Below are 988,192 nucleotides of genomic sequence, written 5' to 3'. Positions count from 1 at the left end.
ACTAACCATTGTTACTAAGTTAAATTCGAAACGCATTACTGGACAAACTATTGTTCCCACAAAGTCAAAGTAAATATTTTTTGTAGAAAAATACTATTCTGATACTTTGAATTTTGGCATCTGTAGCAATATTCATTTTAACAAGATCCCAATACTGCTTGCAAAATATTTATATTTGGGGGGATGAAAAGAAAATATACACCCTGAAGACTGTGGAAGTTGGGTGAGGATGTGGGTTGGATTTATAACCTTTATTGGGAACTGTGTATATAGAACTGAATGTGGTATTCTTAGAGCAGCGTACACTGGCCTCCAAATATGAATTTCACAAACCACAATAGTGATTTTTACATCACTAATACTACAAAGACAATTACCATAATTAATTACACAACAGCAACACAATGTGGAAATACAAAACAATTAAGCAACCACTGAGATAGCTGTTTTCTGTAACTTTTGTAGCCACTTTGTAAATTTTGGAACATTCTTATTTTCTTTTTGTTAGCATTCCTGTTATTTGATGTAGCACCTCAAACACATTTAAAACCTTGAGGCCGGATGGCAACTGCATTACCCACGTGCTTCAACAGCCAGTAACTCATTATATATTTCATTTTCATACAATTCTTACGTTTAACAGGGATGACTACTTTATTAAACTGCATTAACAAGCTAATCTTTGTACTGGTGAAGACTTGTTTTTTCTCTCTCCACAGTTTTGAATTCTGAAATACTATTTAGACAATTTTCATCTTCAATGGGTTAATGTCCTAAAATTTGTCCCTTTATATCCATGTTGGCAAATGTTTTGGTACAATTATACCATCCTCAGGCCAACCTTTACGTGTTATTGAAAACAGAATTAATTAAAAGGTACCTAGGGTTATTACTGAAATAGATGTTACACAGTGGTATAATTACAAGTAATGTAAGTTTAAAATAAAGTCAAATGGGACCTGTTACATGGAATTCCTACAATCAGGTTACACAGCACAGGTTGAGATCATTCATATACATGCTTCACATAAAATGCCCTAGTTAATTACTATTCGGTACACATTAAAATAGACTGTATGTAAATTTTTAGCCAGTTCGTTTTTTCTTCAAATAATTTGGTAAGAACAGAAAGAGACCCAATTTTCTGAGCACTATGAAAATCTGAAACATTAAATGTCATTGCACTGTAACCTACATCTTATAGCTTAGTGTATGTTACATACTTATTACCAAATTAAAAATAAGAGTTAATGCTGTTGCATACTTCCACTAATTATGATGAAAACTTTGAAAGGGACGAGGCAACAACTGCACAAATTATAAGACTTTTAAGTTGCTTCTCTTAAAACTTATGAACTGTCAGTCAGAACCTTGACATTCCAAGCCCACAACCACCCATACACAGTGCAACATTCCAGAAGGCAGCCATCATGCCATTTAAAGAACCCAGAACTCAAAAAGGACCACCTTTGCACAGGTGGATATAGGGGTTTTACCTTCCACAAGTTCCATTTGAGCCATCCACATACAATAGCCAAGCATATTCAATAAACAAATTCTAATGTTCAACAGACAAAACATCTTTCAATACCCCCATTTCAGTTAACAGTAATACAGGTGAAGTTGTTGTGGGTCATTAATTAAGCAGATCAAGCATTATGTCTGAAAGTGTTTTCACATGTTCTTAACCTTGGCACAAGATGGAGGTGAGTACCTTCAAGCTCTGCAGCTTTATACCAGAGGAATAAACCCCAGTATCCACTGAATAGTTTTGTGGGACCCAGTTTTAATGTTACAGGGAAGAGAGACATCCTGCCCCACTGGGACTCAAATTGCAGTCCACATCAATCAGTACCCTAGTCTTTAAACTGGCTGAGCTATCCTGGCTCATGCAGATCATCTTCAAAACCAGAATAAAATTTATTCTTGCACCATACAATGAAACTGAAACGTGTCTGTGAAGTATCTGCCTGTTAGGACAATTCTAAATTAATATTTGGCAGGGGCACAAAATAAATTAAATAAAGAAACTGAAACTTCAGTTTTCTAAAACCAGCAAGACAACATGAAGGCAGTTTTCCTAAATGGAATTCAATACTTTTTACACATCTGTAGCAGATGGGGTGAGATGCTCTCCACAAACAAGTGAGCAAGATGAACTCTTAGAAGTTCACTCAAGAAGAACTTTAAGTTGGTACTGTAGTATTTTGATCATGATGAGGTTTGCAGGAGGAAGAACTCCAGGCTGAGTTAATTATTGCCCCTGATCCAAAATCAAAACCTATCTAACAATTCGCCTTAACACCCCACACTGCACAAATCCTTTTCATGTACTGCCTCCATTTGGTTTGATATTCTTGTGGCTCCTCTGAATCAATTTGTTGTGACATATTATGAAATTCAAAACATCTGCTGTATATCCACTCGGAAACTACAATCACCATGGTTCTTAAGTTACTTTTCCTCTGTCAAGAATCTGCATCATTACTGGAGTCCATCACTCTACATAACCCTTGCCTGACCAAAGATTCCTTCTACGCATAAACTTCCTCGCATATATACCTCTTGAAGTCCATTCCGTTTCTTGTTTCCCTTTCTTCTTTGTCATGGCACTTTTCAATCGGAGTGCTCCTGCTTCTGTACCTTCAGCTCCCATTGTGTCCTCACTGTTCAGAATATATTGCAGCAGATCCTCTTCAGTAAATCTACTCTGACAGGGAATACATCCGAATCTCTTAATCCGCTTCATCAGCCTATAGGAATTTCATATGGACAATCTTTCGTAAGCCGTGTCCAACATTAGCACACCTACAGGAAAATATGCAGAAAACAACTTTCTCGCACCTCAAAATTCCATCTCTCTCCCATTTGTTTTAATCACACTGTTTCCTTCCTAATACTTCCAACTCTTATCAATCAGATCATCTAAAATTTTATCCCAATCAATTCTGCAACATGAACAGACCATGTTACCTTTCATATTAGGTGTATATATGGTTTCCATCACACACTTTACATTGCACATTAATCACACCATACATGATTTCTCCAAGTCCCATCAGTTTCTCACAAACATCCACCAATCGATCTATCCTTATCCAATTACTTCCCAAATACGTTACTTTTACTTAGTTGGTTTCTCAACTCTACACAAACTGTACTTCAATTGGATCTGCTGTCTTCATTCATTTCACTCTACACTGGACAGAATTTGTCAGTGCAGCTTTCAAGTTCCTCTTCATACTTTCTATCCACACCTCTCCCCCTTCCTTCAGATTAACACGAAGCTACAACACAAAAGGGAGCCATCTTCCTATCTCAAATGTTTCACTTCTTTTCTTAAATTTCAATCATGCCTTCTGAGACTTTTCTTAATCTTGATTTTCATCAATTCACTGCTTGCTTCACTGAACCGCTTTCTTACAGCTTCAAATATTTTTATTCTTTATTTCTACAATTATGCTGTTACAAACATTAAGCTTTCACACAATTTGTGATTTGAACCAGCTTGCAGCCACTGTTCCTTTGTTACACATGCAACAGCCTTCCTCAAGCCACTCACAATTTCAGACATGAACACATCACAGACCACTTTACACTAAAACAAACTGTACCTGCACTAAATACATTTAAAACCAGTTTGTTCCACCCTTCTTTATCTGAAGCATCATGAACACATGACAACGAAGAGAGCTGCAAGGTACTTTGCAGATGATTAATAATACAAATCATATTTTGTTATTGCGGAAGAACACATCTGTATTTCTTGTCCACTCACAATTATTTTTAAGGAAAATGTGCATGATGTGCATCAGCTACTACAGTCACTATATTGCCATAACATGAAAGACATGTTCTTCTGAAAAGTTTGCATTATTTAGACCTACTGCCACACTGAGCAGATCCTTCTGTATCTTATAATGTGGCAACCATCAGTGACCCTTCCCAAAACTCAACCAAAATTCAGCCTGTGAGAGCTTCCCCAGCAAGTCCAGATTAACTCACAATACTACCGCCTCTTTCTCCAAGGGCAACCACTCACCTCCACCTAATGTTCATGTTAAGAACATGCCAAGTTTTACCTTTTGCCCCCAAATTCAGTTCTGCAATTGGATCAGCATGAGGCAGTAAACTGTGTAAGAACACCACATACCAAATGTTACAATGTAAACTTAACATTATCTCCATCCTTCATGTGCGCTGATATCACTCCTTGATATCTTCTTCACAGAGCTTCCATCCTACCTTTCGATGTTTTAACAAATTCAGTTCCAGTTGTACACGGCGAACTGCTGGCTCTTCTAAGCTGCTAGAAAGTACTATTTCTAAACACTACTACTTTGTTACTTTCAAAAATAGTTACTAATTCTTGAATTGCCAGGACTCAAGAGCAAACTGTTAATAAAGCAGCAAATTTTATGATACTAGAGACCTTACACCTTATACTGCTAAATAAAACAAAATTTGACTCAAAGCATCAGAAAAAGATGGACTTTAGCATTTTGGTTATTCACCTGGGAAGACTTGTTCTGGAGAGACAAATTAGAATTCAAGGCAGCATGAGGAAGAGCACGACACACTTCTGACAACAAAATGCAAGACTGCAGTAGCAACTACTTTCCATTTCTAATAATTTTTCTTAATTAAGCTTAAGGTTGCTTTTGTAACTTCTATATGACTTCTGTTTTGGTACAACATCTTGACAGATGCATATCTTTCAAGTCCAATGGTAATTTTAATCAATGTAAAATATGTGAGTATTGAACTAGTTTAAACACACAAAACAGTAAAACTTCAATTTTACGATCACTCACTTGTCTCCATCATACACCAAAATTTCCACAATGAAGTTTAATTTGTAGTCATTTCCTGAATTCTCAGCCATACATTGAAGATTTTAATCCTAAGTGATAGGCTTTTTGGTTAAAAACTCTCACTGCCACTACGTATGTTCAGTGAGTACAGCACGGTGGTGGAACTCTTGACTCAAGCAAATAAGAGCAAGTCCATCAAGCAGTAGCTTCACAAGCCACGCACAAGAATAAAACTGTTTCAGTGGCAGAATCCTCAAACTTCTTTCTTTTTCCAACAAGCATCCATCACCTCAACAATTATGAGAAGTGGAAACCATCAAGCTGGTTTTCAGCTGTAGTTGTATTAGAACCGGTTACTCCAAGTGTTTCACGTAAGAGTATGTCACAGCCAATAAGAGAACCCATGGCGAAGAGATACATTTGGTCATAAAATGTACCACTGTAGAAAAATGTATGTGAATATGAGGGTGTCAGAACAGGTCTATTAGCCTCTTTCAATCTTGTGTTTCACAAGTTGTGATGTCTCCTTCAGCAGAACCTTCATGAACACAGGCATTGATTGTGTTGTGACACAATCGCTGATCACAAAGTGGGTTCTTGGATCCATTTCACAACAATGCAGCTGCAATTACAATCAATTACTTTTCTTTACAGCATCAGAAAATACTCCTACAGCACCACTGAAAATATCTGTCCTTTCAGCTTTCCATTTCAATCTTTGAGCTTATCTCTCCGTCACACACAATCACTATGCAGCATTGAACATGCTACTGTGTGCCTGCTGTGCCGCACCACTCATAGGAACACAAGGATTCTTCTGTCTCTTGCCGTCTACAGTATTCCACCACTTACCCACTGATTCTACTGGCTTGAAAACAGTTTCACTACCTCACGAACACTGCCTCCCCAACGCACTGTCCACTCTGACACTCCTAACACTTCTTATAACGTACTATACCAATCCTCACTGGATCACGACCACATCAACACGACACTATATCACACTACCAAACCAACACTGACCCTCGTTGCATAAAGGGTGCAAAACACACTATATTCTTCAAGAAGGAACCCATTCTAACACCAACCATTCTTACTAGAAAGTATGAGCAATTACATGCATGCCCGACTGTTCAGCCATAGCGTAAACATGAGCACGGAATGTGGGAGGCAGTGAGAGGTATGGGTGACAATATAATTGACATTGATTTCACAACTATCCCTGATGACAGACTCTGAGATTGCCTCCACAATATTGGAATTTTAAAATAAATGTCAGTACCCTTCATTATTTAATCCCAGCACACACACAAACAAAAAAATCCAGTCTAAGATATAAGGTCTCTTTTACTGACTTCAAAATATATGCCAAAATTTGCTGCTTTGTTTGGAACCTAAGTTCATCTGTTAAGACATAAACGCAAGCAAAACTAAGTTCAAGTGTTTGTGCCAGCCAACAACAAAACAGTCAGTCTCTGAACACTTACTCTCCACACCCTGTTCCCTAAGACTTCTCATTTTCAAAGGCCAAAAAAATATTCAAAAGATTCAGCAAAATGTGCAGGAGGTTCATAACAACATTACAAACCAGAAGCTTCAGACATGCTTCCAAGGATGACAAAACCACTGGATCCAAAGCATTAACTCCCAAGGGAAAGAACTTTAAAGGTAACATGAACATAACAAATTTTGACCATTTACATACATTTTTGTTTTAAATACATTCTCCTAACTCTTTGATACCATCTCATACATTTAGTTATGTTCAAATTCCTAATTTTTACCTTCTTTCTGTATATGTAAGAAAACTTTGTTCCGGCTAAATAGTTTTAACATACTTTAATGTTGTTGGCACACACTAACATGATTGAAAGAAATTAACCAGATTCTTAATGGAATATTTTTGCTACAATTTAACATAAAACTCAAATATGAACCAAGAACCTACCTATAACTAAGAAAATTTAATTCATATACATCAAAAGATATTGCAAAAACAAAGCAAATAGATTTTTCTGTAGCAAAAGCAAACTGCGATATACATTCATAAAAACTGAAACCTAGCCATTTTATGTACATTGTGCACTGATTCCTAGACAATTTGGATATCCACCCCACTATTAAGTTACTGGATATAAATACTTATTTCTTTGATTTCTAATTAAAAATACAAAGTAATTAACCAACATATATCCATAGTGCACAAGTTCTGGAGAATGTTCTGCTTTGCCCATTGTCATCTTCTGCACACAACAACTTTAATTGAATCACTAAGTGTGGTCTTTTGTGGACATCACGTTGTGCACCTCCAGAGAATAATGGTGGATGTATGGTCCTGGTAGCAATGGCTGGGTCTTGATCTGACAATGATTTTGAATTCTAATTGGAAATTTAATGGCACACGTCAATGAATTTTGAGAACATGAGCCAGAGGGTGTAAAATAAATTTTAAAACAGCTGCCTATGCAACACATACGATATGAGTATATCTGGATGTTTTGAACCACTGTAAGGTGGTATTTTTAGGGGCAAATAACTAGAGATCAGATAATATATACAATATGACTATACACAGAGTTCATGTCTCTGTAACGAAGCAGACATGGCACATCAGGAAACAAAAAAGCAAGGAAAGTTTCGCAACAAACGCTTTAAGACTGATAAATAACAGGCACATGGCTGGGTAAACTGAAAGAAAACTAATGTCAGAGTTGACATCTGCAATAGGTGCACTACATTTGACAACTTTACTGGAAATCCGGACAATTCATTTTACTATAAACACATACTAAATATACAAATTAAGATCTAATAATTTCAAATTGAAGATGATATAAAAGCTTGTTACTTATGAAGTTAGTTATAAAAAATCATGAAGAAATGCTTTACAAGCCAGTGGAAAAATTTGTCTCAAAACAAAAGAATTTAAAAAAATTCATGTCAACTCAGCACAATAGCTAGCACGGCCATCTTGCATTCAAATTAAATTTAGCAAGTTTTTGTCCCATAATAGTAAGCTATAATTCCAAAAATTTACTTTATCATGAAAATACTTTCCTTTACATTTTTAATGTTCCTTGTTTTAAGCCACCAAACACTTGAAAGTTTGGCCCTTATCAAGACAGGAAGCCTCTTCTTCGGACAATGTAAAACTTCTAATGGGGCTTCAATTTGGTATTTCAGTATTGGCATTCTGGGTCACAGGTTTTCTAACTTCTGACCTTAAATGTATTGCCATACTTCCCCACAACATTTTGTGGCCTTGAAGCACGTTTATGGAGATATTTTTCATCTGTAAGAACTGCAGTTACCGAGATTCAAACTCGGTGCACAACATGGTTGATCCAGACATGCAGTTCATTCAGGTACAGGTTATGTTGCAATTCATTCATTAGTGAGCACTGCAGTGGTTTAAATCAGAAAAACAGTATTTCAAGTGTTGAAGGGCTATTTTAAACTGAATTCATGCTTGGAAAAATATTTAATGATAAGTTACACTGACCTGAAATGTGTTGTTCTGCAAATCAATGGAAGTGTCACTGGCTGTTGCAGCAATTTCAGTGAAATATGCTGTAAATAGAAATTATGTCAACAGAGATCACTGAGTGGAAATTAAAAAAACAAGAGAACTCTGAAAGAACTAGTTAATTATGAAAATCAACCAACCAGACTTCAGGAAGTTAGTCTCAAGCTATAATCTGTTCTTTTGCAAAAATTGCACTGGCTGTTGTGAGCAAAATCAAATGAATTTATATTACACATACCAACTTCAAATGCTAAAGACCTTAAATTTTTTACAATAATGCTGTCATAATCCTAGTGTAAAGTCATAATGCCAATCTGAAGAAATATTCTAGGCATGTTATACTGGTTAATAGAAAAAGTATTCAGTTTTCAGAAAGGGCAACAAATCTGTGACAAATATAGGAAGAATGTCTCAATTTTGACAAAAGCAGCATGCCTTCAGCCTAAAATTGATACAAATGCAATTCATATTTAATACTGACCTGAGGTATGACGCTCGCTGCTTAAACGAACTTGTGCCAATAGAAGAGACTGCATTCCATCAAAACACCGTTGTAGGCGAAGGATCCAAAACAAAAATCCGAGTAAAGAAAGCTGCAAAATGAAAAGTCTCTATTCAATGCTCATCGGTTACAGTCTTTCTTCAAATTGCGTAAATTATTCAACTGGGCAGTTCCTACTTTCTGTCCTTAGCAGTATATCGAACAATAATGCATTAGTCGCACCTAAAATAATGCAGAATGAACCAAGGAAGCAAACAAGCAGAGCCCAACATTTTCTCTGCAGAAGAATATTTATGTATCTTACCTCATGTTCATTTCACCACAGCTGTGAATTTATTTCAGAGCAAGTTATGAAGCTTCCTTTGTAATAAAGTGGATCATATATTTTCCATTTCAAGCCAAAGCTCGTACGATATTTAACAATTGACTCCATACTGCAAAAAAACACAGCCTTCCTTCATTACAGAGACAACTGATTGACACTGTTCGAAGAAAAAATCACTGTGTATACTGAGAATCATATGAAACACATAAATACAAAATAAAGAGTTACCAATTGTTATAGCAAGTTGTACACATTGTTACCACAGTATTTCACAGGGCTAAAAATTTAATATATTTCTGGTGATGCTGCCACTCAGTTCAAAAAGAGGAAAAGTTTCATTAACCTGAACTGTGGAAAAGACAATTCTGGTTTCAAATATGGGGGGGGGGGGGAAACTTAAAGTGTAATTCAATCAACAGAATTAAGATGGCTTCTTATTCAACCAGAAATGTTGCTATAAAGCTGTCTTGTGAAAAAATGTTTCTAAAGTCCTTACTTGTAAGAGTGATGACATCATTGAAGCATTAATTACCCCACAACATGGTGCAGCTGAAGGACCTAATCCAATCAGACAGCAAACTGGAATGAATCTCTTAATCAGTAAAGCTGCAGATCCTGGAAACCATAAGAGTCCTCTAAGATATGTTGTTTCCAGGATGGCTGAATGCAAATAAGTCTTCTTGGGTGATCAGCACTGTGAGAATGAAGTTGTGATCCAATCAGCAGAGTGGAGTAATTTAGGGACTGCTAGCTACTTTGCAGTTCAGATCTTTTTGTCTTCCCTTACGCTATCTAAAAACAACGATTAAAATGTACAAAAGAACAATTATCTTATACAGTGTGTCCGTAAAATAATGGTGGGGTAACAAACAGTCATAGTTTTGGGAAAAAAGCACGATATAGACATAAAATAAAGAGAACCTCTCCAAGAATCTTACCTGTTCAGTAGATTTTGATATGCGCTACTTTAGTTGCCCTGCAGACATCAAGCTCTTGCCATACAAAACCGAGAACATCCGGTGTGATAGATGAAACATCTTCAGCGATCCGTTCTTTCAAATGGTCCAAATTTATTATTTGGACAGAGAACACTTGTTGCTTCACATAACCCCACAAATAAAAATCCATAGGGGGTAAGATCTGGAAAGCGTGGAGGCCAGGCTATCCACCCTCCTAGTCCGACCCATCGCTGAGGAAATGCCTAACTGGACAATGAAATTCTGTGTTTATTATATGCAATGCACGCAAATACAAAAATGCCACAAACATTACAATAAAATTTACACCAACACTAAATACCTGTTTTGTCATACCTGTGCCTCATATTTGTATTAGACAAATGCTCATATTTCTTATCAATCTCTATTGTCCAAAAGCTTGCAGTAGGTCTCATCACTGGATATGTATTGTTGATTATCATGGTTTTCCAATATGTGATCTGTACGGAGGAATCATTCCAGGACATCTCAAGCTACAATAAAACACACAATAATTTTCCAACATGGAAACAACATTCATACATTAAATTTGGAGTGGTATGGGATGCCTAAGTATAGGTAGTGCAAGTAGTGGTGGTACCTAAATGCGCGATGTGTAAGCTGAGAGAGGGGAGTTCAGTTGTAGTTGGGGTCGCACAGCCTCAGCTGAGGTGACACACTGATCTAAACACAGCTAGAGCTACAAACCTACTGAAGCTCCCACAACTCACTCCGTGGATTTGACTACGTAACTTCAACTGCTATCCAGAACTAAAACCTCAAATAGATGTTTATAGCATGGTATGGCCAAGATGTTTACTGCAACCATGACTAGCTGATCATAACAGTTAGTGTGCTTAGCAGTTCACCCATATCTGTACTAGAATTCTGTAGTGAACACTGTTTGCTTTCATTTGGCAACATAATAGCCTGGAAGCTCAATATACCTACCAGAATTGATACATGAACTTCAGTTTTGTATGTATGTATAAAATATAAATTGGTTGTGATGAAACAGGCTTGTCTACATATTGCTTGGGTGGCATGGTACAACACACATAAGTCAACTTCTTATTAAGTAGGATTTTGGGTTTTCAAGGAAGGTCTTAAAATAGCCGTCTTCTAGGTTGCAACACCATACAATCTAGTAGAATTTTACTGACTTTTCCATCATGAGGGTGTTAAGCCTTTGCTTGACCCCTCTCATGTCCTGCTGGCCAGGCTGTAGCGCACTCCTTGCTCCTACTGGTTCCCAGGCTCTCACCCAATCATGAATCTGTTCCCCACAGGCCAGGGATGCAACTTAACTTGTCAGTGTCATATTTCTCAAACTGATTCCATGTGTGGGGCTTATTCATCACCCTGATGATGGAGGCAGCAAAGACCTATGAAAGGTCAGTAAACTACTACCTGACTAGACAGCAATCAGCTTTACCTCTTATTGCAGGGATGCTCAAATTGTTCAGTTTATATTCTTGCTAAAGTGTCCAAAAATGACAATAACTGGCAAAAAAAGATTTACCATTTTTATGGCATTCTAAAACTGATTTTAGCATATACATTTATTTTACTCCAAGTCTTGCCCTCCTAGTTTACCCATCACCACAAATTTAATGTTATAATATTAATATATACGTTGATAACAGTACTTAAATATATTTTCTGAGAAAACTTGATAAGGTGTCTTCACATTTAGTACTACTACTCACATATACTGCGACAAGCATAAAGCGTTTGATGTCCTTCACGTAGGATTTAAGGTTACATATGTAACCACCCTCTGGGTACCCAATCAACTTAAATTATGGTAATTTGCTTTTAAAAAACTATTCAGTGCCCTATAATAAAAAATTATAGGCCTTAAATAACACGCCCGTATTCAACCACAGGTCACAATCGACATTATCTCTGAAGGAAAATGCATTTGACAAACCATGAAGGGCAGGCCATATGAATACCGACATGTCGGTTCTTCTAGCTAAAATAATAATTGTTCCGCAAATGCCTTTCCAACCGTACTGTTATTTGTGTAAAAACATGGGAAAACACTATACGCCCAATCATGACCATTAGTATCAGAAATAATCAGACACACGGCAAAGCCAAAACTACATATGTACAATACCAGCTAAAATACGTCAAACCCTATCAATATACCTACAAAATGTACATTGAGAAAAACAGATGAAAAAGAAATACGAATAAATCCTAATTAGAATACGCACTTACCACTTAGTTCAAATGGCCATTTTGACGAACCACGCCATTACTTCACAAGACAACGTATTACGTAATGACGTGACACTGTCAACCAATAACGAGTTGGTGGATCAATCCACTGCGCTTGCGCAGCATAGGGTTGCTTGAAATACCATTCGGTGCAGAATGTGAGGCTACATTTTTAAGTAATACATACTAAAACACCAAGAAACTCAAATTTTTCGCGACCTTTTCTCTTTACAATTAACAAACAATGTAATGGCTGAAACAACACACCACTGCCTCAAATTTCATGAGCATAACTGGGCCATGTTAAACATAATTCAAATGGCGTATCACCTGCAATGAAACATCAAACTTTTCTTCCAGTTTCAATCTCACGGACATGGAAGAAAAATACACTCTACTTTTCACAACAGAACCAATTACTTACACTCTAATCACTTATTCACCCCAAACACAATCCACCATTTTGGGAACACTTCCTCAACCAATTATATTGCGTCATTGGATACCCGATAAAATGCCATGGGTCATGGCTTCTGTCTAAGGCGACCCATAACAGCAAAGATAATCTTCAAAATCATGTCAAAACCAATCACCAATCCAATCATAAAAAAATAAACCAAATTTATACCACAGGTTATGGGGAAAATATTATTCATACATTTTGCAATCAATTTCCCTCATTCAAAGTCACATGAAATGTGAATAGAAGAAATATTCATGGAACTGAATTATAAAATTTGAAGAAACTAACCTTAAACTTATGGGTTTTATTATACAACAGTTTGTCTACTAAAATAAGTTAAAATTAATTTTATAAAAAATCTGGATGTGTAACATTGAAATCCTACAGCAGTAAGAAAATTTCTGTCTTCTGGGTTGTTGTGCCATGTAGTATGGTAGATGTTTACCAACATTTCAGGTCATACTGCCTCTAAAACGTTGGTAAACATCTACCATACCACACGGCGCAAAAACCCAGAAGACCGAAATCTTAAATCTCTATTCTGACTGCTCTTAAAATGCTGCATCACGTCCGCTTTGGATCTTTGCTTCAGGGCTGGGTTCTCAACCTACAGTCTGTTGTATGACCAGGGTACATTTTGTATATGAATTATTCTACTTGATGAGAAATAATTATGTTATAAGAAAACATATACTGATTTGGTCATTGGTACTTGGCAATAATCGTTCACCTTAATGATGAATGGTCCCCTTCTACCAAGTGCCAACAGCCTCTTCGGAGGGTGGATGAGTGGGTGGAGGTTCAGACACCCTCATGCCCTTGGGGTGAGACATCACCCCTAAAGGCAGATGAACCCGGATGGGTCAACGGCATAGGATGCGGAAGGCAAGGGGAATCCACCGCATTAAAGATCCTCAGGATTTCCCAAGCATCAGCAGCTGCTGCCAACCAATCCTAGGATTGATTACAAAAGAAGACTTGGCAATAATCGTTCACCTTAATGACAAACATCAAATCAAGAAATAGGCCACATATCACTGCCAAACACCTGGACAGATGCATTCAAACCACAATATAGTAAATCAGGGTCATTGGCATGGACCATAAGCTGAGGCGTCCAATTCAAATTGCTACAGGTTTTCTTGCACCCGTTTAACTAAATATTCCACAGCTCTAAAGTAGGGACTTCTAACCTTACCCATACTGCAGCTACAATCACTCTTATGGACTTAGCAGCTGCAAGGTTATAAATTTAGACATTTTATTGAAACCTTGTAGCAATTTATTAAAAAAGATGGTAATTAGACCCAACTTTGCAAACAGGTTAACATATTACTCAACTTTGTTTTACAAAATCAGTCATTATTGAGACATTAGACACTGCTTTTGCTCGAGTAATCTTGCAATATCTGGTTTAGTACATAAGAAAACACAGGGACTCTCCCTTAAAAGTTCTCCATCTTAAACCTCCTTTTTGCCCACATTATAAGGACAGAAACTGACCTGAAGTAGATCATGCTAGGAGCCAGTGTCAGGGTTTTGAGTCAACTAAGATGAACCACAGAGTTCTTTAACAATAAATTACTTGAAGGGGTGAAGTAATGGGGAAGACACTACATTAGAGGAATTGTGTAGGTGTCTTAAATGATGGGTCATATAACAAATACCATATTATGAAAAATATTAACAAAATGAGTGCACTACATCACAATGCTTTATAAAAAAACATGAAGTTGTGAACATCAGTGTCAAATGAATGCAGCAGCTGACACAGTATCACAAAAGAAATTCCTTATAATTGCTATTAATTATACCAAAACCTCAGCATTCTCTCATCATCAGCTGTATCCAAGCCACAGCAGTTTAAAACACAAAGAAACCACTCCTTTACCTACTGGCATACATCACATACACTGCCCATGACAACACTCTTCAAATATAAGCACCAAGCAGGTTTTCATTAAATTTAAAGATATATCACATAAATGTCAAACATTAATCTACCAGCACATTCAGTACTGTTTTAGTATTTTACACCTACATTCACAATAAGTTAGTTACACTGTGTATATATATGGCATGTATTCTCCTTAACAAGTAATTTGATAGTCTTCAATATACTATTCATAGAAAACTAAATGTTTTCACATACACTATATATCATTTTAAATTATTCAGTTATCTCTGTTGAAAAAGGTAAAAATACAATTTCATAAGGCAAGGAATATTAATCAACAGTAAATCCATTATGAATTACGTTATCATAATCTAGAGAAATACACAAGTATGAAAAGGTCATGCAAAATACCGAAGCACTAATTCATTCTTTTTATCTCCAGGTGCGATGTTTTCTGCTTTATTGATATAAAGTAGCAACAATTAAATACATGGTATACTGCAGGTAACTTGCAGAATCTCAAGCACCACTGTTTTTAAAAAAATGCAGACTGTTATGACAGAAACACCAAGACTCCAGCTGAACTGTGTCTACTGTATATCGGAACTATTTAATGACAAAATACTTCAAAATACTGTACTGAAAGTCTAGAATTACACTTTGTGCAACTACCAATATCTCTCTTATTTTAAAAGAAAATGTACATAATACTACTACCAAGAGTTACTTGAGAGCAGGGCATTATTGTCAAGATTGGTAGTACTGTAAACTTCAATTTCAAACTATCTGTTCAAAGCACATCTTTGAGGTTCTATTTACTCACAGCATAAAGTTAAAATGCAATGTCTGAAGCAGAGTTAAGTACTGAGATATGATTAGGAACTTTTGAGCAATTTACTGCAAGAAAATGACCAACCTCAATGCCAAACACATATTATGAAAAGGAAGTTTCAGTGGCATTGTTGCTATGGGGAGCAAGTGGAACACTGAGCTCCACGTCTGGATCCGGCTACATTTTTTTCTTCTAACCATTTTTGCACAATGTACACATCTTGTCTGAAAAAATTCTCATCATCCTGTACTGTTCATTAGCTTTGTAATAACTGAATATGAAGACCAATGTTTTATGGAACATCAGTACGAATGCATATACAAAATGAGGGTACTCTAACCTGAAGTGATACTTTTACTCCCCTGAACGGTTTGCGAAAGAGAGCCCTATGGAAAAACATTTCACATGTACAGACGGTGGAGAAAGGGGCAAAGTTGTCCCCAAGATTATGAACGGGCCCATAAAGATGAATCAGGCAGTCATGGCAGAGCTTCACATCTTTAATGTTGGACTAGCTGCCAGAGAATGTTTCAAGAGAATAAACTATAAACTAAACTTCTGAACAGCCAAGAGAGAGAACATGACAGTTGATGAAGGTGAGGGTGTATGAAACTGCTACTTTAGAAAGCTAAGCCACCAATGACAATATTACCAATATGAACATAACCTCAAGTAAACTTTTGATTAGTCCAGTTCAGTTGGCAACAAATTAAATGCTTTTCAATATTTAATATTTGATTCTTATAGCACAATCTCCTGGAACAATCATGACCCACAAGACAACCAGAATGTCCCTTCATGACCTGAAAGATTATCACTAAAACATGGATCTCAGTTCTTTGGAATTCTTATATGAACCATCAAATTGCACTTAGGTATCTATTCAGAACTACAGTTAAACTTTTTCAATTCCTAAATGAATAATTCAATATTTTCAAAATTTGTTTTTCTTTTTTATTTACATCTTGGAACATAGTGATATAGTAAGGCCTACGAAGTAAATCATGTTAAAAAAACCACTATATGACATTTACTCACATGCAAGGCTTTGTGCATAACTGTGTCTGCCTGGCAAGTTACTGGCACCAGAATTTCAAAGAACATGGCAATAAACAACACATGAAAACATGGAAGACAAAACACGAATCATTCAAGTTTTCTCTTTCGGTTCGACCTTAAGAAGTAGAAGGATAAAACACTAAACCTTCGATCTACATCTACCTACTGGACTTGGAAAAACAACTCTGATGCTAACATATAAATTCCCATTCAAACTAATGATGTTATCCAGAAATATTACAACGTGAACGATCTGTAAAAATACAACAGGAAATTACAGACAATGCAACCAAGAGAGAAATATGCAGGGATAAAAAAATCATATCAATTAAATGTAAGTAAACCAATACCGAGCACACAACAGTCTTATCTCCACATCTGTGTCAACAGCTCGCAGCTGAGTAAATGTGTCATATCACACACTCAGTCCTTCCAATCCTTCTTGATCTCGAAGCTCCATTCCCACTTGAGATGTTCGTGTCTGTCATCATCAGTGAACAACGACTGTACTGCGTAGCTCCCACGTGCCATTATTCCTGCAGGAGCATCCTCTGCAGGCGTCGTGTATGACTGAATCTCCGTTTTTGGAGGGTAACTGCCCACCATGTGAGACATCTTGTCCACTAGAAACCAACAATTTGTTGACACCTATCTTTTGTGCTTGCAGACTAATATTCACAACTTGTATGGTAATAATATACAGACGTAGGCAACACAAGAAAGAACAGCAGCAACAGACATTAGAATATTTTAAGACCGTAAGCAGGATAAAGTTGGTTAGACACAAAAAGAAATACTGACACAAAGAAACGAAGGACCACGTAGACAGAGGATGAGCAGAAAACTTGCACATGGCCAAAAATAGCATACAATTATAGGATTAAATCAAGACCAATGAAATGCTGAAAAGAGGATTATGGCCTGTGCAGCCACTGAGAAGAAGAAAATGTACTTCACATGGATTTAAAGGTGAGCAAAACATAAATGCCACTTTCAAGTATGACCAGAATGTCTGCCATCTTCCTTTGCCACTAAGTTAGAAATATCCAATTACAATTAAACCAAATGTATGTTTCCCAACTTAAGAGTTACATAATTTCTATTCTTATATATGAAATTGTTAACACGAAAATAAATCAAGTGTCATGGGGTGTGGTACCTATAGGAGATGAAAAATTTGCATGTTTTAGACACCACTCTGAAGATACTAGTCACAAAACACCCAATACCAAAGTCCATGGACAAAAAAGAAGATCACAAAAATTTAAAAACATGAAACTGACCCATATTCCACACTTGCAATAGTAAGATTATGATAGAGCCAGGTTTTGCAATATGTTATTAAAGGAAAAGAAGTGATACATGGAAAGAAAATAAGAGATCAATTTTAAAATGAAATGGCTGATCAAATTCAGTAATACTTCTGACATGCAACCATCAGCCACCCTTACAAATGACAGCAGATCCAATATACATTTTTTAAAAGCACTCTTTGCTGCAGTGCATATGTCACTGACCTTAACAATAACTGACTACTGATAAAAACAGCACTATAAGAATATTTTCCTCTGTATTCTGGTTATTAAATGCATTATAATACATTTAGAATAAAATTTCATTTTAATAACATCTATATTTCTCTGAGTTGCTTTTGATTCACCTTAATTCAAACTACAAGTTGCACACTGACCAAATACAAGGCAAAACTAAATTCACTAAATAAATTCTAAGGGTTGAACTCCAATACAAAATATCAAAATCTGTCCAGCAATTCACCTCATGAACAATGCGCAAAGAATGGATAAAAGTGACATGAATTGTAATTAAGCAATCAATGTTTATTGGACTACAACCCAGAAGACAACCATCAGTCTCACCACCATTAAAACCTCAAATCCAAGATGTAACTTAATAATTCTTGGGCACAGGGACCATTAATCAAGGTAACAAAAATCCATGTGACACGCCTATGTTCCAGTCTTGAAATTTCTTTCTTTATGCAGATTCTGAATCAACTCACTACCTAAATGTATTCTGGCATGTCTTACAAGTGGTATGAATACTATGAAATGCCAAGCAGTTACTTATTTGCCATTCTCCAATAATAATCATATCATTAAAGTAATTTGAATATGGCTATTGTTCGTATCATTTATCTTCAAGTATCACAGAAAAGGGCAGGTAAGGAAATGCTCTGCAGTTGCTCAACTGAGCACTATTTTGGAAATGAATGTCTCTGTTGTACACACAGTATGAATGATATGCACATGGAACAACAGAAACACCACCACAACGCAGCATATTTTTTGACCAATGAGCACCTGATGTGCCATCAAGTTGCATAGTAATGCAACCCAATCCACTCTACAGAATGCAGATGCCGAGTAAACTGATGTGGACAATTCCACCATATAAAATGTGCCATTTTCTTAACTATAACTGAGTTCACAGCAAATTTTAAGCTGCTGGTATAACCTCTAGCCATTATTCATGCACAGAAAACAAGGACACATTTCTATTGTAATTTCTTGATATACTTAATTGTAATCCAAGTCTCTAACATAAAATATTTCATTTGGAAAAACCATTTTAAATCTACTTCAAGTTAGTTCAGTAGCAAGATAATGGTGAAGACCTAACCAATTGAATTTTGTATAGTCAGTTTGAATGTGACAAGATTGGAAGGTTACGCTACTGCCAAACTTATGATAAGACAGAGAAAAAAGAAAACTGCACAGCTACAAGGCTCAGATTAATGTAGGTAGAAAAGAAACCATGTGGAGCTACATAATAATAACAATAACAAAAACAATAATAATAATGAGTTTTCACTATTAACAATAGAGAAAAAAATGACAGAAACATGTTAAGGTTACAACAGTGTGATATCAGACTCATGCCAAAAAACTGAATAGAATTTATAAATGAGGCATGTGGTTTTCAATGTGAGTGCAACTATTAATACATCTTAATGCATGAACCCTGTCTCTCCAAGAGTAAAACACATTACAAAAAGGGCCACTCATACTCACCTACTGTTCCTAAATCCCCACGATTGCATAGAACAAAACAATGCACAATAGAACCTCAATTCACTTTAGAAGTCCTAAAGCAACATGCTAACATTCAATTTACATTTAACGCAAAGTCACCAATTTAGAAGTGTAAGTAAACCTGAAGAAACAACTGTTTAAATATAAAACAATAAAGTACAAGGACAGCAAAACACACACTTCTCTGTTAATGGCTTTCCTCTGCATAACAGATTTGCCAGAATAAAAAATCAACATCAACTCCTATTTCACAGCATGGAACAACTCTGTTGCTTCATTCTTTTATTATTTAGCAATGCTTTTTCAACTACATAGGTTACATAGTGTTGACTGCTAGCATTACTGTGAATAACTTGGAAGGAATGTAAAAGGAAGTGGCTGTGGTCTAGCTTAAACTAATATAACAAGATTTGCCTCTGAACTGAGATTAAGATTGAAACCTGCTTCTCTTTTAAGCTATGTTCCCAAACTGAAATTAGAAGCCTCTTTGAAATAATAAATATGAATGTTTCATTCAATTTCAAATCCTGAATAAAAAAAAACACCTTTCCACATTCACTATCCAACACAGGAGCACAGCTCAAAGGAAATATTAGAAGAGATAATGAACATGGGTCCTACCTGGCACCCCCAACCGGTATGTCTTCTGAACATATTTCAGCCCATGTACAATTTCTCTCTGTACAATGAAGTCGATCCTAATGCGGTATGAAACTCCTTCCTTGATGACAAATACCTGCAAAAACATAACAGAGTTTTTTTGCCACTAACAATACCTGGAGTACTTTTATAAACTGCACATAGCAGAACCTCCTATACAATGAGCATTCAAGGAATGTGTCTTTACAAAAGGTTTCATGCCAGAACTTGGAAATTCAGTCTCACATTATATGTACTTATTGTGAAAGACAGTGGCCTATCAACAATTTGTCCATAAAATGCTTCATTATTCCTAAATAACACATATAACAAAGAGCTCTTAAAATTATTCCCTTTACCTGTTTCTTCAGCTGTGAAATATCACCTGTCAGGTCAAGTTCAACGTCAGGTCTCTCCGGAACACACAATGCCAACTTCTTCACAATCACCTTGCGAGGATCATTTGGTTCTGCAAACAAAAAGTGAAACCAGCCAACGGATTAGCTCGAGCAAGTAGTACAATTTATGTAACCTAATATTTACCTTAAATACTAACTCTATACTCAGTCTATTCTGTTGGGATCTGCGGCATATCTTGCATAAGCACAGACATGATTCCTACATAGAATAACAGCCTTTACCAGATACTTACCAACAATGACAGTTCCAGTTTTGGCATCACCAAGAAGCTTTTCTTTGTATTTTCGCAAGCTTTCATCTTCTTTATCTGTTTCGAGAATTTCTTTAATTGTTTTCTCCGGTGGTGGTCTGTAAATAGATTCATTCTCGTCTTCTGGCGTGTTAATGTGGAGATCCTCGATACCTTCTGCAGTCGTGTCTGCCATTACTGCCTGAAATATGACGCCTTCATTTTACATGTACAGACAAAAGATATCCAATTATCTATAAGAGTTCTATATTTCTCAATGCTATATCTGGCGAAACAATCCTCAAGCTCCAGTGGTCTATGCCAACTGATATGGAAAGTCCGGAAAGGCTTTTTCTACGGGAGGAAACAGATCGACTATATATATATATATATATATTGTCGACAAAACCGTTTTTAAACCATGATATTACGAACGTCTTACTTAAACATCAAATATGAATTCAAATACCAATTTACCTAATACAATATAAAATGCTGATACAATTTATAACGAAAAGAAACACTATTAGCAGATAAGAAACTCCACCTTCCTCCACGGTAATCCGGAAACACAATTTCACCGCTCTCGATAGATCGATACATTGTCAAATTTATTTTTATTTAACAAAAAATGTTAAATAAAACACTGAGTGAACACAGTAATAATGCATATTTAATATTAAAACTAATATGTACATATAGCAGGTTTAATGTACTATAGGTATTACATTCTGCACAAAGTTAATATGGTACACTAACGCACTCTCACGGATTTATGGATTACTAATCTGCAAATATTTCACATGCCAAATTTAAATTTAATTATCAACATGCGACAAAAACATGACCCTATTACCGCCACGTCACCACTAAAACCACCACATTTAATGTTTTCCATATATCATAACATGATGCAAATTTCGGTCCAAAATATCCATCTACATATGGAGGTTGAAATATCAGTCACATCCAAGAGAAAATTAAATACACATCAATCTGTAAAATTATATTTGCGCTGGTATTTTATTGGTCCTAAGTGCTGGTACTCCTATTATGATATGTTACACATCTTTAATTGTAGTATGAAGAATTTATGGAATCTAAACAAATCCTATTCTGTTCAAAGTAACAACCAAAACATGCTCTACTGCAGCAAGCAGAAACAACACTATGCACTACAAAACCCAGCTGTCATTAAACAGGATAAGAATGAAAGGAGAACTTGAAATCTATGCAGAACACCTCTGTTGGCAATTTGCAAACTTTCACACTAGGCTTCCTTTATATATAATGCAGAATACCTCTGAAACTGGGGTATTGCGCAGTAAAAGGGCAAAAGCAAAAGTAAAGGGAAGATTACACAGTAAAAGGAAAGATAAAATGGGCAAAGTAGGACCAGAATGCCTTATCTAATATCTGAGATGTCCTTGCACAGCAATGAGGCAACAAAGACCTCCAAAGCGTTGGTAAACTTCTACCAGACTACATAGTGCAACAACCCTGAAGACAGCCATTTTCAGACTGACTGCCTTGAAAAACTCAACTCCTACATTGTTGTCTTTTCTATTCTTAGAGCGTGTGCAATCAATGACCTGTAGGTTGCAATTTTTAAGTTTTTAAACAGCCTCATTCATTTTATTATAATAAACATTTTCTGACTACATCTCCTCTACAGCTCTGAAAACAATATCGCTCAGCTTTATAGAAAAATGAGTTGATTTACATGTTTGATCAGAAATACCTATATTTGTAAGGAACTACCTTTCAATTTCATAACTGAGAAGTAGAATTAAAAACAAATATTTACAATGTGAAATTGCCTTGTGTAACACCAATGTGGATATTACTGACATGATGAAAGAGAAGAAGTATAGCAAATCACAGTTATTGAAATCAGTTTGATACCTGACTCTCAAAGAGTTAATTTAATGGAATAAAAATATCAATTAGAAATAAGATAACCATAATGCAATATTATGCAAATTTGTTAAACTTGCAACATAACAGTTTTATTTACATATAAATTAAAATGCAGATAAAACTGCTCCATATTTTCACTTGCTTTAGAATATGTATCCTTCTGTTTTAAAAGTACAGCAGAAATATGTATGATTTTGTTATTCATTCAATGGTTTCTAACTTTAAATTCAATTGTTTCCTTTTCTATAAAACATTTAAGCCCCTTCACATCTACAAAAATGAATAAATAATACTCATATCTCTATATGATCTGCTAGGACAAATCCTGCAAAATAATTTTATTAGGTTTCCTTTGTAATCATTGTTCTACAACTTGTATCTTAAAAATGTTATTAAGGAAGTCATATGAAAATGCAGAGATAAGAAACACTGCTTCAGTGGCAAACTTGATATGCGAGATATTTATAGACATACTTTCCTTTATGTAATTATCACTGAATCGCAAGACTCGTTCACTGAATGGAACTAGTTGTCCAGCAGCCTCTCAATATACCCTGTCAACTCCCTGCAACCTTCTGCATTGCAGAATTTAACTGTACAAATGCCAACTTTCTCCAGCAGAATTTTGGGATTCACCTCACCTATCTCCTTCAGGGCATCTGTAAAGGAAAACAATGCAATGTTGGGCAAACAAGTAACATATGTCACCTGAGCAGCAGTGCTGATCACAAAACTCTAGTGAGCATTTCAGCATATACAAGCACATACTTTTTTACCGCAGTCTGAAGAATCATTATTATACCCTTAGTGACATTCTTCATTTCCATTACTGCTTTTGATCCTCTCTCTCTTTTAATGGAGTCTTATAGTCATTTATGGCATCCTTCCAAAATGGGGGGGGGGGGGGGGGGGGGGGGAAGGCCATATTACAAGCCTCAGAACATAAGAAGAACATGCATAATATTTAACAGCAGATTTCAGTGTGGGTAACTACATCTATTTGATTTTAATATCACATAAAGGAATTAATTTTGATATTTTAAATAAACATAATTACATCTGTACACTATTATTATATGATACAGAGGGTATTGGTCATCAGAAAACCCACTGCTGTTTTATTGGCTCAAGAATCAATCCTGGCTAACACTGACCATTCAAGGTACATATTAACATGCGTTTCAAATTATGGACTCAAAGTGAAAAAAGATACAGCTAATAATAAGTTACATTAATGAAAGTGTTAATATAAGAGATGAGAAGATAAGAAGAGAAATGATCAAAGAAATAAATAATACATAGTCACACATCAAAATGTAAAAAGCATGAAAGTAAGAAAACAAACAAAGAAAAGTAATGATTAATAATTAAGCACAGAGAAGAAATTAACAATTAAAACATAAAATGTAAAAAATGAGGTATGACATGTGGTATAGGGGCCAGGCCCAAAGTTGAGATTTCAATGATCCAGAATCTGTCAGATAAAACCATCTCAAAGGCTGTGTGGAGTAAAATTGTGATGATGCTTCATACTACACGTCAGCTGTAGCTGCATACCAAGCATAGTATGCTGAAAGCCAAGGTCAGGATCATCCAGGTGTATTAACATGGTGCTGAACAGTGCATCCAGGTGTCCAAATGATATCTCCATGCAGTAGTCAGCTGGCAAGGGCTTGAATAACTTCACGAGAGTTGCAACTGCAGCCACACGAACATCATCACTTACATCGTCTAAACGTTTCAGCACCACTGAAATATTAAAAAATGAGTAACGAACACACATCACTCAGTTGTACACCCATGTTGACTTGCAGGTAGATATTAACATTTTGGAGGAACATACTGCCTCCTTCCTCAAAACACTGATATCTACAGGGCATTACAACCTAGAAGACTAACATTTACAAGGTAAATTACCAGGATAAACATGGTGTACTAAATCTGCAGTATAGAGGCCAGTGATTCGCAACAATCTAATCATCCGACACAGAGACTGGCAGGCAATGATACGTGTCTTCTTGGAGGAATCCTCTACAAGTGTCAGTAACAAGGTTACCAGAGGCTCTGTCACTATGCTTATAACAGTGGGGTCTGCAAATGGTGATGAGGAGTCTATAGAATGTTTGAAGGCTGAATAAAGGCATGAGACAGCAGCAGTTCGTATAGCTTCTGATGTCCGACCAGCCCGCCACACCAGGTTTGGTATGATTACATCTGCAGAGAATGAAACAGAATATACAGACAGAAAGAATGAGTGTGGGGGTAATGCATATGCAATGTAATACACTGGGTGTTTATTTCATCTTTTAATTCATTCTCACAGACACACTTCAGTTAAAATTAATTTTTTAAACAGAAGTGTTTGACATTCAAGTTTGAATCCTATTTGAGACACTTCTATGAATTTGAAATGTAATAATTCAGGGAGCGTGTGTGTGTGTGTTTATATATAAATATATACACACACACACACACACACACCACTAAGGCAACTTGATAATAGCAGTGACTGTACTAGAATGAAAAACTGAGAGTTACTGCCAAGTATAAGAGGGTGTAAAACTATACATCTGTTTCAGAATAAGGAGAGCTCAGTCCATAAAGTAACTGGAAAAAGATACACAGTTTTGATAATGAATGAGATTTTCTTGTTCTGTCTAATGAAAGCATTTAGATACTTTCATATTCTTCATCACAGAACACAATATTATGTCATATTTTTATAATTTTGTATAGAAGAAAATACTAGAAGGCTAGCTATCCATCTATCATGTTTTCTAATTCAAACATGAGCACGTACCTTTCACTAATTTGATCAGGAAAGGTCCTGAGTCATGGGCACATTTTAGCTCTTCTGTGGCAACAACATTACTAGACAAAATGATAAACATCTTCAGCCTAACTTCAGGATCCTTCTCAGGCTTTAGGCATGTCACAAGAATTTCACTGATGATTTGTAGATGCAGTCTAATTGCAGAACCTGGAAAACAGTTTACTGTTATATTACAATGAAGACAGACACTAAAATGGAGTTTAAGCCCATGGTACAGTATCTTATAACAGCAGGTGACAGCTATTCAGCTGATCAAAGACTCTCGGGCTACAAGCCATGTCAGGTGCCTGAATGGTGAATACACCATATCCTGTGCCAACGTTTCGAGAGCCATCTCTGCTCTAATCCTCAGGGCTATTCAGCTGGTCTACAAATTACATCTTCTTATAGACCTCAAATATTCATCAATATCACTGCAAACTTTCAGTACCCTAAACCAAGACTTACATTATTACAATAACTTTTTCAGCCATGACTCATGGCTCATGGAGGGTCAGCTAACAATGTGTGACAGCAGCATACCACTAACCCACTATCTCATTAATTCAGAGACTTAAATCCTTTATTCCTGTACAACAGGTTAAGATCAATTTCAGCATTATCCTCTGATTTATACCTAGATCCCTTGAGATCATAATTACAAAATGTTGTACAATCTGATGTTTTTTAATTATGCATACTAAATGTCTTATCCATCTGCCACAGTATTAGGGTGCTGTAACAGTTGCTAATATGAAGATGGCTGTCTTCTGGGTTATAGTGCTGTGTAGTCTGGTAGAAGTTTACCACACTACATTGTGCTATAGCCATCTTTGGACTCACCACCATGAAAAACTTAAATCCTACTTAGATGCTAAAGAGTCTATTAAATGTTTGATATAACTAGTGTCCGATTATGCAAACACAGTTCTTATGGCATAAAAACTCTTTAGATATATTATTTTAGCATTTTTCATAGTTTAAACAACACAGGGCCTACAGCAGTTTGTTTACCATTATGAAACTGAAGCATCTGTAAACATGACAATGAACCTGATTTCATAAAAGCAGATAATTTTATGTGTGTACCTGCATAAATTAGTAGAGCTTCAAATATAAACCTCTCTGGACTGCACAAGGACCAGGAGTCTGCAGACACCTGAAACTCCTGCAGCACTGGCTGAAGATATTTCTCGAACAGATTTTGAAGAGAAGTACAAGTCTCAACTGACTGCAACATGTGGAAGCACCCTGCAACAAAAATACCCGTAAGTGTGAGGCTTAGAGCACTGTACATATCAGATAATAATTAAAATAAATTGAAAGATGGTAATGACTTAAGTAAGTAACTCTCTCAGATACAAACATCCCACTTTCAAACACCTCACAGTTATAAGAATCTATATTATAACTCACTCAAGCAGAAACAAAAGCACACTTGAGATTAAATATTCAAGAAATTATATGATGCTCATTTCTTCCACTTATATAGCCTTGCAGGAAAAAGTTGTTCAAAAATACCTAGAGCTTCCTTGGTGACAAACTCCTCTGTAGCAAGTCCCAATACAGAGATTATGACCACAAACAACTGGTAACCAATCATTTTACAGTCCTGTTCACATACCACCATCAGATTTGAGCAACAGCTGAGCAGCTGTATTTGATATGCAGTCTGGAAAACACGATAAAACTGTTCAAACACAGATCACATGGAATCTAAATGCAACACAGCTGTTTCTAACAACCTCATCAAAGTGCTTCAGAGGAAAAAGTCTTCATTATAACACTCATGAAAGAAAAATTATAAATTGTAAGTATCCTATATGTGAGAGATAAAAAATGAATCTTCGGTTGCCTCTAGGGATATATAGACCTTAGAAAAATTGGGTATGAAGATGGAGATATGAATCAATGTTACCTTAAATAAGTATCACAGGCATGACATAAGCAAAACTATCTTAATAGCATGCTGATATACTGTTATTAACAATGAAGGCCAAAGATACATAATCTCTTATGTGACATCCACCTCTTTGCTCCAGCAAATCTCTGCACTTTTCAAGAAGTTGCCTATATCTGTTAACTTCTCTTTCAGTGTGGATCTATCACTTCCTTTCAAAATGGCTGCAAATACACGGAGCTGGCCTGCAGTAGCTGAGTCTTCCATTGTAGGCAACACAAGTTTACAGTAAGTGTCAGGAGGAACAAAATACCCAATCAACTCTGCAGCTTTCTCAACCTGCAAACATGTAATAAATGCATAGTTTTGTAGCGTTAGCCATGACTCATTGACATTCTATCACAGAACACTATATACAGTTTGTAGAGTGAGAAGAGTGTACCTTACCATCAGTCCACCTGCTTCTTCACCCGAATGACTAAAAGAATTCAATTAAATTCAGTACTTGGTGGTCTACACTTAAAGATCTTAGGGGCTGAAATCAAGTTTAATCAATTTCCTAAAAAGTGGATCATGATACAAGTAATTCACACATTATATAAAATATGTCTTACATACAGAATGTGCTTCTGTTGGCACAAAGTAACATATTTACAAATACAGGGATCTCTAAAATCTGAAATGCAGAGGCAAATTACATAATATTTCTTCACTGACAATGAAAGGGTTATTATTCATGCAACCAAGATGTCTTCCAGATGCTGAGTATTAACCTTTATCATATGGAAATAAGAATTTAAAATCCTTGTATTATAAGGCTACTGGCTGGACTTAATTCCGGGGTCAATGATTTAGCAGCACACTAGTGTAACACACAGCAAGCTACATCACACACAAACTGTGTCAGACAGGTTAATGACACAGCATATGTTATTGTGCTATAAGCACCATTTTACAGAATACAATAAAGTATTCATATTCATCGCCCTGATGACGGAGGCAGTATGACCTCTGAAACGTTGGCTGACATCGACCAGAAGACAGAAATCTTCATACTCACCGCTGTGAAAACCTCATATCTTACATACAATAAAGTCATTATCTTCACCATTTAATTGTAAATTTTTTTTGAAAACTTTCATTAACCATTATTTCAAGATCAATGCTAACAAGCTTACCAAATCTACATCACATGTAATTTTCTTCACATACTGACATCAGAAGATTGTACTAAAAACTTACATTATTCACAACTCTCACATCCTCATCGTTGCTTGCCCGATACATTCCATCCAGGATCTTCTCCAGATGAAGAGTTATATACACTTCAGCATTCAGAATCAGTGAATATAACAACTGTGAGGCCTTGAGTCGGATATCCATGAGCCAATCATCCAGTTCCCGAACCAAGGCTGGCACAATCTTGCATAGATGTCGATTCACCAATGTACGGCAACCTATATTTGGTCTTGTTTCTAAAATTTCAAAATACATATTAAGAAGATGTACTTGAGGTAAATGCTTAATTGTTCTGAGGATATATCAATAGCACTAACATCTAATGTTACCTGAGAACCTGACAAACACTTCTAAAACACCCCTGTCAGCTTTATCTGCACTGCTGACTGCAGGTAACTTCTATTATGATAAGATGGGCTTATGAAATCTTTAAATTTTAATAAATAACAGCAGCAAATGCATACACACATACATATACAAAGATGGTCTCTCTCTGGTGGCATGCAATAGTTCATAACAAAGTAAAGAAAAGTAAAGCTGTCCCCATATGTGCCATGTAGGCACTTGGGGGGAGGAGATATAGCTGCTATTCATTAATGGTCCATAATACCAACATATTTTTCATAAATAAAAACTCAACGGAAATCTGATACCAGAAATTCGAGGAAAACAGCTGTTAAAACAAGAACTGACTACTTACACTGAATTCTGTTGTTCACTTTACCATACAGAGTATGTCAACATTTTTTCAAATTAATACATTGTGCAGTCAAAATGGAATCATACTCATAGTTATCACATATAAAATTCAACATTGCCTTTCCAATATTTTAAAGTGCCATCCTTTGCAGCTTCATACTATTACTGAAAAACAAGGCTGGCTTTCTGCATCCACATTTCTGAAACCCCACTTATATACTAATATTTAGTAAATTCTTCTATTAATGTCAAATGTATTCTCTGTCAATACAGTATCACTACAAACATCTCTGCCAATAAAGTATCATGACAACCATTTGCCAACCATAAAATAAACTTCCAAAATATCAGACATCACTGAATTTTGGCATTAACAAGGGAACAATTATAGAACAAATTCTTAAAAATAAGTTTCAATATGTTAATAATTTATGTTCCACAGGAAGAAATTATCTCTCTCCTCTCCCAGAACCCCATCCTCTGTTATTTATTACACAATTCATTATTTCACTTCCACATATATTCTCAACATATGACTGCCTCACTAAAACAACAAAGTTATTTTATTAATATCAAATTATGTGAATTAAAAAATTCTTCTTTCTACCATATGTCTGATTTGTGAAACATACCAAAAGGAGGATAATGAACTGGATCATCTATTAGGAAATCCACCTGATCCTTAAATTCATTCTCATTTTCTTGCATATAAACTTTCCCCACCTCATCCCATAATTTCAGAGCCTCTGTTTTCAGATCTGGAATTTCATCAGTCAAACTGAAACAGTTACACATATTTGCAAGATACAGCATATTAAACTGAAAACAATAAATCTTTTTCACATATATAAAGGACAATGGTCAACAAAAAATCAAAATGTGTGTACATAATTACTATAATTCCTATTAACAAAAATGTATTCAATACTTCATTATATATTCATAAACCTAAAGAAAATGTAATATGACTTGCCTACTAAAACCGGCACTTTTACTTCAACATGTGATCGTGAAAATGTGTACAAATTAAGCAGGGTTGTTAATTTTTATATCTGTATGTCTATACCAATGTTGAGTCACCTCACCTTGTAAGAATCAATGGCAAAAGTCTGTGAAAGTAGGAATAGCGGTCTGGCAATTGCACTAGCCAAATTCCAATAACTTGTACCACAGCTTGACGCACAGCTTGGATTTGATCAAACAAACGCTCTGCAAGAGGGCCAATAACAGTATCGACAGACTTGTTGTTGCCATACCGAACAACCTTGCCTGTAAAAAATTAGTACATGACTTGCTACAAAAAATAAAAAAATAAAAATAAAGCACAAAATCTGTTCCATACTAAACATGCAAACACATCTTTGGCCTTCAAATATGTTGTAGATACTATAAATGTTTTTGATTTAATCCTTACAAACTTACCAATTGCAGTGATAGCAACAATCCTGATTCTGTAGTGTTGGTGAGTGACACTCTGTAATATAGGTACTATGAGTGACTGGGAATAAGTATAGAAGTGTCTGGGAATAGTTTCTGCAAGATCTGCTGAACATTCACAGCTCTCTTTCTTAATTTTTGGATATGGATCCACTAATGTATTTACTAATATCTGGATAATGTCATTTACGTAAGATGACAGTAATGTCGGACGATATTTATTAATTACACAGTGTAGCAAAGAAACTTTCAACAAACGTACTTCTTCGGAGGACTCAATTCTTTCCTGCCCACCAAGCCGTTGTAACAAGGCTGGCATAAGATATATTAAATAATCGTCTTCTTGATGAAGAAAAGATGTAATGTCAGTTATTATCTTTACCGCAAACTCTCTACATGCCTCGGCTTTATCATTAAAACAGCGTAAAATATTCTTGTATATCTGAATCTTTTCAGTCACTTCTAATTCTGAATCATGTTCATGTAAAAATTTAGACAAGTTTTCAATAGCTCTCTTCTTCTTCTGCTTATCTTGAATTTGGAGAGCACCACAATATTTCATAATTAGTACATCTGTCATTTTTAAATTACAGATTACATTTGATTTTTAAACACCATCACTTCTTAACACTCCGCCATTTGTAAATAATCATACCATGGATCGCTACGTAGAACGAATTAACTACGAAACACTGCCTTGTATTGTAGTAACCGTACTGTAGGTGATCCGTGTAACGTTGACATTTACCACCAGATTTAAGTTGAACATGACAACATTTTTAATTTAACGAATTTCCTGTGACTGCGTGTTAGTTATGACAGCAGAACCTAATAAGGTAGTACATTTAATCTAAAACCCATTATTCTTGAATTATATATTTTTATTTGTCGCAAGATGATATAGCTTTTAACATATTTTACCTAACATAACCATGTTTTGAGGATATTTGTGTTGGTAATAATTCCCATATGACTAAGCTAAAGCATTAGACAAGGTATTACTTAGAAGCCTCCAGCAGATCGTATCAAAAATTGACATTGTTTCACTTCTGTCACACTATTTGTGTGGAAATAATATAACGTTTTGTGGGTTGTATTAGTGAACCAAACAAGACTTGTACTACATTTCAGCTAAAGAACATTACAATTAATGAATAAGGAATTAGCATTACATCAACACAAGTTAAAAAAACATACTCAAAAGAAACAAGTAAAACCGACTGAGAAGAAAGCAAAATTTGCTCAAAATTCATCAGATCATACAAGTTGAATCACTGATAATTTTCCACATAGTCTAGGAATATCTGTTGTTGAAGCTAGTAAGTCTAATTCCAGCTTTGTTTGAAAACGTGATGAGGATTGTTTATCCATTTTAAATTAACATAATTTGAATTGCACTGTTGCTGTTTCAGAGGATGCTGTTGCAAATGTTATTTTAGCAAGCAATCATATGACACATTGCTAACAAACTTGAAGTTACACAGAATAACATAAGCATGGAAGAACAGGATGCATTTCCAGCAGTTATATGTGAACACAAATTATCACAAGATTTCTCTCTTTTGGAAGAAAAAAATTCATCACTCAAGCACAGCTACATCAGTAACAATAACTTAGCACTAACTATGGGAGCAGACTGCACTGAAATATCCACGTCGTCAACTCCCAACAAATTGATTGCCAATGATAATAACAGTGGGTCACCGATATTATTGCAAAAAAACTGTGTTCTGAAGAGATCTGCTAAACCACAAACCAAGTTTATGGCAAGAAGGATGAAAGGTTTATTGGTAAAAGCTAGGTCAAAGAGAAACAATTTTAAGCAAATTACATTGGCATTAAGCGATAATGTGCTGCATAAAGTTTCAAAAAGTTTACATGCAGATGGACTGACTCTTCAAAGTAATATGGCAAATTCTGAAGACCTTACCAACACAGATATTGGCACATTTCCAGATGCAGAAGAGACAGTTGTTTATAAGGAGAAGCAAAGATATGCCTTTGTAACATTCCCTTCATGTACAGTAGATGATAAAGTCATAACAGCATTTGTTGAAGACCATTTCCTTGTTTTAGTTCAGGAGTTGCAAATCAGTTTCTGGAGCTTTGTTGAAAGAAAGTCGCAATGGCTACACCTTGGGTCGCTGCCTCGCCAACATTTTGTTGGTGGAATCTCAACAGGATTTCAGAACAGCAGGATCAACATCAGCAATGAAAAAATGCTTATGTGCATGGAACTGTGGACATCTTATGAAAAAGAGCAGACTGCACTGATATGTGTGATGTACAGCTTCAAAATAATACAAGCTAGATTCAGGTTTTGCTGCTTGGAACTGAAACGTCTGCATGGGTAAGAAAAACTCAATCCACTGGCATGCTCTGATAGCTGCAGAATACCTGCCCATTCAGTCAGTGTTACCTACTCAGGTGTCAACACAGGTTAAAAATCAAACTAGTTATATTTTTTTTTAGAACAGATGATTTATAGCAATGTTGAAGTTTTCTGATAAAGTTGGGACTCCCATATTTTACAGTATAATTTTCATTAATCATTGTTATTAAAAATATTTTTTAAACTCGTTTAGAAACAGGTATCTGAAAATGGAAGGCAACTGGATTGTTTGGAAGATGTATATAAAACTTTTCTTGTGTTAAAGGGTATTAGCATGCTAATTGACATATGGCAGAGGTAGTTTTCCACTGAAAATAAAATGTGCCTTGTTAAGTCTCACTGATATCACTACTTTAATTCTTCCTGCAGGAGTTACAGCTGTGTGGCTTTCCATCTGTTTGTCACTAACCTAATGGGAATTTGACTGTAATATTTATAATTTAATTCTCAAGGTATATCAAGAATATACAGTTCTGCATCCTTCCAGAGTTTTCACTAGTTGTTAGCTGGTCACATTGTGATGATGCCATAAGCACAAAAATTGTGAAGTTTATCATTGACAGTGAATCACAGTTGATTCTGAAATCTACAGAGCTGGTTCCAGTGACAGGAACTGTAAATTCACTTCATTTCCTTAAAGGTGAGATAGAACAAAAAGTAAACTGTGACTTCGAACCATTCAGCTAAAATTTTTAAACAGGCATCTCATTAAGCAATATATGTTTCTGTGTCACACTTCATCCATCACTTGAGTATTCATACTGTTTTGGAATGCTGGACTAAGCCAGAAGATAATCAATCCAATACTGCAATGCATAAAAAAAAGTTTTATAGAAATAAATGGGACTTGCATGATGTGACAGTTATGTTTAAACCTTTGGTTCTTATCATCCAGACTGCAGAGCAATTGTCATTGGGGAGAGTACCTCACAAATATTTCTGTGGAACCACTGTACTGGCGTACTCGTTAAAATAATCCAGTGTCCAAGGAAGGATGTGAGGCTGCAGTGGGCTGATGAGGACCAGGTACAATACACAGACCAATTAATGCTGCTGATTTAACACTGATGCATCAACTACAAGCATTAGAACACAATATAATTTAAGACAGTGAAGAGAATGGTGGATGGAATGAAGATTTGATATGCAGATGTCAAGATAGTAAGAGAGGATCAAATAACTCTGTGGTGCAGGGTCTTTTGTGAAGAGCTGACAGTTATTGAGCTGGTCAGTTCTGTTTTTATGAAACCCCAGACATCTGCTATGTTTCACGAAGTCCTACAATTGGACAGTTCAATTCAGTCCACATCTTCATAACTTGTATGTTTAAGATAAAGTTTAATATTTTCCTCTAACGTATGTGTAGGTGTCCAATGTTATCTTGTTCTGAGGTATTATGACTAAAATGTGTGGATTTCTCATTATCTCAATATTTGCTTCATGAATGATGCATCTCATCCATAACCTTAATTGTATGTTAACAGGAGATTTAAAACTGCCATACTATTGGGCAATATACTACTGCAACACACACCTGATAAAGGATAATTTAATCACACTAACCATATTTGGCAAAGAGTACAAATTATCATTTTGTAATTTTGTCATTCTGTCATAACGTCCTTTTTTTTTTTTTTTTTTTCGTAAGAGCACTTGCTTAACACAGTTTAAGCATGATTTTGTCCTCTCTGTGGTCTGTGCTCATTCTCTGCCTGTATTGAAATAGTGTTCATGGAAATGCAGAAGGCATTTCTTTTGTTTTAGGGTTTTCTATTTGCAGCAGTTACTACTCTGACACATGTAGAACTAGCCACAGCAAACATAACAACAGGCAAGTGGAAACAGGTGCGGAAATACCTCCTTCCAGAGGCAAGCAAGTAAGAGCACATATGTCAATGATTACATACAGCTTCTCATTGTAATACTAATAAAAGGCTAATTATTCTGACTGTGAAAATGCTGTCGGTGTTAGAGAGGTAGCATGTTCTGCCAAAACATTGGCAACCACCCACATAATTACATTGTGTCATAACCCATAAGACCACAATATGAATGTAATACTGCTTAAAAACAGATTAATATACCTGTATGTTCCAGTTGTAACTGTCACTTAATTCTTGTTGCTTTGATGTTACCCCAAGCTCATTGCAATGTCTGCAGGTTGACAGGAATCAGTGTGGAGCGTGGGAAGATGACAGTGGTTTTCTTGGAAGGATTCATGTGCTGGGATCTCAGGTCTGATGTTCTTATGTCTGAAACAGACAACATAGAGGAAGACTAAGATATTACTTGGACAACAGTACTTAATTTTGGGTCACACTAAACACCGAAGACAGTCTTTCAGATGTACCACACAATGTTCCAATGGCTTTATATTCACAGCAGTTATGCTGGTAACTCTGCGATTTTACTTACTGAGTGCTTTGCAATATATATATATAGCATAGACAAGTGTCTCAGTGGTATATGAAGTAATTTATTCATATTTAAATATGTAATTGATGGTCTGATGATGGATGGCACACTGATGATGAAACATGTTACCACTTTCACATTTAAGTTTGTATGGTGATGTGGACAGAAGTGACTATAGCACACAATGATGTGTTGCAATTGAAATTTACTGTGTACCTTTAAAAATCTGCAATAAAACATAAAGATCAATTTTGTGTTCCCATATTAACATAGCTTATTTGGAATAGTGTTACAAAATAACCATGTGCTTAGTTCATCTGGATAAGTCAGTAATATGAATATGGAACAGTTGTAAAAAAGAAAATATGATGATGTGACAGAGGAAAGTGAACTTCATGAATAAACAAATTTGGATCACTTGCATATGCAAACGCAGAAGACTAATGCAATTTGTAGGTTGTCCAGACACTGAACTTAAGAGTTTTTGCTACACCATCATCCACTGACAGTTCTATAGTGTCCCATAAGTCAATAGGCAATACCGTTCTCCATCCGCCTGTAAGCACTCTGCTCACGTGTCTTCTGTTTATGTTCGCTCACTTGGTCACTCCATTCTTCATATATTTGACATCTGCATTCTTGATCCGTTAAAAGGAATCCTGCTTTTGTCCTTGTGTAACTCATCTATATCACTTCCTGTGCCACAAAGGCACAAGGAATGTACAGATAAAGCTTTAGCATTCCAGATCCAGATCTTGGCACTGATGAAGGTAATGGTCAGCTTCATGCTCCAGTCATTTTAACTCTGAGGAAAGAGCATCCAATACTCACTGGAATGATTGAACCATTGCAAACATAATTCTAGTATTCTGTCTTGACCCAAACATATTCTTAATATTAATTAAGACTGTCACATCTTTAAATGTGAAAAGGCTGGTATGATCAAAGATGGGAAAACTGGGACAAGTTGCCAGAGGCTTCCTTTCAAAGCATTTTGAACATAATAAAGTCTGATCTTTAAAATGTACAATCACCATAACTGAGAGTTAGGTGAAGCATTTGGAACAGTTTCAACATCCAGATTGAATGTAACTGACACAGTAATTTCTACACAAAATATTCACACCACTGTTTTATTTATTGAAGCAGTCAAGTAAAATAACCAACCAACCAAAAACCAAATTAAGGGCAGAGTCCTGCACAAGCACAAGACATTGTCCCTTGCTACGTACCACCATTCCTGCGTACGAAACACATTGCTGGAAATGGTAAACAGAGCCTTGAAACTAAAGCGGGAATTTGCTTACGCTAATGAGGATATTGTAGCGAAAAACCTTGACTATTCTGCTGATGAGAGGTTATCCCATCAGGCAACATGTCCTTTGTGCAGAGGATTTTGGTTGGTTGGTTCTCTGGGGTTTGAACCCAGAAAGGGTGGGGCCACTTCGGCTGAAGGCCTCTGCAACCTGGGGGGGAGGAATCACTTCAGCTGAAGGCCTCCGTGATTGGGGGGGGCATTTGCCTTACAACTGAGGAAAGCACGGAAAACCTCAGTCAGGGTAGCCGAGTAGTCAGACCACTCATGCCGACTTGGCCGTCTTTTCAGGGACAGCCTCAGCTGGCCTGCTGAACATCAGTCCCCCTTGGGTGACCTCTGTCAACTCTTGTTCGGCACAAGTGCCTCCCGAGTTGTCGGACTAAGGGGTTCCCCACACCAGCTAACTTTGAGTCGAAGCTCTCGGTCACTGCTCTGAAGTGATCGTAAAATAACGAACGGCACATGCTGTATTTTTGTACACAGTAACAACAAAACTTCACTTCAGGATAGATCAATGGTACTTGAAATAATTTAAGAGTGATATATTTAAATCAAATAGCAAACTACATGTGTGCCTTTGGTTCAATTTTTGACATTCAGGAATGCTTATCTTGGCCAGAGTTCTAACTTCACACTTTAGCACCTTATTTTATGGCTTAAAAATTACACACAGACCATTTCATTCAGAGAGCTTTTGGTAATTTCTGAACACAAACTTCACCTATTCTGCTAAAATTTACATACAATTAAATGAAACAACAGGTAACTCTGTCTGGACTTTTTCCATCATCCTTGTTTAAAAGAAGAAACGTTTCGGAAACTGGAACTGCTGCCACCTTCAGGGGAGAGTAACCTACTCAGTTAGGTCTGTCAGATAGTGCTAGTCTCCATCACTGGACAGTGATAGAGACTAGTTTCCGAAACGTTATTGTGCAAAAGAGTTCAAGTCCAAGATCCTGTGCAAAATTTCAAAACATGCTACCTTTTCCACAGTGAGGAGCTATTGGCCCCCAACCCAACCCTGAAGCTGGAGGACCACCACTTCTTGGTTTACAGGAAACACCATGACAGGCCACATTAATAGAGCATTAACTACTTATAAAACAATGCATTATTTCATTCATTCACTGTACTGATTACGATTGTCTGGTACACACAGCAAGTGTCTCTTGAAGTTACAGGCCAAACTACCAGCTCGTGGTCCAATTCTGAGCAACAGAAAGAACAAAGTCCTTTAACTGAGAGAGGTATAGGGAATTCTGATGTTTTAAGTGGTTGCACACAATATTTTAGTTTCTCAGACTGTACACAACCATAATGTAATACTCAGAACCATCATACTGACTCAAGATATATCATTTTCACACATACAAGTTCTTACTTCCAAAAATATTATGCTAAAACTTTTCATTAACGTTTTGCGACAATGGTACTGTCCACAGATCACGAGAAATGCCCTGCTGGGGGAAGTCGTTTCTGGTGCGGTGCGGGGGGGAATGTTTACTGCCTGGTGGACTAGAGGGCTGCTATTGGTGGGGAGTGTGATATGTCAGAGTTTTACGCTACTACACAGACTGAAAACATCAAGCAGTTAAGAGTAGCGTGTAGTGAGTGCACCTCTAATGTGTTCTGTGGGTGTTGCGATAATATTCTAGATTAAATCACTGTGCCGCTGTGAGGTAATCTTAAAGCTGTACCCATTAAAACACATGAAAGTCTGTTGTCTGTTGTTCGTTCAGTGGTTGTGGAACGAATGCTTTTAGGATGGGTCGTCACTCACCGCGAAATCTTGCGCACGCGTGTATATCAAATTCCTAGCAGGGATTTTCTCCTGGTCTCTGGACTGTACATGTATTAGTATTATCATCATATTCTGTTTGAAAATTACCCACTGTCTGTTATTTTAAATTCCACTGATATAAAAATCAAGTATTAAGAGATCCTATAAACTATTAAAAATTACACCAATATAAAAATTGGGGACTTTTTAAATTTATAACTTCATATTAGTAGAATCTCAAATAACAGATAATGGATAATGTCTAAACAAATTATCATACTGACATTTTAACAATCAGACATACAAAAGATACCAAGCTACATCAAAAGTCACTGTAAATGTACACATTTGCACAGAGAAGTGGCTTAACTGTTTGGTGAGATTCCTGGCAGAAATCACTTCCTAGTCTTCTAAAGTGACATTCTTAAACAGGTACGACATAGACTCTTTGTTGTGTATGCGGCGAATGGCTTCTGAGAGGAGGATACTGATGTCCACAGTCTTTATTTTGTGGCACTGCATCTTTTGTAGCTCATGAGGGATTGTGTTTGTTACAACCACCTGAAACCAACAAACACAGCTGTACTAGAAGAAGCTGTATCTTTCTCACTTACAATATTCACTATTATCATACAAAAGTAGAAGATTTAACCTTACAATTCCATTTAAATTACAAATGAATTTCTATACCTACAGTTTAAAAGACCAAAATTATGGCAGTGTAGACCTGCAAAGGCTAAATCTCTGTACTACAGGGCTGCCAGTCAGACCTCTGATTGTACAGTTTGGCGAGCATGGCCAGATAGACTGCCCGTAAGCCATGACATGTGTCCAATAAACATTAAATGGGCATCTAAAAAGGGGAAGATCGTGTCTGCCTGCATGTTTCATGTCGCAAACTACCTGAAAGTTTTGAATTAAATGTGATGGGTTTTCAATAAATTCAGAATTAGTTGGAAATACTTAAGACTGATCATTTTACCCAAGTGACAAATTTTTGCAGCTCATCTTAAAATACTTATGTCTCAGTGAGACATCTCTTTTACACATTACTAAACTGTTCTCTGTATCGCGCAGTAACGGTAATCTGCCGATTGTACATGAACTTCAAACCAAATCAAAATGCTTAACTCTAAACCATACCATGAATGTCCAAACTCCATGAACTCAGAAGATTCAGACCCTGAATCTGATGGTATTCACTGTCCCATATAAAGCTGTATGGAACTTGAAAAGTTCAGGAGATGAAAACTGCAGCTGACGCTCACAAGGCAGTCACTGCTTTCAAGCTAAAGAATACCTCTACACATATTGTTAAAAAGGAAGAGAACTGCATATCTGGTCACAAAGTAAGTTTACATGCAGAAGAATAATTTATGACTTATACAAAGATGTATTAGCCTTACTGAAGATTCAGTGAATCACTTCACAACTTTCTGACTGTTCCTCACATTTCTGTAAGCCATTACAGCCCTCAGTGTTCATACTGTTTCCACTGCATCAACAATTTAATATGTTCTGTTGACACTCAAAAGTTAGCACTCCTTTATTCATCAATGGGCATGAGGAGCTTCATAAAGAAGCAAAGGACAATACCTGGATAATATATACATGTCCCAGATTTAAAGACTCTGGGGGGAAGGGGGGGGGGCTAGATCCAACAAATGCAAACAAACTGTACAGCTGATTCCAGAATACTCAATTATGATAAAGCAGCTCATAATATCTTATTATAATGTTAACACACACCCAGATGAAGTAAGTTCCTCGACTAACTGTCTGAAACCAAAGCACACCTAAATAATACTTAAAAAATTTCAGTATCCACCTCAAAAAAAAGATAATGGTACTACATTGCAAAGATCAACGTGAGAACTTCAAATCTCACGAATTATAATGTGTGTTTGAAGTACTAATAAAAAAGTACAGGGCATTCCTTTAGCTGAATAGTTTTCCAGAACAACATAAAACCATATTATGGAATTGAAGGTTGATCACTGAAATCCTAAAAGCTTACCATTGACACCTATAAAGAAGCAGAATCCAACAATATGTTTCTCTTACTATTCTATAGTTCTATAATAAGATATAATAATACAAGGTAAATTGCCTCATCAATTGGAGAGTCCTCAATGAGACGAGGGGCATCAGAAGACAAGAGGCCATGCGTCGCAAGCACATAGATCTTGTAAGCACCTCGCTCCTTGAGAACTTCAGCAGCTGCCACAAATGACTGTACATCATCCACCATATCATCCTGAAGGAACACATCCTTGTTACTATACTGAACCAATCCCATCACTGACAATTACTTATCCTAAGTCTTTTATTTTTAATATCACAAGGGAAGAACAATTAATATGTTAAAAAACTATAAAAATGCATATCTAGTGTGAAATCAGTAATGGTAGCCCTTTCAGATGCAAGAACTAAGGAAGACATAAATGTTTAAGAAGTTGAGTAAGTTAACGGTAAAATCGCGGCACCGATATGAAATGTGTTAACAAATATTTCTCTTTTGTTCTCTTTCTTCTGTGTCTTTTTATACTTGTTGGTCTTCTCTACACATTTCACAGTATATTCCTAAGGCCAAAATGACAAAATTTTGCTGACATGAAGAAGGACCTGTACGTTCATGCAGAAGAGGATTCGAAGGCCTAGATGTTGACAAAGTAAGAAATAAATTAGTTATTCACAACACAACTGTGTATTCAAGGTCTGAATGACATATGCCAGTAGTAGTTTGGGAGCACAGTTTTGTCAATGTGGTGCTGACATATGCCAATAACAGAACACACACATTCAGTACCAAATAACTAACTGTTCACAGGTAACCACAAGAATCATATAAAGAAGTTATTCAAAATATCGAATAGCGTTACAGTCGTAAAGACCAACATCAACGTCTTGATCACTGTAAGAACCTCAACTCTCATACAGGATTGTGCATATTTTTAATTGCTATTCCAGCACTTGCCTGCAGGGTCAGGAAAGCCATAAAACCCATTTGGATAGCTGGTTTCAGTACCCAAAAAAATGGAACAGTGGCAATCCTTTGACTGTGAAAATCAGCATGAATACATAGTTTTATGACCATGCCCCTTATATGCTGTCATGCTGATATACTAGAGACAGAGAACTTTTTTTCACACATAAATCACAAAACAAGAATGTTCAACTTACAACCATGATAGCAATTCTCCCTCCTACATCACCAACGACATTGATTGGAGGCTTCTCCTTGGCTGGATGGACAGGAACACCTACACTCACGTCCATTGTGCGAGAGCGTGACAGAGTTGGAGGAGAATATCGACCATCCACCATGTCTGACTCAGCTTCTTTCTGTTCACCATGGATAACTGCAATTCCTAGGCGTAGTCTCTCAGCATATGAAGTTGCCTTCTTAGCTGAGCCAGGGTTCCGGGCCACAATCACAGCGTTGCGATAATCAGGGATCTGTAACGCATCAAAATTACTACATCAGAACCTTCAGAGTGGAAAGACAATGGACAATATAGGAACTGAACTTCCAAGATTTGCTGTAAACATCTCCTCAATGGTATTTCACAGAGAATAAACTTGTACTGATTTGTAAAGCAGAAAAATTTACAAATGAAACATAACATACAATAATCAGATAATGATAATTCTTGCATTTAACTACGAGGTCAGTAAATGATGACACCTTCTGAACTGCATAGGTTAAATGGGAAGATGAACTGGGAGCAAAATGGAAGGAAACAGATGTGGCTTATTTAAGGTATTATTTCAGCACATGCCCAGATGTACTGAAGAAACCACAGTAAATCTTGAGTATGATGATAAAACCCATGACCTCCCAAATATGAAATAGATGTACAAACAACCCAACTGTGACATTCAGTTAGTCTCCTTTGTGTAGAGAGATCAGTAAGAAACATATCACTTACACACTCCTGGATGTACTGCAGCAAAAAGGGCGAGGCCCTCAAGTTGTCTACAGGACAGTCAAAGAATCCCTGGATCTCCTTCTGGTGCAGGTCCATTGTGATGACGTGGGTGAGACCCGACTTGCACATCATCTTAGCAAGCAGCTTGCTCACAATACAGCCACGTTTCCTCATCTTGCCTGCATATGACAAGAGTCTCACCAAAAGCCTTACTCTTTAAATAATCAAGTCTGTAGTAATGAAAACCAGTGACACAGTTCCACCCAGCTCACACATTTAACATGTTTCTACAGCCTGTTCACAGTTAAGAAAAGAATACTGCAATGCACAGCAGGTTAATTTAGGCCTCCCAGTAGTGTAGATGATGTAAATGCACAGCCAGTATGTACCCATGAATTAAAACTGGCCATACTACTTTACTATCACTGTGCTCTTATATAATGAAGTGGAAATACATCATTTGCCCATACAATTTATTGCATACACATTATCCCTTCTCCATTTACAGATGAAGAGCGCAGCCAATGGAGCAAATGCTCCTAGACCAGCACAACCAACACAGAATCAGCATTATTAATTTTTTACCTATGCAAACTTAACTTCTCTTCAGGGCTACAGCAAAGAAAGACAGAAAAAGAACTTACAAGTGTTTAAAACTAATGTGATGCACCGTTCTATTTATGTAAGAAAGTGGGAGAGTGTGAGAATCCTTATAGTCCCTAATTTATTTTAAAGGAAATAAAAGGCTTACATCCAGATGTATAAACTATAGCTCATTTCCACTATACTATGAAACAACAAATATAAATGCATCACAGCAAGAAATTAACTGAAATTTTGCCTGGTGGCACCAAAAGTAAAAGGTAGTCTATTCTTAATGCTGGTCAGCCTGTTGCTGAAATGATTTGTAACATTGGCACTGATGTAACACAGGGATACTGCACTGGAAAGAGGATTCAATTATTTTACTTGGATTTCATAAATATTAATAGGCATAAATGACCATCCCACTCATTCATTGCACTTTATGGAAAGAACACACAGTAACTGAATTTAAATGTAACAATAAATATATCAGACACATTCTCAAAGAACAGCCATCCTCATGATTTTCCTCAGTTTTGCACTTAATGCTACTTACATTGTTTACTGTATGGGAGATATGGAATCACCCCAACGATGCTCTTGGCTGAAGATGTCTTGCATGCATATGCCATAATCAGCAACTCCATTATGTTATTGTTCACATCTCTGTGTAACAAAGTAAAAATGTTCGCTGTAAAGTTCTACCTAGACGTAGATGGGTGGATAATATCAGGTGTGATCTATAGGATAGGAATTGAAGGAGAATGGATTTTGTTGGCCCAGGACAGGGACTGGTGGAAGGCTTTGGTTGGTTCGGTGATGAACCTTCGGGTTCAGTATCCATCTAATTAGTTACTGTAAAGTTCTAGAAAAAAATAAAGAAAACAGAAGGAGGTTTGAAGCTAGTCCTTTTTTGAGGGAATGTGGCTGTATCTTTTGCCTATCACTTCTGTCTGGCTGATACATAATGGCTAAGAATAATTAAAACAATGTGATATTATGTTAATGAGAAATAAAAACAGAAAGAAAGAGATTCATGTTTGTTAAAGCAAAATTTTCATTAAAATTGTCATTATGAATAAACTTACTAACAATGTGTTTAGGATCATTAATTAGGAATGAAACTTATGTTGTAAATTTTAAAAGTTTCTGTTACTTTACATGAAAAAAGTAAGCATGTTCATGTATCAGTAATTGGTATAAAGCTTCTTCATTTTATGTCATAACATACTTTGTTCCCGTCTGGATTATATAGATATCCTTTCCTCGTACTGAGTCTCCAATCTCGACCATGGTTTCACGGTTTGTCTTGTGGTAAACAGCACAACCACCGCTTTTCACACCCAGACGACTAAAAAAGAAAAGAAAAATCATACTACAAGTATTAAATCATTTCATACCTCAAAATTATCTCTTATACACACAAGAAAGTTATAAAACAGCATGAGACCATGAAGTACAACATGTTCATATAATAAATTTCTCAGCAAGCAGAGAACTTGGGACTTGCAATTCAAATAGTCTTTCAAACATTTGAGGGTAGCAATAACTGTAAATTAGCAGATATAAAATTTCATGATCTAAGTTTTATTACCAGTCCAAATTACAGGACCCCACTTTTTGTGGCGCTTCCACCTCAGAACTTAGACACCATGTCAATACTAATGAAATTAAAACGTACATAGATGGGGTGGCCTCCAAGGGAATTATATTCATATTATGTTTCATATAAATCTGTCAAATAATTCATGAGTTATTGGTGGGCAAAACACTAGTGTCGGGTGAATAGAACCAAGACTCTTTTGATTGGTTTGATTTCCATGGTTGGATCTCTCTTGAACAAATTTGAGAACTTCATATTTGCATGCACTGCCTAGCATGCAGGTCTCAGGTACTGAAGAAGAAGAAATTAAGAATACATTATATGTACACTTAAAAACTAAAGTTTCAAAGTGGATAATTAACATTATCTTTTATTATTGACATTACTTAAAAACTAGTATGTAAAGAAAGAGTTCAAAATATATGTAGGCTGCACACTGCATTTATTAATCAGTTTTCGAATCAAAGTCAAGGCCATCTGAATTAATGTTGTCCTCTCAACAATCAGTTTTCAATTCAAAAATAAATCGGTATACAGTCTTTAAATGTGGCCACAAAATAGAGTACAACAGAATTCTACTCTCAGGATGTTCTCAGGCATTTCAGGCTCTGTGACGAGAGTCTTGGGTATCTTGAGCGAGATCAATTTCTATCGCTACAAAACACATGGCCAAACTGACACTTGGATTTAATGCTGAGCACAAATTTTATGACATATGACTTCAATTACCATCACAATGGTCTGTTCTGGTACCAATAACCTTCATTTTGGAGACTTGAGTTCTAAAACATGTCCATAAATGCTGCTGTATTAAATGTAAAAAACATAAGCTGCATCTATTGTGAAATTACCACTATTGTTTATTACAGGTAAATAAGCTCTATATTATACAATTGCTCCTATAACATTAGATGACTTGCACAAGGTCGGAATCCACACAATTTTATCCAACCCAGTATGTTTTACTTCCTGACTGGCGTACAATATATTTCATTCTACTGAGAATTGTAGGGCAGCTTACCTAGCGATCAAAGCTACAAGTTCTGGGTGAGAGTTTCCTCCAATTATCATTATATCACTTGACGACTGGACATCCATGTTTTGCACTGTCTTGGTATGAAATCTGTGAATGTTATAAAAAACAAATCCAAAGGCAACATATTTTCTAGAACAACAATATCGGCCAAAGGCAATGTGATATGACAAGCAAATTGACAACAGCTGGTTATATAACTAAAACAACCGGTGTAATAAATTATTCGCAGTGTTCCTTACTGTTAACAATAAATAAGAGTGGAACGCAATTTATTTACATTCAACATGTCCTTCATAGGCCTAAACCGAGGATGTAAAACATGTCTCAGGAAAAATACAATACTTTCTTCTATTACAAATGTAAAATTAACGTCGGTTTATTGGCTTTGATCCATTTATTCAGGCCAGCAAAAACATCAGTCATGCAAATTTTAGAGAGTAGTTTCTGGATGTAGAACAATATTTCTATTATCACAAAAATGAGTGAAAACAATCACATAATGTCTCCCATTAGTTCCTTACCTTTCACTTTAAATATTATACTTCTCCTCCTGCTTTATCCTCCACCTCCCCCAATGAGTCTTTGACGTCACCCGCAGTATTTGGTTTATACCATAGATAATAACACGTATTAACTGTGATACCACGAAAGGTCATTACCTGTTGCAAAGATACTTAGAAAATAATATAGTACTCAAAGCAAACTATATGCACTGTGGATCAGGGCGAATTTTATACAATTCTAATATAGTTCACACAAAGCGTTAAAAGGCTACATAAGTACTTATAAATAATAACGGATACAATTTTTTAGGACACATTTGAGCACATATGTTTTGCGTTACTTAGTATCATATCTTTAATACTAATGTCTTTGGTTTAAATCAGCGTCATCGCGTCGTCTAGAAGAGGTCGCACATGTCATTGTTTTCTCATATTAATAGGTAACATGTGCTAAATTATATTACCCATAATTTAATGTTTTTCTGCGTAGCTGTCAACAGGTTTCTAGAAGAAGACTACAATAACAGGACAGGCATCTCTTTTGATATTCAAAGGGGGCGTATTAAATAGCTGTCACAAATGTTGCATAGAGCTTGCCCCTTATTTTTTCAGTTAGTTTCCCTTATAATTTTCATATGGCCTTAATTATTTTTCAGTGTGTCTTTTGATGCAAAATGGGATGGGTGGATGTTTAACACTGGACAGAGAAGAATCGAAAGCAAGAAGGAGAAGTGAAGAAATTGACAAACAGCTTGGGGAACTTGCCAAACAGGAGCACAATGTTATTAAAATATTGTTACTGGGTAAGAACTTATTGTGTAAGACTTGTTGAGTTTGAGATGTGAAAATAACACTTATTGGATGGACATTTAGAGCTCCAATGTTACAGGTGCTGGGGAGAGTGGGAAAAGCACTCTTGTAAAGCAGATGAAGATAATTCACAGTGATGGCTTTACTAAAGAAGAACTGCGAAGCTTTCGCCCAACAGTTATGGATAATTTACTTTCATCAATGAAATATGTTTTGACAGGAATGGGTCTACTTAGAATCAATCTCCAGTCTGCCAAGAATAAAGTAAATAAAGTAAAATATATTTATGGTTTCTGGTATTGAAAATGCACATTGACAAAAAGTAAATATGAATTTTTCTTTTCAGGCTCATGCCCAGACAGTGTTAATAAGTAGCAGTTGTTTTGATAAGAGCTTCAACATATTACCAAATGTTGCTATAGCTCTTCAAGCCCTGTGGCAGGATCGAGGGGTTCGATTGGCAGTGGCTCGTGGCTATGAGTATGAACTCAATGATTCAGCTATATAGTGAGTAGAGATATTATTTGTTTCTGTGAATATTGGAATATAAACATGTAAGAAAATTAATTCTTGGGATTCTAAAAAGGGCTGTCACGGCTCATTTGGTCTCAGACTCTAGACACATGGAAGATGTATTAACAGTAACTTCTTATTTTTTTATAATACCAAATTTGTGTGTTACTAGCTGAAAAAGAATTAACCTTAAACTTAGTTTTGCCATTTCTTTTCTCTGGAATTTTATTCTTTGCTAATGTTTCTCTGCTTAAACTGATTGACTCCAACAGTTTGTTTGAAAACATGGAAAGAATATGTGATGAAAAGTATGTTCCCACGCCAACGGACGTGCTGCGGGCTAGAGTACGGACAAATGGAATAATTGAAACTCACTTTAAAATAAATGACATCATTATAAGGTATGTAACTGTGGTGTTTAATGGTGTATGATGCACAGGCAGGCACAGCTGTGTATACACACTTCATGCTGTTCTTTTTGTCTCTTTCAGTATGTTTGATGTAGGAGGTCAGAGGTCACAGCGGAGAAAATGGATTTATTGTTTTGATGATGTACGAGCTGTAATGTTTGTTGTTTCTCTCAGTGGCTATGATATGACACTTGTGGTAGGTTTGTAGTTTTGAAACACATCACATGCATGTGTAGGCATATATGGTAGTGTGTATTTTGTATATCTGAACTATTATCTTTACATGAAAGCATGTAACAATGTATCATACTAATTTATTTTAACTGTAAATGGCATACTACCTAAAATGTGAAGGTGATGGATTCACTGGGCTGTGTACTGAACTTCTGATAAAATGTCATCATCAGTATTGTTAATTACTTCTTATTCATCTTGATCCAGGAGTGATGTTTAACAAGTACATGAAGTAAGCTGTTTGTTTGTTTTCACAGGAGGATCCCACTGTAAATCGTCTGGATGAAAGTTTGAATCTTTTTGCACAAATTGTTAACAATCGGTTCTTCCGAGAAGCGTCCTTTGTACTTTTCCTCAACAAATTTGATTTGTTTCGCGAGAAGATCTTATACTCGGGAAGACATCTTAGACTCTATTTTCCAGATTATAAAGGTAACAGACAGTTCAGCTTCAGGAAAGTATCCCTGGGTAGTTGGGAATGTGGGAGGTCATTTAACTTTTTGAAACGTGTTTTGTCACTCATACAACTTTGTAGCAAATAAACTAATGACAAATTTCAATAGCAACCTTATAATTTTAGGACAGCATGGTATAGCAAGTTGACATTGGTATAGAAGTAAAGTATTGAGTACAACTTATCAGAGAATGTAAAAGATTAGATATGGATTCCATCAGAGTAAAATACAAATTACATTACATTTTTAGAAGCATCGCAGGAGAAATTAATATTCAGGATTGAGAATAAATTAATAGTTTGTATGTGCTTGAATGTGTTAAAGATGAAATGGGATAAGTGAATGTAGACAGAGTATGTGGAAGAGCTCTGCAATTGAAAAGCAAAAATCTCAAAAGAAATACCCAGATAGAGATGGCTTGACTAAATGATTGCTGGTATTAAATGTAGAGGATGTACTGGCTAAGGTACAAAATAAGAAAATATGGGATAAGAAATATGTGAAGGTTTTTAATTGCAGTATCTATCCCTTTAATGTGAATGATAGATTGAGATTCTGGTATATCCACAAGCAACAGATGATGCTTTGTTGCAGGACCTGATTATGATGTGGATCGTGGTGCTCTGTTCATCCAGCACAAGTTTGCTCTTTGCAACCACAACTCAGCAAAGGTGATCTACCCACACTTCACCACAGCCACTGACACGTCAAATATCCAGGTTGTGTTCCAGGTTGTAATGGACACTGTGATACGTGAGAACCTCCACCAAGTGACTCTGTTGTAGATGGTACCCTGCAGGGTGATTCAGTGCAATATCTTCAAACTTGATTTTATGTTTTTGACATTGCAACAGGTAGTTTACCTTTCGGTTCATCAATGCTGTCTTTCTATTGCCAAATGTTGTTTTCCTGCACAGGTTGTTTATTTTGAGGGCTCTTGCCATTTTGTATTTATTCAGAAGTTCAGAAGGTATACTGACACAAAATTTGAGACTAAATGAGTCTGAAAGCTGCATACTTCATTCCACAATATCATTCTTCTTTGTGTACATTTTAGTCAGGAAACCTGAAGGGGAGAAAGAGACTACTTGAGGACCTAGGCATAGATGGCAGGAGGATAATATTGAGATGGTCAGAGGATATGGACTGGATTCATCTGGCTCTGTACAAGGTCCACTGTCAGGCTCTTTTGAGCACTGTGATGAACTCTATGGTTCCATAAAAGGCAAGGAGGTTTTTGATTAGTTGAATGGCTTGGCTTCTCGAAAGGGACTCTGTTCTGTAAAGTTAGATAATGATATTTCACATATCTATTCTTATGTGTAAAAAGTAACATGAATGAAACATCTCTTCACCAAATCTGAGGAGTATAGCAGCAGGTATACCATCACAAGCGACTAAGAGGGCAGAGTAAGTAGGAAGACATCATATTTAGCAGTTTGCTGAGAATCATTCTCTGTTATTGATACATTTGAAGCAAAAGACATGAATAAATCACATGAAATTAATGTAAAGAAAATAAGCTATCCTTTATGTGAGATCTGAGGTTCTTATGGCAGTGTGAAGATGTCTTTGTTGATCTTCTGGGTTGTAACCTACAAGTACACACTGTGCTACAACCCAGAATAACAGTGACAAACTGTATTTGTTACCAGTTAATCCTGGATTGGGCATATATAATTTTTCAGAGAAAGTGTTTCCCTTTTACTGATAGGTGAAGTAGACAGTATTGTTTTTCCATGATGGACCATTTGTATAATCCTTATGTAAATCATGTGTCCAAGTTTTTGATCATCAAAATTTGGAAAGTAAGGGCCTTTGTCCTAAACAGTGGTGCATCAGACCATTTTCACGACCATTTTTTGTTTATATGGGGCTTCAGTTGGATTGATGGGTTTTGTAAGGAACATAAGTATTAAACTATAAATTAGTGTTGAATATTTACATTAGCACCCTTATCTGAACCCTTCCAGGGAAGAGAAATGCGCAGGTAACACAGTATTAAAGTAATAATTTGGTTCCAGTTAATGTTATATTTTGACATCAGTCAGCTGACCCGTGTAACCCATTTTTCCACCCAGCCACAACACATTTACTTCTTTTGGTCTGCCAGAAGTGCTTGACTTGAATGTCTTATGTGCCACATAGATAAGTAAACACATTTACTTTTGAGATCTCAAAATGCCATCACAACTGTGCAGATGCTTTATACATGTTTTCAGATGTATCTTATTTTGTTATAAATATTTTATGATGAAAGAAATATATGCATGGAAGAGATGAATGCCTGTGATACTTTGGAACTTCTGAATGCAATAAATGTTTTATATAAATCATACACGAGTTTTTAACCACTAAATTATTATACTTTGGTATTTATTATTTGAATAGTATCTGAAACCAAAACTGTTTATAATTAGTGTTGTAGTTTGCTTCCATATTGTTTACTTTTTTTAATCAATATTGCTGCGCTCAGCTATTTCTGATATTTTGTGCTTGCTCGTAAATTATGCTAAATGCTCTCTTTCATATTTATGTTTAATTTTAAATGACTACAGCCAGTTCATACTATGATGCCTTCCATTGTTACATTGACATTTATTATCACAGAGGACAGATGCAAGGAGTCATGAAATCCTATCATCAGAGTATGCATAATCTGATTTTGGCATTTCATCACTAGCATCATGGTTAATCCAGTCACAAAATTTGATTTCTAATGTTATTTCAGTGTTCTTTCTAACTGGATTCCACTTGCAAATGAGAGTTCATATTTTTGTCAGAACAGGACTGCTGATCAATTTTAAAAACACAGTGCATTCACCCATACTTCACTATGCTTAAAGCTCACTTTAGGGAAAGTGTTCTATTTCATATAACTGTTGAAGGTTAATGGATGAAATATCAATATTCATGAAATTTTATATAACCTTCATCTAGTGCAAACTCTACATTTCTAGAACAGTTTACCCACAAATATAGACATGTTTAGTTTTTAGTACAGTGGGTAATTGTATGTACTGATCATACATGGTTTGCATATATCAGAGGCATCATATTTCAGAAAACTGGAAGTTTACAGTTCACAGTATGGCATATATCTAATTAACAAAGTAGAAGAATGTTTCTATGCTGTCTAATGTTTGCTCTCTTGATTAAGGTGTAAACAATAGATTTACACTCGTAAAAAATAAAAACTCATAAAATTGGAATACATCTTTTTGCCCTTATATGCTTTGATTCATATTTATTATACCTTTAAGTTTTATCTTAAAATTAAGTTTCTAAATATATAATATTTGCATCTCATTAAGATAATTGTTCATGTTGTACTGTTATTGTATTTTATTTCTCTTACTGTCAGTTTATTTATTTTCTGTTATATTTAATCTTCTGTTTGAGAGTGAACTAGTTCTGTCCGCAGTGTTATTAATGATGCTTTGATGAGCAGTTATTAACATGGAGTTTAGGGGCAGCTGTGAGGTTTGTAGACTGGAGCTTATTAACCACTGAATCTGACTGACTGAACAGGATTTTTGTACGACATAAATTAGCCAGAGCTTAGAACCTCGCCATTTGAGGGGCCTTAAATACTGAAATGTATTGTCATGGATAGTCTGTCCACGTAACCATAGCTTAGTACCTTGCAATGTCTTCGTCCAGTCTTGCCTAATAAAGCTGTATTATGACGACTTTGTTATTTAATTTCTATATATGGTCATGTGGTGTCTTAGATTTGTAATTGTAATGTAATATCTGTTCAGTAATACATTAACATCAGTTGGTAAGGCCATGTTGAAAGATTGCATCATACAAATAAAGTAGCTTGTTATTTATAAGGAATCCAGTTGTAAGTAAAAATGAACAACTTTCTGAAGCCATACTGTCATCTATTGTTTTTTTTCTAATTTTGAAAAATATATTTGTCCATGACATTTTCATAAGCCATGACTATAGGGGGGCACAAAGAAAGAATCCTTTTAATTCATTTTTGAATTGTACCAGAAACAAGTGTGAACATGTTTCCTTGCAATGTTTTAAAGAAACACAAAATCTATCTGAATGCTTTCCCTTTCTTAGTGCATTACCAACACATTTCTGTAATTGAAACTGCAGTTTGTGATAGTTTTGTTGTTTCCACAGCTGTATCTGTATCTCACAGTTTTGCTTTGAGGCTTATGAAAGTATCAATAAAAGTGATCACCACTTATTTTAAAAGTAGAACCCTTAATTTACTATAAGGGACACAGACCTTGTGATCACTGGCCTCAAAGATCAAACCTTGGAATTCTTGAACAAGAATGGTTCAAAATCCCGTTGTTCAGTTTGGTCCACCTAGTTCATAGCTTGCAAGATATTTCTGAGACATGTTAGTGAACTGTTCATTTCTACTTACAGTTGAGTGTTTTGAGTTTATTTATTTAGATGAATGAGCAGAACCTTGGCTACCAACTCAGCATACTATTATTATAAGTTCCATTGAAGTTTAACAATGTTCCTTTCTTAAAATAGTTTGTGTTAGAATTATTGTTTTGTTTTATGCAAACTTTGTAGTGTACTGTACTACAGTAGTTGATGACTGTATATTGGGACATGAAGTTGCCAATAGTAAGAAAACAGTATTTATGGAAAATATGCTTCATGATTAATGTTTACTTTCTCAACAAACACATAACCAGTACATGCACTTCTTTCATTATGTGTGATCAGAAATGGAATGTGACTTATCTGTCTTTTGTTACTAATTATGCATATTGGGCAGACCTTATGTGGCGTTTGTAGAATTAGGTGTTCCATATGTTGAACGCAGAACAAAGTACCTGATGAATGTATCACATTTTTGGATGAATTATGTAAAAATTAGGCTGGAAACAGGTACTACTTGCATTTATTGTGTTGTGTAAGACATCCAAAAGTTCCTCAATAAAGTTTTCTATACAGAATGATGTGATCTTTGTGGCCTTTGTAATTCATGTTGCAGCCCATGAAGCATGTTTTTACACTGTCAGTTATCAAAAACTGTACATCTTTTTGATAAAAATGTCATGGCATAAACTGTTGTAAAATATAAAAAAAAGTCAGTCCTCTAATTGGTCAGAACTACATAACTGATTTCTGTAGTTGTATGACACACAATATAGGCAAGTTTTAGTACTTCTATGTAGTAATGTACCCACAAGCAAATCTGGATGCAACAAGGTTATATGAGAAGCACAGATACTTGGCTGCTCCAATATCAGTCACCCCATTTTGGCCAAGCCTAGTCATTAATCTGCTGTTTCATTGAGAAGCCCTATAGGAAAGAAAGGAAAGGTACACAGACTTTGAGGATAGAACTTAACAGTTTTCTTAAACACAAAATATTACTGAAAATGTGGGTTGTGACATAGTCTTATAGGTGGGTTACCAGCATTCCTCTTGAGGATTTGGTAATGACCTACAAGATTACAAGGCATAAAAACCCAAAAGAACACAATCCACATAATTATGTTAAATGGGAGAAACAGAAGACTGACTTTTAAACACGTACTTTATTTGTTGTTACTATATGATCATGTCACACTGGTATAACACATCAATGTACCAAAACAATTTGTGATGATGACAGGCAAAAATGACATGACTAAGACTTTGGCAACATAAAAATTATGAAACAAAACATTTTTTAGTGATAAAAATTCATCTGATATGACTCAATGAAGATGGTCCTACAAGTTTTGTGATAATTCTTTACATTTTTTCAAGTAGCCATAAATATTATTTTTTTTATCATCTATGTCAATAATGTAAGCCATTTAAATACATATTGGTAATACATGCATATTTACCCCAAGTTTGTTCTAATTTAGTGGAACATGACTATTATGCTATCATTCTCAATGCAGCAGTGATAAATTCATCACACTGTTAATTCACTGGGCAACAGAGATCCATTCCAAATTAGGAAACGTGGTTGCAGTGCTGAGCAGTACCTCAATAATGTTACCATATTAAAGTAATTTCATGGTTGTCTTCATTTGCAGTGAAGTTTAGAAGCATATAGACTAAAATGTCATTTGATTAAGTGAATACTCAAAATAAAAGAACGAATAGCCTATCAATGGGGGCAAAATTAAAGAAATCGGCAAATTTCATAGCACTTCAACTTGCCTGTAGTTTCAAATTCTATTAGCATTTTAAAACGTACAAGACTTCGAAGCTTTCACAGTGACTGAACTCAATAAAATGTTTATTCTATACATGGTCACTAAAGAACTGTTACTTAAAGCTAGGATAATACTGCTATGAAGTGTTTGAAGCTGTACCCAAGCCCATGAAAGCTAATGTCATATAACAGAGTAATAGGTCATGGAACAACAAAGCACATTGATAATACAAAAAGAAAAAAGAAAGTACAAACATCTAGTGGGACACCATTCATTATAAACACCATGTTCATGTTATTGATATTTAGTTATGCACTTTGTATAATTTCTGCAAGGGCTATTTAAGAACAAACAATAAACATGAGAGTGATCAACTAAAGACTGAGCTCGAATGGCTGTATGAAAGACTACAGTATATAAGAAATAGAAATAAAAAACATTGAGTCAGCAAGAGTCTGACAAAGAAACAGCAACACAGGACGGTGAGATGACAAAACAGGGCTGAACAAGAACTGACTGCTATCACCACACATTTATAATTACTGTTAAATTTGTAGAGATACTTGAATTCAAAATGTCACAGCATACCAGATGAGAAACAGTGTCCTAGAAGAAAACTGTTTATTTAACACTGAATAAAGGGAAGAAATATAACTGCCACCATAAGCATGTTGTTATGGGTCCTTATTCTGACTTTTCCAGAGAGTAAACATAACTGAGTTCTCAACACTGCACATCTACTTCTAAACAAAGAGCAATAAAGTAGAGAAGTGAAGTGTGTGTCTTATTGCTCTGCAGGAGGTAACACGTCTGATTTGTCTTGGCTCTTCAAACCAAAATGACTCAACAATATGTTTCAGCATTACACACTTATCTTAACTATTACGCCGTAATGACAATTCTCATATCATATAACACTAATATGCCGATAAATCTATGTTTGGTCAGTACTACTACTTTTACTACTACTACTATTACTTTACAAATTGACCCATAAGCAGTCAACATTGTCAGTGCTACCTTCCAAAATGTAACACTTCACCTAACAGCAATGCTGAGTACTTGAGTGGTATGTTCTCAATACAATATTTACATTCAACATGATAAGGTACAATGTTCACATTATAAAATTTCCCTCCCACGCACCTCCCTTGCAAAAAAAAAAGTTTATTTTTTTGAATGAACGTGCAACAAAAAGCTACTTAATAAATATGGGATATACAAAAGTCATCCTGATCAATCAAACAATGGACTCCCAATGGAATGTCACATAATCATCAAAAACAGTGTACTGTAGGTACTGACAAAGGAAAAGTATTGTTACAGATCTTATTAATGTGCAGTACAAATACTATGAAGAAAAGGCTAAAACAATTCTTAAAATAAACACATTTAAAGAAACTATGCTATACAATAATTTATTTACAGAAAACAATGTATGTGTGATGAATGCATCACATTAGAATAGACCATACTGCTAAGTCAAGCTGTCAGCAACCTGTTGGTGAATCAGACCTACACTTGTATTAGAAACAGCATGTGACTGACAAAATGAACACCAGAGCTGAACTGAACTAGACAAGATCCATGGACTGTGACAGACAAAATGACCGACTTCTCAAAGTTTCTGTCCTATAAACAATACCGTAGCTTTCTTACTGAAAACCATCATTTCATTTAAGAAGTAACAATTTGATGACTTATCACAAAATCTGAAACAGACACTAATATTATATAGTTACTATAAGTGAGCATAAGTTGACCAGAATAATCAATCAATGTTATGAAATTGGTTCAGAAAGTTCTGATAATGAATTTAATGTAGCAGTCATAAACAATGAAATAAAAGTAGAGATCTTTTAATGAAGTGTCACCAGGAAATGTGCAATGTGCCGCATGCTTCACAGGTTTGTCCACTAAATGGTGATAAAGTGCAGTGTGCTCAATTATTCGATTGGATGGACATTTTCCTTGTCAGTAGTCAAGATGTCAGCATCGGAGTTAACTGACTAATATCAAGATGACAATAATGCCATAAGTTCCATACTCCCTGGATTTCTTGCATTTGCACTTTTCACTTCTTTCAGGGGGTGAAATCTCAATTAAAGGGATGGAATTTCAGTAGTATGGATGAGGCAAAAGACGCTACGACAGCTGCTCTGAAGAGCTTGATGATTTCCAGTGATGCTTCCAAGAACTGTACAGCAAATGGAAAAAGTATGTAGCTGTCCAAGGACAATACTTTGTGGCAGTGTTGTGTAATCTCAAATTTACATAATCAGTTATGACAAAAAATCCATTACTTCAACTTTCTGAACCAACCTTGTCTATCCCAGTATGAGTATTATCAATTCTGATACTTCATAGCAGGGAATCAAATTAATTATACAAACTCCTTCACAAACGAATCACAACCAGCACAGCAATGGCATGTCACCAACCTCTTTTGGTTCCTGAAGCATGTTCTGCTGACCAACCTTAACATTCCATGACAGAGCAACAACAAAGGTCAGAAATTACTGGGCTTAGCAGAGATGAGGAGTATGTCCTATACCTGTTACTGATGTGGAGCAGGAACAGACTAGTACTTCAATCATAATAACAAGTATAACTCATTCCTGCTGGGAACTGGGAGCACTATACCACAAAATCTGTGCCATAACTCGGAAACCAATTTTGTCTTCTTCCACCCAGCTATGGTTCACATTGCTCTTTCATGTGACATAAATATGTTAAATACCAATAAAGAAACAGGAGTGGTACTTGTACAGTCTCTGCTGCTGTCTGTATGGTAAACTGACAACAGCAAGCTGTGATTGGATTTCTTCCAGATTAGTGTTGTCACATCATGGACATAGGAAAGAGAACTCTCCCACAATAATGTACACATCTAAACAATCTTTCCAGGCTAGTGGCTGATCCCAATATTACTAATGTTACAATAGATTAGATACTGGCAATAAAGTCCTATCCACAACTTTCTTTACAAGCTTGAAATGGTTCTAATCTCGAAGATGGCTGTCTTACGAGTTGTAGCAACATGTAGTCTGTTTGACGTAGTAGAGTTTCTTGCTGCCTCTGTCATCGTCCTGCTGATGAAGGCAGCAAGGACATCTGAAACACTGGTAAACGTCTACCAGACTACATGGTGCTACAACCCAAAAGAAAGTCATCTTCATACTCATTGCTGTGAGGACCTCAAATCCTACTCAGTTCTGCCCTCTTATTATGTGCAATACCTGTTACCCCTCTGTACTGGTACTGTGTTGTGACACATATGTTTATTTTTAATCCTTCTTCCTTTTAAAATGCTCATTTAAGCTTTTTCTTTAATTAACAGATTCACTGAACTTTTATCAATCTTACATGACAGCTTACACACAATCCAGCTAGTAGAGTGTTTGCAATACCATACTGCAAAACCTTTAACTACAAAGTTAAAGACCAGCCAGCAGCTCCATAGTAGGGCGATTTGAATCCCCTATTATATGACAAAGGTTAAACAGAAATGTGGACTTATTTTATTCTAACTGATCCTCATTTTCAAAACGTGATCTATGCAAACAAAAATTGTTGAATCTACAGTTATAATTTACATTTTGGGGGATTTACTCTCACTGCTCTTTACAGCATTAAAAAGAATGTAACTGCTAATTGAAAATGTGTTGTAAATATTTATGCAATTAATCTATAAAAAAAGAGAGCTTACATATATTTTTTAATCAGCTGAGTCAGTTGGACAAACTTAACAGGAATTTTCTTGGAACCAGAACAGACTGGTTACTGTTACCACAAAGAGTAAGGCCTCACTATAATGCTTGGGGCTGCCACCATTAAGACAGACCTGATATATCCCAACTGCTTGGTCGAGTCAGGGCATCAACCCTTGATAAAGGTCGCACATTGGCAGTACACAACTTTACACTACTACTGAGTATTAACACATCTCCGATTCACCAATACTTCATGTTGCGATATATTCCGCAGACATTTCGGCTTCAACTTTCCAGAAAATCCCTGTATGTCAAGCAAGATGTCCTAGTTTCTCAGACTTGGCAGTTGGTTACTTAACTGTGAGTGAAACCTATAGGTACATAAGGCCTCCTGTAACCTAAGAGCATGTGGGTAAGAATCCCTAGCATTCTTAAAAATATATATACAATTATATCAGTAATGTCAGGACAGTGATACGTCACTGCTGGAACATAAACAAAATGTCCTTCTACAATACATAAACCTGGCAGGTCATAAATGGATTTTGTTTTCAGCCACATAAATTATGAAGAGTCCTGCCAAATGATATGAACTGATAAATAAAAATTTTTGGCAACACAAATAAATGGCTCAGTGTTTGTACACCGTAACATACTTTGCAAAAAAATACCCAAATCACATCTTTTCTACAACACTGCTCTCTACATTTACATTTTCAGGCGTGTGTACACAACATCAACAAAGACAAATCATCATACTAACTTATGTGCAAAATTTCTCTGAATGTTAGTTATTTCTTTATACAAGCTGATAATACCTTTACATCTAAAGTTGAGCCTACATGTGCTAAACAAATAAAAACATAACAAAAAGTAAATAAAAAACCATTATGCTGCAAGCAAGACTAGAAAGGTGTGTGAGAGAAAGGACACACAAAAAACAAATCTCTGCAATATGTCATCAAAACCAGAGGTCCTGGAAAAATTTGGAAATACTGACTAGATCTTTCTTATGCGTATTTCTTTTACTCACTGACTCTCAAAATGGAGTTCAACACTGAAATTACCTCTGTACTCCCACTTCTAACAATGCAACTATAAATAAAGGCTGACAAATGATGCAGAACAAGAACTACAATTAGGAACCGCTGGGTAGTTGACAAGTCTGTCAAAATCATGAGGACACAGACATCAAGCCAGTCATAGCTAAATACAAATCAAAGCAAACTGCAAGCTAGAAATGGGTCAAAGCACAAATATGACACTTAAAATCTTATCTAAACACATCAAACAGCTTGATACAAAATACTATTACAGAGGCAGCACTCCTTTCTTGACCCTTCATTTTCCTGATCTAGGCAATGTGATTTATATGGTCTAATCCCAGCAATGAAACTGTGTCTTCGTCTATTCTACATTTTTGTTACCAAAATATGAATTCAAAGAATATGTTCTAATTGTGGGGCACAACATAAATTTACAAGACATGTAAATTAATGTTATGAACTACAACTTCACATTACATCAAAATGTGTATGGACAATTTGCAGGTATAATTCCACATATTCAAGACCTTGATGATTTGACACCAACCTGAAGCCGAGACCTGGGGAAAGTATCCCTAACATCCACTGGAATGTACATAACTGAAGATAAAAGTCTCAATGTCCAGCTAGGAATCAAATGCTTGTCCCTCAGTCCATAATCACTTTGCAAACCAAGCTGGTCCAAAGGAAGAGTGAAAAACATACTGTACCAGTTTAACACTGTTTTGGGGCAAGTTCTGAAATAAGTTTAGGCAGAGGCAGGTTTAAAAACATAGTTTTCATCCAGACAATACATAATTTTCAAAGGACATAGTCCCACGACAATATAAGCTTTACCAACTGGACCTATGAGACTGAAGTCTAACCTGACACGAACATATTTTTTTTCATAATGATACAGAGTGCTCAAACCCCCTACAATTCAGCTACAAAGCAAGAGCACAATCAAGAGTTTTTGCTGTCTGCTTCTAAAACCCTTCTACTTGAATAAGAACCAATATTGTGTGAACTCTGAAACAGAAGCAAACATATGAAGTCCCTAATCAACCTGCATATTTACAATGGATGTTGCTTTTGCTGCTTTGAAGGCAAAGATTATCCAAGAAAATAAATTTGAAACCATCACAAATAATACCTTATAAATGGTATTTGAACAATAAATCAAATGGCCAAATGTATCATATAATTCAAAACAGCAGTATTAAGTACAACACACAAAATTAAACAACACAATGTTTATAATTACAAATTTCAGTATTGGCATTAATCCACTGCCAAAGAACCACGGCATAATTAACCAAGCACTGCAGCCGAATGTAAATCACATTGAATTGGAATACATGTCTTCAGCCATTACCACAACAGAACCAAATGCGCACACACAGTCTATGCATCATTGCTAATAACTTCCAAAACAAAAGTCTCATTTCCCAGGGAAAATATGGTTTATGTTAAATTTGGTACCAACTAGAGTGTTGCTATGCCCAACCCTTTCTGCCAATGTCTACTACTTGTTCAGAAATGCAATCCAGTTCCAAATCATTTCTAAACAATGCCCTCAGACAGCAGATATGGGTTATAAACCACATTTCAAATTTCCAGCCAAGTGTCTTTTTAAAAAAAAAGTATGACACATGGTTTCTTCACTACTATTTTTATGCTGCCAGAAGGTTTAATATGCAGGAGCTTGGAAATCTGTGCCTACAGCACCTGAAAACAAACAAACCAATTAGTACCATGAAGAAACTGACATCTTACAAACCCTACATCTTGAATGAATAAAGGGTAGGTGACTAATGACCATAACATCGTAATTGTCGATGACCTCCTAAACCTTGTAACACATTTACATTTACCAGCACAAGCAAGTCACTTTTCTAAGTAATGTTACATGGAACTCTGTTACATTTTAAAGTCAGGATATGTAACGCACAGAAAGGTGAAGCAACTTTCAGTTCTTTTAAAATTCTGTTTATAGAGTCCTGTTCATCTTACTGAGATAAAATTTTGTTACAGTGCCCAGTTAAGCAGCTTCCTGTAGTGATAAGCTAACTAACTAACTCCCTGGTAGCAGAAATTGCAGGCCCAACACCGACAACACCAAAGCCCTCCACCAGAATTGATACTCACCCTATATCTGGTTGGATGATCGTTCACATCTACATAGCCATGTGAACGTCAGGCCAGCAGCCAGCTAGTCGTCTTAGGCTCTCAGAGGGCTGTTACGCCACAGGAATTTATTCCCATCAACAACACCTAAATACTGGCCATGCAAACTTCTCAGGTAACACTGACAGTGTGCTACAAAAAGTGGGTTGTGAAATTTCATGGGAAGAAAGGCTTTTTGAATCATCCCAGAACTACTACCTTCTTCTAACAGCTTTCAATGATGCCAGCAAGTAGCAAAAATGTTCTCTAGACCAGTGGTATTCAACCTTTTTAGTTCACGTACCCCCAGATATAATTTTTCTTTAACTTTGTACCCCCAAAGTTGTTGGTGTATAATTCAAGTTATATATAGTATATAATCTACATCTAAAGTAAATTAAATAAATTACATTACTGATGATTCAGTGTTTATCATAATTTTCTTTTTTAAATTTCACGTACCCCAGGTTGAATACCACGGCTCTAGATCATCATCACATTAAACAGTGTCTACAACTCCTCCATTTGGAGTGTACTTTCATCCACAAATTATGTGGTGCGTACCTCTGGTTTGATTACCAGAGAATGGAGGTTCCTGGTATCCTCCATCACCTTCCTGCTCAACAGGATATGATGCATACGGCATTCCCCCAGGGATGGAACCTGGATCTGCCTCATAACTTGGAGCAAATGCTGCATCTGTACCTTGGCGAAATCGTTGAAACGCAAACCAAGCACATCCAGCCTGCGGGACAAAATATCAATCAAGTAACTGTTGCTGCTGCTGCTGACGGGTTAAAGGTGCATAAGCATCTTTCTACAGTTTAAGTTTAAAAATAGAATAAGAATGAAATGTACCTTAGCATAATGCCAGGTTGTATAACAACCTGTCACTTAAAATGATGCTAAAAATATAATATTTCTAATATATTGTATTACAGGGGTAACATGAATTTACTGTCACCAATATAGAAAAATGTTTGCCACTTATTCATGTGACAGACCATGCATCCCTCCCTAACTCACTATTCCAACATCAAACAGCACATCTCACTGCTACTGGTATAACAAAAGGCTACAACATTCACATCACTTCGTATGTATGAACATATGCGAAAGCTAACAAAAATACTAGAAGAATCCCTGAACATACCCAAGTGAAGATAGAGAAAAAAGAAAAAGTGATAGCAGCTCGAAGATTGTTCACTCCGAAGCCACCCTCTGGCGTTTCAGAATTGCTCCACTGGTTTGTCAGATAGCAAAAACCAACAAAATATAAAAATGCCCAAAAACCTGAAAACAAATATACATGTATAAGCATACGAAAAGTTCTACAAAATGGCTACACACTTTCACCACTCATTTGTTTAACAGGAACATACCAATGTGATCTATACCAGGGAAAATAGAAACCTTCATGCTTAAACATTTCTAATTATGCATTTATTTAAACTACCAAGTTTTAAAAGCATTCACAAACTTTGTGATGTAAAGTATGTTAGCTACTTAATAGTATTTTTCTTTAAATTCACCATTCTATCAATGTTCCACATATATCACTGCACCTGAAGTATGAAGAGTTCCTATTAGCCAGAATGTAAGTACAACTTTAAAACACTGTCAGGGTTCCACCTATGAATTTATCAAAAGTGGTCAAATTAAAAGGAAATTTTAAACATATTGTAACGTGGGATAGTATACGACCTTGATTGTCGACCCTTGATTTCTTCTGGGGTCTGCTACCTCAAATCCGATCCAATTGTAAACTTGGTTGGATTGTAAGAGACCACGATGTCCTCCAGCAATAATCAATTTTTATCAAACTAAAATGTCTTTTACAGCACAAAATAATCTCGTCTACAACACACTTCTCCTACAAGCGATTCACACTTCAGCTCTCTTCGCACCCTCCTTCCACACTCTCCCTTTCCAATCACTCTTCAACACTCTCCCGTTCCAACCCCCCTAAAGCCAACCAACCAACCAACCAACCAAAAAGCTAACTGAGGGCGGAGTCCTGCGCAAGCGCAAGCATCGTCCCTACCTAGGTGACACCATACCTGCGCACAAGGCGTATTGCTGGAAATGGTACACGGTCTTAACTAGAAAAAACGGAAATTTTGCTGACGCTAACAGGGTTACGCCGTGGTGGGAGCCTAGACCATTCAAACTGAGATCTGTTGCTGCTGATGGGAGGTTATCCCGTCAGGCAAGTTGTCCAAAGGAATTTGGTTGGTTGGATCTCCGGGGTTTGAACCCAGAGAGGGAGGGGCCGTTTCGGCTGAAGGCCTCTGCGGCATGGGGGGGAGATCACTTCAGCTGATGGCCTCCGTGATCGGGGACCCCCTAAAGCCGCTTGTCAATCGGCTTTTATACAAATACAATAATGTCATTAAACAGACACAACAATATAAACGAATACAACAATTCCAAAAGCAACAATGTCTATAAATAGACACAACAATGCCAAATACAACAATGTCTATAAACGATTACAACAATGCCAAACCCAATAATGTTAATAAACAGACAACAATGCCAGACGCGATAATGTCAATAAACAGACAACTGTTTATTGACATTGTTATGCTGCTCTCAAGGCAACATGTCACAATATGTTAAAACACAAGAAGGGGTATCGAGTTTTGTTAGTCTAGTACAACATAAAACACTGAAATTCAGTGACAGCTGCATCTCATTAAAGATTCACTGACAGGGTTGATGGTTGTAGCCTACGTGATTCATAAATACAACTGAATAGACCAAACTTCAGTGACAGGTTGAAGACTTATTAACATTACTTCTTATTGACATGACATCTCTCACGAGTGCAACTTTGGAAGAAGGTGTAACATACATACAATTCCACAGCAGAAATTTTATATTCTTCTAGCATAGCTGTAGGATTAGCGAGTGTACAGTTGGAAACTCAAAGTAGCCGTCAATTATGTCTGTGATCTGTCCACTAACCTGAAAATCCCAAATCTCCAAGAACATAGTGCTTTCTTGTTTTCACTGATGACATCTGTTCAAACATGAATTCACCAACAAGAAATGCTACTGATGCCAGGAAAGCAATGACTCCAATCCCAACTCCATAATTGCAGGCATTGTTGTCTTTATTGTATAGACAAACTTCCTTGTCTTCGTCTCGATCATATTTGTAACCTTGTGATGAAATGCAGCCGAATACAATGATTGCAAAGAGCTGCAATAAAAAAAGAACCACTAACAACATATAAATACAACAGAAAATGAAGGCTTACAACTCATAAATCATGCCTCCAAATTTTCACACATGCAACATATTTTACGCCTAAAGATATATTCAATATGAACAGCTGTTAAAATAACGTGTGGTTTAGGCAACACGGAGTTTTCCACCGGGGGCTTCCCCGGTTTATCCGTGGCATCCCAACAATTACTCCATTCACACACAGAAGAAGGCAATGGCAAACCACTTCTGGATCATCTGCCAAGAACGTATATGAACAGGTCCCAGTCCGAGAAAAGGATGGAAGGATCCTGTTCATATGGACCTGTCGTCAGACAGAACACTAAATAATAATAACATTCTGATATACAGAAAAATCAATATTATCTTTACAATTGACTCGCCCCCACTTTTGGGCGAATCATGGCGGTCCTTTTGTCAAAATCGATTACTTGAGATTTTTCACCTGTGTAAAAATAAGGGATTAACAAACATTAAGTCACTGTTGAAACATAACTTACCAAACAAAGCGCCCTTAAAATAACTTGTGGTCGTTGTACAAACTGAATAGGATCAATCGGAGCACCAGCTTTCCCACCTCCGTACGCTCCACCTCCGTCCATGTTTTTACGAGTTACAAACAAAATCATTTCACAACCTCATCTTGATACATATATTTTTAAAAAATCTGAAACATGTTAAATATTTCTAAAAAACATAAATAATTTTATATATAATGCATATTGTTAAATGATGTTACGTGTCTATAACTCTATTCAATAGTAACTGAATGGTTTCACGTATTATATTCTAATCCGATTTAGTCGATCACATGGTCCGTTTTACACAATCAAAACCAAAACGTCACAACCTGCTTCTCAGTCGCTACAAGTGGGAATTTATTTATGCTAGATAAAGACACCTTAGTGAAATCTGCATATCAGTCGCTGCAAGTGGGAATTTCTCTATGTAAGATAAAGAGAACCTAATGAAACCATAGTACAATAGTATGTACTTAACATATATTAGGTTGTGAACGTTATGCTTTTTGAGTGAATTATCTTTTGATTGCACAGTTCAGTTTCTTTGTTGTTTTCTTCTATATTGTTTCCATTAGAAGATTTGAAATTATCTCATACTTGGTGAAACGCAGGGAATCATAGGATCGCACACAAATCACCAGTTTTATGTACATAGATTGCCTGAGAGTAAGAAATTGGAGGAAGTTGAACGCGTAGTATAAACTAACATGACATCAAACGTAATTACAGAAAATTCCGAAAATGCGTGTGTTGTGTGCTTTAAAAATGTTGTTATATATTCTGTTGGCGAGTGTGACCATCCAGTTTGTTACGAATGTTCCACGAGAATGCGAGTGCTATGTCGTCAGAATGAATGTCCCATTTGTAGACAAGATATGCCTAAGGTATAACGAGAAATTCCCAGACATTTTCTAATAATTTTGTGTTTTAACATAATGAAGGGCATTTCTGCTTTATCATATGGAATTTTTGTGCTGAGGTTTGGCATAATTGATAGGATTTTAAAAATGGTTTTGTTACAGGTTATCTTTACCAAAGAGGTGCAGCTGTTCCGAAATATTAAGAACTATTCGTATTTAATGGATAAAAAGTTTAAAATATGTTTCGATACTGCAGACATACAAGCTGCCTACAGCAGACTTTTGGAACATGTGTGCAGTGTTTGCACAGGACGCCCTGCATTTAGAACATTTCAAAATCTTAAAGATCATATGAGGAAGGAACATGAATTGCAGTACTGTGATTTATGTGTTGAAAACTTGAAGGTAATCGTAAAACTTAAATGTGGATAAAACTGTCTGTAAGATAGGAATTATTTCACTTAAGGAAGTCTTCTTTTTTATGTTTTTCGTTGAATTTGTATGTAACAGTATTAGGTGTGACATGAGAATAAGTTACATATTATTATCATCACTGAGCTCAAAGTATGTTTCATTGCTTTGAAATTTGTACTGCTGTTTTAAGGGTTGTTCAGTGAACTGTTTTAATTTTGAACAGTTTGGCTTTATGTGAGCCAGTGAAGGTCCTAGTAAAGTGACTAAAGGCACACCAATTGCAGTGAAAATAGATATTAATGATTCCCTCTCTGTACTTGATTCAAATTTTACCTCATGATTGTTGAATATGGCCATTGGATTATGATGCTATGTGGACTTGTATGTTGATACCAACGTTTTGGAGTAACATACTGAAGGTAATGACTATATGTTTCTCCAAAACATTCATATCTACCTAGAAGTTCACACAGCATTACAACCCAGAAGACCAACATCACCATCTTCACTGTTGATAAGAACCTCAAATCTGATGTGTTTTTCTTCTTTTCTGAGCTTGATATTCAATGTTTTTATACACATTACTGATATTTTCAGATATTCACTGGTGAACGAAGATGTTACACACGACAGGAACTCGCTTTACATCGTCGTAAAGGTGACCCTGATGACAGATCACATAGAGGCCACCCATTATGTGAATTTTGTGATCAACGATATATGGACAGTGATGAATTATTCAGACATTTACGACGTGACCATCTGTTCTGTCATTTTTGTGATGCTGATGGTTTTCATCAATATTATAGGTAATCTAAATGAAAGTATACCATAATTATTACTTGTAGGTATGTTTGCCCAGCCTTCAATACAAAATTTACTGCCTCATAATTGCTATGTTAAAAATGAGAGAGAGAGAGAAGATGTTTAAAAATGATATGCCATATCTCTCTTTTCTTCTGTATACTGCTATCTTAATCCCTCTTACTCCACAGAAGCATCTGTATAACATGAAACCACTACTACAGCCATTCAAAAAAAGAAATTTACCAAATAATAAAGACAACACAAAATTGTATATTAGAGCTGTTTTAAGAACCTAATATAACACAGAATTACATTTAGATTATATGAATTAAATAAAGCATGGATAACTTAAGAACTTGTTAGCACATGCTATGTACTTTCATGTGAACATTTAATTTAAAAAAAACATTGCATGTGAAAGGCAAAGATTTCCAGAAAAAAATTAGTCACTTTCTTCAGTTGATTGTTTAAAATTAACCCATCTAAGATGGAATATGCCTGAAATGTCAGTGATCATTTTCCACATTGCATCTTAAATGTTGGAGAATTTCATTGCTAATCTGAAAAAAAACTGTACTGAGAACTGGAGCTGATGTTACATCCTCCATAATTATGTTTGCAGGGGAAATTTGTGCACATAAAAGTCTATCAGTTTGTGCACTTGCCTGTAACACACCCCCCCCCCCCCCCCCCCCAATCAGGGAATGTACATTACATTAAGACACATATCTAGGGAACACTCAAAATTCTGTGTGAGTCCCTGATTACTATACTGCCTATGGCATGACTTGGGGGTCTTAAATATGATTGAGTCAACTTTATCCTATTATAAGTGTTACCTTTTTTCATATTTCTTAATTAGCAATGTATGCCCTGTTCCAGCTCTTATGATTATCTGAGAGAACATTTTCGCTCTGAGCATTTTTTATGTGAAGAGGGCAACTGCATGGAGGAAAAGTTTACATCTGTCTTCCGCACAGAAATTGATTTGAAGGGTGAGTAAATAGCATTTTGAGATGTAAAATTTGATTCCAAAGCATAATGAACAAAGTGGAAAGAAGTTTTCTGGGGTTTGTTGCAGCACACAGGGCCTCTGTTCATGGACGCAGCATTGGGAAAGCTGCCACAAAACAAGCACGTATGTTGGAATTGGAATTTACACTTGCTCCACGGCCACGAGACCGACTTGATGGAATGCGAGGTGGCCGAAGAGGAAGTGGACGACAGCGTATGCGGCATGATGAAGAGGAGCCCCAGGGAGCTGTTGGAGGGGACTGTGACAATCAGCACTTTGACCCAGCGCCTATGTTTCGGAATGCTCCAAATATCAATACAAGTTGTATTGAAGAGTTTCCAACACTTGGTGGTGAAGCACCTCCAGTATTAGGTCCTCCTCTTAGACAGAATTCACGTAAAGTTCCAGCAAACAATAGTGGACTGACAATAAGAACTGTCCATCAGTCTCAGCCATTAGCTATTACAGATGAGAATTTTCCTGCACTTGGACTTGAAGGATCCACTGGTGGGTGTAAGACTGTCAGGCTAAGTGTTAACAGTGGCAGCCAAGATCGGCCAAACTCTGCTGCAGCAAGTTCCATAAGGGGCAGTAATCAAAAGGCACCTACCAATGTTTCTATACATGTTAATCATCGTCCAAGTGGTAGCAGTCAAAACATACATATCAGACCTACATCCGTTCCTTCGCAGTTTCACAGTGATTTTCCATCTCTCAGTGGGTCCAAAGTATCCACTGCCAGTTCTTCTGTACAGTGGCTAGGTAACCATGGCAGCATGGGAGCAAAAACCAAAGTTCAACCACAAACACAGGCTCCAAGAGCATTTAAAACAGAAGAGGATTTTCCAAGCCTGAGTTCTAAATTCAGTACAGGCTGTAATGTTGCAAACACAACCTCATCTTCAGATGCAGGCAGTGACGATAGGTTTAAAAAAGCATCTTCTGTAATGATTCCTGTTACATCATCCTGGACAATGACTCAAGGATCTTCTGATGTTTCTAGGATTCATGAAAGTTCTGGGGAACCAAGTGGTATTCCAGGTAGATCAAATTATGATATTCTTGCCAACACCACCAGCAGCCTAGGAAATATCAAGGTTAAATCCAGAAAAAAGAAAACTAAAAATGCTGTATCACATAATGCCAACATGTACAGTAATGACTCAGTTTTGACAAAACCTGCACAATCTGCAGTCAGCGAGTCTGGGAAGAGGAAAAAGAAGCAAGGGAATAGAGAAGCCGAAGTGCAGCAAAACACACAAACCAACAAGAATGACTGTGAAAATAGGGAAAATGAGAAGCCAGCAGAATTTGGAAATGGTACAGATAACTCGTCCACCTTTGAGCGAAAGAGATCAGAATTACTGATTCAGAGCTTGACACCCCAGGATGCTACAGAAGATAATAATAATGAATTATCCACATCTTTCAACGACAGGGTTTATGAGGATATGTATCCCCCTTTCAGTAGTGAAATACTGGATGACTTTCATGCAATTGGAAGTCCTGGATGTTGGCCTCCAGGATTAGATGTTCCTGTTAACAGAGGGAAATTATCATCTGCACCTCCACCTGGTTTTGGTGGTACCACAAATAGCTGTAGTACTACAGCACCACCTCCAGGTTTTTCAGTAACTCTTAATTCTGTTGCACGACCCCAGTCCAATGGCCTTACATTCACCAGTAGCAGTGGCCAGAGCTATTCAATTCTTCCAGGAAGGTCTGGGAACAGTTATAAATTTGTTCCACCACAAGACTTTTCCCATCGGAATCAAGCATTGGTAACACGAGTAAAGAAAATGTTGGGTGATGCTCAATCCGTGGACGAGTTTTGCCAGCTCTCAAAAATGTTTCGTCAGGGTGACATCAGCGCTTCAGATTTCTACACACACTGCCAGGAAAAAATGGGCATGAAAGAATTTACAGAAATCTTTGCAGAGCTTCTTGTCCTCCTGCCCGATATAGAGAAACAACAGGTAAGACTGCTTTGAAGGACTTATTGGCTATCATCTTGCCTTTACCCAAAATATAAATAACTGGAAGTCTTAAGGGAGGATTAAAGAAGGAGAATTTTTTAAGAAAATGAATTGCGTCACAGCCAGTCCCTGGAGTATGGAGCTGTTTGATCAGTTACAGAAATACAGTTCTTTAAGAACTGCTTCCAGGAACATCTGAAAATGATATTGGGGGGGGGGGTGAAGAAGCCTACTCTGAGCCACACTTTGCTCCTTTAGATTACAGATTCTCATGGTGGTGTGTAAGATGATGGCCATCTTTTTTTATGCCCCATGTATAGTTTTGTGTATAGTGACAGCTTACTGTCTCCGTCATCATTGTCAAGTTCCTTTTCCACATTTTCTTGCGTCAACTGTCAATTCTTCAATGAAACAAATTAGTTTTGTAAATTTGTCAAGGGGTGTTCAAACTATTATCACAGGAATGACAAGCTTTTTTTTTAATTTTTGTATTGTGTGATGGGAACACTTGCAGTATTAACATATAGAAGATTGAGAAGCATGACTTCTCATACTGTGTTTGAAGCTCTGATGAATTTCAGGCTTTTTCACAACTTTCTATCGAGAAATTTAATAATAATATAACCCACTGAACTACAAATGTTTATAGATAACATCATCTTACTGAATGCGTTGCCATTGTTCCATGCTGTTTATCATACTGATAACACATATAGCATATTACTGAACTGTGTCAAATCTCTGATTTTAAGGGAATAGAAACCAGGTCAAATTTGAACATGTATTTATTTTATTGCCAAACACAAATTTCTTTTTATGCAGGAGCTGTGGTCTGTTCATGCTGATACTGGAAAGTGGTCAGCAAAGGACCTTGAGGTATGTGCCACGTGTCAGCAGGTTCTGTCAGCTGCTGACCTCCGCCATCATGTTGGCAGTCACACACTTGAGAACCATTTTCCAGCCCTTGGGTCATCAGAACCTGTGTCACAAACATGGGGCAAGAAGTAATAGCATATTGAATGTGCCAACAGTCCGGAATCAAGAGGAGCATTGGTATTGATTCTTGTCATCGTATTTGCTCATACATGATGAACTGACATAAAATCAAGCCATTATTTTTTCCTTGAATTTCCTTTAATACAGTTTGGTGCCTGTTAAGACGCTTTACATAGATGTAATAAAACATTACATATGGAAAAATTATTTATGTATTTATGCAAGAATCCTTGGACCACATGTGATATTTTTTCTAGTTGAGACAGATGGAAGTGATAGCATTCAGAGAGCTAATAGAACAATCCTATGTGTGCAGTATTTTCATTTTACTATTGTTACCAGATCCTTGCCAAGTTCCCAGTGTTTCCATATGTTCTTACATGTGTTATAACTGATACCAAAATATGCATAAGCAGTGTTACTCTGCAGGTGAATTTTATAAATGACTTGTGACATAAATTTAAGTAAGATTATGTCTTTTCGCACAGCACCTAACAAGTTAAAGCAGTGTTTCTCAACTTATGTGCTGTGACACTTTTAATTTAAATGATTTCATGAAGTGTTGTTATGGAAATTAAATACTGTTTGGCATTGTGCTGCTGTTTCTTTGTTAAACTGTTGATGCCTCAGTTGTGCTGTCTGAGAATAGCCATTTTGAACATTGATATAGTGTCCTCTCCATCATCATTCATTACTTTTTTTCCTAAAATGAGTAATTTTTTAGTGAATGAAGCAGCATATTACATGAAACTCTATTCATCAGCCCCTTTACATATGATATCCAGTGGCATGCTTCTTATTAAAATAATGATACCATCCACTTTCATTATGCCTGAACATAATCTCAAATGATTAGCACTTAAATAATGCCTGAAGCTGATACAGTGACCATTAAATAATTTAAAAACCAGCCAAGCAATCTTCCATAATTTTAAATTGCATGTTATGTGTGTGCTAATTGTCATGTATTTTTCATATTGCAAATCTGATGCTAAGTATTCTGTTATATCATGCCACCCCCACCCCCAAATAAGAGTATGACTGCTAAAATTTCAGAATAGAATGATTGATCTAAACCATACTGTCACAGTGATGGGGCAGTTGCTGGTTTATATGCTGCACTGTGCACTATGCAGTTGAGAAGATTGTAGGTCAATTTATTCATATTGTACAGTCTTCAAAGAAATAAAATTTCTTCTAATAAGCTGTTCTTCACTGTCATTTGTAAGCCCTCTCAGACAGTAACAAACCCCCCCCCCCCCCCCCCCATTTATCAGTGTTTCTACAGCAGGCAGGGAAGAAGTGTGTTGAGTTGGTAGGGGCAAGAAAAAATTTGACCGAAAAATGGAAATATGAAATTCAGCCTGATAAAGGAACAGAATCTTATACATGTATGCTGGTGAGCACTTCTTGGGGGCAATATACATATTAACACACCCCCCCCCCCCCCCCCCGGGCACATTTTGTAAGTGGTGGTTTGAATATGAGACTGAATTTAACAAGAGGTCCACAACAAACTACCAGGGTCACTTTATTATTAAAGACTGCACAATGGAATCAGATTTAGTGGCAGAGGACCCGAAAAGTGTTAATGACTTATTACAGATTGCATTTTTGTATACTTGCACCTTTACCGATTCATCTGCAAGGCAACACTTTCAGGGAAGAGTATTTGTGACCAGGGCTGAATTAATAATTTGGAGTAGACTGACATAGTAAATAGCAGAATCCAATGTATGGACCATAGATATATTATACAAGCCTGCCATTTTTAATGTAAGGGATACATTACCTAGTAGCAACTTACACAATAGTTTACACGTTGTCATTTATGATTATCATCTAAGGTTGAACTTCTGATATGTTTTGCAACACTATGATTGATTAAATTTATTGTCTATAAATGTGTAATAATCATCACTCTGGAATGACAGATTTATATGAAATTGTGCTGTGTAAACGACTAAATGCAATTTGTCCCAGCTGGCATCAAGTTCCATGTTACACATAAAGGCTTCAATCCATTTTTGGTGTATTTCAGTAGGGATTAAATTTCCTCCTTTCTGTGTCCTCTCTCTTACGCTTCAAGCTTGTTCATTTCCTGCTGACTGATATTTCTCACATTTGTTTAAGTAATGGCTATCGAATACAGAAAGGAATATATACAACACTATGTCAATCTTATTACTCAACTTGGCCTCCATTTGAACAACTAAGAATAGTTTTACACTGTAGTAGACATAAACTTCAGGTATATAAGTGTTAAATAGCATGCATTAAAAGTACAAAATGCAGCACAGTAAATGTTGAGTAGGCCCATACTATAACCTTCTGATCCTTCTGCTGTATAACAAACAATTATATGTTCAAGTTCAATAACTAAATCAAAGTGGTGATTATTTCCAATTTTTTCACTTAGTTTCAGTTTACTCTCTCACACTGTGCCTATAAAAACTGGGAGGTATCATGAATTGTGATGTATAATAAACTGTATAAATTTGTACTAATGGCATTCTTTTGTGGTATGTACATAGTTATTAGCTCTAGCCTCTGTGTCCAGACCAGCTCTGGGGCCCACCCAGCCTCCTCTACAATGGGTACCGGGGTCCTTTCCCAGGGGTGATGCTGACCACTCACCCCATCTACTTTACATAGTTATTAATGTGAATAATATAGTGCATCTCTTAGTGCTGCAATTCATGCATGGACAGCATATTGTAAACATTAAATTCATAATTTTCCCAGGTCTTTGTTAAACCTTTCATTCTGCCCACCAGATGGCTGTGAGATATGAGGGGCACTGCTTGTATCTGTACCATATTTGAAACAAACAATTAACTAGGTCACAGATATTATCTGATTTTGTGCAAGCTGACAGGTACGATTTTTGTCAAAATTAAACTGTCTTGCCCAGATATCTAATAAGAGATTACTTTCCATCATGGACCAGATGGGACGATTTCAGAGTGACAAAAGAACATTCTGTAGATGGCATGTCTTCTAGAATGGTGTGCTGTGTAGTCTGCTAGTGATCATCCTGATTGTGGAGGCAGTAAGCACCTCTGAAATGTCAATAAACTTTTACTACACTACACAGTGCTACAACCCGGAACACTTATCTTCATATATCCTGCTGTGAGAACCCTGGCCACATGCATCTTTAACATCCAGTTTAATATTAGCATCACACAGACAATTAGGTGTTTCAACTGATTTCTTTTCTTGACACCAAATAATCTATTCACTTTTGATCTCTCCCATCTTATCCTCTGTGACTTCACCATCCTGATAGTTGTGTGAAATCAAGTTTCCATCTTCAGGAATATCTTTTTACCATAGAAATTTCAAATTAGTCAATGATATTCATATATATATCTGCAGATTCAAATTTACCTGATGAAGAACGATGCACTGAATTCAGGTAATATTTTAAACATGATAGGCCACAGTTTTAGATACTAAGAATACATAAACAATTACAAAATGAACTGAAACTGTAAAACTAAAGACCATCAGATTCTACTGCTCTCTCTTCACTCTATCCAATATTCTTCCATCCCAGTAGTCTAGTGTGAATTAAATACATGCAAAAATACAATGTGTTAATGAAATGGTAAACAGATGACTGCCCAACAGCCAAGACTCATTATTCACCATTTAACCTTGAGATTGACAACTTCATCACAAATGGTTTGTTACAACAGATAAGCTGATCTGCCACTGTCAAGCCTTCTGAACTCCCCTAGTTGTATCATGAATCACCACGACTTGACACATCGCCATCCTTTTGAAATGCTCACAGTGGACTTTAAGACTGATTTAGTCAGAAAGTGAAAGTAACAATACAAGAAAGTGAACAGATCACTAAAATTAAACATTTTTACATTTGGAGATAACCCAAGAGAGAATATTAATGTACTGGATGAATAACTATTGAAAGGAGAGAACTAGGAATTATATTTTTATGAGAATCTTATTAGGTGTATGAACATGTTAAGATACTCAGAAATTACAACAGACTGTACTGAGAGGAGACAAAGAAATGAGACAATAGATACTTGGAGCCCTTTAATCAAGTAAATATCCCCTTAATGGAAATTCACACATATTACCAATGATTTCATGCACCACTAACCTACAAAATATATTAATTTAACACAAACTGTAAGGTACATTCCAATCTGGATGAGTCACATTTTCCAAATTATTGCTTTGCAATTATCATGCAATGAAAAACATTTCAAACTGACATTGTACATTTTATGAGGGCTATATTTTATGTCACATCAAACTTTTTAAAAGTGCCCACTTTTGAAATAAATGATAAAAAGTTTGATTTGAGCTCCATTTAGAATGTGGTATATTAGGTGGGGCAGCTGTCGGAAGGGACTGCTAATATATTTGAAAACAACCTAACCTACTGCACTGAAATGCCAAAACTTGGCAATGCTGGTTTACATGAATTATTACATCCACTATTTGAATCTACATAATACATTTCTTTTGGGAAGACAGCTGTTGGTACAGGCTGCAATAAATAATGCTCTAGGCTTTACAGTAGTACAATTTTGTTCCAAATGCTCCCAATAATCATTTTTATCCCACTGTAATCATAACATTTGATCTACGCTAAAGAAGCATTTAATATTCAATCTTTCAAAGAAACAACTGCAGACAAACCATGTTTTGACCTAAAATGTCTTGTGAAGTGAGGCTGCATTCAGACTAAATGCATATAGAATCAGTTACTCCAGCCCCTATTTATTAGGCTTGTACCAGTTTTCCGTTTCAGCCATTTCCTACATCCTAACACATCAAAAATAAGCCAAGTCTGAGCTGAAAGCAGGATTAGGTCTGAATGTATCACTCACTACATGCCTGGCCTCAATTTCTAGCAATGGGAATCAAACCACAAATCCTAAAAGAAGAAATTGCAAAATAGCTCTACCTGCAATACAACAAACACCTGGGACAGAATGCATGTGTGAGTGACCTTTCCTTGTGACTGTTCCATTTTCATAGTGAAGTGGATCAGGTGTTATGAGAACTGATTTTGCAAGAGGGTGACACTGAGGACAACCTTTATTGAATGTATACTGGTCTTTTACATTACGGATGGTATAAATAAATGGTTTAAAAGCACTTGCTAATCAACTGTAATATACAATAATAGTGAAAACAAGAATATTTTCAAGACAAAAAATATGATAGGTATTTTCACTTTTAATATAAAAAAAGAATGGAAAGAAAATTCATTTTATCACCATTATCATTTTGGCTTACCAACCCTGGTCCCCTAACTCTTATTCGAACACCCAAAATAATTTTTTATTTTATTTCCTCAATGGAAGTTACAGCTATGATTCAGAATATACGATAACAAATACTATTGCCAACATCGTCATAACTTATGTTCCTCTATTTGTTCCTACAGCAGTTACAGGGATAGCTCTGTGAACTAAATGACAAAACACAACCACATTTGTAATTCTTTTTACAGAATACTGACTTATTACTAGTACGCCTGTCCAAATAGAAGCATCCCAAAAAAATTAACAATTCTTAAGGAACCTTTGATTGTTTGATGTGAAGATATTTTATTATCACCCCATTCTTCAGTACAGACCAAAATGCTCCAGCAAACGAACATACCATGTGACAAATGTCATTATGTACCCAATTACTTCCCTTCCCTGGGTGGAGAAAGTATGGGGGGGGGAGGGTGGTTTTGTCTTATATTTTGCATAGGCACAACATGTCCCTCTGATTTCCAATCACAGGTATCAACCATGGTTAAGATAAACATCCAGGGAATTGTTGCCACTGAAAGGCCTGTAACTACAAGAAATGGAATATATGACAAGCAGCTTTCTGCAACATCACTAGAAGAAACGATTCCACAGTAAGAGGAATGAGCCATATTTGGAAAGATTTTGAGAATGTCTGAGGTTTTGTCCCTGGTCACACTTCTACAGAGAAAACTATGGGTATTAACTAGCAAATCCATTACCAGTTGTACTAACTGTTTAAAAAAATAGTAGCAGTAGTAGACCCTACACGGTTTTGGCATGGTAACTTCATAAATGCACTTCATCTCAAGACATTATATGATTTGATAGAATGACAGATGCCAACTGCCTGGAGATGAGAGCTTATATACGAGATGAGGTTCTTATGGTGGTGAAGATATTAATGTTGGTCTTCTCAGTTGCAATGCCATATGGACTTCAAGCAACATTCTGATGAAAGGCATTGCCCACAGCCCTGAAGATGGAGGCAGTATGTGCCTACAAGTACACATGGCATTACAACCCAGAAAATCAAGATAAAAGCACAATTCTATGTTTCAGGCTGTAAAATTTAAAAGAATTTGTGCATGTAATACTCTTTCAGGTCTTATACTAATACAAAAAGAGCAAGTAACATTAGCTACAAAAGCCACTTGTCAAGTCATTAAGCTGCACCAGAAAGTAGTCATTCCATGAACAGTACCACCATCTATAACCAACTTCCAGTGTTCTTCATTATAAAACAATGTTCACATTATTCTATATAAATTCACAGTAGCAGCCAAATTCATAAGAAAGATGATTAGGGTACCAAAAATGTAGCAAACATATACAAGTTCAACCTGTAACTGCTCACTCTAAAGGTTTTATAAAAAATTTCTCCTTGCACACTTTTGAGGGATAATATGAAATGCCAATTCGCTTTCCACATATACAAATTAATTTCTTTAGTCAACATGTAACATGACAATTTCAGTTTAATACAATACTTAAATTCCCTCATAACAAATCTATGTAAAAATAGCACAAAAAGAAAGAATGCTGTCACTCAAAATTAATGCATCCAGTTTAAGTGATCAGTTAAAATCTCTCTCTCACACAGGTATCTTGTCTTGTGCTGTTACATACATCCAGTTGCAGGTATTTCTTGTGAATCTGGGCTACTTGGATTTTAATAAGTAATGACAGACAAATATAGCAAAAGAAAGTTTCAGTAGTGAAGGGCGGAAAAGTGGTATTGTCATCCTGTGAGCAAACACGGACATACAAATATTCAGAAACACTGATTTGTCATCTCATGCCTCGTCACGATATGTCCAATGATACTACAATCACAAAATCACAAGTATTTATCAATTGCACAACGTGTATAAAATTGAAATGTAAAAGTGCTTCATCTGTATGTTAAAATTAAGTACAATTTGTAACAACTACACTGTGTTTGTGGCAACCAAATTTATACAGTTCAAGCAACAATTCCATGGCATAACACTCTCCAATTGAAATGATAACATTTCACGTAATTCACAACAAGCAAAAACCACTAGTACTCAACTTTAAAGCAAAGTCAGTTTTTCAATCACTTTGCATCATGTGCCATCTTCTGATATGAGAAACCGAAAAAATAAGCACCACTTAGGCCTTGTCAAGTCATGTGTATCTTGCATATGGTACTTCATAGCCATGATAATAATTAGTAATAGTACACTTTACACTGGTCATGTTAACTTTGTCCTACAACAATCATAAGATTACATACTTATTACAATTATTCAATATATAAATTGTGGAACACAGAGTGGATTCAGAAATGTGTGATGTTTGTTTTTATTTCCATTTATTTAAATTGTTGTACCTCTATTACCAGTCTCTATGGGATATACAAACAGTGTTTATCATATTACATAGTCTGCATGTTTTTATCTTTTTTTTTGGTATCCTCCCCCCTGATCAACAAGAAGCCCACAGTATTACATAATTGATGCAGTACAATAAGAAAAAAATTTGTCAAATTCAATGCTTTGGATATTACACACATATAAACACACACATCCAAAAAAAATTCCCCCTTAAATAGATCACATGAAAGCTTTATTTCACCTGAGCAACATGCTGACTCATGAGGGAATTTAGACTGTCCAAACATCAACAAAAAAAAAAGTGAATTTATCCATAACCAACCCAAAATGTAATGACAAATCAACTGGCATCTGGCTCTTCATTACCAGCAAACATTTAATCAAAACTAACACAACAAATATCTCAGTGAGGTGGAGTCTTGCATGGTTGATTTTAGTTTAACCTTATATATTATTATTATTATTACTACTACCTCAAAAACACAACATCAGAAATACCTATATTATATTCCTTAATACACTGCACTTAAGAAGCTGACATTTAGTTTCAGTCAATATTTCTATATTGGATACAAATAGATGTTGATAATAATAACAATAAGCAACAGTAGGGGAAATACCATATCAGGGATATCAGCAGAGTTTTCCAGAACTACTATACAATGTTTGATGTCCTCTATTGCCCCTAGAATCGTGAATGCCCCGGCTGTCAATTATTATCACCCAGACAACTTGTATGTTTTGAACACAGTCTGAACCATGAGCAAATACTTAGAATATCTCAACATAATGTGGGAGGAGATTAAAATTCATGCTACATACCAGAGAAGTTGTCATGCAACCCAAATATTATTGCATTATCATCTCAGTGCACAGATTTAGTCTACAAAAAACGCTATGGGGGATATGAAACATCACAACCAGATTCTGGATTGGAAAACCATCACCATATCAGAACCTCTGTACTGCCATATATACACTGACACGGAAATAAGCTGTCAAGAGTTCAGTCTGCTATGTTAAATTTTCATTATGACAAAATTAAAATCCAATACTGTTTACATTTCTACAGAAAATACTAAAGGGATGTCTGATAATTGAAACTGGAATTGAATATATAAAAATGGTATTTACTATATATCCAAATATAAATACAATAATGGAATAGTACAGTAATACGATTGTCAGAGATGTTAATTTGCGCAGCTTAAAAAAAATAATATATATACTAAATTGGTAAAATCTCTCCCAGCAATGATCATGGGTAGCGTGAAACACACAATATATCTTTTTAAAAATTAAAACATTTTAAATACAACACGTTATGTGACTTAACTACAAAATAAAGAGTTTGGCACTTGGAAATACATGCTAACTGCATTTCAGAAAAAGTGGTCATAAGAACTGTGACCAAGTGATGATTATATGATATGGAAATTTTGATTTTTGAGATTCCTAGAATTTGTTTTCAACTAAATGCCCAACATACAGATTTTAGTCTTTCTTAAGAAAAAGCAACACATCACAAGAAAATGAAGAAAAATCGATCATGAAAAGCAATATCAGCATTAATATCTAAACAATAAAGGATAACATTAAAACCCACTGGGAGGGGGGATGAGAACTATTTGAAATAAGGAACTTGCCCATGACAAAAGAATATAATAATATTGATAAAGCACAGCACCAATAGCTTACAACCTGTTCTAACCTATGAAGCGTTTTAATAGGTAATATTGTTTTGTGTAATATTACTAAGAAGTGCTGTGCACACTCCAGTTTGATTGCAGCCTCTTTCAGAAAGTGCAAAGGGAAAGTGAGATTGTCCTAAATTCTGATCCCTACAAATATAAACAAACAGTGCAGCACAAAACAAAGGAAGCCCTGCCCAGCAATGCTCATTTTGCATGGCAAGCCTACCCCCTTTGCCAATATCAATGTACGGGCCCCACTTGTCCAGACAACAGAGCACTAAACTCTCACCAGCCAGATGTCATTATGTTTTTAGGAAACTTAAAAAAGACCTAGCTATTAATGAAAGAAAAAGAATTTGTTAAAATATTCAAATGAGACATCCAGCATAAATTTGCAAATAGATCTTGGAAGACAATATGCAATTCATTTGCTGTGCTAAAGCAGAGAATGGTACTAAAGTTCATAAAACTAATATGTAAATGAGCTTCTCAAAGCAAACCGGTATACAAGTTACGAATCAACATAAACAATTTAATTTTGCTTTTACAAAATTCTGACTATTCAAATGACTGGAACAGTACACTGAATAACACATAATATATTTCACCATACCTCAGCAAAAATACAACTTTAAAAATCCAAATTGGGCCTCCATGAATCTTACGGCTGGGGTGTAGCCATAAAATAAATGTATCTCCTCTAATAACAGTTTTTACTGAAGAATGAAAATAAAAATATATTTTCTACAAAAGCCCAATGCAAACAAATAATTCACTTTGGTAATAACGAATTGTGACCAACAATCTCATACAACATGGAAATATTAAATTCCATTCAAACAGATATTATATAATTCTCAGAGTAACATAACACAATACTACAGAAGGAACACACAACACTGTACTCAGTGTGTATTGCAACTTGATGCTGCCAAATTTCTAATAAAAAGAATCCTTTGTACTTGGCAGGCAGGGAAGCTGTGATGAGGTCTTTGAAAGCAACAGAAGCTGGGATGCACTGTTCAGACATTAAATGGTACTGTTTACAATACAGCAGGATATTTATTTTAAAAAAGTTATTATAATTATTTCTCAGGTACTATACCCATCACTCATGATTTTTGTTCCTATTCCATATCAAACCTTCATGTCGGCAGACTACTGGTGCAATGAAATATCACATGGGAAGGTCTCAAACATCAATAAGCACCATATAGTAAGGGGATTTCTGTACAAAACTCTACACAAATATTTTTGTATTATGCGGTTTGTTACAAAATACAGTCACTACTAATAATGAGGGGCTGTCATGCAAACCCATGACATACATTTGATAAATGCTTATTTAGAGGTGTAACATGGCTAGATAATGTCACAATGCATTTCACTTAACTCTGATAAATCTTACAAATGTGGAGAGAAAAACCTCACAACCAGTACGTCTCATATCCTGAATGTTTTGTAAGCCTGCAGTTCACAGCAGAGTTCTAGGGAAGGTGTTACAGATTTAAATGAAATGCACTACAGCTCAAAATCACAAAATACAAAGTTACAAGGCATTACTGGATATTATTTTTATATACAGTGCTTAACATTACTTTGAATGACTTGTTCTGTCAAATCTCTGGCACACAATGTAAGTTGTATATGTTAAGATGAATTTTACCTTGTACTGTTTGAAATATGACCTTTCATATCCACTGGTGTTATAGATTAGCATCCTACAGTTGTTATTTTGCTTTGTGACCTTTGAACACATTTTTATGAAGAATGGTACATAACTCTTTTGGAGCAGCAAATACTGAGCCCCAATATTCCATCACATACACATTTTAAGCGTAAAAAAGCACATACTTGCACTTCTTTGAAAAAAACTGCATTTGATCCGGCTGCCTCCCATCAGAATATAATATCGTTACCAGACTCGGCTAGAGAGCCACTAGAATACTTCTCATCTTGGAGGATTGGTGTGATATGTTAAATTACAAGTCTTTTCCCTGATGACAAGTTTCTCCTTTCTCCACCTAAAAAATTCTACTCTTACAGAAGTCAAAGGGAAGTTTTAATCTTTTTGGCCATTTCCTAGCAAAACCATCAACAGTGTTTGCCATCGTCATCGAGTCAGAATTCGGTAACACAGTTTTCAGTACTAATTAGTGACTGGTGAAGTACTGACAAACTTACAGTGGTAGATGCAACACTCAGTGTTTATTAAAAAAATCATTTAAACCAGGCAAATAAATTAACAATAGAAGTGACATGTAATACACAGCTACAGTAAATCGAAATTAAATGAACTGCTCTTCTATTCAAAAACTGAGGCACATCACTGACAACTTGTCACCCAACTGGCCTTGACTAGCACAATCAAAAGGCTGTCACAGTTTTCCCTGAGGTCTCAAATGATCCATAACTTTAAGATAACCAACCAAGCAGATCTGCAATACTGGAAGCTGGATGGATATCATTGGGAGGAAACATATTGTGTCATGAATTTGTAAGGCCACACCGTAGCGCTGTAAATGAGACCTCGCCCAATGGAATGTCAGGTTTGTACAGGACTCGGAATAACACAAATGAGACGCGTACACTACTACTATTCCACTAACACCTCCCCACCACTTTCAACCCCGAAACCATTTTCATACCACCCGTAAGGCACAGTTCTCTTTAAACCATGGCAAAGAATACTTTTTCTACCCATCTGTTATTGGTTTCTCATTCCATATTATCTTCAGCGTCTTCACAAACAAGAAAAGGAACAATAAATATCACTGGACACCATTTTAAACAGAAAGTAATGAGAATTCATGCCACAATGCAGGGTGTCTTGTCAGATGTGAAGCCTTTCCAGAAAAAGAAAACAATGCTCAAGCCAAGGTTCCATTCCAAGCAAGTGCCAACTAACGTCCTATCATATGCACAATTATCAAGCTCGGACTTCTTATATATATACATATATATGCTATACTGTAATAACTGGTGATTTCTAAATATGAGTTAGTTAATGAGCAATAAATTCACAGCTATATTACTGTCCACAATTTCTACACAGATCCACACCAAAAATATACTTAACTTAAAGAATTAACAATACGTAATTTTCCTTCATGGAATCAAGTGACTGGTAAGGGCACAAAATTGACAGTGAGGTAAACTATGAATGGAAGAGAGAGAAAATACAATAAATACAATAATTATAGAACATCCTCCACTCTCATAAATTCACACTGATATTTCCCCACACTAAGTCAGATAAAGCAATGGAACATATTTACAAGCACCTTCACCTGAGAATTGAACATTGGCAGTTAAAACAATTTACACGTTAGAATGAAGCTGTTGTTGAGCTCCCTACTTCGTCATTGCACTAACCCTGGTCAAATTGAAATCAAAGGAAATTCATGCATCCTCACTTACATACTCAAAGGCACTTTATTTTAGTAATGTCTGTGCACATTTTGAATGGGGGAAAAACAAAAATGAAACAGCAATTATAATAGTACAATAAATTAATATGTTCTTACTCACAACCCCTTTAGCAATATGGGACATTTCTCTTTCCAATATACTAAAACATACTGTTTTAAATTAAGACAAATTTAAAAACTGGAAGAAAGTTGAACTGTCATTCTTTCAAGTAATGAGACTTGAGAATGATTTTTAATATTCCAAGTCGTCATAAATTTTGTTTATCTTTGGTATCGACACAACACAAACTAAACTAACAGCCTCCAGTCTTGTCTTCTTATTGATGCGTTGTGTTCGTGCCACTATCAACAACATCCAAGTATGTTGTTTAGAATAACAGTACTGCCAATGATGTGCTGAAAAGTCAACATTTCAGCCAACAATCAAGGGACTAAACACAGATACACATATTGAATCGTGGAAAACAATGAGGATCTTGTCCAATGACTGTAAATGATTTCTATATACCAACACCTACACACCTTGCTAACACTTTCATATGAACGGCCATTCACTTGCACAAACGGTATCGAAATAATTCCCTGGCTGGGTTGAAATGACTGGTCGAGCATTTGTTCACTACTACTACTACAGAATGTTATGTTAAGATGGTACACATTTTTCTACAAACACAACACATCTCATACTAATACAATAATACAGCGCAACTCACCTTCACAATGCATTAAAAATATTATACTGTGAACTTAAAACAAAAGTTACTTCATATAGTTCTATCTTATAATATAAAATTTGACAGAATATGTGTACATCCTGACTTAGTTTTCACATTAAGTTTATATACCAATCAAACCATGCAAGAATCCAACACAAAAACTTTAAAACTGTCAATGTTCATTATTAGTTACCCCAAACCATGATTTTAAAAAACCATTCAAGAGCATAACTTAAATTAGGAAATAAAGTAATGAGTATGTATGTACAAACAAACACACATACATACATACATCTTGTATACAGAAATAAAGCATCAAAGCAATTTGATATTGATGTGCATTTTGGATCTCATACTGCCCTAGACAACAAATCTAACCCAGAATTTGCCAAGATGAGACACTCGTGTTTGTAACCACAGTTTTGAGCTTCCAATTTTACTAATTGTGTCATCAAGAATATGAAAGGACAGAACTTGTTACAAAAGTCAGATATATCTATTCATGTACCATGAACAGAACTATACCTGCCAACTCTGAGAAACAGACCTTCCCTCCCTGTTATCAGTCATATTTTTTTATAGCTACTTGTAATGTTGGCAGATTTGAGACAGCATTTAGTTTGGCATAGCTATGGTTCATGTCAAAGAACTACAGAACACAGTCAGCATTAGTAGTGATAATAGAAGTAGTAGTAATAGCCATAATAGTAGTTGTTTGACCAGAAACAGTGATAATAAATCAAAACAAGTATAAACTTTGCAATGTTTGGATGAGGGAACCCTTCCTACAAAATACCAATGAAACAATTACCCACTATATCACAAAAACTATCTGTACAGGTAAGATTAACCTAAGATTTAAAACCCACCAAACCCAGCAATCCTTGAGAAATCAGCATTATTTTACACTCATCAGAGTAATGCACAATTTCATATGGAAGGCTTTTTTTAAACACACCCACACATATATGCAAAAAGCCAACACATAAACTCTAATATAACATTTGTTTAAGTTATACATACTCATGTTTAATTATAAGTTATTAATATACATTTTTTTAGATCACTGGAAGAAATATCATAAACCACATTAAGGCTGGCCAATGCATGGAAATCCCTTGGCATACAACAACCTTTAGTGTTTTGGGATTTCATTTTTAATCTAAAATTGTGGAGCAAAAATGATTTGGTCAATATAGCTTCATCACTCTCACAGTGTTTCTGTTAGTAATGAATTCCTACCACCTACGTAAATAGAGAGTCCCAACACATTTTGGCAGACTTACGACTAAAGATTTATTTTGTTCTATACACACTTTCTCACTTTTTAGTATGTCACAAGAATATTATTAATTAACTTTTTTTAAAAAAGTTATTTCAATTTTGTAATTTTATTTAATTATTATCAATTATATTTAGACAATTGATATGGCTCATATTCAACTACAATACTCCTTTTTTTTTTGTTTTAAATATGTTTTTAAAGCATTCTCTCTTCTTGATTATTAAAAAAACATTTGTCCTTTAATACACTTACATACACAAGTGGCACTTCCATTTTCATCATAAAATACTGGAAAAGTAGGGAAAATACTAACAGCTTAGAACTTCACACAGTTGATGTTTCATCAAAAAGTTATTGATTTCAGTTTCCATTTTATTAATTTCATGGGGGTCATCTATTCCTACTTCATGACTTCACAGAGATTATAATAAAGCTGAGCCACTATTCCACTGCATATCTTTATAGTAATAATTTTTATATCATTCAATTTTCAAAATAATGAACACTATTTAATTTTGTCCACACATAAAAAGACATAGACTTAAGACAGACTTTGATGAACAATTCATATTAACTGCATCACAAGACCGCAAATATATATATGTATATATAATATGTTTGGTCACAGAGGTATTTTTCAAGAGACAAACTCCATTCGAAAAATGATATCTCAGTTAGTTCGTTCGTCCGTTCATTCATTCTACCTTCTCTTACACACAATTAAAAAGCAAAAAAAGGCAAGGATGGACTGGATTTTTTAATATATCGATCGGGAAAAACCATCTGCTCTCTAAGCCAACTCGGTAAAATGTCACCAAAAACCCGAGCAAAATGCGAGAGTGAGGCTTTTCTGTCGAGAGACCAAGGAAAAAAAAAGTTATGACTTGAACACTTGTACTTCTTTTACGGGAAAAAAAAACCTTATAGTAAGATATATATATATATATATAGTAATATGTACGTGTTAATATATAGCTCTATATATTTCTTTATCTTCGAAAAACAGCCAGGAAAGTTATGTACGTATCACTGATCCACTCTTCTTGCGTTACCTTCCAACGTTCCTTAATTTCATTACCATCCAACAACACACACAACACATGTCCACTCATTAAACGCAGTTCACAAAAATTGACGCTTTTGCACAGGTTCACTTATAGATAATTATATATCACATTTATTTAAGGATGCAGCACTCATTGATGTGTGTGTTGTGTATATGTAATCATGTGACAGCTATATCTTTCTTAGGAGAATGCACTTTGTTGTATTTTTTATGCTTTTTATTTTTTCACTTATATTCTAAATACCTTATTTAAAACCTTACAAACTATTGACTTAACTTACACTTAAAACTAGATAAAACCTATTTTGTGTTCATTATATAATTTGGTACAAGATTGGCTGAGAAGGAAAGAAAATAACACTTAAGCACAAAATGTACATCCCATTTACCATGATTCTAATACACAATTTCATTATTAGACGTATATACTACAATTGGCATTTGAAAAAATCTATAATCAAAATGTTTGGAACCATTTTTGTTGCCAACCCTGCTTTATGTTAAGACTTGTCCCCTCCCTCCCCTCAACAGCAGGTTTGATGGTTAATTCAGTTATTCTGCACCATTTTCACTTTCATGAGGAGAGAGCCATTTTATACAGGAGAGAAAAAATGTGTGCAGATATAATCTTTTAAAATAAAAACAAAGCCACTCGAAAGTCACAGCACAGTTGAAATACAAAATGTTTTTATTCCTCTTCTAATGAGTACTACTTGAGACTCCATTTTGGCCGGCAGGGATGCAAGCTCTTGAGTTTCACTTAACTCCATCATGACATCTCTCCCCCCTCTCTCTTCTCATCCTGTTGTTTATTATTGTTGATTCTCGTGATGCAATGTGATACAATGGAAGTGAGTCATAATGAAAATATCCTTTGATTTCTAAATTATTAAATACAAATTGAACACCTTACTTTTTGGACATCAGATATTTTACATATCTACTTTATAATATATTGTGTTATTATTCAATACTCGGCGTGCAGTCTGATTTAGCTTTAAGAAATACTAAAAAATGCCATGCTCTTCCCAAGTTACTTAATTATTAAATGACATAATTAAAACAGGAAAAAGCAGCCATTTTTACATAGGAAGCTGAGATCACAGGTGCGGAAAAACACCCTCTCGCATGTTTAACGAGAGACTGTCACAAGTTTTCCAAAATCTTGTTTTGGACATTCTTTCTGGCATTGCGCGTGGTTTGTAAGTAGTCTGACAGGTTTTGTGATTTGCGATTTCAAAATTGTTTTGCTTGGAGTATGTTTATGGATCCAGTTAATTGGTTACTCCAGCAAATTGCTCCTATTCCATTCTTTTGAATGTAAACATCATATTTTAAAAATGAAGATTACCCGTTTTGCAAAGCAAAGCACATCACCTTCTCCGCATTATTCAGACTTACTTACTTACCTCCTACTATGATTATAATTATGTTCCGAGACGAAGAAGGAACAACAGAAACTGTCTACCTTTGCAACCTCCATATTGCACTTGCTGCATGTGCTTACGTTACTTAACTGCATCTAATGCCTTTTAACATACCTTTAGGTACTAGTTACTGTAATGATGTTGTGTAGTTTTCGAGCTCCACAGCGTTAAGTCCCCAGTAACAATCACATACAATGAGTTCTGACTTGCTAAATGGCAACATCTTTAGGTACTATGTATTATACTGGTGTTTGCAAGTCTCTTACCATAACTACATTTACATAGACTCACCCCCAAGGAGATCCCCTGGTAGGAAGGAGTTGAGAGAGGAAGGGGTGGCTCGGTGCTGGTCACCAGTTGTGTCCAGAGGGGCCGCACCCCATAGTGAGCTGGCTGATGGGTTAGGGTTCCACAACTGACTACCACCGGGAGCCCATGTGTCAGATGGTGGAGCTCCTTTGGAAGCACCAGTAGGAGCTACAGAAGGGTTGGAACCTCCGCGCATCCAACCTCCGGTCGAGCCGCTAGGAGGCTGCTGCTGAGCTCCATGACCCAAGTGTTGAAGGATTAAATGTACGTCAGAGTCTCCGGGAGACTCGGCAAAGATGGTTGTATTTCCCAAAACACAGTTATTCAGTGCACCTTGAGCCTGGAAAAAAATTCAAACAGTGCATGGAAAAAACTGGAATATTCTGTAGCACTAATGATTACAAGTGTACAGAACAGTTTTCTCCATATTCTGTATCTTCTACATAGCAACTATGAACACACTCTTCTGTAACAACACACACGCACAGATAATGTACTGCAAGACTTATCCAAAAATCTTTATAACTGGTACTGGCGTGTAATAGGTATTTCACGCAGAGGCTGTGATCACTGGCACTGACAATTAAAATATATAAAAATAAGTTGTCAGAGGACTGAGGGGAGAATATCTTCACATTTCACTGTTCATCTGCTAGTTATGTCACATATCAGTGTTTCAAATAACCCCAGTAAGTAGTACGTTACTGGCAAACTAACATCATCACTGCAATTACTAGCCAGTGAACAGCTATGTGGAAGTTAAAACTTCCTGTGACTGAAATAATACCAGCAAACAACTTGTTATAACAGCTGTTTCCAGAAGTATTTGCTGTAATGTGCATTAGAAGGTGGACCATCTGGCAGAGAAGGCAGGTGGCCTGTGTTTGCAAGGCATGGTGGTGGAACAGTATTAGTAATTGCCTTGTTGTGGCATGGTCATTTTTGATTCAGCCACCACTCTTGAGCACTGAATTTAAACCCAGGCAGTCAGAGGATACTTGCTTTCCTTATCTGTGACATGATGCAAGAATGCAATTTGGAAGTATGCATGCCCAGTCGTAATACATTGCTCTCTGTATGCCATACAGAAAGCAGCAAAACCTATAGCAATATCACCTTTATCGCTCTGTTTGATGTAAAGTTACGTGCATCAAGTCAAACAGAAGTATGGCCAACTGGCAGGGTGGAAGATGATGAAAATTGGTTTCTGTGTCACAGTAGGGACAATCTATACAATCTGTCCACTTCTATATCAATTTAATTAGTCTCTTCCAACAAATATTCTAATATCAACATTCTTCCATTTACTGTAACAGTACATCCTATACCTACTGGCATTATAGCAAAGGACTAGGTAGCTGCCTCTACCCATGGTTCCTGGACACTTTCAGAACAACTTTTCCTCATTTGTTTTATTCTATCCTTACTTGCTTTTCCTGCCTCAAGTAATTCATGTCTATTCTTAAACACTGCAGGGCAGAGAATACCCACTGGACATAGTACTCCTTACATTATCACCAGCGCTGCACCATGTGCGTTATAAAAAGACGTGCTCTAATAATTACATTCCCAGTAATATCAACACTTTTATAGCTACTGAAAAACCTTATTTCATGGAGCCACAAGCATGTCCTGAATTCCAATATTGACAACTATCTGTCATCTGGGCTGGACATATACTGCTGCAAGTGTGTTGCAATCACAATAACTCAAGACAAGAAATGCAGGCTTTCCACTGCTGAAAATAATTTAAAAGTTAAATGCTAACACATGCAAAGACACAAATATCTGATAATGGTCTCAAAGGAAAGGCTGATAAAGCCACATTTATGAGATAACAGTCTTGAAAGCCTTCATGCTATTCCATATACCTTATTGGCTTCCTCACGGGTGGAATACTTGGCAAGTGCAATGCTGTGATTCAGGTACAAATGGAAGCTCTGTAGGGGTCCATGCTGCATGCACAAAGTCTTCAGAGTCGAACCATCAATCTGAAAAAGAATATACACATTCACAAATCAGCTTTGAGCAACATGCATATCACTCTGTACGACTCCTGAACCTTCTGACAACAATTCATCAACCTTACAAAATAGTGTTCAACAGGAGGATGATAACAAATCTCAATACTTGAAGGTATCATAGCATTAATCAGTCTTAAGAAACTCTACACAGCAGCACATTTAGAGCATCTGAAGCATGCTGGAAACTGTTACCCACGGTTACCACTAGGAAATCCCTACACTTGGACTCCCAATCACACTCACATGTAATGTTCACCTCTGCTGGCATCCAGACACGCGGGTTAATTTAGAATGTGAGTGAACAACACACGACATGGCAGGACTGAATGGTTATGGAGGAAGTAACAACGCTTTTCTGGTGTCAAAACATTGTGGGAAGTGAAATGGCTTATACGGGAATTACAATTAGTGTGAACAAGAAAAGATGTTATTTTCCGACTTAATAGAAGAGGAATGGAAGTATTTGAGTAACAAGTCTTCAATGTAGATGGACATCTAGAATTAAAATAGTACACATATATCAACAAATCTAAACAGTACATGAATCATTATCTTGATTACATGACATGCTACGATGACCAATGGATGTAATATAATATTCTGCACACAATAATTAATCATGTGTGATGATTCTTCATACCTGTGGAGTGAGATTTTTGAGCAGGAGCCAGGTGGATCCCCAAGTGGCTGCAGCAGAACCCTGGATGCCCCAGGAGGCTGACCGACCACCTCCACTGGTTGTAGTGGCAGATGTGCCACCACCACCACCTCCGCCACCAAGACTGCCCCAACCATTGCTGCTGCTACCTCCATTCCCACCGCTGGTTCCAGAATTTCCAGGCGCGTTCTTGTTCGACAGTCCAGGAGGTGGTCCTCGGGACTTGCCCATCGGAGCACCCCAAAGTTCACTTGTTACCACAGTTGGTGGGGGTGCCTCACCCCATGTGCCCTTTGTACTGCCCAACTTCCCAAGTGGACTAGGAAGTTGGGTAATAATATTAAACAAATATTGGTTACTTGCATATGGACATCACATTCTTTATATGGTAACTTTAAAATAAAAACCTTAGTAATCAATTCCCTTCAAAACATTTTATGAAATAAGCAACTCCATTTATAATTTCACAAACAAGAACTGCCATTTTGTACGGTTATTAACAAGGTGGACTAAATTTAATTATTATACCTATACTGCAGAAACATAGTGCCAGTCTACATAAAAAATTCCACATTGGACTGAAACTGGCCCATGCAGTAAGCAGCAACACAAAACATGCTTACCTTGTGAATGAAGGCGTGGTGACTGGAGGGTTGAAGGTCCAAGTAGATGAAGACAATGTTGGTAGACTAAGTGGAGGAATTGTATCAACTGCAGAACTAACAGTTGGTGATGTCTTGCTGCCACAGGCATTAAATATTTCTGTGTCTTTGAGTGTAACTAGTGATAAGGGAGAACGAACTACAGATCCTGGTGTGATGCTGGGGTCATCTTCTACACTCTTGATCTGAGTACCCTGAAACGTAAATTAGCAGGAAGTGCAAATAATGCCTACACAAAGAAATATCTCCTTCATCAGCCCACACTGTTAGTCTAATAACTTCCTATTCATGTATTAAGGTGTCATACCAGTAAATTGTTTGCACTATGAGCAAAGTCTGAAGTTTACCTGAATTTCATTTCACGTAGTTTTTATGAATATCAGTACCTTCCATGGTTTCCCTGGCTCAAATTCAGGAACAAGATCTGTAAAGGCTGCTGATCCAGACTGTGTGGTCACTGGCCACGAGTCTTTGCTCTCAGGCTGACCACCGCCTTCGCTGCTAGACTCGGGCCACCCATCTGAATTTGGGCGACTCACAGTTGACCAGGTACTGCATGACACCAGAAAGGGCAGATCATATAAATAACTGCAACTTTGAGAAATACAGATCCAAATAAAACCCAACACTATTCCAACGTGCATATTCAAACATTTGAGGCTAATCATGAATTAGACTGATAATGAACAACATGGAATTAGCATATGATTGATAAATTACCCAACACTGCCAAATATGTAATACTCACGCATCAGTCTGACCCAAACCAAGTGGGTTTATGTTGGGGGACGAATGACTCTGAGGCATCGATTGTTTTGTAGTTGTGCCAGGTGCACGACTGAACTCATTAGCACCACTTTCCCCTTCCTTGTCACCAATCAATGGAAGCTTCCACTGGGTCAAACGAGACTGCTGTCCCTGGAATGTTGGTTGCTGAAAACAAATTATACATCTGATAAAAGTCCATAATCCGTAGTCAAATTGTAATTAGACAACAATGATCTCTCTTTGGGAATAAAATATACACAACACAGATTTAATAATATGTGAAAATAAATGCAAATACCTATTTTCTGAACGTGAAAAATTTGATTATATGAAATCTGCCAAACACGCTGAAGTAGCATATGAAAAACACCACTGCTGTTTAAAAAGCTAGAGGAAATTCTAATTTTATATGCTACTCTTTTTATAATCTTTTTTCATAAAAATGTTTTTAAGGACTTTTTCAGATTTTCAAGTCATACTTGACAGGCAATTTTCTAGTTATCACATATCACTTAACTATCTTACCTGGAAACAACTGAGCAGTTCTTCTTAACTGTTCATGAAATTGTCACCTGAAAGTGACTAAGAGATCAAATTTGTTGCAATGATGAAAGTGTAACTGTGCCAATTAATTTTAATAAAAAACAGTATCACACAGTTACGGTAGGCAAGAGTTAAGACTAGACATGCTGAATTCTGCTATAAGAATCTCTCCCATCACTTTCTCTGTCTGAGTTAGAGAAAATTAGGAACAGTACCGGTGGCTCTTTCATGTTCAGCTCTCCAAAATTGGCCTGGATTTGAGTCAATGGGTCATGAACATTGGGCTTGAAGAAGTCTGGCTGTGGGCCTTGAGGTGTCATATGGTGCTGCTGCTGCTGCTTCACATAAATGGCTTGCTGTGATGCTATCTGGTTCTGTAATTATAAGCACAAGTGCCATTGTGACACCAACTATATCAGGTAATAAATAAACCCTCACTACTACTTATTTCTCCGGACTGTGGATTGTGTTGTATTTCTCTTCGTTTTCTATCACTGTTCTCATTTTGTAAAGGCTGATGGCATTATGTGGAAAATCACACAGAACACCACCACCTTCAAGCCCATTCAGTAATTCTGAATGTATGTTTCATACGATTCTCTCAACAAACTGATATTTGTAAGACTTGAGGTTCTCACAGCGGTGAGTATGAAGATATCCGTCTTCTGGGTTATTGCGCTGTGTAGTCTGGTCGATGTTAACCAACGTTCCAGAGGTCATACTGCCTCCGTCATCAGGCATGACGGAGGCAGTATGACCTCTGAAACGTTGGTTAACATCGACCAGACTACACAGTGCAATAACCCAGAAGACGGATATCTTCAAACTGATATTTGTAATGGTGAAGTGTTGTTTTCTTTGTGGTATGGACTTACTTATTCAATAAATTATTTGATGAGCTTCAACTTCAAAGGGTTAAGTAGGTTAGACACAATATTATCATTATGGGGAAATGTTTAGGGCTATGTAATTTGAACAACTTAAGAGATAAATATGTTAAACAGGAACCCATTCAACTGGTTGCACTGTTCAATGTAACAAAACTTCACTGTATGGTGCAACATTACTAGAAAACTGACACGAATGACCACGGGCGCTTTATTTGAAAATGTACATAGTAGCATCTTTACATACCTGTAAATTAGAGATCTGCTGCTTTGTCTTTGTAATCTGCACTGAGATGTGTAGAACTGCACTAGAGCCACCTTTCAGGGGTTGCACTTGGACTACAGCCTGCTGCTGCATCAGCTGCTGCAACACCTTGATTTGCTGGAGCAGTTGGTTCAGCAAGATCAGTGTCTGAGGTGCCAGTGGTTGGTTCAAGATCTACAACAAGCAACAAATTTCCCTTTTTGTTTACAATTTAACCACGCAAGTGTATGACAGGCTGAATTCACAGGCACATTAATAAAACTTGCCTTATCCAGGTTCATTTTACAATGAAAATGTAAACACACATGTGCTCTTAACACTGCACTTTAATATTAAATCTTCAGTTGGAATAAGGAAAAGTGACAAGAGACAACCAGCAGCCCACTATTTAACTGGTGTACTATTATCCACCCTGAAAACATTTGACACTTGTCACCTCCACAGTCAGAAGCTGACAACATAGTCTGCGCTCTATGCCACCGACAGAATCTGACCTTGGCGATTTACATTCCTGTTGGGTAATATGTGACAAATAATAAAGGAAATCAACAATGACTTCACAAGAAGACGAAAGACAAACCTGGCCAATACTTTGATTCTGAATAGTATATATATATCTGCATGTTTGCCACTGCTCACATCACTACTTCTGGATTCCTTCTAGGGCTAAAGAGTCGGGACCTAAATGACAAAGCGGTCCAGCAAGATACTACTGCCCGGTGAAGTGACGCGTACAATACGAGAAACGGACGGGCACCTACCTGATGATTGAGATAACCAGCTTGTACTGCCATCTGAATCTGCTGCACCAACATTCTAAGTTGGGCAGTCGAAGGTTGATTCTGCGGTGGTCGAGGCGTCTGGTTAAACGCACTCTGCTGCTGTGTTGGAGGCTGCTGAGGCGGGGGTTGTTGTGCAATTATCTTCTGCACAATAGCAGGACTGATGTTGTTAATACTGGCCAGACTAGCACTCTGGTTGTTGAGGAGACTAGGAGCAGCACTCACTCCAGGACCCTGCACGCGGAAAACAGAACTTAAGAACCCAAGTTTCAGACACAAAATTCCAAGACATTTTATCAGCACATAAAGAGCAGTATCATTTAATGGCATCGTACAAACTTATCAAGTCATGCTGTTACTTCATTTAACAATGTAAGCCATATATCCTGCTAATACGTATACACAAAATATTGCATAATTTGTGCTGCTTCATATTAATATTCCGTGCTCCTCTGGTCCTACATAATTCATTGCCAAATGTTTACAGTAATAAAAATAAAAAATGTTCACTCCAGAATATACTAGTGAATAGAAAGAAAAAAATGAGACAAAGGCAAAATCATGGAAGTGATGTCAAAACAAAAATAGAAGAAACTGCATCCAAACATATGGGACACCAACGGTAAGAGCATGACTACGCACACAAAAAAGTGGCTGCCTTCTGGCATGCTGCACCAGTGTGGTATATGCCAATATACATATCAGAACAGTTTACTGCCTCTACCATCAGTGCAATTATCATCCTGATTATAGTGGCACTAAGCTCCACTTAAATGCCATTCAATATCTACCAGACTATTCTGCTAAAATAAAACAAAAATTAGAAAACTAAGCGAGACAAGGTGACAAATTTTAAGAAAAATTCATTTTACTTAAAAAAATACTGTAGATTAACACACTCACATTTAGGTTAGTACGCGCACACACACAAACACAAATTATGTGAACAAGATATCTGAAAAATTGTTATTCCTGAAAATTATACTGAAACAATGGGAGCGTATGGACAAGGGTATACAGAACATGCAAAAATTTTAACTGTGGCCATAAATAACCACACAGGCAAAATGCAAACAAAATCATAGGCTTGAAAAGGGTTTGCTGTTTTAGGCTGCTACTGATGTGTAACAAAAACAACATACAGGTGGGGCAAATGACATCTGCTGAGGAACTGGGTTGAATCTCTGTCCAGGAAATCCTGCACCAGGGTGGCTTGAGGGTAAATCAAACGGTGAGTGATCTTCATGCCTACGCCACGCCTCCACATTGAGTCGCCCTTGGTTCAACAGTTCTATAGCATCCTCTAAGTTCATGTTGCTAGTACGCAACGCACTCTCAACGTCCTCTTTCTAGAGATGAAACAAACAAAACAAATACCAGCTTCTCAATTTAAAGAATAAACCTATTCTCATACAAGGAACCAAGAGAAACTACCTGAACAAGAAACTAGTGCTGAAGTATTAGGATTATAGAATTGGTAAAGTAAAATACTCTCTAGAAAATAAATAACAATTATACTCCATAATTTTGGGGGAAGGCACAAAAAAATACCAGAAGACATTACTTCAATCTTACCATTGCAGAGGAAATATGTTAGAGAAGACTGACCTTAATCACACTCCTTCCAAATCAAATTTATAGGGAAATATATACAGCATGGCACTCAACAGCAACGAAAAAATAAAATGCCAAAGCAAAAAAGTTTAGGGAAAGAGTTTTGTGTATTACCATAAAATTGAGAAATACCCTGTACATGTTACAGTAATATATGACCAAGCAGGCACTCAAGAAGGAAACACGTTTATTAAAATTTGGTGTAAGGCACATGAGCCCAATGTTAAAAAATAACCACCAAAACTTTGGGATTGTAAGTGTAAAACCTCATATTTACCTTTCCACAATGTATGTTTAACCACAATTTAAATGTATTGTTATAAGTTCCATTTCAATGGTTTTTGTTATTACAAAGTACATGACACTTCATTTCAAATTCCTGGGAGCCATGCTAATTTTCATGAAGGGTCGACTTTTCTTTTCAGCCACTGGCTACTGTAAGAAGTTAGCCATCATCCTGCAAGCATCACTTTAACTTTTGACATGTGACTATTTTCAATTTACCTGTTACTATTATTCAATCTGATAGAAGACTCTCCTGAGTGTACTGTAATTAATTAATTTATTTGAGTTTCCATTTTCTTCAATTAAAAAAAACATGTACATACAGGGTTCTACTGTATACAGCAGTCTAGTCTGGTGAAACAATGCAGAAATATATAATTATGTGCAGGCAGCAACCAGTTTTATTTGAAATGTGTCAGGGATAAATGTAATTATTACGCAAAAATTAACACTGCTACACCACATACCATAAAATGTCAGCTCCAGAATATAAAACAGAAGTTGAATTTAACGAACAAAAATAATACATACCTTATAACCCATTTCTGCGAGTATTCGGAACTGCTTGCTGCCCCAAACAAATTCTTTTGTTAAAGGCTTTGGACCCTATAAAAGAATTGAGATGTCCTTATCAAACAGTTTCTACCAAAATGTCATGAAACAATGTGATGCTGCTAAATATTAATACCTGTTTAGGTGCATGTCCCCAAGAAGAGGCATCAAGGTCTCCATCTACCCAGCCTGGATTCAAGGAATTCTTTGGCTTGGATCCTCCCCAAGATGTGGGAGTGAGAGGAGGTTCATTCCATGAGTTCACAGCTCCTACGCCACTCTTCGATTCATCACCCCAACCAGAATTAACTGTGTCGTGAGGTCCATCACCCCAAGAACCATTCCTGTAAATTTACACATGACCATCAACACATACACATTTCACATTCTTAGAGTCTTTCCCTGAACATAAACACCGAAAACTGGGGGGGGGGGGGGGGGGGGGGGAGAGTCATGAAGGCAGTGACTGAACATAGATATGGGTCGAGCACATTCCAAGTAGTCTGCCATAACAACGCAACTCATGAAAAATCACATACAATACAATGAACAGAAGAGAAGATTAGATTGTCATCAAGTAATAATCTTACTATCAAGCTGTGTTAAAAACATTCATTACCTTGGAGCATGTCCCCACAGTGGTCCGCCATCAGGTTTCATGTTACCTGAACCATTGCTTGGCATTCTGTTCTGCGGCATCCCTGGAGGACATGGCATTCCACCACGTCCCATGTTGGGTGTTGGCATTTCCTTCCAGTGGGACACTTTACCTGCACAGTACCACTTAGTGTTATTCAAAGGAAACTCCACCTACAGCTCGTTTTGGACTACACTCAGTTATTTTATTATGTAGGCCATGACTGTCTTTTGCACAGAAAAAAAATACTGTTCCACTCCTAACATCAGGGGCAACAGCTCGTCTTCTCACATATTCACTTTCAGAAATACAAAAATGTAAACATATTTTTAATGTCCCAACTTATCTTGTCTTCAGCAGCAGAGAACCAGTTACATATTACACCAAGAATTTATTTAATAACTTTGCACTGTACACACCTCCCATCCTGTTCTGCTGCTGTGCAGGATTTCCCCACAGTGATGTGCCATCATCATAGTTTGGTAAGTTGCGCCGCTGGGCAGGTGGTGAGGGCTCCTCCCACCCTGTTTTACTCGACACAGAACTTGATATGTTCATGTCTTTTGGTGGTGGACCGACCCACTGGTTCACACCTGCAAACAAGTAATATTTTAAACAACATTCCAAAATTTATGCCTACTGCAATAAACAAACAATATCACCTGTTGGTACTCACCACTGCCAGAAACCCCACCAGGGCCAACCATCTTGCCTGGTGGCTGGCTCTGTTGGTGATGGGGTCCATGATGATGGGGAGGCTGGGGTGGCTGTCCCCACATTCCTGCATCACTTCCACCATTCAGGCGACCACTAATACCCCGCGGGTCTCCTCGTAACATAGGATCTCCTGCGCGCATGTCTCCCATCCCACGGATGTCCCTTGGATCACGCATGCCAACATCACTGCGCATTGGATCCAATACACCACGCATATGATCTCGTGGATCCATCATTCCACTTCTGGCGTCTCGTGGGTCTCCTCGCATATCACGGGGATCAATCGTCCCAACATTGCGAGGATCTCTAGGATCACGTGGGTCCATTCCACGAGGATCATTTCGTGGATCACCCCAATTTGACCCTCCTCCACCTCCACCACCATTCCAATCACTGTCTTTCTTTCCAGCTATAAAAAAAATTCATTGTAAGAGGCCAAGAAAAAAGAACATTTAAAGGTACCTCACACAAATGGCCTTTAGGCAGATTGTTTCACCGTAAAATTACTTGTCTTAATGTACCGTTAGTACTCATGGGTGTGCGCACGTGTTGGGAGGAAGAAGAAAAAAAGAGAGACATTGCATCTGGCTAGTGTCACAGGACAGACTATTGTCCCAACAGTGCATCATTAAATATGTATGGTACCTAAAATGATCAGTATTCTCCTTTTTTGCATAAAATTTCACACAACCCTTGACGTGTCAATCACATTCAGTAAGCTGAGCTGGCAATGTCAGAAAATGCCCAACCTTGATACTAATTATCGCAATACACATCAACTTCCAATCAAAGACAGTAAAATAGATGGATTTTTTAAAAAGCAACACTATTCACTTGTTTCTACACCTGCTGATTGCGGCATAAAGAGAACAACTTGCAGTGTCACTGAAACTTTTTCTTCTTAGGCTTTTAACATATGTGCACTAAATTCTGGTCGGATTATATCGGACAGGAGACTTTGAAGAGGACTGGAATGAGACCAATTATAGGCCAAGAAAACTGGGGAGGGGGAATATCAAATTGTCTGCCAAAACAGAAATACAATATAAGAACTGCAAACTTATGTACTGCTTACAGCAGAACACCTCTTGAGTAACGACGGCTTCTGTTCACTGAAATTTTGATGGAGCACTGCCGACAAAGGATAATTTATATACTGTGTGTTCACCAGCTAAGCAACTCTCTAATCTGGGGAAGTAAGGGAAGAGATCCCCACACTTATCGGATTGGTAGGAGGAGGAAATGCTTTATTGTTCACTGCAAAAACATAAAATTAAGTTTGTTGCAAATTTCTAATTGTGTTTTCATACGCATTTCTCAAACATACATATGCAAACGTGGATCCCATCTTACTGACACATCAGAATCAGTGTAACCTATTGCAGAATAAAACTACTATGAGGCAAGTCATTTTTTCAGAATGGATAGTAACATCAAATTTTTGAATAGAGTGCATCTCTCTCTCACATGGTATGACATACCCCAATAAGCTGCTCACCAGCCAAAAGTTTTCAGCTCATGAATATGTTAGATAACTCATTCTAATTTATGTTGCAGGATAAACAACAGTTTTTATTCTTATTAGTATCTTAAGAACATGCAAAGTGCCACTTACCCAACAAAAAAACACTGGCCATAATAAAAATCTTCTGTCGCTTTTCATTATAATGAAATATGAATATAATTTCCCAGTCCACAAATTTTATTATCTTGAGATTTCAATGCAAACTCAATAACAGTGCTCATTAAATGCATACACAGAGAGAATCATATTATACAAGAGTCAGACTGTGAACCACCTGGTACTAGCAATACTGTACAACATGCATAGAAAATGAACCAATGAGGGACTTGCACAGTGCTCCACTATCCTTCCAGAAACACAGAAAAGAGAGCAAACGTTATCTTACTGGGCACTGAAAGAAAATGCTTCAAATATAAATGTTTGTGATCAGAGACGCCTTACACAGGAATACCTCTTCCCATTTTGAAATAAGAGTGCGCGCGAGGTTCATTTGGCACGGCAAAAAACGTGAGATGCCTGTATGACCAACTCTTATCACATCCTTCAGATTTATAAATAACAGCGGTACTTGAAATTTTACTTGCTGATACAAACATGGATGTATAAGATTAAAAATAGTGAAAGTTAATTTTGTTAACAGTTATCTGTAATTATGCACTTAGGAATCACCTACAGACACAAATACTTATTCTATTACTGCACTGCAAATATTTTTATCAAGGCCGTCATCAAATGTAGGTACCTAGAATAAATGTTACCAAAACATTCATGCAATCTCCAAACAAAACGACAGTCATATTCCATACCATCTCAAGCTTTGGGACCCTGGAAATAATTTCATCATAACCAACTGTAAAACTGAGTACACATAACAATTACTTAGTTGAATAAAATTTTCATTCCTGCACAAATTATGTTCAGGAAAAAGGTGTTCTACCACAAAGCATCACAAGATAACCTGTTACCAAAAGAGGCTGTCAAATGCAATGATGGACGGAGTATTTACTTGAAAGTTTTAAAGCAACTCTTGGCAAATCTCTGGGGGAAAAAATGTGGCAAAACTACGTAACAGCAACAAATATTTTTCTAAACAAGCTTTCTTCAAGATTTGTATTACTTTTGTCTACCTTGGATTTCAACATAAGTTTCTGCTTGAATCCACTTTATAGACAAAAATTTCCTTTAACATTCAGTTCATCAAATGATCCAAGTTTGCCCACGTTTGTGTTGCCAATTATTCCAAACTATTTCTGCCTTTAAAAATAATAAATGAGTACGAAACAAACAGAATACATTCAAACAAGACTGACTTTGCGAAGAGTTATGGTTAGCACTATTTTCCCCACCAGCAAAATCTTGCAATGAGTCCCTGAAATGCAAATTTGGAACTAAAAGAAACCCCTTAGTGTCTGCTTCTGGTTAGCTTCTATCAGTGATCACTATTTGCAGTTGTTGTGAGCTAAGGCAAATAAAGATCTTAACATGTGTAACACGCAGTTCAAGATGCATGATTTATGATATACAGAAGTACATCAGAATTAAATCACTCATTCCACGAAGTAGAATAGTTACTCAGCTACTATTTAAAATCTCATCCTGCTAGAGCTAACAGCAGCCTGCTACTGGTCCCTGTCCCTAGGTCAATATTCCATTCTAGTCTCAATCAACTGTAATAAACAACTGTATTTATCAGCAGTATTAAACTATTACTGATAACATGTCTCTACTTATCTACTTACAGAGAACAATTTAAGCAACAAATAGAACAACCACAAATAACTGACAAAATGAGCTAACCATGAATCAGAGTTCATAATAATAATAATAATAAAAATAACTCCACCATCAGAGCCCTACAAGACGCACCTCCCCACATACCACCACTAGGGCCGGCACTGTTCGCTCCCCACTGGCCTGTCGCTCCCGTAGGTCCAGCACCGGATGGAACGCCCGTCCACACATTTGAGCTATCGCCAACATCATCGTCTTCACCCCACGTTCCACCGATATTAGAAGTGGGGGTATGTCCCCACGGTGTTTTCTGAGCCTGTGATGGGGGTGGCTGTCCACCATTACGAAGATTTGCTTCCCACAAATCTGTTCCTGTAAGAGTAAGAACAATAACAGCAACAACAACAACAGAAAAGCAATTTGCTTACTCAATGTTGCAGGAAATTCTTTGAAAAGTTGATTGTATACTCAGCTTGTCAGACAATGGCCCACTTTCTTTATGGAACCCAAAGTTTCATTGTCGTGTTCACGACAGCGCACCACCAGACTATATCCCAAGATTGCTGCATTCAGTTCGCTCCATCACTCCCTAAGGCCCATCTTAACGCCATCCTCCCACCCACCACAACGTAGGTAGTTGACAAGAGGGAAAGTGCTCAATAATTATTACAATCAATCTTATCACCCTTCTTATGAATTGGTACAATAATAGATTACTACTGCTCTGGCATTTCCTCCTTATTCCATATAGAGCAAATAGTCCGTGTATCTCGCAACACAACGTCTTGCCTCTTGCTTTATCGATTAGGCCAGAACCTGATCAGTACCTGGGGATTTATACTTTTTGAACTTCTCAATATCACTTCGATAAGGCTAATGTTCTGGCGCTGATGGCTCAGCAGTGTGTATACGTATCTGCATAATACCATGAAGCCTGTGAAACAGTTCATACAAGTACAAACTTCTAAAAACACTACACCTAATGCCAAGACATATTTCATATGCACTACTGTGGAATTCCACTACTGCAGACCTCCAGGGACTTTGGCTTTTAAACGCTACTCAGCGTAATTTATATTGAAATGGCAACTTGAAAATCAATCAATAGAAAAATGCACCTTTTGTATTCTCTTGCCCCTCAAGGCAAATGCCACGATAGTATATAGACAACCACTTTCCTTCAACATCCTGTTCAATTAATTTCTCTTCTATTCACTGTTAATCAGACTGCACCACTAACAGCGTCATTAAATGAAACATAACTGCAGGATTAATACAATGCATGCCAATTTGAAATATACATTAATGTGAAGTGTGCAGAAACAAGGTTTCCCTGTAAAACAGATCCTTACCATTATTCACATTTGGCTTCCAGACTGGAACACCATCTTTCACTCCAGGTTCTGGAGAAGCAGGAATGTCCCAGCCAGTATCTTGGTTCACAAATTGCTAATAAGAAAAAAAAAATGAAAGCAAATGTCAAACAACTGTCTTCAAATGTATTTTCCTTTATTAGTCCCGGACTTTAAACCAATCTCCAACAGCCCTATACAAGCAGAAATCAAAGTGTTTATAAATCAGGGGTTACAATGGCAATAAAAAATCCTAAATCACACAATAAATAGGCTACATGCAAGAAACGAAACTGTAGTCTTCGTAAAACACGTTTACCATACAATTTAATAAACATCCCAGTCAACAATATCAAACCAGAGTCCATGCTACAGAAGTTTCTTCACACACAAATAATGAGATACATAACTTCATCATTTCTCAGTATTAATAGGATAATGAAATCAAAGGTTCTGAAAATCTGACAACAGTTCACGTACTTTATGAAATCTGAACGGCTGACTAAAGCAGACTTTAATAGGACAAGCAGTCCTGTAAGTTGATGATACTTACCCCTCCCCAACCATCCTGACTGAAAAGTGCTTCCCTCATTGTGTTCAACTGCTCCAGCTGCTGTTTGGTCGAGTTGTTGCCAGTACTGCTACTTGCTCCAGAGCCACTAGTCCCAGTACTGCCACTACTTCCAGCTCCTGGATTGTTGTTGTTATTGCTAGAGCTGCTGTTGGCACCCCCAGTACTGGGTTGCTGATTAGCCGGAAGCCCCTTTCCAGCTGCCTGCGCCCAAGACGTGGAGCCATTTTGCTGCTGTTGCTGCTGCTGCTGCTGCGAGGATGGAGTTTGTGTTGGTGGGGGTTGTTGAGATGGAGGCTGTCCAGACTGCGGGTTGGTGCCTTTATTTGTATTGCCTGACACACAAAAATGTATACTGTATTCACAATAAAACTCTACTGCTTAATTATCTCATGCATAACATTACATCACCCAAACAGTATCAGTGTAGTGCCTCATAGTCTAATTCCCTCATCAACTTCTTTCACGTGCAAATACTCTCTTCAGCCTCAGGTAGACTACAGTAAGACAGTAATTTCTGAACCCAAATACAAGAGTAATTATTACAAAAACTTCTACGACCAACAAGAACTACAATGTGACATGAATATCATAAATGCTGCTAAAATGCAACACAGCATATCTCCACACACACTATTATGAACAAAGAAAAATGGCCAAAGTTACATTGGAAACTCATTTACAATCAAATTATTTGTTCAGATTGTGATAAGCAGAAAAGCCACATGCTATGGCTTTGGTTGCTAGCAAAAGTCCTACAAATCACATTGAAAAAGCAAAGATCTCCTGATTGTGTAAATATAAACAAATTTTAAATTACTGTTTCCTGGAAAAACCACCATTCAAGAATGTGGATTTTTGGGATTATGTTCTTCCTTTAAAGAGATTATTTCAAATACACAGTATTCGAGAGTATCAGAGCTTAAAGAGGAGTAAGGAATTCACATCCTCACCTGTGGTTTGCTGTCCACTGGGCCCCTGACTAGAACCTCCACTGCCTGCGTTTCTATTCACACTGTTGTTGTTTCCCCATTGGCTCTGCGCTGCAGTGTTTCCCTGTCCCTGGTTGTTACCTCCCCAGCCTCCGGCTGACGAGTTTGAATTGTTATTGTTGTTTGAGTTGCCGCCAGATGGAGTCCCCCAACTCGAAGTGCCACTGTTCAGTGAGCTCTCCCCACCACCGCACAGACCGAGCCCAGAAGGAATTCCCCATCTAGCATTCGTTGCTGGTCCTTCGTTTGAGGCAACATCATACTTATTTTGTTGAGTTGCACATTGAATTAGGAGCTTAAAAGCACATGATTCCAGTTCGTCAACACGATTCTTAACATTAATACTAGTATTAAGTTTATTAAAGCTTGGTGCTGGGTTACTGTCAATTTTACCCTGGACTGTTGCATTCATGGCAGATACAAGGAAAAGCTCACCATTTCCAGCTGTCAACCCTTTGCCTTGCAACTTGGGAATGTTGAGAAACGGAGTCACACTCCAGACTTTGTCGCCGTCATCGTCGGCATCTTGACACTCTAGTTGCCGGGGCTCAACAGTTTCCCCGGAACCAATAATTTTTTGAAAATTCTTAACATTTATAAGATTATTATCCTGATCTGAAAGAGCACCAGTAGTAGATTCCACTTCTCCCCCCACTTGATTAGCCTTTTTCTCACTCTGTCCGTCACCTAGAGACGGAAGATTGTCCGGCGGAACGCGGTCGTCGACGAACGAACCACTCACTGCCTCTACACTACTAAGTTTAATAACATGTTGGCTAACAGTAGTAATAGTATTTGGATTTTCATTGGCCTGAGTGACATGGGTGGGAACCACATCCATTGTAGTTGTAGTGGTAAAGCTGGTGGCATGACTTTGTGCACTAATAGACAGACTATTGCTGCTGGAAGAACCAAGGTGACTGGCAAACATTGCATTGAAGCCCTGAAAAGAACCCCATAAACAAACCAATGTATGGACTGAATGTATATTTACAAGAATATCAACAAATGAAAACCACAACAGTTCAGAAGTTGATGACACACGAACCACATTTTCCTTTGTTACTAAATGTTTGGTGCAACATATCAACTTAAGCAATGAGAAGTAACTGATGTTTTATTTCCACACCATAATTATGTAGGATCAAAATTATAATAATTTTACCAAATATCATGGCAAATGGTAAACTCTCCTGCTTAGAAGTCAGGAGGTCCCAGGTTCAAATCTTGGCCTGGACAACAGCTATCTTGACCGAGGTTTTTCATGGTTATCCCCAGTCCCTACAGGAAAATGCTGGTATAGGACCTTAAATTAAGCCAGAACTGCTTCCTTCCAAATCCTTTCCAATTCATTCATCATCCCATCCAACATAAAAATCTAGATACTGAAAGCAGTGTTAAATAAACTATAATTAAGTCATTTTGGACAACAGAAGTCCATGCTTTTGTTGTGAATGTACATTGCTTTAAGAATTTAAGTGGAATAGTGCACCCTTCTACATAATTTTTTTTTAAATTTTGTAGGTCAGCGATTATATTTAATTTTTTTTGAAGTTGCTGCAATCAAAGTTCCTGCACCTGTTCTACACCGTGGCTGGTCACAAGGGACGGAGGCTGCGCGGTGCCACAACTTGAGCTGGATATCACAGACGCTGAAAATATCGCCGTAGGGAACAGATAAGAGGTTGGGTCAGCTCCAGCCTCCCCTCCACCCTTCCCTAGGCTCACCTGGCACAAGGCCTCAGACTTGGAACTGGGGTTGGGGTGGTAATGAGTAGAACCACAGGATTCACACCCTGTAAATCAGATCACCATCGCATGTCAACAGAGTACATTAATTATGCACTCATTTTATGCAGCTTGTGTAAAGAACACATGGTGCAATCACATTGTCTTCCTCGAGAAGAACACAGTTACTGAGCCAATCAAGATTCACAAACACTGTCTTACCCGTGTTTAATTGTTTGATGCCGCTTCCTTCTACCCCTGTATGTAGGCTGCCTGTCTCGCAGTCTCCCGCTAAGATTGTCACAGCTGCCGGCGGGGAAATTAGGGAAGGCCAAGACAGTAGTACTGATGTTGCTGCACATTGTGGTGCTATTTGCTGCTGAGTTGTACGCACAGATTTAGCAATCATTTGTGCATGTTGTGGTAGTGGTGATGTTACTTGACAGTCAGTCACAGCTGCCATGTTAACTGGCTCCTCCCTCTCATTGGTGCGGTCGATTGTGTCCTACAATTTCCAACAACAAACCTTATGATATGCTACACAAAGCAATCCTCCCAGTTGTTAATGCCTAGCTCTACTCACCATACCACAATCTAGATCCACTACATAAGCAAAACATTTACTACTACAGTCAAAACCTGTATGTGGGGCTAAATGATTATCAGAGTTGTGCAGAACCTGCACCCCAACGCTCTCTCCCTGCCTTGCCTATGATGCCCAGTGTAACTCCAAGGACACAGAAACTGCATTAAAACTAAACATCAAGTCAAAAATGTTGTTAGGGAACTACTTCAGAAACACCTTCAAGTTACATCACATACAGACAAAATGTTAATTATAAAAAGCAGCAATTCCCAAACTTAAACTGGTAGAATGTTTGCTTGCAGAAAGGAAACCATTATGATGTACACACAGTATCATAAAAACCTGAAACTACTTTCTCAATTGGGTTCAGTTTTGAAAGTGACTTATGAATATGCAACTATGCATATTACAACTGGGGACAAATCAATTTATTATTGATGTTTATATAATATTAGTGGTATTCTACAGATGTGATAAAATTAGACACCACAAATAAAAACACACAACTTCAAGAAACAAGTACAGATAGCAGAAACCATGTATCAAATATTCCAATAACTTACCCTTGAAACAGGCACTTGGTTGGTAGGAAATGTGGAACTGAGATGTGCGAACAGGGAAGTGGCCGCACTAGTGACTTCGTTGCTAAAGACAAAGCCGAAAGACTGTGACTCTGCTAATTGTTCTGGCACATCATTTGCTTCTACAGAATCCTCCTACATTACACAATGAAAACAATTTTTTTCCATATAGGCAATGCATTAAAAAAATTAATACATCAGTTTTGCTTTGCTACTCATACTATTTACACATATCCACAATCAAATTTGTATACCTTAAAATTTTGTATGAAGGCATCAATTTTTGAAATCTCATCTGAACTAGATTTGTTTGGAAACATTGGGCTCAATTCTTCTTTGGCAGGCAACGCACAGAAACCAAAATCTAAAAAAATAAAAAGATCTCAGAACTATTATTATGCCAGCTTCAACATTTTAACCAAACACAACTTCAGGCTTTCTTGGAAAACTGACCTTAGTGACTAAGATATCAATAGCAGTCATTGTTATCCATACTGGCAGAGATCTGAAACAAGGATAATTATACGTTGGTCAAAGAATGTAAACAAGCGTCAAAAATAATAGAACATGCCACTACCTATGCTTCCTCTTCGCTAATAACATAACTTGACACATCTTCGATCAGCTGATACAATGCTGTACGGTGGCCCATTTTTTATACATTTCATTAATATTCTACGTATTTACAGCTCTCAGAAAACAACTACAGCAAGAAAGTTATGCTACGCAATATTCAGCTACACAACCAAAATACTAAAGGCAATACAAAAAACCCTATCAACAGCTGCAAAACTTGAAAGTTTTCATATTTTGACTCTGTGTGTACACATAAATGCAAAACTTCACAACTGGAACGACAACCCACTGTTACGCACATCCATTACAGCATTTACTACAGCTCAATGTGTAAAAACGTTTTTTTAAAATGTAAATATTAACACACACAACTTTTAATGTCCGAATCAGGAAGCCAAGACGAAGTTGTCTCGAACAGAAATTCGTCCTATAGCTGAGAGTCCTTTCGGCTGTTCGATTAATATGGTTGGCACCCCTCCCGAAGAGTTACGTACATTGAATTAGATAAAAAAATACACATATGCAAAATCACGGTAACGACAAGCAACAGATCCTTTTAACGTAAGTAAAACAAAATTAATCTGCTGTATATAACTGCAGTGACGGTGCTTTCCCGACCTGGGATCCAAGTTTTGATATTGATCGGCTGTTACGTGGCAGAATTAGGTCCATACGCCATTCCCGATGTCGCGGCTACTCCCCGCAATAGAGGGGCCGGGCGGGGTTATTTTAGCTTCTACTTACTAACTATGCTAAAAACATATACCGCTGTAACTTGCCATAAAAGGACGTACGCAATATTTTAGTACCTCAACGAATGGAAAGCTAAACATGAAATCATACCAACCAGTTACCATCTTACACCTACTGTCCAGTAAGTGTTATACGGACAGCTGGAATGTAAGGACATCAGAAGTCACAGACAAAAATAATAAATGTTATAAAATAATACTTGTATCTGTCAGCAACCTTTTTTACTCAAATCAACATCAGTGACTAAAAATAGGCAAACTAGTAAACAGGAGCAGCCAAAGCTGAGAACACCAAATGTAAGGTTTTTTTTTGATGTCGCAATGCAGATGATAAATTTTCGGAATACATACCCTCCCTTGCCTTGTAAAGGTATTGTCTGTCAGTGACTCCAGTACTCCCATTGCACTACTGGCCTTAGAGCATCATAAATTTTTTGTTGTTATTACTGGTTCTGACACCTCTGTATCCCCCCCCCTTTCAGTTGATCGCCCATCTTTCTCTTTTTCAACCGTTCTGACAACAGCGCTTACAATACGGAACAGGTCGGATACACCCGATGTAGAACCGAGGCAGAACATCGCCGTCCGCAGGTCTCCGACGTTGCCGGATGACAGTAGCCTTCATTCAGAACGCAGTTCCAAAACTTAAATTGTTTACTATAAGAATTACATATCTAGTTCAAGATGATCAGAGTCCGTTATTTTATATACAGAATTGGAGGAACGCCCTGACTATCAACTACGTATCTAGCCCCAGTATCTGGGATTAGAACGCCATGTCCGCAGCGTGGCAACGGCGTTGCCCGGTCCTCGTAAGCTATGCATGCACGATGAACGCAGTTTCGCAGGTTTATATCCAACGGCACTGCACGACAGACAATAAGAAACGCCCAGCTACCACAATGCAATGGAACTGAGGTCTATGCTGCGTTGAGAAAATATCCTCCTGCGAGAGACTGATACGTATCGGGGTCAAATGATCGCGAATCTTTACCACCCTCGAAATCCAGTCCCCTTGTACGACCTTGCCAAACCCACGTCTAGGTACGGTTTGCGCTGTTGCCGGCCTGAGCAATTCCGTCCTACACAAAAATAAAAATACTTATTAAAGTGTAGTAAAAACCAGATGATCTATTCCAACCACTCAACTTTGGTCCAGTGTTTATTCAGTACGCCAACAAAACAAATTAACGCTGACCAAAGAAACACCACAAATCGCACCAGATGGAGAGCAAATTTTACAAATTTAAACGGACAGGGTGTAATGCCATTCTTCCTTGGCTTCATGTAACTACTAGCTTAGACGAGAGTCCAATGCACTTTCGCAAGTCATAGATGGTTCGTGACAAGAAAAAGACTGTCCCGTTCAGACTATGTGCTCATTTCCTTACCAGATGTTGGGCAAGAGGGTAAGAACACGCCTGGAAGCAATTCATTCACTTGTAAACAGACACCAGCAAACGGAAATTTATGAACATCCTCGACTTTATCTCCACCTATCAATGATAACAGTCACTCTTGCGACCTTGCTCCGTGAGTGGTACGACGCATAACCCCAAGGCACCCAAAGACCGTAATAATCTAAAAACAAAAATCATGCTTGGATTGGATCCATTTTTCAGTAGTTTGTAATTTTTTTTGTGCTCGGTAAGATTTTAGCAGACCAAGTTAATTCATATCATGCCGTTTAAGAAACTATGTTTACATGCAACAATCGTCAGCTTTCCTTTTAAAATGAATCACACATACGACTCTGCAACTCAAAGCTGTGAACATTCGCAAAACAAATATGAAATAACATGTGCTATAAACGGCACCACGCCCAACATTACAGCGGTAGCCAGTAACGATCCTACAGAAGCCTGCAGTGATTCCCTGCCTCCCTGTCCCAGTCCCCACCCAGAACATGTCAATCCAGCAAACCCTGAATGCAAATCAGAACAACATAAGGTGGGGGGGGGGGGGGGTTTACACCTCTCTCTCTCTCAGTCCGTGAGTTCTGAAGAGTGGGCTGAATATAGTAACGTAACACGGCACATTTGTATTGAATCTGGGAGCTTTCTCTTAACTCAATTCATGTAACAACAAATCTGAAATATCAATGTCAAAGATGGTTGTAGAGAGTAATTTCATGAAGGTAAACCCTTACGAATAGAAAGCTGTACAGACAGGTTTATTATAACACATTTTTCTGATCACAAAACATGATGCAAGGATTCAAATTACCAAACACATAATCAACACAAGGAACATGATAAGAAAAGACAAAAAACAACAACATGAGTTTAATACAAGTATTTCCAAACTTTACCCAGCATGCACAAAAGACAGCACTACCAAAATCTAGATTCATACTTTAAATTATTATTGACTTCAGAATCACAGACACACATGAATGTGTCTATCCATTAATCAGTTGACCTACAGTAAAAGTAAGTAATGAAGAGGCCCACCACAAGGCACTAAGGGCGTGGAATCAAAGTGTCACTAGATGCAGGCAAGTGATGAGCTTCATATTCTGACCACTTCGTCACTAACAAAGAACTGGAATACAACACTAGGCATGCATAAAGAACAGGTCTGATACATTGTTTGGAAGGCTCTGTTTATAATTTTTTTTATTTATGGTTTATTTAATGTCAACAGTGGCTCATACTACATGGTATCAAATGATAAACACAATCACCTGAAAAAAGAAAACGACTCTTCTGTGATATTGGGCATGTAGTCTGGCAGAAACTGGCTGATATTTGAGAGCAGCTTATTGCTTCCATGAGTTACTGCCCCTGTTGATGGAGGCAGTAAGCACCTCTAAAACATGATTAATTTTTACCAGACTACATAGTGCAACATCACATCTTCATACTCCTTATGAGAACCTGAAATCTCATCTGCAAAAGGCCTTCCATTTTCCTCAACCCCTCCAAAAGAATACCTTAAAGCCAACAAAAAAAAAAACAGGTCATGCCCCAGCAAAGGCAGACAGATGCTGGCTTCTCACAGCAGAGAACGAGATTTAGTTCTGGATTACTTCAAGTGAAATTTGTGATGGAAAAAGCAGCACTGGTGTAGGTTTCTCTCAAAGTTTTTGTTTCTCATGCTAATTACTCAACCACTGTTCCATATCAATCACAGGTCCATGAGGTGTGCCACAAAGCAACTCGCTCTCAGATATAAGTAAGGGACTCTGGCTCTGACCTGACACTCACTGGTCTCTTGACTAAAATAGTTACATATCATAGCAGATGTATCATTGTACAGCGAAAGTTCTCCTTACACAGTACCTGATAGCTCTAATTACCTTGGCTAAAACCTGCCAGTGTAGTAACAGCCAAAGTCGGTAATATTAAATTCTGAACTGTAACAGTGCACACTAATTAGGATGGTCACTGAATGACCTATTTTATCTTGACAGCCACTGTACTCAATTAAAATGTAAGAAGCTGGGTTGGCTTAGCCAGTAAAATGATCCACTATTGGCTGAATAATAAGGGTTTGATCCTAGCTGGTGTGAAGATTCTCTTCTGGTCCTCGTTGCCCAAACAGACTCAGATACACCTCAACCTCCTATCCAAAGGGTACTATGGGTAAAATAAAGCTAAAGCATAATGCTGTCCCCTGTCTAGTGCCCAGGCAACAACTCCTTCCTCTACACCGCTAAACGTGAATCGGATGCAGCTGTACTTTAAAATTCCGAAGGCAAGACCAGCGACGACATATATGCCTCGTTCGACCTACGATAAGGGTCGGAAATTCTGAAAGAGTCTGTACGAACAAATAAACTCATACCTGGCAACACTGGTCGTATGGATCGCCCCCCCCCCCCCCAACTCGGCAAAAGCTCAACTACAGTAAATTAACAAAACGCTTAAAAATGTTACCAAGTTGTTCTATGTAAAATCTTTTTTTATATTAACATAATTATCTCCCACACTGCCGGTGTTTAATTAACCCAACAACAATCTACCTTCAGAAGTAGGGCATAAAGAGCACCTCAAAACATCAACTAGTTGTTCCAAACATATAGTTCCTACAACTTACATAGAAGCATTAGCATACATACCATATGGAGGAAATATTGCAATTAACAAAACTTATTAATTCTTAACTCACATACTTTTAAACACAGCTTTATATCTCATCACTTATCACAAACGAATACGAACAAGACGCCATTGCAACGCTTATGACCTCTTTCAACTTTACACTCTACTGAACTGAAGATGGCACCACAGTATAGTTTATACTTGTGCTGCCATCTACACTCTAAAATTTATTTTTTGAATACTTTAGTAGTATACACAATCAAAATACAACCCGCCGTGAAGAAACCAAATGTTGTTCATTACGCCTTAAAATCACCTTCCACTGGCCAAACGAACCTTACTCAAAATCCAAAACCAGACGTTCCAAAAACGCCCATTTTAATATTATACACACTTATGTCATCTTTGTCCTCTTTACCATTTAGTCACAACCTTTTCCTTTAACCTGTATTTGACATCTACACCAAGGCAAAACAATGTTGACTAAACACTGTTCACCAACTGTGTTTATTAAGTATTTGAGGATGTTGACAAACACTCAATATTCAAAAACAAACTTCTTTTAAGAAATAAATTACTTGTTACACATTGTTACTTAGAGAACTTATTTTTTTTAACCATTTGACATGACATTTCATAATCCCCTCCACACTTCTCTATTGAACACTTGATCTTCGGACCACCCCACTCATGCCTAAATAGGCTGCATAAATGACAATGAAGGAAAAACTGTGCTTCTTAACTTAAGATTAAAAGTACATAAAGCAAAATAAAAGTACATTAATATATAAACATTACTTAATTGCAATGTACTTAATTCATTTCAGATGTTTTTTAAAAAACAATACATGCACATGGTAAGAAAAATGAACACTGATTTTGAACTTGATCAAGGCATCAAGCTGATTACGCAGTTGCAATGCCGAGTTAAGAGCACAACTGCCACTCGTCCTAACATTTTTTAAGCCAGTCTCCTGTGCACAAAGTGGACAAAAGCTGTTTGCCAAGCACAGCACCACACAGGTGTACATTGCCTAGATCATCTCTGTGCATACAAATCATGTTAGACTACATTGGAACAAGTGAAGACATCTTGCCTGACACATGTCCACTCTGGCAAGTGCGACTGACTAGCTATGACAAGAGTTGATGCCAAAACACTGAAGCCTTGGGTTATCAAGGGCTAACAGAAATGCAGCTGTTACCACTCTACGAATAGCATGATAGTTCTAATGAAGGTTCACCCGCAGCACAGGAATTTGAATATGCCAGCTCTGAAACAACAATCTTCGAATGGCTGAAAAAATATATGATGGAAGTGGCACTCTACATCTGGTTGGTCACCACAGAATGGGATGGTGCATGGCACCGTTCACTGCCATACAAGCCTTTTCTTTTGAGTATGGATAGAAGGGAAGAAAAGGGCAAAATCTGTTATGCCATCTCAATTTTGTAACATAACACAGACATCTCAGTATAACTCTAACTTAATTTTCATTCTATGTCATAGTTATGAAGTATGCATATTACAGATTTAAATAGTTACAGAAATATATACCTATTCTTTCTGTAACAATGTTACTTAAATTACTGCATAATTTGAGAAGGGTGCACATATATTTTCATTAAAGCAACTTTTCATATTTCCTGCCCTAAAAGCCTGGAATATATTAGATGCAAGGAGAAACAGTACCACAATAAAACAATCATATAAAACAGAATCTAATTATTATGCAACAGAAGTTATTGAAAATTACAGAGTGAATACTACACACACCATCAATATGTACAGGTTACTATAACACAGCAACTATGTCCTTTATTCTTATAAAGTAAGATGCCACATTTACAATAAAAGTGAATGGAAAGCTATGAAATCCACTTTGGTATCGTCCTTTGTGTCAGTTTGCACCAACTACAAAATGTCATAGACCGATGTATTTGCAACTACAATAAGGACAAAATCACAGTAAAATATTCATGTATAATGGATTCAAAATAAATATGTATTTTGTAATACAGTACACATATTTATGGTACATAACTGTATCCTTACACGAAATTACATAACTTTTAACGAAGTTCACTCCAAAACTTGTGAATGAAAGAAAATCCTGCACAATCCTTGGCCAACCTTAATTGCAATATACATAAATTACAGCTTCTTAACTGGATGTACAAAAAGTCCCACTATTCTGTGTGAACAGTAAAAAATACCTAGTCTTCAAGAAGGTCCACAGTCAATTGCTGCCATGAATTATCTTTACGTAGAACCAATCACAATCAGTTTAGCAGCAACAATAACCACATCAGCCACAAGGCTGACAAGCATTTTAAACTTAAAAGCTAATATAATTACTACTCACTTTTAACTTTATATTCATCCTTATCTTCCGATTCAGATTTCACATGGTCATCTTCTCCATTCTCATCGCTCAATCTCCGACTCCGGGATGACTCCCTACTTCATAACAAAAGCATCTGTAAGGTTTCATACTTTTACGCCTGCTATTCACTGTCTCTGCGACTCCGGGATGACTCCCTACTTCATAAGAGAAATATCTATAAGGATTGATACTCACACAATTTTACCACACTACAGTAGAATCGTGATTATGTAATGCTATTACCGTTAAAATATAGGTAGCACTAACCACACACTCCATATCTCACACCCACAAAACCAAACTAACAAGGCAATATGATAATTTTCAACACAATTTCATTTTAATGCGTTGATCTGAATGTGCAGTTTTTCTTTTATATAACTTTCAGAACAATGACTTATACATCTTTTTATGATGCTACCAAACCAGTGAACATTTACAAAATTACAGTGTTAAATGAACACACAAACTATTCCATAAGTTTTGTTGTAAAATTTACATGTAAAAGAACCAAATCTAACTTTTTAAAAATGGTGTCTGCATTAAATTAGGAAAACTGCAGTAGTACTGAAAATGCCTGTCCCGGGTAATCTCTAAGAAGTTTCCATTTCTCAGTTTTCAAATAAATTTGAAATATATTTATTTTCCTTACCACCTTTAAACATGAAATTTTGATTACACAGGTTTAAGATGACAATTTTTATATGACACAAATATTATTCTGTTAAGACTGAATTTCATATATAGAACAATATAATTTCTTTCAGAGAATGTCTTCAACAGCCAAGATACATATAAACCCTTTACTCACTCACACATACTTCTAATTGTATCATACAAAATAACATTTTGCTCACAACTGAAACACTTCCTAATATTAGAAAATTCAAACATGTAAAAATAAAAAATAAATAAATTATGCCACAATCCAAATCTGGTATGAAGAATATATTTTACAGCTTCATCATGTTTGTTAAATCAAATAGTAACATTTTGAACAAATTTTAATATTACATGGAATAAAATTTATTGCATCTAAAATGAAGAGTACTGCTGTTTCCAAATATATATCGTACACTGTAAAAATACTTAGAATAACAAATCACAGCCAAGCCCAAATTTAGTATCAAGCTGTGGGTTGGTGACAAACCACAGGAAACATGGGAAGAAATCTAGCAAACTAATTTACCACTTTTTCACTTTTCAATGCCCTCAATGAAAAAGTGCACAAGGCTGATAAAATATTTAGTCACTTTTTGTTCTTTACAAAGTATTTTCCTGACATATATAATGAAATTAGGCACATTTGTTCTAACCTTGTGAAATCATCTTTTAGTGTCAATATTGCCTTTAATACACAACTGATCCATCCAGCAAAATGAGTGAACAACAATGTAGGACAGTTTTATAAGGATATTTTTTCAGTTGTCAGCAATCACCTCTACAGTTGGCAAATATATAGTGCAACATAACCACACAATCAGTAATCTACTGTAACATGCCAGATACACGAACGAAATCTACTGTATTTCAATGATGTACCACAGAACCTGAATACAAGTTCTGCACAGTGCAGTTATGATTATTTTTCTTTCACATAAATGTAAATGAGCAACAAATGTTTTATTTACAAACCTAAAAGGATGGGAAAGGAAACAAAAGAAGAAGAAAAATAAACTCGCAACTAACATAGATGAAAGGCAATGACAAAAATGGTGATATCTACTGAAACAGATCTGCATGAAAAGTTCAGGATCCAGTGGTGGCTTTCTGTGATTACTAGGAAACTTGTTCCAAAATGAGTATTAGAACAGCCACACAGACTTCAGGAAATACCTTGTAATGATGCTGCTCTGAAAATACAGCCATCTAATCAGACAAATCACTCTTCTACAAAATGTTTTAGTCAATAGTTTAGGACACCTTCTTTCAGATATGAATCTGACACAATTCATTCTGGGAACAGGATCTTCGACTTCCTAAGACATTCCCAGTAGTCTGATAACCAATCATATCCACAGATTTGTCTTCCCACAGTTTCACCTCTTGCTTAAACTCCCCCACATTCTTCTGTAAACCTGTTGTTCCCATCTTAAATTCGGACTCCCACTTGGGCATTTTTCTTTCACTTCCATCCACATCTGACATCTCTTTCATGTTGCAGGAGGGGGACAATGTTCAAGCAGGAGAAAGCTTGTCAGAGTGAAACAGAGCAGACCTAGTCTCTGGCACCTCCAAGAAGCACCCTGGAAAATGAATGGCTAATGGGGCTATGGTCAAGTTGTGATGGGCCTGGAAAGATGACAGCAGATTTTTAAGTCTTTCAGTAAAGAACCTAGCACTGGAAACTTTGAGAGTTAAGTTTTAAAATTGTACAACATAAATTATTCATCTGCACTGCCAACAAACACATGGGGCAGCCCAACTTGAATAAACCAGACTCTGATCACCCTACCACACCATGGTATCCAATAAACATGAGTGACATACAACAAGAAAATTCCTCATGGAAACGAATCTAAAAACATCAAGTGGTCCTTATATAACAAATGTAAAACAATCACAGAAAATGCCAACTGTCTTTGGGGTTGTGACCCAACATGGTCTTTTATGTTGTTTTGGAGGAATATATCACCTGCATCTTCAGGGTTCATTCCCCTGAAATGGTGACAACCTACAAGGCTACATAGTAGACAACAAAGAATACCACCTCAACATTTGGATTGCTGAAAGAACACCAAACCTCAATCCTTTAAAATGATTCAGCACTATAAACCATCACAACAATGATAAAGATTGAAGGCATGACTTATGTTCATCCAGTAAAATAGTTAATTTCTAGAGAAGAGTTCATGTTTCATTACGAGTAATCCATTTTTCAGATTATTATAAATGCTGTGGCACTGAAAAATATCTCTGACTGGGACATTGGTGAACAAAAAATTTAAAAATGTTACAGAATACAACTACATGAGGTGGAAAGTTTCATCAACATAATTAGTAATGGGAGTAAGGTCAACAACCAAGATGTAAAATAAAGTGTAACCTACAGCATGCATTTATTCTACAGGTAGCATCACAAAACAATTTGTGAAGCACCCTGTAAGACAATGTGGTACAAGTGTTTCCACACAGCAGAATAAATGGAAATTATAATGTGTTGAATAATGACGAAAACTTTGGAGTAACTAATGTGTACCACAATATATAAAATGTCCTGAAATAGAAAGTGGCAACATTTGTCTGTAATATGGAAAGTGCCACTGAAGAAGTCAGACAATGCTTCCTTCACGAAGGCTTTCAAGTGAATAAAATGTATTGCCGTTAGGACTAGCTCAAAATGTCTTGGCTTGTTGCACCATAATTCAAAAGGAGAAACAGGCTGACAAGTTTGAAAACATTTTAATCATAAATTTAGTGTCCTTCCTTAGTTAGGAAGACTGGTAATCTTGTAAGGCAGGCCCTGTTGTACATCAGAACCAGAAAGATGCCAACTGATGAATCTCTTATTTCTTACAGCATGCAATTACTTTCTTTAAAGGGAGGTTTTGAAATTGTCTTACCCGTCACGCCTCTTATCTCTTGAATGTGAACGATCCTTCCTACGATCTCCAGAACGAGACCGATGTGACCTAGAGCGTCTGCTGCGGCTACTGCTGCGAGATCTATGTGACCTGCAAGTTAATCTTCAAATTAAATCAAACTTTTAAACATGACCCTGTGCTTTGTGCTTTATTAGGCTTCAACACAAAATATTCCACCTTTTCATATTACTCAACCAATTTTGTTAATTCAGAAAGCCAATTCAATTGCAGATTTATAAACCTGGCAATAGACAGAACACAAACTTAGTAAATAAATAATACTTGTTCATTTAAATCTCTCACATTATGATTTTGCTAATATGATCTGTCATATAAGATCAGTTACGTAACTTACAATGCACCCAGACCTGGCACCAAAAGTCTACACACTATTGCACTGTCATTTACCAATTAATAGTACATAATCCAACAAGATTTACAATATAAATTGTATTCCAGCTACTCTGCTGCTGGCTCACCTCTTAGCAGCCAATTTTAGCAGTATTACACCAAAAAGAAATATATGGCAAACAATCTATTGAAAGAGAGACATTTTGTCTGCTCAGAGCATATTTCTACATAAAGGCTGAATATAGTGGAATAGATAAAGCACCAGTGCATGACAAAATTTCAGAAAATACCTGGAACTGTGCGATTTGCTACGCGATCGTGACCTCTTCTCACTGCGACCACGGCTGGAGCTTCTGCTGCGCCTGTGCCGACCTCTGTCTCGGCTACTTGAACTCCCAACACGATCTCGATCTCTCTCCTTCGCACGTTCTCGCTCACGATCTTCTCGCTCCCTCTCCCTGTCTCTACTGCTCATCTCCTGTCGTTTCTGCTGTTTCCGACCTTCAACAGTTTTCTGAAACAAACCAAACACTCCCACAGTTAACTACAGTCAGCAGTCCAGCACACTACAATACACTCAGTGTCAAAACATTTTTCCTGCTGGCTCTGAGTCAGAATATGTTAAGGCATGTTGTAGCACTTACTTCAAGTTCAGCCAGTTTTTCTCTGATTTTAATAAATCCCAAGTGAAGCTTGCCGCCAAAATGATCGGCCAGTCGTCGATCATTATCATGAATACCAAGATATGCAGAGCAGACTTCACAGACACGCAGCTTTTGTTGCTGGTAGCTGCTGGCGGGCATGGAATTGCGATACTCTCCTTCTGCTGCACTTTTCTTCTTGCGCAGATCCTCTATCTATAGAATAAAACAGTCAAATAAAAACCTCATAAGAATCAATTAATCTCAACTGGGGAAAACTGGAATGTCTAATGTATTGTAGTATCATAGTTTAGGAGTTATTAAAAATATATCCATAAAACACAATATAAAATAACATTTTAGATAGTATGCAGTAACATTATGTTTATGTTTGAAGAATAAATATATGTATCAATGCAGTAACATGTTTTAGCAGTACATATGCTCTCTCAAATATTATTGACAGACATGAAAAATATTTGCACTTCAGTAAAGTAAGAGGACATCATCGATAAGCAACAATCTTGAATTATAACATACCATTAAATGATCGTGTTTCATATTAAAATAAGAGGTCTAATCCAACTTGAATAAAAATTGGATAGGTGGAAATGTAATGGAACAAAAATTCAACACTATTTAGAATTTGTCTCTGGGGCAGAATCTTGACTCACCATTTAAACCAGGGAAAAATACAACAAATGTGTGTTCTGTTTACCTATAAATGGTTATGAAAGCTTTCACAATAAGGACTGCCTGTAACTGGGTAAATACAATACCTGAACACATTTCAAGAACAATTATGTACTGAAATAACTTTTATGAACCCCTCTCATATGCAGTCATCATTAAATTGACTCTCACACACTCCAAAAACCAAGCTTGTGATCTAATCAAGTTTTCAACAGTGAAATTACAGTGGCCTCCATAAAACAACAGAACTGTAATGTGGATTCATATCAGTACTTGATTAAAAGCATGTGTCATGCAGTGTAACTTGCCTCTTCCATCAGCTTCATACTCTCCTCCACAAAGCCCTCAGCTCCTAATTGCTCTGCCCTTGCCAACTTCTTGCCAATTTGCTCTGCAAGTTCATGTACTTTGTTAGCTTTCTGTGCAACTTCTGCAGACAATTCCTCCTGAGTCTCGGCTAAACGCTGCTTTGCCAGCTCAGTTCTGCGATCACAGTCTGCAATGAATGCTTGCAGGTGTTCCATGGCCTAAAAGTAAAAAATGAACCAGCCTGTTACTCTTTATAACCTCAAATTACACAAGGGACGGACAGATAGGTTTGACTGTAGATGTATTAGATTGAAGATAACTTCAGATACTGTCAATATTGAAACAGAAATTCATCTTAGAAACAGTAAATAATTAAGCCCTAACATCAACAAGACTTTAAACATGACTACTCAATGCACACCACACAACAAACGGTGAAACAATGACTTGGATCAGAAATATATGGAGTACATACCAAGCAGTATTTATCTTAAAGTGTCTATTAAGTCTGTACAAATGTAAAAATGTTTAGCTCCCTTTGGATCATGATAAGACAATTACACAGCATTATTTTCCAAATAACTGATTAAGAAGATGCATCTTAACTCTTTGACAGATTCAATGGTCATGTCTCTTTACAAAGTTCTCTTATTTTAGAAACTATATAGAATAATTTACAGAAAATAAACACTGAAACAATGCACTTCCTTACATCAATATCATAATAGTAATCCTTAGTGTGACTCGCTTTCTCAAAATCAGCACGAAGAGCAAGGTCATGTATCTTGGGGCAATCTCCAAGGTCCATTCGCTGAAAATACAGAACATCATTGCTACAATCAAATCTTACAATCAACCTGTAATCACTACATACTATGCTGTAATAGTACCAACATTTTTAGGTCCCTAACATGAAAACAGTTGCCAATAAAATAAACCACAAATTTTCAGTTAAGAATAGGATACTAAAAGCAAACAACCCCTCCTATAACTACTCATCAAAATATTCAGCAGTACATGTGATCATGTTCTTCCTATTGCTCAGTCTACATATAATTATAAATGATAAAAAACTTCAGACATGAAGTCTTCCATAGCTAACAGTGGGACACAGAGATAGCAAGAGCGGAAACACATTCTTTAAAATGGGGAACAAATTTTTAAAATGTATTCACACTTCACTAGTCTCATGTTTGTTTCTTGCGTATGCAAATCTTTTAGCATGACAAAACATTTTCTTCTTCCTATAAATGCACACTGCCACTGTTAAAATTTTTTATATAGAATATCTTCGTTCATTACAGCATCATCAAACATTTCCTTATGTTCCATAAATGTGTATTTTCTCAAACAGAGATAAAATCAAAAGAAAATCAACAGACTACTCTGTTACTTCGAATTCAAATCTAGTCATACTAATGTTCTATGGAAAACACAGGATTCCTCATGTTTGGTGCAATGTATTTAACGCCTGTGATGCAAATTCAACTGTAGAATGGGGACCTTACTAATGAATGTTATATTGGTTTCTTTCTCGTGAATATAAGAAACTATGGCAGAAATAAGACATACTTTTCTTCATTAGAAATAAAGGAAAAAACTGTTCAAATTTAATTCTACAATGCAAATAGTATCTTAAAAGTGACAAAAATCATGTCAACCACCACCCACATAATAAGAACCAATATTATATATATATATATATATAGTTAAACTGTTTTAAAAATAAATTAAGAAATCTATCATACTTCATTAGCATTCAAAATTAATCATTTGGGGAATAAATTGTCTGTTCCATGTGCACGTGTAAATTTTATTTCACAAAATTTGGAAAAACATACGAATGTGAAATCCTGTGGTTCTTATTTATTGAATGTATCTTATTGTAACTTAACAGCATAAATCAGAAAATGTACAGGTAACCCTCGATTTACGCCCGGGATGCGTTCCTGGACGAACTGGCGTAAATTGAAACTCTTTTTATAATGTAAATCAATGGAAAGTCAATGACATGCGTACCCGGCACCCAACATTGACGAGTAATATAATATAATGCCCCACACCCCATTCAAACAATTCACTGATACTTCCTCCCAGGCTGCATTGATGTTATTAATGCCCCTCAAAACGTCGAATGAGCGCCAATAATCCTTTACGGTTTTGTCTCAACTTTCCAAAACTCTCAGCATTTCTTTTAAGGTGTTGCTGAGGTAATAGGCTTTAAAGGTCGCTATTACACCCTGGTCCATTGGTTGCAAAGCTGAAGTGGTGTTAGGAGGCAGGAAAAAGACGTTGACATCCAGAGGATTTGCTAGGTTTGTCGGATGGCCAGGGGCATTGTCCAAGAGAAGAAGGGCCTTGGTTGGCAAGTCATTCTCATGACAAAAACGGAGCACAGTTGGGCAAAAATAGTGGAGTACCAATCCAAGAAGACTTGTTGTGTCACCCAAGCCATTCTATTTGACTTCCAGTAGACTGGCAACCTGGCTTTGTTGAGGCCTTTGAAAGCACGAGGTGTCTCTGAATGGTACACCAACATTGGCACCCATCAAAAGCGTTACCCTGTCTTTTGCAGCCGTGAAACCTGACGCAAACTTCTCTTCACGGGCGAAGAAAGTTCGTGAAGGCAGTTTATTCCGATACAGGCCTGTCTCATCAACATTAAAAATAAGATCAGGAGGATAATCACCCTCCTCAACAGTGGCCTGAAACTCTGCAGGATATGCTGCAGCTGCCTCTGCATCTGCACTTAATGCTTTGCCACTTATTTTCACACTGTGACATTTAGTGCAAAATTTTAATCGCATAAACCAGCCCTTGCTTCCTAAGAATGTCTCTTTACTATAATCTTTTATCATAAGTTCCTTAAAAATTGACTACGCCTTATCTGTGATAGCAATTTGAGCCAAGGGAATGTTTTCTTGATTCATGTCATCCACCCATAGCGACAGTAATTTCTCCATTATTTCTAAAAGTTTACTTCTGCTATAACTCACTTGCGTTGCACTTACTCTCGTAGCCTGCTGCACTGACCGTTTTATATTATATGAATTTTTCATTATGGTAGTCACAGTGGAAGGAGGCAACTGCATACTTCTGTACACATTACGATGGGTATCACCACCTATTCTACGAATTATGTCCATCTTATCTTCTAAAGCAATAGACCTACGCAACACATTCACTTCTCTTACCAGACATGGTGGCTCTTCTACAATTTATAAATATAAAGTAGTTGCTACTGCAGAATAGTGGTCGAACAACAACACAAACACGTTTAGCGCACAGTTTTCAGCACATTCAATGTGTCAACAAGAAGCGAACTGAGCGCATTTTTCCTTACTCCCTTATCTGGCTGAACGCAAATGACTCACCCTGAAGAGTGACACGCCAATGCCCACATGACTGTTGCACAATGTTGGCAGATTTTTAGGAGATTATCTCGCAACTACTTAGCAATGAGTGCAGAGGGGACTGTATTTATAATTTTCATTCAAAATCAGCGATGTAAGAATTGCAATTTAGTATAAGTATCAGTACGAGAAACATTGTAAAACGTTATAAATAATAGTAAAATATATATTTTTCATTTTTTGACTTGCTGGTTTCAAAAGCGGCGTTATTCTGAATTGGCGCAAATCGAGGATTACCTGTATATGGCTTGTGTACTACAGATCAAAATGGCAATACATGTGCATACAATTTAATCCCTATATAACAATTTTAACCCTTTTATGGATTTTACTTGTCAAAATACCTTCACTAGTCTTGCCAGGCTGCTGAATATTACATTATCTTATACATGAAGTACACTGCTGTGTGCTAATGAATGTGCAACAGAAGAACTGTCTATTCCAGTCACATATTCCCCTGAATATTTCCAATGTCTCTATGTATTAATGAGTGTAACTTAAAATGTCTTCCTTTCATTTTTAGGCTTCACAACTTACAGACTCTCAGCTCGAATGGTGTCGCCGAATGATGTAATGGTGACAAAATCCCATCTAAACTATCCGCATGGGTGTGTGTCAAATAGCATAACTTTATCTCCCTAAGGGTGAAAGAGACCAGTTGAAAAATGTGAGTCTCAACACGAATTGTTAACATCTAGAATGTTTTGAGATCTCTTTAAAAAGTGCAGAACGAGTACACACCGCGCAGATGGCCCGGGCACGTCAGCTTCGTTCATACTCACAGGATTGCTTTGCCCCCTCACAGGAGACTACTGGTGAGCATCATGCATACGACTTGATTTACTTACAGAAAGTAGACCTTGGCAAGTTTTCAGTGAGGACATGGTCTATTACTCCCTCCCTTTGGGTGCTGGTATTTCAACTCAATAGGACATCAAATGCCTTATAACAAGTCTTCAACCAATGGCAGCAAAGTAATGAGGGGCAGCAAGCACTATGACTCATGAGAAATATTAGAATTAAGTGTATACTGCTGATAATGAACTATCATATCTTCATTATTCTTCTTGGCACTATAGCCCAAATGAAGTATCACCAACCTCAAATCAATGAGGTAATCCTATCCACATGGTAAAATTCCTTAGGTGGGGAATCACTCTGGTTTCATGCATTGGGAAATGTGTGGGTGGACATGGTGCCGTCAACTCTGCCATGACTTTAACAATGCTGAACTATCTTTCGGAGAGAAATATATTTTTTACCACTTACTAGCTACCTCAGAACAGAAAAGCTGACAACCACAGAAACTCCTACATCCTGAATTGAATATATCTGCAATGAGGCAATGAAAACCTTCAAGCAGAATATATTGAAAGAAAATGAAACTAGGATTACAAAACACACTTAGAAGCATGCACCTGTACGTGTACAACGTAGGAAGGGATTTCAGTCAGTAGTTCTATAGATTGAATGACTAGGCATATGAAACTGGCAGAGATTAGAGTTTTCTTGAAGTAACCTTCGAGCTGGGTCTAACCCGGTGGATACAAAGGAATATCATCTCAGGCAAAATATGACCAGTGCATGATGCTGGCAATGCATCTCCATTTAGTACCATGGTCTACAATAGTCCAGCAATCAATGTACTGCATAATTTACTGATCTGTTTGCCTTTCAAAAGGATTACATTTTGATGAATAAGCAACATGGATAAGATAACAATTGAGCTGCAATTCCCTCCCAAATGGACAAATGACACAACTACAAACAATGGCATGGAAACAGCTTTCCAAAATATCCGTTTCACTTGCCTTCATGCACAATGTTATTTGTGCTAGAGCACAGCCCGACGAGAGTCCACACATGAATCACCATAAAAAATAATAAAATAGAAGTATTTAAAATAGCTAAGGCCCTACATCTGCTATACTTCGTTATGAGAGACAGGACACCTGAAAACTGAATTTCAATGTCTTACTATGAAAACTTAATCACTTTTCTAAGTTTAATGATACCTCTGAATTGTGGATGTTTAATTGAATGGAAAGAAGATTATAAATAATAAATTTTCAAAGATGTGGACAAAAGACACACCTGACTGTTTTCAAGCACTATCCTAGCATTTTGCTGGAGGGACTGAGGAAAAAAATGTCATATTACCTGACATATAGGATGATAAACATATAAAATCACAAATACGAGACAAGAGTGCAGCGCAACTGCATATCTAATCACTGTTTATGCTGGTTATTTCTTTTACATCAAAATAAATTTCAAATATCATTCTGAAATGTTTGTATCAAGTTTTACAACCTATTCAGATATATAAAAAGCAAAGAAAGAAAGAAAAAATCCCTCAAAACTACAAGAAAAATGGCTCATTCAAAATCAATATAAGCAGAAGGTCAGACATTACAACATAATGGATATCTGAAATAAAGGTAATCCTGTTTGACATTATCACTGTTCCAAATTTATCACACATTTCAATGTCCTGTCATTTCAATCAAACTGATGTATGTACTGCCTCAAAAGGTTACAGTACTGGGGGAAATACACAAACAGTTGTGCCTTTTCCAGAAACTTCAGAAGTCTGCAGTTTGCACTTACATTTAAGTACAACATTTCTAAAGGTAACATAAAACTTTGCTGAAAAAATGCTGGTAGAAATGAAAACCTTCATCGACAGAAGAGTTCAGCAGGTTGAAGATATTGTGAAGTGTCTCTCTATAGATAAAGCATTCATTTTGTAGACAGAAAACAAGCCATATATGATGATAAGCACACAGAAATGTGATGCTGCCAATATGGTTGTTTATGTGCCAACTCTTCTTGACAAGGACAACCCTACATGCAAAAGACATTTACAGCCCCCTCTACAAAAGATACATCATCTGATTTTGTCACCTTACAAATGTTACACCTACTTACCAACACTGAAGTATTTAGTACACTGGCAACAATGCTTTACAAAATATACCGTACCTTCTCGATGAACCTAGAGTATATTCAACCAATTATTACAATGGATGTACTTACAGAAACTCTAACCCTCAAACTCAAACTCACTCTTATTTCCTCACTTTATGATGCCAAATTCTGGAAAGAACTACAATTTCTTGCATTAATGTCTTTCATATGACATGTTTGGTTTTGAAATATCAAATGTCTAAAAGTAACACACAAATCTATCATACAACTTGAAGAAAAAACAAATGCCAAAAATAATAGAATGAATGCACTCAGTAATTCTGTCTACTGAGCATATATCAGACAATAATTAGCTGAATGAAACCGGACAGTTCACAATAAAAAAAATCAGAATTTTCAAAGCTTAACTCATTAGGCTGCAATACACCTGGATTTCAATTACCAAGTTTTTCTCAATATTTATGCACTTCTCAAATAATGACAACCAATACAAGCCACATCAATACTGCTGGTGAATAACAAGTTTAAAATCAGTTAATATCTAAAAGATATCAAACATTTCAATTACAGCATACCAAATCAAAGTAAAACAACATTTAAACAAAACCTCCAAACTATCAAAAGTAATTTAATACAGATCATCAATAGTATTTTGAGGCTTTAAAATTTCCTGTTCAGCTCAGCAAATATAAAAATCAGAGAGATAAGCAACATAGCAATTTTAAACACTACCATTGTAATCAAGATAAAATTATACCATCTATTCAAATGTCATGATCTTAAAACAAATTCAAGGCATATTGGAAGTCTTACAATCTAGAAACAACAACTGGATTAATTAAAGTAGTCACATTGGTCCATCTAGCTCAATTTAGATGACTATACAGACATTCAATTACAAACTCTGATCAAAAACCACAGCTACAGTAATTACACAAAAATCATGATCAGGTTGTGAACCAGACCTGAGATGTGTTGGGAAGAATCATGTTTTACCTTTTATCCCTGATAGGCAGATGACCATTGTGACATAACTGTTATCACAAGTATTTGATTAGCCCTCTCATTTAATGCAAATGAATGCTACCATGTGAAATACTTACTGTTGAAGAAAGTATTTCATGTGGGCAGCAACTGAGCAGAAAACTCTTGCACACTTTAGGGTCGGAGAACTTAACCTGGAAACGGTTGTTCTCACCTACAAACACATGGGAAAGACGTACAATGTTCCACTGTATTGAGACAACAGTATATTTTTACTTTAGTTCAATGAAAACTATAAATTCAATATTAAACAAAATCTAAACCGAAGTCTTGCAGAAATGTGCTGATCATTTCTTATAAATATCCTGCTACTTTGTTACTTTCATTAAATATCAATTCTATTTAATTACAATATTAATCTTCAAAGTAAACAGCAATTTACTACCATCCAAAATACAGTTGGAAAAGTAGGAAAATATCACAGATTAATACACACGTGATCTGCTCTCAGCTGGCTTTAACTCTCAATACTTGTCTAAAGCCCGGAAGCCCCCCTAGAATAAAACCAGGAGTGTCTTTAGGTCTTAATTATACACCATTCCCAATACATATGTAACTTTGGTGACTCATACACAATCGTCTTAAATGCTTTAAAGTTTAGCACGCAAACCTAAACAACATACATCTTACTAACTATTAACATTAAAAAAAACAATTTTAAACATTAAATTTTACAGCTTTGAAAGTAGACTATACGATAAGCAGTCAAAATTATAGAATTTAGAAAATACACTCAAAACTAATGTCAGTTATTACGGCAATGTACCAATTATAAATACTATGATATCATAAAACTCACTAGACTATACTGAAAGTATTCTAAATCGGGTAAGTTACATTCAACGCACTACGTCAGTAGTTATCGCCATTTTGTTGATTGTCTCCCAACAATTTCAGCGTCCATCAGAAAATGAACCCAACCCTTAACTTAAACATATAAAAGTACCACATAATTCTCACCATTTCGTCCTGTTCCCATCAATTGATCCAACATTGCCCTAATTTGATCGTGGGCAGTCATTGTCTCAAATTTCAACAACCTCTAAATACTATTACCTTCCACGTACCCCAACCGTAATATACACTCAATTCAACATGGTCTTCCTTATGCGCATGCGCATAGCATAAATCTGTCAGGCAATGTTGACCACAATTGACTAGAAAGTTAATATTGAATTCCCTCGTATTTAATTAATGTCATTAGAATTACATTACTTTTTGTGGTTAAGAGTCACGGAAATATTTATATTTTAATCACTTCCATTCCCTGTACACCAGTTTCCAATAAGATTTACATTGCCATTTAAGATTCAATAATACAAAAAGTGAAAATCGATAACCTTCTCTACAATGCAGAAAGTAAATTCTATATGTTGGCCAGCATGAACATCATTGTCACCATCTACCCAGCAAACTAATGACTATTTCAGGAAGGATATTCAATTTCAGTGGATCAGTGGGTTATTCCACACTACTGAAATACGGAAGCCTTTTCAGAAATGATAAAACCACGTGCAAAATCACCAAGTCCTTTTCTCGTAACTGCCACATTTTGAAACATTTAAACTTTATTAAAATATTCTGAACAGTTTTTCATCCACCATCATTCATGTCATGTGCCTTTACCTCCGACCCTCAGATAAAAGATTATAATGAGTTATTTCTCCAAACTCACTTTCAAAAACAAAAACAAATAAAAAACAAACAAAATTCCCAGCATTAACACAAACATCTGTAACTTTCGGTTCATATGAAAATCTTGAAGGAATAGGGACGATGACTAGAAGGCAATTTCAGGGTTGGGAAGGTAGATGCATTACATGAATAGATTCATTTATCTTCCTTTATTGTAATGTGAAAATCACTTGTAATCAAGAAAACACCACACATGGGCATCTCCTGAAGCAGCTTATAAAAAGGCAAAGAGAAACCATGTACCAGCATCTCGTGGACAATGGACAAACTTCCTGACCACTGGCAGTTTTCAAAATAATATCATTTACCAATCAAAATATGATTCTAGATTCAGTTCTAAACTCAATAAACTGTATTTCAAAACAACACATTATTATGTCTGACTCTTTCTCAAGTTTACAAGTATGAATGTAAATTCATAACAGTTATTTATGTCAACTGAAAACATTGGTATGTCTTTGCTTATATAAAATTATCCCCTAACCTTTAAAATTAACATATTTATAAACAACAATATCCCAGTAGTATAGACATTACCAGCATATTTTCATAAAAAAAAGAGAACTCTCTTTCTTGAGGCACATCTCTGCCAACATCTCGTAACGTGTGCATTAGTACACTGAAAGCGGTCAATTACATCACAAAGAGGGAGGGTGGGGGGCAAAAGGACAACCATTTCAATTTGCAGCAAAGCAACCAATCCAAAGGTGCATACAAATTTTACATTTCACCTCCTTTGGCAAAGGCTCTCTCAATAAAACATTTTACCTCCAGAATTTACATCATAAAAGTTACCTGATAATATATGCAATCTGAGACTCACATACTTTTCAATTAACAATATTTTCCCACAGTTTGCTTTCTGAAGTGTATCAACGTATAAGAGTCAACGGTGTCATGAAAAGCGATTAAAAATTGCAACGAAAGAAATGTAATATAATTTTAGCTGGAGGGCAAGTGTGCTAGAATTGCTGTCACTGCCTTCAGGGTTAATTTCACTGACCATTACCATTTCTCTTCCTTCATGAGAAGCAACAGATCATTATGGGGTTGTCAGCACTGCCAGAAGCTCTGACTCATCACTCATGCCTACAACTGCAACTGGTAACAAACCAATACTATGCACCTGAGACAATATTTTGTTAATACATTCATATCAATGACCAAACAAGATTTTACTCAATAAACTACATTAGTATTGGCTGATAATTGCAACTGTATACGCAAGAAGGTAAGTTATTTTGTAAAAGTTCAGGTGACACAGCTTTCAGCTAAGAAATCCTTTCAGAGGAAGGTTAGCCCTGGCATAATTCTTTCTAAACCATCACAATTTTGCACTTTCTCACACAATTATCCTGTTACATACAGACATACACACTTATGCGCCCCTCTTATCTTCTCAGATGCACCTCCAGCTACTAATGGAAAGCACCTGAAACGTTCTTCAATCAATCAATCAAGATAATCAAGCAATACACAGATGGTATGACTGGGCACTGTTCATTCTATACCATTCTTGTCCAGATGCTTTGCCACTTACAGTAGGTTCCGATGGAAAATTTTCTTCTCTCTCAGTTTAATTTATTGGCCAATTGAAAGCAATACAATTTACTCGATAACCTTCAACACCTTACCTATAGCGATTGTTTTACCTGAAAGAAAATAAATAACTATCAGACAGAACAAAATAATACAACACAAACATAAATAGCATAACCCACAGCAAGTCAGCAATTCCTTTCCGGAGTTAGAAACAGATTTTCTGCAGACCTTATTCTATAAGGAAAGATGATCATGTCCATGTGTCTGTTTTATTATAATAACTTCTGAACAAAAAAATGGGATTTTCAAGAAACTGGGGATGAACTTCAAATCACCTTTGTACTTCTTAATTTTCTGTAGTCAATAATACCGACACACCACTGAAGCTTGGCACATAAAATACTTATTTAGATAAGTATATGAAACATCTTGACAACACACTGAGGGAGTGTACAAGCTTGAGGTTATATATGATAAATTTAAAGTACCTGAAATCTGTAGTAGAGAATATTATACACAGAAATGAATCACTATACTGTAAAACTATTAATTTATAGTTCTTGCTTACTTCTCCTGCTGGTAGATATGGACATGGCAATACGGTTTAGCACATGTCACCCAATTGTTTTTAAAAAGTCACAAAACAAAATCTATGAACTACATGAATACAATGTTTCTAAATAAAACATCCAGTTTTGGACATATGGTCATAGCCAAAGTGACCCTCAATCAAATCTGAGATCGACAGGCCAAAACTTACAAAATGCATTAAACTAAAAGCACTCCTCTCAAAGTGCAATAATCATCACCTTCATCTCTAAGCGTAAATCTTCCCATCTGTGGAAATAGTTTAAATTGTTCCATACAGATTACGCCTGCACATTCTACCCTCATGATAGCTACTTGGTCTTGCTTCACAAAACGGGGCCGTGTCTTCGACTTGTCACCAGTCTTCTTATCTACCAGACAGATTAAGGCCTGAAACATCCATCACCACAAGTACATTCTTAGTTAAATTTAAACATGTATCATCCTTCAAGTTAGAACCACTTAGCTGAAGAAATGCTAAATTAAACTTGCCAGCTTCCATATTAATGAGGAGAAATATCAAGTCTAGGCTAGTATCAGATTGGCCACACAGACTGTGGCAGCCAATTTTTTGTACTTTCTGAATATGATGTTTGGCATGAACCTTGGATTCCCTTTAACATCTGATAACCTCATTCACACACATACTGGGCCAATTTTAATTTCTGCACCAGACCTGGCTGACATTGTGTCTGCATTTCTTGAAATGTATTCCCAAGTCAACAATGTTGCACGCCTTTTAAATGACTGATGAAGAAAAATGCCTAAAGAATGCGTAAGTTTAATGACATAACTTCATTCAAAACTTTAGAATAATACAAGAATAATTACTGCATTTATTTAACGAACATGCTGTGTTATTCTAATCAAACACAAAAGGTTTAATATGCAATCCTGTCTCTTTAATCATTTATTGGGTTTTCACTTTCATGTATAATTCTTTTTGAATGGCAAATTTTGACGATAGCAGGCAATAAAGGATTACAGGTGGGCAATATAGAAGGAAACTGTACTGACTTATTTAACATTCAATTCCAAACTTAGGTACAACAGAATTAAAATGTAAACAAAGATATGATGTGCAGAGTATATAAGAAAAAGTACACACTCACTTTGACTGTGACTTCCTCAGCTGCACAATGGATATGCATCACAGCTGAATAACCGGCACAGATTATACTTTTATGCTCTAAAATCACAACCTGATAAAACAAACAAAGGCAGTAAGAATAACTAAAATTAAAGATGTTCAAACAACACAGCACTAAGCTAAAGTTAAATCTTTTGGCACTGAATTAGGTAATATGTAATATGGCAAAGTGGCTAGGAATACCATCATGTTTGGTACAATGTGGCAAATTCATGTTTCTCTTCCAAAAAAATCAAATTTACTTCACTGAATATGGCATATTTATGTACATAACTATCTCCTTAGACAACTCTGTATTACTGTTTTAAAAGTTTCAACACTCAATATCCATTGTTGACACTGCAAGATTTTAATTTGACATCAAACATCCCTTCAATCTTTGTTAAATTTTTCAATATACTTAAAAATCACATTGAAAAATAACAGTAATTGACTTTAATATGAAGCCAGCAGAAAAGGATGCTTTGATGTGTGTGTTATCACACGGAATGTATCAGAGGGAAGGAATCAACATACCTGAGACATATCTGATAATAAATATAGATATAAAAAATCCCTTTTGTAAGTAAGAGGCTCGTCCACAAAGTAAGTTTCCCTGGGGCCGTTTATAGAAACAAAACACAATTTCATGGAAATATTTATTGCAACAGATACAGCAAGTGTCCAGCTATTTTTCAACATATTCGCCACCGGAATTGAGACATTTGTCATACCGTGGGACCAACTTTTGAATACCTGTGTCGTAGAAGTCTGCCGCCTGGGATTGGAACCACTGTGTGACAACCATCTCCGCCTCTCTGTCATTCTCAAAACGCTGACGCTGACCGGACAGGAATTTCTTGAGGTGTAGGAAAAGATGGAAATCACTGGGAGCGAGGTCCGGGCTGTAGGGTGAATGATTAAACACCTCCCAGCTGAACTCCTGCAGGAGACTTGCTGTCCGTCGAGCCGTGTGCGGCCTAGCGTTATCACTGACCGCACTTCACAGTCGGCGGGAGCTTGAATAAGAACCTCCATCTTCAACAGCTGCAACGATGCTACTGTGAGAACGCGGGAAGTACCGTTAGTGCATGCGCCATGCTACGTCATTGCTCTATCACGTACGCACAGTCGCTTCGCGCAATATAAGGTTTGCTAGCTGTGGGACGAGTGGGAAACTTACTTTGTGGACGCGCCTCGTACAATTTTCTCCATAATTTCCCTTACCTGAGCATCAAATACTCGGCCAGTCTTAATAGGATTAGTATTATCGCAAAGCACAAACCCTGGTGAAACATCATCTTCTTCAATTCCTTTTAACTTGATCTTCACATTTTCACCAGGTCCCACTGCTGTAACTTCTTCATCATCTGACCACATCTGATCCACGAGCACCACAGTCTGAACAAATAATAAAACTAACTACATCATTCAACATTTCTCAAACTTCCAAATAACTTACCGGCTTATATACTTCATCATTTAACTCAGTGGCAGTCCATGCAACATTTTCCTTCTCCTACACAAATTTCAAGACAATTATTTAACATCCATACTATTCCCTTCACAGTTAATTTGAGCTGTGAACTATAACAGTAGCACAACTATAAAATTACTATGACTGCCCAACGGCATTACATGTTCGTCAGATTAGAGGGAACAAGTACGCAGACCCAGCGAAGGATGTGGTACCACTTTCAACTACCACCATGGTCTTAAATGGTGGAACATGTATGTGAAAGCAATATTACTAGCCTTCCACAAAAAACCAACAGTGATGGTCAAAATTTGTGCATGTGCGTCAAAAATGTGCAAGTCTGTACACATGGCTATATGTGTGGTAGTATTATTCGAACAGCTGAAAAGAAAAAGCACCCTTTTGTGCCCCCCCCCCCCCCCCCCCACAAATCCTGTACTACTTGGTGCCAACATTTCATAGGTGCTTGCTGCCTCCAGCATCAGGGTGATAAAGGCAGTAAATACCTCTAAAACATCAGTTAATTTATATCAGACTTCAGAGTGCAAAATCCCGAAGGCAGCCATCTTCACTGTCGGATGTCTGAAAAAAGGCGAGGGTTACTTTACCATCAAACAAAACAAAACTCAATTACTGCCAAATGGTGAGCTTCAAAGTGCCATTCTGCGATCATACTTTTGTTAGTGTTTGTAATATCTCTGCAGCCAGAAGCAGACTGGTCACATTACAACTACTTAAGTAATGGTCAAGTATAGCAGAGACGTCTTGGTATTACATTATCAATGCATATACTTTCAGCTTCAAACTAAACATTTATAATATACAAACTGGGGATTTAAACCCCAGCACCATGAAGCTGCTGGTTGGTACAGAACACTGTGGTTAACAGTTTAGTGGTATGCTACTGCAAAGCATGGTCTGCTCGGCATTGCATACTATGTGACACAATTCATAAAGTTTAATGTATCGATAGAAGGTACTTCTTGCATTCAGAAACTATTCAGTAAACAATGAGAAAAGAAAAGAAATTAAAATTTTTCCAATATAACCTTGGTAACAGACACTCTCAAAGAGGATGCCACTCACCCTATTAGGCATAAGCAGTAAAGATTGACCTTTCTTGGCCTCACCAGCTTCCACTTTTCCCATGACTACCATGCCCATGTCTTTGTATTTATCCACTACAGGCATTACAAATGGACCGCCCATCTTACGGTTCAGCGATGGAAGTTTATCAATGAAGGGAATAAAAGCATCACCTCTGAAAAAATGGTATTAAATAAGACTACAAACCTAAACACAAATACAAAATCAAAGTCAAGTTTCACAAAATTAAGCAGCTCTTCAAAGTAGTCTTTATAAATAAATATTAAAAGGTAGAAGATAAAACTGTCAACGTTCCTAAGCACCTCGTAATGAAGGTATATACAGCACATAGAAGTAAAGGTTTGTGCATTTCAGATATTGGCTCTAGACAGACTGCAGATGCTTTGCCACTGAGGATACCCTGGTGCCCAGTGGGGGAAGAGGCTGGACCATGGAACTTGTCTGTATAAGGAAGCCCTGCTATTTCATACCAGAATTCAATGCCATAGCCAGTCACTGAGTGAGCTGTTCCAACTCTTATTACTATTATTCAGATTAAACAAGGATGCACACTATATGTAAGATGCTTAGGTGACTGTATAGCATATTACAAAATCACAGTGCCTAAATAAGAGACAGTTACCTGTACCATGGACATAATTTTTCATCAAGTGGATCCTTGAGGCCAAGACCTGTGAGTCCTGAACAAGGCATGAAGGTTAGGTCCTTCTGAGGGTTGAAGCCCAGCTTGCGCAGATATGGCATGATCTTGTCTCTGCACTCATTGTAGCGTGCCTCTGACCATTCCACTGTTGGATCATCCATCTTGTTTACTAATACCACCAAATGTTTCACACCAGCTGTTTTAGCTAGCATGGCATGTTCTCGTGTCTGGCCGCCTCTGTCAAATCCAGTTTCAAATTCACCTTTACGTGCAGAAATCACCTGCACAAAGGTAACAGTTGCATGCTTTAACAAGATCACACATTACAACAATTAAAAATGTAAATACATGCATTAAATTACAGGAACCACCTTTGTACTTCAGTTCCAGAGAAACAAAATTCTCCTGCTCACTGCACATTCCAAGTCTCATACCAACATACACAAACCAGTCAGATAAAGAGAGCACAATTATAATTATAAGCATTTTATTCCCTTTTAAGAAAAAGTTCTTTATGGGAGTATGTTAACAGCTAGCCCCAAGATGCTCTACACAATAGGACAATATACAATCCAACCAACAAATCAAATAATGCACATCACGAAGCACATACTTTTCTGAGCAGTCAATAGTACTCCAGTAATCAAGAAATATGCCATCTTTTATGGAGGTGGAAGGTATACAGTGAAACCTCTATCCATCGTTCCCGGAACTATCGTTTTCCCGGATGCATCGTCCGTTTTGTTCGGTCCCGAATACATCCCATATAAAATAATGTTACATTTTCCCGCTTCTATCGTTCCTCGAACTATCGTTTTATCGCATCGATCGTTCAAAAATCTTAGTCCCGGCCCACAATTTTCCCGCAATGATCGTTTCTGAGAATTTAAAATGCTGGGTTTAGAGATAAATTAATACCGAAAGACGCATAATGTTTTTGGAATACATAGTAGCGGTAACCTGTTATGTCGCCCAACCAGCACATTCTTTTGGAATGAGGGTCAGCGGTGCAGGGGTGATAGTTGGAGTGAATGACGGTGCTCATTGTCAGAAATTTTACGATTTTAATTAGGGTGCACTCATATTTCGTTCCAGCGATGCCAGATGGCATGTGCAGTGTGAATTTCTTCACAAATGCTTTTATTACAAGTACAAAGGAAAGGCTGGCGGCACTTTTCATTCTTCTGGTTCATCTTGTTTCCAGCGGTTCAGGGTCTTCTACAGCTACGTTTCGTTGAGTTCGGCAGTAATAGTATTTCCATTCTTCCTGTTATTGTCCGCAAAGGGGGTGGGAGTGGTGAGGAAGAGGAAGACGACGAATGCGAGCCCGAAGCTTTGCCGAGTTTTGCCGAAGCACACGCTGCATTGGCGAAAGTGAAGTCGTTCTTTTATGCGCTTAATATTAGTGAACGTGACGAGGAAAACATTTTGAACGTGGAAAGTGCTCTGTTTGGTCTAAAACGTAAAGTTTCGACAAACCAGTTGTCCATTAAAGACTTTTTTGGTAAAAAGAAGTAACTTTGAAAGAGAAACATTGTTTTTTTTTAAATTTTTAATGCTTTCCCGCATCTATCGTTTTCCCGCATTCATCGTTTTTATTTCCCACCCCCGCCGAAAACGATGCATCGAGGTTTCACTGTATTAACATGCTCACAAGGTCTAGACACTGGCCCTTATCCTGAGTCAGCCAAGTCTAACTGAAAGCCTAACATCTTCAAAGCCCATTTCTTAATACCATTTTAATAATTTCCTCCCATACTGTCTTTTTCCTTCAGGCTTTCTGACTAAATTCTTATATGCACTTCTCATCATTTCAAAGAATGCTCTATGGCCTGCCTACCTCATTATTTGTCATTTTATCTCACTAGTTAAGTATAAATGGTCTCACCAACACAGCCAGATCTGCTTGCGCTGCTCCGCCTATCATATTGGGCACAAAGCTCTTATGACCTGGTGCATCCAAGATGGTGAAATGCTTTCTCTCTGTTTCAAAGTATGCCCGGCCAACTTCCACCGTTTTACCCTTCTCCCGTTCTGAAACACCATATAAAATATTATTATTCGCAAAGTACGTAACAGAAATTAAGTACATAAATTACTAATACCAATATTGTGTAACTGCAATGAGTTACATTAGCTATACATGTATTTTGGAGTTACCGACAAAACTTACAGCAAGCATGTCCTCAAAGTTATTAAAAAATAAATAAAAATAAAAAAGGGAGACGAGAAAAAAGAAAAACGATTAAGGTGAATAAAGGCACCAACTGATTGCTTACTAGTCTTGAAGTTGGCTCTACTGCTCTGGTGCAACTGTCAACAAATTAAACAACAGAAATTAAACCAAAACTTAACCTAAATTTTTCATAGTAGCATTTCCTTCACTAGCAAAAACAGGTGAAGCAAGGTGGAGTACTACAGCAACAATCCTGTCAGTCGTACGAGACTGGGAATCACTCTCAAGAACTTGCCATCCGCTCAATGTTAAAATTATCAAAAATAATGTGTGAAGGTTTATGTAGGAAACATCAGTTTCTCAAGGATGGCTTTGGGTCACGGTGTGACGTTTGTTAGCTAAACGCCTGAGTGGTACACAAACAGCCATCAAGTTCTCTAAGAGACTATAATTCATTCTGTTGTCTCACCTTCCTGGTTAGTGTCCAAAGCCCATGATAAGTACCACGTCTCACGGCTCTTCTCTTTTGCTTCTCTCTCATATTTCTCCAGTGTTCTCTTGTCTACCATGCCTGTCAGGTTCATGATTTGCCCCCCAATAGTTGACTTTCCTGCATCTGTAAGAACAAACACTTCAAAATTAGTTGAAAGCATTTATATTAGACAAGGGTCTTCACACTTTAGCGTCATGGTCATGAAGGTACAGCTTGGCATTAGGAGATGGGTAGACAGATTCATGCTTCAATCACTTTAATCCTCATATCGACTGGACAGGAGGCCAGGTAAGGTCCCAATGATAATTTAGACGCACTGGAAGTCAAGAGAAAGACCCATACCCTATCACAATATGTAACAAATACTCAAAAATACTGAATATGTTTATATGCCATTAATGAAAATATTTAAATATGCCTTTATTTTATATGCCATTAATGAAAATATTTAAATATGCCTTTATTTTATCATCAATTTTACACGTAAATAAAACATATAGGCACCAAAATTCAGGGGCACCATACCTTTAGACAGGAACTCTGTACAGTTTCATGGAACAGTGAAATTAAATTTGAATCAATTTTGCCTGCAACTTGTTCTGCACTGGGTTTAAACTGATTTTATAATTCTTTCTTTACAATATCCACAGCAACGTCTCAGAAGTCTGCAATGGCAAGACAGCCTTTCAAGTGTGGAATATCTCACTATTAGTAGTCCACCTAAAACCAAATTCAGATGACAAAGAGAAGCTGAGGGTATAATCAAGAAAGGGCTGATTTGTTCAATTCAATGATTAGGCATCAACTCTCAATTTGCAGAAGTAAAGAGATTATTGTTAATAGTTTCAACAGGAGGACACCTCATCAGGAAATGAGTGGATGGTATGATAGTGACATGAAAGGATAAAGCATATAAGTGGGGCTGGTTTCATGTTGAGTAAAGAAGAGAATGGCAAAAACCACAAATCTTGTGATTATTCTGGAATTTTGCTGAAGAGACTAAGAAAAACCATGAAAATATCATACTACCCTGGAAATCACCTGAAAAGACAGGAGGGATACATAACAGTCTTGCATTTATCTATAGAAACAAAGAAAAACTATGAGAAACCTGTCAAGATAAATGCAATGAACAAATTAAAACTGGATGGTTCCTGACAAGTCAAGTGTTCCACCACTAATCTAACCAGTTCAATCAAGAATGGAAAAGTCTTTATCAATTTAGAAGCTTACAGAAACTGCAATTCATTTGCTACTTGGCAACCCTGTCACCCAACTCAACCAGAATATTCTGGACACTACAGGTTGGCTATCACTAACTTGATGGCAGATCACATGCATATCTCACTCTAATGTTTATTACAATTAAAAAAACATGTCCTTGGCAGCCACAAGAACTACTTTTCCCAGGACAACAAATTACCAATGAATGACTGAATGGCTACTTGACCTCAGTAAAGTCACTCAATCTGGGTTCACTTCTGTCCCACACTGCACTAACATTGCTGTGTCACCTAGCAAGATCAACAAAATCAGAAAGATACTACAGGTGAGGCAAGCTTCCTGAAATGAACATACTGTACATACACAACACAAAACATTTATCTTTTTGACATTTGTAAACCTAGACCTTAAGCTGTGAGGTGGGGTTACACCTCATGGAGTGTGTGATTTCAGAAGTGGGGATGGGGTAGGGCAGTGAATAATTTTAGCCCAAAATCAGTTTTACCTCAAAAACTACATGGATAATTTTATGCAATGACAACCTATTACACGCAGAATTACATAAGACTGTCAGCTGTGAGTTGCAGATTGAAACAGAAATAAAACAAATTATAATCCACTAAATAAATTCACTGAAACTTTGGTCCTATGCTCAGATGAGCAGAAACATATAAACCTGGCATTTGACAGCTCATTTGTTGCTCCACATCAGAATGTTACTTTGTAAGATAAAAATGTATATGAATTTATTGTCATTTCTTACAGATACACTACATTCACTGGCGGCATGCTGAATTCCTTCTGCTAGTTATTACAGTATCAAATGGAAATTTGCAAAAACTGCCTGTTAACCAAATTCTTGGACTGGTTCTAAGACCCTGGAACAGTTTGTCATGCACTGTTCTAATCAACACATTATTATATTCATCTTTAGGACATCATATCACACTCGACTAGTTTCTTTTACATCTTAATGTTTTCATGGCCACTATATCAATATTATTTCAGTCAGATATATGAAACAGGGCAATAAATTATTTTATAGTAAGTTTAATTAATATTAATTTCCAAACATATCAGGAAAGCACAAACTAGACAAACTGGCTTGTCTACATCATCTTTTTGGAATCATAAAACACAAAAATGGCCAAGCAAGTCAATATAATGGTAAACCTACAGACCTGTACATGACTTGAATTTCAGACAAGGCACAAACTAACCTGACTGGGATTTTTCTTCATGTTTTTTTTCAGTCCCTCCAAGTGCATGCTGGAATAATACCTTGATTGCCTCTTTACAAAATCTACTATTTATGGTCACCCTCTCATTTCATTCAACAACACATAACTTCTGTACTTGAACTAGTGATGTTTACATAACCCAAGAAAAAGATTATAATGGGAGTTCAAGACAAATATTTTATTAATTTATTTTGAACTCCTCACATGCCATGTTTCATTACTGACAGAATCCTTAATATCAGAAGTGTGAAATGGACTGTATAATTAGTTTAGAGAGATGATGTGAAGCAACTACTTACAGTGTACATGTACAGGAAATTGATAGAAAGATGGGCACGTTAATTCACGTGTGATTAATTGAATGAGACATGGAAAGACTTGGCCTCAACATATTTTCTACATATCTATGCATGACGTCAAAAATTAGGAGACAGCATGAAAAGAAAGAAACAATAAAAATATATTACTTTTAGTCAATAGTTATAGTACAGTGTTCTAAAATAAACTTGATATAATGACAAAACACATCTGCTAGTCCAACACTACTTACTGCATTCTAGATTTTGGCATCCCACTTGTGCGTGATATAACAAAAGTACATTCAATCAAAACACTGTCATACAACTTTTATAGAACCACATCACATTCCTTTCCAAGGTAAGTGATTCTGTAATATAAATGTTATTTTAACTTCATGTATTAGCACTTATCACAGAATGATATGTGATAAAAATCAATAGGATATGACTTCTCAATAAAGACTCAAGCATACATATAAGGCATAATTCAGCATGTATCTGGAAAAATGTGTTTACAATAACCTACTACAAAAACAGCCTCTAGTAACATATATGCAAGTTATGCGTAAACTATTTCCAATCACCAGCTATGCCCAAATAATTGATAAAACAGTTTAAACATAAATGTTTCCAGTTTCATCATCAAAAGAACATATTACCTGCACACAGAATCATGAATATGACAATGAACATTTCTGGCACCAAAGTTTTACAGAACCCTGGGTGGAACAATTGTGAATGACAACCTGAAAAGGATATGAAAGGAAGCCCTTATGTATGACTGACATCTGCCCGAAGAGAGTGAGGAAAACCATAACAGACCTGTCCTTGAATAGAGTTCAGACCAGGTTCTGCTACTGTACTGTTTAATATTCAGGGCTTAAGGCATCACAGCAGATGAAGAACATGAACTGAAGGTGTTTGAGAACAAAAAAACAGAGGAGAATGTTTGAACCTAAGAAAGCAAAACAAACAGGAGGATGAATAGATTACTTTATGAGAATCAACGTAACTAATGTTCTTTGGCTAATATTATTATATGAATTAATAGAGGAGGAAGGGTTTGGTAGGTTATGCAGCATGCACAAAAGACAGCACACAAGATTTTAGTCAGGAGAATGAGACCACTTCGAAGACTTTGACGCAGACAGGAGGGAAATTTAAAAGCAATCTTAGGGGAACATGGTGCAGGGTGCAGACCAGATTCAACTGGCTAAGAACAGAGTTCAATATGAGGATTTTGTAAACACAAGGATGAATATTCAGAGTCCAAAGTAGGATATTTGACAAATTAAGAAACAATGACATTTGTAAGAAAGACCCTGCACCATGGAATTGGTTTGTAAGTTGGAAAGTAGTAGAGCACTTGCAAGGATTCCCATTTGATAAATGTCCCACATGTAATGAGTTCAGAACACTACTAACACTCCAAAGGTTCAAAGTCCAAATTTTTGGACTAAACTTCTACGCTAGTTCCATCATTACAGCCTATGCCCCTAACATCCATCATCATAGTAGCCTCCCACTTCCTTCTCAGTGTTCCAACCAGACATTTTCCAATAGATAACCCCAATAAAATTCTGCATGCCTTTTCTTATTTTAACAATCCTAGTTACATGCCTGACCAATCACAGGCAAGTGGGACCAAACCAACGACTTAATTTCACTTGAAATCTTTTACATGATGCAAAGGCTTACAAACAGTTCATCTTTTCTGAAAGAATCTAGAGTTTTAACTTAATTTTCATGCCAAGTCACAGATCAAGCAAATACAATACTGTCTTTTCTTTTTCTGAAAAGGCCCAGGTTCAATCCCAGGGCAGTTAATGTGGAATTTCTGAAGATAATTTGATCCCAAGCTCTCAAAACAAGTGTTTTCATCCAACCCTTTTAATATATATTCTGATGACTCCTTACCTGGGGGGGGGGGGGGGGGGGCAGCTTCCCTATCTGTAAGCAACATTTAATTTTGAAGAGAGAGAAAAAAGATAAAACATAAGGGATGGACAAGTACTTCCACTATCAGATGACGAGGCTAAGGTATTAACTCCCTAACATAATTATAGGCAATACAGAAACCACTTGTCCGTAAGGTAAAACTGTTATCAGAATTTCAAGTGTTTTGTTAAACTTACCATGTGGGTCTTTAGAGGTAAAAGTTTGCAAGGATGTCCTTGTGCTTAAGCACTATACATTAAAGGGACTGGAGGTAGAGATCCGTATGCTCTTAACCTTGCAAGTAAAGGGGGGATAATCAGCATCATAAGTACAGGAACAGAGAATCTAAGGTCTTAAGGTGACAAGAAATTTAAATCACGTAGAGGCAGTAAGAAGAAATTTATATATGGTAAACATTATAAATGGTTAGTACATAATTAGAGAAGCTGTTAAGTGATATTTGATAAAAATAAAATAAAACCAATATTAGTCACTTACCAACATGACCAATAAAGACAACATTGACATGTTCCTTCTTGCTCTTAGTTTCTTGTGTTTTGTTTACAGGTCGTTTCTTGGGTTTGATAACCTCTTCTGCTTCCTCATCGTCATCTTCCTCACCTTCTGGTTCATTTTCTGGAGTTAGAAGTGGATCATTATCTCCATCAGCTGCTTCCTCCCAGCTGTCTGCAGGAGGCGGAGGCGCCCCTTCTCCAGGAGGTTCATCTACTTCAACCCCTCGACAGCATGCCTCATCTGCAACTGTTCCACCTTCAATCAACACACATAATTCAACAATTAAAATTTAATTATTACACATTTGTAAATATGATTGTCAAGTGGAAGTTTTATTATTAAAACATTACAAAATATTGGTGAAAACTACCACATACTTTTATTTCACTCCTATCACATGAACAATAAAGCGTTTGAAACAAGCTCACCTATTCTCCAACAGACTGTCAGAAGTATGTCATCCATTCTAACCTACATTCCCAGTTGTTTTACATGACTATTATATTAATCGAACACAACTATAACCGGGGTTAAAATACCCTAGTAAATTCATACCGTTTGTAACAGGAACCTGCTCGTCGGGTGACTCTGGTGATTCTGTTTTCGGTACTAGTTCGGCTTGTCTTGGTAAGAATGAAGGCACAAATTCGGCTGCGTTCACGTTCAACGTGGAAAATTTCCCAGACAGATCGAGGGATTCGCCAGGCTCGGCCACACCACTATCGGCTTGTTGTTCCCACGAGTCGGGAGCTCCGTTGTTAGCCATTCTATATTGTTGTTAATATTGTCCAAAAGTAGATAACACAAAAAAATACTTCCACAATTCCTTCCTCTCAAATATCCGCGTGTGTTCTCTTCCTTTACCGGAAGGTAATGGCAGAATACGATCTGGTCCAAGTTTATGACACTAAAAAATTTATAAGTAATGGCAAGAAGGTGTATTCCATAGCGTACAAATAAATGAAGTAAGTAATACTGTTTAACATTCAGCGCTAACTATAAGATATATAATGTTATAATAATTAACTTGATTTCACTACAGTATACCGCTGTTGCTGCAGTAATGAACCTGAAAAAATCGAGCTGTAAACCTATGAATACTAAGCATGCATGAATGAAATTATATTTATTTATTTTCACATTAATTTAAAAAGGAAATAATTTTATTCAGAACAATCTTCTATATTAAAACTCACTGAATTAGTAATTTATGCGACTAGAATAGTTGTATCATATATGTTATTAATCCCGCCTCTCAGCCAATCACGAAATGAGTCAATCGACGTCATAATGGGAATTTTCCATAGCCTTTTAAATAATCATACTTCCGTTTCCTATGAGAGTGACAGAAATCTAAGAAAAGTTGACAGTGGAACCACGGTTCCGGAGAATCTGATGTAAATACGTCACTGTAATTAATAAAATGTAATAATTCTTATATAAGATAAGATTAGACCATCCATGATTTGAGGCAGCAGGTACCACGGAAATGTCGGTAAGCTCTTACTACAACCATGGCGGTACAACACAGAGGATGCACATGTTTTTCAGAGAATTTTAAGTTTTACTGTTATTTATGTACAAACATTCAGTATTGGCTACACTGCAAGTAGTCCTATTACTGTTCTGTTCCAATCGAATTTACAAATCGAGATAGCAGTGGGTCAGATTTATGTTATGGAAGTTGCGTGGTTGTTAGTCTAACCATAACCTGTCTAATTTAAAATGTTGACTTGTTTAAGCATAATATTGATTGGTTCGAGTGTAGTATATCGTTTTGTTTCTTAACATAGATTACTTATCCTATAACTCTTGATCGCAGTGCTCCTACTAAATGTGAAAGCTAAAGAAAGTGCTAATCAGTGTTTCATAGTCTTTCTGAAGAATTTCTAGTAATTGTGAGATTTGTACAATGTCTTTTCTACGACTGTGGAGAGACAGTATTCTAAAGTGTGTTAGGTATTACTCTAATAGGAATATATTAAAACTTCATGAGAGAGGAATGTATGATGATATATTTCCCACAAATTCCAAGTAAGCATAATTATTTTACAAGTATGGTATATTCAAGAATGCTGAATTGTAAATTAGAGATTCGTTTATGTAATAGTTATGTAATGTTTTGTCACTGAGGCCAAATTATTCCCAGTGAAGAAATGGTTTCGAATCTGTCCAAACATGAATTGACATCATAAAGGGGACAGAGAAAGAAGGGTAGAATGTTGCAGTTGTTACTTACATGAACTGTGTTAATTCAACAGACAGTAATAAAGTTTTTTACATGCAAAAGAAAATAATTAGAATAATGGCCGTTGTCAAAAGCAGGGTATCTTGTAGAAAATTATTTCGTAAATTTAATATACTTCCACTTGCAAGTGAATTTATACTCTGCTTGCTATAATTTGTGGTGGAAAACATGGATAAATTTAAAAGAAATACAGATGTACATAATTTAAATACAAGATGTAAACATGATCTCTATGTGCCAAATGCTAACTTTACTAAATATCAGAAAGGAGTGTACTATACAGGTATGAAGTTATTTAATATTCTTCCACCAACAATTAAAAGTCTAAATTATGATATAAAGGTATTCAAGCCTGCATTGAAAGATTACCTCTTTACTCACTCCTTCTATTCTGTAGATGATTTCATCTCTGCTGAAAATGTTTAAGCTTTATATCCATAATCTACATATATGTAAAGCAAGTTTTGTATTTATATTTAAAATTCTGAGGTTTATGTATATTAATTTGTAAAATTATTTTTCATACTTGTATTACAGAATCTGAAATTTATGTACGTTGATATGTGAAATGTGTTCTTGTACTTGTGTAGAAAGTTGTGTTGAAAGTTCTGAAGTGTATGTATATTGTATGAAATGACATGTTCTACATCCTTTGGTTGAGTCCTAAGAAGGATTTATGGAATGTAAATAAACTCTACGACGTAATACAACCTAACCATGTTATGGAACCCGATTTTTCACATCAGTCTCAATAAGTTCACAATTTCCTGCTTGTCTGCATTTCTTTGTGTGCCAATTTATTTTGCAGCCAGGAAGTGATCGACCTTCTGAATGCCAGACCACAGTGTGTGTATGCTGGGTTTGATCCAACAGCCAGTAGTCTACATGTTGGAAATTTATTGGTTTTGATAAACTTGTTACATTGGCAGAGGGGTGGACACAAAGTTATAGCACTTGTAAGTTATACTCTCCTGAGTAAACTGAAATTAATCTGAATGTTAGTATTAATGGCACAAACATAGTGTCCACTTTTTATGTAGAAGAAAATAATGTGGAACTTGAAAGAATTACTATCATTATGTTGAAATTTTGATTTTGATTAATATTAGTCTCAAAGTGTATTTTAGTCAACATTGTGTTATGTTACAGACACAATAAGTATGCTGACATGTCAGTGAGATGCATGCCCCTGTATCATTTAAATTCCATTCATTTTGATTTTTACATATCACGTACACCAGACTGTCATGAATGTAGCAGCACCCCTAAGTGAAAAATACATGTAATTGCCCAATAACTGAATAATGTTGGTATTGTTAGTGGTACTGGCAACTTATATCAGCTCCGATCCATGTTGTGAGAATTTGTACCTGCCAAATTGTAGAGAACGTTTAAGATTTCTGAATGGTCCTTATGAATATTAAAATTATTCATAGTGACTTGTGAAATCAATGAGGATCCTAATAGACAATGACCAGTTAGTGGTCCTAAGAACTTTACATTTCATTCACAGCTGAATTTTGTGGTTGAGTGAAAACCACTCTTGCTTCATACTTTGGAGAACACAATTTTGAATCTCAGTTCAGCCATCAGGTAACCTTCTAAGTTTTATGTTGCCCCCCCAGTCCCTCTAATCAAGAGCTCAGATTGTACAGTCAACCCTCCAATTCACTCTGTCTTCATTTACTAATTTTTAGTTAAATCAGTTCAGTATGTATCGCTTCTTCATTTATGTTGTTTTAATTGTAACTTTTATATTTGAAGGCTGTGCATTGAGGCTTACGTGCAGTCCAACTGACCTTGACACCAGTGTACCACTAAACTGTAAACTCCAGAGTTATATTCTAGCTGGTGGTGGTTTAAATAATCTACTCCTGTACGATTAATGTTAATACAATTGCACAGTTAGTAACAGGCAACATAAAAATTATGTTAAATTAACTGTACATACTAATGTGTAAATGTTTTGCAGTACCTAATTTCTATAAGTAAATTGTTTATTGTCTAGGAACTCAACCCTCTTATGGAATATTAGATCTTGGTGTTTTTTATTTTTCATTTGTACACTATTTTCCAGGAGTGTATCTATCACATCTGCACAATGATAAGCTTAAAAATCTGTACTCCTCCCCCAGTATTGTCAGAGTGATTAAGTCGAGAAGAATGAGATGGGCTGGGCATGTAGCGCGCATGGATGGGACAAGAGGTGTGCACCGGGTACTGGTTGGGAAACCTGAAGGGAAGAGACCGCTGGGGAGACCTAGACGTAGATGGGAGGATAATCTCAGGCGAGATCTGTGGGAGATAGGAGTTGAAGGAAACTGGATTTTGTTGGCCCAGGACAGGGTCCGGTGGAGGGCTTTGGTTAGTTCGTTGATGAACCTTCGGGTTCGGTAAGCCATCTAGTTAGTTAGTATCTATCACATAAGTAGGGAAATTACTGCCTTAAAATAGGCCATGATTTTTTCCAGTTCATCACTTACATTCATCCTGATATCTGATATTACATACCCATGCAAATGAAAAATAACCATTAATTAATTTGGTACTCATTTATGTGATTTTTTCCTTCCTGTTCAGGACTTGCAATGAGTTTGTACAGTTTTTGATGTGTGAAATTGCTCTGCATGTGTCTTATTAATATTTCGTGTTATTTTAGGTTGGTGGTGCAACTGGAAGGATAGGGGACCCAAGTGGCCATACTGTTGAAAGGCCAGAATTACAGTCAACACTTGTCAGAACCAATGTACGTTCCATAGAGGAAAATATCCGTCAAATCTTTACTAATCATGAGCAATATCTCTGGAAGAAACATGCAAGCTCACGCACGTTGACTCCAGCAAAGTATGTAAATGCCAGTCTGCAAGTGGAAGCTGAAGTACATAAGTAAACATACAGTTTGATTAACATGATTGACTTTTTCCAGGATTGTTGACAACCTAGATTGGTATTCAGAACAGAACATTCTTGAGTTTGTTAGTCGTGTTGGACGCCACTTCCGACTTGGCACCATGCTTCTCAGGCACAGTGTTCAGTCCAGGTTGTCATCAGAAGCTGGTATGAGTTTTACTGAGTTCTGCTACCAGGTGTTCCAAGCATATGATTGGCTGCATCTACTACAGAGATATGACTGCAGATTCCAAGTCGGAGGCAGTGATCAGATGGGCAATATTGTATCTGGCCATGAGCTTATCTCAAGAGTTACAGATATCAAAGTTTATGGTATAGTGAGATACAGTTTTGTGTATCATTTCCAAGAAATTAACATTTTTCTAAGTATGAGAACTGAACTATTTTTAATGTTTTTTGTTGAGAATTTTCAGCTTGTGGATTTTACTGGCTTTCAGCTGTTCAGTTTAATTTGTTTTATTCTAAAGTATCATATTGTTTAACTCAGTTTACAGTGATCTTGAATTGATATTGTATTCCTAAATGGGAAATTTATGTGTAATTACACCTTACTTTATTGAAGGTTTAACACTTCCATTGGTAACAACAGAAAGTGGCCACAAGTTTGGTAAAAGTGCGGGTAATGCAGTATGGTTGAGTGCAGACAAGAGTTCGCCATTTGAGTTATATCAGTTCTTTGTACGGTGTCGAGATTCTGAAGTTGAAAGGCTGCTGAACCTCTTCACATTTGAGAGTGTTGGCAGTATACAGAACATAATGGAAAAACACCAGGTAATTGATTCACAATTCTTATGTAACAATTTGCTTTGTGTAAACAATTTAAATACTCATTCAGTGATTTTATAAAGGAACGAGAGATTGTGAGAACATTAGTGTCATCTGTGTGTACCTAATAACATTTTAATGTTGTAATTGACCTTCACAAAACTCTGAAGTAAGTATTGTGGGGCATACCAGTGCTATAATTGTGTAAAAGTCTGAAATTTGTCAATTTATAACATTGTGATTGTGTTAGATGTTTAGTGGTATGGATTAAGGTTGAGTATTAAAAGGGTTCCAGGTGTACTCCTATATGCTGTCACAAATATTGACAATGATATTGAAAATATATCTGTTAGTATGATGGCAATACTTGAATGATAAGAGTGGAATCAGCTCCCAAATAATGTCACATATATGAAATATACCTCATCACAAAGGCATGCAGTGTTCTCCCCAACATATATTATACACTGGAGGTGTAAACGTTTGGTGCTGGAGAGACTCTAGAGCCATCTAATGTAGAATTTTAAAATGTTTCATAATAAAATATAAGTATTATTGAAATGAAATTATCATGGAAGTTAACAGTAGCTTTATCAAGTAAATGTATAGAGTGGAGTCATTATTTAGAAGCTGAATAGACAGTCAGATTCCCTACCTCCATACCCTTCCACCTTATTTTCTTATGATCTATTTTAGTTGATAATAGCTTTACAGGTAACACTGTTCACATCATGACATCATTACAGCTTTGTTGGTTAACATATGTTTTTCTCCAAATGTCCTCCAGTGGATGAAATGCATACTGCATACATGAACTAAAGTGAATTTATAATTTCAAATTAATTTCCTATATGAAGAATAGTATTCTTCAGTATTTTATGTTGCAGTGATTACAGATGGTAATAGAAGTTTTATTTTTATACATCACCTTGTTTTGTTCTAGAAAAGTCCTGAACTGAGAATTGCTCAGAAGAAACTTGCTGAACAGGTGTTGCTTCTTGTTCATGGAGGTACAGCAGTGTTTGTATTAATTTAATTGTGAACATGAAATAGGTGAAAGGATGAGCACTCACAAAAATAATAATAGAAACATTAAATAACTATTGAAACTTGTTACAATGGGACCTGCTATTAATGTAGTCCCTGTATATTACAGTTTAAGATAGCTAGTAACAAATTCCATTTTATTACCAGAGGAAGGACTTGAGATAGCCCTGAAGGCCACATCTGCCCTTTATGACCAATCTGCCAAGAGTTTACTGGAACTGAGAGCAGAAGACATTGGAAGTATGTTTGAGGGAGCAAAGGTCTGTGAGCTGCTGTTACAGCCAGGTACAACTACGCTAGATGTGGCAATGCAGGCTGGATGTTTTGCCAGTGAAAGTAAGTACTCTGTTTCTAATGGAATCCAAGGAATGTGACCATTCCCCCTGTTCCATACATGTTTATATTTAACAAAAGTACTTCATTTATGTGACCTGTCTGATGTTCAGCAAAGTCTGATCCCTTGGGATTTTAGTTCCAATGGCACCACATGTGTGAAAAGAAATTTTCTATTTCTGTAATGCAGTTACATTAATTTCTATAAGCAATTTGTTTCTTAGTCATTTGAATTAAGGTTTTTAATTTTGTTTTATTAATATATTCATTTAATTCATTCAGATCTATATCACTGCTTAGTAAATGATTACATGCCATTGGGGAAGCAGAGTTACAAACAGAAGCTTCTTCTTTCAGGAGATGCAGTGAGAATCATATCTGCTGGAGGTTTTTATATCAATTACCAACGAGTTACTAAGATAGATGAAGTCTTAACTGAAGCAGCACACATATTACCTAACAACGTCACATTAATTAGAGTTGGTAAGTGAATACTTCTCCTAAAACATTTTATTTAAGATATTAGCAGTGCTAATGTGTCTACATGAATTATACACATATAACAATTATGAGTGTTATCTACATATGTACAGTGATCTGCAGACCCATAATTCCATATGATAATCATGAGCGACAAATCCTGGTCTTTAACTTATAATTATTTAACTCTTGCGATTAAAATGTTATGTAAGTTGGAATGAAATAACAGACAAATGTTGGAGCAGTAAGATAAAGGTAAGTTGTCACTGGTGCTTAATTAGTACCCATTGGACAGGAGGCTTAGTGGGCTCCAGAGCTGGTTGGGACACATTTGTGGTGAAGAGACAAATCTCTGCCCGTCCCTGGAATTAAACCCCAGTCATCCATCCAATGTGTAATGTAGTCATTACACTGAATGAGCTACCAGAGCTCATGTATTGGTATAGTCTGTCTAAACAGTATGAACACATGTAGTTCATTACATTAATAAGTTTTGATATGACTGCCTTATAGGATGTTGCACCACGTAGTGTGGTATAAACTGGCTGATGTTTCATAGATGCTTACTACCTCCATTATTAGGGCCTGATCATTTCCCTGATGGTGGAGGCAATAACCATCTGTGAAATGGTTGTTAATTTCTGTCAGACCACCTTTGTTCTTGGTCATGTTTTGTATCATCACAGGCAAGAAGAATTACTACATTGTCAAATGGTTGAAGTGAACCAATTTATTGGACAACACACATGTTAGTGCACAACTACACAGGTCAAGCTGGCTTTAGTTGGAGTGTATTCAGAGCCTTCGTAAGAGGGATCATAAGTGGAGGAAAGTCTGTGAGCAGGGATTCCAGTATGGATATGAGATCAGCATTTATTGTCTTCTGGTGCCGCATCTCCACATCCAGTGACTGCTCACTGCGGAAAAGCAGGTGGTAATGTCCAGACTTGATGTCATTATACATCCTGGTTTTGAATTGTCGTCGGACCAGTACTTCCAAGTTCTGTGAACAGCATGAGCAGATTTGCATGGTTAATAATATTTATTAAAAATCAAAATATTTAAAACAGGTTAGTCAGGTTTTTGTTTTAAACCCTGATATGAACTCAAAACAGCCTGGTGCTACTGGTGTATACCAAAAAATATACTTAAGTAGGGTATATCATACATTTATTCATTGGATCATATGACCTATTTAACTTTATTTGTGAATCTGGTCTATGAATTGACATAATTTAATCAAAATCATTAAGAATTATAGAGATTGACTTCCTAAGCTTTCAAAGACCGTACTTTTTGCCGTTGCAGTTTCCCTTCCTCCAATTGTACATCTAGTTTTCTGGTTGTGTCCTCCAGCTGTTTCAACTCATTCTCTTTGTCCTTCACTTGCTGAATCAGCTGGTCATGTCGCTGCTGTGCAACCTTGGTCTGGTGCTGAAGTGACTTGATTTCCTGCAACCAGGAAGGTACACTAGCTAGCGTAACTCTGTTGCACATTGTCTTTCTTGAAATGTTCATAGTTCCTTAAGTGGTAAAGGAATTTCCTACTTTTATGTGTAATCTAAAGGTTCAGTACCTTATATAAAAAGCCCCCCCTCACCAGTTGGTTCGTGTTCTGAACAACTGGCTCCAGTCTGCATTCTTTCACTGTATTGCTTTAAGAATAATTTTAGTATTTTTCTCCCATCTACATTTGTTAAGTTGTCTTTTCCTTTGCAGTTTTCAATTTAAAATTGTGTGTGCATTTCTTATCTCCCCCATGGAACCTGCATGTCTCATAATAATATTAGATAGAGTATAAATATGAAACATTGCAAATACAAACAAAATTGCAATGTCATAGCCAAAGATACAGTGTTTGAGCTGTGTTTTCCGTGGCCAACACCAGTTTTAGAAGTCACAACATACACTGTTCACATGCTTGATCTTGTTTTGCATATCCTCCAGTTTCTTCTGAAAGTTGTGGCGAGTGCTGTGGGTGCCTGTACAGGCAGCTTCTGCCTGCACAACAATTGCATCACGCTTTGCAACACTTTGCTCAAGATCTCCAATCAGCTTTTCCTGAGCTTTGCGCAGCTGTGAATATCTGACCTGCACAACAACATTACAATATTTTTAACCCTTAATTTCTAACCTAAAGGCTTAAAGAATTTGGGATTGTATGCTGAGCTGTAACACATTATTCAGACAGTGAAAATACCTGCATACGGTGGATTTCAGCTTTCATGGCCACCATGTCACCCTCTTTTCCTTTCTCATACTGAGTGTTCTGCTTGGTTTCCTGTGCTATCTGCAACTTCTTCTCCCAGGCCAGAAATTCCTGTTGTTTTTCTAGCAGTGACCCTCCGAGTTGAATTTTTTCTTGCTCCAGATCATGGATTTCTGACTTCAGCTTTACAGCTTCTAACTCTGCATCCTGTAACAAAAGAGTACTCTTTATATTTGTAGTCATAATTTGTCTATAGCAAGAATATGAAACAAATATGTGAGGTTGAGTTTTGCAGTGGTGGAAATGAGAACTATGGTCTTCTGTATTATGACACCATGTAGTGTCATATGTGGGTACCAACTTTATTCAGGAATATGTCTCCATCTTCAGGGTAGAATGTATAAGCTATATGACTACACAGCATCATAACCCAAAAGACCACAGTCCTTATTTGAAGCTTATTCCCGCATTCCATGAATGAGAATGAATTACAACAAAATCATGTATCCTGACTGATTATATGGCAATAATCAGAAGTGAACCCTTTTTTCATGTGTTATAAATTAGTTTTCCTGATGCTGCCAAACTAATTTAAATCCTTTAGATTGGAATCAAACTGTCATAATATATTTCACGATGTTATGTTTGCAAAACTTGTGTTGCTTGCACAATTGCCATGTTTGTATAACTGATGATAGGACATTAAAAACTGTAGAGATGGTGTATGCCTAGTGGTATGATGTGCATACTGAGTTTCATGAAAATCTTTGTTATTGGTTCAAAAGTTAGGGGCATGGGGGAGGTGGTAGTCACTGGGTTTGTCTCTCTATCTAAACTAAGGAAAGTAGGTTAAAAAATATTTTTTGTGCATAGTGGTAATAATTATGTACCATCAGGGCTCTGTCCTGTTGAAGCTGTACATAGTGGATATTGAATTACTTTCAAGAAGAGATGTACCTTGAGTACGCTCATGTAGTAGGTCTCTGTATACAGGTTCTCCTTGTCCAGTATTTCCATATATTCCTTCCTCTCGCAGAGTTTCAAGTTCAGTGACAGCAGTTTCTTGTTGAGCGAGGAAATCGAATGGTTGAGTACCTTGTTCACCTTTTTTTGGCAATTAATCTGATGCTCGATCTTCAGGTTTTTTTGATCCAGAATGAGCACCTCTGTACAAAATAGCAGAAACAATTCAAATCTGAGATAAGAAAACATTAGAGGACCCAAAATCTCAAGAGTTGAAGATATAAATATAGATTAATTGCAAGATTGAATGAACTGTGACTTATTCACTGGTGCACAGAGAGATGTTTATTGCTGTCTCTTACGTTTGTGCGTGAGGTTTATGTTGTGGACTTGCTCATTCCTTTGGTTTGCGAGTTTAACAGTAAGAGTCTGCTGCTGTAACCAAAACTGCTGCAGCTCCTCACATTTCGCTATTGTTTTTGTGATGTTCTTCTCTAGGGCTTTAATTTTTATCTCTTGAGGGCTTAGGTATTCATCCTGTAACAACAGTGTCCATAAAATAACAGAGACATTTGGAAACAAAGTTCTATGTATTTGTAAATTGTAGGAATTGCAGTTTTCATGGGAGTGAGTCTGAAGATGGCTGTCTTCTGGGTTGTTGCGCCGTTTAGTCTGGTAGAAGTTTACCGACATTTCAGAAGACAGCCATCTTCTGGTTGTAATTGTACTGAACTTCTCGCTACAATACTTAAAATACAAATGTGTTATGAAAAACTAAACCAGCCAAATGATAGTTATAAAAATTAAATGTTATCATTTTTGCATTGCCACCATGTAGTTACTTTTATATTTTTCTAAGAAAAAATGTAATAAAAAGTATCATGGTCTGAAAGATCTATCACGTAACAACTTCAACATATACAATGAAAGATTCTACCTTTACTCCCAAATCACAAACTCATAACAATGGTATTCATGATGATAAGGAGTTACAGATTACAAAGATCCAGTGGCAAGAGGTTTGTACCAGGTTTAATGAAAGCCATTTTCTTTAGGTCCATAATACTGATATCCCATTTTGAATTAAGGAACAGGCACATGTGGTCTCCAAAGAACAAGTTCTCATCTTCAGGAACCCCACATATACAGCAGTTAATGTGGACTACACTTACTCCTGATTTTGGAGTTAGTTGCTCCAGTTTCTTCCGCAAGCTGTCCACGGTTCCCTGTTTCTTGTGTACTTCAAACTTGCTCTGATGCAGGTCACTCTGTAGGCTCTTCAGTTCCTTTTCTTTTGTTTCAGTCTGCTTCTTCAAGTCATCCAAAACAATATTTGTTTGCTCATTCATCCCCTTCTGATGATCCAAATCTTTACTAGTCTGTGTCAGCTGGTTCACCACATTCACCACCACAATTTCCTAAAACAGGATGACACTTTAGGAGTAGTAACGATGTTCTTCTGGACCATGTGATGGCGGTATTCAGATACCTTAGTACAGTGATCAAGCCATGATGCTGTTCCATTGGCACAGGTTATGTCATTAAATGAAATGGAAGAATGAAGATGAATGATAAGCAGATAACAATTTAGGGGGCAGTGATTGTGGCCTATTTCAAGGTACCAGTCCAGAATTCAGTTGGAAGAGTAGCCAGCAATCTGGCTGAGACTTGAACTCAGGATCTCCCAGTAACCTCTCATCAGCAGCAACAGACCCCAGTTTGAATATTTCAGGCTCCTGCCGTGACAAAACCCCCGTTAGCATAAGCAAACTCCTGTTTTAGTTTTAAGGCTCTGTTTACCATTTCCAGCAATGCATTTTGTACGCAGGAATGGTGTTATCTAGCAAGGGACGATGTCTTGCGCTTGCACAGGACTCCGACCTTAGTTAGCTTTTTGGTTGGTTGGTTGCATCAAACTGTTAAGTATCTGAGCAGGAATGAGAGTAGTGATAGGGAGACAGCTGAAGATTGCTTAAAGGTTAGTATCAGTGGTTTCATTTTAGGAATGCAGTGCTGGACACTTCATTGTCTGAGATATATTTGATGAACATAGCATTTTGTGAGTTGGCTGTACCCTTGTCTTCACATGACTGGTTGCCATTATACTGAAAGATTTTTTAAAACTTTTTATTTTGATATAAGTGGCAATGGTTGGGATCAAAACCATGGCCTTTTGGATAATAGGCTAGCCCTAAAGTGATGAAAAATCTGTCAGAAAATTGTCAATGAATCATCTGAAGGTGGGAGTACAGCCAACTCCCAAAATGTGTATATCAAAGATACTTTATAACAATGTGTAATATATGATTCTTTTAAAGCAATTGAGAATGTAATATAGTTTCTGCTCCCTTCATGCTATGAAGCATGTTACACAAAAAGACACACATTACTATAACACAATAAAGCATGCATTTCCTACCAAGATGCATACTATGAACCAGCTAAAATCGGTAAGAATTACTAATTCTGCTGTGATACCTTGTCCCTGATTTTGTCCCTGAGTGTTTGAAGCACTTTGTTCAAGTACTTCGATGCTTTGTCCTGTGTGATCTGATCCTGCAGCTTTGCCAGGATTCTATCCTCCAGAGCTACTTTCTCATTCACAAGCCTTTCCACCCTTTTCTGCAGCATCTTATTTTCATGTGAATTCTTGTGGTAAACCTGTAACACCGTGATCATCAGAGGTGGCCAGACATACAGCAGGTAGAAGATGATATTGTGCTGTGCGGTCTGGTAGAAATTGTTTAACATTTCAGGAGAACTTACTGCCTTTATCATCAGGGCAATTACTCTGTTTAAAAAAAGATTAATTCATAGTTTGTAGATACACTTATTATGTAGCTCCATGTGGAATTTAACATTATTAGCTCTAATGGCTGTAAGGAGCAAAAGATGGTACTTTTATTGTGACACTCACCAACATGACTTCCTGCACATCCTTATCTGTTTGTTCCAGCATGTTGTGAACAGATGCCAACTGTATCTCTAAAGCACCTTTTTTCCCTTCCTCTACAGCAATCAAGCGCTTCAAATTTGCTTCTTCTGAGTGAATTTTCTTTAGAATTATTGTCAGGTGTTCATTCTTTAACATTTCCTCAACTGAAGCCTTCTTGAAGCCTTCAATTTCGTTGATCAGTGTTTGCAGTTGCTGCTTAACTTTGCTGCAAATTATAAATAAAACTGCAGCATAATAAAAGACAAATTGTATGAGACTTGAGATGTTCCTGTAGCAGTAAAAATTCACCATAAGGTCTGCTGGTTATTCCTATATGTTGAAATAGTAAAAATTTGACTCTTAAGGACCTGGTCTGAAGCAAAGGTTGACATGGCACTAGATCCACAAAAATGTACTATTACTCTAGCACCTTTATGTAAACACAAGCAACACAAACCATTGTAAAATGCAATCACGATTTATGTTTTGAAATTCATAGCTAAAATTTATTTTAATATTGTCATCCTATGCATGCAGGAAACATAAAATGAGCTGTCACTGTTTTCTTCATTTCTCATCTGCAGTTGGCTGTACACATGCAGCAGTTATTTTACCTCCTGTTCATTTGTGATGTGTTTAACGATGCTATCAGTGGCTCAGACTGTATGCCTTAAATGCTATGATTATTGATGAAATTGGAAAGGATTTGGAAGGAAGTGGTCATGGCCTAATTTAAGGTGCTTTCCCAGAATTTACTTGATGAATTTCTTTGTTTGCCACCATTGCATCCAGACAGGCTTAGCCTCGTCCTGTCATCTAATGCAGAGATCTAAAATGTGTACAGTTTTATTTCCATGTAATTTAGACACAATCATAGAGCACATAAAGGCAAGGATGGGAGAATTATATTAAACTAGACTTTACATTTGTGCTTATGTGGACTGCGATGAACTAACTCAGATTTGCTCCAATGGATTATATTCTATGGTTAATAGTGTTGAACCGTCATGTTCTAGTACCAGAGAATTGGTTTAGTAGATTATTCAGTACAAGATTACTCTAAGACCCTGATACTGATTTTGTCACATTGAATTACTTGTAATCTTGCATGACACTCATATAGATTTTGTCTCTCTGCTGTATGCTGATAATCACACTACTCCATGATTGCATGAGACGATGCTGCTCTCTGTCCAGTGTCTCAAGATCTGCGTTTGTATCAGCTACAGACTGACCCACTTTGTTCTTCTCTAACTCCTTCAATTTTAACAGTCCACTGAGGTTTCTGTTCTTTCCCTGTAGATTTTCTACCTCAGTCATCAGCTTGAAAATGAAAATGTCCTGGAAAAGAACTGTGTGATAAGAATCTTATTACTAAGTGGATACAATTCATGCAGATTGTGTTATTAAAATCAGGGTCTATTCCTATGCAGTCAATAATTATGCATTACTCGAACATTTTCAAATGAACGCATAATGGCAGGTTGTGTGTATCTGAATGTCATATCTCCTAAACCATAGAGCAGATTATGATTAAATCTAAAGGATAGAGACCAGCGGTGGACTTGTGAACATGGTAATGAATTTTCGGGTTCCATAAAAGGCATAGATTTTTTAGTCTAGCTGAATGAATATCAGATTTTCAACAATGACTCTGCTCCATGTAGCTAGACAGCACCTATTTTGCATAAAGCTAAACTCTGTTAATTTTTTAAAAAATTTTTTTTATAAAGGACTGATACATTACATAACATAGATCTCATGAATGTCTATAGCTTATATATGAAACATTTTTGATTTGGTGAATATTTATTGAAATACAAGGAACAATGAACTCTGACTATATGTGATGTGATTAGTGTTGCATTAATAGATTGCATTAAGGACAGTTATATATGTAAAATTACAAGAAAATGAATCTGGGAAATATGTGTACTGCAAACTGGAGGAAATCTGGAGTATCCCATCATATGCCACATAAAGGCTTACCTCAGAATCTGACCTGACTAAGAATCCTGCATACAAACTGTGTTGACGGTTATATATATACATTTTAATACCTGTTTTTGCATCTCCTTGGTGAACTGTTTTTTATCAGTCTTGGTCTTCTCAGAAATTCTCTCTGATGAAGCTAGTTTAGATTCTAATTGTTTCTCCCAGTCTGCAAATTTCTCTTCCAGACACACCAGATTTTCCAGCTCTGTCCGCACATCCTCCTCTGAATAAACACAGAAACCTACTTTGTAACTTCCCTCCCATAAAACTGAGTTTTAATCACATACTTTCACATGAAAAATTGTTGCACTTTAATCCAAACATAAAAAATTAATTTGTGACAATTCTGACAAACCTCAGTGTTAAAATGTGGGGCCAGAAAAGTGAACTGGATGAGGGAAAAGGGGATACACATAGAATTTTGGAAAAGAAACCTCTTAGAAGATCATGAAGAAGATGGAAAGCTGACATTATAATTGATCATAGGGAAATGAAACAGTTTGTAAGAATGGGACATGGATGAACAAGCACAATATTGTGTCAAACAGTGGGCTTCATTATGGGTGGTATTATCCTTCATTGGCTATGCTTCATGGCATATGCACAGTCCAGTTGGCCATGCAGTGCACTAGCATACTGCTAAATCATTGAACTGCAGAATTGAAGCCAGCCAATAACTCCATAGTATAGGGTTTCACATTCCCTGTTCTTGAATGATAAAGGTTAAGCCTTTGAGTTCTGCTATCAGAGATATAGTTATGTGTAATACGTGTGTCTCTATTGAAGAATCATAACCTTCCTTCTGTGCATTGTTGAGCTTTTCCTGCTCAGACTTGTATGTGTTTCTGCATGTCTCTACTTGAGCCTCTATTTCTTGCCTAATTTTTGTAATATTGGCAATTGTCTTGTGGTAGTTGTCAGTGACACTCTGCTGCCTCATCACATTTTGTTGTACGTCATATATGTTTAGTCCCAGTTTTTCACACTCCAGTTTCTGATTCTTGATTCCTGCTTCCTGCAAGAATGTGGAGATAAATTTATTCCTTTTCTTATATTTGTAAATAATTATTTTATTGTGCAATGATATATGATATTTTTAATTTATATTTAATGATATAAAATTAATTTATCCATGGATAATAATATGGGGTATAAAGATTATGAAAGAAAAATGCCATGTTTCTCTATCTCATATAACCCTTCGTTTACAGGTAAGGAGAAAGTGTGACAAATCATTGTTTGCATAATATGATAACATGATGATTATGGTGATGATAACAACATATATTCTGCTTGAATGAGTCTTCACCCTACATGGTTCTGCTAGGAAACTACAGATTTTTTTTTAAACTTGCCATCTTTCAATTGGTAGCTTAAGCCCTCCAAGTTTAAGTAGGTCTTCTTGAATTTGTTGAAAGACTCACGGGTTACAAGCCATATCTTCTGCCAACGTTTCGAGAACAATCTCTGCTCTCAAAACGTTGGCAGGAGATTTGGTTTATTCACCATTCAGCCACCTGATGTGGTTTATAGCCCGATAGTCTTTCATCAACTTCATTCGCTGTGAAAGCTTCACTTTATACATTAGGTCGTCTTGAATGTTAGTAAGTATTGTTCTACAATACTGCAGTTTACTGAGATGAGAAAAACTGTCAATAGTTATGAATTTCTATAACACATTTTTGGTAGTTATATTGAAATGAACAGCTGCACTTCAGAGATTCTGTATATTTCTTTGTAGATCATTTTAATGATATTCCAGTGAGAGACTATGTATTATCAAACACTAGGTGAGACTAGGGTATTGAACAATGAGGAGAGGATACCTAGTACCACAGTTGCTTGTAGAAACTTAAGATGGTCCATTATCCTGTAAAATTTGAATTAGTTATCCTATTTCATGGAGTTGTTCTATATCATACTATTAAAATTAGTCAAATACTACACAATATCATAATTAATGTAATTCATATTTGTATTAGAAAAAATGTTACACTTGTATTTTGTTTAAACCTATTAATTTTTTGGAGCATTGCTATACAAGACCAGGTGGAAGAAGTGCAATTGTAATGTTCTTGTATTTTAGAATGCATCCCTAGCACCAATTGGGGTCTGAGTGAGTAGTCAGATGATAAATAAAGATATTCGTGTATAGTAATATTACAAAGAATATTCATATTGTTATTGGACTCACAAGTTTGAGGATTTCTTCACTTAGGCGATTATACTGCCGTGTTAAGTGGTCCTTTAGGGCAACCTGAAATTTTTTCATTAATGGGTGGTCAGGCTGAAGAACCTCTGGCTCATTATCCCCACCTTGAAGGCCAGAGACAAGACTTGGTGTTTGTTCATGTCTCATGTCCTTATCATCATGAGCCAACCGTTGATTCCTGGGGTCTACATCGTCATGATTCTCTTCACTTCTATATGTAAGGTGTGGGTAAGAATGAGTTGAAGTGGCAGCTGTCTTCGACTCCGACATATTGTGCTCATTAATCACTAGAAATTAGAAACCCCCAAACTTCCAGCTTTTATATACCTCACTGCATGTATTTCATTATATCAGTACATATACATATTACTTTAACCTAACTTCGTATTTGTTTACGTAGTAACCATGACAACGAAAATTAAAAGCAGCAGAAAGGAATAACACCGAAATAAAATGGAAAATTCCCGATGTTATGCGGAAGGAGTCGAATAAATCCGAGAGGATTGACATTCAGCTAGGTTGATCACTCCCAAGGAAGATATTTCTCAATAAATCGAGGGGCAATTAACATTTAGGGATTTATCCTATTACAGTTACGTGCTTTATAGACTTCGATTTTTCCCTGCGCGTTTATGGTTTGTGTCTGTGTACATTCCAGCGTGAATAATACGATAAGAAGAAGTGCAAGTCAAGTAAACATGATGCTGGTATTAATGCTGGAAAACGACTTGGATGACCATATTTAAATAAAACAATACCGAATGTACCAGTTTTCTTCCACAGTCCTGAGATTTAAGTTTCAGCCAGTTGATTAATACGATATAGGAAGCTGACTAATGAACACTTTACAGGTAAACACCGTTTCTCTTGAATTGGCCTCTGGGCTATTGTATGTACAAATTAGAAATAGTGTGTCAAGTATTGAAATTCGCAATTAATCTTTATTATTGCTCATTTCAGACTGTTGGTGCTGTACAGAGGTGACTACTGTACATGTTAAGAACTTCCAGCTTCTACATGAATAACACCCAGAATTTACTAGACACCGGGCCAGTGAACAGCGACCAATGGGAAACTGTTTCTCTTGTTTCAAGGTCCCTCCACCACCTGACCCGTCCACAAACTCTCCCATGGAGAAGGACAAGGAAGGTAACAGTAGTACTACCCAGAATCTGTGTGCTGTAGGGAAATAATATTTTTTATAAGGAAGGTTTGTTGTGTTGCAGAGATCATGGAACTGCAGCCATCCCAAGAGGTGCACTGCCCTCCCCTGACTGCTGTGGAAACCCAGGTCAATGGGAACAGCAAAGGTACTGGGGTCATGGTGGTTGGAAGTGATAACTGTGGCAGCTTGCATCGAGACAAAACCCCGAGGACATTTTATTCTCGTATCCCCCCACTGGGCCGCTCCACAAGCAGTGGAGGGGATGGAAAAGGCAGAGAACCTTCAGAAGCTAAGCTTAATGCCATGTTTGAACAGTATCGTGACTGTAATGAGGATGCCATGCTAGCTGATGGTATTGAAAGCTTATGTGCAGATCTGTCTGTGTCACCAGATGAGTTTAAGGTGTTGGTCCTTGCATGGCGTCTTAGTGCAGAGCAGATGTGCCGTTTCAGTAGAGCAGAGTTTGTGAGTGGGTGTAGGGCTATGCGAGTGGACTCGGTGAAAGGAATCCAGGCTCGACTACCAGAGTTGGTGGTTGAAGTAACTAGAGACCCAGAGTTATTCAAGGATCTATATCGTTTCACATTCAGATTTGGACTGGATGCTGAGTCAGGGCAGCGAATCTTACCATCTGACATGGCCATCTGCCTGTGGCGACTAGTATTCTCTGTTAGAGAGCCACCCATACTCTCTCGTTGGCTGTTCTTTCTTGAGACTCACCCCCAGGTTAGGGGCATCCCACGTGACACATGGAACATGTTCCTGAATTTTTCTGAGGCAGTTGGTGATGATTTGAGCTCGTATGATGACACAGAAGCTTGGCCAAGTCTATTTGATGATTTTGTTGAATTTGAAAATGATCAGATGAACCAAAACATCTCCAAGGATAAGGACGAAATAATTAAACAAGACTGTAATTGAAACTCTCAATTTAAAAGTAGTCTACATTTTAAATTTTTAAAAAACTAAAAGATCAATAATTAGTATTTTTTTAATTGTCACAACTAAGACTGATACTCATTCAGGTGTGCAATAGTCTTTATTTTGGCTATACTTCTCATAATATTTACCAATAATTTATTTAGATTACATTTTAATTTTATCAGAGAAGTATAGACATGGCATTGACAAGCTTGTGTGGTGTTTGGTTCATAGCCAATGCCATTAAGAAACTGCCTGGTACAATGTTAACAAACTGCATTATGAAATTTAATATTTATATTTGAAGTATGTGTGAGTAACACTTGTGTGATTGTGACAGACAAATCTGAACAGGTAAATAAGGGACAATTCTTGCCTTTCTTAAGTTGAGCCATTGACTGCCTTAAAATATGTGGGACACAAGACTTGTAGCTGATATTGCTGTTTCGTTTGTTGTGTTTGCCAATAGCATGGTGGGAGGTAATGAGTAGTATCGTGTCAAAATGTGAGGTACAGTGAAACAATGTGATACTTAAAATATATTGTGTTCAGTTCCAATCAGGGCAACATATATCTTGAAATGAAAGCTGTGCTTTTCCCGAAAGGTCAAAAACAGATACAGAATAGCGTGAGTTGACAATTCTTTCTTCTCAACAAATGTGTGATCATTTGACGATGTATTGGTGCCTAATTTCCAGATTGTTAGTCAAAATTATCAGCGACTTCATGTAATTTTTCTCTTCGGAAATAATCATGACTGGTAGGCGTAAATCCTGATATCTTTATTTTCATTGTTGTTCATGTCTGGGGAAATTTTGTTTTAAAATCACAGCATCAGAGAAAAGCAATTAAATACTGACAAATAACCACTGAGGTCTTGTAATGGCTATTTATTTAATTATTCAAGAACCTAAATAGTACTTGAAGTGAATGTGTGTTGTCACTGGATTATTGGTAATCATGGCTGTATTGTATACAAACTAAAATGTTACCACAGAGTCCTACTTTTTAACAATTCAATGGCCTTTACCCATATACAACTTGAATAAAGCTGAGCAACAGTGGTGTCTGAAGAAAACATTGCAGAATCTACTCTGATAAATCACTTGTTGAATACATGTTCAAAACCCTACAGTTTAAACAAAGATCTCAAGTCTACTATACAAGATCTGGATGCAGCCTATGGAAGTGTTGCATTAACATCATAATGCAAAATATCTATGATTTTATGATAATGTTGAACCATTGTGTCAGGTGGTGATTAAAGCATATCTAGGCTCATGTGGCTGATATTTATGTTCAGGAGATATACAGGTCTAGTGTCTGCCAGGGAACAAGTACCCTCAGTTCATTGTTTTTAGTCTCCCCTGGTGAATAACAGAATAGTGCTTTTAAATAGGCCACACTCAATTTCTATCAAATCCTTCATACATTTTTTGACACTCTATTAATTTCATAACATCTTGTGCGTCATTTTCGTAAAAGATGGATTATGAGGTTAGCTGTCTACTGGGTTGTGGTGCCATGTAGTGTGATAGAAGTTGTTCAGTGTTTTAGAGGTCTTTGCTGCATCCATCATTAGGGTGATGAGTGCTACAACACAGATGACAGCCACCTTCATACTCACTGCCAAGAGAATCTCAGACCCTACTATTACCATTTTTACATTGTGTACTCATGAGGAGCCAGGACAGTTTAGTCTGTATGATGACTAGATTATGAGCAGAACACCTGGGGTTTTATTCCTGGCATGGCATGACTTTTCTCTTTGTCACAACATCCAGTCTGTCCAGTGAGTATTGGGATTCTTTGCTTGTTGAAATTAAGAATGTGAAGCTATGTCAACTCCTAGTGTCTTCATGTCATGGTGCTTTCATAAGTACCAGGAGAAAATTACCTTTATTACATTTATGTCCACTCTCACTCATATTGTGTTTGTGTTATGTAAAATAATAAACTACAAAATTAAATTAATGTAGATCTTTATAAAGCAGTGAACATACAGCAAATAACCTGTCAGTCTACAAAACCACCTTTATTTAAAAATATATTCTCTTACTGGTTGAAGTAATGTTTTAGTATGAATTACTTAATGGCATTTTAATGTACTAAATATTTTATGTATCTTGTTGACTGGGTGTCTGGGTTTTGAAGCCATGTGATCTTGGAGGTGGTTACCAGCATTTCATCTTGAGGGTGATATTCCCATAATGCCATTTATATAGTTGTTTGATTGAACCAGTCAATTCAACAATCCCTTCTAACAAATGTTTTGCAGAACTTCAGATTTTAATTTTATAATTCGGATGTATTATGGGTATGAATATATATTAAAATTATTCACGTTTGTAAGAAACATGTTGCTTAATAGAATTTTATGTTTTGTTACTTAATGTATATACATATCAGAGGAAGAATTTATTTTTATTCGGAAAAACGTTTACAAAAGAGAATCTTTCTTTATTATGTGTTACTGACTTTCAAGATCTTAAGCTTTCACATAACCCCCTCAACCCCACAGAGCACATAAAACTGAACTTGTGACAAAAGTATACGACATATAGGAATAGGTTTAATACAAAGCATTATGAATTTAATGTATTTCCATATACCACATGCTACACGGAACGCAAATTAACACGCTCTTCTGTAACATCCACAGATTAACATTTTAAGAGCATAGTTAATCGCCACGGATAGCAATATTACAATTAGCAAGTCTGCCGGTTTAGTTCTCTATGGCCAATAGAGTGCAGCCAATGCAATTAACTGTTTAACAATGGAAACATCACAATATTATTATTATATTAATTTGTAATTGAGCTTCAAGAATGTGAACCGATGTTAACTCTACTCTACTCTACTCTACCAAACAAGACCTGCTTTAAGCGTGATACGTCCCATGTTCTAAACCCTTGTCTTAGGACCATTAAGTGTCCATGGAATATAAATTCCTTCCTTCCTCTGTGGCTCTACGGTCCTCTGAGGACTTTGGCCTCCCTATGCAATATAAATAAATTCTATAAATAATTAATTTTGATTATCTGTTTAGTCATAATCATTGTTTTATAGTATGTGATCTGTGGTAATCAGATACTACAATTATCTCGGCAAACACCGCACTGCTAAGAAACACCTGCACAATAATTCCTAGCGTTTGTCATACGTGTTTATTATTTATTCTCCGTCATCTTTGTCCTTGACGGACTATTGTATTCAAGATAAGATTAAATTTATTGAAACGTTTAAGTTCATTATTTTTATTAGTTTGCTATTTGAAAATTAGGATTAGCATTTACCTTGGTAGATTTATAAACAGTTATTGCAATATTAATACTTCTAGATTAATATTGCAATACACACGTTTGGGTAGTGATTACGGTATTGACGTAACAGGTTTTTATATTGTGTGCTTGGCTTGTTTTCAGTAAAATCAATACATTTTTGTAAGGTAATTATTGATTATGCATTGTGATATATAATATATCATTTTCCTTTTATAAACTGATATTATTTGTGTATATTTACTACTAGCATATTTTGGAACATAACAAGGAAAGGGAGGACGAGTGTTACCTCGTTATGTGCGTCGAAGCCTCATTTTTGTCTGATTGTGTGCCCAAGTCGTATATTTGTAAAGGAGATGGCGTATCCTTTAAAATATTGTAATTCATATAAATATGTTTTACAACGACTTTGTATACTGAATTTCTCGTAAATGCCTATTACAGACAATTTTTTGTACGACACTGCATTAGAACGGATTCGTGGAGTGATTATCGGAATACCACTATAACGATACATTCGCAGGATTCAGGTTTATGATGTGAAGATTATTGCATACCGCGGGTGTTTATGGAACACCTATTTACGTTATTATTGCCAATATACCGAATGATCTGTAATATATATATATATATGGGGGGGGGGGGGGGGTAAATGTGAATCATTTGGTGATTTCAATTTTTTATCTGCTTGTAGTCATTTGAAATAGCTAATTGTGATTTTTTGGTGTTGAAATGTAGAATGACAGTTGTGCCATTTCTTATTTGGGTTTTAGCTACCAAGTGGACCAATGTACTAGGAAGTGCCCTGTTATTTCAGAGGTCATGAAATCATGCTGATGCTTTCATGTAGTTCAGGTTGTGTTGTACGAAATGGCGCTCAAAACATACTGGCATTAGGTACTCTAATTGGAAAATAGTGGAGGAAATAACAGAAATTTCTCAAGCTCCTTCCTCACCTTACCACTGTAAGTATCCCATTCTGCATCATTTGTTCATGTGCACTTGAATTCCCAGTGTAACCAATTTGTCATTTGTGTTTTCAATAAATAAGTACCAAGATGACAGACTTGTGAGATATTGCATCTTAAAGTTGGAATATTTCGTTCATATCATGAGAAATAGTGATAGATATGGGCTGCTTCAGCTGATAATCCAGGGAAAAGTATTCGGAAAGAGGGGACTTGGCAGGCCAATAATCTCCTGGCTTCAGAACCTAAAAACTTGGTTCTGGATGTCCACTGGAGGGCTTTTTCAAGTAGCAGCCAGTGAAGCTAAAATTGCTATGCTGATAGCCAACATCTGGAACGGATAGGCACATTAAGAAGAAGAAGTCTTATAGAAGTTAATCAATGTTTCAGAGGTTTTTGCTTCCTGTATCATCATGGCAGAGAATAAATCACTCATGAAAGAAGGATGGAAAAATAGGTGCAGGCTACACAATATTCTTACTTGGCTGGACCAAGGGGTGAGGGGAGAAGATTTAGGTGAAGACAGGCTGAGCAAGGGAGGCAACTTGAGAGCATGGGGACTGCACTAAACACAACAAATTGAAACCGTGGAAACAGGGATACTGGAAAGACATGCTTGATGAAGCAGCCTCTTTCAGAGCCTGAAAAAGGCAGGACAAGCACTGCCTCACTGGCATAGGTTTCCTACATTTTTTCTAGGGGTGGCTCAGAGACTGCCATGACTGGCTCAGGTGGAGGCAATCCACTGTTCGTGTCATTAGGGTGTAACTCGATCCCAGTGCCCTTCCTTATCATCTGGTCCTTATATCTGGTGTCAGCTGTCCAAAATAAGGTGAAAACATCCAAACCATGAGACTAGATATAGTGAGTGAAGTTTTGGTGCAATACAGAGTTAGGAAAGCTCCCATTTGTAATGTCCATTAGTCTACAAGAAATCATCCAAAATTCTGGACTGGTTTGGGTAATGTACTTCAAATTTTATGTAGCATACTTGATATTTGTTTACTTTTATTTATTATAAGGGCTACTGTACTGAAAGGTCTACAACATATTTTGCAAATGTCTTTCAATCCTTGGATACATTTGTATGAAACTTGATATGAGGTGTATGTGTTACAATTGGAGGGAGAGCTTACTTTAGTGACTGGGCTACAGCCTGAATGCCCAGGTTTGATTCTCAGCAGGGCAGGTTTTGTTTTTGCTAAAGTATCCAAACCATTACTCCACTGGGTACTTGGGTTTCTTTCCTTGGGGGTAAAGCTGCTGGGGCAGAACCAGATATCAGTTGGTTTATTCGTATATCAGACCATGTCTCATCAATTCTGTTGGTTCACTGACATGGGTGTTGTTAAGGTGAACTCTAAATCATTATGTAACATTCGTTTCAGGTTGATGCAATCAAGTTAAGGTGCTACAGATTACCCATGAGAATGTAAAGACAGAATATGTCTGTACATTATAAGTTTAAATCAGCACTTGAGTATGATACAGTAACGTTTGATGGTCTTCACATATCTGTGCGGGACTTGAAGAAAGCAATTCTTCATCAGAAACGGATTGGGAAGAACACAGACTTTGATCTTCAAGTCACTAATGCACAGACTAAAGAAGGTGAGGATACATATGTTTATGGTGTATTGATTAAGAAGTATCAACAGCTGGGAAACTGTTAAATTATCTACAGTATTGTAAAAAGAAGCGAGCTTCTGAATGTATTTTCATTCATATATTTCAGCATACATCAGGGTTCAGCAAATGTTTCTATGACATGACACATCTTATTAAATTTTAACACTGTGGGTCAGCAGTGTTTTTCTTATTTATATTTAGTGTTAACATTGGGATGCATTACATATATCTGTACAAAACTGTATTTGATACTGGGCTTAACTGATATTATTCATTAAAATATTGCAACATTACCACAGAATATTAATGTTACATGTTACATATTGTGTAAAAATAAGTTTTCATATGGCTCTCTCTCTGTATATAAAGAGATAAATGGGGAAAAGGAAAATATGCCCTTGAAAGTATGTTCTCATACAACATCTCACTGTCATTGAATTATTCTAACCCAAAATAAATCCATGCTTTTTAAATATTACTTTCAGAAAATACTTGACATCATAGCATTTTGAAATTTCAAGAACCGTCTTTGTCCTCATCCTCCAGGTACTGAACTTCAGTACCTGAACAAGGATGAAGATGGTTCTTGAAATGTTGGTGTTTTCTCCATTCAACCACCTGACATGGCTGGTCGCCCAAGAATAATTCATTATACTAAGTCACTGTGAAAGCTTCAGAACATACATGTTTGTTACTATTGACTACAAAGATGGCTGTTGTTTGCTGCCTCCACCATCAGGGCATTTTGTGTGTGTGTGTGTGTATATATTTATTTATTTATGGTGTAATTGTGGCTTTGAGGTGGTATGAAATGTTGTACTAGTGTTTAAAGATTAACTGTTATCAAAATGATGTGTTTTGCAAGAAAAGATGTGGTAGGCTGATTGGGAAATGGAGAAAAGTGTATCAGTTTTACACAGTTTTGTGTGTTTATGTGTGAAGTGTTGAGGAATGAAGTGGATGTTTTATTGCATTTACAGTTGGTGTCTGTTCTGTGATTTCTAGTTTATACGGATGATGGTGCTTTGATACCCAAAAATACTTCATTGATTGTTGCCCGCATACCATTGACAGCACAACAAAAGAAGGCATGGTAAGTGTCAGAAGTTGTGGAATGTAATAATACAGAAGTTTGTAACAGGTAAAATGAAAGTTTTCCCAGGCAGGAATTTTCTTATTCCATTTCTTTAAGGTGGACGTAATTGAAGTAATTTTTTTAAGAGTTGTTTGTTTTATGTTACTTTAACTTTTATTGAATTAACACTGTACTAGTAGGACTCAGAAGATGTAGCACAGCCAATACCAGAACCTATTTTTGGGCGTAATCCTGATGTAGTTCCATTGCCGTCTTTCACATGACTAGTACCTCTTTCAGATCTCAGTATCTTTTTGTATCCTCCTCTGTCTTTTAAGTGGACCTTTTAGCATACTCCATTGGTTTCATATTTTTACCCGTTGGAACTGAGCATCAGAAGTGTTAATATTGCGTGTAACAAAATGTCATAGCCAGAAACGTTTCAGAATGAACTGTTCAGAACTTAAGTTTGAAACGTAATATGACTTATTTGGCTGTCTTCGTCTTCCTTCTATAATTTGAATTTCAACTCTTATATGTGTGAATAGCAATAACACTTATCTAGTAGTCACCTTTGCTTTGAACATTATTAAACTCTGATTTTAAGATATTGTTTAGCAGTTAGAGCACTTGCAGTAAAATATATGACATTTCAGTCGATCTTTATCATTAGCTGGCACCTTCAGCTTGTACTGGTGTGCTTTTGTTAATGATGTTCACAATTGCAGAATAAGGTGTAAATGTTAGTAGTGATTTTAATAAAATAAAGCATGTCTCACATTCTGGCTCTCTTATTTATTTTAAGGGATCGTGCAGAGTCGAATCAGCAATTGGCTGGGTTGTCCAAAGGGGTAAGTTTCAAAATAGCATTGAATGAAGTAGTTTTCTTTGTTTGAACTTGGACTAAAAAGAAATCGGTAGACTGTAGGCTGCTTCATGTCAGTGCTTTGTTGAACTGAGTTGTGCTTCTGGAATGAATATTACAGGTGTAAATTGTCTGTTTCCTGGACATGTAGTCTTTGGTGGATGACATGTTGAGATTTATGGTGGCCGAGTTACAGAAATTTTAGGTTCATTCTCTCTCCATGTAAGAAACTTCCTAAAAAAAATTTTTACTTTATCACAAAATGAAGTCATTAATCTGTAGAATAATTGTATGATATATGTTTCATTGAAGCATTCTATGTTTTATCCAAAATTTCTCAAAACCCCATAGTATATTTTGTAAAAGTATTTTTGAATACTGGCCTGTGAAAATCAAGCTGTTAAATATCTGAATGAATGTTGGCTGTCTTAAAGATGGCAGCCTTCTGGGATATTTTGACTTACATTTCAGAGGTGTGTCTGCCTCTGTCATCAGGATGATGAGTTGCACTGATGTTGGAGGCAGCGTGCATCTCCGAGATATTTCTCAAGTATTGTGAGAGTTCATGGCACAGTATCCCAGAAGGCTGTTATGTCACTTCTGTGAAAATCTGAAATCTCGTCACTTGTCTTAATACAAGGCCATATTTTTCAAGGTGTTCAGTAAATTCACATTATTACATTTTGGTGCATCATGCAAATGTGACCTGTTTGCTTGTAGGTTGACATGCCGATTGAGGGACAAGATCCAGGAGCTCACAGATTAGCAAAGGTGAGTTAATTCTCAGCCTTTTTATGTCTCTGTGAAATGTGAGACCAATGAATAACAGGTTACTAGTTCTTCTTTGCTTCTAACATTGCCTCATCTAGTCTAAGTTAGCGTGTTGCATTTGTTTCACATCTTTGGGAATTTTAACCTCCTGCATTAATAAAGTGCCAGTATTGCCAGGGTGTGCTGAGTTGCCGGATTGTGCTCAGATTGGATTGTTTTACACCATGTTCTGTATCGAGTCGGTCATGTTTAGTTTGACAGCTATGTAAACTCCAAGGTGATTGCCAGTAGAAGAGAGAGAGAGAGGAGGGTGGCTTAGCAGAGAGGGAACAGATTCCTTCAGCAGCAGCTTTTCCCAGAAGCTGGGGGTGGGAATGGAATCTCTACGTACTGTGTTTGTAGTTCTGCCATCCGTATTAGTCATAAGCGCACACAGCAGGATGCTCAGACTAAAGATTGTCAATGTACTTTTTGTGTTTCAGGCAGTTGATTTATCTAGCTTGGATGCAAGTGAAGACGATAAAATACAGGCTATGATGACGCAGTCAACACAAGACTACAATCCAGTGAAGTAAGTTCTAATGTTACATTAGGACACAATGTGAAGCTTGTTAGTTAATCCGAAAAGATGCATACTTTATGTTAAAGATGTTACTAGTAAAGAAATCATTCTTTGAGACAGTTTTATTTACTGTATTGTTTCCTCTACTATAATATTTTGAATTTTTAAATATTGCTGTCTTCATTGGCATTTTCTCTTTTGTAAGGTTACGATTCATGAGTGTAGAGGGTTATTGAATTCTTATCTTTTGTATAGTTACATGAAAATACGGGGTGCTGGTCAGATGGGAGAGGTTCCCAGTTCATACCGTTGCTTCAAGTGTCATCAGCCTGGACACTGGATCAAAAACTGCCCTCTCGGTTTAAACCAGGTACCCATTTGCCTAAGTATTTGTAGAAACATATGAGTTACATAAAGTTCTAACCACTTACGGAAATTGGTTTGAATGGATTTGTCGTTTTTCAGAAAAGCCTCCTTTGGAGGGCCATTGTGTATATTGCTTTTCAGTTTTTCACTCTTATGATTCACTTACTGTCATGTGACACATTGAGGACCTTAAATAAGATTATGACCATGTCCTTTCCAATTCATTATTCATTGATCATCTTGCCATTTGATGCTATGTGGTGTGAGCTACTGACTGTCATTAAATGGACAACAAATAAGTATCATTAATCCTGTATTTAGGGCTTATGGTTTTTGTAGTTTTATCCTTATTGTTCTAACATTAATTTCTTTTACATGAGTTGATGCTTTGTAAGAATATTGTCCTGAAAAGTGATCATTAGGAACAAGTTGCCAAAGGGCATTTGTTTGCTTGGTCATGTCTGTCTGCATATAACAGTTTGAGAACCACTAATTGAATTTTTGTGAAAATTAAATTTGTGTTCTTTTTACAGGAACCAATAGAAATCAAAAAGAGTACTGGAATTCCACGTAGTTTCATGGTCCCAGTGGAGGGTCCTGGTGTGCCTGGTGCAATGATGACCCCAACTGGACAATTTGCTGTTCCAGCAATTGATCAGTAAGTTTATAAGACTGAATAATGAATTTTACATTGTAACTCTGTAGTGTTCGTCAAGCTGGCTGAATGGTTAGAATAGTTGTCTTTATTATGAGCTGGGGTGGCTCAGTCAGTATAGTGTTTTAGTATGGACTGGATGACAGGTTTGGTCTGGGGTTTGTTTCCCCAGGAGTAAAGTGCAGTTGGGGCATGACACTGAACACTTGTCCCCATCTACTGCTGAGAGTAGGAGCTGTACCTACTTCCCCCATCCCCCTTAGCACCCCCATGATGATGATGATGATGATGATGGACAGTTTTACTTCACTTTTGCATACTGTATCACGAAGATTTTGTTTTATAAACAATCTAATTAATAACCTTTGAGGGTGTAAGTACGTTGTAAAAGCATTTTGCAGTATTAAAAGCTACAGTCCTTTATTTCCAGCCAGGCGTATAAAGAAGGCAAAAAGGAGCGTCCTCCATTTCAACAGGAACCAGAACCTGTTGTTGAGAAACCAGAGATCCCAGAGGATCTTCTGTGTAACGTGTGCAAGGATTTGCTTGCTGATGCAGTGATGATTCCCTGCTGTGGAAACTCCTTCTGTGATGAATGTAAGCTGTTAGGAAGTGTGGTACACGTGCTGTAAATGTGATAAAATATTGCGCGCTGTAGAATATCAGCTGCATCGTGGCAGGCACAGCCGGTTTTGGCTAGTGTTTTTAGAGCAAGTTACTTATCAGTCAGAGTGGTGGTGGTCCACATAGACACTCCAAATGAAGTTGAGGCACAGCCGTGTGCATGTCTATCTACTCGGTAAAATTTGCTGATTAACCTCTCTGAGCTTCTCCCTGCTACTGCTGTGAACACTGTTATCTGAATTATTATTTATTCAGTGGTACTTTATACTTCTTCATGCAGGGACAGGGATTGTCTTCAATGTTTATGCCAGTAATACAGAAGTAATGGCATATTAAATAGCAAAATACTCATTAGATCAGGTAATTGGTCAGTCGGAACTTTGCGCTATAACACACTCAGTAAGCACAGACACAGACAATACTGACATTGCCAGATGAGGTGGCAAACAGAGAGTTATGCTTGCAAGAAGGTGTTAGTCCTTGTTAGTAGATCTGTTGGCTGTAAATAAACTGTATTCACCACCCAGAAACTGATGATGGTGGTATACTTATTTGTTCTGAATTGGAGGCAATGTAAGGCATCCTTAGGTAACCACTTTGTGTGGTTAAATATTACTGCGTGCTACTTTTGATAATTTAACACACCGAGGACTGGCGACTTCGTATGCGATATACCTTGTATACCTGATGTATCTGTAATGCATTTTCATGCGTGTTGAAATGCTGTTAAGTCTTTCAATTTTTGTCAGGAATTGATGCCTTTCGTTTATTGAGTTTTACGGTGGTAGGTATAATGGTCTGTCTAACACTTTCCATCTAGGTAGCATGCAAGAGTGAGAATATTGAAATTTAAGTGTATATTATAAATTTGGTAGTTTGGTTTCTTCTAGTGTATTGTGTGATGCAAACAGGATTGTTTCTTATAATCCAGGTATCCGTACTGTGCTTCTTGAATCGGAGGATCATGAGTGTCCTGATTGCAAAGAGAAAGATGTCTCTCCTGATACGCTTATACCAAATCGTTTCCTTCGTAACAATGTGAATAACTTCAAGAATGCGACAGGCTACAACAAAAGCACTGTGAGACAGCCTGTACCAGTAATTGGGGTACCGTTATTAATGCAGCAGATTCCGCTTGAACCTTCAGGATCACTACATGAATTCACTGATGCACCTGCAGGTTTGTCTCTGCCACTTCACTGTGAGTCACTGCACTTGTCATCTAGTGCTGCTGTGCCTCATGACAGTTTTGTAAGAAATGGACTTGTCTTTTGACATGTGTGCAGAAGTCCTGCAAATCAAAACTAACGGCATGTACAGAAGACTTTGAGAAACTTTCCCATACAGCGTATATGGTAAATCTGTTTAGTCAATGAAATTTAGAACTTTCCACTAATTAACAAGGCTCTAGTAATGAACAGTTTCAGCACAATTGTGTTTGGTATAAACATTTGGAGACTGATTTGATGGTTTCAGTTATGATGTGGTGGTTTGTCTGGTGTTCAAGTCTTAAGGTACAACACCATAATTATTATTTATAGCCTAACTGAAGAGGCTAAGGGTTGAGTCATTTTATTGTGTTGTAGGGGATGTGCACCTAGTAAAGGTGGAAGTGATTACATCAGCTGGTATTAATGTTCATCCACCACGTCTGCGACAACCAGTACCTAGCACAATTCCTGTGTTAGGATCGTCATCACATCTGGAACGTGGGTCAGTTGTCCGCCAGCCACAGCCAGGGCCACCTTCTTCTGGACTAGGTATTTGTCATGGTGAATTAATGAGACTTTTCCTCTCTGATGCTTGTCCGAAAAGCAGCGCTCTAATGACTGAGCTGTCTCCCCAGGCCATGTATTAATCTTGAATGTGTGACTGCCACAGTGAATATGTGATTTAAGTGCTGTATAAAGCAGTGTTTTACAACCAGTATGCTGTCACAAGCTGTTAGGTATGTCTTACATTTTTATAAGAAATTTTAAAAAAAATTGTAAGGTATTGTATATATGCATGTTATAGCTAGGAAAAGGTGGTATCTTATCTTTCATAATAACTTTGTTGCAGAGTGCGTATATGTCTGTTCCATGTAGTTGTAGGAGGCACTTTTCTGAAGTTATATTTAACGAACATTTGGTATTCTGAATACAACATGATATATTGGAAACCGTGCGTTTTTCTGCCGACATGTAAAAAGGAGAGTAGGATGGAAATATTTAATTTCTGAAATGTGTTCTTTTATGGAATACCAGACAATAGGCAAAGTCCAGATGTCCAGTAATAGCAATTGTAATATGCCATCATCAAAACTCTTTATAATTATGTAGTATTAAAAGACTTAAAGATGATGAGGTCTGTTTAAGGTCAAGCAAAAATAATTTATGTTGCCCACATTTCTTCAAATGTTTCAGTCCATTTGGTGAAGGTATGCAATTTAGTGATTATTTCTGAGCGTAGTTTTGCTTGTTCAGATTTTTAGTAAATTAAAAATGTCGTGTATTGTTCTGACATTTAAGATGTTTCATAAGAATGTTATAGTGTGTGTCCAAAATAATGCCTGGGTCAAACAGTTCACTATTACCATAAAATGAAAAGGTAAATATGGGTTTTAATTGGCCGTCATATTTTTTTACATCGTACGTGAATGCAGTCTCAAAATTTGCATGTTTTTGGAAGGCCAATTGCCATATAAAATGTAAGGTTGCTGAATAAAGGGTCTGTGAGAAGTAAACTGCAAATTTGTCTTTGTGTTTATTTGTATGCCGAGTGGTCCACAGGTTATTGAGACATCCATATTGAATGAGAAGTTTTCATTTTTCATAAGGGCGGAAAATAAAGATCATGCAAAATGTGAAATTGGTTTGTGATTACACAGCTCTTCCTGGACCTGTGCAACATGGAGGTCCTCCGTTGCTACCGCCAGATGCTGGACATGGAGCTCCGCCAGTTCACATTCAGGATCCCCAGAGAGGACACCCTCTGCGTCCACATGGACACCCTTTGCCGTCACACTTGCAGCTTGTTCCTCAACCTCCAGGTGAGTTATTTTGAGCCCTCATATATACAGCCAATCCTTGTATTGTTTGTGATGTTTCTTGCACACACTCTGTTTTCATCTAGTTTGGATGAGTTATCTTGCAGAGATATGTGCTCCATTCGTGTGATTTCTCATGTACTCGAGTGTCTCTTATTATATCTTTTTAGAACAACAGACAGTTTGGGCCTGGTACTGTTACTTGTACTGGTTTCTTGATAAGTAACAAATTGCATGTGTGAGGTAACTTGCTAGGTGAGATTTCAAGTTTTGTGGTTGCGAGTATGAAGATGGCTGCTGTCTTCTGGGCTTTGCCGTTTTCTTAATTGTAGCAAAACAAAATCTTTTAACAAGGAGAGTATTACTACATTCATTTTATCAAATGTTGGTTTGTATTACAGCTCATTCTTACACATTTGGCTGTGCTGCCCATTGACACATGCATGCACGCACGCACGTGTGTGGATGCATGCACATGCTCGTCTTGCAGGTTCAGTATTACAGATTACACTGACTGTAGGAACATTTGGCACAAGAAGAGTGATAGAACTGAAAGTTGGCGATGTCTGTATGGGGACTCATGTTTTTTGTCGTGCTTTTTTTGTGTAGGTGTTGCTGGACCATCTGTGACCATGCACGCCAATGGTGGTCCTCCTGGTCCACCAGGAGTGCCCCTAACACACATAATAATGCCTCCAGCTCATGAGATAGCCCCTCACCAGCCTTCCCAAGGACAGCCACCACCGCCAGCAGCACAGCAGCCTCAGCATATGCCTGGGATGCATTCAGTGCATCCTTCAGGGTGAGTAAGATGTTAGTGAACCTGGAACTGCGTTTTTGTACTAACTTTATGGGCATAATACAACAATCACTGACATTTATAATACTGTAATGTCCTACATGTATAAAGATATGGTGTCTTGTTAAAGTGAGATTATTTATTGTTTTGATTAAGAATCTCAGTTCAGATTTATGCATTCAAAATTATCCTTTACCTAACATTTGTATGGAAGATAGAGATTTTAAGACATTGTGTTTATTGGGGCATAATATGTTTACATTAAGTAGTATAAAAAGACTATCTCAGCTGCATGTACTTTCTTCAAGGTTTTTATTCTTGTCAACCTTTGGTGTGGATGTAGTAAGAGCTAATTACAGCAGCATTTTCCTCTATATGTGTATATATTTCATCAGTGGTTACAATGATAATGTGTTTTTACCTTGTTCAGACACAGTTTTTCATTGTAATTTATTTTGTTGACAATGGTCATCTGTTTTGTGATGCAGTGTGGTCTTGTGTTCCTCCATGATGAACAGGTCCACATGGCATCACAACCCAGAAGACCTCGATTTACGTATGTTTTCTCTGTTTAATGTGTTTACATATTTCATTGTTCTACTAAAATGGAGATCACAATGTTTGTGAAGCCTTTAAAGTTACATTTTTCTGTGCTTTGTTCAGTCCGAGACGGTCAGTGGAGGAGCGCCCTGGGACTCCAACAATTGATGAACACAACCAAGACATACAGTCAGCTCCTCTGCCTGATACATCTGTGCCACCACCTAACTTTCCACCTGGTGAAGAGCCATCATTCACTTCTTCAGTAGGACCTGCACCACCGCAGACTCAACAACCTGTAGCTCAGCCTATTGAGACCCTTGGAGCACGTTTCCAGCATCGGATGCCAGTCCCTCACTCGTATAGAGGAGAACATCCCTATGGACAAATCAGGTATGACTGCGAAGTACAGGCTGCTAGGAATCTCTTTGTTGTCTGTTCCTTGCGCAGAGTGTATAAAGTGCACAAACAATGGAGAAGTCATGTCTTTGTGTATGTTTTGGTGAAACTGCACATTGGGTTTTCATGTAAGTTGATTTTTTTTTTGGAGAGCCTACACTAAAGTTTGTTGGCTGTATTTAATTTGTTTCATATCAGCTCAAAATAATGTCTCATCTACACGGAGCTCAAATTTAACTTTTTTTTACCATTTTCTTTAGTAATAAAATAATACTAAGCTGTTGTTTAGTTTCAGCCTGATGTTTTGAGATTGCAGGGCTAAATAACCTTGGTTTAGCATGCACCAGTGAGGTATGCAGACTAGTAATGAATGCTTTTTGAAAATATAAGTCCGAATTTAAACCGACCTCTTGTTATATTCCTTGAGCCATGCACAGAAGTGTTTTATGTCTGTGTACTACTTCTCCTACTGTAAAACTAACATTAGTAGATGACTTTTCCTCTTACACATTTTTTACTATGAAAATAAAGAAACCAAAGAAGTCTTTGTCTTTAAAAGTTCCCTGTGTGCAAGTAGAAACAAATGGTTCTGTGTACTGTAAGTAGGTGCTTGTGTTATTGTATGGGCTCTACTTTATTTGAATTGAAATGTGTTAGGCTGGGTGGTGGTGGAGGCGGTGGTGTGGAGTACTTGCCCCCTCGCACGTTGCCACCGCCCCTACTGCGATCCTCCATCTCTACCTCAGCATCCTCATCATCAGAACACAATAGGGTGCTACTGCTGAGGCAGCCCCCACCGGTTGCCACGCCTCTCGTTGACTCTGCGTTCCCTGCTGGGTAAGGTCTCGTGCAGGCCAGCATGTTAGGCCCATGGGTCTTCCTGTTAGTTCCTCCACAACTCGTAACTGCTAATTCAGTTCTGTGTGGGTTGATTTATTTATTTTCATAGCTGTGTTAGTTTTGCCTGAGACTCTTGAAATGCACATTTAAAAGTGAAAAGGAAGTGCAGTGGTAGCTGCCTTAATGCATTATGTATGAGATGGAAGGAGTGGTTATAATTATTGGACTGCCCATTTAGAACTGGGCATATAGCATGTTTAATGACCTGGTGTAAGAAGGTAGCACATTGGCATTTAACTGATTGGCTTCTCCCCAAATATATTTTGAGGGTTTTTTTTTTGTGATCACCAGAAATTATATGAATCTATCTTCTACATTTTACATTCTGTATGAAAAATTTGATATGTGAAACTTTATAGCTTGACCACATAGTTCAGTTGATATATAAACTCCCCAAGTCACCCAGAAATGATTATGTGATATATAACAGACAGAATGTATTAAAGTTTAGGAAACTAGATCTCTAGACCTTTTTAAGATGCTTCTGGAAATTAGGTTGTTATGAGATTACTGTTCATAATGATAAGTTTGGAATTGAATGTGTCTGTAGACGAGGAATAAATTTACCGCATGTCCCTCCCACCCCCTACCTCCACAGCTTAGAAAATATTTGTAATCAAGTAGCTAATTGGCATGGTGTATGTTCATATTTGCAGACAACTTTTTTGTTTATTGCAGATTTTATTTCTGATTTTATTTCATTGCAGATCATTTTCAGTTTTACCTGCTGCTGTTTGCATTGTTTTATACTGTTTTGTACAGTTGAGGGCCTTTTATTGTGATGTAGTTCATGTGCTGCGTATTTCATGTTGTACTCTTCTATGTAGTGCAGTTAAATGGTGCATAGTGGTCACATGCAGTATTATAATCTAATTCCTTGTGCTTTGGTTTTGTGTTCCCAGTGTAATAAAAATGTTGAATTTATCTGAGAACATTAAAGGTAAAAGTATATCCTTATTTTAAAGTCAGTGTAGGCAGTAATTTGTTGGTTTTGATTAGCTGCAGCCCTGATGTGTTAAAACTCCGAGTTACCACGCTCTTGAAGACAAGAAGGGATTCTAGTTGTACCAGTGCTTTATATAAATGGAGTGTCAGTATGTAAAATATTTTGTACCTTTGGTATAACAGGTAAATGCCAAAAGAATTTTGTGACACATATTATTTACCACTTTGTCTTTTGTTTCCTTGTTTAAATGATTAATGCTCATACAGTTGTGGTGTGAAGTTTCCTGCTTCTCTGGTTCTGATAGTAGCCAGCAGGTAACTTGTTTTTTGTTTGGCCACACCAGTGTTGAAAGGTTGTATAGGTAGTTAATTTATTTCTTAATAGTTTGTAGTCTGTATAACTTAAAAATTGTGGTTTCTTATTTTACAACTTTGATTGGTAGCAGCTGGTCCTAGTGTCAAATGAGGTAACTTTCTTTCTTTGATTCTATCCACGTCCATTTTATGTGGCAACACATTATCTAGGCTTCTTTGACAGTAACTCCCAATTGTGTTCTGTGAAGTGTTGACTGTACAAATTCTTGCACATTCTGTTCCTTGTTTTACTAAAAACACTGAATGTTATGTATTAAAATTGTTTTTCTTCTATGATGTAAAAATGTTTGATGAAGGATTCACTTTTTAGTTTATCCTTTGATGGTAGTGATGTGTGCTACAAATTCTTGGGGAGCATAAAAAGATGTTGGTCTTCTGGGTTTTTATGGTGTGTGGACTTGCAGGTATATACCAGCATTTCAGAGGAACATACTAAGCCCTGAAGATAGAAGCAATATGTTTCTCTGAAATGTTGGTGTCTGCCTAAAAGTCCACACAAGCGTCTTATTGTGTCAGGAGGAAATTTGAAGTGTCGGTTGGTTACGCAGAATTTTTTATGCTGTTAGTACTGATCCTTTAAATATTTCTGTATTCCCCATGTTTTCTGTGTTAAGCAGGTCATTCTGTAATATCATTGTGGGCATCTTTGTTAAATTATTTGTGTTGTTAGTAGCAAAGATACATGATCTGGTAGTTTATAGTGTAGTAATGAAAACAATTTTGTGTTTCAGAAATTTTACATCACGTGGTTCTCATTTTGAACATGGGCATCCATCTTATCATCATGAGGCAGGTTAGTTATTATAGAGTTGCTGGTCCTTCAGCCAAATAATTAATGAAAATTTATCAGCAAGAGGTCCTGGGAAGAAATAGTGAAGGTACATTTGTTTAATCATTAGGAATAGAAATTAAATCATGCTTTACAGATTTTTGGCCATCAGAATAGAATGAGGTGGTTCAAAATATTCAACAGGAAGTTGAGAGAAGAACTTTTAAATGCTTCAGCCAACATGGTGAGGCTAGCAATAATTATGAAAATTACCGAACCATTCTTTGTATAATCGGCACTACTGCAAACTCTAACTGTGTCATAAATTTGTCAGATATAACCAAAATGCTATGTACTGTCACAGTGTTTGTATATTTTAACTTGCAAAACAATATTTTTTACAAATTCTTAGGGAAGTTTGTATAGCATTACAAAGTGTTAGATCTGTCCCTCCATTACTTCACTATTTAATACCACTAGACCAGGAACTGATGGTAGATTTTGTGCAAGTGCTATTTTATTGTTTTACATTCTATAAAAAAAACTGTGACTTGATATGTCCATGTACATGTAATCCGTACAAGCATACATACTCTAGCTTTTAACTGTTCACATTTTTTATGCCTGTATACAAAGCATGCCAAATATTTTCCTTCATTGTTAGAAGTATAAAATTTTGTGTATGTAAATTTTCTTTTCCAAATCTTGTTTTATCCATATATGCAGATAGCCTTAGACAGTGATGGACATTCTATTATCCTGCCTGCATCATCGTTGTTGAGTGGGCAGGTTGGAACATGTTATCCATTTATTACCATCCTCTGTTGTGAGCTCTTTTTTTTACCAGTTTATTATACATTTCAGGGTCATTACCTGGCCCCAGACCTCCACATTATGCTGATCTGGATAGAGATGGCCACCCAGTGCGAGGTTCATTCAGAGGGTATCATAGAGGTCGGGGAAGGATAATGCATGGTGAGTTGATGTCAGTGTGTTCGTTCAGTGATGTCTGTGATTAAGGGAAAATATGTTTGCATCCCAGGAATGGAACATGCGTCCAGTTCATCACTAAATACTTTTACTACATAAGCTAGCTGCTGCCCCAAAGCATGAATGAGAAGTTTTGCTTACACATAACTTTCACCAATGCAGTTGAAAATTTGCCATTAAAGAACCTCACAGCCTTGCATATATTTTCTACAGCTCTCCATTAATCCACCTTGTGGCAAAGGCCTGAGAATTTTCCTAGAGCCATGGTCACAATACTCACATATGGGTGGGTGTGATACATTCAGAAGGTCGTGAACTTACTACTGCTGCGTGAGGTTTCAGATTCTGATGGTGAAGATTTTGATTGTGATCTGGGTGGTGTTGCTGTCTGTAGTCTTGTGGTTGTGGGTGGTAACCAACATTTTCAAGGAAAGCATTGTATCTCATTTCTATGCTGAAGATAAGAGGTAATATGTTTTTTCTGAAATGTTGGTAACTACCTACAGACTACAGCAAGACCACAATTACTACTGCTGTGTTCATGCTTTTCTGAAGGCTGTATTATTGTTTCAGGTGGGTATCGTGGCAGCCACATGCACCATCAACCTCCGCCACCAGGACTTAGTCGTGGGGGTATCCATAATGGAAATCAGGCAGGGTAAGTTGGGAGCAAAATTTGTATGTGGTATGCATCTGTAACACAAACACTACTTTGTGTAACAGAATGAGGAGTGATCAGAGTACAGTAATATTACCAGAGCAAGTTTTATGTGCCACTGTATGAATAAATTGGACACACTTTGAAAGAATCCCTGAAGTTGTGAAATATTAACCTAGAACAAGATCTCTAAAAAGAAGGAATGATTCTATTTTGTAGTTCCTGTAGCAGGGCCCATGTGACCAATCACAGTTAATCAGCCATTGCTTGCGCAGCTTGTTAGCAGTACCCACCTCCCGTTTTTCATCTCTATTTCACTGTTGATGAGTGCCAGACTAACCTAATTAAAAGCTAAAACCCTAACTAAAGCACACATAGTCATTTACTTGGATGGTAATACTTCATATTTTTTAATGGGATGAAAGAAAATAAAGATGGAAACTCATATTCTGTGTGTTAACTTTTAATTAGATTAGGTTAATGGCTTTGGCAGCAAATAAGTTGTGTTGCTATGATTACAGGACAATAGATGATCCACTTGAGGCATTTGAGCGTATGCTGAGAGAAAAGGATGAACGTGATCATAAGTTGCGGCGTAGCAAGCGTTCTCGTTCACCTCGTTCCTACTCTCCACGATCTCGGTCACGCAGCTCAAGTTCGCGCTCTTACACACGTTCCCGGTCAAGGTCGAGAACACGCTCAAGAACCCGGTCTAGAAGCAGGACTCCTAGGTCTCGCACTCCCAGATCAAGGACACCGCGGAAGAGATCCCGGACTCGAACGAGGACAAGATCACGTTCCAGATCCTTCACTATTAGCAGGTGAGGTAGCAAGTTGTGTGTTTTGAAGCAAATTAGGTAATACACTTATGTGTGAAGGCATTTTTGTCTCCTCCTCATGGTATTCTTACTTTGCTTGATGTTGCAGGAGATTCTAATGAATCCACTTATGCAGCAAAATCTAATTTTTTTTATAAAATTCTTTGTTGAAACCTTAAATAATTTGAATCAGTGAACAGTGTTCATTAAGTTCATATTTTGAGAAGATAACGCAGGTTTGTGTAATGTAAAGTATACATCATCTTGGAAAAGTCTCTGTACACTGGGTGTTTGTTCTGTTTCTGTCACAAGCTTATTCACTGAATCCTGTTAACTACCATCTTCAGAGGAGTGTATTTGGATTTCAGTGTACATAGTGAGCCCTCTCTGATATATATCGTGTTTATATTGACACTGTTTGCTTGTTTCAGGTCTCGGTCTCGAACATTCTCACGATCACCTACTCCCCGTCCACATTCACCACGTGGTGGTAGAGATTACTCTCCAAGACGTAGGGCATCTCCACGTTATCGGACCCCACCTCGGTCTCCACCAAGGTAAGGAAGGAGCTTTATGAGTGTGCAGTTAAGATTTAATTTGTGGGAACCCTTGTGTAATTGTTTAATTCTTGAGTAAATATGCTAAACAGTTTGCAGTTACTAAATTCTTAAAATTAATGGGGTAGCATTCTAATATTCTGCATTATGCAAATTTGTTCTCCCCCAAGTTTAAGTGTTGTAAACACGTGCAAGAATCCATTTGTTACAAGCTTATAAAAAGTATTAAGTTTTCATGTTATATAATTTACATTTGTTATTCAATTTATTAATATAAGAGATCTGTTAAAGAACATTGACTTTTTATTTGCAGTCAGAAAGACAGTATGAAGTATATTCTACTTTCTACAAAGTGTAGTGCAAACCCTTATGTGAAGGTCTTTTGTTATTTGATTAGCAGATTTCAGCGTTCATACAAAGATGTGCGCCCAGAGTTTGAGCCCCCACCATATTATGAGCCCTCAGAATTCCAGTACACTGGTCGAGGTGGTGGTAGGGGACGTGGTGGCCGTTTTGGACAAAGGAAGGACTACGGCACTGGTGGTGGAGGGAAAGATTATTACGATGAGAGCTACTCTGGCAGCAGGTACATAACCTTACAGTACATAAATGTCCAATTACTTGTTTCATTGACCTTGCCACGTCTTTTTGAAAACATGGACTTCGGTTTGTTAGTGTGTATAAAAAAATTCTTTGAGGGCGTCATGTAAATAGTTTGTATAAGTAATTTTGAGAATGAGAAAACTTTATTTAATTGTGATATTTGGAAATAATGGGTGATTTTGTGCTGTGTTGGGAAGTGAGATTAGGTGTCATGTCATAGGATAATGTCAGTATAGAGCAGGACGAAGGGCTGCAGAACAGGGGTTTGTGTCTTATGTATGTCTCCGTGATGTGCTTGTACTGTGGCATCTGTTGATTTGAGCTGTCACTATTCAGGGATTTAGATTTGAATTAAATGTAACACCTGTTAGTGACCAGGAACTGAACTCAGGTCTTCATTGTGACATTTATTTTCTGTTTATATAAACATAATTTTCTAACTGATGTTGTGGTATTTCCTTTAATTATTCCTTTATCTTCCCCTTTCTGCACTTGTATTCATCCTTGCATTTACCAAAAACACTGCAACCTAACAAGGAACGTAAAATTGCAGAACTTCTGAATACTGGGATTATGTTTGGTGTTTAAAAATATATAAATCTCATGTCATACTGAAGCTGTGTTTTATCAACCTGTACCTGAATAATAGTATAAATCAACGAGAGGAAATTCAGTTAGAGTGATTGCTATGTTACAGATTTCTGTTTTGTGAAAACAGTTGTCCATATTTTCAAAAGCACTGGCAGGATTTCTTCTTTGTAGCCAGAGACATGATTGTGCGAATTATCAGTGACATTCTGCATAAACAAATTGAATGTCTTGCTTCTAGGTATTGACAGTGTTTGTAAGAGGTAACTCTTGCATCATGTGTTTCACTATTTCTTATTTGACTGCTGGGAATTATCAGAGCGTTGATCAATGCTGATACAGACATGTCTCCAATGTGATTCCACCGTGTGATGAATCTTGTGATGCTGTGCCAATTCCTAAGAACACAGCACAAGTATTAATTGCTGTATAAGTTTGTTACAGCCATGTCTCTGGCCCTATACACTTGTAATATTTAACTCCATAACTGTTACTGGCACATGCAGCAGTGAAGTTACATCCATGTACGGATGGGAAAACCGCTTGCCCTCATTTGATAAAAACTGAACATCAGATGACATTTGTTGTTTAGCATTTGCACTATGGATAGCTAATATGCAATTCTTTTTTTACCTTGTACATATGAGATTCTTGGTTTTCACTGTGGTTAATATGTGGATTGTAGTCTTCAGTACAGGCACTGAAGAAGACAAAGCTCTGAGACACTTCCATAAAGACAGTTAAAATATTAATTAGGTTTTACATATGATACGTGTTGAACATTTGAATATTAAAATGTTATAGTAAATATACTGCTGTACAGCAGATATATTGATGATGATGATTAATACTGTGTGAATACAGTAACCTCTAAAAGGGTTATGATTCCTTTTATCTGAAAGAATTTTGAGGTTAGGTGGTAGACTGTTGAAGGTTTTCATACAACATAGTAAGCACCTTTCTGAAGTTATGAAAGTTTGGTCTATGAAGGTGTTTCTTTATTCCTTGTGTTAACACTGTGTATAACTAACTCCCTGGTAGCAAAACCAGCAGGTTCAACACCGACAACACCAAGGTCCGCCACTGGCCACGATCTTAAGCCAACGCCATCCATTTGCCATAATTTATATGAAAATATACATTCACAAGGAAGAGTTCAATGTTTTGGAGAAATAGTTACAGTGCAACAAGAATTAATAAAATTCAGAAAAGTTATAATTTCAAAGGATATGCATCATATCTAAAAATTGTTGAAATATGAATTCTTAACATCTGATTACATATATCACAGTATGGCATGAAGGCACTTGCTGGATATTTCTGATTGGCTAAAAAATGGGACAAGCTACATGCAGATTCTGATGCAGATTTTCTCAGACTAGAGGACAGGATGGGATAACAGTCACTAGCCTTGTGAATTATCAGCATAAAATAGTTACAAAAGTGAAGCTGATAGTGCAGTCAGTGCAAGAAGTTATGAAAAAAATTGCAGTTAGGATTTCCTCATTGTAATGATTGTGTTGAAAAATTTATGTTCATTTGTACAACTTTTCCACTTATGTAATATTAATAGATTGATGCTGCTAACAATTTTACTCACTACAGTGAAGTTCTTTTGTACTGTCATGGCTAGACTGTGTGTGGATATTTTGATTGTGTAGCATGACTAAAAGTATTGTGTTACATGATTGAGTTTTGCCATGAATATTATGCTACTGGGGGTTCACTGCATTGAATATTGAACTGCTGCTTGTACAGTACAAAATTACTGATAAATCCTTTTATAAAGTGATCAGAACATTATATGCATCATCACTACAATAGAATTGTAACAGTTATGGTGTTATGTATCTGTCGATAAGTATGGTGAAAAGTGCAGAGGACAGTAGTGTGATATTTCTAGTCAATTTGAACTGAATTTCACTTTGCATGTTACATGAAAACTGTACAGATATCTATAATCTTGTAATTTTGAATGTGCGCCATTACTGTGTTGTGTGATTGTGTGCACTTTCATGCGACCTTTCACATGAAGAACTTGTTGCAAAGGTCTTTACAGTTTGTGTTTTTTTTTTTGTTGTCTGAACAGGTATAGTGTGTCATTCAGTTTTATCAGTATAATTATTGCATTATAAAAATATACTGTATTCTACAAGTATGAAATAAAATGGTGTCTTGGACTGTTACAAAGTAATGAAAACAGACACACAAATTTGGTTAGGGCTGTATAAATGGTTGTTCCTCTAGGCCAGGGGTTCCCAACCTCTCACAGACCTAGGGCCTCATTCACTTGTTATTATTGACTTATGGACTGCAAGGATATAAATAACAACAGTTAATTTAAAGATAAGGTCAGTTTATTAAAATTATTAAAATGTGCCAGTGCAAACAAGTTTGCATATTACCCAAGAATTTTCTTTAACAAGATCACTCATTGTGATATCTGACACTGCTTTTGCTTCAATGATCTTATAAGTTTAATTTGTGCTCTTGCTGTTTTAATGTATCCCTTCAAGTATTTATTACTAAAATATGTCCCAGTTCTTGATTTATTGTTACTAATTAAGCTGAACATTTATCATGGTGGTAGGTGTGGCCTAATACTGATGCCTCACAGAATACTTCATCAAACTGCAGATTGAGAACCCCTGCTCTAGTTCCTGAGCAATTGTGTGTCTCTCTAAAGTGTATTGTAGTTGTTTATAATATTGTCAGGCATTATGTGAGGAGTTTTAAATTTTATTGTAAAATGTCTGTACCAAGTAAGCTGTTACATAATTCATTCCATTGAATTGAGTTACTTACAAACGTGCCTACAAAATATTCGGACCTATTGGGGACGTGTGAGCTGTTTATGATATTACCTGTTAAGGATCTGTATGATTTACACAAGTCACCAATTAGTGTAACGATGGTGAAGCCAAGGAGATTATATCAATTCAGACATCTAGCTCAGATAGAGTGGAGGTTGCATGGCTGAAAACAGTATCCATAGGCAGCCAGATTTGTGTAAGTTGGTCAGTTCAGTAGCTCATCACTGTTACATGATTTGCAGCATTGCCAAACATCACACTTGATTTACTCTAAAGGGTGTGTTACACACAGTTTTGCTGTTCTTCTGGACTTACTCCTCTTCAGAATTGTGAAAAAGGAAAACCACATTTTGGAAGCTGGCTGTGCTCCTGTCTTCAGGTGAAAATACCTGTACTGGTGAGCGTAATAGAAGGGGGCTAATCCCAATCTCTGGACACCTTAAGTCATCTGATTGGAACCTGATCAGCTACTAAAGCCAAATATAGTCAGCAGTAGATTACGCCATGGAATAAAAATTATGGTATCGTATTGCTAGATAGGATATGGATGGTGGTAATCACGTTAATCGATTAATTCGTATTACAAGTCAGCAACCAATGATGTCAGTCCAGATTTTTAGAGATTTCCCACACAACCACAGGCAGCTTGGAAGAATTACTCACCTGTGGCTTGTAGACCTACACCATTGGGGGGGGGGGGGGGGGGGGGGGGGCTTAGCTAGCTATTGCCATTCCTGTTGGGTAACCTCGTGGAGGTGCCGCCTCTCAGGGCTCCCCTTGATTCCCCTTCTCTCCTTATGGGGTGCCTCAGCATTGGTTCAGCCTTTATGGATTGTTTTGTTTTAATTAGTTGGGTTCCCAAAATCAAGGTGGCATCACCTTGCCCAAGACCAACTCATGGCACAGGCTAGCTTACCAATCATGCCTGATGCACTCTGGTCCTCAGAGCTAATTCTTATGCCAACATTACAGATCACATTTGCCAACTTCCGATACATATGTTAGTCCATTGGCTAAGAGGCCCCTCTGCTTAGAGACCTGCTGCTGGTCTTGTTTTAGAATTTTGTTAAATAAGTGAAGTCCAGAAGAACATCGGTATCAAACATAACACTTTTGTATTTAGCAGTCACTCTTCATGTTTGTTTGTTCCCATGATCAGTTTTCAGCTTGCAGTGTGATTCCTGATACAGCAGCTTCAAATATGCCGTTACTGCTTCCACATTACTCATAATTTTCTTGCTGGTTGATGCTAAATAATCTGTCCATTTGAGAAACCATCATTTAATTTATATACAAAATACTTACACTGTGAATGTTAGCCTATAAGTGTGCAGTTTGTTTTAATGTTTGTCCCAGGATGTCAATTCTTCAGTAGTTGTAAATATGGTCTTTCTTACACACACACACAAAACAGAGGCAACAACACAGTGGCTAAGGAAACTTCTCATGTGTAAACTATTAACAAAGGTGGTTTTTATAAAATGCAAAAGAATGATAAGGTGGCTACACAGAATCTGTGTCTAAATTTTGATTTGATTAAAGTTACTAACAAATGCAGGGCTGTGGAGTTAGTACTAAAATCTCCGACTCCTTCATATAAGCTCAATATTTATTAATAAGGGTAAACCTACTAAAATGGTAAATGGTATCATAAGAGATTTCATCACCACCACATGAATCATCTTAGACTTATATATAACTTATGTTTAAATATATGTCTAATGGTTATTGCAGAAATCATTTGATTTGTAGACAGTTTGTATTCCTAAGGTACCGGAGCCAAAGTTACAAAGCATTGTTTCCACACCATGTGGCTCAACGTGTCGAATCTCCCTAAGTGTGAGGCCAGCGGTGGCTCACCCGGTATAGAAATTATTCTTAAGATTTTATGTCGGAGTCGGTACATTTTTACGACTCCGACTACCTAAAATTGCTTCCGACTCTACAGTCCTGAACAAATGTCTGCAACTAGATGTGTGCAGTTTGATATGAAGTGTGTTTTTATTTGTTTGCAATGGTAAACATGATAATGGCACGAAAGTGTGAGATTATATCAAACATGAAATAATTTGAATCTGTCATAGTAGAAATTACGCACAGAAATAAATTATCAATTTTTGTTGCTGATAGTCTTACCAGAAGGGAAGTAGGTGTCAAACTTTTACCTGTACTTAGATGTGTACAAATTTGCTGTTGTGAATGTCCTCCATCATCAAATAGATTTAAGGCAGTGGTTCCCAAACTGTGTTCCTGTGGTCTGCAATTCGACCAAGGTGCTCTACCACTGCAACCAAGTAATGTCATTCTTTTCCCAATTTGCAGAAAAAACATAGTAGACAGAATCTTCTCAGGCAAGAATCTTTCACTTCATGTTTTCTTCTCAGTCTCTTTCTTAAATGTCATCTGTCTGATAAAGTATCAAGTAATTCCGTCTGTGATCATTATTGTGATATTTTTGCCGACACATATTTCCGTAAGCAGCTGTTCAGTGTATTTCATTGCACTTCAAAAATACCATAACAGGTAGCTGAATAATACTGTTTCCCAGCAGTCAAATTCATACAGCAGCTGACATGACATTACTGAGTAATTTTGTATATACATACTTATACCCATAAAATAGCCACTCACTTGTAGTGGGCCCAACAGAGTAGGTTTTATTATCTGAAGATGGTGGCAGAGGCAGCCTTGAAACATCATGACTTCATTTTATTATACCAAACAAAAAAAAAAAAGTTTTTTAATAGTTTTCTGCAGGGAGCACCTTGAAATCAGTTGCTCTGCCAACTGGAAAAGTTTGGGATCTGCTGATGTATGTGAATGACATGCAGCCTTTTGTTAGGTATGGTGGTAATACTGATAATGAAATGTAATATAATTTGAAATGTGTTCATATGTTGATACTTTATATTTGCATAATATAGTAAATTCATGTTTATTTTTCTTCTTAGATACAAGATATTACATACAATTTATATGCTCTACCCATAATTTTGAGAATGTCTTTCAGTATTTTATTTATACAAAATGTTTTTTTCATGGCTGTGATGTTACCAGACATTGGTTATGAAAATGTGTACTGCAGTAGCTGAATGCAGAGAGATTATCTGCTCTGAAGTGTTATTTTTTGAGGTCATTTATATTTACATAAACATATCTGAAAAACAAAGAGTATGTTTCTATTGCTGATAATGGTATTATCATGTATCATGTGTAAACTTTCATTTTACTGTGTTTTGCCTTTGTTTCTAGTCCTGTAGAGACGTGATGTTAAATTGGCATCTTGCTGTTCTCTTTTGTGTATTGTGAAATGCCAAAGAGCATGTCACCTGTTTTTTTTTATTTATTTACAAGTTCCAAGAATCCAATAGTGGATATAGAACACGTCACAAACTCAAGTATAAAAACATAAAATACATACATTAAAAAATTACATCTAGTCAAGCAGCGTACTAAATTCAAGACAATATAATTAGTATTTTTATTACAATAGTTATCCAATTAAGTACTCATCCACAGTGTAAAACGAGTGAGTAATTAAGAAATGCCTTAATGCAACCTTGAACTTTTTAAAATTATTTGAGGTATTCTTAACCTCTGTGGGTAATTTATTAAATATCTTTATACCCGCATAGTGAACTCCTTTCTGATAAATAGTTAAATTGGCTTGGGGTAGATACAAATTTTGTCTCTGTCTAGTATCAATAGTATGAGAGTCAATGTTTGATGGAAAAAGAGTTTTGTTTTGTAATACAAACAATAATAAAGAAAATATATATTGTGATGCCAACGGTAAGATATCTAATTCTTTGAATATATTTCTACACGATACTCTATTGTGAATGAGGATAGTGTGCATCTAGTTTGCAGTCAGTGCTCTATACTAATTGATTATTTCTTTTTCATTAATTTATATTTCTTTGGATATTTAGTTATTATGGATGCTTTAATGGCAAAACTGGTTTGCACTCTTACATAATCCATCTTAATTGCAGTAATATTAAATTATTTCTACTATATTACACCATTAATAAGTTGAAGATTGCTGTCTTTTGCGTCGTGCAGTCTGGTAGATACTGCGCAACAACCCAGAAGACAGCTATCTTCAAACTCACTGCTGTGAAAACCTCAAATCCTACATAGTAATAAGTTCTTCATGACACATATATACATTTTTATTGCAGTGTGAAGTTCTGTAGTGGATGCTTTAAAATAATGTAATCTCTTTGCATTCTTTTGGCGGTAGTACATTCTATAAGCTTTGCATATAGTGCCAGAAATATTACATGAAATTTTGTTTCATATATATACATTAAATATGAAGTGATTATGAGAAATTTAATGAAATGTACATGGAGCTTGTATGTTATAGAACACTGGGCACACAACAAAATAATTTTATATGTAAATGTTTTTTATTTATGTTGGGATGCTCAGATTATTGAGTAACGTGTTCTTGTAAAAAGTTTGTTCAATGTTTAGATTATGGTCTTCTGGGTTGTGATACCATGTGGTCTTGTAGGTGGTTATATGCAAAACTACAAAGAAACACAACCCAGAAACCACATTTTGTGTTTCTGCTGTCAAGGGAGCTATAAATCACTTACTTGAATGTTATTAATCAAAAAAGAAGTGATGAAACATAATCTTTATTTTCATTAAGCATTTCATGTTTTTCTGACACAAGTTAGAGTAAAAAGACACCTGTGTGTACAATATTAAGTGGGCATGTTTCTAATCAGTCCATTTGAGGTCACGTGATTAAAAATTACAACAAAAAATTGCCTTAACTTCCAGCACTTCCAGACTTAAAGACATAATTTTGAAGTAATTATATCCTTTGTGTAATTTGCTCTTTGAAGGGATATGTTGCTTCATAGTGTTTATGTAATATCTAATAATTATGTATGTCTACAAGTTTTATTTGGCTGATGATCAAGATGCCTTAAATTGACAGTGAGGAAGACTTGTTGGCTCATTGTACTTTTATAACAATTAGTAAGTTCCTCAGTTATATAATTTGTTTAAATATTAAACCTGTTGTGTACTGTTTATCCTTGCACATGTTTTCCTACATAAACTTTTGTGTATGTAAACATGTAATATATGAATATTAACCTTTGGTGTATTCTGTTCCTGTTTTTAGATTCTTTTAATGAAGTTCATTCAAACAAACTGAAATGTGATTGTATTGTAAATACATTCTAAATTCCCATGTCATGTTCATATGTTATGGTGATATTTGTAAATGGTGTATGTAGTGTCATATTTGTATTTTGTTGCTTGTTCTTGCATTATTAGTCATTTGTTAGTTAATGTAGTCTTAGCGTGGAGAGTTCCTTCCTGAACCATGCAAGAAGAGAATCTGTACATCCGTATGCTGTTTGTTTTGGAGTCTACGCATCACATTTGTAGCAAGTTTTACATTGTCCACTGTGATTTTAGGTAGTTGAGTTATGTGAAGGACAGTATTGTTATTAACAAGAATACAAAAACTGAAATAACTACAAGTTTGAAATGGAGTTCATAGTGTTTGTGAAAATCTTAAATAATATTGTGATTGTGATTGTTAGTGAAACCAAGTGGTGCTTGGTAATGGTTCTATAGGGTTTGTAATGCTTTCTGGTTATAGTACTATAATCTATTTGGCATGGGGTAGTTAACCCCAGCCTCTGACTGAGTATGTGACACAATCAGAATGACCTTTAGCTTTCTCTGCAAATTATTCTTAAAACCAGGAAGGATGTGTTTGGAAAGTGTGTGTATTCTGAGATGGTAAACACTGATCTCTCAGTTTTTATGCATACAAGCCACATTATTAGCTACAGAATCCTATGTAGATGTACATTAGACAAGTCTGTATGAATGATTACGCTTTCTTTGAACAAAGTCTGAAGTACATGCATTTTATGGAGGTCTTATATGTCTCTGAAACTGCACAACAGGTTACAGTGACAATTTTTATGCAAGTTTATATGTGGTTCATATATAACTTCATGGAACAGAGTCCTCCTCGAGAAACTACCAGTCATTCAGCTGGTCAAGAAATTCCCAGACATTTATGACTCCTGTAGTTAAATTTTGTTCATATTGGCCCAATATAATCCTTTTCTTTACATGAAGCTCAAACCTGACTTTTGTAAATTTAAAACTGCTTATCAAACAAATTTGTGTGACAGACTACAGATCTTTTAAGATCTGCAACTTTTATTTGGAATGGTTTCTGATTTGGAGAATATTTGATGAAATGTGATTAATTTGCAGTGGTAGGTTTTGTCATTTTAATAAATTAACTTAAGGACAATGTGTGAAAATAGGAAAAAAGTATTTTGAAAAAATGTGTGAATGCTCCTGTTCTGACAGGTATAAGAAAAAAGTAAATCTGTCCCACTATACATGATGTAGGCACTTCAGGGGAGAGGAAGTATAGCTCCTACTCATTCTTGACCTCAGCACTAGATGGGAGTGAGTGGTCAGCATCACGCCCTGGCTGCACTCTACCCCCGGTACCCATTGGTTAGGAGGCTGGGTGGACACCAGAACTGGTCTGGATGCAGAGGCTACAGGAAAAATCCTCTGCCCCTATTGGGGATCGAACCCCTGCCATACAATTCGTAGTCAGTCGCTATACTGACTGAGAATAGGATTCATTGGTGGGCTGTTGCAAACATGGCAGTAAAGTTTTGGTTTCCAAAAAATGTGGTATGAGATTTTCTAGAAGGACTTTGCTCTGTAGAGGTAATGATTGAGATGTTTTTGCTTTGGTGTATTACATGTCTGAAAGTATAAAAATAAAATATTGGTATTATATAATATTTTATTCTTAGTATGAAGGAAATTGTACATAGGAAGTAATGTTTTTTCTGCGGTGCCTCAGTATAATAAAAATGTCAATAATTTTGGATCTCTGTTTTTAGTATAAACATTTGTTCATAATGTATTAAAAATGTACGTCCTGTGTTGTTTTGTATTGTTAATTCTTGCATACATTGACAGATATGTACACAATCCTGCATTTGGCAAATAGTGATTATTATGCTTGTGTGTACTTTTGTATTCTATAAGGAAGATTTATTTAAAGTGGTTTAGATTTGTTGTATCATCAGTACATAACAGGGACATGTTTATTGGCAAATATGATGCTTAACTATGCAGGGAGATGATAATGGTAAGAGTTCTAAAGGTTTTGTAGTGGAATCAAGTTTTCATTTTGGACATTGTTCATTATTTGAATTAACAGATGTCCAACATTTTGGAACTCGTGTCAATCTTGTGATAGATGAAAAGGATGCCTACTCTTTGTGACTTCATAAGCTATTCTTGTCACTAGGTGTGTTTGAAAAATACTGTAACTGCAACTGGCATTATTGGTGGAGACACACTGCTCTTTGACCCTTTGATGAGCACCTGTATGGTCAATGTTGTGATTCTGCATGGAGTACAAATGTACTCATATGTTTTCTGCTTTGTGTCTAATACACTATGCGTGTACAGCAGGGAAATCTTGCTTTGCTGAAGACTAAGCTTCTGACGTCTGATGAGGACTGATGAAGATTAACTATGTAAGACTTGAGGTTCTCACAGCGGTGAGTATGAAGATATCCGTCTTCTGGGTTATTGCGCTGTGTAGTCTGGTCGATGTTAACCAACGTTTCAGAGGTCATACTGCCTCCGTCATCGCCCTGATGACGGAGGCAGTATGACCTCTGAAACGTTGGTAAACATCGACCAGACTACACAGCGCAACAACCCAGAAGACAGAAATCTTCATACTCATCGCCCTGATGACGGAGGCAGTATGACCTCTGAAACGTTGGTTAACATCGACCAGACTACACAGCGCAATAACCCAGAAGACGGATATCTTCGAAGATTAACTACTCAATTTCTCTCTTTTCTCTTGAATTTCAGACCAAAAGAAGCATAATAGTGGTATTTTATTATGAGATGAAAGAAACTAGCAGTGTTTTTAGGCCATTTAAATGCTACTTTTCAAAGGGTTACTATTACTAAATTTATTTGGAGCCTAGTGGTAAATTTATCTTATGGACTCCACAGATCAGGTACCTGCAGGTGGAGACAGCCAGCTTCCAAAATGTGATTTGTCTAGTGTAGAGGTAAAGACTAGTGCTGCCTAGAGACCACCCAAAATAGGGATAGAGCTGGCCTCTAAAATTTTGTACAGTGCACAGATTAAATAGGAATAAGTATAATGAACCCTGGCAAGAATTGGGTGTGTGGGGGGGGGGGGGGGTGTTACAAGATAGCTTAGACACATTCATCTTGAGTTCTGAATTGACTTCCCCTATAATGGAAAGTGAATGCATTGTGATACTTGTAAGTGAATCTGGTTAAGTTTGTGAAGTGTTTGGTGTCGCTTACTGGTCACAGGCTGCATTCACTTTGCTTTGTGCCCATTATCAGGCCATAAAGGAAAGGTGGAAAGGGGGTCCTTTGTTTTGATAATGTCACTCAGCCAGACATCTGCCCACACAAAATTAATTGACCCCATCTCATTCTCAAAGGTTGAGGTTAAAATTTTGGCAGATGTGCCAGAATTGTTATGCTTTTTATAGTTCCTAATATTTTTACAAGACTTTTTTAGTCAAAAGTTTGGTGTAGTTCATGTGATGAGTAATGAAAGTAAAATATCATTCAACTTGAGCTGTGAGTGAACACTGGGTAAGTCTTATATGAGATTGATTGGAAAGGAATTGTGGCTTAAATTTATGTATTTATTAACACAGTCTTTATGCTGTGATGCATGTTGAAAAGAATGTCTTTGTTTTTCACTTTGAGTTTTAATACAGCTGTGTTGTGTCAGACGGTGGTTACATTTTTTTGACTGATTCACAGGCAAGAATGGACTTATATTAAATGTGAGCATTGTTTGTTTTAATGCCACAACGAACAAGGGGTGTATTTGAATTATGCAGCAGTTTAACTGTGCCATAAAGTACTGTGTATAGTCAGGAGGAAGATGGTCTGCTTATCATTTTCACATGTTTTTATTATTTAACTTAAAGTTTATAAATACAGACCTGTTTATTACTGTATATGGGAGCATGCAGTCATTGAGCCATCACTTTACTGGAATTATAAGAAATCTTCTGAAGGTTTCAGCAAGCACCAGATTTGTTGTGCTTTGTGTACATTTGCTAACTTGTTGCATGTTGGTGTTTCACTTCATTCATATGAATGTCACTGCTTTTTTATTGAGGCTGCAATTTCTGGCACCTTGTTTTTTCATCCTTTGCTATATCTAAGAGAGTAGAACATAATGAAATGTACATATGTTCCCTGTAACTTTTAATGTACCACAAATTTGCTGTATAAAGGGCATTTAAGATATCTGGTCTTAGAATGTCAGGATGCAGTTCAGCAAAGAATCTAGTAGGTTAATAGAATGTTCTCAGGCCATCAGCCGTGTCAGATGATTAAAACTTACCAACATTCTGAGAACCATCTCTGTCATTCTCAGGGCAGTTTGACAAGTTTTAATATTTAGACACAGCTGTCAGCCCGAGAAGATTTTATTAATGACAGCCACCCTCAAAGCTACATATTATAGGTTTAGGTTAGGTTATTTCTGTGATGAATGTTCTTCATTACTTGTTCCCTTGGAAATTGTTAACTATGAGTAACTGAAAAGTTTAGTTCTAAAACTCACTCAGTCTACTTAACAGACTTATGGGAAAATATACTTTTCTGTAGCAGAATTTATCATATTAACAAGACCTGCGCTGGAAAGTGTCGAAACATGAACCAAGCTAGTTTTGGAACTGCACTCTTTGGTTATATTTATTTTTCTCGTTTACATTAATTTGTTGTGGACTTGTTGATTTTTAGAAGTGAAATATGTCATTCTTAGTTCTTTATGCTAAGTTTCTTTTAGTGGAATGATAAGTGAAGACAGTTTTTTTCCATTGTTTCATTATTTGGGTTTTGTGAAATCTGACTTGATATTTGTTTCTGCATGTAGCATATTTATAGAAGAATTTTGTTCTTTGTGGTCAGGCATAGTTATTTCACTTTTACTGGTTGAGATAGAATACATATGATTGCTGAAAGGAAAAACAAAAACAATTGTTTTTGTTACTTTCACTAGTTCAGCTTGTCTCAAATGCTTTGGTATTCAAAATGTATGTGTAGTCAGTTTTGTCAGTAGAGGTAAATTATTGTGTATAGTTGATGAATGTTTATTTATAAATTGTTCACACAATATGGATTGAAGCTTTTGAAGGAAAATATTGCTTCCCATAACATCTTATTAATATAACAATTTTTATTGTATTGGGGACTGTGGTTGACGTTGTTGTGCGCATAATCGACAGACATGAAGTAAGACTCTCAGCATGTCGTGATGTCCGAAAAGTTTGGAATACGTAAACAATGTAATGCACCTTTGAGAAGTTGAACTGAAAAGAAAATGAGAGTTGATGAATATACTTAATATTATATCTCTTTAATGTGTTGTTATGAATATTTTATAATAGCAGTTTATGTTCTCTCTCTCTCTTATTGGAAAAACAAAATCAGTGTTGGAATTTTGATTTTGGGATGTTAATTGCTGTGATTATTTTCTGGAGCTTGATTGTCAGTATTTAAGAAAATATGAAATTGTGAGTTGTAATATTGGATAATGACAGTGTTATGTAATTTAAAGGGTAGGATGGCCTTTTGTAACATTTTAATTTTATATTTTACCCTTTACAGGATATAGCATGTTTAACGTGATCAAATCTTTTTCTGTTCTTGTGAAGATACTGCCATAAAATGTTCTGTTACTGAGCTTAAAACATCCAACCCACATTCAGTAATAGAGTAATAATCCCTTTTCATTTCATTCTTCTACACATCGTATTTCTTCGGATCTCGATTTGTGCAAAGCAAGTGCATCCTCTGTATTTCTTAATGAACAGCTATTCAATCAAAGAACTCTGTGCACTTTCTCTTTGAATATACTTTTAATTTGTTGTCGGTAATCTTGTCTCTCTCGTAATCTCTCAACTAATCTTTACAACAGAAAGAAAATTGCCTGTTCCTGTGCAGGTCTTCATGAAGACATTTGGAGAGTTGAGGTAAAACTCCACATATCCTTAGCATTAGCACTGTGTGTAAGTGAAGAGAGATTAAAGATGCACAGTTCCATGAAGTTTGACCAAATTTGGCATTACTTTAATGCCTTTTGATGACTTTAAGTACAGAAGTGTACTGACATAAGTGTGTCCATTTGTGTTCTTTACATGAAGTGAACAAGGTAAAGGCATTTTTGGAAAGTTGTTTACTGCTGGATTTTGATATTCACTGTTTCTTACATAAATTTAATTTTGGTTTGAATTGGTCTAGTGAAGTTCAAATCAAACATTGCTGGTTAAAAAGAACAGATACAGTAGTTTAAATAATTCCTGACTGTACATTGTATGTATTTATATGTGCTGTAAGTGAATGTCATGGCAAGTGTATGCATAATAATGAACGTTTGTATGTGTACTTGAGTGGAATACACACATACTTAGTTATGAGTGAAAAGTTTGGATGGAGAAACTTCTTTAAAAATAACCCACATGGGTGACTGAGGAGGTGGAACGATAACATTAAGACCAATCTTGGGGAACGGGATTCTTAAGTCAATTGTGAAAAAAACATGGAATTGGTTGTCCCCCTAAATATAAGTAATATTTTTGGTCTGCAAAGGTAAGTAATTAAGTTTCATTATCGCCCTCTGCTGTTTAGAAAATATTGCCTTTAGTCTGATGTGTTCACTGGTAAACCTTGATGTATTTTGAGCAGTCCTGTTCCCATTTTCAGTCTACTGCTTCAAGATCTGTTTTAATCCTAGTCTTCCTATAGGTTTTATCGCCATAATTCAGAACACCTCATTTCACTATCTGAAATGCATATTGATTTTGTATGTTGATTTCACTGATGTGACGAGTTGATGCAGCAGTAGTGCTGTGTAATTTGGCCACGCAGATGGTACACATTCTACAGCTAGCAGTTAGCTTCCAGACAATTTGTATAAAAATAGTCTGAAGGTGACTGTTATGTTGAAACATGTTGTTATAACACTGTAAGATAGTATTTCTTGTTTTATATATAATATGTGCACTCACAGCTAGATGCTTATATTATGTGATAAATAATGTGATAATAATATTACATTTTTCTCAGAAATGAAGTGTTATGATGTAAAAAGTTTGCATGAAACATGAAATATATACATCATTAAGATTTGCAGAGTTTGAAACTTTATTGAGTATGATGAATATTTAATAAAATATACCAAAAATGATTCTGACTTGTGTATGTTGTGGGGCAGTAGTGTAATTAGCTGTGCAGTAATAAGTTTGTGTCCATGGTAAGTGAGTGTCTGGAGTATGGGGTACGCAGGATAGAAAAGAATGCATTTGTAGCGAAGTACCATTTTATCACTTCAATCATGAATTTTGTAGGGTTAGGTTGTTGAGACTTGGTTATGTGAATCCTGAGATGGTCTTGGTCTCTTCATAGCTGGTTTGGTCGTAACAAGTCTTGGCCTGGTTAATGAATGCTAATCAAAGTTTCCATAATTTTCCTTGGTCTCTGCAGTTGAATACTTTGAAAGAGACCATGACTGTCTCATTACAAATCTCTACCTGCTCACCATCTTCTGCCCACATTAATTGCAATTAAGTTGAGCAGCTGAAACAGTGTTAAATGAATCACACAGTCTTCCAGCAAATGCTGATAAATGTTATTTTCTCTGCTATGTGCTGACATACTAAAATGCAATGCATGAAGTATACTTGATTGCTTGATCAGATAGTGTCTTGGTTAAAATAGACCATGACTGCTTTTCCAGTTTCAAAAAATCCTAGTTGCCATAGCAGCAGGTGCGCTTCCTGCAGACCATATTGCTGAAGTGTGTAAGACTGGAGAAATTCAGTGATATACCTTGGGATTGTGAGAGCAGTCACTTTCCAGTGTTCCACAACAGTATTGATAACTGTATGAGTTTTTCTGATGATGCATTATGTGACTTACCAGAAATTTTTAACATGTTGGAGGAAGCCTCTGTCTCCATCTTCCAGAAACATCTAGCTTGAAGATGGAGTCAGAAGTTAACTTTAAATGGAAATTTCTCCTAGTGTCTGTAGTGAAAACCCAAAAACTTCGTAATTCTTGAATTCATCATTTCACAGAACGTTTGTATTACTGTATGTTAGTAATTATTCTATTAATTTTTATATTATTTTACACTGAGTGGTAACCATTGTTTTAGAATGATCACTAGTATGCTGTTTGTTGACTGTTCTTTAAAAGTACCTATAAATTCTATTTAATGTACTTGTTGAAGGATGTCAGTGAGAGAGGTTGCCATTTGAAGTGGAACTGAGTGTTGTGTTGTGTGTTCCATGTATCTTGTCTGAATATTTCGCCGTTTTTGGGAGCTGCCTTTGGATAAATAAAACACAAAAGTAAGAAATTGAAAGTAACTTCTTGTGTTACTGGCTCCTTACCTCCACTGTTTAGTTCCCTAACTGTTAGTTGCTTATGTTTTGATCCTTTTACTTCCATTTCCTCAAGTGGTAATGCTATTAAATTATTTGGGGGAGAATGCAAGGTACAGATATTTAGGCACAGAGTACTTTGGGGAAATATTTGGGCATATGAATATTGAAGTGAGTAATTTTTGATGTTATGAAGTGAGGATCTATGTGATTCATACACCTTAGGATAATGTAATGAAATGTGATCGGCTGTATATGAAGCTAGAATGGGGGAGAAAGAAATGCGTACAGAATTTTAGTGGTTGAATCTTGGAAATAGCAATTTGAAGTATCACAAAGGACATGGAAGGGTAACATTAAGATGAATCTTATGTGAATAGAGTATGAGGATGGGAGATGGATGCAGCGGGCTGAGGATTGTGTCCTATTGAATGCTTTGATATTAGCTGTGTTGAACATTCAGATTATACTACCAGAGAATTGACATAGCTTCTTTATATTTAGCAGGTAGCACGTATGAACCTTAGCAATCCTGATTTAGGATTTTTGTAATTTTCTTTTCTCCATCCAGGCAAATGCTGGAGTCATACTTCAAAGTTCATTAAGCATCTTATCATGTCACATTGTGCTAAATAACATCTGTAGTTGACATAGTATAAGCCGTTTCCATCTGAAATTTCAGTTTTATCAAGACTACTTTTTTGTCACTAAACACATTATAATGCAGTAAATTAAAATAAATTGTATCTTATTTAATGGCTTATTGGACGTGGTTGAGAGGTCAACACTCGTGCTTCTTGGTTCAGAGTTCCCAGAGTTGATATTCAGTTTGGATACTGGCTATCCTCGCAGAGTGTTTTTATAGTTGTCCTCAGTACCTCCTGCCAGATGCTGAGAACTTATATAATAGTCTGTTACTACTTCCTTCTGAATTTATTACTCATGTTTATACTATTATTTGATTCTGCTATTGGGAGGGTCAATTAATGACCTAAGCAGCGAACAAGGAACAGAAGACAGTTCAGTTAAGTGGGACAGCAGAGTGTTAATGTGATGGTGTCAGGGTACACTAGGCATTTTATTATACAAGTTGAGGCACTGTGTCCCAACTTGGAGTCACACAGGGTAGTTCTGAATATCACTTGTGTTGCTAGTATAAAAGTTCTTCTGTTTCTCCTTACATTGTGTTGTGTGGATTGAATCTGAATAGAAATCAGGTTTCTCATCTTTTTCCCATTCTTAGATGATGACATCATCTTGTGTTGGGCTGATTTGCTGACATTCCAGATGTTCCTCTGTACACCTTCAAGGCAGTGTGACTAAACAGTGGTGTGGAACAGTAAATGTTGGCACCTCGTGACAGTTCAATAACTTTTGCTTAAAACCAGAGAGCTAGGTTCTCCAAAATGTGTATAACCCAACGCATCTCAGCATGGTGTCGTTGCCCAAGGATGGAAGAAAGAGAAACCTCTCTTCTTTTCCTTTCAGTTTTAATGCCATTACTTTCACATCATCTGCTTTTGCACATATAGCCTACCTTTTTCTACCATCATATTTTCACTTTTATTTTCATTTCTGTTGCCATTTGGGCAGTTTAAATATAAAGGTTTTCAACAATTTCCTACCAAGACTGTATTTACTGTTTAGTCTTAGTATTAACATCAGTGGCTCATGAAAGCAAAATATAAATTCGGCATAAGTTGTGTGTAGCCATGAAGAAAACCTGATCGGCAGAAGTGTTGGGATTGATGGGATCTGTGCACTTGTAGTTCTCTAAGTTGTAGGACTTACAAACAGGAGTACATTAGGTGAGCCAGCAGTAGACCTGGAAGCTACTATTGTGAGTGGTTCTGCTGCTAGCAGGTTAGGAATATTATCTTCTGCTTTAGATTTTACAGTGAGAATGTGTTGATATCAGACACATGTTTAATATAGGATTACAGTGCTGAAGCATGCTCAAAATTATAATTACATGACAGTACCTGGCTTCCACATCTTTTCTTGGCTCACCTGTTGTAGGTACAGTAACTGCAGTATTGTGCTTCAGTTTATTTTATAACTGATAACGTGAAACAATACAATTATGACATAAACCAAGAAAGGTGGTTGTGGTAATCACTTGTGTTTGTCATATTTTAGGTAGATTTGTGTTATAAGTGATATTAAGTATGTTCTGAAGAACATGGCAAAGTTTTGTTCGCATGTTATGGCTGGAGAGTTTATGAGGTTGTAGGTTGTTTTAATTTAGAGATCAAAAACAGTTGGTAGAAGAGTGCACCTTAGAGACATAACACTATTGTGACACACACTGGTGGGAGTGGTCATGAGCTGGTCTCATTTTCTGAACTAAATGAAGAATAATAAGTATAGTTGGGAATGAGAATGGTTTGTCCCTTTTCAGGTATTCTTTATGCTTTCTTTCCAATGTACTGGTTAGTCTACTTGTGATGTTCCTTCTAAGCAAAGTGGTGTTATCCTTGCAGGTTTGGTCTGCCACTCCCAGGAAGCCGTGACATGCACCATCGCACCCTGGAGCCATTACTTCCACACCCACCTGGTGTGACAACACAAAATTTTCGTCGCTATGAACACTTTGATATGGCACCACCAGGAACAGGTCCTGATATCCCTGGTATTGGATCATCATTTGAGAAGCCTCGCTATGAACGCAACACCTATGAGAATCGGCCACTACCTGGTGATGACTTTCTCACTCCACCTGGTGTTGACCACCGCTACAGGGATCGTGACAGGGATGTTCCTGGAAGCAGGGAGAGAGATATTGGGCCACCAGGTGTTAGGGACAGAGACATTTGCCCTTCGGGTATCAGGGATAGGGATGTTGGAATTAGGGATCGTGACATGGGAATGCCAAGCTTGCGTGACCGGGACAGGGATATTGGTCCTCCTGGAGTCAGGGACAGAGACTTGGGTATTCCCTTGTGGGACAACAGAGACAGAGGAAGCAGGGATGACATGCCTCCTAGCAGGGATGGCTTGATTGGCAGGGACCGTGACATGGGTCTGTCTGATAGATCAAGGGAAAAAGACAGAGACAGGGACCGAGATGTTAGAGAAAGAGATGGAGATCGGGACAGAGGCAGAGGAGATTATTATGATGCCGATCATCGGCGGTCTTATGACAAGAGTTATGGCAGTTACAACTCTCCAGATGTGAAGAAGCGTAAACAGTCTCTGTCTCCAGGACCAGGCCGGCATGAGCGGTACTCCAGCAGTGAACGCCATCACCGGCGGGGTGGTGACAGACGCAAGAACTCGGGCACTGTCCAGGTGCAACAAGGGGGCAAGGAGAACAGGCACATGAGCCAGCAGCAGCCTGTGGAGACTGTGGTGGATGCAGCAGGTGGTCAACGGGAGCGAGACAAGGACACCCAGAAGCGTGAGAGGGTCCTGGTTGAAGTTCGTAAAGAGCCATCTGTGGATCGCCTGAAGAAGGATGACAAGGGAAAGAAGGAAGAAGACAAGAAGAGTAAGGATAAGAAGAAAAAGAAAAAGGAGAAGGAGCCAGAGGGAGAGAAGTTAAAGAAGAAAAGACGCAAAGAAAAAAAAGAGGGCAAAAAGGAAGGGCAGGAGCCTCAGGAGAAAATTAAGATTGTGGTGAAAGGTGCAGAGAGAAAGGGGCATCACAAAGAGAAAGAGGGAGAGGAGAAAGCAGAAACAGAGGAAGATAATAAAGTGGAAGAGAAACCAGCTGCAACAAGTGTGCCTGTGCAGCAGGAGAAGAAAGTGGTGATTCTCACATCTGGCACCATTGTGGAAAAGGTAAAGGGGACTACCTTGAGGACCTTTGATGCACCCCCCACAGAGAGCATAGTTGATGGATTGTATGGGGATATGGAGGACACTCGCATTGATGACAATGTGATTGCCAGCTATGGCAAAGTGATAGCAGAAGAGGCACAAGAAAAGAAGGTTGAATCTGACACTGCAGACAAAGGAGCAGAAGTGGGCCCAGAATTGGGGGATGGAGTTGAACTTAGGGTTAAGGCTGACACTGGCTCTGACTCTGAAGGTGCAGTCAAGTCTGTGACTCTGGACCCAGCAAAGGCCAATGTGATGCTGGCACCGTTGCCAGAGCTGTCAAAGTGGGAACTAGAAGAAGAGTTCACACCAGGATCTTCATTTGAAAAGAAAGAAGGTGAGGATGGGATTGGTGGGGGCTCACAGACAGATAAAACTGCAGGAAAGATAGTGACCTCAGAGGTGCTCAAACGGGCTGAAAATGCCATCTTCCAAAAAGCTATCAATGCTATACGTCCAATTGAACCTCCCAAGAAGATATCAGGTGACAGGAAGGTGTACACAAGCTCAGAAAAGAGAGCTCCTGTTGAAGTGGTGGTAGCAGAGACCGTTGAAACTCGTAAAGTACCCGAGAAGGACACTCGTGAGGCAAGAAAGACTGTGAACTCAATCCAGATCACAATACCTACAGGTGGACATGTGGAAAGGTCTGTGGAGATTGCTTCATTGGAGTCAAGTTCACAGCCAGTCACCAAAGGTAAGGGAAAGTTGGACAGGTCAAAGTTCAGCAGCCAGTGGGGTGAGGGCACAGACAGCACCTCTCCGCATCGGGTTCCAGCCAAGGAGAGGTTGGGAGCTCGGGTTGATGGAGATGGGGACAGGAAGAAGGAGGACAACAAAGAGAGCAAGCGGCGTCGCAGTCGAAGTGAAAGTAGAGAGCGCAAGCATGCAGCAGCCAAGAAGGGATTGAAGAGTGCTATTGAGAAGAAACACACCATCTCTAGATCACACTCCAGGTCTCCACACCACAGGAAGGAAAGTAAGTATGCGGAAGAGGCACGACGGTATGATGGGGCTGGAGACAGGAGGTATTTGTCAGGAGACTCAAGGAGCAAACGAGGGGATCGTGAAGGGCGATATGCTGATGTGGACAGGGATAGGAGACCACTAGATCGTGGTGCTGGAGGGGACAGTCGTAGACGGGAGCATAGTGAGAGCAAGAAGTGGGATGACTCCAGGGAGAAGAAGGAAATTATTAAAAGTCCAGAGAGGAGGACAGAACGCAGTGTCAGTCATGAAGCTAAGGTTGAGAAAACTAGATCCAAACTCAAGGAAGAGAGAGAGAAATCTTTGGAGAGAGGAAAAGCAAGACATAAAGCAAAGAAGAAGACTAAGTACAGGTCAGAAAGCAGGAATCGCAAGAAGTCGGTTTCTGATAGAGAGTCTAAACGAAGCAAGAAGAAGGACAAGAAACACAAGAAAGAGAAAGGGAAGAAACATAAGCAGAGAGATGAAAAGAAAGAAGGTGAAAATGGCAAGGAGGATGAGGAAGCTGAAAAGAGTGAGGCACTGAAGGAAGTGAAAGCAGGTACATCCAATGATGCAGCACCTGGAGTAAGCAGAGACAATGGAAAAATCATGGAGGCATTGGAAACTGCAGGAGACCAGAGCAAAGACAAACCCAGGAAAGGTGGCCGGAGGAATCCACGTCTAGCAAATGATCGCAAAAAGTCTACTTTAGATGAGGCAAGTTTTGAGCCAGATTATGATGCTTCCTCATCTGTTGATACTGACGTAGATGATGGAGGTGATAATGAGAAGAAACTGGATGGATCTGGTGATAAGAAATCGGAATCAAATGTGTCCCCAGGGAAGAAGCGTGACAGGTCTGCAAGCATTGATCCTGCAGTGGCAGAACAGAAACGTCAGAAGTTGGATAAAGAGTCAGATAAATCAGAAAAAGCAACAACAGATGATGTTACTAAGAAGGAAAGTGGTAAGGCTGGTGCCACAAAGGGTAGTTCTACAAGAAAGCGCAACAGATCATTGAGTAGTTCTGACAGTGCAGATGATGATTCTTCAGATGAAGATGATGATGATAGCAGCTCTGGAAGTTCTAGTAGTTCAGATGATGATTCTTCTGATGATTCTTCAGTACATAGAAGACGGAAAAAGAAATCACATGATCGACGACATAAACGAAACAAGAAATCCTCAAGGAGGGCATCAAATTCAAGCAGTGACACTGAATCTGAGTCTGAGTCAGCATCAAGTAGTGAGTCAGATGGAGGCAGAGGAAGGAAAGGAGGAGGGAGAGGCAGCAAGAAACACCGACACCGAAGTAAACTCAGCAAGAAGAAGAAGAAGTCATCAAAACATCGATAAATAAAAACTTGTCACTAGTCATAGTCATAGCATAAACAGGTTTCTGTGGTAGAACAACAGGATGGTGACATACATTGTACAAATTGATCTGCCATTCACTATGTTATTTCCTTTTCCTCCTAATAGACAGTTCTGATATTAGTTTCGGGGATACAGAATGATGATGAAGACTTTTAAATATAATAGTAAAATGTCAAGGAAATTATTTTGTCTGATTAGGAGGCTGTACCAACTCTGGTTTGGAGACAGCATTGGTAATATAACCATTTATAATAAGTAAGTGTATTTATGTCCAATGTTACTTTAAAGTAAGAACTGTGGTTTTAATGTTCCAGTCTCCCATTTTGTCTGAAAGAACAGAATTGTGGTTATATGGTAGTTGATAGGGTTTATAATGTCTGTGTAGTAGTAGTTTTGTGTTTGCTTCATATAGGTGTGCTTGGTATTAAAGTACTTTGGTTTCATTTCAGAATGAACTCTTACAGACACATATTGTCTTGTGTGTTCCTGCATAATATTATTCATCTTACTAAGAGAAATGAACTTATTCTGCTATGAACTAAAACAGGTTTTGAACATTTCTTTCTTCAAATGTTCATTTGTAAATAAGTGAATACAATAAATACAAATATGTTGCTATACATGAGGATGTATATAATTTATTGACTACCACAATCAAACCTGAGAAAGTCTAGAGATAGGGCGGGACTTGCAGGACCTGCCACAGCAGCGTGATTCTCTAATGATGGTGCCAGGTGTTATATGCAGTATATACTAATTCCAAAAGGGACACTGGCAGAAATGGCCACTTTCCAGGACACATGGAAATTGCCTTTTAGAGTTTCTCTGGGGGGACAACTGATCTCATTTTAATGGCCTGCTTACATCTCTATATCCTGTTAGTTTTTTCAAGTTCAAGTTTTGAAAGTGTTGCTGTCCATTCTGTTCAAATTGTATAAACCTTTTTCCCTGTAATCATCAGTTTTTGATTTCTTGAATGGTTGTTTAGTTTTGCCTTGTTTTTAATTTTGTCAAATCAATACATTTTTTGACACTTTTTCAAACATTCACTTCCAGTTCTTTAATTTTATCATCATTTGTATTCATAACCCAAGTTTTACTTCCATATAAAATGGCTAATGCCATGACTAAATTTTCTCTTTTATTATCATTTTATGTCACACATGTTTTTGTTTTGTATTATTTTCTTTCACTTGTAGGGTGATTAATTTAGATAAAGGTACATGCAGTAAATGTGCATATTGCATTATCTCCTGTGTTGGTGAATTGGAGGTTATTGATGGATCCTTTTCCCATGCTCCATGAATAAGTGTCAGTTACATGCAAGAAACTTAATCACCTTTAGGAACAATTATGTATATTGCAAGAACTGTGTAACTCTGCATGTTTATTATGAAATTCATACCTCAACCAGGCTCAATCTTATATAGTTATCCCATAAAAATATGATTTGAAGCCTGACTAGTAATCTATAATCATACTTATAACATTTCTAAGAGTTATTATTTATTATATCTAAGGTTTATGCAGTATGTTCTTAAATTCTACAGCACTTGCTTAAATCATGCTTCAATATGTAGAATATTTAAGCTTACATTTTGTCAAATATTTTAGATAAGCTCAACTCTGTATCAGGTTTTGTCAAGATCTGCTGTGGCCTGTAATGCCATGTAAAAAACTGTGAGCCAGCCAAACTTTTTGAGGTTGGCAGAGCATATGCAGCTACAAGACTCTCTGCATTGTATTTGCATGGTGTTTGGATTGTTGAGAAAGTAATCACAATAAACAAGAAAAAGTTTATTTGATAGAATGTTGGATGCTTAACAGTGATTTAAAAGAATCATCAGTGTGCCTTATTGCTGTAATTCTTGCATTGCCTTCAGGATTTGGTAATTACTTCATTATCATTATTTGTTTGTTTGCTTGTTTTCATGGCTAAGTTTATGTGTCATACAAAATGATATGTAAAACAATGTGATTTATGAAATGTCTTAAGAATGGCATATAAAATTAAACTTATCAAAAAAAATTATCAAAACAATAAAAATAATCTTTTCATATAAACCCACTAATTCCAAGAGAAGGAGCCAACTACAAACATGTGTAGTTGAAGAATCAATGCAGGAACATGAATAATGCACAGGAGAAAGGATTGTAGGTAAGGTTCTTAGAGAAGTATTGCAGAAATAAAAGTTTTAATGGTATGGATGTGTTATGCAATTGGACAAAACTGCAAAATTGAAAGTGAAGTCAGAATCACTTATTAGTTGCTTGAGAATATGCTGCAGTGGTAAATAAAAGGGAAACTGAACTACTGAGTAACCAAGGAGAGAATATGAGAGTACAAAACAGAGTGTAGCAGCTTTATAAATTTATAACCTTCTGAATTATAAGGTGACAGAGATAATAACAAACAGTAATCAAAAGCAAGACTAATATTCATGCCTTATATTATATTTACACTGAATTTATCATTCTGAGAGTAGCATTGAAATTAATTTTAAAAGAAAGATGGAAATTTTAGTATGAGTGGCAAAGCCAGAAGAGAATAAAAATATTAATTTTTAAGCAGCATTTCTATTGTGAGGGCTTTAAAATGCCACAATAGAAAGAGGTGCCAGATGTGTTTGTCACAAGTGGATTGCTAAACCTGTTCTTGTTTCTCTCCAGGTAATGTTATTATATTAAAGGCAAAGTTCTCTCTTTATTAAAGCATGCAGATGGACTCTTGATTCAATCAAAACGTAAACACTGATAAAAATCATGAATTTTCCAAATACACATTACTGTGAGTTTAATCATTCATTATCATATATAAATTTCTTGTGATATGTCAATGGAGAATGCATGTAATGCATTTGAATTCCATGCTAATCTGAAGTTCAGTCATTGTGCTGCCTGTAACAAAATTTAACTCCTGCAAGCTTTTGCATGGGGTTTTGAGGGCTTACATTTGACAGAAATGCATAACTGACTGCATTGGGTTGAGGTAAAATGTGCCTTAGTAGCCTGTGTTTAACAGCACTGAAATGTTGAAATGCATAACAAATTCTGCTTTTATGTAAACTTGTTTGACAGATAGTGTTTTTGACAACTTGTGGAGCAAAAAATTATACCAGCTTGTCTAGGCAATATATGCTAACCCACATTCACATTACTGCACATAGCTTTGCTTTAAATAAGTAAGGTTAGAATTTTCCTAGGGAGATAACATTTGAATATGATTAACAATGAAAATAGAAGTCTAATTTCTAGTGTTTTTTGCGATCAGAATCCATGCAGGTTTTATAAAATGGGGAATAAAATAAAAGTAAAATTGATATGTAATGTATGTTTTGGTATGTATATATGTCCATGTATTGTATAATGTTTGTGTTTGTATGATGAATGGAGGTTACTTAAGTCCATACCAGGCAATCATCTAGTAAGGGTGTCTTGATGCCTGTTGCAGTACCTCTGTCATGTTTTAATTCTATTTTCCTGTGAAATTACTGAAAGTCGTGGAAAGAGTGGAATTTAATGACAATGACTAAGGCATCACTGCTTTGTTCTACCTTTATGAAAATATAATCTACCCTAAGCTTTCAGTACTTGCAGTCCCTTTTATGGTCTAGGAGCCTTGACACTCTAACCCTTGTATTTAATATTCTCTTTATACCAAGGTTCAAAATATTTGTAACTGAAAGAAAACATGAGTAGATATGTATAGAAAGGTGTACATGGTCATTATTTTATGTTCATGCAAATAGGACTCCAGGAACTGTAGCCTCAATCGTAATTATAAAGCTAAATATATCTGGTGGATTCATTTAGTGGAATTAACTGAAAATTTGTCATCTTAATGTCATTTCTAATGTTTCAGCAACTATTTCAACATTCTTCTAACATAGGCAACTTATTTCATAACTGTAACAGAATTTCATGTATTTTTTGTCAGTTCGCACAACTATATTTATTTGTATCGGTATTATACCTTAAAATACTGAAAGATAATTTAAGTCGTTACAATGATAGGTCTAAGACTAAGGGAAGAAGTGGACGTGAAACATTTTAAGATGCTAACCAGGGATTCACTTGGATAAATTGAGTACATCGACAAAAGTTCTCTTTATGGTAAATAAACCCACAACAGGGTTGTAGTGCCGAGAAACAACAAATCACTGGGTCATAACTTATATACCATTTTCCATTGCAATGAACTTATGATGGAAAGTGGAATTTTTCATAAGTTGGCAATGTAATCAGCATGATACATACTGCCATCTGTCATAATAGTTTTGAAATGGCGGGCGTGATTGAAGTGGCCAATAGTTGTGTAGTGTTTCGTTTTATAAATAACAATTTGTAATAATGTTAATTGAGTTGGAAGGGTTCGGCTTGTTTATCATGAATTCTAGTTCAGCTTGTTGTAATCTCTTAAACGAAAACGTTCATACTGAGGATAAAATAATACATTGCTTTGTTCATTTGCTTATGTTTCAAGAACTATTGTGTCGAGCGAAGAAGGTGGCACAATTGTAATTACATATTGGAGGTTCCTGCCTCACAGTTTTGAGTGTGTAGTTATGAAGAAATATCTATAAGTTTCCTTCAGCCTGTAACTATCTCGTCATTACGAACGTTCATGTTGGGACTAAAAACCATAACCTTTAATTAAGATAGTGAGAATATTTCGATTTTTATCGATAGTATGAGTCGAGATAATTGAATTTTAATAGCCTTGGAAAGCTAAATCTCCCTGGTTTATGGATAGAAGAGAAATGTGTACTTATATAGCGGGCACACTGTCAAAATGGCGATCCCTCCTTTTTGTTTTCAGCTGAGTTCAAGGACGGCAAAGGAATCGAGGAACTTTACGAACCGTGTGAATAAAGTTACACGTATTACAGAACAAACCATTGATATTTGTTGAAGATATACGCGAATAGTGAACAAGTGGGATAGTGAAGTGGCACATATTTCCCCGTCGTTGAGTTCATGCATTCGGAATTGGGAACTGAGAGATGGTAGAGGTAAGTGTTTTAAAACTGTGACCCATATTCAATTTTAGATTTTAGCTTTTTATGGAATATTTTCTTGCAATAATAAAATTTCTTGTAATGTTTTTGGTGGCCAAGTCAGGCTGATTGAAGATTCTGGTGTCAGAGTGGGGCTTAGAAGTTTTTGAGGTTCTCACGACTGCGAGTATAGGGTGAGTCAAAAGTATGTTTACAAACTTCGTATGCGTGTTCCTGGGTCAAAAAAAAAAGCTCCTTTGAACATGTGGTCGCAAATGCACCTTTTTCAAAATAATAGCCAAAAATACGTTGCAATGTATGCCTTTATTGCCAAATATTAGGGCAGGGATGTTTATTCATAACAGATGCTCAAAGCTTGGTCCTCCGTTCTCCACACATCCCTGAGCATGACGTACACAAGATCGACGGAATCCTCCGTTCACACCAGGGTGTCCTCGAATCATCTGCACACGTTCCCATAGGTCGTCTTCATTGTTCATGGGCGTTGCATAAACGACGGACTTCAAGTGACCCCACAGATAAAAGTCCAATGGAGTCAGGTCCGGTGACCTCGGTGGCCACCACGCCCAATCCATCGCTGAGGGTACTGTTCATTGAGATGATGTCTGGGGCTCCGTCGTGCATAAACCGCATTTGTCTTCTTGTATTCAGTGGTACATCTTCAAGGAGGCGTGGCAAGTGTCTTCTTAAGCATCGCCGATATGAAGGTCCTCTTAGACGCGATCGAAGCATGTCGCCATTAATTGAAAATCTTTGCTGGAAGCTGGATTCACTTTGACATGTCATTCATTGAAACTTATTTTTGGCTATTATTTAGAAAATGAAACATATGCGACCCCATGTTCATAGAAATATTTTTTCTTATTTTTGATCCTGGAACATGCACACGAAGTTTGTAAACATACTTTTGACTCACTCTGTATATATGCCTACCTTCTGGGTTGTGGCGTCGTGTAGTCTGACATAAGTTTAACAACGTTTTAGAGGTACTTGCTACCTCGATAATCAGGGAGATGATGGGGGCAGCAAATTCTTCTGAAATGATAGTAAATTTCTATTAGACTTCACGGCGCTTCAACCCAAAAGGCAGCCATCTTCAGAAATAGGCTTGGCTTTCAGGCATGTGTAATCTCGTCATAATTGCGGAAGTGAAGAAATGCTTTTGGACTTCTAAGAAATGGAACGAATATATATTTTAATGCAATGTAAGATAACTTTCTGGACTAATACGCATCGATAAATTGTACATTGCAGGTTATGGTATTATGTGCACAAAGCAAACGTTTGGACATGTTTGTCTCAATACAAAATATTGGAATTTCTCTGTGGTGTTTGCATTTTTATGGGAATATTATGAGTTCGATATTTATGTATAAGTGTCATCATCTGTCTTGTTTGATGAATATATTCAGAAATGCTTATATTAGTAACTGTAACAGATTATAATATATGGCATTAGGTCAGTTTGCAAAAACCCTTTATCTTCAGAGAATACTTCAATATTAATGTTGAATACATAACAGGCGTGGGCATATGAACACCAATGGAGCACAAGTTTCTCAAATGAGATATTTGCTGTTTTTCATACTTTACTGGAATTGATGTTCATGTATAGCAGGACATTTTTTATTTCAGGAAGTGCACATTTTGTCAGACTGATAAAATTTCATGAGAGTGAGACTCGAAGTTCTCACGACAGCGAAGATGTCGATGTTTGGTTTTCTGTGTTGTAATGGCGGAACATACTGTTTACGTCTTCAGTTCTGAAGATGAAGGCAGTACATTCCTGCAAAAACGTAGGTATGTACCTACAAGTCCACAAGGCTTTACGACCCAGAAGACCAACATCGTCACATATTGAATTTGTTTTGTTTCTGTCTGTTTTCACGAACGAGGTCTTTGGCGACCGTGTCAGGAGGTTAACGTCACATCTTCAATGGACGTTTCGCTGTTATTGCCCCAATTTTGCAGAAATTGTAGTGTGCTCTTTCACCGTCGTCAAGAAGTTGGGTAACTGCTGAAGTAAATCTCAAGACTAGAGCTTCCCTGCAATAAATTATTCCATCTCTTGTGTGAAATTGCATGGAACCCTCGTTGAGCGCCCCACACGTCAGACCGCAATTAATTGTTGTTTGGGGAACATGAGAATGACCGCGTGCTATTGGATTCGTCTCGAATCTATCACGTGCTTGATGGAAACGGGGGGGGGGGGGGGGGGAGGCTTGCAGAACGCGATTTGTCTGGACACCGGCCGGGGGTGGGAGGGGGGGGGGAAGCTGGAGCACAGAGCGATCCCTCTACTGAAGAAATGTGCGAGCAGTCAAATGTGCTGTCGAGGTCAATGTGCCCGCCTGTCCCCTAACCCAATTACGGACATCATTTTGATAAAGCAAGGTTTTGCAAAACTCGGTGGAAAGTGATGTTGGATGTAAAGTTTGTATGGATGAGTTATAAGTCTTTAGTGCTGGTACTAATAACAAGTATGGGTCTCGTATCTGTTTTATTAGAACTTGTTCTGGATTTTTGGTTCGTTGTCTGCGGGCTGCATAACAATTCCGGGAGAGGGGGAAGCTTAAAACATTTTGGATTACAGCCGACATCCTCAAATCAACAATTAAAATGTCTTAGCCCTTTAAACTCCAGTGGTAACTATATGTCCTGCCTGCTTCAAAAATAAGTAACTCTTCATTTTATAGTAACTGTGGATTCATAACGACGATCTGATAATAGAACTCTGGGACCCTACGAAGTTCTTTTGAAAGATTCAAGTCAGTAGTCGGACTAAATACGAGACTTCAGGTTAAAGAGGAGCTTAACTTAAGTATTTTCATTTAAAACCTGTCAGTGGCTAAAGAGAGAGCAATGCAAGTCTACCAGTTTCGACTGTCGGGGCGTAGTAAAAATCGAATATGAAAGTGGAAGTGGCAGTGAATGGCACTGGTTCGTTATTATAAAATATTCTTTTGTCTGGAAGCGTAGAAAGTGTTGTCCACTCTGTTCTAAAAGAACTGCATCGCTCTAGACATGTACAACATTTAGAAGCAGTGTTAAACATAGTAATTGGTTCGAGATATTTCAGATAATCAGAGGAATTTTTCGTTCGTTTTGCTCCCGGGTTTGAGAATTCTTGATACGCGATAACGAAACAGGTAAACGAAGAAAAATGACTGATTGTAAATTCCTAATTTTACTTTATTTACGGTTAAACGTCGGAGGTGAGAAAGGAATGGAATGAGAAATTCAAATAATTCTGACGATAATTTGTTTTAACGCGTCATCTAGTCGGTAAGTTGGAGAGTCTGTCAGTAGCAAGGCATTTTCAATTACAGTACCTATTTCAGATTAAATACTACCGTCGCAAAGTCGGAATTCTGCAGCGAACATATTGTTCACGAGAATTCCGTCTTTTACAGCCAACTGGTTCCAGATGGGCCTTTTCCTGAGCCCACATACAAACAACGAAGGCGATTACAATTCCCCCCTTTTCCACTCCAAACCAAAACACTACAAGTATTAAGAAAGCAGAATTTTTTGCGTGTAAGACGTTTGGTAAAGCCCATGTGTATCCGAGATTCAGACGCCCGTCTAATATTTTACTGTTGGTATCATCAGTTGCTGATCCGGGCCTCTTGGATACGAGCTCGTTTAGAAAGCTTCTTAGATCGGCTTAAGTGGGATTACGTATTAAGTTTTATACCACGGTTTCCAAGGAGAAGATCTGCATGCAGTTTGCTCAAAATTCCATTCATTAGCTGCGGTTCTCGCATACAGAAATACCCGCTAGTGAATAAAAATAATGCTTGCTAGAATCGAGTAGTCTGGCCCGCTATGCCCCAGTGCCGAAGAAGTTGCCGCTGAGTCACGGCGTTCTGTTTTCGCCTGAAGAGAAATATTGGCTTATCCTTACTACAGGGTTTTATTTTAGTAACATTTTTGCAAATTCTTTACTCAACTTTCATCAAACAAAACACCTGCCCCATTATTTATTTTAAATGTGTTTACATTTACTTAAGGTCTGTATTTATTTATTTATTTGTAAACACGAATGGGAGACACGAAAAATGTATACTCAGTTTTAATAGGAACACTTGATCTAAATAAACTACTTTGAAGACCTGGAAATAGATGGGGGATAATATTAAAATATGTCTTTGATAACCAAGGTGTATGTGGCTCGGAAAGGGCTATTGTAGAAGCGGAAATGAACCTTTGAATGTCAATGGAAGGGAGTGGGGATTTATCGGCTGTTCGAGCGACTTTCCGCTTTCAAGGGCTGATTCTTGGAGTTGATCAAACGAAATATATTTTACATTTTCATTGCTTGGTATTTGAAGAACTTAGGAATGTGTTTGCCCAGGCGCCAGAAATGCAGGTGTTTGTCATGTCTGGTTTAAATTACGAGTGCACTCAGACAATTGAAGTCTGACGAGTGTCTTAAGCAGATTTGATGTCAGACCGTGCCTTCGGGATCAGGAATGGAAAGTGAAAACAATGCGACAGTAATGCGTGTTTAAGCTCGTTAAAGCATCTGACGTCAGAGAGACGCAAACAGTGTGTGAATGTGGTGCGTTCTTAATTACCTTGTCCCTGGTTGTGTTCGGGAGCAGAACAATTGAATATAATAACGAGCAGAGCGAAACGTGGCGATAAATAGCCTCCGTTTTTATACGCGTCACCAGCACCCGTTGACGCTGAATTTCCCTCAGAGAAAGTTGCTTTGTTTATACATCGGGTTGGTGCTTGGGGGTCGGCACTGCGATCCGTTCATTAAAGCACGTAATAACAGTGTTCACGAATTAACTGTTTTGAAGTGAACGCTCTGACATTAGTTAAACATATCAGCTGTCTCGCTCGAGAATGTCTATCTTCAGACGTCAACTGATATTTTAAATTAAATGTCAGTGATTTATTTATTTCCTGTTTGCAAGCCAGGTGTGTTAATTACTTCCTTCCTTCTGTTTACCACGACAGACGTTTTGTGTTTTACCAACTGGAGACTCGAGTTCCTCAGGGTGTTGAAAGTGCGATTTGTGGTCTAATGAGTTGTTAAGACCGTGTAGCCATGCTGGTGGTTGCGGAGGAATGTATCACTCAATCCATCTTTAGGTTAATTGCCTAGAAAATCGCGGTTTGGCATGTTCACCAAACTACGGCCATCAGCAATGCAGAGCCCGGTGGTAGCACGTGTCCAACCTTCTTTAACAATAATTAACTCTTGCAGGCTGTGTGTTTCATTTCTTATTTTATTTTATGTATTTATTTATTGTTTGGTTTTTGTAAACAGCGAATAGTTGCTTAAATAACGTTAAGTCGATATTTGAGGTAATGAAGTGTTGTTTTTCCTTCGCGTTACGGACTGAATTATTAAATATTATTTCGACGAGTTTCTACTTTAAACGGTTAAATATTTACAGACCTATAACCAAGCTGTTTCATTACATATTTTCGTAAATTAACCACGAACTCTACCAGTCCTTTGCCTCTTTGCGCAGAGGCCGAATATGCCCCCCCCCCAAATATATATAACATACACACACACACTATATATATATATATATATATATATATATATATATATATATATTGCTAGATTTTATCCTTGCCCGTAAAGAACCGTTTAGGCAAAAAAGTAGCTTCTTAACTTTATTTACTGTTGTGTTCATTTGTCGGTATTCATAATGAATTGATTTTGGTGGCGGCCGCTTGGAAGGCTAAGACGTAGATTGTAGGATAATATTAAATTGGATCTTGGGGAAAATGGAAATCAAATGTCGCGGTTTGAGTTGTTAGACCTCCTTCTCGATGTATGAAGTATGATGCGACTCATTACCACGCACTTTGTAGCTTGCACAAAGACCACCGAATCTGAAAGCCGGAGGAGAATTTCTTGTTGGAGACAGAATATCGCGCCAAAGACGTAATGATCGTCGAATTTCCAAACGATTTGGAATGGCCCAGTGTTCTAACGAAGCCTCCGTTGACGTTCTTTTGTTCTTCGCTGTGTGATTGTTTGTAATAAGGACATTCTGAAGGTTGCGGGGGTGGGGGTGAGGTGGAAGGCAGGACAAGGAGTGGCGTTAGTGATCAATAGCGACGTGACTGGGGTCGTTCAGCCCTCATGGCATTTGGGAGGCCTTTCAACAGTTGGTGGACCTCTTTTATGTCCTGAAATTATGAGAGGACGACTTAGTGTCCTTGCGCCTGTATAATTTATTTACATCATTGAAAACGATTTTTCCTTTTCGGCTTAACCATTCAAACTCAGTAATAGCTACGTGGACTATCTGCTTTAACATCCAGTAACACTGAATTTTGAATTTGTGTCTCTCGTGTGACTCTCACTGTTTCCTTAAACAGCGTCGACCAGGTGTTCTTTGTAATGGTAAAGTGCTGTGTTTTCTTCGCGGTACGGACTGAATTTTTAAATATTATTCAGACGAGCTTCGGCTTCATAGGACGAAATGAAAGAACATCATGGCCAGTGTGGCAAGTAGAATTACAAGGAACGCACTTGAAAAATGCAGGTACTCCACAGAAGTTCATATTTCCAGTCTACTTTCTCCATAACCGAGATGTTTTGCATCAGAAGCGGACTCAAATGTTTCTGGCTTCCCTTTTTGTTGGCGTGGAACTGCAAGCCAGTCACTTTGTTGTTTATAGTTGCATTACGAGCAGCGAAAAATAAATGAAGTCTCTTATTTTAACTTGTAATTTTAAGATCAAGTTTGTAAAATGACGCCGTATCAAGTTAATAGATTATTTGGTGTGGAATTATATGAGATAATTATCACATTAGGTGAACTTCAGAGCTGGGGAGGAAGCGGTCGTAGCCTGTTTAAGGCGCTCACCAAATAGTCTGTAGGGACTAAGGAAATTCGTGAAAGTTATCCATCAGGATAGTTGATTTCCCGGTCACGAATTGAAAGCGGGGAAGTACGAAGTGTTAATGATAGTCACCTGATCAGTACTGCAGTTCGGGACTCGGAGTAAGGGTTATGCGTCATCGATATTGAGAGTGGTGGGTCCCTGTTGTGAGGGAGTCGTACGGTGCAGCCTTACCCAGAATATCAACAAACGGATTACCGGACTGAAGTAATCCAACACGACTCCGGCTAGAATGACCGAAGTTCGATCCGTGGTCTTCATTAAGAGACAAGGAGGAGCTTCCGGTCCGGAATGGTGGACGCTTGCGCGGACGGTGGGGGTGGGGGGAAGCGAAATGTTTTGGGAGTTGTCAGTGCACCTGTGGCTGGCTGTGTAGGCGACCCGCGCAATGTTATGAACACTGTGTGACATCGACTGGTTTCGACTTGCAGACGCTCAGGTCCACCCTGTTGACTGTCGAGAACCTGCTTCAAGAAAACCACAGCAATGCTCGGCTGCGTCACAATTAGCGTTGTCGCCTGGTTCGTCCTCATTCCTGCAGATGGCGGTGAGTACATGCATTTAATTGTTTGCTCAGAACTTGCAATGCGCAGTGTCGTTTGCCTTCCGTCATGTACTAATATGCGGATGGATGAGTGAGTGCGTTTCAGATTTCAGTTTACATGTCCTTAAATTTTCAGTCGTCCTTCACGAGATATCTGTCGAAAGGAGAAATTTAATGAGTTAGTTGCATTAGGTTCACAGTCCATCTTGATTACAGTTTCTACGTTTATTAAGAATCCGTTATGTGTTTAAACCTCAGTTGGTTATTTTAGAAAGAAAAACCAGTTTATTTTTAATTTACGAGTGTAACTAGACAAAAAAACTACCTGTAGTGTTGAATAACGTTAATTTTAAATGAATTTCAATCATGATTTGTAGCAGTCAGGCCATGAACCTATTCGGAACTGCTGATTAGGGGCATCGAAACCCAAGAACGTCGTTAATCAAGCGCTGGTTCGTGTGTCTGTAGCGACGATTGCTGAGCGCGTTACGCGGGATGCATGTGGTCAGAAAGCTTTGCATCCTCTTAGATCTGTGTTTATTTAATTATCACACGGTAATTTATAGTATAGAAATGTTTAGTGGTAACAGGACTGAACCGAAACACGATTTATCGTAGTGTAACAGCCGTGTTGTTGGACTGCCTTCTCAGTGAATCCTGTTGGGTTAATTTCTTTTTTTTTTTAGAGGAAAAACCTAGTCCTGATTACTCGAGTGCGCTGTGCAAGAAGTCCACGGCTTTAGGTACTACTAAAGATGCGGCTTTATTTGCAGAAGCAGAAAAGACGACTCGCGATTTTTCGCCCTGGGAATTTGATGTACGTTTAAAAAACTACATTACCAATAGCCCATTAAAATGTTTGTGCAGATTGATAGAACAATGAGCGAATAAAGAATTCGATGGGATGTGGAAGTGGTCGTGGCCTAATTAATGAAATATATCGGAATGTGCACTGAAGGGACTGAGGAAAACCATAATTAAACTACCGTCAGGATATCAGGGCGTCACTGGACTTAGGCAGAAGTTTGCAGTCAACATGTCATGACCTTTGACGTGCAACAGGCCCCCCCCCCCAAAAAAAAAAGTAGTGAGTTTCGCTTGCATTGGCGCTTCGTTCCGAGCAGTTTGTAATGAGAACAGTCTCTGCCTTCATCTGCTGTCTTCCCTCTCTTTCATTCGACTGCTCGCCAGGGATGCGTTTTAGACTAATGCATTTCCTCGAATGGAATATCTGCGATCATTCATTCGGAATTCTGAATTAGGTGTTCATGTCTCGTCACCAAAACACAGGAAAATCTCATAAGGGCAGGTAATAAATCCTTCGAAAAAATGCCATTCACTCCAGTTCGTTATAGTTTTTACGTTTCCTCTCAGTGCTTGAGTTCCGTCTTCAAAATTTCACGAACAGGAAATTTATACTTCTAGTCCGCATATTACGTAATGAAAAAAGTGTAAATAATTCCCTAAACCTACTTTCTGTTTAAAACTGCAAATCGTGTAATTTGGTTTAAAAGGTATAAGACCTGCTACGTGTTCAATAAATCTCCGAGTGTAATTCTACGGCTGCAAATGATGATGATGATGATGATATGGAGATCATTAGGATAAAATCAGGGAGGTGGACGGAAAATGCAGTGCTCATGTGGGAGGATAATATTAAAATTGAACTAGGGCTGGGGGGGGGGGGGGCATGGATTTGATTCGTCTGCTCCAAAATAGTGATCTGTCGTCTAGGGCTCTTGTGAACACCGAAAGAAGCTAATGGTAACATATCTGCTAAAGAAGGACTCTGTTCCATGGAGTTGTTTAACAACGTGAGGAATAAAATTGTCTTGAGTTAGACTGTCGTGGCCTGTTTGACGTATTATGCTGGCATTAACCTGTAAATATTTAGGAAATCCACGATAAAGCCTGAGGCCAGTCCTCAATGGCTGTAGTTTCGGTTGGAGTAACCCACACGTATTACTCGAATTTGGCTGACGGACGGACATAAAGCGTCCGATTTTATTACGCGGACGCGAAACGAAGGAATCTGAAACGTGTTGTTTCACATTCCGACACACCCGTGCGTGGATATTAATTTGAATTGCTTTTATGACAGAACAACACCCATTTGTTTGCACGACTTATTTCTAAATCGATGGGCGAAAAAACTTCTCGATGCGAGGGATGAAACAAGTTGTATTTTTAATTACCAGTTTGTTTGCAGTGTGCAATTAGAAACCTGTGTCTGACTATCCCGTTGCATAGAAATTGTGAAGCTGCAGTGAATGTAACTAACAGTCTTATCGATTATATTTGTAATGAACGCCATCTTCGTACATGTGTCTAAAAACCAAAACATTAAAATGTGTGTAAACTGTAATTCTTACGTGAGTCTGAAGATTTGTCTTCTGGGTTGTTGCGCTGTGTAGTCTGGTCGATGTTTACCAACGTTTCGGAGGTCATACTGCCTCCATCATCAGGGCGATGAGTATGAAGATGTCCGTCTTCTGGGTTGTTGCGCTGTGTAGTCTGGTCGATGTTAACCAACGTTTCAGAGGTCATACTGCCTCCGTCATCAGGGCGATGAATATGCCAATAGGGTGTGAGGTGCTGGGTTTATAGGCCGGGAAGTGAAAGGTGTAGCTTGCCCCGAGCCAATGGCAGCAGGCATGGGAGTGGACCAATGGTAGCACGTGGGCGAGAGTGGGAGAGAAAGTAGAGAAAGTACCTTTAGCCCTGTACTTGTAGGGTGTGAAAGGTGGAGTACTCCACAGTCTGTTCTATTCACCAATCATTATTAGGACGATCAATTCAAGGAGGATGAGATTGGCGGAACATGTAGCACACACGGGAGATAAGAAATGATTTCAAAATATTTCTCGGGGAAACTTTAGGGAAGAGATCACGTGAGAGACAAATGTGTAGATGGAAAGATAACGTTGAAAGTGATCTTGAAGAAATATTGGTAAGGAGTGGTCTGGACTGTTTTGGACCAAGACGTGGTCCAATGGCGAGCTCTTGTGAACACGATATTAAACCTGTGGTTACATGCACAGCGGAGAATTTCTTGATTAGCTGAGCAAGGTCTCTGCGCAATGCAGTTATGTGCTGCTGTGAAGTTCTCTATTATTTAAGCGCAGAACAAAGTAGAATTCTTGGGATAATATTAAAACTGGTGAGTATTCAAAGGACAGACAGCAGTCGTCTTGGTTACGTGACCTCTACCGTAGGGCGGAGGGGCGTGGAAAAAACAGTTGTGGGGGGTGTTCTCTGATGGGACTGAGGAAAACCACGGAAAATATGACCGGTCTCTGCTCTGTACCCGGGAATTAGCGAATACGAAGCCGTAATCAATGTTGTTTGTTATTGCGTACAGCGTGATTAAGTTTGCAGCAAAAGAATTGGAGACTTAGGGGACAACTGTTCAAACGTTCAGTACTGCGTGCGGGCCTGTTGTTTATGTATTTGTCTGTCGGTCCACAACATGGGACTTCTCCTTTCGCACGGAAGGATTTAGCTGTGTCTGCAGTACCACAGGCTGTGTGTGCGGGGCAGAAATCGAATGTCATTGATTGAATTGTTGGGAGGGGGCGGAGTCGCACCGGCACGCAGATTCTGAGAACCCATTGTCGATTACAGGACCTGCTTTTTCATATATATATATATATATATATATATATCCAGTTATGTATCGGAGGTAGAATATCACATAATGACGTATTTCGTGTTTTACGAAGGTGACATAGTAATGTCAGAACAGTTACATGCATGAAGTTTCGATGCGTGCAGAATTTCGTATGGGAAATCTGTTTCGGAAGTGGATTGAACTGGGGCAGATTCGTGTTCGGTGCTGTTAGTTTCTTGAAGGAGCAGAAGTTTAATGCAGTTTTATTTGGTAGGCCATCACGTATGCATAGATCTTTAACAAGTACGTAGGTACGAAACTGCTTAGTTACTCATCGCCCTGATGGTGGAGGCAGCAGGGATCTTCTGCAACATACTACGCGGCGCTACAGTCGGAAGATAGCCACTTGGAATAGATATGTTTCGAATGAATAATTAACTTTCCAGAGGGACTTGTTTCCTAGGCAGTTTAATGCCATCGTTTCAACGTGGCTTGTAATGAGATGAGGCCACTTCGAAATGTAAATTCGTAAAAATTGGTGACCGAGGAATTTTTGGAAAGCTCCAGGTAGAAGTTCAGAACATCATAATGCGGAACTCTGTTTACCATTGCTGCAGCGATGACAGACGCACGCAGTTTGATGCGCCATTGGGCTGTTTCAAGGGACGCCTGGGAGTCCATTAAGTGCCATGGCTCTCGGGGAACACTGCATTACGAGCTGCGTGTTTGAAGTCACAAGGAACCTGACCGAGTAACTAAGTTGTAAGCAAATTTTGCCTTTGAGAAACAGACCCCTAGACGTGAACAGTGTCTCGCGGTCCCCGGTAGCGTCAGACATCTAACAATTTACCTTTCAGACCACATTACGTCATGGACTCTTTTGTGTGTATACTGCATACAGTATAACGGGCCAGATGTTGGTTGACGTCCGCTACTCATCTTTTCAGTGGCGGCTCGTAAATATAAGTCCATATCAGTAGTCAAGAAACTAACCGTGGTATCAAAGCTACCTGGCGGATTCCCCACCCATTCAATTTAAGGGACAGAAACGCATGTTAAGTGTCAGTTATTGTTGTCCAATGTAACTAAAATTTGAATGTGTCGACAATTTAAGCAGAACTCTCGAGTATCGAATTTTATTAAGAACCGTTGAACCGTTCTCTAATTAATTCATGCGTGCAGACGGACGAGGCGATTTTATTGGGATGAGAAAGCGCCTGAAAGTTCTATGTATAGGCCTATGGTCATTTCCGTATGTCAACGCATTGTGAGTAACAGTGGGATACGTAACTTGTGTAGTTATCCAGAAGTGGAATAGGCCTGGCTGCAAATTGATGATGGCAAAGAGAGACTCTAAAATAAAGAAACAACAAACAGTGTATGGATTTTTATTAAAAATGCAGAAGGAAATACGAGCATGGCTTAGGAATTCCGCTTTAAAGCGACTAACTTGAACACGACAGTTAAATCAAGTCGTAAAAACCCCTCACAGTGAAATCTGGATGTTGCCTGCGTGCCTTTTTTATGACTCAGTTCCCCGTAAGCGTTAGGTTTATGGTGGGCCTCATTTTAATTGAGGCACAGCTGTCAGCAAAATTGACGTGGAAGAATGTCACAAAATAGACTGATCACATCTCCAGCAGGCTTGTTTCCGGCGTGGTGTATTAGATGTGCTTTTACTTCGCTGTACGAACTAAATTATTAAATATTATTTATATAACCTTCGGCTTCGGGACGGTTAATATGAAATTCTTTACACTTGCTGTGAATGTACACGTACAATCTCGTATCTACCTTTCAGGGTGACAAAAATGGAGAAAGTATTATTATTATTATTATTATTATATTTTTTTGTAACTTAAATGCGTCATGTTTGTGTTTGATTAAATATATTTATTTTTACAGTCCATACACAAACGTTGAAGTTTATTGATGTTGTTAAGATTATATAATATTAAAACATTTTGTTGTATAAAATATTATATTTGGCGCTCTTAATCGTATTATTTTATATTATTCGCGTAATGAGATGGACTGGCGTTTTTAAAATGTAAATGTGTCACGGCTTGATCGGCAATTAGGCACTTTCTTTCGTACGGTCATCTATTGCAAGAAGAATGGAAGAAATGTAAACATTTACTGACAACCGTATTTAGCTTATGTTTGCTAGGTCTCTGAGATCGAACCCAGTAACTTCTGAATATTGAACTGAATGCGAAAGACGTCACTGATAAATCAGAAAAGCTTCCGAATGTGGATTTTGTATCCAATCTTTTGCATCATTTCAGTCCCATTCTGCCTCGTACAAGCCAATCAGTTTTCTCCCTTCCTCTCCCGACGCTGAGATAAGAATAAAGGCTGGACTGAAATGCAAGACAGGCTCATGTGAGCACCACATCCTGGTACCAGAATGGTCCACAGCGCAACGCGAACAGGCCTGCATTTTGGAATAATGTTTCTGTGACCACTGCTTGCAAAATAAATATCATGGTGGATGGACATTTTTCTAGTATGTAAATAACCCTCATGATATGGGTGATTACTGTGAAAAGATGTTTGCTACATTTCTACAAGCTTTAATACCAGCGAGAATTTAGCTCAGAATCGTGAGGTAGAGTATTGATGGCGTGGCGGTCATTGATCTAGTACGCATGCTCATTGCTTTGTAAACAGACTCGTAGAAACTCGTCCTAACACGAGTATACCTCTCCGAATGTGTCCAAGTAAAACTGCCAATAAGAGTCCACACGAGACCAAACCTACGTATTTACGACTGTCGGAATTTCTCTGAAAACTTTTCAAAGCTGTTTAGTTGGATTATTGCGTGTACGAGTAATCGATAGTAATATTCATATCGACACGAGAGCTGTTGTTCTGTTCAGAATCGATCCTGACATTTCGCTTGTGATTTTGGGCCTTATTTTAATTCTGAGACGCTTGGGTGCACAACAGTCGGACGTCATAAGTCTGCAGTGTCTGCCGAAAGGTCAGGTCATCCCAAAAAAATCCAAAGTTGGGCGTTCAGTTAATTTTTGAAATATCTACGTGTTCTGTAGGAAAAAAAGCTGCTTTGCAGACTTGAAAAATAATATATGTATATTTCGCAATGGAAGTTTTACCCTAGGGCGTATTTTAATGGAAAACTGCAGTTATGATGAGTGTCTTTTAATTTATGTCGTCCGGTTTGTTTGTTAACTGGCTGAACACCTGTTGTGGTCATGACGAGAGGACATTCGTTCGTCAGTGCACGATATTCTGACCCAGCGTTCGCTCGTGAATCAACTGCAGTTTACAGTTTTTATATTCTGAAGTGACTGTTATTTTTATTGTACACGTTTTTCCACTGTTATCGGCAGCTGTCAGTGCGTTCTGTGACTACAGAGATTGTTTAAACACGATTCTCCATAGATTTATACTAACTTTCTGTGCTGTTATTGTCAAGCAAGAAATAACACCAAGGAGACAAAACGTTTAAACCAATCGGCCAGTCTTCAGTCAACGTAGTAATAATGGCAGCCACACGACGAACTATTTATTAATTTAACCGGAAGATGGGGATGGTAATGAGGCCTCCACTCAATTTCGTCGCTTCTTGTCATCTCTTGAATTCATGTAACGTTTTCCGTATACAGACTAGACGCGACGTTACCATAGCAACTGCTTCGCGGACGCGATTGTTGTCCCATCTTCAATCTCCATCCAAGAAAGGGCGAGCGGACGACAAATAACTGGGATTGTGGCAGGAAGTCCGCTTTGTTACTGTAACAACGCGCAATAAGGAAAGGCAAAATACGATGTCCATAAGAGCGCAATTCTATTTTAATTTTGTACGAGGGAGGAGTCCTCTACTTTCGTGTCTTGGATAGAGTGGATGCATTGTGGGGAGATAATGTCCATCAGTGACTCCGGCACCCATTGGACAGGAGGCTGAGTGAACCCCAGAGACGGTCTGGACGCAGAGGATAGAAGAAAAATCCTCTGCCCCTGCGGGGATCGAATTCCGGTCATTCAGTCCATAGTCAGTCTTCCAGCAAGAATGGAAAAAGTGTAGTTCCATGCGTGTGTGTACTCCTTGTCCTCTGAAGGCCTTGATGAAGGAAGCTGTTCTGTCAGAAGCTGAACCCTCGCCCTCAGTGCTTGCAGCTTCGCGCAGGAATTGATCTGTGTCTGAGAGTGTGAACAAACCACCCTGCCTGTGCTCGACGGGAATTTCAGGGGACGGAATCAGACAGATGACGTCGTGTTTTCAGTGTCAACTTGCTCAGGTTATTTACCGACGCCGTTTCAGCTGCCTTCAATTGACAGGACGACGGTGAATTGGAAACTGTGTGGAGTTTAACAGCCGTGGCATATTTTAAAATACTATTCTGTTACTTGTCTTGAGGGACTGAGAAAGACGAAATGTCTTGGTCTCCTGAATACGAAACGGTAACGTTAACTTGAATTTGCCTCTCTCTGTGTGTCGGGATTTTGATTGGTTTATTTCGTAGGTTTGATGACTCCCTCTCACGCCCGTTTTGACATTTCTGCTCGTCCAAAACTTGCCGTTCTTCACTAACGCTGTTTCCGGCACCACCGTTTCGGATGAACATACTGTTTTCATCTGCAGGGACGAATACCTTTAAGCAAGTCCATTCGGCGTTCCTACCCAGAAGATTTGACATTGACTCTGGAGGGAAAAGACTATTTGGCGATTGTCCGCGTTTCGGTAATGCCAGGGCGAGATTGCGGTGCGTTGGCGTGTTGACCTACCAGCAGATGGTGCAGAGAAATAGGGGAGGAGGCTGGAGATGTACGGGCGAACTCAAATAGTGTGAGTTTTGTTCCTTTAGGGCATGACGCTGAAATTACATGACGGGAGTTGTGGGCATCGCTCGTACTGAGCAGACTAGTTGCAAGTTAAAAAACAAGTTGCTGCAGATAGTACCCCAACCAAAGTTCGTCGTGTGTGTTGGCTCTAATACTATTGTGACCTTCGTGCCTTTCTTTAATCCCAGAAATCAGAGTTTGATTGCTTCGTTGGTTGTGGGAATACTTTTCGAACCAAATGCGCAATTCAATAGGGCGTGTCACAGAATCAAGACTTTTCATTTGATTTTAATTGCTTGATTTTTGATTTTACACGTGCAATTGGTATGTTTTAAAAACAAAATATGTAAGGTCTATAAAATATTGTAATGTTGGTAGGCGTTGCTAATTACGCAATAATGGACAGCTCGACATTTATCTAGTACGAACATAATGTCGTCACGTCGAGAAGGTTTTAATGAAGCGAGCCTAATGAAATATCGCTAATGCACAAGCCGATACGCGGGTCTGATATAATTTCGGAGGATTGTTTAATATTATCGCAGGGGACACGTGGAAAAGCCGATGGTCGTTTGAAGCCTGCATTTGTTAACGACTAAAATTTTTGTTAGTATACATTTCCAGTTTGGGATTAATTATGTCCTAAAGTTCAGAGGTAAATTTGTAATTATTCTGAGAGCATTTAATTTCTTAATGTTTGTTAAAATATGACATTGCATCACAACTCTGCAGTTGGAGAACAGTCAGGCCTCTGAATCAAAAGTTCTTCTAAATGATTAAGAATTCAGGCCGTACCGCGAAGAAAACACGACACTCACCATTACGAAGATCAACTGATTAAAGCTGTTTAAGGAAATAATCGCTGTTTACACTGAGAATCCCGCGAAACACACAAATACAGAATTCAGAGTTGCCGACTGTTGAAGCAGGTGATATATACACTTACCGTAGGGCTTTTAAAGGGTAAGTGGTACCATTAAAATACACCATGCTTTTAGAGTTCGCTGGCAATAGGTAAATGTAGCCTCCTTTCCGTATTTTATAACAAACAAATATGATCAGGCCTCCCAGGTGCCTGGTTCTCCTAATAACACTTCAATAATTAACGGCTTGTCGTGGATATTGGTGTCCGCACACTGCTTATTTATTTATTTATAGTTTATTTAATGACGCTTTTCCAGTAGTTTAGACTATATAGCGTCGAATGAAGCGGATGTGGCCTAATTTAAAGCGCTATCCTGTCATTTCCCTGGAAGGTCTAAAGAAAACCACGAACACCCCCCCCCCCAGTCAGGATAACCGGTCTCCGGGCCGAGATTTTAACCCAGGACCTGCCGAATACGGAGGAGGAGTATTACTGAAAGTTATACCGCATCTGTAGGCTTTATTTCCCTGATATAAGTAATATAAACATGGCGGTCGTGCAAATATTTGAGATGGTAGACAGTAGTTCCAACAGATATAGCGATTTTGTACTGGTCTTTGAAAAGTCATATCACATGTTGCTACGTTGTCTAACTACGTAAAATCTCTGCTTAGATCGCCCTTAATGGCGATAAGTGATGCAGTTAGACGTATTTAAAAATATCTAAATCGAGTTTTGTAAATTTATGTAGGATTCGTTATTAATGCGGATGAGACGCGACCAAATGAACTGCAACAGACGGCGAAGGTTTCAGACCAAGTTGGGCATTACGCAGTTTTCTCCAGTCCCCTGTTATTTAACCCCCCCCCCCCCCCCCAGCAAGTCAAAATACTGCTGTAAACACCACGCTGGCCTTGTAATCCTGGGGTCTCGGGTTCGATTTCCGGCGGTCCCCGAATTTATAACTTGTGTTGGGCAAGGCCGTGGTCTAGGCAACACGGAGTTTAACTCCGTGGCATCCCAACAATTACTCCATTCACACACAGAAGAAGGCAATGGCAAACCACTTCTGGATCGTCTGCCAAGAACGTAAATGAACAGGTCCCAGTCCGAGAAAAGGATGGAAGGATCCTGTTCATATGGACCTGTCGTCAGACAGAACACTAATAATAATAAATAAACACCACGTCCCCAAACAATTATATGCACCCCCGTGCTATCTTATATGACTGTGTAAGTCGCACAAAGGTTGGATCTCGTAGGGACTTTTAGACCCTACTGGTACAAATCCCTTCTCATGAACTGTTCTGTCACTTTGGGGCAACATGCAGTGTGCGGCCAGCCTGAGCTTGATTGATAGGTTAATGCGGGCTTATAACGCACTGCGCGCCAATTGGTTAAATCAAATCACTTACATGTAATGAAGCAGATACTTGTTAACAGTCTCCGCTAGTAATGGCAGCCGCAGTGCAACTAATACGATTATTTTTCACGCTTTATCACGCGTGTAATTTACAGACTCAGTGGATCGGTTACATCCGTTGGTTATTCTCTTTTTGCAAAGGAACGCTCAGTTCGATTTTGAGGTGACACTAGTTTGAGTTGCGCAAAAAGAAGGCACTGTCTGTGTACCTCCAAGTTTTTTTATAAATTATTAGGTGAAATTTGGTAATGGTGATCACACAAACGTTGTCCAGTGAATGTGATTTTGGTCCATATAGATCAGACTGGAAAGAGACAGATTTTGTGAAAAGTCTGTATCAAGTAATTAATTATTTCAAAATAATAATAATAATTTGTAGTAGTTGTAGTGGTGGTGCCTGCTGTTATGGTAATATTTTCTTTTTTAGAAGAACTTAATTATTTACGTACAGATTCTGCCTACGTTAACAACGCCGAACATAACTTCAAAATTCGCAAATTTTACCCAGCTTTCATTTATGACACCTGAACATAATGTTATAGAGAATTATGTATATGTTTGTTGTGTCTACTTGCCAAAAATTCATAACTTGATTCCAATTGTTCATTAGTTACTTCTAGAAAACCAAAATTGTTATGCAGGTTCCATTTAGTTCTGTATTCCACACAAAATTTTAGGATCCTAGATTAATTGATGCTCCTACCTCGCAATTCTGTGCGTGTGCCATTTTACAGAGGTAGGGAATTACAAATTTTGAGAATTAAATTAATAAATAAATTAAATTTTGTCGAGTGGTTTAAAAGCTGAAAGGAAGGGGCACAGTTACCATGGAAATCTCATAATCCGGCATTTTTCCCTTAAGAAAATGCAGTAATCTGAAATCTGACTCTTAACATGCGACAGTCAGGGTCATTGTGACGCTTTGACACCGAACGTAAAGATCGAGTGGGCAACTGAATTTGTTCGTATTCTCGAGATTTCACTTTGCTGTCTGGCTGCCCTGATGTTCGAGGTTTTTCTCAGCTCCTCCAGGCAGCTTCTGGATTACGCAATACTTTCTTTCTACACCTTTCACAATTCGTTCTGCACTAATAAATCTATCATTTGACGTTGTATACGCTGAGCTGATGACGCATTGTGGTTAGGGGATGGCTTGGTAGGGCTTTTTTTTTGGGGGGGGGGGGCTGAGAAGCCTGCCTACTGTCTATATATTTAGAGTGATTTTTATTTTGCCTGGAACTCGCACTGTGGATTCCAGACAAGCGATTTAGCTGTACCATCACTGTGTCTGCTTCGCTACTGAAATTCATTAGCGGCTGGCTATTACGGATTATTGTCACATTGCTCGGATTACAGAGAGCTTTTAATTGTTGCCTTGTGATGGAATTTTGTGTTCGGAGGTGCGGAATGTACAACGCTGATTACATATCTGGATGTGGCGAATTAATTAACATTAAACTATCTTAAATATTCTGTGTAGGTGACACGTAGACAGGTAATGACCGCGAGTCTTCGGCATCTGTTCGTAACTCTGTCTGAGCAAAAAGCACACGTGAAGTCCTGGTTTCTTTTCTGTTCCCCTGTGTCAATCTCGCAGAATTACCTGGTTTCGTGATTCCAGACATTCACCTCGCATCCCACATCCGGGTGTTCAATGCTAAGAGACGCTGATATCTGAAATCTGCTCTTGTCGCTTTAGGTGAGGTAAAAGTAAAGTTGTCTCTCTGTATAATTTAGCACCACGTCGTGAAGATGAATCTGTGTGTGGTTACAGGTCCACGTATATTTAACGCTTTAAAGCCCGCTGACCACTATATGTACCGCCTGCTTTGACAGTCAGTAACCGTGTGTTTTGTTTTGTGGGTTATGCAATGTTTCTTGCTGTAAACAACGATTATTCCCTTTAAACAGCACCAACCCTGTGATATTCGTAGTGTTTTCATTTCATTGCCACGAGGTTCGGTTTCAAAGGGTTAACCCGAAGACCAGATGGATTTGGAGTGACACTCTTTGACCCCCAAACCGATTTACTTCTTGGTATACATTGGATACGCGGCTGGGTGGACTTTACGGATCTGAATTGGATTGAGTCGGCTCATGTACGGCCCAGTGGCTGGGCCTTCTGAACACCGGAATGAATTTCCGAATTCCATGAACTTAGATAACTTCATCACCAGAAAAACGTTTTTTTGTATTACAGGAAACATTGTCTAATTCTGATTCTTGAAGACGTTCCAGGATTGTCTCTGTTCCTGTATTACAATTAGGTTGTTGTAATTTTAAAAACGCACCGTCCACTGCGCAGTAAATGAATTTCTCTCACCTTTGCATTGCGCAATCAGTGATACCGCAATTAGAAGGAATGTATTCGCCGTGATTAATAGCTGCTATTGAAACGTGTAATCCCCCGAGAAGGAGATGCTCGCTAATGGATTTGTACATTATTTCGCACTAATAGTCGTTTTGTGAGCCTCCAGTGTGAATTTAATACGTAAATGACCCGGTCAGTCCGTCCGTCCGTCCGTCTGTATGTCTGTATATTGATTGCGCCGCTTCGAGTCCTCACAGCCAGTGGCACGCTGCCCGCAGTTACCCGAACTCGTGGTCATTTATCACGGCCCCTTCTGGCACGCTGAATCCATACGGCGCCTGCGAGCAAACGAAGAAAAGCCCAGCTTTCAAATTAGCCAAAATAACTTGAGAAAATTACCGTCTTCTGGGTTGTTGCGCCGTGTAGTCTGGTAGACGTTTACAGAAGTTTCCGAGGTGCCTGCTGCCTCCGTTATCAGAGTCGCGCGGCGTAATCACCACCCTGATGATGGAGGCAGAAATCACCTCTGAAACGTCGGAGAATTTCTACCAGACTGCATGACGCAACAACCCAGAAGACGGCCATCTTCATGCTTCAAGACCTGAAATCTCCCTAACGTTTAGAGCCTTACAAAATCGTGCGTGATCTGAACGGGAGGGTCGACCCTTTGCAGGCGCCGATTTTGGTTAATACGAGCAGAAAGGGTTGGCCTTTGCTCCGAATTGACGTTCGCCAGAGAAGATTTTATAACTTTGTACAAAGTCTTCTTCAAAAATCTGCAAAACTGCGGTGGCTTTAAACACACGCAATCAGCCAAGTCGTAAAACCTCGTTCTCTCGTTTAGACTGACTCCACTGAGCCTCCGTGTCAGCAGTGATAGCACGTGAAAGTAAATGTAGCCAGGAGTAAATTTATGGAGGCAGTTTTAATAATTCACACGCATGCATTCGTCGCCATTGTAATTGACAGGAGTGTTACAGCACGCAACACAAATTCGGAAAACAAAGCGCGTTGAACAACGAAGAACGATTCGTTTTAAACGTCCAACCTGCCGGTCCGCATGGAATTCGGATAGAGAACGACGCCTATCGAAGACACTGGATTAAATTAAAGTATAATGAAATGACGGAAATATTTATCATAGGAGTCTTCAGAATATTATATTCTCGATAATGAAAATTGGTGCAAATACAAAAGAATGTCCGATCACGCATTTGCTTTTATTATCCACGATGACGCTACATAGACATTGATTTTGCCTAGCAACGGGGGAAAAAAGAAATCTGTGACCATAGATCGCTTTTGCACTGCATATAACTTATGCTCGCCCAGTAGTCAGATTACACATGGGAAAAAATTACTGGAAGACGGGATAATGCAGTGCGGAAGGATTTTATAGCCAGGAGATCGTGGCTTCTGTAGCTTTCTGTGTCAGAAACAGTTTAATGCCAGCGTAAGCGAAACATCCATCCAGCGTTTCAGGTGTCAGACATTAAACATTTCTGCCTTCCTCGTGCGTTGTTACGCGTTCTTGGTGTTTAGTCCATACTGAACTGCAGCCCTTCGGTAAACATCGCCTGTTCTTGTGCCCTTAGACCACAGCAGTTGGGTCTCAGATACTTATTCTTCTGCCAATGGAGCAGCCGTGTTAAAAGTGCCACAGTCTTGCTCTGAGTTTTGTTTACAACCGCAATCTTATCAAGTTTGCCACCATCACTTTTGAGGTAAAATAAAATTTCCTTCGCCTTTTAACTTTTCCTCTTTAAAGCAGGCATCACTGCTAGTCTCGTTTTCAATATTGAAACCAGCCAGTTGACAAAAATTTTACATCGCCGTCGTGCTTCAGAGCATTGTCGAAAAGATATTGTGCGTCAGTGGTTTGGATTCCTGTTATTGCTTCAGCGTGAGCTACTTTAATATTTCTTTTTCAACTTCAGACGTACAACAACAATCTCTAACACTCTTCCCCTTCAGCTTCGCAAAATAAAACCTAAAATCCAAGTTAAATTACATAGAACAAACAAATGAACATCCAAGCCCGTCGCAGCCACGAGGTTCTCGAAGCGACGAGTATGAAGATGGCTGTCTTCTGGGTTTCTGGGTTGTTGCGACGATGGGGACAGTTAGCACCTCCGAAACGTCGGTAAACTTCTACCAGACACGGCCCAACAATCTATAAGAGAGTCATCTTCATACCCGAGGCCATGAAAACCTGAAATTCACAAATTTCCGTACCTGCTTTCAGATCTGTAAAGGAATTAGAGCGATGTTGGGAGGTTGGCTCTGTTGTCACAAATATCCTTCATGTCTGCCCGAATTACGTGCTACAACATTTCTTTTCTCATGTAGCCGGAGGCATTTCAGACAGGGCTAGAACCCTTAACCCCCCCCCCCCCCCTTTTCTGTTATTTAGATGTTGTGGCTTCAGACGTGATAATTGAATTATAACACAGTGTAACTCCACTTTCTGTTATGTTCAGAGGCGTACTGTAACCTGCGAAGTTTCAGGGCTTCTTTCCACACTCCGCATCGTGGACAGATTATACACATTTTTCGTTTAAACTTTCCCTATACGCTGCACTGTTCTATCTTAAGATATTAAGATGGAAATTAATCGGTACATTACGAAGGCCCGCCGCTGTACCGCTGTGTCACTCTGTTTCCTTGAGGTCCGTTTTAATAATATGATCCCGTGTAAGACTACGTCTTCGAAATGATTTCTTTGCTTGGTGTCTTACCACTTACATTTTACGAGCTTTTCCATCGCTCAGTCTGGGCTAATGCCCTTCCCACCTCATTCTCCTTGAGCTTATCACACTAATATTTAATGAAGAACAAATTATGAACCCCTTCGTTATGTAATTTTCTCGTTCCCCCCCTTTAAGGCCCCTCAACCTGCACTCAAACCATCGCAATTTGTGTTCTTCCCACAGAGTGAGAGATACCAAGTTTTACACCCTTATAAAACAAAAGCAAATGTTAATTTTTATTTTTTTTATTTTTTGTTCCTAAATGCAATTATTATGTGGTATTGCCCTCTTCCCCAAATGTTTTAAGTGCGCCTTATTTAAAACCTTAATAATCTCCGAAACAGAATACAGCTCTGCAGCACTTGGAGCGTTTATTCACGTTGGGATGGTACCTGGTCCACCAGCCCTCGGATAGCTGGCCGCATGGAGCTGCACTAATTGGATTATAATGCTTCAAGTAAGGAACTCTGAGGCGTCACACCTTGCGGCTACCACAAAGGGGTTGATCCAGCGTACTCCCCTCCCCTCCCCTCCCCTCCCCTCCAAAATCGAATATCTGCGTTTGCTTTCAGGAGCCTTGGAGCACTGGAACTAGACGATCGCTATTTGCATTTCTGTTTATAAACATTTGTGGATTTCAGGTGAGGTGAGGAAGATGTCGATGTTGGCCTTCCGGGTTGTAACGCCGTGCGGACGTTTTGGTAGATCCCTACGTTTCGGAGAAACATAATATTTCCATATTTAGGGCCGTTCTTCGGCGCTGAAGACGGAAGCAGTTTGCATTTTCCAAACGTCGGCTGGAGGTTTAAAAGGCGGCCACTTGATTCTTCGCTTGCTTTTCGAAAAGTGTTTTTTGCGGTTCTGCGCGTCTCGTTGGTCTTTGCGTCAATTAGTTGCATTTGTCTTGCCGAGTTCTTGGCTCTCGTGCTTAGTAGGCGAGAGGTCCTGGGGTCAAATACCGGACCGGAGACCGACTATACTGACCGAGACTTTTCACAGTTTTTCTTCAGTATCTCCATGCGAATGCCGATGTAGTGCATTGAAATAGGCCACGATCTCTTCGTTCCAAATCGTGTCATCTGTCGCTGTGTTCTGAATTACCGACAGAGTCGTTAAATAAATAATATAATTGCAAAGATTGTGGTCGGGAAACATTTTTATTTTATGTCATCGATGCTCTTAACTTAGCGGTAATTATTGTGTGGCAAAATATTAATTTCACATTGCGTAGACTTGCGTGAGGAAGCGAGCACAATTCCGTTTTCATCTGCTAACAGACGTTGCTTCAAGCGGGATGCATTGGGACATGTTTCGATGCAACTGCTTTGATGTTCGACTCCATTTCCCCAGGTGAATTAAACCGCAACGCTTTTAGAAGATTGCATGATAAAGTGAGCTTTACTTCCTTTTTATTCGTCATACATCTCCGAATTTCTTCGTTCGAGAAGACCTGAAAAAGAGTCGATATTAAAGTTTGAAAGATTCAAGCCCCGAATCAATCAGCCGACGAACAGGAGCGCATCCTTCCTGTATCGACACTTAATTTCGATAACAGCTGGTCCCTACCTGACCGCTGACCGCGGCCCGCGGCCTGGAGTCTGGGTCAGTACTTGGAAGGTGGGGACCATGCCGACCACTTACGGGGTAACGGACTGATGCATACACAAGCCTGTGTGGGTCCAAGAGATGGGGCAAGATGTAGTTACGTGCGGAGGAAAAACTAGTTGCGTAGTTACAGGATAATAATAAGAAATTAAATAAATCTGTTACGATTCTCCTTCTAAAGCTGATAGTCACCCAGTTCGTCAACAAATCCCCCATCTTTTATGCAACACTTAAGATACGTCACCGTGTTCAACCATAACATGAAATTTCTAAGGACTAATTTTAATATTGTATTCCCATTCACTTCTAGAAATCCTTAGTGAAATCTTTGTTGGAGGTTTTTCTATAAAAAATTTGTGTACATTTCTCATTTCTTCCCTGAGCCCTGAATGTCCCTGCCGTCCCATCAACCTTGAATTAATCAGATCATGAAGTTCCACGTCATAGAATTTTTCTCTGCTACGGCAACGTTTAACCTAACACCGCCACTCGCCGCCTTTAGAAGGCCTGTCGGGACTCCCGCTGTTCGTCAGCTGTTCTCCTGGTTGAGCGATCGCAAAAGAACGCGTATCTGATGTCATTTGTTTCCTGACCGTAAAAGCTGCGGTTTTATGGGATATCTACAGTTTTGTTAAACTACGCATTTATGAATTTGTGGTGTTTACTAAGAGGAAAGATAAATACGTTCAAACGATACAGTACTGGCCGAAAGAAACCACTCGCACGAAATAATATTTACACTACGACATACGTACACATGAGAGCCAATGGGCACGCTGCATATTTAGACCTTGTATAATCATCGTCAGGCTTTCAGTGCATTGTTCAGGATTGGCAAAGACGCGCATTTTTGTTACAGTTTGATAGTAGTAGATGCTGTACCGAACATTTTAAATAATGATGTAAAATGCGATAATATATCGTTTGAAATTGTCGTACTCCGTTACAAGTGCAGGTAATTGAGGTGTGGAAATGTTGAAGCACCTGCTGATAATATCGATGTCGATGTTTTTCTGGGCTGTGACTTGTAGGTACACACGACCTTTTCGGAGGAACATCCGCCTCCATTTCCGATTCAAAATTCAGTGTCTACCAAAAAGTCCATAAGGCCTCACAGCCTAGACATCGACATCTTCTCCACCGTAAGAATATCAGACGGGGCAATGACCAAATCAGCTGACGTTTTTTTTTCCGGTCAATCAATAACTCCAGGATAGTCTCTGAAATAGACCACGGCCAAATTCCCACATCAACGCATTCCGTATGCGTTTGTTTACCGGTCACAGCGTTCTCTTTTATTCAGAAGACACCCGTTTCGAATCCCCCCTCGGTCTATAGGATATTCTATCGGGTGTTACTGTAAAGTAGGCCACGACACGTAAAGATGGGCTGTAGGTTTTCTGTTTTAGATTCAGTTTATTGTTAATTTGATTACTTCTCGCCGTGAATGCGCTCCTGTCCGCTGCTCCCTGCTCCCGTCTCCCTGAAGATCAGCAGGACACAGTCACGCGGAACACGTTCCCTGTTCCACACATGGGCAACGCCACTTTAAAAAAAAACTCTCTCTTCCGTCTGTGGTTTAAACGCCTTTGTCCTGTCCGTGGTTTTTATTACAATTGCGCAGGCGAGCCGCGTCCTTTCATAACCGACCAATATTTCAGTCTCCCCCCCCCCCCTTTTCTGCTCTCGTTATTTTTTGTGCCTGTTCATGTATAACTGATTCTTCTTCTTCTTCTTCTTTCTGGCTGCCTCATTTTGTTTGCGGTGGTTCCTGAACTCTGCTTCATGCTGAGGCAAACTGCTCTTGGTTTCCACCTCAGTATTATTTGTTACCGTTTCATAAAACCCAGAGCTTCAGGCCGGTGTTTCTTAAAACAAAAAAAAAATTCTGCTTGAATGGAGAATCGAGGGACGCAAGAAACTTGTGTTACGTCACAATTTATATGATTTGCGTTTTCTGCAAAACGCATGAGAAGTGATTGCAACAGCGTAAAGTTAGCGTTGGAAGTTACTGCTCCCTGCTCTGAAACGTCGACCAACCAAAGACAGCCATCTTCATCCTCACCGCCGCGAAAACCTGAAGCTGACTGATTCTCTCCTACTGTTTCTAGAGCATCGCAGTTTTTGAAAGGCTTCGGTCATTACAGTGACCAGACTCTAATCTGAACTACCGGAGTTCGATTCCTGGCAGGGGCAGGAATGTTTTTCTTCACTGGGTCCAAACCGGTCTTGAGGCCAGATGGCACCGGAGACACTTTCCTAGGACGAAAAGTAGCCGGAGCTTCGTACCGAGGTTTAGAATACATGGAGCCATGCCATCTCGGCTTGGTGCTTGGTTTAAGCGCGGGGAACAGCTGACAAAGTTATCTTCGTAAAAGAGAAATGAAGTCAGCGCATCTTAGCCGCTGGAGCCAAAATCTGCCGTCATGTCGGTTCTACCGCATCCAAAGTGGTGGATTAGAGCTGATAGTGCCCATAATCTGTGCAGAGCCTTGTATTAAAACCCTCTGGACAATGGAGGGATGAACAGGGATTTTCTGACTGATTGGCTCGACGTTCTGCCTGAAACACGAGCATTAACTGCGTTTTCCGTTTTAAAAGCATCGACGTCGCCATATTGCAATCAGGAAACTAGACTGGCAAGTGTTTGCGGTAGATTTAATTCAGTGGGCCTACTGATTGGAAATTCGTAGCCACGGCTAAGTCCTCGCACAATAAATGGCATTTGGACTGCAAACCACACAATTTGATTCTCAGTTCATCTGTATAATTAACTCGATTATGAACACCGGTAATACAGCAGATGTTACGAACTGTAGCAGATCTTGTCGCCCGAGGCGAACAGGCGAGAAAAATTGACAGGCAGTCAAATTTTGTGGTGACCGGCAATATTTCATTTTAATTTGCTATTAAAACGTCTTTCGCTTTATGTCATCTGTAAAGCAAAAACGTACTTTAATTTTTTCAATGTTGGTAGTAATACGCCATCTGGAGGCTGTGCAACTGTGTGGACAAATTCTTTCTTTATTCAGTCGCGAGGCTTTCCTGCGTGGAGCCCAGTCGCCTTTTATGGAACCACAGAGGCAATGTTTGGAACGAGTTCAGTTGCACGTAACTGCATCGCTAATCACATTTTTCGAAAGTTGGTAGTTGTTCAGCTGGTAAAATAATTTCCCTTGTTCACAATTTTCGACCGCTAGACTTTGTCATGTGCCAGATTAATCCAGTCCGCAGCCTCACACTTTATTTCTCCGAGATCAGTTTTAATATTATCTACGCGTCTCTGCCGCACCTAAATAGAAAAATTCGTCTCTGTTGCTGCAGTCGAGAGTTCTCGCTCGACTTCCCTCTTCTCGGGAAAGTGGTCTCAGATGGATGCCGCTGCTCCTAATGGGACGCGTGTTCTACTTAGCTGATTGCTGTGAATGAATTGCTCTGCCTACGTTACAGGGGACCAAAGTGCACTGCGAATCTCGACATTGTTTTGTTTGACAACTGTGTAACGGGCTGTATTCGCATCTAACGAAGGGGCTCCTTTTTATAATAAGCACGGCGTCCAGAATTAATGTAGAATTATGTAAAATTTATAGTTGACTTTAGTTGCGTTCAGAGCAAATAAAACGATAAACAAAGAAGTAAGATTGATCACGTGACACATTTATGGCAGAGCTCGAGGAATTATTTACCGCGGTACAACTGATTCGATTGTTAAGGGAATGTATTTTTTATTTATTTAGTGTTCTGTCTGACGACAGGTCCATATGAACAGGATCCTTCCATCCTTTTCTCGGACTGGGACCTGTTCATATACGTTCTTGGCAGATGATCCAGAAGTGGTTTGCCATTGCCTTCTTCTGTGTGTGAATGGAGTAATTGTTGGGATGCCACGGAGGAAAACTCCGTGTTGCCTAGACCACGGCCTTGCCCAACACAAGTTATAAATTCGGTCACCGCCGGGAATCGAACCCGAGATCCCAGGATTACAAGGCCAGCGTTCTAACCGCTAGACCACCGTCAGATTAAATTATTTCACAAGTCCACAGAATTTCACATTTTACGCCTCAGGTACAGGAATAGTTTTTAATTGCCTATAGTCAATACTAACATGGCGGACCACTCGAATTTTTTGTTTAAAAGCGTCACTAGCCTGAAATCTCGTGTAATCTAATAACGGATCTCAGGAAATTTGAAAACGTTTTGAGCAATGTTTGTAATTAGTTTGTGTTTTGTTGACGATAACTAATAAACTAGTCGAAACGTTGTGTAACATTAGATTATTAACATGCATGCGATTTACGTACTGCAATGCGTTGCACGCTGACTGAAATTAATTTGCGTCTCATGCACCAAAAGCATTTGACGGAAAATACGCGCCACACGTACACCCCCAGAACGATATGTTCTTTCAGTGTCGAGATTAATTACTTTGTAAGTGGCGTATCATTCATTAACGCATTCAAGCTCAACATCTGGTGCTGCCTGCGGAGGAAGGAAGCCAACCAGTCCCTAGGGATTTCAGGCTCACTGTGTTTTGTGGCCCTGTCTTTCCTGCAAAATACAGTGTGCTAGGGAATTTGGTTTAGTGGAGTGTGAATGTTGGTACGATCCCAACAATTACTCCATTCACACACAGAAGAAGGCAATGGCAAACCACTTCTGGATCATCTGCCAAGAACGTATATGAACAGGTCCCAGTCCGAGAAAAGGATGGGAGGATCCTGTTCATATGGACCTGTCGTCAGACAGAACACTAAATAATAATAATAATAAATAATAAATAATAATTCTTGACAGCTTACTCCGGTACACATGGAAGTCATTTTCCAGCGAGCCTTTGAACACACAGAAAGATAAAATATCGCCCTTGCTTTTGAATGCGTTCGAAACATTGACTATAAAACAAAAAGAGATGTCGATCTTCTGTGCCCTAACCACGGTGTCCCAGTCAACAAGACTGAGACCCGCCGCCTTGTGGTTCGTGGGTTTGAATGATTTGCTTCGTAATCGTGTATTCTCAGGAATATTATTTGTGTGTTAAATTGATTTCCCTCGTCCTTCGTCACCTCGATTAAATTTTGATTCTGAATTTGATCAGTCGGGATCGTTTACAGAGTCGGAGCCAGACACTGCATTTCCTTTGTGTCGTTATTGCATTTATGTCTCTGGAACAGAAGATAGGATTTATCACGTGTCACGCACACAAGCACAACAATGCCTGGCTCATTGTTGCTGAAGCGACAAGCTTTTCGAACGGCGAGTTCGTTCGTCGGGGTAGTGGAGAGCCGGGGAGGGGGGGGGGGTTAACGGCGAGAGATAAAAATGTAGAACGATAATGTTTGTTAGCAGCACACGATAAAATACTCGGTTGTGGGTTTAAGGACTTTTCAACAACGTGGTTGTTCGCGCCTAAAGATAAAATATGATTCGTGATCAGAATTGGTGTTCCCTATTGTTCGGATATTGAATTCAGCGTGAGCGTAGCTCCGCCCACGCCTTATTATTGTATTAACATCTCGCGCCAGAGGTTAGTTTTTCCACTATAGTGCATCAAGCATTAATAGTGGACTGTGCCGCGTTATAATCGCGTCACTTTGTCCGTCCTTACGTTTCCATATTTTTATTTATTTGTAGTGTTGTGTCTGACGACAGGTCCATATGAACAGGATCCTTCCATCCTTTTCTCGGACTGGGACCTGTTCATATACGTTCTTGGCAGATGATCCAGAAGTGGTTTGCCATTGCCTTCTTCTGTGTGTGAATGGAGTAATTGTTGGGATGCCACGGAGGAAAACTCCGTGTTGCCTAGACCACAGCCTTGCCCAACACAAGTTATAAATTCGGGCACCGCCGGGAATCGAACCCGAGACCCCCAGGATTACAAGGCCAGCGTTCTAATCGCTAGACCACCGTGGCAAAAATGTAGTGTCGTTTCTTCTGAGATAAATAACGAAAGAAATTCACAGTTCCCTTGTTTTTGACCAAATTTATAAATTTTCTTCAGTAATAATATGTTATGTTATAGATTGTCAGAGCCCTGGTTGATAAACACAGCAGCTTTCCCATTGCTGCCAGGCATTCTGTCCGTTTTATTTCGGATTCAAGTGACGAAAAGTATTTTCTCTCTATATAGATTGTTCTCTGAACATTACAGAAATTGAGGAGTCGTGAAAACGACGTTTCATTATTTTTTAATGTTTCTCCTCTTTCGTTTCCCGTTTCTTATTTTCTTGTCCTTTCGATGAAAAGCATCGAACCCGGATCCAGCTAATGGAAGTCCTCACGCAACTTACGAGTGTCTGGTCTGAGTCCGGGTGTTGAGCGTGTTTGCTGAAATGGAACTGCATTCATATTTATGGAATACCGTACTGCACAAAATCAATAAATCAATCTTCATTAATTTAGTACGCGATTTTTAATAGAATGGTTGCGATGTTGAACATCAACCGGGCTAACGATTGTGTCAGAAACATTCAATTAAAAGATTAGCTGTTGTTTTCTCCATGTGCTGGATACGTGAACAGCTACACGACGGTTGATTCCATTGCTCCCCGTTGCTTCATTTCTGTTTTCGATCGTCAAATTTCGTGTCCTGCTGAGTTGGCAGCAAAGCGACTAATAATTCTTGATTTTTGTGAAAGCTGATGGTGGCATATTGGGCGTTGTTGTTAATTCAGGACACAACGACGCCACTAGTCGCAAGACAAGGGGCGTCCAGAGGTGTGACGCAATCAACCGTCTGAAGTCGAACCTCGTCTAAATATTTAAGAATTCAGTCCGTACCGCAAAGAAAACACAACACTTACTATTACGAAGATCAACTCGTTAACGCTGTTTGAAGAAATAATCGCTGTTTACTGAGATTCATATGAAACATGCATACAAAATTCAGAGTTACTGATTATTATGTAAGACTTGAGGTTCTCACAGCGGTGAGTATGAAGATTTCTGTCTTCTGGGTTGTTGCGCTGTGTAGTCTGGTCGATGTTAACCAACGATTCAGAGGTCATACTGCCTCCACCATCAGGGCGATGAGTATGAAGATTTCCGTCTTCTGGGTTGTTGCGCTGTGTAGTCTGGTCGATGTTAACCAACGTTTCAGAGGTCATACTGCCTCCGTCATCAGGGCGATTATTAAATCAGGTGGTACCTATATGTTACCACTGTCTTCTAAAGGGTTAGTAAAATGGCTGACATGAGTAAAGAACGTCCGAATTAAGTTATTTTTCTCTTCGTTATATTTCAGACATTCGAAATGCAGGAAACTGCATGCCTGTGTATTTTCATCTTAGAGTTCATTGCCTCTCTGAATAGGCCACCATCACTTCCTTCAGTTTGCTGTCACTTTATTGGTCAGAAACATCTTGTCATTCGACAGTTGAACTACTGACAGCGTAGTTAAATATAAAATCATTGCCGCCTTTTGCTTTGTTTGTGTCTGCTTGTGGATCAGTAATTCCAGTGGTGAGTTTGTGACTCCATTCCTTAGTCTGGCGATATTCAGTATCGTACGCTATAATTCATTTAAGGGCTTCGCTGAAAGGTTAACTGCAATCATTTTTGTATTGATTGGTACGTGCGCCCGAGAGAAATGCCACAGTGGCATTTCAAACTCCGCACAGTCTTCAGAGCGTTCACGGAGGAACAAATCCTTCTTTTATTTCCAGATTAGCATTAGAGGATTTAATTCCCTTCTCACTAAATTACTTACTAATGGGTGTAGTTTAAAAAAATTAACGCGCCTCTATTTTCATCAGATTGCGATGTGTTGCTCTCACAAAACTGAGCACTAAAGCGTTGGAAATTGAAATTTTATGGGGGTTAAAAAAGTGTCTGAGAACAGTTTAAAGTAAGATGACGAGGAAATGACATTTATATAACGAGAGGCTTTGTAATTTATGTGCTTAACATCAACAGGGCGATTAAAACAAGGACATGCAAGCCGTTCTTGAAGGAGCCGATGAAATTTGGCTCGGGGCTTCAATAAGCTTTCTAGAAATACAGTGGTCACTATCTGTACCACCTACATGTCAGTAGCTTTTAATTTGCCCACATCGTGTATCTATGGGTCACACACGATTATCACAGTATGCAGCGAATATTTCCTTAAAAAATGAAAACTAATTGTTTCTCGTAATAGAGATTATTTATTTAAAGTGGGGAAGTGAATTGTTAAATATTGTTTAGACGATCTTCTGCTTCAGTAAGTTAATTGTCTGCATGTACAAATCTTCATCAGCAAATACCGTAATAAATACAATTTCGTTAGAAATAATGTCTCGACTCGTAATTCTTCTAGAGCCAGGAAGTCGCTTACAAGTGCCACTCAGTACAGAGGAGTGGCTTCTTCGCAAAGCCGGTAAGAAAATTGTTTCCATGCGCTGTCTGGTTGTGTGAGAATTGATGTCAGAAATACATCCGAGGGCGATGGATGCTCGTTGAGGGTGGGTACTGACGGCTTATGTACTTGTAGTATTTTGCTACCACTGTCCGGCTGTGCATCTCGGAGTAGCGAATCCGAACATTCTGTTAATTGCACATTTCTGTAATGAAAGGACGATATTTCACTCTAGCTGGAACAAAAAAATCGTTCAATTATCCTGCAGAACCAAATGCCATTTCCAGCGGCCATTAAGCTCTCGGTTCGTGAGCTACAGAATGTGCTGACATGTCAGCCTGCTGCCATTTCGAAGTTTTCTCGAGTGTCTCGCTGGATGCGAGATTGATCAGCGGAACCGACTTCGTGCAGAAGTCTTTCTTAGAAGCTGATAGTCGCTCAGGTAGTCGACAAGTTCCGCACTTCTGTGCAACCTGAACATTTATTATTGTATCTGTAGGAATCCGCCAGAGCAAATAGGAATGCACATGATGAGTGCATTGAAGATGGCTTATTAGCTTATCTGCGTTGCTTAGTAACTCTGAATCTCGCGCTTGTCGGGGCAATTCCAATCTGTTTAGAGATGTTAATATTGCTGCAAGGTTAGGGGCGGTAAAAAGAGGACATCGCGAGAATCTGACAAAGGGTGGGTGTGGTTGGAAGAGTAATTTCAAATATTTCTTAGGGAGAGAAGGCCTGAAATCTTTGTGGGGGCGGGGGAGTGGAATTGTTGCTGGCTGGTTTGGGGGAAGATTGATATAATTTTAAGTGCCTGCTTACAAACCAACGAGATATTTAGTTTCTTGCGCGATTCTCCCGGGAAGAGCGGTTCTTTTGTTAATGGAAACCATTTTTCATTGCGATGATGCTTTTACCATAATTGTTGTTTAAGAGGGTGAATTGGAAAGTGGCGTCATAACATGAACTAGACCTAATAGAGCCGTAAGGAGAATGAGGAATTAACAAGTTTGTGTCGTGGAATTCTTTAATTTGTGCTCAAGAGCTATCAAATAATTATATTTACTCAAAGATCTTCGATATCGTCGTTGTTGCGGCGTTCTTCTGCCTCCTCTGTTCATGGCCCGTTTTTCAGGGATGTACAAGAGTGTAGAAATTGGCACTAGGTCGTAGGTTTTGAGGTTTCCAAGGCGGTTAGCAAGAAGATGGCTGTCCTCTGGGTTGTAACGCCGCGTAGTCTGGTAGAAGTTTACCGTCGTTTCACAGGTCCTTGCTGCCTCCATCATCAGGGTGATGACATACTTATCGCCAACAATCCAGAATCTTTGTTATCACGTAATTTGTTCGTGATGAAATTCGGTGCTGTTGACCTTTACTGAACTTATTGAGAAAATCAGGTTTTGAATTTTGTCTGCAAGTGTTGCCAGACAACTTTTACCTTAGTTGCGTCAGTTAGTGTTACATTTATTTATAAAGTGTTCTGTCTGACGACAGGTCCATATGTACAGGATCCTTCCATCCTTTTCTCGGACTGGGACCTGTTCATATACGTTCTTGGCAGATGATCCAGAAGTGGTTTGCCATTGCCTTCTTCTGTGTGTGAATGGAGTAATTGTTGGGATGCCACGGAGGAAAACTCCGTGTTGCCTAGACCACGGCCTTGCCCAACACAAGTTATAAATTCGGTCACCGCCGGGAATCGAACCCGAGACCCCAGGATTACAAGGCCAGCGTTCTTCCACCATATTTTGGTCCCGTGCTTGTTTTTCGACGCTGCTTCAAATCCAGACGTTGTAAAGCGTCTATTAAGAACGATAACGAATATTTATTAAAATAGTGTGACGGTAGGGAAGGAGGTAATCGTGACTTGTTTGCAGATAGTTATATCATGCAGACATTCGACAGCAGGACCAAAATAAAGCCTAGAATTTTAGTATATTCTGTAACACGGCCGAGTCTACAACCGTGAGATCCCCGAATAGAAGTCAAGAGTGTTACCTCTACATTAGACTGCTCTGTTTCACGGTATAATAAATTATATTTAATTATACCAGTGTCATGTTCGTATCTGGTGAGAACCACCTGATCTCTGGGGCAGCAGATATGAAGAGCAGTGGCTTGATTGAACCAGCTTTCTTTTGTTTCCTGCTTCTCGTTGCCATGGATACGTCTGAAAGTTGTCCGATAGCCGGGCTATTGTTACTGGCGCTCTGAGGCGCCGTGATAACGTTTGTATTCAGTGCCACTTGTGAAGCAGATGCATACTGGGAAGTGAAGAAAATTACATAACCATGAAGTCCATTACACCTCGATCGAGTGGTTAGCATTCCTGCTTCCTGATTTGGGCGGGTCTTCTAATGAATTCTGCTTTGCAGCCAGCCGTGATTGTCGTCTCCTTTCGGATGGATAAAATGTCGGCGTTTCCGTTCACATCCTACACGCACCGGCTTCGAATGTCACCGGAACACTGACCAACATAAATGCTTTTAGAGTTTATCCTCAGTTGGTCTCGGTAAAACATGAATATTAGACCTATAGCAACGTTTATTTTCCGATACAGTTCTGGACCAAAATTCTGTATTCATTCTTCGTCTCCCCTATTCTTGCGACTCCTCTACTTCATTGTAGTCTCCTTCTTTCTTAAATATGCAGTGTTATCACCATGGCAACACTACGCTATTGGCAGTAAGAATGGGCTTTTCTGTTCGTCTCTTATGCAGACGGCAAGAAGCAGTATTTAAGTGATTCTTCCGGTCCAGCACATCCGTGCGAGCACGATGCATCTCCATGCCAGTAGATAATCCAGGGAGAGCCCGTTACAACTCAGCGAGGCGCGTTAATGTGTGTTATAATCTCTGCCAGCTCCTGTCAGTACAGTTCATCTGCTTGTTTTAAGATGAAGCGTTCTAAACCTTGCGAGGTGTCAGACGGTTGTCATGGAGATCAAACTGCTGTCCAGCCATTGTCTTTCCACCCAGCGATCTTGAACAAAACACTGCCAAGTTTGGAGGTAACAGCAGAAGCCCAGAATAGTAACAGACTTTACACGCAGAGAAGATGGAATATAATCTTGTAGAATTTATACAGACCGAAGGACAGACAAACGGGATTCGTAAAATCTAGTAAAATTAACTTTGAGTAAATATATCGCTGTTCATCTTATGGACAGCAACGCCATGTAAATTCATGAGACAAGCCCAGAAGATGGAGGCATGATGTTCTTTTGAGTTCTGACGCCATGTGGTCTGGCCAGATGTGTTTCATTTGTGTGGTTCTCGACTTTGCTGCCTTCGTGTATGCTTCATCGAGAATAACTGTTTCAATGTTACTGAATGAGTACGTACAAGATAATAAATTGTCTGTGTAGTGCCTGCTAATGTCATGTCGAATTATTATGAAACGATTAGAAGCTTTCGAAAAAATATGAGCCTGTTTATAGAGCAGGCTAACTCAGGAATTAATATCATAATCCACAGATTCTGTTAATGGAGTAGTTTTTCTGAAAAGATGTCCAAATAGTCTCTTGGGCAGATTCTGACTACCATTCACTGTATGTAGCCACAGTGAAGCATTTCAATGTTTGTTGGATACTTCCTGTGAAAATGTTAAGTAACTTAGTTCACAATTTAAATGCTGAACAGAAACTGCCTTACACCGTGTCGATACTGGTCTTCTGTGTCGTAACGCCATGTGGACCTGTATATAGATGCCAGTATTTCGGGGCAATATACTGCCTCCATCTTCAGGGCGATGTCAGAGGCATTTCGTCATGGGGAACCCGGTATTTTTCTCATACCAGGCGTAATGGTTGAACTGAAGTACAAAGAATCTTCTAGAATTAGGTAGTCACGTTAGCCGCACTTGCATCACTTTTAATCTGGTTAATGGCCTGGTCCATGGGAAGAGGACCCTTGAGATGCGTCCTGCGAAGAAATGCCTTTGAAGGCTTACAGCAGGAGATGAGAGATTTTCGGTTTCCTTTAAAAGTATCTTATTTCTTGTCTGCTGCCAGATCAGTGGAATTCTGGGTGGCTGACTAACAGAAAGTAAAACCAAGAATTTTGTGGCGCAAGAAGCCAGTGTGGTAGCGAAACTACGGGCGGGTATTTGCGCCTGTAGAGAGCGGACTCGCTCAGTGCGCTGGAATTGATGGCGCAGAGATCTGGGACTGGCAGCCCGAAGCAGAGCCTGATGGGGGGGTGGCGGGGGGAAATTAATTTTTGATGGACCCTAATTCCGAGCGTCAAATTCCTCTGCTGATCCCAAAAACAGAAAAATAAGCGAGAAATGTGTGTCGTTTCCGCTTCTAGTCGTTCTTATTATCTTCCATTCTTCTTAACACGTTTTATGTTGGTCTTTCGCCCTGAGAGGAAATCATAAAATTAAGGCATCTTTAAAAAATGCAAAGAAAATATTTGCATAAGAGAAAGATGGGGTAAGTTGATAATGCTGTTAGCTGCGTGTGCAAGATAGAAAGTGGTGTTTAATAACGGCGTGGCTTAAGTCTGTTTCTGCGGGGTGCAAAGGCTGACTGGTCCTTTTTGTTACAGAGCTGCGTAAGCTATAGGACGATCCATCTGTGTAAATATTTGAAATACGTATAAGAGACCTGGAGGTATGACTCCACCGGATCTACTCTCCACATTCACCTCTGAACCCTTGGGATTTCAATAAACTTAACTCGAGAGTGGATTGGCGCCTTTACTGCTGATGACGAATGGGAAGGGATTAAGGAGGAAGGTGTCTTGGAAGGTAATATTCCAGCGTTAAAATGACTGTACTCGGACCGGTATTCGAACCGTGTACCTTTTGTGATTTGCCATTGTGCTAAGAACAGTAAGGAATGGAAAATGTAGGTTTTGAATGAGCGGTTTTAGGAGTCGAACACATGACTGTCAGGGGTTTAAGACTGAAGCTTTGACTACCTCTGGGACGCAAACTAATGAGTTGTGCGTGTTGTACACGCGATTTTAATTCAGAGGAATTTGAAGTAATGCCAGCTGCATGCTGTGAATTTCATCATCGGTATAAAAACTTGCATAAACGTGGTATAAATTAATCAGGCTCATTACAGTCGGCGCATTCAGGGACCGTTTTCCATTGAGCGGTGCCTTAATCCCTCCGTATCTACCGTGCCACAGTTTCGTTAAAGCCTTCCCATTGTCCCAGCTTTTCCACACACACACAAACAATCGCTCGTCTCCCGTCGAATGTCTTCTATGTAGTCTCATCTGTGTCGCCTTACCTGACACGTAGAGTAAGTGCTGTTACCTTATGTTACAGGCCTGTATTTAATTAAGTGGATAGAGCGAAATCTTGTGGCTGGGCACAACGCAGAGACCCTGCTCTTGGCTTCGCTGCCAGCTGTAAAGTCCAACCAGTGAGGAACTCGAAATCGCTAAGAGGGCTCTCGACGCCACCTTTCCAATCCGTTCGAACTAATATTTTAATCGGATTTCGCGTTGCTCTTTCCCTTTGAGGCTAACGGAGAGAGAGAATGAATCGAAGCTGTGTTGCAGGAGCAAGCCTGCTTTGTTAATATCCAGAGCTACTTGAAATTTTTGAATAGACCGGACTTCAGATATGGAAATTTAATGGGCGAAATCTGTTCATGGATGCAAATCCAGCTACGTTAAAATATGTAACTCTGTCGTTTTATAACACGAATTTCGGATAACTTTCATGACAGGATAAAAATTTGCCAAACCGCTTTTGTTTACTATGAACATTAGATTCATGGATGTGCATATTAAAACTTGTTAAAATTGAAGTGTACTTGATAGTTCCGTTAAATTCTTCTATATTATATTTGAGTATGTACAAGATTAGCGTGTTTTTATGTCAATTTATCTTAAAACAGCTGTGCTTTCTTATCACAGTGTTATGTGTCGCTCAGATGCGAAGAAGTGTAAAACAATATGTAGATTTGTAATATGTAAGAATTTCCAGTCTTTTTTTAAAAAAATAATGGAAATATACCGTCAACATTGATTTTTAAGAATTAGAAAAAAATAGGAATCTATACGGAGTCAGCTCGAAATATCACCTCGCAATTCTGGCGGTCGAGCTAACGATTGATCTAACGAACGTGTTTTAAGTTCTTGTGTACTTAAACATCAATAGAAATCCACGATTCCATGCACTTTATTCCCAGTCTTACATCACACCAAATCTGTTTCTGTACACTAAATTACGTAAGACAGGTTAATTGGCGTTCTTTGTATGCTAGTGACGTGTACTGGGCATACCAGCAGCTAATCGAATTGTACCACCATCGTGTGTGAGGTTCCGTGTTCAGGAAGTTGAGTAGCCTGATGCATAGACAGGAGTGCAGAATCGGCTCGTGTCATCGGGGGTGTTATTTTCTTGATGCGATTAGGTAAGCGAGTCGCTCGTAACACCTACGTCGCAAAAGCGGCGTAAGTGTGGTTGCTAGGTTACGAAAGTAAGGCGGAAAGACAACGAACGTGGATGCTTTAAAGCGGGCGATAGCGTGCGTTTGTACCAAGATCGGGGGCTGAGTCAGTACTGACTGCAGACTGTAAGAGCAGCATGCCGTGTGCCCAAAGGAGATATTGTCACATCTGTAGGCGGGCAGCAGGTGGCTGAGAGAGAGACTAGGAAACCACGCTTGAGAGGCAGCAAGATGGCTGCTCTAGCTGTTAACGGTATCAACCGTGGACGAGGTGCACTGCGTTCCAGGTTTTTTGGCCGCTGAACTTTGTGAATTGGAACCTCGGAGCGAGACACTTACCAGAAGGTTGCTGGAAGGGATGGCAGCAGGCCGCGTACAGTACACTCCAAATAAAATATCACCACGGTATGTAACACAGGAAATATGATCGACGCCGGTCACTGTTCACGGTCACTAGCGTGTCATATTGGGTCATTGGGTCATTGCTCCTGTGGTCTTCATGTCGGCATGTTACGTTCACCTGATACGTTTCAAAGCTTCGCCCCCCCACGAAATGTTACATGTCATGTTCCGTACATGACATTATGGCTGTCTGCTTCACGTTTCGTTGCACGCAGACATTACAAAGTGTAACTTTTGCTCTGTGCTGAGGTTAAGCGCTTCGTGTTTGTGTCTGAAAGGGAAGTACTTCGAGACGGCTGGAACGAGAACTTTGTTTCATTATTTTACGTGAGAGATGATTTCACTGGACGGGTTTAGCCTTTGCTATGCAGTTTCCCACATTTGTGGCGCATATTATAAAGCAGTTCACCGAAATGTCGGTCAAAGCCGATATCCCGTTGTCAGTCTGAGATCAGTGTACACTTACGCGTCGTCATTTGGACTTTGTGGCGGTGTCCTCGACACAGACAGTAGACTAGGCCTGTTACATAATACATTTCGCTGTCATTTATTTTATCTTGGATCCAAATATTCTCCTCAGCGTCCCTACTCAAATTTATCCGTCCCTGGCTCAGGGTCAGGTGAAGGGACGGGACGGGTCTTGTTCTGGAATAAAGATTTAGGTTTCCCTGGAGGTCCCTAGAAGTGTAACTGAACATCGAGCGAGACTGAATCGAATGGAAGGGCTGTATTTCACTCCAGAATTAGTACCGCACACCCTGAGTGCTTCGGCTAGTTTCGAAATATTACGTCACTTGGTTCAACTTCTGGACAGAAATTCGGACTCCTTAGCTCTAGCGCGATGTTGACCGACTGACTGGCTGTGAAATTTTGAAGTTCTCTTGATGATAAAGATGTTGGTGTTGGTCTTCTGGGTAGAAACTCTGTGTGAACGTATAAGCAGATGCCAGCGTATCGAAGGATCATACTGCTGCCATCTTCGAGTAGTGATTTGACGGTGTGGCATCGTCTCGGCACGGTCGAGTTTATCGATTTTTTACGTTTCTAATTATATTCTGACCAGCAAGTTGTTTGTCGTTTGCAAACATTTTGTCGTTTGTTTACCGCTAAATACAACAAGCAAGGAACGCGAGCAAGAAGGGCTTACGTGTATTGTTTCCCTTGCTCTTTGTTTTATTACAGACACTCATAAGAAATTCTATTAGATTTCAGCTCAATCCTTGATTTGGCGACGTTCTTTCTGTTGCTGAAGTTACATACAATAAAATGACTGAATTAATGTGAATGCTGAATTAGGAATGATGGGAAAAATAAGTGTTAATGGCGCGTTCAAGATACTGAAACAGAATTTTTCTGGAGGAACCGAGGAAGATCACTAAAACCTCAGTCGTGACTTTGTGACCTCGAAGCTTTAGCGGCGATTAAATTCAAGGACGTCTTCACGGTTAATCAGCCGCGCGACGCAACGCTGCCAGGTATTGTATCCCTGATGATGATGGACGGCTCTCGTAACGCCGGTGTTACGGCCAATTGGCAAAGCTGATTGCCCGTGAAGACGCCATTGAACTCGGACAAGAGGTCTCAACTTCGCCCCGAGATTTAAGACGGGGTCATCCTGAATGCTAAGTAGGAGTGCTAACCATTCGACCCATCCACACGTCTGTCGTTGCTGTTTGTGCAAGTTAGGCTAGGGTCCCACCGACGCGGCGACAACAGTCGACACGCCGCACGCGGCTAGTCGCGCCAGTGGGTCCCTAGCCTTTCACTTAAACCCTTTATGCACGCCGACCTTTCTCCATCGCTATTTGTAATTCCCTGCAGTTTAAAATGTTATCAGTCTGTATATTTGAACTGTTTCATTGGAAAACACGGTCGCTTTCCGCGACAGATGTAAGAGTAATGCATACATTTGAATGCAGAGAGCTGCTGGGATTCGGGTCGGGAGGAAAGAATCGAATCAACTTAATGTATGCGTGGCCCCAGAGTTGTGTTTACTGCTATGTAAATTTACGGCAAAGTTGAGGAGGTAGCGAGCGGTGAACTGGCAGGCACAGTTCAATTTCTATAACATTAGAATGCGTTTTAAAAAGTTAAGAATACAGTGGAACATCGATATAAAGCGGGTTTAGGGGGGACAGCTTCAGTACCCGCGTTATATGAGAATTTACATTTATCTAACATAAAGCATATGTGATCGTATTGGGGGACATGATCACAGGCGCGGTACGTCGTCGTTCCTTACGCAGACTGCGTGCAGCAAAGTTGTGCTCAGCTGCGTGCTCTGTATTTGTGGTGTGAGATTTGAGGTTCTCACGGCAGTGAGGACGACGGAGTCGTTGCTGCGGGTTGCGACACATCCCCTGCTCTTTCTTTGATTCTAATATATATTTATACACATAGACACCAGCAATGCCACTTCAGCCTTGAAGATGGAGGAAGCATTTTCCTCCGAAACTTTATCTGCGTACTAGTCTTCACGGTGTCACGAAATATTATAATGATTATTAAGTATGAATTGGAAAGGTTGTGGGAGAGATGATTTGTGTCATATTTAGGTTGCTGTAGCGAGGAGCTGTGAAAATCGTTCCTAGTCGGTGCAAGGATTCGAGCTCAGGACTTTCAGAGTACGAAGCTGAAATGCTTTCTCTGCAGGTCATGCAATCGTTTAGTCTCGATATGACAACTATCGATAGAAACCTGCGAAATGGTCAGTCCAGTTTGTTCTGCAGGCGATTCCATAATCGTGATAACGTGCGAATAGGCACGAGCGTCATCTGGCAGGGACCGGCGGTTGGGCGAGCCCTTTCACTGCCTGCTATATTTCATTCAGAACTTGGCTGTTCCTGCGAGTGCTGCATTGCCCGTCTGACCTGAGGAGGAGAGGACACTTGGAAGATCTAAACCTAGATGTGATGATGCCAGTCAGGGCCGTACAGAAATCGGGCGGGAGTGTGTGAACAGGATTCACCTGGCTTACGGACAATTCGATGCTTTGGATTCCATGAAAAACGAGGAATTTTTTAATGTGTCGGACTGCGGTCGTTTGACTTCGTGGAAGATTCTCGCGGGTTCTGCTGCTTGCGTTATCGTACAGATTAGCTTGGAGCTTGTTCAAATTCGAGGCCAGAGAAGGGCTTGCCGCTGATGTGAAGTTCGTTACTGCGACAAGAGCGGAAAACTTTAAAAATGCATGTAAAATGTGTAAAGAAAATATTATCTAGTGATTTTGTCTGGTACTTTAAATGCAAATTAGCATTCTTTAATCTGCAGTTTGGTGTTTCATTTCGTCCTTTGCGCACGAAACAAAGAAAACGGAGGGATTAATTGCCAGCTATTTTTCTTAATTTCGTTAAAAGTTACAGAGGCGCGAAGCTGATGGCCTGTCTCACAGACATGATGGCGAGTTCCAGAGCAATGGCTGAACGCTAGAAATGAAACGGGCAGCATGTTCACGGCAGTGAGCATGAACGTGGCTGTCTTGTGGAATGCTCCGCCGTGATTATGGAGACAGTAAGCGCACCTGAAACGTCGGCCACACTCTACCAGGTTACACGGTGCAACATCCCATATAAGAGAGTCATCTTCATTTATTTATTTTCAAGCAGTTTTTTTTTTTTTTTACTTAATGGACATGGAGTTGAATAATATCGTCTGCAGAGAACTGTCAACCGAAATGTTTTATCCGCAAGGGGATGGATCCAAAATTTGAGTCGTTTTGATTGGCAGTGGGGAAAAGAATAAAGAATTATACATTGCAGAAATTTGTGCACTTTCGGAAAGCGATAGCTTTTTTATTAGGAAATGACATTAGAACTACTTCTTCGATTTCGTATTTCTTTGCCCCACCCTCCCAAATGCCAGCGTAGACCGACGTTATAGCAGGAGATCAACGTCTATGTTTCCTCTGCCCCGCGACGTGTGAATAAGAATGTTTCTTTCGCCGTGTATAAGCAGCAACTTCTCCGCCACCGCTGTCCAGCATATAGTCTAATCACCACTCTGCAGGCGTACGGAAATCGGTAAACACCTTTCTTTCCCAGACTACTCGTACAAGCTGTTAACGTGGATTGGAATTATTTTTACAAAAGTTTTCCCGTTCTGCGAAACTGAAAAAATTGATTTTTCTTACCAACGGTATTCTGCATGTCGTTCGCATTTGATGACTCAGTTCTAAACGAGCATTTTTAAAGAAATTAATCATCGTCTGAGTTCATACGGAATAGGTTGAAGTATTATACACATCACAGAAGTTATATGTTTTGTGGTTTCTTTTTTTATACAGTGTTCTTGTTTAGGTACTACTAAATGATAATAAACTCCATTAACATTTTCGGCTAAAGGTAATACATGTAATGAAAGGTTTTGGAAATGAATACCGTTGAATTTTGAAAAAAACATTATGAACGTAAATGACGCATCTGTACACAGGACCTACTCTTCGCTCTGTCCTTGAGGTGCGTTACTGCGTTGCCTCGTTGCAGACGCTGAGAAGAAACTGTCTGTGGCCCCTGTGGTTTCTACAGACAAGGCAGGAGTTCTCATCTCAGTTGGCGTAATGCACGTGTTCTGATAATGGCCAAAGCGAGTGCAACGTCGCGGGAAATTTTCTTAAAGCTGCTCCTGATGCCGGGATCACGTAGCCATGGCAACGCGCGAACCGTCGTCTTTGGTCAAAGGAAACTCTTCGCGCATAATTCCACGATCCTCGTGAAGACAGGGTATGGCGACCTTCGGCTCTCCGGGCTTGTAGATCGACAACGGATGAACCGATTTGCACCAAACTTGACATGCTTGTTCCTCAAGACCAGGAAGAGAACTTAGGAGGGTCCAAACTCCGAAAACTTTTATTGAATTTGATTCCAGGTGAAAATCGGAAACTGACCAAGATAGAAGAATCGGTCCGAGAACAGAGTCGTTTGTTTCAGCGGAATGTCGCCTCTGTCTGAGTGGCAAGAGTTCGAGAGGTGCATAAGGTCCCACTCTTTGTTTTTCCGAATGTTGAAGCGATTTGGTCTGTCTTGTGGCGGAGTTCAAAATGTCTCCTAAACTGAAAGATGGAGTTGGTCCAGCTGACGTAAAACTTTCAAACCGAGCTTTCTGGTTCAGGGAAGAGCATTGACGACAGATTCCATTCTTCTGAGTCTAAAATGTCTTATTCATTAATAACGTTATTTGGTGATTTACTTCTGTTTCCAACTTCTCAAGAGGAAGAAGACTTATTGTTTGTCCAAGAAGAAGATGGAAAACTGAAGCTAGAATACTAAGATTTCCTAATGTACTGAAGTGATTATTATGATAATTATTTTCAAAATTAGATCTACTAACGACTACATATATATAGTTTCTCAGATACAAAATCAAAGTTTTACACACACTGAGGATCAATTGTGACCTGTCACAGAAATTTACCGTTCTTGACGTAATTCTGAAACAGTTTAATTTCAAGTCCGCAGCCCCATAATATACTTAAAATTCATATTAATGTTATCCTTAGTTTTCGCATCTATATGTCGCACTGAATTAACTTCTCTCTCTGTGGTGTTTCTGACACCTACAGGGAATCGAGTCCAGCCCATCGAACTCAGAACCAGTAACTTTCCGGATTGAAATATCCCTCTTCGTTCTGTGAAAGAAATTAACCCCAGAACTGACTGACGGCAGGTAATTACATGTTTGCGTTTTCTGTTCTCTGCAAGAGACGATGGGAAATAAATAAATTTGAGACCTGTGGAGGCAAGAATTTGAATATCCCGTGAGGAGACTGACGCTGTTTTCCTCTGTGTCTCTCCGGCCGGCTGCTTTGCATGCAGGCCTCAGAGTGCATATGCCCTCATCTGTAAGACAGATATTCTTTTAATCCACTTCTCGTCTTGTGTTTGAAAATCGACTATTCGTTTCAGCGGAGTTGATAGTGTGATCGCAGACAACTTCAAGACGAAGTTGCTTTCAATTTCCTGTCTGTGCTTCGCGTCAGCGCCATGTGAAATGAAGTGCAAAGTTCTACGGACGGAGGCTGCATTGACTGTCCATTATCGTTGGTGGAAACTCGGGGGGAAATTAATCCACTGTGCGTACATAATTTACTCTCTGCACCTAGTGTTTTCAGGATACGCACACAAAAGAAATTTAAAGAGGTCGTTTAGCAAACGTGGGGAAACACGAAATAAGTACAAAATTGCTGTTGTAAATCGTGATAAAACTTGGCACATATGCGAAGGCAATTTTTAAACGGATTGTAGGAAAATTTATTCTGAGGATATGAGTTGGATTTTACTGGTTTTTACCAGAGCCCAGTGGCTAGAGTTTGTGATGAAAGCGAGGGTTGTGCTTTAAATGAGCACTCGGTAGAAGAGAAATGTATTTATTTTTATTTTTGACTGTTGTAGTGAAATTGTGTAAATGCCCTTGAAAAAGTATAATCTCATAGTGTTTTAGAACAGAGTGGGACCTAATTAAGAGAAGGTTCCCCATTGGTCGTGGGGGGGGGGGGGGCGATGCTCCGTCTGATTGGTGAAATAGGCCCGTACCCACGTTGTACGGATTGATGTCTGGTGAGATGAGCAACTATTTGTGTAGCACAGCCTTTGCCCTCAGGTTGCGGACATCCGTGAAACGGCAGTGCTATTATATTAACGAGGAAAGTTTTATGAAGTTTCCAAATCATGTCTGGAGTTGCCAGTCCAGATTTAAAAACCCCCGCGGGAGTTCTGGTTTTATTTCACCATTTAATTGACACCAGCTACATTCCAGTAAACGGCTGGATAACAACAGTGCCAGAAAGACAATAGAAAAACCTGTGACTGCACGTTGGAAGAGCAATGTGTTTAATACGTCATTGTTCGCTCATGCTTGATGCCCCTCGTCAGGTAGGCTCTTTGTGGAACAAATGCCCTAACTAGGAATTGTGAAGTAAGCCTTATTAGGCTTTGCTAATTCATTCCGTTGAAGAACCTTCGATACATCCATTCCTTAGTGCACTCGTGGGTTGTCTAATTGAATACTTCACGAATTGCACATTCAATATCCAATCATTTATTTTTATTTACTTCTTTATTCACTCTTCCATCGATTAGTTACTCCAGTCGCCATTCATCGTCTCATTTCTTCATTATTTGCCATTCATTGGTTGATTTATTGATGGCTGGCGATGCTCTTCTGGTTGCAGAAATTTGTGAACGTGTTTGTAGGCGCCATTTTCATACCTAGATGTGCAGGCAGCACGTTTCTCGGAAATGATGGCATCTACGCCACGCGACGTCACAACCCAGGACAACGTCGACACTTCCAGCGTCACGTCGTGAGAGAACCTTACTTCATTCGTCGGTTTACACTTTTTGCAGCGGAAGGTTGAACAGCCAAAAAATCAAACGCAGGTCGTTATAGTGGAGCGTGCTTCAAGTCCTATGTCACGGTCTCCTCAGCACGAATTTTGAAGCCATTAAAATTGCTTCGAAAGTCGGAAGAGGAAGCAATCAGCGTGGACAGTTGTGCCTTGTCTTTGTTTGCGCAGGCCGGATCCATTTGCAGATCTGTTTCGCCCTCAGTTCTTTTTCGGTCTTTGGTTTCGCATGTCGTCATATTACATTTTTCATGATGAGCGTCTTTTCGTTGATGTTAAACGTTTGAAAACAATGCAATTGCACGTTCTCGTCTTCCTCTGTTGTCTGTTAACAAGCAGAGTCGAACGTGTGTACGCGGCCGTACTTTCTTTTCTTTTTACTTCGCGCGCGTCCTCTTCACACGATTTATATCGTTCTCAGAATAAACTACGATTTTTCCTTAAACAGCATTAATTAGTTGATCTTTGGTTAAGTGCTGTGTTTTCCTTGTGGTACCGACTGAGTGACCAACTTATTCGGACGACTTTCGGCTTCAAAGGGTTAACTAACTCGTTTGGGGCAAAGTCTTCTTTCAAAGGTTAATATTCTCTCATCTGGTCAGAAATTTCCCGACAGTTCATTACCGTTTTCACAAGAGTTCGCCGCTGGTCGTTGTCCTGAGCCAGAAAACATTTCTATAAAAAGACACTCTCCGATGATTGAGACCAATTGCTACACGCGGGCGATAGTTGGCCCTCGATTCATAGTTTGCCAGCTCAAGCCACGTCCCTAACGCTTGGTCGCTCTTCCCTTTTTTCCTGCTCAATGCACGACGTTCAGGGCGAGTGTCAAATGTCTTCCCGGCGAGCAATGCGCACGACCGTCGTCTGGATATTGACTGCTGGGGGGGGGGATCAGTCTCCCGTCACATCGGTGGGATTTTCTTTCTGTTATGTTGGCACAGCGACATCTGTTTCTGGGTCGGGATATCTAAGCCTTCTGCAAAGTAAACAGTAGGACGGAGAGATGACTTCTGTTGCTTTGCTGTTGGTGTTGGCGTGAGACGAATCGTGATTTATCACGAGGCAGGGATTGCCAGCGCGCAGGCACCTGAGACGGCTCAGTCGATGACCGGGCATGGCTTCCACTTCGTCTCTGGGTCCATCCAGCCTCCTATCCAACATGTACCGAGGTTTATTCCTAGGAGTAAGACGGCCGGGACATGAATCTAATCAGTAGCCTCCATCTGGTGCCGAGGTTAAGAACGTCACCCCCCCCCCCCTCATGTCGTGCTCAGTTAAACAGTGGGGGTAACTTCACAGACTATTTCTGTTGCTAAGAAATTTGTAGACTTGGGTGTGTAACGACGCACACAAGTCCCAAGGCCGTGCGTTGCTCGTATTTGAGCATTCTGAGCGGCCCTCGAGTAGCGATAGAGCATCAGACAGACAGACGGACGGGCGGACTGTGACGATTGATTTTTAAAAGATCTATGATCTGCATTCTTTATAATGTCTATTGTTTCAGCATCAAATAAAATCTCACCGGATGAGCGGGTCATGGAGCACGCACATGGAATATGACAAGGCCAACAAAGTTTTAGTGACAAAATCTGAAGAATCAGTTGGAAGACTTGGCGTAGATGAGAGGATAATATTAAAATGAATGTGAAAGGATTATGATATGGGGATGTGGGCTGACTTAAACTGGCGCACGATTAGACAGTGGTGGGACTTTGTGAAAACGGTATTGAACCTTCGAGTATCTTAAAAGAAGGGGAATTTCCTGACAAGGTGAGCGACTATCATCTTCTCGAGAAAGACTGTGCTGCGTGGTGTAAGGTTTGCAAAATTCGCATATTCTAGCTACGCTTACGGAATTGTATTTACAAACTTCTGTCTATTGAAATTGTGGGCAAGATCCCACTGTACGTAAGCGCACATAATGAGCGATACATCTGTGACATCCGCGTCTCGCCGACTCCATTAGCGTAGCAGGATCTAGAGAAACTGACGTACGAATGCATTCAGAAACGAGACGCGACGCTTCGCTAACCCGAGAAGCAGTTTTGAAAGCTACTCCACGTTCCACATCTCAGGAACCGGGAAGGCAATCTTACATAATGCACTTCAAGCAACACGTAATCCGGGGTCCTTGTCGCCGAACGACTGTTTGAACAAATAGAATGGACGGGTGAGGACGTCTTGCGACTTTTTTCTCCTGGTCACTTGGAGCGTTGGTTTTACGAAGCGTAGAAGGATAAAATATGAATCACCTTTAACCCGAAATTCCCCGTTTATTTATTTATTTAGCAAGACTTCTTAATACTGGCTGAGTGAATGCGTTCTGAATTATTTTTGTTGCCTTAGTAAACATAATTGAACCAGTTGTGGTCCTCGTTGTTGCAATTGGTTTTATTTTGTTCTGTTCAACAGCGTAGATTAACTAGCATGGAGACGGTAGTATCCTTGCAGAGCTGAATGTCAGTTCACAGAAATATCTGAATTGATTTTGCATTTTCTTCTAACATTATTTTCCTCTTCGTTTCACATGATCGACCACACGCGGTTTTAAAACTCATGAGCTGCAATTTGAGCTTCGTGTAAATTGTATAATCAGCGAAGATGAAACAATTTTAGTGTCGGTCGCAGAAATCTTGCGGGCGGCCAGCCTTCACTTTTGCCGTCGAACCACTGGACATTTGAGTATTCAGTAGGTACTGAGTAGTCCCTGGGAAACTCACACACAGAGTCATTAATTAGTTTGGCTTCTAATTAGAGGAGGAGTTCGAAGCTCGTTAATTATCTGCAGATACTGTTAATTAAAACACTATTTGTTTTGCGCGTAAGCTGAAATATATGCGTTAATTGGATAAAAGATGTCTGAATGCCTGTTACGGTGGAAACATGAAGGTGGTCTTCGCAATCCAAGAGAACTCTCACGTTTTAAATTACGCAGTGAAGTATTTATCCTGCCTTACGTTTCCCTGGCAACCCATCGCCTTCATGCGCTCCTTAAACAAAGGGTATAAAATGAGCGCGTGATGGGGAGCTATGTCTGACCGCCACCCCTTCCTCTCCCACCTCCGACACTGATGATCAGTTTTTTTTTCAGTGTCTCTCAAAATATGTATTCACACACGGTTAATGTTACGTATTATAATGCGTGTATGTCTTTTGGAACATTCTGTATTCTTTCCGTGCCTCGTAAATGGTAATTTTTCGATCGCCAACATTGATGCGGTCCAGGACTGAAAAGCGTCTACCAAATCACGATTATGGCCAATAATTGCTGTTGGTGTTAATGAACTGCGACTCTCTTATTCTGTGTTTCGACGCCAGCGTTAAAAATTCGGGCCTACTTGGTCCTGTATAATCCTTACCTCATATGAAACTCAAGGAGAACGTTTGGAAAACGCTCCGTCATACAAAAGATTGGTACCTTACGTAAAATACACGTCTCATTCAGATCTACAAATATTAGTTTTAATGTGGTTTCTTCCTGGATAACGAACATTTAACTAACTGAGGAAGAACATTGTCGTACTACGCGCTTTGTGACGTCTGTAGTATAATCAGCTTTACGAAAAAAAAATATATATATATTTACGTTTGCAGTAAATTAGTACGAAGGCCACCGGTAAAGCTTGTTCCTGTATTTTTAAGCACCGAGGAACATATATAAACCTCCACGGATTCCTAACCTCACACCCGTTCGCTTTACCCAAGCGAGTCCCCAGACTGGGTGGGACCCAGGTGGCAGACCTCGCTCTTTCATCCCGCTGAAGTACAGTGTTCGATTACTCGCCTGCGGTTATCGTGGCGTGTTCGTGGTGAAAGATGTTAGTAATATTAATCTGTTCCCAGCTGACACCGTGCGTGCGCTGCCTTATGGGGCGCGTTGTGTCCCTCAGAAGTCGAGGTTTTAATTTGCGGGAACAGAAACAGGCGAGGTGAGATTTCAGGTCACACGGCTGCAAATCTTCCGGGATTTTCCCCTTAAAAATCTCGTAGAATTTGATCAGTTTCCACGACACAACACAGCGCAACATTCCAGAAGCAAGCCATGCTGGGGCGGCGTCTGCTGTACAACAGGTCAGACCATTGGCGCGTTCAGTCTTCAGTCTGGCTGCATTGCTAATGTTACAGAGGCCGACGGACTTTGTTCAGCTACCCGCGTTATTCTTTGCTTTTTGTGGAACCCGTAGGCTTAAGTCCTTCCGAGGCTCCTATCCTCAGACAGTTGAAGAATCCAGTAGTCTTTGTTTCCTATTTGACTAAGACCCAGTTTAATATTGTCCTCTCTGCGTATAGATCCTCTGTTTTGTATATTGCCTTTGCGATCTCCAGCATGATTTTGTGTGCATTTCTGATTTCCACCCTGCGTGCTGCATGTTCTGCCCATCTCATTCTTGTTGATTTGTCTCTTGTTTTATCATAAGTCGTGAAGCTTCTCGCGGAGCAGTTTTCTTGGGCTCTCGTGTCGATTAATCTCTTCAGAGCCAGCGCTTTGTTTTCAAACGTCCGCGGTCTTTCGATGTACATTCTCGTGAGATGGCAGCCGTCAGAGCTGAGCAGAAGGGTCACTGATGCGACTGCCATTGCCAGGAAGCTGCATTCATCCTCCGTCTGCGTCCTCGTACCAAGTTATTGCAGAGACGCCTCGACATTCATGCGGCGTCGCATCCGATCTGGACCTCACGCGGCTGCTTCCGTTGTCGTCGAAGTTCGAACCCGTCCGTTACTCGTCGCATCGCGATGTCTCGTGACGGCTGAATGTGCCATTCCTCGCAAAGGGATCATCATTTTATGTGTTGCTGCACGTCTTTTACGAGGGCGCGGCCGATGTTTTACTGCGTGTCTCGTTCTGAGGGGTCGGCAACATTCCCTAGGGGCCGCGTACTTCGCCTGAGTTTTGCCGATATGTGACTGTTTTAAATTTTTTATTGGCCGCACAGTATCGGACAGGAAACGTGTATGAACTGGCAGGTGTAGACGCAACTTCTGTCGAACTATTGTGCCCAGTCTTGCAACATTCAAACCACATCCGGACGGCGCACCGCTCCTTATAGGGCAAGGGATCGTCTGTTGCAACTGCTGGGAATAACTGAACGACGACACTTGTCTCGCTCTATTGCTAGCAAGAGGGTAGCAAAAATTACTAATTAATTATACATTTCAATTATAAGTTTCTGTTTTCGCTTTTGCAGACTCTCGCTACGTTGAATTTACCTGATAGAACTTCAGTTACGTACAGTCTCCATGTTTGTAATTCTAAACGTAAATGAATTGTTTATACAAAAGTTGCAAATACGCCTCTGTGTGTTATCCGCCTGTCTCTGCAGAAAATTTCGCGTCTCTTATCCAGTGCAGAAATTCCCTGCCTTAAGTTCGATCATGAACTTCATTGACTCTGACATTTGAGGGACAGAGTTGTCAGAGTGCCCCAGACTTACCTGTTTCAACATCCAGTCATACGCCCACGTCTTCCTCCCCGTGGTCCGTCCCTTCGTGTCGTCACATCGTCAAAACTTGGGCTCATTGTTCCTCGCCGATCTCATTTTCTTGTGAGCTGATCCTTCCGTCTGTTTTTGGCGTAGTCCTCCACGACTTATTCTTTCAGGTTCGTTGTCTGGTAGCAAAAATGGACGTAACTCGATTTCTGTTACGAAAAATGTTCGGGAAAATAAAATTTAGGGACTGTTTGGTGCTTCCTGGTTGATAATACTTTGTCTGCAAAAAATCACGAAGACTGAAAGATACGGAACTGTAATTTTGCCTGTTCTTTTATACGGGTTTACGAGGTAGTATATTTGCGTCATATTGTGAATTAGGTTAATATTTTAATATTTTCCGTCAAATCACAATTTTTAATAAGATGATAAAATATAAAATATTTAAAATATCATTTCACGTTCCGCATCGAATGATCGATTTACAAATTGGAACGTCTCTTACGACATGTTTCGGTTATATTTAACCGTCCTCAGGTATAAATTAGATTGGTAAAATTTAAAACTCGAATTACAATCATTTACAATATTATGCAGTTTATTGAAATGTTCTTATCAGATTACTCTTATATATTAGAACGAAGGTATTGTTTTTTATATGGCGTGGTTCATCTGATGTTCAATATTAGTCGGTGATGAGTTGATAGAGACATGACGTGTCTAGAAGTATTACTGTGTCGGGTCGAGGTTTAATACTGAATTCAGTATTAAACCTCGACCCGACACAGTAATACTTCTAGACACGTCATGTCTCAAATTGTGATTTGACGGAAAATATTAAAATATTAACGGGTTTACGACTTGACTTCATACCCCTAAGCGGAGAAAGGAACATGAGGGTGCCAGGGAGGATATTTGGACGTAAAGAAGGGGGGAAGCAGCAGGAGGGTAGAGTCAATAATTATTATTAGGAAGCAGTCATGAAGGCTGTACCAGCCGAAATTCGAACAAACAGCGCAAAGTGCTGTCACAGTGGTCGGACTGCAGACGCACGGCGTCGCGACTTCTTCTGACAGCAAACAGGCGTCTTTGTTTGGATTGATTGGTTCCCACGGCGCCGCAGAGTGTAACGGGTTCCGGCGAATCCAATTAACGCAGCGTCCATTAGATTTCAGTACGAGATCGAGTTGGCCCTGAAACGTAAAACTCAGTCTCAGTCTCTTCGGCCGCTGTTCTATTTCTTTCCTCTCAAATTCCGAAGAGTGTGAACTGCTATGATAGAGGCTAGTTCTTTTCATTAATGTATTGACTTGATATAGTTAAATACATTTTCGGTTTTTTTGTTTTCGTTGTGAAATGCGTTTTGTTTATCGTAGACAATTCCTCATTCTGTAGAGACCACTTTAAGACGAAAACTGTCCAAATAATATTTAAGAATCAGTCCGTACCGCGAAGAAAACACAACTCTTCACCATTACAAAGATCAACTGCTTAACGCTGTTTAAGGAAATAATCGACGTTTATAGCGGGAGTCGTATGAAACCCACAAAACAGGTTGTAAATTAATTTACCAGTGGGATTTTAAGCTAGGTCGTATTTTTAAGCCTTTATTTGAGGCAAATTGCATAAAAGCGGTAGGTATAGGACAGTCTGTTTCCTTGTGTTAAACACAGCGCTCGTCTGAAGTAAAGGACGGGGAACAAGAAGGCGAGGGTGTGTGAAGGGAAATAAATATTAACAAGGGCTGCATAACTGCAATGTAACGAGAAAGGTTATGATGAAAAAGATAAGGAGGACTACACGGGGAGGAAAGTACAGAAGTGGCAAAGTAACGAGGAACAAGGGACGAGAAGTTTTCTGAAAGTCAGCTACGGTGATCGTGATTTACTGTTGACACACGGGCGCTGGCTGCCTCTGGGGCCCCATCTCAACGCGGAGCGAGGCATTACAAGCATTACGCACGCACGCACGCACACACAGGTCGACAGATGCAGCGTTCTGATTTCCTCCGAACTCAACCGCCTGCCTCTTAAGACATGATGCCTTGTTCCGTCCCATAAAACTCTTCATTCCTCCCCGTGTTTCTGATATTCCGGGCTTATGTTCCGGGCACTCTGTGTTCCCATAGCGTTGCCTCCTATTGGCCTTTCAATAGTTCAGGTTGATAGTCGCCGGTGAGGACAGGGTTTAGTTCCAGGGCATGCAGTGAGTCACAGAACACTAATCATGTCTATCAAATCTAAAACTTCTTGACGATGGTGAAGAGTCAATTGAATAAAAATTTACTTGGATATTATCCATCGTCTAGTAAATATAAAACGTAAAAAACGACGTTTCGGAGATGGGACTCTATCTCCGTCTTCAGGTTCCTACACAGTTGGGCCCACTAGATAGAGCTAATCCCTATCTCCGGACAAATTAAAAAGTGAAAGTCCCGGAATAAAAAGACATTACCACACCATCCATCCGTGGGACGTAAAAGAATAGTATGTAGAAATCAAAATTCATAAACACGATAAAGCCAAAAAAACAAAAACTCACAAAAGGTGGGAATAAATACACATGAATATCAGCTCGAAACTCGATGCCCAACTTGGATTTCTTCGGAGATTACAGGTATCCAAATAGCAGATAAATCCAAACTAGGCTGGCTGATAGGGTTGGCGAGTAGTGCCATGTGTGCAGCCTCCTTGTATTTTCTGTAGATGGTATTGGGTTCTGTTAATAATACTCTGGCCCCATCCCAACAGACATGATGATCTTCTTCGTACGCATGTTGGGCCAATCTGGATTTCTCCAGCAGGCTCTGTCTGAAATTATATTTGTGTTCCTTTAAGCGTACCTCCAGAGGTCTGCTGGTTTCGCCGATATACCATCTACCGCAATCACACGGTATTCCATACACACACTGCCTAGTCTGTCTCTCGACTGTTTTTGGTCTCATGGAACTCAATAAACCACGGAGAGTGTGACCGGTTTTAAAGATTGTCCTGATATTGTAACGGGCCTAGTAATTGTATCCAGTCTTGACAGTGGTGTCTGCATGAGTGGCGCTGGCATTGTTCATTTCACAGACCGTAAGAAATTTTGGTCGGAAAACCTGAAGTGGATGACCTAAACTTAGATGGAAGGATAACATTCAAATTAAATTGAGGGAGGTTGGAAGCGGACTGGATTCATCTCACTTTGCGCGCAGTCCAGTAGTGGGTGGGTTCTTATGAATACGGTAATTACCTCTGCAATTCATAAAAAAAGAAAGATTTGACGAGAAAGGCGACTGTTCGTTTATGAAGAAAGAGTTCTGCATGGCGTAGGTGTCGGAGACCCATCGGGTAAGGAGAAGGCATCTTGGTTTTACTCAGTTCCCCTACAAGTGCTGGAATAGCCGTCACCTCCTTTCCAATTCATTATTTATTAATGAGCCGGTCATCCTAAGCTGCGTCGTCGGAGTTTCAGTCAGCGTCGTTGAATAAAGAATGTTTGTGTGTCTGCCTGAGATTTGAAGTAAAAAGGACCACAAATATGTTATTTACTTCGTGCGGAATTAGTTTCCATGGAGACGAACAGTAATGGAGAATCGAGTCGTTTTTGGATCATTAGCCGAAGTAATTTACAAAGAATATTTTTCGCAAGTGAAGCGTAAAATGTTTTGAGATTACAAACACCAGTGCCGATAATTATTCTTCCGGTTTTCTGTTTTGACTTTGCTGGACCTGACACATTGTCGATGTTTTTTGTGAATATTTTTCAGCTGCTCATTGGGCCGCTGTAATTATGTTGACAATTAGAATTCACTTACCGTCACTTTCATTCCGCGCGGGTTATATCTGATCGCGCCATTCATAACGCAGCGCTGAATAACATGTCTGATCAAATTACTGGTTCGTAGTTTGTTCCATGAACTGAATAGGGCTAATTGCATATGGCTACAACAGCCGAGTTATTAAAAATACGTGAAAAAATGGGAAATTTTGAATGTCGCTACCGAGTGGTTTGCACCCCTGACTCTTTTTTTCAGGACTCGAGTTCAGATTTAGGCCAAGAGACCGCCTATCCTGACATGGAATTTTGCGGGATTTCTCAGTCCTTCCAGTAATAGTACAATAAATTAGACTACGATACTCGACAGTATAAAATTACTCTTGGCCTATTGGTATTTTAGTCTCAGAATTTTTACATGAACAGTTATGAAGCATGGCGACCACGCGTAATTTTCGTTTACTTGTAATTTGATCAAGATAATTGATGAACCACTGCGGACATTTAAAGAGTTTATAAATAGTACTACAATTTGTATAAGATATCGTGATTTATTTTGTACGTTTTAAAGCTCTGGTGTCATGACGTTCAGTGCCAGTTTTAATAAAAATCGGTCAGTGTAAATATGTTCGTGGGCAGGCAGACAGTTTGGATGGCGGCTCCGCGTCGTCCGTGTTAGGAAGAAAGTAAGCTGACGATGAAATGACGTCACTGCCCGCTAGAAATAAGAGCACGATCAAGAAATCAATCGCTGATCGCTTTTAATTAAGTGATTCCCTGCAGGTGTACTAGCCCATAAACCTGTGAGATAGAGTTTCCCTGCAAATATTGGGTCCGCTTCGTGCAGAAACAGGCGTCGTGTTCTGACTATTAAGCAGTCCGCAGCCAAAACGGCCGCCCGTTCTGTCTAACGCTGTCCAGGCCGGCTCGCGGATTTTATAACAGCGCATAATGAAAGTTATGTGAAAATTTCGAAGTGGCAAATATTGCCTCCGCTTACTGCTTCAAAGGGAAGGAAGTTTTAACGCAGAGTTCGCTTCATACCGATCGACGAGGACCATACTGCCTCATTTCACGGGGTAACACTGAAACGTCTATTAGTCTATTACGGCTTACTTCAGTTGTGAATCGTGTTTGGTGGTCGGTAGTCGCGATAATTTGCTTACGTAATGACGTTGAACGCACTTAAAATAAACAAGCATGGCGCTGAATGCCCGTCGGCTTTAATAAATATTCAGAGTTATGATGAGAACTGGCTGCGACCCAGTAGTAATCCGCCAGCAGTTCCCAGTGTCGCCGCACGATGTATCGATTCGTTTGTGCTTTAAAATCTCGTTCTTGTCCTCAGCATTTTATACGCACGAGTGGAGATGGTGATTGATGAATTTGTTGCACACTTTACGTGTGGTCCACGTGATAATAAGAAGGCTGAGTAGCAAATTGGTTTATAAACTTTCGTCTCCGATTGTATTTATTCTGTTCAGATTTTCGGAAAAACGTTTTAGACCTTCATATGCCATTCGTGCTACATGTCCTGTTTATCCCAGCATCCTTCAAGTGATAACCTGCGAGTTGCCACGCGTGTCTCTTCGTGCTTTGCATTTTATTGTGTTCACGCACTCCCCCACCACCGGCTCTGGGTGTAGCGCATGACAGCAGCTGGGATACGAACTTGTAATCCGTGTAGCCCATCATGACGTCATTACGCGTGTTTCAAGCGATCCGATTGCTCCGCGGGCGCTGATTGGGTTGTCGCACAGCGTGAGTAATGGACCACGAAGTCCTGGATTCAGTGCCTGAATGAATGGGATTTGCGTTCATCAGGTCCTTCCGCCGCGATTGACACGAAACGACACCACGCAAGGGAGCTCGGGATTCACAGGACGCACTGACGGATCAACAAACGCTTTCCATGGTATGCACGTGATATCTCGGTCAAAAACACCGGCCCTTCTGGTTTTATCGAATGCCGCGTGTGAGTGGTTAGCACTCCTGGTTCTTATTTGGAAGATGTCGAGTTTAAATCTCAGCGAGGAAGCTAGATGTCTGAATTCAAGTTTTTAAATAATGTTCTTCAATGTTTTTAACCACATGGGGGGGGGGGGTTAATATCTTAGCTGATGAATCATGAGGACGGACAAACAAACACACGTCTTTCCCATTTTTGTTAAATTCACACAAAACTTGTTAAAATGAGAGATTGAATTTTTGGCTCGTGAAAATAAAATCTGGTACAGGCAACTGAACCTTTGCTGACATTGTGTATATTGATAGGAAATTAGTTATGCCGACATAGCCCATTTTAGCATTAAAGAGCATTAAGAAATCTAATTGCTGTGATATTTCTAGTTTGAAAGCAAATTGGCAGGGTTCGTTTGAATGAAATCTGCTTAGAAATCTGTTTAATGGCCACTGCGCTGAAAATAATGCGATTTTTACAACCAAAGACCTCGTGTGTTGCTGCGGGAACGAACTTCGGCTGTGGCCGATCTCGACTGTTTATGCGTTTGTAGCGAAAGAGCAGTCATCGGTATTTTTCTCGCTTTCTTTGAAGACGGAGCTTGAAGCTGCTTTGTCTTGCAGTGGTTAATGCGAGATCTCGTTCCGTCGAGTTGGCCGCTGATGGTGGCCAATCGGTGCTTGGTCGAGTCGGTTGTAAAAGGAGAACCGATTTAAACGTGTTAGCCGTCTAGGTACAAAACGCTGGTAATGAAGCGAGGTGTAGCTTTTGCTGAGAAAGACGAATTGAAGCCAGGTCCTCTTTGAGATGATTTGTGCTAAAGGGTGGAATATCGCGGGTTTGTTCGAGCGAAAGCGATGTCTTTATTTGGGTTAAAACTAAGAATTCTCAGTCTGGAATGCTGAATGTATTGTAGTCTGTGTTCACGTGTTCCAATATTTATTACACTTCCACAGTTTCTGTCTCGTCAGGAATCTTCCATATGAACTTCAGCTGTCGTCTTGTGAAACTTATTGAAGTAACTGGAAAGTTGGATTCAAGACTCGCGGGTGAAAATTCGCTGTTTTGTTATGATGCGTGAAAGAGTGATAATCATGTGCTTTAAGCGGAACTTTGCAGATTTGCTGCTGAATGGACAAGGTGAGGTTGTACCTCGTTCTCCTCGCCTTTGTTATGCATTGAGGCTAACCAACGCTGGCTGCCTGCGGAATTTACGTGCTCGGTGATTGGCATTGTTTGCAGGACTAGCAACTGGAACTGGGTTCACGAAATTTCAACACGGATTGTCGCTCTCTGCATTTGCTCAGCAGGAGGACGGACGACATGGCTGCCACCTGTCTCCCTCTTTTCCTCTCTCTTGTACCGATGCAAAGTCCCTGAAAGCAAGTTTGTAAACCCCTGTCCGTAATGAAGATAAATAGTAGGACGAAATAACTATTAAGGGCAAACAATTGGGTGTTTTGTTCTTTTGTGGTGACCCTAAGCGTGAAATATAACTTCAGTTCCACTCACACATATTGGAGGTTGGGGGTTTCACTTAGCGACTGATAAAAACACAGTAATTTGCAGTTCTGGCTGCCAGAGAGAATAATCATCAATGTATTATCGCTTTAAAGCCCAGAGGCAACTGACTATATATTTCACCTGCTTCGACAATAAGCAAATCTTCATTTTGTATTTCTGTGTTAAGGACACGGTCGTAGATTATTTTTTATCCTTACATTTTGTGTGATTTCTGAAGACGGCGGGTAACAAACTCCGTACGTGCGTCTGTCATCACACTTTCAAGATTGAGTACCTACCATAGTTGAATTGTCAGTTTCGTAAAATAAAGCGATTATCGAAAAAGGTTCTTAAATCTTATTATGATTATTGATAACTGAAACAACTAATTGTCAAAACAGTTTTGCAAGAATTAGAAATGCAGACACGTAGGTTAGGTTCTGTTTTTAATTTCATGACATTTTGTCAGATGTAATTCATGGCGTGTGAATTGCTGAATTTTTTAAATTCGCTAGAGAAGTTTTAAAGGAAAAGTTACATTTTGCGCTGAGAAATACCAACGCTCGTAAACCTCCAATCCCTAAGTTTGTGTTCACAAAACAAGCCTTCACTTGTCTATGCCAGATCCTGACAGATGTGACCGCACACTCCAAAATGGCTTTCGCTGTCTCGTAAAATGTTTTGTTAGGCTTTCTTAATGAGCGTTATCGTAACTTTATTTCTATCGTTTTTCGTATTTCATCGCTCACTTTCTTCTGCTCTCATTTCTTCCCCAGCTGTTGCGTGCGTTTTTCTATTTCCTCTTCATACACAGACAGACACGTGACAATTGGCAGTCTGTTGCTGAAGAGACTGGCGCCTCAGCTACCTTGACGCTCCATTAACATCATCTCGTGAATGCCGTGAGCTAAAACTTTGCAGATACATTTTAATTTCAGTATTTTACAGACATTTACACATTTCATATTTATTTGTAGTTATTTAATTACGCTTTTTCAATAGCTCAGACTGTACAGCGTCGAGCACATTTCTCCTCTCATTTCTGACGCCTCCCGCTGCTTCGTTGTTTCTGTCCAGATGCTCGGCTGTTAAGTAGTTTGTTTCTGTTGAATTAGCTGACAAGGCAATTAGACCTCGCGTGGTTTCTCCGGTGATAACAGGAACAGCGACCCCGATTACAGGGAGCAAATAGTCACAGACGCCCGGCTTCATGTTCAGACGTCGTCAAATCGCTCATAACGCATTTGCTGCAGGTTTAAACGTACTACGTCGCAGTTTGTTGACTGGAAGTCACAAGTTGCCCTTGGTATGTCGTCACTTGCAATATTTCAGTACCCCAAATGTTACAGAATGTTGCCATATTCTGTCAACTTGCTGTTAATAATAGATATATTTGTCATACTGCCCCTACAAAATTCTGCAGTCGATACAGCGTCATTACACGCGCACACACACATACGCGCAATAAAGTTTATCTAAGATACAAACTGAAAGCCTTCCAAATATGTCAGCATCTTTATCGTTGCTGACCGTCTCGGTAAGGAAGCAGCAACTTCAGCTGGCCGTATGTATGGTCTGTAGGTAGTTTATGATGATGATGATGATGATGTATAGGGGTGTGGGTGTGATTGGACCCAAAACTGCAGGTCGCTGTGTGATCCATCACCCTGCAGGTCGTCACGTGACAGCATCCACAGAGTGTTTCACGATTACCTTCATTTCAGACTAAACCGATCGGCTGTCCTCGCTAATATCATTTGGTTCGTCATTCCGTAGTGTGTTGCACTTACGACGGGCTGATCCCCCGCCCAAGGTTCCAAAATCTGGCAGGAAAGTTCTGCAGGGAAGACCAAGCCTCGAATTGAGCTACAAAGCCTAGAAAGACAAGAGTACGTACGTGGGATTTGAGGTTTTGAAGGCGAAGGCGACCGTGTAGTCTGGTAGACGTTTGCCGACGCCATCACCTTGATGGTGGAGGTAGTACGTACATCTGAAACGTCGGAAAACTTCTTTATACTAGGCTGCATGGCTCTACAACCCAGTAAACAGCCTTCTTCTTACTCACCGCCGTGAGACACTGAAATCCTGCTTATTTTTTATTTACTTCTGACAAGCATTGCGTTCTGGAACACAATAATGTTGCAGACGGGAAGGAAGAATGAATATTGGAAGTCTCTTACTTTTCGCCGAATATTAATGTATGGATGACTGAATCAATGAAGATGTGGAGAATGAATACGAAATTTCACCAGCAAACCAGAAACGAGACAGCTTGGAGGATTCAGGAGCACTACAGCAGTGAGTATGATGACAACCTCTGTCGTAGAATCGGTTTGTGGCGGACCAGGCCCTTCAACCGCCGTCGAAACGCTCAGACTTTGAGGATCACACTGTCCCGAAGCGTTGCCCCCCCCCCCCCCCATTTCATCCATTTTATCGCTGCGCTGGGAAGTGTAGCTGACAGCCAGCAGCAGTAATGTAGCGAGCGACTGTCTCTCCACACGCAGCACGGCCTCTAATTTATTCCTTCATTAATTCATTTCCAACTCTTCTCGGCTCAGCTGTCGCCGCCATTGCTCCGTATTTTTACATCTCTCATAAAATTTAAAAGTCTCAATAATACGGCTGTGTCGTGTTTCAGTTGTTCAGCGACGACACGAAAGAAAGTGGCTTCTTCGCAGACTTCGTGGTTTTTGTTGCGCTTCAAACCAACAGCAATCATCTCTTAACTGTTACTGCATCTTTGACGTGTGACAAAATGCTGATAAGGTACGGGGCTAATCCATAGACATCAGCAAATGTGTTGTTTTCTTTTTCGGAATCTGCGTTCCTCAGTGGTTTTAATCTTCATTGCGGCTTGCAGATACAAACCATTTTCGTAGTCCTTCTGTGTGGAAAAAGAGTCTCGATCAGAATATTCCGATTACACAGGACGTTCACTGATAAAGTTAAACGCAACTGTCACTCCCCGGCTCCCGGCACTTCACACGCCGACTTTAACGCCGTTCTCCTGTCACCGTCCGAGTCTCCCCAGTCCCACGTTCTTCTTTCAGATGCTTGTTTTGCTTTTTTACCATCAGCAGACACGACGTTTCGGTAAGACAGTGACGAGGAATGTGATAATAGCCCGTCGCATTTCTGCTGTTTCAGCACCCACGACGGTGCTGCCACCTGGGGTGGTGTTGCAGCTGGAGGACACGCAGGAAGCCTTGAACCAGACGAACGCCGAGCCATGCACTGTGGCAGGAGCTGAGTACAACCACGGCCAGCAGGTAGTCGCTTAACCCTTTTAGTAGAGAGCGAGCGAATGCTCTCCAGTTTTCCTGTCTTCACTCCCTCTTCTTCACATACTCCTTCATTCTCTCTTTTCATTTATTTTTGTGTTCTTCTCCACACCGATCTCCTTTCTAATCCTTGCCGCTTCTTCCTCAGGCTTCATACCGTATTCATATGTGGCGCGAGACTTGACATTTGTTACCCGATTTTATAATTCTGAAAATTGCTTGAACAAATTTTCTCTTCTTGGCCGTCACGGGTTTGATTTGGTTACGGATCCAGACCTTAATATTTGAACTTTCCGTCCTTTAGAGATGTTCATAAATTCTTTCTGTCTTCATGTTTATTGCACACGTCTTTAATTTAATTCGATGGGACAGTGCGGAGTGGATTGAAATGGCTCAGGTGGCAAGACCTTACGGCACGGAAATGAGACTTCTGGTTTTCATAAAGAGTGGTGAGTTTATGTACTAACTGAGCAACTGTCAGATTCTCAGGAGAGGCTCTGCTGCATGGCGTTGGCGAGTCGCAATTCGTCTTCCGTTCTTCGAAAGCTTGCGTTTGTTTTTCCGTCTCGCGTCCATTTACAAATATGTAGCCTTTCTCTTGCATTCGCCTCTCCTCTTGAATCCTTCTGCTGCAACAGCAGAATGCTTTTAAAATGAATTTAGTGGTTATTCGTTTCAGAAGAATTTACGCGACCTCAATTAACGAGTGCAGTGCCAGCATTAGGATGTTTTATTAATCCTTTTCCTTTCTGTCAGAAAATGAGTTACGTCTGGGTTTTTTTCTCGCTTGTTATAATTTATTAGTATAATTGGAGTTGGTTCCCAGGGCACAATAAAGCACCGCTGTTGGCGTACTTAATTGAAGTTACACCGAATGGCTTAGTAATTGATAAACACAGCGCAACTCTGACACATCTCTCACGGCTTCTTCAGGAATATGCAAAATGTGGTCGGGGGAATTTTAATTTGTCCATAGTTAGGTTCTTTCCTTGAAAGGTGACAATTGCACAATTGATCCACATTTTTAACACTTTCATGGAACTTAAGGCCATTGCCTCGTCCGCTGTAGGTCGCCGTGAATGGTGACCCAGCTGGACACGTCCCTTGCAGGTCGTCTGCTCCATTTAGGTTTTCCCCACCAGAACTATTGCATGCCCCATGCGTGTTACAGGTCTAACCTAACTTAATATGATGAAGAGTAAACGTTATGTAGATTTCTCCAGCCTTCTGTCACTCCCTCTCAGGTTCGCATATTCTCAACACATTCTTTAAACTTAGGTTAGGTCTGCATTTTCGTTTCGAACGTAGTAATTTGCCGATTATGCTCACTGCTGTGTTCACAAGAGCCCGTTACAAATGCCAGTTGAATCCTCCCAGCCTGTGTCCTTCGCCACGACAAAGATCGGTTGGTTAGCGCTGTTTGAGGAGTTGCATAATGTTAAGGCGTGTGCCAACTGAACGATGCAGAAAGAGCTCTCTGCGACTTGTCCCGATCTTGTTCTGAGATATAACTCCTCCACTCCGTAGCACAGGCAACCGGGCGTACAAGATGCAGTTTTCTTTTACAGGAGGGGGTAGGAGGTTGTAGTTGTGGGGCGAAGTGTTCTTGTGCCAAGAAAGAGCCAAAATAATTAGAAAGCAGCTAGCTGGGGAGTGCTCGCTGCTTCCTTTGATAAAAAGTGTGATTACTGGACAGGAAGATAGTAATGAGCGAACTTATACCAAAACCAACAGTTCGCAACCCGCGCCAAGCCTCAGACGACATAAGTGATAATCGCCGTGTTCTCTGTTCATAAAGAACTTTGGTCTTGGTGCCCGAGACTTTCTGCGCAAACGCAAAGCTGCCTTTTTTTTTAGCCGAATTGTAGGACTGGCGTTAGTAAAATGGAAAGTGCACGAAATGTTGTAAAAGATGTGTTACTGCAGTGACTGAAGACGGGTGTAGTACTAACTCCCGAAACGTCGCACAGCAGATTGAAATTCTAATCTAGACTTACAACATTCTGAGTGATGGGAAATGTTTCTTTTCTCCCATAAACTGATAAGTTTCAATTTCTGTAAATTATTGCCAGATCGCTTTGATGTTGTAACTTGTGATTCTACACGCGTAGTGATATTACTCGTATTTATATGATTTAGTGTTCTGTCTGACGACAGGTCCATATGAACAGGATTCTTCCATCCTTTTCTCGGACTGGGACCTGTTCATATACGTTCTTGGCAGATTATGCAGAAGTGGTTTGCCATTGCCTTCTTCTGTGTGTGAATGGAGTAATTGTTGGGATGCCACGGAGGAAAACTCCGTGTTGCCTAGACCACGGCCTTGCCCAACACAAGTTATAAATTCGGGCACCGCCGGGAATCGAACCCGAGACCCCAGGATTACAAGGCCAGCGTTCTAACCGCTAGACCACCGTGGCAGATGAAGTGATATTCTGTGGACATAATTTTGCACTTCAAACACAGAGTTCGGTGATTTTCAAAACGACTCTGACAATGTTCAAGATAATCGTTGCGTATTGTTTTAAAGTGCCGAGCCGGAATTTGTCTGAACACACTGGGTAAAAGCGCGAAATCCTTCCGTTAAAATAACCGCTTTTGAGACCCTTGTCCTGAGCGGGAACTTGCAGGATTAAAGGCAATAACATAACTTTCTCGTGGGCTGGTGGCGATGACACCTCTTCAGCTGTAGCAGTAGTAAGCGCTGGAATCTTTATGTATCTGGCACTTTTAAGCGAATTCCACTCCAGTAGCTCGGAACTCAATAAAACTCAGATAATGAGAGTGTTGTCAGCAGTGATGTATTGCTGGGTTGTGTAGGACTTTGCAGCACATCCTGAAACCCGGTAAAACCCCCGGAATAAGAGTTTGAGATGATCAGTGTTAATGCGCTGCTGTCATAATCGAGGACCTTGAGCAAAGCTTACAGTCGAACACGTTTCATTGAGGTATTCTTTACGTATGCGTTCATAAAACGAGGAAAGCCGGAAATAACAGCAGTGATACTTATTTATCCAGCAAGTGGAATCACTGGAGAGGCTACATTACTGATCACACGCCAGTTTTGTATCGGAAACCCGTTCAGGCTCAGGTTGTTTGTGTGTTTTTAGTGTTTCATTTGCGAAGTGTTCTGTTTGTTCGTGAAAAATATTTTCTCAGACCTTTTACGACGTCAATTGGGAAACCCTGATATTTTGGAATAGAATCGTGACTAGTGATGATACATAAATCTCGAACACAGAAAATTCGGTGGAAGAAAGAAAATCCATTGTTCCCGAGACTAGATTAAAAGGGCGAATATCAAAGTCAGTGAGCAACGCGTTGTCAACATACCTTTTTGATGCTGAAGGAATTGTCCGTCAGGAGTTTGTTTCTTCAAAAGAGACAGCCGATCGAGCATTCTGCCTTCGAGTTCCGGAACATTTGCACCAGCGGACTCTGCGTCTCCTCGCCTTCTCTTTTTGTTACATGAAGAACGTTCCCACTGCTGCAACGCGTCCGCGGTCCTGGACGGACAGACGTGGTGACCAGTAAACTGTGACAGGGGCCTTTGATTACCGCGAAACTCGTATAAAGTAGTTCACTAAACGAATCACACGTTTTGTGTCATCGCGCGCAATGGACAGCGCCGTTGATGGCTTCCAGGAAGCGTTCCCCTCGTGCGTTTTCACGCTGTCAAATCTGAACCTTCTGAATCTCAACGCACGCATTCCCTTATCGCGTTCGTCTCGTCCTTAATCCTGGGACAAAGTTGTACAGAGAGCAAGTGGGCCTTTGGTGCTGTTAAGTTACAGAACAGAGTCCCACTTAGCAAGCTAACAGTCTCTCAGTTGATCACTTTATGTAACCCACAGATTTACTCCCATGCTCACGAGAGCCCGCCGCTGGATGCTGTGTTGAGCCACTTCAATCCGGTTCATAACCTCCTTAACATTCATTTGAATGTTATCCTCTTTTGTGCACGTCTTTTTTAGTTTGACGGAAAATTAAAATGTGCATTATTACAAAGTATAATTTGCCAGCTTTTGGTCGACTATCAGCAGTAAACGAGCACTAACAATCGGTAACGCATTATTTGTCTGTGCGCATTTATGAGGAGTCGTTGGTTCTGCCTGAAACTTGTTAAAGTTCCGTACGTGCCCGTAAACTGGGCCGGAAAACGTGGGTTAGCAGCCGCTGATCTGCAGCTGACAGCATCACCTGGCTCACGTCTGAAGTTTCGATACAAACTTACAGTAGCTCATTCCCTTCACTTCCAGATCATGAGTACTTCGTTCTGTCCACGTCTCTGACCTCGTGAACATTTCTCTCAGTATACCCTTCTACCGCCGTTCACTTTCGGTCCATGTCTTCGTCTTCAGGGATGTTCATAATGCTTATTTTGAGCAGTTGGCCATCATAGGAATGGCCAGTTTTGAAATAACACTCGTATACATTTACTGACGTGCGGCCACGCCGTTAGCGCCGTGATGACTCGGCAACTTCTCCGACACCGCTGCTATGCGTGACGTGTGAGCTATCTGTTGCAGGCGTTGTATTGTATCAGTGCAAAGGAAATCGAAGCTCTTTGAGGAAGGTACGAAGTCAGGACAGTGCTTCAATAGCCATTTGGCATGAAGTGAATGTAAATTAGTTATCCATGTGAAAAGATAAATTAGTAAGAAAGCGAGGCAGCTGAATGTTTTATTTCGACTGCGCACTGATGTTCGCGCATTCCCGCGTCATGGTTTCCCGAAACTCGCGTCACGCAGTTCCGCGTCGCATGTTTCGTCATCGCCGTACTTGAAGTTGAGTGTCGTCGGTGCTCGGACGGTAGACGACGCGACGCTAAACTTCATGAGACCCGCAGAGCCGTGACTTGGGTGGGATAAATACGTTCTGTTTGTGAAATCTTTCGTTTCTGGCGAAGTCCCTTATCTTTCGTGACTGTGAGCGTCGTCGTGGCAGGTTTTATTTCTGTACGTGGATTTACCGAGAGTAGCAGTTGAGATTAGGCAGTCTTAGAGCATGGACTAATTTCCATTATCGACATTCACTTAGACGCGATCGCATGCGGTAAGCCCCCGTTTGGAATTACATCGCTTTGAACACGCCCGACTGACACAAATGAAAAAGTGTCCGAGTCTCTGAATTATAAGCGTTGCCTGTAACGCATTATGCAGTTTAACTAACTGTTAATTTGCCGTCCTTCCTGTTGATAAAAAATGTGATTTTCATTGTAGTGTGGCTAATGGCATTGTGCTGTTTAATTCCAAAAAGAGAGAGAACGAGGCGCCTATTATTAAAATAACATTTATTTATTATTTAAGCAAACTCATAAGTCTGGACTGTCGGAAGCTTCCTTCTCTGACTCTTTGTGGTAATTTCTCACCTTCGTTAAGCTCCGGCCCTTCCAGTTAGTTTTCTGCGAACTGATTGTCTTAGCTGTCTCGTCCTGTTTTACTACGCACAGGAGTCTTACATTGTGCTGTGTTGTCTGCAATGATTTCTTATACGTCATTGTCTCTTTACCTTTTTCATTTCGTATCTTCTTCGATGCAGCCAATGTTAGACATTTCCTAAAACAAATTAATCTCTGCTACATTATCCAGTATTCTGTCCTGTAAACTATTATCTAGTAAATCTTGCGCGTTGTATTACTTTGTAATACCTGCCTCCATAAAATTCCTTGCAACCAATGCATAAATCATTGCTTTTTCCATTGTCCTTCGCGGTTCATTATAGATACATCAGACTTTATATCAAATGTTATGTGATGAGCCCATGAATGGTTCATTGCAAGTGTTCTGCAACGCAGGTAAAATCTCTGGTTCTCACGACAAGTATGAGGATGTCTTCTGAGATGTTGCGCCGTGCAGTCTGGTACAAACTGATCGACGTTTCAGGGGCGCTTAATGCCTCCATTGTCCAAATAAAACATCGGCCAGTTACTAGGAGACTGCACGGCTCAACATCCCGGAAGACAGTCTGAAGCTGGTTCTGTCTTTACTCTGGCAAAGACGTGACGCTCATGCAGCTCTCTGGTTGTTCCAGGTGCCACGCGAGGACCCTTGCGAATTCTGCCTGTGTCTGGACGGCGAGCTGTTTTGCTGGTGGCAGGAATGCCCGCCCTCGACCTCAGGGCCTTGTAGGACCAGTCACTTCGTCTCTGCTTGCGGTATGGCTTACAGGGTCGTCCCTGTTTCTATCTCTGCCCTGAGACTAGGTATTCTGTGGTTCTTCATGGTTTGCCTCAGTCCCGTCCAGGCAAACTCCGAATTAAAAAAGTCCGTTATCTCTTTATTTCTCGTTTGCTTGAATTTGTCATTCACAAATCTTGTAAGCATTTGGCGCTGTATACTCTGATTTTTCACAGAGCCGTAAAGCAAAGCAAATGAATCTCGTTTCCCCAGTTCGTGTCCGCTTCTTAAGATGACCAAGCGAAAAGCTTCTCTTTAGGTGTTCTTTAGCGCTGACCCTGTGATGAGCTGATCCATCTTCTGAGGATGACAGTCGCGTCAGCAGATGATTCTGAACCTGGACCGACCCGTAATGATGCTCGTTCTGCCTCCTGTTCCAGGGAACTTCTCTTCGACCCCCGACATTACCACCGCCATGTCCGAGGTGACCGCGACCTCTGCAGGCAGCGCTGTGACCTCGCCTCTCACCGCCAGCAGCCACCAGCCGACGGAGACGACGCAGCAGTTGACTAGCTCGCCCCCCACCCCCACCCCCACGACCCCCGCTCCGCCGGACACGTGTTCTGTTATGGGTATGTCGTCCTCCAGTGACGCCCCACACATAACACATTCTGGTATTGAACGGCACAGACACAGACTGCCATAATGGTGCTGTGCCAGCTGCTTGGCCGGGGCCTTCCTTCAAAACTTTATGGACAAGAATTTTCCTTCTTTTATGGGTCCAGAGCCTTTGTTCAGCCCGTCATTGAGCCCAGTCCTGGGACAGTTGAATTCAGTCCTCACGCTGACATTGTCTTTTTGTCTAATATCCTTTTAACATTATCCTTCTATCTGTGCCTCAGTTTCCCAAGTATTCTTTTGCTTTATGTATTCAGACTAAAATTTTGCATGTCTCTATGCATGCTACATGCCCCACACATCTGATCTTCCTTCATTTGATCTGAAGCTAATGATGTTTGGTGAAAAAAAAATATATATATATATATATATATATGTGTGTGTGTGTGTTTTATGAAGCCTGTCGTTCTGTTTTTCTCCATTCTCCTTTCACTTCCTGTTGTTTCATACACTCAACTGGCATGAACGATTTTGGTGTACGTCTGACATTTGCCAGCAAAACTGTTCAGTCTTCTTTCCTTCATACTGCACTCTTGCTTCATTAAAATAGCTGCTTCAAATTACGTTCACTTCTCTGAAGCTAAGACAAAGAAGCAGCAAGTACTCATCTCATCTCTTACTGTGTGACTCCTGTTACAGGAACAGAGTACAAGGTGGGAGAGGTGCTGCCCCGGGACACCGGGACGTGTCTGGAGTGCGTGTGTGATGATGAGGCGCGAGTCACTTGCAGCCCCAAGGACTGCGCGACGCACGATGACTATAGGTCCAGCAGCAGCCTTGACATGTTTGATGTTGACACGTTTTAATGTCCTGCCTGGCAAAGAGAGAGCTGCAGCTTCAGTGACTGTGAAGTTAAAGGTCGGTTTATGGCGGATCATCATGATTATAAATATGGTAGAATCCAGGTAGGGTCAAACTGTCGTTATTCAAACATATGCTTAAAATATTATGTATGTTACAGTTCTGAAAAACAGGGAAACATTTTAAATGTAATATTACAGTATGTTAACGTAGCTAGATCAACCAGCCTTACCAAAATATGGGTGACAAAGTCTGATAAATCATTTGTAGTAAATAAGAATGATTTAGTAATATAGATAAGAGTATTCAAATTTCTGTAATTTCATGTATGATATTCTGTGGTCTTACAAACTTATTGGCTCTGTAGAGGCTCACAAGCTGCTACTGTTTTAAAGTTAAAATGCAAATTAAATGTCAACTTTGAAATTTGTATATCAGTCACCATCATTGTGACTCGAGGTACTACATTATTCTATTGTTATAACTGCATCTAATTGACTGTAGCCTTCTAGTATTTGCACATGGTCATTATGCTGAATTTGATACCGAACAGAAATACAATAACATGATCAGTGCTTGTCCGCTGTCCATGTTCTCTTGAAAATGTTGGTTTTAAATTCCTATCTGCTTGCCACACTCGCTGTGAAATTTTAATTTCAGTAACTTCGCTACTACCAGTATATCTAACACACCTGTGGAAATCTGACACTTAAATTGGCGGCCTAACCCACGGTACAACCAGAGCTCTTTTGTTTTAGCTACAGATATGTTTGGTGAACTAACCCTTCCATGTAATTACAGTTACCAGAGTTACTTGTTTGGGTGTATTCTTGTTGTAACAGATGTGAGCTGTTAATTAATATGATAGAATGAATTTATGGTACCACTTTCCATTACAGATAACTAAATTGTAAATATAAATATTATTGTGTAAGACTTGAGGTTCTCACAGCGGTGAATATGAAGATTTCTGTCTTCTGGGTTATTGCGCTGTGTAGTCTGGTCGATGTTAACCAACGTTTCAGAGGTCATACTGCCTCCGTCATCAGGGCGATGAATATGATCGCCCTGATGACGGAGGCAGTATGACCTCTGAAACGTTGGTTAACATCGACCAGACTACACAGCGCAATAACCCAGAAGACAGAAATCTTCATAAATATTATTGTTTTGATTGAACCAGGGTCAGTCCCAAAAGAACCATATAGACTAATTTCCTTTACCTGACAGTAGCGATATGTGCTCTGAAGTACCAGTTGTACAGCCTTTATTAAGAAACTGGGGCCACATTAACATAGAAAGATAATCTGAGACAGTAAATGTGGGAGACAGAATGCAATATTGTGATTTTTGGACTGAAACATAAAATTGGGACAATGCAAAGAAATTATTGCATTATATTTCTGGCATACAGTTGAAAATAATTGTTCATAAGCTCCCATAACCCATCAAATAACATCTAAAAATTAGTTTTTAAGAGTATAACCATTGGAGTGTAGTCATAACTTTTTTTTCTGCCGATGAGTTTTTTTCATAAAATATAGAGCAGTGTCATTGTTCTGAAATTTCAGCTTTCTCCTACTAGGTGTCACCATTGGAGACAATATGTTACTCGTACTTTGCTGTGTGCTGCATTTCTCATCTAGGCTTCATGAGGTAAACATGGAATCTTGTTTTTGAGTAGGCTATTTTGGACAGTGGTTTTTCAACAGATGGCACTGAGGATTTGTTTTTTACAGACCTTTGTTTATTATTTCCAGATCTATACAGATTAAATTTGTAAGTATTTTAGTGAATATTATTTTGAGCTATGTTACAAAACAACAAGAAGCCAGTTTATTGATTTTATAATTAATTACTTATAGCTTTTCTCAGTGAGCTTGTTCCATGATGCAGGGGTTCAGTCATGATTTTTATCTAGTTGATAATCTTATGGTATTTCATTACAGAACTCTTAAAATTTAAACTTAAAAATTATGTTGTAAACGTCCTTTGCACAAATGTGGAACTCTTCATCTACATTTGTCCTGTATTAAACCCCCACCAACTCATCAGGAGCTATATCTCCACTTCTCAAATTAAATTGCCACTCAATGCAGTTTATATTTCAAATGTGTGACACCTAGTGAAATTTTCAGCAGCAAAGTGATGTTTGCAAAAACTAAATTTGAAGACTGCAGTTATGTTGTATTCAGCTGGAAGTTCATGTAGGAACAAGGGCATTGAGAATAGAATTATATTGTGTAGGATCGTTATGTTAAACGAATGGTACCAAAGTGAGTTTAACCTTACCATACATATGTTATGGAATTGAATATGGTCAATGCAAGCTTTTATAACATGCTAGAATTTGTTTCTTCTTTTGAGCCTGGGGAATAACATTAAATGACAATAGCCATCTTCCAATGTGCAACATTAAGGTTAGAAAACACACAAAGTGTACTAACCTGTTGTTGTGCAAGTGTCTTCATGTTTTTAAGGTGTTCACTATTAAAAGTGTTACCTGAAACAGAATTTTGTTGCTTTGAGGAATTATTTGTAGGCTAGAGACAGAACATTCCAGCACTCCATAACTGGGACTTTTGGCTAAGGGTAGGTACCCCAACCTAAAACCAGGAAAGTGTGGACCACTGCAGCTGAGGAGAACATGGTCTGTCTGATGGATGGAAAAGCCCTTATCTTCCAGGTTGGTGGTTGTGCTAGGGGCTTGTTAAAAGTTTATAGTATGCTATAGAATAGAAGGAACAGTTATGGTAGCCGCCGAATGAGTCAAGGAGGATATTCATATATCGTAACATGTTTAAGCCCCATGCTCATAAGAGAGGAGAGTTGCAGTTCATACAAAGCAAGAATCAAATACTGAACTAGTGATAGTTGATAATTGTATACATATAATCACGTTTGATCTTATTATAAATGTAGGGTTATAACACATTTGTGTGATATTTTATGATTTTATATAGTTTGTGAGAGTTTAAAATCAAATAACAATAATATTTTAAGATATGTCATTGGTCTGTGATGAGTGATATTGTAGACAACCATTCATAGTAGTGAATGTCAGTCTCTTACGTAGGGCCTAAAACACTTGAATAACAACTTCTTCCTTCTTACATTTTACAATGTTTGATGTGTCTCTTCAACATGAACATTTGTGGTACCATAGAAATGGAGTTTGTAGATAACAGATGTAAACATGTGGTATGAAGTAGGATAATTTATTTAAATGGGCATTACCAGTAAAGAGAATTACACATCTATATGATCATTCAGAAATTAATTTTAAATATTATTTTCTGTAAAATAACTTCTGTTGAATTTAATGATAAGTATAATTGAACTGCAAGAGTTGAAGAAATTTATTAAATATTTAACAGATATGTTAAGTTTATAACAACCTGTATTTATTTATATCAGTTTTCTTCACTGGTTTACCATTAAAATAATTTGTCTATTTTAGATATATTAACACTGCATGGGGAGGGCTAAGATATATTTTAAATTAAGCAAAGATCAATATTCCATACAATGACCAAGGAATGAAGTGGATAAGTGGACACATATGAACATTGGAAGTAGTTTTAATATCAGTTATATCGTGAATAAGAAATAACATGTGATATCAAAAAGAAAATCATTTAAAACGTTTCTATGAAGTATGTGTAGTTTAGAATAATAAAACTGACTGGCAAACCTGTTCTTGTCATGAAGTTTCTGATGGCATAACTTAGAACTCTTAATTGTTTTGTTACTTGTAAGTGTGTGTAGAAATAACCTTTCCCTTCCTCATATCATGGGACGTCTTCCAGGACATTCTGTCTTCTTTTTGGATGTATGTTTTTAAACTAAATGTTTTGTTTTTCACCATCATAATCTAATGGAAATAAAACTCTTGAAAATCTTGTACTGAGTTTCACAAACCACAATTTGTGGTTAACAACCATTCCATTATTCCATGAATTCATGTCTCCTCGTTCTTGATTCTAACATTAAGATGTGTGTAATCTTTGTAACTAAGGTGCTGAAACAGTCTGTGTTCTCTCATCTTCACATATTAGGCAATTTAATGCCTGTACCAGCCTTAAAATCTCCTTCCAAGCATTCACTTGGTCTTCCTCTTACTCCTCGCACTGTAGTTTATGATTACATGCTGTCCTTCATTTGACTGATCGACATGGCCTTTCCCTTTTCATACTTGTTGTAAGCTCTTCAACACATATTGGCCATCTGTTTCTCACATAATATTATATTGTAGTTCTCTCTTTGTGTGATCATGAATATTCAGCTTCAAGTTCATTTGTGCAGCTTCAATTATTTGTTTCGTTCTTTCACGTTTGCAGCAGGTTTAAATCAACTGGAGGACTGAATATGAGTACATAATAAATAACTTAATAATTTTTTACTATTCACTTATTGTTTCTGAGGCGATTAAGTCAAGGATTATGTGACATCATCACATATATGTGGCATGTAGTGAGAAAATTTAAAAAATGCATATTTTCTTTTTTTAGGGGATATCTCAAACAAGGTGATCACATGGAGGACTTAGGAGGGAGGCATAGATGGGACAGTAAGATCAAATGGATGAGAATTGGGTCCAATGACAGTCTTTTTTGGAAAAGGTAATCAACGGTTGGGTTCCTTAAGAACACGGAATTATTTTCTGACCAGCTGATCAACTGTCTACTTTGTAAGGATCATCAAGTACCATGGAGTGAGTTATATGTTATTTCCAAAAACTGTGATAGTTTAACAGACCACTAAATTCTGAATGATTTCTATGACAAATAGTATTTGTTATCGCCATTTCTTTTATCTTGTACTAAATTCAGATCCATATATTTTTCATAGAATGCGCTTTACACCACTTATTACTCCATTATCACATTTTCTAACTTGTGTGTATAATCACAATTCCATTACAGTGATGTATCAGTTTTTGAACTTTGTATCATTATAATACTTCTGAAGGAATCCATCTTTTGCTGAATTTGTTCTTGGAAAATAATATTACTACAGCATAATACACGTATTATGAAAAATATCCAAAATCATGTAGCATTCATCATAAATAAAAATTTGTGAACATTTGTGGAATTATGATATTTCAGTTTCTTAATACGTATGAAAATGACTCTTCTGGGATGCATTTATATTGTGTAGTCTTGTAGAATTTGACCAACATTTCAGAACTCTGAATCTTATTTAATTTTGTATAAGACTACCTGGCACAACATTCTAGAAGGCAGTCGACTGGTTACAGCACAGAAGCTTTGATCACATATCTGAGCATTATATGTGGAAAGGATAATTTTTAAATTTGTGTTTTTAACCTTTTACTGCATTTATTGCTTTGAATATAAATGGATTCTGTATTTGTATCATTTGTAAGGTATTTTCTTTAAGGAAATTACAGCGAGGATACCCAAAGAATATGTTTTGACTAGGGTCCACTATTGCTTTAATGTGGTTATAAACAGAAATCAGGTGAAAATGTACATGAACTCTCAGGATGTGGCATGCAGTATACTGGTGGAATATTTATGATGTAAAGTTATCCAAGAGTTGCATAAAGAAACTATTTTAAGAGGTATTTTTGGTCATTCGTTAATTGCAAATGCACATTACCTAATTATGTACGTGAACGTAAAAGTGACATAAAACCGTAGGGGCTTTGTGTCGTTTTAGCATTTGTTATTTCAACTGAAACTTAATTCAGGTCTGCCACGTAGCGGGGAAAACTGCCAACATTCTATCCACAGTTTTTTTAAACAGACTTGGGTATGTTTCGTTTACATTCGAACAGAAAATTATATACTTGTGCTGTTGAATTAAGTAATACGTACTAGTAAATTTACATGTTCTTATGTACGCTGTCAAATCAGATAAGTAATTTTGTAATTGTAGAATTTAGTCTGAAGATGGCTGTCTTCTGGGTTGATGCGCCTGCGCCCTGTAAGCACAAAACCTAGAAGACAGCCATCTTTAATCTTGAAATTGATTCATTCTAGTGGCTGCGGAGTACATGAGGGTATCGGAGCTTATAGAGCAGGAGACGCTGTAGTATATGGATTTAGTGTGTAAAGAAAATTTTGTCTTCTTTATATAGCGTTAATGTACAGAAATGTCTGACTGTAAAGAAGAACTCTCAAACGAGAGATTCGAATGGAATGGAGACGGAAGTATTTGTACTCCGATACAGTCTTACATCGACGTTCAGAAGTTGAAGTGTTTCCGTCCAAGCTGGCGAGATAGCGTTCTTGATTTTTCAGATAATTCAGTTTTTTGTTATTCTGGACAAGATTTGCATTGTAATTCTGTATATACGGATTTGCTCAAGCGGCGTAGGAAAAGGAATGATGTACCAAAAACTATTTTTTGTCACGACCTCAAAGGAGGATATACAGAGGACAGGTAAGGACTTTAATTTTTCTAGTTAACTGTTCTAGAATTCAGACGCCTGACAGGATGGTAGTTACTGTTAATGCTGTGTACGTGAAATAGGTTAATTATATCTTTTAGTTGGGTTTTGTCTTCAGGTTTGTGAATGGAAGCATGAGGCATGCTGAGTATCGCTTTTTCCATTGGGCTGGCATTGACACATTTGTCTACTTCAGCCATCAGCTGGTTACTATTCCACCACCTGTTTGGATAAACTCTGCACACTTACATGGCACGAAAGTTCTAGGTATGTGAGCCCTTTATCTGTCATTGTATTTGATAAGTTTTGATAATTGATTGGAAATGGATAGCATGATTTGTAGTTTGAATTAATCTAGCTTCACAATTAACAGTAATCAATGCTTAATAGGTTATGTAAATCATGATATAAAAATTAAAGGAGGCATTAATGTGATCCTTGCATTCATTGTCATTTTTACGTTCTAGAAGTAATAACTTCACTACAGTGATGCTGCCCTGTTATATCAAATATGTATATTTTTTACATCACATTGCTCCATGAATTGAGTTCGGCATTTGCATGTGTGGTGTGAGTTTGCTACTTTCTTCTAATTTGGTTATTTAGCCATATCCTATAGTACTTCTTTATGAACTTTTCTTCTGCTGATAGAATATGTTTTTATTTCTGTACATTGGTGTTCATTTCCCTATAACAAATCTGAAACTGCCATTGCTATATACAGTTTGCATCTTTTCCTTTAGCTGTTCTTTTTGTTCCATTTTTTCTTTGGATTAAACTGTAATACTATCTGAATGATTGAGATGGATTAGCTCAGTGTGTCTATGGACTGAACATTTGTTATAGGAACCCTGATTACAGAGTGGGATGATGGGAAGAAAGTGTGGGGTGAAATACTGGAAAGTGATGGCACTGTTGAAGACTTTGTAAATGACCTGGTCGCCATCTGTTGTCACTTTGGTTTTGATGGTTACTTGTTGAATGTGGAAAATAATATTCCACCAGAATATGTTACCAGACTGGAGCTGTTTGTTAAGTTGATCCACAGCAGACTTCATTCTAAGATACCTTATGCAGAGGTAATCTGGTATGACAGTGTCACGAAGGAAGGAAAACTTGAGTGGCAGAATGAACTTAACAATCTGAACAGGTGACAAACAGTGTTATTATTCAATCTCCTGATTTATTTAGCCAGTCTTTGTATATGTGAATATTAAGTAGTGTGCAAATATAGGTAGTCTTCAGTGTAAGCACAACTTGATGTTCTTAAAGGTGTCTTCTTGGCCTTATTTATGGTCAGGAGTCTCAGGTTATGTCTAGCCACAACTAATGTAGATTTTCTTACTAACCATTGTCAGTTTCTTGCTACTGGTTATGTTGTTCATAGTGATGGTAGTGTGGCATGGCTATCATAAATCAAGAATTTTAACATTTTTGCAGGCCTTTCTTCAATAATTGTGATGGAATATTTTTGAACTACACATGGAAGGAAGACAATCTGAAGAAATCCGTAGAGAATGCTGGTGCCCGTCACCTAGACGTATATGTAGGTGTCGATGTATTTGGACGCAACTGCTATGGGGGTGGTGGTTTCAACTCCTGCCAGGTGAAACTTATTACTTGTGTTCAAAAATTTGATACTTTGGAAGGGTGACTAGAAAGTGGCAAGATACGGAATCTTGATATCTGATATAGTCCATCTTTTCCCAGTTTATTGGCTGAAATAGTTTTTCTTTAGATCTTTTGATAAGTTGTAACTTGCAGGCAAGAATCCATATATTAGATTTGGGATAATTATACAGTTAAAAGAAATTAATAAAATTATTGATTACTCTTCTCTTTTTTTTTGTCTTTGTCAAGTTATGAAGTGCAAATGCAAAGCAAGCACAGAAATGTGAAATCCTAATGGTGTCCCACATATAATTGTTGGTGGTACCGAGTAGTATTTATTTGTCTGCCACACCGCCTGACATAATCTTGGTAGAGTGTACTGTTCCTGAGCAAGAAATATTGTGCAAAAATTTGTCTTTTAATCACACGCCACTGTGACGATCTGGTAATCATGTGGTTTCTGTGTCCATGTGGCTGGGACTAAAGTGCTGTACTTAAAATTAAATGAACAAAAAAAAAATGAAGTTTAAATTTTTGGGTGTTTCAGGCTGTTGAATTGGCACGCAAGTACAACCTGTCACTGGCCCTGTTTGCTCCAAGCTGGGTGCATGAATATCTTGGCAGTTCACACTTTGTGCACCTAGAGTATGCATTCTGGCAGAAACTGTGGCCCTACCTGTATATACATGGACCAGCCCGACTGCCATTTAGCACTACTTTCTGCCAGGGTTACGGAGAGAAGCTGTATCGTAATGGACAGGTCGGTGAAGTTTGACAAGTGTGTAGCGATTGTTTAATTTATGTTGCTGTTATGTTGACACACTACAGTATCAGTGACATAATTATGCTGTTGTTATGGAAGCTGTGAGTACAGCTCAGTCAATATACTACACTATGATTCGGGCAACTGGAGTTTGATCCGCTGCAGGGTTATAAACTTTTTCTTTTTGTTACTGAGTACAGATAGTCTGTGGGGCTAACCCAGTCTTCTCTCCAATGGATTTCAGGGGCTCTTTTTTTGGGGGTGTAAAGTGGCTGGGACATGAAAGCAATTAAACCTCCACTCTTCCTTATGTCTGTAAGGCATGTGCTTAATTAAGCACAGGTACGACTTCATTCAAACTGTGCATGCATTGATTCTATTTTATGTGGGTTATGGCTTCCCAATAATATAAATTGTGTATTACTGTGGAAATAAGGTTTCTAAAAGCCAGCATGAAAAGGGTCAAATATCTGGTAATGTGAGGCTTTAGGTTCTAACTAATGTTCATTGTACGATCATAAAATACAAGACAGTCTGTTAAATTCCGTTGCAGGTGGTGTCAGACGCTCCATGGTACAACCTGAGCAAGCAGCAATATCAGCCTACTGTCCCTTCTTGCTTGAGTGACAGCTTCGTTGAACCCATATTGAAAGCAGGCGCTGGTTGTGTTGACGCAGAGGTGCTGCCACTCATCACGACGGGCTGTGTCCAGCATTGCTCCCAGGATGCATTCACTGGGGGCGGCTGCTTGCAGATCAGTCGGTCCTGTAGCAAACAAAAGTCTCAGAGGTGAGAATTTTAAAAGCACACTTTTAATTAATTCACACATATTCTTTATTGAATGATGTGTCTTGAAAGGGGGCAGGAAGGAAAGTGTATGGTGACTAAGTACATCTCGGAATTCGTACGAGTGACAGAAAGCCATCACCAGTCTCACAGAAACAGTTTTGTAACCATGAACGACTCTTCTTTTAATTTCTTTAATTACTGATAGGAATTTTCTTTTGACTTGAGGTAGAGAAGTTTCCTCCCACATATGAATTTTTAAAAAAAAATTTATATGTTAGTCTGCCTGTTGCGGTTTCTTCCTCAGAACTGCTGACACCAGACTTCAGACCTGATGCATTCATATTTTATCCTTTTAGGATCTTCGTTTGCAGATTTGATTGTGAGGGACAGATCCTAGTTTCACTTGCGACGAAAACAACAGACAAGCGCAACCCGACACTGAACTTGCTGCTGCTGACAGAGGACAGTGAAGGAGTCTGCAGGTATGTTTGTCAGTGAGGCTTGCTGCCCTTTGCTTCAGCGTGCCTCAAATGTCAAGGTGTCACCAGTACCTACTCTGTTGCGTTGGTCACAAGCCTGAGCACATCATTTAAACATTGTAGGAAGACAGTTATGGTTCCGCCTTCCACGGCATGACAAAAATCGGCTTCAGCACCGTGTGCTGACTAAGTCCTTGGTAGATTGTTCTAAGCTGGGAAAGAAATTCCTTGTTATGACACTCACAGGTTCAAGTGTTCGCAGAAATGTGAAGGTGTTAACATCTCCGTTCCAAATGCCTTGTAGTTCACAGTTCTTGCCATATCAACTGACAAGCGATTAAATGCATTTCAGGACATGGTCGCTGGTGGGAGAGGAAACGGGAGGCGGTTGTGGTGACAGGAAGTGTGTGTTTCCCCTAGAGCAGAAGGAAGTTGAGCAGCTGAAGTATTGTTTGCAGGAGGAGGTGTTTGATGATGTGTCACCCTCTGTTGGATCAGGCTGGAAACTCAGGTAAGGTAAAAGGAGAATTCATAAAGTATTCAGTGGTAACTTCATTAGAAGCTTAGTGTTGGCACAGTGAACTCTTTTTAATGTGTACTTCACGCTTAAGTCGCACCTTAATGGAAAACGGGGCAGAATGAGCTGATTCTTATTTAATAAACACATTATTGTCCTGAGGTTGTGTCGCTGTCACTGGAGAGGGGTTCCTTTGGTCTCCTCCCACCTTATTTGACGCTCCTCCTATCAGTAAGGAATTTCTTGTCGCTTCTGATAATTTGTAGATTTTTGGTATGTAAACATTTATTTTGTATTGGGAATGTTGGTAAACCTGAATTCAGCTACTGCTTTCTAGTGTTACAGCTAACACAGGCTGTTCTAAATTTTTTAATGCATGCGTTCAGGCTTGTAATTTTTTGAAGTATTTTTATGTCTACCTTGATTAAGTTATAGTGCCTATTCCTGCATCACTTATCCACCATTTTAGCGTAAATTAAAAAAATGGAAACCTTATCAGAGGCAGCAAGTCCTTATTTACCAGCTTGAATAAGGAGATGGATTGCTAAAGATGCGGCACTGTGCGGGGAATCGTGACTGAACTCCTCCAGTCTGCGTGGTATGGGACTCTGTCGCAGGCACGACTTTAATGTCTAATTTCCTCCACGTGTTGTTGTACGGTGTTTCTCTCTGTTTCAGTCATTACGTGTTGCATCTCCGTGAAACGGTCGTGGAGATCGCTGTGGAGTCGTGTGGGTCCCATGACTCGGTGCTGCTTGGTCTCCTTAGAATCCTGCCATTGACATCGTAGGAATACCCCTCTGTAAGTTCCTACTGGTGCGGCAAGTGCCTCATTTCTTCTGTAGATACTGGAGTAGACGCCATAAAACGTAGTGAACCTAGAATTTTGTAAATTTGTCAGTTGATGGAGTGCAAAATAATGTGTGTTGTAATCGGACTTGAGAAGCTTTTGTGCTGTGCCATAGAATCTTTGACTGACTAAGGTGTTATAGACATGATACCAATGATGATGTTGGTACAGATATCTGGATTCTGCTTGTTTTCGAAGTCAGTGGAGGTTGATGACTCCTTCTGTCTTCGTGTCTCTCCTTGCTGTTCCCAATCGTTTTTATTCAACATCTGCAGTGAGTTGAATGATGGAGCAACATTCTTTTGTAACTGATGGCAGATTCCAGAACGTTTTGTAAACCCTGAGAGAGTTACAATTCATTGATTCAATATGGCCACCTTTTATCTGCTGGAACTGTAGGGTCCCACGGTGGTAATGGATTTACCTGCTGAGCTACAGGAGCTGGAATTATTAGTTCGGTGAATGCTCATTAGATGGGATGGCGGTAGTCTTCTGACAGTTGGGAATTCATTCATACATTGATTTTAAAGTCGAAATGTTCCTGCTTGGAGTACATTCTTCAATAAGTGCTTTTATTAATCATGTTTTGGCAATTCATTGAATGAACAGAGTACATCTAGAAGGCATTTCTTGTTTGCTTGGGAGAAGGATAGTGAAATGCTCGATCATCATCGGTAGCTTTGATAGGTTAGTTTGTTCCGTGCCATGGGCTGTGGGACCCACACATCCCCAATATCTGAAACGTATTAATGTTTTGTAACAATCGCAACAAAATTATCAGACCCTTTATTTAATGAGCTTTCAATGAAGGAATATTTATGTGATTCCTGAATGTTAATATAGAATGAAATTTTAAATTTTGTTATGGTTCAGTAGGAATTTGGAATTAAAATTTATATGACAACTGTTGAATCCTCACGATTCATAACAACATTATTCAAAGAAGTGAATTTTAAGAACTTACGTCTTCTGCAATGTGACTCGTGGCATTTTGTCATCGTGTCAAGGTCAGGCCACTCTGTTTTCTCCTCAGTAGCAAAAGCATCTTCATCGCATTTGTTGGGAGTCTAAGAGATGTTGGTTGGTTGTAGGGATTGAATAAAATCTGTCGGTATCCTGCGACGCAAATGAAACCACCTTAGAACTAATTTGTGTTGCATCATTGCTGCTGGAACAAACACCTGGTTCGTTCAGTGTGCAATATGTTGGTGCGTGCATGGAACTGGTTCTCAAGGCAGCAGTGACAAGTAGCGGGAACTGTGGCTTTGAAATCCTCAGTGTTGACTGCAAAATGAGCTTGAAGTTGCTCAGTAATTGCCTCATCATAAAGATGTATGGAGGAAAGGAAGTGTAGCTCCGTGCGTTGTTCACCTCGGCATGGACGCAAGTGCCACCAATCTAAAATCAAACCCTGGTCATCGTGAAAACTTGTTTTAGGATTCCCAAGATTTTGATTTTGATTTTGAATAATCACTCTCACAAGGGAATGGTCCGGTTGGTCATGTCGAAACCTGACCTGAAATAGAGCCCCCATCTAGTAATGATTGCACACAAAATTTCAGCTGCTGATACGCTGTGAAAGGGTGCAAAAAAAATTGCTCAAAGTCGGTATATATATTTAAAATTCGCGCAACCGCGCATGCGCGTGACAGCAGCGGTACATTGCAGCGGAGGGCGTGGGCCAGGAGCTGAGAGGGCAGTGAAAGATTAGTCTCCGAGGAGCTAGAAGCTCGACTATTGTTGTTTGCGCGTAGCAGAGGTACTGAAAATGCAATCACTTATACATTATCAGTTTTCATCCCCTCGATTTCGAGACTTTGTCAGGTACTCGTGGTATGCCACGCAATGCGCTGATCTGCGACCTCAGGCTTTTGTAGCGCAGAACCAGCCAAGTTTGCGAACTAGAGGAATGTGCAAATAGACCTTTAATCCGATGTTCGTGGTGCAAACTGAATATGTGCGTCAAACATTCTATTGATGCTTCACATTTCTGTCATAATTTTGTACATAATTTTTTTGTACGCATTCTGCGAGCTCTGCTTGATTCCTGATATGAAATATGCTGGAGAAATACCCGTCAAAAGTAGCATCAACAATAATCTTTCCGATTCGTTGCACATTACACCCCAGACTCAATGAAATTTTATAAAGTTAATTCCATAAATTTTCCCTTCCCCATCGCAAAAAGAAAATCCCGTTTCTGTTAACAAAGATTGAACTCAAATTCAAGCGCAGTCCTGGTGGAGTTAAAACTGTATCTGCAATTTCGTAGTTCAGTTAAGGGTTCGAAGAAAGAATAACGAGACACTTTCGCTGCATCTCGTGTCTCTTACCCCACTGAACCGTAGGCTAATCCTCCAGACAGAAGACATTCATCAGTCAGTAATTCAAAACAACAAAATATGTAACTGTGAACGTTTCCCTGAAAAGTACCGAAGCTTAAGTGCACGAACCTGTCCAAAAGGGGTGTCCAAGATATAGGATATTCGCCGGTTCCAATTAAAAGTCTTTTGTTCCGGTGCATTGCTTCGACAAAACAGCATCTAAAACCTGCGTATTATATACATATAGATGGTTCCTGTGTACTTATTCAGTAAACTATGCGCACGAGAGAGAGAGAGACATTTCTCACCAGCGCCTGGCCCACGCCCTCCGCTGCAATGTACCGGTGAGTTCTGATGAAATATTTTGAGTTGTTGAGTGTTTAATTACCATTTTCTGTAAGTTCTCACAATGCGGTCCAAAAATTCCCTTTGGCGTTCTGTTGTTTAGAGTTCCTAGCGTTGTATGCATTAGAACCTTTCCGCGCAGGACGGAGGGAAGCGTTGCACTGAAATGTCCCAGCTGTGTACTGACTTAACTTTTCTAATGCACATTTAAATCTAGATTGGAACATGCCGTCTTTAGATTTTCCTCAGTCCTTCCAGGCATGTGCTGGTGTATTAACTCGAGATTAGTTACCATTCCTACCATCCGTGTACTTTCCAGTTTGTGCTACATAATCACCCTCTTATTTCATGGCTCTAAGCTCTGCTGTGAGACTTTGTTAAGCTGCTGATTGAGAAATCGTCTCTTGGGGATTCTGTGTTCATCACCATCGTTTCAAAATACGGCTATTAGAACCTGGCCTGGGTTGATCCAATCCAACCAACTTAACAACGCGGGTTTTTTAATACTGTTCTTGGTCTTGTAGCGTGAAATTTCCCGAACAGAACTTAGGCCTTTACGTATTCCATGTTTCTGCCCAGAATTTATTTCGCGATTGAGATGAAAAGACGTGGCCCACCATCTCTTCGACAGTTAAAGGTAACCATTCTTGGTCTTTACGCGTCACCATGGAAATACGTTTAAATACGAAACAGCGCGAAATGTTCACGTAAATTTGCTATTTCGTGACGTGACATTTGTACCAGCCTCCGGACTGGCTTTGTTGCACCGCGAAATGAACAGCGATCTCTTGCGTGTTGTCCCACATAACACCGCGCGGTGCCTCGCGGCAGAGAATGCTTGTGGTCGTGGACAGACATCATTTGTTGCTGTAACGACGCACTGTTAACCCCGTTAGCTGAGTACTGCCTGTTATTTGGGATCTGGTCCGTATATCATTACTTTCACAATATCCCTTTTAATATTGTCGTTCAAACCACTCCAAAGTCTACCAGATGACGGAATGTAAATTGCATGTCTGGCATCTCAGTCTCCTTTTGTAGCCCCTTAAATCCGAGTGGTTACTATATGTACCACCTGCCGTAACCGTTTGTTGCCCACCGAGCGTATTCACGTGTTTCTTAAGATTCCGCCTGTAAACATCGATTATTTCCTTAACAGACTGATCGTTGCCATGGAGACGTGTTGTATTCTCTTTGCGGTGCGGACATCGAAGGTCGTCACGCCTCTTCCTTAAAGCCTGTAGTTTGTCAAAATTCTCCTTTCGCTAGTTTCTGTGTCCAGCCGTTTGAAGGGAACTTCGCGGTTCTAGTGGTTGGAACTGCAGATTCGTATTCGGGAGGACCTTGGTTCAAATTTCATCACGAAGCTTTGACATCCGTTGATCTTCGTATAGGATCTCGTCAGACTAGATGGCCATGTGGTCTCGTTTGTTGGGCGGGAAATGACGTGACGTGTATCACCAGTTGGAGTCGTAATGCAGCCAATTGGGCCAGTGACCGCTCTGATGCAAGAATTCGCATTTGGTATGCAGTGAAAGTACGGGACATGTTCTGTGCCCTGCATTCAAACACGATCGTGTTCGGTGTCGAGGGTAATTTTGCCAAGCTGTGCGCAGCCCTTCTTGAGAAACTGACATTGGTCTCAGTTGAAAAAAAAATTCTCCCTCTTTTATGGAACCCAAAGGTTCATTACCGTGCACTGAAGAGCGCGCGTAACATGGATACTAGGTTTTCTTCTGGTGCTTAATTTAATTTTTCGTTCTCTCTCAGCCCTCGTCTCGCGTGTCGTGAGGTCAGAGAAACCTAACCTTGCGTTGCGTTGCTCTGAGGATGAGCTCAGCGTCGTGATGAGGCACTCGGATTTCACTTGTCGTCTTGAGATGATAACCGATTCTCTTGCGGTTACTAGAAAGTAGCTCTCGGGAGAGAAATCGCCGCTTTTCTTCACGCACAAAGCGCTGTCCTGCGTCAGAGATGCGAAACGCTTTATCGTCTCCGGCATTCTGGTTCTGAGAGATTTCCTGAGCCCGGGCTTCAATTCCAGACTGCGATTAAGTGGTCCAGAGACCACAATATTTTCTTTGTCGAATGAAGGAGGAATACAACAACTGCTTGATTTAATCCTAACCGTTACGGGTTCTTGAGCCCAAAAGATGATCGCGGGCCACAGGTTGCATATGCCCGTTCTGTCTCACGTGGACCGCGAAGGACTGTCAGTTGATGTAGACGACGAACTTCCCACGGGTCGACCTTCTTCATTTATGTCGCAAGAGTTCCGTTTTGTTGTTGTTCAGTTTCCGCCTTTTTTACGTAATGCAGTAACAGAACAAGAAGATATGTGGAGCACGTGAGAGCAGATGGAGGCGGCCACACGACCTTACAACCCAGAAGACCTGATTTCATAATGGACCAGGGAAAAGAGATGTCAGCTGAACAGGAAGTAGATGGTTTGGTTCACAAAGTTGAGCGGAATGGACTTGTTTGCAAGCGGAAGTCATGCACGAAAAGACATCCCTCAAGAGGGTCGTAGCCTAGTCCGCGGAGGGAAGGAGAGGAAGAAGGCGGCGTATTCCGACGTGTCTAGAGGCGTAAAACTTTTCTCCGTCGTTAACTACGTCGAAGAATCCTTGGAGAATTTTGATGGAGTGGACTGACAGCTTCGAAATTATATTCCCCATCAAATTTTGCTATACACTTCCTATGCTGTATCTTCGAAATGCGCGGAGTAACCCAAGTTTCGAAACTTGTGTGTCAGTTTAATGACGAAAGACTCTCGGAAGATAACTGTTGTGTGCCAGCGTTTTGCGATGCTTTGAATTCAAATGCGTTTCTTAATATTCGACTGTAAATACAGCGTGTTCCCCTTTAAAGCTTTTTAGCACGTTTATGGTTGATGATGATGGCCTTATGAAGGACTGAAACACAGGGTGTATCAAATATAATGGGTGTTCGTGTAATATGTATATTGATAGCTGTGTGATCAATCTATCAGTAATCTACAGAGTGGTAAGAGCAACTGCACCTTGTTCAGTTTTGTCTATTTGAAGCCGAAGCTCGTCTGAATATTGTTTAAGAATTCAGTCCGTACCGCGAAGAAAACACAACGCTTCCGCTGTTTACGCTGAGAATTATGCACGGGCCATGAATACAGAATGGATTTATTGATTGGTCGAGCAAATGGTACAAATGATTACCATTACTCAGTGATGAGTGAAAAATACGTGGCAGAGCTTCACGAACGCAGGGTCGTTTTATTAAATATCGAGCAGAACTTTGTAGAATTCTGAGCTGTTCTTGTGTCGAAGTTTGTTGAATTCTGTCTAGTGGGCAATGCGCCGTTGATGCACTTTTGCTTAATTGATTTTTCCTTTCACCGAGCTCCTTTGCTCCATCAGTCATCCTGACCGATTCACGGTCTGTTTGGTTCATCCTAAATTCGAAATTTTCTGCTCATAACTGGAATACTAAGCGTGAGGTAGGCGAGAAGTAATGTACAGCCTCTCACTTCAACAATTCGATCCATGTTGACAAGTTGGTGGAGAAACTGCATTTTTCTGTGAAACCCGAATTATCATTTGGTTTTGGCGCCGTGTAGACTCGTCGATTGATGCCCTGAAGACGGAGTCCCTACGTTTCTCCGAAACGTTGGCATCTGTCGATGCCAAAATCCACAAGGACATCACGCCCAACCCCTAATTTTGGGGAACGGGGTAAATATTCACGTAACCACGGTAAATTATGATTTTGCCCTGTGGTCTGGTGGGAGACGTATTTTTGGAATGTTGATTGGCCTTGCCTCGGGCGTGTGATTGATAACGATGCAGGTTGAACGTTGTTGGTACAGACGTCTTCCTGATTGTGTAATCATCTGCTTTCCTTTCTTAAGTCGTGAGAAGATTCCGGAGGACAGTCACAAGCGGGCGGCCATGGGTACGGCTTTCCGAGCCGTGAAATTAGATGCGCGACTGATTGCTGATTGGCCGATTGTCCCGAATGCCGTCCGCGTACTCGTGACATTGTGCCTATTCGATTCGCTTAATTATTTCTGTGCGGTCTGCGAAATGTCCAGGCGTCGTCCATTCTTGTCTCCGCTTCACTTTCACCGGCTTTCTTCACACTTATCATCATTTAAATTTGGTGTTCGCGGAACTTTCTGCCCGGGTTCTCACCGTCTCACGTTCCACATGCGATCACCAGTTATTTAATTTGAAAATACCGAAATATTTCCACAGAGGCGTAGCTTAGGGGATAATATTAAAGTGAATCCTGAAGGAAAGGGATGTGAGGTTATGGATTACATTCAACTAGTATAGGGGCCGATAAATAATGCCTGATGCCATAGGTTACCAGTGGCGCCTTCCTTACTGCGTGGGGGTAGAGAGATCCTTGAAGAGTTGACGCTCTTTTTATGAACCCCGAAGGTTCACAAGAGCCCAGCTGAAAGCATTTCATCTCGTGCCTGAAAATATCTTCCACGTCCTCCTAGGTCAGTCGAGAGGTTTCCCCACTGGAATGTTTAATTAATTACCCTTTCGATGTGTACATGACCCCCCCCCCCATCGCGCCCCTGCTAAGAGACGTGGTGGACGGTCATTCGGCAACTGTTGGAGACGTTGAGATTATGATTTGTGAAGGAGCGGCCACGCGCATTTCTGCCAAGTTGTGTTCAAATACTGCGCTCTGTCTCCACCTGTCAGTGGGTCACCAGGTAACTGACCAGGCGGAGAAAGCGAGGAATTCAGGGCACGCACAGAGCCTCCGAAACGTCGGAAATGCAACCCACATCTACACGGAGACCCGCCCAGACACCGTCAGCATTCCTGAGGGGCGTTTATCGGGTCGAAATGTCGAGGTCGTCGTCAGTCGCTTTCTCTCCTCGTGTGCCGACAATCTGACGTGATTGTAGATTATGAATTACGCAGGTGAAGAAGCGGTCTGTCACTTCCGGTTGGGCTGCACCGACTTATTCAGTTTTAGAGGTCGTTGGGTGATTGGATTAAATATTACTAACTCCATGAAGGAGAGTCCTTCACAAGCTGACGCCTAATCAGGCATTTCCCACCTATTGGATGCTTCACACTGCCCCCCCCCCCCAATCGTATCTTGAGCCAGATGAAGATTCACATCAGACGCACCGAATTGTTTTAAGCGACGTGTTTTATGGTGCCGGAGTGTTGCTTACAGATACGTCGGACCATTTTGTCAACATACTTCCAGAACTAGCTCAGCGAGTGTCACGTTTATTGTCCAGAAGGTCACCACCGCCTTGACATTTGTCTTTTTAACACGCATTTCGTTAGTCGCACGCTTTCTGCTAAAGTTGGTCAGCATCTGGGGCCATTGGATGGTGGCCCGCCTCGTACCCGTCCACCGAGAGTTTCTTTTTTCGGAAGTTGTCAGGTTCCCGGTCTGCGATCCAATGCTTTGTCATTTGTGGGTCTGGAGGCATTTCCACGAACACAATGCTGGGGGAAATATTTACACCTGAGAACTTGGGGCCTCTTAAACAATACACGCAATTAAAAATTGGAGTATGTAGCGAGTGAATTCCTTCGAAAGGAAAAAATGTTGGGTCATTTAATTGTTTGTGTGACGTAACATCGGCTTCAGGGTACAATACCTTGAGGAGGGTCACGTGTGTGTGTGGACTGTAGTAGAAATGGGAAATGCATACAATATTTTGGTCGGAATCCAAGGAAGTGTGCCACTTTGGGAGACTTTAGTGTACGTGTGAGGGTAATTTGAAGTGGGTTGGATTTACGTTCCCTGAGCACCTGAACCTCTCGGTAATGTTGGTTTTCGCTTTTCCAAACTTTGCTGTGGAATTGTTGTTCAACTACGCAGCCGATGCACCAAGTAGCTACTGCCTGGTCGCCGTGCCGGCCGAACTTTCACTTAATTTAAGCCTCAGGGGAGGTGACCCGTTCGTTTTCCGGGCTCCTGCGCTGTGTATACCAACGTTTCGGGTGAGTGTGCCGTCTCCACGTTCAGAGTTGTACGTATATGCATTTACTTTTTGGGAAGTTTGCGGGCAAAACGAACGAGTGTCGCCTTTCCTTCGTGGCCACTCCGTTTGCGCGAAGCTCCTGTCCTCATCTGATAACACTTGTCATCCGTTGGCCTCTGAATTGCCAGTGTTCCGGGATGTGCGAGCCTCCGGTAGGAAGTCGCTCCTTGTGCCTAACCGAGCACCACGCTGTGCGTGGTTTGTAGCGGTTGGTAAGATCAGTGAGTCACGTGTTTTTTGTCAAGATTACATTCAACCCCGAAGATGGGGGCGAGCATGTTTTCCGAGACTTTGGCACACATCCAAGATGCTACGCTGCGCAACATACCACAAGGCTAGGGTCCTTTTGTACGTTGCTATGAAAACCACAAGTCCTACAAAGAAAGTATACGTTTCTATGGAAACAATGTAGTAATACGGTTGATTGAAAAGAGATTTGTTACATTTCAGCTGTGTCCGAGAGTCCGGTTGGCTGTCGGACACACGTAACCGATTTGTACGACGTGACGAACGCTTCAGAGAAAGCGTCGGTCGCCGTTGCCTCACCCTGGACACGCATGAACGCAGCTTATCGGCGGGTAAGTGGAGAGACCGTCGTCTGTCTGTTACACGTATGTGGGGAGATAAGAAATGCACGCAGAATTTTGGTCTGTATGTCTAGAGGAGAGAGACTGCTTGGGAAACCAAGGTGTAGATCTTAATTCTTCAGTTTTCAACGTTGTATTGAATGCTGGTGACGAAGAATGGCTGAGGTTGCCTCTGCACGAACGGAAACAGACGCCTCGCCCTTTATTTGTACAAGCCTTGGAGTTGGAAGAAGCATTATTGAGGGCAGTGTTACGCTCTGGCACATGTGCGAAGTAAATAAATTCAAAGAAACAGGCGCGTCGTGTAACCATGTGCAGGAGCATCTGTTCACAGCGAAACGTATCTGTGCTAGTTCTCTGAGAACCAAAGCGTGATGAGAAAGAGCGAGCAGTTCCACTGTTTCTACTCGCGTTCAAGAACGCAACTCAGCCTGAAGTACGAGACGCAGAGAGCTCGTCGCTGGTTCAAGCGACGAGCAAATTACATTTTCTACGGGAGAATAATTCTGGTGCCAGCGGGTACTTGATTTTGTGACAAAGAAACTGGATCTCTGTATGAAAATTTATGTTTTCAGGACGATGAAAATGAGTTACCGCGCCGTGTATTGTACGTGGTCACCAACGTTTCGGGAGGGGGGTATATCGCTTCCATCTTCAGGATGGAGGCAGTACGTTCCTCTACCCGCAAGTGTGCAATGTCATGACTAGCCCCTGTTCATTTTAAGGGTTGTAGTTTCCGCAGATTCTCCCAGAACTGGCCACGGCTCGCTGAACACGTGACGCTTCATCGCGCTCACGAGCAGCTAGATAAAGGTCCAGGTTTCGATCCCGGATTCGTCTCCTCGTTTTGTGTCGTCCTTCCAGGACAGTGCGCGGCTGAATATATTAGCTACTCTTCGTGTTGTGGAGGTCCCGGATTCATATCTCAGGCCGGACACCGGTTAACATGTCGGAGACTTGGCGCTGTTTTACTCGGTCCCTCCAAGCAAATTTCGGAATGGCAGAATGGCAAACACCATGTACGGAGGGCGGAGTCAGATTCTGTCCAGAAATGAAAGGTCGATGAGAACTGTATGAAAAGGGCGTGGGAGGTACGAGAATCCATCCAAAGATTTGGTCGTATCTGACGTCTAGACAAAGACATACGATTCGGTTTCGTAAGATCGTAAATTGAAAGTGTTTGGACTGCTCCCAGTGCCAGTCGTAAAGAAAGCTCAGCAGGCAGGATTCGATCCAGAGGCACCCGCTCGGCTCGTGCGTTGTGTAAGAGCGCGTCCAGCGGAATGTGAAAGGCGCTGCACGGCCTCCGCGTTGGCTGTCAGTTTCGCTTTGGCCGGGCGACAGACGAGAGCGCGCGGATCATGGCCATTGTTCCGTCCGCAGTGCGCGTGGGAATTCAAAATGATGTGTCGCGTTTGATATCGCACTCCGCAGTGTCTTTGTGGTTACGGCATCAGTAGCGTGTGTCGATTATAAGAAGTGCAGGTTATATTCGTGTCCAAGGTCACAAGGTGAAGGTTCAAGAGACTCAGCTTCCGTTCCATTTTTGCAGCAGAACGTATCGTAATAGAATGCCGAATATAGACTGAAGGCTGTGCGCAGTTTTGTGAAGCAATCGGACCCCAGTCCGTCCAGCATGGCTTCTCCTCAGGACATTCTCGTTGTCAAGTCGCCAGGCGACTCTTTCTCGTCAACTCTGCAGACGCGTTCTTCGACTCTGAGCGGCAGTTTCAGGGGCGAGGCGTCTTCCGAGGAAAACGCGTTTCTCTTCCTGGGGGTTGCGCAGATGCTGCTAGGGGTGCTGATGGCGGTGTTCGGCGTCTTGGCCATTGTGCACGAGTCGTCGCTGTCCGGTGTGGGGGCGGGGTTGTGGGGGGGCGCTGTGGCCATGGCGACGGGTGTCGTGGGAGTGCTGGCCGGACTCCGGAGCTGTTATTCGGTGACGGAGTCGTCTCCGTCCCGACTCGCCGTCACGGCGTTCCTGGCGCTTTGTCTGATATCGCTTGCGGTTAGCAACCTCGTGGTCGTGCTGTCGGTTATCGGGCTCGTGAGAGACGGACAGAGCGCAGACGTGCGCGCCATACAGAAAGAGAACGTAAGTAGCTCCATGATGTGTGTTCGGTGGAGATCTTATTTAAGATACATTTTAATATTATACTCCGACTTTCGCTTGTCACCTCCAAAGTGGTCTCTTCTATTGAGATTTTATGGGCAAAATTTTGTGAACGTTACTACGTTCTCCAATTTATGACACATTCTACGCTCATACTTTTGATGCATTCACTGTAGTAATGTATATATTTTTTCTGTCCCAAGCCCCTCTGGGACACTTCAGTAAATTGTTTGCGTCTTAAAATGAACGATTGTTAGCTCCATGCAATATTTCAAAGCTGGAGGACAACCCCTTGTCAGCTGTCAACAGTTACAAAATTAATTAAGAATTAGGAAAAAAAATATGTCACTATATACTTGAAGACAGCAACAATGATCCAAAAGCCGTGGATATGATATCTGTGGATTATTACGTTGTTTTTTTAAGTCAAGTTCAGCAGGGAGGAAAACTGGATAAAACTGAAATGAAAATGCGTTGTGAAGATGCACACAGGATTCAGCTGGCTCTCAGGTTTGGGCATTATCTTTTGTCGACACAACATTTTGACACTGTAGTTGCCAGAGTTAGAGCGTGTACGGTTGTCTGGATGCTCGCTGAGGATCTGCTGGATTGAAATGACAGATAACAGGGTCCACTTGTTTATTTGCATTTAGCTGTAAATGCAGCTGGGAAGAAAGGAAGCCTTTTCCCTTTCTTATCTTGCTTTGAGAATGGCACTAAATATGCTTTTCTTCTGTCTCAGGTGAAATCTGATACAGATATTAATGATGGCCCCAATTGGGCACCCCTGTTAGCCAGCTGTGGCCTGCTGCTCATGGCATGTGCACAGTGCCTGGTGACGATCGTGTCTGGTTTTCGCTGCTATCGCCAAGTGTGTCCGTGTGCTAGACGTAGAGATGAGAAGCAGCCACTTCCAGACTCGCCTGAGCCTGCTGGATCATTCTACAGCACAAGCAGCAAGGAAACGCTCATCAGCGACTGGCTTGGGCAGCAGCGTCGGCAGAACGTGCTGCTGATCACGCAGCCACCGGTGAGTTGGTCTTGTATGTACTGCAGGTCTGTAGTTTTGCCAGGGAGACCCAATTCCTGAATGAATGGAGCAAATGAAATGGTTTTAAAGAATTGGTCCTCCGCACTTTTGTGTGAGTCCTTCAGAATCTTTATTTTTGGTGGACTTTTGACCTTTCACAAATTAATCTGTCAGGTTTGTTTTAGGGCTGAATACTGAAAAGGCTGCCAGTCTCTGTTCGTTGTGTTATGGTTCAGAAGGCTGGCAGGTCACAGTTGAAGGGTTTACTTGATGACTGTAAGTCTGGGAGTAAGAGTTAGTTGGCTTATCACTGACATCAGTTGCGTTCTGGTACAGTTCAGTTCACATGCTGGTGACATGGCTAACTCTTGTCACGATTTGCTATTCCTCCAGTGTGTAGTTTTTATTTGGAGGTAAAAGTACAAACTACAGACGTTCAGGCAATTTCCATTTTATTTATTTTTTAATAAAATAGCAGTTGTTCACCGCTCGACTATTCACATTCTTCCTTCCAAACAAATTTTTCTCGCTGGTAAGAAAGAATACTTGTCATTTAAAACCTGTACTCAGAAGCTGGGTGCTTTAAAGTAATCCATGACCACTTCCTTTAAATTCATCTTAATCATCATAGTGATTCTCATTTGACATTGTTCGACTTATAACGTGACATGCGTGGCTGAATGAACCAAAGAACATTTCATCCTAATATCTCCATAAGACCGAGGACAGGAAGTTGAAAAGCACGAAACCTTTACACTTGGCCACAAATGAGAATCTAGCTCATTTTGAATGTTTTGTAATTTCTGGCCTTCATAGTTACAAGTTACTTTCAAAGTAGACCACTCTTCAGAAAGCCTGGGGCAAAAGACGTGCTGCACCTGGAATATGGGCAGACTTTCTCTGGGATGCTACTGGACCGGTCTGTTGGGGAAAGCTGTGTGCATGGCTGAGTCTTATAGAATCACTTTTTATTGTAGTCTCTTTGTTGCCAATGCTGTGCAGTTGTCATTTGAAAACGTGTAGATTGAGCTTTGATTTGTTTATAAATACTGATCATACGTTCAGATTTCATCTGTGTAAATAATTATAGTCTGTCCATCACTCTGTAGCACAGATGTGTGGAGCTTTGAAGCAATGTGCCATAAAAAAATAAAAGTAGGATCATTAATTTAGTGATTTATTGTTGAATTAATACTAGACGCATCTTATGAAAATTGAATATATAGTAATTGATATTGTGCCATTTCTAGTTAGGCAGCATAGAGACATGTTGAAACAGTCTTTATATTTAAATGTACACTGACAATCTGCAATAAAATTAAAACACGAAACATACAAACCATGACATCAGCAAATGCATAAATGGATAAAGTGTGCACATTAAGTGATCGATTAATCATGTAACACAGTTAATTTCTACACGTGTACTGTGCTCTCTCCATTGTCTGATACTTTGGTAGTTTACATTTGTGGCTTATACTGGCCTGGGCCCCTTGTTTGTCCGCAGGTACAAGGTCCCTGTGGACCAATATTCACTCTGCAGGCACCACCTCCAGTTCCACCACCGTCTGTGATTGGCTACCACCTACCAAATGCTCCATTTCTCAACCCTCTGGTCCCCCCACATTACATGATGTCAAGACCAGTGAAAACTCTCGGTGGCACTGCGGTAAGTGAATTTTCGTTCGTGGAGGCGTGTAGTTGGTGTGGAGACAAAGTTACGCACTTTAACATTAGACTAGTTGAAGATGCATCACAGCAGCCACTTTATTCATGGGGAAAGGGTGTCCAACACCTGTTGAATTGGAGACTGTGTAATCTTGATGTAGTTGTGAAGAAATCCTGTAGGATTTCAGGTTCTCATGGCAGTGAATATGAAGACAGCCATCTTCAGAAGTACTTTTAGTTGAGATTTCAGGTTCTCACAACAGCAAGTATGGACCAAATATGGTGTTAAATCCTAGATAGTCATCTTGAGAAACATCCCTAACCCTTCTGGGAATTAAACTATAGCTGTCTACCCCCACAGGCTTGATGCATTCTAGCGTCTCACGTGTTCTACTTCATGAACAAAATGTTCAAAACTCATAGTTTGCATCACATAGGACTCTATTTCAGTGCATATCTGTTCGTGTGACTAAGAGATTGGTTAGTGTATTCTTACCGTAGGAAACTTATATATTATAGCTACTAGAGGTGTCCATTAGAGTCAGCGAAGACCATTTAATGTTTTGATGTCTTATTTTTTCAATTCATTATACTGAAGAAATATGTGGGACATAAAATGTTTTTCCTGCTAGATGTAGTAATTCAGTCGAAAGTTGTACTAGGAGGGAAAAAAGAAAAGTACTCGGTTACAAATTTTATTTCTTGGTGCTGAGACTTTTGAGCATGGTACACCTGTTTACATTTGTGAGTCACGTGACAACGTGGTGCCACTTCACTTCATTGGCTTATACCCCATAAAATGTGGTACTCTCACATAATCCAAAACAAACGCTGAGAATGAAAAGCCCATATGAAATCTTGTGAAACACAGAATCAGTGCAATAAAGGAATTGTATTCCTCTGGACAAGAAAAGGGAACTGGCTTACAGAAGTATTAAATTCCATGCTTCTACTGCCGCTGCAGTAAAAATATTTGTCCATAGAAATGTGGATTTTATCAAAGCATGCACCAGCAAAGGTATATGAAAGTAGAAGCCATCTAAAGTAATCAATTAATTTTTGGAGTAACTGTTCAGTTCTTTAAGAGACATTATGAGAGTCTTAAGGTGAAACATTGGTAACTGCCAAGAACACTACATGGTATAGCAGAACCCAGAAGACCACTCAGTACTGTGCTTTATCTTTTAACATTAAATTTCAAATTTGAGCTTACACAGTTCTATATTCTGGCCACAATATATTTTACTGTATGTCATAGAATTGATAATTGTGCCCGCATGTCTTCCAGTATCGTTATGTAAGAAAAGTCCATCTTCAGATTTTCATTGAAACTAAACTTTACAGGAGAGGACAAAATGCTTACGAGATCACAACATTGTTCGAAGAGGACGCCGTGGCACAAACAAGAGGAAGCACGGCAGTGCTGCTTCAGTCCCAGTAGAACATCAGAGGCCAGTGACAGAGGAGGAAGTGGCTCAAACATACACGGGACTCGACCGTGAAATAGCTGAGGAGTTCATAACAATAGCCATGGAGTCAGGCACAGGCAAATCTAAGCAACCAGTGCCTGAAATGAACACAGATAGGGGAAGGTAGGTGAAGTATGTCAACACCAGACAGAAATATAAAGTTTCCAGTATTATGCCATCTGTAAATGGATAAGCATTATATATATATATATATAAAAAACATTCTTGTCACTGTAAACAATACCCAATAAAGAGAAAAACACTTAAGGATATTACACATTTCTAGGTGTGATGTCTCCTGGTGACGACATATCCAGAATTTTCTGTGTAAAATTTATGAACACCCCCTGCAAGAAGAAGAGCAATTTTGAACCCAGAATGTTACTTTTGTAATATGATTAGCCAGGTTTATTGATGTCAGAAATTTTTAGGTATATTTCCTCCTTAGGCAAACAATCTTTTGTATTTGACAAAGGGAGCAAAACCAACATGTCTTGAAATTTTAAAAACTCTCCATCACACTGAAACATTACTCTTGGTAAAGTAATTTCATTTTGGTATAGTTCGTCTCTGTGTAAATAGGTACCGAGAAATCTGATATTACAGGTGAATGCTCCATAGCTCCTTACCGCCTCACCTTACCATTGTTAATACAAAATTTCCTCCAGCTGATGCATAAAGTTGCAAGTTTGTGTAAAATAAGTACCCGAGTTACTCTCCTGCAAAATCATATCTTGCTCTCTTAGCAGGTCCAATGTGATAGTCAGTAAGGGTGGAAATTGCCTGTGATAATACAAGTTTAATTTATGACCATGTAATTTGATTTCTGCTTTCACTATACCACATAGTACATCAAGTCGCAGCTTATGTTGTTCTGGGTTGTCACAGATGGCATGTTGTAGGATTTGAGGATGTCTTGGCAGTGAGTCTGAAGATGACATATTTGTCCAAAATGTTGGTATCTAGGTATGAATCCACCTTTTAAAATCAAGAACATCAGCATCTTCACTGCCATGACAACCTCAAACCTCTTATTTCTATACTGTTCATTTGTCTGTCTGGTCATGTATATGTTATGTGAAAATGCAGAAAGTCTGCAATTACCTGTACATCAGATGTGTAAAACATTGAGTAAAATTGTATTAGATTTGTGTGTGAATGTATAATCTATACAAATATCATTAATGATTTTTCTCATGCGTGTACATACTTGAGGCCATCAAACAGTAATCATGCTGTTTAATCTATTTCTTGTGATGTAAATAAAATTCAGTATCACACTAAACACAGATTGACTGCTTGACCAGTCTTCTACCATTTCTGTATAAATTGCTACAGCCCTTTTATCCCAGTCCCCTTCCAATACACAGCACATGAAGACCTGCCATTCCTTCCAGAAATTTCTAGACCAGCCATAGTAGTACTGAATAAAGCTTTTGTATTCACAGTAGAACCCCCATATTGGTAAAATTGTTGTCATTAGTATTAGTGTTATGGTAATATTAAATTCAATAGTAGCACTGCAGATAATTCCAAAATGTATGTTTCGTGACTTTCTTGTGATACATTTTATTGTGATGCCATTTTCACGTATATGCCTTAAAAACATACGTGATTAATGTATCGTGAAGTTGCAAGTTTGTTTATGCAGTAATTTTGCTCGCAGCGTTACAAGTATATGAATGACGTATGCTGTGACGTCATATAAAAACATGGCGCTACCATTAAGCCGTAAAAGTCGCCTGCAGTGCCACTATTGGATTGAATATCATCATGGCGCTGGTACTTGTGATAACATATTTTCGCCAATATGGCTGTCGTCCTGTGAATGCAAGAGCTTGTATACAGTATCAGTATGGCGACCTAGAAGTTTCGGCAGGGGGCGCATAGGGTAGGAGCTCACTAGACAAGTGGCGGCCAGGAAGGTCATGAGAATTTATCAGGGAGTTTCCTCGATTTCTTAAGTGAAATACCTTCGTGGTCACAATCGCTAAGGCAAGGGACTAGTAGAGCTATGATCAGCAGTTCGAGTCCAGCAGAAAGCCAAAGGCAGGTGGTCCAAGGTAGAAAAATATATGAATTCATTTTGCAAACAATCCGTTCCTACACACTTCATCAGGAAGTTCCAAAATTATTATACCAAGAACAGCCTGGTGGCGTAGGGGGTAAGACACCGGGCTAGAGAACACAACATCAGCAGTTCGAGTACAGCGGCCGGCGAAAGAAGACACAACAGAGACATCTAGTAGCCATAATAGAAATTAGTTTATGAAGTTCTCTTTTTAGATAACAGATGTCTCTACAGCAGAAAATTTTTCCTGCCACACTAGTAAAAATTTTTACTAGCGTGGCAGCAATTTCTAGTTCTCACTCTGCCCGCCAGATGGCAATACGATCGAATTGTCAGGCGCCATTTTTAAAATTTTTTATTAGCGTAGCAAGAATTTTTAGTAGCCACTTTACACACCAGGTGGCAATACGGTCGGATTCTCAGGCGGTATTATTTGAAAACTTACTAGCGTACAAGGAATTTGTAGTTCTCACCTCACCCGCCAGGTGGCAAAATGAAACATTTTACAGGCGTATTTTTAAAAAATTTATTAGGGAGCCAGGAATATTCAATTCCCCTTCACCCAGCAAGCTACTATACATTTCCCGGGGGGCCATTTTTATTACCATGGAAAGAGTATCTAGTTCTAAGCTACTTCATCAGATGGCACGAATATCCTTTCAAGCAATTTTTAATTCACAAATTATCCAAAAGGTGCCACCAGGTGTTCTACAGAACAAATGGAGTTCAAAACCCATTTTTAGACGCCAGACAGTAGTGGTCTCCTGGTCCTGTCTCAAAGGAAAAATATAATTCAAACTACCACCACATATGATTCCTTCAATTCAAGCAATTTATATTCTATGGTAATTCGAAAATTGCGACACAAACTACATGACAATTACGTAAAGTTCGTTAAAGTACCAGGAATTACAAGTATTTGAATTACCATCCAACAGTACACGGAATTTAGTACCCAAGCATGGTAGAACATTAAGAGGGCAACATAGAAATTCCTGACATAACAGGAATTTTGTTTTAAAGCAAAAACTGATATTATCCAAGTAATCTGAAATACTTCCAGGGGCAGCTAATCAGGGGATTTAATAGCTGACCCATCACAATTATGTATAATATAAAGTGGGAGTTGATAAGAAAACAATTCAACAGAGCTAGAATAAAACTCCCTGCTAAACTAAATGACCTTGCAAACCTATTTGGACTCAAGCTGATCTTACTTTGTATTGTTAACAATATCCATTTAAGTTGCAAGTACCTCTAACACACAGAAGCAAAATTTATTTCTCTTGACAACTTGTGAATGTGACAGTAATTAGTTTCACCCATACTTTACTTTGCAGTGAAAAACCAACATGGCACATGGGGGAAATTTGTGCATTAAAATGAAGGCAACACAGAAAATTAAATCACAATGAATGAATCAAATACACTTAATGAAGACAGGAATGAAGGAAGAATGGGAAACTCGTTTTGTCTTTATTACAATCCAGTTGGTGCATACACAACTGAGTGTGGTGTTCTTACAGCTACAAACACTGGCCTCAAAACACAATTAAATAGCTAAATAAAGGTAATTACTGCAAATAGTTATAAGAATCACAAGACTTTTTACTACAGAACTTTATTTACATCATTCTTCTATTCAATCCATTGTCAATTATCGGTCACAATCATTCTCATACACCCCCCCACCCCAAATGTGGTTATGATGATTGCACATTGGAACATTAGTTTGATCTTGGAAAAATATGGGAAGCTGTAAACCAGACCTGCTTTGAAGCATTGGAATAAAATAATAAGTATCTTCACTCAATACTTTCAGTTTAGAAGAATGTAAACTGCAACAACCACGAATAAAGGAGTCCACTGAAAATACACATATTTACATATTTCTACCGCACTCTATTTCATTCATTTTCGACACTTAAATTCACTCTCTCCCCTACGCATACCTCACATTTTCTTTCTACTCAGTTATGACGGAATTAACACCACACAGAAACAACACCCACACTCTCAACTCTTGCCATCAACTTTCACTTTCCCAATGTCAGACATTTCAAGTAGTGGGGTTGCCCCTTTATATTCTGTTAACATCTACTGCCGAAAATTTCAAAGTGGTTCAACAGTGTTAATAATCTGTTGCAGTGTGCCTCGTATCTCAACTGCAATTGCTCCTCTTAAGCAATCGGTATACAATCACTGCACTTCATCTGGTTCTGTTCCTATCCTCATTTGCAGCACAATGTCAGTCCAATCTCTTGTATCCACGCCTGCCTTTGCTTTGTCATTTTATCTACCTGAATGTATTCAAGAGAGTGACACACAGTCTTCCCGACAACAGATGAAGATACCTCCTATCAGTCACCCATCTTTATTTCCACCTTAATTGTTTCCTTCTTGTTTCTTCATAAATTTTATCATTCCAGCAAATTTTCTTGTTCATTTAGACTTCTCTGTCTAGCCACCACTACATGTCTGATACATATCAATGCTTCACTTTTTATGTTTTATCTACAAAACAGAAATCAGCTCTTTCTTCAATTCACAATTTTATGTGTCTTATAACCAATTCTGGTTTCTAGACATCGCTATTTTCTCATATGCTAATAAGCAGCAAAGGATGCATTACAATTCATTTTTTCATTATTCTTCCTTTTCTCAATAAAATTTGACATGTATGTTAATATTTTCTTCAGTGCAGACAGGAACATTCCAACGTAAGCAAGCATCATATCATGGCTTCTAATTCCTTACACAATAAAAGTAGTCACTTCAAGCTGCTATCAGACATTTCATTTGCATTACCCAGAATAATTGAGCACGTTTCTTCAGGAACAGACCAAAGTACTTTAGCATATCACCACTCTGCAAGGATAAAGAAATTACTTATCCTGCAGAAATGTAAAATTATAATCCTAGTTAAAAGCAAACCTCTTCTGTAGGTGAAGAGAGTTGTGGCTGGCTGTGGAAGGAAACAAATCAACTGGCAGAATGCAGCTCTGTAGATGAAAGACATGTATGTTATTCCATTCTTCCATTCATGCTACTGGCATTTCTTAGAACCCAGTAGGCAGTATATGTATGCTCTTACAGATGAGGGGTCTCCACCCTGCAGCCAACGTACATAAACGGCCCAAAACATGTTGCCAAAATTATGTGTATGTGCAGGATTACTGGCAACACTTGATATGTTTCACAGCACAAACACTGATTGACGGTCTACCACGCAAACCACTTGCTACTCCTCCATCACAGCCTTAGACTAAACACAATACGAGAGTTAAAGCAATACAGGGCGTGGATGAATTTCTCCTTCGTTGTTCCCATCACTTATACAGGCATGGCGGTTAGTATGTGTAGCAACAAAACACAAGGTTCTACACCACCATGAAAGAAAATATTCCTGTCTGTTTCTCAAACAGTGCTTAAATACATGTTTAGCCATGTTACAGACTTCAGTGATGTACAGGAGAAGAATGCAGAGGGAGGAAGAGAAATACTGGAGGTCAGGCACCAACAACTTACTTTGACTAAATGGATAAGGGAGGTCCACAATTTAGTCGTCAGACAGTCCTACTTAAGACCATTACATACAGAACAGCAGCATTTTAAATAACTTTTTAAAAGAGTGTGGATACTAATTTGTAAACCATTCAGCAACAGGATTTATAAATCCATCTGTTCTGCACGTACAGTAGTATTTTTAAGTGCCCCTTTAAAATCTCCAACACTGCAATTTCCTGTGATTTTCTGACCCTGGAATTAAATTTGAAAAGCACTGGGAGTTTATGCAAATTGTGGCTGTGCATTTCTGTCAGTCTCTCCTACTATATACTGCATTAAGACTATATCAACTTTTCAAACAGTCCAACAACATCCAAGTCACTTGCATTAAGCTGTGGTCCACAAATGACAAAATATTTCTTGTGTGCCACTAAAAGTTCCCACATCCTGCCAAGAATAAATTTTTGGCCCTCCCATTATTCCCATCTGTTCATAATTATGTCTCGCAATATGTCACCATTATCATGAATTCTGTTGATTCCTGGGAGCACTAATTTCATCAAAATATCCCAAATTTAAACTAAATGTGAACTCTGTTCTAAATCTGCAAGCGTGTGATGCCTTGAAAGCCCAGACATGTTGACTATGAGGACAGCCCACATAGAAGATTTCTTTTTCTTTGCCTGAGAGGTTGCTCCCTTATTCACGTTTATCACTACACAGACAAAAAGTTCAGAGTCTTTGTCACAGGTCACCTTAAATCTCATGTCCATATGCAACTTGCAGCAGACCACAGTGTACATGAAATGGCAAACAGAATGTTTAAATGACTGACACCCTGTATGTGAAACCGTGCTGAAGGGTTAACCAACTTAAAACTTGGGCATACAAAAATGCACAACACTATGTTAACCTTATAAACATAGGTCCATAAGTAAGACTGCTGTCTACTTCAGATCTGCTTCAGGAAACAGAGGAGTACTTCCTGTGAATTGCTTAAAGTCTCCAATGTGTGCTTTAATAAGTTTTAACTAAGAAATGGAATGTCAATTCTGCTATTTCTTTCAATACCGGCATTACATGAGCCATTCGTGTCAGCAGAGAGACAACTTTAGTACTAACCCCAAAAACTCAGTTCTGTAAACAGTTCAGTACAGGAGGCAGTGAAGAGTGTAAGAACACCACACAAAAAATGTTACAGCGTATTACGCTACCTTGATCTTGTCTTCATTCTTCCAGTGCACCGGTGTCACTCCATCAGTTAGCTTTCTTACCTTTGGATGCTTCAGAAAATTCATGGCAGTACAAGTCTGTGCGAGGTTGATACTAGCCTACACTTATCCTTAATTATTGCATTATACATTGCCCATTTTACATGAAATACATTTGTAACCACAATGATTTACCTTTTTAAGTATCTAGTACACTTTTCAACCATTTGAACTGTGACACCTGGAGAGCTAGCATATCAAATGGTTCCAGAGACCTTGTATTGGGGTGTATTGGGGGGGGGGGGCACAATGTTTTACTGTCAGTGCCTGTGAGCAACAAAGAGCACTCCAATCCCATAGTTCCTCATCTGTCAGAAGCAACACCCTAGAGGAATGTATAAAGATTCTGATAGAAAGGGAGTGAGTCATGTAGTGTTGAGATCACACCTTGCAGCAAGAGCACAGCTCCAATCATCGCATTAACAATTCATATTAAGAATGTAACATTTTTATCATACAGACTTCCTATCAATTCTTATTCTCCAAGATTGGATTTTCTTTCAGTTTTCTTAACCTACTATTAGTTATTTATAAATTATCCTCTTTTTTTTTCTTTAAGTTTGCAGCTCAAGTTATGATATGGGATGCTACAAAAAAATTTCAGACTATAGTAAATAATCAGAAAAAGTGAAAGAGTTACTGTATCATTCATGGTGTTTTCATTGAAGTAATCTACTTGTTAGGTAATGCACCTTGTCCAGTATTTCTGCCATTGCTTGAAGCACTTTTGGAACACGTTTCTCACTTGCTTGTCATGAGCACCTCTTCTGATGTGTTGAATTTTTTCAAAATGTCTCAATCTCTGAAACTTTTCCATTTCAACTTCAATTTTACTCTTGGAGTACAAGCAATGGCAGGCCACAACCATGTTGTTCTTGGGCATGCAGAGAGCAGTAGAGCAGGAGCATAGTCTTGATTTAACAAGTAATCACCAGCACCATTTCCAAGGACATTTGAACCCGACAGCTTCCCATCATTGACGTAAGACACTTTTGCATTCAAGTGAAGCAGCCTGACCTCCTTCAGGAGTGGAGATAAAGGGATTCACCACTGACAGAACTGGTGTTTTGTCTTAAGGTCATACATGTAAACTGATGTCTTTGCTCCTGTGATGATCTTCCAAAGGAAGGATGGGACATTCTGAGACAACCTTGTATATTCGCATTCGTTGTGCTAGTAAAAGTCAGAATTTGTGAAGAACACTCAACACAGTCTCACATAAAGGCACATAAATTCACACTGAAACATGCTATTTCACACCAAACTACTTATAATAGAATACACTATCACCACTTATCACCAAAACTTCATACTATCATTCCTCTTGTGTCATCAAAGGAAGTCTGGAAACTTTTGGATAGTACCCCACTGTTAATGTAAAATTCAGCACTGAGCTACTTTATACAAACACAGTAGAACCTAGGTTTCAGGATCAATTTTGTCTGTCTTTATCAGTGCTGTTGAAGCTTCATAAATACAATTTTTCCTGCACTTGTTATTTCCAGAATCATCAATGCTTACAGATTTTCAAACCAGTTTCTTGGTATAACGCTAGCACTGTCATGACCCACTGTGCAAGTACAGTAAAAGAGTGGGTGACGAGCGGTTGTGTGGCAGTGGACCCTGAGGCAAAGGCAAGTAAGTATAATAAATGCTTGGCTGTAATTACTCCACCAAACTGTGGCTTCAAGTACTATATATATGGAAACAACCAAATACAATGCAACCAGTACACAATATGTACTGGAAAAATTTAAAGTGTTTCACTCCAATCTTCATTTAAATTTGCCACTGTAATAAGAAATTTAGAAGACCAGAAAGGCATTTTAAGTCTGGGATAAAATGGGTACTTTACATCCAGTAGATACTATGATGGAAATAATGGCAACATTACATGCAATTGTAGGATCTGCATTAAAAACAATTAATAAAACAGAATGGGAAGTACTTTGCTCAATGGAAGCGTACTACAAAAACTAAAGTAACTTACAACGAATACAGGAAGAGCTGTAGAATTTATTAAAAGCATGGTTCAAACAAGCCAGAATGTGAACTATAAAGTTCTAAGATACAAGGTCTCTGATCCCAACTGTGAACACATATTTAAATTTGCTAGCTTGGAATTTAGTTTTAAAAGACATTGGCAATGATATAAATCTATATATTAGATACTTGTCAGGTTACATCAATCTGTATGTAACTGCTTTCAAGGAAACACATCTCTATGTATCAAAATGTCCAATAAGCATACCAATGCAGCGAGAACACTAAAACTGCAATAAGCTAGGCCACAGAAGCTCTTGCCATATAGTGAACAAAATCACTCAATGTATTTAATTGTCTGAAAAACAACTGTTCTTTCATGGAGTATTGTATATTTAGTTCAAGTTAAAAGTTAGAAATCTTAATTCATAAAAAAAAAGAAATTCTGGATAGATCAGTTTTAAAAAAATTCAGTATTGGTAACCCATACTAAAATGACTGAAGGAACTAGATTCTTATTGGATGATTTCGACTGTAACTTAACACAAAACCCATAACTGGACCGAGAACCTACAATCATACATTTTTTACAAGTAGTTCTCAAGAAACTGCAAGTGCAAAATAAAAATAATTAGGAAGCTCTTAAAATTTGTTACCATTGTCCACGCCAGGCAAGAACAAGGCATGTCACACATTTATGTCTGCTTATTGGAAACTCTGCCTCAAGTCAAAGTTCAGTAAACCTGAATTCTTTTATGGAAGAGGTGGAATAATTAAATACTCATTTTAATGAAAACATGCTGCAGTTCTCAGAAATCTTATTACTTAACATGGAAGTTTCATGAAAGTGGAGTGTAACCTACTTCAGACAGATGATGCTAGAATGTATCACAGAAATAAACTTCTGATACTTTATAATGCTTTCAAAAAGTAAAATCCAAAGATTCAACCCCGCTGACATCAAAGCCCATCATTTCATACGATCTCAACATGTTAAATCCACCTCCCATTTCCACAATCCTATTTCACTAAAATCCACTTTAATATTATCCCCCACTCTCCTCTCAAGTCTTCCACATGGTTTCCCTACCAACATATGCATGAATGTCAAGTTTTTTCTACTCCACCTAACTTACATTTTACTGCAATCTTGAAAGTGAATGACCTATTGGTTCTGATAAGAAAAGCAACTTATCAAATTAGAAAGATGAAGTATGAAAGATAACCACTACTTGCCTTAACTTAATGTAAGGTATTATTCTAATAAAAAGATAATTAAATGCACAAACTTTATGCTTTGAGGTCTTGAGTACCTGCCAGTTATTAAGACAGTCAAGAAATTTGAGGTTATGGAACCCCCACGAATCATAACAACAAAGATGATCTGACTTCACACACTCAAAATATTCTCTGAAGATTCATTTTATTATTCCCATATGTATGCTTCTCCCAAGAATTATATAAAAAAGCTGTTTTCATCTGCACCTCAAGCATATTTACCCATCCAACTCTTCCATATTCTAACAAATGTACAACTGTTTGATTTACACAAAACACTACATTGACACCTGCAATTAACACAAACTCCACAATCTTTTACAGATTTACTGAGACACCTGTCTTCGCATTTTGAGGAAATGAACATCATAATACACTTGGCACCAAAGTAGAAAGCTTATAAAACAAACTGTAATCTGGCTGTAGATGACAAATATACCATATGTGAAATGGATATCCGATGTTTTTGGTTACTTTAAAGTATTGTTTACTAACTCAGAAACAGACAATATCTGAAGACTGTCTGTATGTGATGACCGAGTTTCTTATTTCATGCACATTATACAACAAGTCTTACATGGTATATTAAAAACCACACTGGAAGAGCAAGAAATGCTTCAAATGTGAGAGACAATTACAACTTTGATTTGAGAAAAAGAAATTAATGTATTCTCACTGACAAAATTTCATCAGAGACAATGACAAAGGCTGCAATTATATATTATAAGCACAAGCCAATTTAGCACAACATAAACTTTGCAACTGATTAACTTGTGAGGAACAAATGCATGGGTGGGTAATTTAAAAAATGTCTGTGTTGGTAATTCCAATATCAGAATAACATTTACATGGTGTGGTACTCAAAATGGGCAAATTCACTTTATCACATCCAGATGACTTGATTTAACATTAACGCAGTTATATCTCCAATTCTGCACTCTTCATTTATTTGTTTTCACTTTAAAGCAGCTGAAGACTATGCACTGATTCTTCACTTTGGTTTAATGTGGATATGCATCCAGTTAACAGGAAATATGGCATGACACTGTGGCATATTACCATCACAGACGTAACTACACAAATGGTTTGCATCTCCGGTGAGATTTAAAGTTCAGTCTTTGGAAAATTAGGTCTTCATTTCAGCACTTTTCAGAACACACTTACTGTGCAATTTTAAATTGACTCTATGCACAATACATCAACTGAAGTACAGACAGACATCTGATAGATTTCAAATTCACCATGATACAAAATTAGCAAACACTTCACAACTCTACTGCTTCTTAATTATACTCTCAAGTATACAACAACAAAGATGCAAGAGAATTAATACAGGCTAGAAGTCTAAGTCTCATGCTTGTAAACACCAAGTCAAAATATTCTGTAGAAACCAATAAACGAATTTAGTTACGAAGTAAAGCGAAAAAAGAAGGGGTCATCCATGTCAACTCGATACAAGAGCCATCACAACCAAACTACATTTCATTCAATTTGGTCATTTTGCTGCATCTAATACATACAGGTATTATGAAACATTACCTTCCTACATCAATATCAGATGCACAGATTTTGAAATTCATGTCACTCTAAACTACTAAAGTGTTTATAACTAAGCCTTTTCAAGGTGGAAAGCTTATTCTTGCATAAATTTGAAACTCTTAAGTGGGTCTTTCATTTCATATATCATTCATGTTTTTCTTGGTCACCCAAAACTTTCTATCATGACCTCTTAATCATATTTACCAAAAATGAACTGTCAGATCTGCTTTGTTTTCTCTTCCAGTGCGAAGATGCTATCCACTAAGTGAATGGTTAATGAAAAAGGCACCCAGTACTCAGAAACGTAGCAAACCAGTCACAAGTTTTCCCCGAGCTCTATACAGAGATACAAAATTATTCACAAACTCGTGTGACATAAATGCAACTGAAAAAATAACTTGGATATAAAGTTCAGTACTTACTTCAGGTAAGTTGTTCTTGCTTAAACAAGATAAGTTAACAGGAGACTCGACAGTTTCCATTAAAGTTGTTTCAGGTGAAGCATCCAAATGAAAATTCAAGAAAGTGGATGGAACTGTAAAAAAATGTGTAAACAGTGAGTGTTCAGGAGAAGTTAAACAATGGCATGTCAGACATGATGTTACTAGTCATATTAATTATGCATGTAGGCATGGTTTAGTAGTACAGTTGCTGATGAGAAACTGATGTGTTCCATGTCTGTTAAAAGTAAATGGCAAAGGGATCAGAATGGTGGTGGAAGGGGATAGTGGGTAAGGAAGTTCACATACTAAAAGAACACACTCTCAGGACATTGTCCATCATCTTGATTTCTGTTCAAAAACACACTTCTAAGACTGTAATCTGTCTCAGTCCTAAGGAAAAAACCTATTCTGTTGGGCCCAATCAATACAGCTATTGTCTTCAGAGATAGGGACTGTACTAACTATAACCATTATTTTCCAGTGCCATACTTTGTAGCTTGCTCTCTCAGTTCATATCAGTAATGTATTTGGGTTACCTTCTACACAAACGTTAGTTACAAAGGTGAAATGTACCGTCCTGAACCTCTACAAGATTTCTAGGAAGGATGAAGACACATTTAACTTTTCTGTCTCAAGGAATATTTAAATGTGAATATATGTTACAAAACATACATTATATGAACCCTATAACATGATAAAATAAAATACATACTGAAGTACAATGACAATGCCACAAAATGTACAGTAAACACCAAACATATTGGGAATGCTACTATTCATTTAATCACCTTGCTCGAGTGAGATATCTGCTTGTACATGAGAACATGTTGGTTTCAGTGCTAAAGGTTACATCACAATTAAAATAAAATGAACACTTGGAAGGAGAAAGGGGAAACAGATGACACTGTAACCTAAAAGCAGGACTTGAGGTTTTCATGGCACATAAGTCTCAAGACACCCACCTTATAAAAGAAGATTTAATGTCTTTGAAACAAAACGTGTTAAAAGTCAACTGCCATGAATGTCAACACACTAGACAAATTAAACCGAAAACCAAATATCTAACCCAAACTTTGCATGTAGCATTTCCACCCCCCCCCCCCAACATCAGACAAAATGGTTATACTAGAAGTCATAACTGCACCAATACTGGAAATTGAGTGTTCCACGTGAAAGTAAATTGGCACTACGGAATTAGACGATTTATAATGTACTTCTGACAAGTGATCACACCCACAAAAGGTCAAAATCAATGACAAGAACTCTGTGATGAGGAAATACCTGTCACTATACTGGCAGGATAGAATAGGAATCTGATAGTGTTTCCCCGTTAGAAAAGCACAACAATTATCCCATAAAACGTATCAGCAATTTCTCGGAAAATAAATGAACAGAACGTCTTTCACATTTTTCCTGTTATCTGGATCAAACAACGTGAAAAGAACTTCCTGTCGGCTTCTACTCAACGGCCATTAGCGCCTTACAAACTCCCCCACCCCCAATTTGCCTAATGTAGCAATCCTAATTTCGTAAATCTAAACATCTTATTTCTTTATATATATACATTTTCAATGTGGCCGTTCAACCCTGAGTAATGTATAGCTATTCTGAAATGGGAAACCACTCCATTATAATTCCCTAGTACAATCAAGCATGGCTCAAATTTCTATGCTGATCGCGAACATCCGGAACAGATAGGCACTTTAAGAAGAAGATTCTGAAGACAAAGTAACTACCTACAATACCTGTGAAAAGTGATAAATCTCCACTAATAATATACCCATAAAGCAAACATCTACTAAAAAGAAACCACCAGAAAATATTAAGTAATAATGGTCACGCTTTCCTAACCACCGCCATTTTGAACTGGCACGAAGAACACGTCAACAGCAGAAAAGCACCGTCTACTTGATGCTTGCTTTGCCACCAATGAGCAATGAGCTGAACAGCATCAGTTCTGTACGTAATATAGGTAACCAATGGTTCAACAGGTTTAATAGCACAGATGAACATTACAGAACAGTATACTTCAATCGGTACATAGCATTATACGTAATTAATATAATGGTACGAACTGCATTTTCCAGCCCGCAGTTTCATGTAATCACCTATACAGCCCTTTACAATAATCATAACAGAATTTAATGTCAGATACTAAAAGAACAAAAACACTTCAAATGGCAGATTAATTCTGTTCGACACCATGAACGTTCTTCCGAAAAAATATCGTTCGATTCCGTCACTGCAAAATATGAGCTCTCATCAGATGCATGCTTACAATCAGGCAGTACCTGATATAGAAAAATTATTTTACGTTAAATATTTCGTTTCAAGATGCCACAACAAATATAACAAACCAATGCCTAATGTCCAACATGTGAACGTTTACTGATTTTCCATCTACAATCATGCTAGTAATTTGGTGGAAAAAGTTATTTCCTATTACTGCTTTGTCACATCTCATACTTTGAAATGTATAATAATTTTCCACTAAGATTTTGCCAAACTTGGCAAATGGTAACCATAAATATTTTCCATCAACAGTTTTTGACTACATACATTCTGAATTCCTTGATAATTGGACAAGAGAAACATGACTGCCAAGTAGGATCACAATTTGCCTTAAACGGATAATTAATTTCGAACAATATCTGGATAGTCACAACTGAACTAAATTTAACATAAAACTTTTTGTGTATATGTATAAGAACAAAGCCAAACCACACAAAAGGAGTGCCAAAGAAAACTTTACAGAACTGTATGCCTGATGCAGCAGCAAAAATTGGCTTAACTCTTATCATATGATATTTAAAATCCCATACTATAAGGCTGCCAGCCAGGCTTTAAATCCAGCATTTAATTAATGTATTAACCCTTTAAAGACCAGCACTAACAATATGTACCACTGTATTTTGCATTACCTCCTTAAACACAATTAACCAGTTGATCTTTGTAATGGTGAAGTGCAGTGATTTCTTCATGAAACAGATTGAATTCTTATACATTGGAATCAGTATTTGATACATTTGGCAAGTATCACATGAAAATTCTGCTAGGAGATTTCAATGCAAAAATTGGGAGGGAGGATGTCTTCAAACCCACAATAGGCAGCGAGAGTCTCCATGCACTTAGTAATGATAATGGCGTCAGAGCAGTGACCTTCGCTACGTCAAAAGATTTAATTGTAAAAAGTACAAAATTTCCACACCGTGATGTTCATAAATACACTTGGACTTCCCCAGATGGCAGAACACACAATCAAATAGATCATGTTTTAGTAGATAAGAGAAGGCAGACAAATGTAATTGATGTGAGATCATTCAGAGGAGCAGATTGCGACACTGATCATTATCTGGTGGTAGCAAAAGTGAGGGAGCGGCTTTCAGTAAGTAGACGAACTAAACAAAATTTTGACACAGAAAGATTTGATTTGAAAAAATTAAGTGAGGGAGAGGCAAAGGAACAATATCAAGTTGAAATTTCGAATAGGTTTCAAATTTTAGAGACAAATGAGGATAATGAAAGTGTGGACATCAACAGGGAGTGGGAAAATGTCAGAAACTGCATCAAAATTTCAGCAAAAGAGAAACTAGGATACTACAGGAGAAAGCAAAATAAACCGTGGTTTGATGAAGAATGTTCAAAATTAATAGATCGAAGGAAGCAAACAAAATTTCAATGGTTGCAGAACCCAAACAAAACAAATGCGGATAATCTATGTAACGTGAGACGTGAGGCTAGTAGAACCTTTAGGACTAAGAAAAGGGAATACCTGAAGGGCAAAATTGCTGAACTTGAGACAAATAATAAGGAAAAAAACATCAGAGACCTGTACAGAGGCATTAATAACTTTAAGAAAGGATATCAACCCCAGACTAATTTGGTAAAGGATGATAGTGGCAATTTGCTTGCAGATCCAATAAAAATTGTGAATAGGTGGAAAAATTTCTTTAGCGAGCTCTTAAATGTTCATAATACTGGTGATATTAGACAGATTAAAATGCATACAGCTGAACTGTTGGTGCCAGAACCTAGCTTAGATGAAGTGGAACTAGCCATTGGGAAGTTGAAAAGTTATAAATCTCCAGGAATTGATCAGATTCCGGCCGAATTAATTAAAGCAGGTGGCAAAGGGTTGCATATGAGGATCCATAAGCTTATTCAGTTAATTTGGGATAAGGAAGAGATGCCACATCAATGGAAGGAATCCATAATTATTCCTATTTATAAGAAGGGGGACAAGACTGAGTGTGGTAATTACCGAGGAATATCGCTGCTATCAACCTCATACAAAATTCTATCCAACATTCTTTTGGCAAGATTAACCCCATATGCGAATGAAACTATTGGGGATCATCAGTGTGGGTTCAGACGAAACAGATCAACGATTGATCAGATCTTTTGCATTCGTCAGATACTAGAGAAAAAATGGGAGTTCGGTGGGACTGTACATCAGTTATTTATAGATTTCAAAAAAGCCTATGACTCTGTGAAGAGAGAAGTGCTATATAATATTCTTATTGAATTTGGTATACCAAAGAAGCTAGTGGGTCTAATAAAAATGTGCTTAAATGAAACCTGCAGCAAAATTCGAGTAGGTAAATATGTATCTGAGACATTCCTCATCAAGAACGGTCTAAAACAAGGAGATGCTTTGTCTCCCTTGCTCTTTAACTTTGCGCTAGAATACGCCATCAGGAAGGTCCAAGGTAGGCAGGAGGGTTTGCAATTGAACGGGACACATCAGCTATTGGCATATGCTGATGATGTTAATTTATTGGGGGACGATATAAATACAATAAAGAGGAACGCAGAAGTTTTACTAGAGGCTGGTAGACAAGTGGGGCTGGAAGTAAATTCAGAAAAAACTAAGTACATGTTAGTATCTCGTCATCAGAAGACAGGCGGGCAAAATTATCTTAGGGTAGCTAATAAATCCTTTGAAAGGGTTACAAAGTTCAAATATTTGGGAACAACAATAACAAATCAAAATGATACTTGTGAGGAAGTTAGGAGGAGACTAAATTCCGGAAATGCTTGCTACTTCTCAGTCCAAAATATTTTGTCTTCCCGTCTGATTTCTAAGAACCTGAAAATTAAAGTATACAAAACAATAATCTTGCCTGTTGTTTTGTATGGGTGCGAAACATGGTCTCTCACTCAGAGGGAGGAACACAGATTGCAGGTGTTTGAGAATCGGGTGTTGAGGAGGATATTTGGGCCTAAGAGGGAAGACGATGGGGCGTGGAGAAAACTGCACAATGACGAGCTTAAAAATCTGTACTGCTCCCCCAGTATTGTGAGGGTGATTAAGTCGAGAAGAGTGAGATGGGCGGGACATGTAGCGCGCATGGATGGGACAAGAGGTGTGCACCGGGTACTGGTTGGGAAACCTGAAGGGAAGAGACCGCTGGGGAGACCTAGACGTAGATGGGAGGATAATCTCAGGCGGGATCTATCCGAGATAGGAGTTGAAGGAAACTGGATTTTGTTGGCCCAGGACAGGGTCCGGTGGAGGGCTTTGGTTAATTCGGTGATGAACCTTCGGGTTCGGTAAGCCATCTAGTTAGTTTATACATTACTTAGAAAAGTTCCAGCTATAAGAGGTCAATAGCACATAAACAGAAACTTCAATTCTGCAAATTCATGTGTTTGGGGACAAATCATAGCAATTCATTCCTGCAAATGGTAACAAAACATGAACATGAACAAGGGATAAGATTAAAGATATGTGCTGCTATATTAGCTCTCTGATTTCACAACTTCAGTATCCCAGCAACTCTGATATTATATGAAGAAAAATATAAAAATTTAGGAGTGAAAGAGAAGGGCAATTTGATGAAATGTTTTGCCGCAAATGCTTCATATGCTATGTTAGCCGCACTGCCACTTATTTTCACCAGTTACACAAAAGAGATGCTGCAAGTAGATTTTAATTTACCGTGGAACACATTTGTTAAAAAGAGAAATGAATAGACAAATAAAGAAAGGAAGGCAGGAAGCTAAAAAGAAAGAAAGAGAGTTTGGGACTATGAGGGGTTCATCACCCTTTCTTTCCATATCACTACTAACTTACAGCTCATCAGCATCAATCTGCCGATATTCGATGGACACCATTTGTTATTTTCAGAATTTTAGTTATGTAAGAAATATATACCTAAAGAAGAAAGAAAGAAATTGGATTGACACTTACCTTTGTCTGTTTCATCACTCAGGTATGATACTGTCACACACCATGACAGCAATCTCCAGCTTCCAAGTGTAGCATGCAAACTAAATATGCAGCAGCAGGCGCCTCCATGCAAGAGTACAACTGGACCTAGAGAATGACATAAGGCATCATTCACAAGACAGTCATATCCATGTGTCCGTAACACCAAGTTGTGTGTTGCTTTGTATCTTGTCTGCAGACTAAACCTCAATCACACAAAATACTACAATTAAATTAAAATTCTTTAAAATATAGCTGCTATACTTGGTTCAGATCTTCACAATAACCATGTTTTCTTGACATGCAAATTCTTTGTATGATGAGCATTTTTTAATAAATGTTACATAAGTAATATATGGCCATTACATAAAATACATGTTACACTGGGCCCCTAACAAACACATTAAACTGGCACAACTTTTATTCTAATATTTAATACTACTTTTCATAAAAATCTGGAAGTATATTTGGAGTTAGAAAATTCTGATAAAAAACTGACTTATAGTATGGAGAGACTGGTTTCAAACTAATGCCTTCAATTTTAGGTCCTGTCAGACACTGTTTCATGCTATAAGTAATATTAATGTGGCATCTCGCTTTTCAAAACAATCACCGATACGGCCCTTACATATTATTTATTTCAAGGTGACATGCATCCGTTACACATTACCATTGCAAATACAGACTAAGTACTCAAAACAAAGGAGCAATATTAAATACTAAAAACAACCTGAGCAAATAAGATAAATCAATAATAAATACATATTTGTAATGAGTTGTATGTTCTACCAGTAATTACTGTGTAGGACAAAGTATCATCTCCGAGGACTGCTTCCAATCTTGCTTTACATTGATGCACTGCAGTTCCAAAATTTACTCACCAGAGGCTTAGAAAGTGGAAGCACAGACAAAACAACAGTGATGGCAGAGATCAGGGAATGTAGGGCAAATTTATAAACAGTTTGAATTTGTTGCTCAAGTTTTGGAAGGTGGTGGTGTATGAGGATGATGGAAAGTAATTCAAAATTCTAATTTATCATATCTCATAGAACAGTGTAATTGATATCTCATTTATTATAACATTATATTGTATAAATACAGAAACAAAGCAATCACTAAGTGTGACTATTATTTGTATCCCACCCTGTCCTGACTTTATCATATATTCAATTCTTGGAGTTAGGCAGCTGGAGAAAGAGAAAGGAATATACCAGAAAATAATGATGGAAGAGAGAAAGGTTAGACATAAAATAACAGCAATAATAATATCATATTATTCATTCTAATTAAAAACAAAATTACTGGTGCATATCAACATACCTCAGAGGTGATGAAACTGCTAAACCAACATGCAGTGCAATCTAATTGTGTGCGCGTGAACACTGAAAGGCGAATGTTTTGGTTGATGCCAAAGAACATGGGTGTTTTCAGAAGTCATCATCACTGTGCTCCTGCTGGAGTCTGCTTGTACTATGCTTGTCCTTGTTCACTGCAACATCCAGCCCCAGTTCCAACTCCTCATCCTCCTCCTCACTACCTAACAACTCTGAGCCCTCCCCATCCAGCAGTAAGTCCGAGTCAGAGTCCAGGCTTCCAGAATCCTCCTCTTCATCAGGTGGTGCATTCATACTGCCAAACACACGACGTGTCTGCTGACCTGCTGCAGATGCTTTGCGCATCACTAAAACAGATTGCAGCATAACAGTGAATAATTATGACTTCTAGATGTGAGTACAGTATAAGACAAAGCAGATAAAAAAGGTATCTTACAACGCACCTCCTGATGCTGTCTTGATTCTCACACGGCTCGCCTTCCCAACTCCCAGCTTAGAAACCTCGTCTCCCTCTTTGACCTCTCCAGGCTCAAACAAGTCCACTGAGCTTTCGAGCAACTTATCTTCTTGTCTCATCTGCTCCAGTAGTCTTTTAGTGTAAGCCTATAAAATATTACCACCACTTTACTGAACACAACTTTATCAAAGACACTATCACTCTTCAAAATAAATTTACACTTTCACTTTTCAAAATACAATCAAAAACAAAAGTAGTAAAATTCTGCTTTAAGTACAGAATCTCTGTCACATTATACCATAAAACCAACAACTTAATGGATTTGCTTCAGTAAGTACAGTCAATTTTGTCAAATCATATATTATGTGTCACCTGATGGTGGTTTGTTAGTCAAAACAAGTCTTATACATTGAATAATATCCCCCCCCCCCTTCAAAAAAGAGACTCGTTACCTTTCTTGCCTCCATACGCTCATGTTCAGCCTGCTCTGCCTCCTCTTGCTGCTGCTCCAAATATGCCACACACCGGAACCGAACCAGGTAATCCTGGTACAGCTGCTGTAGCTCTACCTCCAAACGTTCGAATTCCTCAAGGAATGCTGGCCTACACATGCAAAATTATATTTGTTTACCCTTTACTGTTCAACATTTACATCTGATGAATGGCAATACTTAAAATTTAAATCCACAAAAAAAAAACAATGAAATTTCCTCTGTGTTCCAGCTAACACTGATGACACACACCTAACTTTTTTCAAGGTCTGCAGGCGTTTTTTATTGCGGTCCAGTTCAGTCTGCTTCTTCTCAATTTTGCTGTCTAGGTTCGCTTCACTGGCAGACACATTCTCCATCTGCTGTTTTTTATTTGCAATCTCCATCTTGACTGTTTCAAGAGCCTTCCGCACTGAAGCCTCTACCTCTGCCATCTCAAGCTGTCGGCTGACACACATGTTACGCAGTTCCTGTACAGTCAAAATAGGATGTTTACAATAACTCTGCAAGGACAGGCATATAGATAGAATCACAAGGACCAACTCTGTTTAAAGGCCCTTCATGCTTTTGACTGAATATGAAACACAACCAGTCTCTGCAACACTGTAGACACAGCTCAACCCTAAAAAACAGACACTGAGGAAGTATCGTTATAATATGATATGAAACTATTCCCACAGACCTTAAGAATCAAATTTTACAAGTTTTGAACCACATTCAGGCAAAGTATGTAATTGATTCTTTAGTTATAGTTACATTTTATCAGCTGCGCAGATTATACAGCATCAAATGGTAGGATGACTATGTGAATGATGAATTGGAAAGGTTATGAAAGGAAGTAGTCATAGCATATTCAACATATTTTTTTTAACAGCATGTGTCTAAAGTGATACTGGTGTAAAATACAACATAAGAGGTGGATGGAAATTAATGTGAAACAGAACAAAGTTTCCTAACACAGTTAAGCTAGCTCTTTTACTTATTAAATCCAACACAACAGGAAAATATCCATATGAAACATGCTTTGAAGTAACAGGCAAATGTATTCTTTTACGGAATCTAGTATATTTAAGATGTGTTAAGAAAGCCTTGATGCCAATAGCATTAAAAATGTAGTAACATTTCAAACTGACCCGCATCTCCACTTCCTTCCCTAGCAAATCGTACAGCCCGGCCCCTCTTGCTGTAATCTGTGATGCCAGTTGTCTAGTTTGGGCCAGTTCATGGATCTAAGAACACAAATAGAATATTGCAATTCAGATGCAATGAAAGAAACTAAATCAAATATTCAATAAATTCTCCATTTTTATGGAATCACAAGATTCATTACCATCTTCAGAAGAGCCATCCAGCACTATCTTAAGATCTGCATCCTTACCAAATTCCACTTCTTGCTTCCAATAGTTCAATAATTAATCCCAGCAGACAAAACATTAAATACAGACCTCAGCAGCTGTCACATAGTTTCTGAGTATATAAAAAAAATTGCAACCAAGGTGAAAGGTTATGCGGCAAGAAACAGAACTACGAGGGTCGCTCATTAAGTAATGCCCCACATTTTTTTCCTCAGAACATATTTATTCAAGATGGCTCAAATTTAGTGACAATATAAATCAATGTTTCCTTTACACATACTATTTTTCCACATAGTCCCCATCAACTTGTACGGTTTTACGCCAGCGTGGAACCAGTGCATGCATGCCTTGCCGGTACCAGCTCTTGTCCTGTGCACGTAGCCATGTCCTCACTGCTTGAATAACGCTCTCGTCATCTTCAAACCTTGTTCCGCGGATAGCATATTTAAGTGGCCCAAAGAGATGGAGTCGGAGGGTGGATGGGGCAGCACCGTTCAACCAAATTTGGTGATTTCTTCCCGGGTTCTCGGACTTGTGTAAGGGCGTGCATTGTCATGCAGGAGCAAAATTTCTGCTGGATGCTTGTGAGGCCGAACTCGTCGGAAACGCTTCTTGAGGGTTTCCAGGGTCATAATGTACGCGTCTGAATTGATGGTCGCACCTCTTGGCATCACATCCACAAGAATGACCCCATCACTGTCCCAAAAGACAGTCATCATGACTTTTCCGGCGGAGGGAGTTGACTTGAATTTCTTCTTTCTCGGTGATTGAGGATGATGCCACTCCATTGACTGCCTTTTTGTCTCCGGCTCAAAGTGGTGTATCCAGGTTTCGTCACCTGTAATGATCCGGGACAGAAAGATCTCTCCCTCAGCATCAAAACGCTCCAACAATTCAGAAGAAATCGTTTTCCTTTGAATCCTGTGGTCTGCTGTGAGACTTCGTGGAACCCATCTTGCGCACACCTTCGAATATGCAAGAGCCCGGATAATTGCAATTACACTTCCATTACTGACTGAAAGCTGTTGGGCCAATTGTCGAGTTGTGATGCGCCGATCCTCACGAATAATGGCATCCGCGCGGTTCAACATGTCTGGAGTGGTGGCTGTGGCAGGACGCCCAGAGCGCGGCAGATCACGGAGCTCGGTTTCTTCACTTCCTGAAGCTTTAACTCTCTTAGCCCAGCGACCAACGGTGCTCCTATCGACTGCACAGCTTCCATATACAGCACACAAACGTTTATGAATGTTCACCACAGTTTCTTTTTCAGCAAAAAAGAATTCAATTACAGCTCGTTGCTTGTAACGAGAGTCGTTCACAGACGCCATTTTAACAGTTCACTACAGCTCCGCTATCGGTTTGAATCATTTGAAACTCCGTACACGAACGCGGGAAACATCAAATCTCAAGCATGTAAAAGTGCACTTTTCTATCTTCATTATTGGCTGAGAAAAAAAATGTGGGGCATTACTTAATGAGCGACCCTCGTAGTAACACCACCATTCTATCAAAATGGCCAGATGCCGATGCCAGTGCTCACACATAACCAGTAACTCCCAATCTCTCGCCAGTTAGTAACTAACATACCTTTGATGAGATGTCAACAGGAGAAGAGAGAGAAGAGCTATTATCTCCAAGAGATGCCATGTTCACTCGCAGAGCACTGTACAGCACAGACGTCACCTTCAGTAACTCTCGGACAGCATAGCCATCAGCCTGATAGATGCGCTTTGTGTTCAGTTTTATGTTGGCTTTAGATGCCTGTCACATTACATGGGATATGTTAAAGCAGATGTAGCACACCACCACATGGAAGTGAGAGAATTAAAAATGAGACAAAGGTGTTATAAAAATATTTTAACCTTTAACTTCAATACTTGTGCATTTCCATTTCTCAGTAACATATCATATTGTGATATACAGGCTTGCCAATGTTTTCAGAGAAGTCAACAGGCCTAATCCTCATACTTAGAGTATTGAAAAATGACAGTGGAGGATAGTACATTCTTGTTTTAAATATAAATAAAATAATTAAAAACTTACCTGAAGGATATAACAATGGTGAATGACTTTCATTTTAGGTATACACAAAATAAAAATATCAAAACTACATATTACATCTTCAAGTAAGCAGAAGTACACGGACACTCAAATCATTTGCAATAAACATAATTCAAATCATAAACTCCTGTTCAGGGTCAGTAACAGTGGCAATGTTAAATTACATTACGATGCTTTCTTTAATTGACTTCATGTGCAGCATCCCAAGTTATTTAGCCAAGCACATAATTAATTTTGAGATATAAATTGGGCAATATATAAAAGCAACCATTATAATCACCTAGAGACATGGTCACCAATTCCACAATGTTATCACTTCCAACAACTGCACAAGTATTCCACTCACCATAAACTGTGCAGCTGACTTAACAAGGATGACCCTATCTTGTTCAGTATCAATCTCTGATGGAATGTCTGCATCAGGATCAAACCGCTTCACTATCCATATTAAAATTTCAGCTACTAATTGGAAATTGGGATTCCGGAAGTTCTCCATGGAAATCAGTCGAGTATATCCAAGAGATCTCATCATTTCTGTAAAGTCTGTGAATATGAAGATGTAATGAGGACATGTGCGGTATTATGGGGAATAACAATTTCAGCATAAATTAAAAAGCTTGCAAAGACACTAAAAACATTTGTAGCTGATGTGACCTGTAGTGCCAGAATGATACAAACACGGGATATTACAAACCATTTTGTTCATGCCCTTTATAACGTTGCTGAAGCATGCACATGAAAAAGCTTATTTAATTTCTGTACCTTGAAACATATCTTGCTACACCAATTTTTTCTTCCACAGGCGCAATAACTATACTGATAAACGTTATTTTACCGGCAATTATAACAAACGTTTTAACTATATAAAACAGCAAAACGTGACAAGTGCTAGACATATTTCCAAAACGTATAATTGCATATGAGGATGTATGGTATTCACGTTGTTTTACTTAACATGTTAATTCTGAATTAGTGAACTGCGGTAAAATATCTTTTCTGTATTCCCCTAATCATAACGTTGCTGTTTTCTCACATTTCACCAAGCATTCGGATATATTAAATAACTACAAGAACTGTTCCCTCCTACTAGAACTAGGCGTAGGTTGAACGTAAAGAAATGGTCACTGTAGGCTAATATATTAGACACTACATACACACCAATATACGTACGATTTCGTCCACAACCGCCTCTACTACAATGTAAGTTCTTTACCGTTTCCAACGAGTCTCCTTAGAGTAACACACAACTCTCACGTTGGTGTTAAAATATACAAATTTCCACTTACTCCTTAAATCTCGGTACGACATTGTCAAAGAACGCTTTTCTCAGGCACTTAAAATATTATTTAAAACCAAACGCATATGTAAAGCAATTTATTACGATTACTGCACAAATCAATCCACGTATAGCATCCATCTTACTCAAACACATTTCCCAACATGATGCGAAGCAAAGATCGATACTGAGCACTACACAATACTGCCATCTATAGACATTCCTCCCAATCACATCTATCAAAACTACAATGGATCACAGTTGAAACTCTTTACAGATTCTTCTGCAAAATTCAACAACTCTCTATTTCCCCAACTGAATTTATTTTTGGGTTTAGTGTGAGACGAGAATGTGATGATTTCTTTAAAAAGCATTATCCAATTGATCTTTGTAATGGCGTACAATCTTTAAATATAATCCGGATGAGATTCTAGCCTCAAAGAGTTTCTGCAAGAATCATTCAAACATATGCTTTGTCAGTCACAGTATTTCACTAAACAAAACAAAATTATAGTGATAATTAGTTCTGTCATGTCTGTATACAGCCTACTAAGATGTACTCATAACTGATGAAGTGTACAACTTTTTAAAACAAACCATTATCAAAGCTCGCTCTTTTGTTGCCAATTCATAAAGTGAAGTAAAGATGTCCCACTATACGCCATGTAGGCGCTTGGGGGGAGTGGAAGTATAGCTCTTACTCATTCTTGACCTCGGCACTAAATGGGTGTAAGTGGTCAGCATCACGCCCCGGCCGTGCTTTACCCCCGGAAAAGGACCCCGGTACCCATTGGATAGGAGACTGGGTGGGCCCCAGAGGCGGTCTGGATGCAGAGGCTAGAGGAAAAATCCTCTGCCCCCGTCGGGGATCGAACGCCGGTCGCCCATCCCAAAATTATTGAACACCAAGAAAGTATGAAAGAACACAAATAATAGTTCATCATTATATTCAAAACAAGATTAAATCTTCATATGCACACCTTATATTTTAAATAGCATACTCATTTCATCCTTTCAAGATGTTAGTTCAAAAATTAAAGTATTATGCCAGATTCCAGAAATACAACTAAAAATCTACAGATGGGGAATTGCGCTGTTGCTTCGTTAAGGATCTTGCCCTCTTCTCCACCAGCCTTATACGGGCATTCTTCTCTCTCCTGTAAAAATATATCTTTATCTGGCCTCCATTTATGTACAGTAAAATACTACATTTATTACCCCCAGTTTAAATTTATCTTCATGCAGGGCATAACAGCCAAATTACTTCAGTGCCATCACTCTGAAGTAATCACAATTTACAAGTGTTTGAAAAGTGTGTGGGATAACAAAACCTAACAGGATATGATGGGTTGGACATATATACAGCATGGAAAAAATTAGGAATCATACAGAATTTTAATGGAGATGCCTCCTGGAAGGCAGAGAAGAGATGGCAAGAATATTATTAGAAATGTGTCATATGGCTAGCTTTGGAATTAGTGGTGTCAACCATCTCACAATGTGTTCAGTTTTCCAACACATAAACACACATATTCAATACCTAGTATACTCAGACTGTTGGAAATCAGCTAACCAAACCTGCTGTAGAGTATTTTGAGACACTCATAAGTAACAAATGGAACAATAGCTGTTTAAGACTTGTGACTGTTCAATGTGGAAACACACAAAAGTGACTTACCGTTTCCGTAGCTTCTCTTCAGTCTCTGGTGAAACTTCCATCACTGGCAGAGCCACAGCCCGTATTAAAGCCCGTAGCCGCTCTAGAGCATCAGCTAGGTTTAGATGCTGGAATCGTGTCTTGTCAGAACGAAAAACCAGGAAACCTTCTTTCGTTATCCTTGACTTGTGCTGAAACAGAGATAATCTCAATCAATGCAGATACTCACCTATCCTAATCGGACTAGCACAATGCACTAACACAGTGAGGACTGGTCCATCCCACCTGTTAAAATAATATTGTACAAAATAAATTATAACTCCTAAACTAATCAACATATGTAAATGACTTGGAGACTAGAATGTCAAGGATTGTAAAGACAATATTAATTCAATTTACATTTACACAATCACCAACTTGTCATCACTATTACTCAGATGGAAGGACCCACGAGACACGTCCTCTACTTCCAGGACAGGACAATTTTCAGATTCATGACTGGCAGATTGGCTCTAAAATCTAAAAATGACTGAAAAGTGACAGTAATTTCAATCTGTGTGAACACCAAAGTTTGGCTGAGGACTGAACCTGGGATTTCTTGAATGACTGATGTGTCATATAATTCTTAACCTGCTCTAGGATATTGTCCCTGATATCCTTTGAGATCCAATCTGCTGATGCAACATGGAAACGTAGATCCACCTTTGTGTTAACCATGTTGACATTCTGACCGCCTGGACCAGAACTACTGCTGTACGTTATGTGCAGTTTATCTGAAACATACATGTCATTGCTCCAAAAGCTACATATATAGTGCACTTCACCAGTACACTCACTGACAGGAATTGAGGTACTGCTAGCTTGACTACGTATACAGTGGATTAAAAGGTTTACAGATCATTGCACAAACAGAAAACATATATTTTAGTGACTATTAGGTTATTCAACAATAATATATCAACTGCAGCAATTGGTAGCATAGTGTAAGGTAACGACAAATGTTAACACCACCTACCATAAAATGTCAGACATCAGACATGCCCTATCCCCTCTACAAAATAAAAAATTATGCACAACAGACATCACATACAAGTCTTTGTTCTAGTATCAAAATACCATTTCCAAATTATATAATGTATTATAAATGTAATTTTTTAAAAATATGTTTAGTCCAAGAGAAGTAAGCATACAGACATGGGAAAACCTGAAATCTGACTGCTGGAATCTACAGAAAACATAGATCTGCCACACCGGTATTTCAGTATTTATACTGTCAGAAGTACAGCGGTTTTCTTATTTAAAATGTTTGAAAACTTACCTCACTCTTATTCCCTTCAAGCTACACTGAAAATAAACCACATTCCACTGGACACTTAATCCACTAACTGTCAACACTTCCTTTTAAAACTAAATTCATTCTGTTTTTAAAAAAAATAAACTTTGAAACTTCTGCCACCTTTAGGCGATGATGCAACAACATTATAAGACAAATCACTAGATTCTGTATGTTCAGTATATTCTTTTTTATATTTCCATAAAATGTTTTCTTTGATCTGATGCTGATCTAAAATTTGGAAGAAATTGTAATGATGCAAATGACACATTGGGGTTAATCAATGTTCTCTGTATCATAACACAAGAAACTTACCTATTGGTATAAAACCAGAGAAATTTGGACAGTTGGGATCCACTGCTACCTGAAACAAGCAAGAAATATACTTAATACTAAACCTTATTAATTCATTATATTCTCTACCCCAGAACCTTCATCAACTGACATATGACAATGTCCCAAACCTTTGTTCTGATATGCAATTCATTAGCTAAATATCCAAAAATGTTGAAAACAACACTAGTTTTGTACTACATTAATATTTGGTCATTTCAGTTACTTATCTTTAAAATTTCACTTAGTATGAGATAAACTGTAGATGTTTTTACTCCTATCAGCTTAAGAGTCACTATCACATTCTGAGATCCATAATTATTGTTATGAATCATGCTATAGTGGGTACTCAGTAAGATGTGCACAAATTATTAATAAATTGCAACCATTATAATAAGTATGACGAGTGTGTGTGAAAGACCCAATTATTGTTGCGTTTGGTTTAATTTATAACACATTCGGCTTCTTCAGTGGAAAGAAAATACTGTAATCATGGTTTCGCATGCTTCTTTCATCACACTGTTACATTCACACTTATGCTTCATCATTCACATTACGAAAAACATAAAACAAACCTCTGTAGCAGTAGTAATTGAAAGATTGCTTTTGGGATAAATATTTTCTAGACAAATTGCACTTTTGTAAGAGAATACACCACATGAGGTACTGAGCTGGCGGCATAAAGACCGCATGCAGTGTAGTTTTATGACATTCATTTTAACGAATGTATTTACTAACGAAATATGCAACACATATAAATCAACATTCATGAACGCCGTGTCGCCATATCAAATGTCACAGGTTATACTTCAAACATGGTGGAAATAAATGCAAGCATTGACCATAGAGTAAGATGACGAATATCATGTTTTACAATCTGTGACCACGTAAAATTACGTCATGGGTAACCCAACTTTTTTCTCCACTTCGCCTCACCTTACGTTCACCCACCGTAACTCGTACACCTCAATTATAATTAAGTGTAAATCAAGGAAACTGCAAAGAAATTTCTCCGAAAATTAAATTTACAAGTGAGTGGATAGAAAGATTGCAAGAAGAAATATCTCTGGAACATTACCTGACGATGGAGGCAATATGATCGAAACCAATCACAGTTTTATTTTTCTCGCAAGAGCTTTGCATTAACCATTTAATGCCGAGGGTCGCCTAAATAACCTTACAAAAACTGAAATTGTGGGTTGTTCGTTCGCTTACGGCCAATTTGCACAGAACTTGACGTGCATATTTCCAGAGACCTGGAAGAGATCACATCGAGACGCCATACGACAGGTCACACACAAAACAACATCAAGTGTCGAAAGGCCAACAAAATATTCCTCACGTAGCGTACATGGAGCACAAGACAAGGCGCTGATTCATGCCACCAAAGAAACTCGACACGATACTAGGAAACAGTGGCGGCTCGTGAGTCTAAGCAGTGGTAGTGCTACGCAAGAGGGAAAAATACGAATAATATTTCAACACATAACAATATAAATAAATGAAAAGTAAATTTATATCAGGAGAAAAAATCATACGTGATAGACGATGTTTTAACTATTTGTAAGTCCGGAACAGGGCTGCCATGAATTTTTCAATCAGTTTTCACTCAAAAACAATTTTTAATAAGTAATTCACCGTAACAATGATACATTTCCTTTGCTCATTATCAGAACAAAAAGTAGCCAGCACACAGAATTATTGAACACTCATTAACAACAGCCACGAAACAGTTGTGAAATGACCCTCATTCCACCGCCCGCCCCGCTCTCCATATTTCAACGGCTAGTCGCGCTGAAAATCTAACAGCAGGATGACAGTCCAGTTCTCCTTCGCACTCCTCGCCCGTGGACTTACTACCAGATCAGCCGATTAGTGGATAATGACAACGTAAGGGGCAATATTAAAACAGTGACATAGAGGAAATGAAGTGTTACAAATTATATAAACACACAAAAAATATTTTTTTCAATTTTTGAACAGCATCGCGACGCGTACAACGTCTCTGAATTCCAAATCTTGCCAAGAAAAGCGTTGTAGAACGTCATAAAGAGCTTGGAGGAAACTGAATTCTTGGAAACGAAAGGAGACAGTCTGTGAGTAGACTGCTTTCTTTTGCAGTAAGAGACGGTATCTAATGAGCCTTAAACACGCATGAGTTGTTGCAATTAACACCAGAGAAAGTCTTGCCAAGTAAGGGGTTTCCCACACGATTAGTAGGCCGCATACGGCCCGCCGACATTTTCAACACCGAATAATCAGAAAACATTTCGTCCAAAGTCAAATGTTGAATACAATACCGAAGTTAATCATTCATAAAAACACAAAATTTACAATTCGGATAAATATGAGTGTTGAAAATGTGTTTATGGTGAATTTGGCCATATTTTGAAAACCCCTGTTCCATGCCCACCTGCAATACTGGCACAAGCAGATGGATATATGCAGTTTACCTGAAAAGCGGAATATTTAACAACGACGCACTGTCGTAAGCTTACGAGCTTCGGCTTCAGGGGATCAAATACCAGTGCAAACTATCCCGTTCAACTAACTAACTAACTAGCTGGCTTACCGAACCCGAAGGTTCATCATCGAATTAACCAAAGCCCTCCACCGGACCCCGTCCTGGGCCAACAAAATCCAGTTTCCTTCAACTCCTATCTCCCATAGATCCCGCCTGAGATTATCCTCCCATCTACGTCTAGGTCTCCCCAGCGGTCTCTTCCCCTCAGGCTTCCCAAATAGTGGACCCAACCAACCAGATGGCTTACCGAACCCGAAGGTTCATCACCGAATTAACCAAATCCCTCCACCGGACCCCGTCCTGGGCCAACAAAATCCAGTTTCCTTCAACTCCTATCTCCCATAGATCCCGCCTGAGATTATCCTCCCATCTACGTCTAGGTCTCCCAAGCGGTCTCTTCCCTTCAGGTTTCCCAACCAATACCCGGTGCACACCTCTTGTCCCATCCATGCACGCTACATGCCCAGCCCATCTCATTCTTCTCGACTTAATCACCCTGACAATACTGGGGGAGGAGTACAGATTTTTAAGCTCGTCATTATGCAGTTTTCTCCACGCCCCATCGTCTTCCCTCTTAGGCCCAAATATCCTCCTCAACACCCGATTCTCAAACACCTGCAATCTGTGTTCCTCCCTCTGAGTGAGAGACCATGTTTCGCACCCAACTATCCCGTTCAACACACAAGCAAACCTACGTGCCTACTACACATACTCTGCATACCATTTGCATTTACGCATGGTGTGGATTAAATTATGGCAATCAATTTAAAAAGATTTTATGCTCAATACATTCTCGTGTCACTCGTCGCCAAGGCTTCCTCCAGCTTTTCTTTCTTTGTCACTCGCTAACCTCGTGGGCACCGGTTCGATTCAAGAATAGTTCAAGGACCCGGCGTCACAAACTAAAATCACTCTTCGTAGTTTAAAACTTTGGGCCTGGAAAAGAATTCAAACTCTTTAGAATGTTAGTTGAATAATTTTCTTTCCCTGGGTTACAACGCCTTGTGGACTTGTAGGCGGGTATGAACATTCCAGTAGAACGTACAGCCTCTACCTTCAGGTTTGGTTTAAATACAAAAGTAGGATGTTCCTCCAAAACGCAACATCTCACAATACCAATATTTAAAACAAAATTCATTTCCAAAATAGTTCAGGAGACAAAATATGGATACGCCACAGAATTATGTTTTGTAGTTGTGGAACTGAAATGAAGTGAGAGCTTTTACGTCTCTGTTTAACCATTGCTGATTATGCTCAAGGCTATTAGGCGCATTTACCATGTGACATAGTCCCTTTGTTAAGCGCAGATGAGCTGACATTCGCAAGTCCTCGGAGAAACACTAGGCTACACTCTTGAGGGGAAAAATGCTAAATTACTGATTATTAACCCTTTGAAGCCGAAGATCGTCTGAATATTATTTATGAATTCAGTCCGTACCGCGAAGAAAACACTACACCTCACTATTACGAAAATCAGCTGGTTAACCCTTTGAAGCCGAAGCTCGTCTTCATAATATTTACGAATCCAGACCGTACCGCGAAGAAAACACTTCACTTAACCATTAGAAGTCGAATCAGGCGGTACCACATAAGATTTAACAAAAGAACATCCCGGTCAAAGCCTTAAAGCACATGGCGCATACAGTTACAGCTAGGCTTTGTAAAGTTAACTCTCACGTTAAAAAAAAAATAATTTTTCTAAAAACCGCCTACCGTGTCCTAATGCCATCCACACAAAAGAACGACCGAGTGTAATCATTTAGGAGGCTTTGGCTGAAGGCCCCGTTACACAACACTAACTTTCAGGAAACAAACTATTGCCAACCGAAGAGAGAAACAACGTATAATATTTACAACGCGGTTCCTAACGCCAAGGAAGAACATCACATAAACGTTATAAAAGTAGTCTACTTTAAAAATCTTTAGAAAGATTTTTTCTCTGTTCTGTGGATCAAATCAAGCCAATAAATTGACTGTATGAGCGTTCAACAGGACCTACACAATGTCACCACTCACGTACACCTGAAAGGATTAGTGATCCATTGCAATGTTATTGATCATGTTTCCATTTAGAACATTCACTTTTAACAGAGAGTTAAGCTTTGCCAACTTTCGTCTTTTTATTTAGAATCATTCTTCTATCGTTATTTCTCGTCTGCTAACATTCACAAATAGAAAGTAGTGACTGAAGAAAACAAGTCTAGATCATGTCGGTGTGGCGTGCTGCTCGTGGCCGGATCGATTCGTGAAGCTGCAATGTTTCACTGTTTATCTGTAAATACATTCATCAGCCCCTGGATTTTCGAACTGCCAGTAATTGCAACCTGCAGATCACAGAACTTGGTGCAATGTTACGAAAATCAAACAACTGACCTTAAAATTTATCTTCAGACCTGCAATGTTCAAGTAACTTACGACGTTCCACAAAATTATAACCGACTCCGTGGAACAGAACCCTTCCTGAAAAGCAGACAATCGCTCATCTAGTAAAAAAAAAAAAAAAGAGAGAGAGAGAGAGAGAGAGAGAGAGAGAGAGAGAGAGAGAACCCTACGACGAGATGAAATATTTACCTCCATTTCATTAACATCTACAAAGTTTATCTGAAATTACGAGACAAAACATCTGAAGAGATGTAAGACTTGAGGTTCTCACAGCGGTTAGTATGAAGATTTCTGTCTTCTGGGTTGTTGCACTGTGTAGCGATGAATCGCCCTGATGACGGAGGCAATATAACCTCCGAAACGTTGGTAAACATCGACCAGACTACACAGCGCAACAACCCAGAAGACAGAAATCTTCATACTCATCGCCCTGATGATGGAGGCAGTATGACCTCTGAAACGTTGGTTAACATCGACCAGACTACACAGCGCAACAACCCAGAAGACAGAAAGCTTCATACTCATCGCCCTGATGATGGAGGCAGTATGACCTCTGAAACGTTGGTTAACATCGACCAGACTACACGGCATAAGAACCCAGAAGACGGAAATCTTCATCTGAAGAGATGTCATTTCCGTAGTACACCATGATCTTCATCGTCTTAGAAAGTCGACAGAATGGTAACAGCTTACATGTTGGTGGTTTTTCTGCACTGAAGTCTGAGGCATGCACCACGCCGTATTTGTGTCCCTAGAAGTCTATAAATTTACAATTTGAGGCCTTTCAGAAACATCAGACAACACGACACTGACCTCTGAGGGCAGGGTATATCAAGGAACACACTGTGACGCCACACATGTCTCATTCTCCACCGGAACACGAACACCACAGAGGAATCATCTCGTCTTCTCACCCACTACAGTATTAATAGACCAAGTGTACAAACAGTTCCTAGATGCGACCTATTAATTATTAAGATTTGCAGATCTATAATTGCACTGATGTCAATGACGTCGGAACCAATACTGATAACACGAGTATTCGGGAATTCTAATCACACTCTGAGAACTGTGCCACTAGTAAGCAAGAAGCCTTGCAAGGCCAGTGTTGTCATCACAATATCTACCCGCAGTAGTTGATTTATCGTCGCGTAAATAGCATACGAATCATCCAATGGACCTTGCAGTGAAAGCGTGGCGCTGTAAGAAACAGGGCCATGTGTGTTAACGAAACTAAAAGTGCCAACACCAACTGGTCACTTTCTTCGAGAAAGAAGAAAGTGACAACTGAGATCGTGTACAAGTGTGCCATCTGTGAGCGGGTCAACAAGACATGACCAGGGCTTGATCCCTGACAGGATAGCATTGTGGATTATTTAATAATCATCTGCATATTTAATAACAGTCCATTAATCCACAGGTTACGGCCCGCTAAACTTTTGTTATTTTATCTGGTCACTTCACGGCGCTGCAGAGTACAGAGATCGCATGGGACAATCAGCAATACACAACTGAATCAGACCAGACGTCGTCTTGTGGTTATAATACAAGTTCGGTATTCAAAAGGTCCAGGGTTCGATTCCGATCACTGTTACTGTTAAGTTATCCGCATTTATTTATTCGTGGTTTATTTAATAGAGCTGCCAGTACCTCAGATAAAACAGCGTAGACTCAGAGATGTTTAATTAATAAAAGAAACTGGAAGTTTCAGTCAGGATAGCGGGTCTCCGGGGCTGAAATTTGAACCCCGGACCTCCCGAGGACTATTAAGGTTCCGGAAAAAAGGCCGTACAATGGCAACAATCTCCTGACCACGGCAGAGCAGAGCCGACACTCGAAACGTCGTCGAACAATGAACATTGAGATACAAACGAATCTGTTACTATAACTTCCTCAAGCAAAGCGGAAGGTCGCATTGTATTCGACCAACACAGTCACTTCTGTTTCCGCTTTGTGGCATCGCGCAACTTGGATAACGGCGGATCGAACTCGTGGCAAATAGACACGCGGTGTCCGCTGAAGAACTTCAATTGCCTTTACAACGCTGGCTGTTTCAGGAGCGACTGAAGCTTTCATACATTTATACACTTGTAACGCAGGTCACAGAGTTTGGTTCTCGACGATCTTCGGAGCTTTTAACTCGGTACAGAAAGAAATAATATTTAAAAGATCAATCCCTACCGCAAAGAAAACACAATGCTTCTCAGTTATAAAAACCAACTGGTTAATTCTGTTTAGCGAAATAATCACTTCTGAGAATCATACAGAACCCACAGCAACCAAAGGGAGCAACACGCAAGAGATACTGATTTAAATGAGTTGACAGTGGACTTTACATCATTGCCAGTCTATTAAATTATGTTTATTATTCCTAGTTGCAAAGAATTTAAAGAAATTAAAAGCAAACATACAAATATCTCCACCATAACAAAATAAAAACAACTCCTTCACTAAAGAATGATGATAAAATGCGGAAGACAGGGCCACAAATTTACGAAACATGAAATTAACTTTGTTTCATTACGTAAGACAATTTACAGCAGCTGATATGACCAGTAATGTTTCCCGTAAACATCACGCACGCCATCTGTAAACAGCTTTCTCTGCACAGCTTTCAACAGTCCATTGTTAAATTTAATCCGCCGAATCTTCAGTCAAGTTAATTGTTGATGGGTATGAGAAATTTTGCAGACAAAGCATAGCTGCATTTAGTGAAACCTGAATTCAATGAGGCGGAAAGAAATCTCAGGTCGTGACCCTTGGTTCGACACCAGACCGCATGTTTCTGACAGCTTTTAATAATAAAACTTTTACGTTTCTACTTCAACCTTGGCAACGCCAGTTTTCAGTATGGCTTGCATAAACAACGCACAAGAAGGTCTTCTTAGATTTCTGTGGAACAGAATCCGTAAATAACCTGCAAAGCAATGACTTAATGGATCTTACAAATTTCGTAAGCGACAAATCCTTTCTTTGCGTGATACGGTCGAGGTATCTTGCTCAGAACACTGGCCCATCGGCCTGTATTTATTTGGCGTATGAAAATACGCTTGAAAGAAACTTTCCCCGCTTAATACGTGCAAACGGACGACACTCACTACAAGCGTCTGCACTATGACATTGAAATTCTTCTTATCTTTGTATAGGCTAACTGAACTGCGACAGGGGAAAGCGCATTTCGTAAGCGGTAGGCCGGTTTTAAAAATTCGCTGAGCTAAGAAATTTGTGTCCCCGGAGGGGGCTCACATGCCGCTGTTAGCTGTCCTCACCCGGATGCAAGCGACTGGTTGGTCATCGCCTGTTTGAAGGTTATTTTTTTTTTTGAAAAGTCGATTGTGTACTCGGCTTTCAAAGAATAGCCCATTTTCTTTATGGAACCCGAAGGTTCATCATCGTGCTCACAAAAGCCCTCCGCCTGACCCTATACTGAGCCAGCTACATCCAGTTCAGAACGTTTCATATCTACTAAATATTTTTACAAAAAAAGTAATTTCTTGTGAGCAGTGGAACTACGGCGATAAAAATCAGATCAGACGAAACCGTGTTTATGAACCGCGGCTTCAGTACTGCGTAATTGGAGAAATTCGACACATTGCAGCGTTCCACTTTGTACGGAAACGGAAATTTTTGTACAAACTGTACAGCCGCTCCTGTGGACCGGTTTGCGCTACATTAGCCTACCCTTCTATTGCTGGAAGGCGAGTGGTGGCGGCTACAAGTTGTTAAGGCTGCAGAGTTTATCTTCTTATCCTGTCACTTTAACTTGTTTATTTATTTATTTATAATTTATTTAATGATTCTGTCAGTAGCTCAGAATCATGGGGTAACTGACGAATACTAAATGTCAACGGGCATGGAAGGAAGTGGTCGTTGCCAAGATTTTAAAACGGGACGTACCAGATACGAAGCAAGGACTGAACTGCCACGTTCTGATCCCATGGTCTGTTACAGTTCAGACCTAATTCCGAAATTCTGGAACCTTTAGACGTTCGATACGACTCCTTGGGTGTTCGATCAGCCCATCACGAAGCCTCTACCTGAATATTACAACCTACGAAAAGTGTACATATAGCACAACGTTCCGCCACGTTAGCCAGAATTCGACCTGCAACTTCTTTGAATGGAACCCAGTGATGTCACAGTTTTCTGGGATCAGTGACCAACGTACTGGAGCGGTGTCTGGCTGGGTGATGCCATCATCAAGGAAAATTCATCGCATGGTTGCGGGGCTGGTTGGGAATGTCCCACGCAATATTCTCCTGCTGGAGATTTCTCGCACCCGCGAAGTTGTCGGTCGGTTTCAACGGAAGTTGGAACGCGTCGACAGATTTTAGCAAAACTCCCCAGTATCGTAGGTTTAAAACGTCCGCTCAGCCGTTCTCGAGCCATTACACGTGAGCGGAATGACGGACGAGTGGAGAGATTTCCTCTAAAACCACAAAACACAGCCATGCTCTGAGCGGTTTCGAACTCACGACCACAGAATTTCGATGACCCAAGATAGAGCTCCAGTGACCGCCGTGGTCCGTGCTATTTCACTCAGACCACAACTTCACAGTCATCATTCTTACCGAACACCAAAGGACAAAACTGCGTTTTATTCGGCATTGTAGTATAAACAAAAGTCTGTCAGGCGTGATCGTGAGGTATCTGAAGTCTTGACTAACTCGGTCCTGCAATTGAATAAAGCCGAGGGCGTGAGAGGTTTCCATCACTACTTTCTGTTCTTTATCTCGGTTTTCGGGTTCAGCCACGAGGTACCCCCTACAACGCCCATGCAGTTAAAACCAGTTCAGGCAATTCAAACATGCAAAAACTCCCAAATAAGTCGGAATGGGGGCAATATTTCAGAACAGTGGTCACAAGGACTCATAGAGCCCTGCAGACTCTCTTCAACATCAGAACGACGGGTTTGAATTCTGCTCTGGACAAGCCGCTGTTATTCTCTCCTGTCCAGTAAGTCCTACCGAAAGTCTGAAGAATTTTTTGTTCCAGGATTAATTCCGAAACCCGAATTAACCGTGGGGTTTTGTGTAACAATTAAATAACAATATTTAATTGATTATTCTTGTCCGTCTAATCACAATTTAAAATTTAAAATTAAAATTAAGATAATTAAAATATCATGTGATGTTCCTATCCAAACATTCGATTTACATTTAGAACATCTTTTTCTAAATGTAAATCGAATGTTTCGATAGGAACATCACATGATATTTTAATTATCTTAATTTTAATTTTAAATTTTAAATTGTGATTAGACGGACAAGAATAATTAATTAAATATATTTTTTTCACAATATGACGCAACTATACCATCTTATGAATTAAAGAACAAGTTGAGATAAGGATTTTTGTTTCGTGTAGCAAGCAACCTGTGCAAGGCAGGCGATGGATGCTAGATGGGAGTCATCGGCCTGTTTGCTATGAGGTTAACTGATCGATCAGAGACCTCTAAAACTCTTGCAATATCGATAGCAAATAATTGACATGATAATCTCCAAATATGTGTTCTTCGTTTAGATAATCCTAATGTTCAATAAACAAACTAATCCTGTTGTAATTTGTTACGTGCCAAATACCAAGTATTAAGAGCCACTGTAACGTTGACTACAAATTGTAAGTTCGTAATAAGCGAAAGTTCGTTGTAGCGAGTATCGATAAAGCCGGGGCTGTATATATGTAGATTTGTTATAGGTGAAAGTTTCCGGGGAGGGGGCGGCTGATCGGAAGAGTGGGGGGAGGGATGCAAGAATGAGGCAGGCAGAGATGTCGGTCAGTTGGCCACTAAGCTACAGCGTAATCGAAAGTGCTTCTCAGTGTGGTGGTTCAGTGGCGTGAAACATCATGCTGTTTGCCAGGTAAGTGTCGGTTTAGCGCTCAGAGTGACAGGCACTTCTGTTGCGATTAATGCAATTTTCTGAAAGTGAATTGTTTAAATGCATCTTAAAATTCCACTATTTCGACACCTAAACGTGTCATGGATCAGCTGAAATGCCCCTGACCAATATGAACGAAGGTGATAATGGATTCTCGCAATTAACTATTAATAACTAGTGGTATAGCCACGGTGGTCTAGCGGTTAGAACGCTGGCCTTGTAATCCTGGGGTCTCGGGTTCGATTCCCGGCGGTGCCCGAATTTATAACTTGTGTTGGGCAAGGCCGTGGTCTAGGCAACACGGAGTTTTCCTCCGTGGCATCCCAACAATTACTCCATTCACACACAGAAGAAGGCAATGGCAAACCACTTCTGGATCATCTGCCAAGAACGTATATGAACAGGTCCCAGTCCGAGAAAAGGATGGAAGGATCCTGTTCATATGGACCTGTCGTCAGACAGAACACTAAATAAATAAATAATAAACTAGTGGTAAGAAAACGTACCACACACTTTAGAATTCAATATGCCTGCATTTTGTCCACAGAGTGCATATAAATAAGGTTTCGTGCGATGATTCTCACTGTGAACAGCGTTAACCAGCTGATCTCTGCGATGGAGAGATGCTGTTTTGTTCGAGGTAAAAACAGTTCAGACGAGACAAGAATGCATATACGAGTTTGATGTGGAAACCTCTTCGAAGGCTGTAAGGTTTAAGACAAGGAAAAAGACGTAACAGGACAAGATTAAGATTACTCTCAGGGGCATGCGTCGTACCCTCGAATGACAGATGGGACAGTATCAAAACTTGGTCCAATGGTGGGTTTTGACATAATCTACGGGGTTCTCTTTCCAGTGCACTGGGCACTAAATTACTAAGACAGCTTGTTCATTTGATTTATTAAGAATTCGGTACCCCACATTCTGAATGTTAGGATAATTTTTACCCAGTAAATTAGGCGGGAAAGGATCGTGAAATACGTCACAGTTGCTTCATTCTAAAAAAATTTGAAACATGATAGTCGACAACAATTCGATTTTCCTAAGAAAAAATACAATACATGACGTCACCAGTCGATGTCTCGTCTCATAACTAGTAGTTGTTCTTTTCTACTGTAAACCAGAAAATAGAGCTCAGAAATTGAGATTTGGCAAGAATACGAATGTAATGGAGGACAGTGTGACTTAACATACATCGGAATTATGGGCGTTTAGAAAGAAGTCAGTAAGAAGGAGAAACAGTTATTTACTCTCGTGTGATTATTTAAATACAGAACAATAATAATGGAATGTGTGTGTCGTATTCTAAGAGCGAGTGCTTCAAAGTCATGCAATTCCTGGAGCTCCAGGCTTCGTTATGGCGTAGAATTTCTTTCTTATGACGAAGTCGAAAATAAAATTCGAGCAGCTAAACAACAACAACAACAACAACAACAACAACAACAACAACAAGAAACAGTATTATCTTTACCTCTTTGAAACCGAAGCTCATCCAAGCAATATTCGAAGATTCAGCCCGTACCTCAAAGAAAACATAATGCTTATCCTTTCCAAAGATCAACTTCTTTGAGGAAACAATCCCTGCTAACTATACGGAAAACATAAACATAAAATACGGAGTAATTTATTGTTAAATCAAATGGTAGATACTGTTCACACCGACATTTAAAGGGCTGACACCACACGTGTTTCAAACACAAGTTACATATTTGTACGGGCTCTATATTCTACGTAATGCGACGACATTGTCTGAAAATAAGCCGCTTTCTTCAACGTTCATGAAAGTTTTATTTTAAAATCAAGTTTTATGGTTTATTATGATTACGGATCTGTTAGTTTTGCCTCGCAACTTATAGTGTAGACCCGCAACACCAAATTTAATTGAAATCCGTTGAGCTCTTTCAGGAAAGAAACAGACTGACAGACACGCAGATCCATCGCTTCCTGCATCTTATACTGCAAAATAAAACAAAATCCATCACGAAAAGCTTTTCGCTTCAGTCTTTCTGCTGTAAAAGTGTTGAGCAAGCAAGCGCCAATAGCTACAACCCAGTTAAAATGTTGGGAAAGTTCCCTGCTTTAATACAAAGCTGGATGTAATTACTGTGCGTTCTCCCTTAATCAAGTTCGGCATTTCTTTGTACTCACAAGAGCTTCTTCCAACAGAAATATAGAAAGTCTGTGAACAATAGCGCTGGTTGGACACAGTATCTGCACGGACAAGCGATAAGCTAACACGGAGAGGGTGTTTACAGTAACCCTCGTATCGCGATGACCCAGGGGAGATTTATGGTATCTAAATCCCATCTTCTTATCATGGCGCATGCTATTAATTCAGCAATTCCTCTTTGTTTCACAAAGTAGCTGTTCTATTATGAACTATTATGCCGTAGTAACATTCCAAGGGGAGAATTTGCGTTATGAAACAAAATCATTCAGCGAATATCAGAATATTTATGGCGCCACATGAGAATCACACGACATTCAGACCTGAGGATTGAGACGGTAAATACCTCCGAAACGTCGGTGTACAGTCAGAAGACTTCTTGGCGCAACATCCATGAAGACCACCATTTACATTCACAGCGCAGTGAAAATCTCAGATCAAGTATTAATCCCAAATGTTTTTTTTAAGATTCATTTGATATTGTTTCCAGATGCTTGCCCTTTTTTTCAGATAACTTCAAGTCTCATATTCACTTCGTAAAATCATCACGTAAGTTGTAAAACTCACAGGTCTGTTGTAACTGTCAGTCTCCTGACTTCTAACGTCATGTAGATACAAAAAGAACGATTCGTAGGAACATGCTGCCCCCATCTCCAGAGCTGAGATAGAGTTACTACCTTGAAGAACATCTGCGAAATCTTCACCGCCGTGACAAACTGACATCTCATAAAAGATCTAAGTTATCATTTCGGTATATTTTTATCTTTTCGGTTCCCGACGGTTCCCGAATTTATAACTTGTGTTGGGCAAGGCCGTGGTCTAGGCAACACGGAGTTTTCCTCCGTGGCATCCCAACAATTACTCCATTCACACACAGAAGAAGGCAATGGCAAACCACTTCTGGATCATCTGCCAAGAACGTATATGAACAGGTCCCAGTCCGAGAAAAGGATGGAAGGATCCTGTTCATATGGACCTATCGTCAGACAGAACACTAAAAAAAAATAAAAGACCCACATCCGAACTGGCTTATTTAGAACACAAACCAACGCAGAAAAAAATAAATAGAATTGTATACATTATCAGTACCTATTTTGTACTGTTAGACATAATGGCAGTGATAATACAAACTCCGGCGTGGTTTTATCCTTACGGAAATCTTTGATTGGTTCCTCGAACGTAAGGGTGGAGTCAGCTGTTTGAGACAAGCCAGTGACCTTGCTGTGACCTCCATTCAGAGCCCGTTAATAGCTAGGCATTTCCAGCGTGACTACATGGAACTTGATGCATTATTCCGTAATGGCAAAGTGTTCTGATCTGAAGAACGAAATATCACCCGTGGGTCTTCTGAGAGCCGGCTCTGTCTGCTTCACACCGTTCACAGATATTGTTACTGGCACGTCTAAGCATTTTCGTTGGGGTTCTAAAGTCTAAAAAGCTGAATATGGACATCCACACGTCTTTTGAATCCACAAGACCAACATCAACAGAAATGTACAAAATCGCAGCAGAAGCGACTGAAGAAATACTGGATGAAGCACAAATGAGACCTTTATCTGTGAACGTAGATGCAGGATGTTCCTGCTACAGAAGTCGAAATTACATAGCATACTTCTGAAAATCTATGTCTCTGGAGACGCGAACTGGTGCATTCGGCTTCCAGGTATCTGGGGGTGACATGGCTCACCCTGGCCAAAATTCCGTCAGCCCATCAGTCAGCATTAAAGTAGAGAAGACGAAAGACGACGAGCCAGTAGGAATGTTGAACGGAAAGCCTTTAGACGTCAAAGGGGAAATGGAAAGTGAAAGCATTCGCCGAGTACCAAAAAATATAAGTTAGCAACTTTTCCATTTGTGGTAATACAACGCTAACCAGAATAGTCCTATGAGGACACGACGCGGTTCAAGGACCACCGGCTGATAAAAGTTCTGGCAGAGAGACTGCCGTAAGCTGAGTGTCAACGTTAACAAATGCCTGCTGTTAGCGCATTGATGTCATCGATGTTTATGTCAGACTTTGAGCATTATATAACTTAAATTATTGCAGATTCCACGTACAGGGATTGCCATACTTAGGCATGCTTCAGAAGCGAATCCCAAGGTGCGTACGGCCTTGGGTCGCTCAGAGTCTGGAATCGCAGTGTCGAATCCCGGTCGGGCATACGTGAAAGTTCCGCGTTTCTTGGGGTAATCCCCCAGTCCAAGGACTTCTTCCACGTTGATACTTTGTAGCCTGAGATGACCAGTGTGTCCTAACTTTTACACCGTTCAGTACGCAAAACATTCTCATAATAAATAAGCAGTTTCAGTTCTTCGATAGTTTATTTTAAGAAAAATCCTGATGAGGGGGACGGACTTTTCCATTCTCCATTTAATACATATGTTTAGTGCATTGCATTGTTCTGAACAGAAATTCTAGCTGATCCTTGAGCTACAAGGTTCTGGCAAGCAGTCTTGTCTGTGATGGAAGATCCTTTGTAGCAGATAGAAGTGCAGAATCACCACCATCACGTCGGTGATATCATTCGATCATTGCCAGTGCCAATGTCTTCCCATTCTTAGACATCGACAGTGAACGTCCGAGTAATTACGCGTCCAGGGATGAACAAATCTTGTTGTTCCTCCCGTGATTCACTAAAGGCTGCTTTTGTTCTGTGCTGCACAAACCAAGGTCTACGCTCTGGCCCGATTTGCGTGAGACTGAGTTTTAAAACAGAGCAGCTCTCGTTGCTTGTATACGGATTGTTTGCAAATGTTTTACGTTCCTGGCTCTTTGCAGGACGTGTATAAAACGAACGTACAATGCGAAGTCGTGTTTAAGCTTTAAAACTGATGGGCAACTTCCCGAAGAACTTAGTAGTTCCCAGCTGCAACGTGTTCTAAAGATGGATGTCTTCTGGGATGTTGCGCCGCGTTGTCTGGTAGAAGTTTGTCGACATTTAAGAGGTGCTCCTTGCCGCCTTCATCGGGAGTGTAAGCACCTCTGAAGCGTCGGTAAACTTCTGCGAGACAACGCGGCGCAACATCCCAGAAGACAGCCATCTTTAGAACATGTTTTCTCTACTTCGTACTTAAGTACTTAATCGCCGTGCGCTCAAGTATCACTTGCTGCTTTCTACGGCTGTCCAACCGTTCTCGCAAATGTAATAAATAATATAAGCAGCAATTACACTTTCTAATCCTATCGATTGTCGAAACGATTAGTCCGCTGTTCAATCTGATCGATTCTCATGCTATCACTGAGCGACCTGATTCCAATAACATTTCTTAGTGTTCAGAAAAATTTGTGTGCAGTGTCATTTAAATACAGAGATCGGCTTTTATCTTTTTGAATAGCGAGAGTACTTGGTTTGAGTCCCCAGCCACGATCCACCATATATGATGAAGTTCCGCCTTCCGCTGTCTCACCTCTTCCGCAGGACAGACAAATATTATTGTACAATTTTATTATCTTGTGTTCATAATTTTTTAATCTGAAAATTGTCAATAAAGCCGAGGGGAAGGGCTTGTCCCCTTTTCAGCCGTCACCCACTTATATAGCCCCAAACAAACTTTGCTTCCACTCCTTGTATTGAACCGAACCTTCTCTAGAACTTGAACTGCTTAAGAGCGGTTTATGTGTCACTGTGTCAAAGGTCAACTAGAAAGTGAACATTAGACTCTTAAAATTCATCGGGTCACACAAACAGTTCTGCAACAACACCAACCCCTCTGATATTACAAACAAGACATATCGTTTGCAGATATAACAATCATTTTGCTCCAAATAACCTCAGTGTTTAACACTGTCAGTAAACAAAAATTCCTTTTCCAGCTGCTGGTTAATTCAAATTATTTGCGACGTTTCTTAAATTTTAATAAAATTGTGTTACCAAGTTGTCATGCACGCTACGCCCAGGCCCACGGAAACCAAATAATTCATCTGGTGCGTAACAGTCAACATGGAAAGTATTAATAAAACCAGAAGGCGTATTATATTAGCGCGTAATTTCCATATTTTATATAAAAAAAAAATATCGACTTCCTTCTCGTTGTTCCACGTACTTTTCCGTGGTTCACTGGTCAGGGTCGATCAATGGCCGTCACAATACCAACGGCACTCGATAAGAACGAATAGACACGTTTCTTTCTTCAGTACTGTAACAGCTTGAATTACAAAAAAAAATCTGAGAAGAAACTGTGATTATGTTCCTTATGCAATGCAAGGAGAGCAGACAGACTCCTCAAATATAAATTAACATTTGTGTAACTTAACAGTCTGTACTGCCTAAATTTCCGTTAGCTGGACGTGATCTTTGTAAAGGGAACGAGAAAGATCTATAGAATTTTGGTGGGGAAGTACTTAAAAATGTCAACTTGAAAATCAGTGTATGTGGGAGGGCGGTATTACACTGAATTATAATTACAAACCTTTTCTAAGAACATGTCCTGATTATAATTGGTCCCGAATAGATTACGAAAGCGTCCTTTTGGACAGAAGTGGTACCGAACCTTCAAAATGACCAAACGTATTTGTACTGCCGCCATGTTTGTAACTGTAGCATAGAGAAATATTTATATTAATATTAATGTGCACGGTCTATATTAAATTATGGTTAATAATGTCACCACATCAAACTTCGTCTCGATAATTAAAATACTTCGACAGTTATCGCCATAAAGACAAATATATATTTCGCCTAGAAGGCAGGTTGTCAAAGCGACCATTCTATTAATTTGCTAACATTTCAGTTGTTTATCTGTTTTCTTTTTCTGGGAGCGGATCTTTATAGAAATTACTTTCATGGAGTTTTTAAGAAAGTACGAATGAAAATAATGCCTAATGTGGAAATCAAGCGACTAAATAACAGAAGACCGCAATCACTAAACAGAGAAAACGGAGTGCACTCATGAAGATGTCGACCAGAGAAAGGAGAAACGCTCAGTAGCTCCAGCGTCGACTTGAGATTAAAACTGAATTTGAGTGACCAAAGCTTCCTTACGCGAAGGCAGATGACGTGTCCACAAAAAACGCAATATAATCTGGCAGCATCATTAGGATGTCTGAATCACAGTTGGCGGCACACGGGAACAGAGACTGGGGTCCAGGTGTCGGGAAACTTCATCTCCATGTTTTTTTTCTTAAGAACTGTATGTAAAGTACACACAACATTTTGAATTTGAAACCGAACTGTTGTGTGGATAAGGAATGTCTTAGCGGCTTCATCACGTAAAACACAGCGCCACTCCCAGGGGCCTTGAAGCAAAACGTGAGACTGCAATATAACAGTAATACCGAAAGTAAGTCCTCGGCTTCTCGCGGCGTTGATCGCCGTTAAATCTCATATCGTAAGACGTCAGACGTGCGGTAAAGAAATTGGTAGCGGGACGACGTTTTCTGGTGGCATTCTCATCCCTGATGAAAGCCCATTACAATTGCTCTAGCCCGTCCGTCCTTCTGTACGCATGTAACATTCCGACGGTTAAATGGATTTTAAATAAATCTGGTATTGTAGGGTTTCACTGAAATCTGTCCACGCATTCCAGTTTCGGTTTTAAGAATCGGACAATAATACGCACTTAACACGACTACCAGCCAGCAGTCCGGTACACAGAGGAACGTAGTAGCCCCTGAGGATTCCAGAACGTGCGCCGATGGTTGCTGACCTGACAGAAAACACCCGTGGCACAAGGAAGCCGAGGGACACGCACTTGTTGCGTGTGCGTGTGCTCCAGTTGGCAAGGCAACTGCATTCATTGATATTATTACACTACACACGTACATACTTAGGTAACATACTGCCATGAGCATTGGGTTTTAAGTCAGTGTTTGTTAGAGAGGGAGAGTAAGTGCTGGGTTGAGACCCTGATACCCAGGATTAGCAGGGGGGGGGGGGGGGGGGGGGCAAAGCGTCAGTCAGGACAATGACTCCAGTCTTGATCGACTGATTTACAGTATCATCTTCTTCAAATATAACCTAACTTAATGCAGCCTAAGTGCAGTGACTAGGAGTTCTTCACGTCTGAAAGTCACTGCTTTTAAAAATAAATTCTGCTGTCTGTTTTATTTAAACTGCCTTAATCTACACAAACGAGGCTAGCAGATTCTGCGGAACCCAAGTCAGATGCATCCCGCTGAGCTAAATATTGCTCCCAAAAATTACATTAATAAGTCACTAATTAATTCACTTGCTCATTCACTCCATTGAATAGACTCATTTTGAGAAACTGAGAGTCGCTCAGCTAGTCAAAGAAGGAACACAAAGTGTTCACAATTTTTATTCTGATTCATATTAATTCAGTCCAAACCCTCTCTAACTGTTTCCTTCAGATCCATTTTATTCTCTAATCTACTACTAGGTCTTCCAAGTGTCCGTTCTCTCCAGGCATTGTAACCAATATTTTTGTATTAATTCTCATCTCTTCCAAGAGCTCTACATGTTTTGCCCTCACCATCATCATCTTTGGTTCTAATATCCTACCGACATTTCACCACTCTTGTGTTAAGAAACGCGTTACTTCGTATCGATGTTAGTGATTTCGGATTGTAACGCCGCGTGGATTCACAGCTAGATCCACTTTCAGGGTTTAAAGTGAGCAGTTTGCTTTTTCGCAACGTTGGCGCCTATGACGGTAATACCCAGAAGAAAAACACGGACATCAATAAAGCTCGATTTTAAGTTCCACATTAATTCGGGATTTTGCTACACCGACAAAAAACAAAATTAATTTGGCCTGATAGCTTCAACTGTTATTACTGGGCCCAAACACCGAACAGAATACAGATATTTAGGATACTTTAACAGATATAACATGCGGACGGAGAGACACTTGACACAATCCGTAGACAGAACACGTAAAACATCGTAAAATGTTACGAACATTTCCAGCAAACCATAAAATAAATAAATCGAAATGACGCAAGTAATGAGCGAAAGAAGAATTGTGTCCAGGAACTGAATTAGACACGTGGGGAGGGAGATGAAAAGAAATGTAATGACATTTCTTGGAAGAGCTGAGGAGGTAACCAAGAGATAGCACGACGAGTGTTGGAATGCAGTAGTTGATTGAGACAGGTCTGACTACAGAGAAAACTGGACAGAACGGGTACAGTGAGCGGAGAGAGTTGATCCACAATCAGCGCGAGGAACAGCGTTTGGCTGTCTTCTGGGTTGTCGTACCGTGTAGTCTGGTAGAAGTCTACAGACGTTTCGGAGGAGTTTGCTGCCTCCATCATCAGGGCAACACGATCCTCTGAAGCGTTGGCAAGCAGCCAGAAATACCGCACGGTGCACCAGCCCAGAATATAATCGGTATTCGTTTCACCGCGAAAACGTAAAATCTTACAAATGTTCGAAAACTTTCCGGGAGCTAACTGGTGATGTGCTTTGTAATAAGGTAAAGATGATGGTGACGGAAAGCACCCCTGAAACGTCGGTAAACTTCTGCCAGACCACACGGTTCAACAAACCAGAAGACGCCCATCTTCAACACTTAATGCAGATCTACAGTAATAAATTTCATGGAAATCCGTGCAGTGATTTCGAAGTTATAACAAGCGGGGACACGGACGACATTCCTATCTGCGTTCACTTAACGCAGTCTGAGCTAAGAACATTATGAAATTAATAGCGATGAGTTGTCTTAAGACACAATGCGTGAATTGGTCTGCAAGCGAGACGTGTTGAAACGCTCCTCAGGAAATACCTGCACGCGTACCAACTTTCTCACATTAACACTGAACCTAACCTTCACCTAGAAAAGGCAGGGGAGTGTTATGTAAATACATTGTAGAAAGCTGCAGGCCTGAAGGGGTCTGTACTTGAGGTGGGTGGGGGGGGGGGGTTATGTGACCGATTGAGGGTTTTGCTGGTGGGACGGACTGAATTCTTAAATATTATTTACACGAGCTTCGACTTCAAAGGATAAAGGGCAGTTTCAAATCCGGCACCGATAGTAAAGCAGTGAACGTTGAAACGGTTCCAGTCACTGCAGGCGACACGAGGTCGTGGTTCCCCGTTCTCCAATCGTGACAACGTCTTCTCAGAAACTGGAGCAAATCAATCAACATGTGGACCAACAAGATACGCATCTGTTGATACAAAACACACACCTCTCATTTCGTATCACGCAGACCTTCTAGACTTTCTGCAAGGAACATCGGTGGAATTTGTAGGCCTGCGACCTTCACTGACCTTCATTGCTGAAAGCCTATTCTCTTAAAAATATCATACAAATAGCAAGCTTCTTTATGTACCACGCCACGAAGCTGTATTGGGGAGTGACTGCATAGCTCCACGCATTCGTAACAGTCAACACAATGACTGAACTATCTAGGTCCAATGTAAATTATGTTTGTATTTATTCAGGCCTAAACGTTTACCACACCGTGAAATGTTTAATTGGAAATGTAGATTATATACGACGCGTTCGCTAATGAAGTTGAACGCCACTGTCACTTCCCTGTTCCTGCCTGGTAACGCGTGACTCACCGCCAATCGCTATAAAACTTTTTCAGATACGAGTCAAATATCGCCACATGAAAACATTAAATCAAATTACCTACGTCGTAGTACTTCCTGCCGGGGAGCAGAGAAGGGACATTTACGTTTAACTTCGTCAGTGAACGCACTGAATTTTCACGAGGATCTAAGCAAGAAGTTGCTCTCGCCTCAACCAGGTTTAACGTCGTCCTTTGTTTTGCAGTGTCTGCAGCGTCGCGGCTCTCCTCACCGTCGCAGGCCAAGCCTCAGATGCGGAAAGGAAGAGGCAGTTTGCAGACTTGGAACTTAATGTGACAGGTAACATAACCTAACCTAACATAACCCAACCTAACCTAACATAACCTAACCTAACCCAACCTAACATAACCTAACCTAACCTAACATAACCTAACCTAACCCAACATAACCTAACATAACCTAACATAACCTAACCTAACCCAACCTAACATAACCTAACCTAACATAACCCAACCTAACCTAACCTAACATAACCTAACATAACATAACCCAACCTAACCTAACCTAACATAACCTAACATAACCTAACATAACCTAACCCAACCTAACCTAACATAACCCAACCTAACCTAACATAACCTAACCTAACCCAACCTAACATAACCTAACCTAACCTAACCTAACCCAACATAACCTAACATAACCTAACCCAACCTAACATAACCTAACCTAACCCAACCTAACCTAACATAACCCAACCTAACCTAACCTAACATAACATAACCCAACCTAACCTAACCTAACATAACCTAACATAACATAACCCAACCTAACCTAACCTAACCTAACATAACCTAACCTAACCCGCTGAATTTCTGCTGTGTGCTTTTACCGTCACAGACACACTTCTGAGGTTTGGGGCTGCCGTTCCTGAATCACAGAACTTACGTCTGCCGCAGGATGTCAGTGTCGCAAAACATCAACCACCAACATTCTTAAGTTACAAACCACGAGTCGAAAATTTGAAAGGAACGAGAACTCGTACGTGTCCGCTTTTACAGGAAGGAATAAATAAGAGATAGAAAATGGAATAAGCACAAAGCGTTTAGAATATGGAACTGTCTGCCTCATTTTGGTGTAAGGAAGTAACACATTCATCGGGAACTAATGTACTTAGGCCAATTTGAATTTTAAGTACGCGTACAGCTAACTAACTGATGGCTAACGCGAGGTGATTAGGAAACAGTTCTGTTATTCGTGGGAGCTTAATTGTTACTGTTATTTCCATGGCAACATATAATCTACATATTACAAACATCGGGGGGGGGGGGGGGGGGGGGAACAGTAATTTTTGTACTCACCAATCTCCGAGCGAAACACGAAATAGTTCTTGTCGGACCCTTGTCTGTGTGTCCTGAAACAAATATGGCCGTCTGTACATGCGACGTAGTAAACTCGCTCTTCAAGTTTGCCAGGTATTCTACAGGCACTCCTGGAATTTCACCTAGTAGTTGAAAAGCAAAAGAAAGGGCCGTACTTACTGCAGTCCCCTCTGGGTATTGGCCGGTGTCGAACTGGTAGAAAACTAACCAGTATTTCGGAACAACCTGCCATCTCCATCTTCAGTGTAAATTTTGGCAGTAACATTGCCTTTTCTCAGGTTCTATGAGTGATGGTTCGAATTAACTATAAGGTACAGTTTGTTCACACTATCGTGGCCAATTAAAATTCGTGAGCTGTTAATATTCTTATAGACATTATGATAACTCTTGGAAAATAAAAAAGGAGGCAGCAGGTTTCTACGAAACGTCTGCACTTTTTACTATTTCTACAAGTGCGATACGCATACATTATAAAACTTTGCAGATATTAGATTGTGGAAACATGGAAGGGATGCATTAAACACCCTGTTCCATGCAAGTCAAACCAAGGGCTCTTCCGAAGACGTCAATTGACCCTCGGTAGGTTATTAAGCAACTACTAAACTTGTAATAACTGTGTATTCCTCCTGTGTTTCAGACTACCTGTCGGGTTTACTAGAACACGATCTGCGCATGCGCGTGGGAGCCGCAATACTTGCGGAGAAATATGAGAAGAACCCATACGCAGGGTAAGGCACATGATTTCTGAGCAGATTATTTAACGATGCTGAATTTAGTGCAAAGTTTATTTGGTTGTGAAAAAGGAAATTCTAATTTTCCCCTGTGCCTAAGCACTATGACATAAGCGTGTAGGGGGAGGTGTATTCCCGGCACAGCATCCGGACGGTTATGAGTCCCACGCGGTCTCCTAACCAATAGGACTCTTTCCGCGGGGTTAAAGCGGCTGGAGCTTGAATCTAACCACTCGCCACCATTCTGTGCGGATGCTAAGACTGCGTGGATCTATTTCTTTCAGTCACTTAAATTCCTTCATAGAGTGGTGCATGGACACAGGGGAAAATTTAGAATTAGGATTACCTTAAATGTTTCTTTGATTTTTGAAGTACGGAACGCGTAAAGTGAGGGTTAATCATTATTCATATCCACCAAATACAAGAAAACGCTGAAAGTGGAACGAGGCAGTTTTACTCTGAATTACGTCAGAAAGGAAACAAATTTCTATGGCGAAGAACAATGAAACAGAAACAAATGAAAAGGCTTCGCTGTTCTGAAGGAAAAGACTGCAATGCAAGTAGACATCCCGTGTTTCTCAACTTGTGGTCAATTATGTTGAAACCGGGCTGTGTCGAACGTGTCCTAGGCCAGCACACCGAGATTAAACATTAAAAACAGCGTCACTCAAGTAGTTACTTCGTATGTGTTTGGGGCCACAGCTCGTCTGCAATTTGGCAACTGATTTGGGCCGTATGCTACCCGCAGGCCACGAGTTTGGTACTCTGGCCTATAAAATAGAAAACAAAACCAAGAATACCAAACAAATTGAACACTTCCCAGTTCAGAGAAAGTTCCTTCAAGGGAGACAGTGCTTTTACTACTAGAAATCCCGAAAATGTGCATACGCCACGAATAAGAATGGCGCATGAGCCTAAATCTCAGTGCATTTCTCGCACCAAACCCCAGAAATACAATTTGCGGGGGGAAATGCAGTACAGCTGATTATTAAAGCAAGTGCAACGTGCACTTACTTCAAAATGTTAAACATCGCCAAGATATCGATGTCGGTGTTTCGGGTCGCGACGTCGTGTGGACTTTCTGGCAGATATATAAGAGACTTGAAGGAACATACTTCCTCCATCAGGGCTGAAGATGCGGACAGTATGTTCCTCCAGAACTTTAGTGTCTACCTACCTGTCCACATGACGTTATAACCCAGAACACGAACATCGACATCTTCGCCGTGGGAACCTCAAACCTCATCAGCAATGGACGCCGTTAGTATTACGCGTGAAAAGGAATAAGAATTAGGTATTTCCGTTTTTGTCTCGATACCAGTTGATGGAGCGACGGGAGTGAAAGTTTGTGTCTTGTGGCACACACTTCCCACTTGAAGGTGGACAAGTAAACACCGGCACTTTCCATTTCGCGCAGTTGGCGTATACAAAGCGCCGTCTCTTTGCGTTGTCCTTCTGAGGACAGCCCTTTCTTTCGATTTCTTTCGATTTCTTGTCTTTATTTCCTTGTCGCTCTCTATTTGTTTCGTCACGTGTTTACCTGAGGGGAGGGGGCAAGACAACAATATTAATATGTATGTTAAATAAATGGGATAGGTTAGGTTAGTGGATTCGCTTAGCTAAGAAGAGGGACCAGAGGCCGGTTATTATGAACACACTATTGAAACGTCGAGATCTATAAAAGATGGAGTAATTTCAATATCGAATGCACATTGTTCTTTTGCGAAAATTAGAATAGGGTAAGCATGTAGAGCGGATGCTAAAATAAAATACAAAGACTGTAACAGATCTGAGTAAAGAAAACTTACAAAATAAGATCAACACGAAAATAGAGTGGACCGTAAGTTGATTGCACTGGCTCAAATTGAAGTAATATTCCTCGATATAATATACTTCGCTCTGCCGGGTTCCTCCGTGAATTTAAGATATTGTAGTACATAAAAATCATGACACAACTTTCTGTTAATGGAGGCCTGCGCATTTGAAAATAAGATTTGAGCAACCAAAATGCACCAGATGGAATTCGTAAATCTGCGAGTCGGTGGACAATTCAAGTGTGAAATTCTACGAACAATTCGCCTTACTACTTTACACGGCAGTTACAAGCTGTTGTCACTTCTTTCTTTGTTTAACTGTTGCCCGAATTAAAATCTCATTTTACGGGCATTTCTCAAATAAAATAACGACGCTCCTGAGTTCACATAAACAAGACAGGAAATACAAAGCAAGCTTTTGGGATCATATTTATTACCCCTTTGAAGCCGAAGCTCGTATAAATATTACGTAAGAATTCAGTCCGTACCGCGAAGAAAACACCACACTTTACCATTACAAAGATCAACTGGTTAAACCAACAAACAAAACAAATGAACAGCATGTGTCCGCTCGAAGACTGACGCCGTGCGACCTAACCTAACCCAACCTAACCTAACTTAACCTAACCTAACCAAACCTAACCTAACCCAACCTAACCTAACTTAACCTAACCTAACCAAACCTAACCTAACCCAACCTAACCTAACCTAACTAAGCAAGTTTCGTTGCCGTACCGCTCAGTAATCTGCAACTCCCCGCAAACAGGTTGTGTCCGGATGTCAAAACGATCTGCCCTCCCAGCAAATACCGCAATCTGGATGGGTCCTGCAACAACGTGAGGCACCCCGAATGGGGCACCAGGGGGAGTCCGTTCAGGCGTCTGCTGCAAGCGAGCTACAGTGACGGTGAGTGAGTTCGTTTTAAGCAATGCAAATCAAACGAAATAATGGCAGATGATGAAACACGCCTAATTTGTGCTAATGGTTGTCGTGCTCTTCCCAAAGTTCTTAAAAATAATTTAGTCTATTTATAAACCTTTAAACAACGAGTAAAGGCATTTCACCGGAAGAAATAACTTAATTGCAAAGAGTCGTCCTCACTGCCATTATCAATAGACATTTTTAGCACACGAAAGGAAATTCTGTAATTGTTAAGTGGAAGCTCTGGAGGACAAGGAAACACATTCGAGACACTTGAGGCCGTCTTCTGCTTCAAAAGAATTGTCAGACGAGAAACATATGACGCTTGTTTAAACTGGAGATAACTGTCCACCGTTAAGATAAACGGACAACAGTATGTCGTGCCATACGAATTAGGTAGATACTTTCTTTATTCTCTCCATGGATATTGGTTGTAATCCTTCAAAAAAGATAGAGAAAGGGAGTTTGGGGGGACAGTGGAAGAGACGCAGAAACGGATACTTTCTGCTGTACACATTCAAAGGCCAAAGCTCCCCTAAATAACATTAAAAGTTCAATGAAAATACATTTCACCATTACAATAACTAATTTCCATGTCGGTCTTAGAATGGTTATTTTCCAAAAGGTGCTCTCCTCAAAATGCTCTATGCATTTCTTGTTTCTCTCATTTTCTATGCGGAAGGTAGTTAAATCTTTAAAATCACTGCTCTCAAACAGCAATCGGACTTTTCTCACAGACTACGTTGTTAACAAATGGAACCAACATAAAAATAAGACATCTGACGTTCTGCTTCGTGAGTGCTGGCATATGCAGAGTCCGTGATATTTGAAAACTTTAAAACACCTGTAATTTAACGAAAGGAACATATATACGTATAATTCACGTAGGTTCATCAACCAAACCCCTTTATTACGTTAACATCAGAGCAGAATATTGAGGTCTTCTGTTTGCTTACAAGTGGAAAGACGGACGAAGAAATTAAAGAAGCATTTGAAGGGAAATTTCATATTCCAGACACACACGAGCTACCGTAGACTGTTACAGACCAGAGAAGGTTCTTTCTTCTCTGGCAGTGGTGTTTCAATTTCTGCAGATGTTACAACGCTCATGAAACTGCAAAGTCTGAAAATATGTTTCGCGTCATTTCTTTAAATGTCAACCGTTCTGAAAAAAACTATTCAAATAAATGTTACTCTTTTTCGTACATGTCACTTCCTTTCCAGATCTGCCGTTTGTGATCTTATAAAATCCAATTCGGGCTTCACTTCCAGTAACTGGCCCATTCGTTATAAGATACGAACCCAAATTAAACTTGCCTGACAGATTACACTTTATATCAAATCTAAAACTTCTTGACGATGGTGAGGAGTCAATTGAATAAAAATTTACTTGGATATTATCCATCGTCTAGTAATAAAACGTAAAAAAACGTAAAACGACGTTTCGGAGATGGGGCTCTATCTCCGTCTTCAGGTTCCTACTCAGTTGGGCCCACTAGATAGAGCTAATCCCTATCTATCTAGTGGGCCCAACTGAGTAGGAACCTGAAGACGGAGATAGAGCCCCATCTCCGAAACGTCGTTTTACGTTTTACTACTAGACGATGGATAATATCCAAGTAAATTTTTATTCAGATTACACTTTAGGTCTGTAGAACCAAATCTCATCAAGATCCATTCAATATTATTAGAAATTAAACGTACGGACAGACACAAACTCCCCATAACTCGTTTATTTTTAAGTACTCGGTGCAAATAACATATAAAATAAGACTCTATACCCGTGTCCCTGCATCACGTCTTAAAGGTTTATAGAGATGGTGGACGAACTCCACACATTCTTAACCTTCGTACTACATGGAAGTGGGTGGTGAGTTTCAGGCTCCAGCCGTCTTATCCCCGATACACACTGGACAGAGGCTGCTAAGTTGGCCCCAAAACTGACCTGGTCTTGGATCCCACCCCTGCCGTGGAATTGAACAAAAATCTCTTTCACGACTGAGCGTTTAATGTGGGCCTATTTTAACTTATTTTGCTGAAATTATAAGAGTGACAGGCCCATTGCTTGTGTCAGGAACCACTAAAAGCGTTCACAGAACAAGGATCCTTAAATTTTTCATTCCTCAGATAGGCTACTACATAAAATTATTTTTTCTCGAAATGTAGGCGTTTTCTCCATTCAACCACCTGACACGGCTGGTAGCACGAGAAGAATTCATTACACTAAGTCGCCGTGAAAGCTTCAGATCATACGCCAGTGTAAATCTATTGCTTTCCAAGCCGAGAACTTCCTGTATCCACTTAACTGAGAAGTTTATCACGCATTCGCACTGCTCGGCCCTATCCTGAGCAAGACGAATCCAGCACTAGACTTCCACACTTATTTTATTAAGATCCATTTTAATATCATCCTCCAGTCTGTACCTGCATCCGAAGCGGGTATTTCCCCCTTGGGTTATATTTGTGTTCAAATGGCGTTAAAATTTGCGCTGTTCGAAAATAAAATTCTACGCTGAAAACAAGTTTCTATAAGTAGACTGACCTGTAGGGTAAGTTGACGAACAGACATGTCTGTTCTTTAGCAATACGGAGGCGTTGTACTTACGCCACTAATTGTTAGAGTTACGGTTTCGCCTAAAAAAGTACGCAAGGCAGCTATTACGTCATGGTCACATTTCACGTAATATTGAGGCTATGGGAAATGAAAACGCGATCTGAAAACGTTATTTCCAGTGCTGGATCTTCATGTGTTGATCTTTCAATAGACAAACATGATGGATGGATCTGAAGCCTTACAGAACAGTTCTTCCCTTCTTACACGTAAGTCTGACTGTCCATATAACGAAATGCGGATTTTGTTCCTTATCACGAAAGATATTTGTTGTCCAGAAACAGTCGAATTTCTGCTGTACAGAATTCTGGTGTTGGTATGACTAATGAAAACACATATTTTAAAACTTCAAACCAACTACTTACTGTGTCTGTCAACTGGGAAATAAAAGAGGTCTTAGCCAAATGCTAAAGAAGTGAAGACATTTAGTTCCTAAATTAAGAGTGACCTCGACACATCACAATTTAGTCTATACAGCAGCACATTTTTACACTCCACATATAAAAGGAGAATAGAGAAAATTACGTAACATTTGTGGACTTCAGAGACTATTCGAGGATGATTAAACGAAGAAACGAGGGCCATGAAGCATGATGTGGCGAATCAGAAAAAAATGTCTCAAAAGATATTACGTCTTCTTTAGTCGTAGATGAGAAGATAATACTAAAATGTAAAAAAAAAATCGGAAATAAGTTGTGGAGATAAAGTATAATAACAGGATTTTGTGAACACTGTGATAAACGTTCCTGAAACATGGATGACTTCTTCGACATAATAATAATAATAATAAGAAAGATGAAGTCACGCCAATTAGATCGCCTGTTAATCTTTTAAGTTCGTCTCTCCAAGGTAAGCACGGCTCGGAGTTGTTTTTTAAGTTCTGCAAATTAAAAGTTCCGTTGACAGGAATCTTCCCTCCAGTCGCTTTCAAAAAACCAAATATTTACACAACCTGTGTGTTCTGGCTACTCTCCGAAGTCCCGTTTTCATCAAGACGTTCTCACGATGTTCCTGCCCTTATGCAACCCTACTTAACACTTTCTAATGACCAATCACTTTCTCCGACGTGTTGAAATATTTGGAATTAACTAATTGTTTTCGAATTTCCCTTTCCATTAACATTTATATTGACAATGCTGAAATTATTTATTGTTCATATGATATCACTTTCTCTCGCTAGAAAGCACCACAGGGCACATAACCGGTGAAATGTATCGTAGTTGTATGTGTTTCGTCATATATAGGAAGTCATTTATAACGTACACAATGTAACAAAGTAGAATTTGAGGTTTTCGCGGCGGCGAGTATGAAGATGGCTATCTTCTGTGTTGTACCGCTGTGCAGTCTGGGAGAAGTTTACCAACACCCTGATGATGGAGGCAACAAGAACCTTTGAAACGTTCGTAAACTTCTACCAGACTACGCGGCACGAAAACCCAGAATACAGCCATCTGCAATTAAAGCAAATTAGAGTAAAATCAAGATGGACATTAACTTATGTAAAATAAATAGGACCTGACCATGAACTACACGGAAACTTTGAACTGCGCCTTTATCCGAAGAACATGACTACTATACTCCTATGTTCGGTTGAGGTGTGTCTACCATCTTTTTTTTAATTAGTACTTACCCACTGAAAAGTAAAGTTGTCACGCTATGAAGATAGGAATGGATGAATAGAAGTGGATACAATCAGTACAGTACACCAAAATGTTTGAAAGAGCGCGTTTGTCGAAAGAAATGATCATCCATATTAAGCCTACCCTGCCATCTAGGGTAGAGGTGAAGATGTGCCAAATGAGAATGTGAAGTGTACTGCCATCTGGTATCTATATTCGTAAATGTAACTCAATGCACTATATATATATATATATATATATATATATATATATATATATATATATATATATATATATATATATGCAAACATACGATGTAAATGTAATAAGATTCTAAGAGTAAAATATAATTTAATTATACTTACAGATGAAAATTGTCAACACAGGACTCTGCAAAAGTTTCATAACCTTAATACAATTTCTCGGGCTAGTAACCTTTCGACATGTATCATCACTTGCTGACAGTCTGTACTATTTGTTCAAAAATATTGGCAGATACTCCTCATGTCTTATTCAAAATTAATTTAGTACATACATATTGAAAAGTAAAGTTGTCACGCTATGAAGACAGGAACAAATCAGTAGAAGTAGGTCAAATCAATACACATACACTTGTTGAATTAGACCGTGATAGTTACACCAAAATGTTTGAAAGGGCGCGTTTGTCGAAAGAAGATGAGCATCCAAATTAACCATACCCTGCCATCTAGGGTACAGGTGAAGATATGCCAAATGAGAAAGTGAAGTGTACTGCCATCTGGTATCTATATTCGTAAATGTAACTCAATGCACCGTATATGCAAATATACGATGTAAATGTAATAAGATTCCAAGAGTAAAATATAATTTAATTACACTTACAGATGAAAATTGTCAACACAGGACTCTGCAAAAGTTTCATAACCTTAATACAATTTCTCGGGCTAGTAACCTTTCGACATGTATCATCACTTGCTGACAGTCTGTACTGTTTGTTCAAAAATATTGGCAGATACTCCTCATGTCTTATTCAAAATTAATTTAGTACTTACATATTGAAAAGTAAAGTTGTCACGCTATGAAGACAGGAACAAATAAGTAGAAGTAGCTCAAATCAATACACATACACTTGTTGAATTAGACCATAATAGTTGAAAATGGCGGGATCGTCGAGAAAACACTGCCAATCATATTATGCATGTACTGCGATCTGCCATTGGTCAACTACGATTCAATGAGAATGTGAAGTATCCTGCCATCTGGTACATATATTCGTAAACTTAGTAAACTACGTGTGTAAAATCAATATTTAAATAGAATATAAGTAAAATTAAATTTAATATCACTTCAAGAGGAAAAAAAGAATTCCTCAATCACTGTATGATTATGAGATGTAATCTGCACCTTTTTCTCATCATCCTAATAACATTTGGTGAAGAGTATAAATTATGCAGATTCTCATTATACACTATCATCTAAGGAATGACTAAATAATAAGCAAAATTCAATTAATACCAACTGATCTGTTTCAGGAGTGACTACCCAGAAAGAGTCGCAACAACTACCCTCTCCAGCCAAAGTAACCAAAGAGCTTCACAGCTTGAAGGCACAGCCCCATGAACATGTGACTAACTTCCTTGGAGTGTGGGGACATATGGTGCTGAAGGACTTGGCTTCTACTCTGAACTCAGGTGGGACAATACAAGTCTGTTCATGGTGGAAATCTACCAGACTACACTGTGCAATAACCCAGAGGACAGCAATCTTCTTGTGAAAACCTCAAATCCTACAAGTCTGTTAATGATATGTAGTAATGTAACCCCCACAGTGAGGCATTACTACAGTCAGGATAAAATGCAATGGTTTGTGGTCCTGGAATAAGGGGTCCCAATGACTGGCTCTGTAAGTCATGAATTATAGTGTACATACCCCTATATGACATCATTCCTGAGTCCAATGGAGAACTTTAGAGGATTACAGTTAAAAATCACACATTTATGTTCGTTATTGTAGCCTCCCATCATATTGATGCAGTGGCTTCTGTAATAGGATTGGTTACTCTTACTATATGCTGGCCTGATACAAAGAAAGCACATCATGATATTTGAGGGTATGACTGAAAGTGTTGAACTCTGTGCAGATTCTGTGGACTGCTGTAACTACCAGCACCATGAATGCAACTCTCTCAGAAATGCAGATAGCTGCCACAGCCACATTCGTTCTGCTCCTGTTTTGTCACAGGAATGCCAGTTTGGTTAGTCAAATTTTTATGTTTACATCACTAAAACTGGTTTTAATAGAGGTATTTTCTTCTCATGGCAGTGGAAATGTCAGTTTTGGTCTTCTAGCTTGTGATGCTGTTAGTCTCAAATGTGTTTATGATTTTTTTGAGGATCTCATTGTGTTAAAACCATTAATTTATTACACCAGATTAATTAGTCAGTCAGACACTCATTTATCTTGCTGAATCTTGTTGAGTATTTAGTAACCCCAGACTTCATTAGGAAATTCTGTGGAGCAGAGTTCTTTTCCAGACGCTGCCAGTCACTCATCTGATGATAAAATTCCTCACCTTATGGGGCAACAAGATGCATTATCATGTTCACAGTATTCAAACCATCAACACACTAGTAAGACACCAATGTTCAATTTTCCAGAACACAGGGAACAAATGAACCTGGCAACAGCATTCCTTGATGCATCTGATATCTATGGGAGTACTGAAGATGCTGTAAAGTCACTACGCACTCTGAATGGGGGACGTGTTACCCTAGATGTCTGCTCAAGGTAAGAACTGTAACATAGGGTATATTTCCTTACAAAATATTTATTTATACATAACAGACACATTCACTTGAACCCATCTTACTCCAGCAGTAAGTGATGATGTGCATTGTAAAACTGCAGTAATTTTTATTTATACTTCCTCTTGCCCAGATAATTGAGAGTATATTATTTAGTTCTTGCACATTTTGTGAACATACACAGGTGTCATGAGGCGTCCGGTGTTGGAACACTTTATGCTACATTGCTGAGGGAACACAATCGAGTGGCCATAGAACTGGCATTACTGAACGAGCACTGGGATGATGAGACTCTGTTCCAAGAAGCACGACGCATTATCATAGCACTGATACAACATATAACATACAAAGAGTTCCTGCCAACATTGCTTGGAGAGGTAAGTCACAGCTGTCTTCTGTTATTGTGTTTTAAAAGATGAATTATGGGAAGAAGAAAATAATATATTAGTGTCTGGGAACAGCACTCAGGGAATATTTACACCTAAAATAAATGAAGGGGTAGGGACTTTGAATTTTGTATAACAAGGAGCTCACTTGGTAAACTAGCACATTCCACATCCAAACACTTGTAATCGCACAGCCCTTTCAGATTCAATCTTGAATATAATTTCTAGACAGTAGAAATATGAAGATGATGTAGTAAATATATTTGTCTTTTCCTTTTCATTTTTCTTCCTCTTGTAGCATGTGTGTGATGAGATACAAGCAATTAATATCCTGATCCATAGAAATATGTGTCCACAGTCTGAGAAGTTTAGTTCCCACACAAAGAGATCAGATGGCAACATCACTGGCGCCAGTCACTGTTGAACCTTGATATCTTTTATAAAGGATCTTTGAAGAAAACACAGTCTTTTCTTTTTTTCTGTTGCGGTGGGGAGGGGAGGGGGACAAGAATCCATTCAGTATTATTAGAGATGAAGCATAAGGACAGATGAACAGACAATGGCCTCTCGTTATGCTTTCAGTTTATGTACTTCATGCTGCCAAGTGTCTTGTCTCTTGTCATAATCTTATGTTATCAGTTTTAGAGGTAAATTTCATGTGAAATATTTTGTATTCTAGGGGATATGAGATATGACACTTGATATATGTCAACAGGTTACCACCGAGATGCCAGAACTGAAACTGAAGGACCAGGGCTATTACATGGGATACTCCAGTTCAAACCAAGCAGGGACATTTAATGGTGTTGCTATGTCTGCACTGCAAGTGTTCCTCTCCATGATTCCACCTGAGCTAGTAAGTACAGAGTTGCATATACAGTATGAAATAACATGTGAATTTTGGATGTACAGTGGTACATCTTCCTAGTTTCATAAAACAAACATTTCTAAACAGAATATGTTAAAAAATTACTTACATTGAAAACTACATTGAAGATGCAATCATGGCGGTGGCCTTCACGAATTAAGTTAATTTTTTTTCCATTATCTTAAATTTTTAGTGATGTGAAGTGATCATCTTCTTATGAGTGAGAATACTAGAGAAGTAAGAAATTGGGTTAAGAAGTACAAAAATATTACTGAAACTCAGACAGCAGAAATTAAATTTTTAAGATGTGGCAAGGGATGTATGAGATTAGACATAATGAGAAATGCAGGTATATCAAAGAAACTATAATTTATTAAATGAATGAGCAAGTAGATGATTACTAAAAAAAATTCTTAACATACCTTAACAGAATGCTGTACACACTATCAAATATGGAGAACTTTTCCTTCTGAACAAAATAAGTGCAGCATGTCCTAACCACTTTGAACCTAACCTAAAGTTCTGAGTTTAATATGTAGACATAAGATAGATGGAGAAAGTTATATGATGATAATGATCAGAATTTGTCCTCTTCACATAATGTTAGACTGATCAAATCAAAGAGGATGGATAGGGTATATGTGAAATGAAAAATGAGTATAGGTTATTTCAGAAAATTCGAAAGGAAGATATCATTTGGGAGACCCAGCTGTAGGTGGGAGAATCTTAGAAAAATATATTGTAAAAGTGTGGACTGAATTGTACTGGCTCATGATAGAATCCAATGGCAAGCTTTTCATGTTCCATAAAAACAGGGATTTTTTTTGGCAAAATGGCAATTCGCAAATTACTATTTAGTCAGTGAATACTTACATCAGTCATGTTTCTCTGGTTATTTGCAGGACAACAACACGCACATGGCTGAATACCTGCACATGGTACAGTTAACACTGAGAACCCCAGCACAGCAGCCCAGTCTACACATAGCTCCTGCTCTGAAAGATGGTATGGACTTGCACACTTCTTGTTCCTTTACATTACAGATATTTCACTAACCCGTTTACTGCTTAAATGTTGTATCAACGCAGAATGGCTATGGTCCTGCCCTGCACTAGATTGATATGTTTAAATGTTGTTGAATTTATTATTCTGCCATTACTGTCGGCATATATGGACAGCTATCAGATCAGAAGCTTCTGCTAGATGTCATTCACTTATAAATAATTTTTACTCACACAGTCAAGAATACAGAATTTCTCAAGACACACATGCAAACTGCTATAGTGGTAAACATAACTTGGATATATTCTTAGTTATATATGTTGCAGAGTTTACTAGTGTTTAAGCTTTATGAGACAAACATTTCATGTTACAGGAACAGAAAGAGGAGCACTTCTTGTGCACATTGGACGTGACCATGGGCTACCAAGTTACCAGCACTGGCTGCAAAAATGTAACCATAGCCTCTCACAACCACTCTCTTCCAGTATGAAAAAATTACTGCACAGAATTTACACGTATGTATACATAATAGTGTGGTCAAACTTTATAGTAGGAGGTGATTAATTCAAGAATTCAGAATAATAAATGGCAAGTGGAACAAATTAAGGTATGTGCTAACTCTATTCCGGCAATATCCACTACCTGTGGACACTACTGAATTCTTTATCCTGTAGTACTTCTCTCAGTTTTACAACATTTTGTACTAGAAATGTGCCCCTATGTGGTTTTATAGTCATTAATATTTCATATGAGATTTCATTTTCCAGTATTACTATTATATAGTTTGTGATTGATTTAATGACACTGTCTGTAACTCAGATTACATAATATTGAATGTTAAGATGATTAATGGATTGGAAAGGATATGGCAAGCAGTGATAATGGTTTATTTTAAGACAGTATGCTGACATTTGCCTGGAGGAACTATGGAAAACACAAGAAGCCTCATTGAGGATAACTAATCTCCAGGTCAAGTTTTCATCCTGACACCACCCAGCTGTGACATTCAGTTTTCAGTGTTGTATAATTAAAACTACAGACTTATAGATTGCTAAACATGAAGTATGTATAAGTTTTCTTAGTTTTCTAGTGACATCCAATGTACAATAATGTTACACACTGAAACAGTGCTCATGTTGTTTCAGCAATACAGAGGATGTTGATCTCATTGTGGGAGGCATTTTGGAGACCCCCACGTTTGGTGTGGTACTTGGACCGACATTCACCTGCCTCTTGGTACACCAGTTCATCAGTGTTCGCAACAGTGATAGGTTCTGGTATGAAAATGATATACCTCCATCATCATTTTCACGAGGTAACCATTATCTCACATTGTGTTATCATTTGTTTCTAGTGTCATTGTCATCCATGTGATAAAGCTCCTGCCATGCTTCTCTGCCCTTTCATATGGACCCCTCTGGTCTGTATTACACACTTTCTCTATTATCTTTCACATGCCTTTCTTCACCTAGGCTGTGTGATTGTAAAATTTTGCCATCTTTATGTTTGAAATTCTACTGAAATTCTGGAATTCTACTTACTTTTGTGCATGACATAAATCCAAAACACTTTATCCTCAATTTGACCAAATTTTATTGTAGTATTTTTACTCTCAGACCTTTTGTAATGTCATTGTTTTGGATTCTGTTCATTTATTAATGCTCCATAGCATCACATCTACTATATTCAATCTTCTTATATCGCTCTGCATTCTGATTTCTGTTCCACATGTCAAAATAAGTGAGCAATACATTTTATATAATGAAACTGTAACATTTTCTGAAATTCCACAATCAAAAGGAATTTTTAACAGTGGTAGAGTTTTATTCATTGCAGGCCAAACATTTACACACATATACAGTATAAACTTTTCATTCTCAATGAAACCACAAAATAATTTCCAAATTCTGAGCTTCATATCTTCAACTGTGATATTCCTGACTGAGGCAAATGACAGGCACTGAATTCTAATTTGAACCTTACCGAACCTCATTCAAGGCTCCTGGTACACACAATGTTTGCTTGTTATAGAACAATTGGCAGAGCTGCGCAAGGTGACATTGGCTGGACTGCTGTGCAGTAACGTGCCTGGCCTGGACGAAGTGCAGTCCCAAGTGTTTGTGCAGGAGGACCCCTATCTGTAAGATGCACAACCATAACAAGTGAAACAAATGCTCAAGATTGCAACATATTTTTGTTTATTTAGTGAAAATGTTGGCTGTCATTGTAGAGTTCTGAAACAATGAAAACTGGATTAGAAATTCAGAACATACATAAACTGGGTTTATGTTATATACAGACTAACACATATTTTTAGGTGAATTCACAGCCCTGCAGGGTGTATGTTAAAAATCTCTATGTCTGTCCATCTGAAAGTCTGTATGTAATGATGGAGAAGATCTGAATGGATTTCCACGAGACTTGAAACTGGTTACTTTCATTAAAATTTGTGAATATTGAGGAGATCCCTATCTGGGGAATTCCTCTGCCTTTCGTAAGGATCAATGGTCAAATTCTGGAAAACATTACAATTATTATGCCTTGCATATACTTCCTAACTTTATTATTGTCTGCCTGTCTTCAAGAATATACTACTGCTATTATGGTAGCACTTACATGGTTTATAGAAGCAGCATTGGCCATTCTGTGGCAACAGACAATTTGCTTCACCAAGGTAACAGAAAAATGACTGTTTACAATCTTTTGCAGTATACTGAACAGATTATGTGTTTTAAGGAAGAAAACTGGACAGCAGTTTAAAATCTGTTGTGTTTGGCGAGTAGGGCTTTGATCATCTTGTAAAGGAATATATTAGTATTAAAGCAAACTTATAATTTTTTACTCAAGAAATGTAAGCACATTACAGTGTCAGAAAACAGAAACAGGGAAACAGTTTCTTCGGTTCAGTACTTAACTGAATATAGTGTTTGGTCCACACTGTATATTAATTTGTAATTTTCATGTGGATTTAACATTCTCGCTCTACTTTGTACACAGCAATGTGCGGATTGCCTGTTCATTGCAACCAACCCTTGGCTTGTCTCCATGGCTTGAGAAGGATGTAACAATGAAAATATCAAATGAAATGTTAAGTCAGGCAGTGGAGAAGGCTGAAACTGATGTGAAACTACGCAGACAGCGAGAATATGATCTTTGGGCCAAAAGTAACTAATTTTATTTATAATTGTTGCTTGTGTAATGCTGGTAATAGTAATCAGGTTAGCTCAGTAGTATAGTCTTAGGTTTTTGTTTTGAATTTACTCAGTTTGAATCTTGGACAACTGTACTTCTGATTTGACATGTCCTTCCAAGAAAATGCCAAGATTTTACCATAAATGAGACTGTAATCACTTCCTCCTCTAGACATTCCCAATCAAAACATAGGATTACCGTATAAGAAGAGCAGTCTGGTGGTAATCTTCACCATATTACTGGTTATCACAGTAGTATATAATTTACAAACTAAAACTGAATTTTATGAATAGTCAGCTGTAATTGACCTTCAGAAAATAGTACACTGTGGGCTTGTTCAGTAAATGTTTGTTTCGCACTTTCACTTATAGATGGAGGTGTTGATCCAAAGTCACCCATTGGAACTGCTGCTGCATTCAGCAAAGCGAACAAGCAGGCACTTATGCTGGCCAACACATCCATACTGCTTGAGTACACTTCCCAGGAGCTCATGATCTCTCTTAATAAGTAAGCTACTGCCTGGTGTTTGCTGGACTCTCCAAAGCAACCCTATTCCTTCTTCAAAGCAATATCAGTAAGCTTCATCTGTACATCTGTAACCTTTTTCAGTTTGAGACATCAACATTATACATACTGACTGCTTTCATCAATCTTTGTGTGAAAATGATACCCTATGTTGATAGAGTTTGACTTTCTGTTACTTTCGATGCCAATGTAGTGGCCTGTAAACTTATGCAGTATCTTGAAGTTCTGTACTCCTTGTTAAAAACTTTGAAAACTTTAGTTAACATGTAAATAATAATTCTTGACTGGCTGAGTGACTGTCAGGTACTCTAGAAAGACTCTGTTCCATGAATTTACTCATCAAAGAAAACATTGGTTTCCCATTATTGAGTTCCTTGAGGAGAGAAGTAACAAGCTGCATGCTCAGTGAAAGGCAAACTGTGAAGTTGTTATGGGTGCCGCATCACTGAAGGAGTGTGTTCAGCACTAGATGGAGGTAATTGGTTAATTTCTTTGTGTGGCAATTCTACCCACGGCAAGAGTGGTTAGGCTATAGAGTACGCCTGTACATTGTGTTGAACTGAAATTCCTGTCCCTGTTAGGAGTAAAGTTGTAATCACACAGTCCATAGCTAGTCATTTTACAGAAGTTCACCATACAGGTAAATGTTATATTAATTATCTCCATGGACACAGGTTGCTTATGAATATGCATTAATCCTCTCATGTAGGAATAAGGCATTTAAAACACCATGTTATGTGCATAAATCCTGACATACAGATCATAAAGGTTGAACCATTGTAAAGCAACAGAAGGCAGTGGCCTTGGATTTCTTTTCCCCTATAAAGCCAATTATGGTCACATGCCAGACCAAAGGTAGGGAAACAAAGAGCATCAGGCAAGAGGATTGTACTGTGACTGCAATGTATGTGTGTGCTGTTCCAGTATTAGAGCACAGAGACGGAGAAGACAAGCGTTTGATTCAGGCCGAGACAACATCCTCAACTTCCCAGTTGATTCTCTCAATGATGACTTCAGTGATGGTCTACAGAATGTGGACATCACTTCTTTTATATCAGCCCCACTCACTTCACCTGACTGCAATTCTCCTGATGACAGTGGACCTTGTGATGCACAGTCACAATTCCGGACTATCACGGGTCGGTGCAACAGCTTGAGAAACCCAAACTTTGGGAAGTCAATCTCCACGTTTGCTCGACTCCTGTCACCAGCATATGAAGATGGCAAGTCATAATAAAGTCTGCAATGTACATGCATGTGAATAAGTATAGAAAGTTATTCCATTTGGGAGTACAAAGATGTTGAATCATGTTTCTTGCTATCTTACATTCAGCATTGGACTTGTTCATTTGTTTGAGATAACAATCTGTTCTTCACACAGATAATAATCAACAAAACAGATGCAATGCTTCAAATAGTTATAAATTCTAATGGTGATAAAGTTAATTAACAGAGAGACACTGCATAGATACATAAATGGTTTCTTCTAGCTATAAGATCTCTCTCTCTCTCTCTCTCTCTCTCATTAAGGTTGTATTTTCAGATGTGAATCGTCCACGTCTCAACTCCGTGACAGGAAGACCCCTACCTTCTCCACGACTTGTGTCTACAATGATCCATGCTGATATTAGTAACCTGCACAACAGATACAGTCTCATGCTGATGCAGTTTGCTCAGTTCCTTGACCATGATATCACCTTCACACCTGTGCAAATAGGTATAGTATATGGTTAAAAGTTGAAATGGGACTAAAGCTTCAGAAACAAAAGTTGATAGATGCACTCCAATGGAGTATAGATGTATTCAAAATTATTTATAGAATTTTGCATACCTCATTAGCCTTCATGGTCAAAAGAGAAATGCTTACATAATTTTGATTAGAAAATCTGAATAAAAATACTGTTTGAGAGGCCTAGGTAAAGATGGGAATAACATTAAAATTAATTTCAAAGAAGCAAGATATGATGTTGTGGACTGGATACATCTGCCTGAGTATAGGCTCAATTGTCAGGATCTTATGAATGCAGTAATGAACCTTTGGATTTCATGAAAGTTTGGATTGGTTAATTAAAAATTACAGTTTTCTTATGTTGACATAGGCCCTCAGATGGTTCAGTACCATGCCCAAGGAGACGTACTAAAAGTCTAAATGAATTAATATTGTAGAATTAATTCTGAACTGGAAGAGGCCAGAGGGCCTAACCCATAAAAGACGAAGATGTTCGGTATGTGTGACTTCATTAAATCATTATAGATTTCAGAAGCAAATGTTGTAACTCATGGTGCAGGATTCTTCGCATCCATTCCTGATTGTCGTGCCTGTGACTCACCTCGCACAGTTCACCCTGAATGCATGCCAATTTCTGTGCCCCGTGGGGACCACTACTATCCTCAAGTAAACCGCACTACTGGGGAGCAGGTGTGCTTCTCATTCATGAGATCACTCCCAGGACAACAGCATCTCGGTAAGCAGAGGTTGATTTCAATTTATGTAACATCAGATTCTGAAAGAAGATTTGTTCACAAATTTTGCTTGGAATCCAAATGCATACTATACACATTTGTATTAAACTGTGACAGGAAGTCTGAGTCAAAGTTTACAGTGCATATATCAATATCTAGAAGTGGTAATTATGATCCTCAAACTCATGCTCTTCAAAAGCCATCTTCTCATAGACACACATACATACATTACATAAACATGATTATTATATTTTGGTCACACACTCTTGTTTCTCTCAAATTTGACATTTTGGAGACTGGTTTGTCATCAGGTAGTAGACAGAGGTGGAAGTTTCCTAATCAGCCATACCCATTGGATAGAGCTAATCTCAAACCCTTATGACAATTAACAGCATCCCAAAAATAATAATCATGTATGGCAACACTTTATTACCAAAGCATTCAGATTTAACACATTATGTAGTTTATCATATTGAATTTCAATAGTGATGTTTATGTTCTTACAGTCTTATCTAACATAAAAATTCAGATATACTTTATGGTGATGGCTGCGAAGATGAAATCTGAAAGGCTTTGTTTCTTGCTGTGGATTTCAACTAGTTCTTATAATGTCTTTAGGACAGCTGATTGAATAAGAGATGGTTTGCTTACTGGTGCATAGGTGCACGTGAGCAGATCAACCAGAATTCTGCTTTCCTTGACACATCTCAAATATATGGGGAGCATTCCTGTATGGCCCGAAACTTGAGAAGCTACGGAGGTCGCCTCAATGTGACACGACACCCTGTCAAAGGGAAAGACTTACTGCCACAGTCTCCGGTCCACCCAGAATGTAAAGCTCCATCAGGATACTGTTTCATAGCAGGTATGTGAGAAATCCAGCTTAGAATACAGTATTACAGATAATGGAGTGACATAAAGAATGCTATAAAAATGTGAAGCCATCAGACACTATTGAGTCTATATTAAATTACCTTTATAAGATACAGGTCTTCTTGACTGTCTTAGCTACAACTTTCACTACCTACCTTAGGAAGAAAACTTGCCCTAATAATTTCCCATCTATGATGACACAGGCGATGGCCGTGCCAGTGAACAGCCTGCCCTCACTGCTATCCACACACTCTTCATGCGCGAGCACAACCACCTTGTAGATGGACTGCATGTGGTGAATCCTCACTGGGACGATGAGCGCCTCTACCAACACGGTCGTCGCATTTTAACAGCTGTGGCGCAACACATTACCTACAATGAGTTTCTACCTCGCATCTTGGGTTGGAATGCCATCAACTTGTATGAACTGAAACTCAGACCTCAAGGATATTACAAAGGTGAGTGCCTGTGAATTGTTCTTACACCTTAATATTAATATCTTGTGTTCTTGTGTGAATAACAGAAATATATCTGACATTAAAACATAATGACAAATTAAGTAGGATTTGAGGTTTTCTTGCTGCCTCCATCATCATGGTGGTGATGATGGAGGCAGTAAGGACCTCTGAAACATCAATAAACTTACACCACACAACATGGTGCAGCAATTCAAGAGACAGCCATCTTCATAATGACATAGACATATTTTTTCACCTGCATAACATCAATGTTACAGGATACAACCCAACATGCAACCCCAACATTGTTAATGAATTTGCAGCAGCAGCATTCAGAATTGGACACAGTTTGCTACGTCCACACATCCCACGCCTAAGTCCAACATATAAGGTGGTTGATCCCCCAATCCTCCTTCGAGATGGCTTCTTCAACCCTGACATCATTTATCAGGTACTTATGTAGCCACTCATCTTCTATCTAACGTTACAGAAAAACTGCAAAGAGCAACCCACTTTCCCAGTCCTTGGCTTTGATTTTGAGCTCATTCCATCCTGGTTACAAGGTTTTGTTTGAATTGTATAAAACAGAGAGCTTTTACTGAATTGGAAAGGACCGAAATTAAATACATGCAACAAATTTCAGTGTTAACCCATTCTACGCTGTATTTCATTATAATTAATAAAGTGTCTTCTTATGCAAAACATGTAGATAATCTGACAGATAAATGGATACAATACATATAGAAAGCAGGGGGGTGTAGGCTTTGGAGTGTGTGTAACTAACTGGTGACAGACACTGCTACTCACAGGAAGTGTGATTCCAGGTCCATATGATAGATGAGATAATACGAGGTCTGGTGTCCACACCCATGGAGAACATGGACCAGTTTGTGACTGGTGAGATCACAAACCATTTGTTTGAGGATCGCCACATTCCACATTCAGGGGTTGACCTCATAGCACTGAACATTCAAAGAGGTAAGGCTAGCATTTATACCACACTCTGAGAACTGCTGGTATAGCAAGGACACAGTACAGGCTCCTCATAGGTCTTGGCTGGGTTGCCAGTGACCCTAACTGAAGATTTCTCTGCTTTTCCTCAGTCTCTTCAGCCAAATATTTGGAAATACAAATCATAAATGCTTCATTCTAAATCCTTAGCTACTCATGTTTATTGATTATCTTTCAGTCTGATTTGATGTTCATGTAATTGAAACAGCCTCAGTAATTAATGAGCAGTTCCATAATTTGTGCTATTTACCAAATAATATTAGGAAGATCATATCAAATTTGGTGAGGTAGATGGGATTTGTAGCATCCAGTGATGAGACAGCATTATGACACTTTATTTCTGTGTGGAGGTCGTGACCATGCAATTCGTCCATACAATGACTACCGTGCACTGTGCAACCTGAAACGAGCAAGTGGTTTTGAGGACCTCTCCCGTGAGATTCCTCCTGAAGTGATAGTGCGTCTCAAGCAAATCTACGCAACAGTGGATGACATTGACTTGTTCCCTGGTGGCATGAGTGAACGCCCACTTCAAGGCGGTCTAGTGGGACCAACATTTGCTTGTATTATTGGCATCCAGTTCAGACAGCTTAGGAAGTGTGATCGATTCTGGTATGTTGTTCATACAGTTTCCAAGAAAGTGCTTTTATTTGTTTAAGACAATCAAGAAGGTTTAGCATGGCTTAGCCTAACACACACATTCATAAATCTCTTGTAATATTCTGATGTAGTTAAATTTGTTCTTACTATTTTATTTGGCAGTAGTATACAGGGCTTCTCTGCTTTTATATACATGTTGTTGTTTTGTGGGGGTATGAAGTCAGTAGCCGTCTATATTTGCTGGAAGTCGGTATTCGACCATTTTTAAGTTTTGTATATATTTTTAATCATACAGTCAGAAAATATAAGAAAATTTACAACCATCTAAAGTAGGTTTGAGTTATATTCTGAAGGTACCAGTTCAAGTTATAGGCAGAGCATCATTAAATAACATGAACAATCATAGATAATAAAAGTTTCATCTTAGCCATATACCGTGATACTAGGTGCAGTACATGATCATGTTGATAACAATGTGTGTTCTGCAACTGATAGAACATAATAGAGTTCATGGTTACTAGGAAATAGGGGATTATGGTGCAATGATATTACTAATTCTTCTGCAAGAACAGAATCGCAGAGTTCATATATAAGGCTGAACTGCCGTTCCATATGTCAAATGAAGTGACCAAACATTTTGTAAGGAGTGCAAGAGACCATGTGTGCCACCACACAAAAACATGTGTAGTGTTTCATTCAGGGATCTCCACAGGACAGAATTAGCATGTTATTATTATTATTGATTAGAGGAACCAGCTAAGAATTCTGATTGATCTATTGACAGGACATTATCACATAAAGAGGTATTGCATTGAAACTAGTAGATATCCAATTTGTAAAGGAAACAGCATCACACACAAGTAAATGCATGGCCCTTGCTGGACTCGGATGTTGTAATTTAGGAGCCTTTGATATGCTCAAGTGACTACCAAGATCCATACATCAAATGACTACATTTGATTTAGAATGTAATATAATGTGTGGGTTAATCTAATGAAGAATGTCAATAAATTATAACTGGTCATGGTGCAAGTCCTTTTCATTGTCTTATTCTGTCCTGTTCTGTGCCTTATGTGGACGCAGGTATGAAAATGAGGACCAGATCATCAGGTTCACAGAGGCGCAACTGGGAGAGATCCGCAAGATGACGCTGTCCAAGATCTTATGTGAGAATATGGACATTCAGTCTGACATGCAGCGTTCTGCATTTGATCAGCCTAGCAATTTCTTGTAAGTACTAATGTTGCAGTGTACCATAAGAACTATAAGTAAGCTTCCTGCATCATGAGAAAGAATAAGGTTTCTAGACTCTTAGTACACTGTTAACTTCTACCAGACTACACAGCTCTACAACCCAAAAGACAGTCATCTTCATTTCAACACCAAGATTGTGACTAAACTGAAATACAATTGATCCAGTGGCTGTCTTTCATATTAGCAGTGTTGTGTACTTTCTATTTGTAACATTGAAGCATTTGTATTTTAGTTATTCGTATGTTTACAAAAATAATGGACAAGCAGTTAGCACTCCTGCTTTATGTTCAGGAGGAACTTGGTTCAGCTCTCAGCTAACTACAGGCTGTCCTGACAGGATTTTGTAGTATTCCTCAGCCTTTCCTGGTTAATACTGGAATAGTACTTTCAAGTGACCTTCTTTTACTTCCTTTATTTCCTTTCACACATTCCTTTGTCAGGGGAAGATATATTAAACCCATCTGATGCAGCAGTACCAAGGAACACAGTCTGAGGTCACTGTGAAATCAATCAACAGACCACAAAATTTCTGGTAAGCTAAGTAATAATAGAAGTCAGTCACTGAAGCTGATGGGAATCTATAGGATTACAGTTTGTTACCGTAGACAGACAGTAAACTTGTTTTCAGGAACCCCAGAGTTCCCTGCCATTCACTACCTCATATTGACCTTACTGTGTGGAAAGAGACTCCACAAGGCTGTCAGATTGGAGGCCGTTCTGTAGCTGTCGGAGACTCAGGATTCCCTACGCCTTGCACGAGCTGCATCTGCACTGTTGACGGGGTAGGTGGCTTTATTATGTTACTTAAATTCTGAGTCTTCATTCTCTGGAGGTAATCAAGAAGGTTCTAGTTCATAGAATGACAATAACCTGAAGACAGGTGTGCAATTAAACTGCATTCAGTCACACAGCTAGAGATGAGTATATGGATTGATTGCAGGCACAGTGTGCATCACTGCGCATCACAGACTGTGGTCAGCTCCTGCGTGAAGCAAGCCGTGACGCCATCCAACGGGATGATGTATGCACAGCACAGTGTGGGTTCTTGCTACAGGATGATTCACCAATATCATCAGGTCAAGACAGTCTAGACATCGTGTTCACCACAACTTTGCCTCCATCCATCCCACTGGACTCTCGGGCCCGCAATTCGCCAAACACTGCACTAGTGCCACCACTGCCAGTGCTACAACTCCCACCTCGCAGGTCCCAGAGAACACAACAACCAAATGCATTTGGAGGAGGATTCAGACAAGTGTCTGATCTCTCACGCTTCCTTGGCTGAATAACTCATATGTGTAACTATAAATCAGGGACAGTTACATCTTGTTACCATTCCTATAAGGGAAAAGCCCCAACACAGGACTGAAAACATACCTACAAGTGTCAGCATAGTAACACTGCTGAATCAGTCAACTACGATTGAGTTAATGTAAGGTTGTTGCTAATGCAATTTGTTTTGCAGTTATATTTCCCATTCCATACAAATGTCATTGAGTTTCCCTCCTCTTAATGAAGTCATGACTCAGTCACAACGCAAACTAGCAGGCACAATATCACAAAACATTCACAGAAGAGGCATTCAACACAGAGAAATCTGGAATTAAATTCATATTGTCTATTCAGTGAAGTCATCTTGGGCAATCAACCTCATGAGAATGGAGTGGATATCAGCTTCATGCTCACACAACTGACACCGATGTGTCTTTCTTTGTATATTCAGACCTTTTATGCTGCATTTTGTGCAAATGGTAATGGATGTTGAGAAGAAATTTTATTGCTTTATATTTTTCAGTTAAAGTGATGCAGCACTTCTGTAAATATTTGGTGAATATGTACTGAGTTATGAGATGAAAGAATGGATCCACATTTGTTCCTTAAAGTTTCACTGAGCAAACTCAATGACAATATATCTACGTATGTGGATTAACAGCAAAATGTAGTTTGGTGGTAGCTTCCTACCGTAAGATACAGCTACCAGTACTTCACTGTGCCATAGATGTCTCCTGAATGGGGAACAAAGATATGAGAAGGGCCTTCACAGGACTAACAAGCATGATTCAGTTCTGTGTTATGAAGCATTGGAATTCTACCTGATCCATCAGATTAATAGGTTATGGTAGTCTACCCTTCAGAATTGTTTCATTACAGTATTTCCATACTAATCCCACTACTGAGAACCAAATTCTGTGAGAAGCAATATTAAAATTATGTACTTTCTACTTTATAACATCATGAAGATGGTTGTCTTCTGGGTTATAGAGATATGTAGTCTGGTAGTACATTTCAGAGGACCTTCCTGCCTCCATATCAGGGCAATGATGTTGGAAGCAGCAATGTCCTCTGAAACCAGACTACATGGTGTTACAACCCAGAAGACAGCCATATTTATCTCACCACCATAAGAACCTAAAATCATACTTATAACATCATATACTGCTTGTAAATTAGAATATAATAATTACATTTCAAAACTTGCATAGAAACTTAGGAATAAAAATAATGGTAGCAATGTTGGATTTCCATGTGCAATTTCATATTGAGAGGAAGATATGGGTAAACTCCTGCCTCATAATGCAGCTCTGAACATGTGACCCTTAATGTGTGAGAATCCATCAGAGATTAGTGCAGTGATATTATAAGTTACCCACACAAATTATACTGAAACCTAGTGTTAAGTTAGGAACTGTAACTTTTATCGCAATGAATTATCATCCATGTTGCAAGATTTTAATATAGATGCTTTGTGTGATGTATCATTTTGTATGCTGTATGTAAATTTGCTCTATATACTGTATCAGCGCTCAGAGACATCAACATTTACTATCAGACTGTTATACAAAAACAAAATATTTATTGTGTTGTAAAATATTCTCATTAGGGAAAAATGTTTTATAAAATAAAATATTTAAACTCAATGTTTTGTATTTACTTAGAGCTGTAGTTTGGTAATTTATTAATGGCACAGCATGTTGTCAAGTGTGAGATGGAGTGTTTTTTTAGTAAGCAGTCAAAAGCAGCCGGTATCACGTTCTACAGCCACCCAAGAGCTGGAACTGTCGATTGTTTTACAGTTTCTAATCTATAGTTTTTCAGAGACTCTCTTCCAGTTGTGCGAGGAGAGCTCCATCAGGAAAATTATTGCCTATAGTAGGGTCTGCTTCCCAGATATTTTTTTCTCTTTGCTATTGCATTAAGACTGGCTCCGAGGCCCACCTGGTCTCCCACACTCAGTCTATGAGTAGATAATGGTCCTTCCATGGTTACAGCAGGAAGCACATCACTCACTTCCATCTAGTACAGTTTGAAAATGAGTGAAACCTTACCTTCCTTCAAGATCCCGGTATGACTTCACGGCATCATACAAAGCAGACCATAAAATTCTTATGTGGCAATAAGCACAAAAAAAAAAATTAAATCAGTTTATGAAAAATTTATTCTGTTAATTACTTTCACATGAAGCTATTTGCCACATATCATGACTGATAAAAAAATAAGAAAACATTAAGGTGTTTAGGTTGTAAATTATCCTGTTTTACTGTACTAGTAAACTATAAAAAGGAATACAAGATGTCATGGGCATTTTGATGGGGATTCAAAATGAATACAAACAACAAGCATGTAACAAACACCATAATGTATTCATCTCTTATAAAATTGAAAAACACAAGAGTTTTATAAATATTTATTTTATTCCACCCTCTGCAAGTAATCTACGCTACACCATGACTACACTAATATTTTAAACCCCCATCACAGACATTACTCCTCATTTTGCAGATAAATAAAAAATAACACTTGCACCTTCAAGGTTCGACTGCATAAATGAAGGTGGTATGAGCTTATTCAATCCAGTGTATAAAAACTTTCTTCACATTTTACAGGTTTAATTATAATCTGGTCAGAGTTTAAAATACAGAAACTCTTTTTGTATAGAACAGACTTTCTAGATACAGCCATCATACCAATTTAACAAATATATAATGTTATGAGCCCATTAAATAAGTTTCTGAGTTCCCATTCCAATTCAACGAAAATGTCATGAGCAACTGCAGCGATTTTGTGGTATGAAGTACCACCATCAATACTTGTTGCATCCTGTCTCTACATTAATCTTTACTGGCCCAATATCAATGTGAACTTGACTCAACATTTTGTTCTTGATATAATGTTAAGACAGCTTCAATACTTAAGTTTGTTCACAAGCAACCACCCAACAAAAATTAATATTATACTGATTCATGCACACAAAAAAGTAATTTAGACTATACTATTGTAACAAAACAGAAATAAATTTGACCAATAAAGATTAATAAAATCTATGACAAGCACAGCCTTTATTTCTGACAGAATTCTCAACTGATTATATACATATTTTTATTTGTAAAGAATCAGAATTTTATTAATGCTGTTAAACAGGCCTTCAGCATTGTTTCGGTAACACAGAAGTCAAAGAACATGAACACTTTCCATCAAGTTAATATTGTACAGGTAAGACCTATAAAGGCTTAACTTCTCCACTTATAAAATAATAAATAATCATATAAATGATGAAAGACTCTCGGGCTACAAGCCACATCGGGTGGCTTTTTTCATCATCTATGGTCAGCTTGAACGTCTGACCCCTTTCGGGTCCTCTGTAGCGTGCTTGCCAATGTTTTGTTACACAGATGCCCTGAGGATGAGACCAGAGATGGCTCTCAAAACGTTGGCAAAGAATATGGTTTATTCATCATTCAGCCACCTGACGTGGCTTGTAGCCCAAGAGTCTTTCATCAACTTCAGTTGCCACGAAAGCTTCACTTTATAAATCTTCTTTTTTTCAGAACACCTCAAAAAAATTTTCCACTGTGGTAACAGAGTGCATCTTTAGCTTGCAGGCACTTCCTTGGGTGGGAGGACTGACTCTGTCGATATAGGGTTACTCTCTATACACTTCCACAGACCATATGTCTTACCAACAGTCGTCTGCCACAGACGTAGAGTTCCATCTTCAGAGCCTGAAGCATATAATTCACCATCAGGTGAGAAGCGAACGCAGTGCACAGGTCCAAAGTGGCCCTTGAACGATTCTGTAAGACAACAAGGTACACAGCCTCATGAATCAAAAATAATGAGTAGTATTTACCAGAATATAAGACAATTTCTAACAACCACAGTTCGTGGAAAAGATATATTCTCCCCATCAAAGATGGAAATTTGAACAGGTGACAAAAAAAAGCACCCTGTGACATGATAATCTGTCTCCATGGGGGCTATACAAACAGTTACAGTTTGTACAATGGCACTGCATTACTCACATTGTTTCATGAACCACATTTACATTTGGAAGGTCAACTTGAACAGGCACTTTACCTATCTCTGTTCCTGTGGTGTAGTCAAACTTGTACATTTTCAAATCTTCACCTCCACACACAAAAATGGTTTTATCTGGATGAAGAGAAGCTGAGTTCACTTGGGTTGGCACTGTGAATTCTCTGATTTTCTTCAAGCTGAAACCAAAGTGTGTTTATAAATACTGCATTACACTCACATCTCTGCAGTGCTTAGGGCTGATAAGACTCTTACCTTTGAGCATCCCAAAAGCTGACTACATTGCCATGTGTTACTGTGAGTGTTGAGCCATCACGAGCCACTTCCAGGCTGCTTGGAATGGCACTGAAGTCCAACTTTTGCACTTCCTGCATACAAAATCACAAAGTGAGACCTCTGTTTAACCTTCCAGGTTTGGAACTTTTTGGAAACATTTGTTATCAACATTCAGTTTGATAAGAATTTGGCCTTAAAGTTACACATCTAAGCATTATTCTTAGTTTCATCTACGTTTATAAGAAAAACCTAATCAGTGTTACACAAACATTGGACACATACAGGATTTCCAGCATCTATGGACCTAATATATATACAAGCTATATGGCATATTCTAATATATATGACTTCAGCAACCTTTTTTTTTTACAGAAATATAACTGGAAAAACTTTTTTTTAAAAAAAGGTCTCAGAGCACAATGCTTCACCAAGATTCAACCTCACATCTCCATCTCAGAATAACAAGTACAAACCTGGCCAGAAGTGCGATCCCATACCCTTAAAGTTCGATCATCTGCACAAGTTACCAAATGTGTGTCACCACGAAAGAATATCACATGTCGAATCCCTGATGTATGACCCGAAAAAACTGTTGGAGCTGCAAAAATCAATACAAAGTCAAACTGACCTACAACATACATTGCTGAGGACACAAAAATATAAGTTAAGATTTATATTTACTCACTTGCTTCAGGCTTATTGAGATCAAATATGCGGACAAGTTTCTCATTGCTACCAGTTGCAAACAGTGTGCTATCAGATGAAAAGTTAACACTCTTTACAATATGGTTGTGTTGAAAGGAGTGGATTTCTTCCCCTGTTACAGCATCCCAGACCTGCAAATTTGAAACTTCTTAGCACAATAAATAACCTTACAAGATAAAAAGATCCTGAAATGTGTTAACATAAAGTTTCTTCGAATATTCTTAATCATACAAGCATGTACAGCTACTATCTCTTGCATCTGTAAACTCTCATACTTTTGCATTGAAATCTGCGGCTCCTGTTGCTGCCTTAGTAGCTTGAGGGTTTAAAGCTACTCCCCAAACAGCTCCTTTATGTCCTTCGAAGGTGCCAATCCAATCTCCTGTATCCCCTTGTCGTAACATTGGTTTTCCATCTGGTAACAAAAAATAATGTGTTTATTATGAAGACCAAACACCTAACAAGCTTTTATAAATACGTGTATTCAAGGAAAGAGAGTAACAGTCACAAATATCAGTAATATCCATGAAGTATCTCAACGACACAATATATAATTACGCAGTTGACATACATTTTGAATCAGGTGATCACTACGAATTTTCCTTCTTATAAACTTAGAAAAAACAGACTACTTTTGAAAAGTACTGTCATTTCAGAGGATGCATCCTTACATGTACACTATACTGCTTTGCATATATAAAAGCACAATGTTTAAATCAAAGAAAGATTGTGGGTTCCTCAGCTGTTAATGAGGCCAAGGTAAACGACGGAAGGTATAACACGAAAGGCAGTTTAGAACAATTCACCTTTGCAAGCTGAAATGAGAAAATATCCACATTCAGTTACATCACTAAATGCTAAATGCACTACTGGTCTTGTATGTCCACTACAAGTCAACGGAGTTTGCCGCAAATTTGCCATTTTATCGGCAAGAACAGAAATACCTCTTATTTCGTTTCGTTCGTCAAAGAATCGAGCGTATCGATTTTCAAATATCGAGTACCACCAATTGATACGAACTCGAACACTCATAGTGTACACCGCTACCATCTGTTACCAACTGTATAAACATTCTAAAAGTATTATAGAAATAATTCTGAAAGTAGGTAGAAGATGGCAGCAGCACATGTTACTACGCTAATCGCACAAGTGAATTTAGTGGCAATATATTTACGCATTAGTACAATACTTCTCATTCGTTTTCACTACTTAATCATTATTTTATTTTCGTATAATTTTTTTTTGTTTTCTATTGTGATTTGATCGGAATCCCCAAGTATTGTTTTGATACTTCCAGCCGAATTATTGTAATTGGTCAAGCTTTGAAATGAGTTTCAAGAAGTTACCACCAGAGAGACTTGCAACATGTCTAGTAAGAGAAGGACGTCAAGTATAGTTTCTTTTTGTTAATGTTGACATTGTTTTGTAGTGAAAGAATATGTTATATTAATTTATTTTGTTGTTAATAGTTGTTCCCGTGACAGTGTATGATTACTGTGCAAAAGTTAGATTTATACGAAGAAGGATTTTATTTCTTGCGCCTTAGTCCTGTTGAACGGCACAGGTATTTGTAAGGTGAGTTTAGTTACCAAATAATCTGAGGAATTTGTGTTTTAGAGACACATATTCAAATGAATATGTTATTAAATGGATATATAAATTTCTTCCTGTTTCCCACTATTTTTAATACCTCAAACAAAAAAACTTTTGAATTAGTGCTAATATCATATGTGGTTATAGTATAAGATGTGGACATGAGTTTGGTTATGTGATTGAATTACTGAGACAAGCAAAAGACTGATTACCATAAAATGTTATGGATTGCAGTCGTAATATTCAGCCGTCATATATTCATTCACAAATATAGTCTTCTACAACACAGTGCTTAAAAAGCCCTGATTTATAGAGTCTCAGCAGGATTTGGAAGAACCATACATTTTGAGATTTTCATAATACAGCAATTCTAGAAACATGATTAAATCTCATCAATCAATCATATTTCAATAATTACTGGAATGTAGTATGGTCAGGACCTGTGCAGTTGAACATTCATTTGTCTGTTTTAAAAGACATTGATATCTAAAGAATGATTCCAAGTATTAAACTAGATAACTTTTCTGGTTGATATGAAATCCAGTGATTCATTTCAGTGTTGACTAAACCCTGTCATTGGACCCTGTCCTGTTCAATCAATTTAATCCAGTGTACATCCTAATTTTCTAAATCCATTGTGATATTACCCTCATATCTATGTCTAGGTCTACCAAATGTTCTCATTCACACATTTGAGAGGTACTGTTATAATGTATTTCCTGAGCAGGAATATAAGGTACAAAAACCAGAAGTGTGACCACCAACCTTCCCTCTTTTTAACGTTTCACCCAGATAAAGAATCTTAATGTTGTTACAATCACTGTTATAATCATTGTATACAATGTCAATTGTTGCATCTGTTATCAGAGAGCGTGAAGATTTTTATAAATTTTTGAGTTCAGAAACTGACAAGTGAAAACTTCAAGAATGATTTAAATTTGTGGACAAGTACTATAGTGAATTGCAGGACTTGACTTTGGTGTCTAGTTGCCAGCCAAGGCACCTGGTAATTACATCTTGATGCCTTTATGTATGTTCTACTTCAAATATTTGAGATATAAAGACTGTGAATTTCTTTGATATGAATAAATTTCCCATTCTGTTGCCAACTAGCCCTAGAGACAGTATATCTCACTTATTAGGCTTGTGCATAAAATTTTGTGTACATTGGATGCCCAAAGACTTGGTGCTTCTGCATGATAATGCCCCACCACATTGGTTCTGTGGTGCCTGTCCACCCACTATACTGTCCCAGTCCCTGAGTATGCAGTTTTTATTTCTTTCCATCTTTAAGGACCAGTTGAAGGGCTGTCACTTTCATATATACATGTCCATCATTTGATCACTGTAATAATATTTGATGAAACAATTCAAATCCAGAAGTTTTTCATTTTGCAGATTTCTCCATCCTCTTGTTGCTTCCCCCTTGTAGGTCAAAATATTGTCCTCAGGACCTAATCTTCCAATATCCTCAATCTGAATATGACTGTCTTCTGGGTTCTTCCTACTGTGAAACATCAGTAAACTTCTGCCAGACTTAGTAAGCGCAAACACCCAGAAGACATCCATCTTCTTACTCGCCACTGTGATAACCTGAAACCACGATCTCAATATTTATTCTTCCTTTAATGTGAGAGCTCAAGTTACAGACAGGTAAAATTATAATTTGGTTATTTTAATATGTATGCCTGCTGAGTCATTTTTAAGAAGGGTGTTTCTGCCTCATGATTCTTCACTTTGTACATAGTAATACTGAAACAGAGAATCAGTTATAAAAGTTTTTATGTGTAACGCACTAGCTTTATTGATGTTTCCCAGGTGAAGGAATTTGTTGATTCCATCATTTTGGCATGGAATTCAGATAAGCAGCAAGCAGTTTGTGTTGTGTTAAAGGTTCAGTCAGAAGCTGCAGTATCAGATATGATTAAATCAAATTACTTGTACCACAGAAATTTGTCACACTACATTGACAGACAGAAAGCAGCTGAGGTTTGTATTGCTGTGAACTGGGATTGCTTAGGAAGTTTTATGTGACTGGAGCATGATGATGTTGTCTGTCCAATGCCAAGATCTGGAATGAGAGGAACATTACCTTGACTTCTGCATACTTTACTGGCAGAATGCATAGACACAGGAACAACTTCACCTTCTCTTTACCAATTATGAGTTGCATTACAAATTTTTAGTATTGTTTATATCTTATGATGTGAATGACCAATTGGAATGGGTATAGAATGAAGCGGTAGTGGCCTATTAATGTACTATTCTGGCATTGACCAAACATAGCTTTTTGTAGAAGAATTAGTTTGGAAAATAATATTTTGAAATACTTTAGATAGTTGAATGAAAACATAATGAACTTGTATGATTTCTGGTTCTCACAGTTGAGTTTGAAGATGGCTGTCTTCTAGGTTACTGTGCCATGTAGTATGGTAGAAGTTTACTAGTGTTTCAGAGCCCTGATGATGGAGGTGGTAAGCACCTCAGAAATGTTGGTAAAACTTCTGCTGGGCTGCATAGTGCAGAAAACCAGAAGACAGCCACCTTTATAATTAATTTGTTGCAAAATGCTAGAAAGCTAATAATTACCTGTATGTTATGTGATTTAATTTTTTGTTTGGTCCCTACATATAGTTGGTGCAGTTTGGCATGGATATGTACTATAACAAACCGTTTCAATCTGAACGGAACAAACAAATATGCTGTTCTTTCTTCATAAGAGCACATTCAAATGCTGTATTGTTATGTCATAACATATCACAGATTTTGAGCTGTACCTAACATTGAAGGGCAGAGGTCCATAACCTGTCAGTTCAAATTGATTGTGACAGTTTACAGAACTACATAGATCACTCAGGTATAAAAGGGAGACTAAGATCCTGAAATGAGACGTGGGGGAGTGGTGAGACAAGGTGGGCAGCTGATCAGGGTAAGCTGTCTCCCTGCATTGCTTTCTGTGAATCAGATTCTAACCTCATACGTTTCTTAAAAGGACAGTTCCTGCCCTCCTGAAGACTTTAAGGAGAGTGGAATTGAACAGTAGACACATGTTTTTCAGATTTGTCCTCTTTGATTCTTCACACGACATTGATTTTTATTGCAGATAAAATCTGTTGTTGCAGAGCTGACAGTGCACTACAGATACCACATGGCACAGAATCTGAAATTGTCGCTGTATTTTGTTAAATATTTTTTCACATATATGTCTTCATGGGAGTAGTCTGCTTTACACCTGGTAAACATATCCATTTGTACAATGGTAGAGGCAGAGTTGTCCCTCATATTCAGTTGTAGGCGTTTGGGGGAAGTGGAGGTGCTCCGGCCACTTCACCGCTGAGGAAAGGACCCCCCAGTACCCATTAGTAGGTGATTCAGCAAGGGAATATAACAGCATTCCTTCCCAGAAGAGGATTGTTCCAGCCATCTGTTAGTTAAACTAACTTCTTGAGAAACTAATAGTCTCCACCATTGTGGAACTCGAAAGTTTACTGCGGTACCGTGCTCACAGTAGCCTCTCATTGGATCTACTCATTCCCACCCGATTTCTCTAAAATATCTTTTAATATTATCATCCCATCAAGGCCTCCTTTCACGTTTTGCGACCAAAAGCAATGGTAACGCCGATGAAACTGAGAATTGCTGAGCGTCCTCTATGTCTTGTGGAGGGTCTGAATAAAATACGGTGCTGGGAGCAGGTAGCGAGACATCTCGCCATGGCTTCGGGTGCCCACAAAAACAAGCCGCAGACAAACAGACGTTTTGCACCGCGGGCGCCTTTGATGCTCTCCCTTCCCCTCTGCCTCGGCTGACGTCTGACGGCGGCCGCACAACCGGTTCTTACCTCGTGGTTTGCAAGGCAAGGAAGCAGCATAATGCAGCAATGGCCCCGTTCTGTTTCACGAGTGACTAATTGCTAATTGACGAGAACTGGATGTGAACAGATGGAGGGGCAATGCAATGATCCGACATTGAAAACGGTAATTTCTAAACGATCTGTCGAACGTGGAATGTTATGAAATGTTTTCCGTTTCGTTCAGAGCCGAGGTTTTCTTAGAAACGAACTCAGCTTACCAGCAAGTATGTAAATGCTGTTTGTCAGGACACCAACTCAAATTTGTTAAATTAGTATTGATTGGTGTGAACTCTTAGGTCGTCGCAGTGTTTCGGAGGAGCTTGCTCCTCCGAAGCGTCGGCGTCGCATCGCCGTCTTCACCGCCGTAAAACTCTCATAGCTCACATATTTACAGCACTTTTGTTTTCTGGCCAGTTTAAGGAACAAATGTGCGTCCGTAACGGGTGGAATTCTGGGATGTCAAAAATGTGGTGTAGTCCAGCCATTCCATTCATTTTACTTTCGTTCGAGATGTGTTTATAAGAGAATGGATGAAATATTTAAACTAAACTTAATCATTGTACATAGAAGTCATGTCTACAGAAACAGAGGATGATTTCTTAAAGTAACTTCGGGCGTATCTGTAAAGCAACTGAAAGGGGTGTAATTAGTAAACTTATATAACTTATTTTGATCTTTTTGTATCCGAATTAAATGTGTGTTATTTATTCGCCGACATTAGGCCTTTCGGTAACAGGAGTCACGAGTTCGAATTTCGCTTGGGTCATTGATATTGACGCAGGCCCCTTTTCCGCATTGCCCTGTCGCTGATTGTGAAGAGTGAGCCATCTTCATGCTCGTCGCCGTGAGGACCTGAAATCTCACAAGTGAGAAATTCGTATACAATCTTGGTTGGAAATGCTGAAAGGAAGAGACCTGGACTTAGATAGGGTGATAATATTAAAATTGATCTCGTGGAAGTAGGGTGGAAGGTTGTGGAGTGGAGTCGAGTCATCCAGTCTCAGGATATGGCTCAGCGACAGGCTTTTGTGAACACTTTGATGGATCATCTGGATTCATAAGTGACGAGGAACTTCTTGGACAGCTGTGTGACAATCAGCGCCTCAGTATGGACTCTGCTCTGTGGAGCGAGTGACTGCCCTTGCTGTCCCATAATTTATTCCATAAGCAATTTAAGCAAATTAAAATGTCTGTTCGTACACCTGTATACAGCGGAGAGGTGGGATTTTCTTAATATTGTGATCAACCCTTTAAATCACAAGAGTAAGTGTATATCCCACCTGCTTCAACAGTCAGTAACTCTTGATTCTGTATTTATGTGTTTCGTGTGATTTTTACTGTAAACAGCGTTAATCCGTTCATCTTCTTAATGGTGTAGTGTTGTGTTTTCTTCGCGGTACGTTCTGAATTCTTAAATAATAAATGAGCTTCTTGATGTCCCATGAGAAGTTCCATCCGTTTCGAAGCACGCCCGCCTTGAATAGGTATACAGGGCGTGGAGGCTTATAGACCTCGACTCCAGATTGAGATGAAGGATTGCCCTCGGGGAAAGAGTCCCACAGTTTCCATATGCTTATAATTAGGTTTTAAAAGCAGCCGCCAATCGGAAACTTAGAAACCACTGCACCTACAAGCCTAACTGAGGACGTAGGAGGTTCGAATCTCAGCTGCAGCACCTCCCATCGTCAGTGCGTTCCGTATTGCGGGACAGTATTTCACGAGTGTTAGTAGTTCCGTCCGCTGAGTTTATATGGAACTTGCTGTTCGTGCGAGCGCGTGTGTCTGACCCCAGGGGTGTTCTGGTCCCTGAGCTATGTTCGTGTAATTACGCAAGTTGCGTGCTTATATAATTCAGGGGCAGGAAAAGGGGCCGAGCTGCTTACGTACCGGTGTTTAGTACCGAAGTTCGCCCCTCAAATGTTGTTTTGGTGGTGTTAGTAATTTGATCAAAAGTGAGATTTGAGGTTATCACGGCGGTGAAGATGGCATCGTTGTTCTTCTGGGTTGTGACGTCATGTGGACTCCTAGGAGATCCTACGCTTCGGCTTTTGAATCTCGAAGCTCATGTAAATAATATTGGTATTAAAAAATTCGGTTTCGAGAAAAACACTCTGCTTCAAAGCCATGAAACTCAGTAGGTTAATAATATGTTGGGAAACATTCGCTGTTTATTCCTTATCAAACAGAATTTAAAAATTTCGCCATTAAATGTTAACGCATCTGGTACGATACTTTGTACTGACCTCTCATTCTGCTCCGGTGAATTTGTTAAATTGCAAATTGAATGCGCCTTTGTAAGACCTGGTGCCAGCTACTCCGTGATTTAGGGCCTTCTTTTGAAAACGTGGTAGGAACTTGGCCGGCCATAAATTCCCCATCTTTTATGGGACCAGAAGGCAATTACGTTCACAAAGGCCCACCTTTGGACCCAGTCCTGAGCCTGTTCAGCGCAATTTCTTACCGGACACCCCCAGTCGGCTGTCATCGTTAGAACACAACTCTTAACCTTAATCTGATTTGTAATAAGTGGCAGTTGTATGGTACAATTACCACTCTTGACGCGTTGGAATTACCAGTCCGTCCTTATAAAATGAAAAGAGAAATTTGATGCAATACGCACTCAAAATGTTGATCGTCAAACCTCAAGGGAAAGAAGCTGCTTACGAGAACTAAGCTCAGAGTGTAAAATATGAATTGAATGTGTGAGCGGCCAGCTTCGCGCTCTGGCTGCTTTAACGCCGAGGAAGGTGCCAGAAGGCTAATGTAGAATCACCTCGAAATGTTTCGTTTCATGAGGAAATGAAATCTCGGATACCTTCGATTCAGGTGCTTGATATAGAGAGAACCGCGGGGAAGTCCGTGTCTTATCGTCATATGTCAGGACAAAGTATAATTGAAAATGTGGCAAAGTTAAGATATGTCCGAACGACAGGTAGCATCGAGAATTGCAGTCGTGTCACGGTCTCCGATTGTCATAAATGTTTAAAGAATCGTCGTGTTTTGCAGGCAGTTGAATTTTATAACAGTCCTTAAAATACTTTCTGAAATGCAATTTCAGGTACACGAACACAAACAAAACGGCTCGAACAATTTCGCCTGTAGCCCTTGTACTCTGTAACAGCGGGAAGTTCAGAGGCTTCAGTACAACTAACGTACTTAAGTAAGGTTCTGAAATCTTCTGTCGGCATGTTTACTTTATAACGGTATTTGTAGGTGACGCTCATCCAAGAGGAAGTTACGACGTGTAGCCTGGTAGACAATTCACCGACGTTTCGGATAAGCTTACAGTCTCCATCATCACTCGTCGCCCTGATGATGGAGGCAGTAAACTCTTCAGAAGCAACGGTCTGTTCCTTTCCAGTTCATGACTCTTTCGGCACTCTAATGCAGTGTTTATTATAGTGTGAGCAACGACCTGAAAATGGAGACTGTTTCTCCGAAACGTTGGCAGTACGTGCCTGTAGAAGTCCACAAGGCGTCACAACCCAGAAGAACAGAATCGACTTCTTCATCGCCGTGATTTTTTGGATCATGCCACCGCGTAGCCTTGTAGATCGACAGTGTTCTGGAGTAATCTACCATCCTCATCTTCAGACAGCTGGAAGTGGATGTGGTCATAAATTGATATCCCTCCCTGTAAGTGCCGGTAGATGGAGACGCGGTACCTGCGAAAAACGAAAATGAATCGATCAGAGAGGCTGCTTCTCAAGTAGGACCGTATTGCATGCAGTTCGTGATGGTGTGGTCGTCGAGTAGCCATGTGGAAGTCGGCATAGCTTGATCTTGCGTTGCGTGGGGCAGGGCAGACTGGGACCCGCAGTGCTTGTGTATTGGAATGGTCTTGGACCATCCTCGTACCTAACTACAGTCAATATAAAATAAATTTGTGAAGTGGTCTTCTGTGTGGTTACCGCCGCCGTCGTCTCAGGCCGCCACGACTATGAGGATCACGATCCTCACCGCCGCGAAACATTTAATAATCCAGTTCGTACCTCAAAGAAAACATTTCACTTCACCATCGCAAAGTTCAATGGGTTTACGCTGTTTACAGTGAAATTAATACAAAATGAGGAGTTAGTTTTTGATTATTGAAGCCTGTTGGATATATAGTTACCACTTCGCTTTAGAGGGCTATTGAGCCCTCAACATCACTGCATTAGGGAAACCCGGCGTTCACTTGTTCGGCAGGAAGTATTCTGCAGTGGACGTGGCCACTAACATAATCTCGCCGTCAAAAGTATCTGTGGGTCTTGTTTTATTTTCCTATTCTTTTCCTTCTGGAGACGGACCGAAACTAGTAATTACGCTCCGGCGGTCACGAAGGGGAGGGGGATTTATAACCGACCTCCAGCCCTTCCTCGGATTCACACCACGCTCAGTGTCTAGTCGCACACAGACAGGGGTCACGTGACTGGATGGACTCGAGGGTGCCATCGAATGCACCTCAACCCGTACTGCCTGCCCTACATAAGGCGTAAAAAACGGCCTAACCACAATACATTCACCCTGTGGATGGCAACTGCAATGTTCGCCGAAACGTTTGATAATTCTCAGCATGTGACGCCGCTCACACTCTAAAGCTGCCGCGAAAACGCCTGGACATGGAAAGTGGCTCCTAACTGTTGGGAATTGTGCGAAAATGTAAAGATTGAAACGTCGTGTGTCTGCAAGTTTGTCTCGATGGGAGTTACCCTGAAGATGGCAACTGTAATATTTGCCGAAATGTCGGATCGCTTTTTGCCCGTGATGCGACTGTACTCAACACAAGGCGAAGACGAATGAATTGAGGATGTTTGGACCTGGGCGATATGAAATGACCACTAACTGAGAACAACTACACAATGAATCCTTCGCCATTCATTATTAATGCGATTACATTAGGGCGATATCGCACTAGGATGCCAACGGGAGGCCATGGCGCAGCTGCCAGCATCTCGGCCAAACTCAATGCATTAATTTAGTAGTCATATATCGCACCTGGCATCCGTCTGGCAGCGCTTCCAACTTGGCATCGCTGCCAACCACGATGCCAAGTTCAAATGCTACTGGCATCGCTGCCAAGGCCAAATCAACATCACATGACAGTCTGGCCAGTCCATTGACGTCCGTGCGTGAATGTGCTTCTGTGTATTTCTGTTTTTGTAAACATGGATAATTTCGACACCGAAAGATCGATAATTGAAATTCAGTCCCGACTATGGGATTCATCTGCTATTGAATACGCAAACCGGGACTTGAAAAAAAGAAACTGGGAAGAACTTGTGGAAATGTTTGGAGGAGATTTATTTACAGTAGAAAAGAAAGAATTGGCTAAGAAGTGTTTCTATGGCTTTATTTGTGGGGCCGCTTTCCAACTTGATTTTTAAGTTTTTTTGTTTAGCAATCTATATATCACAAATAACGTGAATTAAGAAGAAACCTGCTGTTATAATGTTTTATTAAATAAAGTTTGTTCATGTAATATTACATGTGATTTGCAAGAACTGAAATATTTCAAATTTAATAATGGTATGGACGTGCTAAGTGTGTGTATGGAGAATTTTTCTTACTTATTTCTTTGTTACAGAATTGAAATTCACTCCAGGTATGTAGTTTTGATAAAGGTAAATCTCATTTTCTCAAAAGTGATAAAAGTGGACATTTCTCCTTGCTAATAGCCCTTCATTTCGTGATCTCATAATGTCGATCCATCTGTTCGCTCGACTGGCGTCGAAAGCTGGCAGCTTGTCTGGCGTCTTCTTTCTGGCAGCTGGACGCCATGGCATCGCTGTTGGTGTCGCTGCCATGGCATCCTAGTGCGATACCGCCCTTAAGGTGGAGGACTGAAGGGACGTTACCCGTCTGCGTACCCTGACAGACGTTTCTTTTGTTCTCCTCTTTTTCAGGGAGATATGAAGGCGTTCTGTTGATTGCCTGACGTCGTAGACCAGTAAGAAACTGGCCCACCAGTAAATGCCATTCTGTCTTATCGTTAGCTGTATGAGAAATGCCCGACAATTTTTTGGCTGAACACTGGAGGGGTTGCTACTTGCGAGGCAGAGGGCTCCTTTTTATGTGGGAAAAAAAAACAGCAACGAAGTTTACGTAATGGAACTCAAGAAGTCAGTTTGCTGGCTCCTAAAGAAACATTGAAGCTGTGAGCTGGATTAAGTTCTAGATCTGGAGACGACGTTGTTGTGCCTCAGGGTTGCATAAGTCGTGGGTTGTTTATATGAGATCTGAAGTTGTAAAGTGTGGCATCGTCTTGTAGGTGATCAGCATCTCTTGGGGCAGAAATTTGTAGGTTGTTGCCTTACCTTACCCTGATGATGGAGGTGATATGTTTCCACATGCCATAACAACCTACGAGACCACAATCCACGGCGATACTTGGTTAGCTGAGTAATTATCAGCTTTACTATGGAGGTAGCTGTTGGTGGCTGGAGACAGTGTGCGTCAGGCCTCTTTTTGTGGCCGGGGTCTTCCTCTGTTCCTTTCAGCCACGCTGTTGACTACGACACTATAACCGGTACTTTTTTGAATTCTGTGATCTCTTAAGAATCGTCCGTTTTCAACGAGCATGTAGAGTCCGTGCTTGTATTCTGGAGTAATCCCGTTAGAATCTCATCGCGCTTAGCAGCCAGCAATTCTCACCGTCTCTTCAGCCGTAAGTTAGGGTAGCAACTTCGGCAAAACAGCGCGACCACCTACTCGCCATCTATGTTTGCCTTCACTGCTCGTCCCAAGTTATATAAAATTTGCAGTTGAAACAGCATCATCGAAAGTGTTATTCTAGAGCCTTCTTGTAGCCGCTTGGCTTACAACATTCAGACAGCAGATAGTTTTCATGGGGAACGAAGACATTAATTCAGAAGATGGCTCTTTTGTGGGTTGTAATGCCAGCAGCTGTCTGGTAGTTTACCGACGTTTCAGAGGTACGTCATCGGGGCCATTTCAAACTCATGGCGCTGGTGACGTAGGCAGCATGCACCTCTGGAATTTTGGCGAACTTCTTTGAGACTACATGGCATTACAATCCGGAAAATGTATGTCATTGTCCTTATGGCCATGAAAACCTCAAATCTTAGTGGTTATAAAGATTTTTCTTAGATTGAGCTGGTGTTGTGTAGGATCAGATAATAATATGCTTTTTGTTCAATTTCTGTTGTCTCTAATGGAATTTATTTATCTGTCAAATGACTACTCACAGGTTGAGGACCATGGAGTTAATTCACAATGTAGTGACAGGTTTTCTAAATTAAACCTCTTCTTGTGTAAAAGAATTTGCTTGATGCTAAAATTCAAGTTAAATTTGTGTCTTAAGTACTATTTCATGAGGATGTAGAGATAATTGAGGTGAAGCTCCATGCATTCTGCAGGATGGCATTTACTGGAGGTATTTGCATTTGGGAAGCATTATTAAATAATATGATAATCAGTCATTTGTCTTATCATTATATAGCATAAAAATCATTTCATTTATCCATGGAGCCCATATGTTCCACAGAAATGTTGGTATCTACCTACAAGTCCATATAACATTACGACCCAGAAGACCCAACATCAACTTCTTCACTGTTCTGTGACTCTCAAATCCTATACTGTGAAAGTGAATATGTTGGGTTTGTAAGTAACTCCATGGAGAAATTTCCTGTGCAAAGGTTTGTTACTGGGTTGCCAAGTGCTGCCATTAGATCCTATCCTGAGCCAGATAAATCCAAGGTTAGTTGGAATGAGAATCTTTATCTAATGCTGTGGTAAAGGATGTCAGAGCTTTAATCCATTCTTGCTATACTTCACCATGTAGTACTTGACACAGGGGAAAATTTGACTTTATCTCTTACCATTTTGTAGTGCACTATAGTGTTCCCTGTTGTTTCATATCAGTTGATGTTTCCACCGTGTTGTGTCAACATATGACAACTTCTCCATTTTTTATGCACTCACATAAATACTTCTCTTTCATCTGTATCCACTCTTTCATTCATTTTATTTACTTGTTCTATAATGACAATTAAAAGGCAAGGAATACTTGGTTCTTGCACATTGTGTTCATATTCTCGGCATGTTTTTGAGTACACATTCCCAGTGCCTGTTGTTCACCACTTACGAATTTACTTATAAAGTTGATGTGTTTATGAATTGCACTGTAGTGCATTACTTGTGTGTTGCCCTGTTGTTGTTGGTGTTTTTTTTTTCCCCTTGATGCTGTGGGAGTGGCCACATTTCAATTTGCTAGGGGCTATTAAAGGATATTCTGATCCCCACTACCTAGCTCAATCATACCTTATAGTGTCTAATGATCCAGCGTAACCATACATGTTTTTTAACACAGCCAAAATTAATAGAAAACAAAGTGTGGTTACACTGACTGCTGTGGGGATTGAAAATGGAATCTGTAACTTGAAACTCTGTGCCTGATCACATGGCATCAAATTAATTTTTTTAGGGCATCAGGAGCATAAAGTATGAATGAGCGAGAATGACACAGGTCCTTTTTAATTCAGATGTGGTTAGTGTGAATGGTAATCTGAAATATTAAGGATGGTAGTTTTTTATCTTGCCTTTTTGTTCTGACTGTACCTGTGCACAAGACAGTACTGAAAATTACTGGATATGGGGTACAGGTGAGACATGTTCTTGAAAAAGTGCATAATGTTGGTTTACTATGGACTTTGGAAATTATGTCTACTTATGAAATGCAAACACGTTGTTATGTCAGCAGACTGCCTTTATTTAAATCATTTCTCTACAAAAATGTCAGTATCGGAGTGTAGTCTACAAGGTTGTGACACCATGTAGTTGGTTACTTACATTTTGGAGATATCTGCTGCTTCCATTTTCAGGGTAAAGTTCAGTATGGCTAGGATATGGAGGAGTTGTATAAGAAGTGTGGAAGGACCAGGTTAAGGAGAACAATAGGATTAGCCAATCAAAGCCAGGGTTGTTGGAGAGGAGACAGAGCTCTGTTTGGCTGATAGGAACAGGGCCCAGAAAAATGACAGCATTTTAAATCTGAAACATTAGTAACCATCTACAAGACTATATATTGTCACAACAGAAGGTGACAGTCTGAAAATTATCGGTAGTTTCAAAGTGTATGGATTTGTTATGGGTTCTGTGACACCCTCTTCAGAATTTACGGCAGTCTCTGAATTTAATTTTGTTATTATTTTTCCATTGGTTGGTGTCCGCATTGCATATGTCACATATGTTAGTGAGCTGTAGATTTAGACAATTGAATTGCACAAATATTTGTCTTCTGTACTCATTGTCACTACTTTAAAAATGTTGGCATGTCTTGTAGAATGGCCGCAAAAACATGTCAGATGTTACACAAAATGATTTCTTGATACTTACAGTGGTTGGCTTTCTGGAATGTTAATTGATTTAAGTGTTTTTGGAAATGCAAAAGGCACAGATTGAAGCTGTTTGAATTCTTGAATGTAAGAATAATGAGGTAGGACATTTCACTGCCTTGTTAGATGAACATGAGGTGTAGGCAAAGTAATGTGAAGATTAATTAAGACGTGCCATTCATAATTTATTTTTTGTAGCTGGTGATAAAGAGAATCTTATGTCTGCTTGCAAAGTACTAAGCATTGTACACCTTGATCACTATAAGAACTGCCATAGCTTGCCATAAATGAAAGATGTCTGCCCAGACAACAAATAGTTTTTTTATAGAGTTGTTTACCAAATCCTGTACAAAGGCAGGAAGGAAGGTTCTTGTCTAGCCTGTTATGGCCATTGAATTTACAGATTGATTAGTCTACCATGAATGAAGACAATTGTCTTGCAAACCAGGAAGCCTGGTATTGATCGGCATCTGTCAATCACAATTTGAAGTAGGTATTAAAATGAACAATGAAGTTTTTAACAAAAATTATATGAAGAGGAACAGCATTGATCCTTTTGTTCCCATGTCATATTCTTAAGTTGGTTAAAAAGTATGGCCATAACTATATTGTATTGGATGTATAGAATTTCATACTCATAATACTGGTAGGGGGAAATTATAAATGGTTGATTCATATTGAAAGCGTCGGTGGTTATGATAATTCAGCAAGCATCGATCTGAGAACAGCGATGCTGGGATTCTGTGCGCAGCTGTTGGAAGCTCTTATTGCGCACCCCCGGACCATCAATAGTCAATAGTTTGTTATTTGTTGAAGAGAAATGTTGAGTTAGAAGCATCACAGTGGTTATTTGATTTCAAACAAAACATAAATATCCTTTATATATTATATTTTGTTCAAGAAATTTGGTGTGTTGTTTCCAGTAAGCAATGAAAGTGGTACGTAATAAAGAAATGTTTCTTTCAAGCTTTGTAGACTACAAATTTTGATAGAGTACATTTGTCAATAGTAGCTTGCTCGATTGTTTTTAATAATTTGTATGTCTATTAACTAATTTGTTTTAAGACATATTGGTTATGTTGAATTTATTTATCTGTAACATAAATGCATTCACAGCTACATATTATATATGAATCTGTCCTGTAAATGTTAAAGCAGGGCCATGTTTAGGTACAAACATATTCTTTTATAAAAGGTTATAAATAAAAGTTATCCAGTGATGGCAGGTATATGATGAAATATTTGTAAAGACTGTTATGTGGAAACCTATACAACTTATGCTCTTTGTTCCCTTGCAAGGGTCCTGGATTCTGCTATCGATTGACTGATGCTTGGTACGTAGTGTGAGTCATGGTGAAATCAAGAGGCAACTCTTGGCAGCCATTTTAAAGATGCATCTTCCTCCCATCCAAACCCTATATGAGTTGAATTATAGGTACTGAATAATGTGGCCTGTGAAAGAGTGATAGGGAACAGATTTTGTTAGCTCAAGAATTTTGAAAAAAGCTCTGAAGAACTGGAATACTTAATTTCTTGTATCTTTCAGTTTCAGAACAGCAACTGTTGTACTTTATAACCTGCCATTTTGTTGAAAGCTACATTTTGCTTTTTATTTATTCACATTTTGGGAATATTATGAAACATTAATACTTTTTTATATTCTAGTCATGAGTTCACTTTGAGTCTTAACCCACCACTGTTCTATCCTGTAACAACTGCAGTAGGAAAGTTGTATATTTATGAGGAGAACTAGCATAGTGTGGCCCATCAAAAGTGAAGGGGACAATCTTCTTTGTGTTTAATAACAATAATAATACAGCCTATTGCAGCATTATCTTTGCAAATCCCATTGAAAGTACAGAATTTATATAATCCCTTTATGAAGTAAATTAGCTGTGAAACCATTGCATGGCAGCTGATATCAGATTCTTACCAAATGCACTAACACAGAACTGACTACCTGAGCACCACCTTAGCCTCATTTTCATTTCTTGCTACCAGAGTCACCACTGTCAGAACTTCATTTCAGTTTTTTTCCACATCACACAAACAGTGCACTCATGCAGCCAGCCATTTACCAGGAGTAGATATTTAGATGTGTGGAAGAGGATGATGCAGGAAATTGCACTTTGTGCACCTTCATAATTTGTGCTTATTAAATCAGTGAGTATAAGATTGACAGATCATGTGGCACACAGAGGGTACATAAGAAACATGCAGTTTTCTTCAGAAAACCTCAGAGTAGGAGACTTTGGGAGACAAGGGCATAGATGGAAGTGTGATGCTATAACAGATCTTAGGAAGGTGGGATTTGAGGGAATGGAGAGGATTCAAGTTGCCTAGGATGGAGTCCAGTAATGAGCTTTTATGAACATGGTAATGAATGTTTTGGCTCAATAAAAGTATAAATTTCTTGTGGAGCTGAGCAACTATATAGGTTTTGAGAAAGGCCCAACATCACAGAAGTTCAGTTTGGATTGAAAGCAGCTTGGATGATGTAACTCCACAGAGGTGAGTGCTTGAGAATACAGTAGTTGCTCATCTGGTCAAGAAATTAACCACCTTTTATTGAACTTGTATGGTTATTGCCATGTTCGCAAGAACCTGCCACTAGTCCAAGCAAGAAGAGACTCATAGGATTTTAGTAGAAGAGTTGAATCACAGACTTAAAACAAAGTTTGTTATTATTGAAAGCTATCATAACCTCTTAGCTAAAGAGTGATGATATGATCTTAGATGTAAAATATTTACTTGCAGATTTGCTGGTGGCTGCGCAATGCCTTGCCGGTGTTGTCTTGAGTCACAGCTGCAGCATCGCACTGGAAGCTGTTGCAGAGCAGGATGAGTGCTGTGGAGAGACGTGATCACAGATTCAACGAGAATTCTCCACGTCCACCTATACCAGGCAAGGAATGAACCAGTTAAACAGTGAATTATACTGATAATGCTACTGCTACTGTGGAGTTAGAAAATAAGCTAATGATTGAACATTTTTTAATGATTAGTCTGTCTGTCTCTGCACAGAAAATATTTTGTTTCAGTACTGTTCAGCCTGTACAGTACAAAATGTAAGAACAGTCATTAATCCATTCAGATCTTTCAGTCTTGATGTTACATTTTGGGAAGTTGTGTTACATTGCAGTGTCAAAACGTCTGCCAATTTAAAATTAAAATAAAGTACATTTTAGTTAGAGCTGGTGTGTGCTGTGAATGCAATAAGTAATACCACAACTAGAAGAAGCCTTTATACTGCAGGTGAGGAGACAGAACTTACAGGATTGTCAGGCTCACTTTCTCCAGCCGTCTACTCATCATGGAGCTCGAAGCACAACAAAGGTGGCAGTTCACCTGTGCTCACCCCTCGTCGCTCCAGCCTTGCTTACACCGCATCCGGCCTACCAGGTTTCTTTTTAACTTCTTTTAATTTTTTTGAGGGATGGTTTATTGAGTAGTGGCATTATGGGGTGGATGGTTGGGGTTTGATTTTGAACAGGGGCAGGTACTTTCTGTTCAGCGCGTCCAGGCTTTCTCTGGGGTCTACCTGCCTGTTCTGTAATGAGTACCAGGAACCCTTTCCCCTGGGATAATGTGACCAATGTGTGAATATGATCACTGACCACCATCTAGTGCCATGTTTAAGAAAGCATGGAGCTTTACCTCCATTCATCCTATACATTTTCATGGGTTTGTATTTAGTCATGAGGACAGCTTACCTGTACTACCGTTCTTTTGACATTAAACCGGTGCACATATGATTAAGAAGAAAACTGGTTTAATATTGACTGTGGTCTTAAGGGAGGTCATGGATGCCTTACATCTGTTCAAAACATTGGTAACCACCTACAAGTCTACACAGCATCACAACCCTGGAGATAACAATTCACATTTTTACTGTCATTATATAAAAGTATTTTTTCTGTTATTCGCTGTAGGAATTGTAATCATTACTTTTGTCAATTTTACTGTTACATACAAGCATGAAGATGGCATGAAATTTATCAGTTGTGTGTGTGTTTGTGTAGATGCACATGCTCCTCTTGGCTTCGAGCCAGAGGGCAGCTGCAGTACAGCGTTCATGGAGGTAGGTGGTGGGTCCCATTCACCACCTCCTTACCTTCGCTGGGCATGCAACCTGCACAGCCTACTGGAGGACTCGGATGGTGTGGAATTGTTCAGGCGGTACCTAGATCAAGAGGGACGGCCACATGCTGACACTTTGGATTTCTGGTTTGCTTGCGAGGGACTGAAGAAACAGCAGGACCCCGACAAGATCAACCAGCTGGTGAAGGTTATCTACAGGTGTGCATGATGACACAGGGTGCTGTTGGTTTCTCCTTTAATTATCACACAGTATTATCCTCAGCATATCCTAGGTTTATAGGTTTATAGTTCCATGCCATCTTTAGCCACTTCACCCATTCTATCTGCATGATCTTTTCTTATGTCCTTTTGAAAAGTAATTTATTTTGCGGCATGTGAGATTTCATGTTTTCACACCAGTGAGTATGAAGATGGCTCTTGCACCATGTAGTCTGGTTGAAATTTACTGACATTTCTTAGGTGCTTGCTGTCCTGGTGATGGAGGCAGAAAACACCTCTGAAATGTCAGTAAACTACTACCAAACTACCAGCCATCTTCTTATTTGGTGGCTTGTGAGTAAGAAAATATTTCCGTTTTGATATAACCATTTTTCTCACTTTTAATCACATGAGACAGGATTAACTGAACGTATCCAACATTTTAGAATTTTCAGAATCATCCTTGATTTGTAGGGAGGCTAGGAAGCTGTACTGTACTTTTTGTCAAGTTGTTTCAGAACACGGTGTGTTTATTTTTTAGTATAAAATTTGTGCAAATGTTGAGTTACAAACAGATGTGAACCAAATTGTATGTTCATTTTCAGGCGTTTCTTCCTCAAAACTCAACTGGCAATTCCAGATGACCTACGCAAGGATGTGAACCGTCATATAAAAGAAGGCAAGGACATGCTGGAAGGTGACGTGTTCGATGGCGTACAAGCCGAAGTGGAGAATCTCATCAATGAGACCACGTACCCTAACTTTCTCAAATCAGATATGTACCTGCAGCATGTTCAGGTCATGCAGAATGGTGAACTGTCATCTGGTTCCACCAGCAGTGGTAGCAGCAGTGGCAGTAGTTCTGGGGGTGGAAGAGATTTGCCAGGTGGTGGTCCACCCTTACCAACTCTCCATGAGGACACAGAATTTGTGACAGAGATGGGAAGTGTGGGGGGCAGCAAACCACCGGCCACTGGACATGACGTTCTCCCGCTCACGAAGGACATGCTTATGGCAACACAGAAGAGAAGAGCATTGGAACTGAGGCCTAAGCCAGAAGCCTATGCAGGGTTTGTGGCACACAGTTTGGCTTCTTTCATTAGTGTGTCTGTACTTGGAACTGGTGTGAAGGTTTCCCTACATACAAAGGAATACAAATTATGAGCTGATGAAGGTGTAGACATGCAGACTTCTATTATTATTATCACTTCCAGACTGTGTGAAAATGATTTTAGACAAAATTCAGAGGGCCTGCTACGGAGAATAGAGTAAAATATAATTTGAGAAAGCATATTCTACATGTGTGTGTTATATTTCACCCTGGTACAAGTGGTGAGTGGGTGATCCATTTTAATAACACTCTTGGGAGGTATTATGCAAATTCTTTATGTTTGTTTTAACTGTCACTTTCACACACGCCATTTACCGCTTTCTAAGTGTTTGTCGAGCTACATATTTCAGCTGTGTGCAGCCATATTCAGGTTTGACGTGTCTGTGTGGTCACTGTACTCATTTTAAAAATGAAGAGTTTCATTCAACATTGATTTAAATATTTTCTAAATATAATAAATTTTTGGCGTCAAACTTCTGAAATGTTAAATTTTTAGAACTTTAGTAGCAGATGTAGATGAGACGTGGTGTGATGGTGTTTTCTCTGCTGCATTATAGAATCTAAAGGTTGGCCGATTGTGAATCATATGATCTCAAGAAGAAGCATTTGTGGCATATTACAATTTTTAGGTAAACCTGACACCATTTTGAAGATACTGACACACTGCTGTAGCATGTCATAGTAAACAGCTTGGTCACTACATTAGGTTATAGAAGAGAAGATGCTCTATTCAGCAGTCACAGAGAAATTGTTAATGCTTATCTTGGTTGTTGCAGCACTTGAGTTTCTTAGTGGTTTATTATTTTGAAGTTCCTAGCCTCTGGTTGGATTAGTTTTCAATTTGCTTTGTTTGATTAATGCTTTAACTATTTTTATTTAGCTTTATTGAGGGCCGTAGACAAAATATTCTGCCTCAAGAAGAGAGTGTGCAGTAGACTCTGTGTGCATTTGTACGGCTGTAAAGTGTTTGTATTTTTAGAGAAGAAAGTGACAGCCTAATTTTATTAAGAAGTGCTGATTTTTTTGCTATAATTTGAATGGCTAATTTAGAATTTTTGCCTGCGGCCATGGCTTTTGTTATGTTTTGTTTCATTTGTTTTGGCTAGGATGTACTTGCAGCATGCTCACTACCCCTTTGCCCTCACCCTTCACCCCCACACGGCCTACTCCTCGTATAACCCAGTGTCGCGGCAGGATAGTGAACTGCAGTCCCTCAGCTCTGATGCTCGGACAGAGTCAGACAACATGTCACTCAAGGAGAGCTCTGTGTAAGTACAGTTATGTGCTCATACTTGAGATTGCAGTTTATTTGTAAGAAGGATATGCATGGAATATGAGAAGTGATTTTATATTAATTGCGTACTGTTACAACAAGCAGATAAGTGAAACAATGAAGGTTAAAAACATGTCACACATTATATTTAGTTTCCTTCTAGAAGTACTGGCCTTTATTTAGTTTTACCAATCATGCATCATTTACCATCGCTATCTTCTATCTCAGCATCACTGCTGCCTTCATATTTCCCATCGTGTCTCACATTGTTTGCTGCCAACACTCCCAACTTCTTGATTATCCCACAAAGTATTATTCTCCCTTCCGACCACTTCTGTGTGTTGAGTCATGGCAGCTTCTGTACACCGCCACTATTTACCAAAAGAATCTTTCTTTACTGTTCATTTGTTATCAGTGCCAATGCATGCAATAGAATGAGGCCATAATTCCCTTTTATTGCTGGTGCTGAATATCCTTCCGTTTTTATCTGCATGTGCCATTTGCTGGCATTACCATGTACTTCTACAGAAATCCCTAGATAGAAGACATTACATGTTTGTACTTACATATGTAGACAGCTGTACTACATATCTTATTGGATGCAATGAAGGAAAATATATATATTTATAGATTATACATTTTATTGGTATGATATTTTTGTCCTTAGTACATTTTAGTATTTCAGGAAATTTTTGAGAGTCACATAGCAAATATGATCTGTAATATATTGTCATAGAAGTTCTACTGCAAACAAATCGATCTTATAATAAAACATTGTAGTAATGTAAATTGGATTCAAAATGTGATCTTATGATTTTGTAATGACCTGGATGGGTATGATTGAAGAACTAGGAGAGGGGAGCTTCCCAGAACTGTTCTCATCATTATAAAGTGAGAAATTCAGATTGCTAAATGTCACGTTCGTGTGCATTATTTCATTAACTGCTATCCTAAAGGAATCTAATTATAGCGTAAAGGTTCATAACTTATTTTCAGTGTCATATTATATATGTGTATGAATAAAAATCACAAACTACCAACATACAAATCAAATACTCTGTTATATTTATGATACAGATATGTACAATCATATAACTGCAAAAAATTGAGAAACATCACCACAAATGTCAATATCATGTTCAAACACAGAACTTTCAGCAGCATGGTAGACATGTGACATTTACATGCAACTTCACACCAGATGATGGCACTGTGCTGACCAACAATTTTTATTTTTGTAGCTAACATAGTAAAGTTGAATGTTGCAGCAGTACGTTTAAACAGCATACATTGTCCTGTTTCTCATATCTGAAATTCAGTGCCAGTAAGTTGCACATTTTGTGTGTATCTTAAAGGTATGCAATCACTAGGAATTATGAGAGTTTTTGTGACAGTGGTCCCCTGTATTATTTTCAGTGTATCATTGCTGTCCTGTTTCAGTGATGGGGGTCACAGCCGTTGCACCAACAAGAAACAGTACCTGCACGACAGCAAACGCATAAAGGAAAGTGCTAGAGTGAATAGGGACCCTTACATGCACCATATGATGATTCCTCGCACCCAGCGACAGAAAGAACAGGCAAGTAATGAAAATTAACCCACACCGGATAAAAATGTAGTTGTGCATGATGTTAGATGAGGTTTGAAAACTTTCTTTCTTGGGTAGTAAAATTTCAGCAAATGGAAAAATCTGTGAATAAATTATAGATTAAAACCACATAGGCAGGAAATTTTTATTATACTGTTACTTAGAATGTAGGAATGTGAGAACAAGTTTGTTATATTATATGAGTGTAAGTACTTCAGTCTGCCTACCAGGCTAATTAAAGTTTGAGGTTAATAGTTTAGCAGTATACTAGTGTGACACATTGCCAATTGGACTACACATAACATGTGACATATGATCAATCAGGGTAAGTTACAAACCACAAAGGAGGGAAATGTTGGAAGATCAGTAAAAGGATTTATGGGCATTGTTATATAGTATTATTGTGCCAACCCTTCTTATTCTCACATTCTTAGCCTCATCTCACAGGATTCTATTGTTTATACAGGTTTATCCCATGAAGCCAGAGGAGTTCGCTTCCATCCTGATAGAGAAGCTAGAGCTTGTAAGGCATGAACAGGATGCTCAGGAGAAACTGGACCGCAAGCTGCAGGAGGTATGTGAAGGAGACGTTTTTCACTGTTATGTGTCTGTTATTTAATGTTAGCACAATAAATGTGCTGTGACATGGCCGACAGCTCGCTCTGGAGGGGAGGGGCTGCCTGGCTCCTTTCCATGGCTGGTGCGAAACGGGCTGTGGGCACCGCCATCACGGAACATTCCAGGCGCCGTATTCCCCTCCCGAGGGGCATAGAAACTTTCTGGAAGGATAACCTTTGAGATCCTTGTCTTGGAACATTCCACGGATGGGCCAATGGCTATAGAAGTTGTATCTCCGAGTGCTAGGGACGATTGTGGATCAGAGTTGAGGGAAAATCAGGTGAAGAGTATGGAAGAGTTAAGTCTTGTGGTATGAGAGATATCACCTGACGCCTGTCTACTCTCATTCAGGACATTGTTATAATGGCTGGTACAGTAGGCAGCAGCAAGTAGACAGCATTACAGTAGTGGCAGTGATGTTTCTCTACATTGTGGCCATTGCAATATTAAAATGAATCTTTGTTAAACAGGTTGTGGAGAGGTGGCCTAGATTGAACTGGTGCAATATAGGTTTGAATGGTGGGCTTTTGAGAGCATGGTATGAACCATCAGATTCTATAACATTTCTAGACCACTGAGTAACTGTCAGCTTTGAAATTAAAACCATGTACCATGTAGGTAGGTAGATAGATGGTTCAAAGGCTTTTATTGTAATACAGTTTCTGAAATTGGTTCTTATATATGTAGTGAACACAAACATCATATAAAGAACATGATTCTCTGCCAACAGGGGGAACTGGTGGGTGGTCAAGAGGATGGAACTGTCCTGGACTCAGTAGCTACACCCCACAGTCTGGCAGATGCTATTAGGGAGAAGCTGTTAGCTGATGATGACAGTGACCAGGCCATACTTGGTATGTGCACTGTCCATTTATTGCTGTATTGTAGGCTCAGCATGATATCAACTTGTCCATGTGGACATCATTCATGAAAGTTATGTGGTGATCCAGTTTGTGATTTTGAGGATGTGAATGATATCATTTTCCCATATCAGTGGACAGAAATGTTAATATAAAGTATGAGGCTGTTATGTGCTTGATACTGCAGTTTTTCAAAGTTTTCTTTTTCTCTGATGATCTCCAGTCTCTTCCGTCTTCCTACAGTCTTCCTTTTCCTCATATTTATGAACTTGCAAGTTGCAGGTGTCAGTGACTGAATTTTTTTTTTAATGAAAATTACTGTCATTCTGCACTACAAATGTAATTCTGCTTGTTTAAAAATTATAATTTTTGTAATGATAATATCATATATGTAAATGCAGAGTAAAACTAAACTGCTACCCTTGCCTTATGTGTGTTTGTGGACCTGTTGTTCATCACTCACATGCAGAATGTAATGTGATTTTCAGATCAACATGTATCACGAGTGTGGTCAGACTTAACCCCTTCACGCACTCCTGGGCTTATATCTCCTAGACCTAAGTCTCCAGAGGGCAGACGCAGGACGGTACCTGGGGCGGCTATAGCCCTTAGCAAGGTAAAAATACATTGTGCAGCTCTTTGCTTATGGACTGTATAGCGTTAGTACAAAGGACATACCAAACGTAAGTTTATCATGCATATGATTTTTTTAATCTTTAATACATTTAATACATTGCTGTTGTACCAATCATAAACTATTTTTCTATGTTGAAATGTAAATGTAGATTCATGTCTTCTCACTAGAATACAGGGCTAATTTATAATAAAATCCTTCAAAATTTTGATAGCATTGAAGTAACTGGGAATGACAGAAACAAATCAGAATTACTTTTATGGTGAAATTAATAACAGATTAGATTGAGTAATGCATACAACCGTTCAGTTTTAAGCCATTTATAATCTCCTCATCTATAGAAATCTTAAAGTTAAAATACACAAGACCGTAATTTTTACATGTTGTTTTAATGTGGATTAAGAAAACAGCATACATTATACTTTAGAACAAAATTCTGAGGAGAATATTGACAGAAAACGTAACTGGAGTATAGAGGAAATAATGTAATGAGGAGCTTCATGATTGCTAGGGTGATGAAATTGGCAGGATATGTAGCTTGCACAAGGAGATAAAAATTGCATGCAAAATTTTAGTCATTGACAAGTAAGTAGGCTTGTTGGAGATTGGCATAGGTTGGAGAATTATATTATGTGACTTTTAGTAATTAGAGATGTTTGAATTGACTAGGGATAAGTTCAATGATTGGATCTTGTAATCATAGTTCCATAGAACCAGAGAATTTCATAAGCACTTGAGTGAATACAAGTTTCCCGTGAAGAACCGTGCCCCATGAATTTAGTTGTGATTTTTGAGTGTTGAATTTAAAGAAAGGAAGTAGTAAACAGTGGAAAATGTTTTGTAAGAAAAATGAGAACACTGTAATGATTATAGTGTTTATAAGTCTCTGATTTTGTGCATAAGCAGGTATGACATTATATGTGAAAACTGTTAATGCATTAGGCTCACAGGCAATAGCAAGTGACTGATCATGGTATGAATTTTTAGGTATCTGCTGTAGCAGGAGTGTTACCAGGTGCAGCAATTCCGTCCCTTTCCACCAACATGGGTCTGATTCACAGCGTGCCTCATCCATACCAGTCCCATTCACGCCCGGCATATTACCCTCGCCACATGCGTAAGGAGAAAGTAAGTACTTAAGTTCAACATGGTCACAGTTTGTTACAAGTTTCAACAGTGCAGTTTCATAGCATCAATAATAACTAACAATCACATTCAGAGTAAGATATGCTGACAAAAGTGTTAGAGGAAGTATGACACACTTTTTCTGTAAGTCTTTGAAGTTTTCAAGATAATTCAACAGAAGGAATTTTATGCTGTGTTAGGTCATGTTTCAATAACCACTGGACTGATATAAATTACATTTTATATTGGAGTGGCATGTTTATCTGCCATGCTTGTTTTACACTATTAATCAGAGCATCAAAAGATTTTTACGTATAGAATATATAGACACAATATCATAAGGAAAGGGCCATGCATATATTTCCTAACTTTTTGACTATTTGAGTTGATGAATGTTGAGAGTATTGGATGTAGTAGTTAAGAGCCTCAATTTTTCTATGTCCTGTGTATCAGTCATAATCTGCATCCTTCATTCAAGTCCGTGTCCTGCCACCCAAGTTTGGGCATACGGGGTTCTCAGACAGATCATGAATATAGAGCACAAAAGGATGATCTAATAGCGGCTAAATTAGTGTTCCAGCAGGAAAAGATGTGGAGCCACTGCTCAGCATCAATACCTATATATAGGAAATTACTGGAATTCTCAATTACAATAACTCCTACCTCTTGTTCCAAGAATGTACATATCAAATAACCATAAGTGGAGACATTAGAAAAAAAATATCTTTGTAGGGTGTCAGTTTTCTATATTAGAAATAGTGAAACGTGTTTTAAATTTTGTTCTTATCTGCAGGATGTATTTTCAACATTCTCGTCAGACTCTGGAAATGTGCATGACTTCCCTGAGGGGTCAGAACATAAGCATCATGGGGGCAGTGGACACATGCCCAAGAGCAAGTCAATGCCCGACTATCAGGATGTACAGAAACAAGACTTGCCTGGTGAGTAATGTGTGTACTGCAGACAGAAATCTGTTTGTGTTTCAAGAAGATAAAATAGAATTACAAAAATAATACTGCATTGGGCTATGAATCAAGTTTTGACAATGGGTATCATTCTATATTTGAGTAAATACAGTAATTGAGCTCTTGCATTTGTTACAGGTCATGACTTCAGATTCCGCCAAAGTAGAGATTCAAACAGGAAGTCAAGCAGTAAGAAGACATCGACGGAGCTGACTGACAGTGGTGTGAGCGTTGTCTCAGATAGCACGCCAGTCACATCACACCCCAGTACACAGTGCAAAGACAAGTTCGTTACTTTTCAGTTACTAAAATTGTCCTGATTTAGGTTTTTTGGGTACTGATGCAGTTGAAGAGATAGCCTGAAGAAACAGAAATATTGTACATTTTTATGAAATTGTTATAGAAAAGTATGACACAATTGTGTGTGATTGATTTCCTTATCACTGAATGTCACAGTCAAAAAGTTGGCATCCCTGCTTCATATTCAAGGGTCCCAGTTTCAAATCTTGGCCTCAAGACAACCTATCCTGGCAGGTTTTTGTTGTTTTTTCTCAGTGCCTCCTTGCAGTTGCTTGGATAATAATTTAAGTTAGGCTTTGGCCATTATCTTCCACCTTCTTTCACTATTGTCCTGTCATTAGACACTATAATCCTAGCTGTTGATAGTATTGTTAAACTCACAAATATTTCACTTATTCAAATACATTTTATTTTATAGTATGAAATTTTGATAAAGGCGGTATGTGTTTTATAACCACTAGTTAAAAGAAATAATTATATTTTCTTTTTCAGTATGTCTAGATTATAATGACACCTAGGTCTATAGAAAATATGTTGAGGCCTGTTCTAATTTGTGTTTTTTTTTGTGAGATCATAAAATATGTATTGATAAAATGTTCGCTGGAGCTGTGCAGTATAATGTCAGTACAGCAAAAAGCATGAAAAAAGAAACATTCATTGCAACTAAACAGTTTCCATTCTGTGGGCTGTTTTTCTTCCTGTAGTTCATATTGCACTGTAATACTGACAGAAATTAAGTGCATTCCATTTCTCTGTAGTAGGGTTCTGTCATGGTTGCTGGATAGCGATAAGCTGGTATCTGCTGCATCGCACTGTCACAGTGAGCGAGAGGCCTCGAAGCATCGTGTGCGAAGGAACGATCCTTCCACCACCTCTCCTGTAGCAACCAGGTAAAGCTTCATTACGTCTAAATATCAGACAAATTATTTAAAAGTTTTGTTTTAATTGGACAGTTTTAAATTTTCATAATTCTTTATGGCTGTGATCCCAAAAAAAAAAAAGAAAAGAGTACAGAGATTTCTGAAAGGGTTTTTAATAGATTTTAGTGTTAGAATTTATATGAATGAATTTTCTTTTACACGCATATTTTACTTTTCAGGCAAACCACATAAAGTGGGAAAGTCATAGGTGAAAAAAGTAATTGATTCTTGTTTTCATTCGTTCTTTCAAAGTTACAGAATAACCCAGCTCCATCTATACAGCAGGTCCCTTTTTGAAAAGCTACTAATAGTACAATCAGCTCTCAAGAAATTCCCTGTCTTTTATGGAACCTAAAAGTTCATTGCTTTGTTTACAAGAGCTTGCCATTGTCTCTCTCTTGTGCCAGACAAATCCAGTTTACACATTCCAATTCTATTTCCCTAGCATACATTTTATTATTATATTCCTGTCTATACTTATGTCTTCTGAGTGGTCTCTTCCCTTCAGGCTTTCCAACCAAAATTTTGTATGCATTTCTCATCTCCCCATGCATACTACATGCCTTGTCCATGTCCTTGATTTTATCATCCAAATAATAGCTAGTGATTAGTACAGATTATGGGAGCTCATGCAATTTTCTCTCTCTCCTGTCACTGCATCTCTGCTCCAAATATTCTTCTCAGCATCCTGTTCTCAATCATGTTCAGTGTTCTATCACATCAGCATGATATGAGAAATGTGAAATGCTAATTAAATTATTTTTATATTGGATGCAGGCTTAGTACTTTCAGTGTTTCTCAAAGATAATTTTGCTCTGGTTTCAGAAGTCAAACATCACTCTTGTATGTGCATAAATACACTAAAAAGTTCTATATTTAGAACATTTAGAGGAAATAAATGTTTAACCAAGTTGTGCCTTTATGCAGGCACAGTCGAAAACCAACGGCAGCGTACAGTACTTCTCGGTCAGGCTCTCTGGAACGTGGAAGCAATGGAGGGGTAGGCCCTGGTGGGGCATGGGGCCCTGCTCAGCCATTTGTAGCAGACCCATCAATGCCACCACTGCCACTCCCACATACAGCCACACAGCTCGAGGAAGCAAGACGCAGGCTACTAGAAGAGGAAGGTCGTAGCAAGGCAGCACGACAGAGGTATTCCTATTGACTTATTTAAATAAAACCATTCAGTACTGATTAATACAAATGAGCCACTAACTGGCAGTAGTGTGCTGAAGGTGTTTACTTCCCCATGGTGTTCATATTTATTAATCTGATATTTGCAGTATGTGATGTCTGTTCAGAAATTCTCTCAGTGTAAGTAATATTCAGAACACTGTATTGGTTTATGATAGGTTTGCGATATCATCCTTGAAAACTGCTGGTGCAACGATGCACATGCCTGTAGATGCACCTCTGTCTGGTCAGTCAACATTACGCAAGAGTTTACGTGGTGGTCGCAGTTCCTTGCCTGGGGCAGCCACCTGCATGGAGAGCTCAGAGTTCACTACAGTTGTCTTCTCATTCTGTGATGAACAGTTCCCATACCGCACCAAGATTCCTGGACGGTCTGTCACACTGCGGCAGTTCAAGGAATACTTGCCCAAAAAAGGCAGCTATCGGTGAGTGAGAGACCTATATTCCTTAGCAGTTTGTAATTCCTTTCATTATGTAATTGTCTAGTAACTAACTCTGTCCTATTACAGAAGCCTACTGTTGGACCCTGTCTGAGCCATTTGTATTCCATATCACACTTTTAAGCTATGAGGTGATACGGACACCTTTGAGCATTCAGTCAAACTGATTAGATTGGCATAGCATAACTTTGTAGACTTACATTTCAGAGGTATCTGGTTTGGATCTTGATCAGGTTGCCAGCTATCCTAACTGACATTTATTTTGCTTTTCCTCAGTCTCTAGGTCTATGATTATACCTTGATGACACCAACTTCCATTCATATCCTTGTTCATCATTCATATCTTCATCTATAGTATGTTATTTGGATCATTTCAATGCATGAAAATGAATCTTACAATTTGTAGTAAAAGTAAGCCTATGAATGTGATCATTAATATTCTTACACAGCAGTGAAGGGAAATATATAATAATTTTTAAGTCATAATTCTCATAACATGCTTACTGGACAATCAGTGTTAATTCCATATCCAAGCTAGCTTGAAGATAAGTCCACAGTTTTGTGTAAGACTTTGTCCTTGAACATTACTAGTTTTTCAGATGCATATCTGTTCCCAAAATATCCATTTTCTGTTTCACCCAGATCATCATGCCATCTCATGGTACTGATTAGGTAAGGGAGTGATTGGGACTCTGGGCCCATCTGGGTGTGGAGATGAAGTGGAGAAAAATTGCTCTGTACATGAGCTGAATGACATTTATTCAGCCCATAAAGTCACTTTACTGTGTCCACAGTCCATGGCTCTCCTTTTCCTATCTGTTTGTATTCTCATATTATCTATAAGTAGTGCATCTTATTCATTGTGGTTGTTGTGTCAGTATAGCATAGAATTGATTGATGCAGGTATTTCTTCAAGACGGAGTGTGATGACTTGGACATGAGAGTGATTCAAGAAGAAATAACTGATGACAATGAGATTTTGCCATTGTGGGAAGGGAAGATAATGGCACAGGTGAAGCCAGTTGATTGAAGGAAGATCCGGTTGATTATTATTAATTACCATCAGGTGTGAAACGTGTGCCTTTTTCTCTCTTTCCTCCCCTCTTAAAGTGAATGTGTTCCTTAAACATCTCAGTGATATATATATTTTTTTTTCCGTAGTACAACTATTTACAAGTACGGAGTGTGTTGGCGTAATGAGACATGCTGACAGAAAACTTAATTCTGTAAAAACAGAAACTGATGGCAGCTCCATCTTAATCATTTATCACGTGTGGAAATGTAATTCTGTTGAGGCTTGGTTAGTAACAAGTATGTGTGTGCCATGTTTTGGATAAGTTCTGTTTTGTCTCGTAAGTATGACTTTTTATTTAAAACAAGGTATGGTACATGCAAATGAATGCAGCTGTTGTTGTGCTGGGCTGCTGTCAGTTTATTTTATATATATCTCAGTTGGTACTAATGGTGAATTCCAGTTTGTTCTGTTTGTGAGTACTTTTCTGACAATCGAAGATCTTGCTGGGTGGCTTTCACGGTAATCCCTTGTGGTCCAGTGTTCACACCTTCATGATTTTGTCTTACTTGCTGCTTGACAGAAGATTGCAAAGGGTCAAGAGATCAAGGTCAGCATTCTGCCAACTAAATACACATGGTGTTCTCAATCTTTAACATCTAATATCATCTACAGGTACATGTAGCTACAACTCATTGTCACTGGATACTGTTCAGTTGTCATTTCAGTAAGCATTTTTATCATTATGTGCTATATCAGTTGGCATTCAGAATTGAACCACTGGGATGCAGTTTGATTTGGTCTGTTCATAAAGTCTCAGACTTAACATAAGAGTACTGTGCAGCTAAACTACCCTAGTTATCAAAGTAGTTGAAGTCACTAAAACAGCCACTTGTTCCACAGCAGTCAAGTATGCCACTGGATTAAATAAGATGAAGACAACGAATGGTAACCTGGTGTAATTCTTCAAACATACTAAATATAACTTCAAATAAAACCATTTACTGGTATAAATGTATTAAGCTGTTTTAGTTCAATCATAATTTTGCTTTGCTGGAGGTAGGAGGGAAAGAGATACTTTTGAAATGATGTTTTATATTCATTATTAGTTTCAACTGGTATCTGGTATTTTTCAGTGCCTTATTTAAAATATGTAGAGTTTGCTAATGAGATTGGAATAAAATTAACAGTATCCAAAACTGTTTAAATGTCATGTGTCAGAGGTAGAATATGGTACTTCACATTTAATTGGCATCAAGTGTTCAGTTCTAGTCCCTGTTCAGGTGATAAACTTGTATAAACAGGCAAGATGTTCAACTGAGGTATGTGCAAAACAGTATCATTTCATTTATCCAAAGTTTAATTCTTTCTTGGGTAATCCTTCTGCATATCCTGGTCAGAATGTGTAGTATTGTGTATTTTTTGGCACCACTGTAAAGTCATCCAGCAAGGTGCCGTCTGTGCAATGCATTATGAAAGCTGGGAGAAGGCCTCAGCTTGCAGCATTGCGTGCATGGTTATTAAAATAAAGCAGGCAATTGTAATTGTAGAGCCTAGTATTGTATAATTTATATAAGTGAGAGCATGTCTTCAAGCGGTATTACTGAATGTTTTGTTACTTCAACATGAATTCAGATAATGAAGTGTTAGAAATAAGAGTGTCTGGTTGTGACACTGCTGGCACTTCAATATTCCCAAGTAATGGACCTGTTAGTGGATATAACTGGAGTCTAGAGTGTGCCATGTTTTTAATCAAAGAGAAATGAAATGCTGCTTTGTTTCAAAACAACTTGATGCACGCAGTGTAGAACAACTCAGCACGTACAAGTGTACATACTGCAACTCATATACAGTTTGTTACCATATGTGTCACTTGCTGAATTTTGTAGTAAAACTTGAAATATTAACAGTCTCTTTTCTTTTTCTGTGTTTTTATATTCATTTGAAGTTGTGTGTTGTGTTCAGTCTTCTGACTTGTGTGTACAATGTCCTTCTTATACTCAGTGGGAATTTAAGTGTACTTCGGTAGAGTACAGATATTTTCCAAATGCATTATTTGTGATATCCTTGTTGGTCTTGATGTTAGTTCATTAATTGCAGACAAATCCTGCAAACCATTCATGCTACAGTTATTAAGAATTTAAAGCACACTGCATACAGTTAAACTGCAGAGTCTGATATTTTTCTTGTAATTCATTATCAGTACACAGTATCAGTAAGTGTTTTAAATAAAATCGATAGATCTTAATGAGGTCTATATTTTATGTCCTGAATGCCAAAGCCAATATAAGTTTATTTTGTGTGCAAGCCTTGTTAAAGGTACTGTAAACAATAGTCTGATTATCTCTCACTAAGCAGAGACTCTTTTTGATTGGACCCAAACACACGTTACAGGATGTTTTACCTTTTCTGTAAAAATTAATTTGAAGTTTTGAGAGATGGAGTTTCCACAGCTGACAGTTTCCCAATGTTTCAGGGATACTAGCTGTCTATGAAACGTTGGTAAACATGTACCAGACCACAGAAGAGGACAGAATAGTATAGAATAGAATTTATTTACATTCCATAAACCTTTTATAAGTCTGATATAGGTATGTGCTTCAACACTGAAAGCAGCAGTCAAAGTAGTCATCGTTACCGACTGAGTCGTTGCGAGTGGCCAACAATTATTACTGCCAGCTTCACGACCGCTGCGGATAGATGGAAATAGTGGCGTGACGTCATATACTGCGATACCAACATCCCCCGTTCCAAGACGAATTTCTTGCTTCGAGAAATTTCACTTTTTTAAGTGGACTATATGACGAGGGCGAATTTAAGACTAATGGCATCAGAAGACGAATTTTTAAACGGTAAGAGGTGTTATTCATTTTGGTGTTAAAAGTAAAGTTCAGAGCTGTAGTTTAATTTTGTTATTTTCTTTCAGCTATAAGAGAAAATCTGCATAAAAGTGGAAAATTAAGTAAAATTAAAGCAGAACTTAAAACTGAAATTATGAAGGTGCTGGAACCAGAATCTAATTCAAATAGTAAACCAGAAATTCCAAGTGAAACCTTAATTATTAATGAATTAATTCGGGAATTTTTGACGTGGAATGGTTATCATTATACTACTTCAGTTTTGGTTGCAGGTAAGATACTATTTTTATTAAACTCTTCTGTAATAGGTGATTTTTCAGGCGAAGTTTAATTAGCGAATTTACAAAAATTATTTTCAGAATCGGGTATGCCAGTCGAACCATTAGATAGAACATCCTTGACTCGTAGTGTTGGTGTTTCTGACAGTACATGGGCATCAGAACTGTAAGTTTTACTAACATTATTAGACATATTAATAAATCAACCGGTCTTTGGAATGGGTCCATTTAATTTACAGTTTATTTATGACTGAACGTAATTATAATTTCCATTATTTTGGCACACTAGCACAACGTTACAGTCACTGACACAATAACTGATTGAATAGGGTGGTGTCAGGTAAGCTGGAGATATTACCTCAAGTAAAATTTTGTTTTATTGACCAGTTTAAGTAGGTTAGAGGTTTATGGAAGATTTAAGTCTTTCCTCGTAATGTGTTTTTCACTACTGCCAAAATTTGCAATGCTGAGGGAGTTCAGTGCTCATTAGTGGTCTCATTTATGAGTATTATTGCTAAAACTCGACTGTTACTGTTCAACAGAGCCACAGGATCCACTCCTTTGATCAGTACCATCTGTCAAAAAAGGAAAGATGAGACATTCATATTCCTTCCCATCACGTACATTCTATGGACTTTTGTATTTCAATAATTTATATTTGCAGACCACTTCTGTACAGCATGGTGTCCACATTCAAGAAACTAGTTCAGCAACCATGAACAGTGAAGTGTGTATGTAATTAATTGATATTGTATACTTCTAATAAAGTTTTTTATCTACACTGTCTGTCACTCCATCTGTTTTCATAATTTCCTTCATTCTGTTCTGCAAAGTAATATCAAGTGTGGTACATGGCAGGGGAACTTCAGGTGTAAGTAGGGACACCATGATTATTTCACTGAAAATTAAGTGTAGCACAAAAGTGAGTTTTTAAAGATATCAAAACACATTAATACTGATAACATAATTTCTTCTTTTGGTTGGTAAAAGAGTAATTTTGAGATTTTGGATGTTTCCAATCCTTCAGACACCGTGTGACATGACAATAGCAAACCGAAGCTGAGCATCATGGTGCTTATTGACCTAGTACCAAAGTAAGATTCCAAATAAAGGATATTCACTTACACTTGGATTTGTTACATTTGCTGTAGTACTCTATAGAAATTCTATTATTGATCAGTTACAGTTGTTTGAGAACTAATTGTTTCAATTACTTTTTTTTGTAAAGAAACATGTTAATGTAGGTTTACTGGAAGGTATGAGATTTCTTCTTGCAGAAATAAAAGCAAGAATTGCTGCGGGTAACAAGTGCTGTTTAAACACATTGTTTATTATGCCTGTTATTTTCAAATAATTGTTTAAGTTGTGACTGATGTCTTTTTCTCCTTCATATGAAATCAAATTTCGTAAATAGTTGAAAGTATTCACTTGTTCTATTGTTTGGTTGTTGATTACTATTTTACTTCTTAATAGATTCAGTCCTTTAAATGCTATTGATTGTTTTCTTTACTGAGATTGTTAATCCATATTCTGTTATAACTTTATTTAATCTAAATGTAGCTTTCTGTAAATTATCCTCTGTTTCTGACATTATCACCTGGTCATCAGCAAATAATAAAGTATGAAGTTCTAAAAATGGAAGCAGCTGGTGCCTTTCCTTAGAAAATAAAATTGTATCTATACTTCATTCCATGCAGAAGCATGGGGAAGTGGAGGTATTCACATTCTTAATATCAGCATAAGATGCTTGTAAATGGCTAGCCATACGCCCTGGCCGCTTTTCCCTAGGAAGGAACCCGATACTCTACGGTAGGAGACCGAGTGCATGTAATAGGCCTGGCTGACCGTAAAATTACCACTTTCTTCAAATGGGGAACTTTGTTTTGTCTGTAGATTAATTTCCGAAAGTAAGTTGCCTAACCTTCGGGCGGCCATCTCTTTAAAGTTTGTGGCACATTTACGAAGTGAAGTGTGAGGAAGGAAAGTCTGGTACTTATTTCTTCTTAATGCAGATTTCGAATTTCAGATTTCTAACAGATGATCTAGAATAAGATTATTGTATACAAAGTAAAAATACTGAGATAATATGTTGTCAGAAGCTGGGAAGGTCATCGGGACAGAGCTATCAAAGAAGTATTCATTTCGTAGCAGAAAACAAATAGGTTCCCAGATTCGCATTGAAGAACCTGTGGATCAAAAAGAAAAGTCTTCTCGCGAAAATGAACTTTTAATTTTGAAAAAAGGTAGTACTAAAGAAAAAACTTCCAAAAGACAACACTTGTCGATAGCTTACGAAGAACGGATGTTGAACGACTCCCTGCAGAAAGAAGGTTTAAAGGGAAGTGTTTCAGGGGCCACCAGAACTGAAAGTAAGAAGTTAAAGTGGGAGCCAGATAATTGGCGTGAAGTTATTAATAATATACGAGAAATGAGGAGGCAACGAGATGCTCCAGTGGATACAATGGGATGTGATAAATGTGCAGATGAAAGTGCCCCACCTAAGGTACATGATAATTACTAATATTGTTGTATAATGTGCTGTGAACATTTGTAGGGAGTGACGTTATTATTAAGTACCTCAGTTTCTATAGTCATTTGCGTATGTTTTTCTCTAATATAAGCAAATTGGGTTATATTCGTTCTGCGTTGATGAGATTTAAATAGGCAGGTGCTTGTGTGAGAATTTAGAGAATGGAAAAGTTGTGGATTACCTTGCCCAGAAATCTTTTTAAGGTCAATATATGAAGAAATAATTACTGCTTTTACTTTCATAACAAAATTTTAATAATTTGGGTTAGTGCATTTACTTCCTATACTTTACTTGCATCTTTACATATTTAATTTTTCCTCAGAAAGATCACATTATTCTGCTAGAGAAACTTATATCATAGGCAAAGAGCAATGACCAACATTCAAATTGAAGCTTTTATATTTTATTGCAGGAAACAAGGTACCACTCCTTAGTATCTCTTATGTTGTCCAGTCAAACAAAAGATGCAGTGACATATGCAGCCATGCAGAAACTTCGGCAGCACGGACTGACAGTGCCCAATGTTCTCAATACAGATGACAAAACTCTTGGACAACTGATATATCCAGTTTCATTTTGGAAGGTATTTACACTTCAGTACCATGCTTTATTATGATTAGCCACAGGCCAACAATGTATGCCATGTGAATGATAAAGACATTATCTATTTTCAGTCTGAGAATATATTTTGTAATGTTATTTATTATACTCTTTCATGTAGTCCTTCCAGCAACATTTATCAGCATTTATTTATTTCTCTGTAAAAATATTTTGGACCATGGGCCATCCTGTCTGAGATACATTATGCACATGAACCTCTGTTTGTACAAACTTAGAATTATGTGTTATGATGTTAAAATTGAAGTTTTAGAACTTAAAATGAAACTACATGCTGTTGTTTTTATGAAATTTGAGAATTTTATTATGTATGTTTCTATATTTCATATTTACTTGACATTCTCATATTACTTATCCATTTAGAATTGACTCTTTTTTAAAGTTTGTATAATCAGAGGCTGATGTGTATAATACAACTGTAGGCTTACATCATAAGGAAGCACAAGATAGGGGCAAGGATCAAAATGTATTTCTGAGTTGTAAAGAATTGGTAATAAGTGTTTATGTTGCTACAAGTTGCTCACTAAAGATTGATAATTATTGCTTGTGATAGCAAAATGATAGTTTATTACATGACAGTAAGTTGCATAGTGACCACAGCCAAAAGATCCATGGTATTCATTGTGAGTTGTTAAGTTTAATTCTAGTTCGTAACTCTCATTGTGGTAGAATATATTTCAGTCTGATGCATTTTACACTTTCAGAGTAAGGTGAATTATATAAAAAGGACCACACAGATTCTACAAGATGAATATGATGGAGATATACCGGACAGCGTGGAGAAACTGTGTAAGTTGCCTGGTGTTGGACCCAAAATGGCTCACTTATGTATGAAGACAGCTTGGGGAATACTTACTGGAATAGGTGAGGAGTCTCCATCACAGTGAACTAGTAAATAAATGAGTCTGACCATTGGTAGTGCTGTGCAAGGGGGAAAACTCAGAATAGTTTTTCAACACATGACAGTATAAATAAATGAAAAGTAAATATACATCTGGAGAAAACCCATACGTGTTCGATCATGTTTCAACTATTTGTAAGTCCGGAAGAGGGTGGCCATGATTTTTTTTACATCACTTTTTTCACTCAAAGACAATTTAGAAAAAGAAATTTGCTGAAAATATGATACTCTTACTTTGCTCATTGTCATTATTAGAACAAAAAATAGTCAGCACACAGAATTATTGAACACACATTAACAATAACCACGAAACAGTTTGTGATACAGAAACCAGTCTAAAACACGTGGTACTGGGCAAGGGTGTTTACTATAAGCCAGCTGCAGGAACTGCAGCTCCGATCTGCACTGTACCAGTGAACTACCCCTCATTCCACCTCACACTGCGCTGTCCACTTGTGACAAGCAGACAGAGCTGCGAACCTTGCAGCACGGAGACGCACTGTACCAGTGAACTGTCCCTCACTCCACCACCCACCGCGCTCGCCTTTTGACTGGCTAGCTGCACTGAAATCCTTGCGGCCGGATGATAGCCCCAATCTGCTTCGCACTCCTCGCCCGCGGACTTACTCTCATTTCAGCCAATTAGTGGATAATGACAATGTAAGGGGCAATATTAAAATAATGATATAGAGGAAATAAAGTGTTACAAATTATATAAACACAAAATTTTTTCTTCAATTTTTGAAAAATTATAGGGGGTGCTGAAGCTCTGATGGATGGGCTGCCACTGTAAATAAGCATTTCTTTTTACCAAAAACTGGGGGAAACATACTGTCTCTGTCTTCAGGCCATACTGTATCTTAATCCAGAAAATGTCATTTTTGGCTGATTAAAGATCCTTCATCCATCTGGCCAACAGTCATTACATACTGAGGTATTACATACTTGGAATTTATAAACTGAATGTGATGGCTACATGCTAGAAAGTATTGCTTCTGAACAAGATGTTTTAACTCTTTCCCAACAACTACAACAGTAAAATGCAATAATATTAAATGTCCTCTACCATGCTTAATGCAGGAAAAGATTATACAAAGAGCATTTAAATTAATTGGCTTGGTAACAGTGAATTTAAATGGTGCAGCAAAATAATTAAGCATTGAGCTTGAAGGTAAAGTTGCAAGTCAACTTTAAGAATGTATAAAAGGTTATGCAGCCTTTATTTTAATACATCATACATACAAGACAAATTTGATCAGCAAGACTCATTTCTTAAAAGGTAAGATCAATAGATACCTGTTTTCTTATTAATTTATCTCTTGTTTTGGTTTTAGGAGTGGACACACACGTCCACAGGATTTCAAACAGATTGGGTTGGGTCAAAAAGGCTACCAAGACACCAGAAGCAACACGTATTGCACTGGAGGCATGGCTTCCAACAGAATTGTGGGATGAGGTAAATAACTTGATGGTTGGATTTGGTCAGCAGCTATGCAAGCCTGTGAATCCACTCTGCAGTACCTGTCTCAACAGAAATCTCTGTCCCTTTGGTCAGTTGCATTCCAGGGGCAAGCAATAGTCTCCAACATTATCAGCTTTGAAAACTCCCATTTTATTAAGCAAATAAATAATTACATCACCACACATGTAGCCGGTCATATATCACTTCCTTTTCTTTCCGTGTTTTCTAACCTTTTTGGAATTGGACTGGGTTTTAATCCTTTTTTTCTTTTTTTTAAGTGATTCCTTCTTGTTCTTTTGCCTTTCTATCTTGTTCTTCAGTTTGAAAGCCTTACTTTTCTGCACTTGTTTGGTGGCCTGCTTTTTTATTATCTTCTTGACATCCTTTCTTGTTTTCAACTCCATTCCTGGTAATTCAGCTTTCTGTTGATCTTCCTTTGCAACCCCGTCATCATTCTTTTCATCTTCATATTGCACCTGCAACATTTTTATCTTCAGAGCCATTTTCTGATACTGCCTTGCATAATGATATCTTGGTGTAGGTTTCAATACTGAATCTTAACTCATTTTTCACATGCTTATACTTTTTTTAATTACAGTCCTACTTTCAGAGTAAATTTTGTACTTTATTAAAGCTGTGCATTTCAAATTTTTTGCATTGCACTATACACTAATATGTTCTGCTAACTACCTCTAATTTCTTGATTTGCACATAATGGTTTGAGTTGTAATCATGAATAGGAGAACTGAAAGAAACAATTGTCACCTTTTTTTTATCTAGGAACTGAAAATCCCTGTTAGGGTAGCTGTCTGCATCAAAGATTTGAACTAGGTATGTCAAAAAATGTGGTGTGATATCCAACAGACTGTAACAGTCAGTATCTCTAGGTCCTATACTTTATTGCATGTTAAATAAAAGTATAGAACATTGACTTATTTTAGCTAACATATTGGTGTATTTCTTCTTAAATGTCAGGTTGTTTATTTAATGTTTACATGATATTTACACCCAATGCCACTTGTCACAAGGAAAATTTGATTGAAGTGCAGTGTTTTATATGTCCAAATATCAATGACTTTATACAATACAAATTATTCTCATATAGTTTCTCTCTCCAAAGGTATCAGACATTCATCCATTATACTAATATTATGCTGACCATTGTCAGGTGTAGTTGGTACACACAATATTTCATATTGCAAAGTACCAGAAACTGTTCAATAATATCGGTCTTTATAAAGAGCAGCACTAAATTTTTAAATATAAATGTCAATTTTAATTAGATACCTTATTGATTCCTATCCAGTTGTTATTCTCTGCCAGGTCAGAGACTGAAAGCTCCTGTATGCTCACAGAATGGGTTTCAAGCTCATAATTTTTAGAGATAAGATTCTCCAATTCCGGGACTGGGCGATGTGACACTATGAGTTTTTTAAATGACTCCCGGGCCTGTAATCAAAGAATACAATATTGTATAAAAAATTTCAACAAGAATAAGGAAAACGACCTTATTTTGATACTCTACGTACTTCCTGTTTTACTCGTTTCCTCTCTTCCCTTAACTGTTGCTTTAGTTCCTCTTGAGCCTTCTTCTTTCGCTGTAATTTTCTTTTGTGGAAACCAGTAAGGAACTCCCTGCACAAGAAATGGTTCTGCTATTCACACACAATAGCTAAGAATTTTTGGTAGATGTAAATTCTTCTATGGAGTAGGAGTAAAATAGGAGATTCTTTTACTGGTAGCTTAAAATTATCATGTTATGATTGAGACTTTATACTGAATGGCTTAATTCCAGTATAGTTCCCTCCTTTTTAATATTTACGAAGTTTAGTTTGGCATATGATTGTCATATTTGTATCTCGTACTTATATTATGGAGATTTGAATTTATTTGAAATTGTTCAATGTTGTCAACTACAAATGATAATGGGAGAAAGAATTATCTTGCTGCTGAAAGATATTAAATTTCTTAAACAAGTCCCTATGTGAGGCTGTTTTAGTGCCTGCCATTACTGTAATTATATTATTATGGGACCACTAAGTAACTAACAGCTTACCTCCTTGCATTTTCATCGAAGGCTAACAGAAGCTTCGTCTTTCTGTTTACACGCTTACGGGGGTGAAATACCCTTGCTTTACCATCGCATTCACTGAATTGTTCCATTTTAACTACGAACTACATTCCATCGGTGTCCAATGCATGCATAGATTTATAAATTTTTCCTATGTTGGTAATCTCTAGATTGTACCAACATGATGCATTCGCACATTCCCTAAATACTTTATCTTACCGACTGGAAAAAGTGACTTATATCCTTATTAGCACTGATAGATTACCAATGTAGAATTTACTATTCAACAGTTTAAGAAATCATTTGCCGTGTATATATATATATATATAAATATAAAAGAAGGTCAATGTGGTGTGCATGTTATTGTTGGCTACATATCAGGCTGTCATATTCCGATAATGTTTTGAATGGTTTGAGGACTCCTCCTATAGAATTATTTGTGTAGACTTTGGCCGAAAATTCATTTTAGAACTCAGTAATATTATGCAAATGTTAAGCACCAGCAAAGCATATAAAAGTGATTTTTGTTATTCTCCTTCATTGACGTAATTGAGACGTACTAGGGAAATTTGCCGAATTAAATTCGTTAATATCTGGCAACCCTGCAACTATTGCATAAATTCGGACTCATCAGCAATATGGCTGTCAGTATAAATGTGAGTGTTGTACGATGCCTTTCTCTCCTAAAAATACTTTTCGCAATCTGTGTTTATGCTTTTATTTTGAGAAGGTATATGATATATGTGGACACAAAACCTGGATAATGTCGTTTTCAACAAGTTAGCATTTTATATTCTGAGGTAAGATATTTTTTCATGTTTTTTTTAAAGTTATAGCTACGTATTATTCATGAGTATATTGGAACTTGTTAGTTGTTTGTTAGCATCTGGAAGCGGTTTGTTTTCTGTGATGCAGTGGGTTAAGGGAAAACAGTGTATGAAAACGTCATTCTAAGTTATGAAAAGCCGTTGTAACCCTCCGTGGCACATGGAGAAATACATGAATTATTATAATCAATCATCGTATTTCCATACATTGATGACTCAAGCGTGATGACTACTGTAACCTACTTCATGGATAGCAGTTCTATTTTCCATATGTTGGAAGCCAGTTTACATTAATGGATGTTCTGGCATGTGATAACTTTTTATAAATATTGTGTAAACAAATAAGTAGGTATTGTTGTTTTGTGTTATTATGTAGGATCTTGCACAATCTTTATGTGTATTTTTTTAAATAATTTCAGATGGAACCAGGCATTTTAGGCAGGAGTATTTGTTGAGGCATAAGTCCTGCAGAATTTAAACTAATTAGGTTTGACTTCATTCTTGAGAATGACATCAAGGCAAGTACATTTGATTTGTGAATCAGTATGATACAACATTGAAATCTAGTTTGTGGTGAAAAAATATGTATTGTGTATTAGTCCTAATACCAGTTTATTTGAATATGGATTGATTGAATGCATCTCAGTTTTATAGATTCTGCAACACATTTCTTTTTGTGTCTAAGCAAAGGACAACTTCACCTTGCAAAATTTGGGATGATTATTTTAAAATGTTAGTGTGTTTTCCCTGGTTTATTTTACTCTGTACCCATCCTCTTAAACTCCGCTGTTTGTGGTATGTGTTAACATATGAAACATGTAATAACTTTAAATTTCTGCTATAGGCTTGACCGTTTATTTGTGCTATTGGAGACGGGTTCGTCGGGTGTGACACGACGAGCTGCAGCTCGTCAGCTGGGAGAGGTGCAACGTTTACACCCACATGAGTTACATCACCTGTTGTCTCGGATTACCACCTACTTACGAAGCCCAGCCTGGGAGACGCGCATTGCTGCTGGCCAAGCTGTGGAGGCTGTTATCCAGAATGTACCCCAGTGGGATCCCCCAGCATCCAGCATCAAAAGAGGTGTAGAACCTACCTTTACTCGTTTGGTCTAATTTTGAATGTTGTGGTTGAGTGCTTTATGTTTTGGAGGACCTGGGTTTGAATCTCTGCCCAGAATAATTATTTTGTGTGTAGTTTTCCATAGTTCCTTCTGAAAAATTCTGTCATAGTGTCTTAAGTAGACCACAATCACATTCAGTATTCATGAAATAATTTTGTTGTACCTGAAGGATGTAAACCTTAAAGTTGTTATTTTGGACAGAGATGAAGAAAACTGTTGTCAATTGTTTTGCAATGGTGGGAGTTGTATGCATCAAGAAGTGTTAAAAAGAATACAGGTTGAATCGCAATTTGTTCAGCATAAAATTACCATTTTTATTTTTGTTTTATTTATCTTCTGAATTGTGTGGTTTACATCTTGTGTGAGTAAGAAAAGCAAAGTTTGTGCTTTTAAAGTAGGAATCAGACAAGTGAATTCACAAAGGCAGTTTTTTATGTTATTTGCAGAGTGCTATCCACAGTCCTTGTTGGTGTCGCAGGCAGGACGTTTGAAGTTCCACAACTTTGATATTAACAGGGTCTTAGCCAACAGCACTCATCTCATGGCTTCAGAGGGAAAGGAGTTTGATGAGGAGGAGTATCAAGGTATAGTTTTATTCTGAATATATCTGTTATGGTAGTACCTTATTTACTGGGAGGAATATTGCAGCATGAAATGCGTGGATTGTAAAACTTGGAAACCGTCTCCAGTTCACAGTTTGATGTTCAACAACTGCATGGTCTTATGTTTTTGGACAGATTCAATACTTGTTAGTGGATTGTTGAATATTATTTTTACATTTGAGCCTAGGACATTTGTCATTAATTCTGTATGCTTATGACCACAGTTTCCAGTATTGTTTTAATCCTGTTATCAGGTATTGATGTTCGAGAGAAGATGGCTAGGCAGAGGCAGCTTCTGAATGCTCGTCTTGGTTTGGATGTTGCTGTTAGAATTGGCATTGATATGTCTGAAGTATTTTCTGCTGAGGACCTAACAATTTCTCTTGATGTGGACACATCTCAACATGACACAATGAGGGTAAGTATGTGCAAGTATCTATCTATGGTTATAGCAGTTTAAAGTTCTATCTTTTCATTAGTCTTTGACAATACTTGTTCTTTAGTTCTGGGAATCAGCAGTAGTGACAGTTATCAGATACTGATGGTGCTATTATTTATGGTAATGAATAATCTTCATGAATTGGATGGTGTGGTGTTTGGGTAAGATGCTTTAATCATATCCAAGCTCTGCAGTGACAACTTACTTAGAAGCACTGATCCTTTTGTTATGGATTTATGTGCATCTTGAAATTAAAAAAAAATATACTGCCATGTCAGCATTTAAAGGTGTTTGTAATATGTTTTCATAGAAATACACTAACAGTGGTAAGTTTATCTAAATGGAAAGTCTAGTTTTATCAGTAATCAGATGAGGGTGCAGGTTCTCCTATGTTTAAATTGAAGCTATCAACTCTGATAAATTGTATGTTTTGGATTGAATAATGTGAATTTTCCCTCTCCATTTTGGACTGAATAATGTAAGTTTTTCCTCTCCATTTTTCTCACCATTTTATCAGTGCAACTGAGTCCTTATCATGCTGGTTCATCTCACTGGTCCCTTTCTGTCCTGGAAGGTTGCTAGGTGTTTACCACAAATATTAATACTTATGAGCCATGTTACTCCTGCTTCTTATTTTTTAAGGTTAATATTTCTTTTGGTGACAAAATGACCTGTTAAATAATCCATTTCCTATAATGCAAGGATGACTAGCTCACAAGTAAGCTGTTAGTTTGTTTATTTTATTCTTCCTTTCAAAGTAAATACTGTCTTTCTGCTCCCTGCCCTTTCCTAACAGCTTCCAATTTCTGATTATAATGTTTAAGATGAGGGCAAAATTGTTAGCGACAAAGAGAAGACTTCTAGACTTTTAACATTTCAGTTCATATATGTATTATGACACCGTATTTATATTCTAATTACAGAAAACTGTGGGTGAGGTTGTACAGCAAGAGATGGCACAGATTGGCATGCTCAGTTCTCGCGAGATAAACAGAGCTCGACGTAAAGCTCGCCAGGCAATGTCTAAACAGAGGTCACGAGAATCAGGAGAAGACGGAGGAACATCATCGGTTGGTGAGGACCCTGATCATAAGAAACCCAAGCTGGAGGAAATCAAACAGGAGGATCTAAGTGCAACAGGGTTATTAACAAATGGGAGTGTTCCAGACAGCACTGGTTCCTGGGGAGAGGTGAGGAGGCTGTGCACATTACAGAGAAGAGCTACTTATTTTCCTTTATAGAATGTCTTGAGACCTGAAGTCTTTTTATTACCCAATATTAGCATGTTCTAATGTAGTTCATTTTCCAGCACTGCATTCCTCAATTCATTAGCAAATTTCCAATCTTCACTCACATTACTTCTGTGGTTCATATAATTTCAAAATACTGTCTCTACTCATCACAAGGATAGAAAGTTCAACATGACTATGACTGAAGAGAAAAATGAAACAAGCAAGCAGTTGTATATCCAATTGAAGCATCAACAGAATTTATTAACAATGCAAGGTGTTTGTAGTACATTATATTGTGTTTTCTAAAGCTTTATAATTCATGTCAGGCAGAAAGAACTGATAACAGTAGTGCACATGCACAGAAGAGGTTTCTTTAAAAACTGATTTAGTAATGGATTAAGTGGATGGCTGAGAATTCTATCTTTTATTGATCAGTTATTAATTTAAGAGGGTTTTATGAGTAAAATAGTGAAAGTAGAGAATACAAAAGGTGTTTATGATTTTTGCATCTTATCTGGAGACTAGCTGAAGAACAGTTTTAGAAGTTCAAATATCAGTGTGGAAAATTTTAATTATATTGATACAATATGTAAACTTCATTAAGCTGTATAATTGTTGATGAGGGTGTGTGAATAATTCTTGCATTGTATGATTATTATAGGAATACATTGAGGATGTTCAAATGGCTGAATTGTGTTTATAATAAAGATTAAAGAGTGATTGTTATATATGATATTTTAATAAATCAAATCAGTCGACAGAAATGTTGTGTTCTGTAGTGGCAGTATAAGCAGTTAGGTCAAGGGGTTAAATTCAATCTAAAAATAAAAACCAAAATAACTTAGATTTGTATATATCTTTTCTTCTTAGTTAAGACACATGTATATCTGAATCCAGTGGACAGAAATGTTGTAAGCATTGTTTGTGTTTAGGCAGTCGACTGGCCTTTTGAGAATTTCTGTGATCAACTGTGTCAAGACCTGTTCAGTCCAAGTTGGGAAGTGCGTCATGGAGCTGCCACTGCATTGAGAGAGGTTGTGCGACTCCATGGAAGAGGCGCAGGAAAGGCTGCTGACCTCACCAAGACTGAGGTATGTAAGGTTTGTCAGAGAGACCTTAAACTGTATGGCACTCTGTAAAGCAGCAATCATGGGTGAGAGTACGGGCCATTAAGAAGAGACGGGGAACAAATATATGTAAAATTTTTCTGGAGTATTTTATCTGGACATGTAATAGTGTAGTCTTTCTCTAATATTTTTCCGCCTTTTCATATTATATTTGAGTTCATCTTATATTCAGATATACACAGTGAACTGGATTGCTAGGGTTTTATGTGTGTTTAAAATTAGTCACTGGTACATTGTGATTGCAGAAGGAGGAGTGTCACCAGCTCTGGCTAGAAGACATTTCATCAAGGCTGCTCTGTGTACTAGCATTGGATCGATTTGGTGACTTCGTGTCTGACCAGGTTGTTGCACCAGTGAGGGAAACTTGTGCTCAGGCTTTAGGTATATGGTACACACGCCTCGCTATAATTATTAATGTTGCGGCTTTTAATTAAGTAATCACCAACTACATCAAAATTTGGGCAACTGTATTCTAATTTGCCTTTATTGTTAATGTCATCAGTTCCTTTAAGAATCACCTGCATTGGAAATAGACAATTTTCTTGCATTTTTTAGCTTCTTAATATTATCTGGTAATTATAAAAAATCAGAAGTGTATCCTTTGTATGGCATTATTTACTTATGTACTTTTTAATGATACCTGTATGCTTGTAAGTATTTGTAATACTTTGTAAATTGGCCACTGGTTTGTCGAGATGGTACATTGATGAAAAACCTTAGTAGGATTTCAGGCTCTCATGGTCGTGAGTATGAAGATGTCCATCTTCTGGGTTGTAGGGTCATGTAGTCTGGTACAAGTTTACCAATGTTTCAGAGGTCCATGCTGCCTCTATCCTCTGGCAGTCTCATCACCCTGATGATGGTGGCACTAAGGATCTCTGAAATGTTGGTGAACTTCTACCAGACTACATGGCACTATGACCCAGAAGACATCCAACTTCAATGAAAAACCTTGTCTCACATTGAGATAAATACACTGTATTAACATCATTTAAATACCAGAACTCTTTTGTAACTTTTATTATCTAGCCAGCATATGTTTTTTGTAAAATGTGTTTGTAATTATTCTTTGCAATCAATTTTAATGTTACAGTATTGCATTTATGTAATAACTGTATAGTGCATCAACCTTTGAATCAAAACTTGGCTGTTCCAGGGTCAGTACTGAATCTGATGAGTTGTGACGATGTGAAAGGAGTGCTTAAAATTCTGCTTCAACTTCTGACCCATAATGAGTGGGAAGCAAGACATGGGGGCTTGCTGGGGCTCAAGTACCTGCTTGCTGTTAGAGAGGTAACTTCTCATCTTTCATTGCCTTGAATTTGATTCTAGTAGTTCACACTTCACTGATGGCTAGTCAGTGTGGAAAAGAGATTTCAAATGTTTAGCAGTAAGTTCTACAAGAAACTGTGTTTTCCCTATAAAGTACAAATTATAAAAGTTAGTGATACATTTTTGCCTATTGTTTCTGTTAGTACATGGAAGTTATCAAACATGGTCTCAAAACTTTGTTATTGCCATGAACTTCTATGTGGTCTGTGTGAACTGATTATTTATACAGTTCTTAAAAATATATGATCACATAAAGGGTATCCTGATGTGTATGAGTTAGTTACGATAATTTGTTGAATTATTTATGCCTTCTGAGATGCCATTCTTCATTCACCTTGGCGTACATTTTTTACTTGGTTTGTAGGACTTGGTAAGTGAGATACTGCCAATGGCATTTAGTCACATCTTGGAGGGTCTCGCAGACCCAGTGGATGATGTGGGAGCAGTGGCAGCATCAGCACTGATTCCTGTTGCACCTAAGATTGTGTCAGATCTGCCAGATCAGGTGGAGGCTACGGTACACAGACTCTGGGACTTGCTGCTAGAACAAGATGAATTGGCAGCAGCGTGCAACAGTTTCATGGGGCTTCTAGCAGCTCTGCTCAGCTCACCACTCATACACAAACATATGATGTGAGTGAAACTAATCAACAACCCAGAAGTCGGCCATCTTCATACCTTGGCACTATGTTTAAAGTTAGTTTGATTGAATTTGTGGCTGGTGTGTTTACAGACCACAGCCACTTCGTGAAGTTGTGCCACGATTATGGCCATTCCTTTGCCATAGCACATCCTCCGTTCGTCGTGCTACATTGCAAACACTGTGCACACTGACTGCGCAACCTGTCAGTAGCAATGGTGTCAGTTGGACAGCAGCTCTGCTCCAGGATGCACTCAGGCACATCTTCCAGCGTGTAATAGTGGAACCACTTACTGAAATTCAGGATCTGGCTGAGCAGGTAGCAAGTTGTTCTGTTCCTCTGTTCCTGCATGGTTTGATAGTTCTTGTCATACTGTTGTCTTTTATTTATGTTGACAGTTATGGGTTTCTTCTTCCCTCTGATTGTTCTAAGCTGAAGGTATATTCAAAATGCTTTTGATAGATCTGCCTGTTTTGGAATTGTTTGTTGGAAATAAAGTTTTATAGGAACTAAAATGATTATTTTGATGAGTGAATGGCAAGAGAATATTGCTATGAATTATCAAACACATGCTTGATGTGTCATTCTCTGTTATCTAAGAAGTGAAGAAACATGTTAGAATTTTTACTCACATGGTTATTCTTGAAGGTTTTGCTTATGTAAAACTGTTGCCAATTCTATTTTTTAAATATGAATATGTTAAGATGGTGGTTACTATAGCTGTTATGTGAAACTCTTGCATTTCATATTCTGCTGGTAAAGGCTCTTTTACCTCAGCTACAATAAAATTGTATGTAGCAGTTCAGAATTGTGGATTTGACTCAGACGGGATTGTTCCAGGTTATTCTGATAATTTGTTAGTGTTGTTGACATCATGGCGGGACTTTGTTTCTAAAATGGGTATCATTTTGTGCAATTGATTTGTTCAATGGGAAAGAAGTGAATAATAACAAAAACAAGAGTTTCATTTGTCCATTTGAGAAAAATATTGTAATTCTGAATTTTCAAGATGAAATTTAAATTTATCGCTCATATTTAAATGTTTTAGTACATAAGGAATGAAGTAGTGGTTCCTAATAGAAAACCAACTCTGTTGTACTTTGTGTTATTGTCTTCATAGAAATCTGCTTTTTTAAGCATTTCATATTTTTAGCATATGACCTTCCTTTATAAGGATTTATTTTCTTATGGTATCACCCAGTGATGCATCTTCACAAAACTGTCTCTAGAGGCCAATCTACATTTGTGCCTTTTAATTTTCTGTTGTCAGTAATACCAGCATGACAGCTACATAAATTATGAGGCATCCAAAATAGCCACCCTTGTTATTTTAGAATCTACATGTCTGTCGATCTGTTACAGGTATGGGGTAACCTGGTACGCAGCAGTCAGCTGGAGGAACTGCTTGTGGCTGCTTGTCCATTTGTCAGTTCCTGGCTGTGCCTAACCATGCAGCCAGCCAAGCTTGCCATTGACCCTGCACAGCTAATACAAAGCAAATCTATCAGAGTAAGTATGAAAAGGACACTTCATCCATTGTGGATTTGCATAATGTAATATTTAATTTTTACTCCCAAGTACAGCTTAAAAACTGGCAGTATGTTGAGTGTAATCATATGTTCGGTTCCACCGCCAAAACTGTTACTTATTGAAATTAGTTATTTTTTTCTATCTTGGAACAATGCTATAGATGTACTTAACAATGAAGAAACATTCTACCTATTCATTAGCTAAGAGCAACATGTTCATAGCATGGTCCTTGTTTGTACAAGATATCTTTCTTAATGGAATGACAAAATGTTGATTATATAAAGGAGAAACAGCAAAACCGCTAAGGTTTTGAATGAATTGTTTGATGCATTTTTGAGAACTAAAAATAATTAAGTTTGGCATTCTTCGATGAACTGTTTTTCTCTAAGGTGCATTTATTTGATGAATTAGTAGTAGTCAAATGTCATCAAAGATAGATCCATATTAGTTAGGACCTGATGTAAATTGTAATTTTCCATATTTTTGTTTTCGTGAAATATCTGGTGTTCTGTTTAGAGAAATACTTGGATTTCTAACCTTTTACTAATTTTAGTTGTTCATCAGTTTTTTGTATCAAGCTTTACTATAACAAACTTTTCATACTTGCTGAGCTATTAATGAGATTACTGATGCTTGTGTCTTTGTCCAGGATCGTTCTGGTGATAGGTCTGTTAGAAGGCCACGCACTTTACCTTCTCTAGAGGCTGGCAGCAGTAATGGAAATTCCAAGTGTGAGCTCAAGTTGTATGTTGGTGGCAGTGAAACAACTCCAGCTGCAGCAAGGGAGAAGAATGTGACACGGGCTCGCTGTATGGCTAGTCGGATGCTGGGTAAGTTGGGCTTATCTGCTAACAAGGTGTCCACACACTCTATTGTCAAACTCTTATTAAGTGTAGCGCTGTAATTGTTTTACCTTCTAACTTAAAACATTATGAAATAAATTATAAAAAATTCATATTATGTTTAATGGATCATCCATGTTTAAGAAAATATTATGGCTCTTATGAACTAATACTGCCAGTGGCATCATTCATACAAAGTCACATTTTTCATTTATTTTCATGCTTGTACAGTTTTTAATTTGTAATTTATTCCTGATAGTCTCACAGTGTAGATTGGAGACATCATAAATTTTCCCAGAACTTACGTTTACCTTAGTAATGTTTCTGCTTTAAGGCCTGCTGTCATGCTACATAGTGCAGCCTGCGCCTGGTATTGAGTATACTGCAGAGACTGAGAGCCCAGTTGATATCTATGTAAAGTTGCTGTTAACGTACCTCAACTCCAAATCGGCAGTACAGAGAATGGTGGCTGGCCTTGTCATTGTGGAGTGGGCACGGCTTGATACCTCAACTCAGGTGTGCCCTGAGACACTCAGAATTCGCCTTCATCAATCTCTAAGTGAATGTGTGTACTTTGATGAGATTGCTCTGTCCTTCACACGACTTCTACAGGAGACCAGAGACTTCGTTGCAATGCTCAAACACTACAAGTTACCGCTGGATCCTGAAATCTGTGGGAAGGTATGGAACAATACTATATCACATATACATTTTAAAGGGAACTTTGGTTATTGTGATTCTGTAGTTGTGTTGTGGTGTGGTCCGCAGTGGCCGCGCGATCTGAGGCGTGGGCCTTGTGCCGCTTGGTCGCTGGGACTGTGGGTTCGAATCCCACTCAAGTCATGAATGTTTGTCCGCATTTTTCTGTGTTGTGTTGTCCTGTGTACAGGTAGAGGCCTTGCGACGGGCCGATCCCTCGTCCAAGGAGTCCTACTGACTGCCTATAGATCGAGCCAACGAAAAGTTGGGACCCGCAGTGCTCAGGCACTTGAAGAATGGGTTGTTCCCAGTATCCCAATAGTTGTGTTGGGTGTAGCAGAAATGAATGATGTAAAATATGCAAGTAAATGATGCCATAAACTTTCTTTCCTTTGTTGGATGGAAAAGAATTATTTCTAAATTACTCATATTTATTGTATTCAGTGTGTGGGCTGTATATTATTAAAATACTAATTTAAGGGTGGTTGATATTTCTATAATGTTAACTTGTATAAATAAAATATTTTGAAGAGTTTGAGGACTGAAGCGGACAAAGGCAGAGGTTCAATTTCAATCACAGGTTAGAGGTTGTTTCCTATCTTATTCATTCAGACATGTACATGTGTCCTATGGAAAATTATTTCTAACCTCTCTGTTTCTGGCAGGTGTTGACATTGGAACAGATCCAGCAACTCAGTGGACCTGTTGCACAGCAACTGCTGTCCAGACACAAGCTCAAACCCAAAGTGTCCGAGAGTCTAGAAGACCGCAGGAAAGCCATACAAGGAGCAGTGTCTCAAACCAGCTCTGATCAGATGCTACTCAGTATTTCGTAAGTTGTCTTAGTTATCTGATGGAGATGCACGATTTAGTGAGGTGGAAACCCCATATATACTTTGTAGTGAAATTTTAAGTGATCAGTTGCAATCCCTGTCCTATGGAGCACTTATTAAACTTGTCTCATATCTGTCTGTATTTATACGTAAACCATCTTGAGAGCGAATAAACTGATTTTGATGGAATTTGATATTGGAGAATTATATGACAAGTGGCCACACAATTCCAGTCTTTGTTTAAATTGGACAATTTTAATAACCACTTAAAAAACATAAATATTTTTTAGGCTTCCCTCAGTAGACTGCAGATGGCATTATCTGTTAACATGGTTAGCTTAATTATCAAAGTAACCTGGGGAGGGAAAATCCTCTGTGATGGCATCATTACCCTGTCCATGCAGAGGTCATTACCACTCTCAAAAGTCGAGGTAAAATTCTGGCAAATACCAGAATTGTTATGCTGTGGGTTATTTCCTAACTTGTTTTCTTTCTTTGTGTATTTTGGTAAATATAATGTGTTTCTTTCTTTGCAGTTAACTCTGAACGTGCGTGTGTGCGCGCACACGCACATATTGAAAAAGTGGGGGGGGGGGTGTCCTTCAAAGGACTGAGTACTGTTCTGACACTAATGCCGGTGGTTTTGTTTGTAGAACTCAGGCTACTTTGGCAGGTGCAGTTACCTTGTTCAGATGTCTGCCAGAGAAACTGAACCCAGTGATCAAGCCATTGATGGAATCCATTAAGAAAGAAGAGAACGAGCAGTTACAGGTATGTTGAAAAGTGAACACACACTCATTTATAGATGCTAAAAGTTGAAGAATGTGTAGTTTTCAGAATTTTTGTGAAGTAGATCTACACTATAAACGCATGTCTTGTGAGTATAATAAGCGAGGATATAGCTGAGTGTAAGAAGTGTGGAAAGTACTGCAATGGAGTGCACATGTTCGGAATGTGTTATTTGTTACTTTACACAGTTCACTGGCCTTGCTTTTCATTCATTGCAGCTGCAAATCTACTATTTCAGTGCTAATCATACCATACAAATCACATTATATTCTTCAGTTTATATCTTTGTAACTCAGTCATTACAAGCTTAATTGCATTCAATTTAGGGGTGAGCAGTGTTTGATCCATTACCTTCATTACATATATCTGTTTGCTGCTACCAGTGTCACTTTAATAGTTGATACAGTATTGTTAGCTTAAATTATGTGATGACCATTCATTTGTGCATGGATGATTCCAGATCTTGGCTGCAGACCACTTGGCTTGCTTGGCTGATCTTTGTGTGAAGAGAGTGCCATGTCCCAATAGCAAGATTGTCTCCAATCTGTGTACATTCCTGCGATCTGACCCTGAGTTCACACCAAAAATACAGGTAATTCTTGGCAGGTATAAGGCAATACAATAATTATGTCTTAAGTTACATTTTCATGTTCACAAGAGCCTACTTCTGGACTGCAGTCCACACCTTCATACCCTGTTTCTGTTTAAGATAGGAATAATCACACTACTAACAAAAATAAGATGTTTTCTACTGCATGTCAAATTGATGCATTTGTGTTGGCAAGCTTGAGCAATACAATCATCAATTTGCACAAGACAAGCAGAAATTTATAATGATCATATGATTTGTTTACTATTTCTTTTATAAATTTACTATTCCAAAATCTCAAATAAATGTAGTTTATCTCTGATTAAATCTTGATGTATAAGTGGTAGGTGCCCTTGTTGTCTTGCTGAAGAGAGTAATGTGATGGCATTTCAGACAGTCACAGGAGAGGGTCCCAGCAGTGACAGTGGGGTTGAGAGCACTGGGGATGGCAGTCGCACGGGAACTCCGACTTCCTTCGCGAACAACTATACTGGCATCCTGACGCTGGTCAATCAGCAACGGGTAAGATGACTGCAGTATTGCTCATTTTGGCGTCTTTGCCATCAAGCAAGTCGGTGTCATGACTTGTAATGCTGTGCAGACCTGTAGGTGATACCAGTGTTTTGGAGAAACATACTGCTTGAATGTTCAGGGCTTACCTACCCCTTTAGGTAACCTATAGGTGAACAAATGAATTGGCCTTTCTGATATTGTAATGTTAATGAATACTTTATAACAGAAAGAATAATGTTTAGGAAACTTATAATGAACATTCGCAGCGTCACTAGTGATGTTACTACCTGGTATAGCAGAACACTTATGCTGTAGGTAGGAAATCTTATGTAATTAATTAATAATAAAGGGGCTCTCTTTGAATGAGTACTGGGTAAGATATTGATATTTCTGTGCAGTCTGCTGAGCGAGCTGCCTTTCGGCGCTCTAATTCTACGGGAGGTCGTGGTCCAGGCCGACCACCCATCACAGACATACCTTTGGAGGAGCTGTTTGCCGCAGAAGATAATGTATGCATTACTTGTTATTACTGGCATTATCACCATCACATTCACAGTACTTGTAGTTGAGCTCATGAAGCATTCTAAAACTATTCACTGATTTCTGACATGAAGCAGTGAGCTGTTAAGGTTTCAGATCATTTGCTAGGTTAAATTCATTAACAGCATATTATAATTATCTTCACGACTATGCAGAATATGGGTTGTTTTTTCAAGTGACATCAGCCATACAAAGGATAATTTTTTGTTTGTGTTTTCTCACAGTCAAGTGTGTGGTAGTTGCAATTCCTCACTGAATTTTGTGGAAAGAATGTGTAAAGAAGGACAATGTTACTGATAAGTCTGTTGATTAAGTCAAATTGTAAGAGATTGATTTTGGTTTCCCTTTGCTCTTCCTGTATCTTTTCCACTTATTGTTCTGTTTTGCATGTTTCAGGCTCAAAAGCAAAGCCGTATACAGAGGAGGGGAGCCTGCTTTGCTCTAACAGCAATAAGTTTATATTTTGGTAGGGATTTGCCGCATAAGTTACCAAAGTTCTGGGAGATTATGATTGATCATCTGAAGGATGCTGTTGACTTAACTACATTTGGTGAGCATTCCGTTGTCTATTTTCTGTTCAGTTCTTAGAACAAAGTAAAATTTGATAAGATTCACTTTTATACATTACTTAACTGAACATTGTGTTTGATTGGCTAGCGCTCTTGCTTTGTGTTCAGAAGGTCCTGAGTTTGGGTTTTTAAAGTGTGTCCACATTGTTGGTGCACAAAAAATGTGTTAATGTATTGATTGGTTCTTATAATTGCTTTTGATTTCAATTCCTAATACAATATGCAGGCTGGTGTATTCTTCAGTTATGCTATGCCTTACATTTTATATTCCATATTTAAAGTGAAACAGAGTTGATGTGTTAACAGATGCCCCAGTCTTGATGAACAATGATGCAGCAGCAGAGGATCTGGTATCGAGTCTTCAAGTCCTTGAAGTAACAAGTCCAGCCATCCACTCCGACATCTTGCCTCAGGTAAATTAAACAATTAAATCCGTGGCGTAACAGCTCCAGAGAGCCAAAGCCGACTAGCTTGACTGCTGGCCTCACGTTCACATGCCTAAGCAGAGGTGAACGATCATCCAACCAGATATAGGGTGATGTATGGTCAGCACGACGAACCCCCAGCCATTGCTAGCTTTCCTGACCGGATTACGCTACTCATTGTAGCTCCCCAATTTCCTCACGATGCTGGGTTGACACCGGTCCCATACACTGGTGGAAAGCTCATGAGAAAATTTCTTCTCCCCGAGACTCGGACCAACGCACATTCCGTATCGCTGGTCCGATGCATGATGCCTCAGACCGTGCGGCTACGGCGCGGGACTGCCTCAGGTAAATACTTTCTATAAAATTAAGCATTGTTGACATTACTTGTCAGGAAGTCCTATAATTATAAATCATATATCAGATTGAAAGTTTTAGACTGTAGATGGTAACAAAATAGATAATTTTTTAGTACTTACGCATAAAGTGCAAGTAGCTGGTTATACATTTGATGAATAGGGTTTGTATCCTGAGTAGGTAAAGTGGGTGTAATTTTGATTTGTTACTGACAGTTCCAGGTATTTCATCTGTGACCTAGTTTCTAATGAAATACTTGCATTTTCCATACCATAACAGTTCCCAAATTTGAACATTTGAGGTGGCAGAAAATGTCAAACTTAAGTTTCCTATTAGCAACAAAGTTAATCTCAGTAGCCTGTTGAAAATTGACCTGAATATGTGCACAGGTGCTGGTTGTCTGTCTTCCCCGGCTGTGTCTGCTTCTGACGCACCCGTACCGTGCTGTGAGGCACATGACTGCTCGCTGTATGGGTGCATTGGCATGCCTGTCTTCTGTGCCAGTGATGACACATGTGATAGATAAAGTGCTGCCACTGCTTGGTGCAATTGACTCAGATATACAGCGCCAAGGTGCTGTTGAGGCTCTGGCATCAATATCTGAGAAACTGCAGTTTAACATTGTGCCATATATTGTTCTCCTGGTGGTGCCTCTGCTGGGTAAGCATAGGCTGACTGTTTTTCTGTAAGACTTATGATGATTGGGTCCGGTAATGTGGATTAAAATTAGCTAGTTTTGTGTTATAATATTTATATATACAGATGGGTACCGGGGTCCTTTCCCAGGGGTAAAGCACGGCCGGGGCGTGATGCTGACCACTCACCCCCATCTGGTGCCGAGGTCAAGAAAGAGTAGGACCTGTACCTCCACTCCCCCAATGCACCTACATGGCGTTAGTGGGACGCTTTACTTTACATACAGAATAGCTTGCGTAAGAAATAAAATTTGGTGCTGCTTTGTGTGTTGCAGGTCGTATGAGTGACCAGAACCAGCCAGTGCGCTTGATGGCCACACACTGCTTTGCCACGTTGATACAGCTGATGCCACTAGATGGTGGTGTTCCAGACCCACCTAATCTCACTCCAGAGCTGGCTCAGCAGAAGGCTCGAGAACGCAAGTTCTTGGAACAGCTGTTTAACCCCAAGTTGATTGAGGACTATAAAGTTCCTGTACCCATTCAAGCAGAACTGCGGTCTTATCAACAAGTACAGTGATGTTATAGTTGTTTGAGAATTATAAAGGCAGTAGGTATCATAAGTTCCTCCTAAACTTGTTGTTTGTGTTTCAGTCTGGTGTGAACTGGCTCGCATTTCTGAACAAGTACAAACTCCATGGCATCTTGTGTGATGACATGGGACTGGGAAAGACTCTGCAGTCCATTTGCATCCTGGCAGGAGATCATTATTATAGGAGACAGCAGTATGAGGTATGACATTCTCTCACAGAAATTGACTAGTCCCAGGTTCAAATCAGTTTCCTGTGCCAGAGTTATAGAAATAGGAAATTGGCTTTGTGCCGTATGTGTAATAAGCTATGAAATGAAAAATGCATTGGTCCAATTTACAATTGCAAACACTATTCTATCCACAGTTAGCAGTTGTTGTTTGTTGTACATATTAGCAGGAACAAAAGATGAGGGCTGTTCCACTTTGATTGAATGCTTTGCAAAAGCAGCAGTAGTCATCTTACATCAACAGTTTGCTTTTCCGTGGTAGGTTACAAAACTGGATAGCAATGGAGAAATCTGTTACTTTTAGTGAGCAGGTCTTTGATAATTTAAGAACGTGATTACTGACTGTGGAAGCATATTTGAAACTTCTGTGGAAATAAGGGAGCAATGAATTGTTTTCAGTACTGGCTTTCAGAAGAAATATAGATATTTTAAAACTAATTAAGAGAACAGAAATCGTATTTACTTCACTGTCTATGTGGTATCATGGGACAAAAGCAGTTTGGTTCATTAAAAGATGCTGTGTTCATTGCTGAAGTTATCTGGATGCTGCATATGCTGCAGCATTAAGCTGGTTCTTATCACCCACACTGTTTTGTATTTTTGTTTCAGAAAACTAGAAGCCCAGACTGTGCTCCATTGCCTTCAATTGTAATCTGTCCCCCAACTCTCACAGGCCACTGGATGTACGAGGTGGAAAAGTTCCTGTCAAGAGATTACCTCAACCCTCTGCAGTACATTGGACCCCCTGCAGAAAGGGATAAGTAAGTAGGATTTAGGGTTTTTTCAGCAGTGAGTACGAAGGTGGCTGTCTTCTGGGTTGTAGCACTGTGTAATCTGGTAAACGTCTACCGGACTACACAGTGATTCAACCCAGAAGATAGCCATCTACAGACAAGTACATTTCACATTTAATTTACATACTGACAAAGAAATATAAGCTTATGGTATTATCATGACTCTAATAACTCTTCTGTTCTGTGTTGAGGTTCATTAATTTATCTGAATTACTGCAGGCTACGCAGCAAGGTAAAATTCCACAATTTGGTGGTGGCTTCATATGACATTGTCAGGAAGGACATTGATTTCTTCAGTTCTATCAAGTGGAACTATTGCATCCTGGATGAGGGCCATGTTATCAAGAATGGAAAAACCAAGGTATCACCTTTACTTTACATCAGTAACATATTCAAGTCATATTTTGGACGTTTTATAAATATGTAAAATATTTAGGACAAAGAAATGCATATTACATTGTTCTTCTGGTTTGTGACAACTTGTAGAAACTTAGGTGGATACCATTACAGAGTGATTGTCCTGATGATGGAGGCAGTAAATGCCTCTGAATCGTCAGTCATGTACCAAACTGCATGGTGAAATAACCCAGAAGACAGCCATCTTTATACTCATTGACATAACCTGAAATCTCACTGAATTTCCCATGTCTTACTTGTGTTATGTGGAACTGATTTTGTGTAGCAGATATTGGAACAGACTGAAGATGAAAGTAAACTTAGTTGCCCTCAGTTGTATCCAGTTTGTGATTTACATTTCTGTTGCAGTCCTCAAAAGCAATCAAACAGCTGGTTGCAAATCACCGCCTCATTTTGTCGGGAACACCAATACAGAATAATGTACTGGAGCTGTGGTCACTGTTTGACTTCCTGATGCCTGGTTTCCTTGGTACAGAGAAGCAGTTTACGGCACGCTACAGCAAGCCAATCCTGGCCAGCCGTGATCCGAAGAGTTCGGCTAAGGAGCAAGAAGCAGGTCTGCTTGTTAATTCTAGATTGTGGCCATAACATATGTTGGTTGAAATTTTTGGAGTAATTGTTTGTATTGGTTCAGTTAATTTATAGCTCAGTATCAGTTCATAATTGCAGATACTTTACCAACTGAACCTCCAGTAAAGTAAAATTAAAGTTTTAATACTGTTAATACTAAAGCCCATCATTGGACATGCTCCTGAAAGCATTTAATCTGTTTGTTGTCACCATTTCTGAAAAGTTTTATCTTAATATTATCATCCTCCTTCTCAATCATGAAGTTGCCATTTTTTATTTCCCCACCAAAATCTTTTTCATTCTTAGTCTCCTTTTCATAGTTGCTTGCCCAGCCCATTGTAAGCACTTTGATTTCATGATCCTTATCAGTACTTATTTGTTACTGGCTTGCAGTTCCTCTGTGAAACAAGTAAGCCTCCACTTGTCACTTACATCATTCATCCTTTATCGCTTGTATGTAACGACAAGGTGTTAGGTGAATCTGAGTTGAATAGATAGCGTTTGAACTGGATCAAACTAGCTCAAGATGAGGACCAGTGGTGATGGTGAGAATTCTGTAAACAGATGAGGAACTGTTAAATATAGAGGAAAGACTCTGTACCATAAAATTAGGTAGTTTTTAAGGCACTAGCTATGGAGTTGTGTAAAGTTTAATGTTATACATTTAACAAGAAAACAGAAATGCCAAGAATATGGTACAAGTCGTTAATGTTCATGGAAGTGAATGGTATTAGATGAAACCAAATAATTGTGTTATAGGAGCACTAGCCATGGAAGCACTGCACAGGCAGGCATTGCCATTCCTGTTGCGCAGGATGAAGGAAGATGTATTGCAAGATCTGCCTCCCAAGATCACACAGGATTATTACTGTGAACTGAGTCCACTGCAGGAACAGCTGTATGAGGACTTTGCACGCTCTCACGCCCACCAGAGCTTGCAGGATAGCCTCGCACACGGTGGGCAGGCAGGCACCATACAAGGGAGCACACACATCTTCCAGGTGACTGAACAGTGTGCAAGCTGGGCAATAGCCAGTCATGCACAACAAATCATGTTACAGATCTGGATTTCTTCACGCTGACTGATGGAGATCAGACAGGTTGTTGAACCTCAAATCCTACATAGGTTGTCAGACCATAGCTGGATATTGTCCATTAGATTCAGAACATGGATGGCTCAATATTATGCTTCTTGTTGGCTTTAGCGTGGGAAATTGGTGGATGGTAGTTCATACACTACTACACATATAAATATTATTCACAATGTAAGCACTTTTTCTTCCTCCAAAAATATTTCCATTTTAAGTGGATCATCTGACAGCCTAGTGTCTTCAGATTTCTGTATATCACTCTGATGACGGAGGCAGTATGACCTCTGAAACGTTGGTTAACATCGACCAGACTACACAGCTCACCAACCCAGAAGACAGAAATCTTCATACTCACCGCTGTGAAAACCTCAAATCTTACACCTTATTATGTTGCTGGTCAAATTGTTTTTCAAGGTGTTTATCTTAAAATGCACTATTTTTCTTCATTTTGTGTTTTCCCCCTTTTATACTTTTTCTTTCTGTACTCCTTACACATCTCACCTATTTTACTGCTAATAAGCTACATATTTGTACTTTATCTGTTCTATGCATTTGGGCATGAAACATTTTTCTGTCACTTGACGAACATCTGACTGTAAGCAGGTCTACATACCAATTGACTGTGAAATTGTGTGTTCTTGAAGTTACTTGAAGCTGAACATTTTTCCAGTATTGTCATTAGCAAATCTTTTTCTGTTATGTGCCATTTCAGTCGTGTGGCATTTTTCAACTTCTGTGCAAATCTGTGCAGTCCATATTTTATTGCATAATTTACATACATGCTTTTTTAAATACTTAGGTCTGTGATTTACATAAAGATTCATGTAAATTAGCTATTATGGGAAAGAATCACTGTCCATGTGACCATCTGACCTATGTGTAAAAGTGAAAATATTATTTGTGTTTGTGACATGGCGTGAGGTTGCAGCTGTCACCCTCTCATAACACTGACTATTTAACTACAGGCTCTGAGGTATCTCCAAAATGTGTGTAACCATCCGAAGCTGGTTCTGTCACCACGGCATCCTGAATATGAAAAAATTTTAACGCAGCTGAAACAGCAAAACAGCACCATGGCAGATATCCATCATGCAGCTAAATTGCCAGCCCTCAAGTAAGTTCTTAGTAGAAACCTCATTTTTACAGTTGTTGAGTTTTCTGATGCTGTGGTATGGAAATCCTCTCGTACATTGCAGACCATTGTTTTGGTACAACAATGGAAAAATGAGTGTTTCAGAATTAATAGTTTTTATGCATGGAAAATTAAATTGTGGGCCAGTGTATTTAGTGTGTTCATGCTTTCCAGTGCCTTGTTAGGTGGCAGACTACACTAAAATTCAGAGGATACTTTGAAGCCATGTCACAGATCATTAATGTTGTTAGCGTTACATGTATTGTACTACGGAAGAAAGAAAATCTTATTTTTTGACTCCTGTCCCCCCTGACTATTGAATTGCACATCACTATTCTGTTTTCTCCCATCCACCACACTTAATGGTGTGAGTGGTGAGGAGATGAGCGGTGTGTTGGAGCATTTCTCGGTAAGTGGAAAGAAAAGCCATGTTGGAAATCACAGCATGTATATCTGATAAGTTAAATGATTTTGCATCATTATTATGATATCTCTTCAACATCAGTAACTGAGCAGTTAGTTTTTGTGTTGTAAATAAGCATGTTCAGAGTTTATAGTAATAATTATATTTTTGACTATTGTTTGTTCTATACAGTGTGAAATGGATACAGTTGGAAACTTTAGTGCCATTTTATCAGTCTGTGAGTCTAATAAGATTGGGACCACATGTTTTAGATATATCCTGTTTTTCTGGTACAAATGGAACATTCTGAATATGTGGTTACACTGTATCAGATGTTTGAAAAACTTATTTTTATGAATTTGTTCAGCTTTCCTTCACAGTTTTAATAGCATAATCACTTTTAGTGTCTGACCATACTTCTTTTGCAGGCAGCTGCTACTGGATTGTGGAATTGGTGTGCCCCCTGCGGGTCAGACTGGAGAACTTGTTGTCAATCAGCATCGAGCACTAATCTTCTGCCAGCTCAAAGCCATGCTTGACATACTGGAGCAGGATCTCTTTAAGTAAGTTATCAGTGTTCCATTACACAGGTTTTATGTTCCCTGTATTTGTCTGTGGTCTTGTCACATCCAGCTGTGCTATGGGGACAGAGGGATAATGATGTCTGCCATAAAGGGGAAATGAATATTAAACATTGACAATAATGGGTGCTATGTGCTTCATTTTCTGCTAAGTTGTGGGCTCAGATAGAGGCATGTAGACTGTCTGTTCACCGAGATGTTGATGGTTTTCCTCAGTCTCTGCAGCTGTGAACTGCTATAAAACCTGTGTAGAACCTATGTAGATGAGAAGTGTCATTAAATAACCCAAGAGTGATATAAAATGTAAATGTTGACCAGGAGCAACATGCCTAGTGTGACATACCTGAGGCTAGATGGCAGCATCTCACCAGGCGTGCGGCACAATGTAGTGACTGCATTTAATAACGATCCTTCGATAGACGTGCTACTGTTGACCACCCAGGTTGGAGGTCTGGGACTCAACCTAACAGGCGCTGACACAGTAAGTGTGACTGACATTCATGTTCTTTTGGTTGAAGCTATGACATTCCTTTTAATTCTTTTATTTGCTAAAAGTTCTTAAAATTGAAGCACAATGGGCATGCCATGTCTTCATCTTTCTGTATGTTTCATCTGAAGTTGGAATAAATCTCTTGGTTTAGTTTACAGTTCTCTTCAATATTTGAAATCAGAGTGCAAAGTGAAATAAAAATTCAGATTGTCTGCTTCGTCTCAGTTCTTGTAATAAATACCTTATCATGTGATGGCAGGTAGTATTTGTGGAGCATGACTGGAATCCAATGAAGGATGTGCAGGCAATGGATCGTGCTCACCGCATCGGTCAGAAGAAAGTTGTCAACGTATACAGGCTTATAACAAGAGGCACCCTAGAAGAGAAGATCATGGGGTGAGTTTCTGTTACCATTATAATTTTATTCTTACATGAGGAAAATTAATGATTCTAGTGAATGTAATTTCTTCCATAAGATGTCAGTGAAAGCTGTACATAATCTGCTTGATGAATGAAGGTTGTAAGCTAAAGTGTGAGTCTTGTTTGTGCTGAAGTACCACACAATCCATGAAGATGTTTTGGGGACTGGAGGTAAAGTACCACATGTCAAGCTCAGTGCTAGATGGATGTGAATCCAGAGTTGTGAAGTTTACTTTAAAATTAATGTTTACCTTACTTTTAGATGGTAATTTCCCTGTACACTAAATCTTATATCCTTCCTTTGTCCATTCTTATTACAATTTGTTCCAGTTTTAGTCTTTACTTTATCACAGCTGTGAAGTGCTTGTATAATCCCATCAATATTAAATATGCTGACATGACTTGTATTAGTTTTATGTTCATAAGCAGACTGCAGTTATGTTATTCCATTCCAGGTTGCAGAAGTTCAAGTTAATGACAGCAAACACTGTGATAAGCAGTGAGAATGCAAGCATGGAGACCATGGGAACAGAGCAGGTAACTCATGTCTGTAGGTCTTGGTGCTGCATACTTTTACTCCCCCAATACATACCCAATGTTGTCAATGCTGGGGAGAAAAGGTAAAAAAGAAGCAAGTGACTGGGTAGAATGGAAGGTGTGTGAGAAGTTCCGGGAAAGTAGAGATGGGAGTAAGTTTAAGGAGTGGCAGCAAGCCGGAAAGAGGAGAGGTAGGGGTTTAATGAAAGAAGGTAAAAGAAAAATCAGGGGAGGGTGGAGGTAAGTGATTGGTATGGGATAAAGGAGGGATAGCGTGATGTTAGAATGGCATGGAAATAGCAAAATGGTGTGATAGGGGTTAGAGGGGAGGTTCAGTATAAACTGTTGAGAAGCAGGTGATAAAGGAGTAGACTGAAAGGGATTGGGGATTGCTGGGATGGTGAGGAGCAAAGAGATGGGGGCAGAACTGCAAGTGAGGGAGGAGATAGTAATGAGAGGTATATGATACTGGGAAAGAAGATTATTGAAGAGAGAGGAAATATGGAGATGGAAGTTGCGGTTTGGGGGGCCTGGAACAGATGGAAGCAAATTGAGAATTGTGTTGGGTACAGGATATAGTGATATCCCATCCCTATATCTTACCTGTTTTTTTATACCCCCTTCTCACCTGCTTCTCGGTGTACAGACACTATTTTTATGTGTTACTATCTTTGTGCAGTGAAGTTTTGTACATTTGGTTTCAGCTGTTGGATCTTTTCTCATTGGATGACAAGACGAAAGACAGTCAGAAAACTGCTAAGAACCAGACTGTGACATCAGGTACTGTCACAATGAAGACAGTGCTGGAAACACTGCCAGATTTGTGGGAGGAAAAGCAATATGAAGAAGAGTATGACCTCACAAATTTTGTGAACAGTCTGCGTAAATGAGTTACAATTTCAACTTCCTGCACTGTAGTACTTATAAAACTTCCTGGCCGCGTAAGTGTTTCATTGACAAGGCCCTTTATATGGAGTATGATAGCCACATGTGAGTATTGAATTGGAAAAATACTTAAACCTGTCTCCTGTTAAATTCTGAAGTGATGTTAGGCACCAATGAACTCTCATTGTGAAACAGTAGATACCTAAAAATCTTTATTCATTGTTGTAAGAACTGGTAGCAACTTCTGCTATTCATTCATCATCAGTTAATGCTTTTCAATATTGCAGTGCTAAAATACATTTTCATTCTGGGCAACCATATAGCATATACACCACTAGAATTTTTCTGTCCATATACAGACTTCTATTAAGTTTTCATGCTGTGAGTGTTTTAAAAACATTGAGCCTATAGAATTCATTGTTACTATAGGATGTGTTTCAGTCATGTCACTTCTTTTTGATCATTCTGTCAGTACACCATTCATGCTCGTTCATGATCTCACCGCCGTACAATAAATAGGTGTGTGTGATTGTGTCAGAAGGAAGACAAGGTAAAATAATGAATCAATAAAATATTTACACAAGTTATTAACCACCATCAGAAGTTTCAAACATTGACACTGACCATTGTAGTTTTGTTCCTCTTGCATAACTGTCAGCATAATATAATTTTTTGTTGTTACTTCAGGATTCTTATCAAATTTCGTGGGAAGCTGTAATCCCTCAATTAAAATCTGTCTACCTGTTCTGCATGTAGGGATTTAAATCCTGTATGACAAAGTTTTAAGTATAATCATCTTTATGCTATATCTTATTTTCCTACTTATGCATATAAATGGCTTACAGTGTGCTGTTGTGAGGAGTTGCTTCAAACACTTTCAAAATTAAATTTTAAATTGCTTTTGCCTAAATCTGGCAAGGGCATTTATGTTGATAGAGTGTCAATTAAATTATTAATTTGGTTGCATATGTGACCTGGAACAAAATGTTGAGTGACAAAATTATGCATATATTGGAGGTAATTAAATGAATGTATTACTTATTACATTAAAGAGTTCTCTTTACTTATGCTATATAAAATCATGTAAGTAAACTGAAAAAGTCTCCTTGGGAATTTGATTTTAGGTGATGTCATTTTTATGATAACATATCCTCATCATTTATGATTTTGTTTCATTTGTTACTGCTTCAGTCCATAAATTTATTTCGGTAGTGTAACATTAAACGAACAAACTATGTATGCAGTTGCATTTTACCTGCTTAGAAGTATAGCATTTCCTCAGAACTGAATGTAATTTAAAAATGTGCAATCATTTTTCTGCATTCACACAAGATAAAAACTGCGTATTCTCCTATATTGAACTTTTAGGCCAAGTCAGCACCTGCTGTGCTTATTACCAGTATGGAAGGAACTACGTCATGATCCAGAAAAAAGATAATGCCAAGAAGCTAACAGATATGTCGAATTGCATGAGAAATAAGGACTGTAAATCTCGGTGACAGGAACCTTGGTTCTGACAGAATGATTACAAATGGAAACTATTCCAGTGGCATGTAATATTAACTGTGCTGTACACTTCCCTGTCTTGGTGTGCTGTCATTTAATTAAGAAGTGCTGTACAGCTTGCTACAGTGTCCTTTTTGCATATTAAAACTTAGACCTTTTTGGTTAAGTATAGAAACTGAAGCAGTGTATGTGCTACCTGACTGGAATGTTTTCATTATGATGACTTTTATACTTTTCTACATACGATATGCCACTCACAGTGTGGGGATGAGCTACATTCCACGCCCTGCCCCTTTCATACCCAGATTCATGTTTGTGGAATGAGTTTTCTGAACAATACAGGTATGAAAATAAAAAAAGGATATAACATTCTTTTTTTTATTCTTCCTTGTGTTTTTCTCCTCCACATTCTTGTCATAACCCTCACAAAAACCCACACATTGAAAGGGATATGGGCTTCCAGTACAATGAATTTGTTTGTATTATAAGCAATAGTTTTTTAAATTTATGTCAAGCTCTCAGTTTTCTTTTATGAGGGATTTCACATCTCCACATGAATGAGCACTGTTTAAATCCCAGTGAAACTGTCACACTTGCTTTAACAATCAATAAGTCTGCATTTTTTATTTATGTTACATATGATTCTGTGCTAACAGTGATTATTTCCTTAAACAGTGTTAAATCGATCTTTGTAATTGAGAAATGTTATGCCTTCTTGACTTGTCAGTAAGATTATGCATTAATTTCTTGTACATCACACTATGAATTGTGGTTTTATTGAATTTTTACACAACTAAAAAAAAGTGATATATGCAGTAAAATGCCTGCTATAAATATCCAACCCTCATGCATTTTAAATATAAATATACATTTTCACTGTTAAGTGAATGAATTTATTGGCACTAAGGAAATAGGAAACAAGTAATTGGTCTGTAATACTGCTTTTTGCAAAAGGAAGTTTTTAAAAAGTACTGTTTGTTAGAAATTGCACACATTTTTAGTAGTGAAATTTAGGCTTTAAATTGTACATATTGATTATATTTATATTAATCTTTTCTGAAAAGTCTGAGAGCTTGGCAGAACATAATGATGTGCACTGTAAATTGTTTAATATTGTTTACCTGATGAGAAAGTGGCTCTTTTTACAGGAAGTGTCCTACCGTGTTAAAACATTCTCTCATATACTTAATTGTACCATCTGTTTTCATTACACGATACACAGTTTCTGGAGGATTTGTATTTTACTGTCTACATTTAATCAGATGAAGTTCAACATACATATTTAGCTTACCAGATTTTTATGTTCTTTGCTAAATTACTGAAGTGCAAATTTAGACTGACAGTCATCTAGAGCATTCAGTAAATTATTTAGAAGTCAATATACACTTTTGTGAATCTGGCTATTGTTAATTACATTGCGATAAGAAGATCTTGTGAGCAGTGCAGCTATTAGTAATACCTTAAGATTCAGAAGCTGATTGGCTGTATCAGTGCCACCTGTTGAAGATGCCTCTACGGGGATGTTCAATCCCATGTTAATTCAGTTATGAAGCAAGACCATAACTTTGGTCTAGGGTGAGAATAAAAGGCATTCCAGAGTTCTTTGTGAGGTGGAACAAGATTGCAGTATTTGTTTTCTTTATTTTACCGGTGATTTTGTGTAGGTTTTTCTGCCTTGTATTGAAGTGTTATTTTATTCACATAAAAAAGCCAGATAGAATCTTCTGAGTTTTGTGATAATGTTACTTGTAATCATCTGTTTTTGTTACACCATGTGATGGGCTTGATGCAGTTCTTAAGGGCATGTCTCTTGTTTATTGCAATTGGCTCTTTCTCAGTCAGATTACTTGAAATTCTATGCCTCCCCCAGCCCCTTTTCTGACTTCTTGGATAGCAGGAACATGAAATGTGGAATAATGAACAGTAAGACCACACACAGATGGAGATGAAATAAATGTATTGCTGGCTCTTGTTTGTGAGGAAGGCAAAAGAGGAACTCCAGTTTTTTGTGGGTTTTGTCATCTTAATGTGAGGATACCTGTAAATTTTTTGGGAGGGTTGGGGGTTGCCTTGATGCACTCTTGTGACTGGAATTCTCTTGAAGGGATGTGCCAGCCATGACAATTGAGACTCATACAGGTCGCAACTGTTTGTATGTAGTCTTGAGCAGAAACTTTGAAACTAGTCCCAAGAAACTGACATCACTGTATTGTATCAATTTGATTGTAATTTGTTGTAAGTCGTGTGATAAAGTGTTTATGACTACATTTTGTTTTCTTTGTTTATACCCTGTTCCTGATTGATATACAAAAAAAGCCTTTCAGCTTGATCATAAATTACTGGATGTTACAGCATAGTAGTGTTTTCCAACCAGTGCTCATCCACTGCTTCCTTTATGCTGGTTTGCAAACTGGTTGCCTTTTATGAACATAAATATACTCAACAGCTGTCATCTTACTATTTTACAACTAATGACACTTTTTGTTCCACTTAGCAACTAGATACTTTGTGCCCAAGTGTATCCTTTACTTGGAAATGTTCATTGTGGTTGATTGCATATCTTGAGTTTTAATACTGCAGTAGGAAACATAATGTGTAGGACTTTCCCACACAGCCTGCTATCTAGTGGGTACTCAGGTCCTTTCCTGGGTGTAAAGTATGGTCAGGGCAAGACACTGACCACTCACCCCAATGGGGTTAAGAATGAGTAACAGCTATACCTTCTTTTCCCCCCCAGTGCCTTCATGGTATATAGTGGGACAGTTTTACTATTTTGGTAATATTTTTTTTCAGTTCTGATGAAATGTGGTGTATGTAATGCTAACTAAAGGTTCTGAAGGAAATCAGATTTTGAACTAGAATGTTGGTATTACCAATGTAAATATGGATGTACAGTTGTTTCAAATGTTTCCACGTGATGGTAAAATTGGAAGCTGGAAATGCCAAGGAGACATCAATGAAGAAAACAAAGCATTTTTTGATGGGAAAAATTAATTCTTTGGAGTGAAAGGTGAAGGTCACTCAGCTGGCCAAAAAATTCCCTGTCCTTATATGGGACAAGAAGGCTCATTATTACGGTGTTTATAAAATTCCACCACAGGGAAAAAGGCACGGCTTGGTTGGTTGGGAGATTAGCTTTGTCCTCTTTGTTTTAATTTCTTTTTCTTAAAAAATCCAAGATTTATGGAGTTAACATTTTGGGTGGCTCGTGGACAGGGTGGGGGCAGTGACGTCAGGACCATAATGCAATAGATATCTGTGGGAGGTGAATGAGGAAGTGCAGAGTCATTCTACTTTCGAGAACGTGCGTGGAAGGAGTTGGTAGTTTTGCGTGATGTCACGTTGTAAGAAACGGTAAGAAGAAATGTATTGTCTTTGTAGAAATTATTTAAAGTATGAAGGGCATAACTTTTTATAGCGTGTATTACTTTCAGAAATGACAATACCTTTATTGCCTTTGATACAATATTCAGACTGATTTTCAAAATGGTGTCTGTTGCATGTTGGCAATTTAGAACTACGTAAATTTACAAAGATTGCCTCAGTTTCGAATATATGAGCTGAAATTATTGATATCTTGATGTAAATTTAGTATAACCGTCCCAAATATATTATGAAATACTAATAACAGACTTTTTGCTCTGTAAAGAAATGCATTAAGAAAATTTAAGTTACTAAGAGTATCTACATTTTGCCTCAACTCTAATGTGTTATTTAATATATAATAGTATGAATTATACTTTATAATATGTATTGTATTATTATTACTTTTTCCACACCCACTTCTCATCTGACCATTTTATAGATCCATGGAATGTAATAAAGATGTAATAGTAAATTGCATTTGTCTCAAATAACAGTCAGTTCTGATCAAAATGTGATGAAATGACCGCAGTCATTCGTAGACCACCGGATGAGCACGTAGCACTTTTTTTTTGCATTTGATTTGTGAACTTTCGCTACACACCTGCATGGCATTATCATATACTGATGACCACCTTACATCGTGAGATACCGTTGTGAAATATGTCTGTTATTGGGAAGAACAGGCTTTCAGTCATTTGAAAACAAACCAGTAATCCAAGTATTTGGACGTTAAAGTAATATATTGTTGAACAAATGTGTTTGTATTGGTGTTCTGAAGAAGAGTTGTAAAAAATTATGCCAATCTGACTTAATATTTGCAACTATACTATCCATCATACAAGTTTAATTTTTAGCACTTGTATTGTGAATCGTGAGCACACTTCACAACATTAATGAGAGTAAGTGAAGCTTTAGTATTGGGCCACTTTGCTGCAAGGGAATACCAAATCATTGCAATAATCTGCTGCCATTATCTGCAGATTCTGAATGTAGGTTTGTAGTTGGTCATGTGTGCTCTGGATCCAGAAGCATTGGCTCTACTTGAGAAGTAAGATTTGAATCTGAGTAGTGAATGAATGTATGTAAGTTTGTCTTTGCAGCATTGTGACATGGTGTTTACGTAACATTACTGAAAATTCATTATGCATTATTTTATGAATGTCTGTGTGTTTTTGTTAGTAACTTCTGTTGTTAGTTTTATAACAGGCAGAGTAGTTAGGAAATTATTTAGGAATTTGGGTAGCAGGAGACTTGCACCCAGGACTTGTGCTGTAAAAATGACCTGCAACCTTCATGAGCCTTGTAGTTCACCATAGAGTATGAGGATTTGTGGCCAGCAATTGTATGATTGTTGCATTAGAAATACATGAAGTATAAATTGTTCATGAAGGTATACCAACCTCAGACAAGATTAATGAACAATTTGAGAATACAGAGTAGTTTTATCAGATTTTTCGTAATTGGAAGACTGTCAGGTACAGACGACGCAAGTATAGCTCGCCGAGACCAGCAACGGCCACCGTACAACGGAATCAACAGCTAAATGCGAGTTTTACTCCTGTGAATAACAGCATCTAGTGCAGCCATCTTGTCAAATACCTTTTCATTTTTAATTCTGAATCTAGTTCCAAACATTTGACTATATGTATTAATTTCCCTGATGCCACTGATGATGACCTCTTGAGGTCGAAACGCGTAGGGAAATAGTGTCCGTTATAGTGTTAATAGTTGTTGATTTGTTCACTCTATATTCTAATACACTACATGGTATACAAAGTTTTATAGTTATAGAATGGCCTATATATTTAGGGCCAGGTATGTAAGAACACAATGGTGCAACTTTTTCCACTACATCAAATGCTTTAAACAGGTATGTTGTTGTCAACTGTTGTAACATATTTTCACTGTTTGTTTTGCAGAAATGCTGCCATCATATCCTCGGAAGTGAACGTCACAGTTACCTGCTTTCAGTGTGTCTAAATGGTGCAGACGATGTTTCGCGTGACCCTGCTAGGTTACATTGCCTTGTCACTGAGAAGTCAGTATGTGTATAGGTAGTTTACCTTGTTGGGTTTACCATTTTACACATAAACATATTTTGCAAAGAATTATATCTGTACAAAGTTCCAGGATCTCTTGTTGAATGTAAAACTGCATAAAAGTTTCTGACTTGACTGTTTCCAGTACTAAAGGCTTGTTCACACACAGCCAGTAATTTAGTCGAGTAGCGAGTAGTATCTCATTCTCGAAGGTATCACCACCTTGTCGAAGGCAATCTGCCGGGTGAGGAGGCTTGCGTGCTCAAATGACCCTTAGGGCTATGCCGGCCAGAGCATCAGCTCAAGGTAGGGTCACCCAAGCCGGACAGGTCTAAGGAGATGCGCTAGACTAAGAGTGATACCCTGGTCCTCCAGGTTGGGGGATGGGTGTAAGGCTAACAACCTTTCACCTGGAAAAAAAAGCTATGTTACGAATACATTAACCAAGCCTCGGATCAGGATGGACTCTTTGGCACGACCACGGCAATTGAAAAAGGACATGAGATTTGGTGCTTGGAACATTAGGAGCCTTTATAGGGCTGGGGCACTGAAATCAGTGAGTAGGGAATTAGAGAATTATAAGTTAGACTTAGTGGCAGTGCAGGAAGTGCGATGGGAGGGGGAGGGCACGATCCCAGTGGACAATTTTACGTTATTCTATGGAAAGGGGAATGACAATCATCAGTTATGGACAGGTTTTTTTGTTCATAGCAGAATTAGGGCAGCAGTTAGAGTAGAATTTGTTACTGACCGGTTGTCTTACGTAATTTTGGAAGGACGTTGGTGCGACATCATTATCCTTAATGTTCATGCCCCAACTGAGGACAAAAGCGATGATATCAAGGATAGCTTTTATGAAGAATTGGAATCAGTATTTGATACATTTGGCAAGTATCACATGAAAATTCTGCTAGGAGATTTCAATGCAAAAATTGGGAGGGAGGATATCTTCAAACCCACAATAGGCAGGGAGAGTCTCCATGCACTTAGTAATGATAACGGTGTTAGAGCAGTAACCTTCACTACGTCAAAAGATTTAATTGTAAAAAGTACAAAATTTCCACACCGTGATGTTCATAAATACACTTGGACTTCCCCAGATGGCAGCACACACAATCAAATAGATCATGTGTTAGTAGATAAGAGAAGGCGGAGAGATCATTCAGAGGAGCAGATTGTGACACTGATCATTATCTGGTGGTAGCAAAAGTGAGGGGGCGGCTTTCAGTAAGTAGACGAACTAAACAAAATTTTGACACAGAAAGATTTGATTTGAAAAAATTAAGTGAGGGAGAGGCGAAGGAATAATATCAAGTTGAAATTTCGAATAGGTTTCTAATTTTAGAGACAAATGAAGATAATGAAAGTGTGGACATCAACAGTGAGTGGGAAAATGTCAGAAACTGCATCAAAATTTCAGCCAAAGAGAAACTAGGATACTACAGGAGAAAGCAAAATAAACCGTGGTTTGATGAAGAATGTTCCAAATTAATAGATCGAAGGAAGCAAACAAAATTTCAATGGTTGCAGAACCCAAACAAAACAAATGCGGATAATCTATGTAACGTGAGGCTAGTAGAACCTTTAGGAATAAGAAAAGGGAATACCTGAAGGGCAAAATTGCTGAACTTGAGACAGATAACAAGGAAAAAAATATCAGAGACCTGTACAGAGGCATTAATAACTTTAAGAAAGGATATAACCCCAGACCAATTTGGTAAAGGATGATAGTGGCAATTTGCTTGCAGATCCAATAAAAATTGTGAATAGGTGGAAAAATTTCTTTAGCGAGCTCTTAAATGTTCATGAGACTGGTGATATTAGACAGATTAAAATGCATACAGCTGAACTGTTGGTGCCAGAACCTAGTTTAGATGAAGTGGAACTAGCCATTGGGAAGTTGAAAAGTTATAAATCTCCAGGAATTGACCAGATTCCGGCCGAATTAATTAAAGCAGGTGGCAAAGGGTTGCATATGAGGATCCATAAGCTTATTCAGTTAATTTGGGATAAGGAAGAGATGCCACAACAATGGAAGGAATCCATAATTATTCCTATTCATAAGAAGGGGGACAAGACTGAGTGTGGTAATTATCGAGGAATTTCGCTGCTATCAACCTCATACAAAATTCTATCCAACATTCTTTTGGCAAGATTAACCCCATATGTGAATGAAATTATTGGGGATCATCAGTGTGGGTTCAGACTAAACAGATCAACGATTGATCAGATCTTTTGCATTCGTCAGATACTAGAGAAAAAATGGGAGTTCGGTGGGACCGTACATCAATTATTTATAGATTTCAAAAAAGCCTATGACTCTGTGAAGAGAGAAGTGTTATATAATATTCTTATTGAATTTGGTATACCAATGAAGCTAGTGAGTCTAATAAAAATGTGCTTAAGTGAAACCTGTAGCAAAATTCGAGTAGGTAAATATGTATCTGAGACATTCCCCATCAAGAACGGTCTAAAACAAGGAGATGCTTTGTCTCCCTTGCTCTTTAACTTTGCGCTAGAATATGCTATCAGGAAAGTCCAAGACAGGCAGGAGGGTTTGCAATTGAACGGGACACATCAGCTATTGGCATATGCTGATTATGTTAATTTATTGGGGGACAATATGAATACAATAAAGAGGAATGCAGAAGTTTTACTAGAGGCTAGTAGACAGGTGGGGCTAGAAGTAAATTCAGAAAAAACTAAGTACATGTTAGTATCTCGTCATCAGAAGACAGGCGGGCAAAATTATCTTAGGGTAGCTAATAAGTCCTTTGAAAGGGTTACAAAGTTCAAATATCCAGGAACAACAATAACAAATGAAAATGACACTCATGAGGAAGTTAGGAGGAGATTAAATTCTGGAAATGCGTGCTACTTCTCAGTTCAAAATATTTTGTCTGATTTCTAAGAACCTGAAAATTAAAGTATACAAAACAATAATCTTACCTGATGTTTTGTATGGGTGCGAAACATGGTCTCTCACTCAGAGGGAGGAACATAAGATTGAAGGTGTTTGAGAATAGGGTGTTGAGGATATTTGGGCCTAGGAGAGAAGACGATGGGACATGGAGAAAACTGCATAATGACGAACTTAAAAATCTGTACTACTCCACTAATATTGTCAGGATGATTAAGTCGAGAAGAATGAGATGGGCTGGGCATGTAGCGCGCATGGATGGGACAAGATGTGTGCACCGGGTACTGGTTGGGAAACCTGAAGGGAAGAGACCGCTGGGGAGACCTAGACATAGATGGGAGGATATTCTCAGGCGGGATCTATGGGAGATAAGAGTTGAAGGAAATTGGATTTTGTTGGCCCAGGACAGGGTCCAGTGGAGGGCTTTGATTAATTCGGTGATGAACCTAAGTGTTCGATAAGCCATCTAGTTAGTTAGTTAGCGAGTAGTAACTAACACTAAAATGGTTTAGTCACTTTTAATGTGTCTGGACTAGTACAGTTGATCGTTTGAATTCACACAAGATGGACAGATGACACCGTGCAGTTATAAATAATGGTATCAGAAACCTTGCCAATTTTTTATTAGAGGAAATTGAAGAAGAAATTTCATACGAACGAACATGACTGTGGGTTAGAAAGTGGATTAGTAGAAGAGATTTATTGGGGGCTTCAAGTTGTCTTCTCAGAGAACTAGAATTAGAAGATCCAGCAGAATACTTGAACACACTCAGGATGTCTGAAAATAATTTTGATTTCTTGTTAAACAATGTTAAAGCTCAAATTCAACGAAGAGAAAGAACCCTGCAACATATTTTTAGACTTGCGAGTTATTTAACAATGCCTTCCTAACATTAAAAAATGTCATCATGTCATAAAAATGTGAGTACTTACCAAATTACTTTGTGTTTCTCTCATTTCTGAATAGATATTTCTTAATGACTCGTCCAATAAGTGGAGCCATTTTACTGTTGGAACATAAACTGCATCAACCCCAGCTCCAGATTTCTTGGAATCTTTAATTTTCTTTAATTCCTGTGAATAGGTTGACCTGATCTTGATTTTCAACTTTATCTCCTTTTCTGTAAATCCAGGTATATTCATCGTTTTCTCCAAACTCGGGTACTGTAACCATCCAGACATTAGAGTCCTATGGAGTAACGCTGCAAGGGCGAGCTGGCTGGAATTCTTTAAAACCAAGTATCGTTTGTATTAAGTGAGAGTAGGCGGGGGGACTCACATGTGGTCTCTTGGGGGAGTGAGCCAGCAGCAGTCGTGTGTCTGAGCTCAGTTGTATAGGGGTTGGTGAAGCCTACTCGACCGAAAAAATATAATGAAATGAATCTACTTGACTAAATCGTTTCACTAAACTACTCGACTAAATTTTAATGTCCGCACATGGTAAGTAACTAAACTACTCGCTACTCGACTAAATTACTGGCTGTGTGTGAACAAGCCTTAAGTTTTAGTTGACCCTGATTCATGTCAACACTTGCAAAATCAGTTTAGATAAAATAAGTCTGTGCTGAGTTAGATGATTTAGCAGCACAAAGTTGAAAATGTATCAGTAGGGTATGTTGCACCTGAAAATTTCTATCAAATTATGTATTGTCCGCGAGGCACGAGAGTAGACCTGACATCTTTGAGGGAGGTGGGGTAGAATTCTGTTACTAGCTGACCGAAAAACACCTTCAGCTTATACAGGCCGTATGTCATGAGCTAATGTACTCTGCCTACCATAATTAATTTATTTCCTGTCAATTTTAATTTGCTAAAAATAGTGAGTAAATTCCTAGGAAAATACAAATTGTTTTTAAATGAAATGTAAAGTTGGAATTGTGGTTATGTATATTTGTATGTACGCTCAAATCACAAATCTGATTGCTGTCATGGGTTCAAGTCACAGAGAAGAAGTCAGGTTTATGGATTATAATTTATAGTTTACAAATCTGGTCTTTCGATAAGAATCTTCCTTTTGGAACTGCATTTTTTCCATTGAAATCCCATATCTTTCAAGATGTGCCTTAAGGTCCACTCCAATTAAAGTCTATCTTCTCCTTTAAGATGGGTAGAATCTTACAATTTTGAACTGTCTTCAGATTCACATAAAAATCCTGCATTACATTTTGAATAATACGCCAATCAAAATTATCTACTGTCCACAGACCAGGATAAAAGCCCTGCAGGGGGAATATTTACTATCAAGTGGACTGATGCATAAAGTTGCAAGTTTGTGTAAAATAAGTACCCGAGTTACTCTCCTGCAAAATCATATCTTGCTCTCTTAGCAGGTCCAATGTGATAGTCAGTAAGGGTGGAAATTGCCTGTGATAATACAAGTTTAATTTATGACCATGTAATTTGATTTCTGCTTTCACTATACCACATAGTACATCAAGTCGCAGCTTATGTTGTCCTGGGTTGTCACAGATGGTATGTTGTAGGATTTGAGGATGTCTTGGCAGTGAGTCTGAAGATGACATTTGTCCAAAATGTTAGTATCTAGGTATGAATCCACCTTTTAAAATCAAGAACATCAGCATCTTCACTGCCATGAGAACCTCAAACCTCTTATTTCTATACTGTTCATTTGTCTGTCTGGTCATATATATGTTATGTGAAAATGCAGAAAGTCTGCAATTACCTGTACATCAGATGTGTAAAACATTGAGTAAAATTGTATTAGATTTGTGTGTGTGTGTGAATGTATAATCTATAGAAATATCATTAATGATTTTTCTCATGCGTGTACAGACTTGAGGCCATCAAACAGTAATCATGCTGTTTAATCTATTTCTTGTGATGTAAATAAAATTCAGTATCACAGTAAACACAGATTGACTGCTTGACCAGTCTTCTACCATTTCTGTATAAATTGCTACAGCCCTTTTATCCCAGTCCCCTTCCAATACACTGCAGGCTAGCTCTCTCTCTCAGCACATGAAGACCTGCCATTCCTTCCAGAAATTTCTAGACCAGCCATAGTACTGATTAAAGCTTTTGTATTCACTGTAGAAACCCCCAATATTGGTAAAATTGTTGTCATTAGTATTAGTGCCATGGTAATATTAAATTCAATAGTTGCACTGCAGATAATTCCAAAATGTATGTTTCGTGACTTTATTGTGATACCATTTTCACGTATATGCCTTAAAAAACATACGTCATTAATATATCGTGAAGTTGCGAGTTTGTTTATGCAGTAATTTTGCTCGCAGCGTCACGAGTATATGAATGACGTATGCTGTGACGTCATATAAAAACATGGCGCTACCATTAAGCCGTAAAAGTCGCCTGCAGTGCCACTATTGGATTGAATATCATCATGGCGCTGGTAGTTGTGATAACATATTTTCTCCAATATGGCTGTCGTCCTGTGGATGCAAGAGCTTGTATACACTATCAGTATGGCGACCTAGAAGTTTCGGCAGGGGGCGCATAGGGTAGGAGCTCACTAGACAAATGGCGGCCAGGAAGGTCATGAGAATTTATCAGGGAGTTTCCTCGATTTCTTAAGTGAAATACCTTCGTGGTCACAATCGCTAAGGCAAGGGACTAGTAGAGCTATGATCAGCAGTTCGAGTCCAGCATAAAGCCAGAGGCAGGTGGTCCAAGGTAGAAAAATATATAGATTAATTTTGCTAACATTCCATTCCTACACACTTCATCAGGAAGTTCCAAAATTATTCTACCAAGAACAGCCTGGTGGCCGAGGGGGTAAGACACCGGGCTAGAGATCACAACATCAGCAGTTCGAGTACAGCGCCCGGCGAAAGAAGATACAACAGAGACATCTAGTAGCCATAATAGAAATTAGTTTATGAAGTTTTCTTTTTAGATAACAGATGTCTCTACAGCAGAAAATTTTCCTGCCACACTAGTAAAAATTTTTACTAGCGTGGCAGCAATTTCTAGTTCTCACTCTGCCCGCCAGATGGCAAAACGATCGGATTCTCAGGCGCCATTTTTAAAATATTTTATTAGCGTAGCAGGAATTCCTAGTTCTCATTCCGTCCTCCAGGTGGCATTACGATCGCATTCTCTAGCGCCATTTTTAAAAAATTCTTAGCCTGGCAGCATTTGGTTCCATTTACATCGCTAGGTGGCAATACGATCGTATTCTCATACGCTATATTATTTTACTAGTGTACCAAGAAATTTTAGTTCCCACTTTACTCACCAGGTGGTACGATAGCGCCATTTTGAAAACTTTCATTAGCATAGCAACAATTTCTAGCCCTCACTTCGTCCACCATATGAAAAGACAATCGTTTCCTACGCTGCCACTCTGAAAAAAAATTACTAGCGCGCCAGAAATTCTTAGTTCACGCTTCACCCACCAGGTAGCAAAACAATCGGCTCCTACAGCACCTTCAAATATTACTTACCAGGCGTTTCTACTTCTCACGCAACTTAAAGGATGGCAATAGTTACCTACGCCACCATTTTGAAAGTATATTAGAACAGTATTAGCTCACAGTTAACACATCAGATGGCAAGAATATCCGTTCCAGGGATTTTTAATTCCTAAATTACCCACAAGGTGCCACCAAGGGTTGTACAGCACATAGCGTGCTACGCGCCTAGGACGTACACCACCCAACAGATGGCAAGACTGTCCTTATGATGCCATACAATTAAATCCACTTTCTCAGGTCTCCAGCTCTTATGTGGCAACAGAGTAAACATGTAAAATATCCAAGCATTCTGTAATACTTCCAGGTGCACCTAATCAGGGGATTTAATAGCTCGCCCATCACAATTATGTATAACAAACAGTAAGTTTATGAGAAAACAATTCAACAGCACTAGAATGAAACTCCTTGCAAACCTATTTGGGCTCAAGCTGAACTTACTTTGCTTTGTTAACAATATCCATTTAGTTGCAAGTACTTCTAACTCATAGAAGCAAAATTTATTTCACATGACAACTTAAGAATGCAACAGTAATTAGTTTCACCCATACTTTATTTTGTATTGAAAAAATAACATGGCACATGGGGAAAATTTGTGCATTAAAGTGAAGGCAACAAACAGGAAATTAAACCACAATGAATGAATCAAATACACTTCATAGGCAACAAACAGGAAATTAAACCACAATGAATTAATCAAATACACTTCATAGGCAACAAACAGGAAATTAAACCACAATGAATTAATCAAATACACTTCATGAGGACAGGAATGAAGGAAGAATGGGAAACTCGTTTTGTCTTTATTACAATCCAGTTGGTACATACACAACTGGCTGTGGTGTTCTTACAGCTACAAACACTGGCCTCAAAACACAATCACACTGCTCTTCTACACTATCAATTTTACTAATGGGGCGTGGGAACTGGCCACAAATTACAAATAGCTAAATAAAGGCAGTTACTGCAAATAGTTATAAGAATCACAAGACATTTTTACTACAGAATTTTGTTTACATCATTCTTCTATGCAATCCATTGTCAATTACAATACTCCCCCCCCCCCCCCCCCCCGGCCCCAAAAAACTGTGTTATGATGATTGCACATTAGAACATCAAATTGGATCATGGAAGAGCATGGAAGCTGTGAACCAGACCCGTTGTGAAACACGTAAATAAAATAAAAATGATTTTCATTCAATACTTTCAGTTTAAGAGAATGTAAACTGCAACAACTACGAATAAACGAGTCAACTAAAAACACACGCATTTACATATTTCTACCGCTACCAGGCACTTTGTTTCACTCGTTTACATAAACATTTTCGACACTTCATTTCACTCCCTCCCCTACGCATACCTCACATTTTCTTTCTACTCAGTTATGACGGAATTAACACCACACAGAAACAACACCCACACTCTCAACTCTTGCCATCAACTTTCACTTTCCCAATGTCAGACATTTCAAGTAGTGGGGTTGCCCCTTTATATTCTGTTAACATCTACTGCCGAAAATTTCAAAGTGGTTCAACAGTGTTAATAATCTGTTGCAGTGTGCCTCGTATCTCAACTGCAATTGCTCCTCTTAAGCAATCGGTATACAATCACTGCACTTCATCTGGTTCTGTTCCTATCCTCATTTGCAGCACAATGTCAGTCCAATCTCCTTTGCTTTGCTTTGTCATTTTATCTACCTGAATGTATTCAAGAGAGTGACACACAGTCTTCCCGACAACAGATGAAGATACCTCCTATCAGTCACCCATCTTTATTTCCACCTTAATTGTTTCCTTCTTGTTTCTTCATAAATTTTATCATTCCAGCAAATTTTCTTGTTCATTTAGACTTCTCTGTCTAGCCACCACTACATGTCTGATACATATCAATGCTTCACTTTTTATGTTTTATCTACAAAACAGAAATCAGCTCTTTCTTCAATTCACAATTTTATGTGTCTTATAACCAATTCTGGTTTCTAGACATCGCTATTTTCTCATATGCTAATAAGCAGCAAAGGATGCATTATAATTCATTTTTTCATTATTCTTCCTTTTCTCAATAAAATTTGACATGTATGTTAATATTTTCTTCAGTGCAGACAGGAACATTCCAACGTAAGCAAGCATCATACCATGGCTTCTAATTCCTTACACAATAAAAGTAGTCACTTCAAGCTGCTATCAGATATTTCAATTGCATTGCCCAGAATAATTGAGCACGTTTCTTCAGGAACAGACCAAAGTACTTTAGCATATCACCACTCTGCAAGGATAAAGAAATTACTTATCCTGCAGAAATGTAAAATTATAATCCTAGTTAAAAGCAAACCTCTTCTGTAGGTGAAGAGAGTTGTGGCTGGCTGTGGATGGAAACAAATCAACTGGCAGAATGCAGCTCCGTAGATGAAAGACATGTATGTTATTCCATTCTTCCATTCATGCTACTGGCATTTCTTAGAACCCAGTAGGCAGTATATGTATGCTCTTACAGATGAGGGGTCTCCACCCTGCATTGGGTTCCCTGCAGCCAACATACATAAACGGCCCAAAACATGTTGCGAAAATTATGTGTATGTGCAGGATTACTGGCAACACTTGATATGTTTCACAGCACAAACACTGATTGACGGTCTACCACGTAAACCACTTGCTACTCCTCCATCACAGCCTTAGACTAAACACAATACGAGAGTTAAAGCAATACAGGGCGTGGATGAATTTCTCCTTCGTTGTTCCCATCACTTATACAGGCATGGCGGTTAGTATGTGTAGCAACAAAACACAAGGTTCTACACCAGCATGAAAGAAAATATTCCTGTCTGTTTCTCAAACAGTGCTTAAATACATGTTTAGCCATGTTACAGACTTCAGTGATGTACAGGAGAAGAATGCAGAGGGAGGAAGAGAAATACTGGAGGTCAGGCACCAACAACTTACTTTGACTAAATGGATAAGGGAGGTCCACAATTTAGTCGTCAGACAGTCCTACTTAAGACCATTACATACAGAACAGCAGCACTTTAAATAACTTTTTAAAAGAGTGTGGATAGTAATTTGTTAACCATTCAGCAACAGGATTTATAAATCCATCTGTTCTGCACGTACAGTAGTATTTTTAAGCGCCCCTTTAAATTCTCCAACACTGCAATTTCCTGACCCTGGAATTAAATTTGAAAAGCACTGGAAGTTTATGCAAATTGTGGCTGTGCATTTCCATCAGTCTCTCCTACTATATACTGCATTAAGACTATATCAACTTTTCAAACAGTCCAACAACATCCAAGTCACTTGCATTAAGCTGTGGTCTACAAATGACAAAATATTTCTTGTGTGCCACTAAAAGTTCCCACATCCTGCCAAGAATAAATTTTTGGCCCTCCCATCATTCCCATCTGTTCATAATTATGTCTCGCAATATGTCACCATTATCATGAATTCTGTTGATTCCTGGGAGCACTAATTTCATCAAAATATCCCAAATTTAAACTAAATGTGCACTCTGTTCTAAATCTGCAAGCGTGTGATGCCTTGAGAGCCCAGACATGTTGACTATGAGGACAGTGTCTACATAGCTTCTTCTTCTCTCTCTCTTTATTTTTTTTATTTTTTATTATTACTACCTGAAAGGTTGCTCCCTTTTCCATGGTTATCACTAGGGTTTGGATGTTCATGACATGTCATATTTTTATTGGGGCTTCTATTTTCATTCTACACTGGAATTAAACACTAACTGGGTTATTCTAACCACAATTAGACTATACTTATTTTGCATATAAATGAATATTTAGGTCATTTTTATGTTTTCAGTCATATATGTAGTTAAGTGCATATTTTGGTTATATTTTGAGGATAAAATTTATATTTTGGGTAATTTCTCAAACACTTACAGATAATCCTTCAGTTTGTTAAGATGCCGAAAGTGAAGTGTTCTGAAATTGCTCAGTTAAGAGGTTTAGTTAAAGATTTTGACAAGGAATATTTTAGTTCTGATTGAACAATTCTGTTCTGTAAATTTTGTGAAGTTAAAGTTACAGCTGGTAAGTGATTTAGTGTGCAACAACATTGTGATACGGCAAAACATAAAAATAATTTGAGCCGACAAACCAGTCATCAAAGCAAGCAACGACTTCTGTTCGATAACAATGCAACACCTTCACCATCTAACAAAACATTGGAATTTTGAAAGTACCTGTGTGGTGTCTGCCAACATGCCACTGAACAAAGTGAACAAAGAGCCATTCAAAGCTTTCTTGAAAAAATACACAACTCAGTTAATTCCAGGCGAATCGACATTACAAAAAACTATGTACCTGCTTGTTATGAAGATGTTCTAAAAAGAATTACATGTACTGAGGGCGACAATAAGATTTGGATTTTTGATTGATGAAACAATGGATGTCTGCAGCAGATATGCAGCAAATGTTGTTATTGGCACGCTCTTTGCTGACTGTCCTGGTGACATATTCCTTCTTGATAGAGTAAGCCACTCTTCTATCGCTGTACTTTTCGATGACGCCATAAAACTCTAGTGGAAAGATGACAATCAGCAAGACAACATTCTCCTTCTTGTAACGGACGCTGCACCGTATATGGTAAAAGCTGCTAAGGGCCTCTAAATGTTTTATCCGAAAGAAGAAGAACCAGAAGAAAATGAACAAGATGTTAGACAGCAATCATTTAACCGTCTTCAAATATGCTCTAGTGATGTCGAAAAAGGAGCTTCTCAAGTTACAAGACCATATTGAGCAACAATCAAAGAAGATTTTCATTCGAGACCTTGAATATGCCCATCGTTATATACTGTGATGCTGCCAAAAAAGAAAAATAAAGAAATGTACGTAATATATTGAATTTTGTTTATTTATTTGTAAGTAATTAATGGGTTTGATATGCATGAAAGGCTCTTCTTTTTATAGGGGCATGTATTCTCAACATCTGATGCTGATCCAAAACGAGGCATTTACAACTTAAAGCGACTGAGGTTTTTGATTAAAATTGATAGGAAATCAAATAATGTAATAGTTGTACATGTATATGTAAATAAATAACATGATTGAAAAACAGAACCCTTTTTTTAAATTTTAGCGAATATTTTTCCATAACAAATTAGGTCATATTTTGCCTTTTTGGGTCATATTTAGCTACTTTTTGGGGGCACAATTGCATGCATATTTCTCGGTTTTTTAGATCACGAACATCCGAACCCTAGTTATCACTATAGAGATAAAAAGTCCAGTCTTTGTCACAGGTCACCTTAAATCTCATGTCCAAGTGAAACTTGCAGCCGACCACAGAGTTTACGTGAAACCGCAAGCAGAATGTTTAAATGCCTGACACACCTTGTATGTAAAACCATGCTGAAGGGTTAACCAACTTAAAACTTGGGCATACAAAAATGCACAACACTATGTTAACCTTATAAACATAGGTCCATAAGTAAGACTGCTGTCTACTTCAGAACTGCTTCAGGAAACAGAGGAGTTGCTTAAAGTCTCCAATGTGTGCTTTAATAAGTTTTAACTAAGAAATGGAATGTCAATTCTGCTATTTCTTTCAATACCGGCATTACATGAGCCATTCGTGTCGGCACAGAGACAACTTTAGCACTAACCCCAAAAACTCAGTTCTGTAAACAGTTCAGTACAGGAGGCAGTGAAGAGTGTAAGAACACCACACAAAAAATGTTACAGCGTATTACGCTACCTTGATCTTGTCTTCATTCTTCCAGTGCACCGGTGTCACTCCATCAGTTAGCTTTCTTACCTTTGGATGCTTCAGAAAATTCATGGCAGTACAAGTATGTGCGAGGTTGATACTAGCGTACACTTATCCTTAATTATTGCATTATACATTGCCCATTTTACATGAAATACATTTGTAACCACAATCATTTACCTTTTTAAGTATCTAGTACACTTTCCAACCATTTGAACTGTGACACCTGGAGAGCTAGCATATCAAATGGTTCCAGAGACCTTGTATTTGGGGGGGGGGGGGGGGGGGGGGGGGCGGCGGCAATGTTTTACTGTCAGTGCCTGTGAGCAACAAAGAGCACTCCAATCCCATAGTTCCTCATCTGTCAAAAGCAACACCCTAGAGGGATGTATAAAGATTCTGATAGAAAGGGAGTGAGTCATGTAGTGTTGAGACCACACCTGGCAGCAAGAGCACAGCTGCAATCATCGCATTAACAATTCATATTAAGAATGTAACATTTTTATAATACAGACTTCCTATCAATTCTTATTCTCCAAGATTGGATTTTCTTTCATTTTTCTTAACCTACTATTAGTTACTTATAAATTATTCTCTTTTTTTCTTTAAGTTTGCAGCTCAAGTTATGATATGGGATGCTACAAAAAGTTTCCAGACTATAGTAAATAATCAGAAAGATTCATGGTGTTTTCATTGAAGTAATCTACTTGTTAAGTAATGCACCTTGTCCAGTATTTCTATTGGCGCCGTTTTTCCAACAGCATGTGCTCACTTCGTGTCTCTGTCACATTTTGGTAATTCTCGCAATGTTCTCGCATTGTTTTTTTAGACATAATGCTACTGCACACTTAATAGACTACAGTATAGAGTAAACATAACTTTTATATGCACTGGGAAACCAAAAAATTTGTGTGACTCGCTTTATTGCGGTGGTCAGGAACTGAACCCGCGATATCTCTGAGGTATGCCTGCACTATGTTTACTAAATATAATTCTTATAAGGAGAAAAAAGCAATGGCCACACCAAGAAAAAAGAACCAGATATGTCACAAAATTATAACAATGATATAATTCCCTCATGGTCTGCTTACTGGAAACCATTCTTCAAGCTGAAGTTGTAGTCATGTGATCCTGAGTGCACATCACCATTCTCACAAACTTACTCTCGAAGATGTACTTTACTATTCCTATTTTATCTCTATCCTACACATCCATCTTGGATGTCTTAGCCTTTGACCATAAATAAATTATACTGACAATTTTATGTTTTCTCCAAAACATTTTTGATAAGTACCTATTTCTAGATGCTCTCAAGCTGCACTGCATGTTATTATGCACATCCAGTCAATGCACAACATGCTTGATCCATTCAGTTCACAGCTGCATCTGCTAAAGGTAAGCTATCATTCATTCTCTGTCAAGCACTGCAGTGGTTTTGCTATGTCAAACTGTCATCAGATAATGGGTATAGTGATGTCCCTAAAACATCTGCGCGTATCAACCATTTGACACGACTGATAGTCCAAAAGGATTTTATTAATTCGGATCGCCATAAAAATTTTGTATCATACATTTTTATGTCACTTGGCTGGGATTTATATTTTCTTTTCCTCTCTCTGACCCACATCCATTTACTGTGTGGGTAATACTAAGCAATGTTGACTGTAAATTACTATCATAACAATGCAATTTATATTTCCATAAAAAAACAAATATTTCACTTGTGATATGACTTGTTCTACATACCTGGCTCAAGCTCATGAAGGATGTATGAAATGTAAATAAATTATATTCAATTACCACAAACACTACTCGACCGCCATATCAGCATGAACACTTTACGGCGGTATTGCCCGTATTTACTATTTCTACCACCAGAGAGCAGTTCTTGCAACTGAAAAGTCGTTTATCGATAATCGTCGATGGGGTCAGTACAGGCTGGGTTAGAAGTTTATACAAAGCTAATATTTTCTGATACCTATGGGTCCTTTCGGCCCGATCCGCTGATTCCTTAAATCATCTTGTCATATTTTAATGAACGTTTTTGTAACAAAAAGACATTTTCCGAAAAGTACCGAATGCAAAAAAATTAGGCTTAATTACAACTGTTATGAAAGGATGATCATAATTCCATATATTATAATATAGCGGCATGAGAATTTTCCCTCTTTATTACAGACCTCATAATATTTAATAGCACCTACTTCCGAGCCGGAGGTTGGTATTTCTGCTTTTGTTCCAAAAGGTTGTTCTGAAATTTGTATATTAGGTTCTCACATTTATTTTTAACATTAGCTTATCCCAGCAACAATTTCTTACATTATGGAAGCAAGCAACTGTTGTTACAATTTTTATACAAGGCAGCAGTGCTTCTGTTAATTCTTGTGAAAACATAAGATTTTTAAGAACGTCTCTAAAGTATCCGAATTAATAATACATGGCCATGTTTCTTATTATTTTACGTTTATGTTGAATCTTTGTCAACATGGTTTTGCTAAACTTAATTATACTGTTACCACCTTAGTTGCCTAATCCTCATAGTTTGTCGAAACGTCATGTTCAGGACATTTATTTTGATTTTAGCAGCAATTCTGGCTTTATTCAGCTTGGCTTGCTTCTCCATAACTTAATGATGATAATGTAAATTTGTTCCACAGTTACTAACGAAAAATGTTTCATGTTCGTACGATCATCTTGTTTGAGCGTAAGAAAGTGGATAAAAGACCCGGAGTTACTTTGCATCTGTAACAGACTAACACAAGAATCACACTTTGGATTTGAACTTTAATCGGAAAAGGACGTACAAATTACTTTCGCCGTGCTATAGAGGCAACTTCTCTTACACCATTGTGTTACGCCTTTGTCAACTGTCACCCAACGTACTGAAAATAGCAGAGAACGCGTTCAGTACTGACCTGATCACCGTCCACATTTTACAAGTACAAGAAGCTATTTTGTGTTGTACCATATGAAGGGAACGAAGAAATGCTGGAAATTATAGGAACTCACGCGGAATGTTTTACACGAACCTCGTGATACCTCTTCAATGATTCGCCTTTAAAGTTGGTACATAATAAGTATTGTAAACCGAGTTTTATCAACACCTATTAAAGGACTCAAAACATATCTGGAAACTTTCTTGAGATATTTTAGAAAAGTGACAAACTTGCACATAATTCTGACAATCATGTTTCTTTCGGTTTTGTTGAACTACACAAGTCATTAGAGATTATAAAAAAAACAGCACAGTTAATAATAACTCCTTCACGGCAGACACGAGTTTGTAAATTAGGCAAATGATGTAATTTAAGGCAGCGGACAGGCATACGAAACAACTACGATCGTAGTCTGGTAGAAATTCGCCGGCATTTCAGAGGTTCTTACTGCCTCCATCATCACCCTGAATATCAAGAAATTAAAATAATAAGCGAAAATATATTTGAGCGACACCAAACTCGTGTTACGTTCCGTGTTGGGGGGGGGGGTTCAAACTTATCTGGAGCGCATGGCTCAGTCACTGGCCAAGCTCCGAGCAGGGTGGACGTTATGCGGCAGCGAGGCAGCGCATCATGTCGCACATAGCAGAGCCAGGTAGGTTGGCAGCACTGCCGCGGTCAATACACAATGAATTCGCTTCAATCTTGCTGGAGGCCCCTGGATGCATGGCTGTGTGAAACGCATTTAATTAAAGCTACAATACTGCAAAAAATTTGTGTCAGGGCTCACGGTTGTCTCAAGAGGGCACCAATTTCCCATAGTCTTTCATTACGAATATCCAACACTGCAGCGCCTTCGCTCATTTAATTACTGCCTTCCAAAGTACGCAAGGATGTCAGCCTGAAGTTGTCTGTTGTTGTTGTTACCTGTTCTCTTTAGCTGTGCAAGAATATCACGTGTGCAATTTAGTTTACTTTTATAAGATTTGTGGTTCTCGTGACATTTTGACGCTCTGTGAACTTGTATGTACGAGATAAAAACGTTTCACCGAAGTGTTAATAATGCACTTACACATCTGTTACGTACTGAAGCGAGGTGAGGTGAGTTGGTGAGTCCTTTAAAGCCCTGCCTTTAAATTCTCCACTTGCTTCGACCACTGGTAACTGCATTTTTTCCACTGATTGTATCTAGTAATGGTGTAAGATTCTCAGCGTAATCATCGATCATTTCCCTAAACATCTTTAACCGGTTGATCTATTTAATGGTGACGTGAAGTGTTTTCTTCGCGGTACGGACAGAATTCTTAAATGTTCATTTCATCTAATTTGTTCCCTCTTCCATTCTTTGTCCTTTATGTTGTATTTCCTTCCTTTCCCTGTCCACATTTATCTCTCTGCAGCTATCTTATTAAGCTAAGTGGGCTACTGCTTCGTTAATTTCGCCCCTCTTGACTTCGCTGCTCCCGTATTGATTCCGCTCGGGTCTTGTGCGGTCTGAGGCCCAGAGAAATCTGCCAACTGTTGTCTCTCAAAACGCTTTCAATTTGACACCCTGCCCGCGCAGAAACGTCCCAGTCGTAAAATTTCGGCAAATAACGTGAACACACTAACACGTAATTCTACCAACTGTTTTGTACTGTGTGAAAAACTCTTCTTACTTTGTCACGTGTTTGAAATCAATAGCATAAATGTCTTCGGGGTTAAGATGAAACACTTCGCCGCTTATATCCGCAACTGTGCATATCCTTCCAGCTGGAAGCTGGGAGGATTTTTATGGTACGTATGTCGTATCATTGGACAATACCAAAAGTTCATGACTTGTATTTTCACACATTCCCTAAGTGCAATCGTAAAGTGGGACGACGAGGACGCCATTGCCCCAAAACTCTGCGCACACGCACAGAGGAAGAAAATTATGAAAAACAGAAGTTAACTTAGAAGTGATTAATGCATGGAGCTTTATCTCCGCTCCCTCGTGGTGATGTCCACTGGGGTAGCTTTAATTTCTCTCTTTCTCTGCATATTTATGTCTAAACGTACATCAGTATTACAACTCTCGACAGGCCTGCATCAAAAATACCTCACGCACTTGACGGTGCCCAACAACTGAGGCGCAAAGCTACTGTATTGTTGTCCGGTCACCGATTTTGCATAACGGAGCGTATCCATGTCCGGGAAATCCCCGTAGGATGCTACCGTCTCGATGGTTAGACTTCCTGCACTTAGGCTGTTGTGGTTAGTTCATTTAGGACTATTGTTAATCGGGCGGACGCATCATCATATGACCTGTCATATAAAACAGTCCCACAGCTTATCTTCAGAACGGCCATGTTGCGCCACCAAGAGACACGGAGCTAATTTCACAAACGATGAACTGAAATATTTGTACTTACCAACAATTTGCTACTTTCCTGTAAACTGATTGGTTGGTAACGCAGCAAAGAACTTCATTTTTCTTACTGACATTCTTCTAGACAACGCAATAATAATAATAACCAGAATTATACATTTTTATATTAATATTAAATAATTATTTTCGTCATTCGACAAGACTTGTCTTGTGTAAAGACAAACTTCGCACTTCCAAACAATCGCCCTGATGACGGAGGCAGTAAGACCTCTGAAACGTCGGTTAACATCGACCAGACTACACAGCGCAACAACCCAGAAGACGGAAATCTTCATCGCCCTGATGACGGAGGCAGTATGACCTCTGAAACGTTGGTTAACATCGACCAGACTACACAGCGCAACAACCCAGAAGACAGAAATCTTCATACTCTGATGACGGAGGCAGTATGACCTCTGAAACGTTGGTTAACATCGACCAGACTACACAGCGCAAGAACCCAGAAGACAGAAATCTTCAATCCTATTTTGCTTCTCTCGTTATGCTTTAATCCGACTTAGACCAAGTCGACTGTTTCGTACGCCTTAACACTGCCCTCTAAGCTCCCAGGCTGTTCAGAGCAACGTTTCTTTCAGATTCGTGTGCAAAATGCTAATTAGACTAGTAATACCGCGCGTCCATCAGCGCATTCTAACAAAGGCGCTGGCCTGTGGCTAATAAATAGAATCGTTAGGTCTCATAGGAACGCGTTCTGTTCATCGAACAGTTCCGTTTCTCGGCACATAGCCACTTCCTTTTGTTGGAATATACGTCATTATCATTCAGAGAAACTCCTGCGAGACCAATGATAAATGGACAATATTCACGTGACACCGCTCTCTAGGGCACTAGACAAAAAACATTAAATGTATAATCCGGAGACGGAGTCTGAAGCGATTCAACGGATTTAGACAAAATTTCGTACTATACGTCTACACAGTCATGGATAGCCGACGACGTTCAGTGTATGTAAGAAAATTTACAGTGAGAAACATGGAAATACCATAATGACCTGAAACTAAGACAGGAAGTAAAATGAAAAATAAACCCATCAATCAAACCAAGCACATAAGCCACTAAGATAAGCCGACCTTGGTTACTCAGTGACTGAGGTAACAAAAATACCCCAATGGGCACTCCCACGTCTTTTCACCTGAGGACGGAAACAGGTACTTTTCATAAAGCCATACGATGGACAGAGTCCAAACATCCAGCGACTAATACGTAAAACAAAGCCAAGTAATTACTATTAATACACTCGTACTTAATGCTATAAAAAGGTTACCTACCGAATGAAACATTCCACCAACGTGCGTTTTCTTTTCATACAAAATCTCTAGATCATTCGACAAAAGAACTCGCGAACTTACTACGCTATGGGCATGTTCCCAAAAAACTTGTCTTATCTGCGATATAAGCAAATTACTTTCAATAGCGACTTCAAGAGCACAAACATTCTGAAGTGTCTGCAAATAAGGAAACTGCATCGGCTTCTCGTTTGTGGCATTCAAGAAGCGGGATCTATTCAGATTACGAACTCTACAACGACGTTTAGGCCTGCAGTGGAATGTTTCCCGTCTCCCACTGCCCACTAGAGTACCGTCCTGATTTCAACTCACTCACTCTGAAGATGGCAGTTACAATGTTTGCCGAAACGTTATGCTATCAGCATACGACGCAGCTATACCCCGACAACAGATGTTAAAAGTTTCATGTACACAGTTTGTCTTCCCTCGTCACTATCCAGACTAAACCTACGTCCTTTTGTTCCTACATTTCGTATTCCTCGCCTTCTAATTTCTTTCCTCTCCCTTTCCCCTACTTTCTACAATTCATTTATTCATACGTTTTCTTCACTCTCAAATTCGCCAGTCTTTTCATTTCGCCATCTTTAAAATCCACGAGATCACCAAGGCTCAGAGATCTCACTCGCCCAGCAGATTAATGCAAACAGTCGTCACTAGACAAAGAGTCAAATGATGTACTCCAGTGGAGTACAAACAATTTCCAATGTTCTCTGCACATCATTGCCCAGGATGGCAGAAAAATGAGCTGTTACAACGCTAATCGCCACTACAGACATTTCACTGCTCAAAATGTTGAAAATCAGATGAAATGTCTGATCTAAACTCATTAATTAAACTTGAAACTAATGCAACTTTCTCAGGGCTTACGGCTTTTAAAGCGAATACCTTACGCACGCAGACTGAAAGTGCCTTCCTTCAACTTCGCTCAATATTCACCGCATATCAAATACGTTTCAGTAAAAAGGGTAGGCCGATATGGTAATGAGGTCTATCTCTTGTACCACGGACATCACAAACGAACATAAATTTTATGCGTAACGCCCGCTCGCCTCCAAGGTCTTAAAAGTGGACGAAGCCCACACGAGCTGACAAAGGACTGATATTTTATTTTGGCCCTAAGTAATGTCGCTCTTAACAGAAAGCAAAGTAAAAATAACTTTAAGACGGCCGTCTTCTGGATTGTAGCGCCGTGTAGTTTCAGAGGTCCTTGCTGCCTCCATCATCAGAGGTATGACTCTGAGGTGTTGGTAAACTTCTATTAGACTTATATCAAATCTAAAACTTCTTGACGATGGTGAAGAGTCAATTGAATAAAAATTTACTTGGATATTATCCATCGTCTAGTAATAAAACGTAAAACGACGTTTCGGAGATGGGGCTCTATCTCCGTCTTCAGGTTCCTACTCAGTTGGGCCCACTAGATAGGGATTAGCTCTATCTAGTGGGCCCAACTGAGTAGGAACCTGAAGACGGAGATAGAGCCCCATCTCCGAAACGTCGTTTTTTACGTTTTATTACTAGACGATGGATAATATCCAAGTAAATTTTTATTCAATTGATTCTATTAGACTACACGAAGCAGCAACTCTTCATTCTTGCTGCTATGAAAACTTGAAATTTGACATTTCTTGTAGGTTTGACGTACCGAATTAAAACGAAATTGACCCAGTCGTTTGGGACACGCTGATTTAATAAGCGTTTTTCTTTTTCGAATCGAAACGATTAGTTGCAAAATAACTCGCCGTGTGTGCCCTCCGATGCAATTTTGATAGCGAAACAAATGACAAAGCAGTGTCAATCATACTCGTGGGCAGATTTCCTTAGAGCTTTCCCTCGTTAGTAACGGTTACTAGGCAACGGAATCAATAACAACCAATAAAAAGGAAACATTTCAAGCGATATTCAAGTTTAATTGGTAGCTCTCTTTTCCAGTTCGATTCCTCGTATCTGGCTACAAAGCACGATTTGTATTAAGGTTCTGTGTCCAGTGTCCAGTGTCCAGATACCCCCACGCGATACATCGGAATTACGCTCTTGGAGCGAGCCAACGAGGGGGCTGCTTCCTTTCCAGGCAGGCCGCGCACGCGCACAAATCTTTCACAGCAACACAAATGTCTCCTTTGAGCACATTTCTATGGTAACATTCATACTCGTCGACAAAAGCCAGGCACGTTTCTCTCACGTGTGGGGTGACAGATACGGATATTCACGGCTTAGGAACTTCGGGTTCGTGTTTGTTTAACGACTCTGCGCCATGTGCTTGCGGACCTCAATGTCGAATGAGAAGTCAAAATTATGAAAATGAGTGAAAGGAAATGGCTGACTCAACGACAGGTTTCAACTGCACTACGTAAAATGTGATGGGAAAATGATCATGAATGTGAATCGGTAATGATTCTGAACGAGGCGGCCCTGCCCCATTTCAGTGCATTGTCGATGCAATTGAGATGCAGCTGGTTTTGCAAGGACACACGTACCTTTTAAACCCTCTCACTGCAATACTTATGCACGTATGAATGCGTGTATTTCTGTACTCAACTACGGTGAAGAGCGGATACGGGAGAGACGAATTGAGGTTTCAGGTCTTACGGCGGCCAACACGAAGATGACCGTCTCCTACGATGTTGTTCCATGTCATCTGATAGAAACTGACCGACGTTTCCGTCGTTCTCACTGTCTTATCACCCTGATGATGGAAGCAATAATCTCATATAAAACGTCGGTAAATTTATACTAGACTACATCACGCAAAGTCCCTGAAGACACTCATCATCAGCTCTATCCTCCTATTTTAACAAGTCCGCCCGCAAAATAGGTGTCTCGAAAGTCGCTTAGAAAATATTCTCTATGGCCAGAGCGCATGAGTACTTAAGTTAGATTTGTCAGATATGGCGAGGCGCTTATCAGAGAAATGGTTATAGTGGTTGCAGTAAGTGGTTAGACGTGAAGATGAGCTTGCTTGTCAGGTAAGGCGCTTGATTATGTTAGAATTTACCTGATATTACTGATTGCAATTATATTATTTTTCTCAGTTACTAGGTGGGTTTATGTAAGGTATTTTTAACCCAAGGACCGGTCCTCTCTTTTTCTTTATATTTCTACAAATTTAATAAGGTCTGATCCGAGGATTGCATACAGGTCTCGATCATTTGGACGAAGAACGAAGTTTTTTGTCAATGTTAAACAGGACTACATAAATGTTATTGATCCGGAAATTAATGTCGAACCCTGCAAGGCCACATTGCAATTCGATGATTTCAATGTAACGAAAAACTTTTTAATGAATACAGCATTCTCAACTACGGATGTAAATCTTAATCTCTGATCACAATTTGTGATCAGTCTTATTTCATTAAATACATTCTTAGTTGTTTTTGTCTTTATGACATAAACTCCACTCTTGTAATCAATTTCCTGATTTCAAACTCGTTACTATGGATGCAGAATTATGTAAAATCAAATAATAAGAAATGATTCGTCCTTGTATTTCGTTAAATATGCTCACATGAAAAATAAGTTTTAGATAAAACTTGCAGATCTTAATAAGGCCGATGGTTTATGTTAAGTACCAGTTAATTAAATTTATTATTTATTTTGAGACATACATAAACTTCATTTCCCGCTTTAGTTAAAGGAGGGGTTAGAGGACAAAAGGTCCGTATGTAACAAAATTAAAATAGGCCACATTATCCATAACACCAACATTTCATTGAAATTCGTCATGTTGATGCAGGGATGGAATATGAGGATACACCAGCAAGGTATGTCCATTATCCATCCATTGTAAAACTTTGTGAAAATAAAGTTTAAAGATAAAAATTATATATTTTTTAGTTTATACATCGTTTGTATAATGGACACGTATATTTACTACGCATATCTGTGCAATTATTCTATAGTTATATAAAAGTTAATTACATTTTCAGACAACGTTAAAAACAAATTCGTGCTGATTGGTATTCATGTAGACACTAAACAAGAGAGGACACCGGCAGTCTTAAACACGCAACTAACCTAACCTAACGACTTCCATGACGCAAAATTTTTATTTAAAAGCTTGTAGTTGCTCAGTTGGTCAAATTCCACGCCGAAGTCACCTGCTATGTTCTCAAAAGCCTGCCACCGCACGGCATCCTTCATAAATTGGATCCATTTCACAGCCTGTTTCTCTAATGTCCATTTTATTTAGCATTCCATCTACGTCTAGTTCTTCTCCTTTTGCGTCTTTCTGATTAAAATACGTATGTATTTCCCATCGTCCGTATGCGTGTTTTATGTCAGTCTCACATCACACTCCTCGAATTATCGACATGTCACGTGATCGGCATAAATTATGAATCTCCTCACTAAATGAGTACCTGCATCCTCCTGCACTGCTACTAGAGCGCAGATATGAAAGACTACGTGTGAAGAATGTGTATTGATCGTCTGACGTGGGACTCTGTAACCCGTGTTGACACAAGCTTCTACATAAAAGTGTGCAAACGTTGCAACGGATCATGATTTATCTGTTGTTGAGAGAAACACATAGATACAGCATTACAGACCGCGTTCCCAATTTATCAGCTAGCAGATAACACTGGATATACGAGATATCAGAAAGCATACCACAGCCTGCAAATCAAAGCAAACGCATTTCCACGCACAATGCTATATTATGATTTGGATACCGAAACACGTTTCAGAAGGGCTAATGACGTAACGATGACTGTATTTTATATTACGTGGATAACGCCTATACTGCGAACTGTCTTTGGTTTTCGTCTGAAGCAAGGATTACATTGGACATACAAATTAAGATCGACAAACATATTTTAGTCTAGAATAGTATTTCAAAATTTCATCAAAATTCACTACCGCTACACTAACCTGCTCGGTGTAAGACCATTAGGGCGGTATCGCACTAGGATGCCATGGCAGCGACACCAACAGCGATGCCATGGCGTCCAGCTGCCAGAAAGAAGACGCCAGACAAGCTGCCAGCTTTCGACGCCAGTCGAGCGAACAGATGGATCAACGTTATGAGATCACGAAATGAAGGGCTATTAGCAAAGAGAAATGTTCACTTTTATCACTTTTGAGAAAATGAGATTTACCTTTATCAAAACTACATACCTGGAGTGAATTTCAATTCTGTAACAAAGAAATAAATAAAAAAAATTCTCCATACACACACTTTGCACGTCCATACCATTATTGAATTTGAAATATTTCAGTTCTTGCAAGTCACATGTAATATTACATGAACAAACTTTATTTAATAAAACATTATAAAAGCAGGTTTCTTCTTAATTTACATTATTTGTGATATATAGATAGATATATAGATTGCTAAACAAAAAAACTTATAAATCAAGTTGCCATATTGGAAAGCGGCCCCACAAATAAAGCCATAGAAACACTTCTTAGCTAATTCTTTCTTTTCTACTGTAAATAAATCTCCTCCAAACATTTCCACAAGTTCTACCCAGTTTCTTTTTTTCAAGTCCCGGTTTGCGTATTCAATAGCAGATGAATCCCATAGTGATGGTCGGGACTGAATTTCAATTATCAATCTTTCGGTGTCGAAATTATCCATGTTTGGAAGAAACAGAAATACACACAAGCACATTCACGCACGGACGTCAATGGACTGGCCAGACTGTCATGTGATGTTGACTTGGCCTTGGCCGTGGCAGCGATGCCAGTAGCATTTGAACTAGGCATCTTGGTTGGCAGCGATGCCAAGTTGGAAGCGCTGCCAGACGGATGCCAGGTGCGATATACGTATGACTACTAAATTAATGCATTGAGTTTGGCCGAGATGCTGGCAGCTGCGCCATGGCCTCCCGTTGGCATCCTAGTGCGATACCGCCCTTACTGCTGAGTATTGATGAACTAATGTTAACACATGTCCAATAATTTGACCAGTGTCCACATGCAGAAATCATTACGTAAGAAACTTTCAGCCTATCAGCTTGTTTTCACAACAAATTCGTTGTGGAATATTTCAGTTAAGCGCCGCTTCCAATTTTTCTAGGCTTACGCGCGTCATTTTTAAGACGATATTAATTCTCTCATGGACTCCGTAGGTTCGAAAAAAGAATCAGAGCATGCCCCTGTCTGACAATCAACTTCTCATACACGCTTGTTGTGTGGGTCACCTGCCCTTGAATTTTTAAAGCTCTGTGTATGGCCGGTCCATCCATAAGAAGGAAATTCTGAGACGGGGCCATAAATATTGGTATTATTAATAGAACTTCTTTCTATCTCGCAGAACTTTAATGCAAAGTTTCAAGTTTCTACATTTTTTAAGATACCGTTAAAAGAACGAGTTAAGGCAATGGAAAACTAGAAACCTAACCTGCTTTGCCATTTCACTGCCAAAGGAACGGAACAACAGCGACCAATGAAGGTCCGATGATAAGGCACCACGCGATATTTCTAGTCGCCCTTGAATGATAAAAGTTTAGTTTTTAAAATACGAATTCTAGTTATAAAGTGTATATTTCCAAGTCGACGAAATCAAGAATGAGGTTAGTGGGGGATTCAGAACGTATAGGGATCTAACATTTCATATGAAACTGGATATTAAATCATGTATGTGTGACTCGGCTTGGTGTTGAAGCATTTACTAACGGTGCTTTCGTGATTTTACTCGCCCTCTGCAGTTAATACAGCGTCGTTAAAGAAACTGCAAGGAAAGGAAGAAGCCGTCGTTTTGTTGAAATGCACCAGATCCGCGGGTAATCTTCCTGCCATTTCAGCAACATTGAGAGGATTTACGACACGAAGCGAAGTATTTGCAGCTTCTCGTTGTCATCACACGTGGGTCTAAGAGGTGCTGTTTGCCGAGTATAAATCACACACGCTGTGTTACGTACATCCACAGATTTCACAAATTCATAGTTTCGTAATTAAGAATAGAAGCGTAATGATATGTAGCCCTCCCGAGGCCAGGCCTTCAGCGCAGTACAAAGTAAAACAACAACCTTATATAACCTACCCCTAACGTACCTGACTTAACTAAACCTAACCAAACTCAACTACCCCTGTCTTTTGCAATTCTGCCCTAACTTAAGCATGAAATTAATTTTTCCGTGGCCTCAAACTGACATGAGTACGGTCACTGAGAGTCAGTGAGAGAGTTAGGTCGATATGAGCGTGAGAAAAAATGATCTTGAAGGCAACTCTCGGTTTACTAACGTTCTATTTAACGAAAGTCACAATTTATTCAAAAAAATTTTAATGTTGCCAATAGATAGATTTCGTTATAAAACAAAATATTCTGTCTGCTTATTCAATTCTTATTATGCAGACATTGTAATTACACGGAGCAGACGCCTTATTGAGAAACTGACACGCTCAGCTGGTAAAGAAAAGATCCGTCTTTTATGGAAATGGAAGGTTCACGCCGAAAACAGTTTGAGGGTTGGGCGGGGTGCGAAATGTTGCGCAATTTATTTTATACCTATTACTATTATTATTTGTGCAAATGCATAAATAGAGCGTAAATAATTCACAATCAAGTGACTCTCATTTCTGGATGCAGCGGTTGGCTGTAACGGAACAGGAAAATCAACAAGAAACTGAACTATCACAGAAAATTAACACATCAAATATTATTTGAATAGAACCGACAAATGCATCGGTCACTATGAACCGAACAATGTTCTCTCTGAAAATGAACACAAAAAGCGATGTCTGAAAAGATAAATTCTCTCTGTCAAAACAGAATTGCACAGGACACATATAAATATGGGGGGGGGGGGGGGGGAGGAGTACAAATTGCCGTGGATGTAAAACTTGCACAAAAAATTTGCTAAAAAATACGCATGTACACAGAGCAAGGTTAGTTTCAATTTTTATCCGACCTGTAAAATTTAACGTAGTGTTACAAGTCGGCAGCGCATTTAATTCTGTGTGATGGACCAATGCGACAACCTAATTTTAGTTTTCAACGCCTTTGGGTCAACTATAACTCCACGGAGCAGAGGCCTTCCTGAGAAGCTGATAATCGCTCGGCTAGCCCATCGCATTATGGCTTCTCGAAAACCTGTCGCTAGTTCCTATCCTAATCCAGATCAATCCAGTTAGCACCCAGCATACTTAACAGCCATTTGAATAGTATTCTCCCATCTACTCCTAGGTCTTACGAGTGACTCTTTCTTCACGCTTTCCAAACTGTCGTCCCATCGCCCTCATGTGTGCTACATGGCCCGCCCATCTCATATTTGATTTGTCAAACCAAATAATATTTTTCGAAAGGTACAAATTATGGAATCCCCCATTATGCAGTTTTCTCCAGCCTCTGGTCATGTTTTCCTCCTGTAAATTATCCATACAGATCAGAGATGATGACGTAAAATTTATCGCCTGTTGTGTTCTCCTGGCAATGTGAGCGATAAGAAGGGCCAGTTTTGGTCTGCTATCAGAATCTGCACGGGGGAGATCACAGCCGGTGCAAAGAGACGCTACCGCAGAGATAACCAGCTCCGTTAAAGAGCAGCACTTCACAGCACGGAATTAAACGGAACGCACTAACCGAACAGCCTGAGCCAATGGCACTCGAACAGTGGCATCGCCGGTTCGAATCCCGCTCGGAGGGCTGTTACAGGCCCTCTCCATTTCGAGACAACTCCCCCCCCCCCCCCCCCACACACACACCTTAAGGAAACATTAGGAAATGCAAGTGCAGTGTAGACAGATCTAGCCTTTGTGGGGACCACCACCTCCCCACCCACGTCACTTCCAGGGATAAAAATGCACCTAAAATGCCCGTTATTGTTGTCCCGAATTTGACCAAAATTGTAATGTTGACAAACATTTTAGTACAGTTCCCCAATGTGAAATGCAAAGGAAATTCGTTCCGTAGTCCTTGAGCTGTTAACCCTTTGAAGCCGAAGATCGTCTGAATATTATTTATGAATTCAGTCCGTACCGCGAAGAAAACACTACACCTCACCATTACGAAAATCAGCTGGTTAACCCTTTGAAGCCGAAGCTCGTCTTCATAATATTTACGAATCCAGACCGTACCGCGAAGAAAACACTTCACTTAACCATTAGAAGTCGAATCAGGCGGTACCACATAAGATTTAACAAAAGAACATCCCGGTCAAAGCCTTAATGCGTGTAGACTCATTGACGGACAGACAGGGTTCCGGGCAGAAATCATAAAACCGACTGTCCTATATCGAAGACATCCAGTGTCGCGTTCTTCTGCTGTGTCATATCCTACTTAAGTACTACAAATGCAATTTAGCCCACGTGTTCGCGCGTTTGGCTAATGCGGGTGGAAGGGGGGGAGAACTAGGGCAAATATTTTATTGCTTGCAGTTATATGTTACTTATTATTTTCTTATTGGGAAGAATATAGTACAGAAGTAGTTTTTGTTGATATTAAATTTGTCGGACATGACCACAAAATTTTGTACCGGAATTTATAAGTGAATATTTCATACAAAATTTGCGCTTCTTACCAAAAAAACAAACAAAAAACTACTTCTGCTAATACAAATTACGATTACAACAATCTCTAACAGAGGCCTATTTACCATAACAAATTCTGACGAACAGGATTCAATCTCGTGACCACCTGCACATGAACCCGGTTCTTAACCTATGAACTAAATTACATTTTGTTGCTGCGTTACCTGAACGAGACATTAACTAGACGACATTACCAGAGCTAGAAATCTGAGCGAATGGACGGAAATCGTTATGTGGCGTTGTCCTACGTAACGGAGGTCTGGTGAACGGTCCAGCCTTCATCCAAGTGCCTAAGCATCACAATTCCGACATTTCTGAACACCCGTTACCACTTGACTGTCTCACAAGAGACAGTCCTCGAGTTGAGAGAAGTGCAACATCTTACGCAAACTACGAAACAACAGAACAACGATGTATTGATTTTACGTCAGTCGGAGACAATGATGGGCGCTTCCAAGAGGAGACGGTGGTGGTGGTGAGACTGAGGAAAACCTTGCCCGCAATCAGTGCAACAGGCTGGTTAAAAGGATCGATACGATGATGCATTTCAATGGCGCGGACACAGTAGTTCTCCCAAATGCCTTTTTCATGCATGAATTGCTTCCATTTTTATCTGTTACAGACACCAGTCCCCACCCCGAGCCAGATCAATCCAATCTACACCCCCAAACCTATTTTCTTATAGTCTTTTTTAATATCTTCGCCCACTACTGGGCGATGTCTTCAAGCTTTCAAACCAGAATTTTGTACGCATTTCTTATCGCCCCTATGCAAGCCACGTGGCCCTCACCTCATCCTCCTTGATTTTATCATTCTAATGATATTTTTATGAAGAATACAAATTATGGAGTTCCTCATTTTGCAGTTTCCTCCAACCTCCTGTCAATATAACAATAAGATACTGTCACAATAATCGGTCAAAACGTCTGGAAATAATAGTTGATAACCGAAACACAAAATGACGCAAGAGTTTAATCCTCGTAATCGACACAGGTCGAGAGCTTGATCCCTTCTGAAGATGATTCTCCCTTAAGATGGAGGCGACAAGCACCTCTGAAACGTCGGTAAACTTCTTCACGGCGCTGCAACCCATCTTAATACTCTGAAATCCTACTCGACCCGTTCGGATGTCTGAATGAGCCCCGTGAACGCCCTAAATTTCAGCTGACTTGGCCCCCGGGATCTGTTACCAGAACCCAGTAATAAAACTGAGGGCCAGTCCGTATACTTTATTACGAGACTTCACTTAAAATTTATATGGGGAATTTATAGCGGCTCGATACATTATTTACACAAGTCAACGAAAGAGGTAATAGAAAGATGTGAACAGAAATTGAATTACTGAAAATAAAGACGCAGCATCAAAGGATTCAATCTGAACAATGACGTTATCACGCCATACAAAAACGTCTGGTTCTTAACTTGTGGTGTGCAAACCCCGGAGGCACGAATTAATTTCGGCCACAGTTGATAACATGGAAACAGTTGCAAGCATCACGTCAATGTCCAAGTTGGGCTCTCGGACTGTAAAGCCGAGTGAACTTGTATGTAGATACTTCAGTCCGCCCCACTTTAGCCCTGAAGATGGAGACAGTATGTTTCTCCGAAAATCCAGTAGTTACCTACCAGACAACATCCAGAATATCGACATCTTCCTTGGCGTGATTATCTTAAATCTCACAATTATTTAAATAGTTTAATCTCACTTGACGTATTGTTCATAATTAGCTATCAATCATTTTAATCATCATACATCACTAATAACAACTGTATTCTGTTATTCGTCAGCTTATTAACAGTTTCCTTACTTTTATATTTGAATTCTTAGTTTTATGAACTACTAACCCAGTCTTGAAAATCTTTGTAATTTTAAAAAATTTCGAAAATATTTGGTTCTATGGACATTTTTAGCCAATTTTGTAATTTTTAGTTTTTTTTTCCCTTCGAATTTACAAATATACAAAGAAACAACCCGTATTCTGATAGCTTGTGTGGTGTTATGTAACTGGTTGCATGATAGAAGCCTACTTAACTGACTGTTAGGAATCTGCTGAGCTGTTTGAATTTCAAAACAGTGGACTGACAGGTCCGAGTCTACGGCATTACTAACACTCAACTGCCATGCATTAAACATATTAGGGTACTGCATTCTGACATGCTGACGTCATTTCAGTCGCGTTTACAGACCTTCCAGAGAACTATTTAAGTCTATAGATCTCCTGACAAAAATTCCTACATATTTTATCATAACGTGAGCAGGAGACGCGAATACCTGATGACATGATTACAGCCATGCCACATCGCCTTTGTAACATGTAGAGACCTTAACGCTAATTATCTTCCAGACGTGCATGTCAATGAACTCGTTTATTATTGATAATTATCACAGAAACAACAAACTTGTCGATTAGTGCCGTTGGTCGACAGAGTACAAATGACGCGGAGATCTGGGCTAGAGTAACAAAGCTGATCGTACCGGGATCTGAACCCACATCACTGCAGCTTCCTGCCGGGATTGCAAGGACCATACTGAATTTTGCACAAGTGGGCCGTGAAAATCGATAAGTCCTGCGTCGTGGCCGCGCTGCACAGAGGCTCTATCCTGGAGCCGACCTTATGGCATCCACTCGGTCAAAACGCACCTCCCACCTGCCGTATTCCGTTCGTTGCTTAACAACGCTTAATTTAAGTGCGATGAAATGAGCAGGGCGTAAGAGAGAGGATATATATACAATTTTAGTCGGAAATCCTCCAGGGAGGACAGAACCTGAGAAACCTAAGCGCGATGTTCAATGACTCAGGATTTTGGGCCAACGACGTAGGTACGAAATCAGTAATTCATTTCTAGATTCAATGAGAAAATAGTCTGCAGGCATACCGACCAACTGCGTTACTACTGGTTTCTCAATTAGTCTGTACCATTGCAAGAAACTCAAATAGACCTAATACTCTAATACTACATAGGGAATATATCTCTCTATAAGCGTCAGAAATTGTAATTTAATGTCTCCAACTGTTTTCACTCATACAACAATTTTTTCGGCGTATATTTCATTCAACATTCTCGCCTTCATGTTGGGCATTCAAACCTCAATTCGGGATATATCTCCGCCAGCATCCTTCTGCTGTGTTTATATTGCAGCGCGACGCCTGATTGCCATCTTTCATGGAATTTAGAATAAAATTTAAGCCCAATTGTTATTCAGTCGACCTTCACGAACAGTACGCGTTCCCTTGTCAAACTGCCAGTCACAATGACCTGAGCTTCAGAATATGCACCACGCAGACTGTAATTAACGGCCTACGCTTCGAAGCCACGTGAAGTCGCAACACTTAATCAATCGTGTTTGCTGTATCTATTTTACCGGCCACTTCATTATTTCTACTTTTTTCTTCCATTTTTGTTGACAACATGAGGACACGTGTAACCTATCAAATGTCAAATGTCAAATGCCAAATACAGTCTTCAGTAACATCAGTCGCTACAGCCCAGTCAAAGAAAACATTTCTTGTCTATCAAATCTAAAACTTCTTGACGATGGTGAAGAGTCAATTGAATACAAATTTACTTGGATTGGTCCGGAGATAGGGATTAGCTCTATCTAGTGGGCCCAACTGTGTAGGAACCTGAAGACGGAGATAGAGTCCCATCTCCGAAACGTCGTTTTTACGTTTTTTTTACGTTTTATTACTAGACGATGGATAATATCCAAGTAAATTTTTATTCAATTGACATTTCTTGTCGTCTAACGTTATTTGAGTTTGTGGATTTTCAACAACAGAAATCCAAATTGCCTTGGAGATGCACAGCGGGAAGAATTACTTCCTGTAAGTTACCTTAAGACAATACATGGGAAAGATTCTCTGCCATTACTAACTGATCTGTTTTTTCTCAGTCTGGCGTACAGGTTAGCATAGCGGGAGTCTGACAGACTGGACCTGTAATGTGGAGCCCAGGTCGTCAACTTTACTCAGGATTATCGCCGTTTTCCCCAGTCTCTCCAGACAAATTGCGGACAGTAAAATACGTCATGACCACCTCCTGGTATTTCTTACATACGAACGATATTCAATTACAAGAGCTTTGTTAAAGCGCCCGGGAATCATTTTTCCAATCCTGGGACATCCTCTCAAAACACTGAAGGTGAATTCACGTGGTAAATATCTTCAAGATATCCAAAAATTATTTTCCGAATCAAACAAGCTACTACAGGAATCACACTGTGACCTTGAAAGGAAATCACGTTCTTGACAAACGAATATCCTAACTCACATTTCGGGCCTTTATATCCTGTTTTAGAGCTTCTAAGAGCTGCCTACTGGTAGCAACACTTGTATACAGTAGAACCAGAATAGCGTAATTACTAAGAATATGGTCTGTTAAGTATAAAAGAGTATTCTGTTACACACACACACGCACGCACGCACGCACGCACTAGATTCTACTACAACCCCCAAAACACAAGAACTGCTCCTTGCCTACCTTCCGAGACTCCTATTTAGGACATTCGCAAGCATCCACCATATTTCACGAAATTTACTCTGAGAAATCTCATGCTCAACACTTGATTGTGTCATTACATTTTTAGACATGCATTTGATGTATGGAACACGAAGTTCGCTTGAGAAAATAAATAATTGTTTATATGAGAAACAAAGAAAAGCTCTTAGACATGCGTGGACGATTCTATTGAAACTGATATGACGCGAAACGGCGTTGGGGCGCACTGGATAAAACTGGCTTTTGTCAACGCGAGCGAATTTGATTTTCCCACAGTTCTTTATGTGCTGCAACATCTGAAGAGGCGAAGACGTTCATCGACCAGAAAGAGTCCGATCTGTCGGAGTTGATAATGAGGACAAAAGCTGCATTTAACCGATTCAAATGAGCAAAACTCCAATTCACTACAACGGCCGTCCCTTGCGAAACGTTTTACATGAATACGCTCTCATCACGGTATGGGATCACAATGGCAGATTCATCATTACGGAACAAATTTGACGGTGCTTCCGGCATAAACACGGCCTCTGTCACACGCAGTTTCTGTGAAACAGACGAACAAAACTGCAAAGGTCTATTACAGTTTGGAATGAACGTATTTCTCAGTCCCGTTCTTTTCGATTTGACGTCCTCTTGGGCTGTGATGTTCATTTGTACTGTCTTCGTGTTTCGTTAAATAAGAGTGTCTAATCAAAAATATAAGAAGCGATGGGAGATGGTCAGTTTTTGAGGAAATACTCGTATATAAAATTCGATATTATTTTTACATAAAGTAGGGTTCTTATACCGATACGAACCTAAATACTTATTACAATCCTTTGACGAATTTTGCCGTAGATTTCCAGTACCACAGGCCTACTTAATCAAAATTAATTTAACCTTCAAACAAATACATTTAATTGAATAAAAATTTTCTTGGATAGTATCCATCGTCTAGTAAATATAAAACGTATAAAACGACGTTTCGGAGATGGGGATTAGCTAACTGTGTAGGAACCTGAAGACGGAGATAGAGTCCCATCTCCGAAACGTCGTTTTACGTTTTATATTTACTAGACGATGGATAATATCCAAGAAAATTTTTATTCAATTGACTCTTCACCATCGTCAAGAAGTTTTAGATTTGAAATACATTTAAATCGACAAGCAGTACTACTGCATGTTTGTTTCTGTTTACTAAAATTTTAGTGCAGTTAATAGAGTCGAATATGAAAAATGGGGACGGAAAGACACGACCTATGGTAAACGTTTTATATACTAAATAGAAAGAACGCAAAAAATGATCCATACATTTTCATTTCACGTAGTCTGCGCATGCGTGAAGATTTTAATTCAGACAGAGAAAAGGCACAAATGATCATAATCGTCCAGTTCTAGTAAGAGGCTGATGGGCGAATTATTTGGTTTTTTTTGTCATTACTGCTGACTCGTGAGATTTGATCTGTGGCTGTATTTAAATTTACGACGCGCGATACTTCGTGTCTCAGAAATGTATCATTGCAACGGCGCCTTGCCTTATACTTTAAGGCCCAACGGTAATTACAATTACCACTTGCTTAAACATTCAATAATTCCGCATTCTGCACATATCTTGTGTTTGTGGGTTTCGTATGATTCTCAGAAAAGCAAATGATCTTCGTAATGAGGTGCAGTGTTTTCTCTGCGGTACGGACTTAATAAAATATTATTTGGGCTAACTTTGGCTTCAAAGGATTAATACCGATTAGGAAACGAGAGACAACAAGTTCATCGATGTATGTAACGGAGAATATTGTGTTGTTTTCTGAATAGAGCTACAGTTGAATTCTGTTTACACGGGTGTTGACTCACCTCTATCGGCCGGCGGGCCATCTGCACATGAGAATGTATACAGCGGCAACTTCCGGACCTGAAAGCGTTTGCTTGGCCGTGACGACAAACAAAGAGGGCTATTCACTGAACATTGCGCCGTGCTGAAATGGCGAAAATTGCCAAAATTTCAGAATAACTTGGTGCCTCCTCCACGGTCGGAATTTAATAAACACTAAAACGTCGTTCCCTGAACAAATTCGGAGCTTGTATCCAGCATCCACGTTGCATCTGCAATGCTTCTTATGCACCCTTCACAATTCAAATATGAAAACTACACCCCACTTCAGAAAATACCCTCGTCAACCTCTTCTCCAAAGTCTTAAAAATAGCAATTCAAAGGAGCTTCTGCTGTCTAGCAACAAAACAAAACTTCCCAAAGATCTCACTTCTTTAAAATCTAGCTTTACCAGAACGACGAGTGGGAATATCTGGGAACCTGCGATACGTTATCCCCCGCAAAAATTAACGTCTCACAACTCCGCTTCTCTCTTTCTTCCCAATAACAACTTTGGCTTGTAAAATTTTATCTCCATCTAAGAGCGAGGTTTTCACTTCATTATGACAGTGCTTATGCGCAGGGCCATCTAAACACATGTTTAAATATTACCTGAATTTTTTTAAAAAAAAAATTGTCTACCCAATGTTCACAGAACGAAAACTTACTGTGATTTATTATTGTTAAATAAATGATCAAAGCAATAAAATAATCTATCGGCCGATTGTGATTAAAAAAAGATGTCAGTCGACACTGCAGTCGCTATATCTCATCTTTCATCGTGTACTTTCCCAACGGTCCAGCACGCGAACAGCCAATTGAATAATTTAGCTGCTATTTGTTGCGGAAATTTCATTATTCACCCCTGAAGGTTATGTTGCTCACATGCGTTCCATTTCACATAAATAATGGAGTGACATTACGAAGCTGGGTAGGGAGGGGCTGATCCTTAAGGCAGTTTTCGAGCCTTGCGTTCAATATTTCGTCCTTCAACCTTACCTACCATTCAAAAACGTAAAAGCGTTTGTATACCAGGGAGATGAGAAATGTGTACAAACTTTAGGTTGCAAAACCTGAAAGGAAGATGCTTACATGGGTGGATAACATTAAGATGGATCTTGGGAAACTAGGATGAGAAGGGTCGATTGGATTCTTCTGGCTTAGAATAGGGACCAGTGGCAGGCTGTTGTGGATACCTTAGTGTTCCAAACAAGCGGTGAGATTTCTTGACTGAGTGTACTATCGATTTCTGAAGGACGACTCTGCTGCATGGAGTTCGTTAAATTAACCCTCGTACATAACGACAAATAGGAAATATTCGTAGTGGAAGGTAAAACTGTGGGAAATTTTAACGCACAACTATGGCACGCCTGGTCTGAACAGGTGATGGACTGTCGAAATGACAAGTAAAAAAATTTAAAGTATATAAGAAGTGCCATTCTGTCACGCAAGCCTGTATAATTAACCACCCTCGAGTTAAAGTACGGTTACCTGTCACACTTAATCGTTACGCATTTTAGGCCGCGTAGTTTTGTCGTATGCAAATTACACGCCTCTAACATCTGTCTTGCATTTCACATTCAATGCGTATTGCTATCTGACGCTACAAACTGACTCGTGGCTGTAAACTTGTATGTGGGAGGTTGCAGCTTCGAACCTCGGCTGGCCATCGAGATAGGATTTTCGTAGAGTTCTATGCCCAGAAGAACGTCATGAGAGCACCTTCAAATACGGCATTCCCGGCTCCTTTCAAATCTTTACCTATTCACGTTCAAGGGTGCAGTTGGAACCGAGTCGCAAAATAACTTCACTTCTGATCTGTTTTCGTCTTTTCTGGAGGCATCCATTTTTAATTCTAGCCAGGTCTCCTGTCCTGACAGTTTCTGTCGGCACAGCACCGGCTCAGTCGGAATCAGTTGAAATTATGCACACAACTTATTCCTGAAACACCTCTTGTCGGCCTACGCGCTAAATACCAAAAAATAAGAAAATTCTTATCACGGATAAAGGCCAAACCTCTCTCTGGACTTCGTGCGCGATAAATTGAAGTCCGGCGAGCGGGGAGACCGCTATAAAATTCGCTGTTATCGCCGATTAACCAGGTAGTCTGAGCTCGGTGGTTGTCCTTAGAGATGTAATAATTAGTCTCATATCGGAACAAGCTCACGGTGCACTATCGATCCAACGCATCGCCCCCTCGATGCTCAGATGGCAACGCTGTGAGCTCCGTGCTTTGGGGACGGGATCCAAACTTCTCATGATTCGATACCTAAAATTTGTGCGAACACACATTCCCTACGAGTGCCTGACGCAAATGTTTCGGACTGCGGAGAACTGGACGATTTATACAGGGCACCTAACGTTAAGGACAGTGAAACGTACGTAGTTATGATGGGTTGGGCATATAGATCGGACATAATATAATTTTCTCAGGGAAAAGGGGTGGGACGGTAACATTGAGATCCACCGCGAACTTCTTGTTATACTAAAAAATATGAATGTTAGTCTCTTAAAATGTGTAATTCAGGGCGTTATTACAGCCCGATATCAAACCTGGTACTCCCGAAAAACTCAGACGCGGTTCTGCTTAACCAACCAACCTCTAGTAGACGAAAGGGGCGTGCCCCGAGGAAATCCATCCTAGCACAACTTCGATTTCCCAAAAACTCCATACGTAACGAAACGAACGCTGATATTTCCATACGATCTGACTGGAGAAGCAGCACATTGGCCGAAGGCACTGAGGTTGAAAAACAATCAGGGCAGTTTGCGCCGGGATCGATCCGGTAACCTCAGCAACGACAGTCACGCAAGGCATGTGGACATGACAGAGCCGTCTAGATCGCTTTTCACTTTACGGTCCTCGCCGAGACTCCAACTCGATTTAACTCCTTTAAACACAATTGTATGCACATGCACTATGTGATTCAACGTCCAGCAACTCCACATTTTAATGTGTATTTGTGCAAACAGCGATTATTTCCTTAAACAACATAAACCAAGTAATCGCTGCTATAAAGACGTGTTGTGTTTTCTTTGAGGAACGGGCTGAATTTTTCACGTAATAAGGTGTCGTTTCAGAGGGTTCATCAAATGTCCATAAACGATCAGTTTTTTTAAGGTATGGGCGAAAACGTATCTCTTTCATTGGCAATGATAAAACAGAAGCGTGGCGCATTTGACTAGCCTCGTAATCGGTGCATTCGTAACGTAATAAAAGAGTTCTCGCGGACGGAACGTTGGAAGAACAAGGGTAACAGATTAATAATTTATCCACAAAGATACAAAACGTCGTGCGTGAGCTGTCGTATGACCGGTTGCATAGCTAAGAGGGAGATTCTTCTCCGTGAATGAAGAATTATGTGGATGGCAAAAAAAACATTAAATTTTTCGTTTTTCTTCAGCTTGTGGTGTCCTGTATCGCCGGAAGCGAAGGTTAGAAATTGTATGCATTGACAGACAAATTCGTATTGTGATATGTCTGTGCTTAAATGATCACAACCGTTGTCATTGTAATGCTGTTAAGGGATCCTCGGCCTTGTGGTTGCATGGCTGAGCGACCGGAAAACAATTTACTGCCTCCTACGTTCATGACCCACAGCTTAGTTTTTGGTGATTATTCCTGCAGAACATCATTATCGTCACCTTATATCTCTCGATGTAACAATTATTTAATCAGATAATGAAGTAATCTGTCTGTGTGCAGTGTGTGGCTTGGAACACCTGCTTCGTATCTGTAACGGAGGGCAACAGCAAGGTCAGCCCAAAGAATACACCATCTTGTTTGTGCTACAGAATGTTCAAGTCTCGGAGCAACAAGAAACTGGCCGGGCAGCGATCCCGTGTTCTACGAGAACGCGCCAACCTCAGCTTCTTCATCGTCGTCATGTTCTTCGCCGTGTTCGGGGCCATCGTGCTCACAGAGATCTTTCTCATCGACGATAGGGGGCGAGGCACCGGCGTGCTTGTGCGACACGGGGGGCGGCGCCGAGGGGACAAGCCAGACTACGAGGACGACGCACAGCCTCTCCTCCAGGCAAGTGTGCAGTGCAGAAGAAACATATTTCTGACGTTTTATGAAGTCTATAGATTAGACAGTGTGGAAAGTACACGATGATTGTGAATAATACCGAGTGGTCGAAAATTCACATGACCCATTCCAAACCCATGTTCTGGTTGTCAAAACATAAATTACATTGAAACCATAAAAAAATGTTGTGCGACAGGGTGATGAGTGACAGACTATGACAGTTAAATATCAATTCCAGTATTCGCCTGGAAGGACTGAGGAAAACATCTGAAATAGGTGAACCAAGTTAGGGCGTAGCTCGTTCCAACACCGACACCTTTACCGCCGCGAGGACCTCAAACCTCCAATGAAGAGATTTGTGGTAGACTTGGCTGTAGGTGGGAAAGTAATATTAAAATGTATCTAGGAGAAATAGGCTGTGCTAATTTGAATTCTACAGAAGTTATAATACGCTGGAATGGTTGGCTTTTGTGAACGTGGCAAGGAAAAGAGGTGATGTTTCTCGGGCAGACGAACTTTCGATTTCCTTAATGGAAGGAAGGCATTCGGCCAGCCCAGTTTCCATCATGCAACGTGTTACAGGGGGAAGATTACCTGGTGTACCGGGGAGCTGGTTTCGACTACAATTTCGGAGTGTTCGTTCGCGAAGACCACGGAGGAGTCATTGGCAGCGACTCAAAAGCCGGGGCCCGCATACCGCCTGCGGGTCGTAAGACAGGCGTGCTGTCGGATTCCTTCAAGGTTAACCAAGAAAGAAACAGTGCGGCGAAGAGTGGGGTTCCCGCGGGAGTTGAGTCCAAACTGCCTGGAAACAGCATTATTGCCAAGGACGGAGTGTGGCAGATTGTTTCCGGCACAAGGTAACAAGTATTTCGCAAACTTTTGTTCTCTGCAGTCGGAGACATCTGGGAATACGGATCAGAAATGCTAAATGCTACACCGCAATTTTCATTCACCTCTTCTCGTCTCAAAACTGGTCATTATATTAAAAATGTCAGGTAACGTCGTCATTTTATAGCGTCGTTGAATCATCCAACGGAATTCGATAATGTAACCTACAAAACTGTTCCGCACTTGAAAAACATGTCACGAGGCTTTCGGCCACTGCCCTTCCGTTTAACTCTGTGGTAGCAGAGAACCGCTAATACCAAAGCCTGTTTTTGATCACGAATCTAAAGCCAATTCACCGCCCATCCTCACAACCCCGCAAACTCTCCAAGACCCGTCTCAGACTTTTCATCACATTTCCTTCCGGGTCTCCTGTGGACGTTTTCCAAAATTACATCTGCAATGTCACTGCCCTGTACAAATTACGAAGTTCCTCTCTGAGCAATATCCTATCATTTTCGAACACTAGAATTTTCTGTCCTCTAAGAGGCCAAACTTCATGCCAACATAAAACATAAAACTGATTGGTTTGTAGAGCATCTTCAGCTTTGAGAAAGCTGGCGGGAAGATTGCAGCTTTTGGACTGAATAACAAGCTGTTCTGGAATGCATTATTCTCCTGCTTTCAACAAGAATTTTTGGTGCTGTTCCCAGGTGCTTGGAACTGCGACCCTCGAAATTCCAACTACAAATCATTCGCGAAAATATTGTAAATATTACGCATCCATTTTATAAAAGACGCTAAAATGATTTCCTCCTATTTATGGATAAGTTTTTACAACAGTCCTAGTGTCGTCGTCTTGTTTGAAATGGTGTACTCGTTTTCACTGTCAGTAAAATGCAGAAAGGAATCATAAATTCTCCAGGATTACGGACCCGAATTTATGGTCACTGCGGGAAAAAAAAAGATTCGTTCAATATTTTTTTCTGTGTAAGATTTGAGGTTTTCACAGCGGTGAGTATGAAGATTTCTGTCTTCTGGGTTGTTGCGCCGTGTAGTCTGGTCGATGTTAACCAACGTTTCAGGGGTCATACTGCCTCCATCATCAGGGCGATGAGTATGAAGATTTCTGTCTTCTGGGTTGTTGCGCCGTGTAGTCTGGTCGATGTTTACCAACGTTTCAGAGGTCATACTGCCTCCGTCATCAGGGCGATGAATATGACCTCTGAAACGTTGGCTAACATCAACCAGACTACACGGCGCAACAACCCAGAAGATGGAAATCTTCATTTTTTTTCTAGTAGGCTTACCGAAAACAACATAAATGTTTCGCCTTACTGACCCTTCGAAGCTCGAAGTTCATCTAATATTTAAATATCCAGCCGCCTGCAGAAGAACGATCATCATTACTGTTCAGGGAAGGCTGAAGAGCTCCATACTTTGTACTTTTCCCTAAATTTATTAGGACGACAAAATCAAGACGCGTGAGATAGGCGGAGTATGTAGCACGCTTAGACCAGTCGTTGAGATCTTGGCCAAAGTTTGGGTTATATTGGACCGATACGAATCAAAATGACAATTTTCCAGAAACTATTATTTTAGATCCCCCATACTAAATTTAATCGCAGAACATCGATGCTGGTGAACGGATCTCCTAATCATGCGTTTATTTTACGCAATTCGTGCAAAGAACGCGAAGTGGTATCTATGAGGCCCATACATGATACAATCTTCTGATACAGGTATCACATATGAACTCAAATACCAAGAAATGGGATGGGCCGCGGTTCTACGGCGGTGGTTGTTAGAAGATAAGTTAACAGCAAGCTACTTATTCATACACTTATAATAATTTCTGACAGTTTGCAAGCCTGTGGATTCTAGACGAAACAGTTGTTGAGTCGCCTATAAACCTGCAGGTTTTCTAGTGAAAGTCAATAATTCTGAGTAGGATTTGAGGTTCTCGCGGTGGCGAGTATGAAGATGGCTGTCTACTGCTCACCAAATATTATTAAAGTGATGAAATCGTGGAGGATGAGATGATGCAATACGCTTAGGAGAGAGGAAATTCGTACAAAATTCTGGTCGAAAACCCCAGAGAGAAGAGACCGACCACTTTAGACACATAGACGGGAGGGTAATATTAAAATAGATCGTAACTATCTCGAGAAAAAGGCACCCCTGCATGGAGTTCCGGATAAAAAAAAAACATTTGTGACTGTGTGGACTGGATTAATCTGGTTGAAGATGGAGGCGATAAGATTCTCCAAAAACATTAAACATTTGCAAGATCACACGACGTCACAACCCGAGAGACCACAATTCGCATGGCAATGAATCTTATGGTTCCACAAAGGATAGGGAATTGCCTGGCCGTTGTAGTTCATACACTTGTTTCGTTTAAACCTTGTAATGTGCAGGACTCTAGCTAGCGCGATACCAGTCAAAAGCGGCTACAAAACAAGCTAAATGGGGTCACACAGTTCAACACCATGGAGACAGTGGCGTTCCCAGACGCTTTCTTTGACGTTCATTTGTCTAATATATGCAGTTTTGTGGCGAGGATTATCAGTGAGTTATTGTCATGGCCAATTATTGTTTTAGACATCACTCAGTCGTAATAAAAGGGAATACGACGTTTCAGTGGGTTTTCAGATAGAAACAAGGTGCAAATGTTGTGGCCCGTCAGGTAAAGCCAGCCTTATCTGACATCACTGAAGTAAATTAGGAAAGTGAAAGTTCTCGATGTAATGAATTCTTCTCGGGCTACCAATGGAGAAAACACGAACGTTTAGAGAAACATCTATGTCCTCGACCTCAGGGTACCCTCAGGACGAGGACGGTTCTCGAAATGTAGGCGTTTTCTCCATTAAACCACCTTACACGGCTGGTAGCACGAGAAGAATTCATTATACTTGGTTGACGTGAAAGCCTCAGATCATACAGTTATTGATCAGTATGCGTCTATCACAAATACCTATGATACACGAAATATCAGTCGGAACTCTGTGTTTATTTCCTGGCTTTTCACTTAATTTGCTTTGAGTGTCGTGCTTAAGAATATGACCATTTTCCGACAATGCATTCTTAGCTGGATCAAATAAATGATGAGACCCATGAGGGAAACATGTGTATACAATTTTGATTGTGAAGCGTGAAAGGAAGAGATCACTAAAACTTTGTCGTAATAATAATAATAATATTAAGATGGATTTTTGGACTGGTTTCGTCTGCCTCAGGATAGGGAACGGTGGTGGGATTTTGCGAACACAGTACAATTACCCTGCTCATAAGAGATTGGGAATTTGACTAGCTCAGCGTCCATCACCTTCTCAAGGACTTTTGTGTCAGCTGAAATCGTTGTAATTGCTGATTGCAAATCAGAAGGTTTTAGTGTAGATTCTGCAATTATTTTGATGATGCTGTTTGTTTCAATTTAAATGTTATAGTTCTGAGGTCTAGAAAGCATGGAACTTTATTTCCATGTTTACCTTTATAAGACATTCATGGAAACGTATACGGTGTCACGATACATTTCTTTAAAAACAATGTTCATTAAACGTAACGTCACAAACTGAACAGTGAAATTAAAATTCTAAACTCTAAAGCTTGATACTATATCAAACCTACTTTCCAGGAAATAGATTAAAATGCACACTGACCTTCAAGTCCCCTGTTGACCATGGAGTTTATCTGGCGTCGAATTATCGTTCTAGTAGGTCACCTCAAGAGTCCTCAGGTTAAACACAGAAAATTCATGCACTGTTAACTCGGCACGGTATATTCAGATTCGTCCCACATTAGTCATACTACGATTTAATTTCGATGTTTTTTAGTTAATTGACCTATTTGTCCCAGTTTAGATCTGTATCCTACGAAATATCAAACAAATTGGTCATTTTTGGCAAACAGCAATAAATAAAAATTCTAAATCTGCCTTTTCACATTCTTTACTACATTAATGAATAATTAATGACTGCCAAACACCGAGTTCAATTTAAACTTATTCTTAAATATTTGTTCAAAATAATTATAAATCTTTTATGAAACTTGCACAACATAAGATGACTGCTATTCGTTCCTAAATATTATGTTTTATTTTAAGGAAAGTCTATTCATTTCTTCAGTCTTATACAAAATGGCAACCGGACAACTGAAACGATCCAAGCAATTCACTCGCGTATGCTCCAAAACTTTAAACAATATTACAGCTCGCGTTTATGTAATAACGAAAATACATTTAAGTAAGAATTTAAGTTATTTCACAGTGCATGAATTTAATTCTTTAATGAAAGAAATCTTACATCGTTCGCTATTAATTAATTGCGAATGTAGGATATCTACTCACGATGACAAGCACACCACAAACCAAATCCAAATGACAGCTCTCTGAAATATTCGAACTACATAACCCAGTGCCTCCAACCACAGTGCAATCCAATTCGATTAATAATTACCTACATGTAGGGAAACTTATATCTGGTTGTCTGTAAATTTCCAAAGATGATGCCCATGTTAATTCCATTTCTTGCTACTTACGTTGCGAAGGCGCTATTGCACTGGTAATATAATGCTGGTATATTACAATTACCATTGCTGGATTGTTGGTCTTTGCGGGGTTTTTTTTGTATTCCGAAAAATTATAGGTTTTGGAAACTGAATATTTCCGTTATTGAGTGAGAATGTGGAGAGCTTCTACTTGGCTGGGCACGTTAGAAAGGGCTAACCTCAATTACTGGATAATTTTAGTCAACTAAAGCTATATAAGCCCATAAGACAGAATTTTGTCAACAGTAAATAATACGTTTTAGGCCATTATCGATACTTACACCACTTTCAATCCAAACTGTCTTATCAGCAGTTAACAAAAGAAGCTTAGAAACATATAAAGTGTTAGTTTCCTGACAGTGGCCCTCTGATTGAGTTTATGACTTCTTTGTGGACCAATTTAAACAGTTCCAGTTTATCACATGTGTTCTTTGGAGAATACCAGAAAATGAATAAGACCTGAAATCCAGCAATAGTAACAAAAAATAAAATACCAATTTCATGGCAACAAATATTTCTCCTAAACCCATGTGTGCAAGAGAATCTTTCTTGTCACAGTGCTGGGCTTAGGGTCTACTCTGCATTTACCTTAATCTTAACTTTTACAGTACTCTGCATTCAGCAATATTATTATAATTGTGCTGTCAACTACTGTACACTGTAAAAGAATCTTTTCTCACAAAAAGTAAATTTTTTTAAAAATCTATTAGTAAACCAAGATGCATGAGAGATTCAAACTTGTATAAATGTTGTGTCTTAACATAAGGTCATTAATTCAGGCCATACTAAAAAATAAAAAAGCATAACACATCCCCCATTTGTTATTGTATCTTCCTTTGTAATAAAATATATTGCTATTAACAATGGAGAACATAACATAACACATATTCCTAAAATTTAAGGAAGAACAATGTACAAATGCATCACTGTGTAACCACAATTTAAAAGAGTAATTTCTCATGTAGTACAAGATAGCAAAGTTTTGGATATATCAATATGACTATTGGATTCATCTGTTTCATCACATAGTGTACATAGCAGTGTGACCTTTTATGAAGGAAAGCAGGCATGGACCAGTTAAAAATGGAAATCCTGTGAACATAGCTGAATTATTAGTTTCATTTAATTTTTATTGTAGGACTTACCAGGTATTGCCATAAAAATAAATGGATTGGGAAGCAAAGGCTGATATTAACATTGAAAACATATGAATACTTTAATACAGAGTTCGCCTTGTGTTACTATTACTTTGGAGTGACTATTCCTAGCTGTGACATCTCTTTCAGGTTCAAGTTCTTTGTGTTCTCTGCCTTCTATGACCAGCGTGAGGAACGCAGTATACGTATAGTGGGGGCCACCAAGACACGGGGTCCTGAACAGGTGTGGTGCAGACTGTGGTACGGAAACAACACTAGTACCACACATTCTGTGTCTGTTGCAGCTAAAGTCAAGGTCAGTTAAGTAACTGGGGATGCATTTTTTCTCAGTAAAACAGAACTGGATTAATCCTGTGTCTGTCTTGCACCATACAGTGCAAATAATATTCATCAAATCTAATTATAACTAGTATATCTGAACACAGTAATGTTCAATGCAAGTTATTAGACATGTAGAGGGAAACAAGAAACAAAAGAAAAGTTATTAGTTGCAAAGCAGCAATTTTTCCAACCATGGTAAAATCTATAGCATCAACTGAAATTTACAAATTTGCATAACAGTCTTGTATCAGCAGTGGTCTAGAAACCACCACAAGAATAAGACTCCTGAAACTGGCTTCTCTTTCAGGTCATAAGGGAGAACTGGAACCTCAAGTACAGTGCATGCTTTATCCTGTGTCCCCTGGATCAGAACCTGTCTGTGCCTCAGAGTGTATCCATTGTTAGTCGACTGCGACTTCCACCAGCCAACCATATGCTGGTCCGCAATGCAGACTGGGACCCTGACCTCAGGAACATTTCTGCAGGCATTCCTGACAAAATGGCTGTCTGTGTAAAACCTATCCATTTCAACTACAACCAGGCAAGTACATGCACTTACTATTTCATATAATAGCTTAAAGTATTTACATTGCTGTGCTTGTGTATTTGGGAAGTACTTGGTTTGAATCTTGGCCAGGACACCAGCTATCCTGACTGAGATTATACATAGTTTTCTCATTCTCTCCAGACAAATGGCAGGATAGTACCTTCATACAGGCCATGACAGTCTTCTTTCAAATACATACCTGCTCACCATTCATCTTCTGCTTTCCTTCTCATTAAATGCTGTACAACAAAAACAGTTGAATTGTTTAAGACTGAGATTCAACCAAAGAACAGCTTTATGGCCAGGTCTGGTAATTTGTGTGCCAATGAGAAATGTTACAGAACATATTTGAACAAGCTGACCCAAGAGGAATTTGAACATTTTAACATCAGATTAACTTAAAGGAAAAGCCAGTTGACATGTTCATGAATATGAATAGTGATGCAGAATTTCACATGAAGTGCAAACCATCCTGCCAGAGCATGCAGTTGTGCATAAGAATTCTTGACTTCCTAAAACTTTGTTAACTACAAACGTTTGCACAATGTTGAATGACACTGTGGTTATGAAGGATTAATTGAAAATTGACAAATATTCAAGTGACTGCAGTCTGCCTGGAGGAACTGATGAAAACAATAATCAGTATACTCTCTGAATAAGAATTGTGTGACTTTTTCTATTGTCTCAGGCACTGCAGATGCTGGAGTTCCTGGAGCTGAACTCAGTTCTTGGGGTGCATCACTTTACATTGTACAATGACACAGTGGGACCTCAAGTGGGATGCATCCTAGAGGATTATATGGCCCATGGGATTGTCACTCTATTGCCCTGGCAACTGAACATGGTCTCCCAGAAAGAGATACGTACAGAGGGCTTGTTTGCAGCTCTCAATGATTGTCTGTACCGTAGCATGTATCGATACTCACATGCTGCCCTGGTGGACCTGGATGAATACATCATACCTCGGCACAATGACACGCTTCCACAGCTTGTCGAGTAAGTCACAGCTAGTGCAGTTCAGTTGACTGTAACACCAGAAACACATAAATCAACAAAATAAATAACAATCGTGGGATGTATGGGGTAGGATGCACAATATAAAGTTTGTCCTACCTGAATGTCAGTATCATCTTCATATGGTATACCTTATCATGACAAATGAGCTCTGGTGACAAAGTCATGGCAGTATAAGCATTATATATGGTATGAAGAAAGAAGTGCTACTGCCAGAAGTTAAGCCAGGTTACATTTAAGTGTAATTTTTGAGTATTATCTGTTGTCTGATATGTTGACAGGTGGCTGGGGACACGACTTAACACCAGAACAACTGGATCATACTCATTCCAGAATGCATTCTTTTACCTCCAATGGGAAGATGATCCCAGTATTGTCAAATCCACAGATGCAACAGAGATAGGGCTCATGACATTACGCAAGACTCGTCGGAGAAGCAAGCTGCATCCACATAAACAGCGCTCCAAGTATCTGTGTAGGCCTGAGTTCGTGGTTGAGGCAGGCAATCACTTCATCTGGGAGTTTGTTCCAGGTCATGGGACGCTTAATGTGCCCCCTGATGCTGCCATCCTGCATCACTATCGGGTGTGTGAGTTTGGAGGCAATGACTGTATCAAGACTGCATCTATCGTGGATCGAACAGCACACCGTTACAAAGATAGGTTGGTGAGCCGTGTCAAGTCCAAGTGGCAGGAACTTAAAGTGAAGTGTAACTTGCCAGAACTTCCATATCATCAGACTGTGCCCCCAGTTGACATACCAACTAACAATAACACAAAATCAAAACTCCAACTTGTGAAAGCTGTGATGAAACAGAGCTAGCAATAGTGATAATGTCAGACTAGCTTTATGTTTCAAGTGCAAATAAATGGCACAGTGTTACATGTGTCACACAATCACAGATGTCCCTCACATTCTTATGTGTATTTACTGTAAAGTGATATGAATACAGAGAAAAGGCATGAGATAAGCAAGTGGTCATCTCTAGCTTTACACTTATGAACTTGAGAACCAGCTACTTTCCATGTTAAGGGCCTGTAGGAACACATGCTCTAGGACCTAAAGGTGCTGCATTTATATTTTCATCTTAGTATGGCAGAAATGTGATTTGTCACTATAGAAAGTTTATAAAATGAACACAGTGTGTTTACATTTTTCCTTTCAGAAAATATATACTTTCTCATCACCTGGAGGCACTCTAACTGGCTGTTAGCTAAACCGCTGGGATTCCATTCCCAGCAGGGGCACCAAATCCATATCAGCTATTGGGCACATACAGTCTGTGTGATTCTTTACCAGGAATACAGCATGGAAGTAATTACCCACTTACTTCTTCAATGCATGGAGCGCTGTGGCTTGGTGCTTATGCAAGGAGCTACATCTGCCTTCAATATTTATGCCATACCAACTCAACAAAATGCATCTGTGTCCATTTCATTGTTTTATCTCTGAAAGTACTTGGTAGATTTGTATATAATTCAGCTGGGGTTTCACACTTACAACTGTTGGAAAAATGTAATTTTGGTTTAATGCTTGTCCATTACAGTCCGTGCATAATATAGAACCCAAACTGAATTTCATATCTTACATAAAGGTTTATCATATACAGAATTAGTACATGAAACAGTGGTAAAACCTGGTATAGAAGTCAGGTCATGCAGAAATGCAATGTTATTAAATTCTCCAACAATCAAGCCACAATGCTAAGGTATATTAAGAATAATAACAATATTATTATTATCTTTATGTCATTTATAAATTATATTATTTTTATTGTACTGTTGTTTTGGTTCTTGGATGTAATTGGCCTTGTTTGGCTGTTGTCAAGCACATGAATAAATTCGATAAATTGTTATTATTATTATGCCACTATTGTGTTATGTAGCAAAACGTTTATTTTATATTCCTGCAATTTTAGTGGTCTGGTGGCACACTACTAACCATACCAGAGAATTCACCACTGACATGACTTATCATTAAGATCTGAAACTTTTACTTGAAACATTTTCCAATACAGTGAACATTTATGAAATACAACAAAGTTTGTTACCAACAGAATTGTATGTTGCTCTAATAATGTGAATTTCTGCCATAAAATTTCAGCATATAATGGATAATACAAAAAATATATGAAGAAAATAACTTGTAACTGCAATAAATAAACAACAGCAGCATAGTACTGCAAGTACACAATGATTGCATGTGGTTAATAAGCATACTCAATTGTAGTACATCGTTCTAACGTAAGTTCAATGCTGTCTCCACTCAATCATCTGCTAATAAAATTAGTAGTATGGACAGAACTTTCCATGGTCTTATGTTTAAAGCATGTGTTCTATTAGATCCTTAATATTTAACCTGATGCTCTCAAGAGTATTGAATAACAAGTTTAAATGTTTTTGTTTTTAGTTTTTCACTTGCATTATTATTCGTAGAACAGCAACAATGGTGACATCTGTGGTTGTATTTCCAATTTTTAAAGAACTATAACATTGATTTGTAACAACATAGTTTGTGAGAAACTCGTTTTATCTTCCTTTTGTGAAATGAATTATGTATGTGAAAACGTTACAACATTATATCAAAATGTGGAACACCAAGTGCAGTGACATCCACGCCTTGTATCAGCTACACATGCAGTGTGATTTCATTGTCACGCATTAGTTACTGTTGACCTCTCTCTAGCTTCTCTCAGTTCACATCGTCCTAGGCTGTTGGCACTACAGGAATCACCTTTTAAATGTTCTAGGTTTGAATCTCAGCTCAAAACTGGAAATTCTGGAATTCTTTATGGTTTTTGTTAGTGCCTCTGGTCAAATGTCTGAATAATACAGTATCTCTAAATAAGCCATGACTGCTTTCTGCCATAATTATCCCAGTTCAGTTTCCACACTAATCATTCAGTGCTAAATAGTATGTGTAGCAAAGAAAGCATCATCAATCCATTAATCCTTAGACATTACTAAATGATATATTCATGAAGTTCCAGGCAGGAACATTTTCTCAAATCCGGTCAGCTGAATATAAGGGATTCTTCCCTTATATTCAGCTGCCTTCAAAATACTGTCCCCTAGCAGATGCACATTTTGGTCAGTAATTTTACAATTTCTTGAAACATTCCAGAAGTTACAACATGCAGCCATTTAAAACACAATTTTTTTAAGTAATTGCTCATTCAGACAATGTATAGAATAATATAAATGTATAATCAAGGCCTAAGTTTTATCTTTGCCAGATTATGGTTATCAAATGATGGAGGATTAGATGGGTGGGACATGCAGCATGGTTGTGGAAATAATTAATGCATGTACAATTTTAGTCAGAAAACTTGGGAGACCTAGGCATAGATGGAAGGATAATATTGGAATAATGACTATCAGCTTCTCAAGATGGACTCTGTTGAATGAGGTCAGTTAATCAAGGCCTAAGTCACTGCTTATGGTAAAATTGTGTCAGTGTACAGAACACATGTGCATGAATGAGGGTGAATCTTCCTACTTGTCATACTATGACACAAGGGGAGAAACTTTGTCTTCTTTTTGAGTGAAAAATACACGGTGAGAGTTTGGAAATATACTGAAACCTGAGAGAGCAACATGAGAAGAGGTCTCAGTTCAGATATAATTTTGTTATAAATAATGTGATTTATTTAAATATTGTATAAAAATATCAAACAAATTTCATTGTAGCAGTCATACCAACTCTGCCTACAGTTCACTCTAGTGTATCTGACCTGTTTATTGTTAGGCAGAGGACACACAGACACAGGGAATATGAGAATCAAAGACTTGTTCTGTTATGAGATACAAGATGTAATTACATAATTAAATATTTCTGTGTTATAGTATTCAGTATGCATGCAGGATCAGTAAGCTCACTTTCATTGCAATAATAATGGCAGCTCTGCAATTTTTCAGATTTGCTCAAATATTGTGACACATTATGTGATTAATGCAGTGGATGCTTATTGTGACAAATGGGAAGGAGTTCAACAGGTGTTGACTGGAAAAGTATTTTAGATGTTATTTCCATTTACAGAAAAGATAAATAACTACTGATGTTTCTACTGGATATCAATATTTCACAAGCTTAAACTGATTTTACAGATACTTAAAAACCTGTGCTTTTTATCTGGAATGAAAAGTGCTCATATTCAGAGTGAGAAATGGGTGGGAAGGGTTACTCTTGTGACTTTGGGAAGAACACCCTTAAAATACTGAAAATGGCAATTATTAATTTAATATTTGAAATCACTAGCATGGCTACATATGTACCACAATTTCTTGATTTAAAGTGTGTCATTCATTCTGGAATACTGATTTTTTTTATGAAACAGTTGCAGGCACAAACAGGAAACAACTCGTGTATGCAAGTATAATACTGTAAAACAAATACACTAAAAATATTTACATGTTTGTGTCTGTAGTAAAAGTTATCAGACATAACATAATAGCTTTGGAACAAGCAGATGTACATAGTGTAGGGTAACCATATATCCTACTTTTTATTAGATTTTTGCCTCCTTTTTGAGAACCATCTTGTTGTCCCAGAAAATTGGATATTCTGTATTATTTAAAGATTTTATTATTAATCCTGTTTTACTCCAATTTTATATTGAAGGTTATGTTTTGAGCCGAACACCTACAGAAACCTAGTAGGATGCAGAATCCACGCTGATAATTCTGACCTGATAACATACGTATATTGTACTTTAGCGGTAATTACTACTGCAGAATATGACAACATATGCATCTGAAGCTAATCACTTGGTCATTGTTAATGAAATGGGAAAAATTACTTTGTGTCAACTAAATGTGGTCTAGAAAACCAAATAAAATACAAATTTTGTAACAAGTATAGTGACAGATGATGAAGGGAAGAGATTACTTGGAAAACCTAGACATATATGGGAGAAGAATACTAAAATGAATCTTAAGAAAATTGGTTGGATTATTCTGGCTCAGAACAGGGACTGGTAGCAGGCTCTTGTGAACATGGTAATGAACCTCTGGGTTCCATAAGAGGCAAGAGGAATTTCTTGATCAGCTTCTCAAGATGGATTCTGGGGTTAGATGGTTAGCTATAATGGTAGGTGGTATCATGTGGTCAGATGATAAAGAGAGTTACCTACCTGAACACTGTACTGTAAATTTGTTCTTTTCTATGTTACTCTGTGTCAAAACAGCTCACACTGCCAAGTGATACAATATTATCAGGCAACTGTACATTCATGGTGTTGCTAATTAATCTTAATTTAAATGTATCTGCTTTGCGGCTGTCCTGTTTCAAGGAGGGTTAAAACACCTGAACTTCTTTGTTCTGTTCTGTCACAAATGTACAGAACTCCTCAGTTTAGTTAATGCTTAAGGCCACTACACAAATTTATAAGAATACGTTTGAGAGTAACATTTTCTGCACACTCCATATAAATTGTTCCTGATTCAGAAGCAGACATTCATTCTCACAAACTTTCCATTTTCAAGATCAATGAACACAAAACAGGAGTCTACATTTTCTCCAATTCTTTTCATTAGGAATATTAGAATTAAATTCAAATTCATCTTTGTGCTTATGCTTCATACTTTATTGAAGGTTTGGCACTGTTATTGTTTAGATGGATGCAAACATTTTGATTTTTATGATGTGGCCATCAAGATACATATACAACCTATAAATGTTTTCAAGTTGGACAGTCCTGAAGTATAACTAAGACTTGTCAATTAATTTCCATCGTCTCAATATACTATTGCTTTGTGTTGCTTCAGACTGAAAATGTAACAGAAACATAAAAATGTGTGAGGGCCTGATGTCTTTGAACTCCACCCAGGCAAGAGGTTATAAAGATGAAACAGGACTTTGTGAGCAGTTCTGATATTTTACTGTACATTAGTCATGTGAGAGTCTAGTCACAATACAGTAGTCAGGAGGTCTCCCAGGACACGCTGCTCAAGATATTCATATCACAATAAACAATTCTTGTATCTAATTTCTCAAACTTATTTGGACCAAATAAATTACACTACTATGAAAACTATTGCACTTCATGAATATTTTCAGAACACATACAGATTTCTCAGTTGATTTTCTGGTGTTCTGCATTTAAAATGTATTGCAACAGCAAGAAATTATTACTGGATCCAATTATCAGCCACCCACATCAAGCCCAAAACCTATTTCCTTAACATTACACTGATTACAATTACTGATTTTATGTTATTACCATATTTCAGAAAAGAGGTTATTTTGCATTATATCATCTTAAAACAAGTAACTTGAGAATCACAACCAATATGTGAAAATAATACTATGTCCCCACACAGTATTTGAGGCATCAAAGTACTAGGAAATTAACTCCCGAAGAGATGTCACTAGGGCACCGGGTGAAAACAAGTGTTAGGATGGTTAACAACAATTTGCATAGCAGAAATTTTGACAGCACTGGTTTTGGGAACATAACATCTAAGCTACACCTCAGTTATTCCAAGTAAGCTTTTGTCAAAATGTTTGCCACTAATATTTTGTGTGCATTTATTCTTTTTCTTAAACATGGTACCAGTAGTGTAGCATTTAAGTTTAGGTCTACACTATCTTTCAACATACTGGCATATACAACAAACATAATATTAAATTTTCGCTGGCCAGTATTTTATTAACATCTGAGATCACATTACTTTGTTTCAGATATGTAGTTGTATTTTGCATTGGCAACTTACCAGGTCTTTCCAGTCACAGCTGGTACTTCATGCACTTTTCCACATTATTTCCAAACTTCCACAGGAATAAGATGGCAAGAGCAACTAATGGAGGTTTAAACAGGATAGATAGGTAAGGCTCCATGGATCACTGGCTCTGAAGAGGAGATTAGTGGTCAAGTTCATTCTGTGATCTGTGGAAAGTACAAAATATCTTACAACAAAAAACATTCAGTTGGGAATGCTGATTTATAATAAAAACATTTAAAAGAAATGACTACTTGTCATGATGAAAAGAAACAAAAAGGAAAAATGATGATGGAGAGAGAAAAAGGAGTAACACAAGAAGTCAGTGAAGGAGAAATATTGCATGACCACCTAAATTTTGGTAACTGGATAATAAATGGCTGATATATCTGATATATTTTTCTTCCGCAACAGTGAAAGGCTTCACGCATTATTTTCAATATTTCATTTTACTTTTAGGTCATCAACAGAATATGTGATGCAAGTGTTCATGGTGGATAGTTTATTTGCAATGAAATTACCATGAAAAAGTATAATTAATATATATATACATATATATACAGTACATTAATATACAAACTTAGCACCATGTAGGAAACACTACAGAACACCTCAACTAGGCTGCATAGAGCTGAGATGCACTGCATGAAATGATATTATTGCACTGTGATACATTTCAGTCTGTGGGACTGAAAGGACAAACTTTTACTTACACCTTCCTGATTAACACCATTAAACTCAGAAGTGCTATGCAGACCAACATTTTGCGACATGTCCAATACGAATGCCATACTTTACATATTAATACACTATATGGTCCATATTTAACCCACTGTAAACTAGTATTACCTTCAAGATGTGGTCTGCCGCCCTGTCCAAATGGCAATATCACACTGCCAAGACACTGAGGACATGCTGCCATTTATATGCGGATTCAAGTTAAGGTAAAGTGCCGTTTCAAGACATCTTTAACAGTTAATTTTTTTTTTTTTACTATATATCTTATCTATTAATTTTAATGTTTTCAAGCTTCTGTAATTTAAACAGGATACAGACAACTGAGATACTGTCTTAGCCTTAACAGAAGTACCAAACAGAATTTAAACATTTTAATTTAATCTTCAAGTAACCAAAGAGATTAACAAGAAATAGGTAAAGGGGTGACATCAAGGCAGACTGGCGGCAGTAGGGATATTAGCAGAGGTTTCCTCAGATTCTTGATCCATAATTTTAATTTCTGAACTTGAAAAAATTATATTTTTCTATAATTTAGCACCTTCTACAGAACAAACCGCATATAAGCAGGTATGTGTTGTCTAAACAAGTAATGAATTTAAGAATGAAAACCATATATATACAAAATTCCACAAAACAAAGATGAATAAATTTGGGTATACAAAACACTTATCAGAGGTGAAGCAAACTGGCACTGTATATAACACTCTGCTACTGTCAATGTCTGTGGAATCAGCAAGTTCTCTCTCTCCTTTCCCATATTATCTAATTCACGCATGAAAGACCTGTGTTCAATGCTTCCCATGGCTACTTCCCTTAATCCTTAAAAGAGGATATTACACTCCTATATAGCTATTGTCCTCATATTAACAGGACTGACAGGCTTATATCATTATGTCCACATGTGTCTGTCCAACCCAACAAACTGATTTTCATGGAACTCAGAATGGACATGTTGTCACTGGTGGTCATTGTCATTAACATCATCAATATGGAGACTGTGCAAACTTCTGAGGCATGTAAAGTCCTTTACACAGTGTACACTGTAAAATACCAATCAGATCAGTTCAGTGGTAATCCTCTAGTCTGTACAATTCAAATCTCAGTCTACCCTGACTGAGGTTTAACTTGGTTCTCCTCAGTCCCACTAGAGAAATGCTGTGAAGTACCTTGAAACAGAATATGACCACCATTCATAACAATCTTCTTACACATTTCATGTCATATGTGCTCAGCAGTTGAAACAGTATCACAAAATAACTTAATAAGGAACCAAACAAAAAAGATGAGAGTTTATGTATAAGAGCCAGGTTGGGCGAAGATAAAAATGGCTTTCAAATTGTAGACACTCAGACTATCCATTGAGCTGGTTACTTCTGTGGTTGTGACAGTTAAAATTTCTTAAGACAGCTATCTTCTGGGTTGTAATGCCAGGTAGTCTATCAGATTACATGGTGCTATAACCCAGATGAGAGCCATCTTCATATCCACCACTATGAGAACCTTAAATCATAATAAACATTTCTTCCTTCAAAGACAGGGTTGATATAAATAGTGAAAAAATAGCAATGTTAATTGCCCATAAAAGTCATTTATACAAAAGAGTATCAAAATGTTACATATCATCTCAGCCTGTAAGGGGTCGCAGGTCAACTCGTACCTTCTCCTGCATACTCAACATTCCTATTGTTGGGAAGAAGCCGCCCTTCGGGATGCAGACTTGTCGTGCGCCCACCATCTTGCCATTTCTTGTGAAGAAAACCTTCAAATAGATGAATAAGCTAATTTGCAACATAACTTTTATACATTATTTGCATAAAATGTACAAAATTAATGAAAAATGGACAGCAAAATTTGACTCTAACAAAACTAAGTATACTGCACACAAACATAAGAAAGTGTCAATGCCAATCATACAAGTTGTAATACTGTGTAGAGTGTGGACTTATAAACAGTTCCCAGTGTTTTGAAGGAAAATATTGCCTCCATTAGCCTGAAGATGGAGACAGTTTCTCCTGCCAAACACTGTGTCAAATTGTAGGTAGACACCAATGTTCTAAGGAATAGTGTCTCCATTGCCCTGAAGATAAAGGCAGTATATTACTCTCAAATATTATTATCTGCCTACAAGTCCAAATGGAATTACAACCCAAAAGACCAACACTTCACTACCATAAGAACCTCAAATCTCAAACATAAAAAACAGAAGCCATAAAATCACATAATGATAATGATCAGGTTCCTGTTTTGTGATGAGCTATAATAAGCAACTTAATAATTTTAATTTTCATATGCAGCTGCTTCGCTTTAAGCTTTTTAATAAAAATATATGTTTAAGTACTACTTCAGATTTTCCTGTCATTCTTGATGGGTAATATACTAGTACATGAGTTCCAGTTCTTATATTATGAACTCTGTTACTGTACATGCCTTCATTTTGCTACTGTGTTCAATCCCACATTGACTGTTCCACCAGTCTTCATCCTCGCTGTCACTTGTGTCAAGAGTTAACTCTAGCAGGTTGTCCATTCCGGTTGGAGAGGAGCTGACCTCTCCAGAGCCACCATCACTGCAACATTTTAGTATAACATTCTTCTCATTTGCTTCAACTTGCGTATCACCATTTACATTTAAAATTCTATAAAATATGAATTGTGGATAATCTAAATTTTACACTGCTGAAACATTTGAATAACTTGATACAACAATTCACCTAGCTGATGCTCCTTCTGTTATATGTCAAGGAACATGCATATGAAGAGGTACTGTAGGCAACACAAGAGCATTATTCACCTGACACACTTCAGTCAGTAATAATCAAATTTATAAATATGCACTGCATGTAACCTTGAAAATCTTTTGACCATCTGAGAAACTACAGCTTCTCACTACAGGCTGTATGAATGACAGAACTGAAATACATAGAATTCTCAGTGGTACACTATGTTTTTATGCATGTAATTCTGATTTTGATCAATAAACTTTGGAACTGATGTTTGTAATGATGACAGCATTCACCTGTCATATTGGCACACATAATCTCTAGGGAACAGTATTCCACAGCCCATTCTGTCTCCTTTATGACAGCGTGGTCCAAATGGATCACCTACGCCACTGCCAATGAAGATCTTGCCATCATCGGCATGGTAACCTATAGATCCCTTGCTCCAGCCAGGATGCCTGTGCTTGGGGTAGTCCTGTAAGGACACCAGAATTGACAAGCTCAGCACAACACAGCGAGAATATAAAAAAGAACAACTGAAAGGAATTAGCAGAGATCCCATTACAGTATCTACAATGCATGTGTTGTTGACCCAACACTCAGTGACCACTGTATAGGCTATAGGACCAAAGGTGTGCTCCAGTTTTGAGTACACATATTTTCCATTTGTTCCTTATGATTTTTCATATCACAGTAACCTCAATATATATATTTATTTATCACATGTCAAAACCTTTTGTTTTTTCTTTCTATTTTATTGCTAAGCTAATTGCAATAGATATCACAATGAATAGAATGCCTTGTATTTCATTAAATATTCACCATTTAAAAGTATTTCAAATGAAAGCTATATGTAATAATGTTATCTTTAATTCATGCCATGTACCAATTTCTTTAAACAGAAAACCATTTTTTTAGAAAATCGATAAAGGTGAGCTTAATAAAAAGTACAGATTATATTGGACCAACGTAAATCAAAACTGATTTCATTGTACATCATTCAATGTATATTTTTGGTGTATATGATTGTTTCTTAATTTATTTAAAGATATTTTCTCAAATGTTACGGTTAAAAGTATCAAGAAACCTAGTGATACAGAGTGCTGATGCTACTACGTTTTAAACCATATGTACGTACTCTCCTAGTGAGGCCAATGGCTATGTAGCAGCTCTCTCCGGGATCCACAATTTCTATTTCAAAATAATGAACTGTTGTGTTAAGTGGTGACCTTGCCTGTGCCAGTCCTACGTCTTTTATGCTCTTTCCTCTACCTGTATACTCCAGCACCTAAAACAGAAAAATAAAGGCAAGTTTCTATAAATTCAGTTTTAATGATAAACAAGAAATATTTGCATAAACCCACTATTCAACCAACACTCTGGTAATGAAGCTAATTTCAGCTCTGCTAATACCACAACCTAGCACTGAACATGATCCTAGCCTATTTTCACCCACTACCAATTCTCACAATCTGTTTCCCAAAAATCCATCTTAATGATATCCTTCCATCTTCTTCTTGGTTTTCCAAGATGTTTCCCCACCAATATTCTGAATGTATTCCTTGTCCCCTCATCACCTTTCACCAAAGATACATATCCAGCCAATTGCAGCCTCATAAATTTCAGTATCATAAGAATAAAATGTTGCTCTGTTTGCAATTGCTTGAATTTTGGTAGTAGCTGTTTTATAATATTCTACACTGAAAATTTGCTAAGCAGTCTGATTTAAAACACTTGTAATTTTAATTTTTTTCCTCTAAGTACAAAACCAAATTTCACAACCATGCGAAATAAGTGGCACAAACTATTGTTTTATATGTTTCTCAATCTTTAGTGTTACAGAAAGTGGATCCTGTACTACAAGAAAAATTTACATGAGCTACAACCTTTAAAGCATTTGACAACAAACCTGTCCATTGAGCTGAATGTCACTGAGGCGATACCATTCCTCTTCATTGGTGTCAACAGACATAAGACTGTCCTCTTCAGGTACCCAATTCAAACCCAAGAATAGTTTCACCTCCCCTCCTACTGAATCCATTCCTACTGCAGGGTAGAGGCCTCCACTAGGTAGCGACACTAGTTCGGTGACCAACTGTAATATCAAAACTATTAAATTACAACAGGAAATTACGTTCACAGAGAAAAGAAAAGAGGTTCAAACAGCCTTTTATAAAGATATATACATAAGATCCTTTGTTCTTTATCATTATTAATGAGACTGTCAAGTGACCATAACAATTTTATAAAGCACAAAATGGCCTAAGCCCAATGCTGATTTGCTGCTTGGAAACAATTTAATGCATAAAGTTATCACAGTGGTAAATAATTTATGAGTGGTCACCAGCAATATATATAGTCGATTATGGCCTTCTGGATTGTGAAGCCATGTATCTTGCATGTAGTTGCCAATGTTAATTTTAACTGGTGATAACTGCCTATAAGATTATACAGCACACAACCCTAGACTTTTCTGGCTGGCCCAGATGAATGTATCTTATGTGTTCTCTACATATGGTTTTGATAAATCTGCCAGTCTATCCCAACACAAACTTTGTTGCACTCACAGTGAAGTCTACCATGGTGAAACACAGATATGAAACGAAACAAAACAAAACATCAATTTCAGAAGCATTTCCATCTTGGATAAGACCACAAGACAAGAGAGGCTATTGAGATCCGGCTCCATACCAAAAACTTTAACATGGATGGAGACTTTATTTTGACTCAGTCCTGATACCTGGTGACTAACATGCTCAATACACAGATACACCAATCTGGAAACACACACAGCCAAGTTAAGCAAGCACTTCACTCTGCCCACTAATCCCACCCACTGCCTAGTTCAGCTTGGATATACAGTTACATCATAGCCCTGATAATGAGAATAAAGCTGGTGCCTGAAACATCACCGATTTTTAACCAACTGACATGACTGACAGCATAAGAAGACTTTATTAATGACAGTTGCCAAAAGCTTTAGATCATACATTACCTATCTTGTTTGGCTGTACATAATTTTGCCTTGCAGTTTACTATTATAAGCAGTAAGTAAGAACAGATGCTTTTATCCTTAAGAATATCAAAACACTAAACTCTCCACATTTCACCACTCCTGAATGCAGCTGTCAACAAACTCACCCACACAAGATACATTTGTGACAATGGACTTGATCAAGTTTGCAGTGCAGCCAAAACTCAGTGGCCTCCACAAAATAATAATATTATACCTGAATGTCATATACTGACAAGAACATAGGATGTCAGAAAGCATAAGTCAATTCAAAATACTATTCACTGATGAAATCAAAGCAGACAGTCTGTATACAAATAAATTATAAATATTCAATAAGGTCACATTTCATTTACTCTTACAACTTCTACTCTAGTACCTGCTACTATAAGAGACTGTGGATGTACTGCTATTTATAGTTTCTGTGTTACAAACTGGTCACAAATCTTACAATACCTTCAAATAAGCTAAAACACTTCTACCGTTTCTCAGTACTTACTTCTTTCCCATTTCGGGCAAAGTATACTGGAACCATCGTACAAAATGGGTCTCCTCTTCCTTCTAAAACCTGATCAAACTTAATTCCACAACCGATTCTGTCCCCACAATCACATCGTATGCACAACTGTGTTCCCCTGCTTCCCTCCTTATAAAGTCTGCAACAGTAAAAACACACTTTTCACAATGCTTTTTACTAGACATTAATAAAAATGGCAATAAAATGAATGACAAATGTGATAGTTACAAAGTACTATAAGCAGCACACAAAAATTCCAGTTAACTTTAATCTCTTTAATTTTCAATAACCACTTCACACATCCTGAATTAGCTTGGGTCTAGAACTTTGCCCAAATATATTATCCTGATATCCAGAAATGGGGACTAACAGGTGAAAAGGAAAAATTCAAACCTTGACATTGATATTAAAATGGACCCTAAAGAAACAAGGTTTGAGTGCTTTATAACAAACCATTGTCTTATGAATTGTATGATTTAATATGAATTTATTTGTTTGCCACTGATGATGACCTCTGGAGGTCAAAACGCATTTGGCACTAACTGTCTTTTCAAAGTGTAAACAGTTTTTGTTTGTATGCATAATTTTATATAACTTTCTAACTGTTCCTTGCTGTTCTGAATTTCTTTAGGACAAAATCTATGCCTTTATACATGATTAAGCTTCAACATACCTCCCACATTCTGTCATAAATCCAATAGATTCAGTTGCACAACCAATATGCGCATCTAGTGGACATCGCTTTGAACATAACCCAACTGAGATGCTTCCATCTGTACCAGTGTCTATAATCTCAGCCTCATAATAGCACATATCAGGGGTTAGTGGATGTGCTGCAATGTACACACCCACCCTGTCATCTTCATTAGGGGCATAACTATAAGAACAAAACAATACAAATATATAGGAATTATAAAAATCCCTTTACATGAGACATTCCATCAAGCTGTTTAGATAAATTATTATAACTTTTCAAAATTTAAATCCAGTTCATTAGCAATTTATGAATCATCCTAGATTCAAGCACAAGCAAAAGCAAAAAAGAAGGGGGAAAGATTACTGAAAGCAAGTTAGTTTGAAATCAGTGATTCTGTAAAACATTAACAAGGGTGTCAATAATGCTGTTAAATAAATATAACCAAACAAGGAACAGAGTGACAGTTTTGAGGTTCCTGCAGTTTACCTCATGCATAATTAATTTACAACTTCTCCTGGCTGACAGTTGTACCAGTAACAAAAGACATTGCACGTACCACACAGCCTGTACTGTACTTGTACAGAAAAACATGATTCTGTGCAGGTACCTTAGAAAATCACCATCTAAAGCAATTCGTTCATGTGAAATGTCAGTATCACGTGACATGGAACACTTCATCCTGAGCACTGGATATGGCTGCAGGTTGTGCAGACCTTCCATTGTTGTGTCATGAACAGGACAAAACAGGTTTTTGAGCAGTTCAAAGAGATGTGGGCTCACACAACTAAGCATATAGGGCACCTGAAACAAGTTTATATAACTTTTTAATGTTACTCTTACAGCATTTCACACACCCTCTATTACAACATGTTTACAAATACTATCACAGGTCATAAACATTTTACTGTTTAAATGTAAAACATACTTTGGATTTCTCACTATGCCACATTCCTGAGTGATGACTGTCTCTCATGGTAAACCTTCTAGTTACTTCTGGTTATGTTAAGTAGGACTAAGTGGCTTAGTGTAATTTAACAGGGCTCAAATAACACACTTTCCTCATTTTTGTAGAGTAATTACAACTGACATCCACTATAATCAAGACAGACATTGGTATCCCTTACCTGTTTTGCAATGTCATTGGTAAGTTGTGTAATGGTGCTAAATATTATAATATAAAAGTAATCACACACTTCTTTGTTTAAAGTAACCTTTACAATTAAATCACTGCTGTCATAACGTATGTTATGCACAATATCATACCACAGTTACCTAGATGATCTTCAAATAAATTGCAAAAGTAGACCTACTTGTTTATGAACGACAAGGTTTCAAAGTACAGATAATACAAAATGAAATCACGTGTTCAGTGCACTAAAGGCTGCAGTATATTCAAAATCCACGTACAATTACTCCAGTATGACTCCCGTCGCTTGAAACTGAAGATTATAAATAGCACTACTTTAACACATGCCTTCTTACTGTGCTGCGTCCTAGAACTAGGCCTACATAACCTACAAATTCCAAAAGCACATTTCTCTGAATTCCAATATATTAGAACATACAAATAATGCGCATTCAATTTAAACAATTCATTTTATTTGTCGCAAATCACGAAATGAACATATGTTAAGATGCCAATAAGAATGTACCACAAACCTTTCCGTCTCATAAAGTTCCATGTTTTAAACATTCGCCTCATTCAAATTACATTTTGAAAATCGGCAAATAAAGTCATAACAATGTAATTTCATAAAAGCAATAAAAATTAAAATGAGACATAAACTTAGCAATTTCATATTCGACTACTGAATAAATTACTGAAACATTCCACATAAATTCGAAAATTGCGCAAATTGCAACACAACGTACAAGTGACGTATTCTACACTCTTGGCTTCGTACAATGCAGAATTTAAGGAAGAAAAATACTTCTAATTTTAAAAATATATAGTCGGTTGCGATGCTGATATTGGAATGGGCTTAAAGAAATTTTGTAGTTTTCGTACCCGTTGATCCGTAGTTCTTATGAAGTATATCCAGTTGATTCTGTATAGGTTGAAATATTTCTAGGGATTTTTCATTTGTCATTGGGCTGTAGGAGTTGCATACTCGGGCCAGGAAAAGAAGTTTATAATTAATCGAAAATCCCTTAACACAACCACCACCACCAATTATTCAATACTTAAATATCCATATTTGTTTTGACAAGAAATTGCTAACATAAATAACCTACACACTTTATACCACCATACATTTCGCATGACGTCACACATTTATAAAGCCGTGACATCTACCCATAACTGGTTTTAAACTAGTGTAGCATTGACAAGAGTTCGGTCGGTAATGTTAACTACTGTCCAACTTACTGTCACGCCCCAATTAACACTGGAGCAGTTAATTTTACAAATTTGATTATGTCATGTGGTGCATTGTGCAGTATGGTCTGATACCAATTTCCCAAAGATCATGTCACCATTATTCTTTTAACAACATATGTTCTGCAGGTGTCTCTCCCTCTGAAATTTTCACATACCCATCTTCATAAGAGATGACTTTAAAACAAAGAAAAGAACAAGAATATTTAACTGGTGTGAAGACAAAAATAATTTAAGGAGGATTGGATTTAGTTTAACATTTTCATATTCTTGTTAAACTTTTTATAGTTTTTTAAACCAAATTAATTTTTTAAACTGTACTAATCTGCACATTCTGTACTTTATGACTTATTTCACATTCTACAGCCAGTCTAACTTCTGGATCCATGGAATGTATGTATGTTTGTTACCAATTTGGAACCAACTTGACAAGAAATGAGAATGGTGATCTGCTTTAACATTATCAAACAATCAGAAAAATAAACATAAATTCATATTAACAAACTCCACAATACTACAATTAAGCAAAGTGGCATTCATAGTGAGGGTACTAATGCACACATAGAGAAAGTAATTCAAGGCATATATTACTGAAACTCATTGTGATATGACACTGGATGGACCTATTTAAATGCAGAACACAGGAAATGGTTTGGTATAATGAAGTACACATAATGTCAACATTTTACTATGCATATAATACAGCTACTCTCTCTGCCCATATAAAACACACATTGAAAATACAAAATTATAAAGACCAGTATTTCTCAACCTATTCCATGTGGTGTGACATTAAAATACAGTATACTTAATTACCTTACAGCACACCAAACTGATCAGTACTGTCAAGTTGTCTGTGTATATCCATAAATTACCTTCATGTAATTCTTCATATTGTTACACTTTACATTTATGTATATTTATATTATGGTTCACATGAAAAATTGTAGGAACAAGTAATAAATGACTGATAAAATATTAAGATTAAAATGGATAATCTGGAAAAGCAGTATATAATACATGGGAACATTAAAAAATGTGAAAGCAGCAATACAATAAACAGCAACATGGGCTAATGAGATAACAAAACAGGGGTGAGCAATTCTCATGACTATTAGTATACTGTGTGTGAACTAGTCTTATTTGTGTATAACAAAATTGAAATTAAAAATGTCATAACATACTCATGACTCACACAGCAGTATGCTGGTTGAGAAACACTGGAGAATCCCTATATTGCAAAGAGCACTAGTTCTTGAATTGCAACTGGTTTCCATTAGACTATAACTAATGTTGCTACAGGATGTACAAAAATATCATACTTCAACTTCAAGGAAGACAATGGATTCAAATTAATGTTTAACCCCTTGCCATTTCCACTAACACACTTCTTAATCCTGCCAGACCCTGGTTTTAGATGAGCCCTTCAAATACAGCATACAAAAGGGCATTAAAATTAACAGCACTTAGGCAAGCATGGGGATTTAAAATCCCAAGTTTTCTACAGTCTTAGGCCTGGTGGAGGGTTTGGTAATCACACAGGTTCCTGAGAGATCCCCGGCCTACTAATGTGTGATGCCCAAATTATCATCTACCATCAGCATACAGGCAAGTCATAAAATACGATAATTACTCTTATCAAGACTGCAAGCAGAGAACTGTCTCCATAACAGTGCATTATTTGTTCCTGCCTAGAAATTATCCCATCTTTCCTTATTCTAATATTCAGTGTTTTGGATAACATGAAGACAGTTTGGGAAATACACCTGTACTGACCAATCAGAACCTGTTATGCAATATAAACTTGCAACTATATTTCTTGTTACTAACCAATGAAACAAAGCTGGACATACTTTTGCATTATGACTGCCTAGCACAGGTGTACAGAAATGGGGAACATTGTATAAAGGGGTTTTATACATTAAAACTGTAGTGTCTTTTTGGAAAGAGTCTACAGTGTGATATGTATTTCCAGGGCCTGTTGCACCACAATCAGCTGTGAAAGTCTTTTACAAAGTAAACATTACATAATTGTAACAAATATGTTTATAAAATTACAATATATTTACATGTGGGAGTAATGATTTGATGACAAATGTGTTCCTTTGTCCTGTCTATGTATTAAAATACTGACAAAACGCATAGCAGTACGCACTGCTTAATGCTCAAAACTTAACATTTCTTTTACATTATGAGCAACAAATCCCATTTGAGGCTCAAAAATTTATTAAGTTACACATGCACAATCAATCACGCATATGCATGCAAACATAATAACATATACTGTCTACTTATATCTGCAGACCTGATGAGCAGAATGAATTAGTTTAACAAGCTGATATAATGGAAATACAAATAGGAAGAACACACATACACAACCCTTATAATCCAAATTCCTACAAGTGTCCCTATTTTAAATGTTATCCACAACGCAGTGTTTAAAAGAATTTGTATTCCATTCCTAACTTCAACTTTCTTTTTACAGTTGGCTACAGTTTACCAGTTATATTTCTTAATATACAAGCCAATGCATTATTATTACATGATGTATTTTTAGTGATGGAAAAATACAATATCACATCCAGTCTCCTGCATATGCTCTGTCAAAAGGCCCCATGGTCTGCTTCATCAGTGATTAGCATCTTCTGCTCATGGGATCAGTAGTGGGGACAAACACTTCATGGCTTTACATCTGGCATGTACATTTTATCATATTCTATAATTTCACAGAACATTTCTATCTTGTTTGCTTCTGGCACAGTATATTATGCCTCAATTAAAATCAAACTTTTAGTATTTTACTTGGTTTACATCAAGGCACATCACCTCAGCTGGACGGAGTGCACCAAAGCCCCAGTCAGTGGCTGCAACACAACAATCTGATTCAATGTTAACCATAATTTAAAGTAATCGCTTAAATTCTCAGATATGAAATGCAGTAAGCATGGGGGACATACAACATTTTGGTTGGAAGCCTGATGGGAAGAGACAAATGGGAAGTCCTAGGCATAGATGGGAGGATGAAATCAAATGGAACAGGGTGTGATGGTGTAGACTAGGTTCATCTGGCTGAGGACAGGGACCAGTGGCAGGCTCTTACAAACAAGGCAATGAACGCAGTGAAAAACAAGATGTTTAAAAATCTGACAAGTAATTTTAACTTATAAAATCAGAAATATTAAATTACATAAATTAATTAAATACACATTTCATGCAGACAATTTAATTTACTAAATTGCTTGCTAGGTGACACTGCTGGATGTACACAACATAAAACAGTAGAGAAGCATAATGTATGTTCTGAATACATTTAAATTAATATTTTAACTTGCATTATGTAAAGTCCACATAACTGTTAACTGCAGTTTGATAAATACTGAAGCACTTACCACAGAAATGGCACTTCAAAGCACAGACAAAGCAATCACAGTCTGCTGAAGGAATTGTCAACTGCACTGTTTCTCCTTGTATATTTTCATTCATGCAACAGAAACATAACAGCCTGAATAGCAACTACAGACATTTCTGCTCCTCTGCTGCTAAAAGACTAAATTTATTTCTAATTTTGTGCTTAATATGGCCTGTTTATAGAACAATTACATGAAAAATGGTCACAGAATACATATTTCACACACCAACAGCTGTCTCATAACTGGAAAAACCTGACAACTCCAACAAACATAAAAGCCTGATACCAGAATGGCAATTTCTTCAGTTTGGGTATTTTCAGGTTTGGAAAATTCCATATTTATGTGGATGTTCCTGCAGAAAATATGTGTTTCATACATTTATTTCTCGAAACAAGGATCAACAAAAGAAAATGAAGGCTAACAAAACAAGAAAATATATGTCAACATCCAACATTACTACTCCTGATGAAGAATCAGAGGAAGTCTGAGATGATGACCTTACTCCCTCAACCTAATAAAATCCACTTAATTAAACTATGGAGTATTTTGTGCCACACTGCCTTGAAACAGGCCATGACGGCTCCTGCTTGCAGGAACTGAGGAAACCTAGGGGAAATCTCAAGAGTACTCAGCCTATGAGTCCATGTTTGAACTTGGTATCTCATTAACACAATGGAGGGCTATATAGCAAACTTCAGTTACACTCACATGTTAGTATGAAACAACAAACAGGGACAAAGATCAGCCATAACTTATTTAAAACATTCCTGGTAACTGACTAGAAGGCCAGATAAAAACCATGAAGAATTCCAGTTATGGTACCTTACCTGAGATTAGCCTGTGCCTTGCAGCTGACATAAGGGTTCTGCAGAATGCGAGGTGTTGTCTCCATGACACGTAACAGCAGGTTGTCCAAGTAGTCCTCCAGATCCTTCAGTTTCCTGGACTGGTGTTCTAACGATGCTTGCAGACTGCAGACCGTCTCAATAAGGTCCTACAGACATCACAATTGGGCATGAGACCTGAGGTTCAGACCATGGTAAAAATGCCAATGCTGGTCTTTGAGATTGTAATACCAAGTTGACTTGTGGGTAGATACTAATGTTTCAGAGCAACACTGGTACCCACCTAGAAGTCCACATGATGTTAGAACAGAGAAGATCAACACTGACATCACAAGTTATGGTCATGACATGTTACCTGAAACACTTTAAATGGAAAACCAACTATGCTGATTAATTTAACACTGGGTTTCACTTTCAATTCACTTCACAATGTAATTCTCACATTCTTCTTTCCGCTGTGAAATTAAAGAAAAGCATATCCTTAGAACATTCCATGCTTACATATGAAAGGTATCATCAATAAAAAGTTCCATCAGTGAAGTCTGAATGAGACTGAAGAGATAAAAAGTGTCAGCAAAATGAGCAAGAATGATCATACCATATCAGTGGGATTACGTTAAAATTGTTTTCTGTCATCTGCAACAGCCATAAATATACTAAATAATCTTATTTGATCCCCTTTGTTGACACTAAGTACACAAAATTCATATTTTGTAGCCGTATTGTGTGGACTGTATTTACTCAACATAATTCTGTCACCTTTCAGATACAGATTCAAATGTCAGTTCACATTTTGGTCAGTGCATGTGTAATCCCCCATCACTTTTCATCAACCTGTTGTTTGTATCAAGATGTCCATGATACATATGCAATCTCTTCTATGTGAAGATATTTAAGATCTTTTAGAGTAAATAGTTTTGGATCTTCAAAGTAGTAAGTAGTGAAACTGGAACATCTTAAAAACAAGATTTCCGTCTTCTGGGTTGTTGCGCTGTGTAGTCTGGTCGATGTTAACCAACGTTTCAGAGGTCATACTGCATTCATCGCCATGATGACGGAGGCAGTATGACCTCTGAAACGTTGGTTAACATCGACCAGACTACACAGCGCAACAACCCAGAAGACGGAAATCTTCATACTCACCGCTGTGAGAACCTCAAGTCTTACATCTTAAAAACAATTTAGCACTTGGAAAGTCAATGCAACACTTATTAATGTAGCAGTGGAAAGGTTAAATGGTTAAACGCACCTCCCTGGACTTTCCTTCAAATTTAAGTAGCACTTCAGGTGCAAGTCTACTGGGTGGTGATTGCACAGCTGTTCCTTCATTTTCACCCCCAATGATGATTCTCTCTTCTGTCTGTGGAATTTCTGGCATCTTGCTCTCTACAGAAAAATGAAATATTTAATAATTACAAGCCTACACAGGACCGAGACTCAATTGCTTTGAAACTTAATGGTCTACGTGTCACTCAAACAAGCATAATAACTCTGCAGAAAACTTTACTTGCCAACTGCCACCAAATAAAAAATAGTGAAACAGTATTCAGAAGAGTTCTTCACATCCATAATTGACTGCATTAAGCTTCACAAAAACAACCCATCATTAAAAAATTACAATAGCTCTTTAATATCTTTTAAATATTATGCAATGTTTTATTCAGTGCATATTCCATAATATTCTAACAAATAAACATCACCCAAAATTAAATTCACAACATTTTTACTTTGACCTCATAAACAATGTGAATCTTGTTGACTGACAGATGAACCATACAGACAATTTTTGTTTCACACAGAAAATTTTTATTTTACACATATGAAAAATATCATCAGAACTTCCAAGAAAGACGTCAGTGCCAATAACTGGTAGTGAGTGCCCAAAGTTACCCACAAATAATATGTTTCAAATTAAATTTCTAAATAAAGCAAAAATTACAAAATAAGTGACTACCAGAATTTGTTATGGCACAGTAAGCTTGTAACTAGTTAGTAAACTTTGACAATTCTCACCTTTGCGGAACTGTTTAAATTTTCTGGCAAGTCTTGAACCTTCCTTCACTTTTTCTTTCTCATCTTCCTTCTTTTCTGGTTCATCTGGCTCAAATTTGCGGGGTGTTGGCACTGGTGTTTGTGGTGCTGAAGTTTGTGGCATAGCTTGCATGACAGGACTGAGTGTTATGGCAGGTGGCGGACTGGCTTCCTTAGGGGTAGGAACAGTCTCTGGTTCCTCCTCTTCTGGTTGGCTGCTCAGAATGGCCTTGTCCCATGACCGGCGCTTCAATGTGTCCATGCTAACATCTGAGAAATTCATTACAGATTTAAAGTTTAATGTAAAGTTTACCCAAAGTGTACATAACAGATTTTAAGTTTCAGATTGTGATTATTCCCCTTTTAGGTGGTCATTTATTTAGTTCCAATGGGCTGTCTGTTACCTTAGAAGATATTAAACTTCAGAAAAGACTGATAATGTCCAATTTTATTAAATTACTTCAGTAAGAATAAAGTGAAAACAGATAACAGTTAACGTACTAGAAAGAACAATCATCCACAATGATTTGAAAGAAAAGTCTGGACATTTTGGTGACAGAAATTATCTCAAGAACAGTTTCAAACTGTATCTACATGACTAAACAACACATTTCATTATATTTAGTAACCACAAAAACTCTGGACTTTACACAAACTTAAACTCATATTTCAAATAAAAGCAAAATGCACTAACAACACTGTGATAATAAATAAGCAATTCCATTATTTTATGGTTGTTTGTTAAAAAAACCTACATAAAAAACAGATGCTTTCACTGCTTTTTCCTGAATATTTCTCTTCAAACAACAGTCTCAAGGCAGCCCATAACATATACTATCTTACCCTTCCCTTGTTTCCCATACAGCTTCCGTTCCCACTCATCTACAGTTCTGTTCACTGTTGACTTTACAGGCACTGGTGATTGCACTGGAGCTGTGGAGGTGCGTCGCAGAACTTCCCCACCTGCCAGATTTTCAAGTGAACCTACAACTGGCGTGACTGTACTTGTCTGATTTGTGTTGATTGAACTGCCAGAACTTTTGTGTGAAAGGTCATCAAACTGCAACAGAGATCAACAGTTGATTATTTTCTATAATGGCAATGAAGCCTTCTTAGACAATCCACCACAATGACATAGCATGAAACTCCCGATATTTTGAGAGAGACATCATCTCCAAAACCGAGTTTAATTCTGTATCAAAGCAAATGACCATCAAAGAAGATTTCATTATAGTTAGCCACCATGAATGCTTTGGATTTTGTACCAACTTTAAATTCAAATCAAAACCAACACATCCAAATTGAAACAATATTCACAAACAGTAAAATGTTCATACCATGATTCGTGGTAGCTTGTCTACTGGCTTCACAGTAATTATGGGTGGGAAACAAACACATGATAATACCATATTTTCCCTTATAAAATAAGAGCAGGAGCTAAAAAAACATGGTCAGGAAAATCAGTCTGCAACCAAAATTCTCAACCTCACATATTCCAAGTACATAATCAGCTTACAATCAGGAAGTACACATTCATATTAATTAAAAGTATCTGCAGGGGGAAATTTATTTTGACCTGATTAAGGACTTACAAATGCAGATAAAATTCTAGCTCTCCATATGGAAAGAGTTAAATTTTCTGATTTGTCTCCGTTATCCCAAAAATTCTACTCACTGTAAAATCATCCTCACTCTCCCCCTCGCTGATAACTCCAGGATCTGCGTCACCTGCAACTTGAGCTGACATTTGGCGAGAAGTTCGAAAGTCACCGTTGCCATCCAGAGAAACTTCCTTGTCACTTTTCTTGCTTTTCTTAACTGTAATTAGATACAACTACTGTGAGCTCCACTAGTTGTCAACAGAATTAGTGTACACTGAATGTGCCAATCTCTCATAACAGATCTGAAAATTTAAAGTATTTTACAACAATCTTAATAATACTGTACATACCATTGCCATTCCAACACTTACCCAGATTCTTGGCCAGTTTCTTCAAGCCTTTCCTTTTCTCTAGACTGCCAATGCTGAGCAGACTACCACCTGAAACAGAATTTAGCATCTGTAAACCAAACAGTGGACAACAAAGTGGGTCACACTACACACTCTCTTCATACCTACCCACTGAATGAGCCATGTGTGACAGATGTCCCATGGAAGACCGGTGCGGTTTATTGCTCAGATCTGTCAGGCTACCAGCTTTAACCAAGAATGCAACCCGCACCTCCAATTCTCCCCTTGGCTTGTTCTTCTCCTTCCCAGGCTTACTCTTCAAGTCATACCACCTGAAATTAGATGATCCACTATGACAGAAATATTAGTGGATGATAATGGTATAGTTTCAAACATTCTCAATATGGTGCTAGAATTTAGACTGAATTGTAAGTTCAAAAGCTAAGTCAGGCCAAGCATATCTACCCACAATCAGTGAATACATCTTGATCATAAATAAGTACTTTTATGATGTAAACATGCCACTCACCTGTTTCTAGGTCGCTCATACACATCAAAATCGGCCAAGGGGATGTTGACAACCCCCAGAAACTCATCAACTCCAATAAAATTACGATGCAGGACAGTGAGCACAATCTCAGCCACATTGCCTTGTTTTGGGATCTGTCTGCAATCCCAGCACAAAATAAAATTGGCTTTAAGTCGACAATCACTCAGCCTGTGAGAATCTGGCTTCCAGAATAAACCCACATCAACATGATTCTTGTCAATATTTCTAAGTGTTAATTAAGAGTGCAAAAGCATATTTTACATATAAGGTTGTTTTTCACTCTGTATTGTGAGCAGAGAACATGTTATGGGCCCATCCATGTCTGTGGTGTCTTTCCTAGGAATTAGACAACCTCGTGAACTAAGGTTAATTGTTGGAGAACATTTGTAAGTATAAACTGAAGTCATCATTGTAATACATTCTTTCAATAATGCAAAAACGTCAATGTTGCAACACTCTGTTAGAACAAGGTGAACATGAGCCACTGCTGACTGTTGTAATAATAACATTAGATCACATTATTGCAACAATGTCCTTCAATATCATTGTTGCCTTTAATACCATTGTTGTCTGTTATTGAACACTTGTACAATTTCAGTGCACAACAAGGTTTATTTTTGTTTGTTTACAAGATTTGTAAGATGTACTCTTTGGAGTACACCATAACAATTCTTGGTTATTTTTTTAATACATCAGGAAAATAATATTTTTGTGCAATTTCTTCAAAGCTTGGCAAGGTTTTCCATGGTATATCTCTTTAGAACATGGTGACCACTTATGACCTTTTTCCTGACAGCTACCCTTCTTAAGGATATAACTGTGCCAGCAAAGCTAAAACAAATATTTCCCCCACACATTTGGACTTATTTGTATATCTCTATAAGAAACCAGAATTCAGTGAAGCGTAAGGTTGCTTTAAAAGAATTTATGCTATGCCTATCTTGGGCTGAGCAAGCATAGATACATTTTGCAAGAACTGTGTTGGTAAAGTTATGTTTGTAAGGATAAAAGAGGCTCAAATATATCACAACAGGAAGAAGCACTTAATTATTCTGTTCTACTTCACTAGATGAAGCAACAGATAAAAACTAATTTTGGACACACACATCATGAATAGTCTCATACAGTACTTTTCTTTTTCACGAACTAGCATAAAAACAATATGAATACTACTTACAGTTCACATTCCTCATGCCAATCCACATCTTGCAATGCCTTTTCCTTCACCGATGTCTGATACTTCTCTTTGCCAAGTGCAATCGTCACAAATGCATCATTGGTTCCTGTGACAGACACTTTGATTTAGATATAATTATTTCATGTTCTTTCCTAAATAATTTTACCGACCCTCAAGGCATGGGCTCACATACATAGTAATATCCTGATCATTATTTCAAGCACTAACCTGAATCTTCTTCAGTATAAATGTGACTTACCATGTTTGCCTTTTGTCAACAAGCCCCTTGCTCTCTGGACTGAAAGAAATAAGAGTGTAAGATATTTATTAAGCCCTGGTCATGTCATTTCAAATTTAATTCACTTCAATCATTACAACAAATCACCATAAAATTAACCAACAACAAACCATTCAATATTCTGTTATTTTATTTATGATTTATTTAATGACAATGTTGGTAGTACAGGATGATTAATAATAAACTGGTCAGGATAAGAAAGCAAGTGGTCTGCCTTAAAGAAATGTGGATTGCTCAGCTGGATTCTTTATCTGTACTGTCCATATATCCAGCCACATTTCACATGTGCAATGTGTATTGTGAATGTATATTTAAAAATGATAATTTATTTAAATTCCATAGATTTTTCATACTATGTGGAACATTATAGTTTCATATTTATTACAGCTATTTACATAAATATTTAATGATTTCAAATGAAATAAGCACAAGAATATATATGTGAAGCAGTTGTGAAATGCGGCTGGATATATGCACAGTAATAGTAAAGAATTATTCTTCAGTTTCTTAACAAGCATTGTCATCACTACACACCAATTCAATATTAACACCAGTGTCAACTACAAATACCGTAATATTACTCTTTTGTATTGCTTTATGTGAAGAAAATGAGAGACAATTAACCTATATTCTAATGTACGCCTACAAGAGTGATAATATCAACCAATCATAGGCTATCATACCTGTCACTTGAACGTGTGTTGGACTCCACATGCTATTGACGAACAATGTTTATAAATTCCTAACACCAAAGCGACTGATAATTACGAGCTTAGGTATCTAGTTACTCCAAATCATGACAATTTTGCAATTGACCTCAAATGTCTCTCCCACTCCCACGTACAGTTCATACTACAACCAACGGGTTTGATTGTCACACGAACTTCCTGTATGACGTACCTCTTACATATGTGACCCGTGGTTAACGGAAACAAAATTTCAATACAGCACTATGATTGGTCACCTATAATCAAAGGAAATACCAATAACCGGATGAAAATACAAAGTGAAAGTAAGCATTTTCCCAGAAAAACTGATACTACTGTATAATAATAAAAATAAACATACATTATAGTCATCAGTAACAGATCCAAAAGCATAAGCTATAATTTATCAAATACTTATACACTAATGTTGATTGGCTATTTATTACCAACTGTTCGATTTATGAATGAATCGATTTCGTATGTATGAGAAATATGATGTTAAAAATAGTATTTTATATTGTGCATACCTCTTTGCTACTCATAATAACTGGATACAAGTCGTAATTTCAAAATGGCGGTAATCATAATTGTGATGAAACGTCATAAAAAATAGTTCAAAAACCCACCGCGAAAGGGCAGAACGCCGCACGTTGATTGGCTGTCGCATCAAGCATTCGATTTCTAGTTGATCGATTATTTGTATGAGAAAGAACATGTTCAAAACAATATCGTGGACTGTCCATACCTCTTCAATACTGATAATAACTGGATACAAGACCGAATTTCAAAATGGCTGTCATTACATTCGAGAAGCTATGAACGCTGCTATGCTGCAATTGATAGTACTTATAAATACCACCAGATTGCAGAGATTAAACTGTCGGCAACATGGAGTGTCTTTATTTGTGCGTAAGATTATTAATTACGTTGGAAAATATAAACCAAAAGATTAAACAAACGTTGCAGCACTGCAGAGCACAAGAGAATTCGAACGAGGAGTTATCCTGTAAATTGACTTTACAAATATTTTTCTAATTGCAGCATAATGACACCCAAATAATTGTATGTCCAAGGTTAACCTTGCTATAAGACAGTTTCAGTGCTGCCAATGCCAATCATTTTGTGGAATCCCGTCAGTTTATTCCGTGAATGTTCATGTTACCCTCTCATCACTTGTCTTCCAAATGGCCATATCCATAGGATTTCCTTACCAGTATTCTGGTGCATGATTAAGTCTGATATTTGAGGTTCTCACAATGTGAAGGTGACAGCCTTCTGAAATAAGCTGTGTGGTTTCCCCCTGGATAGGGGCAGTAAGGAACTTGAAAACATTGGTGAAATAATAAAAGAGTAAACAGTAAAATAATTCCACCTTCATAAAGTTCACAGGATAAGATTCGGGAAAATCAGTCATTGCACTTTAATAAATAACACTGAAGGAAGAAATATGGAAGCATACAGAGCCTTTACATGTCAAACTGAAATGAAAGCCAATATCACACGTTTACATTTAAATTCACATATTTTATAGACAAATGTAAGTAAGGACTACCCCTATTACATTCCAAATATACCAGTATGAACAAAAGGATAAAGCAGCAATAATACTATTTAATATTTCAATATATAAGATACTGTAAAATATTGAAAAAATATATTCTTTTTAAGACCTGAACAATGTAATTCAATACAGTAAAACCTTAACTTTCATGTGAACAAGTTTCATATTTTTGTATTACAAGAGATAGAAAAGGAGCCAGTGTAGCCTACAATTGCATAGCAGCAGAGAAATCCACTGTGTAGATATATGTTTACAGATGATAATGGTATACGGTTATGTGTTTATTTTGATCAGACTACCTTTCTACAGCATTGTATTGGTTCATTCCTCTTATACATGCCCTTTCCAAGTTAAAGAAGCATTAAAAAACAGTTTATATACTTATTGTTGTATAACTTCATAAACTATACTAAATTGAACTTAAGACAGAACCATTTATGCACTGTTGAATTTCTTACAAAAATATGGAGCAAGACTCTTCATTTGTGTCATGGACTCTATTAGCTTTGATCCATACTGAAGAACATTATATCAAAATTTAAAACGTGTACATGGTGAAATCTCCCATAAGTGATTTATAGTGAACAATATGTTTCAGCACTAACCTGAGAAAACAATTATACCGAACTAAAAGCAAAGAAACTTTCCTGTTTTTATTAAAAATAGAATAATGAATTTCATATTTCACAGTAATTGTATATAATTTTTTGCTATGGGAAAAAGACAAGAGAAAAAATGGGTATTTTATAAAACCATATTCAAACATATTCCAGAGTTTCTTAGTGTGCTGGGCTGGTATATTAAATCCAACAGCCTATCAATATGTGTCACTGAGAGGTTGGGTGTGTATGCCAGCAAAAAGTATGTTCACATTCACCTTCATACTATCAAGCTTTCCACTGACACAATGCTCTGTACAATACAACACAGTTCACCAAGAAATTTAACCATATGGCCACAATTTCAGTACAGATTTACTACATGCTGCCCAATAAGATAACTATTCAGAATTATGTACCTGTAAAAGTAACATTACAGAACTGGCGGTTGTCAAAGTATGCGAAGATGATAACCAAATTTTTTGAACAAACAATACATTTGAAGATGGCCAAATAAAATGTAAAATTTAGACTGCCATTCTGAAAACGCACAGTATGCAACAAACATAAAAGTATGAGGCAGCAATGGCCTTAGAAAGAAATGGCAACATACGCTAATGAAATACAAAACAGCTGAACAAGGTCTTACTGTTTTTACCACACTTTGTAGAATATTATTAACAATAAGTTATAAATTCATTTGAATTCAAAATGTCACGACACACCAGATGAGAAACACTGGGCTTCAGAACACAGAACATATACAATATACCAGATTCTGTATATACAACATCAATATCACAGTAAATGTAACACTACAAATAAACAAACCTGGAGCATGGCTTAAGTTCTACACATGGAGCTTCAATACAGTGTAACTGCAGAATACATACATGTGAATGTCAGGCATTTGCATATTTCTTATGAGAAAGCTAGATCCTGTATGGAAGTCAAAAGCTACAAGTATAAGAAAAGTGAACCAGGAGATAGTACCAAGATTTATTTACACTCACACTGAACTAAAATGCCAGTGAAGCAAGATACAGACTTGCACCTCCTGCTGACTAGACAGTATTCGGCCACTATGTTGTAATAGTGGCAACTTTTTCTACTGGCTGTTCACAAGGGACATAAAATCTATTGAATGCCCTAATATCTGTGTTATTAAGAAGTAGTAGCATCCCATTCCACAAAAAAATTGAAAAATAAAAATTCTTTTGAGCTAAAATGACTGAAGCTACACAAAATTTGCATGCGGTTTCCAAAATTTACAGCCCATATGTTGAATTTAAGCCTAGCATGTTATAAATAATAATGTACATATTTACAAACTAGTTTGAAGGCACACCCTTCTATTTCCCTTGCTTCCAGAATATGCTAGTATGTTGTCCACTTAGCAGACCCTTCCTCACACTCTTGTATACTGAAATACAGATGTAACTATTATGTCAACAGCATGGAATTTATGTAAGCTTGTATCTTAATTCTTTTTCAGTGTGGCTTTGTTTGCCAAATCTGTCCATTTTGTATGGCACTTCCACTAACAAACCTGTACATACCACACACCCTGAGGGGCAACACATCACCGTATCTTAATACAAACTTTATCTTTTCGAACCCAACTGACACAGGGATACTGCTTGATGTATTATATAGACACAAACACTATTCCATGTTACATCTGACAAGCTCATGTGATGAGCACAAGATGGAAAGACTTTCAAACCTATTGTACAATTAATGGTTAGAAAAAAGCTGTCCTTGGTACTATCTACATCACGATGTTCCTAGGAGCATTGTGTGTATGTTGTTACCATGTTGCCAACTCGCTGCGTCACTGTACGGCATGATTGTCCACCCGAACTCTGATGAACTCTGCTTTCATGATGAGAATGTCCAAAATGAGAGCCAAAGAAAGAACTGCCACTACCAAATGCATGAGATTCATGACCATACCGAGTGTGAATAAATGGCTCAGCCTCCTGTAACAGACAACCACAGAAGACCACATGAAGACTACAGAAATATATGCTTTTGAGCCACACATCCAGCCCAGTTCAGGCTTGTTAATTTCACCATCTTAATAATATTGGATGACCTGTACAAATGTTCCTCATTATGTAAGCTCCTAATTGTCCCTCACTTCATCCATCTTCAGTCAAAATATTTTTCAAGCATTTCACTCCCATCAAATTCCCGTAATTTATGTTATTCTGGGAAAGTAAGAGATCACAAAACAGGTGGCAACATGATCATACATAATAACATTACAAGTGCCTTAAAAAACAATTAGCTTAATTTCAGTTTTCCAATCTGCTGTTCTGAAATAATTTAGTTCCATCAGTATCAGTTCTTTTATATATATATAAAAGGATTCACTCTTAAAATTCTCAATTTTAAGAAAAGCAAGTGCTTAATAATTACTACATACGGATTATTGGCAATATGTCAAATTATCTAAATACTTACTTACCTCTTGGAAAAAATCCTCAAAGTTAAAGAAACTGTGACCCTGTTCCTCATAAGGGTGTCCTCCAAAGTGGAAGGAATTTCGTCCAAAATCATCATCAAAGTTGCGGAAAATGTCATCAAAATTGAAGTGGAAAGCCTGACCTCCACCTCCATTCTCAAAAGCCGATGAACCAAACTGATCATATTTCTTCCTCTTCTCTGGATCTGACAGGACCTCATATGCTACAAAACCAAAATCAACATAAATGCATCATTACTCATCGACAGTCATGAAGAATCAACTTGCCAATATTTAGAAGGCAACACCAATTCCAGTAGGCCAACTCCTCATTTCGCAAATATTCAAATTTTGCTTTAAATGATTTAAGACTTTATATCCTTTCTTTAGTATAACTCATTTTTGCTGGAAGAAAAACAATGCTACTCTAGCATATAACACAAACAGTTTGGCAAGGTGAGCAGAGGAGATAATCCTCTCATTACAGATAAAAAGACAGAAGTCTAAGTAAGGGCTCTGAGGAGGCAGCCACTCTTTCAGATGACAAAAGGCCGACTACTTGTCTTCAGAAAATTTAACAGCTCATTTCTCCAAACAAACAGCTAGATCAACAATAATGAAATGTGTCTGGACTAAAATGTACATAATATTATGTTAAATAAACACACCTTGTGCCAGCTCCTTAAATTTTTCCTCTGCACCCTTATCCTTGTTCTTGTCGGGATGATATTTAACTGCCAGCTTGCGGAACGCCTTCTTTATCTCCCTGTCAGGTGCATTTCTTGACACTCCCAAAAGCGTATAGTAGTCTTTCTTATCTTGTGCCAAAACTTCAAACAATGTAAGCAGCAGAAGCAGTAGCAACACCTTTATCATATTCATTTTTACAAATCTAACAAAACAAACAAAACAATTATTATAATAGTATACTGTCAATCTCTCTAATTAATATTCCCACCATGACTTCAAAATGTTTCAAATACAATTTATATTTTTACAGAGTTTCTTTGAATATAGTGCACACTACTTTTCTTACATATACCTCCTAAAAACTATATTCAATGGTGAATTTATACCGTGATGTAGGTTGACCTGATTCCCTACACAATCTAGTAGACTGTACTTGCTTAATCTACATACTTAGCATTCCATTTGTATAAATGCGGAAAGCATCCCTCCAATACATATTTAGCAATGTCTGGCTTTCAACCAAATGGTTACACAATGAACTTATTTTATGTATACAGTACAAAACTTCTTACATCCTGGATAAACGTGTAATGTGATCCACCAATAACTTTCCCATAACTAAGAGTTTTTTATCCAGAGTTGCTTTCACCGACATCAATATCCATGGAAAATTTAGTTAATGTCTTCAAAATTGGGACTTTTCTCTACAGAAGCAAATAATATGCAGTTACCACATAAACCAACATTACTTACGGCTTTCAGATTAAAACCAGTGAATGAAAAATCATTTTAGGTACCTGTGTGCAACTATTAATACTGCTATTTTTAATTTTCCCCGCAATTACCTACTTACCAGCTATCACACGTAACAACAAACAACTAAATGTGACAAACTATTACACATTCAATCCCCTATCGCACTACTCTCATCAAAATTGTTAGACACGAACGCTAATCCGATTGGCTGATTTATATGACGAAATCAGAATATAGAATATCCTTTCCCTCATTAAATACCCCTCTGAACAAAAATTTCCCTACAGAAACTTCTGCCATCTGCATGCAAACTTGAAATTAACTCCTACACAGGAAGCCGACTCCGTCTCCTCAGCAGATTAAGTTTTCTTCCTTGCACCTTTGCTTTTCAAACTGTGGTCTGCGACCTCTCCAAGAGCTGTGCATACATAAATTTGAAAACAAAAAGCACTCATTAAATTACTGATCAAAAAATTAAACAAACTCGTATAAAAATTTAATGGGGAAAACCAATACAGAAGTTCCCTATATATCATGCTGCAACAGAATGTTCAGATGCAAATTGAATTAAAGCAAGTAAAATAATTTTGTCTTATTAGTATTCAGTAAACAAATATATATGCATATAATAAATAAATACTTTTTGTTATAAATTCCTAACTAAAATTTTTGTTATTGTGTTTGGAAGCCTTCATATTTTGTAATGTTTGGGAAGCTGCAGGATCAAAAGTTTGAGAGGCAATACTCTACAAATCACATTCAGTATCAGAAAATCAAAAAGCAATATACAATTTATTTAATTCCTTAAAAGAAAATAAGAAAATCTTAACCTCACAATTTTAACAATGTTTATCACCTGCAATACAACAGTAGCAGAATGGTAGTTAACAGCGAATGGGAATTGTACTTCATAGTGTTAAATTTATGCACGATTTTTATTATTTTTGGGAGAGGGGGGATATAATCACCATATGCTAATGTTGATCTTCCAGATTGTGATGCCATGTGGACTTGCAAGCGAGAAACAATGTTTCAGAGGCAGCGCATTCCATTGAAATTTTAATACCTACATACAAGCCCTCATGGTGTTACAACCCACAAGACCAACCTCAAATCTCATAAATAAAAATGTTATATGCTTAGTGTATTTCTAATATCTGAAAAGACTGTTGTTATCATCAGTTCTTGAGACTGATGACCAAGTCACTTCACACATAAATAACAGCATTACAGCTACTCAGATTACAAACTATACTTCCAAGAACACATTTTTGAAACTCATTTCCTTATAAGACCTAGTCATAAATGGGAAGATAATGGATCTTAGGGTAACAGGGTTAGATAATGTGGATTAGATTGATCAGAATCATGAATCTATGAGTGGTCACCATTAAATATATATATTGCATAGGGGAAAAAGTCTAAAAATAAGTGATACAATGTTCAAAAGTTAATTTAAATAACTTAAAATAATAATTTAAAACATACACAATTTTAAAAATCATAATACATATATGTTATACACATTGTGACTCTGAACATGTTCACATGTCTCAGTTTTGAGGTAATTGGGTTTCTCTAGACAGTGAGCTGTCTACTGGAACAAACAAATCACTTTACTTATCCTTAAAGTAGAGGTTTGCACACCTTGCGTAACTGTGCACATCTTATCTAAACATGTATTTTTATTCTGCACATTCGTTTAATTTCACTTTGAGATAAAAAATGCAAATAATAATAACACCACCAACAACAAAAGCAACAACTAAAACTATTGTTATTTTTATATTGCTACTATAGATATTATTATTGTTGCTCTTGATGTTATCTAACTGCTCCTGTTCTTATTTAACATCATATTCCAGTCTTTTAAAAAGTGCAAAATCACATGCACTGATTAAAAATAGACAGTCACTAATGCCAAGAAATTGTGAGTTCTATTAACAGCTTTATCTTAACCGAGCAAAGTATCAATATGAGAGATGGTTTATGTAGTTGTTTGCCCTTCTCCCTTCCAGGAAAACGTGTTCGACAACTTCATAGCCGAAGAGTTTCATGAAAATATTTATAAATGCTGCAGAAATGTAATAGTGCTGATGTGATGTCCACATATTACTTTCATTAACTGTTCATACATGATAATAATGTTCCCAATCCAGGAAAAGTTATGCTAGTCAGCCTCACAACAGAGATATCTGTACAGCCTGATACACTATAAAGATATAACTGAAACACAAATAATTTGTCACAACTTGGTAAGCTGAGGAACAGATATCATGCACAGAAGGACTTATGCGTACGTGCTGACATGCTGATGAAGCAGCACATGCAAATAATAATAGGACAACTTCTTCGAAAGACTATAAGACCTTGCTCTAATTTTAAATTTCTAAGTGGTCATATGTGTAACTACCTCACAGCAAAAATACTGCAGCAGAAATGACAATGAGTGTCATTACATGCACCAAAAGTGAAGATGATCCAGACTTATGATGCAGCCTTGAGTCACTTGAAAAGAAGCTATCTGCCACTGTCAGCTCATTGTACTTGCCCAGTAGTTCCAGTATCACTCCATTTGTCCAGCCAAACCCAATCTGGTTCTCATATTCCCCACCACTGCCATGTCCACCAGGAAATGTTGCGTCGTACTATAATGTGATAAAATCCCCTCAGGTGATTGCCACATCAGCTGTACTTCCAAAATACTGATATACATTCAGAAGTGACAGTTTGATATGCTAATTAAGTTAAAATTTACGTAAACATTATCAATACACTTTATCCACAAATTCAGAGCCTTATTTGAACCTAACACAAACTGGAAAAGCAAATCATAAATATGTAAACCCAATTAGGCACCTTATGCATATACATTTTAAATAATGTTACAAGTATCTTGGATATTTTGAATCGTTAAAACATTTTACACTTCTTCTCTCCTAATTGAATCAAAAGCTTTCTTAAACCTACAAATAACTTATCTACTTACCCATTACACTTCCATTTTTCTCTGATATCTGTCAAATGCAAAATACTTTATCAACAGCTAATATATTACAGTATTTTACAACTTGGCCTGCATATGAAATGTTTTAACATATCATTCACATTTCACATAAAATTAACAGTCTGATGTCCATTTACTGAATAATGTAATAACAGCATAAAGTATTTAACAACTACTGTGAAGAAATAAAATAAAAATACTGCATTATATATCTGATAAGTCTGCTTGCTTTGTTACAAAATTATCCAAGAAAAGAACACACAGAAGAAAATACATACCTTTTCATACATAACATGTGATTCATTGAAGGCCTTAAAGTTGGAGCGAACCCACCGCCTTGCAACTTCTACGGCAAGATTCTGTGCCCAGATGTCTTCAGTAGCTTCCAGAGCCATGATCACAATATACTGGAGTGGTGGCCAAGCATTGGGATAGTCCCACTGCTCACCAGAGTGCTCTAATGAAGTGGGAATTCCCCCCAAGAACATCATGATCTGTGACCGCTCTAGGTACTTCATAATTTTGCCAACCTGTAACTTCTTTCTCTTGAAGCAGCCAGTCCACAGAGGGGCCAGGTTTGTTGGGTAGAAGTAATTCCGCTTTATTCCATTGATTAGGTCATAATCCAACCATATCCCCATTTCATCATGCCAAAGAACATTGTCCACTGCCTCCAGCCACGAGTCTGCCAAGTGTCTGTATTCAACTGTCTTGTTGGGCATGTCTAGGGCATCAAAAAACTCTGACAGGAGAAGGGCATTCCAGTAGAGTATGGCATTCAGCTCTACAGGGACAATGTGCTGTGTCATGGTGTTACTCAGGTCCCCTGAAACATGTGAATACATAACACCATCAACTCTTTATATATGCTTACAAATGTAATGGCATCTTAATGTCAACATTAGAGCCATTAGAACATGCGCCACCACAGTTGTTCAATAGAATGCCTACATTATCATAGTGGGCTCTATTCTCCTGATGAAAGTCTTGAATTTTAAAATTAATTTTATTTGTAAATTTTCTTCAGATAATTAATTAATAAATAATATAACAATATAACTGCTAATTATAGTGTGAGAGTGTAAAATTTAGCATAAATTGTTTGCAGAGGTGTGTAAGATTTAACTGTCAGTTCTGATGTTGATTTCTATCTTAATTTATTTAATTATAATCACAAGGCTTTCTTTGCATAAAGACTGTGAGATTAACATATGTTTTATCACTGTAAGTACACAATACATATTGATAAAAATTAGTATTCTGACAAATTTAATTTTTGTTCATATTGTACCAACATAACCTATACTTCACATAAAGCTGAAATAGGATATTACTGATTTTACATTTGTATAATACATGGATATTATAACAAATACAACCCAGAAGACAGCCATCATCAAACATAACAGTTCATGAAACAATTCATACATAGTATCATCTATAAAAACATCTTGTTTCTTGCAGACAAATCTCATGCCTCCTCAATTTACAGAGGAAAATAGCACTCATCAATATTTATAAAACACAGGATTCATGATGTTTTGCCTTTGAACAAAAACCATAATCCTTTATAAGTAATGTTCATTCATCATCCTGTCACCTTAATAAATTACAGGGAGCATTACTAGACATTTCTAAATCTGTCCATCAATCTCTACCTCAGAAAGATGTCTATGTCAGAGAGATGGAAAATGTCCTTACCCAGTATTTCAAAGCTGAACAGTCAATCTTGTCTGTCACCTGCAGTGTTTAAAATTCTGCTGGAAGTAAAAAATGTAATTTGAAAATTGTTGAACACATGCTTACCTCTGTCTGTAGAATTTGTGATGTACCAACGTGTGGAGAAGTCCCAGCCTGACTCTGCAGCTGTCTTCAGCTGTGTGTAGCGATCTTGTCTTTCAGCTTCCGTTATGAGCACCCGAGTATTTTCATAATCCTCCCTGTAGATACATATGTAAATCTAATTTTTCAAAGTTTCATTGCATTGTTACCAACTGATAATATACAGTCAACATTCTGAAAGCCACATCTTCTTAAAATATTTAGAATTACTTTATGTCAAGAATATTTTCTCAACATTACCTAATCAAAAAGTAAACAAACTGACATGTTTGCTTATTTTAAATATGTCAAACAAATTCATGTGATGTGGAGTTCTACAAATGCATGACCCTTAAGCTTAAACATTATGGAAATAGATTATCACAATATTTGCCATTTTATTTTAGACTCATCTGGCATTTTATTAAAATTGTACAACTAAAGGGCTTTTATTTCTAATAGTACTCACATGAAGCCAAATTCTCCATTTGGACAATTTCAGAATTTAAAACCAGCTACATAACTGCATGAAAGTTTTCTACCGAGACTAAATATTCTAATGTAGTCCTATTGGTCTTAGACCTCTCTGGGAAAACTGCATGATAACAGTTTAATATATGTTTCCTTCCAAATCCTTGTCAGTTCACCACTCTTAATCATCAAAAGAATGCCTCTTGTGCTTCTAGGTTTTTAGGAATAAACTAAAGAGATTTTGATGCAGGAAATAAAAGTGAGTCCCTCTTTTTGAATCCAATGTTTACAGTATGATTGCTTTATGATAACTCATATTATCATATCTTAAAGAGAGAGAAAGACTTTTGTGAAATCTTATACTTCTTTGTGAGGGAAAAGTATGTATTTTTAGCTCATGGGCTCAAACCCATAAATATTTAATACAATCTAAAAATTGTCTTCAATCTACACATCATAATTTGCTTCTCAGAAACTGTCCCTATAGGATATAGATTTTGTACCTAGTTAAAACAGAACAGTCATTTTCCATCTTCAGTGGGAACAGCAAGCAGGCAGCACCCTCATATTCCAGGAGAGTTACTCTGTTCAATCAGCCCTTACTAAGCTCTTGTACCTACCTGTATGACTCTGGCCGAGGTCCAGATGATGGAGCAGAGTAACGAGCCAGACTGTAACTTTTTCCATCCTTAGCAACTGTCACTGAATGATTTTTCATCCAGTACTGAAATTCCTCTTCCATGCTGCCAATGTTTTTGCTCAGAAATCCAATGTCTTTTGTTGCATCCAGATAGCTCTTCACCATTGGTATCAGCAGAGGTGGTTGGGATCGTCTCAAGTAATAGATACGCCCGCCATTTGGAATGAAGCCATACTTCTTGACCATGCCAAGGAAATTTTCTAGCATTCCCCTAACGGTACCGTACATTTCAGAGAGCAGCAGACCCCGAACTATCCAATACGAGTCCCAGTAGTAGAGCTCCCGAAAACGCCCCCCTGGTACGATCACAGGGTGCTGGACATAGATGATGGAGTACAGTTCTTCATTATCACGCACTTCGTCTTTCATCTTTCTACCGAGTTTTTTCCAAAAGTGATGGAGATGTCTTGCCCACTCCTGCAAATCAGGATCTTTGATCTTATCTAAAAACTTGGGATGATTAGTCCAATCTACAGGATCCCAGTCTTCAAATTCACTGCCTGGTGGATCAAAAGTTTCATTCACAAATTTCCAAATGTCTGTTCTGTTTGGGTTATTATCAGTTCTGCTCATCAGTTCTCTAAAACTCTGCCATGTCTCATTCTTAGAATACTTCATTTTCATGTCCACAAATGTTTTAGAGTCAGGGAATATATTTGACATCTGTACAACATGTAGCAGGTCTCCATAGCAGTAGATATCACTAAAACAAAAACACAAAATAAATACAGCAAAACCTGCTTACAACACAGGTCCAGGGGACGAACTTTTTTTTTGTACACGTTTCCATTTGGCGCTGGTACCTGTACTTACTTGTATACAATAAATACTCCACGTGCTGAGTTATGATGGTGAAATCACACACAAGGAATTCAAGCTATTTGCTGACAGTATACTTACTGAGCCTTATTCACTTTCCTTTCCTCTGAAAATGTGTCATGTACTCGTGGGAGTAAACGGCATCATAACCCTAAAGAACAACACCGCTATTTCTGGCTCTATTAAGTGCGGAGCCCGTGGTGCTATTAGCTTTGCTACCGCAGATTGGTAAGTGTAATAAAATAAAAACCAAGGCCAAGGCCACTAAGATATGTAACACTTTTGAAAACTGTGTGCACTCTGAACTGGAGTACTCCTTCCTGCTCATGTGAAGTTTAGATGTGATATGTTTAGTGTGCTGACATTCGTGAACAACCAGCGCAGTTAAGTCGGCTTTCAGCCCGACAACCAACCAGCGTTCCACTAACCTGTCACACGGTGGAGGCAGACAACTCACACACACCAGAGCCAGCAGCAGACCGCACACCAGACACACCGCGCTCATACTGCACGCACAACTCCAGCACCCCAACGATCCGCCACTGAAAAATAAATCACGTAGTAAAAACGCGTGTTTTCGCTATGCGGTCCGCCTAGATACTGGCAGTTCATTGCAAGGACCGTGACGGGAAGCCAGAAACACTGAAACACAAGCAAGTTTACCCCATCGTCACCTTCAGCCGCACAATAAGCAGAATAACTGAAGGCGCTGGCTTCAGCTTCAGCGACCGTCTTGTATCTGCTGTGCGATTCGCGGGAGAACAAGGTATGGGGAAGGCCACTGAAGAGCTGGGGTTCTGATGACGGCGTGACCAAACCCCCTGTCAAGCGCCAGAGCAAAACATGTAATTTCCCCCATTGTTGCACGGAAATGACTGAACATTGTTTCAGCAACTTATACTCTGGTTAAAAACTGAGGGTAATTTCTTAATTCAATAAAATTAAATGGATAAAAATTTACGAGTACGGCTAACATATCAGCAAGATGTAAAATTCACGGCGGAATTTTTACGGAAACGGAACCTGGCAGGAATTTTTGGAGTCTTTCAGCGGATGACGAACTGTAGTTAGCAAATTGTTTTTAACATTAATCTATTTTCCTTCCTCACATTTTCTTCAATTATTTGAAACCGGGGTCAGTATTTTCTGCCAATCTTTAGGCATCTGAACCGTGGAAACAGGAGTTTCATATAATTCGTTTCTTACCCGATCATCCTATCTGAAAGGAAATTTCATTCTAGTACACGACATAACAGCGATTTTTGACAGGGAAATTGATTCGGTAGGGAAATGCGAGCTATATTTTTCCTTCTACCATCGTTTTCCTACAAAACTTCGTTCACTGTTCGAGGCGCAACTTCGAATGCCAACGAGAAACGTGTCCGATAATATTAGGCATTATGAATTCTTATTAAAATTTCGCTATCGGCTGCACTTTAGTCCATAATTATGCATTGTGAATTATCACCTTACACAAAGGCCAGAATCTGCACAGAAATGTCGAGATCGACAAATATTTCAGACAACATTTGTAGCAGTTACGCTGAGCAATTTTCTTCGTATGGTGTATTATCATTGCAGGAGATGATGGCAGTCAAATAACAAACGAAATCATGCAGCCTATATCTGTCATGGACTTGAAACCATCATGCAGAGACTAGCTCACCTGATGTGCTATTTCATTCAAGGCTGGAGATAAAAAGCCACGTTTCTTCACGAACACATAAAATACCCGTGACGTGCCTCACCTCATAAGCTTTTATCCACAGTGGCAGTCGCCTTGGAGGACTGAAAAATATGAACATTAAAGACCCCTCAGGGCAACTGATGTCATCGGTCGGGACTTGAACTAAGTACTGTTGAAATACAAGTCACATACCTTACAACTGAGTCCCGTAGGGTCACAGGAAACCCATGTAACGCCTTAATAAGACTGGGCACCTCAACTAAGAATCGAATTGGGAACTCCTGGAATAAAAGTCGATCCGATTACAAAGTCGGCGAAAAAGCTTTGGCCTACTACAGTTGCCCTCACAAGAAAACGTTGAACACATCAAAACATTGTCGGAAAACCTTTTTAACTCCCATTAAACTAAATTCCTAATAGCCTCCGTGGTTAATTTAAGGCTTTGACCGGGATGTTCTTTTGTTAAATCTTATGTGGTACCGCCTGATTCGACTTCTAATGGTTAAGTGAAGTGTTTTCTTCGCGGTACGGTCTGGATTCGTAAATATTATGAAGACGAGCTTCGGCTTCAAAGGGTTAACCAGCTGATTTTCGTAATGGTGAGGTGTAGTGTTTTCTTCGCGGTACGGACTGAATTCATCAAGACCGTCAGTAGTTCGGACTACATAACGTCGAGCGGCAGGATGATTCGAAATATGGAAGAAAGTGGTCGTGGCCTAATCTAAAGAGCATCCCCGCAGGGCTGCAGTCGTGCAGGGGATGTACAGGGCAGAGCCCCAGTGTATTTTAAGTGCCAGGACGTGGTCCTGGCACCCCTTCGAAGACGGCGATGTCAAATGTAGGCCACACGGCCCAAGGGCAAGGGGGTTGGGGTGGCTCCTTCCTACAATACTGAGCATGCCCCTCCAGAAAGTTTCACTGGAAATGCAAGAACTTGTAGTGTGTTTAATTTCCGATCGCTCTGTTTGACGAGAAAGCGCAACCTCTTTAAGTACATGCACCTCGTGAGCTGTTTACGACGGCAGAGCTATCACACAGCAAGATGTAACAAACAGACAGAAATGTGCCTGAGTTATGACGTATGATCGCATAATAAAATCGACCTCGACAGGAACTTCTGACGTCGTTAAGTGGCTTATCCTGGCGCTGGCAGGACCACGTGCTCTGAGGTGAGAGTGATTTATTCCCTCACAACTGTCACTCTTCAAGTGTTCAATGTTTTTCATTCCAAGAATCACGAATTCATCAACTTCGTGCTATTTCATTTCTTATTACTCCGTGTGCAATGTCAGCCCACTGCGACATTAACTTTCCTGCAGCACAACTTCTAACGGCACACATGATCCAGGGACAGAACAATCCACCTTCCACGCTTACAATCTATTTCCTTAATATCCGTCTCCTTTTCAGCCTTTAAAGTTTTCTAATTGGTTTCCCCATTATATTCTGTGCGCATTTATAGCCTCCCACATTCGAGCTACATACCCAGCCCATCGGAACGTCTTTGACATCACTATCCTAACACATCGTGAGGTTCCCTGTTACGTAATGTACAACACTGTCTCGCTCACTTGTTTCAGAATAAATGTATTTATGACAATGTTTAATATTCTCTGTCATCTGTGTGACTGAGGCCACCCACTACCGTAACAACATTACGCTCATAAATGTCATGCGTTTAAAGTAGATTAAATGTTTGTCCTGATCCATTAATTGGCTGATCAATGTGGACCTCAGATAATGAATCATTGTGACAAATCTTTAGAAACACATAAAGCAGGTCATTTGAACAAGGAAAGGCCACAGGGCTTACACCAATACAGTGTCTGGTGAATAAGCAGAGAACATGCTGACACAATGGCCTGCTGGAGTAATTCAGCAACGTGTCTTATCAAAGTGCCTATAGATTCAAATGCAAAAACGTTAATTGTACCTGTTGTTTTGTATGGGCACGAGGCTTGATCTCTCAACCTTCAGGACATATATCGAGAGCATTTGAGAAGAGGTGGCTACGGAAAATAGTTATACCTCTATATATAAAAAGGAAGTAGCAAGATCACCGGCTTCCAGACAGCAGCCAATCATTCAAGAATATTAAAAAATTTAGTTCGTACCTCAAAGAAACACAGCAACTACCATTACTGGGATGGGCTAGTCAACGTGTGCCTTAAAAGTCGTCATCTATTCTAACAACCTAATAAAACTCACACAATATGTTGCACAAATGCCAAGAATGTTAACATAAAATATGCTGGTACATATAGTTACCACATTCCTTTAAAGAGACAGATAGACAAGGCAGATTCTTTAACAGCGCACAGTCAGCTCATGCAATGCGACACATTTAAGTGACATATTCTTATTGTTTTACTGTATTCAAGTCTCATCTGCAAAAGATTGAGAAAATTCAAAGTCAAGGACACACTACCATTACAACAGGCATTTCACAATAAAAACTAAATTTTAATATTTCATCTGAAATGTTTATCAGTATAATAAATAGAAAGTTCAAAATTCAGTGTAATAATTATAAGAAACGAATATTATACGCATTTCTATATGCAGGCTACACTTTATACATCTGAAGTTATGATTATTTTACTGGTACTACTGATTTCAACTGAGCCAGCGTAGCTCAGTTGTTATAGTGACTGGCTACGGACTGGGCGACCGGGGTTCGATCTCCGACGGGGACAGAGGATTTTTCCTCTAGCCTCTGCATCCAGACCGCCTCTGGGGCCCACCCAGCCTCCTATCCAATCGGTACCGGGGTCCTTTTCCGGGAGGCGTGATGCTGACCACTTACCCCCATCTAGTGCGGACGTCAAGTATGAGTAGGAGCTATACCTCCACTCCCCCCAAGCGCCTACATGGCATATAGTGGGACAGCTTTACTTTTTTTTACTGACATCAACCAATGCAGACCAGGTGAAGACTTACCAATTATGCTTTCGTATTATATACTTCAAGAAATGACACAACATATCTAGTTACACTCATATCGGACAGAAAAACAAAAGAAAGAACTTATATAACAGAATTACGTAAACAGTTGATGTTATATAAATTAATTTCACATGATGAGAAGTGTTAAAAAGTAATCTTTTAAAATGTGGCTATTGTTAGACACGTTGCTTTTTTATACCAAACTGAATACATAACATAGAAAATCCATGTGTAGATGGGACGATAATATTAAAATAGATCTTAAAGAAATGTTGCCTGAGGATATGGTTGGATTCATATGGCTCAGGACAGAGACTAATGGTGAGATCCTGCAAACACAATAATGAACCTTCGGGTTTCATAAGAGGCTGAATGACTATCAATGTTCAAGACCCTGCAGCATACAGTTATGGTTTACTTAAGCAGCAGCTCAGTTGGTAAAGTTGTTACAGGCTGGAAAACTGGATTTCAATCCCTGGCAGGGTAAAGAACTTTATTCAACACCACTGTGTCTAGACCAGTTCTCGGACCCACCCACCCATCCTCCTGCCCAACTGGGTACCAGCTCTTTCCATGCAGATAAAGCAACCAGAGCATGATGCTGACCAGACAACTCACATCAAGTAAGCTTGGAGGCATATATGCATGCCTTTTATGTCTTTGCTGTGTGCAGTTTAAGCTCAAACAACTTATCACGCAACAGCTTTTGTACAAATGTCACTTGAAACCAGTTTCAATAAATACTACTGATATCAAAATGAGACATGCTCAATGTTTAGGTTATTTAATGACATTTAAAATGCAGAGGTTACATAGCATCAAGGAACAGGGGAAGACAATCATAAGTGGTGAGTAGCTAAGGATTAAAAATGAGGTCGTCATAACCTGTTTCAGAATTTGTTTACAGAGAGGAGAAAACTAATGGAAGACCTTAATCACGCTATCCAGTAGTGCCACTGAGATTCAAACCTAGCACCTCCTCAACACAAGTCCAGAGCATTACTGAGTCAACAGCCTGTTTAGTGAATCAGATAGGAAACCAAGTGTAAAACACAAATTGCCTTTGTTTAATTTCTTTCTTTGTTGTTTATTTAACAATGCTGTCAGTATCACAGACTATATAATGTTGAGTGACAGGGTGAATAATAGGTAAAAAATTGGAAAGATGTGGAACAAAACAGTCATGACCTGAGTTTAAGTACAACCCCAGCATTTTCTGGAAGTACTGAGAAAAACCATGAAATCCTCAGCCAGGATAGCCAGTCTCTGGGCTGAAATTTGAAACTGGGACCTCCCAAATATGAAGCAAGGGTGACAATCACTTGGCTGCAACATGCAATAACTTAGTTTCCTTTGAATTTAATTACTTCATTACCAATGTTTCCAAAGCTAAATAGTCAATTTATTTAAAAAACAAGAAAGCCACTACTAACAAACACATAACTCCCAGAATGACACGGCAAATAATATGAACTCAAGGACATCTACATTGTATTTGGCATCTGACATATGACACTCAGCAGACATGGGAACTAGAGATGACGGATGTGGCACTACACAACAAAGGAATACTTACAAGATGACATCCAATCAAATTTTTCATACAAAATGATCAAACTTATTGTTAGAAAATAATAACCATGCACTTCACAAGCAAATGGAGATGACAAAATTACATATTTACTTTCTGTAACAAAACACAGCTGTGAAAAGATTGACTGTACCCATGAACACGTTAACTTTGAAACAAAATTTGAAAGAATCCGTAACTAATTAACTTCACTGATAAATGTTGCTGGTTTCCATTTCCTTCAGATAGATGGGCAAGACAATGTCTAAATTAGTTTGTAACCCAGGGATGGTGAACAGCTGGCTCAAGTGATTAGATCAACAGAAACATAGATTTCATCCGGAACTGGAGACTGTCTATATTAACATGTGAAGACACTTGGTAAATTTTTTGTCAACTACATTTGCTATTATTTTGTCTTTCTACCCTGCACAACACCTCACGCCACTTATGCCATTGATTATGAAGCCATCCCAAAATGAAATAGGCCAGTGTTGTATGTGTCGCTCTGAATACAACTACATACAAGTCAAGAACTAAAGAGTTGTATAAAAATGTGCAGCAGGAGATAACTCATTAAGTCCAGCAGTGGTACTGCAGCATTGAGGGCAGCTGATACCACTGCTTATTGTTAAGTAACATGATATAAATGTGACCTCAGGTCACAAACGTTTTGCCAAGTTTGAGACTTAGAAATCCCCATTTCTCCTCAATTGTCATTTTGTTCTCACACAGCACTATACTAACTTCATTAGATATAATATTACTCTGTCTGTCTTTAGTTGGGTGTGGGACTGGGGGCAAATAAGGACTAAAGGAGTAAAGCTAGAGAGCTACATTCTCATTCCGGAGGAAAAACCGTTCCAGGACCACAAATCTCACTTTAAGTCATCAGGGAATGAACCTGAGTCTCCTTGGTGAGAAGCCAGTGTCTAGCCACCTGAGCTATGGCATGGACTACCCATGATTTACTGAGGTATAGAATTTGGGAGTCACTGCTACAGGTAGTTTGATGCCATGTAAACTCAGTAGTTGACACGGTCTCATACAACAACCAATACCCAGCTGACTCTTAACATCTTTTTAACTGTGAGCTTGCTACAGGCACACTCATGGCTATAAAGTTAGCACACAAATGTTAATCCCTCTATAACGCACTAATGCTTTCCTTCCCATTGTAACAGGGCAATAGAGCCAATTGTGTTACAAAGCAGATGTAATAAAAGTAACTGTACTTTGTACATTTCATTGCTTACAGAAAACATGTATTTATCTCCTTCTTTGTAACAAACTGTGCTCCACACTGGTTCACTGAGAAAGCATCTACTAAAAATACATGCATTCTCTACATCTCTACATATTTCCCTGATGTCAATTTACTGCAGATCTGCAAAGTTAAGTGCACTCTACAACACACTGCATAACCAGATTCAGTTTTTCTATTTTGCCTAACATTTTTCAAACAGAAGTTTCAAATCATAGAATGTACTACTTTCATGCATAACAGGCTGTTTTTGAGAACGATGTTAAGTTTCATTTCATCTTCATGTAATGCAGGGGCTATACTACACCGATATAAACCAAAATTAAATTTGTTAAACATCTTTTGCAGTAGAGATGAGTGGGGTAGACAACATAAATGAGATCAATACAAATTTTGGTCAGAAAACTTGGAAGACTAGTTGTTCAAAACAATTCATAGCTGACTGACTGCTCAATACTGTTTACATAGATTTGAGGTTTCTATGGCACTAATAATTTGGACTATTGTTTCTGGGGTTATCACGCTGTGTAATTTTGTGAGTGGTTACCAAACTTGAGCAACTTACTGCCTCCACCTTTGGAGTTGAACTTATACCCTACAGGACTATGTGGTGTCATAACCCAGAAGACTACAACTCAAATATGCAACAAAAGAGCAGCATACAGAAGGCAATAATAGCACTGACTGATAAAGTAAGAAAAATACATGATTACTCACCCACATCACTATATTCATGCCGGAACATTTGTTTGTTTTGAACAATACATCTGATAGCCTCAGGAGATTATGTACATATGAGAACACAGCAGCAGGCAACATCAAACAAAACATCTGGAACACATACACCAAGACTAGTACACAATAACGTAAACTCATACTGAAAGAAGGCATTAAAAGAAACAAACAATCAAGATAATCAGTACTTATTACACAGCATTATTAGGATATAAGATCAAGGTTACAGTAAGCCAGACTTTAGCTTGGATCAGGAAGACAAGAAATGCATACTGAATTTTCGTGGGCAACCACTTTAAAGACTAGGATGGAAATGGGGGGTGGGGGGGGTTGTGAAGAGAACTGGCTAAGAATCATGTCCAATGAATTGTTTATTGTGTTATAAAATTAAAAGAATTTCTGTCTTTTTTCATTTTACAAATTCAATTCTGCATGTAAATTGTGTGTAAGATAGAAGAAATGTCTCAAAAATAAATGTAACCACACATCAGCATCACTCATGTGTAGGGTAAAGAAAAATAATATACAAGAAGCAAACAATAAATTCCAGGACCTAATTTTATTTTCTACCTTATAAACACATTAAAAGAGTACTCAAACCTACACACAATCACCCCCCCCCCCAAAAAAAAATACAGACAAAAATGTAAATTAAGCTTAATGCTCCAGTAGCTTTATTCCTGGAGAAGACCATCTGGTACCAATTGGATTTGAGTCTATGCTGGCACCAGAGCAAGTGTAATCATGGCAGCGAGAAGAAAAATTCCTGAATCTGCTAGGAATTTAACATTCAGCCATCTGCTGATTATTAATCTAAGCCAATTTACTGTTTTAAGCACATATAAATAACAACTACACAACAAGCAACTAAGTCTGTAACTTAGTGATTAATCCACTCTTTAATTTAAACAGTTCACATAAACAGGCTTATGTTTGTCTATTAAAGATAATAAATACAGTTTTAAAAAATGCAATGTAAAGCAGGAGGGAGCATAATAAAGATGTAAAATATGTAGATCTGAAGGAAATGTACACACAAATAATAAGTATTCCCTGCAGACTTATCTCTACATTCTATCAGCTTACGCTAAGAAAATTACAAAGTGTTTATTTGGCACATGCCACAAAATAAGTGCTTTTAATATTATTACCATATCTGCTGCAATCCAATGACTACTCAAAATTTTGAAAAATTAAATTTAAGAACAAATTTATCACAAATCAGTTGCACAGAATTTACTGAGCAGTTTCTTATACATACTGATGTATTATCAGTAGTTGCATTTAGAAAAATTTGTAGCAGAATTAAACATGCATAAATATGTGAGATTCAAGGTTCTTACAGCACTGAATCTGGTAACACCAGACTACACAGCACACAGAAAACAGCCTTCTTCATGCATAATTATAATATGGTGGCAAATTTTTGAGGAGTATCTTAAAAGAAAAAGTTACAAATCATATAGATGGTGGTCTTCTTGGTTGTTTTACCATGCAGTATTTTGTCTGTGTGCCAATGTTTTGGAAAAAACATAGTGCCTCCATCATCAGGGCTCAAGATGATGGTTATATAGGGTTACGAGAAGGATAATGCCAGAGGAGATAAAAAAGCAGCCCTTTTAAGGAACTGAAAGGAAGGGCCAATTTTTCTCTTTCTCTCTTCTGACCCAACCTTCTTCTCTGGTGCCCCAAAAATGGCTCTTTCCTATTAACCTGCAAATGGCTCTATGTCCTCTCCCCTTCCCATTGCTCTGATTGGATATCATCAATCTAATCTGTTTCCTAATCAGGTATCAAGCATATAATTTCTAACACACCTCAAATCACAATTCAAGATAGAGGCAGGATGTTCTCTGAAGCAGTGGCTACATGATGCAACAACTGAACAGAATATCATCTACACTGACAGTGCTCTGAAAAACTTGAATCCTACATAGCAAATCTTTTGCTATTGTTTGCGCATCACAATATTGAAAGTCAACATAAAACTGTGGTAAACACCTGTTTCAGCTCTCACCTCTGTCTATGAAGAAGCACATGTCAGATATTCGTTCTGCTGCATCACTATCAGCTTATATTACCAAATGCTCACTCCTGCCTTCCCTATTCACATCAGTTTCTATGAAATGACAAGTAACATGCTAACTAGGAAAAATATTTACAAATACAGGAATTTCTTGTCTGTAAGAGTTATATGCACCACCCATGAAAGCTTCTAGTGCTGCCAATGTCAGCAGTAATTCTGATATGGAACCAGAATAACAAGTTAACAAACATACACAATAACCGATTATAATTATGATGATGAAAATGGTGATCGTATGTTTGTGTCCAAACATATAGGGTACTTGTAGAAGGGACTTTACTAATAAACAACACTAAAGGATATTGTTTTAAAGTTATATTAACCATATAACATCTGGAGAACTTGGTACCCCTGTCCAAACTGCAATGAGAAGTTTGTCCAAAGACACTTCACTAGGCATCCAGCCCAAGGTCTTCTAGAAGTCTGTCGATCATCTGCAACTTCTCACTTGCCTCCTGCAGCTTGCTGACTGCCTTAACATCTGACCTGATATGGTAACGGATGTCATCTATAACAGGAATGCTGTCTGTTTCTTGTCTTCCTTTCACTTCTGTAGCATCTTGTATTATCAGGTCATGTAATCCCTCATCATGCACTACCTGCACAACGAAATGCCATCATAACTAACAAAAGACTGCATATTTCATTGCGGTATTAAGGAACTCAAAATTTTTTCATCTTCTGAGTAACTATGAACAAAAATTAGAAAAGTTTGGTTACATATGCTATTGGAGACTGTCAACAGCTGCTGTGTTTTATAAAACTTGTAGTTTCTAACACAATAAATTCCTGAAGTATGTGTTATTATTTCATTCTGAAGCAGTTCCCAACCTGTCTTGTTTTTCTAAACATTATGACCTCAACTAAAATAGCAGAGAACCAATACCAAACTTCAACAAAAGTTGTTCAGGACCTTCAGAGATTAAACATGCAGGTGGACCAAAATAGTTCCATGCTATATATTCATTTGTGTGTGTGCGTGTGTGGGGGGGGGGGGGGGGGGGGGGCAAATAAAAATGTTTGCCATGAAAACTTCTGGCATGGGAATAACATTAACAGCAGCAGTACCAAAATGTTCTCTGTTAAAAACATGTCCTTTCAAATAAGATATGTTTCTTGAAAATTACACATAAAAGATTTTCATCTGCAGATAACATAAAATGGACACTAGGTGCCCATAAACTAGACGATGATCTGAAAAACTTGACAATAAACTTATGTATGAACTTCCATGACCACATATGAAGAACTTTAATGTTGTGTGACTCTTTTGTAGCACATAAGTGTTTTGTATGTGTTATAAAAAACATACCCTTCAAATCATTTGCTAATTTATGGATACCTACATTACAATAGCAACATTTATACAGTAATTAACGTGAACATGTGATATTTATGGACGATACAGGATTCCATTTAAAGCTTATGAAAGTATATGAAGAAAGGCAAGTAGGGAGACCAAATGACCATACCTTATCAATGTGCAGACTAATGAACCGGGTGCACTGATCCTCAAGCTGTGGCAGCTGGAACAGCCGTGCAGTCTTCAGTCTGTTCACTACATTCTCTGTACTTAGACAGCTTCCAAGCACAACTCCACAGCCTCGTTTGAGACCAGGCAATAAGTACATGTCTGCTGCACATAGCACATCCAGGATGTATTCTTCCCGAGCCTGCAAAATGGACTAACTCTGTCAAATATGAGTTTCTCATGGCAGTGAGTATTTTACAATGCCATTCTTCTGAGCTGCAACACTGTGTACACTCATAGGCAGATATTCATGTTTCTCCAAAATGCTAATATCCACCAGCAAGTCCACGCGGTGTCACAATTCAGAACATTAAAATCATAGACCGAGTGGCTCACTGTATGCTACAGGGCTGTCTCCGTTATGAAACCTAAGGGTTAATTTCTGCAGTCACAGAACATCATCATCATTACTGATCCAACCTTGAGTCACTTGTGATGCAAAGTCTTCTAAGAACTGTCTAAACATCACCCTTTCATCTATACTCACATCTCACAAGCATTTTCTTCATTTGTATAAGACAACCTAAAACTTTAGCGGCCATTTATATGGTGAACAGGCTTGTCAAGTTTTCAATGATGAGAAAAGTTTAAAGGCAGCAATCATATGGACATATGGAACCTCAGAGGAAATATGTAGTCACTACAATGTTATAATGAATTCTTATCAGGCTACCAGCCATGTCAAGTGGTTGAAAGCTGAAGACACCAACATTTTGAGAACCATCTTTGTCCTCGTCCTCAATATGGATAGCTGATAGCCTGAGAAGAATTCATTGTACTTAGTTGCCATAAAAGCTTAAGATTGTATATCAATACAATGGTGCTTATTTCATTAAAGATTAAGCAAAGTAACAAACACGCATAGACTAGTCAAGTGACTGATTCTGTGGGGGGGAAGGCTGCAGTATTATTCCAGTTCTATTCCATTCCAGCATCAGTAAGTCCAACGTGATCTCAGTTTAGTACTGCATTCTTGTGAAAGCAGCCACTGCCTTGACAAAGTCCATGAGTCTACTTAAATTTCTTTTCAATGAAAGAGAATACTCCTGAGCTAAGTCACGTACCTGCACAGCATTGGTGTAAATATAGTATACAACAGAAGCAAATGCTTCTACTGGAACATTTCTAATAGTAACCATTGGGTTTCCATCATCAGCCGTTGTCTCACTGAAGTGGTCCCGCAGTAGAGCATTGAAATATTCACTCCTTCCACAAAAGAAAGCCTGTGAGAAAAAAACAGAAAACAATACCATTTACCTTGTCTACGTTGGTCTTCTGGGTGTAACTCCATGTGGACTTGTATGTAGACACCAACATTGTCAACAAACATACTGTCTCCATCTTCATTCCTGACGATGTAAGTAGAATAATCCTCCAAAATGATGAAATCTACCTACAAGTCTACATGGCATTACAACCCAGAATAATAATGTCACTTTTATTGCCACGAAAACCTCAAATTTCACACACAAAAATATTTTTGACTCTGAACAGTAGTTACAGTGTGATTAACTTTGCAACAGCAGATTTATATCTGCAATAAATAAACAATAATACCAATAATGTACATCTTTCAACCCCTGTTTAGCTATTATGTAAGAACCATGACTTACACAAAAACAATTTTGCCTGCATCAACTTGAATGGTGCTTTCAGTTACCTTGTGGCAGTAGAACTTGCAGCCACATACACAGAAGCAGATGTCTACTAGGAACAGAGGCACAATGGGCATGAGTGGAAGGTCAACACCTGTGACCCATGTGCGCAGTTCCTGTGGCAGAGCCTGCACACCAAGCACACCCAGGTCCTGCTGCAGTTTAGCAGCAAGTTCTGCAGACTCTAGTGTCAACGTCTTCACACTTGTACCAGGTTTCGTGCACTCTGTTTGAACCAATACAGAAATCTGTTTGGTTCGCAGGTAATTTAACGATGCTGCATAAACTACAGAAGAATTTTAGTGCCAACTGACAGAAAAGGACCAAACTCTACACTACACAAGTGTAGAAAATTCAATGTTTTGTAATCTGTTTCCTTCTGCATCACCTACCCTGATGACTGAGACAGAGACAGTCTCTAAATTTACTGGATTGTAACTCCATACTTGCATGGATGATTGCTGAAAGACTTCATTTCATTCAATCACCATGAAAGCTTCAAATCTTATCACAAAGAGGTAATCACCACAGTACAGCATTAGGAGTAATTATAAATATGGATACATAATAACTGTAACACAATCTCTTCATGGCATCTGTATTCTCACAGTGTAGCTACAAGTGTCTTCTGGTGCAACACTATCACAAGACTGATACTGATTACATCCAACAGTGGTCAAATAGTTAGGTGATCAGGCAAACTGAGACCGTGCCACATCCATAATGACGAAGTACTGGCAATACTGGTAGATCATGGTTTACTACACAGTGACATTTTAATGCCCTGTTTTTGCAGTAACATCTGTTGTTCAAACAGAAATGTTATTAACACGAAACATCAATCAATATAACACAGTTATCACCTGCTTACAAATGAACAGTATCTTACCAAATGAATTAACCTTCTTCACCATATCCTCCAGCTCCGCCTTCAGGAGAGACAGCCGACACTGTACAGCCAAACGTATGCAGTCATCCACGCCATCTATGTGTGTTTCTAGTCTTGCAGTGTATATATACTGCATTAGCGACTTGAATGCACTGGGATGCACCTGTTACCAAATATTACATTAAACATACATATCTGAACTTAGTTTTATTAAGAATATCAAATCAAGAAAGATAAGGTGGGTGGGGCACATAGCATGCATGGGGGATTTTGCAAATGCAGCTGTTTGCAAGAAAAATGTGCATCCCTGACTTCAAGCGTCAAGAAACAGCATCTTCCAGCCATGTCTCACCAGATTGTTCTCTATGTTGATGATGCGTCTGTCCTGCCATCTTGTTTGAAATTTGTCACAGAAATAAATACATCTTGCTGCTAACACACACCTGTGAACGTGGAATGTGCTGCCGTTCACCACAAATGTCACATCACTAAGCTCTCCAGTCTCCAAAAGTCTGAAATTGTTCATTCATTCTTTAGTAATTTAGCAATGATCTATCATCTTACTGAATGTCACAGCAGAGTGACTAAAACCTTTACTTCATGTCAGAGAAGTTGTAAGTTCAAATCTTGACCCAGAGACCAGTTGACATTGCTGAGGCTTTCCATTAATTATCCCAACATTTGACACTGTGCCTGAGCTATAAAGTGTGTTTAAATCACAAAGAAACAAATAAATTTATCTTCTTCATCAACTGAACAGCATGAAATTTCACAGAGAACTTGAATGATAAACTGAGAGTGATTTTTAAAATATAAATGGTTATTTAATTATGGTGTATCACCTGCAGTTACTCTGCAGCATCAAATAAAATTCTTGGAGGAATATTAAATTGGACATTACCATACAATGATTTTTCTATACATGTACCAAACAAACTCATTATGCAGATACAGTCTCCCACTTTCTTTTTCTTCCATCTTTTCTTTACTACTGCAAGCTCTGCTTTGTCAGTATTCTGTATGCCTGTGCACATGAAACTACTAGAATAATTTGCCAATCAAGTGTGTCTTTTCTGGAAATCTTACTGAAAGGAAACACTGTAGAATAAAGACCAATGTTTTCTGAAAGTTGAAGAAAATAATTTCCAAATACAGTAACATTTAATTATTATTTTTATAAGAAGATAACATGGCATGAATAAATGTGCCGATTTATGCCTAAATCATGTTTTGCAAAAATGTACCCTGCTTTGTAAATACAACATGGAAGGAACCCATAAAATAATCTTTACAATATTAAAAGTAAACTTTCTATGCACAGTACTAATATGAATTCAACCACATAAATGCAGTAAGGCTATTAATATACACTATTACAGCGAAGAAAAGTCTGTAATAAACCTCAGTAAGAATTAACACTACTACTATTTCTTCTACAACCTCTATCTTACCGTCTCAAAAATTCATCATACAAATCCCTTCGCATTGTACGGCTTGTGACAATCTTATAATTCAACAATACTTTTCTTATTTGATCTGTTAATGCTCCATACAAACACCGTTCACCATCAAATGTGTTGGCCTCACACCTTGCACCATTGGCCAAGAGATACTGTACAATATCAGTGTGGCCACACAGGCAAGCATAATACCTAAAAATTACATACCAATAGTAAATGTTAGTTATCAACATTATGTAACAACAAAATCTCATAAGCCTGCAGTTAAAATACTAACTGCATGTAACTAAATATGTCTCTAACCTACAGAAAAACTTACAGTGGTGTGCTATCCCATTTATCACGGACATTGACGTTTACTTCCTTATGTTCAACAAGATACCTAGAAAAATAAAGAACGACTTGACGCACATAACCTAAAAATTAGAGGCAAATTCCAGTGTCAACATAATATATCAACATTCTTAAACATTTGTTAAACATGATCTCTGATTCAAAACAATGTTTTGGTGAAATTTAAACGGGTATTTATCAAAATATCATCAAATCAAACAATACCAAAGAATTAAACGGAGAATAATACCCACTCTATTCTACTCAAGTCTCCTCTCTTACAACTTGAAAATAAGTCATTCAAGTCCATGGCAACACCAAACATAAAATAATTTTATTCAATATCCTATGTTCCTGCGCATCCCACGATTTGCGTCACAAAACCAAATCACACAGCTCAATTCGTTTCTACCGGGTTGCAGTTACTGCCAATTCATCTGTGGTGGAACACACACCATGGATATTACATGACTACCAAAGCCACATACTTTGCATGTTTTATGTGGTATCGTATACAATTTCTTATTGAAGTCGTTCACCACGGTTCCTACGCCCTTGAGCTCGGGGGGGGGGGGGGCGCGCCTTACAACATGCACCTCAAAATAAACTATAATCCTTTTAACCTTTGTGGGATTTGAGATTTTAACGACGGTGGATCTGAAGATGTCTTCTGAGTTGTTTTGCCGTGTAGTCTGGCAGCCTCTAAAATTAAGGTAAACTTCTACCAGATTACACAGCGCAGGCCAGAAGTACGTAATCTCTTTCTGAACATGTTCGATTATAAGATCTTCTGCATGTGAACGCAGTGAAAACCCTCTGTGAAAACAGTAAAACCAACATTAACTTCTTAAAAGATAGGCGAGGACACACAAAACATAAGCCAATAAAATGGAAAGCAACTTCTGTATAATGTATATATATGGCATGGCGGTAACACAAATGATTATTTTAAACAGAACCTGGGTGTGAAAGGACTTTGTAATTTCATGAGTTTAGAATGGCTGAAATGAGAGGTAAGAAAATATTTTAGTTCTTTTGGTATTTGCATGAGAAATTAATGAGATTATCTTGATCACATATTGGTTTGAGATCTCAATACCTTACTCACTTATATAATTTTGAATATATCCTCCTGGTCTGCTGTATTGCTGTTAGTAATGGATTTGGACACACCAAGAACTTAAGCAATGTCAAGCAGGAGAAGCTGCATTCCAAAAAAAATATTTTAACAGGAACGGTAATTTTTACAGAAATGCCAAATACACACAGCTACGAAGGTGCAGTGAAACAAATAACCTATATACAAAAATGTTAAGTTAATAACTTTCTGATTTTTGTTGTCTTATTTTACAGTAATACAACACACATCTATGCTTAAATATTATTTAAAACTTTCTTTTAAAGAACAGACATCTGTTATATTCTCAAATGATAAGCTACAAAGTTTGTCATGCTTTACATGCAGAAACCTTTCCTTTCAGCAATGTAATTCTGAGCCCATGCATTATTCTACTTAATCTGAAAATATTTTTTGAGGAGTAAGACACATAAATGGTCACAGTAATTACTGCAATTTATATTTATGTTAGAAACAAATATTGTATTTGTGTTATGACATTCTAAATCCTTCATTTGGGCCTGTGAAGGAACAATGGGATGTAAATGCATTCTATACTATTCTATACAGTACTGATTCTATATTAAGAAAGTCAACTATTTTGAAAAAGGTTCTGATGGAAAAACTATAATTTATATATATAATTTCGAATTAATATTACCAGGCACTGCATTTATTTCTTAATAATCATCAGGATCTCTGATTAGAAGCTATATGCATTTGCACAGCTCCTCTTTCAAAATACACACATCAATCTGCATATTTTCATTTTCTAAGTTGATTTAATACTCAATCTGTGGCATAAAAAATTTCAGTCAAACATTTATTGGAGAAAGCATATCACTGACATTTGGTGCATAGAACCATAAATTGTTTTTTCATTGTACTGACACAACAGGCAAAATTAGTCCAATTTGTGTCCAATTTCATCAACCATTTATCACATTTCTTTCAAGTGAAAGGGGTATGCTTTGCACATGTGTTAAGGTGTAAGAATCCTGTGACCCTACTGATTTTATAGAATTCTCACTTCACAAATGATTCCAAAGATCCATTATGATTACAAATTTCAATTCTTCCATTTTGTCTCCCTGTACCACCTTCTCACTGTTATCAGTATGGATATAGCAGTTTGAGTAACTGAACAGTAACTCATCACAGTTTGTGTTTTCTTTCACATACTGTAAGCCCTTTCAGCCTTGCAGCTGTCCCAAAGAAAAGGTATCATAATTCCTTTTCACCTTGTAAGCCAAATTTCAGGGGTATTTTTTTAAGAAGAGCTCAATTTTGTGTTCTCAAAATTTAATCTAATGTCAGTACAGAAAGCTAAAATTCATGTGGCAGTGTTATTTCAAGTACTCACTCTCACTTCATACATCACTATTCATGTTTAACTCCACACCTTAACATTCGTGTCATCCATCCTTTCTCTCAGTTTCAAGAAACAACATACATTCAATGACAGGAGATTTAATGCCATGCACAGTAATAACCAAGATGAAATCTTGTTGCAGAAGCATCATTCACATCATGTGAGAAGCTTTTCAAAGTGCTTATATTGGGGGATCAATCAGTTGGCAAGACATCCTACGTACAGCGTTATGTTGGGAACACTTTTGCAAAAGACTACAAAGAAACAGTGGGTGTGGATTTTGCAGTGAAGGTTCTAAAATTATTAGACGCAACTGTAGCATTACAGTTGTGGGACATTGCTGGTGAGGAATATGAAGAACAATGTGAAAAAAGATAAATATAAAGCTGGTTTGTTTTGTGTATTTCTTTCTCATATTATGCCGTCTTTTATTTAATTTCTTCCTTGAATATTACTTTTGTCATTTCTCATATGCAGATAAAGTTAACTTCATTACTAACTACAGCATGATTCAGAATAGTTCACTCACTACAGTGACAGGTTCAAGCTGGACCATAGTTTTATCCTGACAGGGGCAGAGATTTCTGTGTTCAGACTGGCTCTCAGGACAATGGCTATCATGAGTAAAGTCCTAATGAAGGACTGAGGATGTGGTATCTTTCTGGATGGGTGGGCTTATCAAGACATCCTGCATGGACTGCCCAGGGATTAAACCCAGGCTTTTATAGTTACAAACCATTATTGAAGAACCTGAACAATGTCATGGTTGTGTAAATTATGCTCTCCATTATCCAAGCTATTGGATAGAAGAGGAAGCATCATTAAAAATAATTTATAATCCAGAATTATCTTTTTGAAACTCGCACACACAGGGAGCATTATAACTGTAATTTTAGATATTGAAGTACAGTAGCATCACAGACAAACATCATGGGACAAGTGAAGATCTAAGTACAATGAATCTCACACAAACAAGTTTTTTCATGGTACTATAAAGGTTGAAAGAAAATTCAAAAGTCATTATTTTTGCTACACAAATCTGCATAAAAGTTTTGTTTCATTACACAGGTCAAGAAATATTTACATGGATGACACGTATATACTGCAAGAACTCGCATGGCTGTGTGATCATGTTTGACTTGTCAAACAGAAGTACATTAAATAATGCAATCAGATGTAAGAAAGAAGTTGTTGACTCAAACTGTACTGCACCAGAAGGGAAAAAATTTCCTTGCATCTTAATTGCAAATAAGGTTTGTTATAAGAAATGAACATACTGAATGTGTTATTGAAAACATATTCATTTGTTATGCACAGCATCATGCCTGCTTGATGAGCTAGTAATTCTTTACACAGTAGCATGATCTGTGAGGTACATTCCACACGAAATATCTTCCTCTTTTAAGTTATTTAACATATTTTTCTATTAGTGTATATACCTGTTTTTAATTTTTTTCTATCAAATTAAATCTATATTCTATCATAAATAAAACTGAAATAAGGAAATATGTCCTTTTTGGATGAAATGTGTCCATGTTTTTGCCTGCAGTGTGACATACTGGACAGTGAAAAAGAAGTTACTCAAGCAGAAATTGAACAGATCTACAGAGAGCATGAATTCTCTGGCTGGACAAAAACTTCAGTGAAAAATGGATTCATGGTGAATGAATCCTTAAGGTCAGTGTTGATACTAGTATTTAGTTAGTTTTCTGTGTTTACACATGTCCGTTGGACATTAAAATCAAAATCCCACAGTTTTACTGTGTCCTTAATTATACAAGGGCAGCAACAGCTCTCTCTGACATGTAACAAACAAATGCATGTGCTATCAAACTGTGTAATACTTTATACTGCATGATTTGTGTAAACAAAACCACTTTCCACATACCCACATTACTGTAATTGACTGTAACATGGAAGTGGTGCTACATATATTCAGAATTGTTTTCATACTCTACTACAAGAGTGATTTTTTTTATATATTTGGCAGGTATCTTACCACTCTCATGCTTCAAGGAGGGGATTCTATTGAGCCATCTGAGAATATCACACTCACTGTCCCTGAAAGTTCCACAAGGAAATGTTATTAACAAATTACATCTTGCTTCTGGATATCACATATTTAAGTGAGCAATTAGAATAACTTGTTTTGTGAAATTATGTTCTGGTAAAAATATTTAACTGCATATTCAGCCAGTACCCAACAAGAGGAATTAACCCTTTTCATGTTTATCTTAATTTATAATTGCCACTGATGCAAATCACAATAGTTCACTTCAAATACCAAAAGATGGTTAGAAAACTTACGTACACTTATATTTTGATGTATTCAAGATATTCGGAACAGAAGTATAAACAAGATATCTTCTCCGAGGCATGGAAAAGATTAACATAAAGCCCCAAATTGTTAATAATAAATCATATTGTAATTCTGAAAGTATGTTATTCTTAAAGGCAGAATTTGTGTTGTAACTTATTACTTTAATTTGAAAAGAATGTATTAATAAAATCAGCAATATTGAACAACTTGGTCATTCATATTTCTTACACAACATTACTAAGTGCACTTCACTAAATTTTAACCTAATTCCCTACTCAGTTGAGGAAAGGATCTAGGACTCAAATCCACATCACTTAAAAATAACTTTTAAATAATATGCTATGTAGTAAGTAAAATTACCTAACATAAGTTTATCTTTATTCAAAAAGAAAAATGAGAAAGCTCGATTACTTCCTTTTTTAAATATTCCATGACTCACATACTGCTCCATTTTCCTTCTAATATTTGATTTTCTACAACTGAAATCATATTAATGGCCATGGTATTTTCTTTCCTGAAAAAATTAGGGACCCTAAATGAACGTCCCAGTCTAGTGGTTAGCATTCCTGCTTTATATTCCACAGGTAAAGGGTTCAAATCTTAACCTAGTGGCTGACAATATTGATTGAGGTTTCCTATAGTTTTCTTCAGTCCCTCCAGGCAAATGCCACAATAATACTGTAAATTCATCTGTAAATGCTTCCTTCCACATTCTTTCCAGTTGATTATTCACTGATTATTTATTCTATCCCATCTAATCAAAACAACTGATAATTTAATAATCAATGAAATAAATAAATAAGGTTGAAACGTTTGGTTTTCAAAAGCTTCACTTTGCATTTGGTTTAATTAACTGTATGCTGTTACATTAGACATGTCAGCTAACTAACTAGATGGCTTATGGAACCCAAAAGTTCATCACCAAAATAACTAAAACCCTCCACCAGACCCTGTCCTGGGCCACAAATACCCAGTCTCCTTCAACTCCTATCTCCCAAAGATCCCACCTGAGATTATCCTTTCATTTACATCTAGGTCTCCCCAGCGGTCTCTTTCCCTCAGGCTTCCTGACCAATACCCAGTGCACACCTTTAACCCCATCCATGCATGCCACATGCCCTGCCAATCGCATTCTTCTTTACTTAATCACCCTGCCAATACTTGGAGAGGAGTATAAATTTTTAAGCTCATCATCATGCAGCTTTCTCCATACTTCATCTTCTCTCCTAGGACCGAATATCCTCCTCAACACCCTGTTCTCAAACACCTGCAATCTATGTTCCTCCCATAGAGTGAGAGACCATGTTTCACACCCATACAAAACAACGGGCAGAGTTATTGTTTTGTTTACTTAATCTTCAGGTTCTTGGAAATAGACAGGTCAGCAGGCATTTTAATTTACTTTGTTCAACTTGGCAAAGGAATGTGAAGCCCTTTGTTAAGGTTTCTACAACCTATACTCTTATTGCAATCAAAATTATTCTAAACAAGTCTTTTACAGTGTTCTATACAATGCTCAGAGAAGACTATATATCTTATTGGTTTTCACTACAACAGTGTCACCATCAAATTGTTTTTCTCACAGTGCACATTAATGTAGTCATGTTTCTTCTATATGATTGTAGCAAACGCATTTTTAGCATCTACTTCAACAGAGATTTTGGATTAGTAACAACATTCTTTCTAGAGCTTACCATTGTCATACATCTGTTTATTCCAACAGCTTCTCATACAATCAATCTAGCATCCTTCAAACAACTAATTGTCAGCTGTTTCACATTTTCTGTGGCATTTTGACGATATGCAGAGTGCTGCTAGGAATGGGTGATGCTGTTTTTTTTAATTCATACAAGTGGTTAGAAGTAAAGAACAAACTGTTTTGAATGTGACTAATTGTATCAAAAGTGGAAATCCAAAGAGAAATGTATGTGTGATTGCGTATAAACATGCTAAAACTATAGGAATTGGAATTTTTCTATGTAAAATAACACCTTTATCTAGTTACATTTCTTCACGTACACGCAAATCTACCATCTAATGCTGATGGTAAGGTTAGAGGATTCTGGTATAACCTTAAAAACCACCTTTGGATCCAGTGTCGACACATAATTCAACCTAAAATTATACTTTGTTGAATGTGTAATACAAACCACACTCTCTGGAAGCCATTATTAAACGTCATGTTGGTGTAACTGACTGAGATCAACAACCATAAGAAATACCAACATATGGCGAGGAATACCAACATAATGTATAAGTTGTTTCTGCACAATTTCAGAATTATGTATCGGTTAAAGGAAGAAAGCAATTTTCAATCAGTTGTTGGAGTATTTCATCTGTTGTTACAGGTTACTGGTGCATGTTATTACATATTTAATATGCTTATAGTAATAAATGACAGCCTGAATTGCATTTACCGATACAATATTGTTTGTCTGAACTCTTATTAACGTTAAGGTTATGTAACCTCAGAAATCATTACCTATATAGTACATGTGAAAGGTTAATACAGCAGTTAAGTTTTCCGTTTGCAGATGTAATGTCATATACATCATTATACGAACGTGGTATGATATGCAGTTGAGTCTAATGTGTTATTTGGGGCCACATACTATTCAAACTTCCTGACAAACCAGTAATATTCATGCTGATACAGTTTCGTGAATGCTTTTAGACAGATACTGTTATATCACCATGACATTTATGTGAACATTTCTTTGCCAATGCATATCCACCCCCTTTCATGTCATGCATTTGATGATCATTAAAACAACCAACAAAACTACAAATATGTGGATATGCTATATATGAAAGGGTCAGTGAAGCATCAGATCAGTAGTAAATATTTAATCACAGTCTATAGTTGAATGGTAATTGATAACCTAATTTGTTGCCGACAAGTGTACCCAGTGCCAGAACCCAGGAGGAGAACATCATAATCACAGATGAATTTATAATGCTAAATGACAGACAGATGGCTTTAATTATGTCTTCTTCACAGCAGAATTTAAAACTTGTTTATTTTGTTTACAGGTGTTCATATAAAATGGAAAACCCAACCAGTGGTTACAGCTGTTATATAGGTACAGATAGCACTATTCATACATGTAAAGACACTAATGTAACAAAGAGGGAACCTCCAGTGTGGCTCACCTTCATTGGAATATTCTTCAGTCCTAGAGTTATGACAGCTGCACTTAAGTTTGGTTTGGCAGCGTGTCTTATGAATCGCTTTGAACGACTTGGGTTTGTAATAATGTTGCTGTGTTTAGCTTTGTACTAACCCAATGACGTAGACAAATTGATGTTGCCTGTTTCATTTCCTTTTCCTTTCGTATGTGATGAGAGCATATTCATTTTGTCAAGTTTGGAAGTTGTCCTTTTTTAGTTGTTTGTGAGGTGACTCTAAATCGACTGTATTTGTTCATTAAATGAAAGATACTGTTAATATGTTTCGTTTAATTAATAAGAAAATCGTGGGAAATTACCACAATTCTGTGTTGTCAATGAGACAAATGTTAAATATAAGTGGCATAAAACTGAACAGTGCTTCAAGAATCAACAAATATGTAACACAAGTTGGAAGTTTGAGCATTACAAATGCAGTACTTCAAAATGGGCTCAAAGTGTCGTTTGAGGTGCAAAAGAAGTTGTTTCATGTGACAGCTAGCAGACAAGCTCTGCCTCCTCTTTTTATCATCATCCTTAGGCCTCTGTCAAAGATCGCAGCAATTTTGTTTGGAAGGACTTTCAGGAAATGGTGGAGAGCTTTGCCGCCTGACAAGAAACAAGATTTGATACTCAGATTGAAGAGAAATAAGATGGTGTTATTAGGTGAGTGAGTTAGTATCCTGGGACTGTCAGACCAGTTTTCATGAAAAGCAACTTCATAATATGGTGAAGTTTCATAGGTTTAACATATAATGAAATATAAGATATTTCATTTCTAACCTCTGTGTTTGAGGCAAAATCATCTTTTTAATTATTTGCATTTCTTGAATTATTGTTTAACTACAACTATCATTAAATAACAAAAAGAACAGCCTTATATCATAATTTATGTCTCTTTTTTCAACCTGGAACTGCATGCCAGATTCCCTCAGTACTTTATTTTAGTTACTTGTTTTTATATAAATTACTTTGGTTTTTTTAGCATACACATACATAATGTCATAACAAATAAATATTTTTGCAGAATTCATGTCTTATATTAAATTATTTTTAACTAATTTGATTCAGTCACAGAATTTGTGTTTGTTAGAGAAACACTAATTTTTATGATGTAGTACCACTATGGATGCATCAGTAAACAGCATAGCAAATGAGGAATAAGTATGTAGTCATTATATTATCAATATCTCCTTTTATACACATTTCAGTAAACCAAACGTGCCAAAGGACACTTAATTTTACTGTGTTGTACAGTGTCAGATACAGCAAAGAATTAAAATCTAAAACCAGGATTTCTGATAGGGGTTTAGTATCACTTGTTCCAGAAGAAATATGAACAAAATGTAATTGCTGATGGAAGCATTAATCTTTTTAATTCTGGTTTAAATACTTTAATATCAAGATATAAACTTTTAATGGCTGATGGAAGCTTCTTGAATAATTTGATTCCTGTGTAGTATACTCCTTTCTCATATCCAGTGATGTTTGTGTTGTTTGTTTATTCTGTGAATGTCAGAATTTGAAACCTCTTAATTTTATCCACAGTGAATGGTAGTAATGAGAATAAGAATGTTAGAAAGGGTAAATATATTTCTTAATTAATCTCTACAAGAGATTCACTTTTTAGCACCTGCCATTGTTATGGTTTTTGTTCGGACCTTAAACTAATGTTTGCTGTCTGTTGAATTTTCCCAGAAATTAATGAGATTCTGATATTCCCAAAAATTGGAACTTTATTGATTCTAAATTATTTCCATGTATGCAAAGTTTGGTAAAAATTAACATTGGGAATATATTTTTCAGTTGCTGATATCAGCAGATCAGGGCTGCCTCTTGACATGAGGGCCAAAATTATTTTAATGTCACCAGACCAAAGAAAACATTTAAAACAAGATTTCTAGGACTCTGTGAGGTAAACATTCTGTGCTGTAAATGTCTTTTTTTTTGTGTGTGTATGTGTGTCAGACAAACTGGTTGTGAAGATGTTAAATGGATTGCTAAGGTTCAGGATAGGATCCAGTTGTGGGCTTTTGCATTAAAAGTTACAAACATTCTTGTTCTATAAGAAGGTATTGTTTTAATTTTGTGTATGTCATCTGCTGTAGGAACTTCATTTAGAATGGGTTTTTCTTTTCAATATGAAGAATGATACAATTATAAATCACCCGTCAGGATCTCCAAGTTAATACTTTGATTCCCGTAATTGACAGTAATGTGAAACACATCTGATTAGGTTTGGTTGGCATTGACATTAATTTTTTTTAGATATTATGAAGAAAATTACCAAAAAGTTTAAAGTCACATTAGGGCAAAGTTTTAAGTCCATCTGCTCTGAAAATATATGACTCTATAACTAATGCTGACCAATATGTTCACAGCATCTGGTATTCTGGCTTCAACAGGAGTAGTATGGTATTACTCAAGTCATCTTGAAGAAGACCCAATTACAGGCAGGAAAAAGTTCATTGCTTTTAGTAATGAATATATCTTGCAATTGGCAAAGGTAGAACTTACAATGGTGAGTTAAATGGACAAGATGCAGATTAAGTCTGAGAGAACCAAAGGCAGAATTTAAACACTAATTTAATTCATTGATGTCTGACCATAATACTTCAACCTTATAATCAAAATATATGATGTGTAGGAAATTATATAACACAAAATATGTTACTAGGATGCAGAAGTTTCATTTAATAAACTTTTCTGCCTATTGAGTGTTTAAAGATGTGTTTAAAAGGGTATTTTGGTCTGGTATAACTAACTAGATGGCTTACCGAACCCGAAGGTTCATCACCGAATTAACCAAAGCCCTCCACCAGACCCTGTCCTGGGCCAACAAAATCCAGTCTCCTTCAACTCCTATCTCCCATAGATCCCGCCTGATATTATCCTCCCATCTACGTCTAGGTCTCCCCAGTGGTCTCTTACCCTCAGGCTTCCCAACCAATACCCGGTGCACACCTCTTGTCCCATCTCATTCTTCTCAACTTAATCACCCTGACAATACTGGGGGAGGAGTAGATTTTCATTATGCAGTTTTCTCCATGTCCCATCATGTTCTCTCCTAGGCCCAAATATCCTCCTCAACACCCTATTCTCAAACACCTGCAATCTATGTTCCTCCCTCTGAGTGAGAGACCATGTTTCGCACCCATTTTGGTCTGGTATAAAGTATCAATCTAAGGGTGGCTCGTTACAACTGGCGGCAGGAGTTGAGGCAGGAATGGGCTAATAGAGATGTCGAACTGTGTGACTGATAACACCATACTTCAGGTTGTGCTAGACTTGAACTTACAAATCTCTTGAATTTGCACCATGCAGTGATTCCCTGTGTGCTGAACATTCTGGTTTGCCTTGTTTCAGCAAAGCGAATTACACAAAGATCATTTTCTGCCAATAACACATCCTGCATACAAGCGAGTAGCTAAGGTTGCCAACCAACTGCTTAAAAGCAACATGGAGATCCCAGAGTTACAGCAAAGAAATTGGGTTGTGACAGTTGTTGATGAACCATCAGTCAACAATGCCTTTGTGTTACCAGTAAGTCATTTGTCTGATCTTATATTCCCTTTGAGCAATACCATGTTTACACAAGCATGTCATAATGGTTTGTATAACACAGAGCAGGCTCTAAGTTTGACGTGTTTTGTATGCAGACAGGTCACATATTCATCTTCACTGGAATCCTGAATGTGTGCACCAATGATGATCAACTGTGTGTGATTCTTGCACATGAAATTTCACATGTTCTTCTTTCTCATATGGTAAGTTATGTAATTCCCCAGGAGTTTGTTTGCATTGAATTCTGCTTTTGGGTTATTAATAATGGTAAACTGTAAAATTAGTGGAATTTTATCTCTATGTCCTTATACAACTTATTGATGGTTAGGCAGAGGGACAAATGTTACTGCTGCATGCTGCTTTTGTGATATTGCAGGATGAGCAGATTAGCAGCCTACACCTTGTGGATCTCTTGATTCTGATACCCCTGGCATTTATATGGGCTGTCTTGCCAGATGCTGGAGCTCTGATGGCCCAGGGGCTCTCAGAATATTTCACGAAGGTGCTGTTCCATTTACCATTCAGCAGAGCACTTGAAGCTGAGGCAGACCAGGTTGGCCTCCAGCTGACAGCAAAGGTGTGAATACATGTCTAGCATTTGCATTGATGTCCCATTATCATCCACTAGTGTGTCATTTTATGACAGCTTTTTACATTCTCTCCTCCTGCCCTCAAAGTATTCCTTTTGTTTGTGCCCACTCTTTCACTTGTGTGTTTTGCAGTGTGTTCCCTCACTTTGTTTCACAACAAACCACCACAATATATTTACTTTATTTATTTTTGATTCCCTCAAAGAGACTATGCTCAGGTTCATACCAGTGTTTACTGCAGTAGTATTTGTACTTTCATATCTTGTCTAATCCTTTGATTTCTGATTAATCCTTCTAATTAATAATCAGTGAAACATTTTAGATGAAAAACTAAACACTTTACCAAGATATCCATGAAGTACTACATGTCTCGTGCTAAAATGACTATGGCAACCATGTGCATTAACATGACAGTTTGTGCAACACCCTTCAGTTATTAACTATGCATTCAGTTTCCAGTGTCTGCCTGTCACTAGAGTCTCTGTGGGTGATTGTTCTGCTGCATTTTCCACTTCTAAAATATATTTAACATGCTTTTGCTTCTGGACAAACAGGCGTGTTATGATGTACGTGAAGCAAGTGCATTCTGGGCTAAAATGAGTGTGTTGGACAAGGAGTGTGAGTGGCTTTCCACACATCCTAGTAACGAGACTCGACAGCTTGTATTAGATTCTCTGATGCCTTCAGCCATACGGCTGCGGGATGATTGCAAGGTAAGGCCTGTCTGTTGTAACATACCTAATAAGTTCTATTCATTATTAGTTTTATCTACATAACCATTTTATATTTCATTCCGTTCATACATCATGTTTACTTTTGCAGTGTCCGCAACTGCCACTGGTGGATCCACGCATGCTCACAGCTGTCAAGCAGAAGAAAGCAGTTATATAAAAATAATGAATAAGAAATGTTTGCTAATTTGTAGTTATAGTGAACTGTATTCAACAAAGAATAAAAATGACTACTTGTAAGGCACTGAATGCCTTCTAGGCTTGATACCATCCTGCTACTTTCTTGTGAACCTAAAAGATTCTTGGTACTAGAATAGTGTTATAGGTGAAGTCATGCTGTATTAAGCTCACTTTTCCACTATTATGGGCAGTAACTTGAAAACAAAAGTGCTATCATACAAGGCTTTTTAAAATTTAAGGAAACAGTTTCAATTTCCTAATTCCATGGTAAGCTTTTCTAAAGGATGAAGTTAACATTTTAGTCACAATGTGATGCTGGTAATGTTAACCTAATCTAAAGGTTTATATGAATATTTTATGCAGGAGCTTTTCAAATCATCCCACCACTTTTCTCTATGATTTAACATTTTATTATGTTTCTTTCTTAATAATTTGAACAGCACATGGGTATTCTCATTAGACCTCTTGCATTGTCTTTGGTCATTATATGGCTTGCGTAACACTTAATGTTTATTGAAGACTGAAATAAAAGTTTTAGACCCGTGATGTATATACATTTAAGTTAAGCCAATTCTTCTATGTACAATCAGCTGTATTTTTCTAGAAATTATCTCATAAATGTAAGCTACATGTAAAGTAGGGGGGACACTGAAGCACTACCTCCAAGGAGCAGAGTCCATCTTCAGAAGCTAATAGAAACTTGGCGTAGTCAAGAAACTCATCTTTATGGAGCCCAAAGCAGCCTACCACAGGCCCCAACCTTAAGCCAGATGAATTCACTCCACACTTCTGACCCTAATCATGATCCATTTTAATATTATCCTGTCCATATTCAGGTCTTCCAAATGATCTCTTCCCTTTGTATATGTATTTCTGACCTTTTCATACATATGTGCCCCATCCTTCATCAACATAATTGGGGAATATAAATATGAAGTTCCTTATTACTTATTACATTATTTTCTCAAGCCTTTTGTCATTTCCACTTACAACCAAATATTTCCCTCTATACTAAATCACTATTTTACCCACAGGTTTGGTTTACACATACTACAGTGGCTCACAGCCAATGTAGAATGTTGAGAAAAGACACCAATATGAACCAAAACAAAGTTTATTACAACCATCAGTCTAAGCCTCCATTCCAAGTGTACCTAGTGGCTCCAGTACTCAAAAACATGGACAGGCACAATCACACTCCGTAAAGAATGTATTGCAACTAAACCAAATGCCACCCTGCACTCTTCATATAGAGGGAGAGCAACCTTTTCATAGTACATGACATGTTGAAAAATATGAAGTTTGTCATACCAATTTTAAGTTTTGGTACCTAGTGAAAATAAGAGAATCTAATTTTTCAGTTCATTAAGTCAGTTATGGCAACATTTGACTGCTAAATATTTCTTGGTTCACTGACTCTGGGTTGGGCTATGAGGACTTGTAGGTGGATACCTACAGTTTGAAGGAACATACTGCTGTCCTACAAGACCAGACAGCGACCACCACGGACAAAACCACTGAACCTACAAGTCAAAAAGATATGGTCCACCAATGACCATGAATGTGTCATGGCATGATGCCATTCACATGACAATTTCACTATTTTTCAAAAGCAGTGGGAAGCACATACTTGTATTGCATTCACCAGCTTTCACCAAATACAATTATAGGGTCCTGAGTTTATGCCCTGGTGTACTATAAAATTACATCAGAGTTCATGATACATATAATAATGGGGCCATGCACCCCAGCAACATTAAAATGACTGAAAAATGTTTTAACATTCAAAGAGAATACTGCTTGCTAATAACTACACAAAATTACATTAACAATTTAGATCATAGTATCAAAAACAATAAATTACTCTATTCTATTAAATGTAACAATTTAAGATCAATGCTTATCAGCCAGATTTCCCCCAAAAGATGAGTACAAATTATGGAGCTCTTTATTATGCAATTTTCTCCACCCTCCTGTCAGTTCATCCCTCTTAGGTTCAGATATTCCCATCTGCACTATGGCCTATATGTTTTTTCTAAATGGGGCCCCACCTCAAGAAGTCAGAAGATTGTATCATTTATACAGATATTAAAAATATTTGTATGGGAATGAAAACTGCTAAGCTGCAAAAGTTTAATATAACACCTTACAAACCATTTCCAATGTGAAGACCCTTTATGGCAAATCTTTATTTCAAACAAAATACCACATCGTGCTTAAATTGTAACTACTTTGGGCATTCATACTTAAATCAAATGGGAACTATAAATCAGTTATCTGTATGGGAACTGAATATTTTCAGATGAAACTATGATAACCATTTTCACATCTCTACTACACCTAGAAAGTATCAGTATAAAAACACATTGGTCAAGTCCTGTTACATCTGTCATGATTTCAGAGCTTCCAAATTTGTATAAAATTTAATGTTCTAACATTACAACTTACTTATATAATTTTCTTATCTGTATGAGGCAGTAACATGGTTAGAAGAAAAACTGCACATCCAACGCTTCCAAGAAAAGTATTTATGCTTCAGTAATGATGACAGTAGTAAATGTACTCAACATTTTTGTGCACCCCACGTTTTAGACCTTTGAAGCTGAAGCTCATCTTAATAATGCATAAACATTCAGTTTACTGCAGTTTACTCTATTACAAAGATCAAAAGGCAAACAATGTATAAGGAAATAATCGGTTTATTCTGAGAATAATATAGAACCCATAATACATTTTGTGGGCAAAACACAGTTATTGGTTGTTAAATATGTTAGTATATATAGTTAACCACTTCTCTTTAAAGGGTTAATTACATGGATTCCTTTAATGGTTCTTTATGTGTAAGATCTAATTTTTTTAAAGTTGCCAAGCACGACATGTGGGATGCACAAGCAAATATCCACTCCTCACTATTAATTACGATGTATTCACCAAAGACGTTACGCAGCATGAAACGAGAGAGAATAGGACAATTTTGAAAAGTATGACATGTCAAGGATCAGTGTTCACCCACCTGAAAGTATTATCTCACATGATATGCCCATGGGACAGGAAGATCATGAAGACCCAAATCAGGCTATCCAGTCCCAACCAGGTGATTGAAATGTCCGAATATGAAACAAGGGTGATACAACGCCACTTAACCCCGCCAACTATGATTCATACTCTTGTGACAAGGAAATGTTTTGAAAGTTAAAGTCTCATGACTAAATTATCTAGTTATTTCACTCACCAACAGCTTTGTCAGTGTTTTAGACATCAATGAGAGCAACTTCAATGATTTAACTGTTACTTTCAAAATGATAAATTTAAATTACTTACACAAGACACAATTTAAATCTAGGTCCATAAATTATCATACAGGTTTCTAAAGCCATGCAACAATTTTTAGTAACATTGTACTGAAGTATGGCACAAAAATATGTTACCCAATCTCTCTTATTTTAACATTCCAAATGTAGAAGCTCGTAACCATGAGAAAGTTGTGCTTGATTTAAAAAGAACAGTTCCTCAGCATGGAGTGTTAGTTATGGAGTGAGGGGATATAATTTACAAAATCTCCACTTAAAGGTAATGACCTGCATATGACAGGAGGTACCCACATTGCCCTCCAACACAATGAAATGAAAATCTTGGATTGCATCTGCAGTTGCTGGTGTAAGACTGGTCAGCGCTCTTCAATGTCGATCCTTCCTGCAACATACATAATTCATGTCTGTATGAATGTGAATAGACTTACATGTATAAACAAAAGTTAAATTTCCCATCTGCTAAAGCACCATACCATGAAGGTGTATAAGGAATGTCAACACAAAGTTCCATGCATCCTACAGCCTAGCATTAAATAGGGGATATGTGGCCAAGCATCACACCGTAGCGATACCAAGTGGTTTAAAGTCTGGCTAGGCCCCAGAGCCAGTCTGAACTTCAAGAGAGATGTGAAGTCCCAGAGCCTACTCTGAACTGAACAATTTTTAAAAATCCTTAGGCACCAATGTATGAAATATGAAGATTAAAATAATGTGAATATTAAGTCCCAAAGTTATCTTTCCTATTAAGAATGGGCATACATGTCAGTTTCCAAAATAAATCACAATTAAAGGGGTTTTAAATTACTTGTCAGAGTATGTACTCATACAAAATAGGAAAACATCTTCACTCAGGAATGTGACAAATTTGTTTCTGTTACAGTTCAATGACAATGATAAAAGAACTGATGCTGCTGCACGGATGTGAAGGATAACTGTATCAAAAGATAACAAACCCACTTAATGACACTCCTGATACTTTTGGCATACATAACTGATCATTTCTACACTCATAGCTTCAAATTTCCAAAAGATAATGTGAATTACTTGAATACTTCCATACTTTGACTGCATACTACTGTTTTTGCATTAATTAATTAAAACTTTTGGCATCACATTAAAAAACCAATGGAAATAAAAAAATACATCTGAACACTGTAAATCCTGTTTCCAGACATTGGGCACTTATAAATATACTTCTCTGAGTTATGGCCTCATAATTTTCACATCTTGGTTTGTCAAAACATATTCATTTAATACCAACCCTATAAATACTTAAATGAATTTGTGCTTCTGAATTAAACAGAACATGAAGTTATACCATGCAGACACAACTTTCAAGCAGGTCATACATAATGCTTTTTGTTATGATATTGATATCAATTTACATGTGAGTGTTGATTGAATTACACTCTATCATGTGTAGCAAAATCAGGTACATGGCAAGATCCTTGACTCACAGAGCACAGACCCCATCATGTCTGCTACATCAAATAGGATAAGCTTCTGTATAGAACCAACAAGGATATCGACCTTGTGAATACCCATTACCGCCCGGTTTACCTGGACCTGTAACTGTGGTGCCTGTTTGAATCTGCTGCTGGAGAACTTGACCGAGAATTGCTACTCGATGACCTGAGACCAAAGAAAGAAGTCTTAGTTACAACAGATGGTCACAGTAAAATGACAAAAGAAAGATGACTAATTTGCTGTTTGCCGATTCTTGGGTTATTTGACAATGCTTTTTCAGTTGTGTGGGTAAAAAAGCAAAAAATGGTATAACAGGATAAATGGAAATAATACAACTGAAAGCAGCTCTGGCAGCATTTGCTTCCAGACTGACCAAGCCACAAAACCTCTCTCAGGGCAGCTGGTCTACAGACCAAAATTCAGACAGAACCTCCAGAATATGAAGCAGGAATGCTAACCACCTCACTATTACAAGCATGGATTTAAAATTCATAAATGAAAATTTAAAAAGAATATACCTACCTAGAATCTGAATGGTTGTTTTTTGAACGTTTGTATGGTGGTGAACAGGATTGCGAGCGAGATTTTGAACGTTGTCTTGTTTCATTTCTTCCTCTATGGTCTTTCTCTTTGATTTCCTTACTTTCTTCTTTGTCTTTACTTTCCTTATCATCATCATCTCCCCAGCCACTGAGGTCATACTTGGAAAGGTCTCCATCATCCTGTTAAAAAGACAGTGTCATGAATGATCAAAGGAATCTTTAAATAGGCCTGTTATCAACAGAACATTATCTGCCATTTGGCGAAAAAAGTTTAGTCACAACTTTCCGATCAACATTCTGCACTTACATCATCATCATCTTCCTCTTCCTCTTCTTCTCCATTATCATCCACATCATTTGTTTTGTCTGAAGTCTTTTTCTCTTCAGCAGAATCCTTCTTCTTTTTCTTTCTACGTCCAAACTGCAGAATAACAAAATAAAATGTAATTTAAAAATTCAAAATAACATGCTTTCCCATAAGATGCCACACAACTCCAAACCAAACAAGAGGATAATAATAATGATGATAGGAAAATACATACAATTTACTGTTTAGTAATGAGTTCCAATACTTACATTATAAGAACAATAAGCCTGTATGTCCAAAGCCATGGTTATAAGAAACTAATTCTAATGAACATACACACAGAATGCTGCATAAAAAGTAGCAATTAAGCGCATCCTCTTTCTTAGGACAAAATATTCCCCTCAGAAATTTATTACCAAATACCTGCAATATTTGTTCTTCCCTTAGTATGACAGACCATGTTTGATGCTAAGCAGAGTGCTTAAACAAGAAAAAAAAGGGGGGAGAAATATTCTGAGATGCATATAATCTAAGGTATATTCTGTCTGTACATGCAGATGATACCTCATCATATTCATCATCAGAATCCTGCCGCTCAATGTACTCCACAACACCACGATCATTGTATCCGCCACCATAACCTGTTCTTTCTTCCACTTCACCATATTTAGGGGCATTGCACATATTGCAGGACTGCCGACGTGCCCAGTTTACATTCCCACACCTGCAACAGTCACTACATATTATTAAACAATGCTTGCACATCTCAAATTATGTAAAGTTCATTATGAATGATGAAGTGACAGAAAGCAATCACATTCTACTACAGGAAGCAGTTTTTGCTTTCTAGTGCACCTCTTAATTACAATTATGACCAATTACGTTCAATAAATTTCAACTGCTCATCTGGTTTTACTACTTGAACTTGTTGTCCTGCACTACTGAATTTATGTTCTACAGTCATTCTCAGCAAAATACCAATATTTAACAATGAACTGATCTTCTATTCCACTGCTGGGAAACAAAGCATTGAAGGTATGTACCATGTGGTGTGTGCAGTCAAGGTTCTTAAATATGAATCACTCAATTGTGGCACATGTTCATCTAACTATAGCAGAGAGAAGTCCACATGTGTAACATCAACAAAAATCTCACAGCTCACTTGTTACACTGCCAGTCATCTGCACTGAACAGTCCACGGCTCTTTTCTGCTGCTGCTTTCCCAATTTCTTGCCCCAGTTTCTTCTTTTTGGGGGAATCACCCTTCTCTATAACAAAGAATAAAAATATACATAGTTACTCTCTATATGAAGCTGAAGCTCATCTAAATCTTATTTAAAAGTCAGTACCTACTGAAAACACAATGACTCTACATTACAGAGATTAACTGGTTAACGCTGTTTAAGGAAATAAATGCAATTTATTCTGGGGGAAAAAAAACATATAAAACACATAAATACATCATGGATAAAATGTTGTTTTACTGTTTAGTATAGTAGGTGGTACATACAGATATGACTGGGCTTTAAAGAGTTAATTAAAGACTGGTCACTATATTTTAATGCTGTTCCAGAATAAAAAACCTGACAGCAGCCAATTTCCTAGTTCACATATCAACTGCATTGCTCAAATGCAAAGTATGACATGTTAGGAGGATGCTCCCATACAAAAGACAATCAATGAATAAGAAAACTGCATTCAGCTCACCTTTGTCACACCTATTACAGGTATCCCTGCGGGCAAAGTTAACATTTCCACACCTGAAACATGACAGTAAATGTAAGTGCACAACAGCCCCTGTAAATTTAACTTACACAAACAACTCTCAAGAGTTTACCCTTGGATGTTGCCATTTTCATCACATTCTTCCTGATATGTTTAGCAAAGAAACAGCTTAAAATTTAAGTCCCCAAACTGTTGTATTAACTTTTATACTTTGTTTTATACTTCTGCCTGTCTATTCACAACTTATTTTAACCCAATTACACTGTTTGATGCCTGCAGGATGTCCACTCATCGAGTGACATTAAGTCACTTCCACAGGTGTGATGAAACTTCAATGGATGAAGGTCAAAACAGTTAACACACACAGGATTAGCATATTAAATCCCAAGTTTTATTATAGATTTAAGGCTTTTAACATCTGACTTCATCTTACATGTGAATTTTCAGAAAGTGAGGCCATATTATTAGCATTCTTTGCACAATTTGCATGAAATGAATGCGTATATGGCTGACCATGCCTGTTTGCCCACATTACTACAATATCAGCTTGCTTAGTCCAGACAGCAGAGTGGCTACTTGCTGCCTGGCTGAGGAGGTTCCAATACTGCTGCAGAGGGAGATATGTTTTTCTTGGACATAATGTTTAATGTTTATGTTCTGAAACCCATCCAGCCTCTAAACCAACTACCAGTAGTAAAATGTCCAGAACATAATAATGACCTCTAATGCCAACATCCTTAAAATTCATGGAACTTAACCTAAAAAAAATTTGATATGGGCAATTATATAAATAAATGTGTAATTTCGGACAAAAATATGATCTAATGCCAAATTACTGAAGGTGCTTGGAAAATTCGTAAGCAATTAATTTGATAATTTATTAAATTACGTTATAAATAATAGTGGTTACCAAAGAACCAATAACTGGAACAAAATTGTGTCTTCTGTTCTTATTTATATAACTTAATAAATGTGTTAAGCAAAACCGCAATGAGTTGCATACTGTGGATCGCTACAAATCCAATCCCCTTCGCTTATTCGAAAGCGGCCACTGCCTGATGCTGGCTCCATCGCGGCCGTTACTGCTAATTGTCCCTATTTTTTAAAAACACTTCTGTGAACTTCTGAAGGACTCTAATGTAAAGACACATTAAAGATATAAACAACTATAAAGTAAGCATTTTCTGGATTTTTCACACTTTTCACTGCTAGCAAACCCACGCTATTAAAAAAACACAATTTTCTTCCCTATCTGATTACGGGAGAACAAAACAACCGTCTACAACTAGAACCACTATCGCTAACCTAGACGAACCACAGATTGTCAACGAAAACAAAAACCTACTGTGATTTCAAAAATCCAAAGAGTGTATTATCGTGTATAAAAAATGCTTTTTTAGTTCCATTTAAGCGACCAACTAACGTAACGAAGACAAAATTACGTAATTGGAAAATGTACTCACATTAATAATGTATACTGTTAAAAGTGGAAAATGATAATTAAATAGTATCACGGTGACTCTAACAAAGATTATGCCACATCACAATGACCACAAAGAAGCAACATCTGCATTGCGTTAAGTTGGCTCAACTGCTATTAATGAAAACCTCACCCTTCAATCGCTACTAAATTTATTTGTATGTTAAGGTGTTTGCATTACCGAATGTCTATATTATTTGCATCCCACTACCCTTGCCTTGGAAATGTTTTTCCTCGGGTTAAATAAAGGCCGGCGAGTAGGAATGCGAATCCACTCGCGCTACCAAATGCCCATCTATTTGCATCTGTCTTGGTTATGTTAGCTTTTTGAAGGGAAACATTGTGTAAACGCGGTGCCTGAAGCGTAAGACACAAGCTACTGATCCTTGTGATCAACAAGTATGATAATTCTTTTCATCAAAGCTCATTCAAAATACGTTTCCCCATTGATGGCAGACATTTTTCTTTTTTACCCAACTGTAGCCAATACCAAAATATCTGGACCGCCTTCATTATTTTTAAAATTACTTAATTCTCACCACAGGTTACAGATGTAAAATGTAATTGAATAAAACTTATACTGCCTTGGTAACTGAACAATGAGATAAACTGATTATAAAACGAATGAAACAACAGAATTAGATTAGAAAAGCATAACATAGATATGTTAAAAACATGTTAACAATGGCAAAGGCTATGCTGAAATACACAATTGCTGGAGCTGTCTCATACAATTATGGTCACTTATGTGACATAGAAGTATCAATTTCAGATACAAGTAAAAACACACACTTTACATCAATATACAAGGAATGGGAATATTTGTTACAAAAGCTCACTAGATCTCTTTCATTCACATTAATAAACTTGACTACATTTATAAATTTAATGGTACACTTAGAACAAAGTATCACACGACAAAACTTTATACATAACACTCAAAGTATGCTGGTATATGTCAAGTATAACTAGATCAGTTCTTTGAACATATCATATAAATATATTTTAATAATTTCTCTTTTGATTATTTTTGTAGAAATTTAGAGAACACTTACAGCGATATTACTATCAAGTGCTAACGTTTTGAGTATACAAGTTATTTGGATGGGTATTAAATCCTCTTAATTCATTCACTCTTGATTCACTGCACGTTTATAACCAAATGCTGTCAACATGAACAACCTCACTTATCATAATTTGCTTCCATGTGTTAATTTTTAAATAAAATTTAGAGTTGTTTTAAACAGTGAAACTGAATTTGTTTCTTTCAAAATCACTGATTTCCGAATTGAAAACTGCCATCACAACAAGTACAAATATGTGTATTCATAAATGTCTTTATATAGAAAGAAATCAGTGTTCAGACTTTTGTACATAAATACTATATATTAATTCTGTATGAGCAAGACCAACACTGCTTAAGCTTGAATCAAATTTTGTAATTTTAAACAATTCTTAACACATTCTGTTTAGAAATCTTATACTAATAAGTTTACCTTATTTTGGCTTTCATTATTCCATAATTTTTGGTAATAAAAATAATATTTCAATTTTTGGTTTATGGAGGGAAGAAAAGGAGCAAGTGAAACACGTGACTGCATAGTACCAACAAAACAATAAATGATGACATGTATAAAGTAATTTATGCAATCCTGAATAATGTTACTGTAGACCAACTTGTTTGATTGCAGTTCGACCTGCAAGTGGTGATACTTAAAACCACCAGACAACAAATTAACTAGTTTCCTTAACAGTTCTACACCTCAAATATGTTGTGCACAGCCCATTCTGTAAAGTATATTCAGTTTTAGCTACTCTTACAGCTAACTCCAAAATGTAATATACATTACATATACCTCAGACAAAAGACAGTGTCAAACACAATCATGATATAAATGCTGCCACAAATCTTTAGAGAATCTTAAAGTTTCCTGTTACTCATTTTGGCACTGATTTTTTTTAGAATAAATGGGAGAACTTAAATCTGTACAGTGTAAGCCACTATTCCTAAAATTGGCTCTGAATAGTAAGCCTTCCACAAAATATAGAATACTGCCATGGAAACATTGTCCAGATAAAAATCACAGAAGACATTTCATTGGTCAAGTCTGTCTTCTGGTACACACATGTGTATTGACTGTAAGGCCTGTTAGATAAAATGCAGTCTGTATCAAGCAATGGGCAATGTTAAGCAACACTGAAAATGGCAGTTTTCAAATTCAAATCCTACTTTAGCAAAATCGATAAGCCATCTGTTGAGTGTGTGACAGCCAGACTCTGCTTCTTGGCTGGTTCATACATAATGGAGACTGGACTTGATATTAGGTTCATGTGTGTAAAAACATCAGTCAATTTGTCACTCATCCAATCTCTGAAACATCTGAGGTTCAGTCTGTATTAACTCAAATGACTGACCATTAAGACTTTACTGTTTTTAGTACTTCGTTGTAAATGAACCACAACCTTCTGACAAGTGAGGTTCTTCAGTGTAAGTATACAATTACGGACTCTACCTTCCAAATGGAAACTTACACACAGGAGACAACAAATGGATATTAAAAATTGATCCATTAAATGGTTATAAAAACATCAGCATTAGTTCTGAGTTTTAAGCTATTGAATAGAAACTAACTGGCAAAGGCAGTGTACCACAAGGCATCCCAGAAGAAATCTTTGTAGCAACTAATCTGTCCTGGTGAACCCGTCTTCTAAGTACCTATTTTAAACTTCTATAAGTTTCAGACTGCTGTTTGTTGGACTCATCAGAAACACTGTTGTTATATCTAATATATCAGTTTGGTAACACAACATGATCTTAATTTTCTCACACAATACAGCCATTTACAAAGTGCATTTCTTTTTCTAGAAAGAAAGGTGCTAAGATCTGACACAGAAAATTATTTTGATATCTTTGAATTGTATGTAACTACTTTCACTAGGCAAAATCAAAAAGGCAACCAAAAACCAAAAAAACAAAACAAAAAAAGCTTAACACCATACTGAATCTGTGATACTACTTGACAACACAACTGTTCTTCAAACTTTTGAACTGAGAAGCAGATGACTGTACTGGAAACCTTCTAATTCAACACATAAAAACTTTGGTACAAAGATTTCTTTTCCATCATTCCTCAACCAACATTCAATATGAATTATGACATAAACTTTATCATGAATAAATATTATATTATCACAAAATTGTTCAGTTCTTGTAATGTTTCTTTGGTATAGTTCGGTACATCCAGAGAGCAACCAATTCTAATCTCAACTCATTGGTAAACAGTTTACACTGGCCAATGCGAGTTGAGGAGCCTTTCAAAATTGTGCCAAAAATTGCTGCATTTCACTGCACAATACATATAATCATGTAAATTATAAATCCTTAGTTTTTATTGTGAAATTACGGAAAAAATACATTTCATTATTTCCATTTTTGTAATGTATTGAAGTACTTCATGTAAGAACAAACCGTATCACCTCAGGTGACAGTAAGATCCATTTTCAAAATGTGGCAGCACAATGGCTGACAAGAATAGTGCAAACATGCCATAACAGCAATGTTCTATTCTAAATGCTGGACAGACCACATTTATGTCACCACAAGGCATCAGAATAATCAGACAAATCTGCTTTAAAAATACTGTGTCCTGTATGCTCCCTGGATGCAATACACATCACAAAATACATCATATCAACGTATAGTCACTACAGAACTATATATCACACTATCTATTATTTCTACCACATGAATCATAGTCACTGGTGCCACTGAATCATAATTCTTGTATCACACAGGCACGGAGATCCACTGACTTGGTGCCCTGTCAGTTTGCCCTAGAAGCATGAATCGTTTGTACATACAGCAGTTTCCTAAATACTGCACTACTAGGGCTTGTGCAGCAGCAAGCAATTACTAAAATGTCAAAATTGGTCCTTCACGGTGATCCAAAATATCTGAAATATAGAATTACAGTTAGCAGCTAGACATGAGAGGGTTATATAAATACCTACACAAATAATGAATGTATCAAAACAAAAATTCTCAACAATGGTGTTCTAAAACTTCTCCTGTGAAGAAATATTCATGAGGAAAAGATTGTCTTGTGGACAAAAGAGTTTTAATTTCAGATGTTAAATACTTGTACATACTGGAAAGGCAGATGTTTGAGAATGAAAGTACGAAATAAAAATACCTTTAGCAATACTCCACCAGGGCAGTGTTATGTATGTCAGGAAAGCATTTAGTGGCACTGACTGTGCACGCCGTGTCTCCTTCCAGAAGTGGAATGTCTGTGTGAATCCACGCATTGTCCACAGTGGGTTGTAAGCACCGTCATCCAGTTCTGCAAACAAACAACATAAATCATAACCTGGAGCACACCCCACAAACTAACAGAATGCGGACAGTTTTCCAGCTGAGATTTGAACCAGATACAAGTCGCATGTACAGCCACTGTACAACACTGATTTCTGATATAACCATTTGTTTATATTTAGTCCAAGAAAGAAATGACTTTATTAAAATGATTCATGGTGTGGTGCTTAGACACAGTGACAACTTTCTTTGTACACAGCACGTATTTACGGAGATATAAATGGCTATTTTAGTCCACATCTGTAGTGGATACCCTTGTTGCAGAACAGATGACAGGGTGCTGAAGTAAGCTTACATAACTAAACATGACATAGAAAGCCAATGCACAGCCATGCAAAGGTAGGAAACAACAAACATACCATGACTCCCTGTAACAGATTTTTGTGGTAAGTCACACCAGTAATTTACAATTGTTCCATCAGACGTTATTCTATACGGTGGGGTCACAGATCGACCCCAAGCTTTTGTGTGATTGTTCACTGAATCTTTCCACTTCTTAGGCAGAGACCCTGTACGAGTGAAACTTCTCGTTTCTCTCAGACACACACAGGCCACATTGCTTGGTTCATCTGTGAATACTTCCTCACATGACTGTAGCATCACATCACAATCACCATCCTGAATGTCACCAACACTGTTAGCTGTGGTAATGCTGCAGTCTGTCTCCCTTTCTTCACCAGAAGAGAACTCCACACACACTTTCTGCCCACCAACAGCATCTTCATTAGAAGTGATGTTGTTATTGATGCATGATGGACAATGTGTCACCCTCCCATCAGCGGTGAGACTGGCAGCAGGATAGCTTTGCATCATGCCCATGCTGGGTGCCAACAAACTGTCTGTGCAGCGGTGGGGCGGGTCACATTGACAGCAGGAAGTAGTACAAGAAGTAGTAGTAGAAGAGTGCAGGCAAAACTCGAGCTCTACGGACAAAAAAAGAAGCAAAAACAGAAAATGAAAGAACAAAACAAAATAAAAACATCAATGATCTACTGTACTGTATAGGATACTGTGATAGCATAACCAGGAAGTTTCATACTTACAAGCCACCGAAGTATGCAACTTTCTGTCGTATGTATAAATTTAAGGAACATCTAGAAAGTTGGAACAATTTCCAGTCTAAAGGTCAAACACATAAACAGAGAAAACTATTAACCTTTGTATATATATATAATATACTTAAGTAGATTCCATTTCTGTGTTTCTCTATACTGTTACCCTGGATGGTACCTAAGCTATCATGTATCTTTAAATCTTTCATAACAAATTTTAATGTTGGCATAAATGCCATTTTTATAAGGAGAGATAAGATTACTGTACCATCATGACCACGTACATGTTATGCATACTAAACCTGGTGTGGTAACAAATATTTGAAAACCATGCAACTTTTGTTTAGGTTGTACACCACAGATTTTGCCACACACATAAAATCTAAGCATGGCAGTTGAGAAGGAAGACTTTATACATGACGTTCTTCAGTCAAATTCGTCTTTCTGCTGAACATCATGTGATCTGCAGTGCAACCTTCCAACATGTACCAGTATATATAACATAAAGAAATGTGAAAGGTGTCATATGAAGACTGAGATCAAAGATTACAGAAACTGTCTGTAACTGATAACTGGAATTTCACATTGTAAAAATAATTGACTTACAGAAAGTAATACAAAGTTCAATAAATACATTCAAAAATTAAAACTAATATAAGGCACTTTTAGAGACCAGTTCACATTGTATATGGCCAAACACGTTATTTAAATAAAAGTTTTCATTTTTATGAATATACTAAATCATGCACAGAAGTTTCAGAATGAGGAATCTGGTGGAAAATGTGTGTGAATTATGCAATAAAATACAGTATTGAACACCAGCAGTTTAGCAAGTGTATCAGAAAGTTAACAGTTTACTACAGGTAAGCTTTTACTTCCTAATGAACAACAACTTAAAACATGTTCTCTACACTCATTGACAGGAAAGAAACATATTTAATGAAATCAGTTGTATAGGGATCATATTCAAATGCAACTGCATCCAATTAAAAGTTTTCACTGCCTGCTTACTCAATTATACAACACAAATATGAATCATGACTGTCTTCTGGGATGTTGAACAATGTAATTTTGTACATGTTGACCAATAAATCAGATGAGCTTACTGCCTCTACCGTAAAGGGTCAGTCAATATCTACTAGACTACTCAGTTCAACAAGCCAGAAGACAGCCATCTTCTTATTAAACTATCTTTTGAAGCACAGTTTCAACCAACATAAACACAAGCTTTCACATCTGTATTTAAAGAAATAATATATTCTTGGAAAATACAATAGACCAACTGCAAACCACAACTGGATTCTCTTTCTTTATAGCAAAGTTATTCTGTTTCATACAAAATTAATAATAACAAAAACAACAACAGCAACAATGAATAACTCATGTCCTATCCTTCATTTATAAGGCTGAAACACCTCTCCTTATCAAACTAAATACTGTCATTCCCCTCTCCAGATAAACAGGGTGATTTGTAAGGATGGAAACTTTCAAAAAATTAGTACATCCAGACTAGGTTTATTGCATAAAGCTCCTATAATTGGATTACTACTACTGGCAAAACTGACAAAAATTATTTTTTAATTTTCAGTCAATAGCTGAAATTATTATGCATTCCATCTAAAACTTACATGAACGTCTCACTTCCCCCATGCATGCTACATATCATGCACTATTAGTATGATCTGCCTCAAGTTCAATCCTAACTTCAATTTAACTGAGTAATTTCTTGGGAACAGTTTCAACAAATGACTGTAATGCTTATATACTTATCCATAGAATGCACAACTGCCTACTAAATTACAAATTATCTGTGACAAGGGCATTTTAAAGAAGTTAAATTATTTTAACAAGCATAATTTGTGAGAATCTATAGTGAGGATTCAACAATTATTTACTACATTTTAGACTCTCATGGCATGAAGTATGAAATGGCTGTCTTCTGGGTTGCTGCATCATGTAATCTTGCAGGTGGTTACTTTTATGGACAGTGAACAGAAACATGAAATGTGTCCCATTATAATAGTTTACATAAGTATTAGATACACAAAAGATTAAGAAAATTATTGCAAGAAACAATAAACCATGAAGATAAGTGATGACACCAGTTATGAAAATGTGTGTTGAGAAAAATGTGAACACAGCAATAAACTTTCATGTCCACTGGCCAACTGAGCAACTACAAAGTTTGGAAGAATAACCCTGTACCATTCAGTCAGCTACATAACAGAAAATCTTATAGGTGCGACAAGAGAAGACAGAAATTACTCCGGACAAAGTAAGAGACTGTACTAAGAAAGTACATACTATTGTATGGGATTAGTGTACACACAAATAACAATTATAGAGATTATACATAAATATGCTAGGCAGTACAAAACCCATTCTAGAATCCTAATTTAAATCCCATATGAGGCAACCAAACTCTCATTTTTAAGGTTTTCTATCCTCTACCTAAGAGGCATGCCCCTTAAAATTGGGCATGGTATTTATATATCAGATATCAACAATTCCTAATCAACTATCAACTTCACTCCCATAATCAAACTATTTTTCATTTCAACACAAAACAGTCACAAATCTATGCAAGGATTCATATTCATCACAGCAAAGTTATTTTCATTTATGAAAATTTTAAAATATCTGCCACCAACTCAAGGAATCAATTCCAACACAATTTTTTAAATATAAAGCAAGAGCAATTAATTAGATGTGAAGTTTCCATGACATGGCAGTGAAACTGTGCTACCAAAAGTGACACATTCCTTCAAAACATTGGTAAATACCTACAAGACTATATAGCAGCATAATTCTGAAGACTGTAATTCATAATAAAGATTCTCTGAATCACTTCAGGATATGTGACATGTAAACTTCCATTCTGATTGCCCTTGAAAGAATCAGAAAGAACAGTGTACAGTCCTTGTCAAAAAAGCATTATTTCTCACCTGATTCCTTTTCTCCAGTTACTGAAAACTCTACTAAACACAAGTGCAAAGCAGTAAATAGGAACTGTCATAACACAGTAAGCAACATGCAGAGACAAAAGACAAGCAAACAGCACCATGAACGACATGAGAAGATCAAATCTACCTTGAAGCTCAGAAAATAATCCAGTATTTATACAGCAACACATTCTGTAATAATCAAAAATACTATTTCCTTTACATCTGCATTCAAATTAAGATTTAGGAATATCACAAAGACATCTACTGGTCTGATACAATAGCTAAAGTATTAGACATCATAACGATGTGAAGAGTAAGGAGACAGCTTACTATGTACATGCGAGTCACATACAAATATTTCACTAAAAACTAAACCCCCATTTTTAAGGAGGATCCTCTCAAAAACAAACATTTCAACCTACTTCTGAAGTCATACTTCATCAACTACTGCATAACTTATGCACCCTCATTTCTTGTTTACTATTCAATCCACTGCAAACTGTTTCTTTTAATTTGATCCACTCATTTTACTTGCAAAACTGTATGCTAAATGCAATACAAATCTCATGATCAGCAACACAAGAAATAAAGGTCTGTTTCTTACCATCTCTCACATCGCCTGCCTCTATCTCTGTTAATCCATTAGCCATGGAGTCTAGACCTTCATTCTCTGAACGAGACTTGGCTCCTGATGTTTCATAAGGTTTTGTTTTCCATCCACCTCGCACAAAGTTGTTCAAGTTTGCGCTAGGATCACTCAGCCGCCTCTGTGTCAATAGGAGGACATCACATTACAGCACCAACAAATGCACAACATTTCAAAACTACACTACGTAAAATGTAAGGTTTCGGAACAAAGTTCTGAGGAGAATATTTGGCCTGAAGAAACAGAAAATAACAGGAGAATGGAGAAAATTATATAATAATGAGTTTCATAATTTGTATCTTCAGCTAATATTTCTTGGACAATTAAAACCAAGAAGGATGAGAAGAGTTCCAAAAAACAAAAAGCTTCTTAATAATCTATAAGCTTTTCAAGACGTCTACAACATATGCTGCACATAATACTAAAAGGCTGACAGATGTGAGATCTGTATGTGGCCTCTTACCTTCATATGTCATTATTAAAATATTGAGCACATTTTTCATTTCCCCCAGGCATACCACATCTCCCATTTTATCCTCTCCGATTCAATCACTCTACCAATATTAGGTGAAGACTACAAATTATGAAGTTCCTCATTATGTATTTCTCCATCATCCAGTTACTTCCTCTTTTTCAGGTCCAAATATTCTCCTCAGCATTTTGTTTTCAAACGCAATTAATTTAGTTTTTTTCTTAAAGTAACAGACCAAAGTTCACACCATCGCAAAACATTCCTTACTAACACAGCTCCCAACCCTCTGTAAAGCTAACTGTACTGTACCTGATGTCTATAAACATAGAAGTCCTCTGGGTCTTCATCCCAGTCCGAGTCCCACATGTCTGTTGCACACAGCCCAGGTTCAGAAGTTGGGGTTTCTGCTCCAGAACCTACACAGAAAAATTTTACCACATCAGCATCTTGCAATGTTTAGATGACAAACACTATGATAGCAGAACCCAAGGTTCTGCTATGCTAATATCAAAGCCATTCCAATGAAAGTTCCTAATTTCATTTCTTGTTCCTGCAAATCCTTTCACTTTAATTCATAGGGTAAAATTATAAAGGCTGAGTCAAGTCTACTCAGCCACAAAAAGGGAGAACACCGAGTATAATTCATTATACTCCCGTACTGAATGACCAATAAAATAATTTTCCAACCACGACTTTGAAACAAATTACACATTTTTAAATTGGGACACATATGCAGGTACCTTTAGGTTTTGTTACAGCCATTTCTGCATGGCCCTTTCCTTGAGGTCCTTTCATGCGAACAAACTCTACCCGCTGGGTTGTAGCACCAGAAAACAGCCCAAATGTCATCCGCTGGGCCATCTTGCTACTCAGACTTGACTGTAAGGCACAGGTATTGAAAAAATAAGGCTGTGGTAACAGTTCAATACTGAAAATTTCTGGATCTTCAAATCTCTTAAAAACAACTTCCATCAATTTTAATAATTCAAATATAATTATAAAAAATATTTTGGAAAAAGAAAAAGTTGTGACAAGAGCTTGTGCATAATTTCCCTCAAATACTTCAATCTACATGGAATAGTAGTTTTCACACTCAACAGCAAAAGTTCTGGTAATCCCAAGTTTGTGATGAGGTAAACATGGCCATTGTTACTGGAATAAACTGTGAATATAACCAATCATTATATGCTTCTATACATACTTCCTTCTGTGGGTTTACTGCACACATCTTGCTCCAAACATGTACTGGACAAGGATGTGCACGAGTGTTAATGATGGAGACAAAGTCCATTAACACTATATCACTTATCACACTCTGATACATAGGACTGGATTTTCAGGGTAACTAAGTAGACATGTGAAATTTTGGCAAAAATAATGTGTATTTTTTACCAGTGACTAAACATAAAATACTTCCATCCTTGTTCCTCACTTTTGGTGTTGGTGCCCAAATCTACAGAAAATATAATAAAACTATACATAAAAAGTATCATATTTATATACATAATACTTATTCCCAAGTGCTCTTTTTCTAATGTACAAACAAATTTTGTACCTGTAATCCTTAACAACATACCCTGGCATCATACACTTTCTTTAGTGCATCATAGCGAATGGAGCCTAGAAATATCACGCCCTGAACTGCTCCATCTCTGTCAGAAGCCACTAGTTCCACACACACCATTTCACCATCTCGAACCAAGATATCACAGAACACCTGTTAAACACAAACACTCCCTTTAATCACACGCAACATAACAAACTCCATGGAGCAGGATCATCACTGAAAAGTAGATAGTCACTCCGCTGCTCAAGAAATGTCCATGTTCATAAAAGCCTGCCACTGATACCTGTCCTGAGACAGCTAAATATAATTCTTCAAAACCATATTTTTCTAAGAGCCATTATATCATAATCTATCTGCAGTTAAGTCTCCCAAGTGGTATCTCCCTTGTGGTTCTTTGACCACAATTTCATATGCATTTCTGGTTCTCTTCCCCCATTCTCCCATGCTTTACACGTCACATTGTTCTTGATTTACTCATCCTAACAATATTAGGCAATGAATAAAAATGGTTGAGCTACTCACTGTAATTTTTTTTCCCCAGGTTTAAATATCTTCTGCAGCAACCTTCTCGTCTATCAACATTCATTCATAAACAAATATTACAGTAAGGTGAATATGGGCAGAGTCTTTAGGGTGTCACACCATGCTTTTTTAATAAAAAAGGACAATGTTTCAAAGGACCTGCTAGCTGAATCACAAAGAAGAAGGCAGTACATCCTTTGAAACAATGAAATATTACTATTTTGATGCAGTGCACACCCAAGACAGCAACAAGCTTCTAGTTTATGTTCTACAAATTCAAATAATTTAATAAAATTTCACAAAGGGCAAATTGCTGCAATACAGATTCTAAGCCACTGTAATCTACTGACTACAAAAGCATTTTATGTTAACACATTTCACATTCAAAACTACATATTTCCTCTTTTATGGAGAATGATAAACCATTGTAAATTACCACACGTTTTGAACATCAAATAGGCAAAACTGCAATGTAACACTGCAATATCAGTTTCATTCAAGGTCTGGAGGAAGGGGGATGAAACACAAAAAATAATTTGTCATACCTCATCAAAATTGTCCACCATGAAGCAGATATGAGGGTATGTCATCTCTTCTACTTCTCCTTTAGTATCCATTCTTCTGCGGCTTGGAGATGCATATACTTTCTGGAATAACCAGTGCTATCAAATTAGATAATTAGAAGAGAAACCATGTGTCCACAGCTGCAGTCTCCTTTCTGCTCAAAGCAACAGTTTGGCAATAACCAGAATGAATCGTATGAGACATCATATGTCAGAATTTATCATAACATTAAACACAAGTACACTATGCTTATAGCATCTTGATGTGTTCCCAAGTTAAATTTCTTGTATTGTATATTGTGTTCATTGTACCTTTATCAAATCTGAGTGAATGAAATGCATACAACTGACTTGCTTGCTTACTTTGGTATATTTCATACACAGAAATAGCTGCTTACCTGTGAGTGTCTTTTCAGGACTTGGAGTTCTTTAGGACTTGTTCGAGTGCATATAGCAAGAGTTAAAGTGTAGTCAAACTGATGAATAATAAGGTTCAAGTAAACAGTTTCTTCCCAGTCAATATCTGGATCCCCTATTGGAAGTTTGCGACTGTCCTTGCGAAACACGTCTACTTCAGTCTGCATGAAGTAAATAAAATAAATGCATAATGAGGAAATCACTTCTATCTAGCCATCTGTCCACATTTCTTCTCCAAAATAAGAGAATGGGTTTTTATGAAATGTGGTACTGGATGTTTACACTGAAAGTCAGCAAAAATATTTAATTTTTGTTTGTATCCATCACACACAACCCCTACTTTACATAAAGTTCAAACTGAACTAATTATATAGACACTTCATATTATACTCAGGACTGCAAGTGCTAAAATCTCAGCTATAACAGAAAATTACAAGAGACTGTTAGACTTTATCCTTTATAAGAGATATAATTTTTAAGCATGATAACCAAACCTTAAAGCCTAGTGATCAGCACTCCAGGTTCATATTTGGGAAGACTTTGCTTCAAATCTCAGTTCACAGCCTATATTGACAAAAGATTTTTTCTGTCCCTCAGACAAATGCTGGAATAGTACCTTAAATTAAGCCACGACTGCTTCCTTCCACATCATTTCCATTCCATTATTCATTAATAATTCAATACTATACTGTCTGAGCTAATGACAGTGTCATTAAATAAACACAAGCAAGATATTCTGAAAGCTAATTGCAATTCTGTCTTCTGGTCAAAGTTTTTTCTATTTCTCCTAACAGTGACCAACTAAGCGTTGAAATTGATATGCATCATGTTGTCTTTAAGGTAGAATCTGAATTTTTAAAATTTATCTAGATATGGTTTGAGCTTAATTTAATGAATAAACCCCTACAGAAAAGTACAATAATGAAACAAGTCATGTGAAAAGAAACTGCATTTTTACATAAATAATCATTACATTCTGAGTATGTATGTGTGCACGCGTGCGCATGTGACTAAACTTTATTAAATAATTTATTCCGTAGATGGAGCAATAAGTACTTCATAATACTCATACACAAGCCCTTGCATCATCATGTCAAAATAACAAGGCTGCATTTGATGAGATATTTAGATTCTTCAACACTTCCTCAGATGCTCTTCACTGAATGGGAAAATTATGAATGATAAATTGGAAAGAAAAGTTATGCCCTATTTTACAGCATCAAAACAACTTCGGCCTTGAGCACTGAAGAAAACCACTGAATATGTTAATTATGATAGTTGAGAATTACGCAGAAATCAATAATACAAGTTAGAAATGTTACTGTGACACCACTCTGCTCTGTAAAATAAAACTGAAATATACCTCAAATTTAGGGAGGTAACGAGATGAACCTTTGACATGCCGCTTCCGGACAAAAAACAGTAAATCATCACAATCAATACAATGTTCTGTTTGAAAGAGAAAATGTCTGACAAACAAATCAGTCCAATATGTCGTTCCTTGAAGCATCACAAAGCCAGAATCTGAAACAAGTCATATCATTTTAACATTACATTTCAGCAAAAAGAAATTGAAAAAAACCTTATACATAAATAGCAGGCCACCATGATTCTACTTCACTGACTAACTTTAAAAAAATGGAGAAAAATGTATACAAAAGTTCCAAAGGACCTCTTTTTGCTACAAAATGCTTAACATTATCTCCTTAAATATGTATACCAGAATAGCAGTTACCAATAACAGCAGCCATCTATTTCCTATCATTAATCTTTTCCTACATACATGCAGACTAATTCAAACATATCAGTTGAAATGCATTAATTATTTATACTGGTTATTTATTAACTTTCTACAACAGATTAAACTTTCTTCTTAAGTCTCTATGGCAAAAAAGTCAATACAATATGATAGGCAACTTAGCCACTGATGGAGTACAGAATGAATAGTTCGAAGGACCACTATCAGATTACTCCACCCACGATCATGTTAACCGTCTTTGGAGAGATACGATATCAAACACTTCTTAATGAATACTTACCATCTTTTAACATTTGACGCATTTCCTTAGTCCTCTGGAAGTTTATTTCCTCTAATAACTGTTCCAACATTGTCGGTGCTTTCAACAGAGATGCTGCACTAGAAAAAGCCATTCTCACACACCTATGTGATGGGCAATGAATCTAATTTTTACGGGTATATGGACACGATATATGGAAGTATATTCGTATAAAACGGAACACAAATTTACACAATTAGTTCTAGAAACTTATAATATGGACGAGTTAAGTACCACACACATTCTTTTTAACAACAAATTCATTCCAACACCTCACCAACAACTTCCATGTTGACGTTCACCACGGAGTATGAATCACTAACATTGCTACCAATGTCCTAGTTTGCCTAAAATCGATTAACTTTAACCCCTGTTCCTGTTGGTGTTCCTGATTACAAGAAATGACTGATTTCGAAATGATGGCGGTCATTTTCAAATCAACATTTCCACTTTTCTCTAGAAATCTGTACTGTCAACAAATAATTATACATATCTCTTCACGTATGTTCAAAAACAACCACATAGCATTTTTTTTAAAATGAGCGGCATTTTTAAACTACACATCCAGTTATGAGTATCCACGAGGTATGGATGTTTTAAAGCACTCTTTTGATTAATATTTTTCTTAAACATACAAAGTCGATCCAGTCCTAAATATCGTTAATGAGACATTCGATTACGCGCAGCACTATCGGTGAAAACAATCGAATGCTGGTAGTTCATTGAAAATTTACCAGCGTGCAGAACGAAATTATTTGTGTAAATGGCACATGGTACAAACTTATGTGCTGTGCAATTGATCTTGGTATCTATTTCTCATGCCTCATCCCTTATCCTAATACCCACTTTTTCCAAACTGTGGCACCAGTTCACTTGGTGTAGCAGCAGACCATATGACAATTACAGTCTAAGTTTTGGATAATTTAAGTAATTTTACTTTATTTAACTTTGGTTCATTTAAATTATACAGTTTAAGAAAGGGTTCAGTTCTGAACAAAATATTATAATCAATAAAAAGTTTCTTTTGACACTGTATGTTTTCTTTACAATTGCCTATTTTTTAATATATCAACAATACATTACATTTCTGTTTTTTTAATATTATAAATTACTCAGGCTGCAACATCAAAGAAACGATCTATCAGTGCTGACACTTGTGCTGGAGCATACTTGATATACTTCTCTGGGTTCTTCGTAAAAGGAACAGTGCTATACCTGCAATTACATATCACATCCTTATTAAGAGTATTATATTATTTATCTATCTTGTCAGAGATTGCACTTTTATTAATTTCTTCAATGACACTTCACCATCTGAGGTGTTTATGTAGAAGATGTGACTGTGATCTATAAAAGGAACAACTTCAGCATCTGCTTGGTGCAATTGAAGAGAACCACTGCCTGTGAACAGAGTGAGATAATGAAGCAAGTCGGTGTAGAGCAAAGCTCTAGGCTTCTGTTTAGAAGTATACAGTTCAAATGGCAATCAGGTTGCCTGCTGTTACGACTGAAATTTCATATGGTTTTCCTCTCTTCATATAGGTGAATACCAGGATAGCATTTAAAACAGGCTATAGGGGTCAGACTGATGACACTACAGTATTCTCAAGTGTTTATGAAAAGCAGTAAGATCCACTGCAAGCACTTTGTAGATAAATGAAGCTGTTCCCACAAGAAACAGGAATAATGACTGTACATGCACTTGTCCTTTTGTCCTTCTCCATCTAAAGGATTCACCCAAAGCTCTCCTCTCACGAGACAAAAATAATGTAAACAGTTTTGCTTACTTTTCATAGAAAGCATGATACTTGGGCAGAATGTACTCCTTATTGTCTCTCTTCAAACTTTCTCTTAGCTCCACATCTGGGATTGAGTAGCTGCGTTGTACCCTAGCAATTTCTTCCATTTCCTTGTTAAAACCCTGGAAAATAATCTCAACAGCTCAGCAGTATGTTCAAATACATCATAAATATTACTGAAACATCTGAGTCCTTGGAAAATGACCGCTTTTAAGACTAAAAAGGAGATGAGAGGATAACATTAGAGAGATACGTTATAAGGAAGGGAGATGGACAGAACTCACTCAGGTTTCTGTCCAATGGAGGTCTTTCATATTAGTGATGTTGAACCACAGCATCAATTATTAATGGAGGTTTGAAAACTGAAAGACTGCAGAGCAGAAGCTACAGAAAATTTGAGCTTTTATGCAGAGAGAATGGTAGGCTGTAATGAACTACATACAGGCTGAAGAGTTAACTTAAAAGTACTAAATGGTTAAATTTAAAAATTACATATGTTATTATAATGCCATTTTATTTTTAAGTGACTAAAAGCACATTTTTGTGTGCAATTACATGCAGGAGGTTGGGAAAGACTGATCCAGTTCAACAGGTCACATTCTTAAGTCAAGACTTACAGCAAACCTCTCCTTAATCAAGTGTCTGTCTTTGTCCCGCAGTTTTCCTGCATGCGCCATAGTTATAGGTGCATCCTCAGCCCCACAGATGTGGCTCAGAACTCGACTCCAACTGCAACATGTAAGCCTACTTTACACAATACAGTCTAAATATTTTTAACTGAGTTGTTAGTGGGATCTTACTTGGACAATGTATCACTCTGTCCTCCTTGAACAACTCTGTTAAACTCATGTACTTTGTTTTTTAGTTCATATAACAACAATTTCTCAACTGCATATGTTTCATATGTTGTTATTTTGAGGTGTGTTAGGCATGAAGCCTGGATCATTCCACCCACCTTTGTGAATACATCCTCTTGTGCTCTCTTATCATGTCATGGTAACTCTCTTCACAGTCAGGCTCTGAAAGCTGAACCAAGTCAAGTAGTCCTGCACGTTGCAGGGCTTTTAGCACATAATGATTGTTGTTGAGACGGAACACAGCTCGCAGATAGATGTCACTATACAGGTCACTCTTACCAACAAGTGTCAGGTTTAACTGTACCAAGACCTTCTCTGTAACAGACAGCAAATTTAAAGAAAACATTATAAAACACAGAAAATATGAACAAGATTTTCCAGATAATTGCATGTTGTCTTAATTTAACCCTTTTGGATAGTAATTTTTCACTGCTGAACAACTCTTGGTATATAATTTTGTTTAAACAGACTTGGCTTAACATTTCAATTTTATATCTATAAAATTATTATGTTACAAACCTAACATTTTTAGGATTATTGAATACTGTTGTCCATTATCTGCATCCCTGCTAGTGGTCTCTGGCAGAAGAATTTTTCTTAATGACTACGAAGATTATGCAGAAGTAGGGTAACAGCTGTGCACAAATTTACTCAAAGTGTAAGTTTCTTTGTGTAAATCTGTGCACAGCTCTACTTTCTTATACTTATTACTTTTCAACCTAACAGAGCAAAATACTTTTACAAAATATTACTAGGGAGCTAAAGTTTCAGTTTTCAATACATAACACCTGCTACCATCTAATAGGATACACCTAAACTACTTTGTTAAAAATTACTCTAAAATCACTGGTTGTTAATAATTTGGTGGACACAGGCAGCTAGAAAATTACCAGCTGTTAAGTCAATTATATAAATACACATTACAGTCTGCAATGCTTTTGAAGCATTGCAGACTGTGAACAGCAGGCACAGTTAGACAAACACCAAGTTTTGTTCAGTTAATGACATGCAAGGCTCCAACTCACTAATATATATCCCCACCAGAGCCTTGTTCTTGTCCACTTTGCCATGTCCTGGTATTAGAGTCAGTGCATTACTGTACACAGAGTCCTGTGCTAGCACACCCCCTATGGTGTCCACATAATCAAGCAATTGCTCCAAGAACACCAGAACATTGCTTGTCAATTCATGGACTGTCCCATCTTTAGGCAGCTGCGTGCTTGGATCTGAGCGGACACTCTCTATGAAATCTTCTAATGCCTTTGCTCCCTGTTAGAAACATTAATGTCAAAGCAATGTTAAAGGTATTACTTATATTGTCCTACAGTATTACCTCTGCCCATGTATTCCAGTTTTATCTTTTCCCATCATAAAGAAGTATGTAATTCTCTGCTAACAGAGACAAAAGGTCTCTGAAACTATGAACCTCTGCTCCAAACTAACATGGCTGATCACCCACGAGAACACAACCCTTTGTTCTTTGCTCTCTTTGTCACTGATTTTTTCAGAATTTTGCTTCATTTGTGTCCATCCATTGACCTGTCTCGAGAGTCAACTAAGCATCAAGCTGCTCATTTAGCCAAGAAATTCTCTGCTTTCTCTTATCTTCAGGTTTTCTACAAAAGACTTTTTAAGAATTTCTCATCTCTCACATGCGTACCATGTACCTCACCTAATATATAGCCATCATATTGAGAAGTATTAATAACAAAGTGCTGTTTGTATACTTACTGTGCCATGCAAAGTGTTGAGAATTGAGGCAAACTTTGAGCGAACATTATAATCACAGCCTTCCACAGTCCGTTCAAATTCAGGACGCATTGTGAGAAGGTGTTTCAATATAGGAAACACTACCAGCACTGCTGCAAAATCATGGCGGTTGATACAGCGCTTGGCCCGAGATGCTATATTCTGAAAGAACATTCATTATATTTAAACAAAGGCCTCTGAATCTGTCTTTGAGAAACTACAAACTTTCAGTAACAGACGGAGGCTTCATGCCATGGCCACTTCATTCCATTTTATACATCCCAGGAGGCATGCATGTGGAGGTATGGTATCTAAAGAGAGAAAAGAATAGGGAAAGACAGCACAAAGAGTTGTTCTGGAAAGCTAATGAGATGAAAATAATTTATGAACACAAAGATTACAAGCACTTCTTGTATTTGTTTCTTTCTTAATTTCATCAATAGTACCTCTCCATCTTGAACTACCATATCCATGGCATCTCGGATGATGATCTCGAACACTTGATGCTGGTGCTGCAGAGGCACAATGCCAACCATAAGTGAGCGCTCACTCTGCATCAGTCGCTGCAAGGCCATCACACATACCAGGTAGTTCTCCATCTCTTGCTCATCCACTATGTCTTCTCGTGATTCTAGTATAACACGCCATATCACAACATTTAAATGTATCAAAGGAAGAGAGGTGCACGAACTGACCCACTTGTGAAAACATTCAGACACCACTAATACAAATTAACACTCGTAATCACAGTTACTTGTTTAAAATTAATACAAGCACCAGTCATCATAATGACGTTTGTTAAACTGTACTGAAATATGGAAGTTTCTTGTTTCTTATGACTACGTCATGAAACTATGTGACACCACAGATATTTTACATTTTTATAGCCATGGCACCACACACTAAACAAATGCTAAGAGTCAGAAGCACTATAATGAAAGAAACAGATATGGTAATCTAGCAACTAGACCACAAATAAAATAAGAAAACTGGAGAACACACTGATTTTACATAGAAAATTAAATTAACACACTCTTGTCATCTCACCTAAATGCAATGCAGAACGTCGATTTCCAATTGTAAAACCTGTGGAATGTTCAAGAGTTTGTGTAGCAATCTGTAACATCTTGTTGGCTTTCTTCTCAAACCTAAACATAACATCACAAAATTCTTACTAGAGCAAAGTACATACTCCAAGAAAGAAAGAAGAAAAGAAGTTTTACCAATCTTTTTTACATATCTGAACTACTGTAATGCTTATAATTAGGATCTTTACTTAGTCAAATGCAACTATATATATGACACACCACATCTCTGCAGCATGTGACATCAATTTACTATTCATCTCCATACACATATAATACACCAGCTACTTATAATTTTCTGGGTATGCTAATAAGAGAAGGCACATCACAAGAGCAGACACCAATGCAAAATAGTGAATATAGTACTAATAAACTGTCTATTCAGTCTTCTTATTTGTAGGCAGTGGATTTTAATACAAATGAACACAAACTGTAGTCACTGCAATTTGCATTTAACGTAGTAAAACATCTTTCAAGTAATTAAATGGAGGTGACTGAGATGGGCAAAAAATGTGTTTAGTCAGTCAGTTGCAATTAACATGTCAGTTGAAGATCAAATCCTGTTCAGGCCTACTTCAGGGTATGAAGATATAAACTTACATGTGCAGTCTTTTGGATGCTCTCCGGCCTGGGGTTTGAAATTTTGGTCTCTGAAACATATAATTATTATGAATTTATGCCTACAAACAGAATGTGCCATCTTACTCTTCTCACACTTAAAAACAAAGTGCTACAGAAAGTATAGACATGCAAGAGAAGAATTCCATTGATTCATTAACAAGCTAATTATTTTAATGCCATTTTATTTGTATGAATGTAAATCACTTAAAGGAAACAGTTTCAAAGAGATACTATCCTACCATTTGCTTACAGGACTAAAATATTAATAAAATTCAGTCAGAATTTTGCCTAAATACGAAATGTACCGTCTGGGCATGGCAGATGTGTTGGAAAGAACTGTTCCTCTCTGTACATAAAGAGAAACTCACCACCATGGGGGAATTTGCTGCTGGTATGCCCTGTATACTTCCACCACTAGATGATCTCTGCTGTTCTTTCAGTTGTTGTAAAGACTTAAGTAACACAGTAGCACGTATACGTGCATACACATTCATGTATTCATCTCGATTGTGCATGATGAGCCAGTCTGCAATGCATTTCAGCTCACTTGAAACAGTCTCTGGGAACTGGTTCAGAGACACAGGAGTTTCTTCCACTGGTGTGTCTGTAAAACAATAAACACAAACACAATACAGTAAAATATAATTTTATCAACCTTCCTAACATATGTGAGTCCTCAGTAATTCCACACAAAGGTATGTTTTATGAAATGAAAAAAATAAACTGAAATGGGTTGGATAGATTCAAAAACTGCAACTGCACAGATTATATAAAAGAGTTCTGAAACTCTCATGTTGGTAAAGATGTCAACGTTCTTCTGGATTGTGGCATCTTGCAGACTGGTACACACAGACACTGTTTCAGAGAAACATACTGTCTCCGCCTTATTTCTGTTTGATCTATTTTAATACTGTCCTCACATGAAATCTATGGTGCTCCTTAACATTAATTACATTAACTTTTACAATCCCTATATCATATAAAATTAATTCTAAGACTACAAGCATTCCACATCTCAACCTCATCTTTACCACATCTGGCTTCACTAATACACCAAATCCCACAAGCTCGGTGGGGCTGTACACACACTTACCTTCTACCAGCTCCAGCAGCATAATTGGAGAAACAGGTCTGCTGTGTCGGAGCAGCAATTCCTTAAATTCTCGATTCAGTGCATCACCACCAGAATTAAACAGAGTTGACTGAAAAGGTTAAAAAGTTCGGGAAACTACACACAACCAGAGATGTTTTGTTGCATATGTGTGTGAAATTTGGTTGAGACAGTATAGCAAAGTTATCTCTACAAACTGAGGTAAATTATAAAATTATAATAGGTCTATGTAAAGAAATAAGGTCCTAGGTTGAGATTAGTTCCACCAAGGGGCACAAAAGAACAGAATTTTTTTCTCTCACAAGTCACCTGAAGACAAAAATAAAACCACTTATCAATTATTATGTGAGGCTTACCACATTCTCAAGCTCAACACTTTGTGGATTGTTTTTCTCAAAGTATTCCTGTGCAAGTTGCAGCTTATTCATTGCCTGCAAGAAAGCATTTAATCCCGAGCCACCATTTGCAACTGGCCCAGGACCAGCCCGAACTATAGGTTCCACATCCTGACTAACTCCATAAAACCCTACTACATGGTCTAATGCTGCCAGCGTACGTTCAATGTCTTTAAAAAGTCAAGGAAAAAGTACATTAATTCAGTAATCTTTCCTAATTGCAAATTACATCTTCAATGCAACTTCTGGCATCTGGAAGAACAAGTTATGGTCTATTGCAAAGTATGGCTCCAGCATTTATCAGGAAAGACAGAGAGATTAACCACAATACCCCAACCTGGTTACCTGATATTTCAGCCAGGTACTGTCTACATTATCATTACTCCTACCTGCTTACAAATTAACTACAAAAGAAGGATGTCATCTCCAAGAGAACAGATAAAATAAAATGAATCTATAGTGCCTGTAAAACAAGTCCTATAAACAAATATAAATACAGCTGCTATTAAGAAATCAACTTCAAATCTCCACATTTCTCAAACCATTTCATTCATAAATGACTTAAATATTGTTGAATGAATGAATGGAATTTGACTTATCTGACTGAAAGGATACTTTCTTGTCTGCGCTGTAAATTTCCTGTCTCATTGTATACGGGAAGAATTGTTTCCTCTAGGCGCGCTAAACGATGTTCAAATGATGATAAAATCCCAACCATTCCCTTTGTAAGTTGACTACTGCGACTCACCCTTTCTTTCAGTAAGTTTAGGTTATTCAGTTCCTGAAATAAATACTCAAAACATAATAAAAACAGAAAAAATATTACTTTACAAAAAATGCATTTCAAAATCTATCAACATTGCCAATTTTTTTCAACCTTCACAAAAAATAAACTTAATTTCTCAAATTATATGGTTAATTCTACAAGGCCCCTGCACAAGGTGATCCTCAATCATACCATCACCTCTATACTTTTAACATTCCCATTCTTATCCTCAGCAACTTCTAGTGCACATCATGACAGGTCAGTGCATTCCCATAACTGACAAACAGTAAATACGGGAAGACGCTCGAAAACATTGTTTTTCGCTTAAATCTAGAATACAGTCACCAATACCAACGAGCGGCCAAGCCTGTAACATATGCCAGGTTAGATTACAGCCTCTGAAGCACCGCTGGTTTCTTTGTTTTAGAAACTTCCTCTTCTGCTTATTTTGTTACGCCTTACGTTTTTTCCGTCTTTCCCCTGCCCTGAAAATCCCTGTGCCCAAAGACAACTGACATGCAATAACGCTCATAGTATATACAATTATACTTGAATTTAGGTTATGTTTGAGAGGGACACAAAATCCACAAAAATAATAAAAATATAACTGGTGCACCTTTTCTAATTTGTTTTCTATTTCATACTTCGTCTCACTCGGTTCGTGCATTATTGCAATTACAATAAATAATTGATAATACAAAAATCACCAACATTCAACGCCTCACACACATTTTCTTGCTGACAGTTGCACCAATATTTGAACAGCGAAATTACTATTTACGTCTACCGCATGATCCTGGTTATAACATGCTTGCTACCGTTTGTTTGCAAAACAACTCTTCGGTTTTCTGTAATTGTTATTTATTTATGAAATAATTGAATTTCTTAACAGCTATAAGTTTATTAAATTCTTTAGGTAAGGACGTAGCTATTCTCGTATTTTGTCATAAAGCAATAGTCAACTCTGCAGTGTGTGGGCAAGTAGCACCCCACTAATTCAGTCATAAAAATAAGTGGTATAAGGACACTATTCTGATGCTTCCTTTCCTAAAACTACGTTCTTTTCTGAGGGCATTAGATCATATCCATACATAACAGATGAAATCATAATTTTAATATTGAAAGAAATTATTTAAAACTATAATACTTTGCTGGTAATAAAAATAAACTCTACTATGAAAATTAAAGACACTTTCGTGTGTAAATAATAATTAACAGAGAAATATAAATGTTAACATTTGATCAAGTCATACGGATTTAGGGAGTTGGTGACTTATCCACGGTTGGCAATTGGCATGACGACATTTTTCACACGATATACCAACCTTTCCGACCGTAATCGGCAGAGAAGTGAAATTGCAACATTAGCAACAATGAATATGTAATAATCAAGAGTATGTCTAAGGCTTTCAGATATCTATCTGCTCAACATAGTCATGCTAATGAACGCATCGGACACCCCAGGACCAGTTTTTGCATTTGTTATGCAGCTAAGGAAAACTAGGCTTCATACACTAAAATCAAACCTATGACCTAGATGCAACCCTGCTCGTAACACAAATAACCAACATACTGCTAATAAAGTTCCCCATAAGATTCTATCCTGAGTTGAATCCTCGCAAGTACTTCTTCCTAAAATCTATTTTAATATTATCCTGTTGTCTTTTTCTTGTTTTACAAATGGTTACTTTACACTTGTTTCAAATTCAAGTTTTCGTTGTTGGATTCCGTATTTAATATTGTCTTTTAACCGCACAGCTAGTTACAGCAAAATAGAACGACATACAGATCTAAAGGATTCTTAATGGTAGGGTAGCATCAGTTTCCCACATTTTTTACGATTTAATAACCTGATGCTTATGGCAACTATTTGATATGTTCCCAGATGTTACAGCTGGTTTTATTGTAAGCAGAATATGTCAGGGAAACATGTCATTCGCCCAGACAATGATGTCCTAGTTCAAAACTTGATATATTCCTTTCTAAGTCCTACATAATGTTGCTATATATGATTGCAATAAAAGAATATTAAAATGGACTTTAGATGAAAATGGTGTGTTGAGAGCTGAATTAGCGGTATTTACAATACGGTCTAACGTGGTATTTTGTAAATACTGCAATACCACAAGAAAAACTATAAAAGGAAATTCTGAATCTGAGGTACGGATACATTGTATGTAGTTGTCACAATTACATTGATTATGTTGATGTGAAATTCATTGTCTCCATTTCTTACATTTCTAAAGGATATTTTACATAAAGGTCTCTATGCATATGTTAGTAAATGCCACTATGTTATTGTGGCATTGTAGTACTCCGGTTTCCATGTCAATGATCTAATCTAGTGATAAATTGTTCGTGATATTGGCTGTCCTGAATTGATGGCGGTGTGAGCGGTGAGTGACATCTAGGGGTGTCGTTGGAACTTTAATATACGTGTAGCTATGATAAACGGTCAATAAATAGTTGTCATGAAACAAAATGAATGTTTATAAGTGAGTTTAAAGCAAGTGCCGAAATCAAAAATCAGAACATCCGGAAAAAGTTCAATAAGTGGACTGCTGTACCCCATGCTTTCTGCCCTCGCCGTCACCTTCCATCCGTTGACCAATTATTCATCGCCATTTTGTTTAGCTTTGTGTGTTTATGATGAAAGTGGTTCAGGTTTCAGGTAAACAATTTTCTTGTTTATGTGAATGAGTTTGTGTGTCTAAACTATAATGTGACCTTTCTGAGTTGTTTTTAGGTTCCTTCTCATGCAGGTTTAAATTGTGTATGGTGTTTGAGGTAGTGTACAGTATTTTGCTACTAAAAGAATTGAACAACCGGAAGTTTACAGCTAATTGGGTGTAGAGTGGATGTAAATACTGTGCGTCTTTTGATAATGTGGGGTGATAATGAGAATATTAGGTTGGCAGTTGTAATGGTGAAATAATTTGTTGTACAGACGTTTATCCAAATGGTGTTTTATTTAGTTATTGTGGACATAGACGTTATTAACTTGTGCTGCTTTAAGACCGTAATGGCCTTGGTTGTATAAGTTTTTAACAGTTCAATAAGAGGGGGGAGGGAATTGGGGTTCAATCCAGTAGCAAACCTTCTTCTTTCAGAATACTGACCTTCTTTTGTGTTTTATAGTATATAACGATGTTTATGGCTTGGCATCCTAGTAAATCATTTATTTAGTCATATTGGAGTTAGACATATTAAAATAATCATAGTAATTTTATAATAGGCGTATGGAAATACTAATGAGATGCGGTTGTTCTTTCATGTAGGCTTAACGATTGGAGTAACGGAAGGAGCTTAATAGTGCTAAGACATGAGCAGCAGAGAGTTTTTTTTCATGAACGATACTTTTATTGTTCATATACAGTCGAGACAGAAAATTGAGATTGTTATTGCAGTAGGACGTCGTAATTTTCTTCTAATGCAAATAAATAGTACTTCATATTTCTAGGTCCTTCATATGTGGTCTGGCCACTATATTTATTCAAAATGTTGGTGACCTGACCCAAAGTTGTGGTTTTGAAATAGAGGTTCTGACTTTGTAATAAGTATGTAGTGTGAAAAATTTTGAACTGAAAACAAGTAGTTTGGAGAAGCAACAACCTGTTTGGAGGTATGTAAACAATGTTTATCATGTGATAGGAAACACCTATATATGAATGTTTGGCAGAAGCAGTGTTGAAATTGTTAATTCCTGTATCCTGGCATAAGCTGTTTTGTGGATACATTGTGACATTTTATATGACTGTATAAAAGTAATAAAAATAACATAGTAGGTTTACAGTTAGATGTGGCTGATATCTTTCATTCTTTTGTCGTGCTAAACAATGCTAATGTGTGTAATCGTATTGTTTAAATTGAAAAGGAATATATTTGTATTTAACATACTTTTATATTTTAATTTGGTGATATGTTAGTGTTAGATCTTGTAAGTGAAAAGTAAACAAACTCTGTGAAGTTTATGATGGGTCAGGGCATGAAAAATGCATGCTACAGAAACTCATATATGAGGTAATGGTATTATGTAGTTTCAGAGAAAGTTTTCTTGTGGTAGTGAACCTTTGGGTTTAATGAAGATGGGGTTTACCTGGACTGGTTGAGTGACTGTAAACTTTTCAAAGTAGTGAACTTGTGTAGATAGTTAACAAGGATATGTAGGAAGGAGTTGCAAGCAAAATGATTAGGGAATGACACGATGTTGTGAAGTTTCTATGTGTAAACCCCTCCCCCTACATACACACACACACACACATTCACAATAGCTCTGATTTATGCTTGACTTCCTGTCTGGTGATACTGGTAACACATTTTTTTCATATTTAAAGGCAGTTGGAATATGATTATTTTCTGTTGCTTTTGTCAGAAAATATGTTGAGCCTTTACACTCTTGTTCAACTTTATGGCGCGATGCATAGGCACAAGAGTGCATACAAGTGGTGTATGCAATATGAATTTATGGTTGTATGTTTTTGATAATTATTTTGTATGCTGATATTATTTTAAGGCAAATTCACAAAAAGAATGATGTGTATGGCACTGCTGCTGTTTGTTTCTGGCTTTTATTTTGTTGTGTGGTCCAGTCTACTCAGGTGTACAGCTATTTTGATCCCATTTTAGTAACGCTATGGGAGAGGTTTTGTTGTATGTGAGGGTAGGCTATGTGAAGTGGATGTCAGGAAGCTGGAGAAAACTATTTATAAATAATTTTTGTTTGATTCCCATGAAGCATTTGTACCTCAGTATATATGACTGCCCTATTTTGAATGTGAAGAGTGAAACCTTACCTTCCTGTTTTATAAGATTTTTTTTTAAGTTCTTGTTGAGTTTTTACTTCCAATTTTTTTCACTGGCAGTTCTGGGTATAACAATCAGGTTGAAAGGTTCACATGATTCAGAGAACACTGTGCTCATATCCTCATTGTCAGGAAAGGGACAAAAGTTAGTCCTACAGTTTGTCTGATTCTTTCCGGGTATTTTAAATTCTAAAGTAATTTGTTTGCTGAAACGTTGGTTAACACCAAATATCCAATGCAGATCCCACCTGAAAGCCATATTTATAGATTAATTTGTGTTCAGCACACCACCAAGCATAAATTAAAGTGACTTAAAATATCTTTTCAGTTCGGACCAGTAGGAAACCTCTGTTATATTTGAATTTAGAATGATAAGAAACAGCATTTCTTACATTTCAGGAGTAAATGTTACAGTTTCTAAAGTATCCTTGGAAATCATGCTAGGTGGATTGTCTGATGTCCGTTGTTTTTATATCTAAAGCATGTTGCTTGTTGCTCTAATCATTGAAAATTCATGCTTCTAATGTTATATTAAGTACCTCTTATTTTTTTAGTATCATCTCTATTAAAGTTAATTAAATATACATTGTAACCAATTACTACTATTTCGTGTTATCTTTGTTTGAATGGTTGAAACTGGCCCATCTAGATAGCTGATATTTTCATATTCTGCTGACTGTCCATGTGAACAGGTACAGTCAGTACTTCTGTGTCTTCAGATTGAAGTATGTGCATTGATCATTTTTCATTAACAATGATAAATTAACACAACTAAATCAGGATGAACTTCATTTAACATTTACAGGTACCATGAAAAACAGAAAACTGAGGATGTGGATATCAGGTGGAACTGCAGACAATAGCGTATGCTGACAGCAAAATACATTGGTAGGCGTTTGTTAATGTAGTTAGGATTTTGAAGAACTGATATTAACAGTTAATGCCGTAAGACTCTGTCCATATTCATTATTTAATTTTTGGGCATCACATTATTTGGGAAGCTATTGAGATGCATCTCTATTGCAACTTAATAAGCAGAAAAGAAGGCTTATGTCTGAGCTAAAAATTTTCTGCCAAAATAATAAGTCAATGTAGCAGCAGTATGGTCAAGGCCAGTGCTTGAATGAATGGCCATCCTTGAACACATGTCAAGTACTGAAATGTTTAGTCCAGTGTGAATGGGCTGCCATATTTACTGTTTACATTGTTGGGATTCTTGGCTTTATTGTGGAGCAGCCACAATTTGTAAAATTTTTGTACTCCTGTGTAAACCATCTGACTGTTAGATTGTGAGTGGATAGGCTGTGGAGGACCTCCCATCAGACATTTGACATGTTTATGGGTCTTCTAGGGAAACAGGAGAAAATTTATGACAGAATATTCTGACTAGTGTTTTGTGTTTGTTTCTTTTTCTAATGAAATAACATGCTGCCATAACCTTCAAGCAAATGAACTTCAGAAAACTTATTTACAGAATACACCCATATACCCAAGTTTTTCAACCTGTCAAATGTGATGTATTTGTTTATGGTGGTAAGCAGTGTTACATCAAACCAGTATCTTGTTGTGTAGAACAAAGTTTGTACAGTTGAACTTTGGCTGTGCTGGCAGAATTAATATGTGAAATTGAACATTTTAATGTTTGTTATAAACACCTGTATCACACCATTTATTCCTTGTCATCTCAGTATTGGCACCTGTTTCTTGTGTGCACATGAATCACTGTTGGTATATACTAGCAGTTTGTTATGCTTACAGGTGGCCATTTGGCCATTTTAATCGCTTGTTATTGTTTCCTTTATTAGAACAGAATGAGCTCTCATGTTTGATTTTTTGTTGCAGCAATGCTGTTCCAGTGAAAGCTGAATGGAACTTTACAGCATGCCCCAGCTAGATAAAACATCACCAGTTTATACAAATACACAGTACGAGGGTGGGGGAGAGGACATCATTAATCGCAGAACATCTACCGGTGATGTTAAGAAGGTGAGGTTCTGTGTTGTGCTATTCAAGCCGCTATTTTGAAATTTTCAGTGATTCAGATTTTTCTCTTTACAGTGTAGTATTGTCACAGTGTTATTAAATTGTCTGATTGTAGATTAGTATTGTGTATTCATGTTGAAATTTCAGTATGGGGCAGTGTCAAGTGATTCATTGCCACTGTTAACAAGTTCTGCATGGAGTGCAGTGATCCATCGTCCAGCTGATGAGGACTCTGAACCAGACGATCTTCCCTCCACGGTGGATATGGATGCTATCAAGGTATGTGATGTGGGTGTGGGTATCTGTTCAGCATTCGTGTATTTGAAAATGTTATGATCAGTCTCATTCATCATTTGCTGTGGTAGTTGATTAATTAAAGTTCTATCAATACCACAATAACAGAGGAGCCAAGAACATTTTTCTAGTAGAGATGTTAGGATTTTCTGATCTAGATTTTCTATTTTCAACATGAAAAAGGCTAACAAATTCTGCAGTAACATTTTGAATATGAAGTTGGTATTAGTGTCACATTATTTGCTTCATAGGTATTTACTGTCTTGCTATCAAGTGCCATGCAATGTGGAACAGTGTAGGTTTCAGGTTATCAGCATTACAGTTGACATCTTGATGTTCAGTTTTCTATGAAGAATATGTGTACTTTATTAACACTGACTAAACTGAGCATGAATGTTTTATTATGACCAGGGTTCTCCAGCAACATCACTGACAGCTCCTAAAACTCCTTTGGCTAGTGTTGATGCTCTGTGGAGTCAAGACAAAGATGAGAGGAAGGAAGAGTTATCAAAGGACCTTGGAGAAGCTGGGGGCAGTGAAAGTGATGAGAGTGATGCAGACGAATCAGACAGTCAAGATTCTGATGGTGACGGTGATTCAGGCGACTCAGAGACTGCTAATGGTTCTGTTAGCGACTCAGAGGTAAGTGTGAACAATCATATTTGTACATGTGCAGAGAGTGAGGTAGTATAATTGCTACATTGTGAATTTTTACCAGATTATTCCTCTCTGTCTCTTCATCTCAGATCTATAATGTTTTCAGAATGACAATACAAGACATTGTGGTTTTGTGTAAGCGAAGAATTTTTTATCGTCTGAAAGCATTTAAACAGATGCAGTTTTGTTGTAGCCAGTGGCATTTCTGGTCTGAAAATCAGGTCAAGCATAAATGCTATATTAAATTCTCCCAATAGTCACACTGAAATGCTGAGGTTTAATAACACTGGCAAAATAATCGTAATTATCATAATGATAATTATGGTATTGATTATAACAATAATAATGAATAATATCCTGCTGTCATATTACATGGTAAAACATTCCTTTTTTATTCCTCCAGTTTTAGTGGTCTGATGGTACGCTTCTATCCAGGCTGGAACTTTTGCCCCTGGTTGACTCCAGCTAATATCCATAATATTTTGACCTCTCTTTGACTGGTCCAAATTTAAGAAAAGCAGCATCTTTTATAGTAATATTTAGAACTGTTTGTATTTACTCTGACCATAAAATAACCAACTTGTTTTCATGGTTGCTGCATTGTTACCCCACTTTTAATTTTTGCATATGGTTTGCAAAGACATTGCTTTACTACTAATTAATGTATACTTGTAACTCATTTCATTTATATTTATTCAGATTAAGGCAAATTTTAAATTTGTTTATGATGTACATAATGCTGTCTTTCAAACATTATTTCTGTGCTACAGTATGAACATGGCTTCAAAATGTGGCCTATTCAGGGGATGTATTGGCGATGCCCAGTGCATGTGTTCCTATAGTCTTTTTATGCTCCTGTGCAACCCCTGTTGTGTTACCTTAACATTATGATTAATTTGAGTTGATGCCATTTGTATGGGACTGTGGTCACACGCGTAAGGCAGATATTTGTCCATGATGTGCCTGTAGCCTTATAACAGGCCATTTACTTTGAATACTCTGGCCTTAGATTTCACAGCAGTTATTAATATAGCATGGTTTTTCACATTGTCATCATACTCTGCTCCTGCTTCATCTCAACTAGTGGATCATTTATTTTTCACGCTTGATGACGGTAGTACGTTATCAGCTTGTTTTCCATAACAAGGTGACAAGGCAGTTGCCTATTACTGACACAGATGGTAAATTCAAATTTGCTTTCCCTGTTTCCCATCTTAAATGTTGTCAGCTTTCATTTGCATATTATAACTCCTCTCATTGTTTCCGCTTTGAGTGAAATTCTTTTCAGAATCAGCCTGGACTGAAATTGATAAAAGCATGTAAAAATAATACTCATTTGGTTATAAGTGTTAAGTAAGTATGATTCTTATGATAACTTAAGCATTTGAGCTGGTTCAGTTGCAATGTGTTATACATTTTTTCGGATTTAGAATATTAATTGAAAATGTTACACGTATAAAATACAGTATAAACAAATCAACTTAATTATTTATAGCAAATGTTTGACATTTTAGAGGTAGTGTGAACTAGAACCTTTTTTACTATTTTTACATTTGTTAAATTTGAATATTTTGTTGTTTGCCTGTGGGTATAGGAAAGGGGTTTTAGTCCAGAAGAGCCATATAATTTATTTGCTGTGTTTCATTGTTAACAGATATGAAAATGTAAGCTTAAAACGGCTTGTAAGTGATTTAAATTGTTTAGTGGTGCTGTATTTATGTACATTCTGTTCAGTGGAAGAATTAATTCTACAAGTGTGTGGAGTTTCTTTTGTATTATCATAAACATATATTACATTGTATATGAATATATGATGTGTTCAGTAGTTTCTTATTACCCAGTATTTTGTTTCAAGATGTACTGCATAAAAATTGTATTATGGTACTTTTCTTTTATCATCGTAGGTACCAGAAGGTGTATACCAACAAGTCATTGACTTAAGATCAGTTCATTGGATTTGTAATCTAATAATGATATAACAATTGTTGTTTTTGTTGGTATTGGTCTTCTGGGTTTTAATGCTTTGTGAACTTGTAGTTAGATGCCAACATTTTGGATGAATGTTGATATCTACCTACAAGTTTGTATGATATTACTACCCACAAGACCAACATAACATCTTCATGACCGTCAGAGTCACAGATCTTGTACAAATTTTTGTTTTGTTTTATGACAACCTCACATTTTTATTAATAATTTTGTGTTAGGATAGGTGTGTTATTTGATAGACACTCAGCTGTAATTGGACTATACTGTTTTCTCTTGGGCTTTAATTATTTCCAGGTTAATTTTTCAGGACTCATTGTGAAAAGCATTTTTACTGTTTGTGACATACCCATCCCAAAATTAAAGATTGTAGGTCATAGGGAATACTCATTTTTAAAGATGTGTTGGTACATATTACAAAGCTCTATTATAGAACAGGAAGAATGTAGCTGAAAATATATTGAATAAGTAGTTACAGATATCTGACGAGATGTTATCCTCCAGCATGGAGGTTAGGCACAGGAGCTGCTACTCCCCGTTACAGAAACCGACATGTTATAGTACATACTGGGACTCATTCTCATTGAATTAGGAAGGTCAAAGAAAATCAGAAGGGTTTAGGATTGAATGGGATTCATTTGTTTTTGGTTTATGCTGGCGAATTTAATTTATTGTATGGAAACAAATGTCGTACAACATAGAAACTCTTACATGCTAGAAGGAAACTGCAAAATTTAAGTCTTATCACACGCAATGCAAAATTATAATACAAAGATTTTTCATGCACTGTTAAAAAGTGCCAATATTAAAATATTTGGAAATGACAGAAACTTCAAAATTGTGCTCAAAAATAAATTAATGGATTAAATGGGAAATATGCTTGCTACCATTCAGTTCAGAATCATTTTCTTCTTGACTAATATTAAAGAAAAATAAAACTTTAATGTTACCTGTTATTTTGAATGGATATGAAACCTAGTCTTTCACCCTAATTGAAGAATTAAGATTAATACTGAGAGAGCTGAAAATGTGTGCACAATTTTAGTTGGAAATCCACTCCTCATGGGAGATCTGGACAGGATGGGGAAATAATATTTTAACACATTTACTTCCAAAATTGGAGAGGCTTTAATACTGTTATTGCCATTAAACTCTGATTTAGGGCTTCAAGTCGTGGCATTTAAAGTAAGGCTTGAAATTAAATACTGGCATTCAGTGTGTTAATGGATCTTATAGAAATCGAGTGAGATGGTGTGAACTGTATTAATCCATGATGCTGTTTTTATGGGTTGACTGTTCACTAGATGCCTGCATTTGGAGAAAAATGCTGTCTCCATCTTCAGGGCTTAATGTTCCAGCTTAGAATAGGATCCAGTGGTCTGCTATTATGAACTATATAGTGAACCTTTGTGTTCCATAAAGGCATGAAATGTCCTGAGATAAAATGTCCCATCCCAGTAAGATAATTTTCATTGTGTTAAAATGTGTTTGAATAGAGAAGGTTGCAGTGGTACAAAAGTCACTTTTTAAGCACAGGTACTGAAACCCAAACAATGGAGAGAAACATTTATGAATCTATCATCATTTGTTTGAAATTTTAAATCTACTTTTTTAACCCAGGTTCAACATTGGGCTATTGCTGTACATAGCTTTTTGATATAAACACATTGCTTGCAAGGCTGATCACATTCAGAGTGTAGGGCTATTGCTGCTGAGGCAACCAAATGTCTGAAGGAAGAAACTGTGTTATTCAGTGTTTCTGTAACTTCTGAAGTGTTGGGCACCCTCAGTGGAATTGTGTTATTGGATTTTATTATTTTATGCTTTTTGTATTTTTTGTTAAATCACTAACATCATATTCTCACCTGCTACTATCATCACTGAAAATGAAAAATCTGAATCATATTGAATTATTTTTTCTGTGCACATAATTTGTACAATACTGTATGTTATTTTCATTAATTATTGCCAGGGTTGAACATAAATATAAAATTTTCCATTGTAAATATAATTGGTGATATGTTTGTGCATGTTGCTTAATTCTGTCTGGCTTCCTGAAACATCAGCAGCTGTTGTTAGTTGGTGGTTTAGTTGCACTATATAAAGATGTTTAAAATTATTGACATTGGAGAACATATGTTCTGAACGCCTTTTTGATTTTTAAGACTGGGTATATGAGACTGTTGTGAAACTTTAAAACCATGATTCTTACAGCCAATGAAGACAGTAAGATCATAGCATCATTCCTGTACTAAATTTATTAATATACACTTTTGTTCTTCAAATCTATTTTAATTACTATTTCAAGTATCTGAAATACTTGTGAAAGGAATTAGCTGATGTGGTGACAAAAGATGAAAAATGATGTCTCCTTCAGTGGTCAGGTGTGCTGATATAGAATAAAACTGAAAATTCGAAGCACTCTGTTTCCATCAGCAGACACTGATGTGAAAGTATACAGATTGGCAGGTATGTATTTTGTATTTTTCATCACATCAGTCCATGAAGCTGGATACAGAGACAGAAAACATAACTCCATTTAGTCATCATAAGAATTAAGATTGTTGTGAAGTGTAAAGGATATGAGACAGAATACAAAACACATAGCACGTAGCTGAAGTGCACATGTAGAAAATCCACTCAGTAGTATTCTCTTTGGGACTTCATTCTTGTAAATTCTCTGCCCCTTCTTATATAATTGAAACTAATTATGCCTAACAGTTTTGCCATCTTAAAATGATTACAATTGCTTTTGGAATGAATCTACCATATTAAATGGACCAAACTTGTTTATAGCTACTGGAATGTTGGCATTGTCTTTGGTTTAATGGTGTCATCACTAATTAATCTGAACCAGCAGCACTTTGTTATGGTAACTAACACTTAAACTTGACAAGCGTCCTTGAGGACTGAGAGCCACTGGTGTGTAATGTGTGTACAGGGCTCAGAAAGTGGCTCGTGCAGTTGGAGCGACTCGGATTCAGACTCAGGCAGCAGCTCCTGCTCATCAGGCAGCGCTTGCTCAAGCGGTCGATCCTCACATACCCACCAAACCTTTTCCATCAGGGAGACTAATTTCGATCAGGTTTGTAATATAAGCAGCAGCAGCAGCTTCTTCAGCTACCTCTTTCTATGTTTTCCTCCTGTGCTGCAGTATGGTTCGTGGAGCATGTTAGTAGTCCAAGGTTACAGGTTCAAACACTACCCAATGCATGAATGATTGCATGTGCTCTTATCACTAACATCTTATCAGTCCTCAGCAAAATGTAAACTTGAGAGCCGTATTTATACAAATATTATGCACAATTTTTTCCCTCCAGATGCCTCCAGAAAAACTGACTTCATGGTATGATTCAGACATGTTCACTTTTATTAGGCTGTCATGTGGAAATATGTGCAGACAATATTTTGGGAGGTATTTGGAGAGGATGGGGCAGTTTGTTTGGGCATTTATTGTAAAAGCTGCAGAAATGTTATGAATAGTTAAGCCATTCTAAATGTTCTTGAAGTATGCATGTTCCGTATGTGTGGTAGAATATTTTGAGCATTTATGTCCACTTTGACATTTCTCCTTTAGTGCCTTATTAACAAGTAGATGGAACCACAAAGTTTCATGAATCATATTTGAATTAATTCTGAATGGTAGCAAGTACAAAATAGATATTCTGTGTAGTATGCCAGCTGTGAAAGTATTTTTTAACTTTTTCTCTGCTTACATGACACCCTGTCTTACCACTGTTTAGAGTCAGGCTTATGCATTTGAGCGTTGAGATCTGTAGTGAAAGGTTTGAGCACTGAAACTGAAATTAAGTATCTTAATACTAGGGACTAACATAACAAAAGTGAAGATGTGCATTCCTGTTTTGGATTATATATAATTTTTAGATGCATTCTTTCATTTTTGTTTATGGAGAATGAACGTATATTGTTGCAAACCTGTCACAGTCCATATAACACTTTGTAAAGTCATAAATAATAATCACTTGTATTTTGTTAAATGTATGCTGCATCTAAATGAGCTGGGGGTAGCTCAGTCAGTATAGTGGCTGACTAGGGACTGGACGACCGGGGTTCGATCTCCAAAGGGACCAGTGAATTTTTCCTCTAGCCTCTTTGTTCATACTGGCTCTGGGGCCCACCCAGCCTCCAATGTATTGGGCACCGGGGTCCTTTCCCGGGAGGTAAAGCGTGGCCTGGGCGTGACGCTGACCACTCGCCCCCATCTAGTGCAGAGGTTAAGAATGAGTAGGAGCTATACCTTCCCTCCCCCCAAGCGCCTACATGGTGTGTAGTGGGACAGCTTTACTTTACTCTGTATACTGCATCTAAAGAGTTCTAGATCCAAAGGAGATTTGTATTTTGTGTTACATACAATTTTTTCTGTGATCTTAAAACCTTACATACCATGCAGTGTATTGGAATATAAAATCATGAATACAAACAAAACTGTTCTTTCAAGTGTAAACAGTTTTGTTTATATGCATGATTTTATATTTTTCTATGGTAGTGATTTTTGAGAAAATAATAGTTTATTGATTACACTGAACTCAAATTAAATTTACTCTAAATCTCATGTAAGTCCCTACTCTGCAGTATGTCAGCACTGGCCAATTGGATAATGAAACATATCTGAAAGTTCTCTTTGCCGTTACCACACTTTGTGAAATATTGCTAAATGTGTAGAAATAAATCTTAATTGCAAATGCTGCAACAAACTGAAAACCACTGGTTCTGTACATCCGGAAACTTAGCACTGTTGCGGGCAGTTGTAACATTTACTAATCTTGAGGGAGGCCAAGTTGTTGCCATTATGTCATTGTTTGGTAATCCCAGTTAATCCTACATTGGTTTTCATTTGAAATGTTACTGATTATTTCAGTGTTTCCTGATCCATAGGCAGGCCATATTGTTTCCTGATTCACAGAGATGCAACTTATTTCTGATTGTTGTACTGTGATCCCAAGGAAGGCTACATTATTTCTGATTGTTGCATTGTTTACTGATCTACAGGGAGGTCTCAAACTTAAGATTGCTGCTCTCAAAGTTACAAAGAAAACAGCTACTAAAGATACTGAGGTGAGGAAAATTGCTACAAGTGGGGCTAAAGTAAATGGCAAGGAGAAACCAACTCAGGTTCAGGCTGTCACGAGACTAGGTGCCAAAACTAGCAGCAGCAAGAAATTGGAGGGCCGGAAGAAACTGGTGGAAACCCGGGATTGCAGCAGAGTCCATGGAGTTGGGCGCACACCACACAGGGATAAGGTACTGTGCCTGCATGTTTTGTAGTTAAATGAAGAATTGTTGGCAGGTGAGGTCTATTAACGTGTTTAGTCAGGGGCAGTCATCGTAACTGGTCTGACAAGGGAAAGGTACGGTTGGTCATGTCAAAACCTCTCCTGAAATTTTGCTCGTCTAGAGAGCCCATCTAGTAATGATTATAAACAAAATTTCAGCTGCTGATACACTCCAAGGGTGTGAACAAATTGCTGAAAATTCTAATGTGTATTTAAAATTTGTGCCATCGCGCATGCGTCTGATGGCAGTGCGCCTAGCAATGACATGGTATTCACCGGTACATTGCAATGGAGAGCATGGGCCAGGCACTGAAAAGGCAGTGAAAGACACACACACACACACGTAATTTAAAGGTGCGTACATATTAGCCTTCTATCTATATAATATGCTGCTTTGTGGAGACGTTGCACTGAAACAAAAGACTGTTCACTCATCCATGGCCTACTGTGTACATGTACTAATGTACAACGCAGAAAAATAGATGTTTAACTACATTAAATCGTACTATATTCTTTAATTAAGCAGATAGATGATTTTAATTTTTATATGCTGCTTTGTTAGACTTTTCAATAAAAATCCATTTTAAGCTCTACTTAAATTTTCCCATCATTTTTGTTGCACATATTTAATTTACGCTACGAACATCGAATTAAAGGTTTATTTGCACATTTCCCTATTTCGCATTTGGCTTGTTCTGCGCAGACAGAAGCTTCTAGCGCCTCAGAGACTAGTCTTTTGCTACCTTCTCAGTGCCTAGCTTATGTTCTCCGTTACAATGCACCGGTGAATACCGTGCCACTGCTAGGCACACTACTGTCAGACGTGTGAGCGATGGCCCAAATTTTAAATGTACATTCGAATTTTGAGCAATTTTTTTGCACCCTTGCACAGCGTATCAGCAGCTGAAATTTTGTGTACCACCATTACTAGATGGGCTCTCTATTTCAGGTCAGGTTTTGACATGACCAACCGGACCATTCCCTTGTGAGTATGACTTTGGGTGCACATTTCTGTTATGGCACAGGGTTTAACATTGGTTTTTGTTGTCTGTGTCTGTAGTTGGCTTTAGAAAACTCCAATATCAACACCCTACAAATCAAAGTTATATTTGTGAGGAAATAAGAGCTAAATGATTTTGGGAAGTAGCTCAGTCAGTGGGGTCCGCAGTGGCCGCGCGGTCTAAGCCGTGGGCCTTGTGATGCTTGGTCACTGGGGCTGTGGGTTTGAATTCCACTCAAGCCATGGATGTTTGTCTGCGTTTTTCTGTATTGTGCTGTCCTGTGTACAGGTAGAGGCCTTGTGACGAGCCAATCCCTCGTCCAAGGAGTCCTACCGAATGTCTATAGATCAAGCCAACGAAAAGTTGGGACCCGCAGTGCTGAGGCACTTGAAGAATGGGTCGTTCTCAGTATCCAGTACCGAATCAGTCAGTATACTGACTGGCTACAGACTGGATGACCGGGGTTCGATCCCTGACGGGCAGAGGATTTTTCCTCTAGCTTCTGTGTCCAGATACCGGGCCTCTCTCCCGGGGGTAAAGCGTTGCTGGGGCATGATGCTGACCACTCACCCCATGGAGTGCTATGGTCAAGAATGAGTAGGAGCTATACAACCTCCCCCCCAGGCGCTTGCATGGCGCATGGTGGGACAGCTTTACTTTTGCTATACTTACTACATTCATTTCAACATCTTTTTGTCTTCCTGTGCCCTTTTTAATAATACAAAGTTTTAAATATAAGAACTCTAATTTCACTTGTTATTTCATATGAGTGTAAAGCATTTCTCTGAATGTGAGAGAACAATATTGATTGATGATATTAGAGAATGAAGTACTGAGGAGAATATTTGCACCAGTGGAAGAGGAGGATGGAGAAAATTACATGAGGATCTTTATAATTTGTATTCTTTATCTAATATTGCAAGGATTATTGAACCAAGGGCATATGAGATGGACTGGACATGCAACATGAATGGGGAACAGAAATAAAATTTTTTGACATGAATACCAGGCTTAGGTGGAAGGACAATATTGAAATGAATTTTAGGGAAATTAGGTGTCAGTTGAAGATTTCTGTCTCCTGGGTTGTTGCGCTGTGTAGTTTAGACCAGTAGTATTCAACCTTTTTTGTTCGCGTACCCCCAGATATAATTTCTCTTCAACTTTGTACCCCCAAAGTTGTTGGTGTGTAATTCAAGTTATACATAGTATATAATCTACATCTAAAATAAATTAAATAAATTACATCGAAAATAATGTATTAAATAATAAGTTTTAAATAAGAAAAAAGAGAATCAAGCTATTAATAACAAATATTTTATTGCCTGTCATATAAAAATTAATAAAGGAAAAAAGGTATTTTATTAAAGCAAAATTGTATGTTTAAATATTTCATCAATTATTGATTAATGCGGTTCAGACCTGTTAATGGGCTTGTTTCTGACACGCCAGCACCTCAATTCGGGGACAAATCTTCGTGAGTGCGAGGATCAGAGATGGTTCTGGGTTCAAGCGGTTTCTGCGTTTCATTTTGATTGACGTTGATCCCGCCCTATAGTGTTCAGTCAGGTTTCAAAGCACTATGTGGAATGAAATGAAACTAGCTGCCCAGATAGGAATCGCATAAAGGAGAGAGAGAGAGAGAGAAATGGCGTTCCTAAATCGAATGTCCTTACGTCCGGTTCTCCTGTTGCTAACCCTAAATCTGGCCCAGATTATTCAGTGTTTGTCATAAAATAATATTTTTTGTTTAAATTTCACGTACCCCCTAAGATGTCTTTGCGTACCCAGAAGACAGAAATCTTCATACTCACCGCTGTGAAAACCTCAAATCTTACATAGGTGTCAGTTGATGGAGTAGATTGAGCTGACTCAGGATATTGTGCACTGGGAGGCCTTCGTAAACAAAGTAATGAACCTTCAGATTCTTTAAGAGCAGGGAATTTTTTGATGAGCTGAGCAACTATCAGACCTTCTGATAATACTGTGCATCATGTAGTTTGTTACCAATAAAGGATAATTAGGCAATGTGAAGAATCTGACTGTAATATTGATAGTTCAAGGTTCTTATATAATAGAATGATAATTAACAAAGTTGGTGATCTTGAAACTGCATGCATGTCTCTTGTATTATGAAAATGTAATGACCAAAATACATTCAGATTCTAGAGAATGTAAAACTTAAAGAAGCAATTTTAGGGTATGTTCAGAATTGTGAAGACAGCAGTGATAAAGATATCAGATGTAAACAGTATGATGATAGAGGCAGCAGTCTCCTCTGAAATGTTGGTCAGTGTCTGCTGGACAACGTGGTACGTCATCCCAGAATACAGCAATATGGCTGTTATGTTTCATAGAATGTACCAAGTAAGAATTGCGTGGTGTGGCGTTGCGTTCTTTTATTTCGTTTATACCTGTTGTGTGAGAAGGCAGGAAGTGAGCACTGAACAGGATGTTTGGTGCCTCCATTGCTGAAGCAGGAATACGAGAAGCGGGTAGGTTTAGTTGAAAACCATGGATGTTGGTTTCACATTTAAAAACCAGGAAAGAAAGGGTTACAACCTTTTCTTGTTTTTAGGGTTGTTCTGGTAGAAGTTCTTGCTTCCTACATCATCAGCCTCAGTAAACAGTTTTTGCAGTCTAAAATGGGAATGTTTAGTTATGCTGTTTGGCATTTTTTTTTTAAATGAACAGATAAAATTTTCACAAAACTCCCCAGAGTATCTCTGTCATCAGGTGTGGTACGCATGTACATTAAGATTTCTGTACGGTGGTCTAGCGTTTAGAACGCTGGCCTTGTAATCCTGGTGTCTCGGGTTCGATTCCTGGTGGTGCCCGAATTTATAACTTGTGTTGGGCAAGGCCGTGGTCTAGGCAACACGGAGTTTTCCTCCGTGGCATCCCAACAATTACTCCATTCACACACAGAAGAAGGCAATGGCAAACCACTTCTGGATCATCTGCCAAGAACGTATATGAACAGGTCCCAGTCCGAGAAAAGGATGGAAGGATCCCGTTCATATGGACCTGTCGTCAGACAGAACACTAAAATAAAAATAAAAATAACCATATTAGTCTTGACGTTCATTTACAGACGGAAAAATCTCCTGCTTCACTGCAAATTGAACTGTACCGAGACACAGACTCATCAGTTGAAACTTTTCTTTGTGGTGAATATTTATGAAAATTCAGGGATTAATAATTGTTGACCATGCAGTGCTGTAAGTTGCGTAGGAAAGTGGAGGGTTTAGGTGAATGGCCAGATTTGTGCTTCAGTCATTTTAGCACTGGTATCTGGTGGATAAGAAGCTGGATGGACTTCAGAGTCTGTCTGGATGTGGTAGTGGAGGGAAAAATTCCTGCTGGTTCACGTGCTTGTGTGGTTTTTGTCTATTTTCATCATACTCTGATCTTCCGACCTTGATTTTGTCCCCCTTCTGAATTTCTGAGAAAACTTTCTTTCACCTTTATAAGGATTTCTATCATATTATAAGTAATTTTATTGATGGAGACTGTCTTGTGTCTTCATCCCAGAAGACTATCATCTTCATACTTGACACAGTGAGAACCTGAAGTCTTATAAAATTTTACGTAATGCGCTTGAATGAGTGATCACTGAATTTTATGCTGAATCCATCACAGAACTAAGGTACAAGAATCACATTTAAAATAACATTATTTATAGCAGCAGTAATAATAGTAATAATTCAAGGAAAAAACAAGACGTTTAAATAATCATTTTAATTGTTGAAAGTAACCACTGCCTTTTTACTGCCAGAATCCACGTCGATTTCAAGGAAAGAGAAGTTATTATTGGTTAAACAGTAATCGTTTGCTCACCCCCTGTTATGCAACCTCTCAAGTGGGGTGCAAGCCCCTCGGGTTATGAACCATGCCTGTCGTGTGGTCAGCTTTGCAACAATAGACATGCATCTGCAGCAAATGAATACCAAGGCCAATGAGATGAGAAAGTCCTTAGGGTACGCATTTTATAATATGTATTACCCCTCTACTGTTCTGGTGCAGTCAGTACGTAAGACTGGCGAATTAGCAAACTAGCATCGCAGGACAAGTCAAGGAGAGGCACTGGGGACAGTTCAAGGGCGACCGAAGCACTCCGGAGGGAGAGACGACCTCGCACGTGTTGTCAGTTTATGCAATTCTATCCTTATTGTCGTCTCGAATTTTGGGTGGGTTCCAGTGCTTCAGAGTTGCACGATTTCTATTACACTATGGGGAAACAGTTGTAATATTTTAACATTCCTCAATCAATACAACAATCGAGAGACGCATCACAACGTGACTTTGAAATTGCACGATTAGACAGAGTATCTGATTGTAGTGACGTTAATTCGAGTGCCGAGGGAAAATTTTGATTTGGAATGAGACGGTCATGGCCTACTTTAAAATATTAGAGTACCATGCCGAGATTCGAACCTGTATGAGCGGAGAGACGGTATTTATGTTACTATCTCACATTACCGAAACAAAAATTTATTAGTCTGCAGCAAACGACCCGAAACTTGTAAAATTCCTTAAATGGGTTTTGACTGACGTTTTAAAAACATTACATCCGGCGTAGTAAAGGCAGGTTTCATTGTTCCCTCACTAGGTTCGCTGTGTTACCGTATTCTTATTTTCCATGCAGTTACCATAAACGCGGTTTACAAAATTCTGTTGTTATTTAAGTTATTGATTTCAGCGATCTAAGTTTTGTAGAGTAGAATTAAAGAGTGATTGGGTTGTAAGACTTGAGGTTCTCACAGCGGTGAATATGAAGATTTCTGTCTTCTGGGTTGTTGCGCTGTGTAGTCTGGTCGATGTTAACCAACGTTTCAGAGGTCATACTGCCTCCGTCATCAGGGCCCTGATGACGGAGGCAGTATGACCTCTGAAACGTTGGTTAACATCGACCAGACTACACAGCGCAATAACCCAGAAGACAGAAATCTTCAGTGATTGGGTTGTTGCGCCGTGTAGTCTGGTAGAAGTTTAACGTCGGTACAGAGGTCCTTACTGCCTCCATCATCAGTGCGATGAGTAAGCCGTGTAAAATCCGATTCATCATTCATTAATCATGGAAACACTCGACGCTGTACACTCGTAGTCGTTAAATAAACTGCAAATAAATGAGTTGGAGGAGGGGATTTCAACGCCTGAGTAAGATAAGAACTACATTTCTTATTCTAAGAAGGAATGACGTACTCCATATTTACCGTTTAATAAAAAAGACTTTATGACAAAGTGCCTTAATAGGTACACCATTTAGGAATACAAATAATTTTCGGATGTTCTTCATTTTTCGTACCAAATTTGCATGGATGTTTGTTGATAGCAGATGTGCATCCGTTACAGCAGAGTTCATAACACCGCGCAGTAGTAAACTATTCTTACTTGTGTTTCGTTTAACAATTGCCGTATCGAATAATCATTTCTGGATACGAAACGCGCGGTTTAATCCCTTTTCGAGCTGTCGGCTTTTATACGAGGTGAAAGCCCATCTTGTGGAGTTGACTGCCTTGAAACACACGTGTGATTTGGTGGAGGCAGTCCTGAAACGTCGGATATTTTTAACGAGTAGACACGGTTGATACGTGAGCAGATTTTTTACAGTTAATACCCCGGTGTGATGGTCTCGGAGTGGAGAACAGCCGGATCCTTCCCCGTATGGGAAAGTGGAAATATTGAATGCGGATTTCAAGGCCTCCGCTGTTATTTCCAAGGTAGCCGTAGGTCTGTTCTGTTCATCGCCATGTTTCGCTATTATAATTGAAGGAAGACGATAATTTATTCTTTCCGTCTTCCTTTGTTCGTTTTTTCGGGGACAATGCGGAACACGCCCCTACTAGGTGACCCCCACCTTCAGGATGATCAGGAGGTTACAGGCCTGCAGCGTTCGCCTCAACAGTTTTCTGATGCAGGCGGGAGCGACGCTGATCGTCACAAGGTGGTTGGTCGTCTTCTGAGTTGTTGCGCTGTGTAGTTTGCCGACGTTTCAGAGGTGCTTGCTGCCTCCATCATCAGGGAAATGAGTGATGATGGTGGTAGCAGCCATCCCCGAAACGTCGGTAAACTACGAGAATAACCAGCGCAGCAACCCAGAAGTCAAGTCTTTATACTCGTCGCCGTGAGAACCTGAAATCTCTCAACTGTATTGAGTTTTCGATGGACGTAAATTTGTAATTGGGAGCTACGGCCGCCTTCGTTGATTGCAAGAAGGCGAAAGTTGCATTTTGAACGAGTCGTTCCAGAAACAGAACTCCGTAGCCATGGCAACATAACCGTGCTTGCTGTAGCGTAACATGTCTGGCATTCGCAAAGCAAAACAAAAAGCTGTCAAATGACTGCAGTGCAACCAAGAAACATTAAACGCATGTAACGACTCGGCGAATCCCTGGGATGGATCTGTTCGGTACAGAATTGGAGGAATTCACAGTTTAAGAAATGGGAAATTGAGACCGGATTGGTGGAAAATAGACTGCAGCAGAGTCAGGTCATGTGACAGGGAAAGAACTTAAAAGGAGGCGGTCGTCGCCTGTTCTGACTTGATGTCGCTGTGTTCGCCTAGAACATCTTAGAAAACCTACGAAAATATTTAGTTGGAATGACTTATATTTGAACCGAGTACCACATGAATGGAAGCCTGCAGCCTTACCGCAGTACCAGCCGGCTCTGTGTTTGTTTAATGACTCTGGCTCTGACGAAAATTAATTTGGCTTTCGTTTGTTTTGGGACGGTGATTCAGTTGCTGAATTTCTGTAGCCTCGACTGTATCATATGGGATGACTACACGGATTTTGTTAAAGTTATTGGGTCCCGACCGGGATCCGAACTGGGTATTTCCTCGCGTACTGCCCAGAAGCAGCGTTGTCTCATCTGCTTTGGTTATATGACGATAGAACAAAGTAGGATAATTAATTGGCATGCGATCTGAGGAACACTGGCTGTCTGGACGTTGATTGATTATGCCAACCGCTGGGCATTACCCGTCGTCTGATGTGTGTATGAGCCGCGACTCGACGCCCTGATGATGGAGGCAGCAAGGATCTCTGGAACGTCGATAAACTTCTTCCAGACTACATGGCGCAACAAGCCAGAAGACAGTCGGCCATCTTCAGACTCACCGCCGTGAGAACATCAAATCCTCCAGTTCAGTTCTACATTTTAGAAGTACCGATAATTTCCACACTGGAGCTTACAATCTTGCGGCTTCCAGTGGGACACGGCTTAGATTAGTTGAGTAAATATTAAATTATTAGCCTGCAATCAGGATGGGCGACCAGCACCTGCTCACGCTGTGATGACCACCACTCAGAGGGGCAGGTGCGCTGTGACAAAGAATGTGCACCTTTAGGCGTCCGATTCAGCCAGTTAAACCTTCTCGTAATGGAATACGATAGGACCAAATGTTGCTCTTAACAAACATCGAAGTATTCGGGAGGTCCCGGTTTGAAATCCCTGTCCGGAGACCGTCTATCCTGACTGAGAGTTTTCTCAGTTGTTCGAGAGAATTCCGGGACACAAAGTGAGATTTCAGGTTCTCACGGCTGTGAGTATGAAGACAACTGTCTTCTGGGTTGTAGCCCCGTGTAGTCTGAATATGTGGTCTTACTTACATTCCCGTTTTCGTGAGGTGATTCAAAGGGTACTTTGCCCCCGACAGAACTTCACAATTGGAGTTGGCACTATTGTTTCGCTTAGTGGAGTCCCGCGTTCGATTCTAGACACGGAGGTTGGCTCACTTGACTGGTATTTGATATTTTTTTTTACCGATACTGCTTACTGACAGGCGATGGGTTGGTACTTGGAAGTGGACCACGATCACATATTGCTTTCAGATCGTACCTAATTCATTATACAGTCTTCCCATCCATATCTTGGAGCATCTGGTGCATCTTGTGGCCACGCGAACTATAAAAATCTCCCAAAATAGTCAATATAATCCGTGTTTCCATCTTCTGTGTTCCGTATCTTAAGGTCATAAGAGAGCTGTAGAAATGCTTTGTTACGTTTTATCTACACCCGCCTGAGATTGTTTTCCATGTGTACGCAGGATGGCTTTATTTATGGCTGACCTAAAAACCCTATGTTTTAGTATGGTTAATTCTGGTTTATTTGTTCTGTACTATTTGCTATGGCTAACGTCTCTTTACTGTCTACTGTACGATACAGATCTGATTCGACATTTTGCCGCGTCTGCTACGTAGTCGTTCCAGAATTCCTTTGGATTTTGGACGATGATCTCTTTTCCGAGCTGGTTATGAACCTGCAGCACTCGCAGTTAAGTAGGATTTGAGTTTTTCACTGCGGTGAGCCTGAAGGTGGCCACTGTCTTCTGGCTTGTTGCGCCGTGTGGTCTGGTAGAAGTTTACCGACGTTTCAGAGCCACCATTCGCAGTTAAGATTGTGTACAAGGGCAGAAAATAAATAAAGTCGGACATACCCGCCTTTTAAGGTTGAGGGGTTTGAAACTGAATTCCGTTACCCGCTTTCTAGGGTAAATCAGCGTTTCTTCTTCTCTGCTATTCGATCAGTGACACCATAAACACCGCCTACGAGACACGGAAAAGAAAAAGTAATTTTGAGGTAAAGATAAAGTCCTCGTACTTCATTAAGGACCACGCCATGAAGACTTTCGGGGTGGAGGTAGAGCTTTACGAATTCTTTAACCGCGGTGAGTTACGAGTTTCACGCTCCGGCCTGCTTTGCACCCTGTAAGAGAATCCCTTGGTGCACGTGACTCAGGGGACCGGGTGTGCCCCAGAGCCAGTCTGGGCGCTGTCGCCCTTTTAGAAACTGGACCCCGGTCTTCCATCCCATAACCGTGTTCACTAGACTGCCTGGGGGTACGTCGTGACAAACTAGTCGGCAGACGAAAGCTAAGGAAGCCGAGATGTAATATAGTAACGTTTCCCAGCTTCGATATATATATATATATATATATATATATATATATATTGGTGTAACGTAATGCAACGCAGAATTTGGTTCGCCGGTACGAAGGACAGTTTCCTGCCCATTAAGTGTCCGGAGATTTTTTTTTTCTATTTCGAAGTGTAAAGTGGTCTGATCACTTACCACCAACTATTGCCTAGGCTAGAAATACTTCTTCGCTGTCTATGCGTTCTAATGACGAGGCGCCTAGACGGATAATTTTGCTTTTTATTACCAGAACTACAATTTGCGGTTCGGTTGGGAAACTGTGGCCCTCCTTGCTGGTCTAAGTTCGGGGGATGGCGTTAAAATATGAATCACACACACATACCAATTGCAAAACCATTACCTCGATGAAACATTACACACACCCCTCCGAATCCACCCCCCGGTATACCTTTGTTTTTCGTGCGTACGTGCGTGAGTAATATTGATGCGAGATCTTTGTCACTCGGCGAGATTTTCCCGCGTCGCAATGACGTGTCGGTCTGATGATGGAGTGCCTGCCTTGCCGGTATAACCTGTTCTACCGAGTTTGATGGCCGACAGACCGGCCGGTCGCCTGGCATCTCAAGTACGCGCCCAGACATGAAGCGAGTGCAGGCCCTCAGTGGTGTGAAAACTGGTGACCACTTTTGTGTTTTGTGGTGTTGTGTCATAGTGACATCTGTGTGTGGCCCGAAATGACCGAACACTGGACCCCACATATACGTGAGATAGCTGTCAGTGGTGACAAGTGTCCTCAATGATTAGCCATGCCGAGGCCGATTCGCGAAACTGTTGGTTGGCAAATTGTGTGAATGCCGATGGCAGAACTATGGATGTATGGGAAATTGTAAACCACCTCCTCAGAAGCTATCACCAGGTACTTTTACTTCGCAGACTGCGTATTTTCTCGAGCATGGATGCCTTCGTTTCTGGGGTACAGGCATTATCAAGACCCGTTTGTGAACAGGTGCTTTTACTTTGTCGTCAGATCGGTAATGCGTCATTAAACGCGATAGGTATTTCGCGGAGTCGTACGCGCAGTGGAAGCCCATATTACAGGGGCTAAGCTCATTGAGACTGGACGGTATCCATGAATGTTAATTATATAAGGAATGGCCGGCGGCCGTTTCGTTCTTCGCGTTACTGCTTCCTCGGAATGTGCCTGGTTAGACTGAGGAAAACCACCGGAAACTTGTCTTGGGTTGTCGAGGAAATCGGCCTACATTCGCTCTGTCAGTCTCGTGACAAATTGATGCGTTGTTAAATGAGTTACGTATTTTCACAAGCACTTCCACAGTCGGAGCCTGTGAGTTACAGCCGGCATTAAGACAGTTTTAATGAAATTCGTGTGTGGGGGTAAAGGCGGTCACGATTTTGTCACCGAGGAAGATCCTATCCGGACTGTGACTAACAGTCGTCGTTAAATAAATCACAAAGAATCAAATAAAATATGTTCTGACAAGTTTAGTTTACAGTCACTGCCTTTTCCCCCCGAAATTCTCACTGACATTTCAGGATCTTCCCATCTTATTTGACTGCATATAACATTGCAGTTGAAACAGCATCGTTGAATGCTTAGATAACCATAAATAAGTCTCATTAATCAGAATGCAGAAACGAGAGCGCATGAGCTGGTACTTAATTAGTGAATCAGGATTGTGATAGGTTCGGATGTATGAAACAAGAAACTCACACAGAATTTTTGTAGTATTTCACTTTTCGATAGGTCTGTGGTGAATAATTAATGAAGTACGAGGATATAATTTTTGACTGATTGATATCTGGAATGTGATTAACTTTACAAGAATATATTTATAAAGCAAAAAGGTAAAATTGAACTCGTGTGTCATTGAGTCTCGTGCCATGATGGCGTGTTGGCGGCGGCGCGGTGAAGTTCGGAGGACTCACTCTGAAGTAAACCTTGACACTAGAAGGATGTGAGTGGTCTGCAACACGCTACGGCCGCTTTACCCCCCGAGGGAGAGGTGCACGTTGGATATGAGACTGGTTGGGCCTCGGGGTCGGTCTGGACGCAGAGGAAAAGTCTGTCCCTGCCGGGAATTGAGGCCAACCTTATCCAGGTCTCTAGCAGCGCATTGTATCTGTATTGAACGAACATGAAGAACAGAGTTGTGTTGTGAAGCCGTGTTGTCAGACGTCGTTCGTTCCCCGTGTTTACGGTACGCCGAACACGAGGGGGCCACATTTGCTAATGAAGCTTCTGCGGCCGGTAATCTAGATCGGTGAAGACGCACAAAGAATTAGGGTACTGTATCACGGAGCCGCTGCCACGTCACCGCACGTCATACCCCGCTTTTTTGCCTCAGGATCCGTGAAACAGGAAACAAGCAAGTTGTTTAGAAGCCTCATAAATATCGCTACAGTAAGCAACTGGAACTGGAACAGCAGGAGGTTGAAATTAGTAAGAGTGGAAGTAGCGAATCACACTCTCAGTTTAGTAGGAGTCCATGCCATCGACCAAAACATGTAATCCGCGTAGAGGATGTGAGAAATACGTGCAACATTTTTGTCGGAAACCCCTCAGCTAAGAGTTCACTCGGGAGATACAAACGAAAAAAAATACAGATACAGGTTGTGGACGACAGATGCTGGTTCATAATAAGAGCTAATTATTTTGCTGTTTAGCGATGTATTTTCAGCGTCGAATTATATGGTGATTGACAATTAATTATTGGTAAATGTAGAAGTAGGCAGCCGTGGCTTATTTTAAGGTAATATTCCGTTGTCTTCGTAAAGGGACGGGAAAACCAAGAAGGAAGGAGTCATCGAGTTTGTAGAAATAGTCGGTTGCGGTCGTGGAAGTGGACTGCAATGTGACATGACAGCTGCAGTTAAAACAAATAGTATTGATTGGGGCCCCCGGTACCGGAAGTGTGTGTTAGGTACGGAGACGTGAAATACGAGCGAATCGCGTGAACCGCCGGCCCCCATCACGTGCCCAACTCACGCTTTTTATCGACTGTCAGAAAACAGGGGGAGGGAATTTGCAATTGTGTTAACGCAACAGAAATGGTTCCCTTTGCTCTCTTGATAGAATGCTTTATTTTGAATCTGCTTCACAACTGCATTTGGTTGAATGAAGACGTTTTCTACTCTTCAAGGGCGGAAAAAGGATCGATTAAAATACTGTTTTAAGAGTCAGGTTTACAAATTGATGTTGAAGACCCGAGCATGCTCACTGGCTGAGATCGAGGGGAAACAAATAAATAAATTGAACTTTCTTTGCTCTGAATATTAGTCGACTTGCTATTTAACTTAATGTGTTGGAGCTGAAGGCTGGGCATAGATGGAATGTCAGTATTGAAGTCGATCATAGGGAATTGGAGTTGGTAGGTGGATTGGATTCGTGTGATTCAGGATGAGGACCATTTGCAAGCCTTTATTCCATGGAAACCCTAGATGGCTGTTTCCTTCGGATCTGTAGGATTTTTCCTCCAGCGCCTCTGTCCAGACCGGCTCTGGGGCCCACCCAGCCTCCTGTCCAGTGGGTATCGGGGTTCTTTCCTGGGTGTAAAGCACTACCGGGGCATGACGCTAACCACTCACCCCCCATCTAGTACCGAGGTTAAGAATGAGTTGGAGCTATAACGCGCGCCCCCCCCCCCCCCCCCCAAGCACCTACAGTATTCATAAAATATTTTGGAGATATGTGAATTTTCTGTCATTGTCATATTTGATATTCTCTTGTTTGTGCACTGTATTTATTGTCAGGTGGTGGGTGTCCAGTCACTGATGTGGGGAAAGCAGACATTTATTCTGATGTTAAAATGAAAGGCATGAAGAAATCAGTTTGTGGGCTTAGTACAGTAGGGCACTGCATATACGGCAGGTTAGGGACCAGACCCCCGCCGAAAAGCGAAAATCGCCAAAAAGCGGATCTTTGCCGTTTTTCAATTGCAAATGCATATCAAAGCCTAATAAGATGTTTACACTAACATATGTCTCGGCCATAGACTTGCATTGTTCACGAAGTGTAATCATCTCTAACTTGGCATTTAAAGTAAGAGGCTTACGGGCTTCTCTTTTTATCGCTACTACCCTTAGATGCCATTGCAATTACACTGTAGTAACACAAAAAAAAATCCGTGGCGTAACAGCCCTCTGAGAGCCAAAGCCGACTAGCTGGTTGCTGGCCTCACATTCACATGCCTAAGCAGAGGTGAACGATCATCTAACCAGATATAGGGTGATGTGTGGTCAGCACGACGAACCCCCAGCCATTGCTAGCCTTCCTGACCGGATTACGCTACTCATTGTAGCTCCCCAATTTCCTCACGATGCTGGGTTGGCACTAGTCCCATAAACTGGTCGAAAACTCATGAGAAAATTTCTTCTCCCCCGAGACTCGAACCAGCACGCATTCAGTATCGCCGGTCCGAAGCATGATGCCTCAGACCGCGTGGCTACGGCACGGGACATATAAATATACAGTATGTAATAACTTTGAAAAATTGCCAGAAATACAGAGAGACGCGGAGCGCACAAAAGCTGTAAACAGACTGAATCAGCGACGAGAAAATGGTGCCGGACGCACTTCTCTGACTCAGCTGTTGAGCGCGTGGGGCATATACACGCAATTGAAAAGCGCCATATTAGCGGATCGCCGAAAAGCGGGGTACTTCTATAGGAAGTTACAGAACCTCAGAATAGGAGGGGCACATGTCATTTGGAAAAGATCAGAATATGGGCACTTTTCTTGCTAGAAAGAGGCTTTGCAGTTTGTGGAATAATGACTGCTGTGATGTGTGTTTAAAAATATGACTGGTTTAGAGTTCCATTATTAAAAGACAATTTTGCAGGTTTCAGGACGTGGCTGTCTGTACAATGTGCGCGGTACAGGCACACTCACAAGTCCTCTGCACAGCAATTCAGACACAGCTGATGACAGTGATGATGAGGAGGAAGAAGAAGGTGTGGCAGAAATCTCTCAGCAACTGGCTCATGACCTTGGTCCCATTGAGCAGGAGAATATGGCTATCTCAGAACATCTTCAGGTAAGGGTTGTTGGTTCTTTCTGTGAAGTTGCAAAGCTACGAGGGATGGTTAAGGATGTTTGGTACAAAATTAGCATCTGAGCCATTAATTTTGAAGTTTTGATAGATTGAGGAATTATCTGCTAGAAGCTTGAGACCCACTCATCCATGTTCAATAACTCTTTAATTTTACCTTGGGGCTGTTGAGTCATTTATTATTTCTTTTCAGAAGTTTGGATTTTTTATTTTTTTCTCTTTGGAGTAAGAGTGTTATGGATAAAAGGTAAAGTTGTCTCTGGTATCCATTAAGCACTGTGCCATGAAGACTTATGGGGGAGTGGCAGTGTAGCTTTATTTATTCTCTGCTTGAGCACTCTTCTGGAAGTTAGTTGTTAGCTGTGAGCTACATCTGCTTTACTCTGGGGAAAGTGCCCCCGGTACCCATTGGATGATTGGGGGGGGGGGGGGGGTTGAGTAGGCCCCAGAGATGGCCCGAGTGCTGTAACTAAGAAAATAGTTTGAGTTCTAAAAGGTTTTGGTAGTATGAGATTTGGAAGGTAGAGTTGAGCAAGACATATATTTTGTAATGTTTGATTGTATGGATGGTTTCATGTATATTGCAGACTATATATAAATCAGAAGTTCTTTTCAACACTGGCAGTTATGTGATCTTGTTTTGGCAGGTTATTAACCAAGAAGATCTTGCAGCAATTCTGCCTGATGTGGTGACAACTGGTAACCATGATGATGGTGGAGCCCCATTCGATGGGTTTGAAGATGTGAGTTCTGAGAGTGGGAAAGTGGCTGCTGATGGAAGTGGCAGCATCCAACAGCAGCAACAGGGTTCCAGCCAGCGGGCAACAGAATCAGGCAGTGATGTTGAGCTGCCTGAGCAGGTGGTGAGTGAAGCCATCAAGAGGATCCACATAGACAGCGAGGAAGTGGCACAGGAGGCAGAGGAGGCAGATGCAAGCAGCAGTGGGGAGAGTGGTGAGGAGGAGGCTGGGGGCAGTGGGGGTGGATCTGCATCTGGCTACTCGTCCACTCTGTTGCAGCAGTTTGTTGAGAAGACGGAAATCCTCTCATCGTCCACGGCAATGAGAGAGGAGCCCCGTAGAAGGAAGCGGGGCAGGCCTCCAAAACTTGCCGTCAAGTTAGAGTCTACTGCAGAGAGTTCTCGTTCTGGGGGTGTCGGAAAGTGCATGCCAGAGCTTGAATCTTACATGAGGTTGGATTGTTCTGTGTCAAATGTGTCTCCGGACAGTGGAATTCAGTCTGTTGCTGGTTCTCCCATTCATCAGTCGTGCTCTCCAACTTCAAACCTTCCAGCTCATTCACCAGCTCCTGCTCTGACTGCAAGCCCACGCAGCACCCCACCCCCTCCTGTACTTTTCCTTGGAGAGGAGCGGCGAGGCAGCCTGGCAAGGAGAGGTCCTGGTCGCCCACCCCGATCACGTGGACCTGGCCAACCCAAGGGATTAGGGAAAAAAAGTAGTTCTGAAGGGAGAGGAGAGACCACATTAAGGGGCGAGGTTGGGTGTGGGGATTGTGGAAGTAGAGTTCTGGCAAGTGGGACTGATAGTTGTGATGAAAACCCACCTGCACCATCTCCAGTGCCAGTGGTGCCTGTTAAACGAGGACCTGGGAGACCAAAAAAAGCTCCACCGGTATTGGAGCCCAATTTTCCTTTACCGACATGTGAGCACATCTGCAAGGACGGAGATGGCAAGACTCAAGCAAATAAGAAAACTGGTGTCAGTACTAAGGCTAGTGAACAGCAGTCAGAGAGTGATGTGAAACATCCAATGGTTGAACTTGCAAATGAAGAGGTGAGCACAAAGGAGCACAAAAGCAGTACAATTCTAAATGAGATTTGTGAGAGAGTGAGTAAACGCCTGGAACTTCCCAATCCATTAATGGAGCGTAGTGAAGTAAAGAAGTTCCATTCAAAGTCCCCAAAGGTGAAAGTGGGGGCACAGCGGAAATCAGAAGCATTCGCTCAGGCTAAAGTAGGAGCGTGGGTGGAGAAAAGGAGGAAAGGAAGGAGAAGAAATGAGTCTGGTGACTGGGGTGAAGTGGAGTCAGGACCAGAAAATGAACATGGCCCTCAATTTCAGTTTCCTAGACAGCGGCGACTGTCTAGTTCTGCTGGATCACCTTGTAGTTCTAGCCATCAGGGAAGTATCCGGAACATCTCGGCGTCAAAAGCTTCTGCTTCCAGGATGCTGAAGTTTCCTTCGGGCATGCCTCACCATAAACATAAGAGAAGGAAGAAAAAAGTGAAGCGCTTAAGGACTGAGAAGAGTTTATCAGATCCAAATTTTATTCTGGACTTAGAAAAACTTTCTCAGGATTTTAAACGATGTTGCATCATTGCCAAGACTAATGCCTGTCCTGCCTCAGGCTCTGGGGATGTCAACTTGCCTTCCATCTTCAGGGTGAAGAGAATCATTAAGAAGAGGAAAGGTAGCGAGAAGTCTCAGCGTGCTAGTGACAGAGAATCGGGAACTGAGGGTGATGGTGGCAAGGAGAAGAACCGGCAGCGACGGCCAAAGAAAAGCACAGTGGAGGCTCCAAAGGTAAGTGAAATGTGTGCACTAGATGTGGTCTGTTGAAGCCCTTATTTGGTTTCTTTGAAAACATGGGTGTGAAAAATTTGAGGCTTTCATAATGGTCACTTTTCATTGTGTAGTTTGGTATAAAGTAAAGTTTGTCCCGCTACGTGCCATGTAGGCGCTTGGGGTGAGCGGAGGTGTAGCTCCTCTCTTTCTTGACATATCAAATAAACTTACAAACTATATTGCCTGATGGAGTAGTGAGTTATTTATAATTTTATCAATGGCTTTCTGTCCCCTTGTATAGTGCTTTAATATTCCTTGTGTGTTATTGATCTGAGGTTTTCATATTGTTGCTTTACTCATCTGCACAGAGGAGAGTTGCACAAGATAACATACTGTGGAGAAGTGCTAGATGTTTAAATGCTTACATGGAACTGGTAATGGGATGAATTTCAGCTGTCCCTACTACTGTTAATACTTTTAGGATGATTTTGCCAGATGTCATACAGTTCCATTGCATTATGATCAGAAAGTGTGCTTTTGATATCTAGAACTGGAGTAGAACTTCTTGCATTTTGTAATGTATTACCAAGTACTTTGGAAACTTTTGGCAGGTAATCCTGTATTACTGCAGTTACATGCATCACGGTTTGTATTCTCCTTCAGGGACAGGAGAGGGTCGAGACGAACAATGAGCAGAGACTGCCTTTGAAGAAGCGCCACTATCATATATCAACTGCAGCTGCCATCCTCCAGTCAACAAACTGTCTGCCAGGGTCTTCCCAGTCTGACTCAGTGGTCACAGCAGTAGATTGTACTAAAAAGGCCCTTGAACGTACTACTACTCAGGACAAAGACAAGCTGCTTTCCACAAGTGTTGGTGTTGCCAGTAAAAGCCAAGGGAAACCCACAGCTGATAAGCCAGTGATGATGAGGGATAAGGGTGGTTGTGGAAGTGTTGGGGGCAGTAGCAGCCATATAAACAGTTGTGAGGTAAAGGCAAAACCCGTTGCAGACTTGCCAAGAAATTCAATAGATGAAGCGATCGAAGCATGCATCACTAGGTATACAGCAACTTCCCCGCCAGTTGAGAACTCTACTCTTTCAGTTCACTCAGTGATAGCAACGCCAAAGAAGCGGCATCGCATGGAAACTGCTGCTGCTGCTGCTGCAGCAGGCGTGATGGGTAAGAGTCTGTGTACATCTGTGAACAAAAGCAAAGAGAGTGGCACAGCTGAGGGAGGAGCGATGAGCAGCAACAAATTGTCTGGTGTTGCAGTGACCACTCCACCTCCAAGTAAACGAACTGTATCCAGAAGTGCAAGCGCAAACTCTGGTACTGTGGTCGCAGTTTCAAGTGATTTCAGTGTAACTCATGACATAATGAAAAGTTTTGTGGCTCCAGACTCCAGTGGCAGTGGATTATCTGAAGCAGTTGTTGACTCCACAACTGGATCAACAACACTTAAAGTTTCATCTGTGAGTAAAGTGACTTCCTCGTGTAAAGTATCTCCTCCAGTAAACAAGGTGACCTTACAGGCAAATAAAGCCACATCCCCCACAAGCAAAACATTTGTGTCATCGAGCAAAAGTTCAAGTCCATTGAGTAAGCCATCTTCTGTGACACCTAGTAAAGTGTCTTCACCTACCAAGGTGACTACAAGTAATGGCAAAGTTTTTTCATCTCCTGTTAAACAGATTTCTCCTGTCAGTAAAGTGTCCATATCTTCTCCAAGTAAAGCTACTACATTTGTGCCCACGTCTACTAACAAAGTGTCAAGTACATCTGGAAATAAAGTAACTTCACCATTAAGTAAATCGTTAGTACCTGGAAGTAAAGCAGCTTCACCGAAAGCTCTTGCAGTTTCTTCTAAAATAAGCTTGTTTCCTTCTCATGTCGTGACAGTGTCTGCTGCTACTGTCACCACAACTACTACTACTGCTGCCACAATGGCTGCTACCACTGTGGTGACAACTGCAACTACTGCAATAACATCAGTATCAACATCAACAGTAGGTGAAATGGTGTCAAGTAGGTTAGCTGTAATGCCTGTGCAACACAACTTAAGGTTGAAGCGTGCAAATGGAGCATCAGAAAGGGATGATTCCTATTTGAGGCGCAGTGGTATAGGAAAGAAAAAGAAATTGATTCGTGATATTCGTGTACATGTGACAAAACTTTCCCCCACAGACTTTCTTTTGAAGAAAGCTGTTGGCACTGTGAAGCAGCGTGTGCGTCGGAGGAAAGCTATAAATCGTACAGGGTTCCCAATCAAAAAGAAAAAGAAGAAACTTTGTATCAAAAATGGTGATGTGAAACCACTGAAGTGTCCAAACAGTGCCCCTGTTCCTACACATCTCTGTACACCTGTGATAAATGTAGATGTTAAGAAATCTCTTGCCGATGATAGCACAGCTAAGACTCCATCTCAGAATAGTGGTGGTAAAGAAATTCTAAATCGTGCTGAGACTAAACAACCCCATGGTTTTTGTAGGAAGGATAGAAACAACAGAATCTCAGAATCACGTCCTAAAGATAGGGAAGTGGAAAAAGAAGATAGGTTGAGAGGAGAACTTGAAAAGAAGTCAGCGGAAACAGTGAGCCGTGAACCAAGACAAACAGTTAATGGTAAACGTGATGCAATGAAGTTGTCAAATGAAGACATTTCTCTTAATGAGAAGGAGCCTGTGGGGTCAAAATCAGGAGAGGATGATGATGGTAACCCAAGTAAAACAGAAGACATTGTGGAAGTGGTGGTGGAAGATGCTCTGTGTTCACAAGCCAAAGAGTCTCAAGCTAGTTTGAAGCAAAGCAAAGGATCTGTGGTTGACTGCGGCCAGGAGTGCTCAAAGTTCTCGGAGTCATGCAGCCTTACAGTCCCTGGGACAGACCTAGGGGTGCCAGTTGCCAGTGTTCAGGCCTCTGATGCAGGGGATAAGGATTTTAAAGTACGAAACAAGAGGAAGCGGGATACTTCAAAAGATGACTATCCCCTGCCGCTTGGCTCAAAGCGAATGAAGAAGTGTCGAGATGAAGAAATGGATCAGGATGACAGGTAAGTGAGATTAATTAAAAGTTCTTTATTGCCGTTGTTAGTCTCCTGGCTTCTAACTCTGTGTGGATTTGAAAGTGGATTCCAGCATTTTGGAGGACATGCTGCCTCTGTCTTTAAGGTTGAATAAATCCAATACCACTCACACATATCACTAATAGCAAAGTTCTTCCATTACCAGTGGTAATTGTAACATTCTTTCTGTATGTTTGATAGAGTTACCTTTTTTATAGCAGATTCCATTTATTTAGTGTATTACTCCTGTTGCAATCTCAGAATTGGCGTTTCACAACCCATTTCAGTAATTTTGTATAAGCTGTTGGTGTAACTATTTCATGATAATGTGTTTCCTACAAAGCTGATTTTATCACACCGAGGTTGTTTTACAGCTCATTACAAACAAATCATAGCTTTGAAAGTACGTGGAATTTTAACAATGTTTTTGTTGCCCCCCCCCCCCCCCCCCCCCCCCCCCCAATATTTGATGACGATTACAGGTTTTGAACATCTTGCAAATGCAGCAGTAAATTATTTTTCTGTTGCATAATTTGTGGTGTAAATTTTTCTCGTGTATTATTTTATTGTCTTCGCAACTTCACTTTGTCTTGTCCTCCCTACTCCTAATTTTTCACTTTTTCATTACTACTACTGCAGTTCTGTTCTTACAGTTTTTCTGGGATTTTCTTCAATAGATTTTATCCAAGTAGGATACATTCAAACATTATATTATGTGGTATGTACAGGCATGAAAGCTTCAGAGCTGTCCCTGTTGTTTGCATTATAAATTGTTGATAATGAGTCATGGATGAAATTTCTAACCTTTGTTTTTGGCATCAATGAGTGAGACTTAAAATGGCAAATTATATGTTTAATTTTCAATATTTAGTTACATCACCAATCTTTCAGTGATGTTAGAAGCTGTGTATGAAATGTGTCTTCAAGTTGGTGTGTGTTTGCAGCTGTGATGTCCTACCTTTTGAAGTGTTACCATGTAGTGATGTTCCATCTGGGGATGAATCAACAAAGTCTTGTCGTCGCAAGAAACAGCCTCGCTGGAGAAAGAAGTTCTTGGCTGCTGGTCTCTTTTCTGACTACTACAAAGAGGATGAGTATGTCTGAATTAATTGTGGAGTGCAGAAGTACCTCTTTACATAGGCTGTGCACAAAAGAAAAGAATACAAGAGAAACTATTTTACAGCATATTGTAATTATAGAAGTGCGATGAGATTTAGTCATGTGGTACTGAGGCCCCAAATGAAATTTATGTACCAGCCCCTGATGATGACGCTGTTGGTGATAGATGTGGATAGAGGACTGATAGACAGGTAATTGTCAGGGTCTTCACTGTGAGCAGCCAGCAGCTAACCTCTTCAACTGTATTACTATCGTTTGCATCATGTAGTATGAATTTTGAGGCTCTGATTACGTATAAACCTGTCATACCATAGCTAATATAACAAGTGATAGGGACTCACAAATTGAGATCAGGTGACATAGTCTTTTATACATTTATAAGCAAATTATAACAGTATAAAATCTTACTAAAATACCTTTAGATCTGATCTGCAGATAGCAGGCATTTTAAATCGCATGTAATGCTTGTGGCCATTTGAATGATAGAATTGAGATTTCCATCTGTAAGCTGATTTTTTCTCAGATTTTTTTTAACAAAAGTTTAGTAGTTTCTTTGTGTTATAAATTACATTAATTTGCCTGCTTATAATTTATTCTCAGTTTCTAGTTCTCACATATTGTTACTAATAAGGAATTTTACTGTATAAAAAATAATCTAAAAACGCCCGCCTTGCAACTTAATAACACACTGCCTAACATTATATCTTCCTGCAAGCAGCTTTCAGAAAAGACAGTGAAGAACAAGAAATATGATCGAAATGAATATAGTTTCAGAAGAAAATTAGGTACCGTGGTGTGTGTAACATAAGTGATGGTTGTGTGCTATGCAGTAAACAGAAGAGCAGTTTGTAACATATGTTGATATTGCTAGGCCTAGGAAACCAAACAGTGATGTGGGGAAGCCAAGACTGGTGTACCGACCAGAGGAACATCAGCATGGCCTGCTGCCTCCCCCCTATCACTGTGGCAAATACTTGCGACAGCGGCGTGTCGAGTTTAAGCTGCCGTACGACTTATGGTGGCTGCACACACACAACCAGTTGCCTGGCCGAGACAGAGTGCCTTCGTGGAACTACAAGAAGATCCGTACCAGTAAGTATATTGTCTTTTCAAAATGTCATTGTGCCAAAATATTATACAGTGTATGGTGTCAGTCCTGTCCATATTGATAGAATTGTTCAGAAGCTTCAGTTTATATGGTGTTTTTAAATAGATGATTTCATATAATGCAAGTAATTATTACTAGTATTTAAGCATTTTATTTAAGAACTCTTGTACAGTGTAACCTGAATGTGACTAGAACCTTGTTTAAATAGGTATTTATAATGTTTGAAAATGGTTGAAATACTTATTTTCCAAGTCCATCTTGTGATTTATAATTATATATTATTTTGTGATATGGTACTGAGGTTTCTGAAATAAAGTAGTTTGGGCACTATTTATTCTTGTTTGAAGTAGTTATCATGTAGATATGAAAGCAACAAAATATAATTAATTATTTTCTCTATGTTTATTTGCAATACGTTCCATGGGCAACAAGTGGGAAGGGCCAGTTCTGAGTGTGTTAGTAGCGCAAATGTGTGTGCGCGTGCACGTGCGCACACACTTGTATATATATGTCGGTTTAAACTTTTTACATTACATTTTTATAAGTATTTATGGTACAAAGTTGGTTCATGGGCCATTTGTTTCCAGATGTAGGTAGATTAGTTAGAATTTTCCAACCCACTCCACCCATTCACTTAATGAATCAGGGCAGAATATTGTTTTTTCTTTACCATTTAAGGTGCATGTGAGGTTCAGTTTATTTTGTTTTTGTTTCAGAATGGTTGAACTTAGTCCAAAATTGGACTGGAACTTGGTTTTATGATCGGAACCCATTATAGACTCTATTTATTTTAACACATGATCTGCTATTAAGACTAATTTCAGTTCATGTTATTGGGTATACAATTTTGGATTCCTTGTACTCTGACTGATGTACCATTACATGATTCAAATAGTGTTTTGTCTGAATGTGATCGACTACATAAAAGATTAACACTGCAGGTTATGGCTGCACATGAACTACATTTGTTACCTATAAATTGTGCTGTTTTGTCCAGATGTGTATTATGATGTGAAGCCGACATACACATATGAGGCACAGGCTTGCAACTGTGTTCTGCCCTCTACACTGGGCCATAAAGGATGTGGGGAGGACTGTATTAATCGTATGGTGTATTCAGAATGCTCACCCCAACTCTGTCCATGCAAGGAACTCTGCTCAAACCAAAGGATACAGCGCCATGAGTGGTCCCCAGGACTGGAGAAATTTATGACCAAAGACAAGGTATGTTATTTTACAGAGCCACTTGTGTTTTGTTCATTATCAGTGAATGCAGTTTGAGAAGTGCATCATACCTTGCTATATCACATGTTTTACAGAACTTCAGGATAATTAATTTTAAAGTGCAGTAGTTCTCACTCTACCAATCTAATGAGTACTGGGAGCTTTTTTCTTTGGGGTAAACTGCCAAGGTTAAACCTTAATGAGCTGTCCTATCCCTCCTCTTACTTCTCCATTCACTTCATCATGTGATACTTGAGCACAGGAACAATTTTACTTTTGTCTTTATCAGCTGGTACATTGTAAACATTTTTGTTGTAGGGTTGGGGTGTGAAGACCAAGTATGCTATTAAGCCTGGTGAATTCATCCTTGAATATGTAGGAGAAGTGGTGAGTGAGAAAGAGTTCAAAGCACGTATGGCAACACGCTACATCCACGACACGCACCATTATTGCCTTAACCTAGATGGAGGGTTGGTGATAGATGGTCATCGCATGGGAGGAGATGGTGAGTTTAAAATAAGCTAGGCAAATTTTGCCTCTGATGCACTTGTACTGAGTTGTTGACTTTCATAATTTTTCATTGCATGCTATGTGTTGTTATGCCTTTCAGTAACATTGACCGTTTGCTCTTAATAACTCTGTGTTTAATGTGACTGAAAACACTTTTTATGTCTCACATTTGAAGCTGAATGTGTGTTGTAGTTACTTTACCTCTGTTGCTGTTTCACTTTCAGGCAACTTTAATCTTACTGAACCATTTTTCAGCCACTAGAGAAGCAGTAAAAACATAGTATTTGTTGTGTAAAATTTTGTAAAGAATATTTGAGATAAGGAAATATTGGTTGTTTAATCACACTTATAACATGAAACTTTTGACAGCATGGCAGCCATGTGATATTTATATAAAACTTCAGTCTTAACACTGTGTAGACCAATAGGCATGTATTTTTATAGCTCAGAGAGTAAGTCAAATATCACTGTATACAGTAATGCAAAGAGATTTAATTTCTCCATGCCATGGTACAAACCTGACACTTGATTATGTTGACAGAGGTGTTGCCTCCTCTACGCTTTCAGACAAACTTTCCTGCATATTATATTTATCCCCAAGAGAGATTTTGTCAGTCATCTTTATGATCATCACACCTTCAAAAATTCAGCCTACCCCATCTGGTGGAATCCTCCATCCAGGAGATTCATTATTTACATTGCTAGTATTTTGCAGTGATGTACATACTGTCATGTAGTTATTTCAATTGTTTGCTGCAGGTCGATTTGTGAATCACTCATGTGAACCCAACTGTGAGATGCAGAAGTGGAGTGTCAATGGATTATTCAGGATGGCTCTGTTTGCGCTGAGGGAAATCGATCCACATGAAGAACTCTCCTATGACTACAACTTCTCATTGTTTAACCCAGCTGAGGGACAGGTATTGTTTCACTTTCCCCAGTTTCAAGATGAATGAAACTCTCCCAGCTTTTCACATATGGAAAATATATTCAAATTTGTTTTTGAGTTTTGGTGGGATAAATGCTATGGGCAGTCTGAAAGTAAATGACTTATTGAACTTCCTTTGGAAAGACACTGTTCTTCACATTTCTCACAGAATTTATTAAAATAGTATGTAGCTGCTAGTTATCTTCATATGTGTTACATTCACAAGGCTTGTAGCGGAATTGGGAAACACAAAAGTACAGAATTAGAATCGTATTTGTTCCCTTTCGTGTTGCGTTTATCTGTGGTTGTGGTGTCTGGTAAGTGCTGGCTTCTCCTTGTGATGACGGCCGCAGTTTAATAAGTTAGTTCTCTTGTTAGTGACTTGTGCAATTTTTTCAGCCTTGTAAGTGTGGTAGTATGCACTGTCGAGGTGTGATTGGCGGAAAGTCGCAGCGCGTGAATGGTGCGACACCACGTGTGGAGGAGAAGGGAGAACGCAGGATGGTCGGTAGACCCCGGAAGTATGCGCGAAAGAACAATGGGAGCATAAGCAGCGCTGTGAATGTGAACCCTAACAGCAGTAGCCATACAAGCAGTAGTAGCAGCAGCAGCATTGTCAGCAACAACAGCAGCAGCAGCAATAACATTAACATCAACCACAACAATAGTAACAACAATAGTAATGTCAGTAGCATTGCCAGCAATTCCAGCAGTAACACTGGCACCACCATTAACAGCAGTTGTGCCACTAGCAAACTGAAGTACAAGAAGGGGCTAAATGAGGGAAATACAGGGCAACGGCAGAGTCATGTGACACCAGTGAAACCCATGTCACACCAGCAGAGGTGTTTTGCGCAATTGCACCATTGTTTCCTACTAAGAAACCTTGAGAAGGTGAGACTGGGCATGGACAGTGGTTTGAGACCCAAAAACTTGATGTTGCATGGTAAATATTCTTCTTTACCGATGTTAGTGATGGAGGTGTTAGTCAGTACAAATTTATGTGCTGCTGTAATTGACATCAAATTATGGAAGTTCATAAAAAAACTTACAATGTCATGTTATTGAACTTCATAATGCAGGGATCTCTATAAGTAATGACACTAAAAGTACTTGAAATTTTAGGTGAAAGGGGTATGGAACATTTAGTTTTTAGTAAGTGAACAAAATGTTGGGTTTATTTTGATACTTTGTAAATAGTATTGTGTTTCCTATGTTATTATGCTATCTTGCAATTTACAACTCTAACTGTAGAGTAGTAGTGGTAGTATGTCATTACGAGGCATTTAAGATCCAAGTGAGATCACTTTTTATAAACACATTTTTTCTAGTTTTAAAAATGATACAGAGATAGAGTTATAGGATTCAGAAATCACACTGACATGCATATCTCACAGATTTTAATTTCCCTTAATTTTAATATCAACATTTTTGTATGTGGTGAAGATTTTTGACATTTGTTCTTTAAATGTATATTGATGTGCTGCCTCTGCATAACTGTTTGTTGGAGTATAACTGCTTGAATGTTGTAATGTGTTATGAAAAATTGATTTCATTTGAACTTTTAAAACACACTGAACTTTGAAGTTTTTTCTGTGATTGCAGGTGAAGCGTCTTCGTGAACGCTTGAAACAATCTTCACGGAGGGAGGAGTCCATGCTCTGCAACTATACACGGCCACAAGTTAAACAGTCAGATGTGTTTTTGACGCAGCTCAATGCACTGACCAGTCCCCGCAATATTCGTACACGCAGACTAGCGCAGGCTGAGGACAATCCAGAACTGACAAGAACAGCAAGGCTTGCCTATGTGTTACGTGACCTGTACAACATTGTGATAGCAGCAAAAGGTACATCAGGAGATTCTCTTTTATGTACTGTAGGGAGATGTGTTTCATTAGAATACCATACTGCATTGTCCTTGATGTTTTATCTGTTTCAAATACAGGCATAATGTTGCATTGCTAAGTTATCTACTGCAGTGACTGCCATCTGTTTCTAGAGGCACCTTACCACCATATGAAGTGTTTTCAGATGCCCTTGATAATTTTAAAATGTACATAATAAGTTCACTTTTGTGTTTTGGTAGATTTATATGGTACCCAGTATAATTTATAAAATTCTGCTAGTCTCTTAGCAACCAGGAGAGGTTGGTAAACTCTGTACAGATGACTCTAACTACATGCAGGGGTTGCATTCCTGTACTGCAGGTAGTCTATATGGAGTTAAAAGAAACATTTTTTATTTATTTAAATATTATACTGAAAAATGTTGCACACCTTCTATGCGATGAATGTTTTATATTGTTTTCCCCCTTGTGGTGAGCCATTTTGGAGAAGATGTTTTAGTTTATAAAATGGGTAATTAAGCTTCATAATTTTACCATTTATTACCAGTGAAATTCAGTATACACTGTTCTGTAATATCATCTTCATTTAATATGTTTCAGATGAGCGAGGAGAGATGCTGGCATCTTCATTTCTGACATTACCATCAAAGCGCAAATTTCCACAGTATTACCAGCGTATCACAGATCCCATTGATCTTTGCACTCTGGAACAGAACATTGTCACTGGATTTTACCGTACCGTGGAGTCCTTTGATCGAGATATGAGTCGGCTTTTTAATAACAATGTGCGATTCTTCGGACGGACATCAGAGTTAGGAATTGCAGCCACAAGGTTGCGCAAGGCATACAACCTCGCAAAAACTGATTTCCTTGCACAGATTGAAGATATCTTGGGGGAGAGCCCTCCAGCATCTTTCATGCCGGAACATGATCCTGGTTTGTGCTCCATGTTTTCTCTGCAGTGAAACTTGCTAATTCTTTGCACAGTGCATGAAGTGAATGTTTACTGAGAAGGTCCATCTTACTTTCCTTCTTCACCATAAGACACTTATTCTTTAATTGGATCCTTTGCCTTTACTCTTTATTGCAGATGCTTGTCTACTGTTACAGTGCAAAGTGCACTACAAACATCACACTGTCCATCCATAGAAATTATTTGTGCTTGTGTTTTGTTACAGGTTCACCACATAAAAATCTGTTTTTCCATTCACAATGTTTTGGTATGTTATCTGTTGCTTAGGAAATTTAACTTCATATGAATAGTGGGTTGTATTGTACTGATAAGAACTGAATGAAAGTTACCTGCCATCTAAGAGTTACTGATTGTTGAAGCAGATGGTACATATGATGTAGTTACCACTTGGTATTTGTAGATTAAACTTACGGTTAGATCAACATGATTTATTTGTGAATTCACATTTTGTGCTTTGTTCAACGATTTCATATGAATTAAGGAGGGATAATATATGTCATTATGTGTCACAGTGAACAGAGAAGCAATTTTTTTTCAGGAGGGGAGGAAGAAGATGTAATTCGGTGTATATGTGGCTTATACAAGGATGAGGGGATGATGATCCAGTGTGAGCGCTGTCTTGTGTGGCAACACTGTGATTGTGTGCATGCTGATGAGGGTGTGGAGCATTATCTGTGTGAGAGGTGTAACCCGCGTCCTGTGGATCTCGAGATCATTATGGACCCACAGCCCCATTATGCCACACCTGGTCTCATGAACTACATCACATTGCTCAGGGGTGATCTGCAACTGAGACAGGGTAACTGATCTGTTGCATGTTACGCTTTATAGGCAGCATTTATACTGATTAAGACACTCTGTAAGGTTTATAATCTTTGTCTTCATATCTCTTAATGAATACATAGATATTATGACACACAAAGTTTAATTTTATCTTTTTTGTTTTGTAAGGGCATGGAACATGGTATGCTATCCTCAAGGGAAAGATAAATTGAAGATGTCTAAGTACAGGGTGCTAAGGGAAAATGCAAAAGAAAGGGATCACTTGGGAGAACTAGTAATAGGTAGAATAAAATTAAGGTGGATCATGGAGAAATGTATAAAGGTATGGGTTGAATATATCTGATTGAGAATGGGGCTCAGTAATGGACTAATGTAAACACAGAAGTGAACCTTTGGTTTAATAAAAGGTAGAATTTCTTGACTAGCTGTGTGACTGGTAGCTTCACGAGGACTGTGTGCCATGCAATTAGTTAGGTACGTACAGTTAAGTTTGTTAAGATATACTATGTGTGTATGTATGCATGCATGCATATAATGGACCGTAATTAATTGATTATGTGGGATTTGATAACTGTGGACTAGTACAATCTCAGTTGCAGTAGTGTCATAAAATGGATATTTGAAGATGAAGGGTAGAATTTACTTTCATTTGGCACCTTTTGCTGTATGATTGTGTATTTAATGATGCAGGTGACACAGTGTACGTGCTACGGGATATAATAGAAGAGAATGCTCCAAAGACATTTCCTCCAACCAAGCATACATACAAGACGATCAAGAACTTCAGTTATGCAGACCTGGATATTTTCAGGATAGAGCGACTGTGGAAGGATGAAAAGTAAGATGGGAAATATGGTTGCTGTACCTTGTTCGGACTGTATGTTGTCTTTAAAAATTATAGTGTTAGAGGGTTAGAGGCTCTGCCTCTGCTTGCTTACTTTATTTGCCAACTCTGCCATTGGGATCCCATCCTTCCCTTTCTTTTTTATTTCACCGTGTTTATTACCATGACATTTGGAATACTTTTTGTTTCACAATTCAGATAATTCTCGTCTTTTGCTTTTAAATAATACAGAAATGGGTAGTGAGAAACAGTTGATAGTTGTCACTCTTGTCCATGTCCATATACAATTTATAATGTTCTGTAGACTGACATGCATATCTTCAGCAGAAGTGCATAATGGAATTTCTAAATATTGTTCTGTCTGATTAAAGGGGAGAGCGATTTGCATTTGGGCACCATTATCTGCGACCTCATGAAACGTACCATGAGCCATCGCGGAAGTTCTTCTCAAATGAAGTTATGAGAGTGCCACTGTATGAGGTGGTGCCTCTTGATCTCATAATGGGACACTGCTGGGTATTGGATCTGAACACATACTGCAAGGGTCGTCCAGTGGGTGCACCAGAGGAACATGTGTACATCTGCGAATACAGAGTGGACAAAAGTGCACATCTGTTCAGCAAAATTGCGAAGCTCCGCCATTCCATATGCACCAAGACCTATGCATTTGAGACATTCGACACCAGATTGAACCCCAAACGCACTTATACAGTAAGTGAAATGTGTTATAATGGAATGCCCCATGGAAATTTTAGTAAGAAATTAGAGGAGGTATATTATCTTTTTATGTCTTCAGTAATAAAGCATGTCATTCAACACTTTGGGTCTTTTCCTTCAAATTTTGTGTTGAATGGTAGTATAATTAATGAATGATGACTTGAGTGGGATGTTGAAGGAAGTGGTCATGGCCTATTATAGGATAAAACTATCCTGATGTTGGAGGGACTGAAGGAAATAGACAGGTACAGTAGTTGTCAGATGTCTTGTGAGCTGTCAGTGCAAGGTGAGCGGCAGAGAGGGACTGTGCTGCATGTGCTTCAATATACATTCCAACAAATATAATCTTTCTTTCACCTCCATGCTTCTAGTTGTGCGTGATACCAAGATTTAACTAAAAGTGTAGCAGTAATACTGGAGGGTGAAGTGCACCAAGGAAGATATAACAGAAATACTCATAGTAATAATTGAGAAATTGTTAGAACTGTCCATCCACAACAGTGTCTGCAGCACTAGGTCACTCTGAATCCAGTGCAGCCTGGAAACTAGGGAATGCAACTTGCAAGACATCTGGTAGCAACTGTAGTTAATAAATCCATTAGACTCTTTGATTCTGTGGCTGCATTGCATATAAAGATACGGCATTAGCTTTAACAGTAGCAGATTCATGTTTTGTTTATGTGTGGAGGAGAAAATAGATGATAGATGGATATAACTGGCTCAGGATCATGCCTGCAGACTTTAGTATTAGTGGTATTGAACCTTTGGTTTGTACTCTCATGGACTTAGATTCTTAGTTAGTTTAACATTTCTTTCAGCCACATGGTCCAGTAACATTGCGTGCTCGTGGTCGGGGTGCAAGCAGTCGCTCACAGGAAGAGGGGGAATCCAAACCCAGTGCGCCTGCTGAACCGCAGCAGCCACCCAGCTGCCAGCAGCAAGATGATGATGAGCTCCCACTAGCCAGAGTAAGGGATGATGCTTTGGCACAAAAGGCATGTCTCAGCTTTGCTTATTGCTACTTAATTAAGGGTTCGATGCATGTTGGACATCATGTGTACAAGAAACTCTGTAACTCTAGTAGTAATTACTAGACGGGACCATTGTGGCATTAGTTTCTGTAGCTGACATTTACAGAGGATCAGTTAATTGGTGCCTCTTTGTTTTACCTTCTATAGCTGTTGTCATGCACTTTTTGTATTTGTTTCAGGAGTCTTATTTTGGTAAATTCTCCTCTCACATATTTGAAGTAAAAATGGTAGAAGAGAAAATATGCCTTTATTGAAACGTTATTGGTGTGTTTCATGTTGCAATTTCCTGTGTTCATGATGTGCAGTTCTGCTAAAAGCACATTTCACACAGAACTACATTTTGAATAACATATAGGCTAAAAATTATCTGCATATCCATAACTTATTAATTAATTGTATCTATACAATTTATGAGACCTGAGATATGTTTCTTTAAAATATATCTAACTAATCCAAAATAGTACTTATAATATTGTTGAACAAGACAAGGTTGCCAACTGTCAAATTTTGATTTTTTAGTGACAAACATTCCTATGCCATTAAAACAGAATGTCTGAAGATGGCTGTCTTCTGGGTTGTTGTGCCCTGTAGTCTGGTAGAAGTTTACCAAGGAACAGTGAGTCATATGAAAGCATATCTGTTGCTGAGTACTGGGGCCTGGGCTATAGTACATAAAATATTTAATGGTGAATTGATTTTTGTGTTTCCTGACAGTAGACTGAAGAAAGGTGGGAGGGGGACCATTTAGAACAAAAATGATCTGTCTGATCTATATGTACTGAATATTGCAGCTCAGTGTCTAGATTTCTGCTTCAAATCTTGTCCTATTTATGAAGACTGAAATTTTCATGGTTTGCAACAGTCCTGATATAATGCCTTGAATTAGACCACAAGCACTTTCTTCATTTGGTGCTGTTATTGTTGTTGGTTTGAAATTTAACTTATAGTTTAGTGAATACAGTTAGATTTGAATTAATAAGAATTTTAACAAGTATTCTCAGTGAGGAAAATTCAAATTAATTTTCTGTAACTTTGTTTTGTTCATAGGTGTGTACTTGTTTCATAATAACGCTGATTGTAATTAAAATTTGTGCATATTAGGGGCTTGTTTAGAGTTGGCAACCTTAAAACTGAAGTGAACAAGCATGAAGCAGGTGCTGTACAAAGATATTGAAGTCCAACGTGTATGAAATGCTTATGTGCTCAGCATGCAGACTGCACTAATGGTGCCACTTGGGTTCAAGTATGTGTCTCAAATATACTGGAGTGGCACAGGGGTGTGGATTGAGCTGGTCATGTTGGGAAAGCTTCGCCCCTCTCTGTACATAGTTTCACGCTTTAGGTTTAGCATGTGAAATAAACAGTTTTCAGTTCTCGTGCTACCAGAGTCAGTTGGCATATCTCAGTATAGTTACTGTGGATGTAACAGCTGGGGTTTGGTCTGCCACAGAGACAGGGATTTCTTTTTTACAACACTGGCAATACGTTCCACCCAGCTTCCTGTTGGTATTTGGGGTAAAGTGATCATAGCATGAAGCTGATTATTCACCTCAATTTAATGCTGATGTCAAGAATGTGTGGAGACTCCTGACCTTTATTATATCATGACTGACAGGAGATTCATATTACTTGCTTAAATGCTTCATAATACTTCCATGTGAAATTATCATTCTTGGTTTTCATGCTTATGTTTTATTCCTGTCACCTAGTCACATCTATTCAAGAGTTAACTAACTTTCTGATGCTTTGGTAAATCATATGATATGTGGGGTTAGTGTTGCTTTTACATATTATAAGGTGCATTACTTTGCACATGAAACAAATTGAGAATTTGAAGGTAACACAAGAATGGGAATCTTGTCTAATGAGGAATGTCACTTCTTCTCAGCACCTGGTATTATTGGAATTATTAAATAAGGGGTTGTGTGAGATGTAGTATGCAGGTGGAAATGATAAATGCATACAAATATTTGGTCATGGATCTCCAAGGAGAGAGACCACTGGGTGAGTTAGAAACTGGGCTGTGGTAGGAGGATAATATCAAAATGAATCTTTGGGAAACACTTTGTTGAACTGGCTTAGTGCAGGATAAAATGACAGGTTTTTGTGAACATGGTAATGAAACATCTCTTTGCATAGAGGTAGAGAATGTAGAGTATGAACATCTCAAGATTGATGCTTCATTGCCAAATTCGTTATCTTATCAATGTCCACATAGAGCAGGCCATCCAGCAGTACACTAATACATGTAGTAACAACAAATGGATGGGTGCACAGATACATTCTCCATGCTTATCTCCAGTAACAGAGGATCACAAGGTAAGGAAAGACTGGTCTGGAGATAATGGCAGGAATACTTGTGTACGCTGTTTGTGTCATCAACTTGGCACTCTAATGTTCTTTTTCATTTTACTGCTATATACTCGCTTTGGGCCACTTTGTCATACAAGGCTGTGGTGTCACCACAGTGTTTGTTGTCACTGGATCACAGAGGATTAATTATCACACTTGTTCTTTGTGTGCATCACTGACACTTTGCCACACCATTTTCATTGTACTACAGCCTGATGTTAGCTGACCTAACTTATTTACTATTATTAGAAGCTGAAGCTACAACATCACATATTGTAACTGTTCCCATTGGACACAATTCTTAATAATTTTCATCCGCATCCCATCCTCATAACCTGCCTCCCTAAGGTACATCGTCATGTTGTCCCCATCTCCAGTATTAATCTTTGTGAGTTACCACATTGCCACCACAGTTTATTTGGTTTCCAGGTATGAATTTCACCTGTGACTTAACTGAGTATGCAGTTCTGGACAGCCAATAAGTGGCGGTCTTGCAGCTTTTGGGGGAGTTACATATCATGCTAACAATATTTTACTGTAAAATTTTCACTGTTATCAAACTTTTTAAAAAAAATTCTGAAAAGTAAATTTAAATGTGTTTTAAAATACATTTTACTGGGTTGGGGAACGTGAAATTTCTGTGTATGGAGGTGATGAGAAATGTGTACAAAATTTTGGCTGGTAAGCCTGTTGGGAGAGCATTATTCTGATGAATGAGGCCTAGAAGGGAGAATATTAAGGTTGGTCTTAGGGAACTAGGGTTTGACTGTGTGGATTGGATTCATCTGGCTTGGGATAGGGACCAGCACCAAGCTGTTGTGAATGCATCAACCTTTCAGTTTCATAAAAGATGTGGAATTTTGTTACTAGCTGATTGTACTTTTGGTATCTCAAGAAGATTTTGTGCTCCATAGTCAATTATATGACATAATGCTGCAGCAGCTATAATGATAACAACCTGGCTTCTATGTTTCTTAATCACAACATAAGTTGTGCGTTTGGATTGATTTTTCTCTCAATAGTAAGTTATTTCTTTTAGGGAAAAAGTAGGCTTATAATATCTGTTTTCTGTGTATGTGCGCACATTCAACTTTTGTATGCACTAACCAATTTCTACAAAATATTCTGTGATACCATCTCAGTGTCATGCTTCAGTTCCATAGGATCAGTAATGATGGCATGGCAGATGCACACTTATGAGATGAGAGCCCTGAAGTGATGTAAGGTAATAGATCTTTAAAAGAAATGCAACTTTTTAAGGATTTTTTAGAATGCAAGAAACATACTGATTGCATGAAATTTGTATTTAGCTTTTGGTTTGATGGCGAAAACTAATAAATCACTGGGGCTCTGCTTGTTAAATTTTTTAGCTGGATCATAAACATAACATTTAACAATTAAAATTAACATTGAATGTATATTAGTGGAAATTATGCACACAGACAGTTCACTAAATTGTGCAGTTATTAATTTCATTTATAGCTCTTGCTCATTACATGGTATGCATCGAAGCATTTGAAGAAAATGGGCATCAATTTATTTAAAGAATATCGTATTAAATTCAGTTTGTGTTACTGTGATTTTAGTTTTGCTGGCTTTTATTTTGGACATCTGTCAGCTTTCAAGTCCTGTTTCTTTGAACATGCCCTGTGTGCACTCTTATTTGGAAGCTGTTGGAGGGTGGTGGTAGGTGTTAGATGTTAGTTGTCCATACCAGAAGTGTTTGTACATAATGTGCATTCTAGGTATATATGTATTTGTGCACTTATCCTGAAGATTGTCTAAAATTTATTTTAAAACCTTACTTACATGTTTTGAAAGTAACTATTTATTGGGTCATATAGCAGGAAGTCACAAAATTCATTTTCAGATTTTGAAACTCAAAACGGTGCCTGTTGTCAGCTAGTGTGAGCAACTACTTTCCACATCACAACATGTTAATTGGTGCGTATTTCAGTTTGACAAAGACCATGGTGAAAAATGTTAAATCTTTGCACAAGTTTTTTACCTTTTTTTGTCACATTCATATGATGCACAGTTTTAAATGTTCTTGTGTCTTTTTTGGTGTATTCTTTCTGTTCTGTTTTTTCCTCCCATGTAATAAACACTTCTTTTCTGCGACTTCCAGAAAATAAAACTTGTAGTTGTCTCTCTGCCTAAGCAGCACACCAGGAGGATGTATAGGGGAGTGGAGGTAAAGCACCACACATTTTTAAACTCAGCAGTAGGTAGAAATGGATGGTTAGTCTCACACTCCAGTCTCCTTATCTCTGGAGCTAGAGATAGGTGAATGGTCTCAGTAGTCTGTCTGGACTCCAGAAAAAATGTATCATCTGGGAATGAACCACTATATTGTAGTCCATAGCTTCTCTGGGCTATTGTGGTTCACATTCTGTAATGGAGTGAGGTGTAGTTCTTGCAAGACAGTTTTTGTCCAGTGAATGAAAATGCTAACGGAGTGTTTTTGAACATTTTTGAAAATAATGTTTCAACATGTATGTTGCATAGTTACTTGAATGTTAATGTGTATTTACAAATTTACATAAGGTTTCAGGCATTCAGCCTTTTGTTTGGGACACTATTTTGTTGAGAAGGTTTTGATGCTTTCATATAGGCTTGTGTCTGAAATTGTGTGGTAATGCTGTTGGTTGTAGCAGACTGACTTGCAGGCATTTCTGAAAAAATGAAACAGCCTGATGCTGGTATTTGCAGAAATAGTCCACAAGGCAGTGGTAATTCCGATTGGAGGAAATGTGATCAACAAGGAAAGTAAAGCTGTCCCACTGTAAGCCATGTAGGCGCTTGGTGGGGGGGAGAGATGAAGTATAGCTCCTACTCATTCTTAACCTTGGCAATAAATAGGTGGGGATGAGTGGTTAGCGTCACACTCTGGTCATCCAGTCTGTAGCTAATCACTATACTGACTGAGCTACCCCAGCTCGTGACCAACAAGAAAGCAGTTCAGAATTTAGGTCCCTTTGGTAAAGTACCAAGGAAAACATATTAAATTATTTATTACACTTCTGTCTGAGGTTCTTATCTTTGTGCATATGAAACATGTTTGTTAAACACAAGAAATTTCAGTTAGGAACTTGTATGTCAAAAAGAATGTCCCTATTTTATTTTCATAAGAAGTTGACATACAGTTATCAGAAATGTGTACATTTACAGCAAATACTTAAAAGATATGTATCAGATTTACTTCTAAAATTATGAATTTTTATATATTACATTCACCATAGTAGCATGTGCAGTGCATGTTCACTAAAATCACAGTGACACACTTGAATATAGACACCAACTGATGGTAACTGTGGAGACTGAATGTGGGACAGTGTGCGAACATATTTTGTTATTGTGCATGACATAAACAAATTAATAGCACCAGTGGCAGTATTTTTGTGGATTAAATTTGCGTCTATAACTGCAGAAGCAAAATAAGTTGAAACTAATTCCATGAACAGAGTTCTGCTTGAGGACCTAGTTATTGCTCAGTTAATCATTTGTGAAATTCCCCGTATTCTGTGGTACCTAAAGGATTGTTGCTGTGGAAGATGGCTGTCTCTGTGTAGTTGCACTGTGAAGTCTGGCAGAAACTAAACATTTCATATGAACTTGCTGCTTTCTTCATCACTTTGATTATGGAGGCAGTAAGCTTCTTTGAGACTTACGTTAATATCTACCAAACTGCCGTCTACACAGACGAGGCAGTTGTGAGGGAACAGGTAGTCTTGAGCAAAATTTTATACATTTTTAATCTTGTTATGCATGCTGCATGCTGTTACCATCTCATTCTCCTTAATTTGATCATTGTGATAATATATGATGAAAAGGACAAATTGAGGGAGTTTCTTGTTCTGCAGTTTATTCCACTCACCTGTCATTCATCCAATCCATACAAAACTATGCTCTCTGTGCCTCTGTCATCAGCTCTGATGACGGGGGCAGTGACAGTTTCTGAAACATTGGATAAAAACTCCTTTCTCATATGGCTGATCACCTGACAAGACTTTATTACCTCCTCTTGTTTAACATTATTCAATGTTAAAGTGAAGGGAATTGAATCCAAAATGGGGGAGGGAAAAAAAAATCCCCATATATTGTAGGATTTATCAGTATATTAAAACTTCCTGGAATGCAAGGAGAGGGTTAAAACATACTGTATAGGGAGCTTTTTGAGGATACCTACTTGTAATTACTTGTAAGAAATAATATTTGTTAATGGAAGATAGTAATTAAGAAGGACATTTTCATATCCAGATTGCAGAAGAATCTTAACAGAAGGAAATTTGATTACCTTAAAACTTTCTCATTGTTGTAGACAATGATGAACATAAGAAGGATCTGGTAAAAACAGATACTTTGGTGGTACACATCCTTGTTGTCATTTTTGTACCACTTTGTTTTCCACTTCCACATATCAGGATGCAGTTATGGTAGCCATTTCATGTAAAGTAATGTGGACTTGAATTATTTTGTTTTTGGAGTAGAAATGACAAATCAGTTTTCAATATAAATATCTGCCCATTTGGTGAAGATTCATTTACAGTTTGTTGTTGATGTTTTATGTGGTGTGTCTAAAATACTCATCCATAATATCATAATTTTCAGTAATTCTGGTATCTTTAATATTTAGAGTTGTATTTTAATTATTTATTGGTTGAATTATATTGCTTTACCTGGTTGATGTTGCAGCGAGCAGAGCAGAAGCAGCGCCTAAACCTGATCTTGTTACGTTTGCTGGCCCGTCTGCCGGGAAAGCAGCCACTAGACCTGTCTTTCCTGCTGGAGCCTGGTCGCAGACACCGCAAGAAAACCTCAATCCTTAACCCTTGAGAATGGCTCCTGTAAAGGGGGTTGGGACTGTAGGGTGATCTGTCCTCCTTTATGATGAGATGAACTTTTAAGTTATTTTATGAACTCAGTTTTATTTATATGAGAATGTGAGATGTTTTTATTTCATTATGAGGGATGACAGATGCTAGGATGAAGGAAGATTGGTAAGGTTCTTTAATATTATGTGATCTAACTGGCCCCAACCCCTGCTCCCAGATGGTGCAACTGAACTCCGCAATTTGCAGTTCAGAGCTGGTTCTTGTGCTGTTTGTTCTGTTTGCTGTTTGTATTAGTTGTCCATCCATCTGAGGGTTCTACATACACATAGCCATTCTCAAAACAGGACTGTAACTTCCAAACTGAACATAAATACCATATCAAATAGAGGATAACAGTGCATACCTATGAGAAACTGAACTTATTTGATTGCATCAGACTGATGGATAATTTCGTAACTTGCTTGTGGTATCAGGTGGTAAAAATATCCTGGGTTTAAATAAAGATAATTGCATATTCAGTCTATGGAATATGATGATTACATGAAAGTCTTGTGGGTTGAATTCCACATAATCGGAAAACCCAAAATATGTGTGAAATTTGGTTATCACACAAAATCACTGATGTTGAATATTGTTTTATAAAATGAATTTACATACAGAGGGCTTCATATTTTGATTATCTATTGTTTCTTGATTGTTTAAGTTGATTGAAGTGAAAAGTTTATGACAGTTATGATGCCATAATTGCAGTATTTTAGATTACAGATAGTTTTTCAATAGCAGTGTTATAACCAAGACTATACTAGTTAGATGTTTTTTGTGGTCTTCTCAGTTGTGACAACATGTAGTCTTGTGTGTAGTTACCAATGTTTCAAATGAATGTATCACCTCCATCTTTTTATTCTACTGTGAAGATGGAGCTGATACATTCCTACAAAATGTTTGTAAGCATCTACAGGACTGTATGATAATACAGCCCAGAAGACTGCAATCAGCATCTTTACCACCATAAGAATCTTAAAATCTCAGTTTGACTATTTAGATTTTGCCATTGTACCATGTTGATGTACACAGTGTGTACATACTGTGGAAATTTATAATTGCCTTAAAATGCTTATATTCAGTGGAACAAGACCCAATGTTGCCTTTATGTTTGTACTTGTTTTTGCACAAGTGACCATCACATAACTGAGAAGTCTCAGTTTGAAGTCTTCCAGTGCATCAGTAGTCATGGTGTGCGCTGTTTCCTCAGAATGAACCAAGTTGGCTGGACAGAGACTAAGCATACGTTTGTTATAACAGTAGCAAGCCTGTATCAGAAGTGTGCATCTTACTAGATGTGGCTACATATACAAGAATGAATTTTCTGCAATTTACTACACGGCGCAGCAACAAAGAAGGTTGTCAATACTCACATTGCCGTGGAAACCTCAAATCTTATAATTATCTGCTTCAATATGGTATGCTGTGGGCCAGTAATTTCCTGGAAATATTTTAATCTGGGAAAATGTTTTACCTCATAATGGCATTTGTCGTATTAATGAATATTACTTTGCGATGCTGGTCTGGATGCTCCGTACACACCATATCATACAAAGCAAAATGTTACTACCAAGGTGCCATATTGGCATGTGAAATTAATATTTTTTGCCTCTTACATGTCTTGTCATATTTCTCAGCTGTGTTATTATTTGAACTCTTCTACTGTCACCGATGTGATAACGTTGTGTAGAGTGAGTGTGTGTGCAGTGTGCATGAGATCACAAGTATGCCTCGTGCATTCTGAAGTAATATAAGGTAAACAAAGTACAAAATTGATGTTGAAACTGTGCTGGTTGAAGATGACAATGTTTGTGTCTGGGACGCACTCTGAAATTTTAAATGATTGTTTGGCTTAAAAAGAGTTTTTAGGCCACCTCATGAAATGTTTCTTACTGGGGAGAGAAAGTCTATTTTTATGCTAGTCACAAAAAAGTGGGAACTATTTTTCTGCATGCCAAGTTGTCTCACAATGTTTCATATGAAATCTGGCGTGGCCAGTTGTAATTTTTTTTATATTGTTAAAAACTATCTCCAGTGCAGTGTATTGAGGCATATGACACACGAGTGGGTGCATTTGCACAGTATGAGATACTGAAGTGTTGTAATTTATTTGTACAGTTTTTTGGCAGAGTATCTGATACTCTGTGTTAGTATTCTGGTGTACAGGTTACAAGCCAGAAGTGCAGAGCATATATGGAGGGCTGTACATAATGTTATACTCACTCCATGCTTTTCAGTGAATGCAAACTTCATCCCCTCTTAACTATTAGTGCTTCTCTTTTTATTTTTGCATTTTCTTTTAATGAAATAGATGGCATATGTGGAATGTGAGTGAGTGTGAGTGTCGAATTGTGTGCACAGACCATTTGAATCTGAATGTATCACATCAAGAGCAATATGTAATATCTCTTCCCCACCATAACTGTGGTCTCGAATGAATTTCAAGTCGGTGGCAATGACAAATGATATTGATACTGTTGATGACAATGTAGCTGTAGATGAGGAGGATTAATTATAAGCATGATTATTATATCAGTAATAATATAACAGCAGCAACACAATAATGAGTAATACTTATTTAATTGTATACATTCCAGTATCTATTGCTATAAGCTGTTGTAAATCCTTCCATCCATCTGTATCCAGATTTTAAATAGAGATTTTGTTCAGTTTTCAGGCTCAACACCTGCTCTTCACAATTTTACATAACAGTTCTTTTGAATTGAAATAAATTTATTCACTTAGAAATGTACAGCTTGATTTCCTCCTGTGGGCCTCACCTTTTGCTTTTCTTTGTAAGAAATAACTGATTCATGGCACTCAATATTCCTTAAAAAGTTGTTTGTTACTGAGCCGGTTAAGCAATTCTCTACTTTTGAGGAATATGAAAACAGCCCAATTTGGTACAGAATAGTAGAGATCCTTTTTAGTAACTGAGCTACCGCCACCATGCTTACTGTGATTATTTGAATAGGAATAACGTCGGTTTTACTGTGATGGTTTCAAAGAATATAGAAGTTCTTGGTATCAGTCAAAGTGTGTTCCATTATTTCATCTGGGTTAACCACAACGTCATATATCGTCCGTGGATTTCTATATATTCATTGGTTTGTTGAGTCAGACGAAATATGGCTGTAATCAAATGTTGTGTAGTAAAGCGAAGCGTATTTTTTTCTATTTTTTTTGCTTTGTAGTAGTGCGTTCCAGGCTTACGTGAGACAGTGAACAGATTGTTAGGCTTATGTATCACTTTGGCCAACACTGTTTTAAGGAGCGTAATTATAATATTTGTTTTACCTAACGTTTTGTTTGTAAGAATCCTGGCGATGGCTGTGTATGTCGTTAATTTTAATTCAACGTTTGAACGTGGTGTAGTAGTTAAATAAAGGATCTGCGCATAAACTTTTACATAAACTGTTGCAGAAAAATCATCATCTGGTTAAAGAAATGTTTGTAAACGACTTTTGACCCGTGTGAGGTACACATTTGTCTTTTCTAACCTGTTCATGATCACATTTTTCATACTAATTTGTTCTAAGGTATGTACTGTTTTCCGTTCCAAAGCAGGAACGCTTGTGAATTACTTTGTTACCGATTATTTTATTCGTTTTTATTATGCATATAGGCCTCATGGAAAATGGTAATACTGGACCTAATTAGGATCAGGTTTACCAAAAAGGAGATCAGGGTCATGTCTCTAGCCTTGTGAATTAAGGGTCATTCATGGCTCACTTAAAAATCACAATGAATTTTTTATTCTATGCTGTAGCTCTAGGCAGAACTTACATAGATCATCAAATAGCATAGGTGAATTAATATTATACATTCAAATAATTGAATTGTTTATAAGTGATGTAAACATTGTTTTTTCAGTAGTAGTAATTGCTACAAATTATTGGAATATGATGCAATTTGGAAGGATGCTGGGCCCAATTCTTTAACAGCTATCTTCAATTAAGGTATTTTTTTAATAATTTAATATAAGAGTCGTCATATATTAAAATATGATCCATATAATTATGCATAGAGGATGTAGGTGCATGGAATGTGATAAATTCTTTGTTACATGTTGTACTGAATTTTGGACCAAGACATACATGTAACTGTGAGCTGGGATAGCTCAGTCAGTATAGTGACTAGCTACGGGCTGGACGACTGGGGTTCGATCCCTGACGGGGGCAGAGGATTTTTCCTCTAGCCTCTGCGTCCAGACCGACTCTGGGGCCCACGCAGCCTCCTCTACAATGGGTACCTGGGTCCTCTCCCGGGGGTAAAGCCGGCCAGGGCGTGACGCTGACACTCACCCCCATTTAGTGCTGAGGTCAAGAAAGAGAGGAGCTATACCTCCACTCACCCCAAGCGCCTGTATGGCACGTAGTGGGACAAACTTTACATACACGTAACTGCTTTCTCCCTAGCGGACCAGTTGAACTGGTGTATACACTAATTGCTGAAAATTAGTAACACCCAAGTAATAAGAGTTGTAAATACAGTAATGATATTGAGGAACGTTATCAATTTCACATGTGTATGAAATGTTACTAATAGGAGTGATTTAGGAAGATTTTCTCAATATCGATCGTGGTTCTGTGAACAAAGTAAGCATTATTGTTTTACTGTGATCATAACTTTGCTCAGTTAATTGTAATTTTGGACCTGCTTGTCTCATGGATATGGGTGCCGTGGTTCTGTTCACAGAGTATAACATTCTTTTGTTATGTGAGAAATTATGTGAGTGGAATGATTTGTAAAATTTTTGTTATTGTTATCTTGTTCTGCTTTTGTCACTGAACAAAGCCTAACACCTCTGCTGCCTCAGAATCATCTTTTCATATTCCTTGTTATTTCATTTCTTACCCTGTTTGTTCATAATTTTTTCTATCATTTGCCACCTGTCTTCATTCTATCTGCATGGTCTTTCCATTGCTTCCTGTTTTTAGGAATCTCATCAACTGTATTATCTACCATATTTGTTTTTTCTTTCATGTAGATTCTCTTGGATTTCCTAGGAGCTAGCCTAGTAACAGTACACGCTAACGGAGACCTAGGCTGAGCCACATGATTGTAGAATGTTTATTCAGTGAATCAGCCAGAAGTGCATTCTTTGTGTGAGTATGGTTAGAGAACTTATGACGTTTTGCAGTTCATTTACACAATGTTTCATTTAATAACAAGTAGTTATTGGGGATGAAAAAATGAAGATCTAGACTAAACATAAAACTTACCAATGACTCAGCCTAACCGGTCCATGTGGAGTGGTACCTAGTCAGAACTTTCCTGAGTAGTTGTCAATGAGGTGCTGTATGTCTATAACATTGAGTAAAAAATAACAATGACAGTGAGTTGTAAGATGTAAATGTGTTCCTTCAGTTGAGATAGCTGTTGTGGTTATATTTTAACTGCATGCCTCCTGAATACAAAATTATACTGTATTACTACAATAGAATTTGAAATTAGACCTGTGAGATGATAGGTGTCACATGAATCTAATTTTCATTTCAGAAGTGTGTGTGATGGGAACAAGGGATTGCACATGACAGTGAAGTTGCATTCAGCATCCTGTCATCATGGATGAACGTCGCGTGGGAGATTACTTTGTTGTGGCAGGACTGCTTGATGAGCCAGAGCCCCTCGGGGATTTCTCACGTGATGGGGCTTATCTTAAGGCAACCTTTAATCAGGCACCCATTACAGATGTGGCAGTGATATTTCCTAGCCTGGGGGAAGAAATTCCTCCAGATTACTATATGATAGAAACGACACCGACAGGTGAGAAAAGCAAGCAATATCCTTAAGTTAACTGCCATGTCTTAAACAGCCACATCTGCTCAATTTGTAGCTGGATATTGGCATGGTTTGGAAGTGCACGAGATAAATAAGATGCTAGTGAGTGTCATCTGATGGTTCTGGTTTGATATCATTATGTTTTTAATACTTCAGTAAAAAAATTAGTAGACAATTCCATATTTAATTATTGTGGTTTAAATTTGTTATTCATGTCTGGAGATCAAGTCGTAGGTGAGTAAACCTGCTGAACTGATGAATAGTATCCTGGGATGTGATGCTTAATTCTTGTAAATTCGTGTGCTGAAAATGAAGGTAATCCTTGGTACACCAGTGTATTTTGTGGCCTGCATTCATTTTTGTGTGTAATATTATGTCATTCTATAGGAAGGAAAGTTGTCACCACAAACCAGGAAGCACATTTTGTTAATGTCGTCGATACTTGGCAGTGACTAAAATTACACTGATAGTGAAAGATTACTCAAGTAAAAGCAGTGTCAAATATGCTACTAAGGACTGATTTTGTCAGAGAAAATTATTGAGTAAGATGTGAATTTGTTTGCAGTACTAGGCCTAATTTAAAATACTTTTAATGTATTACTGTGGTGTTCAGTAAATTGCTGTCACATAACTTTACAGCCAGTGACTTAATTAAAAAGGGTGAATGTGGCCCATGTCTGGAAAAGTTTGTGAACCCCTGGTATAAAGGATAGCTATTATGAGGAATTACAATTTGATCAGATTTATAAATATCACATGAAAAGTTTGCAAGTAGATTTCACTTTTTATCCTGTCGTATGGTATTCAGAACAATTCAAGGTCCAAATAATGAGAATGTTATGCAACATAAAATACAAGTGTCATTAAGATCTGCACCTTTCATCTGAAACATTTTATGGTGCAGTGAATATTTAATGAAGTTTCTTGTTCACCGTAGTGTCATGCTTTGCAACAGTAGATTTTGTTTACAGTAAGTGAATGTCAAGACCAGTGAGACAGAATAACAGAAAATGCATTTGAAACATGTGTATTCCATTAGAGTAAACCTTTACTTGTTTTCCTGTATGTGAGCATTAGTCTGTGTTTCAATGACTTTCATGGCCTTGTTAGTTATAAAAAGTTGAAGCAGAATTATTTGCTCCTTTACAGTAACAAGTCAGGGTTAGATTTAAGATGCTATACATTTACACACGAACAGTTGCGTGATGTTAATTTATTTTTGAAACTTTCTTGACAGATGCAAAGTTTTTATTTTTCTTCAGTGGTGATTAGATAATGAACCTTTTGGTAATTGAAACCTATTGACACGTACCAACAATAGACAAACACAAAATATGTATACATTGATATTTTTTGTGTCTGTTGTTAAAATGTTGGATATATGTGTTTGTTTATTTTTCTGCCTTTTCACATCTTTCACCTATGAAACAACTGAATGTATTTCTGTGAAATTTTATTTTTTCCCGGGGGGGGGGGGGGGATGTTGACATTAAGAGGTTGCAGGGAAATTTTATTTTAGACTTTGCAAAAGCTCAAATTGAATTATCAGTTTTCTCAAAAATGTCTGCCTTCCTTATAAAGAGTAAGCACATGACAAAATATTTTTCTCATTGAGACCTATGACTTGATTTAACTTTTTGTTATTGCTGTGAGTGTTAACAAAGTGAAATATAGTAATACATGGTGGTAAAATGTAAAAGGTAATATTATCTCTGATACTCCACTAATCACCATGCCATATGGGGAAGAGGTATAGCTCCTTGCATTCTTAACCTTGGCAAAAGATGGAAGGATGGAAGTGAGCGGTTAGCTTATAGTCATTGTTGAAAGTACCCATTATCCATTAAATAGGAGAGTGGATTGTGCCCAGATCTGGTTTAGACATTGTGGCAAAGAAATTTTTTTTGCCTTGTCAGCAATTAAAGCCTGGTTGTCCAACCTGTAGCCTAGTCACTATATTGACTGAGCAGTAGCTGTATTAAATTCACAGCAGTAGACTTATATCTGCATTAAATAATTGGACAATTAAAGCATGCAAAATAACAAAGAATGCATTTAGAAAATATTTGTTTGTAACTGGATATTTGGTTTAATCCTTAGTATGTTGAATTATTGGCCGGAAAAATGTTTTGTCACGCTTCTTCTCTACATCACTCTTACATGAATACATTCAGAGCAGAAGAAGCTGGTTTCTAGTTGAGGTATCATATTGTTCAGTGCATTGAATGGTCTGAAATATTGTTTTATGGTTCTCACATTTCTTGTTTCTAGTTTATATGTTGACAGTTCCATCAGAATAGCTCCATCTTCTGACGAAGTCTTCTCTGTTCTTCTCTATCTCTGCTTTGTTTTTGTAGCATTTCTCACTTGGCCTCTTAATGTAATCCTTGGTCTTCTCAATAACCATTAATTTTATATGTACAATTTCCTGTTCTCAAAAGAATCCTTTTGTCATACATGTCTGGTACTTATTCTTGATACTGTATTCATAATTCATTAATTTTTCTTGTAGTGATTTTACTTCAAGACTTTTTCCTAATATCCTGGTTTCAGTTTTATCCTATCTTGTTCACTATTTAGGGTTCTGTAGAAACTGCATATCTGTTGTGTATGTGAGAACAGGCAGGTGTAAGTGTATTAAACTAGTGTCTGTTGCATTAATACAATGATATGTTGGTGCAGGTTTTGAGGCAGATCTCAATCATGGGAGCTTAAGGAGTCCACAAGTTTTCCTCTGTTATCGCAGAGGTCGGGATCAGTTGCCCCTTGTTGACATAGGGTAAGATATTAATATCTAAACTCTGTACTATGTATGATTCAGATACAAATGGTAAATATTAGCCATAGAAAATTCTTTGATCATACTTGCTGCTGTTTCATTATGATTAGTCTTGCTTATGATTCTATTCAGACTTATGGTAATTGTTTTTCCCTTCTTAAGTTTTTTTAGCATTGCATTGTGTTGCTTTTACAGCACCAGATAGCTTAGAATTGTGAATCGTGATCTGGAGGGGATGTGGAAATTTGTGATCAGTCTTTCAGAATTTGAGTCTGTTCAAATTTTAGCTGTGTGTACTACGTGCCCTACCTGTCAGATCTTTTATGATTTTAACACTAATAATATATGGAAAAAGTAAATCTGTCCTGCTACAGACTTTGGAAGTGCTTGAGAGGAGAGTAGATATTGCACCTACTCATTCTTGACCTTGGCACTAGATGGAGGTGAGTGCTTCTCCATATTCCCATTAACTTCCTCTCTCAGCTTCAATATCCTATTTTCAAACAGTAAAATGTGTTAATGCTTTATGTTGCCCAGGGTAATGTATGAGGGGAAGGAGAGAATCATGTCAGACTCGGAAGTGGTGTTGACTACACCTGGAGGACGTGTCGCTAATGTGAACAACTCGGGGGCCAAAACATTTGTGACATACCGACGGGCTCCTCCCAGCATGCCATGCAATGAACTTGTGGTCACAGACATTTGTGTGATTCTCACCAATAAAGGAGAGACTCCACCTCATGCATTCTGTATGATATCAAAGAATCTGAACAAGGGAATGGTATGTGTTTCATGATTTTGGTTTTCTGAGTAGGGCTAGAAAGTTCTGCTGGGTCTATTTTCCCAGGCTGTTAAATGTTTTTCTTCCTGATGACATAGATATTAACTTAAGAGGCTGTGAAATTAGGTTATTTGCAGGTATGAACGTGTGTTAAGTTTTATATTTAATTGTATATGTTCATTCATTTAATGCCAAAATGAAGTTCATCGCGTGCTTGGTCCCTAAATACTGTACCTTATCCAGTTACTAGGATTTTAAAGAATTTGTCCTCCTTTGTGTTTAATTTATGTCTGTAATTTCATTAATGGCACCTACTCTTGGCAAAAAAGTATCAACATTAGAAGGACATTATACGATTAAAACGGCTTGTATTTCAGGTTGGTTCTGATGTGTATCTGTGTTACAAGAAATCCATGAATCGAGCAAACCTGATACCTTACAAGCCAGGTGAGTGCTGCACTGTGAATCAGAGTACTGGAAGAATTTTAATTGCATGTTATTGATGTTTTTGAGGTTTAACTTGCATTGCTGTTGTGATGGTTGCACTTGGAGCATCAGCAGGGGGAACAAGATGTGCATGCAGAATTATGGGAAGTAACCACTGATGGAGAATAAGGTGGCAGGATGAAACTATAATGACAGCATATATTACATTCTTTAAAGTTATTATTTATTGTGACTGTATCCAAAATATCATAAATGTGATATAAGAATTTAGAATTTTAATTACTTTATTGTATCATATAGAGTTGATTATTACAAAGGTTGTTTTTGAAAGTATATGGTTTTTTCATTATTATTGTTGTTTATTTTTTTATTCAAGTGTGTATATAGAACACATTAAGAATAAACTTGATTGACACTGACTTTAAAGCACAACATTCTTTCTCTTTGTCATATTAGAATGCTATGTCTGTGTGTGGGTTCTGTCTTTATATTGATAACTGGAAGTGGCATTGTTTACAACCAGGTCAGCAGCAGGCAGTCAATGTAGCATGTTAAGGGATCATTAAGTCTGTATTGCATTTGAAATATATTTGTGCAGGTAAAATGAGTGATTAAAAGTAAATTCAGACAGTTTTTTGATCAAGAAAGTACACATTTGGAAACTGTCATTATAGAATAAGGACTGTTCCTTGTGAAACAGATTTCCTTATATCTAAATAAAAGTTATTTTCCTTTTATTGATTTTAAGTTCCCACTTCAGTATAAAGTATCTTCAGCATGATGTAGAAACCCTGAAGATGCACAATATGTAATTGTGACACTTTATTCTAAGATAAACGCCGGGGAAGTGAATTATGATGTAAACTGATGAAACTATGAGATTTGAGGTTGCCATGATAGTGAAATTTTAATAATCTTGTGGGTAGTAATAGTGTGTGGACTTGTAGGTCAATACCATCATTTTGGAAGTTCATAGTATTCATAGTGTCATTGTCATCCTCAAAAATACTGATATCTGCCTAGAAGTTCACACTTCATTACAACATCAAAGACCATCATCAACATGACTTAAGCTAACCCAGAATTGTATTCAGTGACAAGTAATGGTATTAATGGCATTGAACATATCAGTTCTGCTACCTGTGAGTTAGTTATTAAGTTACGGATGTACTTTACAGGAATCTTGGCACGTTACCCCCTTACTGACTACTCAAACTTTCCACTGCCTGCTACAGTGCCAATGTTCTGTTTACCGATGGGCTCATCAATTGAATGTTGGCCCTCCACTGCCACTCAACCAAGGCCAGTTTTCTCAACTTTTGTGCTGACTGTATCAGATGCTGCAGAAAAGGTTTGTCTCATTAAAGATATGAGTCTGCAGCATTGCTTCTCATTCAGTGTGCTGCAGCATTTTGAATTTTCTTGTATTTCTACTCTTATAACAATAGTTCACAAAGATTGTAGATAGCTGTGATACCTTGTTCCACCCTGTTTTGTCATCTCATCTACTACTACTACTATGGCGTAACAGCCCAAAATCGAGCCCTAGCCTCCTCATTGTCATCTCATCACCCCGTGTTATTTGTTACATTGTTGCTGCCTCATTCTTTAGTATATTTATATTTTCAGAACAGCCCTTTTAATCTTATTGTTTCATCTCTACACTTGTCATTTTAGGCATGTTTGCATCTGAGTTGCAATATTCCACATCTCAGCTTCACTGTGCCTGTTTATCTGTCTGTACATGACAACTCAGGAATTGCAGAATGGAATTGTGTAAAATTTGATGTTAGGGTTTTGGTAAAGTTTGTTGACACATTCCAGTTTTGGTTTAAATCAGAGAACAGTAACATGCATAAAAATCTTAAATTAAAAATGAGTGTATCCCACTAAATGTTTATTGGAGTGAAAAATGTTTGAAATAAAAGTTGTAGAAAAAATGAAAGACACATTTTTATGTCACAATACACTTTTTAGACATGTTTTGAGATAATTAATAAAAAGTATTCTTACATGGTGTCATAACTTGAGAACTGTTAGACGGATTTTGATAAAATTTGGTATTTGAGGTCCTTCCTATTCTCCCCCTACTTGTATTTTTTTTGCAATTTTTAAGAGTATCAAACATTAGCATTCACAGATTGTAACTCTAGAGGCTGTAACATTGTAAATGCTCCAGAATTGTTACGCTGTGTGTACAGTTCCTTATGTGTTCTAAAGCATTGGTCTCTCATTCTCTCTCTGTTTTTCATGTCACAAAATATTATATTAATGAAATTCATAGTAAAATTTGAAGAATAAAATTTACGTGCATAAACAGAGACATACTTTCATTAATTAGAGATTCAGTATACATTGAGGTTTTTATTGTGTGGTTTACTTGAAGATGCTGTCTGTAACTCTATATAGCATAAAATGTGGTGTGTGATAAATTAATAAGGAAATAGTAATGACCAAACTTACAGTCATACACACACTATGAAGTGTTAAGCTTTGTTTCTTGTGCTGCTTTGTATAAGACTTGAAAAGTATTGGTCTAATATATAATGCATCTTTTTGAACAGTGGCTAAATTAATTGTTTTGGTCGAAGGTACACTGAAGCCAACCTGTCACATCCATATGGTGTTAAGATTAAAAATGTATTACCTTCAACGTCCATTCTCCCGCACGCCTTCGCGGCAGCATATCTGGATGTTGACAGCTTTATCTTTTTTTCTTTCTGTAGGTATATGGCTCGGCAGTGACGTTCTATGAGCGCGTTCCAGCAGCTTGTCTCACGGCAGAACAGTGTTGTGAACTTCAGATAAATCAGTCAGTTGATGATGAGAAGAAGACAGTGAACATCAACAAATGCATTTGCCTGCTCTCTCACTGGCCATTTTTTGACACGTTTGAGAAGTTCCTCTTGTTCCTCTATGAGATGGCATGCTCTGGACCTCACACTGTGCCTATTGAAAGGTGAAATCTCTCATACTTTTCAGCAGTGATGTTGGTTTAACACGTTGCGGACTGGCAGTACATTATTGCATCCTACACTCTTGCTTTTCCACACTTTCCACTTCAAGAATGAGTTCCAGATTGCGTAAATGTTTGTAATTTATTTTATTGTAGTAAGTAATAAATAACCTTTGTTTTATGGATTGTCTTTAGTCAGATGCCATAGATTTAGTGGTTCCAACATACCAACTTTACATCAACATACCTCATGTCTAAATCAGACTGTATACAGGCCAAAGTAGAGGACTAAATAAAAATTCATACATGTGACAAAGCTGATGATAAATTAATTAGACATTAATTCCGGATGGTTAGTGATGCTGAATTTGGAAGGAGCAACAGTAATAGTGAGAATGTTTTAGTTAGTGGCAAAGTGCTGTCTGTTCAGCACCACCATTGGACTCTTGTTAAGAACATAAGACATGATAAATTTTGTGAGATTTGAAATTCTCAAGGCAGTGAAGCTGTCAGTATTATTCTGTGTGTGATGCTGTGTGGACTTGTAGGTAGATACCAGTGTTTTGGAGAAATATACTTCTCCATCTTCAGAAGTTTCAACCCAGAATAACATGATCATGTTACAGTCTAGTATTGTGATGAGATGCTGATGATGTCACAGATATTGTAATTGTAAATAGTGGTAAATATTCCTTGGGCAGTCATCTACATGCTAGTGTTTAAATCATTGAGGTATGTGAACTGGTTTAGGAGTTACTTTTATTTTGTAAAAATTGTTTTCCTCAGTAAAAGGTGCTGTTGAATAACTCAGTTTTGAATAATAATAAAATGGAAATTTTTATTTCACTGCCTTAACTGACTTCCAAGTGTTCCTTGGTTATTTGTTTGCTGTGAAGAGAAGTAGTGGATACACGCTCTCCTGTTAGTTGCATCAGTTGATGTTCAAAATTGTAACTCCTACCTTCTTAGGCCATTTGCTAATAGCAGAGTGCATTCAGTTTTTCCTTATTAGAGAGAACTTTATGTATTATTAATGTCTTTCTTCCTCTCTGTTTTGTTGTTAACATAATGGGGTTTCAATATGATCAAATTGCAGTGCTGTCAGATTAGTACAGTTTGTGTTTTCAGATATATCTCCCATTTCCTGAAGGATGTGCCATTTCCATCTCCGCAGCGGCCCCGCATTTTAATCCAGCTGTCAGCCACAGAGCGTGTTGTGCTTACTCAGCCCGAAGACCTCCCACTGCCAAGAAGGTATGTACACCGCTGTAGTCTGTAGTAGTCTGTCTCCATGCTGCATCTGCTTGATAAAGAAAACTAAATATTGCATTAAGTCTGAATGTGCAACATTTAGATATGTGGATTTTTTTATAAAATTTGTTTAAAATCTCTGCCTAATTATAAGGAAAGGCACCCTTACATTCTCCTCCTCCTCCATTTTTATGCTTAGAAGTTGCAGCCAGTCATTGTGAGTTGCATTTCAGTGGTGCAGGTTTCCGAGACCTGCTAATGAGCTTGGGCCCCGATAACTGTCTTATGATTCTGCTACTCGCTCTGACTGAACAGAAGTTGCTCGTCCATTCCTTGCGTCCAGATGTGTTAACAGCAGTTGCTGAAGCTGTGTCCATGGTATGTTTACTGCCTTTGTGTTTTATATAATACATAATCTTCAAATCTCTCATCAAAATTTGTGTGTTCAAAACCTCATTTTACTGCTCACACAATTTGGAAATTATCAACGTCTAGTAATGTTTTTATGGATGTGGGTCATCTTATGATGAAGCTGCCTCCATTCTTCATAAACCTTCCACTAGCTGTAGTATGTTAATGAACCTTTAAAAGTGGAAAATTTCTTAATTAGTTGATAGACTATTAACTTGTGAAAAAATTACCCTGCTGCATGAAATTAGTTTTCACATTCAAAGCAGGAAGGCAATTTCTTGCTTAAGTGGTTCCTATGCTGAATAGCAGTAGTGGGGGAAATTGATTTTGTGATGCAGTAGACTTGAATCCTTGTAGTTTATGTATTCCGAATTGCTTTGAATGTGTTTAGTTTATGGAATTTGCACTGCAGTATATGTCACTGCACAGTGGCAGGAAGGTATGATGCTACTCAGGTACAGATGTGTTCAAAGTATCCAATTCATATTTGCTATCATATTTAGTTTTCATTTATTACTGCAGATAGGAATAGAATACTTTTTAAGTAGAACATTGAAACACAATTTACTGTTTATAGATAATTTTTCCATTCAAATGGCAATGTCCATACATCCCACTGTGTCCGCTGGGCTTGGCTGAAGTACTTCATGCTCCACTACCATTTCTTATTGGAGTGGACTCGAGATTTTTTGATCTTTATGATCCCCCCTCAGATGTGAATTGTGTGGACCTGGATACAAACAATATCACAGTGTAAGTTTTGGTGTTTCTTATGACTGTACCATGCTTTGTTATGTATGAATCTCCAAGCTTTCTTTTTCATTACATACCAAGGCACTGTACTATTAATTTTGTCAGAAGCTTTACTATAATTTACAAAGGTCATATGCATTTGCGTGTTGTCTTCCTTATTCAGTCTTCTACACACACTGAGTAGTAAACATGCAGTCTGTTTGTGACTTTCCTATTCCTGTTCTTATAAAATACCTATTCATTAGAAATTTAAATCTTCCAGTGAGAATTCTAGAATATGTTTTATAGAATTTATGAATTAGATTTATTTCATGGTAATTTCTGCATTGAGGGCAAAGAAATTATTTATGAAAGAAAATTATTACACTGAAAAAATGCATTTTTATAAATGTCTAATAGAGACTGGAGTGGAATGAAAAAGTGACAAGACTAACAGAATGCACATTTTTGGCATGAACACGTTTGGATCTAGTTTATAATGTATTAAATCTGTAGGGCATGATCAGGGATATGAATATACAGATAATACAAATCACCTGTCTCATGAAGATTGTTAACTTCTGTCTTAAGAAACATTATGGTTTGGAAGCATTATTGCTATTATTAGTAATAATTACAGTCATTATCAACATGATTATTTTAGGCTGGCTTTTATTTTTAGCTACAGGAAATTATGCCATCTAGTTAGTGATAGCAGAAATTTTGAACAGGTTAGAAACAGTTATCTTACTGGAAATTGCTGTTACAGGTGTGAGGAAAAGCGGGGCCTGACCGTTAAGTTTCTACCAAAAAAGCCAGCTCGAGTTCTTCGTAACACTCTGGAACAGCTGACCCTTAAACTTCAGCAATTTATGAAGAGCTTTGCACAGAACTCTACTCGAGATGCCGGCATTGACAGGGACTTCCAGCAGAAGCGAAAAGAGGTAATCTTATTGCAATTTACTGTAGTTGTATGTGTCAGAATGATAAAAATTTCTGATGTTTTGGAGTCTTCGGACTTGAAGAACAAAGTAACAAGTTCCTACAAAAAACCGGTAATGTTTACCATTTTGGCACAGTACTGTACACAGATGACTTTTAAAGTCACCATTAAATTCTCAAGTTTTGTTGTGGTTTACTGTCATGGTGTTGTAATACCCGACCAGTCTGAGAAGTAACGTTCATATCTTTCAAGAAAAAAATTTTACGAATGGTATGGCATATACAGTGAAACCTCGATGCATCGTTTTCGGCGGGGGTGGGAAATAAAAACGATAGATGCGGGAAAACGATAGATGCGGGAAAGCATTAAAAATTTAAAAAAAAAACAATGTTTCTCTTTCAAAGTTACTTCTTTTTACCAAAAAAGTCTTTAATGGACAACTGGTTTGTCGAAACTTTACGTTTTAGACCAAACAGAGTACTTTCCACGTTCAAAATGTTTTCCTCGTCACGTTCGCTAATATTATGGGCATAAAAGAACGACTTCACTTTTGCCAATGCAGCGTGTGCTTCGGCAAAACTCGGCACAGCTTCGGGCTCGCATTCGTCTTCCTCACCGCTCCCACCCCCTTCGCGATCGTCACACAACTCATCAATCGTGTCGACTCCGCATGTAGCAAGCTCGCTGTCTACTGCCGCGTTAGTCACCAAATTTAACCACGTCTTTCACGGCGCCAAATCTATTCCAGTCTTCGTGAAAGCCATCATGCTCATCCACACTGACGTTAGAGTCTGCTTCTGCGCGAAGTTCACACCCGTAGCCACCTTTGTGAAAACAATTCAGAACAGTTGGTTGGGAGACATGCCGCCAAGCTGCCACTGTGAAATGAATTGCTTGTAGCACGTCAGTTTTCATGTTGACATCCTTCCCAGCATCCATTGCACATACAGCTGTTTGCACAAGGCGCTTTCTATACAACTGCTTGAAAGATTTTATGATGCCCAAATCAAGCGGTTGCAAGACGCTCGTGCAATTTGCTGGATACTGCACGACTTTCACATTTCGTAGAAATGTCGTGTCCTTCGGATGAGCGGCACAATTATCAACAAACAGCAAAATCTTTCTGCCTTGTGCGCCCATGGAGGCATCCAGAGAACTTAAAAACGCCGTAAAGATGTCTGTTGTCATCCAAGCCTTTTTGTTGGCGTGATATTTCACCGGAAGTTTTTTCATGTTTTTGAAACAACGCGGTTTTCGTGATTTTCCAACTACAATCGGAACCCGTTTGTCACTACCGTCACTGTTAACACACAGAAGAACAGTAATTCGGTGTTTTGCACGTATTCCCCCGTGGCAAGATTCACCTTTCAATGCCAGAGTCCTATCCGGGAGGGCGTTGTAGAAAAGTCCGGTCTCATCCGCATTATAAATGTCCCGCGGCTCATATCCCTCCAGCAGTGTTGGCAGTCTCTCGAGCCACAGCTCCGTTACTTCCACATCCACAGCAGCACTTTCGCCGGCTAACTTCTTGTAGACCATACCATGTCGTTCTTTAAACCTACTAATCCAGCCATTCGACGCTGCAAAATTTTCAATATTCAGTCTTGCGGCTATCGTCTTGGCTTTTTCCCGCAAGATGTTGCCATCAACAGGAATTCCTGAGGCCCGCGATTGCTGGTACCAAGTGAAGAGGACACTTTCTAGCTCACTGAAAGTTGATTTTCTTCCGGATTTCCTTTTTTTGGATGAATTACCGCACTTGTCAGTTTGTTTTCGGATTTCTTTCTTCTTTGCAACTATTGAATTTAAAGTAGATGGTGCTAATCCAAGGCGTTTAGCAATGTCGATTCTTTTTTCAAATGGATTCTTCTCCACTTCTTCTATGATTTTTAATCTTTCTTGAAGAGTTCTGACTTGCTTTAGTGGGCGAGACATGGTACAGGAATAATAACAAAATAATTAACAGGAGTAAGAGGAATAACAAAATATTTACGGGAACAACAACAAAAGTATAGACTGGAACAATAACAGGAAGAATGGAAGTACTGTTACTGCCGAACACGACGAAACGTAGCCGTAGAAGACACTGAACCACTGGAAACGAGATAAACCAGAAGAATGAAAAGTGCCGCCAGCCTTTCCTTTGTACTTATAATAAAAGCATTTGTGAAGAAATTCAAACTGCACATGCCATTTGGCATCGCTGGAACGAAATATGAGTGCACCCTAATTAAAATCGTAAAATTTCTGACAATGAGCACCGCCATTCACTCCAACTATCACCCCTGCACCGCTGACCCCTCATTCCAAAAGGATCTGTGCTGGTTGGGCGACATAACAGGTTACCGCTACTGTGTATTCCAAAAACATTGTGCGTCTTTCGGTATTAATTTATCTCAAAACCCAGCATTTTAATTTCTCAGAAACGATCATTGCAGGAAAATTGTTGGCCGGGACTAAGATTTTTGAACGATCGATGCGATAAAACGATAGTTCGAGGAACGATAGAAGCGGGAAAATGTAACATTATTTTATATGGGATGTATTCGGGACCGAACAAAACGGACGATGCATCCGGGAAAACGATAGTTCCGGGAACGATAGATAGAGGTTTCACTGTATCACACTTTATCATCTGCAAACTTAAGAATAGTATCATATTAATTGTGTATCATATAGATTTGTTCTTTGTACAAAATTCCTATATTTCAACATGGAACAGTCACTATGGCTATAATTTTCACTGGAAAGAAAATTTTAAACTTTATAGCTGCAGTGGAAACACTGAATAATATTGAAATTAGTTGAAGGTGACTGACTGTCTTCTGGTATATTGCACTGTGTAGCCTGGTAGAAACTGACAGATACTTTAGTGGTGCTTATTGTCTTTATTGTTTCACTGATGTTGGAGGAAGTAAGCACCACACTAACATCTGTCAGTTCCTACCAAACTGCTTGGAGTGATATCCCACAAGACAGTCATCTCCATACTTATCACCTTGAGAACCTAAAATCTTATTGTTGAGATTTGTTGTTTTAATGGCTGTGAGAGTTCAGATTGCATTATTTTGTGTTGTGCCACGTAGCCTTGTAATCTAAGCTTCATTTCTGGGAACTTAAGGGAATATGTAATGCTGTTGTTAAGTATGGGCTCCTTAATAAGCATGTTTATTTTTGTTTGTAGCAAAGCCTAGAGCTGGAGATACAGGAGGCATTCCTGCGGTTCATGGCAACTGTTTTGAAAGGGTATAGAATGTACCTGTTGCCAATAACCAAAGCACCAACAATTGGGACTACGGATCCAAGCTCATTATTTGATTTACAAGGTTTGCTCAGTTTTACTTTCTTACCTGCGTCTGTTTATAGTATCTAATATGTGCCATGGCTTTTTCCCTCCAGATCTGTATGAATTCATCACATGCATCCCACACCCCCACCCCAAAATGTGAGAGTTCATTTATAGTATGTTCCATGTTTCAATATTGTCTGTTGTCTGAGGTTGTTCTGCTTTTACTTTTATACAGACAATTTATTCTATTTTCTCACAGTAACAATCAAGATGAAAATGTAGGCCTAGCCTTGTGGTCTAAGGATTTGTGTACAAGATTAATATTCAGGTGGTCCAGGTTACAATTAAATCTTTCAAAATTGGAAGTAGACCATGTTATGAATAACATAATTCATTATCACAAATAGTGGTTGTAATGGTAAGCTTTCTGCATTATTATGTGTTGTTTTCCTGTGTTTAATGATGTCTTAAACATTTGTCTGTGTTTATTTCAGGGTTTCTGCGTTCACGTGAGAAGACCCATCACAAGTTCTTCACTTTAGTAATGAAAACTCAAATGTTTATAAGATTCATTGAAGAAAGATCATTTGTGTCTGACATGGATGCCAGTTTGGCGTTTTTTGATGAATGCACTGAGAAGGTATGAGAAAATGTGTTTGTGAAGAAAACTGTGGGTCTGAGTAGGACATGTTGTTTTTCTATAGAACTTTTGTATTCATCAACAGATACTAACAGCAACATATTTATTTAGTAAAGTAGTTCTTTATATTTCAGAAGGCTTGTCTTGAGTGTGAAAATTATACACAGAAAAGGATCATTAAATTGTGTAATTATTAGTTTTATATTAGAATCCATCCTGTATGATTGTCATTACATGTTTATATGATATATAACCATAAACTTATATATCCCGCTAACTTTAACGTACATTGAACACTTGAAGGAAAGTAGATGTTACAAGTTTATGTTAAAACTTCTTGTTTGAACTACCCCTTTTAGTTTTTTATTTTCCCTATGCAATATCATTGTTGTATTCTAATTTATACTGGCATTTGACAGATGTGAGACTTTCATTTTGACAGTGCTTGCTTTGTGGGGAAGTTCGGTCTAAGGAATGCTTCAGCATTTTGTCAGAAACTTTAATGTAGTTTTTGATCTCAGAATGTTTTGCGCAGGTTATTGCTTCTTGTTCACTTGTAGTCGGTTGTTTGATGTGCAGGTGGAGAATGATGATGGAGATGGTCGTCTTCTGGAATTGGACGAATCGCATCAGAGTGAGCGGACAGTCTTTATCTTGCCTCCGGAGCCAAATGGACTACCACCTGGTAGAATGTACTCCTATAAGGTATGTGGAGCATAAGCTGCTGCACTGTTTTATGACTGAAGAATACATTACAGTCCAGTAATGTGTCTAGGTTTCCTTTAATATGAATTATGGCCTGATTTTTTTTTCTTCCAGAGTTTTATGCTAGACCCACTTCTCTTCAGTCGCAAGGAGCTAACTTTCCACAATTTGGGGTCACGGTTGAGTGGGGTTGTGCCGGGTAGTCCTATGGCCCGACGAACTAAGCATGAAATCAAGTCGGCTCAGAAACTGGCTCGAAAACACGCAGCATCACCTGAGCTGTGGGCCAAGTGTTTGTTGACCACATGCTATAGGTACAGACCCAGTGTACCCCCAGAATTTTAGATACCATCCACCCTCCCTTGAGCTACCAGATGTATGTATGTATGTATGCATATATAGTTCATATCAAGATTTAGCATTTTAATGCAACAGGTATGCTAAATGCTTTGTGCGTGGAGCAGAGTCCATTCTGGGAAACAAATAGTTGCTTATCTAGTAAAGAAATTTTCTGCCTTTTATGGACCTTGAGGGTTTGTTGTATTGTTGATAAGATTATGCTACAGAAAAATGAATTTCTCCCACTTTATCCCACCCATTTTTAAGATCCATTTCAACGTTTTCATCCCGTTTATGCATAAGTCTTCCAAGTAATCTTTCATTCAAATTATCTTACCTAGATATTTTATGCATTTCTTATCACTTTCATTTGTGCTATAAGCCTTGCCCATCTGTTCCTAATAATTTCTGTAAAGAGAACAAATTATAAAACTGATTATATAGGCCCCCCTTCTTGTTCTCAAACATCGTCAATCTGTGCTCTTCCAATAATGTGAGACCAAGTTTCACACCCCTGCAAAACATCTGGTAAATTTATAGTTTTGTTTATTTTGCTGTGTTAAAAGGTAGTAAACGCAAAGATGCTAATGACTCATGGTGACATGTATTCATGGATTCCAGCATTGGTTTCTTACTGTGATTATCGTAGAATATTTTGTATCTTGTATACATGGTTTGCTGGCTGGAATCCTAAATATTAATTATGTGAAATCTCCTTCTAAACAGCTTGTGGTTCTTACATTTGCCAAGCTATGCCATGCAGTCACAGTCAAAGGCCCCAGCATGTCTTCAATCTGCGTATGAGTTCCTAGTTAAAATACAGAAGATGAAGCTGCAGCCTACAGATGAGGTAAATTATTTTCTATGTGTAAAGAGAATGTCATGGTAATCATAGTCTACCACGTGTTTGTGACACTAACGTGCAAATTAATGAGATTATGTTGAAGAGGGAATTATTAAATGCTGACGTTTGCTTCTGCTGTCAGTAGAACAGTAGTAATGAATGAAGTATTGTTGGTATTGTATCAGAAGAACATTAAGTATGCACTACAATATGAAATCACCAGTCAGTTTCTGTCATGTCATGCCCATTAGTAGTTCCTTTTATGATGGTGATGACAATACATTGCAAAGTGTAAAATAAATTATTTTTTTCCAACTGTAATCTGCCTGTATATCTCCATGCAGATATTTAAATAAATCTTGCTTGTCCCCTCTGGTTGACATAAAAAATATTTGGACATCCACTACTAATATTTTAACCAAAATTAGGAGTATAGAAAATCAAATATATGTATGTTTATCTGAAAGATCGGTCAATATCTACCAGACTGCATGGTGCAAGTTGAGATTCTAGGTTCTCATTTTGATGAATATGAAGATATATGTCTACAGGGATGTTGTGCTTTGTAGTTTGGAAATGCTGACTGAATTTTCAGAGCTGCTACATTTTGCATCATTTCAGAAGACGGTTATCTTCATGCTTGTCACTTTGAGAACCTATCTCATCTTCGTGTTTAACATTTTTCAAAATGAACTCACATCAGGTGACCAGGAAATCACATTTTTCAAACCCTGATGATCATTTTCACTCCATTAGGTGTGTTATCGAGTCATGATGCAGCTCTGCGGTGTGTACAGTCAGCCTGTGCTAGCTGTCAAGCTTCTGTCACAGATGAAAAGAAGTGGCATTCAGCCCAATGCCATCACATATGGTTATTATAATCGTGCTGTTCTGGAGGCAACGTGGCCTTCTGACTGTACAAATTCCAGCCAGCTGCTCTGGAATAAACTCAGGTAGGATATTTTCTAACAAGAATGATGACAATAGCTACAAATCAGTTAGGAACTTTAATAATCAGTTACTGTTTTTTACATTTATACACTGTGTATCACAATATTAATTATTTACTTGTGTTTTATTCCAGAGTAAGGAACATTTATAGGATGGAAAAACATCCTTTGCTTTTGATAGACTAGACTTAGCCTTGTTCTGAATAAATTGTAACATTAAATAGTATCTTTATTATACTTGTAATGTTCTAGTTGTGTCTGTTTGTTGCTTGTGTTAAGTAAATACAAAAGAGCTCAACCTCCTGTCAGAGATATTATGTTGGTGGCATGTTTATGCTTTCAGAAATGTGATCATTGGCGTGGCCTTGTTTCGGCATGCGGGAGTCCGACGTCGGGTATCTGATGACTCAGTGTCTTTGGTAGATGCTACTGATGTGATATCACACACATCCCTAGATAGTGGAAGTTCTCATCAGGAAGCTGCTAACGCAGAAGCAACGTCACATGATCACAATAAGAGTGGTTAGTGACTGCTGGATTCATTAAACAGTTCTTTTTTAGATTATTAGCAACTGTTGGGTTTGAGTATAAACCCTTTGTATGCAAACTTCCAGGTCACTGTTCTGTTATCTGTCACCATAACAACAACAGTTATCAGAAGGTGGCAGTGAGGACACTCCTGAGACATTGTGAATTTCAAATATTGTATAAATCAGACAATGGACATTGCCCAACAATACCGCAGTGCACTGTAAAAATTAATTTTTTTTAACACTATCCAATGATGTAGTTATGTTCATTCTGTAAGATGGTGATGAAAGCAATTCATAGTTTATTAATTTAAATTAAACGTTTTGCATTTACTTCATTAATATATTCCTTTTTCATGTACATTTGCATCTAGAGCATGGGTCGTCAACCGGGTCCCTACCGCCCACTAGTGGGCGATTCAAGCCTTCATGGTGGGCGGTGGGAGTTTTTGTCTGTTGTTACAAATTTTGTTCTTCCTCCGTATATCGAATACTTCCTCCATATATCGAATACTTTGCTAACAACTTCTTTTAAAATATGCTTTTGCAATTTACTTTTGAATTCCATCTCTGAAATTTGAATATAGATAATAATTCACCGGACACTTCTCGAAGTATACTCGTGGACGAGGGAGCAATGAATGAGTTCCGTAGCCAAAGGCACGAGTTTAGTGCACATAACGAGGGCGGGGCTTACCACCGGCCATCACTCTGTCTTCGAGCTGTACCTCTCTCATGGTGGTGGGTATGTGCGGCACCGGTGGGCGGTAGGGAAATTTTACCGTCAGCAAAGATACAAAAGTGGGCGGTAGGTATAAAAAGGTTGACGACCCCTGATCTAGAGGATGCAAAAATGTGCCTGTAAGCTTCACCCTGTCTCTTTGTCCACATGTGACAACCATAAAACTGCTGAACAGATTTTCACAAGATTTTTGGAATTAACATTTTTCTGTTAAACATAATGATGTATAATGTTTGTACATGGCCAGTTCAGTATGCACCAAAAAATGTTGATGTTGGGCTGCTGCGTTCTAATCCATGTGGACTTCAGGTAAATACCAGCATTTTCAAGGAACATATCTCCATCTTCAGTGCTGAAGTACTGAAAATGGAGGCTGTATGTAATCTGAAACTTAGGTATCTGCTTCCAAGTCCACATAGCATTACAACCTAGAAGACCAACATCTCATATTATTTGTTTGTTTTCCAGTGAGCAAAGCTGCTAATACTGTGCATCAGCAAGATTCAACAGACTATGCAGCATTTGATCGCTTCAGATCACGTGTTGGTAGCATTGTTCGACCATCTGTTGCTCCATTGCTCACTCCACGGACTGCTATTGAACAACAGCCATGTGAGTTAATAATGTTTTATGTGGTGGTACATCTTTCTAACTGGACATGAATACACAAAGTAATTCACTGTGTAAATAAGTGTTATGTTTTTAAATTCTGAATTACCTGAACAGAGTGAAGCCCCAGTTGTCTGCCAGGGCTATAATAATATGCTAGTAGGTAGAGCCTGTTATACACTGAAGAGGAGTTCTTGTGAAATTATGATTGGCAGCCTCCTATCTAATGGGTACCGGAGTGCATTCCCAGAGTAAAGCACGGCTGGGGCGTGACTCTGGAAATTGTGAAAAGGAAATAATGGAGATTTATTAGACACCATTTTAAGAAGGATTACCAACTTTGATGTGAATGGAATTGTATCTGAAGATTGACATAATTACTGTGTTCAGCATAAATATAAGCATATTATTGAACTGGATCATAAAGAATAAAATGTGAAGATTTGGACTGGATTCAGCTTGCTTGTGCCAAAATCCAGTGGCAGGATTTTGTGAACATGGTAAAGAAAATTTGTGGGTTCCATAAATTCAGAAAATTTCTTGACCATCTGAGTAACTATCAGCTTTTCAAAGCAGACCATGTGTCACACAATTGGTTGATCCACGAACACAATAAAGTGAGATTTTGTGTTTCTGCATTTCTGTGAACCTTGCTCTGGTTTGTGTATCTTATTTTGTAACTGCGGTCAAGTATCAACACAGTAGATGTGAAAATAATGGTGGCACTCTCAGTTTTGTGGCCTTGTCTGAAAGTAATATTGGTATGTTGCAGTTGAAAGCAGTGCAGGCTTGCTGATGACTGGACTATATCATGGTCCCACTCTGTCCGAAGAGAAGGACCTGCTTGATGATGAAATTTCCAGGGAGATTATTGCATGTGTCTCACCCAGCAATCCAAGAAGACGGAATCGTAGTGGAAGCTGCTCTGAGTTCATGTTTGGTTTACGTCAGGGACATCTTCCAGGAAGTGGGAACTCTCAAGGAAGCCCAAAGTCACCACGCTCTTCAGACACCAACAGCCCTTCTGAGTGTTTTCGGTTACTTATAAGGTAAGTTCTGAATGTTCACATTTAATGTTGATTTTCTAAAGGTATGTGTCAGTGGTTTATTAATTATGCCAGTGCTTGATTTGTTGAACATATTGTTGTTTGTTGTCTGTAGTATGATACACATGACATTTCAAGAATGGCTGTACTTCCGTCTTCAGGTTACTGGTTGTTATTATATTGAGAATTTTGTTTTGTGATTACCTGTGATGACTGAGAGTGAATGTGGGATCTTTCAAGGACTAAACTTATATGCTATGGCCTGGTGTTGTAATGGCTAGTGTACTAGCCTGGCGTTTAAAAGGCCCCAGGTTTATTCCTAACCATCACCACTAATTTAAAAATAATGAGTGAATTGTAATGACAACCAGTTATCTGTAAAGTCAACATGTGAAACATCATGTACATCAAGTATACCACACATGTCAAAACTGTTAGGTGTGTTATTGGAATAACACATTTTAAAATTATCATACCATATTTAAACAGAAAGTAGAAAATCAGTGTAACTTGTAACCTGAAAGAAACCGTTACTTTATAGAGGAAAGTGATGTCATAGGACTGTTACCTTAGCAGTTGAGTAGATTTTAAAAACTCCATTAATCAGTCTGGACATTATGTTAACTGGGAAAATGTTTTCATACAGGTAAATTGAAATCATCTCTTTAATATTCCTTGGTCTAATATTTTCAGCCATTTGACCCCTTCACTGCAGTGATGAAATGTTTTCAGTTTTGTCCAACTGGTTGTTACTTTGCTGCTGCGAGTTGATTCAGACTTTCTGCCTTGTTGCATGTATTGTGCTTAATCCACACTCCCCTAAGCTTATCCATCAGTTTATGTTATTTTTTATTAGTTTGTGCCATGTATTTTTTGCTACAGTATTTGATAGAAATAATCACATTTGGCTATCTGTTTTCACTAACATGTTGCTTGCATCAAGACATTCATTAAATATGTGATTTTTTCTGTGTGTACGTACTTCAAAATCCCTTGAGGAAATAGAATCCAAATATGTGATCTCTGAGGTGGTGAATGTTAAACCAGCCCTGAAAATAATTGAGCCAATTCAGGACTTAATAATGTATCAGTGAAAATGTTAATAATTTTATTTGGTCCTGTTCCAGTTCTGTCAGCTTTATAATCTTGCCACTTGAGGTTTTATAAATAATGAGTTTAAAATACTCAGGGAGTTGAAGTTGGCCACATGTAACCATATCATACATGTAATTTTATTTCAGTTATGTAAAATAAAATATTAACTCATGTCACAAACATATGTTTTTTTTTGTATTTAAGTATAAGAAATATAAATTTGTGAATTGTATGAATGAACACAATAAAGTAAATACTGTGTATCATGATGTGTTTACTGAGGAATATGATGGAGAGGTGTGATTCATGTTTCAGGTCTCAGAGTTTTGCAAATGATGCTCAGATCCTGGATAAATTGAACCGGATTAAGCTTGGCCTGCCTGGTGACACGAGTGGTCTGAATGGTCGAGTGGCTACCATTCCAGAGGGAGTTGGTGGTGCAGACAGATTTCATGTATCAAAACCCAATTCTAGCAGGTAACTGTACTGGTACAGTTTCGTGTATTCTACTGCAGTTGGCAGCTACAGAGTAGGAATTTGTTAAGACATTTCATAATATAGTATTTGGACCAGAGTTTTTAGTTTTTACATATGTAATGGTTCTTTAATTATTCTTGACAACAGTTAATTTATTATACCATAATTATCAGGCACTGTCCATGGTCTGAGATGTATTTAATACACATGGCATTTCAGGAGTCTGCTGCACTCCCATTTTTACATAATAAGTTGATTAGTAATCATTCTTTTGCTTATTTTCTGTATCAGTAGCTGCATTCAGGAACTACTTAGAACTTCTGAATACTGAACTTATATCTAAACACTGGACCACTGAGGATATTAAAAATGGAAGCAATTGAACAGTAACTGATAATAAAATGACTGCCATTCACCTGAAGGAAGTAGCAGAGACAGCTCCTGAAATGTAGTGTTTATTTGTGTAATTACAGTGAACTAGTGACTGTTGTTTTGCTGTAACAACCCTCTGTTCGGTAGGTCCCTCTTTGGGCGCAGGAGCAGTTTGACTTTCCGTCGAACAAGTCGTGAATCTTCTACAGAGAACCTAGAAGAACGAAGCTCAGCTGGTAGCACTGATGATTTGGATTCTACAGGCAGTCACACGCCAAAGCACTCGGCCAGCAAGCTGTTCTCTGGGCTGGGCGATCGAGTCAGTCGTCTTAGTAGTGTCATGTGGGAACGTTCTGGAGCAAAGGGTGCATGTGATTTAGGGCACAGTAAGTCTTGCTCACAGACATATTTGAAATCTCAAAATAAAAAGAATAGCAGTTTAGACTCTCTAGCCAGAGTGTCTGCCTGTGACAGTGGTGGGAGCAGCAGTGATCTAGAGGTTCACAGTAGCAGGAGAAATGGGGTAGGGGAAACATCCAGAATTGACACTTCCAGTGTGAGGGAGGAGTGTGATAGCAATTGTGATGTGCAACATCTGATTATGAACAGGACAGACAATACATATGACTCACCGTCCAAATCTCCGAGTTCACCGTCATGTAAAACTTCACCAGTTCGGACACCCGTAACAGAGAATGACCCACTTGGTGCATTAGACATGCAGGAGACTGCTGAAGTAATTAAGGCTGTGGACAGTAATGGAGATCACGTAGATTCTGGCTCAACATCGGTAAGTTCGATCGTTGGCCCGGGGATCCTGGAACATGCAGAAGCGCCCGGGGGCCCAGTTCTGTATGGTGGACACACCAAGACAAGAGGGGTTTCACGAAGTGCCACCTTTGGTCATGATTGCTCCCCAAGTGAGTGTTCAGATTGTATGGAGCAAGGAAAGCCAATGCATCGATCATCCACAATGCCTGTTGATGTTCCAGTGTCGACAGTTGCTGGTGTCACGTCTGGTCTGGGGGGCATCAGTTCCAGCTTCAAGTTGCCTTTCAGGTAAACACTTCCATCTCATTTTAATAATGTGCAGTGATTCCCAGGGAAGAAGTTCCCTGATAAGTTTTACAATATACAAAGTACAATTTTTTAAGTTCCACCATAATGTTCTTAGGATAATTGTTTAAAAATTTGTACATATGTTGCCACGTTTCGTTTCTGTGTTAGATAATTGAATTGATGTGTGTGTCAAACATATATATTTTTCAGTTCATATGTTTTAAAACACATGCTGTTAAAGGATAGTTCTAAGGATCTATGCCATTATTTAGTGTGGTGTTGAGAAGATTATTTTTAATGGGCCATGACAAGGTAGCCATTTCCTCTCTTTTCTTGTTTTTTGTCTGTACTTGGAGGCAGAGCCAGAATTGAAGATGGAAGAGGTGTGATCTTAGCTTTAGACATTGAACAGTGTACAGGAAACATGCTTAGATGATTGTAAATGTAGTTTCCAAATTGGCTGTTTTTAATTGACGCATCAAAATGACGGTCAGATTCAGTTCAGGTTGTTTACATTTTTCTGAAAGGCTTCATCCATGTAACAGGAAATAAGCAATACTCATTATTTAACAAGTGGCTGTGTTTATTGAATGTTCATGCACAATGGTTTATGTGCTTTTATTGGTGTTAGGATGTGTTCTTTGGTGTCGGTTGTTTTAATATGTATTTATGTTGAAAATGCTCCACTGCTATTAAACCACATTTTTAAATGTAATTGAAATGAAAAGCTTTGACTTAAACATCACTGTAATATAGTTTTCTATTCCCCTTTTGATAAGTTTTCCTAGTAAGCAAGTTTCAATGTTTGGTCCCTAGAGAAACTTCTTAAGAAGAAATTACTGTAGGAATGTCTATCAAAGTTTAAACTGAGATTAATTAGTTTGTGTTATGTGTTTAAAGTAGTTCAGCTTTACTAACTTGTGTTAGAAAACACTATGCCATTTAGATATTGTCTAGAGTTATTTTAGTTGTTTATGCTTTACACTTTTATCTAGAAAGTGCAAAGTGTGGGAATTGAAATAATGTAATTAAAATGTTTCAGTTTTATTGCTAGAGCGAGATGTTTTATTTTGCATGTAAATGTTGTGTTAGTTTAAGAATGTGTATTTACAGTATTACCAGACTTCTAGAATGGAAATTCTTACCTAGTTTGCCATAAATGTTTTATTGAGGAGGGTTTATGAAGGCAGTATTTTATTTTGAAACTTTAAATTTTGGGATAAAAAATCATATATCCATATTTCTCTGTTTATGAAAGTGGAAAGTGCAGTGAAACAGTGTTGAAATTCAGGACAGGGTCTAGAAAAACAAATTTTTCACTGTGATAAATGTCTTGGTTCACAAGGACCGAGTAGAAAAATAGTTGACATATGACTCATATCAAATATTGAGGGCATCCTCTTAAAGATATATCCTTGTAATAGTTCCACTCTTGACTGCCCCTCCATCAGATAATGATACTGTGGTGAATTATTTAGAAGCACATTGTGATTTGTCATCTAACTTTTTTGTGTGTGTGTGTGGCTTGTTGAACACCAAAGTACCTGCATGATTGTTGTAAAGTAGTACTTTGACCAACAGAGTGATCTGACTAAGAAGTAGATTTAACAGGGACATCAACTTTTATCTTATGTGCTAAGAACTTCAAAACTTGCACTGTTTGGCTAGTGATGTTCTTAGGAAAGTAAATTGTGATTTGTCCTTTGTTTACGCTGTTTTTAGTTTGATTGTTGTTTGATTGGTCGATGGTTTAGCAGGTCATTTGTTTGATCAGTCATTGATTTGACTGGTTGATTCAGTTAGTCAGTCAGGTGGGTAATCAGAAGAGTAACTGGTTGATGTCCTTGTAGTTGCAGTGCAGGCTCCCATCATCGTGCAGTGTACAGGTAATGATGATGTTTGCTGTAATTGCACATTCAGCCCTTGGGCAGCACTTCATGCTAATAGTACTGTCTTGCTTGGTTTATTTTCCGTTGCAGCCGCTATTCCCCTGCTCGTCTTAGTCTGCGTAAAGCAGATCTGCTCATCGGCACTCAGATCATAGAGAATGCGATCACTAACTTCAGGTCAGACATTTGCTAATACCCATAACATACCAACCAACCAAAATTTGCTCTCTTTTGCATGATATTATATAATTTATTTTTAGTATTATATTGCATTGTGCTTATTTTATTATTTCAGTGACATTCATTTGTCTGTGGCAGTATGTTATAGTCAACTGTGTTCTTGTTCTTCTTAAGGTACACCTATTACAAGAAAGTCATCAAAAAAACTGAACCCCCTTCATGTTACAGTGAAAATTTTCTGCACATTTTATATGTATTCCTCTCTTTGTGAAGTTGATGTTTATTTGGTAACTACATGAAGATTTTGAGATATTAACACTAATACCAAAGCCTGCCATTAGACTCCATTCTGAGTCACTTCAATCATATGCTGACGATGTAATTTCCTCATATGTGTCTGAACTTCTGTCTCTTTTTTGGCCTTCTGTGATGTTTCCTCTCCTGAATTCCATAAAATGGAAAGTTAATAGGATTTGCAAGTTGTGTCCAGGGTATGTTCTCTGTTTGTGGAAGCAACCTTATGCATAGTGCTACCAGCTGTACTCAGCTGCATTTGTAATAGGTTTTATCAATTATGTAAAAAAACAAAATATCTTTTAATGATGATAAAGAGATTGAACTATATATAAATGCTGATAAGAGTAAGTATATGTTTATATCTTTATTACCAAATTGAGGAACAAGATCTCCTTTTAAATGTGTCAGTTCAGTTATTGGAAACTGACAGTAACAAATCAAAACTACATTACAAATAAAGTAAGAACATATTAATTCTGGAGATTGCTTGGTGTCATTCATTCCAGAATCTTCCATCTTTTTTGTCTTCACCCTAAATATCTAAAGATTAAAATACACAAAACTTTGTCTGTCATCACTCTAAGGGAAGAACATTGACTGAGTGTGTTTGAAATTATATCACTGAGGAAAATATTTGAATGTAGGAGAGAAGAAATAACAGGAGAAAGAGGAAAGTTACACAATGAGGAGGCTCTTCATCTGTACACTTTCACCAGATATCAAGTGGCTGAGAATAGGACGGATCTTGTGACAGGGTCTTATGTACACAGTATTGTTCCTTTTGGTTCCATAAAAGTTACAGATTTTTTGACCATCTGAGTGACTGTTATTTATCATTTACATTCTTTGCTATTTGTAAGTAGAACATCATTTGTTATATTTTAGTAATAAGTGATGATGTTGGAGGTAGCCAACAAATCTCACAGAAAGTTGCATGACCCATTATTTCTTTTACTGTGTCCAAGTTCCTTTATGAAATTTTATATGTTAAAGAGGAAGGGTTTTGCATCTTGCCATTGCGAGATAAGGTTGGTAAGTTTCTGGATGTATTTACAGAATGCAAGTTGTGTTTGCATGTGAATGGTATTGTTTTTGTTTTATGTATTGGTGGCTTGGGGTTAAATTCTATGGGCACCAACAGATATTCTTCTAACTCTACTTTTGTTATACTTATTTCTGAGTTTTCTTTAAAAGATTTGTCATGTTATATGACACTGTGTTATTTTTCTCAACAGTGCCAAGTTGCAAGAAGCTGTTTCTTCTTCCCAGTTGGTGCTCCATGTCCTTTTGTAGTATACAGTAGCTCACCACACCAAAATTTGTTTTTATGACACAAAAATATAAATAAATATGAAGATTTCTGTCTTCTGGGTTATTGCGCTGTGTAGTCTGGTCGATGTTAACCAACGTTTCAGAGGTCATACTGCCTCCGTCATCAGGGCGATGAATATGCCAATAGGGTGCTAAAGCCCTTTGCGACCACGACAGCCTACAGAGTGAACTGGAGGCACTCACCACCACCTTCAGGAAAAACGGATACAGCAACCGTCAGATTCAGAAAGCTCTCAATCCGCCTGCGAGGCTGCCACCGCCTACTGAAAAACCAGCCTCGGTTGCCTTCCTGCCCTACGTCGGGACGACCTTCAACCGCATAAGCAGGTTGCTGGCCAGGCACGACATCAAGTCTGTTGGTCTTCCGCCAAAGAAAATTCCCAGTTTTCTCCGGCCGGTAAAGGACGACCTAGGACTGAAGACGCCTGGCGTATACAGAGTTCCCTGCGAGTGCGGAAAAGTCTACATCGGCCAGACAGGCCGTTCCGTTGAGGCCAGGATCAAGGAGCACGAACGCCACATCCGGCTCGGGCAGCCCGAGAAATCTGCGGTTGCTGAACACCGCTTCAACTTGGAGCACAAGATACAGCTAGAGGACACTGCTATCCTCTCCTCAAAAACCGGCTACATGGACCGGTTAATCAGGGAAGCCATCGAGATCGAACTTCATCCTGATAACTTTAACAGGGAAGATGGACTTCACCTGAGCCGGTCCTGGAAGCCTCTGATCCACACACTCCGAGGACTCCGAGAACGAGCAAGAGTGCGCCGCCAGAACCAACCAGACCACTAACTCGGCCCTTTTCAGGGCCTTTATCCATACAACTACACTCACCTTTCTCTCCCTCTCCCACCCTCGCCCACGTGCTACCATTGGTCCACTCCCATACCTGCTCCCATTGGCTCGGGGCAGGCTACACCTTTCACTTCCCTGCCTATAAAATCCAACTCCTCACACCCTATTGGCATATTCATCGCCCTGATGACGGAGGCAGTATGACCTCTGAAACGTTGGTTAACATCGACCAGACTACACAGCGCAATAACCCAGAAGACAGAAATCTTCATATTCACCGCTGTGAGAACCTCAAGTCTTACATAAATAAATATGTTAGAGACATTTGAGAATAACAGACATTTAAATGTGGTTTTCAGTTTACGTTTCTAATTTGTGTTAATTCTCGATGCATTGGCAGTACTTTTTGTTGAAAACTAAGCCCATCCTCCACCACATTTGTCATGTCTAAGTAGAAGGACCCTTTTAGCCAAAAAGATATGCATTGTAATTCATAGATACATGTATGGTTTATTGAAACTTAAATAATTACTCATCATTGTTACATCACCATGTCAGTGACAGAAAGTAGATGTTGCCATTGCATCAGTCAGTACACATGATTTGCCATTTGACAGCCATCTTTGTTTATAGCCCCAGCAGTTTGACGAGCAAAAATGAACTGCTTCGAGGTGGACTGAGCACTCTGAAGTCAGCAGGAAATTTGGTTGCCAAGAAATTTGATGAAATCAAGGAGGCCATTTCTGCCAACAGCACACCTGTCAAACCAAGCCTTGGGTAGGTTCTTCATAGGATTCAACTAAATCCATAAGCAGATGGAAATGACAGTTGTATATGCATATAATTTGCTGCTCTGTATTAATGAATAGTCCATTATGAGTATTATTCTGTGTGTTGATTTCAGACTATGTGCCAAGTTTAGAGAAATGAAGAACTGTATGTTCTGCATACCTGTGGCTCATGACAGAATTGTGATATGTTATGTGGTATGCACATGTGTGTGTGTGTGTGCTTGTTGAATAATATCTCATTGTTACTACAACACTTGTTAACAGTTTGTAAGTCCACACAATGTTACAATCCAGAACACCAACATTGACATCTTCACCACCATGAGAACCTCAGATCTCACTGCTCTGTATGTTTATGGGATGGCTCCTTTCTGTTACAATTTGTTGTTTTGCAAATTGAACCTGTGTGACTAATAATATAATCGAAGGCTGTTTACTGGTTTAGTAATGAATTCATTGTTATTCTGATTGTGAATCTGTTGTATTGTGACAAGACACGGCCGGGCGAATGCTGAGGTGGAGAATCTGTGCTATGAAGAAGACCCAGTAGAAGGAAACAGTGGGCCTGAACGACGTGTTTCAAGTGAATTCTCACCGCTGACTGTACACCAGCATCTCGACTACTTCAGTAGCAATTTCTTGGACCTGTTTGGAGAGGGCAGCCGCAAGGGAAGCTCCTCAAATTTGCAGCCCCTTGATGAATCTGGTAACATTATGCATTAATATTTCTGTAAGCTGGGTCTCAAGTCCATATGCCAGATTACCATGCCACTGAAAGTATCATTCTGGTTCTCAGTACTTGTTTAAAATGATTGTACATTTAGACCTGTATGTAAAAAATGTGTAAATATACTTTTTGTATTTCTGATCTGAACATGCAGATCAGAGCTTCAGCCAATGATGAAATTGACCATGTGAAATTTCTGTGAAAACAGTTTTATAAACACTTAATTTTTCTTTGGATTTCCATCCTGCTTCTAATTTCTGAAAGTGCCACTTAGATTTATAAAGTGTTTTTCTTGACCTGGTTGTAAGGAATTAGTATTACAAGAGTTTGTGTCTAAAAGAGTAGCTGATCGAAAGAAGAATGTTTTTCATAAGGTATGTCTTTATACTGTTTTTCTGCTGTGAGTAGGAATAGCTCATTAGTAAACTGACTGACATTGGTCTGGGCTGTTGTGTTTTGAATCTTGATAGGGGCAAAGGTTTTTGTCTGCTGCAATATTCAGACCAGTCCTGGAGTCCAGTGGCACCTGGTGGTCTTTCTGTAGTGCTGAAGCAGCCAGGTTTTGAAATTGTCCTCGATATAGTGTTGATTTGTGAATAAAACTTAACTGTGCTTTTCTCAAGAAACACTTTGTTTTGTATGTAATGTTGAAATCCTATGTACAGATTCTACAATGTGGTGCCAGTTACAGCTTATTCCTGAACAGCTCTATCCACGGGATGCTACTATCAGGTAAGATTTTTTACATTGTCTGAGGTGTTTGTTAATAATTTCGTTGTTTAGGAATTACCTCTAATCTTACTTGTGTTACTGATGCCACTTTTATTGTATTTTTGTATTAGTTGCTGCTATCTGGATTAAAGCCAGAACCTTCTGAATACTTTTTTGACCACTCCTGTGGTCTAGTGGCTAGCATGTAAGTTTGGTACCCAGAAGGTTCCATGTTCAATCCCCAGCACTAAAATTTTAAGTAGTAATGATATATGACAAAATGTTAATGTTAATAAGTGATCTGAATTGTGGGGATGTGGTATATGAATAAACATAGCAGAGAATAATATACCAGTGCCATATATGATCACGCAGCTGTAAATGTGATAAATTAAAGTTAAATTAAATCTGTGGCGTAACAGCTCCAGACAGCCAAAGCCGACTAGCTTGACTGCTGGCCTCAGGTTCACATGCCTAAGCAGAGGTGAATGATCATCATCCAACCAGATATAGGGTGATGTGTAGTCAGCATGATGAACCCCCAGCCATTGCTAGCTTTCCTGACCGGATTACGCTACCCATTATAGCTCCCCAATTTCCTCACGATGCTGGGTTGACACCGGTCCCATACACTGGTCGAAAGCTCATGAGAAAATTTCTTCTCCCCCGAGACTTGAACCAGCGCGCATTCCGTATCGCCGGTCCGAAGCATGATGCCTCAGACCGCGTGGCTACGGCGCGGGACCTGTAAATGTGATAATTAAAATAAACTGAACTGATGTATCATATTATAGTGCCTGATAATGATAGAATAGTTTAAACATGTCAATACAATAATATTAAATATTGTAGATGTTAACTGTCATAAATACTAATTTTTATCTGAATGAAGGATTCACACAACAGGATGCTGAATGTTAAGTTAAAATATCATTCTGTGTAATGAAAATTAATTACACCAATGTTTCATGGGAGCAAGCAGCTTTCATCTCCAGGGATGAAGTCTCAACAGAACATTGGCACACACACAAGACATCATTGTGCAGCAACTGAGAAAAGTAAAAAGTAAAGTTCAGTACATATATGTGCAGGTGTATGGCCTCTTGACAACAATGCAGGTATGTTTTACAGGGATCACCATGCCCCAGTAGCACTGGAGCTCATGATGACAACCTGTTCCAAGTGCCATAATTGCTTATCAGTGTTACATGATGAGGAAATCTTAGCTGGCTGGGTCCCTGAAGATTCTAACCTCAACACAAAGTATGTTCATGTTGTAAACAAAGAGTATTACTTGTTTTGAAACTTTTAATCTACTTCCATAATATGATTTCATTCCTAGCTGCAATTCTAGCTCTAACTACTATATACCTGAAGGCAGCCATCTTTAGACTCACCACTGTGAAAACCTCAAATCCTACATACTATTATACCTCATTTTGACTGTCTCCATGATGCAGGGTCTTTCCTGAAAAGTTGATAGATATTTAGCTTGTTAAGAAATTTCCATCTTGTGAAGAAATAAAAAGTTCAGAATCATGCTCACAGTATTCCATCACTGGACCTATCCTAGGCCAGTTTATTCCAGGTTGCACCCTAATACTCTATTTTTCAAATATTTATTTTTGTATATTTTAGATCTCTCATATTACCTTTCCTTCTGACATGTCCTGACGACACTTCTGCATACTCGCTCATTTTTCATTTTCCTATGTATGCTGCATGCTCTGCTTATCTCATCCTGCTTGATGTAATAACAGTATTAGTTGATGTGCATAACTTCTTAGTGCTGATGCCTGGGTTCAGTCCCATATAAGTGTGTGGGATTGGTATTGAACAACATGGCACTAGGACGTATTTTTCACCAAGTACTTTGGTTTTCCCATGCCATTCATTCCATTGATGATCAGTTCTCTTCAGTTTTCAGGCATTGGTACATTAGGCATCATTACCAAGTGATGAGTATCACCCCACTTCTGTGATTAAAAAAATAAATGCTAGAAGAGTGAATGTTATGAAGCTTTTTATTATGTAATTATACATAATTTAAGTGTAAAATAATAGCTTCACTAAAAGTATTGAACATTTAACATGTCATGTTAGATTATTGGCATGTTCTTTCATGGACTAGTACTATTAGAATCATCAGATGTATGGTATATACTTATGTTATCAAGTGAAAATGTTTCAAAGGCTAGCGAGGTGCTTAGCCCAAGATTTAGCAGTATAATCTGGATGGCTGCCAATTTGATTGTGAGCCTTGCATTGTGCAGGTGTCAGTTCTGTGGGAAAGCCACCGTGCCATTTCTGACTGTGAATGTGACAGACTATCGGGGACATCCTATGGCGGAACACATAAGCAGCCAAGAAAGTGTGTCACATGGCAAAGCACATATTTCAAATTTCGGTGAGCATTTTTTTGTGAAATATTCTCATTGCATTCATATTAGCTAGTGTTCATTGAGAATTGAGCAGTTTTTAATGTTGTGTCCAGCAAACTGCATTTACCTGAATATAATGTGCTCGTTTACTTTCCAGATAGTTTTCAAAATATTTACCACGTACTCTCAACAGAAACAGATGTAGAGGCTTGGTTGTCAGGTAACCCATATGAAGTAAAAATAAGTATTTTAGAAAGAAGAAAAAATATTTTATTCTCACATATTCAGTTTGTTAGGTGTTTCTGTAGAAGCTGTCACCATAAATGTTTAATACATTGATAGTTGTTTATTGTACTTAGAAAATATGGAATATATTTTGGTCAGCTGATATGTATACATTGTTTTCTTCAGTTTTCGCCTTTGAAAATTGAGGTGCACATTCAATTTTGAGTGAAATGGTACCTGTTGTATCCAGTTCATAATTTACTGCATTGTTTCTCAATGAATACATCTTATTTACTTACCAACAGTTTCCTCCTTTTTCTACACATTCTAATCACCTATGTACTTGACATCAGAATTATTTATGAACCTCTCAATTTGTATTTTCCCAAGTGTTATATTACTTTTCTAGGGATAATTTTTTCATTTATGCTGGACCCCTTGAAGTTAAAGACATAGAGGTAGAGTGTGACATGCCAGTTTATTTTTCTAGTCCTTATGCTAAAGCAACTTATTACCTATACCATTCACAAAATCCTCCTTAAACCGTCTTTGGTCTCACCAGTATTCACAAGTTGTTAGTATCTGGAGGGAAGAATTTTGTAACATTAAAGATTGTCAGGAAATTTTTGTTTGCTTCCATGTGTTGCAGGTAGCAGTAATTCATTTGTTGATGGGGATGTAACAGGTCAAACAGTGAAACCACATCAGCCCAGAGGCATGGACCAGGATGTTAAGGTATGGTTAAGCTTAAATGTCTGAAAATGAAACAGTCTAAAGTTGCATAAAATGTTGACACAGCCACAAATTCAGCATTTTATGAATTGCTTGCTCTACTCTTCCATTTCCTGTTCAGTTTATATCCTTCTGCATTACTCTGATATGTTCATGTTGTCTTCAATAATTGGACTACCATATGGTGATTTTCTTCTTAATTTGTTCAGCTAATCATGAAATTTTCTGCTTTTATGGAACTTAAAGATTCATTACCATATTAACAAAGGACCAACTCTATCCTTAGTGAGTTGAATCAATCCAGTACACATACTCTTGCCATATTTTTCAAAGATCATTGTCTTTGTGTTGATTCGCCTCACGCATGGTCTCTTTCCCTTCGAGTTTTCCAAGAAAAATGTAATTCTTATTTAAAGTAAGTTCTCAATACGGTTACCATAAGTTCATTTCAGAGTTATAATTTCTTTAAATTGGTACATAATTGTGCCTATATAATGTTTTCTTTGTTCTTATTTTCTCTTGTTCTAGATAGTCTCTGAACATTCTGATATGTTTATATTCCTCCTTCGCAGTGGAAGACCAAATTTCATTCCCATATAAAACAACAGTTTTGTGTATTTAATTAGTTTTACACTTGACATAAGAAAATATAGAACCTCAAGTCTTACAAAGAAAATATATGTTTATAATATGCCAGGAAGTTCCTGAATTTATCGTTCTTTTAATTTCATGTTAGTGGATCTCATAGGAATATATTACAGTGATGTTGACTAATGTGTTTTTAATGGAATTAGTCTATCAGTTGTGTCCATAAAACTTCCATTATGAAGACTAGTATTGATTCCAGGCACCACAAGCGGAACAAGCCCCCATGGACATGGAGCCCATCACGGTGCCTTACCTCAACCCCCTTGTGTTACGCAAGGAGTTCGAGAATATCCTACATACTGATGGAGACATCTGTCTCACACAGCCTCGGTTTGTGGATGAGCATCCGATCATTTTCTGGAACATGGTGAGGTTATGTTTGATTGCTTGCTTTTGAAAAAAAAATTTCCATAATATATTTGAAAGACCTGATTAGAGGTAGAGCAGTGTAGTAGTTCTCTTGGACCCCTGTCAATGTTACAGAACCAGCATTAGCAATTGTCTAGCAACTTACATTTCTTATCACCATTGATAACTGCTTAAAGTCTTGTGTAACACACTGGACTGACTGTGACCATCAAACAATATGGGAATTATATTGTAAAATAGTAATCTTTTATTAATGTTGTTAATAACAATAAATGTAAGACTTTCATGTTAACAAGAAAATTATGACTCGGCTTCAGTATTATGTTAAAAAAATAAAAATGTGTGATTCTTCATTCCCATTCACCATATTTTAGACATAGGTTTGCAACCTACTTACATACATCAGAAGGTCAAAGTAATGTATGCATGTTTGTGCAGGTGTGGATTTTCCAGAGGATCAATATTGAGAGTCATCTGCCAGGATTGTGCCTTCATGCTGCATCTGTAAACAGAAATCAGGTGCCACACCCTTCGTGGGAAAACTGTGATCATAACAATGTGGCTATCCGCTGCATGTGGGACAACCGGCGTCTCCACGAGGAGGTAAGGACACTCCAGCATGTTCCAGTTTCTTTTGTATTCACTGTTTTCCATGAAGATCATATCCTCAAGTGTATGTGTGATGCCACATTTCTAAATCCTCATTCCAGCAGGGACACATAGTGAATTTTTCTGTTTGTACTGTACAATGTTTGCTCATTAACCATTACAGCTTGAAACATGAAATTTGGTGTGATGGATGGATCATAGATTATTTAACAGCACTGTACCAGCTGCAGCTGTTATTCTGAATCAGATGTTGTGAAAGGATGATCATATTTGTTGAGGAAGAAGCCGTGATCTATTTCAGGGTGCTTTCCCATCATTAACATGGAGAGACTTGGTGAAATCATAAACAACTTAAGCGTAAAGGTGGCTGTCTTCTGGGATTAGCATCATCTATTCTGCTAGATAGACATACATTTCAGAGAACCTTACCGACTCCAACACTAACAAGAGAACCTCAGATCTAACCCTAGGATAGTCTGGGTTCTGGCCAAAATTTGAATTTGACACATCCTGACTACTGATCAGAAGTTTATCACTTGATCCACCTTGCAAGAAGGGAGATCCTTAAATTTTGAAATTTCTCGGTTCATGAAGAAGAAATAAGACAGTGTTAGCAATGCCTTATTTTTGTGGGTCCTGGGTTCTTTCTCTAGGGGGTAAAATGACTGGAATATGGAACTGAGCACTTGCCCATACATTTTTAAGGCATGATGCTTGAGCAAAGGGAGAACTTTACCTTTGTTTTTTATTTTGTAAGTTTATTATTTTTATTTATTGTTTATTAGGTTGGTCAGCCCATGTATGCCTTGTGGCAACAAAATGAGCAACCCAGCACTCTTGTGAGTGCCCTGATCACTGATCGCACTTCAATACCACGAAGGTAAATTGCATTATGTAGAAGTTCGGCCATAATTATACAGTTAATTACAGTTAACAATTTCAGGACAGGACTTTGCACCATATATTTAGGAAATTACCACAAAGTTGTGGCTGAAACTGGAAAAATATGTTGCTTAACTTACCTCTGAAAAGAAGGCACATGATTGTGGATTAGAATCACAGCCAGGAATATCACAAATGCGTTCATGTCCCTCTTGATAAGTGAAAAATTGAGCTGGACAACATTCCATGTTGTGTATATTTTCACTGCTGTGAAGTATTTATTTGCTTCTGCATGTTCAGAATTGTTGGAACACTTTTTCACTCTTCTTACATTATGGTAGCATTGCAGTATTGTAAAATAGGTGTATTTATAGTGTGATGCAGATGGTGATCTCTGGTGTTCGTTGCAATGACTTATTGGAACCCCTCAAGAAACTTGCTATTGAAAGGCAGAAGTTGAAGGGGAAGGGAGTGACTCGCAGCCACTCCCTCTACTGGGACATCTTGTTCTTGGCCTTTACTGTTATGGGCCGGGACAACATCGATCATGGTAAAACATTTTCAGTTTCCCTAGCTGACTACCACTCACGCATAGCAAGTGAGGAAATTAAGAATGTGTGAGGGTTTACCTCATCTCCCACTATGTCTCCATGGCATGGGGAAAATCGTGAAAAATGTCAGGATATCTGATCTCCAGATTAACCTCGCACTTCCAAAATGCAAAACAGGAGTGCCAAGGACTCTTTTACATCCCACCACCATAAGAACTTAAAATTGTTTTAGTGTATTATGTTGAATATTTTTGGGTCTCAGAGTTGTCAGATGTTTTCATTGTATGGTTGCAGCTGCATTTGACCGCAAGTACATGGCAGCATATGAGCATCTGCCAGAAAGGGACCTGAAATTGTACCAACGATGTGACAAACCCCCGTCCATTGCATCTCTGTATTGCAGACACTACTTCAAGGAGCTGGAACTCTGACATGACATGTCCTGCCTGGATTCTTTGATTAGGAGTGCAGTAAGTACTTTCTGAAACAAGCATGGCTGTTTTTGCTTTGAGTTGGATAATACAAATAATATTCCATATTGCATAGTTTTTAAACTTGGAAAACAATTGTTCTGTTTGCTATTTGAAGTAATTTTGCATCACTCTGGCAACACCAGACACTACAACCAAGAAGACAGTCATTTTCATACTCACCTCTGTAAGAACCCCAAACCCTGAGTAGGTGTCTTCTCTGCAATAAGTTCATTTACTTTGCAGTCATACCTCAGATAAATAAATAAGCCCCAGTCCAATAATTTGAATAGAATTGCTTATGATGAATGTATTTGCCACTTTTATGAATGCTGTCAAATTGAGTGACACCTGAAGAACAGGAGGTTCAGTGCTGAGGAACTGTATTCTGCACTTTGTTATTTGCAGGCCATTGCCAGAACAGACAGAATACCAGGCATCCCAGCCACGTCATGTAGTCATGAAGCAGGGAACAGGTTCTGGTACCCAGTGTTACAAAGTGTGATTGTGTTAAAGTTGTGACAATGAACTTTGCGGCAAATTAATTCTGATGTATATTAGTTTAGATATATATCTGCTTGTTATGAGTAATACTGGGAGAAATGCTTTGCTACGCTTGTTGTGGTAGAAGTGGTGCATCACGCCACGTTTGCATTTGGCAGCTTGACTCTCTGTATTACTAAATTTCAGTTAATAAATGGAATAACCCAAAATTCCTTTTGACTGTTGGTCCTTTGGCAAAAACCGACTCCTGATGTAAATGGTGTATTAGTACAGGTCTGCAAGTCTACAGTTTGTGCATTGTTATTGCTTAATAGTTTTATTAAAAAAAGAAGAGAAGGCAAGATTAATTGGAAGACATGGCTGTGGTAGTTTTCATCTTATGCCATACTATAGCTAAAGCTTTGGGTCTGGATACCCAAAAACGTTCACTCACAGTTTGGTAGTTGAGGGACATCATTGTAGGTAAAACATTTCAGGCAAATTACCTCAACAATTCCACAAAACCTAAAAATGACAACAGTATTATTTTATAACAATGACAACAAAAATGCATATTTCTAACTTTCAGCCTTTATTAGAATTATTCACTTACAGTATCATTTGGTATTAATCAAAATGTCTTAATGAAGCTGCAGGCTATATTAGAATCTTAACACTTCATGTAAATCTACAGTAATTATATATATTCAGCTATATAGTAGAATCAGAGATAAAAGTTACACATTAAAATACAAAAATTTCAAATGGAAAAAATTTGTGTAGGTAGATTAATTCTGAAATACATTTTAAATAGCCTATCACACTGAAGCACATTTTATATATTTAATGTAAAAGTTTTTAAATATAAACTTACATAGTAGTCTCAGGATTTTTAAAATTCTGTGAATTCAGTGTACAATTACTGTAAGTTTATGAAAACATTCAATTAACCACACACAGAGATGAAGTAGGCCTTGACAATCTTCAGAGGTCTCATATTAAGTATGGAAATAGTGTATTAACAGGACCTCTGCAACCATAGTTAATCAAACTGGGTTACCAAGTGCCCATAAAAAATCTGGGTTTGAGTTTCTTGTGAAGACGGGGTTACAGTGGATCACCATGGGCCAAAATTAAATTCTCCCAACTGTTTCAGAAGATTGCTGATTTGTGTATTTGTTGCATAAACTGAATGGATACTGTGGAAATTTACACATAGACACTACATTAACAGATTAGATATTTAAACTATAAGTGTATTTCAAAGACCTACAGGTTAAAAGCTACGCATATGGCTGTATAGCCCTATGAACGTTAAATTATATTTAGTAGTGTTTGTAGCTCAGAAGCAACACCTGTGAGACCATGTATTTAAAACTGGTAATATGAAAACAGCAGCGAATGAGGGTAGAAAGAACAGGGCACTGTCAATAATGGACAGAAAAGCTAGTCCTATGGTACATATAATAAATCTTTACAGGGATTATGGAGGAAACCTGTTCAAGTCTAATGATGATGTGTGTTTTGATGCTGTGCAGACTTGCAGGTATATAACACAGAAGTCTACACAGGATCAAAACCCACAAAATCATCATCTGCCATGAAAACTTCAAATGTCACAGTGTTAAAGTCAGATTTACCTCTCAGGAGGTGCTAGCATGTGTATAAGGGAGGTTGAGTGTGGACACTCTGAAGGAGTTTACTGATGCAGCACCCTTTTTAGTCACCACTACTATATGCGAGTCTGCTGAATATGCAATTCCTCAAACTCACAAAATGTACATGTGATTACTTTGGCACATACATGAAATCAATACTATTTATTGAATGAAAATAAGATTTGTAACTTGAAATCTGTGAAGCTTTCTCTCCAGCTATAAAAATACCTGACCTGAAGGAGTTGTCCTAGTAATTCTTATATTTACACATGTGAAATATAATACATATTTCAACCATTATGGCTGTTCTTACTATGCTATTTACTGGCTTAACATTTTAAGATCACTATGTACTTCACAAACTTACAGTCACAAATTTATAACTGAGAATGAAATACAAAATGTATTAATATTTCAGTGTAGATTATGTGCATTCTTATTGTAGCTTTCATATTAATATTCTAATACGCTACAATCGGCAGTCACGAACAACAAATGTCAGCGTAGTGGTATTTGGGAGGTTGCAGGTTTCATTGTGGATTACAGACTGAGGTTTCTCATCACACCATCCAGCAATGAGTAATTCCTTTTAAATTCTTCCCCATCATCCTCCCTTTTCATGTTATGCCACTTATGAAATAAAACTGCTATTTCAGCAACAAAAGTCTTGACTTATGTGGGTACGTGCCCACAGCAAATGCAAATATGAAGCTGAAGAGGTAACCATTAAATACTAGCATTTGAGCATGTCTTCAGAGAGCAAAAGCTGTTTATGCTACAGAAGGCAAACGTTCTACAATGCAAATGTTATTGTAATATGAACTCTGATCAGAATTATGGAATAACAGTATGCCAATATTTGCTCAAAAATAAACATAACACAGTAGTTTTAACTATTAACATAAGAGAACAATGACATTTCAATATTTGTGCTTGACAGGATAATTCTGTTGATAACATGCCCCTTACAGATATTTAGCTAATATGTACCATAAAAATCTGATGTGCTATCAGTTTGTTGTTCATACCACTAGTAGCCAATCTTTGGATCTTGATCTAAGAACAGATGTCCTTTGTCACCGCTTAATTATAGCTATAATTATTACTTCCTGTGTAAAGTATTTGAAATGAATCATAAAGCTGCACTTGGAGTTACAAGTAGGTGGTGTTAATACATGTTAAACTTCATTATATCTGCTGATGGCTCATGACATTAAAATCATAACTGTGCAATCTTTAAACAAAAAATTTGGCAGTTACAGTACTGTATATCATTAAGTTACAAGTGAACTCCCTCAATGTACCAACAGTTCTCTGTTCAGGCACATCTCACCTTTCGATCTGTTTTCTTACTTGTTGAAAGGCTCTCCAAGAGACAATATAACATTACAGCTTGAAGAGTCTTCCAGCAAATTATGCACCTTCACAACCCTAATGTGTAATATTTTTTAAAGGCAAACTTACAAGTATGTACAGTGACCACAACATAACTGTAAGCTTCAGATATGTCACTGAAAGAGGGGAAGGTAAGATGGAAAGGGCAAGGGGAAGAAAGGTAATGAAGAGTCTGTCTTGAGCATGTGTAATGTAACTGAAAATATTTTTTCCCTCTTTTAATTTCAACACAATCAGTGGCATTTTCATACACTGACTTCTACACTACACATTTTATGAACCAAAGGAACCATAAAATAGTAGTAATGCAGGCACATCCCTTAACCAACACATGCAGCTTCTATAGCCTAAATATGATAATTTCACAGCCAATGGTATTCAAGGGTTATCTCTCCATATGTACCATCATTTTGCAGTCTTCCCTCCCTCCCACATGTGTTTGTGACTGTCATCCAGGCTCAGAGTTATATTGAGTCCACTGTAGTTGGTATCCTGATGCCTCACTACAGCAGTGATCCTGTTATTAAAATATCAGTTAATCATTCCTTCTGAACTGCCTTTTAGTTTACAGAATGCAGCATTTTTTCCTTACATCTATAACCTTCTTTTTTTTCCTGCGATTTTCTTTCCCTCGTTGTTCCTTGTCTTTTCTGATTTCACGAACTAAAGTATAAAATGCGTCATCGACCCCCATTCGTGTTTTTGCTGATGTCTCAACAAAAGGAACTGCATACTGCTTGGCAACCTCACGAGCTTGGTTCTTGTCCACTGCCCACGATGGAAGATCACATTTGTTGCCTACCAAGACCATAGGCACTTCTTCTGCATCCTTCACCCTCTTTATTTGTTCACGATAACCTCCAATATCCTCAAAGGACTTCGCATTGTTAACAGCAAATACCAACAGAAATCCTTCTCCAGTTCTCATGTATTGCTCCCTCATCGCACTATATTCTTCTTGTCCGGCTGTATCAAGAATATCAAGGAGACAAGTCTCACAGTCGATGACAACTTGCTTACGATATGAATCTTCAATTGTTGGATCGTACTCGTCAACAAAGTGATTCTGTATTAGCTGAATGGTCAAGGCACTTTTCCCAACGCCTCCTGCGCCTACGACTACTAACTTGTATTCCGTCATGTTGCGGAAAATACGCAATTTCAACAATTCAATAGTACAAAATACTCCATCATTTATGCCAAACAGTTCCGACTGCCTGCATTATTATTACTCACTTTTTCAGAATACAACAGCCATTGCTATTTTCATTCAATACATTTCCGCATTAATACGTAGGCGCTGCGGTAACCATGCAGTACCAATATTAGCTCTAGAATGCTAAAAATTCTCCACCAATAGGTCAAATTATAATAAATCCACTAAATGTACACCTTCCAAGTAATAATATTTTGAAATATCTTCCGGATCAGCATAGTTACAACTACGAGTAGTATTCTCCCACACAATACAAAGCATTTACAAAACTCATAAATCCTCTGGATTTACTGCATAAGCGTTAGAGATAGTGACATATATAAATAAAAAATGCTTTTGAATCAAGGTCTTGCACAGAAATAATCATAGTTGTAACCATTCGTTCATTCAGAGTAAATGTCAGTATAGGATAGTACTTTGTTTTCCATATAAAGAAGAAGTTTCATTATCTTGTATTTCTTTCTTAACCTCAAAATTGCAGGATATGGACGCAACTTTCTGTCTTCGCACGTTGGCAGTAAATGTAGTTGCTTCGTGCTCTGGTTTTACGTTGACACTACCGGAGCAGTTGTATTCGTGAAAGTTGTATATGACTGGAAAGAATTGAATTTCAAGAATGCCTGAATGCATAGAAATAATATTAAAACGTAAGGTGTTACACTTTTGAAATATGTGGTTAAATTTACTTGTGTAAAAATTATTTGAGATTGGCGGAGTAATTAGCAGGTGGGTAATGGTAATGAACAAATATATCTGTACCAGTTGAGTAAAATAACGGAATATGTTTTTGTGCAAATGTGGACTGTATAGTACCATTTGACTATTTGTGAAGTCCTGTTAAATATTTTGTTTGATATCCAAATAATAATAGTAATTTTCTTTCTAACACAGCTATGATTATTGTGACAGCTGTGAACTGTGTTGACACGTACTAGAAATATGGCAAGCACAGATGTTGCAAGTGTCTCCACCTGTTCCTCAAAATATTCTCTCACTGGGGTCTGCAGGTTTTATTCATGCAGTTAGAAAATTCATGCTATGGATTTATTAACTGGGGTAAATTTTCTTTATGTGTTTGTGAAAGAATGACAGCAGAGTTAGTTGGAATGTGTATTTTTTTAATGAGGCCAGATGATACACAGGTTGTCAAGTTACCGGTAATTAACGCCAGACAGTAGTGATCATCATTATTGACACTTATTTTATGACCTAATTCTCTGTTTGCAAGTATGACATTTGCAATACGGCTGAAAGAAAATATGTGTGTGTAACATAGATCAAAGTGAATTGAAGATAACCAACCATCTACTTTTCTAGCATTGGAAACACCTATCAACATGACTGGGGCAGTGACTTAAGTAGGGTTTAGGCGCAGGTTTGTGGGCTCTTGGCATATGCTCCATTTGAATTAACATTTAGTTTTTGTTTTACTTTTTGCAAAAGTCTGTGTACTATAATACACTGGAAACAAAATATTGGTATTCTGGCAGTTGTAGAAAATTTATGCCAATGATAGAAAGTAAATAATTGCAGGCATTAAATTGCTTAAGTGGCTGATTATTTATTTGATATCATCTGTTTTGCAAAGAGTTAAGTCATATATCAACAAAAGTATAGTGAATCCTGTTGAAAGTACCCTGTCTCTCCCAGATCCTTTAGACACTACATTTCTGCACATGAAGTACTGCAGGAGGCAATTGTATGACAGAGTTAATACTGTAAAATATTCCTGTTTTCATTTTATGTAATGTTTGATAAGTAATTAATTGAAGTTTTATTCTAATATTTTAAATCTGCTTATCCCCTAATACCTTTAAGTAAGTACTCCTATAATCTGTTACCTGTTTTGTATTTACTCACAGTGTTTATCTTCTTCTTTGTGTTAAATGTTGTGTTAGGACATTAAATATGTTTTCTCTTGATGTAGGCTTACATGAACATAGGTGTATGCCAGATGTCACACACAGTGATCGTGTGGTAACTCATGAATTCCAGGACTCCAGTAGTGAAGACATCTTTTGTATTAAGGTCTTTGATGTTTTCTCATGTCACTCCAGGGAAATGTTGGAATGGGTAATGGGTTATTTCACACAGTCGGTTTTCAGGATGTCATCTTAACATCAGCCGGTCACTACTTTCCTCTTCCTTCCTTGAAGACCAGTGCTGTTTATCCTCAGTGTTATCCTCTTATTGTAAGAAGGTCACTGAGTTTTGACTGCATAAGAACTTTAGTCAGTATTCTTCTTCGTATTAAGTTATTGTTTCCGTTATATATGGGTCGATGGATGAAAAGTCTCCAGTCTCTTCTTCACAACCTTTCGTTTTTGATTTCATGCAAGCTCTTCCAACTCCTGATGTCTTAAGCCATTGTAGTAATTTTTCTTTTAGTTCTGCTGACAAATTTTGGGTTCTTACTTCTTTTATAAAGGTTTTATTTCTAATTTTGTATCTTCTTCTTCTTCCCCCCGCAGTGGTTTTCAGAACTTCCCTATTCATTGCATTTTGTTTTATTTCATAACAGTTCATGTCATAGTGTTAAGTGTTTTATTTGGTTTAACATCTACTTTATACATTTTTGGCACTTATACATCTTTTCCAAACTAAAGGAATTCTTCCCTTGACAAGTAACACTTGTAAATTACCAGATCTACTGGGTGAGATTTCAGAAATAACTTGGTACCTTAAGATTCTTTGCTTGAGGTGTCAGTTTTAGTGTGCAAAATCAATCACTTTGTAAGTATATTAAAATTTAAAGCTACAGCCCATCCACAGTTTGCATTGCGATTAAAATGTGATGAGAGCATTTCAAATTCCTCCTAGAGTAGTGATGTTTGTATGAATTTTTCATCATTACATCTTGTAATTAAACTGTATAAACTGAATTTAGGACAATGTTAGATTCACATTGCCTGACATTGTTTCATGCATGTAGGTGTAATCATTTAAACTGTACATGCCTTTCCCTTGGAGTGACCATTTGGGTGAAATGATTATGATGTGAATTCTCCCGGTGATGGTGATTGTGGCCTGTCTTGCAAGAAACATTTTGTAACAAGTAGTAAAATATTTTGGGTGTTTTGCATACTTTCAGCAGCTGTGAATTGTGCATACAGTGTAGTCTCCACACAAAATTCTTTTCATGCAAACACAAGAAGTCTGCTGGGAAATAGAAGTGGGAGAAGGGGTGATGTTATTGTTTGTGCATGTGCACTGTGTCTATTCATATTCTAAACACGTTGTACTCCAGTAATCTCCAGCAGTGAAGTACATTATATTCAAATAGAGGAAACAGTGGTGGATGCGTGTTTTGTGAAAGAATATAGTGTGGTTGTTTATGCCCACTTGAACTCCCAGCAGACTTCTCATGGTGCACTGACAGTACTTTTGGGGACCTTGACTTTTCCTGATTCATACTGAAATGTCAACATAAAATCAAATGAAAGGATAGGTTTTATTTAAAGGAAACAGTGTTTTACAAGTAAATAAATGATCAATTTGGTCTTCTGGGTTGTAATGATGTGTGGGCGTGCAGGGACGCAAACATCTTAAATAAACATATTGTCTTCATCTTCTACCCTGGATGAAGCGGGGTCCAGCATCTCTTTGAATTTTTCACAAATCATCAACGTCCATACCCTGTTTGCTACAGTAGTGTAAACATGTGGTGACTTTTCAGTGAACTGTCATGTACTCGCACACCAGAATTGTACCATAGCAACTGGCAATCCAGTTTAAAGTGTACCTAGTTTGAGTCTCAGTAATGATACTGACTGGGATTTTTATTTTTTTCACCTGAACCTTTATGTAAATATTGAGATTGTACCTTGAAATGAGACTAAGCTGACACTTCACTCATTCTTTCCAGTTAGTTTTAAATCATTCTGTAATTTTTTTTGTTTATACCATTTAACCTATGCATTTGTCATTAAATGAATGGATAAAAGATGGGAACATCTCCAGTTATTCAGGTGTATTTATCCAAATTCTTGTCAGATTGATGTATACTACAAGCACTGTGCTGTTTGTGGTTGTCAGTAATAAATTGGAAATGAGATGAACGAAGCAGTCTTAACCTTGTAAGGTATTATCACAGGATTTGTCTGGAAGCCTTCAGGCCAAGGACTGGACCCCTCCATAATGTGAAGCCACTTGACCTCGGTGTTTAGTATAATTAAACTGATAACTTTGCAGCATCCCTTTGGGTGGTTGGAAAAGTAATTGTTTCTGTTACTGTTGATTTGTGATCCTAAGGAACATAAAAGATAAAATCAATTTGCAGGAGTGAATCAGCAGTGGGGAAGAAGATGGAAGGTCCTGAGGTTACATTCATATTCCAATTTGGGCTGGTACGGGACACAGTAACAGCAGCGGCCAGTACCCTGGGGCTCAAGACTCTCAAGGATCTTGCATGTGACTTCATAAATAGGAAGGTGGGTACTGCCAGCATACTGAGGCCCAGGACCCACAAAGTTTTTGCATGCAATTACATTAACCAGAAGGTGGGTACAGCCTTAAATATTAGTTTATTGTAGAGAAATGTTGGTTCTTTACTATTTGGAGGGAAGTTCTGTCATCTGTAAACTATGATACTGTGAAATGTTAATACAGTGAAATAACATTTCCAGTTTGATGGAATGTGTTTTTGAATATATAAGCACATGGCAAATTATTTAATTCTGACAATTTAATTTTTGAAGATGTTTATATTTATAGGAATTGAGTTCCATGGCTCATTACAATAAAGAGTGTAACAGTGCAGTATTGTATAAAAATAACTATCAGCAAACTGACTCGTACTTCCCCTGAATGATACTTGTTTGTAGGCAGTCTTAACCAAGTTTACAGCACAGCCATAACTTAAGGGCTACCATAGAGTAAATGAGCAGTATTTTTCATCAACCATTACTCTGAATTTGTTTGTTTTTCAGACATGACTCTAGCAGGTCAGTGTATCATTAACACTTTAGACTTGAATTTGGAAGGTACCCGATTCATGTCTTCGCTGAGGTGTATTAATAAGCCATACTGCATAAATTCTGGATGAAAATTTTAGTAGTCTTTTATGACACATGATTGTCATTGGTTTCATTTTGCTGTTTGTTGAAATAATATTGCTACATGATGTATATTACAGTTCCCTGATCACGGTCTGACAAGGCTGAGTGAACGTCTGTTGTTGTTTCGTCATGATTATGGGTCTGCTAACATTCTGCAACATATCAACTCAGCAGCTGAGATCATGGACGAGACCCTCGTGGAGATAGTTCTCTCTGCTCAAGTGCCAACAGAAGAGGTCCAATTCCGTCCTCATGCCCTGGCTGTTCACTCCTACAAAGCTCCAACATTCTGTGACTTCTGTGGAGAGATGCTTTTTGGTTTAGTGAGACAGGGACTCAAGTGTGAAGGTGAGAGACATTTGAAAATAATTTTAGAGTATGAATGTGTCAGCTGAAGGAGATTATGTTGTGCAGGTGAGGTAAAAAAGAAATGCATGTGAAAGTTTTATAAGAAACTTCGAGCAATAGTTCTCATTGCCTGAAAGAAAAATTATAAAATAACGGCTTTCAAAGGACCAGTACTCAATCTGTTTTGAATTATGCCATTTAAATAATATCAGCCTAATGTTATTATTACTTAATTGTCAAATTATATGAATTTACAGTGTGAAAATTATTATCTTTGTGATACTGAAGTTCAAGAGACATTAAGATTGAACATTCAGAATTAAAATTATGCATGAGATCATATGAAATAATTTGCTAGAAACCTTCTGTATTATCACATTGATGTAGTAACAGAGAGAAGGGTAATCATAATTGGCTTACCTAATAAGATCTGTGTAAAGATATTAGTAATGTTCATCACAGACTAGAAGGAGGTAAATAATCATGGGCTGAAAGTGGTATTTATTCCATATGTGGTAAATTTGTTTATATGTATCTGTGGACTGGCATAAGCAAATCGCTGGTTAAGAAACAATGACATAGAGACCAGTTAAATCATCTGGAACAAGAAACCTGGAATTTCAATAATTGTTTCTGTGCCATCCATACCAACTTTAAGAACAGAGATAAATTAATATTAACTTTTACTTACAGTTTATTTCCTCCTGAAAAAATTATTGTGATTCTTATTTATAAACATTCAGTTGTTAGATATATTAGTAGAAGCTACCTCCAAAAATGTCCAATTTACTGAAATGTACATTCAGTTTTTAGGAGGTATTTGAAGGAAAAATGTGTGCAATACAACTTTTGTTTTTATCATTGTAGGCTGTAGCCTCAACTTCCATAAACGTTGTGTTGTAAAAATTCCCAACAATTGCACATCAGCAACTGGAAGGGGGCGGCGCCCATCAACTCTTCTTGTTCCACGCAGCCCATCAGACACAGGGTCCACGGTCTCTCTTCCCTCAGCCTCTGAAGATAGTACACAAGTATGTTAGCATATATATGTAACAAAGTAGGAAAGATAATAGGCGTACTGCGTGTAAACTGTGATGCACAGACCGTAAAGGTTAAGTGAACATATCATGGGGAAGTTTTGTCTCCCTGTCCTTGTTATATCTGCAGGGATACTGAGTGGAATTTTATGAAATTTGGTATTGGCCCATTATAATTCCTACTTTACTTTAAGCCAATTTAAAACTGTTTCAGTTTTCTAAAAAAACAGGTGGTTGTATAAAAAGTTGGCACCTGACATGAAATGTCTCATTGAAAGCCATTTTGTATGAGTGTTTAATAGAATTCAAGGAAAAAAGTCTGTGATTACATGTAATGTGATTAGCTTTGCAAAAATATGTGGCTAATAGGTTTAATTTTGAAGTCTGAAGGTTGCTGATGATGGTGCATCTAATCTGTATAAATTATTTAATGGACTTTGTCCATTATCTCATTTGCAAATAAAACTAAAACTATAATGTTTCAGAAGCTGAATCTTCTTCCATCTTTAGGTAAAGTGTTGGGTATGAGGCTATCTACACCAAGGGGCTCAACAGCTATGGTTTCTGACCCTTCCTTTTTACCTGAATATGAAAGAAGATCCAGCTTCTGAAACAGTAGTTTTATTTCTATTTGTAATTTAAATGATGGATGAAGTCCAAGAAAACATTTAATTTTTTACTTCTGGAGCACTTCTTGTAATTTATATTCTCATTGTTATTCTTGCAGCTTCTTTCTAATAATGTTATACCAAAACAGAGCCGTTCTCCGTCACTGGGTGGACGCACAGCAGACAGGGAAGCAGCGGGGCACATTAGAATCCCCCACACTTTTGTTCTGCACAGCTACATGCGCCCCACAGTCTGTCACTTCTGCCGAAAACTTCTGAAGGGAATCATTAAGCAAGGCATGCAGTGCAAAGACTGCCACTGTAATGCACATAAGAAGTGTGTTGATAAGATTCCGAAAGACTGTTTTGGTGAGTCTGTCTTCCATGTTGTGCCTGCTGTTTGTTAAGTGCGATCATTTTTGAATTCATATTACTTTTACATTGCACTTATTTTCAGGTTTTGTTATTTAAAAATTAATACAAACTTCTTGGTATGTTTAATCAACTGTTGCCACAACAAAAATATATCAGTTCCGTGTATGTATTTAACCTTGACCACCATCCCTCTGTCTGCTCTGGACAGAAGCTACAGCTTGTCTGGTATGGTATGGCTGATGTAACTGGAGCATTGTGCTTTCAGCAGGAGATTTTCAAGATAGTGGAGTTGGTAGTGAGGTAGATCGAGAGTGCCGTGATGTCTGCGAGGACGAAAGTGACACTGAGAATGGTGGCTCTCCATCTGGTGCTCGCAAAACTTCATCTCCAGACCCTCCTCTCATGAATGGAGAATGTGTAGTAAGTTTTTACTTCATGAATTGCCATATTAAAGTATTCAGAATAATGTATTACTTTCATTTAGTAGTAATAAAGTGTACATAATCTGAGCTGATCTTCACGAAATTTAGATTTGGTACTGTCATTCCCAAGTATTTGAATGTTGCTGTATTTTTTAAGGTTTCATTGGCTATCATATTATGTTTTTGTCTTATATTCTTAGTTTTCTCTGTGTTACTTCAAGACCAGTTTTCTTACTATGTAGGTTTTCCTTTATGGTATGTATCTTTTACCCAATAAATTACTGTTATTAACAAATAAAAATAATTTGAAGTATCCTTTTCAGTTCGCAATGGAGTATTCTGGAAGAAGTTTGGAAAGCAATGTTGATAAAGCACCTCCTTGTTTCAGAACATTCTGAGTGGGAAATTCATCAGACAGTGATAATCTGTAGGGATTTTAGTGTATTTGTTAAAAATCTCGGGATCAGATCTGTCTCAGTATGTAATATTTTAATGAGTTCATATGATTTTACTTGTGTTAATTATAGGTAGAATGATATTCTTTTTGTTTACTTTGGAATTGCTTGCTTCTGCAGATTTACTTTGTTTCAGGATATGATTCCAGGACATGATGAAGGAGATCCTATGAAACGATTGACCAGGTGAAAATATCATTATTTTGTTTACGTATTTGATGTGAAAGTGTAGTTGAATAGGATGTAGTCTGGTAGAAGATGACTAATGTTGCAGAAGTACATGAAAGCGACAAAGACCTCCGAAACATTAATAAATGTCTATCGGACTACATGGCTCCATAGCCTGCCTAGTCTTGTACAGTAGTCTAATATGTAGTCTGGTGCTATAACCCAGAAGACTGCCATTTTTGTACTCAGCACTGTGAGAACCTCAAATACTATGAAAAACTTCAGGCAGGATAGACAATCTCTGGTCTGAGGTTTGAACTTGGGACTACTTGAATGTGAAGCAGGAGTGCTAACCACTTGAAAACAGAGTTTGGTTCTATGCTTGTTATCTGATTGGAAATATAATTGTAAAACATAAATCTTATAAAAGTTGTTTGAATTTTTTCTTAGCTGAATAAAGTAGAAAATATGCATCACCAGACAAGCGTTTGTGATTGGAAGTAGGTATAACATATAATTTTACAGATTTGTTGGTTTAATTACAACTAGTCATCTGATACATAAGAGTAGTGATATTTCGTGTCTGTTAAATGTAATGTAAATGACACTCGTTAATGATAATTGCAATTAGATGTAGGGCTGTAGACACAATTTTCATTTGATTCATCATACTAGAGGAAACAATGTTCTTGCCACTGATCTAGGCATTGTAATGTGTTTGTTGACAGCTCTTCGCCAAGTAACAATATTCCCCTCATGCGCATTGTGCAGTCAGTGAAGCACACCAAGCGACGAGGATCAAAGGTTATTAAGGAAGGTTGGATGGTACACTTTACCAACAAGGACCGCATGGTGAGTTGAATGTTGAATTGAATATGGGACGTACTGTATGAAGTTGAAGAGGAGAATTAAGAATAAATGTCTCGTGTTGCAGCGCAAGCGTCACTACTGGCGCCTGGACACCAAGTCAGTGACTCTGTTTCAGAGTGACACAGGCTCCAAATACTACAAGGAAATTCCACTTGCTGAGATCCTGTCAATTGATACTGCTCGAAGTCTTCATGGAGGTGGGTGAAGTTGAATCATTATGTAGAATAACAGGAGTGGAAAGGTTTGCTTCAGTGGAGTTCCCATGTTTTGAAATGTGATTTTATGTACTTCATTGATGTTCATTTATTACAGATACAGATCTATTGTTACATTATTTATTGCCCTACAGATAACACACTGTACTGCCAGGAAAGATTTATTCTTTTGCATCATTAAATGTCCAGCACTTTGAAATTATTAAAATAAAAGTTGTATACATGCTGTATATAACGTCATGTAATGTAATGTGACAGTTTTTTTATGATCTGTTTTGGACAAATTTATTTTAGTTTCATTGTATTGTTGTAATAGATACCTTCCATATATGTGCTCAATTTGTTCTTTTTCTATGCAGAAGACATGTAGTAATTAGTCTGCAAAAGCCAGGAGGGTACTTTCCCACTAACTATTTTTGTATAATCATCCTCATATATCATTTTATTCAGTATATTCTATTCAGTAGAGACAATTTTATTAAATAACTAAGAAACGAAAAAAGCACAATAATTATACAATCATCTTTATGTGTTATGTGCATGAAGTGAATTAAATGATAGCATGGGGAAGACATGTCCTTGTGTCTACATGTTTCACTACTTGACAAATTTAATTTAAACTTTATAATGGACATCTAAACTATAGTTTGATATACAGATTTAACTTTGGTTCATATCAGTCTGGTATAAAGTAAAGTAAAGCAAAGTTGTCTCACTCTATGCCATGTGGGCTCTACTCATTCTCAGTCTTGGCACTAGAGGGGGTTAATGGTCAGCATCACACCCTGGCCACACCTTTCCTCTGGGAAAGGACCCCAGAGCCGGTCTGGATGCAGAGGCTAAAGGACATCCTCTGCCCCCGTTGGGGATCAAACCCCAGCCGTCTGTAGCCAGTCACTACACTGACTGAGCTACCCTGGCTCATATTAGTCTGGTATAACCCTTAATTTATGAAGCTGTATTCACTTTTATTGGTGACCAACATTGGTCCATATCATAAAATATAGATTTCTTTACAATCGTCATCTTTCTTGAGCTAGCTTTTGATATAGTTAAAAGTTAAAAAACATAATTAAACATAAGATTTTACTCTTAATGCAGTATTTTACCTATGTAGTAATACACTTGATATCAGTAGACTTTTATCTGCATTAAATAAACATTAAGGCCAGCAATATGTGCAGGAACAGAAAGACCACATTTGGAAAATGTGCGACACCTCCCATATCACAGTTGTGTGAAGTTGTTTGCAGGGTCAAGGGCAGCCGCAGAATATCTGGAGAAGATGGTGTTACGGAGAGTAACACTGTGTACTCATGTTTCAGATGTGATGCATTGTTTTGAACTTCGAACAGCCAATGTTGATTATTATGTGGGAGAAGACCCTCTGTATGGGCAGAAGGATGCGTCAAGAATTACCCTTCCACCTGCTGACAGTGGAGTTGGGGCACACCTTGCCAAGAGCTGGGAGACCAGCATCCGACAAGCTCTCATGCCTGTCACATCACATCCAAGTAGGTAATTTGGAAATATGTAGACTTCCTGCGAGACTGCACAAACAGACTGTATGCCACATTCGTACATTGAGGACCATCATCACAAGCACACAGTCTGTTGGTTGGAAGGTTTCTGTAATTATTTTCAATTTTTGGTAGTGCTTCATATCCTTTGCATTTGTGAAATCTCTGGTAGATACTATAGATTTCTAATAGTTTCAATACTTCTTATACAAATGGCACATTAATACAAGTATGAAGCAAAACATAGTTGGATGGATGATTGGATATTAATATTTGCATGGGGGAAGAAATTAATGAGAAATTACATGCAGACATTGACTGATTTGAATATAGGAGTCACAATAGAACAAATTAAGTGTTATATTGGTGATTGATAGATTCTTCACATTATGAATATCTTTGTTTTAGAGGGTGACATATCAGATGAACCGGAGGAGAGAGTTACAGACATGAGTCAACTGTACCAGATCTTTGCAGACGAGGTTCTCGGCTCTGGGCAATTTGGGATCGTATATGGAGGTTGGGAAATTTTATACTCCAGTTAGTTAAAATGTGATTTAAAGTTTTTGATCATTCTTTAATACATAAGATGAACTCATAATGGGTATACACTGTCTCTCAAAAACAACTTATTGATTTTGATGAAATTTGGTACTTAGGTTGTATGCTGAAAGTTGTCAGGTGTAAATTCACCTGGTTCATATTGGTGAGACAAACAGTGATTGAGTCTCTACTTATGTGTTTATTTTGTGCACTTTTTGCAAAGAATGAACAGTAAAACTAAATGGCCTGTTTTTGTTATTTATTTCAGGTGTGCATCGCAAATCGGGTCGTTCTGTGGCAATTAAAGTGATTGATAAAATGAGGTTTCCCACAAAACAGGAGGCGCAACTGAAGAATGAGGTGTCAATCTTACAGAACCTGTCACATTGTGGGGTTGTAAACTTGGAGCGCATGTTTGAGACATCGGAGCGTATCTATGTGGTGATGGAGAAGCTGAAAGGAGACATGTTAGAGATGATATTATCCAGTCAGAATGGGAGGCTCAGTGAGCGTATTACCAAGTTCCTCATCACACAGGTATATTAACTTGGTATCCTCACCAGACAAAACAGTTTAGTAGAAAATACTAAAATATTAGCTACAAGCCACATTGAAATCCTCTAGGTGCCTGTGAACTGCCTAATGTTTGTTCACTCTTGTCATGTGCTTTAGATTCTGGTGGCTTTGAAACATCTCCACAGTGAGAACATTGTGCACTGTGACCTAAAGCCAGAGAATGTCCTTCTGAGCTCTGATTCAGACTTTCCTCAAGTGAAGCTCTGTGACTTTGGCTTTGCTAGAATTATTGGTGAGAAGTCTTTTCGACGCTCAGTGGTTGGCACTCCTGCCTATCTTGGTGAGTTGTGGGGAGAAGAAAACTAATTTTATTTATTTGTGTTGTCTTTGTTTCTCTTTCTCTGTATATATAAAACCTGTGAATTTGTCATTAAATAAACCAGTACAAAGTAAAAATAGTTAGCAGCTCCTCTTTGTGTGCATTACTTGTGCACCTCTTAATTACTCTTTCTCTTGAACAGCCCCAGAAGTACTTCGTAACAAGGGCTATGATCGCTCACTGGATATGTGGAGTGTTGGTGTAATTGTGTATGTTAGCCTCAGTGGGACGTTTCCCTTCAATGAAGATGAAGATATCAATGAACAAATTCAGAATGCAGCATTCATGTATCCACCAAATCCCTGGAAGGAAATTTCTTCAGATGGTAAGTAAATCTATCATCGTAATTATTATGATAGTCCAGTATTTCCCAAAATGTAAGGATTTGTGTTCCTCTTTTGGGATCTTGTCTGTACTATTGTACCCCTTCTCCCAGTTACCAGAATCAGTTGACTTGCCAGCCATCAAACCAGATTTTGATTAAGCTGTAGATACGAACTAAATATAAGCTATGAGGAAAGACAGAAACTTATGAGCATTATCAATATTAAAGAATTTGTTATATACACCTTATGAATTGTAATAAAAATGTTGAATTTTTAAAGGACGTGGCATGTGTTTTATGTTGGCAGCTATTGATCTAATCAACAACTTGCTACAAGTGAAACAGAGGAAACGGTACACTGTTGCCAAATCACTTGCACATGTCTGGTTACAGGTGAGTGATCAACATTTTATAATACCACATCAGCTTTCCACTGCATGGGCCTGGGTTCAATCCTAGGGCAGCACTGGAAAATGTTCTAAGTACTGTACTTTGGTTTCTCCATGCCAAATAATGTCATTTGACAAATTCTCCGATTGTCTGCCATCATTTTGTCATGGTAGGCTGCAATACCAAGGTGCTGAATGTCATGCAACTCATATATTTTTGTGATAACACTTTTCTGTGAATTATGCACTGTTATATGTCAGGACTACCAGACATGGTGTGATCTGAGGAAACTGGAGACTCAGGTTGGAAACCGCTATTTGACACATGAGTCAGATGATGCCCGCTGGGAAAACTTCTGCAGAGATCGCCTCTGACCGTCCAAAAACTGGCTCTCATCCACGAGAACCAGGTGCCGCAAACTGATGAGGCTGCAGCCTCAACAATGCTCATGAGTATGTAGCAGGTAGAAGGTAACATAATAGAGTAGGAACCAGGGCAAGTAGCATTCTTGCATTATAACACTGTGCCTGATTTAAGTTGTACAATACCAGAAATTATAGTAGCTGTGTTCCCACAGTTCTGTGAAATCATGAGTTGTCACTGGATAGGTATAAATATTTCTGTATTCAAGTAATAGACACTTAAGTGCTTAGAAGATATACAAATATATGAGGTGGTTTATCGTAGGCTTATAAATAATATTTGGTGCAGAGCTAGAAATCTGGGGTAGCTCAGTCAATAAAGTAACCAGCCTTCGGCTGGAAAACAAGTTAAATTCCTAACAGGGCTAGGTATTTCTCTGTTTGCCACCATGTCCAGACTAGTGCTTGACCCTATTCAGCCTCTTTTCCAGTGACTAAAATGGGATATTCTAGTGGATAAAATGTCTGACTGTGAGGGTGATCAGTCACCTCCATCTAATGCCAAAGTTAGAAAGTGAGTTGACTTTATCTCCACTCTTGTCATCCATCTTACTGGTATGGTGCTTTAACACCTCCACTTTATCAGTCAGCATACTTTTAGTATGTTGTAGCAATCTAGTTCAAATAAATTTGATATAAATTTAGTCACAATTACTTTGTTTCAAAGTGCATCTGTTTATCATTACAGTATGAAGATTTTTATTAACAGATGTGATTTGGTTGTGAATGAACTCCTAAATGTTTATGTGACATCCAAGAAATGGCAGGAGTTTGATGTGAGAACATAAATATAAATGTTATTGAAAGAACTGTTGGGTTTGTCTTGATGATGACCCAGTAGAATAAATTATGGTTTGTCTGCATTTCACCATTGGTTATAAGAACTTCTGCAGGCATGTTCACCTGTGAGCTACTTATTTAAAATTTTAAGAAAGTTAGTCTTTTGTTTAATCTACAAATTATTAGATGTTGTATTACTGGTTTCAGTTTATTCTAAAGTAGATCAGTCCCAGTTGTATAAGACAAGATTGCTACTTTGTGAAAATTCATGCACATTCTGTCGTATAATCAAACTGTATATCATTGCTTCTTTTTACGTTTTGTACTAAACTTGTGAAGTTGAGTGCTTTGTGTACAGCAGTGGCCCCATGTGAAACTGGGGTAGAATTGGGCATCGCACAGTAGGTGAGATGTTAATGAATGTTGTGGGGGTTACTAGCTTTTATGAAGGAGCTTTGAAATACTGTTTTGGTTTTATGCAAACATTGCAGCATCTGTAAGAATGTGAACATAACAGTGAACCACTTGAAGCAGTAATTCAACTTAACATTCAAATTGAGACGTAGTCAAATCTTAATTACTCAGACTTTAATGTGCAGTTTATATCAGTGGAATTTTAAACAAGTGGCTTAAAGAGAAGTACATAGACATTTTGTTAAGATCTTTCACTATGTAATTTAACATAGAAAGTTATTATAGTGATGGTGATAAATAATCTAAGCATCATTAACTTCATTTTATGTTATAAAATTGTTTGGTAACACTAATTCTGTTAATTTGGGAGAAGGTTTAGCATAATTTGTGTGTGTAGAATTTCCAAGTTGGGATGGTTGAGATAGGAACACATGCTTGCCAGAAAGAGGTTCATGAGACTAAATTGCAAAAAATTAATACTTTTGTGACCATTTTGAACATTATTAGAAGAGAATTTGGTGACATATTTGATAAAACTGGAACTGGTTTGCTGCTTCATCAGTCTTCTGCCACCCTTGACCTCATTCAGACTTCTTCTGCCATTGTCATTGTCAACAGCACTGTGCCTTTAATCACAGAATGAAGTTGGCTTAGATCGGCACTTGTTATGCCACACACAACAAACACAGACTTGGTCTTTTTGAAACTGACAGATGTTAAAAGTCCAAATTGTGCTCACTGCTTCCAGTCCAAGAAGTTCATAAAGTTGATGCAATTGTGTTTGTTTGTAAATATCATAGAACTATGACAGTTTCTTGTGTGGGAATTTTATTTACTTCATACCATACTGTTTATCCATTCTTTCATTTTGCGATGCCATATGTGCACTCCTACACTACAAAATTTGAAATAATAAAAATGTAAGCATTATTTTTACTCAAGAGTTTAGAAAACACATTATTACATTTTTATGTATTTGTTGAATCCGTGTGAGACCAACTTTTGAAGTAGCTTGAAATTTAAAGCTTGGTGCTGAAAGTGAAGTAACCAGTAGTTGATTTGTAAAATTTCTTACTGTTAACATGTTGTGGACTAACACTATAAATTATCTTAATCCTCTTATATGTTACTAATACATTAATATTGGCGAATTTAAATAAGATGAAGTAAGAGTCTGGGATAAAAATATGTACTTCAGCCAGTATTCAACCTCGTAAGCTTGGTCTGCTGCAGTCTGTTATCTCACCAATGGTATTTGAATAACTTGATACTGCTTCATTTTTCACTGTTGTTAGGTTCCTGTTTATTGTGGCATTTTCTGAACTGCATTTTTGTGATGATAGGTGTTGTGTGAATCCAGTGCTGTACTGCAACCTGGTGTTCAGATGTTAATGTATCTCAGTATTGTCAGATACTTACAGTGATTTTTATTTTTGTTGCATAAATCTTTCTAATTTATTTCTTTTTGCTATTTTTAGGATTTAACACAAAATATTATAGTAACACAATTACACTCATTTTTTACATACACAGACACATCTTTATCTAACTAATTCATCATTATGCACATCTCAGTGGATTATCAGATTTAAAATGTCTGCAATGTATGCAAATCTATGTAATAATGTCATCTTCAGCTATAACATATCTTATAGCAGCTACAATTAATTTTGTGTGAGTAATGCACTTTTACAATGGAATGTTTCATCTCAGAAATTTTTTTTAACAGCCAGTGAAAACACAAGGAACCTGAATGATCTCAGAGCATGACAAAGTGGAAAACAAGCAATACTGTAAACCATTTCCATATAACTCATAACATTCAGCCATTTGGATCTTCTGAGACATCATTTAGAACACAAAATCTGATCAACACTTCAATATTGTTTCTGTGGGAATATCTGATATGTTGTTTTGACAGCACTATTATCCATAGATCTGCAGACATTTTACAGTAACTTAGAAACATAACTTTGAAATGTTTTCTAAATAGTAAGATTTTCTTAAACACCAAAGAAAACTTTGAATTTATATCCAGTGCATTTTCTACTTGTATTGTGTTATTCGTATAACACCATGCATGTAAAAAAATGCATAAATTCAATTTACAAAGTACATGTTATGATGTCTGGTTTGTCTTCATCCTAGTATGATGTACCTTTCCTACATCACATACTAAAATATTAATAACAATAACAGTCATGATAATAAATTCAGAAAAGTAAGGTGTGCCAAGTAATCAAAAATTACAACTCTAATTATTGTCACTAAATTGGTAGGAATTTTCAGCTCTGGTTAATGCCACTAAATTAGTAAGAATAAAATTCCTAATTGCTTGTTTACCAAGATTTTACCAATCAAAATTGACTTACATATTAGTGGCTTTCCATTGCTGTAATAATAGCTGAAACTAACTTTAATTATAGGTTTTTATCTGGGCTTAGTTTACTTACAACTACTTCCATTTATATTTAACTGTAGCCTTTACAGTATTTATGCAAACACAAAATTTATTTTAAGATTTATATCTAACTGTAGAAAATAATGGATGCATCCTCTGCCAATGGCCTACAGGGTTGAAACACAAGCAGTGTTAATGTTCAAACAATAAAATTATACTGTTGTGGTTTAAGAAGTAAACAGATAACTCTGTTTTATCTGTGAATTATTGTAACTTCCAGACAGATGAACTGTTCAAAGAACTTCTTGTCCATACAAGATTTTATGGGCAACAGTGTACATTGTCTTCTACTTTTAAGCACACTATAGTTAAATCTCATTATTATGTGTTTTTGGAGACCTTAAATTTATGTACTCATTAATGGAACAACAACTTAGAGTAAATAGAAGGGAAGTTTTTTTTATTTAGATGAAACTGTTTAAAGGATGGTCTGTGCTTTTTGTTGAATTAATCTGATTCAGAATGTTTACTTACCATTCTTCATGAACAGTTTCCATTTATTTTTATTGTATTTTCACAACCTGAATCCACATTTTCTCTGCTGTAAAAACTCAAATCTGTTTTACAAGAACAATGAAATGCAGAAATTGTGATATGGATTCTCAGAACTTCGTACTTAATAATGAAATATATCACACAATAAGTACTTAAAAATCAAAGTATTTTTACTTTGTATATAGTGAAGTTTTAGTTGGGGTTAATGGAATGTAAGTTGATTTGAAATGGGATTCCACTGTATGGAGTTTCACATTTTATTTAGTTTTTGTGTTGTTATATGCAGACCTCTTTCTGACTTACTGGATATTGTTTTTTACTGTGGTAAGTTTAGTTGTTTGTTGTAATAGTGCAGGACTGTGATCTCCTTGGTAACGCGATACCTGTTGCAGACTGTACTGGTGCCACCCTAGAAACTGGGAGCACATTCAGTATTTCCTACTCAATAAAATTGTGGATTTAGGTAGTTGCTTGTAGTTAAAAGTTAACACTTTGTATGAGTGCAGATATTATTGCAGTTTTAATGCATGCCAGTTTTTCATAAATGTTGTATTAGGTCTGATTTTTTACAGAGACTTGAACTTGTTAAGTTGTTACATGTATTTATGTAAAGAATGAACAATACTCCAAATGATAAAGCAACCAAGTTGCATTTGAATGCATTTCTATTTGAAACAAATCAAAATTGATTAGTTCAAATCTGTCTTTTAGAGAGAAGTGATTGTTACTAAAATTGAAACAGAACTTGTGGCATTGCCATTAATACTTTCCTGCAGACAGGAAATGGGTTGGCTGAATCTTGCTTGTGTTTAATAGTTACTGATCTCCTGCACTTCTGTATGGACACAGTTTGAACTACTAATATATAATTCCCTGCCCTGCAAGCATTGCTTAAGCCTGTATTTCTAATTGGATAGAAATATCTCTTTTGCCGTAATTGTAAAAGGAAGGTTGCCATATGACTAAACCCCACACACTGAAGACGTACTGGGAGTAACATTAACTGGAATGAATATTCAAGTTCCCACTGTGCATGCTCAATCATGAGGGACAGAGGCCTGATTGACCCCAGAGCAAGTCTGGAAATAAGAAGAGAAAAATTCTACCTCTGCCAGGAAACGATCCCCAGACACTCAGCCCACAGTCATTCATGTGATTTGGCTGTCCTGGCTCATTGTTACAGTCCAGTTGTATTCATAATACATAAGTGCACTGATCATGTTAGAAGTTTCATTTGTTGTAACACTGAAAGTGTTATGCTAATCTTTTTCTTGATATTATCATATATAAGTTGATACAAGTGCAATAACTGTAATGGCAGAATGGTGTTGAAGTAATAGTCAGGCTGGAAGATGTAACTAGTAGTTCAGACATTGGTTGTTACTGCATTGAATTCCACTGAGGTTAAACACCACTCAGAACTTAAATGTGTGAAGAACAGATTCAGGACACTTGAATTTATTTTCAAACTTGATTTGTTTCATATATAATGTATAAACTATAATTTATTAATTTAAAAGCAAAGATAATATGAATTTAATAAAAATAACTGGAGTCGTTTTGAAAGGGACCAGTGATGCAGAGGCCTACAGAGTTGAGGGACCTGGTACAGGGCAACTCTCATACAGTGAGTGAGTTTGAACTGTAAAACTGAAACCCTTCATTGGATAGCATGGAAGAGCATACATAGCAAGTGTCTGAAAAGCAAAGTACTCATGAAAGTAAGATGAAGTGGGAAATTTATAGGATTAGATTAGAAACATCGTGATTCATACAAGTTATCTAGTTTTTGTTGTGGTTGTGAAATCATTGAGTGTATAGTGGAATGGAAATGTAGTTCAGATGAGATAGAGCAGACATCTTGAAAGACTGAGACAGGACGATGATGATAAGCTGGATAAATATGGTTTGAGATTGGGTGATGGATCATACTGGTTCTGGATTATGTGCAGTGGCAAAACTTGTTAGTAGGGCTGTTGAATGTTTGGGTTCTAGTCCGAGATTGTCAGATTAGAATGTTTTATAATCATATGAGAAATTGAATGTTTACTGGCAGAAAGACTATTTTTCCAGTGCATGGGGTTGATGGACATTATTGAGTTTTCACACCCACTACCATAGTTATCACCTCATTACTGTTCACCCAACTCAGGCAGTAAATATTGGAGATGTTAACTGTTGCCTTAATGCTTTGTTGTACAAAAACAGGGTCTCTATGTTCCTTCCTATCTTGGTTTTCTGCCTGCCTCTCATAACTAAATTTGTATTGATATTATAATAAACATCCTATACAGATGTCAATGCTTCTGCATTTTAAATTTGTATCTATTCAGATGAATACTTTTCTAATTTATGGCATACATGAAAGGTGGATGATTTTTACAGTTCATTACGTGTACTATTGATGAAGCCATATTGAATTCTACAGTGAGAAAAGAATATTTATAGAAGTTGTAATTTGACTGTAGAGTTGCCCTAGCAAAGCCAGTTCCTCCCAAGTGCCTCATGAAATGCAGCAACTTCCCAATAAGGTTTAAGCAATCTTTATTTTTGGAATAATACAGTGTTTCATTTTTTTTTAACGATGTTGAGAGTTTCAGTCGTGATGGTATAGCTGCTGATCTTACTGGTATCAAGTCAGTGTAGTAGCACCATGTTCTTCAGAGCCATGCTTGCATAAGTTACCAGTCACGCAAATATTTGTCAAGTCTTTTCAGGTGGTCACTAATGTGACCACCCGAAATAAAGTGATCATATCAGTAAAGGCACTATTTCACAATGGAGACCAATTGTTTATGAAAAAGTGATGTTTTATTCTGTATCAGAGTGGCTTATTTCCAGAAAGGACTTTTATAAATTCTCATAGAATGTATTTAGTTATGGTTTATTTAATGATGCTGTCAGACTTCGTACTAGAATTCTGTAGACATTATCATGAGTGGTTGCATTTGTTTGTGTTGAGAAACTTTTGCTAAATTAATATATTCAATTCCAACTGGAAATTCCAAGAGGGATGTTTTTTGAACATTCCTTCAAACATTTATGTAGCATGTGCACACACATGTATATGTGCCCTTACATAGATTAACGTCATTGACTTCTAATATTAACTATACTGGTATATTTCAGCAAATCTTTTTATATATTGGGTTTATAGTCCTGTAGGTGGTTGTCGTTTCACAGAACTTGTCGTGGAGGCACTATGTTCCTCTGAAATGTTAGTAAATATGTACAAAACTTTGCAGCATCACAATCCAGACCACAATCCATATGTCACCCAGTTTCCATACAAACGTGCCATGACATTAAGAAGGAAGTGGAGCATGAAACTGTCATTAGGACATTCTAATCAGTGTGTTTCCATAATCCTTCATACGCATCATCATCCCAGGAGATGCAGGTCATCAGTCTGCAGAGCTATTTTGTTTTCAGACAGTTCCTTTTATAGCTCCCTTCACCTATTTGTATCCCATTGTTCTTTCCTATTTGTGTCTAGAGATGCTGTTGGTATTCTGCTGTTTTTCACATCCCAATTTACCATCAGTTAACAGTAATTAAAATTTTTGTCATTTTGAAGTTAACACATTTGAGAGGTTATTTTCATGGTTAGTGCAAAGTAATTAGATTTTAAGAGAAACTAAATCTTCATGTTCTATAAATTGTCAGACTTTGTTCATTATGGTAACATTTTCAGTTTTCTGGGGTGTCATTCTAATTCTGCACATTCATTAATCAGGTAACAACAACTTGAACTTATGTAAGAAAATTTCTGATTTACATGGTGTGATTCTTAATACAAGTTTTGTTTTATTTTGACAGTATTGCCTTATTTTCAACCTATTAACATTTGTGGGCTGTACCTCAACTTCTGTGGTACTAAGACAAAATTTCGTCTGGAACAAGTGAGATTATATTTTCTATTAGGACTTCAGAAAGACAAGACTGATTAGAAAAACCACAGGAGTATTTTGTAATTTAGAATTACTTACAGTTTAGTATGGATAGTTTCAGAAGACATCTGATTTTGAAATCCTTGATCTAAAACTTTCGATGGATGTGATATCACTGGCTAAAATTCTGATTACTTTATGTTACTTTGTGCAAAGAATTGTGGACTCCACATAACTGACAGCAGAAATCCAGTAATATTATTTCTACATGAATGCAAAATGTACTTTATTTTGTCTGTTTCTATCTTCAGAGTTATTCTCCATCCAGTTCATAATTTTTCTTCTAAAATTTGTGTACTGAAGTAACAAACATATGTCATTGACATTTACTCATGTTCTAGGTCAAGGTTTCTTCTTTCCACAAGACCAAATTCCTTGGCCTTCTGTCATAAACAACATAATTAATTTTTTGGACAGTTTTATGACATACAGCATTCACAGGCTGAAAATTGCCGTAGTGGTATGGTATCTTAATCATGAACGCACAAAACAAAAATGTATTATGCACAATGAAACTTTATTAGTGCTTTCCACTAGGACATATTATTGTATAAGAAATTCAATTTGTGCTGTCTCAGGCCGAATTCTGTAAAGTAGTGCTCTTCTTTAGATAACACTTTTTATTGTAAGTCCTATAAGAATGTGCTAATGAAGTTTGAATTTGTGTTGCCAGAAGGTCCAGCTATGTTGTGTTCAAGATTGAAAGTTCTTCAAATGTGGTTTTGACAATCTTGTAGTTGCAAAGTAAGTTTGATTTATTTGTGGACCTATTTGATGGAATTTACGTTCCAAGAGGGATGTCTGAATAATTTTATATTAAAGAACTGAAATTTTTTATGTGTATAAATGAAGTAGGTAGATGATAAGAATTGTAAACTGTATGTGTAAAATTGTTACTTATTTTCTTCCAGAATTTTAAGCGACCTTTGACTTCAAGGTTGTTAAAATGAAGTGGACAAGTCTCACTACATTATCATGCTGTCATTGAACAGCTTATATAAGTTTAGGTGTATGCTTTGATAGAATTTCGGTCTTCCATAAAGTAAATTGTCTAAAAAAGTGCAATTGACATGAGAAAAACCCCAAGGTTTTTTTTCCCCCAGTAACAAGGCCTAATGTATTGTTGCAGTATTATAGAAGTTATAGTGTAATAAGCTTTGTGTATGTGTGTGAGTATATATATACATACACACACACATATGAGAAACAATGTTATTGATAGGGTGTGGGAGAAAACTCAGTAAATGCTTTCATATATATATATATATATATATATGCTGTTCTTCATTTGAGATATTCCTGAGCTACTCCTGGTTAAAACATATGCTTTGACTGCATCCATGTCCTTGCAAACTCACCATTTATGTTTATCATCATATGTTCAGTGATGCAGTTGGTAGAGCATTTTAAATAAACACATCATCATCCTTTGTCATTCCCATTATTGATAAGATTTCCTTTTATCACATCTTCTTTCATACACATTTCTCACGTTCTGCATCCTCTCTTTCTGTAATGTCTTTTGTTTATCTTCCTTTGCTTGGACTCCTCAGTGGTTACTTTTTTAACATCTTCATTTTTTGTGCTCTCAAAGGAAATGTTGTTAACAAAATCCACACCTCTCTATCTTTATTTGGTGGTTTGTATTGCAGTGTTTCTGTTTTCAGATGTGACCTATTCTGTGGTTTCAGGTTTATTTTTTGAACATGAAACTGCAGATAAATGTTGAGTACTGTGCTGTGATGTTTGTACAGTTGCTAATATCATTAGTGTGATTACATGGAACCTAAGAATATACAGCATATATGGTGGACATGATAAATATATGCAACATTTTGTGTGGAAAACCTGAAAGGAAGAGGCATGATTATTTTATTGGTGCAGTATTACAACACAGTGATCATTGCTCAGACATTCTTTAGTGTGCAACCCACATGTCTTTCATCACAAATTTTTTTATTATTATTTTTCCTTACTAGATACAAACATAAATTTAATTAATTAAAGTGATCCAAAATAACATAACCTAAACTTTGCTGGTACAAAATATACAGAGTAACATTTCTTTAAATTTGTTACCGTCACTGTTGCTTGCATTGTGCCAAGCAGATGCATCTGAAATGTTCCTTTGGTCTTTGAACTCCCTTGTCACAGGTTGATATTTATAGTACAGATCAGTATATTATTTATTTCTGAGCACTTGTGTGAGAGTACAGTTTGCTTTCTAAGTATTGCTTTCAGCCATGTTCACTCGATGTCATTGTTCTCCTCATCCATCATTTTCATACACCTGGAAGCAGAACAATAACACGTGATTTCTTATAAAAGGGTGTAAAACTCATACAACTGGGATGGAGAAACTTCTTGGAAAATGGCTACTTGGAAGACAGAATGAGGACACCATTAAGATGGATAATAGGGGAATAGGTTGTGAGAATCACAAGTGGTTGAAACTGGCTCAGAATTGTGTCCAATGACATTTTGGTACTTTTGATACTGAAACTTGTGATTACCAAATTTGAAGAGTTACTATAAATTGGAAAAGATGGAATTATTATGTAACAGAAGGGAATGATTGACCAGCTGATTGTTAACTGAAGTTAGTTAACAAGCTTTATATTATTGTTTTTTTAAATTTTTTGTTATTACTAATGTAGCAGTCAAGCCCACTTACCTGCATAGTGAAGGGACCCAGTATAGTCCTGTGGTACAGTCTTCTTCCTCCATGCACCTACATTTGCATGCCTTCTGATCCCACAGTCTGTCGCTTTTCTCACATTCCTCTTTCTCGGCCATATTCAAACACCTGCACATGCATGCAGGCCTGTCGTATTCCTGAAAAAAATTCAATCGTATTGAAGCATCCAGGATATTTCCTTGTTAATACAACTATCGTAATAGTAGGTAAAGTAGTCCCATTGCTTAACCTATATTGAACAAGAAAAGAGGATTGTGTCCGAGTTTAACTCTGGAGTTATCACTTTAGTGGTATGTTAGTGTGACAAAGATCCATTGGACTGCATGTAAGCCATAATGCACAATAATAAACACATTTCTTACCACTTGTGGTTACCAGTAATTACTGTCCATCTCTCAAAAAAGACATGTAATTATATTTCAACATGTCACACACTGTGTGTGACTATAATTAATTTGCATCAGTTCTTGGAGTGTACTGTTTAAGGGGACAGTCTTGGAAATTTAAATTCCACTGCAGCAGGACAATACAAACAGACCTTTTATTTTTCTTCTTATGCTCCTCTTTCCATGTCATACACATCACATTAGAGCTGCTTCTATGAAACAATGCCCTTTTGTTAATACTCCTATAATTTGTATAACTATCGTTAAAATAATTATGCATTTCCTTAACTCACAGCATTCCTCTGAATTTCAGAAACTGATATGTCCATACCTGCCTGTCAGGATTGCAGTGGGATTCCATAACCTTGCAGTCACATTTGCATCTCACGTGTTCTTCTACATAAATTGTCCCACATGTTGTTGTTGTTTCTCCCTCTCTGTGGCTTCGTACCTGCATACAAATTTGAATCAATATTGTTACCAAGTGTCACCCACTTATATTATATGTTCCTTCAACAGTATTAGTTGATTATTATGTTATTTAACAATATTCTTTCAATTACAGATACTACATAGTGTTGAATGATGGGGAAAAATTATATTTGAAGTCCTCACAACAATACGAATTTGGACTGTGTTCAACTGTATTATATAGTCTCTTGTAGGTGGTGAACCAACATTCCAGATGAACACATTACCTCCATATTCAAGATGAAGGCAATATGGTCCTCTGAAATGTTGGCAACAATCTATGTGATTGCATTGCATCATAACTCAGAAGAACGCAGTCCACAAGATGGGAAGGTTATCGACTGGACACAGTTCTGAACTTCTGACTGTAATACTCACACTGAAAGGAACCATTATTTTCTCTGTTGGAATGCAGGATAACTGATACAGACACACCCCTGCACACCTCTTGACTACCACAGCACTTGGTGTATACTGCAAGTGATGATATGTATTAGTTCATTATAAATTTCTATACAATTGGCGATAAGTGAAATGGTTAAAATGTAAATGAGCATTCAATAAATGTCAGGACCAACTTTCTTCTTTACTTTTGCACTTGTAATGAAATGACACATATTCTGTTGCTTTAATGTTACTCAAAATTACAAAATTTGGCAGATATGTGACAGGACAACATTGCTTGCTGATGTGGAAGCTTTCAGTATAAAATATGACACCTATTGGTATTCATTGTGTTTGCATTTCTGGAAAAGTCATATGGTGCACCATTGTGAATATCTGCTACATCAGTACCTATAATTAATGGTGTTGAAGAAATGAGAAGTGCTCAACACTTTTCTTATAATCCTTGGGAAGTCAGAAGTTTGAACACAGTCCAGTTGCATGTCCACAATTTCTTTGTGGAAGATTTTAAAAGCAATATACAACTGGATCTACAAAACCCGTAAAGTGATGGAAAGAATGTGCGGAATTGGGGAGTGTATGTAATGAATAATATGGCTGTTAATACTCTTGCAATACATATACAAAGTACAAAATAAAATTAAGTTCTGGTATTATTTGTACACTCCTCATATGTTCAAATGTCTTTTTTCGTAATGAAAGGGTTGAGGGTTAGTACACTCTGCTGCTTTCATTCCAACCTCACATTCATGTAGGCTTATACCCTACAGACAAGGCAGGGATGTGTCAATAGTTTCAAACATCAGCACAACTGAGTAGGTAATGTATCATCCAGTCATGTAGTATGATTTGTTTTCTGGACTTTGTCCACAGTGGTGTAGCACATACTCAGTTGTGTCCATTAGAAAGAGCTAATCTCAGTCACTCCCTGCCATATTCACCTGAGGATGGAAATAAATTCAATTTCTGAAACATTGTGTTCTGAGAATAAAAGGCAAAGGAAGGAGTTGCAAATTGAATTATACTAATTGTGATACACCATCGTCAGAACCGTTTGGAAAAGACTACCCAGTCAGTCACAATGTTTACAACCAGCAAGATCTGGAAATAACTTATATAAAATGCATTTCATATGATTAGACAAAGAAGGACTACAGATGAATAATTATACAACTTTGTGTGATTAATCTAAATATTGCTGCACTTACCAGCGTGCCAGGCTCGTCCGATGCAATGGGCACAACTGTGTCTCCGGGGCTTCGGCATGTAGTATTCATCATGCCTTTGTGAAAATCTGCTGTGAAAGTTTTGTCTTTGCAGGTCTTAACTGAAAGAAAATTAATCTCTCAATATCAGGGAGGAACAAAGATTTGAAGTGCTTGAGAGAAAGTGGAGAGAAGGGTATTTGGGCCAATGACATATGAAGTAAGAATTAAAACTTATGTTATAAGGTAATTTAAATTTATACTCCGCTATTACATTTTAAGGGTGGTCAAACAAGAAGAATGAGATAGGTGTGTAATCTATGCAGTGAAATTAATACTAGGTAAATAAAACACACTTACGCTTTTCAAATGTGTGTATCACTTCAGGCTGCTGTTCACAATCCTAGAATAAAAAACATTACATTCCCAGATCAGGAAAATTGATTCATGGCATCAGTTAGGAAAAGCCCAGTTTCCCATTAGCATTTAACAGTTCTAAAATACCGTTTCCAATATGCAATTAAAAGACATCTCATCATACCTTAGTATTTATTATATGTTCACAAAATAGATAGTGAGGGTAGCAAGTAGAGGGCACTGGTTGAGGATGTCTGTACCAAACTTTGGTGTGTTAAGAGTGTTTAAGGTCTCTTGCCAGAGAGTTTACTGTTGTTCAGTACTGAAATGGACCTCTCTTTGTTTCCCTAATTAAAGTGTGCAGAACAATAGTGTTGAAACAATTTCAGTCGAAGGACCATACATCCTAATTGGGGATTTCGTGTCTTCATCAGTTGCTGCACAGCAAAACAGCAAATAAGTAATCCCCATCACGTTCAACCCAGCTTAAACCATATTACTAGATAGCTATAAAATTTCGAAAACGAAGTTGTCAGTAGAACACACGAAAATATTGTAATTAGTCCACAAATATGTATTAAAAATTTGACATTCTGGCATTAAATTTTGTTTCATTTCAAACGTTCTTGTAACCACGTTTTATTAAAAGGCCTGAGAATCGCACAAAAATAAACCCAGTCCTTGAAATGCAGCTTGATGTCTCCTCGAATAAAAGAAAGAGTGGAAGCTTTTCCACTGGGCCCCTTGGCATAGTTTGTGTTTCAGTTTTACTTGCGTGTTGTTTCTTTTGTGCTGATACACAGGCGAACAGGAGAAAAATCGCATAGAGCTCCATCGTATTGTTGTCACAACTCGACTCTGCAGCTCCACACCGCTCCAGGACGTTGGTCTGTAGGTGACCGCATCCTTTGATAAAAATATACGCTTCTGGAAATTCCGGTACGGTCTTCCGACACAGTCAACTGCTTACATAAGTTTTCTAAGAAAAGTCGGCATGTGAAGGATTAAGCCTAATGCTTCTATATTCGTTATTATGTGGATCGGAAATGAGCCTTACTGCAGACCTCTTATCGTGGAATGAAATTATATCCTAAGGATGTGGAATACGCGATGTGACGGGAAAGAAATGTTCTTCAAAATTATTGCATGAAATGTCATATACTGAAGATCCCAGCGCATATATAAATTTATTTCCGTGAAACTACTCGCCGTGCTGTTTATCATAATGCACAGTCAGAAACTAGTTTCCCTGAATTTTATAATTTACCAAATAAAAGAATGTAAAGGTCGTCCTAAATCTTAATGATAACTATATTTTATTGCGTAGCCCAGAGGTTCCCAAACTTTTATACCTTGCGCCCCCCTAAAATATTTCATAAATTTCACGCCCCCTTCCAGAACAAGTGCAAGCAAACAGATTTGACATAAAATTTAGCTACGAGTATAGATTTTTTTATAATTTAGTACATATTATTCAATGATTTTAATTTAAAAACTGTAATAAAATATACGCTTCATACCTGGATTAGTGGGACGGATGTGGTTGCTTCTGTGAACATAACTTATCATACCGAGGTTGGAGTTTTGAAATGGCCGCTCTAAGGTTGTTTTCCAGGTTCATCGTAGGTATAATTAGTCTTATATTGCCGTTTACCTCCTAAATCCGCCGATGCTAAACTGCCTCAACCAAGCAAAGGATGTTAAAAATGTGTCTCCATATTTCGTTAACAAAAGTTTTCCATACAAACAGCACCCCCCAACCCCGCCCGAAAAACCAATCACGCCAATAACTTTGGGAACTTCTGGCGTAGCCTATAGACTTATTTTTTGCAACTCGTCATTCACTGGGATATGTGTCGCAATCATATATTCACGCATTTATATGAGCAACCCCGCCCGAAAAACCAATCACGCCAATAACTTTGGGAACTTCTGGCGTAGCCTATAGACTTATTTTTTGCAACTCGTCATTCACTGGGATATGTGTCGCAATCATATATTCACGCATTTATATGAGCAATATGTTCATAAATAAACAACATGAAATTTATATTTTGCTTTGTGATTATATAGATTTTTTCCATAACTTGCAAAGCATTTCATGAAAACAATGTTTTATCATCAGGCGATGAGTGAGACAGCATGCATATCTCTCTCTCTCTTGTAACATGTGCCCTGTAGCGCTAAATTTCCACCAATCACACGACGTTACAAAGCAGAAGACTGCCATTTTCATCTGACGTTAAAACGGTGGAAGACGGCCATCTTTATTCGACGCTACGACGCAGAAGAGGACTGTCCTGAACCTCGTAACTGTTCTCAAGTAATTTTGTGTGTACATATAGAATATAAATACCAGTTTATTGAGATATTGTATTGCAAGTTGTAAAAAAATGTCCAACAAAGTGTAAATGATCATGGTTGTACTCTTCACGAAGATTGCAAAGTGGTATACATTTAGGTAATGTAATAGAATTTCAAAATGAGAGAAAGTGCTTAATTTAGAAATAAAATCAACAGATAGATTGCTTGTGTTTAGGATTGCCTCTTATGGAGCTAAGCTGCCTATATTGGCTTATACTCATGTAATGAAATATTGGGTGTAAATGGTTAGCAATGAACCTTATGGGCTGTAATAATGAAAATGCATTTAACATAATTTTAATTCTTGTTTATTGTGCACCCCAGACCCAGTGGAACTACATCTACACATCACTTGTTCATCCCCATGGTCATGTTTGCAGAGGAAGGGCTTCTTAGGAGACACCTTGTTTCATGGGTGTGCAGTTAAACTTCCTGCTTTCAGGAAAGAAGAGAAGTTGCAGTGTTTGAAAACAAACAGGTAGACTGAAATAGCAAGGTGTTAATGAAATACTTTACTTAGTTTGATCATGTTTGTACTTGGAAGGAAAAGGTTTTAAATAATTTTGTTCTCTTTTGATGCTTGTCATGGAACAAGTTTACTGTATGGTGCTTAGGAACCTGTTGCCTTTTATTGTGCATACATTTCATATCATGTACCAAAAATATAACAAACCCATTGCAGTGATGTACTTTAATTTCACTTCAGGACCTGTGCTGTACTTTGGAGGTGGATGGACACTGGTGCCGTGGATGTAGAAGAGCCAATTCATGCAAAGAAATGTAACTGTTCAGATAGAGAACATCATTATGATGGAGGCAACAGTGACCTTGAAATGTTGGTACTTTTACCAGACTGCATATTGGTGCAACCCAGAAGACAGCCATCTTTCTTCTCACCACAATGAAAACCTGGAATCATTTAACTGAATGTATGTTTGGCTGCCATTTTTACATTACATTTTGCAGAGCAATTCTAGGCCCATATCTGGATTAATTGCTGAACTCATAGGTAGGCAGTTCTCTGGATGGCAATCAGGAAGTTCTAGAAGTCTACAAGTCTGTAAGATGATGCTGTAGTTGTTCCATTAGAAAAACTCACCTCAGCATTTGAAGTTAATATATTTCAAGTTAAAGTTAATTATGCCTTTGAACCCCTGAGGTTTCGTGTCGTAACCACAGTTTAGAATATCAAAGTATCACTGCCCTGTGGTATTTTTTGGAGACGCCCGTGGTACATAGTGCTGCCATCATGTATCCACCAATGGTACTCGGTTTTTAGCCATGTGAATAAGGAAGCATTGACGCTACAGAGTTAGTTGTGTTGGAACTTCTAAGTGTTTGATTTTGTGTTGCTACTATTTGGAATAATTAGGTGAGTGTTTTGTAATAATATCAATGGTTATATTGTTATTAATAAAATTATGTATTATTATCATTGGTTTGGATGCAAAATGCCTTGCAATATTGACAGTTATGTTTGGTTTCAAATTGTAACCAGTGGGTATACTGAGCATTTTAATTATGTTTGCTGCAGAATATCATGGCATCAGGAAGATTTCTGAAAGGGGGAAACTGACTCACAAATTAATAATGGAGGTATTTGATGAAATTCCTAGTGAACCAGAATCGTGCACTTCAGATGCCAATAGTGAAACAAAAGATGTCATTACAGATATGTTGCCTGTGCCACAAAATATAATTGCATCTTCAGCACACTCAGTTTTAGATCTTAGCAGTCCCGTGCCACAGAACACTTAGCTCCCAGTAGCATTCCTATATAATATGCTTCTGACAGTGACAGTGAAGATGATGTGCCACTAGCGAACAGGTTTGCCATTTTCTGGCAGAAACATGTTATGCCATCGGAAGTGAGGGATTTTAGTGAAAAATTTGGGGCAAATATATCAGACACTTGTGAATCTCCTATTGATGTGTTTCATTGTGTGTTTACAGATGACATAAATAATCTAGTGTTTCAAACAAACCTGTATGGTGGTGGCCTACAATTTCAACCAACAGATGATAAAGAAATGAAAAAATTGATTGCTATCAATATCCTTATGGGAATTAAAAAATTGCCAAGCTATAAAGACTGTTGATCATCTGACACAATGATTTAGAGACACGTTCATAGTTTCAGTAATGAGCAGAAATCGTTTTGAATGGTTCCTTGGCAATTAACATGTGAATGACAATAATGCTCAGCCACCAAGAAATGACCAGAATTATGACAAACTCTAAGATCTGTCCCTTGTTAGAAATGTTGTCCAAGACATTCAAGGACTGCTTCAAACCATCAAAAGTCAAGTCAATCGAATCAATGATTCGATTCAAGGGGCGCTCCAGTCTCCGCCACTTGATACCTCAGAAACCCATAAAGATGGGGTATAAGGTGTGGGTACGAGCAAATGACAGTGGATGTGTATCTGAATTTCAGATATATACTGGAAAAATAGGCCAGACAACAGAAAAAAATTTGGGAGCTAGAGTGGTTCAGGTTCTAACAAAACATCTTGAAAGAAAAAACCATGTTTATTTTGACAATTCACATCTGTACCACTCACAGGACAACGGAATTTATGCCTGTGGCACAGTGAAGAAACAAAGAGTAGGGATGCCAAAAGATTTCAAGAATGAGAGACACATGAAAAGAGGCAAATCTGATGTTTGGAGCAGCAGCTGTGGCATTACTGCAATGCTGTGGAAAGACAAAAGGCATTCTGTTTCTGTCAAACTTTCATGATCCACAAGATGTTAACACTGTGGCAAGAAAGAATAAAGATGGGACCTCCGAGAACATTTCATGTCCAGAAATTGTGAAACAATACAATGCAAACATGAGATTTGTGGACAAAGCTGACATGCTGAAGTCTCTGTATGAAATAGACAGAAAGAGTCAAAAGTGGTGGTTGCGGATCTTCTGGCAAATCCTTGACGTTGGAATTGTCAGTGCCTTCATTCTATACAAGGAAAGGAGTCCAGAAGCAAGAACACCGACATTAAAGAAATTTGCATGTCTGTTGCCAGTGGACTCATTGGATCCTCATGAAGTCCATCAAGGAAGAGGAAAGTACGTGCATCTCAAAATAGGTTCAAGACACGTTGCTCCCAAGAAAAGGTACAATAAGGCGGAACACATGCCAGTGAGGAGCACATCTCGCCGATGTGCACAATGCAGCACTGCCATTGCTCCACATCATACGAAATGGTCATGCAAAATTTGTGGTGTAGGACTCTGTTTGAATGGAAGCAAGAACTGTTTTAATGAATATCATGGAAAGTAACGGACACTGACCAACTTTCCCAATGGTTTTGTGGTGTAACCAGGGCTTTTTTGTAGATTTGGAATTGTAGAAAATTGTATGTTTCATTATGTTGATTTTGTATGAAACGTAATAATAATTGAGAATAAATAACATTAGATTTTGAAAAATTAATTATTTGGGGCTCAAAGGGTTAACATAATAATGTGAGACTGGTCGCTGAATATCACAGTCCTTATCATATCTGCACATATTTCTTACATTTTTGAACAACTGTTATCTATTTCAATGTCTATATTTTTCTGTTCTAATTTTACTTATTTTCAGTTTGCTGTTTACTAATCTTGTTTTTCCATTTAGTCTTCAGGACAAACAGACATGCAGTTGGGAAATAGAACAGCACGTGGGATGACTTCATGATGTTTGGTTTCTCGGCTACCCACATCATGGAGGAGAAGATGGAAGGAGTGATAGATCATATGATGACACATCATGAAGAAGGTGGGATGATGATGGGAATTGTATCTTGTAGCATTGTCTAATACTAGATATTGTCAAGATTAGCCAGCACATGACAATATTATCCAACACAAGGATAAAATTTGAAATAACACATTCAGCAAACAAATTTAGGGCACTTCTGGAAAATCTAGTGGGTTGGGTTAGGTCAAAAATAAAGTGCATACTTTCGATGATGATTCCTTAACATTTTCCATGCCACCTACCTGGTGTCAAGAGTAACTAGTTAATGTTGACATAGCCAGATTTTGGTCTCTAGTCATTTCACATAGATGGATGAATATGTGTACCCCACAGAACCCATGAATTGGAGGACACACAATAATTCATCATAACATTGCAGAACATTTTCCAGGAATGGAATAAATCACATTGTTAACAATTGCTTATCATTTTTCCATGAAGTTAAAAAAGATGGAATTTCACTGCACTTAAAATTATGTTATTAAAACGATATAAGAATCACATCAGGGAATTGCCATTTGAATAAAATTACATACAAATTAACCAGTTGAAAGAGCATGTCATTCACTCCCAAGTAGGCTTAAATCAGGTCTTCTAACTTTCATGGAACCAAAGATTTGGTAATTTTGAAGTAGACTGTCATGCAGATTTCTTGGTGAATTACATTATTACAAAAAACAGGTGAACTTGTTTGGTTCTGTAACAGTTTATTAAGTACAATGGAATCTGATACGCATTTGTCTGCAGGCCCTAGGATTACTGGTTCATCTGTAAGCAGTGGACGTGCTCTTTGCCATCTGGAGAAGAGAGATTTGTGTCAGCTGTACACTTTCTTGCTGCTCCTGAGGATCTTACCAAGGTAACTGGACTTCTAATGTCATGTCTAAATGCTCTTAAACGTCAGGTAACAGGCCAGTACACGTTATGATTTGTTTGTGGGTTAGTAGCCTCTGGGATATATAATGTTAATTGCTAACAAAAATAATTCAGTGTACCACCAATGAAGTAGATAAATTAATTCTTTTAATTAGCTACAAGCAGTGACAAGACATGTGCACATTTATATCATACAAAATGACATTCAGATGTAAAACAACAAATGAGCTATACATTGACTTCCTGTTTCTGATTTGGCTTCTTCAGTGTCTTGTAGTTTTGGACCACTCATCAACAGCTTTTGCAGGATGAAACTGCGTCATTGAATTTCATTATCTCAGCATTTTGATCCAAAATAGGCCAATGGGAAAGGAGAGACATTCATCTCACAAGTACATGCCAAGTAAATTTCCTTGGGCCCTTTCTCTCTTAATTTCCTCTTCTGTGCCAGTTAGGGCTAGCCTATTGAGAAGACTTCTGCCACTAATTTGTACCAAATATTTGTATTCCTTCTTTCTAATGCAGTTGTACAGAAATCTGCTTCATCTCCCAGCTGTTGACACATTAAAACTGCAAGAAAGAAAAACATTTGTTATAGGTGATAAATGTGCGTGTGACTCATTTGTTAAGTCTGGATCTTCTGTTTGCCACACAAAGCAAACCTTGATCCATCTGTCACTTATTCCATGGAGCTAGGTCCTTGAGAAGCCACCAATAGTCGGTCACTCAGCAACTCCAAAAATTTCCAACATTTCACAGAACCCAAAGATTTATTACTGTGTAGGATTTGACATTTTCATGCTGGTGAGTCTGAAGATGGCTGTCTTCTGGGTTGTTGGTAGAAGTGTACTAACGATTCAGAAGTCCCTGCTGCCTTTGTCATCAGGGTGATGAGTAAGGCACACATTTGGAAGTCAATGAAGAGCCTTGGCATAACCAGTGCTGACTGAAGACAGAAATGTGAGGGCCTGGGAACTAACAGGAGCAGGGCATGCCACACCTTGGCCAGCAGGATGGAAAGAGGCACGAGAGGGAGAGGTCTGAGAAAGCGGCACCAGCGCCACATCCGGCTGGACCAGTCGGATAAATCTGCTGTGGCCGAAACATCCCATACAGCATTGCCAGTAAGCCACTACCCTGCCCTTTTCAGGGCACATCACATCGACTCACCTCTCATATGTCAGTTGATCCTATGGCAGGAGCCTGAGGAGCCCTTATGAGAGCTTCCCCCCCCCATGTCCCCAGCTCCTATTCGTTCCCAATCCCACTGCCAGTCTCCTATAACTAAGTGTTTCCACACGTGTTGCTTACCCACCACCCTGACGATGGAGAGGACCTCTGAAATATTGGCAAAGAGCCTTGGCATAACCAGTGCCGACTGGAGTCAGAAATGTGAGGGCCTGGGAACTAACAGGAGCAGGGCATGCCACACCTTGGCCAGCAGGAAGGAAAGGAACATGAGAGGGAGAGGTCTGAGAAAGCAGCACCAGTGCCACATCCGGCTGGACCAGCCAGATAAATCCGCTGTGGCCGAAACATCCCATACAGCATTGCCAGTAAGCCACTACCCTGCCCTTTTCAGGGCACATCACATCGACTCACCTCTCATATGTCAGTTGATCCTATGGCAGGAACCTGAGGAGCCCTTATGAGAGCCCCCCATGTCCCTCACCTTTCTTGTGGACAAGGTGTCACATGTCCCCAGCTCCTATTCGTTCCCAATCCCCACTGCCAGTCTCCTATAACTAAGTTTTTCCATTACCCCGATGATGGAGAGGACCTCTGAAGCATTGGCAAACTTCAACCAGACTACAGGAGCTACAACAAAGAAGACAGCCATCTTCAGACTCACCACAGTGAAAACCACACATTGTACTTGGTGCACACTTGGCTACCCTGCCAGCGCTACTCGATATATATAAAAATGTTTATCTATTACCCTGAGGATGGAGAGGACCTCTAAGCATTGGCAAACTTCAACCAGACTACAGGAGCTACAACAAAGAAGACAGCCATCTTCAGACTCGCCACAGTGAAAACCACAAATTGTACTTGGTGCACACTTGGCTACCCTGCCAGCGCTACTCGATATATATAAAAATGTTTATCTATTACCCTGAGGATGGAGAGGACCTCTGAAGCATTGGCAAACTTCAACCAGACTACAGGAGCTACAACCCAGAAGACAGCCATCTTCAGACTCGCCACAATGAAAACCACAAATTGTACTTGGTGCACACTTGGCTACCCTGCCAGCGCTACTCGATATATATAAAAATGTTTATCTATTACCCTCTACCCTAAGTCATCCACGTGTTCATTCCTACTACAATAGTAATATTTCCAACAACACTTCCATCAGAAGTACAACCACAGCCCGCTACAGACTGTACTGCATCGAAGATGAAAATGCTATTTATATATTTATTTTTCTAGGACCACCATAACTGATACTGGAGAAGAAACTCGGTGTCATCTGTGCAGGGAGAAGTTCTACGTTACGCACTACATGGACGGTCTCGAGTTCAGACCTCCATCACTCGGGCTGCATTAGCGAGTTTCTCTGAAGCCAACATTAGCATCATCATCAAGTGGAAACCTCCAGAACACTTATTACATGCTGTATAATTATGTTAATGTTGGTACCATTGTCTGTAATCCACTGTATTAGTTGCTCGCAAGTACAGTGTTTTTGAATGTTCTCCCCTTTTACCTAGTTTCCAAAACGTCTTGTTTCGAGAGATACAATAATAATAATGTATGTTGTAATACCAGTCATATACATTGAGAGTGCAGTGATGGAAACATGATGCCTTGTAGTTGTATGCTTACGAAATAATAAAGAATATATAGAATGATACAGAATATGAAGTGTTGTTCATGAACCACCTGAAGTACTTCCTTCATCCCTCTGAAGTATAGCTGTGGCAAGTAGAGTAGGACTAGAAGGTGGGGGAGAGGACGATACTCACAATTCATCAGGAAGTTCCGAATGTTTACTACCAGTTGTGGCCTCAGTAGCCAAGAGCGCTAAGGCATGGACTGCTGAGAGCTGAAGCTCAGGGCTTCTATCAGGAAGATCGGCAGTTCAAAACCTATGGGATCCAAGAAAAATTTTAAAGTCCAAGAACAACTTCGCAATATATCAGGAAGTTCCGAAATTATATCTCTTAAGAAACAGCGGCGGCCTAGGGGATAAGACAGCGGACTACAAGACAGCAGACTACTACCATCCTGAAGATCAGCAGTTCAAAACCAACTTCTACCACAACAATTGAAATAAAATATTTTTTTTGCTGCCACACCCATGATTTTTACTAGCACACCCACAATTTTCATTTTCCACATTTTTACTAGCCTGCTAATAATTTTAAAATATTTTATTAGCACAGCAGGAATTTTATTTATAAAATTTTTATTAGCGCAGCAAGAAATATTAGTTCCCAGAACTGCCACCAGATGGCACTATTTTTATTAGCGAGCTAATATTTTATTTATAAAATTTTTATTAGCGCAGCAAGAAATATTAGTTCCCAGAACTGCCACCAGATGGCACTATTTTTATTAGCACAGCAGCAATTTCTAGTTCCTGAAACCACCACCACATGGCAATATCATTTATAAGGCACTACGTATACAAAACAACAAAGTTTATAAAAAGAATTTTATTAGCACAGCCAGAATTTGGAGTTCACAGAAACTTCACCAGATGGCAACACTACTTACATTCACGAACTCCAAGTAGTTCTAGCAGTAGCTACTAGACGGTACTACAAAACAACTGTTTTCTTAGCACAAGAATTAATAGCTCCCAGGGATGCCGCCAGTTGGCAATACTAATCACAAGACGTATATACTTCAAGTAGTTCCGATTGACAAAATTGAGATAGAAACAGTTACATTAAAATAAATTCATAACAAATTATGACAACTTATAGTTCAGAAAAACACCGCAATACAGCGTTACTAGCAAAACAGGGCCGCCTAATTCCCAATACCCCGAACATATGGGAATACTACATAATGAATCAAGAAATTAATTTAACCTAGAAACAAAAGATGGAGACAATTACTCCCCAGACATTTAAGCAGATATTCAAAGAAATACCACTAACCATTGTTACTAAGTTAAATTCGAAACGCATTACTGGGCAAACAATTGTTCCCACAAACTCAAAGTAAATATTTTTTTGTAGAAAAATACTATTCTGATACTTGGAATTTTGGCATCTGTAGCAATATTCATTTTAACAAGAAAGCAATACTGCTTGCAAAATATTTACATTTGGGGGGATGAAAAGAAAATATACACCCTGAAGACTGTGGAAGTTGGGTGAGGATGTGGGTTGGATTTATAACCTTTATTGTGATGTATATAGAACTGAATGTGGTATTCTTACAGCAGCGTACACTGGTCTCCAAATAAGAATTTCACATACCACAATAGTGATTTTTACATCACTAATACTACAAAGACAATTACCATAATTAATTACACAACAGCAACACAATGTGGAAATACAAAACAATTAAGCAACCACTTAGATAGCTGTTTTCTGTAACTTTTGTAGCCACTTCGCAAATTTTGGAACATTCTTATTTTCTTTTTGTTAGCATTCCTGTTATTTGATGTAGCACCTCAAACATATTTAAAACCTTGAGGCCGGATGGCAACTGCATTACCCACATGCTTCAACAGCCAGTAACTCATTATATATTTCATTTTCATACAATTCTTACGTTTAACAGGGATGACTACTTTATTAAACTGCATTAACAAGCTAATCTTTGTACTGGTGAAGACGTGTTTTTTCCTCCACAGTTTTGAATTCTGAAATACTATTTAGACAATTTTCATCTTCAATGGGTTAATGTCCTAAAATTTGTCCCTTTATTTCCATGTTGGCAAATGTTTTGGTACAATTATACCATCCTCAGGCCAACCTTTACGTGTTATTCAAAACAGAATTAATTAAAAGGTACCTAGGGTTATTACTGAAACAGATGTTACAAAGTGGTATAATTACAAGTAATGTAAGTTTAAAATAAAGTCAAATGGGACCTGTTACATGGAATTCCTACAATCAGGTTACATAGCGCAGGTTGAGATCATTTATATACATGCTTCACATAAAATGCCCTAGTTAATTACTATTCGGTACACATTAAAATACACTGTATGTAAATTTTTGGCCAGTTCGTTTTTTCTTCAAACAATTTGGTAAGAACAGAAAGAGACCCAATTTTCTGAGCACTATGAAAATCTGAAACATTAAATGTCATTGCACTGTAACCCATATCTTGTATTTTAGTGTATGTTACATGCTTTTTACCAAATTAAAAATAAGATTTAATGCTGTTGCATACTTCCACTAATTATGATGAAAACTTTGAAAGGGGCGAGGCAATAACTGCACAAATTACAAAACTTTGTAAGTCGCTTCTCTTAAAACTTATGAATTGTCAGTCAGAACCTTGACATTCCAAGCCCACAACCACCCATACACAGTGCAACATTCCAGAAGGCAGCCATCATGCCATTTAAAGAACCCAGAACTCAAAAAGGACCACCTTTGCACAGGTGGATATAGGAGTTTTATCTTCCACAAGTTCCATACACATACAATAGCCAACCATATTCAATAAACAAATTCTAATGTTCAACAGACAAAATACCTCACAATAAGCCCCATTTCAGTTAACAGTAATACAGGTGAAGTTGTGAGTCATTAATTAAGCAGAACAAGCGTTGTGTCTGAAAGTGTCTTCACACGTTCTTAACCTTGGCACAAGATGGAGGTGAGTACCTTCAAGCCCTGTAGCTTTACAACAGAAGAAAAAACCCTAGAACCCACTGAAGATGTTGGTGGGCCTCACAGCCACATGTTGCAGAGAAGAGAGAAATCCTGTCCCCCTGGGACTCAAATAGCAGTCAGCATCAGTATAATGGCTGAGCTATCCTCGATCATGCAGATCATCTTCAAAACCAGAATAAAATTTATTCTTGCATCATACAATGAAACTTGTCTCTGAAGTATCTGCCTGTTAGGACAATTCTAAGTTAATATTTGGCGGGAGGACAAAATAAATTAAATAAAGAAACTGAAACTTCAGTTTTCTAAAACCAGCAAGATACCCTGAAGGCAGTTTTCCTAAATGGAATTCAATACTTTTTACACATCTGTAGCAGATGGGGTAAGATACTGTCCACAAACAAGTTAGCAAGAACTCTTAGAAGTTCACTCAAGAAGAACTTTAAGTTGGTACTGTAGAATTTTGATCATGATGAGGTTTGCAGGAGGAAGAACTCCAGGCTGAGTTAATTATTGCCCCAGATCCAAAATCAAAACCTATCTAACGATTCACCTGAACACCTCACACTGCACAAATCCTTCTTTCCATGTACTGCCTCCATTTGGTTTGATATTCTTGTGGCTCCTTACATAAAATCTGAATCAATTTCCTGTGACATATTATGAAATTCAAAACATCTGCTGTATATCCACTCGGAAACTACAATCACCATGGTTCTTAAGTTACTTTTCCTCTGTCAAGAATCTGCATCATTACTGGAGTCCATCACTCTACATAACCCTTGTCTGACCAAAGATTCCTTCTACGCATCAATTTCCTCGCATATATACCTCTTGAAGTCCATTCCGTTTCTCGTTCTCCTTTCTTCTTTGTCATGGAACTTTTCAATCGGAGTGCTCCTGCTTCTGTACCTTCAGCTCCCATTGTGTCCTCACTGTTCAGAATATATTGCAGCAGATCCTCTTCAGTTAATCTACTCTGACAGGGAACACATCCGAATCGCTTAATCAGCCTATAGGAATTTCATATGGACAATCTTTCGTAAGCCGTGTCCAACATTAGCACACCTACAGGAAAATATGCAGAAAACAACTTTCTCGCACCTCAAAATGCCATCTCTCTCCCATTTGTTTTAATCACACTGTTTCCTTCCTAATACTTCCAACTCTTATCAATCAGATCATCTAAAATTTTATCCCAATCAATTTTGCAACATGAACAGACTATGTTACCTTTCATATTAGGTGTATATATGGTTTCCATCACACACTTTACATTGCACATTAATCACACCATACATGATTTCTCCAAGTCCCATCAGTTTCTCACAAACATCCACCAATCGATCTATCCTTATCCAATTACTTCCCAAATACGTTACTTTTACTTAGTTGGTTTCTCAACTCTACACAAACTGTACTTCAATTGGATCTGCTGTATTCATTCATTTCACTCTACACTGGACAGAATTTGTCAGCGCAGCTTTCAAGTTCCTCTTCATACTTTCTATCCACATCTCTCCCCCCTTCCTTCAGATTAACACGACGCTACAACACAAAAGGGAGCCATCTTCCTATCTCAAATGTTTCACTTCTTTTCTTAAATTTCAATCATGCCTTCTGAGACTTTTCTTAATCTTGATTTTCATCAATTCACTGCTTCCTTCACTTAACAGCTTTCTTACAGCTTCAAACATTTTTATTCTTTATTTCTACAATTATGCTGTTACAAACATTAAGCTTTCACACAATTTGTGATTTGAACCAACTTGCAGCCACTGTTCCTTTGTTACACATGCAACAGCCTTCCTCAAGCCACTCACAATTTCAGACACTCAGGTATGAACACATCACAGACCACTTTACACTAAAACAAACTGTACCTGCACTAAATACATTTAAAACCAGTTTGTTCCTCCCTTCCTTACCTGAAGCATCATGAACACGTGACAACAAGGAGAGCTGCAAGGTACTTTGCAGAATACAAATCATATTTTGTTATTGCGGAACAACACATCTGTATTTCTTGTCCACTCACAATTATTTTTAAGGAAAATGTGCACGATGTGCATCAGCTACTACAGTCACTATATTGCCATAACATGAAAGACATGTTCTTCTGAAAAGTTTGCATTATTTAGACCTACTGCCACACTGAGCAGATCCTTCTGTATCTTATAATGTGGCAACCATCAGTGACCCTTCCCAAAACTCAACCAAAATTCAGCCTGTGGCAGCTTCCCCAGCAATACTACCGCCTTTTTCTCCAAGGGCAACCACTCACCTCCACCTAATGTTCATGTTAAGAATGTGCAAAGTTTTACCTTTTGCCCCCAAATTCAGTTCTGCAATTGGATCAGCATGAGGCAGTAAACTGTGTAAGAACACCACATACCAAATGTTACAATGTAAACTTAACATTATCTCCATCCTTCATGTGCGCTGATATCACTCCTTGATATCTTCTTCACAGAGCTTCCATCCTACCTTTCGATGTTTCAGCAGATTCAGTTCCAGTTGTACACGGCGAACTGCTGGCTCTTCTAAGCTGCTAGAAAGTACTATTTCTAAACACTACTAAATTGTTCCTTTCAAAAATAGTTACTAATTCTTGAATTGCCAGGACACAAGTGCAAACTGTTAATAAAGCAGCAAATTTTATGATACTAGAGACCTTACACCTTATACTGCTAAATAAAACAAAATTTGACTCTGAGCATCAGAAAAAGATGGACTTTAGCATTTTGGTTATTCACCTGGGAAGACCTGTTCTGGAGAGGCAAATTACAATTCAAGGCATGAGGAAGAGCATGACACATTTCTGACAACAGAATGCAAGACTGCACTAGCAACTACTTTCCATTTCTAATTATTTTTCTTAATTATGCTTAAGGTTGCTTTTGTAACTTGTATATGATTTCTGTTTTGGTGCAACATCTTGACAGATGTGTATCCTTCAAGTCCAATGGTAATTTTAATTAATGTAAAATATGTGAGTATTGAACTAATTTAAACACATAAAACAGTAAAACTTCAATTTTATAATCACTCACTTGTCTCCATCATACGGCAAAATTTCCACAATGAAGTTTAATTTGTAGTCATTTCCTGAATTCTCAGCCGTACACTGAAGATTTTCATACTAAGTGATTGACTTTTTGGTTAAAAACTCTCACTGCCACTATGTACGTATGTTCAGTGAGTGACTCAAGCAAATAAGAGCAATTCCATGAAGCAGTAGCTTCACATGCCACGCACAAAAATAAAACTGTTTCAGTGGCAGAATCATCAAACTTCTTTCTTTTTCCAACAAGCATCCATCACCTCAACAATTATGAGAAGTGGAAGCCATCAAGCTGGTTTTCAGCTGTAGTTGTATTAGAACCGGTCACTCCAAGTGTTTCATGTAAGAGTATGTCACAGCCAGTAAGAGAACCCATGGCGAAGAGATACATTTGGTCATAAAATGTACCACTGTAGAAAAATGTATGTGAATATGAGGATGTCAGAACAGGTCTATTAGCCTCTTTCAATCTTGTGTTTCACAAGTTGTGATGTCTCCTTCAGCCGAACCTTCACAAACACAGGAATTGTGTTGTGACACAATCGCTGATCACAAAGTGGGTTCTTGGATCCATTTCACAACAATGCAGCTGCAATTACAATCAATTACTTTTCTTTACAGCATCAGAAAATACTCCTACAGCACCACTGAAAATATCTGTCCTTTCAGCTTTCCATTTCAATCTTTGAGCTTATCTCTCCGTCACACACAATCACTATGCAGCATTGAACATGCTACTGTGTGCCTGCTGTGCCGCACCACTTATAGGAACACAAGGATTCTTCTGTCTCTTGCAGTCTACAGTACAGTAGGGCCCCGCTTTTCGGCGCTCCGCTAATACGGCACTCAACAGCTGAGTCAGAGAAGTGCGTCCGGCGCCATTTTCTCGTCGCTGATTCAGTCTGTTTACAGCTTTTGTGCGCTCCGCGTCTCTCTGTATTTCTGGCAATTTTTCAGTTAAAACAAACTGTATATTTATATAATATTTTTGTGTTACTACAGTGTAATTACAATGGCGTCTAAGGGTAGTAGCGATAAAAAGAGGAGTCGTAAGCCTCTTACTTTAAATGCCAAGTTAGAGATGATTAAACTTCGTGAACAAGGCATGTCTATGGCTTCCGAACCATCACTAAAACGAATAAGATTCGTTGAAGAGTCAGATGATGAAGATGCGCCATCTCCTTCATCCTTCCTACTATAAGCATATCAATTTTCAAATTTATATTCACCAATCACTATAAGCTGAGGACAATGTGTGTATTACTGATATTCATTTAACTTTCATATCATTTTCTTAGGCCTAGCGCTATTGTGCACTTACTATATGATAGTGTAACATCTTATTAGGCTTTGATATGCATTTGCAAGTGAAATAAGGCAAAGATCCGCTTTTCGGCGATTTTCGCTTTACGGCGGGGGTCTGGTCCTTAACCCGCCGTATAAGCGGTGCCCTACTGTATTCCACCATTTACCCACTGATTCTACTGGCTTGAATCCAGTTTCACTACCTCACAAACACTGTCCACTCCGACACTCCTAACTCTTCTTATCATGTACTACACCAATTCTCACTGGATCACGATCACACCAACACAACTCTATATCACGCTACCAAAACAACACAACTATTCCTGATGATGGATTGCGAGATAACCTCCACAATATTGGAATTTTGTTTAAAATAAAATGGCTCACTGTTACCATAAATAACAAAATAAATTTTGGAACCATACATTTGATCCCAATAGAAAATATAAATATCCAGTCTAGTCTAAGATACAAGGTCTCATTTACACATTCCAAATATTTATGCCAAAATTTGCTGCTTTGTTTGAAACTGGAGTTCAAAGTGACAGATATTTGCTATGTTAAATTATATGCAAGGTCTTTTGAATGTCAGTGTGTTATAATGTAATATGCCAACTCCATGCTTCGGAGCCCCTTTCAGTAGCAGAGTTATTCAGATGATAAAAGTTTTGTAATGGAACTTTAAGATCCATTAACACAAACATCAAACATCATATTAACCCTTCAGCGTGGAGTGCGGAACATCGCTCGTCATGACGTAGTCATCCCATGGCGTGGAGTGCCGAGCACTGCTCGCATAATACGCGCTAAGACTTCTCCTTCTTCGTAACGACTGACCTTGTATTTTATGTATTCTGGATCCAGTAGCCATGTAGAGAAAAATGCTGGCTATCGATTGATATATAACATGACTCTGACAGATCGATTTTACCAGTGTTTTTCGACTTTGAAATATAGATAGATTTTTGAACTCAACTGCATTCAGCCTCTGCTTTGTGGCTCTCTCTAGGGAAGACAAATGGGGTAATAATTTTAAGGTTTTGACGGCTGTGTAGGACACATTCCAACCTTTCTAACGGTATATGATGTCAACGACCTTAGTCAATGCATTCTCTGTTCTCCCCTTGGTAAGAACAGAATTCTATAGTACATATCTGCCGTCAGTCAGCCGTGAATATGGCTTCGAGTAGCAGGCGTTTTTTGTCTCCTCAAGACATTGCTAGAAGTGTAGACGAACCTCTCACTGATTCCGAAAGTAGCGTGTTCGATTCAGATGATGAATCAAGTGTAATCGATGATTTACCTGTTCGTGAATTTCTTACATGTGACGAATCTGAAAATGAATACAATGACGGTGAACAAAGTGGGAGCAGTTTACCGAGTGTGGCACGTCCTACTGCTTTTACATGGGAGAACATGGACAACTATGTAGGGCAAAGAGAACAATTTGTCGGCAATTGTGGGCCTCAAAATGAAGTGAAAAGTGTGACTGAATCTGTGAATGTGTTCAAACTCTTTTTCACTCACGAGCTGATATCTCTAATCGTGCGTGAAACAAATCGCTATGCAGAGCAATGCATAAATTCCAGGAGCCTTCCTATACCATTTCGATCAAGGATGAGAGAATGGAAACCTCTCTCTGATGATGAAATGTACGTTGTTTTGGCACTTTTCATGTTGATAGGAATAGTCCAGAAGCCTACACTGAGGTCTTATTTTTCAAAAAATTCTCTTTTGGCAACACCTGTCTTTGGCTCTGTTATTTCTATGGACAGATTTGAATCTGTCTGCAAATTTATTCACTTTACTAACAATGACAGCAAAGACACATACCAGGGCCCTCCAAAGCTTTTAAAAATATATCCTGTTATTTCCTATCTGAACAAAAAATTTCAAAATTTGTACATACCAGGTCAGAATATTTCAATAGATGAGTCACTGACTCTATGGAAAGGAAGACTGTCATTCAAGCAGTATATTCCACTAAAATCGTCAAAATTTGGGATCAAGACGTATGAGCTTTGCGAGTCCAATTCGGGATATTTGTGGTCTTTCATCATTTACACAGGAAAGGAAACAGTTTTCACGTCATCATTGATATCAGAGGACACAAACAAAGCATCAGCCATTGTGTTATCTCTAGTGGAGCCATTATTGGGTAGGGGACATACATTGTGGATGGACAACTTCTACAATGCACCTGCACTAGCTCGGATACTTAAATCATTGAAGACTGACTGTGTTGGTACTCTCCGAATAAATAGGAAAGATGTTCCTCTAGCTGTCAAAGACAAGAAACTAAAGAAGGGGGAGCTAATAGCTCAACATTCCGGCCCTGTATCTGTCCTAAAGTGGAGCGACAAGAAGAATGTTACCATGATTTCAACATACCATGGTGATGATACACAAAAAGTGAAGACCAAGGGTGGGCAGGAAAGGGAAAAGCCTGCGTCAGTCCTGGACTATAACAAAAACATGATAGGGGTTGATCTGAAAGATCAGCTCCTACAGAATTACCTTTTGGAAAGAAAGAAAATGACCAAGTGGTACATCAAAATGTTTATGAGGTTGCTAAATGCCACAATTCTAAATTCAATGGTAATCTGTAGGGCAAATTCACCGGGAATAAAACTTGACCACTTGAAATACAGAGTGGATCTAGTGCAGGCTCTCCTAGTTGAACATGGTGGTGGAGTAGAAAGTAATGTGCCAGGGAGACACTCCACAGACAAGAATGTGCCCCGACTAATTGAAAGACATTTTCCGGAGAGAATTCCTCCAAACAGAGAAGAAGTCACGGCCTACAAAGCGTTGTGTGGTGTGCTACAAGCAGGGCAAGAGAAAGGAGACAGTGTTTTGGTGTCCTGATTGTGAGGCTGGTCTCTGTGTTGATGGCTGTTTCAAGATATTCCACACAAAACTCAACTTTTAAGGTAAATTTTTTACCTTTCTATAAAGCATAGTGTGTTGTGAACATTTTCTTCAAAGTTTCACTAAAATTCATCAATTATTAGGGAAGTTGTGCCCATATAAGTAAAATGATGCACTTTCGGCTCAAAATTAAATCCCCAGCAGAAACTCCTCCCACAGCACGGTATAGACTTGGGATTTAAATGCTCCCACGCTGAAGGGTTAAAAGACAACCTATGCCTAGGCCTGCAAGTGACCCATCCAAAATACTGTATGTATCGTATCTCTTGCCTACACAAGTATGGCTCATATCCCAATTATGTCTTCCATCTTCAGTTAATAAATATGTAACTTTTTAATTTATATAAAACATTAGTCCTTAACCATGAATCCTGCCAATCTACAGATGACACTGAACTTTGAGAAAATGCATTAGGATAAAAAAGCCATTCAGCTTGTAAAATAACCGTAACCTTATTGCAGCTGGCACATTTACGTAAAATGTGCATTGCAATTGTGTACTGTATGTGAAATTTATACCTGGGTGTTTTAAACTAGTTTAGCTGATATTTACACAAAATTATAGAATTTCCATTTTTACACATACAAACAACATGATGAGGCTGCCCTGAAATAAATAATATGGGGCACTGGAAGAAGACAATTGTCTGGAAAACTTACCTTCACATTTTCATAACAACATGTCACAAACACAATTTAGAACAACATATATCTAAAAATTGTTGTTCACGGACAAGTAACTGTCTGACTGCGCAAACAAGGAGTGGATCTTTCTAACAAGTGAACCACATCTACAAAAATGACTTAATAGTACTGTGCTCAACACAGAGCATGTCTTCACTTTTCCTAAAATCTGAACCATTCAGGCTTTTTTATATATAAAAAAATAACAAAACATCTCTCAGAGTTTCTTACACCAAGACATAACGGATTTCCACATCACAGAAACTGGAGATATCTGATAACATTTAAATTCAAGAAAATCCATGCATTTGGAAATTTGGAATTTGTTTAAATTCTCACCAATTTTGAATAATTAAACATCTTCAATTCTGTAGAACAGCATCCTGGTATGTACAATACACACCTTTGTGATTTTACAGTCACTTTTTCACACTGTATTATTCATTTTGTTTCACTCCTCAAACAATTTTCAAGTGTCTATTAATATGGAACCACATAATCACTTTGAAATTAGCCACCTTCAGGTTTGCTAAATTGCACCTAGGTCAATGCATTTTCAATGCAAATAATAACTATTTTAGCATAAACACTTCATTAGTTTTTAAACTGGCATTGGTAGAGAAAATAATAGAGAATGGCAAATTTTATTAGAATCAGAAGAGGACATAAAATCTGCCCAAAAGTGTATTCAGTTTCCATGAAATTATCTTACAAGAACATGAGAGGAAACTGCAAAATGCCAACAATTTGGAAGTGTCAATATTTAAATATCTGGAGGAATGACACACAATTATAATTAAGGAAAAATTAAAAGAATACTAGTATATTCAATCAGAACGACTTGCTGATCAACTGCAAACCGTAACTTTGTCCACTCTCAGGTAAATGTACCTAATATGACAAATACTCTTCTCCAGATGTCCCTTCAAGGGGAGTACACTATAATAGGTCAAACATGTAGCCAAGACCCAAAAAGGTGGAAGGGGGGAGAAACTAAGAGAAACAGATAATTTTCACAAGAAAACCTTAACAGCAGTCACATCAGAGACTGCAACAAACAACATTACGAGGGAAATTAAGTTTATATGTGATTCAGGTTTTAACAGTAGGCTTGTATTAGCAGTGTTAAATCTGTAGCTAGTTTGCTTGTGTGGTAGAATTCCAGTTCTCAAGCTTACCTCCTAAATGGAGTGGTGCCGAAAGTCAGTTCTTCAAGTGATCATGGCGCGGCTGAAGAACGTCCTCCAAAGGGAAATCGACTGCTACACCTAGTTCAGCATAGTTGCAGACCTGTAAATCATTGGTGCATTGACTTAAAGACAAAGAAGTAAACTAGTTCCCATATTTCTTGAGAACGGGAAAACTGAGAACCTACGTTTTGAGGATTTCTTGACGATGTTTGTAAAATAAACACTGAAGATCATTCTACTTGTAGGCTTAAGGTGGATAAACACCACTAGGAAAAAAGTAAGGGTAAAAATCTGTATTTGGACAAAAATTTTAATGGTTGCACAGACAACTTATTTTGGCTCAACTAATAAGAATTCTGGAGTGATAACAAATTAATCTAATTTAGGATGGGAAAAAAAACACACCAAGAATTACAAATATGGTGCAAACAAGAACTTTAATAATGGTTTAACAATTTCAAAATAGAATGGCAGAATGCAAAATTCTTTTAATTTTACATGTTTCATGTAATAATTGCAGGTAGTTATTACCTCCAAGCTCTGCCCTGATCATCTGCCTCCATGTACATCTTCTGCATGTGAAACCAATCAGTTAAACTGGAAAACTAATTCCCTTCACTTCATGACAGGGACTTACACATTTCAACAATGATTAGATAAAGCTTTTTGAACAAAACATCTTTATAATGTAAGACACGACTTATAACATACTTCATATGATTTTCTTATGAAGTTATGACTGTGTATTAGTGATAGAGATGGATAGTAACAATGCAAAACAGTGCCAACAAAACTCTAGCAGCACATTCCTATATTTTGGCTTATCAAACAACAGAAATAGAAATAAAAAAGGGGGTTCACATTGCTGAAATGTAACCAGAACCCATTTCTCTTAAATTTCTTGGTGTTATTGCTAAAAATTACTGATGTTTGGAAAGTTCAAACATTAAGAATGAAGTCTCCTAAATGAGCCCAATCCTGCACGTTGTTTTATATCTTCAACTTGGCACTTAACAAATATTTACATATCAAAGAAACAACTCAAAAAGTACACAATCAATATAATTCAACGCAAGGCTCCACCTTCTACTACTTTACCAAAACAGAATTTTAGAATCTATTTATCATGTACAGATTCTGGCTAGGCTAGAAATCGGCCACAAAGTTCTAATTACATGGACTAAGCACAAATTCTTATACAGTCAAGCTGGTTTCTGTAAGGAAAAACAGCCTTCCAGGCCAATACTTGCTGTCTGCCCAAGTGTCCCATAACTCGTCAGGAACATCATAACAGGAATCAACTTGCAGCAACCTTTTATTTCTCTGTCTTCAACAGCTGAATTACCATCAACCACAAGCAACTGAGGAAATGTCTATGTTTCTCCAATGAAGCACACACATTTTATAAATGCATTAACATTATACATACCTCAGAGGTCTATACCACATACTGCAGACAAATTCACTGTTACAAAGCAAAGTGCAATGAACGTAAAATTCGCCAGAAACACTTCCTTGCATTCTGTTACTCACGACACTAGAAACATCTTTCATAAAGATTGTAGTTCTTATTAATTTCTGAATGTTATATCATGCCCCAGTCCTGCGCCGTAGTCGCGTGGTCTGAGGCATCATTATTTGAGCTGGCGATACGGATCGCACGCTGGTTCGAGTCTCGGGAGAGAAGAAATTTTCTCATGAGCTTTCGACCGGTGAGGAAATTGGGGAGCTACAATGAGTAGCGTAATCCGGTCAGGAAAGCTAGCAATGGCTGGGGGTTCGTCGTGCTGACCATACATCACCCTATATCTGGTTGGATGATCGTTCACCTCTGCTTAGGCATGTGAACGTGAGGCCAGCAGTCAAGCTAGTCGGCTTTGGCTCTCTGGAGCTGTTACGCCACGGATTTAATTTTAATTAATATCATGCCCCAAATTCCATATACTAAACTGTTTCTAAAAAACTATAGGTACTTACAAATGATGTTATGCTTTACATTAGATTGATATCAACGGCAACCAAAATCCCCAAAAACATTCAATACAGAACCCCAGCACTGAATTTCACTAAAATCCAAGTTATTTCAGAAACAAAACATAATCCTGGACAAACGTAGCTTCACCATAATGCATGTATTTTGTTCACTTTCTGTGAAGAACATAAAAAAATAGACATTAAACACTGCATTCAAATTCAGCAGAGCAACTACATACCCGAAAAAGCGTGATGATCATATTTTGTAGCCATGTTGTCATATTCACTCATGTATTCACACCCTCGTGTACTGCTGCTGCCTTTGTGCCGAACACCCCTTCAGGCCAAGAAATGTTCTGCTGCAATTCAACAAATTACAGTATTCTAACACAGTTCAAAAATCAGTCTTCATGCAGTACTTTTGTGCAGTTGCTGGCTGTTATGGACCGGTATTTGATGTTTCCAGACCAACATTCTGAAGCAGCAAAGTATTAATGCAAAGTCTGTGGACCATAAATGAATGTTTCAGCACAAACTGCTGTAATGATTAATTTCTAAATTATCTTTGTGCATATTTATTTTAATTACTCACAAATTCAGACACAAACACATCCCAATCTTAATTCCACACTTACCCCACAACTAGTGCCTCTTGGTGCATTATCACTATATTTTATCTAATAGAGCTCATCTTGAGGTAGGATCCTGATGTATATTTTCCTATATTTCATTGTGAGAAAATGAGCAAAGAGCCTTACCCTACCTTAGGGCCATGGTTTCTTTATGACCTTCTATGTCTCCCTAGATAATCTGATAATTTGTAAACATCTTGGTATTGTTACAAACTTAAAATTCCACTTATCTCTGAACTTGACATAAGTTTACAAATAAATTTTTTTGTCATAATCCATACTCAATACAGTATACAATTACATTTTTGTATCTACCACCATTTTCTCTTCAAATGCCTTTTCAGGTTCAGATTGTTATATATTCACCCACAATGTCACATTCAATGCAAAAATGGAAACATGTTATATATCCAGGTTTAAAAAAGTAAAGAAGTATAATAAAATAACCTAATCAACATTAAAGGAACTTCATGGTATATCAGAAAATAACACGTAAAATCTGTTGCTCTGGTATACCCTAGTATGGAACTCTACTATTACCAGTATTTGCCATGGATGTTTTCTTCACTTCTCTCTTGTACGGCAAAGATCTCCCCGTTGCATGCAATAACACAAATCTACCCTTACCCTGTACATCTTGTTTCCACCAGCATGGCATGTTTCTATAAAACTAAACACATTTTCAAAAACAAAATGGACTTGGAAGCCTCTAACTACAAACTTTTGGTTATATCTCTGTGAAGTCTTGAAAATGGTTTCATTACTTTTCTGGTAAAGGTAAAGTGCTGTTAGCAACAATTACATAACACAACCAGATAAAGCTGTGCAGACTGCTGGTATTTTTGGTGTCACGCATCAATACCTCATGGAACTTACCATCTCAGATTCTCCCTTCACACCCAACATGTATATATATGCACATACTGAAAGGATCGTTTAGCATCCACCAATACAAAATTTTATTTTACAATTATAAAATAAGCTTTCACTACTTTGTATCAATACTTGTACTGCATGTAATACACTGATACAGTGAAGAATATTTATCATTAAACTCATCAGGCAACTGCAAGATACAACTTAAAAATTATTTTAAATAAAGTCTTGTCAAATCAGACATGAGATGAATGTTACCATTCGAGTCGCAAACTAACTTATCTATTATGTGATCCAGCAGAACGTCTTGAAATATAACACCAGGTCACTCCACCCTTAATGTTTTATTTATTCATGGCTTATTTAACGACACTGTCCGTACCTCAGACTTCGACATCAAATTATGACTGATGAATTGGAATGGATATGAGACGAAGCAGACATGGCTTAATCCAATGTATTATAGTGGCATCTGCATGGACTAATGAAAAGAGCATGCCTGAAGAGCTTGAAAACTGGATTATTATCTGTCGACATCGATTTAACCACAAGTTGTCTCGATTTGACAAACAACCATTTCAACGAACAAAATTAAAAAGCATACGACTAAAGAATCATTTTCAACCAATATAGTAATTTGAACACAAGATTTTCCAATGACAGAACATACATTCGAGAACAAGGCCATCCGAAATAAACGAATGCAAGACAATTGTAAGAACAAATGTAACTACGTATAACACATGTTTACGGACATGAAGGTTTGCTAATAATACAACTATAATCGACATATTAACGGACAGAAAAACGAGCACGAAACAAAATTAATAACGTCGCTGCTCCACGTACTTACCTCAACCATCTTCCAGGAAAGTACCAGTCACAGATTCCGAACTATAAACGTAGTTTCTTCCTTTGAACCGCGCCCTCTTCCACTTAGGACCTATAGATCACAGATTAAAAAGTTATGGTCGAATTCGATATACGTCCGTTTATTGTAATCTACGAAATTCAACTCTGTATGCTAGATTGCAGTCATGCTAATGGCCCTTACGTTACTCAGTGTTTGCAGATGTTAGATTAACACATGATTTTCTTTTGCAATTATCCATTATGAAGTAGGTTATGTTTGCTTATGATAATGAATGTTGGAACAATTTTGGCTCAATTTGGCGCCCTATTCAAAATAAACATTGATTGCTCACAATTAGTGTTCGCAATTTTTATATAAATATTTTCAGACCATATGAAATATGTTACTGCTACTTATTACCTTTACTATACGCAGTGAAAAATGACCTTTTACCTGCACATGCATATGTTGATTACAGCAAACTCATATATGCACAATGCTCATGTTCAATACACTGTGTCATTAAAAGACCCTCAATCACTTGTGGTAAAATAAAACTCAAAGACAAAAATCACATTTCCAAGTTATGAACTGTAATTATGTTTTCTTTTTAACCAATAAGTACTATCTAAAATAAGACTGAAATTAAAAATAAATTACAAAAAAAAAAATTCACTCTAGCATACAACACTCAAATATACAAACATGCAATCTCTTTTTATAGAGCTGCTTCAAATAATATTTACTGTTTCAATTTGTAATAACAAATCATTTTTATACATTGTAAACTAATGAAATTCCTTCTTTGAAATTGTAATAGTGCATGTCTGTCCCATTTCACTGCAGATATAAATATTACACACAATAAGTGTTGATTTTTCACTCAACTCACTACAAACATTATGGCTGCAATCACCTACAATAACAATGTAATAGCCAAGAAAACTTATGTTGTGAGCAAAACACTAGCACTTTTCAATGCAGGGTCTTCAAACTCTGTATGGTGAGAGATCTCTGAAATGTAATTAAACTTGTATTGAGAAAAGAAAATTGAAAGTAACTTATAAACTGGGAAAACTGTTTTGATTTCATAACAATAACTGACAAGTAACATATGTACATGTACTATTAACATACCTGCAAAGTCTAATATTTCAGAACCTTAAAAAGCACCATGGAAAAAATGAATGCTTCAGTACCAAGAAACACTTCCAGTTTTTGTTAAACAGTATGGTATGGCATACTAATATAAGACAACCACAAACTTCATAAAAGAAGTATTTTATTATTAGCTATCACAAAAACTTGTATATTATTTTAATTTGTAGTAGAATTGTATATCTTGATATGATGTTAGAAACATTTGGTTTTGAGTGAACAATATAACACAGTCAACTATTAAGAGAACATTTGTAATTTATGAAGAAACACTTGCACTCTAGGTGATATGAGTGAGAACACAAAATTCAAGTTTTTGAAGATAAAATGCTCATAAAAATGAACAATTAAGGACACTACACAACAAACCTTGTGATTTACATAGGGCCACCAAATTTTATTAGGATAGCGAAATCTGAAAGGCTGGATATATACCATGGATGGAACACAAAAAATCAGATAATTTTAGTAGGGAAATGTCATTGGACAGAGAAGGGGTGGGAGGAAAGCATCAAAACAGATCTTATGGACACATGTTCTGAGAATAGGAGGTAGATGAGACTGGTTCAGGATCATCTATATTATCACAGTATTACTAAGTGAAATGTTTCTGATGACTGGCCTTTCTTGTTTATAAAATAAATATTGCTTAATAAATTTCATGGCAAGTTTAAAGGAAATAAAATGTACTTGCACATGTACCAGTTAGTCACCTAATCATTCTGGTAACCAGTGACTGTAAAGTCATTTGTCACAAATGATCGGTGGCCACTGTTCCCAAACAGTCGGGTACTGGTCAGGAAACTGTGTTGCTGTTTACTGTTTTTACCAGATGATGGAGTCATGCTCAAGTGTGACAGTGACGTTTCCTCCTGAATTGATGGTTCTGAGGATAACAGCATTGCATTCTCTGAACATTTCTTTCCTCTAGACTGAGGTTTCTCATGTTTCACCACCCTAACATCCAATTTTCTGGAAAGGAACATAAGTGTGTCAGCACTTCTAGCAGAAACTGTCTGCAATGTAACAAAATTAAGACAAACAGAGTGATATATGAACTCAAGAGTTTATTCTATACTGTGTTTGGTTATCATTATACCAAGAGTAGCTTTGTTTTTATTTGTGAGATTAATGGTAACAGTTGAGACTGAACACGCAGCACTTCAGTAATGGACATAAATGCTACAGGTTAACATTCAAGTTCAATATTCAAAGAATTATTGGTAAAAGTGCAATATGACATCAGTTTACATCTATCCACAACTAATTACCCGTGGCCAAAGAGGATAGTATTTGAAGTACTGTAACAAAAACCCACCTTTCTTTGTGTGGCTGATGTTGCTGCTGCACTCTTCTCTTACCAGATCTACTTGACAGCAACCGACGTTTCCTCCTAGCAACAGTCAAGAGCAGATTATAACAGTGGATATATTTTGAAACAATAACAGACCAGCACTGGGGATCAGGTCTGAATTATTCATGTGTCTAAATGGAAAATAGGCAAAGTTACCTCATACAACATTGGAAAATTACAGATTATTTCATACATTGATTCTGCAGTACAGGATACAAATGTTACATAAATTACCTTGTATTAACACAAATAATTTAACTGAAAACATAAAAACTTACTGAGGTAGAGTACAAAGTTTATCATATTATCCTTTGTAGCCCAGATAGGATTTTGAGTTTTCAGATTGGCTATCATGCAATAAAGACTACTTACCACTGAAGTACAGATATTTCTAGAAATACCAGATTCTTTTTCCACAAAGTATTATGTAAAAAACCAATACTGAAATTATCTGAACTTTCATAATCCATTTTTAAGCCAAGAAAAGAAATGCATGTAAATTAATGGGCCCAAAATCCTCTTGTGAAGAGGCAAGTTGGGAAACCTCAATATATAAATGGAATGTTAATATTAAAAATATGAGGACTGAACAGTGGTGAAAATTTGGATTGTGGTCTAATGGATTATGATATCATGTAGTACTGTAGAGTCCAACAATGTTATGATGAGGACATCTGATAAGTTAAGAAACTTAACAATTGGTTACAGCAAGTATAATATACATTTAATTAAAATGCTAATATAGATATGTACTTTAAATTTGGCATGAGTATTCTAACAATAATGCAACTTACCAACAGCTGATGACTATAACTGTACTGTAAGCAAAGCCATTCCATTACATGCCAATGTTGGCACTTAGGGAGAGGAGGTATAGCTGCTATTTATTCTCAATCTTGGCACTAGAAGGGGATGTGTGGTCATCAGTACACCCGGACACTATTTATCCCCAGAAAAGAACCCCAGTACCCACTGGACAGGAGAGCCAGTATGGATGCATAGGCTAGAAGAAAATTCTTTGCCTCTGTCAGGGATTGAAACCCTAATCACCTAGCCTATAGCCAGTCACTATACTGACTGAGCTATCCAGCTCACCATAACTGTACTACAATATTCCCAAAAAATATATGTGGGTGGAGGATAGTCTTTGACCAGGAATGGTTTAGAACATGAGAAACAGGTCATACAATCATTCTAAATATGACTGTAGCAAAATTCTCAACAGTAAACACTACATTCTTATCTGTTCTTTAGCATAAAGTGCACGAGTGTACTTCACAGCGAACACTGGCACTGGATTCAATGAGCTTTCAAAATGTTTAACTACTACTTTTATTAGAAACTTTATATAGTATACATAATCAGACATTCAATAAATTCACTACCAGAACACTGTTGACAGTGTGCGTGTTTGAATGATTTCAAATCAGAAACAAAAGAAAAATAAATATCAACAATGCTCAATCGTACCTCTGACATTATGAATCCCATCACAAGGGGATCATCTTACAACAGTAAGTACAAAATTATCCCTATGCCTCAGCACCATTCAATGAGGTCACAGAGGGGATGTAATAGCAAAGTTCAAAGCATTTGAGTGGTCACATTCATGCTCTAACCACTTGACATCTAGGAAATATCACCAGTACATAATGGATACAAGGAGGCTGGGTGGACAGTTGCCAGAAAATATTATATTCACCTCTCCTAATCATTAATGATTTGATAATTTCTTCCTTTCATTATCAGGTACAGGGAGGTGGGGGATTACACAAAGTGACATAAGCAAAAATGCTATCTCTGCCATTTCTTGTCGGTATCCTGAATTATACACCAGTACTATTCATGATCTCTGCACTGATGAATACAAATAAAGTGAGACTGTTTACATTTTTACACAAAATAAATCAAGAGCTATAAAGGCAGACACGTGTATGTTTGTTTGAGGATATAGATTAAAGAAACACAGGTGTTACCAGTTTCTCCCAGAACCTCTTCTTTATGGTGGCTACAGTGTAGATGAAAATCAAAACTTGGACACTTGTTTCCAAAGAAAAGAACAAGGTAAAACTCAAACATAATTAAAATAAATCACCAAACACTACCATATCACAGTAGTTACAACAGCAAATATTCCAGAGCCCCTTTCATTTACCAATGGTTTGTTAAGTGAGAAAAGAATTCATCAACACCCACAGACATTTCCATGCTTAAACCTTTTACAACCCCTTCCCCAATCTTCTCTTATCCTCAAACACGAGCTCCTCTTGTGTCCACTCTTCTCTACTCTGTTCTGGTATCTTCCCTCATTTCATCTCCCCCACCCTGTCTTTGGTCGCCACCACCATAACCAACACCACCTGGCAGTTAAACACTTAGGCCACTTGCTGTCCTGTTGCTTCCTCATTCATCCAAAAGTCTGGGTCATCCTGCATCTTAATCATTGTGGTTTGTCTTGTTGCTTGGTCTTCTAGATATTCTATTCAACATCTTCACTTTCTATGCTCAAAGGAAATGGACAACAGGATAAGAAGAAAAGAATTCCTGGGACTAAGTAGGCAGATTGCAACATAAAATGAAGCACAGAAACAATAAACATAAAACAAAGTGGGTGTGAAGGCCAGGAAACAAAATGTTTCAATGATATGGACATGTATAAAGAACAGGAGAACACAGATGGCAGACAGAGCTAATTTAATGGATACCAAGCAGTGGGGGGCACTGAAGACCAAAATAAGTTGAAAGGAACTGGAGTAAAATCCCTGGAGAAGTTAAAGAAGCCCTGTTTTCAACAAAAGAGAGCTCGCTCAAGAGACCTTAGCTATGCTCTTAAATAACTACTGTATTAACAGTTAAAAACCATTAACAGATGATTCCAACCATGAAAGGACTGTTAGGTAAGACAGTCCCTTTACAATCCTTTGTAAAATATAACTGAACATCTCATCAGAAATATGTACAAGAGCTTAAGAGGAACACTATGATTGGATGGTCACAGCATACTTCAAATGTACGAAAATTCTCACTGATCACACCACATAGGTAACTACACAGTCTGTAAAATACAGTACAATGACAACCTTCCATTTTTCCACACAGTAATCAATTAAAAATATTTATAATAAATATAAATTATCAGTATCTGATATACTATAAAAGGTGGAAAAAGGAGGCATAAGATGTTCTGACTACATTTCAAGTTAGCCTATAGTATTTAACATTATTCTGAAAATCAAAAAGATTGTATACCAAATTGCACAACTAATTACCGCTGATTATATGGCTTATCATCATTATTTGTCTCTCTACAGTCCTTGGGTTCTACACATACGAGAAGTTACAAAATATATTTGGAAATTTGGTATGACTCCAGTGCATCACAAGGCCTCCACTTATACAGGACAACACAACACAGAAAGATGCATACAAGCATCCATTCCTTTAGTGGGATTCAAACCCACAGTCCCAGTGTCCAAGCAAACAAGTCCCACGCCAAAATCCGTGCAACCAGCAATTAGGTGGCACAACAGTCTGATATTTATTACAGTTTAGCTAGGAAAATTTTAATGCAAAAAAGTAGGAGAAAATATACTGGTAATTAGGTCACCCACTACTAAAGCAGAGACTGTGAAGAGTAATCCGTAACTATTTTAAGAAAAATGTGACCTGAAGAAGGGGGAATTCCTTTCATGCATGTAGGATTTATTTTTTAGGATATTTATGGATATCTGAGATGTGGGGGCTAATTTTGGAATGATGTGCATAACTTTTTAAAGTAATGGCAATATGGAACTATAGGAATTGTGTTAATGAGAATTTGGAAAAATAGGAATTACAATGAGAAGAATTTGGTACAAAAGGAACCAAAGTATTAAGAATTTGGCATGGCAGAAACCAAAGTGAATCTGAAATAAAAGGAACAATAGTGAAGTTTTTTTGCAGGTTAAGGATTATAAAAGCTATTGAACTGTTGCTCATATATTTAATGCACATCTTGCTAAATTCTACTGTGGAATTTCATATGGAATGACAGCCTTTGTAACCTTCTGAGGCTGTGGCATATCAGGTGACTGGCTCAGAAAACGGGGTGCCTAATAACTGTAATAAAACACAAAAAACCTGTTACAATGATATTTACCCAAAATCCTATAAAGGAGTTTTGCATTTTTTAATGCAATGATACTCATAGTGCTAAAACATGAGAATGTTACACTTTTTCAGTCAATCTGCAAAATCACATACATTCTCTATGATGTGCTCATTTCACTCCAGAATGTTTTGAATGCTAGTATGTCTAATACATCTACCATGAGATAAATTTCAGTATATTCTCTCTTTCAAAAAAACTTCTTTCATTCTTTCTGACATGCTTTTCAGGACTCATGGAAAGAGTAATATTTGATCTAATTCAGTCTTTCAACCTTTCAATCCCTAAATCAGTAGCTGAAAAACACTGTCTCCAAAAGTGAATTCAACAAGTATATAAGTTACACATAATTATGAATTAAATAATATTAATTTGGGTTAGACTCAAGATGCTTATTATGGCTGAATGGACAGTCTGGGTACCTACCAAATTCATACTTGGTTTTATTACACATAACACATTTCTGTAGAAGTTAATAGAATCAGACAACGTAACAGTTTTGAAACATGCTTGGCAAGTTGGCCTACCATTTTACATGATAATTAAAATTTTAAATTCACATTTTACCAGTGTTTATATTTTCATAAAATTTAATGCTATAACCTATAAAAATACAAGTCCAGAACTAATTAAAATAAATATTTGATTCTGTGAGTGTGTGTGTGTGTGTAAACAATATTTTACACTTCAGTGATATGATTACTTTATGTCAATGAAATAGTGAGCATTTAAAAAAAGGATATGCTGATACTTCCTACTCTTACATACAAATAACATCAGTCTTCATGTTTTGCAGTCAGTGATTAAGTGTTAGCGGATGTTATAAATCAGTAATCCTTTTCACATGTAATTGTATGTGAGAGATACAAACATGCCGAAACTTACCCTGTGTTGAACTCCTGGTCTGATGTTGCTTCCTCGGCTTCCTCCCCTTGCTCCTCTTCTTCTGCTGTAACAAAATTCACATCAACTTAAGACTTTATCAAAATATGGAATATGAATGTTATGACATCACAACTTACTAAACTGTTACTTTGATAACTCTTGGCCAACACGAAATAGGAATGAAAGGGAAAGAGGATAAGAATAGTGTGAGAAAATGCAACAACCTCTGATGTCAGTACGAAGAGAATATCTATGAATTTGATGTAAAATGTTAATCTTCACTACTATAACAATACTATTATTACATACGATTTTTACTGCTGCTGCATTACACTTCTGAATGTAAATAAAGGATTGTCATTTAACATTGATTCACTATACTGATAACTCATAAAATCAGCATATTAAGAATTTATGTCTTCATGTTTGCTAGTATTACCTTGTTAGAATCTTGAAACTCAACCTGCTTCACTGGCAGCTATCAGTAAACTGACCTTCCTCCTCTGGAGTACACCTTTCTATTTCTTGTTATTATGGAACTCGTGGCCAAGAAAGCAGTTTACCTGCATACTCTTTCTTCTTGCGGCTGTAAGCTCGTTTTGATGTGACAGGTGGCTGGTCAGTTTCTCCGTGTACCAAGCTGTTACGGTACATAAGCAGTGGCTGCCAGTCCTCACCACGACTTGATGGCATGCCAGCGGCAATACGACGGTCCAAGAAAGTCAAGCTGCCAATTTTAATTAACATATTAATAAAAGGTTAACTGAGCAGGAAAGACAGTCAGTACCTTGAAACACACCACATCCACTTTCTCCTATATGCTTCTTACTTACTGCCCTTTCACTCTGGGCAAGCAACATGTAGTCAAATGAATAATATGATACCATGGGTTATGATGCCATGTGGACTTATAGGTGGATATAAAGCATACTTACACAACTCGCTTGTCCTGCTTCAGCAGTTTGTTGGTGAATTCAGTCAAGATCTCGAGAAAGGGCAAATTTGGGGGTGGTCCAGTAGGATCTTCACTGTTCTCCAAAGGATTAACTGAAAACAATATTCCTTCTCGGTGCAGGGCTGTGATGGCTTCACGATTCTTTACCGCGTCCAAGCCAAAAGACAGAGCAAATCTCTTTGCCAGTTCCTGCAACATAAAATGGAAATGTTACAAGATTCAAGGATTCACAGCATTTAACCGATCTTACAAACCAGTTGGAATACGTGAAAACTGCTGTTTGTGCCATGATAGCTTTGAAGACTTGCAGTTCACTTAGTTGTTGGAAGATATTAATGGCTAAAGGCTTTATTAAAAACTCACACGGTAGACATCATAACAAACAAAAATTATCTCATCAACTCGAAAAAAAAAAAGTCTAAGACAAAGCTAGTTTAAAAGAGTTGTTCCACCATTCTGAAAGCTAAAACACATAAGAGAGCAAGTTCCTACAGACAGAAGTGTGACATCACAAGACATACAATTTTCTAACACTACTTGACATGGGTATCCAAGTTCTGTTAGCTTAAAGAATAATTTCACCTTTAGACTGATGAAGTCTTCACTCTGTCTGTTTATGCGAGTGCCATCTCTTTGAAGCTCCCGGAATAACATAGTCAAGCTGATTGCCATGGTCCGAGCACAGTTAGTCTTGTTGATTTCTCGAGCCTTGCCCAGTGTTGCCTTGATTATGTCACCATAGTCATTATAATACTGAAACATGACAAACATGGTATGCATGGTTGGTAGGATTTCAAGTTCTCACAGTGGCAAGTACGACGACAGCTGTGTTCTGAGTTGAAGTTCCATGGTATTGTAGAAGTTTATCAATGTTTGAGAGGCCCTTGCTGCATCCATCATATGGGTGCCTTCATGATGTAGGAAGCAAGAACCTCTAAAACACCAGTAAAGTTCTACAAGACTACGAGGTGCTACAACCCAGAAGAAAGTCATATTATGACAAACATAAGCACAGAAAAGCAAAACAATCAATACTGTCAACCATCTGTACGCAGCACTACTAACCTTGACATAATGTTTGAACACATCTGCAGCTACTTTGGTAGGCATCATATTATATACAATCAACTTGCAAAATGAAGCCAAAAAATTCCTTCTTTTGTGCAATTCCTCAATCTTGGAATGTTCATCCTGCTCATCTAAAAACCAGAAAACACCGTTACTTGCTACAATTCATGCATGCAGCTAATATTAAGATAAAGCCTACAAGAAACATCAGTCATTTGAGAATTGAAATTTTGATACCATCTGATGTCAGCTTACTTTTTATGTAAGAGTTGAAATGTTATTAGTCATTGGAAGATGGCATTTTCTGGGCAAATTGTTATATTTTTAATACAGTAAAACATGCACCAAGATTTGAGAGAAATGTATCTCATGAATAATAAAAGCAAACAAAAATGTAAAGGAACTACATTAAGTTCTGAAGACTTATCATCATGACCACTTTCCTTCCATCCTCCCACAAAGGTTGTAATTTTTAAAACGTGAAAATGTATTACATAAAATTTTGAAGGAATGTTTATGCTGGAAACCTGAATACAAATTATTTTGCAACACCACAATGTTGTTTAAACTGCAAAATATAACCAAATTAAAACGGGGGTATATTTTTCATAACACACTGACATACAAAGTTTTATTTCGTGCACCAATTTTTGTACGAACCATTTTTGAAAAATTTGAAAAGTTCAGTTTGGAGTAGATGTAAAATAGAGATTATAATTAAGAATTGGGGTTCCAACAGAGGTGAAAATGTTGATCTTGATCTTCTAGGTTGTGACGTGCGGTCTTGTAGGTGGTTACCGATTTTTTGGAGGAATGTATTACTTCCATTTTCAGAATAAGGTTATACTTTGCTAGTATGCATCAAAAATAAATTCATCCAACAATACTTAATCCTTACTCCAAACTACAAATTGAAATCTGTTTAGTATTTTCTGGCATCAAACATTTATTGACAGAGAAATGGACACAACTCCATTATGCTATCATTTTATGAATTCTGGCACAGAATGCTTGATAACAATAATGAGCTACCACCAGCTTACCATCCTCCTCCATAATGAATACATAATTTTGAATGAAGTCATTGAGCTGTATCTGAAGCCCACGATCCGGTTCATACACCAAGTCAACAAGCTGCGAGTTGCTGGCTAATTGTTCACAGAACACCACTAGCAGGTCACACAGGGTGAGATATGCCTGCAACATAATATGCTGTGAAAATATGTGGGCTAACATAGGCATAGCTCTGCTCTCTCTTGACCTCGGTACTTGATGGAGGTTAAGTGATTAGCTTTATGCTTCAGCCACTTCACCCACAAGAAATGGGCCTCTGGTACTCATCAGACAGAATACTGAGCGGGCTACAGCGCCGGTCTAGATGTGGAGGGTAAGAGAAAAATCTTCTGCCCTTGCCAGGAATCAAACCTGTCTACCAGCCAGTAGTCAGTCACTATTACTGACTGAGCTACCAAGGCTCTAGACTTAAGGAAAATATATTACATATAAAATCATGCATTAAAACAAAACTATATACACTTGAAAAGATACTTAGTGCCAAACACGTTTTGGCCTCAAGAGGTCAACATCAGTGGCAAACAAATTAATTCATATTAAATCATACAATTCATAAGACATTTTGTTTGAATGATTTTATATATCAATACATTGCACAGAAAGCAAGGTTTCAAAACATATTTCAATTTTAAAAAAGGACTCTGATAAGTGAATTTCTTCAACAAGCAAGTTTCAGTTCTTGCTCACTTACTTCTTCCATGTAAGACTGGTTCTGACCAGACATCAACATCTCCTTCATTGTGTCCATAAACGTGTGTAACCTAGACTTCAGCTGCTGCAGCTGTACAGAGCCATTTGCTCCACTCTCCATCACCTCCTCAAGATGATGCAGGTCCCACAATATCGCAAAGAAACCAGCTGAGATGCAGTACCGGACTGCCTGGAATTCAACACATACACAATACTAACAGGCTTGGCAACAGCTGTATACAATAGCCAACTGAACAATAAAAAACATAAAGATCTCCTTATACTAAAGCTAAACAGGAGAATTACCCATTACTGAATTACATCTCAAAGCAGACATGAATAAAAGAAATACTTTTATCCTAAAGCAATTAAACGTCAGCGATTTCACTGAATGAGGGAATTACCTCTTCAGGCAGTGTTTTGTTGCCATCCTTTGCATCACTTATGTCTTTAAAGATGGAGTCCCAAATACCCCAATTACCCAAATTATGGCAATTGTAGAAAGTGGCTACTTTCTTAAGGCTGTATACTACATTGAATGTTTCATCTTCATCTGGCGTTTCTTCCTGAGTAACAATAAAATAAACATAATTAGTCATGAAAATATTTTCATAACAATTTATTTTATCAACTGGTTGTGAAATCATAAGGCATGTGTGTCCATTTTATCATCAAAGCCAAAATAATTTTGTAAGATTTGAGGTTTTCACAGCGGTGAGTATGAAGATTTCTGTCTTCTGGGTTGTTGCGCTGTGTAGTCTGGTCGATGTTAACCAACGTTTCAGAGGTCATACTGCCTCCGTCATCGCCCTGATGACGGAGGCAGTATGACCTCTGAAACGTTGGTTAACATCGACCAGACTACACAGCGCAATAACCCAGAAGACGGATATCTTCAAGATAAAGGTTAACTGAAAGGAAGTAGGACAAAACAGCTATGTCCTATTTTTTTTAAGGTTGTTGTGGACATGGTAATGAATCTTCAGGTTACAAAAAGAAGCAAATCTCATGATCAGCTGAGTAACTACAAACTTTTTACAAAATGCCTTACAACACATAATAAGGGAGTCAGTTAATCTACTTGAGAAACTGACTTCTTCCTATTTATAACTTTCAAGTTTAAGAAACAGAATCAGAAATTAATAAAATCTGAAGATGTAATTAATCCAGAACTCTGAATTACCCCCTCAATTAGTGACCTCCAATCATCTACTGCTTCTTTATATTTGTTGACCACCATGTCAATGAGAGTTGAACGTGCCACATCACAGCGAGTGAAGATGGCATTGCCATCAGTGCAGAGCAGTTCCAGAGTCTTTGCACATGTTTCCAGTACATCTGTGTCATGGTGCTTTTCTACAATTGATGCCATTTTCTTTAATAGCAGATCTAGATTCTGTGACAGAAATACACAATACAATTATTTAGACAGTTACACCTTTAATAAATTTTATCAATTATAAAGTTAAAACAATCAAACTCCTAAATTTTTCAATACAAAATATCCACAAAACAACTACATCCTTTTCAAGAGTCCATATGGCAGGAGAAGAGGGCAATCACCCTGATAATGTACACAGCAAGGACCTGTAAAACAATGGTAAACTTCTACCAGACTACACAGTGTTACAGCCCAGAACACGGACATCTTAATTCTTTTGCATCTGTTTAACTGTTCTTTAACATGAGCCCAAATATTTTACTTTCTATAGAGCCACCAACTACTTACATCTACAAGAAATAAAATCTTGTTTGGAGGAAAAATCAATTTCATGAATTCACATTTGTTAGTGCACGTGAGAGACACAGAAAACTTTTTTCGAACATCAAACAGGTTGATAAAATGCTGTACTTCCGAACAATTTATGTATCACATTAATGCATACCGTTTCTTGGCGAGAAGTTGTGTAGATGTCCAATTCAAAATACTGTGGAATTGACAGTAGGTTTGCCAACTTCTCGGGATCAGCTCGGTACTTGTCAAGCATTGCAGGCAATGTCTGGATGTAGTGTTCAGTGAGGCGCAGTTTGTCATCCTGTACCTGCTTGATTTCTTTGGCTGACAATATCTACACAAGCAAACCGTTTCTGCAGGTACTGATTTGAACACCAAATCATCGATAAATTAAATTTAAATATGGGTGCAAGGGGACAAGGGAATTTGAGTGGGCATCAAATAAATATCGTATTCACACTAGTGAAATGCCATTACAGTGAACTCAAGAGAACACATTTGTAATTCCTTTCTAATGCTGCCACTCCTCTTTTGATCTTTGATTGTAACTCCTGCTATTAATCTCAGAAAAGTAATTCTAGCATCTTGATTCATTCATTCATTACTTTCTGTTATTGTCCATATTTCTGATCAACATGAAATAACAACTCATGTTTACTATAAGGAACATTCCGATTTTGTCATAACTACTTTTCACAAATGTATCAAAAATGTAAGTCAGTTTACTACGTTTTTCAATGGATATTTCAATAGGGATGGTCCAGAAGCAAGAGCAAGCCAGGATTCAGTTTGTGTATAATGTGTTTTATATTACTAAGACTATTTTATATTAACAAAAATTAAGTAAATAAAGAATTTTTGTGTTTACCTTTCACGTTTACTTCACAGGGCCAAATTAATATGAACTTGAGTTTTTTCTGTGAGTTTCATAATGATTGAGTCTGAGATGTCCATATCATTACGATATTTAAAATAGTAATGAAACTTTGAGTCCGACATCAAAATAAGCCCCAATCACTGCCTTACCTTACGCGTAGGTCCTCGACCAACTGGCGGCTCTCCTGTAGCAGCCTGGCGAATACAACACACCATGATCTCTATGAGACTGGTTTCCTGTCGGTCATCCAATGCTTCTTCTGACGGTCCTGGTTCCTCTAGCAGCAAGTCTGTCATACACTCCCAATCTTTCATCATCTCATTTGATTCAATGAGTGAATCCACCAGATATGCACCATGCTCATGCAGCTGTGGAAAAATCGGTTACAAAACTCATTATAATAAAGATCAACTGACTTGAGAAAAATGTTCATTAGTGTGAATTTGCACTAATAAGAAAAACTGAGAACATCAATACAATAAAAGTAGTGCTGTATCAAAATTTTGTATATTAAAATGACTTGATCTATGACATTAAAGTCTTTAAAAACCAACCAAATACATCCACTTTCATTTAAAAGAAAGAAAGAAAACAACAACATAAAAACAGATTGTTGGTACACAGATCTGCACATATATGACAAGTAATAAATACACATGGTCAAAACTTATCAGAGTACTGGTAATGTAGGTAGCTTCCTTATATCCAAGACCTTGAATTATATAATAAACCAATAAATAGCCATATAATTAATTTGTTGTTAATGGAGGTCTTCAAGGTTATGATTCCATGAGGATTTCTAGGTGGGTACCATTGATTCACAGGAACATCCTGTCTTCACCATCAGCCTTGAAGATGGGGGCAGTAGGTTGTTCCAAAACATGGTACTCACCTACAAGTCCACACGGCATCACAAACATAAAGACCACCCAGGACATCTTTAATATCATAAGAACCCCAACATTATTCTGTTATTTAACAATTATTTAAGATGCAGTATACTGTATCTCGCAAGGTCCCAGTATTTTGTTTTGCTGTTTGGATGTCTTATCCATAATGGTCTTGGAACTGAAACGAAAATGAAAGAAACCTATGGGCAGGCTAAAGACACCGTAAATGAAACACATGGAGGGAAGCAGCTGTGGCCTTCTTTAAAGCACTACATTACAATCTGTCTGGGTGTAAAAAAGAGACTCAAATAAAATGTCACTGTATCATAAAGTTAGTTATAAAATTAAATGACCAAGATGTATACCTCTGACTCAATGAAAAATTGCACAAGATCTCGTATGAGAGGAGTGTTCGGGAGCCGTTTCTTGCCTCGCTTGGTTCGGATACCCGCAACTGCCTCTTCATCTGGCACAAACAGACGTTCATTCAAGAACTCACCAGCTGCTTGGGCAACAGCTCGGTGAGAAGAATACACTAGTTCATACACATGCTCACAATCTTTGTCTGTCAGGATATCTCTGTGGTGCCTAATAAAAAATATCATACTCAGATTTAGAGAAAATTGCAGTTCACTAAGAAAGAAATATGTAATATACTTCATGCTTACCAACAGAATGAATATGTATTGTGTTATCTGACAACCTGATCAACACTTAGCATTCCTACCACAGCTAAATGCAATCCTAAATAACAATCACCATATAAATTAAATTATATGAAGTCTGATCACTCACCTCTATCTACAGCCAAGGTAAAAAATGAGTAGGAGCTATACCTCCTATTACCCCCCCTCCAAGTGCCTATATGGCATGTAGCAGTACTGGTTTAAATTACAGAAACAAGGGGGAGAAAACTGCTCTCTAACTGCAGACGTGTCCTACACAATTTTAGCACTATACTAAAACAGTTCTCTCAGTAGATTTTTGATACTGAAAATTCATATTTTCAGTACTCACTTCAAGATGCTGATGACAAGACGGACAGCCTGTACTGCAACATCATACTCCTTGTCTAGTGTCATGGCGACAATGCGGTCCTTGAACTTACTGGTGAAAAGTTCTAACTTGCCTTTCAACTCCTCACTTGCATACAGTGGTTGCAGGGCCTGCATTACAACATCCAATGAACAGAGCACTTGTTTTCATGAAGTACCAAGTTCAAACAACACTCAGGATACTGGCTTTCAGCACCATAATTTATTATGGCTTCCCTCAGCCCCTCTAAGCAAATGTTTTATATGTAACAATCATGGTGTAAATAAGATGTGCATATAAAAGTTTGGCCCAAGAAAGCTGAAAACAAGAGACCATTTGGAAACCAAGGGAAACATGGGATAACATTAAAATGGATCCTATGAAGACATATAAGGTGTGACAGGGATGGAATACATTCAACAAGTACAGTAAAGTGCCAAATGACAATATTCTGTGAACATAGTACTGAATTTTACAATTCCATAAATCTGGGATACTTCTTTACCAGTTGACTTTTCAAAGGAGACCCTGTGCCATAGAGTTACATAAAAGATCTTACCTGCAAGCATTTGAGGCGAACCTCTCCCACTTTGTCATGAAGAGTCCAGCCAATATACTTTAGATATGAGTCATCCAAAAAGTTCTGATGGAATTTCTTCATCCACACCCCAATCTCGGCCATGCAGATTGCTCTGATCTCTGGCAAAGTGTCCCTGTGACCATCAGTCATTATCATCAACTGCATGTCTCCAGGTCAACATTACATGAATACTTTATAAATGTCTAGTTGGTAGTTCTATAATGCTATCAAATACTGAGGTTTTGCACAATTGAAATATTAAAATTTTACAACTATAAATACTGTTAAAAGATGTCTATGCAGACATATGTGTACACTACTCAATTTGTATTAACCTATCCGCTTTTAAACATTCTGCAATGGGAGCCTGTTCTCAAAAGTTTCATATATGTATTTACTCACAAAAAACTTACTGAATGTCTGTAAAAAAAAGAGTAAAATTTCAAGAAATTTCAAGAATAGGATGAGTTACCTATCTTCATATAAAAAGTGACTACATCACCATCATCATAATAATCATCAATGATGATGATGATTATGATGACAATGGCTGTAACATTATTAATTGTGCAAAGAAAAATGCCATACAAAGTAAAAGCAAAGCAAAAGTAGATCTCTCTGAAATTCTTGTCTCACCTGTATCTATGAACAAACACAGACTTGAACATATATGTCAGCATATTCTTTATTTCATCCATGTTCTCTTCCAATTCTTGCCGTTTGGACATAAGGGACTCGAGTCGATCACTGGCTCTCTTATCACGTGCCTTCTGTCTTTCTGCTTCGTACTGCCGCTGAGTGTTGTCCAAGTTCACCGACACAGTTAGTGCAACATCCACAAGAGCTGTCATCAGTTTCATGGCTGCCAAACATAAATAACTAATCACTTCTGTCACCTGGTATGATTTACTTTTCTCTGTGCAAAGACAACCAAAATATAAATATTTTCGAGAAGAGAAAGGAGAATGAGGAGAAAAGAAAAAGACCATGCACACTGTAAAGCACATACATAAGTGATGCCTCTTTCACAACTTAATTAATTACACTTTCCCAGCTACAAAGAATAGTATGAAATTGGAGGATTACTGAATTATGAACTGGAAAGGATGAGGAAGGAAGCAGTCATGACAACTTTAAAGTACTATCTCAGTATGTCTAATGAGAGTGAGAAAAACAAAGGAAATCTCAGTCAGGATAGTATGACAATCTAATTTTGAGTAAATGGGCAAAGTTTCATTTGAGCTTCAAATGAGACAGGGGCCATATCAGATGAATAAAAGTCAAAATTAAATTTATCAGAGAATATTTTGCATAGACACCCCCTTCCCACACCAATACAAAATGTAATCAAACTCCATAGTTTTTTTTCCACAGATGAAATGTGATATCCATGGATAGAGGTATATGACTTACACATTTTCCATTTGATGTTATGCTGTGAACATATGTATTTACCTGCAAGTGTAGCAGTGTGTCTGAAGGCTCGAACCTGGGAATCAGACAAACCAGTAAGGAGAGAGATAACATTGTCCATGAGATACTGGTCATAAATTATGGAGTACTGACACTGCTTCACCAGGATTTGTACAAAGTCACAGAAGTTGTTGCGGAACTTCTTCCAGGTCTGCCCTGTCATTATGAGTGGATACTCGCCACTCTCCTGGAACATAACAGTATTTATGGTTGACAGAAGTGCTTAAGCAGAAGCCGCGGCATATATGTACTGTTACATGTTCTGACTCCACTATACAGTAGGGTTGCTGCTACATAGCACAACATGATGTATGAATTTTTATTTCCAAAATGGTGTGATAAAAACTTCGATACATGATATATTTGTGAATTTATGAAAACAGCCTTTTAAATTATCATAATTTTCTTCATAAACAAGAATGAAAAGTATGAAATATACAGAGACCTATTTTTTAAAATTATTTTGTAAATTCATATAAGAACAATGGGGTGTGAATTATGCAATTAACAAAGTATATTAATTATTCATGTTATATTGCCAGACATTATGTTTAGAACCTTCACAAACACTGTACTCTGTGGTTATATTACTCATATGTTTCTTATTGTCAAATTATATTTACATTATAATAGTTTTTAATTTGTATTCCATAAAATATCAACATAAATTAGTTTTAAAATGTTTTCCTGTACATCTCATATTATGAATAATATGTTGAATATCTGATGCATTTCAATGATACGAGAGTTACCTCATCGAACTCTTCTGTCATCCTTCGTATAATGGCCGCATGTTCCATGGATGCCTGCATGTATGAAGTGATTTTGCCCTTGCAGCCAGATGCATTAATAAAGAACTGCATCAGCGATAGTAATGCTGCATCCCGATTCACTTTGTAGCTCTCTATCCAATCATCTACAACTGCCTGGAGCACAACAACAAGATAACAGTTTTACAAAGTAAAGGTTTATTGTGAATAATCAAACTTATAGTTTACTAAATATTCTGTATTGTAATTGTATGTTTGTGCTTTCTTTGTAAAGAGTGCATGAACTGAGCTGGTGGGTAGATCATATCCTTCTATTTGTTCACATATTTGTCACAGCAACAATGCAGAAGACCACCATTTGTGCAACAATGCTTGTTGAACACACAAAGTATTTTCTTGTGTTCTGAATACCTTCTGTAGCCGAGAAGATGCCTGTTATTCTCAACCACAATCCCATTAATTTAAAGACTTTTAAGTAATATGTTAATGGCAATCCTAACTGTTGCTTTCCTGTGCACAAATTTTAACTGAAATTCATAATCAACAATAGCAGCCTGGAAAGTCTTTTTTCTAAGAGCAAACTATTCTGTTGGCATGCCACCCCATTAAGCACAGTCCATGATGCTGCCATTAGGGACAGATCCTCCTACAACTGCTGTTATCAGTGACATCATTCAAGTGTTGAACATTTCAGAAAAAATGTTATTACAACTGGAGTGTTTGCTGTAAATAAAAATTAATTTCATACACTGAGCAATGTAATATATGCAGTGAAATTAGAATCATTACAATATATTTGTATCTGGTATGCATAAACATTAAGGCCAACTTTTAAGAAATGTGAGCCAATTTGCAATGTTACACAAACACTACAATTAACAAGACAGCATGACAATACCAACCTGTAGTGAAACCTTCCCTTGTCTGATAATGTAATACAAGCTGTTCTCATCCTCAGCCATCAACTCTGACATGGGTCTTCTTCCAGGACGTCGTTTTTTTGGCTCTTCCACTGCTAGACCGCCTCGCCGTGTGGTAACTACTGTAGCTGTCATTGGCGCTGGGGCAGCTGAAATATGACAACACAATACATTTAATCCAGCCACTGAATCAGCAACATGCAAAGACACACACAACACTCCAGCTAGACACCAGGAACTTGTATAAAACAAAATAATGTTAGAGGAAAAACAAGACTTGAGTTAGTTATACAAATACTACCTTAGGCATCCTCCATTACCTAGGTATATTTGACAAACACTATGTTTTAGGCGAATAGCCAACTCTCAAAATGTCACTTATATCTAATACACCTAAGACAATGGACAATATCCGACACAGTATTCATATAATGTCATAAGTCTTGAAAGAATCACTCAAATTAATATAGGCTACAAACTTTACAAAAACTAAAGTTATAAAATTCAGACAAGTACACAGTAAAGCCAGGAGAGCTCAGTCAGTACAATAACACTATATCCACATTAACAATGAGTCCCATTCAGCCCTCTATCTAACAGGTATTTGGGATCTTCCCCCAGGGTAAGAATAGCGACAGCTTGAAGATGACCAATCATGCCCACATATTATCAAGTTAAGAATACAAGGAATTGTACCTCCATAAACATTCAAGCTCAGGAACAACTCTAAATTTACACAATAAAATACCATCACATTTCCAGACTAATTCTTTCAGTGCTACAATCCAACATAACACCTGTCTGCAATGCACCATGACAAAAATAAAATAATCACTTGTTGATCTTTAAAAGTCCACCATGGATACTCTAAACAAAACACACACACACAAAGGGAACTGCATCAATGCAAAGATGCTCATACCACATTTCACAAAATTATCAAAACTGGTTCAAGAGTTAAAGATGGCTGTCTTCTGGAATGTAGCAACATGCAGTCTGGTAGGTAATAGTTTATGTTTCAAACAAGCTTACTGCCTAAACCGATTAATATCTACCAGACAACACATCCAAAAAAGATACCCATCTGCATATTCATTGCTGTAAGAACCTCACATCTCATCTAGTTCAAAAGTTAAAAGGTGGGAAAAACAAAAAAGTGAGCAGATAGGCTGATAGCATATGCATATCTTTCCTTTTCAGAAATTACAGTAGGATAAACAAAACATACACCAGAATAATATCTGACTGTACAAACCTGGAGGAGGGGGTGGAGGTGGAGCAGCAGCAGCTGCTGCCGCACGCACACGTGCACGTGTTACACGGACTCTGGTAACCATATTGACAGGAGTAGGTGGTTGGTCATACTGGCCTGTCTGATCATAGCTGGAAAGTGTTTGTTGCTGCTGCACATCAAACTGCTGTGTTTGCTGTTCATATAATTGCTGCTGCTGTTGTTGCTGGTAAGCTTGGCTTGCTGTTGCTTCACTGTATTCACTATTACCATACATATCAGACCTGTAATATGGGCACCTAAGGTTTATAATTCATTACGCATCCATTATATTACAGAATGTCCACTACCTGGCATAGTAATATCAATACTTCCACATCTCATATTCATCTAACTGATGGTAAGAAATTAAAACATATAGAAGAAGAATGACCACTGGTGGAATGAAGTTTGAACCTAGTTTCATGAATATATCCAAAATGGTTATAAAGCTATTAAGTGGAGACACACAAACACATGGACATGATGCAACATAAGCTTTATGAAGTAATAAAATTAAGCAGAAACTGGAAATAAAAAACAAGGAAAAGAATTCCTGACATGCCCTGTATGCAGTGGGGTGGCAGGCTGATTGCTGTAGGGGGTGTAAGGGGTGTATGGCTCCTGCAATTCTGTTCCACTTCCATCTAGTGGTGTCATTGGAGTCATTGGTGACTCATATTCTGGTGGTGGAGGATCATCCATCCGAATTCGCTTCCCTCCTCGTCGCTGCATCCTAGGTGTCTGTTACTATAATCACCTGAAAACACAAAACACTACAGACTTAAAATATTTATAAAAAAACTCTTTTTCATGCCACATTGACTTGGTTCAGTTACAGTCTGCAGTGTCAAGTGATATGCATTCAAATGCAACAATCCTCAATCTGGCAACCACATCACTATTCTTATGACTGGGTTATGTCCATAAAAATTTAAGACATTACCTTACCACAATGCACTAAAAATACCTTTGCATTATTATAAGTTTCACTTCCACAATGTTCTCACATACTTATACTATTTTTACTGAAGTATATGTATACAACTATTCATACAGTACTGACTTCTTTGTGTAGCAAGCCCTAACCAGAATGGGCTTTTTAAAAATGAAAGGTAGTCATGGGCACTACTTCTACTAGCCGAAAATACTTTGATTCTGAGGTTTAAATATTCCATTCATACCTGATCTGTATAAAACAAGTTTCCCGACAAACTTTATCCCCCACAAAGGAAACAAGAAAGATATAGAGGCAGGTAATTGAGGACAAAAGAATATTCGAAGTTCTCCCACAAAGCTTTGGACAATAAAAAAGGTTACAAATATGATTACGCACTTCTTGCAAATCAAGTACACATAATAAAGTATAAAATCATTATCCACACTCAATATTGTATACCTAATTTAGAAATGTTACAATTTTGTTGCGACTTAACATCAACACAGCACCATTACCGCTCAAACCAGGGATACTAGTATAGCTACAGGTCGTAGCTTGGAATTGACCGAAAAAATTTCAGCTGCCCAAAGTTAACGTTTGCCATCAGAGCGCACGCAGTACGATATAAACTCAATGTTCTACAACGTAATGTCTAAATTAAACTAAATTATAAACCACAGAATTAAACAAACGCAGAAGCCAAATCCGAGAATTAATAGACGAGAACGCCGAAAATGACATACAAATTAAACGTGTGTAGGCTTCCTATTAGATTTACTTCGTGTCATTTTATATACTTTGTGCATACTGCCTGAAACAAATCCTATTATGTGTGCAGTAATTCGTCATAGACTGATGTGCAGGTGCCTACCTAATGCAAATGAACCAAGAACTGACCACCCAGAAAGCCTAAATTTTATGCAGAGACAGATGTGTCTACCCTAACAATCTAACCTAGCCCAACAGATATATACGCGGGGTCAAATGTGTAAATATCAAACTTTAAACCAAGAACTGAATACAGACAATTACATTGTATTTGAAATTCTGAATACAATGCCAACACCAACGTCGATTAGTCCACCAACAATAAAGCAAACGTGGGATATAACATTGAATTTAGACCAACAACAAAACCCCTCAATGATGCCACCACCATATAAAAATTAAAAAAAAATGTTTAAAATTGCTAACCACTGGCTTTAAAGATATTCGATGGGTGTTATTCTAAATACAACAATTTCCTCTTTCCTTTTTATGGGCTATTTGGTAAAACTTCTTAAAAATCTGAAATCTCGTAAAAACCAATGTTTTGCAGAAATCTACTGACAAGTCTGCATAGCATTATAATTAAAAAAACCAATATGAACATCTTTCTTCACCATAAGAACCTCAAATTTAATATCCTAGTCATCACCCTCTTTACTTTCTTGACCCATGCTTGTCCGAAATAGGATTCTACTACTGCTAATGATAGGATGATGGTGAGGAAGACAGTAGACTGACATACAGCCAAACTGTGAATGGAGCCTTGTGCTGTGTTTATGCCAAAGCCCAAACTTATGCAGAGATGAAGACTCAGGTCTGGCTTGAGACTGCAACTTAGATCCACTACATGAGAATCTTAATTCTCAGCCTTAATCCACCATATTTACTTTTTAAGTTATCAAGAAACAGAAAACAAACAAGCAGGTGACATATTACAGAAGGAAGTCATCCTTGAAATGCAATGTGTAAAAACATTTCAACACCAAATAATTAAATCAAGACAATTATAAATACATATTCAGAACATGCAGTAATAAAAATATTGTTAAAATTATATTTATAAAACAACATACCTCTTGTTACACTATATAGGTCCCATTAGTCATGTTTGCCAGGTCATGGATTGACTGCAGGATGCTAAGATGACATATCTGAGAATCATAATAGGAATAACCAAGGAGACACTACTAAAGGGAATAAGTGACAGCCCTTTACGTAAAGTAATGCAGAAATCAAAATCTGCAAACTTTCATGGACCTTTGTAGCTACTCGTGTTTCCATTCTTTGGTAATGACATCGTATTGTACAGAGTTGGAGTGCCAAAATTTTAGGTAAGTTGGCTCTTTTTACCTTCAAAGTTAAATTGAATGAACACAAGCCTAGCACCAACATATATAATTCTGGATCATAACCATGCACATCAATCAGAATGTGGATTTTCCCACTCAAACCTATGTTGGCGGCAGACCACAGTTCAGCCACTCCACCTTGAACACCAAACAGCCACATCCTCCTGAACATGAGGAACTCACATTGTCATCATCGAAGAACAGAAACAAGATATACAGAAATTGAGACTGGAATGGTTTTGCTAGGTTATGTGAATGAATGACAACACAAGGTAAGAATAGCTTTAAACATGAAAATATGTTAAAATGATGTATATATACATACCAAGAATAAGGCAGAGCACCACTCAGAAGAGGATACAAGGAAACAAATACATGAGAAAAGGTCTGAAAATACAGAAAATATCAGAAACGGATATGCAAAAATGAACAACAAAATCACAACAGGATGTGACCATGGATGATGATGATGATGGGGCTTAGAAACTTATAAAACAACTAGCAATAATAAAAAAAGTTTATATTATTACAATCTACATTAAAAACAGATGCTTAGAAAGTTCACATAATACACTGTATTGATTAAATGAAATGGTAGCATGTGCCCAGGACTGCCATGGATAACTCAATATTTGGATAATGATGTAATTTGTATTTAAATTAAACTAACACTGCATTTTCACCACAAAATCATTTCATCATAAAATGAATGCTCACTCAACAGAAGATTCATATATTACCGTTAACCCTTCAAGACTTTTAAATGTCCTTCAAGTGCACGGCAGGTCTCAAAAAAGAAAACAGGTAACATGCACCATGAAAACAGCAAAACGAAACCCACCAACTTTAACTGCTTATTATTTAGAGTACAATGGCTCTCATTAAATAAAATTTAATATAATTAACAGCAATTTCTGCTCAATTAAGCATACTCTCATACAAAGTTGAAACTAGGTGCCAAATTATTTAATGTTTCATGATATTATCCAATTGCCATAAAAACTTCTCAGATCATAGAACCAAAATGTGTCACTCAGGATTACTATATGCATTTATTTTAAATGTACTTTCAATAAAAACATTTGTTGTTCTGATTGAAAATGCTAGTGGTACTCACATTAACACTCAGCTGTGTTAAACAATAAATCCTTCATACCTAAGGAAATAAACTTACACTTTCATTGGATATAAAAAGGTACAATAGAGCATGAAGCCTGAAACAAGTTATCTTGGCAACTCCTGTGCTAGAGTGATAATCATGTGGTTGGGCACACACTAACCATCACATTTCCACGTGCCTGAGCAGCATCAAGCCTTTGTTCTTCTTCATTGATAAAGACATTGCGAATGCAACCAACATAGAACTCCCTTGTCTGCAGCCCACGGAGACGTCGTTGAGGAAGCGTACGATTGAAGTCACCTATGATGAGGGAGTCACGGGTGTCGGTTGATGATGAACCAGGAATGCCGATGCCAGGCTCCACAGATGTCTTGTCCACTGACAGTGTCACCACATTCTTTGACTTTACAGCTAAAGAGTGAAAAAATGTATTAATGCACAAAAAAAGATTGGGCATGTTGAAAGGGAATGAGCAATTCTTCAGCACAAATTCAAACACCAACCATACTGATACTGGTGATAACAGGGACTAAAAGTTTTAACTATCTCCAACGGCATGTCACTCATACCATGTATCATGAAGAACAGACATCCATACAGAAGCATGATGACATAATTCTAACATTCCTTACAAAAAAGGAAACAGACTGAGAAATGTAGAATGTAACTTAAGAGTCTACTAAGGAAATGGGATGAAGTCTTTTAGACAGTAACTTAAGATTAACATGTAGGCTAACTTTTGTAAAGAAAATCATTAGATTTAAAAATGATATCAGGCTAAATATGGTAGAAAGTGAGAAAAATAACCCAAAATATATATTAATGTTGAGCATTTATTTGGGAGGGAGGGGGTCATTTTATAGATGCAAGTTTTCATACCTTGAATTGTGTGCCAGTTTCCATCACAGAAGTAATGCTCATGTGGTGGTGTGTACTGGGCTGATATGGCCCCTTTGCCATTGTCAACACTAAACTTCAGAACACCATTCACCATCTGAAGCAGCAGGAAGTCCCGCCGACCATGCACTGACAGCAGGACTCCAGAAGTCTTGCGAGGACGGATATCCAACTTTATGTCAATCACAACACCCACCCGGAAACTGGGATCTGGGAAAAGAAACATCAAAAAAGTCAGTATATGCATCTGGTTTAAAAAAACAAAACAATGTTATCATCATTTTATGTCAATGCTAGCTGAACGCTATTGGGTAGTTAGTTAATATATGTATCACACTGATTCCTCTTGAAGAAGCATGAAAGAAAGCAAGCATTTCTTTGGAAGCTTTCACAGGTTTCTAATTTTGTGGGTATTGTATTCTGTGTCTTTAAATGGTATTCTAGCAACCCATTACTGTAGCTTTTGCAGTGCTGTATTCTCTGGATTTTGGGGAGAAATTGATATGAATTTTTATTTTGTATTAAAATATAGTCTATTGTGTAATTAAAAATTCCTAGCAATTTATTGTTATAGCTTGTACAACACTGTAGTTTCTGGATTTTTGGCAGCAACCTGGATGGATTCTGATGCTGCATGGAACAGTGTTAAAATTCAGTGTACTGTGCACCTGATGGTTCAAGTTCCACTGCCATACAACTCCAAACTCTGTGAAGGAAAAATCCCTTTCCTGAAACACAGCATTTATACTTACTGGGGAAAATCAGACACAAGAAGTTCGTGGGCTCAAATCCACTATCAACTAAAAAATGTGATCATATCTACATAAAGTGAATGATTAGTCCAAGAATCATCTTTTAAACTCTTCAATGCCCATATTATCCTACCCATGCTTTTGTCTCCCAACTGATCTCATCCCTTGAGGTTTCTCAACTATAATTTTGTGTGTATTAAATGTTTCACTCATGTATATATATCCAAGATATTTCATCCTTCATGATGAAATCAAATCAAATATGCCACAGCTGTCTCCACTCTAGTCCATACCTCATCACACAACATAATTACCTTTTAATATTCTATGCAAAATAAATCTTGCAGTTTATAAAGCACTAGCAAAATAATCCAACATCCAACCTTTATTTTGTAGAATACCTCCCACATTTCCTAAACAATCTAAAATACATATAGTTCATAATGTAAACTCACCCAACAAATTTGGTCTTGCTATATCATATTCTATTTTTGACCCCCTTTCCCCCCACTCTGACCATCCTCTTTATTGATTTAAAAAATGCGGAATCATTACAAAAAATATATCTAAAGAATGACATTGTTGTAATGGAACTTGCACAACAGATGAGAACACAGAGGCATGACATTTGTGCCCAATGACTACCAAATGGTGAGTCAAGAAATATCTGCAGTTGGATCCAGAACTCTGGTTATAATGGACAACTTGAATCTCACTTTGCATTTTCAGACTGTGTAACTTGTATTCGTTTTTCATTTCAACACAATAAAATAAGATATATTATTGGTTTCGTAATACCCAGTATGACAGATATTACTTACGTGCTACAATTTGACCCCCTGTGTGTGGGAAGAAAACGCCTGGTTCTACCTTGTCAGAGCATGGTATGACTCCTACAGAATGACGAAGATCACTCAGATGTTTTGAATTTAACTGAATATTTTGCAGACAGCCTACAAATGACCCATTTGTATTCTACAAAAGAAAACAACAATAAAAAGCATAAAATTACAACACTAATTAATAAAACACAATTCAGGGACCAGGGATCTATATCCACATAGAACAGAGGCTCTTAATCATTTTCTTTAAACTCATCCCCCGAAGCCTGAGATACCTCCAATGAACCTTACCCTTTCTCATATATTTTCTCCTTATGAACTAAAATTCAGCACACATAAGCTGTGAAAATAAATTATCAATTACTGTTTTCTGAAATACCAGAATGTTGTTTTGCCTTTAGAGAAATGAAATATCACATCATAGGAACAGACTTAGTTCAAGCTCCAGAAATATTTATGGTAATTCTTGCATTACCTAATTTCACTGATACAGTTAAATGGTTTGAAATAACCATTACCTATTGGTTTTTGAGGTTGACAGACACAATCCAGATAGCACGGCAAAATAGTGAATTCTTATTCCAAAACAACTTTAAAATTTTAAAAATATTTTTTTGCATTTCACAAAACTCCTTGTTTTGTTAAGGGCTTATAAACATGTCTTAATTCACTAACTGATTCCCCATAAATAACAACCTCTCCTAACTAAGAACCCTGATTTGTGTAATGTTATAATGTCATATGAGAACATACTACTTTACTTCTTGGGATACACATATTAGTATGAGCAAACCACAGTAGAATTCTGAAGCTTTCAAATATAAGGCTTGTATATGGTATGAACTAGTATATTCTTCAGAGCAGGCTTCCAAAATTCAGGCACATCAAATCTGGGCAAATACAGTAAGTCACTAAAAACATATAAATGTGGAGAATGAACTTACCTTGATGTTGAACTTTGCATCATTGGATACATTTGGTGAAATTCCACCAATATAATATGGTGACACAATGTTGATTGACTTGGTCATACCCTTTGAAGAACCCTCTCCTGCATTCTCACCATCAATGATCAGTTTTCCACTGGTGTGTACACGACTAAAAACAACTGAGTGCCACTGCCCATCATTGTTTGCTTTCTCACTCACAATTAATGTAGCTCCTGAGCCACAGTTAAACCCATAGTGTACCTGAAATGTAGTAATAAGAGTTTGTATTCTTCTAACAAATACATAAAAGACTTGGTGCTGCTTGAAATTTAATGTTACACCATTCTCCATGACATAATTCCACACATTTTATTAAAATTTTGAACTGAAAATGTTAGTGTAATGGCAAATTGTGATTACTACAATGTGTCTCTTACCTTGCCACCCTTCATATACAAGGCTATGAAGTCAATGTGGCGATCATCTTCTACATAAAACATAATGCCTTCTTCAGAGAAAGTCTTGAATTCAAGAGAGAACTCATACTTCATCCTAATACGACCTGAGCTAGCACCATATTCTTGTCGACTGCCAACAACAGTTCCTGTTAACCCACATTTCAAAGTTATTAGCTTTCCAATACCATAATTATAATGCTGGGCGTAACATCTGTTGTCACCTTTCAATTACCAGGATGCATGTCTTGTGTTCCACTTTAAGCAATAACAGATGGATATGGGACAAATCAATAGGTTGGTCCACTTCATAATTTTAAATATTGGAAGCAGGGAGATGTACGTTACGTATGTAGGTTACGAATAAAGCATTCTGCATGTTATGAGACAAAATAACTAAGATATTATGAATTCTTTGAATGAATTTCATAAGATGAACAAATAATGAGGTGGTAATGTTCTCTATCCGCCCACATGCTTTATGTCCAAAGCTAGTAAACAAATTTAAATGAAAATTTGTACTGAGAATCTACACTAATAGCTGTCACAAAAATTTAATTTTATTCATACAGCTTCACTATAACACCTTTTGTACATGAAAGGCAAATGAGAATTTACTTATTTTCTCAAAAACAAATAGGTACAAGGCACAAATACAGATCTCATTAAGATGTGCTACTTTAATTTTAAACATTTTTGAATAACCTGAATATTTAAGAAAATACAAAATAAATTTCCTCTGACTCAGTGAAATATGACTAGTTTGCAAAAGTAATTTTTATACTTGCAATGAATGAATATTTGGGCAAGTGGAAAATTAAAAATAAGTTTGGCTTAAATGGCTGTTCCTTTGGAGTACACAAAGTTATCACAAAATACAACTGATTTTTCAACCTTCCTAGCCTATGCTATACATGTAAACACAATTTCAGAAATAGACCCCTTCACCTTCAAGCAATCATGAGGCACATTCCATTACGTCCAACAACCTGATGACAGTCAGAAGACTCCAGCATTTAAAAAATTATTCAACACTATTACAAAGTAGGATTTGATGTTTTTATGGCAGTGAATCTGAAGATGGCTGTCATCATCAGGGTAATGATGATGCAGGCAGCAAGGACCTATGAAACATTGGATAAATTCTACCAGACTACATGGTGCAACAGCCCAGAAGTCAACCATCCTCACAGTCTCAGAGTTTTGATTTTGTCACAGTTGAAGTTTCAAGATGGCAAATGGAAAAGTTGATATCTTTCACACACTCTTAATCACAAAAAGAAAACATTTAACAAAAGAATTTACATACCAAATCTGAAGCCACTTGCAGAAGAAACAGCAGTGTCATTCACTGGCTCCAATGGGAGAAGGCATTTGCCAGCTGGCATAGGGGCAGGTGTTGGTAAAGTTGAGGATGGCAATGCTGTCTCCTCACCAGGTTTACCAACATCAGGTTCTCCTGAAAATGTATATATTTCTTAAATATTTCCTGTATGTAGTCATGTCTGATGGTTTCAATAATCTCTGTATATTGAGATGCTGAAGACAACCATGACTACTGTGTTTCTTAATAAAACAAACTAAACTTGTGGGACTATGGGTCTCTGATCAGAATCATATGAAACACTTTATAAATCTTATGATGCTTACTTTCTATGCTTCCATCTACACAGACAGGTTGGCATACATTTAAGTTAATAATTACCGAAATTATCAATATATTTCTGTGCATAATTACACAGCAGCAGAGATATTCCCCATGGTTTAAAGCAGACACATATAACCTAAAAGATTCAGACCACTGACATGTTTCTAATTTTTAACATAAATTGGCTCCAATAAAATTTTATGTATGTTTATAATCTATCTCCATTATAAATTTCATATACTGACTTGTATTCATTATTAATTAATGTCATCAAATGGAAAGCTAAACGTAACATTTTGTGCTCTTGCTATAACGTAATACTTTCTATAAAAATTACCTGTACAAAAGCTGCATATTTTTCTAAGGTCTACCTCATCACAAAACATAGGGCCATACATTAGGTGGCTCTAGTATCGTTTTATGTCAAAAATGTATATAGTTAATTTAATGACTAGAGAATGTGAATATATAAGAGAGCTAACTTCCAAGATATGCTGTTCATAGTTTCATGAAAACCTCATCATTTAATTTAAAATAATTGTGGAATCAGAAACATGAAGCTGACATCTTATACCCATCTTTTCTTATAAAGTAAAAACAGCATTAGTCTACAAGGAAATATTCTTAGTAGAAATGCTATAAAGTGGTTTGACTACACTGATGTCATACCTGTTGGAAATGGTTTAATAGTGATAGGTCTTTCTGGGACACTGGTGCTGAATTCTGGCTCTGGTATAATGGGAAGATCATCTTCTTTGGGAATTGTTGGTGCTAAAATTACAAATAAAATTATGGTCATACAAAACTTAGGACACAGATAATGATCATTCAAAACATGTTGCAGAACTGGCAAATCTTAAAACACACACACCACATACTGGTTTATTGCATTTCATACAGAGATGTTGCTTTTACTGTTTGGGGTTCTAGTATTAACATCTGTCCCTTTCCATCCAGTATGGAGGTAGACTCTACAACATATTCTATTCCGCTACGTCCGATGTTAAGTTCAACTTGACACAGAAATTCAGTTTTTCTTTGGTCTTATGCTCTGTACTCCCCCCCCCCCCCCAAAAGACTGACTAAGATTTATGAAGTGTATTGCACTGTAGTAAATATTTAATGTATTTAATTAAACAATATAATTAATAAAATTGGTGACATTCAGGATACAGTGGTACAGACATGTTACACAAGGGTAAAAACATGATCTTTTGAGACCACAAAAATCAAGATACTGTATAAATGCCTACTGGAAAGATCAAGGAATAAATCAAAAGATTACATGAAGGGAGAAGAACAAAATGCAGTACAGAAAGAAGAGCACATATGACAGGATCGAGAATAAAGAAGAAAGTTCTGTCAGAGAAGCATACTGCCTCCAACATCAGGGCTGATAGGTTTATCATGCATAGTGATCTATATTACAATTAGCCTGCAGCACATACCTGAAGGCCTGCTTGGTGTTACAGTTGCCTGATCAGCTGAAGGACATTTCCCTAGGATGGCACCTCTTCTGTCAGTTGCATTGGCAAAGTTAATAAACACACCATTCACAGTGGCATCTCCAATGCAGCCAATGAATGGATTCGTAGTTGCTACTGTGCCGGGGAATGCTACCTGCTCACGGGGCAAGCCACCAAAGTAGTAGTTTCCATACAGGAAATGGAGGGGTGCTGGTTCTGAATCCGTCCTGCGAACAAAAATGTAAATATATTCTTCTCTAAAAGTTCCTGGAAATGGCTGATTCATTATATCACAATTATATTGAACATGTCTATTGCCTAAGATACAGTTAACATACTAAATGTACAAGGTTTCCACTGCTCATAAATACATGTGAGAATTCTCAGTTCAGTATACTCACATGACAGTATCAAAGTCATCAATGTCAAGGCGAAGGCCAGTGTTGTTGTGTGTGGCAGTAACAACATGCCACTGATTATCATCATAGCGAGTGCCAGTACTAGTGACCAGCTCCTCCCCCTGACTGCGCATCACTAAACCTCCATCAATCAGTGCCAGGGACACAGCAGCATTACCGTGGTGGTCTGACCCATAAAACAGCAGTCCTGAGCTGGCAGATGTCTTGAATTTAAGGTTCAGCTGCAGAAAGTTGTCTGCTGATCCATTGGGCCATCGCACATAACCAGGGTTGGAGGCATCAAATGCAACTGAGCTAGCAAACTGAAAAGTGAAATATCATATGTTACATCATATATAACTGGTATACTCTTTTATAAAGCTATTTCAGATATGGTGGCAAAAAGAGATACTAACTAGGCTCCTGCAAATCTTATGTATATACCCCACATTCATTACAAACTGTATAAATAGCTCTCAGTTACTATATACTGCAATGGGAAATCCAAAACTATTAAGTAAATTCACTTCACCTGTATTGGACAACCAGGTGTGACTCCAAAAGCTTCTACATTCTGACTCAGGTCTACAGGTGTTCCATCAATCTGTACTTCATCAATGCAGCCTTCAAATCCAACATGAGTGACAGGTCTGAAAGGCAATTGTCCTGGATAGCCACCAAAATAGAAGTGCTCTGAGACCTGAAAGACACAAAAAAGTGTTGTACATCACAGCTTGTAGCTACAGGTAAAACACATTACCCACTTCAGGTAATTTAATGGACTCAGTATAAATTCAGCAGATCACATTCTAGTTTGGTATTGGACTTTTAAATTAAATACAAAAACATGTAAAGAAAGACCTTAAGGTATCAGACGTTCATATTAGGATTCAAAGGACAGTTTCACTGATATTTGGCCTAACATATGAAAAATATTACACTTAAGTTCAGTGTCTGAATAAATTTAAGAACTTTATAATTACTAAAACCAAATAAACTAAATCTAGCATGTTAGAATTTTCAAATGTATGCTACAGAAAGACAGTGATGTCAGTGACAATATTACTTACTCAGATTAGTGAAGACACATTCATAAAGTAAGAAACAGCAGCTCTATATTCAGGCTATGGGCAAAACACATTATTTCAGAATATTGCTATTACACTGAAATTAAGAGTGAACTCTATTAGTGACTCAGAATATTATGTTGCATGCAATAATACACTGACCTGCAGCTGTGTAGATGTTTTGGATGCACTGCCTTGAAACTCTGGGATACCATCAATTTTAAGCACACCTTTCTCCTTTTCTCTCACAGCTTCAACTAAGTGCCACTTGTCATCGTTGTAAGTGTTTTGTGATGTTATTTGGAGCAGTCCATGACCAAGGTCATACTGTAATACACATCAGAATATGGAACATATCAGTTAAGTTTCCATAATATAAAATTTCTGCTAAGAAAACTAAAATAGACAACTAATCAAGCAAGTATTTCCTTCTAGGCAGTTGTTTATCTAGGACTTCATCTTGAGTGTGAAATGTGATTTTTTTAAAGAATCGGTTCATAAGAACCAAATATTTATGGAACTAATTCCTGTAATAGAATACCTTAAAAAGCACATTGTCTTTCTGTATGCATGTAGCAACTTGATAACAGGTGGGCAGATTTTAAGAAAAATTGTCAAGCCATTTCACTGTGGCTGAGTTCAGTTAACAATAACAGACACTTTGCATAAAGCTGTACATGCATTTGTTTCCTGGTTGGATAATGACATTAACCTCAATGGTGTCATCACCAGTTATGACATATTAACCTGATGTCATCCTTAATTATGACATCATCAACCTGATGTCACAAAAAATGATGGCATATGTAACCAACCAGACCAGCACCACATTCCTCTTCACACAAATATCACTGACTCCAAATATTGTCAGAAATTTTACAAATTTCAACAAACAAGAACTGATATTACTATTGTTTTCTTTTTACGTGGTTTCCGGACTATGAGCAGTGTTCTCCAGTGTTTCATCTGACATAAGTCAAATCCTGGTGAACATACAGAATTGTCACTCTATGTGTATGTTTCCTAATTTCTGTCTTGTGATACAAAATATTTAAAAAAGAAGGTTTGAAGCTGTGAACTCCCTTCTAAATATACCACTGTCAAACATGCATGTTGTTTCAAGGTAAGAGACAATATATCCCTTCAGATGGTTCTGGGTTCAACCTGTCACCTCTGTTGAAATTGAAGTATTTAAGAATGAGGATTTGGAGCCCACATTAAAATTTACATCTCCTCTGCAGCATTTGTTCTCTCCATGCAACACAGCACTTTTGCTGTGCCAGGCAACATGAGTATGGGGATGCCAATATGGATACATCTGAAGGTGTTAATCAGAAACAAGTATGACTGATTATGAAACAGTTAGGCCAGAAATGAATGACAAAGAAATCCACACTGCACAACCCCATTACACTCAAAGGAATGGAGGCAATTATTGGTATCTTGGGAAAACTATACAAATCCATCAGGTTGGTCACAATTATTGGAAGAGTCCCAAGATCACATTATGTTAAACAGATAATCTACAGTGTTTGGAGACATGAGGAGATTTTACAAAAGTTGTCTTCAATTTTGGTTAAAAATAGAAACTTAAGGGATGATGGCACATGAAACACATGACAAGTATGCAGTGACACATGTCAAGTAACTATTTTTTTGTGTGAAATAACAAGTAAAATCTTTGATTACTGTCTGTCTGAACAGGGATGTGATATGGTTAAATTAAATGCCATACCTGGTATACAATATTACCCTCTTGCAATTCCACTGACAAAAATGTTTGTCCCTTTCCAGCAAGAAACAGCAATCCATCTTGTGCTCTAGTCTTGAATTTCAGCTGCACATCAGAACGCTCACGCATGCGATATGGTCTGCTAATCACTATGGCATAGCCATTTCCATCAAAACGATATCCAGTGCTGGGTTGCAAGTTTACAAGCTTATCTCTGAAAAACAGAAAGTGAACTATCTCTATTCTTCTTCTTCAATCCTAAAGTAATTTTAAAACATAAATTCAACTTTTATTACCAAACACCAGGAATTATTTTATTACCATACTAAAAGCCCCTTTCTGAACCTGAACCTTTATCTTATGTGCAAAACCAGACATTCTTTGAAAGATGCACATATGCATTTGTTTCTCATTCTAATTTGAAACTTAAAAATATCGAAACAATTCTTAAAAAGAAAACACAGAAATTGTGAAGATTTTTTCCCCTCTCCTTTCTATCTGCAGCACATGACAGCAAGTGGTAAGATGGCATTGCCTTGCAAGTCTCTGATATGGCAGCAAAGGCAAACATCTGTCTCCAAAGGAATCAAACCCCAGTCTTCCATTCTTCAGTGCTCACTTTACTGACCAATAACAAAATATTTTTAAATGTGCCATTAATTTAGGTGTTAATGACATTTACGTCCTCCCAAAAGCATATCCTATACAGGTAGGACTCGGTTTATGCCAGGGTTAGGTTCCTGAGATTTCTGGCGTAAAATGAAGCAAACATATGTAAATACATTAGGTTCCGTTCCAAGATTTTCAGTAATCAACATACAATACTTGAAAAATGTTTTATTTTATGAAATTTATGCATTGAAAATTGTATAATGTTTAAGAAAAAGGAAGCAAATTTACTGCTTTAAAAACGATAGAATAGACGTCTGTTTGGTTTTATTCTTTTCTGATAATAAGTTATAGTATGGCTGTAGAACCGTATCAATTCCACAATTAATGTAATTTGCTTTTTTCATTGCATTTTAAATTCCGTTTTTGTTTAATTATTTACATTTTATGCCGTAGTTTATCATTTAGTAATATAGTTTTATTACAATGTTGGGACCATCTGTGTCTAGGAAGTCGGGCAGAGTCATGACTCATCACACCCTCCAATCATGATCTATGAGAGGAGCAAAAGTGAAGCTGCATAAACTGAATCCTACCTGTATTTAAAATTTGAAATCTTACCTTCAGACATGTATACAAATTCCTCACCTCTCAATGGCACCAACATTGTTCTCTGCATCCACAAAGTTCCAGAGGGAAACTGGGGTGTCACCTAACACCAGTTCCTCAATTTGTCCCTCAAAGGCCTGGTACTTGATCTCTGGCTGCATGCCGAAGTATACTGGGAATCCGCCAACAAAAAGTCTGGACAATTCTTGATCTAAGTTAAAGATAGAGGAAGTGCCAGGAAGTACCACCTCATTGACATACTTCTTCTCTTGACCATCAGCTACCTCTTCTCGTATGATCAGCTGAACTTTCTTTCCTGTCCTGAAAGAAACATAAATGAAATAAAGTAAAGCAACATTACAGCACACTTCGCAAATTAACACACATACGATTAATCCCTCATAAAAATTCCATGTACATAATATAAGAATTTTCAGTTTGAAGTATTTTACTGTGTTGAGCATTTTTGTAATCAAGTAGTATATTTTAAGAATACACATTTTCTTCTTTTACAGTTTGATCCAATTCTTAGTATGAAAATTTAAAGATAAGCAATGAATTATACATATGTCATTCATTCTGATCACATAGTGTAACAGTCTCTCTGGCACAGTGGAATTCCAGAATCCACAGCAGTGTTTAAACACTTTATGTACGAATCATCAAAAGTTGCCCTGTGTCCAGCTAGATTACAAAGAATGGCATCATTTACTGCCGACCATAGGTAGATTCCTTATTTCTAATTAACTGCATACAATTCCAATTTTAAAAAGATGATTATCAGGTACACTGAAGAATACAGTGAACGTATGCAATCCAGGAAATACAGTGGTTCTGGGACTTATGGAAGATGTACACAATTAAGAAACCTAAAAATGAAAATCAGCTAAATTAGCAAGAATGACTGATGCAAAGACAACATGGACATTTGCAGCTGTTGGTGGACAGAGAACTCATGATATAGTGGTGGGTTGCTTGTCCCACCCAGCATGACATGTGTTCTAGTTGTGGATGAATGAAATTATCTCTAGGTATGAAGGACAGTTACAAATATGCTGAATAAACAGGTGTAAACAGTCAACAAGGAGTGGTCCTCCAGCTTCAAGGTTGCCATGAAAACTAGCATATTACAAAATGTCACAAAGGGCCTCAGAACTGGACTCTTCAGAATATGGTACCAAACTACTGAAGGTTTCCTAAAAAGCAGGGAATATATAACCAGAGGAACTATCAATTTATCAATAAAGATCCTATATCATAGAGTTTGTAAGTCAGTTAGCAGATAAAAAGATGACTCAAACTTTGTTAAATATTAAAATAAAATGTAAAATGGCCATGGATTGCAACAGTAAGTTGGCATAGTGCAATATTTTAAAAAATAAGCAGTCAGATAGGCCAAAGTTCATACTTACCGCTCAATGATGGCCTGATACCATACATCATCAGATACAAACTTATCACTTATGATTTTCTGTACACCTGACCCAAGATCAATGGTAAGAACTGGGTAGCCATTCTCAGTCTGAAGTGCCAAGAAATCATCACTACGAACTCTACGCAATTTGTGGTGAGTGCCCTCCTCATTGCCAAGGTACAATAGAAACCCATTGGGTTTATTTGTCTTGAAGTACAGAGACACTTTGGTAGAAGTGGCCAGCTCTGGCAGGCTCTCTGGGTTACGCAGCTCCAGTGCTGTGTTCTGGGAGAATGCCACTCCCACTTTGATCCTGTAACACATACACTTTGCTACCATTATGTTTTCTATGTCTTTTAACTCAAGATATGAGGATTTTCACAGCTGTAAAGATGTCAATGTTGGTCTTCTCAGTTGTGATGCCATGTGGACATTTTGCCGGAACATACTACCTCTAACTTCAGCCTTGAGACTAGTTGCTTCCATTCTAAGGTAATGAAAGTGTGTTTTAGTGAGTTGATTTGCTGATATGACACAGAACCTAATTGTTCCCATCTTCAAAGTAACTAAACACTGGCGTGGTTCTGATATTTATAGGTTCAATTCATAAGACAGTCAAGAATCTATACTCTGCTGGATGTGTGACCTATTGCCATATTTAAAAACAGAATAGAGTTCAATTTAGGGTTCATGCTATACTTGACTGATACGTCCAAAATAAAATTTGCTTCACAAGTTTTAGTGCAGAGCTTCTATACCAAATTTAATTAAAATCAATAAACAGGTTTTGGGATAAAACATGTGGACAGACATAACCATCCCATTATACAAGCACAACAGTGGAGAAATACATGCTCTGACTGAAGGCTATGTTGCCAGCAGGTCCATTTATAGGGCTAATTACAAAACATTTTTATGAAGGGCAACTGGAAGATACTTTGAAATTTATGCAGAAAATGAACACAAACTAAAGACCTCACCTGTTTGCCACATCTCTGGCCATTGATATTTTCTGTCTTAGGGCATCAATCTGGGCTTTGATATTACTGCCTGAAGTATCCAGATCAGCTCGCTGAATGCTGAGTTGATCTATCAGCTGATCAATGTCTGGCTTCACATTGTGCACTCGCTGAAGACTGTTGTTAGCCTGCAACATGAGTCAACATTATGTTATGTCATGCCATATCATCAGAGAATCTGGCATTATCCTTTAACAGCCACGTCAACTAATATAAGTCAGATGTATTTTCATCCATCTACACTGTAACATATCTACAGTTCCGTGTGTTGAAAACACATCTTAACTTTCTTAGTACCATGCCAGTACATGAAACTATCTCCTTCACTTCCACCCTAACTGTATTAGTTGATTAGATGATTTACAATTTGTTAAGCACTGTTCTATATTATCTACTTACATTATTTGACTTAAGTGTTTAAAACAATAAGTTCTATTATAGTTATTTGTTTTGTTGTTAAATGTGCATGTACTCAAGTTATATGTGTAGCCTGAAACACATTATCGTGAAACATATTCACCTGTGAAGTGAGTTTGCTGGTGTCTTCCACATCCCTGGGCAATTTGCGAGCCTGGTTTACCTGTTCTGGCAGATCATGCAGAATGTGTCGGATGCTGTTCAGAGCAGACTCTGCAATCTGATCTGCAGCATCGGACTGGTCCATTGCAACTATTGCCTCTGGTGCCTGAGACTCATATGGTATTCTTTGCAAAGCTCTAAAACAAACAATCTAGTCATAGACACAACGGTTTCAAACTTTGTTTGTTTCATCTTAAATGGTTTACATGAATACTTATTCATCCTTTATCATACAGGAATAAGGGATTTAAGACCCTGCACTAAAGGGCTGCTAGTCAGTCTGGGGTTAACAGTTTAGCTCTTTCCAAAGGGCCCAACAGATTAAGTTATATGGTTTCACCCAGTGATAGAAGCAAAACCAGCTTATGGAATGTTTTGTGTTTTTAAATTTTGAAACTAATAGATGAAGGAAAAATGCAGAATATGCATTAATTTAATGACACAGCTTCACAAGAAACTTTTAGAAAAATCTTATTTATTCACTTATATAATGTAATTACTAATTAATATATTTATTTACTGGCTTGGTTATTTGTAAACTTCTTAATTCATTCATTTGTCTATTATGTTTAATGCAACTGTTGATTAATTAACTAATTTGTTTCTTCATTCACAAAATTTGAATGCCTCTCTATATCTCTCTTAAGTGTACACACCTGTTGATGCGACTGTCCCCCTCGTTACTCTTGATGTTCATCTGTCGCACCTCCTCAACACTGTTCCTTGCTTTCTCTAGGTGTGGCATCAGTTCCCGTTGGGCCTGGTCCAATGTTCCCCGTGCGTTCTGGAGCAGTTCAGATGAGCGTGCTCCTGATTCACCTGTGCGTTCATCTAACCCCTGTGACATGTCTGTGGCATTCTCTGCAGCATGGCCTGCTTCTTGTGCAGCAGTATGGGCTTCCTGGATGGCTGTCTCAATGTTGCTGTAGGCATTGGCTGCATCAATGGCACTTCCTGAGGAAGTGTTGGACTCCTTGAACAAATCTTCCAATTCTTTGGCCTGGAATAAGTAAAAGGATCATACATGAAGAGTGTCTGAGAATACGGTGCTGAGGAGAATATGGAGGCCTATGAAAGAAAAAGTAAAAACGAAATGATTATGGGAAGAGACAACTTAGGACATGGGAGAATACATTAAAAATGGATGTTAGGGAAACACACTGTGAAGATGTGAACTGGACAGAACTGGCTCAGGAAAAGGTCCAGTTCAACAATACACAATACAATTTTAAATGAAAATAAAAAGATAATAATCATTGCCTTAAATGTCGTAACAAAACATTGTAAGGTTACATGAAAGCAGGAAATTAATGTGAAACATCCATAAATTTATTCATCATTGAATCCTAAAACACATATTCTAAAAAGCATTTATTTAACGGGAACAAATGTGACTCAGCACTTAGTATTGCTTATCAGTACTACCACTTATAATTGTAACTGTAATTATGCATGCACTAATTGTTTCTAATGTAAAAGAGATAGAGAAAAAGGTCTGAAAATTATAAAGGAAAACAGAGGTACAAATTGGCACACAGTGATAAACCTAAAGTGTACCTTGGCTTCAAGCTTCAGAGCGTGTTCTTCAGCTTTCCGCACTGGCTGCTGGACCTCAAACAACTCCAACTGATTCGTCTCCAGAGTCTCATTCAGCCTCTCTCTTGAGTCCTGTCCCTGCTGTGCTTCTTGGTATAGATTCTCAAATGCATCTCGTGCATCTCTAAGAAGCACGGATGCATTACTGAGCAGTCCTTTAGCATCCTCCAGAGTGTGGTTTGCCTCTTGGGTGATGTTCTTGACCTTATCTACAGTACTCATAACCTTGGAATTGCTGTTAGCATCATTCAGTGCCTGTGCATCATCGGCTTTGCCAACAGCATTTTCAGTATGGTTACGCAAATTATCAAGTTTTTCATCAAAGGTCTGAATCTTGGCACGCAGATCTTCAAATGCTTTGTTCTGGTTATGAACAGGAATAGAGAAGCTATCCATCTTGAGCAGAAGAGCATTAGCTTTGTCCAGCTCTGCCTCAGCCTCTCCTTTCCTCGAAGAGAAGTCTCGTTGCTGTATCTCCTGCAGGGATTTAGAGATTTTACAAGATTTGCCTGTTCAAATACGCATGCAGAAAAAAATTATTTTAAAGAAAGGTTATGCAAACATTCCTAACAGCATAAAATACATCGTGATTGCATTTGGTTTGGTGCTCAATAATTTAGGGGACTGTATAATACATGTATTATTAAATTATATAACTTTCATAAACAACTTTTCTGATGTGTGAACATTCAGGAAGGCAAACATAAAAGTAAATCATTCTGTACAAATATTAACAAGACTGCAAAGATGTGCTCCAATATGGAGTACAAATACTTTTCAAGTGAATTATTTGCAATTTTACATACTAAACTGACAGTAATGTTCATTTGTTATGTATACATATACCCCCCCCCCCCCAAAAAAAAATTATTATTTAATAACAGAAGTCAATGGTAAGAAACCTCAAAATCTAAATCAGCCACACTTTCAAAGAGCTGCAGCTGGGTTAACATGTGCAGTACCTCAAGAATAGCCTGTGCTTCCTGAAGAGCAGAGTCAATCTGGGGGCTAGTACCACCTTCAAGTCTGAAAGCGAGGGTGCTTACATCACCCACAACTTGCAGAGCTCCAGCCACAGTGTTCCTCATCAGCTCCTCCACCTCTAGAGCACTTAAACGAACAGCGTCACCATCCTGGGGGACTTGCCTGCCTGATTCCATCACGTAGTTTGCCTGTGGTTAACAGATGGAGTAAGCATCTACCTTCAAATCATTATGAGGGGATACAAAATCAGATTAACTAAACATGAAGTTGTTTCTGTACCTAAGCACCAAATCCTAAAGGTGTATAGGAGAGTGGAGGTAAAGCTCCACACAAACTTGACTTCAGCATTAGATGGAGGTGGGTTTTATTCTCTTACCATTCCAACTCTCAGTACTAAACAGGCAGAGAGCTGAGTGGCTCCCTGAGATAGTCTGGGTGTGGTGCAGAAAGAAAAAATCCCCGCCCCTTTCAGGAATTCAACCCATGTCATAAAGTAGATATTTACTGACTAAACTGCCAGCTCCTGTTAAAGATCACTGGAATTGTTCAACTTATTTTAAGAATTTATTTTTATAAAATGAGCAAATGTTATCTTCCTATGAAATTTACATTTTAAGTGGTATGCCTGACAACCAAGCCTCTTCATCTCTCTCCCCCCTGATAGCTCCTGCTCCATAGGTTTTATCCATGCTCATCCATCCTTGTGTGTGACATTTTTCCTAACCTCTCGTTCCCATCATTTTCTAAAGGTTTGTCACAACGGTTACTTCATTATAGGAATATGGTATTGGACACTATTCATCATCTGAGGTATACTTGACTTATACACTATGTTTTGATAGTTAGGTCTACTCTTGTCTTCAGGTGATTGGTTGTCATTATACTGACAGATATTTATAACTTTTTAATTACTGTCAGTGACAATGGTTGGGACTGAACCTAGGATCTTTTGAATTCTTGGCTGATAGACCACTGAGATGCCCCAGAAATGGTTGTTGTTATAACACTACTTACGTTACACATTGAACTCACATCTAGGCTTGGTTGACTGATGGCCTTTTCATGCTAATGATAACTGACACCTCATACCTTTCTGTTTAGATTCTTTGCATCCTGCTCAAGACTCTCCAGCTCCTGTGTGATGGGACGCAGGTCCACAAGAAGGGGGTCCAGCAGCTTCACTTTGGGAGCTAGTTCACTGGCTGTTGAATTGATGTACAACAGGCGTTGATGAGTGAAGTAGCCCACAGCGATTGTCTGTAAGTTCAAACATATATTAGTTTACAGTAACAAAACAAAGTAATTAAAATAATTACAGCCATTTAATAAACAATGAATGTCACAGAGGAGTTGTTAGCACTTCTTGCATCATATGAGGGACATCCTGGGTCCAATTTCAGCACAGAAACTGGCTAGCCTGAATAGATATTCATGTTTTTCTTCAGTTCCTCCAGGAAAATGCTATGACAACACCTTAAATTAGGCCATGACCACTTCCTCCTATATCCTTCCCAAATCAAATATCTGCTCATTATATATTTGTTAACATTTCAGGATCTTACAGGGAGAAAGAGTTTCAGTGCTTTCTCACCTCAAACTCAATGGCAACTGGATCAATACGAGCTCTGAGCTGGTCTGTCACATCAAGCAGATCATGAATGCAGCTGTCACACTCAAAGCAACCCTCATCCTCCTTCAGAACCCAGCGATATGGACAGTGGTCACACTTCTCTCCAATCACACCTGGCAGACACTCACACTGACCCGTGTTTGGATTACAACCAAACCCAAGTGAGTAGTCAGTGTTGCATCCGCAAGCTGCAAGAATAAAAAATAAATAAATCCTGTTCTAAAAATGCAAATCACACAGTGAATTCCTGGTCTCCACATATCCAATGAAATGTCACTCTATTTCTAAATTCTTATAAACACGGCAATGAGCCATTAGGTTCCAAAAAAGGTAGGGAATTTCTTTGCCAGATGGATGACTACTAGTGTCTTAAGAAGGACTCTGCTCTATGGTGTTATTTTTAAAATCTTACTCTCCCTGAACGAAATAAAATACTGCAATCATTCTTCAGCTCATACTCATAACCCCTACCATTAATATTTGCCAAAAGCAAACAACGGCTGAAAAGGAGGCAGAGCAAAAACTGTATGTAGTAGTGGCAATTATGTATTGAAATTCAAAAGTGGCGGTGAGCTACATATGGCAAAAATGCAGTTCTTGACCTGAAAACTGCCGACGACTACTACATGAAATTAATGACGTAAAGTTTTAGAGCAACCACTGCATCTAACAGACAACCTCTTTCTTCAGTTTTGACTCCTTCACAAAATTGTTGTTTTCTACATGTTCCTACATTAATACTAAAGTCATCAATAATTGCCAACTTACATTACGTACTTCTATTCTATTAAATATTCCCTTAAATCTTCCTCAAGTACAGTGTATAAAGTGATAAATTTTAAACAAAATTAGTGAAATATTACAATCAGTCACAAAATACATATTTTCAGGGACTTATCTAATGTCCTCTTAGTTCCAAATGTTGAACTTACACACGCATCCATATGCACTGTAATTCCAGAAGCCAGCCTGACAACGTTCACACGTGCGACCTGTAACTCCTGGCCTGCATCGGCACTGTCCAGTTGTATCGTCACACTGTGAACTTTCAGATGCAAGCTGGCAATCACAGGCCAGGCATCCCTGTAACCAGAGTAACCATCACCCATCATTCCACAACATCATAATATCTCTTGTATATGTGTGTAGACCATAGATCCAGAAAAGTGGAAATTGTGCAACTAGACGTGTATAGATGAGTCATGTAGAGATATAAGCTATAAGTATGTAGTGTTCACACACCTGACAGGAGTTGAAGCCATAGTGCTCTGCCTGACACCGATCACACTTCTCCCCGACAACATTTTTATGACAGTGGCACTGCCCCGTATGACTGTCACACTCGCTTGTACCACACGTGCTGCAGTCACATGCTGCAAACCGTAAGACAATGCAATTAAACTGAGGCACACATCTTGCTCTCAGTACATCTTAATTTACTTAATCTAAAATTATACTTTTAATAGAAAGCACATAAAGAGTTCACAATGAAATAATACAACATACATTTTATTAACTGAACCTGCTTTATGAATATACTGTATGTGATTTTCTATAAATTTATTCAATATATTATTTGCAAAAATTGAGCCGGAGGAAAGAGGGAAAAACAATGCATGCCATGGTATATAAACTGACTCCTTCCTTCAATGAAACATTGAAAAAGCATTCAGCTACTTTATTAAGTTGCATAATTTCACAATAAAGAAATGTCTGATTGATCAAAAATCATCACAAAAGCATAGATAGGTGTAACGAGGAAGTGATGCTCTGAAGGTAAGGACTTTTAAAGTTCAAACTCCATATGTTCTGCTGGACAGATTGGTGGAGTACTAACAATTTAGACTTCTTTCCGATAAGCACCCAGTTTGAATCTTGGCTGGATCACAAGCTGGACTGACTGCTTTTTCACTGTCTTCCCCCACCTCTAAGTAAAAACTGACAATAGACCACAACCATCTCCTTCTAAATACTTACCTGCCCACCATTTACTATCATCTTCCCATTTCATTCATATTATTTATTCATTAATAGTTCACTTAATGACACTGCTCATTGCCCAGATTAGTCAAAACACCAATCTCTAGGCGAAGATATGGACCCAATATCTCCTGAACATACAGGAGTAATAAACATTCAGTTATGAGTTTTATTCCTTGATATACATTCCACACACAAACTGTGCTAATGTTTAAAATAACCCTTACTCTGGCAATCCTTGAGGTGAATAGCATCACCAAAGTATCCAGGTGCACACAGGTTACAGGCCATGCCAAATGTGTTATTCAGGCAGCGCAGACACTCTCCTGTTACAGAATCGCAAGATCCCGGATCATCTGGGTTGATGTTTCCTGAGCACTCACATGGTTGGCAGTAGTCACCTGCAGCCAGCATTTTCATATAACAAGGTTTACAGTATTAGTATGCATCCTGAAGTAGAGGGCAAACTTAAAAAATGCTAGATTCTTGGAAACAAGGACTTCCCTAATAATCCTGAAACTGCTGTTCTAACCTTACAGATGTAATGGGAAATACAAGGAACAAAAATAAAACAGGGACAGTTGCACTCATAGTTAATGCTTCAAAAGGAGTAACCTACACTCACCATGAATCCTACAGGCTCAATACCACCAAAACCAAAGTTCATGATCAGACATGATGCTGAGCCACTTCAACCCAGATCCAGTTCATACTCTCACTAGTTTTTAATATTTATTTAGTCATGATTTGAAGCTTTCATAACAATGTAAAAATAGATGGTGATCTTCTGTACTGCCATACAATGAAGTATTCTGACTGTATGACAATGTTTCAGAGGAACAAAATGAAAGACGTAGGAATTATATTTCTCCAAAATACTGAAATGCACCAACAATACTATACAGAATAAAAATCAAGTAGACACCATCTTATTAAACTATTTCTTTCAAGTCAATAAATTAATTTAGTATTTAATCTGAGATTCACATATTTGGTTGAGGTAGTGAGTAGGGTAGTTACATGTCTGCACATAAGTAAAAAACAACTATGTAAGAAAGTGCAAATAAACTAAGGAATAAAAAGTGGTAAAAACAACTTTTTCTTACAACACACCTGCTACTTCTGGACGGCCATAGAAGCCTGCTGCACAGGACTGACAACGTGCACCATAATATCCTGGCTGGCATTCACAACTAATGCGTGCCCCATCCTGGCTCAGGTCACAACTAGTGGCAAAGCTGTAGAATAATACCACTGTTAGCCTCATGTTGTGAAAGTAAGACATCAAGCCATTGCTAATGAATGTGTGTTGTATCAACCTTGTATGACTGTTTTGTATATGTTAACAGAGAGACTGTTCTACTGCATAATATAAACACATGATCATATCCTACTTGCTGAATAAGAGGATGTATTACAAATTATTGCTTGTAAATTAAACATTGCTGAAAATAAATATAAAATGAAAAGTTATGCACAAAGATTAAAGCCATGGGAAAATTTAAAACAAAAATATTTACAACAAAATATTCAAACAAATATCATAATTTAAACACGTAGGATGCTTCATTTCAGACTACAAATGTGACATAAAAATAAAATTACATTCATACTATAAAACAAAATTTATATTAAGAGAAATCCGACAAACATACAGAATCAGAGAGAAAAATAAGAATGCCTAACTTTACAGCAAACACAGCTTTGAAGTACAATATAAACCAAGCTTTATAAATCAATTCAAAATTGTTGGCACTGTTAGAATAATTGAATGTCCTTGATTCACTGCAAAGGAGCTAAGAAACTAATATAAGTACACAAACCTATTGCAGACAGAAAATATAACAAGACAGTATTAAGATAACTTCCTGCTGGGTTGTAGCACTCTGTAGTCTGGTAGAAGTTTAACATTGCTTCAGAGGTCCTTGCTACTTCCACCATCAAAGCAATTATGTAGGCAGTAAGGACCTTTGAAATATACCAGAGTACATGGTGCTACAACCCAGAAGACAGCCATCTTCGGACACACCGTGATGGAAACCTAAAATCCTACTCAAGACAGTATTACTCACTTGTTGGATGGAATTGGTAAAGGACAAGCACAGATCAAACAATCAAATGGTGATCCTTGAGTGGCATCTCCATGATAACCGACTGCACAAAGTTCACAATGGTCTCCAGTGGTATTGTGCTTGCAGTCCTGCACAAACCAATGTAACAAGTGAAACTCATCAAGTCATGTAGAATCCTACACCAAAATACATTTTACTCTCATTATAAAACAGCCTGTTAACTCGAGGCGTGAGTACAGAAAACTCCCAAAACACTATGGTTGTCAAATATACTGCAGATATGTCACAAAAAGATTTCTTATAAGGCTGTCTCCTGCTACCTCCCTAACTTTCTAGCATAAGTAACACATCAAAGTGTTGGGTATGGTGTAGTGATAATTATGCTGCCGCCATCCACCATTATAAAGAGACATGCATTACATGCAGATGAGAGATCCTGGTCTTTTCCATCTCATGAAAAGTCCTTGAACTACATAATTTCTATATGATACAGAGTTCAAGTCAAAACTTTAGGCTTCAGTTTGATATGTATATTGATAATATCTATACATTTTTGTTCAGTGAATGATTGTGGAAAGCCGATGACTTTAAGTGCACTCCTGCTTTGTACTTGCATCACACAAAAACACTTTTAACTACATTAATTCTACTTGCACAGTCTTTGAGATGAAGTCCAGGATTTCATGTGATATATGTACTGACTGAATATATTAATATTTTGTTGAGAAAACAATCATGGAAATTTGCTGATTTTAAATGGCACAGACTAGTAAAGTGAATGCAATGGAAACTTCTCCCACAGAAGATTGGGGCCCGAGATTTAAATATCCCTTTACAGAAGGGTAAAATAACCTACAAACAATCCTATGTCAATATATACTTACATAACAAATTCCAGTGAGCTGGTCACAAGTGTCAGAATGACCATTGCACTGGCAAGGAACACAATATCCTCCATATGGTCCTGTCTGGGAGCGGTAGTAACCAGGGGCACAGTCCTCACAAGAGAGGCCCTTGTATGGTTGTGGACACTGACACTGTTCTACTGCCATAGCCTTACTGGTGTTTGGGTTGTAGCCCTCCAGAGCAATGTCCAATGACACATTCCCCAATCTGAAACAACATAATGGACAGCCATATGTTATGTACTGTTCTCAGAAGCAAATGGTTATTTTCTGAGTGGTTCTAAAGAATTATGCTCAATAAACTGATGTTCTGACTAATGCATTTAATATAACCCTCTGCATACCATTGAAGTTCACTGAATCATGATGATAACAGACCAATTAATTTAAACACCATTTACATGCATAATATATTTCAATTAATTAAATATAACAAGTCTATTTAATTTTACTACATTCTACTGAATTAGACATAAGTGAGGGATAGAAAATCATCTATCTAAAAGTGTAACTAGAAGCAATGCTCACTAGAAACTGACCTGGAAGTAATACTTCCCTCCCAGTATGTAGCTCGGATGTAGACAGCCTGTAATCTCTGCAGAACTTGCATTAGCTGCTCTCGAGTGGCTTGGAATCCTGAAGGAAGTACAAAATTAGTCTCCACGATGTCAACTGATCCTGTGTATCGAGTTGTGGCCGCTGGTTGCTCCAGTGCAAAATGCAACAAGTAGAGGTCCCCACTGTGCAGTATCACATCAGGCCGACTCAGTGCACCTCCTGTAACAGCACAGTTCCTGATGTTTAAATTGTTCTGGATTAATAATATTTACCTTTCATAGTAAGATGAAATATCACACTATCTGTGTATTTGATCTGTTTAGCTGTCCATCTTCCTGCCACTAGAAGACATGATATTCAAGATATTTATTTGATTTTAAATATTAATATTATTACTTTGAATGTTCAAACTGAAAAGTTGCCTGGGGAACATTAAAAATTCTGTACCAGTAGAGAGACCTAGCAACTATTTAAACCCTACAAACAATAAAATAATTCATGGAATTATAATACAAGAGTTAAATAGGAAAGATTTTACTCTCTCATGTACTTTGTATAATGAATGCATACGAAGTCTTTAACCTAAAACAAAGGATAGAAGGATAAACTGTACCAAAGAGGCCAGTCGTGTAGAATATGGTGTAGTTGAGTGCACCTCCATATGCAACAAGTTTATTGCCAAGGTATGCTGGCGGGGCTGAGAAGTACACAACTTTCTGGTGAGTGTCATCAGATGTCAGGTCCACACCTATGCTCTGACCTGAATCTAGGTGTTCTGGCTCAACAGCCAGATTGTCAATGTTCACTGTCTTATCTATGGCTGCTACTGCCAGACTCCAGTCTGACATATCCAGCACCTGTAATACATTAATGGCAAAGGCAAGGAATTATTGTTGAATAGAGAATGTAAACAGATCCAGACAAGCGAGTCCCAACCTGTGTTGCTGCAGTAGTAGTTACCAACCTTTCCAGATTCATGAATTCCAAACTACCAAACTGTGACCAAAATTTAATAGTGTCTGCATCCCAAATTCATTATCATGTGAGTACATACTATAATAATAAAATGTACCTAGCCAAGGTGAGATGTGATGACATATTACCTGAGCCCTGTAGAGTTGTGAGCTGGAGCAGCGCGACGTCTTGCCTGAACAGAAGCATTTGGTACAGCCATCAGGGTTTCTCTCTTGGATGTTGAATGTTCCTTCCTTACATAGGTCACATGCCTGCCCCTCCACATTAACCTTGCAATAACACTCTGCAGAGAACTGAAAGCCAAACACAAACAAGCAACAAGACATAATTAAATTACATGCTCAAAGCTGTGAAGGGCTACTGAAAATATACAAAACTTATAATTAACAAGAATACTACACAAGACAAATAATACTCATGAAAAATGAAAAATTGTGTATGGATTGCAGAAATTACAGAACTATTCTTCACCACCCTCCCTATAAAAAATTATCCTAGTGCATTCTGTCAACCTCAAATTCCATTTGGGAAAACTAGATTTTCAATAAAGGTAAACATATAAAGACATAACTGACTGACTGGCTCAGCTTTTACTGTCAAGTAGGATATAAATGCTGTATGTTGAAAAGAAATGAACACCATTATAATTCCTGCAATTTTCAGACATTTCTTAAGCTACACACCTGGTCACAGATGTCAAGCGTGGTTCCCCTGAGGTCACAGTCACACTGCTGGCAGTAAGGGAAGCTATGATGTCCTGCCACACAGCGGTCACATGTCCTCCCCATCACATTTGGCTTGCACCTGGGTACATAGGAATACACTTAATAAGTTCAGCATCCCATTGTTATTGCAGAAAATCTTAGAAAAGTTTTAAAATACAGTTCAGACATAAGTGTAGTAAGGAAAAAAAGTTAGAAAATAAGGACAAACAAAATATTAAACGCAATAACAACATTGTGAAGTAAGTTGAAGGTTTCTCATATCTGTATAATAAAATTTCATCATCACATGGAAAAACTGAAGAACAAATTGCAGATAATCATATGTAGAATTATAAACTTTTTAATAAACTGTTAAAAATATAATTTGGAATTGAAAAATATCAGATAAGATTACAGTTACATTATGTAAACCATATTACTAGCCCAAAATTATATATACATCTGAAAGGCATAGATGAACTAGAATTTAAGTAGATTACAGAGAGCAGAAAGGAAATTTCTATTGAGTATTGAATAATTAAGAAGGTATAAAAACCAAGCAGTTGGTACAATCTAAGTACTGAATCACTGTAAGAACAATGGGTGAATGAAGGATACAGTGACGCTGTAAATATCAGGTTTCCTTTGGAACACCAGAAATGAAGATGTTGAATAAATGACCACTGGGAGATGAAGAAAAGACAAATGAGGGAAAATAAACAAAAAAAGAGTAGGGAAAGAATAACACAGATACAAGATGAGTGCTTATTTGAGAATAGATAAGAATGAGGATGCATTATCATAAGACAACGTGGCAAAAATGTACATGGATGGTGATACTTTCTGATCTTGCATGAAATGAGTGTCATTTCATCATGTCAGAGTAAAATAAACTTACTCGCAGCTGCCATTGAAGAGATCACATTGCAGGTTTCCACGTGCCACACCCAAAGGTACACAGTTGCATTCCTGACAACCAATGATGGGGTCAAATCCGTAAGTGTATGGAATGCACTGATTGCACTTCTCACCTGTCACCCGTAATGGACAGATGCACTCACCTATTAATCAACAAATGAGGCCGGTGTCACTGTGGGTGAGTGAATAACAATCACTACTAAACCCTGTTTCACAGATAATGCAAATGGGCTTACTTGATACTGTGATTACCATTAACACATTAATGTATGTTCCCCTTATCTTAACCTCCGAACAACCAGTGTAAAATTGTGACCTTGGGTATGAGTTTTCTGCAACTATTTAAATTATTATCAGCAATGTCTACGCTTCACCTTATTAATGAAGTCACTACAAACACCATGGAATCTTAATAGCCCACTTTCTAGAGCATATTTCCACTGCTTTTCGGCATATAATTCTGCTCATATTACAAATACAGTTCATAAAAGAAGATAAGTACTAATTAGCTTCACTTTGTCTATCCACATACATTTAAGAACCAAATTTTATGAAATTTGGTATTCCTAGTCCCTATTAATATAAGTAATTAAAACAAGTAATAAAATAGAAATGAAATAAAATAAAAATTGAAATAAGTAATAAAAACTAATAATCCCCACCCACACACAAAATATTGTAATTTGTTATGGAGTTCCTGAACCAGAGAAAGAACAAACTTTACAACATTTTCCATTATAACCTCAACTTTCAAGTGTTTCTGTTTGAATCTTACCTGTGTAAGTTTCACAGAGTGCAGCTGAGGGACAGTCACAAGGTTTGCAATCAGGGAAACCATAAAATCCAGTACGACAGGCCTCACAGCGTCGCCCAATAACATTGGGTTTGCATGGACATTGCCCACCAAATTTTTCACATTGAAAACTGAGTGAACCATCAAAATCGCAATGACATGACAATGCTCCATTATTATAGTCAGCTGTCAGAGAAAACACAGCATCATTGCAGAAGCCTGAAAACAACAGGAATCAGGAATTAAAAACTAAACAGAACTGCATTCTAGCTTATTGTGTAATTTGTATTATTTTCCATATACAAGAACTGGTGTCTCTGTAAAGCAACTGCAAAGACTGCTGAGTTGGTGCTTGTTGGATTATTTGACTACATGACTCAGTAGTTTTATGTCAAACAGTCACTGCAATTCAGTTTGTTTTCTGATTGCAATATGTCCTGTTTTTGTTTTTATCACAAAAGCAAAGAGAAACAAAATTTGCTAAAATATAAGAAAACATCTAGAAAATGATTTTGAGTAATTAGAGCACTGTAAGAATATTTTTCAAAAATTATTCTGACTATGGTCTGAGGCATGGCAGAGACATTAGATGTACATATTAGTATAAGAAAACTAAGTATATCAATTTCTATAATAAACAAACTGTTGTATGTGTGAAATTTTAATGTAGGCACTGTATATTTTGTCATTACAAGACAATGACAAATACTTTCTTTTCAGTCCTAATAGGTTGAGTGAGATCTGGAAAACTTGAAAGATAAAGGAAATTAGATCACCTGGAAATTAAGTAATAGGTGTCCACTTTCACCTAGTTGTACAGATCCTTGGGTTTTCGACCCTTATCCATTGTCTGATGTTATAAAATTACACACTGTTTTGACGACTGGATTTTTCCTAGTCTTTGGGTGTGGTGAAGGGGAAGGGCATCTACTCTGTACAGCCCATTAGAATGAGATTAGCTCATTCTAATGGATTCCACCATCATCAGAACCCTACAGAACAAATTATATCATGTTTGGCTATAAGACTGCTAGTACTCTACCTTCAGTGAAATTATCCATGAAGAAGTGATTGTGTCCACATTCCTTGATGAATCTTCCTGTGTTGTCTACAGGCTCCTCTGACAACACATTTTCAGAGTACTGTTCAGCTGGGATCACTAACACATAGTCCAACCACACACCCTTGTGACTTGCCTCCTGTAAAGCCATCCACAATAATACCTGCAGCTTGCAACATTTTCAAGTGACTCTTACATTAAAACAGTAAACAAACAAACAAACAAACAGTTTTTGTAACATGCTGCTGTACAGCAGAGGATACAACGAAACACAAACAGCACAATCTCCAAGCAGGTTGGTATATCAGTCACACTATAGACTTTTCACAGACACTGTCACAGAACACAGTCTTTAGCCAAATTGTTAAATATTAAAATACTGTAATATCTGATTTTCCCTTACACATGACTATGTATATTTTTGTCATATTCATCAACGAACCTTCAAAGTGAAGACAAAGTTCTCTGTCAGCTGGAAGTAAGAGTTGCCATCTGCCTGCTTAACAATAGAGCGACACCCTGAATTGGAGGGGCAGTGCTCAACAGGTAACTTTGCTTCATAGAATTGGCCATTATGCACTAGTACTTCCATGTCAAATTCTGGAATACACATAGACACAAGTGTTATTAATACATGGCTACAAGACATGATTATATAGAGGTACTTTTAAAATGGAAGCAAATATATGTTCTAATGGAGTACACATGCTTCATTGGTTTTATTGTTCATCTGTTGCACATACAAATCTGTTATTGAAAACTCAAATGCAGTGTTCCAAAATTAATCACACTATGAATGTAACACTCCATAAAACCAGATATTATATTTCTTGTATTTCACTGAATACATGCCATACCAAGAAGTGCTTAAAATAAAAACTGAAAAGCTTAATAAGACCTATATTTCTTCCTGAGTGCAAATTTGTCACATAGAAACCAATTTCTGATAAAAATCTGAGTTTTTCACAGTGGTGGGTATGAAGTGTCTGTCTTCTTGTTATAGCATCATGTAGTCTGGTACAAGTTTACCAACATTTCAAAGATCCTTGCTGCTTCCAACCTTGGGGTGATGATCCATCAACAACGGCAAGGACCTCTGAAGCAATGGTAAATTTATACCAGACTACACAGCACTACAACCCAGAAGACAGTCATCATCAAAAACTATAATTTCTGCTTTGAACACTTCATGAAAAGCAGTGGTCAAATTGGACCCATATGGACAAAAATAAAACTACTACTGCTTTGCCCTCCTGTACATGGTTTAGTGCTCACCTGGGTGATCAGGTTGATAGTAGTGAACAACAAACACATACTGTCCAGGGTGGGGCACCTTCCCATTGACATCAATCATCGAATCTGTATGGTCTAAGTAAACAAGCCCTGTGCTGTTATCATAAACTCCTGGTAGCACCTTGGCAAGCTGCTGTTCGTTACCATACTCAAACTCCACCTGTGTTGGAAATGAATATGATTTACACTCAGCAAATGGTCAAATTATTGTTGTGATTCACCAAGAAGGAATAACATTGAACTTAATGCAACTGTCAAGCTATTTTAACAGTAAAATTCTTATCCATTTTACTTTTATTTCAAAAGCAAATAACTACTCACAGATCTCACATTCCACTATGTAACAGCAGAGATGCACTTCATTTGAGTCACAAATACTCTTACTTTCCAATTTTGCATATTTCATTGTGTTTGGTATTTTACTTACTGCAAATACAAACCCACCATTACAGAACCAATTGCACCACATATATCACAATGTATATGTATTTATATCATATTTTATTAAATATGCATCAATAAGGAAGGCTTCAAATATAAGTTTCAGACCTTAATAAGACCTATGTTTTATGCAATGTACCAATTTTTTGGATGAAACATTTTTAGTAAAGTGATGCAGTTGGATTTGATCTTCATGTGATGCAGAGGTTATATGACACTGATATTAAACAGCAGGATTTAGTATAGACTCCCAACATCAAATTATGAATGTCAGAAATTAAACATGCAGACATTTATGCACTTTGTACATATACACACAAAAAGTCAAATAATTATTGAAATCTATGTTAAAATTGTGATCACAGACATTAATTTCATGAACACATTTTATTTTTAAACCAAGACATCTTGAGCAGTTCTACAAATCAAATAGTATCCAAAAACTTCTTTGCACTACATAAGAAGAAATTTTAATCAATTTATTTTAAAAAGTCTTATAAGTAAGAAACAAATAGCCATTCAAACCTTCTTTGAGTCAGGAGGTGTCAAGAATAAAGCCTGTATGCACTTTCCATCCCTCCTAATGCAAGCAGGTCTTGGCTGCTGGTAGTCGAGAGACCACTGATCATATGGGATTGCCACCAAGGACTCAATGCCCACAATGGAGCTGTTTTCTCCCTGAAATGCAACAATAATAATGAAATCAATCTCTGAGCACAAGACAGCAGTCTGAGATACATGAGAATTTTGTGATATATTTTAATATAAAGCAAGCCTTTATAAAACCCCTTAAAAAAGCAGGTGGTCCTCTGACAATGTGATATATTGCAGGAAAATGGTGCTTTTAACTTATAACATGGTTCAAATATTTGTAAATATTTTACATGTTCCTGTACAATAAGGTGTACTGTGATGCACAGGAATGCATTCAGTGTAGCATGTGCTTGAATAAACAAATGTGAATCTCTCAAGAAAATGACAGACCAATGTGGCAAATTTCCTTTACAACAGGTTATTATTTTATTTTAGGAAGCATATGTATACACTTATCTTATGAGCAGACATTTCCAGTGTCATGGAAAACCAATGATTTGTACTTACTTTGAGCACTGGGTTGATAAAGTTGCTGTCAAACTTAAACACTGCAATGCGACCTTGCCTATCTGTCACCGCCTGTCTGCACAGAGATGTGTAAGGACAAGCATAGAGAGTTGCTCGCCCCTTATCCCTGCCCTTCTGTGTCCTTGTTTCTATATGCACAGTAGTAGCTGAACGATTATCAACAGGCGTCAGGTAGTTGATGAGCAGAACATGGCGCCCTGGCTTAGAAACTCGCAAGTCAAGGTAAATCTCAGGCTGGTCTTTGTTCAGCAATGGAAGGTCACTAATGTTCAGTTCTTGCAGGTGCTGCAAACATAATGTGCAAGGTCATATAATAATGTCCAGATTATGTTTAAGTTTCTGTGGAAAAATTTGAAACTATTATAAGTTATCATTATCACTATATTGTCAAGACTAGGGCACCAGTTGACCCATTCTGGCATCAGGAGTTTCTTCAGCAGTCCTGATTTCTTGTCCTAGGACGTCTGTATTACATAAATAAATTTGGGAGTCTGTCTTGCTGTATTCTGTCAATGTAACAGATTGATTTACTTCTTTATCGTAATATTCAAATCTAAGGAGAATGATGAACATGAACAGCAGAGCATTTTATATAATGGAAAACTTTGTAATTTAAAGCAGGACACCTAGTATTACAACAGTAAAATGTAAGAGGCTGTGAAACATGTGCACTAGAATATAAACTGGAAAAACTCTTGGAAAATGTCCACTGGAAAGACCAAGAAGGAAATCATAAAATAATATTAAGATGGATCTTGGAGAAACAGGTAGTGTAAATCAGAGGTGGCTGGAACTGAAGATTATTTCCAATGATGAACTTTGTTGTGCTAAGTCACGTCAGTCAATCCAAAAGCTTATTGATTTCATCTAAAATCTCTCAGTTCCTTTTGTAACATTATTGTGTACATTTTGTGGCCCATCTTATGAATTAAATCTCAGCAGCTGTAATTCTAAATTTGTCATAAGTGTCTAAATTTGACTATCAGAGGAAGGGACAGTAGTAATGATGTGTAATAGATTCTTATGACTGGATTATTATGAGCTTCTGACCAAGAAACTGACTCTATGGAACAGAGTCCTTCCTAAGAAGCTAATAGTTGCTCACCTAGTCAAGGTATCCCCTATGTTAATCAAATAATTTTTATAAACTATTGTATTTATACATCAAAGTCTTTTTCATTTCCATGTGATAATAAGCATTCAAGGTAACCAAAGGTTTTTCTATAAGCTTAGCATGCAAGTAAAATAAAGTCATGAATTATGCAAAGACCTCAAGTTACCTGCTCATCTCTGAAATACACATCCAATGGTTTCCGTTCCTCATTCACAATGTGATAACCGCCCCCACCACGCACCATGTCAAACTGTGTCAAGTTTGGGTAGCTGAAGTGGCGACAGAGTCCTCTATTGCCAACTTCACATGGACTGTAGACTTGGTCCACTAGAACTGTTGCCTCATAGAAAGCAGCTGGTAGCAGCACAAAATAATCCTGCACATACAGTCAGTTATGTGTTTTCCAACATTCACCAGATCCAGAATTTGGTCATCAAAGTAATAATACATATATACAAGGGTTAATGTAGTACTTTAAGCTTCTAAAACTTATGCTGCACATAAGAAACTAATGTCTTACAATTCTTTTGCATCATATTTCTTGAATTGGTCACTGGTTGAGTATTCATTATGACCTGTGATCTTAAAAGACCAAAATTGTCTTGCAGGGACATTTTATAAGGTATAATGACATTGCATACTACTCACTTATTTCTACTTATGTATATCTTTATGTTATCATTCACCATTAAACACAAAGTTTCTATCTAAAAGACTCCACTATGGAAGAATATTAGTGACTAAAACCAAACTGTAATCTCCACAATAATTATGTTATATTTGTTAATGGGTACAGTAAGACTACTATTTGATTTAATAAAATAAAATTGTGTGAAGGATTTAAGAATACCAATGCCAGTTATGATGTATTTTTAGAATAAGAAGCATGTGCCAGAAATTAGAATAATCATTACACTTCTTTGGCTGCACAATTTCTCATAACAAAAAAATCTTTGGTAAAGCATTCAATATACATGAGAAAAGAATTCAATTATAAAATAAATAAAGTGTGTAATCACATTGAATAGGATTGTTCTAATCTAATTTTAATTCTGTAGCATTTCTAAATGTAATGCATTTCTGTGTACCCAATTTGTACACAGACACACAATATCTTACTTAATTAAGTCAGAGAGTATATCTAACATTGCCATTATGACACAAACCATTCGACAGTACTCACCAGAAACAAACTCTTTTCATTTTTTATGCTAACAGACCAATGGCCAGGATTCATGACAAGAGGAGATGGAATGGAGCCTGATGCACCAGACACAGTAGTGAAGACAGGCTCACGAGATGGCTTAAACTGGACCAAGAAGTTCTGTTCTATGTCATTAGGATTATCAGGTGTTATAGTAATGGCACCCATTATTGCTTCTGGGTTTGGATTCTTATAGCGCAGCACCATGCGGTATACAGATGGCTTCACGATGTATACATCCTGGATGATCTCATTCTGTAACAGTCAAATTGTGACTCTGACCTGTGAACTAGAGTCATTGTAATCAACAGTCACAGGGATGTTTGTAACAACCATAAAGTAACATTCAGGAATACAAGCATTTGGATTTCATTGAGTGGGTATTATTCATGTGGTAATTATAGACTATACAAATATATAATGAAGTGGTCAATAATACTCCATGAACCCTGGTACACATTTAGAGCTACAGAAGTCATGGCACTGATTATAACGGGCAAAACGGGAAGGCTGGTGATTGCTGTTTACCTGAAGCTGGGAAAACACTGCATAGCCCTTCCACGAATAACCTCTGAATATATTTTCATCAAACCCATATCGTGCTGGAGTGTTGGCAGGAGTGTGTCCATCCTCAGCTTCATATTGGTGCTGATACAGGTTAGGGAAGTAGTGTGTCTGTAAAGGCTCCTTGCATGTCCGTCCATTGATCCTTGGTCGACATGTGCACTGCCCAGTTTCTTTATCACAGATGTTGTTCACAGATCCACCAATGTCACAACCACAATCTACACAAATAAATGTATTTATCTTGTAATGTGTCTGTACAGACATGATTTTTCCTCTCATAAAACAGGAGACAAAGAAATAAACATATAGAAGAATCTATACTGTCCAACAATAACGAAGTTGTTACTCAGATCTGTGAACAAGAGTTGTTATAATCGACACTCATCGGACCTAGAGTGTAACGACAGTTTTCATACAGAACCATATTCAATGACCAACATGGCTTTCCCTGTAAACAAAGTGGTTGTACCAGAAGGTGTAGCTGATTAGCTATGTATTTAATAATCTAATTTCGCTGAGAAGATCAAGAGAATGGGGCACTAGCTAATTTGTATTTAGAGTTCATTTGATTTTTTATTCAAACACTGTTGTTCTGAGTTACTAATCACTGAAAACCACTGTTACATTATTGAGGTATTCTCTATAACTGAGAATATAATATTGTAGCAATTTAAACAAAATAATATATATTCTTACCACTACAGCCAAATAAATTGTTTTCAACAAGATTGTAGGTGCCAGGACTGCAGGTGTCACAACGCCGTGATGTCACCAAAGGTTTGCACATGCACTGCCCTATCTTAGTATCACATACACCAACACCACCCATCACACCAGGAATGTGACAGTCACATTCTGAAAAAATACATAATCAATTTCAGACATTACTCCAGCCAATACCAGCATGGTCAACACCCCACAGGCTATTCACTGTTAACACCCAAACCAGAGAGTTTACTAGTCAAATTCAAATGCATTTGAATACAAGTCATCATACCTACAGTGAGAGTGTCCAGGAATACACTTTTTTAAACACAGCACTGAGACATGGGTGTGGAGAGAACAAGACAAAATAGTAGTAGTAGTAGTAGAAATAAAAAGTTTTTGACTCTTACGACAGATATAAATTAAACATTGAAATAAATTAGAAACTTAAAATTCATGAGAAGAAACAGAAATACCATATCACCAGAGTAACTGGAGATAACACAAATTACAAATTTTTCAAGTCAAAGAGTAAGAACAACATGAAGAAGACATCTGGAAGAGGATTTTGAGACTGGTACAGGCATTAAGATGCCCAATCCATGAAGAGAAGGATGAGAAATAGACAAAGAAGAGAGTCAGAGACAGATTCCTTGCACTCCCATCAATAAGGCTATAACATACTGTTTGTTTGGCTAACTTAAGTCAATGCCGGTCTGCAACCCTGAAGATGTAGGCTGTGCATTTCTCCAAAACATTTGTATCTATCTATAAGTCCACACAGTGTTACAACCCAGAAGACCAACATTAACATTTTGACTGCCATGAGGGTCTCATATATCACATAAAAGAATGTGATTGTTTTTCTAAAACAAGAAAATATAAGAGAATGTACACACAACAGCTAAAGCAAAGCCAGATCATTTTCACATGTGTTTACTTTATGAGTATGAAGGCAAAATGTTATTATTAATTAAGCTTTACCAACAATGTAATTCCACAACATTTAGACACAAAACAATACTAAATGTAATTCAAACCTTCACAGCCATCAGGATTTGTGGCTTGCAAGTTCCAGAACAAGGGGCGACACTCATTGCAGATTCTTCCATGTACTCTATCTTTGCACTTGCAAAGTTCACCTGGCGGTAGAGTTCCGCAGCCTGTAAATGTAGTGGGCACACCTGCAGGGTCACAGTTGCACTCTGCCAAACAAAAAATGAAATATAGGACCAAACTATTACATTCCTTGCAACTACATGTCTCTCTCTTTAAGGCCAATGCTATAGACACAATGATCATAATCAACAGAACGCATAAGACAGGTCATGGTAAAATAAGTTGGAGTAGACAGCAATCAGCATAAGAACTATAATTAGGGGAGAAAAAAACCCTCATCAAAGAATAGCTTAGATAACCTGAAAAAGAGGACTGTAGCAACATTTTATCAAAGATCAGTTGTTACAGGGACCAACATTTCCATTAACAGCATGATTAATCTGAGTCAATGAAATAAAATTCCCCTTGTGTTAAATGATTGAAACAACCAAAAATTACATCCTAGACATTTCTAACCACCGTGTACTTTTGAAAAATCATACAGAATTCCATTTCAGACAACTGGAATTCCTGCTGAGTTTATAAAAGAATGAGTGTGAAATACCATCATCATCTTTAGTACTACTGTTGCTATTATAAAAGTCATGTGAAATACTACCTTCACAGATAGGGTAATTGTAGAAGCCCTCTTTGCACTTCTCACAGCGGTTTCCATCAAAGTTGTCTTTGCACTGACATTTGCCCTCATTATCACATGATACTCCAATTGATCCTGTGTTCTCACAGTTACATGCTGAAATTAAAATAAACATAAACATGAAGGACTGTGATATTCAAACTGTCATCTACCCACTAGTTTCTTTAGTCAAATTCCCTAACACATGCCTCTCCAAAGACTGGTAAATCATTATTATTATACTGTTATAATTGTATGGTAAAATTATTTTATTTTAATTACATGGTAACAATTTTTTAGTTCGAAAACTTCATGTGCACACAAAACATGACATGATAATTTGGGCACCAATTTCAAAGTAAATTCATTTAATAACATGTACTCTCAAAACCAGCCTTGATTAAATATACATAGTAGTTTTAGAGAAGAGATGAACTGATGCAAAATGTCCATTACTGTAATCACTTAATGCAATGAGCACTCTACAAATTAATGAATAAAAACCTCTTCATATATAAAACCAGACTTCAGGTGATACTCACGAAGACACTCAGGGTATTGGTAGTAACCAGGACTACACTGGTCACATGTCCGTCCTGCAAAGTTTGACAAGCAGGTACACTTCCCTGAAGCATCACATACAGTGGATGAACTACCAACCTCACTGCAGTTGCAAGGTCTGCAGTCAGGATAGCCATGGTAACCTGGAGTACACTGATCACATCGCTGTCCAGTGTAGCCCTCCTTGCAGAGACAACGACCAGTTGACTTGTCACACACACCAGGCAATGTTCCTTTCACATCACAGTTACAGTCTGCAACACAATCCACATATTCATATGGTGAGAACATAAAATGTTCCACTGCTGGATATGTTTTGGGTAAACAGTGATAATCATTCAACAAGGAATAACTTGTCCCAATCTTTTAGCATTGAAGCTGGTAACACTACAATGAATGTGTAATATTCAAACTAAGTAACTCTGTGGTATAGGGCCTTTCTTAACTCTTCAGTGCATTGAATACAAAGTAATTAATTAATACTAAATAGCCCCACCACTATTATTCCCAGCACTTTGCTCTGAAATACCTTCAACAGAATGAAAGTCGTGAAATTAGATGTGTTTAAAAAGTACCGCAAGCTGTATATTAACTTACACAAGCATTCAGGGTATTTGTAGTAACCATTGCCACACAGGTCACATGTGCGCCCTCCATAGTTGCTCTTACACAAACACTGCCCCAACTCAACATCACAGACATTCGACAGAGATCCTTGTTCATTGCAGTCACAAGCTGAAAAACAGTTCATGAAAATAATTTCACATAACATATATGTAAACATTCAGGACATTGGTTTATCCTCTAAATCAGTATTTCTCAACTTTTCAATAATATGGCCCACCTAAATTTTCCACGTATTCACACCACACATAGAATTCAAATTTGTACAATTAGAACATAAAGCAACTTTTTGACACTGAAATAAATGTAAGGCATACCAGAGATATATTGCAGAGTATTTCAAAAAGAACATTGTACTATTTATTTATAGCATATAATCTGAATCATGTACAAAAGAAAATGTGTTGGTACACCTAACCCATAAAACACATGCATATTGTTACTATATTTGAGTGGGAAGTTTCATTGGGTAATATTTTATTATTTAAAAACTGCAGTTATTCCTTGAAAATAGAAGTAAATATAACCCTGTTTTATAGTTGGGAAAATACTGGAACAAGCAAATTTCAATGAATGACTTACACAGGCACTCAGGAAAGTTGTAGTAACCATCATAGCACTTGTCACAGAACTTCCCAGCATAATTAGGTTTGCAGGGGCACTGCCCACCAGTAGATTCACAGTGGAACCCCCTGGTCCCATTGAGGTGACATTCACAAGGTCGACATTCAGGATAGCCAAAGTAGCCAAAACTGCAACTGTCACAGTTAGGTGGAGTGAACTCAACACGACATTCACAGCGACCTGTCCCCTCTTCACAGTTCCCAGTTGAATAAAAGTAGTTGCACTGACAAGCTGGAACAAGCAACACATACTACAGTATCATCATAATGTCTCCATTAAAGAGTGGCTTCAAGAAATGGCTGGTGCACAAGCATCTTTCACCTTTTGTCCCAGACTGGCTTTGGTCTTGGTATTATTACAAGTACTCATCAAAGAACATAAGAGAAGACTACAGGATTAAGTCACTTTGTTTATAAGAACTGCTTTTCAGTTTATTGTCTGGAATGTGGATGCATGATTTATGCAAAATTGATGACAACAGTCTGTCACTGAAAATAATACAGTGTTGCCTATTCATAAAAGTGTAACATTTTCTCTGAAAAACTGAATAAACAGTACATGGTGTACTGGTTACAAAATACAACTTATTTTATTCATTTAAAATTATTGCATGTATATTACAGACCCAATATTCATGTCATGATCATCATATTTCTTCTGTATTGTACATGTTTCACCTGTTACATTCATATGTTTGCAAGGTCACACTGTAGATCACATGATTTGTACCAACAACAAAACAGTTTTCACCAAACCAACCTGGAGGAATGTCTTCCAGCAACATTTTGGATTTTATAGCTGCCATTATTTCCTTTCATGAAAAAAGATAAACTTCTGATGGTATATATATAGACATTTTGACATGTGAATAATGTACAACACACAGAAATTCAGAGTGAAAATAAACTTACGGTGACAAACATCTGTTTCATTGAGTTTCTTTCCGAATGGACGAAAGTAGCCGGGTTTGCATCGGTTGCAGTTGATGCCCTCAGTGTTGTCTCGGCAGTTCTGGCACACACCACCTCCTTCGTAGTAACCATGTATATCTAGCGAGAGATGTTGCCTGTCTACTTCAGGGTCATATATGCACTCCTCGGTATGTCCAAAACAGTTGCAAGCTGGAAATCATTAATCATAAAACTCCTTTTGCCTTATAATCTTTTTTAAAAACATTAATATAATATGCCTTCCTGCCAGCTACAGTATTCTGTTAAACCTGTGAGAATCAGTTCAGTTCATTACACTCTATCATAAGTGAAGAACACTTTATGAGCCTATTCTGTTCATCTGTCACATCTTCCAGCTGAAGATATTGTGCTGCCATATATTGGTGGTTCTAGAAAAAACATGTTTTGTATAATAATTAGAGAACAGTTGATCAGATTTTCATTAAGTTTGGTACGAAGGTTGGGTAACTTACAAAACTAGACAAACTATTTTGATTTGTTACAGATACTATGTCCAGTGATACAAAGCATGAGAACTCATATATACTCACATTCACATACAAAAGGTTGATAACTCTTTGACTGCCTCCAAGCTTTCTGCTGGAAACCAGGACAGCACGCGTCACAGTTTCCACCACACGTATGGTGTTGACAACGACATAACAGCTTGTATGGGTCATTAGGGTCTGTGATGTCACAAGTGTCTGCATGACCATTACACATACAGCGTCCTCCAATGCTGATGTCTTTAATGGAATAGAAGTACTGGACAGAAAAACAAGTTCTAAGAGTCACTCACTCCCAATATGGTGCAAAATTGGGTTCCAAAGAATATATATAAACATCTTCCTGGAGAGAATGACCAAAACACTTACACAAATAAGGTCACAATTTCAGAGTCTTCTGAATGCAGAGTAGGTATTAAAATAACAAACAATTTTGTTGAAACTTTGTGTAACTTACCCTTCGGGTTACAGTTGGATCTTGACGGGCAACTGACATAAGATGTCCCAGCAAAGTTTTAGTTCGAAGGAAACGGAGACGAACATTTGTAGCCCTAGTCCATTCTTGTAGCACTGTTGAATTGAAGAAATCATTTGCTGATGGGCGATTGTTCAGCAGAGATACCACAATCTGAAATAGAAAAATTAAAAGTACTCAATTATTTCTCTTTGTATCCTTTAGCATACAGAATTCATATCACACACACGGTATAATGAAGAAAACAGTGTATATATTAATTAAAATATTATTGTAATTGTGTTATATTGAAAGTATGTACACTGACACATATGTGTGAATAAAACATAAAGATGACATTATAAATCATTCACAAAACAATTTCATTCAGCATTTTGAAATGTCCCAAAATGAAAAAAAGGAAGAAAAGAACCCAGCAAAGAAGGCTTGTGTGATGGGGCTCTCTTCACAAGAACTCTTTTCTCTCTCTTAAGAGGAAGAAGTCTAAATAACAGGAAGAAAGTAACATTCAACCAGTCAGGTAAACATATTTACATTGATTTATGGGAAGTATTTTGATACTCGTCATATTTCATTAATATTCACAAGTTTACTGTGATAACAATTTTGTGAAAAATGTGTCAGTATGTTACTAAAACGTCTTAAAAACTGCTAGTAATAATGCTGGTTTCAATTATGTTGGAACCCATGATTCTTGCATTTAACAGAATTATAATATATTAGAATTTGACGACTTTAATCTACATACCATTATAGATGTGCCCTGCTAGAAAAACGACGCACAAATCACCACTTGTGTGGTATGGACAAATGTTATGCATGGATAGTAATAACATTCCTTAGAGAAAACAAATGGTGGAGATGTCAAAGAACACCTTCGGAAGCTATATAACAAGGCCACATAAGAGAAGATATATAAATCAGTGCGGGGAAAGACAAAACTTAGCTACAAGAAGAGCACTTTATCTTTGCTCACATACCTCACCACCTTCCAGAGGCACCACCTTGGAGTACTGCGTCTCACAGACTACAGAATCATCTCTGGTGATAAGCTGTAGGCTTTCTCGCCCAAAATAGGTCTCACAGTCTCTGCAAATGTAATGTCAGCTTTATGAGGGACACAGCATTTCCTGGGAGTGTTAATGAAATCACAAGAGTTACCCAGATGGTATACTGAAAGTAATAATGAAATGAGGATATTGGATAAGAAAATGAGGAAACATTAGAATGAAATGTGTTATGCTTGAATAACAAAAGGATTCCTTTGAAGACATCACAAATAAAAGCAGTAAATGAAAGTTGAGGAGACCAAATAAGGGAATACAAATGAAACAGAGATGGAAACAATAGACACAAATACAAGAGGAGAGCTTATGGAAAGACAGACTTCATTGCTCTTACTTTGTGTAACAAAACTTTGGAAGTGAAGCCCATTATGGGTGGTTGTACTGGCAACCAATGGGAACATCACATAAAACCCATATTTATTTGTGCATTAGCAATCTTAATTATCATCCTATAAAATCAAATGATTTTCCAGTTTTCTTAATTCTGTGTGCACAACTAAAATTTGAAGAAAATCGCTTGAAACACAGAAAATATACTGTAGAATGAGAAGCTGCATGAAGGACATATACACAGTTGGAACATGGGTGGTTTATACCATAACCAAATCCCCTCACCAGTTATTACTCTGAACCTATAACTGTCTGATACAGTTACAGAAATAGGAAGCAGAGTCAATGTTTGTTTAGATGACAAGATCTCTACCCAATCCTCCCAATTTATGTCAAGTGTCCTGGAGTTCTATTTTCACATGTACACAAACACACCTAATATTAAGTGTGTTAGCATACAATGTTGTGTGTTAATATGGCATACCCTGGTGTGTCGGCAAAGTACTGCCATGGCTGATAAGTCACTCCATTGTCAACAGATTTTTCCAGAACCCATACACCAGGTCGAGGTGAGTTAGCCATCTTGATGAACACATAAGCCACATGGAACTCCTGCAAATTAAATTATACATTACTTTCAGTAGGCCTACTTCTGAAACACAAGCGACATGGACTGCAAATGCCAGTAAAGGAGGAGCAGTGACCTGTTACAACCCCCAGGTCCTTGAAAGATGGATAAATCATGCCTTGCTGCATAATTCTCAATGCTTGAGTAAACATGACGTCTGATTTAAACATGTATAACATAAAAGAGTTATAATTGCTCTTTCAATAAACATGTTTAGGCTGCTTATAAAAACTATACATTTCTGGAGATGACTGTCATCTGGGATGTTATGTCACTAGTCTCATAAAAACTGGCCGACGTTTCGGAGGTGCTTACTGCCTCCATCATCATTGTCTTTACTGTAAATGTGAATTATTGAAAGGGAGACGCAGGTCGTGGCCTGATTCAGAGAAACATGAAGACTTTTCCTGGCCATGAAACTCGATACACCGAGGGAAGGACAGACGAGGCTGCCTGTCTGCTTGTGGATGAGGAGGCCGCTAGAGCGATATTCCGCCCCCACATCCTGTGCAATTAACTGGCTTCCTCTGGTCCGTCAGGGTGGCTGATAAGATAACACAGCAGTTGTAATCAGAGACTCAACAGACAGCATCTTAAGAAGAAAGAAGAGTGATAAGAGGGAATGTAGTGCAGTTCCTGTGTCAACTCTTGTTACATGTTAATCTTGTTATAATACAGACAGTGCCTTCTCTATGCATGGCACATCCAGCACCAGAAACACTTCATTATGTTTTGTCTTCCTTCAGAAACATACTCCTCACTGGAGAAACATGGTTTTATGGAATACAAGGTTCATTACCGCGTTTACAATAGCCAGCCAGCTGAATCCTGTACACGTACACCAAAAGATTCATTTTAATAATGTCCTCCAACGCACGCCTATGTATTCCAAACTATCCCTTCCAGACCAAAACGTGCACTTTTCACCCTGATGAGGGAGGTAGTAGGCTCCTCTGCAACGTCGGTTAATACGTACCAGACCACAGGGAGCGACATTCCAGAAGACAGTCATCATCAAGATGTAAAAATGTAATTTCTCAATGCTTTTGACATGTTCCGTCCATCTTTTCCTCGATATATATAATCGCTCTAACAATAGCCTATTAGGTGAAGTGTTTGTGAAAAAAGTTTTGTGCAGTAAATATTTTCGAATCAATGAAATAAACACTGCATTCGTTTGTTCCTGAGTTTAATAAAATATAAGCTCTGCAACTGAAACAGCGTCATTAAATAAAGACGATAACAATGGCCGTATTATAAATTCACAGACCAGTTTGAAAAGTGACAATTTGAAAACTTTGTTGTCCCATATTCGAATCCCGACAGAGGTGTTTCGTGGCCTTCCCAAATTTCTCCAAGAAAATAACTGTAAAGTTTTTAAAAATTACTCCCACGATCACAAAAATGGAGCCTTCACAGACTGCGTTTGAGAATTCATAATTCCTTTATATGATTTGGTTGAAAAAAATAGTGTATAAGTGTTTGAACCGGATTCAATCGGTTCAGGACAGGGTTCAGTGGCGGGATTTTGTGATTCGGGTTGCATAAAAGGAGGGATTTCTTGACTGGCTCTACGGCATAGTGTTATTCAGTTGTGTTACCAATTTAACATGGGCCATTGTTTAATAATGGCAGGGATTTGCTATTTATGGCAACAATCAAACGATTCTTATACGCCTACAAATCTGTTGAAAACATTTAACATACAGCCCTTCCCGCTGGAACCCTCAGACTTCTGTCAGTCTGTTGAATTCAACACCAAACTAGCTTTCTTTCCGAAAGGGCGCCATTGGTTGCCATGTGAAAGAGGCGACCCAACATAAACAATGACCTGTATTGAAGTCCCTCTCTACAGACCGACGTATTGTATTACAGCCTACCCCGATGACAAAAGCCAGAGGATTCAGAGCAGCCAGCTCAGGGGCTGTGGGCCAAGAAGTCCATTTCACCAGACCCAAAATTCTCTTGTACCACATACGGTACAACATTTAGAAATCGTAGCTTTTCGCAGGAACCATGAAATGAAAAATAGGTTTTCTTGAGGATTTAACGGCCGATAAACATTTAAATTTTTATGGAATGCTAAAGTTCATTACCATTTCCACAAAAGTTGACCATGGTACGAGCAAGAACAAAAATCCATCGAGACAGTTCAGAATCTACACTGACTAGGCAACCGGGCTTCGATTCCCGGCAGAAACCAAGTTTTCTCGTCAACACCCCATCCAGGCCGGCTGTGAGGCAGACCGGCCGCCGACCAATGGATGTGCTGGGTTCATTCCCCGGAATCAGAGCGTGCCCACGGTCTGAAGCTGACCACTCACCTCCATCTAGCGCCCGTGGTTAAGAATGCGTGGAGCTATACCTCCACTCGCTCGTCCGTCTACCGACACAATTTGCCTCGCCACTCAACTGTTTCAAGGTCCATTTTAATATTACCCTTCAATTAATGTTCATTTTCTACCACGTGGTATTTTACCTTCACATTTTTGAACTAAAATTTTGTGTTTTTCATTTGTCTTTTGGGTCCTAAATGTCCCGCCCACTTCGACCTCCTTAATTAAATAGTATTGGGCGACAAGTATAAATTATGTTGCTCCTTTGTGTAATTTTCTCCATCTACCATACACGTTTCTTTGGTCCAAAAAATATGGTAACAAATCAATTTTCTGCGATGAAGATTTTTAAACAGTTCATTCAACCCCAATCTGGAGGATAATATATTTTCATCATGAAGATGACAGCCTTCTGGGACAATGCGTCGTGAAGTCTCGTAGAAGTTCACAGACGTTTCAGAGGTGTGTACTGCCTTCATAATCAAGGTGATGACTGACCGTACTTTCGAAACGTCGATCAATTTCTACGATACTAAAAATCGCAATGTCCCAGATGGCTGTGATCCGCATATTCCCTGCCCTTAGAACCTGAAATCTCATTAATTTCGGGAAGATTTTAATAAATGAGTAACCAGATCAATGCAAAACAGACCTATCTGCATTCAAAACTGGAGTACACTTTTGCACGTGTGTGATCTGTAGTTATTTTTCTGAAGACAGCTTCTGAAAAAAATCAACAAGCTCAATGTGTGGAATTCTGTGTGGGAATATCACCAAGGAACAAAGCACCAGCTGAGGAGCACATGGCGATTATGTCAGCACTTCTGTTGCTAGCCTGCCGCACATCCTTCCTCACCCCCCCCCCCCCCGGGCCCACCAACATACACCCCTCCTACCAGTGTAACAAAGTTTTCTGTCTTCAGGAGATGTCAGCTCATTACACGCATAAACTTTCTTCATATTGCTGGAGACAACTGGCATCTGCCCATTTATTTAAAACCAACATTAAATTGGGAATGGGTCCAATGACTGTAGGCTACCATTTTTACCTTTAAATAACTAATAAACTTCAAAATAAGACAATAATAATAAATCAAGAACAACACACAAAAAGTGGATCATGTCATTAACGTACATATTCTGAATAGCAGAGGAGCTGTAATTTCGGGGCGATCTGTAGCTTTACTCTTTGCTGACATAACGAAATGTGCCACAGTAAAGAACGCCACGAGGGTGATGTCACTGTCCTTAAAGAGGACATCTGTTCACTCGCAAGAGGGGAGGACTACTCCAGGGGCATATGCCACCAGGACGGGAACCGTTGCAAATGCGTTCTTTGCTAGATAAAGTCAAATCTGTCAAAGTATTGGCTCCTGATGGAATGAGTTCGTAGCCCTGCTATAAGCGTTTATTTATTTATTTATTTGTTGTCTGCTTAAAGGCTGTCTCTAGCTCCACTATGTAGCATCCCACTGACTCTCCTTCTTGATTGGAGTCCAAGCAATGCTGGACATAGGACACCTCTTCCAGCCACTTATGTTCAAACCACTGCTGCAACCAGAGTTACAATGGACACGATCCAATCAAAGGTCGTGCTGATCTCACCTTTATCCATCAATGTTATGTTAGATTCACCATTCCTCATTGAACCTTACCTGTCCCAGGTCGATGGTAAGGTTGACCTCATTGTATTTGACACCACGCGAAAGTGGCGGGCTTTGCCACCAAGTCTCTGCACCATCCACTGCATACTGTGCGGGATGCGTCTTGTCAGGCTGGCCGGGGTCACAATAGTCACACACCTGAAATGCAAGTCAGGGAATTACAAGCGACTGAACTTGCACACCATTGAATTGTCATCTCACAAGTATTATTTTTTTTAAAAAAAACCCGTGAAAGTTCACGAAATGTACGCATAATAGGAAGGCGGGGTTCTCACGGCAGTGAAGATATCTTGGTTTTTACTGGACTGAAAAGCTATATGTAGATCTGTGGGCAGATACCAATATTTCAAAGAAACTTACTGCCTCCATCTTCATGACTGAAAATGGGGGGGCAGCATTTCCCTTCGAAACGTTTGTTGTACCCACCTAAGAGTCTGTACGACGTGACAACCTGGAATGCCACTGCCGGACAAAAAAGAAATTAACTCATTTCGAAAATGTTCCCTCGAAGTGCGGCTTTGATCTCATGTTTTGACAGGCTTGTGTCTGTCTGATAGGAAGATAAACTGTCGACAAGTCAGTCTACTTGAATTGCGCTGAGCCCAACAGCAATTACTGCCGATGTATGTACAAGCCCAGTCAAATCTTTGTGCACTTATATTTCATTCCCTTCTTGCCTTCTGTGCTTTGCATCAGCTTGTGGTTTCCATGCATTACCGTCAGTCAGTCAACTGTACTAAAAAAAGGTGTCATTCCCACAAAAGTACGAAGTAACAATCACGATTTCTGGTATCAAATCTAAAACTTCTTGACGATGGTGAAGAGTCAATTGAATAAAAATTTCCTTCGATATTATCCATCGTCTAGTAAATATAAAAGGTAAAACGACGTTTCGGAGATGGGACTCTATCTCCGTCTTCAGGTTACTACACAGATTAGCTCTATCTAGTGGGCCCAACTGTGTAGGAACCTGAAGACGGAGATAGAGTCTCATCTCCGAAACGTCGTTCTACGTTTTATATTTACTAGACGATGGATAATATTCAAGGAAATTTTTATTCAATTGACGATTTCTGGTCATTCACAAGGGCCGAGCTCAGTGTGTGGCTGAGATGGAAGACCGTGGTTCTGTTACCGACAGGGGCGACTATAAGGATCGTGCAGTCTACCGAGGGCTCTTTCTGGGAGCCACTGGAACGTGAAGCTCAACGCTTAATAATGAGTGGAACATTACCTCCATAGTCCCTATACGCCTTTGGTACAGTACGCTTTTCTTGAACTACGTACTCGTCAGATGAAAGAGACTAATAAGAAAAATCAGGACATTTTTAAAGATTGATTCAAATAAACTGCATAACGGAAGTGAATGTTGGCAAATGTAATGTGAAGTCGGGTTTCTTTTTTTTTTGGGGGGGGGGGATATTTCGAAGAGGGAGGCGGTGCGTGTTATATTTGGGTAAAAACAGAGTGTTCCAAAAAGATATAAACACACATTCAATGAATAAAATAAAGATGTTTTAACCAAAACCTGCAAACGTCAGCTATGACACTTTGCGAATTAGCGAGTCTTCGTGTTGGTGTTCAAAATAACCCCCGTTTGATTCGTGGCACAGTTGGCAGCAGTGAGTAGCTGACTGAAAAGCGGCCACCAAAATTGCTGCTGTGTATATACATCTTTTTGGGACACCCTGTGCTATTTTGGTCTTCGTTTTGCGGTCTTCTGGGCTGAGGAAATGAAGGGGAGAAAACGGCGGAAGTAACGAATTAACGAGAAGAATCCGCACTTACTCACACATCGGCCTCTCTTTGGAGGGAGGAATTGAATTTCCATGTCCCGAAACGCAGAAATAATAAATTGAACGAGGCAAGAGAACCTGAGGAAAAACATTGTAAGCGTGGTTGTCTGAAGCGTTCTGGCACCGATAGGACCTTGCAAGCACAATAATTGTATCAGACTGGTAGTAATTAATTCCTGAGAACTGTCCATTGGTTCCATCTTCCTACATGAGATCTTGCATTGTGTCGATTGCAATAATAAATCGTAAACCGTTTTGATCCAAGGACCAGTAAGACCGCAACACGTTCTCCGAGGGCTACACCCTGTCTATCTCACAATGTACAGAACAAATAATAAATGGCCCACAAACCTAATTACAATCAACACACAAATATGTTTAACTGCAGCATAAAAATTACCGTCTTTGTGTGTCATGAAAATGAAAGCGATGTCGCTATCCGACGTACTGAAATTTCGTTATTAAAAATTATTCAAGAAGACTTATGAAATAATTTGTCATAAATCTCTTGTCGGTATATAATGACAAGAAATTGCATGTTACAACTTGCCTCTGGATTACGCACTTCAGAAGTTCGCCCTTACAAACTAGAGTGATTAGCGTTCTTACTTCGCATTCGAGAGGTCCCTTGTTCGAATCTAGCTGGGAGATCGGATGTCCTGAATTTGTTCCACGTTTTTCAGTATCACTAGGCAAATTCTGAAACAGTGCCTTGAAACATACTAGGACCGCTTTATTTCACCTTTCCAAATCTCCATATCCATCATCCTACCTTTACGACCTATGCAGTTGAAAATTGTCGTTAAAAACACAAAAATCAATCAGTTATTAACGGAGGCGGCCTGAGTCTACACGAGGTATTGGGTGGATGTCCATGTTGGTCTTCTGGGTTGTAACGCCATGTGGATTTGTAGGCAGATACTGACGTTTCGGGGAGACATACTGCCTCCATCTTCAGGATATCTATCTGCAAGACCACAACCCAGAAGGCCAACATGGACTTCCTCACAGCCGTGAGAACCTCAAATCTCTATAGGATAAACAGTGCCAGTATTTGAGGTGCAGTAATCTGAGTAATAGAGCCACGGTGGTCTAGCGGTTAGAACGCTGGCCTTGTAATCCTGGGGTCTCGGGTTAGATTCCCGGCGGTTCCCGAATTTATAACTTGTGTTGGGCAAGGCCGTGGTCTAGGCGACACGGAGTTTTCCTCCGTGGCATCCCAACAATTACTCCATTCACACACAGAAGAAGGCAATGGCAAACCACTTCTGGATCATCTGCCAAGAACGTATATGAACAGGTCCCAGTCCGAGAAAAGGATGGAAGGATCCTGTTCATATGGACCTGGCGTCAGACAGAACACTAAATAAATAAATAAATAAATAAATGAATGAATGATGGCCACGGTGGTCTAGCGGTTGGAACGCTGGCCTTGTAATCCTGGGGGTCTCGGGTTCGATTCCCGGTGGTGCCCGAATTTATAACTTGTGTTGGGCAAGGCCGTGGTCTAGGCAACACGGAGTTTTCCTCCGGGGGCTTTCCCGGTTTCTCCGTGGCATCCCAACAATTACTCCATTCACACACAGAAGAAGGGAATGGCAAACCACTTCTGGATCATCTGCCAAGAACGTATATGAACAGGTCCCAGTCCGAGAAAAGGATGGAAGGATCCTGTTCATATGGACCTGTCGTCAGACAGAACACTAAATAAATAATAATCTGAAATAAATACGTCTTCAGACTATTTGCTCTGATTCTTATGAAGGCTGCCTGAGGACATGCAAGGCAGGTAGTTTAATTTTTTATAGTCCTACAGAACGTCCCCTTCCCATCTGAGCCTTTCCATGAGATTGAAGGGAACCTGCTGGAAAATCCAGCCATACATCCCAGAAACTGGGTGTGATCTATCGATGAGGTAATTGGGGGAATCAAGCAACTCTCGAAATGAGCCGGGTGGCAGTAGAAGGAAATTCAACACATTCGAACTCCATCTTTCTTCAGCGAGGCTCGTGTTGGCATTTGGAAACAAAATCTGAAAGACTAGAAAAGCGGATGAAATGAAATTTATGAGAGCTGCAGATTACAAAGGATTAGTAGGATCTGAGATTCTCACGGCGGCGAATTCGAAGATGGCTGTCTTCTGGGTTGTAACGCCCTGATGATGGAGGCAGCAAGGACCTCTAAAACGTCGGTAAACTCCTACCAGACTACGCGGCGCTACAACTCAGAAGACAGCCATCTTAGTTTTCAGGATTAAATCGTAAGTCACATGCAGACACTTCGGAGCTTCTACTTGTGGTGAGGCAGACACACAATTATGAAACCAAAACGAGATTTTCGATTTTCAAACGTTTTATACACGGTATGGTTTGTATACAATACACATTACATGTGTGCCATCAAAAGTGTTGTCCAACCCCCACCAATCGTCCACATGTCCGCGACATTTACTACACATTAAAAAAGTTACGCATAAATTAAATTTTTAAATTCCAGCCCCAAAAATAGAGTGTCACTGTCAGTAGAGAAAACTGGCATTTGTTTCTTTGTCATGGAGGCACCGGAATTTAAGCGACACCCCATACAAGTGTAAGCTTGTTTAATTAACGCCTCGTGAGTAAAGTGAACTTTGGATGTGTGCTGCAAATCAGTCAAAGTTACGACACTCAAAATTAGGTCACTTTTTGTGGGCTTGCAACGGTTAGGATCGCTCTAAACAACAGAGCATGTTTATGAAATGTACTACTACAAAAAGTACTGAAATCTGCAGAGAGCGTTTCATTTTAAAATCGTCTTATGTAACACATGGATGGATCATAGACTGAACTTGTACAACATTTTACCGATTAGTTCTGAAACTGTTGCCTAGATTTCGACAATTAGGCCCTCTTGAATGGGATGTTGCGCCTTATAGTCTAGTTGAAACCTACCGACGTTTCCAGTGATGCTTATTGCCTCCATCGTCGCCCTGAAGATGGAAGCAACAGAGATTTCTGAAACTCCCATCTTTACACTCGCCGCCGTGAGAAAATGAACTCTCGCTGAGGGCTACATATTACGTTACATAAAACATTTTTACAATGAGCCATTCTGAGAAAACAAGTGACCTGAAGTTCAACCAAATTTTAAGTAACTAAAATGTTATACTCGGCCAATCAGTCCCGCACGAGTACAAATCCGCTTAATAAAACATGCGGACGGACGCTGACAAGAACACTTAAGAATTAATTAATTTCCTTCTCGTTCACGAGGAATAGTTTGGTCTAGAAACCGTCAAAGTAATCCTATTGGCTTTCATAACTAACCTGCCCTTGTATAAGGTTCACGTTCACATCTCGGTCCGCGTTGGCCCCAACCAACTTGCAGTATAGTTCCGGTTCTTGGATCTCCTCCCCACAGGTGGCAGTAGCATAGATTCGGCGTCCCTCTGCCAGGTTGAAATAGGGCGGCGTCAGGATGACGCCCCGGGCTGCCTTGACGCCCAGTAAGACCACTGCCAGCAACTGCAACAGCCTCATCGTTCCGCTCACTTCCTCGCCGCTCAGTGGTCGGCACGTTACTGCCGCCTCGCTGCTTGCAGCCCAGTGCATGCGGCGCTGACCACGCCCCGTCTGCGAGTCTCTCGCTGCAGGTCCAGGTTCGATTCTGAGGCACGCTTAGCAAACTGTATGCGCCGACCCCGACCACGCGGTTCTTCAGAAAATCTCACAACGAAAACTTGTACTCTTTGGAGTACACTGACATTCATAAAGCGTTCCTCACGGCACACCAATAGGTCACTGTTGCACAAATGCGATCCAAGGCCATTGTTGAGCAACAGCGTATTCCAACAATGTCCATACGCCATTGCAACCAGGATGGTGTTGTGGTGGACTGTGGAACAAAGCCCCTGCAGCAACGATCACTGGGGGTCATGCCCCAATGAAGTGAGTGTCCTGGGAAGCAAAGCCCCAGGGGTTAAATAAAAATCCTAGTTGGGAGGCAGCGGGGCATTACCTGGAGGTGCAGTTCCTGGAAGTGGCCTAGCCTCATGGGTGGCGAGGCCCCTTTGGGGTAGTTTCAGTCCTCTGATGTGGTACAGGCAAAGGAGTGTCAGACCCTGGAAAGGTAATGCTATGAAATAACAATAGGAACAGCAATAGGATTAAGCATAACAATGTCTACATTGTTTTGCAACAGTGGTAATGCAGTTGATAGCAAAGTTCTAATATACAAATAGAAAAGTATATAGACTTTTGGCTGGGAAAGCAACAAACTCTTGTAAAATCAAGACACAGATTGGATAATCTTCATGAAACCAAGGTTTGATGAAGGTGATTGGACTAATTCTTCTTCAAGTACTATTATAGTGAACAAAAGATAAACTTTGGTCAGGAAACTTGGATGGTAGCCATTTTGAAAAATTAGCCACCACTGGGATGGTGATATGCAAAGTTATTCTGGGGACGTTACACAAACACAGCATACTGATGGAGTAAATGTTTTTATTTCTAATAATTTATATTAACATATTTCTAACAGCCAGATAAAAATACATTATTTACACACACACATTCACACACACACCATGTCACTAAGTGCAACAATACTCAATTTATAGGTAGTCCACACCCAATACACAACTAACAGATGGAAACAGCTGTTCAATGTTTCCACCACAATCATTAAAAATTCTCTCTTTAAAATGTTGATGTGGAAGTCACCAGGAAGAAGAGAAGAAGACCAAGAGTTGGATGGATAAAGAAACTCTGATATGTAATGCCAGAGACAGGAGTGGAAGAATCATGGTGAATGGACAGAGAAGAATGTCAACCCGGAATAAATACACAACATAGACATTAAGATACACACAAACTGTTACAGGGTAACTCAACAGTACCAGTTTTTGTGCTGCTGATGCTCTTTGATTGGACGGGTGATATGATACTTGCAGTGCTTACAGAATTAACAATAGTTTTGGATATTTTCCAACTAAAAAGTTTATTGCAACCTTCATGTGTAAATAAGATTAACGATAATGAGGTCCATCAAGGACTCCACAATGAGACAAAATACCTTTGCTGCTGCCAGCAACAATATTTTTCAATCATGTGTATAGACATAACAAATTCATATTATGTACAATATCATATGCTTAGACTTACCAACTACTGGACTTTTTTGTCTGTGTTTGAAATCTTTTTGCCACATGCCAGTTATTCTGTAATGTCAAGTACAAGCTGTTACATACTGCTTACAACAACACCTAGCACACAACTAGATACAGAATCTAGAAATAAGATCTCTTTGGATGTTTGTAGTACATGGCCGAAAACATGATGGAGCTACTCAAAAACACAGAAACCGAAAAGTTAACCAGAAGAGTCACATCTGCAGAATCCATGTAGATTGTAAAAACTCGAGCTGCAACAACGAAAATGTGAACCATTTAATTCACATGAAACATAAGTTTTATATTCAATAAAATGTGGGAAATATGTGAAAAAAATGTATGTATGTATGCATAACTCATGACCAAAACTATGGAAAATATTTCGACAGACATTAATGCTGTTAATGATTTTGGGTGCTTGCACCACGTACAAGAGCACTGTGTTGCTGACGTTTCAGAGGAGTGTACTGCCTCCATCAACAGGGTTAAAATGAGTGAAGGATCAACATTCACAATGACTCATAATGAATTCTTAAAATCAACTGTCAGAGAACAGATGTTAAATCCTTAAGAACAAAAATGAGATAGCTTAGTGCATATGATATACAACAATAAATATAAATTACATCCACAATAAAAGAGAAGAAACAGACTGGCCTCTCAATTATGGACTAACTGTATGAGACCTAACATTTTCATAGCAGTCCATATCCATTCCAGAATCTTTTAGACATTGTACTGTGTTCCAGAGTTGTAACAACTACTGGCATTCTCAAGGACCTTGCTGCCTAGAACTTCAGTCAAAGTGACAGATACGTAGCACGAGAGACTTTGTATAAAAATGTACTACAGTGTCATGTCACACATTTCAATAATATTTAAATCATTCTGACCAGCAACAATTATGCCAATGGTGATCTTCTGGATTCTGACAAATTATTTGGGGAACATACTGCCTCCATCTTTGGGGCAGGGAAGTATTAAGTTACACTTTCTGACAGCATTTAATACTGTCCTAGTACTTACTAAAATTTGTGAATGCAGACAGGAACCATGTGAGTACACTGATGGATTCCGAATTTCTTGTTCTAAGGATCTCGATCAACTGTACAACTTTGCTTGATGCCGATATTGGAGTGCACATGGGCTGAAACAGAACATTCAGTCATAATAAGGATGTCACATTAGGTACAACATATTACTAGCTGATGGCATTATTACTGTCATGATTATTATTATCAACATTATTATTGTTGTTGAGTTATTATTACTATTATTATGCTTGTTGTTGTACTGTTATTCCTATAATACATTAATACAAACAGGAATGATTGATAGGAACAATATGTATCATACAATAAATATTTATAAAACTTACATATGTATAGCAATTGCATATACAGTGCACTGAATTACTTATTTATGGTTTATTTAACAACACTGTTAATACTTCAGATTACATGGCATCAAGTGTTATGATGATAACTGAATAATGAATTGGAAAAGATGCAGATGGAAGCAGTTGACACATAATTTAAGGTATTATTTTGGAATTTGCCTGGGGAAAGTAAGGCAGAAGAAAAAGTCACTCAGGGCAGTATTGGATTGAATACTGCTACTATTACTGCAAGTAATAATATAACAAGTTAGGATATGCACACATAGTTTAACAATCTTGTGCATTTGCCAGAATTTAACCTCCGAATTCAGTTAATAGCTGGGAATTTCCATGCTGAATTCCTTAGGTGGAGTTCACCATCCTATCACAAAACTTCAAATTTACGCTGTTTCACTTCAGCTGAGTTAGTACAAGAACCTTTTTCCTAGGGAAGAGGAACTAATTATATTACAATCAGCAGTAGTAGTAGTAGTAGTAGTACTAATAAAGATAATAAAGCAAAAGGCTTCACAAATTGTCTTGAAGGGTAAAATTACCAACAGGAAATGTGTAACAAAGGACGCTAACTCTGAAAAAACACTGGGGAAAATATGAAACCCATGAACGTAAGAGATCACATTAATAGGCTGCAGTATACTGGCATAACAAAGTTACTGTTATTTAACATACATAATTAGGTTGGTACAATGATTTATTAGAAAACAGGTCCCAATATTCAACTTACTAAAGGTCTTCCAATGGATCCTTGCCACAAGTAATTTTAAGAGGTACTCAGCACAGAGTTTTGAATCAAGTTTGGCAACCACATGCTCAAAATATGCAGTGTATTATAGTACTTACTGCAAGAACTGCTAAGATTGTTTTGGGAAGCAGGCCAAAGACAAAGGCACCTGTAATTCCTATGTACAGCCCAAACAAAGCAAAGCTGTTCATACCAAGGAATCCCATATATTTCAGCACCAGAAAAATTAGGATTATTTGTTGGACTAAAATGATGGGATACTCCATATAAGAAAGGAGTGAATAATTGTTACAGTAATTGTAACATGTCATAACAGTGTAACTGAAAAGAGAAGGAAACATGTTACTTTATACACAGAACATGCCAAAAACCAATACCACTCAAACGTGAATCTGCAAAAGAAATTAATTCCAAGCTATTGACTGACTGACTGACTGTCAGTAACATCATATCAACTGCTTCATAATTATTGTGTGTTCTCTGCATGAAGAGAATGAAATGAAGCCACTATGCTAATATGAAAACACTTTTCTAGAGGGAAACCAAACAAAAAGATAGTCATTCAGGATTGACAGCCATGAAGAACAATTAATAATGATCAACACAACAAACAAATTATTAACCTCAAAATCACACATTCATTCACTAATAGGTTAATATATGTAACCTAGCATAATACAAGAGACTGACACTAGACAGAGGAAAAGTGCTTGTTAACTTGGAACAGAAATGACATGATATAAGAATACACAAGAAAACCTCTTACCATAAAATACATTTTACAATTAACATAAACATTACTTCTCACAAATGTTTCATCAGAAAATAGCAGCAGCTTATCACAAAAATATACCGACGCTCAAGAACCCTTAATGGAACTTGTAGATGTGAAAATCAAAACATGCAAAATACATATATAAAACAGAGTTGTGTATTTATGATTTGAGGTTCTCACAGCAGACAGTATGAAGATAGCTGTCTTCTGACAGAACGTCACCAACAATTCAAGTACTCACTGCCTCTATCATTAGGATGGCATGTCATCCTAATGATGGAAGCATCTACAACCCATAAGAAGGCAATCTTCACAGTTCTTTAACATTTTACCGGACTACGTGGCACTTCAACCCAGAAGACAGCCATTTTCAGAATTGTTTACAAATTTTAATCACATGGTAACAGAAGCATATGGATTTTGCTGAACAACTGAACTGTAGTCACACCTTGTCAATTCCAGAAGTAATGCATACAAATTGATGCCCACTGTTGACTTCAATTTTACGAGGTTAATTATTTGGGGAATTTTCAAGATAAGACACAATGAAATGGTTATTATACTTAAAAAATCTGCTATGAATTCGAGGGCACCCATCCTTGATAATAATTTAAAACCTATTTAAAACTGAAATCACTGCCAAACAATTATTTTCGCTGTCACAACAAGATCTGTTATTATCGCAAAGCACTCAACGTTTGTATTCACCAATATATAACAAATATAACTCATGGCTACAACCCTTTCCACAGCTATGGCCTTGGAAACATATTGCACGTACCAACATAACCAACATATAGATCGGTAATTCAAAGTTATAATGCACAGCTTCGGCTTTTAGATGAGAGCGGCGACGAAGGTTTGGTTTCAACTAATGTTTCGGCAAACATTGCAGATGCCATTTTCAATGTGGATATGAGGTGGGCAAGTTCTCATGGCGATTTCTGAATTTGGCAACGTAGGTTGCGATTGACGTCACGTATTGTTCTTCCATCAATCCACAGTGGTATTATAATTAATATAGAAACGATCTGGTGGTACCAATTGATATTATACCATGGTAGTACCCACTACCAAGAAGTCTGTCGGCAACACGTAACCACTAACCAACTACTCTAAACATCACCCCCACCACCTGCATTCACAACACAGAAACAGCCAGTTTTACAGATTTGAAGATTACTGTTTTGTGGGATATTGTCTTGAGGTACAGCAGAAACTAACCGACGTTTCAGAGGTAGTTATTTGCCCACTGAATGATTGCCAGTATCATACTCTACCACACCATGAAAGAAGGAACAATTATATGTTGCAAAAGAAAAATCTCTTTCACATTCTATCTATCTATGTTGGTACTGCTGTTCTACAGAATTATAGCTATAGTGTCATATATCATGACTGTCACATGTAGAATCATAAAAATAGTTAATTGGTCGAAAAGTTATTAGAATGGGACATAGACACATGGATATGATGATGTTATAAGTCTTCTGAGAGTCAAATAAAATGTTTGACGACCATTTGTTGGTACATCCCCCCTTTCTAGAAATCCATCAGAACCGTCTTACCTTATTGAATGAAGTCTTACAATTGACAGACTGTTTAAACATTCTTTAATGCACTACTCAGAAAATGCAATGTATATGCTGAGTGTGGCATGAATTTCTGCTTTGTCGAGTAGATTTTTCCCCCACTTTATGTCTGGAAGTACATGATCATCTTACATGGAGGTTCTACTGTATATTTTACCAATAAAAATTGGAGATTCCTACAATGCTCTGAATGAGAGACATGTTTTCTGTTTTCCTTAATACTGACATTCAAAAAATGGTCTGATAACTCTCAACTAACAGAAATCAAGTGTTCAACACTGCCAGTACAAAACCCCACAACCTTCCATCCTTACATATCTCCCTATATTCTCTGTTATCAAATACTTTGGCCTGTACATTAACATGAAGACTACAGTTACAAAATCATATTCTAAGAGATAACAAGTTAACAAACGACATTAGACCCAAGTTTGACATAACAGAGATTACAGATTATTTCAGGTATTTTGGAAGCAAACTTGTTAATACCTGGAGATTATGAACTTAGATATCAAGAAAAAAAATAAAGTTTTATCAAGGCTCAAGGTCAGTTTGTATAAAACATACTTCATATTGGCAGCAGCAATCTGAGCTAAAACACAAAGAAAGACCAAATGATTGCAGGCATCTTTAGTGGGATTCCTGTTAACAATGACTGAAATTCTAGAATAGACAAAGGACTGATTCACATAGAAAATATTAAGTAATATTGCAGGAATAAGGATACACACAAGATACTGAAGCAGCAGTTGTGACATGTCTCATGAGTGCACCTATTCAGACATTCAATTGTGTTCACAATAATGACATATTCTTTATAGTTTCTTGCATCAATTTTATGAATTCTTCATTACTGTAACTTTTCAGGGATTTCTGGAAAGGAGAACTGTAATGGAGAACAACTCCTATCAGCTTCACACAGTTGTTTGTTTGTATATTTCATCAGTGATAATGGTTTTATAATTTTATGTCAAAGGAAAGGGCTGGAATGATCAGGACAGTTTCAAATATATCAATAAAAAATAAAATTACAAAGGCATCAAAGTGAAGATGTGTAAACAAGTGACAGGGACCAGAGATGTGAGAAAAATATAAGTTACAAGGCTAAAGGTTATGGTTAAGACAAAGCAGGTAATGGAAATGTGTTTATAAGTGTGACAACCTGCAGAAGTAGATATTTCTGGGGATAAAGATGAAGGACAGAAGACAGGAGCCAATTTCAGACAAAACAGAAAAGCATTTTAAGTATAACCAAATTTATATCATAAAATAATATACATCTAGTACAAGAAAAACAACAAATTTGAAATGCCTTAATACTGACCACCATTACAGAATGAACATGATGCTCTGAATACTGATACCAGTAATATTCATCCGGTTTCTAGTATTCGAGAGTTCAACAGCAAGAGTAAGAGGACGAGAAACCCTGTTGTAAGCAGTTCAGTGCAACTGATGTCAGATGCAAAGAGTTATAATAATATCAATATTACATTGAATTATTAACCTCAAGTACATTCCAAAGGCAGAGATAAAACCATTTTCATGATGGTGTCAGCTCCTGCATATCATCCATCATGTCAAGTGCTTCATTGGGAGCTGCATACCGTGCTGATGAACCAGAATCTGAAAGTGAATCATACAGAACAAATAAGAGAAGACACTTAAACACACTCAGCCAATACTTCATAAGCATGAATGGGTTAATTTTTTAAATTATTTAATCACAAAGTTCTTTCTCACAAAATGTCTTTTTTACTGTTTTGATCTTCATATGGTTTTATGAATATACTTCACTGTATGATCTGAAGCTTTCACAGTGACCATGTATAAGGAATTCTTGTCAGACTAGCAGCCATGTCAGGTGGTTTAACAAATGAAACGGTGTTTTCTCCATTAAACCACCTGACATGGCTGGTAGCCTGAGAAGAATTTATTAAATATATTTCACTGATATTTGAATAGGTTATGTAAGGTTAGCGATATGCATGTGCAGAGGATATGTGCAATAGTGTCATAATAATTACACTTCACAAATTGAGGCTACAGTCTCAGTATCACAGGATGAAGAAGTTAAATCTGTGAGTCTGTATTTGTTGCATTTGGTCCATGCCAAATTTTAATTTCTATACACACATTTCATTATCAAGTGCTTGGAAATCAACATAATTTGTGAATCCACTAGTTTATGCTGTTTGGTTTGGTTAGGTTAGGTTAATGAAGTACATATGCAGATGACCAACATTTTAAAAAAATTAAATTTTCAAAAACTTAATCATGCCAAAAAACAACAAACAAATTTTTTTTATTTATGTTTTGTTTTTTATTGGAAACATCTGAATATTTTTATTATATTCAATGTTTCTTAATATAGTAAAAAGTGTTAACATTTTGAAAATTTGGTTGAGCCATTGTGGTGAAATCTCACTGACTGAACTATCCTATCTCAAAAACAAAAGGAATGCCCAATGAAACAAAAGGTGATCCAAATTCATTACATTTTATTTATACATGCAACACTTGTAACCACATACTCAATGCAGGACAACATAACTAAGTACAAGTTAATGAAAATGCATGAAGTTTAAATACAGTATAAAGAATTTCAAATTTATTCCAGTGAAAATACAACATCACCTCAAGCCTAATGGCCCTGTGCTGTATTTTTCAAAGAAGTGATTGAAGACAATGTAAAGTTTTAAGCACCTGAGGCACACACATTTTGCAAAAGGTAACATGAAGATTTAGATGTAAAACTTTAAAGATCCACAATAAAGAACTAGAAGAGAACAATGAAAAGAGTAAAGTGAATGCTAGTTATAAATAGAATATGAAAGTTAAACGATATCCAAAAAACTAAGCATTTTTTTAACAAGTTTTAAATCAAAGCATCCAGTAAAATACCCAACAAAACTGAACATGTAATTGCACTATATATATGGCACAAGTCTTCATTCAAAAGCTGGCATTACTCAGCTGGTCAAGAAATTCCCTATTTTATGCAATCTGAAGGTTCATCACTGTGTTCAGGAAAGCCTGTCACTGGACCCAATCCTGAAGAAGACAAATGCAAAGCATAGCATCATACCCTGCTTCTCTAAGATCCATTCTAATATCATGCTACCACACATGTCTAGTCTGCTTAGTGGTTTAAAAGCATTTTATTAACACACTATTTATATTATGAGTGTTTATTACCAGACTTTTATCGTGAGGTTGGCTTAGCATTCTGTCCACAAAATCCACAAATGGAGCTGGCAGTATGGGCTGAATTCAAATCTCTAACTTTCTCAATATGCTTTGTCTTTCTGCCTATGGAAAACTGTATGAGATATTTGACGTCAGTTTCCGAGAAGCTGGAAGTGTTATTTTTCAAAAGTGTTTAATCCTTACCTCTAGCCTGCTCACTGCCTTGTCTCTTCCTGCCTATGATGATCTGCACCAGGAAATGTACAACAAACAAGCCCAGTGAGACTATACCATAAATTTGGAATGTTGTTGCCCCATCAAACTTGTCATACAGTATACCTCCTAGCAGACTGCCTACAGACACACCTAGAAAACATAAAAAATGATGGTATTTCAATTTGTATTTCTATTTTTGCTTATTTTCAGTTCTTTGTCAAGTGCACAGGATATATCAGTAAATGAGAAATGACAGCATGATTACAAAGAGTGAACTGGGATGAATATGAAAGGAAATAGCAAGAAAACAAGTTCCAGAAGCATGAAAGAATGTGACATCACACATCTTGCCTATTATTTTGCACCAAGGTAATGCATATAATCATTTTATGCATTTTAAAAAGAACCAATGACTGTGTAGCAATCAGACAAGACACAGAAAACTGGGACAGTTTTGTCTTCCTGTTGGATTGAAGAAACTGAAAAGACAAATGGATTTTATAAATAAAACTTTAACATACTAACACAGTACTTACCAACTCCTTCAAACACTGCCCCCACAGTTCCCTGAACAGTGGCCTCTGTGCCAGGAGGAGCCACTACGCTGGCATATGATGTCATTGTCGCATAAAATAATCCGAATGTGAATCCCTGAAAGAGTTCCACTGGAAGGCACCACCAGGGATTCTTGAGAATAGAGTATATGATAAATCGTATACCAAATGCAAAGAGGACAAGCGACATGGCATGTACATGCCCAATTTTACGAAGAATACGACCTGCAATGAGAAAATTACATTAACCAATATGAGTTTTGCAATGGAGATAAAAGTTGTGAAAATCAGGCATCACAGTTGTTTACAGTGACTCATTTACCTTTAACACCTTACATCACAATTCATCCATTCTGAGGTAAATAAGATATTACTGTAACTCAGAGCAATTACTATCTATAAATGAAAACTTCTGTACAGGTATAAGTTTGTGCTAATAAAAATCACCTTATTAACAAACAGCCCATACAACATAAAGCATTTCCAGGTTTAAAAAAACCTCCCCTCATGTCATTAACCTTGATCATATGGGAATAAGAGCTTTAGACTTAGTTTTACTCAAAATTAGGTGCTAGCTTATTGTGGACAGACGGGAAGACATGATGAAACTAACAGGTGATGTTCTAAATGCTATTTTCTGTACACACCTATAACCATCTATTCTTAGTTTATGAAGACAGAGAAATCAGGAGAAACACTAACCAGACAGAAAGAGGAATGGCAGTTCTCCACCAAAACACTGTACACCCATCACAAGACCTTCAATTGTCTTCATCCAGTGCAGCATGTCACAACCTTCTGTAGTTGCCAGATCCTCCAGATGCCTGCAAATAATGTGTGGATGTAACTTCACATACTACTCTGAGAATTGATAAAAATGTTTTACTTTATATATTAATTTACTCAACTCTTGGTTATCCAGGGTACTGAAAGGAAAATATGTAACAAAACTAAAATTGTGGGTAATGGTATAAGTACATGTAGGCATTCTGTATAAATACATCACTGCTGAAGATTATATGACTGCTACACAAATGCCATTTAGTGTTAAACCGAGAAAATGCACTCTTCAGTGTTTCCATTATTAGTAGAATGTGCTCAAGTAAAGCTATTAGTGGAAATAATGTTTAGAAGAACTCATCATCACCTTTCATTATCAGTTTGTTACAGGCATCACAAAGCATATTTTTTCTATCTATTTTTTGTGTTTATTACACTACTTCTTCTGGGTTGTGATGTCATGTAAACTCACAGGCAGAAACCAGTGTTTCATAGAAAGATGCAGTCTCCATCTTCACAGCTAAAGAAAGATCTACCCAAGAGTCTATGCAGTGTCAAAACCCAGAAAAACACGGTCATTCTCATTGCCATGAGTACCTAATTCTTCTGAACTTATATTCTACAACGTCTGGGGTTTCCTAACAGGCTTAATTTTTTCCAATTTCTCTTGATGTCTAGAATGCACAAAACTCTGAGATGGCATAATGCTTATCTAATCATGGTCAACTTATCTCTATCCTGAGATAAATAAATATCTGAAAATGTTGTTCATAGTAGCAAATATTTTGAAGTGAACAGCTTATTTCATTGTTTGCTTCAGTAATCTATCTAATTCATCACAGGGATAAAGCGCATTACCAGAAAAGGAAGTTCCACTGTAGACCGGTGGATAGTCCAACAGCTACGCACCAGAGCATAAAAATCACAATTCTTATTTCAGTAAGAAGCTTCCCCACATCTCGCACTATACTGGTCGATAATTTTGTCTGGCTGTGCTGCACAAGAGAAAAAGAACACTGTACTGTATGTGATTGCAGCTGGGTATCAGTTCTGGTTCACCAGTTGCTTATGAGGAGAAAACTTTTCTCTGTGGAACAAGAACACAGACTGGGTACGTTTCAGAACAAAGTTCTGAGGAGAATATCGGGGGGAGTAACTGAAAGATAAATAATAAGGAACTTCACAACTTCAAAACTGTTATCAAATGTCAATGTCAAATGACAAGCTTACCTGATTTTAATTGTAGAGAAGTGGTCATGTGCATGTTTAAGTAACACCACAGTTTACCAGGAGGGACTGCACAACACCAAGAAAAATATCAGTCAGGAGAACCAATCTCTGGGCCTAGGTTTAAATCCAGGACCTCTCATATATGAAGCAGAAGTATTAACATTTGGTAACTGGAGGCATTTCACAGACATAATTTAATCCTAAAATTTGCCACTCACTAACCTTAAGTCTTGAGGACACAATAACATCAAGTATCAACATGAAGAGCATTAGATAGAAGACAACTGTGTAGTCCTTTTGAGCACGCCCCTTGCTCAATTCATCTACAAGAAAGCCTGAGATTATAGCAAATATTCCCCACCCAACAGCACCCCAGAGTCGCTGGTGTCCATAACGAGAAGACTGGTCTCCTGAAACAAAAAAACAACTTGGCTAAGCATTCATAATATAACTACATTGATAGTCTTTATTATTAGCAACATCAACTGACATTAGTATAACTACCAACTGTCAAGAAATTGTAGAGTACCAACAATATGCATCTGAATAAATGCAGGTGACAGCATATTGGAAATTTAAGAATCCCAAAAAGTGAAATCTTAAATGTATGTGTCTGAATCCCACATGGGCTTCACAATTCTATAGTATGTGAAGCAGTTTACTCCCTTGTTCAAACACCTACAACAAACAAGATTTTCTATAAGATCTTAGCTGACCATAAAGGAAAGCAGCAACCAATGTAACAATCATGTAAAGCAGATAGGTCATACCCAGGCACAGCTGCCAAAAAATCTCCCTGTATTAACCCCATTCTGGATGTCAATTTAGGCAACGATGTCTGTTAATTCTGGCACAAGTCTCAACTGGTTCATATATATTTATAATAGTCCCCTACTCATGTTCTATGAAGGACCTTGAATGAAACTCTTCAAATGTTTCTGCAGTTATAGTCTCTCTGTGTTCAGAGTGTTATCTGTTCAGGGCCAAAAGGCTTGTTTACTTAACTACTTGGGATGTTGCAAGTTCATACATGGTCCTATAAATGAATCTTCAGACCCTTCTTTTGTCAATAAAGCAGTGATTTCACTGCCATTTTCCTCAGTATCAATGCTCATTACAAAGCATACAAATGTTTGTATACAGACCTGCCAACTTACCCAACATCTCAAAACAAATTGCATCACCCACACACACAACAACAGCCATGCTGACCCAGCTGAAAACCATGAGGAGAAAGAAGAGCCAAAACTGGTAGAAATCTGCAACGTTCACATCATTCACAGCAGGCTCCCTGAACACCTACATGTCAGCAAAGATAAATCCAAGCTACACTTCAATTAAATTGACTATAATGTCAAACAGATCAGCATACTGTATATCAACCCATAGAAATCACTAATACCTTGTGCTGGCATAGCAAGTAAGACTAATAATGCAGGATGGTGTCTGTTCCAGGTAATATCAAAGTACACTTGTGGGCACTGTCAAATAACATATCCTTTTTATTTCATATTGTTACCAGGCAACTTTTAAGCCACTGGCTTGCATTACCCAAGTCAATCATAAACCAATTCATAAAAAAATGGATCACCTCATTGACAGCAGGATCTCTGCACTGAACTCTGCATGGTGTTGTAGTTAGGTTCCTGCAGTAAGGTACATGAAATGAAGATCCAATGAATGCACGATGCACTCTGAAATGCAGGCATGAACCAGTCTGCTGGTAAACAAAAAAAGTCCTATAAATCTGTGATCTGGATGAACATGTCAATGACCCCATAACATGTAACCAACCATAGACATTATCAATGAATCTCACTTTAACAGCACCTGACAAGCTTAAGTGTGTATAAATACCTCTGATGATGTCTGTAAGGTATGGCTCAAGGGTACTTCAGCATCAAACTGCAGCAAGTTAATGTCATTCATCAAATTACAATACTGTGAAACATTCCAGACTTCACAGACTTCCTTTGTGAACCCAGCATCTGCTGCACATTCCAACTGTAACAAAACATAGTCATACACTACCTCACCCAATAAAACTTCAGAGTCATCACCACAAAAGCCACATATCTCAATGTACTAGCAAGTTTCAGTTTATTTCAGTCTTTGATAACTTTTTTTACATTCTCAAGAAAATGTACTACAAATGAAAAGTTTTTAATGAAAAAATATGACGACAGAATGTCTTGAATTTGCAGTGTCAAATGGGTCTTTGTGTATGAGCCCCTCATTATGAGAATGATGACAGATGAGTATGGAGCACTGAAAATGTTGGCAATTCTTTACTTACATATCAGTCTAGTTATTCAATTATCAAACATCACAGTGTGTCATTGCTGCATCTACCTCCCCGGTCAGATTATCAATAAGATATTACTTTTCATGCCAATACAATGCAAGTGTTTTATACAAAATACTGACCTCACATAATATAGTACCATTGTTTGATGTTTCAGCCATTAAGCGAGCTGCAGCGCAGTTGTTTGTATCATTACTACATATCTTGAAGTAAGTAAGAGCATCACAGTCCAACATGGCCTGAGAGGATGTAGTCTCAGTTTGAATCTCTGGTATATATTGAATCACAAAGAAGCTAATTGCTGTAATGATCTGGAATGCCAGAAAGAGGGTCTTTTGAAGCCGATAATGATCAGCTATTGCACCAAATACTGGCTTAGCCAACATTCCTGTGATTGGAAGTACTGTGTAGATCATACCCACAATTGTGCTCGAAAAACCCAGCTGACGAGCATAGATTGGCAAGAATGGAACAACCGGTGCTGTGCCTGGAATGGAAAGCATATGTATCATCATACTGAGTAGCCCAGAACATACTCAAACTCAATTTACAGTATGCTAACAAACACAATTTATTAATGAGATTATAAAGCTATCTTAAATTAATGATTACCAATCACTTTGTCCAGAGAAATTTCATTATTGTGGACTTGAAGCACTCACCAGCATTCCACAAGAAGTATTGACCTTTCAATGGCAGGAAGTCCAAATTGACTTTTAGATTCACCATTCTGAAAAGAATATATGTATATGTGTGTCTATTGTAATCAGTCTTCTAAATTATACAAGTCTTGGTCACAGAAACTGGACTAGAATCTGAAAAAAGAAAGAAACATCAACATACATGTCACATACAGTTCGTATTTGTCACATAGTTTCATTAACACTTTCCACTGTGAGTTAAATTTGGAAAAAAATATTTTTTCTGTTTATAACATTGGTGATTTATAATTTCCAGTGCTAAAAATCTGTACATATTTAGCACAACTACCAACTGATGCCAGAACCTACTCTCACTAATATTCTCAAATGCAAAATAAATTAAAAGAAATACTTAATGCTTTGCATAAGTTATATGGTTTTAATTGTTTCTGTTTTCTCCATTACCCCTTTGTTTCAACAGAAAACTCCATAAGACAGATGGGAGAAATAAGAAACCAACTTCACAGCATGGTTCTCATATCAACATATGCAAAGTATACCTATTGATGACAAGCGATGTAATTGTTCAGGTAGTACACTATTGCTAGAGGCTCACAGGTTTCTTAAAATTTATTCCACACTCTCAACCCATTTAGAAGATCCTGCAACAAATAAAAATGTCTATTAGACTTGGTGTAAAAAGTATTAAAACTGGAATCAAACAATGCACCTCATGAGTGACAATTTTTCACAGACGGAGATAAAAATATAAGATTTCAATGCTGCAAGGCAATGAAATATTATTAATTATCAATAGATATTTTTATTACTGTTGTCACATTATTTTTCACCAAATATTTAGTCAACTTATGTTATGTTTATGAATATGTTTCATATGTTATAAAATTCTCAAAAATCATCACATTTATTTATACATGCTCAGAATTTTTAACTGTAAACCTTGCGGCACATTGATTAAATTGCTCAGAATATTTCGTTGAGGTTAATTCTTCTATGGAGTAGGAGTGACATAGGAGATATTCTTTTAGTGCTGGCTAAACGTTTTATTAGTAAGTAATGAAGTGTGATAATGTAAATGTTAGTCTGTTGGATAAAATCACTTGCTCACACAAGCACCACTAATACCAGCCACTCTTAAAACAATGAGAGCAAACTGATTAAACCACTTACCCCAAAAACGAAAAATCACCTTCTACTCGCCTTGGTTCATACCTCCACCAGCAATTTCATCTACATGCAGGCCAACTATATAGCACAGATAATACGAGCCGCAGAGCATACCAGAACTATATAGTGTGAAACTTCAGTGAGCCTAACTTTCAAACAGTACAGCTATTGTTAAGAGATGGCGAACTCATATAGAACACTCATGCCACATTAAGTCCGAAATTCAAACTAATTCCGTTCAGTGCTCCTGGTATGTAATTGAAGCAAGAATGGTATACGACAGATAAAATTAAAAATATCCGCAACTTCGAAAACTGTTTTTGTCACGCTACAATTTTTCCATCATAGGAGTATCCATGTCCTCTCAAAATCCAGTGGTAACAATATTAACCACCTGTGTAATGTTACTGACACCCGGATTATAACTTATAAGACAAATTGGAATAAGTTATCGAAACCATTTTGAAATGAGTTTCAGATGTTCAAAGACTCTTCTGAGTTCTATGTAAAGAACGCCCAACGTCGTGTGTCTGTAACCTAATATAAAATTTCTCAAAGGGGATCCCCTTTGAGAAATTTAAAAAAATGTCGAAATTTGTCGTTTTGGACGATTTCCGACGTTTTTTGATTTTTTTAAAATTTCGACATTTTTTGAAATTTCTCAAAGGGTTACCCCTTTGAGAAATTTCAAAAAATGTCGAAATTTGTCGTTTTGGACGATTTTTTGACGTTTTTTGATTTTTTAAAATGTCGAAATTTGTCGTTTTGGACGATTTTTTGATGTTTTTTGATTTTTTAAAATGTCGAAATTTGTCGTTTTGAACGATTTCCGACGTTTTTTGATTTTTTTAAAATTTCAAAAAGTGTCGAAATTTGTCGTTTTCGACGATTTCAGACGTGTTTTTGATTTTTTTAAAATTTCGACATTTTTTTAAATTTCTCAAAGGGTTACCCCTTTGAGAAATTTGAAAAAATGTCGAAATTTGTCGTTTTGGACGATTTTTAAACGTTTTTTGGTTTTTTTAAAATGTCGAAATTTGTCGTTTTGGACGATTTCCGACGTTTTTTGATTTTTTTAAAATTTCGACATTTTTTGAAATTTCTCAGAGGGGTAACCCTTTGAAAAATTTCAAAAAATGTCGAAATTTGTCGTTTTGGACGATTTCCGACGTGTTTTTGATTTTTTTAAAATTTCGACATTTTTTGAAATTTGTCGTTTTGGACGATTTCCGACGTGTTTTTGATTTTTTTAAAATTTCGACATTTTTTGAAATTTCTCAAAGGGGTACCCCTTTGAGAAATTTCAAAAAATGTCGAAATTTGTCGTTTTGGACGATTTTTTGACGTTTTTTGATTTTTTAAAATGTTGAAATTTGTCGTTTTGGACGATTTCCGACGTTTTTTGATTTTTTAAAATTTCGACATTTTTTGAAATTTCTCAAAGGGTTACCCCTTTGAGAAATTTCAAAAAATGTCGAAATTTGTCGTTTTGGACGATTTCCGACGTTTTATGATTTTTTAAAATGTCGAAATTTGTCGTTTTGGACGATTTCCGACGTTTTTTGATGTTTTTAAAATTTCGACATTTTTTGAAATTTCTCAAAGGGTTACCCCTTTGAGAAATTTCAAAAAATGTCGAAATTTGTCGTTTTGGAAGTTTTCCGACGTTTTTGATTTTTTAAAATTTCGACATTTTTTGAAATTTCTCAGAGGGGTACCCCATTGAGAAATTTCAAAAAATGTCCAAATTTGTCGTTTTGGACGATTTCCGACGTGTTTTTGATTTTTTAAATTTCGACATTTTTTGAAATTTCTCAAAGAGGTACCCCTTTGAGAAATTTCAAGAAATGTCGAAATTTGTCGTTTTGGACGATTTTTTGACGTTTTTTGATTTTTTAAAATGTCGAAATTTGTCGTTTTGGACGATTTCCGACGTTTTTTGATTTTTTAAAATTTCGACATTTTTTGAAATTTCTCAAAGGGGTAAAAAAAAAAAATGTTAAAAAAATGTCAAAATTTGTCGTTTTGGACGATTTCCGACGTTTTTTGATTTTTTTAAAATTTCGACATTTTTTGAAATTTCTCAAAGGTTTACCTCTTTGAGAAATTTCAAAAAATGTCAAAATTTGTCGTTTTGGAAGATTTCCGACGTTTTTTGATTTTTTTAAAATTTCGACATTTTTTGAAATTTCTCACAGGGGTACCCCTTTGAGAAATTTCAAAAAGTGTCGAAATTTGTCGTTTTGGACGATTTTTTGACGTTTTTTGATTTTTTAAAATGTCGAAATTAGTCGATTTGAACGATTTCCGACGTTTTTTGATTTTTTTAAAATTTCGACATTTTTTGAAATTTCTCAAAGGGTTACCCCTTTGAGAAATTTCAAAAAGTGTCGAAATTTGTCGTTTTGTACGATTTCCGACGTGTTTTTGATTTTTTTAAAATTTCGACATTTTTTGAAATTTCTCAAAGAGTTACCCCTTTGAGAAATTTCAAAAAATGTCGAAATTTGTCGTTTTGGACGATCTTTTGACGTTTTTTGATTTTTTAAAATGTCGAAATTTGTCGTTTTGGACGATTTCCGACGTTTTTTGATTTTTTTAAAATTTCGACATTTTTGAAATTTCTCAAAAAGTTACCCCTTTGAGATATTTCAAAAAATGTCGAAATTTGTCGTTTTGGACGATTTCCGACATTTTTTGATTTTTTAAAATGTCGAAATTTGTCGTTTTGGACGATTTCCGACGTTTTTTGATTTTTTTAAAATTTCGACATTTTTGAAATTTCTCAAAGGGTTACCCCTTTGAGAAATTTCAAAAAATGTCGAAATTTGTCGTTTTGGAAGATTTCCGAAGTTTTTTGATTTTTTTTAAAATTTCGACATTTTTTGAAATTTCTCAGAGGGGTACCCCTATGAGAAATTTCAAAAAATGTCGAAATTTGTCGTTTTGAACGATTTCCGACGTGTTTTTGATTTTTTTAAAATTTCGACATTGTTTGAAATTTCTCAAAGGGGTACCCCTTTGAGAAATTTCAAAAAATGTCGAAATTTGTCGTTTTGGACGATTTTTTGACGTTTTTCGATTTTTTAAAATGTCGAAATTTGTCGTTTTGGACGATTTCCGACGTTTTTTGATTTTTTTAAAATTTCGACATTTTTTGAAATTTCTCAAAGGGTTACCCCTTTGAGAAATTTCAAAAAATGTCGAAATTTGTCGTTTTGGACGATTTCCGACTTTTTTTGATTTTTTAAAATGTCGAATTTTGTCGTTTTGGGCGATTTCCGACGTTTTTTGATGTTTTTAAAATTTCGACATTTTTTGAAATTTCTCAAAGGGTTACCCCTTTGAGAAATTTCAAAAAGTGTCGAAATTTGTCGTTTTGTATGATTTCCGACGTGTTTTTGATTTTTTAAAAATTTCGACATTTTTTGAAATTTCTCAAAGGGTTACCCCTTGGAGAAATTTCAAAAAATGTCGAAATTTGTCGTTTTGGACGATTTTTTGACGTTTTTTGATTTTTTAAAATGTCGAAATTTGTCGTTTTGGACGATTTCCGACGTTTTTTGATTTTTTTAAAATTTCGACATTTTTTGAAATTTCTCAGAGGGGTACCCCTTTGAAAAATTTCAAAAAATGTCGAAATTTTTCGTTTTTGACGATTTCCGACGTGTTTTTGATTTTTTTAAAATTTCGACATTTTTTTGAAATTTCTCAAAGGGGTACCCCTTTGAGAAATTTCAAAAAATGTCGAAATTTGTCGTTTTTGACGATTTTTTGACGTTTTTTGATATTTAAAATGTCAAAATTTGTCGTTTTGGACGATTTCCGACGATTTTTGATTTTTTTAAAATTTCGACATTTTTTGAAATTTCTCAAAGGGTTACCCCTTTTAAGAAATTTCAAAAAATGTCGAAATTTGTCGTTTTGGACGATTTCCGACGTGTTTTTAATTTTTTTAAAATTTCGACATTTTTTGAAATTTCTCAAAGGGTTACCCCTTTGAGAAATTTCAAAAAATGTCGAAATTTGTCGTTTTGGACGATTTTTTGACGTTTTTTGATTTTTTAAAATGTCGAAATTTGTCGTTTTGGACGATTTCCGACGTTTTTGATTTTTTTAAAATTTCGACATTTTTTGAAATTTCTCAGAGGGGTACCCCTTTGAGAAATTTCAAAAAATGTCGAAATTTGTCGTTTTGGACGATTTCCGACGTGTTTTTGATTTTTTTAAAATTTCGACATTTTTTGAAATTTCTCAAAGGGGTACCCCTTTGAGAAATTTCAAAAAATGTCGAAATTTGTCGTTTTGGACGATTTTTTGACGTTTTTTGATTTTTTAAAATGTCGATATTTGTCGTTTTGGACGATTTCCGACGTTTTTTGATTTTTTAAAATGTCGAAATTTGTCGTTTTGGACGATTTCCGACGTTTTTTGATTTTTTTAAAATTTCGACATTTTTGAAATTTCTCAAAGGGTTACCCCTTTGAGAAATTTCAAAAAATGTCGAAATTTGTCGTTTCGGAAGGTTTCCGACGTTTTTTGATTTTTTTAAAATTTCGACATTTTTTGAAATTTCTCAGAGGGGTACCCCTTTGAGAAATTTCAAAAAATGTCGAAATTTGTCGTTTTGGACGATTTCCGACGTGTTTTTGATTTTTTTAAAATTTCGACATTTTTTGAAATTTCTCAAAGGGGTACCCCTTTGAGAAATTTCAAAAAATGTCGAAATTTGTCGTTTTGGACGATTTTTTGACGTTTTTTGATTTTTTAAAATGTCGATATTTGTCGTTTTGGACGATTTCCGACGTTTTTTGATTTTTTAAAATGTCGAAATTTGTCGTTTTGGACGATTTCCGACGTTTTTTGATTTTTTTAAAATTTCGACATTTTTGAAATTTCTCAAAGGGTTACCCCTTTGAGAAATTTCAAAAAATGTCGAAATTTGTCGTTTCGGAAGGTTTCCGACGTTTTTTGATTTTTTTAAAATTTCGACATTTTTTGAAATTTCTCAGAGGGGTACCCCTTTGAGAAATTTCAAAAAATGTCGAAATTTGTCGTTTTGGACGATTTTTTGACGTTTTTTGATTTTTTAAAATGTCGAAATTTGTCGTTTTGGACGATTTCCGACGTTTTTTGATTTTTTTAAAATTTCGACATTTTTTGAAATTTCTCAAAGGGTTACCCCTTTGAGAAATTTCAAAAAATGTCGAAATTTGTCGTTTTGGACGATTTCCGACGTTTTTTGATTTTTTAAAATGTCGAAATTTGTCGTTTTGGGCGATTTCCGACGTTTTTTGATGTTTTTAAAATTTCGACATTTTTTGAAATTTCTCAAAGGGTTACCCCTTTGAGAAATTTCAAGAAATGTCGAAATTTGTCGTTTTGGAAGATTTCCGACGTTTTTTGATTTTTTTAAAATTTCGACATTTTTTGAAATTTTTCAGAGGGGTACCGCTTTGAGAAATTTCAAGAAATGTCGAAATTTGTCGTTTTGGACGATTTCCGACGTGTTTTTGATTTTTTTTAAAATTTCGACATTTTTTGAAATTTCTCAAAGGGTTACCCCTTTGAGAAATTTCAAAAAATGTCGAAATTTGTCGTTTTGGACGATTTTTTGACGTTTTTTGATTTTTTAAAATGTCGAAATTTGTCGTTTTGGACGATTTCCGACGTTTTTTGATTTTTTAAAATTTCGACATTTTTTGAAATTTCTCAGAGGGGTACCCCTTTGAAAAATTTCAAAAAATGTCGAAATTTGTCGTTTTGGACGATTTCCGACGTGTTTTTGATTTTTTTAAAATTTCGACATTTTTTGAAATTTCTCAAAGGGGTACCCCTTTGAGAAATTTCAAAAAATGTCGAAATTTGTCGTTTTGGACGATTTTTTGACGTTTTTTGATTTTTTAAAATGTCGAAATTTGTCGTTTTGGACGATTTCCGACGTTTTTTGTTTTTTTTTAAAATTTCGACATTTTTTGAAATTTCTCAAAGGGTTACCCCTTTGAGAAATTTCAAAAAATGTCGAAATTTGTCGTTTTGGACGATTTCCGACGTTTTTTGATTTTTTAAAATGTCGAAATTTGTCGTTTTGGGCGATTTCCGACGTTTTTTGATGTTTTTAAAATTCCGACATTTTTTGAAATTTCTCAAAGGGTTACCCCTTTGAGAAATTTCAAAAAATGTCGAAATTTGTCGTTTTGGAAGATTTCCGACGTTTTTTGATTTTTTTAAAATTTCGACATTTTTTGAAATTTTTCAGAGGGGTACCGCTTTGAGAAATTTCAAAAAATGTCGAAATTTGTCGTTTTGGACGATTTCCGACGTGTTTTTGATTTTTTTTAAAATTTCGACATTTTTTGAAATTTCTCAAAGGGTTACCCCTTTGAGGAATTTCAAAAAATGTCGAAATTTGTCGTTTTGGACGATTTTTTGACGTTTTTTGATTTTTTAAAATGTCGAAATTTGTCGTTTTGGACGATTTCCGACGATTTTTGATTTTTTTAAAATTTCGACATATTTTGAAATTTCTCAAAGGGTTACCCCTTTTAAGAAATTTCAAAAAATGTCGAAATTTGTCGTTTTGGACGATTTCCGACGTGTTTTTAATTTTTTTAAAATTTCGACTTTTTTTGAAATTTCTCAAAGGGTTACCCCTTTGAGAAATTTCAAAAAATGTCGAAATTTGTCGTTTTGGACGATTTTTTGACGTTTTTTGATTTTTTAAAATGTCGAAATTTGTCGTTTTGGACGATTTCCGACGTTTTTTGATTTTTTTAAAATTTCGACATTTTTTGAAATTTCTCAAAGGGTTACACCTTTGAGAAATTTCAAAAAATGTCGAAATTTGTCGTTTTGGACGATTTTTTGACGTTTTTTGATTTTTTAAAATGTCGAAATTTGTCGTTTTGGACGATTTCCGACGTTTTTTGATTTTTTTAAAATTTCGACATTTTTTGAAATTTCTCAAAGGGTTACCCCTTTGAGAAATTTCAAAAAATGTCGAAATTTGTCGTTTTGGACGATTTCCGACTTTTTTTGATTTTTTAAAATGTCGAATTTTGTCGTTTTGGGCGATTTCCGACGTTTTTTGATGTTTTTAAAATTTCGACATTTTTTGAAATTTCTCAAAGGGTTACCCCTTTGAGAAATTTCAAAAAGTGTCGAAATTTGTCGTTTTGTACGATTTCCGACGTGTTTTTGATTTTTTAAAAATTTCGACATTTTTTGAAATTTCTCAAAGGGTTACCCCTTGGAGAAATTTCAAAAAATGTCGAAATTTGTCGTTTTGGACGATTTTTTGACGTTTTTTGATTTTTTAAAATGTCGAAATTTGTCGTTTTGGACGATTTCCGACGTTTTTTGATTTTTTTAAAATTTCGACATTTTTTGAAATTTCTCAGAGGGGTACCCCTTTGAAAAATTTCAAAAAATGTCGAAATTTTTCGTTTTTGACGATTTCCGACGTGTTTTTGATTTTTTTAAAATTTCGACATTTTTTTGAAATTTCTCAAAGGGGTTCCCCTTTGAGAAATTTCAAAAAATGTCGAAATTTGTCGTTTTTGACGATTTTTTGACGTTTTTTGATATTTAAAATGTCAAAATTTGTCGTTTTGGACGATTTCCGACGATTTTTGATTTTTTTAAAATTTCGACATTTTTTGAAATTTCTCAAAGGGTTACCCCTTTTAAGAAATTTCAAAAAATGTCGAAATTTGTCGTTTTGGACGATTTCCGACGTGTTTTTAATTTTTTTAAAATTTCGACATTTTTTGAAATTTCTCAAAGGGTTACCCCTTTGAGAAATTTCAAAAAATGTCGAAATTTGTCGTTTTGGACGATTTTTTGACGTTTTTTGATTTTTTAAAATGTCGAAATTTGTCGTTTTGGACGATTTCCGACGTTTTTTGATTTTTTTAAAATTTCGACATTTTTTGAAATTTCTCAGAGGGGTACCCCTTTGAGAAATTTCAAAAAATGTCGAAATTTGTCTTTTTTCGACGATTTCCGACGTGTTTTTGATTTTTTTAAAATTTCGACATTTTTTGAAATTTCTCAAAGGGGTACCCCTTTGAGAAATTTCAAAAAATGTCGAAATTTGTCGTTTTGGACGATTTTTTGACGTTTTTTGATTTTTTAAAATGTCGATATTTGTCGTTTTGGACGATTTCCGACATTTTTTGATTTTTTAAAATGTCGAAATTTGTCGTTTTGGACGATTTCCGACGTTTTTTGATTTTTTTAAAATTTCGACATTTTTGAAATTTCTCAAAGGGTTACCCCTTTGAGAAATTTCAAAAAATGTCGAAATTTGTCGTTTCGGAAGGTTTCCGACGTTTTTTGATTTTTTTAAAATTTCGACATTTTTTGAAATTTCTCAGAGGGGTACCCCTTTGAGAAATTTCAAAAAATGTCGAAATTTGTCGTTTTGGACGATTTTTTGACGTTTTTTGATTTTTTAAAATGTCGAAATTTGTCGTTTTGGACGATTTCCGACGTTTTTTGATTTTTTTAAAATTTCGACATTTTTTGAAATTTCTCAAAGGGTTACCCCTTTGAGAAATTTCAAAAAATGTCGAAATTTGTCGTTTTGGACGATTTCCGACGTTTTTTGATTTTTTTAAAATGTCGAAATTTGTCGTTTTGGGCGATTTCCGACGTTTTTTGATGTTTTTAAAATTTCGACATTTTTTGAAATTTCTCAAAGGGTTACCCCTTTGAGAAATTTCAAGAAATGTCGAAATTTGTCGTTTTGGAAGATTTCCGACGTTTTTTGATTTTTTTAAAATTTCGACATTTTTTGAAATTTTTCAGAGGGGTACCGCTTTGAGAAATTTCAAGAAATGTCGAAATTTGTCGTTTTGGACGATTTCCGACGTGTTTTTGATTTTTTTAAAATTTCGACATTTTTTGAAATTTCTCAAAGGGTTACCCCTTTGAGAAATTTCAAAAAATGTCGAAATTTGTCGTTTTGGACGATTTTTTGACGTTTTTTGATTTTTTAAAATGTCGAAATTTGTCGTTTTGGACGATTTCCGACGTTTTTTGATTTTTTTAAAATTTCGACATTTTTTGAAATTTCTCAGAGGGGTACCCCTTTGAAAAATTTCAAAAAATGTCGAAATTTGTCGTTTTGGACGATTTCCGACGTGTTTTTGATTTTTTTAAAATTTCGACATTTTTTGAAATTTCTCAAAGGGGTACCCCTTTGAGAAATTTCAAAAAATGTCGAAATTTGTCGTTTTGGACGATTTTTTGACGTTTTTTGATTTTTTAAAATGTCGAAATTTGTCGTTTTGGACGATTTCCGACGTTTTTTGTTTTTTTTAAAATTTCGACATTTTTTGAAATTTCTCAAAGGGTTACCCCTTTGAGAAATTTCAAAAAATGTCGAAATTTGTCGTTTTGGACGATTTCCGACGTTTTTTGATTTTTTAAAATGTCGAAATTTGTCGTTTTGGGCGATTTCCGACGTTTTTTGATGTTTTTAAAATTCCGACATTTTTTGAAATTTCTCAAAGGGTTACACCTTTGAGAAATTTTAAAAAATGTTGAAATTTGTCGTTTTGGACGATTTCCGACTTGTTTTTGATTTTTTTAAAATTTCGACATTTTTTGAAATTTGTCGTTTTGGACGATTTCCGACGTTTTTTGATTTTTTAAAATGTCGAAATTTGTCGTTTTGGGCGATTTCCGACGTTTTTTGATGTTTTTAAAATTTCGACATTTTTTGAAATTTCTCAAAGGGTTACCCCTTTGAGAAATTTCAAAAAATGTCGAAATTTGTCGTTTTGGAAGATTTTCGACGTTTTTTGATTTTTTTAAAATTTCGACATTTTTTGAAATTTTTCAGAGGGGTACCGCTTTGAGAAATTTCAAAAAATGTCGAAATTTGTCGTTTTGGACGATTTCCGACGTGTTTTTGATTTTTTTTAAAATTTCGACATTTTTTGAAATTTCTCAAAGGGTTACCCCTTTGAGAAATTTCAAAAAATGTCGAAATTTGTCGTTTTGGACGATTTTTTGACGTTTTTTGATTTTTTAAAATGTCGAAATTTGTCGTTTTGGACGATTTCCGACGTTTTTTGATTTTTTTAAAATTTCGACATTTTTTGATATTTCTCAGAGGGGTACCCCTTTGAAAAATTTCAAAAAATGTCGAAATTTTTCGTTTTGGACGATTTCCGACGTAATTTTGATTTTTTTAAAATTTCGACATTTTTTGAAATTTCTCAAAGGGGTATCCCTTTGAGGAATTTCAAAAAATGTCGAAATTTGTCGTTTTTGACGATTTTTTGACTTTTTTTGATTTTTTAAAATGTCGAAATTTGTCGTTTTGGACGATTTCCGACGATTTTTGATTTTTTTAAAATTTCGACATATTTTGAAATTTCTCAACGGGTTACCCCTTTTAAGAAATTTCAAAAAATGTCGAAATTTGTCGTTTTGGACGATTTCCGACGTGTTTTTAATTTTTTTAAAATTTCGACTTTTTTTGAAATTTCTCAAAGGGTTACCCCTTTGAGAAATTTCAAAAAATGTCGAAATTTGTCGTTTTGGACGATTTTTTGACGTTTTTTGATTTTTTAAAATGTCGAAATTTGTCGTTTTGGACGATTTCCGACGTTTTTTGATTTTTTTAAAATTTCGACATTTTTTGAAATTTTTCAGAGGGGTAGCCTTTTGAGAAATTTCAAAAAATGTCGAAATTTGTCGTTTTGGACGATTTCCGACGTGTTTTTGATTTTTTAAAATTTCGACATTTTTTGAAATTTCTCAAAGGGGTACCCCTTTGAGAAATTTCAAAAAATGTCGAAATTTGTCGTTTTGGACGATCTTTTGACGTTTTTTGATTTTTTAATATGTCGAAATTTGTCGTTTTGGACGATTTCCGACGTTTTTTGATTTTTTTAAAATTTCGACATTTTTTGAAATTTCTCAAAGAGTTACCCCTTTGAGAAATTTCAAAAAATGTCGAAATTTGTCGTTTTGGACGTTTTCCGACATTTTTTGATTTTTTAAAATGTCGAAATTTGTCGTCTTGGACGATTTCCGACGTTTTTTGATTTTTTTAAAATTTCGACATTTTTGAAATTTCTCAAAGGGTTACCCCTTTGAGAAATTTCAAAAAATGTCGAAATTTGTCGTTTTGGAAGATTTCCGACGTTTTTTGATTTTTTTAAAATTTCGACATTTTTTGAAATTTCTCAGAGGGGTACCCCTTTGAGAAATTTCAAAAAATGTCGAAATTTGTCGTTTTGGACGATTTCCGACGTGTTTTTGATTTTTTTTAAAATTTCGACATTTTTGAAATTTCTCAAAGGGGTACCCCTTTGAGAAATTTCAAAAAATGTCGAAATTTGTCGTTTTGGACGATTTTTTGACGTTTTTTGATTTTTTAAAATGTCGAAATTTGTCGTTTTGGACGATTTCCGACGTTTCTTGATTTTTTTAAAATTTCGACATTTTTTGAAATTTCTCAGAATGGTACCCCATTGAAAAATTTCAAAAAATGTCGAAATTTGTCGTTTTTGACGATTTTTTGACGTTTTTTGATTTTTTAAAATGTCGAAATTTGTCGTTTTGGACGATTTCCGACGATTTTTGATTTTTTTAAAATTTCGACATTTTTTGAAATTTCTCAAAGGGTTACCCCTTTTAAGAAATTTCAAAAAATGTCGAAATTTGTCGTTGTGGACGATTTCCGACGTGTTTTTAATTTTTTTAAAATTTCGGCTTTTTTTGAAATTTCTCAAAGGGTTACCCCTTTGAGGAATTTCAAAAAATGTCGAAATTTGTCGTTTTGGACGATTTTTTGACGTTTTTTGATTTTTTAAAATGTCGAAACTTGTCGTTTTGGACGATTTCCGACGTTTTTTGATTTTTTTAAAATTTCGACATTTTTTGAAATTTCTCAGAGGGGTAGCCCTTTGAGAAATTTCAAAAAATGTCGAAATTTGTCGTTTTGGACGATTTCCGACGTGTTTTTGATTTTTTTAAAATGTCGAAATTTGTCGTTTTGGACGATCTTTTGACATTTTTTGATTTTTTAAAATGTCGAAATTTGTCGTTTTGGACGATTTCCGACGTTTTTTGATTTTTTTAAAATTTCGACATTTTTTGAAATTTCTCAAAGGGTTACCCCTTTGAGAAATTTCAAAAAATGTCGAAATTTGTCGTTTTGGACGATTTCCGACGTGTTTTTGATTTTTTTAAAATTTCGACATTTTTTGAAATTTCTCAAAGGGGTAAAAAACGTCGAAATTTGTCGTTTTGGACGATCTTTTGACGTTTTTTGATTTTTTAAAATGTCGAAATTTGTCGTTTTGGACGATTTCCGACGTTTTTTGATTTTTTTAAAATTTCGACATTTTTTGAAATTTCTCAAAGTGTTACCCCTTTGAGAAATTTCAAAAAATGTCGAAATTTGTCGTTTTGGACGATTTCCGACATTTTTTATTTTTTTAAAATGTCGAAATTTGTCGTCTTGGACGATTTCCGACGTTTTTTGATTTTTTTAAAATTCGACATTTTTGAAATTTCTCAAAGGGTTACCCCTTTGAGAAATTTCAAAAAATGTCGAAATATGTCGTTTTGGAAGATTTCCGACGTTTTTTGATTTTTTTAAAATTTCGACATTTTTTGAAATTTCTCAGAGGGGTAACCCTTTGAGAAATTTCAAAAAATGTCGAAATTTGTCGCTTTGGACGATTTCCGACGTGTTTTTGATTTTTTTAAAATTTCGACATTTTTTGAAATTTCTCAAAGGGGTACCCCTTTGAGAAATTTCCAAAAATGTCGAAATTTGTCGTTTTGGACGATTTTTTGACGTTTTTTGATTTTTTAAAATGTCGAAATTTGTCGTTTTGGACGATTTCCGACGTTTTTTGATTTTTTTAAAATTTCGACATTTTTTGAAATTTCTCAAAGGGTTACCCCTTTGAGAAATTTCAAAAAATGTCGAAATTTGTCGTTTTGGACGATTTCCGACGTTTTTTGATTTTTTAAAATGTCGAAATTTGTCGTTTTGGGCGATTTCCGACGTTTTTTGATGTTTTTAAAATTTCGACATTTTTTGAAATTTCTCAAAGGGTTACCCCTTTGAGAAATTTCAAAAAATGTCGAAATTTGTCGTTTTGGAAGATTTCCGACGTTTTTTGATTTTTTAAAATTTCGACATTTTTTGAAATTTTTCAGAGGGGTACCGCTTTGAGAAATTTCAAAAAATGTCGAAATTTGTCGTTTTGGACGATTTCCGACGTGTTTTTGATTTTTTTTTAAAATTTCGACATTTTTTTAAATTTCTCAAAGGGTTACACCTTTGAGAAATTTCAAAAAATGTCGAAATTTGTCGTTTTGGACGATTTTTTGACGTTTTTTGATTTTTTAAAATATCGAAATTTGTCGTTTTGGACGATTTCCGACGTTTTTTGATTTTTTTAAAATTTCGACATTTTTTGAAATTTCTCAGAGGGGTACCCCTTTGAAAAATTTCAAAAAATGTCGAAATTTGTCGTTTTGGACGATTTCCGACGTGTTTGTCGTTTTGGACGATTTTTTGACGTTTTTTGATTTTTTAAAATGTCGAAATTTGTCGTTTTGGACGATTTCCGACGTTTTTTGATTTTTTTAAAATTTCGACATTTTTTGAAATTTCTCAAAGGGTTACCCCTTTGAGAAATTTCGAAAAATGTCGAAATTTGTCGTTTTGGACGATTTCCGACGTTTTTTGATTTTTTAAAATGTCGAAATTTGTCGTTTTGGGCGATTTCCGACGTTTTTTGATGTTTTTAAAATTTCGACATTTTTTGAAATTTCTCAAAGGGTTACTCCTTTGAGAAATTTCAAAAAATGTCGAAATTTGTCGTTTTGGAAGATTTCCGACGTTTTTTGATTTTTTTAAAATTTCGACATTTTTTGAAATTTTTCAGAGGGGTACCGCTTTGAGAAATTTCAAAAAATGTCGAAATTTGTCGTTTTGGACGATTTCCGACTTGTTTTTGATTTTTTTTAAAATTTCGACATTTTTGAAATTTCTCAAAGGGTTACCCCTTTGAGAAATTTCAAATAATGTCGAAATTTGTCGTTTTGGACGATTTTTTTACTTTTTTTGATTTTTTAAAATGTCGAAATTTGTCGTTTTGGACGATTTCCGACGTTTTTTGATTTTTTTAAAATTTCGATATTTTTTGAAATTTCTCAGAGGGGTACCCCTTTGAAAAATTTCAAAAAATGTCGATATTTGTCGTTTTGGACGATTTCCGACGTGTTTTTGATTTTTTTAAAATTTCGACATTTTTTGAAATTTCTCAAAGGGGTACCCCTTTGAGAAATTTCAAAAAATGTCGAAATTTGTCGTTTTGGACGATTTTTTGACGTTTTTTGATTTTTTAAAATGTCGAAATTTGTCGTTTTGGACGATTTCCGACGTTTTTTGATTTTTTTAAAATTTCGACATTTTTTGAAATTTCTCAAAGGGTTACCCCTTTGAGAAATTTCAAAAAATGTCGAAATTTGTCGTTTTGGACGATTTCCGACGTTTTTTGATTTTTTAAAATGACGAAATTTGTCGTTTTGGGCGATTTCCGACGTTTTTTGATGTTTTTAAAATTTCGACATTTTTTGAAATTTCTCAAAGGGTTACCCCTTTGAGAAATTTAAAAAAATGTCGAAATTTGTCGTTTTGGAAGATTTCCGACGTTTTTTGATTTTTTAAAATTTCGACATTTTTTGAAATTTTTCAGAGGGGTACCGCTTTGAGAAATTTCAAAAAATGTCGAAATTTGTCGTTTTGGACGATTTCCGACGTGTTTTTGATTTTTTTTAAAATTTCGACATTTTTTGAAATTTCTCAAAGGGTTACCCCTTTGAGAAATTTCAAAAAATGTCGAAATTTGTCGTTTTGGACGATTTTTTGACGTTTTTTGATTTTTTAAAATGTCGAAATTTGTCGTTTTGGACGATTTCCGACGTTTTTTGATTTTTTTAAAATTTCGACATTTTTTGAAATTTCTCAGAGGGGTACCCCTTTGAAAAATTTCAAAAAATGTCGAAATTTGTCGTTTTGGACGATTTCCGACGTGTCTTTGATTTTTTAAAATTTCGACATTTTTTGAAATTTCTCAAAGGGGTACCCCTTTGAGAAATTTCAAAAAATGTCAAAATTTGTCGTTTTGGACGATTTTTTGACGTTTTTTGATTTTTTAAAATGTCGAAATTTGTCGTTTTGGACGATTTCCGACGTTTTTTGATTTTTTTAAAATTTCGACATTTTTTGAAATTTCTCAGAGGGGTACCCCTTTGAGAAATTTCAAAAAATGTCGAAATTTGTCGTTTTGGACGATTTCCGACGTGTTTTTAATTTTTTTAAAATTTCGACATTTTTTGAAATTTCTCAAAGGGTTACCCCTTTGAGAAATTTCAAAAAATGTCCAAATTTGTCGTTTTGGACGATTTTTTGACGTTTTTTGATTTTTTAAAATGTCGAAATTTGTCGTTTTGGACGATTTCCGACGTTTTTTGATTTTTTTAAAATTTCGACATTTTTTGAAATTTCTCAGAGGGGTACCCCTTTGAGAAATTTCAAAAAATGTCGAAATTTGTCGTTTTGGACGATTTCCGACGTGTTTTTAATTTTTTTAAAATTTCGACATTTTTTGAAATTTCTCAAAGGGTTACCCCTTTGAGAAATTTCAAAAAATGTCGAAATTTGTCGTTTTGGACGATCTTTTGACGTTTTTTGATTTTTTAAAATGTCGAAATTTGTCGTTTTGGACGATTTCCGACGTTCTTTGATTTTTTTAAAATTTCGACATTTTTTGAAATTTCACAAAGGGTTACCCCTTTGAGAAATTTCAAAAAATGTCGAAATTTGTCGTTTTGGACGATTTCCGACATTTTTTGATTTTTTAAAATATCGAAATTTGTCGTTTTGGACGATTTCCGACGTTTTTTGATTTTTTTAAAATTTCGACATTTTGGAAATTTCTCAAAGGGTTACCCCTTTGAGAAATTTAAAAAAATGTCGAAATTTGTCGTTTTGGAAGATTTCCGACGTTTTTTGATTTTTTTAAAATTTCGACATTTTTTGAAATTTCTCAGAGGGGTACCCCTTTGAAAAATTTCAAAAAATGTCGAAATTTGTCGTTTTGGACGATTTCCGACGTGTTTTTGATTTTTTTAAAATTTCGACATTTTTTGAAATTTCTCAAAGGGTTACCCCTTTGAGATATTTCAAAAAATGTCCAAATTTGTCGTTTTGGACGATTTTTTGACGTTTTTTGATTTTTTAAAATGTCGAAATTTGTCGTTTTGGACGATTTCCGACGTTTTTTGATTTTTTAAAATTTCGACATTTTTTGAAATTTCTCAGAGGGGTACCCCTTTGAGAAATTTCAAAAAATGTCGAAATTTGTCGTTTTGGACGATTTCCGACGTGTTTTTAATTTTTTTAAAATTTCGACATTTTTTGAAATTTCTCAAAGGGTTACCCCTTTGAGAAATTTCAAAAAATGTCGAAATTTGTCGTTTTGGACGATCTTTTGACGTTTTTTGATTTTTTAAAATGTCGAAATTTGTCGTTTTGGACGATTTCCGACGTTTTTTGATTTTTTTAAAATGTCGACATTTTTTGAAATTTCACAAAGGGGTACCCCTCTGAGAAATTTCAAAAAATGTCGAAATTTGTCGTTTTGGACGATTTCCGACATTTTTTGATTTTTTAAAATATCGAAATTTGTCGTTTTGGACGATTTCCGACGTTTTTTGATTTTTTTAAAATTTCGACATTTTGGAAATTTCTCAAAGGGTTACCCCTTTGAGAAATTTAAAAAAATGTCGAAATTTGTCGTTTTGGAAGATTTCCGACGTTTTTTGATTTTTTTAAAATTTCGACATTTTTTGAAATTTCTCAGAGGGGTACCCCTTTGAAAAATTTCAAAAAATGTCGAAATTTGTCGTTTTGGACGATTTCCGACGTGTTTTTGATTTTTTTAAAATTTCGACATTTTTTGAAATTTCTCAAAGGGGTACCCCTTTGAGAAATTTCAAAAAATGTCGAAATTTGTCGTTTTGGACGATTTTTTGACGTTTTTTGATTTTTTTAAATGTCGAAATTTGTCGTTTTGGACGATTTCCGACGTTTTTTGATTTTTTTAAAATTTCGACATTTTTTGAAATTTCTCAAAGGGTTACCCCTTTGAGAAATTTCAAAAAATGTCGAAATTTGTCGTTTTGGACGATTTCCGACGTTTTTTGATTTTTTAAAATGTCGAAATTTGTCGTTTTGGGCGATTTCCGACGTTTTTTGATGTTTTTAAAATTTCGACATTTTTTGAAATTTCTCAAAGGGTTACCCCTTTGAGAAATTTCAAAAAATGTCGAAATTTGTCGTTTTGGAATATTTCCGACGTTTTTTGATTTTTTTAAAATTTCGTCATTTTTTGAAATTTTTCAGAGGGGTACCGCTTTGAGAAATTTCAAAAAATGTCGAAATTTGTCGTTTTGGACGATTTTTTACGTTTTTTGATTTTTTAAAATGTCGAAATTTGTCGTTTTGGACGATTTCCGACGTTTTTTGATTTTTTTAAAATTTCGACATTTTTTGAAATTTCTCAGAGGGGTACCCCTTTGAAAAATTTCAAAAAATGTCGAAATTTGTCGTTTTGGACGATTTCCGACGTGTTTTTGATTTTTTTAAAATTTCGACATTTTTTGAAATTTCTCAGAGGGGTACCCCTTTGAAAAATTTCAAAAAATGTCGAAATTTGTCGTTTTGGACGATTTCCGACGTGTTTTTGATTGTTTTAAAATTTCGACATTTTTTGAAATTTCTCAAAGGGGTACCCCTTTGAGAAATTTCAAAAAATGTCGAAATTTGACGTTTAGGACGATTTTTTGACGTTTTTTGATTTTTTAAAATGTCGAAATTTGTCGTTTTGGACGATTTCCGACGTTTTTTGATTTTTTTAAAATTTCGACATTTTTTGAAATTTCTCAAAGGGTTACCCCTTTGAGAAATTTCAAAAAATGTCTAAATTTGTCGTTTTGGACGATTTCCGACGTGTTTTTGATTTTTTAAAATTTCGACATTTTTTGAAATTTCTCAAAGGGTTACCCCTCTGAGAAAGTTCAAAAAATGTAGAAATTTGTCGTTTTGGACGATTTTTTGACGTTTTTTGATTTTTTAAAATGTCGAAATTTGTCGTTTTGGACGATTTCCGACGTTTTTTGATTTTTTTAAAATTTCGACATTTTTTGAAATTTCTCAGAGGGGTACCCCTTTGAAAAATTTCAAAAAATGTCGAAATTTGTCGTTTTGGACGATTTCCGACGTGTTTTTGATTTTTTTAAAATTTCGACATTTTTTGAAATTTCTCAGAGGGGTACCCCTTTGAAAAATTTCAAAAAATGTCGAAATTTGTCGTTTTGGACGATTTCCGACGTGTTTTTGATTTTTTTAAAATTTCGACATTTTTTGAAATTTCTCAAAGGGGTACCCCTTTGAGAAATTTCAAAAAATGTCGAAATTTGTCGTTTAGGACGATTTTTTGACGTTTTTTGATTTTTTAAAATGTCGTAATTTGTCGTTTTGGACGATTTCCGACGTTTTTTGATTTTTTTAAAATTTCGACATTTTTTGAAATTTCTCAAAGGGTTACCCCTTTGAGAAATTTCAAAAAATGTCGAAATTTGTCGTTTTGGACGATTTCCGACGTTTTTTGATTTTTTAAAATGTCGAAATTTGTCGTTTTGGGCGATTTCCGACGTTTTTTGATGTTTTTAAAATTTCGACATTTTTTGAAATTTCTCAAAGGTTTACCCCTTTGAGAAATTTCAAAAAATGTCGAAATTTGTCGTTTTGGAAGATTTCCGACGTTTTTTGATTTTTTTAAAATTTCGTCATTTTTTGAAATTTTTCAGAGGGGTACCGCTTTGAGAAATTTCAAAAAATGTCGAAATTTGTCGTTTTGGACGATTTCCGACGTGTTTTTGATTTTTTTAAAATTTCGACATTTTTTGAAATTTCTCAAAGGGTTACCCCTTTGAGAAATTTCAAAAAATGTCGAAATTTGTCGTTTTGGACGATTTTTTACGTTTTTTGATTTTTTAAAATGTCGAAATTTGTCGTTTTGGACGATTTCCGACGTTTTTTGATTTTTTTAAAATTTCGACATTTTTTGAAATTTCTCAGAGGGGTACCCCTTTGAGAAATTTCAAAAAATGTCGAAATTTGTCGTTTTGGACGATTTCTGACGTTTTTTGATTTTTTTAAAATTTCGACATTTTTTGAAATTTCTCAAAGGGGTACCCCTTTGAGAAATTTCAAAAAATGTCGAAATTTGTCGTTTAGGACGATTTTTTGACGTTTTTTGATTTTTTAAAATGTCGAAATTTGTCGTTTTGGACGATTTCCGACGTTTTTTGATTTTTTTAAAATTTCGACATTTTTTGAAATTTCTCAGAGGGGTACCCCTTTGAAAAATTTCAAAAAATGTCGAAATTTGTCGTTTTGGAAGATTTCCGACGTTTTTTGATTTTTTTAAAATTTCGACATTTTTTGAAATTTTTCAGAGGGGTACCGCTTTGAGAAATTTCAAAAAATGTCGAAATTTGTCGTTTTGGACGATTTCTGACGTTTTTTGATTTTTTTAAAATTTCGACATTTTTTGAAATTTCTCAGAGGGGTACCCCTTTGAAAAATTTCAAAAAATGTCGAAATTTGTCGTTTTGGAAGATTTCCGACGTTTTTTGATTTTTTTAAAATTTCGACATTTTTTGAAATTTCTCAGAGGGGTACCCCTTTGAGAAATTTCAAGAAATGTCGAAATTTGTCGTTTTGGACGATTTCCGACGTGTTTTTGATTTTTTTAAAATTTCGACATTTTTTGAAATTTCTCAAAGGGGTACCCCTTTGAGAAATTTCAAAAAATGTCGAAATTTGTCGTTTTGGACGATTTTTTGACGTTTTTTGATTTTTTAAAATGTCGAAATTTGTCGTTTTGGACGATTTCCAACGTTTTTTGATTTCTTTAAAATTTCGACATTTTTTGAAATTTCTCAAAGGTTTACCCCTTTGAGAAATTTCAAAAAATGTCAAAATTTGTCGTTTTGGACGATATCCGACGTTTTTTGATTTTTTTAAAATTTCGACATTTTTTGAAATTTCTCAAAGGGGTACCCCTTTGAGAAATTTCAAGAAATGTCGAAATTTGTCGTTTTGGACGATTTTTTGCCTTTTTTTGATTTTTTAAAATGTCGAAATTTGTCGTTTTGGACGATTTCCGACGTTATTTCATTTTTTTAAAATTTCGACATTTTTTGAAATTTCTCAAAGGGTTACCCCTTTGAGAAATTTCAAAAAATGTCGAAATTTGTCGTTTTGGACGATTTCCGACGTTTTTTGATTTTTTAAAATTTCGACATTTTTTGAAATTTCTCAGAGGGGTACCCCTTTGAGAAATTTCAAAAAATGTCGAAATTTGTCGTTTTGGACGATTTCCGACGTGTTTTTGATTTTTTTAAAATTTCGACATTTTTTGAAATTTCTCAAAGGGGTACCCCTTTGAGAAATTTCAAAAATGTCGAAACTTGTCGTTTTGGACGATTTTTTGACGTTTTTTGATTTTTTAAAATGTCGAAATTTGTCGTTTTGGACGATTTCCGACGTTTTTTGATTTTTTTAAAATTTCGACATTTTTTGAAATTTCTCAAAGGGTTACCCCTTTGAGAAATTTCAAAAAATGTCGAAATTTGTCGTTTTGGACGATTTCCGACGTTTTTTGATTTTTTAAAATGTCGAAATTTGTCGTTTTGGGCGATTTCCGACGTTTTTTGATGTTTTTAAAATTTCGACATTTTTTGAAATTTCTCAAAGGGTTACCCCTTTGAGAAATTTCAAAAAATGTCGAAATTTGTCGTTTTGGAAGATTTCCGACGTTTTTTGATTTTTTTAAAATTTCGACATTTTTTGAAATTTTTCAGAGGGGTACCGCTTTGAGAAATTTCAAAAAATGTCGAAATTTGTCGTTTTGGACGATTTCCGACGTGTTTTTGATTTTTTTTAAAATTTCGACATTTTTTGAAATTTCTCAAAGAGTTACCCCTTTGAGAAATTTCAAAAAATGTCGAAATTTGTCGTTTTGGACGATTTTTTACGTTTTTTGATTTTTTAAAATGTCAAAATTTGTCGTTTTGGACGATTTCCGACGTTTTTTGATTTTTTTAAAATTTCGACATTTTTTGAAATTTCTCAGAGGGGTACCCCTTTGAAGAATTTCAAAAAATGTCGAAATTTGTCGTTTTGGACGATTTCCGACGTGTTTTTGATTTTTTAAAATTTCGACATTTTTTGAAATTTCTCAAAGGGTTACCCCTTTGAGAAATTTCAAAAAATGTCGAAATTTGTCGTTTTGGACGATTTCCGACGTGTTTTTGATTTTTTAAAATTTCGACATTTTTTGAAATTTCTCAAAGGGTTACCCCTTTGAGAAATTTCAAAAAATGTCGAAATTTGTCGTTTTGGACGATTTTTTGACGTTTTTTGATTTTTTAAAATGTCGAAATTTGTCGTTTTGGACGATTTCCGACGTTTTTTGATTTTTTTAAAATTTCGACATTTTTTGAAATTTCTCAGAGGGGTACCCCTTTGAAAAATTTCAAAAAATGTCGAAATTTGTCGTTTTGGACGATTTCCGACGTGTTTTTGATTTTTTTAAAATTTCGACATTTTTTGAAATTTCTCAGAGGGGTACCCCTTTGAAAAATTTCAAAAAATGTCGAAATTTGTCGTTTTGGACGATTTCCGACGTGTTTTTGATTTTTTTAAAATTTCGACATTTTTTGAAATTTCTCAAAGGGGTACCCCTTTGAGAAATTTCAAAAAATGTCGAAATTTGTCGTTTTGGACGATTTTTTGACGTTTTTTGATTTTTTAAAATGTCGAAATTTGTCGTTTTGGACGATTTCCGACGTTTTTTGATTTTTTAAAATTTCGACATTTTTTGAAATTTCTCAAAGGGTTACCCCTTTGAGAAATTTCAAAAAATGTCGAAATTTGTCGTTTTTTACGATTTCCGACGTGTTTTTGATTTTTTAAAATTTCGACATTTTTTGAAATTTCTCAAAGGGTTACCCCTTTGAGAAATTTCAAAAAATGTCGAAATTTGTCGTTTTGGACGATTTTTTGACGTTTTTTGATTTTTTAAAATGTCGAAATTTGTCGTTTTGGACGATTTCCGACGTTTTTTGATTTTTTTAAAATTTCGACATTTTTTGAATTTTCTCAGAGGGGTACCCCTTTGAGAAATTTCAAAAAATGTCGAAATTTGTCGTTTTGGACGATTTCCGACGTTTTTTGATTTTTTTAAAATTTCGACATTTTTTGAAATTTCTCAGAGGGGTACCCCTTTGAAAAATTTCAAAAAATGTCGAAATTTGTCGTTTTGGAAGATTTCCGACGTTTTTTGATTTTTTTAAAATTTCGACATTTTTTGAAATTTCTCAGAGGGGTACCCCTTTGAAAAATTTCAAAAAATGTCGAAATTTGTCGTTTTGGACGATTTCCGACGTGTTTTTGATTTTTTTAAAATTTCGACATTTTTTGAAATTTCTCAAAGGGGTACCCCTTTGAGAAATTTCAAAAAATGTCGAGATTTGTCGTTTTGGACGATTTTTTGACGTTTTTTGATTTTCTAAAATGTCGAAATTTGTCGTTTTGGACGATTTCCGACGTTTTTTGATTTTTTTAAAATTTCGACATTTTATGAAATTTCTCAAAGGGTTACCCCTTTGAGAAATTTCAAAAAATGTCGAAATTTGTCGTTTTGGACGATTTCCGACGTTTTTTGATTTTTTTAAAATGTCGAAATTTGTCGTTTTGTACGATTTCCGACGTTTTTTGATTTTTTTAAAATTTCGACATTTTTTGAAATTTCTCAAAGGGGTACCCCTCTGAAACGTTGGTAAACATCGACCAGACTACTCAGCGCAACAACCCAGAAGACAGAAATCTTCAATTTAGATTTTTGTTTGTGAGATCCCGGGTTCAGATCTCGGCTCGAGGTCGGCTGTCCTGACTGTAATTCTTCATTACTTCCAGTGGAAAAAACCCTCAGAAAATGATCCCAGATTCTACCACTTTATTCCAGATTATTTTCAATTTATTATTTATTAATTGCCTTGTCATTTTACGCCATATAATTTAACAGCGTAATTTAATACGACACAAACAAACAAAAAATTAATTTATTATCTTGTTATCTTTTCCTTTCTTTTCCTTTATTCCTTATTTAACAATGCTGAATACCTTTTAGAGATTATATCAAGTGAACTTATAAATGCTGGAATAACTATGAACGGAGAATTCAAGAGGATGTGGAAGGAGTCTTGGATTATTTTGTGGCATTGGGTGAATTGTTTGGGACTACACCAGATCATTTGTCACTGGAAGAATTCGAAATAAAACATGATTTATAAAGTATTTCCTGAATTCCCTGTGTAACTGACCGATTTAGCAATGTTTTCATCCCCAGACATCGATGCTGCAGTGATGGTAACTGATTTTGGTCCCAGTAACAACACTCTGGCCCTAACCACGTGCCAGCGCTTTCTGGGATATGAATGGACAGGAGTCTTCAGCCGTGACAGGAACTTGGCTCCGGCTGTTCTGGACCCAGTGAACGAGCGACTGCGTACCGCAGGACTGCTGTACCTCGACAAAGCGGTTCTTGCCGACAACGCCGCGTGTCCTCTCCTTCCGGGGACGTCGTAAGTGGGCCCTGAGTAGTAGTCAGGCTCACAAAACGTCTATCCCAAGTTTAATTCAAATATGGCTTGTGTATTTAATTGCCAGTTTTATAACGTATCTTGATGCGTGGAATGGTAATATTTCACTTCAGTGTAGTTTAGAATGTACATTCAAACTAATAAAATTATGTCCAATTATCATATATAAATCAGAATCTTAAACTAAGAAGTCACGAACTGCAAAAATGTAAAACCTCCTTACGATTTCGGTGCCACGCACAAAGATTTTGACCTTCGGGATAAAATAAAGCCGTTAACAAATTAACACTGTAACAGAAGATCAGATAAACTTGTTTTAATTTTTTTCAAAACCCACCAAGTTCGAATTTTGCGATTGGGTGTACAGAACTTCTTTGTGTTCATGAAGTACTCGGTTGGACTTTCAGAGTGTCATCACAGATTTGTTATGTTTATCCTCACCCTTAAACAAACGCTAGTGCCTTGTAATCCTGGGGTCTCGGCTTCGATTCCCGACGGTGCCCGAATTTATAACTTGTGTTGGGCAAGGCCGTGGTCTAGGCAACACGGAGTTTTCCTCCGGGGGCTTCTTCCCCGGTTTCTCCGTGGCATCCCAACAATTACTCCATTCACACACAGAAGAAGGCAATGGCAAACCACTTCTGGATCATCTGCCAAGAACGTATATGAACAGGTCCCAGTCCGAGAAAAGGATGGAAGGATCCTGTTCATATGGACCTGTCGTCAGACAGAACACTACAAATAAAAAGAAAGTGCCTTAAAATAGGCCACAACCATTTACACATTCTGTGCAATTTACAATCATCTGAATTCCACCCCTTGCAGTCTATAAATGATTGAAAAACTTAACTGTAAGAGAGAAGGAGTCTCCAGGCTTCTGTTATGCTGAAATAACACTTGAATGTGGTATCTGTGGATGCTCCAGAATTTGTCCGGGCAGCAATGTCAGTGCCTGAAGATACTGGCCGCGAGACACGTGGGAGCTCGGCGAAACACCCGCGTTTCCTTGTAAATGTGTCGGAGCGCCTTGGTGTGCCAGTTTTACACCTGGCACCGACGATTTTATTTTCTGTTTTTTCCCATCTTCTTGGGATCTCATGATTATATAAGGATAATACGATAAATTAGATTCTGATATACTAGGCCTAATTTCCTGAAGATTCATGTTTATTTTGGATGAAGTTGAGTCTGGAATCCACGCATAACTCGGCTGCAGGAATATGTTCTGTTGCGGGTTACTGTCCGGTAGATCTGGCTTCTCGTATATCTCATAACTCTGTGTTTGCTGGCGGGGTCTGTACCTTGATGACTCACTTCGAGGTTGTTGATGCATGAACGGCCGATTTATGTCTTCTTGGTGGGGTCTGTACCCGTGATGTAACACGTTGCTTAGTGAATTTTGAGGCGCGTTAGCCGAATAATTGTCGCGTAACAGCAAAATATCTTTAATACTCTTTACTCTGGCATCTGATATGAAATTTCGTGATTCTTGCACCTGAAGATCACGGTTGCAATGAGTAGGACTCGCTGTTTGCAATAGAGCGCAGACGGGAAGCACAAATACTGCGTGGGACACCATTATCTGTGGAAGAAACCAAGAATTTCGATCAGTCTGAACACTGTAAACCAGTTCGGTTAAATAAAATTACAGGCAATATATTGCTGTGAATACAATGCATGGGGTTATTTAATGATGCTGATTTCAGAAGTCATATCTTCGGTTCTTGGTAAGAAGGACCCAAGTCAGATTTTATCCCTTCTTACGAACTCCAAAAATAAATAATCAGTCACAGCGGATTTTTACTACGATAAATGTAGGGACTTTTGTTTTTCGTAGAAATAGTGTTAATGTTGTTGTACATATTTTTTAAAATGTTAGTTTACATAAGTAATGTTTTCGTCAGAAACCTCCAGACTTCATCAGCGCGGAAAGGGTTAATTCGTGATGCAAATAGAGACAGCGCTCACCTGTAATGTGCTTCTGTGAGACGGCCGTGCAGACTGAAGACGACTGGAACCGAAATTTCGTTTTATATCTGTCCCGTTGTGGAGCCCACATGACCAGGGTCGCTCTCTCTGGCAGACATGAGAGCTTGTAGCACTGAAGAGCAGACATGATGGAGAGAATTGTCAGGACTTGGCATAAATATGATCAGTAGGGGTGTACCAAACAGGGATTCAAGTCGTTCTAAGGTCAGATTTCAGGATACATCTGATTTTAATTATAATTAATGTTATTTTTGTAAGACTTGAGGTTCTCACAGCGGTGAGTATGAAGATTTCCGTCTTCTGGGTTGTTGCGCTGTGTAGTCTGGTCGATGTTAACTAACGTTTCAGAGGTCATACTGCCTCCATCATCAGGGCGATGAAGATTTCTGTCTTCTGGGTTGTTGCGCCGTGTAGTCTGGTCGATGTTAACCAACGTTTCAGAGGTCATACTGCCTCCGTCATCAGGGCGATGAGTATGAAGATTTCTGTCTTCTGGGTTGTTGCTCTGTGTAGTCTGGTCGATGTTAACCAACGTTTCAGAGGTCATACTGCCTCCGTCATCAGGGCGATGAATATGACCTCTGAAACGTTGGCTAACATCAACCAGACTACACAGCGCAACAACCCAGAAGACGGAAATCTTCAATGTTATTTTTATTTTTTACGTATATTTACATTATGTTCTATGAGAACGAATAATGGATACCTATTTAACAGTTTTTGAAGGACTAGATTTCTCTCTCGGGGTTCTTCGGCTCGCGGTCATTTGGGTACATCTCTGCCATGCCCCCATTACCTCGTCGCCCATCCTCGTTGGTACAAGGACGAGGAACCTTTCCCCATTTGTACAACGTCGGCTTTCAGGGATGAGCCGCATCGTCTGTTGAAACTTCCCTATTGTTCGATCATCGTACGGAGCACCAGAGCCTGATACGGTGTTGGGAACTGGCCTCTCCAATTGAGAGAATCTCCAATCAGTATTTTTCGTCCCTCCCACGAACTCATTCACATTTCAGCAACTTTCTAGCTTGCCGTCTGCCCGAAGTTTGACCTCATCACTCTGTTTCTACCAAGCCGATTGACCTCATGGGACAGGGATTAATAAAGAAATTCTTTCTTTGATGAAATCCGACACTTCTGTGCCGTATTAATAACGGCTCTCCACTAGATTCTATCCTAGGCCAGATGAAGCCAGTGTACACCCTCACGCCATGTTTCTTTAACATACATTTTAATATTATTCTCTCATCTTCTTCTAGGTCTTTCGAGTGGTTCTCTACAGGTTGTCCAACTAAAATTTACTCATCTTCCATCTCACCCTCCTTCAATTCTTCGTACTTTTCATACTTGATGAAGAATTCTTTGTATGTAATTGCTTCATTCTCTTAATTTATTTAACGATCTCTTTTGTTGCTTAAGTTAATAGTATCGAATAGGGGACTGACAGAATCGGACAGGATGTGGGAGGAAATGATCATAGCCTATTTGAAGGTGGCATCTCAGCATTTTCTCGAAATAACTGTTCAAAACTTTTGGGATTTTGAAAATTTGTATTATTTGAGTAATAAGGTAAATTAATATGACTGGTTGGGTTTTCATTAATATCAACGTTGTTTCTGTAAACAAGGCGCTGAGAAATACAATTTTATCTGCTTACGACATGTACTCTGACTTATCTAGATATTCCAGCCATGTTGTTAACAGCTATAAATTAAAAAAATATTAAATATTTAATTTTTTCAATAATACAGGCCTCATAGGAATAGCCCTAGCATTTAAAACTCATAATTATATTTATTTTGTCAATAATACCAAAGACAGGAGTAATTTAGGTTTCAGATTAGTTTGAAATTTGTGCTTAGGTTGTTTAAGGTGGACTTACTTGTGCTTTTTATTAAACTACGCTCATAGCGTCGAGTTTTGTCTGCAGTGGCTAATGATCAGCTAAATGATATGTGAACCAATCAACAAATAAATCCTATTCGTTCACAAATAAGACAACCGAAGGCTGGGCCGATATTGCATCAACAGATCGAGCATTGTTGTGTGCCTCGGCTTAAATGGCGATGGACCGGTTCCACCCCACTTTTACGTTTCTAGAGCATTGCCCCTCCCGTCTGGAAGTTCTCACTCCCTTTCAGGACCAAAATTTCCTTCTCAATTACTTCCACGTGTGACGTCATGTAATCTTCCGTATAAGAAGGCGACTGCAATATGGACCCTCAGTTTCCAATCGCTGAGCCAGGTGGAAGGAAAGAGCCATGGGATTTCAGGTAGGATTTGTGTTCGTACAGTGAGTGTTCGCTTTCTTTGAACGAAATGCAGAATTTCTCAAAACGTATACGTGTCGATAAACTGAAACAGATTTCAGTATTGACGGCTTTGCAAATCATGTATTATTGTGCAGTTATGTCTCTTACGCATGTTCTTATCCATTTTATTTGATATATTTCTTAAATTTTCTTGTGATTTTCATGCATATTAATTGTATGTAATAACTTGTATTGGAATTAAAAAAACAAATCTTCATGTTAACCCTTTCTAGGAAGGCAAGTAATCATACAGTTACCGAGAAAGAAATCAAGATTAAAATTGGCTGATAGAAAAAGGATTGCACTACATGTCAAATATAAATATGTACGAAGTGTAACGCGGTTAAAATGTCTGAAACTCGTAGCTACAGAAAAGGAACATTAGGTGTATGGCAAGTGAATCGACTTTAACAAAGAGACAGGACGTGATAAAACAAATTTGAATAACATAACTTCGTCAACTTTGTTAAATGTGCAGAAAGACCTTAAATTTAAAATGTCACAGTACGCCAGGTGAGAAATACTGATTTCGTGCACAAAATATACGCAGTGTGGGGGAGGGGGGGTCATTAATGGAATATTTGGAAAACGTGTTCCACAAATTGAAGCTTCACTTCCTCAACTTTGTTAAAGAAATTTAAGATCGATCCCAACTGAACAACTTACAGTTCATATAAAGTGCATTTTTCTTTTCCTGTAGAAAGTTTTCCCACGCACTTCTGTGTCTTGAGATCGACTCCACTTGAAGGCGAAGGTCGACCAGTGGTATTAGTTACTAGCATTTGATAAAACGTGAGCCAAACAATCATGCCCTCTCTCTTTGTAACCTTTTGCTGTTTGTGAGAGAATGAATCCAATTTATGAAACACGGCCATGGAACATTAAATGCGAATTATAATTGCAGAGGTAGGAGAATGATTGCACAAGGATCTGGGGATTGTCCCTAACCGAAATTTGCTTATACTTCCTTATACAGGTTCATTAGAAGTCACGTAAATAACACGTTGAAGCATTTTTTGAATATGAGTTAACAGATTATTGACGATTCATACTTTTATTCGAACGTTGTAAAATATGAGATATTGTCAACAGCATTAAATAAGACATAATAAATACAAAGATAAATAAATTCGGCTTGCCTTTCTTCTACCCCAGACCAAATTCTGCGTTACTCAACAAATCTGTCGCCAGACGTAAACCCATTTTCACTTCGTGATCGAGTGATATCTAAGATCTCACATAGCCTAACGCCATGCAAACCTGTTGCTTGCAACACGAGAAAGTTTAGTTGTCGAGGGCTGTTTTCGCTGCAAATCTTACCACTGCGGCCACTCCCTTCCAAAAGGAAACCGAAAAATTGCTGACACATAATACTTCAACTTTCATACAGATTATTAAGATGTTGGTTTAATTTTTTTTTCATCCTTCATTTGTATCTAACAGCTCAGTGGCGTGTTCAGCTGTTATATTGAATTAAAAAAACCCAGTCATGATAGTACAAGAATTGTATTTAGGAATAAATAACATTCTTGTGTTTAGGTTAGTTTTAATTTTTTCATGGAATTGCACAGTCTCAGAAACAGTAAAAATTTTATCGAAATTAAACCGTCACTCGAGCAATCAATTAATAAATCAATTTTTAGATTAATGACTCAGGAGCTGGGAAGAACAGAGGTAGAGATTGAGTGCCTAAGGAAAACCGCATTCCCACTGTTGGTCTGGCTAACCAATAATTCATGTGAGATTCGAAACGGAGACCTTCGTACGAGTGCCGACAATAGAATCTCGACGTTTCGGTCGTTTTTTTATTTCATCCGGTATAATACCAGTAATGTTTATTAAAATAGGTCAAAAGCTTCCTCTCGCATCACTACCGTTCATTAACATTCTTATGTCTGTCAGACTGCCCAGAATCTGTAGTTGTTGAAGCGACTTTAAATCAAGAAATTAGACTCAAAATTGGAGAAGTCCTGCACGTGTTTATTAAATACGCTTTTTTGTAATTTGTCAGACATAATCGGCCTTGATTTTCATTTACTCCAAATAGCCAATATAGCAGTTGATGCAATTAAGAGTAAAAATATTTCCCCTTGTATTTCGTTACATATTTACGATTTCGAAACACGTTCAACTTGAGCATTGTATGCGTTTTGTGACATGTGACTCAAAAATTTCTTGTACGACGAGCCGTTATATTTGATTTACGCTCATGTGAAGTGGCAATTACATTGCACTGATAACAACGAGACTTCAAGATCCCCTAAGAAATTTCAGTGCAGTTTCAAAATACCAAAATTTTATCTAAATCCGGCAGGTATTTTCGGAGATGTAACATGTGAACGGATGGACGATCTCCCAATATTGCTTTTATTTAATACACTTTGTTTATTAACCCGCTACTCACATTATGGGTACGATGTAATGACAGGACAGGAGACAGTGGAGGTCGTCAGTGTTTATTACTTTGCACGTGTCTGTGACGGGGTCAGATAAGATGATGCACATTGCTTTAGATGCCGCACTGTGGTCTGTGGGTGCAACAGGTTTTGGCAGGAGTGCTTGTGACTGTGGTGGTCGTTGCGTCGTATCCCGTGACCTATGTGCAGCCGAGCCCACAGCATGGCCAGCAGACGGTGTCACCCCAACAATACAGGGTGTTGCTTCAGCAAGCGCAGCCTCAGGTCGGTGCCGCGCTGTACCAACAGCAGCCCCAGACTCAATCCCTAATCTACCAACAGCAAGTGCAGCCTCAGCCTCAGCCTCAGTCTCAGCCTCAGGTCTACTCGGTGCCTCGACTCAAGGCACGTCCCGTCCCCACTCAACAGCCGGGGGAACAGGTCATCCAGGAAGCTGAGGACTATGACGTGAGTAGCGTTTACATATTCAGAATGTCCCAACAAGTAACTGCGGATCATTCTAGTTCATTATTAACTTCCGCCGTTTTCCCTCGTCATTTCCTCAGCCTAGAAGACCGAAATAGCACAGGATGAAATAAGTGAGCGCATTTAGAAAGCGTGTACAGTTAGGATTGGAGAGGGGTTTGTCGAACTAAATGATAACATTTCTCAAAAGCGGTTTGTAGATCATGTTATGATTTACATTTTTTTTTCTGGATTTTTAAGTATTCAAGGCGGTGTGAATGGAAATGGTTGTGTTCTGACTTTTTGCGCCCGGGTAGTACGCTACACGTCGCACAAGCCCAGAAGACCGTCGCCTGTAAGTTTTATTCCAAATATTTTTCGTCGTAACGCAGGCCTGTAAGTCTATATTTAACCAGACACAAGGAATTATAATTTGAGTCTGTTTAGTGAAGTATCTGCAGCGTGATTAGCCACAAGGTTCTTCATTACACGCCTTTTGAGAACGTTCACGATTTCTATGAAAGCAGCAAAATTTCTCGTCCACCTGAGTAGCTATCAACGTTTTCATGGAGGACGCTGGAGTCAAGTCATGATGTAGTGAATGTAGCGTGCGTTTTCCGTCATCGTGTAGGTTACCACGCGGTCGTGTCAGAAGGGTTGGATCTCGAGCTTGCGTAAGAAGAAAAGGCTTTGAAAATGTTGCGCTATGCTGTCGGTTGCTTCCTGGTACTCATTATCTATGAAATTTTATTTTATTCGCGTGAAAGTCCGTTGTGGTTATTTAACGACGATATTTCAACTGCAGTGGTTATGTAACGTTCATTAACATGGGAAGGTACCCATGAATGAAGAATACACAAGGGATTGGAAGTACGTAAATGTTTAATCGTCGCATAAAGTGTGGAGGAAATGCCATTAATATCTTTTATATTTTGATATGAATTATTTTCTCTAAGCCTTACATAAATACCCCGCAAATAGGAATCGCATTTGAATCTTCTGTAAGGCAGGTTTACAGCTCTCCAGTCTAAAAACATTTGGTTTCTTCCTCTCTGGCTTTGTATGAGTTTGTATCAGTGCAAATATTAACAGCTTAATTTGCCCTAAGTATCATCACACCTCAAATTTTAGCGCTGTATAGGAATACTGATCTGCCGATGTTATTTGATTGAACATAGGCAAAACCTGTCAGATTGCGAATTAGCAGACCCCTCGGGGTGGCAGCTGATTGGCTAGTCTGTGTTCTGTTCGTTCAAACGTATCATTTGCTATTTCCACCTCTTTCCAGGGCAACTTTCTTAAATATCATGTATGGGGACTCAACAGCATTGGTTTGAAACCTCATTTTCCGGGTTAATGATCCCAGCGCTGCCATTTCCAGGGTTTTTGCACTACTGATACCGTTTATTTATTAAACGGAACTTTCAGCTGCATTGTTTGTCGTCGAATGGTATGACGATAATGAAATGCTGTGACCAGTTGAATCTAATTCCAATACACATAAAAACTTTCTCTAACATCCAGTTTAACACATTTCGATGTAAGTAACTACGAATCATACGACACCATTAAACTCTTACAAATGAATGTGCGATGCTACACGATGCATATTCTTCCTTGGTTTACTTGACGAGAGTTGCGACGTGTTTGCTCACCCCTGTTAGACGCCATGGCCACTTGTCTGTCCGTCCCACAACTGTTACATATTTGCAGCGAAATAAGAGTACCTGTCACATGCAAGAAGTAGGAAGCGTAGAAAGTAGTTGAGAGTGAAATTACTTTCTCTATTCAGATCAAGTGGGGAGAGGAGAAAGGGAAACACAACCCCCCCCTCCTTTCGTTTTACGCCCATTACTGGTTTGATCACCCGCGTATAATGAATGCTACGCCATTGGCGATATAATGAACGGAAATGTAGCTAATAAGAAACAAAAGTAGAGACTTTATACGGAAATATTATGCAGTGCCCGGTGGAATGCAGGCAAATAAATACGAATAGTGATACGTAGCGATCGAATCCCACTAGGAGCATGTATATAACACATCTAAGCTAACCTGTGTAGACGTACGCCTTGGGCCAAATACCTTTCATTCCAACGAGTCATTTTTCAACTTAATTCCGATCTGAATAGATCACACTGTCTCCATCTTTATCCCTGAAGAGGTAGACAGCATGTTTATCCTCACAATGCTCAGTACTGGGGCAATGGCGCATCCATAAAGTGCCATTACCCCAGACGTGGTTAACATTACGCATTATTTATTCCCGCCAGATCCCATACGTTACAAGACTTCAGATTCAGAATAATAGACATACATATTTATACTTTCAAATGTTATCGCTTGTTTTAAGATATAAGAACACAAAATTAAGCTTAACGTGCAATCTGTTAATTTTAAAACTTAGAAGAGACGGGCCTACAACGAGATTTTTCTTAACCACAAATAAACAACGACAACCTGAACCACCATAACAGCTCGAGACTCTCTATGCCGTCAAGAGATGTCAGTGTGAACAGAACGCTCTGAATTAAATTCGGGTGGCGTCATGACCTGTGTCATATACGGATGACAATCGAATTTCTTTGATAGGGCAAAATATGAAGAGGAATTACTGGCGTGACGTCTAATTTTGACAATTCAGTGAGGGAAGGTAGAATAGAGGCGGCCAAGAGGTAAACAGTCGCAAAACGAGCAAAGAGAACGTAGACAAGGCTGTGCCTAGTAGAAACATCAAGGGATCACTATTATGATGACTTTGTATGTTTGTTGCAGCCTAATCCTCACTACCAATTTGCATTTGATGTGAAGGACGATGAGTTTACAAACTACCAGAACAGGAAAGAGCAGCGAGAGGGAGGAAAGATTTCTGGCAGCTACAGTGTTGTTGACTCTGATGGGTTTATTCGCACTGTCAAGTATACAGCAAATCCCGAAGAGGTTTGTATGATTCACTGTGTTCCTTACGGCCCTCTTTAAATTTAACACTTTTCATGCTACATGTGAATTATCTCACTTGGGAGTTCTTCTGATCTGGATTTTATTTCTTGTTTGAGAAAATCAGTGTAGCAAATCTCTCAACGGTTAAATGCAACTACTATTCTGTTCCTGTATACTTACTGATAACTTCAAAGTTTCTATCTGAATGTGTTTTGATTAAAGCGTACATAATAAGTTTAAATTTCTTGGACCTTATCCAACATTTTAGTTTGTCTTAAAATAAAATGTTGCAGAAACTGATTGTTTCCATCTTCAGACACTGGAAAATCTAATCTGATGAGTCAGATTGAAAGAGCTAATCTCAGTCATTGGTCCAGTAAGTTAAATTGGGAATCTATGTGAATCACACATGCTTTATGTTTTGTAAATTATTGCAGGGCTTCAAAGCTCAGGTGACCCGTGAGCCGACAAACATCGTAGTGAAGATCCCGACCCCGACTCCAGCACAAGAGCAGGTGCAGCAGCCACATCAATATATTGCTGTAAGTCCACTTCCTTTTACTAAGACACAGTAAGTATTTTCCTGAAAAATTGCGGAAACATTTTAGTTTCAAGCTGGCACCAAATTAATAGCATCAGAATCAATCATGGCAGATCTGTTTGGTATATTCGGAAGGTACATCTGATAAAATTAGTTTCTTTCTATGCAGCAACCAGTTCCTTCTCGTCAACCATTTGCCCAAGTATACAATAGTGTGGCTTCACAACCGACACCAGAACAGTTGGCACAACTGCGAACACTGGCGAGGCAGCAGTTTACTGCAGTTCCACAGCCACAACCCGTACCAGCAGCAGCAGCTGCGCCTCAACCAGTGCAGTACCAGGGAGTGCAGCCACACGTTCAATATACACCACAACCTGAAGTGCCAAGACCAAAGGCTGTAAAGGCAGGAGCGATTGAGTACTTGGCACAACAGCCAGGTGCCTCTGTGGTGTATCAGGCGTATCAAGAGTGAAGTGTGAGAAGGGCCTCATGAGCTATGGGCAGTAATGCAGACTGAAAGAGGAACTGTTGTGCTGTGCTACTGGAAACATTGCTTCAGTTATGCTAATCCTAAACTTCAATTTTGATTTAGAAATAAGTAACCCTTGATAATACCTAGTAATCAGTTTTAAACTTTACTGACAAAATGTCAATTAAATTTAATCTAAGCAGTTTTAGATATAAAATAAAATGAAATATCTAGGCTTTTCTGCTGGCTGCATGCAAGAGTACAAAACCTTTTTTCATGAAACATAAACACGAAGTATGAAAAAATTGTATGTTACTAATATTCATGAAATAACTGAAATTTAAATAAAGAGAAACTTTTTTGGTTAGCTTTTGTCAGAATCTTTTAAAGTACTGCAGTAATCACCCTAAACAACCCATGTGTGTACTAGTACTTAATTTTTAAAAAGTAATGATAACATCGTCCTCTCCTTCCTCTGTTATATCCATACGAAGAAGGAAACTAGAAATTTTAAGCTACAACCGAATAAAAGCTGGGATAAGTAGAAGAGCACATGGGTTTTAACCACTATTCTGGATTAGAAATTTATTCCTACAGTCCTTGGAAGATGGGTAGCAGTCATACTGTTACCATTTCTTTCTTGATTGACTGAAACATTTATCAATTATGTTGTATGTTTGAGTGGAGTATGAGAAATTTTTTGTCACATCTATTTCTTCTTATCACTGTTAATAAACTATGACAGTGGAAATTCAAAATAAAATGTATAATTGTATGACAATGATATATCATAATTAATATCACTCTTTACTAATATATCTGTCTTAATTTCTGTCTAATATTGTCTCTCTCTCTTCTTGGCCTTAGAGCAAGTGTGTGGATATTTATCTAATATGTCACATTTGCCTTGTATTTGGAAGATCCCAGGTTCAAGCCTCAGCTCAAAGACTGACTATCCTGACTGAGGCTTTTGTAGATTTCCTCAGTCTGTCTAGGCAAATTCCAGGACAGCACCTTAAATTAGGCCATTACCACTTCCTCCCATATCCTTTCAAATTCTTTATTCAGTATGTATAATATTATTTTATGCTACATAGCCTTAGCTACTGACAGCATTATTAAATAAACCACGTACAAAAACAAAAATATACCAGATTTTGTAATGTGATAGAGGCAGTTTATCAAACCATTGAAATAATTATAATAATGGATGGCAACAGTGAAGTAATATGAAATGTGAAATAAAATTTATCAAAGATGTAATTAAACTTTATAAATACTATTCATGATGGTGATGGAAAATTGCATTTATGGTAAATAAAGAGATAGAGACATTGTAAGAATAAGAGATAATTTTTTTGACATCAGTTCACATTGTTATGCTTGTGTAGTTTAATTTATTTTTTGCTATGATTAATACGTTACATTACAACTAAATGCAGTCAGAAATTAGCCTAACAATTTACAGTAATCAATGAAAGTGAGTCACACAAAGATTAATTCCTCATTCTCTGTACTAAAATTTGTCTGAGAGGCTCCAAATTAGAGGAATCAGAATATTAGACACATAATTTTTTAAGAGGTTATCATACTTAACTCATCTACTTTTATTACATTCTCACCTTTGAATGATATAGCCCAATTTTTTAAACAAGGTCCTCTTGACTGACTGAGTCATGTGATATGAATATAATGTGTAGTGGAGAGGTATAATTACAGTTGGTCATACCATGTCAGTGGTCACATTTTAATGTTTCCATCAAGATGTCTTCATTGCTGCTGCAGGTATACAGACAAAAGATTTTTTGGGATAGCAATTATATCTAGCAATGTTAAAACATCTTTGAATTATAATTTATTATGAAAGTTCAAGTGTAAAAATAACAACAATATAACAAATTTAATAATGTATATAAATAAAATTAAAAAGTATCATGCAAGAAAGTCCTCCATATTGAGTAACATTTAAAGTGACAGGCACTTTATTACAGAAGAAATGAGTTATAGTCTGAAAGTAGAAAACATGCAATTTCTCATGAAGTTCTATTAGGGAAATTTTACTTCACACTGTTATAAATTACTGAAGGATGTAATCATGCTGGTAATTTAGTAAATTCCACATTATGTTGAACATTCATCAACTCTGGAATTTAAAATAAGCAGAAAGTGTTCCTAAAATTTTAAACACTGTTGAATATTATCTGCGTCCTTTGGTATCTAGCCTATTATGCTCCCCTAGCCAGCATAGTGGTGACCAACATGATGGCGCACACCCCATTTGAAGTGTGCATGCTTGTCTGTCTTCACAAAAGTATGCACAGGTCCAGTAACACCATGGCCGCCACCACCTCCATCACGCCTTACTCGTGCCTCATTGACCTCATCTGCCAGCCCAACTGCAGTGATAGAGATACCAACTGGTTACAGCATAGTATACACAATTCTAACACCACAGTTACAAAGAAAAAATCCTTTCTGACAGTTATTTATGCATTTTAATATCATGGAAGCAAGTGTTCAAATGCAGTTCATGTAGCACCCAGAGTATCTGCGTTGAGAAATTTTCCATGTATCCTCATACTTATACAGCTAATGAAAATTAATATCCTGAAGTGTTAAGCGCAGGGAATCATACATACATCTGGGAGTAAAATAATGTTATACTGGGTGGCTTGCTGCTCCATTCTCCAACTCTGAATCATAGGTTATGATGTGAAGCATACTGCCATTCAGACTGAAGAGATTTTATGTTTGAAACTCAAAGAGACACCACAGGGCAACTATAAAACATAACAGCCAGTGTGACTATAATCTTCGAACTCAGCTTATCCTAACATTACTATCACTTCTCTACTAGAAAAGGCTGAGGGAGAGAAACTTCCTGAACTGTGGAAACAACTACAGTGTTCTGATTCTTTATGAAAGTTTTAAAGTGTTGGCTACACAAGAAAAACAACATCATTATAAAACATTACAAATAAATGAAAAAAACCTCTGTGCTAAAGCACATAACATTTTCTTAGCTGGAGTCAGGGTTGCCCAACACTTTGTAAATTAAATATTACATCTGTACTCTGGTCAGGCAATTCTGTACAACTCTTAGAAACTGTTCATCTCTCAAATAGTTCTGAATAATTCTGTGGAAAAATTGAAGAAGTTTATTCAGAAGAATAAAGCTAACCTACCTAAACAGAAGTGCTTGCATAGGCACAAGTAAACGTGTTACAAGACACACAATGGGATATCCAGTTAAATGTGCAAATGGCAACCTAACCTAACTTAGACTACATTTATCTGACCAGATCAATCTAAGTTTTAATACAAATAATCACTGACATAATAAAAGTTTAAATTAAAATAATTTCTAATACTCTGTTGTTGTCAGCTAAATACACTTTATTTTTACCCCTATTTTAACACGCAGTTACACCAATTCCCTCTGTCTGTGAAATTTTCCAAGATAAGCTTGGCTATACTGCAAGAACGTACGTAAAATTAAAATGGTGTACATTCAAGTTTAGAGTCTCTTCTAACTTAAAAGCAGTCTTATCATTACCTGTTGTGCCATGTGTGGTATAATCATAACAAATGACGTGGAGAAAATGTCACCAATACTGGAGGTTAGTTAATAGTAAGTAAAGTAAAGTTGTCCCACTACACGCCATGTAGGCGTTTGGAGGGAGAGTAATATAGCTCTAGTCATTCTTGATCTAGGAACTAGATGGCGATGAGTGGTCACGCTCCGGCCACGTTTTACCCCCGGGAAAAGATCCCGTTACCCACTGGATAGGAGGATGGGTGGGCCCCAGAGTGGGTGTAGATGCTGAAGCTGATTTTTTTTCTTTTTGGCCCCCGCGGGATCGAACCCCTGTCGTCAAGTCCGTTGCCAGTCTCCATAATGACTGAGCTACCCCAGCTCTTAGTTAATATTAATATTACTGTAAGTTATACTTTGCTGTAGGTAGCCAAAAGTGTGATCTATGAGCAGAAAGTTTGAGGAATTTTGTTTGAGGGTGTGCCAAATATCAAATAGTAAAGAGCTGGAAGAATTCTCTGAAATCTTTTAGTTGGGGAAATGTGAAAGAGAATCTCATGTAAGTACATAACTCTTTTATTTGTAGGTTTTGACTTTAATTATTGTATTAATTGTTGATACTTGCAAATTAGTCAGTGAGTAAACCCATCAAGTTCTATGTTTATTTATTTAGTTTTTATTTTTGTGAAATTTTATATTAATTGATTAATGATATTACAAGTTTTTTCCATGTCACTGAAAAAGTATAAGTTTGAGCATGTTAAGTAATGCATTAGAGGGCATGTATGTAAAATTTATACTGTATTAGTCAAATATGAAAGTGAATCACGATTAAATATGTAGGTTATATTAGGTTTATGTTTAAGTTTACATTGTTTGCAGCTTTGATGCTTGACTGAACTTCCCACCATGATATCATTCTTTCTTATTGAAAAAATAATTGGTTCTTTACACTTTGCTAGTTAAGAAATTCCCATCTGTTTATGGAATCAAAAGGTCCATTACCATGTGAACACAAACTTGCCACTGGTCCCTTTCCTGAACAATCTGAGCAATATGAATCCAATCTACACCTCCAAACCCAAATTCCCTAAGATTAATTTTAATCTTATTCTCCCATCTATGACCAGGTCTTCTGAGCAGTATTTTCCTTTCAGGGTTCTTTTCAAACAAAATTTTGTACACATTTTTGATACCCCTCATGCAGACTGAAGACTGACAAACTCTAGAAACAGACAGAGAAACACCAATGAGTCAGAGATAAAGCATTCCATTGTAGTCAAAATCAGACAAAATGAAAACATGCTGAAGACTGACAGAACATATGTTAACAGTGAAAGAATATTAATCCCTCAAAGGCAATGTGAAGAAATACCAATGATTCAAAGATAAAGTAATCCAATGTAGTCAAAATGAAACCATGAGAGATTATATCAGAAGTTGTAAGAGTGGAACAGATGAAGTTGTAAGTTGAAGGCAAAGGAGCTGCAGTTTTCCAGGAATGACTTACATGACTGCAGTACTTAGTGATGACTGTCAGCATACTTGTTGTCTATGCTGTGATGCACTCCCCACTTGACATTGCCATGATGATCCGTCTTCACAAATGTGTGTGTGGCACCCACAGGAACCCCCTCATCAGAACTCAGAGATCCATGAAATGTACTGGATGGTGCTTTATAAATTAAATTAGATGGTAAGCCATTGGAAGTGCTAGTTGAATCACCAGAGGGTGTGTCAGAAATTGAGGTATGTGACCAGTGTGAATCACTGGATGATGAACCATGTGATGGCCTGTTTGATTGTGAATTTTCTGATAAGCTTGGTGGCCTTGATCCATGTGGTGATGAGCTGTAAGATGAAGATGGGGACTCATAGGAGTCAGTAGATTCTGAGTCATATAAAGGCCTATGGAAATTATTTGCTGGTGAATCATGTGATGATATGGGTGGCCTTGAATAATGTGTTGATGAGCCCTTAGATAAAGATGGCGACTTGTAGGAGTTGGTAGATTCTGAGCCATATGAAGGTCTGTGGGATATTTTTGGTGTTGAACCATGGAATGGTTTGGATGGCCTGTATGATGTGCTTCCTGATATGCTAGGTGGCCTTGAGTCATGTGTTGAGCTGTGTGGTGAAATTGGTGGCTCATATAACTCACTGGATTGTGACTCAGATAAGGGCCTAAGTGATATTTGCAGTGGTGAGCCATGTGATGGTCTGTGTGACAACCTTGTTGAACTATCTGATTTGTGTGGGCTTTGGTTATGAGATGAAATCGGTGAGTCATACAACTCACTAGATTGTGAAGGGCCATGTGACTTCTGAGGTGAACCATTTGATGGCCTGTGTGACTTATGAGATGGTAAGGTTTCTGATATGGGTGGTCTTGAGGAATGTGGTAATGAGCTATGAGGTGAAGTTGGCGACTCATATAAATCACCAGATGGGAAATGATATGCAGGAATGGGTGACTTTTTGGGTGGTGAGCTATATGGTGGTCTGGATGGTCCTGATATACTGGGTGGCCTTGAGCCATGTGGTGTTGAGCTGTAAGATGAAGTAAGTAACCCATGAAGGTTACTGGGTTGTGTGTTGTATGGGAGTTTAGGTATCTTTTGTGGTGCTGATCCATATGAAGGGCTTAGCTGTGAGTAATACATTGTGCTTGGTAACTGATGTAAATCAATGGATGGGAGGCTAAATGATGGGCTCATTTTGTATGGTGGTGATTCATGTGCTGCAATGGGTGGTTTCCTAAGTGGTGGGCCATGAAATATACTGGGTGGTTTTCGGGATGGTGAAACATATGTTACAGTGGGTGGCCAAAATGGACCACTGGCTACTGAACTGTAAGGTATACTTGCTGATCCAATGGAATCTGTGGGTTTTGATATGTATGATGTGCTTGGTGACTTGTGTGGGCTGTTGAATGATAAGCCGTAATATGAAGTATCCAAATCATGGGAATCCGTGTCTGCAGGGATATAAAATGGTCTTGGTGGTATGTGCTTGTATTGAGAGATAGGAGGTCTGCTAGGTGAGGAAAAGGGCCTGTATAAACCTCTTGGCGATTCATATGATGAGGTTTGCAGTCTGACTTTTGCATTGTGATCTTCACCTTGTACTGACATGTATGCGTGGTCTTTGTGGTTTAAGAACACGTCTCTTCCACTGTTAATGATCTCCACACTGTCTTGTGTTGGTCTTTTGTTCATGTAACCTGCAACATTATATGTGTTTCCTGTTTCACTTGCAACATTGTCTTCATATGTTATTGATGGGTATTTTAATCCATGTTTAAAGTTCTCCATCTCAGTTCTGGCTTCTTCATTTTTATTATTGCTGGTTGTTATGCGTTTCATTTTATATTCAGTTTCTCCTAGATCCATATGCTCATTAAAACTGAAGTTTTTTACTTGTGTCCGTTTAGAAGTGTCACTGTTATTTACATGCTGGTCAGCTTGATTAAAATTTACCACTGTGTCATAAATATTTTTACTGCTTGCAATTCTGTTTCCAAGTGAAGAACCAGAGTTCACGTAGTTTACATTATGTTGACCGCTGTTGCTAACGGCTGCCTGATAATTGCTGATACTTCTTTCTGGGGTGATGTTAATGTGTTCCGTTGGTTTCTGTAAGTTAGTGGTTTGATGTACTGGTGTATAGTTGTGAATGTTCTGCAGTTTATTCATTGAGTTCAGTTTGTCTCCTGTCACATTACTTTGAAGACTTGTGTACCCAAACTTGTTTTGCTGCTGTTCATTGTAGATAAGTGTAATTTCTGAGGACAAAGGATCACTGACTGTGCCATGTGGGACTCTGTCCCTGGAGGTGATTGCCGGTGTGGAAGTCTTGACTGCATCTGAGAATTTACTATTGATTTCATACCTATTTCAAATGGAATGATGTAGACTTCACACTGTATCATTTCATTGTGCTTTCTGTGTAGTGTCTGGAAAACTACTCAATTAATTTTTATGAATTTGGTACTGTTGGACAAATTTAATTTTGATTTATATTGTCACAATCTAACTGTTACTTTATATGAAGCTCAACTCAAATTTAATCACTTTTCGTTAGCACCTAGGACTTTTACTTGGAAGATTTAGTGGTATGATTTAACGAGCAAAAATTATTTGTGGCCATATACATTATGGTGTTTAGTATGATAGTTGCAGCATTGAGTTCGTGTCTGCAGCAACTGAATTTGAATGCCAAAGTGGTATGCAGAATCACAAAGAATGCATATGGAATGTATATGTACTCCAAATTGGAATACATCTGTCCACTCAGGTTGATATATTATGTGAAATGTACATCATGTTGTGTAGTTATATGTTTCACTTTGTACATGAAATATTGGCTCATCCTTAATGATGATTGATGGCCTGTTCTGTGTTTAATAAATTGTATTTAAATGCAGAAGATAATATTATTTCACATAAATCTATTTTTTTTATAAATATTTAAATAAAACGACTACACCACAAATTATTATTCCTTCCTGAAAAAAGCTAAAACAGTAAAATACCACATTCTGAATGACCCTGTTAAATTGTGATCATGGAATTAAGAAATCTGAAATTTTTTATTTTTATAATTTGTCTCCATCTAATGCTAAGGCTAGGAATGTGTGGAGCTATACACCAACTGCACCGTTCATCTGCATGGCATGGTGCTTAATTAAGTAGAGAAAACTTGAATTTTTAATAAAAAAAATGACATATATTTTGTTAATTTGTGGTAGTGAGGGAAGGACTAGTTAATAGTCAGGCAGAATTTATGGATTCATGCAGTGAAAATAATTTAAAATGTCATAAGTGTGAATTTCATAAATTGTTGTGATGTATTGTTCATAAATGGAACCTGATACAAATAGTTGCTGCGGAAACACCGCTTGAACCACTCTTTATTTTTTAATTGCTTGACCCTACATAGTATTATTTTCTCGTTGACTCAGAGTGCAGAAAGACACTTAAACGACTCGTCTCACTACTTTCCCATTTCTCTCCGACGCGTCTGAGGTGACCCACTCTATATAATAGCAGAGCCTCATTCTCTTAAACATTTGTTTGTGCTCCATCTGCCAGCTGTCGCTCTTGCTGTTTGTGCCTAGTTTTCTTTCGAGATGGTGTGACCTCCATTTTTGGTCATCTTCAAGGCCGTGCATTAATTATCTTTTCTTAGAAGTCATCAAATAGACGTACACTATACGATCCTGGATCCGCGAAAGAAATTTTGGGATTTATTTTTCGGCTCTGAATTTTAATAACGACACAAAGTAAATGTTTGGCTTAAGGCTGTGGCAGAATTGTTTTTGAGTGCTGGCACGGAATTCCGGGCGACCGGATTTGAAACAGCCGTGTAACTTGTGCAAAAGTTGCAAATAGCAGCTGGGTTACTGTGTGAATAGTTACGAGAAATTCCTACTTATTCGTTTATAATTTTATTGCAAGCAGTTTGAAACGTGAGGAACGCAGGTCATGGTCCTCCCCCCTCGAATCTTCAATATTTCACCTCTGGTGAATGCACTTTTGTGTTATGCTGTATTATAATGAGGTCGTTGAAAACAGTCGATGAAATAACGTCTAATATTTTGGAAAACAGAAAAAAAAAATATACCCGTGATACGCACGAATGTCTCGAGCAAAAACATAAGCGATACTGATCTGCATTTATTCAGTGTTTGATAATATTACCGATCGAAACGTATTCTGTCATCTCTGAACAGTCAAAGATTACTATTAATTTGTGATTTCAACAGTATTCAAACGCATAATCTTCCGGTTCCAAAAAAAGGCGGAGAATTTTAGACTAGCCCGTGGTTAAGATGTTTGTCTTTAAATATAAGGCATGCGAATAAGTTTAAAGAGTTTTACAATTTAAGTGTACAACTTTCACAGGGCGAATTACTTCTTGTCGAAAGATGGAATGATTACTGAGTAATGAATAGGAAAATATGTGGATAGAAGAGGTCCATTCATGATTTAAGGTATTTTTATGGCATTTACATGGAGCAAACCACGAAAACAATAAGCCACTCTACTAGTCTCCGGGCCGAAATTTTAACCCGGGACTCCTGAAATACGCAGAAGGAATGCTAACTACTTGACTGAGACAAGGCCTGCAAATTATCACTGCATTTGGGTTGATTTTAAGAGCAAGTCTCCTGATTTAAAATGAAATCTGGAAATAGGCGGACAAGTAATCTGTTTTCCAGTCCTTGAAATAGGACCTCACCTTGGTCCTCGGTGCCGTCGTCCAGAACGTACACCCTGGCGGCCCTAACGTGGGCTAGAGCCAGAAACAGCAGAGCGCACAACAGCATCTGAAACAGGAGAAAGAAATTATACATTTCGACCTGTCAAGATTCTTGAGAGGGATATGCGCATCTCTTGAAGCGCCTCACGCTTGCCCAATTGGGAGGCCGTGTTTTTCCATCTTCCTGTTTCGTATTCGAAAACACTGAAAGAATTTGGATGAATATTAGTATTTGGAATTTACCCTAAAAATCGTCGAAAAAATATAATTCTGACGTGTTCCTGTCCAAATTATGCCTCTACCAAAGATGACTGTCTTCTGGGTTGTTGCACCGTGTAGTCTGGTAGGTGTTTGCTGCCTTCATCGTCGATCTACCAGACTATATGACTTATCAACCCAGCTGACAGCCATCTTCATACTCTTTGCCGCCAGAACCTTAAATAACCCATATTTACATGAAAATTAAATCGATTTAATATATACATTTTATAAAAAATGCTCACCGCACCAAAACTGTTTACATGATGTACGCTATAAATGTCATCAAGATGTGCAAATCCTATTTTAAACAAATGTTGTAAAGGTTAACATTTAATTAAATGTAAGGGGAAGCGATTTTTGAGTCTCAGCTTCGGCAGATTTGTCATAGGAAGTATAACTCTGCTAGTGAAGGCAAATAGGTTATATAAAATTGCAAGAAACACATACAGAAAATATATTGCATTATTCTCGTCGGTTATGATTACACTACATTAAATTCACTCTCCATTTCATTCTTACTACATAACACGTTCTTATTAAAACAATTTCTTTGCTGTCCACATTTGTCTTATTTTCTTTTTAACGACTGCTAATTGACTTGTTTGAGCAAAATGTAGCAAAGAAGTAGGCCTAGTAACTGCTGAGATAATGGAGCATTGAATGAGCAATCATAAATCGGGGATATTGTTGAAAAATATGTCGTGACCTATTTTAATCTGATTTTATGGTGACGGAGGAAAACTACGGACATGTCTGTCTTAATGTTTATTCTAACTTATTGAGACAGTAGCTTCTTTTACAAACGGGGTTCTGGTGACAGAACCAAGGTGGTGTGGCTACGACATATAACATAGAGGAAATGCTCCTACTGCATTTTTGTTAGTCATCCTTGGTTTGATTCAAAATTTACTTTGCGTCGAATGGAATGGGACCAGAAGTTTCGTGCAAGTAAGTATTTGGAAGGCCACAGTTAGTGCCTATTTCGGAGTAGGCCTGCTCATACTATACCAGAACTCGCCTCAAGGCAAGTTTCAAACCGAGCTCTTTTCGGTTACAAGACATTTGCGTGAAAACTGTTTATTTAACAGTTATTTAAATAAGCTTTTATAACCGCAGAAATTTATAGCGAAAGATGATTATAAATGGGCGTGGATAAGAAAACAGGCTGCCGTTATCTGTTTCAAGATTGTATCTTAGTATTCGCTTGAAGAGACTGAGAAGAACCCCTCAGGATAATCGATAATGAGTCCGAGATTAGAACCCGCGTTATTTAACGAGTGTTCAACTGTTGGGAGAGATGAGAAGTGCATACAGGTTTCTGGTTAGGCAACTAAAGGACAGAGATCAATTCGATGACTCAGGCGTAGATGCAAGGATAATATTAAAATGGATTTCAAAGAAATAGGGTGGGAGGAGAGGGTCTAAATTAATCTGGCTCATGTCGGGGACAACAGGGTTGTTCTTGTGAACACTGTAACGTACCTTCAGGCACCACAAAAGGCGAAGGATTTCTTTGACTAGCTGACGAAGGACTTGTTCTATGGAGTTGGCTATACTGAACTGCAGATGTTACGTAGTGCAGAATAGGATAGTGAATGTGTAAGGAGACGGTGGCCTGAAGTTAGAGGTCAGGATAGCCCTAAGCCGACAGATTCGAAACCGGGTACCTCTGAATACAAATCTACAGCTTGCGTACTCACCAGTTTGAAGGAAGCCATGCCGATGTCTTGCCGTCGTGTAGAGTGGAGCTATGGTGTGTTCAGGGTGGCGCTGCTCCTTATAAGCTGATAGACCCGCAAGATGTGCTGGTCTGTGCAACGCTCCACTGCCCCACTTTGCCCCCGATACCAGCGAATCCGCGGATCCTTCAAGAAAAACGAACTGTGGTCAGCGAACTGGAAAACGAGTAGTCGCCTGGTACACTACCTGACTCCGTCTGAATTCCGTTCATTGCAGATTCGTCAGTACAAATTAAGTAGCCTATACGATTTTAAAATGGCTGTCTTCTGGGTTGCAGCGCCGTGAAGTCTGGTAGAAGTTTTCCAAAGTTTCAGAGGGCCTTGCCCTCATCGCCCTGACGCTGGTAAACGTCTACCGGACTTCACGGCGCCGTAACCATCTCCATGTTATGCACAATGCATCCCCCTCAAAGTATTGACTCTGCTGGTCAAAATTGTTTTCGTCTCTGATAAGTTCAGGGCATGAATGCCACTCATCTCTCAGTAGTTTTGACTTTGTGAGTTTTCAAGGATCATTTGTTACAACGGAAATGTTTTTAAATAAAGAAGAAGAGGGGCAGATAATTTCTTGTGTGGAAGGACGACATAAAACTATAAGATACTCCTGAAAACGCACATAAAAATGAACTTTGTTTAGATGTATCCATGGCATTTTAAATATAAATATCAGTGATGAAACGTCTCAAATATGTAGCAAAAGATGGCAAGAGACATTAGCTTTATTATTATTATTATTTTTATAATAAATGAATTGAATTGAATTATTATTATATCCCATCTCTTCATCACTTTATGGGGTATGTACTCCCATGTACCCGAGACAGACCTTGTCCCTAAGGTACATAGGGCAGCAACTATTTCCGGGATCCATATTGTTTTTAGCAAGTACCACATGTATTATATAATTTTATTTTATGAAAGCGTCTTTCGGATGATGTATTATTATTATTATAATATTTTTTTTATCAAGTGATAAATATTTCCAAGACATGATCTTCATAGCACCGAACGGGTTAATTGAATGCTTGTGCTAAATATTACATTATCCTTCAGTCGAGAAACTCATTGATGATACTTGCACTGTAACTGTTTCACTCTCTTTACGACTGGTTCCATCTTGTTAGCTGTGTTTCGTTCTTACAATTAGCACATGTAATTACGTCCTTGTCTTTGACAATTTGTTGTCCTGATTTCTTCTGTAGTATGCACTTTCATGAAATTTCTCTTTTTAACTTGAATTTATGTCAATTTATTTTTACCGTCAGCAGTAAAATAACGAAAGATTACCAGTTCTATGTTAGTCTTTGTTTAAAGAATATTCTTTTTTAGCAAATCTCTATGGTAACGTGCAGTTCCTATTATGGAGAGTAGTTAATAAATATAAATAACTGATGATGGCTGTCTTCTGGGTTGTTGCGCCGTGTAGTCTGGTCGATGTTAACCAACGTTTCAGAGGTCATACTGCCTCCATCATCAGGGCGATGAAGATTTCTGTCTTCTGGGTTGTTGCGCTGTGTAGTCTGGTCGATGTTAACTAACGTTTCAGAGGTCATACTGCCTCCATCATCAGGGCGATGAAGATTTCTGTCTTCTGGGTTGTTGCGCCGTGTAGTCTGGTCGATGTTAACCAACGTTTCAGAGGTCATACTGCCTCCATCATCAGGGCGATGAAGATTTCTGTCTTCTGGGTTGTTGCGCTGTGTAGTCTGGTCGATGTTAACTAACGTTTCAGAGGTAATACTGCCTCCATCATCAGGGCGATGAGTATGAAGATTTCCGTCTTCTGGGTTGTTGCGCTGTGTAGTCTGGTCGATGTTAACCAACGTTTCAGAGGTCATACTGCCTCCGTCATCAGGGCGGTTTTATAGGAACCGGGTAACCTGAGTAGCCTGACCCAACGGCGCAACAACCCAGAAGACAGTGATCTTCAGAGTCGCCGCTGTGAAAACCTCAAATCCTACATAAATAACTGATTTTGAACATTAAATTCATCAGACTTGCTTCTGAGCAAACTCTCTCGTGTAGAGTATGGAAAAGGTTGTTATTATTAATATGTCTCTGATTTGTGTTTTTAGATCTTCAGAATGCTCTTGACCATTCTTCTCTTACTGGAGCTTGACTGGGAGACTGTGGCTTAATCCTGACGCTTTCAGGACTGTTCATCAACTCAAAGAAACGTATGTAGCACGTAAAATACTATTTCTCTGAGGTGTGCTATTCCTGTGTTTCCATGTGTCTAGTGATTAAGTCTTTCGATGCGAGATTGATTTTATCCGACATGGGTGTCAGGGCAGTATAAAATGGATGAATTTTCTCGCTGAAGTTGATAGAAATTCAAAGCGACAAATAGAATTCAGACGAAGATTGCCTTTTGGAATGTTGTGTCGTGTGATCTAGTAGAAAACGGCTGACATTTCAGAGGTACACACTCTCTCCATCACTCCTATTTACCACAAGAAATACATTTTTGAGTATGGTATAAAGAAGTTAATCCTTTCCATGCTGATAACTAGATAAATCGTCCTGAAATCGAACTTTTCTTCTGTTATTACCTTTAATGCATGTCAATAGTCAAAATACATCTTTCAAATCTCTCGGTAGCTCAAGCTATATATTTTCATCGCCCTGATGACGGAGGCAGTATGACCTCCGAAACGTTGGTTAACATCGACCAGACTACACAGCGCAACAACCCTAGAAGACGGAAATCTTCTATATATTTTCAGTTTTGGAAAAATAAATGTCATGGAAATGTAAAAATAAAAATGATTATTGAATTTGTAGTTTAGGTGCGTCATGTTTGTGTTGTAATTCAGTATATATTTATTTATTATTTCAGTCTATACACAAACTTGATTTTTTAAAATGTTGTTGTTAAAATTAAAATTTGGCGCTTTTCATCGTTATTACGATGTTACATTTCAGCGCATATTATTTTACGACATGTTTCGATGCTATTGCATCATCCTCAGGTTTTTTATTGTTATTTTCGTCTTTAAAACTAATATATATTTATTAATGGAATCATTTATTGATTTATTGGTTTTGTAGATTTATTTTTGTAGGTATTCCTTTTGGTCTTCGTAGTGTTTTGCATATTTTTGGTCAGTTGTTCATTATTCAAGAGTTGTGATGTGTGGTGTGTTTGCGTCTGTGATCGGATGATGACTATCCATGGATAGTCATCATCCGAATAAATCAATAAATGGTTGCATTAATAAATATATATTAGTTTTAAAGATAAAAATAACAATAAAAACCTGAGGATGATGCAATAGCATCGAAACATGTCGTAAAATAATATGCGCTGAAATGTAACATCGTAATAACGATGAAAAGCGCTAAATTTTAATTTTAATTTTAACAACAACATTTTAAAAAATCAAGTTTGTGTATAGACTGAAATAATAAATAAATATATACTGAAAAATGATTATGTAACAAATTATTTAGCACGGAAAGGGTTAACATAGGACACGTATGCCTCAGGAACAACGAGATGATTAATAACCGAGCATGATTGTGCACGTTTTGTTTTACAGAGACGCTTGGTTCAGATGTTTTGGCTTGCGTGTGGCCGTAGTCATTCATTAAGACCGTAAATTTAAAGCCTCAGTTTTAATCTTATCTCCGCAGTACCTTTGTTCTTACAGTGTTCTTTACATGGAGTTTTTTTCAGTTTCAATATCTGACCTCACTAGCTGTCTTTTGTGCTGGTGAAACTTTGATTTCATTTTAACAAATAACTCGATAAATTATTTTGTTACGTATGGTGATATTTAAATAGGTAAAGGTGACAAGCAAAGAAGAGTGCAAAGTTTCGTTACTACAGCGGGCTGAACATTCTTCCCAAATGCATTTTGAACACAATAACCAATCATCGACCCTTCCCCCACATCCGACCGTGCGATCGTAGTGGTAATTGGTAATCGAATGTTGTCCGACAAGACACGGGTGAATTTAAAAAGAGTTTCGGAGTCGTAGGTTCATTGATTGGAGTTTGAAAACAATACTTTTTCCGAAGATTTCCGTCTTCTGGGTTGTTGCGCCGTGTAGTCTGGTAGATGTCCATGCAACATTTCAGAGGTCCATATTGCCTCCATCATCAGGGCGATGAATAAGCCATGCGAAAACAACCAAAAAGCGAACTAAGGGCGGAGTTCTGCGGAAGCGTAAGACATCGCCCCTTGCTAGGTAACACCATTCCTGCGTACGAAACGCATTGCTGGAAATGGTAAACAGAGCCTTATGACTAAAACGGGAATTTTGTCTTGGCGGGAGCCTAGACTATTCAAACCGGGGTCTGTTTCTGCTGATTAGAGGTTATCCCGTCAGGAAAAATGTCCTTTGTGCAAAGGATTTTGGTTGGCTGGTTCTCTGGGATTTGAACCCAGAGGAGGTGGGGTCGCTTTGGCTGAAGACCTCTGCGACTTGGGGAGGAATCACTTCAGCTGAAGGCCTCCGTGATTGGGGACAGCGAACCGTGCCCCTCTTAAATTATACCCTGGAATTTACTTTAAAACTGAGGAAAAGCACGGAAGTGGTCAGACCACTCGTTGCGCCGAATTGGCCGTCTTTTAGGGACAGCCTCGGCTGGCCTGCTGAACGTTAATCCCCCTCGGTTGCCCGTGGGTGACCTCTGTCAGCCCTCGTTCGGCACGAGTGCCTCCCGAGTTGCCGGACTAAGGGGTACCCCCACACCAGCTAACTTTGAGTCGAAGCTCTCAGTCAGTGTCCTGATGTGGTCGGCAAAGAGCGGGATCCCGAAATCCTCGTGAATTTGCCTGTTACTAACGTACCAAGGCGCGTTAGTCACAATACGAAGACATTTGGATTGCAACACTTGCAGCTTCCGAACGTGGCTGCTGGCAGCTGACCTCCAGATCGGGTATTCGTAATCCAGCATACGACGGATGAGCTGCTTGTAGAGAGAGCAGCACACCGTTTCTGACGGATAGGCCCCTTCTCCTATTAAGGGGGGGGGGCAATCACGCCCAATCATTGCGCCGACCAGGTAAGCCCGGCGTCAAGGGTGACCCCTAGATACCGCGCTGTTTTGACCCATTGTATCGGCTGTCCGAGTAACTGCACTGCTCTGGGCTTTTGGATGCGTCTCCTCGCCGTAAAGAAGAGAACCGCGGTGTTCTTCGAGACGTTGATAGCAATCCTCCAGGCCCTGAGCCAGAGCTCCAGTCTACCGAGGTAGGCCAACAGATAACCGACGAGAAGCGTTGGACTAAGGAATGTGACCACGAAGGCCGTGCGCTAGCTCGGCGTGACGGGACGGTATAGGTATGTCGTTGACTGAAGAGCACAGGGGAGACGAGTCCGCCCTGAACAACTCCGGCCCGCATGGCACGACGTGTGGACGTGGCCTACTGGAAGGACGTTTGGAATGTCCGGCAAGCGATGTAGGATGAGATGGTTTTCACCAGGTAGGACGGGAAGTTGACGACGGTTAGCTTGTAGAGGAGGCCTTCGACCCATACCGTGTCGAAGGCTTTGGCCACGTCCAGGAAAACCGCGCCGGGTAGCCGCTTCTCGTCAAAGTTAAATGATTTTGAAAATAAAATAAAAATTGAAAAATTTGCACTTGTTGGGGTTCGAACATTGATCGTCCAACTCAGTCGGCGCAGTAACAGCTTGCGCTGACTGAGCTGCTTTTGATCGACTTCCATGTAGGCTGCGTCTGTCGGACTTGGAAAATTTTTAAATTTGCGTCTTTCAGAGCTGAAATTGAATCATTTTGAAAAATTAAATAAATTAAACTTCTGCCCCTTCGGGGTTCGAACCTCGATCTTTCAGTCAGCGCAAGCCGTCACTCCGTCGACTGAGATGCTTTTGATCGACTCGTATGAAGGCTACGTGTATTGGACATGGAACATTTTTAAATTTATATGATTCAGAGCTAATATTAAATTATTTTGCAAAATAAAAAGGTTTTGAATAATATCTCCCGTCGGGGTTCGAATCTCGATATTCCTGTCGGCGGAAATGGAATTTTAACATAGAAAACAAGGATTTATTTGTTATTGGTGTTAATGAATGATTTAATTAAGCGATAACATATATTTATTAACAAAAATCGTTGTAAAAACGTAACAAACTCTAAAAAATATATAAAATATACAATATCGTTTAACAAAAGTAATCTCATATTTGAAAGAACTATTCTAGATAGACAAAACTTGTTTGTCTTTACAGAAGCAGAGATTAATATTGATGTTCCCATGACATTTAGGATTAGCTCATCAGTTTCAATGGCTGTTGCTGTGTGTAACACGTCACAGGAAGGGGCCATAGTGTTTCCTTCATGATTTCGCGCTTTCGTAGGATACCTTTTCAACGACAGGTTACCTAAACCTCCCTTTAGTGGGTACAAGTAACTGATTAGATGAATCTCGGTTAATATGTAGCCTATACGTAAGAATTCACATTCATGTCTGAACTTAACTTTCTTACTGTGTGAATCTATCGTTGGTCTCGGTTTTCTTGCAGTGTGAACAGATCTAGTGACAGCTGAGACCTAAAACGTCACTTTAATTTCATGTACACATTCTGGCCTGACGTGAAAATCAGTTACAGAGACTTGCAAATTTCGTTTTGAGCCTGCTGTATGCGTCCTTAAATAGGCAACGTTAAAGGTGATCCTGTGTTCAGGCACACGAAAGTGTATAAGAGGAATGGAGATCCATCTTAATGAATTCTTAACTAGACAATTATTTTCGAGAAAGGATGATTAAGATGCTGATTCGAAGTTAGTGATCTGAATTCTGAGTATTTTTAAAGAGTGCCCGGTTTGCCCGTGGCCCTAGCGTTGTAAACCTGGCGGATTTTCGGCACAGGAGGTAGCCATCAGGGGCATGCAGCAGGGCTATGAGTCAGCAAGTCTCTGCCCCTTCGGGAGGAATGAGGGTCGTCTAGTTGACAGGTTGAAGCAGGAACACCTGTCCAGTCTCCTCGTCGATCACTTGCCCTGTGGCAACATCGAACACAAGACGCGGTGTGTCGATGTTCTTCTGCCTCTTGACGCGCTGATCATCCTTGCTGGACGTCTCAGGGGATTGGCGCTTGGCCGTCACCTTGGCACCGGCAGAGTGGTATTGAGGCACGGGCTCGCTGTAACCTCCCTGCAGACAGTTGTAAGCAAGCAATGAACCAGCTGACCAAGCGACTAGGCGAATAATTAAAAAAAAAAACCCTAATGGTTTCGTAGATTAAGTTCTCAGCTAATTGACTTAATGTTTATCGACTAATTAACCGACTGATTGATCATGTTCCTTGCCTTCTTAAGTGATAATGCCTGATAATCGCAGTTCAAATCGATATGTGATGCAAGGAAGTTTATAAAATTAAACTTTGATATTTTATGGAGTACTGGTCTAAATACAATGTTTTAACCCAGGTTGTAATTGCTAAGAGGCTTATTATGCGCGTGAAAAAGGTACTTCAGCTATTCAAGCACGAAGCTAGAATGATTAAAAATTCTGTTCTTACCTCAAAGTAAACACAGTGACACCTTACGAAAGATCATTGGGTTAATGCGATTTAAAGAAATAATTCTTGTTTATTTTAAGAATCATACACATTGAAGACAAACTTCAGAGCGTGACTTATTTTAAAGCAGGTGGTGTACAGATTGTGCACTTCTCTTAAAAAAAATGTCGCCAGTTTCAGGTTTTAGATCTCGTTTTCAGAAACTACAGGCGACCGAGTCATGTTGGTGTTATATTGCTCCCTAAATGTTGAAATATCGTATCTTTTCATGAGGATGTTCTATTTTCACGTTATATATTGTCTTAATAAATGTGATATACGACGTTTTGGAGGTTGACTCTGTTTCCATTTTCAAGTTCATAATCTTTGGGGGACCCGTTAGATAAATTTTTCATTATCATGGCACCGAATGACTGTCAAGTACGTTTTATGACGTAGTGATACTTTGTCTAAGAAAATTCTGTATACGCTTATTGTAGAACTGAGGCAGTTGGACGTTTCTCGTGAAGTACAGCCGCGCTTACTTATATAAATGTGACTGTGCTGTTTTACGTCACATTATTATTACTTACGTCACTTCCTGCGTCGTCACCACCTTCTCCTCCCTGTGGGGAAAAAAAAAGAAGGAATTTTAATGGCCGTGATACGAGACACGATGCATAAATTGTATCACTTATCCTGTACCATCTTCAATTAGGAAAAATCATTCATCCATTTTTTTAGATCTAGGTTATGAATTTGTTGATCAAAGTGGTAGCACATTCTGTGCTTGTCCAAATATAACACAGTCAGATTATAATTCGCGGTCCAGTTTCTAATTGATATTAAATTAATTAATGGTTATTTAAAGGATAGACTACATTTAATTCGAACTCCCTAGTAGAAATTGCATTTTCTATTATTATCGAATTATAGAATAATTTTCAGCTTCTAGCAGAATTGCCAGACGGAATTGAACATGTGCGAATATAACACTGAGCTATGCTGTCAGGTGTTAATGTGGAAATCAGTGCACTTTATATTCGGTTATATGTGACAAAGATTATCAGTGTATCTCGTGACATATCATGGAAGGCTAAAAAGCGTTTGACAACAGAACAAAAGATGTAAGAATAAATTTAATAATAGCCTATCAGTCAGAGGACGAAGAAATGAGAGGAGTATTACTAATTTTTATAGATTTGCAAATTTAACTATTTTTTAACTGTAGAGGTTATATAGCGGGGGATTATATGTATGAGGGATGATGAATGGTGATTATATAAGGATTTATATGGAAACGGTTATGGCTTTTTAAGTCATTATACCTGCTTTCTATGGAGAGACTGAGGAAAAACAATCCAGATCCTGGATTCAACTTTGTTAGGAAAGAGCGTTACAACTATGTCATTGACTTTTTGTGTTTACGTCGTAATCTGAAGAACGTTTGTAGGACATAAAAATGGGAAAACTCACATGTCCAGCGTGGTTGTAGTCCCAGTAATGCTCTCCATACCCTCCATGCTTGTCTCCCCAACGGACCTGAAATTCATGGTCACCACTGGCATTCAATATGCATGAATATAAAAAATTATCCTATCAGTTATATGAGTCTGAAGTCCGTACGATTTTATCACATTGAGTGAACCTTTAAATATTATGTGGCTGAGGTAAACGTTTATAACCATTTCTTGTTACAAACGGGATTTATTTCTCAATAGCACCTATTACTCTGAACGCGTTTGGTGTTTGATAATATTCAATTAAAATAAATTCTGCTGCCACCTGTAGACACTTGAATTTAACTAAATGTGATTTCCGTCAATACAGATAAGTTACCATTGAAACCTACAAAGAAACGAAGGTATTTATTATCTAAATTTAAAGTTGAAAATGAAAGGTTAGTGGTGTTAAAAATTATTGATCTCAAAATTTTGAAGTATCGTTTGAAGCTTTTTCAAACATAGAGCAATCTGTCGCCCAAAAATATTTGTTAACCAACAAAACAAATTATTTTGAGTGAGATTAATTTGATTAATTTAAACATGAGTATATGATAATACATATATCAAAGTATAATAATTTTATTTGTTTGTTTCATGACGAGAAAAATCTATGACTGCTCTCTTCAGGTAAAACTCCCAAAACCCAGAGAGCGCCAATGTATTGCTTGGTTTACAAGATGCCTTCTAATGCTCTGATAGACAAATATAGTTCACACTAAAATGCTGATTTTAAAACCTCATTCATGTATTACACTTTCCGAGTAACAAATTAGTAATAAAACTAATTGGTTGTTATGGTTTGCAGTTGCTATGGAAACAAGCTATAAGAGGCTGCTTTTCAGGTCGTTCCTTAGTAAAGCGTGGTGACAGCCTAAAATATGCTATTAAGTTATTTGATTATGATGTATCGAGAAAAGAGGCTATTTATTTGGAAATGAAAATATAGAATTTTTTAAGATGAGATGAAGAGAATGACTGGGGGGGGGGGGGGGGGAGTGGCTGTGACTTTCTTATTTCAACCATCTGAAAGGACTTCAGAAACTGTGAAAAATCTCACTCAGAATTTTCGAGACCTCAGTCAAAGTGCGACAGGTTTTTCCGGAATACGAGACCGGTGCATTTCCACTTGGCTTACGCACACAATAATTTTATGATATTAGTGACTTTTAGGGTAGTCATTCTGTGACTCCACGCAGTTTTCTTCATTTTCCCCATTAAAACACCGAGATATTTTTAAACTGATCGCTTCCTTTTACATGCTTTCCTACGCACCATTCCTGTTCATCTGCACAAAATATTCTATATTATGTTAATTTGCATCATTGGAACGACATCGTTAAGTAAAATATCAGTGAATTACATTTCCCTTTGTTTTTAAGGGCCTGGCACGTCACCTCAATATTTGCTACACAGTAATTTGATGTAAATGCTCATTTTAAATGTTGTATCCCATTTTATTGGAGTCTGGGTCGTGCAGATATAAGCGTTACACAGTAAAGCCGGTCCAAAACGATACCTAAATTAAAAAGGAATTAGCGTTTGCAGAGTTGACTTACTTTAATAGACGACTGGAAAGAAGTAAGAAGAAGATTAAGCGAGAAAGAGAACGGGGAAGAAAGAAAGCAAATTTTGCAAAAGCTACCACAAATCTTAGTCGGCTTGACCCTCTTAAGCACCAGCCTCCAGTGACAAAATATGCTAAATATTACTTATTATTTTTTTATTCTTAACATTAATTCTGCAGGAAATAAATGTTCGCATTTCCCGCCAATATTTTGAAACGTCGAGGTTAAATTAAATTCCGAACTTGGGCCTTCAATTATTCTGCTTCCACGGTCAATAATAAAAAGAACGGTGTCTATATTAGATCAGAGTTCACGGGCAAGTTATTAAAAAGAATAATCAGTAAAATGGTTGTGTAACGAAGCGTTCGATCGCACTACAGTGCAATTTTGTTGAACGTTGTCCTTTCTCAAAGGAATATTTTATCCTTTATACGACGTTTAGGGAGTCATCTTTACTACCATGCACTGGTTACACTAATCGCCAAACCATAAACCTGGCGTAATAGTTTAGGTTTCAAGGAGTTTCGAAATAGATACCACCAGCTGTCTCTAAATCGAAAATAAAGACAAATATATTTGTAAGTATAATGATAAAAAATCACATAATGTCAGGGGTACAGCTAACTTGCTAAATGTCATGTGTATTAAATAGACCTAAGATATTAGACAACGTTCAAAATAATTTTGATATGATAAATATTGAATTTTGATTTACTGTCACGAAACTGTGTGGGAAATGAAAGCATGAATACTGTCACCAAGGAACGACTCTCCAAGCAGCCGGCAGTCTGTAGCATGCACAAGCACCCGTACTTTGGTCTTGAAGTGCCCAGCATGGGGCGCTGCCTTCTCGTAGCGCTCCTGAAAGTGGTGTTCGTTGCCCCGGCGATACCCGAACTCGTAGTGGTCGTGCTCAGGGTTGTGCTGGTACCTACATGCGACAGACAGCAATAAACAGAGTGAAGGGGCCAAGAGGGAAGGATGCGTCTCTCCTGCTACAGTGAGTTTCTTGCGAGCGCGGACTCAGTCGGTCTCTCCTCCCGCCAAGGCCGGCCGACCCGTAACGCGTAAGTTCGCTACACGGCTCGCTACGCCATTCAGATAACTCACTGTATAATCCAAACCTTTACCTTCATAAACGACGGTCTGATCGCGGTTTAACCATAAGTCTGCTGCCGAATAAATGCCAATACCAAAAATTTAGGTTAAGTTTAAGCTTGATTTTAGAAGTGTTGTTTCTTTGTGTATTTAATAACGTTTCCTAATTTGCATGTTTATGTTGCGTGAAATGGCACATTGACTGGTAAGTAAGCTATTACAACTCAGTAAGAAACTTCAGGATGGCAAGTCTCTTGGTCAAGAATCGAACTCTAGACCTACCTAATACGACGCAGGGTACAACTATTCAGCTATGCCGTTCGGTATTCACGTGTCTGTTTTATTTATTTTTTGTGAAAACATGCTAATACTTCGATGTTCGTCTACTGGATTGTAACACCGTAAACTAACAGAGTCTCTGGTAAAAAAAAAAAACCAAAGGCTCAGTACTGATTGGACACGATCCTGAGAAAATTTAGATTGTGTGAGTTTCCGTTTTTAATGTGTTATATTTGATTTTTTTTTTGTCGATCATTTTATATGCTTACGTTCTGTAGTCACTCGTGCGTTGAATCTGATCAAACAAACATTCCATGAATCTGTCAACGAATAAAGCAACACGCTTACAGCCAGTTAACGATGATTATTCTGGACACCGCTTTTATGTAGCTCTGGTCATTACTAATCTGTCACTAACAGTTATTGCCAAATATCCGATGTTCGTAAGCTTCCCATACGGACTGATAACTTTCGTTCGGTGTTGCCGAAATAGGAATGACGCTGATAGGAGTGGCGGTAGTGAATTTAAAAAGCCAGAAAATGAGTGAATAAGCTATAGCTTTGGCGAGCAGGGTGAATCTGAGAAGTCTGAAGAGACTGGTAATTGGTGGGAGACGAAATGCTGTTAATCTACAGCCGAAACATTCAGGTACGCAGTTCAGCAAACAGGTCACAAGTGGAATTAAGAAGAAGTCAGCGAAAGAATGTTACCACAAGCAGCCACCTGGTGTGTCCTCACGGGGACGTATTTCGCGCATGGGTTACTGCATTAAAACAAGTGGGTTAGCCACTTGGTGGCCTCAGTAAAATTGTATCGTGAATGGGTTTTCAGAAATCTGTTTGAAAACAGTTAGGTCCGTAACAAAGAGCGAAGTGGCACGTGCGCAGAAGAATGAGGCGCTAGCATTGTGAAGAAATGGAAATACGGTTTCAGTCAGTGTGTATTAGTGTTTTAAAGAAAACCAGGATGTTTGGGCTCTTAAGAAACACGTGAGAGCTTACATCAAGATGGCGATTATTATATCTAAGTGGAACAAGTCTTTGCCGGTACAAAAGAACGGCCCGTAGCCGATAATGATGCTGCTAATGTGCAGTTCTAATAGCTAAACGCTGAATATAATTTCTTTCCAGCTTTTAAAGCAGAAAAGGTGGGTGAGTCCATGAATCACATACTAATGTTTCTGATACACCTTGCCATTGGATCTAGGTGAATAACAAATTCATCTCCAGTTGTTTTAAACCCTTGGATAAGAGGTTAAGCTTAGAGCCGAGAAATCTATGTTTTTGCTGGGAATCGAGCCACATAGTGACTAATATTTTTGTAATGAAGTTTGAACTAAAACAATGATCCTAGGGAATTTTATAAAAATATTAAAGCGAAGTAAACAACTAATTCCTTACATAGGGCGTTCGTCGGGCATCTAATATGCCGAGTGTTCTTCTTATTGTAAGACTGAACGCCATGGAGAAGATATATTTCTTTTTAGCTTCGTCTTGCGACAGAGGATGGAAGTCAATGAAACCCACAACTCAGACGTCCCGAGATAATTTATTCAAATTCATATAACAAAGTTCTCTTCCCATGGATTCTGTTATAATATATTTATAAATCTGTTACAAGTTTAAGATGCTGAGCGGGATAGTAGTCTTGTCGCGTAAGGCGTATTTATACGCTGTAAGGTAATGGCATTGTCTGTTTAACAGAGCTAATGGGCAATGCAACATTCAAAGAATCCCGTTTTTTTTATATTATACTAAAATTTTTGGTATACAGCATGTTCCTCAAGTTTAGATAGTGTTTTGACCCGATCCTGGAGTTTATTAATTCAGTAATAACAGTTTAGTTTCGGTTTTCCTTTGTGTCAGATATCTGGATAGTGACGAAAATTTATCACGCATCAGTAATGAATACAAATATGCTGATTACTTGCCGTTTCGTAAACATTGTTCGAATAAGGTGGGTGGTGAGGCTGGAATTCTAGCTCACATATCTGTGATTAGCGTGAAATTGTCGTATTTGTCCCTGTTCCCACCTTTCATAAATTACCAATGTTAAAAAAAAATCCGTATTTCTCTAACAACTCAACCATGCCATTTCTAAGAGTCGCTTCAATGTCCCCCTCCCCGGCCAATTTACAAAACGTGGTAATTTTCATCAGTTTTCTTATACACCTCTATAACTTGTATTTGGCGAGGAAAATTTATCGTCTCTCGTCATAGTAATTATATTAAGGACCGATTAATTTTTCTGGCGCCACCATCTTGTTGTAAAATCTCATAATGAGCCTAACATCGTGGCCTAGAGGCCTAGAAGCTGAATGGCTTTAAAAAAAAACACTAATCCAGCCAACGAACGTAGCTTTACCGGCAGTTGTCATGGTGAGAAGAAGTGAGGCATGTAAACCTGTCAGAATAGCACTCAATAACCACTGTGAAGACAAAGAATGAGCCAGGTTCCAGTTAGAATAGCCCCGCAGAGGAAAATTCAAGCTTCGGTTAGAGTAGCCACATTGTCAGCAGAGTGAGAAGCCTATTAGAATAAGACAGACAACTCCTGATTACAATTGCCACTGTGGCGAGAGAGTCAGGGGTCGATTATAAGAGCCTTAGCAGAGAGAGACAGATAGGAAGAAATCCGTCGTGGCAAGAGAGTCAGCGGTCTGATACAATAGCCACTGTGGAGAGACAAAGAGAGATAAGGTAGCCGTAGTGGCGAAAGAGCCAGTACCGGTTACAGCAGCCACCACGAAGGGAGACAGAACAAGTTGCCAGCTAGCTACCTGTCCCTGATGTCGTTGCTTCGCTAGGTCCTTCTTCTCGTAGCGCTGCTGCCATTCGTGAGGGTCCTCACACACATGCCCAAACTCGATCTGATCTGGGCCGGACTTCAGCATGTAGAAGTCCCTGGTGTCAGTCATATGCCAAGCAATGCGAGCGTTTTCTGTCTTCCTCAGTACTTAAAATCACTTAGACATTATTTGAACAACCCATCTGAAGCGTTACTTTAACATGCAATACCCATCAGAACACCCAGCACTGAATGATGTGTTCTGCATTGTCATGAGAATACCTGTTCAGATAATGTGATGCTTCTGAAGTTAATGTGTGATGAGACGAGCGGGACGTCTAGTATTTGTGAAGGGAAATACATTCGCACGTGAATTTTTGGTTGGGAAACCTAATGGGAAGAGACATTTGGCATTCGCGTATATCAGAGAAACATTTAGTGAAACCGACTCAGTATAGGATCATATAATGTTGCAATGATGTTGATGAAATTTCAGATTCAGTAGAAGTTTAAAAACTGTTGGCTTTTAAAGGGTCACTGTACCACGAAGTTGGTTAATTACTTGTCGCCCTTATAATCTCTTTTGTTATTTCATGTAAGGACTTTATCGTAAAAGGAAAATGAGTATTTATCAGTGCATTGTAACAGTTATGGGAAGGAGATTTTGGCCTGAATATAATTTCATTTTCAACAAAATTACTTTACATTACTGCTGTGTAACTAATGGTTTTGAAATAATTCCCTGTATTATATCACAAGTATCTTAAAGTTTATGTTCCTGTTGTTAGCAAAACTGGTCGAAATTTTAAGTCACTCCACGTTAAAGTAATTCGTTATTATTAAAACTGACAAATGACGTCACATTGCCCCATCTGAAAATTAGCGACATTATTTATAAACGCGGTAGATTTCGTTTGCATTGGATAAATATTTATGAAATGTCAAAAAGGTGTGATTGTGTTGGAAAAATATATTACTATATAAGTCTCGTTTTGTAAGATTTATGAGAAAAACAATTTGTGTATAAACATTTAAATCGAAAGTGACTTTTAAATTGTTGACAATTTTAGTTAAAGTTAAATTCATTTCCATTTGTCATAATAAGAATTTGGTCTTGACATAGATTTGGCAAGTTACTAATCGCATGCTCTTTCTTTCCCTCACATCTTCACCAATGTTACTTACTGGAAATATTTCCCGTGTCCTCCTATACCCGCGGCCCCAAAGCCTGTCTCCGCGGCGTTGTGGTCAGAATCGGAATCGACCACGGATCCTGAAACACATCAAATAAAAGAGGTTATGAAGATCGAGTCCCATTTGTATAACGGTTAGACCGCGTGTGGTAGATGATGTACCAGTTCCTAATTCAAGGTCTTTGATGCAGACTCAACCATTACACCTAGTGTGGAAGAAATGCATAGATTATATATAGTTTTAAGCTTGTATATAAGTAAAATATATAATATAATTCAGGTCTGTACACAAACTTTATTTACAGATGTTAAAATTTAAAATTTAAAATTTGCGCTATTCATCGTTACTACGATGTTACAATACTGCGATGAATAGCGCAAATTTTAAATTTTAACATCTGTAAATAAAGTTTGTGTATAGACCTGAATTATATTATATATTTTAATTATAAAACACAAACATGACGCATTTAAACTTTAAACTTGTATATAAGTGTCTGTTTTGAATTCTCTGATGTGTTAATAGTCGCTATTAATCAGTGTAGATGAATCAAAAATACATCAATTGCATGTGACTGATGCCATAAATAATTTAATTCTAATGTTCTAGATTTTTCATATATGATATGTCCGTATGATTGTTAATATAAACTCATATATATTTATTTTTAACGCAAATTCGCTTTCATTTGTGCCTCGGTTTTTCTTCGTTTACAAACTTGTTTTAAATTAGATTCGTCAGGCTATAAACGTTCCAATTAATCACATAGCTAACCAAGAACTTTCCCTTCCGCCATGTTGAATTTTTCTCCCTACGTAAAGGATAGGCTGTAGCTATATTTTTTGTGTGTGAAATTAATTATGCATGCCTTGTTCTGTATTTCTCTTTAGTTTAGAACGCTTTCAATTTTCTTACTGTTGAAAGGAGTTTCTATTAAAACTCAGATACTGAGACTCTGGAAGAGATTCCTTTTTAAATCAGCTTCATAGAATAATTAATCTGCTTTGTTAGTGGAAAGTTTTGTCAGTCAGTTTTCATTTAATATATGCAATCATCCAATCATTGCTTCGATGTATCGTGTAATATTTTGTCTTATAAGTATTATATAAAGCAAAAATTCCTTCTGTGGACTTCCATAATTCGTTCTCTTGTCGTCTAATTTTATTGGGACAATTAAGCTCATCAGTGAAATTCGTAGTGTAAGTTTTTTTTCATTTTTGTTTCAAATGTTGTGTCTAAGTTCATCAGCATCACGTTCAGTGTTCACGGTTTGTGCGAAAACATTTACTGATGTCAATTAATTATCAGATAGCTACATGCTAAAATTAGCATCGATATTTTCAGAAGTTCAACACTGTGTGGCTTCCAGAAAGAGACGGTCTAGGACTTGGGGAAGCACTAAAAGTGATGGCTTTTTTTTTTTGAGATTTGTGTAACTTCAAAATCAATAGAACTGACGCAAGCTTCACCTCCTTAATCCTGAAAGATTCAAATGCTCGTACATGAGCGAAATAAAGCTTGAAAGCAGATCACTCGCGAAACTTAGCGTAAGTTAAAGAATAATATTCCAGTGGATCTTGCGGAAACAGTGTACGAAGAGCCCGCTAAGGTTACGGTTCAGTCAGCTGGCTTTCATGATGGTTATATCTTCAGATTCCATATGAACAAGAAATTTCCTGACAAAATAAGCTTAGTTCTCAAATAACCAGGGCAGATAAGTCGACTTTGACACTGTCCATGTTAAGTTTTAATACAGGAGGCCTTTTCACATTGATAAGTTCCCATGGCAACGTATGATCTTTCGCTGTTGAAAATTCACAAATAACTTTCGCTGTTAAGACGTGGGAGGAGAAGATCTTTAATCCACGTTGTCAAACACCAAACGATCCCAGATAATGAAGACCGATATTTCTAAACTGGATATCGATTATAGCATGGAAGGGGTTGGGCGATTTATCAGTCGTTATTATATTTTAGCACATCGCGACTTTCAGTGTAACCGTTGTGTGTTTTTGTTTATTTGTTTATGGTTTATTTAACGACGTTATAGATAGCTCAGATTGTAGAACGTGGAAAGGGAAGACGATTAATAAATAATGAATCGCGAAGAATGTGGGAGTTGGCGGTCGCGGTGTGATTTGGACATAGTGTCCCGAGGACAACCACTGACCTCCCGAACAAGGAACAGAAGTGCGTACCACTCGACCGTGAGATTCGGTGTAGCCCAACTGTTGTGTAACAGTTATTCTGTGGTCGGACAGACGCAGTTCCGTGTAATTAATTGTGCCGCTTCGCTACACTTTGTCTGAAATGAAAGCGCTGTCAGGACCGGAACACATTCGCAGTTCGAGGTGTGGCTGTCTCCCTGCAGTGAGCCTTCCTAAAGGCGTAACTAGCTACAGTGAACAAGGAGGAAGTGTCTCTCCAAGTCATCCCTACTTTCACGGACCGTACACTGTTCTCGCAAACGAGGTTCTGGCGACCGAGGTATATCGGCATAATCCATTGTGGAGGCAAAGCCGCTCCCTAGTTCCAGAAGTCAGTTTCATGGCGATGCATCCATAATGTTTAGTTCAGTTTAGATTTAAATCGCTTGGTCACATGTGTCCAGAGAAGCTGAGATAGTATGCGAAATCTATTATTAAATGGACGAATTAATTAATTACACGTGTCACACTTTCTTGGCAAAAATAAAGGTTTTTTATATTAATCTATAAATATTTTTGTGCAAAAAGAGGGGAATCGCCAAAGCGACGTAATGTTGCGTGCAACGGAAAAATCTCTTGAGAAACGAGTTTGCTGTGAGCTTTTTTGGAGAAACGTCTGGACTCGGCCCTGCTGATGGAGTGTGTCGGTAAGGCGCCCCGTGTACTCACTCACCTTTGGTGTGCACTTGCTTGGGGACTCTCTTCCCGGTTCCTGGTTCCCCGACTTTGGCCAATACTGCTGGCAGCACCACGAGTAGCAGTACCGCCACCTGTCACCGTAATCACCAGTATCATCAGAACATTACACAGTAGCAGGAAACCCGTCCGTTCTTAACGAGGGGCTTGTCTTCAAATTAACTGTACTAAGACAATTAAATTATTTCTCTGACATTATTATTCTTGTTGACCAGTGTTTTCTTATTGGCTGACTTGGCGTCGTATAGTGATTTATTCATTAACGGTTGCCATGATACGAAACAGGGATTCTCTTATAATCTGAAATCAGTTATGATCGCCTTGCAACCAGATGAGCGACTGACTGTAATACATATTTTAATTCTACAGAACACTGGTTGGTTTATGTGCTTACAATCTGAATTATTATTCAATAAGTGAACATTTCCTCTACAGAAACGTAATGTGGGCGAAATGTTGAGTTATTGAATGCTAAAAAACTTGGTACATGCATTTATCACTGTATTATGATAGATTAACTCATGCGATGTCTTCTTTGTATGATTAATTTTTCGAGTTTTAAAATTTTCCTTGCATCCACACATTGACCTAGTCTTAAAATTAAAACGTTAGGAACACCAAATAACTCTGCTGTAAATAATTTATGGTTCTCGAAACGTTGGTATCCCGACAAGAATTTGTTATAATTCAAATTAATTAAAATTACGTGGAGCGTTTCGTTAGTTGGAGTCATGTTTATTTTCAGCTTATACTAATGAAATAAATAATTTTACTAAACAAAACTCATTATGGAAAAGGCGGCACATTTGATGGAAAAACACGATATCAACAAGGAAATAACTGTAATTTCACAACCGTTGGAACCGCTTAAGATGGGAATGATCTGTAAGTTCGATTTGCATCCACGAGCGAATTCAAAGCCTTACCTGAGACATCAACTGTTCCCTCTTCATGTTGCTGTGTGAACTTTTGATGTTGTCGGTTGATTTGCCCCGGCTTATATACCCCATCGAGTTTTCCCCTCTTTGCTTCAGTGGGCACGCGTTTGCACGAGATACCGGTACGGCCAGAACAAAAACCGCATCGACCGCGCTGGGACCACAGACCTACATACCAACCGCGTACCATCCTCTGTGAAGTCGTCACCAGAAATAGCAAAATTCACATCATATTATCACATTTTTTCAGATACATAAGAAAAGAGTTTTTGCTCCGCCACTTCTGATCCCGCGGAGGCGTTTTTCACTTCGCTGCTTTCATCACCGTTCATCATCTCGATTTTACGGTTTTGATGTTGCACGCGTTGTTATGATTATATTATGTCTCTTGTTCAGATAAGAGTCTCAAGGTTGCAAGTTTAGTTCGTTTGTTCTATTCTTACAATCGTCGCTTACAAAACCCGTGAACAGATTTAAGCTTTTATTGTGAGTTTTTATATTTTGTGCAGAATTAATGTGGTGAGCACACAGGGAACATGTTTCTCGTCCGTTTTATCACGTACCTCATAAGATATTGTAGGTGCGTCATATTGTGATTTATTAAATAGTATTAAAAATATATTAAAATTGGCCGTCAATCAGCTATTTATTTTGTTTTCTATATTCAATTTTCATTAATAGTATTGAAACCTTTACTTCACAGTCCAATAAACACAACATTGGCATCACTACGAAATACAATCATATTAGTGACTTGTGACACAACAACGGATGAAGATACAATATGAAGGACGAGAACATGATAAGAAAAATGAAAACTAAAAATCATTAAAAATCAGTAAAAATCAGTAATTCAGTTAAAAAGTTTATAACATAACACCTGATGATGGCTATATATAGCCGAAACATGTCGTAAATGTTCCACATGTAAATCGAGTACTCGATATGGAACGTAAAATGATATTTTAATCTTTTAATTATCTTATATTGTGATTGACGGCCAATTTTAATATATGTTTAATACCACGTACCTCATGTATAATACTGCTTAACACATGACTAATTCTACGGAGCAGAGTTCTTGCTGATAAGCTGATTATTACTCAGCTAAGAAATCCCCTACCTTTTTCCCCATGTTCACATCTTATCCTTATCCTAAGTCAGACAAATCCAGTTCACATCCTCACTATTTTATTAAATTGCATTTTGATATTAGTATCCTTCTACCTACGTCTATTTGTCAGAAATTTTCCGACCATCAACTTTCAAAATTTTATAAAATATATTGCATATATCATATTAACTACTTACGAAAAGCAATGATGTAACACAGTGCGAATCTTAGGTTCTTTCAGGTTACATAACTTGAAGATTTTCCTCCATGTACTCACACACATAGCACCGTCTCAAATAGCGAAAGTATTAATACAGCCTAATAATGACAAATATATTCCTTATTTACTGTTAAGTAACACAGAATAGTGGAGTTAAAAATCCAAGCATTCTAATCCGTAACAGTAGATGGTGATAGGAGGTCAGCTTCACGCTTCGGATGGCAAACCCCTGTGACTAATCCCCGATACTCATCTGATAATAAAAAAACATTAATTATTACAGTGGGCTAATATTTAATAATGTGTAGAAGAGAAAGTGATCTGCGATCAAAGGAAGATTTCTTAAAATAATCTTTTCTAACGGCTAAGGAATGTTTTTATTTCATTTACACAAACAATTACAATAAGGTAAACAATCTTTAATATATTACATTAAACTCAATGAAAAGAGTAACAGAGGAAACACAGGAATATATATCGCAAATCAATTGTTAGTTTCTTGAAGTAACTCAGAGCTATTGAAGAAAAAATGACGGCAGGAAAAACTGAATTCCAGTTAAGTGGTGGTAGGTTTCATTCTACAGTGTACAATTAGTAGATATGTCACTTCTGGCAAGAGCTTTGCGTTTCATTTTTATTTAAAGTGTTAACGTGCTTAAGAAGAGATATTTTGAGTAAATTGCAGGATTTGTGCCCCCACCCGACTTCGAAATAGATTTAAAACACATTGGCCTCCTCAGATCTATTTTTGATTCAGCTGAAAATTATTTAATTCCCAAGATGTGGGGTGTGGTCAGTTATGAAGTTGTATGTAAGGAGCATGTTAGAGTTATCTGAGTCTTATTAGTGCATGGTGAGCTAGGTCGTTTTATATGCATGTAATTTAGTATTATATTGGTATTTTGGTATTCATTCAATTGTTGGTTGTACGAGAACATTGGAGCAGTTGCACCAATCCTGCAAAATTACCATAATTTTTTTTAATCGTATTTATGTGTTTGGATTCTTCTGAGTTTTTACCTGTTTCGGAGTTGCTACAAATTTAATTTTATATTTTTATGTTGTTTTTGTTGTATTTTCCCATTTTTACGTTAATTTTTTAATATCTTCTATTTGCTAATAAGGATTCTAGCTAATTCTTTGCATATTCCTAAAGTCGAAAAGTGTGTTAGACTGTAGTTCTAGCACAGGGGAAGGCGAATCAGATGTCAGAATGACCAAAATATTGACTAAATTTCATAGTCTATATCAAGCATTAATTATTTAAATGGTTGTCTAGTCGATAAGCTTTATGTACATTTACTGTATTTACGAGTTTCTTCTACTTGTCATTCTGGCAAATAATCTTTGTGATGTCGAATGTTGTTAGTTTATATTTTTGCCACTATCACAGATTACTGACGATATTGATCATTGTAGCCTTCGGAAATTTCCATAGGCGAATTTCTACTTGGTAAAAATGGTTTTATTATCTGTATAACAACACTGAATAAGTTGGTGACGTATTTAAAAGCAATTAAAATGGTGTTATATTTCATGGCCTTCGGAAGGTTCCATGCGACCGGAATAAATGTTTCTATTGTCGCAGTAATAAATAACCAGGGAAGTGGAGTTTAATAGGTCTATGCCAAGTAGCTTCATCCTCTGATAGGATTCATTTAAATCAAACCACCGTCGTGAAATCTCATGCTGCTAGATTGCTATTCAGGTTCGCTGAAGCGCGCGAAATCCTCGAAAACGATGTCTTCGTCGTCGGAGACGTAACGGGGGTTCTCGCAGTGCGATCGTTCGATGCTCCTGCTCTTCTCGAGTGCCTTCGCCTTTTCACGCTCGGCTGTACCTGAAACGGACGCGAAATGGCGGTCGTTAACCTCTAATATATTTTTCAGTCTTATTTTATTCCCATGACCAATAACTTTTCTGAAGGTTAACTTATTAGTCCACGTGAGGTTTAATGATAACCGTGAAAGGCGAGCAAGTAACAAGTGGGGATTGGGATGTACATAGTAGTATAATCCTGCAGCATACAGGTGGTCAGGAACGAACCAAGAATCTTTTAACACTAAATCTGTGTGGTAATCACTTATGTCTAGTGTAGTGACAGCCATTCACTTAAAGGTGGAGGGAGACACAATTTCTGATTTCCGATGCGTCGTGTTATATTAACTGTACCACATACTGGACAATGTCCAACTTAGTGAATAATTTATTGTCCTGAAACCTTTGGAGATTTACGAACTTGAGGAACGCGGTTACTCACCCGGTGCAGGGTGGAGCAACTTAAGTGGCACGTCCGTGACGAGTTCGCCTCCCAGAGTACCACAGTTCAGCTTCACGCGCAAGGTATATGAGATGACAATTCCAAGAGAATCAGAAGGGGATTTTCCTTCTGCGACCAGCGTGGAGGAGGCCAGATTCACGTCGTCATCCTGAGAACAATCAGTTAGCCAGTCAACCAACGAGTTCAGTTGTGTATACTCCTGTGGGGGTTTGCACATTCCACATCATGGAGGAGGCAGCAGTACCTGTGCACTTAAAACTCTAATTTGCGCTGTAGTTCTTGGAAAAATTCACGTAACAAGAAGCTCTTAACCTCTCCGGTAGGACTATGCTCCACAGTGGCAGAGTCCTCGGAGATGCCAATAGTGAAGAGAACGTACCTTGAGGTAACCATCCAAAGCTATTCCATGCTTGTCCTTGTTGCTGGCGGCGAGGGGCAGTAAGTAGAACACCTTGGTAAAGGAAGTGCCAGGTGTGATGGGGCAGCCCTCCCGGGACTCCATACTGGCAACGTTCCGCGAGTATTGAGCCTTCACCATCGTGATTTCGCAGTGCTGGACCACGTACACCTTGGGCAAACATAGTTTCCGTAAGAGTGGGCCTGAAGATCACTGCGTCTGTTCTGCAGCAAGAGGCTAGCGTCAGAGTGGCTTCACTCACATGTGAGAAGCGTTAAAGATTGTCTTACCTTGATGTTTCGCACCGACTTGCGCGAATTATTGGTCACGACGACGTTGGCGGCCAACCTCTCGCCGTGGTAATACGTGTGTTTGTCGAGAGTGACCTCCAGGTTTAGTCTGCCGTCCGAGAACGTGAATCCCTTGCTGGCAACGGAGCTGGGGAGCCGGAACTCGCGCTTCGAAGGTGCGTGCTGTAGCTGTAAAACGATTTATTGCAAAGTTGGGTGAGAGAGCTTTTGCGCTTTTGAAGGGAGACGGCTGAGGACCCTATTTCTGACATTCGACTATAAATATTACGCCAAACCATGAAATTCTGATCCAGGATATTTGAGTTTACCAGCCACCGTACTCTGCATTTTCATTTACCATGATTAGGTTACGAGTCGGAATATTGGGATTCGACTCCCGACAAGGACAGAGGTTTGTTTATCTTCACCACCGCTCTGTGCGTACTGGCTGTGGGGTTCATCCAGCCTCCTGTCGCTCCTTCCCCGACAGTAAAACGGCAGGGTCGAGACCACTCATCTCAATCTGGATTCCAGGTTAAGAACGTCGACTTCGCCATGTGTCTTCATTGTCGTGGTGTTTAATTGAGCATCAGGAACAAAGTTGCCTTTGCTTTTGACGTAACTGTAATACTGTAGATATGTATTTACGAAGTATCCGGGCCTAAGCACTGAGTTATCGCCCAGCCTCACTGCGCATCTTCGTTGTTTTTTCTCCAGACGAATGCCGGGATTGTGTCTTAAAATAAATCGTACTACACAGAAATCCACCACTTCACAAAATGGCGAGAGTAGTCATTGTGGAGTAGCCTAGTCAGCCTGATCGTTGGGTATGTGTTCGAAGTAGTGTCGATGGGTTTTAAAAATATGTAAATAAAATTGTTCGGCAATAGACACGAAGTCACAGACATAGAAATGAAAAATGTAAGAACTGCGGCGAGCGTAAATATTGTTAAATTAGTGACGTAGAAAATGAAAGTGAGAGATCCTGCAAGAATGAGAGTGAAAGTAAAGACGAATCAACAAGAAAGAGAGACAAAAATGACGACTCAAAAGTGGAACCTTTTTATCTAACATTTAAAATCCTTTTTGTATCAATTTTATGAAAATTATCTCACAATGCCAGGAATATATTTGTTCGTTCACAAAATATGAAAGATATGATGATTCTTTTGATAGACTGTGAAGAGTGTGGAAGCAAGCGGTCGTGGTATATTGTAATGTACCTTTCCAGTACTTTTCATGGAAAGAAATACCAGGATAAATCTGAGTAGAATCGCCAATGTGAGGGCCGAAATTAGACTGTGGCACCTCCCTCGTTGGGGGCACTAACGCTTAACATTTCATCACACGCTGTTGAAAGAGGATTTGTTACCTTCTTGATGGCCAGAGAAATGGAAGAGCGCTTGTGACTCTTCTCCTCAGGGTTATCAGCGACGTAGGCCTTGACGTTGTATTCGACACCCAGGGGCTTGGCCGTGTCATCGTCGCCAGTCTGCAGCGTCACAGAACTGGGCGCGTTGGGGGGGAACTTGAACGTGAAGGGGTATGCATTTGGGCCCAGCTTCTTCATCAACCGCTCCTGGTAATCCGTAAAAAAAGACAACATCGAATTAAAATATCGCATTTTTAAAATATAAAAATCGCGTATCCCTTCCTGGCCATCATTTATATTTGAAATAAAAGACTGTCGACAAAGATATTCCGCACTCCCTACAAGTGCGCTTAAGTTATTTCTGACTGCATGAATATAAAAGGGATATGTTGCAAATAATACTCAAATAAAAATTTTGACATCACCTGTATGGGCGTTAGACCTGTCTTCTTTTCCTCGGATGGTACAAGTTGTTCGTGTGCCAGCACCAGTGCTTTGCTGAACTTTACGCCCATCACCTCGTCTTCTTCCCGCCCATAGCGGTACGTGGTCGTCACTTGTCCATATAGCTTCCTACCCTTGAGGTATTCGCTATCGACTACCACAATGCCATCAATGGGATCGGCATGGTCTGAGTGGTCTATGAAATCTCTCTTACCGAGATACACTGTGACCTTGCCTGAAGAAACAAATACAAGATGGAGGTAGGTGTACGAGTGTTAATTGCAAGCTATAACTGTTAGGTTTCAGTGGCAGAAAATATTTGATTCAGATACAAGAAAGATACAGCCACCAACTACAAGAACACTTGAAATGGCTTTTACTTACCATTTGGAGTTGTTTTCTTAAAGACCTTAACCGCAACTACGTAAGCGAGAAGGAGTAGCGGAAACATGAATGCTGTAGAACGGAAGTTTTTCTTGGAACTACAAGAAGTTTCTAAAGATGTTTTTCGTAGGGCTGTTTGAATGAATTGTTAACCACTGAAATCTGAACAAGTTTGCTAAAGCTGTTGACTGAAGGAAAACCCGGCTTCTCACCAGAAGTGATAATAGCCCTGACTCTGCAACCAGCTTTATATCGGGCACCGCGGGGCTTCGTCAGTAACAGGATCAAGAGCTTAGTGAGAAAATTCAATTGGTGAGAGAATCTGTGGATGATGGGTTCAGGTACAGGAATAAATGCATTATGGATTAACGAAAATTGGAAACTCGTCACTGAGGGTATGTACAGCGGTAGAAGTCACCTTCCTGAAGACTTAGGGCTAGCGCGCACGAGAGGTTTTTTTGCCGCAGCGGTAAAACTACCACAACTGCATATTGTTGTTGCCTTTGCACACGAACGGTGAAATAAACGCATTGTCTGCGTTTTCTTTCCAGTTGGGAGCTGGGTTTTATGAAGATAATTGGCCTGTGCTCTAGGCCGATAACTCGAGTTATGGATTTTGTTGAGACTGTCGCTGCGTCCGGTTTTTGCTAAGAGCAAGGGCAAGGCGTAGAAATAAAATTTGGTTCCGTCCACTTGTAAGATTGTTGAACGCCCAATTTTACAAGTTATATGAGGACCTGCCTATGTTTCCGAAGAAATTATTCAGATACTTTTATTTTTTGTCAAGTTTGCTCGAGTTCGGCAGTAGAGCTTCAGAGACTTCTGTCCATACGTAGGGTTCCTTCCGTTCCATTGCAGCCGCCAGCCGCTGTGCGGCCACGGCACCGCATCGAAAGTGAAGCATTTTGCGGCAGAAAAACCGCAGCGGTAAAACTACCGCACGTGCACTCACAGTGCGTTTCATCAATGCGGCAGAAAAACCGCTGCGGCCCAAACCGATCGTGCTCGCTGGGTCTGATACAGTTAATCTTCAAAATAATTTCTCCGGCAATAACCTAGGACATATCCAGAATTTCTCCAAAAATTCTCCAGGAATTCTCCAGCCCTTCACTATGACTCAAATATTTACGTAAATCGTCAAAAGGACTTTTCCGGCACTAACCTATTACTTATCCGGAAATTCTCCAGGAGTTCTCCAGCACTTATCCAGGGCACCTCACAACCACCTCATAACACGCTAGTAATTCTACAGTACACAACCCAACCCATCATAAAACAACCCAACTCTATCGAACCTAACCTACGAAACCTAACCTAACATAACCTAACCTAACCTAACCCAAGCTAACCCAAAATAACGCAACCTAACCCAAATTAACTTATACCAATCTAAATTCAACTAATCTTACCTAACTGACAACACAAGATCAAACCCACCGCCTAAGGACTTCAACAGAACCTTTCCAGGACTTCTCCAAAAATTCTCCAGCACTTCTCCAGTTTTCAGTGCTGTCTTTGTGGCGAGTCACCCGATTTGGGTCTATTTATAAGCAACATGATTTCAAACTCATGTCGGTTTGCAAGGAAACAAACTATGTAATTTAGATAAGGCTGCTCACGTTGAGTAACGGCATGGACTGATAGGATTCTAATGGGAAACCATGCTTTTACCGCTGGTAATTAGTATGGTAGCAACAGTTCAAATCCTCTTAGAAAGTGGACTCGTGCGGTTTTTTGTACCGATTTAATTGTCAAAACGATTTATGATGGGCCGGGTTTGGTGTGTGGGACGAAGACATATAAAAAGTGGGATTTGAGGTTCTCACGCCAGTGATTATGAAGATGGGTGATTTCTGGGTTGTAGCACCGCGTCGTTTTGTGAAGTGTACCGACGTTTCAGAGGTGCTTGCCGTTGCTATTAACATCATCACGTAAGGAAAATTCTTAAAAGAGAATGTGGTTTACTTTTTTTTTTCCTGACATTCAGTTTACCCAGTAACCAAGAACTGAAATTGTAGAGTATTTTTCTTTTAATTCAGCTAACAAGCAGTTGTGTCTATCTAACACACTTCCTATTGAGAGGGAAGATAATTTATGTCGAGGTTGGTTATGCTGTGGTCGAAGAGTTGCGTAATCGATTATAGGTCGTTTGATGAATCGCTTTAGTTTTGGCATTTGAAGCAGTAGTGAACATGTGATAGCAAAAGTTAACGCTGTAATGTTTACTGTGCACATCTAGAAATGCAAAATAAGTAAAGCCCTAATAATGGTGTGAATGTGTAATAAAACTGGTGAGTGTGTTGCACATTGGCTTAGGAATGTAAGGAGCTGCGAACGTATATAATGATTGTTGATGCCTTTTAGGCTATTTGTCATGTTCTCTTTGTGACAAATGCATTTGCTGGACATGGTTTGGTAATCTTCATGAGATTCAGCCATTGTTTAACAGTGTAGATGTCAAATATAAGGGGCCCATGATTTTAAGTTTGGTGTACAAAAATCCTTTTTTTAAAGAGCAGTATAGTGTCAGTTTTACAAGACAAGGAGTTGTATTTTATTCACAGACATGGAATGTTATGATTAAATGGGAAGATCAGACTGAAATCAGATGCGTATGTTAATGGTTCTTTTGTTAGGCTTTGCCGTGAAACAATGCCAACATTCCTTACACCAAACCGCCATGGTTACTCCGTTCGCTTCTCTCCATTCCAACCAGAAAGGATTGCTTGTGCAACATCTCAGTACTTTGGACTTGCTGGTAAATATAGAATCTTATAATAATATCCGAATTGTGCAATATTTTGATAGAAAATTTGTCTTCATCCATTGGTCTGTTCAGGAATTTATGATGCACTGTACAATATGTCTGAAATTTGGTAAAGAATATAGTTATTGTTAACACTGGATAGGTATGATGAACTTCTCACAAAGTGCTTTTATTTTGCAGGAGGTGGCACTCTGTTTTTGCTAGAGGTTGTTCCTGATGGTGGTTTGGTGGAAGTTGCATGTACACAGTGGTCAGATGGGCTCTTTGATGTGGCATGGAGTGAAACTGATGCCAACATCATAGTCAGTGCCAGTGGTGATGGTGGACTTCAGCTCTGGAATATGAGTTGCCCACAGGTATTAGACATGATGGTATCATGTCATTTTTAAGCAGATATAAATCCCATTTAGTTGCCCTGGTGTTAATGACCATTTGTTGCAAAAGTTACTTACAAAATTTCAAACTTTCTCATAGTTATCTTTTATATCTGTTCTGTAGGATTCACTAGACATAGTTACTACTAATCTGTGATAGTAAGTTGTTATTTAAATACTTACAGTGACACAAATTTCATGTAAAGTTACTTCAGAAGCTAAATAAAGCTTCTGTTAATTTTGGCAGCTTCCACCTCAGACATTCCGAGAACACAAGAAGGAAGTCTATTCTGTTGACTGGAGTCAGACAAGGCAGGAACAGTTTGTGCTCTCTGCATCTTGGGACTGCAGTACCAAGCTGGTGATTATAAGTACCATTAATTGTTAGGTTCATAGACTATTATCTGTATTGTACAGTCTCAGGCAGAATGGGTATGTATCACTGGAAATTTTTATGTTGATATACTGGTTCATGATTCACGCAATGTTGTGAACCATGCTAATAACAGGTTTCGTGAACAATCTGATGACATTTTGGATTCCATAAAATCATGTTATTTTTTGACCATCTGAGTATATGTTAGATGTGTGAAGACTCTGTACTATGAGTGTTGTTATTTGTTTTTAGGTGTAAGTAATAGTGTTAAAAATATCATATATTTTTAATGTTGATCATTCTTTTGGGTGTGGTCACCACGTGGAACTGGGCAGCATATTCATCTGTGACACCTGTAACACAGGCCACTTCTACATGGTGACAGCACCCAAAAGCAGAATGAGTGTTAACAGTGAATCAGAATCAGTTATCATGCATTCTGTTCAGAATGTCAGTGATTTTGAGTGAAACCTATGTTTAGAGTACTGTCATGTTTGTATGGTCATGTTATAATGTTACAGTGGGATCCAAATCGACCAAACTCCTTGGCAACGTTTCTAGGCCACACTCAACTTGTATACAATGCAATGTGGTCTCCACATGTTCCATCATGCTTTGCCTCTGTATCAGGTAATTATGATTATGATCAAGGGTACATGCTAAGTATAAGCAGATTGATCTAGTGGTAAAACTGTAGACTTGTATTTAACTGGTGTCTGTTTTGAATTTTAGTCATTTTATCAATAATCCTGCCTGTGATTTCTTTTTTGTTTTCCTCAGTCCTTCCAATTGAATGGTGGGGTAGTACCATATCCTTAATGTAAGTCACAGTTACTTCTTTCTAAATCGTTATCTTCTTACCATTTATGACCATCTTACTATCTGTCTGCTGTTAATTTTGTGTGTAGCTGAAACAACTTCATTAAATAATTAATAGTCACAGAGCACGTTCAGATACTGTTGCTTGTTTCTAGACTTTTATGATGTTGCACTATCAGCTACTGCAGTTAGTGTTATTGCCAGAAGATAGTGTGAGGATGGTTAATAATGGTGACTTAAGAGAAAATTAGACATTACTAATTCTACAGTTTCTCTCAAGAGAAACTTAAAGAAAAATATAGAATTCTGTTTAGGCAAATTCAGTAAATGCTTGCAGGTACATCACAGTGTTTGACTTGTTAAGTTGATACTGTGTACAAGAATATCTGTGTAAACTGATCAGATTTATTTTTCTTCTTCCTTATTCATCATTATCATCCACCAACATTCAGGGTACATCAGGGTAAGTCATCTTACAACAAAGTCTTTTCCATTCCTGTGTAAACCTCCCATAAGATTGAACCATGTACCTGTATCCACTCTTTCCTTACTCTCTTCTTTTTATCTTCCTCACATTTTCTCTCTGTCTTGTGGTGTAGAAGGTAGTCATTTATTTAACATTGTCACCTTTAATGCTCTAATGCTCTTAGTGCACATAAATTAAAGTCTTGCTTGTTCCAGGTGATGGAACTCTGAAGGTCTGGAACACTCACATGCCCCAGCATCCGTCTATGTCGCTCCGAGCCCATGATGCAGAGGTGCTGAGCTGTGATTGGTGCAAGTATGACCAGAATATCCTAGCTACAGGAGGCTCAGATGGACTGATTCGTGGCTGGGATCTGCGCAACATGACTAGTCCTGTTTTTGAACAGAAGGTTGGTATTCCTGTAAAGTACTTTAAAAACTGGTCTATCTAAGAAACCTGACTTTTATGATATATAGAATTTCTGAGTTATCTTGTTTAACCATTTTCTTTGTTATTTATGTACACAGTACTAACAGCAAATTACAGAATGAGGAGTTTATAATTTGTATTGTTCATGTGACATTAATAGGTTAATCGGGTGACGAAGTAAAGTAAGATGAATTGTATAGGATATGCAGCACTGACTGGGAAGAAGTCAGGTAACTTGCAGTGAAGAGAAAACTTGTGGACACATAGGTGTAGATAATATTGAAGTGGATCTTGAAGAAATGGGTTAGGGCCTTTGTGAATATGGTAGTGGACCTTCAGGTTCTGTAAAAAGCAACATTTCTTGACCAAGCATAGAAGTTTTTTGATTTGTGTAAGTTGGTATTAACACTTATTTTGTGCAATGTATATACTTAATCATTCATTCATCTGTGAATGTAAGCAGCCACCAGCAATATTTTCAGATTAAAGTGGCTAGCTTTATTGTAATTCTCAGTTGATTATTATGAAGTAATGAGCAGTCAGTAGCATAGGGAAGTAGTACTTGTGAATACCCCCCCCCCCCCCCCCCCGATTTGTTTATAATATTTGTTACCTATAGAATGGTGTCCTCTAATTGGGCTCTTTTAAGAGTGTTCTGATTGAATTTAATGACAGTAGAACACCAACTTTGGCTGCTAAATTTTCCGAAAGAGTTGTGTTGCAATGATTACAGGACCTTTTCTATCCCACCCATTGGTTTTAACAATCTGAATAGTTAGTACATTAATACAGTGTTGGATGAATTGTAGGGCTGTGAGTATGCAGTTCGCAGAGTCCGTTTTTCTCCACACAATCTCTCAGTTCTGGCATCTGTGTCTTATGACTTCACAACAAGGTATGTCATCTTGCAGAATATTAAATTATAGAAGCATAATGTGTACAGGAGATGCTTTAGCCTGAAGTAATAGCCATGACGCATCTATTAATTTAACTTGTTTTATGTATGTGGAAGTGGCGTGGATCAAGAAGGAAAACAATCACCAAGCAGCACAAAGAACACAAAATATATATATATATATATATTGGAATTACAACCAGATACAACAAATAGAACTTACCACCCTTTGGTTACGGCTACCGATGGCACAGTTGGACTCACTATAACACATATTCAAATTTTCTAGATATTTATTCTGATTTTTTTATTTATGGTCTATTTAATTATGCTGTCATTAACTAAGGCTATGTGGCATCAAATAACAGGATGAAAACTGAATTGGAAAGGATATGGAAGGAAGCAGTCATGCCCTGTTTATTCACTATCCTGATATTTGGCTCGAGGAACTGTGGAAAACCATAAGAAACCTAGGTCAGAATAGGAATATCCAGTCCAAAATTTTGACCTGGGAACTCCAAAATATTAAAGTTTTGATTATTGTATTTATGTTTGTTATTACCAATCCTTTTCTATCATATTGATTACTTTTATAATCTTTTGTTCTGTATCCAGGGTCTGCTATGATTAAATATTTTTCTGTTACCTCTCTTCTCTTCTGTTCCTAACATCTAACATTTGGCTTTATATAAAGAACTTGCATGGCAAACACACATACCGCATTGTGTTAGTGTCCTGGTTCCTTAACGAGATATTTCTTTGCAGGATCTGGGACTTCAAGGCATCGTCAGATCCTCTGGAGACTGTGAAGCATCACTCTGAGTTTGTATATGGACTAGATTTTAACAGCCACAAGGCAGGTCAGATCGCAGACTGTGGCTGGGACTCATTGGTGCATGTGTTCTCACCACGCTCTCTGATGTCCCTCTCATCTGCTCTGCTTAATCCGGTCAAGTGATGTACCTGTGTAGCTACTAGTCTTTGTGTCCCCGTGGAGTCACATGAGGTTTGAAATCAGGAACCATACAGCATGGACTGAAAATTGAGATACTGAACCATTTGTATTAGCCTGTCACACAGTTTTAGCCCTCAGTTTCCAATTTTTCATTTGAAATTTCAGTAGTGAGATGTCCATTAACATGGGAACAGGAAGTTGAAGGAAATATGCTGTATGCATCACAGTGTTCCCTCTTGAATTGTTGTTAAGCAAAAATGGTAACATGATGTGTAAGTGATTGTTTGAAAGCTTGCATTGGTTTCTTTGAATTCTTATTTTGTGAAGCCATTGTTATATCTGGTTTAAAAATACCCTGGCAACCCATTGTTATAGCCTACAGAATACGTGAACCTGAGTCGGTAAGTCGAAAGAATGAAGAAAAAAAATTCTTTTGCACATCTGATGGTTTGTGCCCTACCGACATGTAATACCCCTGTCGTAAATTTCAGAGGGGGAAAATCTTTTTAATGAAACCTTGTTGGTTGATGAGGTAAAGATAAAACTTGGAAGCTACTCAATTCTGAACAATTGAAAGAATGTTTAAAAGTGGCTGTCTGGTCTGGAAAATGTGGAAATTATTGGTCAAAAAGTCATTGTGCTATTATAATTGCTTTGATATCTCAGTGTAGAAAGCTTGAGGTGACACACATATTGCTGTCATGAATAGAGAAATATACTGTTAATAAGGTAAGGTGGATATTGTGATACAAGAATTTGTTGTTGCTGTGTTTGTAGATGAAATATATACTCTGGTTACATTCAGTTTTAAATGTTTTTAAGTGAAAGGGCAGTTACCAGCAGATTCCACTAGTTGCTAATAAAATCTTCAGTCTGGGTACTAGTTACTTTTTCATATTATTTAGAAAAACAGTCAGTGACTATACATATAAAGAAATACTGTTTTGCGTAACAGACTAAGGACTCTGAATGTATTATAGTTGTTAGCACTTCAGTTATTATTTGAGATTCCAGGTTTCATTCTTGATCCACAGACTGGCTGTGGTGATAAAATGTTCATGTTCTTTAAAATTTACTCTGAGATAATTTGAAAAAGACATATCATTGGTTCTTTTTATTATTAACAGTGTTTTATTTATTGATTTCAAGAAGTTTTGTTTATTTCCTTAGTTCACTGAAGTGAGGTAAAATATTATATTTTATGAATGTACATGGGAGAAGAATAAGTGAAGTGCTTAAACATATTTGTCTGCAGACTTATAATCTATCATGTTTTAATCTCTTGTCTTGATTTCATAATCAAAAAAGTTTTCAGTGTGAGACTGATGTGTAAAATATAGATAAGTTCATTCAGTTCTGAAATCAGGAAAACATCAGTATGGTAAACATTTTAAATTATCCTTTCTTCAATGTGTTAAGCTATTTTGAGACATGGAAGCAGTGTTGACTTGATATTTGAGATATCCAAGATGACCTGTGTTCGATGATGGCTGTCTTCTGAGTTGTTGTGCTGTGTAGTCTGGTAGAATTTTACTGACATTTCAGAGACCCTTGCTGCCTCTGAAATGTTGGTAAACTTCTACCTGACTACACGCTGAAACAACCCAGAAGACAGCCATCTTCAGACACTGCCATGAAAACTTCAAATCCTACTTAAAAATATTGATGTTTCAGACGAACTTGCCACTTAATTTCCTTGTGTTCAAAATGATGTAGAACTGCTTTAGAGATACAACAGATTGTCACAGTTTGTGATTGGCTAGGAATGAAGCTAAAGGTCACAAATTGTGATTATCCAGAATGGTGTAAATATAATTGTGGTGGTGGTGGTGGTGGTGACCTGGAATGGTTACCCATCCAGGTCATAACTTTGACCTGAAAGGGAGTCACGTAATTTCTCCAAAGTGTTGGTAATTGTTGCCACTTTTTTCATGGAGTGATACCCGGAAGACTACAGTGAACAGAGTTGACATGTGGAAGGAACACACAGTCATATTATTTCAACTTAGGATAGCAGCCTCATGTGACTATTCATACATTGTAGGATGTGAGGTAATTAATTTGCTTGTCTCAGGTTATATCACACATTGCTAGATTGTTTTAAAGTCAGTCTGCCTTGGTATAACATAGCATGTTGTATGATCATATAAATACTGAAATATTTGTTCTGAAAGGGATTTTCATGTGACTGTTGGTGTGTACAATTAGAATTAATGGTATTTACAGGGCAGTGCTTGAACAGAAAGTACTAGGGTCGTTGAGTCAATCTGAAGCAACTCCTTAGTGTAAATATAATCATTTTGTCTGTAGTGATAGTACTTTGTGTTATTTATATCTGCATTGTTTTCCTTCATCTTCTAATCCTATGGTAAAGGACGTGAAGGTGTTGCAAAGACCTCTGCACCTTTCCCAAGTTCTTTTCTTGGATTTTGACCTGATTCCCTGCCAATTCTCAGAATGCTTTGAAAACCTTCATCCCAGATTTGTCTGGTAGCTGAATGTAAGTTGAGTGGTTAGAACTCCTGTTTTATATTCAGGAGATCCAGACCAGCTATACAGACTGATGTTTTTGTGGTTTTCCGCAATCCTTCCAGGCAAATGACAGGATTATACCTTACATTAGGGTATGATTACCTCTCCCATGCCCTTACCAAATCATTATTCTTTAATTATTCTGTTATCTGATGTTGTATAGTCTGAGAAACTAACATCGTTGTGAAGTTTTATTATGTGGCAAGCGTTTAAAACCTGTCATTCTTATATTTCCCTTTTCTAGTATTCACTTTTCTTAAATGTCTTTAGTTGTAATAAACTTTCTGCGAGTATTAAAAAATGAACATGAGGACATCAGCAGAATCTTTAGATTGAAACACTATGAAAATGGTGATGGTGCATACAGAATTTTGTGAGGAATCCTGGAAAACAACCACTGGGCAGACCAAGAAGGAGATGGGAGGATAATATAAAGATTGATCTTAGTGAGGTGGGTTTTGAAAATGGTAAATGAATGGTGTTTGCTCTGGATCAAGTCCAGTGGCAGGCAGGTTCTGCTACCAGGGAGTTAGTAATTGACACACATGTTGAGTGATAATTGTAACTATAAGAGTGTGTATGGGAATTGAGGTTTTCACAGTGGTGAAAGTTTAGATCATGGGTATTTCTGCCCTGAAGGTTTATGTATCAAGTTACTTTCTGAAATGGTGGCAACCATTTATAAGATGTATTGCTTCATTACCCAGATCATAATGCAAGTACAAGAATATAAGTTGTCTGATAAATCATGAATAAGCTATTCATCAAAATTTACTTTAAACCCATTCATCTTATTGATCATGAGCCCTGGCATTAATTTCCAGCTGGGAGTGCTGTCATAGGGGATTTAAATATCCCATCTTGAGCCTTGAAGATGGAAACATATGTCTCTGAAATGTTGGTAACCACAGAACATTACAGTCCAGAAGACCAACACTGACAGCAGGATGAATTATTTTCTTGCCCATTCTTTCTTAAGACCAAGGAGATTCTGTATTTTGCAAGGTCTTAGAAATGTCTTCAGTTTTAATCTAGTTCCTCTTGTTAAGGGGGTAGGGACATTTCAGTTACATTGCTGGCACACCTGATCTGTATTCTAAGAGGTTCATGAATTAATACCTAGCAGTGATGAAAAAGTGTCCCTTCCGTGCCAGGAATCGAACCCAACAATTATACTTCGTTAAGGGATTAGTGATTTCCAAACGCCCTAAAAATTATTCTTTTATCTGAAGATGGGTTACAAAATATTGGAGACTTTTTAAGCGTTAACGTAATTTGTTATTCAGTTGTTACAGTAGTGTTTTTCAATTGTCTACTCCACGAGAACAATGGCGTATTGTAATTTCGAACGTTTTGTGCTTACCAGAAACCACTACGCGGCTTTTTCAAAACTTTCTCGTACCTATTGTGTTAATATTGTGTTTGCGTGTCGCTGGCTCTTTAGGTGTTGCTGAAGTGTCAAGGAATGCATAAAACATAATGTAATTATGTGCGTGTGAAATTATTGTATTTAATTTATACGTGCGAAAGGAAAAGAGCGCTGACAATAACCAAATTTTGGATGATGGCAGGAAGAGATGAAGTAACCGAGTTCAAAACCCGGGATGCTAGAACACATGGCATGGAACGTTATTTGGCATTGTGTTTATGGGTTCTGGAATCCTACAATATTCAGGTAAAGAATTCAGATTCTTTTTATCAGCTTTTACAGTATTTAGTATTACAGAAGTTGACAACTACATTATCGACTCACTTAGGCAATCGGTGTTGATAGACTAATAGTTTATAGACCTGACTACAGATGACAGCTTTAAACACTACTATATAGCGTTTGACGTGATAGGTGGCGTAGAAAGGTACTTGTTTGTAGGTGTAAATACACATTTTATGTTTTCTCGATACTATGCTGTCCATCACGTTGTTTCTTTAACTTTTTAAAGCAAGTTAGAAAGCATTATAAATTATCTTTCTAAACCTACCGCAGAGTTTGTCATTTGTGGTGACATTAATATTAATTATCTTACTGAAAGTTACCACAAACAATGTCTGAGCTCCCCGATAGCATCTTTCATCACCGAATTAAACAAAGCCATCCAACGGTCCCTGTCCTGGGCCACCAACATCCAATCTCCTTCAATTCCTATCTCCCATAGATCCCGCCTGAGATTATCCTCCCATCTACGTCTAGGTCTCCCCAGCGGTCTCTTCCCCTCAGGCTTCCTGACCAATACCTGGTGCACACCTTTTTCCCCATCCATGCGAGCCACATGCCCCGTCCAGCTCATTCTTCTTGACTTAATCACCCTGACAATACTGGGGGAGGAGTACAGATTTTAAGTTCGTCATTATGCAGTTTCCTCCACGCCCCATCCTCTTCTCTCCTAGGCCCAAATATCCTCCTCAACACCCGATTCTCAAACACCTGCAATCTACGTTCCTCACTCAGAGTGAGAGACCATGTTTCGCACTCATACAAAACAACAGGCAAGATTATTGTTTTGTATACTTTAATTTTCAGGTTCTTAGAAATCAGACGGGAAGACAAAATATTGTGAACTGAGACATAGCAAACATTTCCAGAATTTAATCTCCTCCTAACTTCCTCATGAGTATCATTTTGATTTGTTATTGTTGTTCCCACAACAGCAAATGAAATTCAAAGTATAATGAATTCTCTCAAATCAAAAAAATCGTGTGCGTATGATGATATATATAATATCAACGACTTTACACAAAATGTATATATAGTGTGTTAATGTTCCTTTAATTTATCTTTCGGGACGAAGAAGCTTTAACTGCCGTTGAAGAATAACTGTAACATGAGTAGAAGAAAATGTCATTGAAATAGCAACAGATTGCGATTTTCAGGGCTGCAGTCCAGCCAGGGATGAACGGCCGTTTTAGTGCCGAGGCGCTGCCCTGGATTCTTGGGGGGGGCAAGGGTGTTTGTGACCCCCACTTAAAGTGTAAGGTAGAAGTTAGAAATATTTTGTAGTATTAAAGTCAGCATACCAAAATGTTTGCTTAGTATTAAAATTCCCTAGTTTATATATAATTAGTTCCTTTGTGTTTTGTATATCATTTAATTCTGTATTACAATTGTAAATGTGTCACATTTAAAGCTTTCACGGCTATTTCGGGTTGTCAGCCGTCTTGGTGACAACCCGAAAGGCATCATGTATGTAAATATGTCGTTAAGTAACACCGAGAACGGTATAATATCATGACACATGCTCATTGCTATCAACCTGGAACCATGTGCGAGAACGACCCGCAAGCCACGTCACATAACGTAATTTCCTCAAGATCTAAGAAGCCAGTCATCATGACGCATATTCGTGGATTCAATTCTGCTTGAGAATCAAATATCAAAAAGTGGTTTTAGAACTTCCAAGGTTATTTACGTGCAGGAATTTACATGTTATCGTCACTAACTTACCCAATGTCTACAACAGCCTTGAGAAAAGAACTGTAACGAAAGGTATAAAGAAAAACAACCTAAGTTTAATGTCTGACATCGTAATTTCAACCATCATTGTTGCTGTCGTGATGAAAAAATTCATATGCTGGCTAAGTGGGCAATGCAGACCGCTCGTGTCGGATATTTAAATGAGGCAAAACGAATGTGTAGGTCTGACTGATACGATCGGTATTTCATTTCTAATGAACTGGCTGGTGGTTCACCGACCAGATACTTCGCAGTCTTCCTGATCTCTTTCTGTCTTAATATATGAAACCGGTCCTGGAAATGACCTAAAGACCTTCGGCTATCGTAAGTACGCGCATGCGTAAAATTGAAACAATGCAATATGGACACTGATCTCAGGATAGGACTCGTGTATTTGGTGTTCGACCTTACAGGACAGCGTAACTCAAGACGCTCCGCGATATTGCAGCAACGCCATGACAGTGCAAGTAAGTGGTTGGTGTTCAGACGGCCGCAAACACACGTTCCATCCTCCACATATCGCCAGAAAAATTATCCAGGCTGCATATTCTCCTGGGTATTTCATTAAAAATTGCCACCTGAAATGTTTTTCATTGAACATTATATCCTTCTGTGTTACGGCAACAATTAAAATTAGAAAGTTTCAATAAAATTTAACATTTATTCGACAGTACAGTATCGAAATATGTTCCTCGTGAGCACCAACAATGGGGGAAAGATGGGTAATTATTACATTAAATGTTTTATATATCCGTTTACTGTGTCTATAAATTATTCAAATGAATCTGTAGAATACCCGTTTCTTGAACGTTGCCTTTCATAATTGGCGCGCGAATTTCGGGCAAATACAAAGAAATTGCAAAATATGTATTATACCCTCACTACGACTGATTTAATGATTGCTCTTAGGCTAATAGTTCACGCATTCCAAATGCATTTGTAACGTTTTGCACATTCAGCGTTTGTTGTCACAGTTTTAATTTCCAGGTTGAAATTAAATTAGAAAATTCATTGCTTGTTTAGTGCTCGTCTACATTCTTGTTTAACATCTTCATATACTATTTAAAACGCCTAACAAAAATGTATTAATGATTGCCATTCGAACGAAAACTAAATATATTTACGCTTTTACGTTTTTGGAGAAGTCAGATTTTAATATTGTCAGTTACGTAGTTAATTACTGCCCATATCAGAACTTTAGTCAGAAACGTAGCTTTGATCTAGAATAATAGGTTATGTATTACCACGCAAGTTCGCACAACAATAACACAGTTATTCTGCAACAATGAATGCCATTGCATCTGCCGATACCTTACACCTGATCTTAAACTGTCTCTATAAAATAATCACAGTATCCTTCATATTAAATGGGTCCCTTGTCACAACGGCATAGATCAATCACGATATATCACTGAGAGTCGGATAATCGACAATCTGACCACCCTTAGAATGTTAAAAACATTTAGAGCTGTGGGTGTATTCTGTGTAGAATTCAAATTGTTGTGTCTGACGACATTTTAAGATAAAGTTACCAACAGAAAGACAAAACAAGTTAGGAAGCAAAATGATTTGGCACCAATGAGGTTAAAGTTATCTGCACGGCTGGGAATTCCCCGCGGTAGCCTGGGGATTCTTCAGTCGCTTTCGCGAGCAGAAACGGTTTAAGTTGTCTATCATTAATGTGAAGCGTTCGTTTCTGTTGCCCGATTTTAACCAAAATAAGAACTTGCTAACATATTTTAGTAAATCTAAAATTTAGTTTGAAATCCGTTCAGCCTTTATTTGCTTGTGGACAGAATCTAATAGGCGAATTCCCGTTAGTTGCGAAAGCGCCCAATAACATATTTTGTTGTCCTTCCACAATGAATGGAGAGCGATTTAGAAGGCAGTGTTTCAGAGTTTCAGTTCCCGTTTACAAGGTTCAATTTATATGATGTGAATCAACGAACCGACCTTCATGCGATTCTTATGGGATCTCACGTTAGTTTTCGTTCGTTGTTGGCGTTGGGAGCGGTTCAGACCGCAGAACCTGCGGCGATGGACTGTTAATTATAATGCACGAGCTGTTTATGACGGGCGCGCCGTGATTTAATACCAAGTCGTATATGAAATACTGTTGCTTATGACAACTGCCTTACAACACTAACGCATCCGGTCCTTGCCATGACGATGTCATAATCTTGATCTTTTTACAAAAAAAGGACTGTCATTAGAAACATTTGTGGAAACACAAAGTGTAGCTCGAGTCAAATACGTAAAAGCTGTGAAGGTGATTTGAAATTTTTTACGATACGTTGAATGTGTACTAAGAAAGGCGGATAATGAAAAATCATTTATTTCTCGTGTGGACTGCAACAGACGATTTATAGACCCACATGTTGGTCATTGTTAACACCTGAATCGAGGTACATCACAAAATTCTGTTAGTTTCTGCAGGTTTTGAAGTTCAGTGTTCAGTACGCATCTTGTGTTAAATTCCACTTCAACAATAGCCGTGAAAATCAGAGTTTTGTGAGTAATAAATGAACAAGGCGAGTGGGTTATGGAAGTAATTCCTAAAATATTAGACTGGAGCCCGTTTTCCCGCTGCTATTGGATGTGGGCTATGTTTCCTCATTTAGATGGAGGATGGACCACATACGTGAGGCGTATGGGACCTTGTATGAACCGGAACCTCGTCTGGTCCACACCCGCCAACCTTCAACCTCATCTCGAGGGCATCCACGCACTGTTCCTCGCGCTATCCGAAGAAAGTTTCTAGTCGCCCGGCCCCCTTTTTTTTACGTTAACGCCATCTCGGTCGAAGTTTGAGCGACACAACTAGCACTCACGACCCTCGAATCTGGTGTGGCAAGGAGCATTCAAACATGCGCGATTTTCTTCCTTAGAGTAGCACGAAACTCGCTTTTAGATTTCAGTTCGATAACAATAATTAATGAATCGCTGGAGCTAGACTTTTGTAACATGGTGTGCAGATAGAACATAAAGATATGAACATATAGTTAAAGTGCGAAATTTGATGTAATGTCCGACAAATTTGACATAGCCTACTTACAATTACAAGCAATAAAAAACTGACTCGACTGGAATTCTGTCCTAATACCATCCACACACGAGTGTCGTACAACTCGCCAGCCCAGAGGCCAGACTGCATTTATCGTTTTGCTATATATTTGCATTACCTGAACAGACATTTACGACACAAGATTTGTATAACTGGAAGTTTGCAATAGGAATGTAGGCTTTATGATTTCTATCCGAAACGCCATTAATGTTTTCCCCTGTCCTTATACTGTAGAAATCTGTATTTTCTTACAGTGTGTTCATGGCTACTTGAAATGGATGTTGAGGAGTCACAAATAATTCTAATTGTTAATAGATGGCGTGCGAGGTTGCTTTCTCCGATATTCTGAACCATCGCTATCTCAAGCAGATAGGTCTATCCTCTGGATATTACGGAAAAGTGTAAGACCTAAATTGGAGTTGGATAGGGCTTCGTCCCACTAATAAGCACCTGTAAGAGTGAATTTATTCGGCTGATCAAGTTATGGATTTCCATTTTAGACGAAGCGATCTTGTCTGAAGGATTCATGTTATGTCATCTAATTATTAAACACAGACATTATGACATGAAGTATTCCTCGCGTGTGACATTGCTACGTAACAATGCAGCCAAGAGTTAAGAGCGTCAACAGAATATTTTTGGAACAAACGAAACTGCAACAATCAGAAGGCGTGATTCTGTTACGTCAGGCTAAATCCAGGTCCTTTACCTTCGGTGTGTCTAGGAAGAAAGTGACGGAGAGAATTTTTGGACTTTTCAAGGAAGAAGACAGTTTAATGGCTTCATCAGGAGCTTAACAATTTGTTCTCATCACCAGCATTGTTGGGGTGATTAAGTCGAGAGGAATGACGTTGGTGCGGCGTGTAGAATGCAAGAGGCAAATGAGAATGTTTACACTGTTTGGTCGGAGGGAAAGAGACCATTTGGGAGACTAGGTGTGGATGGTGGAATAAATTACTTTTGGGTACGTTCTCCAAGGCCGTTTAAGAAACAATTGTTGCTCTCTTGCACCATGGAGTTGTTTATCAGGCGTTACATTTAACCAATCACAAGAGAAAAGCTCCGTATTCAGTTACGTAAGATTCATGTCGGCATAACCAGCTATGAACTGAGTGCTATCTTGATAAGACTTGCATCAGGGCTTTTACTGGTCCAGGCCGACAGACAGGTTGACCTGACGCCTTGTAAGAGAAACTAGACGGAGAATTAGTGTCTGGTAGCGGTGGTTTCATGGCATTGAACACAAAAAACATAATTACCGAGAAGATAGATTTTTATCTCCAAATTAATATTTATTTTTATCGATCCTCTCTTTTGTAGGTCTTTCAACATTTTTTTTTCTCGTGGAAAACGTGATTCGAACTATTTCGAATAGTACGATTTTCTCTAATTCTCTTCCGAAATATTTACACAATTCAAACACGTGTCTGTTTTTCGAAATTAAATCTGTGATATTCTTTTGTAACATCTGTAACTGATGCATTCATAAGAGATTTGGGGTTGTACCGGTGGTTAGAATATTGATGGTTGGTGGTCTTAATGGTTGTGACGCCGTGTGGTTTTATAGGTGAAGATGGAGGCTCGTGCAACAAAAGAAGACTACCAGTTTTTATTATTTCAAGAATTACAGTTAGATTATGTATTACAGCAATAGTACTATTGATATATTCGTTAACACAATAGTATTACGTGACAGTGTATCTGGGAACATGTTAATTTATGATAATTTTAAAGAATATTCCTCTTATATTCCACGAAGCCACTTGTTATAAAACCAGGTATACACTAATTGGTGTGTGATTTTGAAATTTATGATGGCTAGAAGTGGAATGTTACACGAAAGTGGGAATTCAGTGCCATTGTTCAGGATATAGCTGACTGTCACTGAGGTATTCTGGAAATGCACTACCTTTGATGGAACCAAAAGTTTCATTATCATAATCACAACAGCCCGTCAGCTGCCCCTGCTCTCAGCCAGATGCATTAAATCCACGCTGTCCCGTCCTACTTCTTTAAGGTCCAGTTCAGTATTATCGTCCCACGTTCTCTTAGATATTCCACGCTGTCTCCTTCTTCTAGGCTTCTTTCGCTACATGCTGCGCTCAGCACGCCCTCCTTTGTTTAACCATCCAAACGATACGCATTGTGATTAGCTTTGTAGTAATATATTAATTAGTCTGTTCAGTAAAATAAGTTTAATGTAAATAAGTTACGTAAAATTATAAAGAGCTTCATCTATAACACTCATTTCCACTCTTGTTAAGAGATGAGGTGCTGAATTGCGTGTTGGCTGTTACTGTGGATATTCCCATGGCAGACATTCCAGTAATAACTTACACTGCGTCTATAAAATAATTCCGGATTCACAGAGCGTGTCCTAGACAGTTAAAAGGATTGAGTCGTGAGACCCGCGAGAATCGAGATTCTGTCTCGATTCACGCTTCTGTTGCTAGGCAGTGGATGACAATTTGATGATCGACTGGTATGATAATGCTGTTATTACATTAGCTCTCCACATGAATAATTATGGTCGAAAATTAAGCAGGTTCAGCAAATGACAAATTTATTCTCATATATATATTACTACGCATATTAGCAATCTTCAGATTGCTTTGTGTTTTGCATTGAGACGCACAAATTCTTGAATTAATTTAACGTTTGAAAAACTGAAACGAAATTGCTTAGACGCAGAGAGTTATTTATCCATCTGTTTTTAAATCTGTGTCCCAGACAAATACAGATGCTCGCCTTGAAAGATTTTTGTTTACACTGACTTTTAATTAGTTCTAAACTGGCCAGTTTTATCCGGTTTTAATCAGACGTGATTTATATTTCTTCCTCAATGGCAAATTGGAGCCAGACTCCTGAAAGCCATTAGGCTTCAATCGTGTTGTCATTTAGTTTTGATAAAGGAGGTCATGACTGGATACACAAACATGTAGGATAGGCTTATGCTTCGATGTTGACCTTCCAAAATATGCACGCTTGCCCTGGGCAGGAGCGGAAGGACCCTGAGACATTCGATTAAAATGGGCCTCAACAAAACGTGTAGCTAATAATGGAAGAAACCATTTTTCATCGGTGTATTTCCCAAAGGTTTTATAAACGTTTCCGTCGGCAAGAAAAACTATAACTTAACCCCTTGGCATGCTTTGACCGTTGACAGCTAATAGGAGCTGAAGAAGTTTGTTCATTGGAGGACAGATGGCGTAGGGCTGTACTTATATAACAGTATTGTAACGGTATCGAGGCGTTTATATCAAAAACAGATGAAATAATTTTAAGAAGTGAAATGTCCGTAAACTCCTACCAGACTACACGACGCAACCATCCACAGTACAGCCATCTTTATTTTATATGGATACTTCGAGAGGACAAAACCGAATACTACTCTCTGAGATCAATAAAATTAGCTCCATTTGTATCTGTAGTGTTTGTGCTGTAACCAACCACCAAATAAAAACAATTAAACATATATTCATTATAGTAGGACACAGTTTATGATTGGCACGAGTGATGTTAGTTGTTCATGGCTGTCACGTTCTCAGAAAAGACACTAGATTGAAGGATTTTTATTGTACGGGTGCTACTAACATTTGACAAATTTTAGAAGTGTTTTCAAAGGGAATGAAGTTACGAAAGGGACAAAGGAAATTAAAAAAGCTGCCGACGGATAAAGAGCGAAATTAATAATTCCACATCGAATGTCATCGGGCCTTTTTCAGTTTTACTGCATGTTGAAGTAAAATATAACGCACATGTTGCGAATTTAACTTGAAATTAGTATTTTACCTTTCCAGTCATTATTCTAACAGTGAAGCAAAATTTGGCATCAAAATGTTAAAACTTTATTTATTACATTTTTTTTACTTATTTTAATTTTCCTTTTGTAATGCTCGTGGCGAATTCCTTTTGCGTTTGAAGGAGTTTAATTTAAAGAATATATGATCACGACTACAAGGACGGTCAGTGCAAGTATTTCATGATCTTTGAGGAACTGAGGACTATTTAGAACCTAACCTCGAGTAGGCTTCAACCCGGACCTTGCTAGACGTCAGCGACATGACTGCATATGAAGGCTAGTGGTGTTGCTTAACGGAAGACCAACGGATGACTATCGACCACACAATCGATTGTTGTAAGCCTTCAAGTACCGTCCGTCCCACTCGACTCCACCCGAAGTCAATAAGTTCAAGACTGAGAATCGGATTTGAGATTTAAGTTCATTCCTCTTTGTCAGCATCTAGGCTGTACCACGTGCGGCTGGTTTTACTCAAAATTAGTTGCGAGATTCTGAATTTCTTGTTTTGGGCGTTAGTGTTTTTTCCCCTTGAGAAGAGGCGGTTCTGTTTGAGAACTGCTCGTGTCCGCCCTATTCTGTGTTACAAATTTTCGCAACTGTAATGCATTCATAGTTCTTTATATGAGTGTGATTTTATGAAGTCTCACAACCTTTTACGATTCGAGTAATTAAGAATCGGGGAAGTTTGGTGAATGATTATCTGCCATGCCAAATTTTACACTTTTTTTAACCTGCTAGGGCGTAGATGAAAATCTGTATTTTGATGAAAATAGAAGTGTTTGTGATTTCACTGCTTTCAATTACCTGGTCTTGCATTTGGATATGACAGGATCATTGCAGGTTCGGATTAATCCGTGTCGTAAGATCCTAAATACATCAGAAATCCAGAGTTTAGGATACCGTGCAGTAATTGATTATTAATTACGTCATTTTATGGTCAGTCAATGCGAATAACTGATATATATTTAACAGTATTGTTAATTGCATATTGTTTTTCTCGTGAGGTTCCTCGGCTCGCGGTCACTTTTAATATACAACCGCCAGGACTACGTAACTATCCCAGTGTTTGTAGGTGGCCTTTGTGTGATGTGTCTGGAATGTCGAATCATGTAACTTGGTTCACTTTCGTCCGAAAGAGTTTGTGAAGATTGATGAAGCACTTGGCATTCGCCTTGATTCAGTAGAATGGACATGCAGACAAGTCATTCATATCTCAGGAAGTGCAGTGTCAGGTAATACTAGCTCAGTGTTAGCGCGATGTACGCTTGTGAAAGAAAGATGAATGAAAACCCTTTGCGTGGAGATCCAGTCCATTGAATGCGTGGAGATCTGTGTTATTTGTTCTTTCAATCTGACAACATCTTATCGATGTGATTGGCACCCAATTCTGCTAAGAATCTCAGGTGTACCTACAGACCTAATAAAAATTGTGTAATAGACCACTCATGTCGTGAAAAGAGCAACACCGAAGATATTTGGAAGGCATTTGCTACGAGGGGTACGCAGTGGCCGCGCGGTCTGAGGCGTGGGCCCTGTGGCGCTTGGTCGCTGGGACCGTGGTTTCGAATCCCACTCAAGCCACGGATGTTTGTCCGCGTCTTTCTGTGTTGTGCTGTCCTGTGTACAGGTAGAGGCCTTGCGACGGGCCGATCCTTCGTCCAAGGAGTCCTACCGAATGTCTATAGATCAAAGCCAATGAAAAGTTGGGACCCGCAGTGCTCAGGTACTGGAAGAACGGGTCGTTCCCAGTATCCAGTATTTGCTAAGGAGAATATTTGAGCTCTACCTAAGAGAATCTAGTGGTAATGGCGACACTCTAGACTCGCATTCGTGAGGGACCGGTTTGTATTTCATTCGGATTACTGGCTATACTGAGGAAGGTTTTTCTTAAATGTCCTCAGCTTTTTCCTAGAGACTCCCTAATTTCGAATCCTTATCTACTTACAATTAATGATCACCTGCTGTTGAGTGGAAACCTGCCTCAAACGGAAGAATGTTTTCGGTCTTTTGAATTTTATTGCAATATTTTTGGAGAAATAAGTACTTGGTTAAACGGAAACCTGTCTCAAACGGTAAATAATGTCTCTCGGCATTCCGCTATATGTAGGCCTATATTTCACCGTATTTATGGATAACTCATTATAGCTATATGAAACTGAAACATATTAGAAGCGAAATGACGTTCAGATTTCTTCGGATTCTGTCACAAGCAGATTGTATTAAATTTCGGGTTACGCAACGGCGAGGAGGAAGGTCTGTTTGTTGCAGTCTCAAGGAGACCCATCTGTTTCGTTTCGTGCAGGCCATAGCCGCGACAGACAGACAGCCCGGGGCTCTGTAGCACGATTTGCGCACCAGCTTGCCTTCATCGAGGGTTGGAACTACTTCCTTATGCGCCTAATCTTTAAGGGTCAACATAACACCGCGGACTTCAAACCTTTAATCAAGGACTTGCGTTCCTCCGCCCTGCAGTCTTCTTGTGGTGTGAAGGTCCTGTGGCCTCGCGCCAGTTTTTCACTAAATCTGGTGTTAGATTCATGAATGCACGCGTGTAACACACGTCCTTTATAATGCTGGTCAATTGAGTATATAGACCATTGTACGACTTTTTGATGATATCTTAATGTGTTATGTCACACAATCTTATCTTTAAATAATGTGAGTCTACGGCTCTATTTGTTATTGTAGTTCATTTGTTCACGCAGTGAAATGCATCTGATGAGCAGGCAGTTCGCTGCGCCCCTCAACAAGTAATACAGGTTCTAGTAACCCTCGTTTTGGTAGAAAATCCGGTCGGTATGATCGTATGAGAAATAAAGCAGCCAAACCCCTCTCACTTCTGCTTTTCAATTACTGTTCATACAAACCTAAAATGCACTTGAATATCCCATATATGACTGCCTTCTTGGCTATTGATGAAGGAAGTAGTGAGCACCTCTGAAACGCGAGGAATCTTTTCCTGGCGTACTTATTACAAATCTCATACGTTTCAACCGGTCTAGAAACAATCGTCTCAGGCAAGAGCAATTCAGTGGTATCTTTCGAAAAATTTTAAATGTATTGCTGTCCTTAATAATTGCTAATAGAAATTAGTGGTGAAACATCTAAAATCCATACAAATTACAACTACAAAAACAGCTGGAAATAATGCGATGAAGCAAGACTTTGAGCCTTAAACACGTTTTCAAGTTATTCTAGCACACAATTAAAAATTAAGAACGCGTAATATTTTATGTAATATATTTTCGAGCAGACCATCCAACGGAAACGATCCTGAAAGAAGTGGAAACCCATGCGTATCTTTGGGAACATGAGGAGCATTGTTTCAGGACATTTCGCAACTTTAAATCTGAGATAAAACGAATTTTTTCAGTCACATATATAATTTGTTTAATTCGTTGCTTGTATCAATAGAATTTTATTCAAAATGATGAGTTGTTCCTCAGCTCAGAAAACAACTCACCCACTTATATTCCAAGGCACCAAACGTTCTGGTACACAACATAATTAATTTTTCTTTTGTTTTGTCTGTTGCCAAATTTATGGATTGGACGTGGGGCTTGGGACTGGAATCTTACCACTTTTCAGTTCGCACCGAACGTCCTCTTACAGAATTCTAACCGAACCTAATATCGGACTGGCACTTTTTAATATGCCACGACCTCGTCTCCCACGTGCTTAGCAACGTTTCATTCATTGTCGCCGTAAATGTTAAGAATCTACGATATATAAATGTACCAACGGCTGTCAAAGAGGCAACTAATCATTTCACAAATAAATCGTTTAAAAGTACATCCGCTTAACCGTAGGGTCCAGTGGCGAAGTCCTGTGAGCACGATCCCCGTAAAAGGCGGGGAATTTCTTGACAGACTTTCAGCCTCTTAAGGAAGATAGCATGAAGCAGAAAGGTTATTTGGCAAGTTCTATTTTTTTTTTGAAAAAAGATTTATTTTAAGGTCGATCATAATGAAACAGGATGGTAGGGCGTAGATAAGATTCATGTAGCTCAGAATAAGGACTGACATCGGGCTGCTATGAACACGGTAATGAATCTTCGAGTTCAATGAAAGGCAGAGGATTTCTTCACGAGGTGTGGGACTGTGAGCTTCTCAGCAATGACTGCTCATTCCAGTCACTCAGAAGTAGACCTATGTATTTTCTTTTAAAATACCAGAGAGAGAGAGAGAGAGAGAGATCACGCAGTGTAAGTACGTCGTCTTTCGGCCGGTGTGCATGACGGAGGAAGCCATGGCCACTTTTCGTAGACCGTCGCGACATGAAATCTCACTCATTCTTATCAAGGAACCCGGTGTCGGCAAATGTATGGACGTTGCTTAAAAGCCACTCCCAGTGGCCTCCTCGCGTCCTCATTACTTCCTGCAAGAACAGAGCAATTTGGTTGAGACATACCAAGGTGCGAGTTTGCGTATCTCTGAAACTACAAAAGTTCAAAGGGGAACCAGATTATACGCTGTGTTTACATTACGTGGCTCGCTACTGGTGTTCTCTGCAGTGAGGTTTTATGACCTGGTACGGCCACAAAAGGAAAGGACCGGTGCCTTTATGGCGATCTCACGCCTTTTCATTTATCTCAAGGAGGACTGTAGTCTTAAAAATAAGATCGCCAGTGCGGTATGGAATGCAATTCCAAGTTGAAGGAAACTAGCATGAATCATGCTCTATGAATGCTTATGACATTTATACACAGATTGAACGATAAACCGTGATCCAAAAAATACATTTTATGTAAGAGAAGTTAACCTCTTAAACGTTTTAATGAGTAAGGTTTCAATATTTAACACCCGATTGCATTTATCCTAGTGAAGGGTCAATTGTAAGGTTACATTTCGTTCGGTCCCTCCGAAATTCGAATCTGGATGCCTCAAAATAATGGCGCCCGACACGCGGTCATAATATGTACAAGATCTGGCGATATTTGTAACAGAAATATATTTTTGTGCAAAAGGTACACAACGAAACCTCGTCATTCTAAAAGTTAACTCGTAATTGACCTTTTCCGTCGACAGGTTAAATCGGTGTTGGTAGCATTGGCAGTGCTTGTGATTGCTACAGAGGGCAGGTTCTTCTACGATTTCCTGCCCCCGTTGCTGTTGGCCGAGCACCCGTATGCTGTGGACGAGTCGATGGCCACTGTGCCCTTGCTTTTGATGGCGCAGGACAGACTGCAAGTGGTGCCTGTGGCAGACGTGCAGATCGCAAGCTTCTCCCTGACACAGCCACTCGTCACCCTACAAGCCCCTGATGTAAGTGTCTATGTTCCGGGTGCACACACGAGAGCTTTAAATTTGTGTATGTTTGTCGAGAAATGCGTACTCAATTTTGGTTGGGAAACCTGAATAAAAAATATCATTTTGAAGACCTAGGCATATATGAGACGATAGTATTGAAACTGAGCATAAAGAAATAAGTTGTGGATTGGATTCACGTGGTTCAGGGCAGTGATCAGTGACAGGTCTTTTGTACGTGGTAATGTGCAATCAGGTCCAATAAAAAATTAAAAATATCTTGGCTAAATGAGTGACTCTTAGCTTCTGAGGAATGTCTGTTGCCCAAGAAGTTGGTGATATTTGACACGGTAGGATATCATGGACAGCCCATGTTTTCCTACAATAGTTTGTCATTTATTGTGGAAGCAAAAAAATTGTGTGAAAGCTGTAGAGTTATTTTCATGTCTAAGAAAAGTAATCTTAATAGGGGAATGCATAATTTTAATGGCACAAACTTTCAGAATCATGCATTGGATAATGCTACTGTTATTCCTATCCTACCTCAGAATTTCACACATGCACCATTTTGGCATTATCTCCAATGGCATGATCTTCCTACCAAATTTAATTAAAATTCATCAGCCACCCCACAAAATATTAGACAAAACTGTAGCTCGCATGGGACCACAAGACCATCTTTCTTTTATAAACTAGTCTGCAAAGTAGCGCATTGCTGATGCTTGACATGTATTCCACCTGTTTCAGGAGCCAGAGGCCTTGCCTGCGGTGCAGGTGGCGTTGCCATATCCCATCTGGGTGTCTGAGCCTGAAGTTCCCATCGCATTTCCCTCGGCCTTTACCGTTGTTCATGACGGTGTCTGCATACCCATCCCCGTCGGGGCCGTGATCGCACCCGTACCTTCTGGCGCATATATCTCTCATGCAAGACCCATCGCTGTCTCCATAGTTTACGCTGTCCCCACTGGTCCACTGCCGCCTCAGTATCCTCTCCCCTACCCAACCAGGTGAGTCATTGGTGTAGTACACAGGAAAGATGGCAAAGATATTCCTCACCTTTACTGCATTGTAATTTGACACAAGAAATTAAAGAAGCAATAATTAAGCCAATTGTAATTCAATTACAGGAAGAATCTCATATACCCTGATACAGCTTCTTCAGGAATCAGAAGTGGAGAAAATATTTTGACTCATACATCTCTTACTGCTGAATACATAACAGTTTGCACAAGGTGGTTTTTATCTTGTAAATAAGAGAGTAGTTATACAGTACTCGAGATATAGTTCTGAATAAGCTTAAATTATCCAGTACAAAAGTAAGAAGGTAAATGATGATGGTTTGCCTGATGTGACAGCAGCTTGGATATAATAGAGAAAAGAATGAATAAATCACTCATGTGTTAACGTGTGTTGGCAGCTATGCCACTGTGTAGTTTTGTAAGTGGTTACTGCTGTTTCAGAAGACAGAGGCACCATTTTCCTCTGAAATATTGGTAATCATTTATGAGAGTGTAAAGTGTCATGACCCAGAAACCCCTAGTCCATATTTTCTGTGTTGTAGAAACCTCAGATCTGTGGTCAACCTCTTCACTCGTTGCTTCACAAAGCTTCTTTGAGGTGATATAGCATGACTTGAAATGTCTGCAGGAGGCCCAATGTGACAGAGAATGTTCCTGATGTGGTGACAGTGACAGACAAACCAGAGAAGCCGCAACAGTCTCCTGGAGCTGTAACAGTGACGGCCAGACCAGACAAGCCTCAGCTAATCACTGTGCTGGACTTCCCATCCACTGTTCAGACACCACCAGTACTTGTCTACCAGCCGCCTACAGACTCTGAACTTGAGAACCGCAACCCACCCCAGGGCGTTGTTCCCGCAGGCATTGTACAGTCAGCTGCACCCACGCCAAACCTGTCCGTCTTTATCAACTCGAAGGAGTCTGCTGTGCTGCAGGAACTACGTGACCAAGCAAATCGTCTGAAGGCATCACGGACCTAAAGAAGTTACCAAGAAGAGAACTTCAGAGTTACCAGTCTCCAAATAACAATAATGTTCTACTTAAGTTCTTTGGAAGTTTGTGTCCTGAAACAAGCACAATACTTCATATTTCCCTAAAGCCCCCAACGTATGACGCAAATATACATTTATTATAGCAGTTAAGAATTAATGCCAAATTTAGTACAGGTCCATACAATAATGTTACCACCTTCCCACATCTGAGTGCTTGTTTCACAATTGTCTTTCAAAATCAGAATACTTTTTTTGATATAAAGGGCCCAATTCTTAAACTGTAGCTAGTGAAGTCATATAATACCAGTTCAGTAACACCAAAAAGAGTCACAGAAAACAATCCATTGTACAGAAAGGAAAAATAGTTGGTTGATCATAAGGAAGTAACGCTGTCTATGGAACATTGATCGTATCATGTTTCCACAGGAAGGGAAATGGTTTCGTTCTTACAGCTTTCACAGAAATTACATTTTCACCCAATGTTTAACTTAGTTTAATAATTCTGTCAATTTTAAAATTAAAACAATAACACAAATTAGAGTTTGAAGTAGTTATTTGTTATGTGATCAGATAAATTTATCGTAAAGGGTTTGAGCTCAGTCCATTTTTCTATTAGTTAGATTCCAGGTAGTGGCTGACTCAGCCTGAAAATTTTGAAATTCAGACAAACAAATTTTATCCCTGGGGTTTTGTGTCGTAATATATTAACCTCGAAGGATTATGAATGTAAATAATAGTTTTAAGTTTACACCATAGCACACATTGTTTTTCAGCAATGTTTTCTGGATCTCCAAATGAATTTGACTACATTCTGTGCTTGTAAGACATCACAGGAATGAATAATTATCAAAACAGATTGGTTTCATTGTAAAAATTATTTTAAGAAGACGTCTTTTGGACTGGTTGAGAACAGAAATGTGTAAAAAGTTTTGGTTACAAAACTTGAAAGGAAAAGGCCATTTGGAAGACCCAGACATAAATGGGAGAGTAATATTAAAGTAGATCTTAAGGAAGTAGAATGAGATAGAGACTTTTGAATGGAAATGAAGTTAATTATGGACTACAAAGGAAACACTTTGCTCATCTGTGCATGAATTTGAGTTTGACCTTTTTTTATCAAGAAATGATTTTTAATGTTCTTTCTTGTCTGAGAAATAATTACAGGGCTATAATAAGTTGTAGTGTATTAAATGGTTTGAGCTAGTATCATACAAAGTGAATGTTATTCACAGTTTTGTTACAGCTCACTCGCTATCTGTTAATATTGTGAACTGTGCATGCCGTTAGGTGATTAGACACTACAGTAGTGATATGTAAGTTACCATATATCACATGTTTTCTGTAACAAACATGATACATTGATGAAAACCTTAAATCTTGTCATATTGGAGTGTTCTTTACTTATATCACAGAAGCCAAAATTATAGTATTATATTTTTAACCCCTTCCATGCTGAGGATTTCAGAGAACACCTCATTTTGTTCACATTCTTCCCTAAAAAACAACTTTTCCATTAAGATGGCTGTCTTCTGGAATGAAATGCTGTGTAGTCTGGTAGATATTGACTGCAATTTCAGAGGAAAAGCCATGTAGTTTGTTAGATACTAAATGTTTTAGAGCAGTGGTCCCCAACACAGTGCCCACGTTGATACGGAAAGAGGTTATACTGAATAATGAAGGCCGTTCAACCATGAACATTATAAAATCAAAACACAGATCTCTACTTACTAATGTCCATCTTGACGATTGTTTGTGAGCAGCAACATCATCCTACACTCCCAAATTTGAAAAACTGGCCGATGAAATGCAGTGCCAAACATCGCACTTGAGAAATAATAATTGTACTTATAAAACTACGTATTATTGATTGCGTGGTTTCTTGTATCATTAAACGTCGTGTTGTTTTGCGTATTATTTGGTGTCCAAATCTTATTTGTCCAGAGAAAAGAAAATTTGGCTTTGTTAATTGGTTGGTGCCCGCCACGATCTCATAAACTCTCAAATGTGCCCGTAGGCACAAAAAAAGGTTGGGGACTGCTGTTTTAGAGGCTATCAGTTTCATGACCCACAAAAACATTTGCTTTGTAAAAGTAAAATAACAAGACCACTTGGAAGACCTAAGCAAAGACTGGAGGATAGTAGTAGAATGGATCACAATGAAAGTGAGGTATAGGAATATTGAATGAACTATCTGATTCAGGATAGGACTGGAGGCAGGCTGAAATGGCAGAATAAGAGTAAGTAAAATTCAGCAGATTTGTGACAGGTACATATTAAACAGGATAAGGGTGCATAATATAGTTTTAATTTCCCTAAACCAATCTAAGCTACCTTAACCTAACAAAACCAAAACAAACACTGAGTAATGAACACTGTGGATTCATACGCAGAATAATAACTAAAGCCAAGGAAAGACAATTTAACAGTTTAACCTAACCAATGTAATATTTCAGCTACATGGTATGTTACCTCAACTGCCCTTCCTGGAAGAAAAACTTGTGTTGGATCAAAAGCAACAGAGTTAAATTCCCAACTCTATTTAAATTAACACATAACTTTTGAAGGACACATATACATTAATGAATAAAAATTGTAGCTTTTGTTACTTTTTCTCTATTAGGTTCAAATGGCTGATCAGTGAGTGTGAAGTTGGTACAATTGCTTTAATTGTTTAAAAATATAAACTTATAAAAATAATTCATAATGAAACTGTAGCTTAAGCCTAATAATTTGTTTCTTTTTTCCAGCACATCTTCGGTGCCATAAGGAACAGTACCACTACCATGTCATAATCACCACATTCTGCCTGCCCTAGATGAAGTAAGTGAACCATATCACCCGGTGATTAGAGTTCTGTAGCACGAGGGTTCACCATAATGCTGGTTTCAAGGTAAACAAGTGTTTTGTTATTTAACAAGAGCCACGAGTTTTCACTCATGAAGATGAGATTGGCTTCATCTCTTTACACATTAATTTTTAATATTTTTCTGCTGTCCAGTTTACATTTACTGAATTTGCCACTTAAGTAAAGTGGATACTTGTGGAAAAAAAAGAAGAATTGTAGTGAGAAATGAGAGGAGATGTGGCCATTTTATATTTAATTCAAAAATGTTATTTATTTTATAATTACCGCCGAACTGTATAACAAATGCAACAGCAACTGAAATTATTGTGGATTAGCCACTGGCTGATTTTCAATAATAAGGTCAAGATAAGAGAGGTTTACTTAAGGCATGTTAACTCACTTAGTACAATATTTATTATTCACCTGCCTACCATAGCATGAAACCAGGATCTAGCATTCACTCTGCAGTTTGTATTTGGGAGGTATGTAAATATGTTTACAAGTGTTCGTATTACCAGGGAGTCTCGTCCAACATTGTAAACCGACACCAGCAGACTGATAAATATCAATGTTAGTGTTACTTGAGAGGTATTCAGTTTGAATTTTAACCAGGTTTTCAGTGCTTTTCTCAGTTTCTCCAAATAAAATGCAGATATAGTACCTCTATATGCCACACTTAAGCAGAAAATTTGTAGAATGCTGTTTATTTTTGTGAATGTAAGAAAGAGAAATTTTCACATAGGACATTGAACATATAAAGTGCTGTTACATTGTGTGCTGCTGGTAGTTTCATTATAACTTTACAATCTTTGATTAAATGCTGAGACCTGTATGATAGCTTTAGCTTGAATTAAGCTATAAAATTTTAAATAATTAATGTGGCCCTCTATTTGAATGTGTAAACATATTGCTTATAATAAGAGGAGCATTTGTTCTCTTGAGGTTCAAGGAATATGACCTTACTTGTCAACACAAGTGCAACAGAAATCTTGCAATTCAGCAATGGATTTGTGATATCCAAGATTGAATGCCTAGTCTCAATGAGGTTATCAGATAGGTCAGAGATCAAGAACCAGCGCAAAGTCAAGTTCCCTTTTCTTAAAAACAGAATTGTTTTGTTTACCAGCTTTGCATTCTGTACTATATTAGTGTGTATGTGTCTTGTGGTTAATCAGCACGTTTTGTGGTTCACATAAAATAGAACACTCCTATTTTTATGTGAATGGTATCAACTAATTTTCCAGAGTATACAAACACCCTGTGGGGATAAAACTCAAAGACAGTGAACTTTATTTTATTGTTATCAAAATGTGGCATCACATTCTTTGGTATGGTGGAAGAATTATTTATTTTTCATTGGACAATGCTCTATGTATGTTTATGAACTAACTGATTAACCAGCTAAGAGACCATCTATCCACTCACTGACAGCCCCACTGAGAAACACCAACTAACCCAGTCTGAGAACCACTGACCAACACCAACAGACCCACTTAATGACCTGTTTGTTGACAGACCTAGCAAAAACTAACGACTTATTTTCTTGATGTATAATATGCTAAAACACAAAACTTCCAAGACATATGGTGTAAATTATAACTAAACACAATTTCTGTCCCTCCAGAGTTGCATCGCTACATGTCAAGCAAAGTATGTTCCGTGGAGGTAACGCGATCCGGCCGCTTTTAACAGCCAGCAGTAACCTCGGAATCGGAGGTGGTGAAGAGAAAAAAATCGTTGCCTTTAGCGCGATTCGAATGCTAATTGTCCATCTTCGATTAATGAGTTGTCACTCTTTTCCGGTCAGGAAACAAAACGGCAATGCCGTGAGGAATAACAGAACAACCGCACGAGGGAACGAAGTGAGAAAGTTGGCGGTCATGTGACGGTGCCAGATGTTAGACAGCGGATGAGTTATCAGTGCGCGCCATCACATGAGTAGGACAGTTCAAGTCAGTCTGTCGAGTGGAGGGGCGAAGTGAGTGACGTCTGCTGCTGGTCTGCGTGTCGGTAACTCCAGAAGGTAAGGCGTCTTCAGGCTCTGGTTTAATTATCTACCAATGCCGATTTGTTAGGAGGCTGGATGGGCCCCAGGGCCGGTCTGCATGCGTTGGCGAAGAGGGAAGTCCCTGTGTCGAACCCAGGTTGTCCGTTCCGAACCCAGTCGCTTTACCTACAGAAAATAAAACTGTACGGCGTGCTCCAGAAGATGGAAGTAAAACCAATTCCTGATGCGTCTTTTACATTAAATGTAGGCTTAGGTCAGGCAATGGACATCGTGCAGTGAAACTGAGGTACAATGGTACAATTGTTTTCAGAACTTTATGGAACCAACAAAGGAAGTTCCCGCACAGTGTCGGGAGAAGGTGTGGCGATTCCAAGAAAGGAAAATAAATATCTGGGCCGAGCCCTTGGTGACAGGAAGTAGGGGCGGGCGGGGAACAGTGTTTTCTTAAATGTGGATCTCCAGTGTGTGGCATCCAAAGTTATCGAGCCGGTTGTTTGCACAGTAGAACATTTTAAAACGTGGCGGGGTATGGGCTGCCTTAAAAACGACGCAGCAGGTTCCTTCTTCACCCTTTTAATTCACCACTCACAGTTATTTTTCTATTTGACGCTTCAAAACCTGTGCGGTTTAGAAGGATAAAGGTAAAGTCCCTGTTTGAGGACTCTCCACCTCTGAATGAAAACGTATGGGGAAGTGGTGATATTGCTCCACTCATTCGTAACCTCTGTATGAGGTGGAGAAAGTGTCGTTAAATAAAAAATAACTATCCTCACTCTGAATTGTTGCAATGCACGATACAGTGTAGCAGTAACAATTTGCTGTGGTCCAGTGTTGTTTTCAATGAGTCAAGGATCGAAACGTAAAAAACTTAAGAAATGCTGATTTGTCAAACGTAGAAACGAGAGAAGCAAACAAGCGAAATACGGACTTTGATGTCAAGTTTCCAACTTTGCTTTGACTACGATGACCCATATTTTGTGATACTGGAGGCGTAAAGTGTGAACTTATGGTCGCAATTCTGGCGATGACGCAACAAGAAATGGAAGCAAGATTGACTTATGGGACATAGAGATATATATGCTCTGATCTGAGTCACAAGTAGTTCCAGGCCTGGGCGCATTCTGAGAAACAGAGCCTGGTTTGAATCCTGCCAGGACAATTATATTATTATTGTTATGATCTTCTGTCAAATCTTATTCCAACTTCATAGCCATCTTTACAGTGAAGATGGCGTACTCCGGTAGAAGTTTACGGACGTTTCAGGGTCGATCTTGAGGGCGGTGATGGATGAAATTACACAAAGAGAAGCTTCATAATTTGTGTTCTTCCCGTGATATTGGTGAGAAGATAGTGGCTTGTAGCACATGTGGGGGAAATAAAAAATACAAATACAATTTTGGCCGATGAATCTGAAGGGAAGAGATCACGTGTGAGACCTAAGCGTTGATGAGAGGGTCTAGAATACGATCCAGAAGCTGGCTTTTGTTAAGACTGATATGACATTTCGGGTTCCATAAAAGCAGGAATTCTTTCGTCGGCCAGTTAGTTTTCCAGGAAGACCTTACACTTTGCAGTAGGTCAGTTAAGATCCTAAGTACATTAGCTTAATTGCAGTAAATAAACGACAACGCTGTATAGGAGAGCAAACAGATGTTCGTGGGAACTACCACTGACGCTTCCTTAAACCCTCTTCTTCGGAATAAGTGGGGAAGAACAAAAACGACTGCTTTTTTGCTCCGTTGACAGATAATTACAGACAGAAAGTTGTCACTGCGTTCACGGTATTTTTAGAGTGGAGAACAACTAACAGATGGCAAGCCTGGTTCACAACAACAAGTTGTGAAACTCTGAATGCCACTTGTTACAAATAACTGTCAGCCACTCTACTGACCACAAGAATGTCTTCCAAATGAGTGCTTTGTTCCTTTGCATACCTCACTGGCCCTGAGGTTTATTTATTGCAGGTACAGATCTACTATTAGCATTTCAGAAACCATGCTACAAAAAATTTCAGAAATTACTTTTCAATATTTATCATTTTTCACTATTTAAGGTAAAGGTGAAGTTTTCCCTAACCAAGCGCTATGCCATGCAGGTATTGAGGGAGTGGAGGTAATGATCCACCAGTTTTTAACCTCAGCATTAGATGGAGTTGAGTCATTGGCTTCGTGCCCCGTCCACTTGTCTTACAAGGAAGAAACTCTGGTACCTGTTGCATAGGAGGCTGGCTGGTCTCCAGAGCCAGTCTGGATGTTGGGGAGAAAGGCCTTGTTGGTTTTCCAACCCATAGTCCAGTCACCATACTCACTCATAACATAAGAAATGTTTTAAAAGATTGATACACCAGTCTCTGATTGTTCAAAGTTAACTGAACAGTTTGTTTTCTGCAGTACAGATGTGGTGGGTGCTGTGGGTGTGTCTGCTAGGCACTGCTCACGCATGCGTACGTGAGCCTCGAGAAGAGCATTCCACTGCATTGAGGAGCCCTGGTGACAATGGATTCCACATACAAGTGAGTGGTGAGCCGGAGCGCTATGTGCCTGGAGCAGTGTATACATGTGAGTTGGTCTGACATGTGTAATTTTATTACATATTAACATTTCACATATTCTAAAATACAGTGTGAGGATGGAGAAAAGTATGTCTTTGAAGAGAGTGACATTTCTAATTGACTTACTTATTGATTTTTATCAATAATTTTGTATTTGTATGTTTTCTAAAATGCCACACTTCTGAAGTGCACGGTGCAGAACAGATTTTTATGGTGTTGGTATAATAACTTTGGACAGTAAAAATATTAATGTGCATTCTAAATCCACTAGCTTATTGATATACATTATTTATTACTGTCTTATATCTTGCAGTGTCACTTGTGGGCTCCCGCACCCATGGCCGCCTTCAGCAATTCACCCGCTTCATGCTGGGTGTAGAACCACTTGACCCTCACCATGGTGTTGTGCTGGGGTCAGATGCCTCCCCTCAGCGAGTTGGCAGCTTTCAGTTGTTCGGAGACTCACTCACCACATTTAATGAGCACTGCATCAACACCATCTCAGAAGCTGATGACCTTCCCAAAACAGAGATTCAGGTCATGTGGATATCACCACCAAAAGGATCTGGCTGCATCATATTCAGGTAGACTGCACTAATTCTGTTGATCAGGGTCCATCTTGGAACCTCAGAGGGGCTCAGTTGGTGAAGAAATTGTCTGTTTTTCATAAAACAAGAGCCCAGCTCTGGTTCCTGTCCGAAGCCAGATGATTCCAGGTTTTATTTCCTGACGTATGTGGTAATACGAATTCAAAGATTGTGTAAGCATTTGTTTGCTTCCTTCTCTGTTAGTTAGTGCATCTGTGGCAGAAATAATCATTACAACACAATTTCCACTGCGGACAGACAAGTGCATTCTCGTTCAGTACCAGATTCAAGTGAGAAGGTGTTTTGATGTGACAAGAAACGAGTGTCGGTTATGGCCGATAATTATCTTTTCGTTGCCAGAGCCATGGTACTGGAAGACGCAGACAACTGGTATGCAGATGATGGGGCACTCAGTCGGAAACTTTGCGAACTCGTTGAGTCAGATAAGGGGAGGAAGAGTGAAGATGAAGAAGAGTGCTGTGCATGTGATGAGGCAAAGTACGAGGTGTGTGACTTTGTACAACTCTTGTCATGAGTGTGTCATTCTTGTAAAATTATCTTTGCTGACTTATGTTGCTACCACATTTTAATCTCCTCTGTAGATGCTCACAGCCTAATTAAATTATGACATTTAATTAATATAAGCACAATTTAGTGTGCTGCCACATGGCAAAAATAGCCCTTAATGGATACAGTATATTTTCCATATTGGGTTGATAAAGGCTGATGCTAATTAATCTTACTTTTGAAATGTGTTCTCTGATAAGAAAGGCATCAGCGCTTTTGTAACAAAGGATGAAGATAACATTTTCATGTCTCTTTCTTCGAGAGAACTTGTGAAAACAGCTATAAGTGAACTGATCTGACCATCTGATTAACATTATTTTAAAAGTAAGATAATTATTAGAAATTACGAATATTTTGAATGCTCTCAAGGGCTACATCTAGCACATGGATAATATCTTGTTTACTTCTGCTTTGGATCCATGAACCGTTTGTTGTATTTATAGCACACCAGATTATATGCCTCATGTGTTTTGCAGCTGATATTTGAAGGCTTGTGGTCAAACCATACACACCCAAAAGACTTTCCATTCTCGCTGTGGCTGACTCACTTTAGTGATGTGATTGGAGCTTCACATGAGCGCAACTATTCCTTTTGGGGTGAGGGCCAGCTAGCTTCTGATGGTCTCCGCCAAGTTGCAGAGTGGGGATCGGTGCGAGGAATGGAAGCTGAACTGAGAGCAAAGGTAGCATTTGTCCAAACTCAGTGATAATGAAATTTCTGAAACAAGTACCTGTTAATGAAGTGGAATGTGAACAAATTTATTATATTACATTTTAGATAAATTATATGCACATAATGAATGACTGTCACAATAAAACCTGGAACATGTCATGATACAATAAACACTTACAAAGAGACAAATTTAAGAAGAAGCGAACTTAAATTTATACAAGATGTAAACATAAAATCCATTTTCCATTTTGTGAGAACTTAGGTTTAAATATTTATGCTGTTCTTTGCATGACTGTACTACACTTAAAGTTTTATAATTACACACAATTAGGGAACTGTTTGTTATGCATTATTACAAACTGACTGATAGAATAGAAATTGTGGTTAAAAAGAATGAAGAATTTACATGTGTCAGAAATGATGACAAAAAGAAGTGCTCACTCTGCTGTAAAACACAGTTATGAAAATTAAACTCTTTAGAGATTTGAAGTTCTCATAGCAGTTAAGAAATTGATTGTGATCTTCTGGGTTGTGTCTTATTTCCTGTTGCAAGCATTTCAGATACACAAACTGCTTCCCAAAAGACTACATAGCATCATAACCTAGAAAACTACAGTCAACAATATAAATGTTATTTTTGTACGGTTATGTAGTGGAACAATGACTGCTGTCTTCTGGGTTGTAGTACCATGTAGTCTAATAGAAGTCTGGTAAACATCTACCAAACTACATGGTGCTAAATCCAGAAGATGGCCATCTTTGTATTCACCACTGTGAAAAAGTAAAATTATACTTGGTGGAAAAATGTTCATATTCTTTTAGAGCAAGCATCTCCGCACCCTCATCAAAGCAGCTGGATTGTGGTACCCACGAGTAAACACCAACAGTACATCCACCTTCAGAGTAGATCAGCGCCATCCATTAGTGTCAGTTGTTTCTATGTTAGGTGAGATACTTGGTTTCTGGGTATATCAGTGACAAAACATTTACAGTTCTGACAGAATCAGCTAAACACTCAAATTATTCGAAACTCAGACTGAATGCTTTAAAACATGCTTCCTGAATACTATTTCTTTAATTTAATATATTTTGTTATTGTTTTTCTGCATTTCTCGCTGCTCCTTTGTTGCATTGCGGTGGAATATATACATGTGGCAACTAAAGAAATTTGTGATGTGGAGCTTACTGAGATCAGAATGCAATATGAAGAGATCACTTAAACTGTCACATACAAACTGATTCATAATGACAGGGCCAACTCCGGACTGGATAGTTGGAGTACCGGGGCTGAACCTGTGCAACAAGGACTGTACATGGATAGAACAGAAAATTGTTGACTTGTACCCATGGGATGCTGGCACTGACAGTGGAATAAGTTATATGGTAATTATTTACACTGAATCTTTCTTTACTCAAGTAGCTTGAGACTGGAGTAACTGAAAGTAAATGGAACTCATGATCTATGCTGATAATGGAAATTTATTTACTGAGAACATAAATACCATTAACAAAAGCATAGAGAGTATGTTATAAGTTAATAAGTATGTTGGTACAGAGCTAAAAACTGAACGAAAGTAAGTGTTTGTTAGTGTCTTGGTCTTTTCATTTCTTCCTACACTTTAATTATAATTTCAGTGTTAAGAATCTCCATCCTAAGATTAAATAAAGAAATAAGAAAGGGCTCATTTTGAGTTCTTTGTCTGTACTGAATGAAGCTGAGATAGTCCAGTTACAAATTTTGTGTCAAATAGAACCTGAATCCAAATATGAATACACATATTTTGCAAATGCATTCATTTCAGATCCACACGTTTTACTAGTTTTGTGTTTATTTACTGCACTGCTGATAGAAATTTGTAGTATAATTAAATTATTACTGATTTAAATCCAGCCTGTTTGTCTAAATTAAGCTGAACTCCTTTACTTCAACAGTCTTCCTTATTTATTTCCTGGTTGCTATCCTATCACCAGTCATGTGATGCAGTGTTTAAACGTTAATTCCTGTGAACTCAAGTTGAACCTAATTTAGCCTGTCTTGTCATAATGATATGTTTCTGTTCCAGTCTCCAAATAGTCCAACTGTCCCACAGGAGAAGATCCATCGCATCACTACACTATATCCAGAGGATCCCAGAGCTCCCTTCTATGATCCATCGGGCAAACCCATGTTGCCCTTAGCTCGCCTGTTCCTGAGAAGAGACTCTGTTATTCCCAAAGGCTGCGATGAGCAGAGTCTGGACAGGATTCTGGAGGAAGCTGTTGAAGTTGCTGAGAATACAGAGGATACATCTAGGCGTGAGTCATGATAACTAATAAGACATTTAGTATGCATACAAAATGCTGGTCAGAATTATTTTCAAATGTTAGTGTAAATGTGAGTACTATATTAGGATGGATTTTAGATAACTGCTGGGTGAAATAGTGGATTGGATTTGACTGGTTCAGGGCAGGGTTCAGTAATGGACTTTTGTGAAAGCAGTGTTGTACCTTCAGGTGGGCAGGGAATTTCTTGACCAGCCAAATTAAAATCAAATTTTTAAGGAAAACCCCACACAGTGGCATTAGTTGGTGCGTTACACAGTGTAGAATTGTAAAGGGTGTAGAAAGACATTGTCATGGTCTATTTTAAAATACTATTCCAGAATTTTCTTGTAGGTACTAAGGCAGATCACAAGAAACCTCAGTCAGAATAGATTGTTCTGCAAACTCAGATTTGAAATGTGGACCATAAAATATGAAATGGTCCCTTCCTTCCACATCCTTTCCAATTCATCACTCACTATAATCCAATGCAGATTACCTGTTCATTTGAAAGAGCATACTTAAATAATTCAAGGATCAATCACCGTTGAAACAATTGTGTGCTTGTAGCGGAGTGTGGCGTGACGGAATATTCTGAGTGGAGTGCATGCTCAGTAACATGTGGAAAGGGACTGAGGATGCGACAGCGTAACTACCTGAATCAAGCAAGAGCAGGTATGATGGGCTGTGATCGACAGCTTGTGTCAAAGGAGATGTGTGTTGCTGACATACCAGAGTGTGCGTAAGTATGATTTATCACATTGTCTGTTAAACAATGTTTCAAACTTACTTTATTTTTGTGGTGGAAGGGAGGTTAACCAGCTCACTTGTTTGTGTGTCTGTCCATTTATAAATGGTAATTCTTCTTAAAAGCTTCTTATTAGCAATAATCTGGAGAGACTGAGGAAAATTATGATGTCTTATTCAGGATAGAACGTAGCCTGACTGATATTTAAATGGAGTGCTTCCTTAATGCAGGTCTGTATGTTACTACTAAATAATTGTGACTCTTCAAACTATTAACATTTGTATACTATATTTGTAGGTTAATCTTAATTTAGTAATTTATGTTATAATGGAATTTAGAATGTTAATGTACTTTTCTCAGTGCTCTAAAGTGAAAAAAATTATACTCAGTTTAACAAGTTAGTGCTCAAGTGGCTGAAAGTAATCTGCCACATATTTGCTGTTAAACTGCTAACATTATACTGAAGAAATAGCAAAAAAAAAACTGTTGTAATCTTGCACAGTGGAGGTCCTGTAGCTGATAATGATCAGCAGCTGCTGGAGGACAATGAGGGGATTTGTACCACTACTTCTTGGGGTCCATGGTCAGAGTGCTCTGTCACTTGTGGAATAGGCACTTCTACTCGCACCAGGAAATTTGTTGAGCGACTTGGTCGTAAGAAGTGTCCTCACGTGTCCATCATTGAGCGGGAGAAGTGCATGCAGCCGCCATGCAGAGGAGAGGATGCAAATCATGAAGTGGTGAGTGCTGCTGTTTGGATCTTCAACTGATAAATCCATGGACTAATTAATGAGTTTAAAGTTGACCCAGCAATGCTTCCCTTAATTCTCTCCTATTGTAAACACCCAGGAACTGTTCTATGTAAATTTCTGTTTCCAGCTATAGCTCTTGAAGACATCCATGTTCTCATCCTTTATCCTACTGGCATTTATGAGAATTAACCTTTATTGACTGTGCATTATACTTGTGCATGTTCCAGTTGACAGCTAAATATTGAACTGCAGAGTTAGATGTCCACCACCCCATAGTACAGGGATTCTAAGTCACTAATGAATGTGTTATATTGTATTCCTAGGCAGATCCCATGTGCCCTGTGACAGAGTGGAGTGACTGGAGTCCATGCAGTGCATCCTGTGGGAAGGGTGTGAAACTGCGCACTCGTCTGCTGTTGGTTGCACCAGAACTGCAGGAGAAGTGCAGTGCACGTGTGGAGCTGGTGCAACAGAGACACTGTATTGTGCAGGAGGACTGCACTTTTGACATGGTCATTGCTAAACGTGCGTGTCACTTTAACTTTTACTTTGAATGCTGAGTTCTGCATAAGCAGAAATAGTTCCTTATCTGTTTATCAGAATCAGCAATTTCGTTTGGAGTAAATTCTTCTAATTCTTCTGCCTCTTGTCTACCTCACAAACTTTTTCTATGCTTTTGACCTCTTTCCACTTCGTCCTTTCTTATTTTACTTATCTTTATTATTTTCCTTCTACTTCTTTGTTTTCTTCTCCTCTCTCAAAGAATGTTATTGCAAAATAGGAATAGATTGAGTTTTGACAATATTTTTATTGATCTCACTGGGGACTGAATGTAACAATTGAGCAGTTAGCAGTTCTGCTTCATATTTGGAAGGTCCTGGATTCAGATCTCTGCCAAGGGACTGGCTATCCTTACTAAGGTTTTTCATAGTTCCTCAGGCAAATACCAGGATACTAATTTAAATTACATTATGAGCATCTCCACCCATATCTTTTCCAGTTTATTATCATTAATCATACCATCATTCAATGCTGTGCTGTCTGAGCTACTGACTGTGTTCTTAAATGAACCACAAATAAATGATACTATTGGATTTGATGAAAGATACTAGATAAAGTATTATAATTTTTCATGATCATGTGTTTATAATTATTTTAATAATTTTTACATAGTATAATATTACTATAATTAAATTTGATAAAGGATTTACACTTTGGTAATTAATTACAAGCAATAAACCATCCCTGCCTTTCTCATTCACTTTTTTCTATCTCAGCCCCACTTTCTATTTCCTCCTGTCTCTTTTATTCTAGTAAGATCACTTCATATGTAGATGCAATGCTCATATTATTAAGATTTATTCAGCCCATAGAAGGCAGTATATAGTAGGAGAGACTAGAAACACACATCCCAATGTAAAGTGATCATTATTACTAATTTAGCAGATAATCCGAAACTTTGTACAATTAGATGTAAGGTGATGTTTGTTCATTGCAGAGGTATGCATGATGGAGCAGGAAGTTGGCCCTTGTCAAGGTTATTTTGAGCGCTGGTATTTTGAACCCAGGAAAGGAATGTGCGTGCCATTTGGTTATGGTGGTTGTCGAGGAAATCGTAATAACTTTCTCACAGCTAAGGAGTGCAATGATGCCTGTGCTGTTGTTAGGGGTAAGCAGTAACATCTTGAGTTAACAGTTACAAAGATTTATTTTATTAAAACCAGTATGAATTGGAATGACTTACTCTTAGATATGGTTGAAACATGAAAATATGTAAGATAAAAACTGTTATGTAGTATAAATAAGGAACTTATAGATAATCAGCAGTTTCTTAATAACAAACCCCATTACCATCTTTGAAACTGCTTCATTTATAATATTCTCTAGAAACACAGGAAAGGCCAATAATTGATTTCAAGTATAATAGTTAGGCCAGAAGTTATGGTAATTTAAATTTAAATGAAATGAGTGCAAAAACTATAAATAAAACTCATCATTCATGTTATTGTATGTCTTTTGGTTCCAACACTTTTATGTTACTAAGTTATGTAGTCTTGTAGTAAGTGTGACTACTTTATATTGTAGATCAGCTGTTGCAACAAGGGGCTCCTCAGGTGCAAGGGCTGAGTTCTAATGTAGTGGTAACAGCAGCTCCTCCTCCTGTCGACTGCATGGTGAGTGACTGGAGTGTGTGGACAGATTGCAGTGTCACTTGCGGCACTGGCATCAGGGAGCGGTTCCGCATGATCAAGGTGAGACTGGGTGTTATTATATGTGGTCTTAATGTCACTGATATTTGTATTGTACCCAGATTGATAGTAAAGTGCTTCTGCTATTCCTACAATGCATGAATATGTTTCGTTAGGGAAATCTGATCAAAAATCATTCATAATGAAATTAATTTTCATCATGTGAGAATATGGAATTTTACCCTGTAATATAGGGCTGCCAGCCAGACTTTAACTTCTGCATTAACACTTCAGTTGCATGTTAGTGTGATGCATGGCCACCTAAACTGTGCATAAGCCATGGCACATGGACAATCAAAATCAAAAGAAAGTCAAATTTTACTGGATTAGAATTCAGAATAAATTGATGCATTGTGTACAGAATATCAGAAGACCTCAGCAAGTCTTGATTTGTATTATATGTTGTTATGATAGTAGTAATGAAACTACATAATTTTTAAATTCATATGCACGGGCATTACAAATAACTCTTGAGCATTTACAAGTTTGTTCAGAACACATTTTGTAAAAAGTCTATATTTTAGTCCATAAGCACAGTCACATCACTTCTAGCTCCTAAACTCAGAGATGAAAAATCTTATGAGAACCATAAAGAACCAGTTACCTGTCGTCAGACAGAACATTAAATAATAATAATAACAGCATAAGCTTTTTAATTTATTACTGGCTGCATTCTTATTAATTACTCATTCAGCCAAATAACTTAATATGTTGTTATGAAGTGAATCACTGCTTAATACATTCACTGTCACCTCTGATAAGTCACACTGAGGAATAAAGACAACAAACATAAAATTCCCATCTTCCTTCCTGATAGATCAGTATTTCATCTTGCAGGTAAAAGCTGAAAATGGAGGTCGACCATGCCCTAAACGCTTGGTTCGGAGGAAGAAGTGCCAAATGGGACCTTGTGGTGAGCATTACTTTTCCAGAACTATATTATCCAACATTTGACTGTACTGGACTCATTCATAAAACTGATTTAAGTAAGGCTGTTTCAGTTACATAGCAATTTTAAACTGTTAACATATCGAGGAATTAAAACCAAATATAAATAAGAAAGAGAGAAGGTATACTCCTATTTGACAAGTGAACCCTGCTTGCCAAGGCAGTTGACTTACAGTTCCTTCACTGACTGATGTGTCCCTTCACACGTGTTAATGTATTGAGGGCAATCCAATTGTGAACATGCGTAATATAAATCACCTTATTATATCCTTATTTTTATCTTTGTTTCCAGAAATTTAATATTTCCTAATTATTGGAAAACAAAAAACTAGCTTTAGGAGAAGAAGGATTAACATGCCACTATCCCATGAAGTAAATGAAATGCAAGTGGTTCCAGGGACTGGTGGACTTCAAACCATTTTTCATTGTGGTGTCAGGAACTTCACATAATGAAGATTTACTTTCAGATTTGCAGTTGTCATTTACTACACAGAAATAGGTATACAGTTATTTTTACATATAACAAATCCTTATAAATTAACTGCAACATTTGAGAAGAGAAATAAAAATTGTACACAGGTGAGAATGAAGTTTCTACAATGAAACTCTTGAAAGTACTGTTCTCTAGGATTCTATCCCATGGAGTAAAATGTTTATTTCCATTCAGCTTGAACTTTAAGAAATGGCTTATGATCCCCGGTGAACTGTTATAGAAAAATAAGGTCTTGGTGCATATATGCCTTACTTATGTTATAAAAAACCTATATTTCATTTTATAAGTTTGATAGTTTATAATCATTTTTATAAATATATTAATAAAGTTGAAGGCAATTTTTTTTCCTTTGAAAGTTTTTAAAATAAGTTCTGACTTTTAACTCATTCTGTAAGTATCAACTGTGAGCATGGAGGCAAGCTGACTGGTTGTGAACATCTGGTCAATGAATTGTTTGGTTATTATAAAAATGACATAATTACAATAAAATTGACATATTAGTTTACTTTTTCATAATCGATAATGTGATGTATTGTATAAGAATTGATATAGCTGGTTGCATTATATGCAGCTAGTCAGCATTTTTGTTTAAAGTTTTTTTCTTCTCCCTAATATGTTTTCACTTAAAGTGGTCATTTGACAACCAACTCTGTCCATCCATCTCCAGCTTCCACAAGCTCAGTTTCTTCCCAAGAAATTCTTCTTGTTTTCAGACTTCTGGAATGTAAATAGAGCATGTCGTTTATGTGATAGTTTTAGAAACAAAAGTTCTACTTTCAGTCATCAATGTCTCAATATGATTTATAAATAGCTAGCCAGAACCAGACAGCAGCACATAGTAAATTGCCAGTATGTGACAGTTTTAATTCTTTTTGTACGTTGATAAAAATAAACAGTAGGACAATGCAAAAATGAAGAACAAACTTTCCATCAGGTGTTATACACAAAACAATATTTCTTCCACTACTGTGAAAGACTACAGACTACATGAGGCAACATCATAGAAGACAGCCACCTTCATCCTGAAATCTTCCCTTCTACCACTTCATCATGTGATTGCCCTTAATTTTTATGCCTGTACCTGCTTCTTCAGAACTATTTTCATTCCTCTGTTTCACTTCCTGATTGCTGTTCGCTTCACATCCCCATCATCATGATAGCAATGTCAACCGACTGATGATCAACTTTCATGGCTGTGGGCCTGAAATTTTATTAATTTTTGTCGCCTTGAATGCTTCAGATCATGCTATGTACACTTGTTATTTGGAGGTCGGTATTTGTTTCTGTAATACAATTTTGTGTGCATTAACTTGAACATAATAAAGATTAAAACTCATTCCTGTCTGAAATTTTATTTGGATGTATTGGGAATCTGTTATATTATGTGGGTGCAGAGTGGTTAATTTCGGCTTTTTTTTCCCCTTTTGTTTTATTTCTTGTCCGCGTTCATTCGTCTTTCGCAGAACCGCCACATTAGTTCCTTCCTTGATTACTACGCGCGGTGCCTCTTTGAATAGCGTCAATGTTTAGTCAGAGCTGTCCATGAAATTAAAAGCGGCAGAGGGCACAGATCACAGAGAAACCAAGAACGATCGGCCAGGTGGGTGGTTTATCTATGTTGTATAAGCTCTTGAGGTACGTTATTGTACTGCTGCCATTACGGATTTTGGTTGAGGATGGTCTTATAGAATACATGCAAATGTGACGCTATTCATTTTCTCTTGGTGCTTCTCAATCGGTAAATATACAATTTATAGTTGTAGTATTCGTAAAGTTTGATGTCCATTGTCACTTTTGACATTACAATTTTTTTACATTTATGCAGTATGGCCATGTTGCTGTGTGATTTGTTAATGAGTAATTTTGTATCAGTCAACATCTGTTGAACCACAAGTTGTTTGAAGTTAATCAACAACCATTTTCAATAACAAATTTAAACAGCATAAGACAAATTAATTATTTACGACGAACACAGTAGTTTAAATAGCATCAGGGCACCAGTTCTCAAGCTCTAGGACCTGCTGGTTGTGACAGTTTCGCCAGCAAATACCAGGTAGTACCCAAAATTGAGCCCCGACTGATTCCTTCCATATCCTTTCCAATTCATTAATTACTTTCGTAATATTATGTTTCGACAGTGTCGTTAAGAAAGCCATGAATATATAAGATCAAACATTTAGTAATAGAGGGTATAGCAATGCTCATATGACTGTTAGCTATAAGGGAAGTAATAGTAGTAGTCTGATCCGTTGCATTTAAAGACATTCTGCTACATCGCGTGTATTAGATAGGGCAGATTGTGACATTGAAATCATGAAGTTCTGTCTTTTTGATATGATAAGGTCTTTATTTAAGAGTATCTCTAATGGTATCATGCAGTTGCCTTCAAGCTACAGTGAATGGAAATGAGTGCCTGGTGAGTTTAATGACGAATATTCCTCACTGCATCAGTGTATTGGGTGCAGTACAAGTCCCAGTACAAAGTGAACAAAGCTTATTTTATAATTATAAGATTCAGTTTTGCATTGTATTTGTATTGGTGGATGCTACACATTCCTTTCACTATGTGCATATGTACATGTTGGTTGTGAAGGGAGACTATGAGATGATGGTGTATACAGAAATAGTAAGTTCCATGAGGAACTGAAATCCCAGCAGTCTGCACAACTTCCTGCTTTATGTGGGTGTATTATGTGATTGCTACTAACAGCACTTCACCTTTATCAGAAAAGTAATGAAACCATTTTCAATACTTTACAGAGATATAACCAAAAGTTTGTAGTTAGAGGCTTCCAAGTCCATGTTGTTTTTAAAAATGTGTTTAGTTTTATAGAAACATGCCATGCTGGTGGAAACAAGATGTACAGGGTAAGGGTAGATTTGTGTTATTGCATGCAACGGGAAGATCTTGACAGTACAAGAGAGAAGCGAAGAAAACATCCATGGCAAATACTGTTAATAGAAGAGTTCCATACAAGGGTATACCAGAACTACAGATTTTACGTGTTATTTTCTGATATACCATGAAGTTCCTTTAATGTTGATTAGGTTATTTTTATTATACTTCTTTACTTTTTTAAACCTGGATATATAACATGTTTCCATTTTTGCATTGAATGTGACATTGTGGGTGAATATATAACAATCTGAACCTGAAAAGGCATTTGAAGAGAAAATGGTGGTAGATACAAAAATGTAATTGTATACTGTGTTGAGTGTGCATTATGACAAAAAAATTTATTTGTAAACTTATGTCGATTTCAGAGATAAGTGGAATTTTAAATTTGTAACAATACCAAGGCGTTTATAAATTATCAGATTATCTAGGGAGACATAGAAGTTCATAAAGAAACCATGGCCCTAAGGTAGGGTAAGACTCTTTGCTCATTTTCTCACAATGAAATATTGGAAAATATACATCAGGATCCTACCTCAAGATGAGATCTATTAGATAAAATATAGTGATAATGCACCAAGAGGCACTAGTTGTGTGGTAAGTGTGGAATTAAGATTGGGATGTGTTTGTGTCTGAATTTGTGAGTAATCAAAATAAATATGCACAAAGATAATTTAGAAATTAATCATTACAGCAGTTTGTACTGAAACATTCATTTTTGGTCCACAGACTTTGCATTAATACTTTGCTGCTTCAGAATGTTGGTCTGGAAACATCAAATACCGGTCCATAACAAACAGCAACTGCACAAAAGTACTGCATGAAGACTGATTTTTGAACTGTGTTAGAATACTGTAATTTGTTGAATTGCAGCAGAACATTTCTTGGCCTGAAGGGGTGTTCGGCACAAAGGCAGCAGCAGTACACGAGGGTGTGAATACATGAGTGAATATGACAACATGGCTACAAAATATGATCATCACGCTTTTTCGGGTATGTAGTTGCTCTGCTGAATTTGAATGCAGTGTTTAATGTCTTATTTTTTTTATGTTCTTCACAGAAAGTGAACAAAATACATGCATTATGGTGAAGCTACGTTTGTCCAGGATTATGTTTTGTTTCTGAAATAACTTGGATTTTAGTGAAATTCAGTGCTGGGGTTCTGCATTAAATTTTTTTGGGATGTTGGTTGCGGTTGATATCAATCTAATGTAAAGCATAACATCATTTGTAAGTACCTATAGTTTTTTAGAAACAGTTTAGTATATGGAATTTGGGGCATGATATTAATTAAAATTAAATCCGTGGCGTAACAGCTCCAGAGAGCCAAAGCCGACTAGCTTGACTGCTGGCCTCACGTTCACATGCCTAAGCAGAGGTGAACGATCATCCAACCAGATATAGGGTGATGTATGGTCAGCACGACGAACCCCCAGCCATTGCTAGCTTTCCTGACCGGATTACGCTACTCATTGTAGCTCCCCAATTTCCTCACCGGTCGAAAGCTCATGAGAAAATCATATGAAGTATGTTATAAGTCGTGTCTTACATTATAAAGATGTTTTGTTCAAAAAGCTTTATCTAATCATTGTTGAAATGTGTAAGTCCCTGTCATGAAGTGAAGGGAATTAGTTTTCCAGTTTAACTGATTGGTTTCACATGCAGAAGATGTACATGGAGGCAGATGATCAGGGCAGAGCTTGGAGGTAATAACTACCTGCAATTATTACATGAAACATGTAAAATTAAAAGAATTTTGCATTCTGCCATTCTATTTTGAAATTGTTAAACCATTATTAAAGTTCTTGTTTGCACCATATTTGTAATTCTTGGTGTGTTTTTTTTTTTCCATCCTAAATTAGATTAATTTGTTATCACTCCAGAATTCTTATTAGTTGAACCAAAATAAGTTGTCTGTGCAACCATTAAAATTTTTGTCCAAATACAGATTTTTACCCTCACTTTTTTCCTAGTGGTGTTTATCCACCTTAAGCCTACAAGTAGAATGATCTTCAGTGTTTATTTTACAAACATGGTCAAGAAATCCTCAAATCGTAGGTTCTCAGTTTTCCCGTTCTCAAGAAATATGGGAACTAGTTTACTTCTTTGTCTTTAAGTCAATGCACCAATGATTTACAGGTCTGCAACTATGCTGAACTAGGTGTAGCAGTCAATTTCCCTTTGGAGGACGTTCTTCAGAAACGCCATGATCACTTGAAGAACTGACTTTCGGCACCACTCCATTTAGGAGGTAAGCTTGAGAACTGGAAATCTACCACACAAGCAAACTAGCTACAGATTTAACACTGCTAATACAAGCCTACTATTAAAACCTGAATCACATATAAACTTAATTTCCCTCGTAATGTTGTTTGTTGCAGTCTCTGATGTGACTGCTGTTAAGGTTTTCTCGTGAAAATTATCTGTTTCTCTTAGTTTCTCCCCCCTTCCACCTTTTTGGGTCTTGGCTACATGTTTGACCTATTATAGTGTACTCCCCTTGAAGGGACATCTGGAGAAGAGTATTTGTCATATTAGGTACATTTACCTGAGAGTGGACAAAGTTACGGTTTGCAGTTGATCAGCAAGTCGTTCTGATTGAATATACTAGTATTCTTTTAATTTTTCCTTAATTATAATTGTGTGTCATTCCTCCAGATATTTAAATATTGACACTTCCAAATTGTTGGCATTTTGCAGTTTCCTCTCATGTTCTTGTAAGATAATTTCATGGAAACTGAATACACTTTTGCGCAGATTTTATGTCCTCTTCTGATTCTAATAAAATTTGCCTTTCTCTATTATTTTCTCTACCAATGCCAGTTTAAAAACTAATGAAGTGTTTATGCTAAAATAGTTATTATTTGCATTGAAAATGCATTGACCTAGGTGCAATTTAGCAAACCTGAAGGTGACTAATTTCAAACTGATTATGTGGTTCCATATTAATAGACACTTGAAAATTGTTTGAGGAGTGAAACAAAATGAATAATACAGTGTGAAAAAGTGACTGTAAAATCACAAAGGTGTGTATTGTACATACCAGGATGCTGTTCTACAGAATTGAAAATGTTTAATTATTCAAAATTGGTGAAAATTTAAACAAATTCCAAATTTCCAAATGCATGGATTTTCTTGAATTTAAATGTTTTCAGATCTCTCCAGTTTCTGTGATGTGGAAATCCATTATGTCTTGGTGTAAGAAACTCTGAGAGATGTTTTGTTAATTTTTTATATATATATAAAAAAGCCTGAATGGTTCAGATTTTAGGAAAAGTGAAGACATGCTCTGTGTTGAGCACAGTACTATTAAGTCATTTTTGTAGATGTGGTTCACTTGTTAGAAAGATCCACTCCTTGTTTGCGCAGTCAGACAGTTACTTGTCCGTGAACAACAATTTCTAGATATATGTTGTTCTAAATTGTGTTTGTGACATGTTGTTATGAAAATGTGAAGGTAAGTTTTCCAGACAATTGTCTTCTTCCAGTGCCCCATATTATTTATTTCAGGGCAGCCTCATCATGTTGTTTGTATGTGTAAAAATAGAAATTCTATAATTTTGTGTAAATATCAGCTAAACTAGTTTAAAACACCCAGGTATAAATTTCACGTACAGTACACAATTGCAATGCACATTTTACGTAAATGTGCCAGCTGCAATAAGGTTACGGTTATTTTACAAGCTGAATGGCTTTTTTATCCTAATGCATTTTCTCAAAGTTCAGTGTCATCTGTAGATTGGCAGGATTCATGGTTAAGGACTAATGTTTTATATAAATTAAAAAGTTACATATTTATTAACTGAAGATGGAAGACATAATTGGGATAT

The 988,192-nt window shown here is 37.8% G+C and overlaps 53 protein-coding genes and 2 long non-coding RNA genes across 170 annotated transcripts; 24 read left to right on the top strand and 31 right to left on the bottom strand.

Moving 5' to 3' along the window:
• Positions 1-14,532: 14,532 nt before the first annotated feature.
• Positions 14,533-22,975, bottom strand: RhoGDI (rho GDP-dissociation inhibitor). 2 transcript variants are annotated; one of them, XM_087354769.1, is made up of 5 exons: positions 21,513-22,975; positions 20,969-21,167; positions 20,676-20,785; positions 20,299-20,413; positions 14,533-17,247 (listed from the first exon to the last, which is right to left on the bottom strand). In XM_087354769.1, exons 2-5 carry the CDS (start codon positions 21,159-21,161, stop codon positions 17,048-17,050), a joined length of 618 nt encoding a protein of 205 aa, XP_087210895.1. In that variant the 5' UTR covers positions 21,162-21,167; positions 21,513-22,975; the 3' UTR covers positions 14,533-17,047. The 2 variants fall into 2 exon arrangements, with proteins under 2 accessions (XP_087210895.1, XP_021931983.2); XM_022076291.2 differs by having other exon boundaries at positions 21,443-22,955.
• Positions 22,976-23,185: 210 nt separating this feature from the next.
• Positions 23,186-31,649, bottom strand: Dnaaf5 (Dynein axonemal assembly factor 5). Of its 2 annotated transcripts, XM_022076280.2 has the most exons (11): positions 30,958-31,649; positions 30,621-30,804; positions 30,168-30,313; positions 28,840-29,072; positions 27,727-27,936; positions 27,219-27,369; positions 26,787-26,948; positions 25,686-25,865; positions 24,803-25,099; positions 24,443-24,634; positions 23,186-23,544 (listed from the first exon to the last, which is right to left on the bottom strand). In XM_022076280.2, the coding sequence occupies exons 1-11, from the start codon at positions 31,550-31,552 to the stop codon at positions 23,411-23,413; spliced, it is 2,484 nt and encodes an 827-aa protein (XP_021931972.1). In that variant the 5' UTR covers positions 31,553-31,649; the 3' UTR covers positions 23,186-23,410. The 2 variants fall into 2 exon arrangements, with proteins under 2 accessions (XP_021931972.1, XP_021931973.1); XM_022076281.2 differs by lacking the exon at positions 24,803-25,099.
• A 12-nt stretch (positions 31,650-31,661) lies between these two features.
• LOC110835750 (uncharacterized) lies at positions 31,662-36,028 on the top strand. 2 transcript variants are annotated; one of them, XM_022076283.2, is made up of 6 exons: positions 31,662-31,808; positions 32,385-33,322; positions 33,817-34,004; positions 34,260-34,390; positions 35,129-35,241; positions 35,525-36,028. In XM_022076283.2, exons 2-6 carry the CDS (start codon positions 32,469-32,471, stop codon positions 35,643-35,645), a joined length of 1,407 nt encoding a protein of 468 aa, XP_021931975.1. In that variant the 5' UTR covers positions 31,662-31,808; positions 32,385-32,468; the 3' UTR covers positions 35,646-36,028. The 2 variants fall into 2 exon arrangements, with proteins under 2 accessions (XP_021931975.1, XP_021931977.1); XM_022076285.2 differs by lacking the exon at positions 31,662-31,808 and adding an exon at positions 31,873-32,291.
• On the bottom strand, positions 35,821-46,680 carry LOC110835752 (phosphoribosyl pyrophosphate synthase-associated protein 2). 5 transcript variants are annotated; one of them, XR_015536758.1, is made up of 9 exons: positions 46,555-46,679; positions 46,019-46,120; positions 44,626-44,745; positions 43,951-44,060; positions 42,810-42,988; positions 42,061-42,336; positions 40,988-41,134; positions 39,224-39,438; positions 35,821-36,584 (listed from the first exon to the last, which is right to left on the bottom strand). XR_015536758.1 is itself a non-coding variant. In XM_022076287.2 (9 exons), the coding sequence occupies exons 2-8, from the start codon at positions 46,093-46,095 to the stop codon at positions 39,280-39,282; spliced, it is 1,068 nt and encodes a 355-aa protein (XP_021931979.1). In that variant the 5' UTR covers positions 46,096-46,120; positions 46,555-46,679; the 3' UTR covers positions 35,821-36,584; positions 39,248-39,279. The 5 variants fall into 5 exon arrangements, 4 of the variants coding, with proteins under 4 accessions (XP_021931979.1, XP_087210891.1, XP_087210892.1 ...); XM_022076287.2 differs by having other exon boundaries at positions 39,248-39,438; XM_087354765.1 differs by lacking the exon at positions 35,821-36,584 and having other exon boundaries at positions 37,625-39,438.
• A 130-nt stretch (positions 46,681-46,810) lies between these two features.
• LOC110835751 (guanine nucleotide-binding protein G(o) subunit alpha-like) lies at positions 46,811-53,901 on the top strand. The gene is made up of 8 exons (XM_022076286.2): positions 46,811-46,976; positions 47,193-47,339; positions 47,426-47,610; positions 47,693-47,853; positions 48,132-48,260; positions 48,351-48,465; positions 48,761-48,935; positions 49,553-53,901. Exons 2-8 carry the CDS (start codon positions 47,204-47,206, stop codon positions 49,741-49,743), a joined length of 1,092 nt encoding a protein of 363 aa, XP_021931978.1. The 5' UTR covers positions 46,811-46,976; positions 47,193-47,203; the 3' UTR covers positions 49,744-53,901.
• A 569-nt stretch (positions 53,902-54,470) lies between these two features.
• Syngr (synaptogyrin) lies at positions 54,471-65,997 on the bottom strand. The gene is made up of 5 exons (XM_022076309.2): positions 65,747-65,997; positions 64,982-65,219; positions 63,165-63,304; positions 62,576-62,756; positions 54,471-61,573 (listed from the first exon to the last, which is right to left on the bottom strand). Exons 1-5 carry the CDS (start codon positions 65,873-65,875, stop codon positions 61,536-61,538), a joined length of 726 nt encoding a protein of 241 aa, XP_021932001.1. The 5' UTR covers positions 65,876-65,997; the 3' UTR covers positions 54,471-61,535.
• A 185-nt stretch (positions 65,998-66,182) lies between these two features.
• On the top strand, positions 66,183-73,039 carry LOC110835758 (E3 ubiquitin-protein ligase ZNF598). Its single transcript, XM_022076294.2, has 6 exons — positions 66,183-66,651; positions 66,790-67,032; positions 67,639-67,850; positions 68,731-68,843; positions 68,930-70,839; positions 71,662-73,039. The coding sequence occupies exons 1-6, from the start codon at positions 66,475-66,477 to the stop codon at positions 71,845-71,847; spliced, it is 2,841 nt and encodes a 946-aa protein (XP_021931986.1). The 5' UTR covers positions 66,183-66,474; the 3' UTR covers positions 71,848-73,039.
• Positions 73,040-76,899: 3,860 nt separating this feature from the next.
• On the bottom strand, positions 76,900-115,806 carry LOC110835757 (trinucleotide repeat containing adaptor protein gawky). 11 transcript variants are annotated; one of them, XM_087354745.1, is made up of 25 exons: positions 114,263-115,806; positions 109,325-109,376; positions 109,126-109,235; positions 108,854-109,006; positions 107,927-108,209; positions 107,555-107,772; positions 105,938-106,919; positions 104,967-105,319; positions 104,414-104,510; positions 103,197-103,433; positions 99,765-100,214; positions 99,508-99,681; positions 99,071-99,221; positions 98,588-98,795; positions 98,431-98,505; positions 97,143-97,349; positions 95,980-96,234; positions 95,201-95,392; positions 94,282-94,440; positions 93,504-93,688; positions 93,142-93,349; positions 92,717-92,949; positions 92,076-92,412; positions 91,283-91,402; positions 76,900-89,751 (listed from the first exon to the last, which is right to left on the bottom strand). In XM_087354745.1, exons 3-25 carry the CDS (start codon positions 109,189-109,191, stop codon positions 89,380-89,382), a joined length of 5,715 nt encoding a protein of 1,904 aa, XP_087210871.1. In that variant the 5' UTR covers positions 109,192-109,235; positions 109,325-109,376; positions 114,263-115,806; the 3' UTR covers positions 76,900-89,379. The 11 variants fall into 11 exon arrangements, with proteins under 11 accessions (XP_087210871.1, XP_087210881.1, XP_087210880.1 ...); XM_087354755.1 differs by having other exon boundaries at positions 93,142-93,307; XM_087354754.1 differs by having other exon boundaries at positions 103,209-103,433.
• A 150-nt stretch (positions 115,807-115,956) lies between these two features.
• LOC110835762 (putative RNA-binding protein Alsin2) lies at positions 115,957-130,900 on the bottom strand. The gene is made up of 8 exons (XM_022076301.2): positions 130,559-130,900; positions 129,658-129,752; positions 122,923-123,021; positions 122,210-122,428; positions 121,212-121,424; positions 120,858-121,081; positions 120,196-120,306; positions 115,957-116,709 (listed from the first exon to the last, which is right to left on the bottom strand). Exons 1-8 carry the CDS (start codon positions 130,617-130,619, stop codon positions 116,604-116,606), a joined length of 1,128 nt encoding a protein of 375 aa, XP_021931993.1. The 5' UTR covers positions 130,620-130,900; the 3' UTR covers positions 115,957-116,603.
• A 527-nt stretch (positions 130,901-131,427) lies between these two features.
• Positions 131,428-146,954, bottom strand: eRF3 (eukaryotic translation release factor 3). 3 transcript variants are annotated; one of them, XM_022076298.2, is made up of 11 exons: positions 146,863-146,954; positions 146,222-146,433; positions 145,649-145,921; positions 140,425-140,571; positions 139,668-139,813; positions 137,759-138,060; positions 137,116-137,290; positions 135,780-135,953; positions 134,536-134,625; positions 133,645-133,813; positions 131,428-132,945 (listed from the first exon to the last, which is right to left on the bottom strand). In XM_022076298.2, the coding sequence occupies exons 2-11, from the start codon at positions 146,430-146,432 to the stop codon at positions 132,902-132,904; spliced, it is 1,731 nt and encodes a 576-aa protein (XP_021931990.1). In that variant the 5' UTR covers position 146,433; positions 146,863-146,954; the 3' UTR covers positions 131,428-132,901. The 3 variants fall into 3 exon arrangements, with proteins under 3 accessions (XP_021931990.1, XP_021931991.1, XP_021931992.1); XM_022076299.2 differs by lacking the exon at positions 146,863-146,954 and having other exon boundaries at positions 145,649-145,912; positions 146,222-146,596; XM_022076300.2 differs by lacking the exon at positions 146,863-146,954 and having other exon boundaries at positions 145,649-145,906; positions 146,222-146,596.
• On the top strand, positions 146,544-157,513 carry TyrRS-m (Tyrosine--tRNA ligase, mitochondrial). 3 transcript variants are annotated; one of them, XR_015536757.1, is made up of 10 exons: positions 147,172-147,700; positions 148,723-148,870; positions 150,574-150,758; positions 150,841-151,136; positions 151,387-151,595; positions 152,533-152,599; positions 152,784-152,972; positions 153,327-153,452; positions 154,136-154,915; positions 155,397-157,513. XR_015536757.1 is itself a non-coding variant. In XM_087354763.1 (9 exons), the coding sequence occupies exons 1-9, from the start codon at positions 146,627-146,629 to the stop codon at positions 154,171-154,173; spliced, it is 1,263 nt and encodes a 420-aa protein (XP_087210889.1). In that variant the 5' UTR covers positions 146,544-146,626; the 3' UTR covers positions 154,174-157,513. The 3 variants fall into 3 exon arrangements, 2 of the variants coding, with proteins under 2 accessions (XP_087210889.1, XP_087210888.1); XM_087354763.1 differs by lacking the exon at positions 147,172-147,700 and adding an exon at positions 146,544-146,631 and having other exon boundaries at positions 154,136-157,513; XM_087354762.1 differs by having other exon boundaries at positions 154,136-157,513.
• Positions 153,462-164,221, bottom strand: l(2)41Ab (lethal (2) 41Ab). Of its 2 annotated transcripts, XM_022076295.2 has the most exons (13): positions 163,746-164,220; positions 162,347-162,566; positions 161,617-161,774; positions 160,653-160,897; positions 159,539-159,782; positions 159,100-159,282; positions 157,794-158,039; positions 156,984-157,158; positions 156,616-156,824; positions 155,650-155,865; positions 155,358-155,540; positions 154,743-154,901; positions 153,462-154,452 (listed from the first exon to the last, which is right to left on the bottom strand). In XM_022076295.2, the coding sequence occupies exons 1-13, from the start codon at positions 164,031-164,033 to the stop codon at positions 154,219-154,221; spliced, it is 2,760 nt and encodes a 919-aa protein (XP_021931987.1). In that variant the 5' UTR covers positions 164,034-164,220; the 3' UTR covers positions 153,462-154,218. The 2 variants fall into 2 exon arrangements, with proteins under 2 accessions (XP_021931987.1, XP_021931988.1); XM_022076296.2 differs by lacking the exon at positions 155,358-155,540 and having other exon boundaries at positions 163,746-164,221.
• A 22-nt stretch (positions 164,222-164,243) lies between these two features.
• Positions 164,244-167,823, top strand: SCCRO3 (defective in cullin neddylation 1 domain containing SCCRO3). The gene is made up of 3 exons (XM_087354768.1): positions 164,244-164,614; positions 164,724-164,912; positions 164,990-167,823. The coding sequence occupies exons 2-3, from the start codon at positions 164,831-164,833 to the stop codon at positions 165,847-165,849; spliced, it is 942 nt and encodes a 313-aa protein (XP_087210894.1). The 5' UTR covers positions 164,244-164,614; positions 164,724-164,830; the 3' UTR covers positions 165,850-167,823.
• Positions 167,824-169,150: 1,327 nt separating this feature from the next.
• On the top strand, positions 169,151-211,714 carry snama (something that sticks like glue). Of its 6 annotated transcripts, none has more exons than XM_087354742.1 (23): positions 169,151-169,300; positions 169,910-170,101; positions 171,493-171,715; positions 172,739-172,826; positions 173,614-173,659; positions 174,394-174,444; positions 174,927-175,015; positions 175,262-175,376; positions 175,906-176,030; positions 176,458-176,624; positions 177,583-177,831; positions 178,238-178,411; positions 179,521-179,682; positions 180,289-180,481; positions 181,142-181,411; positions 182,075-182,254; positions 184,369-184,430; positions 185,271-185,381; positions 185,970-186,054; positions 186,576-186,875; positions 187,304-187,429; positions 187,830-188,015; positions 207,410-211,714. In XM_087354742.1, exons 3-23 carry the CDS (start codon positions 171,550-171,552, stop codon positions 211,071-211,073), a joined length of 6,609 nt encoding a protein of 2,202 aa, XP_087210868.1. In that variant the 5' UTR covers positions 169,151-169,300; positions 169,910-170,101; positions 171,493-171,549; the 3' UTR covers positions 211,074-211,714. The 6 variants fall into 6 exon arrangements, with proteins under 6 accessions (XP_087210868.1, XP_021931895.2, XP_087210869.1 ...); XM_022076203.2 differs by having other exon boundaries at positions 187,827-188,015; XM_087354741.1 differs by lacking the exon at positions 169,151-169,300 and adding an exon at positions 169,395-169,666 and having other exon boundaries at positions 187,827-188,015.
• Positions 211,715-215,386: 3,672 nt separating this feature from the next.
• LOC110835714 (uncharacterized) lies at positions 215,387-290,841 on the top strand. Of its 3 annotated transcripts, none has more exons than XM_087355180.1 (7): positions 215,387-215,611; positions 215,914-216,106; positions 223,429-223,544; positions 279,207-279,328; positions 285,374-285,497; positions 285,900-286,091; positions 286,777-290,841. In XM_087355180.1, exons 3-7 carry the CDS (start codon positions 223,484-223,486, stop codon positions 286,941-286,943), a joined length of 666 nt encoding a protein of 221 aa, XP_087211306.1. In that variant the 5' UTR covers positions 215,387-215,611; positions 215,914-216,106; positions 223,429-223,483; the 3' UTR covers positions 286,944-290,841. The 3 variants fall into 3 exon arrangements, with proteins under 3 accessions (XP_087211306.1, XP_087211305.1, XP_087211304.1); XM_087355179.1 differs by having other exon boundaries at positions 215,387-215,649; XM_087355178.1 differs by having other exon boundaries at positions 215,387-215,755.
• ENGase (cytosolic endo-beta-N-acetylglucosaminidase) lies at positions 288,107-298,320 on the top strand. Of its 3 annotated transcripts, XM_087355176.1 has the most exons (10): positions 288,107-289,624; positions 291,450-291,560; positions 293,478-293,626; positions 294,206-294,509; positions 294,800-294,965; positions 295,518-295,730; positions 296,287-296,522; positions 296,879-297,004; positions 297,354-297,512; positions 298,197-298,320. In XM_087355176.1, the coding sequence occupies exons 1-10, from the start codon at positions 289,602-289,604 to the stop codon at positions 298,306-298,308; spliced, it is 1,599 nt and encodes a 532-aa protein (XP_087211302.1). In that variant the 5' UTR covers positions 288,107-289,601; the 3' UTR covers positions 298,309-298,320. The 3 variants fall into 3 exon arrangements, with proteins under 3 accessions (XP_087211302.1, XP_021931963.2, XP_021931969.2); XM_022076271.2 differs by lacking the exons at positions 288,107-289,624; positions 291,450-291,560 and adding an exon at positions 292,234-293,352; XM_022076277.2 differs by lacking the exons at positions 288,107-289,624; positions 291,450-291,560; positions 293,478-293,626 and adding an exon at positions 293,145-293,352.
• On the bottom strand, positions 296,219-339,974 carry Cluap1 (clusterin associated protein 1). 15 transcript variants are annotated; one of them, XR_015536894.1, is made up of 15 exons: positions 339,199-339,974; positions 338,259-338,455; positions 337,439-337,612; positions 335,630-335,725; positions 334,749-334,966; positions 334,458-334,608; positions 333,992-334,151; positions 333,535-333,895; positions 332,197-332,322; positions 325,983-326,095; positions 313,806-320,772; positions 301,081-310,830; positions 299,333-299,766; positions 298,039-299,104; positions 296,219-296,498 (listed from the first exon to the last, which is right to left on the bottom strand). XR_015536894.1 is itself a non-coding variant. In XM_022076278.2 (8 exons), the coding sequence occupies exons 1-8, from the start codon at positions 339,218-339,220 to the stop codon at positions 333,642-333,644; spliced, it is 1,272 nt and encodes a 423-aa protein (XP_021931970.1). In that variant the 5' UTR covers positions 339,221-339,974; the 3' UTR covers positions 333,271-333,641. The 15 variants fall into 15 exon arrangements, 1 of the variants encoding a protein (XP_021931970.1); XR_015536892.1 differs by having other exon boundaries at positions 299,333-299,779; positions 313,806-314,009; XR_015536890.1 differs by having other exon boundaries at positions 313,806-314,009.
• Positions 309,268-315,196, top strand: LOC110835715 (uncharacterized). Its single transcript, XM_087355177.1, has 4 exons — positions 309,268-309,726; positions 310,487-310,774; positions 312,282-312,443; positions 313,787-315,196. The coding sequence occupies exons 1-4, from the start codon at positions 309,268-309,270 to the stop codon at positions 314,036-314,038; spliced, it is 1,161 nt and encodes a 386-aa protein (XP_087211303.1). The 3' UTR covers positions 314,039-315,196.
• A 144-nt stretch (positions 339,975-340,118) lies between the features above and the next one.
• On the bottom strand, positions 340,119-343,324 carry LOC110835737 (large ribosomal subunit protein mL62). Its single transcript, XM_022076260.2, has 5 exons — positions 343,087-343,324; positions 342,494-342,542; positions 341,476-341,618; positions 340,867-341,036; positions 340,119-340,345 (listed from the first exon to the last, which is right to left on the bottom strand). The coding sequence occupies exons 1-5, from the start codon at positions 343,279-343,281 to the stop codon at positions 340,255-340,257; spliced, it is 648 nt and encodes a 215-aa protein (XP_021931952.1). The 5' UTR covers positions 343,282-343,324; the 3' UTR covers positions 340,119-340,254.
• A 9,878-nt stretch (positions 343,325-353,202) lies between these two features.
• On the top strand, positions 353,203-391,315 carry LOC110835722 (uncharacterized). Of its 5 annotated transcripts, XM_087355171.1 has the most exons (26): positions 353,203-353,278; positions 364,149-364,243; positions 365,924-366,014; positions 368,598-368,737; positions 374,494-374,652; positions 375,102-375,215; positions 375,619-375,748; positions 375,950-376,142; positions 376,867-377,007; positions 377,922-378,024; positions 378,395-378,536; positions 379,167-379,336; positions 380,053-380,161; positions 381,019-381,185; positions 381,585-381,720; positions 382,663-382,961; positions 383,282-383,455; positions 384,027-384,203; positions 384,863-385,066; positions 385,278-385,532; positions 385,811-385,983; positions 386,357-386,510; positions 386,894-387,155; positions 388,227-388,373; positions 389,026-389,179; positions 389,338-391,315. In XM_087355171.1, the coding sequence occupies exons 1-26, from the start codon at positions 353,265-353,267 to the stop codon at positions 389,680-389,682; spliced, it is 4,248 nt and encodes a 1,415-aa protein (XP_087211297.1). In that variant the 5' UTR covers positions 353,203-353,264; the 3' UTR covers positions 389,683-391,315. The 5 variants fall into 5 exon arrangements, with proteins under 5 accessions (XP_087211297.1, XP_087211298.1, XP_087211301.1 ...); XM_087355172.1 differs by lacking the exons at positions 353,203-353,278; positions 364,149-364,243 and adding an exon at positions 365,315-365,379; XM_087355175.1 differs by lacking the exons at positions 353,203-353,278; positions 364,149-364,243; positions 365,924-366,014; positions 368,598-368,737 and adding an exon at positions 374,206-374,223.
• A 704-nt stretch (positions 391,316-392,019) lies between these two features.
• On the bottom strand, positions 392,020-395,700 carry wmd (serine-threonine kinase receptor-associated protein wmd). The gene is made up of 7 exons (XM_022076235.2): positions 395,498-395,700; positions 394,967-395,106; positions 394,672-394,822; positions 394,460-394,584; positions 393,966-394,078; positions 393,753-393,889; positions 392,020-393,469 (listed from the first exon to the last, which is right to left on the bottom strand). The coding sequence occupies exons 1-7, from the start codon at positions 395,610-395,612 to the stop codon at positions 393,267-393,269; spliced, it is 984 nt and encodes a 327-aa protein (XP_021931927.1). The 5' UTR covers positions 395,613-395,700; the 3' UTR covers positions 392,020-393,266.
• A 332-nt stretch (positions 395,701-396,032) lies between these two features.
• Axn (protein axin) lies at positions 396,033-429,736 on the top strand. 4 transcript variants are annotated; one of them, XR_015536803.1, is made up of 19 exons: positions 396,033-396,266; positions 412,233-412,380; positions 412,731-412,877; positions 413,498-413,774; positions 414,380-414,844; positions 415,992-416,153; positions 417,599-417,737; positions 418,213-418,320; positions 419,095-419,218; positions 419,713-419,840; positions 420,846-420,986; positions 421,777-421,924; positions 422,087-422,234; positions 423,007-423,138; positions 424,096-424,320; positions 424,521-424,787; positions 425,706-428,666; positions 429,032-429,116; positions 429,615-429,736. XR_015536803.1 is itself a non-coding variant. In XM_022076237.2 (17 exons), exons 2-17 carry the CDS (start codon positions 412,317-412,319, stop codon positions 425,830-425,832), a joined length of 2,799 nt encoding a protein of 932 aa, XP_021931929.1. In that variant the 5' UTR covers positions 396,033-396,266; positions 412,233-412,316; the 3' UTR covers positions 425,833-427,721. The 4 variants fall into 4 exon arrangements, 3 of the variants coding, with proteins under 3 accessions (XP_021931929.1, XP_021931930.1, XP_021931931.1); XM_022076237.2 differs by lacking the exons at positions 429,032-429,116; positions 429,615-429,736 and having other exon boundaries at positions 423,010-423,138; positions 425,706-427,721; XM_022076238.2 differs by lacking the exons at positions 429,032-429,116; positions 429,615-429,736 and having other exon boundaries at positions 425,964-427,721.
• Positions 429,737-430,862: 1,126 nt separating this feature from the next.
• On the top strand, positions 430,863-434,645 carry Nthl1 (Nth-like DNA glycosylase 1). Its single transcript, XM_022076252.2, has 4 exons — positions 430,863-431,453; positions 431,893-432,063; positions 432,803-432,962; positions 434,334-434,645. The coding sequence occupies exons 1-4, from the start codon at positions 431,037-431,039 to the stop codon at positions 434,576-434,578; spliced, it is 993 nt and encodes a 330-aa protein (XP_021931944.1). The 5' UTR covers positions 430,863-431,036; the 3' UTR covers positions 434,579-434,645.
• Positions 434,201-436,700, bottom strand: vito (nucleolar protein viriato). 2 transcript variants are annotated; one of them, XM_022076253.2, is made up of 4 exons: positions 436,518-436,696; positions 435,991-436,096; positions 435,749-435,910; positions 434,201-434,937 (listed from the first exon to the last, which is right to left on the bottom strand). In XM_022076253.2, exons 1-4 carry the CDS (start codon positions 436,622-436,624, stop codon positions 434,662-434,664), a joined length of 651 nt encoding a protein of 216 aa, XP_021931945.1. In that variant the 5' UTR covers positions 436,625-436,696; the 3' UTR covers positions 434,201-434,661. The 2 variants fall into 2 exon arrangements, with proteins under 2 accessions (XP_021931945.1, XP_087211143.1); XM_087355017.1 differs by lacking the exon at positions 434,201-434,937 and adding an exon at positions 435,068-435,206 and having other exon boundaries at positions 436,518-436,700.
• Positions 436,701-437,160: 460 nt separating this feature from the next.
• Positions 437,161-464,089, top strand: Hel89B (histone acetyltransferase 1). Its single transcript, XM_022076243.2, has 34 exons — positions 437,161-437,332; positions 437,779-437,877; positions 438,204-438,445; positions 438,932-439,069; positions 439,342-439,505; positions 440,450-440,716; positions 441,691-441,849; positions 442,131-442,266; positions 443,042-443,178; positions 443,582-443,850; positions 443,951-444,176; positions 445,221-445,367; positions 446,038-446,218; positions 446,565-446,911; positions 447,595-447,761; positions 448,416-448,533; positions 449,012-449,143; positions 449,534-449,662; positions 450,052-450,162; positions 450,590-450,743; positions 451,069-451,175; positions 451,934-452,204; positions 452,515-452,750; positions 452,834-452,971; positions 453,608-453,759; positions 454,012-454,153; positions 454,558-454,765; positions 455,539-455,780; positions 456,836-456,984; positions 457,834-457,968; positions 458,305-458,467; positions 458,736-458,872; positions 459,352-459,433; positions 460,138-464,089. The coding sequence occupies exons 2-34, from the start codon at positions 437,867-437,869 to the stop codon at positions 460,321-460,323; spliced, it is 5,583 nt and encodes a 1,860-aa protein (XP_021931935.1). The 5' UTR covers positions 437,161-437,332; positions 437,779-437,866; the 3' UTR covers positions 460,324-464,089.
• Positions 453,895-531,893, bottom strand: LOC110835728 (SPRY domain-containing protein 3). Of its 10 annotated transcripts, none has more exons than XR_015536807.1 (15): positions 530,226-530,419; positions 529,595-529,798; positions 528,904-529,060; positions 527,301-527,486; positions 526,530-526,679; positions 525,688-525,866; positions 525,100-525,238; positions 524,330-524,431; positions 511,933-522,101; positions 511,291-511,500; positions 491,822-491,994; positions 482,067-483,986; positions 458,718-458,852; positions 455,212-455,333; positions 453,895-454,747 (listed from the first exon to the last, which is right to left on the bottom strand). XR_015536807.1 is itself a non-coding variant. In XM_022076248.2 (9 exons), the coding sequence occupies exons 2-9, from the start codon at positions 530,408-530,410 to the stop codon at positions 524,297-524,299; spliced, it is 1,335 nt and encodes a 444-aa protein (XP_021931940.1). In that variant the 5' UTR covers positions 530,411-530,419; positions 531,627-531,893; the 3' UTR covers positions 522,417-524,296. The 10 variants fall into 10 exon arrangements, 3 of the variants coding, with proteins under 3 accessions (XP_021931940.1, XP_021931943.1, XP_021931941.1); XR_015536810.1 differs by having other exon boundaries at positions 511,291-511,362; XR_015536811.1 differs by having other exon boundaries at positions 511,291-511,362; positions 511,977-522,101.
• Positions 483,848-521,246, top strand: LOC110835727 (uncharacterized). 2 transcript variants are annotated; one of them, XR_015536804.1, is made up of 8 exons: positions 483,848-483,911; positions 506,566-506,806; positions 507,383-507,660; positions 513,463-513,628; positions 513,962-514,195; positions 514,890-515,197; positions 515,497-516,280; positions 516,381-521,246. XR_015536804.1 is itself a non-coding variant. In XM_022076244.2 (7 exons), the coding sequence occupies exons 2-7, from the start codon at positions 506,567-506,569 to the stop codon at positions 516,035-516,037; spliced, it is 1,767 nt and encodes a 588-aa protein (XP_021931936.2). In that variant the 5' UTR covers positions 483,848-483,911; position 506,566; the 3' UTR covers positions 516,038-521,246. The 2 variants fall into 2 exon arrangements, 1 of the variants encoding a protein (XP_021931936.2); XM_022076244.2 differs by having other exon boundaries at positions 515,497-521,246.
• Positions 531,894-532,667: 774 nt separating the features above from the next.
• Rip11 (Rab11 interacting protein) lies at positions 532,668-543,163 on the bottom strand. Of its 4 annotated transcripts, none has more exons than XM_022076228.2 (13): positions 542,941-543,163; positions 542,219-542,257; positions 541,960-542,065; positions 540,762-540,899; positions 540,401-540,564; positions 540,254-540,322; positions 539,957-540,099; positions 539,125-539,341; positions 538,264-538,551; positions 537,500-537,636; positions 536,233-536,399; positions 535,385-535,459; positions 532,668-534,874 (listed from the first exon to the last, which is right to left on the bottom strand). In XM_022076228.2, the coding sequence occupies exons 1-12, from the start codon at positions 542,969-542,971 to the stop codon at positions 535,420-535,422; spliced, it is 1,539 nt and encodes a 512-aa protein (XP_021931920.2). In that variant the 5' UTR covers positions 542,972-543,163; the 3' UTR covers positions 532,668-534,874; positions 535,385-535,419. The 4 variants fall into 4 exon arrangements, with proteins under 4 accessions (XP_021931920.2, XP_021931919.2, XP_021931921.2 ...); XM_022076227.2 differs by having other exon boundaries at positions 532,668-534,859; XM_022076229.2 differs by lacking the exon at positions 535,385-535,459.
• A 1,197-nt stretch (positions 543,164-544,360) lies between these two features.
• Positions 544,361-549,269, bottom strand: LOC110835721 (dnaJ homolog subfamily B member 9). 2 transcript variants are annotated; one of them, XM_022076232.2, is made up of 4 exons: positions 549,138-549,269; positions 548,263-548,486; positions 547,598-547,818; positions 544,361-547,106 (listed from the first exon to the last, which is right to left on the bottom strand). In XM_022076232.2, exons 2-4 carry the CDS (start codon positions 548,474-548,476, stop codon positions 546,912-546,914), a joined length of 630 nt encoding a protein of 209 aa, XP_021931924.1. In that variant the 5' UTR covers positions 548,477-548,486; positions 549,138-549,269; the 3' UTR covers positions 544,361-546,911. The 2 variants fall into 2 exon arrangements, with proteins under 2 accessions (XP_021931924.1, XP_021931925.1); XM_022076233.2 differs by lacking the exon at positions 549,138-549,269 and adding an exon at positions 548,637-548,660.
• Positions 549,270-549,813: 544 nt separating this feature from the next.
• Positions 549,814-564,156, bottom strand: LOC110835707 (trehalase). Of its 3 annotated transcripts, XM_022076209.2 has the most exons (7): positions 564,043-564,156; positions 557,738-557,826; positions 556,287-556,400; positions 554,960-555,742; positions 553,854-553,987; positions 552,326-552,873; positions 549,814-551,688 (listed from the first exon to the last, which is right to left on the bottom strand). In XM_022076209.2, exons 1-7 carry the CDS (start codon positions 564,154-564,156, stop codon positions 551,455-551,457), a joined length of 2,016 nt encoding a protein of 671 aa, XP_021931901.2. In that variant the 3' UTR covers positions 549,814-551,454. The 3 variants fall into 3 exon arrangements, with proteins under 3 accessions (XP_021931901.2, XP_087211467.1, XP_087211468.1); XM_087355341.1 differs by lacking the exons at positions 557,738-557,826; positions 564,043-564,156 and adding an exon at positions 556,522-557,656; XM_087355342.1 differs by lacking the exons at positions 556,287-556,400; positions 557,738-557,826; positions 564,043-564,156 and adding an exon at positions 555,853-556,280.
• A 257-nt stretch (positions 564,157-564,413) lies between these two features.
• LOC110835708 (ankyrin repeat and BTB/POZ domain-containing protein 1) lies at positions 564,414-572,581 on the bottom strand. Of its 2 annotated transcripts, XM_022076211.2 has the most exons (9): positions 572,269-572,580; positions 572,001-572,063; positions 571,673-571,873; positions 570,574-570,733; positions 570,222-570,384; positions 569,338-569,558; positions 568,742-568,900; positions 567,619-567,819; positions 564,414-566,745 (listed from the first exon to the last, which is right to left on the bottom strand). In XM_022076211.2, exons 1-9 carry the CDS (start codon positions 572,337-572,339, stop codon positions 566,539-566,541), a joined length of 1,446 nt encoding a protein of 481 aa, XP_021931903.1. In that variant the 5' UTR covers positions 572,340-572,580; the 3' UTR covers positions 564,414-566,538. The 2 variants fall into 2 exon arrangements, with proteins under 2 accessions (XP_021931903.1, XP_021931904.1); XM_022076212.2 differs by lacking the exon at positions 571,673-571,873 and having other exon boundaries at positions 572,269-572,581.
• Positions 572,582-572,851: 270 nt separating this feature from the next.
• LOC110835717 (ras-related protein Rab-29) lies at positions 572,852-580,271 on the top strand. 3 transcript variants are annotated; one of them, XM_087355345.1, is made up of 5 exons: positions 572,852-573,027; positions 574,646-574,846; positions 575,572-575,756; positions 576,053-576,180; positions 579,857-580,271. In XM_087355345.1, the coding sequence occupies exons 1-5, from the start codon at positions 573,012-573,014 to the stop codon at positions 580,104-580,106; spliced, it is 780 nt and encodes a 259-aa protein (XP_087211471.1). In that variant the 5' UTR covers positions 572,852-573,011; the 3' UTR covers positions 580,107-580,271. The 3 variants fall into 3 exon arrangements, with proteins under 3 accessions (XP_087211471.1, XP_087211470.1, XP_087211472.1); XM_087355344.1 differs by lacking the exon at positions 572,852-573,027 and adding an exon at positions 573,173-573,291; XM_087355346.1 differs by lacking the exons at positions 572,852-573,027; positions 579,857-580,271 and adding exons at positions 573,183-573,291; positions 576,494-577,029.
• LOC147872831 (uncharacterized) lies at positions 574,693-578,836 on the bottom strand. Its single transcript, XR_015536937.1, has 2 exons — positions 578,518-578,836; positions 574,693-576,564 (listed from the first exon to the last, which is right to left on the bottom strand). It is a non-coding gene; the product is annotated as an uncharacterized LOC147872831 (long non-coding RNA).
• LOC110835709 (metalloendopeptidase OMA1, mitochondrial) lies at positions 580,255-585,120 on the top strand. The gene is made up of 7 exons (XM_022076214.2): positions 580,255-580,657; positions 582,373-582,512; positions 583,358-583,534; positions 583,651-583,758; positions 583,932-584,132; positions 584,700-584,858; positions 584,968-585,120. Exons 1-7 carry the CDS (start codon positions 580,255-580,257, stop codon positions 585,034-585,036), a joined length of 1,257 nt encoding a protein of 418 aa, XP_021931906.2. The 3' UTR covers positions 585,037-585,120.
• Positions 585,121-586,154: 1,034 nt separating this feature from the next.
• On the bottom strand, positions 586,155-593,728 carry LOC110835710 (uncharacterized). Of its 4 annotated transcripts, none has more exons than XR_015536936.1 (8): positions 593,412-593,728; positions 592,391-592,443; positions 591,846-591,951; positions 591,248-591,419; positions 590,684-590,797; positions 590,357-590,556; positions 589,825-589,999; positions 586,155-588,749 (listed from the first exon to the last, which is right to left on the bottom strand). XR_015536936.1 is itself a non-coding variant. In XM_087355343.1 (8 exons), the coding sequence occupies exons 1-8, from the start codon at positions 593,477-593,479 to the stop codon at positions 588,734-588,736; spliced, it is 801 nt and encodes a 266-aa protein (XP_087211469.1). In that variant the 5' UTR covers positions 593,480-593,728; the 3' UTR covers positions 586,155-588,733. The 4 variants fall into 4 exon arrangements, 2 of the variants coding, with proteins under 2 accessions (XP_087211469.1, XP_021931908.1); XR_002544990.2 differs by having other exon boundaries at positions 591,248-591,407; positions 593,412-593,727; XM_087355343.1 differs by having other exon boundaries at positions 589,928-589,999.
• Positions 593,729-594,760: 1,032 nt separating this feature from the next.
• LOC110835735 (uncharacterized protein KIAA0930 homolog) lies at positions 594,761-608,832 on the bottom strand. 2 transcript variants are annotated; one of them, XM_022076255.2, is made up of 11 exons: positions 608,487-608,832; positions 607,811-607,971; positions 606,429-606,608; positions 606,013-606,114; positions 604,955-605,095; positions 604,119-604,257; positions 603,688-603,794; positions 602,865-603,027; positions 598,623-599,186; positions 598,082-598,231; positions 594,761-597,842 (listed from the first exon to the last, which is right to left on the bottom strand). In XM_022076255.2, the coding sequence occupies exons 1-11, from the start codon at positions 608,596-608,598 to the stop codon at positions 597,802-597,804; spliced, it is 1,860 nt and encodes a 619-aa protein (XP_021931947.1). In that variant the 5' UTR covers positions 608,599-608,832; the 3' UTR covers positions 594,761-597,801. The 2 variants fall into 2 exon arrangements, with proteins under 2 accessions (XP_021931947.1, XP_021931948.1); XM_022076256.2 differs by lacking the exon at positions 598,623-599,186.
• A 580-nt stretch (positions 608,833-609,412) lies between these two features.
• On the bottom strand, positions 609,413-617,725 carry Exo70 (exocyst complex component 7). 2 transcript variants are annotated; one of them, XM_022076257.2, is made up of 14 exons: positions 617,504-617,725; positions 616,737-616,902; positions 616,083-616,291; positions 615,709-615,817; positions 614,984-615,219; positions 614,595-614,644; positions 613,957-614,057; positions 613,356-613,540; positions 612,892-613,071; positions 612,186-612,429; positions 611,259-611,475; positions 610,921-611,032; positions 610,292-610,425; positions 609,413-609,719 (listed from the first exon to the last, which is right to left on the bottom strand). In XM_022076257.2, exons 1-14 carry the CDS (start codon positions 617,552-617,554, stop codon positions 609,617-609,619), a joined length of 2,097 nt encoding a protein of 698 aa, XP_021931949.2. In that variant the 5' UTR covers positions 617,555-617,725; the 3' UTR covers positions 609,413-609,616. The 2 variants fall into 2 exon arrangements, with proteins under 2 accessions (XP_021931949.2, XP_021931951.2); XM_022076259.2 differs by lacking the exon at positions 617,504-617,725 and adding an exon at positions 617,239-617,453.
• Positions 617,726-619,289: 1,564 nt separating this feature from the next.
• ash1 (histone-lysine N-methyltransferase ash1) lies at positions 619,290-673,321 on the top strand. 7 transcript variants are annotated; one of them, XM_087354853.1, is made up of 24 exons: positions 619,290-619,558; positions 622,495-622,577; positions 623,532-623,675; positions 623,820-623,951; positions 624,378-624,608; positions 629,551-629,694; positions 631,620-631,871; positions 646,644-646,838; positions 647,501-649,396; positions 650,042-652,431; positions 653,388-653,537; positions 654,434-654,654; positions 655,668-655,894; positions 656,213-656,399; positions 657,164-657,324; positions 657,732-658,226; positions 658,938-659,181; positions 659,781-660,116; positions 660,692-660,952; positions 661,627-661,774; positions 662,152-662,491; positions 663,316-663,465; positions 667,751-667,824; positions 670,576-670,698. In XM_087354853.1, exons 3-23 carry the CDS (start codon positions 623,556-623,558, stop codon positions 667,784-667,786), a joined length of 8,316 nt encoding a protein of 2,771 aa, XP_087210979.1. In that variant the 5' UTR covers positions 619,290-619,558; positions 622,495-622,577; positions 623,532-623,555; the 3' UTR covers positions 667,787-667,824; positions 670,576-670,698. The 7 variants fall into 7 exon arrangements, with proteins under 7 accessions (XP_087210979.1, XP_087210978.1, XP_087210975.1 ...); XM_087354852.1 differs by lacking the exon at positions 667,751-667,824 and having other exon boundaries at positions 670,576-673,321; XM_087354849.1 differs by lacking the exon at positions 667,751-667,824 and having other exon boundaries at positions 663,316-663,492; positions 670,576-673,321.
• A 541-nt stretch (positions 673,322-673,862) lies between these two features.
• Crag (DENN domain-containing protein Crag) lies at positions 673,863-713,841 on the top strand. Of its 6 annotated transcripts, XM_087354861.1 has the most exons (38): positions 673,863-674,235; positions 674,631-674,716; positions 675,748-675,865; positions 676,260-676,526; positions 679,224-679,320; positions 679,858-680,101; positions 680,479-680,548; positions 681,727-681,899; positions 683,275-683,507; positions 684,633-684,758; positions 684,989-685,133; positions 685,744-685,919; positions 686,668-686,842; positions 690,026-690,167; positions 690,625-690,770; positions 691,350-691,475; positions 691,590-691,789; positions 692,541-692,664; positions 693,415-693,611; positions 693,952-694,130; positions 695,349-695,492; positions 696,262-696,538; positions 697,946-698,107; positions 698,627-698,865; positions 699,472-699,538; positions 701,518-701,604; positions 704,666-704,809; positions 705,318-705,529; positions 706,216-706,282; positions 707,393-707,524; positions 708,535-708,668; positions 709,517-709,602; positions 710,447-710,614; positions 711,055-711,219; positions 712,011-712,105; positions 712,482-712,657; positions 712,953-713,128; positions 713,537-713,841. In XM_087354861.1, the coding sequence occupies exons 4-37, from the start codon at positions 676,325-676,327 to the stop codon at positions 713,087-713,089; spliced, it is 5,247 nt and encodes a 1,748-aa protein (XP_087210987.1). In that variant the 5' UTR covers positions 673,863-674,235; positions 674,631-674,716; positions 675,748-675,865; positions 676,260-676,324; the 3' UTR covers positions 713,090-713,128; positions 713,537-713,841. The 6 variants fall into 6 exon arrangements, with proteins under 6 accessions (XP_087210987.1, XP_087210985.1, XP_087210984.1 ...); XM_087354859.1 differs by having other exon boundaries at positions 676,263-676,526; positions 698,627-699,538; XM_087354858.1 differs by having other exon boundaries at positions 698,627-699,538.
• Positions 713,842-714,184: 343 nt separating this feature from the next.
• Ras85D (GTPase ras-like protein 1) lies at positions 714,185-717,953 on the bottom strand. Its single transcript, XM_022084469.2, has one exon. The coding sequence runs from the start codon at positions 717,803-717,805 to the stop codon at positions 717,230-717,232; it is 576 nt and encodes a 191-aa protein (XP_021940161.1). The 5' UTR covers positions 717,806-717,953; the 3' UTR covers positions 714,185-717,229.
• Positions 717,954-718,390: 437 nt separating this feature from the next.
• Positions 718,391-740,901, top strand: PKD (serine/threonine-protein kinase D3). Of its 5 annotated transcripts, none has more exons than XM_087354867.1 (17): positions 718,391-718,606; positions 719,808-719,908; positions 722,160-722,310; positions 723,015-723,285; positions 724,153-724,316; positions 725,050-725,299; positions 725,574-725,725; positions 726,319-726,368; positions 727,079-727,202; positions 727,285-727,417; positions 728,761-728,949; positions 729,364-729,474; positions 729,767-730,035; positions 730,171-730,354; positions 730,536-730,718; positions 731,026-731,111; positions 731,369-740,901. In XM_087354867.1, the coding sequence occupies exons 2-17, from the start codon at positions 719,865-719,867 to the stop codon at positions 731,480-731,482; spliced, it is 2,475 nt and encodes an 824-aa protein (XP_087210993.1). In that variant the 5' UTR covers positions 718,391-718,606; positions 719,808-719,864; the 3' UTR covers positions 731,483-740,901. The 5 variants fall into 5 exon arrangements, with proteins under 5 accessions (XP_087210993.1, XP_087210992.1, XP_087210990.1 ...); XM_087354866.1 differs by having other exon boundaries at positions 718,392-718,527; positions 725,571-725,725; XM_087354864.1 differs by having other exon boundaries at positions 718,392-718,606; positions 725,571-725,725.
• A 628-nt stretch (positions 740,902-741,529) lies between these two features.
• On the bottom strand, positions 741,530-746,960 carry LOC110839891 (uncharacterized). Its single transcript, XM_022084470.2, has 8 exons — positions 746,673-746,960; positions 745,928-746,058; positions 745,156-745,198; positions 744,799-744,917; positions 743,564-743,659; positions 743,046-743,165; positions 742,305-742,465; positions 741,530-741,920 (listed from the first exon to the last, which is right to left on the bottom strand). The coding sequence occupies exons 1-8, from the start codon at positions 746,719-746,721 to the stop codon at positions 741,878-741,880; spliced, it is 762 nt and encodes a 253-aa protein (XP_021940162.2). The 5' UTR covers positions 746,722-746,960; the 3' UTR covers positions 741,530-741,877.
• Positions 746,961-747,327: 367 nt separating this feature from the next.
• Positions 747,328-755,003, top strand: LOC110839892 (uncharacterized). Of its 4 annotated transcripts, none has more exons than XM_087354875.1 (6): positions 747,328-747,475; positions 747,841-747,994; positions 748,223-748,445; positions 751,140-751,280; positions 752,010-752,121; positions 754,575-755,003. In XM_087354875.1, exons 4-6 carry the CDS (start codon positions 751,196-751,198, stop codon positions 754,690-754,692), a joined length of 315 nt encoding a protein of 104 aa, XP_087211001.1. In that variant the 5' UTR covers positions 747,328-747,475; positions 747,841-747,994; positions 748,223-748,445; positions 751,140-751,195; the 3' UTR covers positions 754,693-755,003. The 4 variants fall into 4 exon arrangements, with proteins under 4 accessions (XP_087211001.1, XP_087211000.1, XP_087211002.1 ...); XM_087354874.1 differs by having other exon boundaries at positions 747,353-747,613; positions 748,223-748,888; XM_087354876.1 differs by having other exon boundaries at positions 747,370-747,487.
• Positions 752,264-771,682, bottom strand: LOC110837586 (uncharacterized). 5 transcript variants are annotated; one of them, XR_015536779.1, is made up of 6 exons: positions 771,665-771,682; positions 771,464-771,553; positions 769,342-769,461; positions 767,117-767,228; positions 755,111-755,233; positions 752,264-752,708 (listed from the first exon to the last, which is right to left on the bottom strand). It is a non-coding gene; the product is annotated as an uncharacterized LOC110837586 (long non-coding RNA). The 5 variants fall into 5 exon arrangements; XR_015536780.1 differs by lacking the exon at positions 771,665-771,682 and adding an exon at positions 754,078-754,701 and having other exon boundaries at positions 771,464-771,615; XR_015536782.1 differs by lacking the exon at positions 771,665-771,682 and adding an exon at positions 754,254-754,701 and having other exon boundaries at positions 771,464-771,572.
• A 1,046-nt stretch (positions 771,683-772,728) lies between these two features.
• On the bottom strand, positions 772,729-793,898 carry SA1 (stromal antigen). 2 transcript variants are annotated; one of them, XM_022074734.2, is made up of 23 exons: positions 793,744-793,898; positions 792,910-793,104; positions 792,330-792,589; positions 791,057-791,223; positions 790,137-790,310; positions 789,367-789,571; positions 788,548-788,773; positions 787,891-788,044; positions 787,314-787,462; positions 786,662-786,884; positions 785,556-785,774; positions 784,681-784,863; positions 783,978-784,190; positions 783,199-783,360; positions 782,796-782,984; positions 782,074-782,227; positions 781,028-781,161; positions 780,545-780,715; positions 779,943-780,151; positions 779,571-779,734; positions 779,008-779,071; positions 773,940-774,014; positions 772,729-773,593 (listed from the first exon to the last, which is right to left on the bottom strand). In XM_022074734.2, the coding sequence occupies exons 2-23, from the start codon at positions 793,077-793,079 to the stop codon at positions 773,335-773,337; spliced, it is 3,924 nt and encodes a 1,307-aa protein (XP_021930426.1). In that variant the 5' UTR covers positions 793,080-793,104; positions 793,744-793,898; the 3' UTR covers positions 772,729-773,334. The 2 variants fall into 2 exon arrangements, with proteins under 2 accessions (XP_021930426.1, XP_021930431.1); XM_022074739.2 differs by having other exon boundaries at positions 779,008-779,068.
• Positions 793,899-795,904: 2,006 nt separating this feature from the next.
• On the bottom strand, positions 795,905-848,626 carry LanA (laminin subunit alpha). Its single transcript, XM_022074733.2, has 54 exons — positions 848,160-848,626; positions 843,050-843,196; positions 838,915-839,042; positions 838,014-838,122; positions 837,016-837,186; positions 836,604-836,817; positions 836,014-836,223; positions 835,061-835,333; positions 834,452-834,589; positions 833,836-834,108; positions 833,276-833,410; positions 832,599-832,763; positions 831,550-831,708; positions 830,815-831,071; positions 830,266-830,541; positions 829,249-829,458; positions 827,948-828,253; positions 827,372-827,524; positions 826,388-826,565; positions 825,555-825,712; positions 825,095-825,251; positions 824,035-824,271; positions 823,240-823,402; positions 822,321-822,441; positions 821,766-821,930; positions 821,276-821,519; positions 820,644-820,881; positions 820,084-820,312; positions 819,200-819,327; positions 818,241-818,365; positions 817,355-817,528; positions 816,390-816,520; positions 816,080-816,230; positions 815,109-815,335; positions 814,607-814,774; positions 813,496-813,705; positions 812,495-813,010; positions 811,594-811,937; positions 810,879-811,074; positions 810,320-810,486; positions 809,338-809,652; positions 807,965-808,246; positions 806,711-806,921; positions 805,138-805,302; positions 804,441-804,608; positions 803,912-804,231; positions 803,493-803,737; positions 802,714-802,815; positions 801,706-801,855; positions 800,379-800,545; positions 799,957-800,202; positions 798,992-799,145; positions 797,401-797,628; positions 795,905-796,932 (listed from the first exon to the last, which is right to left on the bottom strand). The coding sequence occupies exons 1-54, from the start codon at positions 848,442-848,444 to the stop codon at positions 796,658-796,660; spliced, it is 11,064 nt and encodes a 3,687-aa protein (XP_021930425.2). The 5' UTR covers positions 848,445-848,626; the 3' UTR covers positions 795,905-796,657.
• Positions 848,627-849,320: 694 nt separating this feature from the next.
• Positions 849,321-854,139, bottom strand: LOC110834980 (solute carrier family 66 member 3). Of its 3 annotated transcripts, XM_022074756.1 has the most exons (4): positions 853,371-853,697; positions 852,246-852,468; positions 851,033-851,153; positions 849,321-850,257 (listed from the first exon to the last, which is right to left on the bottom strand). In XM_022074756.1, the coding sequence occupies exons 1-4, from the start codon at positions 853,517-853,519 to the stop codon at positions 850,124-850,126; spliced, it is 627 nt and encodes a 208-aa protein (XP_021930448.1). In that variant the 5' UTR covers positions 853,520-853,697; the 3' UTR covers positions 849,321-850,123. The 3 variants fall into 3 exon arrangements, with proteins under 3 accessions (XP_021930448.1, XP_087210997.1, XP_087210998.1); XM_087354871.1 differs by lacking the exons at positions 852,246-852,468; positions 853,371-853,697 and adding an exon at positions 853,704-854,139; XM_087354872.1 differs by lacking the exons at positions 852,246-852,468; positions 853,371-853,697 and adding an exon at positions 852,914-853,346.
• Positions 854,140-855,753: 1,614 nt separating this feature from the next.
• On the bottom strand, positions 855,754-864,761 carry Sugb (Sugar baby transporter). Of its 5 annotated transcripts, none has more exons than XM_022074753.2 (13): positions 864,621-864,761; positions 863,895-864,091; positions 863,451-863,603; positions 862,911-863,275; positions 862,341-862,487; positions 862,075-862,203; positions 861,641-861,782; positions 860,706-860,893; positions 860,112-860,248; positions 859,176-859,297; positions 858,456-858,698; positions 857,908-858,069; positions 855,754-856,140 (listed from the first exon to the last, which is right to left on the bottom strand). In XM_022074753.2, exons 3-13 carry the CDS (start codon positions 863,515-863,517, stop codon positions 856,058-856,060), a joined length of 1,785 nt encoding a protein of 594 aa, XP_021930445.2. In that variant the 5' UTR covers positions 863,518-863,603; positions 863,895-864,091; positions 864,621-864,761; the 3' UTR covers positions 855,754-856,057. The 5 variants fall into 5 exon arrangements, with proteins under 5 accessions (XP_021930445.2, XP_021930444.2, XP_021930446.2 ...); XM_022074752.2 differs by having other exon boundaries at positions 863,990-864,091; XM_022074754.2 differs by having other exon boundaries at positions 863,451-863,518; positions 863,990-864,091.
• A 27,809-nt stretch (positions 864,762-892,570) lies between these two features.
• Positions 892,571-899,880, top strand: Cpr66D (Cuticular protein 66D). 2 transcript variants are annotated; one of them, XM_022077062.2, is made up of 5 exons: positions 892,571-892,660; positions 895,243-895,563; positions 898,336-898,500; positions 898,938-899,042; positions 899,211-899,880. In XM_022077062.2, the coding sequence occupies exons 1-5, from the start codon at positions 892,649-892,651 to the stop codon at positions 899,514-899,516; spliced, it is 909 nt and encodes a 302-aa protein (XP_021932754.1). In that variant the 5' UTR covers positions 892,571-892,648; the 3' UTR covers positions 899,517-899,880. The 2 variants fall into 2 exon arrangements, with proteins under 2 accessions (XP_021932754.1, XP_021932753.1); XM_022077061.2 differs by having other exon boundaries at positions 892,581-892,660; positions 895,213-895,563.
• A 3,114-nt stretch (positions 899,881-902,994) lies between these two features.
• Positions 902,995-946,956, top strand: Pex7 (peroxisomal biogenesis factor 7). Of its 6 annotated transcripts, none has more exons than XM_022077055.2 (9): positions 902,995-903,133; positions 913,388-913,489; positions 940,197-940,318; positions 940,508-940,683; positions 940,949-941,062; positions 941,599-941,707; positions 942,578-942,771; positions 943,601-943,686; positions 944,452-946,956. In XM_022077055.2, exons 3-9 carry the CDS (start codon positions 940,213-940,215, stop codon positions 944,642-944,644), a joined length of 978 nt encoding a protein of 325 aa, XP_021932747.1. In that variant the 5' UTR covers positions 902,995-903,133; positions 913,388-913,489; positions 940,197-940,212; the 3' UTR covers positions 944,645-946,956. The 6 variants fall into 6 exon arrangements, with proteins under 6 accessions (XP_021932747.1, XP_021932748.1, XP_021932750.1 ...); XM_022077056.2 differs by having other exon boundaries at positions 903,003-903,144; XM_022077058.2 differs by lacking the exon at positions 902,995-903,133 and adding an exon at positions 903,589-903,607.
• Positions 904,560-911,464, bottom strand: LOC110836167 (uncharacterized). Its single transcript, XM_087355433.1, has 3 exons — positions 911,274-911,464; positions 909,292-909,379; positions 904,560-906,943 (listed from the first exon to the last, which is right to left on the bottom strand). The coding sequence occupies exons 1-3, from the start codon at positions 911,289-911,291 to the stop codon at positions 904,572-904,574; spliced, it is 2,478 nt and encodes an 825-aa protein (XP_087211559.1). The 5' UTR covers positions 911,292-911,464; the 3' UTR covers positions 904,560-904,571.
• On the bottom strand, positions 917,362-931,130 carry LOC110836174 (uncharacterized). 2 transcript variants are annotated; one of them, XM_022077063.2, is made up of 7 exons: positions 931,047-931,130; positions 930,098-930,194; positions 927,209-927,296; positions 926,016-926,139; positions 920,265-920,330; positions 919,382-919,414; positions 917,362-918,442 (listed from the first exon to the last, which is right to left on the bottom strand). In XM_022077063.2, the coding sequence occupies exons 1-7, from the start codon at positions 931,128-931,130 to the stop codon at positions 918,233-918,235; spliced, it is 702 nt and encodes a 233-aa protein (XP_021932755.2). In that variant the 3' UTR covers positions 917,362-918,232. The 2 variants fall into 2 exon arrangements, with proteins under 2 accessions (XP_021932755.2, XP_021932756.1); XM_022077064.2 differs by lacking the exon at positions 926,016-926,139 and adding an exon at positions 922,672-922,789 and having other exon boundaries at positions 931,047-931,128.
• Arr2 (arrestin 2) lies at positions 932,741-937,789 on the bottom strand. Its single transcript, XM_022077053.2, has 7 exons — positions 937,561-937,789; positions 937,158-937,411; positions 936,733-936,939; positions 935,361-935,549; positions 935,053-935,241; positions 934,653-934,821; positions 932,741-934,232 (listed from the first exon to the last, which is right to left on the bottom strand). Exons 1-7 carry the CDS (start codon positions 937,625-937,627, stop codon positions 934,093-934,095), a joined length of 1,215 nt encoding a protein of 404 aa, XP_021932745.1. The 5' UTR covers positions 937,628-937,789; the 3' UTR covers positions 932,741-934,092.
• Positions 946,957-948,476: 1,520 nt separating the features above from the next.
• LOC110836171 (uncharacterized) lies at positions 948,477-966,134 on the top strand. Of its 2 annotated transcripts, none has more exons than XM_022077059.2 (4): positions 948,477-948,848; positions 962,515-962,751; positions 963,481-963,740; positions 964,381-966,134. In XM_022077059.2, exons 1-4 carry the CDS (start codon positions 948,735-948,737, stop codon positions 964,730-964,732), a joined length of 963 nt encoding a protein of 320 aa, XP_021932751.1. In that variant the 5' UTR covers positions 948,477-948,734; the 3' UTR covers positions 964,733-966,134. The 2 variants fall into 2 exon arrangements, with proteins under 2 accessions (XP_021932751.1, XP_021932752.1); XM_022077060.2 differs by lacking the exon at positions 948,477-948,848 and adding an exon at positions 950,981-951,088.
• Positions 966,135-969,232: 3,098 nt separating this feature from the next.
• On the top strand, positions 969,233-982,802 carry fat-spondin (extracellular matrix protein f-spondin). Of its 2 annotated transcripts, none has more exons than XM_022077067.2 (15): positions 969,233-969,612; positions 971,993-972,155; positions 972,462-972,732; positions 973,096-973,240; positions 973,779-973,985; positions 974,798-974,921; positions 975,228-975,358; positions 976,039-976,270; positions 976,847-977,018; positions 977,527-977,764; positions 978,100-978,301; positions 979,275-979,445; positions 979,862-980,028; positions 980,863-980,938; positions 981,266-982,802. In XM_022077067.2, the coding sequence occupies exons 2-15, from the start codon at positions 971,993-971,995 to the stop codon at positions 981,271-981,273; spliced, it is 2,307 nt and encodes a 768-aa protein (XP_021932759.2). In that variant the 5' UTR covers positions 969,233-969,612; the 3' UTR covers positions 981,274-982,802. The 2 variants fall into 2 exon arrangements, with proteins under 2 accessions (XP_021932759.2, XP_021932758.2); XM_022077066.2 differs by having other exon boundaries at positions 969,234-969,612; positions 971,988-972,155.
• The last annotated feature ends 5,390 nt before the right edge of the window (positions 982,803-988,192 follow it).

The sequence above is a fragment of the Zootermopsis nevadensis genome, unplaced genomic scaffold, assembly GCF_977971745.1.
Source record: "Zootermopsis nevadensis isolate Lab colony 2312 unplaced genomic scaffold, Znev_1.0 Znev_ptg000024l, whole genome shotgun sequence".
Lineage (NCBI taxonomy): Eukaryota > Metazoa > Arthropoda > Insecta > Blattodea > Termopsidae > Zootermopsis > Zootermopsis nevadensis.
The sequence above is the reverse complement of the archived record's forward strand: the minus strand, read 5'-3'. Positions and strand labels throughout refer to the sequence as shown.

What these genes read in the sequence shown, in the direction of transcription:
- LOC110839892 (XM_087354875.1), top strand. Translation starts at nt 751,196, where the DNA reads ATGATGTTTGGTTTCTCGGCTACCCACATCATGGAGGAGAAGATGGAA. An exon ending in GATGACACATCATGAAGAAG is followed by an intron (nt 751,281 to 752,009) that starts GTGGGATGATGA and finishes ATTTGTCTGCAG; the next exon opens with GCCCTAGGATTACTGGTTCA. An exon ending in CTCCTGAGGATCTTACCAAG is followed by an intron (nt 752,122 to 754,574) that starts GTAACTGGACTT and finishes TTATTTTTCTAG; the next exon opens with GACCACCATAACTGATACTG.
- Cpr66D (XM_022077061.2), top strand. An exon ending in ATACAGCAAATCCCGAAGAG is followed by an intron (nt 898,501 to 898,937) that starts GTTTGTATGATT and finishes AAATTATTGCAG; the next exon opens with GGCTTCAAAGCTCAGGTGAC. An exon ending in AGCCACATCAATATATTGCT is followed by an intron (nt 899,043 to 899,210) that starts GTAAGTCCACTT and finishes CTTTCTATGCAG; the next exon opens with CAACCAGTTCCTTCTCGTCA.
- LanA (XM_022074733.2), bottom strand. Translation starts at nt 848,444, where the DNA reads ATGCACTGGGCTGCAAGCAGCGAGGCGGCAGTAACGTGCCGACCACTG. An exon ending in AGCTCACTGGAATTTGTTAT is followed by an intron (nt 819,328 to 820,083) that starts GTAAGTATATAT and finishes TGGTTTGTGCAG; the next exon opens with GACTGCAAGCACAATACCAC. An exon ending in TCACCTCAAGGATTGCCAGA is followed by an intron (nt 816,521 to 817,354) that starts GTAAGGGTTATT and finishes TACGGTTTGCAG; the next exon opens with CATGTGACTGCAGCACGTGT.
- Nthl1 (XM_022076252.2), top strand. Translation starts at nt 431,037, where the DNA reads ATGTTGTCAGAAGCTGGGAAGGTCATCGGGACAGAGCTATCAAAGAAG. An exon ending in ATGAAAGTGCCCCACCTAAG is followed by an intron (nt 431,454 to 431,892) that starts GTACATGATAAT and finishes ATTTTATTGCAG; the next exon opens with GAAACAAGGTACCACTCCTT. An exon ending in GGGAATACTTACTGGAATAG is followed by an intron (nt 432,963 to 434,333) that starts GTGAGGAGTCTC and finishes TTTTGGTTTTAG; the next exon opens with GAGTGGACACACACGTCCAC.
- snama (XM_022076203.2), top strand. Translation starts at nt 171,550, where the DNA reads ATGTCTGTACATTATAAGTTTAAATCAGCACTTGAGTATGATACAGTA. An exon ending in AAACTCCTTCTGTGATGAAT is followed by an intron (nt 176,625 to 177,582) that starts GTAAGCTGTTAG and finishes CTTATAATCCAG; the next exon opens with GTATCCGTACTGTGCTTCTT. An exon ending in TCGGGGAAGGATAATGCATG is followed by an intron (nt 185,382 to 185,969) that starts GTGAGTTGATGT and finishes TTATTGTTTCAG; the next exon opens with GTGGGTATCGTGGCAGCCAC.
- LOC110835709 (XM_022076214.2), top strand. Translation starts at nt 580,255, where the DNA reads ATGAAAGATACTGTTAATATGTTTCGTTTAATTAATAAGAAAATCGTG. An exon ending in ACAATGCCTTTGTGTTACCA is followed by an intron (nt 583,535 to 583,650) that starts GTAAGTCATTTG and finishes TTTTGTATGCAG; the next exon opens with ACAGGTCACATATTCATCTT. An exon ending in GCCTCCAGCTGACAGCAAAG is followed by an intron (nt 584,133 to 584,699) that starts GTGTGAATACAT and finishes CTGGACAAACAG; the next exon opens with GCGTGTTATGATGTACGTGA.
- LOC110835737 (XM_022076260.2), bottom strand. Translation starts at nt 343,281, where the DNA reads ATGAATGTTGATTTATATGTGTTGCATATTTCGTTAGTAAATACATTC. An exon ending in CTCTGGTTTTATACCAATAG is followed by an intron (nt 341,619 to 342,493) that starts GTAAGTTTCTTG and finishes TGTATGTTTCAG; the next exon opens with ATAAACTGCACATAACGTAC. An exon ending in GGGACAATATCCTAGAGCAG is followed by an intron (nt 341,037 to 341,475) that starts GTTAAGAATTAT and finishes TCTCTGTTTCAG; the next exon opens with CACAAGTCAAGGATAACGAA.
- LOC110835762 (XM_022076301.2), bottom strand. Translation starts at nt 130,619, where the DNA reads ATGACTGCCCACGATCAAATTAGGGCAATGTTGGATCAATTGATGGGA. An exon ending in GTATGAAGCTGATGGAAGAG is followed by an intron (nt 121,425 to 122,209) that starts GCAAGTTACACT and finishes TTTATTCTATAG; the next exon opens with ATAGAGGATCTGCGCAAGAA. An exon ending in AGCAAATCGCACAGTTCCAG is followed by an intron (nt 120,307 to 120,857) that starts GTATTTTCTGAA and finishes ATTAACTTGCAG; the next exon opens with GTCACATAGATCTCGCAGCA.
- LOC110835708 (XM_022076211.2), bottom strand. Translation starts at nt 572,339, where the DNA reads ATGTTTGGTGTTGCCATGGACTTGAATGACTTATTTTCAAGTTGTAAG. An exon ending in GCAAGTTCTACTGCCACAAG is followed by an intron (nt 568,901 to 569,337) that starts GTAACTGAAAGC and finishes TTTTTCTCACAG; the next exon opens with GCTTTCTTTTGTGGAAGGAG. An exon ending in TTTACACCAATGCTGTGCAG is followed by an intron (nt 567,820 to 568,741) that starts GTACGTGACTTA and finishes TCCATTTTGCAG; the next exon opens with GCTCGGGAAGAATACATCCT.
- LOC110835735 (XM_022076255.2), bottom strand. Translation starts at nt 608,598, where the DNA reads ATGGCTTTTTCTAGTGCAGCATCTCTGTTGAAAGCACCGACAATGTTG. An exon ending in GCGTCAAATGTTAAAAGATG is followed by an intron (nt 607,972 to 608,486) that starts GTAAGTATTCAT and finishes GACTTGTTTCAG; the next exon opens with ATTCTGGCTTTGTGATGCTT. An exon ending in TCTATGTTTATAGACATCAG is followed by an intron (nt 603,028 to 603,687) that starts GTACAGTACAGT and finishes CTATTGACACAG; the next exon opens with AGGCGGCTGAGTGATCCTAG.
- LOC110839891 (XM_022084470.2), bottom strand. Translation starts at nt 746,721, where the DNA reads ATGATAAGTTATGTTCACAGAAGCAACCACATCCGTCCCACTAATCCA. An exon ending in CATCCGTCCCACTAATCCAG is followed by an intron (nt 746,059 to 746,672) that starts GTATGAAGCGTA and finishes TTTTTATCAAAG; the next exon opens with GATGCGGTCACCTACAGACC. An exon ending in AAATAATGGTTCCTTTCAGT is followed by an intron (nt 743,166 to 743,563) that starts GTGAGTATTACA and finishes ATTTGTATGCAG; the next exon opens with GTACGAAGCCACAGAGAGGG.
- LOC110835722 (XM_087355171.1), top strand. An exon ending in TTACTGCACAGAATTTACAC is followed by an intron (nt 378,537 to 379,166) that starts GTATGTATACAT and finishes ATGTTGTTTCAG; the next exon opens with CAATACAGAGGATGTTGATC. An exon ending in AGGAAGTGTGATCGATTCTG is followed by an intron (nt 387,156 to 388,226) that starts GTATGTTGTTCA and finishes ATGTGGACGCAG; the next exon opens with GTATGAAAATGAGGACCAGA.
- LOC110835727 (XM_022076244.2), top strand. Translation starts at nt 506,567, where the DNA reads ATGTTCAAGTCTCGGAGCAACAAGAAACTGGCCGGGCAGCGATCCCGT. An exon ending in ACGCACAGCCTCTCCTCCAG is followed by an intron (nt 506,807 to 507,382) that starts GCAAGTGTGCAG and finishes AACGTGTTACAG; the next exon opens with GGGGAAGATTACCTGGTGTA. An exon ending in CAGATTGTTTCCGGCACAAG is followed by an intron (nt 507,661 to 513,462) that starts GTAACAAGTATT and finishes CATCTCTTTCAG; the next exon opens with GTTCAAGTTCTTTGTGTTCT.
- Syngr (XM_022076309.2), bottom strand. Translation starts at nt 65,875, where the DNA reads ATGATTTTGTTTGTAACTCGTAAAAACATGGACGGAGGTGGAGCGTAC. An exon ending in TTTTCTCTATCTTCACTTGG is followed by an intron (nt 62,757 to 63,164) that starts GTATGTTCAGGG and finishes TTTGTCCCGCAG; the next exon opens with GCTGGATGTGCTTGGTTTGC. An exon ending in CTCTGGTAATCAAACCAGAG is followed by an intron (nt 61,574 to 62,575) that starts GTACGCACCACA and finishes GTTTGTTTTCAG; the next exon opens with GTGCTGTAGGCACAGATTTC.
- ash1 (XM_087354851.1), top strand. Translation starts at nt 623,556, where the DNA reads ATGGAACTTTACAGCATGCCCCAGCTAGATAAAACATCACCAGTTTAT. An exon ending in CTACAAGAAGATCCGTACCA is followed by an intron (nt 654,655 to 655,667) that starts GTAAGTATATTG and finishes TGTTTTGTCCAG; the next exon opens with ATGTGTATTATGATGTGAAG. An exon ending in CGACTGTGGAAGGATGAAAA is followed by an intron (nt 661,775 to 662,151) that starts GTAAGATGGGAA and finishes GTCTGATTAAAG; the next exon opens with GGGAGAGCGATTTGCATTTG.
- LOC110834980 (XM_022074756.1), bottom strand. Translation starts at nt 853,519, where the DNA reads ATGGGTGCCCTCGAATTCATAGCAGATTTTTTAAGTATAATAACCATT. An exon ending in TTACTTCTGGAATTGACAAG is followed by an intron (nt 852,469 to 853,370) that starts GTGTGACTACAG and finishes TTCTCTTTTCAG; the next exon opens with TTACACTGTTATGACATGTT. An exon ending in CAATCTTAGCAGTTCTTGCA is followed by an intron (nt 851,154 to 852,245) that starts GTAAGTACTATA and finishes GTTCTGTTTCAG; the next exon opens with CCCATGTGCACTCCAATATC.
- LOC110836174 (XM_022077063.2), bottom strand. Translation starts at nt 931,130, where the DNA reads ATGGGGTATATAAGCCGGGGCAAATCAACCGACAACATCAAAAGTTCA. An exon ending in GGACACGGGAAATATTTCCA is followed by an intron (nt 926,140 to 927,208) that starts GTAAGTAACATT and finishes GACTGACACCAG; the next exon opens with GGACTTCTACATGCTGAAGT. An exon ending in AGCAACGACATCAGGGACAG is followed by an intron (nt 920,331 to 926,015) that starts GTAGCTAGCTGG and finishes CATGAATTTCAG; the next exon opens with GTCCGTTGGGGAGACAAGCA.
- Cluap1 (XM_022076278.2), bottom strand. Translation starts at nt 339,220, where the DNA reads ATGTCGTACCGAGATTTAAGGA. An exon ending in GTCGTACCGAGATTTAAGGA is followed by an intron (nt 338,456 to 339,198) that starts GTAAGTGGAAAT and finishes TCATATTCACAG; the next exon opens with ACTTTACAGAAATGATGAGA. An exon ending in CAGACCTTGAAAAAAGTTAG is followed by an intron (nt 334,609 to 334,748) that starts GTGTGTGTCATC and finishes TTGCATGTGTAG; the next exon opens with GCCAGCATTCCTTGAGGAAT.
- LOC110835752 (XM_022076287.2), bottom strand. Translation starts at nt 46,095, where the DNA reads ATGGATGTCCAGTCGTCAAGTGATATAATGATAATTGGAGGAAACTCT. An exon ending in CTTGTAGCTTTGATCGCTAG is followed by an intron (nt 44,746 to 46,018) that starts GTAAGCTGCCCT and finishes TTTCTTTTTTAG; the next exon opens with TCGTCTGGGTGTGAAAAGCG. An exon ending in ATAATCCAGACGGGAACAAA is followed by an intron (nt 44,061 to 44,625) that starts GTATGTTATGAC and finishes TTTGTTACACAG; the next exon opens with AGATGTGAACAATAACATAA.
- LOC110835751 (XM_022076286.2), top strand. Translation starts at nt 47,204, where the DNA reads ATGCAAAATGGGATGGGTGGATGTTTAACACTGGACAGAGAAGAATCG. An exon ending in ATAAATGACATCATTATAAG is followed by an intron (nt 48,261 to 48,350) that starts GTATGTAACTGT and finishes TGTCTCTTTCAG; the next exon opens with TATGTTTGATGTAGGAGGTC. An exon ending in CTATTTTCCAGATTATAAAG is followed by an intron (nt 48,936 to 49,552) that starts GTAACAGACAGT and finishes GCTTTGTTGCAG; the next exon opens with GACCTGATTATGATGTGGAT.
- PKD (XM_087354866.1), top strand. Translation starts at nt 719,865, where the DNA reads ATGAATTCCAGGACTCCAGTAGTGAAGACATCTTTTGTATTAAG. An exon ending in GATTCCGAAAGACTGTTTTG is followed by an intron (nt 725,300 to 725,570) that starts GTGAGTCTGTCT and finishes TTGTGCTTTCAG; the next exon opens with CAGGAGATTTTCAAGATAGT. An exon ending in GCCTGTCACATCACATCCAA is followed by an intron (nt 728,950 to 729,363) that starts GTAGGTAATTTG and finishes TCTTTGTTTTAG; the next exon opens with AGGGTGACATATCAGATGAA.
- Axn (XM_022076237.2), top strand. Translation starts at nt 412,317, where the DNA reads ATGAGTGCTGTGGAGAGACGTGATCACAGATTCAACGAGAATTCTCCA. An exon ending in CACCGCATCCGGCCTACCAG is followed by an intron (nt 412,878 to 413,497) that starts GTTTCTTTTTAA and finishes GTGTTTGTGTAG; the next exon opens with ATGCACATGCTCCTCTTGGC. An exon ending in GCCACATGCGTAAGGAGAAA is followed by an intron (nt 420,987 to 421,776) that starts GTAAGTACTTAA and finishes TCTTATCTGCAG; the next exon opens with GATGTATTTTCAACATTCTC.
- wmd (XM_022076235.2), bottom strand. Translation starts at nt 395,612, where the DNA reads ATGGCAAATTTGCGGCAAACTCCGTTGACTTGTAGTGGACATACAAGA. An exon ending in TCTCAATAAGCCTGAAGCAA is followed by an intron (nt 394,585 to 394,671) that starts GTGAGTAAATAT and finishes TGATTTTTGCAG; the next exon opens with CTCCAACAGTTTTTTCGGGT. An exon ending in AGCTTTTGGGATGCTCAAAG is followed by an intron (nt 393,890 to 393,965) that starts GTAAGAGTCTTA and finishes CTTTGGTTTCAG; the next exon opens with CTTGAAGAAAATCAGAGAAT.
- Pex7 (XM_022077055.2), top strand. Translation starts at nt 940,213, where the DNA reads ATGCCAACATTCCTTACACCAAACCGCCATGGTTACTCCGTTCGCTTC. An exon ending in GGAATATGAGTTGCCCACAG is followed by an intron (nt 940,684 to 940,948) that starts GTATTAGACATG and finishes TAATTTTGGCAG; the next exon opens with CTTCCACCTCAGACATTCCG. An exon ending in GTCCTGTTTTTGAACAGAAG is followed by an intron (nt 942,772 to 943,600) that starts GTTGGTATTCCT and finishes GATGAATTGTAG; the next exon opens with GGCTGTGAGTATGCAGTTCG.
- ENGase (XM_022076271.2), top strand. Translation starts at nt 293,063, where the DNA reads ATGTCTGACTGTAAAGAAGAACTCTCAAACGAGAGATTCGAATGGAAT. An exon ending in GGAGGATATACAGAGGACAG is followed by an intron (nt 293,353 to 293,477) that starts GTAAGGACTTTA and finishes TTTTGTCTTCAG; the next exon opens with GTTTGTGAATGGAAGCATGA. An exon ending in GACAGTGAAGGAGTCTGCAG is followed by an intron (nt 297,005 to 297,353) that starts GTATGTTTGTCA and finishes AATGCATTTCAG; the next exon opens with GACATGGTCGCTGGTGGGAG.
- Hel89B (XM_022076243.2), top strand. An exon ending in AACTTGTGCTCAGGCTTTAG is followed by an intron (nt 442,267 to 443,041) that starts GTATATGGTACA and finishes TGGCTGTTCCAG; the next exon opens with GGTCAGTACTGAATCTGATG. An exon ending in CAGATGCTACTCAGTATTTC is followed by an intron (nt 447,762 to 448,415) that starts GTAAGTTGTCTT and finishes TTTTGTTTGTAG; the next exon opens with AACTCAGGCTACTTTGGCAG.
- LOC110835758 (XM_022076294.2), top strand. Translation starts at nt 66,475, where the DNA reads ATGACATCAAACGTAATTACAGAAAATTCCGAAAATGCGTGTGTTGTG. An exon ending in GGTTTTCATCAATATTATAG is followed by an intron (nt 67,851 to 68,730) that starts GTAATCTAAATG and finishes GCCCTGTTCCAG; the next exon opens with CTCTTATGATTATCTGAGAG. An exon ending in CACAGAAATTGATTTGAAGG is followed by an intron (nt 68,844 to 68,929) that starts GTGAGTAAATAG and finishes GGTTTGTTGCAG; the next exon opens with CACACAGGGCCTCTGTTCAT.
- LOC110835707 (XM_022076209.2), bottom strand. Translation starts at nt 564,156, where the DNA reads ATGTTTTGTTTGATGTTGCCTGCTGCTGTGTTCTCATATGTACATAAT. An exon ending in CTGCCTCCACCGTGTGACAG is followed by an intron (nt 555,743 to 556,286) that starts GTTAGTGGAACG and finishes TTTTTGTTTTAG; the next exon opens with TGATATCTACTGCTATGGAG. An exon ending in CACATGTTATGTATGAAAAG is followed by an intron (nt 551,689 to 552,325) that starts GTATGTATTTTC and finishes ATCACATTATAG; the next exon opens with TACGACGCAACATTTCCTGG.
- vito (XM_022076253.2), bottom strand. Translation starts at nt 436,624, where the DNA reads ATGGAACAATTCAGTGAATGCGATGGTAAAGCAAGGGTATTTCACCCC. An exon ending in GGAAACGAGTAAAACAGGAA is followed by an intron (nt 435,911 to 435,990) that starts GTACGTAGAGTA and finishes CTTTGATTACAG; the next exon opens with GCCCGGGAGTCATTTAAAAA. An exon ending in ACTGGATAGGAATCAATAAG is followed by an intron (nt 434,938 to 435,748) that starts GTATCTAATTAA and finishes AAAATGTTGCAG; the next exon opens with GTGCAATATGAAGATGAAAA.
- Crag (XM_087354859.1), top strand. Translation starts at nt 676,325, where the DNA reads ATGGATGAACGTCGCGTGGGAGATTACTTTGTTGTGGCAGGACTGCTT. An exon ending in CCTGATACCTTACAAGCCAG is followed by an intron (nt 680,549 to 681,726) that starts GTGAGTGCTGCA and finishes TGTACTTTACAG; the next exon opens with GAATCTTGGCACGTTACCCC. An exon ending in GTAGAATGTACTCCTATAAG is followed by an intron (nt 691,476 to 691,589) that starts GTATGTGGAGCA and finishes TTTTTCTTCCAG; the next exon opens with AGTTTTATGCTAGACCCACT.
- LOC110835750 (XM_022076283.2), top strand. Translation starts at nt 32,469, where the DNA reads ATGGAAGAACAGGATGCATTTCCAGCAGTTATATGTGAACACAAATTA. An exon ending in TTCACTTCATTTCCTTAAAG is followed by an intron (nt 34,005 to 34,259) that starts GTGAGATAGAAC and finishes CTTATCATCCAG; the next exon opens with ACTGCAGAGCAATTGTCATT. An exon ending in CTCCTTCCAGAGGCAAGCAA is followed by an intron (nt 35,242 to 35,524) that starts GTAAGAGCACAT and finishes CAATGTCTGCAG; the next exon opens with GTTGACAGGAATCAGTGTGG.
- Ras85D (XM_022084469.2), bottom strand. Translation starts at nt 717,805, where the DNA reads ATGACGGAATACAAGTTAGTAGTCGTAGGCGCAGGAGGCGTTGGGAAA.
- LOC110835717 (XM_087355344.1), top strand. Translation starts at nt 573,267, where the DNA reads ATGCCAAATACACACAGCTACGAAG. An exon ending in AAATACACACAGCTACGAAG is followed by an intron (nt 573,292 to 574,645) that starts GTGCAGTGAAAC and finishes ATCTTGTTGCAG; the next exon opens with AAGCATCATTCACATCATGT. An exon ending in ACAGTTGTGGGACATTGCTG is followed by an intron (nt 574,847 to 575,571) that starts GTGAGGAATATG and finishes TTCATTACACAG; the next exon opens with GTCAAGAAATATTTACATGG.
- fat-spondin (XM_022077067.2), top strand. Translation starts at nt 971,993, where the DNA reads ATGTGGTGGGTGCTGTGGGTGTGTCTGCTAGGCACTGCTCACGCATGC. An exon ending in GTCAGTTGTTTCTATGTTAG is followed by an intron (nt 974,922 to 975,227) that starts GTGAGATACTTG and finishes TCATAATGACAG; the next exon opens with GGCCAACTCCGGACTGGATA. An exon ending in ACAGTGGAATAAGTTATATG is followed by an intron (nt 975,359 to 976,038) that starts GTAATTATTTAC and finishes TTTCTGTTCCAG; the next exon opens with TCTCCAAATAGTCCAACTGT.
- LOC110835721 (XM_022076232.2), bottom strand. Translation starts at nt 548,476, where the DNA reads ATGAATATGATAAAGGTGTTGCTACTGCTTCTGCTGCTTACATTGTTT. An exon ending in ATTTAAGGAGCTGGCACAAG is followed by an intron (nt 547,819 to 548,262) that starts GTGTGTTTATTT and finishes TTGGTTTTGTAG; the next exon opens with CATATGAGGTCCTGTCAGAT. An exon ending in TTGAGGATTTTTTCCAAGAG is followed by an intron (nt 547,107 to 547,597) that starts GTAAGTAAGTAT and finishes TGTCTGTTACAG; the next exon opens with GAGGCTGAGCCATTTATTCA.
- LOC110835714 (XM_087355180.1), top strand. Translation starts at nt 223,484, where the DNA reads ATGCTCGGCTGCGTCACAATTAGCGTTGTCGCCTGGTTCGTCCTCATT. An exon ending in CCTCATTCCTGCAGATGGCG is followed by an intron (nt 223,545 to 279,206) that starts GTGAGTACATGC and finishes CTGCTGTTTCAG; the next exon opens with CACCCACGACGGTGCTGCCA. An exon ending in GGACACGTGTTCTGTTATGG is followed by an intron (nt 286,092 to 286,776) that starts GTATGTCGTCCT and finishes CTCCTGTTACAG; the next exon opens with GAACAGAGTACAAGGTGGGA.
- LOC110835757 (XM_087354745.1), bottom strand. Translation starts at nt 109,191, where the DNA reads ATGTTTCCAAACAAATCTAGTTCAGATGAGATTTCAAAAATTGATGCC. An exon ending in GAAGCCAAATGTGAATAATG is followed by an intron (nt 103,434 to 104,413) that starts GTAAGGATCTGT and finishes TTACTCTTACAG; the next exon opens with GAACAGATTTGTGGGAAGCA. An exon ending in CTGGTTATCTCAATCATCAG is followed by an intron (nt 95,393 to 95,979) that starts GTAGGTGCCCGT and finishes TGCTTGTTGTAG; the next exon opens with ATCTTGAACCAACCACTGGC.
- Dnaaf5 (XM_022076280.2), bottom strand. Translation starts at nt 31,552, where the DNA reads ATGACAGATGTACTAATTATGAAATATTGTGGTGCTCTCCAAATTCAA. An exon ending in TGTCACCAAGGAAGCTCTAG is followed by an intron (nt 26,949 to 27,218) that starts GTATTTTTGAAC and finishes TTTTTGTTGCAG; the next exon opens with GGTGCTTCCACATGTTGCAG. An exon ending in CCTGATCAAATTAGTGAAAG is followed by an intron (nt 25,100 to 25,685) that starts GTACGTGCTCAT and finishes CATTCTCTGCAG; the next exon opens with ATGTAATCATACCAAACCTG.
- Rip11 (XM_022076228.2), bottom strand. Translation starts at nt 542,971, where the DNA reads ATGTGGAGTCCAACACACGTTCAAGTGACAG. An exon ending in AGAGTGAGGATGATTTTACA is followed by an intron (nt 539,342 to 539,956) that starts GTGAGTAGAATT and finishes TCTCTGTTGCAG; the next exon opens with TTTGATGACCTTTCACACAA. An exon ending in TTGAAGGAAAGTCCAGGGAG is followed by an intron (nt 536,400 to 537,499) that starts GTGCGTTTAACC and finishes TGATGTCTGTAG; the next exon opens with GACCTTATTGAGACGGTCTG.
- Sugb (XM_022074753.2), bottom strand. Translation starts at nt 863,517, where the DNA reads ATGGTGAATCTAAAAGTCAATTTGGACTTCCTGCCATTGAAAGGTCAA. An exon ending in CCTTACAGACATCATCAGAG is followed by an intron (nt 862,204 to 862,340) that starts GTATTTATACAC and finishes TTTGTTTACCAG; the next exon opens with CAGACTGGTTCATGCCTGCA. An exon ending in AGGCAGTGAGCAGGCTAGAG is followed by an intron (nt 856,141 to 857,907) that starts GTAAGGATTAAA and finishes ATTCACTTTCAG; the next exon opens with ATTCTGGTTCATCAGCACGG.
- RhoGDI (XM_087354769.1), bottom strand. Translation starts at nt 21,161, where the DNA reads ATGGCAGACACGACTGCAGAAGGTATCGAGGATCTCCACATTAACACG. An exon ending in AACTGGAACTGTCATTGTTG is followed by an intron (nt 20,786 to 20,968) that starts GTAAGTATCTGG and finishes TTTTGTTTGCAG; the next exon opens with AACCAAATGATCCTCGCAAG. An exon ending in ATACCGGTTGGGGGTGCCAG is followed by an intron (nt 17,248 to 20,298) that starts GTAGGACCCATG and finishes GTTGGTTTCTAG; the next exon opens with TGGACAAGATGTCTCACATG.
- SA1 (XM_022074734.2), bottom strand. Translation starts at nt 793,079, where the DNA reads ATGCAGCGACGAGGAGGGAAGCGAATTCGGATGGATGATCCTCCACCA. An exon ending in ACCTCCACCCCCTCCTCCAG is followed by an intron (nt 791,224 to 792,329) that starts GTTTGTACAGTC and finishes GTCATATTTCAG; the next exon opens with CTGCCCCAGCGCCAATGACA. An exon ending in AATTTTTCATTGAGTCAGAG is followed by an intron (nt 785,775 to 786,661) that starts GTATACATCTTG and finishes ATTTTTCCACAG; the next exon opens with CTGCATGAGCATGGTGCATA.
- Arr2 (XM_022077053.2), bottom strand. Translation starts at nt 937,627, where the DNA reads ATGTTTCCGCTACTCCTTCTCGCTTACGTAGTTGCGGTTAAGGTCTTT. An exon ending in AGTCGGTGCGAAACATCAAG is followed by an intron (nt 935,242 to 935,360) that starts GTAAGACAATCT and finishes TGTTTGCCCAAG; the next exon opens with GTGTACGTGGTCCAGCACTG. An exon ending in CTTTGGATGGTTACCTCAAG is followed by an intron (nt 934,822 to 935,052) that starts GTACGTTCTCTT and finishes GATTGTTCTCAG; the next exon opens with GATGACGACGTGAATCTGGC.
- LOC110835728 (XM_022076248.2), bottom strand. Translation starts at nt 530,410, where the DNA reads ATGCTTAGTTGTGTGAGCCCACATCTCTTTGAACTGCTCAAAAACCTG. An exon ending in TTGCCCGAAATGGGAAAGAA is followed by an intron (nt 527,487 to 528,903) that starts GTAAGTACTGAG and finishes TTGATATTACAG; the next exon opens with TTGGTCACCGAACTAGTGTC. An exon ending in AACACAGTAGCAAAATGAAG is followed by an intron (nt 524,432 to 525,099) that starts GCATGTACAGTA and finishes ATCTATTTGAAG; the next exon opens with GTTTTCTTCACAAGAAATGG.
- LOC110836167 (XM_087355433.1), bottom strand. An exon ending in CGACGGCACCGAGGACCAAG is followed by an intron (nt 906,944 to 909,291) that starts GTGAGGTCCTAT and finishes ATTCCATTTGAA; the next exon opens with ATAGGTATGAAATCAATAGT.
- LOC110835715 (XM_087355177.1), top strand. Translation starts at nt 309,268, where the DNA reads ATGGCTTCTCCTCAGGACATTCTCGTTGTCAAGTCGCCAGGCGACTCT. An exon ending in GCGCCATACAGAAAGAGAAC is followed by an intron (nt 309,727 to 310,486) that starts GTAAGTAGCTCC and finishes CTTCTGTCTCAG; the next exon opens with GTGAAATCTGATACAGATAT. An exon ending in AAACTCTCGGTGGCACTGCG is followed by an intron (nt 312,444 to 313,786) that starts GTAAGTGAATTT and finishes TAAACTTTACAG; the next exon opens with GAGAGGACAAAATGCTTACG.
- LOC110835710 (XM_087355343.1), bottom strand. Translation starts at nt 593,479, where the DNA reads ATGGAGCCAGCATCAGGCAGTGGCCGCTTTCGAATAAGCGAAGGGGAT. An exon ending in GATGACTGGCAGTGTAACAA is followed by an intron (nt 591,420 to 591,845) that starts GTGAGCTGTGAG and finishes AATAATATGTAG; the next exon opens with TGACTGTTGCAGGTGTGGGA. An exon ending in AACAACCATTCAGATTCTAG is followed by an intron (nt 590,000 to 590,356) that starts GTAGGTATATTC and finishes CTTTGGTCTCAG; the next exon opens with GTCATCGAGTAGCAATTCTC.
- eRF3 (XM_022076298.2), bottom strand. Translation starts at nt 146,432, where the DNA reads ATGGCTAACAACGGAGCTCCCGACTCGTGGGAACAACAAGCCGATAGT. An exon ending in TTTGGACACTAACCAGGAAG is followed by an intron (nt 139,814 to 140,424) that starts GTGAGACAACAG and finishes ATGGTGTTTCAG; the next exon opens with AACGGGAGAAGGGTAAAACG. An exon ending in AAATTATGTCCATGGTACAG is followed by an intron (nt 137,291 to 137,758) that starts GTAACTGTCTCT and finishes CCATTTTTTCAG; the next exon opens with AGGTGATGCTTTTATTCCCT.
- SCCRO3 (XM_087354768.1), top strand. Translation starts at nt 164,831, where the DNA reads ATGGGAAACTGTTTCTCTTGTTTCAAGGTCCCTCCACCACCTGACCCG. An exon ending in CATGGAGAAGGACAAGGAAG is followed by an intron (nt 164,913 to 164,989) that starts GTAACAGTAGTA and finishes GTTGTGTTGCAG; the next exon opens with AGATCATGGAACTGCAGCCA.
- LOC110836171 (XM_022077059.2), top strand. Translation starts at nt 948,735, where the DNA reads ATGATGGCAGGAAGAGATGAAGTAACCGAGTTCAAAACCCGGGATGCT. An exon ending in TGGAATCCTACAATATTCAG is followed by an intron (nt 948,849 to 962,514) that starts GTAAAGAATTCA and finishes TTCCGTCGACAG; the next exon opens with GTTAAATCGGTGTTGGTAGC. An exon ending in CCTCTCCCCTACCCAACCAG is followed by an intron (nt 963,741 to 964,380) that starts GTGAGTCATTGG and finishes AAATGTCTGCAG; the next exon opens with GAGGCCCAATGTGACAGAGA.
- TyrRS-m (XM_087354762.1), top strand. Translation starts at nt 147,579, where the DNA reads ATGTCTTTTCTACGACTGTGGAGAGACAGTATTCTAAAGTGTGTTAGG. An exon ending in CGCACGTTGACTCCAGCAAA is followed by an intron (nt 150,759 to 150,840) that starts GTATGTAAATGC and finishes GACTTTTTCCAG; the next exon opens with GATTGTTGACAACCTAGATT. An exon ending in CGTCACATTAATTAGAGTTG is followed by an intron (nt 153,453 to 154,135) that starts GTAAGTGAATAC and finishes GTATCATCACAG; the next exon opens with GCAAGAAGAATTACTACATT.
- Exo70 (XM_022076257.2), bottom strand. Translation starts at nt 617,554, where the DNA reads ATGCACGAACCGAGTGAGACGAAGTATGAAATAGAAAACAAATTAGAA. An exon ending in GTGTTGAGCTTGAGAATGTG is followed by an intron (nt 615,818 to 616,082) that starts GTAAGCCTCACA and finishes TAACCTTTTCAG; the next exon opens with TCAACTCTGTTTAATTCTGG. An exon ending in TCTGGTGGGGATATATATTA is followed by an intron (nt 611,476 to 612,185) that starts GTGAGTTGGAGC and finishes TGTCTGTTACAG; the next exon opens with AGAAGGTCTTGGTACAGTTA.